At 43.6% G+C, this 1,153,433-nt stretch overlaps 4 protein-coding genes and 6 pseudogenes across 12 annotated transcripts; 4 read left to right on the plus strand and 6 right to left on the minus strand.

Moving 5' to 3' along the window:
• Positions 1 to 47,026: 47,026 nt before the first annotated feature.
• AHR (aryl hydrocarbon receptor) lies at positions 47,027 to 113,025 on the plus strand. Its single transcript, XM_066627002.1, has 11 exons — positions 47,027 to 47,471; positions 61,894 to 62,081; positions 91,192 to 91,307; positions 93,025 to 93,114; positions 94,060 to 94,183; positions 95,762 to 95,892; positions 96,904 to 97,106; positions 98,267 to 98,376; positions 99,246 to 99,387; positions 99,899 to 101,150; positions 110,078 to 113,025. Exons 1-11 carry the CDS (start codon positions 47,416 to 47,418, stop codon positions 110,228 to 110,230), a joined length of 2,565 nt encoding a protein of 854 aa, XP_066483099.1. The 5' UTR covers positions 47,027 to 47,415; the 3' UTR covers positions 110,231 to 113,025.
• Positions 113,026 to 148,480: 35,455 nt separating this feature from the next.
• Positions 148,481 to 148,600, minus strand: LOC136654997 (5S ribosomal RNA; annotated as a pseudogene).
• Positions 148,601 to 223,533: 74,933 nt separating this feature from the next.
• SNX13 (sorting nexin 13) lies at positions 223,534 to 304,897 on the minus strand. Of its 5 annotated transcripts, none has more exons than XM_066627413.1 (26): positions 304,753 to 304,897; positions 267,301 to 267,413; positions 266,641 to 266,743; positions 265,373 to 265,462; positions 261,908 to 262,029; positions 259,243 to 259,364; positions 256,048 to 256,149; positions 255,576 to 255,664; positions 254,033 to 254,116; positions 252,729 to 252,867; positions 250,534 to 250,622; positions 249,676 to 249,775; positions 248,388 to 248,581; positions 246,719 to 246,820; positions 245,838 to 245,970; positions 242,913 to 242,950; positions 242,012 to 242,081; positions 238,721 to 238,860; positions 237,695 to 237,802; positions 236,978 to 237,088; positions 235,519 to 235,680; positions 232,836 to 232,907; positions 230,699 to 230,844; positions 229,118 to 229,186; positions 227,588 to 227,700; positions 223,534 to 227,284 (listed from the first exon to the last, which is right to left on the minus strand). In XM_066627413.1, exons 1-26 carry the CDS (start codon positions 304,762 to 304,764, stop codon positions 227,037 to 227,039), a joined length of 2,871 nt encoding a protein of 956 aa, XP_066483510.1. In that variant the 5' UTR covers positions 304,765 to 304,897; the 3' UTR covers positions 223,534 to 227,036. The 5 variants fall into 5 exon arrangements, with proteins under 5 accessions (XP_066483510.1, XP_066483508.1, XP_066483509.1 ...); XM_066627411.1 differs by having other exon boundaries at positions 238,721 to 238,893; XM_066627412.1 differs by having other exon boundaries at positions 256,048 to 256,152.
• Positions 304,898 to 357,471: 52,574 nt separating this feature from the next.
• LOC136655001 (5S ribosomal RNA) lies at positions 357,472 to 357,588 on the plus strand (annotated as a pseudogene).
• Positions 357,589 to 360,007: 2,419 nt separating this feature from the next.
• Positions 360,008 to 360,124, minus strand: LOC136654800 (5S ribosomal RNA; annotated as a pseudogene).
• A 35,135-nt stretch (positions 360,125 to 395,259) lies between these two features.
• Positions 395,260 to 914,155, plus strand: HDAC9 (histone deacetylase 9). 4 transcript variants are annotated; one of them, XM_066626951.1, is made up of 26 exons: positions 395,260 to 395,340; positions 557,057 to 557,119; positions 629,199 to 629,440; positions 631,860 to 632,007; positions 635,364 to 635,490; positions 636,048 to 636,169; positions 654,092 to 654,223; positions 660,139 to 660,251; positions 669,348 to 669,470; positions 671,779 to 671,989; positions 673,820 to 674,037; positions 694,085 to 694,351; positions 751,423 to 751,603; positions 758,970 to 759,103; positions 763,900 to 764,020; positions 774,816 to 774,865; positions 789,027 to 789,134; positions 809,995 to 810,050; positions 810,331 to 810,418; positions 817,042 to 817,161; positions 817,499 to 817,596; positions 843,992 to 844,110; positions 880,018 to 880,151; positions 894,744 to 894,828; positions 898,857 to 899,010; positions 914,056 to 914,155. In XM_066626951.1, the coding sequence occupies exons 1-26, from the start codon at positions 395,319 to 395,321 to the stop codon at positions 914,093 to 914,095; spliced, it is 3,276 nt and encodes a 1,091-aa protein (XP_066483048.1). In that variant the 5' UTR covers positions 395,260 to 395,318; the 3' UTR covers positions 914,096 to 914,155. The 4 variants fall into 4 exon arrangements, with proteins under 4 accessions (XP_066483048.1, XP_066483050.1, XP_066483049.1 ...); XM_066626953.1 differs by lacking the exons at positions 751,423 to 751,603; positions 758,970 to 759,103; positions 763,900 to 764,020; ... (9 more) ...; positions 898,857 to 899,010; positions 914,056 to 914,155 and adding an exon at positions 697,060 to 697,746; XM_066626952.1 differs by lacking the exons at positions 751,423 to 751,603; positions 758,970 to 759,103; positions 763,900 to 764,020; ... (9 more) ...; positions 898,857 to 899,010; positions 914,056 to 914,155 and having other exon boundaries at positions 635,370 to 635,490; positions 694,085 to 697,746.
• On the minus strand, positions 756,336 to 756,455 carry LOC136654763 (5S ribosomal RNA; annotated as a pseudogene).
• Positions 861,589 to 861,705, plus strand: LOC136655129 (5S ribosomal RNA; annotated as a pseudogene).
• LOC136655159 (5S ribosomal RNA) lies at positions 902,993 to 903,112 on the minus strand (annotated as a pseudogene).
• A 60,559-nt stretch (positions 914,156 to 974,714) lies between the features above and the next one.
• Positions 974,715 to 975,370, minus strand: LOC136654062 (twist-related protein 1-like). 2 transcript variants are annotated; one of them, XM_066630925.1, is made up of 2 exons: positions 975,085 to 975,370; positions 974,715 to 975,039 (listed from the first exon to the last, which is right to left on the minus strand). In XM_066630925.1, the coding sequence occupies exons 1-2, from the start codon at positions 975,309 to 975,311 to the stop codon at positions 974,715 to 974,717; spliced, it is 552 nt and encodes a 183-aa protein (XP_066487022.1). In that variant the 5' UTR covers positions 975,312 to 975,370. The 2 variants fall into 2 exon arrangements, with proteins under 2 accessions (XP_066487022.1, XP_066487021.1); XM_066630924.1 differs by having other exon boundaries at positions 974,715 to 975,370.
• Between the last annotated feature and the right edge of the window lie 178,063 nt (positions 975,371 to 1,153,433).

Genomic DNA, 1,153,433 nt, shown 5'->3' on the forward strand with positions numbered 1-1,153,433 from the left:
TGTTTTGAAAGGCAGTTGCAAGATTATTATCAAATATTAAGTCTGTCCAAAATTAAAATGTAATTATGGGGTTAATGTGGCATTTTAAGGACATAAACCACCAGGAAATCCTTTTGCATGAACAAATGAGTCTTCTACAAGAGATTTTCAGTAGGGACTGGATCCCCACACAAACAGGCTTTATGTTGACTTTTAAAAGATTATATACTTAAAACATTCGGTAGGCCATTCCTCCAGTCAGATCAAGTTTGGTTTTTCAAAATCTTATTTGCTTATTTGGTTCTTTTGTCTGGCTTGATCAACCCTCTTGGGTTAAATGCTAGAGGATTCAGAATGGAATTTGCTTGTCTCCTGCTAATGGTACATTTCAATCACCAGATCAGCTATGACAGAAGTAATCAGGCCTTCTTTATGTGCCATCTCAAGCTTTCAAAAGGTCTCATGGTGAGTGGTGCTAAAATGTGAAATCAAATACAGATAATCCAACCTTACTATCAAGTTTTGTACTGGTGACATGATCTCGGAGCTTAATAGATACTGTCACTGTGAGAATGTGTGATTCATTTCAGAAAATTGCACGGACATCTGGTGAAGATAATCTAGCACAGGGGTGTCCAAAGTTTTTGGCAGGAGGGCCACATCTTCTCTCTGACACTGTGTTGGGGGCTGAGGAAAAAAATAATTAATTTACATTTAAAATTTGAATAAATTTACATAAATGAATATATTAAAGATGAACTTATATGAATGAATGAAGGTCGTGAAATAGCTCAAGGCCTATAAAAGGCCTTGCACAAAGCAAGGCTGGCCTTTCCTTTGCTGCCACTACTGCATCACAGATGTGAAACAGCAAGCAGTGGAGGAAGCCCGCATTCCACAGCTCACATGAGAGGTCAAACAGTTGTCCTCATGCTGAGAGCAGTTGCACTGGGCCAGTACGGGCTCCAACAAATTTCCGGAGTGCCAGAGGCTCATTGGAGACTGGGAGCTCCCTGAGGGCAACATTGAGAGGCCTCGAGGGCCGCAAATGTCCCCAGGGCCGGGGTTTGGGCATCCCTGATCTAGCAGATCTTCACAAATAACTACTATTAGCATTCTGAGTTTGTCTTGTTTTCATCATCAGTGGGAGGGGAAAGTCTCTCCACAAATTGACACTTGAGAAAGTAATTGGTGTTGTGTAAAAATTGGAACATGGGCACTAGGATAAAATGTTCATTTTATTCGGGCTTACAGATGGATAAAAACTGGCATCTCTTCTCTAAATTATTGTGGGGAATACATAAGGTATATAAATCCTGATGTCTGCCAATGTAGAACTCTCGCATTAGGAAAATATCATTTGCCCCCTTAAGCTTCAAGATTCCAGCTCTTACTAAAATAGAGAGACATGCCTGCACAAGTTTCAGTGTTTGACCTGAAATCAAGTTGTGAGCTTTTTGCATTTGGTCCTCAAAGCAAATGTTCTGCAAATGCTCGAGCCTTTGTGAGTCATCAGTTCTATCCCTCATCAAAACCGAGGCATGACCACAAAAGGTTGAAAAGTTTTGCAGAAGTTCAAATGTAAAAAAAGGAACATCTGCGAGCCCTCAATTCAGTGGCTTGCTGAGGTCTGACCTTTTGCAGGTACTTCTGTGATCATCTTGCTTTCACTCACAAATATCTGAGCAAGGATGTTCAACGTTTTAAGCTCCCCAGGTAGAATGCTTGAAACATTTCTAATAGACACCGCAACTCATTAAGTGATTTTGATCTGTATTAACAGACATGCAGCACAATCCCATACACATTTACTCATGTATTCAATGGGGTTTATTCCTAGGTAAATGTGATATGGTTACACGCACCATTTTTAAAGCATAGATGTAGCATCTTTAACAACACTGGATATTCTTCCTTTCCTGCTAGCCAGTTACTGAACAAGAACGCTCTCCTACTTAGATAAGACACACTTGGCTTTTATTTCTTCACAACAAACATTCCAAAACATGAGCTCTATCTGATGAAAAGAGTCATTGGGAACTGTCCAGATAAAGTTAAGCACTTTGAAGTCCTGTTGATTTCAAAGACCGAAACTTAAGCATGTGCTTAGCCACCTCCATTGGAAATCAAAGGGACTTACAAGTGCATAACAGAGCAATCAAAGTCTGATAAGGTCACTCTGAAGTCCCCCTTGGCAGGCAGCAGAGCCCAAAGTTACGCCAGCAGAAAAAGAAAGCTTTGTGCCAATGTAGGAATAACTTTTTTTTACTAGTGGTGAACCATGGCTGGGGGAAGACCTCTTCCCCACACAGTGTAAACAGCCAAATGTGGAGAAGTAGCACACATGGAGCAGAGCCTAGGAAGAATTCTATGCAAGTTAGGACACTTTTATTTATTTTCACATTTTTATTCCACCTTTCTCCAAGGAACTTGGGGTGGTGCACATGGTTCCTTCCCTCCTTTTATCCTCACAACAACTCTATGAGCAGCAGCGGACCTCCACAGCCACACACCTGGGGCAAAGGTTCATGATGGCACCCCTCGCATGCTGTCGCCACCCCCCGTGTGCAAATCTGTCCCCTCCTCCACTCACCTGAGGCTCACAGAGCCTCTCACGATCTGAGCCCGCATCAGGGAAGCCTCTCTGAGGTTCCCTAACGCTATAAACTGTGCTTCCGGGAAACTGAAAGCACAGTTTCCAACCCCATCGGAGCCTTAGAGAGGCTTCCGTGGGGTCCTAGAGGCTCATGCCTGGGGCATTTGCCCCATTGGACCTAATGGTAGGTCCGTAACTGCCTATGAGGTAGGTTAGGCTGAAAGATAATGACTGACTCAAGGTCACCCAAGAAGTTTCATGGCTGATTTGAACTTGGATCCCTTCACATCCCTAATGGCAGTAGGGCATTATACTGATAAAAGAGGTATTGCAAGTTAAGTCCAACTCTCATGACAAGTGATCAATTAACAGTCCTTGACCTGAATCAGACCTGGGGTTGGCAAACAGATCTATTTTCCAAGAAAATATCTAGGGGTGTTTTATTTTGATTGGTGTCCAAATTAGGCCCTGCTCTGTCTCTGAAGACATCAGAAGTGTGAATAGGTTCAAATTCCTCCTCCCACAACCCCTCTCCCCAATTACCTGGCAGACACAGTGTTAGGCAGGTCATCCTGGAAAGACCTCTGTCAGACTTTTCTCTTTGGCACCTTGAACTTTGCAGTAGCAGTGATCCAGGTGTCACGGAAGCGTTTGGAACAAATGATGGATGTCAGGTTCTGTAACTTAGAGCACTGAGCCCCAACAGAAACCAGCTGAAGGTGGATCAAGATAACCTGTCTCTTCTAAATTACTGTCAATGATTCAAACAGCTACTACAAAGGAAGAAAAATGACTGATTGAAAACAAAAGCTCCATTGTTATCTAAAACATGGTTGCATGTGGAATTGTGAGGAAATTGCTTCATATGATTAGGCCTTCAAGACCACATCACCCTTCAAATTTACCTACAGTGGTAAGGCTAACACAAACCTTAAGACACTTTATTCTGGTTTAATTTAACTAACATTCTACAAAACGCTACCACACAACAGTTAGTATGCTAATAGCGGGGAGGCCACATTGTGGCTTATCATTGTTTTTAGAAGCAGACCTCTTCATTCCTTTGGCAGCCTGCAGAGAGGAAATGAGACACATTCTGAATCACCCATGAATCATTCAGATGCCTCCATTTTGAGTTATCCAGTTTGTTTATGCTCATATTTCTTAGAGTTTAAAACCATACACTGAGACAATGATGCGGCTCTGCTGTTCCATCCTCAAACTGCCATTTTTTTTCTTCCTGCCCTTTTTAAATAGTAGTTACAACCAGGTTGCGCAAAGCCTCCAAGTGCTTTTATTATAACAAAAATACACTTAGGGCGCAATCCTAACCCCTTATGTCAGTACTTTCTAGCACTGGCATAACGGTGCCAATGGGATGTGTGCTGCATCCTGCAGTTGGGTGTCACTCACGGAGGCCTCCTCAAAGTAAAGGAATAGCAATTGCTTGAGGGGACAATGACTAATTTTTTTGGCATTATCTGGCATATGAAAGCAACGAACCAGAGGTTGTATTGAGAGCAAAATGAGGCAAATCACAAAAAGACAATAAGCTCTGTGAGATGCTGTCAATAATGAAAGTGGCTTCTGAGAAAAAATAAGAAGCATGATTTTTTTTTCTCAAGGAAGAACTGCATACAAGGAGAACATTCTCCAGGCTGAGGCTGTAGCATCCCAAGTGGCTTTCCATCTGAAGAGTCATTCTCACATGTAGAACTGCTGAACCACCAGAGCTAGCAGTGGACTGGAGGCTACACACACATCCAATAGCAATCCATGTGTGAAATGGTTTCTAAGGTGTCATGCTCTGGCAAAGAACAGTGAAAAGCATTTTTGCTGTGAAAATAACTGGACAACGTTCAGTAAGTTTATGTAGAGAAGCAGTGTTCCATATCTGCAGTGTCAGAAGAGACCAGAGCTACTTGATGCTGAAGATGTGTGCTGAAGGAAAAACCAGAGCTAATTTGCAAACCTTATTTTGCAGCATTTATACCCCATAGTTCCACACAGCATACCAAGGCATAATGCGGGTGAGGTCATTTCTCCTCACATCAACCCAGCGGAGTAGGCAAGGTTGATATATGGCAATTTCTCTAAGCCAGCCCCCTCTCATGACTGAGTGGTGTTTTAAATGGGGGCGTCCACATGGAACTCCATCACCTGGCCAATGCACTGCACTGATTTTCCAAAATGGAATTGTTTATATATTTTAGGGCTCAATCCTAACCCCTTATGTCAGTGCTTTCCAGCACTGGCATAGCGGTGCCAATGGGACGTGTGCTGCATCCTACAGTTGGGTGTCACTCATGGAGGTCTCCTCAAAGTCAGGGAATGTTTGTTCCCTTACCTCAGAGCTGCATTGCTGGAAAGCACTGACATAAGGGGTTAGGATAGTGCCCTTAGTTTCATAAGCACCCAGTTCCTCTTTTATAGGGAATGTTCTCATCAATTTATGAAATATTGTCTCATACAAGTTCCTGTACAGTATTGCACCATCTCTTGCAGTGCTTCTGCTTATTTTGCTGTAAACCAATAATTTAAAAAAACAAAACAAAACACTACATGGGGGATTTGGGATTCAATAGAGAAAAGAAACTTCTTCAACAACAAGAACTTCTTCTTTCTCACAGATGTCTATAACAGATGGTAGGCATCATGTTTATTTTTAAGGGGATGGTAACACTGTGCAACACTGAAAGCAGTTGGTTAGTGTGCACATCTTAGCTGATTCGCAACAGTTCTCGATCAGTGTTAGAGTTTTTTTTCTGGAATAATAATAATAATAATAATAATAATAATAAAACTTTATTTTTATCCCGCCCTTCTCCCAAAAAGGGAATAGGCTCATAATGTAGTCTTAAACATACTGACTTGGAAGGGAGTCCTATTAAAATGAATGAGGTTAGGGCAGAACAAGACATGTAACCAAATGCTCAAAAACTGCAGGCCCATCCATGAGGTGGACTGAGGTTGCTGGTTGAGGTGACAGACTAGTGAGGGCTAGGGGACTGCTGCCACTGTCCACCAGTAGTACAGCCAGAGGGGTGCAAAATCGTAAGTGCAGGCTCAGACAGTTGTTGCTGCCCGACTGGCTCTGAGGGCAAGTGGGAAGGGCTGCTTACATTCACGGTCCAGAGCCAGAGCCTGCACTTACTTATGATTTTTGCACCCCTCTAGCTACGCTACTGTCCACTTCTTCCATTGCTGGTTCTGTTTCTCCTGCACCTGCTGGATTTGAAAAGAAAAACAGAAGGGAATGCAATTGGGAGGAGAGGAGAGGAGATAGGGTGGGCTAGAACATCTCCTGAGAGATGCTGTAGCCTACCACTCTACTTTCTTTCACTTCCTCTTACATTTCATTTCTCATTTCCTTTTGAGGACCAGCAAGTGTGGAAGGAAGAATGGGAGTGGTGGCTCTTCAGACCTGCTAATGAGTAACCAAGTAAGGGGGTTGGCATTTGATTTTAAACCTTTTTTGTTTCACAGCACATTGATAAGGCATACCATAAAAATTGACAAGGCACACTGCAGTGCCAGCGGCGGGCTCACATCTAACAATAGCCCTACTAATAAATGACCCTCCCCAAACTCCCATGGCACTATTGCAGACTACCTGTGGCAGCACACTGGTTGAAAATCACTGAGTTAGGGAAAGAGAGGGTGACATGATAGGAATTAAATGGTATGAGAAGAAAAGGGAACTGGATTCAGGACTGCAGTTTTTGGCAGACAGACTTCTGGCATCACTTCGGATTCTACCTTTATTTCCAAATAAAAGTGTTTAAGCTTGAAATGCTATTCTTGTTATGGAAACATTTTCCTTTCCAGCCAGCTGTTTTATATTGAACTTTGCATCTTTTTTTTTTCTTGGTATATTCTTGTCTTTGCTTATCGTTGTTGTTGCTGGTGGTGATCATATGCTGGGATTTCAGCGAAAATTAACTCTCTTGGCCGATGAGAGATAACAGATAAGCTAGTATTTTCGTCTCCTAAATCAGGTTTTCTAGAAATCAAACAGCAGTTCTGTGGCAGTGAAAAGACTGCTGAAATGCACACTGTTTTGTGTAGAATGTGCAAGCTCCAAACCAGTTCATGTCGTAGACTGCCTAATCCTATCCCCAGCCATATTATAGCATGCAGCCATAGAGAGTCAGTAGGAGGTAATAAGACAGACTGTAGGAGGTAAGTAAAAAATATTTTTAGCCCCCCCTCCCCCCGGTAGGGTGTCTGATTGCCTACTGATCTCCTCAGACATATACCAGCCACATTGCTGGCAGTGCTGGCAGAAAAATGGGGGATAAGATCCAGCATGTATAACTGCCACCAGATCTACCCTCCCCTTCCTCCCCGACATGTCCCCGGTTCCTTCCCTGAAATATCCCATGGATCTCCCTCCCCATCCATAGCCCACCTGTAGTACCAACTTCCTGGCAACTGTGGAGATTCCTGGAGCTGCTGCTATGCGCACTTTGCCCATAATAGTTTGCAGCAGTGGGCCAGGCAGCACAGGACGGGCTCAGCTTTTGCACTGCCTTAAAAACACTGTTACCCTGCACATGCCCAATCTCGTCTGATCTTGGAAGCTAAGCAGGGTCAGGCCTGGTTAGTACTTGGGATGGGAGACCGCCTGGGAATTCTGGGTGCTGTAGGCTTATACCATAGTCTTTCGAGACTGAAGGTTGCCAACCATTATTAAAGCACCTTGCATTGCCAGTGTGCAAGTTCTGGTAGCACAAGGCTTCAATAGGACTGGGGTTTTAGTCCATTCTGTTTAATTCCGGGCAGGATTACTGTACAGTATTGTTAAAAAAAAAAAAAAAAAGAATGATATACAGCATTGAAACTTGATAGTCCCTTTATATAAAACATGCACATTCTATTGCTCTGAGGTATATGTAATTGCAATTATTAAAGAATCTCTCCACCTTTGAATCCTTGGGTGATTTTCCTTCCAATAATTCTTTCCCCTTTACAAATGGGGAGATGGAACAGAAAGTAGATACCTTGGCCAAATTTTCAGTGCTATAATAAATACATGCTTAGATTACAAAATCGTTCACCATTAGTGACTTGCTTTTCCTCCAGCTCTTTGTCCTTAAAAATCCTTCCAGCTTCATCATGGAGGCAGGGATGCATTAAAGTAAAAGTAACTGTTTCCTTTAATAGAACTATTTTTTTGGCAGGACTGATAGAATAAGCCTTATTACAAACTTCACAGGAGCCAGTTGTGGTCAACAGTTGTTCTTCTGCTCACACACTTACTCCTTCTGAAATCGGAGTTACTCTCCTCAGCTGCGGACCCAAGTGAAGACTCCTACAGTAAGTGCCCAACTTGCCATTTGGGAATGATTGGGTTGTACCCAAAAATTCCCTTCCTTTAAGGAAGATCATTGGGACCTAGTACCTGGTTGCCTTATAGTCTGTTGATCCCTGAATCCTCAGTACTTGTGGTGGTAGTCATTATTCCCTGTAAGGGGTCTGGGCCAGTGAGCAAACCCTTCTCTTCCTGTGTCTCTTGGCACAAGGCAATGACATTATGTGTCATTGCCAAAGTTTTGGTTTGCTGAGCTCTGTGCTGCATGGAGCTTGTCTTTGAGCTGTGTGGCTGTGCAGTTGTGCAACTTAGGAGTACTTGGTGGTAGTTCTAGAGGTAGTGGTAGCACCCAATGCATCAATAGGGGGAATACAGGGGAAGCAAGGGGGCAATGCAGGACTTTACTCCAAAGCCTGCAGCAACCTGGTGCTAGCAGTGTACCAGGAGGATGTACCAGGCAGAAGGTACTAGAATCCAGTGGTGGCGTGTCATCTACAAAATTTCCTCCCTAAGGATGTTAGACTGGTTCCCTTCTTTCACCACCTTAAAACAAATATTGAAGCTGTACTTAGTTCAGTAAGCTTTTAGCTCTGTGCAAAGCTAAGTTTTATCGTGCCCTGATCCAAGTTTATAAACGGTGTTTTGTGTATATCATTTGTTTTAATTGTGATTTGATATGATCTAATTGGTTCCATATGCCGCTTTGGGATTTTTAAATGAAAAGCAGACTATAAAAGTCCAGATATAAATAAAATAAAAATAAAATGTTAAAATCCATTACTGCAGTAGTAAGGCACAATGTTCTTCATTAAGCAGTGAACTGTATTCATCGAAATGTTTTACTTGTCACACTCCTTTGGTAACGAAAGGATTGCTCTTGCAGGAACTTGGCGTGGCTGCCAGATTGGCGTGACATCTCACCTGGAGCAGGCACTGAAGTATCACATTCCAAATCAGAGCTCAGAGCTTGATTGACAGTGGCCTTCGAAGCAGGGGGACTAAAAATAAAGTGTGTGGGAGGAGCTAAAGGAGGTTATTTATAACATACATGCTCTTGTACCCACATGTTAAGGCTGATTTTGGACCCAAGAACCAAGACAAAGGGTGGGGGGGAGTTGTAGCCATTGTTTCTATTCTCTTATTGACAATGCTGAGATTTAACAAAGATTGGAGACAGACGTGAACATAAAAACACAGTGTAAGTGGTGTGTTATTTCCTCTTTGTTTAGCTCATCTAAATCAGGACCCAGCTGTCCCATTTTCCTTTTTTAACTTTCTCTTCTGCAGCTGCAATGAGAATGTGTTGGGCTGATACGTTCCTCGGAGGCACAGAAGGTCAGGAATCTGGCAAATCACTCCACACATACTAGACAAGTGTGTTTCCTCGATGCACCTGTTAACACGGTTCACTGGGGAAGCAGTTAGCAGGTTGGCATTTGCACGGTTAAAATTAGATGGAGAAGTTTCCTGCATGTCATCATAGGAAGACTGTGAAGGGTGTCTTTTGTACCAAGACAGTTCTCTTCTTTTCGATTTACAAAACAATTTACAATTGCAGCATAGAGTCATAAGTAAAATTAGCAGTACAAACATGAACGGAGCTTGTTACAATATTTTACATTCCTCTGAAACATGCTTCCATAGAACGCCCCCAGCCAACAGTTCAGAATCAAATGGCTATTGTATGAACATAGCATGAGAACATAAGAAAAGCTCAGTTGGATCAGACCAAAGGCCTATCTAATTGGCTTTCTGTTTCCTGCAGTGCCCGATCGGTAGAGGTGTTCTTAAATGTTTTCTTAAATGTTTTTATATTTTGCAGATTTTATTTTTTTCCCAATGAGGAAAAGTACAGAAAGCAGTGCTACATGTTTTTATTTCAAGGGTACATTTTTAGAAATAATAATAATAATGGTAGGTGATATAGGTGGTATAATGTCAGTAGATACACCCACAGTCATCACCCTTGCACCCCCTCAGTCCAGCTCATTATTTATTTATTTTTCTCTGCAGATTTCCCAGTTTATTGATTGATTGATTGATTGATTGATTGATTGATTGATTGATTGATTGATTGATTGATTGATTGATTGCAGATTTGGGGGGTTTTCTGTGTATGTTTTTTGTTTCTTTTTGTGTGTGTTTCTTTTACAAAAATGAGAAGTGCAGAAAGTAGTGTTATGTGTTTTTATTTCATTATCATCAAAAAATTACACCTCTACTGATCAGCACTGTCAAAACTGATAGCATCATCCTTCAGCTGGGTGCCTAGGTGTGAACTCATAAGTGAATATATCTTTAGAGCAGTGGTTCCCAAAGTGGTGGATCACAACCCATCAGCCAGGGAAAGCCCTGTCTCTGTTTCCTTAATGGGTGGGGTGAAGGCAGCAATGCGATAGCCAGGATTGCCTCCCTGGGGGGGAGGGTACGAAAGCCCTCCCCCCCCCCAGGCCAGCACTGCCAGTGGTAAGTGGTAAAGATCCCCTTTCATCCCTGGCAGTGACGTCATCCTGGTGATCACATAGCTGCCTTTACCCCTCTGCCGCAACATGGTTCCCTACTTCCCTGTAAAAGTTTGGGCACCACTGCTTTAAGGGTATCCCATTATGGACACAATCATTCATTTGTGTAGAAGGGATGTCTATGTCTGCCAGTTTCTGTCTCTGTAATATTGAAGAACCCATTTGTCTTTTGGTAACCTGTGGATTGATGTGAAAAAGTAATTGGTTGAAAAAGATAAGATAGAAACCCCCCCTTTCCCCTTGACTAAAGTAGATTAATGTGAATCCATTTCCTCAAGATAACTTGCACAAAGCACTATGCATTCTTAGAACCTCACACTGTATTATGAGTCATTGTGAAATTGCCATCTTTTGGTTTTACATACTGATAGTATGTATGCATGAGACAATTCAGTTCTTTCCAGAGCAGACTGCAGAAGATGATGTTGTATCTGACCATGGTTTGCTGCTCAATTAGGCTGCAATCCTATCCATTCTTACCTAGGAGTAAGCCCCATTGGCTATAACAAAACTTACTTCTGAGTAGACAGGCATAGGATTGGGCTCTTAGTGTACGAGCTTTTGGTCCATTTGTATGTATTTATCCTGATGCAAAGCTCTCAGTCATTGCTTTTTTCATAGTTTTTTTCATGGCTGTCATTATCATGGATAAGCTTGGATAGGCTGAGAGCTACTTTGACATGGGAAATCCTCCTTGTAAAATGTTTGGCTTCATTATGGTAAATCCCAATTTTTCATGTGGTATTATGGTGTTCAGATGGATTGGAATCGGTTTGGCCGAGGATTAAGAACTTCCTCAGATCGTAAATGTATGATACAGAAACCTTAGATCATTCCACAGATCCACCTCATCACATTCCCTACGATGTTGGGCGAGAGCAAATGTCACCTCACGCAGGCACAGCTGGAAATGGCCTCCAAGTGATGACTCACCTCCAGCAAGGCCTCATTCTCAGTGTAGCCTTGTATTGTTTTCTAAGCATGGAGAGCTTTTGTGTACTTCTGTCAAGTAAAGTGTACATTAACTTTGTATTACTTTAAGCTCCCTCTGAATACATTGTGCACACACCTATTGAATTGTTGCACAGACCCCTCACTTCCCTGAACAGTGAAAGAGATCCAGGAGCAACACTGATTGGTTCCTGGTTTCTTTCTGGAGTAAAGATCACTGAAGGTTCATAGAGTCTTTGTCATAGGTAAATAGCAGAGCAGTCCTTTTAGGCCAATTGACACTGTTCATCAGTTCCCCAGAGAGACATAAGATGTGTGCTCCCCCTCTCTCTCCTTGTCTCACAGGATTCTTGTCTTGCTCGCAAGGTGCCAGAAGTGCTCATCTCTTTTTTGCACTGATCATGGGGAAGGAAGGGATTACTCACCTTACTTTCTCACTTTGCCCCCCCCCCCAATCAGATGTGGTTGTGATCAGGGCCGAGCTTAGGATCTGTGGGGCCCAATTGGAAACATTGTTTGTGGGGCCCAAGGTTCATAGCCAAGGTCTGTAGAATCTTAGAGGGAGAAATAAAATTTACTATGGACTTCGTAGCTCTCTGGTAGAATGGAAAGCAATCAAACAGCGTGCTTTGAAAGTTCATGTAAATTTATGGATCTAAGTACATTTCAATATAAAATTACATACAAGATTGGAATAGATTATGCTAGGGCAGGGCCCCCTTAGGCTTGGGGCCCAATTGGGAGCAATTGGTCCATTTGGCTTAAAGCTGGCCCTGGTGATGATGGAATCCCCTCTTTTTTTCAAGGAAAGTCTCCCATTAAGCATCTTGGAGTCATTAACACCTCATTTGGAGACATCACGGTCCTCCTGAGCTAGTAGTCAGTGATCTGCTTGATAAAAGCATTGGCCATCTGGTTGCCATTATCTAATCCTGTAACACTATATACATTCATGCGTTCTAAATTAACATCCAAAATATTGCATCATTGTCTGTATGATAAACTCAGTAGTTGTGCCTTCTTGAAGTATGCTTGCTTCTTAGGTTCATTTTTGATGTTGTAATATCATGATAAGGTAACTTTCCCCTATTGTTTGTGTGTGGCAAATCTAATCTTTCTTTTGAACGTGCCCAGAGTGGAAAGTTCTAGAAGTGATCATTCCCTGGACAGAGTTTAAAAGCTAAAGTTTTCAAGGATGTAGTAAACACCAAATCCTATCATGAGGGACATGCTTTCAGAAGGAAAGTTCATTGTACAAAGATTATAGAGAAAAGTTAACACCTGGTGGTTTTTCCTTAGCCATTTTGTGACAGTGTGTGTGTGCACTGAGTAGATATTGTGGTTGGAGAATTGCAGCGGCAAGCCCTGTCTACTTCAAATTAAACTGATGGTCAGAACAGAACCTAAATGCATCTAGGCAACTACATAGGCAACCAAATAGGCAGGAGGTGTGCTCTGGAGTTTGAGCTGTTTTCTCACCTGTAAAAGCTAAGTAGGATTGGCCGCTGGAAGGGAGATTGAGATGCCACTGGTGGATCTGTGTGAGGATAACATCTTTGAGAAACCAGTCTGAAGCATGGTTGCAGCTGTCTGTAAGAGGTTTAGGAAGTGCAGGAGCTGGCAGCCAGAATGATGACTGCACTGTGATGGAAAACATCTGGAGAAATGGAGGATTCTATGAGATGTCTCATGGGGTAATGTTAGTAAAAATGTCATTGAAAAATGGATTTATGTTCAGTCTGCGTATGTAAACAACCTTGAGCCTATTGAGAAAATGGTTGGTTGGCAACCTTCAGTCTCGAAAGACTATGCTATAAGCCTACAGTACCCGGTATTCCCAGGTGATCTCCCATCCAAGTATTAACCAGGCATGACCCTACTTAGGTTCCAAGATCAATACACAGGCAAATAATTGTGCAGCATATAAATATTGTAATAAATGATCAGGAATCCTGAAAACACTGGGTTTCAGATCATGTGAAGTGAACCCTACTTGTGTCTTGTTCCATGTGCATGTGATCTGTTCTAACCTTCAACTGAACATGCCTAGAGTGGGGGTAGGGACAGTATGTGTTATCCTGCTTCTCTCCTCCATCCCAAGCATTTGGTATATGCATGAATTATCTGAAATCTTACAGCTCTTGTCTACAATGAATATGAGATGTGGTGGGTCTAAGACTGTGTCTGAAGTAGCTTGGAACAGGCCGAAGATGTTCTATTCAGTTTTGAGATATGCTGCTTTTGTTAAATACAGTACATGCCAGGGGTTGAATCTGGGCCCTTCTGCTTGCAAAGCAACTACTCTACCACTGAGCGATGATCCTTCCTTAACACATTTCTGCGCTGCCCAACCACAACCCAGGTGTACACATTTGATCCCTTTTGTGTATATGTGATATGTGCTGGGCAGAAATGACTTAAAATGAGTATGTGATGGGTAGGATGGAAAGAAAAGGAAGAGCATATGGAAGAGCTCTTTTATGAAGAGCATACCAAAACAAAGGTGTTCTGCCTGGATTGTGAGAACAAGAGGGAAGAACATCATACTCTCACAGCCCAATCCTATCAAGGATTGGGCTGCTGACCCAAGCATGCTGCAACAGCGGAAAGCAATTCCTCCGTCACAAAATGGCCACCGATAGCGTGCAGAGTGCTCTGTTGGTAGGCATTTTACACATGCTGCTGCAACAGGCGGCAGCACTGCAGTGCTGCAACTGGTTTCTGCCATGCACATCAGAGCAACCAAGGCAGTGGTGGGGGTGGGAAGGGGGAGGGGTGAAACTGGGTGGGGCAGTGGGAGGAACAGGGGCAGGGAGGTGGCTGGAGGAGGTGGATCCGGCAGCAAAGGGGCACGCCAGATCCTTTCCCCTCTTTTCAAGCCTCCCTATGCCTTTCTGCTCCTCAGACCTGTACCAGCTACAGAGCTGGTGCAGGTTTGAGGAGAACCAATGCAGAGCAGGAGGCTAATGGATGGCTAAGGATAAAAAAATTCCCCCTACCCCTCTGAAGCCTCCTGATCTACCTGCTCGCTGGATACAGCATGTGCCTTTTGGCACAGGTGCATTGCAGGGAGGAGGAAGGATAGGATTGGGCTCCGAGTCATGTTGTGCCCGCTGGGTCGCCTACAGGCAGAACGCAGCTGTTTTGTGAGAACTTTCCTGCTGAAGAGAAATGGTTGGCAACCTTCAGTCTCAAAAGACTATGGTATAAGCCTACAGCACCTGATATTCCCAGGTGGTCTCCCATCCAAGTACTAACCAGGCCTGACCCTGCTTAGCTTCCAAGATCAGACAAGATCAGGCATGTGCAGGGTAACAGAAGAGAGATTCCTCTTGTTTTCTATTTTAACCAAAAAGTTTCATAATATGGAAATAAACCTGAAGAAGCTGATGTGAAATCACCACAGTATTTGACCTGTCTGTATGCCTCAATAGTCCTGATTTTAGCTCCTGGCAAAAAGTCTGCTGTAATCTCTCTTATGCGTTTGCTTTGGTTTTTGCCTGTAGTATATAACAGCAACGATGGGGATAAATATTAGCGAAAAAAGTAAGTCAAGATTTTTAGGATAGAAACGTAGCCTGCAATTCTATGCCTACTTTCCTGGGAGTACGCTCCACTGAACTTACTTACTTACTTACTTACTTACTTACTTACTTACTTACTTCTGTGTAGACTTCCATAGAATTGTGCTGTTATGTCAGTTCATTTTCCTTCTTGGTTTCTATTTGCCAACACAGGATCAAGAGAGACATCCTGAAATGCGGTGAAAATGCTTTTGAGCATAGATTCTCTGTCCGGAGACCAAAAGTGTTCAAAGTGTGCACAGTGAATGCATGTGGGGGCAGGAGTGGCAGGTTCCTTTACCTATTATTTTTCTCTTTACCTATTTACACTTTACCTATTATTTTAGAATATTTACCCACCCTGCCACAACAAGAAATAGTTCACAAAGTGGTTTACAGAGCAAAATAAAATATATAGTTCTCTGCCCCCAAAAGGATCGCAAACCACAGAGCCCTTAGTGCATGCCAAGATCCTATCCCCGTTTTCTCATCCCAATGCATTCCCGGAGTCTTGTCAGACTAGGTCCAAGGAGACCCACTGGCGGCCAGGCAGCTTACAGGGAGGAAATTTACCTCTCCAAGGCTTTCTTTACATGCCTCCATTACGTGCAGTGTGACTGGGGGGAATAGAATTGGGTTGATAGTTGTATAAATAACTTGATTTTCTCATTTTGAATATTTTCAGTTCTGTGTATAAATAACTTGATTTTCTCATTTTGAATATTTTCAGTTCTGTGTCATCAGACAGCCATACCAGTAAGAAGTAAAAAGAGGGTAAAGAATAAATGTTGCTCTTCTTTGTAAATTGCTATCATTTGCTTAATCAACTTGACTAATACAGTGCATATCAACTCCTTTGTTGACCAGCTGTGGTCAAACATTTCTTTGGTATTTATGTCAAGAAATGATGATGCCTATCTCTTGAAGCAAAGTTCTCATGGTAAAAATGATAGCATGTGTCATACTAAGATACTTGAGATTACTCCTGAATGCAAATATTTCAATTAGAGTGATCTAAAGGTTAATTCAAGCCTTTTTAAAACAAAAAAAACGTTGCATCCTAAGTTTAGTTAGTAACGAGAAACGGGGCAATCCTACCCTTTTCAAAAGCTGCTCTGAGCAGCCCAGAATGTGGTGGCCCTCTCCGATGCTGGTGCAACTACGGCTCTGCAGGCATAGCTCTAGCCCCGATCACGGAAGCAGCCTTCGACCAGTGCAAGTTTATCACTTGGGTCACAGATGTGAGCAGGATGTGGGTGGGACCAGGGATGTGCAGTGCAGGGATGGTAGGTGAGGCAGAACTGCCCCATCGTAGTCCATGGAAGAGCACTGCCATTGCCTCACCTGCTTACACCCGAGGAGGCTCTCCTTGCATAAGAACATAAGAACAGCCCCACTGGATCAGGCCATAGGCCCATCTAGTCCAGCTTCCTGTATCTCACAGCAGCCCACCAAATGCCCCAGGAAGCACACCAGATAACAAGAGACCTCATCCTGGTGCCCTCCCTTGCATCTGGCATTCTGACATAGCCCATTTCTAAAATCAGGAGTTGCACATACACATCATGGCTTGTAACCCGTAATGGATTTTTCCTCCAGAAACTTGTCCAATCCCCTTTTAAAGGCGTCTAGGCCAGTCGCCATCACCACATCCTGTGGCAAAGAGTTCCACAGACCAACCACATCCTGAGTAAAGAAATATTTTCTTTTGTCTGTTCTAACTCTCCCAACACTCAATCTTAGTGGATGTTCCCTGGTTCTGGTATTATATGAGAGTGTAAAAAGCATCTCCCTATACTCTGTCCATCCCCTGCATAATTTTGTATGTCTCAATCGTGTCCCCTCTCAAGCGTCTCTTTTCTAGGCTGAAGAGACCCAAACACCGTAGCCTTTCCTCATAAGGAAGGTGTCCAAGCCCCGTAAACATCTTAGTCGCTCTCTTTTGCACCTTTTCCATTTCCACTTGCACCTGCTTTCTCAGATGTAAGGAGAGCCTCCTCAGGTATAAGGAGAACCTCCTTGGGAGTAAGAAGGCGGGGCAGCTGTGGTGCTTTTCCATGGACTACGAAGGGGCAGTTCTGCCTCACCTGCCCCCCTCATTGGCACATCCCTGCGTGGGACAGGGGTGAACCAGTGGCTGTCATATCACCAAGAAAAACTCTTCTTATACCTATAGCCCTTCCCGACAGTAAACATAGTCCAAACGTCAACATAATGCAACTCCAGTGTCAGAGCAGGTGTATGAACGAAACAAAAAACAAAAAATATTGAAACTGATGGGGAAGATTAGGACACCAGAAAAAATTCCCACTTCCTGCCACCCTCTCTGCCTCCCCTTCTTTCTTATGATACAGCATAGAATATACACTAAGCTTTGCAGCCAGTCACTGTACTTCAACCAGGGGTGTGTGTATGTCTCGATGGCAATCATTGGATGTGCATCTGTGGCCTCTGGTGATCAGGGCATACTATTGGGATTTCTGTGGATGCTGACAGAATTACTGGGAAGTGTGCACCTCCATGTAGTTGCTTGGGGTCTTACCTACATCTCCCCCTTTATTCTAAATGGCCTTAGGATTTGGTGAATGTTACTTAGGTGTGCTGCCAGTGTAGCAGGGATACTGGTGTTACTTGGGCATAAGGAGTGGCATCATTAAGCTTGGTGTCACCCTGTGTGAGGCAGAGGAAGAGTGGCGCAGGAGTGGGTGGAAGGGGGTAGGGAGGGGTAAAATAATATGGGGTGTAGTGATGGGCAGAAAAGTCTCCAGAACCCAGGTCTACCTGGCACGTAGACCTGTCCTCCAAGTCAGAGTTGCAGAGCCCAGGCCTACTCTCCTGGTAGATCTGGCCACCTGGTCAACCTGGCCAGGAAATTTCCAGCTCTTCTCCTTTGGTGTCACCCTCTATGGTGCCACCCAGTGTGGTTCACATGCCCTGTACCACCCTAATGATGTCACTGGGCAAAAGAGTGCAACATTAGTCATGACTTTCTTACTCATGACTAAATCTTTGGATACAACCTAAGCCTTTGTTTACTTATTTTATGTATCTGCATGTATTCTGCTTTTAAGAGTCCCCTACTTTAGTTATTGTAAACTAAAGCTCACAATAATACATATTAAGTACACTACAGCAGAACATCTACTGCTCTCTCCTAGGGTGGTCTAGGAGTGTCCCAGCTGAAGCAGAAACAGGCTCTGACATCTAGAAAGGTACAATTTCTATTCTAGTGTCTATAATTTGCAAAAAGTTTGTTATAGTAAAAAAAAAAGTTCATAAAGCAGTTTCCATAGCAAAAGATGGGGGGAGTGGTTCCCTGTCCCAAAAAGATCACAATTTCAAAAATAAAAACACATTAAAAAAAACATGTAAAACATATACATTTTCTCCACTAAATCATACAAGGTATTTTACTTGTGTTGCTATATTGCCTATATTGTGTTGCCCTGACTTGCTTGGAATCAGGAGCAGAGAAGAATGTACAGTGGTCTCGACCCATGTACAATCCACAGTGGCTCCACTAAAACACTGGATCTTCGGGGCTTGTTTGTGCTTTAGCTCATTCTTTTTCTGTACAACTGTGGCCCACCAGTGTACGCGATGCAGCCATACTGCTAGAGCACATACTGCATGCATTGGTGAGGGGGCAACCAGACAGCCCGGGAGAGGTAAGTAAAAATATTTTGTACTTACCTTCTGTAGGCAGCCTGGCTGTCAATACTTCCTCCTTGGATCTTTGCCTGGTCTTTTGCTGGCCTAAGTCCGTGGAGAATCAGGGAGCTGGCCCATGCCAGGAAAGAGGCATAGGACCTCTGCTTCCATTGCTGCTGAGATCATCCCCTTCCTACTTCAAACAGCCTCCTACCTGGCCCGATCCGCACCCCAATGTGTGCCAACTCTCTGCCCACCCACACCACCACTGTACATGCTCCAGCAGAGTCTTGGTGGGCTGTTGGTGCGCATGAGGGGCCTCTGGCCATGTGCACCAGCGGTCCCACAGAGAGTCTTCTGCAGGGATGCACCAGCACCTACAGTGGGAAATCTGCCACCATAAGCATCCAATAGGAGTGGGCTGTGTGTTGCATCTGCAAAGTTGTCATTGGAAATTTGTAATGGTCCTGGCATCCCTGGTTTTCTTCTTCAACCTCCTTTGTGTGATGCTATTCACTAAGCTCCAGCTATTTGCCATGCTACATCAGCACAGTCTATCACATGTTATACATTTTCCATGGATCCATTTCTATTTCCCACTACATGTTCATGCTCTGCCCTGAAAACATTTAATTTAAAGTTTCTGATGCAGTCTGTTTCATCTCCTTGCCAAAGGTATCATTCCTTCCCACACATAGGGGCTATTCAGCAGCTGCCAGATCTACAGAGCAGTTTCCAATTGGCCTTTTTCCTTCCAATGACTACGTCCTGTGCCAAATTCATTCCTAATTTCATGGGCTTCATAGTCACCAGTTGTACTATTTCTTCAGGCTGTTGTTTCCTGGAAATAGTCCCAGAAGTCAAGCAACCAGAGTCACAATGTTTTGAAGAATGTTTCAGTAGTCCCGTGTTTTTGTTAGGGTTTTTTTTTCCCCCACACACACATTCCTCCTGTATTACTGTCACTTCCTGGGCTATCAGCGGAACACCAGTCTTAACAGGTCATGCAAATGGGGGGTGAAGTCAGCGCCTTTGTCTGTGGTTGATGCTAGATTCTAACAAGGAAATGTGCAAGAACTCAGATCAGTAAAGAACTCAGATTGTCTCCTGTTGAGTCTTGACTTGCAGCAACTAGATCACCGAGCTAGACGATGAGCTATATAGCCATGTCACAGCAGATGCCCATCTTCTCTTCCAGCTATCCCATAGACCCAGCTGTCCACCCTTAAGAAGTTAGGAAAATGTACAGACGTTTTGCTATTCTACAATCAGCCAGAAGCAGAATTAAAAACTATGTTTCCACACAGTGCTTAATATAGCATTCAATTATCCAGCAATGCTATTCCTGTGGCCAAGTTCCTTCTACAATTAGACACGGTCAGACTCTCCAGAACTTGTCACAGATTCACCCAGAAATGGTTAAATTCCCAACCTCACAAATTTGAAAAAAATTGAATTATTTCCTGACCCAATTTAAGGATACACTATTCGGTTTTATAAACCTGAATGGGGTAGTGACACCAGGAAATATGCTTATGAATGCTATATGTCAGGGGTGTCAAACATAAGGCCCGGGGGCCTGATGCGGCCTGCAGAAGCTTTTTATTCGGCCCTCAGTCTCTCAGTTGCTGAGCAGTGCTGAAGTGTTACTGCTGAAAGGGCAGCCCACATGAAAACGGGGCTCTCCCATATCTTGAAATATGATCAAGATTTGCATATTTTCTCTTCTGTCATTTGCAGCTAATGAGTTCCTAAGTGAGAAAAGGTGCTTGTTTTTGGTTTTGCCCTATTTAATGACATCACTTTCTCCCTAATGGCATCACTTCTGGCCCTCAGCAGGCATCATGAATGCTATTCGGCCCTCAGTATGAAGCGAGTTTGACACCCCTGCAATATGTAGTTCCATCTTTAGATAGTCACACTCTAATTGCAGTGGCCAGCAGGGGTGGGGGAACAGGGGTGATCCAGGTCAGGACTGAACCAAGGGGCCCCCTAATCTGATGGAACCCTGAATCTGCAGTATCAGCGGTACCACCCAATGGGCAGGCAGTGGGAGGGCAGATAGTGGGAGCCAAGGGGCTTTGCACTGCAAAAGACCCCAGTAACGCAGCACTGACAATGCATAGCTATCTGGGGAAAGTATCATTGCTTCTCTATTGATTGCATTTTTATTCCTTTTTCCTTCAAAGAACTTAGGGTCCTCCATGTGGATCCCCTTGATGGCCTGCCCAAGCCATTCTATTGCCTCAAGTGAAGGATGAGATGATGCACCCCTGCTACTTAAACAACATGAAATCTTCTATGAAAGCATTGGTTCACAAGAAGAAATATCCACAGTTCAAAAGAGGATGATTATATTATAACAGTGGGCGCAATCTTAACCAACTTTCCAGCACTGGCATAGTTGTGCCAGTGGGGCATATGCAGTTGGGGGACAATCATGGAGGCCTCATCAAGGTTGGGCAATGTTTGCTCCCTTACCTTGGAGTTGCATTGCCCTTATGTCAGTGCTAGAAAGTTGGTTAGGATTGCAGCCAGTGTTTTTCAACCAGTGGTATGGGTGCCAAGAGTGGTACTTGAGGTGGTGTCTGGTGGTACTCATAGGATCCCCGGACACCTGCTGCCCAAGAGCAAGACCAGAAATGCACCATAACCAACAGTGTTAGGAGGCTTGGCTCGGAGGGTAGAGCTCCAAAGTTTTTCTGCACTCAAAAAAGCCCTCCCATTCCCTCTAAGCCTCTTATGGGTGTTTGTTTTGTTGCATCTGGCCTCACAACCCAGAAGTACCTAGCGATGATGTCATTGCCAGTTACTTCTGGTGGTATTTTGAATAGGTGGGCCATGTGAAGTGGTATGGCAGAGGACAAACCTTGAGAAATACTGTTTTATAACAAATGAAAAGTAACAGTATCCAAAAGTAAGCTTTTGAGTTCTACCAAACTCTTCATCAAGTAGAACGGTTAGCAAAAGGACAGGGACAGAGCATATTGTAGGGGCCGTAACACTCTGCAGTTTGTAAAACATAAAGTAGTACTTTACTGGCAGAATTGGATCAGCTCTGAAGGGAATGACGTGATTTTAATGCACACGCAGGGGCACTTGAACAAATGAAGGGAGCCAGAAAACCATCCATTCTGAAAAGATCAACCCTGTAAGTTAATTGACACTGCAAACCTATACACACTTAACTGGGAATAAGGCCCATTGAATTCAGGCATGAAGACCTTTTTCCATTCACTCTGGCCAGCTGGATGGAGTCCACCATGCCAGAAGTTCTCATATACCTGTGCAAAGGGAATAGCTTGAGGATTTCCTGCTCTAAAGTTTAGGTCCTGAACAGCCAACAAAGATATACAGTATATGTTTGTGATCTGTGAGTAATTTTTCTTTGAAACTTGTTTTTGTCTTGGCTTCAATTATATTTTCAGCAGCAACCTGGTAGGGTTTGGTGGCTTGTTTCTCCTTTATAATTCTACTTATTAGAGACACCTAGATCCCTCTCTCTTCCAGTGATACAATGTATCTCTAAACAGGACTGACCCATTTATGAAGCCAACTGAAGTGGTCACATCAGGCAGAAGATTGGGGGTGCCCATCTTTGTCCACTTACTTGCCTTCCTCTATTCCTCTTCCTCCTCCTCTTTCTGCTACCTGAATTGGAAAGGAGCAAGACAGAGAGGAAGAAGAAACATGGAGGGGAAGAGAGAATTGAGTTAGAAATAAATTCCCAAACTGTGAGTCTGTGGCCCAACTGTGGGTCACGGCCCAATGTTTGGTGGGTCTTGAAACTGACAAGGCTTATTAGGCTATGTGCATCAAGGGTTAAACAACCTGCTATTTGGGGGGAGCACTGCTGCCCAATCACCATTATAGCCACAGAGGCTCGAGTGGCTGGTAGAGTGAAAATTTTGGGGGGAGGGTCCTGACGCTAAAAAGTTTTGGAACCACTGAGCTAGAACATTGGAGAGCAGAAGAAGCAGAGGCCGGCATATCACTGGGTTGGGGGTGGTTTCAGCATTTGGCAAGGAGCTCTTGGGCAGACCCTTTTTCTGAAACAGAAGCATGGCCTTGTGGCCATGTAAAATGTGTGCTAGAGACCAATTTTTGAAAGAAAGAAAAATGTGCTTTTAATATGCAGCAAACACCCTGCAAACACCCTGATGGTGTGGAATGACACTGCAGTGAAAGAAATGCTCAGAGGCTGAAGATATGAAGCACTGTCTGTTGCAGAACCATAGGTTTGCTGTGAATTTTTGATTCTGCTTATTTTATGAGAGAGAGAGAGAGAGAGAGAGAGAGAGAGAGAGAGGAAGCGAATTCACATGAAACTGTCTTCCAAGAGCACATTGCTGCTGCTTTTGAAATTTTAATCTCCTCTTTCCCTCTGGAGAATTTGTGCTTGTTTGATGAGGTGTCATGGGAATGCTGTTCATACGGCTGCCCACATGGAGGGCCTGCTTCTGATTTATAGTGAGTTGCCTTCTGATGCACACATGCTGTAGGCAAGTTGAGGGCTGATTATAAGGCTGGAAAGATAGAAGCCTTGTCCCCATGTGAACTTGCAATGGGAGGAGGGAGGGGAAAGAAAGAAACCCCCTTTCTAGTAACCCAGAGCGGAGAATGAAAAAGAGGATATTGTTAGCTTTATAGTACTACATGCAGGGAGGGCTGAATCACCCTTCATTTATTTACACACATTCGCACATCCCCCACTGTTAAGCTTTAGGAATTGTGCAGTTATTGTCTGTAATGGAAGGAACAGTAAAGAGTAACTATTAAATGTAACTATTATCCTGTCTGTTTTCAATTGCTATATTCATTTCCCGGTGCTGCTTAGAGTTTTCCAAAATAAATTATTCTATAAGACCCTCTTTAAAATTCCAGGATGGTTTAAATTTGCTTTAGGAAAATGGCTCTGGTTTGAAAATCATCTGATGTGCTTACGGTCAGTTACAGGGTTCCACCACAAATATTTTGTGCTGACATGGTGAATGCACACTGCAATGCGAGGCACATCATTTAGAAGCAAATGCCATAGGTTTTATGGGGATTTCCTTTCAAATCATGGCCATGATCCAGTCAGGGCTTTCCCTCTGGTGCCCAGGAAACCGCTTTTACTCACATTTCTTTGCCCTCCATAGCAGACAATGGAATACAGCTATATAACTTTGTACAGCATCTTGAGCTTGCAACTTGTGGGTTAAATGTCCCAATACAATCTTTACCATCTAGGCATATGACCCTAGATACCAGTGTGACAACAGCCCTGCTGGCACAGAAGGCTGCCTACTGATGGATGCACCTGGGATGACTGTGTGATAGTAGAGCAATGCTATGGTGTAGGTAACTTGGACACTGGCATTAACCCACCAGTGGGGACACTAAAAGTGAGAAGAGATTAGGGGTAAAATGTGGGAGGGACACCAGGGAGTTAGTGCATGCCAATCCTGACCCCCTTTCAGACAATCAATGCACTCCCAGTGAAGCAATGCTATGCCAATGACAGACCTGGCATAGGTTAAACGAACCTCACCATAAATAAGGGAAAAACAGCTGAAAATTTCATCTCCTACCACCCACTGCTCAACGCAATTCCTCAAAGTAGAGCATAGAATATAGACTACATTAGGCAGCCAATCATGGCATCCCTGCTACCGGACAAAACCCCCTGTCAGAGTGAGCCCTACTAAGATTACAAGGCACATAAGGAGCCAAATCTCCCTGGCCCCATCCCATACACACTTTGAGCACGTATAGGGCTCCTGGTGATGGGAACTTGAAGAAAAGGGCACCATGTGCTCAAAGGGAGCACTTTGCACAAACACACAGCATTCATGGCAGGAGACTTGTTAACATTCTCATTGCAGGGACCCCACCCCAGGAGAAGTCCATGCAGAAACACCCATGTGGAACTCCCACCTCCACAAACCCTGGCAGAGAAAGTAAAAACAAACCCCACACAGATAAGCAAATGAGGGTGGGGAGGAAGCCCATGTTGCCAGACAAGGAGGCCATTGCCCTGTCTCATGCCCCCCCCACCAAACCCCCACCAAACTACCAGAAACAGTGTGACCTAATTACCTCCCAAACCCCACAGCTAAGAATAGGAAGTAGCTGCCCACTTCTCAGGGAATCCCAGGTATCCCAATCACCCCATCTGCTGGCTAAACACTTACCTGAAACCTTTTTGACTTCCAGGACCACACCATTGCCACAGGGAGCTGAAAAGTGGACCCCTGATAAGACCTATCAACCCCCCCCCCCCAGAGAAAGGTAATGTTCCAAACTACCATGGTGCTACCACCCACACTGCAGCCATTGTATGCGCATCCTGGTGGCACAACCCACCCCTCACAAATACAAGGTGTGCAGCCCAATCCACAGGTGTGGTCAGTGCCACCATCAAGTCATTGTCACTCTCTCTGTATTTCTCCTTGCCTCTCACATGCAGCTTTCCCACATGTGAAGGCACCATGCAGATCTCAAGGGAAGCCTACATCCCATCTGCCTGCAGCCACCAGTGGGAGCCTAGCAGCTGTTTGGTGAAGTTACCAATCCGGCATTGGCTGTCTACGCTTGCGCAGGATCCAGCAGGGGTGGTCATCTACCCAAAAGCTGCTACACTAGTGCGGGGTCTAGGAGTGGCGCCCCTTCCTGCCACATGCCCAGGAGCCTCGGCCAGCTCAGCCACTGCCAGCTCAGACGTGAATGAAGAAATTCCAAATTATTTAGATATTGCCATAAGGTATGTGTTTTTGGAAGAACTTCTGTCGCTGAAGCTGTGCATGCTTTCAGGTTATGGCTGGGAAGCAGGCATAGTCACTGCATACATTTTTTTCAGTTACATAAGCCTGATGCAGGTGTCTTACATAAACCCAACTAAAACTGACTGAGGTTGTGCAGAGCCAATGGAGGCTGTGTAGAGCCAGAGGCTGCAATCCTAACCACACTTTCCTGAGAGTAAGCCCCATTGAACAAAATAGGACTTACTTCTGAGTGGACCTGGTTAGGATTGTGCCCAGAGTTTATATGATTGTACTGGGATGTCCAAAAACAAAACAAAAAAGGCAGCCACACAGTTGATACATCCCTACAATTAATGTATAGTGAATTCAAAGAATATCACTTTTTTATTTTACCTCCTACTTGAATTCTGAGACTGTTTTCTCTCTTCCTTCCTTGTCTGGTTTTTGTTACATGAGTTTTCATAAAATGAGGGGAAATAATATTATGCTTAATTCATGAAGGGGCGGCTCAGCTGAACTCCAAGAATGAACAAAGCAAGGATGACTCACAGTACATATACATGTTACTGATGTGGGGAATCAGAAATGCTCTTATGGTACATCTGTTTCCCAAAGACCATGCGCACAGGGGCTTTCACTTGGGCCCTTTGCTGCCCATAGGCAGAGGTGATTGTAAGACTAGCATGGGCAGGCAGAATGCACGGCTGGCTTCATACTTTTGGTATCACAGGGATACTTCTGACATTCTCTAAATGTCTCCCTGGATTTGGGGCTTCCAACTTACATGGTCTTGTTTCCAAAGTAGAACCAAAGCATTAGAAATGCCCTGTTGTTCTTTTTATTCCCAAATGTTACACAGGGCACAGTGTGCGAAAAGTTCATTGCAGATTTTGTTTCTTTAGCATATGTTTCCCACCCTCTACATGACCAATGAGCATGCAGGCACCGATAAAACACCGCAAAAAAGCAACTGTAATGGGATTGTATGTGTGATTATACCACAGTTCTTTTCAAGCAGAGTTTTATTGATGAACATGAATTGATAATGTCACAAAAATGAGAACTTGATAAACTGTGGGTTGGGCCCACCAGTGGGCTGTGACCCCATTTTTGGTGGGTCATCATGACACTGACAAGCTGAGAGCTGACAAGGAGAACATACTGAGCCTTATGGAAATTGAACGGAGCAGCAGATGCATGTTTACTGAGTATAAACTTTCTACTTTAACATGTCTGAGGGTCCAATCCTATCCAATTTTCCAGTGCCGGTGCAGCGATGCCAATGAGGCATGCACTACATCTTGAGGTGGGAATGCAGTCACATAGGCCTCCTCAAGGTATTGAAACATTTGTTCCCTTACCTTGGAACTGCATTGTGGCTGCTCCAGTGCTGGAATGTTGGATAGGATTAGGCCCTGAATTGTCACCCCAGTGGGTCTTTCACCCTTGGCAACAACTGAAGCATCAGTCCTGTTGCTACCCCACCTAGAGACTCCTTCTACAAAGAGGCCTGTTGACTTCTCTCTTGGTACAGCAAGCAGGAGTTTCACAGCATTCAGCCCACCTGGCTGCTCAACAGGACCAGGTCTTCCCAATTACACAGTGGTTGTCAGCTCAGGCCTGTTCTCATGCTCTATATAAGTTTAGGGTCCCAGTTTCCCTATCTGGTTGTCACCTGTGGACACTCAGGCCTTTGCAGCAATTCCACTGCACTCCTTGGGAAAGCCTTCCCTTTCTTGTGACCACTTTTTTCTGGCTCTCTTCTACTGTGTCCAATTTCTCCTCTCTCCTTCCCCCTTCCCACCTGGACTAGCCCTTCTTACAGGCTGGTACCAGTAGCTTAGCCCTCCCCATAAGCATATTCTTCCCTATAGCTGGGGCTTCCCCAGCCTCCTTCCTGCTGACAACTTCATTAGGCTGGCTGGCACTTGATAATGTCATTGCCAAGCGCAAAAGAGCCTTACCAACCATTGCTCCTTCGCCTCTGCTGCCCCTCAAGGGCACATTGGCGCACAGATCACAGGCATTTATATACAAAACTACAACTCTATGTTTAAAGGAAATATACTTCTGAACTTTAGAGGTATGCAGTGATTAAGAGCCTTACAAGACACATCTTGCTTCATCCTGTTATATGCCAATTTATTATTTTTCCCCCCAAAATATAAACTTAATGAACATCAGCTACGCCTATGCTTTAACCAGGTCTACTTACACATCTCATCTTGTGCAGAGAATAATCTTCACATCCATAGGCCTATGTATAGTAGTTAATGTCTACCAGTGCTATATTAAGCATTAAGCTCATTATGCCTGGAGGAATTACACCTTATGCCAAGGCAATTTGATTAGATGGAACCAGAACCTTAATGAAATCAAGTCTCAAATGATTTGTACTCACTTCAATGTAACCTAATTCTTAGGAAAAGTTTCACGAGCTACTTCATTTTCTCCTTTTAGAAGCTTTTCATGTTTTAGAAGTCCTTGTGCAAGATCTGCACTTTATCAAGTAAACATATGAGTGACCACAAGACAAAGGCTGCAATCCTGTCCACACTTCCCTGGAAGTAAGCCCCACTGGGTATAATGAGGCTTAGGGCACAATCCTAAGCAGGTCTACTCAGAAGTAAGTCCTATTGTGTTCAATGGGACTTACTCCCAGGAAAATGAGGCTAGGATTGCAGCCTTAGGGCCCAATCCTATCCAATTTTCCAGTGCAGGTGCAGCTGTGCCAATGGCATGTGTGCTGCATCCTGTGGTGGGGAGACAGTCACAGAGGCCTCCTCAAGGTAAGGGAACATTTGTTCCCTTACTTTGGGGCTGCATTGCAGTTGCACCTGTGCTAGAAAGTTGGATAGGATTGGCCCCTTACTTCTGAGTAGATATGCATAGAATTGCAGTGAAGGTGAATTAACTGAAGCTAGAAGGCCATCATCACAGATAGGCTGCATCCAAAAACCCTGAGCTTTCTGAGGCAGGACCTATTGCTCCACAAGATCAGGGTGACCAGATACCATGGAGGACAGAGTGTCTATACCTTTAACCATTGTATAGAAGAGGGAATTTTGGCAGGTGCAGCTTTTAAAACCTTTTCATGTTGGGCTGCACCTGCCAAAATTCCCTCTTCTATACAATGGTTAAAGTATAGGCACTCTGTCCTCCATGGTATCTGGTCACCTGCACAAGATGGAAACTGGTTATGTCACAAGCCTGCTGGTCCTTGAAAAACCAATGCCAGGGTAATCTGATATTGGGACTGGGTTCAGTGCTAAATGGCTGAGAAGAGTGGAAAACAGGTAGGTCCTAGCCACAGCTCCCAAATGGCTTGAGATGTGCTATCCATCCACCTAAGAAAAAAAAGTTAAAGAAACAGGGCAATTTTGGGCAAACAAGGAGGTTACGTGGATGACAGCAGCAACAGCCCAAGCCAAACAGAAACACCAGCATATAGAGGCAGAAAGCGAAGAAAGGTAAGAGAAAATGCCCTAGGTTGGGTGGATGGGGATGAAAGGCTCAAAGAAGGCTTCTGTTCAGAGCACTTCTATAGCCAGCCAGTAGGCAAAATGCTCATTTAGGGCCCAACGTTCCAGTGCTGATGCAGCTGTGTCAACAGGGTGTGCGCTGAATCCAATGGTGGTGGGGCAGTCACAGAGGCCTTTCCAAGGTAAGGAAGTGTTTGTTCACTTACCTCAGGGCTGCATTGGTGCTGGAAGTTTGGATAGGATTGGGCCCACAGTCTCTTTGGATGCACCCATTGTCTTGTTAAAGATTTTGTGAATTCACAATTTCAACCTAGTCTCTGGTCTCACAGTTTGTTGACTGCTTTCAAAGCTGGTATCTGATGAGCTTGTTTATGTTTAAAACTAGAATTCTACCACATTTTGTTCTCTCTGTTTTTTTCATAGTCTATTCCATCATTCAGTGATCTCACTGATAAGTGTGAAACACAAGCGTATTATAGTCATATTGGTTTCTAGAATGGCTTCAGGTAACATACTTTCGGGTATGATGAGGAGATAGAAAAAGATACTGCTGAAGAGTGGTTGTCTTTAACAGATTGTTCTCCAGCTTAAAATTCCTGCATAATAAGGTTATGACTAATCTTACTTCAAAGACACATATAATATATAGTCTTTGAAGCTACTTTGAGAGAAGAGATGACCATGACATTTGAGGAATACTGAAAATATTAATTCAGTTCTGAAATGCAATTTAATCAGATATTTGTGATAACTAAATCTGGGCAATTGTAATAATTAAAAGGGGAGAATTTGCATGATTTTACATTGAATTTTGTTTTAATGATGAGGAATTACTTAGTGATAAGGAATTATTGCAATCCAGTTCCCACTGGACTTTTTAAAGTGCTTGTTGTAATATTGTCACCAAAGATTGGTATTTGAAAGGTGTTGCTTTTTCTTGTCTGTTAAAATGATAGTAGTGTTTCTTAAAATGAATTTTCAGGGCATGTGAGAATCCCAACAGCTTCCTGACGTCCTTAGGTGCCCACATGACCATGCCTTATTCTTTCAATGAAATAGAAACTTGCTCCCTCTGCAGGTAACATAGGTTAGGAAGACATAGGCCTTATCTCAGTTGTACACTGAAAGTGACAATCTTTTGTAAATAGTGAAACAGAATGCTTAGAAATGAGGTAGCACTACCACCATGGTGGTATACTGTGAAAGAATCCAAACAACTGTTTCATATAAGAATCTATAGCAAGCTGAGCCTCATATCCCAATATGTGCAATATCCTGATAGAAGTTAGCTCAGCTATTTCACTTTCAATTCACAGGACAACTTATCTGATCACATCAACCCACTCCTATTCATGTCTACTCAAATGACCCAATATGGTCAATGGGACTTTCTTCCCATTGACAATGGGGCAAGTATACATAGGATTGCAACCTTAGTTTGCCTTTCCCAGTTTCTAGTCCATCTAGGCCTAGAACAGTTCATCCCTAAGGAAATAACACAAGCCTAACCACTCACACAGGCTTCTGTTGCAAAACTGAAACTGTTGTGCTTGTTTTCTCACATGGCCTGATTCAACCTGAGGCCTGCAATCCTATTGCACAATTCTGGAAGTAACCCCTATTGAACACTGGGATTTACTTTTGAAAAGGCAAACCTAGGATTATGCTGTTAAAGTGTCAGTGCACAACATCCCCTCTCCTTGGGATAGATTTTTTTAGAACAACAAAATGTAGCACAGTGGTGTTGCCATTTAAGACATATAACTGCTCTTACACCCAATCCTGCCTGCCACACAACTACCACTGCATCCAGGGGCCCTGTGGAGGTTGCTGTAGGTTTCTTTGGGGAAGGGGACATTCATGCCCTTCCCCCGATTAAGGGCACAGACCCTGCAATGGGCTTCTGGAGTCTGCACCAGCTATTTTGCAGAGTAGACTTGAGAATTCCCATGTCAGGTTTTTCAGCCCGACAAGGAGGATAGGATCAAGCGTAGACATCCTCCACCAGTCCCACCCCCTTCTTGTCCCCTCCGTTCTGCCCTCCCCCACTCCAGAACACCTCCTCCAACCCCAAACAGCTGGCCGGCAGTGCCACTTACTGCTGGCCAGCATCCTTACCACCAGACCAGTGCCAATGCTCTCTTCTCCCATGTTCCATAAATGTGCTTTACATCATGTTTGATGTGAGCACTGAAGCTCAGCACTGGCGCTATGGGCCCATAGGATTGGGCTCTTAATCTCAGGCAATGTTCTTTGCATATTTATGGATGAAACAAAAGTTCTAATTTGTGTGATTGTGAATATCAATCTGCTAGTCTTTCTGTCTGTCAGAGCCCAGTGGGACTGATCACAAAGCAATTGGCTTTCAGAGTCTGCAGGGATATTAACTGTCAGTCCATGGGGCCAGTAATGTTTTGCATGATCTAACATATTATCTAGATGGGGGCCTTATGACAACCCTGAAAGGTATGCAAGTTCTAGGATTTCCAGTATGACTGCTGAGAGTGGCACTTGCCTAAGGCAACCTAGTCAGCATTTATAGCAGAGGTGAGACCAGAACTAGGCAAAACTTGGTTATCAACACAGGTGACAATCAGGCTGGGCATCTGTGTGGTAACTGTTCTGGCCTGCTAGTTGCTTAGACTGAGAAACAAAGCTTGAAGTAGCAGTTATATAAGACCACAGGGGCCCTTATTGGGTCTCCGGATCACCTGATCAAGCTGGTCTGACATTGGGCCAATGTTCCCTCTGTCTCTAACATCCTCTGGTGATGAGTTGAAAATAAGGTTGCAATCCCACACTTTTTTGGGGAGCAAGCCCCATTAAACCACAATGGGACTTGCTTCTGAGTAGGCATGCAAAGGTTGTGAGGCTCTTTGTGCCATTTTCCCTGTGGCTGAAACCAACTAGTCGTACCTTAATTCTATCATCTCTGCATTCCATGGGATACTGTTATTCTGGATTCATCACTGTTGAGTGGGTACTGATTTCCTCTCCACTTTTAAGCAGCAGTTTCTTTCACATCTGCCACAGAAAAGAGACCACTTGATACAGTATGGGAGCCTGAGGTCTGTTGATCAAATATGAAGTTCCAAGCAGTAAAAATTTAAATTGTTGCAAGTAGCAATAGTCCCACTGCCAATTCTTGAGACTACCTCTGCGCCCATAGCCTTTCAGCAGTGGCAGCAGAAAGACTCTCTCAGCTGGGAAAATTGCTTCACTGTTACCTTTTCTCTCCCATCCCATCTGCCCAGGTAAATTCTGTGACAAATCTTGGGTAGCCCACCTAAGAGACAACCCCAGAGGGCGGTTTTCCAAGGGGTCCCTGACACCTGAAGCCAGCTTTGTACACATAGTGTTGAATGGTATTGACAATATTGGCTGCTGGAAGATAAGAATTAAGATCCTTCCCATCATCCATTGCTATTTTGTTTGTTGGCTTGGCCAGTTTTCTGAACTTGTTTCTGTCATTCCTGATTCTTTTCCCATGTGCTGATCCCAATTCAGCCTCTCTCTCCAGCACTGGGATTTTAAACCCTGCCATGCACCTGGCTTGAATCATGTTGCAGTCTTGTAATGATTTTTAAGTGGTTCTTCTGCCTTTCAACTGTCATTCAGCCTGGCCTCTGCACCAGGGTTGAACTTTTGCCAACACTGTACACTTTGAATATACGTTGCAAAATAGTAATTTTTCCCCCTGTTAGGTTGAACAGTTCTTGGTTAATATTGAAACCATTTGAAATGTTTCACTTTTGTTTTTTCAGCTAATACATTCCTTGCTTTTACGTATTTCTGTTCCTTGCTTTTATTTAGTGCTTACAGGGGAATAAAACAAGGCAAATATACAAAGCCTGTGAAATATCCTTGTCTGTTCATTGGTATCTTCCAAAATGGAGATTGTGAATTAAAGAAACCCCTTTTTACAATATAATAGATGATTAAAAGTCTAATAGCCTAACTTACCTTGTTCTTCTGTTCACAGAGGGCAATATCACAAGAAACAGAATGGAATGAACAGGTTTTGCAAAGAAGTGACAGAGTTTGGGGGACTTTAAAAACTGGTACTCTATGTCAGTGTTTCTCAAATTGTGGGTTGGAACCCACTTTCAGGTGGGTTCCCATTCATTTCAATATTTTATTTTTAATATATTAGATTTGATGCTACATGTTATGTGACTGCATTGGGGGAAATGTTACAGATTTGTACTTTTAACAGGTTACTATGTAGATGCTTTTAACAATGATAGTCAATGTAACTTACTCCTGGGTAAGTGTGGGTAGGCTTGCAGTCTAGGAATGTTAAAAATTTTCCTGCTTGATTATGTCACTTGGGGTTGTGACATCACTTCCGGTGGGTCCTGACAGATTCTCATTCTAAAAAGTGGGTCCTGGTGCTAAAAGTTTGAGAACCACTGCTCTCCTGTTCCTGAATTTGCCTACTGTAGCCCAATCACAGAATGTTTGGGCAATTTCTCCCAGGTGCAGCCCAAGCCTACTTATCTTTCCCTGGAAGTGAGCTCCATTTACTTCTGTGGGATTAACTCCCATGTAAATATACATTAAGGTTGCCACTTTAATATTTTTAGAAAATCTTATCAGATTCAGTATATTATTTGATCTAGCTCAGTGGTAGAGCACATACTCTACATGCAGAAGATTCTCTCTTCAATCTCCGGCTTCTCTAGATAGGACTGGGATTGGGAAAAACTTGTGACTGAAATCCTGGTCCGCTGTTACCAGTAGGAGCCAAACCAAATGTACATTTTAATGCATCATCTTCACAGCAGATTTATTTTTGCTATAAAAAAGCAATGGCATGTGGACCCAAATTGAATCAGGATCACAGTTCAGGTATTGCAGAGGTTTATACCTGGGCTGCTGCTTCTCTCTATGAAGCTACTATGGGCTCTGGAAGATGCCATTGCACCAACAGTACACTTTAGGTTCCATACCAGCACCAGAAAGAGATTAAACACCCCCTGCCTCTGCATTGGGTCCAATCTGGACCAGCCCCCATGCCCCCTACACAGCTCCTGTTTTAAAGTAAAAGTAAGCCTGCCTAAAGGCAATGATACATTTAATGTCACATCAAATTTGGCCCTCGTCTTAGACCATAAAAAGCTAGATGAAGGACCAGCTGATCCAAAATAAAGCAGCTTCATATGTGCATATGATCTTGATTATCAGACATTCTCAAATAAGATTTAATACTTTCATGTATAAATGAGACAAAATGAAAACAGACCAGAGTGCTCAAGCAAGGGTCAAGTTCCTTTGGTCAGGGAGTTTCTCCTAAGTAAAATTATCAACTTCATTCATTTTATTTATCTGTCTGTTTCTCTGCCTGTCACAGAGGATTATAAGTTTCAAATCCTTACTGGTGAATTTCATTTATCCTTTCCCACCACCTTCAGCTGTCCAAACATATCCTGCTCCCTCAAATATCTCTGTCCTTTCACCGTTGCTGCCCCTTATACCTGGAACCACCTCCCACAATATGTCTGCCAATCCCTCATTTCCTTGAAATCCGTCTGCAAAACTTCTTCATAAAGATCCAAAATCCTAATTCCCCATACTATACTGTAACGGGCAGCCCACACATAAGTTGTGCTGGTACAGCAGGGCCTTGTGGTCTATGCTGCATCCAGTGCAGCTTGGATGAGGTCCCCTTGGAATATATTTTCCCTTACCCTGAGTAATGACCCAGCCGTTCATATGGAACTTCTTAGATCTGCACCAGTTATATAGCTGTTGTAAATCCAGGAAGCCCAATGTAGGGCTGCCTAGCCTGGGGAAGGGGGTTAGGATTCCGCCCCCTCCCAAGTCGATCCTCGCCTGGTTCTACCCTTTCCCCAGAAACACTTTCTCCCTTTCTCCAAAATACCCTACCGCCACCCTCTCCCAGATCCTGCACTGCCAGTGCAACCTTACCTGTGCTGGCCAGCGATGTCATGGGATGGGGCACCAGCAGGCCCATCAGGCTGTTGGGTTGGTGCTACCAGTTCATGAGTCATTGCAAACATGCCTTACAGCGTGTTTGTGACACTCTGAGCTGGCTCAGGCCGCGCCAGCTCAAGCTGGATTTAGGATTGTGCTGTAAGCCGAAGAAAGTGTACATAATACTTTCATATTCTTCCCCAGTCTTTCCCATCATCCACTCCTCTTCCTCATGACTCTTTTTGATGATGAGACTTTGCGACCTGTTTTTGCACTCTGTAAAGCGCCATGCCCACAGATAGGGCTTCATAAGCAAACAAATAAGGTGTTAAATGTTGCAACTCTTCAGAAGAACAGAAATACAACATTCCTCTTTTCTTGTAAGGTCTGATCCTGACTAGGATTGCCAACCCATACCTTGAGAAAATACAGGTTATGAAAAAAATCTCCCTCAAGCCATAACATCTGCAATGGACAAGTTGTCATCAGAAAACGGTCAGGTTACTTTTCTGTTCCACTGGTATTTCAGCACTATTAATCAGTGCAATCCAGCTAATGTCGTTTACAGGGATCGACTGAAACAGACTTGGAACAGCCCCAGTGGAAGAAAAAAAAATTCTAGCTCCTTGGTTAAAGCGGCAGTCCTATACCATCTAACCCAGTGGGAGTTACTTTCAAATAAATATGCATAGGATTGCGCTGTAAGGATTCACACAAATGGTATACAACAGAAAATACTGGGGCAGGCTTATCACTTTCTAACTTATTAGTTAAATGTTCAGAGTTCTCTCTAGCCTTTCCAAAGGTCTCAGAGTGGCTTATATTATCCTTATCATGTTGCTGTCCAACATCTGATAAAAGGTAAATAAGACCAGAAATTAGTGTAGCACTTATGATCTCTTCAGCTTGAGTCTCCCGTTTGTAAAAGAGGAGAATATTATGTTAATTAAATAATTGTGCTGATTAGTGGGGCTCTCGTTAGGGCAAAACTAAAGTATGTTACTAGCTTTGAGCAGACTGTAATTGCTATATGGATGGAAAATAAAAATAGTAATCATCTACTAAGCCAGGGGTGCCAAACCTCGGCCTGGGAGCCATTTGCAGTCCTTGGGGACTCCCAATCTAGCCCACAGGAAGCCCCTGGTCTCCAATGAGCCTCTGGCCCGCCAGAGGCTTGCTGAAGCCCATGCTGGCCCAACGCAACTGCTCTCAGCTTGAGGGCGACTGTTTGACCTCTCACGTGAGCTGTGGGATGAGGGCTTCCTCCACTGCTTGCTGTTTCACATCTGTGATGCAGCAGCGACAGTGAAGGAAAGGCTGGCCTTCCTTTGTGCAATGCCTTTTATAGGCCTTGAGCTATTGCAGGACCATTCATTCATTCATTCATTCATTCAAGTTCCATCTCTAATATATTCATTTATGGAAATTTATTCAAATTTGAAATGTAAATTAATTCTTTTTTCCCAGCCGCCGACAGTGTCAGAGAGCTGATGTGGTCCTCCTGCCAAAAAGTTTGGACACCCCTGTACTAAGCAAATGAAACAGTTGAACTAGGTTTTAAATATGGATCTTCCATGTCCAAATATTCCATTGCACGAGAGTTAGGAATTGTATGAGATGTTAGTGTTCAAGTTGGATAATCGGTGACAGTACTTTTGCATTCTTAAGTGATAGTCGGAGTTCTCAAGTGAGAAATATTATGTGAACCTACTCTTAGGCATCAACAATGTCCTAACAATCAATAGCACAAGCACCATTCCTCAAGTTGCACCTACTGGGCAAGGGAATTAATGGAGAGCTGCAAATGACTATCTCCGAGTTCTACTTCCACCAGCTACAATAAGAGATAGGATTCTGATGATCTCTGCAGCCCCTAATGGTACAGTACCAGGAGCATACCAAAACCCAGCTAGAGAACACTGATCACGGATATCAGGGTATATAGCATGAGTTCACATCATTTGGCCCTCCTATAGAAAACTAGGAAGATGTTGGTGATATGAGTGTTGATGCTGGGCCACTCTGGATAAACAACAAACACACAATAGGCAGAGTTAACAAAAAGAAATAAAAGACAACTGATACACAGAAATCAAGGAGAGCTTGTCTACTCAATCCCCTTAAAGGTACTCTGCCTCAGATTACCAGGAATCTTTGTTTCATTTTTGCGACTGAGGTTATAAGGACAAGGGGCTAAGTAAGAATGAATCACCAGGATCTAGGGAGCATCCTCTGTGACACCTGCCCCTCCACCATCTCTTTACCTTATTGACCTCAATAAAATAAATGGATTTGGACAGCAGGTTAGGGTGGTTTGCCCAAGTTAGAATGCCAAAGCATTTTTAAGTAAAGATAGCCCTTCACACTGTCTTCATTTCACAGATACACACACATTTCACACACATACAGAGTTTCTTAGTCCCACTTTACAGATGGGGAACACTAAGGCTCAGACATAGATAATACGCCCAAGGTCAATCAAGAAATTCTTAAACGCAGCTCTTCCTCTTCCATCACAATTAGCTCCATTTGATAGGTTAGAACACTGAGACCCAGGAGTTTTGGCTTAGTTCTCCCTTTGTGTTACTCCCTTATTAACATATAAAGCAAGGATGGAATGGGGAGTACTTGAAAATAGCATGTGAGGAGGGATGTAAACCCAGTCCCCATCCCCAACCTTACTTTGCTGAGTTGCTGAGGTTAGCATAGGACTAGTTGTTGGTGCCAATGCATTAGCTTTTGTAACCATGGTATTGTTGAGCTGTTGCTTTGCTGCAGAGAGTGTATGGAACCCCAGCTATGTGATACAGATCCTGGTCCTGTTAGGACTAATTATGTTTGCTTTTATGATTTCTCTATCTATGCCTAATAAAGGTTTATTCATTCATTCATTCATTCATTCATCCTGGTCCTGTCCTAGCAGCCACCTACTGCACAAGGACTACAAGTCTACAGGTCATTTATGTGTTCCCTTGTGAATCATAAGACCTAGTGCTGGTATCACTAAATTAATAAATGTGTAAATGAATGAGTTGTATCACAAAGCTCCTGCCAGCTGCAAGGAAACATGGGTCATGCTAACAGTAAATTGCTGCTTGATTGTGGGGTTTGATTGCACTTTAAAGGACTTTATATGAGCCACATTATACCTCCTGAAATTAACTAGGGCCCAAAGGAGAAGCTGTGCATTTGTGACTTCACCTACTTGACAACTTTTTATGGAGAACTGAATAATAACTTATGGCACAATCCTGTTCTCCTTATGCGCTGGTGCAGTGACTGCTATGCCAGCACATGCTGTTACAAAACTAATTGGCCAAGTCTTTCAGATTCACGCATGCATGATGAAGACATGGCTGTGTGAAGTAGCCTTACTCTTATCACTCTGCCAGTCTTATGTGGCCCTCTACCCATTTTGACTAAATACAAAATTATAATTATATATTATATCATATATGAATATCATGTATATCATGTGCATATGAATACATAATTATAAAACCCTCTAAATTTTAGTTATTGGGCTTTAAACACAATCTTAATACATTTTTTAAATGATAAAATACAGCCTAAAAAAAAAAATCTGATGGTGTCCTTTGACAAATTTCATGACTTGTCAGTGTGCTGTGAGATAAAAAAGGTTGACGATCACAGAGAATAAGGGAAAGACACAGAAGCTCTTGTTTTTCCTGTTTGTATTATGAAAAGTGCTGGCTTATTGCAGTGTCACTCGCCATTGAAATGATCCTGGTGAGATGGAATATTCAACTGATTCAATCCACAGCTTTCTGACTGCCATACAAGGGAAGTAGCGTGCACATTTCTATGGATGTCCTTCCAATACTGCTGCAAGATCTTTGTTATTGTCAAAGCTGTAAATGAACAAGAGATGAGCTAGTTACATATATTTGAAAGTATCTTTCTCCATCCTTTCCCTGTGTGCAGGGCTGCTCAGAGTGATCGAACCCAGATCCAAGCTGTCAAGACTAGGCTTAAATGTAGAAATTTTGGCTGTGAAGCAGAGGAATCTCCACTTTTTGAGAGCAATGGAAAACCAAGCCATTTTGGCATGCCCTCTCCTAAGAAGTTGCATCAAAAAATGACACAACTGGTGGTTTGGTTAAGGCCCAAATCCTAACCCACTTTCCAGCACTGGCATAGCTCTGCCAATGGGGTGTGTGCTGCGTCCTGCAGTTGCAGGAGGCCTCCTCAAAGTAAGGGAATGTTTGTTCCCTTACCTTGGAGCTGCATTGCCCTTATGTCGGTGCTGGAAAGTGAGTTAGGACTGCACCCTAAATTGCTTAAGGCTTAAGAATAGTCTTTGAACACAATTGATGTGTGTTCAAAGAACACATATGATGCTTAAAATGGCTCTCATTTCAATAATGGTAGCATGAATGTAAAATTGACCATGCTGCTTCTTCACATTAGAAATACTTCTATTCTGCATTAATAGTGATCAGAAACATAAATAGTGTAGGAGAGGCAAAGGGGTTTTGAGCGTCATATATGAAAATATTCTCAGATACAAAATCCATACTGAATGAAGTCATTTATTCTAATGACTGAACTAAAACTAAAAAGCTTCAACCCTTCCCTCATTCCCCAAATGGCTTCAAGACCCAAAGGATTCAAAGCCTGGAGTGCAGCCAGAGACATTTCAGTTTATTTCACTGAGCACTTCTGATCTGAAATGTGATGCTACCTCTCTTCTTTGTTCTTCAAGGACTGGATCCTAACTCAACATTTATCTTGTCACTTTGCAAGTGATCTTAAAATTTATTCCATTACAGAGAGAGATTGGGAGTGAAACTGATCTCCATCAAATCACTCACAAAAGAAGGTAGGATGTCATTAGTTTCATGGCATAGATTTCACCCCTGGGTGCCTTCTGTCTGTTTATTCCATGAATTGTTGAAGATATAATATACAATGTGTTATTGGGATCAACTTAAATCCAACATAAAACTTCTGCAGCATTTGTGAAAGAAATCCCCTAGTGCCCCAAATACAACAGTTCTGGAAGAAATTATTGTTGCTATAAATGACTCTACAAATAATAGCATTCATATTGCACTTCAATGTTCAAAGTGCTTGCATCTATTGTCTCAAATAATATTGCCTGAAAGAGATCTGTAAAATAGAAGATGGTTCTTATTCAAAGTTTCCAAAGTGAGTTTCCCTGATCCCTGGTTAATGTTTTTAATTGTGCAACTTTGACAATAGTAGTCAGCTATTTCCTTTATTTTTGTCATTTCTGCCCTCCCCGCAACCAAGAACCCCTCCCACTACCCTTTCCCACCCTCTGCACCACTTGGCACAAACTCACCTGCTCTGACTGGTGCAGGGATGGGAACTGGCACCAGTAGGCTGGCACATGTTGTTGTTGTGCCAGCTCTTGAGTTGGCCTTATGGAACATTTGCGACACTCAAGAGTCAGTGCTGGAGGCCTGCACTGGCACTTCACTTTAGGGTTAGGTTGCCTATCACGCCAACAAAAAAGTCAACTTTTCTTTTGAGTGTTTTTTTTACTTTTGTCACTTATGTGTCTTTGAAACTTGTTATACTTCCTTTAAAGATCTAGCTCAAACTGTGGAATGGGACACACCAGTGGGTCGTGACCTCGTTTTTGGTGGGTAATAACTCTGATAAGCTGATAGATGACAAGGAAAATGTTATTGAGCTCTATGGAAACTAGACAGAGCAGCACATGCATGTTCACTCATGAGCAGGCAAACAGGCTTTGGTCCACTGCAAAAGGGAACATGAGGCCACTAGAATGGTCCTGATCCGAAGAGCATGGATCTCAACAAATGCTCCAGAAGCTGCCCCCACCACCATAGTAAAAAGGATAAAAACAGAGGCTTGAGTGGCTGGTAAAGTGAAACGTTTTATTTAGTCTCATAAAAAGTGGGCTTCAAACTTTTTCATTCCCATAAATTGCCACAATTACAACTTTACTAGAGCACCACCAGGTAAGGGGGAGGCATCTGGTGTACCCTTTAGGTACCAGGAGATTGTGTCCCAGTTCTGCTCAGGTTCTTACAATTGCACTAAAATAGCTTTCAGTAGTGCCAGGCTTCATGGTAATTTTTTCTGCTCTTTCTAATAAGAATATTTGGTTCCAGTGAACAGTGCTGGGAGGGCATTATGGGACAGGGAGTGGGCAGCGATGGGGTGGTGGTAGTGGATAGGAGGTGGTAGTGGAAGGGGGTGGCATCAATGGTGGGGTCCCAGTCTCACATTTTATTCATTTATATATTGGGGTCGGGGCACAAAAAAGGTTGAAGACCACTGGCCTAAAGTAGACATCAACATACTGCCTTAGGCGTATTTCTCAGCTTGCCTCCTGCTGAGTGATGCATCTTTTCAATTCAGCACTGGAACACTCCTGCTGATGATATCTGTTACCCAGTCATGCTGAAATTGCTCTAGCTTTTCTGCATTGACAGTACCTGTTCCTTATCATATCATTTCTTACTTCAACCCCATTCCACCTTTCTGTAGCTGAATGGTAGCCTGACTTTTTTTTTTTTTTTTTTGGACAAATCCCCTGTGTTTCTTTTGGATCCCTATTGTATCAAACCTATACAAGGATCCACTGATCCTTCTCTAGTCAGATTACAGCCTCCAAGGCACTTCTGTGCAGCCCATAAGAATTCCATCTTTCATTCTGACAGGGAGAGGTTGTCTTGGCGGTATAATCCTCTTACTGTTATTTCTCTGGAACTCTGAAATATGTTAATACCTGTATTCCTTAGTAATAATGATTAGAATGGCAGATCTACACAGTCACTTTATTGTAATATTTGGCAACCAGAGGGTGAATAAATACAGAAACCCTAGAGGTCTCACACTTCATATCCAGTTGCTGGATCTGCAACTAGATTTAATCCATTACTATATCACATGTAGTTCATTACCTCAGCTTTTCTTTCCTTACTGCTAAAGCAAACAGCTCCAAAACATAAATGGATGTTAAGAGGATGAAGGGTGCAAAGAGACCTGATTTCTTAACTGGCAAGAGGAAAATGTGTTGCAAAGCTCTTTGATTCATCTCCTCTCCTCCTGGAAGTTCATACTGGTGTTATTTGGCCACAAGCATGCTAACGACTGGAGCCCTCCTTAACTCACTGCCCCAAAGAGCATACATAGCAGAAACAGAAACATATTTGTGTTGGCATCAGAAAACAATTAACAGTGCAAGCCTATGCATGTTTACTCAGAAGTAAGTCCCTCTGTGTTCAGTAGGATTTACTCCCAGATAATTGTGCATCCTATCTTGCTTACCTGGGAGAAAGCCGCCATTGACTACAATGGGACTTACTTCTGAGTAAACATGCATAGGATTGGGCTCTCAGTCCTTGTAAAAGTTAATTAAAACCTAATTCTAGTTGTGTCTACTCTGAAGCACTTATGCTTAGAGTTGCAGACTACAAGCTTCTGATGAAGTAAGCTTTTGCCAAGGTTAGATTTATAGAATGTTAAAACTGGAAGACACCTCGTAGGTCTTCCAAACCCTACTCAGCACAGGTGTTTACAGCATCCTGGATTGGGAAAATCATGCAGTCACAAGAAATGTCCTGGAGCCTCTGAGATCCCAATTCTTTTTTGTTTTTGATGGAGCGGTGTCATCCTACAATCACGTAAAGCAGCATTTGTCTCTCACTGTACCACTTTGCATGGTCCACTTATTGGAAGTGCCACCAAAAGATACTGATGATAATGTCATCGCCAGTTACTTTTGGATTTGGGATGCCAAATGCAAAGCAACAAACACAAGAGGCTCAGGGCGGATGGGAAGGCTTTTTCTGAGTGCATGCAAAGCACTCGCTGGAGCTCTACTCACTGTGCCAAACCTCCTCCTGCTGCTTGTGTTGCATTGCTGAACTCACTGCAAAGTGGTGGGAATCTAGGGAGCCCGCATATACCAAGTGCCACTGGTTGGGAAATGTTGATATAAAGTAAAATACACTGTTGAGGTATTGAAGGGGTATGATGTTTAGCATTAATAATTCCTCTTCAAATAAGGCCAGCAATCTTATGGATAAATAAAATCCATAGTATTTTTTATTTACTAAGAGAAGGGCTGTGAAATCTCATAAGCATGTGGTGTGATGGTTGAGGAGTGTGGTGATTTGGGGAATGACAAGAAAATCTCTTCTCTGCACCCCTCCACGTAGTATTTTGACTGTCAGTGTTTCTCAATGCTTGTCCTCCGCAGTACCACTTCACACGGTCCACCTATTTGAAGTACCACTAGAAGTAACTGGCAATGACATCACTGCCAGTTATTTCTGGGTTGGGAGGCTAGATGTGAAATGACAGACATGAGTAAAAGGCTCAGGGTGCATGGGAGTGTTTTTTTTGAGCACAGAAAAGCATGCTTTAGAACCTCCTACCACTGTTTGTTGTGTTATGTCCTGGTCTTGGTACTGGGCAGCAGATATCTGGGGGACCTGCAAGTACCACCATTCAAGTACCACTGGTTGAGAAACAATGACTGGACTTTGTCACTTCCTCAGACTGATGCCCCCCTAATGGGTTAATGCAACTTTCCTTCTATTCAAGGTCCGTATATCAGCATTTCTCAACATTTGTCCCCTGTTGTATCACTTCACATAGTCAACCTACTGAAAATACCGTCGGAAGTAACTGGTGATGTCCTCACCAGTGACATCCAGATTTGGAGGTCAGATGTGATGTGACAAACACACAAGTAAGTGTGTGAGTAAGAGGCTCAGGGCAGATGGGAGGGCTGTGAAAAGCTTACTTTGAAGCTCTGCTCTCTGAGCCGAGCCTCCTACCTTTGTTGCATCCTGTTGCTGGTCTCACTACTGGATGGCAGGTGATTTCATGAGAACCACCAGACACCACCTCAAGTGCCACCAGTGGTCTCTGTATCACTGGTTGAGAAACACTGCTGTATATTGTTCTTTTCAAGAACAGCTCAGCTTCCTATTAAGTGATAAACCAACACCCTGGAATTCTCAGAGCTCCCATATCTTCACGCATTATTTTTGTGAAAAGCTCTAATCTCTGCAGCAGGTTGCTGGGCAGCACTCCTGATTTGTGTGTGGGTGTGTGTGGGGGGGGGGGAGGAGACTTTCAGTCATGCAGTTTAAATAGGACAGTTTTTAAAATTTCACTTCACCTTAACAATTTCACTTCTACATGCCTGTGTTGAAAGATGGTGTGGTGGGGAGGCAAAGCTGCTGCTGCAGCCCTGCAGTTTCCTGCAGCCCAATCCTATGCATACCTACTCAAAAGTAAGGCCCACTGTGACTCACTCCCAGGTACAGTGTGGATAAGATTGCAACCCTAGATCCCAAGTGTATGCATGCCTACTCAGAAGTCCCATTGTAGTCAATGGGGCTTACTCCCAGGAAAGTGTGGCTAGGATGCCAGCCCTAGAGCCCATGCATACTCAGAAGTAAGGCCCACTGTAGTCAGGGGGGCTTACTTCAAGGCAAGTGTGGACAGGATGGGAGCCCCAGAGCCCATGCCTACTCAGAAGTAAGACCCACTGTAGTCAGGGGGGCTTACTCCCAGGTAAGTGGGTCCTTGACAAAAACCCTTAACTTCTGACCAGTGGACTTCCCTCAAATGAGGAGGCTGGTTGGAAGGAGGTTGAAAGGGAAAGTAAAAAGAGTCCAATCTCTCCAGAGTGCATGGAGGCTGCTTAAAAGAAGAGTAATAGAGGCACAGCAGAGGTGTATACCACAAAGAAAGAAGGGCTCCACTAAATCCAGGAGGGTGCCCGCATGGCTAACCAGCCAAGTTAGAGAGGCTGTAAAGAGCAAGGAAGCTTCTTTCCATAAATGCAAGTCTTGCCCTAATGCGGAGAATAAAAAGGAACATAAACTGTGGCAAAAGAAATGTAAGAAGGTGATATGGGAGGCCAAGCGAGACTATGAGGAACTCATGCCCAGCAACAATAAGGGGAATAATAAAAGCTTCTTCAAATATGTTAGAAACAGGAAACCTGCCAGAGAAGCGGTTGGCCCTTTGAATGGTGAGGGAGGGAAAGGGGAGATAAAAGGAGACTTAGAGATGGCAGAGAAATTAAATGAGTTCTTTGCATCTGTCTTTACGGCAGAAGACCTTGGGCAGATACCGCTGCCCGAACGGCCCCTCCTGACCGAGGAGTTAAGTCAGATAGAGGTTTAAAGAGAAGATGTTTCAGACCTCATTGATAAATTAAAGATCAATAAGTCACCGGGCCTGGATGGCATCCACCCAAGAGGTATTAAGGAATTGAAGAATGAAGTTGCTGATTTCTTGACTAAAATATGCAACTTGTCCCTCAAAACGGCCACAGTGCCAGAAGATTGGAGGATAGCAAATGTCACACCGATCTTTAAAAAGGGAAAGAGGGGGGACCCGGGAAACTATAGGCCAGTCAACCTAACATCTATACCGGGTAAGATGGTGGAATGCCTCGTCAAAAATAGAATCTCAAAACACATAGACGAACAGGCTGAGGGAGAATTAGCATGGCTTCTGTAAGGATAAGTCTTATAGAATTCTTTGAAAAGATCAACAGGCATGTGGATGTGGGATAACCCGTAGACATTATATATCTGGACTTTCAGAAGGCATTCGACATGGTCCCTCACCAAAGGCTACTGAAAAAATTCCACAGTCAGGGAATTAGAGGACAGGTCCTCTCATGGATTGAGAACTGGTTGAAGACAAGGAAACAGAGAGTGGGTGTCAATGGGCAATTTTCACAATGGAGAGAGGTGAAAAGCGGTGTGCCCCAAGGATCTGTCCTGGGACCGGTGCTTTTCAGCCTCTTCATAAATGACCTGGAGACAGGGGTAAGCAGTGAGGTGGCAAAGTTTGCAGACAACACCAAACTTTTCCTAGTGGTGAAGACCAGAAGTGATTGTGAGGAGTCCCAGAAGGACCTCTCCAGACTGGCAGAATGGGCAGCAAAATGGCAGATGCGTTTCAATGTAAGTAAGTGTAAGATCATGCACATTGGGGCAAAAAATAAAAGCTTCACATATAGGCTGATGGCTTCTGAGCTGTCTGTGACAGATCAGGAGAGAGCTCTTGGGGTGGTGGTGGACAGGTCGATGAAAATGTCAACCCAATGTGCAGCGGCAGTGAAGAAGGCCAATTCTATGCTTGGGATCATTAGAAAAGGTATTGAGAACAAAACAGTTAATATTATGCCATTGTACAAATCAATGGTAAGGCCACACCTGGAGTATTGTGTCCAGTTCTGGTCGCCGCATCTCTAAAAAGACATAGTGGAAATGGAAAAGGTGCAAAAGAGAGCGACTGAGATGATTACTGGGCTGGGGCACCTTCCTTATGAGGAAAGGCTACGGAGTTTGGGTCTCTTCAGCCTAGAAAAGAGACGCCTGAGGGGGGACATGATTGAGACATACAAAATTATGCAGGGGATGGACAGAGTGGATAGGGAGATGCTTTTTACACTCTCACATAACACCAGAACCAGGGGACATCCACTAAAATTGAGTGTTGGGAGAGTTAGGACAGACAAAAGAAAACATTTCTTTACTCAGTGTGTGGTTTGTCTGTGGAACTTCTTGCCGCAGGATGTGACGATGGTATCTGGCCTGGACGTCTTTAAAAGGGGATTGGACAAGTTTCTGGAGGAAAAATCCATTATGGGGTACAAGCCATGATGTGCATGTGCAACCTCCTGATTTTAGAAATGGGTTATGTCAGAATGCCAGATGCAAGGGAGGGCACCAGGATGAGATCTCTTGTTATCTGGTGTGCTCCGTGGGGCATTTGGTGGGCCGCTGTGAGATACAGGAAGCTGCACTAGATGGGCCTATGGCCTGATCCAGTGGGGCTGTTCTTATGTTCTTAAGTGTGGACAAGATGGGAGCCCCAGAGCCTGTGCCTACTCAGAAGTAAGGCCCACTGTAGTCCGGGGTCTTACTTCCAGGCAAATGTGGACAGGAGGGCAGCCCCAGTCTATTGTCATCTGCCAGGGCTGACGCGCTGCGGTCTGGTGGCGCTCGCAGCTGCGGAGCTGAGAGGGAAGGTCGGGCAGCGCCAGTCTCCTGGGGGCTGCCCCCCCCCGCGCCGACTCTCCCCCCTCAGCCCAGCCTGCGGGCCGTCTGCTCCGCCCGACCTTCCCAACATGGCGGCGCGCCGCCCCTGTGACGCCGCCCGCCCCGCCTTCGCCCCACGGGGGCTCCTCAGTCGGCGGCGAGGGCGGCGGGGCGGGCCCCGGGGGAGCTGCGGGTGACGCGGCGCGAGCGAGCGCAGGAGGGAGCGAGCGCGGCTTGAGACAGCGGCGCTGCACTGGCCGAGGCGAGGGAGGCTCCGCGCCGGTCCGGCCGCCTCAGAGTCCGCGAGGGAGAGGCGGAGGCGGGCGACGCAGCTGCCTGGTAGCCGCCTCCGCACCTGTCGGCCGGCCGGCCGGCCGGGCAGGAGGAGGACGGGCGGGCGGCGCGTGGGTGTCGCCGGCGCCGGGCACCTGGCTCCCCCCGCCGCCTCTCCAGGGAGTCCGAGGAGGAGGAGCAGCAGCAGGGCCGGGAAGCTGCTGCGGGCGGAGCCGCCGCGACCTGCCTCGGCCCCTTCTCAGCCGCCGACCTCCACCCCCGCAGTGGAAGGGGACGCGTCGCGGGTACTGCTGCTGCGGAGAGGGGCTGGAGCCGCGCCGCACCGCGCCGCGCGGCAGGATGAACCCCAGTGTCACCTACGCCAGCCGCAAGCGGCGGAAGCCCGTGCAGAAGATGTGAGTGGGGGCCTGTGGGGGGGCCTGGCCACACTTACCTGGGAGTAAGCCCCGCTGACTGCAGGGCGTCTTACTTCTGAGTAGGCGTGAAGAGGCTTGGTTCTAGGGCTACCACACTTACCTGGGAGTAAGCCCCATTGACTGCAGTGGGACTTACTTGTGAGTAAGCAGGCAGAGGATTGGGCCATCAGGCTGCAGTCCTATCCACATTTACCTGGGAGTAAGCCCCATTGACTGCAGTGGGACTTACTTCTGATTAGGCATGCAGAGGACTGGGCTCTCAGGGTGCAATCCTATCCACACTTTCCCCATTGACCACAATGGGTCTTACTAATGAATAGGCATGTTTAGGATTGGGCTCTAAGGCTGTCATCCTAGCAACACTTACTTGGGAGTAAGTCACATTGGCTGTAATGGAACTTACTACTGAGTAGATATACAGAGGATTGGGCTCTCAGACTGCAATCCTATCTACCCTTTCCTGGCGGGAGTAAGCCCCACTGATTACAATGGGATTTACTTCTGAATAGACGTGCAGAGGATTGGGCTGTCAAAGTGTTGGGTTTGGGCTTTATTATGATGATGAGGATAAAATTTTTGCACAGTCAGATAGGTGTTATTGTCTGGTTTGTTTTATCCAGCCATGGAGTCCTTCCCAAGGACCTGAATGCATGATTTTTATCTGTTTGTTGTTGTTATTTCCTCGCTAAGGTGTGGAGTGTACACACACTGGAAACCTCTCTTTCCTCCTTATATTACCCCCCTTCCACAACCTCATGTGCTGCTGACTGTAGACCTGATCCTGTCCAACTTTCCAGTGCTGATGTAGCCCCCAGTAAAGGAACAAACATTCCCTTATTTGAGGAGGTCTGTGGTTGTTCCTGAAGTGCAGGATGCAGTGCATGCCCCATTGGCAGGGCTGCAGTGGTGCTGGAAAATTGGATAGGATTGGACCCTGTGATGCTCCTCTCCAAGCTTCCAGAGTACCAGCACTGTAGATTTTTAAAAATTATTTTGATACATTTGCTTCTCTTTCCCCCTCCCCAACCCTTTAAACTCTCTGTTGGGACTTTTGGGCAGTTCACAGACCAGAGGTTTTCTTGACGGCTTGTTGGGTGTCCATCCCCACTTGTCATCTTTTAAAAAAAAAATCTTGATGCATGTGCGAAGGCTCTTGGTGGTGGCCTGAGTTGCTGCTCTTGCAATCTGTGTCGCCCCTCCCTTTTGCGACTCCTTACAAGCGCTTCTAGATGTTTGTAAATAATTTGTAAGGGTGGGGGGACGACTCTATTTTTGAGCTGAGTTTCTATTTTTAAGACTTGGTTGGAGCACAGAGAGAGAGAGAGAGAGAGAGAGAGAGAGAGAGAGAGAGAGAGAGATTATTTAAAATCAGAGATCCTAGAATCATCCCTTCTGACTTAAGGGTTTTCATTTTCTCTGGAAACTGCTCCTTAGTCCTACATTTGTGGTGAGAGAGTGGCTCCTGCATGGTAAGGTAAAAACACTGGGCATGCACAGAGACCTCTTTTTTGTTATGCAATGTTGTTGCCTGGACAGATCTCACCTGTATTGAAAATAGCTTCTTTGGTTGAGGCTTGGTGTGTATTAAACACTGGTTCAGAACCCTGTTTTTAACCAGGCTTGGATGACCCATTTGAATGCAAGTGGCTGAATTAAAGTCAGAACAAGGGGTGGGAAGGGATGAAGGAAAATGGCTTCAGCCTTTAATTTAGTGTGCGTGGGTTAGCTGACCAAGAGTGGTAGGCATTTGAGGTGATAGTTCCTTGACAGAGTATGCAAAATGATTTTGTAATTATGATTGAAAGTCTATGGCAATTGACATAGCTTCTGACATATTGGCCTTGGGCCCAGGCTTGTGTTGTCTAACAGGTATTGGTCTGTGTGTGCACATGGAAAGCCACATTGTGCTGGCCATGCTTCTGCCACTGCAGTGGGGTTGTCCCTGGCTTGAAGGTTAACATGCTCTCTGCATCAAAGTATCTGAAGACCTGGTTTCATTGATGTCATCCTGTGCACTGTTGTACGCGTAATTGTCTCTTAGCCCTACACCCCACCCCCACACAAAGCAGTTGAGGCCTAAACACAGTACACTACAAAATCTTTAAGGGATTTTGCATTTCCTGGGTGGTGTGGATTGGAATCAGAATTATGATGTAGATGAAAATAAATAAAGCTAGAGAACTAGATTTGTAAGGCTGTTGCAGTCTTAAAGCTTTTAACAGTCCAACAAGGCTTAAACATAGACTTTGAACAAAACATTGTCAGCGTACAGGGATTTCCATGCCAACAAAGATTGACTAGGAATTCATGTTATGAAAATCTGAATTCTGATTCTAGAAATACTTGCATTTGGGTAAAATTTGCTTAATGTGACTGAGTCTGCAATCCTATATACACTTACCTGGGAGTAAGCCTCATTGAATACAGTGGTGCTTCTTTTGAGTAGAGATGCATAGGATTGCGCTGTAAATTATTTTAACTGAAAATTTTCACATATGAAAGCATACTCTGAAGTCTTTTGGTTTAAATAGATATTTTGAACCTCCTTGTTCATCATATAGCCTTTCTATTAATATTAATTACCTTAGGTCCATATCTGCTGCTGCTGCTGTTGTTATTGTATCTGTATTATATGCCAATAAAGGTCTGTTTGAGTTTGAGTTTGAAACAGAGGTTAATTTTTAACAGGTTTTGTAGAAATTGTAGAATTTATGAGTACTGCTTTTCACTAATCTGTGTTTACTGTTCAAGTAGCATTGTTGATGAAATATTTATTAGTTAACACAAAGTAACTGTGCTGGGCTTGGTAGTATTTCCCAAAGGATTTTGAGAGAGATTAAATGGAATGTTTTTGGGTCTTTGCTGTGTTGGCAATTTCAAAGTTTCAAGCACCTATGCACTTGTGCACAGTTCTTTCTTAGTTTCTTGTTATTGCAGGTATTGCTATTAAAATTGAGAGCCTACAAATAGAGCAACAAATCCATTGGAACAATTGGTATATATTGAATTGAATAATTCCTAGCAAATTTAGAATTGCTCTCAAAGTGGCGGTGTTAGCCTTGACATGTAGGATTTTTTTTCTTTCATAGTTTATTTTTCCTCTGGATATGAAAGTATGGAATGTTTATCCTGTTTGCTTCTGCTGACTTAAAAATAATTGCTCACTTTTTTGATAAGTGTGTTGTCTGTTTTTGACATTGTTATGCAAAATTTGTCTGTGCTTATCAAGCAGCTTTAGGAGGTGTATTTATGTCCTGATTTCTGGGTTTTGTCAGGGAGCAGCACACACCCATAAAAGAATAGCCATACTCCCAAAGTTTACTTTAGAGGTGATAGTAGTTGGTTATGCAACAATCACTGTTAAGTAACTTGCTGTAGTTTGTCTTGTAAACAGAAGTGGATTGCTGGTTTTCAATCAGGTTTTAAAAGCATTACCTTATAGAAAATATTCCTAGCATGTATAAGGTAGTCTCGGGCTAGGTATTGAGAGTTCCCCTTTTCCCTTGGGGGGGGGTGAGGGAGGGGGAACACAAAAAACACCACTCTGTAAAAGATCTGAAATGACTTAAGTGTTTTGAAATGCAACTACTAGTATACTTCAGTTTTTCGTATAGGGAGTGTAAAATCCATGAAAACGTGTTTGCACTTCCTTGACTTCTCTGAAACTTCATGTTAAACAGGGTTTGTTTGCCATATACCGAACAAGTAGACTATCTTGAAATGAAGAGTAAATGCTGAATGGGTCAAACTAATTGACCCTATGATCATCTGAAATGATCATAGGCTTCAGATCTCAAAATGCGTTTTCTCTGACTTTGAAGAAAGGACACCACAACTTATCTGTTTGTAGTACAGTGTGTTTTACTTAACAAAGAATTTTTTTCTGTACTGTGGTACCTAACCATTAACTTGATATACAAATCATAAATACACTAAAAGAGATGCTAGAGCCACCTGAAATGTAGATATTTTTCAGGGTTGCTGAAAAATGTTTTAAAGCCCATGTTGTTGGTATTTTTTAGATAAAACACTTCTTAAATATAGCTATTTTAAAAAAGAAAAATGGTCTCTTTTACTTTTGATAATCTTTCATCTTCCACAGAAGAAAAATGTATTTGAATTTTTCATAATTAATAGTTTTATTCCTCTGTAAATAAACCTTTCAGATATTTTTTTGGAGCTTTTGGCCTCTTTAATGGAATCTAAAATTAATATTACCGGCTTACCTCTTCAGTGGAAGAGATAACAGAAAGTTCTGCAGGTAGAGGTTTATTATGAAGACATGTCAAAGGGCGATGATGACCTAGCATAAAGAATTGCTAATAAGTATATAGAGACTCATGGATTAAAGAATATCACTGTTGCAGTTAAGCTAATATCTTGGATGTTTGCAGGCAATCAATTCTGTAAGTAAGCTTGGGTGTGTACAGTACACTGTTTAGCAGATTCTTTAGCCTTGCAGTTCTATAAACACTTACTTGAACTTAAGCCCCACTGAACTATGTTGGACATATTTTTTCCATAAAGATGTATAGAGTGAGTGTAGGGTAAAATCCTAAGACACTTATCTGGAAGTAACTTCTATTATAAATGGATTTTCTTCCAAGTAAACATGTTTTTGATTCTGGAGCCAGGAAATAATGAATAAACCATTATTTTCTCTTGATTTTTTTCACCCCTATTGTAAGAATAAGAATGGGGAAATATAGTTGACACGGTCAGTGCATCCTTCTTTTGTGTTCCTACTTACAGCACAATTCTAAAAGTGTGAGGCTAGTTTCTCAAAGGAAGTACTGCATGTGTGTGTGCTAGGAAATACTATAGTACCCTAATTGAAATCAGTACTGTATGTGTATGCTTCATTCCTTCATGAATATTGATTTTCTTATTTAGGTAGGGCCTGGGGAAACCCCTTATTTTTACGTAGTTTGTAGTTTTCCCCCCTAGCTATATGAACTAAAACTTGGTTGCCAGGTAGCTTTCCTTTGGACCTGGCTTCTACAAGTCCAAGACTTTACACAGTTTTCTTGTATAGCATAAGTATGGTCCCTTCAGAGGGGTACAGACCCTGACTATACCCCTGCAAATACTGCATCATCCTGTGCTTAGGAAAAGAGGCAAAGTATTTAATAGTCTCCTTAGCTTTGTCTTATCTAAAGCCAGTATGCTAGCCTCCACAGCTCAGACTGGCCTAATGTCATTTAAGGCACAAATGTGATCATTTTCTGCCCCCTCCAGTGCTTTGCTGGAAACTGTAAGTTGTGCGGTAGTCCCACTGGCTTGAAACTGCTTGGTGGAAAGCCACTGGCTGTGGGTTTTGTAATAGCTTGTTGGATGAGATGCTTGGATCATATGATTGGCTTGTTCATTAGAATCTGTAAAGAACAGACAGCGCTTTTTTTGTTTCCTCTTCTCTGACTTGATGAACCTCGGGGCAAGATGGCTCTGAGATTCCTGTCCTAACTTGTTTTTTGTTTTTCTCTCTCATGCTGTCATTTTTGGCACCTTTTCTTTCTTTTCAAGAATTGAAAGTGTTGTGGTTCTTTCTTACTGCATTGTTTGTGTTCATAAGTATACTTAGGATCACAATTATTTTTAGACATCATTCCATGGCAACAAAGAGATACTTAATGAGGCTTTCTTTTTGAAACTATAAACTAATTCTTAATATGTGTGCTATCGAGACTGTGTTGGCCATTTTCACTTGAACAGAAAGTTTAAAAGATTTACTTTAAATTTGACTTGTTCATGACTGCTTTGTGTCGATAAATTTAATCAGGTAGGCAAATGCTTAAATCTTGAAACTTCTATCTAAATATCTTAAATCCATGTGTTCAGTACATCTAAAGATGTAATGTATATACACATTTTAATATACAGTGATGCCTTGCAAGACTAAATTAATTTGTTCCGCGAGTTGTTTCGTATTGTGAAAATTTCATCTTGCGAAGCACGATTTAAAACAAACCAAAACAAAACAAAAATGCAAAAAAATTCGTCTTGCGAAGCACGGCCATAGAAAAATTCGTCTTGCAAGTCACCAAAAAAATCACAAAACGCTTTCGTCTTGCAAGTTTTTCGTTGCGCGAGGCATTCGTTGCTCGAGGCATTCGTCTTGCGAGGCGTGTACATACACATTGTAATGGGTATTATGGGTGAAAATGGGCACCTCCATTTCTTTCATTGATCAGCTATGTTTGACATTTAAAACTATTCACCTGTTTTCTTTTTTATTAAATCTTTTGGGGCCTTTTGAAAAATGAACTAATTGGGCCCTAAAACATAGTTCAGTACACGTAGGAATATTTTCAGAAGCTTCTGAATTGGTAAGAACGGATTATGATGTCTAAGGAATGGGCTGAATGAAATAAAGACTTCATAAAACCTTCCTGACTGAACTAAAAGTACTATTTTTTACCCAATGCCACTAGCTTAATGTGACATTCAGTTCACTTTTACACCAAAAAAAAGCTTTCCCACTTTAATATGTAAAATCCTGTGCCTTAAATGCACAGAATGCTTGAAGTTATTTTCAGATATGTAAGTTCTCCTACTCCCGCAAATACTGAAATGTGGTATTGCAGATTGGAATAAAACTTAATATAACAAATATTCTTCCTATAGTTTGTGGCAATAACTCCTTACAAACCAGAGCTTGCTTATTCAGTGATGCCTTCTACTTATGATAAAAGGTGTGGCTAATTTTGGGGAAATAAAAAAATACTGTGATATATTACTGTACAAGGCAAAGTGCTATCATAAACTGCTCATAGAATTTGAACAATTAAGCTGTGGAAAGCTTTTAAATTTAATTTTTAAAAATTTAACGAGTAATCTTGGATTGAGTGAGATGTTTATATGTTGGTGGTTATTTCATGTATGAACTACCTCAGTGGAATGTTATTTAAATCTAATTTTATCTGAGCAAGTATAAACTCTTACAACATTTACTTTAAAAGATGTGATAGTATGATAGGTGTAATGAGATAGCTAGGAGCCTTATAGAATAGATGTATTGCTGAGATTAGTCCTGAGAAACTTGTAGCTCATAATCATGGCCTTTGCAATATTTCTCTTCAACCAGATAGTTGGTACAGGTTATATTACAGTTAACCTTCTAATTTGGTTTTGAAAATACTTTTTTTAGACTGCAGAGCATCCAGTCTCTCTTCTGTTTATCATTTTTTGTCACCAACTTGCCACCTCTTCTTTCTTCTCCCCTACGTCTTAACACCATTTTAATCAATAGAACAGGTTAGTTGTGACTTATATTAATTTTTAAGAGACTGAGGGGCCAATTCTATCTTACTTTCCAGCACTGATGCAGCCACAGTGCAAACCCAAGGTTAGGGAACAAATGTTCCCTTAGCTCAGTGATTTTCAACCTTTTCATCTCAGGGCACACTGACAAGGCACTAAAATGGTCTGGGCACAGCACCAGGTTTTTGACAACTGACAAGGCACACCATGCTGCCAGTGGGGCTCGCATCTCCCATTGGCCCTATTAATAAATGACCTTCCCCCAAATTCCTATGGCACACCTGTGGACCACTCGCGGCACACCAGTGTGCCACGGCACAGTGGTTGAAAATGGCTGCCTTAGATTGAGGAGGTCTCCATGACTGCCCATCTTCCCCCCCCCCTCCCCCCCAGATGCAGCTCATGCTGTCCTGGCATATCTGCCTCAGTACTGGAAAGTAAGATAGGACTGGGCCTTTTTCATGCCTAATTTTCTTTAGCTACAACAGAATTATTATTCACTTAGAATTCAGACTCTGGATAAAATGGAAGAGAGAAACTAACTGCTTGCAGCCTGTATTAAACATAATTACTGCTGCTGAATGACTTGAAAATTTTAATTGAAATGTTGTTCTGCAACAGATAAAATGGGTGTGATATTTACAAGCAAGTTTTTAAATTCATAAGCACAGAAAGAAAGTTTTCAGGTTTAAATTTCAAGTGCTTGTGGGTTACTTGCCAGGTAGCTCTCTGGAAACATGAATGAGAAGTTAGTCAGTTTCAGTTAATTCTTAAGAATAAGGTTTCTGCAGTTAGTCACTCTTCCTTATTTTTCTCTGTTACTTCTGTACTTTAAGCATTTTTCTGGCTATCATTTATAACTGTTTCCGGCTTTCATGTATAAATTGAGCAATCCAGTTTTAGTCCTTCATATTACATCTTTTAATGGCTTGTCTTCGAGTAGCTCTAAGATAGTGACCTGTTTGGAGGGTGGAGTGATTTAAATCAGAGCGATTTAAATCAACTAGAAAAGGCTGTTTTAAGTCATTGATTTTGTTCCCCGTTGTTATTGCTTCATATATGTCCTAAACAGTGATGCAAATCTGACCATTAAACCATGTCAATTTAACAACCAAGTAGAGTATTATTTATACCAGTGGTTCCCAAATTTTCTTGCACCAGGACCCATTTTTTAAAATGATACTCTAGTGGGACCCATTCAGCTTTACGAGACTTCACTCTCCAAAAAAGTTTCACCTTTCCTGCTGCTTAAGCCTCTGTTTTTATCCTTTTTACTATGGTGGTGGTGTGGAACTGCCTTCTGGAGCATTTGTTGAGATCCATGTTCAATGCATAGGGACCATTCTGGTGGCCTTGCATTCCCCTTTGCCTGGCTTTCAATAAGAACCAAGTCGCATTTGCCTACTCTTGAATAAACATGCATTTATGGCTCTGTGTCACTTTCCATAGGGCTCAATATATTTTCCTTGTCATCTGGGAGGTCGGGTCTGAGACTTCCTTCATGAACGTTTTTGGGGGCCTACGCTCATTGCATCAGGACATTTCTTGAGATGTTGTGTTCCTCGCAGCATGAAGCAATCCACTTCAAAGTGGACTAAGGCATGGTTGCCTCATGTGTGAATAAACATGCATGTGCAGCTCAGTTTCACTTTCCATAGGACTTGATACATCTTCCTTGTCAGTTATGAACTTGCAGGTTCAGGACCCAACAACAATCAGGTCGGGACCCACTGGTGGGTCTTGACACACAGTTTGGGAAACACTGATTTATACTATAGAGTGTTTCGTACAGTGTTTTTAAGATAAACTTGCTATTTACTGACTTCCGTTATAGAACAGTGCTTAGTGGGCAATTTTGTTTATGTGTAAGAAGAAAGCTGCAGTTCCTAGGAATATTAATGTCACAGGAAAAAAATGATAGATGAAAATTTTACCTAAAAAGAACTCATAGTGTATTAAACTGAAATACCTTAAATGCTCCCTCCAGACTTTGCATTTCTTTTTGCACGGTATATATTTTGCATGCATTTTTAACTTATAAAGGGAGTGTCTTTAAAATAGGATCTATGTATGTTACTTTGTAGAGTCTTTGAGCGCAATCCTAACCCCTTATGTCAGTGCTTTCCAGCACTGGCATAGCGGTGCCAGTGAGACATGTGCTGCATCCTACAGTTGGGTGGCACTCACGGAGGCCTCCTCAAAGTAAGGGAATGTTTGTTGCCTTGCCTCAGAGCTGCATTGCCCTTATGTTAGTGCTGGAAAGCACTGACATAAGGGGTTAGGATTGCGCCCTTTGTCACGTCCAACAGTTTATGGGGTTAAGTGCTGCCCCTTTCTCTTTCTGTCTGCTATGGCGAGCCCCATCCTCACACAAAAAAATGAAACGACCATTGATGGGTTGAAGCAGGGTCTGATGGTTATTGGGCAGAATAATATTTTCATGAAGTATAAGTGAAGTGCCTATTTATGGAGTGTAAAAATTTGAATTTGAGAAAAGAGCAGCTTGGTTTTTTATATACCAAATCCTCTTTTAACTCAGGTTGCCAACCAGCTTTTGTCTCATAGATGGCACTGATTAAGTTTAGAGATTTACTCTAGGGCTTAACATGCTTAAATAAATTCCGTTTATTTAAAGTAACCAAGCTATATTTTAAGAGAAGCATAAAATATTTTGTTTAAATGTTTTTTTAAAATCAATTTTCATCACCTTGTTCATTTGTAGAAATTGGTATACATCTAATTTTCTCTGATCCTGTAATAGAAAAATAGTGGTTTATCATCTTTTGCCAAAATGAGTAGTGTGATAAAAACAGAACATAAGGCAGTTTTGTTAAACCACTGTAAGCTAGGGTAAGGGACTATGTCTGTGAAAAGTCTTTACTGTCATTCAGTGCAAATCGGTTTTTATTAGAAATTATCAAGTTACACTCATGTACAAATGATCTTAACTACTACAAGACACTATTTGTGAATATTCTTGCAATAATGTTTTGTGGGTACATGAGAATCCGGTTGTTATCTGAAAGTCTTCATATACTATATATCCCAATCAAATCTCTGGAACTTATTCAAGAGTCATTATTGTAAGGATCATAATGTTAAACCAAATTTCTGTGACAAAAAAGAGGCAGGCCGACTGAATACTAAGTTAAGGCAAAGTATTTGTCATAAAACATATTGAATTCTACTGCTTATATCAGAATAAATATGTTTACCTTCCAGATATTGTGCATAGATTTTAGTAAGTATAGTGAGTGCTGATAGTTCTACTATCAGGCTATATACAGAATGCCTAACTTTTTTCAACGTCGATAATTATTAACTCATGAAAAGGAACAGTTGTGGATTTTTCCCCATTAATTATTGATAATAAACAAAGAATTGCAAATAAGACCTGATCTCTCTTAACATTATTGCCAGAGTTCCTTGTCTAAAATGTGACTATTTAAAGAGAGATTAGATGAAAAATAAAATGTGGTTGGTAGGATCCATATGTAGTCCTAACTTTATTATGTCAGTGTTGTACCTTGTCCAGACTGTTGCATTTCTTTTTTCAGTTTATCTTGCAGCTAATTTTCATGTATTCTCCCAGAAATGTGGGCTGGGAGTGGTTTTTAAAATATTTTCATAAATGTACATAGCCTGAAATTTGCTGCAGCTTCTGAGGATGGAGAATGTTATGTTTCTGCTTTTCATCTAATCCAGGGGTGCCCAAACCCTGGCCCAGGGACCATTTGCAACCCTTGGAGACCCTTAGTCTGGCCCGCGGGGAGCCCTAGTCTTCAGTGAGCCTCTGGCCCTCTGGAGACTTGCTGGAACCTGCGCTGGCCCAATGCGACTATTCTCACTGTGAGGGCTGACTGACTCCACTGACTCCATTGCCCTCAACTGCTTGCTGTTTCACGTCTGTGAAGCAGCAGCAAAGGAAAGTCCAGCCTTGCTTGGCACAAAGTCTTTTATAGGCCTTTTATAGGTGAAATCTTCATTCATTCATATAAGTTCTATCTCTAATATATTCATTCATGTAAATTTATTCAAATTTTAAATGTAAATTAATTCTTTTTTCCTGGCCCCCAACACAGTGTCAGAGAGATTATGTGGCCGTTCTTCCAAAAAGTTTGGACACCCCTGGTCTAATCTAAGTGAGATAGTGATCTCTGAACAGGTGCTTGGAGTTAGTAATGAACTTGATAAGAGTTTTAACTAACTGAAATTCAATATAACCAAGCAAGCTGGAGGTGCTGATTCCAGAATTGGTATTTGGCCTGTTCTGCAGTCACCCTTATGGATCAGGTTTGCAGCTTCAGGGTGCTACTGGATCCAAGCTCAATTCTTGGTGCTTAGATGGCATTCATGATGAGAAGCACATTTCATCAACTTTGGTTGGTTATTTATAAGACTTATATGCCACCTTCCCTCTTAAACTAAGAGCAGCTCACAAGCTCACAATATAATAAATGAAATACAAAAGGTAAAATATAATAAAAACATAATAAAAATGCAACATATGTAAAAGAGCAGAATAAAAATGGGAAACCAGCCCATTACGGAAGGGGAATACCATTAAAGGGAGAAGGCCAACTTAAACAGGTCTTTAGCCATGTCACAAGGTCTCCAAGGAGGCAACAGTTTTTAACTCTATGGAGGGAGTTCCAAAGTTGTGCTGCCACCATCGCAAAGGTTCTCCCTTTCTTGCCACCAACCCAGCCTCGATTAGTGGCAGTACTATACACAGAGGCGCCTTCCCCCAAGCACATTTCAGGAGACAGATATCACTTGGGAAGCAGACAATCATTCAGGTGCCTGGCCCCAAGCTATGGTTATTGCACAAGCTGGTTCCTGAAAACTTAGAACAAAAAACCTGCCAGTGTTATACATGTCTTAGTAACTTTCAGATTAGACTGTTTACCTTTACAACTGTAAACGCTATCTGACTTTAATACTTAAAGGATCTTGTTCTCCTGTATAATCCTATCTGTCCTTTAAGATAAGTTAGGGAGACTTTGTAGTATGTCCAGCCTTTATCTGGTGTCTACTTGGTGGGAATGTGGGAGATGGTCTTCTCTGTGACAGCATTCAGGTTGTTGCACTCTCTTTTACACTCTCATCCTTTTGCTTCTTCCATTTTTTGTTTAGGCAGATGTTGAACATTGGAAAGCTGATGTTGATTTTATATTCTCTATCTCTAGTTCATCATGATTTTTTTTAAATTTTGATTTTGTGCAGGAGTTTAAGCACTTGTATAAACCAACAGGCAAGGAGACTCCTTATATGTCCAGTAATTAAATGCACATTGTGTTCTATTTTTCCAAAGCCTTTGGTGTAGGACAGCAATTCTCAACCTTTTTTTGCCTCCCTTTAGGAGCTCTTCTCAGGTCCCAGGGACTCCCTGTCAGCCAAGGATACAACACAAATAGAGAAACATAAAAGCATTTATTTTTGGTTTTTAGATTGTGGCCCTCTTCAAATGTGTCATGGGGGCTTATGGCCACCCATGAGAATGGCTGATCTAGAATACGGTAGCCAGGTTATGAACTGAGATTTCCTGTAGTGAACACATGACACCTGAACTGTGCTTAAAGAACTTCATTGGCTTCCAGTATATTTCTAGAAGCTGTCACAGTGCTGGTGTTGACCTTTAAGGCACCATCTGCCTTTATGCTTATATAATGCTTCAAGGTCCTGCTTCAGGTGCCCTTGCTGTCAGAAGTGAGGCAAGTGGTACATAAACCTGGTCCCCGCTCACCTATTTCTTGGGTAGCAAATAAAGTCAATAAGCACTAATTTTGATGTTGCCTTGTTAAATTGATTTTATTTTTGTGTGGTTAGGTGGTCTTGAACTACATTTGCATGATAAAGTTTGCATTTTTAAAAATTATGCTGTGGCAGAGAATTGCAACCTGGAAATGTTAACATTTAACTCCATTGCAAATACTGTATCAGTAGAATGCTGTGGAAGAACCGCTAGTCTAGCTTTGCTGCAAGTTAAGCTTTTTCTATGTGCTGTCTTGAATGTTGATGCTTGCTTCTGCTATTTTGCTGGTCTTAAGTGAATGGTCAATTATGACTCTGTGTGAGTGGTGCAAGCACGGAGGAGAGTGGGAATCCTTTCTTAATCTCAGTGATTTTAAACTGGAGGCCACACTAAATAAGCTATTGGGAGGTCCATGATTTGCTTGCCTGTAATTTTCTTTAAGGGTCAAATGCAGCTGCTGGACCCCAGCATGAATTATGACTGTGACGCTATAGGAGAAGTGGTTTAACCATTTTCATAATCTGAATAGCACTTCCCTCCCCCCCCCCCAAATCCTATTCACCTTATGGAGATTTTTTTCCCCTCTTTTTAAAAAATGGAATTTCAATCTCTAGTACCCTGCTGTCTCATCTGTTTGCACCCTAAGATGATGATGATGATAAACTTTATTTATACCCTGCCCTTCTCCCCAAAGGGACCCAGGGCGGCTAAGATCCAATTAACACATGCACCTTGCTGTGTGGATGGCTTTTGCAACACAATTATACACAGGCTGCTCCATTTCACAAACTTTTTGATGTGCTCTCCACATAGCTTTGGTGACTTCATTCATGCAATTATAATCTGTAAAAGGGATGGGGCAGTTTTTTGATCTAGCAAGAATTGCCCAGGGAGCCACTTGTGCCAAAGCAGCTTATCGCCTTTGTAACCTCAGTAATTTAAGTTTCCAGTAGTCACTTGAACAGCAACAATATTTGTAGACTGGGCTTCAGTTCAATATTTTCTTTGCTCTTTTCATTTTTCATATTATTAATATGAAACATTTTGAAACATTGTTAGATCTTTGGGCAGAGTGGAATGTAGGAGATGGGGAACTAGATCACAATAGGCCTTCAGCTTTTTCTTACTTTTCTTATACCTTCCTTTTGAAAGGAAGAGATTTACATTAAAACTCTTTATGTGGCCACATAAAGGCCACACTATGTAAAATGTGCTTGGGAGATGCATCGCTTTAACAGTAGTGATTCAAGAAATGTGTGATAATTTTGTGCCAGCATTTATTTTTATCAATGCATTTATTTAATAATGCTTTTTTTAATGAGAATATGTTCAACTGCCTAAGTATCCTAATATGTGACCTTGTATTATGTTCTGAACCTTTGGCAGAGTGAAACCTTCCCCTCCTGAAGGAGCCAAGTCTAATCCATCAAAGCGGCATAGGGACCGTTTGAATGCAGAGTTGGATCGCCTGGCTGCTCTTCTACCATTCCCTCAGGATGTTATTGCCAAGTTGGATAAACTGTCTGTGCTTAGGCTCAGCGTTAGTTACCTGAGAGCCAAAAGTTTCTTCGATGGTAAGAAATTTGAGTTCATTTTTCTTGACTGACTCTAAAATGAATTTTTAAATATATATATACACATGCAAAAGGTGATGTAGTATTGAAACATCAAGTAGGTATTTTATGATAAAAATGGATTTTTAAAATAACTCTGTATCTTTTGAAATATCTAAATTTTGGAAGGAATATTCCTAATGAGTTTTCAGAATTTTATTTCAGCTTGGCTGGTTTTTATAGTACTTCCATTTCATGTTTTTGTTTTTGGTACAAAAATCTTCCTGAGACCGCTTGTGCTACATGAAACACAGCCATAAATGTCTGAGTGCTAGAAACGAATATTTGGATATGGATATATGTGTGAATCTGTCATAATTGGACTGTTACTGAACATGTAATGTGAAACATAGCCGAAGATGGACTGTGAGACTCTCAGTTTTGTCACTTATTAACAAGAAACTGAACTACCTCCCAACCCGATTCCCCTCCCAAGAGGGGGTGAGGGAGAGATGGACAGACGCACACATTATTGTTATTGCCATTGCAGGACACAGTGGATAAGATGTCATGTGGCAACCAAGATCATTGTGTGGAATATTACAACTGAATGCTCAACTTTTTCAGACATAAGAGCGAGGTGGTGTCGTGTCCGTCCCCGTTCCCCCAGTTGAGCTTGCAACAATTTTCATAAACTTATTCAACCATACAAATTTTGGTGAAGTACTAGAAAAGAAAGGTTAAGACTCACGAAGTGGGAGGGAAATGATTAAACATTTTTCTGGAATGTTCCAATGGCTGATGGACTCCCTTTAAAACTGTTTTAAGTAGTACCCCAATGAAAGTACATAATATAGGAGTCAAAGTCGATATCTAACTGTCCTTTGGTTTGGAACATATCTTGGACTGTGGATGATCTTGAAGGGTGTTTTGTTGGGCAACAAAAACAGGATGCTTCTGTCTAATACTCTTAAAGTCATGTGATGACTTAGAAGGTCTTGTGTTCAATGTTTTGTATGGAACTGTCCAGAACTATTTCATGCTACCCTATCCTTTCTATTGCTGCTGTGCTTTTGCTTTTAAAAGTTAAAAGCACTTTTAGGCTGCCTTGCCTTGTGAATTTCAGTGGGCAGAAAGAGACTGATTTCACCTTTCTTCCCCATTCCCTACTTGTTTTTCCTCACTGTTTCTACTCCTTAACAGCTGTTTCTTCTAGCCAGCATCTTCAGAGTATTTTTCCATCATAAACATGGGACTGGAACCTGAGCTGAGAGAAAGCTGGGCAAGGATGAGTTGCCTGGGTACATATATTTAAGGGAAGACCATAGCTCTGCCTGCTTCTTCTCTAGTCTTGCTTTCCAGATAGGCAAAATGTCTGCAGCCAAAAAATTAAAAATTAAGAATTTTGTTGATATTTAAGTGTTTTACTCAGAATCTCTGAACAGTTAGAGAAATTCTAAGTCTTTACGTTTTCCTAGCTTAGTCTTTTTTTTGCTAAGTCTCCTGAGATGCATATTTGTGACATTCCATGCTTAGCAGTCTTAATGTGCAGTTTGCATATCTTGTAGTATAAAGATTACAGTGCTTACTATGGACAGTCAAAAGCAACCTGCTTTTGTAATGCCTGTGAACTGATTTTCCCAGCTTCAGGCATCAGAACAAAGCTGTGGCTGCATGATGCATTGCTGGCTGCTCTCCTCTCTTCTGGGCACATTCCCAGCCTGTGCAGATGTGACTACAGTCATTTCCAGCATGTCCTGCTTCTACTTATTCCAGTTTAGTGACAGCTGTTCTCAGTGAAGTTAAGGTGTGTGCTGGCCATGACCTTGCCCCTTTGCTTGTTCTCCTTCTTTGGTCAGCTAATGATGATGTTGCATAGAATAGTAAACAGGAGAAGGGAAAAGGAAGGGTAATTTTAACAATTAATCAGGTTCTTATAGGACCGAATTTCTCTTGCTTGTGAAGTCCTGGGGAAAGCATATGTATTGTGTGAAATCTTAACATATGTCCTAAATGTAAAAGGGATTTTTATTTTGTGACTTGAGCTTGTGGATTTAGTCAGTAGTCTCTTATTAACAGCTTGCTCAAGTGAAGGGAAATGCTAAATGAATAACAGGATACAAATGAGGGGTGTGTGAATTCCTGAGGAAAGTAAAATATAAACGTGCAATCATATGATCACATTTAAAAGGAAACTCAAGTTTTTGCTTTAACAATAGATTTTTTTTTCCCAAAGAAAACACAGTTTCCCAGGTTCAAATAATGTAATTGGGAAGTTAGTTGGGCACAAAAGACTTGCATTCTATAATAGCAAAATCTTTTGGGTATGAAAATTGAAGCTACCTACTTTATAAACTGTTCAAACGAGACTTGGAGAAAAGTTGTGAGTGTAATACAAATTTTAAGTAGTATTTGCTCAGCAGTTGAATTGCTAATCATAGTTCATCTGTCTTTATGGAACAACTGAATTAAGCCGATTTACATAAAAGTACATTATAGATTCTCTGATCTATTTTCAACTTCCCCACCTCCACATTTCTCTGTACTTGTATCTTTTTTCCCAGAATGTAAAATTAAAAAAAAAAAAATCCGCTTTACAGTTTCAGTAGCTATTCATGATTAATATTCATGCACTGGAAAAAACGTGTGACTGAAATGGCTGCTTGTTCCTTTTGCCTTTGTCTGCTATATGACTGAGACAGGTGATCAGCTGAGTAAGGCATCTGAAAAAGGTGCTGAAAGCTGCAGTATACAAAAATATTTTGATCTTGGTTTTCTTTTGGATCTTAGGCTACCTATTCAATGTTTCAAAACTTTTCTGTACCTGTGAAGGCAAGAATACTCCACGTAAAGGATTAAAGTAGGAATCTGAAAGGGTTTATCAAAGTTATATAGGTGCTCTTCATAAGATAATTTTGCATCAGAAATTATAGTTCTTTCATTTATTTTTATTTAATCTATATTTATACTATCTTTCAGTAGCAATTATTAGAGCAAATCCATGTAATAAGTATATTAAAAACAGTGAAACAAAAGTAGCAAAAATATATTAATAATTGAAGGTTAAAAATTTGTAATGTTAAAGGTTTGGGAAAATGCATTTTCTGTCTGGTGCAAAAAAAAAAAAAAAGGCACTAGCATGCCCCTAAACATAAGTGTGTGAGAGTTCTGTAAGTAAGCCATCCTGTTGAAAAGGCCTGTGTAAGGCACCTGGGTTCAGGTACCCAGATTGTAAACTATGTAAGGCTTTAGAGGGGAGCACTACCATTTTGATTTGTGGTTGGAAATGATCAAGAGCCAGTGTTGGAGCACTGATGAGAGATTTACCTATTTTCTGATGTCTGTATGCTCACAGCTGTATTTTGCACTCATTATAGTTTTGTCACCACCCTTAAAGATCCACAGTGTATTGCAGTAGTTGAACCTACAGGGTTACCTGAGCCTGGATAATTGTGCCTAAGTTATCTCTGCCCAGGAGGTGTTGCATCTGACATAGCAGCTGGCAAAGCAGTTCCAAATTATGTAGGTATTCTCTCCCCTGGGACAGCAGAGCATACAACTGTGAAGAACATTGATGGGGAGAGGAGATGTTCGTCTCTGACCTCTCATTACCTCCTAATGCTGAAGATAACGTATGAATGAGGCTTAGGGTAGACTGTATCTATAACATTTTGGAAAGCACATATGATGTTAAGTCAGCATACTTGGGTATTGCACTGTTAATATAAATTAAAATACAGTTGGTTTTTAGTTTTGTTACTCTTCATGGTTTTTATAGTTTTGAGGGTATATTTAAGGATTAAAATAGTTTTCATAGTTCTTGCAGGTTAGTCATATAGCTCTTTACCCTTCTTTTTTTCTCCTGAACTTTGGAGCCTAAAGCAGATTGAAGCAAAATACTAAGTATACAGAAACATAATGACCACTTATACAGAAAATAAACCCAAATTTCCAAATTCAATTAAATTTTCTGGGATAGAAACTAGAACTATATATGAAACACAAATTTAGAAACCGGCTGAGCAAGAGTTCATTGTCATCTTCCTAAAAAGCTGCTGTTCTGCACATGTTTCTGACTTTTTAAAAGATATTGACACGTGTTAGTAGTAAATTTTACCTTAGGCATCATATTGTACTTTTATAACAGCTTCAGGAGTATGTGTGCACTATATTTTAACAGAGAATGGATTCTAGTATTGCACTGTCTTTCCACCTAAGTGGCCTCAATTTCAAATAGTATGCCACTGGATGACCTTGAGTAGGGCCCTAGACCAAATATGCAGCTGTTTCATGAGAAAACACATCAGTGTGTTTCCAGATTTATGACCACATGTTCATTGCGATCCCAACCTGGTTTAGTCCATTCTCCTGCACTGCAAGACATCCTCTGTTAGCCTTCCTATGTCTGCATGTATCCCAACAGCACTTGCCAGCCAAAAGGGGCGGGAGCTTACCCCTGAGGGTTTGCAGTAAATGTCTTGCATTTACCAGTGACAGCAGGATTCACAAGCTGTTTGTTTTCTGTGCCAGCGTGCTTGGTGGGCCTGGGATCACGCCTCAAGCAGGCATGTGTAAAGAAAAAAGAACTTCTTACACAGCATCACTCAAACAAGGTTATTGAATGTGCAAACAAAACCAATAATTGTGTAGCTGTGAGAGAATTTGTTGTCAATGAAAAACTTACTAGAAACAGAACAAAAAAGGAGGCTGAACTGCATGAAATGCTGAAGTCAAAGAAAGCGCTGTGTTTCAAACCTGCGCCTTGTGATGGAAAGGAAAAGGATTGGAATGACTGGGTAATGGAATGCAGGCAAAATGGCTACATCATAATTCGCTGGAGGATTCAGATAAGCGCGCTTCAGTTGGCAAAAGAAGAAAAACATTCAGTGTCCAAAGGTATTGCACAGACAGCATCTGCTGGTTGGTGTACACGGTTCATGAACCAATATGGACTGTGCCTTCATCGGCAAATGAAGATCTCACAGAAGCTGCCCGAAGAACTGGATAATGTGCTTGAATGAAGTTTTACACTCGACTTGTCCAAAGGTCGTAGCAATGTTTTGTGCTTTTTGGGCTCATAACTTGCCCTTGATTTATCTACGAGATCAACTAACATATGGGTATCTATGATATATGAAATATATGGCTTATTTTAAGTGATGCAGGAAACGTTCTCTTGCTCATCTTCCAAATATTTTGCTCTATCTTAAGTCTTAAACTGTCACCCATCTACTCAGTAGACCTTCTGCAGTAACCATGGGAATTTCATAAATTTGAGTTTAATTTTAAAAGATATTAAGTACATCCTTTGTGTTGCTTAAGGCACAGCATGTTTTTTTCAATATCAATACCTTTCTCATGACTCAGCATGTTTACTTAACTGTGCTTGTTTCAGAAATGCCCGTTTTCCTGTTTGATTGTATCAGAATTCTTATAAGGAACTAAGAGTTTCTTATAGAACTGAGCTTTGTAGATGTTTACAGTTAATAGCCTTTTATAACCTAATCTGCTTTTCCTATATAAACAGTTGCTCCATCTCTGTAAAAACAAATGCTACTTTGTGAATTCTCTCATGTAGAGCAGAAGAGAAGCTAGGAAGTGAATAATCTTAGATGTTTGAAGAGGCATTAAATGATGATTGAGCTATAACTACTGCTTGCTATGCATGGGGAAATTTATGTTATATTACTTGTTAATTGAGGACTCCTGGTGGGTAGAAATGAGAGGACAGGAAGAGAAAGCGACCTCTTGCATGTGCACATTGTGTCTCACTTTCCCCATACTTGAGAACTCGCACATACAGTACATGTTATGTGTATGTGTGCCAAAAATACAAACTGCCTTTTAAAAATGTATATTTTAAGCATTCTGCTAAAATGATAATTATCCTGGCAAATAATAAAGGATGTTTAAATATAAAAGGCAGTGTTTTTTTTTAAATAAGCAGGAATCTATTAAACAATTCTGATGTTGGCTGTCTTAGGCGTCGCATAGTGATATTGCAATAGAGAACTGATGAGCAAATGAGTCCTACAATGAAAGTATAGAAATAACTTTCTGCCCCCATACTCCATAATGTCACAAGTCAGCTGAAGTTGGTTCAGATTGGATCCCAACTTTATTGCAACATGATCTAGCTCAGGGGTGTCAAGCTTGTTTCATACAGATGGCCGAAGTTAGCATTCAGGGCTCCAGCTGAGGGCTGGAAGTGATGTCATTAAGCAGAAAGTGACATCATTAAGCAGCTAATAGCCAGAAATCAGACGCTGTTCTCATATAGAAACTCATTAACTACAAATGACAGAAGAGAAAGCACGTAAATCTTGATAATATTTCAAGATTTGGGAAAGCCCAATTTTCATGTGGGCTGCAACTTCAGCTGTAACACCTCAGCAGCTGAGAGCCTGAGGGCTGGATAAAAAGCTTCCGGCCCCCGGGCCTTATGTTTGACACTCCTGTTCTAGCTAATACTAACCTCTTCTTCCCTGCCCTCATTGTAAACCTGTCGAAGCTCCAGAATGCTGCCATTATTTCACCAATCTACCTTGCTGAATCAGTGTTTGCTATGAAATGCAGACAATCAACAGCAAGGAAGTCTTATTACAGTCACTAACCATAAAACCTTTGAGGATGTAATGCAGCCTTAGCCTAGAAGTCTTTACTAGGCATTTGATGGGCCACTGTGAGATACAGGAAGCTGGACCAGATGGGCCTATGGCCTGATCCAGCAGGGCTGTTCTTATATTCTTACTACTTTGCTCTGTACAGTCTTTAGGAATGGTATTATATTGCTCTGGTCCCCTTGAATGTCTTGGCGTCATCAATTCTTGCTGTGCCTCCCAAACCGGTAGCACTCTGCAGTTGTAACCAAACTAACTCATGTACTTCATACCAGTTTCACAGCATGGACTGCAGAAAATAAAAACTTGATCCTGGCCAAACAGACACAGGAATAAAAACAATTTCTACCTGGTCCTGGGGCCACCTACTAATCCCTTAGTTACAAGTGCCAGATTGGCAGTTGGGAGCCACATCTGCCCCAAAATGGAAACTTTAGCAGGCAGAGTAGCCAGCGGTTTGGCAAGCTCTGCCCCCTTAGCCAACCCATGCCAGTTCTAGCAGGACTCAAGCCTTTTATGCTTTTACCAGCAAGTTGAGATAAAACCGCCATGCTCCTGGCTCAGCAACAAGTTACTGTACATTTATACAACCACCTATCCACAAAGAATCATACATGGCTCAAAATCAATTGCTTGAAGATATTCTGTGCTTGTGTTGCATACTTAATAAGAACATGTTTGGATACTAAACAAAATTTGACTTTTGTCCCAGAAATTTGTTGTTAAGACCAGAAAACTTGTCAGGAATGTAACACTGTGATTGCCAAATTCCAGAAGTTCAGGTTTTGTTGGTGTGCTTTAAAAAAAGTTGTGTTAAAGTGTTTGCATTCAGTACAGCATGACATTGTCTTGTATTATTTAAAATGTCTGTGTTAAAATATTAGGTATAGATTGGAATATTTTGCTGTTTTGCCATGAGGTTTTGTTCCCTTTGGAGGGGATAGAATAGTCCAAACTGTCATATGTTTAAATCATTTAAGAAAAAGGTTGAATTTCTGGACTGGTGCCTGGCTTTAAAAAAAATATTTAAATGCTGATTTTGGCTGACTTTATGCTTGTTAAGCAGTGTTGTTGCTTTTCATATTTATGCATGAGATACAGAGGAAGATCTGCAGAGGGGCTTTTCTCTGGCAATACTTCTTATTTGTAAATGTTACATAGTTAAAGTGAGGTAAAAATTCTTGAAATTTAATTTATAGTAATTGAAAAAATAGTCTGTCTCATGGAAGAATGAGTATCATTAAGCCAAAGAAAGATGTGCGCACTCAAGAGCTTCTGAATCTTTTCCCTCGCCACCACTAGATACAACTTCTGCAAGCCTGGGTGGTAGACTGTGAGCTGATTTTCTTGCAAGATAAACATCAAGTTTTACAATTTGGACAGTGATCAGAATAAACTGTGACAACTATTCAAAATGTATATGTTCAGAGTTGATGAATTTGATGTAAGCTAGCTATCTTAGCTAGGCATTCCGTTTTGGTTTGGGCTTTCTTTTTTTCAGGTGGATTCTTTCATCTGCTGCTATTCTTGCACCAGTACCAGCTCTTGAGCTGTGTAGCATGTCAACCAGTCAAGGCAGAGAGAGGAAAGTATTTTTTTTTTCCAGTTCATTGTTGTGTGGGGGAGATGAGTCTTGCTTGAATTCACTACTGTAGTGTAAAGAAGCACTTTTTTCAAGTGATGCTCACATTTAGCAGGAAGAATGTAACTGTCCCTCTTCAATCCAGCACAGTGTCTGTTCCCTTGGCTGTTTTACATGTGTTTTTTTGCTTCTTTTTAGATTGTGAGCCCTTTTGGAACTATTTATTTATTTGTTTTTTCTCTGTAAATCACTGAACATTGTTGTTGAAAAGTGGTATATGCTACAATTGTTCTTAATAATGATAAAGTGTGGTGTGTTTGCAAGGTCTTGTGGCACCTTAACAGGTAATAGACTTATTGTAGCATAAGCTTTGCAACAGTCCTTATCAGATGTTTTCAGAGGACAGTAAAAAAACAGGGATGGGCATGGATGGATGTACATATAGTGAGTGCTTCACTGGATTTGTCATGAACTTTTTTGCAGCAAAAGACTAAAAAATGAATGAATAGTGAATTCAGAGGTGTGGGTGTGTGGTTGCGGAATGCATTTTAATGCATCACAAAAAGTGTGAAATACAACAGCTTAAGACTTAAAATCTAAGTCAGTTGTCACAAGCACAGTACTCTGAACAAGCAAGCACAAAGATTTAATGTTTGCAAACGTGATACAGGATTATGGTTTCTTTACTTAGAAGCTTAAGACTTATTGATAATCTAGACCAGGGGTGCCTAAACCCCGGCCCTGGGGCCACATGCGACCCTTGAGGCCTCTCAATGTGGCCCACAGGGAGCTCCCAGTCTCCAATGAGCCTCTGGCCCTCCAGAGATTTGTTGGAGCCCGCACTGGCCCAATGCAACTGCTCTCAGTGTGAGGGCGACTGTTTGACCTCTCACATGAGCTGTGGGATGAGGGCTTCCTCCACTGCTTGCTGTTTCACATTTATGATGCAGTAGCAGCAGCAAAGGCCAACCTTGCTTTGTACAAGGCCTTTTATAGGCCTTGAGCTTATTGCAAGACCTTCATTCATAAGTTCATCTTTAACATATTCATTTATGTATACTTATATAAATATATTCAAATTTTAAATGTAAATTAATTCTTTTCCCCCCCGGCCCCCGACACAGTTTCAGAGAGATGATGTGGCCCTCCTGCCAAAAACTTTGGACACCCCTGGTCTAGGCACATATATGATCATATATATCATATATATACGATCACCCCTGGTCTAGGCACATATATAACATTCTGCATTGCATGTTAACTTAACCTATAGTTTTTCTACTGAATTCCAAAAGTTCTGGGTCTTTCCTAATTCTTAGGCTAGTAAGGTAAATTGGGGAAGCGTCAGCTTCTTTCAGCTGCATACCATTTTTGCTGCCAGATCAGCTGCACTTTCCATGTTGTATATAATTGGAACAGACACAATTTTAATTCAAACCTGGCAACGGGTCTGCTGCTGTCATGTGTGGCTCACTTTAAGTAGTCACTGCCCACGGAGGCACCATTTGGAACTAGTAAAGTTCCTAAAACATTTCCACAGCAGATGATTAAAAAAAAAGTTCCGGTAGCAGGACGTGTTCGTGCTTTTCATCAGGTTTTGAATCTTAGAATAGAATCCTAGTGTTGGAAGAACTCACAAGCTCATCTAGTCCAATATGTGGGCAGATGATGTTCTAGGTCTTGCACACTTGCATAAGAGATGGCATCCTATCTCATATTGTTTCATAGTCAGTTGAGAAGAACACTCATGGAGGCCTATCATCTAAGATTTCATAATGTCCCCATGGCTGCTGACAGATCAGAGGTTACTACAGAGGTTATTTGTTTCCACGTAGGTTGCATATTAGCAAATATCCTGGTGATAACTTGCAAATCCAGTTGATAAACATGACTGGGTGTGTTCTAAACATTAAAAGGTTTAAAGAGACCATTTCAAGTAGTGAGTGCCATTTACTTCCTGGTACTAAAAAGGAAAAATAACTTTTTCTTAATGAGTTTTCAGTTTCTTGTTTTACAATTTGTCAAATTACAAATATGACTCATGTATGTGAATATGTTAATCTTCTGAAGATAGGCATACTTTTTTGTATAAGTTCTTAAGATGTTGCAAATTTAGCTACAATAGGCTTTTAGTGATTTTTTTTTAATTCAAGGCGTAAAAGTTTGGTCTTAAAACTTCAATTGCTTTTAAGTAACGTAATCTGAAAGGTTTAGAGATGGCAGAGAAATTAAATTAGTTCTTTGCATCTGTCTTCACGGCAGAAGACCTCAGGCAGATACCGCTGCCCGAACGGCCCCTCCTGACCGAGGAGTTAAGTCAGATAGAGGTTAAAAGAGAAGATGTTTCAGACCTCATTGATAAATTAAAGATCAATAAGTCACCGGGCCCTGATGGCATCCACCCAAGAGTTATTAAGGAATTGAAGAATGAAGTTGCAGATCTCTTGACTAAGGTATGCAACTTGTCCCTCAAAACGGCCACGGTGCCAGAAGATTGGAGGATAGCAAATGTCACAACTATTTTTAAAAAGGGAAAGAGGGGGGACCCGGGAAACTATAGGCCGGTCAGCCTAACATCCATACCGGGTAAGATGGTGGAATGCCTCATCAAAGATAGGATCTCAAAACACATAGATGAACAGGCCTTGCTGAGGGAGAGTCAGCATGGCTTCTGTAAGGGTAAGTCTTGCCTCACAAACCTTATAGAATTCTTTGAAAAGGTCATAGGCATGTGGATTTGGGAGAACCAGTGGACATTATATATCTGGACTTTCAGAAGGCGTTTGACACGGTCCCTCACCAAAGGCTACTGAAAAAACTCCACAGTCAGGGAATTAGAGGACAGGTCCTCTCATGGATTGAGAACTGGTTGGAGGCCAGGAAGCAGAGAGTGGGTGTCAATGGGCAATTTTCACAATGGAGAGAGGTGAAAAGCGGTGTGCCCCAAGGATCTGTCTTGGGTCCGGTGCTCTTCAACCTCTTCATAAATGACCTGGAGACAGGTTTGAGCAGTGAAGTGGCTAAGTTTGCAGACGACACCAAACTTTTCCTAGTGGTGAAGACCAGAAGTGATTGTGAGGAGCTCCAGAAGGATCTCTCCAGACTGGCAGAATGGGCAGCAAAATGGCAGATGCGCTTCAATGTCAGTAAGTGTAAAGTCATGCACGTTGGGGCAAAAAATCAAAACTTTAGATATAGGCTGATGGGTTCTGAGCTGTCTGTGACAGATCAGGAGAGAGATCTTGGGGTGGTGGTGGACAGGTCGATGAAAGTGTCGACCCAATGTGCGGCGGCAGTGAAGAAGGCCAATTCTATGCTTGGGATCATTAGGAAGGGTATTGAGAACAAAACGGCTAGTATTATAATGCCGTTGTACAAATCTGTGGTAAGGCCACACCTGGAGTATTGTGTCCAGTTCTGGTCGCCGCATCTCTAAAAAGACATAGTGGAAATGGAAAAGGTGCAAAAGAGAGCAACTAAGATGATTACGGGGCTGGGGCACCTTCCTTATGAGGAAAGGCTACGGCGTTTGGGCCTCTTCAGCCTCGAAAAGAGACGCCTGAGGGGGGACATGATTGAGACATACAAAATTATGCAGGGGATGGACAGAGTGGATAGGGAGATGCTCTTTACACTCTCACATAATACCAGAACCAGGGGACATCCACTAAAATTGAGTGTTGGGCGGGTTAGGCCAGACAAAAGAAAATATTTCTCAGCATGTGGTCGGTCTGTGGAACTCCTTGCCACAGGATGTGGTGCTGGCGTCTACCCTAGACGCCTTTAAAAGGGAATTGGACAAGTTTCTGGAGGAAAAATCCATTACGGGGTACAAGCCATGATGTGTATGCGCAACCTCCTGATTTTAGAAATGGGTTATGTCAGAATGCCAGATGCAAGGGAGGGCACCAGGATGAGATCTCTTGTTATCTGGTGTGCTCCCTGGGGCATTTGTTGGGCCGCTGTGAGATACAGGAAGCTGGACTAGATGGGCCTATGTTCTGATCCAGTGGGGCTGTTCTTATGTTCTTATGTTTTTTCACGTATGGCATAATCAACAAAAATGTTATGCTGTTCCCACTTCTTTGAATGGCGAGAAGTCCAACAGTACAGCAGAAGGTCTTGTTTTCTTTGGATGAGATCGCTCTGGAGACTTTACAGTTTCTTTGTAATGCCTGCTTTATTTACTTACATAATTTATTTACTAGACAGGGATAGTATATTAGAAGCAAACAGTCTTCTTAAAAGATAATGTCAAAACCTTAGTTCTGTGTAGACTTTCAGGGCATAGTACCCTAGTTGTGGTGTAGCCAGAGGAGCTCACCACTATTAGTTACTTTGGGCAGGAGCAGGACTTGGCCTTGGTATCTTGATTTGCCTCACTTAAGTAGATGGTATTAAGATCAGACGCCTTTACACATTCTTTCGCTTCTGGTCAAAGACTTTTGACTTGGTACAGAGCAGCCTCATTTAAAGCTGTGAAACATAAGTGATAAAGCCTCTGGGACCAGATGCTGCTGTAATTCTATGCATTTGATAGATACACTTAACTTAATTAAATGTAGAAAAGAAGGATGAATTTCAAGCAGATGCAAAATTTCTTGCATTTACTAGTACAAACTAGTTGTCCTGGCATGTGCTATGTCAACTAAATATCTTGTGAAGCGCTATTGCTATAGGAGGTTTTTCAGTTGGTGCTTCTGTATAAACTGTTCGTTTCAACAGAATGTCTTTAATACCTATGATTATAAGTCTGGATCTAACAAATGGTAAAATCATGACTGCAACCTTAGAGAACAAATAGTTGAACTATACGCTTTGGATGGTTACCTAGCAAGGAAAAAAAGCTTCAAAGCTTGTTTAGAAAGTGACACGCATACTGAGCTACCGTAAGTTGTGTTTTCTAAATAGTAACTATAGGTATGAAGAGTTTTCAGCTGAGTAACTGTCCAAGTGAATAGTCCAACTACAATACACATTATCTTAAGAGCAGATTTTATTATCAAATTATACTATGTTGTATGAATTCATCCTAATCCTCAAAATGATAAATTTAATTTTGTCATAAGAGAAACTTATTGTTGGTGCTTTGTCAACGTGCTTTTTAAAAAAAATACTTCCTCTTTTAGCCAAACAAAAAATTGAAAATACAGATATGCAAAGTTTTTGACGCTGGACAAGTTTTTCTATTTAAAACACCAGGCAAGTAAATCTACCGTATTTTTCGCTCTATAAGACGCACTTTTTCCCCCCCAAAAAGTGGGGGGAAAAGTGTGTGCGTCTTATGGAGCGAATACTGCAAAAAAAAAAAAAAAAAAAAAACTCCGCCCCTGGCCCCGCCCCCTGCCCGCTCTGCTCGGCTCCGCTTCCCAGGAAAGCGTGGGTGGGGTGGCAGTCTTGCTGAGCAAGCCCGCGTGTCTACTCAGAAGTAAGCCTCAGAGTCACTGGGGTTCACTCCCAGGAAAGCGGGGGTGGGTGGGTGGGATGGCAGGCTCGCTGCGGAAGCCCATGTGTCTACTCAGAAGTAAGTCTCAGAGTCACTGGGACTCACTCCCAGGAAAGGGGGGGATGGCAGGCTCGCTTGGCAAGCCCAGGTGTCTACTCAGAAGTAAGTCTCAGACTCACTGGGGCTCACTCCCAGGAAAGCGGGGGTGGGTGGGTGGGTGGGTGGCGTGGCAGGCTCGCTGAGAAAGCCCGCGTGTCTACTCAGAAGTAAGTCTCAGAGTCACTGGGGCTAACTCCCAGGAATGCGGGGGTGGGATGGCAGTCTTGCTGAGCAAGCCCCTAGAGCAGGGGTGCTCATTATGTCGATCCTCGAGCTGCCAGTCCATCTCCAGGCGAAATGAGTCAATCGCGGGCTTCTCTCCTGTCCACGCATCCCTAGGAGTGAGCCCCTGGCAGGCTTGTGAGCCTAGGGAGTGAGTCCAGGGAGCCCAGGGACTGAGACGGGCTCCTCCCTGGGAGAGGAGGCGCTGGCAGGCTTTTCTCCCATCCACTCATCCCTGGGAGTGAGCCCCATTGGCTCTACTGGGGCTGACTTACCTTTCCCCTGCTTTTGCACTGGTATGTATGGAGATCTGCACCCCCCCCCCCCACTTCCATCTGTTGGTTCTGTGTGCAAGGGGTTTTGCAATGGTCTTGCTGTGATGCCTATACAGAGATCTTACCTGCCCCACACTTTTCCCCTGCTTTTGCACTGCTATGTATGGAGATCTGCGCCCCCCCCCCCACTTCCATCTGTTGGTTCTGTGTGCAAGGGGTTTTGCAATGGTCTTGCTGTGATGCCTATACAGAGATCTTACCTGCCCCACACTTTTCCCCTGCTTTTGCACTGCTATGTATGGAGATCTGCGCCCCCCCCCCCACTTCCATCTGTTGGTTCTGTGTGCAAGGGGTTTTGCAATGGTCTTGCTGTGATGTCTATACAGAGATCTTACCTGCCCCACACTTTTCCCCTGCTTTTGCACTGCTATGTATGGAGATCTGCACCCCCCCTACTTCCATCTGTTGGTTCTGTGTGCAAGGGGTTTTGCAATGGTCTTGCTGTGATGCCTATACAGAGATCTTACTTGCCCCACACTTTTCCCCTGCTTTTGCACTGCTATGTATGGAGATCTGCGCCCCCCCCCACTTCCATCTGTTGGTTCTGTGTGCAAGGGGTTTTGCAATGGTCTTGCTGTGATGTCTATACAGAGATCTTACCTGCCCCACACTTTTCCCCTGCTTTTGCACTGCTATGTATGGAGATCTGCACCCCCCCCCCACTTCCATCTGTTGGTTCTGTGTGCAAGGGGTTTTGCAATGGTCTTGCTGTGATGCCTATACAGAGATCTTACCTCCCCCACACTTTTCCCCTGCTTTTGCACTGGTATGTATGGAGATCTGCACCCCCCCTCCCACTTCCATCTGTTGGTTCTGTGTGCAAGGGGTTTTGCACTGGTCTTGCTGTGATGCCTATACAAAGATCTTACCTCCCCCACACCTTTCCCCTGTTTTTGCACTGGTCTGTATAGAGATCTGCTCCCCCCCCCTTGTATTGGAATCCAGGAAGATCTGGTGAGGAGGTAGATGTGATGTCAGCAGTGGCCCCTTTAAGGGTAAGGCCTGGGCATCCAGCAGAGTGTGCTGCACAGCTGCAGTCACTGGAAGGCAATAGGGCCCTCAGGGATATAAGGAGTACCAGAGGAAGAAAGGGTTTGTGGGTTTTGAAGGAGTGTAGGTTGGAGGTAGGGGAGGAGACTGACTGGGTTTATTGAATTTGGAATCTGACTGTGGATTGTGACTGGACTTGGATACCCTGATGGATTTAACTGACCTACCTGGAACCTGACTTTGGACTGTAATTTGGCTTATTGGCTCTGGACTCTGATTTGGTAACTCTGAATGATGGGACTGATTTACTTGGCATCTGTGGACTGGAACTGGACTCATTTTTGCTTGCTGCACTGGTGAGTTGCACAAGGGGGACTGATCAGCCTTAAGCGGGCACGAGGCCCAGTGGATTGGAATTTGGCAGAACATCATTGTAGCAGAAAGATAATGTGATCCCCTATTTGTGTGCACCTGCTTTTGTGAGCTTCATAAATTCTGACTCTAGCGATGATGAGTTCTTGGTGTTTCCAGAAAACTAGAGTGCTCAAACCTTTAAGTCTCTCCATTTGTTAATGACAGTGATAATGGTTCTTAATGCCACTGTTGACTGCTGTTCACTTTACATGGTTCAAATGTTATTCTGTTATAGTTTATTAAATATTTTATTACACTATTTGGTTCAGAATATTTTTTCCTTGTTTTTCTCACCTAAAAACTAGGTGCGTCTTATGGTCAGGTGCGTCTTATGGAGCGAAAAATACGGTAATTGCTGATGGCTTAAGTGTTTTCTGTAGAGCCAAGTAGTGATGGCTTCTGCCTAATATGGTATGTGGAAGAAATGTTAAGAATGGTTTTTATTATTCAGATGTTTTTCTAATGAGTTGTGTTGCTAAGTAAACACTTTTGTTTCTGTCTTCTGAAACTATTGTTGCAAAACTAGCTGCTGGAAAAACTGCTATGCATCTGCATGGTCCTAGCTTGCAGATGATGACCTTTTTAAAGATATCATTGACAGCATTTCTGAAGATTTGTGTATACAAATGAGAGTTCTGGACACTTCCATTTCCTTAGCAGGTTTGTGGTGCATTCTAAAGTCAATATCAAAACCTGCATACAGATGGGGAAATGGTACCACCTAGTACTTGATTTTCTTTCTAGAACAAACTTTCCAGTCTGATACAATCAGAAATTAAAAGCCCCTATTCGTGATCTGAAGCCCTGTAAATGTCCCAGTACACCCAGCGAGATCCAATTGAGCATAGGTTTTGCAGTTCACTGCAGCATTGGGAACACTTTTGTATTCTCGATAACTTTCTGCTTTAGGTCAGTTTTTTTTTTTCTTTCAAATTTAAGCAACAGATTGACTATAGAGTTAACTAATGTGGGGGAAGGGGTGCCTGTTAATGTTGAAAGTCTGGTAAATCCGGACATTCCTTCCCCCTGGGATAAGTCTTCCACTGGGGTAAGTGTTTGTTCTGTTAAACACTTATCCTAGAAGTTCCCTCTGCACTGCCACTTTCCACCAGGGCACTGTAGGAATGGAGGAAAAATCTGTTGCTAGAATGCATTGGTGGCTCAGTCCTATCTAGTTTGTCACTGCCGGTGTAGCTGTACCAGTGGGGCATGCATTGATTCCTGTGGTGAGGAGGTATTCACAGAGGCCTCCTCAAGGTATAGGAACATTTGATCCCTTACATTGGGGCTTCATTGAGGCTGCACCAGTGCTGGAAAGTTGAATAGGCTTGGGCCCTAAGATGGGTAGGTGTGGGTAGCTATAATTTAGTCTTAATAAATGCTTAACTGTACTTTTCCAGTCTGAACTTATGTTATGTTACAAGGCATCTTAATTTTACTTTAATGTTGACACTTTGGTAGGATTTCCATAAATAGCCCCATCCATAACACATCCTACTATAGATTTTCAAAAATCTCTACAGGGTAATATCCAGTACCTAGCACCTCAAGTGTGATTAAGCAAAAATAGACTTGAGCTTTACATGAATGGTTGTGTGTTAAGAGGAATGTACAATTCAGGTAGTTCTGACAGCTTTATCATATGCCAGTGGAGTGGCACTGCAAACCCCAAGCATTTTGGGGGGCGGGGGTTTAAATATTGAATATGTTCTTTTAATAAAAGTTGAATGGGCACTTGGGAACACCAGGTAGAAATTCTTTAAAATCATACCAGGTATGGCATGAATGTAGGGCTTGTTAAGGTCTTTGTGAGGTTTTATTTAGGAAAAAATACAAATCTTAGACTGGCATAAAACTCACTTTCATGTACAGTATTTGAAATTTGGAAGCTGTTATGAAATTGTAAACCATTGTTTTGCACTTCCCTGAATCTCTGTTTTGAATCTTTTTAAATGCATTGTCCCCCCAAGGCCTGCAAATAAATGCAAATCATATGTTTTTCTTGTGATAGTCTTAAACGGGGAGGGGAAGGTGGAATCCAGAACACCAGCTATTTTCTCCAGTCCATCCATTGTGTGGTATAACTGTACTCCAGGCTTAATCTTCTGCTAAGGTTATGAGCTTTCTTGATGTCTCATACACTGTCAGTAATAATGATAGTGATTTATTAAGTATTTAGGTGGTAAATCTTCAGCCTCTGTTTCCAGGGTGCTTTCTTGTTAGTTGTTGCGGAGTGTTTGTGTGTATTGAAAATTAGTAGAATTGTTAATGAACACAATTATGTTCTTCGGAAATTTTATATCTTCTTAATTGCAAGTCTACTGCCTTTTTTTAAACTGACAAAAAGACCTTGGCTTGAAACAGTGGCATTAATGGCAAACACGTTTCTAAGCAAAAGTATTTCAACCTTGAATCTGAAATTTTCAAAGCTTGCAGGAATTCTGATTTTGAAGAGGTAGTGTCATTTTTCAGCTTGTTGTTGAACTGCTAGCATTGATTAATTTGTTGGATATACCCCTGCTAACTGGGCATAGGAGCCTTTTAACTCTGGTTTGAAAAGCAGGGTCATTAGGGCATGAGCCCACCAGTGCTGAAAATAATTCATAAAACTTTTACATAAGTATGCTGTAACTTCATGCCTCAGGTATTCCTTGGCTAAGATGATTTTGGAATGATAGTATTTCAGCACCTCCCCTACTAAATTTAGTGAAAAACTGATATATTTAAATCTTTGGGAGTCATTTCAAGAATGGAAAAAACATGCACATAAGGTAAAAGTCTATTTAATTTTTAGTTAACTCTTTATGTTTATAGGTACTTAGGCTAGAACCTGTTCTTCCCATTTGTAGTACTGAAAGAGGGTAGTGAAAGACAAAATAATGGATTTTCAGGATAGACCAATTTCTCACTTAATGTCACCACAAAAGGTTCTAGGAGTCGATAATAAATCTCTGGTCTGCAACATTATTTTTTTTCTTTTTTCAGCTAGGACCTTCTTTGTAAGCAAAAAAAAAATTTTTTTAATCATAGTTCTGCAAAGTTGATGTTTAGAAACACTTGCTAATTTGGCTACTGGGGTCCCTATTGTATCTACAAAATTTGTAAGAAACTCATACCTCTGCATAAGGCCAGACTTGGACCAATCCTATTCAACTTTCCAGCACTGATGCAGTCCTAATGCAGCTCCGAGATAAGGGAACAAACATTCCCTTCCCTTGAGGAGGCCTCTGTGACTGCTCTGCCAATTGCAGGATGCAGCACATGCCCTTTTGGCACAGCCACCTGTGAATGAGCTTTCTAGGAGAAGCCCACTTGCAGATGGGAAGGGCAGGAGAAGGAAGTGATGGAGCAACTCCCTTGATGGAATGCCCTCAGCCACTACCTTTATAAGAGTGGATACTGGGATTCAACCTTTAGAGACTTGCCAACTCTTAGCCAGTGCTTGGCCTGGTCAACCATTGATACTCCCCATGACTTCAGTCCTGTGCACACTTGACAATAAGCCTCATTTAATACAGTGAGACTGACTTATAAAAATGCGTGACTCTGGTTTTAACTGTGAGGCATTGACTGCTATTTCTGAGCCCTGGTTTGGTACTTTACAGCAAATCATATTTGCGAGCAGCGCCACTAAAACCTGTAGGACTTGGTTATCCCGCGGTTTTATCATTGTGATCAAAACTTCTGCTGTTCTCATATATCTAACCTTCATCTGTTTCTCTCTTTAGCCATTCTGTTCCTTTGCTTTCTAATCTTGCTATGATTCTTAAGTTTATCTCTATCAAAAGAAGTTTTCTGTAGAATGCAGATAATACAAGAAGGATTTCGTCTTAGCCATTAATCTGTGAATTCTGCTGTGAGTGCTTTTCAGAATTGTGCATTCATTTGCAGGCCTACCCCAAATTGGTAGGCCACTGTAAGATACAGGAAGCTGGACTAGATGGACCTTTGGCCTGATCCTATGAGGCTCTTATATTCTTAAGATGGGCCCTGGTGGTGAGGTGGAGTAAGAGACCAGCAGGCAGGCTGGCAGACACACATACAGATTAGGGAAGCATATGTATAACACAGATTCTTCTCCTCTTTCCTATACTGCGCCAGGAAAGACCAGGAAGCCACCAGGCCCAGGGCACCTCCATCTTGCCACTAGGAGAACCTCTCTCTATACACTCCTTTTTCCCCAAGCATAGCCTATCCTCTCCTCTCATTACTGCCTAACTTCTGAACTGCTTTGACCAAGCATTTGTCTGCCAGTACCACCTTCCTCCACCACCATTCCCAGGTTCCAAACAATCAGCAAGACACTTAGTTGCAACAAAGAAAAGCACCAGCAAAGGAAACAAGACACCCATGTGCAATCTCAAAGTCGCTGATCACACCACTGCCACTTATCTGTCAGCATGCACACCCTTTTTCCTGGTCGCCCAATTACAGCAGGGAGATCGGAGTTTGTATGGCCTGGCCAGAACACACGAGCCCCTTCCCCTGAGGTAATTGGTGGAGGGCTATTGCTGGGAGGAGCAGAGGTAATTTAAAAACACAACAACAGCCCCCTTCTTTGCTCATGGGCACCGAGCAGACAGCACGCCGCACGCACCGGAGGCTAGGGCTGGCGGTGGGGACTTGGGGCTCTGGCGGCAATCCTTGGCCACACTTTCCTGGGACTAAGCGCCATGGTCTATACGGGGCCTTGCTTCTGAGTAGCCATGCAGAGCCTGGACCCTGGCCGCAAGCCTAAGCCACACTTTCCTTGGAGTAAGTCCCATAGACTATAATGGGCCTTGCTTCTGAGTACACAGGCAGAGCCTGGACTCTGGCCACAATCCTAGACACACTTTCCTGAGAGTAAGCCCCATAGTCTATAAGGGGCCTTGCTTCGGAGCAGGCATGCAGAACCTTGGACTTTGGCCGCAATCCTAGCCATGCTTTCCTGGGACTAAGCCCCATGAACTATAAGGGACCTTGCTTCCCAATCGGCATGCAGGCCGGGATCTTAGAGCTGCAGTCCTCGCCCCACTTTCCAAGGCGTAAACCCCTTGGGCTACAAGGGGGCTTGCTTCTGAATAGGCACATGGAGGCTTGGTCATAGGGCTGCAGTCCTCACCCACTTTCCAGGAAGTAAGCCCCGTGGGGGCTATAATGGGGCTTGCTTCTGAGAGGGCGTGCAGAGGCTTGGAATATGGGACTCTAGTCCTCGCCCCACCGGCCAGGGCATATGCCCCATAGGGGCTACGATGGGGCTTGCCTCTAAGTAGGCATGCAGAGGCTTGGAACATAGGGCTCAGGTCCTTGTTCCAGCTTCCAAGGAATAAGTCGCACTGAGGATAAAGGGTCTTGTTTCTGGGTAGACATAGCTGGACTTCAGACTACAATCCTGTCCACACTTTCCTGGGAGTGTGTTCCATCGATTTTAACGGGACTTACTGATGAGTATACAGGCATAAGATGAGCTCCTGTGAGTGCAAGCCAGCACAGATCCAGTAGCTCCTAAAGGGGCACACGGGAATACAAGGAACTGCGGCAACCCATCTTGCACCAGCCTGTAGGAGGGCACTACCCCCAGCCCAATTCAACCCCCCCCAGGTGGCCTAAAAGGGAGTACTTATGGCTTGCGCGGGTGGCTGTGGCTACGGCATTCCCCCCCCCCCAAGAAACCCAGGCAGCTTGGACTATGCGCCTGACAAGGAGCAGCCCGGGGTCTGGTGGTCAGGATGGTAGAGAAGCTCCCAGTATCTTACAGGTATATTGTGTCCCCCCTTGGTTGGAGAGGGGAGGGAATTGCAAGTATCAGGCAATTTTGCTAAAGGGATTTTGATTTACGCCTCTGCCATAATTTAGATGTGCCCTCTGGGGCCAGCCAATTCGGAATATGGGGACATAAGACACCATGCCGGTCAGGGCTATGGTGTATTGTGCTCAGCGGGGCTATGATTGCGAGCAGCATTTCTAGATTTGCCAGCAACTTCACTAGGGGCAATTGTTTATGGGCACATGCCTGCTGGCTCTGCAGCATAATGCGAGCGGTCTCCGCACACCTTAGGGTGGAGTTAGCTCTGGTCTGGACCCTGCAAGTGAGCACAGGATAGCGGCAGAGGATGCACTGCCTCTGCCAGCAATCAGAAAGGGGAGCGGCACCAGTTAGATCCCCCCCCTGTTTACTTCATTGGTTGAAGCCTTCGACCCAACCATCAGTCACCATTAAATCAATGCAGCAGTGTAGTTGCTAGTTTCTTGGCCTGGGACAAAGGTATTTTGTTAGTTTTCTAAATTCCAAGTTGCAACCAGCATTGGGACTCTGCAAGTGTCTGGAGAGAGCTTCACTTCTCTAGGCATTTTGAAATGAGCATGCAGACACTTTTGCCCAGCATGTCTCCTGAATGAATAAGGACAGAGCTGAGGTTCTTCCCCCTTTGAGGCACTTAACAGGTGAGCGGTCCCTGCTCTGGTGAGGGAGGAGCAATGTTCTTATGACAACCTGAGGTTAGAAAGGGCTGGGGTTGTGGCAATAACTTCTCTTTCCCCCTTCTGCAGGATGTAGTGAGAAGCCAGTTCGTGAACTGTTCTGCGGCCATTCCATGGTAGTTTGGGTCCGCAAGTGGGCAGCCGTGAGGCAATTTGGAACGCAGCTCAGGCTTGGCCCCGCCATGCAAGTTGGCTGGCTGGCCAAGCAAGGGATGCGGTGGGGCCGCTGCTGCCTGCAATGGCGGAGTAATCGAAGGAGAACGTGTCGCCTGACGTATTGGTGATCCACCGGCGTGAAAATGATCTCTGTTGGATGACTGGGCTGCCGCTCTGGCCCAGAGCAGGCAAGGAGCTCGCCACCCTTCAGGGTTGCCTGCCTGACAACATGGTGGTCTGGTTGGACTTCCTACAGCGGAGGGTGTGGCGTGGTGTCAGCCTCTGTGCTAAGGTGGAGAGGATGAGGAAAGTGGCCAAAGAGATTGACCAGTTTGTGGCACGGACCAGTGGACAGGTCATTGTGCATCCAGCCATTGCCTTCTTGATGCCTGCTCTCTACAGGGGAGATGGGGGCACTTGTCTGAGCAGGGGGCGGACAGCTTTCTGAGAGACCTGCAGGATGACCTTAAGGCGCTTCTCCCCCTGTTTGGGAGCGGGGGGGTCAAGCGCTAGGCTGACCCCTCTTGTGGCAGGTGGTGCGGTAGAGGTGTGCTTAGGACCGTGAAGTGCACCTTCAGACAGCATAGGCAGGGCAGAACCCAATAGCAGACCTCAGGGGCTCAGCGGCACGAGGGCATGGACTGGGGTCCTGGCCGGGATGGCAGGGGTCCTCCTCAGAGGCTCAGCGGCTCAAGGAGGCACAGCCCGTGGTCCGGCTGCCTTCCCCTTATGGGACAGACCTGGATGAGCCGCGTTGCCCGTGAACAGGATGCAACTTGAAGTCGGGCGCACATCCTGCCTGGGGGACAGAGTTGGTTCTGGGGCTGCCCAGTGGTCCCGCCTCCACAGCACACAGGGGTTTCACTGCCCCTGCAACTGCAGGTCTCAACCTCCTTTTCTGTATTAAAATGCTAATAAAGTGGCCCTTTCTCTCACGTGTGTTGTCTCGAGTGTTCATTGGACTGTGCCCAGACAATCTGTTTCTCCCATTGTAGTTGCGTACAAAAGTCATGAGTGCAGCAACCAGCCCCTGCATAAAGGAGTTGCACGTTAAAAAAAACTAGCAACCAAGAGAAGAGTGTATTGAAATTCAGCCTCTTTCAAAAGTAAGACAACCCTCCATTTAAAAAAAGACCCATTCCTCATATGCTATGATGAAAGTTGATTGAACAGAGTGGTGGTAAGAAGGGAAGGAAGCTTCTCAGTCTGCTGTTTGCATGCTTTTAATATCCCTAGGTCAGTGGTGGCAAACCTATGGCACACGTGCCAGAGGGGGCACTCAGAGCCGTCTCTGTGGGCACTCGCTGAGCCAGGCAGCCTGGAGAGGGGTGCTGAAGCTGCATGTGTCATTTTAAGAAAAGGGAGGCTTTTTCCCAGCCTGTGTGGGGAGGGCGGGCTGCTTCCCTCCGCCCCCTGAGCTCACTGCATTCCTCTCCCTTGGCTCTGTTGCTGCCCCCACCTGCCCTGCCTTTGTTTCCCTTTTAAATTTTGCCCACTCTGCAGGCTTAAGGTCCCTGTTTTTTCCTTTCCGAAAGTCTCCAGCAGGCTCCTGGCTGCCACCAGCCAATCCTGAGCTGCCCTCTTCAGCCATTGTGAGCCTTTGCAGCCCGCCTTTCCTGAGCAGCTCCCCACTCAGCTCCAGGAGAGGCTTCTCCTCCACAGTAGAGGTACAGCTGGGGGTGAGCAATGCAGCCAGAGACAAGTCCTGTGTATCTACTCAGAAGTAAGCCCCATTACAGTGTGTTTGTCTACTCAGAAGTAAGCCCCATTACAGTGGATGAGGCTTACTCCCAGGAAGGAGTGCCTGGGATTGGAGCCTTGGAGCCTGCTCCTCTGCGTGTCTACTCAGAAGTAAGCCCTATTACAGTGGATGAGGCTTACTCCCAGGAAAGAGTGGCTGGGATTGCAGCCTTGGAGCCCGCTCCTGTGTATGTCTACTCAGAAGTAAGCTCCATTAGAGTCAATGAGGCTTACGCCTAGGAAAGAGTGGCTGGGATTGCAGCCTTAGAGCCCACTTCTGTGGGTGAGGCTTTTTTAAAAAAAAAATTTTCTTGTTTGAGAAAATGAGCAGTGGCAAGGTCTTGCAGCCACCCCCTCCCTGCCAATATTTCTTTACCCAGCATGCAGTTAGTCTGTGGAACTATTTGCCATAGGAAGTAGTGATGACAACTTGCCTGGATGCCTTTAAGAAGGGATTGGACAAATTTCTAGAGGAAAAGTTCATTACAGGTTACAAGTAATAGTAGGTAAAAGATGTTAATGTATGAGTTATTTTTTCTAAACTAAAACATCAGTATTCAGGTTAAATTGCTGTGTTGGCACTTTGTGATAAATAAGTGGGTTTTGGGTTGCAATTTGGGCACTCGGTCTCTAAAAGGTTCGCCATCACTGCCCTAGGAGCTTGCACTCACCTTGGGCAGTGGGGTTCAAAGCAAGGAAATCAATTTATTTAAAATTCACCCACGTATGTTTAACTGATTAATGACTAGTTAAAGATGTGGATATTTTTCTTTAACATAAGAACATAAGAACAGCCCCACTGGATCAGGCCATAGGCCCATCTAGTCCAGCTTCCTGTATCTCACAGCGGCCCACCAAATGCCCCAGGGAGCACACCAGATAACAAGAGACCTCGTCCTGGTGCTCTCCCCTACATCTGGCATTCTGACTTAACCCATTCCTAAAATCAGGAGGTTGCGCATACACATCATGGCTTGTACCCCATAATGGATTTTTCCTCCAGAAACTCGTCCAATCCCCTTTTAAAGGCGTCTAGGCTAGACGCCAGCACCACATCCTGTGGCAAGGAGTTCCACAGACTGACCACGCGTCTACATTTAGTAGGATGTTTTTAGAATTTTGTGTAGCTGAAACATTCATGGCATCTCTGTGCAATAGATTATAAATGCCTTTGTCTGAAGTAGGCTGCTGTTGTTTGTTTCTAACAACGGTGGTATTCTGTAAGTGAGAAGTAGAATTTAGTAAGTATATAAGCTCTTTGAAATATTTGTATTTGAACCAGCAGATTGACCTTAATGTGCTCGGGTTCAGTTTTTGAAAGACATGGGACATTGAATAATTTTTTTTTTACTTCAAATCAGTGGCAATAATGTGAACTATACATATATTTAAAATCATAATGTTGTTACATTCAAACTGAATGTAACAGTTCTATAGGCTTCTATATATTTGCTGTGTTGTAGAGGCACAGTCACCAAAGAACAGAGAGTCAAACTTGGAAATAACTTACAGCACAATTCTTTGCATGACTGCTCAGAAGTAAGCCTTGGGGGTTCAATGAAACTTACTTCTTAAGTGTGTGTAGGATTGCTACTGTTATGTGAACTCTGGAGCAAGCACTGGTGGGAGGCTTCTCTCAGTGCAGAATCTCAATGTAACAAGCACACTTTATAGTTTAAGAAACATGATTAAGAAGATGCAGGCTGCCGCATATGAACTCTAGTGAGTCATAAAAAGCTCAAGTGGTTGAGTTTGGAGACTGGTAGGTTAAGGAGAGGCACCTAGAATACTTGAATCTTCAGAGGTTCATACTGAATTAAATCTTCCACACTTTTGATAGTCAAGCCCACTTCAAATGTAATGAGAGACTATGGTTTCTTGCTACATCACTGAGCCTTGGATTCACACATTCTCCTGTCTTCTCCTCCTTCATGTGCCAGAGGGGGAGAATCTAAAGCATTTGGTTTCAGTTTTAAACTATGTTGTCTGAACTTGTTGAATGTTGTTCATTTAAACGATGGTTGGTTCAACCCAAGATCAAATTTAGGTTCCAGATCCTGGCTTGTGAACAAGCCATAAGTAAAACTAATTGGTCTCCAAGTTCTGATTGCATGCAGAGCTGGGTTAATTGAGAATTGAAAGCAGAAGTTGTTGATTGCCTCCTTTGGCATATGGTGGAAGAAGAAAGGATGGGGTTGGTTGCTAGACTGTGATATTCCACAACTCCCTAATATATGTAGTAGGAAATCATGGTTTCCCTTTGTGAGGTAAATGGCTCTAACTTTAGGCTATGTTTTGGTCCTAATGGTTTGGGTGTGGGGGTGTGGGTGTGTGTGTGTGGGTGTGGGTGTGTGTGTGTGTGTGTGTGTGTGTGTGTGTGAAAGCAGCACTTGGGTGGCTCCAGGTCGCTGGCAGAGCATGCATTTCCTTATCACACCCTGGGGCTTTTTCTCCGACTGGAGGGTGGGTAGCCAAGATTCCATTGGCTGAGGCAAGCAACTTTCCTTACCAAAGCTGGCACTTCAGACTTGGGGAAAGTCAGGTTGAGGTGCAAGCTGAGTTGTATGTTGTGTTACCTAATACTACAAGGTATAGTCTTAACCAGAAGAACGTGAAGGAATGGCATTTTATTTTCTGTCCACTCTTGCCGTCTTTCCCCTTTCTTTTCCAGTCAGGATCCATATTTGGAAGGTGACTGGAAAGGAATATATTGATTCTTCCAGTCTGCAATGACAGTTGCCTGCAATGGTTTCTGCATGCACAAACCCTGTTCAGAAGATAAGAGAGCACAGTGCACCAGAGGACACTTCTGTGACAGAGTGATGAAAGCTGGGCAATCCATTCTTACATAAGATAGTGTACTTAAATACTTGGAAGTTATGCATGAACTAATTAAATCCTAAAAGTGTTTTAATTTCTGTCTTCCCAAAGTTGGAAATTGGAAAATATTTCAGAACAGCAACAGACATCTATTTTAGTTTTTAGATTTTTATACCACCCTTCCACCCTTTCTCTAGTTAGCTCAGGTTGCTACATGTAGTTGCTCCCCTCCTTTTTGTCCTTGCAACAACCCTGTAAGTTAGGTAAAGCTGGGAGCTAGTGACTGGCTCCAGGTCACTCAGGAAGCTTTATGGCTAAGCAAGAATTTTAACCTGGATCTTCCAAGTCTAAGTCCAACACCACAACCACTACACCATCCTGGTTCTCATTCTTAAATGACAACTTTACAGAGAGAAATGTGGTCACAAGCTGAGAAGCACATTATTTTTGGTAGATATATAGAAATGTGATTTTCCCAGCAGCACTTCAGTTACTTGTGTTCTGTCCACTCTCCCCAGCCTTGTAGAGTTTTGCTGCATATACAACCCTTGTCGGTTGCGGTTAATGTGTTCATTCAGACCTTAAACTGACTCAACTCTCATTGATAGCTTCAAATGAGCGATATGATTTTAAATATTTAATCATACAAACCTGGTTTTGCAGTATCTTAAATGTTATGTAATATAAAAATAAATTACATTTCATAATTTTTTTTCCCTTTGAAATATGTATTGTTTAAATTTTGAGCTACCTTCTTCAGATACCTGCAGAGTTCTTAAAATGAAAATATGTACAGTTTTCTTCAGGGTTTAAATACAAGGTTCAGAGAACGTTATAAGGTTTTATAGCAGAAAAAAAGGAACAGTCAAATGTGGGAGTCAGATTAATCTAACTAATCTTACCAGCACAGGATAGTGTTGTTGCTGTTAACTGCTCATTTGATTTTGGGCAGGGACATGCATTTCATTCAGAAAGAACTGTGCTCCAGACCAAATCGCCCTGCTTCGGAAACAGCCTAAAATGAAGCAGGGTGGCTGCTTCAAGACATTGGCTGTTTGACTTTTTGCCCCCTTCTTTGTCCTTCTCTGCCTAGAGCCTTTTCTTCATACGTGGAAGGTGGCTTTCAAGCAGTTTAGGGGAAGTCGGGCAAGGTATGATGTCTTTGAGCTGTCAGTGGAAACACATAGCAGAATAAAATCCGCTAATTGGTTATCTTCATGTCATTTTTGAGTGGGATCTATGAAACTAGGGAAGCATGTAGGTCTTAGGCTGACTATTTTTTCAGCCTTATGAGTTCCTTCTTGGAGCAAATGTTTTCAGGAGCTTTATCAGAGTTTTTTGTTTTTTTTTTTCAAATAGGCAGTTTCTATCCTCTCTTGTTCCTAAAGTATCCATCCTCCCTAACCAAATTATCTTGTGTTTTGTGGGTGTGATTTTTGTATTTTGTATTCACTTGTATTTTTCTCTGTTAGTTTGTTCCCAGGATCCAGACCTGTTGTTTATTCCCAGTTATTTGGGAACTTTTGCATCTCTGTGTTTCAGTGTTTTCAGGAAAGTTTACTAGGATCAGCTCTTTGTCTTTGATGCAAATTGAGCACAAAACAGAATTAGAAGATCAAACCTCTAAAACGGTTTTTATGGTTAACTCCTGAACCCTGGCACAGTGGCACCTAACTGAAACACATGGAAAGGCCAGAAGGAACCTTTTTAAGTTATTGGTTACCCCTACAATGAAAATCCCAGCACCTGTTTGATGACATTTAGCTGGTCTTGTCCCTTTATGAAGGGCTTCCAACACTATAAATTTCATTTGATTCTGAAAAGTAATAATTTCTTATTACTTAAGTAATAATTACTGAAAAGTAATAATTTTCTAAAATCAGTGAGTAAAATCAATGGGAAATTATTTGAAAACAAAGTGAAATGGAAATGAAATATCTCCTGTCCAAATAGGGTACAAAATGAAGCCAGCTGCTGAAAGAAACTAACAGACTGGACCAGGTCAACAAACAAAATGACATCATAAATGAATAATTATTTTTGCAGAGCCTTCATTTTCGGTTATTTTTGTTAGGAAAAGAGCTTTCATAATATGTATTTCTAGAAATCATGCTGTTTTGAATATTTTGTCCAATGGTCCATAATATGACTACTTGCTCAATTTAACAAATGAATGTTGCGTTAACACATAAATTGACAATTCTTTCACAGAAATGTTAACACTTTGTTCTATTTGTTTCTTTAGTTGCATTAAAATCATCCAATTCTGCAAAATCAGATAGAAATGGCATCCAGGACACCAGCAGAACTACAAAACCTGGAGAAAACATTCAGCTACTAGAGGGAGAACTGTTACTACAGGTACTTGTTACTGCTTTATTAAAAGTATAAAAAAGGGAAAGAGTCTATATACTTTGAAAAATCAAGTGACGTTGGATGAGATCAATTACACAGGCCTACAAAATTCAGGGTCAGAAAAGTTTTTCCCAAACTTTATGGTGATTTGATATGAATTTGGGGTGCCGATTCCAAAAATGGCATCCGTTTTGCCCTATCACATCTAGTTTTGGAGATATAGTATAGCCTCATTAGTGAATGGTTCAAGCAGCTTCCTCATGAGGAAGCCATGGTGTAGGCTTCCTCATGAGGAAGCTGCTTGAACTATTCACTAAATAGGCTATGCCGTGTCTCCAAAACTAGGGCAAAACAGATGCCATTTTTGGAATCAGCACCTCAAATATACCTAAGAATTGATGTAACGTTTAAGGAAGCAAAATGTGCGTTGGCCTGTGTTATCAGATCGCCTTCAGTTTTTTAGATATATGATGTAGTCGGGAAGTATGCCCCAGGTCAGATTGATTCTGCAATGCTTTTTCAGTTGAAATTGCCCTCCCTTCATCAAAGCTGCCATTTACCTGTGGAGTAAGTAGCAACTTTGGGAAGAATAATTCAGGCAAGAAACTACCTTGCAGGAAATTAGATTCCCTCCCCCCCCCCCCCAGCACCATGACTTTAGTCCAACTTTAGACCCTCAACTGCATTCAGTCTTGGGTTCTACAACTCACTCAACTCAAAAAGATACTCAAACTCATAAAACTCAAAAAAATAGTATCTGTTCCAGGTAGTTTTTTAGACCTCGGTATTCTAGGCCTCTAAGCAAACCTTACTTATGACCTAGGACTATTCTGAATTAGTAGTAGCATTTCAGGCTCAAATTAACTGGTAATATGGAATCTTTCATTATTGGAGTTCCTCGGTACCAACTGAAGAGTAATCAGAGACATGTGGGTTTCCAAATTGTTGAACATGTAAAATAGGAAAAACGGAAAACCAAAGATTGATGTTTATGTGGAATCAGAAAGGGTATGATGTACAGATAATTCAACACTTAAAGTAATATGTTAAGTAAACTATCAGGTTTTCCTGGCTGCAGGGTCTGTGGAAATGTTGATTGAAAGCTGTGAAGCAAATATTCAGATAAAGATACTCTTTATTTGGTTGATCAGTTTCCACAATCCATATTGATGGAATAATCGAGGGATCACAATCCTAGCCTACTTGCATGGATTTTTCTGTTCTTTGTATTTCTAAGATAATGTGTATGTAAAATACTGGGAACTTGGAGGGCTGTTTTACATATACAAGTGGCAGAATTATAGTGATGGGCTGTATAAGTTAGGCATAGAAATGACCAGAAGGGAGAGACATTCTAGCTTTGCCTGCTCTCTGTTGTGCTAGTTTTCTATTTTCTGAGATTTGTTGCTTTTGGTAACTTTTTCTCTTAGAAAGGAGAGCCGTATGAAACTTACTTCTGAGTAGACGTGCCTAGATTTTGCTGTGTTTTATAAAAGGATTTTAAATACTCTTGGCACAAATAATGCTCTTGGGTGTGCTATTTTATAAATGTTTCTTAGTTGCCATTAAGTTCTAGAACTTGTGTAATTGATACTGTTTGGAATAAGTATGGCTGTGTTTTCTCTGAGCTTATCGTAGTACATATTGAATTAAATTTTAAAATCCTCTTTAAGACCTACAGCTGCAACGTGTTTTCAAATTAAACGTGTTATTCTGTCTTCAGGCATTAAATGGCTTTGTACTGGTGGTCACATCAGATGCACTCATATTTTATGTCTCTTCTACAATCCAAGATTATTTGGGCTTCCAGCAGGTAAGCATTTGTGCCTCTTTCAAGGAATGATTCCAAAGTTTTGCTTCTGCTTCATGCATTCCAAGGCAATCTATTATTGTAGCTACTTGTAGGGCAGGGGTGTCTAAACTTTTAGGACAGAAGACCACATCAAATAGCTGGCATGGTGTCAAGGGCTGGAAAAATAAATTTTTAATATAAAATTTAAATAAATACATTAGAAAGCCTAAGACCTTCAGATGACCCCAAAACATAACATCTGGTTTTTCAGGAAAATCAGGAAGTGATGTTTTTAGGCCTTTAGAAGGCATTCTGAGGGGAAGCTCATGGCTTCCCTGGCCCTTAGAACACCCTCCAGATGCAACTGGAGCACAGCTCTGGTCACATTCAGTTGTGTGGGCCAGAGGCTTGCTGCAGGCCAGATTGAGGCTTGTCGTGGGCTGCATCTGGCACCTGGGCTGGGTTTTAGAGGCTCCTCTTCTAGGGGAATGCTGGAATTTGCAGTTCTCCAAAGGAACTAGGTCTGTTTCCTACAGACTTATCACCATCCTTTAAAAACTAGCATTCTTGTTACACAAAGTCATAGCAAACTGATTTAAATATGCAGTATAAATGAGTTCCCAATTCAGTCCTCTTGCTTCTCTAAAACCAATAGCATTTTGTATAATTAAACCAAATTGAACAATATACAGCTGTTTGTATTGTTATTTTCTGAGTGTATTCAAGATACTGTATGCTTTGTTTTGCCCCCAGTTGAAACAGAAAGATTACAAAGTGATAACTTGCCAGAAGAAACCTGAACCCTTAAGTCTCTTTTACCTTTCTTACCTTCAGAATTGTAAATGAGGCTAATAGTCATAGTGAGCTACCTTTTTTAGTTACATTGTGAAATGACTCCAGAATTCTTTGGAGCGACTAAACACAAATGTTTTGGGGCACTATGTGTTTGCTGTCTCTTGAATGTAGTCTGACATTGTACACCAGAGTGTGTTCGAATTAATTCACACTGAAGACAGACCAGAATTTCAGCGTCAGCTTCACTGGGCTCTAAATCCTACACAGTCTACAGATTCTGGACAGAACATACAAGGTAAGAAGAATCAATCACTAGCAAGTAATTGCATATTTGACAAGACATGTCTATCAATACATGTTGAAGGGATTCTTGTTGAGGTTCATCTCAAGGTATTATGGACTGTGCTCTAGTAACTGTCAGGATAATGGCTGAGTGTATTTAAAAATTGAGATGTTTAATTTTATGCACTGGTAGGTCTCCTTCCACCTCCACCAGCACTGAGGACTCATACATACATCCTGTGTGCAAATGCAGGGTGCTTTTCTAAACAATTTTGTGTCTTGATCCTCCTGATGTGAAGGGTCTAATTTAAAAGATGACCCATTCAGACATTTGCTAGATGCGTAGTTGTTGTTTTTTGCTACACATTTTTAATGGATTTAATCTGACTCACCTGTTATGAGTTTATGTTGGGAAATCAGGAACTGTAGCTTGTTGAACAGTTCTGAGAATTGACTCTGAGTTTGTCAAGCCATCCTACAGAGCTACAACTTTGCATATTGGGCAAGGGAAATTGTGGCTCTCTTTGTATCATAGATAACAACTTGCTCTAACAGGCTGCAATTCAGGGATGTGTGCATTCTTCAGAAAAAAATTAACGCAAATTCTATTTAAAAAGTACAAAATATTGGTAAATATTGGTATTGTAGACAAAGTACATTTTTTCTTGTATAAGTGACTTTGTTCGCACTATTGTGCTTTCTAATATTCAGATTTTTTTAAAAAAAACTCTTGACAAAGAGTGGAGGGAACAATGAGGAAATCAAAGTTAGAGGCAGTGAAGCCAGGAAATTAAAGGCCTGTGGATTTGGGAACCAGAATACCCTGAAAACCTAACTAAATTAAGTAACTTGCTTGTGGCTTGCTCGCAGGCTGAATTTAATATTGGCTTTTCCTATCAAAAGGTGACTGCAGGAGCAAGAAGTTTCCTGCTAAAAATGTGATACTTCCGGAAAAAAATTTCAAATTATTTTTATTGCAAAATCCAAATCTCTTTACTTTTGGCTTCCAAAGGTGGGGTATGATCCTGTTGAACATTGCACTACCATACACTTCAAAAATAGCTGCTGTAAAAGATTAATTGAATGTGCTGCTGTTATTGGGAACATTATTCCCTATTCAATTCCCTCCTAAAACATTGTTGAAATGGAGAGTTTCTTTTTGCAAACTGTTGCATGAAAAGGATCCCCTGACTTTGCTGTTCTTACTTCTGACTATTTCTATTTTAGTATGCATTAGCATTGAAAATGAAGAGAACTGAGCATCTTGCTTATGTGAAATTTCTTATGGAATTCATTTTGAACAGCCATGTGAATCTAATTTGATGGAGAAATCTAATTTTCTCATACTATTCAAAACAGAATCTGCTTTTTCTTTGGATTAAAAGCACTGATATTGGGGATCTTGTTTCAATGTTAAAACAAATGTTTTTTCAAATAAGCAGTTTTTACACTATATAGTATATCTTGAGGATATCTTTCATTTACATTTTTTAATATAGGGTTTGAAATCTTGTTTATGGGAAGAGTTGCTTTTGTGGTAGTAGAGTACATGTTTTTCTGAGAAGTGTTCTTACATCATCTTTTCCTACAGAAGACGATGGTTTTTCTCAGTCAACAACATATTATAACCCTGAACAACTACCTCCAGAGAACTCTTCCTTCATGGAACGAAATTTCATTTGTAGGTTACGCTGCCTCCTAGATAATTCATCTGGCTTTTTGGTGAGTATAGAGATATAGTTTGTCTCTCCTTTATATGCAGAAAGCAAGATAATTTTTTTTTTTTAACTGAGGGATCCTTGGTAAAACAGGACGTCCTATAGGGCACTGCTTTTCACCTTTCTAGGCAAAGTTATACAGTCAGTTCTTGTTATCTGCTAGGGTTAGGTTTCTGGAAGACATAGTAGTTATCAAATTAGAGGATACTGAATCATTGAACCATTGGGAAGGATGGGGTTAGGTTCCAGGGGATCCTCTTCACCATGCACTATAAGCTTTAAGAACCTGAATATTAACTTGAAGTCTATGGGACTGGGTGATAGCGAGGGCTCATCATTATCTCCAGAATCTGATGCTTCCTCCTCTGTGCTGGTATCATTCAATGTGTTGGAAGGTTATGGTGATGGTGATCTCTTTTTGCTGGCTGTCCCTTGACTCTTTGAAAGTTGCTGGCCTAACAACAAGATCTCAGAGTTTAGCAGTGGGGAGGTGGCTTCTTCCCCTGTCCTCCTCGTCCATCTGTCTCTTGGCTCCTTTCTTGGCTTGCCCCAGCTCCAGAGGAGCCCTCTGGAGCCTTCCAGAGACCTCGCATTATCTCCAGGGTTGAATTCACAGATAATGAGAATAGAATTGCAGATAACAAGAGATATGTGCAATCCTGCCCCTCACAGATAAGCAAATTCATGGATAGCAAATTCACATATAAAGAGAACTGACTGTATTAAAGCACATTTGTGTTTTTTTTATTAATAGTTTAAGTGGGTAACTACTATTCTCCCATTTCACTCAAGCACAAGAGCATTCATATAGCCATTTCTGGTGCAGCAGTATCCTTCTATTTTGTGAACAACTATTTAAAGTTAAAAAAAAAATTTCAAAATCTGACTAGATGTGTGTAGGTTGCCCTGAAGTTAGCTGTTTGATATGAAGTGCTATGTCTTTTTCATAATTGTTTCTGAACAAGAAGTTAAGTGTATGTGGCTTATGGTTACAACTGATTTTCTTCCATTGAAGGCCATGAACTTTCAGGGGAGATTAAAATTTCTCCATGGACAGAACAAGAAAGGGAAGGATGGTTCTGTTATATCCCCTCAGCTGGCTTTGTTTGCTGTGGCTACTCCACTCCAGCCTCCATCCATTCTTGAAATCCGTACCAAAAACTTCATCTTCAGGACTAAACACAAGCTGGACTTCACACCCATAGGATGTGATGCTAAGTAAGTGCCTTAGACTAATGGTTTCTCTCATGATATGTTGAAATGTCTTATTATAGCTTGATGCACCGGTGTACATAGGAGGCCATCAAGGGGGCATGTGCTGGGCAGCATGCCTGCAGGGGTGCTACCATCATCCATTGCCCCCGTTGCCATCCAGTATTTTTAACTTTTTTTTCTCAAAGTGAAAGACACAGATGGCCAATCTGACCTGCCTGTGTCTTGCTTTGGGGGGAAAAAAAGCAGAAAATACCAGGCAGCCAGTTGGAGCAGTGTACAACTACTCTGATCATGTCAAGTAATTGCAGTGACATCATCATGTCACCGCAGTTACTTCCAGGTGAGGCAGGGGCAGCATGTGCGTTCCTGTCTCCTGGGGCAGAAGAAGAGCCAAGATCACCAGTGACTTGATGATGTAGAAATAGGTCTATTTAGCAGGAGTAGCAATTACTTTGTAATTTCTCTTTGAGCTATATGTTTCCTATTGAGCTTATTCCCAAAAATTACTTACCCCTGTGATTAATCACAACAACAACAGTATTTATATACCACTTTACAACAAAAAGTTCACAAAGCGGTTTACAGAGAAAATCAAATATCTAATGGCTCCCTGTCCCAAAAGGGCTCACAATCTAAAAAGAAGCAACACCAGCAGACAGCCACTAGAAAAGACATTGCTGGGGTGAGGTGGGCCAGTTACTCTCCCCCTGCTAAATAAAAGAGGAGCACCCACTTGAAAAAGTGCCTCTTAACCAGTTAGCAGGGGTTAATCACAACTTCATTCATGATCTACCACCATGCTTTTCTAGCAGAAATGTATTTATTTCAAAGAACTTTTGGCCAATGAAAGAGCTTAGGCCAATTTTTTTGAAAAGCGAACTGTGCATTTCTTTTTCTTATGCAGTGTTTGTATCTGTGTCTTCTGCATCTTTGTGCATTTGTATTATAGTATATTCATTGGCTTTATTTTATTAATTGTTCCAGAAAGGTTGCAAGGAATTTTTGTTCAGAAGGTAGTCTCCTGGTGGCTGGTTTTCTGCTTGTCTCGTTTTTGTTACAAACTCAGTTGATTTAGAAGCGAGTGATACAGTTTATTCTTTTTCAGTTGATTTGAACTGAGCTGATAAGGTGTTATAAAAGTGTTTAAAATAAATCTCTTACAGGGGAAGAATTGTGCTGGGATACACGGAAGCAGAATTGTGCATGAGAGGAACAGGATACCAATTTATCCATGCAGCTGATATGCTTTATTGTGCTGAAAATCATGTCCGAAGTAAGATCACTCTTGTGTTGAGCTGTGAAGCAGAAAATGTTGTGCCAAAATAAATTCTGAAATGCATCTTAAATTAAAATCTTCTTGTTAGTTTAATAAGGGCTTTCCTCAAGACACGTCCTTCCTCTGAATGTGAGCTTTTGTTGGAAGAAGCAAATTCCCATATGGATTCCTTTTAGCTTGAGTCTCCATGTTCCTGTCATATCCTGCTCTTTGCACTTCTTCCTCTCTGCTGCTGCTAGTTCAGCAGTTTTTTTTCAGGCATATTGACTTTTTCCAAGTCTGAATTTTTCCAAGTCTAAATTTAGAATATATTCTGACCTTGGTGTAGTTGGATTGTTTTTATCAGAAACAGAATTTCAGTCTCTACACCTCCATTGAAAGAGCCTACTTTTTCCTTGACCTGTAAAATGTTTTATCACAGATGCTCTTCCCTCACCCATTGTTTCACTTAGTTTTGTGCTTGTCACTGCCGTTTCCCTTATTTTTGGGCTCTCTGTTGTCATCAAAACAGACAAGTGCAAAAATTAATTCTTTATTATCTTATTTAAATATTGCCCCAAATATTTAAAAGGCTTGGTGTTTATGATTGAAACTAAAATGCAGATAAGATCAAAATCATTAGCTTATTAATTATTTTCATTATTCAGAATTTCAAAACTGTTGTTTCTCTTCACTTAAAGTGGCATGTTACTTCTAAGACTTTACAGAAGCTGCAAATTAGCAGGGCTCATTCAACATATTTAGGAAACTCAGTTTTTATATCACTGTTTTGTGATTAGACTGTATAACATGATTGATAAAACATGTGAATCTGAATGATGGGCTTAATTTGGGCAAATTAAACAAGTTTGTGTATTTCATTTTAGTGATAAAGACTGGAGAGAGCGGTATGACTGTGTTCAGACTTCTTACCAAAGAAAATCGATGGACTTGGGTTCAAGCAAATGCACGGCTGGTATACAAAAATGGAAGACCTGATTATATTATTGCCACACAGAGAGCACTTACGTAAGTAGCTACTTTGAGTGGCCCTCTAGACCTAAGCTTCTAATTGTTTCTAATATTGTTTCTAATATTGTTTCTAATATTACAAACTACTTAGGAAACTTTTTTTTAAAGAGGCTTAGCATGTAGAGTGTGAGGAGGTTGTTCCTTGAGAGATAAACCCAAATTTCTCTTGGGCATGTGCCACGAGTCATGTGATTCTTTGGATCTACATCAACATGTGAATTATAGCTTCTTTATTTTCCCAACCCGTTATGTCTGCTTCTTCCCAACCCGTTATGTCTGCTTTTATATGAACAGTTTTAAGAGCTTAAAAGGGCATTGCTGTAGACTTCCTTCTCTCCCCCATCCCCCCCCCCCCACCAACTTAAAATAACAACTTGTACCTTGTAGGTCTTAACTTTTTTCCAATTACTCTGTCCCACATTGTATGATACTGAAGGCAGACCATTATTATATTACAATAAAGCATGCAGTTACTGCATTTAACATTGTACTCTATTTTTTAATTTAGAGATGAAGAAGGGGCAGAGCACTTACGGAAGCGAAACATGAAGCTGCCCTTTATATTTGCTACAGGTGAGGCTGTGTTATATGAAACAGCATTTCCTCAGCCTGGCCTAATGGATTCTTCTCAAGTAAAGGTTAAAAGCAGCATTGGAAAAGGAGCTGTTTCCAAGGCTACACTACGCAAGGAATCTGTGGATCCCAGCTCACTTCTGGGTGCGATGTTGCAGCAGGATGAATCTGTGTATCTCTGCCCACCTGCTTCAAATACAATTTCTTTTGAGAGGAACTTTTTTACAGATACCAGGGATGAACTGGCCGATGTAATTGCCAGTGCTTGGCAGGATAACATTTTGCCAACGGGGAGTAACGGTATTCTCAAACAGGAGCAGACAGAGTGTACTCTACAAAGTGATTTGATGCTTCCTGAAGATAGTGTGGCTCTCTTTCAGGATAACAAAAACAGTGAACTGTACAACATCATGAAAACATTGGGTGTTGATTTTGAAGATATAAAATATTTTCAGCAGGATGAGGAGTTTTTTAAAAATGAACTTTCTGGTGTGGACGATATTAGAGACATTGACATAACAGATGAAATCTTGACTTACGTGCAAGAGTCCTTAAATAAGTCGGACCTCTTATATTCGGGTTGCCAGCAGCAACAGCCCATGGCTCAGAGCTCAGACTGTTTGATGCATCCGCAACTTGACCAACAGCAGAAGCAGATGGTGGTGGAACAGCATCCGCATCATCAGGAGTTGTGTCAGAAGATGAAACACATGCAGGTCAATGGAATGTTTACAAACTGGAACTCTGTTGGAATTCCTCTTAACCCTACACAGCAACACACGCATCCTTATGTCTTTTCTGGCATGCAAGAAATAACTCAGGAGCTCCCTTACAAATCTGAAGTCAACACATCAACATATGCATGTAGGCAGGAGTTCCTTCCTTACAAGCAGTCCAGCATGGTGTCACAGCTCTCAGATTTTACACAGATAGACTTCTCCGTAGGACATTCAGACAGGTCAACCTATTCTGGTTCTTCTGGCTTGGAGGATTTTTTCAATTGTTTGCAGCAGGTTCCCGAGAACCAGGACTGTGGAATAACCTCTCAGCAAGTACTAGTAACTCCTCAGACATGCTATGCAGGGGCTGTGTCAATGTACCAATGTGTGACTGAAACGCAAGCAAACTCTACCGAGCAAATGCCATATAATCCTGTGGTATCAGGACAACAAGCATTGCTAAGCAAGGTATGGCAAATTTGAAATCTTTTGACATGAGGGGGAAGGCTCGCTAGCCTTATTTATTTTATTGTCATTTACTTTTCACATTCCTCCAAGGAGCTCAGGTGGTATACATAGTTGCTTCTCTCCTTTTGTCCTCACAATGACCCTGTGAGGTAGGTGAGGCTGAGAGATAGTGACTGGCCCAGAAAAGGTCACCCAGGAAACTTCATATCTGAGTGGCAATTTGAACTTGGATCTTCCAGTTCTAAGTCCATCTCCTGAATGACTACGCCATGCTTGCTCTCATATTCAGGCATTCATCTCCCCATGGAATGAAAAACACTGAATATGGGGAAAGATCTTGTGGGAACCAAGCATACATGTCATTGGCACACTCCCAGGGAGCCATCACCTCTTCATATCTGCTGGGAGACACATGCATGACAAGCTACTGTCAATGTTCTGTGAGTCCCAGTAGTAAATTGTTTGTTGTGCAGATGAATTATTCCGATGTCATAGGTTCAGCCAATCATTTTTCTTAAAGCAGTCGGTTCCCAAACTTTTTTGACTGGCAGCTCCCTTGACCTACTGGGCCCATTGGTGACAGCTTCCCATTAGGATTATAATACTATCCATTGTACAGGGCGGTGGATTTTTTGTGAAAAGTCTGCGGCTCCCCAGGCTGGTTACCACAGCTCCCCAGGGAGCCACAGCTTACAGTTTGGGCACCACTGCCTTAGAGATTTAACTTTACCCTTTCCTGTTTTCGGTTCCTACATTTCTAGGATTTTTTAAAGTCTGTGTTACTCTGAAGAGTTTTAAGGAATTCATGGTGAAGTTTCAGGGAGTTATTTTCTGCCAATAACACAAACTTTTTTTATATCCTGGTTGGATGCTGAATAAGTTTGTCTTCCCCAGCATTTAACTATCACTGTGCCTTACTATTCAAGGTGCTGATTAGGCTGTTTTCTATTACTTGACGGGTTTTTGTCTTCCCCCTTTGGATCAGTGGCATGCTTTCAAACTTCCAGCTGTCATTTTTCCTTCATTACAAGTGGAAGATTTGAAGTCCTTGTTTGACTTCAAGACTCAATACGTTAGTCTTGAGAATTGCTACTCTAGTTTTAAGGCTTATGCAAAGCAGCGGTACCTTGAATAAACTTTGCTATCTGTTGTCAATCAGCATGTGGTGGTGTGTTGATACAGATGGCAATCTAGCAATTTTAACAATGTCCAGACAGTGGTGACGATTAGTGTGTCAAGAAGTATGAGTGCTGAATGATTTGATTAATTATTTCATGACAATGGAGGCCATTGGAAGTGCCCCCCCATTTGTCACCTAGCTTTTGAGGTGGGTTTTTTGTAACATTTTTGTATCATATGTTAAATGTGTTTTTTATGATTTATTTATCTGATGTCATTGTGAGCTGCCTTTGGGTGCCCTTTTAGCAGAAAGGAAGGATATAAAGAGATAATAGAAGAGAAATTTAATTTTGATAAACTGCCATATGTAATTTAATATTTAAAAAGTGGTGGTAAATGTAAGATAGGATAGGGAAGAGAGATGTCTAAAAAATCTATCATTTGACTGTGTTCATGTGATCAGCTTGCTTTGTGCTATCTAATCTTAGCTGTCTCTATGACTCTGTTTAGGAATTTCTAGAAATGAAAAGTTGGTCTTCTTAACAATTTAACATTGTTTATGAACAAGTTTAGACTAGTTCATGGGGTTTAACACTTTGATATGGTTTCCCTAGAACGTAACTGCTAACAAAATATTCAACAGCGCTACAAAATATGTATGTATCAGTGTGGGATATTTTTTTTTTTTTTTTGCATTTTAAAAGGATCCAGTCAAGATGTTCCTCTAGAACTTGATGGCAAACTTGATGATTGCTCACTAAACCTGACCTATACCAAATGACAGTCTTCCAACTCCACCTGATGTTTGTTTTCTGCTTATGGCTATGTATAGCTGTATCTGGAAGAATTAATGTGTTGCGGATTCTGTCTTAGGATGTTGTGGTTATGAACATTAGACTGTTTTAGCTTTAGAGTTGTGTTAAAAGTTACTGTGCAAAGCACGCAGGGTACAAAAATTTGTTTGGCATACTTGTTAGGAGTTATTGCTGAGAGATCAAATAGGATGCTTTATGTATATGAGAGAGAGAGCTCAAAAGCAAAATATTAGTAGCAAAGTGTTGCCAATCTGGAAAACTACATGTTTCGCTTGTTGTTTGACTAGAACTGCAGTCTGTTTTTGGAATACACAATTCTTTTTTTCCTCATTTTTGGGAGCACAGTAGTAGCTGCCTTCAAGCTATGATGTTTCTCTCTAATTCAGTAGCTCTCTGACTCAGCCAGCCCGAAGCCCTACTTAACGAAGCAGTGCTGTGTTAACAGAGAGGCATATTTTTTCACTCCAGGAAGCTTGTACTTGCAGGCCCTGTAACAGAACCTACAGCTCTCACTTGCCGACAGTTTCCTCTGTAAGGAGTTTGTTCTCCTTGGTGGCATTGCAGAAAGCATGTTTCAAAACAAGCCTCATTCCATGTTGGTTTAGTCACCAAGCTTCATAAACAGTTCCATAAAACCTCCCTTCCCATGGACATTTGCCAGAATCTTGGAAGCATTGTTGGGATAATATAGTCGTTTGAATCAGTGGGGTGAAGCAGGAAGAAAAATAAAGGAAGAAGAGATGTAATATTTGATTTGTTCACTGAAGGGGTGTGTGTGTGTGTGTGTGTGTGTGTGTTGTACTGTCTTACCTGGTTTGGTTGGGCTGCAGAGGTCAGTAAGTTGTTTCATTGGTAATTTGTTTAGTTTGGTTCAAGCATTCTCTGTCCAATTTCTTTGTTAGCAAAGCAGCACAGACCCACATTATGTCCTTCATTTTCCTGTGATGGCTTTTTTTTTTTTCAATTGACATAGCTTCTTATTCTGAAAAGATGCCATCTAGGTCCATTTCTCAAAGAAAATGCCCTGCAGTGATTGCAGCCCCTCTTTGAGTCTCTCTCTGAGTTCATTAGTGTCACCTCTTTACTGAGCATGCTGTCCAACATGGACCATGCTCTCTATACTAAGCTTGCTGAGTCTAACACCTCAATCAGCAAAAATGTTCAATTCTGAAAGCCACACGGAAAGTGTGTTCTGTTTTACAGGCCACAGTATGACTGTGCGTAGTTAATGTTAGAAACATAACGGTCAGTGTCCAGTACCCATGGCTCAGACGATTCCATAGGTTCAATAGTCCTATTTCCCTTCCTGCCACTTAAAGAACAAGGAGCAGGATCAGAAAGGGATATGACATGTGCACACAGACTTCCTGTTCTCCTGTCTCACTATCAGTATGTGTACCCAGCTTGGGTAAAGGTGCAGAAAAAGGCTTCTCTTGATCCTATGGAGGACTGCATGCCTGCAGTTGACTGGATTGTGTTTGCACATCTTTCCTAACTGCGGCAGCTATCAAGTGAGAAAACATACCACTGTTTGTTTTTTCAGGGAAACTTTTTTAATTCAAGCCTCAATAGGTGCTTAAAAGTAATGACAGTTGGTGATCATATCAACTGAGGTTTTTATGTGCTTGTTTCTATTTGGTGCCATTACTTTTGATCCATTGAAGTTCATAAGGGTAACTTCCACATACTTTGTTGATGGTTTTTGAAGGGCTAGAAAATATTAAAGGGGAAAAAAGGAGTAAGTATTGTCAGCATGCCGGAGAGGGGAAAAGGGGTGCCTTTAAACTCTACTGTACTGTATAAGGACCGCCTAGGACTTTAAATCAGTGTTTCTCAAGATTTGTCCTCCACTGTACCACTTCACACGGTCAACCACCTATTCAAAGTACCACCGGAAGTAACTGGCAGTAACAGCATTGCCAGTTACTTCTGGGTTGGGAGGCCAGATGTAACACAACAGACACCAGTAAGAGGCTTAGGGTGGACAGGAGGGCTTTATCTAGTGTGGAAAAGCATCCAGCCAAGCCTCCTACCGCTGTTTGTTGCATCACATTCCTGGTCTCACTGCCGGGCAGTAGGGGTCCTGCAAGTACCACCAGACACCTCCTCAAGTACCACAGGTGATTGAGAACCACTGCTCTACATCCCTTTTTTACTTGGGTTTCAAGATATTCATTGCCTCACTGTAGAAACTAGCAGCCAGTTACGCCAGCCCTAAGTTTCTGTGTGAAGTCAGTTAACTTGAAATAATAGGAATGCCTGAAACGGTCTCAAATTCTTCTGTCTGACAGCCGTGATTTTGTCACAGGCCCTGATACAACTAACCCTGAAGACTCATTTACATTAAAACAAATACACAGTTGTAAGTTTACATCTCTGATGTTTTGCTAGAAAGGTGAATGACTTAGAAGGGCAATGCTTATACAGCACTTGGCTGTATTCTTCTTGGCTTTAGGTTTATACTATTAATCCTCCTGATAATTGGGTTAGAAAGCTCCTCCAGGGCCATCCAAGGCCATTCTTCCAAAAGAGTACACATTTGGCCCATATGCAAGTATATGTGGTATTCATAAACATTTGAAGGGTTTTACTACTGTTTATCAATCCCAAATGTTTACATATCCTCACTGTATAAATCTTACAATTTGGATAACGTGATTATTCTGAGCTACAATTGTCTTTTTTAATATTGTACTTAAATATAACTTAATTCCCACTCTAAGGACGTGATCACTGTTTTTGAAGCAGTAGAAAGATATATTTTCAGATGCAAAATTTGTTCATTTTGAAGAAGAGCTCTCCTGAGGCCTTGGAGATTTTTCTTTTGTGTCTTGAAATGAATTCAGAAAAAGCTTTTAGAGAAGGAGTCCCATGAAAGGAGTTACAGCAGTTTTTCAGTCAACCTGGTGGTCCATTATATAAACTGTGCAAAGATCTAAAAGTTTCCTGATTGCAAATGATAACTGACCTCATGCAACCTGATTTTTTGTTTTGTTTAATCATTAAGGAACTACAGAAGTGATTTATTTACATCTGCCTTCTGTAAAATTGCTGTTATCACTTGCTAATAAATGTATTCCATTGTATTTTTGACTAAACCAGTTCCCCAGCAAGTAAATAGGGGTGGTGATCTACTTTGTCCGTATTTATAACACCACTATGGGATTTCAGCAGAACAAGGTTCTAAAACCCCTGTATCTGTCACCTAGGAAGCACACCAAGAGCAACAACAATATAGAGTTAGGTTTCCTTTTTCTCTTTTCTTTTGCTTTGGAGAATTGGGAGTGAGGCAGAAAACTTCCCTGGAGGTTTCCCATCCATGTCACTCCAGTTCTGAAAGCTGGATGCTGATGATGGGCTACATACACAGGGGACCAACTTAGTGCAACCTTTTGGTCACAGATACCAAAGTTATTGTTCTGCCTTGTCACTCACAAATCTCAAAGAGGCTAACAAGATAATGAAAGGTCACTTGAAACACAGAAAGTAAAAGCCAATAAGTATTACAAATTATTTTGCACCGCATGCTTGAATACAAAGGTGCATGTGGTCAGGTCAAGGATTGTGCTTGGATTGTCCACTAAGGCTGCAGTCCTATCCATACCTACCTGGGAGTAAGTACCACTACTTCAGTAAGGCTTACTTCTGATTAAACACCATAGGATTGAGCTCTGAGGGCCCAATCCTATCCAGATTTTCAGTGCCAGTGCAGTCATGCCAATGGGGCATGCACTGCATCCTGTGGTGGGGAGGCAGTCACAGAGGCCTCCTCAAGGTATGGGAACATTTGTTCCCTTATCTTGGGGTTGCACTGATGCTGGAATGTTGGGCCCTAAGTTAGCTCAGAACTGGTAGAACATGCTCCTGTTTTACATTTCCTGTAACTGGTTTCTGTAATTTTTCTTTACATCTGGCAAAAGTTAACTTAAGGGCACATGCCTAGCCAACATCTTAGTGCTGTTCAGCCATGCCAGTGGGTGTGTGCTGTGTCCTATGGTGGGGAGAGGCAGTCATGGAGGCCTCTTCAAGGTAAGCAGACATTTGTTGCATAAGTCCTGAAAAGTTGGATAGGATTGGGTCCTAGATTGATCCCCCCCCCCCCAAAAAAAAAAAACCTTTTCTCCACAGCACTTGTTCCCAAATTGTGAGCTGTGGCTCCTTGGGGAGCTGTGGAAACCAGGTAGGGAAAGCGCAACACAGAATCCTCATGAAAAACCCACTACCCTATACAATGTATAGAATAAAACAGCTCATATTATAATGCCGTTGTACAATTGATGGTAAGGCCACACCTGGAGTATTGCGTCCAGTTCTGGTCGCCACATCTCAAAAAGGACATAGTGGAAATGGAAAAGGTGCAAAAGAGAGCGACTAAAACTATTACTGGGCTGGGGCACCTTCCTTATGAGAAAAGGTTACAGCAGGGGTGTCAAACTCATTTCATAGGAGGGCTGAACAGCATGCATGATACCTGCTGAGGGCTGAAGGTGATGTCATTACACAGGAAGTGATATCATTAAACAGGTCAAAACCAGAAATAAACACTCGTGTAGGAACTCATTGGCTGCTAATGACAGGAGAGAAAATACAGAAATCTTGATCATATTTCAAGATATGGGAGAGCCCAATTATCATGGTGGTCACCCTTTCAGCAGTGTCACCTTAGCATTGCTCAGGAGCTGAGAGTCCAAGGGTCAGATAAAAAGCTTCTGGGGGCCGCATCCGGGCCCCGGGCCTTATTTTTTTACACCCCTGGGCTACAGCCTTTGGGCCTCTTCAGCCTAGAAAAGAGGCACCTGTGGGGAGACATGATTGAGACATGCAAAATTATGCAGGGGATGGACAGAGTGGATACTCTTTTCTCTCACACACAACACCAGAATCAGGGGACATCCACTAAAATTGAGTGGTGGGAGAGTTAGGACAGACAAAAGAAAATATTTCTTTACTCAGTTGATCTGTGGAACTCCTTGCCACAGGATGTGGTAATGGCATCTGGCCTAGACGCCTTTTAAAGGAGATTGGACAAATTTCTGAGGGGAAAATCCATCATGGGTTAGAAGCCATGATATGTATGTGCAACTCCTGATTTTAGAAATGGGTTATGTCAGAATGCCAGATGCAAGGGAGGGCACCAAGATGCAGGTCTCTTGTTATCTGATGTGCTCCCTGAGGCATTTGGTGGGCCACTTTGCGTACAGGAAGCTGGACTAGATGGGCCTATGGCCTGATCCAGCGGGGCTGTTCTTATGTATTGCCCTAATGGGAAGGCCTAGCCCAGTAGGTCAAGGGAGCTACCAGTCGAAAATGTTTGGGTGGGAACCACTTTTAACAGTGTCAAAAAGCATTAGTAATCTGGAAATTGATTAGCTCATAGTGCTGTTTGTTAGTATACTTATTTTTATCATGTTCTAGTATTTGATCTTTGTTTGTAGTTTATCGATGGCACACTCTCACAGTCAAAATCTTCATAGTGTTAGGAGTTGGATCCGAGGTCTCACTTTCTCTTTTATGGACGTTATGTGTGTTAGAGCAGGTAATGAAATTATTGAAATTTAAATTATGAAATTTAGAATTATCTGAAATGCAATCTTACTAGCTTAAAGGTTGTTTCCTGGTTACTGGGTTGAGAGAACCTAATTTGAACAAAATACTGATTGATTTATGGATGTTTATATCCCACATGTATAATTCTGAGGAAACTTCAGGGGTGCTTATAGAATTAGACTCAATAATTTAAATACAATAACTAAAGCAATAAATGGATGGATGGATGTCAAGAAGTGGAGGGGTTTGTGAGGCAGATAGAAAACAGTGGGATTGGTGGCACTATGGGGAAAACACATTTTGAATATATGTGCCATTTTCTAGGATAATAATCTTCACATAAACCAAGAGTTGCCTGCACTAAGATACAGGATGAAATTCTGTATTCTGAGTGATGCATGGATGTTTGAGTAAGGCGTTATGGACTATGTCATACAGATTGGAAGTATGTCACTCGTTACTACCAAAGTCAATATTGTTTCATCTTGTGTGTGTGTGTGTCTCATCAGTTTGAAAAACATGAAAAATGTAAGTTTTTTTTTTCCCCTCACATAAGGAAAAATGTCAAATTCCACCACAACCCTTCTGTGAATGTGAGCAAGTCTCAGCCTAAAGCCAATAATATCCTAAAATATCTGTCTTCAGTAGTTTGGCCGCTAGGGACCCTACATGAGGATAGGGTGGTTTGCTGAGAAATTCTGCAAGGGAAAAAATCATTACAGTGATTGGGATCCAAAGAGATATTCATGATCTACTACATATGGATGGAGTTTAAAGCTTCCTGCTTCCAATAGCAGTCTCAAAAAACATCCACCCTAGATGGTCTGGGAATTCCATAAGACAGTGCTTCTCATACATTTAGCATTGGGACCCACTTTTTAGAATGAGAATCTGTCAGGACCCACCGGAAGTGAAATCATCAGGCAGGGAAGTTTTTAACAATCCTAGGTGGAAATCCTACTCACACTTACCCAGGAGTAAGTCCCTTTTATTATCATTGTTAAAAGAATATACGTAGTATCTTGTTAAAAGTACATGTCTCTAACATTTCCCCAAATGCAGTCACATACCATGGTTGCATCAAGTCTAATATATAATATTGGAATGAATGGGGACCCACCTGACATTGGCTCACAACCCACCTAGTGGGTCCCAACCCACAGTTCGAGAAACACTGCCTTAAGGAATAAGGGGTTGTTGCTAGACTGGAGCATACATGCTCCTTTGAATTCCAGCCAGTCAGCCTTATGTCATATTGCAAGCATTGCTTGTTGTATTCTTCTCATTCCTAAATCTTTCGAGTTGCTGTACATTTTCAGGAATGCCTGATTTTTTAAATAAATTTCATCACACATGAATAAATCTTTTACTTTATTTTTGGCTGGATTTTTCATTTTTGAAAGGACACAATTTCTCTTTAATAGAACTTAACTTTTTCTTTTCCAGTTCCAGAATAGTTTTAATGGAGGAAACCTGAATGATGTATATCTACCGCAGTTGGATGTCATCAACACCCAGCCTGGCACACATCTTCAGCCTCTTCATCATTCAACAGAATCCAGAGCTTTTTCAGATTTGGCGTCCAGTGGTTTTATGTAGTTCAAGACCAAAATTCTATGGATCATCAGGATTATTAAATGGAATTTGAAAATCGAAAGTTATTGCACTTATATGCATGCATGTAGGAATTGTCATCCAAAACCTAGCATTTAGAGGTGGAAGTTGGAGCTGTGGCCTAAAAAGTGCACGTGTAATTTTCAGTGTGAAAATGTGCGCTATTGCAATATTATGTACTGCGTCACATTGTAGAACATAAGATAAGGCAAATGGTTTTATTGTTAAGAAAATAAAATTGGCACTTTGACAATCTTATTTGGAGTGGCATAAGAAAAGCTGGTTTCTCCTGCATTATTTTAGGCTTTTCTTTTTAAAAGAGATAAAGCTGGTGTTCCAAACAGAGGAGAGAGTGAAACACTCAGTTTTATTGTATAATCTCATCTTTTCTTCAGTTGCTTAGTATTTTTTCAGTTTGTCCTTTCACTTTACAGTTCAGGTTCTAGCACTTTAGTAGAAGGTTTAATACCAGGTTTTGATATGCAACTTTAAGTTTTGTACAGCCAAATCTATTGCATTCCTCCTTTACAGTTAACCTTAAGTGCCTCACAATGCAGCTACCTTATTTCTTAAAGGAGCTGGTAGGAAAAAAAAAATCACTATAAAACTAGTTCTCCATACTTAGTGGCCATTCAGTAGTTGCTTTGAATTGTGTTGGTTTTGAAAGCTAGAAACCTATCCCATATTATGTGTATATTTTTTTCTCTTGAATGTTTTAGGTGATTCTATATGTTCAGGATGTTTACTCAGTTATGGGCTGAGATTCTTGGTTTTGTTCTTTGTTGGTTTTCTGTGTTCTTTCAGGTAGAACAGGGTAAAAAATGGTATCTTGTAAGAGAAATTTGTCTCTTTGGAACTCTGAATATCAGATACTGCAGCGAGGAACACATGTGCCTTATCTTGTGTTACAACACTTGTTGAATGGTCTTTTTAAAAAGTACATGGCTGCTCTATGCAAATACTTCCATTAAAATAGCAATTGAAGAAGTTAATTTTTAAAAACAGTTAGTGGAAAGCAATGTCTCAATAGTAAATAGCACTCAAATTTACTTATGTAAAAAATTTCTACACCGAAGGTCAAATTTTGATTGGCTGTTTTTTTTTTTTTTTCAATTGTGGTGGTGAGAAGAGAGTCTGCTGATAGTAAATATCCCAAATGATTGCACTCTAAAGGAAACTTATCTCTCTGTGTATATGAATTCACTTTAAAAAGTCTTTTGTTCAAAAGATGAAACTGAAAATTTATTTTAGTTTTAGAGAATGATGATACTTGTGATAAAAAAAAAAAGTATGTTTTAAACATTGTTTTTAAAAATGGAAAACTTTTGTGTTGGACTTTTTTATCTGAGGATTTTTAGAACTGTAGACACCAATGTTTATAGTAGAATAAACAGGGGAGGGAGGGAATGTGTACATGTTTGAACCAATTGTATACCTTACGTGCTGTATAGTAAATATGTAATAAGCACTGTTCATGTCTTTGTAAAATATTTTAAAGCATTATTACAATATATAAATGTGTATTACATGCATATGTGTAATGTAAATGGCAGGGTAGACTCTTAAAAAAAATATTGAAAAAGAAATATCAAGGGTTTTCTGGTGGGGATTTTAAATTTTAAAAGGAATGATTGTAGCGACACAGCTGTACTGGGAGGTGGCCATTAGATTCATTTTAGTCAGTTGGAAGCTGGTAGTGTGTATTGGAGGATTTTAATTTTGGGTTTCTTCCTTTTTTAAAAGCCGTTTGAAGCATGGTAACATTTTGTTTCCCCGAGTTATGTAAATTGTCATTCTGGAAAAAAGGTATTTTCCAGATGTTTTTGTTGAATTTCAAAGTCATCTACCACAGCTTTAAAAATCAAATACCATTTTGATTAAATAGCATTTTTCAACAACAGTCATACAGAAAATGAATGGTTTGAGTCATAATGCCCTATAAATTATTTGGGACTTACACCAATTATTTGGGACTTACACTTTGGCCAACACCAGGGCTGCAGTCCTATTCCCACTTATCTGGAAATGTTCCAGTAAACTTACTAAGTAAGCATGTATAGGATTGGACTGTAAATGAATAAGGTTAGCAGTTACCTGATTTTTATCCCCCAAATATTTAATGTACTTTCATTTTTCAAATAGTTTCTGTAGAGTTTTTTGTAACAATGTTTGTAAAAAATATATATATATATATATATAGTAATGTTGACAATCAGTAGCTATACTGTAAAACTGAAAGGTTTAAAGGGATAATGTACATTTTTTAGAAAAATACAAAAAAAACCATACATCACAACAAATCAAGACCTGTATATCATATCACTTCTGCTAAACCAAATATTATCCCATCACTAAGTGCCAAGGTGTACTGCCAAGGTGTACTGCTAAGGTGTACAAACTGGTGTACTGCCTCATTGTAAGCTAGCTTAATTTTGTTATATGCATAATATCAGCTTTGTTTTCTGCATTAGCTGTGCCTATCTTCCAACAAATCTGTGTATTGGTGGTGCACTGTTGATCTACACCAAACATCTCCTCAAAAATGATGAATTTTTAGTTTTGTCCCAATCCCCACATCCCCAATTCCAAGCAAATTATTGCCTAGTTTAATCAGTATTAATTTTTTTTGTAGGTTGTCTTGGCTTTTTCCTCTGTCCTCCTGCCCCCCCCCATTCCCTTTGTCATCTGTATTGTATCATGCAATTAATTTCTCATGTTAGGGTATAATTTTATAGCGCTTTCAATGACCTTCAGTAAAACTTGTAAAGCATAATATATGGTAATAAAATATCACCTGAACACAATGAATATGTAGTTTTTGTCTGCAGCCTGTCAGTCTTGAGTTCCACCATTGGAAGAAATTCAGATTCTTGATACTGTACCAAATAACTTTGTGGCTCAGTCTCTGACATCTGGAAAGCTTCTCCTTCCCAGGCAGGCAGTGTCACATGGTCAAAGACTTATTCTGGGGGAGGGGCCTCTCTGGAATCTCCATACTGGCCTTGCTTTGTGCACAGGAAATGGGGTCAGCAGCTTGCTCCAAGAGAAATTTTCTCAGTTACCATTTTAGCCTTTAAGCACCATATTTGGGGAAGGAGAAATTTCTTGGGTACACAATTTTGTTCTGACATTAAATCCCCAGTTGAAACTTACTCATACTAGCTATGATGCTTGATAAAAAAAAAAATACACATTTTTATTTGCTACGATGGTATGTATGCACAGAATCAAGCTTTTAGATACTGGCCTCATTCTGAATTGAAAGCTCTCTTTGTGCTAGGTGCCTTTCTAACTCAACAAAGGAATCATCAATGTGGTGACTTGGTTCCTGTTGCTAGATCTGCGTATGAGCATGCTGAGCATGCAGGATAATGTGCATGGTTGCTAGATTTGGGACCAAGTGCAAAAGATGGCTGTAGTGGTGATCACACACATCTTCATATGTAAAAAAGAACTTGAAACAAAGTTACTTGCAGCAGTACTGTTTTCTTTCCTGCTTGTTGCTATTGAGCTAATGGTAAGGAAGAATGCCTTCGCCACGTAAAACTTCACCCCACAGAACATAACCGCTGGTAGTCCTTTAATGTGAAAATGAAGCTGCCTTATATCAAGTCTGACCATTGGTCCATCTAGCTCAGTTTAAGCCATTTCTGCCCAATGTTGCATATATGCAACAGGGACATAAGAACATATAAGAACATAAGAACAGCCCCACTGGATCAGGCCATAGGCCCATCTAGTCCAGCTTCCTGTATCTCACAGCGGCCCACCAAATGCCCCAGGGAGCACACCAGATAACAAGAGACCTCATCCTGGTGCCCTCCCCTGCATCTGGCATTCTGACATAACCCATTTCTAAAATCAGGAGGTTGTGCATACACATCATGGCTTGTAACCCATAATGGATTTTTCCTCCAGAAACTTGTCCAATCCCCTTTTAAAGGTGTCTAGGCTAGACACCAGCACCACATCCTGTGGCAAGGAGTTCCACAGACCGACCACACGCTGAGTAAAGAAATATTTTCTTTTGTCTGTCCTAACCCGCCCAACACTCAATTTTAGTGGATGTCCCCTGGTTCTGGTATTATGTGAGAGTGTAAAGAGCATCTCCCTATCCACTCTGTCCATTCCCTGCATAATTTTGTATGTCTCAATCATGTCCCCCCTCAAGCGTCTCTTTTCTAGGCTGAAGAGGCCCAAACGCCGTAGCCTTTCCTCATAAGGAAGGTGCCCCAGCCTCGTAATCATCTTAGTCGCTCTCTTTTACACCTTTTCCATTTCCACTATGTCTTTTTTGAGATGCGGCGACCAGAACTGGACACAATACTCCAGGTGTGGCCTTACCACAGATTTGTACAACGGCATTATAATACTAGCCGTTTTGTTCTCAATACCCTTCCTAATTATCCCAAGCATAGAATTGGCCTTCTTCACTGCCGCCGCACATTGGGTCGACACTTTCATCGACCTGTCCACCACCACCCCAAGATCTCTCTCCTGATCTGTCACAGACAGCTCAGAACCCATCAGCCTATATGTGAAGTTTTGATTTTTTGCCCCAATGTGCATGACTTTACACTTACTGACATTGAAGCGCATCTGCCATTTTGCTGCCCATTCTGCCAGTCTGGAGAGATCCTTCTGGAGCTCCTCACAATCACTTCTGGTCTTTACCACTCGGAAAAGTTTGGTGTCGTCTGCAAACTTAGCCACTTCACTGCTCAACCCTGTCTCCAGGTCATTTATGAAGAGGTTGAAAAGCACCGGTCCCAGGACAGATCCTTGGGGCACACCACTTTTCACCTCTCTCCATTGTGAAAATTGCCCATTGACACCCACTCTCTGCTTCCTGGCCTCCAACCAGTTCTCAATCCATGAGAGGACCTGTCCTCTAATTCCCTGACTGTGGAGTTTTTTCAGTAGCCTTTGGTGAGGGACCGTGTCAAACGCCTTCTGAAAGTCCAGATATATAATGTCCACGGGTTCTCCCACATTCACATGCCTGTTGACCTTTTCAAAGAATTCTATAAGGTTCGTGAGGCAAGACTTACCCTTACAGAAGCCATGCTGACTCTCCCTCAGCAAGGCCTGTTCGTCTATGTGTTTTGAGATCCTATCTTTGATGAGGCATTCCACCATCTTACCCAGTATGGATGTTAGGCTGACCGGCCTATAGTTTCCCGGGTCCCCCCTCTTTCCCTTTTTAAAAATAGGCGTGACATTTGCTATCCTCCAATCTTCTGGTACCGTGGCCGTTTTGAGGGACAAGTTGCATACCTTAGTCAAGAGATCTGCAACTTCATTCTTCAATTCCTTAATAACCCTTGGGTGGATGCCATCAAGGCCCGGTTGTACCGGGACCAAATGTGTACATCTGTGGGCTGGGCAAAAATGGGTTAAACTGACTGGTAGCAACTTTCCAAGGTTTCAGGCAGGATTTCCAAGGTTTCTGCAACTTTACATGGAGTAAACCTGGAATCTTCTGAATGCAAAGAATATGCTCTGCAGCTGAGTTATGGCCTTGCCCCCTACTTAAAACCACAGAGAAGGAATGCTTCTATATGCCGTTTCATTTTGTTTCTTAATGCTGCATTTTAGCATTTGATGGCAGTACACACTTGGTGCTTAATTTTGCATTCCTGGATCATGCCTTGCACACCCGTTTCAGGAACCAAGCTAGTTGAATTTGACCTAAAATTTTATATGCAGATGATGTGCAGCTTTCTGTTGCAGTTTGCCACCTATCAAGGGATATGCAAATGAATAATAAATTCAGCTGACTGTCACAGTTTCGGGAGCTGATTTTCCAAGTAATCGTCTGGGTATGTAAACAGTCATGCAGTATTTATTGAAAGGCATTTGATGTCTGATATGAAATCAGTCTGAAGAATCAATGTAAAATGTAAAAATTGAAACATGTATCTGAGTTCTTCTATTGTCGGCTATATTGGCGCAAAATATAAAAAACGAATAAGTTGGTAACTGCCAAGAAGCTCTGAGTTCTTTAGAATGTGTTTTGTGAATATTTTCATGAAAAATGTGCACATTCATGCTTGTCAGTAAACACATTTTTGCAGTACGGATGATGTTTTCTTCTGGTGGACAAACATGGCCACCTGTGATTTTGAGAACTCTGCAGCTGGCTGACTTTGAACTGAGAGATATATTTTTACCACCAGATGGGGTGCAACTATGAAAAGGCCAAAAATGCCCAATTTAGCATTTGATGACAGTACATCCAGTGTGGCTTTGATTAGTTGTTAACCTAGTGCAAAACCTTAACTCCTAGTATGAGAATACAAAGTCGACTTGGTTGCACTGCTTTTTCTTATCTCTACCTTGGGAAGAACCTGCGAGTTTCAAGATTACAGTGAAATCTAGACTGAGTTAACTTACAAGTTATTGCCAGAAATAGGGACTTTGTCATTTTGTTTAGCTTTCCTTGTTAAAGCACCCCCTTGAATGTATATTGAAACTATCTCACGCATTTCAGGTGCTGAATCAAATCTTCAGGAAAACCCCAAAACTCCTACTTTTGATTTTACAAGCTGTAGATCAATGGGGCTCTGTCATCATGCCCTTCCTTTTCTCCCTATCCTCTTGCTAACCCTCTGCCTTTTGAGTCATGTACAGCTGTCAACATTTTGGTTGCTTCTAAGAAAGGCGTTACCATACTTTTGAATTTAATGAATTGATTGTCAGGGTCTTTCTTTTGTACTTGATTTTGTATCACAGGATAAAATGTGTCCCATTCTGTCTGATTTTCCCCCCTCTCTTTTCTTTCTGTCCTTCTCTTTTCATGGTTGAGCGCCTGCTTTTTGGTCATGCTTAAAGCCAAAAAAGAAAAAAGCTAATGATATTGGAAATACATTGTACTGTGTATGTAGAAAATTGTGGAGTTTAGTTCCTTTAATCATTTCATGTGCTGGTGAATGGTGTTTTGCCTTTGAATCCCAGCACTTCATAATGTCACTTACTTGCTGGTACATTTTGCACGCTGCTTGATCATTATTCTTACACCACCAAAGAGGTAAATCCTGTTCTGAAATTTCAAGCATATACCTTGGCTATTTATGTAATCTGGACAAATAACCATGACTTTTGCCACTGGAAATTGGGGGAAACTCCTAATTTTTCCTTGAGGTGTCAGGAGGCAGAGCAAAAGTACAAAAACGTTACCTACAAATACTGAGTTTTTCTCATGACCCTCCTTGTCTTCAAGGCTTTTACATTTTTTTTAACTTGTTTTAAAACTCTGCTATGCATAGATACAGTTTATTTTCCCTCTGGCTTTCTGCCCTTTCATCTACTTCTACCTTCATTACTTGAGTTCCTTTCCCTAAAGGCCCCATCACAATGCATTTAGCTCAATCTGCAGTTAAATGAAAAAAAAAAATGGCTAAGTTGTCAAAAGGTGGCAGGTGAGTTTAGAATTTGACCTACCTAGAGACCACCTTTAGAATTTTTTTAAAGTAGAGAATGCAGCCCTTTTGATGCTACATCTAGAAAAATCTGTCTGTAGCACTCTGTTTCACCTTCTGTCCATTTGACATGTATGTATGAAGCTATACAAAAAAGGACCTCTGTATCAAATTTTTTCCCCTAAAAAGTTCTTTTTGAAAGCCCTAGATCTTGCTTAGCCACTTAAGATTTAACATAAATATCACTTGTTTGATGTAAATATTTGGGGGGGATCCTAGCCGGCGGGGGGGGGGCTATTCCTGATTGTCTTAATGCCACAGTTCTGAACAATAAAAGCAAGTGGTAAAGCTACTTTTATATCCACGCAAATATTTCATCCTGAACAGCAGAAGAGCCCAGAAAGTTAACTGTTTGAAGATGTTCGGTCTCCATATTCCAGTTATTGCTAGACCCCAAAGTGATGCACTTAGGATCCAAAGAACAATGAATGAAAGTAAAACTGTGTAATTAATCTGTTCATATATGAGTGAGAAGGCTTCAGGAGTCAACCTTGAGGCAAAATCCAGAGCCAGAGTTCCTGAGGCAGTTCATGGCTGAACACAGTCACGTTCTGGCAACTTCTGCATCGCCGCTGGAACCAACCATATTGGCATCTGCCTTTCCATTGGACCATTTCAGCGATGTGGAGAGGGGATTTGCTGCATGGGTAACAGCCTATCCTCCGTACCTACTTTACCCAGGCTTCGCACACTGGAGAGGACACTGTTCCAGAACCACTATTCAGAGCGTGATACCATAGTCTTCTGAGATTGAAGGATGCCAACAACAAATGGGCCATTGTTGGAAATGTCTCCTATGCTCACAATGACCAGCTTGCACAAGGATGCACAGGGATCTTCGCATGGAATAGCCCATTCCTTCAATAAACAGTAGGAGTTTCTAATAATTCTCCATGCTTTGTGGGCAGGTTGGAATAAAATCTTTTATATATACCTTTTGCTTTTCTAACCTGTATTCAAAGTGGCTTACAAGTTTTTGTCTTTACAAAACAGTGAACAATACAACAACCTGACAATGTAATAGGGCTGTGAACTGAACTACTGGTTGGTGAAAGTCTTTGTATAGTTCCACAATATATTGGATGGTTTGCATCGTGGTACAAGAAACATTACAAATAAGGAAGGTATAGCCTTTAACACAAACCCATGTGGAACATACTAAGGTTTTGAAAAGAGCTGGTGACAATGGAGGAACTTCTCTGGATTGGGGTCACTTTTCAAAAGGTAAGAATTTTGAAAAATTCTTGAATATTTTATTGAATATTCAAATTCCACTGTGTTCAGTAATATAGTTCTGATAACCATGTTGATATTGGAATATTACCAAATTTCAAAGGTCAAAGATTCCAAGAGTGTACAGAACATTTCAACACTCAAAAACAGGTACAAAATGAGAGATAATTTGATACCAATGTTTGAAATGGGTGAACTGTGCCACAAATCCTGCCCACTGGCCCTTTCTGTTATGAGATACAATATAACCTTCAGGTGTTTAGATTTCTATGGTAGTTGAATTCCTCTTGATTTCACATTCCCATTTTCTAGGCTTTTTTTTTTTTTTTTTTTTAAGCAAATGTACAGATCTGTACAGTTCATGAAAGTGTTTGTTGGTAGGGCCAAAAAGAGTTATTCTTCTCCCCTACTACTGCCCTGCAGAAATAAGTTTATTTTGTGTAATCAGAAACAGATGCAAGAAAATATTCTGTGGTCCACCATTACGGTTTCAGAAATTGATAGTTTGTGTGTGTTATAATAACCAGTATCATAAGAACTAGAAAATAAATAATATATCATCTGGATGTCCTGAGGCTACCACAAGATCATGCAAACTTTTGTGTGAAAGGCACAAAACTGTTACCCCCAAAATCTGAACAAAGCTGATGCTTGGGATTCTTTTCTAGTTTGTTTGTGAGCACAGCAGAAGTAGCACTGTTACTTTAATGTGGGGTTTATGTACCAAATTTGGTACATAAACCAGTCCTCAGTAACAATTGCCTTGCTTGAAATTGGGCCCTTATTAAGACCTCTTGCCTGCTGTTGTTTTCTTGCAAAAATGTACACCAAAGAAAAACATTTCTTCTGGATTTTGTTTCTCACAAAAGCAGGCTCCAGGTAGTTACTGAAATAAACTCATTCTGTTGGCTTCCTGCTCCTGTCCCAATTGAAAGGCTGCTGACCTGTGATCAGCGTTTATAATTGTTGTCTTTGGATACCGTGGCCATCATAATCATTGTGCTGTTTGAATGATTGGATGAGAGCTTTTTGCTTGTGATTGTAGTTAGGTCCCCAGAGTAAGGCAGAAAAGAGATAAATACAGGATAGGATCACCCTTGGGCGCTGAGGGATAAGAATAGGCCCTCAGTTTGGCTGTACTTGTAAGAAGCGACTAAACAGCCACTGGGTTTAGTTTTCCTGGGTTTAGGAAAAACCCAGGAAAACACAAAGGAAAACTCTGATCCCAAACCTCCACTGCCTTGTTATGGAAAAGGCTGAAGGAGTCAACCTCGAGGCAAAATCCAGAGCCGGAGTCCCTGAGGCAGTTCTTGACTGAACACAGTCACGTTCTGGCAACTCCTGTGACGCCACTGGAACCAACCGTATTGGCTTCTGCCTTTCCATTGGACCATTTCAGCGATGTGGAGAGGGGGGATTTGCTGCATGGGTAACAGTCTATCCTCCGTATCTACTTTACCCAGGCTGCGCGCACTGGAGAGGACACTCTGTTCCAGAACCACTATTCAGAGCACGATACCATAGTCTTCCAAGACTGAAGGATGCCAACAGGATAGGATTTGCAACTGTAGAGGAGTGAACAATGATCGCATAACTAAGAACCGAAGCTTTGGGAAAAAAACTTGTACTGTAGTAGATTTAAACAGGCTATTGGAATGCAGTTAAGGTCCTTAACTGAGAACTCTGCCCAAGCAGGGAAGGCGTTGGACGGCCACACCACAGAATGAGAATGAATAGGCAGGGTGCCATTTTCAGACTGTTCCCAGAAGGGATTTTGTAAAAATTTATGCCACCTCTCCAGAACACTCTCTAATAGGCACAGGTGAAAAGCCATTGCTCTGGGGCAGTGACTTTCAACCTTCTTCATCTCACAGCACACTGACAAGGCACTAAAAATGTCAAAGCTCAACTTCAGTTTGTTTTCTTATGTTTTTTTGTTTTGTTTTTTACAATTGTCAAGGCACACCATGCTGCTTGTGGGGGGCTCCCATCCCCCAATGGTCCAATTAATATCCTCCCCTGAAGTCCTGCGACACACCTGTGGACAATTCACACCAATGTGACATGGCACATTCGTTGAAAATCTCTGCTTTGGGGTCATAATGGAAAAGGACTAAGTTAGAAACCAGCTTCCTATATTGAAGAAAAATGAGTCTTGAAGACTGCAGATCACAACTGCTATTCTCCTTTTCCCCATCATCTAAGTTCCCATTTGTCCTATCCAGGTCATCATGTATCCTTATAAGTACAAATGTTTAGCTGTAAGAACTGTTATTCTTTGATTGTATAGCATTCAGTGTAGCATCTAACTATTCAGATTAGAAATAAAATCCTTTTACATGCATTTAAGACTGATCTTTGTACTCTCCTAAAGATTTTGCTGTTTAGATGTGTAGTGTGATCAAGGGTTAGACAAGCTGCTATTTGGGGAGGCACTGCTGGATAACAAAGGTCAACAGAAGTCACAGGTCAACCTGTTGACCCACAGGTCACCAGAGGTGACTTTGTAACATTTGGGATTAGGAAGTGGACAATAAGTTTTTGAACTTTGAACTTCGCAGAACAGCACAATGGTAATTGAACATAATTAAGACCCAATTCTATGTACTAGGATTGACAAATTGGGATCCCTCTGTTGCTCTATAGGACCCTTAACTCAAACTCTTCAGAGGCCTTAGAGACTGCTACCTGATTAATAAATGCCAAGAGGTGTGATTCCAATGGTGATTGGGCAGCAGTGCTAACCCCATCCAAGAAGCAGCTTGTCCAACCCTTGCTGCACATAGCCTAATCAGCCCTGTCAGTTTTGCAACCGAATACAAATTGGGTCATGACCCACTTTTGGGTCTCAGACCCATAATTTGAAAATTACTACCGTTTGGTGGTTAAGCAAGATATATGATTTGAATATTTCATTTCATAAAGTGTGCTCCTACAGTCTTCAGATATGACTGAAAACTTGTTCATATGTGCACACTGATCAAGCATCAGGATGTGACTGAGCTACTGCATACCTAACACCACATGTAGAACTTCCATATTGCATGTTGCTGTATTAAATACAATTCTTTTCAATGGGGTCTGTTGATGAATGGACGATGGCCGGATCCCAAAGGATCTTCTCTATGGAGAACACGTGTAGGAAAGGTGCCCTACGGGTAGACCACAGCTGCAATACAAGGATATCTGCAAGAGGGATCTGAAGGCCTTAGGACTGGACCTCAACAGATGGGAAACCTTGGCTTCTGAGCGTCCCGCTTGGAGGCAGGCTGTGCAGCATGGCCTCTCCCAGTTTGAAGAGACACTTGGCCGACAGACCAAGGCAAGGAGGCAAAGAAGGAAGGCCCATAGCCAGGGAGACAGACCAGGGACAGACTACACTTGTTCCCAGTGTGGAAGGGATTGTCCCTACCAAATCAGCCTTTGCAGCCACACTAGATGCTGCTCCAGAACCACCATTCAGAGTGTGATACCATAGTCTTCCGAGACTGAAGGTTGCCAACAACAGGCTGATGAAACAGGAAGTCATCACATTATGAAAACTTGTGCATTATTGAAGTTTCATAGAGGTAGGGGTGTGTGTGTGAGAGAGAGGGGGGGGGATCAACCTTTTTTCATTCAAATCCTTAATGATTCCACATCCACTAGGGTTTCTTATTTAATCCAGTTTTGGCCCGGCCCACAGGTGTACGCTTTTGGTCCCTGCTGCATACATGCACCTTTGGACAGAAATGGCTTAAGCAGTTCCTCTTCTGCTGGTAATGAGAGATGCCTGAATTGAGGACAAAATAAACCTCAATGATACCCTACGTTGCTCTGGCACATCAACTTCCTATGCCGAGGTTAAAGGAAGATGGATAAAGTGAGGTTATCTCCTGCTACCTCCTTTTTTACTATCAGTTATGCTTCAAAAAGGTAGATTCAGAAAGTGACTTGTACAAGCTATGCATGCAGTTGTGCCTAGATCTTTTCTCAACACCATTTTTTGGCATACTTTTAACCTTTGAATGAGATGGTTGCATAAGTATGTGAATTCCCTGTGAGAGAGCGTCAAGTTAAATCTAAGATAGTTTTTACAAATGCTTCAGGGGTTCCCCCCCCCCCATCAGTCTGGGTTACCAAAGTCCTACCTCTGAATTTAACATGCAAATACTATTGAAAAATGTGGTAAAATTGCTATTCAGATTTTAATCTTGCCATGGAGATCAATGTGTGAGGGGCTTACTGGGAGCTTGCCTGCTTAGCCCTTTCCCTCCCCATGATCCCCCCATGTTTGCAGGGACAAACATGGACCTTTCTCCCCATGCACAGCGTTTGACACTGCTGATAGACAGGGAGAGGGCTAAGGGCAGGGCTAAGGCATGCGCATCATTGGTTGAGGGATAGAGTCATGTGGACCTCCTCAAAGGATGCTTCTCATGCATTAGCCTCTACAGCAGCAATTTTCAATCTTTTTCATCTCATGGCACACTGACAAGGTGCTAAAATTGTCAAAGCACACCATCAGTTTTTTGACAATTGATAACTCACTGCCGGTGGGGAACTTGCACACCCCAATGGCTAATAAATACTAATAAATGATCCTCCCCAAACACTTGTGGCACACCAATGTGCCATGGCACAGTGGTTGAAAATGGTTGAATAAAACTTGTTCATATTCAGTATGTGTGGAGGTAAATTCACTATTGCACTTTGCATATTTTGCAGTCACCGACTTTACAGCAATAAGTGTAGACCTCTCCCCTACATCCTCTAACCACCCACCATAGCAAATTCTTCCCTTAATCCTCCTAAGTCACTAGCAGTTTTAACCATTTTATGACACTTATTTCAAAGCTCATTCTTGTACGAAATGGAAGCGGTTGCTATTTGAAGCATAGTTTCTGGGGGTGATGTCATCCACAGTTTGCAGCTGCATTGTAAGCCCATTGTTTATCTACTGCCATGGGGCTAGAGAAAAGCAGTGTGTGGCAACACTGGAAATGACTGCCTGGCCTCAAATTGCAACCCCTACAGACTGGTGCAGAGGTACTTCTTTGAAAGTCATGCTTTGCACCTTGGAAAGCCATTCTCAGGGATGTGCCTTCCCTCTGTTTTTCTTCCTGGCATTTGCCAGGAGGTTGATTTAAAGGTGCCAGTGCACATCATGGGTTCCCATTGTAAACCAGAAATTTACAATGGGATTAACATTTGTAATGCTTTCTAGATGATGTTGTTAACTCAATCATCCCTGCCAAACAATTTAATAGGAAATAAATGCCAAGAGCTTTAGTGCTGTCCTGACTCATTTTTTCATTAACAAGGCATGGGAACAAATCTAACACAATGGAGTTTTCAGTAATGGTCCTTGTCCCACTTTTAAGTTAGTCTCTTTTTAGTTGGCTGTTGTTTCAGATCCCATGCCTGTCTTAAATGAACCTAAAGATAAATTATATGTCTCCACTTTACATTTCTTCTGAGAATCCTGAGAATCCTTCATTTTTTTTTTTAAAAAAAGGTGCTTGCCCATGTTGAGTACATCATAAAAAAATTTTGTTGTCCTTGGAATGTATTGTGAAGTAATATGAAACAGCTGTATTGGATATTGTCCCCCAAAGTCTAAAGGTGCATTCTTAATATGGCCTCAAACAAATGGTTTGGCAGCATCTGTCTTCAATAAATTTCCATACAAATTTAAGCTTTAACATGCATGAAGCACATTTCTTATAGAGACCAATGTGTCATTTTATGATTGCTTCAAGATGACTCCATAGATACTGTAATTTTTTTTTGTTGGAATTTTGATTTGACTGAAGATGACACCAAAATCTTCATGACATTGACTCTAGAATGCCATATTTTTCTTTTTTCTTGGAGTTCTAATGGCCTTGGCACACACAGCCCAATTATTGTGTTTGGTTGGTTATAAGCATTTGTACCCTGCCTTTCCACCATATCAAATGACCCCCAAAATAGCTAGCAGCTAACAGTCCAATTAAAGATCAATATAAACCATGGTTGCTACCAAGTTGTTTCCATATTGAACTGGGCTATATAAAACTTGTACCAACACTGCTCTGTGATGCACTTAGCATCATACGAAAGCAATGAACCTCTCAAGAAAATATTACTAAAGCAGATATTTTAAAAAATCTGATTATAGATTTTTTAAATCAGTAAACCCAGAGGTTCCCAAACTTTTTTTGTAGTGGCCTCTGTTGCCCGGCTCTCCCAGGTGCCACCATCTTGGGTGGAGTGAGATCTCTCACAGTCCAAGATGATGGTGCTCAGGAAAGCCGGGAAGAGGAGGTCACTGGGAAAATCCTGCTGCACCCCTGTGAGTTTGTCACATTGCCCCAGATGCTGCAGCACATAGTTTAGGAGCCACTGCCTTAACCATTATATCCTATATTAAAAAGAAAAGGTTTAGGCTGTGTAGTACAGCAGTTTGAGAATTCTAAATAAACCTTCCTGTCTTCCCCAGCCGAACACTTATAGCTGTGAATATGAATGATCCTTCTGGCATGGAACCAAAGGTGATCATCTGCTCAGAAAAAGGCAATTTCTAAATTAGCAGAAGAGTATTGCTTGAAAGAAGGATTTTGAAATGCAGATGAGTTTCTTCTAATAGCTAGTTTTTTTGGGAACATTGTTTTGAAAGCATTCCCCCCCCCAAAAAAAAAAAATCTTTGGCCCACTACAGTTTATACACAATAACAGCTATCTTTCTTAAGTACCATATTTCTTGTGCTTTAATGCAATCTCCCATATGCTGTGGCTCTACCTCCTTGCAGAAGTCTTCCATTCGCCTAGGTGCAAAACAGTGCTAATTAATTTTTTTCCTTCTCAGTTTTCTTCAGATCCATGCCTCTGTATTTAGATTTAGAATTGGGGCATAGAAAACCACCACCACTGGTAGATGAGCTGGCTGTGGGCCAGGAAGAAAAACACAAGGTACCATTAAACATGTTGCAACCTGTCTTTGCCTATGCAATCCTAAACACTTACTAGAGAGTAAATTCCATTAAACATAGAACTTTCTTCTGAACAAGCATGTTTATTCAAGGACAACTACATTTTATCCTTCTATCTTTTAGTTACACCATCCCAAGAGATTAGTATCTCTTTTCCCATAGCAGGGGCATGGCATCAGTATTATATCATGGAGTTTGGCAAGAAAACATTGTTTTTAAAAACCCATACCATACTCTGCTGTGAAGACGGTGTTGAAGAAAACAGATTAAATTTATGAAATGTTCTTGGGATTTTTTTTAATAGAATTTTTCTTTAAGTATAAAGCATGATTGTTTTGGAGTCCAAGGACTGTTGTTTCTGTTGGCTGTATGTGAGCAAAGAGGGTTCTAATTGAAACCATAGCCCAAACTAAATGATAGAAGCTGTCACTATATAAAAATTGTAATAAGGTGCCCTTATGAATATGTGGTTCACTAGTTATAAGATCATTTGCTATATTCAGCTCATAATGTGAGGAATCAAAGGATCATGATTTTCAACTGTCTCTCTCCATTAAAATTCCTGCAAATTATGCTGATCCATGCAGCACAAGCTGTTTCTTATTTCTTTTTAAAGACCTTGTTGAGAGCATTTTCAAAGGCAGAAAAAAAGTGGCACGAGGAATTAGGAACCAAACTTGTATCTGGAATAAGAACCAAGTATATTTATTTGCTGTAGTATATAAATGCAGTGAATATACCGCCTTCTGGCCAAGGCACCCAAGACAGAGTACAGTTTAAACAACTTTAAAAGTTACAAAGGTGGGGGGGAGAGAGAGATAGAGAGATATGTCTCTGGCTTTTGTTGACCTCTTCAGAAGTTGAGCATATGAGCTTCCCGGCCCTGTTCTTTTCTGTCTTTCATGGAAATATTCAGAATATAGGAAGCTGATTTATACTGAGAGAACAGTATATACAGCTAGGGATGTGCTGCACTCACTGGGTCAAGTCATGAGGCAGTGACCCAGCAACTCAAGTTGAGTCACATGTCATAGCACATGCTGTTGTGACTCAACTTGTGAGAAATTTTGAGTCATTTCAAGTTGTCACAAATCATTTTGAGAAACGTCAAGTCCTTGAGCCAAAAAGAAACCAACTTGCCTTCCTCCTCTCTTCAATCCCCCCTACCCTTACCCTTCTCCCACCACCTCTGCTGCTGCCATCGGTCTGAAGGCCGACTTCCAGACCACCCACAAGGTCAAAAAAAGTGAGTGAAAACACACACACCAGGGACTCTAAATAGGGACTCTATTTAGTCTATTTACTATTTAGTCTATTTGAGTCACGACTCTTTTCTGAGTCACTGATCATGAGTCGAGTTCAGAGTCAGTGACATCCATGACTTGAGTCAACTCAAGTCAACTCAAGTCACCAACAGCAGCTTTTTTCACAACTCGAATCATTTCGAGCTGAGTACCTATCCCAAGTACTAGCTGTGTTGACTAGCAAAGGCTCTCCAGGTGTTCAGATAGGACTTTTCCATCCCTACATAATGAGGCCAAGGATTGGACCTGAGCCCTTCATCCCAGGCATATGCTCTGCTGTTAAGCTACATTCCCATCTCTAACATAGAACTTAAGTAACCCTTGAGAATTTTGAGAATTATGGTAGAGGTGGTAGTTTCTGTAGGAGCAGATGTCAGAAGCCCCCTGGCCTGCGTTTCTTATCTTCTCAGATGATTCTCAACAGCGATCCATTGCCCCAAATGTCTGTAGCAGGCCTGATCCACAGGATGAGCATGTATTTTGCAAGAAATGATTTGTAACCCCCAGCCTCAAAGAACAAGAATTGACAACACTAGCAACTTAGGAAATGGGTTGAGCTGAAAAGTTTGAGAACCAAACTCATACCACCAGACTCTAGCTGAAGGAAGGTAGAGTGGGTATGTGTAGATTCATTCTTTAAAAAAAAAGTTCCTCAGATGTTCTGCGCAATCAGGAACATGTAGACCTGCACTCTAAATTTTTGCAAAATATCTGAGATGTGGAGCTGGGGAGTTCCAAAGAAGAACCTGCTTGACTAATAGGAAGTGTGCTCCCTTTCTCTCACTCAAATCTTGTATCTTGCAAAGAATTTATTCAGGCTGAGAGCAGCTTTAAACTTCAATTGTAAAATCAATGCCTGGTTCTGATCTACAGAGCATTAGGTAGATCTAGGGTTTCATCCAAATGTTCATTTTTACAGAAGACCCTTGGATCATAGATGTCTATGGGACTATAAAAGATGCCAGTGAAATAAATTCCAGTGCTTTTGGTGAAACTGCATATTCCCTGTTAACCATAGTAAAATTTATCAACCTCTCCAATGTTTACCACAAAGGATAGGTTTGTTTTTATGGTACTCACTTCTCAAGGCATACAAAAGCCCAACCAGTGAACATATTTATGGGCATTTCCAGTGATGTGCTAAAAGAAAGGATGGTATTGAAGAGCACCCAGTTGAGTACCTGACTCTTAGCTTGTGGAAAGGCGATGGATGGATATCAATGGTATAGAATGCTGCTGAGTGGTCCAGCAGGACAAACAGAGATGCACTCCTCAGCCCCAGGTGCAGGTCCTCAAGTAGGGCAACCAAGGCTGTCTCCATCTCAAAGCCTGGCCTGAAACCGGATTGATAGGGATCCAGATTAACCAGTATCCATGAGTCCAACTTTAGCTCTTTAATGGGTGGATCTTCACATTTGTTGCTTTCCACTCTAGTTTGAGGTTGCAATGTGCATGCACGCACTCCTCCTCTGTAGACTTGACACACGTCTTTAGCACACGTTGTTTGCGTTAAAGATCCTGCTTAAACATAATATGGGAAATGTTAAGGCATATGTCTAAAGATCAAAGATGGAAAAGAGCACAGCAGGGGTATTTCTGGAACATCTTCATAGCTATGCCTTTCTCTGTTCACAACTGTGATGGTGGTCCTTCTACTGCAAACCTAAACCCTGTAAGCTTCTGAACAGATAATTTCATGCTATAGAGAGTCCATTGTCAGAATGCAGTCAAAATTTAAATTAAAAATGACTGAAATGATTTGGGGGAAACTGTTTGAAAATGTGCATCTCTGCTAGCCTCTTATATTGAGGGTCTTAAACTAGCTGTACAAGAACAGTTGTTGCTATGCTCTTATCAGAAGTTATTTTGAGAGAGGCCAAGAGACCATTTATTGGTTTTCTGTGCCTGCAGTGTGGTTGAAATCAACTTAACTCTTCACTGCAGGCATAATATAAAGCAGATGGTTGGGTTTTTTTTTTCCCTAAGGAATGAGCGCATTAAAATCCTCACTCTAATGCAACAAATATAGTGCTCCTAGATTAATGCTCTTGCCTGCCAGATTTGTAGCTTTGATTCTCCCTGATTTTTAGCGCTTAGTGGGATTTATTCAGTGATTCTGCCCTTGGGCCAAAATGAATCAGCTTTTATCTGAGATGATCATATTTTGGCTGAGCCCCGTAGCTTTTCTTTTAATAAACATGTAACCTTAGACTACCATGACACACACAGACAACGCAAACATAAAAATCAAATCAATTGTCCCCAAATGCTGCAGTCAAAACAGAGTCTGTAAGGATGCTGATGGAATTTGTGTTCAGGGTGATGTGAACAGGGCCTTTATTGTGTGTCATCTTCGTTTTGCCTGCTTGCCTCAGACTTGAACTGAAAAAGCAACAGCATGAACTTCTTTTTTTGCCAATGTCAGGCATGCATTAGTCACAGATACCCACATGGCAGAGGCCCAGACTCTGGCATTACACAATACAGACTTCACTCCTAATAGCCTTTTCTAATGCGGCATTTTGGCTTCATTCCATCCATCAGTGTTTATCCCCATTACTTTTTTTCCAGCACTTATTCAAACTAACCTTGCTGGCTTTACCTGCTAAATGGTTGCATTTCCACACTATAAATGTAAGTGTGCGCCACTTAATGACGGGGATATGTTCTCCAGTCCTGTTATTATATGATTATGTTGTTAAGCGAACATTTAGCCCAATCTAGTGCCTTTGTTGTGTAAACAGACACTCCCTGCCAGACACTAGCTGGTTGCACAGGCTATTTCAGATAGATTGACTCTTCTTTGCATTAAGAGCCTCTCTGTTATATTAATGTACTCACTCGCTTCAGACTATGGGAGATCTGACTGCCTCATTAAGAGCCTCTTTGTTGTGCTTTTGACCACCATTGTAGATGTGGTCTGTTGTTAAGTGGAAGTCATTAAGTGGAACACACATCTGTACTCTAAATTGTTTGGTCTTCTTTCTTGGGGGGACGGGGGACGGATGGAGGCAAAGTCCAACGGCTTATGGATTGCTGATGTCCTCCTGTGGGTATGGCAGCAGGAAGGCTCAGCACAGCCACGATAAGTCAGGTGCTCTAGCAAGGCATGCCATAATATGCATCTTAGGTGGTGAGGGGAGAGAGAGAGAGTGCTACTGCACTATATTTCCACTGCTACATTCATGCAAATGAAATTGCCAAAGGCTTGATCACAATGGCTGTTGGAATTCTGTATATCAAAGACTTCTAGTTCTACAATGTAGATGATGAAAAACATCTGGTTTTCTTTCACTGAAAGTAAAAATTCTTGGCAAGGACAATCCAAGAGTTCAGCCCATCTCACCTTCTAGCTCCACCATGTTCTTAAGAACCAGGTATCCCGTCTTCCTTATCATACTTTACAGCAGTTTGCAGGTGTAGACGCACCTACATGTTACACCCTTATCTTCACACTGAGAATTGCAGCCTGAGGGCCCCTATCCCATAACATACTTCTGACAGCTCCTCACTGTCTTCTGTAGTCACTAATTTCCTCTGCAAAAGCCAATCCTATGATGATTATTAGAAGGGCTTTGTGCTGTCCTTCAGCTGGCAAGCTCTCAGGGTGTCTTACCAAGTCACTGAAGCACAATCCATAAAGGTCCGGACGATTGTGTAAAATATACCAGAGTCCTTCCCCCATTCTGTGACATCAGATCTGCTAAGGCAACAGCTACCATCAAGCAACACTAAGGCTGCAATCCTATACATGCTTTCCTAGGGGTAAGCCCCTCTGAACACAATAGGAGTTACTTCTGAGTAGACATGCATAGGATTGTGCTGCAAGACAACAATCCGGTGCACACATACTTAACCTGCATTAAGTCATATTATACACAGTGGAATTTATTTCTGACTAAACAAGCATAGAACTCTGCTGCCAAAACCTGTGGATTGTGCACTTGCTAGGTCAGCTGTTTTCAACCACTGTGCCATGGTGTGCCACAAGTGGTCCACAGGTGTGCCACAGGAATTTGGGGGGAGGTCAATTATTAATAGGGCCAATGGGAGATGTGAGCCCCCACTGGCAGCATGGTGTGCCTTGTCTATTGTCAAAAACCTGGTGGTGTGCCTTGACCATTTTAGTGCCTTGTCAGTGTGCCATGAGATGTAAAAGATTGAAAATCACTGTGCTAGGTATTAATGCTCTGTCTTTGTATAGCACTTTCTGAGTGCTGAAACTACGTATTTCGCATGCGTTACTTTGAAGTAGCTCTTATGATAACCCTGTAAGATAAGCAGGTAGGATCCCCATTTTGCTGCAGGGAAACTGAGGCTGAGAGAGAGTAGCTTAAGAATGTCTAGAGCACATCTGTCAAACCGGTTTCATACAGCAGGCCTAATAGTATTCATGGTGCTTGCTGAGGGCCTGAAGTGATGTCATTAAGCAGGTGATGACCAGAAATAAGCACCTTTTTCCCATTTAAGAAAAAGCTGCAAATGACAGAAGAGAAAGTATGCAAATCTTGATCAAATTTTCAAGATATGGGAGAGCCCAATTATCATGCAGGCTGTGCTTTCAGCAGCACCACTTCTGCTGAGGCATCACTTCAGATCTCAGTAGCTGATGGTGGTGCTGGGAGAGCCCAATTATCAAAAATAACTTCTGCAGACTGCATCTGGCCTACAGGCCTTGGCACTCTTGGTCTAGGCACCCTTGGTCTAGACCAGGGGTTTCCAAACTGGAGACTGCAGTGTCCCAAAAAAGCCCTCCCCATCCCAAAAAGCACTTACTGTTCCACCATGTCACCACATTTCTTCCAAGCTGTTATGGGTACAGAGAAGCTCTCGGCAGTTGCATCTATTACCCAGTGTACCAGAAGACTGTGCAGCAGGACGTCTGGATAGACACAACTTCCCAGAGCATCTCTGTATCCAGCTTGGAAAAACATGGCAACAGTAAGTGCTGGTGGAACAGTAAGCGCTATTCACAGGGGGGGGGGAGGGGAGCTTTTTGCAAATCCTGGATCTGGCCCACGAACCGGGGTTTGGAGAGCCCTGGTCTAGAAAGTTAATGGCAAAGGTGAGATTTGAATGGGCGAAGTCCTGATTTGCAGCTCAGCGTCTTTGGCTGCAATCCTATACACCCTTTCCTGGGTGTATGTCCCACTGAAATCAATGAGACTAACTTCTGAGTATACAGGGATAGGATTGTGCTGTAAGCCACTTCACCAGCTCTCCAGCCTGGTCACCATTCTCAGAGCTAAAGGGAAAGGGCTATCCAGGTTGATAGTCAACGGTTGGCAACTTTGTGAAGGATGGCAAAGGGGAGTGCTGATGCAAACAGAATTTATCTCATTACATGAAAACACTGTTTTCACTTAGCGGAGCGGACATGAAAGGGCTTTTCTCTCCATATTTTGCAAACTTTTGGTAACCACTAACCTTGGCAGAGGCAAGCTAGAGTTCTACAGATGAAAGGAGGCATATCCCATTACCTAGCCTGTGAACGATCCAAGATCACTTTCCAATCCTGGTGTGCTGTTACAACATGCTTGCTTACCACAAGCCCTGCCAGAAGTAGGGTCATCAGGACAGAGAGTCGTTTGATCATCATGTCATTTTTACTGGTGCATATTAAATTGCTGCATCGCAGGAGACTCCTTTGCTTGTCATGAATAACCCATTGTTTTCTTTTAGATGCGCTATGATGGAGTGTTCCCTCTTGCCAGAAGTTTCTCCGGGTATTCAAACATTCAGGGCAATGAATAACGGGCAGTTTAATCCTCTGCCTCACTCAGTTCCGACTTCAGTAGGGTGGCTACCAAACAGACTGCGTGAGTGACATCTGCCTGTGCTAATAAATATCAGGCCGGAGTAATGCTTTCAAAACTTTAGTGACAGTCTCCTACTGCTTGAGTTTCAGTTCATTATACAAAGCAGAGAATGGGGGAAGGGTTCCTTCAGGGATTGGTTTGAAAAGGATTCCAACTTAATGAACACTTGGCACTAGGCTCTCTGATCTGTCAACCCTCCCCTTCATTTTTTTTTTTTTTTTTTTTTTTTGGCATGGATACAAAACCTTTTAAAATGTGCTTTCAGGGGAAAGAACTGAGGACAGGGTTTTGCTAGTCACAAGGAAAAAAAACAGTTTCTGGTTTTGCTAAGGAGTACAGGAAAAGCAGTGGCTTAGCTAGAGAGGTGCAAAGCACGAAGTCTTGCAGGGAGCCTCACCACAGTGTGCAATCGTGTGCAGGAATCCTGTGTAGTCACCACTGACACAGCTGATAATTGGGTAGAGAAAAGAAAATGGAGGTGAGGGTGCTCAATCATTAAACTGGTCAAACTGGGGCCTAATTAAAATAACACCAGAACCAGGGGACATCCACTAAAATTGAGTGTTGGGAGAGTTAGAACAGACAAAAGAAAACATTTCTTTACTCAGCGTGTGGTTGGTCTGTGGAACTCCTTGCCACAGGATGTGGTGATGGCGTCTGGCCTGGACGCCTTTAAAAGGGGATTGGACAAGTTTCTGGAGGAAAAATCCATTACGGGTTACAAGCCATGATGTGCATGTGCAACCTCCTGATTTTAGAAATGGGCTATGTCAGAATGCCAATGCAAGGGAGGGCACCAGGATGCAGGTCTCTTGTTATCTGGTGTGCTCCCTGGGGCATTTGGTGGGCTGCTGTGAGATACAGGAAGCTGGACTAGATGGGCCTATGGTCTGATCCAGAGGGGCTGTTCTTAAGTTCTTAACACGCACTCTATGCTAGAAATTCTGTTGGTATCAGACATTCATGCACAATAGAGCCCTAGGGAAAGCGGTTAGAAGATGGAGAAATGATAAGGAGAGAGGAACACCTTACAAGGAAAAAGGGCAGAGCAAAGTGGAAGATAATGCAGGGTGGAATTAATGTAGGGAGGTTAGGTGGGCTTCCCTCAGGAATCCAGAAGAAGAGGATGTTTTGGGGTGCAGGAGAGGGGGAAGAAAAGGAGGAAGAAGAGGGGGAAGTTTCTAGGGCTCAGGCTGTTTCAAACAGCTGCAGTTGGGAATGGCGCCCTGTACCCTGGATTGGGGGCTGCACACAAACGGGTGAGTCTCTGAGAAGGTTGCGAAAGCACTTCACCTGCGTGGTTGGGGGGCTAGTTTCACCCACTGAATAAGTACTCTTGACCTCCAACGGAAACATATACGTGTTTCAAGCTGACAGAGTCCCTGGTGGATTGATCGAGGGGAAAGAGGCCTGAGGCTGATCCAACAACCAGAAAAATGGCTTCACGCAGTGCTCACAAACAAAGAGGGAGGTGACAGGCACTGAGCATGCAGTCAGTGTGACCCACACAGACCAGGTCAAGGGAAATAGTGGGAAGTTCATGGATCAAGGCTGTCCCATGGACCAAAGTCACCTATTCTTATTCTTTGTACACACTCCCAAACTTTCTATGGCAATGCATCTGCAAGCCTTTTCATGGAAGAGATTCACAGCTGCAGATGCTTCTCCTGGATTCTTTGGTGCTACTTTGACAGCTCAACCTGAGCCACTGACCTTTCTTTCTGTCGGAAACTGGAGGCTTTATTAGCAGATATTTATAATCTGTATGCAGAATTTTCTGGCGATACTGGGGCATATTTTTCACAGGTTTGCATATGTAAAATATCTGCAATCCATCACAAAAAATCATTCTTATGGATTCACTGTACAAACCCTGTAACCTGTTTGGAAAGCCCTAACAACTTACTATTTTCCAAAGAGTAAAACTTAAAACAATATGTGCAGTTGACTTGCCAAAATATTTTGGCCAATTTTTTTTTTCTTTTAAGCAAAAAGTACAAAGCATCCAAACTGAATTAACTGTATTTTGTTGTTTAGAAATGTATAACATTAAAAACAAAAGACTCCTTTGGTATCCTGGAGCTAAGGAGCTAACCAAGCTTATAATATGCTAATATAAAACCTTACAAGATAAAGTGGGGCCATTTTTTGTTTTGTGATGCAGATATTTTTAATATCTCAAGGGAAAAAATATACATAGATATTTTATTAGGAAGCTAGATTGCCTTTGTTATTTAAAGCATACTTTAAATAAATGTTATTTAAAGCGGTATATAAATACTGTTAATAATAATAATAATAATAATAATAATAATAATAATAATACTGGGAAATGCTATTGTCGTTAAGTCATAAAGTAAGCCTTAAGTCAAATGGTATTGTCCTCTGAGTCATCTACACTGTGATATGTTTTCAATCTCTCCTATATTTCAAAATGAAGATGTAGAAAATAAGTGTACCTGCATTCAGAAACATGAGCAAAGGTTTAGTATGTTTAATGTGTTCATACTCTGCCATTTTAATAATAGGATAATTTGAAGAACAAAGCTATAGGATAATTCATCCATACATTTCTATCTCACCTTCCACTAATTTGCGCCAAGGCAACTACCCCAGAATATAAAAACACTGTGAATCCTGCAGTAGCCAATGGAGCCCTAGTAGTGGCGGTCTCTTCCATTGGCTACTAGGGAGAGGAAAGAGGAAAATGTTCCCACCTTCGCCTTGAGCACCTTTCTGAAAGCAAGCCTTCCACACTCCCTGATCTACAGTCAGTCAGCAAGTGAACTAGCACTAACTGTGTCTACGAAGTACCACTGAACTCACTAAAATTCCACCTCCTTGCTCTTAGTGCTCAAGCTGCAAAATGCGGAAACTACCTGTGAACTAATTTTCTGTAAACTGATACCATCAGTCTTTCTTTCCTTCTTTCTTAATGCTTATTAATATGAAGCATTCATATCAATGAGGAGAATACCTACGATCACACATTACCTGTTGCTTATTGTCCAACAAGCAATAAATAAAATACAAAATGACTTTGACAGCGCAATCCTAGTGAGCGTCTTCAGCAGCCAATCTCATGAACCACTTCAGTAAGCCTCTTAAGGATGTAATCCTACGGGTCCTTTCCTAGAAGTAAGCCCTACTGAACACAATGGAATGTACTTCTGAGTTAGGAATGCACAGAATTGCATTGTTAGATTCTTTAATATAAGACTAATTATTGCTGCACAGTGAACACTGTATCAAGGGGGAGGGGGCAAATGCATGATTGTGTTTAGAGTGGGGGTGGTCTGCATAAATTGGATGGTATAGAGTGTGCACAAATGTGTAACAATTCACAAAACTGTACAAACTGTAACAAAATGTGTCCACAGTAGAGCTTGCCTCCCAAGGTCCACACTAGTGATTGTGCTTTGAAGAAGTTGGAACCACGAACAAAGGAAAAATAGGGGAAAGCTCCACATGGTGCCATAGGGCATCCTAGTGGTGGACAGCCCAGCATTTGTGGGTAGGGGAAAAACTCAGCAAAGCAGAGCTAATCTGACAACCATGCGTTACGTACAAATTGATATAGACAGTGCATTCAAATTCTTTAACTAACCCCTCCGGCTGGAGGTGACAACCCCAGAGAAACAGAAAGATTTCCAAAAGGGGTTCCGCACAACATTTCCTTCTCCGAAAGCGAAGCAAAAGTCAAAGTGAGGTCACAGTCAATGCTTGTTTATTCTCCTTTCCCCCTCCCCCTTATCAGGCGGAGGACAGTAATAAGGTTGTGGAAATCTCGACTCTAGTGGAACGGCATAAACGAAGAAGTATTTATTCAGAAGTTGATCATGCCTGAGGTTTTGAAAGAGGCTGAAAATCCACGACAATAGATGTCATGATGAGCCAGATAATAGGGTGCTTTATAGGGGTTCACTATTTTTTTTAATAAATATTTTAAACTGTCTATTCATTCTAAGTAGGATTTTGAACAGATGAGCTACGGAGGCTTATATTGGCTTTGGTTGCTGCCTAGCCAGAATAATTTACAAGAGTCACTTAAGCAGTCTGAGATTTTCCTGCAGAATGGAAATTATTGATTTCTCATCTTCTGAAAGCAATTTGGATTCCCGGGAGGGATCTGACAATAAAAAAAAAAATTGTTTTAAGAGTCTGTTTTCACATTTAAGTAATCTGTGTGAAATAGACTTGCCTAATCGAAATTAAAGGAAGGCTATGAAACTAGAGAGAAGAGTGTAATGGGAGCACTCGCCTGGAAAGATGTTCGTTTTAAGAACTAGGAGCACAGACTCTGACCTGATCAAGAGAGGCTCCTTGGAATTTCAAGAAAATTGGGAATAACAAAGAAAGGGGGGGGGGAAATCTTACAAGGTGTGTTTAAGCTTAGGGTCTTGTGACACATTTTAACCTTTGTTGTGACATTTTCTGGTTCTGTGAGTTCAGAAATGGCAAATGTTATGTCCAAAATTATAGCAACTACAGTCTCTGCAGGTCTTATGTCTTCCTTAAAATTGCATGAGAATGTATGTAATGATGACGCAACAGAGATTTAAATGTGAACAAATTAACTTTCCATGGAGACAATGAGGAGCAGAGAGGTGGCAAGAAGGGAAAGAAGATTCTCAGCCTGCTATCTGTAAGCTTGTAGTATCTACTAGGACAGCGGTTCCCAAACTGTGGGTTTGGGCTCACCAGTGGGTCGTGCTTGCTTTTTGGTCGGTCGCGAAACTGACAAGCTGATAGCTGCCAAGGAAAATGTATTGAGCCCAGTGGAAACCGAAATGCAACCGCAAGTAGGTGAACATACCTTGATCCACTTCAAAGGGCAAACCTAGGGGAAAGCAACACCACCAGAATGGTGGATCTGATGAACACAGGCCCCCCCCCCCCAAAAAAAAACTCTTGAAATGGAAGTCCCACTTTCAAGCTGACAAGGAAAATGTATTGTGCCCTATGGAAAGTGAAACTCTGCCTCATGTGCCTAGTTACTCGTGAGTAGGCAGCCATGCCTCATCAAAGGCTAGGTGAAGGGAAATGCAAGGCCACCAGAAGGGTCCCAATCTGATGAACATGAGGCTCAACAAGTGCACCAATACTTGGCCCCTACAATAGCAAAAAGGTTAAAACAGAGGCTTGTGTGGGACCCTCTGCCCTCGCAGCTGCCACTTACCTTGGACAGTGAGGTTTAAATACAAAGAAATCTGTGAATTTGAAATTCGCCAACACAGAACGTTTAACCGTTTAATGAGTAGTTAAGGACATGGAGATTTTTTCTTTAGTAGGATGTTTTTAGAATTCTGCGTGGCCGAAATGATCCTGGCAACTCTGTGCAACTGCTTGAAGTAGGCTGCTATTGTTCCTTTCAAACAATGGTGGTATTCTGTAACTGAAGTAGAATTCTGTAAGCATTTTAGCCCTTTGAAATATTTGTACAGGAACCAGCAGATTGACCTTAATGTCCCAGCACCCCTGCTCCCATTCAGTGGCAGACTGAAGTGGTGATGCCCTCGGGAGATGTCACCCCCCCCCCCGTGCATGAAGCCACCCCCTACCTTTCTAGCATGATGGAGCCTTGCACGACCTTAAGACCAACTGGGGAAGCCTTCGGAGGCTTCCCCAAAATCTTAAACTGTACTTCCGGAAAAATGAAAATACAGTTTCTGATCACGTCAGGAGCCTCAGTGAGGCTTCTCACACAATCCTAGAGGCATGCAGACTCACTGCCCTGGGCATTTGCCCAGTGCTAGGTCTGCTGCTGCTCCTATTCATTTCAAAGAGAAGCTGCACAGAGCAGTGAAAATGCATGCCATGCTTGTCCTAAGTAAAGGGAAGGGGTAGAGTTCAAATTACTTATCTCTACCACCTTGGTACTTCATAAGCACCAAGTAGGAGGGAAGAAGTGGTTTGAAGCAGCTTCTTCTCTACCTACTTCCTCCAGAAGTACTAGAGCAGCAGTCCCCAAATTGACAGTGGTCACGGCACCTTTCTTTTGCAGCAGCCTCTTCTCCCTGGCTCTCCTGGATGCCACCATCGTGGATCCCACAGGATCTTGCACAATCCAAGATGGCAGTGCCCAGGAGAGCTGGAAAGAAGAGGCTGCTGGGACCATGGTGCCCCTGTGAGTTCACTCTGGCACCATGGCACACAGTCTGGGAACCACTACACTAGAGGGAAAAGGAGTCTGCCACTGCTGCAATCCTCTTCCAACTTGCTCCCAGCAGGGCAGAAGAGGGTTGAAGCCCCTAATGGAGTGGCAGGATCGAGAAGGCAATGGACGGATAGGCTGGGGGCTCATCTGTTTGCCACCTCACCAAAGATGCCATTACACGTGACATTGCAGGTCGCTTCATGGCAAGGCCTTCCCTGCTTTCCCAGCTGCTTTAACAATAATGGAGAAGTGCATTGTGCACTCAAGACAGCACTATAGCAATACATTCATTTTGTATGTTTATAATTAAAAATTAGGTGGAGATGTTTTGTCAGACATCTGGTAATCTAAACAAGTTGGTTGTTCTCCAGAACTTTTGGAAAAGTAAAATCTGTACTACAGGATGCATTTCAAAATCTGATAGGTTGATGACAAGTCAGGCTTTACTGATGGAAACTGGAATCAACTCTCTGTGCTGGACGTCCTTTCTTTACAATCCATTTTGTGTGCTCTCTCTCTCTCTCTCTCTCTCTCTGTGTTGGTTGACCATGCTTGAACATCAGGCATTCTTAGCCAAGCAGATGCTGCAAGTCAGCTCAGATTCACTTTCCACACTTCTCTCCCATCTCCTTCTCCTCCTTTCCAGGCTACTGAATAATAGCTAAAGCAATAAATGTGGAAGAGTCTGCAGAAAAGTAGTGCATCCTCTGAGAAGAGGGTTAAAATAAAAGCATGTTTTGTTGAAGCAAAATTAAAAATAGCCTCTCAACTGAAAGTGCTTTTAAAAGTCTTCTTGAGGAGGTTGCATGATGCGCTTGCTTCCCAGATTGACAGCTGTAATTTGCCTTGGATAAACTCAAGTTTTGTGAGCTTGCAGTGGAAATTAAACCTTGCTCTCTGTGAGGGTGCTGTCTATCCATGTGATCTTGTCATTCTGTCTTGTGTTGTAGGGATGGAACAGGGCACCCTTTCAGATGGCGGATTCAGACTATAGTCAGTTCTGCTTCCTGGTTGTGATTCTGGATCTAGTGTTTGATGCAACCAGCTAATTCTGAAGCTATCCAGGCCATTCTGAAGCAATCCCAACATCTGCAGTGCCTCCTGACTTGCTGCTTTTCTGCAGCTGTGAACGAGGTGGGTGGGGCAGCGTGAGGCTGGGAGGGCGTGTGAAACATGGTGGGGGGAGGTGGGAGAGAAGGCTGGCTGGGCAGGCAGAGGTGCCGCATCTCATCATGGAGCTCTCTCCATGTGCAACCTCGCCCCAAGGACTACATTTCCCAGTGTGCCCCTTGCCCTGGGCATCCTGGGATTGGTCGAGGCTGCTTGGGAAGGAAGGAGCCAGCCTGCTCCTAGTGGGGAGAGGGGTGTCCAAATGCCCCAGTCTGCATCCCTCCATCTTGCCTGGGGGGAACAGGGGTGGCATCTGCATGTTGGGTGTGTGTGTGTGTGTGTGTGTGAGCAGCCTCCATCTACTTTGGGGTGAGTTGTAATCTTGCTGGGTGTGGCTGCAATCCTTTCCACACTTTCCTGGGAGTAAGCCCCATTGACTCAAATGGGGCTTACTTCTGAGTAGACCTACATAGGCTTGGGGTCTGTGTCAGCTTAACCCAGGATCCTCACCTTTCTCTTTTTCCTCCCCCTTCAAAAAAGAAAAAAGCCACTCTTGATGGCTTTGTCTCCAAACATTGATTAAAAATAAAAATTCCCATTCCTTTTTAGCCATTCCCCTTTTTCCTCCTGCCTCCTTTTGGGGGGAGGGGGTACTCTGTTGGCTGCTATTGTAAGACAAAAGGCACAATCCTAGCTAGGTCTACTCAGAAGTAAGTCCTATTGTGTTCAATGGGACTTACTCCCAGGAAAGTGGGGTTAGGATTCCAACCAAACAGTCTCTAGGTCTCAGTTTGCATCAGTTTGCAATTAGCAGATACACACAAAACAAAGTCTTTACCTCCTGCAAATTCATCACTTCCACCCTCCCTTTCCAAAACCCTCCAGGTGTGCTGCTAACAAACTCAGAACACAATCCTAACCAGGTCTGCTCAGAACTAAGTCCTATTTTGTTCAATGGGGCTTACTCTCAGGTAAGTGTGGTTAGGATTGCAGCCTCAAGAGTGCTGGCAGCCTTGTTTCTAGTGTATAATTATAACACCTTCATCCCCATTTTGGGGGTAACTGAGGTGAGATGTTGTAATGGGGAGCCGTGGCCAATGGCTACATGGATCAGGAGAGGCGCGAGCCAGAAAAGTTCGAGAATCACTGCCCTAACCCCTTGGTTCTTAAACTCCTCAGGAGTCTTAACAGGCCAGAGGCAGGGCTTCTCAGGCTGGGGGATGCCCCTAATCCCATTGATCCCATAAGATCAATGATTCCCTACAATTCCTAAAGGAAGCTACAATTCCTTCTGCTGCCCCAGTTGTCACTTCCTTTCCTGCACTTTCTTTTCCCAGACCTCACCAGCATTAACCCAGACCCAGGTACAGCAATAAAACATGTCAATTACATTGATGCAAATGTGTTAATTTACAAAATCCACACCAAATTCAGAACTGAAGGTTTCTTAGGGTCCAATCCTATCTAACTTTCCATCTCTGATGGAGCTGTGCCAATGGGGTCTATGCTGCATCCTGCGATGGGGGTTGGGGCAGTCTTAGAGGTATCCTCAAAGTAAGGGAACATTTGATCCCTTACCCCCGGGGTGCATTGTGGCTGCATCAGTGCTGGAAAGTTGGATCGGATTGGACCCTTAAACACGTTTTAACCCAGAGTATTGACAATCTTGACCACGTCTGCTATTTCTATGTGCAAAAAACAGCTGTTTAATGCAAAATGAGAGTTTGCCTGATGACAGCCCAGACCAATCTTCTAAACTCGGGTCTGTCCAGATTCAGTATCTGCAGATTCAATATCTGCTGGGTTTTCCAGAAACCTAACCTCCATGAATCCTGAGAATTGCATGAATTTAGCTTCAGCAAAAGTCAGCTTTACCCTCTCTTAGTTCCTCCAAATTCCTTCTCATAACCCACCATTTCTATGACTTTGGCATTAACCATTTCAGCCCAATCCTATCTAACTTATCCACTAGTGCAGCAGTGCCACTGGAATGCTCATTGCATCGGGGGGGGGGGGGGATAGTTCCAAAGGACATTTGCCCTGAGGTAAGTCTCCACTGCCCAAATGGGTCTGTTTGGACCAATTCCAAGTGGACCCAGGAAGGCGGACTGGGGCTGGGAAGAGAGATAGGAGATCAATGCCAATGCTACCCCTTCCTGGCCTTCCTTCCTCAACCTCTGCTCCATTCCTCCCCCACCTACCTCCCGCACTGATTTATTGGCACTGTGATTGTTCCTGACTCCCACTGGTGCACGGCCCTGACCACTCACTGCTTGAAGCTGCGGCCCAACCGCACTCTAGCACAGGGGTGTCAAACCAATTCATATAGAAGGCCAAATAGCATTCATGTCACTTGCTGAGGGCTGGGAGTGATGTCATTAAGTAGGAAGCAGTGTAATTAAGTAGACCATGACTAGAAATAATAACTTGGTTCTCAGACAGGTATTCATCAGCTGCAAATGACAGAAGAGAAAATAGGCAAATCTTGATAATGAGAGAACACAATTATCATGATGGCCAACCTTTCAGCAGTACTATTTCTGCCAGGGTGCCACTTCACAGCTTAGCAGCTGAAAGGTGCTCTGCGAAGTGATGCCTTGGCAGAAGCAGTGCTGTTGAAAGGGTGGCCTGCATATAATAGGGGTCATCTGGTGCCTTCTCCCTCTCTCACCCTTCTTGATCTGTCTCTTCCCCTGTACCGTTCCTTGCCTTCTGAGGCCTCCTTTCATCTCTCCCTCCTAGTGTCTTGGCAGAAGTGGTGCTGCTAATGAAAGGGTGGCTCACATGATCATTGGCCTCTCCCAGCCTTGCCCTTTCAGCAGCACCACTTCTGCCAAGGCATCACTTTGCAGCTCAGCAGCTGAGAGCAGCTGATGGTGGTGCTGGGTTAACCCAATTATCACAGGGAACAGATAAAGAGCTTCCACAGGCTGTGGCTAGCCCATGTACAGCTACAGTCCTATACACCAGTGGTTCTCACACATTTAGCACCTGGACCCACTTTTTAGAATGAGAATCTATCAGGACCCACCGGAAATAATGTCACGACCAGAAGTGACATTATTAAGCAGGAAAATTTTTAACAATCCTAGGCTGCAATCCTACCCACACTTACCCAGGAGTCCCACTGACTGTCATTGCTAAAAGCATATATAGAGTAGCCTGTTAAAAGTACATTTCCCCAAATACAGTCACGCACCATGGTAACATCAAGTCTCTTCTAATCTAATCTTATCTATTCTAATCTATTAAAAATACAATATTGAAATGAATGGGGACCCACCTGATATTGGCTTGCGACCCACGTACTGGGTCTCGACCCACAGTTTGAGAAACACTTCTATACACGCTTACCTGGGAGTAAGTACCATTGAACATAATGAAATTTACACATATAGGGTTGCAAGGTCAGTACGAATATCATAAATAATATAATATTCTTCCCCATCTGTCCTGGCACCATTGCCATCCCTTCCTCTCTTGAGTCGGCATTAATTTGTGATTTCCTTGGGGCAGGGACTTATTGTCTGCTGTAAAATTGCCTTGCGCACTGAATGCACTATATAAATACATTAATAATTAGGTCGTCAGTGAAAACGGATGCTGAAGTTGTGCTTATAGTGAACAAAATTACTCCTTAGCAAACGGTTTTCAAAATTAGTTTAATGATCCTTAGCTTACCAAGAAATCTGGCACAAGATAACAAGCAATGATCCACCAGCGATTCATTAGCATAAACATCTCATGAGAATTAATAGAAATTTTATAGATGAGCTTCTCAAACACCACCACATTCCTTCCCATCTTCGCACCAGTTTAGGAAGCTTAGATTTCAAGAACAATGACCTTGCTAAATGTGATACGGTCCCATACATGATTTTGCACAACCAGGAAGTCAACATGTAAAGCTGCAATTTAATGCACACTTATTTGGGAGTATGTCCAACTAAACTCAGCGGGTCTGACTTTCGTAGAAACATTCACAGGATCAGGAAGTATGATGGTAGATTGTTAGGTTAGATTGTGGTGCAAATTAAAAAAAAAAAAAAAAAGACCAAAACTTGCATCCTCTCACCTTTTTTCCTGCTTCAAGTGACTATATGAAGCTTTTGCCTATAATGGGTAGTGGTGCATTAGTTCCTTTCTATCAGTTCCACTGCTGGTGGGGTGATGGCATGACCAGGTCGGGTCTCAGGGGCATTGCTGCAGCTGTCGTCAATTTCTCTGCTCCTGCCATTTCAAAAACATAGAAGTTGGGAGACAAGGAGAGACTGATGAGCGATTGTTCTCCTTTTCCCACCTGCTTCTTCCTTTTTCCATCCATGTTGCCTTTCAGAATTCAGAAGGTAGCAGGAGAAAGGCAAAGGAGGTATGGGGATTTGAGGTTTTGATGGAAGGGGATTAGCAATAGCTGGAGGGCCTGATGAGGGGTCAGTGAGGGATATCATAAGTGGGCCTGGGGAGGAGGGAAGGGGAGGACTTGTGGAGTAGAAGGAGTTGCAGCAGGGGCTACCATTGCCACCAGAATTAGGTAAGGAAAGAGCAAGGGAGAGGAAAGAGCAAAAGACTGAAAGAAGGTTTAAATGAATAAAAATATCGCATATACCCCCATATGTACTTCTCTTTTTACAGTCACAACTCGCTTTGTTGGGCTTGGTGGCTGTGTCGCACCCCAAAATGCCTTGCAGCTTGCACAACCCACTTCGTAGGCCGCATTACGCCCCAGAATGCCTTGCGGTTTCTGGGTAGTGCCAGCACGCAACCCACAGTTTAAGAACTGCTGCCACATACCATTCTGCGAACAGAATGGCCTTCATTAGATGCCAAAGGAGGTGGAGTTGGCTCTGGATAAATATTTCTGGGAAGAGTCAGCATTCGGCATGTGTTGATGTTCTATCTAACAACTATGATATGTATGATACTCAGATTCAGTATCTGATTATTGTTCTGCATTTGGCATAGCATGTTTGATAACTGATTTTTATCACACATACTTTATCAAACGTAGAGCTAACAAACACTGAATATGAATATCTTAAACAGAAATGTCATCGTGCAACAAATGATGAAGGCCATCCTATTCCCAGGATTTGAGTGGCGCATGAGTTTTTTTATTTGTTGATTTAACTTGGAGAGCTAGACCTGAACTCAGAAAGTTTAATTCTGCATTACAGCATGATAAAACGCAGACAAAATGCATTCATTTGAAATGGATACAGCAAACTGTGAAAGAGTGATCCAAGATTATTCAGTTTGCTTTATGGTTAAACAGAGACTTGATCACATGTTGTAGGCGCAAGTTCAACAACCTAACCACCATACTAGGTTGGCTTTCAGTCACAAGCACATGATGGGAAACTCTTGCTCTTTTGAATTACTGCGTGGGTGCATTTTAACAACCTGCAAACCTGCGCTTGCAGCGCCCCTGTTCTCTCACTGGTGCATTTTTCAGCCTCGTCTTAATAAGAGCGTAGATGGCTGATGAGATCTGCTGATTTTTTTCCCCTTTTTTGTGCCAGCAGGTCCTTCGACAAGAGAGCCAAACAAAAGCACACTGCTGGGGTTTTAGGTAATTAAGATACAGAGCCCTGAACATCATGTAAGCACTCGCTGCTTACACAACAGTAAATGCCCTGTGTTTATTAGGTAATGCTGGGTGTCTGGAGTAATTATACTCTGCAGTAAGAGGCAGTGAGGGTTCACAGCGTACCCATTCCTTACTCAACAGCGCTCTTGTAGGGAGTGTAAAAATGAATTTGTGTGTTGGCTGTCCTCTGTGATATTGAGTTGAACAGCAAATGTTCTACACAGGGTACAGATCCTGCAGCTGTTGCACGAAATCGACGCAGATGTTACCTGGAAAGAAAGAACCCCAGAAAGATTTTTTTTTTAATGCACACACCCACGCTCAGTTGCTCTTTCCAGTCAAAGGAAACCTCAGGCAGTTTAGCCTGGAAGGAAGCCCGGAGTCACAGAGCAGGCTCTGGCAGGTTCAAGTGATAATAGAACACGTTGGTTATAACTCAGGTGTTCTGCTTGAGAGCCTGTTTGGGAACATATGCTCTGGCTGGGAGAGAGAATAAATCAGTTTTAGCAGATTTTCTTTTCTTTTAAAGTTTATCTGAAATTACAATATAACTTTATATTAAGTTGTAAGTAATTTCTGTTAAACCAAATTATTACTGTAAAGATTTATTTGCTCTGCTTTTGCCTGGCCATTTCTGAGGAAAAAAAAAATCTATTTTTCAGTGTTTGTACAACTGTTGAAGTGTCCTTTTTCTACACCCAGGCTCTTTTTGTAGTCCATTCACAAGGAGGATTCAGTTCTATGTTTATCCCGCCCTAACTGCATGCACAAAGATGGCCACGGTGAGGGGGTGGGGAAGTTCTTGGACCAAGTGGAACTTGGGCTCACCCAGCAGGAGGTGTGTGGTCTGGATCAGAACCAAAGCAGAGACAAAGAGCCTACTCTATCACGGCTTCACCCCATTTTTTCATGCTCCCCACCAGCAGCGAATCAGGAAGTTGCATAAACTTGGCAATTGACTTCCCAACTGGGAAGCTGCTGGAAACGCTAAGAAGCGATGGCTGCCAACTGGGCTGGGCCTCACATGGCACCCCCTCACGTGACACCCTGGCATAGTACCTGGGTCGTATCACCACCCCTCACTTGCTGCACCACTGCTTCTCACATGCTATTTTTAAAACCAATCTAGATAAGCACACTAGACAAGTCGTTTCGCTTATCTAGATAACTAGATAATATAAGCGAGTATGACATGTAACAAGTCCTTAGCTCATAGATAAAGAATGAGGATAAATCCACTATGGAATTCGTTAGAATGAATTTTCCATATTTCCCATGAGTATCTAGTAAATCTGCTGTGAAGTCTCATTTGGATCAGATCCTCTATCACCACCATGTCTCAGAGCCTAGAAGCCACATCACAGAGCTAGTGACATTAATTGGGACTCTCCCATTGCCCTTCCCTCTTCCGTATTGCTTACCAGAGATAAGTGGAATGAAGGTGGGAAAGGTAAGCAGGTTGGCCTTTTTCCATTTCCCAACAGCCTTCCCTGCATTCTACTTGGGTATGTCATAATACGTTCCAACTGTCCTTTTCTGGTAATTGTCCCAGGTTAACTCCCATTCCCATTTTGGCCACTTTTGCAGTTTGGAGAGATTTGGGACTATGGTTGAAGAATTCTTTTCATGTGCAATGTGCAGTGTTCAGGAGTGTTCAGTCTTCTTCCCTAAGTCTATAGAAGACTAATATGTTCTCTCAACAATGCTGACTGAAAGCTTTGTACATTTTTTTTTTCCAAAAGAGAAAGCTATCTCTCAATGCACCTGTAGCCATGGGCTATAATTATCTGCACTTTTCAAAAATGCTTTATGGGAATCATGTAGAAACCATTGCTGCCAAATCCTGTCTCACTTTTGATTGCAACAAAAACTATAACAAGGCAGACTTCCATAACAAATGGGTTTGCAAAGCAATTTATGACACTTTCAGATGTGTAAGGATGTACATCTGACTTGGAGGTTCACGTGTCCATGCTCCACCAGGAAGCCCTTCATGGTAAAAAGATTCACCAGTGAATCTTTGTGAATGTATACATCTATGTGTATGAATGTGAATCCAGTGAATAAATGTATCCCTTTATTTCTTGCCAATAATGCATAATAAAAATTTGGTAGCAAATGCAAAAGGACTGTAATGGGACTGCAAAACAGTTATTTTGGTCGTACTCTAATAATGACTAGAATTGTGTATGCAGTAAGGCAGAACTGGAATGGGGAAGGGTTTGCTACCTCATGCCTTTGAGTATTGTTCTAGAGCTTGGCTCCTGATGCCATTCTTGGCTCTGTTCCACACCCCATGCATCTCCTGGACCTCCTTGTGTCACCACTGCTAATGTGAATGTTTCTGCAGTACATTTGAAATGATTATGGTGATTAATGGAGAATAGCCCCTCCCACATTCTCTTCCATCACACTTTCTGTGGAATGACACTCTGGCAGCAAATGGGGAGAAGTAGGGACTCTTTCTCTTCCCCTCTCTGGCAATAAAGGGGCTCTGGTGGCAAACCATAAATAGACATGGAGCCCTTTTCTTCTTTCTGGTACCAGGGTCCTGTGGTTGGCAACCTTCAGTCTCGAAAGACTATGGTATAAGCCTACAGCACCCGGTATTCCCAGGCGGTCTCCCATCCAAGTACTAACCAGGCCTGACCCTGCTTAGCTTCCGAGATCAGACAAGATTGGGCATGCGCAGGGTAACAGTTGCTGTAACCATTAGTTTTCCCAAGGGCTACTTATACTACAGTAGTTCTTGGGAAAGCCGCATTTCTCAGGAACTCCAATGGACACCAGGAAGGTTGCTGTTGGTGGTAGGAAGGGAATTCTTTTCCAAAGCAGATTAAAATCTGAGCCAGAGAAGGTTTTGGGGTTTGTAACGCTCACCTTGTGTTTGAGGCAAACATTACAAATCTCAGCAACGCCATTTATTTGGAGAACCAACTTGTTAAGTCAGAATGCCTTGGGATCAGTCTACAGATTTTTTTTTCTTCATTTCTGAATGCTTCCACATTCTTTGCTTAATATTTTAAACACGCATAGACCATTTTCATTCCATGAGGTCAAAAACTGTAGAGATGGGCAAAGCTAAAGAGTGGTTTTGATCCTCTTTCTGGGTTGTTGCACCATGCTTGGAGGCTGTTAATGCAGAACAGAATGAGGGCAAGAACTTGCATGTATAACTTCCTCAGCCACCTTTGAGTTCACATAAGTGAATTCAATAAGTTAACTTATTCCCTTGTGAATATGCACATGACTGCAACCTTACTTGGTAAGACCTTCCACTGAACTCAGTGGGTTAACATACATAGAGTTTGGCTGTGCATCTATTGTCCATGAGCAAGTCATCCCCCCCCCCCCAAAAAAAAAACAACACAGGTCAGGCATAGTGAATTGGATAGCATTTCTATTTTAAATCAGGTTAGAGGTCAAGGGAGTAGAAATAACTCATAGTGGTACTTAAGGTGCGGACACATAGTGGTATCCTGATCCTCAGGGCCAGTTCCAAAGTTCAGGGGCCTTGGCAGAAAACCTATTAGTAGGTCCCTTCCTGCTTGAATGGGATTCCCCTGACTTGTGGGGCAGTGGCAGTGTGCAACCAGTTTTTTAAAATATTTGAAAGTTTTTTGCCACTACTCATGGCAGTGGTACTAGTGGAAGCAACATTGACACCAAGCCAGGGTTCCCTTTTTTACAGTGTTTCTCTCAGGTGGCTTTTGAAATGTTTTAAAAAATTGCCACCCTCGTGGTGGCATTGGAACCACCACCTGAATTTCCAGATAATGCTTGTGATGCAGTACTTTTACAAGCAATTGTGGGAAAAATCAAGATGGCAACTGTCCCGTCCAAATATTGCAACTCCCTTCTAATGCCCACTTTTTGGCTAATTTTGGCTAATAACCCTCCTTTTCCAAGAACAACAGCTGTGGTGTGCAAAGAAATGAACAGAACTCCTTATCAGTTGAGCAATTAACAAGAATTTATTGCTACAAACACACACACTCCCTGCCTCTTGTCCAGAGGCTTTCCCTCCCCAAAACCCCACTTTACTCAGTGGGTAAAGGTCTGAAGCCTCCAGTTCAAGTCCAATCCAGTCTCCAAAGCACAGTCCAGTCTTCTGCAGCAGAGTCCCTCCTCTCCAGCAGTGTCCTGGCAGTCCTCTCTTCTGTGTCCTCCAGCAGTGTCCTAGCAGTCCCCTTCTCCCATAGATCTGGGTCAGGTAGCATCTCCCTCTGGGACAGGGTAGCTCTGTCTGGGCAGCTTTGCTCCTTCTGAAGCTGCCTTTTATCCTTGTATGTCCCATTAAGTCCAAATGCAGCTCAGCTGTGAGCTACCTCCTTAGCTCATTCAAAGTCCCATCAAGGGCAAATGAAGCTCAGGTGTCCATCCAGGTCTCCATTGGCCTTGATTGCTTACAGTAGTGGAGCCAACCCTGCCCTTCCCAGAGCTGTCAAACAGCTGTCAAAATCACTGTCAACGGAATCACTGTCAACACCACATCATCCACATGATAATCTTCTGATCTTCCATTACAGCAACTGATAGCCCAATCCTGAGCTGCCTGGAGCTCCCAGGCTTGGCAGCTCCACAGAGGGCTACCGCCGGATCCTGCACCTCCCGTGCTACCGCGGGAGGCTCCTCCAGAGAAGGGGATGTTTGTCCCCTTCCCCCGAGTAAGGTAAGCAGCCCATCAATGGGGCTACTCACTTTAGCAGCGACCAAAAGGTCAGCACTAAAGTAAAGGCGCTCATGTAGGGCTAGCAGTCCTGCAAGAGTGCCTTGGATCCTGCGGAGCTCAGCTCCGTGGATCTGCCTCTCTCCCTCCCCTGACACGCCTCCCCCACACCCCTGGCCACACCTCCCCTCTCCCCGGAACGCCTCCTATTCTGCAGCCTGGCAATCCAGGATACCATGGAGCTGCGGAACCTGAGCGACCACCGGGCGCTAGCCCAGTGCAAGCCTGGCAGTGAGCCCCACAAACATGCCTTACGACACATTTGCGACTGTAGTCTGTGGTGTGGAGCTGTGCCGCAGACCTCGGAATTGGGGTCTAAGGCTGGCAAGAGTTTCACTTGCACACCACTGATACTACAGGGACAGCACTAGTTGTTTAAAAATTTTAAAACCAAAAAGAGCACTGGAAAAAGGGGGCCCAGGACACATGTCCATGAAAGACCTTGTCAGGATACTATGGACCTAGCATATATTCATGGGTGCCATGTGCTCTAAGACTGATTTGTGTCAAAGTTTCAGAAAGGAGTTTGTAGGAGTGCAGTCTTGGATTATGCATTGGTTTCAACCAGCTTAATTGTGACTGTCACAAAAACAATCTACCCAGAAGCAGAACAAAAAGGGGGAAAATGACCAGGGGAAATGTAGCTGTTTTTCCTGTACCTGTCATGTGGGTCTGCATCTGACCAGCTTTGCTGGTTCTTCTGGTTAAACAATCAGGCATAGATTTAAGGGGGTCACACTGTCACTTTTCAACCCTGTCATTTAAATGCTATCTAAGCAAATAATGCGCACACAGCAGTCCTTGATGGCAGGCTTTTAAAATGTATCAGTAGTAGACACTCAAATAAACATGCTCTTGGGTGACATGCGGTTATATGGAAGCTGCAGCCTCCTCAAGTTGCTGAACAAATATTTGTGGATGTAATTGTTAATGTATGAAATATGAGAAGAGCTTAGGGATACTGAAGTATATTTGTCCTGTTGGAATGTACAGATCCTTAAAATATATGTAGATGTTCTCATTGCTGGGGATGGTGCCATGGCTTTTAATGTCATTTTTCTTGCCAAGGAACAACAAAATCAATCCCATTAGCTTCAACACCTTTGCCTTTGTTTTGAGCTCCTGCCTGAAGAAAATTGGATTTCGCCCCATTCCCATTGCTTCACGAATGATTAATCTTTCTAGCTGTGTGCAAGTAAAAACAGTTTCTCTCATTTTCATCTTCAAAATCATATTCATTTTCATTAGTTTCATTTTTAATGTTAAATATTTTCACCTCATTGTTTTTTTTCTTTCATGTTCATATCTATTTGTTTTCATTACTTTTATAATAACACAGGCCTACAGAATAGAGGGTCAGAAAAGTTTTTCCTAAACTTTATGGTGGTTTGATATGAATTTGGGGTGCCGATTCCAAAAATGGCATCCGTTTTGCCCTATCACGTCTAGTTTTGGAGACACAGCATAGCCTCATTAGTGAATGGTTCAAGCAGCTTCCTCATGAGGAAGCCATGGTGTAGGCTTCCTCATGAGGAAGCTGCTTGAACCATTCACTAAAGAGGCTATGCCGTGTCTCCAAAACTAGACGTGATCGGTCAAAACGGATGCCATTTTTGGAATCGGCACCCCAAATATACCCAGGAATTGGTGTAACGTTTAAGGAAGCAAAATGTGTGTTGGCCTGTGTAATACAAGAAAAAAAAAATGTTTTGTTACTAGTTACCAGTAGCTCCTGACTTGCTGAGGGTTGGATTTGACTTGGTGAGTTACAGTCTGTGGAACCTAAAGCACATTGATGATGCCTAATCACTTACATAAACCAAGGCTTAAGATTTCCAGTGTAGCCAAAATGACTCTGAGCCCAAGCCTATGCCTGTCTACTCAGAAGTAAGCCCCATTATAGTCAATGGGGCTTACTCTCTGGTAAGTGTGGATAGGATTGCAGCCTCTGTTTTTCCTGTCTCCCCCCCCCCCCCCCCGGTCCTTTTTTCAATCTGGTGAATAGCAAAATTTAATCTCTGGCCATTTTGGCTCTCTACAGTGCTGTACTCATCCCTTTACGCTGTACTCTTCCCCAGCGCTGGGAACCCCAGTGCCGGCTTCCCTCCCCAGTAGCGTTCCCAGAGAGGGGGAAATGGTAAGTTTTGCAGGTGCCTCAATGTGTAATATAAGCGACCCTCCCCCCTTGCCTTTGGAGCCATTCTGGGTGGCAAGTGTGGCCATGCCAGGCTCCTCCTTGTTGCTCTCACCACCGGGAATGGCTTCAGAGGAGAAGGGCTACTTACACAGCACGTTGAGGCACCTGCAAAACTTACCATTTTGCCTCTCCTGGTAATGCCACTGTCCTTCCCCATGTTTTTCAAGCATTTGCAAACTTGTGACATAACCAAGTCTCACCTTGTGACATCACTAGTCCCTGCCTCAGAAATCTCAGGTGTCAGGATGCACCTGACCTGGCAACTCTAACCCAGGTTGGCTGATATAGAAAGAACTTTGAGTTGGTAATATTGGAGTTAGAAGTTTTGAATAACAAACGTCTTCAGAAAGTTGTGCATAGTTTTCTTCTCCTAACATGCAACATAAACAAGAATTCTCGGTTTCTCTTCAATAGGATAAGCACAATAATTTCACAGGGAGTTCAGATTCCATAAATGGAACAAAAGCAAGTGCTGAAACTGTGTAACAACTTTTAGAAGCTGGTTTAAATCGGGATTTTCCCCTCTGGCAATCTTGATTTTTTTCGCTAGGTGGTTTCTGTGACCTTTCCTGGGGTGATATTTGTGTTGCTATGGCAAGGTTAGGAATATTATTAAAAGGTGCTATCAGAGCACATGCCTCTGAGAAAGAGACACTTTGAGGGAGATAAACTGCCAAAATATTGTACACGTGGGAAGGAAGAGGTAATTATAGTCAATCACTGAAATGAGGGAGAGGAGAGTAAACCACAAAACAGCCATATATAGTTTATGTTCAGTGCTATTTAATTTCCTCTAATTAAAAATAGACAGGTGCCAAATATAGACAAAACAGCTGATAAATTAGCAAAATATGTTAGGAGTCCATTCAGTAATTCAGAATTACTCAACATTATAGCTGCCTGTGATGGCTTCCTAGAGATGAAATAAAACACAATTGACGGAAGTCAAGCTAAACACTGGTTTCCTTTACACTACAGGTTTAGTGGATTGAGCTTCTTATTAAAATGTTTAAAGCTTGCAGTTTTACTTGAAGCCATTAAAGTACCCAAATATAAAACAACTTCATCAGTACATCCCATAACCCACAGCTCGGATACCAGCATCTCACTAACTGGTATCTCAGGCATCAAGCTGGCTAAGCATTGCTCTTTAAAAACACAAAGGCTGCAATCCTATCCACACTTTCCTGGGAGTAAGCCCCATTGACTATAATGGGACTTACTTCTGAGTAGACATGCATAGGATTGGGCTCAAAAATGTATCTGTGCTTGGGTTATTTCTGCAATCACTAATCTCATGCTACAATTCTCTAAGCACTTACCTGGGAGTGTCCCATTGAACTCAATGGAACTTACTTCTGAGTGGATCAGTGATGTGCAGTCAGGATAGACAAGGGAGGCAGAGCTTCACCTAACCCAGCAAGTTTGAAAAAACCTTTTGCCTTGCCCAAGCTGCTCCCTTCTGCGGTCACCAGTCAGCTCAGTCACTGTGGTGGCTTGCAAGAGAGAAAGCAGGCAAGGACACCTGTGCAATTAAACCCACCAGGAAAAGCTACTTCCATTTGCTCAATAATAAAAAAAAAGATAGCGCTTGTATCGTCAATAGGTAGAGAGGCAGCAAACAGAGTTATGCTGTAATCAGAGGCATAGCTAGGTCATTTGACACCCAGAGCCCATACATTTTTGTCACCCCGTATGACTTAATTAATTACTAATTAATTATTAATTATATTGTTTAATTAATTAATTCACTTTTTATACCACTCTTCCTCTAAGCAGCTCAGGGTGGTGTACATGGTTCCTCCCTTTATTTTGTCCTCACAACAACCCTGTGAAGTAGGTGAGACATAGATAGTAGTAGGCATGACATGGAATGAATAATAATAATGACCAGAAAAATAAATGCAGTGAATATTTCCCCGCAAGCAATGGATGAAATTCTGCATCAAATGGTATATAACATTATTAGTGTTATTCCTAAAAGCCACGATTTCCAGAATTTTGGTCCCTAGGGTGTGAACCCCCCCCTCCAGATGTCTCATTGGCCTGTTTTGAGTTAAGGCAGTGGTTCTAAAACTTTTAACACTGGGACTCACTTTTTAGAATGACAATCTGTCCAGGAACCACCAGAAGTGATGTCATGGCTGGAAGTGACATCATCAAGCGAAATAAAATAATTATAAATAATTAAAGAAAAACAGATAAATAAGGGGAAGAAAGCCCTGCTCCACCAAGTGAATTTTCTCTGTAGCCTGCCTGCAATAACCCCCCCCCCCAAAAAAAAAAAATCAGTGATATTTTCAGCCCTCCTCAGTGCCCACCTTACCAGCTCAAGCCTCTGGTTTATTCTTTTGGGGGGGGGCACCTTCTGGAGCATTTATTGAGCTCCATTTTCATCACATGGGGACCATGCAGCTAGCCTTGCATTCCTCTTTGCCTGACTTGTCCAGGAGCCAAGGTACAGTTGCTTACTCCTGAATAAACACGACCATGTGGCTTAATTTCGCTTTCTATAGGGCTCAATATATTCCTCTGTTTAGAGGGAGGGCCTTCCTTCTTGGGTGTTTTTGGGGGGCTGCTTTCATTGGATAGGAACCACCCTGGTGTCACTGGATTCCTCTCAGCCTGCCCTTTCCGAAGAACTATGGCACGTTTGCCTACTTGTGAGTAAACGCGCGATATGGCTCAGTTTCATTTTCCATAGGGTTCCATGCATTTTTTGTTTCCGGTTTTTTGGCCATAACTTTTGATAGAAAGGAGTTATTTCAATCAGGTATTTTTCATTGCGTTCCACTGGAAATTCCACATCCAACGGTATATAGCATGATGGGGTTACTCCTAAACTTCGCGATGTTAGCGATGTTGGGGCATTTGTGGTGTTACACCCCCCCCCGAACAGTGGTACCCAGGGCGGACCGCCCCTGCCCCTGCTAGCTATGCCAATGGCTGTAATCATGGGTGTATGTGTGTGTGTGAGAGACTCTACAAGATTTCAAAATCACTAAAATCAGAGTTTGGAGTAATAAGACCATCATGTTATATATCAATCAATGCGTAATTTCATAAAGAATGCAGTGAAACAATTCACACTGAAATATCTGTGTTCTAACAAAAGGTACAGCCAAAAAACCTGTGGAGGCGGGGCGATGGTGCATCACCAAGCCCACATGGGGCATTGCCCCGCCCACTGCATGGGGTGATGCGCAGGCCTCCTGCACCGGGTGACGCAAATCCTAGTGACACCACTGCTTCCCATCAAAAAATAGCAGGACACCTGCATCAGCAAGCAGGTGATGTTGCAAAGAGAGGACGCTTGCAAAAGATTGCTCTGTACAGCACCAGGAGAGGCAGCTTTTGGTTGCTTCAGGGGCCCTGTGCTGAGCTCTCCCTAGCTCCAAGTGGGGAAGAAGATGTGAGTTATTTTTCTTTTAATTATTTCCAGAGGGTGGGGGGAAGAGAGAGAGAGAGAGAGAGAGAGAGTGTGTGTTTCAGAGACTGGGGTTAATTTATTTACTTAAATTTTGGGAGGGTGTTTTTCAGAGACTGAGTTTACGGGGGAGGATGAGAGTGTTATTGCCTCCCAGGACCTGGACCTCATCTCATGTCCCTGGAATAGGCATGCATAGGATTGTACTGTCAGAGCCCAATCCTGAACTCTGTGCGCCAGCCTTAAACCAGTGCTGAGTGTCACAAACATATAAGGCATGCCTATGACATCACAGCTGGGCTCCGCTGGATCCAGAACCCCATGTCAGGTCTCCTGACCCGACATGGGGTCTCTCTACTCTGCACTGGTAATCGGCACAGACTTGAGTAGCCCCATTGCAGGGCTTGCACCTTTCCCTGGGGCAAGGGGACAAATGTCCCCTGTCCCTGAGGAGACTCCAGCGTCTGCCCAAAGTCCATAGGATGCAACAGTAGCCATTTTGGCGCTGCTGCTCCGCTGGGCACCAGTGAGTTTAGAATTGGGCTGCCTGTCTCTAATTTCTCATGAGTCAGGTCCTAGCCACTGTGAGATACAGGAAGTTGGACTAGATGGGCCTTTGGCCTGATGCAGCGGGACTCTTCTTATGTTCTTATATGTTCTGTTCTAGCCTTTAATTTATACTGCACAACTGTTTCTCCTTTCAATCTGTACGTTTCAGAGTCCTTGTATTCCAAATTCACAGTCTGCAAAGGATACAGGGTGTTGGAGTGCCCTCAAGACACTTGAGCTCCCAGACGCATACTCATTTTCATGGAAATGCCAATCTCTAGATAATCCATCCTGATGAGATCTAATTAAGAGAATGCCCCATTATACCTCCTAATGCCAAAACAGTCAATTGTAAGTGGCTAAATGAGGCCATTATTTTCAATCATGTCTTGAGTCAAACTAAAGGTTCCTTACTGCAAAATGTAGAAAGTTCCCTAGACCTCCCCCACCTCATTCATTTTCTAAGCAGCTTAAGAGATCTCATGTGATTCATGAAATTATTCTATTTCTCTTCGTCCATCCGTTTATTTATAGTTGTCCTAGAAAACTATTTTATAACTAGCATGATTTATGACATAAGCGGCACAGTATATGCTTTCAGCCCTTATTCTTGCAAAGTCAGATTCCTCCCTTGCCTCCTTTGTTTGCAAGGAAATTTATAACAACAAACACCGATCATTCTAACCTCATTAGCAATAGCTGTAACTCCCTTGGGTATACTTGTTTATTTCCTAACAGTTCAGCACTTCTATTGATCGCTCTGCTTCTCAAAGGGGCGGCTGGGTTTGTTTGTTTTTCATTGTGCCTTTATTTTTAGTTTACTATCCTCTCCCAAATTTCCATTGTTATTTAGCATGATTATATGTTGCAAAAAGTCCTCAAAACCGTCTGCATAGCAAAGGAGGTTCTCTGGCTCCAAAAGTCTCACAATCTAAAAAGAGACAAAAGGGAGAAAGCAGAGGAAGGAGAGGGTGGGACATGGAGGCAGGGGAAAGTGGACGCAAAATCTAACCTTCTTTAATGTAAGTTTACTTCTTGCCATTGGCGTCACTAGGGAGGTGCGGGGTGTGCGGGTCGCACTGGGTGACTTGCACAGGGGGGTGACACCACTACTGGGCAAATTTTTTTAAATCTTGGTACTTTTGAATAATACCATCATGTTATATATCATTCAATGTGAATTTTTATGCAGAATACAATGAAACAAACCACATTGAAATAACTCTATTCTATCAAAAGTTATAGCCAAAAAACCAGCTGGGGCAGAGTGATAGTGTATTACTACATCCACTGCCTAGGGCACACCCACTGCTTCTTACCCAATCCTATCTGGGGCTTCAGCTCACATTCTATCAATGGAAGGCTAGGGCTATTGGCATGGCCGTCGCAGTGATAGTACATGGCCAGCAAGAATAGCAGGCAAGCCTGGGAGTGAGCCAATGGAGTGCCTAGCCCCCACCGGAGCAAGTAAGTCGGCACAGGGTGTGTTCCAGGGGAGGATCAGGTTAGGGATCACAGCCAGCCTGGGGTGTGTCAAGGGAGAACTGGGGCAGATATCAGTGACAGCAGCACTGCTGATATCCTCTGCCCCTTTTTCAGCCTTGGCATGCCCCCTTGACACACTCGGATTTATGCCAGGCAAAGGGTTGATAGAGATAAGAATAGATCCACAGGGAACCATGGCATAGTGGAATAGGGATGCAAAAAGGGGTTTTTTAAAAACTTATCTCTCAGCCACATCACGGTCCCCAGCTGGCTCACAGCATGCAGTTGGGGCAGTACCAGCAGTGTTGCACACTATAGGCCAGAATAGGATTGGGCTGTTAGTTAGCAACAGAATACTGGCAAGTGGAGGGGGCAGTGATGGTGCCAGGTTTCTAGGAATCCTGGAGCAAAGTCTTACACTGGACCCCCATGGGTCCACCACCTGCTCCCTGATGTTGTATTGTCCCCAGCACTGAGACATCATCACTGAGGGTTCAGGTGTTTGCCTGGTCAGGTGGACCTTCAGATGGGCATGAACCCTCAGCCAATGTACCCAGGCCAATTGGTGAGGCCACTCCAGGGAAGGCACTTCATTGTCCTGTTTCTCTACTGTTGCTGTCAAATGGACGTTAACAGCGCAATCTTGTGCTTCCCAGCGTCTAGGGCTGCAGTGGTGCCAGAATGGAGACCACTGCATCCCAAGGGGCTGGGGGGCAGCACTAGGCTTACTTGGGGTAAGGGAACTTACCCCCAGGTGGTTCTGATGGGTCTACACAGATCTGCGCCTGCTATTCAGTGGGCACAGATTCGAGAAGACCTGTGTCAGTTCTCCCAGGCTGCGAGGTGGCTTAGGATATGGTAACAGAACCTGCTGCCATCTCCACCTCCTCCCACTCTGTTCCTTCCCTCTCCCTCCCCCTGCCCCAGAACACCTCCCATCCATCCCAACATACCAGGCTACTGCCCAGTGCTTGTCCAGAGCTCCAGTCGGCCTTTGTTGGTCTCTTGCTGGCATGTTTGTGACACTGCACACTGGTGGTGGGCTGGCACAGATCATTCTGGATCAGGCCCTAAATTACCTTGGAGTAACGTCCCCTTGAGCTCAGTGATACTTAATTCCCAGAAAACCTGCATTCAATCCAGCTATGTGGCATGCAAGATTGTAGTCTGAGGATGCACAAGGCCTGGTGTCTGTTCCTCTTTAAAATATTTCAGCCAATTCAGGTGCTAAATGGGTAGCCCAGGGATTATGGACAGAGTTGATTATGGAAAAGAGGGATTATAAAACAATCAAAACAGAATTTTGATAGCCCTTATGAAAGCTTCTTAATTATTCATTGCAGATTTTACAGAGTTCATAAACAAGTTAGAAGACGAATGGAGGAGGATGATGGCCTAGAGCCAGAGGTGTGCTTCTTATAATGTTATATAAGAACATATATATATATATATATATATATATATATATAAAACTTCTTCCACTCCCAGAAGGACTGCTCCCAATTTAGCAGAAAAATTACATGAAAAATCCAGAGAAGTTCTCTTTTATGCCTAAACTCCAGCACAAGGCTTTAGGTCTCCTGTCCTCCAGATATGCCAGTATAGCTCCACATATGCCAGTATAATAACAGCCCTGCCTGTGAACAAACCCACCTAACAAGGGACACACCACGGACACTGCTGCAGCATCACAAAAATGCTGCATCAACTTAGCTTGGACATCCACGCAATGTTGGCACAGAGTCTAAATAGGATTAGCCTGTTTGTTTTCATATCTGTGTACTACTTAGGTTTCTATTCTCTCTAAGGTTTCTGTACAGATTCTTCACCCATCAAATGTTTATGCCTAATAAAGGTTTTGTTGACTGTTGACTTATAAGTTTTGCTATACAAACTGCTTTGAGGACTCCGTTTTTCCCCTTTCATCCCTATTCCCCCATTACCTACATATAACTGGCTAGCATGAATTCCCCCTTCCCATAATGGCTGGCAACCTTCAGTCTCGAAAGACTATGGTATAAGCCTACAGCACTCGGTTTTCCCAGGCGGTCTCCCATCCAAGTACTAACCAGGCCTGACCCTGCTTAGCTTCCAAGATCAGACAAGATCAGGCATCTGCAGGGTAACAGTTGCTGCTATTCTGACAAAGCATGCATAATTTCTTAAACATTATGTATGTATTTTTTTTAAAGGGGTGTGTGTGTGTGTGTGTGTGTGTGTGTGTGTAATCATCGTTCACATCAGTGGTCTCAGAAGACACATACAATCATAAAACAAAGTGGGGGAGGAAGCACACACACACACCCTACTGCTGTTTTATAACTTTGTTTTAATTGGCACAGATTTTTAAAAAGTGACTCAACTGGTTTCTTTGAAATCAATGGGATTTATGTTTGTGTCATCCAACTTGCCTCATTGATTTCATCCCTGATGGGAAAAAAATTATGAGTTATAAAACAGCAGCTGTGATAAAAGTAAACTAAAACCAGTATCAACACAGGGTTTAAAAGCCCTCCTTATAAGCATTCAGAAAGAGGATATCTTAAAATGACATTAAATGATAGTAAACTTGCAGAAGCTACACACAGAGCATGCATCAAATATGAACACAAGGATTAGTGATGGTGCAGTGGGAGATCTCAAAAATATCTCTCATGGCTCCTGAAAAGTACAGCAAACTGCCTTGATTTGTGCAATTAACAAAACAAAAAAACCCATTCAGACAAGCATGAATTCCCCCTTCCCAAGCTGAGCCCATGGTCCACAACAAAAAGCACAACAGAGTCAGAGTTCAAGTTGCTAATAGATTTGGTATGAAAAGCCCCTCCAATGCTCACATCAGATTCAACTGTGCCATTTTGGTACAGTATGCTGTTGGAATGAAGGTCAAGACTCTCGTGCGTAGGTCACCACTCTTTGGCTACGAGTGACTGATTTGAGGAACAATGTGATGCTTGAAGAGTGGGAATGACTTTTGGGTCATGTCATGAACAGACAAGTGAGGTTCTAGCAAAGATGAAACCCTGCTTAAGACTGCAATCACCCAAAAAAATTGGATACAGTCTCTTGTTTGATCTTTGCTTGAATGATGAAAATTGCACAGATTTCCAGAATAGTTTAGCAAATTGAAGGAATTGGTTCATGATTGGTTGGGCTCATTTGAAGCCCAAGGCTACCCTGGAGATATGCCAGTGTACCACCACATATGCTAGCACAACCAAGTTCTCGCCAGCATAGAAATCCCCCCACCAATGGACATGCCATGAATGCCAGTGCAGTGTTAGAAAAACACTTTCCCAGTCAAGACATAGCTTGACTGCTGGCATAACTCCGCGAGCATAGAGGCCAAAATGGGGCGGAGACTGGGGTGGGAGGTGGGAGGGACAAGGAAGAGTCAATGCATGCCAGATCTTAACTGCCCCTTTAAATTGCTGACATGTCCTGACACTGCAAAAATGCTACACCAAAGACAAAACTAGGATAGGTAGGAAGAACTCTGTAGGGGACAATGGCAAAAGGAAAGCAGCAATTTCTATCACCCCCCCTCCCCATCGCACTCACTCCCCTATGATGGAGCAGAGGATACAGATTACATTTGAAAGCCAGTCAGAGAACATATATAAACCCCTGCCAAAGAGACCACAATTTAGATCATAGGAAACACAGCATGGAGCCATATCTCTCTGGCCATATACTGCAGACACATTGAGCACACACATGAATCCTGGTGATGGGAACTTTGGGGAAAGCGCACTTCATGCACAAAGGGAGCACTTTGCACAAACTACTGCCCTCACAACAGTCATGGCAACACACTTTGTTAACACTGTCAACTTTAACACCCGCCTTCTCTCAGAACTCATATTGCAGGGAATTCCACTCCAGGGGAACCCCTGCCCACAAACCCCTCACTGGAACCTCCACCATACTGCCTCCATCAGGGACAGCAAAGCCAACTAACCCTACATAGGTAAGTGAGGAGGAAAGGGAGTCCAGAGTGCCATGAAGCGAGGCCAGATCCCCATCCCATGCTCCCTTGTACAAACTCCTCTGCATCTCTCAAGGAGTCTCCATCATGTACACAGTGTCACAGCCGTCTCTCCCCATCCCCATGGCCAAGAGCAAGGAGTATACTGTCCACTACCCCTCACAGATCACCTGGAACCCTAACCATTGTGAATGCTGGGCAAATGCTCACTTGAACCCATCTTGTTATTGCAGTTCCACAGCATTGCTATAGGGGGCTGAACAGTGAACCTCCTTAGAGGGCTTCTGCAAACTTCACCCTCCCAGAAAAGGGAAATGAAATTTTTCTAGCCACACCCAACAAGGTACCATTGCATGTACATCACAAGCACTTAGCATATATCCAAAACCAGAGGTCATGTGTCACTTCAGTAGTGGTCTATTCCTGGCTATTCTCTTTGTGTTTCTCCTTGCTCCCCACAGGCAGTCATCCCATAAGCGAGGACATCACGTGAATCCCAAGGGAAGCTGACAGCCCACCTGCCCGCAATGTCCAGGTTGGGCTTAAGGTTTCTATGTGGATAGCTATATTTCGGAATTCAGGCCTGTTTGGGGCAAAGTCTATAACTTATGGCAGGGGTCTCCAAACTTTTTGGCCAGAGGGCTGCATCAAATATCTGGCGGGGTGTGGAGGGCCAGAAAGAAATTTAAATATAAAATTTAAATAAATAAATTAGAGATGGAACTTAGATGAGTGAATAAATGAATGAATGGGCTCATTCATTCAACCTCTCTGGCCCTCAGAACACCCTCCAGACACAACCAGAGCACAGCTCTGGTCGCGTTCAGTTGAGTAGTCCAGTGGCTTTCAGGGGACAAGAGGCTAGCCACTGGCCGGATAGAGGCTTGCCACGGGCCACATCTGGCCCTCGGCCTGGGGTTTGGAGACCCCTGACTTATGGCATCCTTCAGTACAGAATCAGTAGGATTCATGTCCCATTGGACCTTTAAGGTGCACACACTGCTCCCCAAAGTGAGCATGGACTGTGTAAGAAACAGCTCTCCCTTCACAGCAGGTAGGTCCCTATGAAGCTGTGTCTCTTTGATGCTGAGATAAAAGCATACCAGAGCTTTGTGTGTGTTCATTGGCACACTGGCACATTAACAGTTGGCTCTGCATTTGTTGCTACACATTTCCCAGGGTTTCCTTGTGATCCCTAAATGCCTTGTTGCTAATGTTTATGAGCTTTTGGCTTAACGTAGTAAGTGCTTACTGTTTACACGATGATATTAGATATGTCTTCCAAATCCATAACAGACAGAGGCCTTTCTTTCCAGCCCTGAGCCGATGTCAGGCTTTTGTAAAATAAAAAGTAAAAAAAAAAAATGATGCTATATGGTTTTTGAGGGCATTCTCTCTCACTGACTCATTTGATACAAACACTTGAGTATACTCTGTTCCTCTTTCATGGGACTTGGCGTTTGGCTTTCTTGACGTACACGCGGTTCTGCCTTAACTAGCATGATGCTTTCAGAAAGTTTTGGAGAATGAGAATCAGCCCGTGTCCCATCCTGATGTCATGATCAGAGCATGCTGGAGACAGGGCTGGTCGAGATTCCTGGTTAACCCAGCAAACACCACACGATACAATCCATTTAACTTCATACACAGCAATAAACACAAACAGCTCTTAAGGGTCCCTAGACTTGATTGCTCTGCTATGATGTCACAAAGCCCAGATCAAGAGTGAGAGGGGCACAAAAACCCACCCACCCAGGAGTGAGAGGGATGACCAACCCACCCAGATATGCAGTGAGGCTCATGTGCATGCATATCACACCCATCCCCTGCAACATAATCACATGGGTGCAATAGTACCATTTACTATACTTGTAGCATAGTGGCTATAAGAAAATCACCTGCAAATCAGGAATTCTCCAATTCAAATCTCACCTCTGCTGTCCACTCATTGGGTATCCTTAGGCAATTTCAGACTCCAGTAGCAATATGGGGGTAACAGTACATACCTTGCAGAACTGTTTTAATGGCTACATCAAGAGATTACATATTAGGCTATCTTTGCACTCAGAAAGCACTATACAGCACTATGCTCCTCCTCATGTGATTTGGTCAGCCAGCCAGGTCATGTCATTTGAACCCAACAGTCCATAATAATGATGGAAGTGGGGAGGGAGGAGTTTGAGACAAAAGTCATCAGAACTCTGTCTCACCACACATATATGTGCATGCACAGAACGCTGTCATTATGGAGACCCAAAGACTGTGATCACTGTGTCCAGTGGGACAGGATTGAGGACACAGGCAGGAGGGGAGGAAGGGTATACTTTGCAAAGACCTAGAAATCCAGAGGGACTCAAGTGCAGACTGCAATCCCATTTCTAAGAGGATAAAAATGGAAGTTAAATTATTCATCACGACTGAGGAGGTTTATGGAAACTTATGCGGAGCCCCTCCAGGTGCAGGGTCCTATTTGGTCAAAGTGCCCTATGGCTGGCCCTGCCCGAATATAAGCAAATTCGTGGGAATGGAGTACATGAACAAGGATTGGCTATTTTTTCACTGTATTATAAAGACCAGAAAGCATAAGGCGATAAGTCCTGTCTGTCTCCTCCATGATCCATCTGAATAACCAAAACTCTTCTCCAATAATGTAACTTGCTAATCGCTAAACACACGTTTATTCAATATATTTGCCAGTTTCCATCAACCACCTTATAGTCACCTGGTTTTCAGCAGTATCATATGCTGTGCTGGTTTCCATGACAATTTCCAAGAAGCTCCTTGAAGAAACAGCAGTTTAATAGACTGCTCTGAATTTGAGCAAATCTGTCTTGGCAGAAAGCCAGAAAAATGGAATGGCAAGAAGTTCATGATCCCAGAAAGCATTCTTGAAGGTTGGGGGTGGGGGGAGAGTGGTTGCACTCCAAGAGTTGAAAGCCTCTGATATGGAGATTTGTATCTAATTTGTACTGAAAGAAAGCATCTTAAACCAATTATACAACTATGTGTTGATAGACTGTGAGCCTCCCTATCTAAGTTCTAATTATCATTTGCATTCTTGCATTTGGAAAGCAAACAGCAATCTAGGAAAGATGTCATTTCTCAGAAACTGCAATGAATTTCTATAATAAACAGAGAAGTAAAATTACTTAAGTACCATTGTCTCCTGGTTGATTTAAGGTGTAATCCTATAAGCACTTACCTGAGAGTGGGTTCCATTGATCTCAGTGGGACTTTGGGAGCAAGCCCCAGTGAACTCAAGGACACTTCTGAAAATTTACATATCTATAAAGCTTAAAATAAGCACATTATCCACATGATGTGGCTTGCATCAGTAAACAAAAGCAAGAAGGAGAGCATCCCCTTCCCTCCCTGCTCTCCATTCATCCTTGCACTGAGTTTAAATTTTTTTTTTTAAAGGTCTCTTTCAAGCAGGCCTCTCCAAACCTTTCAGTATGAGGGCCACATCCTATATTTTACACATGTTTGAGATTCAGGAAAAATCAGTTTTATGAATGAATGAATGAATGAATGAATGAATGAAATATAACTAAATACCACCCCTCTCTCCATTTTTCTCCTCCTTTCTTCTAATACCAACCTTTCCATCCAACCCACCCCATACATATCACCACTTTCCCAGTTGGATGCATCAGCAGGTTTGCTGGTTGCTACCCAATGTGCTTTGTTAACACACCTCTACAGTTACCCGACGTATCAGTATGGAATGACACAGGCCATTCTATGTGGCCTGGAATGTTAAGTCTTCCTCACCACCAGGAAGACTTGGTGTCATGGGCCAGGTAAAATGGGGGGGGGATATGAGGTTTCTCCCCCCCAGGTAAAATGGGGAGGGGGAAATGGCGTAAATGGGTAAATGGGGGGGGGAGCTGACGTTTGGAGATCCTTGCTTTAAACTTCAAATGCCACACTTTCCTACTCCTTCCTCTCATTTGCATAGTAGTTCAAGATATGCATAGTAGTTTTGTAGTTCGATTTGCATAGTAGTTCAAGATTTGCATAGTAGTTCAAGATATGTGTTCCCTTTAAACTGTAAACCCCATGGTAGGATGGAGTGCACTGAGGGGTAAAGTGCTTTTATTCCCATTCTCCTTCCCATGTTGCTGGAAGTAGGGAAGAGGGAGACTGGTAGAGGTGTGTGCATTCTCACCTATGTGGTGCTTATGAAACCCCAAGTAGACAGGGACAGGTGATTTGGATTTTAGTCTACTTATCAGGGTCAAGATGTTCAGCCTGCTTAGGACATCAAGGGAAGCTGGGCACCAAGGAGATTTTTCCCCAGTGCCATATTTAAACCATGGTGCAGAAGACTCCAGTTAACCAAAATGAAGTCTGGAAAGAGAAGGGAGAATCACTGAACCCAAACTATATTAATTTGAAATATATTTTATTGAATTTTTAAATTCTGTTTTAATGCACCTTTCTCAATTTAATGTTACCTTATTTAATACAATATTAGTGGTATAGCATTTACTGTAAATAAAATCTTACTGTAGGTTTTGTTTCATTGTGAAAGAAAATTTTATTTTACAGTTTAGTATTTTTTTTAGAGCCTCTAAAGGTCTTAATCCAGCCCCCCCCCTCCTCCTCCATGTGTGTCTGTACGTTAATTTTTAACACAGTTGTGGGATATCCCGCTAGGGCAACACTAGTAGCTAGCTAGGACAACAAATTTCAAGGGGCATAAGAGATTATTGGTCCAATGTCATTTATGTAAGAATTTTGAAGGGTTGAAGACACTAAAAAAAACCATCAACTTGCAAAAAGTATATCTCTGAAGGAAAATTTGCCTGGGAAGAGACCAGGGTGAAAGTGATTAATTAGAAGGCAACTTGCTAATTTGTAGCACAATCCTATGCATGTCTATTCAGAAGTAAGTCCCATTGTGCCAAATAGGGCTTACTCCTAGGAAAGTAGGTACTGCTTTCTAATTTCTGCCTAATTTTGGCAGCAGAGCCCAAACATAGAACTGGGCTGATATGTATTCTTTGATCCCAAAGTTAAACATGTGCTTAAGTCTTCCTCACTGAAACCAACTGAACATAATTCATAGGACTAGCCTGTCAAGAAATATGAAAATATGTACTGTACTATATTTTTCTGTCACAAAGTTGAGGAGAAAGTATAAAGATGATTCTAATTAATTCTCTGGTTTGCTTGCCAAATGGCTCACTCGTAAAGCGGAATATACTGAGAAAACTCCTCTTTAAATCTACAGCAAACGGTGATTTTTTTTGCTTCTATAGCAGTGTAGTTTCCTGGTAGGCTTCTCAATACACCTGTCTGATGCTTTTCATGGATTTATTTAGTTTTTTGTTGTGCTATCACTATCTAATTGTTAATGATACTGCTTATAAGGTAGTATTCTGGTGATTCCATTCTTGACTGTGCCAATGTTATACTCTCCTGCATGCATCAGAGCAGTGGTTCTCGCACATTTAATACCAGGACCCACTTTTTATCTGTCAGAATCTGTCAGGACCCACCGGAAGTGATGCCATCCAGCAGGATAATTTTTAACTCTCCTAGGCTGCAATCCTTCCCACACTTACCTAGGAGTAAGTCCCATTTACTATCATTGTTAAAATAATATATATAGTACCTTGTTAAAAGTACAGGTCTGTAACATATCCCCAAATGCAGTCACATACAATGGTAGCATCAAGTCTAATCTATTAAAAATAAAATATTGAAACGAATGGGGACCCACCTGAAATTGGCTCGTGATCCACCTAGTGGGTCCCGACCCACAGTTTGAGAAACATTGCATCAGAGGTTGGGTAACAGAACAGCAAAATAAATATTCACTTTGCAAATATAACTTGAGCCAGACCAGATTACTTCTAAGAACTTTGTCCCAGGCCAAATGGGTGGTCCCAGTTCAGATCAGAACTATAAAAGGGCAAAGGTTTAAGCCCCCCCTTCCCCTGGTATGGTCCTAATCTAGATCAGGGACCAACACAGCTGCAGTTTACCTTTTAAAAAACAATCCAGCAGGTCCTAGTCACACAGGTCCGTTGTCATCTAGTTTGACCTTTAATCATCAGCACACTCTGGATTCCAATGATTACCAAACCAGGCTGCCAAATTGGGATTAGCTGGATTTTGCCCATTGAATGGCAACTAGAGCCAAACTGGAATATTGACTGCAGAATTAAAGAGAAATTAAAGGGGAACTAAACAAAATGAAATTGCTCGGAAGGTAATTGTTTAAATTAAACAAAGGGGTACAATGCATGTGCACTGAGCTTGTTGAAAAGAAACCAATTCAAAGGTGAATTGAATGGAACATTTGTATCGTGGCCAATATGATTAGAATTGAATCAGGAAACACTGAAAACTGTAACTTGTATTAAAAAAAAATAAGAAGTAGATTCCACTGATATTGGGTAACTCTTATACATTCAAATTTACTTCAAAAGTGTGTAAGAATGGACTGTCCTATTTTAATTCAGAAAATATGTATCTCTGCTGTCAGAAGCTTTGGAAGACCTGAGTTAATAGTTACCTAAGAGATTGCTCTCATACAGGTCAGACAAGTTCTGTTGATGTCACGTGTGATCTGTGTTTATAATCCTTGTTGACTGGCAAATCACGAGGTCAAGCGATTATTCTCCAAGCAGGCTCCATATGACGCACAGAATAATATTTGTTGACTTTGAAGCTTGTAAATAACTCCAGGCTTGGAGAATCCGGCATTTTCAGAATCCGGCCGCAAAATCCTTTGCAAAGAAGGTTGCTTGGATGATTTGCCCAAGAAAACCAATTTGTAGTCAAGAATGAAGCTGTCATTTTTCCATTTGTTAGACCTTTGCCCCAATCAAAGGCGATACCATGGGCGATACAATTATGTACCCAAAGGGAATGTTTCCATTGATTTGTGCTCCATTGCCTCTCTAATATAATACATCCATGCAATACATCAAGAACAAATGGTCAGGAGGCTTGATTAGGATGCTCGTCATATATTGTCAAAGCTAATAATACATCCCAGAATTTAATATACAGATACTAGAACTTGTTTTTCATCTACAAAACGTCTGGCCATACCATGTCATTTAACCAACATTTCATTTTGATGCAGAATTACATACTTTGTTATAATTTATCAAGAGTTAACATGGAATTATGTACAGTAGTTTCCAACCGAGTCCCAGTAATATCAACAGTACAAAAATTATCCCAAGAAACGTATCCCTAATATAATGATACCTAAAGTTCTTTCCATCTTTAAGTCTGTACAAACAAATCTGTGTTTGCAATTACCTATGTCAGTTGTGTAGGTAACCTCATGTAAGACTTAGCCAAATTCCATGACCCAAATTCCATGACCCAAATTTGTGTCTTGGCTGGCACATGCCCACTTGTTGCTTTAGCGAAAGGCCATAGCTCAATAGAATACTTTACATGCAATCCCTGGCATCTCTAGATAGTGCTGGGAAGGCTCCCTGCCTAAAACCCTAGAGAGCTGCTGTCAGTTAGTGTCAACAATACAGAACCAAATGGACCAACAACCTGACTCAGGATAAGGTAACTTCCAGCGTACCTCTGTGATTTTATTTTATCAGAAGGTAATAATTAAGTGTTACTTTTTGCTAAAACTGCTATGGATGTTGTTGTACTTCTTGCAAAATTATTCTTTTATATTTGTTGCAATATTATTATTTTATCTTTGTTAATTATTGGTGTGCTGGTGGACTTAAGATATCAACTAGTTTGAGCTAGTGATACTATGGCAGCCATTTTAATGGCCCCTAGTTTAGATGGCACAACACAGGTCCATCACCACATCCACTACTTACCGGTATAGCAGTGGTTCTCAAGCTTTTAGCCCTGGGACCCACTTTTTAGAATAAGAATCTGTCAGGACCCATCAGAAGTGATGTCATGACCGGAAGTGACATCATCAAGCAGCAAAATTTTTAACCATCCTAGGCTGCAATCCTACCCACACTTACCCAGGAGTAAGCTCCATTTATTAACATTGTTAAAAGAAAATACATAGTAGCTTGTTAAAAGTACAGTTCTGTAACATTTCCCCAAATGCAGTCACATACCATGGTAGCATCAAGTCTAATCTATTAAAAATAAAATATTGAAACGAATGGGGACCCACCTGAAATTGGTTTGCAACCCACCTAGTGGGTCCCAACCCACAGGATGAGAAACACTGACTTATAGGAACTCGACCTGCAGGTCCCCACCATATTGAGATGAATTTAGTTTTGCAGGGTTGTGTCTTCTGTTGTTGCTTCCCTTGCACCTGCTCCACTGCATGATACATCTTTTAGTCTAACACAGGTCAATGCAACATAACAACTCTCAATTTGAAACCCCCTCCTTTAGCTTGCTGTTCTGCTATAAGAACAAAAGATGCCTTCTGAGAACAGTTCTCAGTTTTCAGATCAGCCGCTCTTGTGGTTAACCAAGCTCTTTCCAGTTGTTATTACTTATTCCTGCCAGATTTTTTTTTTCCAATGGGCTATTTATTGCCAGATTTTGTAAAGAACGTTAAAAGAGGAGAAGAAGAAAAAATCACATTGTAGCAGTCCTGGAAACCAGATGTTCTATAGTTTCAGCTCCAAACTGGCCCGGGATGCTGAAAGCACAGTTCACATACTGTACTGGATGAGGTGAGAAACATGAATGGGGAACTCAGTTGAATCCAGCAGTGAAAGCAGCAATGACTAACCCTGCGGTTTCTTGAAAGCATTCCCCCACCAGATGAATGCCACTTTACATGAAAAGGAGGATTGCTATGGAAGCAAACATTGGGAATTTGCCACTCGAAAGTATCACACTGAGAACTGATTTCCAAACATGCCTTGATACACTTGGCCACAATTATTGCATTTGTTCTTCTAACTCAAAAGTGCCAGCCGACACGAATCGGACCCTCAAGTGCCGTATTCTGAGTGGTCCAGTTGTGTGCATTGCTCCAAGCTGTGGATAAGGAAGCTTCTAAGATCAGATGGGAAGAACCCACAACAGAACAGAACCCCTTTCTGGCCCTGGGGCCTGACAATTGCCTGTTGGTGCTGCTAAGCCTATATTGACCCAAAACTCTTGCAGAGTCTTCACAGGGGGTGGGCTGGCATGGATAAGATCCTTCAGAACCCTAAATCCCCTGTATTGGTAGTTTCCTGTTTAGGCCCAGCCCAAGTCAATTCAGCATCAAAAGTCATGTCACATTCTGTTGTCCACTGCTTTCGTTGACCCCCGCCCATCCAATCCCCATCACTGCTACCTCACTCACCTCCTTTGCTGCCACTGCAACTGATGGAGAGGAGAAGAGAGGATTCTGGGAATGCCTCCTCTCTTAGCATCTTCCTGCCCACTTGTCAGTTTAATGAAATTGGTAGATGAAACAGAGGAAGGAGAGGCAGCTGCATTGTCTACCTCTTCCTCCTCCTCCTGCACACTCACTCAGAGATTGTGGGGCATTGGGCAAATGGAGCAGGCAGGCAGGCAGTGGGCTGAGGGAGATGATAGGGAGGCATGATAGGCGGGGCACCTCCCCACCAGTTTGATATCTCCCCCAAATCACCACTTGAAGTGACCATGTCAACCTCATGGTTCGGCCATCCCAGTTGTGATTTTTGGAGGTCTTTTCTACGACAGAGTTGACTGGCACCATGTTCTCCTTTTGGGGTAAGGGACAATAAACATCACTATGATGGAATAATCTTCCACAAAGCAGAAATTAGTTCAACAGGACATGTCATGGACAATGAGTCAAACAAGACAGGATGCTGAACATTCCTTGTGTTCAAATCTGGAATGGAACCAATCATAGAGAAAGAGAGGATCAAGACCCAAGCTTAACCATGGTTGGCAACCTTCAGTCTCGAAAGACTATGGTATAAGCCTACAGCACCTGGTATTTCCAGGCGGTCTCCCATCCAAGTACTAACCAGGCCTGATCCTTCTTAGCTTCTGAGATCAGACGAGATCAGGCATGTGGGGGAGTGACACCAGACCCTTCCTGCCCTTGCAGCCTTCTTCCCTGCAATCCCTCTCCCCAAACAATTTTTGTCAGATCATTAGTCCAACTCAAGATTGCAAAAGTCCACTGTTTTAGGATTTTGCATGTCACAAATTATACCTATAATTATACAGGTAAATAAATTATACCTATACCTATTATATAAATTAAACCTATAAACCTATAACCTAGCCAGCAATACATGCACTCATCCTGGAACTGCAAACAGAAGCACAACCTTTCCTCTCTCATATTGAGAAGGCAAACTCATTTGTGATATCCAAGACTCCAGTTTTGCCATTGTGGTGGGAGGTACTGTTTGCTCCTGTGCTGGATCACATCGCTGGGGCCCAGGGACAAAGCCCTGCACTAGACTCTCCAATGCCATCCCCATCTGTTTCTGGATAGCATTGGACACTACTACTACCACCAGTACAGAAGGTTCAAGGTTGACCTGGGAAGGTGTGCCTTTGATGTGCATGGACACTCAGCCAGTGCCCCACCTGGCTCAACCTCTGGCACTGCTTCTGTTTTGAGTTACTAAAGACATTCAATAGATTGAGCAGTCCAAGCCAATTGATATAAGTGACTGATTTGGGGGCTATCACTTGACAATCACATCATGTCACACAGTTTCTGTCCTTTATGGGTATTACATGATAAGAAAATGTGAACTCAAGAGGAAATCTGCATTGTCTTATATTCTCTTCTGTACAGTGAAAAGGATGAAGTCCATCATATTCTAGGCTGCTGCCATCTGCACACAGTAGAGGAATGAATTAAGTCAAATTCCATGATACCCTTAAAGGCACCTGCAATTTTCTTGTACAGTCTTGCCAAAAACAGAAATCCGAGTGGGATTACTTCTTGAGACTTCTCTGCAGCCACCAATAATGTTTTTACTAATGATGAAGCTTTAGCATAAGAGACGTCTTATCAAAAGACTGGGGGTTTGAGTGTATTGAAGATAGATCAGAAAGCTTCTATTTCCTGTTTCATTTGACAATATATTTTTATTGGGCAGGCCAGAAAGGCACAGATTCCAGATTTCCACTTTAAAAGTCTTTTGGAATGCATAACTAATTTCCTGCAGACATGAGTTTTTGGCTTTTATGTAGTGTTGCAATAACTTGTCCAAAATATCACTTCAAACAACTTTGAAACCAAGTGTCTGATCCAGCCAAAGTGAAGCACTTTTAAGTCCCATTGATAGCAACTAGAAAACATGGTGCTTAACTTTGCCATTGAAATTGCTGGACCTAAAAAGTGCTTAACTTTGGTTGTAAACTGTGGAAAATTAGAGCTGCCAGCACAGATAATCTAAAATAATTTGAGATTTTGAAGGGGAGGGGGGGATCTGGCATCAGGGTTGAGTCCAAAAAGTAGCCCCCAAATGGCCATGAGATTAATTAACCTTTACCAGAGGCGTATCTAAGGAAAATTGCACATCTCTCAGTCCCTCAAATAGGCCACACATTCCCCCCCCCCCGGCCAAAGGGGGTTACCAGTGCTCATCTGAAGGCTTGGGGCCCATGGAGGAATGTCAGACTGCATGGGGCTGAGAAAGACGGGGTGCCTGCCAATAAGTGGTGGGGGAAAGGGTTGGGCCGCACTGGGCTGCCAAGGAGCTGCATCCCTGGAGAGCAACCAGGCAACGGCAGGCACACAGGGGCGATTCCACTGCCGGTGGACTTGTGAAGGAGGAGAGCTGCCACCACCTCGGCAAGCACAGTTCAGGTTGGGTGGCTTTTGGCGCCCCTCCTCAAATGGTGCCCAGAGCAGGTGCCACGTCTTGCCACAGGGCAGATGCACCTTTGACCTTTACCACCCATTCACCTAAAAAAAAAAGCAAAAAGTTGTAGAAACCAAGTCATCTGACTTTTTACAAACTTGGTTGATTTTTTTCCTTACTCTGTAGAAAATTTTACAGTGCAATCATATACATGTCTACTCAGAAGTCCCATTGCATTCAAAATGGAACTTATTCCCAGGAAAGTACATATAAGGCTGCAGGCTTAGTGTATAGCAGGAGTGCTATAACTTATGGTGCCTGCACCCCTAGGGGGTGCATGAAGGGGTTCAAAGGGTGCATGTGGCCAGAATTTTTTAAAAAAATGAATTGCCTTGATACACATTTGTTTTCTATTACTATTGTCTGGGCCCCTCCCAGATGCCCTGACCCCCGACTTACCCGAGAGCAGGCACCCATGCCCAGGGTGGGGAGACTTCCCTGCCCTTGAAGGGGGCAAAGAAGGTTGGCTCACCCCAACTAGCCAGAGATGGCTGGCAGGGCAAACAAGGAACAGGAAAGGCCTTTTCTGCCCCACCTGGAGGAAGAGGCGGGGCCAAAGGGGGCGGGCTTGCTCCATAAAACAGGGAGGCCAGGGATGAGAGGCAGTCAGTGTGAAGCAGGGAGCTGTGAGATAAACAGCTCCTAGGCCAGGTCTGGCAGCTCTGCTAGGGAGGAAGACAAGGGTGCTGGAACCCCCTCCCCCCTTTAGCCTATCTGAGGCCTCCCTGGGGGTGGAAGAAGCCTGCTCCAGGCCCCTCCAGGGCAGGGACCCTACAACTGTATTAATGTTTTTGAAGTTCCACTTTTTGCCTCATACTGTACATTCAATGCAATTTCAAGACAATAATAAAAATAGTAATTGAAATAAAATAAATAAATATTTATTTTTGAGATCAAAACGGCTAGTATTATAATGCCGTTGTACAAATCGATGGTAAGGCCACACCTGGAGTATTGTGTCCAGTTCTGGTCGCCGCATCTCAAAAAAGACATAGTGGAAATGGAAAAGGTGCAAAAGAGAGCGACTAAGATGATTACGGGGCTGGGGCACCTTCCTTATGAGGAAAGGCTACGGCATTTGGGCCTCTTCAGCCTAGAAAAGAGACGCTTGAGGGGGGACATGATTGAGACATACAAAATTATGCAGGGAATGGACAGAGTGGATAGGGAGATGCTCTTTACACTCTCACATAATACCAGAACCAGGGGACATCCACTAAAATTGAGTGTTGGGCGGGTTAGGACAGACAAAAGAAAATATTTCTTTACTCAGCGTGTGGTCGGTCTGTGGAACTCCTTGCCACAGGATGTGGTGCTGGCGTCTAGCCTAGACACCTTTAAAAGGGGATTGGACAAGTTTCTGGAGGAAAAATCCATTATGGGGTTCAAGCCATGATGTGTATGCGCAACCTCCTGATTTTAGAAATGGATTATGTCAGAATGCCAGATGCAGGGGAGGGCACCAGGATGAGGTCTCTTGTTATCTGGTGTGCTCCCTGGGGCATTTGGTGGGCCGCTGTGAGATACAGGAAGCTGGACTAGATGGGCCTATGGCCTGATCCAGTGGGGCTGTTCTTATGTTCTTATGTTAAATAACATTTTTGGGAGGTGTGCAAGCAGTTCAGAATTCTCCTGGGGATCCATGATGTACAAAAGGATAATAACCTCTAATATATAGGTACCTTAAATGCACTTATTGTACTGTATCATTCAAATCTAGCTTCTATTATTATGCATTTTCCATAATTATTTTCTAATCTGAGTTCATATTATAAAAGGATTAGATGAAATATCAAAGCAGGGAATGACTGTGTTTTTCTTGCAAATTGTGCAACTCTCGTACGTCCAGGAAAGTGAACCTAATTTTGAGCTCTCTGAACTGTACCGAAAAATTCCTTTTTTCTTATTCAGCATATTTAGTTTTCTAAGGATTTCACCATTCTGAATTATACACACTGCTCTTGTATAACAATTCCTCTCTCAGTAGGTTTCCCATCTGTTCTCTGTTTTCAAGAGCAGACATGTGTTCCTCTTTATCCACTATGTGTCACCAGTTTGCTACAACAAATTTAGTGAAGTGGAAATCAGGTCAAGGTGAAGTTTATTTCATGTGCTTACGTTCCAGTTCATTTTTATTGCTTGTCACATGCCAATCAGATTTATTTGGAACTGTTGCGTTAAAATATGAAACTATAGTCTGTTTTACTGGTGATGTAATATCAATGGATTGCTTCAGTCAATGAATTTCATTCATACATCTAAAAACAGATCTACAATGGGATCCAAAGAGTCTCTTAGGCATAGACAAATGTTTTTGTACTTACACTGGGGCTTCCACATGTTTTGTGTCAAATGCAGCTCTTTGCATTGCACTGCAATAGTAATGAATATTTGCAGTTTGGGAGTGGCTTGCCTGGCCGTGGGAGAGGAGAGGGTTGTGATCAACAATGACTAGAGAACTCCCCTTTAGGCTTGAACATTAGCTCTTTTCAGATGTTCTCCATGTGTTGTTTTGTCTCAACATGAGGGACAAGAGGGTGAAAGTGCAATAGCTAGCTGTGCCCTCTGATCTATGCACCTCTAGGTAGTTACGTTTCTCGAATGTGGGGAGAAATTAGCACTGGTGTTTAGCACTTGCATCTACAGACAATGCTGAATGGGGGGAAGAGCAGAGTATGTGGCCACAGAGTGGTCAGCAAGGAGCATGGCTAGGCAGCGCACTCCCCCTTTCCCCATGCTCAGGCTGAACATAAGAAGAATGTAGAAAGAGAGCTTGTATATAGAGTGATTGAGACAATGATGGCTCTGATACATTTGGCTCTTTGTCCACATACTGTAGCCCTCAAAGGGAATGGAATTTTGAAGTGGGCTACAGCTCCCCATCAGGATTTCCATTCTTTATATTTTCTTTTTCTGGTATGAAATGTTTTTTGCTTGCATTTAATTTCTGTTATATGTCAATGAGCAATGAACATGTGTTTGCAGAATGTGAAAAGGCTCTTTCCTTGCTTGTCCTTCTCTCTTCCCCTGCTATGTTAAAACCCATATAGCGAATGTATGGATAGCAAGGGAGGGGTGTACAACAGAGTGAACTACTACTGCTAGAATACTACTACTGTTAAGGGCAGGAAGTGTGGTAGGAAGTTGAGCTGTCACCTTGCTTGAAAAAGCTAAACAGGATCAGGTGTTTGGATGGGAGACCAAAGCCACTGGTGTGTCAGTGCGGAGGAATGGTGTGTGGAAGGGGTCAGCTGGCAAAAAATAAATAAATGGATAACGTCCTTGAGAAGCCGGTCTGCAAGAGCTTGGAAAGTGTAACCAGGATGACAACTGGACTATGAAGGGAAAGACCTGAAGAAGTTGAGGTTCCATGATATTGTCTCATGGAATAATACTTATTAAAACCTCATTGAAAAACAGGGTGAATGTTCAACCTGCCTATGTAAACCTCCTTGAGTCTATTGAGAAAGGTGGCATATAAAAATCACAGTAACTTTATATTAAATAAATACTGTAAAAATAATTTTAAAAGCACATTTGCAGTGAGTGCAGTCCATAAGCTTACACACTCTTTTTGCTTTCTGATAAACCAGGAGATTTTTACCTTCATTGTAAGGGAGGAAGTTTGTCTGGTTTGGACAACATCCTTCCACAAGCAATGAAGCACTAAAGTCTCAGTGTACGAGAAAGTGGAAGAAGCATGGAAGCTCGCAGCATGCACAGCCCACAAAGGGGCAAAGAGCACCTTCAAGGGTGGCGTACTAAATGGCCCAAGTCTGACACTAAGTCGGGCTACTCAGGGCCTCTCCCAATGGGTGCCATTGAATGACGCGCATCAGACTGGAGGTTCTGTCACAAGAATTATACTGCAACAGAATACAACACTGATATGTTGGAACTATTGTCAAAATTATGTAGTACAAAAATATCATTTACATTTCATTTTTGCTGGGAAAAGATCAAATCCCTATGGTAAAACAGTTAGCTGGGGGGGGGGGGAAGAATGAAGTTACTGGATTACAAGTAGATTACACTAGTGCTGCCAAAGGCTAGCCAGAACTCTAATTATTTTTCTCTGTCAAATCTGTTTAACTGTGTAAATTTCAGGGCCACCAGAAATACCCTTGGTACTTTATTAAACACACACACACACACACACACACACACACACACACACACACACACACACACAGTGGAGTGCATTTGCTGTATTTTGAACCATAAATGTTCAATTTTGCTAATTTTCTGTTTATATACTTCAGTTAAAATTGGATTTTTAAAATTTTATGTATTTATGTTGGGGAGGGCATGAAGCAAAGTCCTCTTGGGCCGCTGCATCCCTCCCAAGTTCACAGCAGACACCAGTCTCTCGTACCCTCCCTGCTGGCAAATGATAGGGAAATGTGGGCAGCAACGGTAACAGTTTGTCCCCTTCCCACTCTCAGGGGGTAGAAGGAACTGCTTCCATATCCTGTTTCTATTCATTGAATGTGCTGCCAGATGGAGAAGCAGACAGAATTCTCCCAGCTGACTCACATAAACTTTGACACTAATACTGGTGTGTTCAGTAGTCATCCCAGTCTGGTTGACCCTTGGATAGGTGTGTGGCCCTAGACGACTACCCAACCTGATAAACCCTTGACACCACCCCTGTTTCTAAGGAACTGTTCCCATTGATCCCATCGATCAGGAATGCCTAGCATTACTTTTGAGTAAAACAGCAGCTGTGGTTGACTTGCATTTATTGTATGACTTGCAGTTTTAGACAGAGATGTGAGGCACACATGAAAGTAGAATCAAAGAGAATCACCAAGCCTGAATAAATTGCAGACAAAGAGCATTCAAAGCTCTGTGACGAATGCTTTACAATACTATAATAAAGAGAGTGTATTATAATACTATAATGGAGAATTTGGCAATCTGTTTTTTGTTTCCTACAGGCTATGGATTACATGAGCCCAAAATCCACTGAAGCCTTCCCAAATTGTTGACCTGTGTTGCTCATTATGGATCGTGGCCAATTATCTGAATACATTATATGGTTTTTTAAAAAGGCCAAACAATTAGTTCAAGCAAATATTTGCATTTGTTCCTTGTTCTCCAGAAACAGTTGTCCCTTCCAACATTTTTAATCACAACAGCAGGAAGAATCAGGCTGCAACACTGGACACAACTAGGCTCCAGAAATCCCATTCAAGTCAATGAGATTGCAGCAGCCTGAGTGCAGATCTGGAGTCAAAATGACCCAAATCCCCATTAAGAACTCGCCTGAATATGCATGATGGTTAAACAAAAAGCAGCAGAGCTGGAGACAGAAGACACTTTCACTGCATCCGTTGCTAGGTTGCTTTATTTGCAAAACCAAGATAAGAATCTTACTGCATATCTTTCCTTCTCTCTTCCCAAACCCCAAAGCTTACTTGGAGCCATTATTGCTAGACAGGAGGTCTCGAATTTATCTAAATGATGTTAATTGCAAACATCCTTTAAAGAATTTTGCAAGAAGATGGCAATAAAGGCTTTTGGTAAGGCCCTTTTGGTTTTAGTTTAGTGTTAACAGCATGGGTTCAAGGCTCAGAATGTCCACTAGTGTAAGAAGGACAGATACAAAAAGCATTCACGATGGCAAATGCTAGAAAAAAAATGTTCTAAAGACCTGGAACCAGTAATTCAGTGGTTTTCAAACATTTAGCATTGGGACCCACTTTTTAGAATGAGAATCTGTCAGGATGCACTGTAAGTGATATCATGACTGGAAGTGACATCATCAAGCAGGAACATTTTTAACAATCCTAGGCTGCAAACCTATCCATACTTACCCAGGAGTAAGCCCCATTTACTATCACTGAAGCATCTACAGAGTAACCTCTTAAAAGTACATTTCCCTGTAACAAAAGTACATTTCTGTAACATTTCCCCAAATGCAGTCATGTACCATGTTAGCATCAAGTCTAATATATTAAAAATAAAACACTGAAATAAATGGGAACCCACCTGAAATTGGCTCGCGCTCCACCTAGTGGGTCCTGACCCACAGTCTGAGAAACACTGCAGTAGATGATGGGCAGCCCAATTCTGAGCTGCCCGGGGTGCACGGCTGCAGTGGCTCCAAGAACAGCTGCCGCCGCATCCTGCACACCTCAGCCTGCCACGGGTGGTGCCTTGGGAGAAGGGGACTTTTGTCCCCTTTCCGCAGATAAGGCAAGCAGCCCAGCAATGGGGCTACTCACTTTACCGCAAACCAAAAGGTCGACGATAAAGTAAAGGCGTTCGTGTAGGGCGCTGAGCCCTGCACAAAAGGACAGGATCTGGTGGAGCAGAGCTGCACAGGACCTGCCTCCTGCCTCCCCGCTCCCTCCCCCAGGCACGCCTCCCGCCTGTCCTCTCTCCACCCCGCCTTACCTCCTACCCGCCCTTTCTCCGCCCTCCCCATGCCTCCCCTCTCCCCAGAATGCCTCCTCCCCGCCCCCACTTACCATGCCATGGCTGGGCACCTGACCCACGCTAGCCCACAGGCAGTAGCCCGGCAGTAAGTGTCGCAGACGTGCCTTACGGCACATTTGCGACACTGCGTGGCAGCACGAAGCACCTGCGCCAAGCTCAGGATTGGGCTCTTAGTCTATTGTCATAAATGCGTTCTTTTTAAATGGCCTAATTTGTCTATTGGAGCCTACATTGTAGTTTCAACACTATAAACACTCCATTCATGGGTCAACTGAGCCATTCACTTCAGGCCCCAACTTTGTAAGGTGGGGCAACATTTGGCACGACTCCAGGATATCTAGACTCCAGGAAGTCTTGTACCAGTTCTGGTACAGAACTGTACCAGAATTATACTTTAATTGGCACTGAATAGGACTTTATAGGCCTAACTACTATAGACGTCAGCTGTCAGTGTTGTCAGGCAGCTGCCAAGGTCTTCAGAAAGGCCCAGTGTCAATCTCCAAGCTTAATCTGAGCTAAATTTTGTTCAGTTGATCCTGTCCCAGTTTGAGTTCAACCTTTGTTTGGATGGCTGTGTTTGTTCTGTATCTGTTCCAGTTCAGGGGAAAAAATGTTTAGTCTGATTTTCTGTTCAAGCTGAGATTTGGTTTGTTTACCTAATTAACACTGGGGAAATATATACCTAATTCAATGGTACTATCTGTAAATATGTAAGACACCTCATTTTATACCACTAGTGGACTGGTCCTGAAGAAGAAGACTTAAAAAAAAACTTTTAAAAAAGCAAATTGCTTGCATTTAAGCACTTAAATTCAATTGATTTCATTAGGATTGAAACGCATTCTCCACATTTTTTTTCCTCTACATTTTTTTTCCTCTGGATGAAAGTCCCAAAGTTTTTCATAAAAGTTGCTTTCAAGTACGTTTGCTTAGGATCATGGTTTTAAGGAGCCTTATAACTCAGTCCAGAACCTAGTAAAGTGAAAAGCCAAATTATTTGGAATAGAGTCAGTGGCCCGGATCCAAAGAGGTGCTCAGACTTGCACAAGGCACTTGCCCTAGCCCAGCAGAATTCTTTCCCTTTTTACTTCTTTTCTTTGAACAGTTGTTTGTTTCCCCCTTATGCCATATCTCAGACTGTGTTTGAAACCTCATTTCTTTTATAACTTGGCATGGCGCGGTGGTGGATGATGCTTGAAGAAGACTAAGCCCACCCCCTCTCCCCTTAGACCCATTGAACTCATTTCATAATTATTTGGATTCCAGCCAAGTATATTTTCATTTACTTCATTGAGGCAGAACTTGCTTGCATCCAAGCGTTTTATTTTATGTTGGCTAGATTGTGTACTAAGCTGTTAGTTATTTCTGTGGGACTACCCAATATGGAGGCGTTACTCTTCAAGCAGGTAGGGATGGCATCCTGATTAGCCAAGGCGGGCACTGGCTAAGGGCCCACACACATTAGGATGGGCTAGCCAGTGGCAGTTAGTACCAGGGGAGTGCTGGGGGAGTACCAGTACAGTGGCAGTACCCGGGGCAGTTAGGCCCTGGCAGGAATGGTGTAATATCTCGTGATGTAATGGCGTCAATTCCAAGGACGTGCCTGGACAACGTGCACATGACACTATGGCTAACCCAGTTCATACAGGCTTTGAAAGAGATGTTTCTTTGCCATAGAGCTCCACAAAACTACCTCCTACTAAGTGATTAAACAGCTGCATCCCTAATAGTGACAAGTGACTACACAACAAATAGTGCACAATAGTGCACAAGTGACTACACAACAAAGGGCCTTGGAGATGCGTCTTTGAGAGGAAGGGAGACGGAGATGGACCATATCCTTCACTTGCTTTGAGTAGGCTGTTGTTGACGGAATGCAGCAATGTGCAAGCCATCTACGTGTATATCTGCTACCCCACATTCCTGTTGAGAAGCTAGCTGAGAATGTACCAGTCAGAAATAGCCAAAGAATCTGTCTCTTGAAAAAAAAAATGGTTACGTGTGGCTAATCTCCACAAATTCCTGCTGGATAGAATCACTCTTTTTTTGAGTATCTATTGTTTCCAAAAAGGGAATAGAAATGTGTTGTATCTGTCAAAAATAAAACTTAACAGATCCCATTTATTGTTGAAATAAGCGGATGTAATAATATCATCGCATTCCATAACCTCTCAGAAATGCAGGGCCACTTGATTGCAAAGTACTATACCACCAAAGAGAGCTTTTTTCCAAACTGGAATTTCCAAGGCACTGTTATTAAAAGGTGATTACTCCGATGTGACCCTCCTCAATTCTGTAACCCACCTGGCAGAAAAACACCCCTAGCACTGCCAACTTCTGCTTATCTAATATTTGACTTTTCCTTTGAAAGTCATCCCAAGCCTCGGGCAAGGGGACAGGCATTTAACTTGGAAACATGCTTTTGTTTCTTTCAGTTTTCCCTGAAAGAGATATAGTGGAGAGCAAAATGGAGTGTTCCTTCTTAATTGCTTCCTGACATTTGGGATCTGCGTATACTCTGTGCTTAAATACGTAGTGGCTAGCGAAGAGTGACTTTCTACTGTCGCTTAGATGGATTTGGGCATCTAGGAAGTAGATGGTTGCAATAAACACGGACACAATGATTTTTATTAATACAATTCATTTATTTGATTTTTCTCCCTGAAGGGCACTCAAGAAAGCTAACACATCGGCATTGTGTCAGATATTTGATGTGGCCCTCTAGCCGATAAGTTTGGAGATCCCTGATTTAGAAGAACAAGACTCACTGATGGAAATTCAGCCTGGCTTCTCCAAAGGTATATCCTGCTTCATTGTCCTTTTAGAGTTTTTTGAGAATGTCAACAAACATGTGAATAGAGGTGAACTGGGGATATAGTATGCTTCCAAATTGTTTTTGATTTAGTCCCTCACCAATAGGTCTTGAATACACTTAGGAGTCATGGAATAAAAGTACAAGGACTTTTATGGATTGATAACTGAGTAAACAGCAGGAAACAGAGAACAGGAATAGTTTCACAGTGGGGGGAAGAAAGAAATAGACTGTCTCAAGGATTTATATTAAGATCTGTGCTTGTTAACTTGTTCATGAATGAACTGGAGTTAAACTGCAAGGTGGCCCAGTTTGCAGATGTCACCAAACTATTTAAGGTGGTGAACTCCAAAATGATCTCTCCAAAGTGAAGGAGTAGGCAAGCAAATAGCAAATGTGTTGATAAGTGTAAGGTGATGCACACTGGGGGGGAAAATTCCCAACTTTACATGTACATTGATGGGGTCTGAGCTGAGAGATTTTGGGTTTATGGTGGATAATGCAATGAAAACCTTGATCTGTAGCATTTGTGAAGAAGGCAAATTCCATGCTAGGGGGATTAGGAAAGTAATAGAGAATTGCACCCCATCCTTGCACTGACATTTTGTTGTTGCCAAGAGTGATTACAAAACAATAAAGGGTGGTATACCTGGAGAAGCATATAAAACATCCAGGACAGATCTATTCATCCCTGATCAAGAATAGTCCCTAATTCTTTCATGGGTATGCCAGAATATACTAAATACCCCATTCTGAACAGCTGGATATTTATTGACATTTTTAGATAAAGGCTTGTCTTCTTGTCTTTTTTTGTTTGTTTGTTTAATTAGACCACAATCCTATACATGCTTACCTGGGAGTAAGGAACTCTCTGTATCTGAGTAAATAGTATAGGATTGTGCTATTAACTTATTCACCAATATACATTTCCTGCAGAGATAGTTGGGAATTTTCAAATAACGAACGGCGCATCTTTCCAAGTCCGAGACTGTGCATCCTCAGAAATGAAAGAATTGTATCACCCAGGGAAGAACTTGCTGCCTCTCACTTCAGTAAAGCTGCAACAGACTTATAAGACTTGGTTTAAAAAAATATGCAGATGTTTGTCCATCATGGAAAGTTAATAATAACAATAATAACAATAATAACAATAATAAAAACTTTATTTATATCCCTCCCTTCTCCCCGAAGGGACCCAGGGCGGCTTACAACATATTAAAAACAGATTAAAAACATAATTTAACCACAAATAAAAACATATTAAAACACATTAACAGATACCCATAAAAACAGTAGTCAGATAAAAAGTCAGATAAAAAGAGCAAAACGCAGCAAATCATAGAGGAATCAGGCCTGTAAAAATACTAAAAGATATAGAAAAGATGTTAAAAAAGGCCATGAACTCAGAAGGCTTGTTTAAACAAAAAGGAAAGTTAAGCTCTTGAGTGTATGCGATTCAAGCTATGAAGGCTCTAGAACTCTTCACTGCAGAGACCCAGTGGCTAACAAATTTAGGGCACAATCCTAACTGGGTCTATTCAGATGTAAGTCCTATTTTGTTCAATGGGGCTTACACTCAGGAAAGTGTGGTTAGGATTGCAGCCTTAGAGAGAAAGGAGTCTGCCGGTTACAGAAATGTGTCTTTTGACTCATGAGAGAAAGGCTCATGGGCTCTCCAGAGGGCTCTGATTCTAAACACAACAACAACAGAATGTCAACAGCCCTGTGATGATTAATTTAGAATATGTAACTAGGCCAACTTCAGAGACTATAATTAGGTTCTCACAACCTGAAGAGCCCTCTTCCCTTTTTAAGATTCCGACATCCGTGGATGAGCAAACACAGCCATGGCTACTTCCACCTCACTTCATCCTTGGTCTTCCCATCCACTCTCCTCTTCTATCTGCTGTACAACAAAAGTAGAACCTGCTTGCTCCAGAAGGTGGAAGGGAAAGATGAGTGATAGGATCAGTGGAGAAACAAGGCAGGAGAGGTCAAAGCACTACGATCCTTTTCAACTGCAGAGCTATTGATGGGACAGAAGCAGGTCTGGTTCAAGCCGATTAGGCACCTAAAGCAGCGCCAAATCCCACTGTCCGCTCTTTCTTTTATTTGTATGCACACATTCAGCCCACCAGTACTGACTACCTCCACCTCTTCACCTCCTCTGCTGCCACTGCTTCTTCTAAACTGGCCAGGTGTTGAGGACCATGGGACTGGAAATCCATTCCCTAAATCTTCCCCACTTGATCAGTTTGACCACTTGACCAGTTTGGAAGAGGTGATGGGGAAGCAAAGGAAGTAACCTTTTCCTGGTTACTTGTGATCAGCAACGGTATCACAGGGGTGGATACCTCCAGCTAACTGCAGGTAGAGGTAAGTCCATGGCCTCCATCCTATCACTTTTTCTCCAGGGAGAGCGTGAGACCTTGAGAGAATGGGGCAGTAGCTGGGTGAAATGGCTGGGCAGGCTGCAGGCCAGGGAAGGTGGTGGGTAGGCACCTACCTGAGTCCACAGTTCCAAGGCAGTCACTTCAGCCAGGGGTGGTTCATCCCTGAACAAGAGAGTTTCGGTGTTTGTGGTCTGGAAATGAAGGATTGGCTTCAGTTTAGGGTGAAAATTAACCCCCAAGATCCCCAACAAAGGCTGAACATTATTGAGTCAATGATAAAAGGTTTGGTAGCTAGTACTTTACAGTATTGGTTCTTGAATAATGCTGATTGGTTGAAGGCAGAAGCACAACCCACAGAACTAAACACGATCATTTCCAGTCAGGTAATATGGATCTTAGAAAGAATCTGATTCACTACCTAACCACATGCTCCTAAATCTCTGGATATACGCATGGATTTATCATTGTCGACATGATATCACCATCAAGGCCAGCCCAATTTCTTCTGGCATGTGAGCTGGACTGCCAAATTCTCTTCCTTCTTATTCAGTAGTGGATCAGTCACCTCCACAACTCCTCTTCTTCCTGTTTACTGGATTTGAAAAGAAAGAGGGGGACAGAGCACAAGAGGAAGTGTGGAAGAAATAAGAATCGTGGGCTGGAATGCCTCTGAGTTCTAACCCACCACTCCCTTCCCTCCACACTGCCGCTTCCTTTTTGAAACCAGGACACAGGATTAGTGGTGTTGGTGGGTGTGTATGTGGGCACACTGGTGTAACTAGAAGGGGGGCGGGGCACGAAGTTTTGCAGGGAGCCTCCCCGCAGCGTGCAAACAGCTCCTCCCCTCCCCTTGGGAGCCATTGGGGGGGCAAAACGGAGGTGAATGGCTCCCAAGGGGAGGGGGAGGGGCTGCTTGCATGCTGTGGGGAGGCTCCCTGCAAAACGTAGTGCTCCGCCCCCCCTCTAGCTACGCCAGTGTGCGGGCATTCATTGCCTGAGAATATCACCTCAGGACAGTTTCATGGACAATCCAGTCCTACCTTATATAACAAAACTGTACACATTACCATGACGTGTGACAGACCAGCCTATGTAAGTCTACTCAGAAGTAAATCCCTTTATGGTCAATAGGTCTTATGCCCAGGAAAATCTGGATAGGATTGGGCTCTCAGTGACCTTAAAACTGTCATAGAGCTTGAGGAGGTGTATTTTAAGAGGCTGGTCCTGTTGATCAGGGGTGCCCAAACCCCAGCCCTGGGGCCACTTGTGGCCCTCAAGGCCTCTCAATGAGGCCCTCAGGGAGTCTCCAGTCTCCAATGAGTCTCTGGCCCTCCAGAGATTTGTTGGAGCCTGCATTGGCACAATGCAACTGCTCTCAGTGTGAAGGCGACTGTTTGACGTCTCATGTGAGCTGTGGGATGAGAGCTTCCTCCACTGCTTGCTGTTTCACAACTGTGATGCAGTAGCGGCAGCAAAGGAAAGGCCAGCCTTGCTTTGTGCAAGGCCTTTTATAGGCCTTGAGCTATTGCAAGACCTTCATTCATTCATATAAGTTCATCTTTAATAGATTCATTTATGTAAACTTATGTAAAATTATTCAAATTTTAAATGTAAATTAATTCTTTTTCCCCCCGGCCCCCGACACAGTGTCAGAGAGATGATGTGGCCCTCCTGCTAAAAACTTTGGACACCCCTGCTGTTGATAGTTAACAATGACTGTTGTAGAAGGCAACATTTATAGTATTTCATCTCCATTTCATGTGTTGACTATCCTGATTATATTTCTATGTTGACAGTAATTAAACCATATTCCCAGCACTGAATTTTGACCGTTTCCATATTGGCTTGTCAATGAGCATTACGATTTGGGGGTTAATGTCATTCCTTTTCGATAAGGCACATACCATTTCCTTTGTTCCAATGGATTCAAATGTATCCACACATTTGGAAAACATCTTCAGCTGTCATTTTGAAGAAAAATGAAGAAGCATTCAGACATCCAGAAATCGTTTTGTAGGTCTTATTTGTTTACTGTGGGTTCCTCACCCCAGGGGTTGAGTTGGAATGTGCTTGCATTGGTTTGCGGTTTCGAGGAACAAAAGCTCTGACTTATTTTTAAGTGTAACATATTCTTGTAGGGAAGGAAGGGAGAAAACAACAAGGCTGAGCCAAATATTTTCCAGCAAATATCTTTGGTACAATAAAGGAGCCTTCAAAGGGGCTGAAATGTTTCCCCAAAGGGCCCCCTCCCAATGCACACCTTTTTCATGCTAGTTCATTCCTGTAGGCGTGATGGCATTTTTGTTTCAGTAACAGCCCTTCTTTCTAGTAACAGTGATGTCAACATTCAGCCAATCAGATTGACTAAGTAACAATGGGCGCAATCCTAACCAACTTTCCACCACCGACATAAGGAAAATGCAACTCCAAGGTAAGGGATCAAACATTGCTTTACCTTGAGGAGGCCTCCATGACTGCCCCCCACAACTGCAGGATGCAACACATGCCCCACTGGCACAGCTATGCCAGTGCTGGAAAGTTGGTTAGGATTGCACCCAATGTCTCCAAGAAAAAACAAAGCTAGTTCAGAGTAAGGGCAACATTAGCTTCATTTGCTTTCGTTGACATCCTTGTTTCATTGATCTCATTGGTGCTCAAGCATGGCTTTATCTGAATCTAACCAAGTAAAATGAATTATCCGAAAATTAAAACACAATCTTTTTTTTTAAAGCAATGTAAGTGAATTGAACAGCTGCCAGTACAGCAGTTTGCGATCTTTTCAATAACCTATAAAGTTTTCAGTAATCAAAAAGTGTTTAAAATGGCAGCAGACCTAGCTGTAAGGGCTTTCCTGGGGGTGCGGTCTTATAAAACACATGCCAAGCCTGGGGTTGTCATGCTCCGCCTCCGAATCTAACTTCCACCAAACATGATATTCTAAGCAAAAGTCCCTTCTAAACATCTAAGAGCACAATGAGGTTCATTTGGGGAAAATGCTCCTTGACTTATTGTGGGTCCAAACTATGTAGGGACAAAAAGGTCAAAACCTAAACTTTGACTTGTTGTCCCTCCCCCCCCCCCAACAAACTGGAAACCAGCCGAGTTCTTTCAGCACTCATCTTACATGTTTCCCATTGGTTCATGTCTGCAAAACTGAGGGCTGCCAAATTTTGAATAATTAGTGTCATATGCAGGAATGGAATCTCGAGTCAGGTGACTCGAGTTCAAGTCACAAAATCAGCATTTTTTTGCTGACTCGTTTACACTTGAGTCAGTTGCACCCATGACTTGGGATTTGACTTGAGTCTGAGGGCACTGTCTCAGCACTCAGTCCCCAAGCACGCAGGCTCAAGTCTATCTATGTCTGGGTGTGCTTGCCTATGTTTTCATGGTGTGAAAGATCTCATAGGGCCATCATTCAGAGCGAGAGAGCAAGCAGCAAAGAGGTTCCAACCAGGAGGGCAGGGAAGGTTTGCTTTTGCATCTGAGCAGAAGGGGGGAGGTGGGAGCTGGCTCTTTTGCCCATCTCCAAAGGAACGAATGACTATTGGACGAAGGATGGGTGGTCTGATTTGTTTCTTTGGATGAGGACAGGCAGGAGGGGGAGCCCAAGGGGGTTCTTGCCTTGGAATTGGCTGGAGAACCCCAGGGGAAAAGGAGGCTGGGAAGCAAAGGGGAGGTTTGTAGCAATCATGCTTTCCAACTGCATGGCTGCTGTGAGCTCTGTTGTTTCTTGGGAGCAGGGAGCAGAGACTCGTGGCTCGACTCGAGCCAAGCCATACCTGACTTGCCCATCCCTGGACATTTCTGATTAATCTTTTAAGGAAACCACACAACAACAAGTGACAGTAGTCTAGTTTGAAGGTCAAGACTGGCCAAACATTTTACCTCCTTTAACCAGTAGCGTGCTCGTTGCTGCCTCCACGACTCCTCATGAGTCTCTCTCTTCCCACCAAGAATTAGTTAGTAGCTCAGCACAAGCTTTCCAGGAGTCAAGGATAATTCAATTACATTAGAAGTACTGGCTTATCTCTACCCAACTAAACTGCCAATAAGTTGTTAAGTTCTTCCACCGTGAATAAAAATTAACACAAAGATAAACACAAAAAGTCACTTCATGGTCGTGAATGTTTTTCTTTCAGAGTTCAGTTCTGTTGATATTTCTAAGCAGTTATTCTCCTGTTCCAAACAACACAGTCCTGGAACGTGCTGGAATCCCTAGCATGTATTCACTGCTGAAACAGAGACGCCTGCGTTGGCTTGGTCATGTCGTGAGAATGGATGATGGCCGGATCCCAAAGGATCTCCTCTATGGAGAACTCGTGCAAGGAAAGCGCCCTACAGGTAGACCACAGCTGCGATACAAGGACATCTGCAAGAGGGATCTGAAGGCCTTAGGGATGGACCTCAACAAGTGGGAAACCCTGGCCTCTGAGCGGCCCGCTTGGAGGCAGGCTGTGCAGCATGGCCTTTCCCAGTTTGAAGAGACACTTTGCCAACAGTCTGAGGCTAAGAGGCAAAGAAGGAAGGCCCATAGCCAGGGAGACAGACCAGGGACAGACTGCACTTGCTCCCGGTGTGGAAGGGATTGTCACTCCCAGATTGGCCTTTTCAGCCACACTAGACGCTGTGCCAGAACCACCTTTCAGAGTGCGATACCATAGTCTTTCGAGACTGAAGGTTGCCAATACTATACTTATTCTCCTGTTATCAGGATTCCGTAAAACTAGAAACTGGCAGGCATGACATTTTGGCACTTCTTAGGAAACTGGTTCACTTTCAATAAAAGTCCACTTTTGTCCAAATTAGACTCCAATATATTAAAATTTCAGCACTGCGTCACATTCTATCTTGTAGCCTAGGTTACAATTATCTACAAAATTAGGTGCCTCTAAACCAATTGATTTCAATGTTTAGGGCTACATAACTATGAACAGTATCTTTCTCGGTTTTTGGTTGTTTTCTCTGAATTCCTAGAGCAGCACTGATCTATTGTTTAAGAGCTGACACACTTCTTAATTTCACTCCTAAATGTCAACATATGGAGAAAAGTTAACTGATTTCCAATGCTAGACCCTGCTTCTGCATGTCATCTGGAATATATCATAAAAGAGAAATATGCAATTCATTATATATTGCATATATATATATATCTTATAAAGCGAAATATATTGTAAAAGAGAAATATGAAATTCATTCACAACAGTACCAAATAATCTTTAGGATGCATGAACATTTTGCTTCTCATCTGACAGATGCAAAATTCAAGGACTGATTGGTTGACAACCTTCAGTCTCGAAAGACTATGGTATAAGCCTACAGCACCCAGTATTCCCAGGCGGTCTCCCATCCAAGTACTAACCAGGCCTGACCCTGCTTAGCTTCCGAGATCAGACAAGATCGAACATGTGCCCTGTACAGAATAACTGTATTCTCCAGGAAGGAGGCTATTGTCACATGATAGTACTATCTAGGTGTACTGCTTGTGGCAAAATGGATCTTCTCTCAATGCACTGGGAACATGTTGGAAGACCCCCTATGGTTGTCTCAACAAACATAATGTCCTGACCAGACCCTGTAGTGGTTATCTACAGAAGCGCTAGCTTTAGCCTTAGTATGTTGGCAATGAAGCAAAGCACACTTTGCACATGCACAAGAGCAAACTCGGCGTGGCCTTAGTGACATGCTAGGTCTGAAGCTCTGTAGCTAGCCTTGAAGATGTTGTAGAGCAGGGGTGCTCACACTTTTTTGGCTCGAGAGCTACTTTGAAACCCAGCAAGGCCCGGAGATCTACCAGGGGGGAAGGAAGTGTCTGACAGACACCCCCTTTAATGTATGGAGCCCCTGCTGGAGTCTAGACAGTTTCGTCAGTTTTGTTGCTGCATGCCTGAAGAGCAGCTAAAGTGTCAGTTTCAGTGTCAGCTTAGTGTCAGCTAAATATGTCAGTTTCGTCTAGTCACTAGACGAAACCGACATATTAACAGTTTGGAGAGACAGGGCTTCGCGATCTACTCATTTTGCCTCGCGATCTACCGGTAGATCGCGATCCACCTATTGAGCACCCCTGTTGTAGAGAATCATATCTAGGAATGTGATTGTGGTTAGTCTCAGCTTCCTCTTGGAAAAGTCCCTATTACACAGACTATGGACTCATGGGTTAGTATTATAAACAAGATAAGAGAATGGAAAACCCCAGCCTGTTGTGTAATGTTCGGAGAAGGAATAAAAGGCAGAAAAGGCTGAATCTCGGGAGTGCAGCGCTTCTTCTGCATCTGGCCTTCCTTCTGCCATCTCGCTTCTATACCTGTCTGTTGTATTTATTGCTCTAATGCTTTGTTGCCTCGAGATCTAACTTTCAAACCCTCAGAGTGCTTCTGCTTTAGCAAACTTTCCATCAGGCCACAAGAGACAGTCTTGTGTGTCTCCCACCAAGCACCAAGGCCCCCAAAAGCCTTGGGTGCTCCCCAGAGCAGCATCTTGCGCTGCTACAAGACCCAACAGGGTAGTCTTTGCGTAAATGTTGAAACGCCCAGAACCACAAACTTGGGAATCTCCAAGACCACCTTCATCAGTTTGGTCAGGGAGCCTGATAGCTTAGTTTTGACTTAAGTACTTGTCATGATATTGGCTTTGGCTTTGCTTTTGATAACATTATTTATTGTTTCTTTCTCATCTGCTCAAAGACCGAGCATACTTTCTGCAAAGATCCTTTTTAACTTTTTTTTTTTTTTTTGCTGCAAGGGATAAATTAACTGCTGTTCGTTGGCTGTGATTTAATAGCCATCTCCAAAGCAAACATGTCCAAAATGTGTAGACAGACTGCTGAGTGGGAAACGAGCAAACTTTGTCACAATGCCCTCGGTGTCCTGCCAACCAATAATTAAGATAAACACTCAGAACATTTCACAGACGATGGAGAATGTAAAAGGAATTGTTGAATTTATTACATGGAAATGTTACTTGGCAACCTAGAGCTACTCCACATCCTGTTGACATGTAATATAAGAAACAGGGAAATAAGAGAGTGTCCGATTCCCTACCCTAACCTCATCCTTTGCTATGTACACTACAGGGCACAGCTGAACAATTCAAAAAGCTATGAATATCATGTTTGGGCTCTGTTCAGGTTCCTGTAACACACAAGAAAAGGAAATGTAGAATTAACACTGAAACTCCATCCTTTCGGCTTGCGCCTTATTGGAAGAGTGGTTCCTTCTCATCTCTCCACCTTTTATTGCGTTATTTTTTTTCCCCTGGACTCCTGCAATTTATGGAGTCCTTTATGCACGCTAGTCTCCTTCACATCAAACATTTACAGCAGCATTTTTCAATCTTTTTCATCTCATGGCACACTGAGAAGGTGCTAAAATTGTCAAGGCACACCATCGGTGTTTTGACAATTAATGAGACTCACCAAGCTGTTGGTGGAGACTTACATGCCCCAGTGGCCCTACTAATATATGACCCTCCCCCAAACTCCCACAACACACCTGACGACCATTCATGGCACACAGTATGCTGCAGCACACTGATTGAAAATCACTGCCTTAAAAGTTAGCAGCCAGCCAACTTCTACTAACATGCATTAGTACAATAGTTTTGCTGTCATCACTCAATGTGTTTACAAGGCACAACAGTGAAATCTGAAAAAAAATATGGCTCTGTAATTACTCAACTTAATGAATGCTTTAAACATTAGGAGGCATACCCACATGGTTAGTTTTAGGAGCAATCCGGTAGAGCAACTAGCCACCTCCAGAGAATATACACACCAGGTTCTTCACTGAGTCCATCAAAGTGGTTGATGAGGCCGGTTGTAGAATCAGAGCAGCCTGTACAGGGACAATATGCAAGGTTGCCTCTCCACTGTGTGTCGAACTACCCTAATAATAACAATAATAACAATAATACAGGTATTTATATACCACATTTCTTGGTCTTTATTCAAGGCGGTTTACATAGGCAGGCTAATTTAAATCCCTGGAGGGATTTTTACAATTGAAAGAAGGCTCTATCTTTCAAGAGCCACAACAATTCAGATGTTTCGTTCTCATCTGGCCTCCATCCTGGCCTCCATCCTCCCACACTCCCACGTACCCTAGCACTGAAAGGGGTCCTGCAAGGTGATGTCAGAGATCAGCTATGTAAAGTACTGGTTGAAGGACCCCACCTATCAGATAGTCCACCAGCCAGACCAATCCCTGAACTGTCAGTACCGAATAGTTAGAAGCCTGCATGTTACCCCCAACACAACTACCAAAGGGCAGGCAGGGGTACCACCAGTACCCCAGCAACCTGGCACCAACACTGGGTGCCTGGTCTTAAGTGGGGACACTGCCCACATGCCCAGTTGTGTCCTATCAGTTCCAAAAGTTAAAAGTTAATCATCTACCTGGGCTAAGAGGCATTTTTCAAATGATGGTTCTCTTTTAGGTAGCAGGGAGAGAGCAGTTGTTGCAGTACACCCCATTGTATCTTTTCTGGTGGCATTTGCTGGTGAGGTAATGTCTTTGATCCAAGAACAACCAGAGTCAGCTAAGGATAATGCTGTCCATCCCCATCCCCATCCCTGAGAGGCAGGAAGCTATGATCAACAGTACCCAAAGCCTCTGAGATATCCCAGAGAACTTAACAGGCTTACATGTCACCTGTCCATCTTCTGGTATAAATTATCCAGTAGAGCAACCAGGGCAGCTTCAGCTTTCAGCCTCTTGATACCATCTGCAAGACTGAAGTGGTACAACCCAGAAAAAAATTCATCACATGGGGCTTCTGCTAATCTGACTCAGCTCTAAACAGAGCCCTCTAAGTTTGATCTCACTGATGAATTGTTGCTAAAAAGAATAACATGGAGGGACACACATCTTGCAGCTAAATTTTTATTCGCAATAGGATAATTGGAAGAAATACTTGCAGTTTACCTTACTGTGTAGGCTGCATTTCTAGTGTTAAATCCTCTTCCAAGAGGCAGGGATGGGGGTGGGAAGGAGAGAACAATGCAGGGAATTACCACTCTCAGTCTTTAGCATGTGTGTATTTTTACACACACACTTTATTGCCAAGTCATCCTGCAAATCTCTAATTTGATCACTGAAAGAGTATTTTTGTTCCCTGAGTGATCAAAGGTTTCATCAAAACTAAATAGCTTATGTCAAATTGGATTGAAAAGCAATCCAAATTCCCAAAGAAAACAAACTGCAGAAATTAAGTATACAGAGCAGTAGCTTTGGAAGGCTGCTGGTTGAATGAACTTGTAGCAGTTCAGTAGATGTATTGCCTCTGACATTGCTGGGTTGAACTTGTGAATTTATTAATGGGGAACAGTGGAATTTGGCCCAGTTGCTCCGATTGCCCTCTCATCTCTCACTGGTATAAATCAGTAACAACCATTCCATTTCCCTAGTTTTGGGACAGAAAGGGAGATGAAGTACGTCACACTTCGGAGTGTTTATCCAAACACACAAATATATTGAAGGAAAAACAGCCACCTGGGAAGTAGCATCTACCAGTTTAATATAAATCTTCACATTTAACTAATGTGGAGTAATCTGTGAAATAAAATTACGGGGAAGGATTTGCCAGGAAATGTTTAAATATTGAGCAACTTATGTAACAGTACATGACTGAACATGAGAAAAAAGTCTGTCAAACTAGGAAGTGATTTTATTTCATAACAACTATGCTATTTATATGAGAATATCATAATGGATTCAGAGTCAACAGGGAAAAAGAAGATTGGAGAATGGGAGTTGGAGAAAAGGGCAGGCAGCGCTCTGCCATCCGTGAGTTGGTTGCCTTAACCACTTGCCTCCACTGCTCCTCTTGCTACTCTCTGAATTGGAAAAGGAAGAAAGTGATGATTTGGGTGGAAGACGTGGGGTAGTACTGAGTTTTATAAATAAATATATACTGGTTGGCCCTCAGTATCCAAAGGGGATTGTTTCCTGGACCCCCTGCAATACCAAACCCACGGATATTGAGATCTGTGGGCGGGGGGTGAAGTGCATAGAGGACCTCCAGACAAAACCAGAAGTACCTTACAGTTGCATCTTGGTAGTCTGAGGCACAGGGAGGCAACATGTGGCTTCTGTGGACCTCAGAAGGGATGCCACAGGCTTCTAGGAGACACTTCTGGTTTGACAAAAAATAGAAGTGCCTCTCACAAGTTTCTGGGAGGCCTTCTAGGTCGTGGTGAGGCTGTGCATGGCTTCCCTGCACCTCAGAACACCTCCCAGGCATGACTGGAAGACACTTCTATATATATAAAGAGTGTGAGAGAGATCCCACACAATCTGTGTATAAATAGAGTGAGAGAGATCCTACACACGCGCGCGCACAGACACACAACCCAATACATTTTGCTGGTCTCAGAGCCAAACTGGTTGTGACTAAATTTATTTGTTCACATGCCTGCCTCAGGCTGCAATCCTAACCTCACTTTCCTGGGACAAAGACCCACTGAACACAATAGCACTTACTTCTGAGTAGACATGGTTAGGATTGTGCCCTCATTCAGGTAAGTGGTGATGGAGGTCAAAAGTGAGGGGAGTTGAATCTATCCCCATTTTACCGCTGATATCAGAGTCAATTGGGAAGAGGATGAGTTTGAGTACTAGTCTGTGAGGGAGTAAGATGGGGAACCCTTCAGCTCCCTCACCTGCATACTCCTTTTGATGTTAATGTATTTATTTATTCTTCAGATTTTTACACCGCCCTTCTGCCAATCTGCTCAGAGTGGTTGTCCTCACAAAAACCATGTGAGGTAGGTTAACCTGAGAAAAGGCAACTGGTCCAAGGTCATCCAGGAAGCTTCATGGCTGAGCGAGGATTTGAACCTGAATCTTCCAGGTCTAACACCACACCACACACACACACAGGTGTTTATATACCACCTTTCTCTGTTTCCCAATGGAATTTTTACAGTATGTTCTTTAAAGATTCACAGATCTTTTGGACACCAGATGTTGCTTTCACAGTGTAGTTATCTTTTCTGGCTGTATGGCATTGAGCTTCAGCAGGAATTGTAGATCTTAATCCTGGACAGTTCCTCAAGGTTGTTTCCGTTCTTTCTGGCTGGCCTTCACACTCTCCCCCACACTCTCACTTTAGTAATCAGCTCATAAGCAATTCCATCCTGCCACAAGGAGTACAGCAGCTTGTCACAGCCTGGCATTTTGTCTCCCATCCAGAAACACAAGCATGGATTCTCCTGCTTAGTTCTTCAGGAAGTACCGGCAGCTCAATGTCAGACCACACTTCCTGCCACAACTTCCTACCACAACATCACAACCACTACGCCATCCTGGCTCTCCTACCACTTTAATTACCCACATGATGGCTACTGTCAAGTCTAAGCAAACTCTCCTTGAATTTTTTTTTTTTATCTTCCTTGAACAAAAATATCACACGTAGTTCCTGCACGGGGTTTGCACTATGACATTGGAAAAATCACTAGGCCCTAAACTGGGCCTATCATCTGGGCTTATTCAGATGATACCCACTTACAAGCCCCAGTGCTTTAATAGGTTTATCAGTATGGGTAGAGGGACACTTCAGTTGAACTATTCCCTCCCCCATGATTAAAGAACATTCTCTGACATCACATCACCCAGGTGCATCACCAGAACATGCACACATCGTGAGCATACACCCCGTTTTTCATGGGCAGATAGGCGGTTGGACTGGGTAAGTATATAAACGGGCCCTCTGTTTGTGAAAAAAAACTGCAGAATCGGCTAGATTCTTGAAGTGCACAATAGTAATAACATTACCAGGAGTAGTGATGCTCTGGGGCAAAAGGCCTGCAAGCCCCACCCCCCTTCATGCACCCCCATGCTTTGGTAAGTGTGTGTGCTTGCCAGCTTCTCTCTCCCTTGTTTCTGGGAACCAGGAATTTGTGAAATGACACTGGAGAAAGAAAAGGACAGAGAAACTGCTACTATTCCTGCCATGCAATTGCTCTGTAGATATCTCCATGGGGAACAACAGCCGACTGTCCTCAGGGAGTTGGCTAGACATCAGTGTGGGCGTTTGCATAGGCATGTTCCCTGGAGTTGGTTGGGCCACACGATCGCTACAACCTCATGCTATAGTAGTTCCTTGCCTCCTCTCTTCCTAGCCTCTTGTGCCTCTGTAATCATTCCAACCATGGGATAAGTGCATCTGAAGAGATTCATCTAACCATGGGACCTGTGGTCTTCATTGATGTTCATCTACAGCGAATTACCATTCTGACACCTGTTTGCCATTTGAGTAGTGAAAGCTTCCATGAACCAGCTATTCAAATAAGGATGCAATCCTAACCCCTTATGTCAGTGCTTTCCAGCACTGACTTAAGGGCAATGCAGCTCTGAGGTAGGGGAACAAACATTCCCTTACTTTGAGGAAGCCTCCGTGAGTGACATCCAACTGCAGGATGCAACACACATCCCATTGGCACTGCTATGCCAGTGCTGGAAAGCAATGACATAAGGGGTTAGGATTGCGCCCTAATTTGTTATAAACAGGAAATCAAACAATATTTAGTCTCATCGTGGAGACTGAGAATCATATTCCATTTTCAGTTACTGAACTTTTATTTGTATGGATAAAACTGCCTTGCAAATATAGTTCCTAAGAAAAGGTACATACAGATGCATGTCTGTGCATGTTCCACCATATTCTTCCAGAGAAGTGAAATGATCAGACTCTCTTCCCTTGAACCAGCAATGAGTTCCCACAGCATATAAATATCCAAATAATAGCAAGCATCTTTCAGAGTAACTGTTCAGATGCTTGTGGCCAAATTGGTTTTGCTTGGAACACAGCTTTGAAACTAATGCAAATTGCTCAACGCCTTAGACCTGGCAAACAAGCATTCCTTCCAAGTCTTGAATAATTCAATTATGAGCTTTGTTTAATGATTCAGGGCGAGCTTTAGATCTTTTTTTTTTTCAATGAGCACTTTAACAAAATAATCGCCATTCTCTCTTTAACAGGATTAAGAGATATGGAGTCATTTACTTAAATTACAAGAGAATTAGTTGAACTAATCATTTGAAGAGATTCAGTATAGAATAGGTGGAAGTAATTTGAATGCCAAGACTAATTTCCTTACTATTGCAAAATAACGTGTTCTTCTAATATTAATTACCATGCATGAAAAGATTGTCAAGGCTATTAACTCCCAACCCCATTCTTTTAAAATTAGGTTTCTAGGAATTCTAAATGTAAATGTCTCAGAGCAAACATCAGCACTCCAGGAACATCAACAAGTGCCCTTGTCCCAACCAATATTTAAAAAGATTGCTTGCTTTGCTTCTTAAGATACCAGGTTGATAGTAGCACCCATTTTTCCATTGTCCTGGTGCCTTTTTGTCACAGAATGGTCACTGGGTCACACAGTCTAATTTTTCTAAATGGCCTTTTGGGTATCCCAGGTAGGTGGATGATCAGGGTTACAGTAAAGCTGATTTAATAAGACAACAATGTAGACAACAATAGGTTGCAGTCCAGCTCATACATAATCCCTGCAGCATGGCAGCTGGGATGGTAAACCACTTATGTTGCTAACCAAATGCTTTAGCCACTTATGGGAAGCAGTGACCATGTGGCCTGGGCTGATTCTAACTACACCAACCAAACACCAGCCCTGAAAGTGCTAAGGTCAGGAACCTCATGGCAATTTTGCTGCATTTATAACATGCAGCTCAGGCCTTAGACTGCTGAGTTGGGATTTTGTATCATTTATTACCCATGTGTAACTTTGGGTTAGAATCCCAAAGTCCAGTTTCCATTTTATGCAACTAGTGTCTTTTAAACACATTCACCCCACACCAATCAGTGAGCACAATGACATTTGAAAGGAAGATGCACACTTGTAAATGGAAAAATTCAATGGATAATAGGGTTCGTGTCAGGTTGGACGACAACAGTCTGGAGGACTTCATGGAGATCACTCTGGCCACCACCATCTTTTTAAAATAACAGAGCAATGTATCCATCACATGACTGTGACATAGTCATGCAGTGATGGAACTAGTGCATTGTACTGATAGTAAATGCTCTGTTAAACACTATAGTTAGGCAATGGCAGGGCTCAGGTTTCTGATGGTTCTCGATCCTTTGACCAGTCCCTAACTTGACTGTCCCCTGATGGGCAGGCACTGGGAAGCTATCAACTGGCAGTGGCTCTTAGATATACAATGACTGTCCCTGAGATTATTTCTGAGATTACCAAATAAAATATGATGAAGTCTGCAGAGTGGCAAGGCTCTTGTCAGATGTTAATTTACAGAATGATTCTGGGTATATCAGCGATATCCATTACATTAAATGAATGGGGGTTGACCCAAGAGATCCTGATGCCCAAGGTATCAAATGCTGTCCCCTTTCAGCCTCTGCTCCCCCCCCCCACTCGCCTATGTTCTAGCTCTGCACTCCCCTCCCATTCCTTCTTCCCTTTTGTCCCCCTCTTCCTTCTCCAATCAAGGAAGTAGGAGGAGAAGAAGTGGTAATGGAAGCTAGTAGGAGGACAGAGATTGGCACCCCCCCCCATCATTCAGTTGCCTGAGGCAAGTGCTTCAGTAGGCCTCACAGATGTGCCTGCCCTAGCTATGCTCGGCCTGTGAAACTGGAATTAAAATGACTTCCTCCCATAGTTAAGTGGGAACTAGAAATCTGGAAGGTAGCATGCGCAGTACAAAAGCTTATATCACAATTCAAAACAATAAACTAAGAAAGACAGAAAGAAATCCGTTTTCCCAGGGGATTCTCATTTTACCAGAGCGTAGGTCAGTTCTCATTTTATTCAAGCCAATTCTGTTTTGAGCCTCATAATCCAATTGTGTACATTAATAAATAGCCATCAAGAGAAAGTGGATTGTAAGTGCTCTTTTTATTTAATTACCAGTTAGTGGATATTGTTAAGTGAGCCAGATGGTCATACGGAAGCTAAACACTCAGAAGGATTTAAAAGCAAGAGCCATTATAACAATGGTTCAAAAACAAAGAAAAGAAAACCCTGAAAGAAATGCTTTAGTTTCTTTTTCGTCAGTGGCTTTAAAATTGTCTCTTTTCTCCCTCCCTCCCCCCCACAACAGCAGAGACAGTAGATTCTCTTAACAGAAAAGGTCAGCAGCAAACATGACACCCAGAAGCTCTGCTTATGAGTAGACAGTAAGGCCAATGTTAGGTTTCCTTTATGGGACAGAGAGTGGAAGATGACCTGCCCCACCCAGCTAGGGGACTGGGGTGGATATACAACTGAACCCCAAGACGACTGAGAAGAATTCAGAGGCAAACATTTTTCTGTTGTGTGCCAACAACTCTTTGCAAAAATGTTTTTTTTTAAACAAAAGAACATCACAGAGTCAGTGAAACACCATCTTTTATTTTCAATACTTAGATCCCACATTTATTTATTTATTAGTTTTATATTCTGCCTTTCTCTCCGAAGGGCACCTTTCTCCTGTCTATCCAGAGATGTGCAAGGCAGCTTACCGTATTCATTTACTGTACTTTCCTGTAAACCTGCCGCCAAGGGGCTCACAATTTTGTTGGTTGTTTGGTTTTAAATAGTTCGCATTTTCCTCCTCACAGGGCCATTGGTGTTTCTCTGGCCACTGGGTGGGGACAGGGGCACAAGAATGCTGTCCCTACTCTTAAAGGACAGCAACCATTAGAGGCGATGCTACCATTAGAGGTGATTTTCTTATCAGACCCAACTAGAGTTCAAGGCGCAAATGTTAAAATCACACGACACTCTTCAAGTTGTGTATTCTAGAATCTTTCCAAAAAGCCATAGGAGAGATGCTTCACAGCAAACACAAGAAACAGGGAGACACAGTAGTTCAGGGTTAGTAGTCCCAAGTTTAATCCCTGGCATTTTCTAGGCAAGGGTGGGAAAATTAGAGACTGGAAGTCTTGCCAATCAGTGTAGACCAGCAATTTTCAACATTTTTCTTCTTATGGCAAACTGACCTCTATGGTCTTCACCTCTTGTGACGTCGCTTCCAGCTTTGGGGAGACTCTTCCAGGTTCTTCCAAGCTGTTTCTAGGGCAACTGTCTGTAGAAATGAATTCACTCTCCCTCTTCCTCCAACAGCAGCTTCCTAGAATTTCTGTGCTGCTGAATCATTGTGACTACTGAGTTGGATTCCCTAAAATGTATCTTGGAGCAAGATTACTCATGGGAGTAGCTTCCCAGTGAGCTTCTCCACATGATTACAGTCATTTATAGGATAGTGAGGTAAAATTCTAATAAGGCAGACAGTGTGTGGAACGCAGCCTGAAGTGATAAGCCACTAACCTCCAGTGTGTCAGGCCAGTACAGTGTTTCTCAAAGTGTGGGTCAGGACCCACTAAGTGGGTCGCAAGCCAATTTCTGGTGGGTCCCCATTCATTACAATGTGTATTTTATTTTTAATATATTAGACGATGCTATATTAGACTTGATGCATTTGGGGAAATGTTATAAATCTGTGCTTTTAACAGGCTACTATGTATATGCTTTTAACTCTCTTTTAACTATGTATATGCTTTTAACTCTCTTTTTAAGAGAGTCAATGGGGCTTACTCCTGGGTAAGTGTGGGTAGGATTACAGCCTTTAGGATGTTTGGGGAATTTTTTTAAACAGATCAGCAACTGCTTGGGAGGTTAGGAGGTTTCTTTGTTATTTTAAACAAATTTTCAAACTTATACTTACTATAAACTTTTAATTTACTTAATTTGATTTCATTGTGGGGTGGAGTGTGAAAAATTTTCCTGCTTGATGATGTCACTTCTGGCCATGATATCACTTCCAAATTAAACCATTTTTACCCAACCCACAGGTGTACATATTTTATTCCTGAAATGTATATGCAGCTTTGGGCAGAAATGGCTTTAATAACAACACTTCTGGAGGGGCCTGACAGATTGTCATTCTAAAAAGTGGATCCTGGTGCTTAAAAGTTTGAGAACCACTGAGCTAGTAATCTTCATAGCTAGTAAAAAGTTTCCCTTCATGCAATAGAAAATATAGATCAAAGAGAGGCATTTTCTAACTTATTTATGAATATTACAAATGCTACATAAGAATACTACAGTACTTACGAGAAAGCAAAGCAGCAGTACTTGACAAAAAATTAAACATGAACATAATTTAGAAAGCTATCTAACTGAATTTCATTTGCCTGTTGTCATTCTCATTCATTGCAGATGAGCGGATTTCAGGCCAAGACTTTTTCATCTGGGTGTCATTCATCATCAGTGCTCCCAGAATCAAGAAAACACACACTGGAACTGACAGAATGAATGCCTTGGAAAAGGACATTGTAAAACTGTCCTTTTAAAATGTACTTGCCCGTTAAACAGATGGAAAATTAGAAGCTGAAGTCTTGCAGGCTCTTTTCAACACAATGTTCTCAGGCAGCCCATAAATGCAAGCAATGAACAAACTTTGCCCTGTATTTAGAATTGGGTTATAGGCACTGCAAGCAAATATGGGTCATAATGTCAGGTGAACAATCCTTCATTTTATGACTTGCTCTGCCTTAGGGTGACACTCACTGGTAAAAGGTGGGACTAAAAGAATAAAACCACAACATACCCCTCTGAATGAAATATCCACACAATAAACATTAAAGCATTTTCAGGTGATGGTTGAAGCCAGATGTTAGCCAGAACTCTACTGGTTCTTTCGCAGCACAATCATATGCCTATTTACTCAGAAGTTACTTCCACTGTACTTATTGTTAAGTAAGTGTGCCTAAGATTTCAGCCCTCTTCTTGTTCCATCAGTAGTACTTAATTTTGTTTCCCCCCTTTGGAGAAGTTATTGTGAGTTGTGTGGGAAAAATGTCTTAAATCAATCAAGTTTGTATAGCCAGGGATTTTATTGTATTTGTGATCAGTTTGATTGATTGTAAATTGCAGTTTTGGCTAATAGATGGGACATATGTTTTGATTCTTGTTACCTGCCATCGCTTCCCCCGAAAAGCTTCTGAAATTTGTCTTTGCACAGGTGCAGAACCTTCTAGAAACCATCAATATGTGATCTTTCATTTAAGTGTGCCTTTTGTGAGAAAACAAACCACCAGAATAAATAGATCAACAGGCAAAACCTAATTATCACCTGTTGCCTGTGACTCCCTATTGCAATTGACCAAGAATGATGAGAAGCATTCTGACTTTTAAGAGGAAGGGTGAGTCCATCAAATACTGGGGGAGCAGGTGCAGTTTTTGTGAGGATCAGAAATAGGCTGTGTTGTCTTACTGAGCATGCAAAATGCTTCACACACATTGTCTTCATGCTGGCCTTTGAACAACCCTGAAATGTAAACATTATTATCCCCTGAGTGACTTAAGTGGCCTAAGGCCACTTACTATGTTCATGGCAAAGGTGGGATTTTAACTACAAAAGTCTAGATTCACAGCTTAGGGCACAATCCTAACCCCTTTCTAGCGCTGACATAAGAGCAATGCAGCTCTGAGGTAAGGGAACAATCATTCCCTTACTTTGAGGAGGCCTCTGTGAGTGACACCCAACTGCAGGATGCAGCACATGTCCCATTGGCACCACTATGCCAGTACTGGAAAGCACTAACATAAGGGGTTAGGATTGAGCCCTTAGTCTTTCAATCACTATGCTATGTTAGCTCTGGTAAAGGAAGTGTGTTTTCTGGGAGGCAGAACTAGGGTGTTGAACAGGAAGCTGGGTAAGAAGGGATCTCAAGAGAATGTGGCATTAAGGGGCTAGAGGCTCAGGAAGCAGAGTGTTTGAAGAGTGAACAGGTAACATCACTAGTGAGTTAATAACTGGAGATGGACATAGGAAGTGTATCCTTTTTATGCAGAAGGCTGCAAGTTCCATCCACAATATCTCCAAGAAGCATGGAGAGACAAACTCTGGAGAGCTATTGCTAAGCAGTGCAGGCAATGCAGTGTAGATAGACTAATGTTCTGACTCTGTGCAAGGTAGCTTCATATGCCAGAAGGGCCCATATTGTTGAGCCCTATCCCCAATTCCTCCTCCTCTACCCCTCCACTTTAGGACTGTGCAAAATACAAGCCAGTCCAAGGTACAATTTGAATGTGAAAACTGAAAGTGAGCTGCTTCCTGCCAACCTACTATTTGCTTTAGATGTTAGTTTTCCCTTCCGTGAAAGCAAACAAGTCTTTCTTTGATGCAAAATTATGGGGCATGTGGTTTTTACTGACAGCAGTGAGAACACTGGGGACAAATTCCTTGTGTAGTGTTTTGGGCTAGATTTTATCTGTTGCTATTGGTGAGCCCTTCCTAATTGTCTGTGTATTTGTTAAAAAAGAGAGGTCCAGCTGCAACTTGGAAAGTGGGAGAATGTTCCTGGACCTCTATTACCCATGTATTCCTTTTACAACTCACCTTTCTTCTGTGATGGTGTTCAATAATAAAAATGCTTTGACTTTGTAACAAAGAGTCTTTTGGCATCTTAAAGACAGGTAGCCCAATCCTGAGCTGCACGGGGCTGCAATAGCACAGAAAGTGGCTGCCGACGCATCCAGCACCCTCCAGGCAGCTGCTGCTTCCTCCCCAGGTAAAGCAAGTAGACCCACAATGGGGCTACTTAATTCTACATTGACCTGAAGATTGGCATAGAATGAAGAGCCACTGTGTCGGGCGGACAACCCAACATGGAGGCTCTGGATTCAGTGGAGCAAAGCTCCTCTGCTCCTACCTCCCTCCTGCCCTGCTTCTTCCCCCCGGAATGCCTCCTCCCTCCCTGCCCTCCCTCTGGCCTGCGATGCCTCCTCCCCACCTTCGCTCTCCCACCTACCTCTCTGCTGCTTGGTGATCTGCAGAGCACCAGCTCTAGGGCCCACAAACATACCTCATGGCACATTTGCGACAGTGCACACCTGTGGTAAGCCAGCACACGATATTTCGGATTGGGCCCTAAAGCATTTCAGTATTAACTTCTGTTTACTAGACCTCACTTCCTCAGAGGCATAAAGCAAGGTCCCCAGTAGGTAAAGAGTAGGGCGGATGGATGGATAGTCTGAAAGCAGCAGGGTAAAATGTAGGAGAAATGGAACAAGGCCAATTTTGTAACAAGTTTAAAAATATGTGTGATGCACAATGACAATTCACAATTAGTGCACCTTGCTTGGCCATCCTACTCAGACCTACAACAATGTCACATTCTGGGAGCGTCCCGGCTCTGAGATAAACAGTGCCATTTGTGGTCACAGAAGAAGTGTTTTTAGCTCTGGCCTCTCTCACCACCTCATCCATCCCACACTAAGCAACACAATAGCAATTCAAACATCTAGGATGCCCAGTCATGCTGGAGGGGCATCTTCTGAACACCAGTACTGCTGATTAAGAAGAACGGCATGGTGGTAGAGATCAGCTCTCCTGCTACAAGTGAGCAAAGTGCTTCACAGCCCAGCCAGGTGTTCACTCCTTGCCCGTAACCAACTTTAAGTCTGTCCAAAGTCACAGCCTTGCTTCATGTCTGGACACTTGGCTCTTCTGTTTCCTTTTTCTCGCCCAGCCTTCTTCACCTGCTCTCCTTTCCCCCAAGCGGCAGAAACCCCAGTTCCTTACCCCTGGTCACTTTGGATAATCTTCCTCATTTCCCTGGACCAGCAATTTTCAAACAGTGTTTCTGAGGCACATTGGTGTGCCATGGATGATCTGCAGGTGTCCCATGGGAGTTTGGGGAAGGGTCATTTATTAGTAGGGTCATTGGGGATGTGAACCCCCCACTGGCAGTGTGGTGTGCCTTGTCAATTGTAAAAAATAGATGGTGTGCTTTGACAATTTTAGTGCCCTGTCAATGTGCTTTGAGAAGAAAAAGTCTGAAAATCAGTGCCCAAGACACTAACATCTTTATTCTCTCTCTTTTCTTTCTCTCTCCATTTTACATGCTTTCCTACATCCCTCCTCCTTCCAATTTTAGAACTACCAAAAAGCTTTCTTTTGTTCCAGCATCGTTACCACACACTGCTCAGCGACAACAACCAAAAATCGACTGCCAGTTGCTGTTTTGCTTTTATTCCACAATCTGCAATGGAAACTGTGGCCTCGACAGAAACAGCAACATTCCAGTAAATGGTGTTAGTCATCTTTTGTTGTGCCCCAGCATGGAGCTTCAAATTGCCAGTGATAACTGCCGGAGCTGCCAAGGGGATTTCAAACAGTCTTCAGAAGTCAAGCACCAGCAAGGATGAGTAACGCTTGACATTTTCAAGTCTGGAATTTTCATAAATGTCTCTCTCCCAGAGGAAAACTAGATTTTCCAAATATTTGGTTCATTGCGGTGCGTCTCTTTGATACTGGAGCCATAAAATCCATCAGAGGACCACACTGTGAATAAAAACTATTTAACTCTTTGCAGGGTAGGCACATTGAAAGCATTTATTGAACATGGCCAAAGTAGTGAGGAATCTGGCTGAAAGCAACAGCCTGGGGCAGGACTGACTCAAGCCCCTTTCCCCCACCACACCTGAGGCAATGCAATAATTCCCCCCCTTTGATCTTCCCACACACCCTTCCTTCTATTTCCTGATGGTATGTTTGCACTGATGCCTCCTGCCCTTCCTGTTCGGCACTATTTTCAGAAGCCACAGAGGAGGGAGCACATGGAGAGGAAAAGACAAAAGTGGCCATAAATAGACAAGGTCATAGCTCTCCTCTTCTCGGCACATTCTCTCTTCTGCTCCTCTATGGCTTCTGAAAATAGTGCAGAGCAGGGGCAGAGATGAAGGAGGATGGGGGTGTCAACAGTGGGAGGGGAGATTAGGACAAGTGGAGCGGGTGGAAGGGAGTGAAAGCCTGGCTAAGCCGCTGGCAACAGGCACATGTGTCCTCCTAGCCAATCCAAACTTGAGATAGATGCTTCTCTGACCTTCATCAGCAGTCCTGGCATGGGACTTACAGCCCAATCCTGTGCATGTCTACCCAGAACTAAGTCCCACTATAGTCAATGGGACTTAGTCCCAGGTAAGTGTGGATAGGATTGCAGCCTGAGGGCCCAATCCTATCCAACTTTCTAGCACTGGTGCAGCTGCAGTGCAGCCCCAAGATAAAGGAACACATGTTCCCATACCTTGAGGAGGCCTCAGTGACTGCCTCCCCACTGCAGGATGCAGTGCATGCCCCATTGGTACAATTGCACCAGCAATGGAAAATTGGATAGGATTGGACCCTTAAGCCATCGTTTAGTTGAGGTTGCATGGATCTTTGTCTTGTGTGATCAATATACGATCAAGCAAGAGAGTATATTCAGTGCCATAGGCTGGGTGCTCATGGATGTGATCATGCCATTTGATGCCCAGGAATGTGGTCAGTGGTTGTGTTGGTGCAAAAGGTAGCAGGTGTGATCCTGTTGCCTTCCTTCTGCATTCAGTGAACACAGAACAAGGACTGTCTGGGAGAACTTGAGAGATGTGTGGATTCTGGAATCTCGAATAGGGTACCAACTAACCCGCCGCCACTTCTCAGTTCTTCCCCTATAAGAACATAAGAACAGCCCCATTAGATCAGGCCATAGGCCCATCTAGTCCAGCTTCCTGTATCTCACAGTGGCCCACCAAATGCCCCAGGGAGCACACCAGATAACAAGAGACATGCCATGTAGATCTGAACACAGGGATGTCCTGGGCAGTCACATCTGCCCGGACATCCTGTTGGACAGCCTTCTGGGATACCGGGTGACAGACATGACTGCACAGAACGGTGCATCTGGGTGCAGCAGTGGAACTGCCGGGCAACAGCTTCCCCTGGAAATGGGGGCGCAGTGCCTTCTGGGGCGATGTGGAGTGGAAGCAGCTGCCTGCTGTGAGTTGCTGCAGATATCAGGCAAGAGAAAAGGAGACTGTGGCATGGAATGGAAAGCTACCGCCGCGCAGCATCCAGACTGGTAATCCTGAGACACCAAATCCAGCCTGTGGACCAGCATTTGGAGGTCTCTGATCTAGACAAGTGGTTCTCAAACATTTTGGTGTCCAGACCCCTTTACATTCGTAAATAGAATCTTGGGGAGCCCCACTGGCACATGCACAGAGTCTCGGAGAGCCCCAAAACTCTAGCACCACTCTGCTAGAGTGGTGCAGCGCCAATTAGATGGTGGCCACTTATAATGAACTTGTGGAGTTCCTGAAGGGGTCTCAGGGAGCCCCAGGGACCCTAGGAGCACCCTTCAATAAACACTATTATAGACTAAACTAGGACAATGTGGCAATAGATCCTGTGATTTTCCCCAGATATAATTTCCCTTCAACACTTGGAGCAAGCTTTTTCTCACTCCCTAATATGCCAGGAATCCTGCTGCCTCATAGGAAAAGAAGCATACAGCCATATGGGCCGAAAACCTCAACACAAACACAGAGGAGATTTTAAATGGAGATCTCGCCTGAAAAGGAAAGGAGTTGATAACCTTGCTGCAAATAGTCCACCTTCATAGATTCAGGCAAAAGTGGTTTTTCCAGTACTATGGGACCATTTTAGAAGAAGACCTTTGGGGATCATTTCAAAACCCAGGTAGCTACTTTGACTCACAGGTCATCCAGACCTTTATAGCAGGATTTTTTAACCCTGTGTGTGTGTGTGTGTGTGTGTGTGTGTGTGTGTGTATACACACATACACAAATGTACATATAAGTGCCACATTCCTAAGTACTGGACAGTCATAAGAACATAAGAACAGCCCCACTGGATCAGGCCATAGGCCCATCTAGTCCAGCTTCCTGTATCTCACAGCGGCCCACCAAATGCGCCAGGGAGCACACCAGATAACAAGAGAGCTGCATCCTGGTGCCCTCCCTTGCATCTGGCATTCTGACATAGCCCATTTCTAAAATCAGCAGGTTGCACGTACACATCATGGCTTGTAATTCATAATGGATTTTTCCTCCAGAAACTTGTCCAATCCACTTTTAAAGGCATCTAGGCCAGATGCCGTCACCACTTCCTGTGGCAAGGAGTTCCACAGACCAACCACACGCCGAGTAAAGAAATATTTTCTTTTGTCTGTCCTAACTCTCCCAACACTCAATTTTAGTGGATGTCCCCTGGTTCTGGTTTTATGTGAGAGTGTAAAGAGCATCTCTCTATCACTTTATCCTTCCCATGCATAATTTAGTATGTCTCAATCATATCCCCCCTCAGACGCCTCTTTTCTAGGCTGAAGAGGCCCAAACGCCATAGCCTTTCCTCATAAGGAAGGTGCCCCAGCCCAGTAATCGTTTTAGTTGCTCTCTTTTGCCCCTTTTCCATTTCCACTATGTCCTTTTTGAGATGCGGCGACCAGAACTGGACACAATACTCCAGGTGTGGCCTTATGATTGATTTGTATGACCCTACTAACCCTACTACAATGTGCAGTTGCACCAACTCAGTGGCACTAAATTAACAGAATGTTAAATTAACAGGGGGTTGGACTAGATGCCCTATTAGGCACCTTCCGACTCTATGGTTCTATAGATGATGCTGCATTGCTTCTGGTTTGCTGCCAAAGTGCAACTCAGCAAGCCTGCAGTAGTATAAAGAAGTGGTCATGAATCATTCAGTGAATTATAGAATCATAACTTTAATCCACTGCATCGTTGCTTTTCATGCTGCTTCTCCCTTCAATGGAACAAATTCAGGCACCTTAAAAAGTACATTTTGGACTTGTTTCATGTATATCCGGGTTTCAGATTCCATCTGATGGTAATAAAAACTATGTTTGCTCTTTTGGTTTGTGAATTTTCAGATTTGTCCTGCTGTCAAGATGATTCTCAGCAAAGTGTTCTACCAATTTTGATATAAAAAAGATTATATTTGAAAGATGGCCACAGTTCACTGACGTTAGTGAGCATATGCATTTTTCTATAATGGTATCTTCTAGACCAGGGCTTTCCAAACCCCTTCCCAGGGGCCGGATCCAAGGTTTGGGGAAAGCCCCCAACTCCATGGGTACAGCTTATCATTCCGCCTCTGCATGGCGTGACTGCCATGTAGATCTGGACACAGGGACGTCCTGGGCAGTCGCATCTGCCCGAACATCCTGTTGGACAGCCTTCTGGGATACCGGGTGACAGACATGACTGCACAGAGCGGTGCATCTGGGTGCGGCAGTGGAACTGCCGGGCAACTGCTTCCCCTGGAAATGGGGGCGCAGTGCCTTCTGGGGCGATGTGGAGTGGAAGCAGCTGCCTGCTGTGAGTTGCTGCAGATATCAGGCAAGAAAAAAGGAGACTGTGGCATGGAATGAAAAGCTACCGCCGCGCAGCATCCAGACTGGTAATCCTGAGACACCAAATCCGGCCTGTGGACCAGCATTTGGAGGTCTCTTATCTAGACAAGTGGTTCTCAAACGTTTTGGTGTCCAGACCCCTTTACATTCGTAAATAGAATCTTGGGGAGCCCCACTGGCACATGCACAGAGTCTCGGAGAGCCCCAAAACTCTAGCACCACTCTGCTAGAGTGGTGCAGCGCCAATTAGATGGTGGCCACTTATAATGAACTTGTGGAGTTCCTGAAGGGGTCTCAGGGAGCCCCAGGGACCCTAGGAGCACCCTTCAATAAACACTATTATAGACTAAACCAGGACAATGTGGCAATAGATCCTGTGATTTTCCCCAGATATAATTTCCCTTCAACACTTGGAGCAAGCTTTTTCTCACTCCCCAATATGCCAGGAATCCTGCTGCCTCATAGGAAAAGAAGCATACAGCCATATGGGCCGAAAACCTCAACACAAACACAGAGGAGATTTTAAATGGAGATCTCGCCTGAAAAGGAAAGGAGTTGATAACCTTGCTGCAAATAGTCCACCTTCATAGATTCAGGCAAAAGTGGTTTTTCCAGTACTATGGGACCATTTTAGAAGAAGACCTTTGGGGATCATTTCAAAACCCAGGTAGCTACTTTGACTCACAGGTCATCCAGACCTTTATAGCAGGATTTTTTAACCCTGTGTGCTCGCGCGTGTACGTACGTACGTGTGTGTGTACACACACACACACACACACACACACACACACACACACACACACACACACACACACACACACGTACATATAAGTGCCACATTCCTAAGTACTGGACAGTCATCAGAGATAGCTGTTACATGCAGAAATGTGACATGCCCCACAGTTGACCTTGTAGCCAGGAGGAGAGGTCTGGTTGTTGCTGCCTCCTGATCTTTCTTCCACTTGCTCCCTCCTTGCCCAACCTACACATAGCTGAGGCCAAACAGGGCAAAGTCCTACAATTCCTGTGGCAGTGGGACCAAGTACTACCTGTCATACTATGAAGAACCACTGGTTGAAACAGGATTGGCCCAAGTTCTCCTGGCACTTGTGGTAACATGCTAAATGTCCTGCTCCTTACCTGGTTGTTATGCACTAGGCTCTGGTTGTCCTGCCTCCTTAATTGGAAAGGAAAAGGAGAATGAGGCAGAAGAGGAAAGCAGAGTGGTGAGCTAGAGCATTGGAGACACTCTAGGTCACCTCTCTTTCCACACATCCTCTTCTGCTCTTTTCCCCTTTTCCTTTTCAAATCTGCGAATGGAAGGAGAGGGAGACACAGTGCAGGCATGTGGGCAGACAGAGATTTCCCATCAGTCTCTGCATTAGGCGACCACTTCAGTCAGCCTCATCAATAGGCTGGTCCAGGATTAAAAACCACACTCTGGAACAGTGGTTCTTACACTAGCACTGGGACCCACTTTTTAGAATGAGAATCTGTCAGGGCCCACCGGAAGTGATGTCATGACTGGAAGTGACATCATCAAGCAGGAAAAATTTTTTGCAATCCTAGGCTGCAATCCTACCCGCACTTACCCAGGAGTAAGTCCCATTTACTGATATTGTTAAAAGAATATACATAGGAGCCTGTTAAAAGTACAGGTCTGTAACATTTCCCCAAATGCAGTCACATACCATAGTAACATCAAGTCTAATGTATTAAAAATAAAATATTTAAATGAATGGGGACCCACCTGAAATTGGCTCGTGATGCACCTAGTGGGTCCTGACCCATAGTTTGAGAAACACTGCTCTAGAACTCTTACAAGCAATAATAACAAATTGTGTGTTTGGAAAAATCCCTTCTAATAGATTGTCTGTATCAAGAAAAGTAGACCATGCACAGACATGGATACAACCAACATACAACAGCTCAGAGGCATTGTCATGCTTGAAGTCAGCGCAAAGTTATTTACATGGCTGACTGAATAAGCTGAATTGCAGTGACCAAAAATAAATTGGCCCACCTTGAAAAGAGATTCACAGGAACTGGTTTTCTGTCTCCCAAAGAGAAACTGTTTGCTCCATTAACATACATCTAAATATCATGTATCCTGAAAACATCACATTGTAGTTGTTGAGACACAACCTGACCTTATGCAGGCTTATCTGGCGGGGAAAAAAGCCTTTTATTCAGTGATACTTTCCAGGAATGTGTGTTTGTTTTGGATGAATTGTAAAAAGAGTCAACAAGTTGGACCTGATTCTGTCTTCATCATGAAACAAATGCAATAGAAACCATTGAGATGATGGCTCAGCAGTGGCTGTGCTCATGTTCGTGCCTCCTTAATTTTTTTAGGCTTTGTTCGCCACAGCTAGTACAGCAGCTGGGGGGAAAGAGAAAGAGCTGCCGCCTTGTATGCCTGAAGATCTGAGGTTGCCAGTTCGAAACAACTGGAAGTACCTGAGAACTGACGACACGCTGATATACTGATGAGCTGACCCTCAGTGGCAGAGAGGAGTTGCCATCAAGTGGAGTGTGGGAGGCAAAGGGCCAGAGAGAGGCCAGACCTCTCTAGAATCCTCTCTGAAGGAATCCAGCTGGAACGAGGAGTTCTATGAAAGACTAGAACTATTCAATTGTAAAAATCCCTCCGGGTGTTTAGAACAGCCTGCCAATGTAAACCGCCTTGGATTAAAGTCTGAGGAGAAATCTGACGACCAAAGAAAGGCGCTATATAAATACCTGTATAAATAAATAAATTTAGGATTGTATTGATCCAAAGCATTTTGTATTGATCCAAAATTGATGGCACTCTTATTTATGCAAAACACTATAAAAATAAAAGCTAAGGCAGGCTCTGGAGCAGTATACATTAGAGACAGAGGTGTCTGCCTTGCACACAAACCTTTGCAAATCAGACACAACCCATAATCGTATGAATTGGCTTTGAGATGCATTGGCAAGTTTTTCAGTCAATGTTGCTGTTTTGTTTGGTGTCCACTAGGTGGCAGCATAAGCCTAAGAGCAGGGACATCTCTACCATAAATTGGCAAACATCTCTCTGTAACATAAAAGAATGTAGCTGTTGTGTTGAAGATGTTTGAAAAGTCCGCTAATTCATCCCAGCCTGAGTGGATGAGGCTGATCCCCCATAGCCAAGCACCAGTAAAATGAAGATGATTCAGCCCTGGAATAGAATCCAGTCTGTTACCATTTGGTCTGGCCTGTGACCCAAATACCAAACAGCTTCCTTCCATCGCCCTGCTCTGGGAAAAGAGCATGGTGGTGAAAAAAACTACACTTTGCAAGGCACCCAAGGTGAGCAAGCAATGTTTGAGTCAGTTGGTTGTCTGTTGCCAACGCTAATCTATCATGCCCCTGCATAACTGTTCCTCTTTGCATTCATCGAGGCAGCTCTTGACTCTCCCATGGCTCTGTTTAAATAAATCACACCTTTGGAGAGAAATCAAGATTTTTTTTTCACCCACAATACAATTTTTCTTTGAGTTTTAAAGTCTGCCCTTAAAAAAAAGAAGAGCATATTTATTCTAGGACCAGATGGTCTTAAAAATGGTGCTTTAAATGTCTTCAAAGTATTTAGTTGAATGGGATATTTGGAAGTCATTTCCTGCACCTCCAACACATTGAAAGTCAGCACACTCCTGTACTGAGCGCCAAATATAAATATTCCCAGTGGTGTCATAACTCTGCGGAAAGCTGGAGCTGCCTGCTTCCATGTGCTAATTAGTCAGTTGCATTCCAAAAATATCAGAGAAATAGACGTGATCCAGGGTGTCAATCTGGCCCTGATCTATGCAAGTTATCTCAAATTCTAAAAAGGAGAATGCATGTCAAAACATGATTTTTATATGTGAATTATAAAGATCTCCATGAAAGAGGAAAGCTGGTCATTCCATTTATAATGTATTGGGTGCTTCTAAACTGGGCCAATAAAGTTGCTGGAAAAAACCCTTGGTGGTCTCAGCCAAATTCCTGGGGGGCAAGGATTTGACATTATAAAAACCACAGAAACCCTTAGTTGTCTCAAGTAGTGAGTTCCACACACTGAATTCACTCTCCCTACTACCCCAGGGATGACTTGGAGCTAAGAACATAAGAACATAAGAACAGCCCCACTGGATCAGGCCATAGGCCCATCTAGTCCAGCTTCCTGTATCTCACAGCGGCCCACCAAATGCCCCAGGGAGCACACCAGCTAACAAGAGACCTCATCCTGGTGCTCTCCCCTACATCTGGCATTCTGACTTAACCCATTCCTAAAATCAGGAGGTTGCGCATACACATCATGGCTTGTACCCCATAATGGATTTTTCCTCCAGAAACTCGTCCAATCCCCTTTTAAAGGCGTCTAGGCTAGACGCCAGCACCACATCCTGTGGCAAGGAGTTCCACAGACCGACCACGCGCTGAGTAAAGAAATATTTTCTTTTGTCTGTCCTAACCCGCCCAACACTCAATTTTAGTGGATGTCCCCTGGTTCTGGTATTATGTGAGAGTGTAAAGAGCATCTCCCTATCCACTCTGTCCATCCCCTGCATAATTTTGTATGTCTCAATCATGTCCCCCCTCAAGCGTCTCTTTTCTAGGCTGAAGAGGCCCAAACGCCGTAGCCTTTCCTCATAAGGAAGGTGCCCCAGCCCCGTAATCATCTTAGTCGCTCTCTTTTGCACCTTTTCCATTTCCACTATGTCTTTTTTGAGATGCGGCGACCAGAACTGGACACAATACTCCAGGTGTGGCCTTACCATAGATTTGTACAACGGCATTATAATACTAACCGTTTTGTTCTCAATACCCTTCCTAATGATCCCAAGCATAGAATTGGCCTTCTTCACTGCCGCCGCACATTGGGTCGACACTTTCATCGACCTGTCCACCACCACCCCAAGATCTCTCTCCTGATCTGTCACAGACAGCTCAGAACCCATCAGCCTATATCTAAAGTTTTGATTTTTTGCCCCAATGTGCATGACTTTACACTTACCGACATTGAAGCGCATCTGCCATTTTGCTGCCCATTCTGCCAGTCTGGAGAGATCCTTCTGGAGCTCCTCACAATCACTTCTGGTCTTTACCACTCGGAAAAGTTTGGTATCATCTGCAAACTTAGCCACTTCACTGCTCAACCCTGTCTCCAGGTCATTTATGAAGAGGTTGAAAAGCACCGGTCCCAGGACAGATCCTTGGGGCACACCGCTTTTCACCTCTCTCCATTGTGAAAATTGCCCATTGACACCCACTCTCTGCTTCCTGGCCTCCAACCGGTTCTCAATCCACGAGAGGACCTGTCCTCTAATTCCCTGACTGTGGAGTTTTTTCAGTAGCCTTTGGTGAGGGACCGTGTCAAACGCCTTCTGAAAGTCCAGATATATAATGTCCATGGGTTCTCCCGCATCCACATGCCTGTTGACCTTTTCAAAGAATTCTATAAGGTTTGTGAGGCAAGACTTACCCTTACAGAAGCCATGCTGACTCTCCCTCAGCAAGGCCTGTTCGTCTATGTGTTTTGAGATCCTATCTTTGATGAGGCATTCCACCATCTTACCCGGTATGGATGTTAGGCTGACCGGCCTATAGTTTCCCGGGTCCCCCCTCTTTCCCTTTTTAAAAATAGGCGTGACATTTGCTATCCTCCAATCTTCTGGTACCGTGGCCGTTTTGAGGGACAAGTTGCATACCTTAGTCAAGAGATCTGCAACTTCATTCTTCAATTCCTTAATAACCCTTGGGTGTATGCCATCAGGGCCCAGTGACTTATTGATCTTTAATTTATCAATGAGGTCTGAAACATCTTCTCTTTTAACCTCTATCTGACTTAACTCCTCGATTAGGAGGGGCCGTTCGGGCAGCGGTATCTGCCCGAGGTCTTCTGCCGTGAAGACAGATGCAAAGAACTCATTTAATTTCTCTGCCATCTCTAAGTCTCCTTTTATCTCCCCTTTCCCTCCCTCACCATCCAGAGGGCCAACCGCTTCTCTGGCGGGTTTCCTGCTTCTAACATATTTGAAGAAGCTTTTATTATTCCCCTTAATGTTGCTGGCCATGCGTTCCTCATAGTCTCGCTTGGCCTCCCTTATCACCTTCTTACATTTCTTTTGCCACAGTTTATGTTCCTTTTTATTCTCTTCATTAGGGCAAGACTTCCATTTACGGAAGGAAGCTTCCTTGCCCTTCACAGCCTCTCTAACTTGGCTGGTTAGCCATGCGGGCACTCTCCTGGATTTAGTGGAACCCTTCTTTCTTTGTGGTATACACCTCTGCTGGGCCTCTATTACTGTTGTTTTAAGCAGCCTCCATGCACTTTGGAGAGATTGGACTCTTTTTACCCTCACTTTCAACCTCCTCCTAACCAGCCTCCTCATTTGAGGGAAGTCCACCCGTCGGAAGTCAAGGGTTTTTGTTAGCTGGTTCTTAACAACTGAATTGGCTAATATACAGTACTTGCATAGTCAGGCAGAGGTAATCCTAGGAATTGTAGTTGCCAATACTCTGAAATAAAGTTGTGTCTCTGTATTTGCTGGGGCTTGGTTCTGGGACTCCCTGCAGATACCAAAATCCACATTTTTAAAAAAGCAGTTAAAACTAACCAAAAAAAAAAGTCAGTCAAGCAGTCAATTGGGGCTGCCACTTTCAACTCGCTTTGAGAGGGGTGGCCCCCTCCCTTCGCCTTGGCTCACTGGAGAGTAGAATTCAAGAATGATTAATCACTTCTGCATTCCATCCTTCTGGGCTGGGGTGAAGGGGTCCTTTTTCTTGGAGTGAGCTGAAAGTAGCAGTTCTAATCATCTGACTCCCTGACTGATTCCCTAGAAAAGCAGTTTTTACAACAGAGATGTGTTATCTCCCCCTTCTCCAGGGATTGGCAGGGTCCTTCTTATCAGTAGTGGCCATGAGTGTGGAGTCTAATCAGTGGATAAAAAAATCAGTGTTTGGAAGGCAGGCCCCACACCCTAATAGTGTTTGTGTTTGTGTGATTTACTATACTTTGTTATCCTTTGAGTCTCTGTGCTGAGGCAGCAACTCACAAACTCACTGACCCACACAACATTGCAGAAGAGGCTGCCTTCAGAGCTACTGCACTTTCCTTCAGTCTCTGCAAAGCAAATGATCAGGACTGGGCCAGTTATAAGGCACTCTAAAGGTTTCGCCTCAGACAGCAAATTTAGGATTTCACTGATGAATCTTGTTCGAAATATGCCACCACCGCTTTCACCAACTCCAGTCTCTGGAGTATACCAGGAGAATATTTTTCTTCTGACCTCCAGCTTTGCTGCCATGGAGGGGATGCTGGGAGCAGGAAGGTTTACAGAAAGTAGTAGCAGATTCTGGAGCAGAACGTGAATGACTAGTACTCTGAGTACATGCACTGAAGTAGTACTCGTGTGCTAGCAGGGGCTGTGGGACAGACAGCAATCTTTCAGGTAGAATTCAGGCAGTGACTCACCTCAGGCCACCCCTGGGCGACTTCTAATTCACAATCAGAAGGTAGGCACAGCCCACCATGGGCAGGCCAATGCATGGCTTCACTGCAGGACTACTAGCACTGCCTCCAACAGCAATGTCCCCCATTTCTCCTAGGCTGCACAATGCAAGCAGTAAGACAGAGGGGCTGTCCTCTACACTGGCTTGACGCAGACCAGTATAATACTTTAAGTAAATGTACTTCAAACAGTCACATAGGCTTCTATAATTTCCCCTGCTGGTTTCCACTTCCTTTCCCCTCCTCTTTTCTGATAGTGAATTCCTTTGGGACAGGAAACCATCTTCTCATTCTTCTGAGAATGTATATAGATATTCTAAATAATATAAACTGAATCTGGAATATTTGATTGTAATCGCTGTGGTCTCAGGCCGGCCACTTCCTTGCGGCATGGTTGATAATAGCCCTAGGTACAGACAAAGCAGAATCTTACTGCTTTGCCTTGTGTGAACACCAGATGGCACTAAAGTACTTGTACTTCTAATTCTTTGTGAGCATTTTTTTTTATCAGCAGTGTTCAGAATGGGAGTAGAAAACGTATATTGGAATCCATACACTGGAATTTCTAAAATGGGGACAACTAAGCACAGGGGGGGAAAAATAGACAGGGGGGGTGCTTAACAGATTTTAGTTGACGGTAGACATTTTTATTTGAAAGTATTGAAAAGTGCTCTCATAAGAGGGATTGCCTGTTTCCTACAAAAGTTCATGTATGATCCATAGATCTTTTTTTATCCTCTGCCAACATTCATCTACTAGATTTCTCTTCTCTTATTCATGCATTTATTCATACATTTATACTTTGCTTTAGGTTGCCAATGCTCCAGGGATTACTGAAAACACCCTGGGGATTTAAACTGGGCCTCTAAGGATTTCCAAGATTGGACCATGGTGGGGGAATAAGAATCTCCCACCTCAGTCAAAATAACCTCAGTCAGAGTTGGTATCTTTAGTTTTACTTCTATAAACAAATAGCTGTGTTTTCAAGGGGTTTCACAGAAGGTGGAACTGCATATCTCTGCAAACTTCTAGATACATAAGATAGTTACATGTAGAACTTATTCCTTTAAGCCAGTGTTTCTCAAACTGTGGGTTGGGATAGTGGGTTGCAAGCCAATTTCAGGTAGGTCCCCATTCATTTCAATATTTTGTTTTTAATATATTAGACTTAATGCTACCATGGTATGTGACTGCATTTGGGGAAATGTTACGGACCTGTACTTTTAACAGGTTACTATGTATATTCTTTTAACAGTGACAGTAAATGGGACTTACTCCTGGGTAAGTGCGGGTAGGATTGCAGCCTAGGATTGTAAAAAATTTTCTTGCTTGATGATATCTCTTCTGGTCATGACATCACTTCCGGTGGATCCTGACAGATTCTCATTCTAAAAAGTGGGTCCTGGTGCTAAATGTGCGAGAACCACTGCTTTAAGCCATTTCTGCATGTTGCATATGCCCAACAGGGATCAAATGTGTACATTTGTGGGTCAGGTAAAAATGGGTTAATTATCATGACTTCCTCACAAGGAATTCTGGAAAATGTGGTTCTAGCAGCAGAGTTAGGGATGCTTAGGAGAGACTAATTTGACAATCTCTCCCAATGATACCTGGGACTCTTTTGTGTTAAGATCATTGGTGTCCCAGCATTCCCAGCAACAGACTGTATAGCTTTAGAAGCTCTGAGAGCTTTAAGTGTAGAGCTTTAAAAGCTCTGAGAGCCTGAAAAGCCAACATTTGTTGTTTTCATTAATTATTTGTTATTTACTATGTTCCTGTTTAAAATTAATTTTCATTTTTATGTAATCTTATTTCAGCTATAGCTCTTGTTGGGAGTTTCTCCTCACAGTTTCTTTCTCATAGTGGCCTTTTCTTATACCCACATTGCCCTGCAATGATGCTGTATTGGGGGTAGTGTGGGTAAAAGAAGGCCACTACAAGCAAGCACAAAGAATAGGGCAACAATCCCACAAGGGACTCATTTGATTCCCATTCAGGGAGTTCTAAAAAGGAATGCTCATGCTAAGGAAGACTCCATCCTACTCCAATCATGTAGTTCTGGCTCTTTCCTTGCCTGCTGTCAGGTTGAGTCATGAAAATGCCCCTAGCATCCTTAAACCCACCATCTTGCCCGGAGATATCCTTTTTAACTGATTGTCACCATTACTACTCCCAAGTGGGGCTACAACATAGGAAGGGTTCAAGAATGTGAGGTTTGCTGCAGGAACATAATGAGCCATCATGATTGACCCGACTGCAACTTCAATCAATCTTGGTGCCGCTTCTCACTTACCCTCTCATGTAATAGAGGCCGTTCTCATTTGACAACATAAAACTTCACTTCAAAAGAGTTGCTTGGACCTTAGCAGGTGCTCTCCAGGGTAAGATGGAACTAGCAGTTGGCGGCTGAAAATCACATTTGGAGCTGCTCTTCCCATTAGAAGGGTGTACTGGATGATCAAAGCAAAAATTCCTGGTCACACCTCAGTCCATTCTGTCTCATAACAGGATTATTTGTGTCACCCACATGAAGAGGGAAACTTAAGCCACGGGAGGGAGGGAGACACACACTCTGCATGAATATGGGATACAGCTAACAAGAAGTCCCCCTAGTCAAGTGCATTTTGTCCAGCAATGAAGAGCACATTAATACCTGCATAACAATTAACAATTCATCATTCTTTCTTCTAAGGAGCTTGATGGGGAAATATTTTGCCTTAATCGCATACACCTGAATCAGATAAGGTAAGAGTAAAATAACAAAAAAATAGGCATTGTAAATCATCTCTAGGTGCACAAAGGCAGTCTGGGAGCACACAAGACAACAAGATACCTGTATGCTGTTACATCTGGTATTTAGACAGGGCACTTCTGTTCCCCAGAAGTTGTATATAGTCATCATAGCTTGTAACCTGTGATGGATTTTTCCTCCATAGATATGTCTAAAATCCTTTTAAGGTATTAGGCCAGATGCTATCACAATGTCCTGTGGCAAGGAGATAGAGTGTTTTAAAAAGTAGGTCCTGGTGCTAAAAAGTTTAAGAACCACTGAGTTATATCATTGAGCACAAGTGCAACTGGTCACTTACAGACCAAGTTAAACCATGAATAAGGCACATGCATTCATGTGTTTGCCCTTCGTTTAAAATAGTAAAGAGTTGCCTTAAAAAATGCCTTGAAGGTGGAGGGTGTAGGAGGGCTTTACCTTTTGTCCCAACACCTCTACTTGCTATTTCTAGAAGAGCAAAAAAATATGTGCATGGTTGAGAATCTAACTACAGTGGGTAGTCCAGTGCCTAAAACCCTCCCGCTGGTGTTTTGCACACCTTTTTGAACTGTTTTAAACAAAGAAAGAAAAACAAGGACCAAGTCCTCAGAAGCTTTACATTTTGGCAACTGTGCGCATGCTATTGAGAATAATTGGTTCATCTTACTTCTGGATAAATAATGGAAGGGTGGAATTGTTGAGAGTTACACATTAGCACTATAATCACCTCCCAAACTGGCCAACACTCTACTTTGTGCTGCAAACCCTGTTTCAAAAACATTTGTGTGGTCAGGATGGGAAAAACTTTCCAAGGTATTTAAAATACGCTCCCTCCATTTCAGAGGCAGGAATCGAGTTACCAGCAAGATAAGATACAAGGGAAGCAGTAGAGACTACAGGTCCTGTGCAACACTAGTACTTTGCTGGGCTCAGTGGCTGGGCCCTGTTAAGCCCCTGCTAACACCAGCTGGAATGTGTGCTGTATAACCCTGAGCAGCTGGAAGGAGAAAAGGCCAGTCACAAATTAAATTAAGAGGTGTAAAATGCCATGAGAAGAAAAACAAATTGAGATGATGAAAACAGGTGCCAACTGACATTTACTCCATATTCAGTCACACTTTCTTTTCTCACTGTGTGATTAGCAGCTAAGCCAAATTAGGCCCGATTTCATGCTTCTGTGACCTCCATTAGCACCCGTAAAGAAAAAGGAACAACACCTGCAGGTAAATGTTTTCCCAAAGAGCTTGAACAGTAAAATCCCCAACTACTGTTGAACTGGCTAAATAATGGTGATACACTGGTTAAAGGGCAACATTGCGATCACATCTATGGATTCACTCACTGGTTCAAATCATCACCGTTGAAGCATTAGGACGCATTACCATGTAAAATAAAATTGTAAATTTTACCATGTAAAATAAAATGGTAAATTATTTTACCATGTAAAATAAAACTTTCCATTGTTACTTCTTGCTCTTTAATTACTTAAAACAGAATCAAGTGCTCTTGAAATTGGTCTGCACAATTGTTTATTGAGCACACATGCAAAGATGCTCCAATGGCTTGTAGTACAAGTTAATATTGAATAATCTGGTGGAACGGGAAAATTGGTGCTTCTGTCTAGGACGAGAGACACGAGGCTTTTTGTAGGCTGAAGCAGAAAACGGACCAAACTACATCCTGTTGCATAAGGGAGAGAAACTCCAGCTCACTTGTATTAATTAGGTTGCATTTGTGACATTCTCCTAATTGTGCAGATGTCTCTTACACACATTATGTTAGGATCTGAATCTGTATTAGTTCAGTAGTGTAATATCAGTAATGTAAAAATACGTAGAATATGTTCCTGGACACTCATGTCTTTGTAGAAACCAATTTCATTACGAACCACATCAATTTCCCACAGGAACAAACAAGTGGCATCTCAGATCTGCAATAAGATGTCTAAAGATGAATGTGAAACAGCTGGAACTTTATATACTTATCTCAAGAACAATACTGCTTGCATGCAGATCCAGCTGCTATGAAAATAAAGCTGCGGGGGGGGGGGAGAGAACAGGACCCTAAAGGACATCACTCCACATTGTTCGTTTACGGATATACAATACTTTGAGGAAAGTCTGCTATTACTTATAGCTAATGTGGTCTTACTGCAGGTGCATAGCACTGAGATTCATAGTTTGCTTGAGTTGCATTTATTCAAAATCACGTGCTTTTCCATTTATTACTTCATTGACTACAATAAGCATTTTCCAGGTGTCCTCAGTTCTTTTAGCATTACAACAAGCTCTAAACACAACATAACCACTCCAGTTTCACTACTATTACTTCACATGTAACATGGCAGAGTCCATAAACGACAAACTCAAAACTTTCTTGTTAATACTTTATTAGTGTACTTTTCGGAGCTTTTTCTATTGGACAAACATAATGCAAACTCCAAATAAAAACTTGGAGTTCTTAGCTGTTCAGAAAGAGAAAGGGACCATGGCATTCCAAATTTGTTCTCATTCTTCGTTAAAGGGGAAAAAATATTGATAGAACCATTAGGCACACAGTTGACACATACTGTACAATGATATGCACAAGTCATTTATTTAACAGCTATATTAAGATGTGCTCTTTAAATTTTGCTCCTTGTAATGTAAGAACCATGCTCATTTGAGCACAGATAAAGTAGGGAATTTAACAAGGAGTGACGAACTAGACTTTTAAAACAAGTCCTTAGATAAGCCAACACAGCAGCAATAACAGAATATACATTGTTGGTTAAGACAGTTTACCCTTCATCTCAAAACCTTTAAAAACTTCCTTTTTTTTTTTTACAGTTTTTCTAACACACATGCGTTACATGAAAATATTGCACTAAAATTAAAATAGAATTGTGGAATTCGTTTTGTACTTTTTTAAAATGGGTACACATTCTGGTAGTAATTAAAATTAGTTGTTTAGTTATAGCAAACACCAGAAGCAGAAGCTTGAGAATGAAACACAAAATATTCTACCTTACTGTTCATTTTCTCTTAATTAAGGCTAAAGTAAGTGCATTTTGTTGGACAATGGCACATTTATTATCAGAGGCTAGTCACAGCATTCACAGGATCTGCCTGGCTCACTGTATGTGTTGGATTTACACAATCAATATGGGGGGGGCACTCTGCAGAGTAAAAATGGGGCATGGGGCTGCAGTTGATATAACATGGGCAAGATGGGAACCATAAATTAATCAGCAAGATATATCGCTGGTGGTCCAAGCTTACAGGCACACTCTGAAATTAAAGATGACAAAACTATGTGAAATAATTGTGTCAGAATAAATTGCACATTACAGTGTTATGTTCCATTCATAAAAAGAATGGAAACAAAATTAATGGAAAATTAATTTAATAAAATTAAAGATTTTATGGATATGTAACCTAATTTAAAAATTCAACAATTTAGCATAATCCTATAGCTTAACGTATATGATCAAAGATGAGGTATGCATAGTACTGCAGGTCATCCTCAGTTTGAAGTATTGTAAGTTTAACAGTACTTTAGATGTATTAATTCCAAATGAACATATTGCAAAGTCATATTAGGGTTCTGTTTTGACTTTATTTAGACCTTCCACATTTCTGGTCAACTTTCCATGTAAATCATGGTGATCTACCCAGTTTTAGAAACCAATTTAGCTGGCATCTTAAGAAGTGGTAAACCTATGTGTGCCCTACAGCTTCAGATTATAGCCGAGACCTTGCTTGATTGAATGTTTCTCCATACAAATAAAATCCTCTGTATGTAAGAGAGCATTCTGCCAAGGAGTAGCTAGGTTAAAACTCTTCACCTGGGCATGCTGGTTTTGTAGGCACAAGAACTTTTTGTTTTTGTACCTGCAATCTGAAGTTGTATGGCTCATACAGGCTTAAGACTTTAGTGAGAACTCAACCACAAATAAAAGCACAACAAACAGATGTATTTAAAAACCATGTGCATGAGAGAGTTGTGTTACTTGCCATCTTTATTTAAGAACATGGAGAATGGTGGATATGACAGAATGATACTTCATACGTGTTAAATTTCTCTTGGTACGTGTAAAAAGAACGACATGCACAGAGAAGTAAAAACTTGATAATTACACTTGAACATGTACATACTGCAATAGTTTTTTTATTATTACAGCATGCTTAATATTCAAGCAGGCTGTACATAGCAAGAACTGAATCCATGTAAGGGAGAAAACAGACAGAAGACTTCCTTATAAAAGCTTCAAACAGATGCCTTCTTGGCTACTCCCTTGTGGATACTCCCTTTTCTCCTCCAAGGTGTAAAATATTAATCCTGAATTTATGTTATGAAATAAGGATCATTACGTGTGGCATACATATCCCACCCTGAATGACATTACTTGAAAATGAGTCTGAATGATTAAAATTAGACCTCATTCCAAGAAATGTGTTTGAGTGTTAAATGCACTTTATCCTTGACATTTTTTGGGTTTGTATTTTTTAAACAGACTGTTCAGCAAGAATATTCAGAGGTTTTTTACCAACATCTTTTTATTCCATTGTGGTAGAAGGTGCACATCAAGGAGAGAGTCAGAAAAGGAGATGTCGAGTTCAAGATAAATTAAGGCTAAGGAAGTGTAGTCAATTATTACTTCATCCTTAATTAGACATTATTTAGAAGGAAAGAGGATAGACGGGGGCTTTTTTTGTGTAGAAGAGGTTTTATTTATTAAAATTTTACATTATGCAAAAAATAAAAAAGACTGTTATTTAAAAATATATTGTAGTTGTGTCTCTTATTTTCATATATACACTATGGTGCATTCAGGAATTTGCAATTGTTTGCATATGACTGTTCCAAGAAGTCCAGAAGACCTTCATGTCAGTAAGAAAAGTCATTTTAACAATTTTCCACTTAAGGTGAATACACTTAGGTTTCTTAGGGTGAGTTTTAATGGCATAACACAATCTTTTTGAAAAATGTTCTTAAGGTAAAGATAACTTGTATTTTAAGTTTGCATTCCTTCCACATCTCCCCTTAAAGTCCTAAAAAATAAATGAGGTACCACCTTTTTAATCACCTGCTCTTTCCTTCACTAAGTGACTATTGTGAGTCTGTTCTTTAAAAATTTGTGAACTGCAAGGCCTGTAATTTAAAAGCAAAATAAAACCCCCAAACAGGCTGATTCAAACCAATGTCTATTTTTCTTGAACTCCTGCCTTTCTCCATGGAATAATAAACCCAAGATAATTTACTTAGTTTATTTTTTGAATTCAGGTAGTTGACGTTAATGTGGTTTTTGCAAGATACTATCTCAACCTTTAGCTAGCCAATGTGGTTTCGGGAAAAGTAAAGCAAAGCATTATATTTCAAAACCATCTGCTCCAATACACTTCTCTTCCTGCTAGCTCCATCTTTTCAGAGCTGCTGATCAAGACCTACAAGGCCTCAAGCAGTCAAAATGCAAATCAAATCGCACCTGATTTTCACATTGCACAATCTCCAGTTCCAAGCAAAGCAGCCAAGTATTCCACTGCTGTCACCACAGTTGTGCTTTACTCATCTCTCAATGTACCCAGTCTAACAGTTTTCATTGCTGGCAATCATAGATTCTGTCGGGAGTGGAAGGAACAGATATTCTTACAGAGCAGGCTAGAATTCTTCTCAATGTTGCATGAAGATGCACCAAATCATTTAAGACACATGAACCCTGTTCATGGTAGTGGTTGCATTGTAGATGAAGAATGAGAACCACATCTCTTATGAATGCATTAATAATCTAATATGTGACACTAAAAGACTGGTGCAGAAACAGCATGAGAGTTTAAGCCCCAGAGAATCTGCCCAAGTGCTGGACAAACCGACACCAACGTAATAGTTTGGAGTGTCACCTTTTCTGCAAAGAAGGCGCTTGCGTAGATTGTAGTCTATGCTTGTATCGTTGCATCTGCTCTGAATGTGAATGCAGTTTTTTGAAGATCTCATGGAATTTATACATAGGAAATAAGGTTTCCAAGAAGCCCTCTAGAAAGACGTACACCATCCTCTTATTCAGTTGGGCATGCTGAAACATCTGAAAGACTCGGAGAATGCCTTTCCTTGTTGTCTCAGCACCTAGGATATGCTTCAATTCATCTAGACAAAAATCACAAAATGATATGGTAGTTAACTTTACCTTCAGGTTCACATGAATCTAAATTTATTGTAAAATTCACTATTGTATTACAAATTCTTAAAACAAGATGTTTAAAGAAATATTTCTGGAAATAAAACCAAATGAAGAACATACTCTTCAAGAAATGTTTCATAACTTGCCTTTGCCTACAACTGAACAGCACATCCAAAAAAGACTCTGCTAGCTTTCAAATACGACTGTCACAACTGAGGACATTTCTCACTTTGGCTGAAGGAACAATTAGTTTAATACATTTCACACACCTGGCATTATCCCCAGTAATTTTGTTTTTCCAGCAATTCTTGTTCGCATTCTGATGCCATGGTCTCTGCGTGGAACAGCCTCAGCTAAAATGCCATTGGGCCAAAAGGTATCTCTGTAAACAGATAACTACAAATGAATAATACAGTAGTAGTAGTAGTAGTAGTAGTAGTAGTAGTAGTAGTAGTAGTAGTAGTAGTAGTAATCTGAAAACCTTGTTGTGAATTACAATTTCAGTGTTAACTGCTAAAACCTTAATTTTCAAGGGATTTCTCTAAATCAGGAGTGAATTTTCACAGGTTGTACAAGAATTGTTGGAGTCAGTGACAGGCAGCTTACAAAATGATCAAAGCTTATAGACTATGCAGGGGTGTATGTGTCTGCCCAAAGCAGATTGAAGCTAATGGGAGGGCATCTTGCTGCTACCTCTGCAGAGGTGGACAAGTTGTTACAAGCCAAGACAGCTAAAGTCATCTCATTAAGCCAGAAAGCTAAAGCTTCAAGTCATTAGCGAAAAGGATATGAAGGTGGGAAAAAGCTGAGTTGCATGCTCAATGTTTACACAAGGAAGACTGTACTAGTAAAACTAAGAATTGCAAGAATAAGCAAAGCTGAAGAGCACAAAAGTGAGTCTCAAAATTCTCTGTATCAAGAATAAAATTACTCCCATTTAGTACAAAAATGGAAGCTGATAGTGAGAGCACAAATTCATTAGACAGAACACAGATGCAGAAAGATCAACAGTGTATTACAACAACAGAATGAGCATCAGCAAAAGTACAAAGATTTCTGTCATGTGTGTTTTAAGGGCCTAATCCTATCCAACTTCCCAGCACTGATGCAGTCGTGCCAACAGGACATGCAATGCATCCTGCAGTGGGAGGGCAGTCATGGAGGCCTCCTCAAGATAAGGGAATAAACATTCCCTTACCTTGGGGCTGCACTGCTGCTGTATCAGCACTGAAAAGTTGGACAGGATTGGGCTTGAGCTGCAGTGTTCACAAAGGCAGCTGAACCCCTCAGCATCTCAACCCCTCACCTGGGGTGAGGGGTCAGAGTAAGGAGGAGCTATTGGACTGAGAACTGCCCTGCAACCCAACTTAGGAGCATTCTGCTGCATAACAGTGAAAGTTGGAGAAACTGAAGGCAAAAAGGATTTAAATAGAGGTATGTGAGAAGCAATATTTTTTCCCTGCATGTAAGTGTGTCAAGTTGCTATACTGGTGTAAACAATTTGCAAGGTGGTATAAGCACAAAATATCACAAGTAGCAAAAATGCTTTCCCTATGTCTAGCAGAGGGAAAAAAAATAAGATCTTTTTTAAAAGTATGTATTTTTCAAGTAACTGAGAAACTGCTGACAAAGGTAGAATAAGAAAAAACAAACATTATCTTAAAGCCTAGGTAACTAACAGGCCTCATGAGAAACAGTGTAACTTGAATCAACTAATATGGTTACGTACATTACTTTTAAGAAATGTAGGTAGGACACATGTCTTGCTTTGAGCAGAGCATGTTTTAAAAATGGCATACCTGAACCGCTTAACTGCATCTGCTACTTGTTCAGGTGAGGTCATCCAATCAACGTGATCAACTATTTTTCTGGAAGGAAAATGAACACAAATTACTGGTTTAACGGTTTAAAGCAATTTACTTATTTTTAAAAGTACTATGTTCTTGAAAACAGATGCAACTTGTAAAAGGGATGGTTCACTCTTGCCCAAAAGCACTTGACACAACTGTTGCTGAAAGAGAAGGAAAGCAGGACCTACATGTAGCTCTGCCATATTTACATCTCGCAAATATAATTCTGGGAAAGGAGGCAGCGAAAGGGCATTGTCTCTCTGCGTAAAACCTTTGCTGCTCCAAAAGGCTTCTGAACCTTTGCATGAATGTCCCTGCAGCATACTCAGATAAGAACACCATTGTTTTTCTACTAGGCAACTAGTGCTAACTGGGCAATGAAACACCTTTTAATGTGGTAATCCATTATTTAGCAGGAGTGCTACTGCCCTTTTTATCCTAGTCCAGTGTCCTTCCTGATGCATCCCTTATATTCCTTTTTTAGACTGTGAGCAGGAACAGTTTTTGGAACAGGAAACCATTTTCTCTTTTCTTTTGCTATGGAAACCACTGTTGTGTTAAAAAGCAGAATAATTACACATACATAATGATATGCCAATGATTTCACAAAGAAAGTTCCTGCCAGGTGCTCAGGGTCAATTTAATTTCACAATATATGTTGAGGCACTAACTAGCCAAAAACAAGCTATTATGATTCAGAATAGAGCAAGGATTTCATTACTGGTCTGCCCAGTTCCCTGGTAGAGGAAAGTGGGCATTCCTCACAGAATGGGAATGCCCGCGTGCCAGCATGGACGTAGGGTCAGCTGCGTAACAAAGTCTTGACCATCTTCCCTGCTATGCCACATAGCCTTAGAGATACTGCTGTGCCTTCAGCAAATGGACATCAGCCAGTTTCATATGCTAGCTGGTTAGTGAAGAGACCAGACATGGTAGGAAATGAGGGAGAAAGTAGGAGAAATGCCTGTACCCCATCAAGAAAAGCAGAGCAGGAGGCAAAGTGTGAAGTACCAGGATCATCAGAAGAAATAGCACAGAGATGGGGATAAACTCCTTGTCAGACAGGCAGGCCATTCTCCCTTCCAACACTCCCATGGACTCAGTACAAAAAGAAACTCCTTCTGTTGAGTAAAGCTTTAGGAACAGAGCACCTAGCCTCTCTACGAAGGCAAAAATGTGTCTGGCCCTTCAGTGCGATAAGAACCATTATACTCTAAGCATAATTGCTACATTAAGGGTGCAATCCTAACCCCTTTCCAGCACTGACTTAAGGGCAATGCAGCTCCGAAGTAAGGGAACAAACATTCCTTTACTTTGAGGAGGCCTCCGTGAATGATAGCCAACTGCAGGATTCAGCACACATCCCACTGGCACCGTTATGCCAGTGCTGAAAAGCACTGACATAGGGAGTTCGGATTGCAACCTAAGTTAAAAAAAATAGAGAATGAGCAGTAAAAAAAGGGAGGACAGTTTCCCACATATAGTTCACATAATACACAGGCTGTGAGAATTAAAAAATGAACACAGTACTTATTTATTGTATATCCATGCATTGCTCTAATAAGTTGCTGAAGCAAGTTTTTGATATTCCGTCGCAACCACTGATTTCTCTCCTTTAGATCAAAGACTTCATCCATGAGCAGCAGCATTATCTTAAGAGGAACATTGTCCTCCACCTAGTAAGTAAAAAAAATTATTTTTAAAGACAGAACTTCAGTAATGCTTACCATGATCACTGAAGAAAACATCGTCACACTACTGGTTTGAATATTTTTGATTTTTTTAAAAAATAAACTATGCAATACCTATGGAAAAAACATACTTTGTTCGGAAATATTGGAATCCTTTGGGTCAAGCAAATACCGCATGAACAAGCTCAAATGCAAAATAAAATGCTTATGTTTAGAGTAACTTCTAGTATTCACATATCCCAGAACTACCCCCTTCTTAAGCTGGAATCTAACACCAAACCACTTGCCCTTTATTTTTATAGGTCATAAGCATTTGTGAGAAGCGAGAAAATGACAGCAAGTATGAAAGTGTAGCCTTAGGACTTCATGTCATATTCCTACTTTTCCAAGTTCTTAAATGCCTATAAAATCATTCATTCCAGAAACATTTGACAGTTTGACTCTCTCATCAGTTAAGTTATCTGAAGGGTAAAGGTAACAGAACTGAAAAGACAATAAACTATACAGATGGCAGAAAGTTTTAAATCTCATGGATTTACTCAGTCATTGAAATTTTTATGTTTGAACAGCACGCCATCTTGCCATGTCATACACAGAATTTGCAATTCTTATCAGTTTCAAAAATCATTTCATATGCAGAATGGAAGGTTGCCGATTCAAGAAAGCTTGACTCCATCGCATCCTTGAGTACATGGAACCAAGTCTTTGGCGCCTGGCCAATGCATCCTGGCAAGTGTTAATTTTAAATAAAATTTTGCTGGAATACTGAAGCACCACGCTAAGTAAAACTGATTTTATTTCACCATTATTTTTAATAAAAACAGCTTTCCTGAGATGGCTCATGTGCCCCAAAGGACTGATCCATGTGAGAAATTAGAACATAGGAGTAGTTGACTTAGTAGTAGTTTTCTTTGCCCCTCAGAAATTGAAATGTACATGATAAACTGAGAGACACTGTAATGCAAACTTCAGTACAACTAACAGTCCAATCAACTGTGCATTTTGGGAGATGTATTTTCCCTGTAAATGCTTTTATAGCATCCCTCACATGCCATTTAAGTGCCTAACACAGAAAATCAAGATATTGCATCACTGATACAAACATCAAATATGTAGGTATTTGTAGATGTGATCAAAAAAGACAGCATGTCAAAAATGCCACTGTCCTAGGGGAAAAAGTCTTTTCCAAGGCAGCAGTCAGCATACAAAAATATGAACTGGAATGCTTTGATCTGGCAAGTAAAAAAATGTGAGGTGTAGAACAGGTGCAGATTTATGACCATGACAAATCTGCATATAATCACTAGTAATCTTATGGACCTTCTGTCCTCATTAAAGATAAAAGATATTTTTCACATATTTGATTAGTGTTTCAACCAAAACACTTAGAAACTGCTCAGCTTATGAGAACATTAGGGGCTTAGCTTTCTAAACCTTAACCATCACAGTCCTGGCAAGAGCCTTCCTTTTCAGCATCTTAGTCCTAATGAGAACTCCCCCTCGCCCCCCAGTCTATGAACAAGTTACTTTTTGTTGATCAAAGACCTAGAAGAAACTTTCAGAAAAGATACAGTAGTGAGAACTAACAAATTTTAAACAGAGCCCAGTATTAGTCAAATTACTTGAATGCTATTCGTGCATAAAAATCAGGTTTCTATAACAGAAATAGGTCAGGATCCAAAGACCTAATTATGTGTATTCAAGAGGAATTGGGGCTTGTGTTTCTCAAACAGGACCCTGCAATGCATATAGCAAGCAGCTTTGGAAACTGAAAGAAGTTTCAAAAAAAACTTATGATATAGCACAGAACTCAGATTGATAAGCCCCCACCCCCAGGAAAAACTCTCACGAGGCATGTCCAAACCTTTGAGCATGCATTTGGATTCCACCAATGTTCCACCACACTCATTCCCTAGGACAATACTAAAACTTATAATTATTACTAGTCTCAATGAAATACAACTAGACAGACTCACATTGTCATCGAGATGTGCTGCAACACGGCCATGCTTCGGATCAACATATGTCTTCTGTATTAAAGGAGGCTCCTAAATTGCAAAGAAATATCACTGATAGGGAAAGGTAGTGGTGAAAAAACATCATTCTTTACAAAGCCAAGAGAATTCTAGAACAATGTAAAGCTACACTTTATAGCAGATTTTACATGATGCAATTATAATGTAGCATACTTGGAATACTTAATAAAAACAGAAACAAATACTATAGCAAATTGAGATGCATTAACAAATATCTAAAACAGATGGAGAGGGGGGAAAAAGACAACTACTCCGGCATTGTAATTTCTCACAAGGATACATACTTTGTGGCATCAATTCTATTTATCAAGGTATTTATAGTAAAATAAAAATCTTTTCTACTTAATCCCATACAAAACAAATACTCCCTATAGTTTAAAACATTTTACTGTAGGCATTATCCTGGACGAATAGAAAGACTATTTACTTTGACATTTTCAGATTTCATCTCCTACAGTTATCCAGGGAGGGTTCCCAATTTTGTTATTGTCTATTGCTATATCAATGCACTTTGTTAAAGTTAATAAAGGTCTTCATTTGGTGAAACTACAATCTTATCTTTGTGCAATACAAACAAGGTGAGAAAGGAAAGAGGAAGAGGAAGAAAGTCCATTACATTTGGTTTGTGATTAGCATGCATCTTGCTTTTTTCTTTTTGAGAACAAATAACTTTACACACTTGAAATACTCTACTGTAAAAGAAGATGCATTCATGTGTGAAGGAGCACAAGTTAGCAATGACAAGGCTAAATGCAGTTAAGTATATTTTTATTCAGCAAAAGGGAAAACTGATGAAAAGCAAGGTCACGGGCAAAAATGGTAAAAAAAATGCTTCAGACATTAGTCCCCATCCAGTATCTAGTGCAAACATGGAGAGCTCCAATGCACACATGGAGCCTGTTGCAAGCAGAGACTACCTTTCTTATATTAATGCTGAAGTATCGACATTAGGAAATTCCCTAATACTGACATGAACAGGGCAGCCCAAACTTAGCCAGAGTATCATGCTGGCAGTGAAGCCTGCAAAGCTTTGGGATGCAACCAGTAAGTCAAGACATGAAAAGAAACTTGTGCTGAAATAAGCCCAGATCTTTTGATAGCTTAGTAAGCATTGTAAAGTTGGCAGTGTTTGAGATGAATGAACCACATGTCACTGTTCTGAGAAGTTCTGAAAGAAGGGTTGAGAAGCCTGGAACTGCAGAGTGGGCATTTTCTGAAATAGCCAGAACATCAGCCCTAAAATACTTGTTTAGATCAGCATCAGGAAGTTGTATGTGGCTTTATACACCCCACAGAAGCATGTGCAGCAGTGCTTTGGCAAGCAAAAAGGAAAGAACACAACAGAAAGACTGCCATCTATACAGAAAACAATGGCCTAAGGAAGGTTGTCAAATGCAGTTTCAGAAAAAGAACGGTTGTTTCATAACTGGAAAGAGTTCAAGTGACAGCAATAGTATACCAAAACAAAACCTATACTGACTCCAACAAAAATTACATTTTACAGTGTTGCTCATGTTATAATGGGAGTACATTAGCACTTGCTGCCTTAAATATTTAGAGGAGTTACTGAAAAATCCTATGCACAAATCCTATTTAGGATGGGAAAAGGTTAAACCAATGTGAAGATGAACCACAAGGGCAAAACAGAATCTTAACTTGGGCAGATTTCAACTATTCACTCATCTTTGATGAATGACTGGTAGCAGAACATTTAGAACTGACTTCCTGAAATCATGTTTATGTTTAGACAAAGGAATACCTTAATCCATTTCTGCCCAGCCCACAGGTGTACACATTTGATCCCTGTTGCATATATGCAGCGTTGGGCAGAAGTAGCTCAATTGCACGTGGGCTACGTTTCTGAAAATATATTGCCCCAAAGTGACCAAAGATCTCACCTAGCTACAGTCTACCTAATTCACAGCCTATCACCCTTCTCTTTTCTTCTCTCTCGCCTCCCTAATCTTGCTCCTTCTTACTTAATTGCATGGAGACAGAAGATTGTTCTTTGAATTCAGAGAGATCAAATAGCTAGTGAAAAGGACACAATTTTAATTAACAGAAACTTTTAAAAAAACTGTGGATAATTCTGTGCCACCCTAAAAATTAATGCATTTGCCTTTTTTTAATTTCAAGGGCTCTAAAAATACATATTTCTTTATTATTGTTAATTGATAACGCCAATAAGCTTCAATTAAAAAACCAAAAGAACATGGGGAGGATACAAGTAACTCCTCCTCTGTTCTTGCTCAGTTGATGTATAAAATCAAGTAAACATCAGGCATCCCAAAGGTTAATGAGACAGCACAGAGAGCTAAATGACAGATCACCAGAGGAGGGGGGAAAAACACTGTTGTCAAGCTATTCTTCAGCTTTACAACCAATTTCCAACAACTGCTTCTTGTACCTTAAAGCTGACAGTCATATCTTCCATTTTAGAATGAACTCAGTAACTAATTTCTGATCCTCACTATTATTCCTTGGATAATTTACTTCAACCTTCCAAATAAAATAAGCACACATTAATCTGTTACCTGAAGCTGTGCTAGTCTGGTTCTTATTTGTTTACATGAGGCAGCCCAAAACGAAACACAGGCTATGTATTACCTCAATGCATTCTTACCTTGAAAAATGATTGCTTTAAGTCTTGTCCCAATCTTTCTGACATTTTGCCCATGTTGTCTGACATTTTAGTCATCCCCTCTGCAAAGCTGTCAGGGAAGGACTTGACAGCATTTGAAACATTTCTCATAGAGTTACGCAGTGGGTTTACAAATGTGTCCATCTGAAGAGGAAAACATTTACCACGATTGCATAAATCTATGAGGATATGACTACAGTCATCCAATAATGTGTGTTGAAAAAAAAAAATCACACTGTTTTGGAGAGCAGTAATACAACACCATTACTACAAAATGTTACGCATATATTTCAACCATCTGTAAGATCAAATTTGATTCAAAAACTGATTCTGAAGACATTCTGAACTATGGTAAGTAAAAAAAAAAAAGTGAGATGGTCCCTTAACATGGCGCCAAACATTTCCATGTTCAATTATTGTTAGCAGAGACAAATGCTGAACATGAAGGAAGTTCTTCCTCATACCCGGGAACCACGGCAATTTACAGTTTTCAATGACAGGGAAAACTCTTCCCAGATTCATCACTTCTGCATCACCTCTGCAGAAGGTGGCTTCTCACAAAAATTCTGTTTTTAATAAATGCAGGAAGGGAAGAATGGGGCCAGCCCCCTGAAAATGCTGTGACTACTGGCCATGCTCCCACCCCCTTCCCCAGTGCTGCATGTTTGGCTTTCATTAAAAAAAGGAAGTGCCTATGCAGGCCACTGCAGCAAGAATAAGACCATGTGCTAATTTGATTGCTTAATTCAAGAAAAAATACAAACCCAATGATTCTATTTCTAAGCGATAAATAAGCCTGAACAATTAAAACACATGTGTCTAATTTCTAGTTAATTTTAATATTAAAAAAATCAGTACTTAACTTATAAAAAAAAAAACCTACCAAAGCAAAATAGATAGCCGTGACTGTAGAATTTACAAATTTTCAAAGTCGCAACTGCAAACACAAATGCTAATCACCAGCTTTGACAAAGGGCTTAGAAAATGTGGGGCTTGGCTCCATTGGTTCTTTGATGTGAAACAGCCTCAAAAAGCAGTATTAGAGGGAAACATGCATTCTCTCTTCTGAGCAGGTGGATGGAAGTCATGAAGCATGTGTGGCGCTTGAAATGGACAGAGGGATTTTAGGGTAGATAAAAGGGAAGAAACATTCTTCAAGTCACTGATTGTGTTTTAGGATTGATGTCAGCTTGTAAACAATTTTAAGCACATTTTGTATTGCAAGGAGCCCATTTGGAAGTTTGGCATTTCTGAAAATAACTGCTCCCATTTCAAAAAAGTTCAAGTTGTTAAATATATTGTCTTATACCGAAGCTGTCCATTCAAAAATTACATAAATTAACTTCATAGATGACAAGTAGATAAAAAAGAGTCCACTGATACACTGTGCACGATGCTGAAACATCACTAAGGCCTGCTAGACATCAGATACCATTCTTACCTTTCGTGCAAAATCTCCTTTCCCTTTACTGTAGGCTTTGTTTTCCAAGAAATCAGACACACTTTGTGCTAAAGGTGGGTATGCTTTCATCACTTCAGGATTTAACAAAAGCTAAGAAGTAAAAGAGGCAAGTAATTCCATCCAGCATTTACGAAGATAAACATTTAAGTTTGAAAGGTTAGACAAGATGCGTTTAATCCATTTTCTCACAGACACTAGACCTGTTATTTAAATATTCGCAAAAGCCAACACTGTGCTCATTTTCTGTTATTGCAAACATCTCAAAAATGCAAATAGTTTAAGAAAATTGGCTCTACATGGTAAATTAGTATAACTTGGGACAAACAAGGTTTTTATTAAAAACATAATGACCAGAGTAATATAAGCATTAGAAGTCCAATCTAATGCATTAGAGAAAGCATACCTTCTGGCCAAAAACCACAGTTTTGAGAATTACTGGGTTGTATGCTTCCTTCCAACACATTTTTACTTTGAACTACTTCCAAAATGTTTAAACACACTATGTCAGATATATACTCATCATCATCATACAGACATACTACTTGAGCAACTCTGTATGTAACTTCTGTAACAGCCCACTGTAGCCCACTGCACAACTCAACAATTAACTTCACTAAAACTTTAAAGAGGTTCAATGTGGAAAACATTGTAATTCTTACATGCATCCTTGATTAAAAAAAATAAACCTGAACATACCTGCAGGTATGCATTTAGATCTTTCTTTCTTTTTTCTAAGAACTCTTTATCCATGTTATTGAATGTTTTTTTACCAGGAAGTTTCAATATACTTGCTAGGTTGTCAAACTAGGCAAAAAGGATACACAAACCATATAAGAATCACTTTTTGAAAATGTCTGACTACTGACTCCAACTTTGTCATTTGTTCATTTAAAAAACATACTTCAGACACAGTGCAGTTGTGATACTGCCACTCTCTTAACTATGGGTAAGAGATGCCCTCTTCCTTTGCCAGTTTTAACAATAGAGTTGTGTTATGCTGGAATCAATACTAACCACAGTCATTTTAAATCTGAGCTTGAAATAAACTCAGAATAATACTATTTCTGGAGTGTACCACTTCAGGCTGAAGGTATGAGTTCACGATTCAATAAAACATACAAAAATGTTCTACATATAAAAAAAGACCAGTTAACAGTGAGAACAGTTCTAGCTCAGCTTTCTCCCTGACAAAATAGTGATTTGACTGTACAAAGAATTTTGCTGTATTGAGAATTACAGTGACAGCATATAGTGCATATGTCTTGCCACAGTCATTACAAATTTGGCCATTGTGATTCATACATTCATTCTGATGTGGTACTGCGGTTTATATCAATGCATAGGGTTTTGATCAAAAGATCATTTAATGCAGATACAAGATGAAATCTTGCAAAGCATATTGCAGATGAAATTGCACTTCAATACAAAGATAACTGGGAAGTACAGAATATGAACTTCCCCAGCTTACAGGCCAAGCCCAAACCTCTCCAGAATTCAGAATAAGTGTGCAATTAGCTTATCCCAGTTCCAGCAAACAATCAATGAAGGAACCTGTCCAAGTTTCAGCTTGGTCCATATATCGTAATATGTTAGTGACTATGAGCTCATGTTGGTAACTCATTTTAAGCAAGCAAATTCTGAACAAGCCCAAGGAAGCCCACCAATCATGAATAAATTAGTGAAAAGCATCTGTAATACACACTTGTTAATTGTGACCATTACCTGTTCAGTTATCCTCATGTGGAAGTCGTGGAAGTCACTGTAGCGACGATATGTTTTCCACACTTCATCACCACTTGGAGATCGACGCCGAACAGTGATAGCATATAGCGCATATGTCTTGCCATGGTCATTGCAAACTCCTGCCATGGCATATGGGTCAAAATCAGCATAGACTATCAATTTAAGACAAAAAATGGAGAGAAAAAGGAGGCACAAAAAAGAGAAAAACGAAAGGGCAGAAGAGACATGAAATGAAAAGATGTTGGAAATGACAAAGGTGGAGACAAAGTGGACATGCAAACTGAGGAACAAAATGAACTGCGACAAGTTTTCATACATAGCATTCTATAGCATATTCTGGCTTCTGCACTGGTCCTTGTTCCTTTCCAGGCTCAATTCAGAGTACAGGTGGGTCATGTCCACAGGTTCCCTATGCACAGTTTCAGATATCCCTTGATTGGGCTCATGGCCCCCCTCATGCACCCCTCTGGAGGTGAGGAGAGCTGGAAAATACAGACAGCTGGACTCCCCTCACCTCTGGAGGGTCTTCTGCAGTCCACAGAGGGTCCTCTGAGGTTTCCTGGGCCTCCTAATGCCTTATAAAGCATGAAAAACATCACTTCCGGTTTTCAGCTGAAACCGGAAGTAGCTTTTTTCGTTATTTTTCATCATTTTGAGGCCTGTAGCAACCACAGACAATCAGCTCCCCTCACCTCTGGAGCCCAGATCCCCTCATCCCTGGAGGGTGAGGACATTCCCAGTTATCTGCTGATTCACTAAACCATGGGGAGTTCCAGAACAAAACCCCTGTGGTTAGCAGGCATGCCTATACTGCTTTAATATAGTACAGTAGAGTACAGGGATGGGTAAACTTTCAATTTTAGGGACACTGGACCTTTAACAATTGTGCAGGAGAGATAATTTCAGCAGGTGCAGCTTGTTATCTGTGAGATGAGAAGCTGCTCCTGCTGAAATTCCCTCTTCTATACAATTGTTAAAGGTCCAGGATCCCTCAAGTTGAAAGTTTGTCCACCCCGGTATAGTATAGTAACACTGGTCAACACAATTTTTGGCACATGGAACAATGGAGGTGTTTCTAATGTGACATTTCATGCTGAATTCAAATATGCAATCAGAATTTTTCTATCATCAACAGGTTTTCTGTGGTGAAGCTTTTTATTAATAGAAAGATTTGACCTATTTTATCACACTTGGATATTGAAACTGAAATAGAACAGCATTTCAGTGTTTACTCATGAGTGGTGACCATGTCTCAATCTGCTTTGAAGGGCAAGACAAAGGGCACACAACATCACTAGAATGGTCCTGATTCAATGAACGCAGACCCCAAAAGTCTCTCAAGAAGAAAGTTCCCACCCCAAGATGACAAGGAAAATGTATTGAGCCCTATGGAAAGCAAAACAGAGATGTGTGCGTTTTTACTCATGAGTAAGCAAACACGCCTATGCTCTTATCACAGGCATGGCAAATGGGAAGGCAGCAGCCCACCATAGTAAAAAACATAAAAACAGAGGCTTGAGCTGCTGGGGAAGTGAAACTTTTTTTTTTGTCTCATAAAACTAGGTGGCTCCTGATAGAGTGTTTTAAAATGTGGGTCCCAGTAATATATCGTTAGGGAACAACTAGTACAGGGAACATATCCCATCAATGTGCTGGCCAAGGAAGGTGAGTTTCTGTTGGATGGCACAGGAAATGGGAGAGGGTGGCAGGAGGGCAGAACAGGGAAGAGTGGGATCGGCAGTGGCAGCACATGCTGTATCCTAACCCCCACTCCCAGGAGGGAGAAGCAGAACAGGAGTGGTGGGCTACAGTGTTGGAGACATTCTAGCTCACCAATCTTCTCCTCATTTCCACTCTCTGGATTGGATAAAGGAGGGGGTGGGGCATAAAACAAAGGCACATCACCAGGTAAGGAAGGTCGGCATTTGTTGTGCTGCCTCAGGTGCCAGGAGCTGGGCTGGCCTTGATTATCAGCAACCAAAGAAACTACTGTATACTGGGCAGAAATTGAGTGACAAAAAGCATGAAATTGGAATTGGTAGCTTCTTCAAAGGAGATTCACATTCAAATTTAGCGAAGGTTGCTTTATCCACACCTCTTGCCATGAATCATTGATATTTTTGTGTCACGCAATCAATATATTAGAGTCTAAGGAAATTGTCAATTGTTTCAAGAGTTTACTTCACAGTCATAGCCAATGTAATATGCAGGACACATCTGAATGTAATTTTCCTGTGTGCTCCATAACTAAAAAGGCTTTATCTAGAATAATACCAATTTTACTATGAAGCTTGACTAGTTGCGATTGTGTCAGTTTCTATGCAAAATATACTTTGGGGCACTGGACAATTAACTGAATATATAACTCCCAAGAACACAGAGTTATACCATCTCCATCATAGTCATATAAAGCATCAGTAATTGCTACTAATGTGAGGAATATCCAACTGCCTAAAATTAGTTGCTAAATACAAGCCAACTTAAATTGTTCAATATGCTGAGGTGTCCAGTTGGATCACCTCTCCATGAACTTCACTCTTCAAACATTTGAAAATCACATGTTTCAAAAATGGCTCCAAATGAGTTTCTATTTCCCATACCAGAGAATTGAAGACACAACCCTTTATTCTTTACTTTAAAAGTTCTAAACATTTGCTTAACAGAAATGCAAGATAAGTTATATAGGAATGAAACAAAATTCTGGTGATTCTGATGTAATGCATGCAATGTGATTTAGTGTTAATGTTGAAATGAGCAGAGCACAGTCTAATCTTAAATAGTCAAAGAAGTTCAGGAGATTTAAGCTCAACTAAACAACATTTTAGTGACGAAGTTTCAAAATTACAATGACTAGGACCCAAAGAACCATCAAACTAGTCCCATGAGTCCAAGTGAGCCTTAGACTTGCTCTGGTCAAAGAGCAACTTTCCCATGCTGCCTGGCAAACTGCTTTCAAAACTAAGGGAAGTTTCATAAGCCCTTGTGAGCCAGAACAGGAGTCAATGGTTCAAACTAAAAAGAAACCAGTGGCCTAAAGCAGCTCTTTGTTCCTGAGTTTGGTAATTTCAGTAATTGCACCAAGCAAGCAGAGATCATGAGGTGAACAAAAAGGTTACAAGACAGAGAAATGATTTAGATTTATAGGAGATCTATGACTGATTAACATTGCAATGCTTCTGAAGAAAAAAGTCAGAATATATAAAAAGCATGATTACAATATGCCTAGAAATTAGAAAAGAGAGAGAATGAACATGACATTACTAGACTCACCAGTATCTGAAATATATGCATGTAGTTGAACGGACTCATCAGAAGACATGTTGGAAAGATCATCCAGTGACTAGACAAAAAAGAGCCACTTTTAAGACTCAATATAAAAATGTGTGCTCTACATTATCAGCAAGAATGTCTTTATCAGATCATGACTCCATCATATCCAGCACTGCAAAAGCCTTGAGCAAGATGACACCAGAGTTCACGAGCAGGACATGAAGGTGATGGCCAATCCCAATGGTTGTTTGAGGCATTCAATACTAAGAGGCATATTGCTTTGGAGCATGGAAGTACATGTAGTTATTGTGGCAGTCAGTCTTGTGCCCTTCAATAATTTGTCTAATCTTCACTTAAAATAATCTAAGCAAGCAACTTGGTATCTATCTCTACAGTATGCAGGAGTCTGCAGTGCTCTTGTGTCTAAGAAGCTTTACAGATCTTTCTGTTAAAGATAAAAATTGAAGGAAAGCTTCCTCTGTTTCATTTCTGTTAATTCACAGAAGAAAAGCAGAGTCAAGAGATAGAATATGATGCAAAATGCTGAAAGTTACTGACCAAAGCAGTGACCTGTCCTCCTTTTCATATACTCACTATCTGATGCAATTTAAAGGACATTACTTTAAGTTCCACCCATTTGGGATTAAGTCTAGCTTGCGACACAGTACCTGGAGAAAGAAAATTCCACCTTTCCCAGAACTGCAATCCCAACCTGAATCTTCCAACCTCAACAACTATTCAATTAAAATAAAAAACTATTTGGTTAAATTTCTTCAAATTTATTTTATCTAATGACAGAAAAGGTTTAGGTGAAACCGCAAAGAAGCAATGAGCACATTTATACTTCCAGGTTAATGCTACACCTGTACAAATTCTGTAAGGATGAAAAAAATACACTTACTAAATTAATGCTGCCTGTAGGTGATCCATTAAAGGATTCTACAAAAGAAAGAGAGAGAGAGAGGTCAAGATGCATAACCACTAAGTTTAAGCAGTTAACTATACAAAAAGTTTACAAAATTCTAGTTACTTACCAAGAGTTTTCTATCGCAAGCAAATCTAAATAAAGATCTACATCTGCTGCAAAATAGTACCAATACACCCAAAATTTAACTAAATAATAGAATTTAGGCTTACTTTTCCAAATTCAAAATGTCTGTAGCATCACATACCCCACTCTCAAATGAAGTAGTGATAAATATTTACAATGCTTTTCAAACGTAGCTTCTATGGCACAACAAGCAGGCAGTCCATCAGGGCAAGTAACTGTAGTCTGTCAGGGTAAGTTAAACCTGCCAGAGCAGTAAAATTTACTGGCATTGACTGTATGCAAGAAGAGATCCAGAAACATTGTGGTCATACCACATTGAAGTTAAGCTGGTGAGTATTGGATACGAGGAGCTGGGAGAAGCTAAGATGATGTTAAACGAACTTGCATATGAGGCAGTGAACAACACAGAGAATAGGATACTAGTGATTTGGGATAACTTCTAGATATGAAGTCCCACTCAAGCCTAGCACAGGATGGGAATTAACTGGAGCACATCAAACTATTTTACATGGAGTTGCATAAGCATATAATTGAAAGAAAAAACACACACAAACTCCTCCATTATTCAGTTCCCCATGTCCACTAAATGTATTTATATTCAAACCATTTTGATTGTATTTATGGGTTGTAACAAAAAAGTGTACCCCCGCAGACAAAAAAATTAACTTGATCACTAAACAAATGCTTTTTGTTGTTTAAAGGAAAATGATTTGGGAAATCTTTGACACTAGAACAATACCAAGAGAAAAATATTGCAAGTTGAATCCACTGCACTATTTCAGATTGGATCAGTGCAAACACAGTACAGAATAAATTCATTATTAGCAGGGATATTTTCCTTGTCCTCCTTAAATTTAGTAGACCGCTAACAAATGCCTCTAGGAGGCAGCAAAGCACACCAATTTAGATAAAAGCAACACTGTACTACCCTATCAGTACCACAACTGATTCTGATGATATTCGTGAAGGTTATGGAAAAATAACTGTAGATTATTATAAATAGCCATAAATAACAAAAAAGGGAAAAGAAATATCTCCAGAAGATTAGCAATGTTCATTTAAAGTATTGTAGCTTCTTATGGACTGATCCGGTTTTTTACTGCGTGAGTTTTTGTAGCCAACAATCTATGCCCTCAGATCCAATATCAATGGAAGAAAGTATCTCAGTTGTAAAAGCAAATATTTTAGAACTGTTTCAAATATGAGATATTGCTGCAAACAGTTCAGTATAGAAAAATCATGTAAAAAACTATTTGAATGTCATATTGAATTACGTTTGTGGCACGGGCTGTGTCTTCCTAACAAATTTACATACAGGTCCAGCCTTGTTATACACGGATTTTTTTATATACGGATTTGACTCAACACGAATGGCTCCTGCAAATGAGAAGGAATGTGCTGATCCCTGGAGAAGGGAATAATGCACCCCTTTAAAATCACAGTTTAAAAAAACTGCTTTTTACTGTTGCAGAGAAACAGTTATACAAGTGATTACAGGTATAACCTAAGTATCCACAGAATTTTCCATCTTCAAGCTGATGAGAAGGGCCCTTTAAATTAGTCTTTTAATAATGCCAGAGAGGACAGCCAGCCAACAATCCATCAATCATTTTGTCTGCAGGCTTCACTCCTCCCTTCCCCCTGAGGACATGAAAGAAGGCTAAATGGCAGCTATTATCACCTTCTCCATTCTTTCCCCCTTGCTGGGGCTCCTGGTGAAGGGAGGAATTGCTGCCTCCTAGTGAAGCCTAAGCTCCTGGAGAGAGACTGATGGCCTTGTGTGCATTACAAAGGTCAGCAAGGCTGTTTATAAATCACTGGAGCAAAGAGACTTTGGGCACAATCCTAACACCTTATGTCAGTACTTTCCAGCAGTGCCAATGGGACATGTGCTGCATCCTGCAGTTGGGTGTCACTCACAGAGGCCTCCTCAAAGTAAGGGAATGTTTGTTCTCTTACCTCAGAGCTGAATTGCCCTTATGTCAGTGCTGGAAAGCACTGACATAAGGGGTTAGGATTGCGCCCTTTGTTTTTTAAATTGATTTGCTATAGTGCGTTTTTTGCCATCCATGTGAGTTCTTGGAACGTTACACTCGCGAATAATGAGACTCAACCTTTATAGAAAAACAGATCTAGTTAATTGTCATATGGGATGATATACACTGTTTACATACTCTCAAACTAGATTTTCACTATATATGCTATTAACATTGTCTACCTAGTTATGAAGAGATATTATTAAAACACCTGAGGGTTTTGAAAGAGCTGAAAACTCTCCCCACTACTTTCCACAAATCATGATCTCTACCGGGGACATTCCCATAAAATGTCAGAAAACTATTATAGTATGGAATATTTATAAAGTGCTTTAAAACAAAATAGTTGTCGATACCATTTTACGTATCAAGCACACTGAGATTGTGGATAATGACATGCTTATGGACCTAGCATCCATTATGTAAACATATTGTTTATATGAGAAAGTGAACTTCTTTCTTCTAAGGCATCAGTGACTTGCATCTCTTTAACACCTGTAGTTTTCAAGTCTTGAAAAACTGGGGCAAAGCAGGTAGTGTGATAAAGTTTTAACATCTTTTTTTAAAGTCTAACCCAATTCCACCTATATATTGTTACTCTTAAGTTCCCAAGCCCACAGGATGAGATAGGATAAGCATTTAAATAGATTAACAATTCATATTTTTGAGAAAATTTGGTGCTGTGATGAGCCCCAGTTAAAGATAACACATACAGCTGTTAACCCAGAAGTCAACTTACCTCCCTCGCCATCATCCGATCCTCTGAAACTAGGATCCTTCAACATATCTAGTTCAGCAAGCATTCGTACATAGAGTGCATGTTGTTTGAACGAGGGATAGAATCTTTCGTCCCGCAGCATCAAGTCATAAACCTTATGGAAAAAAAGTTCAGTATTACTCAAACTATATAAGGAAATTAAATGCCAAAAGGTATTGTAAGTTATATTTATCACCACTACCAGAGCACCTGTGCATTTAAAGATGGTTGATAGAAAAACATTGCAAAGTCCAATTCTAAACTTCTCAATGTCTGAACCAGAGAACCCCTTGCAATAATTTTATTTTAAAAAATCAAATCACACATTTATCTAACACTACCTAAGCATGCAAAGCACTTCACATGTAAGAGCAATATCAAGAATGCTACAACAGCACTGTAAAGTGAGAACTAATATCTGCATATTGCAGCTGGGGAGCATCATGCCTAAGGCCACATAGTAAGAATTCACTGCAGAGGTGAGACTTGAACTGGGCAGATCCCTATTTGCACCTCAGACTCTTACCCATATCTGCCCCCAAAGCTTTTTAAACTGCTAAGATATCAAGATTTGTTGTCATATACTTTGCAGATTAGAGGTTGATATTTAAACCCCTATTAAAGCTAGCCATAGTTAATGGCAACTTTAATGTAAAAAGTAACACAAGAACAGCTCTGGAAAAAGAAAGATAGGAATAATCCACATGTGAGAGAGAAGGGATAGCACCAATGTCAACTTATGATAGTTGTGCATGACAGAAGCTAGAGTCTATTTCCAGGATAACCTTGAATTTGTTTTAAAACAGCAGATGTGATTAACAGCTTTTCTAATCAATACTAAGCATAGAACAAATATGCTATACCTTTCTCTGAACCTCATCAAAGATTTCAGGAGTTGGGTCCTCATTCAGCTTTTCTGCCAGCTTTGCGACCAAGGTGTCATCAATGTTAACTCTTGGATTTGCCTGCCACAGAGAACTAAATAAACTTCTGCACCATTTGACCTTATTTTAATATCTACTTGGAAAAATTAAATCTCAGTCACTAATAGAGAAAGGAAGTTAAAACTGTAGCACAGTAGTAATATTATTAGTAATTGCATAGTTATCTAATCAAACCACAGACTCTTAGATTTACCATTGCTTTCAAATGCAAAGCAGTTACATGAGATAACAAAAGCAATTAAGGACATCCTTACCAGTAACCATATTTTCAGAAACTGAAAGCAAATATTATGGAATGTAAAACTGAATTAGCATAATCCAACTGAGGTTGAGCACTTTTAAGTTCCATTGGTTTTCAATGGTAGAAGTGTAAGCACTCAAAGCTTTCCCACCAAAACTAATGGGACTCCAAAGGTCCTAATTTAGGCTCCATTATGCATATAGTTCTTGGCGGCTTTCCTAGAATAAGCAAGAAAAAATTTGCAAGAAAAAGGGCTGAGATGACACAACTGAATAGAGAACAGAAGGAAAGGAGATTAAGCAGTACCGAATACTATGATTACAGTAAAACAAGATTTTTTTGTTTTACTTGTACAGTAAAACAAAATCTAGTTTTTACTACATTGTATTCTATCCTTCTGCCAAGGAAGTTCAGAGTGGTACAGGATGCTTCCCCTCCCTCCACCAAATTCACACACAGAAAAAATGCTTTTCAAATTTAGTAAAATTCTGAGCCTCTATATTAAGGCAGGACATAAAAATAATTTCAAGAAAATCCCTGTGAAGTCAAGCTAAACTAAGAACTTAAACACACATGACAAATTCTAAAATCAAGCTAAGGTGAAGTCGCACAACAAGCCAAGAACAGGAATAAAAATCAAATGCTGTTTTCCTAAAGTAAAAAAGAAGAAAATATAAAACAAATATGTTTTATTAAGTTCACTAGGGCCTTTTCATATTCAAATACCTCCTTGATCATTAAGATTTGCTGGGCTGAGAAAAGACAACACTGAGTATGACTACTTGGTACATAGCACTAAATAACTTTACTTTGTAACTGCAGACATACTGCAGTTACTTTGTAACTGTAACATAAGCAATCGCTTATGTTCAGACCATCAGATATACCAGCTCAAGATGGTTCAGTGAAAAAGATTGCACCTATTTTGTGTAGGTCTAAATTGGTCAAAAAGGGTACCATCTTATCTAGCCGTGCTTACTCTGGTGCTTTATTATGGTGTTGAGAGCCAGGGTGCTATAGTGGTTTGAGAGGTGGACTTAGACCTGGAAGATCCAGGTTCAAATTCCCCTTAGCCATGAAGCTTCCTGGGTGACCTTGGGCCAGTCACTTTCTTTCAGCCTCACCTACCTCACAGGGTTGTTGTGAGGACAAAAGGAGGGAAACGCTGTGTACACCACCCTGAGCTCTTTGGAGGAAGGGTGGTATAAAAATGTGAAAAATAAATTATTCTGCAGTTTCAATTTTACATGCCAAGACAAGCCAATTCACTGATTCCAGTTTGTCTTTTATACTTCCAGATTCCTTTCATTGAAGCTTGCATAATTTTGTTTCCACACTCATTCTTACCCTCTCTGACAAATACTGCTCATAAACTCCAACTGCAGCCGTTCTTAACAGGCCTTTGGTTTGTGTTGTCTGATGCCTTCCATCTTTCTGAAGGTTCAATAGCACTTCCAGCTGTTGCTGCGCTGTAACCCTGTATCCTTCTACTGTCATCCAGAAAAAGAGATGCGCCTGACCTCCCATCTGCTGCATATAATCTATGCAAAAAAAAAAATCCAAGACTACATTATCCTAAGAAAATTTGCATTAATGAACTGATGTGGAAGAATTAACACAAACATTAAATTAGCAAAATGATGCTGATCAGAATTTTGAATCAGAATCATTAAAGAACAATTACATACATTACAGAAAGCAGAATTATATACATTACTTTTAAGCACAGTACATGAACTTTGACCTGCACAAGATTCAAGACCCAAGCAGATAGAATACAGGGGCAGTTTGGGGCATAGAGACCATCCTGAATAAGTCACAGGCAGTGCAATCCTAATGCGCGCTGGAAGATGCAAGCCAGGAAGCCTGCACTGCATCCAGTGCAAGGTTGGGGCTGACTGTGGTTCAGACCAAGGCAAGGGGAAACTTTTCCCCTTACCCTAGGTAAAGCGGCAGCAGCCCCAATGGGTCTACTCAGATCTGGGTCACCTGACGAGGTGGTGCACAATGGAGCAGCCTGGAGCTGCGCCGTGCAGCCCAGGAACAGGGCTAGGATCCAGCATAATTGCTGGATCCTGGCCCCACCTCCTGCTCCCCCATCCCCAGGAACACCCATTGCCCTTCCTGCCCCCTGCCCCAGAAGACCTGCCTTCCCCCCCCCACTCTGTCCCAGACCCCTGCACCAGCTGAACTCAGCCAGCCAGCGCAAACTCACCTGCTGCTTCCACTGCAGGGGCTGGACCAGGCCTCCGTGGGCTAGCGCACCTCCATGCACTGATACAGCTTACTCCCATGGAGGAGCTAATGTGCTTACTCCCATGGAGGAGCGAAGGGCACGATTGTGACCCTCTCGGGCTGGCGCAAAAGACTTGTGCCAGCCCAGGGTACAGCTGGGATTGCTTCCAAAGAGAATAAGGGCTGAAGAGTTTCTCCATAAATAATAAACTAATAAAGGTTCAGTATAAAATAGTGAACATTTCAACGAAACATTCTATAGTATGGGCAGTGAGTAGAGAGACTGGCCGGGTCCAAAAACAATTTTTCTCCTCCCCTTCTTTATACTATGCTTATAGAATTCTATGTAAGTATACTTTTAAGTTCACACAAAAAATGTTTTCAGCTACTGTTCTCTTACCCATAAAAAATTGTAGTGCAACATTGTTTACTAGAATGTTGTCCAGAGGGACTGTGCAAAGTTTTCCGAAGTTTGCAGCCAGTTTCACAGTATCAACTTCCTGGATAAAGACCACAGCACATTAATTGGTTGCTAAATTGAAAATCCATACAATTTACACATAAGAGTATTTTATGTATTTGCAACCTTTCCCAAGGAAAAAAATTTCTTGTTTCCACAGTCATGGGTTAGTCAGGCTGGACACTGGTCAAGGACACATACACATATTGGAGAGAGTAGTTCAGTAAGCCAATCCCTGAACCCTCAAGTATGAATAGTAGAGGCAGTGTTCAATGATCTCTCTCAGACTATCAGGGAGAGAGCAAGACTTTGCCCAGGGCCACAAGCAATTTGCACCAGAACTGCAACAACAGTAATTGCAGGTGGCTGTCACTGAGGTAACTGTTCACCATCAGCTAATCGGAATTGGAAAACAAGTTTGAAGATAGCATATCATTTCTTCTACAAGTTAACATTAGGTTATGTGATACCCTGCTAACAGTCAGCAGCAGATTCATTGGTCTACGAAAGTCAGTCCAGTGAGGTTGACTTCACAATGCCATAGAACATACGCATGGAATGGTTCAGGACTGACCAGCATCAAACAGACAATAAAAGTAGCAATTTTAGGAAAGTGACAAGTTGAACTACTGGTTGTTCTTTTTACATAAGAAACTCAACAGGTTTTGAAAGAAGGGCATGAGAACATTATGTTTCAAAATATTGTAACTATACTTTCCATTATTAGATCTGGAATATGTCTTGTTCTAGTTCAACCAAATTATGTATAATTATAGAAAATTTGAAAAGTACACTTACTTTTCCTGACTGCAGCCTCAGTATTCTTGAATCACATATTTTCTTCACAAACAATAAACTATTTATTTGATTTTTTATAGAGTTGATATCTGAAAATAAATGCACTAAGAAATAAGACTCAAAAGGAGATGCATTCATTAGTTAGAGTATTACAATGAAAATATTGCTTAAATCCATTCATAAAGAAACACAAGGTTTAGTAGTAAATACATTAAAAAACAGAAATATTGTGAATGTCTCTATTCAGGGAAGCACTGATCGTTATTTTTATAAAGGAAATAGCGGTTTCACTTAAACTGGAAATGCAAACACAGTCAGTCACATTTAAGTTGCACTTGCCAGCTTATAGAAACAGCTTTGATAAACTTTGCAGTGGCACCACAGTTGCGGAATTCCTTCTCATGATTTAAGAATGACTTCCGTGCCTTGAACTATTCTGGCAAGGATTAAATATTTTTCTGTTTTGTTTGGCATTTTAACTATAATTTGGTGATGGCACTGGATGGTTTTGCTGCCGCTTAACGTTTCAATATTTTCATGCCTTATTATTACTGTTGATTGCAGCCATTGTGTATTGCTGCTCTGTTTTTATATTGCCTGCTTTTTTTCTTCTACAGTCTTTTATTGCTGCTTTAATTTTGATGCCATTTACTTTCTTCTTGTGGTTTCATGCATGCTGATAGCTTTGTTTTATGTTACAGTTTTTTAAAATGCTTCACTGTAGTTTTATAATATTGCAAATGATTTATTTTTCCTGCTAGCTGCCTTGGGAGCGCAAGTGTTGGGGAGAGCAAAAATGAATTTATTAAATGTGAACATTTTAGAGGAGGTAGTATAAACATGGTTTGTGTAAAATGTGGTTTTAAAACAGAGTTATTCTTTGGAAACAGACAGCTATTTCATTTTAACTTCCCCTTTAGCCCCAGCTCAGCTGCCTAAAATCAGTGTTGCACATATTCTTTGATATGACTGAGCCACAAATGCAGAGTTTCATAGCACAGTGTAAAATTCATAAAATTGAAACTTAAACTTTATTTTGCTAGTTTCTGGTCCTCATGAATAGATACATTTTCAGGTTATGGGCAATTCCTGAAGAAATTCCATTTAATCTAAAGTTGGCTTATGGAGATTTCTCTTGCGCATCGGCTTTCTCCTGCATATATTCTTCCCTCATTCCATTAAACTACCACATGCAAAATATACTAGACAATAAAACTAAACATAATATGGGTTAAAAAAATTTTTTTGAAGGACATACAGCCTTAATGGTGGCTGTTGTAGAATACTGAAGAAATACACAAGAATAGTCTTATTTCTAGATCATTTGAATTCACTTTTAAATTGAAAATTATCCGAAGATTTAAGCTAGTGTTTCTCAAACTGTGAGCTGGGACCCACTAGATGAATCACAAACCAATTTCAGGTGGGTCCCCACTCATTTCAATATTTTATTTTTAATATATTAGACTTGACGCTGCAATAGTATGTAACTGCATTTGGGGAAATTTTACAGATCTGTACCTTGAACAGGTTGTTAAATATATGCTTTTAACAATGATAGTAAATGGGACTTACTCCTGTGTAAGTGTGGGTAGGCTTTCCGCCTAGCATTGTAAAAAATTTTCCTGCTTGATGATGTCACCTCCTGTCAACACAACACTTCTGGTGGGTCCTGACAGATTCACATTCTAAAAAATGGGTCCCAGTGCTAAAAGTTAGAGAATTGCTGATCTAAGCCAGTGGTTCCCATATTCCTACAGGAGAGTAAGCTTTTGTGGGGGTGATCGCAAAACCGAAAGTGGGTTGTGATCCCAAAAGGAGGTGTTTGGAGCAGTGGGGAGGACCACAGAGGAGGCTGTGAGCACACCGTACCATTCAGATAGCCAGCGCTACCCTCAGATTTGTAAAAAAAACCTTGATTGCAGCAGTAGCATGACCGCAGCAGTGCAGTCGCTGCAGTCATTTCTTGACCGCTTCCCTTAAGGGGGAACAGCCTCCTTCTGGTTCCCCTAGTGATTTGTGACCCACCAGTTTGGGAACCACTGATCTAAGAAATTTTTTTCAATGAAGAACACTCCAACTGTAAAATTTTATGCATGTTTGATCCCTTCCAAGATGCTCAAGTCTCCAATTAGCTTTCACATTAATTTTCAATAATACATGCACGTTTTAAGCATAACACATTAAATACCAACCATCACCAGCTGTATCTAAGGACCGAAGATGCTGCAGTTCTTCCGCTGCTTTATCCCTTACTGCTTCCAACTCCCCTATGTTGTCATTTACTTTAATAATGTTCATAAAGGCCTCATAGTTGCAAATTGAATCACGAATCTAAAATATAGGGAAAACATGATTTAATTAAAGAAAAATTTAGCTACTGTAGTTATTCATGCAATCATGGGATACTTGTATATATATACAAAATGCCCTCAAAGCATAAAAAGCTGCTGTTCTTCAGACTGTACTCTAAAGCAAGCCTTACAATCCAGAACCTGTTCCTATTATTATGATTTACACTCCCTGATAGGAACAAAAATAAATATTTCTGTTATGCTTTTAACAATGCAAAACAATCCCTAAAGTGATGAACACTGAAACACATGTAATCATATTCATTCCCACAAGAAAAAGAAAGGTTCCCTGCTCAGTTCTGGATCACCACTCAAACTAGAAATGTGAATGAACACAGAACCTTTTCTCCTTTTTAGGCCAACACTACTGCAACATGTATGGCCAACTAATTATTCTAATTCTACAAGGTACTTAATCTCATGAAGCAACTGGTCTAGTTGACTAAAACATAGAATTAACAGATGTAAGAAATTCTGTTACAATTGCTACAGGTAAGAAATGTTGCGAATTCAGTTTAGATCTTTCTAATTCACAGGGCACTTTCTCACATGTCAATTTTGTTAAAATATGTATGAAGCCCTTTCATTTAAACTAAACATGAGTTTTGATAGCACAAATTTAGAAACTTTCAACCTGAAATACTGCAATATTAGAACATTAAACAATACTGAAAATTAAGATTTTCTTCTGAAAATGATGATTATCAGCCCAATCCTATGCCTGCCTACTCAGAAGTCCCATTATAATCAATGGATCTTACTCCCAAGAAAGTGAGGATAGAATTGCAGCCTAAATTATCAAATTCTGCTATGTATTTGGAATTATAGTAAGAATAGATATTGCTTTTTAACAAAAAAGTTAACAAAACTGTATACATAGCAAAATCAATGGTTTCCTGCTCCTAAAGGACCCACAATCTAACAAAAATTGATAAACACCAGCAAACAGACAGTAAAAAAAAAGAGAGTATGCTAGGGTGAATTGCCTGTCCCCTATTAAATAAAACAGAACCACCACTTCAAAAGATCCATCTTTATGCTTATCAGGACAGGGACACTGAAGTATACTGGGAAAGTGAGAATGCTGTATGTACATAATTTTTTTAATATAATGCTTCTTTTTAATAAAAGTCTAAAAAGCTTACCATCCATATGACATACTGATTAATATAATCAGGATCACTGAGCTGATTTATTAATGGAAGAAGAATTCCTTGAGCAAGGATTTCCTAGTATATAATAAAAGTTACAATCAAAATTACTAAAAATTACAATAAAAGTTTCAGTTCTTCATACTAAATTTCTTCAAGGTTTCAGCTTTTCCAAAATTTCAAGTTAAAAACTACAATGGTTCCTCCTTATCTGTGGATGCTGAGCCCACTGTTGGAGGGCCTCAGAAAGCCTCCCAGAAGTAAATGGAAGTCATTTCTGGTTTGTGCTGGTAACTTCTGGTCTTGTCTGGAGGTGGTCTGAGGCCTGTGGATTCAGCAACCGGTGGATTTCAGTATCTGCGGAGGGGAGGGGCTAGAACAGATAAAGGGCCTACTGTATATGCATTTGAGCAACTAGTCAGAAAAAAGGGAAGACAAAAATCTTACTTTAAAAGCTGTAAGAAAAATATTCCTTTTTTTCCTCTTGAAGAAATCACACACCTATTTGAACCAACTTTTTAACCAACCCTGTGGGCAACAGCTATTTCACATTTAAAAGCTGAATGCTGCCTTTTCAACCTTGAAAAAAGGAACAATATGCTCCTTCTACATAATGGGTATGATTCAGTAAAAAACTGGCATATACACAGAATATTCCTATTTGCCTCCCACCAGCCAAGATCACTGCTGGTGGGGTGGGGAGGGGGAAGAAGGCAGCAACACGATATCCAGGATCACACTGCTGCTGGGGGGGAGGTTTACACTTACCTCCAGCCAATGCTGGAGTCCTAGGAGGTCCTCTGTTAAAAAAAACAACGGACATTTCCAATTTCATCATGAAAACTGGAAGTACCTGTTTTTTCTTTTTTTACAGACTTACAGAGGTGTAGGGAGCCCTCCGCAGGGCTCCCCAGACCACTGGACCTCCCAGGACTCCAGAGCTTGCTTGGCTTGAAGTGAAACCCCCTCCCCTCCTGGCAGCAGCGCAATCCTGGGGATTGCATTGCTGCAATTCCCTTGTCCCAGCAAATATTTATGTGGTTCCCTCCTCCTAAGGAGGATTTTGGGAACCACTGCGATAGGTTGAGTGAATGTCCATCTCTTCCTCTCCCCTTCCTACATGCCTGCAAGCAGCCCAACAAGCTCTCTGAAGGAAAAGGACTACAGTACACATCTCCCATATTTCTATCAAAATATCCCTCTTGCCTCACAGGGAGCCCTCTCTCTCATGGTCCATGATATTGATTGCAATCATGCATAAGCACGAAGTAGTGAAGAAAACAAGGCTTTATCCAGCAATGGAAAACCTCCATGCTTATGCACTGAGTTGTAGATTGCATCATACCATTATTTTTACAAGTTTTTACATTTCCATAATTAACTGTTTAAACATATAGCACAATTACATAAAACCGAATCAGGAATAAACTTTACCCATCTGACAAGACCCGTGTATGACTTATGCTTCCTGGTTATACAAGCGTTATCAAGCTCTAAGGCTAAACTCCTGGGATACAGTGTATGAAATTAAGTTTACCCTGACAAAATATCTCATGATCTTGTTCTGGAAGTCTCCAGGAGGTAGCAATAAATTCAGTAAAACTTCACACAGATCCCTTAGGAATCCTAAAGATGCAAAAGAAACATTGAACATATTATTTCTCTTTTTTCTTCAAAACATTAATAAGCCCTTCTATTCCACTACAGCAAATGCTTAACTTCCTATGAATACATGTTTTATAATATTGCAGGTTTTTGCAAGAGTATGACTAATATCTACTGTATAGTTTCGAGTTCCACTTGCAAACCAACAGAACATAAATTTTTACTATTACAAATATATCTTTTCCCCTTCACTGATTAATTACAGAATCAAATACTAAATTTATGACGTACAAATACCTTTTGTACACTGAGGATCAATAACGATTAAGTGGACATTTCAGCTTATTTCTATAAGACTGACTGCTGGCATGATTTATTCACAACTTATCAAAAGAAAACCAAACCTTCTTCATCTTTGGGAGATGTGCAGACTAGATCATGACAGATGTGCTCCTCCATTTCAACTTCAAGTTCAAAAAATGTATTTACAAGGTCTTCTACCGCATCTACTGATAGAAACAAGAAGACTTGAGTGCACCTTATACCCCCTTACCACATGATATAGCTATCACTATCATATATCAGATACTGTTACATCATTACACTTCTGCATTACTCTGTGTTAGCCATTACATTTTCATACTATGCGCACATACATCTGCTTTTCCTCACATGTGCGTCAATATATGCAAGTCTTAAGTAAAAAGTTTTAGAGTGCAATCCAGAGCACTCGTTGGGCTCACACAAGTCTCTTGTGCCAGCCCCGGAGTTTTGCAAAATAATGCTGTAAGACATGCCTGCTATGTCTCAGGAGTCAGGGAGGCTGGCATGAGGACACGAGTCACCTCCCTTCATGAGATTCCAGTGGTCAGGGGTAAGTTTGCAATGGCCTGAGGAGGGTGGGACTGGCCTCCAGCACTTAGCCTGGATCCTAATACCCTTCCCAAGCAGCCTGGTCTTATACTGGGCTGCTCAGATCAGTACCAAGTACTACAGTGGCAGGTGCCATGCAACATGGGGTAAGGGGAAATAATTCCCCTTACTTCAAGTTGTGTGGAATCTACTTCCTACTCTGTGGTGGATAAAGTGCAGGCCAGCTGGCCTGCCTGTTCCAGTGCAGGATAGGATTGGGCTGCCTCTCTGTATGATAATTACACTTTATGTTGCACTGTATGTCTGTTTCATGCTAAACAAACGCTCCAAGATTCAAAGCCAAGAGTTAGCAACAGCAAAAAATCTGGTCCTTATGCTTAGTTGAACTTGGGTAGCAAACAATGAGTTTCCGTTTTCAACCTTTATTTATACAGTACAATTGTGTAACATTGTAAATGATCCAATCAAAGAGCAGTAAGACTCATCTGACCAAGTTTCAGGGACTGTCAAGGAACTGTCATAAATGAGCCCTCATTCATGGCAAGGCTTAAGTTAAGGTAAAAGAGATAGGAAGGGAAAGAGGAGGTGACACTGAAGTGGCACTCCTGGCCAGAACATCATTCTGCCACCACCAGATATGAGTGTTATAGACACAGACATGGTCTTGGGAACTGGCAATGAAGCCAACAACCTCAAACCCTTAGTACCTGCCCAATAATGCCAACCCTTCATATGAGCCCTGGATCTAACTTGCCCAGCAAGTTGTCCTTGTTCCACCCATACAAAGGTGAGACTGTGTTATCCACGGGTTTGGTACCTGCAGATTTCAGTATCTGCAGGTTGGATTCACATGGAGCTTCTGGAGGCAAGGAGAGCTGTACTCTGGAGGATATTTTCTGCGCACTGGGAAGTTACACATAAGAGCCAGAAGCGACCTTCAAGGCCAGGGGTGTCCTCATGCTGAGAACAGCTGCATCAGGCCAGCATGGGCTCCAGCAACTTTCCAGAGGGCCAGAGGCTCATTGGAGACTAGGGACTCCCCGAGGGCTGGTTTAGGAGTCCTCAAGGGCCACAAGTGGCCCCCTGGCCGGGTTTTGGGCACCCCTGTTCTAGGTCCTCAAAACACTCTCCGGAGATGTCTCTGGAGGTGAGATAATCCTCACCTCCAGAGAATTACAGGTCCCCCAGAACGCATGGATTTCATTATCTGAGGCTTCCTAATCTGTAGGGGGTGGGGGGGTTCCTGGAATGGAACCCCCGCAGACAGTGGCATCACTAGGGTTTGCGTCACCCTGTGGGGGAGGCCAGCACGTCAGTCCAATGATGGACCTTTTCCCATCAGTGGACGGGGCCACAACCCGGGTTGTGGGTGTGGTGATGTGCCTGCTGGTTTTTTAGCCATTTTTTTGATAGAATATATTTCAAAGTGGCTTGTTTCATTGCATTCTGCAGTAATTACGCATATAACATGATGGCATTATTTCTATAAATCACGATTTTAGCAGTTTTGGTTACTTGGGGTGTCACCTCCCCTCAGTGAGCATCATCCCTCCGGGGGCATCACCTGGTGTGGGCTGCACCCCTGCACCCTCCTAGTGACGGCACTGCCCACAGATAATGAGGGTGGTCCTGTAAATACATTCTAATAGAACTTCCAGGACATAGTCAAAGCATTTTTAAAAAATCAGCTCAGTTAAAGTTCTCAGTATTTTAATAACTGTCCAAGTTAGTTCTGGTTCAGATAATTTCAAAAAGTGATTCAGCAACTGGTTCAGACATATTCCATGCAGAATATCCTGGTTGCATCGAAGGTCTATGATTTCATATAATTATTTAACACTTAAAATGTTTTTGAGTTGTTAAAGGATTTGGGGTTATTGTTTTGTTTCCTTACACAAACGAAACGCACACAGTAAGATAAAAAAAATCCCAGTAAAATAAAACAATCATACAACTGAAAGCAGACCACCTGATTATTGAGCCATCAATTTTGAACAGTCTACCGTTTTTTTGAACTTATGGCAGAGGTGAGCAATTTTTTGCACTAAGGGCCACACTGAGGTATGAAAATTGTACAGAGGGTCATGGTTGCCCACTTCTCAGTGTATTAAAAATCCAAATGTGAGTGTGCAGTTAAGAAAATGAAGATTTCAGAATTCTTTCCTTTGTTCATTCAGTTCTCATTATCTTAGGTTCCTGGAAACAATTGCAGATAGCAAATTTGCAGATAATGAACAGTTGATCCTATAGAATCATTTACAAGAGGCATTGTCCCTGCCATCAGAAGAATCCATCAGAGAACTTCAGAAGCCCGCAAAGTGCAGTAGAAAGTGCCAGAAGGTCTCTGAATGCTGCAGACACCTTCCAAAGGCTGCAAGGACCTTCAGAATGACACCTGCAACCAGCGCAGATCCCTTTAAAATGCTTCTGCTGGCCATTTTAAAGGGGTCTGCATTGGTCACAGGTGCCTTTCTGAAGATCCCTGCAGCCTCCGGTAGGTCACTGTATAACAGATAATGGGAACAGAGACACAGATAATGAGAGAAGACAGCAATTTTGCCCTTCACAGGTAAGTGAATTTGCATAGAGAGAACTGACAGTATATACTTTTTTAAATAAAAAACTGAACACTATGGAAAACCTAAGTGGGAGCTACCTAACACAAAACGGTTTGTAACATTTTGGTTACAAAAAACAAAGGTCACATTAAAAATATCAGGCATTACCTCCCATCAGATCATCTTTTTCTGTTATTCTTTGTTGAGCTTTTCTGAATAATCGAAGATGAGTAGCAAAATGATCTACAAGTCGGGTAGTAAAATAATGCTGCCAATCTATTTCTTTTGACCTTTCAAAATAAAGAAAATCAACATTGGCAAAGTGTTAAAAAGCACTACGGCTGCCATCCTCTGTGTGCTTATGTGACAGTAAGCACCACTGGACACAATGGGATACACATTTCTGTAAATATGAACAGAAAGACTATAATTAATTTACACTAATTCACTCTGACATTTTGATTTAGGCTATAGTATGTTCAACAGTTTCCATAGTGAATACGGAAAAAAATCACTTCAAATATTTAGATAGCTCATGCTGGATTAGAACACTAGGTGGCAATCTTACATGACTGTCAGTTCAATATCCTTCAAGACAAAAAAAACATTTTGGCATTTGGGTTTATAAAGAGGGTTTGATATCTGCTAAACTTTAAGAGCAACAGAAGAAACAATTCCAGCTTGTTTTAACTAGAATGAGAACAAATCACACTTCGGTGAGTATGTATGTACCAGAAAACTGGGTTAATGAAAAGTTGCAGTGGAACTTTTTACTCCCTGACTCTAGCAGTGCATGGAGGAAGAGTGAAAATGAGGCTCACCATGGCTTGCTCTCTTAGTTCTGATCCATGGTTTTGCACTACATCTGCACTGGGCCCATGTGCTTACAATTCTGAAAAATAAAGCATCTAAAAAATAAATGGGAGTGTCTTACAGTGGATGTTAACTTTCCTCTTTGGACAGTAAAATATATAATTGGCCAATTATATTTTTGTCTGAAGTTACATAGTACTAAGAGGTGATGTTAAATTCCTTTGTGCTTGCAAAAATTCAGAAATGACCTCAGAAACCTGAAAAGGGAGCAGCCCAACAGTTTCAGGAAATGCAAGGTCACACTGCTAACTGGACAAAGAAGCACCTTGTAAAGTTGTATACAGGTTGAGTCTCAATATTCCTCCATTCAAAGAACTCACATGGATGGCAAAAAATGCACTAAAGCAAATCAATTTAAAAAACAAAGTCTCTTTGCTCCTGTGATTTAAAAACAGCCTTGCTGACCTATTGTAATGCACACAGAAGCAATTAGTCTCTCTCCAGGTGCTTAGGGTTCACTAGGAGGCAGCAATTTCTCCCTTCACCAGGAGTGCAGTGAGGAGGAAAGAATGGAGAAGGTGATAATCACTGCCATTTAGCCTTCTTTCACATGCTCAGGGGGTAGGGAGGAGTGAAGCCTGGAGAGAGAATGATTGATGGATTGTCAGCCGGCTGCCCTCTCTTGCATTAAGGAGGCTATTTTCCTTTAATTAAAGGGTGAAAAATCCATGGATAATTAGGTTATAACTGTAATCACTTGCATGACTGTCTCTCTACAACATTAAAAATCAGTTTTTTAAACTGTGATTTTAAAGGGATGGATTTTTCCCCTTCTCTAGGGATCAGCACATTCCTTCTCATTTGCAGTGGCCATTCATGTTGAGTCAAATCCGTGTATAAAAAATTAGTGTATAACAAGGTTGGACCTGTACTCATTTAGCAGGGAGATAGCAACTATCCCTCTTCATCCCTTTGCAAGTTACTGATTTCATTTCTTTGCAAGTTACTGATGCCAGTACAGGCATGCCCTAATATCTGCGGGGGTTCCATTCCGGAACCCCTTGCAGTTGACTGAAACCATGGATACTAGCAAACGCCCCCACACCTTCCACTCCCCTTGCCTCCAGAGGGTCATCTGAGCCCAGCAGAGGCCACAGATGTCTGTCTGTAGCCTCTGTTGGGCTCAGACTGTGCCCTAAGATGAAAAAAAAAATTGCTTCCAATTTTGCAAAAAAAAAAGTGACAATTTTTTCATTTTAGGGCTCAGTCTGAGCCTGACAGAGGCCGTGGATGTCCACAGCCTCTGCTAGCTCAGATGACCCTCCAGAAGCGAGGGGAGTGGATGGTGTGGGGGCGTTCACCAGTGTCCATGGTTTCAGTTAACTGCAGGTGACTCCCATTTGTGAACCCGTTTAGGGACAAGGATGCTATTTTAATCACTTCATGAACTACTTGAGCTTCAAACCAATATATAAATACCCTCAATAATAATAATAATAATAATAATAATAATAATAATAATAATAATAATAATAATAATAATAATAATAATAATAATATTGCAAAGAGTGTGATTTTTGGCTTAATTTCACAAGTGGTAATAGTTTGCAAGTGATACTTTTTTTTAATTTCCCCCATCATTTCCCCTTAGCCCCACTAAGAGTTTCTCTTGAATTTTTTTTTAAATGGTTACTTTTATCCAAAGATAAACAAAGATAAATTCTCTGAATATTTGATATAAACAAACACTTGATACCGATATGAAATTTTATATATTCATTTTCAGAGCTGGTTTAGCCTGACATTGGAAATACTCCAATTTAAAAAAAACTCACTTGTTGATTAGAGTTGGAATACAAACTCTAAACATGTGAAACCATGTTACAAGGTATTTATTTTTATTGAATGTATCACACAACACAAATACAGAAAATTTTAATGCATTTTGAAGTCTACTGCAATAATTCTAGGAAAAACCTTTCTGAACATGCTTTAAGCTGTGCATGAAAAGAAATCTTACCTAGCAGAAAACTGAATTAGTGCATTTTGAAGAGCTTGTCTAATTTCAAGAAGAAAAGACTCATCATCACTTAGTGTGTAATACCAGTACTGGACATAGTCTCTCAAGGAAAACTGGATAACCTAAATCATAACAAAATATTAATAAAAAATACTTTCTACAAACATTGCTTAGCAAAGACTTTCAAAAATCAATCCCTAAACAATGCACACAGAGTTAACATTCTTCTATTGTGCTGCACAAATGTAGACCATCTTTCAGAATCTGTGAAAACCTCAAACGGACACTGATCACTATACTGAGAGCATGTTCCATGTACACATCCCAGGGTTCTCTGACGGTAGAGCAGAGAACAGCTTAAGCTCACAGTTCTTCACTTTCTGTAGGTAATAAGTCCCAGCATGTATAGACTTCAGAACTGCAGCGTAAAAATCTACTTAACAGATAACAGTATAGGCTCAATACAAGCCCAACTTAATCCGGGTTCTTGAAAATGAGTTTTAGAGAATCTTTTGGTTCATTTTAAGCCAGGGCAATAAAAGTAGCACATAACTAATCTGCGCATGGACAGGAAGGAATTTTTATGGATGACAGGGAAGTAGACAAAATGCCATCCCTGAGCCCACTCCATAAACTCTAGCTCAGTGCAACTTGAAAGATGGTGGGGATGACAAGAAACTTGTCATGCTGCAATGTCGCCACCACTTCTGTGTTTGGAGGGCATTTGAAAGCTTCAAAATAGTGATAAGAGCATCAGGGTGGGCAGGAGGACTTTTCCCAGAGCATGGTTTTTGCACACTGTGGCTCTGCCCAGGACACTGAGCCTCCTTGCCATTGTTTGGAGGTTCATGCGGCAGTCTCTCCTGCAAGGAAGAAGGCAGTCCACAACATTCCCGGCAAGTACATAGTGACACATACTTTGGGAACTGCTCCTCTAGCTCAGGGGCATCCAAATATTTTGGCAGGAGGGCCACATCTCTCTGACACTGCGTCTGGGACCGGGAAAAAAGAATTTATATTTCAAATTTGAATAAGTTTACATAAATGAATGTATTAGAGATGGAACTTATATGAATGAATGAAAGTCTTGTAGTAACTCAGGGCCTATAAAAGGCCTACAAAGCAAGGTTAGCCTTTCCTTCACTGCCACATCACAGATGTGAAACAGCAAGAAGTGGAGGGAGCCCTTGTCAGGTGAGAAGTCGAACAGTCATCCCCATGCTGAGAGCAGTTGTGTCAGGCCAGCATGGGCTCCAGCAAGTCTCCAGAGGGCCAGAAGCTCATTGGAGACTGGGGGCTCCCTGAGGGCCAGATTGGGAGCCCCTGAGGGCCACAAGTGGCCCATGGTCCAGGGTTTGGGCACCCCTGCTCTAGCTCATTGTATGTCTGCACTACATTAGTGTACTCCTCTAAAGAAGCAAATCTTCAAAAGTGAAGCAGGAATAAATGTAACATAGCGCCTCTATTAACCTGAAAACCTACAGTAGGAGATCCCAGCCAGCTAGCCGTGACATAAAAACATTACTGAAGGAATGTTTTTAAATCTTTATCTTTTTTATCGCATGGCTACTTTGCTTTTGATCTTAATTCCATTGACCTTAGAATTATGCAACTATATAAAGGATTAAGCTTTCATTAACAAGAGTAAGATTTAAGATTGCACAACACTAGAAAACTGTGTGAAAGAAAATGAAATCCTAAACACTTCAGAAGACAGTGAACAAAATTTAAGGCTCCAGATATCCAGCTAAACTCCATAATTGTTTAGGATTGATGTCCAAGACTAGAAGGGAGCAGGGGATGAAATCAAAATACTCCCAAGGCAAGTTTATCCATGTATTACCCCACACAACACTGTCCAATTCCTCTCTGTCCTCTCAAGCATATGCAACATTTTTTAAAGAGTGGTTATGGAAACAGAAGCATTTCTCCTATAGTGTCTATAGGAGAAATATGCTTGCATATTTTGGAAGGTCTACAACTACACACACACGACATACAAACAGAAAAAAGAAACAAGCACTACATAATGGGTCTTGAAGACAGTCACATAAACACTTTGCTCCAACAAGGACTTCTGCTCAAAAACCTTAAGGTACTTGCTTTGGTGGTGGGAATGGGATATTTATAGTAGCTACAAATTGTGTTTTTTCTCCTACAATTATGTCTCCTCAAAGCTGGAACATGCTTGTCCTTTCAATAGTCTGACTTTACACTATTGTAAATTACACTCTAATTTTGTGGGGACCAAACACAGCATCAGCAAGACTTTCATTTCTCAAGAGTCAGAACAAGGGCAACAGGCAAAGAAGAAAGTATGATACATATACAAATTCAGGAAGCAACAATTCTATTCTAGGTTTTGTTTGCAGTTCTGCTGTTCTGTGCCATCTGTTTCCGGTTATTTGTATTAACCATGTTTGTGGCCAAGATTATAAGAAAGTATAACTCACATTCTGCCCCTTCTATCCAGAAGCACTAAAGTGTAACCAGGAGGTACTAAAAATACTTCAGAGTGTAGTTTTATAATGACTGAACACTATAACGGCACATTTGACTTCAGGCTGGAGAATTATGTGAGAAGAGGAAGAATCAATATTGGGGATAGATAGTACTGATATCCAAAGTACAGGCACCTCAAAGCTTAAGGAAGTAGTCCCACTGTAAAGTCATCAAATTCTCTGGAGAGGGACAAATGCCTCCATATGATACTAAGTACTACAATATATACGTAGATTACTTTCCAAAACAGACATTTGTGGATAGTACACTGTGATTGTGTCCACTGAAGATACAAAGAGTGCAGATGTGAGTCTCTTAGATTCGTTGGAAAAAATGGCTTGAAGTGTCAAATTGTCCAATGGAAAGTAAATAATGAGCAAACTAGACTACATGGTATTTAAGCCATTTCAGCCCAACAATGCATATATGCAACAGGAATCAAATGTGTACACCTGTGAGTCAGGCAAAAATAGGTTAAACATGGTCTCTACCTGGCCAACTTCTTGCCAGAAAGAATGCGGGTGGGAGTCAATTAGTCTACTGCGTTCATTACATGCTACCTAGGAGGAGGGAGAGGCCTGGCTTGTGCCATAATAACCTGAAATGTTCTCTACCCAATGTAATAACTTAACAGGCTCAAGATAAAATTGGTTTATATAAATCGGCTCTAAAATATAAGCGAAACAAAAATTAAGAACGTTGCGTACACTAAAGAATGTACATAATATGTCATCTATTGCCTTTTATTGTTTTAAATATTAATTGCTAATTGCCTTAATGCAATGGTTGTTCAAATAGAAAGGTGAGGAAAGTATTTTAAAATAACATCTAACCTACTTTATATTTTCCAATCCAAGTTTCTAGATGATTCTTCCACCAAAAAATACTAACAATACTTTAGTAATTAAGGTCACAAAATATCTCACCAATGTGTCTAAAAATAAGACTTTTTTTAGAACTCACTTGCTGTAGAGGTTCATCAATTATATAGGCACCGGTCAGTCTCCTATCAATCTTAATAGGTTTGCTTTCCTGTTTCATTTCTTCTATGCACTTTAGGAAAGATTGGACATTTTTAGTATATAGATTCCGCAAGATAAACCTGTCTGTTTCACAACATAAAAATGCTTTAGTTCAAAGTCCAAAATACAGTAGCTGCAGTCATCTTACACTGGCCTTTTCTTATCAGCAACCCCTTGCATTGCACTGCAGACTTCTCAAGTTAAAAAAAATACCTTTGACATGGCAAGGGATGGGGTCTGCTGTTAAGGGGGAAAGCAAGTTGTGTTAACAGCTTTAAGCTGCATGGTTTTCTAGAACATGCCCACTAAGTGATCCTGTACAAATTTAGCTTCCATAAGAAGACTCAGCATCTGAGTTTCAGATGTAATCACATCAGGAGTGAACACGCCCCCCCCTTTTGCATACAATGGGGTAAACAAACAAACAAACTGATGCTTCCATGGGATTTCTCACTGTGTCTGAATTTGGAAAAGGTTAGTTTGTTCTAACCCCACTTTGGGAACAACCAAGATATCAAATCAAGATCCCACAATGACAATCCTGATTTGTTTTAAACTGGGAATAAAAGCAGCACAGTTCAGCACTGTTTGAATCCAGTTTAAGTATTCTTGCTCTATGCAGCCATCTTCTAAAAACTCCACTAGAGAGTATTCTATATTGATCAAAACTTGTTTGTCTTAACATCTTTAAGCTGCCAATCCTGCACACATTTCCTAGGGACTAATCCAATGAGTCTTATTCCCAATTTGACATGAACTGGATTGTACAGTTGAGCATCTAAACCAAAGCACTGGAGGTTTTTGTGAAGTATTTGAAGCAAATGGGCGTGTAGTTCCTTTTTTCAGTTTAAGATTAAAAGCCAACTAAATCACACTGAGAAAACCAGGCATGAAAGGTTTACAAGTGACTGATCTCATTTCTAAAATATGTCAGAAAATGACTTATAGTTTAAATGAAAAAACCACACACAGAAAAATTATTGGACTTCATTTTTACATAATTTTTATAAATCACCATTTGATACTAGTCATTCTATAGTGTGTTACAATTGAGAAAATCAAATAACTGTAAGAAAAAAATGTATTAGCAGCAGGGTACATTAATAGCAGAGCTTTTCAAATGAAACTTATTTTCTTAACTGAAAAAGGAATGTTTCATGATCAACATAAAGAAAAATAATGCCAGAACATTTTGTTCTTGTTACTTACCTGAGCAATCCCAAATGATGTTGGAGGAAGAAAGGAGTGTTCACACTGTTCGAGGTACTTCTCTGAATTCGTTTTTCCAAACAAGAGTGTTACCACAAAGCCCCTTTAAAATGTAATAACACAGATATAAGCAGTAATTAAAATGGACCAGCAATATTCATCAAATAAAATGGGTTCATGGAAATAGATAAACAAGCAAGGCAAAGATGATTTAGTTGTAACTAACTCAGACCAAGTCTCAGAGGAATACATATCTTAAGTTACCTTGGTAGTTAGAAACTACCTGAAGTTAAATTCGGGCCTCAGCATAAACAAGGCTCAGCTGAATATTTTGCACATAATAGGTAATGTCTAACAGCCAAAGTCAAATACACTGAAATCATTACTGAGATGTTCGACATCTTGCAGAGAAGACCAAGCAGTAACTGTTAATATCACAAAGTAGCTACAGCAAGGATCTGCATTAGTGTTATGTAGCAGGTGTTGGGCACTTAGTTAAACAATCCAACTTGCTGAATACAACCTCTATCTTTGAGTTTATATGATAATTTTGAAAGAGGATAATTGTATGAAGATACTACTTCTAATGGCAGTGCATCATTTTAATATTTTTACATAGACAAAAGCATCAGAATCAAAACACAAAAAGGCTATACTTACCCACCCACAAAGCAGAGGATATAAATTGCAAGGTAAAATATCGCAAATGGTCCAAATGTTATTAGGAAGAGCACAATACCAAGACTTCCCCATCCCCATATGGAAAGACTGGTCTGGAATAAATCAAAGAATGAGTAGCTTTTACTTTCTATATCTGATAAACAGCAAATAGTAAATCTTTTTTTAATAATTTAACAGCGAATGTATTAATTTCTACTGGTTCCTGTGCTTGGAACAGAGAGAAAGAAAATTCTGTAGAATTTTCATTTTAACTCATTCATTTTAACTCAGTTCAGCACTCATCATGAACAGTGTTAAGCAAAGCTTACATGGGAGGAAGCTGCTGGGAATACACACGAGAAAGATGGGAGAGTGTACTATCCTGTGCTTCCTCTTACTCTCTAAACAGTCAGTCAGTCAAAGTTTAATTGTGGTTACCGTAGGTCATTACAATAAAAGATCAGTAAATTACAATATGTCCATAGGCTAAAAAGGGGGAACAATTATGAACATCATACAAGTAAAATCAACTAATAAAAGAAGAATAAAAACATGGAATAAACCACAATATCAAAACCCATTTATAAGGGCTTACAGCTTAACTCAAAATTGACCAGAATAGAACCAAATCTAACTTCATAGAAATAAAATAAACCCTGGCAGAATCAGCTCTATAGAATAAATTAATTTCCCATAAACACAATTGCTATACTGCACAAGATTTTACATAATTTGAACGGATTTTCAACGCTGCAAGAGCAAAACTAGCCACTTTTAGAGTGATCCCCATGTCAGCACCTACTGAGAGGCAATAAACCTGAGCTACTCTCTAAACAGAGGTGCCCAAACTCCAATCCAGGGGCCATTTGCGGCCCTCAGGGATGCCCAATCAAGCCTGCAAGGAGTTCCCAGTCTCCAATGAACTTACTGGAGCCCACGCTGGCCCGACATGACTTCTATCAGCAGGGCCTGCTAGATCTCTCGCACAAGCTGCAGGCTGAGGGCTACTTCCACTGCTTGCTGTTTCATGTCTGTGAAGCAGCAGAAACAGTGAAGGAAAGGCCGGCCTTGCTTTGCGCAAGGTCTTTTATAGGCCTTGAGCTATCACAAGACCTTCATTCATATAAGTTCCAGCTCTAATATATTCATTTATGTAAATTAATTCTTTTTTCCAGCCCCCGACACAGTGTCAGAGAGACGATGTGGCCCTCCTGCCAAGAAGTTTAGACATCCCTGTGCTAAAGCCTAGTAGTAGTAATGGTTGAACTGTATCAGGGAGAGATGAGGCATCATTTCTTCTAATGTAGAATTTAATACCTCAGTCAAGCACAAAACTTGGAAGTTAAAGTTCTCTAATTTCAACTGAACTTACTTCCATACATAGAAGGCTTTTGGGTTGGTGGGGACAGACAGGGGCCAAGGGCCCAAATACTCTGGAGGGTCCACAGGCAGTCCCCTGATGCCCATAAATCTTAAAAATCTAGAATTGCATTTTGACTCTAGATTTAAAACTCTATATGCAGCTTGCATAGAAAAAATGTAACTCTAGATTTCAATTAGTCTCTGGGAGAGAAAGGGAACAAATGTTGGCTTGGCACTTGGCCAAGATGTTCCAAGTGGGGAGTGGAGACTGATTATGTGCACAAGACTCCCCAAACTGTCCATTGGCAAAGGTTCTAGGACAACCTGGCACTGGCTATTTCCATGTTATGTTTAGAAACAGGGTGCAGTACATTTTTAAAGGGAATGTTTTCTTATTTCACCTTCTAAAATATTTTAAGTATGTATTCCTTTTACGTATTCCATACTGTTTCTTTTATGACATTTAAGAAACTCTAAGATAACACACAGGCAGGGTAATATTCTTACAAGTGAGTTCAATGAAAGGGAAAGTCACTCCTTAAATGCAACATACTCCTTTTCTGCTGTTTCCCCCCCCCCCATTATCATGGGGGGAAGGGTGCAATACTGTGCCACGGTTTATACTAAGTTTGCAACCCGGTATTTCTACCTGGTGTTCTATAAAGGAGGTTGTTTCTTTTAAGTGTGCTAGTTTATTGGACTCCATTCACCTCAGACATACAGAGCATACATACAGAGCTTTCTACAAGCCCACTAATTTTTTTTTAAGGTTCTGACACACCAACAATATATATGTGGTGGCGGCTTTTTGTTTTGTTTATAATTTTTCCATCATGGCTTGGAGGATTATATCATTAGTATATATAGTGAGTTCCCCTCAGCCTCCTTTAATGCAGCTCTTTCCAAATGCCTTTTTACGTGCAGGATTTTCCACAACTCTTAGGTCTCTTTGAACAGGTGACACCTGTTTCTATATGTTCATTGCCAATCTCAACCCCAGCAGCCCTTAGATGACCTGGAAAACCTATATCATGCCTTTCCCAAAAGTTATTAGAAAATGCTCTGCAACTAATAGATGATATTGTTAAGCTGTTAAGCTCCACTGGAGTTCCAGTGAAGGAAGTTCTTGCATAGGCTTGGCTTTTCCTAAAGCATTCCTCAGTGTTCAACAAATGTAAAGTTTTCCACCCAACATCACCATGTCATCTGTACATTAAGATCCCCACTGCCATTCTTAACAGCCAACCCTGTGCAGAGAGCAGATAAATTTCTGAGAATGTGACATAAATTCTTAGCAATCTAAATCCAACTTCCAGGACATCACAATAATATTCCCCAATGCCATGAGTGCTAACAACTGACAACTTCCCCCATACTGTGAATCTCTAACAGCAGCATAAAATGCCTATAATCTTTGCACCAGATCTTGTCATGATTCCTCCGACAACACATCCATCACAACCCATCCATGTTACCAATTATCAAAGCTTTCACTAGCAGGACCTCCGCTCCCACATAATTTTGGCACAACAGGATAATCAGTTCCTTGCCCAAGAAATGGGTCTCTTCTAAGGGACCTCATCCTCAGCTTGATGTCTCTCTACCCAAGGCCATGATTCTCTAATAGCAAGAGGGCAGACAGCATGCAGTGAAACTTCTCTGTCAAGTTCCTGAAGATTTCATCAACAAAGCTCTTGGCTTTTCCAGTTTGGCTTCCTTATCATTTATTCAAGTTATGTTTTGCCTGATTTTAAAACAAAGTTCTCAATGTCACTTACGTATATTTTGTAACACACAGAATCCAGCTAAAACACACATGAGCACACATACATAGGGAGTGAGAATGAAAATCAACAGAAAATAACTCAACAAGCCTCTTCTCTGACATTAGAAACTAATTATACTGGGCACACAGTCATACAACTTCTGTTACACAGGTAGAACCATACATGCAACAAAGTGCAAAACAAACATGGAGGAAAGCAATTTACTAGTCTTGCCCTATTGTTGAATTTGCACATACTTCTCTCTTGGTTTTGCACCTTTTTTGATAAATAAAATACTAAGAAGAAAATCTAACTTTTCCAATTGTTAAATTGCATCAAAACATATTGTTCGTTAACAAAGCTTTCAGAAGGCATTCGACACTTTCAGAAGGCAGAAGACTTTCAGAAGGCATTCGACACGGTCCCTCACCAAAGGCTACTGAAAAAACTCCACATTCAGAGGGCAGGTCCTCTCCTGGATTGAGACCTGGTTGAAGACCAGGAGAGTGGGTGTCAACGGGCAATTTTCACAATGGAGAGAGGTGAAAAGTGGTGTGCCCCAAGGATCCGTCCTGGGTCCGGTGCTCTTCAACCTCTTAAATGACCTAGAGACATGGGTGAGCAGTGAGGTGGCTAAGTTTGCAGACACCAAACTTTTCCGAGTGGTGAAGACCAGAAGTGATTGTGAGAAGCTCCAGAAGGATCTCTCCAAACTGGCAGAACGGGTAACAAAATGGCAGATGCGTTTCAATGTCAGTAAGTGTAAGGTCATGCACATTGGGGCAAAAAAATCAAAACTTCACATATAGGCTAATGGGTTCTGAGCTGTTTGTGACAGATCAGGAGAGCGATCTTGGGGTGGTGGTGGACAAGTTGATGAAAGTGTCGACCCAATGTGCAGCAGCAGTAAAGAAGGCCAATTCTATGCTTGGGATCATTAGAAAAGGTATTGAGAACAAAACAGCTAATATGATAATGCCGTTGTACAAATCGATGGTAAGGCCACACCTGGAGTACTGTGTCCAGTTCTGGTCACCGCATCTCAAAAAGGACATAGTGGAAATGGAAAAGGTGCAAAAGAGGGCAACTTAGATGATTGCTGGGCTGGGGCACCTTCCTTATGAGGAAAGGCTACGGCGTTTGGGCCTCTTCAGCCTAAAAAAGAGATGCCTGAGGGGGGACATGATTGAGACATACAAAATTATGCATGGGAAGGATAAAGTGGATAGAGAGATGCTCTTTACACTCTCACACAACACCAGAACCAGGGGACATCCACTAAAATTGAGTGCTGGGAGAGTTAGGACAGACAAAAGAAAATATTTCTTTACTCAGCGTGTGGTTGGTCTGTGGAACTCCTTGCCACAGGATGTGGTGACGCCATCTGGCCTGGATACCTTTAAAAGGGAATTAGAGAAGTTTCTGGAGGAAAAATCCATTACGGGTTACAAACCATGATGTGTATGTGCAACCTCCTGATTTTAGAAATGGGCTATGTCAGATGCAAGGGAGAGCACCAGGATGCAGGTTTCTTGTTATCAGATGTGCTCCCTGGGGCATTTGGTGGGGCCGCTGTGAGATACTGGAAGCTGGACTAGATGGGCCTATGGCCTGATCCTGTGGTGCTGTTCTTATGTTCTTAAAGCAACTGACCCATATTCTGGCATATTTTTATACAGTAGTAGCTAATCCAGTGGAATTTTATCACAAAGATACCTTTTCATTAGGGCAATCCTATTTAGGTCCTTTGTTACTGGATTTCCTGGTAGCAACCTGAGCAAGGCTACAATACCACACATCAGATACACATATGAAGTACTGGAATCTTACAAAGCAAATCATAAAAATTTTGTCACACTGTAAAGAAATTGGGGTGAGCAACTGAAAGCACAGAAGGACTTCAGCTTAGTAACCGTCAACATTCAAAGTGCAAGCATCCCAGAGAAACTGGGTTCAACATCTCCAGTGAGACCTAGGTAAGGTTCCTCAGAAATGCTTATGCTGAATATAGGAAGTATGGCCACATATTTTAAAAAGCAAAAGAAAGGAAAATCAAAATGTAAGGTAAATGTCACTGTCAGAGTCCAAGACTGGAGAAAGATGCTGGGAAATACAAAGCAGAAGAGAAAGCAGTTAGAAGAAAGAAAGTGAAAGCCAGAAGGTGATGAGCAGATGGGCAAAAAGCAGACACAGCCAACAAGCACAGCCAGGTGTGAAATACCCAGGGTTGACCTGTCCTGCACAGATTTATAACCAAGGCTAGATCACTACCATATCTGCTTTCTGAATGGGTGGGGGCAGGAATACCAACTTATATCAGTCCAGAACCACATTTTATGTTTTGAACAGCTTCAAATGGTTGCTCCTTTCTTTAGCACAAAAGATTCTACATATATATTGAAAATACAGGCCTTCCCCCTCCCCCAAATCCTGAGCCTTAGTTTTCCAGTAGAAGCAAATGAAGCACAGGTGTTTCTTACTTAACCAATTCTGGTTAAGCATTTTTGCTTAATTGAAGAACACAGATATGCAGGCAAGCAGCCTGCATGCTAGAGGGAGACGAACCAAACATTAACAGGAGAGGAAACTCTCCTGCAACTACTGACAAACTAACCCCCTAAAATTACACACACAGGAAAATCAAGGCAAACCTATACCCAGAGTAACAATCAAATGAAAGAAACACCATTTGTTTTATTTTTCTTCACTGAAACCAATATTATGCATATGCCAAATAAGAAAAGCTTAAGAAAAAGAAGCTCACAAAAGCACTGAGCAAGCACAGACAATTTTCATGAATGCCTAATATGGGGCATAAGTACAACAAATGTTAATTATACACAACTGCATAAATGATTGTATACAGATATGGGGTAGAGACAAACATGAGAGAGACAGCGTTATGAACGTAGTGTGCTTGGAAATAGATTTAGGATCAGAATGCTAATCTCTCAAAACCACATAGCTAGTCAACATGAAACTGAGGCATGGCTACTTAGACTTGTTAGAAAATACAAAGTTCACAATCCAGTCGTTCAACAACTTCACATACCATTAATTTCAATAGAAGATTGCTTAACACGTGTGATTAATTCTTCAGTTGCACTCAGTGGGCTCAGAAGTGCTGAACACTGAGTGCATCATGCTCTCAATGCTTATATTGATGCAAGATATGCTTCAGAAGAAAATATAACTTCATATATGCTAATATATGCTTCAGAAGAAAATAAATGAAATTTAACATAAAAGAAATGAAAGTTAATCTCTGATGCATCAGGTTCTATAGGTTGGTTATGCAGATAAGTTTTTGAACATTGACAATCTATTTCGAGAGATGTTACACTGTGAAGATTCTCGCTGTCTGCTACTGCAGCAATCACTGTAAAATGATAGCAACTTTAAAAATATTGCAGGGATATGCCTACAATGCCCAGATATATTCCTCAGGACTGTGGGTATACACATGATAAATTTCAAGGAAAAGAATACAGGTTTCAGGAGATTTGTTTACTGATTAAGAGAAACATCCACTGTTAAGTACTAATAATATTTTCATTGTGTACTAATATTTTCATTATGTAATATGGTTTCAGACAATAAAGGAATTTTTAAATTCTATCTTGACAAGCCTCTACTCCTGTCATAACACCAGTTTCTCAGATTCTGATTAGAAATATCGGAGATGGTTAGATGGGAACCCAGCCTTGCAGGAAGATAAAAAAAGTAGCACACCATTTCTGGAACTTCTGTGCAAAATGTCACCATGCAGTCTCCATCACTCAGGGAAACAGAGGCATATACAGTACAAAGTTGCAAACCACCACTTCTTCCTAGTGGTCATTTATATTGGGTCTGTTTCAGAAACCAGCAACTACCAGGAATGAGGATTAAGTATCCAGGAGAATTCAGCACACTGGCCTCTCTAACAAAAGCCACATCAATTTGCTCCCAGTGCCTGAAAAATTGCACAGTGCTATACAAGACAGAGCAAGCAGCTTTTTTTTTCTGCAAGTCAGACAACTCACAGCTAAGGGAGGAAGCTTATTGTAGAAAACACGAGATCACTAAAAATATAGCAGGTGCTCATATGAATCAAATAATCTCTTACAAAGCATAAGCAGAAACAAGACAACTTACACTAGTGCAGGGAAAAAAACATGTTGCCAACATATACACAGAAAATGAAAGGGGGCAATATTCCAGAATAGTTGCAAGAACTTTAAAAGAAGTTGCAGAAGTGGGGAAAATTGTTAAAATAGTTGTTATCATAGCTGACTTTTCCCCAATAGTAACTGGACTCTTCTCTCCATTACATTACAGGCTTAAGTCAGTAAAAGAGATTACTGTATTTGATAAGGACTCTACTACTCTACTGTGAGATGGGAAACTAAAAAATAGTATGCAAAGCAACTGTATCAAATGTTATGTAAGGAAGACATCAGTGCTCGCCAAAGGTGGTCAATACTGCCCTCCAAGCCTAACCTAATCAACCCTTCACCCCCTCAGCCATGCAACTTTAGTTACACAGACACAGTGCAGTTTTGGCCTGGGTTTTATAACTTCAGGCTGCAGATGTGCAATTGGTATTCTTTTGTGCATGTGGCACATCAGGCACATCAAACCTGGCATGCTAGTTTTCCATGCTAATGTATAATATATGAGAGAGCATTCAAGTAACGCCCCACTTCAGTCAGAACTGGTCTAGAGCAATTTAAAAAAAGGATGATTCCATGAATTTTCCTGATCTGTTACTCCAGTTTCAGTATATACACAGTTTCAAGTACTGGGACAGACCCAGAGGTCTGAGGTAGAGGATGCGATGCTCACTGGGGGTCAATGCCCAGAATAAACATAGCAGCATCCATTGGCCTTACTGTATTAGTTCTTATCAGACTGTAGATCAGATGTAAATAGATATATAAATGTTTGCTGTGCAAGGGTGTGTGTATATGTACACACAATTCCCATGCTAACTTGCATCCATTATCCAGTAGGAACCTGTTTCTTCATCTCCAGACTGAATTCAAGCCAAGAAGTAGATATCATTCAGATGTATAAGAACATAAGAACAGCCCCACTGGATCAGGACATAGGCCCATCCAGTCCAGCTTCCTGTATCTCACAGCAGCCCACCAAATGCCCCAGGGAGCACACCACACAACAAGAGACCTGCATCCTGGTGCCCTCCCTTGCATCTGACATAGCCCATTTCTAAAATCAGGAGGTTGCACATACACATCATGGCTTGTAACCCGTAATGGATTTTTTCTCCAGAAAATTGTCCAATCCCCTTTTAAAGGTATCCAGGCCGATGCCATCACAACATCCCGTGGCTAGGAGTTTTTTATGTAGCTTTTATATAAGCAGATTACTTCTATTATAGAAGCAGTACAATACTAAAAGAGTTGGGACATGATTCAAAGTTAAGCATTTTTACGTCCCATTGATTTCAACAACAGAGTTAGACAAATTCCTAAAAGTCTGACTGTAAGTAAAGACTAAGTGAACAAGTGTGACCCCTTTGCTGGATTGTGTGCATATTTTATATAAAAAAAAGTATAGTCAGACCAATATGTTAAGCTTCATACTTTGTACTGCTTCAGCAACGACTACACTGTTAAATCTGCTTACTGTGTTTGTTTTAAAATTTACATTTGTTCATCACTTCAATATTTCCTTATGCCATCATTTCCTTCCTCTCAGCCCTAAGGCTCCCTTATGCAACAGGATAAACTCAAAATGACCCATTTTTCTCACTAAAGGAGAAAAGAAATTTGACACCAGTCAGCATTTCCTTCACACAAGACTTACACTCAAAAGTAATCACACAAAACTTGCTGCTGCCAAAATGTTTTCAATTGTCATTGAAACAGTCATTACTATAGTTCCAAAACCTAAAGAGCCGTTATTTTTAAGTTTTTCTTAGATTTTACTGCATTATTAGAAATACGATTTGCACATTCTGCAGGCAGAGTACCCGGGCAAGAAGGATTTAGAATAGTTTAAAAGAACCCCATTTCCACTCCCAGGAATACACAAATGGCACAATGAACCACTGCAGTGCTTCCCAAACTCTTACAAAGGAGTTGAGAGCACTGTAAGTTGTTACGGCAGACGGGGAAGGCAGTAAAGTGATGCCTAGGATTGCACTGCTGCCAGGGATGGGAGGGGGATTTTTTTTACTTACATGCAGCCAGCACTGCAGTCTGGGGGGTGCGGGGAGCAGGGCTCCCTGTACCTGCAAAAGTGTAAAAAAGGGGGGGGAATGGGCAGGGATGAATGCTCCTGTGGTTGGTCGGTCATGACCCACCAGTTTTGGGAACCATTGGGAAGTGAAGTCTGGGTGCCAGTTCTATAGCCCCTCTGCACAAGCACAGAAGGAAGGATTCAGATATGAGAGGCACACACCAACCTTCTCTCTCTCCTCCCCCTCTCTCTCCTCCACCCTCACTGTCAATGGCCAGTTCCTATTGAAACATAGTGGCATCCTTGACAATATTAAGCCATCTTGTGCAAACTTGACAAAGTCATGTGGTAGTTGGTAAACCACATTCTGCAAATTTCAAATCCATTAGGATGTTTTAATGCCATCTTTTATTTGGCCTTCCTCTTGGTCTTTCCCCACTACTTTCGGCATTATATGCTTGCTTGATTAGATGAAAGTTGTCCATATGCAGTATACCAACCTTCCGTGTCTCCTTATTTATATCCCCCCTTTCTCATGCCTAAGCAAATGATGGCTTACAAAGCTCCATAATAAAATTTACAGTGTATCACAAGAGTAAGTAAAAACATGGCCGATTATGGTTTCCCAGGAGAAGCCTGTAGTGGGAATGGGGAACAAACTTGGTTTTGTAGAACCCAAAAAGAATTGTGCAGTACAATGCAAGTCAATTACACCCTTTGTGTTGTACTTCAATCTTTTCCATTACTTATTTTTTAAAGTTGTGCCTTCAGTTATACCAATGAATAGTATTCACAAGTTATTTTCCCTTGAGAATTAGAGATTTAAAATGAAGATCTAGCACTTCATTTACATAACTTCCCTTAAGAAAACTTCACACATCTGATTAATCCTACCAACGAATTCTGATATGTACACTAGGCTTTATGTTACACTATAACCCTTTATGCTGTAATTGAGGTAGTATAAAAATATATTTCAAAAATCCTTTTTATACACCAGTTTATACCCCAAAACTGGCCGTTTCACATACAACATTCATTTACTGGGACCTACAATATATTAAGTACAGATGGGGGAAGGATCTGCATGCTTCAAGGATCACCTTCATTAATCAAATACACATTATCCTTGAAGGAAGTCCTGTGTAAGTATGCTCCAAGAGTTCTCGTTCACAGTGAATTCAAAACAATGAGGCCAACAGAAGTGAAGAGAAACCAGGTGAGATAAATGATTAACAGTAATTCAAGCAACCAGTAGCAATGCCCTAGAACAGTGGTTCTCACACATTTAGCATTCACTTTTTAGAAGGAAAATCTGTCAGGATTCACCAGAAGTGATGTCATGACCAGAATTTACATAACGAAGCAGGAAAATTTTTAACAATCCTAGGTTGCAATTCTACCCACACTTACCCAGGAGTAAGTCCCATTTACTATCACTGTAAAAAGAATATACATAGTAGTTTGTTAAATGTACAGGTCTCTAACATTTCCCTAAATGCAGTCACATATCATGGTAGCATCAAGTCTAATACATTAACAATAAAATATTGAAATGAATGGGGACCCACCTGAAATTGGCTCGCAACCCACCTGATGGGACCCGACCCACAGTTTGAGAAACACTGCCCTAGAAGGCCAACTGCTACAGCCACAAATTTTTGCATTTTTTAAAAGGTTCCTGATGTAAAAAATAACCTTTCCTGCTAAAAATAAAGGTGAAGAATAAATCTCCCCTTGACAACCTGGGACTTAAATGCAAGTCAAATTGATTGCATTTCTTCTGATGAGCTTACATTTTCCCAATAACCCATCCCAATAACAGTCTTATCTTGATAAAAGATACTGCTATTTTTCTAGCATTAACCCAGTAAATCATTATTACTGTCTTTGCAGTTGTCTTCATAGCCTTTCACTGTTCTTCTGACAAGAAACCTGCAATTATGGGGCTGGCTGGCTATGAATTCATTATCTATTCACTTGGCCTTGTTCTAGTCCTGTAGGAAAGTGATCTCCTTGTTTACTGTTACACTGTAAGTAGTGTGGTCAATGACTATCACTATCCAAAAGTAGAACTTGTGTTACAATAGTGCCTTTCAAACTTTCTGCCTTTAAGAACTACCGACTTGCCTGTCAGGGAATCCATGGCATCTGTCACAGACACACTGTACATTGTATATAGGACCATGGCATTGTATACATTGTATATAGGACAACCAGGCAATTGTCTGCTGGCAAAAGGTAATGTGGCAGCGGGGGTGGAACATGCGAGAGAAGGGGTGGATCAGAAGCATGAAAATGTGGCCAAATTTTATCCCTCTCTGCCACTTTTACACAGCTGGGTCTTGTGTCAGCAAATAGCTCGCACAAGACTGAGGAGTTCCATAGGGAGCTCCCTATGGGAGCTTTCTAAAAGGTTTTGATCCCCAGAGAACAAAAGTTAACAAAAGAAGGAGACCTCTTCAACTCCCCCCCCCCTCACTAAAGGATGTAGCCTGCATAACCTTGGCATGCCTGCATTAGTGGGGGGGGGGAGATTTAGATGGGATTGAGCTATAAAATCAGCAGCAGAGGGCAAGCTTTCAGAGAAGGTTATCTGCCACTACTGACCTTATCTTACTTCTCACTGGCAAGATTTCAATACCCCCCAGGGAAGTTCCCAGAACACAGTATGAAAGTCCTTTAAAACAAGTTAAATATATTGCCAAAGCAAACAGTTCACATCATGTCTCTTCATATACTATAGCATAATGCACTTCATTCAGTACCAAAAAGCAGAGATCTAACATGGCAGGCTGTGAATTACTTGCTTTAAGAATACATATATCAAGCTATACCTTTAAACAGAATAGACAACTATCCCTATGAATATTTACACAAAGAGGAAGGTTCCAACATTGGATTCCTGAATGCAGCAGAAGGTTGAGCTACTATAACGACTGTCATGACATGCAATATCATTTTTAAACTCCAAAGCAAAAGGTGCTGGAGTGAGCCATGGTGCCTCACTCCCTATCAAATAGTAAGAAGGTTGAGCAGATTGCTTGTTTGCTGTTGCACAGGCATATAAACCATCACACTTGCATATGGATTTTACATAATTTTCTCTTCCTTCTCCAGCAGTCTTCCTGGGGAGTATATGAATAGATTTTGCTAACAATCTGTTTCCACTTACAAATGTACTGTACTTTATGATGAGACACTAAATATAAGCCACCTTCTTAACCACACTTTTTTGAAATAGATTCCACTGAATTCAATGACACTTACTTCAAAGAAGAGTGTAAACACAAAGAAAAAAGCATGTCAAGAAAGTCAGTATGGCACAGTACTGACAAAGCTAAGGGAATATTCAGATTTTTAATAAAGGCTGGAAACCTATTTCATTGACAAAATATACAAAAAATTTCCACACACCAAATTCCAGTCCGTGAGAAAGCGATGACTTCTTCATTACTTATAACTATTTTTACAATCATGCCTGCGTTTTAATTACTGGTTAATTTCATAACTTATAATTATACAAATGTTTTATTTCTTTAACTCCAATTTTAACACAGCAATTATTTGATTTAAAAATCTGTTCTTCTGATCAAATATAATTTTGAAATAAAAGCTGGGGAAAATCAGCTATTTACTCTATTTCCCCTTCCCTTTCTTTGAATTCTACCTTTACTACTTTAAAAGAAAAATAATTAAAAAACAAAAATTTTTATTAGATTTCAAATATCTTCATGTGTGAAAAAGCAAGTAGAAAGTGTTAATTACAGTACTTAAAAAACTTAAAAGCAAATGTCCCCTCCCGCAGTTGCTTCTCAGCAACTAATATGCAGAGGCATACCACCCTGAACCTGGACATAATGTGCCTCCTGCTGCAAGAATTTATCTAATCTTCCTTTTAAACATCTACCACCTCTAGTGGCAATAAGTACCATAAATTATGTGCCATGTGAAATACAGTGATGCCTCACAAGATGAAATTAATTCGTTCCGCGAGTTGTTTCGTATTGCGAAAATTTCATCTTGTGAAGCGCGGTTTCCCATAGGAATGCATTGAAATTTAATTAATGCGTTCCTATGGGCAAAAAAAGGCAGAACAAAGTCAAATTTGGTTTACAAAGTGTTTGTGCTCTTTAAAGGCATACAGACTGTACAGAGGATTTCAAAAATTTCAAGCACAAAACTTCAATGCATCCTGGGTATTAACGGTTGTGTGATTTAAAACAAACAAAAACAAAATGCAAAAAAATTCATCTTGCGAAGCACGGCCATAGAAAAATTCGTCTTGCGAGTCAACAAAAAAATCGCAAAACGCTTTCGTCTTGCGAGTTTTTCGTTGCGCGAGGCATTCATCTTGCAAGGCATCACTGTATTTCCTTGGTCTGGAATACCCTGCTATCAGTTTCACTGATCGATCCCAAGTTATACTTTAAATAAAGAGAGAAAAACACATCCCTGCTCATTTTCTTCACCCTGCATAAATGTTATAAACTGCTATCAGGTTCTCATCATCTGCTTCCATCACCCTTTTTCTGAACTAAAAAGCCTCAAATGTGTTAACCTTTCCTTATTGGAAATCATTTGACTACCCTTACAGAAACAATTGTTTTAGAACTGTTTTAAAATGCTGTGCCAGATCAGCTACAGCTTTGTAGTTGTAGTTCTGGCTATGTCAGAAGGCCAGATGCAAGGGAGGGCACCAGGATGAGGTCTCTTGTTATCTGGTGTGCTCCCTGGGGCATTTGGTGGGCCACTGTGAGATACAGGAAGCTGGACTAGATGGGCCTATGGCCTGATCCAGTGCGGCTGTTCTTATGTTATGTTCTTTTGTTTTTCATTCTATACTGCTTTGAATTAATTAAAATTGGGGGAAAATAGCCCAACACTTCTTTAAATATTCTGGCTCTCACAATGGGGCACAGTGTACAAATTGGCAGTGCTGCAAGATGCTGTTCCTTTGCAATGGGCAACACAACGTCAGCAAATAGCATCCAGCTCTGTGGTCTGAGGCAGATCAAGAGGATTATTAGAATGCCTAAACATACTTCGCTTTACGGTGCTTTGCTAATGCAGTGCTTTTCAATTATATTCATTTTTATTATTTTCAGTGCTTGCCTTGCTCTTATGAAGGTGAGCAAGAGTCCAACCTGAATCAGAATCTTAGGTTCCAAAACCACACCTCACCTCTCCTGCTGCACAGCAGGCATCAGGAGCACTATAAGCCCTAACTGTGCCTCAGGAAGGCATCCCCGAGCCATATGGACACCACATTCCTCAGTAAAAGTCTGCAATTTACTTTAAGGCAATACAGGCATGCCCCCGGAACCTCCTGCAGTTAAGTAAAACTGCAACTTCCAAAGCTGAGGGAAGCTCTGTTCCCCTCAACTCTGGAGGGTCCTCTGTGCCCAACAAAGACTGTATACATGCGTCCACAGCCTCTGCCAGGCTCAGACGGAAACTCAGAGTAAAAAACGTGACCTTCAGTTTTTCCAAACAACCACAAGCGGCATTTTTAATGCCTTATAAAGCATTAAGAGGCCCAAGGAAGCCCTCAAGGGCTTTCTTGGACCTCCCAATGCCTTACAAGGCATTAAAACATTACTTCCAGGTTTTCCAAAAAAATGGAACTGACTTTTTTACCTCTAAGACTCAGTCTGAACCTGGTAGAGGTCACGGACAGAGGTGCCCGGCCTCTGCTGGGCTCAGAGGACACTCTGGAGGCAAGGGGATGGAGCTCCCCTCAGCTCCAGAGGGGACGTGTGTGTGCACAGGGGCCCCACAGATCCAATCCAGGAATAAGCAAATCTGTGGATATGAGATCCACGGATACAGCCCTCTCCATATTTGCTTTACAGCAATAGTCGGGAACCTAACCCACCATATCAATAAGGTATGCCTGTATATGGCATTCTAGCAAAGCAATACACTGTATCAGGATGGCCTGAACCACATGTGTCTCTTGGCATGCACAGGTTCGCAGAAATATCTTGGCTGAGCTCCTTTATGCATTTCAATATAAAAAGGCAAATTTAAAAATTTCAAGTTTTATAATTTAGAGCAGGGGTGTCCAAAGTTTTTGGCAGGAGGGCCACATCGTCTCTCTGACAGTGTGTCGGGGGCCGGGGAAAAAAAGAATTAATTTACATTTAAAATTTGAATAATTTTACATAAGTTTACATAAATGAATATATTAAAGATGAAATTATATGAATTAATGAAGGTCTTGCAATAGCTCAAGGTCTATAAAAGGTCTTGCACAAAGCAAGGCTGGCCTTTTCTTTGCTGCCACTACTGCATCACAGACGTGAAACAGCAAGCAGTGGAGGAAGCCCTCATCCCACAACTCACGTGAGAGGTCAAACGCAACTGTTGAGAGCAGTTGCCATCGGGTCAGTGTGGGCTCCAACAATTCTCCAGAGGGTCAGAGGCTCATTGGATACTGGGGGCTCCCTGAAGGCCGCATTGACAGGCCTTGAGGGCCGCAAGTTGCCCCAGGCCGGGGTTTGGGTACCCCTGATTTAGAGGATATAAACTGAGAGTCCGCTGGATTAAAATGTAAGGTTAGATGTAATAATGAGTATACAGGTGTGGGTAACTTAACAATGGGGCTACATTCTCTGAACCCCATTGTTATGTGATTAGGTCATTAAACAACATTCAGCCCAATCTAGTTTCTTTGTTGTGTAAACAGACACTTCCTTCCAAACACCCAAAACGGATTGCCTCTTCTTTGAATTAAGAGCATCTTTGTTGTATAAACAGACACTCAGCTGCAGGCTATGGGAGACCTGATTGCCTATTAAGAGCTTCTTTGTTGTGCTTTGACCACCATCCTATATGTAGTCTGTTGTTAAGTGGTCAGTTGTTAAGTGACAGACACCTGCATTTAAGAATTTAAATGCTTCTTAAATATTGCTGCTCTCAAACGTCTGAAGTTTATCATATTTGGCTCTTATGTTAAGCAAGTTTAGTCATCCCTGCTATTTATAGATCACTATAGGGACACAGGTTGCCAACGAGATGTCTGCTCCTGGGGGAGATCAAAGGCCGAATAGACAAGATAGTTAATTCCAAAACCTGATTCTTCCTAACTGAAAACATCTGAAAGTTGCCCTCCCCCAATGCTTTTTCTGCAACTCCCAATGGTCTATCTGCTGCAAGCCATCATGCCCCTCAGCCTATGGGAAACCAGTTCTGCTGCAGGGCTTCACACCATACCAAAGATATTTAATATATGGTTTTAACTTCTCAAAATTTGCAGGTGACAACCATAGAACAATCATGACTTGCTTGCAGTTACCATCTTTTCCTTTATTACTAAGTGTCTTTTCAATTTATTTATAATATTGTTATTATCTCACCTTGCCCCCACTACTACGGGCAGTTCAGACTGCTAACATAATATGCCAAAAACAGAACAATAGACCGAATATGAACTACCAATAAAGGAACAGCAGATGGCATTAAAACAAATATATAAATATAAAAACAAAGAATATGCAATGGTTAAAGCAGTATCAACAAAAATATGTGATAAAAGACCATAAAAGAGTGCATAACATTCACAGCAACAAAAAAGTAAAAATTGGAATGGGAGCAGAAATGTTAACACACTAACAGCCCAATCCTAACCTGTGCTGGAACAGGCAGGCCAAATGGCCTACACTGTATCCAGCACAGGTTAGGAGGTGATTGGGGTGCAACTCAAAGTATGGGAATATCTATCCCCTTACCCCATGACATGCACCATCCACTGCTATGGGGCTATTCAGATCTGCACCAGTAAATTTGCTAACACAAATCTGAGTGGCCTGTGTATAGTCAACTGAGCCAGGAACAATGGTTAAGATTTGGCCAAAGTTATCGAGGCTGGTCCCAAGCACCTCTGGCCCAGCCCGCCCACCCTCCCCTCCCCCGGCCACCTTCAGTCAGCATGAACTTACCCCTGTCTAGATAGGATCCTGTACTAGGAGGACGGTGCATGTCCTCATGCCAGCCTACCTGGCTCACAAAGAGGTGCAAGCATGCTTTCCAGACATCTGTAGGTAAGGTTTGCACTCTCAAACAGCAACAAACAGTAAGCCAAAAACAGCAGCAAAGATGGGAATAAACAGTGAGAGAGAACCAAAAAACATAAAGACAAAAATGCTGAATGAAAGAGAATGGTTTGGAGACTATGCCAGAGCATTGCCAGATTGGGGGAGCTCTCAAATTGGATGGTAGTGAGTTTCATAGTTGCACTGTTGCTGCAAAGAAGCCTTACTTTTGGTTGCACTAATCTCCACAGAGGCAGAATGGACAGCAGAGCCCCTTCTGCATATCTCAGGGGGGCAGGGCAGGTTGTATGGGAGCTGGTGGTCCTATATGTAGCCTGGCCCCAAACCATGAAGATTAAAACCATGAAGATTAAAACCAGCACCTTGAATTGGGCAGGAAAATGAACTGCCAACCATTCCAGCTGTTGGAGCAGTGGTTCAACTGAAACAAAACAGAAAGCTCTAGTAGTCACACGGGTTGCCACATTCTGCATCAAATTCTGCAATTTCCAAGGGAAGCCCTACACATGTGATGGGCATACATTTGAGCTAATCTTTATTCCTGGGCAAGTATATCTGAGGATGGGGGAAGATTAAGATTGCTCCCTTGTCATGGACTTCATGGTAGAGGAAACTGGGCAAACTCCCCTTGGCCACAGCTACCACCTGGTGTCAAGAGTAAAGTCAACTGAGACCTATCCATGGTTGTCAGGGCAGCAATGAAATCCTGAGCTGCTCCACTCCCAGGAGCCCTCTTGTGCATGCTGAAGTCCCAACACTGCGAGCCAGGGGGGCGTTCCAAAGCCACTGCTGAGATCCCCCCCCTGTCAGCTCATGCAAGGAGACCACCAGTGTGCGTCACTTAACGATGGGGATTCTACAATCCCCGTCATTTCCATTACATTCAGCCCTATCTAGTGGCCAAATGCAATATAGTGCCTAGCATATATGTAATGTAATGAGTGAAATTGAATAGCTATACAGTAGGCCAATGGCTCCCCAGGGAGCCACAGCAACCACCCAGGGGAGGCACATAATCCTAGCGAATAAACCACCACCCTATACAATGTATAGGATTGTAGCCCTGGCCCAGTAGGTCAAGGAAGCCACCTGTCGAAAAAGTCTGGGAACCACTGCAGTAGGCAATTAGGGGACGCCATAATAAATGCTGCCAATCCTTAAGCGGGACATCCCTAAGCAACTCATGCTTGTACTGAGCAGCAAGAACTGTAATACACCAACTGAATCTCTATTAAGTCTCACCCAATCTCCTTTTAAGTTGCCCCCATGTCACAGGCTCAGCTGAAGAAAAATCTGCCACCCTGGAAGCAGGCAAGTTCTGGGAGTAGGATTTCCATAGCAGCAAGCAAGAGACAGGGCAGATGGTATTGCAAGGAAACATGTTACTACCACCAAAAGTTCTTTTTGCCTCTGTCCCCCTCCAGATGACACCATACAAGAGGAAGGCTGCTATTGCTCCACAGGTTCAGCCAGGGAAATATCCACCACCCTGGAAGCATGCAAGCACAGATGGTACACCAAGCTTCTATTCTATTATTTACACTGCAATAACTCTGCAACACACAATAAACCAACTTAAGTAAACAAGAAATCACTATGGATTGAAGCAATTCAGTATCAAAGGATTTCAGGAAGGATTAGGAGACCCTATTAAGATCTCATTATATCAACAAATTCATTTGTAACTGACATATGTTCAATTCACTGATATACCAAACTACAGTTTTACAACTGCATTCATCTGTGCAGGTTTATATACTTTCTGTCCTGAATACAATAATGGAAGTCTATAGTGACACTCTAAACAACAGTCTGGTGTTACCTCTTGAGTCCAAGTAACCACCTGGGTAGTCAGATTAAAAAGATAAAATTAGAATATTTTAGTACAGTACTTCATTGTTGGTTGAAAAGCACTACTAAAAAATTGTCAATGCATTTGAAAACTCCTAAACCAAAGGTTCTCAAACTGGGGCATCGCAATGCTTCAGCCAGGGAAGCTCTGTTGCTGCCCCCTTAAGGGGCAAGGTGAAAACACTGTCACAAAACTAGAAGTGGGTCAGGAGAGACGTTTGGAGGCATGAAGAGGTCTATAAAGAGGGCTGTGGCTCCCCAGACCCTCTGGAGAGCCATAGTGACCACCAATAACTAACACAGGGGTGTCCAAAGTTTTTGGCAGGAGGGCCACATCATCTCTCTGACACTGTGTTGGGGGCCAGGGGAAAAAAGAATTAATTTACATTTAAAATTTGAGTAAATTTACATGGTTGGCAACCTTCAGTCTCGAAAGACTATGGTATAAGCCTACAGCACCCGGTATTCCCAGGCGGTCTAAGCAAGTTCACATAAATATATTAAAGATGAACTTATATGAATAAATGAAGGTTTTGCAATAGCTCAAGGCCTTTAAAAGGCCTTGCACAAAGCAAGGCTGGCCTTTCCTTTGCTTTCTCTACTGCATCACAGATGTGAAACAAGCAGTGGAGAGAGCCCTCGTCCCACAGCTCATGCGAGAGGTCAAACAGTTGCCCTCACACTGTGTCGGGCCAGTGGGGGCTCCAACAAATCTCCAGAGGGCCAGAGGCTCATTGGAGACTGGGGGCTCCCTGAGGGCCACATTGAGAAGCCTCGAGGGCCGCAAGTGGCCCCAGGGCCGGGGTTTGAGCGCCCCTGCTCTAACACACTGCTTCTGTCCCCTGCAGCAGCATGATGATAGCAATCAAGTTGCCTCCCCCTTTCCCACAAGGACTTACATGAACTTACTCCCCCCTTTCCCACAAGGCCTAAACTCTGAGAGTTTGGGAACCACTGCCCTAATGTTTCTCAACAAGTGGTATGGGTGGTGTCTGGTGGTACTCACTGGACCCCTGGACAGCTGCCACTTAGCAATGAGACCAGGAACACAACACAGCAGTATGAGGTTGAGCTCAGTGGGAAGAGCTCCAAATGATGCTTTTCTACTCTTGAAAAAGCCCTCCCGTCCACCCTGAGCCTCTTACTAGTGTTTGCTGCATCACATCTGGTCTCCCAGTAACTGTCGATATCATTGCTAAAATCATTGAGAAACACTGTACTAGACCTAACCGAATTAATCATATCACTCTCAATATTCAGACTTACTGAAGACCATGGAAGGGAAGTAAACATAATGGAACTGCTCAGTATCCAAGAACTTCTCTCTCCAATAATGAAGTCAGCAGTAGGAGATATCAAAATAACTTCCAATACAACAGCTAAGACTCCACCTCGCAATGAGCAGAATAGAAACCCCTACCAGTATAGTAAATGTGTGAAGTACACTTTCATATAGGTAACGTTATGTTTCTTGCTCTCAAGAACTTGTATCTATAACACTACAAGATATTCTTTTACATCTATGTTAGCAAATATTGTCTTGGGTAGCAATTCTATACACATCTATCTGGGGGTGGGGTTGTGCTATGAGGTACTGGATGAAAGTGCTAAACAATCAGTCTTTCTGAGAACATTGTTGGGATTTAAACTTATTTAGAAATAAACCTCTTACGCTTTCAACGGGATTAAAAAGAACAGTGTTTTATCTATTGTTAACCACAAAGCACAAGCCTCACCTAAAGAAACTGAAAACTTCAGTCTGGTGGAGTATATATAGTGTGCACTATAGAAAGAGTATTGATTCTTGAAAACAAAACATGAAAAATTTAAAATCAAGCAGGCTAGCCATAGTATTATCACATTACTCCAATCTTTTCTCCACCTATAACAAAACCAAAGAGCACTTCAGAGCCACTAGCCAAACAGTAACTAATTTGTATTAAGAAATTATAATTTGTCAGCAAGGGTGTCGGTTTTACTTATTATATACAGCACTGTTAAGTATTTTCTGCAAGCTGTTAATAAGGAAACAATTTAAAGCATGCATTCATGCAATAAGTCACATATTAAAGCTTAGTTCATAGTACATTCTACTTGTGATACTGGCATTTTTCAACACAAACTTTAGGGGAATAGAACAAGCATGGTCACAACTGATGTACCTCAAATTTAAACATGGTGATACATAGACAGCAGGATCCCATGTTTACTTCCAAAATGCAGGTCATGATCTGCACTCTAATCTAAAACCATGTTAAGTCATTAGTTCCACATTCCAGAAGTAACTAGGAGCTGCTGTTTTATTTATTTTTATTTATTAAAGAGATTTATATCCCGCCTTTCTATCCAATGAGGTAGTCGGTTTTAGACTACAGTCCTATGCAATTTTGACTTGAAAATAATTTGTAATGAACACTGAAGGGCTTACTCATGAGGAAATATTGGCATTTCAGTGCATCTGCTCAAACATGCAAGAAAAACATGATTAGATGCCTGGATAAAGGTGAGCTCAAGAATACAAAGCCTTACACAATTTCCATATGGCCGCTTTCCAACAATGATCTAATTCCACTTGTACCCACAATGCTGAATTAAAGAAGCTGAAACTTCAGACCTGTTTTCTTCAAACTTACTGAAGACTCCTGGTGCCAAACGAACAGGACTGTCATTTAGACTGTTAAATACCACAAAGCAATATAATTGCCCCAACTTATGCTTACCTTATTCTAATAAGCACACCCATAGTTTATATTGTTTATAATGATGTTTACGTTGCAACATCACCCTTTGACAGCATACTGTTGCAGAAAACAGTGATATCATCATAGGCAGGTGGAACTGCAGCAGGAATCCAATGTTGAAAGAGTTCTTGCTAAGCAAGTAACAAAGGATAACTTCAAAATAATTCACTAAATGCCATGCCCATTGCTGAAAAACAGTATCATTAAAATGCCAAATAGCTTTTAAATAATGAAGCTGCTATTAAACTAAGTTTTGTGCCTCAGCATTTTCTCTACAGGTCAATTGCAAGTCTGTACAAAGAAATGGTATAAAAGAACAAGTCTAAAGAAAAATCTGAATCAGAGGTGTCAAACCCATTTCATACAGCAGGCTGAAAGGCATCATCATGCCTGCTGAGGGCTAGAAGTGATGTCATTAAGCAGGTGATGACCAGAAATAAGTACTTTTTCCTCTCACTTATTAGCTGCGAATGTCAGAAGAGAAGACATGCAAATCTTTATCATATTTTCAAGATACAGGACAGTCCAATTATCATGCAGGCTGCACTTCCACAATGACACATCAGTACAGTTCAGCAGCTCATATCAGTGTTGGGAGAGCACAACTATCACAAAGGACTTGTAAAGAACTTCCGTAGGTCGCATTCAGCCCATGGGTCGTATTTTGTTTGACACCCATGGTCTAAATGTTTTCCTATTGGACAAAATGTAGACTATTGGAAAGATGGGTTTTCATTTAGTCTTCCTGGACAAAGGTTCACTAGATACTTAATAATGGTTGCAACCAATCATAGGGTAAGTGCTGGAGGTAGCATGTTCACTGCACTCAAAACTGGATTTTGGATTGGATTTTGAATTGGAACATTTATACCACTATCCTGAAATGTTCACACATATTCACACATGGGCAGGAGGTCTGGTCTAGAGGATAGAGCCTCCGTTAGCCCGAAGATAACATCTGAAAATTGCTAGTTCGAGGCCACCTGCAGCTCCGTGAATGGCGAGATCTTGAAGCAGCTGACAAGTTGAGCTGAGTTACTCCACCTACTCTTTGGTGTGGGCAAAGAAGCATCTTGGCTGCCCTTCAAGTGAGAGATGAAGGAGCTGCTTGTCAGCCAGTGTGGGAAGCAACTGGAGGCCAGAAGCGATATCAGACCATGAAAGATACATCTGAAATGTTGTGTGGTTCCTGGAAGACAGAACCTTTCTGTTATTGTAAAAATCCCCTTGGGGTTTAGAGATAGCCTGCCTATGTGAACTGCCTTGAATAAAGTCAGAGGAGTACTCCAATGACCAGAAAGGCAGTATATAAATACCAGTATTATTATTATTATTATTATTATTATTATTATTATTATTATTATTCAGAAGCAAACTAGACAGTAAGTCTAACAGCTTGAATGTAACTGCCAACAGCTTTACAAAAACATCTGAAGGATTAAATACAAAATCCCTCAAATTGCAACAAGCCACCACTTCCTGACCCATAGATACCTCCTAGAAATCTAAACATCTCAGCTTCTGTTTGTAAAGAAAAAACAGAAAAGCAAAACTTGCCCTCATGATGTCACTGCACCTACTGCAGTTACAAGTGCAGGATATTCTTTCATGATAATTAAAATAAAAAAATTCAGCAAATAAAAACAGATAGTTGCACAAATATGATGGCTTAGTACTTAAAGTTGTCAAACATTTTAATAAGCAGAAATAGAATTTATTAATAAAGTGTTCTAGAAGGTTACTAAATGGAAAGAGATTAACAACATAATCCAATTTATTATTATTAGCAACACCATTGACTTTAGTGCACAGGAAATAGGCTGGGATAAGCACCTATTGAGGCTGTGTGAGAAAATCAACCATTTAAATTTACATTCATGAAAGGAATGGGAAGTATATTCGTAATCCTGTTGCTTTGTGGATCTTTGTGTTTTGCTGTCCTAGGATTTCCATTTTGCTTTTTCACCACTATCTCTGCAACAAAACCACATACACTTCAGGCACCACACTAAGCCCAGCTGTATTGCTAAGGAACACTCATCTCTTAAAGGGTACTATACAAGCCCTCACATGGATGTAGACATTATTCCATAAAGACTATTAACAAGTGTACATGCCAACATATACTTTAAACCTAATGCCAGTCTACACAATGAAACAGAAGACTTAAAAACGTAAATGGTTTTAAGACTAGCAACGTAGATTGATATCAAGAGGCTTGTACCACTTATGCCTTAATTCTAAATATCTGAGTCTAATGTTGGCAAAGTATGATGCTGTGCTTACTTGCTATTATTACACCTAATTCTAGTCACGTATTTCCTGCTGCAGTAAATCCCTAGACCAGGTCAACACTCAGATTATTTTACAGGCAAAGAAAGGAGTCAGGCCTCACTTATCAATAACAGCTCTCAATGATTTAACAAGTTAATTCTAAATTAGATTTATGACTGTACTAATGTACTAGAATGTACTAGCGCATTCTAGTACAAAGTTCCAGATATCAAATACCACAGTAGTTCTCAAACTTTGTAGCACCAGGACCCATCTTTTAGAATGAAAATCTGTTGGGGACCCCCCAGAAGTGATGTCATTAACCTAGAAGTGATGTCATGGTCGGAAATGTTGTCATCAGTTTAGGCTTCAAACCTAAGTCTTCATCAGTCAAAGGTCCAATTACACAGCACACTCATGCCATTACTTTGCATAGCTTGAAATTCACACATGCCAGCTTAGAAGGCAGAGCAGAACACTTAGAACCTTCTCCAACCACACAGCCCCTTTTCCAGCATCCCATCTTCCCACCTATTTAGAGCAAAGTACCATGCCTCTCTGCACAGCAGCCCTGTACCCTGTATTTTCAGCTCTGTATTTTCAATGGCGGCTGAATTAAGCGCTACGCAACCCATCCAAAATTGATTTGAGACCCACATCAAACTGAAAAATCTGACACACAAACTTAGAAATGCTAGCAAGATAAGCAATAGCACCACCAGGCAAATTTTAAGGTTTGCCAGAAACATAACAAAATTATATTGTAAATTTAAAAAAAATGTTTATCTACACAACTGCAAATGATACAAGGAGAACGGCCTAATTTGTATCAGTTTTCCTTTATTGACCTTAATGCTCAGTTTTATGAAGTCTGTGTGATGGTAATTGCTTTGATTTAAAACCACAACAATGAAGCCATGTCCATTTTCTCCAGAAATCAAATTCCTATATTTAACCTTTACTGGCACATAAGAACTGAGGCCTTCAAAGTAAAAGAGACTCTTCTTCCTTTAGTTTCAATAAAAAAATCCTAATTGGACTTTTCAGCATCAATTTTTTTTAAAGAGTAATTGTTTCAAGTTATCACACATCTATGACAGATGACTATTGGAACTGGAACAAGATTACAACCTTTACAGGACTTTTGCCCACCAAATATTTGCTCCACACAAGGACTAAAGCAGCTCAGAAAACGCATCTAGCTACCAGTCTCAGAGTTATTCAAAAGTAATAAAAGGCACAGTGCAAGTACAGGTCCTTTCCACTGAGGGTAATAAAATCGCATTTAATACACACGATCCACCTATTTGTCAAGTCTGAGGCACCCAATACTATCATAGGCTATATAAGCATTTAAAAAGTTACAAATTTAGACAAACTTCCCACTGTACCAAAAATGAATCTATGCAAGAATTGTATTTGGCACAGAAAAACAAATAAGCTATAACTGATGGTCATAAGATACTGAGAAAAGTTATTAAATCCACTCTTCAACAAGAATAATTCACAAAGCATGTCAGAAATAAATTGTATTAAAACAAGATTTATCATGCTTTAAATATGCTTCCTATGAACATTTGTGTGCAACTGATTTTGAAGATTTTACTCTTAGCACAACCTAGAAAGATGGTTACATAATAAAATCAGACTGGGAGCAACAGCCAGAGAGGTAAGGCAACGGACAATGCAAGATGATGCATCATTTAGGAATAAGTCACACTGACTACTTCCCTGTTAAAGTTCGAGTGTCCAAAAATCAAGCATAACTTCACAACCATGAAGACTAGCAAATTGGGCATTCCCAATGTTTGAAGATTTTACAGCAAGTATCAGATTCTGCATAGATCGCCATATACTGTAACATGTACAAATATAGCACTAAGAATATGATAAAGCAGTGTTCACTAACAGAACAATCCTATATGCTTATCTATTCAAAAGCACAATTGCGTCCAATGGGAATTACACCTAGATAAATGGAATGAGATAGCTGTGTTCTATATTACAAAATGAATCATTCTAATGCATATTGCCTAATAAATAAAAAGGAGTCAAGTAAATAAAAGCAACCAAAAAGCCAAGGACACTTAGAACAATTTCAATTTCAACCAAAAAGTACCAACAAGATAACTGCACTAAAAGCACAATTTAATTAAGTCTTAAATTCAAGCAAAAAATACACATACAAATATAAATCTTGTGCTGATAAAGTATTATTTCTTACTGAAAGCAAAAGCAAAGCTATTTAAAATAACAAGGCAAAAGTATGTTCTTTGTTTTACCCATATGGGTCAGAACTCAAAGTAATTTGAGAAAAAAGTATATGACTAATCTATAGGGAAGAAAATATGCTTGAATATTAAAATTAGTTGCAAAAAGTATGGCGATTGCTGACATTCGCTCTTTCCTTACTAATTTAATTTTATCACATAATATAATCGGGATCATGTGCTGCTAATAGCTTTGACTTTTGTGCCTGTGTGTGTGTGTGTGTCTCAATGCAGCTTGTTTATCTTTGAGCAAGCTGTCTAGACTACAAGGATGCATTCAGCACACAGAAATGCAAGTGAAGATAAGGTAGTGTATTGTAATTGATACCTAAACAGCCAATATGATGAAAAGCACAGCAAAGGACAAGAGCACTGCATAACTTGCTATAAAAGAGTTTTCTTAACTATTTATAGATTGTTGGCAAGCTTTGAAGCAACCCTTCCTAAACAGGTACAGTCAGTCTCTGTCATACAAGAACTTCCATAACCCTTCATAAGAACAGCCCCACTGGATCAGGCCATAGGCCCATCTAGTCCAGCTTCCTGTATCTCACAGCGGCCCACCAAATGCCCCAGGGAGCACACCAGATAACAAGAGACCTCATCCTGGTGCCCTCCCTTGCATCTGGCATTCTGACATAACCCATTTCTAAAATCAGGAGGCTGCGCATACACATCATGGCTTGCACCCCATAATGGATTTTTCCTCCAGAAACTTGTCCAATCCCCTTTTAAAGGCATCTATGCTAGACGCCAGCACCACATCCTGTGGCAAGGAGTTCCACAGACCAACCACACGCCGAGTAAAGAAATATTTTCTTTTGTCTGTCCTAACCTGCCCAACACTCAACTTTAGTGGATGTCCCCTGGTTCTGTTATTATGTGAGAGTGTAAAGAGCATCTCCCTATCCACTCTGTCCATCCCCTGCATAATTTTGTATGTCTCAATCATGTCCCCCCTCAGGCGTCTCTTTTCTAGGCTGAAGAGGCCCAAACGCCGTAGCCTTTCCTCATAAGGAAGGTGCCCCAGCCCCGTAATCATCTTAGTCGCTCTCTTTTGCACCTTTTCCATTTCCACTATGTCTTTTTTGAGATGCGGCGACCAGAACTGGACACAATACTCCAGGTGTGGCCTTACCATTGATTTGTACAACGGCATTATAATACTAGCCGTTTTGTTCTCAATACCCTTCCTAATGATCCCAAGCATAGAATTGGCCTTCTTCACTGCCGCCGCACATTGGGTCGACACTTTCATCGACCTGTCCACCACCACCCCAAGATCTCTCTCCTGATCTGTCACAGACAGCTCAGAACCCATCAGCCTATATCTAAAGTTTTGATTTTTTTGCCCCAATGTGCATGACTTTACACTTACTGACATTGAAGCGCATCTGCCATTTTGCTGCCCATTCTGCCAGTCTGGAGAGATCCTTCTGGAGCTCCTCACAATCACTTCTGGTCTTTACCACTCGGAAAAGTTTGGTGTCGTCTGCAAACTTAGCCACTTCACTGCTCAACCCTGTCTCCAGGTCATTGATGAAGAGGTTGAAAAGCACCAGTCCCAGGACAGATCCTTGGGGCACATCGCTTTTCACCTCTCTCCATTGTGAAAATTGCCCATTGACACCCACTCTCTGCTTCCTGGCCTCCAACCAGTTCTCAATCCATGAGAGGACCTGTCCTCTAATTCCCTGACTGTGGAGTTTTTTCAGTAGCCTTTGGTGAGGAACCGTGTCAAACGCCTTCTGAAAGTCCAGATATATAATGTCCACGGGTTCTCCCACATCCACATGCCTGTTGACCTTTTCAAAGAATTCTATAAGGTTTGTGAGGCAAGACTTACCCTTACAGAAGCCATGCTGACTCTCCCTCAGCAAGGCCTGTTCATCTATGTGTTTTGAGATCCTATCTTTGATGAGGCATTCCACCATCTTACCCGGTATGGATGTTAGGCTGACCGGCCTATAGTTTCCCGTGTCCCCCCTTCCAACTTCTATGAGCATGTATGTTCATGGATGTTCTGCAATCCAAAGCAGAAGATCTGCTGGCACAATAATCCCTGAGCTGGTGAAGGGTGTAACGAATGAGTCATTTGACATGTTTGCACACCCAGAGGGCAAGCAGCACTGGCAGGGAGGCCTGCACCACCTCATCAATGCTGCATCCAGGCTTTCCGCCCAACGGCACAGGTAAGGTTGCGCTGGGCAGCAGAGGGAGGGTGGTTCAGAGGCAGAAAGGGTGGAGCAGGCCTCCTCCATATTCCAAGTGCCCTTCCCAGGCCTACCAGTTTTACACCCGGCCACTTGGATCTGCTCCTGCCATGGGGCAGGCTAGGACATTGCTTGGGATAAGGAAAAAATATCCCCTTATCCCAAGGTGACCTCCAGCCTGCTCCTAAGCTGGGTTGGATACAGCAGATGCATGGAGCCTCACTGCATCAGCACAGCTTAGTACGGACTGTCAGTATGCGTCAAACACATTTGTGAGCTCTGTATCAACTTGTTAAATTTCTGCCCAATGTTGCATAAATGCAACGGAGACCAAATGTGCACACTTGAGGATCGGGCAAAATGGGATAAGCAGACAAATGATCTTGAAGGATAATGGGTTTTGGTTTCCCTTTTCTAACCATCTCAGCGAATTTTGGGCCATACCATAAGCCTTTGATATTCCTCTTCCCTTTTATCTTTTAGTTCTCCAGACATCCTGAGCCTCTTTACAAAGGATAAACTTTAACTACTTTTTTTAACTGAGGACGTTCATCATCACAATATACTTTACTACATCTTCATTACTGTATATGTGAGAATAGTTACCACATAAGAAGGTGTTACAGTTCGACACCATAATAAACCTCCATCTGCTCATACAAGCAAGTAGTCAGCATTTTCTCTGTCTCACAAAGATATGAAGGAGCTTCTTCATTAGGAATCTTGCACCACTAGCAAGATTAAAGAGAGACCAAAGAGGATCAAAGAAACAGAAGTTGAACAGAAAAAATATTTTGGACCATATAATTCAATGCAATGCCAACTATTAATGAGGATCTTCATGAACTAGGCATTTGGAGCTATGCGGAATTTATAAATTGTCACATGGCTATTAGGAAATAAGCTGCAGTTGCTACTGTTCACCTTATTTGTTGAATCTGGATCATATTTTTTCATAGTTAGCACGACACAGTTATGCCATATCTGGTGATGGCTGTTTTGATTGACAAACAAGTGAATTAACACCATCCAAGCTGATTTGCAACAAAAAAATGAAAGCGGCTGAGCAGCTATCCTTGCTACTGCAACTCATACTACTGCTTTCTCTTCCAGCTCATAGAACTGACCAGGCCCCATGACTATACAAATACATATACTGTATACTACATATACAGCCAAATATATTCTAGTACTTTGCAAGATAATCTACTAATACAAGATGCTGTGACAATCAGGGATCAGGTCCAACTGACAAGATCATACTGCAGCATAAAGGGAGTAAAATCCTATTTCATCTTTCTTCACCACTTTTCTCATTTAAAAATTGAAAAAGCTTCTGTTCAACAGTTGCTTTTACAAACCTCTCTAGTTTCTCATTATTTTTGTTTACTTCCTATTTTTTTTGCATTTATTTCTAAAAATTTATATCCCACCTTTCTAGTCTCAGTAGGAAACACTGTAAAAACATAATACCAAGAAATGAAAATAATCCCTCATCAAAACACAATCACAGCAGAATCCAAACACAGAGCAAAAACCAACAATACAGCAGACAGCTCATTAACTATAGGCGCAAAGGAACAAAAACATTTTAATCTTCATTTGGAATGCTAACAATAAAGAGAAATTCTAATCTTCGATGGAAAATAGATCGATAAACTAGATTGTGTGCCCGTTGGGCAAAAAGGCGGGGTATGTACAAACAAACAAACAAACAAACAAACAAACAAACCAGGTGCCACCAAAAAATAAGATTCTATCACAAGTTGCTGTAGGAAACGACAACCGTAACAAGGCTTCTCTAGAGCTTGGGCAGACAGATTCATGACAAAGATGGTCTTCAGATATTTAGGTTCCAAATCATTAAGGACTTTAGAGGGCATCACCAGAACTTTGGACTGTGCCCAGAAGTGTAATGGGTTTAAACTGCAATTTAACCATATTTTTAAGTACCATATGAGAAATATCTGTTCTGAAAGCATGCTATAAGTATATATTACTTGCTATAAGTTTATATTACATATAAACAAATCTTTAAGAAAATTGTCTCCAAGAGAATATTTTAATAATTTTTTTCTGTTTTTATCTGGTATAGCACTTGATTACTAAGGGAATAACTGAAGCACAGGCCAAAAATGCATTTTCAAAGCAGCTTCTATAAAAAGCAATCTAAAAGTTGCAGCATGATTTATCAAGAAAGATGTTCCTCCCTTGTCAAGTACTATAAATACTACTATTTATTATTAGTATCATTATTGTACATGGCATGAAAAAGGATCCAAAAGAGCTTAAAATCTAGAATCAGCGTTTCTCAAACTGTGGGTCGGGACCCACTTAGTGGGCAGTGACCCAATTTCTGGTGGGTCCTGCAGAGACTCCACTACAAACAAGCTTGATGGAAAGATCAGATAACTAATTGCCTCAAGCCCTGATGCTATTCAAAAATCAGATAGCTGCTACCTGCCCTGCAGAGCTAAGCTCCTGCAGTTTGCAAGCTTGTGTAAACATAGGGAGATAAATGTTTGAGCATCTTCTAGTGTTTTTTAGTTCATCAATGACAGATAGTGGGGGCAGGTGAAGGCTAGGTCACATAACTAAGCCCGTCAAGCCTTCAAGTTATTCATTCGGGCTGCCTCATTACAAGAAATTGATCAATTTTTTTTACAAATATAAATAATATAAACATTATTTCTTTCTAGATCACCTTTTTTTTAAGTCTTGTAAAGCTAAGTGGGTCCCAATAGATGTCATTTTAAGAAGTGGGTCCCAGGGCTAAACAGTTTGAGACACTAATCTAGATATTGGCATACGAAACACAAAAGCAAGGGAGGGGAAGGAATATCAACACAATGAAGCAGAAGCAGGGGGTTGATGGGGGCACACACAGTAGAAGCATATTTGTTTCAGCCACACAAACATAAAACCTTAGCTACAGTAGGCAATTAAGATAAGACAGTGTTTCTCAAACTGTGTCGGGGTCCACTAGGTGGGTCGCAAGCCAATTTCAGGTGGGTCCCCATTCATTTCAATACTTTATTTTTAATAACTTAGACTTGATGCTGCCATGGTATGTTGCTGCATTTGGAAAAATGTGATAGATTTGTACTTACAACAGGCTACTATGTATATGCTTTTAACAATGATAGTCAATGAGACTTACTCCTGGGTAAGTGTGAGTAAGATTGCAGCCTAGGATTCTTTAAAAAAAATTCCAGTTTGATGATGTAACTTCCAGTCATGAAATCACTTTCAGTGGGTCCTGACAGATTCAAATTCTAAAAAGTGGGTCCCGGCGCTAAAAGTGCGAGAACCACTGAGATAAGGCATGGTGCCTTCAGCCTAGAAAAGAGACGCCTGAGGGGGGACATGATTGAGACATACAAAACTATGCAGGGGATGGACAGAGTGGATAGGGAGATGCTCTTTACGCTCTCACATAACACCAGAACCAGGGGACATCCACTAAAGTTGAGAGTTGGGAGAGTTAGAACAGACAAAAGAAAATATTTCTTTACTCAGCGTGTGGTTTGTCTGTGGAACTCTTTGCCACAGGATGTGGTGATGGTGACTGGCCTGGACGACTTTAAAAGGGGATTGGACAAGTTTCTGGAGGAAAAATCCATTACGGGGTGCAAGCCATGATGTGTATGCGCAACCTCCTGATTTTAGAAATGGGTTATGTCAGAATGCCAGATGCAAGGGAGGGCACCAGGATGAGGTCTCTTGTTATCTGGTGTGCTCCCTGGGGCACTTGGTGGGCTGCTGTGAGATACAGGAAACTGGACTAGATGGGTCTATGGCCTGATCCAGTGGGGCTGTTCTTATGTTCTTATGTGCCAAGTTTCATAGAAACATGCAGTTTGAGAAGGAAGTGACTAAAGAAGCTGGTGTTCTTTGGAAGCACTGGTGAGAAAATGGTTCTTTGGAGGCACTGGAGAAAATGATGGAGGCAGTTCCAGGCATAAGGGAAAGCAAGGGAGAAGAATTCGCTGTTTCTCATTTTAGACAAAAAATGATGGTGTTCATTAATTCAATACTTATTGTTCTAGAGCAGGGGTGGCCAAACCCCGGGCCTGGGGCCACTTGCGGCCCTTGAGGACTTCCAATGCGGCCCTCAGGGAGACCCCAGTCTCCAAAGAGCCTCTGGCCCTCCGGAAACTTGCTGGAGCACGCACTGGCCCGACGCAACTGCTCTCAGCATGAGGGCAACTGTTTGACCTCTCGTGTTAACTGTGGGATGAGGGCTCCCTCCACTGCTTGCTGTTTCACGTCTGTGATGCAGTAGTGGCAGCAAAGAAAAGGCCAAGCCTTGCTTTGTGCAAGGCCTTTTATAAGCCTTGAGCTATTGCAAGACCTTCATTCATTCATATAAGTTCAACCTCTAGTATATTAATTTATATAAACTTATGTAAATTTATTCAAATTTTAAATGTAAATTAATTCTTTTTTCCCCCGGCCCGACACAGTGTCAGAAAGATGATGTGGCCCTCCTGCCAAAAACTTTGGACACCCCTGTTCTAGAGTATATTCCTAGATACCACAAATGGCTAAAAAGTTATTTTTGTTTGCCATCAGTAACCAGAAACCTTTAAAAAGTCAGATTTCAGAAACAGGAAGACAAAATATGCTGAACTACACCAGATTACCGAAGCACATCTCAACATACAGCTCAGATGCTACTTAGCCTAGAGGTTTGTATTTTATTCATTAATTTCACTTCACACACACATTAAGCCATTTCTGCCCAACATTGCATATACGCAACAGGGATCAAATGTGTACACCTGTGGACTAGGCAAAAAACTCAAATTTTTGAGCTGAGATAGCTTTGTGAAACTACATACAATATAAAACAAATATCTACAATAAGGTGTGCTGGGAAGTATGATAGTAGTCTTAATATTCACTGTTCTCTCTTTGACAATTCTGAAGAGACCAATTTTAATCACCAAAATTAACAAGCTGATGTCAACTGCTAATTCTGTCAATGAGTAAAATGGTAATTTAGAAATAGAGATTTAGACTGACATTATGACCGAATTCCCAATAATTCAAGAGTGTTTTGGCAACAGAATCAGCTACTCAGAGAGGATGGGGCATTCCCTTTCCTGGAAGCTGCACAGGCTTCTCTTACACTAGAGCACTGATTCCCAAACTTTTTTGACTGGTGGCTCCCTTGACCTATTGGGCCATTGGCCATGGCTCCCCATTAGGATTAGAATCCTATACAATGCATAGGGTTTTTGGGAGGATTCTGTAGTTCCCCTGGACCTGGGGGAGCCACAGTTCACAGTATGAGAACCACTATCTTAAGAAGTGTCCCACTCAAGATAGTCTAGTGTCCCACTAGACAATTCACTTGATTTCTTCCAACTATGACCTTACTTTAATAAAACAATAAACACTTCTTTGCACCAAGGAAACCTAAAACTGATGAAATACGTTCATGATCAGTGACACACCACAACTGTCATACAAAGTTAACAGTGAGATCTATGCTACAAGATTTGTTAAATTAGCATTGATACTTCAAAGATATTTTAGGACTAAAAAAGGCTAAGGACAGCTGTGCACTTGAAAGTAGTCCTTATATGAGAACAACTCTCCTGTGAATGGGAAGGACTACTATTCATAGAATGATGAGTTGGAACCCAACCATATTTTAAATTTGTAGAATATAGTACTATGAATGAAAAATTACACTTGCATATTTCCTATTCTCTTCAAAATTACAGCACAGTTTCAATCAAAACTACAAATAGTATCTAAGTTACAAGACCAACCCAAAAGCCTGCATCATAGTGCTGTTTTTTTTCTCCTTTTACAACAAATTAGAACACAAATAGTAGCCAGGTACTCGCTGTACCACACATCTCCATCTCCTCTGATTCAGGCAGAAATCTACCAGCACTGCCCTGTACCTTTTGTTCTGGGAAGTACATATCTGAACAAGATAAACAAACAGATCAAAAGAGAACATTTATATCCAATAAAAAACAGATGTTTCATGTCACCAAAGTTGGTACACACCTTGAGAAAACATAATTTTTCAAAACAGCATTTTTCAAGCAACATCATTATCACTCAACTGTTGTAGCACACAACTAAATCCTCCACTCCTCTTCAGGGCGGGTGAACTTTTAGGAAGCTGACTGCAACATGAATTGGAAACATAGGTTGAACTTTCATGCTACAAATGCGTTTATGCCATAACATTCTTAGGTGTGGCCTACTCAAGCTATTTCTTTTCAGGCTCAGAGCTCCAATACGGAGACTATACTACTAACTTATCTTTCAGGGTTGTTGCAAAGACTACTAAGATAATGTGAACGAGAAGCACTTTGAACACTATCAGTTACTACATGAATTGTTCATAGTTTTTCCTACACTGCAACAGAGAATATTGGTGTTTTTTTAAAAAAGTACAGAGCTGTCAAATTCCACAGAATACTCCCATACAAGAAGTAACCACAGAATCTGGTTGTCACACATAGTTCCCCAATACGTACATTATCAGGATAATATCATGGAAATAGCAGCACACTACAAAGTGCAAATAACTTTGGAAAATTGGTTTACTTAAGAAAATAACCACAAACTCAGAGCCCAATCCTACACATATCTGTTCAGAAGTAAGTCTCATAATAGTTACTGGGGCTTACTCCCAGTAAGTGTGGATAGGATTACAACCCCAATGACAGAGCACATGCTTTTGTCCAAAAGCACTCCCAGATTCACTCACCAGCATGTCCAGTTAAAAAAAAAAAATTAAGAAGCTAGCTAGGAAAAAGCACTGACCAAGATTCCACAAAGTAAATGCAGCAGCCAGTTCCAGAACAGATGAAACAATACACTGAATGAATAAAGCCACTTCATAAATTCAGTATGTTCCAGGGCAGTTTAGGACCTAGGTCCTACCACATCAGGCAGGAACAATCTAATCATGATGCAACCAACACATTATAAGGCAACACCTACAATCCACCTACAACACCAGCAGTTAGATCGTGTGACTACTGTAATCCCAAACGTATGACCGGAAAAGATCAGCTGCCTCATGAACAATTCTGTGTAGCTTAAAAGCTTACAGATTCTTTCACTGACAAAAGTAGCACAAGAAAGAGATCCTGTATCACCATAGCTATTTAGCATCACCTCTTGGACTTAGTACACAGCAATCATCCGGTATACCGGAAGCATAGTGCTGGCATTCAACCCAACAGTCCGATGTACAAGCGATATGAAAGCAAAGTCATTTAGACCAGCTGAGAAAGTACCAGACTGTTGACAAATGAAAGGGGAAGAGAGAGTGTGCGCGCACGCCAGGGCTATGCTGATGATGTTTGCAGTCACCCTTCCTTTGCTCCCTTCAAATAGTTTGGCCTTATCTCTTGCCTCTTTTGGCACCAACCAGAAATTAACTGTACCCCTAAAACAGTGATTTTCAGGGGTCTCTTTTTCGTCTCATGGCACACTGACAATGTACTAAGATTGTCAAGGCACACCATCAGTTTTTTTACAATTAACAAGGCACACCATGTTGTTGGTGGGGGGTGTGGCCCTACTAATAAATAACCCTCCCACGGCACACCTGCAGACCATTTGTGGCACATTGGTGTGCCACAGCACTATGGTTGAAAATGGCTGCTCTACAAAATAAGCTGCTGGGTTACATAAGAGAAACTGAGGCAGATAAGGAAAGCACAGAATAGCACACAATGAAGCATTGGGAGCTGGAACCAAGGGTGTCTGCCATTGAATGCAACACAATGCTGCTTCAATGCTCAGTTAATGGAGTGGGAGGGAGGAAGAGAAACAGCAGAAGGAAAAGGAACCCATTTCTTTTCTTTTCTTGCAAGGTTGCAAGAGAGTCCTGTATAATAAGCTGGAAGTATAGTAGCTATGCTTGGAAGTTATCTTCAATGAAAACAGGCTAGACAACACAGTCCTATGCTTGCCTGCACATAAGTAAATCCTACCGTCTTCAATGGGGCTTACTCTCAAGAAAGTATGCATAGAATTGCAGGCTTAATCTTGGGCTTGAATTTAGCCTCATCCTCCTGTAGAGTTTATAAAAGCTACAATCCTAACCACACTTACCTGGGAGTAAGATCCCTTGACTATAATGGGACTCACTTCTGGATAAATAGGCATAGATTGGGCTCTAAAACCACTCAGACACAGACAGGTACTTGCCCCCTTGGCCTGCCTGGTGCACAGGGAAATCCCCTCCCCGGTGGGATGACAGCAGCAGCACCAGTCAGACACAGGGAGCTACAACTCAAGAGCCCAAGCCTGTACATACCTACTCAGAAGTAAGTCCCACTGTAGTCAATGGGGCTTACTCCCAAGCAAGTGTGGATAGGATGGCAGCCTGAGAGCCCAATTCTATGCATGGTTACTTAGAAATAGGTCTCATTAGAGTCAATGGGGCTTACTCCCAGGTAAGTGTGGATAGGATGGCAGCCTGAGAGCCCAAGTCTATGCATGACTACTTAGAAGTCAGTCCCATTAGAGTCAATGGGGCTCACTCCCAGGCAAGTGTAGACAGGATGGTGGCCCCAGTCCTCTGAAGGCTGGAGGCCAACTGACCGCAGCTGGCGCGGCTCCTCGACCACCACAAGGAGCCTCACGGGGGACGAGCCGCGGGGGCCTCCGAGGCGGCCGCACCCCCACCCCTCAGGGAGGCGGGCAGGGCCCACCTCCACACAGCCGCCGGCCTCTGCCCTTACCTCAGCTAGCATCGTTACTCGCGGTGGGCTCTCCGGCTCTAGCCCCGCCGCATGGTATGCGCCCCCCGCTGCAGCAGCCCGCGGGGGGGGCGGCCCCGGCCGGCCGCCTCCGCTCCTCAGCCGCCCCTCCGCAGGGCCAGCCCCGCCGCCGCCGCCGCCGCCTCCGCAGGTCGCTCGGGAGAGGCGGCCATCTTGAGAGGCTACGTGAGACGCCGACGCCGCCGCTCTTCCCCGGCGCGCCCGCCCATTGGGGCGGCTGGACGCGGGCAGGCCCTGCTGCTCCCACCAGCCTCCGCCCGCCCCACTTCGCCGTCAGAGGCGCTGCTCTCCCCGCCCAGCCGCACGGGAGCCTGCGAGAGGGGAGGCTCCACTCTGGGTCAGCACTCACCTGGGAGTGAGCCCCACTGACTGTAGGGGGACTGGCTTCTGAGTAGGACTGGGCTCTGGGGCTGCCCTCCACTCACCTGGGAGTGAGCCCCACTGACTGTAGGGGGACTGGCTTCTGAGTAGGACTGGGCTCTGGGGCTGCCCTCCACTCACCTGGGAGTGAGCCCCACTGACTGTAGGGGGACTGGCTTCTGAGTAGGACTGGGCTCTGGGGCTGCCCTCCACTCACCTGGGAGTGAGCCCCACTGACTGTAGGGGGACTGGCTTCTGAGTAGGACTGGGCTCTGGGGCTGTCCTCCACTCACCTGGGAGTGAGCCCCACTGACTGTAGGGGGACTGGCTTCTGAGTAGGACTGGGCTCTGGATTTACTCTGGATTTACTCCCAGGAAAATGTGGATAGGATTGCAGCCTAACAGCCCAATCCTGTCCACACTTTCCTGAGAGTAAGCCCCATTGACTCTAATGGAACTTACTTCTGAGTAGACACGCCTAGGATTGGACTGCCAGTTACAGAGTCAAGAGTTTACAACTGGCTGATGGCCCAATCCTAGGCAAGTCTACTCAGAAATCAGTCCCATTATAGTCAATGGGGCTTACTCCCAGGACAGTGTGGATAGGATTGTGGTCTGTTAATGCAACCTCACTTGTTGGCCACTTGGGAAGGATCTTATCTAGATGCAGGGAATTGGGGAGTGAAAAGAGGAAGGATCAGATGTTGTTACAGTCGCACCTGGGTTGGGGGATCCATACAAACCAAGGATGCAATGCTATATACACATGTTTCCTGGGAGTAAGCCCCATTGAACAACATGGTTACTTCATAGTAGACAGGCACTGGCTTGCACTGCAAATCCAGTTCCAAAAGCTAAGAAGGCACATGATGCTGGGAAGGTGGGAGGTGCAGCATTCCTGGGTGTGAGTAAGTTATAACACCTTGCATTGCAATACACTCCCATGCAGGGTGGTGAAAGAATGTGTGCTTTTTCCCACCCTGTCCACAGGTGCTTATGGGTGTGAGTGAGAAACCCCATTGCCTTCAGTGGCTGCATTACAGAGCTGGCAGTTTCACCGAATGGTCATCTGGAGGATGAACTACTTTATTCATTGCATGTTTGGTGTGGGTGAGGATGGTTCTGAACCCAAATGTCTATGAAGATACAGGTGCAGAAGAAGCTGGAAGAGTAGTATGAGGATAGCAGGCTGCTTGAACCCAGGGGTTGGGATCAAGGGTAACTGATTGGGGCATACTGATTTAGGAAACCATATACAGTAATATAATAGTGTCTTGGAAATAAGGCTTTCAGTGTGGGTGTGACCCTATAAGAAGTAAAGGGCTCAAACTGGATTAGAAATGAGAAATGAATGTGGACAGCAAAAAAATCGTCATTACAAATAATGGAGACTCCTCTTGAAAATAATAGGAGTGAAACTGGCAGATAATTGGATGCAACTGTTATTGGAGAAAAGAAGTTGAGTGGTTGTCTGTGCAAGCCTGTGCTTGTCTATTCAGAAGGAAATCCCATTAAGTTCAGTGGGACTTACTCCCTGTAAGTGCTTATAGGATTGTAATATATGGTTGCAGTTCTGTGTACTCTTACCTGGGAGCACAATCCACAGAACAGAGTAGCTGGGATTTCTGGATAAACATGCATAGGATTGCACTCTGTGTTTACCATGTGGACGGGCATGATGGCATCTATTCTAAGCATGGAAATTTAAAGTCTTGGAATTTTTTCACCCTGTTTTTAGGGGGGGAAGAGCCTGATTTTGCTTGGCTAATGAGACATCTGAACTAAAGCAAAATGCAGACGTCCACAATGGCCATATTTAGTAGCAAGACATTTGAACCAAGATAATCAGTTAATTAACAGTATGTGCATCATGATGATAAAGATGAATGTGAGGAATCCATTGATGCCTCAGTATTCCATTACTGTCACATGTGGTGGTAGCCACTTGGGTTATCATTTCAACCATTGCATGATAATGCTGAGTTATCTTCACTGCTGAGTAGTCCATTTATCTGTCTTGGGTAGCAGATGGGGAAACTGTGTTCCTGTAATATTGTAAGGGCTAGCAAAATGTCTTCATGAATAAATAGTGTTCTGCATTGTTTCTGAAATAGCATCTGCTGTTTTGGATAAACCAACATTTGCCTGATCCATAGATTCTAGTAGTCTGTTTATCAGCCTCTCCAGTTCTTTCTTTTCTTTTCTTACATTTTTTTCCTGGAGTTTTCTCTCCCTGTATGTGAAGGAAATAATTATTCCTGTTTCACTTCTGTGCAATTTAAGATGAATTCCTTCTTCAGCACTTTATTCCTGTGAGCTCCCAAGAGATTTTCAGGATTGCCACTGTTATGTCTGTGATTTCTGCTGCCTTTCCTCATCAGTAATGCAGGTACCTGGGTTAAAAATACTTGTGATTGTTAAACCAGCACTCAGAACATTTGGCACCCAAATATGTTTTGAGAAAATGTAAGACTATTTACATATAATGATTGCCTATGAACACTGTATGTTGGCTATCATTCTTATGCCATTGTAACCAGTGTATCCAACAACCCTTCCTCCATGTTTGTTGTCAGCTACCTTGTTGACATGGAAAGGAGAGACAGATATAGAGATCAGCTTACTTCTGTGGTTAACTATGATCACCTTAAACCTATACTACCCATGTCCTATTTCAAGCCAGCTGCTTAAAACATATCCCATTCCTACACCCACAACCATATAAGAGAGGATTACAAATGAAAAATACCTGTATTCTCTTTTTTATGGTTCATTGTTGATAGAAAGGGCAAAACTTTGGTGTGGTTTTGTGTGTGTTTTTTTAATGCAGCTTGTTTATTGATTTATGCTAAGGGCACTTACATAGAAGATTTAAGTCAAAATACTGGATTTGCAACACCACAGCATATGCTCAGTGAGTGTGCTCCTCAGCACTATTCTCAGTTATTTAGTATGCTATTGTGTATATCTGCCCAAACTAAGCACTTGGTGGTTAGTTTGGGCAGAATAAAATATTTACACATTAGTATGCTAGTGTGTAAATCAATGATACTTCTAAGTGCTTACTAAATTAGGAGCCCAATCCTATCCTTCCCCCCCCCCACCCCACCAGTGCAACTGTGGCAAAATAGCAGCTGCTGCATCCTATGATGGGGGAACAGTTGAAGAGGACTCCTCTGAATTGGTCCCTTACCTAGGGGTAAGTATCAGCAGCGCAGGGGGCTCTAGTCCTGTGCTAGCAAAATAGCTGCTGCAAGTCTGCATAGATCTGCACTGTGGGATCAGGTCTGGCAAGGGGATTTAAGATTCAGTAGTCATCATTGCTACCAAACCCACCCCCTTTTCCATACCTAATCTGCCATCTCTATCCCTCCCTGACCTGTTTTGCTCCCTCCTCATTCCATTCCGCTTCTCCCCACTCTCTCCCACTGCCTTACCTGCTCCAACAAGTGGCAGGACAAGTGACAATGCAGGCTGAAAGGCACAGTCCTTCCCGAAGGTGTTCCTGACAGTGCACTGAGTGTACTGTGGGAGCTCCTTTTACAGCTGGCTCTGACTGCTTTATGACAGTCAGTGCCAACTAAGAACCCTTCCCAAAATTGTGTGTTAAGTATAGGATTGGGCTCTATGTTGATGTGGGCATGAACCCACAAGAGATTAAAGAAACATCATGTGCTTAGTTTGGGCGGAATAAAATTCAAATTTTGTGTCTACGTTGCCTGGTTATAGCCATGGTGCAGTCTCTGAGCATAAAGTCTAGTTCCAACTGAAACAAACAATACAGATGTCAGGTTGCTAGGTTTTATGTTACAGACCTTGGTAAGCTGCTTTGGGTGTCCATTTGGGAAACAAATGGTAAATTTCTGGGTGGGAAGGGAGGGGGCAGATACCACCCACTTGTGCACTCCTTCTAAGTTCCTCCCTTCCCTCTCTCTTATTATCCTTAGTTCTGCACCAGCAAAATAGCTAGCACAGATACAAGGAGACCCCAAGATAAGGGAAGTCTCACTTACCCCAGTGAGATTTACCACAAGGTAAGGGAACTTTTGCAAACCACATATGCACATTAAAAGAGGATGAACCAATTTATTTAATTCACCCCAAAGTTGCTCAAGTGATAAAGAAACCAAGAAATACATGGGTTAACTTTCTGAGCTATCATATGTAATTGGTATGTACGTAATTCAGTTAGAATTTAGAAACTGATGGTTCTTCAGTTATTGTGTAATCTGATTTATCTCTCAAAACGCTGTCAAAAGAAGAGAACTCTATGTGGAGAGAAAGGCGAATGAGAACAAACTCAAAAATAGGCTGGGCAGGAGGTAATTAAATAATTATGATGACTAACATCACTCCAGTTCACAAATAAGATCATACAGGCTACTGATTTAGGAATGCCAGTGATGGTAAACGGGGAAACAGAGATGATAGGTGAAGGGCACAATCCTAAGCAGGTCTACTCAGAAGTAAGTTCTAGTGTGTTCAATGGGACTTACTCCCAGGAAAGAGAGGTTAGCATTGCAGCAGAAGATGAATAAATTTTTAATCCCTTTCAGCTTTTCTTTTTAATGTTTCTCTTTCTGGACCAGGTTGATTGTAATTTGTAACAATTACAATTCACAATTTCTCTTTACATAAGGGTGAAGTATTTGTATATAGGACTTGCATTTAGGGTGAAGCATTTCGGACTAAAGAGGGTTAATGCACAGTAATTAACAGCCTAGTCCTATGCCAGGAGTCATTTCCTTTCACTTACACTATCATAATGGCTGCTGATGGCATGCACAGTGCTCCATCAGTTGCCATTTTGCAAGCACTGCTGCAAACAGCAGGCAGAACAGGGCTCTGCTAATGGACCCCACCACACCTGCAGGACTTGGTAACTGTGGGGGCAGAGTGGGCAGGAAGGAGGCAGACTGGGGGGTGAAACAGGGTGGGGAAGCAGCAGGAGGGTGTTGCTCCAGCAGCAATGGTGCACACCCTATCCTTTCCCTTCTGTTTTGAAGCTGCCAGTCCCTTTCTTCTCTTCAGACATGTGCCAGTTAAAGAATTCAATCATGGAGGAACTGGCATGGGTCAGCAGCCTGTCCCTGACCCTCTCTTCTTCCCTCTACCTTAATATCCCTGGAATTGTGGCAGTAAAATGGCTGGCATGGATCCAAGGAGACCCATTGGGGTTGTGGAGGCTTGACCCAAGGTAAGAGAACAAATGTTCCTTTTTCTCAAGGAGACCTCCAGAACTGCTCCCCTCCCCTTCATATCTTACAAAAGGAAAGTTGCAGAAGAGAAACTCAGGGTGGGGGCAGAGAGAAATGAGATAAGCAGTTTAGTATCCTATAAATGGAATCCTCCTATCCCTTTCTCAACCAACCTTGATGTAATCCTATCTATACCCCCATATTCTGTTTTCTGCAATATAATAATACCTCTGTTAATGCCAGGGATCTGTCAAGTTCTGTCTGAAACAATACTGTACAAGACATCACTGAAGGAAATCACTGGGGCTGATCAGCCAGAATGCTCTGCTCCCAATGGGCTATACTGGCTGTCAATCAAACCAGGATGAAGAGCGCTGTCCTGAAACAGCTCTGAAGGAAACACCATTCTGAGAGGTATTATAGAATATTATTATGGCTATGACAAAGTGCATAATTACAGTAAATTTAAGAGGCCTCCTTTTCAGACTTATAAGGAAGAAAGAGACATGTTCTGAAGGTTCTCCCCAATAAAAAAATTAAGGGTTTAGAAGGAGGCAAGGGGATACAAGTGAGCATCACCCACACCCCAATTCCAAACACTGCTTCTGGTTTGTTGAGGTGAGAGAGACGGGTTGATTCTGTAAGTGACAAGGCATTGTTTGGGGCAATGGGGAGAAGAGATGAAAGGATAAAACTGAGCATCTCACAACACACCATGCCAAACACAGCTGTGGGCTTGGATGCACACATGCATGTGTACACTGTGATAGAACATCCACTGTTCATTTTTAATTCAGAATTGGTGCTTTGCTTCCATGGTGACCAGATACAATGGAGGACAGAGTGCCTGTACCTTTAACTATGGTATAGAAGAGGAGATTTTGACAGGTGCAACTTTTTAAACCCTTCCATGTTACGCTGTGCCTGCCAAAATTCCCTCTTCTATACCTTCATTCTATACCTTCATTCTTCTACATCCTTCATTGTATCTGGTTACCCATTCTTCTTTCTCCTGGGTTGATGTGTGGCAGGGTTGCACAAGAGTGGTGAAACCAGCTCTTGCTATTGGTCTAACAGAGTGAGCATGCAAGATAAATTGGAGATGACTCATGATATTGTAGGAGCCAGAAAAACAAAGCTTTAAAGTGAATTTGCTCTATTAAAAAAAAAAAAGACTAGTTCTGTTGGAACAGCAACATACATTTAACCCAGGGGTGTCCAAACTTTTTGGCAGGAGGGCCACATCATCTCTCTGACACTGTGTTGGGGGCCAGAAATAAAATTTGAATAAATTTACATAAATGAATATATTAGAGATGGAACTTATATGATTGAATGAAGGTCTTGCAATCGCGCAATGCCTACAAAAAGCCTTGCACAAAGCAAGCCCAGTGTTTCCTTTGCTTCTGCTGCTGCATTACAGATGTCAAACAGCAAGTAACCCTTGTTGCACAGCTCCCTCATGCTGAGAACAGTTGCGTCGGTCCAGTGCGGGCTCCAGAAAGTCTCCGGAGGGCCAGAGGTTCATTGGAGACTGGAAGTTCCCTGCGGGCCGGATTGGGAGTCCCTGAGGGCCGCAAGTGGCCCCCGGGCCGGGGTTTGGGCACCCCTGATTTAACCCATTGTCATTAGAAAGGAGTACTACTCCTTCTCTTTCAGCCTCAGTAATCATCCCATTTGGAGGAAAGGGTTCATCACCTCTTTTCATTGGTCTTGCAAACAGGAAGCTCCAAGACTTGTTGTCATCATGTCTTTGATCCTTGTCAGTTAACTGGAGCTTCAGTGTCCTAGACAGCATTCCATAGTTTCCTGGCAATTAGTTGCAACACTCAGCAAAAGCTGTTCCATGACTGAGAAAGGAAATTATTTACAGGAACTCCATATTTGGATGTTGGAAACATCCAAACATTAAACAAACAACTCCCTTCTTTTCTGCCTCCAATTTCTAAACACCTGTAGCTGAGGCATTTTTAATTGGCTGTCTCTGAAATTTGGGCAGCTGGTATACCAAGCTGAAGAGCCCTTGATGCCAGACTTTGTAAGGATAGGACAAATTATCTCAGCTTGATAAGGAATAGGACTGCCATGATTTTGATAGATAACACAATATGCCTTAATTATAGAGGTTCTCCTGGGGTTCTGTAATACAGGATCAGCACAGGTTCATTTTCTCTACAGTCAGCTGAAACATATTCCTATATAAATTCCTTGTTACTTTCACAGGTTTCTTCCACACTTTTTTTTTTGCACCTTGTACAATAGTCTGAATTTTTTTTCTTAGTCACATGATCCCCTTTTGCCTTTCCATATAAGCCCTGGGAGACCTAATTTGATGTACAATTTTCTCCAGAGCTATAAACCTACCTTCATTCTTTCATTTAAGGAATGATTACAAATTAAAAATAAAACCCCCATACAATCAAATGAGGAAGCTGGTGGCAGGCTAATGAATTTCTAAAATTATTCTGAGGCAGCAAACCTATATCTAACAGAATTACCATCTGTCAAAGAGACAACAATGACTAAATAACACAATTACTATACAATCTGAGGCTAAATTTGTTCTGTCATTATTTTCCTTGATTTGATTCTAAATCTGTTATGTATAAATAGGGGCCTGTATTTCATGGCTGTATTTTATCACGCTGGCTCAATGCCAACATCACACCAAATGGGTGAAAGGAAGCACCAGGCATACTTATATGATCTCATTTCCCATGAGTTTCCTCCTCCATTTCCTTGTTTCTGTCAATCATAGTGAAATGTCCTTCACAAAATGTGCCATGGATAGCTTTGTTCCCTAAACCATGGCTTGCAAAGCTACTTCAGTCAAGCGCTGGGCAAGTATTGCCTACCTGTTGGACCAACCTCTGAATCATCAGTACAGTGACAGGGACAACATGCAAAGCACTATGAGGGGCTCAGTGCAGGTTACCCAGCAGGGCTAGCTCAAGACCTCAGGCACCTGAGGCAGCTTTTTTGTGCCAGTCTCTGGTCCTCCTATATCACCACCATTGTTGCCCACCAGTATCTTCTCCTCTGCACTTTATCCGCCCTTCCTCTTCTGTTCCATCCCCCGCTGAGTCTTCATGAAGTGGTGAACAGAAAGGGGGGACCTGCGAATCTGGTGCCTCAGGCTGCAATCCTAAGCATATTTACCTGGGAATAAGTAAGACTTACTGAACTAGATGGGACCATAGGATTGTACTGTAAGTCAGCATCATGGATGGACGGGCCCTGGTCCCCCAGCAACCTCAAGCAGTACTGAGTGGTTCAGTGGAGCAGGGGCAAATGAATAAGGCCAAGAGGAAAGGAGACAAAAAAGAGAAAGTGCACTGATGGGAGGTGCGCATGGCCAGGAGCTACAGGGCAAGACAGGTGGAAGCAATACTGAAATTACAGGGGTGTCAGAGAGGTTCCAGCTCCAGTGTTTAGGGCTAAAGGAATTCATTAAGAACTGCTTACCTTTCTCCCCTGCCCGTAATTCAAATGCTAGACTGAAGTTGACCACTCTCCTGAATCCCCTTCCATTTACATTTTCACATTTCTTACATATTTACATTTTTTAAAGACAGTAGTAGGACACGCTATTATTGATCTCCATCACGTTTAATTTTTGCCCCTGAATTCTGAGTAAACTCTTGTAGGATTTGAGTATACTGTATAGTTGTGGTCTTTAGCACACAATTCCACTGCAGACAAGAATAAGGGTTTTAAATAAGTTAAGGAAAGTGTTTGAATTTGGTAAACAAATCAAATATTTGAATGTGTGTTATTGGCTTTTTTTTTGTTTTTGTTTTTCAAAATGAATGCAGTCCTAAATACATGAACTAACTTCGGCCCAAATCCTAACCCACTTTCCAGCACTAGCATAACTGTGCCAATGGGACGTGTGCTGCATCCTGCTGTTGGGGGAACTCGCGGAGGTCTCTAAAAGGTAAGGGAATGTTTGTTTCTTTACCTCAGAGCTACAATGCCCTTATGTCAGTGCTGGAAAGTGGGTTAGGATTGCACCCTTCTCTTACAAGGCTTAGGCCAACTAGCAGGGAAACAGATCTGATATATGGAGTTCTGGGTTGATCTAGTTGCTCAGCTCTAGCACCACTACATTAACTGTGTTGTTCAGGAATCCACAAAAAATACATCAACATTTTTGTAGAATCTTATGATATTAAACTGACCAGGAAAAAATAAAACTCAAGTTGGACTAGAAAATATTTTTTCCCTTGATTATAAAAATTGATTAGCCTATTGATAGTCTTAAAAAAAGAAAAAGGGGGAAGGAGGCCAAGCTGATCAAATAGTATCAGTCAGAAGTGGCTCCAAATCCAACCGAAACTGGCCCAAAATCTCCTGATACCTGAGTAGGCATTCCAAAAGCTTACCCCCCTCACTTAGTGATGTGTCAACCTCTGTTCCTTCTACTCCCTGAATCTGAAACGAAAAGGATGGAGCAGACGGGGAAATATGGAGAAGAGGAGGTAGTGGGTTAGCATCACAGACCCTGTAGCAAACATTCCCTCCTCCACTTCCTCTTCTCTCAGTTCCCCTCTTCCTTTTCCAATTCAGGGAGGAGAAGGAGGAACAGTGGAGTGATCAACAGTGATCAAATGGAGATGGGTCTTGTGGGTAGGCCAAAGGCTTGAGGCACCTATTTCAGTCAGGGCACAATCCTAACTTGTGCTGGAATAGGCAGACTGAGTTGCCTGCACTGTATCCAATGCAAGGCAGGCATGGGCTGGAGCACAACTTGGAGAAAGGAGATTTTTGTCCCTTTATTCTGTGTTGCATGTCAGTCAGCCCTAGCAGACTACTCAGACCTATTTCAGCAAAATCACTGGCCCTCAGAAAGCTCAGGTCGCATTCAGAGGTACAGGTCTGGCCTTCACCTGGATCCTGAAGGTTCAGAACCTGCAGTTAGTTAAAACCACAGGTCTCGAATCTGCTGGTATAAATCTAAAATTATAATTTCAAAATTATTGGTTATTCCCTTTTTAGTTCCATCAGTTTTCTGTCTCATACTAGGAGATGGACTATAACTTTGTGGAAGAACATGTGCCTTGAAAGCAGAAGGTCCTGGCTTCATTCTGCCTTCCATCCAATCTCTTCTGAAAGCCCATCTTTTCTGAGAAGTATTCGGTACAGCGCCATCACCCCTGCCCTGTGAAGTAGCTAAGCTTAAGTAATTGCATATTCTTAAACAATTGCATATTGCTTAAACAATTGCTTAAACAATTGCATATTCTTCCCTGTTTGCCTCACCTCCATTCCACTCCCCTTCCACTGTTGTCTCCCTTGTGTCAAAAATCTAGATTGTAAGCCCCTTGGAGCTGGAGCCCTCTCATTCCTAAGAAAGCTCCGTGTACTGTACATGAATGGCATTCAATAAGTAAATGTTTATTCTCATGATTTTAATTTGGAAACATTTTGTATTCTAAGCTACCTCAAAGTTATGTGTGATAAGTTGGGTTAAAGGCTTAGGAAGAAAAGAAGGAAGCTATCATCTGGGTAGTAGCTGTCAAACACATTTGAGTGGAACAGACTACCACTTTAAGCCTGCAAAATCCTTGCAATGTGGTTACAACAGTCTGCAAGCCACCTGCTGGTTCTCTTGTTGTATTACATGTGTTAAGACTGGAGGCAGACAGCAGATTGAAAACATATTTTTCCACCACACCTAACTAGCCTACTGAATTCACAAAAGATTAGTTAACTCTACAATATTAAAATGGTTTTAAGTAGTGTTTCTCAAACTGTGGGTTGGGACCCACTAGGTTGGTCACACGCAAATTTCAGGTGGGTCCCCGTTCATTTCAATGTGTATTTTATTTGTAATATACAGTATTAGACTTGATGCTACTATGGTATGTGACTGCAATTGGGGAAAGGTTACAGTTCTGTACTTTTAACAAGCTACTAAGTATATGCTTTTAATAATAATAGTCAATGGGATTTACTTCTGGGTAAGTGTGGATAGGATGGCAGCCTTTGGGATGTTTGGGGAATTTTTTTAACAGATCAGCAATTGCTTGGGAGGGTTAGGTGAATTCTTTATTTTAAATAAATTATGAAACTTATTGTAAACTTTTAATTTATTTACTTAATTGATTGATTTGATTTTATCATATGGGGGGTGTTAAACATTTTCCTGCATGATGATGTTACTTCCAGCCATGACACACTTCCAGGTTAATGACATCACTTCCAGTGGGTCCTGCCAGATTGTCATTCTAAAAACTGTTTCCCAGCGCTAAAATGTTTGAGAACCACTGGTCTTAAACATTAATGAACTAATTAAAAAAATAGATACCACGTTTAGAGTCAGATGAATACAGGGTGACCGGATATAATGGAAGACAGATTGCTTATACCTTTAACCATTACAGCTTGGAATATGTTTCAGGTTCTTCAACTAGCTAATGTCTGAACATGAAGACCTAATTACATCAGAGGGCTGTTGAGGGTGACCTACAAAAGAATGACAAAATGAACTTGTCTCAAGAATAGCTTTATGACTGAAGGATAGAATCACACCTTCTTTTTGGTTAATTGCTCTATAGACATCCTTCCTATAGGAAACAATCCAGCAGTTGAGTAAGCTTTCGAATTAAAACACAAGCACAGATTGTTGCATGTGGGTATTTGTGTTTATTTCTTTTATTCCTTACTTTACAAATGGATCATGTGATCATATTACTTTAAAAATGGATCCCCCACCATTTCATGAGATGTGGCTTCCAATATTAAAACAATAAAGCAATTATATCCAATTAAAAGACAAAGTGATGGAGGAAAGTAGCAAATAAAACAAAAAACCCAAATTAAAAACTGCAACCAGAAGCTTGGGGGGGGGGGGGGGAGAGAGAGAGAGAGAAAAAAAATACTCCCATTCAGAAGAAGAAGAAAAAAATCACTGCATATAGAAAAGTAACCTAGGGAGAAGCCTAGGCTGCAGTGGTGGGTCCAGGTTTTGAGGGAACTTGGAACAAAGTCTTTGGAGACCACCAATGGTTTTCTCCCACATATTGAAAAGCACATTTGCAAGTAGATCAATGGGCAGTAAATTGGTAAAGTCCTACATGCTGCAACTTGCAGCTAAGGTGGTGGCAGTGAAGGAAGACTCTTACCTGGCTGCTGCCCAGTTAGTTTTTTTCTGATTGGGCACTGCTGATGGTATCTGGCTGAGAAAGCTTAGTGGGCAGTGGATGGGTGGTAATCCCCTTTACTGCTGCCATTCTAGATATGAGTGATGGCATGAAAGCAAATTTGCCTCCACAGCTGCTTCCTGCACCCCATTGCCTCCCATTGAATGGTCTCTGGCTGGCTTATTGGGTTATGGTGAGGGTGGGAAGCATCTGCAGCAGCAGATGGGAAGCATCCCCATGGGCTCTGGCTTACCAAGCAGTGGTGGGTAGAAGCAATAGCAGTGGAACCTCATTGCCTCTAGGGTTGGCAAGATGTAGTTATGGGCCCTTGTGTGGGCATGATCTCCAACCAGTGCCCCATAGGCCTCAACTGTGGAACCACCTCTACTAGGTTTCACTAATGTGATAGCTTTGTATGTGCAAGGAGGGGTTTTATAGGTCTGGGTGAACTCAGATATGTGATCTGCCACCTACATCCTGAAGTGGTAAAAATGAAAGGCAAACAGTTCTTAATGACCCTTCTGTAGCTTTCTAAACACAGAAGGTGGAACCTCTGGTGAACATAGAAAACTATTGGCTCATGTTGCAGAACTATTGAAAGCAACCCTTGCCTACAAGAGAATGCTACAATGTATCATTGTCAATGATCCAATGATACAATTTATATACTACAATATGTCATTGTGTAACATGCAACAATTAGTTAACACACAATTGATCAGTACAGTAGCATGTCTTCAAGTTGGTAATCAATGCCTGTGTTATACACCTTTCAGGCTGCAATCCTATACATGCTTTCCTGGAGTAAGTCCCATTGTGCACAATGAGGCAGTTCTGAGTAGACATGCACAGGATTGTGCAGGAAGCACAAAATGATGTTCTCTAATACAGTACTTCCCAAACTTCTCAGAAATTTGACAAACAGTAAGTCTTTGCAGGGTTGGAGAGAAGGCAGTGACATGATTCCCAGGATTGTGGAGCTGCCATGGAGAGAGGAGGCTTTTAAAAAAAAAAACTTACTACCACCTGTGCCAGCCTCCGGGGATGTGGGAGCCCCACAGACACCTCTGCAGGGCTCCCCAAATCTTAGAAAAGCTAAAAATAGCAGTCAGAAACCACTTCTGGTTTTCCATCATGAAACTGGAAGTGGTTTCTTGTTGCTATTTTCCAGCACAGGCAGAGATAAGTTTAAAAAAATCCTCTGTCCCTGGCAGTGGCATGATCCTGGGGATTGCATTGCTGCCTTCCTCCCTAACCCTTAAAGGGCCAGGATCAAGTGCTTCCCAGGTTGGTGGGTTGTGACCCACCAGTTTGGGAACCACTGTTCTAATAGCCCTAATAAAATGCTACTATCAAAATCATCCTACTATCTGTCTCAGAACAATATATAAAATATAGCCAAAATTTCAACACAGTTCTCAACTCTAGGTGGCAGTTTATTCCATCATTTTTTCTAAAGTGAAAGCATCAATGGCAGATGATTAGTTTGTGCTTCTCTGTACATTTCTTAAAAACTGAATTGGTGGATAATTGTATGGTAGCTTTAGCTTTATGTGAACACAAACATCAGTTTCATTTGCATGCAATTGGGAGGAAATGAATTACAGCAGTGCTTTAGCCAAGGAAAGTAGAACTGTTTGCACGAGTATATATTCTGTGAATCTCGGTTTGCATTAGTTAGTCTAGGGAAAGGGATCAAAAGTAAAATCATTTAACTAAGGCTGATGATCTGATTCATTTGCACACTATGTAGTATAGGAGCTTCTCCCCATGGCACTACCCCACAAAGTAGGGGTGTGTGCATTAATGCACTAACAAAAGAGATAGAGCAGGATCAAAGCAAAGGAGAGCAAGATAAGGATGGATAAACAGATTAAGTGACCAAGGAAGAGGACAGGGTAGATGATCTGGTAGGGAGTGAGGAGTAAGTGTAAAATGTTGAGCAGGAACAGGACAAAAACATTTGAATATGGAAAGAAAGGTAGGTGGTTGGAATAAGGGTAAGCAGGAAGAGAATGGGAGGTATGCAGTGGAGAGGAAAGGGGAAGCACAGTAGGGCAATGTTTCTCAAACTGTGGGTTGGAACCCACTAGGTAGGTCGCAAGCCAATTTCAGGTGGGTCCCCATTCATTTCAATATTTGATTTTTAATCTATTAGACTGGATGCTACCATAGCAAGTGACTGCATTTGGGGAAGTGTTCCAGAACTGTACTTTTAACAGGCTACTATGTATATGCTTTTAACAAAGGTAGTCAATGGAGCTTACTCCTAGGAAAGTGTGTGTAGGATTGCAGCCTACGATTGTTAAGAATTTTCCTGCTTGATGATGTCGCTTCCAGTCATGACATCACTTCCAGTGGGACCTGTCAGATTCACATTCTAAAAAGTGCGTCCCAGTGCTAAATGTTGGAGAACCACTGCAGTAGGGGATTAAATTTGCCCCACTACAATTGTTTGTAGACCCTTACGTCGATCTACCAATTCGTGTGAAGACTGGACAGATTCAGTGGCTAGAAAAGTATGTCTGTTTATGAGAGTTCTGTTATAGTTCCTGTTTTTGCCTCTCTGATATTTGAGGCAACAGTTGAGACAGTGTTCCTACCTTACAGTGTACTTTGCAAAAACAAACTTATTTCCTTTTTCTAGTTCTCTGTTGTTCCATGAATGAGGATCATAGCATTAGTCACTTGCTACTGCTTATTCCTCCTTTGAGGTCATAATCCTTACTTTTCTGATATCTTAATCTTTTTCCATTGCTACGAGCAGGAATGCCAAAAACAAAGGCTTATGACTCTAGTCATGGAAGGCTTGTTCCTACTGCATTCAGGAAGACCAGGGAGCAGAAAGGAGAAGTACAGCAAAATTAGCCCGTTATCTTCAATGGGACTGTGTGACCAGGGTAGTCTGGTCACTCATTATGGATTGAGATTATTCTTGACTGCCTTTAAGGCTGCCGTTCTGTGCACACTTGTTTAAGAGTTAGTCCTACTGAACTCATTGGGACTTACTCCTCCCAGAAACATGCATGAGATCAGGTTGCATAAAAGTTGAACATATTCCAGCCAGAACTGGTTCAGCTCAAGATCTCAAGATTTCATTTAGCATTATTAATTCCCATACATTGGTATGCCCTAAAACAAATCAGAGAACAACTGTGATCATTCATGCACTCCCCTGCTCCCCACAACCTCCGTGCAAACCCATGTTTCCTATTTTATATATAAAAGAATGGTGTTGTCATGACTCAGAATGCAGCCTGATGTTGCCGTGAGTCCACTGCTGCCACCTGTGCACTAAATTTTTTTTTAAAAGCTCCTCACCATGGTCCTCATACAGTTACTTCAAATGCAAGAGCACAGAACTTCTGGTTTTATTTAAAGGGACCATCTGAGTGAAATAACTCATTTGTTCATGTGGTCACTGTAAATAAAATCCTGCAGAAGTCCTGCAGTTCTGTTTTGGAAATAAATGGGTGACATGCTTGGAAAGGTGGATGGTTCACTTTCTTCAAAACCTCTACTCCACACCTCTTCCATTCCATTTCTCTCTTCCCTTTCAAAGTTAGGAACCAGAAGAGGAGTGGTGGAGGCAGCTGGTGCATACCCTAGTAAACATTGGCCAGTCTTTGGTATCATCTTAGGAACTGGGTGGTCTACAGCCAGCCCTGTGCAGGACCTCATTCTGCAGATCTGATGTGGGGTAACAGATCTGCTGCTACTACTACTACAAATACTTATATAACCTTTTCAACAAAAAGTAGTTCACTAAGCAGTTTACAAACAAAATAAATCAATAAATGCAGTGTTGCCAGTAGATTGCACACCCGGGGTGGGTGTCATGCACACCCATGCAACACATCACCCCCCCTCCACTTCATAGCACACAAACCCCACTTAACAATAACAGGCCCAGGGTCAATGGTTCCTGGTGTGAAGGTAATAAGCAAGCACCCTGAAATAGGTTGGTGGCGACATGATGACACTGTCACAGCACCACCAACTGCTTCTGGAGTAACCCGATTTCAAGCCAATCAGGGGCAGGGGTGGGTGGGAAGGTCATAAGAACATACATAAGAACAACCCCACTGGATCAGGCCATAGGCCCATCTAGTCCAGCTTCCTGTATCTCACAGCAGCCCACCAAATGCCCCAGGGAGCACACCAGATAACAAGAGACCTCATCCTGGTGCCCTCCCTTGCATCTGGCATTCTGACATAGCCCATTTCTAAAATCCCTCCAACCATGAAACTCCACTGCTGCTCCAGGTAGTGAAGGCCGAAGGCACAAGTGGTAATTGTGCCTGCCCTGGTATACTGCCCCTGGGATGGAGCACCTCAGCTGCACCAGCCTTATGATGCCTCTGAATAACTGGTTCCCTGCCCCATTCTGCTCACAGTTTAAAAGAGATGCAGTAGAGACACCAGCAACAGCCACTGAAAAATATGCCTTGCAAGGTTGAAAAAGCACTTAATGCAGCACTTATTTGTAAATAAGGCTGTAATCCTAACCTCACTTTCCTGGGAGTAAGTCCCATTGAACACAATAGGACTTACTTCTGATTAGACCTGCTTAGGATTGTGCCCCATGTGTAAATAAATTACAAAGCCCCAATTTGTCTTCAGCTCTCCCAGTAGTGTTGTCCTTGGAACTTCTTGCCACTCAGGGAAATGGGGAGTGTACACCATCATCATCATAATTATTGCTATTAGTAGTAGTAGTAGCAGCAGCAGCAGTGGTCCTTTGATAGTATTCAGGCTCAAGAGAAGCCATCTATGAGTCAATGAGCTTAAAAATTCTTATAGGAGGGAGGAAAAACAGGATAAGAATGTCAAAAAAGCAAAGCAAAACTGGTAAGCATAACAGGAAGTGGACGTGACACACTGGTTCTTAACACTAAGGCCACCTATAAAAAGCTACATTTATTTCACAATTCCTGTGTCATTCAGCCAGTGTTTCCTCTTTACTCTGGCATACGATGAAACATAGTTTTCACATAGTGCTTTCCCCCTAACCAGATACTGTGTGGAACACAATGCAATTTCCATTCTAGGGATTGTTAATTCACCATTGAATTTCTTTTGTAAAATCACTGAGACTACGAACATAGTATTATACTGGCGTCCAAATAGATCCAGTTTTATTTATCCATTTCTGGCAGTATCGAGAAATCTGGGGTTTGAAACTCCTGAGGGACGTGGCCACTCCCTGTGCCAATTTTAACAGAACACCAGGCAGCCTGATCCTATGCATGTACTGTATAGTCAAAGATAAATTTCATTTTCAGAGTTGCAGAATCTTTCCAAACCACCACTGTATGCACCTGTCTTTGTACAACGTCTCTGATCTCTAAATTTTATAGCTCTTGGTTTTAAAAGTAACCTCAGCTTAGAGAATTTCTGTCAGGCCAGGAAACCTTTATAATCTGAAGGAGGTGTTTTGTTCACTTACACTTCAGGCAAGAAACTTGACACTACAAAAACACTCTTCTTCCAAAGAATTGTATTTTTCCCAGAATCTTAAGGCTATCCGTCACTTTTAAACTTGTTCACTAACAAAACACAGTGTGTTCAACTTGTTTGCTTTCCTATCAAAACACAGTGAACTAAGAAGCATTGTCTTTCTTTTAAAAGCACATATTTTACACCCACTTGGGTTTTTTTGTAATTTTTTTCCTCACACTGTTCTACAGACTGATGCTGTCTTGTCTGAATGCATGTATCTTCTCCTTTAATTTTTTATTTTACTCATGGGATTATGAGATCCATGCAACGTCAGTTGAATATGTATGTTTAGTGGTTAACTATGTTTCCTTCAATTCAAGGATGGCCAATCTCTTAACCACTGATTGGTTAACCCCCACCACCACTGTATACATTCTGTTAGGTGCTGCTATGGCTACCAAATGGGTTGCTCTAGCAGATTACTGGCCCATTGCTCTCAGAACTCAATACTATGCTTTAACAAGAAACTGATGCCTCTGAAGTATCCAGTATGGAAGGGACCACTGGAAAGTTCATCAAACACCAAGTGACCTGAGAGAGAGGATCTACAGTGACTCATCTCCCCCTATGTGGTCAGATAAGGAAGAACAAAGGAAACAGGTAGGTAGAGTTTTTTTAACAGCGGCTGAGTAAAAGCTGACAGAGAGAGCTTGGTTTGAAATAGAAGCAGTGAAGCATATGGAATGGAAGCTGAGAGTGACTGGGTGAAGAGGTAGATCACCTTTAGGAGGAAAGATTGCCTCTTTGGAGAACTGAAGTAACTTATAAGGGAAATGAATTTAAGTAATTATGCTTGTGAATGTTTCAGAAAAGCTGACATTGAGAAGGAGCTGTAGATCAGTGGAAGAGTGCTACTTTGCATGCAGAAGATCACAGTTTCAATCCCCAGCATCTCCATGTGATGCAGAGAAAAACTCTGGTCTGAAGCCTTGAAGAGTTATTGTAGTCAATACTGAGCAGGAGGGATCAATGGTCTGACTCAGTATAAGGCAGATTCCAGGCAGTCCAATCCTAACTAGGAGGGCTGCCCTTTACAACAACAGAACACCGTTCCACTGTGGTATTGGCCATGTGGTGGCACATGCAGCACACCACCGGCTGCCATTTTGAGTCTGCCACCACAAACAGCAATGGTGTCAGAAATCTGTTGTCACTGCCAGCTACCTCCAGCAGCAAACATAAGCCAGTGGTGGGAGTGGAGAGCAGCTGGAGTGTATTTGTATACTTTGTATGCTTAGGGGAGAGCCAATGCCCTCATGATTGGTTGGCATCTCATGTAAGTATTCGGGAAGATTTGCCTCTCACACTGACTTGGCTATGCTTGTATTTACTAACATCAGCACATTGACTACATAGGAACAGCCCCACTGGATCAGGCCATAGGCCCATCTAGTCCAGCTTCCTGTATCTCACAGTGGCCCACCAAATGCCCCAGGGAGCACACCAGATAACAAGAGACCTGCATCCTGGTGCCCTCCCTTGCATTGGCATTCTGACATAGCCCATTTCTAACATGATCTACATGCTCCCTGATTGTTTGGGATCACTAGAGAAGAGATCACTGGGGGAAAATGTGGAACTGAAGCAGAAGCTTGGGATACAATGATTGTGAACAGTGCAAAAAAAAAGAAAATTAAAAAGGGTAAAAACAGGATTTGGGGACCATTTTGGCTTCTTGACAGCACAAAACTTTTCCTAAAATCTTTGTGAGTGAACATTCAGTAAAACAATTAAAAAAATTATTCTAACTAAACTTGCATATTCTCAGTTCTTGACCAAATGAGTACAGTAAGAGACTGCTGAGCCAAACAGTTTATTTGATCTTTGTTTTCCTACTTTGTTTTTCTTGATAGGGCAAAACTAATGACTATAATCATGATAATGATGCTGCCAAGAACTGTGACAAGAAGTAGCAAAAGCAAGAGAGGCTTGCAAAAAGAGGTAGAGTGATGAGCCGTTGACACATTCTCCTCTAACTCAAGGAGCTCTCAGGGTTATCACCATGTGCACTAGTTCATTATTTTGTATCATTTGCTTTAACCTTGGCTTGTCCCTAAGACATCTGCTTGGCTCTGATTAATAATGCTGATGGAAATAAATTGTTGAAGGGCAGTGCTGCATTGCATGGCTAATTAGCCTCCTAAATTACGTGTTCATAAGTTTTCAAAAGCATCGTCCGCACATAGAAATGAAATTCTGTGAGATTTTCCAAGAGTGGAGGAGCAGCACACTGAGCTAAGTGACTGCTCAGTGTGAAAGACCTTTTTGTATGGTGGACTTAGGGCACAATCCTATCTTGCACTGGAACAGGCAAGCCAGGAGGCTTGTACTGTATCTAGCGTGTGATGGGGCACCACAGTGGCTCAGCCTAGATAAGGGGAAACTCTTCCCCTTTCCTCCAGGTAAGCCACTGCAGCCCCTATGGATCTCCTTGCACTTGCACTACCTCCTGAGGTGGCACAAGTCTGAGGAGAGTGGAGCGACTTGAAATCGCTCTGCGCTACTCAGGGAACAGGGCTGGGATCCAGCATAAATGCCAGGTCCCAGCTCCACCTCCCGCTCCCTGCCCGCCCTCCCCTGGTGCCACCCACTACCCGCCCTCCCCCCACCTTGGAATGCCTCCCTCCCGCCTCCTCCCTGCCCACCTCAGAGCCTTGCATTGACCAAGCTGGGCTGATACAAGGCTCAGTCCCTCCATCAGCACAGAGGCTGAATTCAACCTTCACTCACTGGCGTACCTCTGCGTGCTGGTATAACTGACTCACGAGGAGGCACAAACGTGCCTTACAGCACATTTGCGACCCTCCTTGTCCAGCACAAGGAACTTGCACTAGTCCAGGGGCACCTTAGGATTGCACCCTTAATTGCCTTCCATTGGCTCAGATATCAATGTACTCACAATCTTTCTTTACAGAAAAGTTGTAAATTCATCCTCAACAACATGAAAGGATATGATAAAGTTGGAATACCAACCCAATAGAATTGTGTTCAGTTGGGCTTATTCCCAAGATAGAGTGCATTGATTGCAGCCTTCGGTCCAATCCAATTCCCTACCAGCCCAAAGCATGCAGCACTGATGACTGAGCATACTATGGGGATCAGACAACCCAAGAGAGTTAAGTAAAACACTTTCCCTTACTTATCTCTCTGTAGGAAATGAAAAGAGGATGCAACAATGTAGTGGGGACAAAGGAGTTACTTCCCTACTGTCCTTGTCATCCCTCATTTGAATGGTCATCAAATGAAATGAGGCATGTCGAAGCGAAGTATATTCTATGTTATCCATCATGTGAGAACAATCAATTACTATTACATTTCATACCCTCCAACATTTCACATATGGAACTCTGGACATTCTCATAATAGTTTCCCATAGCACAGATCACTGCACAGGGTCAGCCTCTTTCATGCTGCAAAAGGCTCTTCTCAGTCTGATGTGTTCAGGTATTGCAGTAGCATATCCTAAACTGTTTTCATAAGCCAAGATGGTGTTTGTCCTACAGTCTCTTCTCAACAGTCCAAAATAAGCCCCATCACCAAGTGACATAACAGCTTTCGCACAACATGACACCTTAGTGTTCATGCACATGCATTTATACATGCATAAGAGGCAAGGTACACACCCTACCACCACACACCACGCACCCCATTCCAGAGATTCTTTAGGAATGACTGATCTAATAACTTGCGCTAACATTTTAACAAGCCAGCCCCTTGTAGGGACCATGTTTAATCTGGAACAGGGGGGAAAAGGGACTGTGGGTGCAATCCTAACCCCTTATGTCAGTGCTTCCCAGCACTGACATAAGGGCAATGCAGCTCTGAGGTAAGGGAACAATCATTCCCTTACTTTGAGGAGGCCTCCGTGAGTGACACCCAACTGCAGGATGCAGCACACGTCCCATTGGCACCGCTATGCCAGTGCTGGAAAGCACTGACATAAGGGGTTAGGATTGCCCCCTGCCTTTGGTAAATAAGGACATCTGAAATATGTGATATTCTGCTGAAATTTGAATTACTTGTCTGCTAATTACAAGAAGTAGGATGTGTGAATTGCAGGCTCCACTGTTTTCAAAGGAGATGGTATGGCAAGTAGCATTTGCAATGCACTCATGACTCTTGCAAAGTCAGCAAGAGCTGGGTGAGTTTCTGGGAGCTTCCTACTATAGGACAGACCCAACAGAGAATGTACAGGACCACACTAAGAACATAAGAACAGCCCCACTGGATCAGGCCATAGGCCCATCTAGTCCAGCTTCCTGTATCTCACAGCAGCCCACCAAATGCCCCAGGGAGCACACCAGATAACAAGAGACCTCATCCTGGTGCCCTCCCTTGCATCTGGCATTCTGACATAACCCATTTCTAAAATCAGGAGGTTGCGCATACACATCATGGCTTGTACCCCGTAATGGATTTTTCCTCCAGAAACTTGTCTAATCCCCTCTTAAAGGCGTCTAGGCTAGACGCCAGCACCACACTGTCAACTAGAGCTCTCAGCTCAAACCTACCCAGCCCATCTTCAAGAGTTTTGCAAATAAAATTGCTTGCATCCTTATAACAAACCTTAGACTCTCAGGTGCCAGTCTGAGATTGGCATCCAAGGCATCTGCTTTCTTGGTCTGGGAAAGATAGATTTTAGCTGCTCTTGACCTTTTATCTACTGGTTTGCAGGAAGACAGAAAAGTGCCTTATCCTGAGTCAGTATATGCATCAATCTAGCTCAGTATATAGGTCAATTTACCTGTGGGTCAATCTAACTGAGTATGGTCAATGCACACATGGAAACTTTCCAGAGCTATAGGCAACATTGTTCCCAGCCTTACCTTGATATAGAAGGGATTGAATTTGGGAACTACATTCAAGGTATGTGCTCTACCTCTATTCTAAAGTCCCTCTCCTTAATAGTTTTAGGGCGCAATCCTAACCCACTTTCCAGCACTGACATAAGGGCAATGCAACTTATGGGTAAGGGAACAAACATTGCCTTGAAGAGGCCTCTGTGACTGCCTCCCAACTGCAGGATGCAGCACAAGCCCCTCTGGCACAGCTATGCCAGTGCTAAAAGATGGTTAGGATTGCACCCTTAGTTTAATTATTTCTACTCTGTATTATTGTATTTTATTTTGTGTATTTTTTAATGTTACTTTGAGGCTGTTTTAGAATGAAAAGGGAGGAAATATAAATAAATTGTGCATGTGTCCATATCTTTTAATTGATTGGTCGATAGATTGACAGATCAATTAAAATATACCATAAAACGTTTGTTAGCCTGAAACTGAATTCAGAAACTGATATGAAATCTTAAGCTACCTTGAACTTGGAGCTAAACCACAGAAAAAGTGGTAAACCAAAAAGGTTTGAGATGGAAGATTAGGGAAATTCAGGATGGAGAAGTGCATAATTAATCTGTGGAATGCACTATGGAATGAGATGTGGCAAAGGCAAATAACTTAAATGGCTTTAAAAGGGAATTAGACCAATAGATCTATTGGAATTTATTGGAGGATGGTAAGAAATCCAATACAAGAGATTATTGGATTTACAATTCCGCTGAAACATGAATTATTTTTGCTCGATATTACTTTAGAGGTTATAGATAAAGAAAACGATGTGTACCTAGTTATTATGATTTTAACTGTGGCAAGGATCTTATATGCTAGATATTGGAAGGACTTTAGAATACCAATGAAGATGAATTAATAGAGAAAATAATGAATGTGGCAGAAATGGACAGACTATCAGAAATTTTGGACCAACAACAAAAACTGACACAAATGGAGCAATGGAAACCCTTTTATGATTGGTTGAAAATGAAGTTTTAGAAATAAATGACAGGTCATTTAGATGATTGTGTGTGTCTGTGTCTGTGTCTGTGTCTGTGTGTGTGTGTATAATACAGTATGATAGACGAATGACAAATGAAAAATGATATTAAGAGGTAAATTTAGAAGAGGAAATTGATTAGGAGATGTGTAACGATTATTAATTTTAGTGATATATAATAATGATATATGATTTCCTGCACCATAATTTTTTGTGTATGTAGTGAAGTGTGTTATGTTTTTTTGTGTGTGTTATGTGTTGCATGTTTGTTTATATTTGTTTTTGGAAATTAATAAAAAAAATTTAAAACAAAAAAACAAAAAAGGGAATTAGACCAATTTATGGAAGTCAGGTTTACCATTGGCTGGCTGTTCATGGTGGCTACCACATGCTGTACCACATTCTCACATTTTCTCCTATATGTTGCAAGAACAAAACAAAATGTTATTTTTTACAAAGCACTAGGACAGTGCAAAAATCAATATATTTAGTTTATGAACATGTGGGTACTATTCAGAGGTGGAATTCTAACCCAAAAGGAAGGTAGACCCTCCAACAAATGATTTTGGGTGAAGGGGAGTACTTGGCTTGTGGGCATGGATGAGAATCTTTGTGCAAAAATCACTGGTTATTACATGAATTATACAAATTAACATTACTAAACATTATTCATGGGCCACCAATCAGTGCTAAGCACCCAGCCAAGAGGCAAACCAAACGAACATATGACAATGTATCAAAGAATTCTTGAGTCTGTTATAGTTTCTTCAACTGCGTGTATGTATCTATATCTGTATCAGGGTTGCCAACTCTGAAGCTATTCCTGGATTTTTGTTTTTCCAACAGGATATAATGTTGAAAATTCCTGGCGGTCCTGTTAAAATCTCCAGTATTGCTTTCAGTTGTTACCTGCAGATTGATGCTGATTTAAGGATTTTGCAGGACAATCCTGAAAGACTGAAAACTCCACAATAAAACTGAATGTAATTTAATTTCCTAAATATTTTCCTTGTTTTCCGTTAACCTAATGTAAGCAAATACTAAGACTCCGAGACAAATAATACGTGGACTGGACCCATCCTTTCAAAACAACAAGGTAGGCCAAATTCCACCCTGGTGCTATTTGCACTGAGCTAATATTGTCTACTTTATGCGTTTCCTTCTTACCCTTACTATTAGGTTCTTCTGTCCCTGGCTGGAAAAATGTGACAGGGAGTGGGGGAAGGAGGGGGAAAGGAGTCGCAAACATTAATGAGCAAAATAGAAGTTCTATCAATTCTTTCCGGGAGAAAAATAAAATAATGCTTTCCCTAAACATGATTGCAGTTGACAAAATGCTGGATGTTTAGTGGCAATTATAGCTCTTACAGAAACTGTCAAATCTTGTCATAACACATGCCACAAACAACGACAGATTTAGAGTTTCTCCCTGACAGTTCTGTGTAGGCTGTAGACAGTTGGCTGTTAAATTTCAAGTGCAGGGAGGGGAAAAAAATCCCTTCCAATAGATAGTTGCTTGTTTATTATGAAGGTGTTTTCTTTGCAACTCGAGTCTTACATTTCCTGCACCTCATCTCTGGTGTTTGACATTTTCATTTAACTTTGTTTGTGACAACCACTAAGCATAAAGATGGAGGTAAAGGCAGCTTCGGAGACATGTGAGCATTTATCAACATCAGACAGCTTTCTTACCCTTTCTTTTCCTTATGTTAATATTTAGGTAATTAAACAGTGATTTTTTTTTTTACTGTCTGCCCAATTATGTATGGATGGTTAAATCTGAAGAAAGCAAATAAATGTATTTGAAAAAACAATGTACAAGGAAGGACATTTTGTAACACATCGAAAAACTGTGATAATAAACATCCATACAGATGGTTTAAGACTTTGTCAGTATACTTAATCATAATCATTAAGGTAATATTAATAACAATAACTAATGAAGCATTAGTACTTTTCAAAGGTAGTTTCATTTTCAGAATTGTAGGCAGAAGTTTTAAACTCTCTCTGCATGAAAAGTCCACAGTGAAGGGAGAGAAAGAGGCTTAAATCAGCCAGGCCTAAGCCAGACTTAGCTGAAGAATTTTTCCATTGCTCAGTCCTGGAACATGTGATGTGATAGTAAAGATGAGAGAAACTCTGAGCATGTGCAAACCGATTATTTTGGTGTGATGTCCCGTGAGAAGTTAGGTGTTGTCCATCAGATCTGTAAAAACAACAAGCATGAAGCAGGCCTCTTCTAATAACTTACTGCCTTATATAACTTATTAGTAGTTGGCAACCTTCAGTCTCGAAAGACTATGGTATCGCGCTCTGAAAGGTGGTTCTGGAACAGCGTCTAGTGTGGCTGAAAAGGCCGATTCGGGAGTGACAATCCCTTCCACACTGGGAGCAAGTGCAGTCTGTCCCTGGCCTGTCTCCCTGGCTATGGGCCTTCCTTCTTTGCCTCTTAGCCTCAGTCTGTTGGCCAAGTGTCTCTTCAAACTGGGAAAGGCCATGTTGCACAGCCTGCCTCCAAGCGGGCCGCTCAGAGGCCAGGGTTTCCCACTTGTTGAGGTCCACTCCTAAGGCCTTCAGATCCCTCTTGCAGATGTCCTTGTATCGCAGCTGTGGTCTACCCGTAGGGCACTTTCCTTGCACGAGTTCTCCATAGAGGAGATCCTTTGGGATCCGGCCATCATCCATTCTCACAACATGACCGAGCCAACGCAGGCATCTCTGTTTCAGTAGTGCATACATGCTAGGGATTCCAGCACGTTCCAGGACTGTGTTGTTTGGAACTTTGTCCTGCCAGGTGATGCAGAGAATACGTCGGAGGCAGCGCATGTGGAAAGCATTCAGTTTCCTCTCCTGTTGTGAGTGAAGAGTCCATGACTCGCTGCAGTACAGAAGTGTACTCAGGACGCAAGCTCTGTAGACCTGGATCTTGGTATGTTCCGTCAGCTTCTTGTTGGACCAGACTCTCTTTGTGAGTCTGGAAAACGTGGTAGCTGCTTTACCGATGCGTTTGTTTAGCTCGGTATCGAGAGAAAGAGTGTCGGAGATCGTTGAGCCAAGGTACACAAAGTCATGGACAACCTCCAGTTCACGTGCAGAGATTGTAATGCAGGAAGGTGAGTCCACATCCTGAACCATGACCTGTGTTTTCTTCAGGCTGATCGTCAGTCCAAAATCTTGGCAGGCCTCGTCAGTCCAAAATCCTTGGCAGGCCAGGAAGGAAGACCTCGCATTGATACGAGCAAGACCCGGGATCAGAGAAAAGCGGAGGAATTTGCACGAGCGCTTGAGGAATCTCTTCCAGGCCCGGTCGATGCAAATGCATCCAACAGATGGGAACATTTCAAGAATGCCGTTTACAACAACGCCTTGTCTATATTTGGCAAGAAGACCAACAAGACGGCAGACTGGTTTGAAGCCCACTCTGAGGAGTTGACACCAGTCATTAAGGAAAAGAGGAGAGCTCAAGCAGCATACAAGGCCTGTCCCAGTGAGTGCAACCTGCAGGTCCTCCGAGGTGCTCGCAGCAAAGTCCAGCAGACTGCCAGGAGATGTGCTAACGACTACTGTCTCCAGCTCTGTTCCGAGATACAGATAGCAGCTGACACGGGCAACATCAAGGGGATGTATGATGGTATCATGCAGGCCCTAGGTCCAACACAGAGGAAAATTGCCCCTCTGAAGTCTGCCACAGGCGAGGTCATCCAGGATCGGGCGCAGCAGATGGAACGCTGGGTGCAGCACTACTCTGAGCTATATTCCAGAGAAAATGTAGTCACCGAAGAAGCGCTGAACAACATTGAGTGCCTGCCTGTGCTGGAGGAGCTTGACAGTGAACCAACCCTAGAAGAACTTCACGTGGCCCTGGACTCTCTTGCCTTTGGCAAGGCACCTGGAAAAGACAGCATCCCTGCTGAAGTCCTAAAGTGCTGCAAAGAGATCATCATCACTGAGCTGCATGAAATCCTTTGTCTCTGCTGGAGAGAAGGTGGAGTACCTCAAGACATGAGGGATGCAAACATCATCACGCTGTACAAGAACAAAGGCGACAGGGGTGACTGCAACAACTACCGTGGCATCTCTCTCCTTAGCATTGTAGGAAAGTTGTTTGCCCGAGTTGCACTAAAGAGGCTCCAGGTACTTGCAGAGAGCATTTATCCAGAATCACAGTGTGGATTCCGAGCCAACAGGTCCACCACTGATATGGTATTCTCCCTTAGACAACTTCAGGAGAAATGCAGGGAACAACGACAGCCACTCTTTATAGCCTTCATAGATCTCACAAAGGCTTTCGACCTGGTCAACAGGGATGGCCTCTTCAAGATTCTCCCCAAGATTGGATGTCCACCCAGGCTCCTCAGCATCATCAGATCCTTCCACAAGGACATGAAGGGCACTGTTGTCTTTGATGGCTCCACATCAGACCCCTTTGACATCCGAAGCGGCGTGAAGCAGGGCTGTGTTCTTGCACCAACCTTGTTTGGGATCTTCTTCGCTGTCCTGCTGAAGCAGGCCTTTGGAACTACAACAGAAGGCATCTATCTCCGGACCAGATCAGATGGAAAGCTCTTCAACCTCTCCAGACTGAGAGCAAAGTCCAAAGTCCAGCTGAAATGTCTGCGTGACTTCCTCTTTGCCGACGATGCAGCTATCACTACCCACTCTGCCAAAGATCTCCAGCAGCTCATGGATTGTTTTAGCAAGGCCTGCCAAGATTTTGGACTGATAACTTATTAACTCACTGGAAAAACGTAGTTGTCAAAACTTAATTGGTGAGTGAAAAAAACAAAAAAGCAAGCCCACTATATCTGAGGACCGTCTGTAGTTTCTGGTCCATCTGGGGCCCAGGACTGTTCAGGTTCTCAGGGAGATTATACAGGCCCAACTACTCACATTGGCTTCTGCTGGGAAATTGAACTGGGCCATGTTGGATGATATGGTTATCACAGTCCTCAGTCACATGGAAGAGAGTATGGTAAACCATTTGGTTGGTTGCCAAGTCATATGGCGAGATGGATGTGGAGGCTCAATGATTCTACTTTAAAGTTCTATACAATCTATGAGTTGATGGGTGAGATAAAACTGCTGCTTGTGTTTTTGGCAACAGAGCAATGGCATTCCAATGGGGGGGGGATGTGTATGCACCTTCTCATTCTCATATGATTATGGTGGTTCACTGTTTCTCCAGTTCTCTTGCAGGGCCTTTTCATCCTGAAGATTTCTGGACTTGCCAGCATATAGCATTTTTTTGTAACATAAAATCAGATTATTTATCAATCAGTCAGGTCCCTGAAACAAGGAAAGAGAAAGATATTCAGGTTAGTTCACCACACATATTTCTGTGCATTATTTTGTAGAACTGCTTGTTCTTCTGCTGTCCAATTTCCTCTTCCCACTCACCCCCTTTCCACTTTAGCCTTGCCTCCCATTCTAAGAGTCCTCTTAAATCTTGATTTTTCTTCTGGACCTTTCTGTAGTCTGCATTCCTTCAGTAATGTCTTCAGCCCTGCCTTTATAACTGCACAATATGCCAGAAAAAGGCCCTGTGGCTCATAAGCTGGAAGGTTAAAAAAAAAATCAAAAGAAAAAAAATAATAAAGGGACATTTGTCATAAACATTATAACCAGACTTTCTAGCCAGAAGGAAAAAGGACATTCTTCACTGGGTTATCAAGGATATTCAAAGCTCAGAAACACAGGACATAACTACCTAGAGAAGTGTTTCCCAAATTGTGAGCTGGGATCCACCAGTGGGTCTTTATCTAATTTTTGGTGGATTGCGAAACTGAGAAGCTGATTGCCGACAAGGAAAATGTACAGAACCTTACAGAAATTGAGATGCAGCAGCACGTGTGTGTTTACTCACAAGTAGGCAACTGTAAAAGGATAAAAAGAAAGGCTTGAGTGGCTGGTAAAGTGAAACTTTTTTGTTTTAGGCTACAAGTCTAATCTCACTTTCCTGGGAGTAAGTCCCATTGAACACAATAGGACTTACTTCTGAGTAAACCTGGTTAGGCTTGTACCCTTTGTCTCATAAAGCTACGTGGGTTCCAATAGAGTAGAGGTTTTCAAACCGGGGCATTGCGATACTCCAGCCTGAGGGCCCTGGCCTCTTTGCCCTTAAGGGGCGGGGGCAGTCAGGGGGCAGTGAGGAGGCAGCAGCGCGATCCCCAAGGTCCTGCCGCTCAGGGGGCTGCAGGGGCTTGGCTGCACTTACCACAGCCTCCTGCAGTCTCCCAGGGGTGCTGGAAGCCCTATGTGAGCATCTGCTGGGCCCCCCGAGGCTTCCAAAGTGAGAGAGGTGATCGCACTTCACTTCCGGTTTTGCGGAGGCAGAGCGCGATTGCTCACTTTCACTGCTGCTGATCTGGGGAGCCCTACAGGCACTCGTGCAGGGCTCCCTGCACCTCAGGAAGGCTGCTATAGGGACTGGTGAGTGCAACCCAGTCCCTGCAGCCCCCCGGAGCGGCGCAATCCTGGGGATTGCGTCGCTGCCTTCCCCCCACCCCTGCTGCCTCCTCCCGCAAGGACTTACTGCGGGTTTCAAACTCCGGGAGAGTTTGAAAACCGCAGCAATAGAGTATCGTTTTAAAGAGTGGGTCCCGGTGCTAAAAAAGTTTAGGAACAACTGACCTTGATGTTTGTTGAGCTAAGAATATGGTTAAATATAGAACACACCTAAAGTTACTGACTTGAATGGAGGACACAAAAACTTGGGAAGTAGCTAGGGCAGTGGTTCCCAAACTTCCCGTGATGTACTGATGCTCTTCCTCTGACGGTGCCAGTTGCAAACTCAGAAGTAAGTGCCAATGACATGCAACACAACGATGCCATCGGCACTTACTTCCGGGTTCACGCCTGGAAAAAAGCTTCAAGAATAGTGTAAAACAACCCAGGGAGGGTAGGGGATGACAACAGAAAAGCAGGCATGGCCCTCAGCTCATGGAGCAGAACCTGTGATCTGCCACACTTGCACTGCTGAGCAGCTCAGCTGACCCGTGGCCAGCAACGCCCCTGGGGACTTGTTGTGACACCTGTTTTGGGAACCTCTGAGCTAGAGGGCCCATTATCTTGACAATTGAAAAGGGACTAACGATGAGAGAAGTTAGGATTAGGTTTTCTTTGAACTAGCAAGAGCCAGTCGGAAAGTTCTTGGGGGCATGGAACCAAATGCTGTTGGCTCCCCTTGCATGACAGTTTGCTGTACCAAATAGTGCCCCCCCCCCTATACAGTAGTGGGACAGGCACTGCTTCCTCTTTCTCTACCGTTGCTGCCACTGCTGGTCCTACTCCCTGGATTTTAAAAGAAAGGGGGGAAAAGAGCAAAAGGGGGAATGTGGAGGAGAAGAGACTAGTAGGCTTGAACACCTCCCTGATCTAGTCCACCATAGTCCTGTCTTCCACCCTGCCTTTTCTTCTCCTCTCCACCTTTCTGAATCCAGAGAGCAGGCAACAGCAGCCTCAGGTGAACACCTCAGTCAGCCTCATGAACTGGCTGCAGAGGAAAGATTCATGACATTGTAGAACTTTATACTAGATGGTATATAGTCTCTTCTGACCATCTGATTCTATGATTCAAGGACTTGGCAAACGTGTAGTACAAGAGAGATTATAGTAGATGAACTTATATGGAAAATGCAACTGCAGAAGAATATGAAGAGATACATTCTAGGTCCTTAGCTTTTCTGGACTGCCCATCAGCCACTCCAGCTATCTGCAGAGATGGCTAAAATATACTAAGAGCTCAGGAGGTAGAACTTTCCATGTAGTGACTTGGAAGCTCATGATATGAAGCAGGGATCCACTTCATAGATTTTAGGGGGAAACATAATCATAGCGATCAAATTTGTTTTTAGCAGGGGGATTCTGAACTGGATGAAGAAGAGAGCTGCCCTTTCTCCCTAGAACCCTCATTTTCAAGACCTTAAAAAGCAGATTGCATTTCACAACCCATTTATTTGAGAACAGACAACAGGCTTACTTAAAGGGAGAAAGAATGAAAATAGTTACCCAGTGATAGTTTTATGTTCTCTTATATTTTTACAATTGCAGTTGAATGGAATGGAAACAGTCTACAGTCTGATAGGTTTTCAAGGTTCAACAACCACCAAGCTGTGATTTTTTTTCCCTTCCACTAACAAAAATCCCTTTTACTTTCTCCAGCTCTCATCACCGGTGAAGTTGCATTACAGCCAAGTGATGCAATACATAGTTATATGAAACAACATTATGATATTTTCTTAACCTTCAGGATTTAGCGTAACATTTGCTCCATGGTTAACGCAAGTAATGAAAGAATTTTACTGCCTATAAAATAGGCATTTATAATGAACATTTCTGAGCCAGATGAATGAGGCATATATTTTACCCACAGCACACAATACATGTCATGAAAATTTGGTACCAGTATTTTATTGCATGAGAAGGATATACCACATATCAATAACCATTGAATGGAAACGCAGGAACATTCAGTGAATTCAAAGGCTCTCATATGGAAGATATAATTTATTCTTGGTTAGCCGTAAAAGTCCCTTAACTTGTTATCCTTGGGGAAAATAAAAGAAGGACCAGGTAATTGATCACTCAGCACAATGGAGGCTATAATTGAGAGCAAAGTGTAGTTTATTCCTTGTTATCCATAAGAATGCTTGGTAAGGACATAAAGAAAGCCCTGCTAAGGCACACCAAAGTCCCATTTAATCCAGGATTCTGTTTCAAACAACAGCCTACCAGCTGCCAGTTTAACAGTGGTGCAACACACTCAGCCCCATCTGACTTACCTGAATGGTCAGCCAATTCCCCTGGCAGTGTGAATGTCCAGTCCGAATGGCACATCTTTAGAAAGAAGACATACTTTCAGCAGCTGAGCTGAAACTGGAACTGGAAGCCTTTATCCGAGTGCTGGCATGGGGCAACCCAATCCTAGCCTATCCAGCAGCGCTGGGTACAGTGGCACCAAAATGGTTACCTCTGTGTCCAGCAGGGCCAGGGAAGCCACCAGAGGTCTCTATGGGGGAAGGGGAATTTCAACCCCTTACCCCAAGTAGAGTCCCAGCCCCCGCATTGGGGCTATTTTGCTAGAGCAAACTTGAGAAGCCCTGTGTCAGGCTTTGCAGGATCTGTCAGAGGCCTCCACTGGTTCCACCCCCCTCCCAGGCCAGTCCCTACGCCCATTCCACCACCCCCTCGCCCCTGAACACTTCCCCCCACACACCCAAAAACCACACCGCTGCCCAGAGGTGGAATTTACTGTCGGTGTTTCTTCATCAGTGTTCTCCTGGTGCTGAAGCTCAGTGCCGACACTCCCTCCTCGCCGGGTGCTGCAAAGGTGCTTTACCTGCATGATACACTCATACCACCAGTACGCAGGGATTGGGCTCCATAGGATTGGACTCTAAATCTCCCTGGTATCACATCTGACCATGAGTCTGTGAAAGGAGTGGGGTGGGAGAACGAGTATGTCCAGAGGGAACTTCACAGGATGGTTGTGAAGACTAAAGGAGGGAAGGGACTATGTACAGCACTCAGAGCTCCTTAGAGGAAGGGCAGTGTAAAAATTTGAAAAATAAATAAAAAAATCTATTTGATGCCCAACTATCATCCAAGAAGGGGGCTGGGGTAAAGTGACACAGGTATGTTTTCTATGGCCCTCACTTTCCTTGGCTTGACCCTCTCAGTTTTGATTTCCTGACATGATTCCTGTGCCTTTTAAAGGCACACTTGTGCTTTGTTAAGAGTATCATTTTGTGAAAATGTTTGCTATTTGACCTCATGCAAACGTGCCAATTCCAGAATTGGTACCAATTCTAGAAAGGTTTCACATGACTATAGGGCCCAATTTGGGTGATCCTTTAATTGTCTGACCAGCCCTATATTTTTAAAGATGTCCATACTCGCGACACATGCACATCCTGTTCCTTGTCCTCACTTCCAGGTCAGGTTTCTCAACAATGTGGAGAGGGGTGGTTGTACGTCTAGGCCAGTTGTAGAAAGTTCACATGGACCACTACCCCACACAATTAAGAAAACTCACCAGGAACTGAGGAGAGAGGCTAGAACACGTGTTCCATAAGTACACATACCTGTAAACATGTGGGACTGGTTAGATGCTTAAAATTATGTCCAAATCAGTCTCATCATGGGGCCCAATCCTATCCAATTTTCCAGTGCCGGTGCTGCTGTGCCCATGGGATATGCACTGCTTCTTGTATTGGGGAGACAGTCTTGGAGGCCTCCTCAAGGTATGGGAACATTTGTTCCCTTAACTTGGGGCTTCATTGCGGCTGCCAGGTGCTGAAAAGTTGGATAGGATTAGGCCCTTAGGCTGCAATCCTATCCACACTTACCTGGGAGTAAGCCCCATTGACCATAATAGAATTTACTTCTGAGTAGACAGGCATAGGATTGGGCTTTTAGTTATTGACATAAACTTGTTTTTAATATGTGCTCTGATTTTGTTGAAACACACAACCTGATCCTGTACATGCTTCCTCCAAAGCATTCATTCATTCATTCATTCATTCAGAATACCTTTATAAAGATATAGAAATATAACTTAAAACACAACAGAATTAAAAATTCTCAACATTAGATAAAGTTACAGTAGAACACACTGTCCTCTTAATAACTAATTTCAAAAACAGCATTCATATATTTGATGGAACTGATTTCAAAGCTATTGAATGCAGCACACCACTTTGAATCCAGTGAACATGTCACCAGTCTCTCTCTGTTTATAGGGTGACAAGAGGTTTTCCTCAGCAATTCCATTTACTCCATTAAAAATGGATGTAGCTAAGACATTGTAAAGAACAGCTCAAGCCTGAGAGGCCATTTGAGAAACTGAGAAACTGGAAGCAGTTTTCCGAACAAAGTGCCATTTTGCCCCGTGAGGTTTTAATGCTGTAGCCACCTTTCCATGCCCATATGAACTGGTTCACAGGGGTGTGGAGCACCTCTCATAACCGTCACTTAACACTTGGTAAGTCTGTGGGTGTTTTGGAACTTCCAGAGCCACCAAGGGGCCTGAATTCCCAGTTCACTTGGCACATAAAAATGAGCTCTAGTACTTTCAATATGTGAACATATTCGTGCCATAATATTAGCTCTAAATATTTTTGCTGAAGCATTTTTTCCCCCTAAAACAGAAAGTGATAATGTCTGTGGGCAGAAATTACAAAACAAGGATGACAGCTCCTATCTTGGCTGTTACACAGTTACAGTTCCCCTCTAATGTCTCTTTTGGTGAGAAGAGGTAGGGATTACATCCCTTGCTTAAAATCCTAAACAAATTAGCAGAATTAATTAAGCCGGTGTTTCTCAAACTGTGGGTCGGAACCCACTAGGTGGGTCGCAAGCCAATTTCAGGTGGGTCCCCATTCATTTCATTATTTTATTTTTAATAGATTAGACTTGATGCTACCATAGTATGTGACCGCATCTGGGGACATGTTACAAACCTCCTGTACTTTTAACAAGCTACTATGTATATTCTTTTAACAATGATAGTAAATGCAACTTACTCCTGGGTAAGTGTGGGTAGGATTGCAGCCTAGGATTGTTAAAAAATTTTCTGCTTGATGATGTCACTTCTGGTCATGACATCACTTCTGGTGGATCCTGACAGATTGTCATTCTAAAAAGTGGGTCCTGGTGCTAAATGTGTGAGAACCACTGAATTAAGCAATTCATTCTTGATTGCTTACCTGACATACATAATTCCCTGGTCAGAGAGGGCTAGCTTCGTGGAAAAAGAAAATGTTCTAATGCTAATAACGCAGGCCAACACAAATTTTGCTTCCATAAATGTTACACCAATTCCTGGGTATATTTGGGGTGCTGATTCCAAATATGGCATCCGTTTTGCCCTATCATATCTAGTTTTGGAGATATAGTATAGCCTCTTTAGTGAATGATTCAAGCAGCTTCCTCATGAGGAAGCCTACACCATACTGTATCTCCAAAACTAGACGTGATAGGGCAAAACGGATGCCATTTTTGGAATCGGCACCCCAAATTTATATCAAACCACCATAAAGTTTGCGAAAAACTTTTCTGACCCTCAATTTTGTAGCCCCGTGTAATATATTGATTTATAAAGCACCACATGGTCTGGGACTCATATTCCTGGGAGACTGTAGCCCTCTTCAGGGTAGTTGTTATCCATGGATGAGAAAATCATGAAGGTAAGCAGGAATGTTTTGGTTAGCCCTCTGTGGCCATGACCCTGGATATCCCCAAATTCAATGAGGCAACCATTTAACACCAGGAGAATTCTATCCTGAGACTGGAACCACATGAGAAAGAGCCCACACTGCATTCAGCACTTGCATCTACACAGAAATGTGAAATGCCTGGGTGTTTGGGGGGGAAGCATGGGTACATAATGTGCAGACACAGTTCTGCTAGCAGCAGGGCGCTGATGGGGGGTGTGGCCAGAAAGCACCCTGATCCTTGTTGGCTAGCTTTCATGCTTCTTTTTGTTGTCCCCTCATGCACTTGCTAGCCATAGATGGCAAACACCTGGAGAAGGCTTGTGTCTCTCTACAGAAGTCATCCCACAATCTGGTTCATCAAACCAGATGATTAACTTCCTTTTCTAAACATCTTTCCTTGGAATATGAAACACTGGCTACAAGCAGTAGAGCATTTGCAGCTCTGCCCTTAGACTGCAAGACAGCCTGTTTGAGGAATTGCTCTTTTATTTTTTCAATTTTTCTCTTTGAAAGAGTTGTGAAATCTTCCTTTTTCTTCTCTGGCCTGGATATTGGAATCTCCAATATTTATTTATTTATTTGTGTTGTGCATGGTGTATATTGAAGAGAAGACATGTGCCTGCTCTCATGGGTTCACAATATAAAACTCAGAGGGAATGCTAGGGAACATGGGAAAGAATATGCAATTACATGTATACATGCTTGGGCTTAGTTGTAGTAAGGCAGAAAGCCTAGAAGGTACTGCCAAAGCCTTCATAGAAAGGAGGTGTTACAAAGTAGCTATATTCTGTGTGTACTATTCCCTCTTTGCCCATGTCCCTGTGTAATCCTCCTGGTCTAGGGCAACAACTGCTACCCTTCACATGCCTGATCTCGTCTGATCTTTGGAAGCTAAGTAGAGTCAGGCCTGGTTAGTACTTGGATGGGAGACATGCTGGGTGCTGTAGGCTTATACCATAGTCTTTCGAGACTGAAGGTTGCTAGCCCTCTGCAGTGTTTATGCTAAACTTTGCAGAAACTGGCAGGCAATAGGCAAGGGGAGAATTGCAAATTTGATTCATAAGTGGAATGCAATTTGTAGGAAGCTGGCCAGAAAAAAAAATGCAAATTACAACCAGCAAAACTGGTTGTGCCAGTTCAGAAGAGTTCCAAGGAGAGCCAGCTGATTGGCTGATCCAGCTGGCTGCTCTCCAGGAAGGCAAAATATAGAGATCCAGTAACAGATGTTGTCACTTAAGCTGAGGGGATAAATTCCCCAACCAACCAGAAACTCTTTCTTTTCCTCTTTCCTCCAGCCATTGAGAAGGGACTTACGGAGAGCCTACCACCCCCTAAGAGGTGAGGGTAGTTCCACCATCCAGTTATGGTTAAGGAACAGTATTTAGCCAAAAGTGGTAAGATTTTATGTTGATTTTAGGCTGCAATCTTAACCACACTTTCCTGAGAGTACTTCTGAGTAGACTTGGTTAGGATTGTGCCTTTATTCTGTCTCTCTGTGCTGTATAAGCTCATTCAAAACTTGTAGGAAGCTAACCCTGAGTTACACCGCATGTGTGAGATTCTGCAGCACTTCAGTGCCATCAGCTGGTGACTGGCAGGATTACAGAATTAACCCTTTTTTTTTTTCTTTTTTTTACCAAAGTCAATTCTTTTTACTTGTTTCTCTTGCTCATTTGATTTTTATTTCCTTTTTTCTTTTATTAGCATTTTAATAAACTTTGGCACATTTATTCTGAGTCTGCCTGGTTCTGGGAAAATCAGTGGATTGTCACAGCTCCTCACTCTACAGGCACTACTGTGAGAGTGATTTTAACAGACCCCCCTGAGGTTCAGTATTATTCTGGAAGGGGGTTCTGCCCAGAGAGCCCCTCTGGCTAGCCTGATCTCCTGGACTGGTAGCAGAAGGTTCATGCTAACAAGAGTTTTCTTCAGTAAGCTGTGTCTCCAAGCAAGGGGAAAAGAGGACAATGGGAAGGGCGTGAACCCTAAGCACTAGGCACTCCTGCCCTGGATCAGCATGCCATCACTGGCAGCCCAGATCTGGACCCTAAGAGGAGGGTTTTGAGAAGGGATTTGAAGGACATAAATGGAGGGCATTGCTAAGTGATCGGGGAGGCAACTCCAGGGAGAAGTGGACAAGGGACATAGAGTGGAGCAAGAGACCTTCCAACAACTGAAAGTGGTGGACCTCATGATCACTGGCACATGAGATATGACAGCAAGAGGTAAGAAGGTCATGTCACTTCTGGGCATGACATCATTTCTGGTGGGTCCTGATAGATTCTCATTCTAAAAAGTGGGTCCCGGTGCTAAGTGTGTGAGAACCACTGATGTAGTAGATGGGGGGAATGCAAGGACAAGGGAGATCATAACCAGGAGTTGGGAGGGGACGGGATCATGTGTGCATGTCCAGGGGCTTGAAGAGGAAAATAAACTCATCAAGGGACGGGGGGGGGGGGAGAGAAAAATGTGATGGGGGAGAAAAAAAATAAGGAAGGTAGAGGGAGAGCACGAATGGGAGACTTGAGTGGTTTCTATTTTAGCATTGAAATCTCAAGCACAATCTTGAGAAGAGAGGGCAGAGGGGGAAGCGCAGGCACTGAGAGAGACCACCAGGCATGAAGAGGAGCCACCAAGTTGGCATGGACCATGGAACTACTGCAGTGTTGTTTGCCCAGATATAAAGCAGCTGAGAAAGCATTAAGGAATGACTTTTCTAAGCTAATCATGTTATTTTATATTATAGCTGCATCATGCTTTTTGTCCTGATGTACATTTATCAGTGAAGGAACATTTAAAACTTTCCATAAATAACAGCTATAGTGGCTTGTGTGAGCGCATGAGTTTGAAAGTCCCTGATTCAATTCTGCTTCAGCCAGGCTTATTATTTTCAGTATTTGTACCCCCTGCCAAGTAACTATTAACAGACAAAATATGACAATAACATAAATCTATAAAATACATTTAGAACGAAACCACCAAAGAAGGCGAGAAAAATAGAACTGGAAAACATGTCAAAACTAAGTTCAAAGCAATATCAGTACAAGCTACTGAAGTTGAATATTATATATTTGTTGGGTGTACAGCAGCGATGACACAGCTTCAGCTACAAGCTATGGAGTTAGCTAGAGCTTGAATACTTACCTGCTCCACTGCTTCCTGATCCTCAAAGGACCAAAGAAGGTGAGTCCAATAGCAGTGGGCAGAATGGGGACAGACCAGGGCAAGGGTTAGAAAGGTCATTATTGATGGCAGCAGCACAGCTGTGCCTATCCCTTCCCCTTTCTAGGCCTTGATTCACCTTCTAAGGTCTGCCGAGTCTGACACAAAGCCTGGCACAGGTTCATGCAGACCCGTATTGGTGCTGGATGCTTACTCCGGGTAAGGGAACAAATGTTTCCTTACCCACAGGAAACCTCAGGGACTGCTCTCTCCCTCCCCACAGCATGTAGCATGTACTCCAGTGGTGTGGCTGCATTGGAGGGGGGGGGGAATGGATACAGTTAGGCTGTTGGACAGCCTTGTTACTGAGAAAGAAAAGAAACAAGAAAATTTAAATTGATCACTTTGTGATTTTGTGAAAAATACCAGTGCATGGCATTAGGGGGAAGGATTGTCTTTTGTTGTTTACTTCCGTGATCACCATGAGACTACTCCAGTCTTTCTAAGAAACACAGTGCATGTTTCTGTGGGAGGTAAGGTCATGTTACGTGTCATGTTCATTCTTCATAACCTTTCACAAAGCTTTCCCATTTCATTGTGTCCCTCGTAAAAGGTCATACCAATTAATTGTTTTAAACCCTTTCTCCTGTTCCTAATATTTACATGTCTCTTTATCGAAATGTCAGCACCAGTGTTGATTTCTTTCTTTCAGAAGTATTTCTTTCTGCTACATACAAATGCTAAATTTCATAAAACAATGAGGCTTTAATAATTATTAGTCACTAACAACAGCAAGACTCAGGAACAACTGGTCTTTTAAAGTGAAGTGCAGGGCAGCAACTCCACCCACTGGTCTTGGCCCATTGCTCATGCGACAATAGCACACTGTGGATGTGATCCATTAGTCTGTCGGCCCATCATTAATTTCCTGTTGGAAAATGGGTGCTACACCACTGCAGGACTCTGAAGGGCAGTGCATTGTCCAGATGCCCAACACCTTCTCCTCTGTGCCAGGTACCTACAGGAGGTGTCTTTTACATTATGTCCTTCCTTTCTTCTCTCTCTCTCTCTTTCTTTCTGACCACCAAAACAGTAGCATCCATGCTTCTGAGGTCTGATCCTAAATTGTGGACAGCCCACTGCTGAAAAGTGTCTTTAGTTTCACACAAAGAGACCAGCGTTCAGGGCTCTCTGGTCCCTAAGTTGTAGAAACTTTGATACCTGATTGTGATATATGATTGCGAACTAACCAGCATTGGTTGAGCAATGGAGGCCTGTTGAAGCAGGTAAACCTAGTGCAGAATGGGGCGAGGGAAGCAGGGAGGGGGTTGAATGGGGCAGGGGAGGCAGAACGGGGAGAAGATGGGGTGGGGCGGGTGGATTGGGTCTAGGATGGGTGGATTCAGTGGCAGCGGTGCACATGGAATCCCAATCCCCTTCCCAGATATGATCCACCTGCATAGATCAATGAAGTTTTGTGCTAGCGATATAGCTGCTATAAGTCCAGGTTAACCTGTTGTGACTGCTGGGGCTTGCCCCAGGACAAGGGGACAAATGTCCCCTTACCTTGAGGAGACCTCCAGCAGCCAAAAATTTCCTGTGCGGTGCAACGGCAGCCGTGCTGGTGTCGCTGCATTGTCGCATGGGGGTTTAGGTAGGGTTGGGCTGTTAATATATCAGAATCTATTTAACAATTGAGCTATGATGATTTCAAATGGATGGAACTTTTGTTCAGTTATCAGCCAAAGGCTCATTCATCCTTTGAGTCTGCTTGCAAAATGTATCACTCTGAATGGGACGTGCTAAACTGGTACAGAATTAGCTGTGGAGAGTACTGTTCAACACAGGATATGCGACATGGCTGTCAGATCTTTTCCAGTTCCGTACAGTTTCCTGAAGGCAACTGTGTTGTGTAAGTAGACTGCCTGAATGATTTATGCTTGGTTCAAATTTCTGAAGACAAGGCTGTGATATCATCAGTTTCTGAAAATGATAAGTAGAAGCAGAATCCAAACGTTTTATATTGATTGTGCATAGAAAACAACTTTGAGAGGAACAAGAAAGGAAAAAAATGCAGATATGTGGAAAGAATTTTCAAGGAAGCCCTAGTAGAATAGCTTGGGTCAGAGCATATTTAATACTTCATGATGGTGAATCAGATAAGGTAGCTTCAAAGGGAAACAAGGCAGGTATATGCAGCCTAATCCTATGTGTATGCAAATATAAGTTCCACACAGCTCAATGGGACCTACCCCAGCAGCACAGGATTGCAGCCTTGGTTGATCAGTAAAATGGAAGGGCAGGTACTTTAGACTGACATTCCACATTTTCTTAAAAGTAAGAGGAAGGAAATGAAACAGCAGGCACTACTACCAAGGATATGACTTACGGCGATGTCTTTTGCTATGGCTTTCCACTTTTGATACTTCCCATTGTTGCAGCTTTGTTGTGGAAGGCATGTCATTTTAGAGCACTGCTCAGTATTGGGCGCAAATACATTGGGAGGTCAAAATATTATAGTGAACAAACGTACTTGTGCAGCAAATCTGATGCCAAGGTAAAGGTGATGCAGATGCAGACTTTAAAACAAAAGACAAGACCACTTTGACCGCATATAGCCGCCTTCAGTTGACAGAAATTAGCTGTTTGAGGTCAAAATCGTGGCTGGCATGCTTCTATGGCTAGCTAATGTAAGCCTCAAGCATAAGTCCTGTGTGACATGCAAAATAGCACGTGTTAATTTTTTTGCATCTCGACATTTTGACTGATAAGGAAGAATGGAAAGGAGATTGGTTGCTAGGCAGTAGAAACACATGATCTCCAGTCACATTAGCTATTAATGTCCTGGCCCAAGCAATTTACTACATCCAAGCAATTTACTACATAGGCAACAACTGTACAATTACACTTTCGGAACCCTCCAGAATGGCTTAGCTACAGCAGGAGCATACTAAAGGGTGGGGGTGGGAGTCGAGTCCCAGTGTTCTCTGAAAAATGAGACCTATGCTGAAAAGAAGCATCAGGCTCAGAAAGAGGCCAACTGAGATTTTGCCTAGGGGCAGATGATAATGTCTAAGCCAGGAATTCTTAACCGGAGGAGGCTGGATTCTTAACCAAGGGGTATAGGAACCAAATGACAGGGGTGTGGGACTCAGTCTCTGAACAATTAAAAAAATGTTGTTAGATTAGATCAGGGGTCTCCAAACCCCGGCCCGGGGGCCGGATGCAGTCTGTGGAGAGCCTCTATCTGGCCTGCAGCTTTCTTGTTCCCTGAAAGACCCTGGCCCACTTTGCCAAAGATGACTGGAATTATGCTCTGGTTGCATCTGGAGGGTGTTCTAAGGGCCAGAGAGGTTGAATGAATGAGCCCATATTCATTTATTCACACATCTAAGTTCTACCTCTAATTTATTTATATAAATTTTATATTTAAATTTTTTTTTCCGGCCTTCAAAATCGTGCCAGACGTTTGATGTGGCCCTTTGGCCAAAAAGTTTGGAGACCCCTGGATTAGATCATTAACTACTACCATTATCAATACGGATTGAGGCATTCTGTTCCTAACTATCCATATGTAAAGTAAAATCAAGCTATTGACATCTTTTGAAGTCATACAGGCCCTTAATAAAACTGCTGATGATGATGTCTGAAAGTCTGGCGAAGGATGTATGGAAACCTACTGGGCAATCCATTGGGGGCCTATAATCGCAAAAAGGTTAAGAACCCTTGTTCTAGACCAGGGTGCCCAAACCCCAGCCCTGGGGCCACTTGTGACCCTTGAGGACTCCCAATCCAGCCCACTGAGAGACCCCAGTCTCCAATGAGCTCTGGCCCTCCGGAGACTTGCTGGAGCCTGTGCTGGTCCAACGCAACTGCTCTCAGCGTGACGGCCAACTGTTCGACCTCTTGTGTGAGCTGTGGGACGAAGGCTCCCTCCACTGCTTGCTGTTTCACATCTGTGATGCAGCAGTGGCAGCAAAGGAGAGGCCTTTGTGCAAGGCCTTTTATAGGCCATGAGTTATTGCAAGTCCTTCATTCATTCATATAAGTGCCATCTCTAATGTATTCATTTATGTAAATTTGTGGCCCTCCTTCCAAAAGTTTAGTCACCCCTGTTCTATACCATCATCTTTCCCATGGGCTACCTGGGAGAGAGAATTTTATTCAAGTTACATTAAGGGCGCAATCCTAACCCCATATGTCAGTGCTTTCCAGCACTGGCATAGCGGTGCCAATGGGACATGTGCTGCATCTTGCAGTTGGGTGTCACTCACGGAGGCTTCCGTGAGTAAGGGAATGTTTGTTCCCTTACCTCAGAGCTGCATTGCCCTTATGTCAGTGCTGGAAAGCACTGACATAAGGGGTTAGGATTGCGCAGTAAGTCTACAATGCTATGAAAATCCTATGCAAATTTAGCAGTAAGTCCTACTAAATACATTGGAACCTCTTTTTGAGTTAACAAATATAGGCTAGCACAGAGGTTCTCAATCTTTCTTTGTTCACTGTGCCCCTAGGCCAATTGTAATTTTTTCACAAAGCTCCTTGCTGTATTTCCCTCAAACATTTAAAATATTCCACAGTGCTTTTAAAATATTCTGGTGCGGCCCTGATAGTTTGCTGTGGGTCCCCAGCACACAGTTTGGGAATCACAAGGCTAGCACTCTAATATAAGAACATAAGAAGAGCCCTGCTGGATCAGGGCTAGGGCCCATCTAATCCAGCTTCCTGTATCTCACAGCGGCCCACCAGGTGCCTCAGGGACCACAAAGACAACAAGATACTTACATATCACTGCCATTCCCCTGCATCTGGCATTCTATTTATCCTTGCACCCCACAATGAAGACACCAGACCACGGCTTGGGTTTAACTTGGGCCACCTTTTAAAACAAAAGTGACCAATTTTTAAAACATGAAACCTTCTGAATGCTTGCTAGTTGGGTAGGTGAAAAAACTGCCATCCACCACATATTCGGATGATAGAAAAAAATTCCAACCCAGCCCTCATGATGAGTGACCAGCTAACCTCAGACTATACATATCCATCATGGCTTATAACCTGTGATGGAGTTTCCTCCAGAAATCTGTCCGATCTCCTTTTAAAGGCATCTAGGCATCTGATGGCATCAGATGCCATCACCACAACTTGTGGCAAGGAGTTCCATAGACTAATTACAAGCTGAATAAAGCAATTTTTTTTTAGTCTGTTCTTACTCTCCCAACTCTCTATTTTAGTGGATGTCCCCTGGTTCTGGTGTTGTGTGAGAGGGAAAAGAACATCCTTCTGTCCACTCTATCCATCCCCTGGAAAATTTGGTATGTCTCAATCATGTCCCTCCTCAGGAGCCTCTTTTCTAGACTGAAGAGCCTCAAGTGCTGTAACCTTTCCTCCCAAGGGAGATGTCCCAGCCCAGTAATAATTTTGGTTGCTCCCTTCTGCACCTTTTCTAATTCCACTATGTCCTTTTTGAGATGTGATGACCAGAACTGAACACAATACTCAATTTGTACAATGGCATTATAATATTGGCTGTTTTATTCTCAATCCCCTTTTTAAAATAATCCCGAGGATGGAATCTCCTTTCTGGAGCTGTCTGGCTGGCAAGGTCATCAAACTGCTGCTGCTAGAGAGAGACAAATGCACACTAAGGTTTCACTGAAGAGGGAGTAGGGGAGGTGCACGTGCAAAAAAGTGTGTACAAGTGCTAACCTGCTCCGTGTCTCTGTGGATAGGAGCCTCCCTTTCCTCACCAGTCATCTGCACTCATGTTACAGAGCAGGCTAAAAAAGTAGCTCCAGTATTCAATGTATATGGTTGAACAATCAATTCTCCAGGCACTTGTATCCTCAGCTCAGTGGCACTGTGAGGTAGACAAACTCATGAAAAGCAGCACCCTCCTTGACCCATTGACTCTCTGCTACCCCTCGTTCCCTCTCTCTCTCTCTCTTAGTTTCTTCAAAAAGAGAAATGTTTGCATCTCCTTCACAATGGCAACAGACTTTTGGCAGTCACCGACACCAGTGGCAGTGGGCGCAGAAGGAAAGTTTTGCTTGAACGCATCTACATTTGCAAACCAGAAGAACCTGATGCCTATGGCCAGAGGAAGAAGTGCTTTGCTCTTGCCTCTTGGAGGACGGGTCAGGGGAAGCCATTCAGTCTCCCATCTACCTCCCCATCAACTTTCCTATGATTTGCCATCGTAAGGATGCATTTATTGCTAACCACTGCACTAAAAAGCTGGAACTAACAGGAGTGGAAGCCCCAGCCAGGCTCAGGCAGCACCAGTAAGCCAAGAAGGAGAATTCTACAGGGAATCATCCCTTCAACCTCCTCCCACCAAAGCTAGCATTCTTTGAGGAAGAGGCAGAGACTGTGGCCTCTATATGCATGTTACATATGTACAGTGGAGAACAAAGCTTGTCAGTGCAATTCTTCTCCCCTCCCCCCATGTTTGGTTGGTTGTCTGAACAACCATCCATCCATTATGTCCATCGACTTTTAACCACTCTGTTGAATTTGTAGTCACCGTGATTAAAAATTAGTGAAAAGGAGACATTTTCCCCCTCTACCCGTTAAATGCACACTTATCTAAGCTGATGTAGGAATACCAGTTCATGTGACTGTAATCGTGGAACCACCATTTGGTGGTGATTCTAGTTTCATTAGGCAGAGAATATGGATGGTTTGATCACTTTGTATGAGTTGTGTAATTTCATATGGACTTTTCAGCCTTTCTCTTTCCATAGGTACCACTTGTGCGAGCACCACCAGAGATGGCAACTGTGCACAGGAATGGGAGGGAGGCTTGCCCTGTAACTGTCCTTGAATCAAGGGAGAGGCTTCTTCAGTTGCTGCTTCCTCTGGATACCTCTGCACTCTCTGTACCCAAACCCCCACCTCCTTTGAAGGGCCAGGCAACTCCACATCTTTCCCACTGGTGTGCCACCACGCCAGCCATCACTAATTCCAATGGCACTGGCCAGGAAGGACAATCCTATGTGGTCACCATGGCAGAGGCAGCATGTGCAGGACCAGGAATTCTTGGCCTAGCCCTGGTGGCAGGAAGGGCTTTTATTAATAATGTGTCTGATTGGGTGCTCTCTAGCCAGTTTTCTCCACTCTAAAGCAGCTGGAGCAGTGATCTGAAGGAGAGAAGGCATGAGAGGTGGGGGAGCTCAGGCCTTCTCTCCCATACTCTCCTTTTACTATTAAAGACCCTCATTCCCACACACCAGCTTTGTATGGGAATGAGCAGGATGCATACCAAGAAACCTCACTGGCACTGTGAAGTCTCATTGGTCTCTGTAGACTGGCACATCAGATAAACCTAATCCTACCTTCTCACAGATAGACAGTGTATTGCAGTGATTTTCAACCTTTTTCATAAAATGGTTAAGGCACACCATCTGTTTTTTGACCATTGACCAGGTACACCATGCTGTTGGTAGGGGGCTCACATCCCCCAACAGCCATACTAATAAATGACCCTCCCCCAAACTCCCATGGCACACCAGCAGGTTATTCGTGGCACACCTCTGTGCCACTGCACAGTGGTTGAAAATGGCTGATGTATAGGGTTCCTGGGAAACCAGAAGATTGCATAGGTGTGGTTTGTTGCCTTTTTGCTGGACAAAGGCTATGCTGCCCTAGGCACAAAGCTTTTAATTTGATTTTTCTCTGTAAACCGCTTTGTGAACTTTTAGTTGAAAAGCGGTATATAAATACTGTTAATAATAATAAAACGACTGTGTGTGTGTGTGTGTGTGTGTGTGAGAGAGAGAGAGAGAGAGAGAGAGAGAGAGAGAGGAAATAAACTAGCCTACCCCCCCCAAGTGTGATGTGGTTACAATGTCACACCAGGGCTGCAGCGATCCTCTGTCCAGCCCCCACCCAGCCACAAAGCTTCCAAGTGCCCTTGAGCCAGCCAGCCTCCACCTCTCCCCTTGCCTACCTCGCAGGGTTGTTGTGAGGGATAGGAGGAGGTGGAAGAGCCACGCCCGTCCGCCCTGCTTGGATACATAGGTCATTCACAAAGCAGACTACGGCTGCAGTCCCAACCCCACTTTCCTGAGTGTAAGTCCCATTGGCCACACTAGGACTGACTTCCGAGTAGACCCTTGGCGAGGCTTCTGCCCTGTTTCTGCAAAAGTGGCACGAGAAGTGCAACCCACCGGACCCCGGCCAGCTGCAAGGTTCCCCCCGATGCGCCTGGCCCTTCCTCCCCTGCTTGCGGGAGGGGCCAGCTCGTTACCTGGCCCCCTCCCCAGCGCCTCTTCTCCCCCCCCCCCCGGGCGGCGGGGCGTGTTGCCTGAGCCGGCGGCCTCTCCTCCTCCTCCCCCCCCCTATTGACAGCTATTTTTAGTAAATCCTCCTCGAGCCGCCACGCCGGGCTGCAGCACAACCCTCGCTCCCTCCTGGCTGCTGCTTCCTCCCCGCTCTGCCGCCAGTCCGGGCGCTGCTCGCACACAGCCCTCGGCGGGGTCCCCCCGGAGATGGCACTTGGGGGCTGCCCCGCGAGTCCTGGCTGCCCCCGGGCGAAGAGATAGAGCAGCAGCTGCAAAGGTGAGTGCCTGCTGCCCGCCCATCCCTTCTCCTTCCTCCTCTTCCTCCTCCTCCTCCTACCACTTGACTCCACCAGGCGACCAAAGCCCACATCCCTCGGGGTGTGGAGGCAGGTCGAGCCTCTGCTCCTCCTCACTTTGGAAGCCAGGAGTTCCCAGGACTTCCTTTTCACCCCTGAGCATCTCCTTCCCATGTCTGTGCATGTGGGACCCCTTTGGCTGAGCTTTCCGAAGTTCAGCTCTTGGCTACTTGGCACCTGTGTAAGGGGGGGCCCTTTATTTGCACAATTTAAGGTTAGGATTGTCAGCCTTCTTCCTCTGCAGGTGCACTGTGGCTGCAAACCTATCCACACTTTCCTGGGAGTCAGCCCCATTGACTGACTTCTGAATAGACATGCATCAGCTTGGGCTCTAAGAAGGTATACCATTGGTTTTTTGACACACTGCACTGCTGGCCAGGGGCTCACACCCCCCAATGGCCCTACAAATGTATGACCCTCCCCCCAACTCCCATGGTGCACCTGCAGATCATTCACGGCACACCGGTTTGTCATGGCACAGTGGTTGGAAATCTCTGGTTTAAGGTGATGCTTGCAAAAGGAGTGCATTTTACCTTGCATTCCCACCCCCCAGCCTATACTTGGGGTGATCAAACAGCCCTTCTTTTTCACCAGGCATCTAGGTTTATTCTTGGAAAGCTTCGGAGCTGACAAAATCATTTCTGGGCCACTGGTATGAGCATGAGAAATTATATGCTTGTAGGACAGAACCGGGTAATTAAAAGCTGCTCTGAGGTGTCACAGTAGGGAGTGTGTTGCAGGGTAGCAAACAGGTGGAAATACTCAAACTTCCCTGCATCACACGTTGGGTGGTCTTGCAACCACTGCATCTGCAGGGATGCAACATGGTTTTGAATAGAGATGGGTTCAAACTCTAGAAATGAAGCAAGTGCAGCTTTTTTTCTGTTTAAAAGAACTGAGGTTTTTCTCTGATGCTGGCTTATCAGAAGTTAGTCCCATTGAACAAAGTGGGACTTATGGGTTAAAATAGAACTGGGCTACAGGTGCATGTTAAGTCTATCCAGACATTCAGGCTTGGTGATATTTCTTGTTGCTGCCTCGGATTGCACTCTTTCAGCACTGGAAGATGAGGATTTTCAGGGGGCTTTTTTGTACTTAAGAGGTTAATGCATTTTTACAAAGCAAACTCCTAGCATGAATTAATTCTGAATCATGTAACTACGGAAATAGCTTGAATTTTTTTAAAGCAGAGGAAAAAAAGCTGTAGGATGGCAAGAAGCAACTCTTTGGAATAAAGGCAGTTGTGTTGATGTTCAGCAAATTGGATAAATATACTTGAAATCCATATGTGTAATTCCATAAATAAATGAAACTACAAGGGTGTGTGTCGTAGCTCAGATACTTGGGAGTAAGCCATATTGAACATACTGGGACTTACTTCTGTGTAGGATTGTAGTGCGTTTTACATATTTACTGGCAAAGAAAACATGTATCTGGCTCTAAAACAGGAATTTATTTTGTTGAAATCTGGATTTTAAGACTCTTGATGAGAGGCTTTAATGTAGTAGTATAAGTTGTGAAAAACTCAGGAAAATAAAAGACATATTTATAGAAGAAATATTTAAACAGATCTAAGGGGGAGATCTTAGGAGGATTACAGATTATAACAACATTCTTTTGTCATTTGAAAAGTGTTGCGTTCTCATTTTACCTTAGTCTTGTTCATCAATACTATAAATCATTGAAGTATAAAACATTGGAACATGTTTTCTGCTGGAACATGTTTTTAGTGCATATATCATTTTCTGTGATATTACTGCAGGGTGTTTTACAAAGTGACCAAGAGTTTAAATATTATTTAAGCACAGAGGCAGCACACTTTCTACACTTTCCTGGGAGTAAACCCCATTGAGTGTAATAGGACCTACTTCTGAGTAGACATGCTCTTAACCTGCAATCCTATACTTACCATCCATGCTTACCTGTGAGGAAGTCTCTTTGAACTAAATGGAACTTACAGCTGAGTAAACATGCATAGAGTTAAAATAAAGAAAAAGAAAATGAGAACTAATTTATATTAGTTTCACTAATATAACTCACTAATATCTCATTTCACTCACTTGGCCTCACCATGTAGCAGGACCCACTATTTTCTGGGGATCTTCCTAGATCAGCTTGAAATACATTCTTAAGGTTTCTTTGTTTAGTTTGGAATATCTGTTCCAGGTATCCAGTATGTTCCAATGCATATATTTGAATCTGGAACCTGGTGTTTTGGTGTCTGCTACAGTCTCATTGTGTGACCTTGGGATAGGTGACATCTGTCAACCTTAATTCACCTGTTATAAAAAATGAATCCTGAATGTGTGTACTTGAAAATAGGATACACTGAGTTCTGGAGGGCCAACTAGTAAACATGCTAGCATTGCAGCAGCTATAGTAGCTCATCTCCCAGTTCTGTTTTAAGAGTGATTTTCCTAGTTTGTGGACTAAGATCTGGGAGACTTGGGTTCAATCTGCACTACACCATGAAATTCTTTGTGTCACTCTTTCAGCTTAACCCACCTCACAGAGTTGTTGTCCCTCCCCTGTATCTTTATAGCATGTGTGACCCCAACCTCCTTGGAGGAAGTGCAAAATATGAATAAACACAATAAAGGTTGCAGCGCATTTGAAAATTAGAAAATGCCATATGGTTAGTATGTCGCAAAATGCTGCTTCCTTTATGCAAGTCCAAGGAGACCTTTAGAGCTTGTTTAGTTATAGCACTCTTCGTCTTGGTTGCAACTGGTAGCTACTGCAGCCAGTGGGAGGAGTGTACTCCAGTTAACATGGATGAATTAGCACCAATTCCCCACCATATCTTCAGCAGTGTCCTGTTCCAGAACCCCCAGTGGTTAAAAAAATCAGTGGAAACACAGTTTTAAAGACCCACTTTAAGGTTTCTTGATTATTGTCTCCCTAGAATGCATTGGTATAGACACAATTGGCACCGCATTCAGCCACTAGGTGGGGTGAGTAATGGAATCTAGTGGAATGAAATTATAATTATTTAATAGCGTGAAGGTAGGAAATTGAATTTTGGTGCTTTTCCCCTTGTTACAAGGCATTTAAAAGTGGACCTCGGTATCAGTGGTGCAAAAATTAGTGGATACTGAGGTCCCACCTGTATGCACAGGTTATAAATTTGCAAGTGTACATTTACAAGTTTGTATGTATGTGATTTGAAATGTTCAATAAATAGTTATAAAAATATTTCTGCTTCTGTACGAGTTGTGCAGTGCAATCCTAAAAATGAGTTAGGCGCCAGCGCACAGAGGTGAGCTGGCACACAAAAGCTGACTCCAGCGTCCATGGCAATTTGCGGGGTGAGTCTTGAATTGGCCGAGCTTGGCCAACGCAAGGCTCTGGGGTGGGCGGGGAGGAGGTGGGAGGGAGGCATTCTAGAGTAGGGAAGGGCAGGCAGAGGGTGGTCCCGGGGTGGACGGGCAGCAGGAGGTGGGGCTGGGATTCGGCTGTTATGCCAGATCCCAACCTCCGTTCCCGAACAGCACGTAGTGGCTCCCAGCCGCTTCGCTTTCTTTGGACATGTACCAGCTTCTGTCCAAGTCCAAGGAGACCCATAGGGGCTGCAGTGGTTTACCTGGGGGTAAGGGGAAGGGTTTCCCTTTATCTTCAGCGGAGTCACTTTGCAGCCCTATCTCATGCAGGATACAGTGCAAGCCTTCTGGCTTGCCTGTTCCAGCGCAAGAAAGAATTGCACCCTTAAAAACTTAATGAAGCACAATCCATTTATCAAAATGTATAACCTATTAGGAAACACGTGGATGACAATACATGCTGGTTTGTAGAAATAGAAAATGTTTTATTTTACATTTAAATCCACTCTGTTTATCTCCTGGGTGATTTTTTTTACTTTGCATGAATTAGGAATGATTAGCATATTTGTTAATTATAGCCAACCGTCATTATGAATCTTTTTATACAGTTGAAATAGTTCTCATGTAAACATGTCATTAGTCCTTGAAATGAACATAGTTCTCTCTTCGTGGTGGAGACAAAATTAATTTGGGGAGGGTAGGAGGAAATAACTTTTAAAATTGGCAGATGGAATTCTCTCTCTAAACTCATGTTTTCAATTGGCATTTGACTGACTATTCAGTATTCAGAACATGAGACAATCAAATTTCCTAATTTAACCCATACATTTAAGGTTTGTGATTGTAATCTTTTGTGTGTTTGCTTGGGCATAATCCCTATTGACGGACTGGCAGGGATATTTAAAATAATGGAAAACAGACCTGCACAGATATCAGTCTGCCACAAAATAAAGAAGTACATAATGGCTATGTAGCATCTTCTATACTAGATGGTATATGTACAATATATAAAGTCTAAAATTTAGATAGAGGCTATATAGTTTCAGGCTATAGTATATTCATATTTATGAATGAATATAAATGAGTGATGCATGAATTCATACTGAAATATTTCTATGCGTACAGTATGCTTTGATTTAGCAAGAATGTTTGTTTTTTTTTCTGTGTGGCAATGCAGGGATCATATTCTGGATTAATTTCTACATATGCAAAAGGGTGCACATTCACCCTCCAGGGCTGCAAGCACAGAAATCTGTTTTGGAAAGAATGGGTGTGTGTGTGTGTGCACACCTCCAAATTGTTGGTTGGTGGTGTCACAGCTGTTACCCTGCACATGTCCAATCTCATCTGATCTTGGAAGCTAAGCAGGGTCAGGCCTGGTTAGTACTTGGATGGGAAACCGCCTGGGAATACCGGGTGCTGTAGGCTTATACCATAGTCTTTCGAGACTGAAGGTTGCCAACCATTTCTAACAGTCCCAAACATATATTTTGCAGCTGGGGAGACTTGCCCACTCCCGTTTGCTCCCCATGGGTGATCAGTGGTGACCATCCATTTCATGGGTTAATCTTCCTCTGTGTGCTGCTGTTCACAAAAATTTCTGGATTAGGACTACAGTATTACCATATCTTCCTGAAATCTGAGCACACAGCTTCGTAACTCAGTCTTTCCTATTGCAAAAATGTTCTGGGTTGTATTCAAAGAAGTGAATCCCCACATGGTAATATAGTGGTGCCATTGTGGTGTCCGCTGCATCCCATGGGGGAGTTTTGCCTCCTGAGGCTTCATCAGGGCAAGGGAACATTTGTTCTCTTGCCCCAGGAAAGACTGCTGCCAGCCCAGTGGCTCTACTCAGACCTATGCCAGCAATATTTCTGGTGTAAGTATGCAAGGACCTGTGAAGGGGGATCAAGCTGGGTTTGGATTTGTTCAGTGCTGCTGCAGACGAACCCACCTCCTTTCTGGTCCCAAGCAACCCTCTTCCTTGCCTCTGTTGCTGTCTCATTCCCATCCTGTCTCACCTACCTCTGCCTCCCTCCCTGCACAGTCTTACCTTAGCAGGTGTCCATCATCCACTGCTTTGTGGAGATGGCTGCTTGCTGCTTCTGGTGGCGACTAGCTTGCTCACTCCAGCATGCTCTGCAGCTTACAGAAAGTACCTAGCACCACTGGAATGCTTGTTCCATTTGCACTAGCCACTATTAGGATTTGTCCATTAGTTGTGACTGGTGAAAACCCTGTTAATTTCAGTGGAACTGCAATCTTATGTACTCTTTATATACAGTAGGCTGCAATCTTATGTACTCTTTCTTGGGAGTAAGCTCTGCTGATCATAATGAGACTTATTTCTGATATGCATAGGATAGCACTGTTAATCATGACTAAAGTTTTGGAAACCGCATAAATATATTTCTAAATATATTTTAGAGATATATTTATAATTATATTTCCAAAGGTGTTTGAGGTACTGTGCAATAGAACACTGTTCCTAAGTTACATAGTACTCTGAATTTGTTCCATAAAAGCCTAACAGCAAGTTGCATAATGCATACATTCAGTTAAGTCTTCTTTTTTTTTAATTGTACAAAATCCTAATTATATGTTTTTGACATCTATCATTAGGTCTCTAGGAGGCAAAGCTGTTAAATTCAGGCTTTGCTTTCAAAAGAGGTGGATTAGCCTAAGGCAAGAGTGTAAGATATTCAAGAAAGAGAGAAGGCATAAATCCCAGATGAAAAGTGAAGTTTGAAGCCAAATGAATGCGATTTGTGCAACATGCATTAATTGAGAGGAAAGCATATTAGGGATGGCACGCTATTTGTTTGTTTGAACTTTGAATACAGTTGATGGCACATTCATAGCAAGATACAAACCTGCGTGATATCCAGGACATCTTGGTAACAGACATTCTTCCAAGCAGTAGTGTCACTACTTGTGACCTGGTGCAGGAGGCCAGTGCTTCATTCTCATGATGGACCTTCTCCCATGCAGTGGGACGGGCAGTGCCCTAGGCAGTGGACATGGTGAATGCACCATCACCCCACCCTCGCTGGTTTTTTGGCTATAACTTTTGATAGAACAGAGATGTTTCAGCACAGTTTGATTCATTGCATTCTGCATGAAATTCCACATTGAATGATATATAACATTATGGTACTATTCAAAAGTACCAAGTTTTAAAAAGCTTTTGCCAGGAGGCCCCCTGTGCACGTCACCCGGTGCAGCCCGCAACCCTTGCAACTCCCTGTGTGACACAAGTAGTTTCAAAAGTCTATTTATGTTGTGTGATTTAAGTAAGCATTGAACATTGAAATGCATCTGCCATGTTGCTGCCCATTCTGCCAGTTTGGAGAGATCCTTCTGGAGCTGCTCACAATCACTTCTGGTCTTCACCACTCGGAAAAGTTTGGTGTTGTCTGCAGACTTAGCCATCTCACTGCTTCACCTCACTTCACTGCTCAACCATGCATATCTATGTGTTTTGAGATTCTAGTCCCACGCCAGTCAGTATGGACTGCATCAGCTGGGTGCAGATGCTTGCCCTTCAGAGAGGGTTTCATAGGTACTGAAAGCAGCATGAGAAGAAAGGTGAAAGCATCATCATCAAAGAAGATCGATTCTCAGGCTTCCCACAGCAACTTCCTTCTTAGAATTGCCTAGATCCCAACTGAGCTGGTTCTGCTACGGCAGAGGGAAAGGGATATGTGTGGGTACTGGAGATAGCAAATTAAAGAGAATGTGTATTTCTGATCAAGGGAAGCTCCAAAGAAGATTTCCTAACTACTGAATGAACACAGGCTCTTCATAGTGTGGTTGGCAACCTTCAGTCTTGAAAGACTATGGTATAAGCCTACAGCACCTGGTATTCCCAGGCGGTCTCCCATCCAAGTACTAACCAGGCCTGACCCTGCTTAGCTTCCAAGATCAGACAAGATTGGGCATGTGCAGGGTAACAGCAGAAGGGGTGCTTCAAGCTCCCTGTGTATATAATACCTACATTAGAAAGAGGTTGCCGGATGACCGCAACTGTGGGTATGACCCCAGTTCAGAAAAGGTTCCTCCATTCTTTTTTAGAGGTGTGTTTTATTGTGCAGAGCATTTCTGTGGGGCAACTTAGGAAAACACAGTATTGGCGAGCTACGAGAAATACTGCTAGGAGAGATCCTGCTTATTAAACAGCGAGAATAAAGTTTTGCAAACAAGTTGATTTGAATATTTTGAAGGATTTAGATGCATCCTGTGCTTCCTGCCATTGCTGTGTGTAAAGCAGGAAAGAAAATTGGGGGGGTTGTGTTTCGAAATGGTAAGCCAAAGTGTAGAAATTTGCCTGCTCCTAGCCAGGGTTTTAGGTTAAATGACAAGGAAATGCCCACTTTGCCTGTAAAACAGCAACTTGTGTAGATATGATTTGGCCTTATAAATGGACCATTATTCCATCTAGTTCAGTATTGCCTGCAGTAACTCTCCAGGGCTTCAGATGGGGTCTTTCTCAGCCCTACCCGGAGTTACTAGTGGTTTACAACTCAGTGCTAACTAAATCCCTGCATGGCGATGCAGTGGGATTGGTATGGGCTACAGTGCAATCCTGCAGGGGATTTTTGGCTGCTGGAGGTCTCTTTGGAGTCAGGGAACATTTGTCCTCTTGCTCTAGGATAAGTCCCAGCAGCTGCAATGGTTTAACACAGACTTAGGCCAGTTCTATTGCTGGTGCAAGTCTGTGTTGATCCATGCAGGTGGATCAGGCCCGGGAAGGGGGTTTGGATATAACATGCGTTGGCTGACCCGTGTGATCTGCTGATCCCACCCCCTCCCTGGCCCAATCCACCACCTCAGCCCTGTTGCTGTCCTGTTCCACCTTCCCCCGTCCCTGCACTGGACTTACTTGCCCCGGTGGACACCCTGATGGCCACTTTTGCACGTGGGCAGGCTCCAGCCTTCCTTTTGGCACACCTGGCCCTTGCATGGTCACAAAGCACTTGCAGTGTTTTTGCACCAGTGGGATGTGTTCCATGGAGACATCCTTTTGATAGAACTGGGCGGATAATGTGGTACAGTAGAGTCTTTATGTAATCATGTTCTGTGCACAAAGGTACATCGCCTCTTTAATATAATTTCAGATAAGAACCTAAATAGGATAGCACCAATACTGGAGTGCACAGAAAATGTATCTTTTTTTTTGCTGTTGTAATAAAAGTAGAGCCAGAGGCACGATGGATATTTGACTTCAGATGTGCTTTATATATAATAGAAGGAATATATTTATAATGGAATGCTCAAGCTTATTGAAGAAAACTACGAGTAATGTTTTGTCCTTGAGGTTTTTCTTGAAAAAATACACACCGTGCTACTCATAAATATAATTAGTGGACAACTTGATTCGTCTTGGCATTGCGTATGTTTTCCAATGGTATTTACTCCAGGATTTTCAATACAAGGACATTGGTATGATTGATATGGTAGCAAATCAGCAAAATTATGGTATCGTGAAGATACACTAGCAAATCAGTGAGGCAGCCTCGTATCTGCGGCAGTGTTGGAGTGCTGCCTGGGGAGCTTAATAACTTTGTGTGTGTGGTGGGGGGGAGAGAAGAAATAATTTGAATTATCACTGAATTTAAATTATCCTGTGAGGAAGGGCACCCGGATGCAGGTCTCCTATTGTCTTATGTGCTCCCCGAGGCATGTGGTGGACCACTGTGAGATATAGGAGGTTGGACTAAATGGGCTTTTGACCTGAGCCAGCTGGGTTTTTCTTATGTTTTCCCATAACTGTATTTTACAGTTAATAATATTTAGCATTTGTATAGCTCTTTGTGAGTATGAAAAGTTCTTGACTTGTATGGATTACCTCAAGATTATACAGCCCTGTCAGGTGTATAGGTATTATATCCATATTATGGCAGGCTGAGAGAGAGTGGCTTGCCTGAGGCCACCTCATAGAGTTCATGCGACAGTGCTAACATTTGAGCCAAGGAAGTCCTGATTTGTAACTCAACAGTGCAATCCTGATTGCTGCTGCACCGGCGAGAGTGTCGCACATGAGATGTAAAGCATGTTTGCGACTACTCTAGAGCAAGCAGCACCGGTGGGAAGACCTGCAGCATCCCACTGACACTGTATCCAAAGAAAAGACCGCCAACGGAGGTGGGTAGTTCACTGAGAAGTGCAGGGGCAGGGGTTGGATACAATGGAGGTGGGAAGGGCAGGAATAGTGCAGGAGAGGGTGGTACAGGGCTTGTGACAGACCTGGGAAGAGGCAGGATGGGAGGAAGAGGCCTCCGCTGTATCCTAACCCCACAACTTTTGATGGTGTTCGTCTATGGCAGGGGTACCCAAACCCCGGCCCTGGGGCCACTTGTGGCTCTCAAGGCCTCTCTATGTGGCCCTCAGGGAGCCCCTAGTCTCCAATGAGCCTGTGGCCCTGCAGAGATTTGTTGGAGCCCACACTGGCCCGACGCAACTGCTCTCAGCGTGAGGGCAACTGTTTGGCCTTTCAACTGAGCTGTGGGATGAGGGCTCCCTCCACTGCTTGCTGTTTCACATCTGTGATGCAGTAGCAGCAGCAATGGAAAGGCCAGCCTTGCTTTGCGCAAGGCCTTTTATAGGCCTTGAGCTAGTGCAAGACCTTCATTCATTCATATAAGTTCATCTTTAATATATTCATTTATGTAAATTTATTCAAATTTGAAATGTAAATTAATTCGGCCCCTGACACAGTGTCAGAGAGCTGATGTGGCCCTCCTGTGAAAAACTTTGGACACCCCTAGTCTAAGGAGAACAAATGGGCAGGGAGCTTTGAAAAGGAGGGGGTAGGTAGGTGCAACACTGCCTCTGGTTGCACCCCACCTGGCTCCTTTCCATCTCCAGTTCCTCCCTGTCCCTGCCCAGTTTCCTCCCTACTCCTGCCTGCCCCTGCCCACTGATTTACCAGGGCCAGTGAGTTGCAGCGGGGTCGGGTAGTGAAGCTGTGGTGCTTCTACCTCTTGCAGTAGTGGTCACAGACTGGCTGCCGATGGAGTACTGCACATGCCATCAGCAGCCATTTTACTCTGAGCTCTTCCTGGCAGCCAAACAGTTCATAGGGTCGGGCTGATAACCACTGTGTTACACCATCATAAATGTGTTTGCACATTTGCAATAGTTCACACTCTGAAATGTATAGAAATAGATGAGCACATTTAGATGTGCTCCTGAGATACATTGCTAAAGGAGAGGGAACTTAAAATTCAGTGAGAACAAGAGATTTGCAGCGCACAAGCTAATGCAATTAATGATGTTTAAAATAATGCAGAACAAAAAGAATAGCTGCAAAACTAGAGAAGGTATAGCAAGTGCAGTTGTTCATGTCATTTTATTTTCGTGATCCTGCTGCAGTTTTTTGTTTTTTTAAATCCTGGTGCACAGAATAATGTCCCAACTACAGGGACAGTAGCCACTAAGGTTAGAAGATGGTAACCCTACCCTGCCAGCTGCCTTCCCATACATTGAGGAAGGTTAAATGGGTAAATGTTCCCAAACCTTGAGCAAGCCTTTGTGACTGCCTCCCCACCACAGGATGCAGTGCACATCCCATTGGCACTCTTGCACCGACACTGGAAAATTGGATAGGTTTGGGCCTTAAGAATGCAGCAACTGTTACCCTGCACATGCCCAATCTCTTCTGCTCTCGGAAGCTAAGCAAGGTCAGGCCTGGTTAGTACTTGGATGGGAGACTGCCTGGGAATACCGGGTGCTGTAGGCTTATACCATAGTCTTTAGAGACTGAAGGTTGCCAACCAACTAATCTAAGAAAAGCCCTGCTGAACTAGGTCAAGGCCCACCACGCCCAACACCCTTTTTCCCCCACTTTGGCCAACCAGATTTCTCTGGGAAGCCCACAATCAGTAGATGACGGCATGCCATTCTCTGGCCACTTCTCCCCTGAAACTGGTATTCAGATACAGACTGCTGCTGAAACTGGAGGCAGCGTTGGCTATTGTGACTAGTAGCCTTGGATGTCCTCCACAGATTGGCTTGTCTTCCTTCACTAAGATAGATGTTCATCCCCGCAGTCATGAATACATACAGTCTGCCAACCTTATGTTTCAGTTAAAATAATGCCTTTTCTTTCCACTGGAGAAAAACTGCACCTGCAGAAAAAGATCCAGATTTTATTTTTATTTTCATCGGTAATTAGAGCCAATTTGTAACTTGCTTTTTCTGAAGCCGATATTTTCCCCCAAGAAAGAAACAAAAAAAGTCTGGCCTGGTTCATATATCACAGTCAAACCATGGTTTGACTATCAGACCTTTCCTTCAGACTTATGTAGTCCCTGCTTCCCTCATGCAGTCCAATTCCCTTCTTTGCTCCCAGTAGTAATTATTACTTGCCTTGACCATCTAATTACGTTCCACAAGCCATGGTTTGCTTGCAGAGCAGTCCAGACCAGAAAACCCTGCTCAAAGTCATAGTTTCTAATTCTGATTTGTCCAGTTTGGTCATCACAGGGGGGACAGGGGCACAGCCATATTTCAGAATTCCTCCCAATAAATACACGAGGCTGGATATTTTAACATTTATTTTTTCCTGGAATAAGTATTTCTCTGTCATTAGAAATAATGAATAAGCTTTCTCACTGTATGAAAAGAAAAGAAATTTCATTTAACACTGCATAGAAGTGTTGAGTTTTTTTTAAAGCATTCTCTGTGTTTCGCTGCAGCAGTGTCTGCATCCCTAATATGCATTGTTGTGAAATCAGTCATCCAGAGAAATACAAAAATTCAGAAGGGAAAAGCAAAACATAAATAACGAAAACATTCAAAATGAAAGTCTCCTCTCTGATTCTGCTGAAGTTTCTTTGTTCTGCAATAGTCTTCCACTATTAAAACGCCAGTTACTGGTGTACACCTATGCCGGTTTGATAATTTTGTACTTTGTTGTTCTAAATCACTTGGTTTTTTTACTCCACACATATAGCAAAAATGCTGCTTATGATCACATAATTGTCAGCTATAACTACATGAAATATGCTGTTCCTGAACTTATCAAGTGAAAAAATATTTCAGCTGTTTTGAGTATCTTGCATCAGCGGCTCAATTCAGGAGAGTCAGGGCATAAATGTATTTAAAGAGATTATATTTCACTTACTGAATGCTTCAAAACATTTTTACTATTCCTTTTTATTTAAAAAAAATGTTATGTAGTTATGTTAACTTTCAGTTTGACAAAACTCTGAGTGGCTCTCAACATAAAAACAATGTCAGATTAAAAAATGTCAGGTTAACATTTTTTAAATGTTCTCTTATGTTTTTATGATTTCTTATGTCTATGTGTGTGTGTATAAGAGAACAGTAAAACTCAAGCAGAACCTGCAGTACCAGTAAAACCATTATATTAAAGCCAGCTTTGATGGTTTGCTAGAAAACCTGGGTAAATAAACACGTGATTTTTCTTGGTGTCAAAAAGACATCAGTGCCAGGTGAACCTCCATAGGATTCTGTACGGAAGGCACCATGAAAAGGCACTGTCTTTTAGATACCCAGGTCCCGTACCATTTAGTACTTTAGAGCAGAATGTGCCCAAAATTTTTGGCAGGAGGGCCACATCATCTCTCTGACACTGTGTCTGGGGCCGGGAAAAATAGAATTAATTTACATTTCAAATTTGAATAAATTTACATAAATGAATATATTGGAACTCATATGAATGAATTAAGGTCTTGCAATAGCTCAAGGCCTATAAAAGTCCTTGGACAAAGCAAGGCCAGCCTTTCCTTTGCTGCCACTGCTGCATCACAGACGTGAAACAGCAAACAGTGGAGGAAGCCCTAATCCCACAGCTCACGCGAAATGTCAAACAGTCGCCTTCACGCTGAGAGCAGTTGCGTCAGGCCAGCATAGGCTCCAGCAAGTCTCCAGAGGGCCAGAGGCTTATTGGAGACTGAGGGTTCCCCGCGGGCCAGATTGGCAGTCTTCAAGGGCCGCAAGTGGCCCCAGAGCCGGGGTTTGGGCACTTCTGCTTTAGAGGTAAGTACTACATTGTTCCCAAAACTATCAGCCAGCAAAGTTGTTTTAGAACTGGCAAAATGGATCAGACCCTTAAGATGATCTAATTAGTAACTTACTCGCTCTATTATGAACTAATGAAAGTTTCCTGGTATCTATGTCAGGGAGAGGCTTGCATATCAAAGCCTCAGCTGGTTTAAGGTGTTTTATGTCACAGATGCTGCCTGGGTCTCCAGTGATAGATTTGGATCTGCATGCCCAGACAGTGAACCTGATCCATGATTTTCCTTAGAGTGCATCCATCTTCTTTGCTTTCATTGAGATAAACTGCACCATGTATACAGCAATACCTCCCAAAATGTGAGGGATACGCAACAGAAAGTTGAGCACTTTGTGAGACAGTGCTATGGGGACATAGTTAAGGATAAGGCAGGAAACTGGCAGTGATTGATTCTGCAGTACCCAGATTGTCCTATTCCCATTGGCTACATTAGTTGTCAATCACACCAGGACAAATAACGCTGTAACAAATTAGTACTAAAAGGAGCAACATTATGAAAAGTGCTACTGTATGGTATAATATTAAACAATTTTTAAACGGACTGAAATCAGGCATCCTAAGTTACGTTGGGTATTCAAATCTATATTTACCTCTGGTCCCATGAAGGTAAAATGTAATGCTTGCTTTTCCACACTTGGGTTGATTCCCTTATAGGTGATTAGGTCTCAAAAGTAGGACCAAGCTAGCAGACATTGGAAGTGAGTTTGGAATTTTCCTTTCAGTGCGCTACGAGTGACAACTGAGCCATTCATTAGTCACCAAAGTGAAAAGCAAAACTGACGTTTCCAACTTGCTCTGGAGCCTCTCTGAGAAGGAGGTTCAAAGTATGCCTGAACAAGTCAAACTGCAAGGACAACGAGAGGAGAAGGCTGGAGAAGAAATGGCTGATACAGAGTGGTTTCATGTACAGGGACTCCTTGCTTTTGACAGGATGGAAGAGATGGAACTCTTGTATCAATGACTTGCAGGGAGTTCCAATGCTTGGGAGGCACAGCACATAGAGCTCCTGGGTGACCTCATGCTGGAAGTCCCAGTGCCTGCTCAATCACAGTGGAGGCTGACCTGTTACTGCCGCAGCTTTAGGCTCTTGGAAAGACTTGGACGGTTTTGGAGAGTCTCTCAAAGAGACTAGAGCTTGCGGCAGCTCAGCCTCCCAGGTGATCGTGCAATGACTCAGAAACTGGGTGAAGCACTTTTGCAATCATAAGGGAGGCTGAGCTGACAGGATGGGACTGTACGTCCCTGTTTTGTATAATGCCTGGATGTCAAAAATACAACAACCTGAGCTGCAAAATGTGTAATCCAGGCATTCACAAGCCATAATTGGACACACATGACAGTACTAACATGCCTTGAACTGATTATGGTACACACAGGTTGAATTACATGTCTGTGGGCCAAACCCCAATGATACCCAAGTTCCCAGACACTACAGAGGTAAGGGAAAGCAGGAAGTTTCATTGAGAGAGTTCACTATCCATCACAAACCACCAGTCTTTTCTGGCATTCTTTGTCATTTGTTTGGTGTGTGTACACAAGTTTGCTTTGTTTTTTGTTTAAGGAACATTGGGTAGGCTATTTCTGTTTTAATAAATAAAACTCACAAGTTAGTGGCAATAAGATGATAATTTGCAGGTTAAAAATAAAATGTTTTTCACGTACGTAAGTGAAAAAGAAAAGAAATTGGCTCATCCAACTGTTTCAGAATCAGGCACTTTTGTGCTCATCTAGTATTGTTCCTTAACCATCCTTCACACTGTTCCTTTGTGTTACCTCCCTTTCTGCTCTTTTTAGCCTAGCACAACCGACATCATTTTTTGGGTCACTCATTCATCTTCTCACAAGCCACTTCTAGCACAACTTCTTTATGAGCCAATATACATTCAGTGAATTGGTGATTTTGGGTACTGGCTACTAGTTCATCTTTTACCATCTTGCCATTGTTTTGTCAAACCCTCTCATCTTTCTTCAGTTCTGGCAATGGGCCTTGTCTTTTGTCTGTCCTGAAAAGCACTGTGCTGGTGCTAAATCAGTTTTGAATAGTACATAATGAAATGGGTTCTAGCCCACAAAAATGAACTTGTTGTTTTGCTGCAACAGACCTAACATGGCTGTCCTCATGGTGTTTAAACTGTAATAAAAGTCCAGATTAACTTCAAAGGGTTTTCTCAAATAGAATTACCCAGATTCATCAAAGGAACAAATGTTCTTCGGATGGCTGTGCTTTTTTTCTTTGCAGATTGAACTGTTTTAAAAGGGGTTTTTAACAATCTGGGTAAGGAAAGCTTCATGCCATCTTGGTTTAGCTTCCTTTCCTTGAGAGGTGGGAAACTAAGAACAGCCTTTTACAGGGTCAGTTTCCTTTGGTGGAAAAGTCTTATAGCATCTTTGTAATCTGTTTCTTTACTGCAGGCTGAGAGTGTGTTACAGTGGCAGAGAAGCAAGCACTGTATAAACAGGCAGGCAATGCCAGATTTCACAGCAGCAATACTTTCAGTGGGGCAGTAGACCCCTGAAACTGCTTCTCTCCCAGACAATACTCCACTCAAACCAGTCTTATAACATACCTTTGCCCTGTCACAGAGACTGGGTAAACCAAACTGATATAGGAGCTCCTTCTACTTTACAGGATGATGAGAACTTAACTGTTCAGTGCTTTGCTCCACTACTGAAATATGAATGTGCATCTGTTGATAGCGACCAGGCCATCCTTGATGCTAAAGAGAAGTCTTGAGTATCTGGGCATCATGACTTAAGAATTGTTGTACAATGAATGCTAACTTCTAACTCAGGGGTGTCCAAAGTTTTTGGCAGGAGGGCCACATCAGCTCTCTGACACTGTGTCGGGGGCTGGGGAAAAAAAAGAATTAATTTACATTGAAAATTTGAATAAATTTACATAAGTTTACATAAATGAATATATTAAAGATGAACTTATATGAATGAATGAAGGTCTTGCAATAGCTTAAGGCCTATAAAAGGCCTTGCACACAGCAAGGTTGGCCTTTCCTTTGCTGCCACTACTGCATCACAGATGTGAAAGAGCAAGCAGTGGAGGGAGCTCTCATCCCACAGCTCACATGAAAGGTCAAACAGTCGCCCTCACGCTGAGAGCAGTCGCATTGGGCCAGTGCGGGTTTCAACAAATTTCTGGGTGGCCAGAGGCTCATTGGAGACTGGGGGCTCCCTGAGGGCCGCATTGAGAGACCTCGAGGGCTGCAAGTGGCCCCCGGACTGGGGTTTGGGCACTCCTGTGAAAAGTGAGGTTAGTTCCTCACTTTTTCTACCCTGTTCCCCTTCATATTGGGTTTTGATCACTATTAGAGGTCAGAATAAAAACTCTTATGGCTATCCTTTGATTCTAGATGTGGCTCCTGCTACACACTGATAAGGACATGGTTAAATACAAGCCAAAAATATATTCTCCAGCCTTTCAGTTACTAACAGCCCAATCCTGTGTGTGCAAACTCAGAACAGACTTTTAGTGAGTTCAGTGGCACTTACTTCAGTGATGCATGCACAGGACTGGAACCTTAATAAGGAAGCTTTAAACATTTACGTGGTAGTGTCCAGTGAATGGGTTGGGAGCACCTGGCACTGCAGTATTAGTGAAGCTCTGCAGGTGTGATTAGACCCCAGGATGGGAGACAATTGGAAGCCCTAGGTAAGCATGGGATATAAATAAAATGAAGACATCTTTTAAAACTAGAGAGGCAATTCTAATATTTGTGGTTTTAGAATTATATCTTGAACTACCAGTGTTTGTTGGAAGTAGTTTCTCTGACATCTGATTATCTCAAAGAAAACAAAACTACCTAGTCTGCCCATTGCTTTTTCATTTGGCAGTGACCTGCCACAGATTGCACTAGCTGTTCCGTTTCCTAGAATTAAATGGTTGGATTTTGTATAAAATAGTCACAGTTCAACTTCTTTCTAATTTTCCAGTTCAGTGCCTGTGCCTATCAAGGTGTATGGTGATAAGAAACATCAACGCTTTCCAGTGAGAATTTTCATCTGGCCTGCATTACCGTCTGAATGATGTGAAGTGTTGTCGCTTGATCTTAATGCGGTTGTTCTACTGACTGCAACTGGGAACGTGGTTGCTTGTACCCATCTGTCCTGTAGTGGCAGTGGAGTAGACTTTCGCCAAGATATAACTGGGCATCAGAAGATCAGAGTCCTTGTACATTCCTGAGCAGGCTTACTACAGCAAGTTGCATTTCTTATCAGTTAATACATGATCAACCTGGTTTGGTTGGACATGGTGCTAGAGTGAACCTCAGGTTTTTGGACTGAGTTTAATTATTGGCGTTCTTTTAAACAAATGTAGCTCTGTGCTTGGGTAAGTTGTATGTATAAGTGCCCCCCACTTATTCCACAGGTTAGGGCAGTGATTTTCAACCTTTTTCATCTCATGGCATACTGACAAGACACTAAAATTGTCAAGGCACGCCATCAGTTTTTTGACAATTGACAAGGCACACCACACTGACAGTAGTGGCTCACATCCCCCAGTAGCTCTACTAACAAATGGTCTCCCCCCCAAATTCCCGCAACATACCTGCAGACTGTTCGCAGCACACCAGTGTGCCACGGCACAGTGGTTGAAAATGGCTGGGTTAGGGGCTGGAGCACAGACAAAAACCGTAAATTGTCAAAATGCAGATCCCAGTCTTCCTTGCAAAAGTCCTGCTATCTTTTGGCTGATGAATGAGTGCTAGACGTCCTAGACAACCCTGCCAGTCCCTTCCTGGTTGCACTCGTATTAGTACCTTCAGGGAGGGCACCTCCACTTTGCCTCAACAGATGCTCTTTACTCCCCACACTGACCCCACTAGATGGGTCATTTCAGAGTGTCTCCAGCTTTCTTACCACATGTGCTCAGGATCTGGCTTTCCCTCTGCAAGCCAACATTTCCTGCATAAAAACACTGGAGGAAGCTCTTCCTACCTACTCCAAACCCATCTCTTCTTTGTACATGTGCTCATGGGACTTGTAGTTTTCTGTTGACTGCAGCAGTTCCCATCCCTGATCGCACAGTGTGAGGCAGAAAGCATACCCGAGATTAGCAGAGTTTCATTTTGCATTTTCATATACTGTCATATACATGACAAAATGGGTCAAAAGAGTGGACGGTCAAAAAGCAAACTGTCAAAGTGGGGGGTGCCTGTATCTCCCAAATGCTTAGGTATCAGGTTTCTTTTATCTCATCCTCATTATATTGATTACATTTATATCCTATACTTCCTGGACAGAGCTCATGGCAGCATAAGTGGTTCTTTATCCATCTTATATTATCCTCCTAAGAACTTTGTGGAGTAGTTTAGGTAGAGAGAGACTGACCCAAATTTATTTCCTGACCTTGGGGAGGTGAGTGGGGAATGGAATCCAGGTCTCCCCAATTGTACTTCAGCACTAACCACTACACCACAGTGGTTCTAGATTTCTGGATGGCTCACTTTGCACTGCTTTAAAACGAGTAATATATGAGTGTCCTGTTGTCTGAGTCTCAAGCATTTGCAGAGGTGCATTTCCTGGTGAAGCTGGTGTAATGTCAGTTCTGTGTTAGTAGTGATGCTGCCTTTTACACCTATGCTACTGCAGCATGTATTATGATGGAGTTGATTGTTGCTTTAGGAGTAGAGAATGCAGACACTTTATTTGGCAAAATAGCCTCTGAAGTTCTATGGTCCATTTTGCATTGTAATTTTACCTAGCAGCTCTCCCTGGACCTTGGAAGTGGGTCCAGCAACTTGGAGGAGTCACATGCAGAGCCACAAGAGAGATGAGCTGACAAAGAGAATATCAGCAGTAAGTTGGTTGCCAAAGCAGAGTGATCCAAAGTCTCAGAAAGCTGTGGCTCCATTGTCATGATGATAGCAATGTAGTTTCTGAGGAAGTGGCACCTGGATGTTTTGCAGGAAGGGACTGGGCAGCCATGGTGACTACTGCTAAATATCTAAGTCTGGCACAACTTGGATCGAGGAGGGTTTCCCTGGAACTTTTCATGGAGTATCAAGGAAAAGAATATGAAGAGGTGAAAGAGGTTAGTTCCTCCCTTGAACTAACAGTCCTGAAGCCTAGCATGGAAGATGTGATCCTGAAGGAAAGCTCCCCCATACCCTCCTCCAGCGAGGGTGCCTCAATGGCCACAAGAAAGTTGCAAAGTTTGCATCAGTTGCAAAGCCAGAACAAAAAGTTCCATTCCAAAATGTGAATTTGTGAGTCAGTAGCATAGATACAGAGGCTGTATCTGTGCTGTAGCTATGCTATTATTGTGAGTAATCATAATTTATCATAAGTTATGTTTGTGAATGAAAAAAGCCAAGAAACTAATTAATGGTGAACCACAGATTGTCCTCCTACAAACCATATAACTTCTCCCAAAATCCTATGCTGTGATACCAACATCTCATTTTTTAATTGATTTTCTTTTTGTTTGAGACTTCTACCATAGCTAAGAATAACAACTAATCCCAAAACTCCATATTCATGTTCATAGAATTAGAGGGAGCTCTTGAACACCATCATGTCCAATCCCTCTGCTCACAATAGGGAATTCAAAATCAAGGCATATTCAACAGATACTTACGCAACCTCTATTTGAATAGCTCTAATGAGGGAGGGCCTCCCTGCTTCCTAATTGGTTCCACTGTTTCTCCTAATGTTCACATGAAATCCAGTGAGAAGAGCTTAAATTTCGTGTATCTTAAGCTCACTAGATGATATCCTACCCTCTTGCTTTGCACACAATGGGTGCAATCCTAGCTTCTTATGTCATTGCTTTCTAGCACTAGCATAGCGGTACCAATGGGACATGTGCCGCATCCTGCAGTTGGGTGGCACTCATGGAGGCCTCCTCAAAGTCAGGGAATGTTTGTTCCCTTGCTTCAGAGATGCATTGCCCTTATGTCAGTGCTTTCCAGCACTGACATAAGGGGTTAGGATTGCACCCAATATCTTTTTTGTGTTGTGTCTCAAAAGCAATAGCATTTGGACTGTACTAACTCAGTCCAGCCTGTGAGACAACTTCCTTCTTTGTTTTTAGATAAGATGAGAGCAGGTTTGTGCTGGCCTTCATGAATCTGATGGGGCTAGAACTGCAGAATATTGTCAAAGGGGTACAATGCTGCACTGTGGATTCTCTAATGGTATCACAACACCCTAGTTTCGGTGTTGTACGAGTACCAAAATTCTACTTGAAGTAGCTCCTGGGATCGAATCTTTAGCCTAAGGCCCCAGCCTAACAGAGACACAAGGGCACAGTGTGAAATTGGCATAGGGGAATTTAGTTAGGATTGGGCTGTTAATCTAACCTATGTTTACCAGCTGGAATACAGACACATGAGTGGTTTTTCTTTACCGTTCCATGAGCATAGGAACCGAATATAGAACATCAACTTTGCCAGGGAAAAACTACTACTCAACAGGCTTCATTTAGTTCTAGCCAAAACCCTGCCATTTTCAAAATTGGAATTGGCTCTTTATGTTATAGCTGGAAAAGTGACTAAGGGTATACACTATTTTAGCTGGCTCCAGTATCAAAGGAAAACATTGGGGCACAGTGTCGACTCTGAGACTTTTTCTCGGAACAGAGCAAATGTACACAGAGGCATAGGGCCATTTTATCCTGCTCTCTGCGCCTGTCAATCCATGGTGTTCCATGTGGGCAAATTATTATTTCCAATAACTTCTTCTCTTGTTCAAATGGGAACTGTAGAAAATTTAGAGTGACAATGATGTTCCCGTATTATATGCTGTCAGGCTCGTGGAGATCTTTATTGGAATGATTGACACCATCTTAGCCATTAAGTGTTCAAGCTAAAGTTTTTTGTGTGTGTGTGTGTTTTTTGCATGTTGGTTTTATGGCTACTTTCACTTAATTAAGATCTTGCTTGCTTTAGCCTAGAGATAGTTTTGAGAAGGCAGCTGGAACCCCTGGGCTGCCTGTTGCCCTTTCTGTCTCCTGACACATCCACAGTTGTAATAAAGTCCCTCTTATTTTTTCACATCTGCCCCCATCTCTCATATGAGCAGAGTCACAGGTGAAAGTCTCTTACAGTTTTAGCAGAGCCCTCACCTCCTTATACAACTCCGTCATTCACTCTCAAGTACGGGTAAAGGACTTCTTGAGCCCTTCCGGAATGTGCAGGTTCTGCCAAAGCATCTTTTGTCTTCCGCACAGGAAGGGTTTAAGATCCAGGTTCAAATCCCCGCTCAGCCATGAAGCACCCTGGGTGACCTTGGGCCAGTCACTGTCTCTCAGCCTCATCTAGCTCACAGGGTTTTTATATGAGGAGAAAGGGGAGGAAGGAACTGTGTAACCAACCCTGAACGTCTTGGAGGAAGGCATAAAAATGAGGCACAAAAATGTGAAAATAAAATAAGGAGGGGGTTAAACACCACTCAGTGCAGGAGAGAGTCTTGTGGCTGGAACCAGCTTTGCCCTTATCTTTCCACATATAGCAAAATGCTGCGGGAAAAGTGCATCTTTGAAGGCATTATCAGTTGTTAATAGTAACATGGAGAATTGCAGTTTGTGTGCTGCTGTACTTTTAATCTGCATTCATGCTGAAATCCTAACAGTGCTTGTATGGCTAAGAACCCTTTTTAATTGGTTGACTGAAGTTTCATTGATTTTTTTTAAAATCGCCCTCTAACTGCCTTTTTATTTCCTATTTTACGTATTTATGGCAACCTTACAAACTGGGTCTGTGCCTCAGTGATAGAGGGCATACTTTGCATGCCGAAGGTTCTCTGGTTCAGTCCTTGATACCTGTAGTTAGGGGCTGGGAAGGACCTCTGTCCGAAACCCTGGAGAGATACTACCAGTAAGTAAAGATAATGATGGATGGGGTGGGTCAGTGATCTGGTGTACTTTAAGGCAACTCTCCACATTTTTGTTGTTTTTATTTTATCATCTGTTAGCTGACTTGAGGCTAATGGGAATTCACTCAATAACATATGAAAACAAATCCTTACACTGTATATTTTTCAGGAGAATCTCACAGTGAGGTGAGGAAACTTAGGGCACAATCCTAACTGCGCCATATGCCGGCCCAAGTCCCTTGGGCTGGCCTGGGAGGGTTGCAAATGTGTTCCAAGAAGCGCCAGCCTGCAGAGGCTGACAGAAGCATCCGCACCGGCTTCTTCCCCGCTCCTCGCATCGGCTCAGACGAGCCAACGCAAGGACGAAAGGTAGGCGTGGGGGGGGAGCAGGGAGGAGGAGGGAGGGAGGTGTTCCTGGGCAGGGAGAGGGAGGGCAATGGGCGGCCACGGGGGGCAGGCGGGAAGTGGAAGGCTGGGTTGGGATCCGGCAGTTATACCCGATCCCAATCCCTGTTCCCGGGGAGAATGGAGCAGCTTCAAACCACTCCGCTCTCCTCGGACTTGTGCCACCTCAGGAGGTGGCGCAAGTTCAAGGAGACCCATAGGCGCCAGTAGCCCTTACCCAAGTGTAAGGGGAAAAGTTTCCCCTTTCCTCTAGCTAAGCCGCTGCTGGCCACAATCCTGCGCTGGATACAGTGCAAGCCTCCTGGCTTGCCTGTTCCAGCACAAGTTAGGATTGTGCCCTTAGTGACTCTAAGTTCTCTTGGACATGGTAAAATAGTAATGCAACACCTTTAAAGATTGATCCAAAATTTACTCATGCCTGATCAGCAATTGTCTCTCTGTACCACCCTATGGAAATGCTCAAAGAGGAAAAAGTACTGGTTGATATTTCTGTATATCATTGTTTGAACTTATCCTTACATCTAGCCTGGGCTGCAAAGCATAAGAGAGGTAGATGGTTCACATGGAGACACTGATTCTTGTCTTTCCTGGCTGATGGGTTGGCCCTCTTCCCTCTGGCTTATTCAGTATTGTAAAGAGCTCTCACCTCCCTGATGAGGAAATATGTCTTCAGAGGAAAGTCTGTTTCACACATGGAACCATTGACATGGTGATGCAGATGCCCTCTGCTTTCCAGCAGTTTACTGTATGACTCAGTTTGGCCGCCAGAGAATTGTGCCTTTTAGCCAATTACCCTCTTTCCCCTTGGTGTTATATGGCTGGTGTGATGAAGAAACTCCTTTATGGATACTTTCAATTCCAATCAGTAATTTCACATCTGACCCCAAGGTTGCCATGAGAACATGCTGAATTAGTGGCATCCCAGGAAAGAGCAATATGTGCAGGATGGCTTCAGCCTGTTGACCTTACAATCACAATATCCAGGCATGCATTAAGGTTGACTTGGCTTACTAGTTGGCTGTTGTTTGTGGGTCACCACCAATTCCCTCTTCCCTGCCCCAAATTTTCTGGCAACTGTTATTTGAGACAGTGCTGGGACGTTATCTCATTTGAACTGTGGTAGAGTATGTTCTTAGGGAATTTCTCAGAAGATGTCGTTGCTAGGTGGTAGAATAGCTGCTTTGCAGCTTCAATTCTTGACATCTCTAGGTAGACCTGGGAGCAAGTCCTATTTGAAATCCTGGAGAGTTACCCTCCATTAGTAGAGACCAGCAATTTTCAACCATTGTGCCACTGCACATTGGCGTGCCGTGAATGGGCCACAGATTTGCTGTGGGAGTTTGGGGGAGGGTCATTTGTTAGTAGGGCCATTGGAGGAATGCGAGTCCCCTGTTGGCCGTGCGGTGTGCTTGTCAGTTGTGGGGAAAAAAAACTGTGGTGTGCCTTGACAATTTTAGACCCTGGTCAATGTCCTGTGAGACAAAAAGGGTTGAACTTCGCTGGTATAGACCAGGGGTGCTCAGTATGTCGATCTCTATCGACTGGTAGATCGCGAGGCAAAATGAGTCGATCGCAGGCTTCTCTCCCATCCACACATCCCTGGGAGTGAGCCCCTGGCAGGCTTGTGAGCCTAGGGAGTTAGCCCAGGGAGTGAGCCCCTGGCAGGCTCCTCCCTGGGAGAGGAGCCGCTGGCAGGCTTCTCTCCTGTCCACGCATCCCTGGGAGTGAGCCCCGTTGACTCTACTGGGGCTGACTCGTGAGTAGACCTGGAGAGGAGCCGCTGGCAGGCTTCTCTCCCATCCACACATCCCTGGGAGTGAGCCCCGTTGACTCTACTGGAGCTGACTTACCTTTCCCCTGTTTTTGCACTGGTATGTATGGAGATCTGCCCCCCCAACTTCCATCAGTTGGTTCTGTGTGCAAGGGGTTTTGCACTGGTCTTGCTGTGATGTCTATATAGAGATCTTCCCTCCCCCACACCTTTCCCCTGTTTTTGCACTGGTCTGTATAGAGATCTGGTTCCCCCCCCCCCTCCACTTGTATTGGAATCCTGGAAGATCTGGTGAGGAGGTAGATGTGGTGTCAGCAGTGGCCCCTTTAAGGGTAAGGCCTGGGCATCCAGCAGAGTGTGCTGCACAGCTGCAGCCACTTGAAGGCAATAGGGCCCTCAGGGATATAAGAGCACCTGAGGCAGGAAGTGAGTCAGCCTTTTCCTACATGAAGGAAATTTATGTGAGTCAGCCTTTTCCTACATGAAGATCATTAAGTCCAAGTCCACCATGACTGATGAACATTTGGAAGTGTGCTTGAGGCTGGCTGTCAGCAGCTACTGTCCAGACTATGCATCCTTGGCTGTTTCACTTCAGTGCAAGTCATCAAAGTAAACTCAAGTAATTACAAAAAATGTTTATAGTTAATTATGTTGTGTTGTGCAATATTGGCTCATGCGGTTATGCAAGGTACACCAACATACTTTGTACACATAAATGTTATATGTTATGATGGCGTGAACATTGTAAAAAAAACTCTGGTAGATCTCTGGGCCTTGCTGGGGTTCAAAGTAGCTCTCGAGCCAAAAAAGTGTGAGCACCCCTGGTATAGACAATACAGACCTAGATGAACCAACAGTTTTGTAGGTGACAGGTGCAGGTTGTGCCTCGTTATCCATGGGGGTTCCATTTTGGGCTTGTAGATTCTTTTTGGAGGCACATCTTGAGGTGTGAGACGACAGAGATGTATTTCTGTTGATCTCTGGGAAATACTCTACATGTGATACAAAATTATGTTCAGGACCACATAATTTTTTGCACTTAACTTATCTTTTATTTAGCACCTTTTCAAGAGCAATTATCTTTGTGCAGTTTCCCTGAATCTGGTGGTAACAACTAGGCTGTTTCTAAAAGAGCAGAATCAAACTGATATTGAAAGGGGGAATTTGGTGACTTATGTTAAAGGTATAGAGACTTTATTGCTGGTCTGTATTGCTAAAGAACCTTGAAAATTGAGCTAAGATGCATCTTTTAAAATATATTTAAAATGTATTTAGCAGCAAGAGAGCAGCTGTCTATTCATCCCAGAGTAGCGGCAGCCTTCCCAGTCATGATGTTGTTAATGTTGTTGATTGATATAGTTTCATTGGTGCATGGCATTTACATAGAGTGAAAAGATATCCCTGTGCCCAAGGCTTATAATTTAAAGATCATGATTTTCAACCACTGTGCCGAGGCACATTGGTGTGCCACAAATGGTCCACAGGTGTGTTGCAGGAGTTTGGAACAGTTATTAGTCGGGCCATTGGAGGATGTGAGCCCCCCACCGGCAGTGTGATATGCCTTGTCAATTGTCAAAAACTGATGTGTGACTTGACAATTTTAGTGATAGATAAGACCTTTATTGGCATACATAACAAACACAAACGCAGCAACACAACAAAGAGAACAACAGTAGTGAGTACAAGCCTATAAGAACATAAGAACAGCCCCACTGGATCAGGCCATAGGCCCATCTAGTCCAGCTTCCTGTATCTCACAGCGGCCCACCAAATGCCCCAGGGAGCACACCAGATAACAAGAGACCTCATCCTGGTGCCCTCCCCTACATCTGGCATTCTGACTTAACCCATTTCTAAAATCAGGAGGTTGCGCATACACATCATGGCTTGTACCCCATAATGGATTTTTCCTCCAGAAACTCGTCCAATCCCCTTTTAAAGGTGTCTAGGCTAGACGCCAGCACCACATCCTGTGGCAAGGAGTTCCACAGACCGACCACGCGCTGAGTAAAGAAATATTTTCTTTTGTCTGTCCTAACCCGCCCAACACTCAACTTTAGTGGATGTCCCCTGGTTCTGGTATTATGTGAGAGTGTAAAGAGCATCTCCCTATCCACTCTGTCCATTCCCTGCATAATTTTGTATGTCTCAATCATGTCCCCCCTCAAGCGTCTCTTTTCTAGGCTGAAGAGGCCCAAACGCCGTAGCCTTTCCTCATAAGGAAGGTGCCCCAGCCCCGTAATCATCTTAGTCGCTCTCTTTTGCACCTTTTCCATTTCCACTATGTCTTTTTTGAGATGCGGCGACCAGAAATGGACACAATACTCCAGGTGTGGCCTTACCATCGATTTGTACAATGGCATTAGAATACTAGCCGTTTTGTTCTCAATACCCTTCCTAATGATCCCAAGCATAGAATTGGCCTTCTTCACTGCCGCCGCACATTGGGTCAACACTTTCATCGACCTGTCCACCACCACCCCAAGATCTCTCTCCTGATCTGTCACAGACAGCTCAGAACCCATCAGCCTATATCTAAAGTTTTGATTTTTTGCCCCAATGTGCATGACTTTACACTTACTGACATTGAAGCGCATCTGCCATTTTGCTGCCCATTCTGCCAGTCTGGAGAGATCCTTCTGGAGCTCCTCACAATCACTTCTGGTCTTTACCACTCAGAAAAGTTTGGTGTCATCTGCAAACTTAGCCACTTCACTGCTCAACCCTGTCTCCAGGTCATTTATGAAGAGGTTGAAAAGCACCGGTCCCAGGACAGATCCTTGGGGCACACCGCTTTTCACCTCTCTCCATTGTGAAAATTGCCCATTGACACCCACTCTCTGCTTCCTGGCCTCCAACCAGTTCTCAATCCACGAGAGGACCTGTCCTCTAATTCCCTGATTGTGGAGTTTTTTCAGTAGCCTTTGGTGAGGGACCGTGTCAAACGCCTTCTGAAAGTCCAGATATATAATGTCCACGGGTTCTCCCACATCCACATGCCTGTTGACCTTTTCAAAGAATTCTATAAGGTTCGTGAGGCAAGACTTACCCTTACAGAAGCCATGCTGACTTTCCCTCAGCAAGGCCTGTTCGTCTATGTGTTTTGAGATCCTATCTTTGATGAGGCGTTCCACCATCTTACCCGGTATGGATGTTAGGCTGACCGGCCTATAGTTTCCCGGGTCCCCCCTCTTTCCCTTTTTAAAAATAGGCGTGACATTTGCTATCCTCCAATCTTCTGGCACCGTGGCCGTTTTGAGGGACAAGTTGCATACCTTAGTCAAGAGATCTGCAACTTCATTCTTCAATTCCTTAATAACCCTTGGGTGGATGCCATCAGGGCCCAGTGACTTATTGATCTTTAATTTATCAATGAGGTCTGAAACATCTTCTCTTTTAACCTCTATCTGACTTAACTCCTCGGTCAGGAGGGGCCGTTCGGGCAGCGGTATCTGCCCGAGGTCTTCTGCCGTGAAGACAGATGCAAAGAACTCATTTAATTTCTCTGCCATCTCTAAGTCTCCTTTTATCTCCCCTTTCCCTCCCTCACCACCCAGAGGGCCAACCGCTTCTCTGGCGGGTTTGCTGCTTCTAACATATTTGAAGAAGCTTTTATTTTTCCCCTTAATGTTCCTGGCCATGCGTTCCTCATAGTTTCTCTTGGCCTCCCATATCACCTTCTTACATTTCTTTTGCCACAGTTTATGTTCCTTTTTATTCTCCTCATTAGGGCAAGACTTCCATTTACGGAAGGAAGCTGCCTTGCCCTTCACAGCCTCTCTAACTTGGCTGGTTAGCCATGCGGGCACCCTCCTGGATTTAGTGGAACCCTTCTTTCTTTGTGGTATACACCTCTGCTGGGCCTCTATTACTGTTGTTTTAAGCAGCCTCCATGCACTCTGGAGAGATTGGACTCTTTTTACCCTCCCTTTCAACCTCCTTCTAACCAGCCTCCTCATTTGAGGGAAGTCCGCCCGTTGGAAGTCAAGGGTTTTTGTGAGAGATTTGCCTGGTATTCTTCCCCCAACGTGCACATCAAAACGGATCGCAGCATGATCACTGTTCCCCAATGGCTCAGTAACGTTTACATCTCTAACCAGGTCCTGCGTACCGCACAATATTAAATCCAGAGTCACCTGTCCTCTGGTGGGCTCCGTGACTAGCTGATCTAAGCCACAGTCATTTAGCACGTCAAGAAATCCGGTTTCCTTATCGTGACCAGAACACAAATTGACCCAGTCAATATGAGGATAATTGAAGTCTCCCATGATTACAACCCTGTCCCTCCTTGTCACCTCCCTGATCTGTTTCCTCATTTCAAGGTCCCCATCAGATTTCTGGTCTGGAGGACGATAGCACGCCCCCAGTATTACATCGCTGCACAAGCCTGGTAATTTAACCCACAGAGATTCTACGGTGGAGTCGGACCCACCTTCAATCTCTACTTTGCTGGATTCTATCCCTTCCTTAACATAAAGGGCCACCCCACCTCCAACAAGCCCCTGCCTGTCCCTCCTGTAGAGTTTATAGCCCGGGATTGCGGTATCCCACTGATTCTCCGCATTCCACCAGGTTTCCGTTATGCCCACTATGTCAATATTTTCCCTTGTCACCAGACATTCCAGTTCTCCCACCTTTGCTCGTAGACTTCGGGCATTCGCATAAAAGCATTTATACACGGAATGCCCCAGGATGGGCTGCTTATTTGCTCCTTTGTCCCCGCATCCTCTCATTGTGCCAAACCGTCTATCACATCCCATCACCCTACCCTTCCCAATTTCTTCTCCTACCCTGCCTTTGTCTTGTTGTTCTCTAACCTCCCCATCCTCATCCCATAGGGATGAGGAGTCCCGAACCGGATGCCCCTCTGCTCCTGTCGGCCTTCCCCCAGGGATCAGTTTAAAAGCTGCTCTGCCACCTTTTTAATGTTATGCGCCAGCAGTCTGGTTCCATTCTGGTTCAAATGGAGCCCGTCCCTCTTGTACAGGCCCCGCTTGTCCCAAAACGTTCCCCAGTGCCTAACGAATCTAAACCCCTCCTCCCTACACCACCGTCTCATCCACGCATTGAGACCCCTGATCTCCGCCTGCCTAGCTGGCCCTGCGCGTGGAACAGGTAGCACTTCAGAGAACGCTACCTTTGAGGTCCTGGCTTTCAGCTTCCTGCCTAAAAGCCTAAATTTGGCCTCCAGGACCTCCCAGCTACACTTGCCCACGTCGTTGGTGCCGACATGCACCACAGCCGCTACCTCTCCCCCAGCACTGTCTACTAGCCTGTCTAGACGAGAAGTGATGTCCGCAACCTTCGCACCAGGTAGGCAAGTCACCATGCGCTCCTCACATCCGTCGCAAACCCCCCTCTCTATGTTTCTAATAATCGAATCCCCCACTACAAGAAGCCCCCGACCCCCTCCCGCCGAGGAGTATCCCGAGTACGCTCGGATACGGGCCCATCCCCTGGAGAAGGGGTCCCCCCTAGGGGATTGTTTCCCTCCTCTCCAGGATGACGTCCTCCAGTCCCGAGACTTCCCACCCGGGCAGCCGAGGAGCTGCACGCCTGAGGTTGGGACGAAGCCTGATCGTCCCCGGAAGTCTCCCCACGGTCCTCCTCTGGCTGCCTGCGCTTCTCCAGGTCGGCCACCAAGGCTTCAAGGGAGCGGACGCGTTCCCTGAGAGCCTGGAGCTCCTTGCACCGAGGACACACCCATGACTTATGCCCCAGAGGCATATAATCATACATGTGGCACTCGATGCAGAACACTGGATAGCCCCCACCCTGCTGCTGGCTGTCTGACTGCATAGCTTTTTTGTTGTTGTTGTTGTTGTTTTATTTAGGGGTCCTTTTAAAAACCGTACACTGGATAGCAGCCCTCTTCTCAAGGGAAGAGGAAGGGCAGTGTATGGGGCCCTGGCCTCCTCGCCCTGCTGCTGAACTCGCCCAGATGCTAAACTCTCGTGCCTTACCTGGCACTTAGTTCCCGAGGCACTGGGTTCCCAGAGGCCACACGCGTCTGCAGAGAGCCTCACGCGATGGCCCGCCTAGCTTTATACTCCTGGCTGGCTCCTCCTCCCTCCTTCCTTCCTGATTGAAAGGGGGCTGGCCTTCCCAGGTGAGTTTACAAAAGCTCAGGAAGGCAAACAGCTGCTGATGGGCGCGACCTACTCTGCAGGCTCCTGAATGGACTGCTTGGATTAGCCTAATGGGGCTCTTAATGGGTTGGGAATTGGCCCTTCCTAGGTTCTTTCCCTCCTAGTTCTGTTCTCTAAGGCTGGACTGTTTTTGTAACCTCAAGCTAGTTTTTATTTGGGTTTGTTTAATTATTTATTGCTCTCTAGATCTTGTGTCCCAATTTACTGACCTGTTTAGGTTATGTTCTAACTTAGATTAAGTTTAACCTGGGTTAAGTATAGGTTTAATTTAAACAAGTAGAAAAACCTGCTTTCCACTTTATCCTCCTCCCTTCCTTCGATTAGGTGCTACCTTAGATGCAGCTAACTTTCAACTTTGATTTAAATGCCTGACCCTTGGGCTCTTACTCACGAGTAGGACTCTGCTCTTACTCACGAGTAGACCTATGTACCTCCCTTAGGTGCTAACTTTCAATTTTGATTTAAGGTTGCTTTAAAGGTAAGGTTAAGGTTAGAAGACAGAAAGACAAAGCGTTAGAATGAGTACACTTACTTCCTCCTCCTGCTCCTCCTCCTCCTCTCCTTCTCCAAAACTCAGAGGTCTCCTTGCCTTCTCCTCGCCCAGATGCTAAACTCTCGTGCCTTACCTGGCACTTAGTTCCCGAGGCACTTGGTTCCCAGAGGCCACACGCGTCTATGATTTATAATACGTAACAACTGAATAAGTCAGGTATATTTGTCCCATATAAAACATAGTAGTCTAACATAAAATATACTGGGTAGCCTCTCATGGGTCTACTTGCCACCAAGTAGACAATTTTAGTAGCTTGTCAGTGTGCTGTGAGATGAAAAAGATTGAAAATCATTTTCTAGATACCAAATCTAGACACTGAATCTGATCTACTGAACTTCATTACAGTAGGGAATGGGAACTAAGGCATGGTGCCAAAAATATAATGGAAAAGGTAGAAAGAATAAAGGAACCTCCTCTAGTGTCTTGGGAGTTGGTTGCAGGCATAGAGGGAAGCAAAGGGGTAAGGACTGAGGAAGCTGGAGATTTTTAGGTATATTAAATATTCTAATAATAATAAAAGACCCATCAAGCCAGATGCAGCCCACCAACCATGTACTGCAGGCTGCCAAATGTTTCCACTACCCACTTTTTTTTTGCATTCTCAGACAGGAAACCAAACAAGGCTATTGAGCCCTTGTGTTTGGCTTGTTTGGCTACAAGTTGTGCAGGCCTGTTCTTTTGCTTCCTGAGTCACAAATGGCCACATATTATTTTGCAAGATGTGTTAATGTTCAGTTGCTGCCCACTTTGTTATGACGAACTGCATATCAGTGTCGAAAGTGCCAGTGGACAAACATATTTCTGTTAGTGTAGTGATATAGCTTGTGATAGCCGAATTGCGACCAAAAGTGATGTGTTGTAGTGGATTATAAGATTTTACTCCAAGGATATTTTTTTTGTTATTTTAAAGCAGAGGGGCAACTTCCTTTTTTAGAACATTTGGGAAATCTTGGAATAAGATTGGACTACTGGGAGATTTTCTGGTTGGTTGAAGTCCGGGACTTTGTTGTGGAAAGTGTAGCTAAAGACTAAGACGAGTATTTGCAATAAAACCCAGTGCTGGTGACTTGTACTCTGTACGCTAATACATTAAGTGGAACTTAACCAACATGCACAGTGTCAGCAGCGTCAGCTCGGTTGATGATTTGTACTCTTCCGCTCATCTGCAAATAACAGGCTGAATGGACAAAACCAGGACACGGCAAGATAAATTCTCGACAAACAAATGGGAAAGGCAGCATGCTGCTAACGCAGCAAGAAGGAATCAAAGTACACTGCAGCACAAGCAAAAAAATGGCTTATAACATGGAAGGAGAGGGGAACAAAATAAGAATGTTTTCCTTTTGGAGAATGCTCAAGCAAAGCCTGAAGACTGAGAATAGTTTTGAAGGGAGTTGAAACTGGCTTGAGAAAAGGCAAAAATAAGACAAATGCATACCTCATAAACAGTGGTCCTTTTCTTTCTGCCCTGTTTGGTGTTCTAGGGTCTCACTGGTAGCTAGCCCTCTCCTTCCACAGTCTGTTCCTTCTCCATCCTACTGTATATCTAGTGCCTGTCAGCTTATGTCCAGTTTCCTTTCACAGGGCTCTCCTGTATCTTAGATTCAAAGTCCCTACGGTGAGGACTTGTTCTCCACAGAGAATTCATCAAACTGCAAATACGAATTGCTGCCTAAGGAGTAAAACCCAGCTAAATTCGGGAGAACAGTTTTCATGACAATGTCTTAAGTGTCTGAAAAGCCCGCTAGGATGGTTCAGACGATGCTGAATAATCTTTTAAAACATTGCTGATCTTGTTTTAAAAACCAAAGGATGTTGCAGGGAAGAAAGGAGGGGATATAAGTGTGTCAGAATTTGGGTTAGCTTTTTTCTTTCCTTTGGACTAAGCGTTTTTTACTTAATTTAAGCCAATTCACCCTCATTCTACAAGGCATATAGGAGAGCTGTATGGAAATCCACATCTGGAGGATATTCTCATAAGAGGAACTCAAAATTGTAGCCACTGGCATCATGATAAGCTTCTAGTCTCTCCCCTCTCTCTCCCGTGTTTTCATTCAGGAGAGGCTAAACTCCCAAATGGAAAGGCTGAGTGTTGGGTTTTCATCCATAGCGTTAATGCACTAATACAAGAGCTGTGCTTAGAGAAGAGAGCATCCCTCCAGACAACCAGCAACGGGCGCCCAAAGGCTCATTCAAGTTAAATAGCTAGTTAGGGACTTGAATTCAAATTGAACAGGGATGTTTCACAAGAAGCTAAGCTAGGATGGCAGTAGACCATGAGTTCTAAAGAGACTTTAAAGTGGTTTGAGAAAAGCATTGCTTTACCTGATATTTATGCCAATAAAGGTGGAATGAATGAATGAATGAATGAATGAATGCTTTACCTGATACATGAACATGTTTCTTTTGACATTTTTGATCTGTTATGAGTTTTCAGGTTTCAGGGTAAACCCACTGAACATGACAGGAGTTACTTCTGAGTAGCCATGGCTAGGGTTGATTGCACTGTTAGTTATTTAGTTAGTTAGCATTGCTGATATAACTCCATTTCTCACATTCCATGGTCATTTTGTCAATTCCTTCACAATTGTGGGACCACCCATGTAGGCTCTAATAGGCAGCCATTGTTCCTGCCTCACTACTTTAAGTTAATTAACTCAGCATAGCCAGGGAGATTGCTTTAGCTATTTACTGTTGTCTGTGAATTGTCACTGTACTTTACATAATAATGGTAGAGCTACAAAAGCATCCTGTTCAACTCAACTTGCTTGAGCAATGATCATCCTGTGGGAATGCATCCTGTTTTCCACAGTGGCCTTCTAGTTGCCTCTGGGAAGCAGTAGATCAGGGCCCAAATCCTATCCAACTTTCCAGCACTTGCAGCTGTGTCAGTAGCTCATGTGCTGCATCCCACAGTGGGGGGGAAGAGTCATGAGGACCTCTGCAATGTAAGGGGATATTTGTTCCTTTACCTTAGGGCTGCATTGCATCTGCATCAGCGCTGGAAATTTGAATAGGATTGGGCCCTAAGGCATCCTTCTCCTACCATTGCTCCCCTGCAACCAATATTCAGAGGTGCACTGTCTCTGAACCTGGAGGTAGTATATAGCCTTCGTAACTAGTAGCCAGTGATGATTACTGAGTGTACATCTCATTGCCCTTAACCCGTTTTCTCTATCCCCATGTGTGTATATGCAAACTGAGGATGGTACTTCACGACTCTGATGAAGTGGACTGTAGTCCACAAAAGCATATGCTGAAATAAATGTGTCTTTAAGGTGCCACAAGCCTCTTTGTCATTTTTGTTGCAATAGAACACAGCTACTCTTCTGAAAGAATGTAAATTAATGTGCACCTGACTTGAGAAGCCAGCTGTCTTCTGGATCTCCTTCAGCTCTGAAAAAGTCCGATCTTGTCAGAAAAAAGCTCCCTGTTACTTGTGAGAGCTCCTTTTGCCAGCTGTTCATCAGAGCTATTGACTACTTCCTGGGTGTGTGAGTTAAAGACACTATGGGATGTAGCTGCATTTAAAATGGACTTCAGCAATCTACTTTGTTTCATCCAGTGATGAATTCAGATCTACACATGGGATAGTGGGGGCTAGTTAAAGGTGGGGTAATCTGTCTTTTAAAAAAAAATATTTAGAACACAGATTAGAAAGGATGACAATATGAATCTTTGATGCCTGCCAGAGCTTTTCATATGCTTGAATAAAAGTTTGAGGGATTGTTTTTTAAAGCAGCCTGCTCTTTTCCCCTCTTCATCCATAATTCTTGACAAGCTGAATTATCTATAAATAACACATGCAGACAAGATTATTTATTTAAAAACACATACCTCCAGAATTTGTCAGCTAAAGTATGATTAGTTAAAGGTTACATCGCCTTGTCATAACAGTACATGATAAAAATAGTTGCTTCTATTTTCTACCTGTCACCAAAATACCCCTTGTCAAAAGCAGATTTTTCCACCTATGGAATGTGTATACAAATATTTTGCCCATATACAATGGATGACTGAATGAAAATTAATGGGGTCTGCAGAAAAGGCACGTAGAACCTTCCTTCTGTCCTCCGCTTGCCTCCTCTCAGCATTTCTGCCAAGGTGCTATTCTATCTCTGGAAGCAAAGGCATGAACTGTGTTTGGGCAGTGGTCTTTGGGAAGGTACATGACAGGTGCAAAGAAGTATCACTGTTTCAGCAACCAACTTCTGCTCTTGACTTCTTGAAATGTTGAAACATTGTAGAATCTCCTCCTTCCCATACTTTTACTTACTGCCCAAGCCATTGTTCTTTTGAGGAAGGCACCTCTATGTGCAATTCTTAAAAGTTACGTTCAGAACTGAAGAATTTATTGGGCAGTTGCAATCTGTTAATGTAAGGTAGAAACTGGTGTCTGAAAAGGAGGGGGTGGTTGAAGTGTTTCACAGCTGTTAACAGCTATTTACCAGGGACACTTAATTTCAAAGCCTGAGTACCACTTATTCCACCTCCACTGTTTCCCCTTGTCTCAAACTGTTCCAAATTTGGCATGGGTGTTAACCCAAACTAATGTTGTAAAATATTATACTACCCTCTAATGATGAAATGTTGGAAATGGTCAAAATATTATGTATTAATTAGTATTAAAAAGAGAGGTAGTGGGAAAAGATCCAAGTGAAGATGTCAAAATAAGAAATGAAATCCATATGTTAAAATCATTTTGAGGCGAATGGATCTGAGCTTGTTTTTCTGTATGCAGAATTCTTGCTTCAGTATGCTGTCCTCTGATGGATCGTTGTTAGTTGTTTGGTTAGACATTAATTTACATGAGTGGTTTCTGGAAAGTGAAAAGCAGGGACAATAACTTTCATTTTTTAAAGAACTTCATGTGCCTTTTGCGCATCATCTTTGGTTGATAGTTCATTGTTCTGTGGTTAAATATAGGTTTTGAGAATTTGTCAGCTTTGTGATATTCTCATTGTTCCTGTAATTTGTTTGTATATTGTATAGGTCACGGGTTCTCAAACTGGTGGGTCATGACCCATCAGCCCTAGCTCTTCCCCCTTAAGGGGTACAGTGGATGGATGGTGATGACATGATCCCCAGGCTGCCAAGGACCAAGGGGTTTTTCTTAAATTTACCCCTTTCTGTAAGTGGCCTATGGGGGATGAGGAGAGCCTAGCCTCAAAACCAGTGGTTTCCAACCTTTAGGAGCCTGTGGACCACCAAGGCAAAAATTGGAATTGTCACGGACCACATGCAGTGCTGGCAGTGGCTGTGGGCAGTTCATTTTTCATCCTATTTGTTGATACATGTGGAAGCATCTCCTGAGCAAGTACTCCTCCACAGACTACCAGAGATGGTGGAGCATGGAGCTCTCACAGTTGCAGCCAACACTTCAGTGCCAGCTTCAGTTGCAGTTGGTCCATTCTTTGTTCTCTCTGATAGTCCATGGGGAAGCACCTCCTGAGTGTGTCAGCTATAGCTGTTCTCTGCCCTCTCTGGAGGGTCTATAGGGGAGTGCTTGCTTGGCGAGATACTGGAGTGATGAAAAGCGATTTCTTTTCTGAGACCTCTTCTTGGGACCTTGTGGACCATCTGTGGCTCATGGGCAACAGGTTGGGAAGCAGTGCTCAAAACAATGAAAAAATGTGACCGCGACCCACTTCCAGGTTGCAATTGTGAATTCAGAAGTGGGTTGCGATCACATTTTTTTTTATTGTTTTGAGGTGCAGGGCTCCTCTGCAGGGCTCCTAGCACTCCCTGGAAGCCAGTGCAGAAAGGGGTAAATTTAAAAAAAAGCCCCTTGGTCCCCAGCAGTGGCATGACCCTGGGGATTGCATTGCTGCTGTCCCCCCACTCCTGGTGAGTTTGAAAACCACTGGTATAGGCTTTTACTGAATAATATAATGATAGAGCAGCATCTGAAATAAATATTCAAGTGGGGTTGTAAACCATCTCCTCCCAGTCTGAAGGGAGGTTAGGATATGGAGTATGTTGACTCTTCCTTGTCTCCCATGCTCCACCCCATCTTCTCCCTATTTGGGTCTCTCAACTGGTGAAGTTGCACTGGTGTCCAAGTGACATCTGAAATGCTCATGTGCAGCATTTTTCTGATGTTGCACCAGTGCCTATGGAGTGTCCATTGGCTGGCAGAGTTGTGTGCCAGTGTGGCAGTTCTTATGCCAGCATATGTGGAGATACACAGATATGTATATTACCCCTTACTGCTAACTGAGTAAGAGGCACTTTTTCAAGTGGATACTCTTTTATTTAGCAGGGGTAGAGAAATTGGTCCACCTCACCCCAGCAGTGTCTTTTCTAGTGGCGGTTCGCTGGTGTTGCATCTTTTTAGATTGTGAGCCCTTTTGGGACAGGGAACCATTAGTTATTTGATTTTTCTCTGTAAACCGCTTTGTGAACTTTTTGTTGAAAAGCAGTATATAAATACTGCTAATAATAATAATATCTTGAGGCTTGGCTTGGACCTTTATTGTTCTAAGGCAGGGGTGTCAGTTTCATACTGAGGGCCAAATAGCATTCATGATGCCTGCCGAGTGCCAGCAGTGTTGTCATTAGGCAGGAAGTGATGTCATTAAACAGGTCATAAGAAAAAGCAAGCACTTTTTCTCTCTTAGGAACTCATTAGCTACAAATGACAAAGAGAAAATATGCAAATCTTGATCATATTTCAAGATATTCCAAGATATTGGAGAGCCCAATTATCATGTGGGCTACCCTTTCAGCAGTAACACCTTAGCACTACTCAGCAGCGGAGAGCCTGAGGGACAGATGAAAAGCTTCCACGGGCCGCTTCTGGCCCCTGGGCCATAGGTTTGACACTCCTGTTCTAAGGCTTCAATCCTATACACATTTATCTGGGAGTAAACCCCATTTCATTCCATGAGATTTACTTCTCAGTAAACATGCACAGAATTGCATTGTAAATTCTTTATAGCAGTGCTTCCCAAACTCTACTGGGGAGTTGGGAGGACTGTAAGTGTGTGCGGGGGAGGGGCTATGGTAGTAACGCAATCCCCAGGATCGTGCTGCCGCCGGGAATGGGAGGGGCGTTTTAACTTAGCAGCAGCCAGCGTTAGTGACTGTGGGATCCAGGGGATCTGGGGAGCCCTCCACAGGGCTCCCCGTACCTCCAAACATGTAAAGAAAAAGGGCACTCTTGATTTTGTGATGAAAACTGATAGTGCCCATTTTTTTCTTTTTTTACATGTTTGGAGGCCTGAACCCGAGTGCTGACTGCAGGTAGGTGAAAGAAAACCCCGCTCCATCCTGAGGATCACGTTGCTGCCTTCTCTCCTCCCCGCCACTTAAAGAGTGCTTCCCTGGCTGATGGGTCACGACCCACCAATTTAGGAACCACTGCTTTATAGTCTTTCAAATGCAGCAGATGACAACCTTCTTACATTTTTGAGCCTGTACAGGAAGTCGGGAGACAATTATGCTAATCTCCTTGTTCTCTAGTAATTATATCAATTATTGTTCTTATTTGTCTATTCTTTCTTCCTGATTATTGATTTGTTTTTGTCAACATCAATTTTGAGGCTAATTTGCCAGCTCTGTCAGTTGGCAGTGTGTGCCATAGTCTAGTGGTAGGTCAACAAACTTAGTTTTGCAGCCAGCGATAATGACTAACAGATACAGTTTTATTTCTCTTTCTGTCTCTTCCTCCTCTCCGCCAAAGCCAGCATAATGACAGCCTCCTGCAGTCAACTCAACAGTAGCAAAGGTGTGATATAGTTGTGTCCAGCTGGCTGACTCTCCCTTGTGGCTGATTGAAGCAGTCATCTCGGGGGGCAGATTGTCACTGCCAATCTATGCCTTTGTCACTCCTCCGCCTCCTAATTCCTGGATTCAAAAAGGGAAGAGGGGGATGGAATGCAAAAGAGAGTATGGAGGAATGGTGGGCTAGAGCCCCTCTGATGAAGACGGCAGTGGGAGAAGGTGGAGCAGCAGAAGTGGAAGCTCACTCACTACTGGGTAAGAAGGGTAGCATTTGGTGTACTGCTTCAGGTGCTTTGAGGTACTGTGAAACTGATGCTATCCCTGGTTGGGCTGTAGCTCTCATGACTGAGTGCTCCTTTGTACAGATCTTTCCGCACAGATAATTCGGGCTGCAATCCTACAGATGTTTACCTGGGAGCAAGTCCTACTGAACTAAATGGGGTTTGCTTCTGAGCAGGCATGTACAGGTGTTGCATCGGAGATGGAAAAAGACTACTGCATGAATTTCTGGTAGAAATCAAAAGCTGTTGTTGGCTACGGTTCTCAGATCGGCATTGTTTTCTCCTTGCTTGTTTCTGTGGTGAAAAAATGATATACTTGAACTGGAACTGAGAAGAGAAAGCCGGTTTCATTTTAGACTAAAAGCATAATGGAATGTGGTGTCTCTAGTCTTTTTCTATACCTGTGAGAAAACCGGTATACTAAGCTTCTTTCTGGCATGCTTATTTTCTGTAGAGAAGGAATTTTGAGCGTTCAATTCACTTGCACCTGCAGTGGTACAGACTAGACCAGAGACTCTCAAACAGGGGCATTGTGACACCCCAGTCTGAGAAGCTCTGCCTTTGTCCTCTTCTTAAGGGGCAGGGAAGGGAAAGGCAGCAGCATGTTCCCCAGGACTGTGCTGCTGCCAGGGCTGATTGGGGGTGATTTTCACATACCTGAGCCAGGCCCTGCCCCCTGCATAAGGGGAGGAGCCCTGCATAAGCCTCTGCAGGGCCCGCCAAGCCTCTAAAAACATTTTTTTAAAAATTGAAACCCGTTCTTGTTTTCCCATCGAAAACAGGAAGTGGGTTCTGACTTTTTAATTTACTTTTTCTGAGGCTTCAGGAACCCTGTAGTAGTCTCTTCAGGGCTCCCCACATTCCCAGGAGACAGGAGGTGGCTCAGGTAAGTGAAAATGACCCCAATCAGCCTCGGTAATGACACAATCCTGGGGACCATGCTGCTGCCTTTGCCGTATTCCTGCACACACTTATCTTGGTTCTCAAACTCCCGAGATATTTGAAAACCAAGGGTCTAGACTGAGGTTTACCATAGGAGGAGAACTGTGTCAGAGTTTCTTTTGGTTATTCCTTTTATGCTTCTGTTACCTTGTTATTAGTGATTTAGTACCACCCATGTACATGAGGCTTTGCAGAGTTTCCTTGTTCCTGAACTGTCATCTGGATTGGACTTCTATGCAATGGCTCAAACTTCCTACCCTTAGGAAATGTTCATACTAGCTGAAGTGCTGAGAAACCTCTGTGGATTGCAGAAAATGATGGAAGGGCATTGTCGGGGGAGCAGTACTCATTTCACACAACATGTCCACCTCATCTTTTGGGACTAAGCCCATGTAAAATGGGAGCGATTCACCCTTGAATGCATTCAACATGCTTTTGATGTGTTGTGCGTTGGAAAGGAAGACTGATAATGGTCGACTTTTTCAGGGAGGTTTGTCTACTGTTGTTTATCTTCATTTGAGAAAACCCAGGCAAACGTCTGAGGGGTCGAGAGGTTTCCTAGAAACACTGGTGAGTTTAGGTACAGAAAAGATTAATGGGGCACAGAGCCGCATCTTCCCCAGAATGTTGCAACTGAACACTATTTTTTCTGTATCCTAGACTTGGCCTTCCGGTGCTGACTTGTCAGACCTTTATGCGAATATCTCGTCTCCCTCAATCCTAACATGAACTGCCCAAGAAGAGTGGTTGATAACCCTGAACATCTCTCTCAAGATCTCCTGGGCCAATAGTTCAGCTGCAAAAGCAATGGGGATGCTTGATCTGGGTTTCATGCTGAAGGGGGGAAGCATTCATGACTTTAAGAGCCCAGTCGATGACTAGGCTGAGAGGGAAGACAATTGAGGGCACTGTGGAGTACATAAGGAATGGTGGCCCTCAGAAACTGCCCATGGAGAAGAGGAGGTTCAACAGTGATGCTTCAAACTCCTCTCCTTCCTTTGGATATCAGAGGCACAGGGGTTTTTAAAAAAGGGGGGGGCAGTACCTGCTCATAGGAATCACTTATGCCCCTGAGCCAGTGTGATGCTACAGAGGATTACAACTTAATTTTAGTTGTTGTTGTTGTTCTGATTTACTTTCATCTACAATGTGACAAAAGAGCTAAAATTGTTAGTGCAAAGCAGAGCTCTTTGCAAGATCTCAGCTGCCAAACATACAGGAAAATTTCCTGGCAAGTCCTTTGCGTCTTTCCAAGCAAGCTAAGCAAGGCATGTTGTTAATCTAGAATTTGCAAATGGAACAGAATGTACTCTTCTGTTTTAAAGTGTGGCATATGAAATGACAATATTTGCCGTTAGCATTTATTTAAAATTATGTTCAGAAATAATTCAAATATTATTCTTCCTGGCTTTACTTTTTATTGTGAACAAGGGGGTGGGACTTCGCTTTCAGAATTTTAGAAGATAAGTAGTCCTAAGTTTACTGCTTTTCCTTTCCTTGTGTTACTGCCCAATCAGAAAGCCTTGCATTTAACTGTAAGTATTTAGTGAGTTTTAGGTATTAAAAATAAGTTTCAGTAACACTGTCATGTATTCTTGATCAACTTTTGTGTTGCATTTGTGAAACTGTTTTTGTTTCAGTGTTCTGTCCTGCTAAGAGATGCAAACCCTAAGAGCTTTTTAAAAATAAAGATTTTACAATCATGAGATCAATGGTGTGTGTGTATACATCTGCTGAAAATAACAGTTTGGAGTCTGTCAAACCACCCATGCAAATATTATTGCTGCTCAGTTTCAGTGTAATGTGAAATATGCCTCAATGTTTAATTTATAAAGAGGTTCTACACGGCATGAAATTAATAATTGCATGTATGTTATCTCTCTTTCAGAATATTTCCAGTTATAATTTTGCAAAATGTATTACTAAGAGCACAAATAATTTATAAAGAGGTTTGTGTGCAGGTATTTCGTAAAGCTCCCAGATGAATTCTTGGTTTTGTAGGAGAAATTATTCTAAACAACATTATCCTCAAAGATAACACCAATTAGGGCCAGCGTTTTCCAAATGTTAGGCAGGTGCAAAGACATGCAAACAGACCTTATCATACCATGCTTCATGAACATTTAACTTGCCTTGTGTTGGCAGAGCTTTGGACCAATTGACACATTGCTTTAAGCACATATTCTGGTCATTTTTTTAAAGTGTAAACAACAGAATGGTGGTGATCATGATATTTAGGTCTGGATTTGTGCATGCCTGCGTGGGTTACCTGCTAGTTGAGAATGAGCTCTCATATGCAAAGTATCTGGATGGACAATATATTTTACATTATTTTTTTTCTTTCTTTATTAGATTGAAACCACAGATTTGCCTCACAGTGGTGAGGCCATTAAAGCCCAGATTGCTGTTGCTGAGTTTTGATTCTCGTTGTCAGTTGTTCATCTTGCCATCTACAACAATGAATACCACAACACAACCAGGTCAGTCTTCCTTTGTTTAAGCTCTGGCAATATTTGTGCATTCATAACACCAAGGAGGCTACGTAACCAGAATGCAAGTATGTTTTAGCTCTCACTCACATGAAGCAAATATCATAAATAAGAAAGAAAGCAACAAAGAACTTACAAACTAACTTTGTAGTATAGTACTTTGATACTATAATCCTAACACCTTATGTTGATCTGCATTTTCTCATCTATAGCTTTTTCTTGTGGCCCATCTGAGAGCTCACGAATAATGATAATCTTCAATAAGCTATTGAATGTGATAGCTATTTGTGTTAAATAACCTGGATGCATATTAAGTCAAAACGCTCCTTTCTCTTTTTTATTGTTATGAAATATGTTACATACACAGTCATCCTAATTGAATATGAGCAATTTGTGCACTGAAATAGGCTTCTGTTGAAATGAATCCCCTCTTGAATCAGACCCTGAGCACCATTGCAAAATGGTGCTTTATGGAGTAAAAATACCCCCACATGTTGTTTATTTACAGATTTCTACCCCGCTTTGTCTCACTGCTGCACACAAGTGGCTGGGAGCCCATATTAGCAACTGGGTACCCTTGGAGAATTGTGTCTACCAAATATATGGTCAGGGCATCTTGGGTTATTCCAGTGACTCCTTTTCTTTTTCTTTTCCCATAACTGGTGATTAGTATTGTCTAAGTTGGCAGTTTCAATCCTTTGGCAAAATGAAGAGGCCTGGCCTGTTTTCAGCCATGGTAAGGGCACAGAAGTAGGAGTATATGTGACATTGAGTTTGAAATATGCATTCTGATGGGAAGAAATTCAGCAGAAGAATCATTTTATAGGTGTAAGGCAAAGTAATCATGGCATAGAGACATTCTTATTAGCAGCTTCAGAGAAGGACAGATGTATTAACTTATTTGCATGTTTAACTTGGTTTGCAACACATTTGGGATAAGACTTGTGATTTCTACCAATGTATGAAAATCCATTCATGTCTTTATATGTAAATAACATAATATCATGATGCTTAGGTCTCACTGCTTGCTCACCGATTATCAACATCAAGGTACTTCCATAGTAGTATGGTACTACTACATATTCATGTTGGCAACCTTCAGTCTCGAAAGACTATGGTATCGCACTCTGAATGGTGGTTCTGGAACAGCATCTAGTGTGGCTGAAAAGGCCAATTCGGGAGTGACAATCCCTTCCACACTGGGAGCAAGTGCAGTCTGTCCCTGGTCTGTCTCCCTGGCTATGGGCCTCTTTGCCTCAGTCTGTTGGGCAAGTGTCTCTTCAAACTGGGAGAGGCCATGCTGCACAGCATGTCTCCAAGCGGGCCTCTCAGAGGCCAGGGTTTCCCACTTGTTGAGGTCCACTCCTAAGGCCTTCAGATCCCTCTTGCAGATGTCCTTGTATCGCAGCTGCAGTCTACCTGTAGGGCGCTTTCCTTGCACGAGTTCTCCATAGAGGAGATCCTTTGGGATCCGGCCATCATCCATTCTCACGACATGACCGAGCCAACGCAGGCGTCTCTGTTTCAGCAGTGCATACATGCTAGGGATTCCAGCACGTTCCAGGACTGTGTTGTTTGGAACTTTGTCCTGCCAGGTGATGCTGAGAATACTACTACATAGAAAACTGAAATTCAGTACATACTTTGATTACTGGAAAAGCCTAGAAAGAGGACTTCTTTTATGTCTCTTTAGAAACTCGGCACATGGAAGTTCACTTCCTAACAGCATGCCACACAGAGCCGGGGCAGTGGGAGAAGAGCCATTGCTTAGAGGAAAAGCACAAGTGTAGCATGCAGAAGGTGTCGGGTTCAGTCTCTCACAATCTCCAGGCAAGGCTGGGAAAGACTGAGAACTCAGTCTGAAATCTTGGATAGCTACTGCCAGTACAGTAATCAGTAGATGGACCAGTGGTTTGACTGACTATGCAGATGTCTTCAGAGGTTCATAAGGAATACTGAGCTGTGGAAGTTCCTTCATTGGAAGTTTAAAGCAGCCTCAGATTGGAGGAGGGCAGGGCAGAGAGAGTGTCCTGACCCGCCCTTAAGCTAGACTCAGCAAGACAAGATACGGCAAAGATAAAGGTACAGTACCATGGAGAGCTCCGAACGCACCTTGCTCCAACAGAATCCAGAATTCAGCTGAGACCTTAATATGTCCTGAGGCCTAGACACCCTATTTCAGACTCTGTTTCTTCTATCTGGAAAGGGAAGAGTATTAAAGGGAGAGTCCTCTGGCTTGGCATTCCTTGCATTGCTCCTCTCTGTCAATGTCCTCCTACCTCAGGTATGGGGGGGACCATGAGGTTCTGGCTATGGAGGGGGCTATTTTTCAGATGATTCAGGCTCAAGGAGAACAGATTCTCTCAGGGCTTGTAGGAGCCCCTGTCCCCTTGCACGTTTCTCAAGCAGAGAGCTGTACATCATTCAGCAAGAGTAAGGACGTAGTGTCCGTTACCTAGGCTATGCATAACTAACTGAGGCAGTTAGCAGCAGCAGTTAATGCTGCTGGCAGTTTCTTCATTCACAAGTTTTTAGGGGGGAATCCTGGATACTTCTCTGAAACCCTCTAATCCTTTGTTATGCCAGGTATTTTCCTGTTCCTGTGCTGTCTTGCCCCGGGGCCTCCATGGCTTGGTTGTTGCTCTCTGGGCCCTGCAGTGCCTTTCCAAAGTGACACTGGGAGTCAGCGGGTGGATGTTGGCTAAGTAGCCTCTGCCCAATGACCAGCCATGGCCAGGCAAAGGAGGGTCTGACTCACTCCTTTGCCAAGCTAGGCTGGAAGACTCTCTTTCTGCTTTGTGCTGTCCTTGTCTCTTCTATTCTGGCCCTCTGTCCAAATCTTTCTGTCACCTTTTACCCTTTGCCAATCTTCCTCACTACTGTCTTGTCCTTCATTGCATCTCCACCTGTCCTCTTTCCCTCCTCCTCCTCCTCTCCTTTGTTGGGCTTCCTGTTCTATCTCCATGCTCCTTCCATGCCCACCCTTGTCTCTCTTTCTCCCTTGACTGTTTCCTCTTTTCCTGTCTCCACATTCCTTTCACTCTCTTCCCCACTTATCTGCATCACTTCCCTTAAAATGCCCATTTTTTCAAGCCCCGTCACTGTGGAACCAACCACCATCCTTTCTTCTGCAGTACCAAGCAATGACATCATCGCTGTGTATCCAGCATTGAAGCCATCACCACTGTGGAGCTTTCACTGGCCTCTGGGGCCACAGAACATCACAGGGCTCTTGGCTGATGGCTTCCATCTTCAACCTAGCATCAGCAGTTGAGTCTGGATTCAACACCACTCCATCTGCCTCTTTGAACTGTTGCTTGGAGATAGCTGGTACAAGAATATGTTTGAAAGTGGAACAAACCACACACTGCATATGTTTGATTTTTCTCATCATTGTATAAAGAATCTAAAAAAAATTTAGTAGTAGCTCTGACTGTATTTTTGTTTGCAAAAGGCGTGTTTCACTTACTGATATGGAATATGCTTCCTTGTTTGTCAGCAGTGACAAACAGCGTAATCCTTTAATGAACACACCTTTTAGTAATGTTTGCATTGTTCTGTTGTTCAAATACATGTTAAGGCCTCTGAGCGTAAATAATTAGAATCTAGTTAACAGAAAAGAAAATGTAATGTTTTTATATTGGTTAAAGAATGATAGCAAGAGAAATTTAATTGAAGTCTTTGCTTCACCTCCGTTTGTTTAATTTAGGCATGCTGTTCAGCAAAGGTTTGCCAAGGTAATCTTCTTGCCAAACACATTTTGCTGCAATTGCTTACATAATTACACTTGGAAAAGAACAGCAAAGAATAATCAGAATTCCAAACTTTGTATATTTACAGTCACATTTCCCCCTGAAATGAATTTGTGGCAGGTGGTGGGTGAGTAAGCAGTACAAGATGGAATATATCTGTAGACAGAAATTAACTCTTGGTACAAAATCGAACTGGCAGTATTAAAAGCATATAGTTTTCAGTTCATATGTTCATAGGATTGAGTGGCATAAAAAGGAACATGAATGATTAGGATTTTACCTGGCATTTTTCTTAGCTTTCCTGAGGAGCGAGAACCGTGTTCTTGTTTGCAGATTTGTTTATGAATGTATGTAGGTGGTGTTAAAGGTTCAAGTATCACATAATGAGCTGCAATTTCATGATGTTAATTTGCAGTCACATTTTCGAACTTGAGAATTAGGCTGTTCTTTCAATAAGGCACCAGAAGCACCTTGTTTGTATTTCTAACCTGGGGGAGCATAGAAGAGACAGACAATAAGAGCTACTTTTTTGTACTTGTTATGGGGTCAGAGTGTTGAAAGTAATACTTGAGGACCCAGGTTTAGGTGCAGATGAGAACTCTGTATTATTGCGCGGCTGGAAGAGATGGAGGGAAGGAAAAATGTGAATTTGTCTTTAAAACTGTTTGCAGGCAGAGGGTCCACTTTATAAGTTGAAGTTAGGGACTGGAAAATATGGACTTACAGCCAAATGACTTTTAAAAGGAAATTTCCCCTTGTAAGATGTTACCAAGGATTCACAGCTAAAAGAATGTCTCTGTAGCAAATCCAAATATCAAGGGAAGACACAATATAAAAGCTACAATCGTATACACTAGCGGTTCCCTTACTTACTCTGGTCGTGATGCCCTTCTTTCATGGCAGTCTCTTCCCTGCTCTCTTGGTCACGATCATCTTGGATTGTGCAAAATTCTTGCAAGATTTTGCACGATCCAAGGTGGTGGCACCAAGGAGAGCTGGGAAGAAGAGGATGCCAGGGACAGCCTGCGCTGCCTCTGTGAGATTGCCATTGTGCTTTGAGGTGCTGCAGCGCAGTTTGGGAACTACCGCTGTAACATATACATGGGATTAAATGTTGTTAAACTCAGTGGGGCTTATCTCTAATTTCTGGGTAGACATGCATAAGATGTCTGGGTAGACATGCATAGGAGAGTGAAAGACACACTCCCTGTGATTCAGGTTAATTATGAAAGACAATACCAAACACAGCAAATACCAAAATTGACAATATAGCACTGTAATTCTGTAAATAATTATGACCTTAAAAGAGTTGAGAGGATGGAAGGGAGGAGAAAGAAGCGCACATAGGAATGGTAAAGGCAAGATATAAATGTCCAGCAGTGGAAGACAAAATGGGTGGTGGTGGGGTGGCTCCAGGCTGCGGGAGGGGGTGTCATAAAGGCCAGTAGCGCATGGGGGGATGAATGGGGGCAGTGTGCCCCCCTCTGCAGCACTCTGTTTCCTGTGCTCTTCAGGGGGTGATTTCAGCGCTTGTTGCTTGAAGCAGTGAGTGCAATGAATTGGGACACCCTCTTGACTAAGTTTGGCTCTGAAATGGAACCATTGTGGAAGTGGGGGAGGGTGTAGGTTGCAGGCATGGGGCTGACGTCTGACATGAGGGTGATGTCACCGCATCATCGTGTCACCCAGCCCCAGGTGCCATTCGGCCATGGAACAGTTCTGATGTCCAGTGCTGTCTCTTAAAGAGCTTGAAGAAGAAAAAAGCCTGCAGGCATAATTAGAAGGACGTCCCTTTCAAAGCTCGGAGGAGAAAAAAGAATTGAATATTAAATGCAGGGAAATGCATAATGGGGACCCTCCACGTGTGAAATGTTGACATAGAGGCCACTAATCTACTGTGATGTACCAAGCAACAATTTTCTCGGCAGCAAGATGTGTTGAGGTGGAGTTTAGGGAAAGAATCAAAAGGAAGAGTTCTGGGGTAGAAAAAAATTCACACACTGGGCCTAGTGCCGATGAGAAAGAGAATGGATAAGAAAAGTGACAGCAGTTAGGCTGTGAGCCAGAATACCAAGGTGGTGCTGGGGAGAGAGAAAAAAAAAACAAACCCAAAATTTCAAATTGACATGAACTAACTTGATGAATCCTTGGCAGCACTAATCTAGCTATCATAAAGCTGGAAGGTCACCTGTCAGGGATGCTGCGGTTGCCTGCACTGAGTAGGGGTTGGACTAGATGACCTCCGAGTTTCCTTCCAGCTCTAGTGTTTTATGAATTTAAATGTCCCTGGGCATTTTATTTTGAAGTTTCATATAACCTGCTTGGAAAAATAAATAGACCTTAAGGATGTTCAGAAAATGACAGAATCATAGTCACTCAGGTTTTTGATCCCCATGTTGATTGCTGATAGGTCTATGCTAGCAGGAGGATCTGCCCAGTTATAAATGAGATGGCAGCTTTAACCCGCCCCGCTCCCCCCCCACACACACGCAATGACAAATGCCATTTTAGTTCTTTCTTTCCTTTTCTTTTATGGTGAGACTCAAGGCAGAATACATGAGGTTCCCAGCAGTGTCCCCTCTAATTTTTCCCCCAGTTACAGTTCATGATCCAAGCATTCTATAAGCACTGTGATCTTAAAATAGGCAATGGCCAGTCTGACCACTAGGCTGCCAGTAAGGTATGGCTGGAAAATCACAAGAGGAGAGCTTGGCATGTTTACACGTTTATCAGGCATCATAAAGAGCTATATAGTCAGTATGCAGTTAGCTTTTTAAAAAATGAAACATTAACAGAACTCCTTGAAGAGTCCCAACTCCCGTTGCAGTGCAGTATATCCCATGTTCAATCCGGAGACTGTGTCCACTAGAAACAATTATTATTTCTAGGAATGCCTGCAATGTGTTGATGCTTGTGCAACACAAATGCAAGCATGTCTACTCATAAGTAAACCCCATTGAGTTTCATGGGGCTTAATCCCAGGTAAGTGTGTACAGGACTGTAGCCTAAGAATTCATGCCTGTAAGAAACAATTTCATGGTTTGTGGGTGGGTTTTGTAAAGCAGTGAAATTTTTCTCATTTGTGGGGACGTTGACTTCATCAGTATGCAGATGTCTGCAACTTCTTAACTTCCAGTAATTACACCTGCACTACATCACTTGATTTCTTGTTGTATAACAATCAACAAGGGGGTCAAGCAGGGGTGCGTTCTTGCTCCCACCCTGTTCAATCTCTTCATTAACGATCTGGCTCCATATCTAGCAAACTTTGATACGCATTCCCCCAAATTAGGTTCAGTGGATAGCCCTCTCCTTTTGTATGCTGATGACATGGCCCTGATATCCCGAACTAAAATAGGATTAAGGAGACTGGTTAATGCCTGCATAGAATATTTTACCAACAATGCCCTTCAGCTAAACTATGAAAAGTCCAAGATTGTGGTGTTTGGACACTCTTGGAAACCACAGTCTTGGCTTTTCAATGGTAAATCAATACAACAAGTAAAGGAATTTCAGTATCTAGGCCTCTGGTTTCACTACTGGCATTTCTGGTCTTCCCATCGTCTTACAGTAATTAATTCATCCAAACTAGCTGTTCAGGCTATTACTCGTTTTTTTCTTCTCTTGGGGTAACTCATTCATTCCAGCTGCTCTCCAGGCTTTTAATGCCAAAGTTACACCTCAAATTTTGTATGGCGTTCCTGTTTGGATGCCAGCATTAAATGATTCGATTGAAAAGATACATTCTAATTTTCTATACAAGATCTTAGGTGTACCGCATTGCGTTCTCTTCGCGGCACTTTGCCTGGAGACAGGCCAATATAGGCTGGAGTTTCTAGCTTGGTCCAGTTTCTTAAAATACTGGGCCAAAGTGTGCTTCAGGGCTGACCAAAATCCATTGTTAAAGGGGTTATTGACTGACTCACTGTTGTCTCCTTGCTTAGCTCTATTCAATAAGAAAATTAGACAAATGGGTCTCGAGGAAGTTCTACAAGGAGCTGCTACACTTGAGATTTCTATCAGGCTCTTGATAACAAGACTAACAGACATAGAAAGGCAAGAGATTTTGGCTGCAGCACAAAAAAAATGTTCGCCCCTAAATTTCCATCTTAGCAATACCTTTGGTCTACAACCAAAATTCCTGTCCTTCTTAGAGTGCCCCTTTGAAAGGAGGGCTTTTACATTAGCCCGATGCAATGTGCTGCCTTCTAATGACCTACTTGGTAGGTTTAGAAATGCCCCAAAGGAAGAACGATTTTGCAGTTGTGGCTTCAGAGAGGTAGACTCTCTTCCACACATTGTTCTGCATTGTGCTTTTAATCAGGTGCTCAGAGACCAGCAGGAAACAAAAATGGTCTCTCTGAGATCGCCTCTTTACAGCTTTTGCTGGCAGGTGAATTTGAATTTGTGACCCTTCCAGCTGCTAAATTTCTACATTTGAGCAACTTGAAGCGGGTTAAGTTGCTGGTTCTAAGCAACTTGGAGTAACTGTGTAAGCAAACTGGTGTGTTTTAACCCTTATTTCTTATCTATTTTTTAATATATACCTTCATACATGACTGTTTGGAGATATTAGTTGTAAAACTATATGCCTAATAAAAGTTTGTTGTATGTTGTATGCTATGTTCTTGTTGTATAAAATGAAGGTTATTAAACCTGACTCCGTCTGAATTTTTAATCAAGTAGACATTTCTGAAATGATGACCTCTTTGTTTATAGATACTGGGCATTCCAAAGGCTTTTCTAATAAAGAAAAACATTTTAGAAAGCATAAATGGAAACAGATTCCTGAAATAACTTTTAGGTGTGGCAAAAGGTGGATATGTTTAGATCCATGACCCTGTAGTCCTCATACTTGCATGTCCTGCATTACAACAGTGTGTAAGCGTGCTGCTTTTGGTGCAATCGTCTTTGTAATACTCTGAGTATTTCAGAGCATTTTTTTAGATGGAAAGTATCATATTTTTCAGTTAAAAGATACCTCTCCTCAGTTTGCCTCTTACCCCCCACCTGCTGATCAGTTTGGCTGTTTTGGTTAGCCTTGTGGCGGGACTAGCCCTATGAAGAGGAGTGGTAGTAAGTGCAATTGTAAAATGTGGAAATTGGTCTCTGGACGTGCAACAGTATCCGAAAGATTGCCTTACTGCTTGTACAAAATCTGCATGTATTGGCGTTACTTTCATGCTACCTGCTGCCGTGAGCCCAAGTTTATGGGAATTGATCCTCAGGGAAGAGTTGTGATGGAACTGTGTCTGTGTTTAGGTCTAGGAACTATCCAGGTTGTACTGTTGGCAATAAGAATATAGGTGTGCCCTCCTTATCCATGGGTTTGGGACACACAGATTTGACTTGATGTAAGTCCCAACCCATGACTTGGAGGGCATCACTGAATCTCCCAGATTCAATTGGAAGGGCCTTCTGGTAGTGTCTGGCAGGTGTTCTGAGGTGCTCAGAAGTCATGCGAGGCCTCCTCGTGCCTCAGAATGCCTCCTAGAGGCTTCTGAGAAACATTTCTTGTTTGATGAAAAACTAGAAGTGCCTCTCAGAAGCCTCTGGGAGGCCTTCTAAGACATGGGGAGGCTGCCCGTGGCCTCCCCACGCCTCATAACACCTTCAGACATGGCCAGAAGGCACTTCAAGTCACACCCAGAGGTTCTCTGAGGCCACCCCTGATGATCTTAATGTCGACGGGTTTGGTATCTGTGGGAGAGCCAGATATCTGTGGCCTGCCACAGATCCCCTGCCAATACCAATGGCCAATGTGTACTAGCTAGGTATTGCCTACACTCACTCTCAGAGGTTTCAGGTAGGACCTTTCGCAGTTGTATCTCCAGATACAACTGAAGCTGCATGCAAGTCAGCTGTTCCACTACAAAGCTGTGGTCTCATCTCCTAGCGCATAAGTCGCTTGCAATTCCTTTGCCCTTTAGTCCCACATCCCTTAGTGAGTGGAGTAAGTTGTACAAACATTTCATCCTCCATTCAGACTGTAAAAAGCAGAAGCACAAGTTACTTGCGTATCCATTTTTATTGCCCCTTTGACATATCTTTGGCTATTGTGAAGTAGAAAAAGGCATGAGAGAGAACTGCTGTATTTCAAAGAGTTATGTTTGACTGTACAGGTTCTTTCACATAAGGGGTGCAAAGCCTCTGGGGTGGCCAAAGTAGCAAAACTTCCATTGATTTAAGTAATTTGCGACCAAAGATAGAAGGCTGATGGTTCAAAAGAATAGCTCTGAATTAAGCCAAAGGCATGTCTGTTAGTCAGACAATCTCAAAGGAACCTGTTTGCACCACTAAAGCACACAATAAATGTTTCCTTCGATTGCATGATGCAACAAACAGGCCTCCTGTGTAGTAACATTTACTTACAACAACACCAGAACCAATTTAATTGAACACAGCTCCACGAGCCTTTAGGGACCAGGCCTTGTCTAAATGAATGGCTAATTCTTGCCGCGATAAAGCAAATGCTAAATCCCACTGGGAGGAGGCAAATTCTTGTGTTTTGTTGTTTGCTTTGCTTGTTCTAAACCATGCAATCATTAAGGAAATGTTTACATCCTGTTGCTGTTACATGTTCTGAACCAATCCGTGAGCATGAGATTTTAAGATCAAAATAAGTGTTTTAATTTTTTTAACGCTTTTTGACAAAGCTCTGTTTGCTTTCAGAGGGGGTGGTTTACCTGACATTGTTTATAATGGTTTTTTGGAAAACATTTCACATTTGCCTTTTTAAAAACACATAAAGAAATACAAGGCCACGATTGAATTAGAATACATGGAAGTGTTTAGGGACAAAGGAAGCTTGGAAGTCCATTTTTATTATACCTATTCATCATCTGGGGTCTACACTGCACTTGCTAATTCACGGTTTCTGGCTGGGGCTTTGTTTTCAGCAGATGCATAATGACCACAATTTGTGGAGATGCCACAACTTGCCAAAAGCAACTTTTTCTTCCCTATCTTAAGAGAGCCTTGGAGGAAAATGTGGTGTATGTGATGTTTCTGCTTCAGGCTTTGGTGCGAGAGCGACCTCCATTAAGTGAAACAATTCAATATTTCTCTCAGAGGAGACAACTTGAGGCAATAAATCTACGCACGGAATATTTTCAATAAGCAGGTCTGTGTGGGATAATCCATCTCTAATAACACCCAAAAGTGGCTTTTGTTTGTTTTCTTTGTGTAGCCGTTTCTGAACCTGCATTAGTTAGTTTTTTTAAGTTACGTAAATACTGGCATCTTCGGGGAAATAAGGTTTTAATTTTAGCCTCTCTGTGGTTGGTATTCCTGGGGGACTGGGGGACGGGGAGAACTGACGAATGAGGAGGAAGATAGAACATTCCTGACCTCTTCTGAAGTTCTGATGCTATTGTCCCCTGGTTTCATGTTGATGTGTATAGGAAGTAAGGAGAAAACATTTCAGGAACGTACATCTCTGACTCACTGGGAGCACTTGAACCTGTGAGATGGGGTGAGTATGATTGGTTGGTGACCCAAGACCATGACACTGTGTCAGGTGTCAGGAGGTCTTCTGCTGGCCCTGCCTGTGACCTTCGCCAAGAAAGTAGCACTGCTGACCATTTCCTGTACCAATTGAGGCCTTTTGAATTGCTCATTTGCTTGCCAGCACTTCTGTTTAAGTGACAGGAAAAAGGCTGACTCAGGAAGGGGCTATAGCTTAGGCATGACCACATGACTAGTGACGTTCTCCAAAGGTGCGGAAAGGGGCCAGGGTGCAGCAGCTGCTATATGCCTTTGAAGGTAGTATCAGGAGGACTCCTTCAAGCTATTAATACAGAAAAGTAATGTAACGATTAGCTCACTCCTTTTCATGGAGCATGGCAACATGCAGACTTTAGTCCCTGAAGCCCTTACAGTCTGTAGCAGCTTATTGGAGCAGACATGTATGGAAGTCTCTCCTTGAAAACAGATGCAGCAACAGTCCTAGACACACATCATGCTGTGTGTTGAAGCAACTTCACAGGGCAGTGGGGCTATATTTACCTGCCTTCAGGGGCACTTGATCAGTGCATCGTGTGTAAGGAATGCATAGGAAGCTGCCTTATATTGCCAGGCCATTAGTCCATTGCACCTGGTGGTGGCAGCTGTCCAGGGTTTCAGGAAGGGTGATGTTTTCTGGCCCTACTGGAGATGCCATGGATTATGCCAAAAGCCTTCTGCATAGGAAACCAGATTATGCCAAGGGCCTTCTGCATAAGAAGCAGGTGCTCTCCCTGTATGGTACGGCCCCTTCCCTAGGTCTTAGCAAACGCATATGGATTGAGTGATATGGGATCTTTACTTCATATTGTCCAAGACATGGTGTCAAGGCTTTGTTTCTCCAGTTCTACATGCCTGTGTGCCTGGAGCAACATATTGCATTTAACATATTTAGGTGAGGAGGCCCTAGACGCAGGGCAGTTGTGAGCCTGGGTGAACATCATTTCTCCAGGCTTTGCTCCACATTAGGAAAAAGGTAAATACAAGCAAATCTAAAAATGAAAGGATTGTAACTGGACTTATGGCTGTCGACTCAACTCTTGGTAATTTCGGAGCTGTCAAACTGACAAGAGGATGCAGAAGGTGGAGGGACCACTGGAGGTTCAGTAGCATAGTTTGTGCTTTATAAGCAGATACATTGCTGCCATCTCAAGTTGGGCAGCAGATCGGTTTCTGGCATATATTTTGGAGAGCAGCTGCCAGTCAGCGTTGACAATCCTGAGATAGTCCAGCGATCTGATTCGGTATAAGGCAGTTTCCCAGGTTGTGAATCGAGTCCACAATTCAGGGCACACACACACAATTATGGTATTCAGTATCTATTGAGTAAGTAAGGGTTGCTCATTCAAAATGCCCACCTTAAACCACCAATTGCTAAACGTATGTTAAGTGAAACTGTTGGGTAGAGTAATGGAGGCCCTTGGTTGGCACTGATTACCTTGTGTGTTGGCTTATTTATGATAATTTCTTGCTTTGTGTACAAAATAATATGCTCATATTGTCGTGATTGTGCTTAAATAGAACGTCTACAGATACTGGTGCAAATGAGTCACAACGGAAACCAGTGTCACAACATAAGCCTTCTGGCGGCTGTGACTAGCAGACACCTTTTGTTGGCAGTTGTGACATGACTGATTCCCCCCCCCCCCCTTTCCAGGCACCATGTGGTTATATTGCTTACCAACTGGGATGTGAGATTTTCCGCAGTCCCGCTGCTTTACATAAGCTGAATGATGAGCTGCAGTTAACATTGCTTCCGTTTATTTTGCGACTTTGATTATTGCACAATTAAGTGTTAAGGAGTCTCTCAGGGAATGAGCACTGAGAGATGTCAAAAAGGTGAGCTAAAGACTTCATATGTTTTACTATGATTGGGTTCTGTCAGAGGCAGAAGCTACAGTTTAGTTCTGGATATTTGCCGCACCAAATGAGGAGCAATATCTGGGATCAAGATTGCTGCTAGGATTTTTTTTTTTTAACTTCAAAGCAGCCACGTAGAGAATGCAAAGCAAGAAACTGTAGCTCAGTGACAGAGCACAGGCTTTACTTGTAGAAAGTGCTAAGTTTGTTCCCTAGCATCTCTAGGTAAAACTGGGAAGAGACTCTTGTCTGAGACCTCGGCTGCGAGTCAGTATACAGGGGCCCCCCATATCTGTGGATCCCGTATCCACAGATTCAGTTATCTGTGTATCGGGTCCAGTCCCCCTGCTCACACCCTCTCCAGAGGCAAAGGGAGTCTGAGCTCAGCAGAAGCCAAGGACACCCTTCCCTGGCCTCTGCCAGGCTCAGGTGGAGCTTCAGAGCTCAGAACACATGACTTCCGGTTTCACCGATAAATGTTTTTAATGCCTTTTAAGGCATTAGGAGGCCTGGGGAAGCCCTCGCAGCTTCCACAGATACCCATGGCTTCTACAGAGTTCAGAAGCCCCTCTGGAGGCAAGGAGAGGTGACCCCCCCAACCACAGGGACAGGCGTTTGCCTGTATCCATGGTTTCTGTGGGGAGTTCCAGAACGGAACCCCCATGGATAAGGGGGCTCACCTGTAACAGTGAGCTAGATGGTCTAGTAGATTGAGGTCCCAGTCCTATTGCGGTGCCCAGCAGGGCAGTGAAGATTTACCCTGGGGCAAGGGAACAAATGTTTCTTTACCTTGAAGAGGACTTTGCAGCTCAAAACTCCCCCACAGGATTCAGGTCATACCACGTTGGTGTGCCTGCATCAGTGTGGGAGAAGTTGTGCTGGATCAGGCTGCCCGTTTCTCTAGAGCAACTTCATATGTTCTGTATTTGATTGAGAAGATACCACTCAGGGAGGAGACTATTTTCCCTATCAAAGCTGCTGTTTGCTCTGCAGTGGGAAGAAAGGACTGGCATTCATGTTGTTCCTATCTCCCCCCCCCCCCCAGCACAAATTGTGGCATTAGTCAGGACAAATTAGATCAGGGGAAACAATGCAGAAGGGAAGAGTTAAACACTCCCCTGGATAAATTAACAGCCCAGTGTGACTGATTCAAAGTTACAAAAAGGGGAAAGGGGATTCTGATGATGACTCTCCCATGCCATGCCTAGTTGCAGCCACTGATGTGTGTAATTGGGCAGAAAAACTAAGGAAGTTATCTAGCTGGTTAGTGAAGCTGCTGTAGCATAGTGGCTAAGAACAGTGGCGTCGCTAGGGGGCAGGGGGCAGGCCACACCGGGTGACACACAAGAGGGGGTTGATGCACACTGGGAGGGTGGCATGCTAAAATCGTGGTGGTTAGGAGTAATACCATCATGTTATATAGTGTTGGATGTGGAAATTCGAGCAGAATGCAATGCAGAAAACGGGAGTGAAATATCTCCTTTCTATCAAAAGTTATTGGCAAAAAAGCAGAAAACAAAAAATGCATGGAGCCCAATGGAAAGAGAAACCAAGGGGTATTGCGCGTTTACTTGTGAGTAGGTGAACATGCCATAGTCCATCTGAAAGGGCAGGCTGAGAGGAATCCAACAGCACCAGAATGGCCCTGATCCAATGAATGTAGCCCCCAAAAAACACCCGAGAAGGTGGTCCCTCCCTCCAAGCTGGCGAATGTATTGAGCCCTAAGGAAAGCAAAACTAAGCCACATGGTCACATTTACTCACAAGTAAGCAAACGTGCCTTGGCTCCTGGGCAGGTCAGGCAAAGGGAAATGTGAGGCCACCAGAATGGTCCTGATTTGATCCAACTGGAGCTCAACAAATGCTCCAGAAGGCAGCCCCCCCCCCTAAAAAGAATGAAACAGGCTTGACAGGGTAAGGTGAAAGCTTTTTTTCTGTTTTAGGCTGCAGTCCTATCCACACTTTCCTAGGAGTAAGCCCCACTGACTATAATGGGACTTACATTTGAGTAGACGGGCATAGGATTGGGCTCTCAGACTTGCAAAGCCATGTGGGTCCTGATAGTGATATGCTTGAAATATAAGAACTGAAATTGAACTGGGTACTGGGTAGGGGTGAAAATCTTACTGATTCTTTTGGGGGGGTGTTATTGCAGGCAGGCTACAGAGAAAATTCACTTGGTGAAACAGGGCTGGCTTTCCCTTATTTATTGATTTTACTTTAATTTATTTATAATTATTTATTTTAATTTGCTTTATGATGGAAAGTGGGTCCCAGTGCTAAAAGTTTGGGAACTGCTCCAATACGGTGTTAGTAAGTTGACACCCTGGGGGGAGGTGACACCACTAGTGACCAAAATCAGAGTTTGGAGGAATAATACCATCATGTTATATATCAATCAATGTGTAATTTCATGCAGAATGTGATGAAACAAACTGCGTTGAAATACCTTTATTCTATCAAAAGGTACAGCCAAAAAACCAGTGGGGGCGGGGTGATGGTAGATCATCACGCCCACCACCTAGAGTGTTGCCCTGCCCACTGCAGGGGGGTGACGCGCTGGCCTCCCACACTGGGTGATGCGAACCCTAGTGAAGCCACTGGCCAAGAACACAAGCTATGTATGTAAACTTCTTGCATGAACTCAGTGGGTGACTTAAAACAACCCACTCCCTCTAAGCCAGAGTTGCATTATGGGGATAACTCTTTTAGGGTTGTTGCAAGGATCATGTCAAGATAATACATGTGAAGACCTTTGCAGTAAATGCTATATACATGTGTCTTCAATGGAGTTTGTGTGATTAGCTGGATGTAGCACTGACTCCAGATATCAAGGGGTCCATGGCAACCTGCACTTCCTGCCTCTTAGAGTGGGCCTTGAGAACGCTGCTCTGTTGCCACTATGGCTAAGACCACAGAGGGGGTCCCAGAGACAACCAGTGCACCCTTCTGAGGGCTATGGGCCCTTAGCAGCTGCGGAAAAATGCCAACTTCTGATGCTAGCTCTGTCATAATAGTTTATTTAATGAATTTTTATCCTGCCCTTCTCCTACTTAATGGAGCACCCAAGGTGGCATGACAAATATTATTATATAATGTTTAGCTTTATTTCTAAACTTTCAAAATATATTAATGCAGGTGGAATAGTTTCTTTGGATAGTTGCCATAAATATTTCCCTATAAGGCCAGACTTACACAACAGTCTTTAATACCCTAGTCCAATCTTGCACCAACTTACGTGATGCATCTGCTTCACCAGAGTGTGCACTGCATCCATTGATGAAGCAAGGTGTGGCTGGGCAACCAGATAGACTGGGAAAGGTAAGTAAAAATATTGTTTACTTACCCCCCTGCTAGGCTGCCTGGTTGCCAGTGGTTCTTCTATTTAGCTGTAGTAAGTTTGAGGAGCCTTGTGGGGGGTCCAGGCTGGAAAAGGAGGATAGGATCCTGCTGTGTGCTACTGCTACCAAGATCCACCCTCTCCCTCCATTGAACCGCCCTCCGTTCAGCCTGCTCCCCATGCCGATCTTCCCCTGCATGTTACCTGCGGGGATGCTGGATACTGTGTCTGGGAGCAACTGGAGCATGCATGGATTTTCCAGCTCTGGTGCTGGTAGATCTGTCATGCACAATGGTGGAGCAGCATGTGTAACTCTGCTAAAGCACACATGGTGTTCACGTAGCTTTCTTTCTTTCTTTCTTTCTTTCTTTCTTTCTTTCTTTCTTTCTTTCTTTCTTTCTTTCTTTCTTTCTTAAATTGTTCTCTAGAGTTAAGAAGTTACAAGAATATGGTTATATTTCTCCCTTTGCTTCACAAAAGATAGGTGAGTTTTACTGCTCCCTGTGGATTATCTGCTGGCAAAATGCAGCTGAAAACATGCACACATTGGGCAATATTCTCCTTGCATCTTGATGCAAACTCTTTTTGGGAGAGTTGTGTACTGTGGAAACACTCACTACATTTTTCATTCACTGATTTTTCAAATGGCATATATAGTGGACATATTGAACCAAACCGACACTTTTAGTAACTACTAGAAAGAAATATAAAGAAGGGACTATTGCATCACCTTGCATTTTTCATTAGTGTGTGAATTAATCAGAGTTAGTGCTTTAAGTATTGAAGTAATAATTAGAATAACAGATTATTTGGAACACCCAAAGAAAGGATGTTTGACGACTTTTAATTTTTTCCACCCACTTTCCACTTTTCCATTTGTCTCTGGCAGCCCAGATGTGTTTTTGCAACAGAACGGATTCACTAATGAGACTGAGAATGCATTTAGAAAAGGTAATTTGCAGATCAGGTATTTCACAAGTATTCGGGACATAGCACTTCAAATTGGGAGCTGGTGGCAGGTTGGGCAGCTGACAAGGAGTTCCATGCAGAACTTGACTAAGAAGTGCAGATTACACTCTCAGACTGTCTTGCACAATGGAGAATTATGCATGGCCTGTGGTTGATGCCAGCCCCTCTCTTAGGATCTTTCACCCCTGGAAAGAGAGGCATGCCAAATGCTGAGACAGATAGTGGAAACCCAAAATAGAACAAGTAGGAAATCAATTCAGAATATGCACATGTGTTGGTTCTAACAAAGGGATTTGATTTGGAGCACGGTCCTGGAAGCTGACATCAGTGGCAGGAACATGTGGATATCAGATTTCCAGATCTCAGATTTTCAGCTTGAGACTGGAGTTTTGGGTGGTTGTGTTTGACTGTCCAGGCACATGGCCCAATCTCTAGTTGTTCACTACCTCTCCCATTATCCTCCTCTTCTCCTCTGTTCAAAATTGAATATGTGCTGCTGGCATGCCACTCTACCTCATTCAGTCTACTTGAAAAGAGACAAGGAATTTCAGGTTTGGTCAGTCGATAGTTGACAACCATGTGATGTCACCAGGCCCTGTCTCTTGAATATCAGCTTTGGTGATGTCTCCATCTTAGCAACACTATCTGAATGTAGGAACCTAGGCTTCTGTCTGAATGACGTATAATAAAGAGTGCTCATCCTTGAGTTCTGCAACCCCTCGTCCCTAAGAGATGCTGGTGGCTTATACTCTTATTTGTTTGTTTTTCCAGACTGTGAGGTGTAGCTGTTGTAATTCAGGACTTTAAAATGCATCCATTGGACATTTGTTTTAAACTGTAAGAACAGATTGGAATTTACACACCACTGCAGCCTGAAGTACTAAATGATTAAGTTCAGTTTTACTGCTTATCACAAATGGGAAAGAAATAAATCATAATTACACATGCCCATTTGCTTTGCTTACTCTTCCATCACATACTCTATACTCCGGTGCGACAAACTAATTTCCTCCTGTGAAAATGCCCACTTTCGTGGATCAAATTGCATAATATATTAGTCTGTGTGTCAAGTTGTTTATTTGCTGGGTCTTCTGATTTATTTCCATATTGTTTATTAATTGCATCATCCACTCACTTGTTTTTTTCAAATCTTAACGGTACAGTCAGCTTCTATAGCGTCTTGTAATACACACACACAAAAAAAGTCTTTAAGTGCACTTCCTCCATTTGGATATGTCTTGTGCATATCTGAAAAGAGAACAATTTCCATGAAATAGAACAAGAGGTCAGAAAGATATTCAGAAAAGGGAAGTCCTGGAAGTCAAACTAGATTCTGATCTTACACCATATTTTTTGTTCTTGTTTTATGTTGCTTTTGGACAAAAATGCCCATAAAATGGATCACATAGCCAAAGAAATAATAAAATAACATTGCATCCCAATCCTAATCGTAACTTCCCCTGCCAATGTAGCTGTGGCACTGGAGCACATACTATGCACCAGTTTAAGGCAGTCCCAGAGATGTCCTTCAAGTAAGGGAACATTTGTTTCCTTGTCGTGGAAACAATAAGCCTATTCAGACCTCCACCAGTATTTTGCTGGCCTAAGTGTGAATGGATATGTGGATCAAGGCTGAGAAGGGGAATAGGATATTGGCAGAGTTGCTGATGATTATTTATGCCCCCTTCCCACTGTCGACCTGCCCCCTTGCACCAACTTACTGGTGCTGGAGCTTTCATAGAGGCCACTATTACCTGGCTGCCACTTCTCCCTGTTCATGATAGTGGCCAGGCTGCACTTGCATTTGGCAGCTGTGTCCTCTTACCTTGAGAAAACCCCCTGCCTGCAAAATTCCTCCCCCCAGGATGCATGGGGGAATTTTGTTACAATTGGCTGTAATGCGACCCTGGCAGCTGAAAGTTTGGGGAGCCCTGGACTAAACTCCAGCAGCAATCCCATGGCTGGTTGCAATGTGGCATTCTACTGTATCAAAATTAATGGCTTTTGAAATTTGGGAGATACTCAAAAGCAGATTGTAATGCAGCATTTGTGGCTACTGTTCTTAAAAAAGGGGAGGGCAAAAGAGAGCTGCTACACATAAGCAAGACTTTGTATGGATGTAAACAAACTTACTGAATCAGTGCACAACTTTGTAGAATCTCAGTGTAGCTCTGTGCATCTAAGGATACCATGAAAGCATCATGGCCCACTTAACAGCACTGTATTGGTGCAAGTGCTTTAAGTCTAAGGTAATCAGCCTACACGTGTAGATTCCTAGTAATATCCTGGTCCTCTCAGAGTCACAGGTGTTCAGCTAGGGCAGAGGTTTAAGGCAATGATGCAAGCCTAAGCTGAACCTCAGAGATAGCTGTAAGGGAAGGAAATGGGAGTTCCAGCAGGCACAGGTTGAAAAAGGATCAGCACCACAGAGAGCTCCAAGGGGAGACAAGGAAGACTGGGCTGATTGTGGGTGTTGCAAGCTCAGCTGTTGTTCCAGTAAAGGTTTGAAGTGTGCTGATAGTTTATATATGCTGCAGCTCATGTAGCACAGTTGGCTCCATCCCTTCCCTAGAGAAGCCTTCTGTGACTTAAAGGGCCCTTGCTCAACTCTGCAGGTTTTGACTTCAGTGGTGCTGATGGGAATCTGACTTCATTTCAGAGCCCTTAAGGAAATCTTCACAGTCAAGAGGAGACGGGCATGTCCTCTGGCTGTGAAGAGGGTTCAGGTAGAGTGGGAAGTGTCTGGGGTTGGCACCAAGGGAATTTCTCTCCTCTAAATCTCTCTTGTCCTTTGAATTGTCTTCCTTCTCTTGTGGCAAAGGGTAACACTGAGCCATTTTGGGGACACCATTGGGGTGGGCTCCACCCTAATACCAGCTTGCTTCCCTATTTATCAAGGACAGGCAGTTTGCAACATCACCACTCCCTGCTTCAGAAATCCCAGGGGTTTAGATGCCCCCATTCCTAGGTTCTGTTCACACATGCAAGTGATTGTTGTAGGCCACTATGCAGTTACTCCTGACTGTCTTGTAGCTGTGGATTTGGGTGAAGTATCAGTGCACAAAGCAGGTCAAGCACAAGAGCACAGCCGACAGCGAATATCAGTTTTTCCTGTGATTATGGCAACTGGCAAGTGTTACGATGATTGCTGAAATTTCTACTGGTCTGTACTGGTAGTATCAGTGAACGATCCAGTTGGATGTTTCTTGCTGTGATCCATAACTGAGTATCCTGGAAAGGATTGTACAGAAAAGGGAAAAGCTTAGGTACATGTGTATGTGAGCTGCAGTGAGGAAGCTAATCTGAATGATACAGTGGTTGTTAGCTCAGCCCAGCATCCTGTGGGGACTTGGAAGGGACCACCAAAACCTATTTTGACTGCTGTATGAACAGAGGTTTCCTGCAGGAAAAACATACCATATAATCCAGCTCAAACTTATATGATTTTTTTTTCCATTTTTGCTTCCTGTAGTGTCCAGATCTCCAAGGAGATTCCTTTTCAGAAAGTTGTTTAAAGGGGACAAGGGTGTGTGTGTGTGTGTGTGTGTGTGTGTGTGTGTGAGATATTTTTACACAACGGGATAGGAGCTATTTTCCATCAATCTTTCCTGATGGAAAGCTGCTACAAGAATTGCACAAACCTTTTCTTAACAGTAGGTGGTTGTTCATTTATTAATGTAAACACCATGTGCCTTGGATGTGTGAGCCCTAAAAATAAACCTTGTGAGGATAAAAATAGATTTCTGGGAGTTTTGAGATGCTGCTTAATCAGAACCAGCTGCAAGCTGTCTAGAAAATGTAAGTTATATGAGCCAGATGGCTTTTGCCCTTTTTTTGCTTTAGACAGCATGTAATTTAGGTGACTGCAGCTTCAATAATGTATTTTGCCAGTCAAACTGTTTTGATCAACATATTTGTTTAGAGCAGACACTTTTAATTAGGAAGCTAGTAAATGTGTTAATATATTTTCATCCTTCCCTTCAGGGACAAGTCAAAAGAGGATTTTAGCATGGTATGGAATTCATAAAGACATGGTGTGTGGCCCTGATTCCAAAGTCAACATGTAAGCATGTAGCTGACTTGATTATCATAGGGCTGCATGCACATAAATTGCGTATCTGTTCACAGGCAAGCTGAATTTGCATGGAGGTAATCTGTGATATAGTTCAGAGCTATACTGATAGACCAAGAACGTTCCATTTCCACACTTTGATTACCTGAACAAGGCTTAGCTTAACATAATAAACCCTGTTTCACTGAACATTTGGGATCCTAGCCAGAGTTAAGGCAGCAATCTGTGGTCTGTATAGTTAATCATTATGGCTGTACAGCTTGGTGCAGCTGTAATACAAGCCTATTTCAAATTTGTGCTTTCACGTCATGTGTGGTGTTGCCTGTCCGTAACTATGATTTAGCTTTTCAGTCATAATGCTGACCATGCTTCTAGCCTGGATGCCTTTAAAAGGGAATTGGATAAATTTCTGGAGGAAAAGTCCATCACAGGTTACAAGCCATAATGTGTATGTGTAACCTCCTGATTTTAGAAGTAGGCTGTCTCTGGGTGCCAGAAACAAGAGAGTGCACAGGGATGCAGGTCTCCTTGGTCTTGTGTGCTCCATGAGACACGGAGGGCCATTGTGAGATACAGGAAGCAGGACTAGATGGGCCCTTGGCCTGATCCAGCAGGGCTCTTCTTATGTTTTTATGAAGACATTACTTATTTGTACTCTGTGTTACTATCAAAACATATAATAAAAGATTCTCTCTCTCTCTCTCTCTCTCTCTCTCTCTCTCTCTCTCTCTCTCACACACACTCACACACACACACACACACACACACACACACACACACACACACACACACACACACACACACCCAATCAAGATCTTTTCTGGATCAAGGAACTAGAGGACATTCCGTATTGGTCTGCCATCTCTCTCTCTCTCTCTCTCTCTCTCTCTCTCTCTTATCTATTCAAGATCTTCTCTGGATCAAGGAACAAGAGGACATTCTGCATTGCTCTGCCATTACTTAAAAAGGAAAAAAAATGCATTTCCTATTAAGTTTTCTTTTTAAAACCTTCTATTTATTACTTCAACATTTTTGATGATTGTTAAAACTGTTGCTGGTAATCTTTGGTTCTGAGGCAGCATGACCCTGTGTAAGTGCTTATCTGATGAACTGCAGGCTTTGACTGCTTCTTTTAAGCCCTCATGCTAATACTTTTCTCCATTTTTTTTCCTTGTGTCATAATAATTATATTTTAAGTCTCATGGCAGTCTTCTGTGCTCAGAATGCGCTCAAAAGATCTTATTTGCATCTCCATCCGGAATAAATTAAAATAATGCTGTCAGAAATGGCTTCATAGGAATTGAGTTTCTATATCTTGCCGTTCCTGTTCAAGTTTTATAATCTGGTGGAAATGTTAACAATTCAGAGGCAAAAGAAATGCAAATACCTTTGATAGATGCATTCAGCCAGCTGCCTGGGTGCTCAGAGAGATAAGATTAATAATTAAATTTCTAAGAATTTACCAATGTTCCTAATCACAGCTGTAAATTCTGAATTGTCATCACTCTTTTATCTTTAATCGGGAATAGGGAACATTTTAAAGTGACAGTACATCTTACTGTCATCATAAATTACAGTAATCATGATTACATCTTACATAGCAATGCTTCCAAACTATGGAAGTGTTTTTGATTCATTTGAAGTTAGAACAGTGTATCTACTACACTGTCTGAAAACCTGTAATCATACATAATGTGAACGACTCTTGTTCTTTTGAACTCTGTTGCAGAAAGCTTCTGAACGTTACTTTCATTTTATTAGAGAATTAACCAACAACATATTCAACATGCCAGACTTAAATGACTCTTTTAAAAAAAGCCAATATATAGTTGATACCATAATCCTCAACACAATCATATGTGAACAAATTCCACTGACGACGCAATCCTGAGGAGGGGATGGGCCAGCGCAAGTCACTTGCACTGGCCCACCAGTGTTCTGAAAATGCCATAAAATACTTAAGCGCCACTGGGAGAGGAGGGAGGCTAGCACAAGCCCCGATGGACCAGCACATATGAAGAGTCTGTGCCGATGAGTCAGGGGAGGGAGAAGGTGTTTTGGTACAGGGTGAGTGGGCAGTGGGTGTGCCCATGGGCGGGTGGCAGTTGAGGGAGTGGGGCCAGGATCCAACACTTATTCCAGATCCTATCTCTGTTCCTGGGCAACCTGGAGCAACTCCGGGCTGCTCAGATCTGCTCCACCTCTGAGATCTGAGTAGCCCCACTGGGGCTACTGCGGTTTTACCTGGGGTAAGGTGAAGCGATTCCCCTTGCCCCGGGCTGAGCTGCTTTTGGCCTCAACCTTGTGTTGGATATGGGACTGGCCAGCCGGCCACCTTGTACCAGCGCAAGTTAGGATTGGACTGTGAGTTGCCTTAGAATTTCTTTCACTGTAATTTCTTGCACTGGTCTGACACAGTAATAAAGATTTATAATAACAATAACAATAACAATAACAATAACAACTTTATTTCTACCCCGCCTTTCTCCCCGAAGGGACTCAAGGCAGCTTACAACATATTAAAAACAATTTAAAAACAAATAAAAACATATTAACACATACTAAAAACAGCAGTCAGAGTAAAAAATAGGTAAAAAGAGCATAGAGCAGCAGCAAGTCATAAAAGAATCAGGCCTGTAAAAAATATTAAAAGATGTTAAAAAGTTGTTAAAAGGCCAAGAACTCAGAAGGCCTGTTTAAACAGAAGGGTCTTCAGGCCTTGCCGAAAGGTCTCAAGAGAGGGAGCCATTCTTAAGTCAAGGGGAAGGGAGTTCCATAGCGTTGGTGCCACTACTGAGAAGGCCCTATTTCTTGCAGCCGCCCCACGTACCTCCCTAGGCGGCGGCACTTGTACAAAGGCCTTCTCTGATGACCTGAGAGGGCGAGCCGGATTGTACGGGAGCAGGCGATCTCTAAGATACCCTGGTCCAGAGCAGTATAGGGCTTTAAAAGTCAATACCAGCACCTTGAATTGGGCCCGGAAACGAATGGGCAGCCAGTGCAGCCGCTGGAGAAGCGGACTGACAGAGTCGAACCGCCTACCTCCAGTAACCACACGGGCTGCCGCATTCTGCACTAATTGCAGTTTCCGAACCGTCTTCAAGGGCAGCCCCACATAGAGCGTGTTACAGTAATCTAATCTCGATGTCACTGAGGCATGGATCACCGTGGCCAGGTCTGCACGATCCAAGTACGGCCGCAGCTGGCGCACCAGCCGAAGCTGAGCGAAGGCCCCCCTTGCCACAGCCGCCACCTGGGAATCCAGGAGCAGCTGCGAGTCCAGGTGGACCCCCAAGCTGCGGACCTGCTCCTTCAGAGGGAGTGCAACCCCATTCAGCGCAAGCCGATAGTCCAGCACCTGCATCGAGGATTTCCGAACCAGGAGAGCCTCTGTCTTATCCGGATTTAATTTCAGCTTGTTAGCCCCCATCCAGATCCTCACTGCCTCCAGACAGCGCTCCAGGTCCTCAACCGCCACCCTGGAGTCTGGAGGAAAGGAGAGATAGAGCTGGGTGTCATCAGCATATTGATGGCACCCCACTCCAAACCCCCGGATGACCTCTCCCAGCGGTTTCATGTAGATGTTAAATAGCATGGGGGACAGAATTGAGCCCTGTGGCACCCCGCATCTCAAGGGCCAGGGTGTCGAACAGGCATCCCCCAGCACCACCATCTGGGACCGACCCTCCAAGTAGGAGCGGAACCACCGCAAAACAGTGCCTCCAGCTCCCAACTCGGCCAATCGGCCCAGAAGGATACCATGGTCGATGGTATCGAAAGCCGCTGAGAGGTCCAGCAGGACCAACAGGGACGCACTCCCCCTGTCCAGTCCCCGGCGTAGGTCATCCACCAAGGCGACCAAGGCGGTTTCCGTCCCAAAGCCCGGCCTGAAGCCAGATTGAAAAGGATCCAGATAATCCGCTTCATCCAAGACCCTCTGGAGTTGGGACGCCACCACCCGCTCAGTTACCTTGCCCAGAAACGGGATGTTGGAGACTGGCCGGTAGTTATCCAACACAGTGGAATCCAGGGAGGGCTTCTTCAGGAGGGGGCGAACCACCGCCCGTTTCAAAGCGAGTGGTAACGTCCCCTCCATCAAGGAAGAGTTGACCACCCTCCCTGTCCACTCAGCCAGCCCACCCCGGGCAGCTCTTATCAACCAAGCTGGGCAAGGGTCGAGCAGGCAGGCAGATGGCCTCACACTCCAAAGGAGTCTGTCCACATGCTCAGGCTGTACAAGCTGAAAAGAATCCCACAACACAGGACAAGCAGTTGCCAAGGGGACATCGTCAGACACTGTCAATGTGGCATCCAAGTTGTGACGAATACGATCGATTTTATCTGCAAAATGTTGCGCAAACACGTCACAGCGGCTGACCGTGTATTCCTCCTGGTCTACTGGGGGGGGCTGATGGAGGAGGCCCCGCACCACACGGAACAGCTCTGCCGGACGGTTGTCAGCAGACGCAATGGTAGCAGAGAAGAACGATCTCTTCGCTGCTACCACCGCCACGGAATAGGCTCTGTAATGGGCTCTACTCCGTGTCCGGTCGGATTCATCCCGAGTTTTCTGCCACCGTCGCTCTAGATGCCTGCCCTGCCGCTTCATCCTTCGCAGCTCCTCAGTGAACCAAGGAGCCGCTCCGAGTCTGCGACGTGGCAGAGGTCGCTCCGGAGCAATCTCATCCACTGCCCTGGTCATTTCCCCATTCCAGAGGTCAACCAGGACCTCAGATGAGACGCCAGTCTTGGCAGTGGGGAAATCCCCCAGAGCCCTCAGGAAACCTTCAGGATCCATTAGCCTCCGGGGGCGGACCATTGAAAACGGACCCCCGCCTCTGCGGAGGTAGGAAGTCGCAATCAGCCTAAACCTTACCAGGAAGTGATCTGTCCATGACAACGGAGTGATCTTGATCTCCTCTATGTCCAGATCACTGCCCCCGTGCCCAGCTGTAAACACCAGGTCCAGCACGTGTCCTGCAGTATGTGTTGGGACCAAGATCTTCTGGGACAGGCCCATGGTTGTCATGGCGGCCATGAAATCCTGAGCTGCACCTGACGCAGGGGCCTCAGCATGCACATTGAAGTCCCCCAGCACTAATAGGCGGGGGGCCTCCAATGCCACCCCCGAGATCACCCCAGTCAGCTCAGGCAGGGAGACTGTTGGGCAGCAGGGCGGGCGGTACACCAACAGAATCCCAATCCTGTCCGGTCCTCTCAACACAACATGCAGGCACTCGAACCCAGCAAACTGCTGGGCAGGGCACCTGGTAAGGGAGATGGACTCACGATAGACCATTGCAACTCCCCCTCCCCGTCCCTGCAATCTTGGCTGCTGCAACACCTGGAAACCTGGAGGACAGAGTTCAGAGAGACTAACTCCTCCTGCCATGTCCAACCAGGTCTCCGTAATACATACCAGGTCGGCTTTCTCATCCAGGATTAAATCCCGGATGATGCAGGTTTTATTATTCACCGACCTGGCATTCAAAAGCAGCAGCTTCAGATCCAGGGACTCACCGCCAAGACCACCAGGCATCCGAGAATTGGGGGAAGGACCAGAAGGAGAGATGATCTGCCTATGATGAACTCTCCTTCTCCTGTAACGGCCTGTAATAATAAATTATTATTATTATTATTATTATTATTATTATTTCAGTGTAACTTTACATTAGACCACAGCTTTCTTTGGTAACCTGCGATTCTAAATGCATACACATGAACTTGGCATGGCTTGGCATAGATACATCTTTATTGTGCATAATTAATCTGTAGAATTCACTGCTACTAGATGTGGTGATAGTCACTAGTTTAAAAAGGAATTAGAAAATTCTTGGAGGTTACCACTCAATGATTCGTGATGCCTTTGAAATATCAGTTTCAGGGGAGCAGTGGCAGGAGAGGACTATGCCTTCATCTCCTGCACGTGGGCTTCCCAGAGGCTGTGAATAGGTCACTATTGGAAGCAGGATACTGGACTAGCTGGGCTTTTAATCTGATTTAGCAGGAGTCTTGTTACATTCTTCTGGGTGTATGTGTGATATTATGCTGGAGTGTTGTGGTTGTTCACTTTCAGCACTAGGGTTTCAACAGGTGCCTGCCTAATTCTCACCAGAGGCAACATTTAAGGACCATTTATGGATTTTATGATCACATGGGGTGCTTTTCAAAATTTCAGTCCCTAAGACACAGGAACAAAGGGGGAAAATTTGAATGTGACTAATTCTTTGCTTTGCCATTAATTTGCTTTTAATGGTGTAGCTGAAACACAAAGAAGAAGAGATGATAGAACTAATTAAAAAACACCACCAGGAAACCTGGATTAAGCATAGATTTGGATGAATAGGCCGAAAAATCTAGTCGAAGCTCAGTGGAGATGTTTTTGCACTGAAATGGAGTCCTTTATAATTGGAAGCAATCAGAATAAAATAATCTGTTAACTAATTGTTTTACCGTCCAGAACTGTTAGGGAAATATGGGAGAATCTCCTGGGATAGTTTATTGGCTTCTTTATAGCTTAGAAATATCCTAGCATGTAGTCGCTGCTTCTGGGCTATGGATATTTCATTTTTCTTTAAGCTCTCTCTAAGTAGGTAAGCTGGCTTAGCTCTCTGATACTGCGTGCATTTTGCTTGGAGAAAATATTGCTTGATATGAAATACTGTGTTGCTCTTCAGATTTTGTGCGGTTGGAGATTGTTATGCCGTATGGGAAATGTCAAAATGTGGCAGTAGCCACGTGGAACGCCAGCACAGAGGCCCACCTGTGCTGTATGACTGTTGTTCGGTGGCTAAAACGTTCCTCCCTGTTATGAATTCTAGAGCTTGAACTGGGAACATCAAGGCCTGACACTGGGATCTAGTTTAGTGAGCTGTCATGGTCTGAGTAGGCTTAGGCCTCAGAGCCCTCTTTAGGCTCCTGAAGGGAGAAGGAGTTGACATTATTTACAAAAAAAAGAAAAGAAAGGAAGCTGGGGAAAAAGGAGGGGGAAGAATCCAAAGTACTAAAGAGACTTTTTGTTAAAGTTGTAATTAATAAACACTTGACACATTTCAAGTTCTTCAGAGTTGGACTAAAATATATAAAGAAATTACTATCATCAAAATACAATAATTATAAATTATAAAATAATAATTATAAAATAATTATATACAATCTTAGCCAACTGTGCCAACTATAACCAGACTGCGCTTGTGCCAGACTATGTATCTATGACATATGTATTTCTCAGAAACCTCACACAATGGCAAATTTCTCCAGCCTGGACCACCACTTTGTACCTAATTAGAGTAGACATGGCACTAAAGAGTAACCACAAATGCAGCAGTGAGTTCCAATAGATATTCATACAGCCTAGGATTTTAACAAGGTGAACAATTGTCCAGGTAATGATTTTCTACTGTGGATTTCTTATGCTTTGTTTGTTAAATTCTATTTTTCTTTCTATTTTCCTGTTGACTGCAGTAGACAGTTGGCTAAGATTGAATCAATACTAAAGGAAATCCAGAGAATGCCAACAGAAGTAGTTTACAGAAATAGTTCAGTGACCATCAGGTTTTGTCTTCTGTTTGGGAAGGTGCCTATGGTTGGTAAATGTTATTGTGGGCTCTTGCAAAACAGAACTTTCCTCTAGGTCAGACTCTGGAATAGTCGCACAACCACCTAGTAGAGCTGCACAGATAATTTGGTCTTTAGTGCTATCAGTTTACTCTCCTGCGTGATCTTAACTGTCACTGAAAGACCACCTCTGCTCTTACTTCAGTGTCAGCAACTTAAGATACTGAATCAAGATCAGAAAAAACTTCCACAACAAGAGCCAAATCTTCATTTTTATTATTTTTTTTAGATTTTTTTCCAGATTTAGGTAAAATGTCTGTTTTTTGTGGCTTCTTTGGTTATTTTCTGAAGTTTATTCAGAATAAGGCTAGAATGTAGCTAGAATGTAGCTGAGGAACTTACAGTGTTTACCTACTGGACTTTGTACTGGGCTGAGAGGGAGGTTAATAAAGGAAGGCGAGGAGGCTGGCTGGGTGTGTGTGAGCGCTCTCTCCCTGAAGCTTGCCAGCCTGGTCTTGCTCCCTTCATGAACCCTGAACATGTAACTGTGTCTTGATTGCTTCACAAGGGGAAGTCTTGGGGTCTCTTTCCATCCCTCATGCACACCAATTATCTCCTCCATTTCCTGGTTCATAATTTGTGTTGACATCCAAATACCATAAGTCAGTGTTTCTCAGCATTTGATGTACCACTTCACATGGTTCACCAATTCGAAGTACCACTGGAAGTAACTGGTGATGACATCATGGCCAGTTATTTTTGGATTGGGATACCAGATACCACATGACAAACACCAGTAAGAGGCTCAGGGTGGACAGAAGGGCTTTTTCAAGTGTGGATAAGCATGCTTTGGATATGTGTGCCAAGCCGAGCCTCCTACTGCTGTTTGTTGTGTTACGTTCTTAACACAACGTTGTGTTGTGTTACGTTGTTGTGTGGTCTTAGCTGTTGGGTGGCAGGTGTTCTGGGAGCACCACCAGACACCACTGGTGGTACCTGTTACACTGGTTGAGAAACATTGGCATAAGTTAGTTACTGCTAACCATAGTTTGCCTTCAAACCAGAATCGTAAACCCTTTTCAAACAGTGCAAGCCCACAACTGCATTGTTTGTCCACAGCATCTGGAAAGGGCACTTAATAATAATAATAATAATAATAATAATAATAATAATAATAATACAGATATTTCTATACCGCCTTTCTTGGTCCTCAGATTTCTCCTTAGACTTTATTCAAGGCAGTTTACATAGGCAGGCAATTTAAATCCCCGTAGGGATTTTTACAATTTGAAAGGTTTCTATCTTTCAAGAAACCACAACATTCAGATGTTTCTTTCTTGATCTGTTCGCACATTCTGGCCTCCATCCTCCCACGCTCAGAGCAGATGGAATAGCTTGGCACAGCTTGTCAGCTGCTTCAAGGTCGCACGGTGCCGGTGGCCTCGAACTGGCAACCTTCGGATGTTATCTTCAGGCAAATGGAGGCTCAGCCCTCTAGACCAGACATCCTGCCCTCCTGCACTTATTTCTCTGCATTACCTTTTACTCTACAACCTACTCATTTTTTTATTTTTATCCACGTAGTGCAAGCCAAAAATAAATTTCAAGCAGTATCTCGTACTACTCTGCCTGTATTTACTTCCTTTTGTCATTTCATTATGTTTGTGTTCAGGTTTTACTTCACAATACAGAACCTTCCATGGGTTACTATAGAAATGAACAACTCAGGTTTGTGCTTTTAACTTGTGATTACATTAAGCACTGGTGAAAATGGAAGATGCTAATTTCACAGCATGGGATGCGAAGTTCAGCTAGATACAAGAGCAAAACTATTTAGAATTAGAGGTATCTGTATGGCTGTATGGAGTGAAGTAATGATAATGATTATGTGATAATAGCACTGTTGTGATGCTTTATGAGGCAGTAATCCGGGCCCCCCTGCCAGACAGGCTCTGTGTACACCCTCATACTTTATCTCAGTAAGAGTAATAGATTGTTTCTGAGTAGCACAACAGGACAATAGCGACACTGCTTTTATTTTACAAGTCAGTGCTTATGCAAAATAGGCAACACACCTAGAACACATGAAGTGGAGGAATGTCATCAGCCCTTGACTGAACAAGTACAATAAATTGCAGAAGTGTAGGCAGCCAACTAATTAAAGTTAATTTATTATCTCTTGCCTCTAAAACATCATCTTGACCAATACTAATTGGCTAGGACCATAACGATAGGCAGCTGGGCCAAATCCAACATCTAAATTTGTGTTACCTGGCCTGCCTATTGCTTGCTTATGACCTTCTAGTGCTGAACACGAGATATTCTAACTTCAGCCCAACTCTTCATACCGGGTTTAACCAGGGATGAGTAACTGCAAGATCAAGACAGACAGACAGACACACACACACACACACAGAGGGTCAGGCTCTAATGAAGCATCAGTGGGAGAGCGCTCAACAGTGGTGGGTTGGCCACTGAAAACATGCTGTGGCCATGAAGTTTATGCAAAGGAAAGAATTATCTTGCTAGATGTGATTTACAACCCAATCCTATCCTCCCCAGCAATGCCAAGTACAGCAGTGCTGAAACGGCAACCGCTGTATCCAGCAGGGCCAGGGAGGCCATCGGTGGTCACTTTGGGTAAAGGGTACTTTCATCCCCTTACCCCGAGTAAAGCACCGGCCCCCACAATGGGGCTACTTGAGTCTGCATCAGCTGTTTTGCTGGCACAGACTTGAGAAGGCCTATGTCAGGCTTTTCAGTCTGACTTGGGGCATAGAATCTGACAGAGGAGGCCTCCGCTGGTCCAATCCCTCTCCTGGACTTGTACCTCCAACCATTCCACCCCCCACCCTGGAACACCTCCCCCTGCCCCGAAAAGCTGCACTGCTGCCTGGCGGTGCTAATTACTGTCAATGCTTCCTGTGCAGCATGCCTCTGAGGTCAAGCACTGATGCTCCCTCTTCACCGGGTGCCACACATGTGCTTTACAGCACGTTGGCTACACCCAGCACCGCTGGCGATCAAGCCCATAGGATTGGCTCATGTCCACCTTGTGCAACATTCTGTTTCCAATGGTAATCATTCAGATGCATCTGAGGAGTTGGGTACCAAGGCGGACTTGGTACAAAGTTGATGACTACCTTCTGTTGTTTGTTCTCAGCATCTAGTAATCAGAGAGAATTACTTCTACAAGAGATGTGTGCCATTTGTTCGCTGTTTAAAATGTCTTCAGTCCTATGCAGGAATAGAATTACCTTTCATCCAAACAAGATCTCCAAAGGAACAGGGTTGCATCCTGCTTTAGACATTCCACCTAAGTGTGCGCCGCAACATATTTCTTTGTTAATTACATGGTAGTTATTACCTGATTGCATCAACATATGAATCTATTAGTGACTATGTAGATGGTCGCACAATCGGTGTCTCCTGATATTTTTATGCCCTGTTCTAGAACTCAGTTAGCCTGTTACACATCTGTAGTCCCAAAAGTTAACTAAATCAGTAGCATAGCTTGGAGGAGGGTGCAAAATGGGAAATGCCGCAGGCACAGCAATGCGTCGTGTAAGCAGCCCCTCCCACTCATAGTCAGAGCCAATCCGAGCAGTGACGGCAATGCAAACTATTTGGTTTGGTGAGTGCCTGCACTTTGCTATTGCTGCCCAGAATGGCTCTGGCGGCAATTGGGAGGGTCCGTTTACATGGCGTGTTGAGCGCCTGCAGTACTTACTATTTTGTCATCGTCCCCCAAGCCATGCTCCTGAACTAAATGACTGTTCAGCAAATTGCATTCTGAGATCTTGTTTCTAGTAAAATAACAGGGACAGGAAGCATTGAGAACCTTTCAGGTACTTCTAAAATATATTGTGGCTTAAGAGACACAGCTTTATTAACTTTTTAATCCTTTGTTTTAATTCTCTGCTGGGTGTAATGGCAATAAACCATATTAGACAGACATCTTCATAGAATGAGAGGTCTGAAATAATATGGAAGCTAGACGAATACAGATTTAAATTTATCTCAAGCAACACTTCCAGCTTGTTGGATGAATAATGGTTCAAAAATAGAAAGGTATGCTTAGGAAGAGCATATGCTTTGCAGCAGAGGAAAAGTGGTGTATAGGCAAAAGAAATAATTTAGGTAAAAATAAATTGCAGATGAGAAATTGTGGAAGATAAAAACATGAATGTTGCTAAACTAAGCATCTTTCTGTGGTGTGGGGGAATAGTGATCCCAAAAACCCTGGTTGACTATAGGTGAAAGTTTCCCGCAGGAATGAGTATTGTTAGTTGACTGTGTCCATACCTGAAGCTCTGTTGGCACTATCAGAAGATAAATTATACCATGATAAAATATAACTGTATATAAACAGGAACAATAGGGTAAGGATTGTGGAGATCCCCCGCCCCAGTGTAGTCTCTTAGGTTGCAATCCTATATACACTTGCCTGGAAGTAAATCCTGTTAAACTCAATGTCAACAGACTTGCTTCTGAATAGATATGCTTAGGACTGCCCTGTGAATAATATACCAATCATGCAATCCTGGGCATGACCATTCAGAAGTGACCCCAATGAGAGTTACGTCAAGAGTTACTGGTAGCTCTTAATTTGCCAGTTTTGGGGGGGGGGAAGTAATTTACAAATTAATACCAGGTCTGATTTATGCATGCTCATTTTTGAAATAATATGCGTAGCATTACAGGCATGCCCCCATATCTGCGGGGGTTTCGTTCCTGACTCCCCCTCGCGGATAAGGGTGAACGTCCATCCATGAGGTCTGGTGGTTGCCCCCCCCAGAGGCGAAAGAAGCTCAATTCCATTTGCCCCTGGAGACGATGCATGCTGTGGGGGCAGACCTGATCCATGGATAAGTGAATCCACAAATAACAGGATCTGCGGATAAGGGGTCACCCTGTGAGGACAGGGCGGATCCAGTGTTGAGTTGGGGGGGGGGTGCCATGAGCCCAGATTAACCCAGGGCTTTGGTTTGAACTTTGGCCTCTATGGCCATGATACACTGGGCAGGTAGACGGGCTCTCCTGCCTGGACTTGGAGTCCAGATCTACCTGCCAAGGAGACCTGGGCTCCCCATTTAACATGGCCTCCGTGGTCGTTTCCTGGGTGGTTAGATCTACTCTGCCATCTGGACTTGCAGCCCAGGTCTACCTGTCAGGAAGACCTGGGCTCCTGGTTGAACTTATGGCCTCCATGGCTGAGGTTTGCTTGATGGGTAGACCTGATCTCCCTCCTGGATTTGGAGCTCAGGTCTACCTGCTGGGTAGACCTGGGCTCCAGGTTGAACTTGATGGCTTCTGTGGCTGAGGTTTTGTTGTGGGTACTATCTGCTGAGTAGACCTGGGCTCCCGTTCCAGCCAATCTCACCAGTGCCCCACCCAGTGGGTGTTGCCTTGGTGCCTCATGTTGTTCACCATCCTGGAGGGCCCCCTTCCCTGCTGGCACAACAGTTTTGGGGGGGGCACGCACCCATGGTCCCTTCCCTTGTATCTGCCCCTGTGTGAGAATCACATAAACAGCTTCATCTGAAAGTACATGGCTTGATGACTGGTTGCTTTTATTCATCTTGAACTTCAAGGGGGAGACAGTGTCACTGCGAGAGGTGAACTTCTGGCTGACGTGATTCTGGAGGAATGGATCCAGGCCCAGTCAGGATCAATGGTCAATCAAGTTCAATACTGGGGAGAGCTTTCCATGTGTGTTTTCTTAAATCTCAAAGTTTTGGGGTAAAACAGGAAGTATTTTTAGATCAGAGATAAATAAGCTGCAGAGGTGATCTGAGGGGGCTGCAAGCCTCCAGGACCCTGCAGGAGGCCTGCATTGCCCCCTAGGTAAGTAAAAAAAATCCTCTTGGCAGTGCCGCAATCTCTGCAGCACTGTCGCTGCCCCCTCCCTGCCCATACAAACACTTACCTGATTCCCTTGCAAACTCCCTTGTAGGAGTTTCCACTGATCTAGCATATTGTGTGGTAGCAGACATAGGATATATAATATATATAAAATATATTACGGGTATATATATTTTTTGTCATGTTAACTCAATCTGAATGAAATGTGGCAAGCTGTTAGCCACTTTGGATGATACTAACCTCTGAAAAAGTACCAAATTAAACATATTCCAAAGGACATTTTAAAGACAAATATACATGTCATCACTCATGGCAGGAAATCCGCAGCAGGCGTTTTTGGCGACAGAATTATATACAGAATTGAGTGCTTGACCTCTCTCCTTCCATGCTGTATGAGAAACACAGCGATTCCTGTCTAAAGCGTATGTGAACAAGGAAGAGCGCCTATAAAATGTTGCATCATTTGCAGCCCTATCCTATGCAGAAGTAAATCCCACTTTGTTCAGTGGCACATAATTCCATGAAAGTATATATAGGATTGCAGCCTTTATTCTCAAATAGTTGTGGAAACTTAATGCTTTTCTTTTCTTTTCTTTTTTTTGCCCCCCCTTTTGCATATGACCACTTTGGTAAATGAGATACTGCCCACAGAGGACAGAATCTCATTAAGCATTTGCTATCATCACTCTTCCAAGTCCATGCATAACGTACTGATGGATATGACACTGTTAAGCATTTTAAGGCACAAGCCTAACCAGGTCTACTCAGAAGCACCGTATTTTTTGCTCCATAAGACGCACCTGACCATAAGACGCACCTATTTTTTAGAGGAGGAAAACAGGAAAAAAAAATATTCTGAACCAAATAGTGTAATAAAATATTTAATAAACTATAACAGAATAACATTTGAACCATCCCCCCTTCTTAGGGTGAATGGGATCATAAACTGGCATGAAGATCCCTCCCTTTATTAGGGTGAATGGGATCATAAACTGGCATGACGATCCCTCCCTTTATTAGGGTGAATGGGATCATAAACTGGCATGACGATCCCTCCCTTTATTAGGGTGAATGGGATCATAAACTGGCATGAAGATCCCTCCCTTTATTAGGGTGAATGGGATCATAAACTGGCATGACGATCCCTCCCTTTATTAGGGTGAATGGGATCATAAACTGGCATGACGATCCCTCCCTTTATTAGGGTGAATGGGATCATAAACTGGCATGACGATCCCTCCCTTTATTAGGATGAATGGGATCATAAACTGGCATGACGATCCCTCCCTTTATTAGGGTGAATGGGATCATAAACTGGCATGACGATCCCTCCCTTTATTAAGGTCCCCAACGTGCACTCTTTTTTGCAGTATTCGCTCCATAAGACGCACACACTTCCCCCCCACTTTTTTGGGGGGGAAAAGTGTGTCTTACGGAGCGAAAAATACGGTAAGTCCTATTTTGTTACATGGGGCTTACTCTCAGGAAAGTGTGGTTAGGATTGCAGCCTTAGAGAACTGGCTGGCACTGGGCAAGCACTGGGTGGGCACTTGTCCTCTGCTGCTTGGCGGTCTCATGGAGCGGGGGGGGCGTTCCGGGGAGGGGGAGGCAGGTGGAGAGAGGGCAGGGAGGCGGCGTGATGGGGAGGTGGGGGGCAGAGAAGGGGCGGGGGGAGGCATACTGGGTGGAGGGAGGGAGGTGGGTCCTGTAGAGCTCTGCTCCTCTGGATCCAAGGCGTTCATGTGGGGCCTAATAAAGGTTTTGTTGAATGTTGTTGAATGTTGAATGTGGGGCTTGGCGCCCTACCTGGCGGTAAAGTGAGTAGCCCCATTGTGGGGCTGCTTCCTTTACCTGAGAGAAGGGGACGAAAGTCCCCTTCTCCCAAGGCGCCGCCCATGGCAGGCTGAGGTACGCAGGATGTGGCAGGACCCGTTCTTGGTGCCGCTGCAGCTGCGCACCCCAGGCAGCTCAGGATTGGGCTGCCCGTTAGTTAGAGAAAGAGAAAAGAACATTAATGTAATTTTCACTGTATGTATCATTTCAAAAATTTTATTGACATAAACAGCTCTTTTGGAGCTGTTTTACATTACACTACCCAATCCCTGCTTTTTTTTTTTTTTTAGCAAAGTGCAGGAGTATTAAGTCATGTCCTGTTGTGGAAAGTAAGAAGATGTACATTTATGAGAAAAAAGTGTTACCAAAGAATAACGAGTCACCTTTACAAAAGAAAAAGTTGGGCTTATGAAAACTCAAACGCCAGTTTTCCCAGCGTTATTGGGATAGATAAAACTCAAAGTATTTTGCGAAAAGCCACACAAGATTTCTAACAGCCGAATCCTATGCAACTGCTGCACTGAAAGTGCAGGGCCACTGGCGAAATGTTTATCAAATTCAGTGCACCATCCTGGTAGAGGTCGGTTGAGTGGGCAGTGAGAGAGGTACAGTTTACGTGTGTGTTCTGGCTGCTGTATAGGTCCCTATGGGACTCTTCTGAGCTACACCAGCCGGGTGTGTGTCCAGCTTGAGCAGGGGGTTCTGGATCTGGTGGCACTGACTCTGCCTTGTTCCACCCTGTCCCACCCATTTCTCCATCCTTTTCCTGCCTCTCCACTGGTGGGGTTGTGCTAGCAGCCCACCTTCACCTTGCTGACAGTGACACACGGCTTTTAGGGCTGCTTCACCGGTGTCTGTACAGCAGCTGTTTGGTGGAGTGGCTTCTCCAAAGGCGGGGCTGTCTTTGCAGTGGCGCACCTGGCAGTATGCTGGCATTTCCCAGGAACGGGATTGGGTCAAAACAGTGTTTTGAGATGGCACTTGAAAGTGGCTCTCGTGATCACCCCAAATGTATTTGGTCTATTTGAAACTCTTTCAGTTAATCATCATTAATTCATTGTGAAATAAGTCATTTTCAGAGAGCAAAGGCTGCACTTCTGTTCACACTGACCTGGGAATACTCAATAGAGGTTACTTCTGAGTAGGTATGCATAGGATTGTACTGGAGAAGGTGGACTTTGAATCAGCACTTTCCTGGCTTGACACTTGTATTTGTTATCAGCTTACTAGGTGGTCTTAGGTAAGCCTGTCATGCTCAGCTGCGGTATAGTTGCCCAACGTTTCATATACGTTACAGGGATCAAATATGTGGGCTGGGCAGAAATTGGTTTAAGTGTAATGAAATTATAGCCTGTAAGTACTGTTTAAAGAAATAATGTACTATGTAGTAAAATTACAAGGACTACCTGACGACAGCCATTCAGGTGTTCTTCTGTGATCTTTTGGAAGGGTGCACAAGTATCTAGCAACTAGGTTACAAGTCTGTTACAAGTCTGTTACAACTCCTCGATCTTCTTTACAGACACTGAGTGGACTCTCACAGCGTGAGGTCAAGGGTCCCTTGCCACGGCTGTGGACCTCCTTCCCCCTGTGAAAGTTGCTTAGCAAACTTTGAGAAGAAGAGAAAGAAATTAAGAAATGGTCTTGCACTAATTAGCCGCCCCCGAACACTTTTCAGTTTAAAGTCCATTTAGAAACTGAATAAATTTGTATTTGCCCTTAGAAACCTTTACTATTTTTGTACATTAATTAGAGCGTTGTCCTCTTGGTGTTGTACCAAAGTTGGCATTTGAAAATTTTCTGGAAAAGTAGCAGTCTTCTTTTGTTACAGGTATGGGATTAAATGGGCCACTTTATTAACTTACAACAAGCGCAACAAGGCAAAATAGGAAACAATACCCAAACTAAGTGCGGGGTTCTAAATGGGGGAAACGGCCTAGCCGTCTACGTCCCCCAGTCTCATGGGGCGTCCACCCAACTCCAGGCGCAGCTCAATTGTTATTAAGCCCGCCTTTCACTGTCGCCCAAAGAGGGTAAGCCAGCCAAACTACTCTGCCTTCAGGTCACCCCTGCAAGGCCCCAAAGTTCAGACCAGGGGCTAGCCAGCCTGCCTCCTCGAGCCGGACAAGCATCCAAAGAGCGGTTCTGGCTCACCCCTGCCCTTGCTGGCTTAGATTGGACGCCGGAGAAGGTCTTCTGTCTACCCACCCCGCACTTCTACCGCCACAAGGGAAGGTCAGCCTCGCGCTTGGCCTTCCCTACACCCAAAAAGAGGGCCAAGCCTTGTTGCAACTCTGAAAGAAAGCGCCCATAACCCATAGGAGAAAGGTGAACCCCATCGCCACGGTAAAGAGCAGGCTCCTCAAAAGCAATGCTGGGATGATGGATAGCTGCTCCACCAAGCTCCGTGACGACCCTGCCCAGGTAAGCGTTGACCCCTTTTTCGTGCTACCTCAATTCTTTTTACACAACTCGCCCAGTGCCAAATTCTCCTAGGCAGCATGTCAGACCACAGGATAGTAATCCCGGGAAACTGACGGACTAATGAGTCAAAATCCTTGCGGGCCTGGAGCCTCAAGGACATGGACGTCCTCTGACCCAAGTCGTTTTCGCCCAAGTGCACCATGATTACCTGCGGCAGGGGGTTACCAGCAATGTACTCCAAAATGGCTGGGCAAAATTGGCCCCAACACATACCCCTCTTGGCCAACCAATCAATGTGTGCAACATCACCCAGCGCCAGCTGAGAGCTGAAACTGGATGACATGGCATGCTTCCAGGCCCAAAAAACTATGGAGTGTCCGCAGATCAAGACCCTGGCGGGGCAGCTCCTTCGCGGACCTGTGGGAAAAAGAAGCACATCGAGAGATAAGCTCACTGGACAGGCCAAGAGAAAGGAGGAATCCTTCCTCCGCTCTAATACTCACTCCCATGGCCAGTCACGGACAGTGACCTGGTCCACCTTAGCTAACTTACAGGACCCCACCTACCCCCTGCGCCGACACTGGCGCGGCAAACGCCCTCCAAGCGCTGCCAACAGAGCCTACTCGGCTCTGACACATCTCGCCAACACTGGCGCGGCACACGCCCTCTGAGCGCTGCCAACAGAGCCTACCCGGCTCTGACACATCTCGCCAACACTGGCGCGGCACACGCCCGCTGAGCACTGCCAACAGAGCCTACTCGGCTCTGACACATCTCGCCAACACTGGCGTGGCACACGCTCACTGAGCGCTGCCAACAGGGCCTACATGGCTCCGACACATCGTGCCAACCTGGCAGTGCACACATTGTGCCTGCTGGCATTGCACACAGAGCCCTGGCGGCACCTTTCCACACTTAGGATTTAAAGGCACCAGAGCGCCATCTACCGATGCGCCTGATGCCCTGGGGGGAAAAAACCAATGCTGGCCGCAATGGATGCTGCCCCAATCCTAAATGAATGCTGCCCCAATCCTAAATGGATACTGCCCCAATCCAAATGAATGCAGCCCAAACAATTCAGGCCGCAGGCCTAATTGAGACTGCGCTCGTTTAATAAATGGCCCGAAACTGGTAAAGGGGAAGGGGTGGGGCGATCTTCGTGGCGGAATAGCGGGCCCACTCCTGCAGGAGCCATTAAGCAGCACTGTTCCCTGACAGATACTGGACAAAGACACCGGCTCGGAGCCTGTTACAACTGAATCCACTGCCCACGCCCTAACTGGTATATTATGGATAAACTCCCAGACCGTGACACACAGTCCCCCCACTGAAGGACTCTGTCAGGGGGGGGCAAACCGTGACCTAACCAAAGCAGCCGTGGGGGCCTGGGATCTGGACACAGCCTGGCCGCAAGGCCAGCAGCCAAAAGCGTTCCCCCTGAAATCGAGAGAGAGCGTCGGCCATGCTATCTTCAAGCCCCGGCTCATGTCTGGCTGATAAAACAGTGGTGACAGCAAGACACTGTTTGACAAAGACTCTAACCAGATTCATAACCCGGGACCCTAGGGCGCTAGTCAACATCCCTATCAGCTTATCTAATTTGTCCTCTGGCAGGCGGTTGGTCTGTGTAACCGAGTCCAAATCGATACCTAAAAGGTGAGCTTGCCAAGGCCCTCTGTCTTCTCGTGTGCCAGGGGGACCTCCAGCTGCTCACACAGCACTGTAAAGTCACCCAGGAGCCGAGCACAGACGCCAGACCCAGATGGTCCCATAAAAAGTAGTGGGCAGTGGATCGTAACACGGTTCTGAAACGCACAGTCATTCCAAAATGTACTGGACGCCTCAAATTCCGAACAGGAAATTGAACACCCCATTGGCAATGCCCTATTGTCTGGCAGAAATCCTGGGGGTGCACTAGAAGCGATCAAAAGGCAGACTGAATATCTGCCTTGGCCATCAAGGCCCCAGGGCCACACTACTTGAGGCAGGCAACCACCTTGTCTAAAGAAGTGTATCTGACTGAACACCGGTGGGTCGGTATCCCGTCATTTATGGAGGAACCCTTTGGAAAGGACAGGTGGTGAATCAGTCTAAATTGGCCCTGGGCTTTTTTAGGCACCACACCCAGGGGGGATACCTGCAATTCCTCCGTGGAGGAACCGCAAACGGTCCAGCTACTCTACCCGCTTCTAACTCCTTGGCTATTTTTACCTCGCACCACCTCCTCCATGTCAGTCACTGACCGGAGGTTGCAAGTGAACGTGGGGCTAACTGGAGGCGGGGCTAGGATCTTGAAACCAAGCTGAAAACCCTCAAATACTCTGGCTGCAGAACGATCTGTATAAAATTGCAGCCAGTAAACCAAGGAGGGAATCTCAATTGGCGTCGGGCCCTTTGCCAACACCAGTTGAGGGTCCACCACCCGGCTTTTTACCACGGAAAGGGCGGAAACCTTGCCGTGGTCCACTGATCCGTGGACATTTTGCCACGGGATGCCCAGCCCCACACATGGGGCAGCCATGGGAAAACGAACATCCTGGCCTGTTGCATTTGCCAGTGGCATTAAATTGGAAGCAAGCGCGAGGGGATTGAACCCACTGCACACCCTCAGGTGACGCAGGCTGCTCGGGTCTGGAACGAGCAATCAAATGCCCGCTATCCACCCTATCCCCCAACGTTGCCCTAGCCGGCAGGACTAATTGCACCCAGAGTTCCCACTGGGGTATAGTCCAGTCCAAAGATGGGTCCTGCGCGGCTCTGATGCGAAATTGACGGTCATAAGCCATCCAAGCCGCACCAGCATGATCACGCAAAGCACGATGAATAATGTCCAGGTATTTGAACAGTTTCCCCACCTTTTTGGGGTGCAACTGGACAGTGACCCCAGCATAGACAATGAACCCATTCGGCCAATTGGTCCAATTCTTGTCTATCTTCCTCTGCCTGACGGTTTCCTCGTCACGCACAGGGTCTCCCACTTTGGGGGTAGGCTCAGGCTCAATGTGAAGGAGACTGAACATGTCCACAAAGTCACCCCGCCATATCTTCTCCTTGACCGACATGGCGAGGTGAGAGCCCAGAGGGATGGCGATGATGCCATACGAAACCGTAGGCTTCTCCCTCTCCACCACCAATCCCAATGACTCTTCCCCCCAGTCCACATCCTGCTGGTCCAACTCTGTGTCGGCCGTGGCAGGATAATGATCACACTGGGGGGGGGGGTGCCCTGCTTGCCCTGGGACCAGATTTGGGACAGGGATACGTCCGACCCAGGGCCCAGGGGTACTGGGGGTAATTGGGCCCCTGCCAGAAGGAAGGAGGCCCCCAAGGAGACCAGGGCTGATCTGGTGCAGCCCGGCTAGGTGCCCAAGGAATGCCTTCCTTGTCTTCCCACACAGACTCTGCACTGTGAACATAGACAGAGGGTTTATGGATTTGTGCTATTATATCTTTGAGCTAGTTTTATCATAACCTATTTTAACACCAAGAATGCAAAGAGGGAAAGGGCCTAACAGATTTCCCTCCGAATGCAATAAAATGACATTTCTGGCTTCAAAACAAGGACATTTCCTGAGGAAATGTAAATCTGACATCCTGCACAAGTCAGGTGGGCATGAGCATTTGACTACGCAGGAGGTGAAATAGATCGGAAGTATTGAATCTGGGCATTGGGAATAAGCGCCTGGGTTTCCCACTAATCACCCTAAAATGCTTGGCAACTGTAATCTCAAAGTCTGGGGAATAAGCCTACAACACCCAGAATTCCCAGGCATTCTCCATGGTATAAGCCTACAACACCCAGAATTCCCAGGCGTTCTCCATGTTATAAGCCTACAACACCCAGAACTCCCGGGCGTTCCCCCTGGTATAAGCCTACAACACCCAGAATTCCCAGGTGTTCTCCCTGTCCAGCAGTAACCAGGCCTGGCCCTTGCCTAGTAACAAAATGGCCCTGGGCCCTTATGGGCCCCCCCGTGCCATGCGGCCACCCTAAAATGCCTCCACTGCCCATAAGGCGTGCGGAGCCCGCGGCCTCCTTGCCGGGTGTGCGACTATGCGGGCGAGCCTCAGCCTCCCCCTGCCTCGCCTTTCGACGGGCCTTTTCTTTTTGTCTCACGTCGTAGCAAGCCAAGGCCTGCAACTGTGGCATTTACTCCTCATCATACGATAAGGAGGAAGGGAGGGGAGGGGGCCATGCTAGAGCTGTCTTTTTGGTGGCCTTGCCACCCGACTTCTGGGCTTTCTTCCCCATGTCCACCCCCCAAGTGAAGGAATATCCCCAGTGGGGCCCCCCGCCCCCTGTGCTCTAAGTTTTAACTGGATACAATACGCCTCAGCAGTCCGGAATCTTGGCCTTCCGCGCTGTGTCAGCAGACCGCTGTGACTGGAAGTTGCCCAACTCTGAAAATAAGAGACCCTTTTGGCAGTTGGGGCCCACAAAATGGCCGACAGGCTGTATTTAAATAATCAAAATGGCGGAGCACCATGAGGCAGGGCCCAAAATGGCGCCCAGACACGAGGCACCCCCCCAATGGCGGCCAAAATGCGCCCCAACAGGCAGGCCCGCCCCAGGAGGAACGTGGGGCGGCTGCCCACCACGGGCGCCTGCCGCCCCACCGGACCCCCCAAATTGCACCCGCAGCCGCGGGGTGCGCAGATCTGCGAAGCGCTGCAGCCCCGCGGCCGGCAGAGCGCGCAGCGGGCCGCCCCCTACCGCTGCCGCTCAGACAGAGCGCACAGCGGGCCGCCCCCTTCGATAGCACCCTGCAGAGCGTGCAGCGGGTCACCCCCCCTGACGCCGTCTGCAGAGCGCGCAGCGGGATGCCCCCTCAAGCTCTCACGGGGCCGCTCCGACGCTGAGCCCCGGAGCTAAAGTCGCAGAGCGCGCAGCTCAAGAGAGGCTACCCACTGCCCGAAGTGACGGGAGCCTGCAAGCGCGGATCTCCGCGCCTCAAGCCCCGTCGTGGGGCAGCCTCTCTCCGCTCCTGGATAAGCGACCTGCTCGGTCGCTTCCAGGAACGGAACTGAGCCGGGTCTAGCGCCTGCGCGCTAGATCAGGCTCAGTTGTCCCGCCCCCCCAAGGCCAGCCAGCCAATCAGCTGGCAGCAAAGCCCTGCTGCCGGCTGATAGGGGGTTTAGCCTGGCAATCAGCGCTAGCGTGCCCATACGGGCACGCTAGCTGCCTTTACTATTTTTGTACATTAATTAGAGCGTTGTCCTCTTGGTGTTGTACCAAAGTTGGCATTTGAAAATTTTCTGGAAAAGTAGCAGTCTTCTTTTGTTTGTCGTTCTCAGTTGGTGTCCAGGGCTTACAAAAAAGTGAGAATGAGTGTGTGTGTGTGTGTGTGTGTGTGATATTTCTGTGTTTTGACATCTATTATGATAATTGCTGGCAACTTTTTTTTTTTCTGTTAGGCAGATTGCTGGTTGATAGTCAGTTTAGTGTTACATTAATGGGAGCTAATGGTTACAAGATGAGAACATCTTGCTGGTAACATCTGTTTTTGAATGAGACCCATGTCTGGAACTGAAGGAGATAAGGGCAGGTGAGAGAAACATCAGCTGACTGTTTGGAAGATTAAAAGCATTAGCTCAATCTTTACATTAATCTTTACATTAGACTGTAAAGGTGGAGGAGGGAGGAGAGAAAGTTGGGAACATCTTTGTGTTTTTGAATGAGACACCCGTGTGTGTGTGTGTGTGTGTGTGTGTGTGTGTGTGTGTGTGTGTGTGTGTGAGAGAGAGAGAGAGAGAGAGAGAGAGCATTGTGAGTCACCTAAAGGCGAAGCCATCTTGGACTGCAGCGGGAATGGATATGGATTTGCAGATCTACTTCCTTGTAGGAGTGTATATTCATGCTCTGTTTTATGTTTTTGTAAATAAAGCAAATATTAGAAAGACATTACAAGATCCCAGCGTTCTGTCAAGCAGAGGAACTTAAACCTAATAGCACGATTCTTACTTCTGGGTTATGTGGGGGAATTTGTAACAATATGTTACTGTTCTGAGCCCGTCGGATATGGTGATGGGGTGGGAGGTTCATATAGGCAGAGAAAAATTGGTTGTCTTAAAAAAACATGTAGCGTATGTTTCATGAGACTCTGTCTCTAGAGTATATGCGACAAGACCATATGGATGAGATTTCTTTTCTCATCACTTTGTTTTTATCACCAAATACTGACAGCAAACAGCAGTGTATTAGTGACTGAGATTTTGAAATGAGGTGGGGAAAAGACTTATGTGCGGATAAGCTTATAAAAAAGTGAGCGTGTCCTTTGCCGTAAAGTTCTCTATCAAGGAAACCCAGATTCGTTACTCAGGAGTCAGACAAACCATACTGTACTTTTGCACAAAATTCTATATTTAGCACAGTTACTCAGATTTCAGTTGACTTTTCAGAATACAAATTCCATTTGGATATTAATATCTCAAAATATAATGCTGGCACTTTTTAAAAACTTTTCTCTACAACCATAAGGGGGAGATGCTTACTAATTTTTTTTTAAGGGAGAGGTAAAAACTGTGTCCTACATTAACTGCTGTGTTGTGTGCATTCAATGACATACTCTTCAATCACTTTAATCATAATTCCCAACTGTCAGCCTCATTATTGTCTCCCTATCCTTGCCTCTTCCTCTGTTTTAATGTTTTCTAATAAAACCTTACATCCTTACATACAATAGATAGGTCCTTGCCTCCAAGACATGGTTTTCAATCAGCGGTATGTGTACTACTGATGGTACTTCTCAGTATGACAGGTGGAGCTCAACCTCATTGTCACAAGGACTATGTGACACTGCTGTGCTTGACCTGATACTCCTAGAAGTGGGACGGCTGTGGATCATAACAAAGTGTCTAGGAGCAAAGTGTGTAGGAGCCTGGCAGGGTGGGGCCCTTTGATCCCAAAGCTGAACCAGGACGAGGGCTTGGGTGGTCCGCTGCCTTTCAGATGGAGCTGATGTGGGCGACACTTCAGCCTGGTACACTGTCCAGTGAGAGTTTGGCCAGTTGCTTGGTTGCCCTGGCTACTGTGACACTCTAACTGAGAGCATCAGGGGAGAATGGGGCAGAATTGGAAAGGGAAGGTGGGTGCTCACAGCTGCAGAACACAAAAAATTCTGTCCTGTCTGAGGACGAGAGCCGATGGCCTGGGACAAAGTAGAACTGACCAAGTCAGCTCCATCGGTCAGTGAACCCTGGAAAACATAGTAGCTTGGCCCTGAGGTGGAGAAAGAGGTTGTACATGGGACCTCTTTCTTACAACTTCTCTGAGACCACCTTCATTTCTGGTAAAAGGGTGGGAACCGTCATCTGCCTCACAAGGGGCAATGAGAGAGGGGGAGTGAAAAGGGGACCATGGTAAATGCCCTATCATCTGGGACTCCCCTGCACCCTGTGTACAAACGGTGTGCCAACCTGACCCTTCAAAAAATGCACTCCGTGGGCACAGAAGGAGCAGAGCAGAGATCAGAAGGAAAGCAACCAAAGAAATCCCTTCCTCACTGCAGGGATGGCAGGGGCAAGCCGCCATGTCATCACATGGTACCCATTTCTGTGACAGTGGTATTTGCAAAGGTGGAACCTATAAATGTGGTTCTGCATAGTAGGATTTTTAGTAGACATCTGACGGATGACATTTGTTCACATCGGGACGTTTGTGCTTTTGACCATAGTTTAAGCTTCCTTCAAATACTTCAGACAGAAGTGTTCAGAAAATTGATTGCATGCAAGACATCTGGAGGAGGCCATGGCACATTCTGATAATTAGAGCAGACAGAGCTGGAAGTCAGTTTCACTCACTGTCAGAGGTCAGCACTGTTGTCACTCAAACGTCTCTGCTACCTACATAGCAGTTAATACATGGGATCTTCACGACACAGCAGTACCTATTTTGCTTCTGTATTCGTGTCCCTCACTGGGTGGATTTTAAGAAGTAATCTGAGATGTCTTGTTCTAGTTCTTATCTAATGTCAGTGTTATAGTCCAGAATCTTTCACATGTAGCAGTGTACTACGTGTATGCAACTTTGTGTGAGATGTCTGTTTTCTTCTGCACCAACTTGGTGGCTTGAGGGCGGAGTGCGATGCTCGGAAGGTAGAGTAAATTTAGAATGGGTCTTTAGATCAAAAAAGTTTGAGGAACACTGACTAAAAGGTCATTTTTAAAATGTCAGTTTGTATCCTGTCACTATGGACTTTGTTCTTTATGAGGAATAACAAACACAATTAGAAAAATCTGTGGGCACACACAGAAATAGGGGAAATGAAACAGCGTGTCCAAACTTCTAAAAGTTACACTTCCTCAAGGAATTACAGCAACGCATGACAATTCAAACTAAAACGAGGATTAGAGCAGTTGTGGTATTTTTGTCGCCTTTATTTTTAATGTCTCGAGAAGCAAGGAGATTGCTTTCTGAAGAGAACTAATGAGAGGATTTGAGATGTTTTAACTTGAAAGTGTGGTTATCTGTGATCCTGGTTTTAGTTATTTGAGTAAAGAGTGTCCATATTTGCCTAAAACAAGTTGCACTCAAAATAACAATGATCTGTTAGTTTTTAAAAAGAAAATATTTGGACATCTGTTGTGCTATGTTTCTTCATAGTATAGAACATACTCAGCTAGAAAGAATGGAGAGGCTGGTGATTTCAACTAGATGATTGATTGGCAATGTTCAGGGTCATCCCATCCATGAGTCCAGTTGAAGCAGTTGCCTCAGCTTGGACATTGGTAAGAGGTGCCTCCTTCCTTCCTTCCTTCCTTCCTTCCTTCCTTCCACAGGTCCAAGTAGACCCTCCCATGCCATGGAGGCATACCCAGGAAAAATTGTTCCCTTATCCAGAGGAGACGTCTGCAATTCCTCCCGCACCCCACACAATTCAACAGTAGTCATTTTGGTGCCTCTACTTTGGTTGTGGGGGAAAAGAATAGGATTGGGCTCTCAAGCATTGAAATCATTTTTTGAATATCTAAGGATATAATTCACTGTACTGGATTCATTTGATATACATCAAAGAGTAGTTTCAAATACAGTGATCAAATTAGAAGCCTGATAGAAGGGGGAACAATGGTAAACGTCTACCTACCAATTCAGTTTTCAAAATTAGCTTTGGATCATCATGGGGCCTGTGGGATAGGTTTGCAGAGCTGACTTTCTTGAAATGTGTGAGAATGGTATTGCATGTGAGGACGTTCCAAGAAATATTTGAATTGCACACCCTGTTCAGAAGTTATTTGTACACTCTATGGGGGAAGAACCTGAGCATACAGGTAAGCCCATCTGTGTTGATGCAGTCCTGAAACCTTACTGCTTCACGTGTATATCATTTGGACTTCTAGTGTTCCATTCCAGATCACTGGGGGAAAGCCTTTCAGAGCACAGAAATGGTCTCTGCAGACAAATACTATAGTGTGGGTGGGGGGCTTCACAAGCTCATTGGCGTGTGGGCTTACCAGCATTCTTGCGCACAAAGCCAATCATAACCATTCATGTATGCTTAACCAGAAATAATATTGACTGTCTAATTCTAAAATATATGAAAACGTGGGTGTGTGTTGGTGTCTACATTGTACCTATTCTTCATAACAAAATATGAAACATCCAACTTCAAAAGTCTCTTTTTGTGTCCTGCCTTCCCTAGTCATGTACCCAGGAATCTTCATTCTGACTGCCATTTCCTTTACTTTCCATAACCAGTTCTTTATTTTAGGCTAGAGGGGTGCAAAATTGTAAGTGCAGTCCCCCAACTGCAGGTGTAAGCGACCCCTCCCGCTTGCCCCTGATGCAATTCAGGCAGCAACCAAACCAGACCTCAGCAATTGTCTTCTAATTGTCCCATTTTCCTTTGAATGTGTTCCCAAAATATATGCCCAAGTGCAATAAAATCTTCCATATCTTAGACAAGAAACTTTTCTGAGTTTTGCTTACTAGTAATTCAAAACTGACAGTCTTTCACTCATCAGACCCAAATCCGTATTTCATGACATATAATTTCTCAGTTGGAAATACTGAAACGAGTCAGAGGGATTACTGCCTAATTTCCTTGTTAATTCACGCCAAACGTCGTCCTCCTTTTGCTACATTGATAACCCTGACCATGTCTTTTTTGCAGCCAACATCTCAGATTGCCATCTAAGTGAAAACACCCATAAATAAAAGTTGGTAACAATCACAGTGGATGAGTTTACCTTTTTCTATAGATCTCCTATGTCCCCACTTTAACTGCCACAAAATATCATCTTTTTACTTAGCAGTAAGATGGCAAACAGTTCTTTTCACTATACTGTGGCAGGTACGTCAATGGCACCTTAACACAAACTGTTTCAGTACATAACAACCGACCAAGCGTGTATTTTCCAACCACTGAGCTAATGCTTTTAATCTCAAAATGTGAAACTATGCCATGATATTCAGTGAACTTACTGCCCAATCCTATCTAGGATTTATGACAACGGTGAACTGTCTCGCTATCATAAATTGGCAGCTGACAACATGTGAAGCTCACTGGCAGCAGAGGCAGTTCTGAGCTTTCTTCCCCCAGACCCACCTCCCACTTTGCCGCCCCACTCCTAACCTGGAAGTAGTTGTGGTGATGTCATCACTTCACTGCAATTACTTCGGGAACCGCAATGGGAATTGAAGCCTCTCCCGGCCTGATTCCGCGTCGCTCTGGGCCGCCCCTTTCCTCTTCTCCAAGGAGAGAAAAGTTGTGACCTAGGGTGGATGTGACCCAAGTGTTATACAAATGTTAAGTATTATTCTTACAACTTAACTCTGTTCTGACCTTCCCTCCAACCTTACTTGGAAATCCAGATCTATCTATTCAAGCAGAGATGCAGGCTAAGAACGCAACATATTGATTTGGGTAACAATTCAGGGTCTCTAGTCTTCAGTAAACAGTAGTTGTAAATGAATACAGAAATCTAGCTAATCATTATTCAGTTGGTGATTAAAAAATGAATTAAAATGAAAGCGAAAGAACAGCCTCAGGTGTGTGACTGTGCGTTTTAAAGTTCTACATTTACCTTTTTTTTGTATTTAAAAAGTGATTAACACCTTGGTTGTACATAACCCAGGTTTTTTTTTTTCCTCATGTAACGCTGCATAAGATTTCAAGATCTTGCTTCAAAATCTGACCTACTTTGAAAAGAAAGTTCCAGTTAACCTGATATAATATTGTCCTTCTGTTTTTCAAGTGCCTCTGGTTAAAGTGTGAGAAGGGGGGAAAAAAATCTCACCAAGAAGTGCAAATGTACTCTCTCACATTTTATGGAAGAGCGACTTCTTCCCTACCTCAGTCTGCCTAATTTAGGCTTCCAAGTCTGCCCTGTGCTTAATTATACTATCATACTCTTATCAACAGGAATACTTATTGTTTGCATACAAGTTAGTTTTGTCTTGATTATGTGAATAGTTTTCTCCAATGAAAAGGAATAAATAGATCTTACTTTCTCTACCCTGTGAGAACAGTCTTTAGTATATTTTGGGGGCATCCTAATTCTACAGATTTGCATAACTGTGATTTGCATAACTGTGATAATGGCCTGTAAATCATACTGTCCACATTGTGAAATTTGTCCTATTTCACATATATGTATCCCCATACTGTCCCATTGTGAAATGCCCCATATGTTGCAGTCCCATATTCCTTTACTTATCATTTCTTGAACCATTTGTTGGATGCATGATCACCATGCTACACCTGGTTATTGTAGTGGGCCTTTGGATAGAAGTGCTGGGGCCAAGTGCTATTGCCAAGCTTTCCCGAGCTTTTGTGACAGTGTGCATTGGCAGAACATGTGTTCCACCAGCACACCTTAGTTAGGATTGGACCATTAGGATACCCTTTATCCATCATATTAACTCTACTAAGCAGGCTCTTGGTCTTCATTGTGTACAACCAGTGGAGACATTCTTCTTCAAACCAACAGGACAGGTCTCCCTCTCCTATGGTGGTTGTTACCCTTGACAACCTGATGTTATGGAAAGGGTGTCTGATCAAACAAAGTTATAAAGGAACAGTCAATTGGCCTTATAGGTGAGTCAAAATATGCATACAAAGCTAAACACCATTTGGAAATAACATTTTGTTGAAATCAGTGGTACTTCCTTCTCAACAAATGTCTATATTATGTTTATGAGTTGGTATCTTTTAAAAATTCAGTTTTATTTTATACACATTAGGTTAAAAGCCTGTTTAACCTAATTTGTATTTATATTTATAAACGTTAGGATAAAGGCCTGTTTAAAGGGTCTATTTTGGATTAGAATGATCCCAATTTCCTTTAGGTGTTATCTCCATTAAAAATAACACAGGAAGTGTTATGCCAAAATATGCTACTTCAAATTTATGGAATTTTAAAATAGAATAAGAGCAAGTGGTTCAGAATATATTTTTTATTGCAGTGTCTAGTCAGAATAATAATGTCACTGCTTCTACTATGTCCTCTGGTCTATTTTTAAAAATAGCTCCAAGAGAGTGTTCATCAGGAGAGGACAATAATTTTTTATAAACCTTGTGGAAGAGAAGTTAAATCTGATCTGAGAATTCAGGTGGAAACATCCACCTATATGTGAAACTGGGTTTTCTGCTTTTGTGTAGCAGCTTTTTGTATGTTGCCTGAGAATTCATATATTTAACTTAAAAGCATTTGGTTGAGATTACAAGCTGATCAATATCATGTTCATGAACAAGGAAGAAAAGCCAACACGGAATCAAAAATCACCACCCCCACCTATGGCTGTGGTGCCTTCAGTACTGACCATTTCAACCCACTCTAGTTACACTACTGTTTTGCTGTGTAAACTACTTTGTGAATGTCTTCTTGAAGTTGTGCATACATTTTCTGAATAAAAATAATATTCACATCTTCCAAGTTTTAAGGAGCATCTCTCTTATTTTATTTAAAAATGTTATTGCTGGGTATTTAAGCCAACAAAATCCTGGAGCCACTAGGAGGCATGGTGACTATCGATTTACTTCTACTCCTCTCATCATCCTTTCAGTCATTTTTAACTACCCTCATTCTAGACGTCATGTATTTCTACAGGCTTTTTCTTCCATTGTTTTGCTTCTTTGACAGTGTGTTCGCTTCAAGCAGCTTGATGGAACTGCTTGCGTAATATTATGTACTCTCTTCAATTAAATATTTTGACATAGCTCCAGATGTATGCAATTTGAAATATTTTGACAGATGAGAAAGTGCTTCCAGTTTGATTGCCTCTGTCTTTGGAAGTAGAAAAACAAGACAGTGGTACATTAAGGCAGCAACTTTATATATGTACTTACCGAGAGTGAGCCCCATAACACACAGTGGCGCTTGCTTGTGAGCAAATGTGCACAACTTTCCACTGAAAATGCTGTTTCTAAATATATCTTCTTATCTGGCCATTACTACAATGGCTGGGGTCACTTATATGTCAGCAGGTGCTTTGCATTTTGACAAGAAAACCCAGTTACGGACCTGCACCTCATTGCACCCTGGGGTGCAGATATGTGATGCTGCCCCCGCCCCCACATCATTTCCCTGATACCTAGCCAGTGCAACAGAGCCTCACGCGGCATTGAGGATGACTCTGAGAGCCTTTTGAGGCTTCCCGCATGGTCTTAAACAATACTTCTGGGAAACTGGAAGTACTGCTTAAGACCATGCTGGAAACCTCAGAAGGCTTTCCGAGCGGTCTGCCATGCCACGAAGGCATGGTGCTCGATGCTCCCCCCGCCTCCCCTAAAGGCTACCACTGAGAAAACTAGCAATTTGTAAGGCCTTGGTCTTACAGTCCTTGGTCTTAAGCACAGTTATTTAGATAACCTTTGTTATTTATGTATATACAATGGTTATTCTGTGGGGTAAAGTTGTCCAATCTAACGGGAAAATAGTTGGGCTCTCCCAGCACTATTCAATGAGGACAGAAATCTATTTTTATTGTACATTGTTCCATCCTACCCCTTTCTATCATATAGTGCAATCCTGTGTATGTCTATTCAGAAGTTAACAGCACAATCCTATCTTGCTCTGGAACAGGCAGGCCAGTAGGCCTACGCTGTATCCAGCTCAAAATTGGGGTCAGAAGTGGCTCAGCCAGAGGCAAGGGGAAACTCCCAATGGATCTCCACGGCTCCAATGGATCTCCTCAAACTTGCGCCACCTCAGGAGTTGGCGCGAGTCCAAGGAGAACAGAGCAGCTTCAAGCCACTCTCTGCTGCTTGGGGAACAGGTTGGGATCTGGCATAACAGCTGGGTCCCAGCCCCACCTCCCGCTGCCTGCCTGCCCCCTGGAACATCCTCTAGCCATCCTCCCCTGTCCTGGTACCCAGAAGACTGAACTGCAGAGCAAGATGGGCTGTTAGGGACTTCCAGGCCAGACAAAAGGCAGAAACTGGGGTCAGAGAATGTGGGGTCAGAAAAATAAGAAAATGTGACATTTTATTTTTGGTATATGAAGATTACATCATGCCACAGATTAGCATTCCAGCTAACTATTTTCCTCTACAGCTGGACAAGTGTGCTTGTAAAGTTTTTTAGAAAAATGTTTCAAAAACTTTTCATAATCCACCAAAAACTGGGTTGCGACCTATTGGTGGGTCCTAACCTACAGTTTGGAAAACCCTCACTCTAGGAATATTTTGGTGACCTCTTCTGAGGTCTATCAGGGCAAAGGTACAGTGGGATGCCAGCATCCATGGATTTGACACAACACAGATGCCAGGGTTCAAAATACAAAAAGAGTGTGCAAAAATTGGTTTTCCTACCTTTGCGTAGCAAAACTGTTCTGTTTCCAAGCCTCCTAGGCTAAAAACATAATGGAATGAAATTATTCCATTACTTTAAATTTCATTTAACTCCCTCTAGTGACTGAATGCCGTATAGCTCTATACCAATGCATTCTGGGGTGAGACTGGGAGACCTGGAAGTGGGTCTCTAGAGCAGGGGTGCTCACACTTTTTTGGCTCGAGAGCTACTTTGAAACCCAGCAAGGCCTGGACATCTACCAGAGTTTTTTTACAATGTTCGCACCATCATAACATATAACATTTATGTTTACAATGTATGTTGGTGTACCTTGCATAACCGCATGAGCCAATATTGCACAACACAACGTAATTAACTATAAACATTTTTTGAAATTACTTGAGTTTACTTTGATGACTTGCACTGAAGTGAATCAGCCAAGGATGCATAGTCCAGATAGTAGCTGCTGACAGCCAGCCTCAAGCACACTTCCAAATGTTCATCAGTCATGGTGGAACAGTACTTGGACTTAATGATCTTCCTGTAGGAAAAGGCTGAATCACATAAATAAGTGGAGCCCTTCCTGCCTCAGGTGCTCTTATATCCCTGAGGGCCCTATTGCCTTCAAGTGGCTGCAGCTGTGCAGCACACTCTGCTGGATGCCCAGGCCTTACCCTTAAAGGGGCCACTGCTGACACCACATCTACCTCCTCACCAGATCTTCCTTGATTCCAATACAAGTGGGGGGAGGGGAGCAGATCTCTATACAGACCAGTGCAAAAACAAGGGAAAGGTGTGGGGGAGGGAAGATCTCTATATAGGCATCACAGCAAGACCAGTGCAAAACCCCTTGCACACAGAACCAACAGATGGAAGTGGGGGGGGGGGCAGATCTCCATACATACCAGTGCAAAAACAGGGGAAAGGTAAGTCATCCCCAGGAGAGTCAACCGGGCTCACTCCCAGGGATGCATGGACAGGAGAGAAGCCTGCCAGCAGCTCCTCTCCAGGACTACTCACAAGTCAGCCCCAGTAGAGTCAACGGGGCTCACTCCCAGGGATGCGTGGACAGGAGCTCACTCACAGGGATGCATCACTCCCAGGGCGGAGCTCACTCCCAGGACGGGGCTCACTCGCAGGAATGCGTGGACGGGAGAGAAGCCTGCGATCTACTCATTTTGCCTGGCGATCGACTGGTAGATCGCGATCGACTTATTGCGCACCCCTGCTCTAGAGCTATTTTTATCCCGAATGGCTTGGAAACAGTGCAGTTTTGCTGTGCAAAGGTAGGAAACCCAATTTTTGCACACTTTTTGGTATTTAAAGACCTTAAAACTGGGACTCTGGCATCCACAAACTTGGGTATAAGTATGGGGTGGGGGTTCTGGAACAGAACCCTTGTGAATAACGAGGTCCCACTATATAGTCAAGCATGGGTGGAGGGCAATGGAGAGCACAGCTCTGGGACTTCTGCTATAGCAGGAATGGTGATGGAAATAGTAGGGGTGTTCAATTATTACCTTTGAAACATTGTTTTCAAGGACCATAGCAGAAAAAAAGTACCAGGCTCAGCGGTGGGCAAATTGAGAACATTGCCTAGGCCAGTGATTTTCAGCCTTTTTAATTTCATGGCACACTGACAAGGCACTAAAATTGTAAAGGCACACCATCAGGTTTTTGACAAATGACAGGGCACACCATGCTGCCAGTGGGGAACTCGCATCTTCCATTAACCTTACTAATAAATGACCTTCTACCAAATTCCTATGGCACAACTGTGGACCACTCGCGGCACACCAATGTGCCATGGCACAGTGGATGAAAATGCCTGGCCTAGACTTTCATCTTTCCTAGGGACTGCCTGAGAGACAATACATCACTCATGGTACATTAACAATGCAATCCTATGCATATTAACTTTGAAGGGATTTTCTCCCAAGTAAGCATGTACCCTAATTCTACTATTTTATGTAAATTTGCCTGGGCATAATTACACACATTGCACTTTTGAGTAGACATACATGGGCTAACACTCTAATGTATCTTTCTTATTTATCTGCCATATTTTTAATTCATTTTTTTCCCCAGTTTTTATAGATTTGTTGTAAAGTTCAGGAGTTTGGAATGAAATAAGCTACATTTTTTACATTAGCATATTACATTTCAAAGTAGGAATAAGGAGAAGAAAACATTCTAATGAAGAAATGTAACATTTATTTTTCTGTTGTATGGCTTTTGTCAGGTGAGGCTATGGGGAATGTCACAACTAGCTCCTGCTCTTCAAAATTTACCATAGCACCACCGTACCTAGAGAGTAAAGCAGTGGTTCCCAGACTGTGGTTCAGAACCCACTGGTGGGTCATGACCTGATTTTTCGTGGGTCACCAAAGAGTGATGAAAAGATCAGATAATTGCCTCAAGCCCTGAGGCTATTCAAAAATCAAATACTAGGGTTGCTAATTACCCTGCAAAGAGCTTAGCTCCTGCAGTTTGCCAGCATGTGTTTGCCAGCTCCTGCCGTTTGCCAGCATATAGGTGATGAATGTTTGAGGATCTTTTTTTCTGGTTATTATTATAAATAAAATAAAATATTATTGCTTTCTAGATTTCCTTTTTTAAAAGTCTAGTAATCCTAGGTGGGTCCAGATAGGCTGTTTTAAAAAAACAAAACAAACAAACAAACAAAAACATGGGTCCCAGTGCTAAAACATTTGGGAACCACTGAACTACATGAATGCACAAAAAATATTCCCATGATGAGCCACAAGTAGAAAGGGTTAGGATCCAACCAAATGTAGGCAATCTTTAAGGCTACAATCATATGCACGATCTCAATGAACAGAATGGGGCTTATTTCTGAGTAGACCTGCATAGGACTGGGTTGCGAGTCTAATAAATAATTAAAAGTTGAATTAAAACAGGGTAAAAACATGAGATGGGTAAAGTGAACTTTTAGTATTATACAAAAGGAGAGAGGGAGGGGGAGAGAGAGTAGCAGCAGCAAGGATATTCTGGTCTCAAATCAACATTTATTTAGGGAGGAAATTCATCTACCCCATCATCATTGATGTACTGAAGAACTAGGAGGCTATGTAAACACTTGGTTGCTCTCATATAACCTTTCCCCAGTTCTTCACTTGCATGCTATAATTTATGAGTCAAACTTCCTTTTCGAGTAAAACTGAATCCTAGCAAGCATGCTTGAATATGAGGGAGCATAAAACAAGCACTTTGGGAACAGATAAACTCAAAAGTAAGTCACCATTATAGCGTAAATTCTATTTTAAGATGTTTGTGATTGTAGCTCGTGGTTTAAATGTTTGCTCATAGGAAAGGCATGCCATTGAGAGGTGGTGTAGCATAGAGGCTAAACAAAGTCTGAACAAATTCTAAAAAACGAGAACTTTCAAGCAGGTGCACAACTCTGAAAGTAATCTATTTGAATTAAAAGTGCTCAACGTGGTTGGATTATGACCTTTGCAACTTATAGGCACTCAAATAATGACTCCACATTGCTTAAAATCCAATTTAATAAAATAAGCCAACACGGCTGGCACCAAGGAGAAGGCTAGACAGGCAGCCTGCTAGTTTCAGCTGGTCTGGTTGGGGGAAATGAATTGCATTGGATTGTTCTGGTGTATTCTGCATATTCAGCCTTCTCACATCAATTATCACTAGCTAGTCAGCATGGACCACTGGTTTCCATTTCAGGAGATTTGCCTGAGGTGATACAAGGGAGTTATCTTTGGTGACTCATCATGTCATGGCTGATATTGGCAGTGTCACACATTCATGGCATGTTATGTGAATTCATCCTTAGTACTATCAATGATGTTCTCTACCAGTTGCATTCAAGTGCATTTTTGTGTTAGATTGTCATTACACTTTGCAATGTCTTTGCCCCCAAGGACCAAGGGGCATCCAGGGTCTCCAGGCAACAGGGACTGCAGTTCTTATAGTCCTAAACTTAGGGGCCCGAACCCCACCTCCTTGCAACGTTGTCTGTCCTGGGAAACATGTTCCCCCCCTCCTTCTTCCTGCCTGCCTGCACCTCTCACCTCCAAGGCATGCAGAAGGAGGTAAATCCCTGAATTGTCAGATAACACAGGCCAACACACTTTTTGCTTCCTTAAATGTTACACCAATTCCTGGGTATATTTGGGGTGCCGATTCCAAAAATGGCGTCCGTTTTGCCCTATCACATCTAGTTTTGGAGACACAGCATAGCCTTTTTAGTGAATGGTTCAAGCAGCTTCCTCATGAGGAAGCCTACACCATGGCTTCCTCGTGAGGAAGCTGCTTGAACCATTCACTAATGAGGCTATACTATATCTCCAAAACTAGGCGTGATAGGGCAAAACGAATGCCATTTTTGGAATCGGCACCCCAAATTCATATCAAACCACCATAAAGTTTGGGGAAAACTTTTCTCACCCTCAATTCTGTAGGCCTGTGTAATTTATCCAAACCTTCCACTAATTCCCTGGGAAGCCAAATCCCTCTGCCCAGCCCATAAGCACACATTCCTGCAGTTTCCTTAAAAGTCTTATCAAAGTTATTCCATGTTAGTAAGTAAGAGGAAATCTGTCCTCCCCAGATATGGGGCTTTCAAAGGAGGGTTTCAAATAGTGAAGGAAATGGCATACATTCTAAGGCCACAGAAAACAACAAACCAGCAATATATTTACCACATGATTTAAATCTCAGAGTTCCGTCATGCAGGATTGGTGTTCAAATGGACAGAGCATCCCACTGCACTCAGGTCATGAAAAACCCCCTATGGGCATATAACTCTCCCAATTATATAGCTGCTGCTCTAAGCAGTGCTTATCTCCAATTGGAACCCATTTCTGGTGACTGCAGCAGTGGATACGTGGTGCTTTGGACACCAGATGATGCCAGGGCTGGCCTCCCCAATTCATGGGGAAGGCAGGGAAAGGAACCAGGGGTGTGTTGAGGGAGGGAGAGGGTGGGTCAAGTGGCAGTGATTTTCCCCAGTCCCTACCCCTCCTCATTTTCCAACCCAACACTCCCACTAGCTCTTTTTGGACTTACGCCAGCAAAATGGCTGATGCTGTGTTGGCACAGTTACATACTATGATAGGTAAGGGATAGGGATTGGGCTGTAAGACACTGAACTGAGTTCAAATCTCACTATGAACTCACTAGGTGGACTTGGCAAGCCACTCCCTTTCAGCCTCTGCTGAAATATTTTTCTGTTATGTAGAAGGTTGGCAGTGGAAGCCATTTGGGGATGGATAAGGCAGGACCCAGCTTGGGCCAGGGACAGTTTGAAGGTGGGAGGGGGTAGATCACAGCAGCGACCATGTATGTCAGATCTTCCTCCCCCTTCCCTGACCCAGACCTGCCGCAGAGGCTGTTCAGATTTATGCCAACCAAAGAGCTGGCATAGGTCTGAGGAGATCCGTAGGGGATCAGGCAGCCTACAGGGAATTAAGTAAAAAAGTTTTTCCTTCTCCTGGGCTGTCTGGTCCCTGGCCCTCCCCTAGCAGCGGAGGCTGTGTCAGTGTTAATGCACACTCTGGGCTGGCCAAGGTTAGGCCTGGGCCTCAAGGTCTCTTTAATCTAGTGACAGTCCTACTATTACTGTAATGTTTTCACAACCAGTGCTGTGAATTATTGTTAGTGGCATGCTACCAGTGAGAATGTGACTACTTTGGGTAAAGTGGAGCCTTTTCTTTACTGTTCTACATGACCAGTGAAAGCCACATGACACTCAGGCTAGCCCATGCCAGTAGAATTTGGTTGCGTATGTGGGATCTAAAGCACACCTATCTCTAAATAAGAGGAAGGAACGCTGGTTGTAAATCTTTTCTTTTTCTCTCTCCCTCAAGGTTTGGCTTGGGCTACTCCTATATTTTTAGAGATAAAACACTTCTTTCTTTTTAGAGAAGGAAAGTACTGTTTCATAACCACAATTCAGTGGAATTCCCCAGCCTTCTAATGAGGGCTTTGGAACTGCAGTTTTATAACCATGGGAAGAACTGCCAATTTGCTGAAAGCCGCGTTGCCGTGATTATATAAAGAGATCTGGACTTAGACATGTAATTCTTCCATATGGTAGACTTGCTTCCTGGAAAATTACTCTTGATTTATTTGTAAAATATATAATGGAATTGCTCACGTGTGCGACAGATCTAAAGTTTGTAGAATGATATATTTAACTAGGCCAGCTTCTGTTGGGAGACAATGAGCCCAATCCTATCCTCCACTGCTGGAGACAATGCAACTGTTCCAAGGAGCTGCGTGCTGCATCATTTGGGAGGGGGTGGTGATCAGGAGACCTGGGAGAGATGAAAAATATTTTTCCCTTACCTCTCCTTTAGGTCTCCTGATGGCTTTTGGGTTTTCTTGAACTTGGTGTAACTGCTGCTGAGATCCACACCTCCCTTCCTCAGTCTGCCTCCAGCCATCCCCCTGTGTGCCCTGCTGTCAACTTATCAGGAGCAGTGGAGCTCCCAAGAGTTACTGCTATGCACGCCTTGCCTGCCAATTTGCAGCAGCAGCCCAGACACGGTGTTCATGTTTGTCACAGCACAAGTTTAGGCAGGCCAAGGCCTAGTGATACATAAGTTGTAATGAAAGTGTCAATCATATGAGGAAAAGCTGCAGATTCAAAATTAAGAAGTGGGTTCAGTGTCTCGGAGACTGAAATCTTCAAGCAGCACCTGGCCCCTGGTGCTGCCCCATGGTGCTGGTTAACGGCTGTGAAGAATCTACAGGACTAGCCACAGATGGATTGCAAAACTTGGCAGACAGTGGAGAACATGGTGTGTCCACCCTCAGAACCTGGGACAGTGCAATTTGGGAAGCTGGAGACAAGAGCAACCAACAGGTCCCAGGTCAGAGAACCGGTAATCTGGAGCGTTTCGCAGATGACGGTCTGAAATCTTAGTGCTCAAATGCACCCACAGTGAACATGTGTGCTCCGGATCAGTTCTCGGTTAAAAGGCCATGTGCTGTTTTTGAGATGTGCTCTTAGCTGGTATAACTCTTACTGCTTCTGTAAGTAGCAGTGAAAGCAGAATTGCAGAGCTGAGAAAATTTGTAAGCAATAGTCCTCAGTATCTGTGTGTATTGGCAGGATATGGAGAAAGCCATTGTGTTCTTCCTTCATGGAAAATTTCCATTCTCATCCATGGAAATGGATAAAACATTGCATGAACACTTCATCCATGGAAATGTTTGCAAGAGAGGTTGCCTCAGTTGCCTTGGGCATAGCCATGCATGGGGAGGGGGGGTTACGTAGGATTGGGCTGTTAGAGGTTTTTTGGTGATCCAGGACTCCTCTGATGGTGAGAAAATTCCTGAGTCAGTGTTCTGGGCCATAACACAATGGGAGGTTGTCTTCAAGCCATGATATGCCAATATACTTGTTTTGGATCACAAAGCCTAGTTTAGCCCAGTTAGGGAAACTAATATAATTTATTTAAGTTTTCAGATTTTCACAGAAGAGTTAGTAAAAGAGAAGAGGAGGCAGGTTAGATTTTTAGCTACTAAAAACAAAGCTTCCCTGGTTATGCTTCTGGAGCAATGGTTCCCAAACCTTTAAGCACTGGGACTCTCCTAGTCCTTTGCAGTAGGTCCTCATCAAAGATAAGATCTCAAAACACATAGATGAACAGGCCTTGCTGAGGGAGAGTCAGCATGGCTTCTGTAAGGGTAAGTCTTGCCTCACGAACCTTATAGAATTCTTTGAAAAGGTCAACAGGCATGTGGATGTGGGAGAACCTGTGGACATTATATATCTGGACTTTCAGAAGGCGTTTGACACGGTCCCTCACCAAAGACTACTGAAAAAACTCCACAGTCAGGGAATTAGAGGACAGGTCCTCTCGTGGATTGAGAACTGGTTGGAGGCCAGGAAGCAGAGAGTGGGTGTCAATGGGCAATTTTCACAATGGAGAGAGGTGAAAAGCGGTGTGCCCCAAGGATCTGTCCTGGGACCGGTGCTTTTCAACCTCTTCATAAATGACCTGGAGACAGGGTTGAGCAGTGAAGTGGCTAAGTTTGCAGACGACACCAAACTTTTCCGAGTGGTGAAGACCAGAAGTGATTGTGAGGAGCTCCAGAAGGATCTCTCCAGACTGGCAGAATGGGCAGCAAAATGGCAGATGCGCTTCAATGTCAGTAAGTGTAAAGTCATGCACATTGGGGCAAAAAATCAAAACTTTAGATATAGGCTAATGGGTTCTGAGCTGTCTGTGACAGATCAGGAGAGAGATCTTGGGGTGGTGGTGGACAGGTCGATGAAAGTGTCGACCCAATGTGCGGCGGCAGTGAAGAAGGCCAATTCTATGCTTGGGATCATTAGGAAGGGTATTGAGAACAAAACGGCTAGTATTATAATGTCATTGTACAAATCTATGGTAAGGCCACACCTGGAGTATTGTGTCCAGTTCTGGTCGCCGCATCTCAAAAAAGACATAGTGGAAATGGAAAAGGTGCAAAAGAGAGCGACTAAGATGATTACGGGGCTGGGGCACCTTCCTTATGAGGAAAGGCTGCGGTGTTTGGGCCTCTTCAGCCTAGAAAAGAGACGCCTGAGGGGGGACATGATTGAGATATACAAAATTATGCAGGGGATGGACAGAGTGGATAGGGAGATGCTCTTTACACTCTCACATAATACCAGAACCAGGGGACATCCACTAAAATTGAGTGTTGGGCGGGTTAGGACAGACAAAAGAAAATATTTCTTTACTCAGCGCGTGGTCGGTCTGTGGAACTCCTTGCCACAGGATGTGGTGATGGCGTCTACCCTAGACGCCTTTAAAAGGGGATTGGACAAGTTTCTGGAGGAAAAATCCATTATGGGGTACAAGCCATGATGTGTATGCGCAACCTCCTGATTTTAGAAATGGGTTATGTCAGAATGCCAGATGCAAGGGAGGGCACCAGGATGAGGTCTCTTGTTATCTGGTGTGCTCCCTGGGGCATTTGGTGGGCCGCTGTGAGATGCAGGAAGCTGGACTAGATGGGCCTATGGCCTGATCCAGTGGGGCTGTTCTTATGTTCTTATGTAGGTTGTGACGTGATACTACCTTTAGCATTGCAAGGCTTTCCTGGGAGGCCTTGGAGGCTTCTTCTGGGTTGCACTGGCCAGTGACCTACTCTATTGGCCTCAGTGGGCCTCAGAATGGCCCACAGAAACAACTTCTGGTCAAACCAGATGTTATGTCCCCAAACCAAAATCACTTCTGGTCGCTTCTGTGGGCCATTCTGAGGCCTGTGGAGGCCAACAGAGTGGGTTATCAGCTAGGTGTGACCTGGAAGAGGTCTCTAGGGCCTCCCAAGAAGCACTGAAAAGCAAAAGACAAGGAGCACTTAGATTTCTGACCTCTGTTGAAAATGTGTGTGTCTCTCTCTAGCAAGATGCTCTTTAGATACTTAAAAAAAAAACAAACACGTTCCCCCCTCCAAAAAAACTCTCACTTTTGCCATAGCGTAAATGAGCAATATAATTGTAGTCTCTTGCTAGCTGCTGTAAGCACTGGATCTGTTTTCTCAGATAGCAGCTGTGACAAACCACATGCTAAAAACACCGCTGAGAAGAGACAAGAAGCCTGTGTCTATTTGGGGAACTGCTGTTAAAGAGAGAGTGGACTTCCTGCCTTGTGCAAGGTGGATGGTGCAAGACTCTGCTGTGTGCCCCATTGCTCCCTTTAGCTGAAAGCCATATTGTCCAGCTGTTGCTTCCGTGCTCTGCTTTCCATTACCTGCAGACTTTGCTAAATATAAGATATTTAGCATATTTAGATAAGAACCATTCCTAGCAAGGAGCCAGTGCAGGTGAGCTGCAGGTTCCGGAAGTATTATTAGTCTTCATTTGTTTGGCCTCTGCTCCGTGTTTTTCTATAAAAATGATATGGTACTGAGGGCCCAATCCTAAAGTAACCAGCCCTAGTACTGGTGCTGGGTTCCATAAAGCACATATACAGCACCCTCCGAGCACCAGCACTGGGCCCACACCAGTCAGTTGTCATGCCCAGTTCTGGCAGAAGGAGGATGTGCTGCCACCAGGGTTAAGTGTGATCACCGGGTGGTGGTGCAGCTTCGGGGGGGTGGAGGGAGGACAGAGGAGGGGAGGGTGAAATGAGAGCGGGGGGGAGGAACTGGGGCTGGGAGGAGGTGGGACTGGCAGAGCTCTGCTTAACCAGATCTGAACTCTGTGTCAGGCTGGAAGGAGTCTCTGTTCTGCTGGCACAGGCTTGACAAGTCCCATTAAGGGTCTTGGGGGGTACGGGCTGCACCGGGTGACGCGCTGAGGGGGTGACGTGCCCTGGGGGAGGGAGCACTAACTTTGCGGGGTTAGGAACTACCATGTCATGCCATACACCGTTGGATGCAGAATGGCCAGTGGAATGCAATGCAACAAACAGAATTGAAATCGCCCCTTTTGTTCAAAAGTTATGGCCAAAAAAACCAGAAGAAAAAAATGCATGGGGTCCTATGGAAAGTGAAAATGAGCCATAGCATTTGCTCGCGAGTAGGTGTACTTGCCATAGTCCGTCGGAAAGGACAGGCTGAGAGGAATCCAATGACACCAAAATGGTCCTGATCCAATGAATGCAGCCCCCCAAAAACACCTGAGAAGCTCCCCCCTCCCAGCTGTGAGTCTGAGCCCGAAATGAAGCCACGTGGTCGCGTTTACTCGCAAGTAGGCGGACTTGCCCCGTCCACTACATGGGGTGATGCGCAGGCCTCCCGCACTAGGTGACTCGAATCCTAGTGACGCCACTGATTTCAATACTTTATTTTTAGTATATTAGACTTGATGCTACCATGGGATGTGACTGCTTTTGGGGAAATGTTACAGACCTGTACTTTTAACAGCTACTATGTATATTATTTTAACAATGACAATAAATGGGACTTACTCCTGGTAAGTGTGGAATTGCAACCTAGGATTGTTAGAAATTTTCCTGTTTGATGATGTCACTTCCAGTCATGACATCACTTCTGATGGGTCCTGACATATTCACATTCTAAAAAATGGGTCCCGGTGCTAATGTGTGAGAATCACTGGTATAGACAATACTGATCTAGATCAGGGGTCTCTAAACTTTTCAGTATGAAGGCCACGTAAAATCTTGTGGTGGGCTGGATATGGCTCCCAGGCCGTAGTTTGGTGACATCCGATCTCTGATCTCACTGAGTCTACCAGTCAGACTCAGTGGATACTAAGACAAGCTAACATGGTGCTTTGCAGATGTTGTCTTCTTGCTGAATCAAGGTGTTTGGCATGCAAAAGGCATTTCTCATGATTCACCATGGGCTCATAACAATTGGAATGCATGGTAGTAACAAATGATATAACCAAAAATGCTCAAAGCAGTATTAAAAAACTATTCCAAGTGTTGCACCGAACAACAGCAGTATTTAATGGTGTGCCTGACTCGGGGAGGGGGGGCTACTTGTGAACCAGTTATTTTAGAGTGTGTTCTTTGCTTCTGCTGTCACATGAAGCTTAATTTCAGCTTTGGCTATGCTATTCCTGTGCCCATGGGTCTAAAAAAGTCCTTCGGTTCTAAGCTAATGCCATTTGTAAATGAAAATAAACACCAAGAAGCAGAATTAGATTATTTTTGTCATTATCTCTGGCTTGTGATAATGATTTATGAAGCAGAATAAACACAGCTGGGTTTTGTTCATCTACATTAAGCTTGAGTTGCTGAGAATAGCAAAAACATTTTTCGGTGCATAAATTGGGTGAATTGCTAGAAGAATTTGTGGCAGAACTTGAATGTCTTCAAGGTTACACATTTCTTACACATGGATGGTTGTCTTGCCATTTTGAGGGGACGGTGACTAGTTTGCTCATTATCTTCAGTCTCTCAGTTCTCCTAAACTTCAAGCAACACAGGCAATTGAGCTAATATATTCAATGCATTTTATGCTATTGATATGAAATTTTATTTTGTATATCAAAGTTGCATAGAGAAGTATGAACAATGCATCACCCTTTATATCAGCTCACCCACCTACACAAAGCTTGTGTGTTGTTCAGTGGCTTCTGTGTTTGATATCGCTACTGTTAATCTGAATGCTCGTTAACTGAAGGGCTGACCTAGCTACGCATATTTTCATGTGCTTTCTATAACTGCAAATGTGTACATCTGAATGTGACCTCATGACTAGAGGGGTTCGTTTCCGATGGGTAAGATAAAATTACAGGGGATCCTCTTTATCCACCGATTTGGAACCTGCAGATTTGGGATTTCTAGACACAACTGGAAGTGTCTTCCAGTCATGTCTGGATGAGTACAAGGAGGATGCAGCCGGCCTCCCAGCACCTCGGAAGACCTCTGAGAGGCACTTTCGGTTTGCCAAGAAACTGGGAGTGCCTCACAGAGGTCTTCTGAGGCATGGGAGGCCACTCATGACCTCCCCATGCCTCAAAACACCTCTGGGCACAACCCGAAGGTACTTCCAGTCATGTCCAGAGGCCCTCTATTGGCTCAACTGTAGATTCCATTATCCACTGTTTTTGACATCTGTGGGGGTTCCATGTTCGGAACTCCCATGGATGCCAAGAGCTGACCTGTACAGTCTAAGTCTTACTGAACACAATGGGCTTACCTCTGAATAAAATAAACAACATCATTTTCAAACCTCTTTATTCTTGACATGTTTTTAAAATCCCTTCCACAAATTGAGCTTCTCATCCTTTAGTGCAGAGACCTGAAGCAGATAGTTTGGGATTCAGAAGTGGGTCACAACCCAACCTCAGGTGAGTTCTGGCAGTGCTGCCAGTCTTCCCTGTAAGCTGTGAGAATGTACGGCCATGCAACTGGAACTAGAGCCCTGCAGAGTTTCCTTGTGGGTGTTCAGGAGCTTGGCAATAATGAAGACATTGCTGAGCACTCTGTAGATGTCTGCATGGAGCTTTGTACAGCTCCGCACACTTCCCTGGGAGGTCAGACAGAACTTAGAGTGATGCCACACTATTTTGTTTTGAGGTTCAGTCTCTGCAGTTTGAACACAAAGGGTGCAATTCGAACCAACTTTCCAGCACCGAGATAAGGGCAATGCAACTGAGATAAGGGAACAATCATTGCCTTACCTTGAGGAGGCCTCCATGACTGCCCCCCAATTGCAGGATGCAGCACAAGCCCGACTGGCACAGCTATGCCAGTGCTGGAAAATTGGTTAGGATTGTACCCTAAGTCAGGAATATGATGGAGGAGCACCCATGTGACTGCCTCATTGTAGAGCCAAATCTAATGCGAATTATATTTTGTTACATGCTGGAAGGTTAACTTTTCCTCATCTGAATTGGCTCATGTTAAAAATAAATGTGTTTAGAATCTGGCTATCAGCAAGTCTAGGAACATCTCAAACAGTCCAAACTTTTTCAGGCCTTACGCTGCTGGAATGCTTGTTCCTGTGGTGTAAGGCCCTTACACCTTACAGCTGTTGCGAAACATGACAAGTCATTTGGTGCAGCCCAGCCACCGCTGCTGCATGCGCCAGTGGAAGGGGGACACCCACTGGTGCCAGTCAGCGCAGGGGATGGGAGAAAAGTGGATAGGGGGTGGAACCGGGTGAGGAGAAGGGCAGATCGGGACTGGGAAGAGGGCAGTACTGGTGGCAACTGTGCACACTGATATTCTAACCCCCTTCCTGGCCTCAATTCCACAACCTGGTTCCTCATGGACTTGCGCTAGCTATAGAGCTGGCACAGCTGTGAGTAGACCTAGATGGTTAGTGTGGGCTTAACCTGGGTCAAGAGGGCAAAAGTTCTCTTATCCCAAGGTGGCCACCAGAGACTGACACTCCCTACAGGATACAGCTCGTGCAACTGGTATGCAGGCACATACTGCTTGTGAACCTGGAAGTAGCAAATAGTCGTCATGACTAACAAGCATCAATAGACCTGTTCCCTATGAATTTGTCCAGTCCATATGTGCATGATCACCACAGAGAGATGAAGGCCCAAATTCTAACCAATTTTCCAGCTTTGATGTAGCTATACCAATGGGACATGTGCTGCATCCTGAAGTTGGGGGGCATTTACAGAAGCCTCCTCAAGGAAGGAGGCCTTACCTCACAACTTTTACCTTGGTGCTGGAGAGTTGGTTAGGATTGCACCCTAAGTTCCATAAGTCTTAGGAGAGCGTTGCTTGGGGAACAGGGTTGGGATCTGGCATAACTGCTGGGTCCCAGCCCTGCCTCCTGCTCCCCACCCACTCGCCCCCAGGACCAGCCTCCCCCCGCCTCCTCCCCTTGTGTCGGCTGAGCTTGGCTGATGCAACCCTCCCTACAAGTCGGCGCAGAGACTGGATTCAGCCTCCGCGGGCCAGTGTGTATCCCTGCACCGGCTCAGCCAACTCTCAAGGAGGCGCAAACGTGCTTTATGGCGTGTTTGCAACCCTCCTTGGCTGGCGCAAGTTACTTTTGCTGGCCCAAGATGCACTCAGGATTGCGCCTTTAGTCATGTCTCCCTTTCTTGACTGAAAAGGTCAAATGCTGTGGCCTTTCCTCATAAGGGAGGTGCCCCAGTGCACTAATGTAATGACTGGGTGGTTCCGTGGTTTGTATATATGGGAAGTTCAAAAGTAGTCCTCATCTTTTTCAATTTAGATTCAAAACATATAATAATCCTGCTGAAACTGAAAGAAGGTGGATTTTCTTCCCATTGAGATTAATTTTCTTAGCATCTTGCGCTGCCAATATATATAAAGTACACCCTCTTTATTAAGTGGCCCCAATAGGGTGGATTGATGAAAGAATGATTTTTAACGGAACTTCCTTGCTTGTGTTTGTCTAAGCTAAACCTTTGGAGTTGTTGTACCCTATTTTAACTGTAACTTTCCCCTTTTCCTTGCCTGTGAAATGAGTTGAAACAATGCAATGAAAACATTCTGCTGTAGAGGTGTGAGTGCTGAGACAACATTTTGGATGGATTGTAGCCATCTATATTGTGTATGCACATGACTGTTATTACAGTGGAATTCTATTTTTTAAAGAATACTTTCAATGCAGATTGGTTTTCACCTTCAGCGCTGCCAATGAATCTAACTTTGCCTGATTAGTTGCATTCATTTTTTGTTAGTATCATCTTTGCTTCCCATTCCTAATCAAAAGAAAGGTCTGTTTGTTTGCAGTACTATATAAATGCATTTAAATATATTTACTGTTACAAGCAAAATAGTTGACGCAGGACTGACCAAAGTGGAGGCTTTCCCTGGGGCAAGGAAACAGAAGTTCCCTTACCCTGAGAAGACCTCTGCAATTGTCCACCACTCTCTGATGCAGCACACACACCATTGGTGTGTCTGCATTGGTGGGGGAGGAGAGGTTTAGGTAGGATTGCATTGGGCGGGGAGGTTTAGGTAGGATTAGACCAGTGGGTCTTAACTTTTTAGCAAAGGGACTCACGTTCTGCAGTGGCAATTTGTTGGAATCCACCAGAAGTGATCATTAACCTGGAAGTGATGTCATGGCCAGAAGTGATATAATCAAACAGGAAAATCTTTAACACTACCATATGACAATATCAAATCAATCAAGTAAGTAAATTAAAAGTTACAATAAGTACAAGTTTAAAAATTTATTTAAAATAAAGAAGAACCCTCTAACCCTTCCAAGCAATTGCTGATCTCTTTTAAAAATTTTTTTCAGACACCCCAAAGGCTGCAATCATATCTACACTTACCCATGAGTAAGCTCCATTGACTATTATTGTTGAAAGCGTATACATAGTAGCCTGTTAAAGGCACAGATCTGTAACCCTTCCCCAAATGCAGTCATAGACCATGGTAGCATCAAGTCTAATATGGGGGTGGGGGGCGTATCCTGTATTCGCAAATTCAGCAAACATTTTATTACAGAAAGCGTTTGGGTGAAAGTTGTCTCTAATGTGTTTCGGATATGGATCCTGTATCCTTGGATTCACTTATCCACAGGTTGGGTCTGTGAGGCACCCGTGCCCTCTCTGGAAGCAAGCGAAGCTCTGCTCCCCTCACCTCTGGAGGACTGTCAGAGGCCTTAGCGTGCATGTCCGTCCATGGTCTCTGACAGGCTCAGACAGTCTTAGAGGTAAAAAAAAGTCACTTCCGGTTTTTCTGAAACAACCGGGAGTGATGTTTTTAATGCCTTATAAGTCATTAGGAGGTCCGGTCTTCCCCGGGCCTCCTAGTGCCTTAAAAGGCATTAAAAACATCACTTCCTGTTTTGTTTTTTTTAAAATCAGAAGTGACTTTTTATTCTACTGTAAGGCTCAGTCTGAGTCCGGCAGGGGCTGCAGATGGATGTGCATGGCCTCTGCTGGGCTCAGATGACCCTCTGGAGGTGAGGGGAGCAGAAATCCCCTTGGCTTCGGAGAGTGGGGGGCAGCATTCACCCATATCCACGGTTTCACTTAACCACAGAGGGTTTCAGAATGGAACCTTTGTGAATACTGGGTCATGCCTGTACTGTATACTAAAAATGGAATACACCTTGAAATGAATGGGGAGCCACCTGAAATTGACTTGCGACCCACCTAGTGGGTCTGGACCCACAGTTTGAGAAACTCTGGGTTAGATTCACATCTTCAGTCAGGCATAACTCAGTAGAGGTCACACTTAGTCTAGAACTTTGACTTAGGGCTTGTAGAGAGTTTGCTTGGCCTTCAGAGTTCTTTGTGACATAAGGTAAGGAACTTTTCCTCTCACCTAACAAATGCACTGCCAATGCTACAGTATTAGAATGTGGTATTTTCCTCACCCAGAAAATGAGAGAGAGAGAGAGAGAGATTCTGCTTGGAATAAAACCCTAATTCCAGAGCTTGTACAATTTGGAAATGAGAACTCCCTCATGGAACACAAAAACACACACCTTCATAGGAAACACATAATTTCCTAGTATGGAAATTGTAATTTTTTTTTTAAAGGGGGGGGGAACCCTCAGATATTTGTACTATAGGAAAAGTTCCAGAATTAATCAACTCTTATTTTCATTTTGCTTTCCTAAAGCATTGGAGGGAAAAAAAAAAAAAACACATAAGAGACAGCTTTCTCCCAAATGTTTTCTGAAATAAAATGTTTGCTGAGTGTGAAATATTTCTGTTACTCCAATGTGGCCTAGATCACAGAGCCTAGAGACTGAAAACCTAGAATTGTTACCACCACTCTTAGTTTCACTGGCAGCTGCCTTATTTAAGAAATCTATTCTGTAAGCCTGTGGTCTTATAGCCCAATCCTATGCTGCCCCAGCTCCCAGAGGAACAGTGGTGTCAAAATAGCCACCATTGTTTCCAATGGGGTTGAGGCAGCTACTGGAGACTCCTTGGGGGAAGGGAATGTTTGTTCTCTTACCCTGGGTAACGGTGCTGCGGCCCCAATGGGTCTTCTTGGAGCTGCACCTGCTATTAAGAGGGTGCAGAGCCAAGGAAGCCTGTGTAGGGCTTCACAAACAGGGAGAGAGCATAGCATTTGGCGGCATAGTCTGCCATCATCTCCACCCCCTCCTGGGCCCAATCCTCCCCTCTCTCCGCCTAGTTAGGCCCCCAACCCAACTTCCCCCACTATGAAAACCCTCGCCACCAAACTGCGCCAATACTTATCCCCAGCTACTTTGGCTCTGGGTCTTCCTGGCACTGAGGCCCAGTGTTGACTGGTGCTACTTCAGCATTGGGAGTAGGCTTGTGCCACAGGTGGGAAAGTGCTTTACGGCACTTTCCCGGCACCCAGTGCCAGCAGTACAAGCATACTGTCTGCACTGTGCGCCATAGGATTGGGCCCTTAGTCAGGTGGGTTGGGACCTAGAAGTGGGTTGCAACCAACATTGCCTGTAATTTTTACAGGGAATGTCTGGAGCTGTAACAGAGCTTCACGGGGGGCAGCTCTGGAGTCCTTGGTGACGACGTCATTGTTATTGCTAAGCTCCAAGCACTGTCATGGAAGAATGAATTGTCACCCAGCTTAGAGGAAAGATTGTGTGGGTTGTGGCATTGTTGCCACTGCCATTGTATTTCTGATTGTGTTTCAGGCCTGCGCAGTTTGAACAGTTGCTGATACTAGGGGTCCTAGATGACAATCCCAATAGAGATCTTGAAGGGGTTGCTTTGGTCAAGCCTCCCCAGTGTTCAGTGGACCTGCTAAGCATCCAACCTGTTTTTCTGCTCTCTCTTGCTTCTCTCCCTTGCCTTTCCTGAGTGAATGTGCACTTCTACCCATCCTACTCCATTTGGTCTGGAGGAAAAGTAGAATGGCACATAGTGGTGTGTGCTGATTGACTGCCATCAGGCAGAAAAAGGAAACCATTCATGACCCTGGTCTATCTCCTACTAGGCTCTTGGTCGCATGTTACAGATTGGTGTTTGAGGTGCATTCCAGGCTCTTCACAAGTTGAAGATCACTGCTGTAACCAACTGCTGGACTAGGCAGCAACTGAAAGGGGCTAGATATGAGCTTACTCGTCTGCTGTGGCTCACGTATTGTGCCAAAGTATGATAAACAATCTTGACAAGAACCACAAGAGAAATTAAGATCAAAGCCTGAAGACAAAGAAAAAAAAATGATCCCATTTGTGTCAACTAATTAACCGTGTGCCATTTCTGCCCTGCAATCATATACAAATAGGGAAGCCAGATGAGGTTGCTTTTGTAAACAAGAGCAGAAATGGCTTTTTGGACTAAATAAAAACAAGTCAAGCATTTATCTTTGTCTCCCCTCCCCCCTTAATTGTTCCATTACTATTATTTCTCATCAGTCATATTCAGATTAGTTACCTAATTTTAGTCAGGCAACCAAGTGTGTAATAAATGCATGGATTGCATTCAGTTTAAATCTCCCCATTTAATTATCCTTTGCATTTGTTATTAATCTTGGATGTTAGAAGCATGATGACAATTTTTTTTTTTTTACCATAGCAATTAAAGCATTGGTGGAATTAAGGAGTTAGTGGAGTTGTAAAGAGCTTTGATATATTACAATGATCTATAGAATCTACTGGTTCTAAATGTAATATGATCTCATTGTGACAGGTTATCTTGTGACAGGTTATCTTCAGATAAGGGCAAAATGCATGTGTGAACACCAGAAGATGTGTGTTGTTGTGGCATAACACTTTACTGATATATATAGAATGTGACTAAAGTGGCTCTGTTTTGTGAGCTCATAGGTAGTGGTGTTTGTTTCCGGTGAGTAAGGTAGGATTACAGCCTAAGTCTTACTGAACACAATGGGCTTACCTCTGAGTAAATAACACTGTTTTCAAATATCTCTATTCATAGGATGGTGAAGAACAATCTCTAGGTATTATGTTAGGAACTTTTCTCCAGGAGTGTACAGGAGACTAGCTTATGAAAGAATAGAATACAAAGTTTATCATCACCTTAAAGAGGGGCAGATGGGTTAATTGGTGACCGTTTCTTTAGACCAGGGGTGTCCAAAGTTTTTGGCAGGAGGGCCACATCAGCTCTCTGACACTATGTCGGGGGCCAGGGAAAAAAAGAATTAATTTACACTTAAAATTTGAATAAATTTACATAGGTTTACATAAGTGAATATATTAAAGATGAACTTACATGAATGAATGAAGGTCTTGAAATAGCTTAAGGCCTATAAAAAGCCTTACACAAAGCAAGGCTGGCCTTTCCTTTGCTGCCGCTACTGCATCACAGATGTGAAACAGCAAGCAGTGGAGGGAGCCCTCATCCCACAGCTCATGCGAGAGGTCAAACAGTCGCCCTCACGCTGAGAGCAGTTGCGTCGGGCCAGTGCAGGCTCCAACAAATCTCCGGAGGGCCAGAGGCTCATTGGAGACTGGGGGCTCCCTGAGGGCAGAATCGAGAGTCCTGCAGGGCCGCAAGTGGCCCCAGGGCTGGGGTTTGGGCACCCCTGCTTTAGACTTAACACAATCTTACAGTTTCATAGCCTCATGTTGGGCGCAGATAACTTTGGTTTAAGAGGTTACAATTTGGCTGTTGGAGTGAGTCAGAGAAAGCATGTTTGCTTTTCTGCATGTTTACTCTTATACACTATAGGGAGCTTTCTGCTCCCCTGAGATTATCAGCATTTTGTTAAGCATTATAACTGCCCTGGGAATAGAGATTTGTCAGGACCACAATCTGCCCCTCACTGTATCATCACCTTCACAGTGTTGCAGGAGGTGATTTTCTTTACTGCTAGAAGTACTCCTGCCCTAGCCTGCATTTATACAGAGCGGCAGACATGCCTGACAACTGTGCATCTTCCTGACTCCACACAGTCTCCACACAGCTCCAACAAGAGGTAATACTCGTCCCACTTCTGTTTAATGCCAGTGACCAACTTTCTCAGCGCCAAACACCAGTTTTCAGGTTAAATGTCCTTTTCCCCCTCTGCTCTTTTGCCCCTTCCCACCTCAGAGCTTCAAATGCACCTTTGGGATTGGCCATTTCAACCCCTATGCATTCTGTCCCTGAATGGAAGGTGATTGGATTAAACATTTCAGACTAAGTGGGCCATCACCTTGTCCATCACACTCTGGTCCAAGAGAAGCTGTTGAATGTTTAGAAACAAACAACATTTTCTCTTGTTAGGTATTTCCTATTTGCTGGGTAAGTCCATTGTGTTCGCTAAGACTTAGGCTGTCATCCTGTCTTACTCACTAGAAACAAACATCTCCACTTATGTTTCTCATTGGACCCACAGCAGCCATTTTGCTGGCATAAGAAGATGAAAAGGGCAAGGAGTTTCAAAAATAGGATTCTCAGGTGCTAGCCCATCCAGACACTGACTGGGCCTGGAGCTGCAAGTTGGTTGGACCATGTACCCTCATACCATATGTCCTGGGAGCTCTTTTCTACGACTCAGAAGGCTACATTTATATTGAAGAGTTGAAACATTGAAAAAAAAATTCATAAATCTACTGATCTTATATAATGTGCTTTAGATTTACATAAAATCATAACAAGGAATGTCTCTCCCTATTTCATGACAGTCTCATACCGATGCAGTTCAGTGATACATCTTGAAGGCTCTGAGTGGCAAATCCTTGAGAACGGTGTTCATATTTTTATTTTCTCTGATGCAAGCTCATTTCCTTTCTGATTTTTCTTCTTAGGCTCTTAATTTCTATCCAGTCTGTTGGTTATTGCAGGAATATGCATCAAACATTTCAACATAGTGGCATTTCCTAAGCCTCTTAGAAATGAGCTAGATCGTATTTACTAACCCAGATGTGTACTGCCTCAGCTTATACATTAAACCATGGATGCAGTGCAATCAAAGATTTCCTTTCTTTCTTTCCCTCTCCTTTATAGATATATATTTTTTTGTTTGATATGGTAAACCGAAAAGCTGTCTCTTCTTATTTTTTCCCCAGAGGAATTTCACATGCATTTCTCCCTCAAAAAGTAGCATCTTGCACCCTCTATACATTCTGATTCCATCCGAATTTCCACTCTTGTGGAGATAAGCACTTTTCTATATCCCATGTTGCTTTGTTTAAAAGAGTTTTAAAACCCCCCGGCTTTTCTGGGAGGCCCCACTTTTTAAAAAAAACAACACGCGTCTAAATCCCTTTGCGAAATTAAGCCATAATGTGGTAGTCATCAATAAGGAAATGTCTGTCCTTTGTGGCAATGAATCTGTTCAAGCGTATTTACATTTTGAAACGGCTTGCTGCATTAATGTGGTGTTGAAAGTAAAATTAACTTGCCGGCCTCTTTCCAATCAGCTCTCTGAAACCCACAGCTGCTTGGAGTAGCTTCCCTTCCCCTCCCTCTCTTTCTTTTAAAGCAAAATCATCTCTTTTTGGCTTTCAGAGCAATGTGTTCCCTCAAAGCAGTACATTCCCAGGTTATTGCCAAGGTAATCATATTGAGCTGTCCCCCAAGTTTATCCACCATATTTTCTGAAGAGACGCCTTTTTGTCTCCAACATTATTTTTTTTAAAGAACAAACCATATGACTGTGGTTAATGTGGTGCACAATTTGGGAAGTAACTTTTTTTTTTCAAAATGGAATAATAGTCTCTAAAATGTTATCTGTTTAATTCAAGTGGAAGACTGTTCTTGTGAACAGATGTGAACATCATGCTACACCATTTTTTTTTCTGCTTGGGAGCATCTTTTGTATTAGAACATGTTGGAAGTAGTTTTTCTCATTGTGTGTTATATCTTGGCCCACCATAGTGAGGAAGGTGCAGTTCTGGTCTGACATGGACAGACAAGAAGAGGCAGGAGGAGTAGTTGATGATGGGCTAAAATGGATATCGGGTTATAGTCAAGCAGAGCCTAAAGTCATGGGCAAAGCTGGGTTGTGTTTGAGTACTGACTGAGACAGTCAAGTGGGGACAAGAGAGAATGGGGTTAGGTGAGGCAGACTGTGGGAAGTCTGCTTCTTTAGTCTGATGAACTCTTCAGACTAAAGAAGAGGAGGTCCTAGAGGTAAGGCCTTCATGTACCGGTAAATGGTCAGCTGGCCATAGCAGGACTGGGGACAGCTGATAGTGCTCAAAGAACGTCTTTGGTCCAGGAAGTTTTAATCCTTCTGACTTGCTTGTGGGTCAACTTTTTCCTTTTTGATATCCATGGTGCTGTATTCATACTAATTGCTGGGCTCTCCAATTTAAACTGTGCTGTTCTTACTTTGAATGTGAAATGATGCAAATGACAATGTCATAATGGCTCTATTATATGATCAAGATGCTTCAGGACAGGTACCTGGGGATTCAAAATTAATTTGTAAACCTATGAGCATGGTTGTAGGGTGGATCCATTCCAATCATTTCATGAGGAGCAAATCTAGATATGCAAGTCATCATGTGTGTTCTGACATAATCCTGACTTAATTACTGTACTGTAGTATGCTCTTAAGTCCAGCTGTTCTAGATTGGGGCAGCATAGCCAGGGACATCCTGTCCATAAGGCTGTGGATTGGCGGGGGGACGGGACGACAAACCTATCTCTGTCAGTCCATCTTATGGTCCCTGAATTCAAAAGGAAATGAGAAATGGAGGAGAGGAGGCACAAACATTTGCAACCCTCCTGGGCCAAGGCGAGTCTGGATTGCACCCTGATTCTTTTAGATTTGCACTTCTTACCAGTTTTTTGAACTGAGGAAGTTCAAGGTGCTGATTTTGATCTATAATGCCACAATGTTGTGGCTCTTTCAGGGAGTGTCTTCTGCCATATGTACTGGGAAGTCATTCTTTTGGGTGCCAGCATTATCATTTGTAAACTTACTGTTTACTACCAATAGCATTGTTGTTGGCATCCTTCAGTCTCGGAAGACTATGGTATCACGCTCTGAATGGTGGTTCTGGAACAGAGTGTCCTCTCCAGTGCACGAAGCCTGGGTAAAGTAGGTATGGAGGATAGGCTGTTACCCATGCAGCAAATCCCCCCCTCCACGTCGCTGAAATGGTCCAATGGAAAGGCAGAAGCCAATACGGTTGGTTCCAGCGGCGTCGCAGGAGTTGCCAGAACGTGACTGTGTTCAGCCAAGAACTACCTCAGGGACTCTGGATTTTGCCTTGAGGTTGACTCCTGAAGCCTTTTCCATAACTGGATGTAGCCACAAGGCAGCGGAGGTTTGGGATCAGAGTTTCCCTTCTCTCAGATGAACTGCCTTCCCAGGCTGACGAGTCCCATCTACCTGGTGGCTGTTTAGTTGCCTCTTATAACAAGTACAGCCAAACTGAGGGCCTATTCTTATCCCCAGCCCCCAGGGGATATAGCATTGTAAAAGTAATAGCATTGTAAAATAATATTAATAGTATTGTAAAATACTATTAGAGTATTATAAAATAAATAAATAAAATAAATTAGTATTATAAAATAATACTATATAATATTATTATTAATTAATTAATTAAATAAAATAGTATAATAAAATAATAATACCAATAGCATTGTAAAAGTAAATATTGTATACTTTTTCTGCTAGGGTTTTTGCAGTTCTGATGTTTTTGGAACTCATCTTTATGTCAGTTCTGCTTATCTGCAAATGCACTATCTGCAAATTTGCTTATCTGTGAGGGTCAGAAATGCCACCTGCCTCTCCTTATCTGAGACTCAGGTCTTGTTGTTTGTGAATACTGTGCTGGTGCATTTAGGTTGGGCTGGGGCTCTGCACGGCTATAAGCAGATAGGCAAATGGGGGTGAGAGAGATTTTGGGAGGAGGAGAGACAGTGGCCTCCTCGCAAGTAGAAGCTGGCGCTGTCCACAGGGGAGAGGAAGATATGCCTATACAGTATACGGCTGATGTGGGAAGGGGTTGTGGTAATCATATCCAGCCAATTATACTTCTCATTTTGTAGAAAACTGTCTGGATTGGATCAATTTTTCACATCAAACGAGCATTGTTGGATTACGAGCCCATGGAGAACATTTGTGTCCATTTCCAGACGTGCCCCACCATCCTGAGCACCATCTCATAAACCTGGTGATGATGAGAGGCTAATGATGAGAGGAGTCTGGAAGACTATCTGAGGACTGCTCTGGGTCTGGGGCAAGGAAGTGACAAGTGGATTAGGAGGAAGGTTGAAGCAACTTCTTCCCCCTTGCTGAACTTTTGGGGCCTTGTTGTTGTGCCAGCAACCTTCTCCATGTTGAGGGATAGCTAGCATGGAGGAGGAAGCATCAGATGTTGGAGATGTTGATGAGCCCTCACTATCACCCAGCCCCATAGGCTTCAAGGTAATATTCAGGTTCATAAGGTTCATAGAGTGTATGGTGAAGAGGGTCCCCTGGAACCTATCCCCAACAAGGACATCTGCAAGAGGGATCTGAAGGCCTTAGAAGTGGACCTCAACAAGTGGGAAACCCTGGCCTCTGAGCGGCCCGCTTGGAGGCAGGCTGTGCAGCATGGCCTTTCCCAGTTTGAAGAGACACTTGGCCAACAGTCTGAGGCTAAGAGGCAAAGAAGGAAGGCCTATAGCCAGGGAGACAGACCAGGGACAGACTGCACTTGCTCCCAGTGTGGAAAGGATTGTCACTCCCAAATTGGCCTTTTCAGCCACACTAGACGCTGTTCCAGAACCACCTTTCAGAGCGCGATATCATAGTCTTTCGAGACTGAAGGTTGCCAACTGATTTAGGTTTCCCAGGAACCTAACCCTAGCAGATAACGAGAACTGACTCTATTTCTTTTTGTTTTAGATATTATTTTTTTAAATTCAATGCTTTAGGTTATGGGGTGTTGTTTGTCATAAGCATCTTTGAGGATCTTTGTTGGATGAAAACAGGCATATAAATTTCAATGTAAAATCAATAGAATAGAAGCATACTGTGTGAACAAATGGGAAGCAGCTATATGGGAGATAACGAACTGGCTCTTTTTTGATATAAATATTCTTTTTGGGGGGGGGTAAGAAATATTGTATGTCTGGAAAGACTGGCTAATTCTGGAATAGTGGTGTTGTTTCATAAGATATTTTGATTTCAAGCTGTTCTCAACTATGGTAGAAACATAAAATAATGAAGATGATTTAGAGCTAAATTCTGGGACTTTTTCCATAGTTCTGAAAGCTGCAAGCAACCCAGTATCTAAATCATACACAGCCTATTTCCAAGGATGTTGAACAAACGAGAACTATATGAGACATCCAGTCTCAGAGCACATAAAAGCATGTTATGGACTATAAGCTGCAATGTATTGGCATGGCTGCACACCCCTAATGCCAAGGACAGACAATGAAAACCTATAGCTGTTGCATTGTTTTCCTGGGAACAAACCTTGGAGCACTTTGTTTGTCTAGCAGATTTGTAACTTCTAATCCATTCCTAAAAGAGACTGGTCATTACATTAAGGAAATGATAGAGAACGTGTTTACTAGCTCCCAAGGTTATCATTTTAGGATTTAAGACACAGTGACATAAGAGCAAAATCATGGGGATTAGCAGTCCTGAAATGCCATTTTTTTTTGCATAGTGTTTTAAGAGGTGCTATAATAAGCAGATCACCTCTCATAGGTCCCCTTCTAGAACCTTCTGGTAGTTGTCTTGACACAGCAAGCCTGGCTCACAGCTGCCTTGATTTACTCATGGTTTTGACCAATGAGACAACAAGTTCCAGGTAACTTTTAAACTGAAACTTTTTTTTCTTCCATTTTTTGCCTTTAACTCTTGATGTAAACTACATCAAGAATGCCTCTGCTGGATGGGGAAAGTTGAGCTATACATGTTTTAAACAAACAAACAAGGGCAATGAACACTTAATTCTTGGACAACACTGGTGACAAGAAGCAGAATATGCTAGATTTTTTTAACAGTCAACAAAACCTTTATTAGGCATAAACATTTGATAGGTGAAGACTGTACAGAAATCGTAGAGAGAGTATAAACCTAAGTAGTACCCAAATATATGTATATGTGTGCACCTACGTGTACACACAGAAATGAACGTACATTACATTTTACATACAAACATGAATTATTAAAAGACAGAAAACAATCAGTTACTCTGCAGATCTTGCCAAGATGTAACCTACTCAGTGATTACTTGGTACAGAATTTTTAGCTAGATTTTTTAGCTCATGGGCAATCCCATTGTAAATAGCCCTTTCAAATACCAAAGGCAGACAGCTCTGTGTCTATCTCATTACATATGTGGAGAAGAGCTGGTGTAGCACAGTGGCTAAGAAACTGAGCTACAAATCGGGACTTCAGTCTGAATCTCTCCTTGGCCATGAGCTCACTAGGCAAGCCTACACTGCAGTATGGTAGTACTTACTTTTCAGGGCTAATGTAAAGGATTACACCTAGATGCAGGAATATCTCCAGTAGTGTGGAGGATATGTTCCCTGAAAGCCAAGCACTATATGAAACAGCGCTGTAAGAGCTTGACTAGGTCTGTGAGGCAGGACATAAGGGCTGATTGCTACCCAGAACATACTGCTCCCATTGGCTGGAATGGCTGTCAATCATAGCAGGGTGAAGAGCAAATGGAGTGCAAAGTTATGGGAGGTATTACTGTAATGCAATGTTTCTCAGTGTTTATCCCCTGCTATACCTCTTTGCATAGCCCTCCTGTTTGCTTTGAGCCTCTTATTGGTGTTTATTGTGTCGCATCTGACCTCCCAATCTGAAAGTAACCAGCGATGACGTCATACTGGCAATGTTATTGCCACTTACTTCCAGACTGGGAGGTCAGCTGCGACACAGCAAACACCAGTGACACCAGTAAGAGGCTCAAAGTGAACAGGAGGGCTTTTCTGAGCTTGTGAACATTGCACACTGGAGCTCTGCCAGCTGAGCTGAGCCTCGTATTGCTGCTTGTCACAATGCATTGCTGGTCTTGCTGCCAGGTGGCGGGGGTCTGGAGGTCCTGTGTGTACCACCTCAAGGACCACTGGTTGAGAAACGCTGTTACAATACATTGGACGCAACTGGCACCCTCAACTGTGCCAGGTATTATTGTTCTGTATTGCTGTGAGTGCTGACATCCATATACTGCCCAAAGCTACTCTGCACAGTTAGGACATCTTGCTGAGAATGGGAGCAACACCTGGAAGCAAGTTAAAATGTTGTCTTTTAAAAATGCTTTCTCTTGCACATGGTTGGTTGGCAACCTTCAGTCTCGAAAGACTATGGTATAAGCCTGCAGCACCCAGTATTCCCAGGCGGTCTCCCATCCAAGTACTAACCAGGCCTAACCCTGCTTAGCTTCAAAGGACTCAGGAGAAGAACTCACTGGACTCTGTCCAGGTAATGGAAATAAAAATAACATAATAGTAACAAAAAAGAGTAAAAGAATAATGAAGCCGTATTGGGCTAAAAATGTTAAAAGGTCACCCTGGAAAAGTCAAATAGTCTCTTTCTAATTGTAGGAAGGTTTCCGTCCTCTGTCCACCTATCCTCTCATGCCTCCCCCCCTAGTGTCTAAGACTAGTTCAGTCTGATTGCCTAGCTCTGTGTTTCTCAAACTGTGGGTCAGGACCCACTAGGTGGGTTGCGAGCCAATTCCAGGTGGGTCCCCATTCATTTCAATATTTTATTTTGAATATGTCAGACTTGATGCTACCCTGGTATGTGACTGCATCTGGGGACATGTGACAGAGTTGTACTTTTAACAAGCTACTCTGTACCGTAGATACTGGCCTACAAGGCGAAAAATTTCTTCCCAGAATCATTGCCTCACCTTATCTCCATGTAAGCATGCAAGCAGCGAGGGTGGGGGGAGGCGAGTGAGCCAGCCAGCCAGCCAACCAGCCAGCCAATCTCTATGTGGGAGGAGGGAGGGAGGGATCAAGCGTGGGACGAGAAAGAAAGTGATCTCTGCGGAGAGGAGGGGTTGTGCAGGCTGGGGCTGCTGCTGAGCATTCGCAGCTGCCTGCCGGTACGCTCCAAGTGCTCCTTCAGGCTGTTGCCCAGCTGCAGGAGCTAGATGGGCTGGGCTGGGCTGGGCTGCGCAGGGCAGGACAGAGCAGGGGCAACTGCCACCGCAGCCATCAGCAGCCCCCCCCCTTGCTCAGCACCAGTGCCCACGGAGGCATCGGGCATCCAAAACAGAGCAGGAGCGCAGGAGACAATGAGCTGTGTGTGTGTGGGGCGTCTGAGCGAGGAGAAGCAGTCGTTTGAAAAGGCTGAGTCCATCTCCTCTTTCCTTCTTGTTCCCCCTTCCCTCCTTCCTACTGTATATAAACTTCAAGCACTCCCTTGGAAAGCCCAACTTGCTAACCCCCTTCCCATCTCCCCACAGATGAAGCTGGACAGGGTGGGGGAAGGGGGGAGAGTGATCTTTTAAAAAAAAAAAATAGAAGAGAGAGGCAGCCTGCAGAAGGCTGCACCTTTGTTTCTCAAGCCCTCTCCCCATGATCATTCACCACTGATGAAGTTGTACTGGGGGGGAGGAAGAGTTAACTTTTATAAAAGGAAAAGTTTGTGTGTGTGTGTGTGTGTGTGTGTGTGTGAGAGAGAGAGAGAGAGAGAGAGAGAGCAGTTAAAACAGTTAAGGCTACAATCCTATCCTCTCTTTCATGGGAGTAAGCCCCATTGACTATTAAGGGACTTGCTTCTGAGTAGGCATGCCTAGGATTGGGCACCCAGTCTATTCCCTCTTCTTATTTTCCTCTCCACCTCCCCCCCTTACTGTGTGCAGTCACACTTCAATCTCTCCCTTGCAAAAGCTTTTTGCAAACCTCCTTGCTAACCTCATTTCCCCCTATCCTCACCAATGAAGTTGGACTGGAGGGGAAAAGTCCCTGCATTTGTCTACGTGGGGGGGGGGGGAGCATCTGTGAAAGAGAGAGAGAAGAAATCTCCCTGTGTGTGTGTGTGTCCTTTTCACTGGAAGAGTCCTGGAGACCTTTCAAAGATGCAAAACAGAGGAAAAGCAGAGAGTAGAATTTAAAGTAGAATTATTCTGCAGCAACAGGTATTTTAGCCAGAGATCTAAGCTGCATGCTGGCAGGAGCAAGGTAGCACTTGCAACTGCTGCTTAAGAGAGCATGCTTGCTTCTGCAGTATCCCCAGGCAATCAGGCATTTACGCAGCAAAGTTTAGCTGCCTGAGATCCCATTGCAATGTACTGTGGCCATGCAGGAGCCCCTGAAACCCTCCTGGGGGAGAAGTAAGGGATTAATTGCCATCCCTGAGGTCCCCACCCCCCACTTGGGGTTGTGTGTGAATAATCTTATTGGCTTGCTCTATTGTACTTGGCTTTTTACTAGTTGTGTTCTTGCAGCCTTGCTAGTTGTCTGTTGTTTATTATAATATGGATATTTTAAATTAAGTTCTTGTATATGTGTTCCTAGAGGCTTTTGATGCTACATTAACCACAAGGGGTGTGTGTGAATAATCTTATGCTTGAAAAATTATCTCTTGAGTATTTTCTTGATCCTTACTAGTAATACATTAAATTTTGAAAGGGTCAGGAGAGAGAATAATTCCTCTAGGTGGAATAGGTGCTTTGATGGCTGCTAATTCTTACCTTATTTCCAGTAGTCTTCCTTCACCTCACCCTCTTTCAATAGTCAAAAGTGGAGATAAATTGTGAGGTCAGAGCATGCTGAATTTCATATCAAGAGACTGACAGTGTATTAATGCTTCTTAATAACATATTTGAATTAATTGTAGAATATATTATTTAATTTTTATTTCATTGTATGGGACGTGCCAAAAATTTATGGACCCTGGGTGCCAAATGATCTTCGCTTGCCACTGAGTCAGAAACCCCCTTAAGTTTAACCCCTGACTTATCTGAGGGTCATAGAAAATTCCATGATTTATGGCTCAAAACCCTCCCTCGACTTATCTGTGAGGACAACTTATACTTGAGTTTCTTCGGTGTATTCTTTTAGCAGTGATAGTCAATGGGACTTACTCCTAGGTAAGTGTGGGTAGGATTGCAGCCTAGGATTGTTCAAAATGTTTCTGCTTGATGTCACTTCCGGTCATAACATCACTTCCGGTGGGGCCTGACAGATTCCCATTCTAAAAAGTGGGTCCTGGTACTAAACATGTGAGAACCACTGGCCTAGTTAGCACAACCACTACAAGTCTTTTCTTGGCTTGGAGAAACAACCAGGGTCTACAGCCTCTTGCTGTATCGCTCTCTATCTTGCATCGCAGTATTTTGACTGCCTTCTTCGAAAACACTCTCCACAGCTTCCAAGGGAATCTTTGTCTTCTTCCCTCCCCCTCCATACCTCAAGAGGGAAAGTCTCTGACACGGCCAGTTCTTCTTCTCCCTCAGGAACACCCTTACTAAGTTTGCTGCTACTTCTTCTTCCCCTGCACAACTCACAAACCCTCTTCTCCTTGACACAACAAGGAAGGGATTGCAGCTCACCCAGGCAGAAGCTATCAATGGCCAAAGCCTACGGCAACCTCTCCCAGCAATGTTGCCAGAGTGTCCAATGTTATGCCTGCTTTGGGAGGCTGCCTGACTCCTGGCCACCCTTTCCAGGAATGGATCGTGCAGGTAAGTGACACTTCTTCTTACCTGCTTTTGGAAGCAACCAGAAGTGGGAGTTTGATCTACATGGTTAGATTCAGTGGAATCTGGCTCTTTCTGTCAGGCACTGTGGCAATTTCATGGGCATGTGGGGAAGACAGATGTAGAGGGTGACGGGGGAGATCTGGGGAACAAATCAACAATTGCTTGGGAACTGTGGCAGACTCCAACTATTACAGTGCCACATTGATTTTACGATTGTTCCGCCGTCATTAGTAAGCATCTGGGAGTCTCTAGAGTTAATTAAGAAAGGGGAACAAACAGGCACATTCTCTTTCATACTTTTTCCAAATATCTTAGTAACTGAGTCTCTCACACACAATTAGACCAAAATGGAGAAGTCAGTGAGAAAGAGAAAAAGGAAGAGAATATAGGTACTATTTTTGACTGCTGGTCTTAATTTGATGTGGTTTATTTCTCAACTGGAACTCAGCTGGAGTGTATGTCACAGCAGTTGTCCCTATCCATTCCTGGCTACAGTTGCCCTGCCCCTTGGTGCTTCCATGGACCATTGCAGTTTAGATTTAGAGTCTTTTATTTTTATTTTTTTGCTTATGCTCCTCTGTAAAGTGCTATGTGGTTGTGGAGAGTAACTAGTCTTCCCATGTGCACTGGAATAAGCCAGCTGTTCTCCCAGCATGACAAAAAAGGTAGATAACAGTCAATTTAACTCAGATTTAATTGTGGTGCAAAGGCATCTGATGTCTTCATGGGCTCCCTTTGAACATCCAAACTTACTTCCTCATCTGTCACTCATCTGCAAGCCTTTTCCCCTCCCCCAGAGCCTCAAATCCCCCTCACCTCATTTTAATTCAAGCAAGAGAAGAACTTCATATGAGTTTGTCCATTCATGAATGTCATCTGGGCATGCTTTGCTCCAGGTTGCAATATCAGCAGAAGTGAACTGATGAGGACTTGGATCAGAGTCTCTTCCGTGAGAACCTTCCAGGGAATTCCTTCCCTGGTGAGGTTTTTGTGTGGCATCTTCCATACCTGCCTTCCAGTGCATTTGTTCAATATAATGCCTGGTCTTTTGAGTTTGAAATCTGTATTTTGCTTGCTCTTTGCTTTTGGATTTGTTTTTTAATTTTGTGTTTTTAATGTGTTTGTTTTCATTTTCTTGTAAACCCTTTTTGATCACTTTTTTGAAGGCTGAAAGACAATATCTAAAACTTCTTAATCAATAAATAAAATATAAATTCAACTCCTTCCCTCTCACCTGGGTGCTGCTGCTGTGTCTGCTCTGGTGCTGGGTTGGAAGGAGAGAGGGAGTGAGGTCTCTTTCCTTCATTGCGACGCCCCAGCCTGTGGGCCCTGGCCTCTGCCCCTTTAAGGGGCAGGGGCAGCCAGGAGGCAGGGAGGAGGCAGTGGTGCTCAGGGGGCTGCAGGGCTTGGGTGCACTTACCAGAGCCTCCTGCAGCTTCCCAGGTGTGCAGGGAGCCCTGCACTACTGTCTGCAGGGCTCTCCAAAGCATCAAAAGTGAAAGTGGAGCAATTGCGCTCTACTTCTGGTTTAGACAGTTGCACAGGGATCCTCACACACCTGGGAGGCTGCAGGAGGCTCTGGTAAGTGCACCCAAGCCCCTGCAGCCCCTTAAGCGGCACGATCCTGGGGATCACGCCTCTGCCTTCCCCCCCGTCCCCACTGCCTCCCCCCTGCCACCGCAAGGACTTATAGAGGTTTTCAAACTCCCTGAGAGTTTGAAAATCGCTGGCCTAGAGTATTGTTCTGCAGGGCATTAGGAAGAGTGGTACTGAAGACCAAACTGCATGTTATGGCAAACATGTAATTGGGCCTGTTTTTGTTTTACTTTAATTTTTTGAAATAGCATGTGAAGAGTACACAAAAAGGGAAAAAAAAAAACATGGCAGGGAGAAGGAAGGGCTTTAGAATTAACCGGTGTCCTGTGGCACATTGGTGTGCCGTGAAAGCTCTGTAGATGTGCCACGAGAGTTTGGAGTTGTTGAACATCTCTGAAAAACTGTTCTGTGGCTCTGTTTCTAGGATAATGTTCTGCAGTCATGAACTGTCTGTCCTTTTTCCTCTGCGGGCTCAGCAAGGGTCACTACTGACAAAGACTCTGTCTCTTGTGCCTGTCGGCTGGATCCCTGTCAAGAACAAGCCATGGAGCCGGCCCCTGATGTGGATCTCCAGGGCTCAGGGTTTGCCCCAAGAGCGGCAAGGCCCTATGTGGAGCATTTTTGCAGGGCCCCCCACCCTCTGTAGCCCCATCACCAAGCAGCTGTGGCGACGAGCAACTGCAGTGAGCCCAGTGCTGATGGTGCAATGCACGAAGTGTGGTACCTGGAAGTAGGTAGTGTTATCATGATGTCATTGCCAGCTGCTTCTAAGAGGCTCATTTTGGGCAATACAGATCCAGGGACAGACAGGAGGGCCCTCACAGTGCTCCACTTGCTGCACCTTGGCATGGATGATTCCGTGCTGGGTTGTCAGCTATGGTGATGCTATGGGGCCCTCCAAAATACGGAGCCCGATTTGGCTGAGGGCGCAATCCTAAACCTTTATGTCCATGCTTTCCAGCACTGGCATAGTGGTGCCAATGGGACATGTGCTGCATCCTGCAGTTGGGTGGCACTCACAGAGGCCTGCTCAGAGTAAGGGAATGTTTGTTCCCTTACCTCAGAGCTGCACTGCCCTTAGGTCAGTGCTTTCCAGCACTGGCATAAGGGGTTAGGATGGTGCCCTCAATCGCCCTAAGGCCGGCCCTGCTGGGTCTGGGAAAGCTGATATGGGAGAATGCACTCCTTCAGGTAACTTGTTCCCAGATTGTTAAAACCCTTTGAAAGCCAAGACTGGCATTTTGCATTGCCTTGGAAGCAAATTGGACCAATGTAGCTGGGACAAAAGAAGTGTTATACGCTTCCATCCGCTTGCCCCTCTATCCAGCCTACAGTGTGTGATGTAGCAGAACCCTCATTGCTGGAAAGAAAGCAGGGCAACAGGTTGGAAGGCAGAGAAGTAGATGCAGGCTCTGAACTCAGGGTCTGAATTCAGGACTCTAATGTGTGAGCAACAACTCAACAAGTTATGGCACTCAGTGGATAGAAGGGGGGGGAATTATATTGGAGTGAAGCTGTCAGATTCATTTGAAAGTCTGAGTGACGCCACCACTGAATTTATCAGAGGTTCTCTCTGTTAAGGGGATATTGCTTACTTGGAAGGATCACTTTTGGAGAACAAAGTATGATGTTTGCTCAGAACATTTCTAGCTGTAATCTGTTGAACAAGCATCCCCTTATTTTGCACTGTTTAACCCTATGCTTAACTGGATATATGCACCTAAAAACACCCAGCATCTCTGTGCCTTTTCCTTGGAAGTCTCGATTCCCCATACATCACTTTTATTGTTGTATTACAGCCCCCCCTGCTGGCCATGATATGTTAGGATTAACCTTTCCTCGGCTTATGGGTTGGTTTCACAGGCACACAGCAGGCCCCTGAGACAAATCATTTGCATTACAGATGTAATAAGAGCAGATTCAAGAATTTAATTGCTCTTTGCAGTGTGGTCAAGCGTTCAGATGATTCCAGCATTTGGTCTCTGTACTGGGAACTCTTTTGTTAATTTGAAAAGAAACAGCAAATGGTAGATCCAAAGTGCTGAGTCCTAGAAGTAATTGTTTGCATTGGAAAGTGTAAAAGCTTTAATTTTAAAATGCTCTGTGCAAGGCCCAAAGAGAAGATTCTTTCCTATGCAGTTTATTCTACAAAGTGCTAACACCCACCACGCACACCCCAGTTGCATGTACAGTATAATGGTAAAGGAATAGTATGCCACTATTTTATCTGTATAGAGCAGGGGTGTCCAAAGTTTTTCGCAGGAGGGCCACATCTTCTCTCTGACACTGTGTTGGGGGCCAGGGGAAAAAAAGAATTGATTTACAATTAAAATTTGAATAAATTTGCATGCGTTTACATAAATGAATATATTAAAGATGAACTTGTATGAATGAATGAAGGTCTTGAAATAGCTCAAGGCCTATAAAAGGCCTTGCACAAAGCAAGGCTGGCCTTTCCTTTGCTGCTGCTACTGCATCAGAAACGTGAAACAGCAAGCAGTGGAGAAAGCCCTCATCCAACTGCTCACATGAGAGGTCAAACAGTCGCCCTCATGCTGAGAGCAGTTGCATCGGGCCAGTGTGGGCGCCAACAAGTCTCCAGAGGGCCAGAGGCTCATTGGAGACTGGGGGCTCCCTGAGGGCTGCATTGAGAGGCCTCGAGGGCCGCAAATGGCCCCAGGGTTGGGGTTTGGGCACCCCTGGTATAGAGCAAAGATTTTCAACCTTTTTCATTTCATGGCACACTGACAAAGAACCAAAATTGACAAGGCACACCATCAGTTTTTTTGTAATTGACAAAGCATACCATGCTGCTGGTGGGGGCTTGCATCCCCCCGCTGGCCCTACTAATAAATGACCCTCCCCCAAACTTCCAATGCATATCTGCAGACCATTTGCAGCACATCAACATGCTGTGGCACACTGGTTGAAAATCATTAGTATAGAGTAATGTAATATCCGGTTTACTTGATATGTTTTGTAGGAATAGTCAGTATCCTCTGGGACAGTGGTTTTCATACTTTTCACTCTCCTGAGCTCTTTACACTCCTAAATGGCGTCTGAGAGAGCCCTGCCAGGGCATGAAGTTGGGGAGCCCCACAGTGCTGGTGCATGTGCAGAGTGGCACAGGACTGAGCAGATGGTTGCCACTTATGGTGTGATTGTGGAGTCTCAGGGTGCCCCAAGGCTCCTAGGAGCACACTTTGAGAAACACTAGGTTATGTTGCTTACAGTGCAATCCAAAAGTGCTTTTGGGCTGACGCAAGTCCTTTGCACCAGCCTGGGAGTGTTGCAAAAGTTGCACCACTGCGGGAATTGGGAAGCCGGCGCACAGATGGGGAGAGTGGTGGAGGGTGGAATGGGGTTGATCTGGGATGGGGGAGGGCGGGTGGCGGACGCGCCTGTGGGCAGACTGGACTCAGGAGGGGGGGTGCCAGATCCAAGTAGGTGGTGCAGATCCAAGTAGCCCCATTCAGTCCACTGCTGGGTTACTTGGGGTAAAGGGAATTACTTCCCCTTGTCCCGAGTTGTGCTGCAGTCAGCCCTAACCCTGCTCTGGGATGAAGCTCAGGCCTGCCAGCCTACTGCTCCAAGGCAGGTTAGGGTTGGGCTGTTAATTTTGCAAGACACTCCCTTCCCCTTTTCTGGTGCTTTTGTCTGATAAACAAGTAAGAAGGCATTTTTATAGGCACTTCTTATGTTTAACAAGGAGATAGCAACTGCCCCTATTCATGCCAGCCAAGCACCTCTCTTTCTCTACCTCCCCCTCTCTCTCTTGCAAGCCATTTTGAGACAAAGAACCATCTTTCTTTTTGCAATGTAAACCACTTGGGCTGAGATCCTACATATACTTACCTGAGAGTAATACCTATTGAACTTAAGCCATTTCTGCCCAACATATACACAATGTCGCCCAGGGAGGTATGTGGGGCAGAGGCAAGAAATAGGGAGTTCTGTGTAGTGGCACCAACTCTATGGAACTCCCTCCCCCTTGATTTACAAACTGCTCCCTCTCTTGAAACTTTCCGGCGAGGCCTGAAGACATTTCTTTTCAGACAAGCTTTCTGAGTTCCTGGCCTTTTTAACATCTTTTAACTTTTACAGGCTTGGGGCCTTTTTATATACTGCTGCTGTTTGCTCCTTTTACATCTTTTTATCTGATTGCTGTTTTTAAGAATTGTTCTTGTTATTAATGTGTTTTTTATCTTGTTTTTAATTTGTTTTTAATTGTGTTTTTAAAGATTATTGCAAGCCGCCTTGGGTCCCTTCAGGGAGAAAGGCGGGGTGCAAATGAAGTAAATAATAATATACAACAGGGACCAAATGTGTGCACCTGTGGGCCGGGCAAAAATGGATTAATTAATGGGGCTTCCTTCTAAGTACACATATTTAGGACTGTGGTGTTAGAGAACTTGTTGTAAAGCAGCCTATAATCATTCTTAATAATAATAATAATAATAATAATAATAATAATAATAATAATAATAATAATAATAATAATAATAATAATAATAATAATAATAATAATAAATAAATAAATAAATAAATAATCCACATAGCTGATGTTGCAATCCAGTGAATACTTACCTGGGACGAGGCCCGAACGAATGCATTGGGGCTTCCTTCTCATTAAACGTGAGTCAGATTGCTCTGCAGTTGTTTTTAATAATGTGTCCTACCCTTCACCATATAATTATTTCTAAGGTGACTCACAATATTTTCAAGTAAAATAATAATATCAACATAATATAACATGATTCTAGAGAATGTAAAACAGAGTTCCGAAATGAATTGTCGATGTCTGAGTTGTGATAGTTTTGTTTCCTACTGCCTGCACTCTGTCCTAATGTTGGTTTCCCGTTTCTGTTTCATTCTGAACTTATGGAGGAATAAACAGATTTCTGTTCATGAACAAAACGTATTTGTGGCAAAAGTTTCTCAAACTGTCGGTCAGGACTTGGTGGGTCACAACCTGTTTTCTGGTGGGTCCTGCGGAGCCTCCAATGAAAATACGGATGATGGAAAGATCAGATAACTAATTGTCTCAAACCCTGAGGTTATTCAGAAATCAAATAGTAGCTGCTTGCCCTGCAAAGAGCTGAGCTGATAATTGTCCTGCAAACAGCTGAGTAACTGCAGATTGCAAGCTGGTGTAAATATAGGGAGATAAACGTTTGAGCATCTTTTTTCTGGTATGCTTTTTTCCAAGTCCATCAATGATGGGTAGTGGGGGCAGGTGAAGGCTGGACCACATAACTAAGCTCCTCAAACCTTGAGGCTATTCATTATGAGAAATGCCTCATTAAGAGAAATGGATTGAGGTTTTTTGCACATACATACATATATAAATACATATGTATACAATTTATTTCTAGCTCACCTTTTTTTTTTTAAAGGCTTGTAAATCTAGGTGAGCCCTGAGAAGAGTGTTGTCTTTATAAGTGGGTCCCAGTGCTGAAAAGTTTGAGAACCACTACTTTAAGATACTGTTAGAAGGTATTTCATGAAGTGTGTGTGACAAAACACCTCTAGAGGGTGCTAAAGCATTTCTGTTTTGTGATCTTGCTTTTCTGTTTGAAGAAAATTTCAGTTAGTATTTGCATCAAGTCCTTTAGGATGTTACTCCCCATAATGCTCCAACAAATGTTTTAGAGGGCTGGTGAGAAATTTATTTCACATATATTACCATGAATGTGTGTTTTGGAAAAAAAAAAATTCCTTCCAAAATCCATTATGTAAACAAGCATGTTTTGAGAATACCATACAGCTTCTAAACATCTTCATTGCTTCATTATACTTTAATTAATATCTGCCTGATTAGGGCCCGTGTGGATTGGGAAGGGGAGGGTGGGGCTAAACTCCCTCTCCACCATAGTGACCCACGGGAGCCTTGATCTGACTGCTATTTATCACAGGAGACAGTCACTGGAGGTGTTGGTGGGCCACTGGGCTCATCAGAAGTTTTGGAAACTTCATGTTTTCTGCAGCCCGTGATGGTGTCTTGCTTATGACACTGATGTGGTTCACCAGCAGTATGCCTAAAAGACAGGTCCAACTGATGGCAAGTGAGTGATGTGACCCAGTTCCTTTAAAGGCACCACCATGGTCTGAAGAAGAAGGTTATTTATACATCTGACATGAGAATCTGTCCTTATTTGAAAACTGGTTTGTTCACTGCTGCAGCATAATGGTTCTTCCTTCTTCCCACTTTTTTTTTTCTTTTCAAAATTCACATTTCTAGGGGCTAACCAAAGTCCACCTTCCTTGCTGCATTATCTCTTTTTACCGTGGTTTCTTAGGACCCCAAAAAGACATGTTAGCATTTCTTTGAATTGAATCTGTGACTTCTAAGCCCAGTAGGTCTTAGGCTGGGGATGAATCAGCATGCTCTGGCATTCCTGGACGGGGGGGGGGGGGTAGTAAATTTCTTCAGGCACTGGGATGCCCATGTAAAGTGCCCCCTCCCCCTCAGCTTTCGTGCTTGTTGTGGCTGCCAAAGCAAAGTGGAGGCATTTGCTCGACTGCTTTCGCTCCTCTGAACAACTTGGAAGCTGAGAGGGAGGGGCTGCTTGGAACAGGCAATATGGCATCTGAAGAAACTTACTACTTTGGCCCCCCCCCTCCAGGAACACTAGTTTCTGCACAACATCACAAGCCTGGATGTTATGCAGCCATGACAAATGAGTGTGCCAGGACACCATGTGAAGACTTTGGGTAACTGAAGTAACTGAAGTTTTTAATTTAGACCAGCAATTTTCAACCACTATGCTGCGTCACACTGGTGTGCTGAGAATTGTCCTCAGGTGTGTCACAGGAGTTTGGGGGAGGGTCATTTGTTAGTATAGGGCCATTGGGGGATGTGAGCCCACCCACCGGCCATGTGGTGCACCCTGTCAATTGTGCTTTGACAATTTTAGCACTTAGTAAGTGTGTCATGAGATGAAAAAGGTTGAAAATGGCTGATCTAGAGACTGACTGATTTTGGTATACAAGTATAACCTAATTATCCATTAATTTTTCACCCAGTTTTATTATTATTATTATTATTATTATTATTATTATTATTATTATTATTATTATTAAACAGTATTTATATACCGCTTTTCAACAAAGTTCACAAAGCGGTTTACAGAGAAAAATCAAATAACTAATGGCTCCCTGTCCCAATAGGGCTCACAATCTAAAAAGATGCAAACGAACACCAGCAGGCAGCCACTAGAAAAGACACTGCTGGGGTGAGGAGGGCCAGTTACTCTTCCCCTGCTAAAAAAAGAGGAGCACCCACTTGAAAAAGTGCCTCTTACTCAGCAGAGGTTTTATCTCAACATGATGAGAGGGGCCCTTTAAATTACATTAAAAGAAAATCAGCCTCGGTTACCACTGCAATGTAAGAGAGCAGCAGTAGGCAGGTAATGACTCAAGTCAAGCAATCAATCAGAAGGGCTTAGAACAGTTTAGTTTCAGTTCACTCCAAGGCAAGCGACCTCTCCCCTTCCTTGGAACACGTGCAAAAGAATGTAAAGCGGAAGTGATTATCACCTCCGCTTGGCATTCTCTTGTGTTCTGTCCTGTGCTCCAGGGGGAAGGGAGGGGTCGCTTGCCTTGGAGCGAACTGAAACTAAGCTGTTGATTAATAGATTGCCTGCCTGCTGCTGCTGCATTACAATGGTAAGTGAGGCTGTTTTTAAACAGCTAAGTAAAGGAACACTGTTGTTTAATTGATTTCATTTAATATGATTTTCGGCATCCGCGTGGGTTCTGGGAATGGAACCCTTGAGGATGCGGAGACACAACCTGCATAAAGTTTGTGAAGCAGGAAGCTGTTCAGCGTGACAATATGTTTATGAGTGAGCTCTGATCTCCTAGCTCCAGAAATGCCTCAGACTTGAGCAGGTTATGAAAGGTTTCTCTCGTGAGCAAAATAAATGTGCTGTTCAGTCATAAATCATGGTATACTCCTGTTATACCACATAGAACTAAAGAATGCTAAGCAAATAACTCCGGAGCACCAGGCATGTGCTTCTGAATTGTGCCTTAGATGCTGAATTCCATTGCTGAGTGATACAAAAGCTACTGTGGCCAACCTTTTATTCCCCAGTTGCCCATGAACCCTTTGAGAAGTAATTGAAGGAAATTGATGACATAATTGGTATAAGTTGGGTATCAAGAGCATACACGGGAAACCCAGAGCACAAAAGGAGCCAGCTTTCCAAACTGCCTTCCCTGTCAGGTTTTTGTTAGAACAAGAAGTGTTTTTTGAAACGTTTCATTGTGCTAAAATGACAATTTCAGGCATTCATTCTTCTGTTCTGTACAGTTCATAAGTTCTGTGCTGTGTGGGAACAAACTATAATTCCCATAGCAAAGCCCTAGTGAACTTAACAGCTGACTATGATTTTTGACAATTTCAGAGTGCAAAACTGTACAGATAGAACATCATTTTGTTTAAGCAAAACATACAAGTTTTTTGGAGCCACTATTTCAAGAATGCTTTAAAAAAGATCATTAAACACATCTTAAAATGCCAGATTCTGCCAACAGAAGGCTGAATATGAAAAGGGTAACATTTATGGATAACTCTTCTGGCAAACATGTCTTGTAAATTCCACCCTTGGGTCACCATTAGAGTTGACACCAAACTGGGCCAAAAGGTAAATTTTGAGAGATATTTGAAGGTTCTTGCTTAAGAAAAACATAGGATTTCAGGATGCAGATCATGGGCTCTTGGGATGGAGATGACTCAAAAATGGCTGAATCCCAGTCTATTGGAGGGATTTTGAAGAAGCTTGCTTAATTATTATTTTTTATCTTTAGTTTTTTCGTTTGGACTAAAATGACATTTCCAGATTGTGACTTTTGAATTTTTTCATGTGGACCAATGTGTTCACCTGCAAGTTTTTTACAGAAATTATAGCTTTGCTTAGAATTTTTATATTAACATTAGTTGTATAATTCTACCATATTATTGCTCTGTAAAATGTAAAGAATCTTAATGTTGCACTACATTAGTAAAACAATTCACTGAAAGCGAGTCTTCTCTCTCTGTAGTTTCCCATGCTTATGACTGACCGCCTCACCTTGCCCTTGATGTTTATGGTAACAATTATGCAACAGTTGAACTATGCAGACTGGACTTAACTCTCCAGAAAGAACTGATGTCTTGTGTTGTCTGCGTTTAACACACTTCACTGTTTATGAAGCTTCACTTCACAGCTGTAGAAAGTGAGAGGGGAGGCCTGATGGTACCGGAGTGTGCAGACTTGAAAACATGAGGGTGCCAGATGTCATTTCAATCGACTTGGCTGGAACCGTCACTGGTTCTGCGTTGAACTCTGCCACATGCTATGCAGTGAAATGTCTTGCCACGTTGTAAAGTTATGTTCAAGAAGGAAGTCTAAGGAATAGGATATATGTGTCAGCTATTAAAGCCAGAAACTCTCCTGTTGTTTTTGCTTGGGATGGTTGTCCAATCCTGCAGCAAATACAGACTCAAGGCAGAATTAGTAAGGGCAGCATAATCCAAAACCGTGTCCTATATATGTATTCAAGCATGTTCTCCTACAGGAAAAAACAAATTCGTGAGTAAATATGGCTATTGGGTGTTTTCATATCAATTCCAAATGATTCCAATTCCTCTAGAACAGTGGTTCTCACACATTTAGCACCAGGACCCACTTTTTAGAATGAGAATTTGTCAGGACCCACTGGAAGTGATGACCGAAAGTGACATTATCAAGCAGGAACATTTTGAACAATCCTAGGCTGCAATCCTACCCACAGTTACCCAGGAGTAAGTCCCATTGACTGTCATTGTTAAAAGAAAGTAGCTTACCTACAACAGAATGTTACATCTCCCCAGGCTTAGTGCTTCATGGCATAAATTAGAGCCTGGCTTCCACAGTGTCAGTTCTGAATTAGGAAGCAAAACATTTGGATTTTCAAGCACTAGTTCTTGAGCTTACAGTCCAAAGGTTGAGATTGTGAGAAACACAAAACCCAACAATAACATTCAGAACTGAAGTTATCACACTGAAGTCTCGGTCACTGTGCTCAGCCTTTTCTGCTCTAAACATTAAGCAGAATGTTTCTTCTTTATTTCTTCTTTATTAACCTTGCTCCACTTCCTGTTAGATTTCACTTGTAAAGAAAGCTCTTTTGCTCCTAAACGGAACAATCTTTCAGTGAACGTTTGTCCTTGTGCAATATTTTCCCTCCACCTCGGTGCTCTGAGAATTAAGCCGTTGAAATATTGCTGATTTCTGTGGATGTGCAGAAGCGATGTCCCCAAATCCCATACTCGCTGGAGAACTATATTTAGAAAGCTGTTGATGTCACCCTTGTGCTTTGGTGGTTAATAAAAGGTTGTTCACAGCCAAGCAGAAAATACAACAAACTTGATTTTTCCTTATTCAGAAGAAACAGTGGCACGCAGATGATGTGGGACTCGGTGTGTGACCTGCCAACCAAGAGCAGAGCCAGAGGGGGGCAGTGCAGTAGATACAGCAGGCACCTCAACTTGCTGTGTAAATGGCCCTTCCCAGTAGCTGTGGAGCCATTTGGGACAGCGATGGCAATGTGTTGCCGTCACTGCCCCAAATGGCTCCAGTGGGAGTGGGAGGGGCTGCTTACACAATACATTGCGGTACCTGCCTCCCTCTCTCTATGGTACTGCCACCCACTGCCCTCCCCTTCTTCTCTCAAGGGAAGGGCTACATAATGGGTTGGCAAACAAATGTTATTAAAACATTTTTTCCCCTCCAGAAAGTCAAGGACACTGAATGTTACCACTGAATTCAGGGTTTATTGTGTGGACTCTTCGCTCACAACAGGAGAGGAAACTGAACGCTTTCCACATGCGCTGCCTCCGACGCATTCTTGGCATCACCTGGCAGGACAAAGTTCCAAACAACACAGTCCTGGAACGTGCTGGAATCCCTAGCATGTATGCACTGCTGAAACAGAGGCGCCTGCGTTGGCTCGGTCATATCGTGAGAATGGATGATGGCCGGATCCCAAAGGATGGAGAAAGGATCCCAAAGTATCCCCTCTATGGAGAACTCATGCAAGGAAAGCGCCCTACAGGTAGACCACAGCTGCGATACAAGGACATCTGCAAGAAGGATCTGAAGGCCTTAGGAGTGGACCTCAACAAGTGGGAAACCCTGGCCTCTGAGCGGCCCGCTTGGAGGCAGGCTGTGCAGCATGGCCTTTCCCAGTTTGAAGAGACACTTGGCCAACAGTCTGAGGCAAAGAAGGAAGGCCCATAGCCAGGGAGACAGACCAGGGACAGACTGCACTTGCTCCCAGTGTGGAAGGGATTGTCACTCCTGAATTGGCCTTTTCAGCCACACTAGATGTTGTTCCAGAACCACCATTCAGAGCGCGATACCATAGTCTCTCAAGACTGAAGTTTGCCAACATGATATTGTATGGAACATATCTAGGATTGTTGGGGGGGGGGGGCAGGGAGAGGCCTTCCAGACCAGGACTTGCTTAGCCCCAGACTCATTAATGAACATTTGTTGGGAAATTGGAGTAAAATGGGAGATCTGAACTGGAGTAGTTGCTCTGGTGTTGGACTTAGGCATGGAAGATCTAGGTTCAAATTCCTGTTCAGCCTTGGGTGATCTTGGGCCCGTCACTATCTCTCAGTTTCACCTACCTCACAGGGCTGTTGTGAGGTCAAAAGGAGAGAAGGAACTATGTACACCAGCCTGAGCTCCTTGGAGGAAGGGAGGTATAAAAATGTGAAAAATAAATAAAATAGCAGTGGTCTCAAACCATGGAGTTGGATGGCACGGTCTAGGCACCCTAGACTGCAATCCTACTTACCTCATGAATAAAACCCATTACTTTTAAGTGGAATTTACTTCTGAGTAAACAAATACAGGATTGTGCCATAAACCTCTGTGTTACTTGGACGTCTTGAATGCACCGTAAACTACTGGCTTTTCCTTGCGCCTCTATAGTGCCATCCTGGGAATGGCAGGAAAGTGTATAGCAGCTTATCCACCTGGCCAATAAGCTAATAGGGTAACCAATAGCCTTATATAACCGCTGCTTCAGGTTTGGCTTCCAGTCTCAGCCATTTGGCAGATAGGATAGTTGCTCTACTAACATCTGGAACGTAGCCCTGTGTTGCCTGAATGAAAGTTCTGCTCGCTCTTGTACTGCCAGAAGCCTTGCCTGAATGGCAGGTTGGCCTGCCTCATGGCTGTCAGCAGGGCCCTGGAAATGGCGCTGAAAGCTGCATCTTGAATGTGCCAACTATGAGTTCTACTATACCTTTAAGTGATACCTTAAGTTAAAATTCTTCTGAATGGGAAAGAGAAAATTTCTGGCTACAAATTGCTGGCAGTTTCCACAGGAAAGCCAACCAGTTCAACATCTTTAAAAGCATGCAAAATCCCCACTTTACCTTTCTTAAGCGCAGAGAAGAGCTTTTCAAGGTTATCTGGAAAATATGCCTTCAGTGTTTCGATTTAAAAAAAAGAAAAGGAATGACTGATGTGCTATTTCCTTTGCTGGCTTTCATGAGGGGTGGATGGGTGATGTTTTGTGTTCTTCCAGACATTTGCTATCTGGTAGATCTTGTAGCCAGTTTTTTCCTTTGCTCTGCGATAAGACAGATATTGCTTTTTCTTCTTTGTTTCTTTTGCTGCTACTTTGGTAAGTGTGCAAATGCTAACTCAGCACCACCGAATCCTTTTGTGTGCTGGAGTGTGTTTCTTTCTTAGCAGGAGTCAGTATCAGGAGAGTATCTCGCACTGCAGGAAGAGCCCCCTGGGATCTATAACTGCAGAGAACAGTCTGACTTGTTAAACCATTTGAATGATCTAATCTTTGAGGCTTGACTACTTGGTGTTCACAAAGGTCACCTGGGCCTTTTTCAGACAGTTCAGAGGCACAAATGGATCAGCAGCTGTGCTGGTCATAAGGCAGCTATTGTTTTCTGATTGTACAATGCCAGGTTATAGTGATTCTGCTGAAGGTTTGGATATATCTGTTAAAGGTTGCATGAAACCACTGAGTTTTCCAGCATGAACTCAATTTTTTTGCTAGATCCAGGGAAACGTCAATTTCTGAACTCGTAATGATCGCCATAAACATAACATGCAAATGACTGAGCCTACTTGCCCATCAGTAGCTACCTTCCAATCAAACATCCCATTCTCCTTTGACAAGAGAACGAGTCCTTTAGTATTGCAAAACCTGGATATGAAGGTGTACTCATTCAGCAGAATTAGGATTGCTGGAAAATTCCTTAATGTATCACATGTGCTGGGAGGGGAAGCAGGTGTTTGCCTGAGCTCAGAGGGATGCCTCTTGCACAGTACGGGATACTTTCATTTATATTTTTAATACTTGTTTATTAATATATTAATGATACAAAATAATAGGGGGCAGGGAGAGTATGTCCCTGTTACTTCTGCAGTTTGCAACACCATTGACCATGTTGTCTCTCCAGACGGTTGAGTTGGGGATTGGAGGCACTGTTTTGCAGTGGTTCCACTCCTTTCTAGCTGATGAGTCCCAAAAGGTGGCGCTGAGGGATGCCTCTTCAGCACCGTGTCTGATGGAGTGCAAACGAAAAAGCATGACTAACTTGGTTTTGCCATGTGGCCCTTTGGCACTGGCGCTCAGTCCAAAGATTTTCAGGGAAGTAGCCCAGGGCAGTGGTTATGACAGCAGGATGTCTAGGCAGCTAGAAAGCAAAAATAGCCCCCCCCCCCAAAAAAAAAAAGAGAAGGGTGGAAATCAGGGATTTGCCCCACACTGGAAGGCACTCCTGTCTGAAGTATTTCCCGTTCCTGCTCCTGTTTCTTCCTGTTTGTCAGCTGCTGGAGACCGAGAAGTCAGCTCTCTTTAGCACAGGCATGAAACGAGCACTCTCACTGTTAGGGCCCTGGTGGTTTGTTTTCCTTGGCCTATTTCTCAGCTCTCTGAAGCTAAGAATACAATTCACTGTCGAGGCTGGCCTAGGGACAGAGCCCTTTGGCTTCTTCTGTGACTGCAGGGAGGCTTAAAGAGATAGCATATTCTCCCCCTCCCCTCTGCTTTGAATGGCGACATGGGTTTTCCAAAAAATGTTCCCATGCCCTAAATGAAGCATGCTCTGATTTTGCATGTTTATTTGCTAATAAATGAGATTTTAAAAGTGTTCCATGTTAATTTTATGTGTAATAGTTAAATGTACTTGAACTGGAATATTTGACAAGGGAAAAAATTATATTTGTTGAATATTTCTAAATGTAAACAAATTCAAAGCTTTTGCAATATTTAGATCTTGCAATTTCCTTCTTTCCTTCAGTGACATCACAAGACAGATGCCACACAGTTGGAATGATATTTTTTTTTCTGCTAAGGTATTCCTGTCCGCTACAAAACTGACAGAACTTCTAGAAATGTTTCCCGTTTGTCCAGCTCAAGAAATAAGACACTGCTGTTTGCCTGATAAAAGCAAAACAAAAATTCATCACAATTTTTGTTTCGCTTTCATTTTCAGGGGAGACAAAAAAGATGAGATGAAATAGGACTTCAGCTTTGGTTTTGATCTGAACTGCCCGCGAATTCATAACTCTTTGATTTGGCTTATTATAGGTTCTGTATTTGTGACCTTTTTTTTACTTCTCTGTTAATCATGTGTCTTCTCTCCCCCACATTTTCTCAGAATGAGCTCCTGAAAAACATTAATGACAACTCTTGAGACTGACACCCTTGCCTAACATTGCATTTTATTCAATCCATTCATTGTTATTAATGGATTTTGTGAAACAATAAATCTCTAGAAAAATTTTCCCTGGAAATAAAAAGTGCTGGACAATTTTCCAGCCCACAAATCAGGCTTGGAAGCTGATTAAATTGCCTGCCAGTTATTGAATTGATGGCAATGCAGAGCCAAGATGCCGTGAGAGCAACCGAGGTGATCACCTCAGGCAGTAGATTGGTGGGGTCACCCACTTCTGCAAGCCCATTTCCACTGCTCCAAAAGTTCTAGCCCGCTACTCCTCTCTGCACTTCTTCGTTTGTTCCATTTCCCTTTTTCTTTTTGAATCTAGAGAGCAGGAGGAGGAGGAGTGGAGGTGAGGTACACTGTCAGATAAGGAACCAGCATTTGGTATTTGTCACTCTCTAATTTGCATTTGGCACCACCTTGGGTAACACGGACCTGAGCTGGCCCTGTACTAGTGGTATATAAGGGGGCCCATATCTGCAGATCCTGTATGCATGGATTCAGTTATCCACAGATTGTTCTGTGGCTTCCCCGTGCACGCCCCCGTGTGTGCTCCCTTTGGAGGAGAGCCCTATTCCTCCCGCCTCCAGAGGGTCCTCTGAGCTCAACAGAAGTCACGAACGTCTGTCCACAGCTTTTCCTGGGCTCAGACGGAGCTTGGCAGCTAAAAACACGTGACTTCCGTTTTCATGGAGAAACCAGAGGTGACGTTCTTAATGCCTTATAAGGCATTGAGAGGTCTGGGCTCCCCTCACCTCTGGAGTATCCAGACCATGGGGACGGATCCGAGGTTTCAGCTATCCACAGGGGATTCCAGAGCGGAACCCCTGTGGGTAAGGGGGCACCACTGAACTGTGCTAGGGCCCAGTCCTATCCAACTTTTCAGAGTTGATGGAAATGCTGAAATACCAACAGGGTGTGTGCTGTACCTTGTAGTGGTGGGGGGAGCTGTCATGGAGGCTGCACTGCGGCTGTATCAGCACTGGAAAGTTGGAAAGGATTGGGCCCTCAACGTTTCTCGAAATGGCAATGGTGGCATCTTTTTAAAATGTAATATCCACTATATTGAAGGTGTTATTGATAATGTGGTATATTATCTAAGATATGATATAGAGTGGTTTGGGGCAAGAGGTGAAAGTGATTTTTTTTTTTAATGTGGTGCTTAGCAACTGAAGCCCCCTGGGTCAAATCAGACCTTCTGAGTATTTGCTGGCCTTTTAGTTGCCAACAAAGAGGGAAAGAAGGTGTGCAAGAGAAGGGAACCATGTTTGTGGGATTGAGACCTGTTGGTGTTTGACATGGGAGTCAGAGCACCCCGTCATACTTCTCAGAGTGTTCCATCTTTTAGGGCTACAATCCTATACACACATTCCTGGGAGTAAGCCCCATTGACACAATGGGACTTACTTATGAGTAGATATGCATAGGATTGCCTGTTAGCGTGGTTGCGGATCCTTAATGATCAAGATCCTAGTACGATGCGGTCCTCTCTGTTCAGGCTCCCTTTGAAAGAAGCAGGCACTCTATATTTTCATGAAGCTGAAGTATGTTAAATACATTCCAGTCTGAAAAAAACATTTATGCTCTTCCATACTAGAAAGTGTTATGTTTTCATTAGTATCAACCATTTTGCTTGGATTGTATTTCCTAGGATTTTGAATCACAAAGCTACGAAATGGTGACTCAGACTTTTTAAGTGTGATAATGTTGCTTTAACAACTAAAACTAAAGGTTTAGGAAATTTTTTTAACTGGAGCCTTTATGAGTTCATTCAGATCTGATTCATATTTTGAAGTCTTTTATCACATACATTAGACCAGGTCTCCTTTACTGAAAAAAAAAGTTGACCTTTGTGCTTTTGACTACAAGTTTTGTAATTTCATTGTGATGCTCATCCTAAAATCATGGAATTTGGTAATGAAGGCATTCTTCAGTGGAGATTCTTTGGTGGATATATGTAGCTATTTCCTACAGGGCAATAAAGTCAAAGCACCTGCAGACAAGTTAATAAAAATCATAGCTTCCTCCCCCTGCTCCCCACATCCCTGTATCCCAAAACTGCAGGTCTTGCCAGACCCATACAGAGAGCTTTCCTTCCTATAAATACCAGTAAGTCTATGAGAACTAATCTAGTTAAAATTAGGGCTCAGCTGAAAAAATGTGTGTTTATGTCAGGGGTGCTCAATAGGTGGATCGCGATCTACTGGTAGATCGCAAGGCAAAATGAGTAGATCTCGGAGCCCTGTCTCTCCAAACTGTTAATATGTCCGTTTCATCTAGTGACTAGACGAAACTGACATATTTAGCTGACACTAAACTGACACTGAAACTGACACTTTAGCTGCTCTTCAGGCATGCAGCAACAAAACTGACAAAACTGACTAGACTCCAGCAGGGGCTCCATACATTAAAGGGGGTGTCTGTCAGACGCTTCCTTCCCCCCTGGTAGATCTCTGGGCCTTGCTGGGTTTCAAAGTAGCTCTCGAGCCAAAAAAGTGTGAGCACCCCTGGTTTATGTGGTTTTCAAGAAAGGTTTTCTAAGCTAGGAAACATGCCCTCTTTCAGTAAGATTCTGATGGTGATTTCTTTTTAGTAGTGAGTACACACTATAGATTGCAAGAAAAAGTGATGAGCACGCTTCTCTGGGCTCAGTTTGGAATCTGTTCAAACTGAACCCAAACTAGCATGGTTAAGCCTACAGTAATTCAGAGCTAAAGGGTTTGTTGTGCCAGTGGCAGTCCTGCGGGTGGGGGGGGCAGGGGGGCAAATGTCCCAAATGCTGGGTCCATGTGGTGTTCCAGACTGCATGGGAAGCCTTCTGAGGCTTCCAATGCAATCTTAAGTAATACTTCCGGTTTCCCTGAAGTATTGTTTAAAAACACGGGGAAGCCTCAGAAAGCTTTACCAGTTGTTCCTAGCATTGCACAAGGGTCCATTGTGCTGGGTAAATATTGTGGGTCTTTGCTGGCAGTATTGTGGGCCTTTGCCCCGGGGCTCAGTGAGGGGCAGGTCCATTATTGTGTTGTGCTCCCTTGTTAGCATTGGCATCATAACACAGCCTCCTTCCCCAACTTCTCTTCAGGCCCTGCTGCCTGCTTTCCACTGAAATACTATAGCTGGTAATGGGATTCTGGATCCCAGGATGCATTTTGCATTGAGGTGCTAGTATTTCTAGGAACTGTAATTTCTCAGGGCTCCTAAAAACTTACTAAGGATGTAGGAACTCTGATCAGCTACATCCCAGGAAACTTGGCATCTATAATACTGCTGCTGCATAATGAAGGCCACTGCAGTAGCCCTTCTTTTTGTTGTCTCTGCCGCCATTAGGTCCACAAGGGAAGGCAGTGGTGCAAGGGTGGCAGGTGAAGCAGAACCGCGCCATCACAGTGCATGGAAAAGCACCACAGCGGTCCCACCCACTTACACCTGAGGAGGCTCTCCTTATACTTGAGAAACTGAAATCTGCAGAAAACAATAAAACCGGTTTATTGATTTGTATTTATTATTTAATGGGGTGTATGGGTAATGACTGTGGTTGCATCTGCTGACACTATACCACCTATATCACCTATCTAGTACACTTTTAAAATGATTATAGTTTATAATATGAATTTTGAATAATAACACCTACTACCACTTTCTGCACTTCTAACTTTGGAAAACACCAAAATCCGCAAAAAAATAAAACAATTTTATCCCACCTCTAAGAGCCCCATAAAAGCATTTGTGTCACTGCTGCAATTTTGCATCCACTAGTACAGGGGTCTCTAAACTTTTCGGCCGAAGGGCCACATCAAATATTTGGTACAGTGTCGAAAAAAAGTTAAATACAACATTTAAATAAATATATTAATGGTGGAACTTAGATGAATGAATAAATGGGCTCAAATGCTCAGGATTTCTCCAAGCACCAACACAGTACAAGAAATAAAGCACACACTTAAATTGACCCCCATTCCCCCACCCCACAAGCACAACCCTGGTTGTGTTTGGTCAACTGGGCCAGAGGCTCTCAGGGGATCAGAAGCTGGCCGCGGGCTGGATAGAGGCCGCATCTGCCCCCCAGCCCGGGGTTTGGAGACCCCTACACTAGTAAAACATAAGAATGTGTGGTGCTGAGGCTAATTGATACTCAATTCAGTTGAGCCAAAATACTTGTAACTTTGTAGATTGACAGTGCTGTCCTAAGCATATCTACTCAGAAGTAAGTCCTATTGTATTCAGTGGGGTTTACTCTCAAGAAAGTGTGTATAGGGTTGTTGCTTGAATTATAAAAATGAGACACTAATGTAAATTGTTTGTTGGGGAGGGGAAGTTTCTACAAAGCAAGAATCTTCCACTATAGTTTGCCTGCTATAACTTTCATCTAGGTCCCATTGGCAATATCCTCAAATATTAATTGGAATGTTCTGCATGAGCCTTGTGTTTGGTTCATAATGGATTGTCTAATGAGCTCTTTGTAATGGACTAGAGTGTATTTGGCTGCTTCAAGGTCATAATGAGACGTCAGGTGAATTGCACTGATTGACACTGACAAAATGCTGGAGAAGCTCTCCTAAGGAGACAAGATTGCAAAATCTTTGTTTAGTGCTTCTCCCCATTGAAGCATCCAAGAACTAATTGCATAAACAGCAGTGCTTCAATCGTCCCAACATGTCATCGTGAATTTTCCAGCTAATCTGTTCATTCATCTTAATGGTCCAGAACTTGTGCTTTATGTCGCCCCCAGTCTTTGTACCCTTCTTTGATCTCTTGAAATGTCTGTCACAAAGCAAGTATTTATCTTGAATTATGTGGGGAGGAAGGTTAGGGTGCACACTTCTGAGGCTTGGCATGAAATTCCTAAATAAACCTTGCCAGTTGCTCCATAAAAATAACTGAGGTATGAATTTCAGTTTGTTAGGCATCAATATTTTTGGCAGTGGTTTAAAATGCATGGCAAAAAGTACACCAAACAAAAGAATCCTACTGAAGTTCATGTGACACCTTCCTTAGTAATAAGTGGGAGCATCAACCTCAATTGAAGATATTTTGAGGAAATAGACTCCAAACTGACCATTACAGTTTTCTCCTTCCTCCCCCCCTCCAGTTTTGCGCTGGCTGAGCCATTTCCGTAGGTTACATTACAGCTAGATGCCAATCAAGACTGAAACAACCAGTTTCCTTTGTGTGTGAGTGTGTGTGTTTGCATAGGGCTAATGCTGGTCTCATGTTGCTATACAAACACGTATAAAAATAGATGTGCAAGGAAGATGAGAACAGCATGTTAAGGGAAAAAAGCATCCTTGAGAGGCAAACAAGGAAAAAGCAGGTGAGGTGAAGTGGGAAAGTTCTGAATCCCAAGCTCTTGGAGCTGCAGAGCCTAGGATCATAGTTTATATTGACTGACATCTACAATTTTCCATTGGTGTCTCTTGGAGTTTTGCCACAAATATTGCCCATTGTCTGAAGCCCATCAGGTCAAAATGATGTTGTCAGAGTGTTCTCTCTTCCTCTTTTGTAAGATTCTTTCGTCATAAGTAACAATGATAATGCCTAGCATTTGTAAAGTGCTTTCAGAATTTGAAGCTCTGCACATTCATGATCACGGTTATGCTTACAAACAGGCTTGTAAGTTAGATTTGTATTGTCCTGTATTCAGCCATCAAATTAAGCCTGCAAGATTTGCCCATCTGCAGACCTTCCTGATTTTTTTTTTGGAGGGGGGGAACACACTTAGCCTTGTTGCTCATAATAGGAACCTGTTTTCTGCTGCACCTCTCTCTGTGGTCTGCAGTCGATTCAGCAACACTTGCAGTGGGGGTAACATTCACAGTGACTGGCCAATGGACTTTGACATGGACAGATGGGGCCTGAACTCTCTGGCATGGTACTGATGCAGATTTTACACCCAGGCCATAGCTACTCTAGATAGAAAAAAACTACCACTGGCACTAATGGGAGCTTTTTCTGAGGGATGCTGTTGCAGTATGTGTGTAATGTGGACAGAGACCTTAGTGGAGGCAGAGGGTTAAATCCCCCTTCCCTTCATACTATTGTCCCATTCTATCTGCATTTTACTGAATTAAAATGCACAGTTGCCCCAATAGCATGCTTAAAGTAACAGCTTACCCACCGGAGAGCTGGAGCTCTGTAGGGCTGGGACCATGATTAACGTTAATCATACTGGGCTGCCCCACTGGCAGGACATGAACACTGACTGCTGAAAAGCAGCCTTAAAACGTGTTCTGGCAACACAAATCCGAGTGGCCTTGTTTCAATGAAACAGGGCCAGGAAGAGGGATCGGATCCAACACCGTCTCTGCCCCTCTCCCAAGCCTGATCTGCCCATACCTACCCTGTTGCTGCCCTTCCCCAGTCTGTTCCACTCCCTCTCTGGCTTCCCCCTGCCTTTCCTCTGTCCTGGAATGCCTCTGCACTGCTCGGCACAGAACATATCTCTCTTGGTGCTGTGGGGAATCTTCTTATGGCATGAAAGACCTGTGCGGGGCCTTAGAGCACAGTCATAACCAACTTTCCAGCACTGACCTAGTCACAATGCAGCCCAAAGGTAAGGTAACAAACATGCCCTTATCTTGAGGAGGCCTCCCTGGCTGCCGCCCCACTGCAGAATGCAGTGCAACCACTTTGGTACAGCTGTGTCAGTGCTGGAAAGTTGGTTAGGATTGTGCTCTTAGTGAATGAATTTTGCTAGTACTTTGAGCACTGCCATGTTCTTAAGAACATAAGAACAGCCCCGCTGGATCAGGCCATAGGCCCATCTAGTCCAGCTTCCTGTATCTCACAGCGGCCCACCAAATGCCCTAGGGAGCACACCAGATAACAAGAGACCTCATCCTGGTGCCCTCCCTTGCATCTGGCCTTCTGACATAGCCCATTTCTAAAATCAGGAGGTTGCACATACACATCATGGCTTGTAACCTGTAATGGATTTTTCCTCCAGAAACTTGTCCAGTCCCCTTTAAAGGCACCCAGGCCAGATGCCATCACCACATCCTGTGGCAAGGAGTTCCACAGACCAACCACACGCTGAGTAAGGAAATATTTTCTTTTGTCTGTCCTAACCCTCCCAACACTCAATTTTAGTGGACGTCCCCTGGTTCTGGTGTTATGTGAGAGTGTAAAGAGCATCTCTCTATTCACTTTATCCTTCCCATGCATAATTTTGTATGTCTCAATCATGTCCCCCCTCAGTCACCTCTTTTCTAGGCTGAAGAGGCCCAAACGCTATAGCCTTTCCTCATAAGGAAGGTGCCCCAGCCCAGCAATCATCTTAGTTGCCCTCTTTTGCACCTTTTCCATTTCCACTATATCCTTTTTGAGATGTGGCGACCAGAACTGGACACAATACTCCAGGTGTGCCTTACCATAGATTTGTACAACGACATTATAATATTAGCTGTTTTGTCTATCACATCCCATCATGCTACCATTCCCAATTTCTTCTACTCTGTCTTTGCCTTGTTGTTCTCTAACCACCCCATCCTCGTCCCATAGGGATGAGAAATCCCAAACCGGATGCCCCTCAGCTCCTGTCAGCCTTCCCCCAGGGATCAGTTTAAAAGCTGCTCTGCCACTTTTTTAATGTTATGCAACAGCAGTCTGGTTCCATTCTGGTTCAAGTGAAGCCCGTCCCTCTTGTACAGGCCCTGCTTGTCCCAAAACATTCCCCAGTGCCTAACAAATCTAAACCCCTCCTCCCTACACCACCGTCTCATCCACGCATTGGGACCCCTGATCTCCGCCTGCCTAGCTGGCCCTGCGTGTGTAACAGGTAGCACTTCAGAGAATGCTATCTTTGAGGTTCTGGCTTTCAGCTTCCTACCTAATTTGGCCTCCAGGACCTCCCGGCTACACTTGCCCACATCATTGGTGTCGACATGCACCACAACCGCTACCTCCTCCCCAGCACTATCTACCAGCCTGTCTAGAGGAGAAGTGATGTCTGCAACCTTCACACCGCAACCTTCACACCAGGCAGGCAAGTCGCTATGCGGTCCTCACATCTGTCGCAAACCCCCCTCTCTATGTTTCTAATAATGAATCCCCCACTACAAGAAGCCCCCGACCCCCCTCCCACTGAGGAGTATCCTGAGTGCGTTTGGATACAGGCCCAACCCCTGGAGAAGGGGTCCCCCTTAGGGGATTGTTTCCCTCCTCTCCAGGACGACATCCTCCAGCCCCGAGACTTCCCAGACGGGCAGCTGAGGAGCTGCACGCCTGAGGTTGGAACGAAGCCTGATCATCCCCGGACGTCTCCCCATGGTCCTCTGCCTGCCTCTGTCTCTCCAGGGCGGTCACCAAGGCTTCAAGGGATTGGATGCATTCCCAGAGTCCCTGGAGCTCCTTGCACCGAGGACACACCCATAACTTATGCCCCAGAGGCATATAGTCATACATGTTGCACTCGATGCAAAACACTGGATAGCCCCCACCCTGCTGCTGGCTGTCTGACTGCATAGCTTTTTTATTTTGTTTGCTTTTGTTTAGGGGTACTTAAAAACCCTACACTGGTTAGCAGCCCTCTTCTCAAGGGAAAAGAAAAGGCAGTATCTGGGCCCCTGGCTTCCTCGCCCTGCTGCTAAACTCGCACAGATGCTAAACTCGTGGTGCCTTACCTGGCACTTTGTTCCCAAGGCACTGGGTTTCCCAGAGGCCATGCGTGCTTCTGCAGAGAGGCTCACGCGGTGGCAGGCACTAGCTTTATACGCCTAGCTAGCTCCTCCTCCCTCCCTCCTTGCTGATTGAAAAGGGGCTGGTCTTCCCAGGTGAGATTTCCCTGAATGGGGTGCTTGGATTTGCCTAATGGGGCTCTTATCAACTCCTAAAGGTCAATTGCTATGACCTAAAGGACAATGACTATGCTAAATTACCCTGGCTGGGTGGGAACTGGCCCTTCCTAGGTTCTTACCCTCCTACTTCAGTTCTCTGTGGCTGGACTGTTTTTTAACCTCAAGCTCGTTTTTTATTTGAGTTTAAACTGCACTGGTTTAAGAGTTTTTTGGCTTGGCAGAACGTACACACTAAGATTTAAATCCTGTTTAGCCCTGTTAAAATGCTGCTTTTATTAAGTGTGCACCTTTATTTTATTTATTATTTATTTACTTATTTATTTATTGCTCTCACCTAGATCCTGTGTCCTAATTTACTGAACCTTTAGATTATGTTCTAACTTAGATTAAGTTTAACTTGGTTTAAGTATAGGGTTAATTTAAACCAAGTAGAAAAACTTGCTTTCCACTTTATCCTCTTCTGTTTTATTTATTTTTCCAAATGCTTGTACCTTGGACTCTTACTCACAAGTAGGACTCTGCTCCTGCTCAGAGTAGACCTCTGTAGGCACTTAAGTATTTATTTTTATTGCCCTCACCTAGCTCCTGTGCCCCAACTTGCTGGACCTTAGAATCCCTCCCTCAGGTTAGATTAGGTGCTAACTTAGGTAAAGCTTAGGTAAAGCTAAGCTAAAGGTAAAGCTAAATTTCATTGTTGATCTAAGGTTGATTTAAGGTTAGAAGACAAAGAGTTAGAAAGAGTGCACTTACCTTCTCCTTCTCTTCCTCCTCTCCTCTTCACAACTCAGGGAGTCTTCCCTCTCCTTCTCCAAAACTCAGAGGTCCACTTGCCTTCTCATAAGAACATAAGCACAGCCCCACTGGATCAGGCCATAGGCACATCTAGTCCAGCTTCCTGTATCTCACAGCGGCCCACCAAATGCCCCAGAGAAATGCAAGGAGAATTCTCCTTCTCCTTGCACAGGTGCTAAACTCGTGGTGCCTTTCCTGGCACTTTGTTCCTGAGGCACTTGGTTTCCCAGAGGTCACTCGTGCTTCTGCAGAGAGTCTCTCCATGTCAAGTGGTGTCCATGTTCTTGCATGGTGTCTCTCCATGTCAAGTGGTGTTCTGCAGGAGAACTTTCCAGTGAATCAGGTCCTTGGGCATAGGCATATTTAACAGTGGAGCTTACTGTGCTTAAGATTGCAGCCTGAGATATTTATAGATGTTGCTCATTTATTTTGGGAATGAAGGAGGATAGAATCAATTATTTCATGTGGTTTTTAAATTTCAGTATTATGAATACATTTGCAGGCAAGGCTGATTCTGGCAACTCAGCTCTCTTCTTTTGCCATTTGTCATTTCAGTGAATTTGTTCTTATTTTTGTAAAGTTACAGACAATCTCTTTTACTTGGGAATTCACTCCTTTGTTTATTGCATCCATTCTAACTCTCCCCTTCTTCCTTGTTCTTTACTTTTCTGTTCCATTCCCTTAATCACATAATCACATGAACGCACGTTTCTTGTTCAGTCTGCGGAGTGCTGAAGGGGCGGAAGATGAAGATGGTTGCAATCTGGTTCCTCCCTCTCTAAGCGTGCCTTATCTAGTTGAGCTCTCTCCAATCTCAGAGTTTTTTTTTGCCCCTTGGGAAGATGCCTCAGCTGGTCATCTTGCTAAATGGGGTTCAGCTCCTCCTCTTCCTTTGAGAGGTTCTGGCAGGACTTCTTCAATGTGTGACATGGTGTAGCAACTACATTCCTCCTCCCACTTTGGAAAGGTCCTTTTTGCCTTGTGGTCTTGCTGGAATCAAAGTGAAACAAAACCAGCTCTGCACAAGACACAGCTCTGCTTTGCTTTGAACCTGTGAGGCAAACCCGCTATTGATAGTTAACATTCCTCAGCTGTTCCTTGAAATTTCTGTTTGCTATAGATAAAGTTATGATAAGTGTGTGCTGCTTTTAGGCTCATGACACTTCTTGTAAGAAATCTGAAAGAATTGTTAACAGGCTTACTCCCTGGCTGCTGCTGCTTTCTGAGAAAATATGTCAATTTCTGCTTTCGTTGCCTGTTTCACTATGAAATTTAACTCTTTGGAGATTTCATTGCTTTCCTTTTTTATTGTATTGGAATCAAAGCAGCTTCCAGGATATGAATTTTTTAAAAGTGAGCCATGGAATATACCAGGGGTGCCCAAACCCCAGCCCTGGGGCCACTTGTGGCCCACAAGGCCTCTCAATGCGGCCCTCAAGGAGCCCCCAGTCTTCAATGAGCCTCTGGCCCTCTGGAGATTTGTTGGAGCCCACACTGGCCCGACGCAACTGCTCTTAGCGTAAGGGAACTTTTGACCACTCACGTGAGCTGTGGGATGAGGGCTCCCTCCACTGCTTGAAACAAGCAGGGCTCCCTCCACTGCTCCCTCCACTGCTTGCTTCACGTCTGTGACGCAGTAGTAGCAGCAAAGGAAAGGCCAGCCTTGCTTTGTGCAAGGCCTTTTATAGGCCTTGAGCTATTTCATGACCTTCATTCATTCATATAAGTTCATCTTTAATATATTAATTTATGTAAACTTATGTAAATTTATTCAAATTTTGGATGTAAATTAATTCTTCTCCCCCCCGGCCCCCGACACAGTGTCAGAGAGATGATGTGGCCCTCCTGCCAAAAACTTTGGACACCCCTGGAATATACAGTTGTCCTAGTAAGCAGGCCTTTCTTGGAATGAACAAGATGATGTGGCCTCAGGGCTTGGTGAATTTCACCCAATGGTAATGGACACCCATTGAAAGTGAAGCAATGTGCTCATTCAATCATCTGAAGAATGCCGTACTCTATCCTTGGAACAGCACTCTACAAGTAAAGAGGAAGTCACGTTTGCTTTCATAATAATACATCAGTCTAGTTCAGGGGCATTCTTACCTACAAGTCACCTGCTACTTACTTTATATTAGCCATATCAAAAATAAGCTGCCTCTGAGTAAAGTTTAATTTAAACATCCCCTTGCTTCCTCTCCTTACATGTAAGAACTGGTCACTGAAAAAGCAACATTTATCATGGTGCCAGAGGTCAGTGAACGTAAGAACAGCCCCACTGGATCAGGCCATAGGCACGTCTAGTCCATCTTCCTGTATCTCACAGTGGCCCACCAAATGCCCAGGGAGCACACCAGTGAAGAGACCTGCATCCTGGTGCCTCCCCTGCGTCTGGCATTCTGACATAGCCCATTTCTAAAATCAGGAGGTTGCACATACACATCATGGATTGTAACCAGTGATGAACTTTTCCTCCAGAAATGTGTCCAATCCCCTTTCAAAGGCACCTGGGCCAGATACCATCACCACATCCTGTGGCAAGGAGTTGCACAGACTAACTACATGCTGAGTAAAGTAATATTTTCTTTTGTCTGTCCTAACCCTCCCAACGCTCAATTTTAGTGGATGTCCCCTGGTTTTGGTGTTGTGAGAGGGTAAAGAGCATTTGATAATCCACCCTGTCCTTCCTTCTTAATCATGTTCCCCATCAGGCGTCTTTTTCCCAGGCTGAAGAGCCCCAGACACTGTAGCCTTTCCTCATCAGTGATGCAGCAGATGCTGTTTGTGCTGAAGATTCCAGATTCAATCTGTAGCATCACTAAGTAGGCTGAGAAAGACCTGTATCTGGACCCCTGGAGAGCTGGTACCAGACAGTGCAGGAAATACTGAGGTGGATGGATCTGGCTCAGTACAAGGTCATTTCCTGTGTTAATACCAAAACCTACAGACGTTCCTTGCTATTGGAAATTAGGTACACAGAACACTTGGGGTTGCGTTGTCTCTTAGGGCTACCATTGGCTTGCATTATATCGCCATCACATGGCAATGGCTTTGAATTGTTCCACACCAGGGGCATGCGGTGTGGGGGCAGCAGGTGAGGCAGAACCGCCCCACTGAAGTCCTCCAAAAAGCACTGCCGCTGCCGCCAAAGCTGTGAGTGCGCAAACACTCACAACCCATGCACTCTGAACAGCAGCTGGAATGCTGGCATTGTGTTTGCGCACTCACAGCTTCAGAGAACCCCAGTGGGGCGGTTCCGCCTCCCCCACACCTCACCTCCCTGAGGAATGAGTGGGGGAATACTTTCTGGACTTGTCATGTGAGCGATCCTGATCAATTCAGAGTGTGCGACTATTTCTCAAAGTAAGCCAAGGGAAACATAGTCAACAACAGGTGGCAAAGTTGTAATTTCACTGCAGAGCGCTGCTTACCACTCATGGTGTCTCTGCCTCTCAGTGAACCTCTTCACCCTTTGCTCATATGCGGTGGCTTTGGGGAGGGGGGGCACAATAAGCACTGCAGGTGCTGCAACACGCTGCATGAGCAGCCCTACCCACTTGCCATCAGAGCCATTCCAGGCAGTGGAATGCAACACACAGGAGACACCATTTGGTCTTCATCTCTCTTCTACGTGTTGCATTTCGCTGCCCAGAATGGCTCCAATGGCGAGTGGGAGGTGCCGCTTATACGGCGTGTTGCGGCACCTGCAGTACTCACCATACTGCCCCTCTTTAGCTATGCCACTAGTTGGACGGGTTATTCAAAACAGTTACGGCTAGTGCTGTGGGAGCAACCCCCTTGCAGCTCCCTTACACTTTCTGAAGAACTCAACTGAAGAACAATCACCAAGGAAGTTCCCCTGAAAATATTGCTAAAGGGGAAGTGTTTGTAAGCGAAGGGATAATTGCAGTAAACGGTAGTGGGGCAGCAATTGTCAGTCTAGATCTGTCTAGTCTAGTCTAGTCAGTCTAGTCAGTCTAGTCGATCTGGTGTGCTCCCTGGGGCATTTGGTGGGCCGCTGTGAGATACAGGAAGCTGGACTAGATGGGCCTATGGCCTGATCCAGTGGGGCTGTTCTTATGTTCTTATGTAGATAGCCAGCCCTGAACAGTGGGGTTTACTCAAGAGCAGGGACCTCATACAGGGCAATATTGGAAGTTCTTTAAAGCCATTTAGTACCTTGCCTATACAAAGAACTATAGCAGAAGATTATTCTTTCTGTAGCATTTACTATTTTACTTTAATCAACTGGTGAAGTGGTTTTGAGTCCACCTGAAGCCTTTTCTGTTACTGTTTCATGCAGATAATCATTTGATCTTTTTTGCCCGGCCCACAAAATTTGTAAATCATGTCAGCCATGTCCTTCTAGTTGCCAACTTCATTAGTGTTTAAAAATAAAGGAAATGGCTGTATTTTCTTATGGTAGATGTCCCTCTGTTTTGGATGTTAAAGGACTCACATGGAGCATTTCTGAGTGCAAAACGATAGTAACAAATGTACATTTAAGGTTGCTTAATTTTTTTTTATTATTGAAAACAAATTTAGGTAGAACTCCCTAGAACTCCCCCCTCCCAAAAAAATACACCTTAGGTTTGTTACACCTCTGTTATTGTCCCCCATCCCTAACTCTAGAATGTGAGGATATGACAGTTCATTTTATTTCTGTCAGAAATACGCAGGTAACATTCTTAAAATATGTACACAGTTTCCATTCAGGTTTGTCTCTGCCAGTAGACATAACTCATTGGCATAACTCATAAATGATGTTGGAGGTGTGAAGCAAATGACCTGAAACACAGTAATACAGATTAGTGAATGTCTAAACAGGGAATATTACTGGCAAATGTAAAAAAAAAAAATAGTTGTAATAAACTGAAATAAACAGCAGTTTCCGATGATTTAAAAAAAATGATTTTTTGGATTTTGGGCATGGCAAGAATGATCTCCAAAATCATGTGTTCCCTTTCCCCTTCAGCTCACATGTTAGCAAATCAGAGTTCCATTTGTAATTCAAACTTGAAAGTTGTGATATAATTATGGTTTACAAACCAGGATATGAGATATTGTCGTCAGGCTGTTTAGATGCAGACTTGGCAACCACTGACAATGAGAGGGGCAGGGTACTGGAACCCTAACAAAGGTGAGCAAGAATGGTGCAGTCTGTGGGTTCCCATGCATAGCTTGCGGTTCTGTATCCAAAATGACACTGGCTGAGCTGGTGTGGGAACCAAATTGTGGTGAGAAGAAGGAAACTCATCTTGTACCCACAAGGCTTATCACACTATTTTTAAGGAACAGGGAACAGATAACTGAAGAGGAGACCTGACTGCTGAAAGCCCAAGGATACTTCACTTTAGGGAGCCAGCCAGGAGGAGAAGGAGCAGAAACAGTATTAATTTCTGGAGATTAACGGAGCCTCCAGCATCCAGTGGTGGAGTCACAACAGATATGAAACTAGGGTTAGATCCTGGTTTTAATTCCTGATTTGTAAATGGCACATAGTTCATTTGAATCCCTCTTCATTATTGAAAATAGAATGGCATGCTGGGAGGGGGGAGAGACTTGCTCACTGAATTCCCTTATTGCATGGCAGATGGTGGCACTTGGATTGCAGAGGTGTCACTAGAGTTTGCATCACCTGGTGCGAGAGCACATTGTGTCATTGTGAACGGGAGACCTCCTCCCATTCCAGACCAAACAGAATAAATTACAATATTATATGCACAACCTAGATACAGTGACATCACTAGGGTTGGTGTCATCCCCACTAACTTTATTTATTTAAATATATAACAGTACATGTCACCCATCAAATCAGTAACCAACCAAACACCAGTGGCTAACTGGATGACACACAACTGAATGAGAGTTTAATATTTGCTCTGATACATGGAAATGTGATTTAACTGACTAGTTTTAGGTTAACTGTCACACGGCCCAGTCCTACCTAACTCCCCACAGTAATGCAGCAGCAGTGGCGCAGCCTCTGTTTATCTCAAGGGGGAAGTAGCTGTTCTGCTGCTGTAGTGGCTGCTATAGTTGTCCTTGAGGTAAAGGGACATTTGTCCCCTTGTGCCAGGCGCTATGGGTCAGCTGAGATATTTGCCAGCTGTATAGCTGGCACAAGTTTGGGTTGATCCATGCAGACAAACCAGGCCAGTGAAGGAGGTTTGGATTTGGGATGTGCTACCACCGAACCGGCCCCCTCCTAGGTCTGATCCACCCTCACCCTATCTCCTTCCCATTCTGCTTCACCCCTTTCCGCCCTCTGCACTGGGTTTAGCTGCTCTAGCAGGTCTTCTGAAGTGCTTTTTTTGGTGAATTCCGCTAATGCATTAGCCCGATAGGGCAGGAGGTCTGGTCTAGAGGGTAGAGCCTCCATTTGCCTGAAGATAACATCCACAAGGTCGTCAGTTCGAGGCCACCGGCACCGTGCGACCTTGAAGCAGCTGACAAGCTGAGCCGAGCTATTTCCTTCTGCTCTGAGCGTGGGAGGATGGAGGCCAGGATGGAGGCCAGATCAGAATGAAACATCTGAATTGCTGTGGCTCTTGAAAGATAGAGCCTTCTTTCAATTGTAAAAATCCCTATGGGGATTTAAATTAGCCTGCCTATGTAAATCGCCTTGAATAAAGTCTTGAATAAAGACCAAGAAAGACGGTATATAAATACTTGTATTATTATTATTATTATTATTATTATTATTATTATTAGGATTGAGGTGATTGCTATGCACTGGAGCAGGGGTGCTCAATAGGTGGATCGCGATCTACCTGTAGATCGCAAGGCAAAATGAGTAGATCGCGGAGCCCTGTCTCTCCAAACTGTTAATATGTCAGTTTCGTCTAGTGACTAGACGAAACTGACATATTTAGCTGACACTAAACTGATACTGAAACTGACACTTTAGCTGCTCTTCAGGCATGCAGCAGCAAAACTGACGAAACTGACTAGACTCCAGCAGGGGCTCCATACATTAAAGGGGGTGTCTGTCAGACGCTAACATGGTTTCAAAGTTGCTGGGTTTCAAAGTAGCTCTCGAGCCAAAAAAGTGTGAGCACCCCTGCACTGGAGGAAAGGGAGGCAGACCTCAAAACATAGACTCAGAGCCTATTGCTGACATGTTTGTTGAGCAACTGTTTGTTGATTTTGGTTTCTACCAGTCCCATCCTCAAAGTTCAAGAATATATACATTGCATGGGCTATGTCAGAATGCCAGATGCAAGGGAGGGCACCAGGATGAGGTCTCTTGTTATCTGGTGTGCTCCCTGGGGCATTTGGTGGGCTGCTGTGAGATACAGGAAGCTGGACTAGATGGGCCTATGGCCTGATCCAGTGGGGCTGTTCTTATGTTCTTATGCTGTAGCCTTGTTCATATAATGTGTTTTGATCAAATTGTCATTTTTATAGAGTTGCTTGCAGGGATCTTCGTTGCTGCATAATTTAGCAAATTTCTGTGGGACTCCCACCAAACAGCTCTTTGTCAATCGTGCTCCATGCCTAAGGTCCAACAAATACAGATGAGGGAAGTAAAATGTGATTCAAAGAATTTGAAATGATAACATATTGTAGAAAAAAATACATGTAATGAAAATACATTTCTGCCCTGTGACAATTAAGCACTTGAGATTACGCATGTCTGTTTTTAGAATATTTTCTCAGTTTTAGTAATTAGGCAGACCAAGGTCAGCAATTTGTAAAAAGGAAATTAGAGCTTCCACGTATCTGATGCTGACATTATCGGGCAATATCACTTTCACTTACAATAATATTTCCTTTTACCACTTTCCACTGATATGCTCCTTCTGGAAAGTCTTCCGCTTTTATCAATCTCATTGTATGGCTCTAATTCTTTTAATGCCATGTTAGTTAGTAAACTGGGGAGGGCAGGTAGGGGGAGGAATATTTTAAATTTGGGTTCAGGGTTTCTCTTTCATTCATAATATTCAAAGAATATGGGAATTTATGTTGTTTTCAAAAAAAAAAAAGTACAGCAGAGATCCCTCATTTGAAGAAGTGTGTATGCTAAGGGCCTGCTGATATTTTTACTTCTTATAATATGTTTCTCTCCAACCCAAATTATCCCACAGACAGTGGGAGACAATCTGTTAATTGAAACCTAGACTTCTTTCCTCCCTTTCTAAAGGCCTAATTTAGACTAGTTCTCAAAAACTAAATAAACAGCAGTCTGCCTGCCTATTAAAAAATGAGTGTGTCAGGTTTCTGTGTATTTAAGTCCTTGAGTAACTCTCCATTTAGCTTTTCACAAGGGGCCTTGAAATATTAGAAAGAACCCTGAAACTCACATTTTGCCTACAAGTAAAGAATAGGCACAGGGACGTCTGCTTGTCATGACTGAACTGGGAGCATCCAGTTGAAACTCACACTTTTGTTTGCACAAGTACTATTTGATATTGACTATTATGACCACAAGTTGCTAATAACTGATGCATGTCTTGAGCTCTGTACCTCCTGTGTGAATATCAGACATAGATAAAATAACTTGTTTCCATGGTGCAGTGACTGGGTTGATGATTAAGGGCCCAATCCTATCCAACTTTCCAGCACTGGTGCAAATGCAATGCAGCTCTGAGATAAGGAAACAAATGTTCCCATACCTTGAGACTGCCTTCCCAACACAGGAAGAAGTACAAAGCTCATTGGCACAGCAGCACTGGTACTGGAAAATTGGATAGGATTGGGCCCTTAGATTGTCCACAAACTGTTGGGCCCATAGATCATCCACTTGTGCTAGATCGTCCACAAGTCCCAGTTTGAAGTGGATTTTACCATGTTGCAAGTTTAGCATGCAGCGGTTGAAAGCAGTTGTATGGACAATTTATTTGGCCACAATCGCACTACTGGCACTGGTACTACTTGTTATCCACGCCTCTCTTCTCATTACCTGCTATGCAGAGACTTTCCAGAATCTGCAGGGACCTTCACCATGGCACCTGTGACCAGCGTGTGCCCCTTTAAAATGGCTAACGGGAGCTTCTGCTGGTCATTTTAAAGTGGTCTGTGATGCTTGTAGGAGCCATTTTGAAGTTCCCTGCAGCCTCTGGAAGGTTTCTGCGGCATTCAGAGATATTTTGGCACTTCCTGCTGCACTCTGCTGGCTTCCTGAATGTCTTGCTGGATTCTTTTGATGTCTAGGAAGGTACCCCTTCCCCTCCCCAAGGTACCCCTTGTACCTATCCTCATTGATCCCATAGGATCAATGGTTCGTTATCTGCAAATTTGCTATCCACTTGGGTTTCTAGGAACCTAACCCTAGCAGATATTGAGAACTGACTGTAGTTACATTTTTATAAACACTGACAATCATAATACTGCACTAAAGTGCAGAGAGCTGTGTAGCCATGCAATTCTTCACCAGTAATTTTTTTAAATAGAATGTTTTGAACTTTTTATTTTAATGTAGCATACCCCAAATGCTGCTGAGTTGGAGGATTCACATGCTACATTTGAGCCTGGCCTAGTTTTTATGGCTGAATAATGAACCTCTGGAAATGGGGGTTTATAAGGGAAACTGCAACTTAAGCTTAACCGGAGCTGCACCTTAACACATTTTTTGGAAACTGCACAATCCCTCCATCCCAAGAGTGCTATCATAGTGAGAAAGTTGTATAATATAGCCTAATTTACCATAAATACATAACATATTTCATAATGATTTGGGCATGCTGAAAAATTCACCATGTATAGATTTTAATAAAGCAGCCCACTAGTAAACTTATTGCAGTCGGGATTTTTTTCCTCTTGTCATTAGACTCAGTGGAGTGAACATAAAGCTTTCTTTTTTTTTTTTTAATGTTGGTTAATAAAAAAATATGTTTCCTCTTCTTTGGACTTGTTCATGAAGCTGATAAATGACTAGTCTTGCAGCTCCTTAGTGTGCAGCAAAGTTAATCTCTACAGGCCTTGAGGTGGCACTGAGTAAAACAATATGCTGACACGTAAAGCCCCTGCCCCCTAAGCATAAAAAAGGTGTTGAAACTTTCCTGATACATGCATCAGATTCTCCATTACTTCTCAAACAAATCTGGTTGGTAGGTTTGTTACTGGTATGTTGACCAATATGTATGTAGCTGGTCTCACTGGCTGCCTGCTTTGATGCCCTGCCACCAGTTTTTTGGATTGATACAATGCAAACTGTTTCTTCACGTGTATTTGTACAAAGGCCAAAAAGCAATAACATATCACATATGTTTACATATAGTTAAAATGCTACAAGGCAGTGTTTCTCAAACTGTGGGTCAGGACCCACTAGGTGGGTCATGAACCAATTTCAGGTGGGTCTCCATTCATTTCAAATGTGCATTTTATTTTTCATATATGCAACTTGATGCTACCATGGTATGTGACTGTATTTGGGGAAATGTTACAGATCTGTGCTTTCAATAGGCTACTATATGTGCTTTTAACATTGACAGTTAATGGGGCTTCCTCTTGGGTAAGTGTGGATAGGATTTCAGCCTTTGGGATGTTTGGGGAATCTTTTTAAAACAGATCAGCAACTATTTGGGAGGGTTTTGAGGGTTCTTCTCTATTTTAAACAACTTTTAAAACTTATACTTATTGTAAGCTTTTAATTTACTTAATTGATTTGATTTTGTCGTATGGGAGGAATGTTAAAAATGTTTCTGCTTTATGATGTCACTTCTGGCCATGACATCACTTCCAAGTTAATAACATCACTTTCAGTAGGTCCTGACAGATTGTCATTCTAAAAAGTGGGCCCCAGTGCTAAACAGTTTGAGAACCACTGCAATAGGGTTGATCTTAAAATTGTATTATTCTTCACCCATCCACCCAAATAAATATAGACCAATAGCCCAATTCTAACTAAAACATGTGCTGCATCTTGTGGGCGGGGGGGGGGGGAGTCCCAGAGGCCTCCTTGAGTTAAGAAACTTTCATTCCTTTCATTCCTTTATCCTGGAACAAGCTGCCCCAATGGGTCTCCTTGGATCTGCACCAGCCATTTCACTGGGCTTTTTCTGTGTCCTACCTGGAGATACCAAGGATGGATCCTACAACCTTTTGGATGCAAAGCATGTGCTTTACCATTTAAATACAATCCTATTAGCTAAGGGAGGTTGGTTCACTCAACCTGTTTTTAAATGGGCCACCTTGGGCGCCTCATTGCAGGGAAGGGGCGAGGTAGTCACAAACCCAACTCACTGCAGTAAACTGTAATTAAAGAGATTGGTGCAGACACATAGAATTGTGGAATGGCAAAAGCTTCTCACAGAGCGTTGACCTGGTTCTACATACGTATAAGAACATAAGAGCCCTGCTGGCTCAGGTCAAAGACCCATCAGGTCTAGCATCCTGTTTAACCATAGTGGCCCACCAAGTATCTGGGAAACCCACAAGCAGGACAGAAAGGCCTGCTCTCCACTGATGCTCCCTTACAACTGGGATTTAGACGCTTACTGCTGTTGAACCTGGGAATACTGCATGGCCATCTTGACTGGTAATCATTGATAGATCTGTTCTCCATGAGTTTGCCCAGTCCCTATCATACCACATCTTACATCTAATTCCACAAAATAATTATGCGCCGTATGTGCTGTTGCTGCTATGTGTATCTTCAGGGTCGTGAAATTAATTGGTAGAGATAGCGTGCCAGGAGCATCACTAAGATGGAATAATTTTTCCAAGGCTAATCTGGGGCCGGCAAGCTGGGTAGGATTGCCTGGCTATATACTAGGTCTGTTTAGAGTGTTAAACTGATTTCATGGTTCAGTTCAATGGAAGCTGTGCTCTTGCTCTAGCTTGCTGTCTGTCACCATAGTAGGGATTGCCCCAGAAAAAGTTTACATTAAGCCAATAAAAAGTTAAGACTGGGAGCCAATCAGAGCACAGGATTCACTTAACTAGTAGAGAAAGCTAGCAGAGAATGCTCAGTGATTTTTTTTTTTTTTGCCTTCTACCCCAGCAAACTTGTTAAGCAATCTGTCTGAATCTATAAGAAATTCCAGAGGTGATTGTGGTTTAAATTACCATCATCCTCATCTTTTGGATGAACTGTTTGGTATGATGGATCTGTAATATTTGTCACCTGTGAGTTGAAATAATTCTAATAGGTGTTAATTTTTATACTTTGCCATGTACAAACTGATGTGGCTTTTTCTTTTAGCAGCTTTCTCTGTTCTCTCCCTCCCACTTTTCCTGAATATAAATCAGTTCAAAACTATAACTGGTGCCTTAAATGAAATATTTGCTATAGTTTGGGGACAGCTCTTGTGACCGTCTAAATATTGTACAGCTCTGGTACCTTACCTAGTTGTTAATTAGCAGGTTAAACTTTTATGGGTTTCTGGTACCCTGGTGAGATATGACTATTAAAACTTGCAGGTGGTTCATGGGGGAAGGGGAAAGTTCCTGTGCTAGGAATATATCATAAAACTGTAGATTTCACGTGCCTGTTGTGCAAGTGGAGACATTAATACTCTTGTACAATGTCAAGTCAATTAAGGAATCTTTATTGATCTCATTAAAATATTCTCCTCCCCCTGGAAACACTGAAAAGTGCCCTGCTTATGGACAAAAGCACAGGAAAAAATAATTAGGCAGAATTGTCTCTCCTTTGAATTAAGAAGCACAGCAGGCATAAATGCACCATTCCATCCTGCACATAGATGTTTGTTATGCAAAAAATTCTCCCCATGGTTCCTTTTTTATTTAGGAGGGTTGCAGGGGAAAGATCAGGCCCAAATGCATATGAGGTTGTTACATTGGCTGCCTCCCACAAGGAAGCCTCTCCGCAAGTACTTCCCGTATTTTAGGATTTACAAGTTGTGGGAAGCTGTGTTCTGAAAGTGGGCTGGTTTCTAGATTTATGGATGTGCAGCCTCAGTTACTCCATTAGATCTCCCTTTGGTTTCCCATTGCACATTCTGAAACACTTTTTTAAAAAACCCTCTGAACAACTAGGGTTACTATTTTTCCCTTAGCAGGAAGAGAATTACACACAATTGCTGTCAGTTTTAGTTCAGATCCTACATCGTACCAGGAGCTTATATAGAAACATTTAAACATTTGTTTTGACTCTTATTTCCTTATAGACACATAAGCTACAGTGTGGTTATTATTCTATTGGCTTGGACTTTGCATTCTGTCACTTTTATACTCTCTTTGTTTTCTATTTGCACTCCCCTGTCCCAGTCAGCAGTCTCCACCTATCATTTTCAAAGCTTAGAGACAAGGACAGCTTTCCAAGACTGTGCTAACTGTCGTTAAGAAACTGCAAATGCTTTGATCTTCCTGTTGAATGATGGGCAAACCATGGGCTTAGAGCCACTTAACTGTATTTGTTTCTCACCTTTGTTTCCTGTATTTGTTTCTCACTGTTTCCATATGCAACAGTTTTGTGAGGTAGAGCAATGGGCCTATCTATCATTATTCAGTATATAGTCTGTGAATTCATTCAAAACCAGACATAATTGGTGCAAGGTGCCTGTTTGATTGCAAGTAGCACTTTTCTAAGTACCACATTTTGCAGGGGACCACTAAGGGTGGCAGCTGTGCACAACACTGAGCAGCTTGCCCTACAGCTGGGGCTTTGCTCTGCACCTTCCTTCTCCAAACTGTGTCTCTTCCGAAGGGCTAGGTAGTTCTGCAGCCACATCTTTCCCATGGGTACACCACCACTCCAGCCATTTCTTCTACCAGTGGGTTCAGGTTAGTCAGGGCAGTGTCATGTGGTCACCAGTCAGGTCATTTCTATGTTTTGTAGTTTCACCGATGATACTAGTACATTTCAGATTTCTGTGATATTCACTGTGTTTTTTTACAATGTATGTAGCAAATTTAAGTTTTGCATCTTCATGGGAATATCTTATGCATATTGAAATCCTTATGAGCCAGGTAATCAGTGAGCAAGCCTAATGTCTTTTGTATTTGAAAAAGTCAAGCATGTTTCATTTTCATTGAAATAAAATCACCTTTTTTGTGGATTACAGGAAGTGTGAATATTACTATAAATCTGAATGCAACTATTATCAGATTTTGTTTAAAAGGGATGTGTCTAGTCTATATATTTCACTTATGGCCCAATCTTAATCTTGTGCCGTACTGTGGCAATGGCTGCTGTGCAGGTGCTAGGTGTTGCAAACGTACCATAAAGCACATTTGTCCCCTTGGCAACTGCTTGTCCAGTGTTGTGGGATTCTTTTCAGCTTGTACAGCCTGAGGATGTGGACAGACTCCTTTGGAGTGTGAGGCCGTCTGCCTGCCTGTTTGACCCTTGCCCAGCTTGGCTGATAAGAGCTGCCCGGGGTGGACTGGCTGAGTGGACGGGGAGGGTGGTCAACTCTTCCTTGGTGGAGGGGACGTTGCCGCTCGCTTTGAAGCAGGCAGTGGTTCGCCCCCTCCTGAAGAAGCCCTCCCTGGATTCCACTGTGTTGGATAACTACCGGCCAGTCTCCAACATTCCGTTTCTGGGCAAGGTAATTGAGCGAGTGGTGGCGGCCCAACTCCAGAGGGTCTTGGATGAAGCGGATTATCTGGATCCTTTTCAATCTGGTTTCAGGCCAGGCTTTGGGACGGAAACAGACTTGGTCGCCTTGGTGGATGACCTACGCTGGGGACTGGACAGGGGGAGTGTGTCCCTGTTGGTCCTGCTGGACCTCTCGGCAGCTTTCGATACGATCGACCATGGTATCCTTCTGGGCCGATTGGCCGAGTTGGGAGTTGGAGGCACTGTTTTGCGGTGGTTCCGCTCCTACTTGGAGGGTCGGTCCCAGATGGTGGTGCTGGGGGATGCCTGTTCGACACCCTGGCCCTTGAGGTGCAGGGTGCCGCAGGGTTCAATTCTGTCCCCCATGCTATTTAATATCTACATGAAACCGTTGGGAGAGGTCATCCGGGGGTTTAGAGTGGGGTGTCATCAATATGCTGATGACACCCAGCTTTATCTCTCCTTTCCTCCAGAGTGGCAGTTGAGGGTCTGGAGCGCTGTCTGGAAGCAGTGAGGATCTGGATGGGGGCTAACAAGCTGAAATTAAATCCGGATAAGACAGAAGCTCTCCTGGTTTGGAAATCCTCGATGCAGGTGCTGGACTATCGGCTTGCTCTGAATGGGGTTGCACTCCCTCTGAAGGAGCAGGTCCGCAGCTTGGGGGTCCACCTGGACTCGCAGCTGCTCCTGGATTCCCAGGTGGCGGCTATGGCTAGGGGGGCCTTTGCTCAGCTTCGGCTGGTGCGCCAGCTGTAGCCATACTTGGATCGTGCAGACCTGGCCACGGTGATCCATGCTACGGTGACATCGAGGTTAGATTATTGTAACGCACTTTATGTGGGGCTGCCCCTGAAGATGGTTCGGAAACTGCACAGTGCAGAATGCGGCGGCCCGTGTGGTCACTGGAGCTAGGCGGTTTGACTCTGTCAGTCCACTTCTCCGGGAGCTACATTGGCTGCCCATTCGTTTCCGGGCCCAATTCAAGGTGCTGGTTTTGACCTTTAAAGCCCTATACTGCTCTGGGCCAGGGTATCTTAGAGATCGCCTACTCCCGTACAATCCGGCTCGTCCTCTCAGGTCATCAGAGAAGGCCTTTTTACAAGTGCCGTAGCCTGAAGAGGTACGTGGGGCGGCGGCAAGAAATAGGGCCTTCTCAGTAGTGGCACCAACGTTATGGAACTCCCTTACCCTTGACTTGAGAATGGCTCCCTCTCTTGAGACTTTTCGGTGAGGCCTGAAGACCCTGCTACGAGCCTTCTGACTTCATGGCCTTTTTAACATCTTTTATACATCTTTTAGTTGTTTTTTACAGGCCTGATTCCTCTATCAACTGCTGTTTTATGCTCTTTTTTATTCTGACTTTTATCTGACTACTGTTTTTATGGTTTCTGTTAATATGTTTTTAATATGTTTTTATCTGTTTGTTAAATTATGTTTTAATCTGTTTTTAATATGTTGTAAGCCGCCCTGGGTCCCTTTAGGGAGAAGGGTGGGATAGAAATAAAGTTTATTATTATTATTATTATTATTATTATTATTTGCACCACTACACAAGCAGGAAGCACGAGCAGGAAGGCCTGTACCATCTTGCTGGCTTAGGAGTTTGGCTGCTGACGCTGTTGAGTACAGCACCAAGCAGTGCAGAGCAGGGACAGGACAGAACGAAGGGGTGGAGGGGGTGTTTTTAGGGTAGGGGAGGGCGGGGAGGGAGTGGTTCAGGCCAGGAAGGGGAGTGGGGCCATATCCTAACCCCCTTCTTGGACCTGGAACTCCTACACCCCTTCTCGGATTTGTGCTAGCGATTTTGCTGCTTCGGATCTGAATAGCTCCATTGGACAAGCTGGGGCTTGACGTGGGGTAAGGGAACAAATACCCCTGGATATAGTGTGGGCTACGCAGACCTGCTGCATGAATAGAATTGAGCTGTTAATTTATGTCCTTAATTTAATGGTCTGTTACATTCCTTTGAAGTCTCATCTCCAGAATTGTTTAGTATGTTTAATACAAAGTATTTTAGGGAAAAAATGTTTTACATTAGAGTTTGCCACCACAAGTTCATCATTTTTATATCAACATACATCAAAGTAACTTTATGACTGGGTTGAGAATGGGCTGTTTTGTTTTTTTCCTCTAACAGGGCCATCTTATGCATATTTACTCAGCAGTAAGTCTCACTTTGTTCAGTGGGGCGTATTCCCTAGTAAGTGTGTTAGGGATTGCAGCCTTAATTACAGCAAGTTGAAACTTGTGGAACTTTAAAAAAAAATTAATACTCGTATTTGTTTTTACAATCCGATTACCTCAGAACACAGCAGTTTATTCAAAACAGGTATCTTGGATAAAATTTCTAAAAATATTTTGATAAATTTTATGAACTTTTTAAAAACCTCCAGGCTGCGTGTGATAAAAACACAGAGTAGAAATTTTACAACTTTCTGACTTTTTGTCCCTACATTATGAGTGAACTTGCTGTGCCAGACTCCAGAGTGAAGGTGGCTCTGGTACTAAATGTCAGAATTAAATAAGCCTATATTGGCACCGGCATGGTATAACCTTCGTTCTAGCATGCTCACCAGGGATAGCTTATCACACTTGCATATATGTTTCATTTGTGTTCGTTTCTCATATATTTTTAGAGTTCAGAGAAGTAAGGCTATTAATACCCTGATATTCCATAATGAATACGAATATGTGTTTCTGTCCCAGTGAAAAGACAACTGTAACATTTGAGAGAAAGCAGGGGATGTTTCTGAAGCTGTTATTTTTCATTCACACTATTCTTCATTTTTTGGTGGTGTTTAGTTTCTTATATATATATAATTATCATTCCTTCCCATTGTCTTAAAGAGTGCCTGCAAAATTCTCTAGAGCTTTGGTAGCTCACTAATAATATTTGGGTCCAAAGCTACCAGCTGGAAACTATTGGTGGAATTCATCTGCATTGGTTTCAGGGTAATGTAATTAGAGGTGGAGCCTGTTTATCCACAGGGATTTCATTCCTGGACTCCCCGTGGATACAGAAAACCATGGATAACAAAATCCACTTTTTTGGAACCCACCTGATCTCCAAAGGGAACCAAAGCCTTGCTCCGGTCATCTCCAGAGCTGTTCTGAGGCCCATAGAGGCCATGCATGGCCTTTATAGACCTCAGAATGGTCTCTGCAGGAGGACACTTCTGGTTTTCAGCCAAAAGCTGGAAGTGCTCTTTGGGATCTTCAGAAGCCATTTGGAGGCCCATAACGGCCATGTATGTCCTCTATGGGCCTCAGAAAAGACTCCAAAAGCTTCGGAAGGCCACTTCTGGTTTTCAGCAAAACTGTAAGTGGCCTTCCAATTCTTTAGGGAGCTTCAGAACCTTCAGGTTGGGCCAATCCTGGCTCAATGCATGTCCAGGGGACCCATGTTGAGCCAAATCTGTGGATGTAAAATCCACAGATATGTAGGCTCAGCCTGTACTGTGCTTGAGTAGGCCTAATCTGGAGTCATTATCTAAGAAAACTGCCCAGAATACTGACATACCCTTCAAAATTTTGTTAGTTTGCTAACTAATTATAGTTCTTTTCAGCTGTCATTGATTCAATGGAACATTTGGCACAGATAATAACGACAAACCATATGTCACTGGTTCTGGAGTTAGATGAGAAAAGGATTTTGGTTCTTCATTCTTTTGCTCAAATAAGCCTCTGCCCTTCCATAGCCTTTTATAAAAGAATCATGAGATCTGTAGTTTTTTGTGTGTGCCCTCTGTGACTTACCTGTAACTGTCCAACACAACTACAGTTCTCTGGGATCACTGGAATGAACTCAGGACAATTCACTTAGGCATGATGAGTGAGTAAACAGATTCATTTTGAAGACACCTATGCTGTGTTATGCCACTATATCATAAAAGGTTAGTTTTTATTAATCACAATCAATGTTTTGAAGAGTAAATAAATATACCAGGTAAGAGGTACTTTTTCAAGTGGTGCTTCTCTTATATTTAGCAAGGGGAGAGTAACTGTTCCTTTTCACCCCAGCACAGTGTATTTTCTAGTGGTTATTGCTGGTGTTCTTCTGCTTCTTTTTAGATTGTGAAGCCTTTTGGGACACACAGCCATTTAATTACAGTTTTTGATTTTGTCTGTAAACCGCTTTGTGAACTTTTGTTGAAAAGCGGTATATAAATACTGTTTAATAATAATAATCTATCCTAAATTTAAAATTAGGCTGCAAAGATTACAATGAAATATGTATTCGTTGTGTATACTCGTTCACTCATTAGCAGAGCCACAGAACTGAAATCCCTCAGTATTGATGATATGGAAAGGAAAGGAAATGTCCCCTGTGCAAAGCACCAAGTCATTAATGAACCTTGGGGTGATGCCACTTACATGAGATTTTCTTCGCAGACTGTAGTGTGGGGTGATTTGCCATTGCCTTCCCCAGTCATAGTAGCTTTCCCCCATCAAGATGAGTATTCATTTTAGTGACCTCGGAAGGATGGAAGGCTGAGTTGACCTCGAACTGGCTATCGGAGAACCCAACTTCCACTGGGATTCAACTCAGTTCTTGGGGAGAGTTCTTGGCTGCAGTACTGTGACCTGCCACACGAGGCTCTTCATTGATGGTGTGCTGTACCATAAATAGAGTACAGTGGTGCCTCGCATAACGAAATTAATCCGTTCCGCGAATCCTTTCGTTATGCGAATTTTTCGTTTTGCGAATCGCGTTTCCCCATAGGAATGCATTGAAATTTAATTAATGCGTTCCTATAGGCAAAAAAGGTCAAAATGAAGTCAAATTTGGTTTACAAAGTGTTTATTACATGCTCTTTAAAGGCATACATACTGTATAGAGGATTTCTAAAATTTGAAGCATACACGAAATTTTTAATTTTTTAAAAAATTCGTTATGAGAAGCATGGACCTAAAAAGTTTTCGTTATGCGAAGCACAGCCAGAAACTTTCATTATGCGAGTTAACAAACTCAATCGAAAAACTCTTTCGTTATGCGAGTTTTTCGGTGTGCGGGGCATTCGTTATGCGAGGCACCACTGTATATGCATAATACTAAAGTACGTTCTATCAATAATTATTTGTTTGCAAAAAAAACTTTTGTACCTGGCTTTACGATTCTATGCATGTGTGTATGTGTGTGTGCACCTTTTATAACTACAGAGTTATTTGTTCTGATTGTGGTGAAGGAAGTAGTTGCTGCAGGCACTGTACCAAAAAATCACCACTGTGAACTTACAGCCCATTCCTAACTAAATGCTGTCTTCAGGGTGCAGCTGGAGGGTGCAGCACATCCAGGGAGCTGGCACAAGCTCTACTGCATCCTACAGGCAGTCAAACACCATGGGGAGTAGAGAGAGAAGCAAAAGAACGTTCCACTTACCCGTCTCTGCTCCCTCATGGTACCCGATGGGTCTACTTGAACCTGCACCAGCTATTTAAGCTGGTGCAAGTTTGAATTGTGCCATAACAAGGGTTAGGATATTGGTGGAGCTCTCTCTGCTGAGACCCATCGCACCACATAAGTTGAGCTGCCACCTCAACGCGCCATGTAAGTAGCCCCTTCCCCTTGCTTTCGGAGCCATTCTGGGCAGTGGGAGCAATGCAGAGGCATCTCTTCTGTGTCGCTTCCACTGTCCAGAATGGCTTTGGAGGCAAAGGGGAGAGACCGCTTACATGGCACATTGAGGCACCTGCACAGCTCACCCCTGGAACTCTACTGTACGGCAGCTTTCTTGGCTTGAGTAACGATGCTCATGGTTAATGGGACAGCTCCCACCTAGACACCATCTTGTCGGATTTTTTTACCATACCACATCTTTACATGGCTTGCTCACCTTTTCAGTGTTATCCTATATGGCCTTGTTTCCAGGACAAGAGGAAATTCTGCCAAGTTGAACTGGCTTTATTATGACTTGATAGCATTTGGGAAGGCCCAAAATATTTTCTGCCTTTATTTGAGTACTCCGCCTATAACAAAGTTTGAGATTAGTTCTGCTGAACCAAATTTTATCATATATTTAAATAAACACAAAATTTTTGTAAGACTGCACACTTACCTGAAAGTAAAGCCTCATTGAAGACAGTGGTGCTTACTTCTGAGTAGAGAAGCATAGGCTTGCGCTCTTTGTTATTATAAAGCACCATCAATGTGCACGACACTTTTCAATAGAGGCAAAGACAAGTCCCCAGTCTGTGTGACTCACCATCTAAAAAAGACACAAGGAAGACGATAGTGGGTGGTCTTTGGAACTCCTTGCCACAGCATGTGGTGATGGCATCTGGTCTAGGTGCCTTTAAAAGGAGATTGGACATTTTTCTGGAGGAAAAATCCATTACGGGTTACAAGCCATGATGTGCATGTGCAACCTCCTGATTTTAGAAATGGGTTATGTCAGAATGCCAGATGCAGGGGAGGGCATCAGGATGCAGGTCTCTTGTTATCTGGTGTGCTCCCTGGGGCATTTGGTGGGCCACTGTGAGATACAGGAAGCTGGACTAGGTGGGCCTATGGCCTGATCCAGTGGGGCTCTTCTTATGTTCTTTTGTTCTTATGTTCTTATGAGAAAGGGGAGGTGAGTGGTGTGAGGATAGAAGGAAACTTCTTTGCAAAAGTCTGGAAATGAGGGGTGCAGTCCATGTTCTTAATATTCCAGGTTATTCCTATTAAAGGTTTGTTAGTACACCAGCATCACTGGTTTACGAACTGAAGACAAAATGATTAAATATGTTTGTGACGAGGCGCATTGGTGGGTCAAAAAAAAAAATTCTTCCTGTTGCTTTTATTTACAGCCATGCCTTTCATTCAGGTATGCTTTATGAATCCACAAATTATTGCCTTTTATTGAAATGGCTGCATGCTCTTCAAGGTTACTTGTAAACTTCACTTTGCCTTCCTCTGCAAGGGAAACAGGAAATACCAGAGAACATTAGACTTGGTAAACCTATAAAATTTGAGAAAGCAACCCATTATTTCTAGCAACTTTTCACATAACACTTTGGGAAGCAATGACTAATTAGATTTTGGCTTTAACAATAACACTTTCGGGGACTTTTGTGTTTTGTTTTTATGGCTTTCATATTAGGTGGAAGAGGGGAAAGTAGCTCTGAGTGATGAAATATTGGCAGGCTGTACACTTGCTTCTCAGTAGGAGCTCAGCTCTTTGATCCCCAATACAATTATGTGGGTTGCCCAGGCTTTACTGCCTTACCGAAGACCTAATAAGCAACTGCCATAGTCACTACCCCATCCGAATTGACTTCGGCAAAAGAACCAGTTGAGTGCTCCACATTAGCATGAGAGATTCCGTGCATTTTTGGCAACAGCTGAACGTTTACACGAATGGGCCTTCACAAGAACGTGATGCGCTCCAGCAGGAATGTTCTGACTTCCTTGCAGTGACCTCACAGTCTTGCTTTTGCTTGTTCTTCTGTGCCTACATATAGCACGTTCTGGAATGTTCTGATGTATATTCACAAAATGTTAGGCTCGTTAGTGTAAAATGCCTTACATGAACTCAAGGCTTGGAATGAATGTGTAAGGTACACTTGTTCATGGCAGCCTGCATTTGTGTTTCAGCGGGAAACAGTGTGGGGATGTCATGAGACATTAGGACTTTGGCAAGCCTGTACATCATTGGTTCCAGAACTTTTTAGCACCAGGACCCACTTTTTAAAACAACACTATAGTTTTATGGCACCTAGTTTTACAAGACTTAAAAAAAACAACAACCAAGAAAGAAATTATTTATTTATTTGCAAGTAATAATAGCCCCCCAAAAGCTGCTCAAGCATTTATCTTGGATTGAGATGAGATGAGAACAGCTCCAAACCTCACCAGCCACCACTGGTTCAGGGTTAAGCCTGACCTGGTGGGCTCTTTGATAGGCACAGGTCCTTGGCAGTGCTCAACAAGGCCATCCTCTGACGCTTCTCCTGGCTGCTCCACTGCGGGTCTTATAAACAACACAAAGCTTCATTCAGCAGGATGTCTTCACTGTAACTTGCTGCTGATCTGCTATTAATACTTTGTTGAACAAATCAAACCACTTAGATTGTCTTGTGAGCTCCAGATTGGAGGGCCAGATAACACCTTACAAGTGAACAGGGTGTGATCTGCAGCAGACTACAAATGAATCACCACCAATATTGGCCTGTGATGTACAATTAGAGCAGAGACAGACCAAGAGTCTGCGGTTCTGTTTGTAGGTCCTTTTTTTGGGTCTGGCTGAAAATAATACCAGAGCAGATAGCTTCTGGAAATCCCATCTGTCCTGATAATGAGCTGCAGCTCTGAATTCAGTTATAATGATGAAGGCAAGGCCATTGAAAAGTTACAAATCTTGACTTTAGGTATGTGGATTGTTATTTTCTTTAAAAAATTGTTTTAAGTTTTTATTGTAAATTTTTTTTGTGGCAATGTAATATTTTATTGCGATACCTGCTATTTATAACAAGTGGTATGGGGCAGCCCTTTATATTTTGGGGCATAGGAGAGGGTTGCGTGAGAGCTGAAGTTGTTGCACTGGAAATGTGCGGTTCTGAACTCCTGAAATTCTACACCAGATTGAGCTAATTCACCAGGGTATGTGCCCTAAACACATTAATAAGGCCAAAATAGTTAGAGAGACCCAATGACGCAAGCTGGGCTGGGTATAATGGGATCGTGGAGGGGTTTACTGAGGATCTGCTCCACTGGGAACGGAGACTTTATATCCTAATTAAAGCCCTGTAAACCCCATTTAGCTCTGGAAATCCAGTATCAAGTGTACTGAGCTGATTTTAATTAAAGCTGATGTTAGCCCCAATTTCATTTGGATGCCTGACTAAAATAATCTTTTGGGTAAGTAAGCTGTTCTATAAAAGAGGATGTATATATCTGATGGCCTTTCCAACGGGGAATATGTGTTTGTAGGCCTGCTAGCTTGTGGCTGTACACTTCTGTCATCGTGGCGTTCAAAACACATTATTCAGCCTTATTCATTTCTTTATATAGTAAATGTTCAGAAAATTATCTTTAGTAATTTGAGGGTAATGCTGGCATTTTATACTTGCCATCCTTTTTTTAAAAAAATGTTTGTTTAAAGCATAGACAAATGGAAGAGAAAAAGAAACGTTTTCAGGGTTTTGAACTTCACTAGAATTGTTTTTTAACATGTATGTGTGGTGCAGGTGAGGCAGAATGCTCACCAGAATTGTTGTCCATGGAAAAGCACCGCAGCTGCCCTGCCTCTTTACCCCTGAAAAGACTCTCCTTGCATCCCCTTTCTCAGGTGTAAGGAGAGCCGCCTCAGGTGTGAGTGAGGTGGCTACGGTGCTTTTCTACAGGCTGTGATGGGGTGGTTCTGCCTCATCTGCCATCCCCGCACCGCATGTCCCAGTTTTTTAACTGCAGTTCTTAGTTCTCATCTCATTAACCTTTATTAGGCATAGACATAAATACAAGTAAGCAAACAAAGAACAGAAATGGCCTGCCCCTAACAAGGGGGTTTCCACAGCTCATATATTAACAGCTCTGTGAGGAACAGCAGATATAACATTGCATCTCTGCAATATAAAGATAATCAGCAAATTGAGTAATAATTGACTTATCAGAAGTAGAAAGAAGGGAATGCAAAGTTGCATCATTGCGGGTCAATCCACCATTGGGAGTATCTTCGCACTTGATTAACTTGTGAACTGGTCTCCAGTGCCAGTAAGGATTTCAATCTCTAGATAATTTACTCATATGGGGACAAGAAATGGTTTCCTCCAGAATTATTCATGATGGCACATTATTCGACATGCTACCATACCCTCATCCTCCAGAAAAGCCTTTGCCTTTTGATCAAGCCAGGAAGTACACTTAACACAGACATCCATCACATTTTGAGGGCTTAATAGATGTTATGGACAGATCTTGGAAGTGAACTGATTGGGATGGCAAAGCCAACCTTAGTAAAAGGGGTAGATGGTCACTATCTAAATCAGGGAGTACTTGAAGGCTTTCTTCCCAGGGAAGTAAATCATTGCAGACCAAGATGTAATCAATAGTGCTACACCTTGCTCATGCCATAAAAGCAGATTCCCCCGGATGATCCCCAGGCATGGCCCCATTCAGAATATTGAGGTTGAATCTTTTAGCCATAGCTAGCAGTCGAGAACCAGCAAAAATGGCTTTACTATCCTTAGAAAGACGTGGAAAGTGCAAGTTAATTTGTTCATCACCCTGGTCCACCATATGCCTGTCAGCCATCCCTTTTGAGGATGTCCAGTTCTTAGTTGAAGAACATGACATAACTAAGAACAATTCTTAGTTGAAGAATTGGGGGCCTTGCACTGCTCGAACTAGCATTGTGGTGGTGCATGTTTCTTTATGGTTGTCGCAAAAGGCAACGTGCCATTTTGCACAACTGGGTTGCTGCTGCCATTGGTGAGCAGCTGTGGCTGCACCCCAGCTGCCTTCTTCAAGCTCTGTGTTGGTAAAACAGTGGGAGGGGAGAAGATGGGCAGAATAGGGCAGGGAGGGGAGGAATGGGGTGGAGATAGGGTTGGGAAGGGGGTTGTAGCAGCAGTGGTCCCACTATTATCCAACCCCCCTTTCCTAGCCTTGATCTGCCTTCCCAAGTTCACTTGGATTTGTGCCAGCCAAATCATTTGTCCAGGTAGCCCAAGCAGGTCAGTGAGGGCTTACACAGTAGTTGAGCCAGGTTGGGGGGGGGTGGCAGAGCTGAAAATCCTGCACGGCTCTGAAACTCACAATGTAAGCTCCCCCCCCCGCTCTCTGATCCTGTCCGAGGGTGAAAGCAACATGGAGGAGATGCCTCTGCATCTGCTTTCACTCCTCGGATTGGCCCTGAGAGTGAGGTGGAAGGGACAGCTTACACGGAACGTTTTGAAGCCATATGGGACTTACAGCTCCTTCCCCTCTCTGGTTCCATTACTAGGTTTACCTCAGGGCAAGGGAACGAATGTTCCCTTACCTTGAGGATGCTCACCCCCCCATTGGATGCAGTGCATGTCCCCTTGGCGCAGCTGCATAGTTCAGTTGGGAGTTAGCTAGGATCAAACTGCTAGTTACATCACAAAAACAGCAAATATTTAAATCATCATGTATGCATAAAGAACATAAAATATGGAATTTGAAAATTATGGAGAAAAAACAGGGAAGATAAACCATTCCTGAAGCTCTTGTCATGAAACCCTTTAGCACTGGGGCAGTGGTGTCCAAACTTTTTGGCAGAAGGGCCACATCATCTCTCTGACACTGTGTCAGGAAAAAAAGGAATTAATTTACATTTCAAATTCGCATAAATGAATATATTAGAGATAGAACTTATATGAATGAAAGAAGGTCTTGCAATAGCACAAGGCCTATAAAAGGCCTTGCACAAAGCAAGGCTGGCCTTTCCTTCACTGCCACTGCTGCATCACTGACGTGAAACAGCAAGCAGTGGAGGGAGCCCTCATCCCACAGTTGCCTCATCAAACAGTTGCCCTCACACTGAGAGCAGTTGTGTCAGGCCAGCGCAGGCTCCAGCAAGTCTCCAGAGGGCCAGAGGCTCATTGGAGACTGGGGGGCTCCCTGAGGGCCAGATTGGGAGTCCCCAAGGGCCGCAAGTGGCCCCTGGGCCGGAGTTTGGGTGCCCCTGCATTAAGGAATGCCTTCTCTACTACACATCCACATTTGCCTACTTGGAAAATTTGAAAGCAGGCACTTTGCCACTCAGAAAAGCTGCAAAAATGAGCACACTCAAAGTAAAGCAGAAGAAACAGCTGGTATAAATAGCTGATGTAAATCTGAGGAGACCAACTGGAGTCCAGGCAGTCTATGGAGGATATGTAATACTTCTCTTTGGCTGTTGGTTGCCCCCACTCCCATAGCTTGTGGCGCATGTTTAATCAGTGGTGCTGCATGCTGTGTGCTAGCGGGGTATAGGATGGGGCTGTTATGCTGTTATACACACTTATCTGAGAGTAAGGCTCCATTGAGCTCCATTGAGCTCCATAGGTTTACTTCTGAGTAGACACGCATAGGCTTGTGCTGTAAATAGAATTTATGACCGCTGTGCATTGTATACTGTAGAACTCCAGCAGATGGCAGAAAACGGTTGTGGCTGGGGAAATGCTTAAGAAAATAGGCTGTACCAATTTCCTCCTTGAGGAAACATAAATACGGGAAGCCTATGCTTAAAATGCTTTTGAGGTTATTATTTGAGGAGGTTCCAAAAAGAATGAAAGAATGTATCTTTCTGAAAGGGGAAAGGTCTGGTGACTTTCACCTTCTACGCTCTTGCTTCCATCTCGGCTATCATACTTAATGGAGGGAATGATTGGAGCTGCATCTGATATGGAGTTATTGCAATAATGGATTTTACTCTTGCTTATGAAATATTTGCCTAGGTGTTGGGGGGGTAGACTTGGACTGCAGCATGGCGGGGGGAAACTTAAACCCTTTGCCCTGCCATGGTCCAGTTCCAAATCAACCATCACTCCACTGGTTGCTACTTGCGCTGGTGGGGGGGATCTCCTACTGGTGTCAATGGGAGCTTCTCTGCCCATGCAAGTGGAAGCTATGAAGGCTGCTGATCTTGACCATGATGGGGGGGGAGGCGTTCATGGCTGAACACAGTCATGTTCTGGCAACTCCTGTGACGCCGCTGGAACCAACCGTATTGGCTTCTGCCTTTCCATTGGACCATTTCAGCGACATGGAGAGGGGATTTGCTGCATGGGTAACAGCCTATCCTCCATACCTACTTTACCCAGGTTTCACGCACTGGAGAGGACACTCTGTTCCAGAACCACCATTCAGAGCGCGATACCATAGTCTTCCGAGACTGAAGGATGCCAACATGGATTCCCTTACTTTGAGGAGTCCTCTGTTACTGCCACCCAACTGCAGGATGTAGCACATGCCTCATTGGCACAACTATGTCAGTGCTGGAAAGTTAGTCAGGAATTAGGCCAAATTGTCTAAATTGCCATTTTGGCTTACTGTGGATCACTCCAAATTGTCTTACTCAGTTTCACTTCTGGGAGGCTGGCACAGGGACTGTAGACTCAAATTTTCTAAAAGACCAAGAAGGATACAGTCTAGTTCAGTGTTTCTCAAGGTTTGACCTCCGCCGTACCATTTCACACGGTCCATCTATTCAAAGTACCACCAGAAGTAACTGGAAATGACATCATCGCGATTTATTTCTGGGTTGGGAGGCCAGATGCAACATGACAAATGTAAGGCTCAGGGTGGATGGGAGGGCTTGAAAAGCAGGCTTTGGAGCTCTGCCTGCAGAGCCAAGCCTCCTACCAGTTTGTTGTGTCCTGTTTCTGGTCTTGCCGCCAGATAGCAGTTGTCCAGGGGTACTGCAAGTACTACCAGACACCACCTCAAGTACCACTGGTTGAGAAACACTGGTTGGCCTAGTTCTTTTAAATCTTGTGATTGCAAATTGGTAATTACATGGAATGTTGTACAAGATGCAGTAGTGCCATATGGAAATATCCAGTGCCATACAGGAGTCCAATAAATAGCCCCACTGATTCCACCCCTGCACCAGTTTCACATCCATAGCTTTTTCTGTGGCAGCTCATTGGCTGATGCATGCCCTGCATCTGTTCTTCTTCTTTCATAATCATATTTGTGTCTGCCAGGGAACCTCTGCCAGGGACACTGGATTTTGAATCAAGTCTCTCAGAAGCCACAGTTGGGCCTATTCTGTAATACAGGTGGGCCCTCTTTGGAACCTGCAGATTTTGACCCAACACAGGTTCTGAATCTGCCCTGGAGGGCCTCCCCTGACCTACCGGGTGTCCGGAAGACAGTGGCTGACTTCCTCAGCCCCATGCCTGGGGCAAAGATCTGTGATAGCACCCCTACGAGATGCCATCCCTCCTGCACTTATCCACCCCCCCCAGCTACTCACCAAAAGGTTGCGGAGACTCATGCGATTCCAGGATGCATCGGAGAAGCCTCTTGAGGCTTCTCTGACATCTTCAACTGTGCTTCCAGCAAACCGGAAGCACACTTTCCAACCACGTCGGGAGCCTCAGAGAGGCTTCCACGTGGTCCTAGAGGGGCTCAGAACTCCATATCTGGTGCATTTGCTCCATTCAGTTAATGGCAGGTCCACTACAGCCAGAAGAGTCTTCTGGTCGCTTCAGGAGGGAGGCATTCTGAGGTACAGGGAGGTTGCACGTGGCCTGCTGGAGCCTTCTAAGACACACTTCTGGTTTTGTGAAAATCCTGACGTGCACCTTAGAAAGCTCCAGCAGATTCATTTATCCAAAGATTTTGGTATCAGCATGAGGTTCAGGATGGATCCTCCATGGATACCAAGGGCCAACTGTAATCCTCTTTGCCTTCTGTGTTTTGTGCTGACATTTTGTTCCCTTCAGAGATAAAAAAGAACAAGGAGTTGGAAAAATCCACCTCTTCATTTGGCAGTATGAAGCTTTTGGATTGACCAGGCCTGGTACACATGCCAGAGCCTGATCTTCTGACTTGATCTGGTCAATGTAGCAGTACTTTAAGTTTGCTTAACTTCTTCCTTCAACCTCTCTAGCTCAAGCTAATGATTTCTGGGACCATGAACTGGAGAACACACCATCATGGGAGAGGGGGTATGAGGAGATTGCAGGGGCAGACCACTAATTGTGTTCTCAGAGTTTTCTCTCATTTATTTCAGTTCGCTTCCTTATCTTGCCCATTGTGTTCAGCAGATACTGGTCTGTGTCCCTGAGAAGCTATAGTAGGGCTTCTCTGTATATTACTCTACTTTCTACAGGGTGTGTTGTGCTGAAATTTATGGTATTTTTTTGGGGGGGAAGCTATCATAAGTAATAACGCCAGTAGTTTGACAAATTTCATATTGGCAAATAGGATGAAGAGTGGCAGGTTGAGTACAGTTTCGATGTCATGAGAATCAATGGGAAAAGATAGAATAGTGTCACGGTTTCCAATACATGGGTCATTGAAAGCAGGCAGGGTTGCTGAATATGCTATTTAGGTAAAACTGCAACAGCAACAAAAGTTATAGCGAACTTTTTCATACAGTAGTGATCATGTCTCAGTCAACGGATTACCTGCTTCATCAAGCGTAATCAGCTTTGGCTAATCACGGAAGGTAAAATTAGTCCTGAGTGTTGGGGTCATAACTTTCTTTAAGCAGTTGTGCCCAATATGGCTACAGTAAGTTACTCTAAATCTGTCACTTAATTCTGCATTGTTGTTCACAGAAGGCTTTGTGGAACTAGAGGCTATTTATAGGCAACTGGCTACATTATTTGTTTCTGCCTTAGCAGTTCCTGTCGATGGAAAGAACAGAAAGGTCATTTTTTTTTTCTGCATAACTAAATCGCTTGGTGGCAGGGTGAATGATATTTCAGAGCATCCTCTGAGTGGTCTACATTCTCCATTGGAAATCGGTCTGCTCAGAAATATGTGCATCTGGGTTGTGTGCACTCAGACTAGTTTACAGCATCTTCCAGAGTCTGGAACAGGAGCTGTTCTTCCTCCTCTCCTTGACTAATGTATTTGGCACAAAAAGCCTCAGTCAAATGGTGAAGATGGCAATTCATCAATTCAGGTTCCTTTTCTGTCATTATGGAGCTCATCAAAGCTGAAGGCCTCCCTTGTTTTCAGCAACATTATTCCTAAATTAAATTCCTTCAGATTAATGCCATTGTCACCCCTTCCGGGGATGATGCGTTTGACATTTGAACAGCTTCCATGGTGTGAGGAATGCGGGGACAAAAATCACCCAGACAAACCTACATCACTTTTGTATAACGTGCCTCAGAGAGGAACACAATATTGGTCCTTGTGTGACTGGTGTCAGAAGCTTAATTAGAAGGCTGCAGAGAGTTGAGTCTCAAAATGGGAGAAGACAAAGATGTCCTCACTGCAGGGGTGCCATCCAAACTGCCTGCCCTGAGAACATGAGATTTCCTTTCCAGTATTCATGCTCTTCCATTTCCTAAAAACTTGAGAAGGGGGTACCAGTGCCTTCAACTAGCCATTCAGCAGAATAAAGTGGTAGACGGAGGCTATTCAGTCCTAGGAAAAAAAGATTTTTGCACCAGAACCTGTGTATTCTCCATGTACTAGTGTCAAAGAAAATTACAGTAAAGTAATACCAGTCAGTAGCTTTCCCGGGGGGGGGGGGGGGGGTCAGCACTAAATTTTGAGGTGCTTCAATCCCTCCCCCTAGCTTTTGGAGCAATTTGGGGGGGGGCAAGAGCAAAGTGGACGTGTATCTTCAGCTTTGCTCTCTCTACCTGGAACGGCTCCAAAGGCAAGGGGGAAGGGCTTCTTGCAGAGCACATTGAACTGCCTGCAAAATGTAGTGCTGTACCCCCCCCCCCACGTGAGGACGCTACTCATGCTAGTGGCATTGACTTTTCAAGGACTGAACAATCTGCAAAGGACCACAGTTTCACCCAGCAACCTCAGAGGAGGCTTTGTGGCAGTTTTTGTTTTTTTTTAATTTTGTTTTTGAGCTCTGGGAATCCATTTTGACAATCTTATTTTTAAGTGAACTGAATTGCGACAAACATTCTACTTACAGTATGGCAGTGGTTCTCACACATTTAGCACCGGGACCCACTTTTTAGAATGGGAATCTGTCAGGACCCACTGGAAGTGATGTCATAACTGAAAGTGACATCAGCAAGCAGGAAAATTGTTAACAATCCTAGGTTGCAATGCTACCCGCGCTTACCCAGCCGTAAGCCCCATTTACTAACGTTGTTAAAAGAATAGACATAGTAACTTGTTAAAGGTACAAGTCTGTAACATTTCCCCAAATGCAGTCACATACCACGGTAGCATCAAGTCTAATACATTAAAAATAAAATATTGAAAAGAATGGGGACCCACCTGAAATTGGCTCGCTACCCACCTGGTGGCTCCCAACCCATAGTTTGAAAAACACTGCAGTATGGTTTCACAAAAGCCAATCATCTTCTGCAAAGAGCCAGGTTGGATTCAAGCAAATAGCAGTTTTGACTTTGATCAAGAGCTACCTCAGACATCTTTAACTTTGTCCTTGTAAGTATGAGAGACATATAAGTGGACATCACATCAAACCAATGGGTCCTTATGATTGTACATGGGGGGGGGGGGGAAGAGCTGTGACAGAGTTTCAACCAATGCCAATTTGCAGTGTTCAGGTTCCCACATGCATGTGTACATGTGTACTTCTGCTTTGTTCTTGGTTTTCCCCATATTCCGTTCCCATCGTGGTTCACTTAAGCTATAGATCTGTTAATGGTTGTTTTAATATTTGGAGTAGGTGGGTTACAAAGCTGTTTTGGCAGCCACAGTGGTATCGCTAGGGTTTATGTCACCCTGTCCAGGAGGCTAGCGCATCACCCCCATAATGGTCCTCATCCCATGCAGTGGAAGGGGCAATACCCCAGGTAGTGCGCATGGTGTTGTACCATCACCTTGCCCCCTATTGGTTTTTTCACCATAACTTTTGGTAGAATCGAGATATTTCGACGCGGTTTGTTTCTCTGCATTCAGTATGAAATTACACATCGATTGATATATAACATGATGGTATTATTTGAAAATACCAAGATTTAAAAAATTTTAGCTGGTAGTGGTGTCACTTCCCCTGTGCGGCCTTGCACCCCCTAGTGACACCACTAGCAGCCACAAAACCAAACCATGGTAGGAACACCCTGCCAAAGAACATGAATGCAGAGATTCAAAGGGCATTTGTAGATCTGAGGAGTTAAAGTCTCTGGATTACAGCTTTTGAAAATCACCTCAAATCTGTATTTTCTGCTTATAAGGGGGTGTGTATGTGTATGAGAGAGAGAGCAAGAGGGGGGGGAGAGAGAGAGAGAGAGAGACTGACTTTTGGAATGTTTAAAAATACATTTTTTTCTTTATGATTTATGTTCAGATGTACTGAATTATTATTGAAGAAAGAAAAGCTTGTAGCCTTGTTTTACATGCTGATCTCTACATTTTGCAGGAACAGTCTGTTGAATGGTTGCCATTAACTGAGTTTATAGGGACTGAGCTTGTTGTTGTTGCTGTGGCACTATTTCTCTATTCATTCTCACTCCAATTCTTTTTCTACTCCTGAAGGTGCTATGAAAACCAAAAAGAAATCTCCGCTGTTTTTTGGCGGTGGTTCTCTAAATGAAATAAGGCATCACCATATTTTAGTGCTTTGTTGGGAGGGTTGCCTTTACGTACGTGTTGCAGATTTCCTCCAGTCTTGCTCTCACTTACTAGAGATGTGCTAAATTTTGTTCTGCACCATAAGACAATCTGTTACCATATGAAACATTAGCACAGCATGACTGTAAAGCCATGGACCTTCAAGCACACAAAACACCAGCAATGAAACAGCAGTAGCATGGCCCGCTGTGGCCTGATTGCCAAGAGGAATCTGTTGAATATGAGAGTCTGTTCCCTTCTTTCTGTCACGAGGTGACAGAAAATGGGAAGAGAAGCATTCTTCACGCCCACACTGCTGAGAAGCACAGCATTCAATCCTTCCTTCTCTTGTTTCTTTCATTGCCATAAACTGTTACCCTGCACATGCCTGATCTGCTTGTCTGATCTCAGGAGCTAAGCAGGGTCAGGCCTGGTTAGTACTTGGATGGGAGACCGCCTGGGAATACCGGGTGCTGTAGGCTTATACCATAGTCTTTCGAGACTGAAGGTTGCCAACCACCATATCCTGGTCTCAGCAGAGCTCACTGTAAGCAGTAATGTACTGTTGAACATTGGGATGGGGCTGTAACTCAGTGGTAGAGCACCTGCTTTGCAGCAGAATGTCCCAAGGTCAATCCAGGTGGGGCTGAGAAAGACCTCTGTCTGAAACCCTGGAGAGTTCCTGCCAGTCAGTATAGGCCATACTGGGTGAAACTTCTCTCCGAAACCTTGGAGAGCTACAGTTGGGACAACGCCATAAGAACATAAGAAGAGCCCTGCTGGATCAGGCCGTTAGTCCAGGGAGTCCATAGACAACAAGATACCTGTGTACTGTTGTCACTCACTTGTACCTGGCATTCTGAGGTAGCTTAAAACCAGGAGGTTGCACATATCCATCTTGGCTTATAACTTGTGATGGACTTGGTTTTGTAGAAATTTGTCCAATTCCCTTTCAAAGGCATCTAGGCCAGATGCCATCACCACATCCTGTGGCAAGGAGTTCCAAAGACTAATTACACGCTGGGTCAAGAAATATTTTCTTTTGTCTGTTCTAACTCTCCCAACACTCAGTTTGAGTGGATGTCCACCATAGGCAGTTCAGTGGTCTGACTCCACTTGATGCAATGTCATATGTACAGCCACATCTAGGCTTTCTTACATGAGTTTAGAGAAAAGGGTATGTCCCTGATATCTCTCCTCTTAGAACTGAACTACGTATAGCAGATTCTGAATGCATGTCAGAGATGCGTTCAGTGGCTTCAGAGCTGGAGGAGGCATCAGTCACACTAGGTGTAGCGATCAGTTGCTGTTTGTTTCACTGCGGAGAAATTTACTCGGGATTCAGACCCACACATTTCAATATAAAGACATAGCTGGTGAAACACATCTACATGGGTTCACTTGAAAACATAATGCTTTAATAGGAACAGTATCAATATTTGGAACAGCAGCATACCTGAAAGTAGAATTTTTCCATTGGGGGGGGCAAGCTATTAAACATAATTTGGTTACTTGACACAGGCTGTTGTGCACATCACATCAATGTCAGGGTACTTCAAACCCATCCTTTGAAAATACAGCCCTTGTTGTACACAGCAATGTTTTTCTGTGTTATGAAGGTTGTAAATATTTACTTTAAAATCTCCTGGGATGTTTTGTTGAGTGCTTTCATACGCAATGGAACAGTCCCTGCATTTAGTAACAGTAAACAATTGTATTTACACATGAAAGGTTATCTTCGGACCGGTGATGCAGATGTTCATTTGCTTTCTAAACAAATAGCTTGAGACTCACAATCTCCAGAACTCACGAGTAGAAATTAAGTGCCTTGTTTCCAAGGAAGTTGTTCCACAAAGTGAGTTAGGGAGTGGCAAACTGCCCGTGTCATACTTCCATTTATGCCTTGGGGTTGTCACTTGGTTCATCAAAGAATGTACTGCTTGATGGAGCCAGTCCATGACTTCCTAGCATCCGAAGTGAACATAAGAACAGCCCCACTGGATCAGGCCAAAGGCCCATCTAGTCCAGCTTCCTGTATCTCACAGCGGCCCACCAAATGCCCCAAGGAGACACCAGATAACAAGAGACCTGTATCCTGGTGCCCTCCCTTGCATCTGGCATTCTGACATAACCCATTTCTAAAATCAGGAGGTTGCGCATACGCATCATGGCTTGTAACCCGTGATGGATTTTTTTTCTCCAGAAATTGTCCAATCCTCTTTTAAAAGCATCTTGGCTAGATGCCATTACCATATCCTGTGGCAAGGAGTTCCACAGACCAACTGCACACTGAGTAAAGAAATATTTTCTTTTGTCTGCCCTAACTCTCCCAACACTCAATTTTAGTGGATGTCCCCTGGTTCTGGTGTTGTGTGAGAGTCTAAAGAGCATCTCTCTATCCACTGTATCCTTCCTGTGCATAATATTGTATGTCTCAATCATGTCCCCCCTCAGGCGTCTCTTTTCTAGGCTGAAGAGGCCCAAACGCTGTAGCCTTTCCTCATAAGGAAGGTGCCCCAGCTCAGTAATCATTTTAGGGCACAATCCTAACCTCTTATGTCAGTGCTTTCCAGCACTGGCATAGCAGTGCCAATGGGACATGTGCTGCATCCTGCAGTTGGGTGGCACTCCTGGAGGCCTCCTCAAAGTAAGGGAGTGTTTGTTCCCTTATCTTGGGGCTTCATTGCCTTTATGTCAGTGCTGGAATACACTGACATAATGGGTTAGGATTGAACCTTAGTCGCTCTCTTTTGCACCTTTTCCATTTCCACTATGTCCTTTTTGAGATGTGGTGACCAGGACTGGACACAATACTCCAGGTGTGGCCTTACCATCAATTTGTACAATGGCATTATAATATTAACTGTTTTATTCTCAATACCTTTTCTAATGATCCCAAGCATAGAATTGGCCTTCTTCCCTGCCGCTGCACATTGGGTCGACACTTTCATCGACCTGTCCACCACCACCCCAAGATCCCACTCCTGATCTGTCACAGACAGGGCAGAAGTCATTAGCCTATACGTGAAGTTTTGATTTTTTGCCCCGGTGTGCATGATTTTACACTTACTGACATTGAAGCGCATCTGCCATTTTGCTGCCCATTCTGCCAGTCTGGAGAGATCCTTCTGGAGCTCTTCACAATCGCTTCTGGTCTTTACCCCTCAGAAAAGTTTGTTGTTGTCTGCAAACATGGCCACCTTGCTGCTCAACTCTGTCTCCAGGTCATTTATGAACAGGTTGAAAGACACTAATCCCAGGTGCTTTTATGTGAAGTACCTGTAGAAGACAAAATTGGAAAGCATTCCCTGAAAAAAATGCAGCAGAAATTATAGCCATGTAGAGCTCAAAGTAGTAAAAACGCACAGAACTATAATAATTAAGTAATATTCTATAGGGTGCATTGTTTAAAGGCAAAACTTGAAAGCAATTTTACTGGCATTTTGAATTTGAGCTTTTCAGCAACACTTCCACGTCCCCATAACTTTAAACTAATTGTTATACAGCTTGGCAGGTTGTTTTCCCTGAAGTTATTAATAGGGATCTTTAAAATCAGTTTGTACCAGGTGAGAGTGTTTTAGCTACTAGGCAACTGCAATCCTGGTTGAATTATGAATACGGGAATTGCCGTTCCTGAGGGGACCTTCAGAGCTCATTTTCACTCTGGTATAATAGGGACGTATCTCTCTTTGGGGATCAAGAGAAATTTGTATAAACGTTTATTCGCACTCAGATTTTTTTTAAGGCTTCAGTTTTTATTGCTTGTTTATTAAATCTAGTTGGAATGCTGAGTCTGTCTTACTGATGATAATTTTGCAGACTTTTGCAGCCTGATCAGATATGGTGCCTGTAGGCTTTCTTTCAACAGTGCAGTGTCAACCATGGTGGTCAAACTTGATTTTGGATTTACTTGAAGCTGCTTGGGCTGTGCTGCTGCAAGAGAAATCTGAACAGGCACAGAGCCTTTTACGGCCCAATCCTATGGTTTGCTAGCTCTGGTGCAGTGTCATAAAGCACTTTTTGATGACTCTGGTGTAAGGTGTAAGGAGTGCAGGCAGGAAGGCCTGTGCCATCCTGCTGATGCTGGATCCAGACCTTCACTGCCCCGGGTAGTGCCCCGCGATGCTGTGCCCGCATTGGAAGGCAGGGGAGCTTGAGCCAGCTCTCTGAGTCAGAGGGAGAAACCCTGCCTGAAAGGGAAACCTGCAGGCATAGATGTTGAACGAGGCAGCCAAGTCAGTACAATCAGGCCATGTCATGTCAGAGGGCTCCTGCAGAGGGCGCCACTGAGGTGTAAGGAGGCCCTGGTGTGTGTGAACCAAAGCAGGCTGGTGGCTACACTGACAGGGGCACCCCCTTCCAGGCCAGTCTCTCTCTCCTTTTCATGGTTGCCAGTGTCACCACTCCCTTCCCTTCCTGTGGCTCCAAAGACTTCCATTGCATCCCTTGGAGATTCACTCGGATTTGCAACTCAGATATTATTAAAAGTCCGGAAGAACTGAAGGGGGGAAGGGGAGAAGAACTGAAGAACTGAAGAAGGGAAGGGGAAGGAAAGAAAGATAACCCACTGTGGAAATGGCTATTTTTTATTTTTTATTACAACTTTTTTTCTTTTGAAATTTTGTGCCCCTAAGGATTTGACGCCTTGGGTAATCACCCCAGTGCCCCTCCCATGCTACACCACTGCTCCCTGTGCTGTTAATATAGGAGGTGATGGGGGCAGGGAGGAGGGTGAATTGGTCCCGGGAGGGGGAGTTTCAGGTGGCACTGGTGCCAGCCAAATCTTAATCCCTTTCTCAGACCTGATTTGCCTTCATGGATCCACATGGAGCATATCCCAGGGCAAGGAGGTGTTTCCTTACTCCGGGTAGACTTCAAGCAGCCAAAACTCCCCTGTAGAATATATCAGAGGCCATGCATGCTGCTGCATCACCTCAAGGGGAGTTAGTTAGGATTGGGCCACCACTGAGGAGAAGGGTAGATAGTGTGCTCCAGATCAAGTCTTGCTATGTTGCTGACTGGGTAAAGGGAGAGGACAGAACTAAAGGGATAGCTGGATTGACCCTTACTGTGATGCTTACTGCATCAGTGAGAGAGAGCCAATTAGGAACAAGTGGCAAAGTCTCTGCTTGGCTTGGTTTGCCCCCCTCCTTGAAGGTGAGGGACAGATGAGCATTCATGGTGGTGGACAGCATGTAGATGAATGGCAGACAGGCATTGGATGCACATTCTGCACTGGTGCTATTTCCAACCCTGCTTATGTACGTAAGTGTAGTCTGCTACACAAGTGTTGGCAGTGCTGGGTTGCAGTGGGCAGTATAGGTAGGCATTGGAGGTGAAGTGGCAATGTCTGTTCTGGACGGCCAGATTGTTACACTTAAGCATGGGAAGGATAAAGTGGCTAGAGAGATGCTCTTTACAGTCTCACATAACACCAGAACCAGGGGACATCCACTAAAATTGAGTGTTGGGAGGGTTAGGACAGACAAAAGAAAATATTTCTTTACTCAGCGTGTGGTCGGTCTGTGGAACTCCTTGCCTCAGGATGTGGTGACGGCATCTGGCCTGGATGCCTTTAAAAGGGGATTGGACAAGTTTCTGGAGAAAAAATCCATTATGGGTTACAAGCCATGATGTGTATGTGCAACCTCCTGATTTTAGAAATGGGCTATGTCAGATGCAAGGGAGGACACCAGGATGCAGGTGTCTTGTTATCTGGTGTGCTCCCTGGGGCATTTGGTGGGGCCACTGTGAGATACCAGAAGCTGGACTAGATGGGCCTATGGCCTTATCCAGTGGGGCTGTTCTTATGTAAGCAGGGACCAGGGAGACGGCTGGAGAGGAGGCTCCTGAAGACCCCATCCAGCTCACAGACTTCATATTGCCCATCTCTGATCTAGACTGTAGGTTCCTCAGGCTTGGGACCTGTCGTCATTCTGTGTAAAGTGCTATGTACAATTAACAATGTTGTATGTAGAAAGAGTTTTGACTACATCCAACTGCAAGCTATAACCGGGTGTTTAATATGACAATATTTCAAACCCTGAGCACAGAATACAACACACTGAAAGGGGAGGGGGGAAGGATAGAGAATGGTGGTTAGCAATGAAATGAGTCATTTTTGCCCAGTTCTTTCCCCTAAAATTCTTGCTCCAAAATTTTGTTCAGATTTTTATACTGCACATTCATTGGTTTTGCTAAAAAGTTACATGAGCAATGAATTCCTGCTGTGGCACGATTACAATAAATTTTGCCTTTAGAGGCTTCATTAGCACTTGAAGCCAGCACTAGGCAATACACCAGCTCAGCATAATAAGCCTCTTTATTGTGGTAGGTTTAGAAGGAAACTAACAATTACCTTGTCAGCTCTTGTCTCCAGGTGGCACAATAAAATTCTTGGATCTTGTAGCTTTACTATTCAGGGATATTTATTTATAACCTTTCACAAAAGAATTAATATGTATTTCCATTCTCATATATAAATATATTTTAAGCCAGTCTAACCTGTGCCATGGAATAAGGGTGGTGGGGTTCCCCCCGTTTCTTTAAATGCAGTTCTGAAACTTATGCATACTTGGGAACTATGTATAAATTCCTGTGAGTTACAAGGAAGCAAACGGTATGCTTAAAATGCAAGTTCTGCCCAAGGGAATTATGGGAAATGGAGAATTAAAAATGGGTAGGGGGGAGTGAGCAATGATAACCTAATAATTCCACATCACAGACTGATCCTGCAGCACATTTAATAGTTTCGATGTTTCCAGTCTCAGGGCACCCTCCATGAAGTTTGTTGTCACCAGTGTTGACAGCAGGTGATGTTCAATGGGCTAACACAGTAGATCCCAAACTGTGAGGAAACCAGCCAGAAGAGCTGCGGAATCCTCACGAAAAGCCCACCAGCCTATACAATATATAGGATTGTAGCCCTAATGGGGAGCTGCAGCCATTGGCCCAGTAGGTCAAGGGAGCCACCAATCAAAAAATGTTTGGGAACTACTCGGCTCATGGACTGAGCTGCAAATTGGTACTTCCCTGGTTTGTCATGGACTTTTGTCATGGACTCATTCAGTGGCCCTGGCCTAGACAAACCACTCCTTCTCAGCCTCAGTTGGTGCAGACAAAATGCTGTATCCAGCAGGATTGGGAGACTTTGGAAGGAAAAGGTGGTTCAAATACCTTTAACTCTGTGTAAACCTCCTGCTTTGCAATGGGTCTCCTAGGACCTGTGCCAGCTCTTTAGTGTAGGTCTGAGGAGGGAAAGGGGGTGGATAGGTTCAAAGAAAGAGGAGTTAGGATCCACCATCAAATACACCCTTCCTGCAGCCTCCCTGCCCCCATTCTTCCCTTCTCCCAACCCAGTTTCATTCCCTCTACACCCCAACTACTGCCTTACCTGTTCTGTAGGGTCCACCGGGGGGGGGGGTCCACCAGCAGATGGGGAGCACTGCTGTGTGTTGCGGCAGTGCCCCCAAATGGCTGTCGATGGAGTGTTGTGCTCACTGTCGTCAATAGTTGTGCAAAGTAGCCCAATCCCAGATAGGATTGGTCTGTAGGTGTTAGTTAAAATGGGAAAGAGGATGGCAAAAACAAACCCCAGACTCTTAAAATGTGTGATATACGTTGTAAATTGCTAGGAGTCATAGTTGGAAAGATGGCACAATCACCGACTTCATTCATTCTTGGCAACCTTCAGTCTCGAAAAACTATGGTATCATGCTCTGAATGGTGGTTCTGGAACCAGCGTCTAGTGTGGCTGAAAAGGCCAATTCGGGAGTGACAATCCCTTCCACACCGGGTGCAAGTGCAGTCTGTCCCTGGTCTGTCTCCCTGGCTATGGGCCTTCCTTCTTTGCCTCTTAGCCTCAGACTGTTGGCCAAGTGTCTCTTCAAACTGGGAAAGGCCATGCTGCACAGCCTGCCTCCAAGCAGGCTGCTCAGAGGCCAGGGTTTCCCACTTGTTGAGGTCCATCCCTAAGGCCTTCAGATCCCTCTTGCCGATGTCCTTGTATCACAGCTGTGGTCTACCTGTAGGGCGCTTTCCTTGCACGAGTTCTCCACAGAGGAGATCCTTTGGGATCCGGCCATCATCCATTCTCACAACATGACCGAGCCAACGCAGGCATCTCTGTTTCAGCAGTGCATACATGCTAGGGATTCCAGCTCGTTCAAGGACTGTATTGTTTGGAACTTTGTCCTGCCAGGTGATGCCAAGGATGCATCGGAGGCAGCGCATGTGGAAAGCGTTCAGTTTCCTCTCCTGTTGTGAGCGAAGAGTCCATGACTCGCTGCAGTACAGAAGTGTACTCAGGATGCAAGCTCTGTAGACCTGGATCTTGGTATGTTCCGTCAGTTTCTTGTTGGACCAGACTCTCTTTGTGAGTCTGGAAAACGTGGTAGCTGCTTTACCGATGCACTTGTTTAGCTCAGTATAGAGAGAAAGAGTGTCGGAGATTGTTGAGCCAAGGTACACAAAGTCATGGAAAACCTCCAGTTCATGCGCTGAGATTGTAATGCAGGGAGGTGAGTCCACATCCTGAACCATGACTTGTGTTTTCTTAAGGCTGATTCTCTCTCTCTCTCTGACTTCATAATATTACTTCAATTAGGACTATTGGTGTTTCACTGATGATCATATCCTTGATTGAATGGATTTAGTTGCAAGCTAGTGGCAAGCTAAAATTCTCTTAGTTTTCCAAAGAAGCAAAACTATGGAAATGGAAGACAAAATGCGGCATTGCTGTGGAGAGGAGCTGAAGCAGCCTTTGACTAAGGAGAGATAAGGAAATTCCTTGGGTGGAAGAGAGAGATTCAAGTGCCATGGCTCACCAAGTCTTGTTAAGAACTGAATGTGGGCACCTTGACTCGTGGGTTCATTTTTAGCTCAACTGCATCACTAAATCAAATCACAGGGGACTTTAAAGCATAGTAGGCCAATGTGATGTCATGAACTAAATGTTGTCCTTGAACCAAGAGACCCCATTTCAAATTCCCACTGGTTCATCAGACCTCCTGGGTGAATTTGGATGAGTCATGATCACCTAGTCCTGCAGTTTTCAAACTCTCAGGGAGTTTGAAAACCACAGTAAGTCCTTGCAGGGGAGGGGAGGGAGGCAGTGGGGGCAGGGGGAAGGCAGTGACACCATCCCTAGGATCACGCTGCTCAGGGGGGCTACAGGGACTGGGATGCGCTCACGAGTCCCTGCAGCAGCCATCCTGGGGGCGCAGGGGGCCCTGTGCAAGCGTCTGCAGGGCTCCTCAGCCTTCCAAAAATGAAAGTGGAGCGATTGTGCTCCACTTGCGGAGGTGGAGCGTGATCACTTCACTTTCATTTTTGGAAGGCTGGGGAGCCCTGCAGATACTCACGCTCACCCCGGGAAGGCTGCTGCAGGGACTGGTGAGTGCATTCCAGTCCCTGCAGCCCCGTTAGCGACGAGATCCTCAGGATCGCCTCTTCCCTGCCTCCTTGCTCCTCCCACCCCTTAAGGGGACAGAGGCCAGGGCCTTCAGGCTGGGGTGTCGCGACACCCCGGTTTGAAAACCACTGAACTTGTCTAACCTAACTCACAAACAGTAACATGGAGGGGATCGTATTCCACTGAGGTCATTAGAGGAACAGCAGGATAAAAAAGTGAGGCATAGAAATTCCCAGCTGTGATAAAGGGCTACTGGTAGAAGTTGCTTTCTACCCACCACCCAAGTGCACTGCTCTTAGCCCTCATATTGGGAGGTGGCTGGTTTCCTGCTGCCACCTGTAAATGGATAATTCTCTGAGGACTTCCAATCCCTTCTCAGGGTTTGGGGCTTATAAGTACCAAGGTTTGAACTTTTTTTGGGGGGGGGCTTTGCCCCTTTACCCCCTTTGTTGGGATTATGACTTTTTTTCTTCAATAGAAATTCTTTCTCGAGTAGTACGGGTAATGTAAGATCAGTCACAGCCAGACCCTTTGACTGAACGCCATTCCCAGGTAGCACAACTGAAGCGATCAGGTTTCAATATGCAGCAGGGTTTCTCTAACCTTGGAACCTTGGCTTTTTCTTTAAATCAGACCAGGAGAAGGAGGAAATTGTAGTAATATTTATCACATATGGAAAGGGAAACGTTCTGAGAGATTCCTGAGCTATGATGTCATGCTTCTAGCTGGTGTTCTTCTCGACATTCTTACCAGCAGCCCTGGAGCTCTCAGCAAGGGATCTGTGAGAAGTGAAAGCAATCATATACTCTCTAGGTGTGACTTGGCTAAGTGCACTGCATACTTCTGACATTACACTGCAGGCCTTATTTTCAGCCTGTCTCTTAATATAACCTAGCAATTTCTTTTGCTTTTTTAAAAAGCAAGTTGGCCTGGCCGCAGCACGCTTACAAGCATCAACACTGCGTATCCAGGTAGCCTTGTGGATGTCATATGTTTACTGCTGTTTAGTTTGTCATAAGTGCAGGGTGAGAGACGGAGTTCAGTTACTTGTTCTAAAACGAACAAGTCAAAAATGGTTTAACCCAAAATATACGATTGTTTTTGTTGCCTGAATATATAAGGGTGGCGAGTGGCTGCGATTGCGCCTGGCGCGAAATTCAAAAGGGTGCCTTCCCTGCTGCAGAGGCTGGCAGCTCCGAGGGCGCCTACAGGGATAAGGCACTGCAGCCCCTGCGAGGAGAGCCGGCAGGAAAAGGCAACTCCAAGGCTGAGCTGCTGGGATCTGTGGTATCCCTAGGTTTCTCCAGTGGGGGGTTACCCACTCTGGTCCTGCTATGCTGAGAGGTTAGGCCAGACTGGGGGATGTCCAGGCAGCTCCTCCCCTTCAGGAACTCTGTTTCTACTGGCCTGCCTATCCTGAGAGGGAGGAGCTACCCAAGGAGGACTAAGCCGAACATGGAGACCACTGAAAAAGTGGATTCACGGTAAGTACAAATCTTCCCGTTCTTTCATTGGTACTTTAAGAACAATATTTTGCTAAGGGAGGGATCAAGCACAGAGATTATAAAGTGGACCAACCCGCCAGAAACATATTTACTAACAGGTTGATCCTCATTATTCGCATGGGTTCCATTCCAAGCACTCACATGGATGGCAAAAAACACACTATAGCAAATCAATTTTAAAAACAAAGTTTCTTTGCTCCGGTGATTTATAAACAGCCTTGCTGACCTTTGTGATGTAAGATAAGAGTCCTTAAGAAGACAATCCATGAATCAGTCGTCCTCCAAGAGCTTAGAAAGGCGCTTCACTCAGCCCCTTCCTTCACCAATGCAAAAAGATCACCTTTCTTTCACGTGCTCAGGGGGAAGGGAGGTGTCACCTGGAGAGAGAAGGATTGATGGATTGTCAGCCAGCTGCCCTCTCTCTCTCTCTCTCTCTCTCTCTCTCTCTCTCTCTCTCTCTCATTAAGGAAGCTATTGTTAAAGGACTGTTCAGTTTTTTTTTAAACTGATTTTAAAGGGATGCATTTTCCCCTTCTCTAGGGATCAGCATATTCCTGCTCATTTGCAGTGGCCATTCGTGTTGAGTCAAATCTGTGTTTAAAAAATCTGTGTATAAATAGGCTGGACCTGTACAGCACAATCTTATGCATGTCTACTCTGAAGTAAGTCCCATTATGTTTCCTGAAAGTGTGCATAGGATTGTAGCCTTAGGGAATTTATGTCTCATCTTGAAATATGACTTCAGGTCTGAAGAATGAAAGATCATTTCTTTGGTGGTTGTTTCTCCTTGGGCAGGGGGAGAGCAAATGAAGTTCGGGCTTGGGCATGCTAACTGCCAGCTCCACAGCCTGCCATATACAGAATTCTCACATCACCGGGAGACAGCAGTATCAGTTCTGCCTCTGCTCGCATAGAAGGTTTAGGGCAGTGATTCTCAATCTTTTTTAATCTCAGGGCCAATGGATAAGGTGCTGAGATTGTCAAGGCATGCCATCAATGTCTTCACCATTGACAAAGCACACCGCACTGCTGGCTGGAGGCTCACATCCCCCTGCCCCAAACCCTGGCAGCACGCTTGTGGACCATTCATGACCCATCACTGTTGAAATTGCTAGCTGGGATATGAGAGTTTTCTATGGCAACCCTCCCTTTCATTGCTGTCCAGCTTTCCGCATATGCTTGCTGGTTTTCTGTGACCAAAGTACTAGGTAGGTTTGCTCACCAGTATAAGCCTATCCCCTTCTGTTCCTTTTGCACCATGTTATTTTCTTTAATAGACCAAATGAATCATGCAAACTAGCCACAAAATCCTCACAGATAAAAATACCAAGTATTTCGGTGTGAAAGGGAGAGGTAATAATAGCAGGTTAGTAATTATCCTAGCAGGTCAAACGATGCAGAAAATTTCACATGCTCAAATATCCTTAGGAGATACAACTGGATTCAGAACTGTTTAAAATATTAGCTTCTCTCTCTCTCTCTCTCTCTCTCTCTCTCTCTCTCTCTCTCTCTCTCTCTCTCCCCCCCCCATGTTATATTACATCACTTTTCCATAACTATATAATTCTAGATAATTGGACATTTTGGAATTTTAGGTGCTTCTATTATTTTTTTAAGCAATCCCTGGACATTGGGCAGGTTAAGGTGCTGTCATGCCTTCTTTTTGCTTAACAATAACTATGTGATAAGTTGAAAGGTGACGAACTATCGAAAGACAATCAGAAAACTTCACAAACGAGCAGGAAGTTGAATGTCACTTGAAAGTGAAAGTCTTCCTCTGCTGGAAAATAATCCTGTCACAATCAGTCTTTGGAGATCCTGTTGTATGTTCATAGACAATCATGCACAAAATGTTACTGAAAATGCGAACACGTGTGTTTAAGCTTGCAGAACTCATAAGCATCACAATATGTATTGACGGTGGATTGTTGGCACATCAGTCTCTGCTAGGAATCTGGAAAACAATATCTTTTTTGGACATATCCATTTTATTCTATCTTTTGGCATTTCTGGTTCATCAACACCATTCTGCCTCTCTCAGCTGGTTTGCATGTCTCAAGTCCCTTCCCATCCTCTTGAGTCTTGGAAGGGATGAGTAGGACAAAAAGGTGATGAGATTGTCAGAAGCTTAAACACATGTTCCACCATCATTACATGCTCCTAGGTTTGAGCTGTAAGTCTTAAGAGCGCAACATGTCATTAGTCAAATAAATAAAGCTAAAAAGTGTACAATCAAAATGTTTTTGTTTTGGAATCCCTTTCTTATTTTGTGTACTCCTCTTTGGTTTGTTTAAAGCCATTTTGGGCTCAGAGTCATGAATTTCAGGATCCATTTGGAGGGTCCCAATTTGTACCCCCCCCAACCTTTGTTTTCACTCTTAAAAAAAAACAAAAAAACTTGATCCAGTGTTTTTTGCCACTGTCTGGGTCAGCAGTGGCAGAAGCTGCAGTGGGTACCACGTTGAATGGCCATAACTGCCCCAGGACACAGGATCGTTTTCCTTTTTTTTTTTTTTTTATTATGGAGGCCATGGTTTTCAATCCCACAGTCCAGGGTTGAGGCTTTGTCCCAGGGAAATGATACTACCAGGCAAAGCTGAGTGTAACTGGGGGGGGGGAACGGTAAGTACTGCAGGCACCGCAATGCACTGTGTAAGCAGCCCCTCCCACTGGAGGCTTTCCAGGCAGTGACGGCAGCATGCAGGTGCTTGCCAAACCAAAAGATGTCTCCTGTGCTTTTCCATCGCTGCCCAGAGTGGCTCTGATAGCGAGTGGGAGGGGCCGCTTACACAGTGTGTTGCAGCATCTCCAGTACTTACTGTTTTGGCCCCCTCCCTAGATACACTATTGATTGAGGTTAACTGATGTGATGGCCTCAGGCAGCAAATTGGCAGGGCGCCCTCACCCCTGCCTGCCCATTCTCCTCCGCAGCTTCTGCTCCTTGACTGGAAAATGAAGAGAGAGCTGGAGTAGAAGAAGAGTAGAGGAGAAGAGAGTGGTGGGCTTCACTCTTCCTTTTTTGGTTCTGCCCCCCCCCCTTTTTTTCCAATCTAGCAAGCAGGAATAATAGAGGCTGGCATATCACTAGGTAAGGGAGGACAACATTTGGCACACCACTTCTGGTGACAACATGTATAGGGTCAGCTATGCCATAAAAAGATGACTGTGCATGGCCTGCTCCTGCCACCATTGGCACAGATGGCAGGAAAACCATTGGCTTAACTAAGATTTTTTTTTCCCCCATAAACAGAACGTGAATTGACAATGAATGTGATTTCCCAAACAGTATGGAAGCCCGTTCATGGTGCATGGGGTTACTTTGGGAATAAATGACTAGCTTTCCTTTGTGCTAGCATTCCTTATGCTAGTTCACCTGCATTTTGTACAGACCTATAGCACAGCCCATTGAGAAGCTCTCCCATGTGAGTTCCATTAAAACGAATGCGCATGGCACAAGAGCACCGTTGCACACTGATTCCTTGAATTGGGCATGTGCAGCAGGACTTCCTGGTTCATTGTGCCCATTATAGATAAGTGAAGCCTGTAATTTTCCTGTGTTCCACACAGAAATACAGTGATTATGTGCTGCTCACATCCAGCGAGAGGACGTCCTGACATTTCAAGCTGGTTTGACGTCACCAGAGAGAATGATCCATACAGTTTGGTCATGTGACCTGTTTCATATCGATTTGCATGCAACCATGCAGGCGGGGAGGAAAAAAAGTAGTACACAAAAGATCTTTACTTCTGCCAGTCTAGCCCATTAATTAATGTGAAATGGTGAAGATATTGAAGCAATATTCAAACGGAATGTAGATGCTGAACTAGGGCTGAGTGATCACTTTTCTCTTATGTTTTCATCAATTGTTCCTTTCCATTTTTTTTCTTAAATCCTATTCTCGGATCAAAAAATCTTAAGTTGGGATGCTTACACATTCTACCATCTGCAACACACACACACACACACACACACACAAAAGCATGAATACTGTACGTTACAGTTCCTGCCTTAACTTCTATGCCATGGAAGCGGTAAATAATTTCTGCCATCTTTTATACTGTGCTTGTTCATTTCATTTCATTTATTTTACAATATTTCCGTCCTGCTTTTCTTGTCTATCAAGGCATCCCAAGGCGGTTCACATTAAAATAAAATAATAGTAAAAATGCAATCAAAGAGAACAAAAGCTGATTAAAAAACGAAACCAAGCACCACAATCACAGCTAACAGGCAGCCCAATCCTATGCTTCCCAGTGCCCGCTGGAGCAGCGGTGCCAAAACGGTTATGCCTGTATCCAGCAGGTACCAGGAAGCCGCCAGGAGTCTCCTTGGGGAAAGTTCTCTTTCCTTCAGGGACACGGAGTTCAGGATCCAATGGAGCAGAGCTCCACTGCTCCCACCCCCCTCCTGCCCCAGTTACTCCCCCTCCCCACACCCGCTCTCCCCTCTCTCCCCAGAGGGTGCATTGCCCCCTGGCGGTTTCACAGTTCAGTGAAAGTGTCGGCTCAGGATAATTAAAAAAGAGATTCAAAACAAATGACCTATATTAAATAAATGGCCAATGTTATTATGCTCTTGTACAAACTGATGGTATGGTCGCATCTGGAGTATTGTATTCAGTTCTGGTTACCACATCTCAAAAAGAACATTGTGGAACTGGAAAAGGTGCAGAAGAGAGTGACCAAAATGATTAGTGGGCTGGGACACCTCTCTTACTAGAAAAGACTACATAATTTGGAACTCTTCAGTCTAGGAAAAATGTGTATGAGGAGAGACACAATTGAGACATATATAATTATGTATGGAATGGATAGAGTGGATAGAAGAATGTTCTTTTCCCTTTCACACAACACCAGAACTGGGGACATCCACTAAAATTGAGTGGCAGGTGATTTAGAACAGACAAAAGAAAAACATTATTTACCCATCAAGTAGTTAATGTGTGGAACTTCTTGCCACAGGATGTGGTGATGACACTTGGCCTAATTGCCTTTGAAAGGGGATTGAGTAGATCAGTGATTTTCAATCTTTTTCATTTCATGGCACACTGACAAGGTGCTAACATTGTCAAGGCATACCATCAGTTTTCTGACAATTAGCAGAGCACACCGTACTGCTAGTGTGGGACTCACATGCCCCAATGGCCCTATTAATAAATGGCACTCCCCCAAACTCCCACGGCACACATGTGGACAATTCACAGCACACCAATGTGCCACGGCACGCTAGTTGAAAATTGCTCGAGTAGATGTGTGGAGGGAAAGTCCATCAAAGATTACAAGCCATGATGACTAGATGCAACCTCTGGATTTTAGAGGTAGCCTATTTCTGAATTGCAGGTGCAAGGGAGTGGCAACAGGATACAGGTGTTTTGAGTCCTCTCTGAGACATCTGGTGGGCCACTGTGAGATATAGGAAGCTGGACTAGATGGGTCCTTGGCCTGACCCAGCAGGGCTGTTCTTATAGGTTGATGTGATGTCATTGAGCATCTCTCATTAACAACCTAGCTGCTGCATTTTGTACCAATTGAAGTCAAACCCCTTTCGTGGGCAACTTCCTGTAGAACACATTACAGTAGTCCAGCTGGATGATGACCTGAGATTCGAATAGCTGTAGCAGGAGACCCCCTGGTTGGAATTGTGGCTGTGGTGTTGTGGATCTTCCTGCACCATTTCCCTTTGAAACTATTAGCCATGGAGTGGGAAATAGAGAGTGTGCTGGGAAAAAATGCCTGTAGAAGTCTGGACTCTGTACAGCAAACCGGAATATTATTTGTGGTTAAAAGTTATATATTGGCTTCCAGCTGAAAGCTCTGTTGGAAATGCATCTTGCTTTATCCAAGTCTGCTTTATCCTTGCTTTTACATGGACTTATATATAACCTTTTTTTTAAATATTTACTGCTTATATGTGTTTCAATGGACTGGAACCCTACTTAGTTTTCTATACCTGCTTCCAAAATAAACAATCAACTGCTCTCCAAAATAGCACTGTTAATATATAAGGCATATAAGTGCCTATACCTTTAAGCATTGCTATGCAAGCCTGAAAGCAGCTATTTTAAGTCAAGACTTCCTTTTATATTTAGAGCCCTCTGCAGTATAAATTGCTTAGCGCTTCTCCCCTCTTAGACGGGAGGTATTGTAGCATGCAGCGCTGAACACGCTGTGCTGCGATGGAAAGCTGACATTAAGGGGAACAATCCACTTCACAATCAAAGTGCATTTTCTTGTTGTATGTTTTTCCTGACCCTGTGGGTGTGTGATGGTCTTTGGCTGGGTCCCGTCCCCCCGCTTGCCCCATAGATCCTGCTGCTGAAAGACAGCGGCAGGGTAGTAGTTCTCCAGCCAACAAACTGCAGTGTAGCCAGAGAAACAGGCAACAAAAATAGAACATCCAGGTTTGCTGTGCGTGGGTGAAGCAAAACCACATTATGAGTAGAAGCTTCCATGGTATTATTTTAGAACCCTGAGCAGAGATGACCCACAGTGCAAAAGTGAGAGAGAAAAGACATCAAATATAATACAAATGCTGATCTCTCTCTCTCTCTCTCTCTCTCTCTCTCCCTCTCATGTGCAAACACACACACACTGCACAAGCACAGGTTTGGCAGTTGTACAAGGTAATCGCTTCTAAGCGATCACACTGGGGACCTGCAGCTTGAAAGACAGAGACTGGCCAGCTGGATCAGAGGAGGTATTTTTGAGGCAGGCTCCAATCATCCGGCCATGCTTGACCTATTTTTGGCTCAGGCCAGCCATTGTTCTATTTCTGTAGCCTGTGGGCCATGCTGTTGTTGATCTGTATGCAAATGAGCTCTCACTAGCTTCAGCCAACTTTGCCAGGAGGGAGGGAGAGGAGGAGGAAGAAGAAGACACAGAGACAGAAACACTTGCCAGGGTTGGGAGTAATTGAAACTTAAACCCCTCCGGAGTCAAGTCCCTAGAAACTGTGCTTGCTTGTTTTTGTTTTTGTGGTTTTATTTCTTTCACTCGCCTCCCAAGAATAACCTGGGGAAGAAATATATCTGTCTTCCACCTGCTCTTGGCTTCCAGAACAGAACTAACTCAACCAGAGAGGTGCATAATAATTAACAATCTTTTTTTTGTGTTTTTTTTTAAATGTTATATTTGATTCCACCACTGCAAAGTGGAATTGTTTGAAAACTGGATTCCCCTTATAGCTGGTGCATTAGAAACCCTCTGCACAGAAGCATTGTGTGTGCATCTCTATGTATATACATGTGTGTGTGTGTGTGTGTGTGTGTGTTCGTTTTGGTAATTGGTGCCCTTAGTATGATTCTGAATAAAATCCACTCCTCCCGAGGAGGAGGAGGAGGAAGCAGGACCAGAAGAGGTCGTTTCCAATGCCTGGGTTGGTGATGCATCTTTCATGTAGCTGAGCTGCAGGCTGATTGGAATATGCTGCAGACAATTTACGAGAGTGAATCCTGTTTTTCCTCAGATGGAGTTTCGGGACGTGATCAGCTCTTGGCTCAGCAAAGAATGCACAGCATGATCAGCTCAGGTAAGAGACTCTGCCCTGACTCTGCTTCTAGGGTTGAGGCAGAACTTGTTTAGGATGTACAGAACCCGTTCCAGTTAAGAACTTGTGTCGAGATCTGGAGCTGTCATTTTTTCTATTCAGCGTCTTGTTCAACAAAAAGCTTTGCCAGCTGTGTGATTCTGGATAAATCCTTCTTTGGCTCTGTTGTGGTTTGTGTGCCCTCCTGGGAGTGCTCAGTTTCCAAACAGAAAAGAAAAGTAATTTGAATGTTCCCTTCTTGCATTTTACTTTCTCATTTGTGATGGGTTTGGGGCATGATTCTAGTGTTATTATCTTAAGTGCACTAAGAAGCATATTTATTTGGAAAAAGCCCCCCCCCCCCCCCCGGCTGCAGTCTTAAACACACTAAAATCCATTCAGATCCAAAAGGCTGGTTTTTGTGTGCTCAGGATTGTGGTCCCAGGTTGCAGTGCTAAAATTGCAACCCCAATGCTGTTAGTCATCTTCTCAGGTTTTTTTATTTTTATTTTAAGCCATTTTGTTTGGATAAAATTTGCCAGTTCTCCTCAGAATTGGGATATAGAAGTTGGCTTTTGTGGTAGCAATATTCTGTTTGGGGTTTTTTTCCTTTATCTTCTGTGACTCTCTCTTTTGCAAAGGAAAGCTTTCTGCTAACATGCACTTCTGATTCTCCAGTGGTATCTTGAACTATTGTAAAGTAGAGCTGTTTACATCAGATTTGTAGTTCTTCTTCTTTACTTTCAACATCTTTGGGACTGCTGAAGTAAAAGTTAGATGCGATGACTCACTGCCAGTGCAGAGAACAGGTGTTTTAAAGATGTGCTGACAGAATTGTTGGAAATACCTCCAAGTTGTGAAGCACTGCTGACTTCTATGCAACTTTTTGCATGTTCTGTGGAAAGCATAAACTGATGCGCACTTGGCAGAATTTCTCCCCAATCACGAAACAGATGAATGCATTGCTATGCAATAAAATTCATACTCTTTGTGCTCATTCAGCATGCTGTGACCCCATAGGTGTACAGTGCAGTCTCTTAAGTCATAAAGAAGTTATCTGTTTCTCACCTTACATCCAGTTCTCTCTCCCATTCATTTTAAATTGCATAAGTCTTGCTCATCTGACACGTCTGTTTAGTTGCATAATCTTATTCAAACCTTCAGATATAATTTTCAGAGAGAACAGAACGTTTGGTTGACAGCCTGCTCATTCTGAAGTCTGTATTTCCAGGGCACCTGTTGATCTCTATACAATTTTCAAATATAAGATACTTCATCATTTGTGCTCCAGCAGTGTACACAAAACTAAGCACAGATTAGAATCATTGAGTTCTATGGAACCAATCATATCCAATTTTCCAGTATGGAGCCATACCAATGGGGCATGCACTGCATCCTGTGGTGGGGAGGCAGTCACAGAGGCCTCCTTAAGGTATGGGAACATTTGTTCCCTTACTTTCGGGCTGCACTGGTGCTGGAAAATTGGATAGAATTGGCTGCTATCATAAAAGCATGTCTTAGGAACACATGAATATACACAACACCAAGTCAGACCATATGGTCATCCAACAGTTCTTGTCCACTATAGCTGGAAATTGCTCCCCAGACTTTCAGATGGGGATCTTTCTCTGCCCTACCCAGAGATACCAGGGGTTGAATGTGGGATCTTTTGCATTAGAAGCATTTGCTCTGCCACCAAGCCACAGCCTGTCCTGGTGAAGAAGATGCCTCTGTTTCATTTTGTTTGTGCAGACTCCGACTGTGACTAAGGTTGTGCACATTATCCTTGTTTTTAATCAAACAGTGGAAATTCGGTGCCTTTAACAAATGCCTTGGTTAGAAATCAGCATTTGAAACTTTCCTTGCTGCCGCATCTCCCTGCTAGGAAAAAGTTTCACTTGTTGATTTCGACCTGCTGTGCCTCTCTGAAGGCAAAGGGACTCTGTCTTTGCAAAAGGCTGTCTGTGCTGCTCCCACGACTGCTGTAGTTTGAGGCATAGAGGAGAAGAGCACATAGTCGCCCATCCCTCCATTTGGGGGATTTTTTTTTTAGAAGTGCCCCATTGTGGCACCTGATATCCAGTTGCACAAAGTCTTTTCAAGAGAATTCTATCACTAGGAGGGGAAAGAAGGATCAGGAGGGTTGCCATTAAGCTGGCAAGGAGGGGAAACACATTCAAAGAGCACAAGATTGTGTGGGGGAATCAAGAAAGAGAGGTGCCAAGGGGCAAGTGAAGACAGGGCACAGAAGGGGCATTACAGGCTTGCTGTGACTTGTGATGCTTAATTTTATCTGCTGCTTCCTGTTTGCTTTCAATTTTGACTTGTTGCCTTAATTGTGCTAATAAGACAGCCTGGGTGGTGGTGTGGTTTGGAAGAGCCAGGTTCAAATCCCCACTCAGCCATGAAGTTTCCTGGATGACTTTGGGCCAGTCATTATCCCGCAGCCTCATCTACCTCACAGGGCTGTTGTGAGGGCAAAAGGAGGGGAGGAACTATGTGCACCCTCCTGAGCTTCTTGAAGGAAGTGCGGTATAAAAATGTGAAAAATAAAGAAGACCCTTTGGGTGCCTGTGTATTGGGGCATAGTATTGAGACATAGACGTTTTTAATAGTAATAATCATAAGATAATATGAGACTGGTCAGGTGCAGCAGGAAAGGGGAGGGAGCGAGCATGAAAACAACTGGCCTGTTGATCAGAGGGGAATGATCATGGCAATTTGTATCTTAGGGGTGTCTTTTGCCATTGTAACCAGCTCTGCTCACCCAGCTGACCTAGAAGGTACAGTCTTCAGCTGAGGGAGGTTGGGGCAGGAGACAGCATGCAGCAGTTGCCTGGCAACTCCCAAAATGCTTGTCTGCTGTTTCTAGTAACTGCATGCTTTTTTGCTTTCCCTGCCTGTCTTGGAAGAGGCCCAGGCAGACATGGACCTGTAGGCTCCAGACTGCCCAATATAGAGTTTTATGGCTCGGTGCATCGCATCTTGAGACCCCAGCATAAGTCATCAGGGATTTCCAGGGACTTTGGCCAGTTGCCTGTGCTTTTTTGACCACAGGTGTCAGCCATTTCGCTCCCAATTTTATTTCACAATTGTGGTGAGACATCTAATGGATTTTTGATGAGCGCAGATGACCTTCAGTTTTAAGTTAATAGACAGTCCTCATACGCCTTTTGTTCGCTTGGGCTGTGGAGCAGAATGGATCGGGCTGTCATTGCTGTCACTGTTGTTTCTAGCCTCATTCCAGTGTCTTGAATACTGTCCTGCCTCGCAGCAGTTTAGCTGATGCAACTGAAGTATCCTTCTGTATATCTGTATGTTAAACCGATGGCACAGGAGCCGGGCCAGTGAAAACTCTTCAACCCTGTCAGAGAACTCAGCATCAGTTGGTAGGATCCGTTTGTTTTATGTGACTGCTTGTCAGATTATATGACAAACGGCCTGATCCTATCCAGCGCTGGTGCAACCGGGCAGTAAGGGAGCATTTGTTCCTTGACCCTGTGTCAAGCACCAACCTGCTCAATGGGGCTGCTTGGCTCTGCACCAGGAAAATAAGTGACACAAGCCCGAGAACCCTGTGTTAGGGGAAAAGGCTCGGGAGGGGGAATAGGATATGGTAGAGGCCTCCTCTCCCAATCCTGCCCCCTCCCGAGCCAAATCCACCCCTCTCTGCTCTCACCCTGCCTAGAAACTTCCCCTTCCTGCCCTCCCCTGCCCTATACAGAACACCTCTTACCTGCTGTGGTGCTTGTGGCTCTGGACTTGGCATCAGCAGGATAGTGCAGGCCTTCCTGCCCGTGCTTCCTATTCTGAGTTGTTTTGTATTCCATGCTTCCTATCCCTGAGTTCTCGTGCATGCTAGTGGAGCATAGGATTGGGCTGAAAGTTGCTCTCATCATCTCATGCCCTTCTTTAAATTCCCTACACTGCCTTCCAATCTGTTTTCGGTTCCATCACAATCTCTTGGCCCTTGCCTTCAAAATCCTCCATGACCTTGCCTTCCTTACCTCTCTGCTCTTGCATTTTTTTATTTTACCTTCACTTACTCCTCTCAGGTATTCAGTGTGGCTTATAGACAGAGTCAGGCTGTCTATTCAGTAACTAGCAGAGGCTGCATCATGGGCAATTGTGAGGGATCCAAGGGGCAACGAACTCAAGGCTCCTTTTACCCCAAGTCTGCCACTGCTGCTACTTCCCTCCAACCATTGCTGCCTTCCTCAATCCAAGAATGGTTTGCTTCATTCTAGAGTGGGTGTGAAACACTCACTTGAATGAAAAGCAATTCATTCCTGTTCTTACCGCACACACTGCCTTGAAACACAGAAATGCAGGTTTCATGACAGCATGCAAGAAGTATGGTAAGAGTGTGAGGGGTTAAGTGCAGAGGCAGCTAGCCTGAGCCAGCATCAGGCAACTTTTCAGGTTGTGCCACCCCAGTTTACAAAATGTAGAACAAGAACTGTTAAAAACGTAACAGCCACAAAATCAAACAGAACACAGTAAACGCAACATAATGTGGCAGCAAAGAAACCATCAAAACTGAAACCTCAAGGTATCTTCAAATGTAATAGAGAATAAATGGGCCTTCTGTGGCCAACAGAATACAGGCAGAACTCTGTAGTAGTCTGATCTAGTCTGATCTCAAGTGGGAGAGAGTTTCTCATGTCAGGTGCCACCATGGAGAAGACCCTCTCCCATGTTGCTGCCAACTGAACCACTTAGAAGACCCCACTGCTTAACCTTAGGGGATGGATCTTATTCTAAGGGAGGAGGAAGGTGATCTTTCAGGTAATTTGTTCTGAAGCTCTTTAGTTCTTATCTTTGACACACTGAATTGCATCTGAAAACAGGCCAGCAACCAGTTAAGTTGGCAGTGGAGTGATTTAGTCCAACCTTTGGGTACTGGTCATCACTTGTGCAGAAGCACTCTTCAAGAACTGAAGTTTTCAAGGGCAGCCCTGAGTAGAGTGTTTTATGGTAATCCAGTCTCAAGCTAACCAGTGTGCAGACAACCATAACCAGGTCTGACTTCTCCAAGAAGTAATGCAGTTGACACATGTCAAGGCTGAGCAAAGATGCTCTGGGACTCAGCAGCCATGTGGACATCCAGGAGCAATGCCTCCTGTAGTACTAGGTGGAATGGAGATATAATGTTGGGCATTACACATTTATGCTCTCCCAAACCCATACCTCCCCTAGTGGTTTCATGCAGATGTTAAGCAACCTGAGGGACAACACTGATCCCTGCGGGACCTTGTAACCCAAAGGCTGTGGCATCTATCTCTACCCCTCTTAGCCATCCAAAGTTGTCCTACTTCCTCCAGTGGGTGGGAGCTGCCTCCTTTTTTCTCCCTTACTGTTCCTCATGCTTGGAGCCCTCACTCAAATGGCCAGTGTAATGGCCCTCTCAAACGTTCTCAAAATCCCTCCTCAAAATTCAGTTTTCCCATTGAGCCTTTGGCATGATCCTTAGTCCTTTTGCTCTGCTGCAACTAAATTGATGTATGTGTGCATGAAATAATCACATATTCTTCCCCTATTTACCCTGCCTCCATTTCCCACCCCCTTCCTCTGTCATCTCCCTATTTCCAGATGTTTAGCTCCCTGGGGTAGCAACCTGACCTCTTTTCTGTTGTAAAGGGCCAAGCACATTGATGCTGCTGTATATAGCAGACCCTCATTATCCATGGGTTTGGAACTTGCAGATTTGTTCCAATGTGGGTCCTGACACATGTCAGGAAGCCCTCACTGTACCTCCTGGATGTGAATGGAAGTGGTCTGAAGTGGTCTTCTGAGGCATGGCCTCCCTGCACCTCAGAAGGCCTACTGATTATCAGTGCAGATATCTGGGAAACTGAAAGCCCGACTGGGGGGGTGTTTCTTCTCAGAGGAATCTAACCGTTTGTGACAGTATTGGGGGAGGTGCAGTGATCTGCAATCAAGCTGCTGGCTCCGTGCTGAGATGCCATATGGAGAAAAAAAAAAGCGTGAAGTGTAAAGTTTAAGCTGGAAATTTAAGAAAAGCAAGTGTTAATATTGTCCCCGGCTCTGATTGACTGATTTGGCTAAAAGCCCTGGATATATTGGAGGCGTTAACGAGAGACTTTTTAAGGAGGTTGAAAGTGCTCTTTTTCTCTGTCGTGGAATAAATTGGTGGTGGATTATAATTACAGCTATAACTTGGGTGTGAACTAAAATCCAGAATTAATCTTGGACATAATTGGATATAAATATAATTCTCATTAGATTTGAAAGAGCTTTGTTTTCTGTGCACCAGAGATGGTGGGACTGTTTTCTTTCATTTTGTTTTTCTCTCCGTTAACCGCACTGGACTGTTATCTGCAAGAGGTATGTAAGGAATGCAGATGACAGAGTAGTAATGACATGGTGGAAGTGAGGAGAATAATATGTTGTGGACATCTAGTGGACTAGAGAGAAATTGCAAAATGGACTCTGTTCCAGAAATGTGGATACAGAAAATCTTGATTAATACAGAGAGATTGCTTGTTATGGAGCGACAACAGCTGAATTGGTCCTTGCAGATTCAAGCCAGTCTGGAGACTCTTTCCCAACAGATAGATGTGTGTAAGAAACAATTGGAAGATGTGAAGAAACGAGCAGAAGATAAACAAGGGAGTAAAAAAGCAGACAAGGAGGAAAATCAACAGGATGATCAACAGGACGAAGAAGAGGCGCTGATGGAGATCAAGAAAGATAAGATGGACAGAGTAACAGGAGTGCACAAATCACAAAATTTGTTGGAACAAAGAGAAAATATATCCCAGTTAACTGGAAGAATGAACACACCCTATATAAAATAATCTGGATTTATCAGATTCTGTTGTAGAGATAAATTATTAAAGATATTACAGGAGAAAAAATGGAAAGTAAGAAAGAAAAAGAACCCTGAGGGGTAATCTGAGGGTTAAAGAAAATTGGAGGATTTATTCAGCTAATAACAATGGCCCAAATTTATTTGAAGAATAAAAAAAAGAATACGTATGAAATTGATAAATATGAATTAGAATGCATTAAAAATATATAACTGGAAATGTAAACGTGTGGAAGAATTGTTTTATATGTGGTTATTATGTCAAAGGAAAAAAGTGTAATTAGATTGGAGAATTAGATTGGAGTTGAAATAGCTGAGGTGATGATAATTTTGGTAATTAGATTATTTTGTTTTAATATTATTGAGCAATTGAAGTTAGTTTACGCTTGGTAGGAAGTGAATATTTAGAAAATATAGGGCATTAGGGAAAATTTATTGTATATGATATAAATAAATGGATAAATCAATAAGAAGTAGAAATAGATGAGTAAGTAGATTAGGAGATATAGTATGATTAATTAGTAATGGTATATGGTATTTAGCACTCCTAAATGTATGTTATATGTTTGTATGTCTGTGTGTGTTAATAAATAAATAAATAATTTTTAAAACGAAAAAAAAGAAGGCCTACTGGAGGCCTTAGAAAAGCAATTCTGGTTTTTGGTGTCCAGAGGTCCTCTATTGGCTTCTACCCACAGATTTCATTATCCATGAGTTTTGGTATTTGCAGGGTATCTGGGAACAGATCCCCCACAGATACCAGAGTTGGACTGTAAATACTGTAAGAATTGCATTTGTTACTTCATGAAACACTTTCTAGGTTGACTGTATTTTGTGGACAATTATCCACCCAATGATATACAGCCTGACATATTTTCACCATCAACCCATCAGTGGAGAAAATATAGGCAGCTCCCACAAATGTAGCACACACTACAGAGGTTCTGTTTCAGTTGAAAAGCCTTAAATAAGTGGTCTGTGCATTCCTCAGCTCAGACTGCTCATATCTAAAATAAAAATGAAAAATGAATCTAGCAGGCGCTTGATACATGTTCACAAGCTAAACTGTCACAAGAGTGTCTGAGGCTATACAGTCAGCTATCATTTGAAGCAGCACTTTTAGAATTCCCTTAATTACTGCTTCCTCTCTTTGCCTCCCTCTGTTATGAATGGGATGACCTGGATGGGTACCAATCAAAAGCCAGCTTATGAATAGGACATTCTAGACAGTCGCCAAATAAAAACATGTATAAGTTACTGCTTGATAATGAGACCATCATGTTGCTGCAATCTGTAGTTAAAAAATAATAATAATCACACAAAGCTTTCTCCTAAGGAAAAAAATGATGATCAAGATATCAAATGGTAATGGAGATACCAATTTTAGGGACAGGAACGTAAAAGAAAAAGAGATGCTAAATTATACAACTTCTTAATTAAAGTTTGTTATTGTAGACACAATTATCCCATAAATCTCATTGAAATGAATCAGTGGGACATAAATGTAAATAACGAACAGTACCAATCTTATGTTTCCCACCTTTCAGCTACGCTGAAAAGGTGCACACTGTATGAAGAGGGGGGAAGCAGGCGGCTTCAGAGTGGGTATGCGTCTTGCCCCACAATGGGTTTCCTGGGTCATGCACCAATAACATCGCTGGTGCAAGTCCATGGAGAAAAGGGAGCAGGAAGGCTGCTGCTGCAGCGGAGAGGATCCGGCGTGAGCCATTGTCATTGGATTCACCCTGTCCCACAGCTTCTCAGCCCCCATTCCTTCCTCTCCCCGCCCTGTTTTGGCCCTCCCTGCCTCCCCTGCTTCAGTGTATGGCTGGCACTCTGTCAATTGATGTGGGAAGGCTCTGGCTTCCCTGCCGTCAATCTGATCATGTGTACACTTCCAGAGCTCACTTTATGGCTGTTTTTCAGCAGTCGCTGCAGGCAGAACATGCATTCTTCTTGAGACGAAATAAGCTCAGGATTGTAGTGTTAAGGCATAAGATTTTAAGGCTCATGAGGAGTTTGCAATAGTACTTCAAGGGGCACTAAGTAGCAGGAAGGGGTGTACTTGTTGCACTCACTTTGAACTTTGAACATACATTTTTGATCAAGAGCAAAGGTCTGTGGATTCAAACAAAAGAATTGGAGGAGATCCATGCCATCTAGTTGCAGCTTTTACAAATGGCAGTGTGAGACCCAGGGCTGACTTGTCTGTGAGATCACTGATGCAAGTTCTTCAGGTAGTGGTTTAGCTGTGGTGGCTCCTGTCAATCCCCCTGCCTCCAACACTCCCCCTTCTCCCACTCCCTGGATTCAAAAGGGAAGAGTGAAACCGAGCAGAAGAGGAAGTGTGAAGGAGATGAGAGTGATGGACTAGAGCAGGGCTGTCAAACTCGTTTTATGCAGTGGGCCAAAGAGCATTCATGGTGCTTACTGAGGGCTGGAAGAGATGTCATTAAGCAGGAACTGACATCATGAAGCAGGGTATGACCAGGAATAAACACTTTTTTTTTTTTTTACTTAGGAACTCATTAGTTGCAAATGTCATAAGAGAAAATATGCAATCATATTTTCAAGATCCAGGAGAGCCCAGTTATATGTGGGCCACCTGTTTAGTAGTGCCACTTCTGCTGTGGTGTCGCTTAGCAACTGAGAGGTACTCTGCAAAGTGTCACCTTGGCAGAAGCAGTGCCTCTGAAAGGGTGGCCCACATGATAATTTGGCTCTCCTAGCACCTTAGTAGCCTGTCCTCCCTCTCTTACGCCTCTTGGTCTGCCCCTTCCCCTGTACCATCCCTTGCCTTCTGAGGCCTCCTTCCATCTCTCTCTACTAGCACCTCAGCGGAAGTGGCACTGCTGTAAAGGTGGCTTGCACGATAATTGGGTTCTCCCATTGCCACCCTTTCAGCAGTGCCATCTCTTCCGACGGGTTACTTTGCAGTTCAACAACTGAGAGCTGAAGGTGGTACTGGGAGAACCCAATTATCATAGGGGCTGGATAAAAAGTTTCTGCTGGTCGCATGCAGCCCATGGGCCTAATGTTGACACTCCTGGACTACAGCATTGGAAAGGTGGAGGAAGAGTTGAGGTGGTGGCTGGTGTGCTACCAGGTAATGAGGAGTATGCATTTGGTATATCACTTCAGATGCCGAGAGGTCTTAGGGTAGCCCTGATTAGACCAGCATATGAAATTCATTTTGCATGACGTTGCCCAGGTAAGCCAGGAAGAAGAGGCTGCACAGGTTCCCCTGTGCACCTTGGGGCACTGCGGCACACAGATTGGGAACCAATGCTTTATAGGTATCCAGATATGCTGTTGTGATTATGCTGTTAAAATGATGTTTGATGTTATACTTTATCTCTTCCTGACATCTCATTTTGCCAGGTTAGTCCAGCCCATCTGACAGAATGTCGCTCTGCTAATGAGAGCTTATCCTTTTGAGAATTGCTTGCAAAAGCTACATGATTTCAAGTTGTGAGTACAATATGTCAGCAAGTCATATAGAACAGATAATGGCTCTGTAGGCTTTGGGTAGCACATACACAGGTCTTTCAGGGCTACACATGGCACTTTTTGCAGGCTTGCACAGAAATCAGTTGCAACTGTATCCAAAGTTGGTTTTTCTCAGTCCTCTGGATTGGGTGATGCAAGGAGAGACCCAAGCACAGATGCAAGGAAAGACTACATAGGCATAAAGTTTGGGATTGTGGCCAATGTGCATGCAATGTAAATATATATACAAGTACACTCAATGTACAAGAGCAGTAAATATGTGTGTGAACCATAGATGCAAGTAGGTCTGGATCTATGGAGGCTGCTTCCCATGCATCATTTTTCTGTGCTGATATCAGCTCCATGTAGGAAAGCAGTACACCATCAGGTCTAACAAGTGAACCTATCTCTGGGTTGCCATGGTGCATTGAGGAGAGTGCCCAATTGTCACTTTCCACTGTATGAGTGTGTGTGTGTGTGGGGGGGGGGAGGTAACACATACACATGAGCCTTATTATATACATGTAGCCTGTAGGCAGTTTTCCTACACTAAAGGGATATTTGCATAGGAAATCGTCATGCTGGAATCAACCCTGAGAGATATGGGTTGAAATTACATCAGTGTTAGGAAGAACTTCCTGACTGTACAAATTGTTCAACAGTGGAGTAGCCTGCTTCAGGTGGTAGATCTCTCCTTGAAGGTCTTTAAGCAGAGGTTGAATAGCCAAGTGATGGACAGCCTCCATTGGCAGGGGATTGGACTTTGTGATCTTGAAGGTCCCTTTCAACACTCTCATGCCAGGGAGAGAATTCTGTTGTTTTTATTTCATTTTAGTCATAGGGCTTGCCACACTGCTGTAGTTCATCAATGAAGCAGAAGTTCAGGAAGAAGCAGTACCTAGCAAAAGCAGGTAGCATACTGCATGGGTTGCATGCCATATTCTCTCTCTCTCTCTCTCTCTCTCTCTCTCTCTCTCTCTCTCTCTCTCACTTGTCCAGAAGTAACATAAGTGAGAAAAAATTTCCCACCTTTCACAAGCAGCCAAAGCAATGAAATAAGGGAGACGAAATTGGTGGTGTAATGGCAGTATTTTATCTATGGCATATTGTCTATTGTATTTTATTTATTGTATTACATTTTATTGATGGTAAGCCACTTTGAATAAGTCTCTTTACTTCAGCACAAGTATCTTTTCTAGCGGTTGCTGCTGATGTTCTGTGTTTTTTTAGACTGTAAGCCCTTTTGGGACAGGAAGCCATTTATGGCCCAATCCTACCCAATTTTCAAGTGTCAGTGCAGCCACGCCAATGGGGTGTGTGCTGCATCCTGTGGTGGTGGGGCAGTCACAGTGGCCTCCTCATGGTATGGAAACATTTGTTCCCTTACCTCAAGGCTGCATTGCCACTGCACTGGTGCTGGAAAGTTAGAGAGGATTGAGCCCTTACTTGATTTCCTCTGTAAACCCCTTTGTGAACTTTTTTTTGTGTTGAAAAGCAATATATAAATATTATTAATAGTAATATTAGTTCTGGCCGTTTGCCTTGTCCTTTGGATTTAAACAGATTTTTTCCCCCTGTTATTCATAAAATATTCCTTTTGTTCATGTCTTGCGCAACTAGGAAACAAATTCTGTAATGGGGGAAATCACATGTGTTTATAATGAACATTCATGTTTTTATGAGAGTTTTTGTTTTATTTTGGTCCAGTCAAAAGTGTCTGCACATGCATGTATGTAGATTGCAGCGGTATAAAATGCATGGTGTCAATCACAAACATCTACTTTGTGTGCAAATTAGTGGGAGTTGATAAGATGACATCTCATAGCAGCAGATATTCTTTATAGTTGCTTTTGCTGTATGAATTGTTTTTTGCTTTTCTGTGCTTATAATATATTTTTTTTTATTAAAAGCTCTGATGAATTAACATGACACCAATTAGTCTGTGTTGGATGCAGGTCCAATGCACTGTCTTCTACGAGGCAGGCTGACTCCTCTGGGTCAGTTATTCTTAGCCTAGTTTATTTATATCTTATGGCATTACAGGTCTAAGATTAGTTGGTTAGGCGTTATCATGCCATCTGAGTTACCTCCTAATATAACTTTACACCGGAATGATTATTTATAGACGGAGCATTCTGTCATTTTTGAGTTATTTCTAGTCGTTTAAATAAAGACGAGTAACAGTCAAGAAAAAACCACAGATTCCTTCCTGCTGCCAGAACAACATGATAACTGCTTGTTGAGGGGGCAATGATATTGTTTCCAAAGTGTGTTGGTCGCAGCTGCAACAACCCTTTATCTCTACCACTTGAGACTAAAATGAGAAACCCGAGGGTCTAGCTCTCTTTGGGCAGAGGAAGCAACACTAAATTGAAACACTCTGTCAGAAAGAACACAATATCCTGGTTGATGATGACGACAAGGGACATCCAGGGTCTATTTTTAGGGTCCGTCTCATTTGACTTCTGCATGTCACATATGCACAGCTCCTCTACTACCAACCTTTCCAATGAAAATTCACTAAACACAATTATTTACCACATTGTGCTGCACAGTGTAGTGCAATGTAATTGGATGTACTGCCTGGTTAAAGCTCCTTTCCATTATACCTCTTCTGTTCTTAAGAGCAATGCTACTCGAAGTGGGGATCCATGAACCGGTGCTGGTCTGCAAGCCATTGGCAAATTTTCGGGTAAGAAACAAACAATAGCAATAATATGGCACAGTTATGGTACCAGTCCCTGCACAGAGAAAAAAGGCTGGTCCCTAGCACATTGGAAAAGGAACTGCCAGTCCGCCACAAAGTTGAGAAGCATAATGTAGAAAACACAAGAATGGGATGCACATACATTTCAAATCCCTACTGTACTTCCTGTATCCTTCCATGTTCAGGAAAGTCTTTTTGTTCTTCTTACCATTGGCTTCACCCCTTAGTTCTCAAACTGGACAAAGCCCAAGTGTGTATTATTACATTTGATTTATCTCATTATATTTCCCTCTCCTTTACTTCCTCTATGTTGCTTTCTCTCCGTGTCAAAAATTTAGCTCGTAGGTGTTTGCACTCTGTTGATGGCATCACCATAAGCCAACCAAAACTATTCTTTGCCATCTGGTCAAAGTTCTGTTTCTTCACTGAAATTTAGAGCTAGCACAAATGAGACTTTTAAGAAAGCATCCTCAGGGCAAATACACAACCTCCCTCTTGCTAGACACACAGCCCAATCCTACTGGGCTTTAACGCTGGCAGAATGAGTGTTGTGGCAGGGGAGATGGGATGCATGGGGGAGGGTGGAATGAAAAGGTGATGGGGGGAGGGTGAAGCAGGATGGGGGCAGAGGAAGTTGAATTGGCTCTGGGAAGGGGGCAGGTTCGATGGCACTGGCTGCCACTGAATCCTAGCTCCCTTTCCGGATGCGATCCTGCAGGATGGTTCCATGTGGACCAGTAATTTCGCTGGCACAGGTCCAAGAAGACCCCTCTGTGCTATGGAGGCTTACACCCAAGTAAAGGAACAAATGTTGCCTTACTCATAAAATACTTCCTCCACTGCCCCACTGAAGGATGCAGCACAAGCCATTTTGGCATCGCTAAAGCAGCGGAGGAATTATAGGATTGGGCCCTTCCAAATACATACCATGGGGAGGGCAAACATAATTGCCAATCACTCCAACCTCAAGGATCTGTTATGTGCTTGACATGAACTTGCCTTGTGCAATGAGTAAGCTTTTTTAGCATTGATTATTTCAGCTTTTGAAAGCATGTGAGTAACAGCTCTGCAGTATATGTGTCTAAATACTGCATTGAATCTGGACTTATTGTTAAAAGCCTCATACAATGTAGTGCAGCTTTTCCTGGCATTCTTTGGATCAGTTTTATATTTACGCCACCTCTAAGGTCCAGTTAAGAAAACAAACTCTGATCAAGTGCCTGAACATATGAACTATATGCGTGTGTTTGCTTATGCTATGCTGCAAAACATAGTGAACATTGTTGGGGCTGTGTAATTATTGTTAATAACAGCTCACTTTCAGTAAACCAGTATTTCTGAGTTTCAGCACTACGTCGGTAATATGGTAGTGGTGATACTAACTGTTGCAGTACTATTGAAATGTTGGCCCAATCTGATCCACTGACACTGCCAGCAGGTTCTGTTGGTGAAAGTGTGATGAGACCGGCAGAAGTGACGTTTCACTGGTGAGCGCAATGAGACAAGTGGTGCAATGGCTGGCAGCCACACGCACATGCTGGTGGAGAGGATACCGTCCACTAGTGCTAGTGAGTTGGGGGGGCAGACTGAGGGAGGAACAGGAGTTTTCTGAGCAAGGAGGGAAGAGGTATCGGGGTTGGGGAGGACATTGAAGGGCAATGGCACACGCCAGATCTTATTTTGTAATACTTCTTTTGTACGCCTCCCTACCTGTTTTCCCACCAAAATAGATGGTGTATGTCTGAGTAGACCCATAGGAGGTCCCAGGATCTTTTATTTGTCCTTGGCTCCCCTCTCACCCTTAGGCTGCAACATATGCCTTTTTGGCACAGCCGATCAGTGCTGGTGGCAGGGGATAGGACTGGGCTGTAAGACTTGAAGCATTTTGAAAATCCAGGAAATATAAACCTGAGGATGATGCTGTTGATGAAAACTTGGGAATCTTTCTGGTCCTAGTAACAGTTGTAATGAGGCATATTAGATCTGAAAAGACCACAGTTCAGTCAAATTTCAACAACACAGATGATATGGGTGGTGGATGGTTGATCCTAGTGGCACCCCATTTCTTCAAGTACTATCCTAGCTGCATTCTCCATGAAACATGGTGGTCCAACACATGGGCTGTGGGCCACCCATGCGGCCTGTGAAGCTTCTTCTGGCGGCCCTTGAGAACCCTGCCACGCTCACCCCCTCCTCCTGCTTCAGCAGCTTTTCTGTCTCCCTGACACACCATTCCGACTTCTCCTTTAGAGAAGGAGAAGCTGAAATGCTAAGGCAGGGAGATTGAGAAGTCCCACGGTATCCACTGCCTTCTCCAGCTTTGTCTAGTGCTGTCCAGCTCCGAACCTGGAAGTAACTGGCGGTGATGACATCACGTTGCCGCCAATTTGTGGCACTTGACATCTGCGTTTGCCCCCCTAGGCGTGGGGCCAGCATACTGCGGCCCCTTAGCTATTATAGTTGAATCCTCCTGCCATAACATAATATCCTAAGCTTGAGGACAAAATTAGTTCTTTCAAAATGCCAATTTTCTAAAAATGTTTTTACTATTGAAAGCTATTGTTCTTTCCTATGATGCATGAGGTTGGAAGTCGGCATGCTCCTGGGAGAAATGAGAGCGATTCAGTTCATGTGCTTTTTGGAAATGATTAAGGAACATTGTCAATTTAATAATTTATCCCAATTTCTGGGTTCTTAATCCAAGTTTCCTTGTTTTACAGGCCAATACCGTTTTTGATGTTGAGCAATGACTGTAATGACAGTGACAATAAATGTGGAATATACTGCCACAATATTTCCAAAAGTGAAATATTGCCAGCTGTGCAGAAATATTTTTCTTATACACTGCAAGAATGACAATTTGTTCACACCTGTCTTCTTAATAACAAATTCAGCATAACAGATGATTTAATCTCATCGTGCATTTTTTGCTGCTTCTGCTCATGGAGCACTCCAAATGTGACAAACAGGGCAGATTCAAGATCTTGCCCTTTCCTGCCAGAAGCCAACAGGGAACCAGTAGGCTAGCATGGCTAAACTCTTACTGTTTGGATAACACTTTGAATTTCAACAGTGTACTTAAATGGGCTGCATTTAAAGGCCCAGGACCCCTACAAACGTCACATGGCCTCTCGGTTGCAGAATTGGTGAGGGAAGGTTTTTTGCAACAGAAGTTGCTAGCACAGCACTTTGAGCCCAATCCTACCCTTCCCCCCTGCTGGTGCAGCCATGCCAAGCAGGTACGCTGTATCCGGCAAGGGAGTGACTGGATCCATAGGCTTCAGTGGAGAAAGTGGATTTAAATCCCCTTACTTCCAAGTAAGCTTCCCGCTTTGCAATGGGTGTTCTCAAACCTGTGCAAGTGATTTTGCTGGTGCAAGTCAAAGGAGACAAAGGGCTTCGGGGAGGCTTGAAAAAGAGGGGATAGGATCTGGTGTGCCGTCGCCACCAGATCCAACCCTCCCTCAGCCTCCCTGCCCCATTCTGCCCCTCCCCTCCCCATTCAACACCCTGCACTGCTGCCTTTCCTTTTCCAGCAGGTGCTGCGCAGAGTGGTTATACCAATCAGTGTGTTGCCCACTACACTAGCACTCCCGAAATGGCCATCAACGGAGCCCTCCATGGCCCTTCAGCAGCCATTTTATAACAGCAGAACTGTGTTCCACTGTCATAAAGTCCTGTAGATGCCATTTAAGTCATCAGAGTAAAACATGGGCTCACCATCCTTCATTCACTTGACAACATGGAGGGCAAGTTTCTTCTCATAGGCATCAATAGCAGTGATCTTCAACTTGTCAAGAGCTTGGATTTACCTCATATCCCAGTCTCCCACAAGGGACCTGCTTTCAGAAACCCAGTGGACCAGTGAGCAGCCACGGTTGCTCTTCATTTCTCACCTCATGGTGCGCTGCTACTGTTTAAGTCTGCCCCTTCTTTTGTTCTAGGGCCAGCTGGGAGGAGGGGCAGAGTAGCATGGAGACAGTGTACATCCTGCCTTGAAAGGTGGAAAGATAGAAAGAGAAAGCAAGGAAAGGTAGAGAACAGTGGGAATGCAACAACAGAAGACTGGGGATGTGGGAGACTTGGCCAAAGTAACCACTCTAAAGCCAAAAATCTCTTTAGGGATTTCCCACATCTAAGACTTCTGAGTGGCAACAGCACTGTAGCAATGCACCTGAGGTCAGGTGCAACCCACTTCTGGGTCCTGGTTGCCTGTTGAAGACCTCTGCTCAGTAGGATGGTCTCATTTGCTGAAATTCAACAGGTCATTAGTTAAAAGTGACCAGCTTTTTGCCCACCTACCTCACAATGATCTTTCATTATTGCCTTGGCTTTGTTTGAGACTATCTTTCATGTACAACAGCGACAAAGAGAAACACCCTCAGCTACTAAATAATCTAGTCATGAACACAGTCGTGAACAATGTTGTTTTGACAGTCCTATTTGAATCTGTTAGAAATTCCTTTGGAACTGCTAGAAGTGCATGAAATTGTGCTTAAATCACAAGAGCAGCAAACACCAAATTTCTCTAAACGCAGGCGTTTTTGAACGTGTACTGAGATGAATAATTAATGACAACATTCATATCTTGGCACGCAAGTGATAGCAGAGAGCAAAAATTACCACAGTGAGATGTCATGAATAACATCAGGAAAAAGCAATGCTGCTCCAGGTGTGATATGTATTTTACCTAAGAGATGGGTCCATTACTTGTGTCACTGTATTCTGCAAGGCATTTTCTCACAGTTGTATTTGCAGATTCTCAGCACGAGTGGCCTTTGGTTTTTTCTTTAAACTTAGTGCAAAGAATCGCATATAGGTTGTGTTTGCTCCCAAGTCTACCCTTTAGGGTTCAACAGTGTGGAATGTTTGAAAATAAAAGAAACCAAAAATTATCAGGAGGGAGGGAGGGAGGGAGGGAGGGAGGGCAGTTAGTTAGTTGGTTAGTTGGTTAGTTTGGGGTTGGAAATGAAGATGAGAAATGAATTGATAATATATTTGGATTCAACAGCTATGACCAAAAGTCAAAGAAAACATTTTCACTGGCCTGCTGTGGAAGAGACAGCTAACAAGTTAGCAGGAACAGAATTACAGGTATGTGTTGCTTAAGGACCCTTCGCTTAATGATGGATCGCATATATGACAGTGGTCAAAGCACACCAAAGAGGCTCTTGATGAGGCAGTCAGGTTTCCCGTAGCCTGCAGCCAAGCGTCTGTGTACGCAACAAAGAGTTGTGTTACGCAACAAAGAGTTACGTGTTACATTACGTTATGTGTTGTGTTACATTACGTTAATGCAGAGAGGCAATCTGTCCCCAGTAGCCTGAGCAGCCAGCTAGTGTTTGGCAGGGATTGTCTGTTTACACAAAAAAGGCACTAGATTGGACTGAATGTTCGCCTAACGACCTAATCACATAATAACGGGGATCAGAGAATGTATCTCTTGTTAAATTACACACACCTGTACTTACAATCCTTGATGCCTGCTCTTGAAACGTCATACAGAAATTCTAACCTGGGTAATGTGTATAGGTGTTTGAAGAAAGTGTATTTATTTTACTCAGATGTAAGCCCATTGTGTTCAGTAAGACTAGTAATGTGACATGAAAATAAGAGCACTTCCTAGAAGAGGGGCAGATAATAGACCAAGAGTGCGCAGGAAAAGATTGCCAGCCATTTGCAAATATTTATGAATACTCCTAATAGCCTTGTATGGGATGACTGTGTCTGGTATGTAACATAAAAAGTTGCTTTATACTGATTGAGGGCCCAATCCTATCCAACTTTCCAGCACAGGTGCAGCTGCAATGCTGCCCCAACATAAGGGAACAAATATTCCCTTACATTGAAGAGGCCTCTGTGATTGCTTCCCCACCAGAGGATGCAGCGCACGTCCCGTTGGCAGGGCTGCACTGGACCTGGAAAGTTGGATAGGATTGGGTCCTGAGACCATTGGTCCAACTCAGTATTGTCAGCAGTCCTCCATAATTTCACACGGGAATTTTTTTCTCCCAGGTATTGAACCGGGGACCTTTGTGGCATGCCATTAAGCTACAGTCCCTGACCCCGTTCCCCTTTGTTGTATGTAAGATATCATGTTGAATTAAACTTATTCATATTACATAGGCATTGAACGTATTAAATATCTCATCTTACCACCTCTGCATGCCTTTTCCTCCAACCCATTTTTTTGTTTTTAATCTTTATGTCAAATAATTTAAACCTAATGAATGAGACACCGGGCATTCTAAATTATGGCCAATCTGGCTTCTTTTACACTGGTCTGCCACAAAAGTAACATTGTAACCTATGTCATGAATCTGTCTAGGTTCAATACTGCAAGCTCCCATCCCCTTTGCCACTTGCCCCTTCCAGAGTGTGTCTTCTCCTTGCCTTTAAATCTAGCTTTGCTGCCACTTCCAGCAGGGTGACCCTGTATTGCCAGTGGGCAATGGTTCTTTTGAATAGAACAGATAAAAGGCTTATGCCCCTTGGGTTGCAGGGAACAGAGATTCAGGGAATGAGGTAGGGATTCGGCATAACTGCCGTGTCCCAGTCCCGCCTCCTGCTCCCTGCCCGCCCACCCCTGGGACCGCCCTTCCCCCACCCTGGAATGCCTCCCTCCTGCCTCCTTCCTGCCCTCCCCAGACCCTTGCATCCGCCAAGCTCGGCCAGCACAACCCTCCCTGCCTGAGTTAGTGCGGAAGCTGGATTCAGTCTCCGCGGTCTGGTGCACATCCCTGCGCCGGCCCAACTGACACTTGAGGAGATGCAAATGTGCTTTACGGCACGTTTGCAACCCTCTTGGGCTGGCGCAAGGGACTTGTGCCGGCCCAGGGTGCACAGGATTGCGCCCTGAGATGCTAGTGACTATATCAAGATACTTTTGGATAATTGTGATGCATACTTTTGATTGTGCTGCTAAACTCTTTTGCGTTCAGAAAGTGATACATATTTATTTATGAAAGGAGAGATGTAATTTCAGTAGGAACAAAATGCTCCGTAAGATGGTGATGAAGAGACACAATTCCCGGGGAAACCAGCAGAGAATGTAAATCTACAGCAGCCATTTCCAGATCCGTGATCACATGTTTGCTTCACTGTTCAGCGTTTCTGTGAGACTTGCAGCAGTAAAGATTGTGATCCTCGTAGCTTCTAGGCTGAAATACATCATTGCCCCAGTTTCTATGCCATTTTGGTCTATTATTACATAAAATCAGTTTTTCAGAACTGGTACCTGTAGCTATTGTTTCTTCAGTCTCCTCCTCTCAGGAACTCTTGGGCTTCTTTAGGAAAGTTCAGATGAATTACAGATTTCTACAGCTACTATTAAGCTACTCAAACCTCAGTTTCATTCAGTATTTCTTAAATGTCAATAAGATTAAAATAAGCCAAGTGCAAATGAGGCTGTTTCAGCTGTTGCTGACTTATGTAGAAGAATGTGTGGGCGACGTGCATCTCTTTATTCATAACACATGCAGAAATGGTCATGTCAATTTTCCTGAAAAGTGTTTCTTTTTCACATCAATGGAGGCCTAGTTCGGAGAGACATTTTTAAAGGAAAGAACTGCCACTTTCAACTTTTAAATGTGCAATATGTGTAATATATTGGTTCACATTAATCCCTTGTTATCCTTGCCTTACCCCCCACTATTTGTTGTCTCATTCACTCCAAAATTTAGATTGTAGCCCCTCAGAGGCAGAGAGCTCTTTGTGAGAGTGCTCTGCAAAGCACCATGTGCATTGGTGATGCTACCAAAATGAATGATTGACTGTGATAATAGAATATTTAATGACTCGAATCCATAGAGTTGATCTCATGATCCACTGCCATAAATCTTTTGGTGTCATATAACTTGTGGCGCCATTGTTTGCTTTGAGGCCACTAGTACAAGTGTCCCGAGGCCCCGCATGTGCCCAAGTGGCTCCCAGATGCTGAGACAGATCAGGTAAGGTGGTGGCTGGAGTGGTTCATGGGTGGTTCTAGGAGACCCACTGATGGACAAGTGACCTACAGAGCAGTAAGTTAAAAATATTTTTACTTGCTCTCCCTAGCCCTCTGGTAGACCCCCTGCACCGTAGCATGCAGTGTGCATTCTGGAGGAAGCACACCTGCAGCTGTCTCCACCCCCTTCCAGGCCTGATCCTCCCCTTCCTCCACCCTGTTCTACCCACTCCTTGCCACCCCCCACCCCAAAAATACTGGTGACCGGTGCTGGAGGAGCACCATCTGTCTGTTCATCCAAACATGGTGCTGAAGCCCAGCACCAATTGGCGCTGGCCCAGTGCCAGTGGCCCCTCCTCTCCAGATGCCATGGACATGACTTACGGCACGTTTGCAACACCCAGTGCCAGAGCTGGAGTTTAAGATTGGGCCCTTAAATCTCTGAACTGACAGAGAACGTAAGCCATTACATATTCAAAGTCACTGTTCAAGCATGCGTAACGCTTCATAGGTACGGAGACTGCTCTGCTTTTCTCTATAGGGAGATTTTATTTAGAACAAAACTATAATTATGCCATTGATATGCACAAAGACATTTCTGGTCCAGGCAGTAGAATATAAGGGATAAAGAGAAACCACCAAAACCCAGAAGAGAGTTACAAAATCTGATAGGAAGACTGGAAGATAAAGCGTGTGCATAGGGATTAAGGGATCTCTATTTATAACTATGAAAGAAAAAAGCCAGTGGTTAGAGGAGAAAGCATAATCATAAGCTATAAATATCTTCAAGGTAGTGGCTATATAAATGAGCAGCAGGAATATTGGCTCTCAAAAGATGGGGAGAGGTAGAAGGTTGGCTTGAAGCTGGCTCATTGTTGCTGGGGGGGGGGGCTGTGAGTCCACCTGCCCCTTTGGAGATGACATCATTCAGGGCTGCCTTTAAGGCAGGAGGCACCTGCTGCAAGGACTCCAAATGGGTCCTGTTCCAGTCTTTTGAGTTTCAGCATTCTCCTAAGTGAAATCCTGCAGGCAAATAGCAGTCTGTTCGGGAGCACAGCAAGATGCTCAGGAACAGGATGCATCTGGGGAGCTACATATAAAGGCTAGGATTGGGGTGAGAGATTGGGGTGAGAGGACCTGAGAAAGGAGAGACAAACCACCCACAATAAAGTTGCCTTTGGAGCATTGTTGTCAGTGGAGATCGGTGGCACGAGACTAGGCCTCTCAAGCCACCTGTTTGAAAGAAAGAAGTTGGTTCAAAGAGCCAAGTACCATTTGGAAAAGGTGTGTGTCCCAGTGCTGTAACTAGGGTATCATGTGTGTGTCTGTTTCTGTTGTCAGAGCTAACGGTCAGTAAACAGAACTAAACAGTCGCTCCGGGTTTGTTGGTGTCATTTGGGAGGATCCAGTTGCACCAATCATGGTGTTAGAGAGGAGCTGATGTGATTTTTGGAGGCATCCCCATACCAAGGGTGCAGAAGACACCTAGCCAGAATCCAGAACTCTGATAGTCTCTGCTGTGTACTTGGAGTTTTGCATGAATAGGAAATCCCTTGTTTTCTTCTGTACCCTGCACATGCCTGATCTCATCTGATCTCAGAAGCTAAGCAGGGTCAGGCCTGGTTAGTACTTGGATGGGAGACCGCTTGGCAATACCGGGTACTGTAGGCTTATACCATAGTCTTTCGAGACTGAAGGTTGCCAACCATTTTTTGTTTTCTTCTGTTATACATAAATAATACATAATTCTTGGGAATCTCCATCTTGGCATAGACTTTTCTCTTCTTCTGTTCTCTCATAATTCTGGATAAGTTTACCAAGGGATTATCCTGGATGCTTGTGGCAACTGGCAGACTGAAGTGGAAGAGTCAAACTTGCCTTCCGTAAGAGGACTGAAGTAATCAAGGAGAGCTATACTAAATCTGTCTGTATGCAAAAAGACACCAAAAAGTGTTCAAAGGTTGATGTTGAACCTGCCATATTGTAAGGAGATCGTGCAGACAAAGATCAACATGACCAACAAGAAATACGACAAGAGGTTGTCCATTGCTAACCTAGACAGGTTTGAACTGCCCCTGGGGAGCAATGCTCTGAGCTTCACTCATCTCACCAACACAGTGATTATCGTGTATCAAAAGCCAACAGCGAAGCTGGCTGTGGAGGAGGAACTGCAGAAGGAGCTAAAGAAAAACAAGTCAGCTAATGATGGCGATGGGGAATTCAATATATAGTAGCCACAGAATATTCTGTCTGTACATATTTCTTTGGCTACTCTTCTTTTTATCAGTTTTGTTCTTACCTACACCTCCAGTGAAAGAATGCCCCCTTCGCCTTAGCTACACCCAATCTAAATGAGCAATAAAATAAAATAAAATAAAATTGAGAGAGTTTAAAAGGTATATTGGAATGAAAGGTGCTGTGCAACGGCAAGGCACAATTGTATCATTACTGATGTTATTCCAGTCCATGAATAGGAAACTACAGTGAAATGGTTTATTTCATAGTCTCTAGTACAGGGGTTTTCAACTGCTGTGCCACGGCACACTGGTGTGCCACAAGGCTGCCTCAGATGTGCTGCGGGGCCAAGGAGTCAGGCAGCAGCTGCGTACACAGGAGAAGCGGCTGCTTGGAGCCTTGCGTGGCAGCAGGAGAAAAAGGAGCAGCCTGCGAAGGGGCTTCAAAGCTCCTGCTGTTGCTGGTGCCTGTCCCATGCACTGATTGGGCAGCCAGAGCAGCCTGGAAAAGCTCCCGGTGGGCGGGAGCGTGGAGGGAGTGAGAGCGAGCAGCAAGCCAGAACATGGGAAGCAGGAACGGAACCAGCAAAGCAGCTGGCTGAAAAGGATCCTTTTCCTTACCTGCAATGCCCCAAAGTGACCCTCCTTGCGTTGCCTCCACTGGCAAGCTTTGGCTCTGACAGTAAGGGTGCTGGGCCACAATCCTATCCTCACTTACCTAGGAGTAAGACCCATTGACTATAATGGGGCTTACTTCTGAGTAGACATACAGAGGCTTGGGCTCTTGGTTGCACTCTTTCTTAAATACATGAGCAGCAGTTGACACTTTTCTCCCCCACCCCACCTCCTCCACTCCTGCACACACATTCCCCCATCATGATTGCAGTTAACCCCTCTCTTACTGCCCCTCCCCTCCCTCTTCCCCACCTTCAAAGTCCAGAATCAGTTGCCTCGCATTCTCTCTCTCTCCCCCCACCCCAGTGAATCCTGCACTTGTTTCAGTCACATCTCCTCACTGCCTTTCCAGTATGTTCTCAGTCCCACCTCTCTTTGCCAACACTTCCTAGCATATCAGAGCATAACAATTTGATCACCTTCTTCAAAACATTGTACCTCCTTTCCAGAAACCACATATACTTCCCTCTCCAAGTTTCTTGTGAATTTCTTTAATTGTCATGTAATAATCTAAGGCTGCAATCCTAACCACACTTTCCTGAGAGTAAGCCCCATTGAACAAAATAGAACTTACTTCCAAGTAGACCTGGTTAGGCTTGTGCCCTCAATGCATTAATTAAATTAATTGTAACATAATAATGTAATTAAAAACTAGTAGTGTGCCTTGACAACTTTAGTGCCTTGTCAGTGTGCTGTGAGCTGAAAAAGACTGAAAATGGCTAGTATAGCCATATGGTATAGTATAGCCATAGCTATATGGCTATAGCTAGTATAGCCATATACTATAGCTCTAGCATAATGACCAGATGGCAGATACCTGAATAGTCAGTCCACTGTACAATCCTTCTTGTGCTTTAGCCAACAAGTCTTGTTTATACTATAGTGCAATGTTATTCAAACTGTAAGGCACGGCTCTTTAGGGAGGCGCCAGGAACTCAAAGGGAAGGCGCGGGATATCCTCTTCCAGCGATACAGTCACACCCCTGGGTGGAATACGAGCCCATCTTCTGCGCTTTTTTTTAAAGCAGAAGAAATGGGAGTTGCTCTGCTGCGAGATTAGCTGCTGCCGCCCGGCCCTCTTCTCCCTCCACTCCGAGGTTGCCGCCTTCTGTGTTCACTGCATGTTGTTTCCAAACAGTCCTTAACCCTCACTGATCCTTGTCTGGTTGGTTCCTAGTTCCCAGCCTGGGATCGCTTCTCATCAAAGTGAAATCTCTCTTTTCAACCCCCTCCCTCTTCCACTCCCCCCTTTCGATCTCCAAACCTTCCCGCTTTCCTCCCCCTCCCCAAATAAAACGCTTCCTATTTTACCAGTCACCAGGGGGTCTTAAACTTGTTTCCATGCAGTTGGCAAAGGGGGATGGGAGAGACAAGCACATACTTTACTTGGCCAGGAGCAGAAAAAGGGTACTGTTTTTAAAGTGATTTATTAATCTTGTTGTTTGACTGAAGAGGAAAGGCTGTATTTTTAAAGTGATGAATCTTGCTATTTGAAGGGAATACTTATCAGCCACTGATGAAGTGATTGCCAGTCTAATCCTATCCACACTTTCCTGGGAGGAAGCCCCATTTACTCTAATGGGACTTACTTCTGAGTAGACATGCATAGGCTTGAGCTGTGTATCTCCTAGTATAGGATCAGCCTCCTAACCAAACCCTTATCAGCTCTGATATATCTTCATGGTCTATTTTTGTTTTCCTCACCAGCTGCTGGAAAAATTTAATTTCATTAAATTAATAAAGGGTTCAGTCCTATCTAAGGAGAATGGGAGAAATGACTAGTTGGACTGGGGTCCACAGGGGTGTGTGTGTAATGTTGGTCAGACTGGTTGTTCACAAAGTTCATTTGATAAAACAATTCTATTGGTATGCTTACAAAGTTCAAAAAAATGAGTCCTCCTGGACTGGACAAAATCTACCTACTCCAGCGTCCTGTCTTCAACAGTGATCAGCAGCTGATCATTTATAAAGCATGTATATTGCTGTGTATTAATAATATATTTTTAAGATCTGCATTTAATTAATGATATGATTAATATAATTAATATTAATATAAATATATATTTAATATTTAATATTATATTATAATAAATATATTATAATATTATATTTAATATAGTTAATATAGTTAATATTTCTGGCCACTTCCTGTTTAATGATGTCACTTCCAGCTCTCAGGAACATGATGGGGAGTCATGACCAACAGCCACGGGGGTCAAGGGAGCTACTGGCTGGAAAAGTTTGAGTGCCACTGCTATAGTGATTTATTCTTCCCCTAATGTTTAATGCCTAATGTTGTTTTGTTTCCCATTTCTATTTTGCTTAAAGGGTGAGTAGAAAATATACACCTTCGTTCTGACAGATTTCATAAGAGCGAAGATGGCATGAGCATGAAAATCCAGTTATCTGCTGCACTGCACGCCTCATATCAATGTTTAATGCTTATTACATTTTGAATGAGCCATCCAGAAATGTTTTCTTATTGCATTGCCACCCAGGAGGCAGCTGTCTCTTCCTGTGAAATCTTTATCATTTTGTTTACTTATTCCATGGCCATGATTGACACTAACCTTGTTTTATGTAAGCTCAAATTTTATTATTCTTATTAATTTCTTTTCTTTCTGACATTCTTCACCGCAGCTGAAAAATCAGTTATGAAATTGTTTGAATACCTGGATTCTGTTTTGCTTAAGTCACGGAAAGCATTTTAATCACAAGGGACTATGGTCCTGCTCCGTAACATACTGTAGATACTCAAGCAGGAGAAAGAGGATTGTGCCTGCTGACTAGTCCTGCCCCTGACCTTGGCATGCTTAGCCAATGGATCTGAATAGAACAGTGTGTGAGCCAGTTGTATGAATGTGGACTCTTTACTTGCATGATCATAGGGACTTCCTTTTCCTGGGTTCCCGCTTGTGTGATGTGACCCATGCACAGTTTGTACATGTGTAGGCTCTAGTGAGACTGTCTAAGTCCTGCCTGTGAAATGCAAAGATCCACAAACTGATAGCATTTCCTATTCAGCAGTGGGAAAGCTGCAGCTATGCTGAGATGTGTGCCTACATCTCATATAAGTTTGTTTGTTAAGTTGAAGAGCCAGTTCTTTCTGATCTTGTTCTCTACTATTCAACCCTTTGGCTTGATTTTGTTTAATTGCTGCTGTGTTTGATTGTGTTTTTGCACTAACAATGTTTTTTTTTTTTTAACATTGTTTTTAGTTGCTGCTGTAAGCCATTTTTAGTCTTTCAAAGGGAGAAGGGCAGGGTAGATAGTTAAAAGTATTGTTCTTATTAGTAATTATAGTAATAATAATAATTAATAGTTTTATTGCATACAATTCTGCCTGGGTGTACAAAAATCCCTACTATATGTCAGCTCAGAAATGTAGGCAAAAAACCTTGCATGTTCCACATATTGAGCAGCTTGAATATTATTGTTGTGGATTGCTGTTTGCTTAAAAAAGGCATCTGAAGGCAAAAGGGTGCGGGGTGTTGCCGAACGTCTTCACAATTCTATCTGTGCGCTTTGGTGCATTCAGTTACTTCTTGGTACTGCTTTTCATTCTGTCTCTGTATCATGGGGCCACTTAGGCATCAAAAAACTAATCCTTTACATTCCTTGCTGAATGGAGCACTATATAAAGCATGCATGGAATATTCCCTGTATTGAAGTCAATGAAGATTCAGGGCTAACTTGTCTATAAACCTCAGTCAGACAGTTGCCTTGGGCAGCAGATGGACAGGGGAAACCGTTACTGGCCTTCACCACTTTGCCACCTCCTTCCCACAAAAAGGAAGCGGAAAAAGAACTGAAGTATGGAGGAGAAGAACATGGTGAGCTAGAGCAGGGGTATCAAACATAAGAACCGTGGGCCAAATGTTGCCCCAGAAGCAATTTATCCAGCCCCTGTTATAATTGGGTTCTCCCATAACTTGACATGATGAACAAGATTGGCACATTTTCTCCTCTGTCATTTGGATCTAATGAGTTTCTAAGTGAGAACAAAGTGCTTATTTCTGGTCATCATTTGTTTATAATCTCACTTCCTGCTTAATGATGTCACTTCCGACCCTCAGCAGGCACCATAAATTTCAGTCCTCTGTTTGAAATGAGTTTGACATTCCTTGGCTAGAGCATCCCAGGTATTATGGTCCACTGCTTTCCTCTTTTCCATACTCCCTCTTCCTTTTTGAACTCCAGAAGCAGGAGGAAGGGGTGGCAGGTGGCACTCTGCTGGGTAAGAGGCAGCGACATTTGGTTTGTGAGAGGGGTGGCATTCGGCACACCATTTCAGGCACTGGGAGATTTTGGACTGGTCCTGTGAGCAGTTCCTGCTCCTTTTAAACTCCTGAGTGCCCAAAGCCCTGGATTTTTGGGTTATAGCCTTTTTTGCTGCAAAAAAGAAAATTGAAATTAAAAATGCTATGTAATGGTTTTAAAATGTCTTTGTAATCTAATTACACAGGCCTACAAAATTGAAGGTCAGAAAAGTTTTTCCCAAACTTTATGGTGGTTTGATATGATTCTTATGGTGGCTTGATTGGTGGTGGTGCCAATTCCAAAAATGGCATCCGTTTTGCCCTATCACGTCTAGTTTTGGAGATATAGTATAGCTTCATTAGTGAATGGTTCAAGCAGCTTCCTCATGAGGACGCCATGGTGTAGACCTTCTGCAACTGAATCTCCAGAAAAAGAGAAGGAAAAAGTGACTTGACTCACTAGTTGTCTCAATATGACTATCAACTATAACAGGGGTGCCAAAACCCCGGCCCTGGGGCCACTTGCGGCCCTCGAGGCCTCTCAATGCGGCCCTCAGGGAACCCCCAGTCTCCATTGAGCCTCTGGCCCTCCAGAGATTTGTTTGAGCCCACACTGGCCCAATGAAACTGCTCTCAGCGTGAGGGTGACTGTTTGACCTCTCATGTGAACTGTGGAATGAGGGCTTCCTCCACTGCTTGCTGTTTCACGTCTGTGATGCAGTAGCGGCAGCAAAGGAAAGGCCAACCGTGCTTTGTGCAAGGCCTTTTATAGGCCTTGAGCTATTTCACGACCTTCATTCATTCATATAAGTTCATCTTTAATATATTCATTTATGTAAACTTATGTAAATTTATTCAAATTTGAAATGTAAATTCATTCTTTTTTTCCCCAGCCCCTGACACAGTGTCAGAGAGATGATGTGGCCCTCCTGCCAAAAACTTTGGACACCCCTGAACCATAATAACCTGGCTGTAACACATAAAGACCTGCAGATGCCAGTAATATCAGAACTGTGTTCTGGGGACTTTGTATTCCAGGATCCTTAACTTATATTGGGTCCAGTCCTATCCAACTTTCCAGCACTGAAGCCAAGCTGGGCATGTGGTAATGGGGACAGGCATCACAAAGACCTCCTCATGGTAAGGGAACGTTTGTTCCCTTGCTGCACTGCAGCTGCATCATCACTGGAAAGTTTGATAGGATTGGACCTATTGTCTTTTTGTTCCTCACCAAACAAAGGAGCTGAGCTAAATTCAAATATAAGTGGGAACTAAGGGAGAGAGACAAATCCACTCAGCTCCAACAAGGAGAGACTATCCACCAACCTGACAATAGGCCTGCCAGTTCCATGACTTGGGACTGATTCCATCGGCTTGAGTCTTGTTTAGAACTCAGTGGCCCAAAGAGACACTCTTAAGGGTCCCAGTCAGCAACAAAAATAACCAGAAGGAAAGAATTCAATTAGCTGCTCTAGAAAAACAGACAAGAAATCACATTTTTGCTTCAAGGTCTACTGTAAGCTGATGAAAAGTAGTGAAGTGCTATCCACACTTTATTCCCCCCCCCAACAACTCTGAGAAGACCTGAAAGCTGCAGTGTCGCCGTTAATTTGTTTTTCCACTTCATGGTGTTAGAGTTTTTATCTCTGTTTCTAGTTCAATGTATTGAAGCTCTTTTAAAACGTGAATGCATTGTGGACTTGTCTCTTGAGGATAATAGTAATGTTTTGAAATTATGCTATATGTTGTTTTTTTTTACCATTTACAACATGAAAAGGCGTAAAACCTTAATTAGTTGTGAGGAAATGTAGCTCAGCTGAACTGCTGTAGTTCTATTACTGATAATTAAATGAAGAACTGCACTGTTGACATAGAGCAGGCAAATGGAAGCACACAACTTTGCCTGCCATTGCAAAGAACACCTGAGCAAGCTTGCACAGGATGCAGAATAGACTTCTGGACTGTGCCATTTTAGAGCCCAGGCACGTGGCTGTGGCGGCACTGAAAACGGCTGCCGCTGCATCCTGTGCGCCCAAGGCAGCCGTGGGTGGCACCTCAGGAGAAGGGGACATTTGCCCCCTCCCCCTGGGTAAAGGAAGTAGCTCTGCAATGGGGCTACTCGATTCACCGCCAACCACGAGGTTGGTAGTGAGGTAAAAGCCTCACGTCAGGCGGTAAGCTTGACGTGGAGGCTTTGGATCTGGTGGATTGTTTCTCCACTGGTCCCGCCTCCCTCCCTGCTCCCTCCCCTGGCACACCTCCCCCTGCCCTCTCCCCGCCTCCTCGTCATGCCCTCTCCCCGCCTCTCCCCTCCCTGGAACACCGCCTCCCCATCTTCCCCCATGCCCCTGCTTTCCTCTCTGCTGCTCGGCAGTCCATGAGACCGCCGAGCAGCAGAGGCTGGGCGTCCACCCAGCGCTGGGTCAGTGCCTGCCAGCGCTGGGCTAGCACGGGTGCTCACCTGGCGTTAGTGCTCACAGACGCGCCTTATGGAATGTTTGCGACGGTACGTACCGGTGGTAAGCCGGCATGTGGAGCTCAGGATTGGGGTCTTAGACTGCATTAGTGAATGTTTCCCCACCTTATCGCATTTCTGCCTAGCCCAGAGGTGGTACACATTTGATCCCTGTTGCATATATGCAACATTGGGCAGAACTGGCTTAAATAAAAAAGCTTCCTTCATGCAGTGAGCTAATACATAAGAACAAGAGTTAAGTTATAGTCCTTTCCTCGATATGCTCATTTACAGCATGTAGGTAATTTTTACATGGTGCGCATGGAAATTAGTCATTTCCCCCATTCACACCCACCAATCAGTAGCAGACCTGAGGGGGCAGGGGAGACAAAAGTCCCCGGTGGTCCCTGTGGTCCCACGGCTGTGGTCCCTATGGGGTGGCACTCCACATCTGCCGAACTGCGTCCACCCATGCACAGCCTCCTCTGCCTACTCTCTAGAGCCATCCCAGGGGGGCAAGCAAAGCCTAGTGTGACCTTTCCCTCCATGTTCCAAAAGCTGTCAGAGGCTTCCAGGGCACACTTAACAGTACTTCCATTATTCTGTCAGAAAACTGGATTGACTTTTAACAGCACTCCAGAAGCCTCAGACGGTTTTTGGAACACCGAAAGGAAGGTTGTGCGAGGTTCTGTGTGACCAGGTAGGTGTGGGGAGGGGTTGGTGTGTTGCAGGGGAGTGTCAGCATGTTGTGGGCCTGGCCCCCGGCGCTACAGTGGCCAGATCTGTAACCGCTGCTAGTCATCTTAAGTAGTACAGCTCCGAATTATCTCACCTAAACATGTAGAATAGTTTCCTCTTGGATCAGAACCCCCTGGTATAATGATAATTTATTACTAATAGAAACTTTGACCTCATGCCTCCACTCAGATGTAGTGAACTGGCTGGAGCTGAATTAATTTAAGGTGAATCCAGACAGGTGAACAAATATTAACAGAGAGCAGGTCCTGAGACTTGGGTGGGAGTTGATAGAGCACAAAGTAGATTCTCAAAGTAGATAGAGAGCAAAGTAAGCTGCTCAAAACAATAAAGGGAACACTTAACACATCCGAGATTGGAATGAACGAAATATTCCTATTAAATGCTTTGTTCCTGACATAGTTGAATGTGCTGACAACAAAATCACACAACAATCATCAACGGAAATCACATTTATTAACCCATGGAGGTCTGGGTTTGGTGTCATACTCAAAATTGAAGTGGAAAAACACACTACAGGCTGATCCAACTTCGATGTAATGTCCATACAGCAAGTCAAAATGAGGCTCAGTAGTGTGTGTGGCCTCCACGTGCCTGTATGACCTCCCTACAACGCCTGGGCATGCTCCTGATGAGGTGGCGGATAGTCTTCTGAGGGATCGCCTCCCAGACCTGGACTAAAGCATCCGCCAACTCCTGGACAGTCTGTGGTGCAACGTGGCGCTGGTGGATGGAGCGAGACATGATGTCCCAGATGTGCTCAATTGGATTCAGGTCTGGGGAACGGGCAGGCCAGTCCATAGCATCAATGCCTTCATCTTGCAGGAACTGCTGACACACTCCAGCCACATGAGGTCTAGCATTGTCTTACATTAGGAGGAACCCAGGGCCAACCGCACCAGCATATGGTCTCACAAGGGGTCTGAGGATCTCATCTTGGTACCTAATGGCAGTCAGGCTACCTCTGGTGAGCGCATGGAGGTCTGTGCGGCCCCCCAAAGAAATGCCACCCCACACCATTACTGACCCACTGCCAAACCGGTCATGCTGGAGGATGTTGCAGGCAGCAGAATGTTCTCCCTGGCGTCTCCAGACTCTGTCACATCTGTCACATGTGCTCAATGTGAACCTGCTTTCATCTGTGAAGAGCACAGGGCGCCAGTGGCGAGGTTGCCAATCTTGGTGTTCTCTGGCAAATGCCAAACATCCTGCACGGTGTCGGGCTGTCAGCACAACCCCCACCTGTGGACGTCGGGCCCTCATACCACCCTCATGGAGTCTGTTTCTGACCGTTTGAGCAGACACATGCACATTTGTGGCCTGCTGGAGGTCATTTTGCAGGGCTCTGGCAGTGCTCCTCCTGTTCCTCCTGGCACGAAGGCGGAGGTAGCAGTCCTGATGCTAGGTTGTTGCCCTCCTACGGCCTCCTCCACGTCTCCTGGTGTACTGGCCTGTCTCCTGGTAGCCTCCATGCTCTGGACACCGCACTGACAGACACAGCAAACCTTCTTGCCACAGCTCGCATTGATGTGCCATCCTGGATGAGCTGTACTACCTGAGCCACTTGTGTGGGTTGCAGACTCCGCCTCATGCTGCCACTAGAGTGACAGCACCGCCAGCATTCAAAGGTCACCCAAACATCAGCCAGAAAGCATAGGGACTGCGAAGTGGTCTGGGGTCACCACCTGCAGAACCACTCCTTTATTGGGGGTGTCTTGTTACTTGCCTATGATTTCCACCTGTTGTCTACTCCATTTGTGCAACAGCATGTGAACCTGATTGTCAATCGGTGTGGCTTCCTAGGTGGACAGTTTGATTTCACAGAAGTGTGATTGACTTGGATGGACATTGTGTTGTTTGAGTGTTCCCTTCATTGTTTTGAGCAGTAGCCATTCAGGCTTGGGGTACTTCTGGATCCTTAAGAGCATTGGTAGCAAACAACCAAGCTTGTAATTAAAATTCTCAACATCTCTCACTCAAAGTGTCCTCAAAATTCGGAAGCATCTGAGATGTCACTTCTCAATTTACCAAGAAGTGGAAGAAAGCAATGGAGGCAAAAGAGAGCAAAGTTCTCAAAATGAAATAAAACCCTAAGGATGTTAGAATGAGTGGTTTCTACATAATACATGATTAGACATCCTGCCCCGTAGATGAACATTGGACTCTAATGAACATTGGACTATGAACCGAAAAACAACTGTCTTAATTCATTCTGCTTTCATCATAGGTCAATTCTTCCTGTAGCACCTCAAAGTGACTCATCCAACCGTTTAGGGTCTCTCTGCGATGTGTCTGTGAAATTGGTGCAGGAAAGTGGCCCTGCCATGCACTAGAAACAAGAAAGAACATGAAGATGGTACGATTTGGTAACATTTTAACCATCTGATCATGGAATATTACTAAATGACTGGCAGGAGCATTAGAAACAACAAGAAGGAATATTATCTTTACCCAGCATAAAATTAATCTGTGAAACTCCTTTCCACACGATGTTGTGAAGGCACCTGGCCTTGATGCCTTTAAAATGGGATTGGACAGATTTACAGAAGAAAAATCCATCACATGCTACAAGCCGTGATGATGATATGCAGCCTCTGAGTCTTAGAGGTAGCGTATCTCTGAATACCAGATGCAAGGGACTAACAGCCAAATGCAGGTATCTTCTTATCCTGAGTGTTCCCAGAGGCAACTGGTGGGGCGCTATGAGATACAGGAAGCTGGAGTTGGTAGGTCCTTGGCCTGATCCAACAAGGCTCCTCTTATGTTCTGATGTTGCTCCACTTTCTGTGATTGCTCTGTGACCCATTAACTGTATCTCAAAACTATCATGACAAAAACAGCAGACCTGGCTTCCATAGTAGCAATATGGGAACTGGTATCAATATGATTCTCAGTGTGCTTCAGGAATAGGTAGAGGCCAGTATGGGAGCATCTTGTAGGGAGCTGAGTCTAATACCAGTGTTGTGCTTTATGTAAGCAGATAGCTTATAAAACAAGATCACAGCTTTGCTGCATTGACATATCTGGAGCTCAGAATAAAGTGGAGTTTCCTGCTTTAGCTAGAGCCAGGTCCTAAAATAACCTGAAGAAATTATAGCTCTGATTACATAGAAAGTAAAGGACTTAGAGCATTTCCCTAACACAGACACAGGAAGACACAAGCCTGCGTTCTTTGCAGTCTTTTTGTAGCAAACATTTCAGAAATGAAAGCAGAGCCTTAAAATTGAGTTATTAAATTTGCAATCAAGCCTAATCATGTAAAGAACACTACAAACCTGCTTTTGTTTAAAAAAAATAATTATCCACAATCCAATTAGGAGAGGGAACAGAGCTCAAGCCCTGTACTTTCCAAGCCTGTTTGAGCTACATTGTGAATTCTTTTAAAGCTTCTTTTTTATGCTTGTATCTGATATAAGCAAATTACATGTTCTTTGTTCAACTGGCTTAATTAAGCCTGCTCTTTCCTGTTGCCCGCTCGCTCCAAAATTCTTTGTTTCCTACATTCTTTGACACAACCGCATAAACCTGCGGTTTTCAAACTCTCCGGGAGTTTGAAACCTGCACTAAGTTTTTGCAAGGGGGGGGGAGCAGCAGGGGCAGGGGAAAGGCAGCGACACGATCCCCAGGATCGGAAGGGGAGCGCGATCGTCCCACTCTCCATTTCCCTGACCTGGGGTGCCCTGCAGGCGCTCGCGCAGGGCTCCCCGCACACAGGGACGACTGCTGCAGGGACTGGAGGGTGCACCCCATTCCCTGCAGCCTGTCAGAAGGGAAAGCGGAGCGATCGTGCTTCACTTCCGGTTTTGCAGAGCGGGGCGCGATCGCTCCGCTTTCCCTTTTCCTGACCTGGGGAGCCCTGCCGAAGTTTGCGCAGGGCTTCCCCCACCCCTGGGAGGCTGCAGGAGGCTTGGGCAAGTGCACCCAAGCCCCTGCAACCCCCCTGAGCAGCGTGATCCTGCGGATCGTGCCACTGCCTTCCCCCGTCTCCTGGCTGCCCCCACCCCTTAAGGGGGCAGAGGCCAGGACCCACAGGCTGGGGTGTCGCGATGCCGCAGTTTGTATACCGCTGGCATAGCCTATATGAGAGGTCTGTTATTCTAAGAGTTACAGCAGCACAGTGAACAGCTTCAGAGTGAGAATGTGCAGTGAATATGGAGTGAATCTCTATTCATATTTATGAAGAAGTACTTTGGCATTTTTCATTTGCCTGATGATACGGAGGCGTCTTTTCTCACATTCTCTTGGAAAATTGCAAGAAGATCAGCTCCAATGAAATAAAAAATCTGGCTTGATATAGTCTTTTTATTTTTTTACTATTTGAGTAGGTCATGGTGTCTCTCTTAATAAATAATTTTTTCTTTTGTTATTCTTATACTAATCACGTCCTTTAGCTACTGCATCTGTTGTTTTGGGAAGTAACTAACGCACGTGCACTGAAAAGTGTGTCTGAAAATGAACTTTCTCACTTATGTTTGTCCTTTTCCTCACTGTGAAGTTACAGAGTGCACCACTGAACTTTTGGAAAACAGTCTTCACAGCAGCTGACTAAATAAACCCAACGTATGGAAATAGCAAAGCTTTATTAACATAACTGGGGATTTTATTTTTTTTAAAAAAGGGTGTTCAAAATATTTGATTAGCAAAACCATCATGCTCACTAAACTACCGCCATAATTATTTTTCTGTTGCTGGGACAGCCTTCACAGATTGCTGTGAATGCACTCACAAATTCACAAAAATCAAAATGATAGTTTTAAGACCTGACAGCAGCACTGTTAGGGAGCTTCCAAGGGCCCAGGTCCCATGTCCAATGTCCCAGGTCCCATTGAGAGCCAGGGTGGTGTAGTGGTTTGGGAGGTGGACTTAGACCTGGATGATCCAGGTTCAAATCCCCCCTCAGCCACAAAGCTTCCTGGGTGACCTTGGGCCAGTCACTTTCTCTCAGCCTCACCTACCTCACAGGGTTGTTGTGAGGACAAGAAAGAGGGGGGAGCAGCTGTGTAAACCGCCCTGAGCTCTTTGGAGGAAGGGCGGTATAAAAATGTGACAAATAAATAAATAAATAAATAAATAAATAAATAAATGTATTGCTCACCACTGACTCTGATCCACAATTCCTGCAGGAGGAAGGACCAAACTGCCATTTTTTTCTCTCACAATGGGCCCGGTCGTAACCAGGTCTACTCCGAAGTAAGTCCTATTTTGTTCAATGGGGCTTACTCTCAGGAAAGTGTTGTTAGGATTGCAGCCAATGCCTTACAATGGCAGGAGGAGCAAAAGAGGCCCAAGTGGGACAGATAGAGCTTTATCCAGCCTGCAGCCCTTATATTTGACACCTCTGGAATAGACTGTAGCCAGATATCTCCTCCAAAGTAGGAACCGGCTCTGAACTTGAGGGTGCCATGTTAGGAGATAGGACTGCAGGGTAAACCTGCATCTTCTTATTTATTTAATGTGAATGAATGTGCCCCATTTAATCCAAAAAGTTTTGTTTTATGTATTATTGGGGTGCACGGGCAATTTTGTAGTCTCAGATTACCAGAATAGCTGGCTAAATTCAGCATCAGTTATTTCTGTTTGGAGTTTCCAAGATTATGAGCAGGCTTTATACACCAGCAGACAATTGAGATTGACCGGTGGTATACAGTGGCATCACTAGGAGGGTACAATGGGGTGTGAACTGCACCGGGTGACAAATTCGAGGGGTGACAAACCACTACTGACCAAAATTGTGAAATTTGATATTTTTGAATAATGCTATAATGTTATATATCATTCAATGTGTAATATACTGCAGAATGCAGTGAAAGAAACAGCAGTGAAATATCTTTATTCTATCAAACGGTATGGCCAAATAACCAGAAAAGGAAAACACAATTGCCTTATGTAACAAAAAGTGGATTTTCTTAACTCAAAACTACCCTATGGGACTGATTGTTCCAGGAGCCAGTGAGGTGTTAAGACATAGCAGGGAACCAGTAAGATGTAAGTATGAGTCACCTCTCATTCCCATGTATCAGAGCTAACACTAGAACTCTTATTCCATTTTGTGAGTGTCATCAAGTTGTCCACTAGGTTTTGTTGTTGTTGTAGTTGTTGGTTACTGATTTGATGGGTGACCTGGACTGTTGTTACACATTTAAATAAATAAATAAATAGAGTCAATGGAGTTTGCACCAACCTAGTGATGCCACTGCATTTAGGTTGTGCATATGATATTGTAATTTAATAAGAGGGTATATAACATGGGGTTTGTTGCCCAGTTATAGTTTGTCTGTTACCCAGATATAGTGGGACGCAAATAACCAGGATGCAAAATAAAACCAGACACGAATGTCCAGGGACGCCAGTGACCAGGACGGATTTGACCAGGATGCAAATACCCTACTACCATATTTAGCTTGTAGTGGGTGACTTGACTTACTTCCTCAACTCATCTAAAGCCACGTTCTTTTGGTACTCTGCAGTCGCTGTTGAGCATTATTGTGTAATTGTCCTGCTGTACAACTATGCATTGGACTAGATATTTTGAGGCGGGTTCCTTTTAACACACATAATTCTAATTCTAATAATTCTTGTATATCTGCAAGAGGGATCTGAAGGCCTTAGGACTGGACCTCAACAGATGGGAAACCTTGGCCTCTGAGCATCCCCCTAGAAGGCAGGCTGTGCAGCATGGCCTCTCCCAGTTTGAAGAGACACTTGGCCAACAGACTGAGGCAAAGAGGCAAAGAAGGAAGGCCCACAGCCAGGGAGACAGACCAGGGACAGACTACACTTGCTCCCAGCGTGGAAGGGACTGTCACTCCCAAATCGGCCTTTTCAGCCACACTAGACGCTGTTCCAGAACCACTAATCAGAGCGCGATACCATAGTCTTTCGAGACTGAAGGTTGCCAACAACAAATTCTAAAGTGTACCAGGTTTTGGGAAATTATTTTCTTCCATATCAAGCAACACCTCCATGGAGGAAAATGAGGACTTATAGAACCATTCTCAGAAAAAATGACTTTTGGCTTAATTTCCCAATTCCATGGAACAGTGGATCTCAAACTTTGAGGGAGCTTTACTCCCTTGGTAAGTTCTTGCAGGGGAGGGGCTAGGGCGGCGACGCAATCCCCAGGATCACGCCGCTAAGGGGAGGTGAGGGGGCGCTTGTGACTTACTTTATGAAGACAGGGCTGCAGCAGGCTGCAGGAGGTGCAGGGAGCCCTGTGCAGCCCTCTGCAGGGCTCCCCGAGGCTTGGAATGTTCAGAGAAATTGGGCGCAAAGCACCTCCTGCAAAACGGAAGTGCTTTGCACCTGCTTTCTTCAAACGTTCTAAGCCTCGGGGAGCGCTGCAGAGGTCTCCCTGCACCTCCTGCAGCCTGCTGCAGCCCTGACTTCATAAAGTAAGTCACAAGCACCCCCCTCGCCCCCCCATACAGGCGCAATCCTGGGGATCGCTTCCCTGCCTCTCCCTTTCCCCCACCTCTTAAAGGGACAGGGGAGCCTTAACACGAACTGGTGGGTTGTGACCCACCAGTTTGAGAACCACTGCCATGGAAGCAATTAGGAGTGACTTCCCACCCACAGTTCTGGTTCTTCTTGAATCAGTTTTGAATTAGCTGAGCTATTTTCCAAAATATCAGAAAATAGCCTGGCTTATTCTGAACTGGATTGGACCTTTTCACAATGGGATCTGATCCCTAACAGTGAGCTTCCAATTTCTATTCTTTTCTCACTGCAAATGTATCCTCCAGGATTTGAATGCCATCATAGCCTTGGAAACAGTGTGGGCAATAAAAATGAGGCGATCAATGACATAGGATAAACTTCTGAACACAATCCTTAGATTTTCCCCATACGTCTTTCCAACAGAAGGTAAATGTTGATTATGTTGCAGTGACCCTTGGGGGAGCAACCAAGCCCCCGGGCTAGGTTGCTGGATAAGTGCAGGAAAGAATCAAGGAGCCAAGGAAGAGACGAGAGACAGACTTTTGGATTCAAAGCAGAGAGAGAGAGAAAAGCTGATTCTACTAGCCTCCTCCTGAGTTTTTTTATTGTACTTGCAACATTAACAGCTACATTCAGTTCTCAGATAAAGCCACATTAGAATCTTATACAGGGGTGAGAACAATGGGTGCTTCTTCACAGAGTGCTGTATCAGTTATTGTCACACTTCGGCCTGAGAACTAGCACCCCTTCCGGCGTGCCGTAACAAGGGGGAGGTTTGCCTGCAATTGCCATATTATCAAGGCTTTCTGTGTGCTTCTGCTTAAACAGCACTAAAACACCACAGATTAAATGTGTAAAAGGGGAAAGAAATTAACCCTAAAGTCTGCAGAGCTAAAATCACCAAAAGCAATCAAAGTTACTTCACTTGATGTTTTTATTTAGCCGTGTAGGGATTATTCCTGGTTCACATATATTCCAGGTATGCTTTGAGGAACTGACATTGTGCTACCATAAATCAGGATAAAAGGAACTATACACTCATCAGAAGCAATTAGAAATGCTTTTCATGAAGGTAATTTAAAAATAAAACAAAAACAAAAAAACTGAGTGGTTTACTTGTGCTGTTTGGCACTGAAGAAAGGGCAGATGGAACAAATAAACAACATGGAAATGAGAATAAGTCATGAAAGATGATGAAACACTTGGTCTGCACATGTTCATGACAAAATGTCTAAAGAGGTAGGGCAATACCTTCTGCTGAGCAAACATCATTTGATCAGAATGTACTGTTATTCCTGCATTATAATGAATCCTTGTAGCTATTTTGAGAAGTTAACAACCCAATCCTATCCCCCGCCATCTTCCACCATGCAGCTGCAGTGCCTGGTTGCCAATGGGTCTCTTCAGACCCATGCCAGTTATTTTGCTGGTATAAAGGCTTCATAGGATTATGCCATAGGTTCATGGCATGAACCGACTTTTGTAAAGTGTTGCACTACTGGTTGATTACCCCTTATCTGGACACCCAAAATGTGAACTATTCCAAAATCCAGGCATTTTGGGGGTTGTGACTTTTTTTCCCTGTGCCTGGCTCACCCAGTGAGGAAAGTTTGAAAGCAGGAGGAATAGCAGTAAGAGTTCTTGTGACTTGTGAAGCTGCATCCGTAAGGCATTCCTAGTGGATGGAAAAGGCAAAGAAGCAAGGCCCAGGGAGGGGGGGAGGCTGAGAGCAAGGGAGAGAGTTGACCGTCCACGAGTGGTGGCAGCAGCAGGAAGAGCTGCCCTTGGGTGGAAGAGAGCAGAGGAGAGGTCTATAATGTAGACTACATCTTTTTTAGGCAGCTTTCATTTCTGATGGAGGTTTGCATGGGTGATTTGTCTTTTCCACAGATTCTGCCTATAGTGAAGGTGCATCGCCTGTGCTCTCTGATTTGTCCGCAAACTAAATAAATTGCATGTCCTGAAATGTGTTACGCAGAAGTAAGCATTAAGCAATTACCTCTTTTTTGAGGGGGGAGGGGAACACATTTAACAGGAAAATGAATGTAAAGGCTGGGAAGCAATGATAAATATATGGAGACAGGTTGATTGTGCAGGGAGTTCTCATTATCCATGAGTTATAAATGCACATATACTCATCTGTTCTACTGTGCATTAGCAAGCCAAAAAATAATTGCTGTTGCTGGAGAAGCAGGCCTAAGAGCTGCGCTAGTGCCAGGAAAAAAGTGTTTTATGCTACCTTCAGTGAACAATTGACATGGTTAGACAAGATTTGGTAGAGGTTTTATAAGATGTAGACTACATACTGCTATACCATATCCGGAAATGGGTCCAGTTCTGTACAGTGTTGATGACCTACAAAAGGAAGTTGTTTTATACCAAGTCAGGCATCCATCTAGCTCAGTTTGTTGACTGTGACTGGTACCAGCTCTCCAGAATTTCAAGCTGGGTTTTTCTCTGTCTAACCCAGCCATTTTCAACCACTGTGCCGTGGCACATTGGTGTGCTGTGAGTAGTTCACAGGTGTGCCACTGGAATTTGGGGGAAGGTCATTTATTAGTAGGGCCAATGGGGAATGTGAGTATCTTGTCAATTGTCAAAAACCTGACGATGTGCCTTGACAATTTTTAGTGCCTTCTCAGTGTGCCATGAAATAAAAAAGGTTGAAAATAGGTGTTCTGTTGATGCTGGGGATTCACCACAGGACATTCCTCGTGCAAAGCATGTGCTCTGCCACTGATGTATGGCTGTTTTCTACACTTTGAATATTTTGGTATAATTCTAAGCAGCATGCACACTGGCACAACACGTAATACACCCGGTTGGCTGTCGCACAGTGCTGTAAAGCATTTGCAGCTGCCATCAGGGAGGTCCATACTGGCCAGCACGCACCAGCTTACCCCGGGGCAAGGGGTCAACTGTCCCCTTACCTCAAATGTTCCCTTAACCAAAGGAGACCTGCCTGCTTGCTAAATTCTCCAGTGGCAATTTATGCTGGCATTACCATATCAGTGAGAGGGAATTTGTGCTGAATTGGACTGCCTGTCTTGTAACACCAGTGTAGCTCTGTGAACATTGTGATGTCACACTCTTCCATCCAATCTCATCCACTTTTTTGCTAATGCAGTAGTTCATAAGATTGCGTGATTGTCGGTCTTCATTTGCATCATATATCACCCCACAACATAATATTGAGTCGCCATGTTGCTGGGGACTCTGGGATAACGGCTGTGCCATTATGTGAGGGAGTCACATCCCCTAATGGCCCTACTATTGAATGGCTGTCCTCCAAACTCCTGTGGAGTTGTTCACAACAGACCATTCACAGCAGACCATTCACACCACACCAATGTCCAGAGGCACACTGGCTGTGCCTCCCATGCTGATTGACCCATCATCTAGTAATACATTGGATGCTACTACTGCCACCTGAGTCCAGGGATCATCTGGGCTGGGTGAATCCTCAGATGAGCGTGGGAACTTGGCCAGTGCCTTGTGTGGCCAGCTCCCAATCCCTCTCCTGTGTGTTACATAAGAAACCATCAGCATGGTGAGTTCCTGCTGTGCTTTTTCAGTGGCATGAATGGCCAGAGCAAGATCAGTTGGCATCCTTCAGTGTCGGAAGACTACGGTATCGCGCTCTGAATGGTGGTTCTGGAACAGAGTGTCCTCTCCAGTGCGCGAAGCCTGGGTAAAGTAGGTATGGAGGATAGGCTGTTACCCATGCAGCAAATCCCCCCTCTCCACGTCGCTGAAATGGTCCAATGGAAAGGCAGAGGCCAATACTGTTGGTTCCAGAGACGTTGCAGCAGTTGCCAGAGCGTGACTGTGTTCAGCCATGAACTGTCTCAGGGACTCCGGCTCCGGATTTTGCCTCAAGGTTGACTCCTGAAGCCTTTTCCACAACTGGATGTAGCCACAAGGCAGTGGAGGTTTGGGATCAGAGTTTTCCTTCTCTCAGATGAGCTGCCTTCCCAGGCTAATGAGTTCCATCTACCCGGAGGAGTCGCCTCTTACAACAAGTACAGCCAAACTGAGGGCCTATTCTTAGCCCCCACCCCAGCCCCCAGCCCCCAGAGCAAGATATTTATTATTTATTAAAGGTTCTCACTATATAATGCAACCTTAGGTTTGCCTGCACCCAAGCCTTTGAATGCACAACTTTGATTTCATCTGTCTTGCCTTTCCTATTGTTATTTTAGGAAACCAAACAAACAAATCAGATGGAGACCTTTAATATTTCTGTATAATTATTTTCTCGCCAGAGTTTTCTATAGCATGCAGACAGCACAGCGGATTCAAGGCATAGGTACTAGATGTATGGTTTGAGTCATAAAATTAATGCATGTGCAACCTCACGTTTGGGTATGAACCAGATGTTATTACAAGAGGAATTGAAAGGTTTAAAAGGCAGTGATGCTTGGAGTATCACCTCCTCTTTTCATCTGGAAGTAGTGAGAGGTAATTTGGACTTAGCCTGTGACTTTTTATATTGACATCTATATGGCAGCTGGAGGTAAACTACAAATAGAAGGTTGCACTTTCACATCCGTTTTCCCAGTACACCACAGCTGCTGCTCTGTTGGGTGTGCAGTGCCTTCAGGTCACTGTCAAAACGAAAGAGAAAAAAGTGTTTACTGCAAGGTGAGCACATCCCCAGTGTCAAATGCAGTGAAGCCCCACACTAGAAGAGAAAAGGTATCCACAGCCTTATTCCAGCATCTTCCCATTCTTTTTGTTGTTTCCAGGACCATGTATGAGTGTAGGGAAGAAGATTTCTTCATTCTCTCGAGTTACACAGTTGCAATGTCTACATTGCAATAATCAGAGATCATCTAGTCTAGTGCAACAAGATTTGAGCTCTCTTCTCTCTGTCTCTGTGCACATGCTGTTGTGTGTATGAAAGTGAAAGCAACAGCCAGGAAGAGTTGCATTTAATTCTAAATTTCCATTAAGAACAAAGGAACATTGCTTTAAGTCTGGGCCAGCCCACTCATGCACTATGGTGAGCCTCAAGCTCCAACGCAGTACATTGGGAGAGATGGCTACTGCCTTCCTACCCTCCCCCCATAATTACCTTGCTGAGGCAAAAGCCACTGCCACTGGGCAAACTGTCATACACAAATTATGCATGGGAAGGATAAAGTGGATAGAGAGATGCTCTTTACACTCTCACATAACACCAGAACCAGGGGACATTCACTAAAATTGAGTGTTGGGAGGGTTAGGACGGACAAAAGAAAATATTTCTTTACTCAGCGTGTGGTCAGTCTGTGGAACTCCTTGCCGCAGGATGTGGTGATGGCTTCTGGCCTGGATGCCTTTAAAAGGGGATTGGACAAGTTTCTGGAGGAAAAATCCATTACGGGTTACAAGCCATGATGTGTATGCACAACCTCCTGATTTTAGAAATGGGTTATGTAAGAATGCCAGATGCAAGGGAGGGCACCAGGATAAAGTCTCTTGTTATCTGGTGTACTCCCTGGGGCATTTGGTGGGCCGCTGTGAGATACAGGAAGCTGGACTAGATGGGCCTATGGCCTGGTCCAGTGGGGCTGTTCTTATGTTCTTATACACTTCTCTGCAGCCCCCTCCCCCCCATCAATTGTGCTGAAATGTCCACAAGATGCGTATATACATTTTGGTTACAGCAGTCAAAGATTTGAACTGTGGTCTGGTTTCCGATATACAGAAACAGTACATCTCATGCTGTAAAACTGCTTCTGGATTGTACTGCTGGAGAGCATAGGTGGGAAATCTGTAGGCGAAATCTTGGGCAGTGGAAGAGGAAGTGAGGAGAGTGGAGAGGTGGTGGCCTTGACTGTCTTCTGGGAAATGTTCTAGACTGACACCACTCCACTTTCCTTGCTTTTTCTTTCACATTGAAAGTGCTGGGGAAGGGGGAGAAGAGGAAATGGAAAATCAAAAAAGTGATGGGGCATGTCAGCAACTAAATTCTAAAGCCTACTGTCCAATCGTGTCTGCCTGCAGTCCATAGTATGCAGCTGAGCCAACACAGTCTGCCTGCCTGCTTTGCTGGGGGAGCAATCAGACAGCCAGTGAGAGGTAAGTACAATCCACTGCTTGATTGACAGTGGATCTGTTCCAGCTCTCTTATTGGCATAAGTCCAAGGAAGGGGGAATGTCAGGCTGGGAACGTGGAGATCAGATCTGATGTGAGCTGAGATTTGAGATTTACCCCTACTGACCTCTAACCACCACTGGCCTCTTCCTCCCTGCCCCTACCCTCCCATGAGCTGCCCATAGCCCGCCCATGACTGGCCCTCACCACCACCTTCCCTGCTCTGGTGCAGGCCAGTAGTGAAATCGCGGAGCTGCTGGCCCTTTTGTGACATTTCTGGTGATGGGATGTGACGATTGGGTTGTGAGTCTCTGAAGTTGTAACAGCTCCGACTTGAATGTAAATGCAACATGCACTGAGGCTAGACTAGGTGCAAGAATAAAAATAGATGCTGTGAACATTCGTGAGACTTGTACGTGGGAGAGGTTTAGGTTAAACTATCTTCCTTGAGCTGCTTTCCTCTTCAGCATCTTACTTCACAGTCTGATTGTTTTATAGCAGCACTGAAATTCAATGCTTCTGCCATTTTAACTCAGAGCTGTGTTTATTTGCTTGTGGCAGGTTTTATTGTAAAATAAAAAAATTTAAAGAATCCTGCTTTCAGAATGTTTTTTTTCTCCCCAAAGAAGACTGTAGTCACTCTGAAGAGTAAATGGCTACATTTTAATGGCACGGAAAGAGGCAGTGGAATATAAATCAAGGTAATTGTACATTTCAAGAAGAAATGTTCAGTGGGTACAATTTTATGGCAACACAAACTGCAGTCTCCAAAACGCCCAATAAAATCATTAGGAACCTTCTAAACTAGAAAGTACAGGTATTTCAATCATTAATTATTTCAGTATTTCCATTTCATTAATCATTTTATCCACCGTTGCAGTAATTCATACACTTGTATGAATTAAGAGACTGTGGTTCATACCAGGGGAACCACAGGGAACATCCAGGGGACATCCACTAAAATTGAGTGTTGGGAGAGTTAGAACAGACAAAAGAAAATATTTCTTTACTCAGCGTGTGGTCGGTCTGTGGAACTCCTTGCCACAGGATGTGGTGATGGCGTCTAGCCTGGACGCCTTTAAAAGGGGATTGGACAAGTTTCTGGAGGAAAAATCCATTATGGGGTACAAGCCATGATGTGTATGCGCAACCTCCTGATTTTAGAAATGGGTTATGTCAGAATGCCAGATGCAAGGGAGGGCACCAGGATGAGGTCTCTTGTTATCTGGTGTGCTCCCTGGGGCATTTGGTAGGCCGCTGTGAGATACAGGAAGCTGGAGTAGATGGGCCTATGGCCTGATCCAGTGGGGCTGTTCTTATGTTTGGTTTAGAAACTTTGGTGCTCGTGGCGGGGTTGAAGACTGGAACCTCAGTAATTCAGCATGAAGTCTGTAATATCTGTGGAAGTTATTCCTCCTTGCTACATTTTTGACTTGACCTGTTTTGTTTTCTAGTGACTGAATTCTGAGTGATGCTATATTTCATTTGCTTACATCCATTTCTGCCTCCAATTTCACTGGAAAAAGACAGGACAAATGGGTTGCAGCTCAAACTCATTGAAATTATTATGCGTTTTTGTACTGACTTTCAAAGAGTAATAATTTATCCCATTGCTGCACGAGTGAAAGATGTCAAAAATATAGCACAGGGGTGGCCAAACCACAACTTGTGATCCATGTGTGACTCTGATATATAATGTGCGGCTTGCGGAAATATGTTGTCTGACTTCCTTTTTGCATCACAATTAATATAAAAGGTAAATAAGAAATTTTCAAGCTTTATAATTATTTACCCAGTATAAACTGAGAGTCCACTAGATTAAATTTAAGAATTTAAATGCTTCTTGAATATTACAACTCTCAAAAATATGAAGTTTATCATAATGTAGCTCTTGTGTTAAGCGAGTTTGGCTACACCCGATATAGTACATGAAGGCAGTATGTATTTATCTGTACTCCATATATCCTGCCTATCTAACAACTCATTGCAGGCAATCAGCAAAGTTAGGTCCTTTAAAACTGGTCGGTTTCAACTGGAAAGTGTATGCAAGTACAGGTGGGGCCTTAGCGGGGGACCCGTTCTCAGACCCCTGCGGGTACTGAAAACCACTGTAATGAAATCTGCAGTTTTGTTCCCTTTAAACCCTCTGGAGCTGTGCTCTGGTCGCCTCCAGAGGGCTTTCAAAAACCCGCAAAGGCCTTGCTGGTCTGCCCATGGCCTCGCTCATCCACCCATGGCCTCTTCAGAATGTCTGTTAGGGCCAAAAAGACGCAACTTCCAGTTTCCTCGGGAAACCGGAAGTGATGTTTTTATGCCTTTTAAGACATTCTGAGGCCCAGGGAAGCTTGGTGAAGCTGGGGGGACTTAAGGGTTCAGGTTGGGACAAGTCAGGCTCAACCTGAGTCCAGGGTACCCACGATGGGTCAGATCCACAGATGTCCTAGTATGGTGCCTCAAAAGCTGCACTGCTGTTGTGCGCTTTGGAGCTGCTGGCATGTATGCACATGTGCCACCAGCTCCTGGATATGTTAATGGAGGAGGCAGTTGGGGGGGGATGGGTCAAACTAGGTGATGGAAGGATCTTGGAGTCAGCAGCACATGCCCTTGGATGTACACCAGCAAAAGAGCTGGCATAGGTCCAAGAGGAGCCATTGGAGACCAGGAAGTTTACGGATACTTATGTAACCAATATAACTAAAATACTTAAGTTTTGAAAATAAAATGGAACCTTATCTATCATCAATGAGAATTCATGCTAAATGTGTAATCAACTTTAATTAAAGCAATCATAAGCATGTAATAAAACTAAAACAACAACATAAAAGATTATTATTCATGGTATTGTTTCATTCTGTTCTGTTTCAGTTAGTGTCCTGAAAACAGGAATAAATGCAGGCATTTTTATAAAGGATATTGTCTTTGAAGACCACAAGGAATGATTGAGCAACATGACCAGTAATCAAGTATTTCTTAGGTCACCATGACATTTTCTTCAGAATGAATTATTAAGATTTAACTGCTCTTCAAAGCCTTTATTATAGAAAAACCATAATGGACAGAAAAAAATTGGATTGGTCAATATTGTGCAAGAAACTGAAAAAAAGCCATCTTGGGAGACAAATTTAACTAATTAACTACCTGACAGTGCCATCCTAACTTGCGCTGGAAGCAGGCAGGGCAATGGGCCTGATCTGCATCCAGCGCAAGTTTGGAGACAAAAATGGCACAGCCCGACGCAAGAGGAAACTTTTCCCCTTACTCTGTGTCGCACTGCAGCTGCCTCGATGGGTTTTGTCGGATCTGCGCCATTTGATGAGGTGGCGCAAGTCCGAACAGTCCAGGACTGCCCTGGCCTGTTGGCGTGGGGAGGTCGGTGTACATCCAGCCTATCTCCCCTTTGGGTGGCGCAAAAGTGTATTACGGCACTTTTGCGATATTCTCAGACTGGCACAAGGTACATGCATCAGCCCACGTGGAGGTCTGCATTGGGCCCTCAGTGACTCAATGGCAAATGGTAAGCAGAGGTGGTTGCAGGAACAAGTTTGATTGGAAAGATGTGTCAAGTATTCAAAGCTTTTCAACTTGCAGGACTTGGTACTTACGCAGAGTAAGACATAAAATTAGCTGATTTGTAGCATTCCACAAATTTGTAGCAACTGATTCTGTTGTTCAGACTGAAAGCAGTGCACTAACTGCATCCAAGGGTTCAAATATACCTTACAGCCCAATCAAATGCAAGTTCACTCAGAAGTAAGTCCCCTTGAATTCATTGGGGCTTATTCTAGGAACTTATGATTACACTGCATCCCCAGTATCCACGGCTCTGACATCTGTGGATTTGACTTACCACGGATGCTGTGGCTACCAGGGGAAAGTCACTTTTGGTTTGCTTATCAAATCAGAAGTGGCTTTCTGTGGCCTTCTGCAAGCCTTCTGAGGCCCATGGAGGCCTTCTCAGTCCTCAGAACACACAACAGGAAGGTACTTACATCCACGTCTGAAGGTTCTCTGAGGGCCCTTCCAAGGATCTCAGTATCTGCAGGTTCAGTATCCACAGATGTCTGGGATTGGATCCCCTGTGAATACCGAGGTCCAGCCTATACCTGCAGGGAGATAGCATCGAGTCCTTCCACTTTGCCAAGCAGGTGATCACCACTATGACAACTGACCACACTGGCCATCTGTCAAAAAATGAATACCCACATGCTGGTGGTGTGCTTCAGTGGAAACTGCTGTTTGTGCAGCCCCTAGGGCTGGATGTGGAGATGTTTGCTCTACCACATGTCCTTTATTGTGTACGAATTACGTTGCTCTTTCCCATTTTATGCACTGAAGCTTGTTTCTTTGGGTGGGTTTCCTTTGCAATAGGAGGCGGCGGATGTTTAGGGTACCAATTAATCAAACAAGCCTCACCTTTTATATGAGATTCAGTGGCAATGACAAGGATGTTCTCATATTGGGCTTTGATGATTCAATCTGGCATGTTTTTGCTAGAAAAAACACACTTGCCAAATTACATTGCTGTGAAATTTGTAGAGATAAAAATGCCAGAGGAAAATCTGACTTATTAAAAAAAACAGAAGCTTCACTTGAGGCTGTGTTTGTCGAACAAATCTGCACAGTCCCTAGGGATTGTTACCATTCTTAAGAGGAAGAAATCTGCCTCCAAAAGATATTAGAAATTACTTCTTGCCAAAATGAAGAGCAATACATTTTCAATACATAGTCTTTCGACCAGCTCTGAAACAGATTTTTCACTAAACCTTATTCTGTAGAATATCATATTGCTAGAGCTATCCATGGAAGCTATCCTTGTTAAGAATCAGTATAATTAAAAAAAATATTGAGTTTTAAATGAAGCATCATCTTATTATACTGATCTGATATCTTTACTACCATACTTACATTATATATTTTTGTATGGCCCTTTCTTATGAAACTGTATAAAGTGTGTGTGTGTTTTAATCAAAATATAGTTTTAAAATAGAACTGCACAAAGAATTATCTAAAGTTTTGCAGTTGCCTTTTTGGATGGCAGGTCAACTCCCTGAACTGGGAGAGGTGATATTACTTGATCTTCCTTGATCCACAGAAATTGGCCAGGATGTGACTGTTGGTAGTGATATTGTAACCAGTGAGTATGGAAGTGTTTTCTTATTTTCAGCACTGAATTACTTACCAGAATTGTCAACCGCTTAGATACAAGGGTGAGACTGAGTTAGGCTATACAGCACACTACTCAAATTGTTCTAAGGTTATTTAGTCCATGCTTAAGGATGTTGTCAGACTCCATTTTTGTTTTGCTTTTCTTTTAGACCTGCCCATCCAGTTCAGTTCCACAGCTAGAAGAGAACAGTTGGGTCTTATTTGGGTTATACTCTGAACTTCTCAGAACTCAGTACAGTGGCTTCTGCAGAACTCAAATAGTTAACTGCCATGGGGGGGGGACTGCTGGAGATGTTCTGCAGCATACAGGTTGAGTCTCAGTATTCAAGAGGGTTCCATTCCAAGAACTCATGTGGATGGCAAAAAACACACTATAGCAAATCAATTTAAAAAAACAAAGTCTCTTTGCTCTGGTGATTTAAAAACTGCCTTGCTGACCTTTGTAATGCACACAGAGGCCATCAGTCTCTCTCCAGGCGCTTAGGCTTCACTAGGAGGCAGCAATCTTTCTCTTCACCAGGAGCCCCAGCAAGGGGGAAAGAATGGAGAAGGTGATAATTGCTGCCATTTAGCCTTTTTTCACATGCTCAGGGGGAAGGGAGAAGCCTGCAGAGAGAATGATTGATGGATTGTCAGCCAGCTGCCCTCTCTGGCATTATTAAACAACTGTTTTCCTTTAATTTAAAGTGCCTGTCTCATCGGCTTTGAGATAGAAAAATCTGTGAGAATTTTTTCACAAATAGAAAAATCTGTGAGATAGAATAATACTTAGGTTATACCTTTAATTACTTGTATGACTGTCTCTTTGCAAAAGTAAAAGCAGTTTTTTTAACTGTGATTTTGAAGGGGTGCTTTTTTCCCTTCTCCAGGGATCAGCACATTCCTTCTCGTCTGCAGGGGCCATTCGTGTTGAGTCAAATCCGTGTATAAAAAATCAGTGTATAACAAGGCTAGACCTATATTTGGTGCAACAGACTCTAACCTGGGTCAGTTTGACCCATGCCAAATTCAGTTCATGTGAAAATGCCCCCAAATTTGTTAGTAGTTGTCATGCATTCAATAAAACTTTTGTCCTACTTCTCACTCAGAAGTAAGCTTCTTGGTGTTTAGTGGATCTTCTTGGTGTTTAGTGGACCTTAACTCAAGCAAATCATTTAAAAGACTGCAGCCTTAAAAATTCAGGATAGATATCAAAATGCATGTGAAATATTGTTAAGTTGTGAGAAAGCTAAGGGCAGAGGGATCTTGTGAGAGGGACAGTTGATGAGTTTATTGTTAAAATGTGGATCATAACTGATCAATGAGACTTTGAAGTAGTATACGTCAGTGGTCTTCAACTTTTTCTTGCCATGACCCCTGTATATATATAAACTGTGTCTGGGGACCCCACTGTCGATCCTGCCCCCTCAGGACCCTATCCACGCACTCACGCCCCCATCACAGCCCACTGCCCATCTGCATAACACCCCAAACACTGTTCACTAAAACAAAATATTCTTATTAGAGAGAACAAAAAAGGTTACCAGGAAGCTTGTCACTAGTGAAAGCTATTTTAGCACAATTGCTAAGAATGTGAGCCGGACCAGGTACCTTCAGGTATCTTCTGGTACCTGGTGCATCAGATGCCTACCCCTTTACCTGGTGGTGCTCTAGTTCAGTGGCTTCAACCTTTTTCATTTCCATAAGTTGCCGCAACCCCACAGCTGAGACTTCGTGGACCCCATTGGGACTGAAGAACATTGATATATGTAATGCTATCCCAATTGGAATAAAAATGGAAGAGTTCAGTCTGTAGAGAGGGAAGACATTTGATGTTTCTGCTTTTTGCTCAGAAATACATGACTCTGTGTTAGACAGTGCATCAACAGCTGTCCTGGGGGTCTCTTCTGGGTAAAGGAACATTTGTTCCCTTGCTAGGGTTAAGCCTCCATTGCTGCAATGGGTCTACTAAGACTTATGTCAGCGATTTAGCTGCTGCAAGTCCAAGTGGGCACAGGAGGGTAGATCAAGGCTGGAATGGGGGGGTAGGACACAGACAGCACTGCTGCCACTAATACCACCCCCTTTCTGGCCTTGGCACATCCCCACCCCATCCCAGTCTCTATCTTTTTCCTCCCCCTCCCTGCCCTGTTCTGCCCACTGTCTGCCTGTCTCCCTCACTGACTTACCAGTACCAGGGCTGTTTAGGAGGCTGATGGTTGCAGGACCGCTTGCCTGCTTGCAGCGGTAGCCCAGCTGCATGAAATGGTTGATCGCACTTTGTGGCCTCCGTAAAACATGCTGCACCAGAACATGAGTTCCAGTGGCAGCAGGCTCATAGGATTGGACCATAAGGCTATATATATAGCCTTATGGCTATATAGCATTTGCTTCCGGGCTGAATTCATGGTGCTGGTTATGACCTTTAAAGCCCTAAACAGCTTGGGACCAGCGTATTTGAGAGACTGCCTTCTTCCATATAATCCGGTCCGTTCTCTTAGGTCATCAGAAGGGGCCTTGTTGGTTGTGCCGTCATTGAGAGTGGTGAAGGGAATGGCGACCAGAAACAGGGCCTTTTCGGTGGTGGCACCTACACTATGAAATTCCCTCCCCTTTGAATTGAGAGCAGCTTCCTCATTACTAGCATTCTGGCGGGGCCTGACGACTTTTTTATTCAGGAAAGCCCTCAAGGCACCCTAAGGGCTGTTTTTATAAATTTGTCTTTTACTGTGTGCTATGTATTTTATCCATGCATTTTATTTTGTTTTAATTGTTTTTAACTGTTTTGTATTTTTAATGTTTATCTGATGTTTTGTATTTTTAACCTGATTGTTAGCCGCCTTGGGTGCCCTTCTGGGAGAAAGGCGGAATATAAATCAAATGAATGAATGAATGAATGAATGAATAAATGGTAGGGAGGTGGTATTGCAGAACTGTTACTGCTTGTAGTGCACGTGTTCATTCGGAAAGGGGATAATAGGAAGTTACTGCAGGGTCCTCCGTAAGACTCCCATTAAGTTTATATCGTTATTACAATATGGATACTGGATTGTGATTTGTGGTTGCTAGTATCAGAGCTGTGGTATAAAGGAAGTCAGTTCCCTTGCTCCAGATAAATGTTAATTTCTGCACAGCCTGACTCTCTTACTGTATATATTAAAGAATTCCAGCATGGAGAGGAAAAGGGAGGGCATAATTGAAAATTAAGTTTGCTGAGAAGCAGAAAACAATTAATGGGGAATCATTTCTGTTCCTCTGAAACCAGGCACTATTCTCTGTCATACTTTGCTTATCAAATTTGTTCAAAAATTGCTCTGCTTAATAAACTCACGGTTCATGTTTCCGCTTAGCGATGACTAATTTGTTTAGTCAGTCACTTGACCTTTCAGAAGTTTTCAGGTTGATGCATATTCAGAAGTATGTCTACATAGAAAGTTCTCCACTCAGTGGGAAATCCGCCATAGTTTTCTATTGATTAAAATTTACAAAGATAAATGTGTGTTAAACTCTGGAGAAATTTTATCCTATTATCAGGCTCTAAAAATTGTAATTCTGCTTGTTGGGAAGATGAGTTAATCAAAACTAAATTATAGGCAGCTTTCAGTGTTTACAGTTCTGAAAAAGCCAATGCATGTCTGAATCGGTTGGACAGAGTGCAATAGTAATAACTGGAAGGCAAGCCAAAAGAAATTATCGTTATAAGCTTAATGGAAAATGGATAGTGGTTTATTGACAATGCCAGCAATTACTGCTATGGCTTGCCAAGCACAGTTGCTATGCATCTTCCATTAACTTGGCTTCTAGGCTGGCATCACTGAAACTGTTAAAGGTTGCCCATCAGCAGTATTTAATGGATTGCACCCCAAAACTCTATTAATAGGATTACAGCCCAATGCTATCCTCGGGGAGCACCCGTACAGGCCTCAAAGCAGCACCTCAAAGCATTTTTTAACACCCCACAAGTATGCAGTGCCAGTGGGAAGGCCTGTACTATCCCACCAGCACTGAATCCTGAGGAATGGGCACCACTGAGTATAGTGCCAGCAGCACAGGTGAGAGGAAAGGGTGGCAGGGTGAGACAGAAGTGGGTAGGTGGTATTTGGGGGTTGGAGAGGGCAGAGAGGGGGACGGTTCAGGGCTGAAAGGGGTCAGAAATGGCAGAGGAGCTCTCCTCTGTATCATAGCCGACATCCCAGCCCTAAAAGTCCTACATAGGCTTCTTGGGTTTACCCCACTTATTTTGCTGGCACAGATCAAGTAGCCCCAGTGGACAGGCTGGGGCTTGACACAGAGTGAGGGGACAAATGTCCCCGTATCCCAAGGAGGCCTCCAGCCCGCTCACTTTCAGCACTTTATACAGCACAGGCCATGCAGCCCTACTGCGCCAGCACTAAATAGGAATGGGCTGTCAGTCTGTTAAACTATATTGTCTCCATAGGTTATTCATGTTTCAGTTGCTAACTCAAAGAACGACTGTTCATTTTCCCTATGAAGTAAGCTGTGGCTTTTCAACCTTTCGGGGTTTTTTCTTTGTCTTGCTAGTTGTTTGCACTTTTCTGAATACCATATTTTTGCAAGTCTCACTGCCTCCAGGGACAGTTGCTCTGTGCAGGACTTGGAATCTCAGCACATAGTCATTTCTGCAGCAAGGTAGAGAGGTCTTCGGGTATTGCCTGCTCCTGATCTTTCCTCAGTTCCTCATCCCTCTTTCCCAACCTATTGCGCCTCTTTTGTAGGGCTCACAGCACAGCCCTATGCTTTGTCTACTTGAATTAAGTCCCATCAAGTTCAATGGAACTTACTGTAAGATGTGTATAGGTAAACACAAAATGGCAAGGTTGGTTCGGATTTGCCATTAAATGATTTGTAAATAATCCAATCTTAAAAAAAAAAATGGAACATTTACCAACTCAATAAATGCCTTTGCCAGTTGTCTCATCCATCAAGGCCCCTCCTGCCTTCCATCCCCCAATATACCCTTTCCTTATCCCAGTGGCAGTGGAAGACTCCTTTCTTTCCACACTGCTCTTTGCTTCCTGCTGTGTTGCTTTCGGCACCTCCTTTATTAGTTTTTTTGATGCCAAGTGACAACTTTTCTGGATCTTTGAGTGGATAATACTTGAGTGCTACGCTTGCTCTTTTGCTGCCATTTATTTTGTTTTTGGTCCCCTTTTTCTCCTGTATCTTGGTTTTTCTTGTCATGTGCATTTCCAAATTGATTGTTTTAACTCTCGTTAGCTGTTTTGGAAGTCTTGTTACTGACAAGCAGGCTAGAGATGTTTTAAATGAATAAACTACATTAGATGAACACTATAGAATCATATTTGTAAACAGATAAATGTTGGCAAATAATGTCAAAACTAATTGATCTGATGTAGAAGATCAGTTTGCGAGTATACACCTGGTGTGCTCTAATCTGGCATTTACACACACACACACACACACACACAACTTCGTGTGCTGGCCAGTGTGCCTTTTATAAATGGCGCTGACTGCTTTAGGGCACTCAGTGCCAAGGGAGGTGATGCTCCAATTATGGCTGCCTGCTTTAGGATTGGGCCCTAAGTCATTTTGTGGCTCTAGAGTTCCCATACTGCTCCAGGTTTTTAGCGTCACTTCGCGTTACTGCAATGGCGCTTGGCAAAAACACCCTTTCTTAAGATGTACAAATGAGAATATTATTGCCGCTGCGGTGGGGAATCCATCCAGCATGTGCAAACTGACAAGTGCAAATTCAATTCACAAAGAAAACAAGAATTTGAACTTGAGCCCACAGTTTCTCCTGCAGACTGCTATTGGAAAGATCCACAGTGGGTAGAACTTGGTAAGTGTTTAAAACAGTGGTTCCCAAACCTTTTAGCACCAGAACCCACTTTTTAACTCAATTGGGGACGAATTGACCTAGCTGTACAAGACTGTTCAAAAAAGTTTCACTTTACCAGCTGTTTAAGCTTCTGCTGTTATCCTTTTTACTGGGGCGGGGGGGGGAACCGCTTTCTGGAGGGTTTGTTGAGCTCCACTTTCATCTGATCAGGACCATTCTGTTGGCTTTGCATTCTCCTTCGCCTGTTTGCCTACTTACAAGTAAACACACAAAGTGCTCCTCCCTTTTCAGTTCCTGTAGAGCTCAATGCATTTTCCTTGCTGTCTTGTGGGAGGGGAACTTACTTCTTGAGAGTTTCTTGGAGCCTGTGGTCATTGGATCAGGACCATTCTGGTGGTGTTGCTTTCGCCTTGGTCTGCCTTTTGAAGTGGACCAAGGCACATTGCCTACTTGTGAGTGAATGCACACATGTGCTGCTCTCTTTTGGTTTCCATAGGACTCAATACATTTCCCTTGTCTGACATCAGCTTGTCAGTTTTGCGACCCACCAAAAATTGGGTCGTGGCCCACTGGTGGGTCCTGACCCATAGTTTGGAAACTACTTTTTTATCACTTTCTATTGCAACCTTTACCCTGCCATTTACCTGACTTTGCTGTTGCAGTTTGTTCCCAGGTAGGGGCTTTTTCACATGCATGGGCCCATGTTTCTCCTTGTTTACCTGTGCCTCCTTTGCTTCATACATGCTTGGGAGATATGTGGCATCTCCCCCCTCCATTTGTTCCCCTGGTGGGAGCGTTTCGCTGACCAGGGGAGGGAATGTTTCCCCCTTCTGCTTCTTATTTTTGCAGTGACAGGGCTGCTATTTCTTTGGGTTGGCTCTTTCCTCACCTTTGTTAGCCAGGTAAGGGCTTTCTGACAGCCATTCCCACCCTTGATTCTCATGCATAATTCTCACATTTCTGTCTGTCCTTCGGTGCCTACTTGCGGCATGGCTGTCACAGAATGGTTGCCAGGGAACAGCGGAAGGGTTCACGAGCAGTGACACACAGTGCAATTCTTTTCCATGCTGTTAGCTGGTCAAATTGGTGAGCTTAACTCTCGCTGCCTGTTTGAGGAGCAACATTTGAAGCCTTTCAAGGCCATCAACAACAACAAAGCAGAGCAGAACATTAATGCGGAACTCACAGTGTGTTCTGTCAAGCCCTAGGTCTCTTATCTCCTTCATTAGCTTTGTGTTGTTGTCTTAATTCACTGTCAGGACCAATCTATATTATTGTTATTACTATTATTATTTATTATTTTATTCTTCAGAATATTTATATGTAAGTTCTTGGCCACCAGCACTCCCTCCTGAGCTGGCCCCCCTCAGGGTGACATGGCTAGACCTCAGAATCAGGGAGGAGATTTCCAGCATCTTGCCCTTCCTCCAACCTTGGCAGGTGGGTGATACCTTTCGTATTCTCTCAAGGCCTTATGGAGCTCCATAGACTATCCCACTCTATGCCTCGGGACTGCCTCCAGGGTGTCAATCCATGGGCTGCTTTGCTCTCACAGGTTGGGCCTGGGGCAGGTTCCACCAAGCCAAACTGCATTGACGCAGGCTCCCTCTCTGCTTTGTCATGAGTTTCCACGCTCAATGTTGCAGCTGCCTGGCTTGCGCCTGCCCCTCCACATCTTCCCAGCTTGTCAGCCAGGCACAGGGGATTCTGGCATTCTTTGGAGGCTTCACTGGGTGGCATCTGGCAGCACACTTTGTCATTTGGAGGTCAGATGTTATCTACTATTTTCAATAAAAACTGTTCACAAAGCAGTTTAATCAGCAAAATAAATCAATAAATGGTTCAGACTCTGAGGGGCCTCCTCTGTGGCGGAGAAGGACCCTCTAGGTGTCCTGAGTACCAGCCAAAACCCAGCAGCGATCACGGCCCTTGGGGGGAAAATAACCCTGGCTGCAGATGTTCCTCCCAAAGAATCGGAAATCTGGAGGATCCAGTGCCCTCATTTGATCTCCTGGATCTGCTCCAGATCTGCTCCATCACCCTATGGAGCCAAGAGTATTGGCCCCCCGGCATCAGAAATAGCAAAGAAGTGCCCACATGACTGCCCAAGCAGTTACTTCTCTTGGGTCAGGTGGAGGAGGTGATAGGCCAAACTGCCGTCCCTAGATTGGATTTTACTCATGCCTGATCAATCCAATACATGTTTTGGACAGCAATCCTCGTTCCATGGTAGAGGAGTAGGTGTGCAATGCTTCTTTCCACCATACCTAATTTGAACTACTGACATTCCTTCCAACTGCTTGTTTGTGCACAAACGCAATTTCTTTCGGCAAGGGAGGAAGATCAGCAATCTGACCAGTGTGTATATACAGGCCTTTCATATATGGGTCTGCTTCATAAGAACATAAGAACAGCCCCACTGGATCAGGCCATAGGCCCATCTAGTCCAGCTTCCTGTATCTCACAGCGGCCCACCAAATGCCCCAGGGAGCACACCAGATAACAAGAGACCTCATCCTGGTGCTCTCCCCTACATCTGGCATTCTGACTTAACCCATTCCTAAAATCAGGAGGTTGCGCATACACATCATGGCTTGTACCCCATAATGGATTTTTCCTCCAGAAACTCGTCCAATCCCCTTTTAAAGGCGTCTAGGCTAGACGCCAGCACCACATCCTGTGGCAAGGAGTTCCACAGACCGACCACGCGCTGAGTAAAGAAATATTTTCTTTTGTCTGTCCTAACCCGCCCAACACTCAATTTTAGTGGATGTCCCCTGGTTCTGGTATTATGTGAGAGTGTAAAGAGCATCTCCCTATCCACTCTGTCCATCCCCTGCATAATTTTGTATGTCTCAATCATGTCCCCCCTCAAGCGTCTCTTTTCTAGGCTGAAGAGGCCCAAACGCTGTAGCCTTTCCTCATAAGGAAGGTGCCCCAGCCCCGTAATCATCTTAGTCGCTCTCTTTTGCACCTTTTCCATTTCCACTATGTCTTTTTTGAGATGCGGCGACCAGAACTGGACACAATACTCCAGGTGTGGCCTTACCATAGATTTGTACAACGGCATTATAATACTAGCCGTTTTGTTCTCAATACCCTTCCTAATGATCCCAAGCATAGAATTGGCCTTCTTCACTGCCGCCGCACATTGGGTCGACACTTTCATCGACCTGTCCACCACCACCCCAAGATCTCTCTCTTGATCTGTCACAGACAGCTCAGAACCCATCAGCCTATATCTAAAGTTTTGATTTTTTGCCCCAATGTGCATGACTTTACATTTACTGACATTGAAGCGCATCTGCCATTTTGCTGCCCATTCTGCCAGTCTGGAGAGATCCTTCTGGAGCTCCTCACAATCACTTCTGGTCTTTACCACTCGGAAAAGTTTGGTGTCGTCTGCAAACTTAGCCACTTCACTGCTCAACCCTGTCTCCAGGTCATTTATGAAGAGGTTGAAAAGCACCGGTCCCAGGACAGATCCTTGGGGCACACCGCTTTTCACCTCTCTCCATTGTGAAAATTGCCCATTGACACCCACTCTCTGCTTCCTGGCCTCCAACCAGTTCTCAATCCACGAGAGGACCTGTCCTCTAATTCCCTGACTGTGGAGTTTTTTCAGTAGCCTTTGGTGAGGGACCGTGTCAAACGCCTTCTGAAAGTCCAGATATATAATGTCCACGGGTTCTCCCGCATCCACATGCCTGTTGACCTTTTCAAAGAATTCTATAAGGTTGGTGAGGCAAGACTTACCCTTACAGAAGCCATGCTGACTCTCCCTCAGCAAGGCCTGTTCGTCTATGTGTTTTGAGATCCTATCTTTGATGAGGCATTCCACCATCTTACCCGGTATAGATGTTAGGCTGACCGGCCTATAGTTTCCCGGGTCCCCCCTCTTTCCCTTTTTAAAAATAGGCGTGACATTTGCTATCCTCCAATCTTCTGGCACTGTGGCCGTTTTGAGGGACAAGTTGCATACCTTAGTCAAGAGATCTGCAACTTCATTCTTCAATTCCTTAATAACCCTTGGGTGTATGCCATCAGGGCCCGGTGATCAGGGCTTCCTTACATGCCACATTATGCTCACTATGGAAGGAAAAGAAACACAGCCAATCCTCCGCCAGACAATGACGGTCATTGCCTGGGAAGCGTATGAATTGAAGTACAAGGAGACGGGATGTTTTAAATTGCTGTGCCAGCAAATAATTGTTTCGGTTTGGGGACAAGGACTGCTTTGCCAACCCAGAGTCCCACGTGTCATGATGCACTGGCATCTTGAAGCAACTCAGGAAGTGACATTGACATACCTCAGGACACAGTGCCAGTAATACCCGCCATCGCTGAAGCAAGCACACGTGTTTTTGGATGCCAACTGGCTGAAACAATAATGGCAATTTTCTCTTTAAAGCAGTCAAGTAAATGTGAAGGTTACATCCACATTTATCTCTGGTCTATTTTTATCTTGCCCTCAGTCGAAGTTGGCTGTATGAAAGATGCTCAGATTCCATGTAAGGCAAAAAAGAACAGTTTTTGAAGAAATGAAAATTGCTCATTCACTTGCCAGGAAGTTGTAAGGAAAGTGGGTTTCAAAGCTCTGCAGAAGAAGTATTTTAAAAAAATGAATAAATAGAGGAGCCGAGATGTATTTCTGATATTTCAATGTTGACATATTTTTGTGCATGATCATAAGGTATTTGATTTGTTTCATCAAGACCTTTAGGTTTTCCTGCTGTTTAACAGCAAGAGATTGACTCACAACTTGAATGCAAGACAGCTGGTTGATCAATCCGCACCTCCTAAGTGCGACTCAGTGAGGAATGGCTGAACATTACAATTAAGGACTCTGCGAGTGTTTGTAATTAGGAGACGTTTGTAGTTATGCTCTGGTTTCTTTGCACATTTCAAAAGAACGGAGCCAGTCTTGGGGAACTGATATAATAAAGCCATTCATTTTCAAGCAACCAGTGAGCTCTCTCTAACCTAATAGCTGGCATTTCAATGCCTCTCAGCGATGGCTGAGAAGTGTGTGGTTGTCTGAGCTTCCCTTTTGAGGCTCTTGGGAAATAAAAAGCTTTGCATATCAAAGCCCTGATCACTGTTTACATTTATTTTACTTCTCATTTTTGACATGTCTGCAAACATTTCAAGGAAAGCATAGTAATAATAATGGCTGGGATCCAAACTGCAGCACGTGCGGAAGCTTTTTCGCTTTTCTCTCCCAGGAGCAGCCCCTGCAGCTCCCAAAAAGCAGTCCTCTAATGGTCGGGGGTGAGATAGGGGTCGGGAATGTCATCTTGTAAGTCACAACATGGTTCAGGATGCGGACTCACCTCCCTGCATTACAATCTCTGCGCATGAACTGGAGGTTGTCCATGACTTTGTGTACCTTGGCTCAACAATCTCCGACACTCTTTCTCTCAATACTGAGCTAAACAAACGCATCGGTAAAGCAGCTACCACGTTTTCCGGACTCACAAAGAGAGTCTGGTCCAACAAGAAGCTGATGGAACATACCAAGATCCAGGTCTACAGAGCTTGCGTCCTGAGTACACTTCTGTACTGCAGCGAGTCTTGGACTCTTCTCTCACAACAGGAGAGGACACTTTCCACATGCGCTGCCTCCGGCGCATCCTCGGCATCACCTGGCAGGACAAAGTTCTAAACAACACAGTCCTGGAACGAGCTGGAATCCCTAGCATGTATGCACTGCTGAAACAGAGATGCCTGCGTTGGCTCGGTCATGTTGTGAGAATGGATGATGGGCAGATCCCAAAGGATCTCCTCTATGGAGAACTCGTGCAAGGAAAGTGCTCTACAGGTAGACCACAGCTGCGATACAAGGACATCTGCAAGAGAGATCTGAATGCTTTAGTAGTGTACCTCAACAAGTGGGAAACCCTGGCCTCTGAGCGGCCTGCTTGGAGGCAGGCTGTGCAGCATGGTCTCTCCCAGTTTGAAGAAACACTTTGCCAACAGTCTGAGGCAAAGAGGCAAAGAAGGAAGGCCCATAGCCAGGGAGACAGACCAGGGACAGACTGCACTTGCTCCCAGTGTGGAAGGGATTGTCACTCCCGAATTGGCCTTTTCAGCCACTCTAGACGCTGTTCCAGAACCACCATTCAGAGCGCGATACCATAGTCTCTCGAGACTGAAGGTTGCCAACATGAAGTCACAACAACTGACTACAGGCAGACAGAAAATTCAACCACTGCCACCCCATTTGTATGGACATGTACCTCTCTGGATTTCAGACTACAATAATGGTATTTGCACAGATGGGGCATAAAAAGCCAGGCAAATTAGATCTATTGTGATGTGTTTCTATGAAATTCTGGCAGGATGATACCATTTCTCTGGTTGTTTGTGGAACCTTTGAACCTACTTTGTATTGAGTCAGACTGGCCAACTGTTGGGGTGTCCCCAGTGCATTGCCATGTTGTCCTGGCAACTTGTCACTTGCACCATGACAGCCAAATGGGATTGGGCTGTAAATCTCTTGGAATCAATGAACATGCTAAATTCTGGCTGAATTCTGTACATATATACAGCATTTCATGGTTTATTCCTTTCAAGGTTACATGGACTGTAATTTGATACTAAAAAGTTGATGTCTTGTTAGACATGTTCAGGGATGGGTACTCAAATCAGGTGACTCAGACTTGAGTTGGGAGAAGGTGCATTTTTGCTGACTCGTTAGTCACATGTGTGGAAGACTCAAAAAATACTCAAGTTATGGTCCCCCCTTGACTCGGCACTCATTCCCATGCATGCTGACTCAAGTCTGCCTGTGTCTGGGTGTCTTGCTTACTGTTTTTGCACTGTGAAAAGCCTCGTGGGGCCAACATTCAGACCAGGTGAGCAGCAGGGAGGCAGGGAAGGGAGGGAAGCAGTTCATAGTGATCATGCTTTCCAACCTCGTGGCTTCCACGGGCTCCATTGTTACTTGGGAGGAGGAAGCATCATTGAATGACCGGTGCAAATGGAACTACTTATGAGTAGAGCTGCAAAGGATCAGGTCATCCTGGTAAACCTCACAGCTGCTGTGCTTGACCCTCCTCCCTCTTGTCGCTTCTCTCCTGGCTCTCACTCAGTCCCTCCCACTCCTCCCGCCCTGTTTACGAATGGGTGAGGTCATCAGGGAAGTGTTCCAAGAGAACTCACACACATACACACACAAAGGTGCAAAAGACAGCGACTAAGATGATTACTGGGCTGGGGCACCTTCCTTATGAGGAAAGGCTATAGCGTTTGGGCCTCTTCAGCCTTGAAAAGAGATGCCTGAGGAGGAACATGATTGAGACATACAAAATTATGCATGGGAAGGATAAAGTGAATAGAGAGATGATCTTTACACTCTCACATAACACCAGAACCAGGGGACATCCACTAAGTGTTGGGAGAGTTAGAACAGACAAAAGAAAATATTTCTTTACTCAGCGTGTGATTGGTCTGTGGAACTTGCCGCAGGATGTGGTGACGGCATGTGGCCTGGATGCCCTTAAAAGGGGATTGGACAAGTTTCTGGAGGAGAAATCCATTACGGGTTACAAGCCATGATGTGTATGTGCAACCTCCTGATTTTAGAAATGGGCTATGTCAGAATGCCAGATGCAAGGGAGGGCACTAGGATGCAGGTCTCTTGTTATCTGGTGTGCTCCCTGGGGCATTTGGTGGGCCGCTGTGAGATACAGGAAGCTGGACTAGATGGGCCTATGGCCTGATCCATTGGGGCTGTTCTTATATTCTTATATATATTCTTATATATTCTTAAAGCACAGTGGCTCCATCCTCTTTCATCTTAACTTTCTCATAACACACTGTAATCTACCCCACCATTTAAACCGTATATAAAATACAGTAGAACCTGTATGGTGGGCCACTGTGAGATACAGGAAGCTGGACTAGATGGGCCTATGGCCTGATCCAGTGGGGCTGTTCTTATGTTCTTATGTTCTAACCTCTTTAAGTTGACCACCCAAGTGACTGGAGGAATTGGTCAACATAGGGAGATGGTCAACGTATGGAAAAAAAGGCATTTAAATATTATCATGTTTGGTTCCCAGGGCAACAAATGCAAGGCCAAGTTATTATTTAGATTGGATTTTAAAAAAGTTTTATTGCAAATATCAATGAGAATTGATCCTCTTGTGATACTTACTATTTATATCATTTATATCTATATCAAGAGACAGAGAATAAACAGCCCACAATCAGTGATTCAAAAAACCCCTGAAAATTCATAAACTTAAAAAAAATTGTAAGTTAAAAAAAAATACTTGGTTTCATAGCAGACAGGCAGACCAATGCTATCCCTTGCCAGCCCATAGCATGTGGCATGTTACATAGCCCCAACAGCTAAAAAACAAACACGTTTTTACTTAGGCTGCCTGGCCTCCACTGGGTCTCCTCAGATTCACTAAATAATAATAATAATAATAATAATAATAAGAATAAGAATAATAAGAATGAATGAATGAATGAATGAATGAATGAATGAATGAATGAATAAATAAATAAATAAATAACTTTATTTATACCCCGCCCTTCTCCCCAAAGGGACCCAGGGCGGCTTGGTCCAGAAGGTGTTTGATACGGTCCTTCACTAAAAGCTGTTGAGAAAACTCCACAGTCAGGGAATAAGAGGACAGGTCCTCTCATGGATTGGGAACTGGTTGAGAACCAGGAAACAGAGAGTGGGCGTCAATGGGCAATTGACAAAAAAAGTGGAGAGAGGTGGAAAGTGGAGTGCCTCAAGGATCTGTTCTAGGACTGGTGCTTTTTGACATCTTCATAAATGACCTGGAAACAGGGATAAGCAGGAAGGTGGACAAGTTTGTGGATGATACTAAACTTTTCTGAGTGGTGAAGACCAGAAGGGATTGTGAAGTGCTCCAGAAGGATCTCTCCAAACCGGGAGAACAGGCAGCAAAATAGCAGTTGTGTTTTAGTAGAAGTGTAAAGTAATGCACTGGTGATGGGAAGCAAAGTGAAAAGACAGTGGCTTCACGATGCACAAGCAACCTCATGTCCCTCACAACTTGGTACATGTCCAGGTACAAACGGCAGCCAGCGCAGGTCTGTCGGTTATGTGCACACTGCACACCTATAAAAACCCTTTCGCACATGCGCTAGCAGGCGTAGGGGAGGGATTGTCGCGTGGCTTCTTGCTTTTCCAAGATGGGCCAAACCAGACAAAACACAGGCCCACAGTATCACATTCAGTGGGCAACTTACGGAGGGTAAATTAGTACTCTGTGCAATGGTCGAAATGGTCAAGATACAACTTACGGACGTGGTCAATATAGAGAGGTTGGTCTCCCATAGTGTATATGCAGTGTCTGTCCATACTGTGAAAATTAGGTCAACTTAAGGAGGTGTTCAATATAGAGAGGTGGTCAACTCTGGAGGTTCTACTGTATCATGTTTCCACCCACTCCAGCAAATCTGGACAAGTGAGAAAGACATGAAACCTGAGACAAAAGTGGAGATATTGCCAGGGTAGAACATGCTTTCAGCCAACATGATGTGCCCATCGGATTGGGCTGTCAGTTTCTTACAATTCAATCCCATTCCATATTCAGTCCTATTGTGTTAAACAGGGCTTAATCCCAAGAAAGTGTTTAGGGAGTGGTTCTCAAACTTTTTATACTGGGACCACTTTTTAGAATGACAATCTGCTGGGACCCACCGGAAGTGATGTCATTAACCTGGAACTGATGTCATAGCCAGAAGTGACATCATCAAGCAGGAAAATTTTTAACACCCCCGTAAAACAATCAGATCAATTAATTGAATAAGGGCGCAATCCAAAAAAGGAGATGGGCCAGTGCAAGTCCCTTGCATGCCATAAGGCACATTTGCACCACCAAGTGAGGAGGTAGGCTGGCCCAAGCCTCGGATGGCCACAGCAAAAGGTAAGCCCCTGCCGGCTGAGTCAGGTTGGTGCGAGGGACGGGGAAGTGCCGCAGTTGAGCGGGGGGTGGGTTGAGTGGTTGAGGTTGAGCTCTGGGCTGCTCAGCTCCACGCCACCTAAGGAAGTGGTGCAGATCCTAGTAGACCCTTTGGGGCTGCTGTGGCATTTCCTGGGGTAAGGGGAATGAATTTGAGCCATGGGCATCCCCAGTCCTACTGTGGATGCAGTGCAGGCCAGCTGGCCTGCCTGCTCCAGTGCGGGTTAGGATTGGACTGCCTGTAAACTAAAAGTTTGCAATAAGTTAAAAAATTTATTTAGAATAAAGAAGAACCCACCTAACCCTTCCAAGCAGTTACGGATCTGTTTAAAAAAAAATTTCCCAAACATCCCAAAGGCTGCAGTCCACACTTACCCAGGAGTAAGCCCCATCTACTCTCACTGATAAAAGTGTATACATAGTTGCCTTTTAAAAGTACAGATCTGTAACGTTTTCCCAAATGCAGTAAAATACCTTGGTAGCATTATGCTAGCAAATATAATATATTAAAAATATGAAAAATAAAATACACATTGAAATGAATGGGGCCCCACTAGAAATTGGCTCATGGCCCATCTTGTGGGTCCTATGGGTCCTGGTGTAGGGGATTGGAGCCTAATAGCCCAATCCTATTCCCCAGCAGAGCCCAGAGCTTGCAGCACTACCATGATAGCCCATGATAGCCAATGTGCCAGGGACCAGACAGCCCTGGAGGTATATTTTTTACTTCTCTTTTACTTCTCTCCCAATGGGCTACCTAGTCCCCAGTGGGTCTCTTCAGATCTATGTCAGCTCTTTTGCTAGCATAAATCTGAATAGACTCTGGGGATGTGTCCGAACTGGGGAGGGGGCAAATGATCTGGTATGCACAGCTGCCACTGAGATCCAGCCCCTCCCACCCCTGGACCATCCCTGGCCCAGCCCACTCCCCAATCTGTCCTGATCCTCCCTCAGTTCACCACTGACTTAATGGTGAGAGCAAAGTTTCTGGGGCCAGTGGTCTGCATTTTATGCTAGCAGATCGTAAGATCTGCCAACATAAGGCCCAGATATGGTTAGGCCATCATGACACCATCAGCTCTATGGAATTCCTCTTTTCCCATGATGGAGATCCATGAAGATATGTGGGACCTCCTTGCAGAGTGATTTGTTGAGTTAAAGATGTAAATGTATATAGCAACTGTTAGCCTGCATATGCCCGGTCTTGTCTGATCTCAGAAGCTAAGCAGGGTCAGACCTGGTTAGTACTTGGATGGGAGACCGCATGGGAATACTGGGTGCTGTAGGCTTATACCATAGTCTTTCGAGACTGAAGGTTGCCAACCAGATGTAAATGTGTGCTGTGTGCATGGAATTCTTTTTCCATTGTGTGCACTTGTAAACTCTTTTTAATGTGACTGTATTTTTCTGTACAATAATAATAATAATTAATAATACAGGTATTTCTATACCGCCTTTCTTGGTCTTAAGATTTCTTCTTAGACTTTATTCAAGGCTGTTTACATAGGCAGGCAATTTAAATCCCCGTAGGGATTTTTACAATTTGAAAGAAGGTTTCTATCTTTCAAGAAACCACAACATTCAGATGTTTCTTTCTTGATCTGGTCGCACATTCTGGCCTCCATTCTCCCACGCTCAGAGCAGATAGAATAGCTCGGCTCAGCTTGTCAGTTGCTTCAAGATCACAAGGTGCCGGTGGCCTCGAACTGGCGACCTTCGGATGTTATCTTCAGGCAAATGGAGGCTCAACCCTCTAGACCAGACCTCCTGCCATATTAGGATACCGGTATTCATTCATTCATTCATTCATCACATTTTAATACTTTTCTTTCTCCAAAGAGCTCAAGGTGGTATATATGGTTCCTTCCCTCCTTTTTCCTCACAACAACCATGTGAGGTAGGTGAGGCTGAGAGATAGTGACTGGCCCAAGGTCACCCAAGAAGCTCCATCTTGGGCTGAATGGGGATCCTGGAACTTCCATGTTTATGTCCAACTCCCAAATCACTACACCATCCTGGATACTTTCCGATTGAACCGTGAGAGTACAGGAAATTATGGGGAGAAGGGCAGGGGAAAACAAGGGGGGTTTCAGCCAAACAGTGGGGCTTGGTTTACCCATATGATTGTGAGCCCCGATGCTGCGGGATTGAGCTCAGCTCTGGTAACTTTTATTGTTCCTAGTGCAGCTTATTATACGTGGCACAACGGATGTAAGAAAATCCATCTCTCCGCTTTAAACATGATAAGCCTTTGTCACCTACAATGCAATTAATGCCAAAAATAGAAACACGCCTGTGATAAGGCTGTGACTTGAAGGGGATGAGCCATCGTCCAAATAACAAAGACTTATCTACAGGGCCGGAGGAGTCAGCCTCTACTGAGCTGTCAGTTTGCTGATTGCCATTTCTCTGTGAGTTTGATGAAATATTCATGTCTTTGCTCTGCTCTCTCCAAGCACTATTGATTTCTTGTATAAACGCGGCTATATTTAGTCTAGACAAATGGAATGTGGGTTGCTGCAGAATAAATTGGCTGAAAGGGCTGGGATCTCGCTGTCCGCTTTTCTCTTGGTCTGGGACAATTATTTATAATCAAGGGTAGTTTTTGTAACTTAAGGGTGATTTTTTTTTTTTTGCCATTTTTGATGATTAGTCTCAGAACAAAGAACAGGAATTGGGCAAATTCAGTTCTGGCAGAGCAGAAAGCTAGAACAAAACACAATGTTTGAAATCTGTTTGTAAGGAAAACTCAAGAGACTTTTGGTTTTTTTGCATCACTTTTTAAAATTATGCTAGAAGCGCCCAAGATACTTGCTTATAAGCTTAAAGCTTAAAAAAAAAAAATACATGCCTAAGCTTAAAAATACATGTGTAGGTATATTCTTCTGATTAAGCATCATGCTCCTTGCTAAATATATTTTGTGCTCCATCTTCCTTGTCTTGAGCTCTGGGAGAAATACAAGTGAAAAGGAAAGGGAATGTTATTTTAAAACCAAAACCATGGAACAATCTTTCAGTGTCCAGATGCTCATACTTCTGATATGTGCATCTGGACAGGGAGATTCCTCTATAGTAGTGTTCTTAAAACAGCTGGCTGGTATGCTTATGTGCTACTGCCCTCTGCTGGGTGAAATGCACATTGGTCTGTGTTGCACCATGGGTCCTATTCTGCCCATAGCTCGAGATTTTCTTTCTGGGCACACAATGTGGCCAACTCATCTTCTCAGGTCAGATCCATGGCAATATGAATGCTCAAATTTCTACGCTGCTTATCATCTAATGCCCCCGGTGGATGGAGCTTCCAGACTGAGCATTTCCAAAATAAGAGGGATTCTGGAACTGCAGTCTGTAAAATGATGGACATCATGCTATTTACATGGGTTTACATTGAACCCATGTCAATTACATGGGTGCCATTGAACAAGATTCTCTGGTGCTGCTATGATGAGCAGCAGGGAGGCAATCCTTCAAAATAGCCTCTCTATAGTCTTCCTACTGGCTTAATAATAATTGTTGGAACCCCCAGACCCATAGCTATGGAGGCCCTTTGCATTGTAAGAGGGTCCTATGATGAAACACACCTGAAGATACCACGCCTAACAGGAATATTCATTTATTTGCCAAAAATAACCCTGTTTCTCCAGCTTTTTGTCTTTATTTCTTAAATGGGCATGTGGCAAAAAAACACCCTTTTGGAGCCCTCTCCTTCCATCTCAGACACCCCTCCTCCCGTTTTGCAAAGGTTGCCAGTCTTGTGACATCATCAACCCCACTTGGTGACGTTAGTGGCCCAGCATCAGATTTTGGGATGCCTCTCTGTTACCCTATCCACCCCCTTGCCGAGCACCCCGTCACCCTGCTGTGGTCTAAGTGTCTGTGCGAAAAAGAGGATGAAACCATCCTAAATTCTTAAATCTCTTGCCTTCCCCTTTTCCTGTCATTTCCAGTATACTCAGGGCTGGGGGAAGACCTATCCATTCACCACTGCCTTACTAGAGAACCGCAAGGCTTTTGTAGACATATGAGTGCAAAGGAAGAAAGGAAAAGTGGACATGTTACTTGCACATGTTCATGCGTTTGACCTTGAGAGGTTTGACCTTTTAATCAGCGGGTTTTGCATCCATGGATTTGACTCAACATGGGTCCCCCAACCCATGCTGAGGCCCAACCTATATCCTTTGAACACGACCAGAACACAGCTCCGCGTGCCTGCATATTTATCCGCAGGTTTCAGCGTCCGCGGGGGTTCCAGGAATGGAACCTTCACAGATGCCAAAGTATGACTATTCCAAACATTGTTGTTTTTGATTTTGGCAGCCGTGATGGAATTCTGCTTCTGGCAATAAAGCATCTTTTCTGCCATTGGAAATGTATCACACAATTCCACGATCCTGCCTTGTTACCTCTTTCAAAAATGCGTCCTTTGCTTTTTGCATCCCATTCTTGCCTCCTACAGTGCTGGCAAGTATTGCAGCAGTAAGTCCCCAGCTGTGTCCCAGGAAAGGACTGCTGGTGTGCTGCAAGAAAGTGGTGTATTAAAGAATTAAAAACACCTGTGAACCCAAAAGTCCTCCCCTGCGGAGAAGGTTGTCTATCACTAAATTATTTACTGCTCTAGTTTTGCCGCCTTCCAATCTGTCTCAGCCAGGGGCAGGGAATTCTGCTGTGTCATGTCTGATGAGGTTGTTCAACTCACTCTAGAGGCAGAGGTGTCTCTGAGCAGGCTTCATGTCAGAAGCACCTTTTTCGCCAGTTAAAATATTTTCAGAAGATTAATCAACCCATTCAGTGGTGAAAATGTGGCAGCTCTAATTCTTACACACTGAAGACAAACCATTTGGAGTGCATGGGTGAAGTGTGAGTCTAATTTTGATTTTGGAGGGGGGAAAGTGTGTCACTTTATATATACACTGTATTACAACGACAAGACATTCAGTTATTTCTATGCTGCCTTTCCAAGGCAGCTAACAGAGAATATGAAAACATAAAAACAATTCGCAATAATATAGATTCATTATAGAATCAACCACTTAAAATATTCAAAAACAGGTTAAATACTGTACTCCAGCAGCATCAGATATCAGACTAATTTCTGACAGCTCACAGCCAAAACCATGGTGGAATAGGTGCATTCTTTTAAAACAGGGGTCTCCAAACCCTGGCCCAGGGGTCAGATGCGGCCCACGGCGAGCTTCTATCCAGCCCGCGGCCAGCCTCTTGTCCCCTGAAAGCCTCTGGCCCATTTGGCCGAACATGACTGGAACTATGCTCTGGTTGCATCTGGAGGGTGTTCTAAGGGCCAGAGAGGTTGAATAAATGAGCCCATTCATTCATTTATTCACTCATCTAAGTTCCATCTCTAATTTATTTATATAAATTTTATATTTAAACTTTTTTTCCGGCCCCCAACACCATGCCAGATATTTGATGCGGCCCTCTGGCCAAAAAGTTTGGAGACCCCTGTTTTAAAACCAATTGGGAGGGACAACTCCCATGTTCCCAAAGTCAGGTAGTTCTGCATTCAGATGGGTTATCAAAGAGAAGGTTCTGTTCCACGTGCATGCCAATCAAGCCTCATTCAGTGTGGCAGCCCTGAGCATCTTCATTGGCAGGTAGATTTTTAAGGTATTGAAAACCCAAACCGTGTAAGGCACCCACCAGTTCGTGTAAAGATTCCCCCGTCCCCTTAAGGGGCAGGGGAAGGGGAGAGGCAGGGAAGCGATTTCCAGGATTGTTTCCCTATGGGGGGGAAAGGGGGGGCTGCTTTCACTTACTTTATATACGAGGTAGGTAGGGCTGCTGCAGGAAGTGCAGGAAGCCCTGCGCAGCACTCCCCGAGGCTTGGAATCGTCAGTAACAGCGGGCGCAAAGCACTTCCGTTTTTCAGGAAGTAAAGTACATAAAGTAAGTGAAAGCACCCCCCATTCGCCCCCCCCTTAGCGACATGATCCTGGGGATCGTGTTGCTGCCCTAGTCCCTCTCCCACAAAGACTTACTGACGGAGTAAAGCTCCCTCAAAGTTTGAGAAACACTGGTGTAAGTCTTTAGAGGTATCAACCAACAACTTGAATTGGATCCCAAAGCAAATGAAAAACCAGTATAGTTCCCATAGTAGGGGATTTACTTTTTGACAAGTATGTTACTTTATATTGTATATTATGTCGCCCAAGTATGTTGGATCATGGGAGACAACACAGTTATTTCTTTCCTGTCACTTTTCTCCAAACCATTTGTAATTTTGCAATCATCCGGTCTAATTTCTCTTTTTGTTTTTGTTCTCCCATATTAGTGGATGTGAAGTCAGAAGTTCCTGTGGGAATAGAACCTATCAGCCCACTAGACTTGCGAACAGATCTCAGGATGATGGTGCCTATGGTGGACCCCATCATTCGCGAAAAGCAACTACAGCAGGAGCTTCTCCTGATCCAGCAGCAGCAACAAATCCAGAAACAGCTCCTGATTGCAGAATTTCAGAAACAGCATGAAAATCTGACCCGACAGCATCAAGCTCAGATCCAAGAGCACATAAAGGTAGCAAATGTTTCCTCTCATCCCAAATTCCATTTCAAGAAGACCAATATGGTCTTTGAAGTCCAGGATGGTTGGCTTCTGTGAACTCTCTTATGCCAGCTGAGTAATAGAGCTTGGGATATTTCTTTTATTTGTGTCCATTAAACCTGTTAGTGTGCATGTTGATAATGCTTTGGTTGTTTTCAGACATGCTCCGTAAATTCTTAAATTCTGGACCTGCTTAGCAAACACTTTGCCGCCAAATAAAATATTCTGAATTAAAATGTTCTGAACCCCATCCTCATCCCGGACAATGAGATAGCACATTTAGAGCCATATAGATCTACTTAAGGACTATATTTTTTCTTGCCTCCATTCATTTCTGGTTGCACAAATTGAATCAGACAAATATACACAGAAGGTCTATTATAACACACCTTCATGGCCATATTCTGCAGTACTTCTCTATATTTCAGAATTTCAGCCAGATTGAAAGAGCTCAGCTCCCAAAATAAAGTGAGATATTCAAAAGTTCTAACCACCCTTCATTTCATGTAGACTTTTAGTCACCAAAGATATTCAATTGTGCTTAGCTCCCAAATTGTCTTCCATTTTTAAATTTTTTTCCCCATGTGTTAGCTTTGGCAAATATCTTTGAACGGCCTGTTACTTTTGGACTGTCTGCACTCATTAAAATGGAAACCATAAATGTGATTTTTTCTTCTTCTTTTTATACTAGTTTCCCTAATGTGAACCAAAAATTAAGTATGGATATTCACTTAAGGGAGTGCAAGAAAACTCATATGGACTTTTGAATGGTCTCTTTGCCCATGCCTTCCATTACTTGTCTGTGGTGCTTCAGAGAACTATTGTTAGCTGGTTGTGGAGAAGTAGTGTTACAGCTTCAAAAAAAAAAAAAAACAACAGCCAAAGCTTTTTGGTCCCAGAGCTGAAAATGCAGAAACTACAAACAAATGTGTCTTTGCCAAAGTCTGAAGGCCTAGGAGAAGTCATATTTCTTGAGCTCTCTCACACTTTATGGCATTTTTCTTTGTAAAAGAAGTGTTTGCAATGAAAGAATAAAAACATGTATAAAAGAATAAAAAAAGCAAAGAAGAAAAAGTCAACCTTTGGCCCTATTCCAGCTAAAATTAGTCATCACTAAAGCTTCAGTCTTATGGCATTTCATTGGAATTCAGTCCCATGGCACTGACAGGCATATTTCTGAGCATACATGGATAGGACCAGACAGTATATCCCAGTAAAGCCAGTGCAGCAAGTTGGCCATAATGATCTCAGTTCCCATGGCATTTAACTGGACTTCATCATGATTGACTTTATTGGACTAGGATCAGTGTTGTAATGGTAACTTCTGAAGTGCAAGAGCTTGCTGTGTCAGCTCTCATAACCATGATAACTATAATCTGCATAGACTAGACGACGACAACAACAAATCAACTTTAAATTTCTTTATTAGAGTGTTTTCTTCTGTCACTTATTCCTTCTTTTAAATCTACTATACTTCATTTAAAGATCTAGCTCACTTCATCCCAAACTCTTGAACTGGGTAGCAGTGTTTTTAAAGAAGAAGTATAAAAATTGAAAAATGGAATAAAAACTTTCTAGATAAATATAAAAGGTGTATTAGAGGCTAGCCTATGCACATTGACTCAGAAGTAAGTCCCACTGCATGAAATAGGGATTACTCCTTGGTAAGGATTGGACCCTTACAGTCCAATCAGATAAGTGCCTATGCAGTCTTAAGTCCTAGTATAGTCATTGGGGCTTACTATGAGAGCGGATAGAATTGCAGCCTTAATGTAACATGAGTTACATACTTATCTCCCAGGCAACCCTTGGGAAAGAAAATGGCATTAACTTATGTTCCTAGGCATATTTATCAGTTTGCCTCTTTCTGAACCTAAGAACATAAGAACAGCCCCACTGGATCAGGCCATAGGCCCATCTAGTCCAGCTCCCTGTATCTCACAGCAGCCCACCAAATGCCCCAGGGAGCACACCAGATAACAAGAGACCTCATCCTGGTGCCCTCCCTTGCATCTGGCATTCTGACATAACCCATTTCTAAAATCAGGAGGTTGTGCATACACATCATGGCTTGTACCCCGTAATGGATTTTTCCTCCAGAAACTTGTCCAATCCCCTTTTAAAGGCGTCCAGGCTAGACGCCATCACCACATCCTGTGGCAAGGAGTGATGTGGCAAGGACCTGATGGCTTCTTAGCTAAAATCCTTTGTAAAAAATGTCAAAGGCAGCATCTAAGCACTCCTGCTGCTTCTGTCACACCTCTTCTGCTGTGGAAATTCTGGAGCTCTGCTTCCTTCATCTATTACCCCTGCATGGGACCATTAGCTGCAAATGGAATGGAGATTAGTCATGGCCAACTACACTTTCTCATGACTTTGTCTTCTTTGCAAGTTACAACAGGAACTCTTAGCCATTAAGCAGCAACAAGAACTCCTTGAGAAAGAACAGAAGCTGGAGCAGCAGAGGCAAGAACAGGAGCTGGAAAGGCACAGAAGAGAGCAGCTTCCTCCAATCAGAAGCAAAGAAAGAAGCCGAGAACGTAAGATTTGCTCAGCCAAACCTGGGTCAAAAAAACCCATCTAAGTGCATATGTCAAAACATGGCCTGGTGATGAAAATTTCATTCCGGTTCAGTGTGCAAGAGATCCCTTACAATTCCACATCCTCTTTGCTATTTGCATTGCGAGCATCTGTAACTATGTATAGAAGATTTTATTTTATGCATACGTAGTCATTTGGCCATCATTTCCGTCATTGCAAATCTTGTGTGAATATTAACTGACCCAGACTTCTGTTACTGTGGCTTTAAGGCAAACAATTCCAAAAGAAAGGACATTAGTGGAATGTGATACTCACTAGGGGGAGGCAAATACATATAATTCCCTTCACAACGGGAAGTGGGAACGAAGGAGTTCTGGTACTTCAAAATGCTATTTACGGCAGGTGACAAATTGGAACCCCCAAATGCATTTATTATCAATGAGAAATTCCCAGGGCTAATGAAGCTTATGTTAATATTTAGCAAAACAGAGAACCTTACAGGATGCTTGGATAATGATTGTAGTCTATAGGGGAAATTATATAAATTTAGCAGTAGCGTAATGCCATGTTTTTGGTTTTAAAACAAGATTCTCTGGCACCTCTGCTACTTCATTGACCACGGTGGCACGCGTGGTCCAAAGTGTGTGTCCCTAGCTTGTAGTGTGCTCTTGAAAACTATCCACAATAGTAGTTAATATGTTATATTCTAACTATACTATATATAGTTTATATATCAGTATATATGAATACATACACCGGGGTGGGGGAGGAGAGAGAGTGAGAGACCTCAGCCTGTTATTTTTGGATCACCACAATATTCTACCTGTTGCTTACTCACCAACTGTAAAGTGGAATATTTAATGTCTGCCAGTTGCTCTTTAATTATGAAGGACAGTGGCTCTGAGCTGAAAGAGAAAGTGATGATGTTGGAGGTACTGCTTGCATTTGCTAAGATTCCACAGTCAAGGCCATTTTACGTAAGATTTCTATGACTGTACTGTATGCTAACTTTGCACAATTCACCAGGTAGAAACTGGAGTTGGCAAGAGCACAGCCATGTCTCCATATTTTTGTCTCATATTTTAAGTGAAGCTGTGCAGGATGAGGTCTCGGAGACTGAACACACCCTCTGCACGTTTCTGTTCTGTAGTGGCCAAACACTTTGCCAAAAATGTGAATGATCTATTCAATATTTGGGGCCATAGTGGTTTACAGTGGCATTTTGAACTGCTCCTCGTTACATTTCCCTCTTCTTGGCTATGTGTCCAGTATGGATCAGAAATTTTTTTTTTTATTTTTTTCAACATGGTGGTATATTATTTGGAGAGGTCTATCATGGGATGGAGAAAATTCCCTGAACCACTTGGTGAAGTAATACCCATGCTTGCCATGACGAGACAAAATTAAGGGAGCAGCATCAAGTAATCACCTTGTGTTTTGAGTTTGACATAGGAGCATAGGAAGTTGCAATATATTGAGTCAGATCAATAATAGTACATCTAGCTCCGTATTGTCAATACAAACTAGCAGCAGCTTTTCAAGCTAGCCTTGCCTCTCTTGGAGACACCAGATATTGAACCTGGGTCTTCTGCATGCAGCATATTTGCTCAACTGCTGAACCACAACTCTAACCTCTAGCTGCACATTTGCTGGTACAGGTGTGTGCCACTTAACAAAGGGGATACATTCGGCAATCCCCGTTGTTATGCGATTAGGTCATTAAGTGAACTTCAGTCCAATCTTTTGCCTTTGTGTAAACAGACACTCCCTGCCAGACACTAGCTGGCTGCACAGGCTGCTGGAGATAGATTGCCTCTTCTTTGCATTAAGAGCCTCTCTGTTGCTTTAAGAGCTCTCATTAAGAGCATTTTTATTGTGCTTTGACCACCATCATGTATGCAGTCCATCATTAAGCAAATCATTGTTAAGCGACAGATGCCTATACTTGTTAGATTTAGGAAGCTGAGGAAGCTACTTGGAGCCATTTCATCTAAAGGCCTGGTAGAAAGAAGAGACCATTGCAAAGGGTATTAACATGATTCCATTTCAGTAATATCAATTCTTATGCACATATCCAATTAATGCACTATATATATAATAATGCACTATATACAGGTCCAGCCTTGTTATACACAGATTTTTTTATATATGGATTTGACTCAACACAAAAATGCCCCTGCAAATGTGAAGGAATGTGCTGATCCCTGGAGAAGGGGAAAAAATGCACCCCTTTAAAATCAGTTTTATCTGTGATTACAGCAATTTAAAAAACTGCTTTTTACTGTTGCAGAGTGACAGTCATACAAGTGATTACAGGTATAACCTAAGTATCCACAGATTTTTCTATCTCAAAGCTGATGAGAACGGCCCTTTAAAGTAAAGGAAAACAGTCATTTAATAATGCCAGAGAGGGCAGCTGGCTGACAATCCATCAGTCATTCTTTCTGCAGGCTTCTCCCTTCCCCTGAGCACATGAAAGAAGGCTAAATTGCAGCGATTATCACCACCTCCATTCCTTCCCCCTTGCTGGGGCTCCTGGTGGAGGAAGGAATTGCTGCCTCCTAGTGAAACCTAAGCGCCTGGAGAGAGACTGATGGCCTCTGTGTGCATTACAAAGGTCATCAAGGCTGTTTTTAAATTACCAGAGCAAAGAGACTTTGTTTTTTAAATTGATTTGCTATAGTGCGTTTTTTGCCATCCACATGAGTTCTTGGAACGGAACCCTCGCGAATAATGAGACTCAACACACGCACAATTTATAATTTACTATATAATTTACTTCATTTTTAGATAGATAGATAGATAGATAGATAGATAGATAGATAGATAGATAGATAGATAGATAGATAGATAGATTGATTGATTGATTGATTGATTGATTGATTGATTGATTGATTGTAAATCCCTTCATCTTCATAAGAGTTTTATGACTTCATTTCAGAAATGGGGAAGAAAGCAAAAACCCAAACTGAAACAGACTGAAAAGTCAATGGTTTGGAATTGCTTACATGGTGGTGGTGGTGGGGGGTGGAGGAGGGGGTTCCAATTTCCACTGATTTGCCCATAAACACAGCTGTAGCCCCTTGAATATTTTAATTGTGTCTTACTTTGATTTATCCTAAGAACTGACTTCACTGACATCAAAGAATGTTAATACCATGTATGGTTTTCTGAATCCAGGCAATAATAATGGTTCCTGCTGATTACAGTATTTTAGTACAAAATCAAAAGAGTGAAATCTCATGGAGAGATATAGGTATTGCTTGACTCTCATGTTCATATTTTCTCTGGCAAAACTGTTGGATGTATTTTTAAAAAATAGAACTGAAAATACTTAAACTCCTATATGTCTTAGGAGCAGTGGCCAGTACAGAAGTCAAGCAGAAACTTCAAGAGTTCCTATTGAGTAAATCAGCAACAAAAGACTCTCCAACCAATGGGAAGAATCATTCCGTTAGCCGACACCCCAAGCTCTGGTACACGTACGTTCAGCCTTCTGTTTTAAGCCCTTCCCATAATAGCTACCAAAAGGATGCCCTTTGTCAGGGACGTTTTGAGTACATACATAGGAACCCACTGTAAAATAGTACCTAATGTCTTGGACTAGGAACAGGGAAACCCACATTCAAGTCCTACCCAACCATGAAGCTCACTAGATTACTCTGGGCCACTTACCATCTCTCAGCCTAACCTACTTCACGGAGTTGAAGTAAGGATAACAAGGGGGAGGAGGAACCCATATATACCACCCTGAACTCCTTGGAGGGAGGGTAGGATAAACGTAACACAAGATTTTAGCCTTCATTTATTTCACAACAGAGATGCAAATCTACATGGCAAAAATGTTTCTTCATATCCTAAGTTGTTCCATGACCTACTACTTATACAAGCCCTTAGCTTTCTATAAGCCCTTAGGTTTCTGCACACTTGCAAGCAATAAGACATACATATAGCCAACAAGTCTGTATAACATGGATGAATGGCTGCTGTTAAATCACAAAGGACCAGTCACTGAAGTGACCATCTGTGTCTCCTATAGGGCTGCCCACCATACCTCACTGGATCAAAGTTCTCCACCTCTTAGTGGAACATCGCCTTCCTACAAATACACATTGCCAGGAGCACAGGATGCAAAGGATGATTTCCCTCTTCGCAAAACTGGTGAGTGTGAGAAACTTTTATCTCCCTGAATTATTTTGTGTGTGTGCATGTGTGTTTAGGGCACAATCCAGAGGTGCCCTTGGGCTGGCGCAAGTCTGGCCTCCTCAGGAGTCTGCAAGGTGCGGAGGCTGTCACAAACCTCTGCGCCGATGGAGGCACCGGGCCTTGTGTCAGCCCAGCTAGACCAACGCAAGGCTCTGGGGTGGGTGGGGGGAGGAGGTGGGAGGGAGGCGTTCTGGGGTGGGGGGAGGGCGGGCACTGGACAACCCCGGGGGCGGGTGGATTGGAAGCAGGAGGCGGGGCTGGGACCCAGCAGTTATGCTGGATCCCAACCCTGTTCCTGGGGAGTTTGGAGCGGCTTCAAGCCACTCTGCTCTCCTTGAACTTGCGCCACCTCAGGAGGTGGCACAAGTCCAAGGAGTCCCATAGGGTCCAGGGTGCCTTACCTCTGGCTGAGCCACTTTGGGCCCCTATACCGCACAGGATACAGCACAAGCCTCTTGGCTTGCCTGTTCCAATGCAGGATAGGATTGCGCCCATTATGTGTTCCATGGTTAAGCCATGATGGCACTATTTTTCATTTCATTTTCTTTGCCATAATATGGATCACATTTATGATTTAAAACTAGGCAGGGAGGTAGGCAGGCAGGTAGATTGATGATATAAACCGATCTCCGGATTAGACCGCATTTGGAAATTTAGGGTTTGCCCCCTCCACAAAAGATGTGTCTCTTAAAACGACATTATTGATATTTATGAGGTGTAACATTGTTGATTGGTAAAGCCAAACATTTTTGAACATTTTAACAGCATTGTTCTGGTGCAGCTGTTAATATTTTTACATCTCTGTGGGGGTTTCAAAATATTCCTTAATTCAATTCTCATTGCCTGCATAAGAGGACTACAACATAATTAAAGCCAGATGTTTTCTATACATTATTCCAAATATTTGGGCACGCCATATGTCAGTCGCACAGAGAAGGCACAAGGATGGGGTGCTTTTAAAAGCACAATATAGAACATGCATGGATGAATAATGAACTGATCTCATTGTGGTCGCTGTTGTTGTTTGTTGATAGGCTTTCAAAGTAAACTTATAAACAGAGTACAGTAGGCCACGAGTTAGGAAAATAACTTTTTGACGATGGTCATAGGAATGGATTCACATCTTGCTTGTATCCTGTTTTAAATAGCATATCCTGGGTTCCTAATTAGAGGGACAGATTTAAGCCCTTGGCCACATATTCACAAAGCTCAGAATGATCGCTTAGCAGTTTTTGAGGAAAAGCAACAGGAACTAGGATGACACAAGTCAAGTGACCCTAGACAGATCCCGGGGGACACATAGAGCCATCCCTTAGGCAAAAGGGACATCCTGGAGCCTATGACAACCCCATGGGGGCCATTCCAGACAAAGCCAGGCCATGAAACATTCGTATCTATGAACAGGTTCTTTGCCTGGGAAAGTTTGACCTTTGTCACCAGAAGCAGACCTCCCCTTCTTCTTTTCTTGGGCTACAAATTGTTTATGTCACTTGGTCTTTCCCTAAAAGTTGTTGAAATTCTGAAACTTTTTACAATAAGTGCTTCCACCAAGCCATGTGATGCGTTAAACTAACGGTGAAGCTGCTTATTCATAGGTATTAGTTTTTTTTGTTTCACACACAGGTTTATGAGGAAATAGGGAATCATGTTATCTCTGCCTCTCAACTGTGAAATTAAACATTAATGTACAACTGTCGGAGCATATGTGTATAATTTTGGTTAAAAGTTTGGGATTGGTATACATCATTACATGAAGGCCAGATTCATAGAACCAGCTAATTATGAGTTTCATCCAGTTTTTCTCTTCAGATGAATGCATACATATATAAACGTTCATGTTATTATCTGGGAAGTGGAATAGGTTTGTCATTGCATATTTTTTCTTAAGTTTGACCTGCATGTAAGAATTGTAAATAGTAGTAACTTACAGTGAACGTTACATGGTCAATATTTTATTCTTGTTTTATTCATCTCTTTAATGCAAGGCATGTAGGGGGCCACCCCACATCCTTAATTGATCCATGGAGTTCAGTGCTCCAAATCTGAATGGAACCTTGTTTACTCCTTAAATTCAAATGGAGTTTTCACTCCTCCAAAATGTAGGCAAAGCTTTCCAGCTCTAAATCCTGCTGGAACCACATAGTTGGTGTCTTGTGACAGTAGCCACCTTCTTGGACTCCTGAGTTTAAGAAAGACAATTTTGTAAAACAGAGGAAAAGTTTCATACCGCCAAAAAGTTCTCCCCTACCCCATGATTGATCTCCAATCTAGGAATGAGACAGCAGACATCCAACTAGTTACCACACCATCAACTAGATGAGAAAACAAAGGCAAAACCCAGCAGGAACACTGAGGTGGCAATAGAAGAAGTTCCCCAGATTGAATTACTTCACCTAAGATTGCCATAGGTTTCTATGGAGCAGAAATCTAAACTGACTTCAGAGCCTTGTGTTCTTTGTATGTTGTTCTTTGCTTTTCCATCCATTGCCCACTCCTCCCTCTAAGAAAGGCAGCTTGGCTCTCTTGCCCTGCTCCCTTCAAGGCTCTTATCTCATTGCATGTTAAGGGTTTGCTTCATAGCCCCCTTCCTATCTTTGAGACTCCTCTTTGTCCAGGGAAACTTGTGTGGTTGGCTGTTGGTGGCACACTAAGTCTTGCAGGGAGCTTCCCTGCAGCGCAACACTCATTTTGGGCAGTGTTGGGCAGTGCAATCAGATCCTCCCCCTCCTCTTGGGAGCCATTCACCTCTGTTTCCCCCCCCCCCGCCCACATGCCTCCAAAGGGGAGGGGGAGAAGCCGCTTGCACGCTGCAGGGAGGCTTCCTGCAAGACTTAGTGTGCCGCCCTCCCCTCTAGCTACACCAGTGAGCCTCAGGTCTCCTTCCCAAACAAACTGCCTTGATTGATCCTGCCAATCCTCAGAACAAGGAGAATCTCCTTTGCCAGGGGTGATCTTCAGAGGCTTGGAGCATCGGTCCAGAGGGCTTGTTTGGTGGAAGAGAGTGGCTACCCTGCTGCAAGTGGAGGAAGTGCATTCATGGCCTGTTTCATAGCTCTTGGTTCAGGCTACAGTCAGCCATTCACACTGTCAGCTGTTCACGGTGGCCAGAGCTGTGAAAACCCTTCCCTTTTCTCTCTCACCAACTTCCCTGTTCACCTCTCCACTTTTTTTCTTTGGTATCCAAAACCTCCCCTTCCCTTTCCCATCATTCTCTGGAATGATGGGTACATGCAACCTCTTGGTTTTAGAGGTGAGCTACCTCCGAATGCCAGATGCAGGGAAGTGGCAACAGGATGCAGGTATCTTGTTGTCTTCTGTGCTCCATGAGGCATCTGGTAGGCCACTGTGAGATGCAGGAAGCTGGACTAGATGGGTCTTTGGCCTGATTCAGTGGGGCTCTTCCTTTGTTCTTATGAAAAGCCCATCTAATCTTCCTACATCCACTCTTCTCCACATTTCCCCCCACTTTCCTCTGCCTTTCTCCTTCTAAGGGGTTCTCCCCTTTCTTCATTTCTCCAGATTCTATTGTTATGTGATTGTTAGCCATAGAATTTCCAGTACAGATTAAGAGCCCAATCCTGGGCTTACACGCTGGCTTACCGCTGGCACGCATTGTAGCAAATGTGCCATAAGGTACGTTTACGAGCCTTACTGCCAGGCGAGCGCCCATGCTAGCCCAGCACTGGGCTAGCGCTGGGCAAGCGCCCGGTCTCCACTGCTTGGCGGTTGCATGGACCACTGAGCTGAAGCACGGTAAGCAAGGGCGGGGGGGGTAGGTGGGGAGGAGGCATGCAGAGGCGGAAGGCAGAGAGAGAGCAGGGAGTAGGCGTGATGGGGAGGCGGGAGGTGGGGAGAGGGCAGGCATGAGGTGTGCTGGGGGGGAGCAGGGAGGGAGGCGGGTCCGGTGGAGCTCCGCTCCACCAGATCCTGTCTGTTCATGTGGGGCTCGGCGCCCTACACAAACGCTTTTACCATTGTGGCGTTACTTCCCTTACCCGGGAGAAGGTGCCACCTGCGGTAGCCCACGGTGTGCAGGATGCCACCGAAGCTGCGCGCCATGGGAGTTCAGGGTTGGGCTGCCCGGCTGCAATCCAATCCACACTTACCTGGGAGTAAGCCCCATATGACTTACTTCTGAGTAGACGTGCATATGATTGCACTTTGAATTAAACTAATGCAGTGGTACCCTTCTGAATATGAGTTTGAGGCAGGTAGGTGTCCTTATGGTCAGATTGCATATGGCTAGAGAGAGGAGAGGAATCACTTGGGCAAAATGAGTGTCGGGCATCAAGAAACATTCTGTCTTTTCCCAAAGATGCAATATTTTAGTTTTGGACTTGAGCAGTTTGAAACATTCCAGGATTCTGCAAAATTGCGTAAGTCAGAATTAGAAGGCATTTTTGAAAATGTTGAGCCTCAAGGGTGTTGAAAAATGTTGCAGAGCTGGGAATGAGAATCAGATTTATACGTCTGCCTGATATTTTCCTAATCTTCCTAATCATTAGTCTCTTTTGTGGCATTGCAAAGTAAGTGCAAATATTTTTGACAGTGAACAATGTTTGCCCCCAGTTTCTTTTATCCCTATCCTTCCTAATCAAACTATATTAATAGCAATCTCTTCTCTATCTATGCCTAATAAAGGTTCATTCATTCATTCATTCAATAGCTATCTCCTAATTGCAAGACTCATTCAACTCTGTCTTTATTGTTCCAATTAAATTAATGTATTCAAATGTATTTGAGTCTCCCTTTGCTTGTTCACCATACTCCTTGCATTGGTGAACAGTGATTCTCAAAACGTGGGATGGGGATGAGGGGCTGCTATAATAGATGTGTGCATTCTGCTTGCTAAATCTTTTGATTGTACAGTATATCTTCATTGGATCACATCAAGGATTGTCATCTCCTTTTGGTATCATGCAGGAGGCTGTGGAATCTGGCTGTTTGATGAACTAGTTTCATGGCTCCACAACCAGTAAGAAAGATGTATAAGTGAGAATCTTGCAATCTAGTAGGTCCATCTGTCCCGTATATACAGGAACATCTCATTTACTTCTATAAGGGGGGAAACTGATTCAGGCAGGGAGGTTTCCAACTCTAATCAATGAAGATTCTTTTTTTCCTTTTAGAAGAGAACAGCAAGCCCCTGTTGTTGCAGGGTGATTTACTTATTTAATATATTTATATCCTGCCTTTTCCCACCAGGAGGTGCCCAAGGTGGCATATAGTCTGTTTTCTGCATATTTGTAGAACACAAAAGTAAAATAGGGGGGATGACCCTCTGTGTTTTCCTCTTCCAAAGGAATTAGTGTTCCTTTGTGAGTAGGGAGGGATATAGTTCAACTTTAAAAGACACAAGCAAGTGGAGATGGTTGTGACAACTTTTGACTTGCTGGATTTTCCTTGTGGCCATGAAGTCAAGCTTCTCCACAACAGAATGCATTGGTTCTTGACGAAAGAGTTAGTATTAAATTAATACTCAAGTGTTAAAGAGCACACTTAAAGCATTCTCTGGCCCAGGCTACAGCTGCAATTAAAGATACTTGCTGCCAAGTGACATGGCTAAAGCCAACTCAGTATTTTGGAGCTATTTATGAATAGCAGCACTAGCTTTATAGCTCACTCTTGATTTTCTCATGGGAAAGTAATATAAATGAGAGTGATTCCTCCCAGTTGGATTTCAGTGTTAGCAATGCAGATCATGCTGAAATTGTACATAATTCTCTTCCAAAGAAAAGGAAATAGCATTTCAATGGTTTTCCTCAGTGTCTCATTGACTTATGGTGGTATACAATTAATTCTGCTAAATTACTCTACCAGATGGAAGGTTGCATTGTGTATGAAGCTAATTAAGTTGCCTTGGTATTGTATTTCAGACATAAAAGACTGAATCACAAAGTAAACTTGTTTTAATCAAATTTCCTATGGAGACAAATCTTTTAATGCTCTTAACAGGTAGCATTTTTTCCTTGCTTTTGACAGTGTGACAGATAAGATGCAGTAGACAAACTTTGGGCACCATGTGGAGACCACTGTATATCATTCTAAATTCTAGCATCCGTCACTTGATGAGTCACTCACTCATGTAGGTTCCTGTCATTTTACCATCTCATGGACTTTGTGGTGGGGTGGAGAGAATTGCCCCATCTTTGTAACACACTGGTGTGCATGATTGCCTCATTACTTGAAAATAATTCCATGTACCATCCACAACCTATGTACTAGCTCTGATTTTATGAAAACACAGCACTTCTAGATGTAGACGGATGTAAATATTTAATATTCTTTGCAAATAGTTTCTACTTCTAACAAATGCTACCAAGCTTCAAACTTTTGGCACCAAGTCATCCTATGTTACCTTTCTGCCTTGCCATTGGCAATTCAAAGCAACTGCCTTCTTCCTGTATATGTTTTTCCTATTCTCATCAGCTGTGAAAATGAATGTCTTTTATGTATAGGGAGAAAGTTATGTTCATTGCTTTTCATATGGTTGGCAAAACATCCTTTTGCCTGGTGTCCTGTAGAATTTCACTTAATTTATTTTCATGGATTACATTAATTAAGATTTTGTCTTCACATTGCAACCTCCTCTTTGAGAGGGGATCAGGAGGAATGACTGTGAATCTGCTCTAAAGTGAATATAAGTAAATCAAGTATTTAATAGTCCATTAGTTGACAAGGGCTTGTGGGGATATTTGAAGCAACCTCTGGGACTTGTGCAATGAAGAGGTCTTATGTTGAATTGCAGTGTTTAATTGATTGTTCTGGCAGCAGATTTTTTTAAAGAAAAATTATGGTTTTGAATATAAGTGCTTACAAACTGCAGGTGACAAGCACCAAAGGCATCCTTCCTATCTCACACAGGAGTTCCTTGTCTGAAATGGTGCCTTACTGTGACATATGCATGCTGCAAAGTAAATTTCTTCCTTCAGAGCTTTATACCCCTGCCATTTATGTAAATTTAGACAAATTTAGTCAATAGATTAATTGACTAAAATGTATTTAAGCAGATAACAACCCTGCAAATTATACGTTTAGTAGTAAAAGCTCTAATCATATCGGTAAGTGCAACAAAATATTCCTTTAATGCGTTCAAATCTGTTCCTTAGGTAGATAACAACCTCACACATTCCAAACTAGAAAGAAAGAAAGAAAGAAAGAAAGAAAGAAAGAAAGAAAGACAACAATTTATAAAACTGATGTATGTCACAATGCATAAATTAATAGGTACTATAGTCAAATTTAGTAAGATGGACTTTAATGTTATATTCCTGGGGTTTTTCCAAGTGCAGAAAGACTAAGGGCCCCATCTTGAAGACCCAGTGCTGGCCCTCTGCTTGTACTGAGTGTTGCAAACATGTCATAAAGCACACCTGCCAGACTTATCGCCAGGTCAGCACTGGTGCTAGCTCAGCACCAGCTAGAGGCCTGCCACACCACCTGGAGCAAGGGTCGAGCTAAATAGCTGGCACAGACTTGACTAGCCCCATTGTGGGACTTGGGCCTTCCTCTGGGGGAAGGGGACAAATTTCGTCTTCCCTTGAGAAGCCATCGGCAACTGCCGAAAGCCCTGAGGATGCAGCAGTCACCATTTTGGCACCGTTGCTGCTCAGGATTGGGCTGCCCATGAACAAAATGTTTATCATCTTCAGCTATAATACAAGGTTGCTTTCTGAAACTCAGGTTTGCTACCTATGGGTGTATAGCCTCAAGAAAAAGACCTTGCTTGCTATATCATATACCATCTCCCGCTTCCTGCCCAAGTTCATTAAATGATGTTCTGCACTCAGAACAGACTATATTGGTATAAAGTACTATTGTGTTTCTGAGGTTGTTGGGAAGCCGCATACTCCTATCTATCAGGGCCCCATCTTTATATAGCATTTACTATTTAAACAAGAGGTGGGGATCTTTTTTGGGGGAAAAAAAATCCCTTCTGTTTACAGAAACAAAACCTTGCTTAAATGCGCGATGTTTTGACTCATATGCTAGAAAATAGACATTAGGGGCTGAGGCAAAACTAGCCAAAGTTTTTCTTGAAAATTTTTGGCATTCCCCCGCAAATGCCTCACCACTTCATTGATGAAGTTTCATTTGGCACTTCTTGCAGAATTGTTTTACTTACTTGCATTGCCCATTTCGGTTGCTCTCAGGGACCTTTTCACAAAGCCAAATTGGATCTGCTATGTAGCATTATGAAATCATCCCATGCACTGCATGGTGCCTGATTGGATGGAATGGGATCATCCGTGTGACTGATCCCAGAAAGATGACAGATCACTGGGAAGCAGCATCCTATGACGATCTCAGCAACACGGTAATGCACAGTATCAGTGTTCCAGCTAGAGTCAGTTTCACCGAATTTCTCTAATTCCCATGTTTGGAAAGAAACAAACGTAATTTCTTTCAGTGCACACTGGTATATCTTCCAGACTTCTTCTTTCTAATCTAAAAAGAGTCAGGGCCCAATCCTATCCAATACTGCAGCACTGGTGTAGCTGCAGTGCAGCCCCATGGCAAGGGAACAAATGTTCCCGTACCTTGTGGAGGCCTCCATAACTACCTTCCCACCACAAAATACAGTGCGCATCCCATTGGCACGGCTACACCAGGGCTGGAAAGTTGGATAGGATTTGGCCCTCAGTTCCTTAAGCCCTTATCATGAAGCTTACAAGGTATGCTCCAACACTGGTCTGATCCTATGCAGAGACAGGTACGACAAAGGTCATCAATGGATTTAGGGGCACCCTGAATTCTGCGTAGTCTTTTCTGTTCTTTTTCCAACTCTATGATTCCTTTCTGAAGTGGTAGCTACCAAACCAGCCCATGGTATTCCAACTGAGAACACATTAAAAATTATATGTGTGTGTGTGTTTTTTTTAACTCTTTCCTCATAATTACTAAGATTGAACAGATTTTTCAGTGCAAAATAATATAATGGCATGGAATCACATTCAGTGTTCAGACTAAAGAAAGTGAACTCTGAAATGAATACATGACTCTGCCCATTTATTTATTTATTTATTTATTTATTTATTTATTTAAGAGAGTTATATCCCACCTTTCTATCCCATGAGGACACTCAAGGCGGCTCACAATTAAAAACATTAAAAACACAATATACATATAAAACATTAAAACACAATAAAAGCCTGGATCCCAAATTAAAATCCATTCAAAAAGTGCCATGCCCCCTACTGTCAGCATAAAAGGCCTCCCTAAATAAAAAGGTCTTAAGCCCCCGCTGAAAGGAGTCTAAAGAGGGAGCTGTTCTCAATTCTAGGGGGAGAGAGTTCCACAAATGGGGAGCCACCACCGAGAAGGCCCTCTTTCTTGCCACCATCCCCCTCACCTCCGCTAGTGGCGGCACAGTCAGAAAGGCCCCCTCTGATGAATGAAATCCATGTGCCAGTAGTTCAGATACTACAAGAAGGATGTACAAGATGGTGTGGGGGCAACTCAGTTGCATCAGATCTTGGTGAATGTGAAACAAAAGCAGTTGGGGTCTTCTTTCTTCCTACCTATCATATGGTATGGGCTGTATGGTATGGGCAGCCAGGGTTTTCAGTGTTAAGGACGCCACTGGAGGTGAGGGAGAGGTGTCCAGGATAAAGACTGATGAGCTAAAGGAAAACCCATGCAGCCTCAGACATGGCCAGGGAAGATGGTGAAACCACCTAGCTTCCTTCTCCTGCCTTTTCTTCTTAGGGTCACAGGTAGCAGCCCTCACAGAGCAGATGGCTGTCCTTTACTGAGCTCCTCATCGGCTGCTGAAGGATCTTTATGTACAGGCTCCTCTGGTCTCCACCTCACCCCTTCCTGCTTTTGCCCCTGTGTAAGTTATGCTCCTTTCATGGGCCCTGATCCTGGAAGATGCCTCCTCTCCATACCTGGTTGCCCAGTCAGGTCTGCTGGAAGGTCACTGAGGTTGTAGCTGCATTGCCATGCTGTCGGCCGGTTATCTGGAGGGGGTGGGGCCATCTGTGATTCAGGTGCCTCGCAGCGAACCCCGAGCTGGCTGCTGCATCAGGCACCAATTGTATCAGCCAGCTGAGCTCACCTCAGCTGGCCCAGCAGCAATTGTATTGTTGCTTCAGGAAGGTCACTGTGGCTGGACCCCGGAACAGACTACTGGCCACTGGGGGCTGTCTTAGGGAAAGTGATAAGTCTTTATTTCTCCATCAGATCATCTGGCAAATGCAGTGGACTTGGGAGAAAGTCCGAGTTTTCTCTTCTTTCTGTTTGGAGAATGTAAGAAACAGCAAGAATCTTCCCATTGTTTGATTTTTTTTTTGTAATGCAGCTCAAGTAGACCCTTTCTCTTTTCCAAGTTTCCTGGCAAATGAAGGTGTCTTGGAAGAGAAGTGGAGATCTTTCTCACATCTCCTGAAGTTGAGAGAAACAACATCACTGTTTCTTTTCTATACCCTGCACACATGGGACCTCTCCTCGAAGTCTTCTGCACATGCCAGAGAAAATGGTGGGAGGGGAGCGAAGGACCATGTTGGTGCCAAGAGTAAACAGTGGTTGTTGGTCAATATTTGTGGTTGAATAAGATCCTTCTTAATTGCTCTGTGCTTCAGTTGTGGAGCTGTGGAAACCAGCCAGGGGAGCCGCAAAATGCTCGCAAAAAAACCTGCCACTCTATACAATGTACAGGATGGAACCTTAATAGGGAGCCAGAGACAAAGGCCTAGTAGGTCAAGTGAGCCGCCAGTTGAAAAAGTTTGGGAACCACTGCTTTAGTGGGTATGTAAAATGATTGTGCTGTATTGCCTTTTTCAAGTGCTTTCTGTTGTAATCTCTCAGGAGGTATTCTAGATGTTAAGTTTCTGAGACACATTTGGTGAAGCTTTTTTAAAAATGTCAGCATGCGCAAAAAAAAAAGCCTGACTCTTTTTTTCCCTTTTGTCTTTCATTGTAAAATCATTTTCATTTGAATAATGACACTACCTCTTTTATGCACGGGTTTGTCTTTTTCACTGGAGCATAAATTCAGACAGCCACATAAAGTCTGTCTCCTCTGTTGATGTGATTGATTGAAATGCAGAGTGCAATGTGTTGCTGGTTAAAAATAGAAAGGCAATCAGCGCACCGGGCCATGAAAACACATTCGGAGGCGAGTGGGACTTCTTCCTGGTGAATGTTCAAGAGCTCTTTCTTTGGGCCCAGAGGATTACATCACATTATTCAGGCACTGATATGGAAATCTTCTCCAGTTGAGGAACAGCTTTGAGACCGATTTATAGAACATAGTCCTAAATTGCACAAATTGAGTCGGTTTCAGAGTGACTTCACTCCCAGTTTAATGATTGTCAGGTGGGATTAAAGACTGAAAGTAAAAATAGTGATAATGCAGGGTTATCACATGTTGATAGAACAATATCTGTATATTGGGTGGGGGAGGAAGTATTCATTTTTAAAACGTATATTTAAAAACGAAGGTTAGAATCCTTAGTTTGTCATCCCCTGAAGCAAGGATTCTTAGTTCGGAACAAAAGTCCTTTCTCTGGAGTAAGATTTTTCTGCTGGACACAGGAAATGTGTCCTGCTGGCCCATTGGGGGCGGGGGGGCTGGGAGCAAAGCACTACATTGTACATTGAGAACTGCCACTGCCCACTACTACTGAGGATTCAGAGGTTGGCTTGGCTCTGGTGGCCTCCCTGATGGATGTGGGCTTGTCCCTCATTTGGTCAACCCCTGATACTATACCTGAGTACTAGGGACTGATAAAAGTGAAAAGGTCATTTTTGAATTAAGGTGACAAATAGGACCAAATTGAACATCTGGAATGGTTTCCACATTTCTTTTTTGTTAATAGGAGTTAACATGGGAGTGCTATTTCTATCACGATTTTCACATTTTATAAGAGATTAACCATTCCCCTTTTTTCTCCTAATAGAACCTCGCCCCCCAAAAAGCTGCTTTTTAGCTGTAGAAGGGGAAAAGACAGATACCTGCATTGTATATCACAATGAAATTACAGTAGCTTTTTGGAGGAAACAATTATCCCACTGGGGAAACAATTTAGAAGGAAGGGATAACCTCCCCTGTCCCAGTGCATTGGCCTTCATCCCAATTGCCCTGCTTTTAACAAAATCTGATGATGAATCATAACTATTTTGGTCCATAGCTGGATCACAGTATAGGTAAAGTTGTAGGGTAACAGAACACTGTGAGCAATAGACATGACTCTGTTATTGGTAGCCAGGGTTTTGGAACCCAAAATGTTGTACTAGCAGTTCTCAAGACTTGCAGTTGCCTGGCATCTCAGTGCTCCAATTCTTGGTAGAATCAAGAGGGAGACAATATAAATAAGAACATAAGAACATAAGAACAGCCCCACTGGATCAGGCCATAGGCCCATCTAGTCCAGCTTCCTATATCTCACAGCGGCCCACCAAATGCCCCAGGGAGCACACCAGATAACAAGAGACCTCATCCTGGTGCCCTCCCTTGCATCTGGCATTCTGACATAACCCATTTCTAAAATCAGGAGGTTACGCATACACATCATGGCTTGTACCACATAATGGATTTTTCCTCCAGAAACTTGTCCAATCCCCTTTTAAAGGCGTCCAGGCTAGACGCCAGCACCACATCCTGTGGCAAGGAGTTCCACCAACCAACCACACGCTGAGTAAAGAAATATTTTCTTTTGTCTGTCCTAACTCTCCCAACACTCAATTTTAGTGGATGTCCCCTGGTTCTGGTGTTATGTGAGAGTGTAAATAGCATCTCCCTATCTACTCTGTCCATCCCCTGCATAATTTTGTATGTCTCAATCATGTCCCCCCTCAGGCGTCTCTTTTCTAGGCTGAAGAGGCCCAAACGCCGTAGCCTTTCCTCATAAGGAAGGTGCCCCAGCCCCGTAATCATCTTAGTCACTCTCTTTTGCACCTTTTCCATTTCCACTATGTCTTTTTTGAGATGCGGTGACCAGAACTGGACACAATACTCCAGGTGTGGCCTTACCATTGATTTGTACAACGGCATAATAATATTAGCCGTTTTGTTCTCAATACCCTTCCTAATGATCCCAAGCATAGAATTGGCCTTCTTCACTGCCGCCGCACATTGGGTTGACACTTTCATCGACCTGTCCACTACCACCCCCAGATCTCTCTCCTGTTCTGTCACAGACAGCTCAGAACCCATCAGCCTATATCTAAAGTTTTGATTTTTTGCCCCAATGTGCATGACTTTACACTTACTGACATTGAAGCGCATCTGCCATTTTGCTGTCCATTCTGCCAGTCTGGAGAGATCCTTCTGGAGCTCCTCACAATCACTTCTGGTCTTCACCACTCGGAAAAGTTTGGTGTCATCCGCAAACTTTGCAACCTCACTGCTCACCCCTGTCTCCAGGTCATTTATGAAGAGGTTGAAAAGCACCGGTCCCAGGACAGATCCTTGGGGCACACCGCTTTTCACCTCTCTCCATTGTGAAAATTGCCCATTGACACCCACTCTCTGCTTCCTGGCCTCCAACCAGTTCTCAATCCACGAGAGGACCTGTCCTCTAATTCCCTGACTGTGGAGTTTTTTCAGTAGCCTTTGGTGAGGGACCGTGTCAAACGCCTTCTGAAAGTCCAGATATATAATGTCCACGGGTTCTCCCACATCCACATGCCTGTTGACCTTTTCAAAGAATTCTATAAGGTTCGTGAGGCAAGACTTACCCTTACAGAAGCCATGCTGATTCTCCCTCAGCAAGGCCTGTTCGTCTATGTGTTTTGAGATCCTATCTTTGATGGATCCTATCTTTGATTCCACCATCTTACCCGGTATGGATGTTAGGCTGACCGGCCTATAGTTTCCCGGGTCCCCCCTCTTTCCCTTTTTAAAGATAGGTGTGACATTTGCTATCCTCCAATCTTCTGGCACCGTGGCCGTTTTGAGGGACAAGTTGCATATCTTAGTCAAGAGATCTGCAACTTCATTCTTCAATTCCTTAATAACTCTTGGGTGGATGCCATCAGGGCCCGGTGACTTATTGATCTTTAATTTATCAATGAGGTCAACATCTTCTCTTTTAACCTCTATCTGATTTAACTCCTCGGTCAGGAGGGGCCGTTCGGGCAGCGGTATCTGCCCGAGGTCTTCTGCCGTGAAGACAGATGCAAAGAACTCATTTAATTTCTCTGCCATCTCTAAGTCTCCTTTTATCTCCCCTTTCCCTCCCTCACCATCCAGAGGGCCAACTGCTTCTCTGGCGGGTTTCCTGCTTCTAACATATTTGAAGAAGCTTTTATTATTCCCCTTAATGTTGCTGGCCATGCGTTCCTCATAGTCTTGCTTGGCCTCCAGTATCACCTTCTTACATTTCTTTTGCCACAATTTATGTTCCTTTTTATTCTCCTCATTAGGGCAAGACTTCCATTTACGGAAGGAAGCTTCCTTGCCCTTCACAGCCTCTCTAACTTGGCTCGTTAGCCATGCGGGCTCCCTCCTGGATTTAGTGGAACCCTTCTTTCTTTGCGGTATACACCTCTGCTGTGCCTCTATTAGTGTTGTTTTAAGCAGCCTCCATGCACTCTGGAGAGATTGGACTCTTTTTACCCTCCCTTTCAACCTCCTTCTAACCAGCCTCCTCATTTGAGGGAAGTCCGCCCGTCGGAAGTCAAGGGTTTTTGTTAGAGATTTGCCTGGTATTCTTCCCCCAACATGCACGTCAAAACGGATCGCAGCATGATCACTGTTCCCCAATGGCTCAGTAACATTTACATCTCTAACCAGGTCCTGTGTACAATATTAAATCCAGAGTCACCTGCCCTCTGGTGGGCTCCGTGACTAGCTGCTCTAAGGCACAGTCATTTAGCATGTCAAGAAATCCGGTCTCCTTATCGTGACCAGAACACAAATTAACCCAGTCTATATGAGGATAGTTGAAGTCCCCCATGATTACAACCCTGTCCCTCCTTGTCACCTCCCTGATCTGTTTCCTCATTTCAAGGTCCCCATCCGATTTCTGGTCTGGAGGACAATAGCACGCCCCTAGTATTACATCGCTGCACAAGCCTGGTAATTTAACCCACAGAGATTCTACGGTGGAGTCGGACCCACCTTCAATCTCTACTTTGCTGGATTCTATCCCTTCCTTAACATAAACAGCCACCACACCTCCAACACGTCCCTGCCTGTCCCTCCTGTAGAGTTTATAGCCCGGGATTGCGGTATCCCACTGATTCTCCGCATTCCACCAGGTTTCCATTATGCCCACTATGTCAATGTTTTCCCTTGTCACCAGACATTCCAGTTCTCCCACCTTTGCTCGGAGACTTCGGGCATTCGCATAAAAGCATTTGTACATGGAATGCCCCAGGATGGGCTGCTTATTCGCTCCTTTGTCCCCACATCCTCTCATTGTGCCAAACCGTCTATCACATCCCATCACACTACCTTTCCCAATTTCTTCTCCTGCTCTGCCTTTGTCTTGTTGTTCTCTAACCTTCCCATCCTCATCCCATAGGGATGAGGAGTCCCGAACTGGATGCCCCTCGGCTCCTGTCAGCCTTCCCCCAGGGATCAGTTTAAAAGCTACTCTGCCACCTTTTTAATGTTATGCGCCAGCAGTCTGGTTCCATTCTGGTTCAAGTGGAGCCTGTCCCTCTTGTACAGGCCCCACTTGTCCCAAAATGTTCCCCAGTGCCTAACGAATCTAAACCCCTCCTCCCTACACCACCGTCTCATCCACGCATTGAGACCCCTGATCTCTGCCTGCCTAGCTGGCCCTGCGCGTGGAACAGGTAGCACTTCAGAGAAAGCTACCTTTGAGGTCCTGGCTTTCAGCTTCCTGCCTAAAAGCCTAAATTTGGCCTCCAGGACCTCCCAGCTACACTTGCGCACGTTGTTGGTGCCGACATGCACCACAACCGCTACCTCTCCCCCAGCACTGTCTACCAGCCTATCTAGACGAGAAGTGATGTCCGCAACCTTCGCACCAGGCAGGCAAGTCGCCATGCGGTCCTCACATCCGTCGCAAACCCCCCTCTCTATGTTTCTAATAATTGAATCCCCCACTACAAGAAGCCCCCGACCCCCCTCCCGCCGAGGAGTATCCTGAGTGCATTCGGATACGGGCCCGTCCCCTGGAGAAGGGGTCCCCCCAGGGAATTGTTTCCCTCCTCTCCAGGATGATGTCCTCCAGCCCCGAGACTTCCCCCCCGGGCAGCCGAGGAGCTGCACGCCTGAGGTTGGGACGAAGCCTGATTGTCCCTGGAAGTCTCCCCACAGTCCTCTTCTGCCTGTCTGCGCTTCTCCAGGTTGGCCACCAAGGCTTCAAGGGAGCAGACGCGTTCCCTTAGACCCTGGAGCTCCTTGCACCGAGGACACACCCATGACTTATGCCCCAGAGGCATATAATCATACATGTGGCACTCTATGCAGAACACTGGATAGCCCCCACCCTGCTGCTGGCTGTCTGACTGCATAGCTTTTTTGTTGTTGTTGTTTTATTTAGGGGTACTTTTAAAAACCCTACACTGGTTAGCAGCCCTCTTCTCAAGGAAAGAGGAAGGGCAGTTTCTGGGGCCCTGGCCTCCTCGCCCTGCTGCTGAACTTGCCCAGATGCTAAACTCTCGTGCCTTACCTGGCACTTAGTTCCCGAGGCACTTGGTTCCCAGAGGCCACACGCATCTGCAGAGATACAGTGGACAGAATACAGTGGACAGCGATACAGTGGACAGAACTTTAGGCCTGGGAAATGGCAGTTCAAGTTTGGACTCTGTCATGGACTTGTTATGTGATCTTTGGTCACATCCTCTCATCTGAGTCTCCATCTAGAAAGCACAAATAATGTTATAGTCCAACATTATCCTCTGCTGATGTGCAAGATTTAGGGCTGTCAGTGCAGCCTCCATCAAATTTCATGCCCCAGCAGGAGACCAGCCAGCCAGTATAGGTAAGTAAAGAAAAATGTGATTTCTCTCCACCTCAGCTGCCTGGGCACCTATGGACCTACTCAGATCTACACCAGTTATTTTGATGGGGTAGATCTGTAAGGGCAGTATTTTTCAACCAGTGGTACTCGTACCCCCGATCTTACTTGAGTTGGTATCTGGTGGTGCATGCGGGACCCCCAGACCACCACTGCCTGGCAGCGAGACCAGCAATGCAACACAACAAGCAGCAGGAGGCTTGGCTCATCAGGCAGAGTTCCAGCGTGTGCTTTTCAAACACTCAAAAAAACCTTCCCACCTGCCCTGAATCTCTTACTAGTGTTTGTTGCATTGTGTCTAGCCTCCCAATCTGGAAGTAACTGGTGATAACATCATCGCCAGTTACTTCGTTTTGTACTTCCAATAGGTGGGCCATGTGAAGTGGTACAGTGGGGGACAAACGTTGAGAAATGCTGTGTTAGGGCAAAGTGGGCATGTCAGAACAGGAGCTTTGGATCTGGAAGACGTTACTATCACCAAGATCTGCCGCCATCCCAGTCCCAACCCATTGGCCAGCCTAATTCCCATTCCCATTTGCTCCAATCTGTTCCCACCACCAACGTACCTGGATCAGTGACCAGTCTGCAAGGCAATGCTGATGGCAGGCAGCCTCCTGGACCTTGCACTGACAGTTGTACTCCACAGACCAGCAGAGAGATGACTTCTGTTGTGGACCACAGGATACACTGGCAGACTTCACAGTCTGCCAGTGTATCCCATGCGGCCCTTAATCTATTTTACAGAGTCATTGTGAGGGCGAACACAATAAAAAGTTAAAGCAATTTAATATAAATATTGTTCATGCAACCCTGCTGTGTGGTGGACTTGCCAACCGGCTTCAGGTATAAGGAAAATGAAAGGAAAAGTATTCCCGTTGTTGAATCCTACACACTTTTCTATTTTGTAATAATAATGTCTTGTTATTTCCATTCCCAGCCTCAGAGCCCAATCTAAAGGTTCGCTCCAGGTTAAAACAAAAGGTGACGGAAAGAAGAAGCAGCCCTTTACTCAGAAGGAAAGATGGAACCGTTATCTGCTCATTCAAGAAGAGACTGTTTGAGGTGACAGGTAATGAAGGACTGGGCTTGAGAGATTCTGTCCATACTGAGAAATTTGGGAGAAAAAAAATCAGTTGATTGTGTTTTGAGACCCATTGTTCTGTAGAGGTATACCAAAGTATTCAGATAATTTAGAGAGACCATCTTAAAACTGCTGAGATCTTTTCAAAACTGTTTTTACAGGTGATGCTGAGAAGTCATCTGTTTGTTCTGTTTCTGAAATTAGTGAAAATTCATATGTATGGGCAAAGCAGAGTTTTGGCACTAAACTTCATGTGGCAGGAAGGGTCCTTTAGGAAAAATTACCAATCATCATTCAGTAGCTCTCACAAGCTTAACATTTTTTTTTTCAGCTGTGTGTTCTTTTCGAAATGTTTCTTTGAAAGAAGAGATCATCCTAGTGTTAACTGAAATGTGTGAAAGTCCCAGGCAGATGGACAAAATAAACAGGGGTCATCTTTGTTCTTTCCCCATCTGGAAAAATTAACACTCAACTCCTTATGTGTTGCCCTGGCTGTTGGTCTTGTTGGGGGAGATTTGACATGTTTAAATGAAAGGATTTAGTCTATGGATACTTCAACACAATTTCAAATTAATGGCATCACTCTTCCTGACATACTTTGCATAAAAATATCGGGGTTGGCTATTTTGAGATTTGAAAAATGTATATACCTGTTTAAATATTCGATATCACATTTCCAGGTTTTGTGGGAAGCTCTACTCAAAATGTGATAAGTTTTAAACTCTTGGGCAGAAAGTACAATGTTTTGAAAAGTCGGAAAATACATGTCTAGCAATATGACAGTTTTCAGACCAGTTAGAATTAGTGGGGGGTGGTTGTTATTCAGGTTCTTATATTTAGGTTCTCATTATATAGATTATCATAGCCGGAGGCAACAGTACTCATAATTAAAATCTCTGAGTATACCGGTCATAAAATTCCAAAACAACTAGTTTTGTTTGATGAATTAAAAGCAATGTTTCATCTACAATCACTGTAGACATCATCAGGCATCCAAAGGCACACTCCACCATTCCAAGGCATGTCAACTTCCTGTTCTCTGTTTAACAGCAAAGGTTTTCCCAAACCCAATTGAGTTAATTGGAGGTATACAATTCACATGGGACTTCATCCTAATGTAATTGTAAGGAACACCTAAAGTGACAGTTTCCTTTAAGTCAGTACTACCAAGATTACTAAACACTTCCAATCATATTAAAAGATAGTACAGTTTTCAATTTCTTTGTTGACGTGAGACTTTATCTCACCGTATCCCTTCATCGTATCAACCTTATGCCAAAATTAGGCCACAAAGGGCACAATCCTAATCAAATTTCCAGCGCTGGCATAGGTGTGCTAGTGGGGCATGTGCTGCATTCTGCAGTTGGGGTGCAGGCATAGAGGCCTCCTCAAAGTAAGGCAATGTTTGTTCCCTTATCTCAGAGCTGCATTCCCATTATCTTGGTGTTGGAAAGTTGGTTAGGACTGCGCCCAAAGACATTCTTAGTGCATTTCCCCATTATGACTTTATAGTTCAATTGATTTGTTCTCTTGGGAATCATTTCGGTCAATTTCACTTGTGTTCTGCAATTGAACATTTCTAAAGATCACTTGATAGCCTGCACCACACCTGAAATAGCAGGGTGGGCACTAGCAAAATTGTAACAAATTGTAGCAATGTCTACAAAAGATGGGTAGAAGATGAATTGTTGCCTTCTTTTCTGTAACTCTGGTATCCATCTGTCAACAATCGTATGGTATTTTCAGCGAACTAAAGTGAAAGCTCCCCCTTTCCCCTTTAACAAAACATGCAAGATGCTCTGCAGCAAAACAAAGTAAGATATAACCATTAAAATGCTATGCTAAGATGTGTCACGACTCAGGCCTTTCCCTCAGTTCACTGAGAGAGATGCACTGCAAATGAGGTATTGTTTTTTATGAGTTCCTCGTATAAAGGCTGGTTCACAACGGAGTCCTCCAGGGGTTTATCCAAACAGCCTCGGAATGGCAGTAGGCCTCATGAATTGATGACATGTTATCATGACCTTTGAGAGTCCAGTATCTCTGTCACGCTGATCACTCACAGAGGCTGCAGGGAATGCAGCCAAAGGTACTTCCTTTTCCTCTGCTCATTAAGAATTCTCTCTCAGTGTCCTGCCTGCCACTGAGTAAGTTGCCATCTTACTCAGGAAAAATACTGTCAAGTAACAAATTGCACCTTTTGTTTATTAGGGGGAAAAATTCAGTTTTAAATTGGAAAAAAAAGAAAGCGTAAATGTAATTTATTTGTCTTATGCTTGGAGACGGAAGAAAACAGTGACAAAGAAATAAAAACACATAGCACCGCTTTTGGCACTTCTCATTTTTGTTTAAAAAAAACAGCCCAAATCTGTGAAAAAATAATATTGTTTTATTTATTTTTTATTTAATGGGGGTGTTATGGGTAATGATTATGGTTGTGTCTGCTGACACTGTACCACCTATATCACCTACCTAGTACATTTAAAGCAATTATAATTTATAACTATAGTGTAAATTTTGAATAAAAACACATGACACCACTTTTGGCTCTTCTAGCTTTGGAAAACATTGAAATCCACAAAAAAAGAAAACTGCAGTCATGGAGGCCTCCTCAAGGTAAGGGAATATTTGTTCCCTTACCACAGAGCTGCATTGCCCTTACCTCCGTGCTGGAAAGTTGGGCAGGATTGTGCCCCAAATTGTGCCCCAAATTGGATGGTGAGGGAGGGAAAGGGGAGATAAAAGGAGACTTAGAGATGGCAGAGAAATTAAATGAGTTCTTTGCATCTGTCTTCACGGCAGAAGACCTCGGGCAGATACCGCTGCCCGAACGGCCCCTCCTAACCGAGGAGTTAAGTCAGATAGAGGTTAAAAGAGAAGATGTTTCAGACCTCATTGATAAATTAAAGATCAATAAGTCACCAGGCCCTGATGGCATACACCCAAGGGTTATTAAGGAATTGAAGAATGAAGTTGCAGATCTCTTGACTAAGGTATGCAACTTGTCCCTCAAAACGGCCACGGTACCAGAAGATTGGAGGATAGCAAATGTCACGCCTATTTTTAAAAAGGGAAAGAGGGGGGACCCGGGAAACTATAGGCCGGTCAGCCTAACATCTATACCGGGTAAGATGGTGGAATGCCTCATCAAAGATAGGATCTCAAAACACATAGACGAACAGGCCTTGCTGAGGGAGAGTCAGCATGGCTTCTGTAAGGGTAAGTCTTGCCTCACGAACCTTATAGAATTCTTTGAAAAGGTCAACAGGCATGTGGATGCGGGAGAACCCGTGGACATTTTATATCTGGACTTTCAGAAGGCGTTTGACACGGTCCCTCACCAAAGGCTACTGAAAAAACTCCACAGTCAGGGAATTAGAGGACAGGTCCTCTCGTGGATTGAGAACTGGTTGGAGGCCAGGAAGCAGAGAGTGGGTGTCAATGGGCAATTTTCACAATGGAGAGAGGTGAAAAGCGGTGTGCCCCAAGGATCTGTCCTGGGACCGGTGCTTTTCAACCTCTTCATAAATGACCTGGAGACAGGGTTGAGCAGTGAAGTGGCTAAGTTTGCAGATGACACCAAACTTTTCCGAGTGGTAAAGACCAGAAGTGATTGTGAGGAGCTCCAGAAGGATCTCTCCAGACTGGCAGAATGGGCAGCAAAATGGCAGATGCGCTTCAATGTCAGTAAGTGTAAAGTCATGCACATTGGGGCAAAAAATCAAAACTTTAGATATAGGCTGATGGGTTCTGAGCTGTCTGTGACAGATCAGGAGAGAGATCTTGGGGTGGTGGTGGACAGGTCGATGAAAGTGTCGACCCAATGTGCGGCAGCAGTGAAGAAGGCCAATTCTATGCTTGGGATCATTAGGAAGGGTATTGAGAACAAAACGGTTAGTATTATAATGCCGTTGTACAAATCGATGGTAAGGCCACACCTGGAGTATTGTGTCCAGTTCTGGTCGCCGCATCTCAAAAAAGACATAGTGGAAATGGAAAAGGTGCAAAAGAGAGCAACTAAGATGATTACGGGGCTGGGGCACCTTCCTTATGAGGAAAGGCTACGGCGTTTGGGCCTCTTCAGCCTAGAAAAGAGACGCTTGAGGGGGGACATGATTGAGACATACAAAATTATGCAGGGGATGGACAGAGTGGATAGGGAGATGCTCTTTACACTCTCACATAATACCAGAACCAGGGGACATCCACTAAAATTGAGTGTTGGGCGGGTTAGGACAGACAAAAGAAAATATTTCTTTACTCAGCGCGTGGTCAGTCTGTGGAACTCCTTGCCACAGGATGTGGTGCTGGCGTCTAGCCTAGACGCCTTTAAAAGGGGATTGGACAAGTTTCTGGAGGAAAAATCCATTATGGGGTACAAGCCATGATGTGTATGCGCAACCTCCTATTTTAGGAATGGGTTAAGTCAGAATGCCAGATGCAGGGGAGAGCACCAGGATGAGGTCTCTTGTTATCTGGTGTGCTCCCTGGGGCATTTGGTGGGCCGCTGTGAGATACAGGAAGCTGGACTAGATGGGCCTATGGCCTGATCCAGTGGGGCTGTTCTTATGTTCTTATGTTCTTATGTTCAGAGAAAAATGAAGGAACTTGTTATTCCAAAAATACACATAATAACATCATAAAAGAAATTTATTGTTGGCTTTCCACCAGTCTTCTGTTAGATCTGAAGGTCACATGACAGCATACGTATTTATATACTGTATGTACGTAATATGACTATTCCTGTGCGTGTTTCCTGAGAAGTATCACTGAGTTCAATGAGACTAACAGCCCAATCGTATAGGCATGATACACTGACGAATCTTGCGATACACCAAGGTATTTATATACCGCCTTTCATGGTCGTCAGATTTCTCCGCAGACTTTATTTCAAGGTGGTTTACACAGGCAGGCTATACTAAATCCCTATAGGGATTTTTACAATTGAAGAAGGTTCTGTCTTTCAAGAACTACAACATTTCAGATGGATCCTTTTATTATCTGGTATCACATTCTGGCCTCCAGTTTTCCTCCCACGAAAGCTGACAATCCTTCATATCTCACTTGAAGGGCGGCCAAAGAGCAGATGGAAAAAACTCAGCTCAGCTTGTCAGCTGCTTCAATGCCGGTGGCCTCGAACTGGTAACCTTCAGCTGTTATCTTCAGGCAAACGGAGGCTCTACCCTCTAGACCAGACCTCCTGCCCAGTGTATCACACAATACAACATTTCCTTGGTCTCGCCCCCATTTTGTGGCTGATTAGTAACAGCATGACAGCCAGGAAGCCCTGCTCTACTAGTAGGAGACTGCAGATCACCTGCTAGAGCAGTTAAGGTGGTGGCAGGGACAATTGGGTGGAGGAGCTCAGCAGCAGCGCAAGCTACAATCCTGCTCCCTTTTCCCCTGCCAGACATGCCCCTTGACTCTCCTCAGATTGAAGCCTGATGAATAGTTGGCATGGGTCAGAGGACACCTACTGGAGGCCAGGAGGCCTATAGCAAAGTAATAAAGATTTTTATTCTTCTGAGTCATCTGGCCACCCCCCACCCCACCCCACAGCATGAAGTGTGTGCTTCATCAGTGGTGCAGCGTGCAAAGGGCAGGCAGGCGATGGGATGGGGCTGTTACTCCTGGTATATAAGTTTATTCACTATCCTAATAAGTTTACAATCCTTTTACACACTTACCTAAGAGTGAATTCTATTGAACATAGTGAGACTTACTTCTGAGTCATCATGTCTAGGATTGAACTGTTAGTTGTTTAGTGGCAAGACTCTAATGATACTTTCTTTTTGTTATGGTTCACTTTTTAAATAATGGTAGTAAATAGAGAGAGAGAGAGAGAGAGAGATGTCCTAATTACTGCAAATGCTTATTTTTAATATTTTTCCTCTCTCTACCAGAATCATCGGTCAGTAGCAGTTCCCCAGTATCCGGCCCCAGTTCACCAAGTAACGGTCCTTCGGGAAATACAGAAAATGAGACCTCGGTCTTGCCATCTAATTCCCAAAGTGAGGTAAGAGCAGAAGTTCTTCTTTGGCCTGGAAATGGTTTCACTCTCACAAACTGTGTTAAAGGCCAAAAAATCAGGAATAATCATAAACATACAAATGTAAATGTAAATTTACAAATGTAAATTTACAAATGTAAATGTAAATGTAAACATACAAATGGCGCGATACCATAGTTCTTTCGAGACTGAAGGTTGCCAACAGACAAATGTAAATGTAGGAAAGATGCAACAAGCTATTTAGAGCAGTGGTTCTCAAATCTTTTAGCACTTTTTAAAATGACTCCTTATCAGGCCCACCTAGCTTTACGAAACTTTTGAAAAAGGTTATCATGAATTCATTAATCAAGTTTTTTTTGCAAATTTATTTATTTATTTGTTTGCAAAACCCTTGATCCATTTTGCATAATAAGGCGGCCCTAATGAATACCATCAAGGCTGAAGGGGTTTAGTTATGTGAGTCAGCCGTCACCTGCTCCCTCTACATGTCATTGATGGACTTAGGAGGGAAAAGCACACCAGAAAAAAGACATTCAAACATTTATCTCCCTATATTAACACAAACTTGCAAACTGCAGGAGCTCAGCTCTTTACAGGGCAATTATCAGCTATCTGTTTTTTTGAATAGCCTCAGGGCTTGAGGATTGCTGAGTTTTGTTTTTTTTCTTCTAGGCCTTAGAAGGCTTTCTGAGGCCTCCAGAAGGCCTAAAAACATCTGGTTTTCCACAAAAATCAGAAGTGATGTTTTTAGGCCTTCTGGAGGACTCAGACCTACAGGGGTTCAGGGAAATCACGCACAGTCTCTCCGGCCCTCAGAAACCCTAAAAAGATCACTTTCAGTTTTCTCTGAAAGTGACATTTTTAGGTGGGGAGGGGGGGAACATTTTGATGTCCTGGCTCTGGACAGCACAAGGTTAGGATCTCAATTGGGTGGTAACAATGGTCTGTATTTGGGAAGGAAAGAGCAGCGGAGTGGTATAGATCTGGCTTCCAAACTTCTTCTACAGCTCAGATTTTGATCTGAATTCTGCCTGCTCACCCATCTATGCCCCCACATTCAAGCCCCCCCCCCCCCCCACAATTCCTTGTCTATCTTGTTATTGCTCCAGTAGCTTCTCTTTCTGTTTTCCCATTTCTGGTGCTTGGCACATTGCAATGACTGCCGGATGGAAAAAGCGCTGGGAATTGTACATTTCCAGCACTGTTGGCATGGAGAAAATGACAATTCCCAGTAACCTTTGCATGTGGCACACAGTCATCACAGTATGCTGGCCATCAGGGAGAGGAGGAAGGAGAAAAAAATCCATCCAAATGCCTTTCACTGCTCCTGGAGCCACAGGAAAGATAAGTGCAACAGGGAAGGGGCTTGGAAGGGACACAGATAGTGAACATGTTGGAAAAGGGCATGGTGGCTGTGTATTAATGAAGGGGGATTCAGACAGGGTCAAACTAGACCCGGCTGTGTTCCCATTTACGTCACTGAGGGTGCAAAAGAACTGAAACAGACTGGTAATTGGATTCTGGGGGGAAAAATAAAAAGTGCTTTTGTCAAAATATTTTTTTTTTCTCCAAGCACAGTTTAGAACTCAACTGGGTGGAGTTCATCCAGCACTTGTTTTCATGAGTTTTCAGGCATTAATAGTGCAATCCTATGCATGCTTACTCAAAAATAAATTCCATTGAAATCAAGGGGGCTTACTTCTGAGCAGTCATGCATTGGCTTCTGTAGTAAGGGTACTTAACTAAGGATATTCAAAATCCATAGGCAGGATTCCATATCCCCTTCCATAATTACTAGAAACAAGAATTTTGCATATGAGAAAGTACATCATCCTTGTTTCCAAAGGGATGCTCACCAAGTGATTATGATCAGAAACGGGCATTTCTGTGACACTTTCTTGCTGTCACACTGCATGATTTAGCTGCTGCTCTTGCTGGTATGTCAGATGAATTTAGTGCCAACAACAGAGACACCAAGTACATATGTTATGCCTTTTATTGTGGCATTATACAACTTCATTTAACGTTTTTCGTATTTAAAGCACATTATGTGCAGAATGTCACTTAATATAGAAAGATGGTGAGATGTTAAAATCAGATAATGTCACTAAGCAATATTGCTGAGTTTGTGGATAATGGTCCTATGTGGTTGCAATCCTCAGCATAAATACCTGCATGTAATTTCCACGAATTTCCAAGGAAATGATCTGCAGGTAGCCATATGCAGGATTGTGGCCCTTGTAGAAGAACAACAACATAAGGGAAAGTAGTTTGTCAGATATGGAGCTAATGGGATAATTTCTTCAGGTCACTGGCAGGACAGTAACCTCTGAAGACTGGGAAGCCCAGTTCATTTTCCAACAGTGACTTTTCCTAATAATGAATTAATTGTGTGTATGAACTCTGAACCTGAGGGCAGGCATGTGACCTCTTCACACTGATAAGTAGCTTCTCTGTGGCCCAGAACAACCCTACTCCCTAAAAGGCTACATTGATAGCTAACATGTGGGGGGTTTAAACTCATAATCTTCTGCATGGAATATCAGGAAGTTCAGACTTTGCAGAAGGCAAATCCATACAATGATGTTCTCGGCTCAGAAAGTTTAATCCAGATAGGGAAATAATAATTCTGCAGTATACGTTTATGTCCCACATAAATCTTCTCAGACACCAAATTTTCAGGGAAGATACCACAGCATTTTGCAACATTTTCAGAAGGCGAGTCATAATATTTGGCATAGAGCTTCTCTGAAATGGTGCCAGAATTACAGTACACCCTCCTCTAGGAAAACGTTGGCTGACCTATCTGGTATTCTGCAAATTGTTAAAAGTGGAGGTGCAGGTTTTTTAAAATGGTGTTATGGTTGGGCTAAGCAACCCACTCTTCTCTAGAGTTGCTAGGAATTACATGGCATTGGGTTCAAGTACCATTTTAATATGTGATTGATTTTGAACTGTACATTGTTGCATCCTCATTTTTTTTAAGGAGGGGGGGTGGGGAGAAAAGGAAAATCCCGCATAATGGTGGCTGGGTTGGTAGGTGCTCCTTTTATGGGACAGGAGGTAGGAAAGCACTGATGACCACCAGTGTCTCTTACATGGTTGCTGTTTACTGCAGGACCGCTTCAGGTTGGCTAGGTGAGATATAGTGCTTGGATATACCTGCTGCCCACTCAAAAGGAGAGGAAAGGAAAGGGCAGGCCATAAAGGCCTCCCCCTACCCCAAATCTGGAGCTTGCCTTGATTTGAGAAGAGGCAAAGTTTGCTCGGAGACTTGCAAGATGCTCCACATTCACTCAACATTTCTCCGCTGCTCTCTTGACATTCCCAGTCATAAAATATTAGCCTTGCACCCATGAGCACAGAGATATTCTCCAAAGGGTGCTTTAAAACTGGAAGTTCAAAACTGGAAGTGCCAGTACAGCAAAAGCAGCTCATTGGCAGAAATCTTAGAAGCTGAAACCACTGATTTCCACTTGTGGCTCCACTCAGAAATTTCATTAGGTCTCTAGCTACTTGATAGTTAACGTTGTGGTCCTGCGGGTTGGAAATATTTTTCCAAGGACAGTACATTTGATTTGAGTAGGCTCTATTTTGCTTGTTTCAGAGTAGCTAAACAGTGTGGAATTTATTTGTAGTAGGCTACCTGTCTCTCAAAGGTTAGCTATCAAATCAGCTCTTCCTCAGACACACAAAGTACAAGTGTTGCTAATAATAGATTAGTATGTTCAAAAGAATCATACACTATGTCACTGCTTTTGCTATAACTCTGCCTGATGCACCCTTTTGTAATTTTGTAATGGTTGTTGTGACATTCGGCACAGAGCGTAACTTTCACATTTAAGTGGGTGTGCGAAGCTGTACTTTTCATGACAGCGAGTAACAATAGGGGAAAGGCAAGTTATTATGACAGGAGACTCCATTACCAGTGAAAACACAAGTTAGTAATGTAAATGATCACTCTTTACTATAGCCTTGCCTATAATGCAATATGAGTTCCCACCCTAACCAAGCCATAACAAGAGGTCTGCTGTTGAAGCAGCTTCTCCACCAGTCTGTAGAGCACTACCACCAGTGCGAAGGCTGGAAGGCCTTGTGGCACTACATAGACTGACCTCCAACAGGATTCTGCCAATGGAGGAGTTAGTGTGTGGGTGGATCAGGTTCAGGATGGAGTGGATCATGGCAGCAGCACCATCCACATTATCCAAAGCCTCCAGCATGGACATCCCCCCTCCAAGGCTCCTCAGAGCTGTGCCAGTAGAAGAACTTTGTTTTCCCCTGTTCTGTGATGTTCTAGAGACTAGAAAAGATATGTTAGGTGACACTTCAGCTTGGCAGAAAGAGCAATTTACAGAGATTGATATGAACAATATAAGACTGCAGCATTTTATCAGTTAAAATTTTGATTCATTATTGAGGTGCCCTGATCAATTGGGCAGCAGATTTTTTAAAAGTTTACCCTGCATATGCCCAATCTTGTCTGATCTTGGAAGCTAAGCAGGGTCAGGCCTGGTTAGTACTTGGATGGGAGACCGCCTGGGAATACTGGGTGCTGTAGGCTTATACCATAGACTTTCGAGACTGAAGGTTGCCAACCATTTATTTGTAATGGAAGTACTCACAAGTCCATGGGTAGTCATTGCCTTCTTATAAGAGGCCTTCCTCCTGCTCTCTCACATAGCAGAGAATACCAAGATGATGGTATTCCAAGATGATACATGTTGTGTGATAGATGCATGTGTCATCTAAAAACAGAGAGAGAGAGAGAGAGAGAGAGAGAGAGAGAGAGAGAGCCCTTTTCTTCTTCATAATTGTTGTTTTATTCATATGCAGGCTTAAATTGTTAATCAGTTCAGATTCCTATAACTGATCAGTGTTTCTTCAATTGAGTGGCAGTCCTAGTGCCTAAATAAGTAGCTGCAGAATAGCAAACAGATGTATGCTGCTAGGTATGAAATATACAAGTATCCAAACATTAGTTCTGTTTGAGTATTTTGAGAGAGAAACATATTTTCCTGCAATGTTAGTCAGTGTTAGGGAACAGGAGGGTGGCTTCCTGCATACTGGGCAGCTTGGTAGAGTTTCTTGAGACATCTGGTACTCTCTTGGTATGGGATTCAGACTATCCTGCTCTCTGTTTCTCACAGCACAACACTTGGATTACAGTGGTTAATCTATGGGGTTTTGCTTTGGAACAGTGGGTTGGAATTCCAGCTGTATGATTCTGTTCTTGTAAGATTCTATTCTTCAGGCATCAATGTCTGTTTTATGTAAGACTATAAGACCAGCATCCAAAAGAAAACCATTCCATTAGACAGATGTGTCTACAGATTCACTGAAGCATCCTGTTTGTTTGCTTTCCTTGATTGTGCACATTTTAAATGACTGCTGCACATGGATCACATCCATGTTCCCTCAATTTCCTCGAGCCTGCTCTAACAGAACAGGATGTGGCAGCAAGGAAGGCATCTTCTTTACTGTTCTCTTGGACCTGGGCTGCAATTTGGAGAAGAAAATTGCATGGATAATAGTCTACCTGTTCATCAGTCCCTGGTCAAAACAAACAAGAGAATTCATCTTGTCAGTCTTGAGCAGCAGTCTCCAAACCTCAGGACTGCTGCATTTCCTAAAAGCCTTCCCCATTGCGCTTATCATTCCACGCGGCTGCTCTTTATCTTGCAAGCTGATCTCATCAGAAGGTAGCTGATTTCACATTCAGCCGCTTCTACCCCAAAATCAGAGCACAGAGCCTGTTGGGGCGATGGGTAGCAGAAGTGGCTGCCCAGCACAACTCTCTGACGAGATCGGCTTATAAGATAAGGAGCAGTTGCGTGGAAAGATTTGTCCAGGTGCCGAATCTGGCCCATGGGCCAGGGTTTGGTGCCTGCTGGTTTTGAGCATGCGGAGACCACTCTTTCCACTCTACAGTGACTCCCTAGAATTCTTCCCTGCCTGAATCATCCTTTTGCCGTTCCCTTTCTTTTGCTCATAAACTCAAGCTTTTGGAGCATTGAGGATTCTTCTTCAGGTCCACAGTGTCCAAGATAGCAACCTCTGTCCCTCTGTGTTTCATAGGTTCTGTGATGCTCAGTAGACTGCTGAAAAGCACAAAGCCTTGCCCTCCCATTGCTGCTTGAGAGAGCTGTACCATTAGTCAGTCCATACCAGAATGAGTGCTTGGGAACATTATTGGCAGGAACAGCTATAATTCATGTAGAACACACTGGAAAATAGCCAGGTTTAAATTAAGCAAATGCCAATTGAATAGTAGCAAGCAAACAATTGGAATGTCCAATTGAAATATATATATTTCATTTCAACAATTTTCTGAAGCAAAGGGAAGATGTAATCCCTTTTAAACCCCTTATTTATTTCTTGTTTTTCCATATAAATTACACCAGTGGTTCCCACTTTAAAAACAACAATCTACTGCAATCCACAAAACAAAACAAAACAGAGAGAGAGAGAGAGAGAGAGAGAGAGAGAGAGAATATTTATTTATTTATTAATAATTATTAGGGTCCAAAATTGGCTTGGGGCCCACGGGTTGTTCCCAACCCACAGATGCAGTTGGGAAAGTTGCCCTTTACAGCAGTATTTTCAGTATTCTCAGATAATTAACTAGTATTAGGATTGAACAGGATTGTCTTAATTGCTAATGAGCATAATTTAACATATGCAACATCGTCGGACATTTTAAAGATAGTCCTGGTAACAGGAGATTAATCAAATGTCAAAGTATAGCAGGTTTTCCTGCTATATAAATGTTAAATCTTTATGTTGTGTGTCCTGTCCCCCCCCTTGTAGTTTACTTCGATTCTGAGAGATGGGGCAGAAGGCAGGGGAGGGATGACATATATCGACTGTTCTGTTATTATGTCAGTGATAGGTTTAGTCTCCAAACAAACTGTATGGCAAGGTTATGTTTTGGAATAACATCCTGTGTTTTTGTGCTGCCCCATTCTTTAGTGACAGTCTGAGGTTGCATTGTATTAGCCCAAGGTATTTTTCAAAGTTAATTGATATCCCAGGTATGTCCAGAGAAAATCTACAGCTCCCCACAACATGCTTGACAAGTTATTATATTTATTTTAGTTAAAGCCTGAGTGCACAGGCTCCCTCATGGAGGTGGTCTATTATTGGAGTCCCATATGCTTTTTGTTTGGGAAGAAAGCAGTCACTGTGTCATACTGTTACACAGGGTATTCTTTTTCAAGGATGTTGTTCCCTTGAGGACCATATCATGCCAGAGTTCCAAAGTCTAATAAGACCTTTTGTAACTCTTATTGTGTAAAGGGTCTGGGAGGGAGGCAAGAGTTAAAACCAAAAAAAGGTAATTTAAGAAACTGTACTAGACCACATGTTGGAGAGCATGAATTAAGGAGGGGAAAACAGACCAAAATAACTCTGTCATTACAAAAATTCAGCAATGCAGCATAAAAATATAGATTGTGATCAGAGATTTAACTCCACATGCATGAGCACCTTTTCTAAATGACACTCATGAGGAATGAAATACAGTAAAAGCTAATTTATCTGCCTCTTAGGCTGCAATCCTATACACACTTTCCTGGGAGTAAGCCTTATGGATCACTGTGCAACTTACTTCTGAGTCGACATGCTTAGGATCTTGCTGTCCTTGGAACTAGGCAAATGTTTAAGAACAACAAAGACTCTTATAGACCCTTATAACCCCTTAAAGACTAACACAAGGTTAAGTAAAGACTTAACAAGCAAAAGGTGTTGTAGACTACAGTCTACTTCATCAGATAGCTCTAGTCCATGAAAGCTTACACCGATGTAAAATGGCTGGTCTTTAAGGTGCTCTAAGACCCTTTGTTATCTTTGCTGCAACAGACTGACAGCCAACAGGGCAGGGGTGCTCACACTTTTTTGGCTCGAGAGCTACTTTGAAACCCAGCAAGGCCCGGAGATCTACCAGAGTTTTTTTACAATGTTCGCGCCATCATAACATATAACATTTATGTGTACAATGTATGTTGCTGTACCTTGAGCCCCACTGAGTATAACAGGACTTACTCCTGAGTAGACATGCCTAGGATTAGGCTGTGAGGCTGCAATCCTAGCCACACTTACCTGGGAGTAAGCCCAATTGAGTACAATGGGCCTTACTCCCGGCGTTTCCTCCCAGAGGCACCTGAATGGGGGGGGGGGTCGGCACTCCGCGATCTACTCATTTTGCCTCGCGATCTACCGGTAGATCGCGATCCACCTATTGAGCACCCCTGCAACAGGGCATATGCTGTATTCTGCGGTGCAGGGACAGTCATAGAGGCCTTCTCAAGGTAAGGGAATGTTTGTTCCCTTACCTTGGGGCATGCTTTACGGCAGCATCAGCACATGATTACACTGGACTACACATGGACGCTTGTGGTGATTACAGAATGGAAGAGTAGGACAGTGAAGGAACCCATACACAAGACCCAGAGCGTTTTTCCCCAAGCAAAAGGCATAACCATTATAAGAGACATTACAGGAATCTGTCAGAAAAAAAGGCAAAATCTAGCTATGTTAGACTTGCACAACTTGTGGCCCTCCAAGTGCTTGACAACTCCTCCAATTTTTGCATTATTCAAATAGAATAAACTAGCCCCTGTCAGCCACCATACATGACTGCTGGGCTGCATTTGGTTTGGTGCTTTTGCACTCATTGTGCAATACTGAGTTATGCAGAGAATGGACCTTCCTGACTTCTAGGAGGCCTAGAGCTCCACAAGGAGAAACCACAAGAGAAACCACAAGGAGTAAGAAAGACCATATTATTCCTGCTCATGGTACCTCTGGGCTGAAGTGAACATTGATGGCTTTCCAGTGTGAGAAACAGAGAGAAAACTTTGAGATTTGACATTTTAAGAGCATCCAGTCCCCAGAAATTCCCCATATACACATGCCCTAAGTTTAAGAACTATATTCAGGTATTGATGACTAAAGATTATGAAGCCATTTTCTTCAACCACTATTACTCCAGAAGGGCAAACAGTGCAAAAGATAAAGACGTCTCTTTATTTCCACAATGCAAAAGTGGAAATAACCCTGACCAATCAAGAAGTGACCTTCTTTCTTTTCCATTTTCCACAGCATTTGGTTCCACAACAGCGTATTCTCATTAACGAAGAATCAATGAACCTTTTGAGTCTCTATACGTCCCCCTCTTTGCCCAACATCACTTTGGGACTTCCAGCCATGCAACCACAACTCAGTGTAAGTGATCAACTCAAGGTGTGTCTTCACTAGGTTTTGGATACTTAATAAAGAAAAAAAAAAGATATATCAAATCTTTATATCAAGTCATCATTATCTTGGGATAATACATTGAGAGAAAATTGAACTAACAGGTAACTCCACTGTTAAATTCTTTCCGAATCTGACTTTTTTTTTATTTTTGAGGCTTTGTTTGTTTTCATTGTAAACCCTATTCAGTGATGTCTGTGGAGTATAAGATTTTATTTCAGCTAAACTGCAACAAACCCTACCATTGTATTCTGTGTTTGTGAACCTTTGCTCCATAATAGCATAGTTAATTGGCAGGCAATTACTTCTTAGTTTTCAATTAGATTACATCTCTGTTGTTAGTGTGCCCCAAACCTCTCCCGCTTGGTTCTTCTATACACTTTAATCAAGCACGAGCTCCTATTGGCTTTTGAGAACTATATTGTTCATTTACGGCCTGATTGTAACAAAGGACAGCAAGCTGTTGAGAAAGGGATGTCTCCCAGTGAATGTAAGAATCTTCAAAAGAAGGACTTACCCAAGTTGTATTTCAGCTCGTCACTCAAGCCTGGCCCATCGCCTTTGCTAATGATCATATAAAAAATAAACCATGTTTCATTCAGCTTATAAAAATTCCTTCCCCTCTACAAATCTGAGGCATAAGTGCTTTCTTCCTAGAGACATAATCTTGTCTTTTATGACTGAGCTTTGAGTGCATTTAGATTACTGGAATCCATGAGGTAGCTGCTTAAGAATATCACATGACATGTGGTCATGTATATACTTTGGTCATGAGAAGGGAGGACTCTTTAGAAAAGACCCTGATGCTGGGAAAAATTGAAGGCAAAAGGAGAAGGGGATGGCAGCAAATGAGATGGTTAGTGTCATGGAGGCAATGAACATGATTTTGGACAGACTCCGGAAGTTAGTGGTAGATAGTGGTAGACAAGAGGCCTGGTGTGCTGTGGTCCATGGGGTCACAAAGAGTTGGACACGATTTAACGACTGAATAGCAACATAGGAGGTGGTATGTGGTGATGGGCAAGCTTCACTCACCCACTCCCGTCTCACTTCAGAATATACTTGGCTGAAGTGAATTATTCCCCCCCCCAAGTCAGAAGACGAAGCCTTATTGTTTCTAAGCTTATTTGGAAGTTTGGATCTGTTGCTCTCCTGAAGTGATCATCAGGAGTGCTATAGGACTTGGTGGCTCTCCGCAACCACCCCCCATCTCCCAACCTATCTTGAGCCCCTGAACCCCACAGATCTTCCTTACGTTTCCCAACATTTTCCTGGCAGCAAAAAGGGTTTTATGACCAGGAGGTTTCCGAAACCCAGGGAAATTAGGTGTATTTACTGCAGGTGTATATACAGACCCAGATGAGGTCCTGGCACCATCCCGTTCAGTTAGTGGTGCCACCAGCAGGGAATTCTGAGTAGGAAAGGGAATGAGTGGCACTAAGATTGGACCAATGCCATTCAAGCCAAACCCAAACTTTAGAGGGGGCTTGCTTTTTAATATCCTCACCAGCAAGAATTTTTTTTTTTGTCATCTCCTGTTCCAAAATTCAGCACCATCACCAGTGATATTGCTGAACTTAGCCATGTGGCTTGCAGCAGACATCATGTCCCCATTAGTGACATATGTGACAAGGTAATCCTTTAGGCAGCCTCTGCATGGCATTTAAGGATGGAATTACATATTAGCTTCAGCATGGATGTGCTGCTGAATCCTAGTTCTTGATATATTCATGGCCTATATTTCTTCATCTCTGCTCCACATTATCGGCTGCCAGAGGTGGGGAAATGCACCATATGCGTAAGTGAAAGAGGGAACAACTCAGCATGGGGCTGGCATTTTCAGCAGGAGTGCTGTGTCATAATGTGAAGTTCTGACCTGAATATGTATTGTTCTTTGGGAACATCCAGAGGCAATTTCCCACTCTTGTAGCGCCCAACGAAGACGGCCTTATCCTCCACCCTCATCATGGAAACACAAGCAGTGCTTCTTTCAATGTTGGCTTGTACCAATTTAGAAGGCTGAATAACAGCAATATGCTGGGACCTCCGGAACCAAGCACATAGAGGCATCACACCTGATAAGCCTTTGTTGCAAGGTCTCAGCACTCTGACATGCCTCACTTACTAGATTCAGTCTTAACTGCTCACAGTTCCTGTCCCATCGTGATTTCATCATTGTGATACATACCTTATACTTTAATTAACGCTGTGTAGATTTGCTACTGTTATTCTTTAGAAGAATTTTTTTGTTGGTTTACACCTTAATTTCTTGATATAGGCTTCACCGTCATTTAAAGAAAAACAAAAGTGTGAAACTCAGACCATCATGCAAGGAGTGGTTTTGCCTGGACAGTACAGGGGAAGCCTTTCTTCACCTTCAGCCCCTCAGCCTGTTGTCCTAGAGGGAAAGCCAAACAGCAGTCACCAGGCTCTCCTCCAGCATTTGTTACTGAAAGAACAAATGAGGCAGCAAAAACTCCTTGCTACAGGTAATTCATAATGATAGTAAGTAAGAATAACATTCACTCTTAGAGTGAAGTATAGTACCCAGATTGTATAACTTTCTCGCTGTCAGCTACCTTGAAAAGAAACACCCACTGTGGGTACTTCCAAGTGAAAGTAGTTCTGGCCTTTATTTCCAAGGTCAATGATTTACAGAAACCTCATTTGTTTGCATTTGCTGCAAGTACATTTAAAAAAAAATGTTGTACAGCAAATACACATGGGCCAGACCAGATGCTATGTATCTCTTGATCCAGTCAATTGTGTGGAAAGAAGCAAGTGCATGAAACTCCTCCGTGTCCTCCCATCTGCTCATGCTGGAACAGAAGATCCGAATGACATCTCGTTGCATAGCTGATTTACTGCATTACAACCCAATTCTATCCATCAGTAACGCTGGTGGAACACATGTTCCGTTGGCTTAAACCAGGGGTGCCCAAAGTTTTTGGCAGGGGGGCCACATCATCTCTCTGACACTGTGTTCGGGGGCCGGGGGGGGGAAAAGAATTAATATACATTTAAAATTTGAATAAATTTACATACGTTTACATAAATGTATATATTAAAGATGAACTTATATGAATGAATGAAGGTCTTGCAATAGCTCAAGGCCTATAAAAGGCCTTGCACAAAGCAAGGCTGGCCTTTCCTTTGCTGCCACTGCTGCATCACAGATGCAAAACAGCAAGCAGTGGAGGGAGCCCTCATCCCACAGCTCATGCAAGAGGTCAAACAGTCGCCCTCACGCTAAGAGCATTTGCGTTGGGCCAGTGTGGGCTCCAGCAAATCTCTGGCAGGCCAGGGGCTCATTGGAGACTGGGGGCTCCTTGAGGGCCGCATTGTGAGTCCTCGAGGGCCGCAAGTGGCCCCAGGGCCAGGGTTTGGGCACCCCTGGCTTAAACAGCTTTATGGCCATCGCAAGTGCGACAAGGCCAGTGCGTGGGACCTGGCCACTGCTCAAGCATTAGCGGTGGATGCCAAATGCCCCCTGTTGCAGGTAAACTGGCACAGGGGTTTGGAGGAGGGCGGGGTGGGGGTGGGGAGTGGAACAGGACAGTGATGGGCAGGAAGGAGGGTGGATTGGACCTGGGAGGATGTGGGTTTGCAGCAACAGCAGTGCACACTGAACCCTGACCCCCCTTCCAGGGCCTGATCAGCCTTCACTGATCAACTTGGACTTGCACCAGTGGTATTGCTGGTGCAGATTCAGACTGACCCATAGTGGCCTTTGGGGCACAGACCTAATGTTCCCTTTCCTTGAGGAGGCCTCTAGTGGCCAAAACCCCCCTGTGGAATACAGTAGTAGCCGCACCAAGGCTGCTGCATCTCTGCACAAGATGTTAGGATTGGGCTGCCCAGGCAGCAAACAAATACGCAACTAGGTATTTGGATGTTCCATCTCAAGCTAACGTGCAGGTTCAACATACTGAATGAGCAGGGACGAGATGTGCACACGGGCTCCTCTTCAGATAGTCAGGCCAGTGTATCATCCAAACTGACCCATGGCTGTGGCTGCGGTTTTCTAGTTTATCAGTTTTTAGTCTAATGCCTCTTTATTTTAAAAATTCCTAAGTATGGAAGGACATTACATGTCCACTGGCAACTGAGAGAGGCTGGAACCGATAAGCTTCTTCTCCATTCCACATGGGCCTCCATTTTGAAAACGAACATTGGCATCGTCACATATTCCCTATGGCTATCTATCCTATGCACACTCAACTGGAAATAAGCCCTGTTGGGATTCACTTCTGAATAGAATTGTGCCTTTAATTTTATTGGCTCACGCGTTGAATGCAGAGGTTGTCACTGTTTTACAGGTGGGCTGCCTCTCCATCCACAGTCACCACTGGCAACAAAGGAAGGAGTCTCACCTGGTCTGAGAGTTGCACATAAGTTACCTCGCCATAGGCCGCTCAATCGTACCCAGTCTGCTCCACTTCCTCAGAGCACTTTGGCTCAACTGGTCATTCAGCAACAACACCAGCAGTTTCTGGAAAAGCAGAAAAAGTACCAGCAACAGATTCACTTGAACAAAGTAAGTTGGTAATTCATAGCATAATAAACAAGGCTATAGTGATGCATGCACTTCTACAATTGCTGTGCCTTGGAGGAAAATGGGAGGGGGGATGATATTAGTATTTAGACTTACAGAGTGGTGTGCTTATATTTTCAGAGCAGTAGAAAATGTTTGTCAAATGTGTCTCTGCAGCAGGTCAAGGACTATTTTGCATTGAATTGCACAAATAAACTATATTTCATTAAATGTTGCTGAAATCTTGTAGAGGTAAACTATGCCAGTGATTCCCAAACATTTTTGACTGGTGGCTCTTTTGACCTACTAGGGCAGGGGTGCCCAAACCCCTGCCCTGGGGCCACTTGCGGCCCTTGAGACCTCTCAATGCGGCCCTCAGGGAGCCTCCAGTCTCCAATGAGCCTCTGGCCCTCCAGAGATTTGTTGGAGCCCGCACTGGCCCGACGCAACTGCTCTCAGCATGAGGGTGACTGTTTGACCTTTCACATGAGCTGTGGGATGAGGGTTTCCCCCACTGCTTGCTGGTTCACATCTGTGATGCAGTAGCGGCAGCAAAGGAAAGGCCAGTCTTGTTTTGTGCAAGGCCTTTTACAGGCCTTGAGCTATTTCAAGAACTTCAATCATTCATATAAGTGTATCTTTAATATAGTCATTTATGTAAACTTATGTAAATTTATTCAAATTTTAAATGTAAATTAATTATTTTTTTCCCTGGCCCCCAACACAGTGTCGGAAAGATGATGTGGCCCTCCTGCCAAAAACTTTGGACACCCCTGTACTAGGGCATTGGCTGTGGCTACAATCCTGTACACTGTATAGGTGGTGGGTTTATTTGCAAGGATTCCGTGGCTTCCCTGGCTAGTTTCTGTGGCTTCCGGGGGAGCCACAGTTTGGAGTTTGGGAACCACTATACTACGACAAAAAAAATAGTCTGTTTTTTGTAACGTTTTATCACTCCCCAATTGCAATCACTGACCCAAATTTTGATTTTTAGTTTGTTTACTGGGAACAAAATGATTATGGGTCTGTAGAATTTCTTGGTATAAAGGTTTAAATATAAACTGGTCAAGCAGAATTTGTTTTACTCTCATCAGCATCCCTCTCTAACACTTGGAACTCACTCCTCTTGGCATGTTGCTTTTCTGTTTTGAACAGTGCCTGACACATTGTTTGTGATTAAAGAAATGCTAAATGGTAATAATAGCCATGTCAGCTTTGAACTAGTGTCCAAACAGTGCTAGAATGAGGAAAATTAGGCATTTGTTTCATGGAATCCTGTTTGTTTGTTTGTTTTAAAATGCAACATCCTGCCTTTCCACTTCAGTGAAGCACTCAAAAGAACAGTAAAACAATTTTTAAACATCAAAACTCCAGGAGATCAACAGGTCAAACACAAAATTTAGGAACTAAATAGCACCGTTGTGTACGTACATACAAAGTGTAGAACTAATCTGAGACTAACCAAGTATTTAACGTGAATAAACACAACTGTCAACATGGAACTGGCCTGTGTCAGCAACTATTGTGACACAATAGATGTGAGCAATAGATGTGCTCACAATAGATGTGAGCAATCCAGGCTTTTTTGGGGGGGGGGGGGCTTATTTTATAAACCTTGTGTTTGTGATGCTTTCTGTGATGCTTGTGATGCTTTCTGCATCTACCACTTTCATTTTCATGGCTACATTACTTAGACGATGTCCAAGACAGGATGTCCAAGCACAAAAACACCACTCAGAAATCAGCATTTTCTTCTGTTTATTATGGTAGATGTGATTAACAATTGCATTTAAAAAGCAGAATGTGCATAGTTAAGCCCAGTTCCCTAGAGAACTTCCCCCATGGGGGGAGGGTGCTGATTTCTTGGAATCTCTTAAGAATTGCCAGCCAAATTAGAAACACAATGTTCAGTTTGAGCACATAGTTTGAACAGTATTTTGGTTATTAAATCGCGTCTTAATTAGGAAAAATGAAGACCGGGAAACTTCAAAGTTCTGTGCTGATCCTTGTATGTTAACTCCTCTCAGTTTGGGTGTTTTGATTGCTCAACTTGGACTCTACTTGGCTTTTCACTGACTATACATTCCATATGTTTAATCAAGATCATATAGGTACATCTTGGAGGTTCCAGGTTTTCAAAATATTTCAGCTTCCCGCAATTGTCTGAACAAAGGCAAGCTTTTATTGCTCATTAAAGGACAGAGGCTCTGTGATTTCTTTTCCTCCAAAGATCAGCAGAAGAAACAGTGTTTAGCTACCTTCCAAGTTTGCCTCAAAAACAAAAGAAGAAGCCAGACTTTCATGTTGCACTTTTTTCTTGCACGGTACTATTTGCTTTTATCAGACCCACAAAGCTGAACATGACCCACCACCCATGTATTATAATCTGCCAAATTCTTGACAGCACCCCTGGTTTTTTACAGTCCCAGTCAAGAAGCATAAATAAGATACTTCTTTTGTTCCTCGTTGGTGATTGCATGTAGCTAGGCGGAGCTACATCGACTTGGTTGATCCAAAACCTGTTTTATATGGCTTGATCTTCAGAACTAATATGAAGATCCTATTGTGAACCCCACCCCCCAAAAGAGAGAGAGATAAATATTAATAAATAAGGTGGATTACAGTTGTTTTTTTTCAGCAGCGCATTAAACATGACTTTAGATGCTCTTCTAACTAACATGCATCTAGCATAAGCAGAAAATGCAGCCAGAACTAATTTTTACTCAGAACTCAATAATCCAAGGGAGACTGTAAGAAAAAATGGCTGCAATGTATAAATAATTTGCTCTTGAGTAACAGTGGGATTTCTAGATAAATCTTTCTGGGTTCACAGTTCCCCTCTTGATATGTGTATTGATGACATCTATCAGTACCTCGGTGCTCCTCCATCAGTACAGAAGGTTGTGTTCTTCAACCCTAAAATTGATGTTCAGTGTTAGGACACCCTAATATCTTGCTGTCCTCTCAGACACCTTAAAAATGCTATCAGAACATGAGGTTATGTGAATGATGCTTCTCCCTGCACTGTACCATGAAGATAATAGAACTGAGATATCTTCCCATCCGAAAATCTCCCATGTAATCTAATGTAAAGTCATGCCCAAATGGTTAAGTCAATTTCAACTACAACAGAGAAACTACTTAAAAATGAAGAGGGAGGAGGACTGATATAGTGTCATCTCTATACGTGGTGCTTTTCAAGAAATGAGAGAACCAGTGACATGTGGTAAGGTCCATGGTTGGGGAGGCACAGTGCGCAGAGCTCCTGGATGATGTAGTAATAATAATAATAATAATAATAATAATAATAATAATAATAATAATAATACAGGTATTTCTATAACGCCTTTCTAGGTCCTCAGATTTCTCCTCAGACTTTATTCAAGACGGTTTACATGGGCAGGCAATTTAAATCCCTGTAGGGATTTTTACAATTTGCAAGGTTCTATCTTTCAAGAAACCACAACATTCAGATGTTTCGTTCTTGATCTGGCCGCACATTCTGGCCTCCATCCTCCCACGCTCAGAGCAGATGGAATAGCTCGGCTCAGCTTGTCAGCTGCTTCAAGGTCACACGGTGCCGGTGGCTTCGAACTGGCAACCTTCGGATGTTATCTTCAGGCAAATGGAGGCTCAACCCTCTAGACCAGACCTCCTGCCCTGACCAGACCTCCTGATGTCATGCTACAAGGCGTTCTGGGAGCTACCCAGAAGCCCCAGTGCCTACATAATCACAGTGGAGACTGAGCTGCAAGCATGCAAGCTCTAGTCTCTCGGAGAGACTCAGACAGTCTCAGAAAGTCTCACAGAAAGACAAGAGCTTGCGGCAGCTCAGCCTCTTGTGATCACACAACCACTCAGAAACCGGTGGAGCACCAATCTGGGTGGTGCCCCAGGGCAGGACGGGAAGCTCTGCCTCCCCTCTCCCTCCCATGTTTCTGGACAGAACAGATTCCTAGGCTTACAGTCTAGAAATGACAGCAGGGGGTTAACACAGGAAGCAGAATGGAGTCAGGGCTAAACACAGATAGATATGCCATTGTTTCAGTTTCACATACTCAAGCTTAGTTTCGGTTGCGGGGTGCCGTGGTACCCAAATCACTTGTTTCCTTGGTGGCAACAACCACACAGGTAACTTGTGAACTGAACACCAGCCCCCCCCCCCCCCGAATCTGTTAAGTACATGCAATCATGGCAGCAATAACAACAAGCTCTTGTGGCTAGCTCTGAGAAGACAGGCTATTCCAGAGACAAAAATGGAAAGTATTTGGCTGGTCATCGTGATACATTTGTCAAACGTTACACTGCATTTAGAAACTGTGATGTAATCGTGCAATAATGTAAAGGCATTGGAAAATCTGAAGTCTTGTAGATTACGCTTGCATTTTTCAGCCCTACAAAACTACATGAATCAAGCACATTTATTTTTCATAATGGTAATATATTCCAGCTATAAGCCAACACAGTGATCGGAGCGATAGCTAACAAAAGCTAACATAGGCCAAAGGTACAGATTTCTCTGGATTGTTTCTCCTAAAAAAAGAAAGAAGCAATCAGTTGGGCCAAGGAGTGTGCCTTATTTCCGTCTAGCAAGAGAGGATCCCCCATGGTTTCTTCTGTCGTTTGTCAGAGACCATGTTTTTGATGTGGGAAACCATATACCTTCTCATTGCAGTCTGACATTTATACCTAGGGGATGCAATACATTGACCTTCTCAAAACATTCTAGCTGAAATGCAAATTTTGACATCTCATCTAGAAGTCAGTGGAGAGTCTTGCCCTCGCTTTTGAAAAATGAATGTGTGGAAACCTGAACTGGGCTTTCCTTTTAAAGATAGTCTTTGCCGTTGCCAGATTTAATATACTTCTGTCTAGATGACAGCTTGTTTCCTTGTAGAGTCCTTTGATCACAATTTTTAGAACTCCATTCCACCCAATAAAAGGGATAGGATGTCTGGCAACTCTAGTTAAACTAATTGTCATAGGTACCAAAAGACTGACTGTACAACAAAACGCTTACTGTTTTGACTCCTGTTAACTGTCCCAGCAAATAACTTAAAAGATGCCATTTCTACACATGCCATGCACACTGGACTACAGGCACTTACCTAAAACCATTAAATTTGCAGGACAAGATGCAAGATAGTTGATCACTTGGTGAGCCTAGAAAAGCGATTAATATATAGTGCCTTCAGGGCTGTATCTAATATTGCCATACCATATTATGAATCATAAAATGATGAAACAGATGGACACGTTATGCGATGAACTATAATATATATTAAATATATTAGGTATTCAATTTGCAATTCTGCTTTAATAACACTAATCATTAATATTGTAAAAAGTACTTTGTGCTCAGAGTGTTCCGCATAAATTATTTCAGTAACCGCACAGTCCCATTTTTGGATGGTGTGTGCCAGCCTGCCAGTGCTGGATCCGAGCCTTTGCCAGCAGAGATGAGGGGCTAGAAGAGAGTAGAAGGAGAGCATTTTGGAGGTTACTGGGTAGGGGGCATTAGAGGGCAGGGGATGGCAAAATGGGGGCAGATCAGGCCTGGAAGGGAGGCCTCTACAATGTCTTATCCTCCTTCCCAGAACAAGCAGCCCTACAAGCAGAGATCTGATAGGGCAGGCTGGGGTGTTCCTCAGGGTAAGGGGGAAAATATCACCCTGAAGAGACCTCCAGCCACCTCCTAACATGTGCTGGATACAGCCCAGGCCTCATGGCCTGACTGCACCAGCACAGGTTAGGATTGGGCTGCCCTGTTTATAAAAACACCCTGTGTGGCACACCAGCTTTATCATCTGCATACTATGCACAAAGACTGACAGCACAATCCTACCTTGCACTGGAACAGGCAAGCCAGGAGGCTTTTGCGCTGGATACAGCACAAGATAGGGCTCCAAAGTGGCTCAGCCAAAGGTAACGGGAAACTTTTCCCCTTACCCCTGGGTAAGCCACTGCAGCCCCTATGGTGGCTCAGGAGGTGGCACAAGTCAGAGGAGAGCAGAGTGGCTTGAAGCTGCTCTGCGCTGCTTGGGTATGGGGGCTAGGATCCAGCATAACAGCCGGATCCCAGCCCCGTCTCGCGCTTCCCGTCCACCTGCTCCCAGGACTGCACTCCACCTGCCCTCCCCCACTCTGAAATCCCTCTCTCCCACCTCCTTCCTGCCCTCCTCAGAGCCTTGCATCTGCCGAGCTTGGCCAACACAAGGCTCGCTCCCTATGTCAGCGCAGAGGCTGGATTCAGCCTCCACAGGCCAGCACGCCTCCGCACACCAGCCCAGCCAACTCTCAAGGAAGTGCAAATGTGACTTATGGTACATTTGGGACCCTCCTGGGCCGGCAAAAGGGACTTGAGTCCACCCAAGGGCAAGTCTGGATTGCGCCCTGAGGCTGATTTACGTTGGCCTGCCTGAGGACTAAACTACTTTTTATGTTAAGCACAAAATTAGGCCCAATGTGCCTGTTCTTTATTAAATAGGAACTGAAGAGAGGCCTAATTCAGATCAGGATCACAGTTTGGGGAATGCGGCTGTAAACTTTTTTTCCCCCTCCATGATCTCAATCTTGATTGGCTGTTGGGAGCTCCAATTTGTGACTGGTAGATTCCCTTTCAGCGTAAATAGTACCTGAGGGGCAGAAGGTGGGGGAAGAACCCAATCCATATTTGGATCATGGTGAGACAATGTTGCACTGGTTTACGACTCCTTAAAACCAGAGTTTAGGACTAGGTCACTAGGAAACTTTGGGTAGCATCCCGAGTTGCTGTTCAGCTGGAGCTATGACACCTCCTCTGAAGCAAGTGTGCTTTCCTTCAGTGTAATGATTCAGAGCAAGAGACATTTGCTCCAGCGCAAGCTGCACCAGATGCTACTACACTTTGAATATTTTACCCTCCTTTGTTTTACTGTACCTGTTTACATGGATAGCCTTGAACAAACCCATTAGTCGTTTTCAGTTAATAGAGATAATTTCTCTGAAAGGTTTTTATTGAAGCTGAAATGGGGGGGGGGAGGTATATATGTTTTTCTTGGATAGGCAAGCAGCTTCTTACTGCCACAAGTGGTTAAATGCATGGACAGATTTGTGCATAATATTGGATGTAGCTAAAGTGACTAGTATAAATGATCCCGCTTAGGAATTTATGTCATGCTTTTCGGATTAGTTTGCAGACGGCATTTATGCCAACTCATCGCTGCACAGCCCTTTATGCTGCTTCCGTTTGTAGGTATGCTCTGAGAGCTTTGTTCTTTGAATATCTGTGCAGCCATTTCATTTAAATGGAAATTATGGATTTTATGAAAGCTTACACTTGGGCAAGAAAACATGAAAGGACTGCCTGAAAGCAAAAGATATTACACATGCAGACACACTCACAAGCATGCACAGAGGCATGTGTTTCTGTGGCTAGTTTATTTACTTACCATATTTTCATGTAGAATAAAGCAGGTATAGCTGCCTTTGAAGTCCTTTCTTGGTTGGACTAATTTCTCACAATGCTTCCTCTATTTATGCAGCCACTGTTTCCTTTGGCTTATGCATATGCTTTATGGTTTAATTTCCTGCAAACAAAAGGGATGAAATAATTCAGATTCCATTTGCTGGAAAAAGTCCATTGCTCAATTGGAATAATTTGCAAATGCGGAGTTTTGTGTGCAGCTCAGCTATTTGTGCAACTTTCCATCCAGTCATTCACTGTGACATGGTTGCACAGTCCCTATTAACATACTGGCTTCCTAGATGATGTTTGGATGAGGACCTGTTCAATTGCTTTCTGTAGAGACCTAGCAGTGCTGGTGCCAGGTTTCTGGGGAAAATTAAGCAGAGCCTTGCCTGCCCCCTATCCACTCATTGGGTATGTCCACTGCCACTTGATCCTGAGGGTTCAAGGGTTGGCCTAACCAGATGCACCATCTGATGGATGTGGGCCTTCAGCCAGGGGCTGACCCTGATGACACCCCGATACTAGCAGATGTTAAGTTTTTAAATAAATAATAAACTATTGTCCCATTCGAATTCCAATTGAAAACCTTGTTTCCTAAATGGGTTTAATTAACTAAGGCCGCGATCCTAACCAATTTTCCAGCACTGACAAAAGGGCAATGCAGCTCTTAAGTAAGGGAACAAACATTGCCCTACCTTGAGGAGGCCTCCATGACTGCCCCCCCCCAATCAGCAGGATGCAGCACATGCCCCACTGGCACAGCTATGCCAGTGCTGGAAAGTTGGTTAGGACTGTGCCCTAAGGTATCTGCAGGAATGCCCATTTCTGTACCCTGCTCTAAATGAGACTGGTCCCGCTACCAGAGCTGCCTTCAGTATGCAAGGTGAGACAGGTAGTGCCTGGGAAGATGATCTGCTCATATTGTTGTCCCTTTTACAGGTTACTTTTTCCAGGGCTACCTTAGTGTTTTTCTGGCTCCAGACAATTCCCCCCTCCCCCAGGTCTTTTATTGCTTTGTTAGCTGCCCTGAGAATGCATTGCTAAAGGACAGGATAGAAATAAATTAAATAAATACAGCACTCCTCACTCTCCAAATAAGGGTGATGATTTTACCGCAGTGGCTGAGTGTATGGTTTAGAACAGGGTTGCCCAAATCCTGGTCTGGGGGCCACTTGTAGCCCTCAAGGACTCCCAATCTGGCCCTCAGGGAGCCCCTAGTCTCCAATGAGCCTCTGGCCCTCCGGAGACACTGGAGCCCGCACTGGTCTGATGCAACTGCTCTCAGCATGACGGCCAACTGTTCGACTTCTCGTGTGAGCTGTGGGATGAGGGCTCCCTCCACTACTTGCTGTTTCACATCTGTGATGCAGCAGTGGCAGCAAAGGAAAGGCTGGCCTTGCTTTGTGCAAGGACTTTTATAGGCCTTGAGCTATAGCAAGACCTTCATTCATTCATATAATTTCCATCTCTAATATATTCATTTATGTAATTTTATTCAAATTTGAAATGTAAATTAATTCTTCCCCCCCCCCAGCCTCTGACACACTGTCAGAGAGATGATGTGGCCCTTCTGCCAAAAAGTTTGGACACCCCTGGTTTAGAATGATGCTGAAGATCCTGGGCATCTCCAGGTAAAGCAGGGAAAGATCCCTCTCTGAAACCCCAGAGCACCACTGCCAGTCAGTGTAGACAATACTGAGCTAAGTAGTCCAGTGGTCTGACGCTTTCTAAGGCAGCTGTGGAAGTCCAATCTGACTGTAAGGCAGCTTCCTGTGGAAGGAGGTAGATTCCTATGGAAGGAGGTAGATATATAACTTGGCTTCCATTTTGAGTGTTAAAATTTTGTGGGCATAATCAACCCAAACTTAAACATTTTAAGCCACGTGCATTTCAAAAGGGAGAGTTTATTTATGACACTTATATCTCACTTTTCTTCCATGCTGAAATTTGTGTAGAGCAGCGATTCTCAAACTTTTAAGCACTGGGACCCACTTTTTAAAATGATAGCCTGTCAGGGCCCACTGGAAATGATGTCATTAACTTGAAAGTGATGTGTTATGACCAGAAGTGACATTATTAAACAGGAAAATTTTTAACACACCCCCATATGACAAAATCAAATCAACCATTTTAGTAAATGAATTAAGTTTACAATAAGTATAAGTTTAAAAATGTAATCCTCCCAAGCAGTTACTGATCTGTTTAGAAAAAAAATCCCCAAACATCCCAAAGGCTGCAATCCTATCCCCATTTACCCTGGAGTAAGTCCCATTGGTTATCATTGTTAAAACCATATACATGGTAGCCTGTTAATAGTACAGATCTGTAACATATACCCAAATGCAGTCACATACTGTGGTAGCATCAAATCTAATATATTACACATTCTTATGTTAAAATACACATTGAAATGAATGGGGACCCACCTGAAATTGACTCCCAACTCACCCAGTGGGTCCTGACCCACGTTTTGAGAAACGCTGGTGTAGAGTAGTATATCAGATTACAAGGCAGTTTTCCATGCAGGCACTGGCCCAGCCCAGACGTGTTCGGCTTCAACAAGGCTGTCACCTCATATGCATTCAAAGGAAACCCTGCTCACTTAAGAGGAGCATCACAAAAGTGGAGTGACCAGGCCTCCCCTGCTCCCCTCCCAGGAGTGTGAGCACTGATTCTGCTGCAACACCACAGCCCTGTTCTAGTCCAGAACTATCAGTTCCTCTTCCCAGTAGAAACTGCCCTTCCACTCGCATTGGGACAAACAACTCTATGCTGTTTCACTCCATAGAGCTCCAGTCAATGCAGCCTTTTTCTGGCAGGGCTCTCCAGCTTTATCCCTCATGCTGGCTTTGATTCTGGAAAGACTGTCAGCTTCACTGTTTTTTACAGATGCTAGGAGAAGAATAAATGCATTCTTAATTCCAACCTTCCCTCCCCCCCCCCCCAAAAAAAAAAAACACCGGTAGCCATATGTGCTCCCTCTTCCTCCTTGTTCTGATCTTGTGGCAAGAGAATGAGAAGGAAATATTGAGTTTCACTTTGGGAAGCTCAATGGTTTTATTTGTTTGTTTGTTTATTGTTATTATCCATTTCAAAATGCAGGACCTAGTACTGAATCTTTTTCTGTATTTCACCCCAGCTATAAGCTTGGGGAAAAAATGTGACTGTCACATTTGTGAAACAGGGTCAGCAGTGCTTACAAATCCATGCAACAGTGTGCATACATTTGCATTGATGTAGGTGTGTTAAACGCTCTGGAATGAATGTAGCCTTTTTTGTTCTTCACGCCATCAGGGTGCCATCAGGGTGCTCTCTGTGTGAACCAGCCCAGATGTCACATGTGGGCTGCAACATCTGCCTTATCAAGCCTGCAGGAACACTGCTATAATGCATCACCAAAGAGAAAGATCCCCACTTTGAACTTGAAAGCCGGCAGAAGGAGTACAGTGAGGAAATAAATATGTTTCCTAACTGGTCGGTGGTCTGGATCTCATTCTCTCTTGGATTCTCTTTAAGGGCAACCCACCTGATGCCGAGCAACTGGCATATGGAATGTTTTACAGATGGCCCTGCTTCAGTGACTCATGTAGCTGTAGATGATTATCTGTCACACAGATGTTTCAGCTTGTATTTTTCAGTTAGCCAGTCAGCAGCCGGGCGTTCCCAGTGGATCAGCGGCAGATGTTGCAAATGTCAGACTGTCTTGTCCCTTCCAAACAGAAAGAGTTGGTATCTTTGCATAACTTGGTCATCGTCATCAATTTGGAAAACAACTGGAGAGTGCGTGTCTGTGTGTAGGCAAAGATTTGCATTGGGCTACTTCAGTGTTAGCTGTCCAACCAGGATTACTTACATTGATAATGCCTTCCTCAATGAAGATCAGTTGAATCTTAAGAAAGTCAGTAATGAGGACTCAAAGCTCAATCCCAAGGGCTCAGAGCATTGGCACTGGGTGTCATAAATGTGCCATAAAGCACATTTATGGCACCCTGTGAGTAGGGAGCACCAGCGCAAGCCCAGCACCAGTTGGGGCTGAGCTAAGTGCCAGATGGATGTCGCCCGGAGCAAGAGAGGAGCCCTGGGAGGTGGTAAGGACTTTCAGGGCAGGGGGAGGTGTTCTGGGGTGGGGGAAGGATGGGTCAGAAGGGTGAAACAAGGACAGGAGGGTGGTGGGACTAGAGGAACCCTGCTTTGCCAGATCCTTTCCTCCATGTTGGGCTTTGCAGCTCAACACAGGTTCTCTTGTGTGCCCCTGCAAAATAACCAGTGCAGACAAGAGAAGTCCCACTGCAGGGCTTGGGGCTTTCCCTCGGAGGAGGGGATGAAAGTACCCTTCCCCCTGGGAGATCTCTGGCAGCCCCAGCAGGGTCACTGGATACAGTGGTTGCCAATTTGGTGGCAAGGATTGGTTTGGGCTGCCCACTCCATTGAGACTAAGTGGAAAAGTTCATCACTCGTGACTAGCCTGTCTCATAAATTTCAGTGGCGCTTAGTCAGGATTCACTTTCTTAAAGTATCTTGGGTGATTGTTGTACTTAGGAAAATAGTAAAGAAAATCGATGATCAGGTTGCTACAGTGGTCACAGTCGAACGGAGATTGATTTCATTTATTTCAACTGCTGATAATAACACGTTCAGTGTTTCCAGACAGCCTCAGACTGTAAATGATTTTGCAGGTGGCTCTTTTGTGTCTTTTTTTGAAGATCATGAGCCTTCTGGGACAGGAAAGCATTTTAAAATTTCTGTTGCCATATAAACAGGGTGACCAGGTGTCCTCTTTTTCTAGCTCTCTTTTTTAGCCTTGTCCTCTTTTTAAGCCTCGTGTCCTGGAAAAGAACTTAAATGTCCTCTTTTTCCCTGTGAGCAGACCCCTGCAGGCATCGCATAGCCTTCTGGTGATTAATAAATTAAATGTAATACATGCAGGTTTATGTTTAATAATAAGTAATATAGTGTTTAAATTAACCCCATGAAATTCATATAAAAGTGTTTTTAACTTTTTTATTGTTATTTCCTACATTTTTCTTGGATGTCCTACATTTTGGGGTGCCTAGTTCTCTTTTGTGGTTATGACATCTGGTCACCCTGCATGCAAAACCACATTGTGAAAGTGTCCTAGGTTGAAGAGTGGTATATAAATATAATAATGTTCACACTGAGTTACTGAAAGACGTAAAGTGAACAGAGAAGACTCATATGAGCGCATGAATCCTAATTGTGCTCAGGGTCTTTGAGGAACGTGTGAACTGCAGTAACATAGCCATAGCTAGGCTAGATAACATTTGATTGCTGCAGAAGAGATGAATGAGTTCTAATCATCCAACCACTGCTTAAACCTATCTGCGTTGCCAGAAAACACACTAAAGTCCCAATCGCATTTTAATTGCCAGTGCTGATGTAGCCCCAAGGTAAGGGAACAAATCTTCCCTTACCTTGGAGCAGCATTGTGGCTGCATCAGGGCTGGAAAGTGGGTTAGGATTGGGCCCTAACGTATGCACTTGGAAATTGTGAAGAGGATTTTTATCGCAATCAAAGGCCCAACCCTATCCCACTTTCCTACCCTGATGCAGTTATGCCAAAGGGCATGCACTGCACCCTGTGGTGGGGGGCGGGTGCAGTCACAGAGGCCTCTCAACGGAAAGTATATTCCCTTACCTCGGGGCTGCATTGTGGCTGCATTGGCCCTGGAAAGTTGGAGAGGCTTGGGCCCTGAGGGCCAAATCCCATCCAATTTTCCAGCACTGGTGAAGCTGTGCTCATGGGGTGTACGCTGCATCCTCTGGTAGAAGGGCAGTCAGTGAGACTTTCTCCAGGTGAGGAAAGGTTTGTTCCTTTTCCTCAGGGCTGCATTGTGGCTACACCACCACTGGAAAGTTGGATAGGATTGGGTCCTAATAGCACAGTCCTGAGCTCCTGGGGTGCGCGGCTTCGGTGGCACAGAAAACGGCTACCACCGCATCCTGCGTGCCTTGGGCAGCCGTGGGCAGCACCGGGTAAGGGAAGTAGCCCCACGATGGGGCTACTCAATTCACCGCCAACCAAAAGGTTGGCAGTGAGGGAAGAGTGTTTGTACTGGCAAGCCCCACGTGAATGCTCAGCATTGCTCCACCAGTCCCGCCTCCCTCTCTCCCCACTCCCTCCCCTGACACGCTTTTCCCCACCCTCTCCCCACCTCCCCATCATGCCTCCTCCCCGCCCTCTCCTCACCTTCTGTCCGCCTTCTGCCTCCCCAGAACGCCTCCTCCCCGCCTGCCCCTGCTCCGCTTCCCTCTCCACGGCTCGGCAGTCCATGTGACTGCCAAGTGGTGGCGGTAAGCCTGAGCGTCGAGCCCAGGATTGGCTCTAAGTCTGCTATGTAATTTTTCTGAGTTTGAAAGAAACAATTGGACTGATTTGGTGCAAACAGAGCAGAAACCCTACATGTGGAAAAGCAGTGAAAGTGATTTGAATAGACTCCAGCACTTTACTCATAAATTCTGATTCTACACAGGGTGGATTTTGTTGCCACTTTTGCCCCCAGACTCATGGACCAATTTGTTTCTGTAAAGGGCTCTTTTTAAAAGAGACTTTCCAGGCTCAAAAGATGTTCTATTTGGTGGCTGTTATTACCATTATTATTAGCATTATATGGTATTATTATTGCTGCCTTTTAATTAGTTGTTTAATCACATCAGTGGATCAATCAGTGGAATAAATCTATGAAGCAGACTTCCTTTGTTTTTAGAGAACGCACATGTGTAAAAGTAGACATTCCCATGTGAGAGGAAAGGGAGAATGCCTCTTTTAAGCTCTTGTCTGTCTAAAGCTGTCAGCAGTCCAGGATTGGCCTGGAGGCCCCAGGAGTCAACCTCAATCTCCAGGTGACTATTGAAAGCAATCCTGGAGGTTGCTTTAACAGGACCTCCAGGAATTGCCAACATCCTATTGAAAAAAACTAAACTCCAGGAATAGCTCCAGTCAGAAGTAGCAATTCTAGGCTTGCCACCTGCAGTTTTTGTAAACACGGGTTGGGCATCCCTTGTCTGAAGTGCTTGGAACCAGAAGTGTATTGGATATTGGATTTTTCCATATTTTGATATACTGGCATGTACCTAATGAGATATCTTAGGGTTAGGGCCCAAGTCTAAACAAAATTCATTTACGTTTCATATACACATTTTACACATAGGCTGAAGGTAATTTTACATAATATTTTCAATAATTTGAGGCATTTTATGTGACCCGTCACATGGTGTCAACTGTGGAATTTTCTACTTGTGGCATCTTGTCAGTGCTCAATGAAGTTGCAGTTTTCGGAATACTTTGGATTTCAGAATTCCAAGCAAAGATGCCCAACCTTTACTTATTTTAAGCTACTTTAGTTAAAGGTTTTTTAATTGACTAATTAACTGATCAACAAATTAAATATTGCAGCCTATTATTATTAGTTTCAATAATACCTGTCCAAAATAATAATACCTTTGTCATTCACAACTATTTTTTTTTTCTGATACAATTTCATTTTAATTTATGTTAAGTTCCCATTGTACTCACTGGGGGGAGTCAGGAGGGCAAATGCCCTGAGGAGCCACCCAACAGGGGGCAGCGCTGCGACCCCCTACCCCCGCCACCCATTTAAAAAAAACAAACTAAAGACTCAATTGAAAGTGCTAGTTTTGTCATTTAAAACCTTTACAGCTCATGACCAGGGTACTTGAGGGACTGCCTTCTTCCATATAATCCTACCCATCCTCTCAGATTATCAGAGGGGGCCCTTCTGACTCTGCTTCAACCAGCAGAAGTAATGCGGGTGGCAGCTAGAAATAGGGCCTTCTCAGTGGTGACTCCTCATTTGTTGAATTCCCTCCCCTTAGAATTAAGTACGACTCCCTCTTTAGAAACCTTTCGGCGGGGTCTCGATACCTTTTCATTTAAGAAGGCTTTTAACTGTTGACATGATGGGCTGGCACTTTGACTGAATGTAATTCTAACTGTTTTGCATAATCTATTGGGGTTTGATCTTTCTTACTGTTTTAAACATTTTCTGTTTAAGTGTTATTTTGATCTTCCATTCTGTATTGTGTTTTCATGTTGTAAGTCGCATTGAATGTCTGTAATGTGTGGGAGATAGGTTGGAAATAAACAAAGAAGCAAATAAATAAATACCAGGTCAGACCATTAGTCCATCTAACCCATGCTAATTGACAGCAGGGTTTCAGACAAGAATCTTTCTCTGCCCTGCCTGGAAATTGAACCCAGGACCTTCTACATGCAAAGTGAATGCTCTTCCACTGAGCTAGAACCCCTCCATAATTTAGAGGGACATCATTATGCCAGGTCTAGTCCTGCCTTGATGGTGGCAGGAAAGGACTGTAGCTCCATGGTAGAGCACATGCCCTGTAGGCAGGCAGTCCAGATTCAACCTCTAGCATCTCCAAGTACAGCAGAGAAATCTCCAGAGAGGAAATCTCTGGAGTTTCCTATCCAAAACAGGACAGAGCTGCCAGTCAGTGCCAACAATGCTGAACTAGATGGATCAGTGGTCTGACTGTGGGTGTAAGGCAGCTTGCTGTGTTCTTATAATTTAGCATAGAAGGGTAGGTTGAATCAGGAACCCCTGCATGCTCTTTCGGAGATCTTAACAGTGGGTCATGTTCACCTTTGCAGCTGTACGATAGGACACCAATTATATCAAAAAGCAGCTTTTCTCTAACAGCAACCATTTGTATTCATGTTTTACAGCCAGAAGAAAAGTCTGTTACAGACAAAATTAGACCATATACACAGATGCATGTAATATTAGCCCAGCGACTTTTAAACAGGAAAAAAATGTTTCTGGAAGAAAGATCAGAATTGGAGAAGCAGCTTAGGGGAGAGGAAAGTGTTTAACCCCTTTCCCACCCTTTGTTCTATGTATTTTTTGGGGGGAAAGAAACATTTATCTTCCTAGGTTCCAAATGTGTCCTAATAATGACTAATTTGGAAGCCCATGGGAGAAAGGCCATCTGAGGAGCCCAAAAATTAACAGCCCAGTCTTAACAGTATAGTGCTTTGTTGATTGCCATTTTGGGAATGCAGCTGCATGAGGTAGCAGTGCTCCCAGTCCATCTCCAGAACTGCTTATACCTGCCAAAACAGGTCAGGCAGTGGAGGGGAGGGGGAAAAAATAGGGGTTAGTGAGGCTGCAGGAGGCGTGGATCTGACAGTCATGGTGTGCACTGGATCCTATCCCTCTTTTCTGCTGCCTCCCCCCTTCTCTCCTTGGACTTGCACCAGCAATTTTGCTGGCACCGGTACCAGGAATCCCATTGCAGAGTGGGAGGCTTATGGAGGTGTAAATCCTCTCTTGTCTCTGAAGGTGTGGCTGCACCAGTGGGAGAGGGAAGGATAGGATTGATGGAAAAGGGGTTAAGAGCCCTATCCTATAACTTTCCAGTATGGGGCATGTGCTTCATCCTGCAAGGGGGGGCAGTCACAGAGGCCTCCACAAGATAAGGGGACATTTGTTCTCTTATATCAAGGCAGCATTGTGGCAGAGCTGGAATGTTCTATAGGATTGGGCCATTTCAGTTCCATTTCCGTTGACTTTTCTGATCCCAATAGCTCCTCCAGAAGTGACTGCCAGAGTAATATTAGACATGCCTACCTGTAACATCTAGTCCAGCACAAAATGCTCAAATCAGGCACATTTCCCAGCAGTATGGATTATTCTCTCTTGCGTTCTCTCATCAAAGTCTTTATGAGGAGCTTTTCTTAAAGAAAAAGGCATAGTCTGTTCTAATAATGGAGTATGATGCTGTTCTTAGAAGGTTTTAAAACTTTCATGCTTAATGTTTTCAGCAGAATACAAATTCAGTCCACATGCCAAACTAAGAGCCCCAAACCTCGTTTGGCTCTGCATCACTCTTTGGGGGGGGGGGGTCTTCAGGGATATAGGGAACCTCTATATTGCATCAGGCAGTCAATCCTTTTTGCTCACTATTATTTGCACTGACCATCAGCAGCTTCCCAAGGTTTCACACCAGGGTCCTTTTCTGTCCTACTTAGAGATGTCAAGAATTGAACCTGGGACTGACTCCATGGAAAGGATGTGGTCTACCACTGACCTGCAGCCCAATCCTATAATTACAGAGATTAGTGGAATCAGGAAGGGCTACAGACATGTTGGTTCAATTGGAGAAACTGCAGTTGGCCCTCATCTGCAGGGGATTCATTCCTGGACCGTCCGTGGATACCAGAACCCGTGGATAATTGAATCTGCAGGTTTGGGCCACAAAGGATCTCCAGACGTGATCAGAAGTGCCTTTACAACATCTCCAGGAGGCATTCTAAGGCCTGGAGAGATTACATGCGCCTTGCCCAGGTCTCAGAAAGCCTCCTGGACACAACCAGGAGATGTTTCTAGTCACCTCCAGGAGGTCAGGTGGAGCCCTCCAGCATGGGTTCAGAACCTGCACTGAGTCAGATCCTCAGGTTCCAAACCTGTGGATAAAAAAGGCCCACCTGTATAATAAAGTATACAGCCAACAGAAAAAAGGGGATATATCAATGATAGACAGATAGTTGTTTCAGTCACTTGATAATGATGGATGGGACATGTAGCTCCAGGCATAATATATGACCTGGGAAGGAAGTGGTGACAAGACAACATTGTCAAAATATTAATCCTTTCTCACCTCTGTGCCAACTGTAGCTGCATTTGTCAGCTTCCGATGCTATGTGAGCACAAGACTTTTGTTGATCATTTCATATTATACCACACAGTGGCACACTTGACTGTAGGAAGGCAAAAATATGCAGCCACAGTGCATTTAAAGGAATTATAATAAATCAAATAGATTTAGCAGGTAACATTTAGAAGTTGAAAATGCTGCTTAGACCTGGTTTCCTTTTTTGCATATGTACATGCCTGCCAGATTCTATTCAATACAATAATTGATAATCTATGCATAATCTAATATTCAATGATAATCTATGCAGCTGCCTTTTACTGAGTCAGATCTTTAGTACTTCCAGCTCAGAATGGTCTCCAATACAGGCAGCAGCTCTCAGGCTGAGCAGCCCTACAGGCAGGTGCTAGGGATTGACCTTGAGACTTTTCCCAGTCAAAGCAGGTACTTGACCACTGACTTACAGTCCTGTCCTCAGACAGTCCAGAGGGCCACTCTGTCACAAATCAAAGGACGTCACTGGGAAAGTTGGGTTATATCCAAAGTTACATTCACTGTAGGAGCTCTACCACTAGCAGACTTCCACCCAAAATGTCGGGGTGAGTAGAAGCTGCAAGACATTTTTCCTGTTTGAACTTGAATTTTTTGCCCCCCCTCTTTGCCAATCCCAGTGGTACTTGAGGCACTGATAACTTTCTTGGCAGCCAGCTCCTGCCAATCTCCACTGTTGTCCTCTTGAACAGTGTTTCTCAAACTGTGGGTCGGGACCCACTAGATGGGTTATGAGCCAATTTCAGGTGGCTCCCCATTCATTTCAGTATTTTATTTTTAATGTATTAGACTTGATGCTACCATGATAAGTGACTGCATTTGGGGAAATGTTACAGACCTGTACTTTTAACAAGCTACTATGTCTATTCTTTTAACAATGATAGTCAATGGGATTTACTCCTGGGTAAGTGTGGATAGGACAGAAATGTTACACACCTGTACTTTTAACAAGCTACTATGTCTATTCTTTTAACAATGATAGTAAATGGGACTTACTCCTGGGTAAGTGTGGGTAGGATTGCAGCCTAGGATAGGTAAAAATTTTCCTGCTTGATCATGTCACTTCCAGTCATGTCATCATTTCTGGTGGGTCCCAACAGATTCTCATTCTAAAAAGTGGGTCTTGGTGCTAAATATGTGAGAGCCACTGCTCTAGAATGTGTGCCGAAGGGTCACTTCCTGGCCCAGTCTAGACAAAAAGTAGCTTCCCAGAATGCTATCATTATGATTAATTGTGCCAATGCAAGGAATTTGCATTGTTCTTGTGCATGCCCTTCTGCAAGTGCTAGAGCCATTGGAAGTACACCTTTGGATTCAGCCCCTTGCGGTCCAAAAGCTTTGCACTTCCAGCAGAGCCACACAAAGGAGAACATAAAGGGCTGTAGACTGAGCATTGTGTTCCCATCCCAGCTCTTCATTCTTTACCCCTACTTCCTTATGTAACATATAAATGGTCAAATTTTGAGGGGTAAGGATAAGAACATAAGAACAGCCCCACTGGATCAGACCATAGGCCCATCTAGTCCAGCTTCCTGTATCTCACAGCGGCCTACCAAATGCCCCAGGGAGCACACCAGATATGTGTGTGGTGTATACAGGATGGTGTATTATTGACTGCACATGTACTAGGATGTATGCACCATTTATAAGATATAGCAGATACATGCAGGCACAAAGTGTAGTTCTGGAATGATCCCACAGTCACCATCACAAGTTCAGTGCACACATTTTGCTAAGCATGCCCATGGCTACATTACTAACAATCTCAGAGAGATTCAGCGAGTATAGGTAGTTCTCCAGATCTGCATTTTTGGCCTCTGTAGAGAACTAAACCAAGTCATTACTTCATATTTATGCCTATGTCTTCTCCCTCCACCCTGTCCCCTTTCTCTGTTTCAGATTCTTTCTAAATCTATTGAACAATTAAAGCAGCCTGGCAGCCTAGAAGAAGCGGAAGAAGAAGTTCATGGAGAACATCCCATGCAGGAAGAAAGAGCGCCCTCTGTTGGCAGCAGCATTAGGGATGACAGCAGTAGTGCTTCTTTGGACGACAGACTGGGACAGCCTTTGGGGGCTGTGAAGGTGAAAGAGGAACCACGGGACAGTGATGATGATATTCAGAGTCAACAAATGGAATCTGGGGAGAAAGCTGCTTTTATGCAACAGGTAATAGGCAAAGATTTAGCTCCAGGCTTTGTAATTAAAGTGATTATCTGACTACGATCATAATAAGCATTTTCTGAATCCCTGATGAACAAAATGTGTTTTTTTCCATCCGCAGAGTTCAGTTGAATTGCATGGTTTTAGCGTTCAGACAATCTAACAAAGGCAGATGTGTTCACACCTTGAGCATAATGAGAAAGTGCTTGTTAAATCGAGGAACACTTGTTGCTGTGTAAGCCTTTGAGTTATTCATAGAATTCAAACTAGCGCTAATGGATTCTGCCTCATTAGTTAGTTCTAGTGAAATGGAACTCATTGTTGTATGAACTTATTGTGGAGATCAACTATTGCTGTTCCAAAGAGAGCATTGCGCTCTCTCTCTCTCTCTCTCTCTCTCTCTCTCTCTCTCCACTTCTAAATTTCTTTGACAAGTCTCAATGTACACTTTCCTCAATTTGTAAATAATGTACCATACTGTAGTCCTAAACACTGTTAAAAAGAAGGGGACGTACCCCTTTGCTAGGTACTGGCCCAAATATCAGTGGTCCGAACATTGTATATAGAACATGACCTGGAGGCGATGGGGTGGAAGGCAGATGGACAGACATGGAATGCACTTTAAAAAATTTTTTTTCCCTTTCTGCATTGATTTTTATGCCACATCTTATTTCATCACTCTCTGCATCTGCTTCATTGGATGATATTTATCGTGTGCAAAATTATGCACACGATCCAGCCAAATACATGAGCCACCTATATTGGTTTTGAGATGGTGATAGCAAGGGACTGAATTATCAACATGATTTGGTCTTTGCCTTTCAATTTCTTTATTCAAGCAAAACAAAATTATTCAGTTGTACAAAGCTTAGCTTGTGAGTTTACATGCTTATGCCAATGACAGTGTCTAGGAGGCACTTTTGTGAATGTTTCCAGCACCAGCCTTGGGGCCAAAATTTTCCATGCACTCCTCAGAAAGACTGTCAGAAAGGCAACAATCCATTCATTTCCGTATCTCTCATAAAAGCTATTGAGACTGTTCTGGAATCATTGTAGCCAAAATCTTGGCCACAGATGCATCACATGATGGGGGTGGAGTGGCAACTTCAACTACTGTGTTTGCCAAGTTACAGAGGAATATCTAGGCCTGATTTCTCGTGGGAAATAAACCAAGAATATGTACAAACACAAGCCATCATTGGCAAATAGAAGTTAGAAGTTTTAAATTGTATTTTAGTTATTACTAAGCCATGCATGCAGTTGTATGTAGTTGTGCCTCCAGAAAGATCATAGTCCTTTCAAATGCTATAAAATCAGAACAAGTTGGTATGCAGTAGAAACGGCTGTTTACTTAAGTCAGGGCTGTGTCAGGTCCCTGCTGTTCTCCTGCAGAAAAGTAATTGTGTGAAGGTGGACAGGAAATGCCTTATGGAAACAGGAAGTCCAGTGATTCATGCACTGTGGAATGCAAGAGGAGGGCAAAGGAAAGCAGAGGATAGTGTTTTATTCTCTGTTTTCTAAAGGGCAGTCTATGAATTGATTTATTGTCAAAGAAAACAACAAAGCAAGGAAATTGTTAAGGAAGCTTTCCAGTGAAACATTTCCTTTATATTCCCTTTTGATATGTTTACTTTGTTGTATAGGTTTACTTTTGTTAAGCTAAAGATTTGTTGTATTAAGACCCCTTTAATATGGATAATCCAAAAACTGACCTGGAATTCATGTCAGTTTCTTTTTTAATTGAAATATTTATATTTCTAAGGTATTTTAAGGAGCAGTATCCTTTTCACAAGAGAGCTGTTTTGCCAAATGGAAAACTTGTTCTACTATAAGCATGTGGTGTTTACATTTTTCTCTTGTTTTCTAAAATACCTGATAAAATGTTGCTGTTTCTAAAGATATATTATCCTTTTTCTCCTGGAAAAAAAAAAATTTCAAAAAATGGTATAACCATCTGTTGCATTTGCTGCACCAGCAAATAGGGTACTTCACACACAACCAATTCTTACACATGCATCACATCCGTGAAGGGAGTGTCATGCGCATGTATGACATATGTATCAGCTGTGACAAATACACACATACATACATACAATGACAGCTATTGTCCATTGCATCTTCCCGTTGCATAGACACACAGAAAAATAAACTTGTGTGTGTGTGGATCACATTAGATGGTGTTCATGATTTTTTTTTTTTTTCCTGCATGGAAGAAATACCAGTGTAGGATGTGGTGATGTGAGAAGTACCCCCAACAGTTTAGGACATTACAACAGCTCAGCATTACTGACTAATCAAGTCAGGTCACATTTTAGGGAATGCTGTTTCATCACTCCTGTTCCCAGCTATATAGGAACTCCAGTTGTATATGCTGATGAGATCCCAATCCTATGCATGTCTACTCATTAGTAAGTCTTATAATAGTCAATGGAGCTTACTCCCAGGAAACTGTGAATAGGATTGCATCCTCAGTTGGTTGTCAAAATACTTACAGCTAGCTTTCCACAATCACTGAAGTAGACTCTTTCTCCATTCACTAACATCTTGCATTCCTGATTGTGTGCACTGCTGCTGAAACAGAAACACAGTGAAAGTTCTTAAAGACATACCCAGAAAAGTTCTTAAATACACAGAGCACATTTATTGCTGATTACAAGATGTCATGCCAGCATAATGCTCTTTAATGTCACCTGCATTTTCTCCTGTCTTAACAGATGCATGAACATTGCCGGTGAGATTAGAGGGCTTAAACACATCTTTGGAGATTCATCTTCTTCCTCCTCCTGAAAAAAAGCAAAAACAAACAAACAAAAACAACTGACAAAAGGCACAATACTATGCATCTCTACTCAGAAGTATGTCTTATTATGTCCAATGGGGCTTACTTCCAAGAAAGTGTGTATAGCACTGTAGCCTTAGAACCATAATGCAAATTTAGGGATAAAGATATTTTCACATCTTATACATTTTGTTTTGTGCAATCTGCTTTTAGCCCACTGAAAAAGAGATAGTACATCTTTTAAAGTACGTTTTATTTGGGCAGGAATTGGAATACAGGCAAACTTTTGTACAGTAATGACTCAAGCACATGTGTAAGTACAAAGATATTTTTATAATGCAGTTGAGGAGAATTACCCCAGTATAGCCAGTGGAGTTCCAAGCCACTCAAATTTTCTAAAAGAGAAGCTACCTGGAACCAGTGAAAAGGAAAACTGGGTATAAGCAACCATATTTCTAATTGCTAAATGTCACATTTTAAATCTACTGTATTTATTATAATTTACTCCTTTGGTGACCTCTGGTTTTGTGTTGTAAATATATTCTGTTTGTATGTTCCCTATTTTGCCTTCTGATTCAAGTCTATATATTCCTTTCTCAAATAAAGGTTTTTTTTCTCAAAATATTCCCTTTCACATATTTGGCTTTGTGCAAAGTCGATAATTCTAAGTCAGTGCTTTCTCGTTCATACGGACAAATATGTTTGCTTATTGTTGAAACAGTAGATTGAGGACCATGCTTTTATTGCCCCATTTTAAATTACAGTTTATTTTTGGCTTGTTACATGATACCGCTTCAACCATCACACATTGTACAAAAATGGAAATCTTATCTGTGCGTGTTCATTTTCTCCTCATCACATTAGTCATGAACATGTGCATCAACCATTGTATCATCCTGCAGCCTGTAATACAAATATATGCCAGTTTTTAAAATTCCTGTTATCCAGAATTCAGATAGTTAAAAATTACTTGTAACCCCCCCTCCCCCAATGGTTTTTAAAGTTTTAGCATGGAAGTTATTTGTCTGCACACAAAATATTGGGGAAATTTTAGATGATACTGACAAGGTAGAATTAGGAAATCAAAATTACCCCAATATGTGGCAGTTCTGTTCTTGATTGTGGTTTAAAATCTCATGGTCCCAATCCAGAGAAAGTCATGCTTAAGTTCAATTGAAATCATGACACATTAAGGGCCCAAACCTATTAATCTCAGCACAGTCAGTACTCGTGTACTGTAGGCTCCGTTGTCCCAAATGTGCCATAAAGCACATTCATGGCACCCAGGGAGGAGGGAGCGTGGTGCTGGGCCCGCAGCAGTTGGCACTGGGCTGCAGCACCAGGAAGACACCCTCAAAGGGCCGCTGGTGGTAGGTAGCACCGCCAGGCAGTGATGCAGTTTTTGGGGTCAGGGGGAGGCGTTCTAGGTGTGGGGAGGGCATGGGAAGGGCGGGGGAGGGACGGCCTCCTCTGCTGGATCCTGTCTCCCACATTGGGCTAAGAAGCGCAGCGCAGGTCTTCTCAAGTCTGCACCAGCAAAATAGCTAACTCCATTGTGGGGCCTGCTCCCTTCCCCCAAGTGCCTCCCTGGCCCCGCTGGATGCAGTGGTAGCCATTTTGGCACCGCTGCACCTGGCAGCTGTGGGGAGGATGGGCTTGGGCTGCCCTAGCCCAATCCTATCTCCCACCATTGGCAACAATGCAGCAGTGCCAAGGAGAGGCATGCAGCATGCAGTAGTTGGGGGAAGTGATCAGGAGGCCTGGGAGAGGTTACAGAAAAATATTTTTTCCTTACCTCTTTTTAGGCTTCCTGATGGTCTGTGGGTCCTACCCCAATTATATAGTGGGCTTAAATCTGTAGTGGACTTAAACAAGGGGAGGCAGTGGCATACCTGGGGAGGGATCAAATACCCCAGAACATTAGAAGGCCTTCCGAGCATGCGGCATGTGGCCTCCTCCAGCCCTCAGAAGGCCCCTGGATGCAACAGATGGGGGACAGCATTTTCCTCATTGGAGGAAAGGGCATTTTGCAATCCTGGCCCTGGGCTGCATCGGCACCAGGATTGCCAGTGAGGGGAGGGATGGGTGGGAAAACAGGGATAAGATGCTGGCACATGCTGATGCTGCCAAGATCCATCCTCTCCCTCCCCCATTGCCCCTGCCCTCCCATTGCCCCGGAGCTCCCCCAGTCCTCACCACCTCCACAAACAATTTAGAAGGCGTGGCAGAGCCTCCAGGAACCAATACTGCATATGCTATGTTTCTCCTGATTTGCGGCAGCAGATTGGAAGTGAGCAACAGTGGCCCAGCTTTTGTACCACCCCAAAGGGCCTTGCGCTACTGGAACATGAGTTTTGGTAGCAGAAGGCCTAGCCAGATAGGATTGAGCTGTAAGTCCCATCCGTTTTAATAGGATTGAAATGCAATTATATTTCTCTGCTGAAAACAGTCCAATATTAGCTTAGGTTGGATTATACTTTTCAATTAAACTAAAGATGATGTGATGGATCCACTGTTGCCCATATAGTCATTTCTTTCACCTCCGTTGTCATCTCTGGTCGAAGTTCTTGAAGCAAAAGTAGAAATCAGTGGCGTGGCTTCAGTCAGTGGGGGGTGATGCTGTACGTATTGCCTGCATTTTGCTGTCACTGCCCAGAATAGCTCTGATGACAAGTGGGAGGAGCCACGTACCTGGTGCACTGCGGCGCCTGCAGTACTTACCGGGACACCGCCCCTGTAGCTACTCCACTGGTTGAAGCAAAAAGAAAAAGAAGAAACTATACTGTGAAGATTGTGCATGCCACACGCAGCAATGGCCCTAAGCATTCCACCTTAATGTCTCTGAAAAACCATCCCTGCTTGCTTTTAGAAATTCAAAGCGTAGCACTGGCAGCATTCTTTCTATAGTATTATGTCATAACTGGTGATGTAATACAGCCACTGCTGTTGATACTCTCCTATCACATGTTTACATCACAGGTCTTAGGAGTGGTCCATAAAGTTGGACTGTGCGGCACATCCAGGCCAAAGCAAACAAACTTTCCTTTAAAAGAAAAAAACCTGTGAAACAGTCATCATCAAACAACATCTATTCCCTTATGTTTCATCACATGCTTGAAGACTGACTGTTCTTAGCAATCCCATTTATAGAGTATGTTTCGGAAGCAATGACAGGTAGACAGATGGACACATACAGACCAGAGCTGCCTGTGCAGCTTTCAGAATCGCTGGATATTCTTTACAAGTACACTGGCTTTAGAGATGCTGGGTTTCAATATCTGTGAGCAAGATAATCCCCATAGACTGCTCCCCACTATGTGCTGATGAAATAGATACAAGGGTGCGTATGTGCAATGAGATACTTCAACCAATAGTAGACTGATTAGGGAGGAACCTGTGGGCACTTCACCTTCAAATCAGGTGTGTGTAAATTCTGGGCTGACAAAAGCCAAGACATAACCCTTCATAACTGTCCATGCCGCATTAATGGTTATCACACCTGTAGAACTAGAAGGCAATAACAAGTGTAACTAGAATTTTTCACTGGAAGTTGTTACAGTCGGCATACTGTCAAAATTCATTGTCACTCTCACGGGGGGGGGGGGTTTGCTAAAATATGGTACACATATACATCTGGAAGATTGGGCTTTGAATGTGGACTTCCAGCCTGTATGGGTTCTGTTTGTATAAGGGGGGATGCAAGAGAACACAGGCAACCAGGTTCAAATTGCCACCGCAATTGCTGCTTCAAGAACCTTCAAGAAATTGTTCACTACCAGTAAATAAAATAGGAAGGGAAAATACATATTATTAATTGGTAATGCAGTCAAGAACTTAAACAACTCACACTGAAATTGCATTACATTTCAATGTATCTGATTTTAATACAACTAATTAGGGCATAATCCGAACTTGGAGCAAGCAGGCCAGCGGGCTTGCACAGCATCCAGCGCAAGTTTGGGGCCAGAATCAGTGTAACCCGAGGCAAGGGGAAAACTCTCCCCTTACCCCATGTCACACTGCACTGGCCCCAATGGATCTACTCAGATCTGCCACAAGAGGTTGTGCAAATCTGAGTAGAACGGAGCAGCCAGAGGTTGTTCCGTGCCACTTGGGAACGTGGTCAGGATCCAGCATAAGCGCCGGATCATGGCACCACCACCTGCTCCTCGCCCGCCCCCCATCCCGAAATACCTCCTCCCAACCCTCCTGATGCTCCCCTTAGACCCCTACAGCAGCAGATGCAAATTTACCCCAGCAGGGCTGGATCCGGTATAGAGAGGCCAGCGCAACTCCTTGTGCTGGCCTCCCCAACTCCTGCGTCAATGCAAACGTGCCTTACAGCATGTTTGTAACACCCCCAGGTCGACACAAGTGACTTGTGCCAGTCTAACCTGGGGGTTAGGATTGCGTTGCACATTGCTCTCATTATCTTAATTTCCATCCTTGGTTGATATTGTTGCATTGAATTAAACAACAAAATACATACTATAGATCGTATCTTAAGTAGCTTAGGATTCCTAAGCCCCACTGAAATGAATGGGGCTTAAATTAGTAAGTGAGTTGTCTCACTGAGTTCAGCCGCGCAAAGTCACAACAATCTTTCTTGGGATACATTCCTATGTAACTCAATTTCACTCCACTTCTCCATCTCCATCGTTTGAAATCCTAGTTGCACTGAATGGAATTGCAACTTTGTGACTGATTTCAATGAAACCAGTTTTCATATACCATCTTCAACATTCATTATATACGTACTGAGTGCTTTTGCCCTGTTTTATCTTCACTGGCATTCTGAGGTGCTTTTGATTTTATTTTGATACTATTTCCCCCCAGGAATTAGTATATCAAGATACATTCTCTCCCCTGAGTGATAATGCACAAAATGTATTTTTTTTTTAAACCAAATTTAACATTATTAAATTAAACCCTGTTCTTTCATCCAGCTAAATGGGTGACTTACTAGCACATTTTTTAATGCCAGTTTGTTTACTTTCTGGTCATTTTCCCTACAATTTGGATAGCACGGTTTTGACTATTCAACCCAAAGAAGGCAAGCATGTGCAAAATGGGAACAGAACTAAATGTGCATGTACTTCATCTATTGGTTTACTATTGGCTGCTGAAAAGGCAAGCCAATGTTTCAATTACAAGATGGCTTGTCTCTTCAGCTGTTGGAATAGTTGCCCTGAAAAGTACAAATTATGCTTCAGCTCTTTGTACACTTTTCATTTATGGGTATAGATCAGTACTTAGGAACCCTGCTTGCCTCTAAAAGGGGTGTGTGTGTGTGTGTGTGTGTGTGTGTGTGTGTGTGCATGAGAGAGAGAGAGAGAGAGAGAGATACTTTCAATGTATACAGTCAATATAATATGTAAGGATTTCAAATTTATCAAGCATACTGGAAAAATTCAGTTTACTGGAACGGAATGGAGCTTGCTAATAACTCCATTATTATTAATTAAAATTATTTAAAATTATTTAACATTTAACATTTAAATGGTTTAGAATGTTGCCTAAAGTGCCACCATTTTCAAGCACGCAACACAGAAAATAGTTTCTGCACTCCCTTTGTTTTTCTCTGATCATCTGTTATTTACGTCTCCAGGCCTTTTGTGGTAGAACTTATACTTCAAATCTCAGAAATTAGATATGTTTGTGGTAACAACTGATAATTTTTAGCTGGATAACCATAAGGTTAGTGATATCTATTTTGCAGTAAAGTCCCTAAGGGTACAATCCAGAGCCACCCTTGGGCTGGCACAAGTCCCTTGTGCTGACCCAGGATGGTCGCAAACATGCCATTAAGCATGCCTCCTCTAGAATTGATTGGGCCAGCACATGGACACGTGCCAGCCTGTGGAGGTTGAATCCATAAGCTGGATAACCATAAGGTTAGTGATATCTATTTTGCAGTAAAGTCCCTAAGGGTGCAATCCAGAGCCACCCTTGGGCTGGCACAAGTCCCTTGTGCTGACCCAGGATGGTCGCAAACATGCCATTAAGCATGCTTGCGCCTCCTCTAGAATTGATTGGGCCAGCACATGGACACGTGCCAGCCTGTGGAGGTTGAATCCATAAGCTGGATAACCATAAGGTTAGTGATATCTATTTTGCAGTAAAGTCCCTAAGGGTGCAATCCAGAGCCACCCTTGGGCTGGCACAAGTCCCTTGTGCTGACCCAGGATGGTCGCAAACATGCCATTAAGCATGCTTGCGCCTCCTCTAGAATTGATTGGGCCAGCACATGGACACGTGCCAGCCTGTGGAGGTTGAATCCAGCCTCTGTGCCAACTCGGGGATGAAACCTTGCATCAGCTGAACTTGATCTACGCAAGGCTCTGGGGGAGGGTGAGGAGGAGGTAGGAGGGAGGCGTTCCAGGGTGGGGTGAGGGAGGGTGGAGAGCAGTCCTGGGGGCGGGTTGGGTGGGGAGTGGGAGGTGGGGCTGGGACCTGGCTCTTATGCCGGATCCCAACCCCCATTCCCGAGCAGTGCAGAGCGGCTTCAAGCGGACTTATGTCACCTCTGGAGGCTGCAGTGGCTTACCAGGGGTAAGGGGAAAAGTTTCCCTTTGCCTCCAGCTGAGCCACTTTGGGGCCCTCTCTTGCGCTGGATACAGCTCCTGGCTGCCTGTTCCAGCGCAAAATAGAATTGTGCCAAAAATTCTAGCCAATTATACCAGGTGACATGGAAATGTATAATCAACCTAACAAGATAATGGAATATGGTATATACTGCTATGTATAGTACTATATATAGTACACAATCCTGGTAGGCAAATATGAATATTGATGAGCAGTGCAATTTTGTGCATGCTTACTCAAATGTAAGTCTCACTGTCTTCAGTAGGGCTTACTCCCAGGCGAAAGGTAGTGGTCCCCAACTGTGAGCCAAGGCTTCCTGGGGAGCTGTGGTAACCAGAAAGGTGAGCCACGGAATCCTTGTGAAAAACTCATCTCCCTATACCAGTATAGGATTATAACTCTTAATTGGGAACCACAGCCAATAGCCCAGTAGGTCAAGGAAGCCTCCAGTCGAAAATGTTTGGGAACCCACTGGTATATGGGATTGCAGCCCAAATACCTATGCAAAAACTGTATATTGTAAATACACAGATTTTTTTTTTCCAGTATCCCAAATCTAGCTAAGGACTATGCATGCATAGAAACAATCTTCTGCGTACACGTCTCTAGCTGAATGGGGAATTTGGGATGGAACTTGGCACAGAATGTATGAATCCCCAGCTCCACCCATAAACCACAGGATCTGATGCATTGAAGCATACTGACAGTGTCTCATCAGAAAATATGTTATATGCCTATCCGCTGTCCAGACAAGGGAGGAGGCTGGATATATTTCCACAGTTGTTTGGCATGGTGGTTGCCTTTGCAAAAAAAAAAAAAAAAAAAAAAAAAAAAATTATAATAAAACAAGTCCTAGTGGTGAGAGCTTTATATATCCCAAAGGAGAAAACCAACCACAAAGGTGGTGGCAGGAATCAAAGATCTGCCCAGATTTGGTATATATATAGTTGGATTTTGTGAGAAGTTTGTGTCGGAGGACCTATCAGGTTTAAAAAAAGAAAGAAGCAATTAAAAAAAAATTACCAGCATTATAAATATAACCACATAACCAGAAAAAAACAATCAACCTAAAAAAGTGAATAAATTAATTGGGTGTTTAAATCTCAGTAGATTTAAACACCCCTCATTCTGAACTGGATTGTGGCTGCCTTATTTTACATTTTTTCCTGTCCTATAGGAAATACCTATTGGTTACATGAGGCTGCATCACAAACTGTGCTCTGTACGTTAAACCCTCTGAACCTTAAGGTACCACTCAAAGAGTTTCTGGTAGCTTCTTAGTCATGGGATGAGAAGCATTGCCAATAGCACAGCTTGTGTGTGTTTGTGGAGAGGGAGTATGTATGTGTTTGTTACAAAATGATGTGAAAGTTCATAATATGTACTTTGCCAAAACGTTATTGGGCAAACAAATGGTGTAGTGAGCCAAGCAGGGTTCTTGTTCCAAAATACATTCCTCTTTATGTTAAACACATTTCATAATGATCGTTGAGGTTTATCATATAGGGGGCATTTTCGAACTAGACATCTCTTTAAAATATGGCAGTGATTGGTCAGCACTACCGCAATGACAGTCATTGATAAGGCAATCCTTCCAAATAGGTTAGTAATATTGGCAGATGGATCCTCAAAACATCACCCTGTGTTCTAATCTGGCACCCTCACACACTGTGTGGCTCAGCTAGATATTATTTACCAGCACACATGCAGTCTCGTTTTTGTCATCCACTGCCAAGCAAATCCAGCACTGACAAATGATTTCAGCCCACTGCTGGCAGTTCCATTGAAAATATCAGGAAGTGATGATATCTGGCCTGTATGGCTAAAAGCCAAAAAGCATGCGGTACAGCCGTCGTCAAAAGGGGGCCATCATATGACTGAATGACCCTCCCAGGTAAAAAATTCCCTGCTTGCAAAAATCTAACATGCCAAGAAGAGAACGTTTGAACGTTTCTCCCTGACACTCCCAAAGGTGGGAACTTTTCAACCAGGTGGACTTCATTGAGTTGTGCAGGGCCAGGAAAGGTGCACCCCATACTTTTTTTCTAAGTATGTAGCTCTTTCAAAAGTGTGCCTGCATAGAACCTCAATTTGCCTCTACTTTAGCACCAAAATATCACTTGCAGGAGAGTGTCTAGAATGAAGATATGGCATTGCATAAGAAAACACCACACTGACATTTAAATTTGAATTGTGGTGGCAGGTCAGTCCCTGCTGGCCAGTGGTGTACCTCGGAGGAGCTATGGGTGCCATCCTGAGGGACACCTGCACCCACTGCCTCCCCATCCAGAGACCAGCTGAGGCTTTCCAAAGGCTTTCCAAGGCCTCCGGAGGGCCTGAAAAACCTCACTTCTTGTTTCTTCGGGAAACCAGAAGTAACATTTTAAGGGCCGCAGAAGGCCTCCGGACGCAACTGGTGGGGAAGCATTTTCCTCGGTGGGGTTGGCATTTTGCTGGCCCCACTCTTTTCCTCATGAAGATAGTAAAGAAAACAGCACAGGCCCCAAAACTGCCAACTCTGTATTTCAAGAATTAATATGCTGTGTGACCTCCTCAAAGAAAGCTTTCTGTAGCTGTGCCGTGCCTTAAGCTACATAGTTAGGAAATTGCACCCTGCTGGGAAATCAGTGCAGTCAAATAGAAATACACCCATCAGTAAAATGGATATTCTAACAAGCAGATAAGGACTAAAATAATATACACATTAATATAGCATACACAGGCATGCCGCGGTATCCGTGGGGGTTCCATTCTGGGACCCCCCACGGTTAACTGAAACTGCAGATACTAGTGAATGCCCCCCCACCCTCCAGAGGCGAGGAAGGCTCTGAGAATCCTCTGAGCCCAGCAATTAAAAAAAAAAAAAGTTACTTCCAGTTTCTCTGTGTAAGCAGAAGTGACGTAAGGTGGCCCAGGGTTTAATGGAGAAACCGGAAGTATGGTTGCTTTTTTAAAAACTGTAAGGCTCAGCTTGACCCTGGCAGAGGCTGCAGACAAATGTACGCAGCCTCTGTTGGGCTCAGACGACCCTCTGGAGGTTAGGTTGTGTGTGTGTGTGTGGGGGGGGGATGTGGACTCAATCTGTGGATTAGTGAATCTGTGGATATGGGATCCGTGGATATGGTAGCCCCCTGTACGTCAGTGGTAGTCAAACTTTTCAGAGGCCCTAGAGGCTACTGCCTGATTTATAATTGACAAGGGCTGTGGCTATAATGCTGATTGGGCAGCAGTGACTCCCCGCACCAAGCAACTGCTTGTTTAACCCTTGGTGCACATATCCTTATCTGCCCTGTCAGTTTTGTGAACCACCAAAATTTGGGTCATGACCCACTGGTGGGTCCCAGACCCACAGTTTGGGATCTGCTGATTTACATCATAATAACACTAAGGTTAGCTTTAAAATATGTTTAAGATGCTAAAAAATGACGGTCGTTTTGAGCAAACTCAGGGTGGCTGTACCAGATTGTCCACCTGGAAGGCAGACTTGTTAACAGGCTTAACTGAGCCTGGACACCCCATCACATGCCATGCAATCCTGACATTTAGGCTTGCTAACCAGGTGCATTATAGCAAAAGAGCAAGCAGTTGGGTGGCTTTCCTTTTAGAGAAGTGTCCGAATGCACACGTCTAGAGCAAAGCGTTAAGTCTTTTATCCAAAGAGACACTTGAAGCCGAGAAGCTAAAACCTTTCGGAGCATTACTGATTTCTTAGCCCATCCTATATTGCCAGTTTGACCGTACAGTCTTAAAAAGAAAAGAAAAATAGGCACATGACATTTGCCCACACAAAGGCAGGGAATTAATGAAGGACTGAAAGTATTCTTACTTTGACTTTATTTTTGTGGCCATCTTATATTTCCAAAATAATTACACTTTTTCCCAGCACCCATCTAGTATAAAAGATTTACTGTTACAGTTTGTGTGTGGTCAGGCAATGGCATATGGAAAACATGTTTCCTGCTATTTAATTTAATTACTCTAATCACGTGCCAGCCTGGGGCATGTCACTCTGGACCTGCGAGGCTCTTTGTCTGTCAAAGAGATGGACAATATCTTGGCTTTGTTTAGTTGCTCTGCAGGCTGCAGATAAAAACCACTGAAATACTGACTGTTTGTTTAACCAAACTTTGCATTTTGTACCATTTGGCTTTGATTTCTTTTCTTTTTTTTTGTTTTACAAAGAGAGAGAATGACATTTTGGCCTTGTTGAGCTGAAAAGGAAACATTGGGATAGGAAGATGTACTGTCACATTCTGAGGTTTCCGATATGAAAACGTTTCTGGTTAGAAATGAGCTTTGTGAGCAAAAATTAAAGACCTGAATCACTGTTTATTTTAGACTCGACTGCTAGCGTGGCACAACTGAGAAAAAAAAAAATTCCCTGTTCTAATTGTTTCATTAGAATGAACGGAGCTCTTGATTAGATTTTGGGGGTCTGGAATACAGCTTTGTTTAATTTTTCTTTTGTTGTGATTGGGGGTGGGGGACTATAATAAGAAAAAAAAATTGAGAGAGAGAGAGAGAGAGAGGTTTTACCAGCCTCTGTTTGAACTAACTCATCAGAACAGTGGAAACCAACCTTGAAAAACAACCTTCAATACTGCATGAATTTCTGAATGTGGAACTCCCTAAAGGCAGGTTTGTGTATAAAAAGTGTCGGCAGGAACAGGTCATTTATCAAGAAGAAATAAGGTGACCAGCTGTCAATGCAAAGTTCACAGATTGGATCCAAAGTTTCTTTGGATGGAAGGAGCTTCCTTTGACAGAAGAAGGGAACATCGAAGCTCCCAAGCTGTGATATAAGATTGTTTTCCTGACTCCAAAGGTCCCATTGCCACCATTCTAACCCTCTGGCTGGGGTAAAACTGCTTGCTCCAGCAGACAGGGGAGCAAGGTGGGTGGAAGGCCCGGTGGATCATGGCTATATTCTCTCTAACTTGTTCTGAGCTTTGGAAGGGACAGTGATGTTTCCCAAGCTGACAGCTGGCAAGCAGAATTAAATGATACAGGATTGTGGTTCAGAAGCAGTTCTGTTTACTTCAACATGAGAATATAGAATGGTTCCGTTTACTTCAATATTATTTCAGATTACTTCAGTTAATCTGAGGGGGGGGGGGAGACATGATTGAGGCATAAAAAAATTATGAAAGAAATGGATAGAGTGGCTAAAGTGATGTTCTTTTCCTTATGACACAACACCAGGACCAAAAAAAACAGGGGGTGTCTACTAAAATTGAGTGTTGGAAGAGTTAGAACAGATGTGGTGGTGTCTGGCCTACATGCCTTTAAAAGGGGATTGGACAGATTCCTGGAAGAAAAGTCCATCACAGGTTACAAGCCATGATGGGTATGCACAACTTTATGTAGATTTTAGAAGTAGGCTGCCTCAGAATGTCAAATGCAAGAGAGCGGCAACAGGATGCAGTATCTATCATGTTGTGTATCAGATGTAGGTGCATCAGATGTCTGATGAAGGTATCAGATGCCTTGAGGCATCTGGTGGGCCACAGTGAGATGCAGGAAGCTGGAGTAGATGGGCCTTAGGTTTGATCCAGTGGGGCTCTTCTTATGCTTTTATGTCCCCACTGCCACCCTCCAGAAGTGCTAGGCAATCTGATTATACAGAGCAGCAGTCACTAAAATCCTGCCACATCTGCATATTTGCCAGGAAATGGCCAGCCCTCACCATTGCTCTTATGGCTGTGGGTGTGTGACTTCTGTATAGTCTCCCTTCCTTGCAGCTTGTAGAGGGCATGGCTGATTGGGGATTTGAAAGTTGATCTTCTTAGTTCTAGTTCAACACTCTAATCACTATACCACACTGTTACTAGCCCATAATGTATTTATTACCGTGCTGGCCCACAGACACACATAAGCTATTTCTGGTGCACCAATTCATGGCCAATTTAATTAAAACAAACAAAAAACCTAGTTCTCAACAGCTTCTTTACCTGGTTGCCTGAAGATATTTCTGGATCACCAAAGGTGACTAAGTATATAGTCATTTACAAGGTGGTCTTCATGTCTTTGATCCTCAAGCAGGGTGGGCCAAGCCGGTGGTGGAAGATCTAGAGAGCTGCATAATGCTGCAGCCCTCCACAAGCTAAACAGATCTCCAAAGTTCAGGTGAAATTCGGCTGCACTTCCAAAACCTCTGTGTAAACGAAACCCTGGTTGTCTGTGGGATCTCCATTTTTTAATATTTACCCAGCTGGTTACTGAAGTGCCTGAAAGACAAACTGACCGCTGAGGTCTCTTCTGTTAGGAAACCAGCTGGTAATGCCACAGATAACTGCTACCACTCTGAAGAGGGAAATGACATTTATCTCAATAAACAGAGTAGTGAGGCCAGTAATGATTTAAACATAGTTTGCGAACAAACTTCTGTGTACAGAGAACTGAGCCAAAACCAAAAAATTTATGGAAAGCATGCAGCCCCAATTTCTTAAAGGCGCTCTATATGTTTATGTATATGAGCAAATGCAGCTTACCATAGGCAAGGCATAGCTGAGCAGAAACAGGCACAAGATATAATTCCCATTATTCAAGGATCACCTATGCCTTGGCAGCACTCCAGCGTGCTTTCCAAGTGTAAGGCTGTTGTAGAAGTGTCATAATTAATGTTTAAATGTGAACTTACTGGCCCCAAACCAGCTGCAGTTAGTGATGACTAGATTCAGAGTTGGAGAGGTCCTTGTAGAACATTTATTCCAACTCCCCGCTTGTTGCAGGCAGTTCAGAACTCGAGCATCCCTGACAGATGACTGTCCAACCTCTGCTTGAAGACCCCCAGTGCGGTAGTGTAGCTAGAGGGGGAGGGCAGAATGGTAAGTATTGCTGGTGCTGCAATGCGCCATTTAAGTACCCCCTCCCAGTCGCTGACAGAGCCATTCCAAGCAGCAATGGCAATGCACAAGTGCTCACTGAACCAAATGGCATCTCCTGTACATTGCCGTCGCTGTTCATAATGACTTCGATGGTGGGTGGGAGGGGCCACTTACACGGCACATTGTGGCAGCTGCAGTACTTATCATTATCAGTACCCTCTAGATATGCAACTGCCCCAGTGAGAGAGAGAGAGAGAGAGAGAGAGAGAGAGAGAGACCACCTGTACAACTGGCTCCATTGTCATTGTCAATTGACTCCATTGTCTCCATTGACAATAGGCTCCATTGTCAACTCCTACTGGTAAAAAGTTTTTCCTAACCTACATCACTTGTGCTGACTTGAAGTCCTATAACTTTCACTAACATTCCTTTCACTAAAAACTAACCCTGTGCCATTGTGTTCACTAAGCACATTGAGGGACAAACAGGAGTGTGCCTGTGTCCCTACTTTGACCTCCGTACAGCAGACGGTTGAATGGGGCTCCTGTAGACTCTTCCGTGCCATTGGGAATCTTGCATAATCCATCAATGAGGAAAGTCCTATCTACATAAAATTCCATGCATATGTTCAAAGGAATGCATGTGGGCACAATTACCAGTGGGCATGATTCCCTATGCCAGTGGGCATGATTCCTTCCGCATGCTTAGTGAACATGGCCCTTGAAGGGCTTTTATCCAAACTTTAGGGAGGTTTCAGACTACTCCAGTAAAGGGGTAGTTTAGAAAAATGAAAGCAAAATCAGATCACGCTGAACCTCCATCATATTATACTGCATTACATGGGAGGTTGCCTTATACAAGGCCAGACTATTATTATTATTATTATTATTATTATTATTATTATTATTATTAATAACTGTATTTATATACCACTTTTCAACAAGAAGTTCACAAAGCGGTTTATAGAAAAAAATCAAATAACTAATGGTTCCCTGTCCCAAAAGGGCTCACAATCTAAAAAGATGCAACACCAGCGAACAGCCACTAGAAAAGACACTGCTGGGGGGTGAGGTGGGCCAGTTACTCTCCCCCTGCTAAATAAAAGAGGAGCACCCACTTGAAAAAGTGCCTCTTAACCAGTTAGCAGGACTATTGACCCATCAAGTTCAGTATCATTCTATGCTGGTTCACAGAGGCTCATGAGTTTTCAGAAAGTCCCTTCCTGCCCTACCTGGAGATGCTACAAACTGAAACTGGGACCCTATGCATGCACAAGTGTATGCTGGTCTACTCAGAAGTAAATCCCATTGTCTTCAATGGGGCTTATTCTCAGGAAAGTGTGCCTATGATTGCAACCTGAGCTGCATTCCTTTGCTAAAGTCTTGATGGCTGTAACGAGACTTGTACACAATAGCGTAGCCGGGGGTCGGGTGTGTTACGTGCTGCAGCATGTTGTGTAAGCACTCCCTCCCGCTGTCGTAGTCATTCCAGGCAGTGATGGAAACACACAGGTGTTGCTGTCCCTGCTTTGGAATGGCTCTGATGGCAAGTGAGTCACTTACAAGGCACACTGCAGCACCTTCAGTACTTACCACACTGTCCCCAGCCTATGCTGCTGCTTGTACATCTTTTAAATGCTTCCTGATTACACACTTGTTTCATCATTTTAGTTGCATTTGAGTGTCAAAGAAACATACCTTATCCAGGGAACAACAAGTGAAGCAGAGGGCTATGCTCTTAGGCCTGAGCTGACAGAGCCACAGATCTGTGCCTAGGACGCATTCTGAGTTGTCAAGCACAGTCCTGATCACAAGTTTGGTAGACGACAGGGGTGGGCAGCAACACACAAGCAGGACGCACATGCATGCAAGAAAACCATTCCTGGCGTACGTGGAAGCATTGCCTGCCCACCACTGTTGCAGTTCATGCTCCCATCATGGCAGATAAACTTGATTCTGAATGCTGTATCTGTAGTGCAATGCTGCAGATCTAACGTATTGATCATCCCGTGATCAGGACTTCTGTTTTGAAATGATTTCTCATTTATTTTATAGCAGGCATGCAAGGTCTGGGCATGCCTTTTTGGAGTCGCCACGCTTTTCAAATGAACTTTCCTTTGGAGACAATTTTTGAAGGGAGCAGCTCTCCACCTTCTTTGTGGTTCACCACAGCTTCTAGGAAAGTGAGCAAGAGTACATGAAAATAATAGGACAGGCTGGGGCTCTCCTGGCATTGAACAGTGAAACTGCCACACACGTGTTTCTGTGGTCTGTCTGTATAATAGGTACAAATGTAAACATAGTCACACCAATGGGGGGGGGAACACACACGCTTCAGCATTTTACCCTAAAAATGCAGTGCAGACTGAAGCAGAGTTCAACCAATCCTTTCCAAAGAAACTGCAATCCCCCTATCCTTGGGAATGAAAGTAGAACGGTAGTAGTGTGATGTCAGAGGCCATCCAAAACCATTGTTAGCATTCAGGGGCAACACTGTCATAATGATTGGGAAACAGTGGATGTCTTGTTCATCAACCCAAGTTTCTGGGGGAGTTATTTGTAATGAAAATGTCAAAGACCATGCTAAACGGGGAAACAAAAAATCCCTGGTCACAATCCTCAAGGGATAGTTCTTACGAAGGCACCATTAAAATGGGGATGCAGTGGCATAGCTAGAGGGAGTGTGGGGCAGTAGCAACTGCACATGGCTAAAGGCTGCCTGGAGGCAACAGTCAGGTCATCCATCCCTGCAAAACCGCCCCCCCCGCCCCATGATTGCAACTTGCACCTCTTGAAAAAAGTGTCGGAAACAAACAGCACTCTTTGCAAGAAGGGCGGTGGGGATTGCTATCTCTGGCCCCTTGCTCCAGGGGCTTTGGGGGCAACTAGGGGGCTTGGGGGCAAGGAGGGGGCTGGGGTGGGGGAGATGGTGGAGCAAGAGCAGCAAATGGTCAGAGATTTCTATCGCCACTTGCGACTCTTGGAAGGCGAGTAAGAGGGGGGGTGGGGCAGATTTTTTTTTAAAAAAAAATTTCAGTTTAAAAAAACCATGGGCATGCCATCACACCCAGCAATTGGAGTCTCTGGTCCCTCAGAAGTGATGTCACTTCTGGGTGCGATGTGGGGGGGGTCATCATTTTTAACTTTGTCCCAGGCTCCAGGGTGGCTACTATGCCACTGTGAAGAAAGTGCCCTTGCTGTTACAGCTGCATATATGTATCCTTTTCCAAAAATTAAAAAAATGGGGAGAGCAGTGAGAATGGATAGCGTTGGGGAAGAGTCGCTGGATTCAGATGACAATCCTGCGTGCACTTACCTGGAATTAAGTTCCACTGAAATTACTTCTATAGGCATAGCATAGCAGTGTTAGAGCCCAATCCTGGGCTTGGCGTGCCGGTTCACTGCCGCACTGTGGTAAATGTGCCATGAGGCACGTTTGCGGGCCCTAGCACCGGGCGAGCACCAGTAGTAGCACAGTGCTGGCTGGCGCCAGGCTACCGCCGGGTGGGCACCCGACCTCCGCTGCTTGGCAGTTGCGCGGACTGCTGAGCAGCGGAGAGGTAAGCAGGGGCATGGGGGGGAGGCATTCCGGGAAGGGGGGAGGCGGGTGGAGGGCAGGGAGAGGGGGAAGTGTGCTTGGGAGGTGGGAGGCAGGGAGAGGGCAGAGGGAGGCGTGCCGGGGGAGGGAGGAAGTGGGACCGCTGGAGCAACGCTTCATCAGATCCAGAGCCTTCGTGTTGGGCTTGCCGCCTTACACGAAGGCTCTCACTGCCGACCTTTTTGCTGGCGCACCTTTTGCGCCTACTCTCCTTACCTGGGGGAAGGGGACGAAAGCCCCCTTCTTTGGAGGAGCTGCCACCAGCTGCCCGAATAGTGTAGGATGCAGTGGCAGCCATTTTCAGTGTCACCGCAGCCCCGCGCCTGGGGCAGCTCAGGATTGGGCTGTTAGTCACCCTCTCTCTTTCTTGCTTAGAAAGACATGCAGCTTTTCTGGGTTTTCACACCACACACCTGATTGCTAGATAGAACGGAAATTACCTCTCCCTCAAAATATGTGCAGCGGGGGGGGGGGGCTGCCAAAATCTGTTATTTTTACAGAGCTGTTATAGGGGCTAGGATGTGGGAAAGGAACCTGCATTCAAGTTCATTGACATTTGACATAATCGGGCTGCTGCCCTAACGGGCAGCATGTGTTTTCTTCTCCTTAATGCTTAGGCACGCTTATCCATGTTATGCCTCTATGTTTTACCAATTCTTTAAATAGCATCCAATGACCGGAGGGTGAAGACATATCCCTGTGATGATATTTACAGCATGGGTATGTGTGCCAACTTCTTATGGGAATAATTGGAAAAACCTAATATGGGCTGCCATTTTTGACAAGGTGAACATCTAGTTTGTCCTCAGGAAGAAAGATCACTGGATGGTCTTGAATATTTATTTATTTATTTATTTGAAAAATTTATACCCCGCCTTTCCACCCTGCAAGGGCCTTCAAGGTGGAGAATAGGTCTAACTTTTAAGATGACAAAATGTGTGTAGGCCTATGTTGTTTGGTTCCAGATCAGTCTAATTAAAAAAAAAAAAAAAAAGCAAGATGAGAATGAGAGGTGCAAGAAGCAAGGTTTATCTGGACTTTTGCACTCTGTTACATATAAATCTTTCTTCGAGTTTCAGTGTACATAACTGGGAGAAGGTGACCACACCCTCTGCGGCAAAGTAGTTTTTTTTCCTCGGGCTGAGCCTGAAACGTGTAGGGTGGTGCATTGGTGTGAAATACAATCTGAGCTGTTTTGAAGAAAACAGACCTACATGCTCTATGAACAGCATGTTTCCCTAGCACCCTACCCCTTTGCTGGAATCATTTGTACGATCTGGGCTTAGGCACTGGAAGCAGCAAGCAGTGTCCAAGGGGAGAGATTTATAGCGTCTACTGAGCATATAATGGTATGAGAGCCTTGGGCTGCCAAGTGGGGCCATGATTTAAAGAGAGTGCCTTGGGTTTGATAGGTGGTGTATTTGTGCTGTGGCTAGAATTCATGAAAGGAAGGGTTTTTTGATGCACTGGCCAATGATAACTGTCTGGGAAAATGGAGAACTCCAAATCCTCCAGGTTTTGGTGAGAGGACAGAATGAATCCCCTGGGCGTAGAGCGGAGGGAGGGGTGAAAAAAGCTGAATTCCATGGCAATGTGAGGTGGCTCCATTGAAAGAACACTTATGTGGTTTATCACCTTTCAAACGCATCCAGTATGTCCAAATCATGGCAATTTTGAACAAGCCAGTGGCGTTCTTTTCTTTGGAGGGAAGGCCGCCTAAAGCAGAGGAGACGGGGATTTTGGAAGCCGGCCCTGAGCTTTTATAGAAAACGAGTACCTTACTACTGGCTTGGCTCTTGTTGCCTACTTTAAGATGCTTTCATCAGGACCAACAGAGGACCAGCATGAATCACCATGGAGGAAATTAGAGCAGGATTTTTCCCAAGTGCCTAATCTGGTTTGGATCGAAGCGGTAGCCTCTGAAACATAAACAGAAGCAAAATGTTTCAGAAGATCGTGGGCCGACGGCTGCAATTCAGCTGAAATACAGCTGCAAGGCTACCTTGAACGAAAAACACTTGTAGTTCTTCGAAAGAAAAGATGTGCCTGCTCTGACCCAGAACTGCAGCTTTGAACTTTGACTGGGACTCTCGGTTTGCCCAGGAGAACAAAGTTATGCCTTTAACATCTTAGGCTAGTAAATCATGGACTTAATGGGTTCTCCGTTTTGGAACTTGGTCTTTATAGCTGATGCTAGGCTATCGTGAGAATGTCTGTATTCCTTCTCTCGCACGTCACATCTTCCTGCTCTCTTTGGAACGTGGTTTTAGAACTGGCAAATGCCTTTGCAGCGTGTGTGGAGTTTGAATTATGGTCATGCACAAAGTATCCAAGGCCTTTGGTGGGTGGGAAGATTTGGCTAAAGGGATTTCTTGTAGTGTGAAAGATGTACGTTGAGCACCAGTCTTCTGTATAGACTTAGGCCCAAATCCTAACCAACTTTTCATCTCTGACATAGCTGTGCCAATGGGGCATGTGCTGCATCCTGCAGTTGAAGGGCAGTCACAGAGGCTTCCCCAAAGGAATGTTTGGGAATGTAAGGGAATGTTTGTTCTCTTATGTTGGAGCTGCATTGCCCTTAGCTCAGTGCTGGAAAGTTGGTTAAGATATGTCAACTCAGAAGTAAGTCCCATTATAGTCAATGGGCTTACTTCCAGAAAGGTGTGGATAGAATTGCAGAGTTAATCTACCTTTTGGTTTCATTGCCTTAAAAAAAAAAGTTGCTTTACTTAAAAAAAAGTATAAAAGGCATTGTGCATTTTGGTCAACCAGTCTGATCTCAGTCTGAGAAATGAAAATTTTGTTCCTGTAATACCCATTACTGTTCACGCCACAAGAGATTTTCTATAATGTCTGAAACATTATCTCTCACATCATGGCAGATTGGAAATATACATGGGGAAAAAAAACTCAGTTCAGGATGGTCATTTTGTCTCTATGTAGCCATTTCATGCTTAAAAGAAACCCACAAATGGGCTTTAGTCATCTATTTCTGCTTACCTGTGTACATCTGTGGGTCACTTCTTAGATGATCTGGTGGGCACTGCAAATGCCCTCTACCGTGAAATGAAAACACACATGTATTGACTTAATACTGACCAATGCAAGAGCTATGTTTTATGTGTGAAAGGCCTATATAACTCAGGGTGTGAGATGCAAAATCAATGTGATTTTGCATCCTTAAGAGTTTGAGAATCGTTCTGGAAAAATCCAAGAACGGTTTTGAAAGGGGTTAATTCTCCAAGCATCATCTGCCCTCCCTTTTCATTCAGAAGAATGAAATAAGCAGATGTCTTGAAGGGAAGTTCAAGACAGAACTGAAACGTATCTTTGAAACTGGTATAGGAGTGTCTAGCTTTCTCAGGATCGATGGCATGACATTAATGTCAATGGAACTGGGCTTCGAAGCTTGGTTACTTTTTCCTTACATTTCAGTCAGTCCAGACATTAAAAGCTATTGGGGAGGTGTAGTAAGCAGCATAATAGAAGGTTGTGTTATTTTTTCCACGGGCTATTAATATCTTGTTACTGTGAGACTCTGCTGGTTGGTGGTTTCTGGTTTGTGGTATTTGGCTTCAAGGTAAAGGAAAAAAAAACCCAAGACCACCTCCAATACGAATATTTACCTCCAACTGTTACTTAACATAAATTACCATTGGTTATTTCCATAATTACATTTCAACAGAAAGTGAACGCTGGATGTCTCCTCGGTCAAACTGCAGGCTGATCTGCAGTAAAAATGCACCATGCTCATTGACATCATCGGGATTTTGGCCAGGATTTTGGCCAGGATTTGCTAATTTGGTCTGCCAGTACCAGGCAACGTATAGACAATGTCTTGTGACATAGTAATGCAAACAATGAACACTTGCCAGCAATAGTGTCTCCAAAGACCCATTGCTTGAGACAATGGGAAGAACTGAGTAGGTCCTGTGCCAAATGCATTCCATTTGGACACTGCTTCAAAACATTGCAGAATTGCAGTGGTATGGAGATGTCACATGACAAAGGAGATATATGATATGCAAATTATTGGGCAACTTTAAATGCTAATTTAAAAGACACCAATTAGGTGATTGTGGGGTTGCACAGTGGGAAGACACGTTATGTTAACACACATGCTCCTCCCTTGTACATTTTAGAGGATGGTTTGGAATATTGTGTGTGTGTGAGTGTCTGTGAGAGAGAGAGAGAGAGCATGTGTGAGTACACAAGCCCATACACATATGAACATACATGTACACACATACACATATGAATTGAAAGGATCACATGTGCTTTCTTCTCAAAGCACAAAACACATAGACGAACAGGCCTTGCTGAGAGAGAATCAGCATAGCTTCTGTAAGGGTAAGTCTTGCCTCACAAACCTTATAGAATTCTTTGAAAAGGTCAACAGGCATGTGGATGCGGGAGAACCTGTAGACATTATATATCTGGACTTTCAGAAGGCATTCGACACGGTCCCTCACAAAAGGCTACTGAAAAAACTCCACAGTCAGGGAATTAGAGGACAGGTCCTCTCATGGGTTGAGAACTGGCTGAAGGCCAGGAAACAGAGAGTGGGTGTCAATGGGCAATTTTCACAATGGAGAGAAGTGAAAAGCGGTATGCCCCAAGGATCTGTCCTGGGACTGGTGCTTTTCAACCTCTTCATAAATGACCTGGAGACAGGGTTGAGCAGTGAGGTGGCTAAGTTTGCAGAGGACACCAAACTTTTCCCTGTGGTGAAGACCAGAAGTTATTGTGAGGAGCTCCAGAAGGATCTCTCCAGACTGGCAGAATGGGCAGCAAAATGGCAGATGTGCTTCAATGTCAGTAAGCGTAAAGTCATGCATGTAAAGTGACATCAGTCAGTAAGTGTAAAGTGTAAAGATTGGGGCAAAAAATCAAAACTTCACATATAGGCTGATGGGTTCTGAGCTGTCTGTGACAGATCAGGAGAGAGATCTTGGGGTGGTGGTGGGCAGGTCGATGAAAGTGTCGACAATGTGGCAAAACGGCTAGTATTATAATGCCGTTGTACAAATCGATAGTAAGGCCACACCTGGAGTATTGTGTCCAGTTCTGGTCACCGCATCTCAAAAAAGACATAGTGGAAATGGAAAAGGTGCAAAAGAGAGTGACTAAGATGATTACTGGGCTGGGGCACCTTCCTTATGAGGAAAGGCTATGGCATTTGGGCCTCTTCAGCCTAGAAAAGAGGCGCCTGAGGGGGGACATGATTGAGACATACAAAATTATGCAGGGGATGGACAGAGTGTATAGAGAGATGCTCTTTACACTCTCACATAACACCAGAACCAGGGGACATTCTCTAAAATTGAGTGTTGGGAGAGTTAGAACAGACAAAAGAAAATATTTCTTTACTCAGCATGTGACTGGTCTGTGGAACTCCTTACCACAGGATGTGGTGATGGCGTCTGGCCTGGACGCCTTTAAAAGGGAATTGGACAAATTTCTGGAGGAAAAATCCATTATGGGTTACAAGCCATGATTTGCATGTACAACCTCCTGATTTTAGAAATGGGCTATGTCAGAATGCCAGATGCGAGGGAGGGCACCAGAATGAGATCTCTTGTTATCTGGTGTGTTCCCTGGGGCATTTGGTGGGCTGCTGTGAGATACAGGAAGCTGGACTAGATGGGCCTATGGCCTGATCCAGTGGGGCTGCTCTTATGTTCCATTTGAAGTTACATTCCAGTGTCCTTGAGGCAGTGCTAGCGTACCAAACATGTAATTATATCAGCACATACATCGTGATACACCAGCCCATTAGATCTGAGCACTTTGCATTTCAGACAGCGTAATCCCTTAGAAGCCAGAGGGGCTAAAAGATCAATTCAAGGGCTGCAACTTAACTGCTTTGTGGATCATAATCACTACAGGAAAAATAAACCATGGATTCCATGTCTGAAGAGGTTAGAAATGGGATATACAGTGTTTCACTTTGGGGTCACCGGTTTAAGAAGGCCTTTTGCAGACAGTGACCACAATTTGTCTTCCAATTGGCTGAAAAAGAACTTTAAAAGGAAGCAATAAATTAGTGAAACTTCCAGCCCCCTTCTTCACTTGTCCTCAAATGTTTTTGCGGTTTATTTTCTAGTTAGGTATAAAATCCCAGTGACTAACCATTCTCAGTTGTATAATCTAGCTAGCATAAAAATGTACTTATGGCATCAAGTGTCTTCCCTAATAAGTAAGAATCAACCATGTGCTGTCAAAAGACTTTACATGCCAAAGGAACCGCTTTGTTACTCTATCCATTTACAATCCACCTTCCACATGGTAGAGCTATTATGCCCCTCACCAGAAAGGACAAGGTATACAGAATACAGTCTGCAATGACTTGCTCCTTCTGTATGTCAGTCTAAGTGACTATGGATACAAGAAATGCAGCCGATTAAATGGACCACTCAGATTGGTTGGCAGACTGATTGCACCGCTGTAAAGTTGCTAGATGTGGGTTGATTGGTCCCGTGTAGCAGGCTTAAGTAACTGCTACTTCAGTACATGCCAGGTTCCACACAGCTGATCTATTTAGCCCGCTTCTCAGTTTATCAGCTACATGGTCATGTGAATGGACTGTACTGTAGCTACTTTTCTGGACTTTTAGTTATGGAAAAGAATACAGTTTCCCCCTTCCTTTTACTTTCCTTGAATAAACATAAGACAATCCTGCTGGATCAAATGAAAGGACCATCAAGTCCAGCATCACCTTTACCACAGTGGTCAACCATATACACATGGAAAGCGCACAGTTAGGGGCATGGAGGCAATAGCCTTCCCTGCAGTTCTCCTCCCCCCCCCCCCCGCCCCCGGGGAATTGGCATTCAATGACACACTGCCTCTAAAGGCAGAGTTTTCACCACTCTGGGATTCATAACCAGTAATAATCTTTTCCCCTTTGGGGTTTTACATTTCCTGGGGGGTGTGATTCATGCTTATTTTGCAACCTGGATCACAGCATGGCAGGATCTGGCAGGGCACATTCAGTTCTCTCTCTCTCTCTCTCTCTCTCTCTCTCTCTCTCTCTCACACACACACACACACACACACACACACACACAATTGTTAGTTAAACAAATCAAAGTTAGATGTCAGCTTCAGTTATTAAATCTGACATTTGCCTTGCTAAATGCAGAATGACTAGATATCTAGGCTGAAAAAATACACGGCCTGGATTGTCATACCATCTGCTCATTTACAGAACTCTCTGTGTGTGCACGCACATGTGTAAAATCAAATCTATATCATCCAGGCAGGGCTGTCCTGTCTCCCACTCTGACGCATTAGCCTACCCCTCTCCTCCCCGTCACACTTCTGCCCCCCCCTTCCCCTCCTCCTTTTTGTGAAAGGAGTGGGAAAAGGTGCAGTGATAGCTGATGCACTGAAGAAGAAGGGAAGAGGCAGGAACATTTGGCTCAGGCACCTTAAGGTCTTGGAGCAGTTCTGCATAGGTTACTGAAGTTCTGTACCCTTCTGTTGTATAAGGGTAAACATTTATACATTTATAAATGTATAAATTTATCTGTTGTATAAATTCTGTTGTATAAATGCAAGTGGGTAAAGGTGTCTAATTCCTGCTCTTTGGTACATATTGTATTCTGCAATTTTGACTATTTTGCACAATTTATTCTTTTTGCAGTAGGTATAAGGTGAGAGGCAAGAGCATGTAACTGCTTCTCACAAAAAGGCAAAGTCACTGCAATCAAGTCACAGGTCTCTAATACCGTGTCTAGTCTGACGCTGAGCGATTGGTATAAGGGCATGCACACCTAAAAGTGTATGTAAAAGTTTTAAGTTGGACCTGGACATTCAAATATATTCTGGTTTAAGTTGACTCAAAGCATAACATGCATTAGAGACAAAAGAGTGAAGAGAGGTACAGAGCTAATCTCTTCCTTTTATGTTCTCCCAGTGGGCAAGTCCAGGCACAGCATCGTCTAATGTCCAGCAGGTGTTGCTGTAAGAGCAGCAGAGTCTGCAGTCTTTTCCAAGAGCATCAAATTCAATCACAGCCTGGGACTCCCAGGTCCACTATAAAATGCACACATCTCACTTGGCAATGCAAGAGGCTACTGCTGTGCTACTGGAGTGACCCCACTTCTCAGGCTCGCCGTGCCAAAAAACTCACAGCAGACAAAAAGTTAAATGGCTCACAAAGAACAAGCCTGTTGGTTTGGGGCTCCTTGGTATCCGGCTGGCCTTTTAAAAACCCCACCTGGTCCAAAACCTTGTGGTTTGTGTGTCATGGCGAGGGGGATGCACCACTGGGCTTTTTCCACCCAGAATCAAAGTGTCATGAAATTGTTTTAAAATGCAAATTTGCAGAATGAAATGCAGTGCAATGCAGAGGCAGCCGCCAACACAAGCAAGAGCAGCTGGAATGCTAGTGACCGATCATGAGTTCAGGATCCAAGGAAAACAGCTTGAATTGCTGGTACTGTAATAAATTATAGTTTTCACTTTCCTATTTTGCAAGTGAAAACAGCACTACATCAAACTGGAGAACCAGAGACTAAATGATGACCTTTTCCATCTGCCCTCCCTCCTTGCGAGTCAAGTAGCCACTGCTGCATGGTGCGTTAAGCAGGAGAATTAAAATAAATACACACCCAAGGAGTAGATGGACGGCTTTCTCGGTATCTCCTGTGAAATGAGGTGCCGGTGCTGCTCAAGAGATAATTGTCAGGTAGCTATTGATGAAAGCCAAAGCGTCTGACAGCTAGCCTGCTCTGGTGGCTAATTCATTTTCTTCCTGGAATTAATTTGCCCTCTTTAATGAGATAAAAGTCAGAGGCTGGGAGGTGGCCCTGGAGTGTTCAAAGGGCAAAGAGTGGTCAAGAGCTGGATTTGCTCAATCTTTGATTAGCCCATTTGAGAGCTGATACCATGAAACCAGCTTAGTTTAATAAATGAAGAGCTCCTTCGAGGCTGAATGAATGGGAAAACACTGCGTCCCCCACCTTGAGAGCAAATCAGGACATCCCTCTTTTTAAAAAAGGGCACCTCCATTCTTTATGGTGACAGTGATTTATTTTCTGATTGTGTCCTGGACTGTATCTTTTTTGATTGACTCCCTTGATCTTGATACCAGTAACTTGGTTTTCAGACAGAGGGAGACAATACAAGATAATGGAAGAGACATTATAGAGGTCCTTAGAGCCTATTGTAAATAAAATGTTATCATCAAAGGCAAAGTATTGTCAAATGACAAAGGACAATTATTCCCAACTACACTGTCCAGTGCATCTGTATTTTTGAGTACGCAGGTTTTGGACTGAGTATCTGTAGCAGTTGTCTTTGAAATTATACTTTTGCGAAACAGGCACTATGGCCCAGAAATATTTGTCTGTCAAACCAATACATAGTAGGGCTACTAGTGACAACTAGTAGAAGTTCATCCTCCATTTTCTGGTACAGTACTACTGGACAGTAAGTTATAATAACAGCCCAATCCTAACTGGCAGGCCTGCCCTGCATTCAAGGCAGGGTTGGGGCCAAAAGCGGCTCAGCCCGGGGCAAGGGGAATTGCTTTCCCTTACCCCAGGTAAAGCGGCAGCAGCCCCAATGTGGCAACTTGAATCTTTGCCACCTCAGGAGGTTGTGCAGATCCGAGCAGCCTGGAACTGCTCCGGCTGCCAAGGAATGGGGATAGGATCTAGCATAAGTGCTGGATCCTGGCCTGCCCCCTCCCACTTACCCACCACCTACCTATGGGCCAATCCTTTGCCTGCCCTCCCCCAACGCCTCCTTCCCATACTCTCCACGCCCCTCAGACCTCTGGCTGGCTGAGCTTGACCAGCGCGGGCTTACTGTTTACTCCAGCCGACTGGGGCTCATGTCAGTCTCCCTCCTCCAGAGACAGCACAAAAGTGCTTTTTGGTACTTTTGCAACCATCATAGGCTGGCACAAGAGACTTGCACCAGCCCATCTCCTTTTCTAGGATTGGGCCCTGAGAGAGGATGGCAACTGGCATGTGCTTTGGCTTGTGAACCTCTAGGTGCCAATTGATTGAATGCTCCTGTCTAGACTTGCATACACATTGTAGTTTGACAGGAAGATGGTAAGAGACCCATCAATGCCCATGGCATACACTATATGTTTTTTTTTTCCCTTCTGTCCTGCAATGGTCTTGGCTTAAATGAGTTTTGAAGGTATTTGAAGTACTAGCAAAATTGAACCTAAAATATGAACATGTGTTGCACAGCCACTGACAGCTCTGTTGCGTGGCCTTCAGATCTCAGAAAAACTATTTTAAGAAGAGCCACATATTTATCTAGAAGTATACTGTCTGCAATGCTCATCTGGTCCCAAATCAATTTGATAGATGTGCATCCCCATGTAGGTCACTAATTGCATGCAGCAAAGCATGACTGGAGCTTCAGTTGGGCCACTGTCTGTGCACATCTGTCTAACCTCGACATAATCATTCTTGGAACAAATATGTGTCAGATTCACCAGGGAGGCCTGTTTGGAATCAATTATTGGAGTAGCTTCAGTTTGAGAACTTAAGGCACTCCACTTTAACTAGTATTTTGGGAGAAAAAAGTAATCACAATCACAGTCACCACCATCTTCAGCCAATTGCATCCAGTATAGAAAGAGGCAGTGGGCAGAGGTTGATATCAACAAGGTGGCATCAGAGAATTGTGGAGGGTGTGAAAAGATGATGGAAGACAAGAAACCTTCAGTGATAACACAGAGAGAGAGCCTTGTGGGGCCTCCCACTTAGCCACAACCAACAGTGGCAAGCAGTCCCAGTCAGGCACCTACTACCTCCAAAGTGGCCCAATTTCAGGCCAATTTCAGGTCAATGGGAAGAACCTGCTTCCAAACTGGACTGATTTGGGGCCAAGCAGTGGTGGGTAGGTGGGTCCACAAGAGCCCCACTTGCTGCACTGACCTCTGAATGGAAGTTGACTGCCATGTGAGGTGCCAGCTGCAGTGGTGGGCAGCCCACTCCCTGCCACAGTGCAATGCCCCTCAGGTGCAGGGCCCAATGGGACAAAATCATGTTAAAGCCAGCTCTGGAAGCAAGACAAACAAGGAGAGAGAAGGGCCTGAGGAGGAGAATCTGCGAAAATGAGAACAAAAGGAGGAGAAAAGGCAGGAGGTCTGGCTCAGTTGGTAGAGCTGCCGCCTTGTATGCCTGAAGATCTGAGGCTGCCAGTTCGAAACAACCGGAAGTACCCGAGAACTGACGACACGCTGATATAATGATGAGCTGACCCTCGGTGGCAGAGAGGAGTTGCCATCACGTGGAGCGTGGGAGGTGAAGGGCCAAAGAGAGGCCAGACCGGGAAGGAATCCAGCTGGAACGAGGAGTTCTAAGAAAGACTAGAACTAGTCAATTGTAAAAATCCCTACGGGGGTTTAGAACAGCCTGCCTACATAAACCGCCTTGGAGAGTCTGAGGAGAAATCTGATGACCAAAGAAAGGCGGTATATAAATACCTGTATAAATAAATAGAAGAGTAGAAGGGAAAAAAATGTAAACCATTGTGTGTAAGAGTCTTATCCAAAAAGCAGCCTTCCTCTGAAAGTAGACTTTCTAATGGACTTCAGCAGATGGTAGATCAAACCCTGAAGTATACTTCACTATGTAACTCAATGGCAACGAAAAGCTTGAACATATTAATTAGACTAACATTTATCCTAGAAGTGACCTCCAAGGAATAAGTTCTGTGCAATTAGGCTCTCCACAATGGTTCCTGCCAGATTTCTCCTGGACTCCAGAAGAGCAGTAGCTTAGGAAATGAGAGGAGAATGGTTTAGACAGACTGTATTCCATTCTTAGCACCATGGTCCCAAGAGGACAGTTGCTTGCCACCATGCCAATTACCACAGTCATGCAAACAATGTAAAAAGCAGAAAGTGTTGCAGAGCACTGATTTTAAACGTCATCAGCCAATCTAAGGGCCTTTCAGAGATGGCTGTTTCCAAAGTAACTGGATTTCATATATCTGTACATTTCACTTGGTTACTCTCCAATAAATGTTAACAATTGACCAAAATAGTAGGCATATCAAGCAATTTCCCCCCCCCCAGCAATTTTTAATCATCTGCTTTACGTTGCATAAATGGAATCCATTTCCATATGTTTGCATCTAATAACCAAAACCTCATTTCAAATAGCTTTTTGAGACTGTATAGGGAATCTGAGAGAGTGTATGCCTGGAAAAAAGAAGAGTGACCACCACTTATGGGTACAAGACTGACAACTAAACCAACAATGCAAGGGCACCACTAACTCACGGCCTAACTCACAGATATTTTGCCCTCATCAGTTAATCAAAAGGCAGCTCAATCCTAACTTGTGCTGGAACAGGCAGGCCAGCGGGCCTGCTTTGCGTCCAGCACAAGTGCGAGACCAGAATTGGCACAACCTGAGGCAAGGGGATAACTTTCCCCTTACCCTGTGTCACATTGCACTGGCCCCAATGGGTCTACTCAAGTTTGTGCCACCTCAGGAGGTGGCACAAATCTGAGCAGAACAGAGCAGCCAGAGACCGCTGTATGCTGCCTGGGAACAGGGTCAGGATCTGGCATAAACGCTGGATCTTGGCCCCGCCTCTTGCTCCCCACCCACCCATCCCCGGGAATGCCTGCCACCTGCCCCTAAACGCCTTCTCCCCAAAGCCAGCTCCCTGTGTTGGCTGAGCTCGGCTGATGCAAACTTAGCTCGCCGGGCGTGGCTCTGGTGTGGGGAGGCCAGTACAACTCCTTGCACAAGTGTCGGCACAAGTGCCGGCCTAACACAGGGGTTAGGATTGTGCCCTAAGGCTTTGGTTGATTAACTAACCAATTATATGGATTGAAAATTTGTGGCCTGAATAAGAGTTGGATGAAAGCTATTTGCTATGGGTTGGATTCAATGAACTGTAGGGAGAAGGAAAGTCATAATTGTGCTGTCCCACAAATGCTTGAATGAAGGAAGTGACAAGTGACGTCACTTCCGGGATATCATCTTGAGCTCTGCATCGGGCAGCAGGATTGTTAGCTACACTACTGTTGGCTTCAATTCTATAGATATGGCGAGTACAATGTCCCTGTGTTGTCTGTGCAGGCCTGTGCATTTTTATGTAATAATACTGAAAAGATGGTATTGACTCATCTGGGTAATCTAATATTGGAGGTCTGATCCAACCACAAGGAGAAGACCTAGGAGGGATGTTTATGGAACCAAAGAGAACAGGGCAGAAAGCGACTCAGCAGTAGGTCTTAGAGGGGTTGCTCCTTTTTCCTGGCATGCCACTCAATGAAAGAAATAATTGTTGATTAAACGTATGTGTTTTAGACGACCATTCTAAACACACAACCTGCAGATTTTTTTTAATGCAGCAGGCATAATCTTAAAAGAGGCATTCCTGCTTCTCTCACACACAGGAGGGAATGCCTCTTCTGACACTGTGCTTGCTATCTTCAGTTTTCAGTAGTACTTGTATAAAAAAGTGTTTAGAAAATGTGGTGCCTGATTCATTGGGGATGCTTTTTTTTTGTCAGCCAAAACATTTTTAATTGATCAAACTGATTGCTTAATTGATTGACAACCCAATCATAATCTGTTGCATAGCCTATGCTGCATCCAGCACAGGTAAGATGCAGGCTCAGGATCACCCTGTCAATATTGCGATCATTTTGGCATACCTGTGCCTTAACAGTTGCATGATTGGCTGAAAGTGAAGGGAAAGCTCTCCCTATCCTTGTGACTTCTATGTTCATCTGTTGATCTTTGCCCACTGTGCAACTCCTTACAGGAAAGAGGGTCGTTAACATGTCACCACCTTTGTAATCTAACTGCACTGGCTGCCTGTACATTTCTGATTCAAATCAAAGAGCTAGTGACCTATAAAGCCCTAACATGTTTGGGACTTAGACACTTGGAAAAACCATCTTCTCCCATCCATGTGAGTCTGCCCATTCCAGAAGGTTCTCTCAGGTGGCCCTGCTGTGGGGACTTTTGATGTTCAGTTGACAGGGACCTGCAGCATGACCATTTTTGTGGTGACACCTAACATTTGGAATTCTCTCCCCCTGGAACTTAGGGCTGATGTCTCCTTGCTGACCTTCCATAGACATTATTTATTTGTTTGTTTTTAGTTTCATTTGGCTTTGGATAATGCATCTTCTTTTGGCTCTGTAGTGTTGGCTGCTTGGCATTCCTTGGCTTAGGAGATTGTTGTTTATTGTTTTGATTTATAATTGAGTTTGTTCTTATTCAGTTGCTGAGAGCAGTTCTGAATTCCTGCACAGGTGGGTTAAAAATGTGTAAAATAAAATAATAAGTTAGTCCAAAGCACAGAAGCCCTGGCAAAAAAAAAAAAAAAAAAAGCAGGCAGCCACTGCTGGGTTCCAAGCTCTCTTGACATGCCCCTTGATACAGCTGAATGAAACATGGGATCATGGGTATTTCATTATTGTAGATGTGGCACTGTAGAAGGTGAAGGGTTGCTGAATGGAGGCAATTCAAGGTTTCCTTGCTGGTTGCAAGTGATGTTCTGTCTCTCTCTTTCCTACAAGCATTATCTTTCAATTTAAAAAACCCATAAATAGAGGTGGATGAAAACAATTTTTTTTACAAATTTCAGTGTTTTCCGAGGTAAAAGTGAAGAGCAGTTGTGTGTTTTTATTCCAAGGGTGCATTTTTATAAAATATAATTTTAAATTACAGTCCATTCAAAAGTGTACTAGATAGGTGATATAGGTGATAGAGTGTCAGTGTCGTCCCTTATGTATGTATGGGTGTTGGAGAATATGTAGATATGGTTTTATTTTTTACAGTTTTTGGAGGTTTTTTTACAAAAATGAGAAGTGCAGAAAGTGGTGTTATGTGTTTTTATTTCATTATCACCAAAAATTCCACCTCTACGCATACAGTATTGGCAACCTTCAGTCTCGAAAGACTATGGTATCGCGCTCTGAAAGGTGGTTCTGGCACAGCGTCTAGTGTGGCTGAAAAGGCCAATCCGGGAGTGACAATCCCTTCCACACCAGGAGCAAGTGCAGTCTGTCCCTGGTCTGTCTCCCTGGCTATGGGCCTTCCTTCTTTGCCTCTTAGCCTCAGACTGTTGGCAAAGTGTCTCTTCAAACTGGGAAAGGCCATGCTGCACAGCCTGCCTCCAAGCGGGCCGCTCAGAGGCCAGGGTTTCCCACTTGTTGAGGTCCATCCCTAAGGCCTTCAGATCCCTCTTGCAGATGTCCTTGTATCGCAGCTGTGGTCTACCTGTAGGGCGCTTTCCTTGCACGAGTTCTCCATAGAGGAGATCCTTTGGAGGATCTCCATAGAGGAGATCCTCTACGCATACAGCATTTAAAAAACCGTAGGACAATATAGCCACTGGGATTGATAGTAGGGCCAGCCTTAGGATGTTCCTCTTGCGGGGGGGGGGGGGAGCAATCCCAGAGGTGTCCTCTGGGTAAGGAAATAAATGTTTCCTTACCCAGGTGTAAGCCTCTGAGGACCAGCTGGGCCTATTCAAAACTGCTCCAGCAAAATCTCTAGCACAAGCCCACATGGGCCCGAATCAGGGGATTGAGGCCAGGAAGGGGGTTTGGATTTGGTGGATACTGCTGTTGCTAAACCTGTCCCCTTCCCAACTTGATCCACCAACCTCCTCATCCCTTTTACCACCCCAGTTCAACTACCCCCACCCTGTTCCACTCTAAATTTTAAAATCAATTTTCCTCCTGAAATTCAGGTCAGGTTCTGACAGCAATGCTAAAAATTACTTTGAACATTTAAATTTTTTTTTTTAAAAAAAATGCAAGATACAATCTTTAGGTTTAGAACTTGGAAGCGTCTTTCTCCTTCTCTCTCCTTTTTAGACCCTGTGGTTTTCCCAAGGGAACTCTACAGCCCATGACAAGCCTTCAACTCACAGTCTTCTTCAGATGGCATCGCCCTAGCATGTTTGTCCATAAGTCACACTTCTAGAATTGGCCCAGACTGTTAAATGACATCCCTGCTCAGTCCCAAAGAATTATTGTCAAATGGTCCTGTAATACTGAAAAACACAGACACAAAAATAAGACATCGGAACGTTTTTTAAAAAGTCATTGCCGACACACTTTTACCTTTTTGCTTCTTGATCAGCCAAAAGTAACTAGATAGGTATTTTGTTTTTACCCCCAAGTTTAAAGTATCTTATGAAAATTCCTTCGTCTCAATACTCTTAAAAAATGCACGGCTTCAGAAAATTAAATTACAAACATTTTATCTGTTTGGGATCAGTCTTGTTTCCTCCTTCTCTTTTGTGTTTACTTTCCTGCAGTAGCTCACATCAAAATGTTTTCTGGAATGCCAGGGCTAAAGACGTTCTGCTTAACTCAATATCTAATACAAATAGCTGCTGGGAAGCTTTCGCCACACAATCATAAAGGCTACATTTTCTTTTAATAGCTGGCCACACTTTGCTGATATAGTATTTCTCTAATCACCAATCTTTATGTGCCTTCCTGACCTTGCCGCTCTCTGCCCAAATGACTATGTGGGTATCAAAGGTCTGTGTCATTGGGAGAGTGAATGGCTTTCATTTTCTCCCCTCCTTGAAACTTCCGGTTCTTGGCATCTGCTAAGAATTATTCTAAAGAGGGGTTTTGCTGCCTTGCGGCCAGTGCCCTGTAGTGGCCTGTTTGATGGAAACAGCTTTTGCCAAAAAAAAAAAAAAAAAGTCTCTGACCATAAGATGGAAGTTACTGGTTTTAGCATAGAGGCAGCCCTGCTTCTTTAAGCGGTTCCCACTTTGTTTGTCACCTTTCTGATGCCACCCCAGCATTTGGGATGACACATCTTTGTTTTAAAACCATGGAAGAAATAATGATTTTTTTTTTCCTCTCCAGCTTACAGATAAGCTACATTGGGACAAAGCAGATAACAAGGCAGCTCAGTGGAAAGGTTTTCCCCATTTTAGTAGCAAGTCAATATTGGCATCAGGCCTAAGGAAGCTTTGTTATAAAATATACAGAAACCCCAAAGCCAGGCAGCAATGAACCAATCAGTGTCCTGATTTTGAAAAAAAAAGAAATTCACTGTAATTTTTTCAAGTATACAAAAGAGCAAGCCAGAGCAGATGGGGGCAAGAAATGGTCTTTCAGGAAGCTAAACATTTCATAATATCTGGCTTAGCCACCCACACGCACACACATCCTTGGATATTATCAAATCTTCTGATCCACACACAGTTAAAGGAGAATGTTTGAGTCTGATTAAAAAAAAAAAAAAAAAAAGGAGAGTAATTACATTACAGGCTTGATCATCTATATGGGCTTTGCCAAGTTTACAATCAAATACATTTTTAGACCAGAGGCTCTCAACCTTCCACGCTACATACACATCCTTGTACTTCATGCTAATTACATTTAGAATAAATACTTCTCTCAGTTGTTCTTTTAATTGACAAACATAGATTAGAATCCCCATTTTGACCAGAAGTATTCTTTGAGAAAACAAGAAGAAATTCACCATCTTGCCAGCAGGGAGGATAAACTAGAATGAAGGGGTAACTAATCTCTAAACCAGCCTTGTTTGAGTCACATACCCCTGTGAGAATCTGATGAAAGTTATGGAACCCCTCCCCAGAAAAATGCACATAAAGATATGTAAGCAAAATTTTGTTTGCACCCAGTTCATGAACCCCCTGAAGCCCATTCATAACCCATCCCTGGGTTCATGGACCCCAGGTTAAGAACCCTTGCCCTTTAAAAAGATAAATGCAATGTTTGTGATGCATCCATTCCTAGTCCTTCTAGGAGTTCAAAACACATGAAGTAATGACAGATTAGTCCATCTGAGGTTTCACTAGCAAAATGAGGGAGCACTCTGGGAAGGACTAGGAAATGGGATGACTGGTTCTATGGGACGTGATCTGTGATATTAAGCTGTTTGGTAAAGCACGAGCAGCCCAGTCCCAACAAGTGGTGGTACAGCAAGGCTGCAGAGGCGACACTAGGGCTTGTATAACCCGATTGGAGAGCGCATCACCCCCATGATGGACCTCCTCCCATGAAAGACCATACCTCTAATAACCTCTAACCGTATCATATCTATAAAAGAATATCAACTATATAGTATCAATAAAATAATTAACTATATCATACACGCAACCTAAATGCAGTGGCATCACTAGGTTGGTATAAACCCCATTCACTTTGTTTGTTTGTTTATAACAATACAGGTCACCCAATAAACCAGTAACCAACAAAAAACCAGTGGCCAACTTGATAGCACTCACACAACTGAATAAGAGCCCAATCCTGAGGTCCACGCCGTGGACCTCAGTTGCAAACGTGCCATAAGGCACATTTGCGGGGCTTACCGCCGGGCCCCTGCCGGAGCTAGCCCAGCTCCAGCCGGCACTGAGCCAGCGTGCGGTGGGCGCCCAGGTTCCGCGGCTCAGCGGTCTCCTGGACCGCTGGGCTGCGGGAGATGGGGACATGGTTGGGGGCGTGGGGAAGGCATTCAGGGGAGGGGGTAGGCATGGCCGGGGGTGTGGGGGAGATGTGTCCGGGGGAGGGGGAGAGGCGGGTCTGCGGAGCCAAGCTCTACAGGATCCAAGGTGCTCAGGTACAGCTGCTCGCCCTACATGAGCGCCTTTACTTTAGCAGTGACCAAAAGGTTGCCGCTAAAGTGAGTAGCCCCATTGCGGGGCTGCATCCCTTACTCGGGGGAAGGGGACAAACATCCTCTTCTCCCAAGGAACCTCCTGCAGTAGCGCAGGAGGCACAGGATCTGGCGGGAGCCCTCCATGGAGCAGCCGGGTGCCGGAGCTCCGGGCAGCTCAGGATTGGGCTGTAAGAGTTCTAGTACTAGCTCTGATACATGAAAATGAGAGCTGACTCATACTAACACCTTATTGGTTCCCTTCTAAGTCATAACAACATTGCATTGGCTCTCCGAACAATCAGTTTCATTGGTCATTTTTGAGTTAAGAAAATCCACTTTTTGTTACGTACAGCAGTTGTGTTTTCGTTTTCTGGTTATTGGGCAATAACATTTGGTAGATTACAGTTATTTCAACATGGTTTGTTTCACTGCAGTCTGCATTAAATTACACACCAAATGATATATAACATGATGGTATTATTTGAAAACACCAAGATTTTCACAATTTTGGCCAGTAATGGTGTCACCCTCCCCAAGCGTGCCAGCCATTGCAGTCCGCACCCCCTACACCCCTCTAGTGATGCCACTGTGGGGCTGCATGACCTATACTACACTGCTCAAAACAATAAAGGGAACACTTAAACAACACAATGTCACTTCAAGTCAATCACACGTCTGTGAAATCAAACTGTCCACCTAGGAAGCCACACCGATTGACAATCAAGTTCACATGCTGTTGCACAAATGGAGTAGACAACAGGTGGAAATCATAGGCAAGTAACAAGACACCCCCAATAAAGGAGTGGTTCTGCAGGTGGTGACCACAGACCACTTCGCAGTCCCTATGCTTTCTGGCTGATGTTTGGGTGACCTTTGAATGCTGGCGGTGCTGTCACTCTAGTGGCAGCATGAGGCGGAGTCTGCAACCCACACAAGTGGCTCAGGTAGTGCAGCTCATCAGGATGGCACATCAATGCGAGCTGTGGCAAGAAGGTTTCCTGTGTCTGTCAGTGTGGTGTCCAGAGCATGGAGGCGCTACCAGGAGACAGGTCAGTACACCAGGAGACGTGGAGGAGGCCGTAGGAGGGCAACAACCTAGCATCAGGACTGCTACCTCCGCCTTCGTGCCAGGAGGAACAGGAGGAGCACTGGCAGAGCCCTGCAAAATGACCTCCAGCAGGCCACAAATGTGCATGTGTCTGCTCAAACGGTCAGAAACAGACTCCATGAGGGTGGTATGAGGGCCTGAGGTCCACAGGTGGGGGTTGTGCTGACAGCCCGACACCATGCAGGACGTTTGGCATTTGCCAGAGAACACCAAGATTGGCAACCTCGCCACTGGCACCCTGTGCTCTTCACAGATGAAAGCAGGTTCACACTGAGCACATGTGACAGACGTGACAGAGTCTGGAGATGGCAGGGAGAACGTTCCGCTGCCTGCAACATCCTCCAGCATGACCGGTCTGGCAGTGGGTCAGTAATGGTGTGGGGTGGCATTTCTTTGGGGGGCCACACAGCCCTCCATGTGCTCGCCAGAGGTAGCCTGACTGCCATTAGGTACCAAGATGAGAGCCTCAGACCCCTTGTGAGACCATATGCTGGCGCGGTTGGCCCTGGGTTCCTCCTAATGCAGGACAATGCTAGACCTCATGTGGCTGGAGTGTGTCAGCAGTTCCTGCAAGATGAAGGCATTGATGCTATGGACTGGCCCGCCCATTCCCCAGACCTGAATCCAATTGAGCACATCTGGGACATCCTGTCTCGCTCTATCCACCAGCGCCACGTTGCACCAAAGACTGTCCAGGAGTTGGCGGATGCTTTAGTCCAGGTCTGGGAGGCGATCCCTCAGGAGACTATCCGCCACCTCATCAGGAGCATGCCCAGGCGTTGTAGGGATGTCATACAGGCACGTGGAGGCCACACACACTACTGAGCCTCATTTTGACTTGCTTTATGGACATTACATCGAAGTTGGATCAGCCTGTAGTGTGTTTTTCCACTTCAATTTTGAGTATGACACCAAACCCAGACCTCCATGGGTTAATAAATGTGATTTCCATTGATGATTGTTGTGTGATTTTGTTGTCAGCACATTCAGCTATGTCAGGAACAAAGTATTTAATAGGAATATTTCGTTCATTCAGATCTCGGGTGTGTTGTTTAAGTGTTCCCTTTATTGTTTTGAGCAGTGTATATCCACAGCTGAAATTAAGTACGCTGGAGATCAGCTCATGGTAAGACAACAAGAGCTGTCTTTTTCTATTGATGGAAGGAGAGCTGCATAACAGCCCAATCCTATTCATGTCTACTCAGAAGTTAGTCCCATTTGAGCCAATGGGGCTTACTCCCAGGAAAGTGTGGATAGGATTGGCCTGTCCGTCTTCTCCTCCAACATTACACTGTTTCCATGAATAGACCACTAATGCCAACAGTTAATTCCACAGATCTGTCATCTACAGTGATGTCCATTACAGCTCTGTCATTTTCTTTAATGTATCGAAAAGAACATCCCTTAAATCAAGAGTCCTCTGCACCAGGAATCTTCAGATATTTACTGTATCCAAATACAGAGTTATAATGACCAAAGTATAATAATGCCCCATTTCTGACATTTCAATTTTTTTACATTAGTTGACAGTGACTTCTACAGACTCCTAAGTACCGAAATCCAAATTTACAGTGGTTCCCAAATTTACCAAAGTCACAGCACCTCCCCTCTCCACAGCCTCTTCTTCCTGGGTCAGCCAGACTCTGCCATCTTGAAACACTCAAAATCTCATGACAGCCAAGATGGTGGCACCTTAATCTCATTAGATTTGGGTGCCTCCATCTTGTATTTCACAAGATTTTGCGCAATCCCAGAAGACGGCACCTGGGAGAGCCAGTAGGAGGGGCCACCGGACACATCCCATAATATCCCTGTGAGTGTGCCACAATGCCCTAAGGCACAGTGGCATGCAGATTTGGAACCTCTGATGTTTTCTAACAGGCCTCACAAGTGCTTGAAAAGCTGGTGGCCTTGAAATGGAAACAAACTGGACTTCAGTTGAAGAGCAATTGTTTTGCATGGAGAAGGTCCTACCCTCCCAGTTTTAATCCCTGACATCTCCAGTTATGGCCAGGAAAAGATCCATCTGAAATTTTGGAGGACTGCTGCCAGCCAGTGAGTGACACCATACTGAGCGAGATGAACCAAGAGTGGACGACAGTCGCGTATCTTCAAAAGTTCAGAGGGGGTGCATACTGGGAGGCCGAGGAGGAGACTGATCCAGTCTTGTCATGAACTACTGACCCTCTCATCTCCCTAGCCAGCCCACAAACTGCAACCTCAACTTTAGATATGAAACAAAAGAAAATAATACGGTCATAAAACTGTTTTCCCAAAATAAACTTTAAAATGAACAGAAAACCCATGAGCTCTGGGGCTTCCTATCCCTCTGTCATCTCGCCAGCTTTTGTCATCTCAGCAAAGTTCCTTTTATTAAGGCAACAATGTCCACCTGCTTCCCTCTTTCCCTGGGTCAGAGGTCACTGCTGCTGATGTCTCCCCTCCCCATCTCATAGCAGGAGAGTAACAACTGTGTCCAGTTAAGCCCCTGCTGGTTGTTTTATCTTTGCCTTTTTGAAAGAAGTCGCCAACTAAAAAGCATCTTGCTTGTCGTCTCACCACAGATTTCAACACAGGTTCCTCAAGAGCCTCAATGGCACCTACTCGCTCACGCTCCAGGCAGGACTGCATGACAATTCCTTATTCCATGACTCAGAAGACACAGATGTGTCAGAATATGCTTGCAGTTTGTCACACAAAAATGACAATTTGATTTCTAAACTCAAATAGGGAGGCTCCTTCATAGGGAGATTGTTTTAAAAAGAATCATTTTTTTGACAGCCCTGGGGTTTTATTTCTAAACTTAGACTCCTTTCGACATTACACATGTGCTGCTGGTAAGGTGGTTTCCTAGCTGAAGCCTCTGGGCACTGCTGTGGGATAATCAATGGGACAGGGAAATTTCAAACCCTGCCCTGTAAGGTCTGGATGACAGTGGAGGAGAGGAGCACCTCAGTCAGCCCCACATTAATTGCATGCTTGTTGATTAGATAGGCTAATATGGTGCAGTATGGGCTGCTGATGTTGGCAAGAGTGGCTCTACAGTCAGCAGTCACGTGCTTGCACAGGGCCTACTCTGACACCCCATGTGCTCATCATCACCTCCCAGTGCTTAAAGGTAAGGGCAGGACTTTTGTTCCCCCTAGATCAGCGATTTTCAATATTTTACTTCTCATGGTACACTGACCTCTATGATCTTCTCTATAGTCTTGTGATGTCACTTCCAGCTTCCAGGAGACTCTTCTGGGATCTTCTGGCAGAGGAAGAGGGACAGACAATTCATTAGTTGCCCTAGAAATGGAACCGCAGAACCTGGAAGAGTTTTTCAGCCATTTTCAACCTCTGTGCCCCAAACTCCTGTGGCACACCTGCAGACCTTTTGCAGCACATCAAAGTGCCATGTCACGCAAGCTGAAAATTGCTGCCCTAGATTGTCCTGCACCAATACTCCAACCAGTAATTTTACTCACCAGCTGCTGTTGCGCATATTCCTTTAGAACTGTAGCCATGAGTAGTGATTCCTCTTTTTTCCATTCACAAACTCTTTTTCCCACTTCCTGTTTCTCTGACCCTCTTTCTCCCACATAGCAGGTTATCCAAATTAGATCAGGGGAACAGCTCAGTGGGAGCTGCTTGACTTATTGCACTCACATTCTGAATCTTCCCCCCCCCAACATTGCAAGGTGAGCATGTTTGAACTCTATGTCCCTTTGTGTATGGAACATTTGGAACATATGGAACACTGGAACATTTGTCCCCTAGCGTTGAGCACACAGGTTGTTTGTGGTACATTGCTGCTGATGCATGCCAGTGTTTCTACTGGTATTCATCAACCTTATGTGCCTAAAGACTCAAAGATTGAAGCAATATTGCTGATGTTATGGCAATAAGGTTTTTAATTGAGAATCAGTGACTACACAATCTGGAGAGAAAGAGAGTCACAATCAATTTCCAACATGGCATGGGTCTTCAGCAACTGATGCATCAGAAAGGATCTTGCTGAATTGTGATTACGTGCTGTCTTTGATTGATTTTAGTATATTTTAATCTTGTGCCATTACTCCCTGGAGCATTTCATATACAGTGGGAAGTTGGGATATAAATATTCATCTTAGGTTGCAACTGTTTGTTGAACGCTACTTGAGAATCATTTCCTGATTCATCTAGTAGAAGAAAAAGTGCATGAATAATCACCCTCCATGAACCCACAGTGTTCATTCATGGGAAGTGTTCTGAGATCTTGTATTCCTTGATCAGCCATGCTGGACATGGGCCCTGGGGCAATCTGCCAGATCGCCCTTATTTCCCTTAATTTGAGCAGTCAAAGGCCCGGGGACTGCAATCAGGAATGCTGGCGATTCTCAAAGACATCGGGCCGCTTAATTAGGTGCAAGGTCAACCGGGTTTGAATCTCAAAGGAAAAAGTGGAGATTTCAAAGTCGCTAATCAGTGGCTTCAAAATATTACCCTTAAAAATCATGTTTGCTCATAATAGAACACATCTTAAGATCCTTCTTTGTGCCAAACTGGGGAGTAAGCGGTCTATCCATAGCAGAAGCCATGGCTTGGTGGATCTTTTCCAAAAAGGCTCCACTTGATTCCCACAACTTTGTAACAGTGAATGGGGGGAAAAGTTATCTGAATCACTATAAGAATATGCTATGCTACAGAATCACTATGCTACAGTAGTGGCTAGGACTATGGTTCACCAAGCAGCAATTGAGGGTGAATTCCTGCCCCTACCTGTACATACCATGAGGTTGCAGTAGAGGCAGAGGGGGGAGTCTGTCAACTTCATGCAAATATGTCATGGCTAAAGGTGGATGAAAACCTGATAATGAAATAAAAACACATAACAACACTTTCTGCATATCTCACTTTTGTGAAAACAAAACAAAATCCAAAATCTGAAAAAGTAAATCAAATCATTTTGGGGAATGACTGCAGCTGCATCTGCTGATTCTGCAACACCTATATCACCTACCTAGCATGCTAGTATACTTTAAAAGTGATTATAATTTATAATTATAATGTAAATTTTGAATAAGAACACCTAACACTGCTTTCTGCACTTCTAACTTTGGAAAACACTGAAATTTGTAGAAAAAATAAAACCATTTTCACCCACCTCTAGCAATGGCATCTGGGCAGCTGCGCAGGATGCATCTGCCCCTTTTATGATGCTGGCTCAGGTTTCCCAGGCCTTCACCACTACCTAGTGGCCCTATAGATAAGGATGAAACTTCATATCTCCCCTTGATTGTGGTATGACAATGGCTGGTGCTTCTAAGAAGCAAACTACCTCACAGCACATACAATCTGAGAACATCTATTTTAATTTTGCCTGACTTACCCTGCACATGTCCGATCTCATCTGATCTTGGAAGCTAAGCAGGGTCAGGCCTGGTTAGTACTTGGATGGGAATACCGGGTGCTGTAGGCTTATACCATAGTCTTTCGAGACTGAAGGTTGCCAACCAACCATAAACCAAACCCACTAATCCTACTTCATAAGGGTTAACATATATGGATGGGAACAAGGATACTAAGGTTAATGGAGTGCATAGAAACCATTGTGGCTTGCTTGTAAATCCCCCCTCCCATTTCCTAATAAACATCATTGAATAAGAACTTTTCACAGAATCACTCTTAAGAATTTTTTTCTGTGCTTTTGAAGTTCAGCTACTGCAATTGATGGATTTGCATGTTCACTACATCACCTTATAAGCACTTTTCATCACTAGCCCATAGCACTCATATTTTCTGTGCTTCTCTATGCAAAAGAAGTAATGGTGAATTTAAACTTTTCTCTTTTTTTCCCATGGGGGAATCCTAACATGATATGCTTGTCTTTCTTCCATGTATAATATTCCTCTAAAGGTGACCATTGTTTTCTCAATTCCTGTTCCCAAAAGTCCCTCTGCGACTTAAAATGTAAGAACATCTTTGTCCTCTGCATCAATGGAAAGAAGAATTGCATCACGACTTCCATCTCACCTTAAACTTGAGGCTGCACTAGTCCATACAGCATGTTATGGACACCACTGTTAACAACAAATACCATTAGAAACCCCTGATCAGTACATATATCTACACATTTCCAGTTCCATCCAGAATAAACCACACCATCCATCAGCCATAGCCAAGCTCTGCTATACAAACCAATCTGTTCCAGTTCCTCATACAACAGTTCAGATTTGAAGAATTTCCATTAGACGTTCTTAAAGCTGCAATAGTCACCCAGAAAGGGCAGTTTGTTACTCAAGGTTGTTTACTACAAAGTAACCCCGGAAGAGAAAGTGACTGTCACCTACAGGTTCAAGATACAACTGGCTGAATGTATCATCAGAGATCTACAGCCCATCCCAGAAGGTCCTTTGTCTCACAGACATCAAGTGATGGGCAACTGCTCACCAGCAATACTGGACCACATAACAGAAACACAAACCCAGGGTCTATCTATGCTCTACAACAAACTTCAATACCAACTCTGTCTTTAAATCTGTTTGGGCAACACTATTACAGGACCTAATTGCTTATCTGCCAATGTGATATGCCATTGCAGGCCAAGAGCGTCCTTCTACTGTCTATTCAAGGCACAAGTATCAGTCTTTGTGCAAGAGAATACATTGATAATAATCTGACATTTAAAGAGTGTTTTGAGACTTCAGATCTGCTCCTTGGCACTGATGCTAAGGAACTCATCGAGGCTCTATTTCCTCACTCCCCCCAATGGTATTTAACATCTACATGAAACAATTGGTTGACGTCATCAGAGGAATTGGGATAATAAGGTATCATCTACTTCTCATCAGGCTGAGATGATGTGTGGATGTGCTAGACACATGTCTGGTGTGGTGATGGACTAGATAACAAACTGAAGCTCAGTCCAGACAAGGAGGAAATGCTGTTGGGGAAGGAAAGGGTCACTGGACTGTTCTGCTATTCGTTTTTCCTTTTTTTGTCCTAGTTGGTGGTGTTGTATTGGGTTTTTACAGTGCTTTTGCATTGTATTGCAAACCCCTTTAGCCAGTCTTTGGAAAATTGGGCTATAAATATTTTACTAAAACACAAATAACCAATGAAAAGTGATAGCATTCGGGACAAGCCTGTGGGAGAACATCTCAGTCTGCCAAGAGACTCTCCAATGATCTCGCAGTAACTATTCGTCAACAAAGAGATGTCAAACAGGACGCTCCAAAGTAAAATTGCTGAACTAAAATTTATCAGTGAATTTTATTATCTTCACTTCATATTCCTTAACTGGAATAGTGGATGTCTTTCCTAGTACAGGTTAAACTATTGTAGTATACCTAGAAAGATAGCTTTATCAGCAGAGACTACTGTCATGAATGGGTCACTCTGTTCTTATCTTCTTTTTGCACATATTTGACAGCTGTGTAGAAATGTCACATACCCATTCCTACCCCTGGCAGTCAATGGCCTTTGGCCCTACTGTTTACAGTGAACTTTTCTGTATATATATCTGCCACCTATGGATAATGCTTCATGCATCTAACAAAGTGGCCTATATTCTCCATATCGTATGCCACCATAAATCTACTGGAGCTAGGCGGTTTGACTCTGTCAGCCCGCTTCTCCGGGGGCTGCATTGGCTGCCCATTTGTTTCTGGGCCCAATTCAAGGTGCTGGTTTTGACCTTTAAAGCCCTATACTGCTCTGCGCCAGGGTATCTCAGAGAATGCCTACTTCCGTACAATCCGGCTCATTCTCTTAGGTCATCAGAGAAGGCCTTTTTACAAGTGCCGCCACCTAAGGAGGTACGTGGGGCGGCGGCAAGAAATAGGGCCTTCTCAGTAGTGGCACCAATGTTATGGAACTCCCTTCCCCTTGATTTGAGAATGGCTCCCTCTCTTGAGACTTTTCGGCGAGGCCTGAAGACCTTTTTGTTTAAATAAGCCTTCTGAGTTCATGGCCTTTTTAAACATCTTTTCTATATCTTTTAGTATTTTTACAGGCCTGATTCCTCTATGATTTGCTGCGTTTTGCTCTTTTTATCTGACTTTTTATCTGACTACTGTTTTTATGGGTATTTGTTAATGTGTTTTTATTTGTGGTTAAATTATGTTTTTAATCTGTTTTTAATATGTTGTAAGCCGCCCTGGGTCCCTTCGGGGAGAAGGGCGGGATATAAATAAAGTTGATTATTATTATTATTATTATTATTATTATTATTATTATTATTATTATTATTATTATTATTATTGCACCTAAGAATCTGAGCTTCCTTCAAATTTCACCTTTGCTTTGAATTCACCAGATGGCTTACAGCCCAATCCTATGCATGTCTACTCAGAAGTCAGTCCCATTTGAGTCGATGGGGCTTACTACCAGGAAAGTGTGGATAGGATCGGGCTGTCCATGGAGCCACTTCCTCCCAGCCCCAGCTGTAAGAGCTATCCTTTTTGCAGAGATGTTGTACAAACTGTATCCAGATTACATGTGAAGTGCTTTGAACACATAAAAATGCTATTATTATAGCCCAGTCCTATTGGTCATATATGGTGGCTGATCTCCCAATTCACCAGTGCCACCACGGTGTCACAAATGCTGCAGCACCATTGTGGACGTAAGGGCACAAATGGCTGGAGGCTCTGTGTGCATGCCAGTGGCTCCTGGATGCCCAAGCTGGAGTTAGGTGGCAGAAGGGGTGGTTTGGGGGCAGATTGAGACAGGGACCAAGCTGAACAGGGAGCAGGCAGATCAGAAGAGGAAGGAGGTGGATCTTGGCAGCAGCTGCACACACTAGGATTCTATCCCACTTTCCTAACCCAGATCTGCCCCCGAAACTTCTCGGACTTACACCAGCAGTATAGCTGGCACCGGACCAAGGAGACCCATTGGTGGCAAGGTGGCTTACCGGGAGGTATGTAAAAAAATATTTAGCAGACTATCCAGTCACATCGTCTCCACCGCTGAATCGAGTGCTTGCTCCAGCCGCGCAACTGCATTGTGTAGGATGGTGGGGATTAGGTTTTCCGCATTAATGCCATAAGACTGTTGAGCATGCAAGTGGTTATTAATGCTGTCCGTTGTGTTGTGCTGAGCAAAATGCAGAAGTGTTGCATATTCCAGTGGTGCCACCAAGTGCTGGCAGCTGCCCATACAGGCCAGTGGTGAGGCCTCCACTCACCAGGACAAGATGAATTAAGGTGAGGGTGGGCAGTGGGAGGAACTGGGAGGGAGTCTTTGGGGGAGAGGATAAGAACTGGGGGCAGGGAGGAAGCAGGAGGGATGGATTCTGCAGCAATGATGCACACTAGATCTTATCCTCTCTGTTTCAAACCTCCCTGTCCCTTTCCTCTCCCTGGATATATGCCATCTATTTTGGTGGCATATATCCAAGGAGACCTGTTGCTGCTCCTGCAGCCTACCAGGGGTAAATAAGGCTGCTGATTCCCCCCCCCCACCACCACCACCACCACAGGATACAGTGTGTACTTTTGGGCACATATGCATTGGCTCTGATAGTGGGGTAGAGGATTGGGATAGGATGGGGGCCTAAGATTACTTTTGTTATGGCAGTAGTGAACATTATTATATTGATGAATTCTGGAATCAAAATAGGAAAATCCAAATATGAGTTAAGGGCTTCTACTGGATCAGTGCCAATGAGAAGGGGGTGTGGAAGAAAATCTGTTCACAGCAAGCACAAAACGGCCTTTTAGCATTTAAGGATTTGCCGTTTGTGAGGTTTTCTTTTTAAATTTCCGAACACTGGATAATTTAGTTTGTCACTCGCCCCAAAGCAGAACTCTTGGGGACAACTGTAAGATTTCACTGAGTGAACACAGGGCCAAGATAATTAGGAATCAAAAGGTGAGCTTCAAGAAGAGTCATCTGTATAATTTCACTTGGTAAAAGTGAGGGTGGCAGGTAGGAAATCTGTATAATACCACACTTGTCACAGACCAAGGCCTGTTAAAGAAAACAATTAGAATTAGCATTTTGCATGATTCAGGTTTTAAAGTCTAGGTACTCCTACTATATATAGTCAAAGCCAATTTTTTTTTGAAAAATTATCATAATATTGGCAAGGTCCACCAGGAAGTCTTCCTGCAAAAGCACCTTTGAGATGAATGAGAGATGCATGAGCACTACAATTACCAGGCTTTGCTAACTACTTTCACTTGTTCTAATTCAAGTCTAGTTCTAATTCAAGTCCCAGATTGAGTTTCAGGGGGGAAAAAAAAACCCTTAATGTATATTTTTTTTCAAGTAAATGTGAACATACTGCTGATTTTGGTAGTATATACTAAAAATAAGTCAAATGTGTATATTTATATGCTATATTCTACCTTTTATATCCCCTGGGGGCTGGGGATAAGAATAGGCCCTCAGTTTCGCTGTACTTGTCGTAAGAGGCGACTAAACAGCCACCGGGTAGATGGGATTCGTCAGCCTGGGAAGGCAGCTCATCTGAGAGAAGGATAACTCTGATCCCAAACCTCCACTGCCTTGTGGCTACATCCAGTTATGGAAAAGGCTTCAGGAGTCAACCTCGAGGCAAAATCTGGAGCCGGAGTCCCTGAGGCAGTTCATGGCTGAACACAGTCACGTTCTGGCAACTCCTGTGACGCCGCTGTAACCAACTGTATTGGCCTCTGCCTTTCCATTGGACCATTTCAGCGACGTGGAGAGGGGGGATTTGCTGCATGGGTAACAGCCTATCCTCCATACCTACTTTACCCAGGCTTCGCGCACTGGAGAGGACACTCTGTTCCAGAACCACCATTCAGAGCGTTACACCATAGTCTTCCGAGACTGAAGGATGCCAACAAGATCTACCTTTTCATTTTCACATCATTACAGAACAAAAGTGTAATGTACTTCACGCATCATTACAGAACAAAAGTGTAATGTACTTCACGCACACTTCCTCTTATGGCCTCTTTAAATCTATGAATGCCACAATCCCTGTGGGAAACTCCAAGTGCACATGAATGAAACACATACCTTTCGTTCCACTGCATTCATGTACAGGTGTCTTCCTTTTATCCACGGATCCCGTATCCATGGTTTCACTTATCTGCGCTTCACAAATCCCCCCCCCCTTGTGCAAATGACGTATCTGGTCTCTGATTTCAGTCCTCCCGTTGCTGTCTCCTATGTCTGACTGTTTGTGTGCTATCTGCAAATGCTAAAAGGAAGCAGGAAGCACTAACAGGAAGTGGGTTGGAGGGCTGAAAACAGTGAGACTTTTATCATAGATTCCATAGAGTTTAGCATTGCATTGTTTTTAACCCCTGAACCTATTAGAGCTTCCTGCTTCCTGTTATCATTTTCAGACAGCACAGAAACAACCAGGCACAGGAGGCAGTGACAGGAGGGCTGAAATCAGAGACTAGGTAAGTCATTTGTGCAATGAGGGGATTTGTGAACTGCTTTTTATAAGGTTCACTGTTATTCGCGGTTTCCGGTATCCATAATGGCATCTGGAACCTATCTCCCGCAGATAAATGAGGATATTTGTACATCAGGACAAATGTACATCAGTACCACCAATCACAGCTCTCCACTACATTTATACACGACAAAGTATGAATATTAATCCTATCAAATGTGGCATATGAGGGGAGGGTTTCCTGCATGGGTACAATATCCACGTAGGAAACGGTGTTGTATTTTGGGTTGTGCTCCCACTCATTGAATGACAAAAAGTTCCAGAGCAGATTTACTTTTGGGAGGGAGAATGCTGAACACTGAAAATTCTCTTTATTTAGATGAACAATGGAGTGAGTTTTATGGAGCGTAGACACAAGAGCACAGCAGACACCATCCCTGTTCCAAAGTGGATTCAGCACTTCCTAATCACCAAGGCTGTTTCTGCCAGGAGAAACCTTTGGACCACCTTTCTGTAGGCCTCCCAACTGTTGACTTTTCAAGACAGTATATGGCACACACTTCGCACTCGGAAAACCAGTTGCACAGCCTTCTCTTGCCCCACAGGCAGGTGTGACCCGACCATCTGAGTGACAGACCCAAGCTGCTACATCGATGGCTCATTAATCTGCATTCAATATCAGTGGCCAAGCCATACCAAAGCCATAGTATCCATTAACTTTTACTGGGGCCTTCCTGTACATTCACATATTTCCACTGGTTTCAGCTGCTATGATTACTTCAAAATGTATTCTGCTTTCCTTGGTCCAAAATCAGTTGGAGACACCAGAAACTGGAAAGTACACTGGAGTGTGCAGCCTGTAATATAGTATGTGCTAACACAGCCCTAATTTTATTTTCCACATTTTCATCCTCTAGTTATACCTAGGTCAGCAAGTTAAAAAAATAAAAAAAAAACCCTCCTCCCTGCCCAACCCAGAATTAACTCATCTTGGCAATGAGTTTGCCAAGATTACATTAAATACAGTGAAACCTGCCCCAAAGATTCTGTTGTCTGTGATGGTGAACACATTAAAGTACCTCTGTAACTTCCAAAATAATTTTGGTGGTGTTCAAACTTGACTTAACAGGGCCACTCTGTACATCAAGGTATATTTTCAGAGCCTTCTGGGATAGGTAAAATTTGAACCCCACCTTTATAAAATTTTTCATGACCAATTAAGCCTTGGCTAGTGCTCAAAGAGGCTGCCTCGGGCCTCTGGAAACATGGTGTTCTGAGATAGCTGTAATATTTCAGAAGCCTGGTTGCATCTTCTGGGAAGGGATAAAACAGTGGGAAGGTACAGCCATTGAACTTGGGGTCTTGTAGTGTTCAGTTGGTTTGAGGCTATGGAAGCAGGTTGTGTAGCTGCTGGTATTTAACAATTATGTGGTCGTAGGTGGCCAGGGGAGCCTCTAGAACTGTAAATAGTGATGTTTTATACAATATAGTCAGCAAGAAGAAGCGCTGTAAGGAACTAAAGAAATGCAGGGCTCTCTGTGGACTCGAGTCCATAAAAGCTTAAGCTGAAATAAATGTCTTAAAGTTGCTACAAGACCTTTGTTATTTTGATTGTTGGTCTTTCAGAAATCTGATGGCAGTACTAGAACCTGGGATGGGTGGAGAATCCAGTGCAGCTTTAGCAAATGCACCTCCTTTAGGATACTTACAGATTCACATTTTCAGCTTCTCTTGTTTAGAAAGTTGATAGAGAAATCTCTCTTAAAGATTGGTGCACATTGTGTGGTTTGCACACACTGTTTCAAGGTAAACCAAAGCAGGTTGGCTCTACTACTGCAGCAGCATGATGGAGAAAAATAAGGGGAGAAGCTTGATGCTACAAAAAGTTGCTTTTTGTACACTCTGCTCAAAATTTCCATCCTTTGGTCGTGCTCATTTCCAATGCGGTGCATCCTCGCCACCTCCACTGCTCAAAGAACCAGTGTTGAGGCCATGCTCTGCACATCGCCTCCTCTCCTGCAGAGCCTCACTAGTTAAAGAACGTGGACCTTTTACTGGCTTGCAATATCCACAGTTTTGAAGCTGGTAGAGATCCTGCAGGAGGCATCACTGCCAGCTGTGATGTGGTTACTACAAAACAGCGAGAGCCTTCACTTACTACACATAGTAGTGAATAGGCTCACCAGACCAAGATGAAGCTCACACCAGAGTGATGGGCTTGCCAATCGCCATTCTTCTCCTTTTTGTGGCCCCTCAAAATGATGACTAGTATTGCAAAGCAGAATTCTAGTCTTTTCCTAGATATCTGTCTACCCCAGAGGTGGCCAAACTTGCTTAACGCAAGAGCCACATATGATAAATTTCAGATGTTTGAGTGCCGCAAGAGAGATGTTTGAGAGCTGCAATATTTAAGATGCATTTAATACTTACTCATCATGAACATTAAACTAATGTTTTAATCCAGTGGACTCTCGGTTTATACCCAGTGAATAATGATAAAGCTTGAAAAATTTTTAAATTTACCTTTTATAATAAATGTGACACAAAAAGAAGGTCAGCCAATGTATTTCTGTGAGCCACATATTAGGTATCCAAGAGCCACATGTGCCTCGTAAGCCACAGTTTGGCAATCCCGGAGTATACCCATAACCACACATTAGGTACCTTTGAGTAACTAACGTGTAGGGTTTTATCATGAGTTTTTGGAAATGGTTTTCCTCCATGCTAATATGAATGCTGGTCACTATATCACATCATGCTGAAAACCATGATAAGCTCCTGGCTGCCTGCCAGAAAGCCTCTCTCACCCAATCTGAAGATTGCTGAAATGGGTACACAGAGAATGACTCGATTCCGCCAGTTTGCCACCTGCAGTTTGTCCTATTTTCAGAGTATGTTCCTAGCGGCCACTTCAACTTTGCTCTCTCCCACTCCCTGCTGCCGAGGGCGCGTGTAAATGGGTGAATAGCGCATACGGTTCTAATTATCCACTAGGGTTAGGTTACTGAAAAACCTAGTGGATACTAAGGGTCCGATCCTATCCAATTTTCCTGCTCCAATGGAGCCACAATGCAGCCTCAAGATAAGGGAACAAATGTTCTATTACCTTGAAAAGGCGTCTGTTTCTGCCTCCCCACTGCAGGATGCATCACATGCCTCATTGACATGGCTGCATCAGTGCTTGAAAGAGGGATAGGATTTGGCTCTACATTAGCAGATACTGAATTGTTGAACCTATGGGGAAAATGGGGTTAGGTTCCAGGGGACCCTCTTCATCATACATTCTATGAACTTTATGAACCTGAATCTTAACTTGAGGTGTGTGGGGCTGGGTGATAGTGAGGGCTCACCAACATCACCAACATAAGATACTTTCTCTTCCATGCTGGCTATCCCTTGACTTGTTAAAAGTTGCTGGCCCAACTGCTAGGCCTCAGAGTTCAGCAGTGGGGAGGGGATTGCTTCACCTGCCCTCCTCCTCCTCCACATCTTGGCTCCTTCTCTGATTTTTCCCCAGCCCAGTAGCTACCCTCATGTAGCCTTCATCATCATCAGCCTCTCATCATCACCTGGCTGGTGAAGGTTCAGCTGGAGTCTCTGAGATGGTGCCCAAGATGGGGGGGGGGGGAAGTCTGGAAGTGAACATAATTGCATCCAATGATTCTCCCTGGGCAAATATCAGTGCCCTTTTGATGCAGAAAATTGACCCAATCCAAACAACTTTCTAAAAAAAAAAAAAAAAAGGAGCATAATTGGCCAGGCGCAATTACTGTAACCCTTTCTGCTGTATACTTACAGGTTTTTTTCTGCTGTATACTTATAGGCGTCTTCCTCTCCCTCTCCCATGGTGACAAACCTACCTTCAGCTCATAAGGAGGCAACTCTAGCTTCTCCTCCTCCTCACACAACCTCTCTCCCCCATCTGCATACTCAGAGCTGCACTGAGCCCCTTCCTGACTCAAGAGCACTGGCACAGTATTTATGGGTAACGAGACTGGAATTGCATATGTGAGAGTTAAGTGGCAGTTCTGCCCCTTGCAGATAAGTGAATTTGCGTATAAAGAGAACTGACTGTAACTTGCATGTCAGAATAGGTATGCTTGGGCTTGCTCTCTGTAGTGGTTGCTGTTGTGAGGGATTTTGTTTCTAGTGATCAGAGTTTCTTAGACCCTGTGTTTTCCATTTTAAGTTGTATGTTGTAGAAGTAGTCTGATAATTTGGATACACCCCAGCAAGCGAGTCAGTGAAGCCCAAGCATGTAGAAGAATACAAATGTCTTAGCAAGCTGGAATAGCATGCAATTTATTAACAGAACATTTCACTAGATAAACACTTGTATTCTGTTGCCCTGGAATAAAGAAGGGGTTTCCCATTTAAAGTCTTTTCAACAGTAAGTGTTGTTTCATAAAATTCTCATTTTTTTTGACAAGTTTTAGAAGTCTCTGAGGGTGCACAGGGCCATATATTCAGAAGTGTCCTTAGTCACAGTCAGGAACTTTCCCAAAATAGCTTGGAACTGGGTCAATATATCACATTGTTGATGTGGAAATATTCTCAGCTTCAGTGGAAAAAGCAGGTCTTTGTGCACATTTCCCCTTGTGCGTGAGGACTTGCTGCTGAAATGGATAAGGCAGCCTGCATGGACAAAAATTCCACATGCACTAATAAAGCACATGTGGTGCTCAGGGTAGCAGCATTAGGATGCCCTAGAGCAGGGGTCTAGAAAATTTGCCTGCCCTAGAAAATTTGGCTAAGAACTGCTTCAGTCTAAAGATTATTCTTTTATCTCCATTCAATCACTTGAATACATTTTGATCCTCAGTGCCTCATCTTATCTCCTTGAAGCTATCACCATATTGGGCAGTAGCAAGTATCTTCCATTTAGATCGGGGCAGGCAGAAGGTCGATCAGGATCTTCTGATAGATCTCGGGATAACTTGTAGTAGGGAGACAACAATTTCCAATTATCAACAGTTTAAACAATAACAAGCAAAACTGCAGTTATACATATTGCTCTGCTATGACTAACTTTGTTTAAGGCCCAAATCCTAATTAACTTTCCAGCACTGGCATAGCTGTGCAGATGGGACAAGTCTTGCATCCTGCAGTTGCGTTGCAGTCACGGAGGCCTCCTCAAAGTAAGGAAATGTTTGTTCCTTTACCTCGGAGCTGCATTGTCCTTATGTTGGTGCTGAAAAGTGGGTTAGGATTGCGCCCTAAATTGTTTATCTTTCAGCCTTTCCTCATCTGTAAAATGGGAACATTAACTGGTTTCCTTGACTAGGCCTTTGTACAGCTGTGCTAGCCACATGTAAAATGGTGTCAGAAACCCTGACCTATGGTAGCTCACATGTACAGCTCTGTGCAGGTTATCTCAATGTATGGTTAGAGGTGGGAGTAAAAGGTGATAACAAAATAAAAACACATAACACCACTTTCTGCACTTCTAATTTTGTAAAAAACAAGCACAACAAAAACCTGAAAAACTGTTTTGATTTTTATTTATTATTTAATGGGGAGGTGCATGGGTAATCACTATGGCTCTGTCGGATGACACTATACCACCTATGTCACCTACCTACTACACTTTTAAAGGGATTATAATTTATAATTATAGTGTAAATTTTGAATAAAAACACACAGCACCACTTTCTGCACTTCTCATTTGGAAAACACCGAAATCCATGAAAAAAAAAAAGAAAACAATTTTCTCCCACCTCTGTGTATGGTTCATAGAATGCAGTGGATAATTGGCTTCACCCCTTGACTCATCATTTTGCATCTGGCTCTATCCCAACCACAGTCTTTCACTTGGCCCCATTTAGTGGATCTCAAGGTTCTAACAACAACTGTAGCAGACTCTGAAAGCCTCCAAGTCTGCCTACCTCTGGTTTAGGTAACTTGGTTTCAATTGAGATCTTGTTGAATGCTTCTTTTTCCAGGATCTGTTTTTTTGGGGAAAGCAGGCCAAGCAGAGTTTACTCCCACATGCACCCTATGGGGATACAGAATGTACACCGGAGCAGCAAAGCAGGGTCATTGTGAACACATCTGTTGGATAGATTTATTGAATAGGTCTTAGGTGGAGGCTTTGTCCACACTGTTTATTAGAAAGTTGACCTAATGAACTTCACTTGTTGACACATTTCTCTCCGTGTTCCGCTTGATCCCTTCTCATGTTTCCTTCTACTGTGTCTCCTTCTGTCAGCAGCAGATCCTGGAGCATCGGCGTATCCAGCAGTTGCAAATGTACCGTGCTCAGATGGCTACAGTTGGCATGGCGCAATTAGATCGACGTCAGCCGGTGGCCAAGTCCCAGTCTTCCCCAGCAACGCCTGCATTACCTCACCCAGTGGTAGATCAGCCCATCCACCAAAGCCTCATGACTGGTAGGACTCCCCGAAGACTCCACTTTAATAGGCAGAATAAATGCACGGTTCATGTTGGATCAATTGATTTAAATGCCACAAATGCCTCTCGAAGCTGCATTCATGTTTTTCCTCTGTCCTACTGGACCTTATGATGTTAAATTGGTTGTAAGTCAACAAGTACAGCTGATAAGCTGCAAGGAAAACATTCACACACTCATAAATTAATACTGTTGACTGGCTCTGCCAGTTCAGCAACAGGTGCATTCTGGGTGTTTTTCAGTCCTTTTCCTTTTTTCTTTCATCTCTCTCTCTCTCATTGCTTTTTGCCTTAAAAAAGAATTCTCAGTTCTGTTGCATGCAGACCACCAACAAGTTGAAACATGACCACCACTAAGTAGCATGACTGAGATATAGAATTCTGAGCTCAGCTATTTGCTTCCTGTAGGAATGGCATTCACTGATGTAAGAGACGTTGTGTTCTTTGCCATGAAAAACAAAGTCAAACAAAACCAAGCCACAAGGTACCTGATCAGTTATTGAAAAGTGAGATCCATCATTGGTAGAGAATGCATGGCATGGGCTTGTGGCACTTGGAGGGGAAGATGTTCTGCTGGGCACATATGATCTTTGAATTATAAGGAGACTTAACAAAAACAAGGTTCTTACCAAATCCCCTCATTTTCTTTTTTATCCAAATGGAGGTAAAAGTTCATTAAACCTCAGCCATTAAAGGTACTTATTTATGACTATAACAATGAGGAGATTGTGTATGGGAAGTTGATACTTTTTTTGCAAACCCTGCACAATATCCATGATGAACGGTGATATTTGAAATGGGTTTGGATTTGTTTTGATCCTCATTTGAACAGGACCATAATGATAAAACCTACCAACATTGACTCATTTAGATTTTGTTTTAAATCCCATCTTATTGTTGGCATTATTTTGGCATCCCACAGTTTGTCAAGTGAAGTGTCAGCTATCTTCCCCACCCCTTTCCCAAATATGTATGTAATACTGAGCTGTACAAAGCCTCTTATTGATTGTTTGATTGCATTTATATCCAGCCTTTCTCCCCAAAGAGACCCAAGACAGCTCTTAATTTTGAATACCATGCAATGGTATTTTGAACACCAGGCAGTGAAGTGCATATAATGGGTTGAATCAAAAACCTTAGAGTCCAAACCTAACCAACTCCCCCGAGGGCCAATGCAACTCTACCAATGCTGTACATGCTGCATCCTGGGGCAGAGGGGCAGTTACAGGCAGTTACAGAGGTAAAGGAACTTTTATTTCTGCCTTACCTTGTGTTAAGTCTCCACTTCCCTAATGGGTCTCCTGGGATCTAATCCAGCTATTTTGCTGAGCAGAGTAAGAGAGAGGGAAGGGAGATAAGATCCTGACACAACTTGCTGCTACCAGGATCCTGCCTTACCTCCCCCATTCCACCTCCGAAGGCCAAAGAATAACTCCTGTGCAGAGCTGGGCATGTGATGGCTAGAACAATGCAGACATAGTCACATGTTGACACTCCACTATGTACCCAGCTTGGGTTTCCTTTGCCTCTGAAATGATTGTGTGGGGCATAGAACATGGACTCTAACTGCAGCTGAGTATTCTGCCTTTCCCATTAGAGGTCAGCAAGATTAGACACTTGCTGAAAGCTCATGCCTATCTGAGGACCTACCTGGCCAGGTTGACCCTTGGATCCTCAGAACCAGTGGCACTACCCAGGGCACAAGCAGGGTGAGGACAGTGGGAGGCTAGTGCTGGGCTTTGCCCTGGACTCCTCACTAACCCAGCACTCACCATTGCCACAAAACTCCAACATTTTGATTGAATGATACTAGGCTGATTTGGATGATACTTTTCCTGTTGGACTGACCACAGGATTAAAGACATATGTGGTCATGGTATGTGCATATCCTTTCATTCCCAGGCCACTCTCCCAGGAGCAAAGACATGTGCATGGCATGAACATGCACATCTTTAATCTAGTGCAGTTGGTCAAATGGGAAAGAATCACCTAGTCCCATCCACTGTGTTCAGTGGTGTTTTGAACATGTCTCAGAACCGTCACAAACAGTTTGTATCAAGAACCAAAAAATGTGGGCAGGATGTCATCAGGGCTGAAGAAATAAGTGGATTGCCAGAATGGACAAAGTGGTTATGAGAGTAATTTCTGACACCACACACAGTCCAATAACTTTTCTGAAAGTGAGACAAAATATCTGTTGGCTAGAGGGACTCATGGGATATTTTAGCTTTATATTTTAATTACATTTTCCAAGAAAGCTCACCCACTGTGAGCCTTCAGGATTGTAGAGTGACACGTTAAAACCCACAATCCAAGGACAGGCAATGCTTTATTATTTAAGACCAAGCCCCCCCCCCCAAAAGCTTTCAAATTCTGCAGCATTCTTCAAAATTAAGATGGTAAAAGGACAGCAGGAGGGGAAGGAGGTATATTGGAGGGACCTCAGCAGTTTGTAAAATCTAAGTACTAAGGTCTGAGGTTTCTTGCTGACTTGAATCCACCTCTGAAAGGTGTGAGCCTGTTTGAATGCACACCTAGAACTGCTTAGAAAAGAACCAAAAAGTGGCTGTACCCTCCCTCTTCATTTTCCATTTCTCTTCCTCCACCCATCCCTTTGCTCACTATCTCCCTGATGCAGAATTTTTTTCAGATTTTGAAAGCTTGCTGCTTTTCTACGTTATAATTTTGAGTTGTTCTCAAATAATGCATTGGCTGATTTTGGATTGTGGGTTGTCCTTCTGCTATGGGAACAACCCAGCCATCTGTGATTTTATGAAAATATACGACCAGGCTGGGCATGTGGAATTCACACTACAGCAATTTAGAGGAAGCTCTACCTCTAAAAAAGTGTTTGCAGAAGGAGAAATGGCACGTTCAAATCTTGGCCCATCCAGTTTCAGCAGGGAATTTTTTTTTGCCATTGGCTTGAATGAAGACAACATTCCAGACCAAATAATGATCTTCCACTAACATTCCACAGCAGTCGGCAATTCAAAACAGTTGTATCTTCTCTCTTGCCTTTTCTTTTTGGGTGAGGAGGTGGGGGTAGGGTAATATTGGCTGGATTGTGTTAGGGAATCCTACAGTCTATTTTTAGTAGGCCGCTCTGTTGCTATGTTGTGGTACTCACTGTAGCACACGTGCTGGGTGACCCACAGCTGCAGAAGTGAATGCTTTGCACATCCTAAATCAATTTAGATGTTTGAAGGGAATGAAAAAGCACATTCAGATTTCATTTCCAACCCAGGAATCTTCTTCATTAGTACATTATGCCGCTGGGAGAGCTGAGATCTTACCACGGCAAAAGGTTGAGTTGAACATTTCCAACAAAGCCTCAGATCACTGCATTTGCTCACTTGGAGCTGAATTAATTCCTAGTTTCACAAACAAATCCAGGGATGCCACCTTGTGCACACTGAAAAGGGAATTTGTTTCCAAGTTCCACTGAATTTTGTAGGCATACAAGTCACATTAGGGCATTTTATTCTGTTTTATAAAATGAACATATTAGCATCTTTCAATCGGCAAAAAACTTATAAGAGATCTGAGGTGGTCGGTCTTTTTTGAGCACAATCACCTGTATTATTCCAGGTGCTGCAGCTTTGTATGTATATCTAAATTCCTAATTAAACGCAAGGAGTATGAATTTAAAAGCCAGTGTTGGCCATGTTGCCAACTATGGCCAGTGGCAGCATGAGAGAAAAATGCTGAGAGGGAGGGGCACTGAAGAGACAAAGTTCATGAGGGGAACTTTGCCCAGCATGTTAGATTTTGGAAAGGGGAAATAACAGCACGTTTCATGCTAACACTCCCATCTTAAACATAACCCAAAGTTAGTCCAGGCAGAACTGCTCTTTATTTATTTATCTCAATGATTTATATCCTGTCTTTTCCTCCAAATAAATGGTGGTATTGATATATTTTATATTGATATTGATTGATGATAAGAAAGAAAAGTACTCTGGGTCTATGAAAAGTGCCTTTTGGTCAAGTAACCACAGGGTTCAGCAATGGGGAGGGAAAGTTATTTGTCTCAGGTCCTGCTTGGATCTCTGGTGTCCCCAATTAACTATTGTACGGCCTTTTAAAATAGTTGGCACAATACCACCACCATTTATATTTTGATTAAGCAGAAGTCACTCTGAAATTATGGGTAATTAGTGCTGATCTGAATTTTTTCCCTGTGTTTTTTCTAGTTTTTCTCTTTGGGGGGTAGAAAACTTTTTTGAGAGAAAACATTTTCAGGAGTGGAGAAAACATTTGGAGATATTTCTGTACACTGTTCCTTTTATGTGCATGCATGGTGGTGTGGTAAGAGAGGAACAGAGGAATGCATCCATGTGGGACTTAGGCAATGTGCAATGCACCTCCAGTTCTGTTTGCAGCATGTCTTTCCTTTCTCCATTAATGGTGATCATCTTTTTAAAATTCCCCTCGGAGCAAGGCATCTTGAGAAAACCACCAGAAGTTCAACAAAGCTTCAAGAGCTCTGTAACTTTTACCCTTCCACCTCCCCCCCAAAAGATAATCTCCCCCATAGAAAATAGTAGAAAAAAACCCTTCCATTTTCAACAGAAAATAGTTGTGAAACTGAAATAGGCATTTTGGATCAGTACTCTCAATGAGGAAGGGCAGCCCAATCCTATTTCTGGTGCCACCACCAGCTGTTGGTTGGTTGGTTGGCAACCTTCAGTCTCGAAAGACTATGGTATAAGCCTACAGCACCTGGTATTCCAAGGTGGTCTCCCATCCAAGTACTAACCAGGCCTGACCCTGCTTAGCTTCCGAGATCAGATGAGATCGGGCATGTGCAGGGTAACAGTTGCTACGGCAGTGCCAAAACAGCTACTGCTGTCTCCAGTGCCACTGCTGAGGCTGCGAGAGGTCTCCTCGGGGGAAGGGAACTTTTGTCCTCTTTTCTTGAGGAAGGCTGCAGGCCCCACAATGAGGCTTCTTAAGTATACACTGGCTATTTTGCCAGCGCAGGTTTGAGAACCTCTGTGTCAGGCTTTGCAGCCCAACACAGAGGATAGGATATGGCAGACCAGGGCTCCACTAGTCCCACCCCCTCTGGCCCCTGTTCTTCTCCCCCGCCTTCCCCTCCCCCCAGCCCAAAAGACCTTAATGCCACCCAGAGCTCTTCCCTTGCTCTGGGTAGTATCTGTCCAGTGCTGAGCTCACAGCTGACTGGTGGTGGGCAGACACTGGCAGTCCTTACACTTTGGGTGCCATAAACTTGCTTTACGGCATGTTTACAACAACTGGTGCTGGAGCTCAGCTCCAGAGCTCAAAGCCCATAGGATTGGGCCCTAAAACAGAGAAACCTACATTATATTCCTTACTTTGAATGTGTTCAGTTTTATTTTGGTAATTTCCTTGGCAGACATCAATTAATAGGGCTACTCCACATCAAACAGTGATTTCATTTGCTTTCAGTAGATACATTCTACATATTTCTGAAGTAACTGTGTGGTTACTTTAATTCATTTTTAATACATTTAAATAAAACATACAGAATGCATGCACACAAAGAAAGACACTACACTGTTTGATACACAGACATGATCTTTACAATATTGACAAGAACTGTACATGCTCGTTCTAACTTGGCTATTTCCCATTCCAATAAATTCTTCCAGTCTTTCCTGACATTAGCTATAGCATTATAACCTTTTAATAAAGGATTAATTAACCAGATTAATTAAACATGATTATTAACCTGACTCCTTTAAGTTATGCAATTAATTTACACCCAATAATAGCCACCTATTTTCCCACACCATTTGTCCACAGATTGTTTTAAATAAATTTAAATAAATGTTAGTAGGTTTATATACGTACATTTCCAATTCTTTTTCTAATGCATCTGCTAAAAGCCTGACCACCAAAGTTTGCTGTCTTCCATAATTTCTCAGATTGTTTAGGAATTACTAAATGTGCTATAAATAAAGAGTGCCTCCTATAATATCTTGAATGGTTCATAATATCTCTTCTCCAAACAGGCAAAGTACCCTTTCTGGTATATCTTTCAACTTCTTCTAACTGCACTTAACAGGTGCATGTCTAAACCTCGCTTTCATACAATTTAAATACTAGTTTAAACTGATATTTAGACCACCTATCAGGGAGAAGTTTGTATGACACCATCATGATTTGTGATTAAAAGCATCAAGAAGGCATGCTGGGATGGGGATTGGGATGGGCTTGTAGATATCCCTAAATGTGTGACAGATGGGCTGGCTCAGACATACAATCCTAACTGGCTCATCAACATAGCCAAAAAAGTCATATGTCTTTAAATCAGTAACATCACAGTATACTCTCATTTGCCCAACAGACTACACATCCTCTGTGACTTCTTTGGCAACTCAGTTGCTCATATTTTGCATATTACATCTGATCTGTTCTGAAACTTTGAATAATAGTCCCAGGAGCCTTTGGAATAAGGTGGGCATATGAAGTCAAGTAAGTCACTCAGTCCTAACCTGCGCCAGCACAGGCAGGCACCAGTGGCCTGCTCTGTATCCAATGTGGGTTAGGAAGCTGCTGGAGCTCACCGCGGAGTAAGGGGATTTTTTTTTCCCCTTATCCCATGTCAAACTCCAGCCTGCCCTATGGCAGATCAGCATCAGCTATTTACCTAGTGCAAATACAAGCAGCTCAGATAAGGCTGCTTGGCTGGGAGTAGGGGTTAGGATTCAGCCTGAACTGCTGCCACTGATCTTACTCCCCTCTCGGGCCTGATCCACCTCCAATTCCACCATCGCCCTCTCCCCACCCAGAATGCCTTCTCATCACCCTCTCTCACCCCCTGGACCGCCTGGTGCAAACTGACCTCATCCAGCTGGCACAGGGACTGGATCCAACCCTGGAGAGCCAGCATGGGCCTCCACATTAGCCCAGCCAACTCCCAAGTCAATGCAAATGTGCATCATCATGGCATGTTTGCGACACTCAGAAGCCAGTGCAGGGGGCCTATGCTGGCTCAACATGGAGTTTCGATTGCATCCTAAGGGTCCGATCCTGTCCTACTTTCCAGCACTGATGCAGCCATGCCCACAGGGAGTGCGCTGCATGCTGCGGTGGGAGGGACAGTCATGAAGACCTCTTCAAGGTAAGGGAATGTTTGTTCCCTTACCTCGGGGCTGCACTGCAGCTGCGTCAGCACTGGAAGGTTGGTTGGGGCCTAAGGCTACAATCCTATACATACATTCCTGAGAGTAAATCCCATTGACCACAGTGGAACTTACTTCTGAGTAGACATGCCAAGGATTGCAATGTAACTAAATAATTATGCAGAGTATGCTTTGGTTTTGCTTTTCTTATTATATTGTCTTTGTCGTGAAGGTGTTGCATATGATACGCTAATGCTGAAACACCAGTGTATGTGTGGCAACTACACCAACCACCCTGAGCATGCTGGAAGAATACAGAGCATCTGGTCCAGACTGCAAGAAAGTGGGTTACTAAATAAGTGTGAGGTAATCAAAATCAAAATATGCTGCTTGTATTACAGATGTCAGTATTATTATTATTATTATTATTATTATTATTATTAGTAGTAGTAGTAGTAGTAGTAGTAGTAGTAGTAGTAGTAGTGTTTATATATCATTTTCCGACAAAAAGTTCACAAAGCAGTTTACAGAAAAAATCCAATAACTAATGGCTCCCTGTCCCAAAAGGGCTCACAATCTAAAAAGATGCAACACCAGCAGACAGCCACTAGAGAAGACACTGCTGGGGTGAGGAGGGCCATTTTCTCTCCCCCTGCTAAAAAGAGGAGCACCCACTTGAAAAAGTGCCTCTTAACCAGTTAACAGGGAAATTTAATATTAGTAATGTAATTATCTGGGAATGCATGAAGTTCCCTTATGCTGAGTCAGACCAGTAGTCCATCGAGGTCAGTATTGCCTATTCCTTGACTGGCAGAATAAACAGGGGTCTTTTCCACCCTCCCTGGCCATGGCAGGGACTGAACTGGGGATCTTCTAAATTCAAAACCACATGTTTTTGGTTTGAGCTACAGATCCTTCCTTTGTACTTTCTGAGACCACAGGGCAGATAGTCCTGGAAATGATGATGTCATGTACTTTCATGCTACTAATACAATATGACAAGGACTGTTGTGCTCATACTACTTTGCAAACAATAGCTGAAGTTAATTTTTTCCTACCATCCTACCATGAGGCCCTCCTACCATCCTACCATGAGCATGGTTTAGGATTGGGTTGTGAATGTTATTCTGCTCCTCTTGCACCCTCTATGACCCATTCATACAAAATAACCAACACACATGCCTATGCTACTGACTTTGGGCGCAATCCTAACCCACTTTCCAGCACTGACATAGCTGTGCCTGTTGGATGTGTGCTTCATCCTGCAGTTGGGTGGCACCCACAGAGGCCTCCTCAAAGTAAGGGAATGTTTATTCCCTTCCTTCGGAGCTGCATTGCTCTTATGTCAGTGCTGGAAAGTGGGTTAGGATTGCAGCCTTTGTTTCATTTCCCATCTCATCTAGTTCCGCCAACCACCCTTTGCATGGGTGGCAAGTTAGCTCTCAGAGCCAATTGACACATTATGGCAGCCATTTTCAACCACTGTGCCATGGCACACTGGTGTGCCGTGAATGGTCCCCAGGTGTGCCGCTGGAGTTTGGTGGAGAGTCATTTATTAATAGGACCATTAGGGATATAAGCCCCCCACCAACAGCAAGGTGTGCCTTGTCAATTTTCCAAAAACTGATGGTGTGCCTTGACAATTTTAGTTCCTTGTCAGTGTGTCATGAGACGAAAAAGGTTGAAAATCACTGCACTATGGTCTTCACTGTGGAAGCCACAAAAAATCACTTCCACTTGATGGTTTGTTAGCAAGGGGGCTATCACTTAGAAGACTGTATGCTTTCTATATGGATCCACTGTATCTTGTATCATACTATGGATGTATGATACTGGTGTGGAGAGTTTCCAGAAAATATCAGAAAGCCATGTGGTTAAGGAGCTTGTAGTGAAGCTGCTACTTTTCCATCTTGGGCAGAATACTACAGCTGCATTTTCTGGTAACATCTACTCTGATGCCCTAAATGTTAAAAAGCATTGCTGCTTGATTTCCAAAAGTATATCACGCTGGGGGAAAAAAGTTTCCAAGAATCGCTTCCATCAAAGTTGGAAGCCCTGTTCATAAGTGGCCAAGAGCCTTATTTACTGATCATTTGCCTTTCCTCTTTCTTTATTTCTCTGTGAACCATAATCGTAGCAATCTCTACTGTCACTGAGCAGCTGAAGCACGTGTACTGGGAAAGGAAAGGCTTGACTAGGGCTGCAGTGCTAGATATACTTTCCTGGGACTTAGTTTTGAGTAGACATGCACTGTAGATTAGATTGCACTGTAACGTGCTAGCCTCCCCACCGCCCTACAGTCATGTGCTACTCCTAATAGTAAGACTCAACTATTCATGTGTGTGCAAACAGCTTGTGCACATGGCACTCCCCCCCCCACACACACATTTCTGTTCCATTTGTCTTTTCGTGTATCCCTAAGAATACTCAGGCCATAAGAATTCTGATAAATGTTTAGATGTCACAGTATGGTACATTTTTTGGTCTGAATTTCTAATAGGATAAATGCTTGCACTTAGCCTTTGCCATTCCCTTATTCCAGGATCTGAAACCCACAGCATATGAATATGTTTTTAAACATAACTTTGATTTCAGCTGCAATCCCTAAGCATACTTATCAGCAAGGAAGACCCACTGAACTCAGTGGGGCTTACTTCAGGGTAAACACATTTTGGATTGAGCTGCAAATCATTGCAAAGTTCTTTTGAAGGAAAACAGACTCATTATTGTTCTTTCTCCCCTTAAACCTGGAGGTTTATAGTACTTCAGAGTGTCTGGGTTAATAGACATAAGTGCTACGATGACTAATTTACCCCAACCTCTTAAATATTTTAATTAGCTTTTTCTACAGTATGCACGACCCTTGGTGGATGTGGAGGGGTCTTCCACAGTACCAGCCACCTGGGGCTTCTTCGTTGATTTGCGATGCAGTCATCTGAAGTGCATTCCAGGAAAAACATTTACATCGCACCACATCCCTTTTCCCTTCCTTCAAGAAAATACATATAACTTTTAGGAGAATGAGAGAACATTATCAATCACCTGACGCATGAAGACCAGTGTTTTTATCAGTCCCCAAAGGACAATTATGAAGTTGATTGTCTCCACAAAATAACATTGCATCCTTGCTTTTATGCAAGGGTGTCTCAGGCAGACATTGGTCTTCTACATATTCTCATCCAGGGCTGGGAGGGGTTTGAAGAAATCAGCGATTTAATACTCCATCATGTTGGCCTGTAACCGTGATGGCCTGTAGGGTGCACTGTTTGGAAACTAATTCCAGTGACATGAGTGGTGCCACCAAGGTTAGCCCAAGACCTCTGTGGCTGGGACAGGTCAACCCTGGATGCCACTACAATTTTTCCTAAAGTTGAATTCAGTGGGAATTAAGGAGAAAGGGGTTCCCTTTTCAGGTGTCCAAAGAAATTCAAGGGCAGCTGAACGAGTTTCAGTAAGAATAGCAAAATGGATGGCCATCCCCAACTGCAATCAGCTCCTGCTAATAAAGGTGTTTTTAAAACAAGAGCCTTCCCCAGTTGTGGATATCTTCCAGTTTTAAATTGCTAAAATAAATAAATAAATAAATAAAAGAGGTTTCCACTCCTTCCTTTGGAGACCACTTTGCAACTTAATCCAAGTCTTTGGAAATTATTCTGCTCATTCAAGGGAATGGGGAGCCCAAATTCAATTCACTGTGTTAGGACAATCACAGAAAAATAGTCTATTTCCTTAAATTTTTATTGGCCTTCAAAAACAAGTAAAGTTAGTACTGAAACACTGGTGAAGAGTACAGCATAAATCTCTGTGATGGTAGTTTCTTTCTGGCTAATACAACAGAAAAAAACATTAAAGGTTTTATTACCAGAGATTGATTTAAATGATCTTGAAGTCCAGTTGGGCAAAGCCCGCTGGTAAGCAACCCCAAAAGACAGAAAAGCACACATTACCAGGAAGACATCAGGAAATGATGTCACTCAGGGATGATATCAAGTATTGGTAAATCACAGCACTGGCCAAAGGCCCAGGGCCATGAAAGAGCCTATGGTCAACCCCTTGGTGAAAAAGGATGGTGGACACCAGCTCACCAGTCATGACCACAAAGCTCCTGCAAAGGTTTTGGGGCAGTTGACCTTAGTCATGACACAGGGTGCTCTTTGGTAACTGCGCTGGTCACCATCATCAAGATCTTCCTTTATCTATAATGCAGTTCTCCCAGTGTTGTGTCCAGGGGTGCCACAGTGACTCCCCTGCCACCACGACTATGGGGTCTGCAAAGGCACTTTGCTTTTGGGGGACCCAAGAAGCTGGAATTCTGTTACTAAAATGAAAAGAATAGAATATTTATTTGACCAGATTATTAAAGTCTTCACTGTTTTAAACAGAATGAGCAGAAGTAGATTCTTGATTTATAACAGTACTGCACTATGTGCAGAAAAAGGATTATGGATCACACTTTTATCCTGCCCTACTTCTACACAGCTCAGGTCAATGTACATGGTTCTCTTCCCCCACAACAACCTTGTGAGGTAGAGCAGGCTCAGAAACAGTGAGATTCCTAAGCTAGCACATAAACTTCTGGTCTTGTCTAGGCATATAAAAGTACAGCTGCAATTTATGCACATTTATCTAAGCACAAGCCCCACTGAACACCATGGCACTTATTTTTGAGTAAATATGTATAGATTGTGCTGTAAGTAACCTTCTATACGTGTCATCTGTGGCACTCATAGAGCAGGTGGGCCAGAAATGGTCTACATCTAGTTCTGAAGATATGTCAACAAGTTTGGTAGTGCCAGCAAAAAGGTCTTTTTGTGCAAATATTCTGGGTGCTTAATTGCTAATTAAAAACTATGCTCCTTTTTCTGTATTATCTTTATTGGTTTGCATGGGGAAAAAAAAGAATAAAACCAACAAAGGGTCCATTTATTTCTGGCTACGTTATTCTAATGTATTTCATTTACCGTGAAATCAATGCATTTGTTAAAAACCATCCCTGCTTTTACTTGCTTAAATAATATTAAACAAATCAGTGTCACATTCCAGGATGATGCAATTACTGTCCATTATTAATCCTATTAAATGTTACTTTGGATGTGTCTTTATTTTTTCCCCCCATATATATTATCAGTGGAATATTGTAGACCTCTGCTGCTTTCTTTCAGCGGATCCGAGGTCGAAAAGCCAGTCTGGAAGAAATACAGCTGGTTCACTCTGAACATCATTCACTGCTGTATGGCACCAGCCCCCTGAACAGACAGAAGCTGGACCCCAGGAAAATCCTAGGTCTGTAAAGGGCTCTATTCTACTGAGAACAGCGCATTCCAGCACTGTCATTAGTCATCTGGTGTCAGTTTAAAATACTTGGCAAGCAGCATCACCCAAAAACAAAACACTTTTTCCAAATGCATTGCATTGTGGAAAGTGAAGGCTGCACAGATTAGCAAAAAGGCCCAGGCTGGACAGAGGTCTTTCCCTCTTTGCTTTCTAACCATCTTGATATTAACTCTTTATGGTGGATGATTGGCTACTAATATTTGCATGGCAATTCATGGCCCAGGAAGCAGACTCACGAACGGCATTTGATCATGGGCTTAAGGTCCTCAAGCTGTTTAGCTGCTTTGAACATGCACAACACAAACACAGGAAGGCATGAATATTTTTGCATGCCAGCATAGTGGAAGCGATTGCTAAGTCATTTGTGTTTCCCTCTCACACAATACCAGAACCAGGGGACATCCACTAAAATTAAGTGTTGGGAGAGTTAGAGCACACAAAAAAACATATTTATTTACTCAGCTTGTATAGCCTGTGGAACTCTTTGCCACAGAATCTGGTGATGGCATCTGGCCTAGATCAGTGTTTCTCAACCAGTGGTATGGGTACCACCACTGGTACTTGAGGTGGTGTCTGGTGGTACTTGCAGGTCTCTGGCAGCAAGACCAGGAATGCAACATAACAAACAGTGGGATGACACTCCACTCGGCTTGCCAGGCAGAGCTCCAAAGCATGCTTTTCGGTACTTGAAAAAGCCCTCCTATCCATCCTGAGCCTCTTTTTGATGTTTGCCATGTCGCATCTGGCCTCCCAATGCAGAAGTAAATGACAACAATGTCATTGCCAGTTACTTCCAGTGGTACTTTGAATAGGTGATTCATATGAAGTGGTACAGTGAAGGACAAATGTTGAGAAACACTAGAAAAGGGGATAGGACAGATTTCTGGAGGAAAAGTTCATCACAGGTTACAAGCCACGACAGTTATGTGCAACTTCTTGGTTTTAGAAGTAGGCTACCTCAGAATGCCAGGCGCAAGGGACTGGCACCAGGATCACAGGTATATTGTTGTCTTGTGCGCTCTCTGAGGCATCTGGTGGGCCACTGTGAGATAAGAGGAAGCTGGACCTAGATGGTCCTTTGGCCTGATTCAGTGGAGCTCTTCTTATGTACTGATGTTCTTATGACAGGCGGCACCTAATTGAACTCATGACTCAGTCTTTGAAATCATCAGATGAGAAAAGGAGATACCATAAATAAATGAAACATGTTTTGACCAGACTTTCTCATTGCTAGGTTAGCACTAATTTGCCCAGGAAAATGTTCATAATACAGTGGGTCTTGCAAGAGGTAATGGAACACAGGGATTGGAGGACAGATGAAAAACAATGGGTTGATGAGTTGCATGTGATTAGACTGATTTGAGGTCCAAGCAGCATATTCTTTGGAATGGTGTCTGTAACGTGTAAACTTTTTATAACATGCACAAACCATATGTAACCAACCAATTATATACAGCGTGGCATGATTTTAAATTCATATTTTTGAAGAAAATAATTTATTAGAATTTAAAAACAAATATTTGGCATTAAAATGAACATAAAGTGTGGGGGTGTTTCCAACCCTTTTAGCCATACCAGGATACAATAACTCAATCCAGTCAGGAATTTCTTTTGTTAGGGTAAAATTGAAAAAAATTTACATCAGGGTCTGTCCCAACCCTTCCTTGGATCAGAGCCGGAACACACTATCCCATTACCCAGGGCAGTGATTCACAATGTCACATGATGTTGTGATGCCACTTCTGGGTTCTCCCTGGGGAAGGAGCGCTTGCTACAATGGCTTTGCATCACCATTCCTTCTCCTGCGGAGGGTCCATTTTGAAGGGGGCGTGAAGCCACCAGCACCTCCTCCGTAATTAGAGCCGAGCCTGAGGGACAGTCATGTGCCCACCTTTGCATAGTAAACTGCAGTTCCCAGGTTGTGGACCTCCCTGGCTTTGAAGGCTAATTTGGCCCCCTCACTATTGGTGTTTCAGCACCTGGTGAAGACCTTTCCTTTACTGTTCAGTCTGCCTGGTGAACAGGCCGGCTCCACTCTTCTACATGTGCAACTCACAGCACTTCATATTTACTTTGTTATTTATTCAGGATAATTTAGGGAGCAGTGAAACTGGCGACAGCAAGGATGCCACTGGGTAAAGAGGAGATAGCATTTAATTGTGCTGTCTCAGGGGCCAGAGGTCTTGGGATATAGGGATGGACACTGCTCTGTATTTTTCTAAAATAATTATCTTTTGAAAGAATGACAGAAATGTTCAAATATATGTATATTCATTCTGGAAGAATCAAGATTTGGTGTATATTAGTAAGTAGATGATCAATTGTGGCTTAACACTCATTAACATTCAGTTCAGGGCATCCCTTATCTGGAATTCTGAAATACCGCACTTTTTCAATGGCAACATGACTTTTTAAGAAACGTTTTTGCCTAAAGAAATAAAAGCACAAACTGTGTTTCATGCACAAACCTTGTTTCATTCAAAAATTATTTTAAAATATTGTATAGAATTACCTTCAGTGTCTGTATGTAAGGGGTATATGAAACATAAATGAATTTTATGTTTGACTTGGGCCTCATCCCCAAGATCTCTTCATTATGTACAGGTTGCATCTGATCATCTGCTGATTTTTCATTTGCAGATTTGGCTCAATGCAGAACTACTGCGTTGAGCCTCAATCAGGGGTGACCTGTAGACCTCTGAATGTGACCGGAACAGAGCTGTAAGTACGCCTGTACTTACATATATAGGTGGTGCCTCAGTATTTTCAAGGGATCCGTTCTTGGACACCCCCCCCCCCCCGTGGATACTGAAATCTGTGGGTAATGAAATCTGCTGATTTGGCACCTTTAACCTTCTGAACCCAACTGGAGCAGAGAACCAGTTGTGTCCGAAGAGCATTCTGAGGGCTGGGGAGGTTGCGTGCAGCCTCCACAGCCCTCAGAATAACTTCTGAGGCCCTTCAAAGACCTTATAAAGCCTTTAAACGTCAGTTTCGGTTTTCTCTGAAAACTAGAAGTGATGTTCAAAGGCCTCTCTGAGGTCTTAGAAGTCATTCTGAGGGCCGCAGAGGTTGCGTGTGGCCTCCCCTCAGAATGCCTTCTGGACGAGGCCAGAGCTGTGCTTCAGTTGCATTAGAACATATGAACAGCCCCACTGGATCAGGCCATAGGCCTATCTAGTCGAGCTTCCTGCATCTCACAGCGGCCCACCAAATGCCCCAGGGAGCACACCTGATATCAAGAGACCTCATCCTGGTGCCCTCCTTTGCATCTGACATAGCCTATTTCTAAAATCAGGAGGTTGCACATACACATCATGGCTTGTAACCCATAATGGATTTTTCCTCCAGAAACTTGTCTAATCCACTTTTAAAGGCATTCAGGCCAGATGCCATTATCACATCCTGCGGCAAGGAATTCCACAGACCAACCATATGCTGAGTAAAGAAATATTTTCTTTTGTCAGTCCTAACCCTCCCAACACTCAATTTTAGTGGATGTCCCCTGGTTCTGGTATTATGTGAGAGTGTAAAGAGCATTTCTCTATCCACTCTGTCCATCCCCTGCATAATTTTGTATGTCTCAATCATGTCCCCCCTCAAGCGTCTCTTTTCTAGGCTGAAGAGGCCCAAACGCCGTAGCCTTTCCTCATAAGGAAGGTACCCCAGCCCCGTAATCATCTTAGTCACTCTCTTTTGCACCTTTTCCATTTCCACTATATCCTTTTTGAGATGCGGCGACCAGAACTGGACACAATACTCCAGGTGTGGCCTTACTATCGATTTGTACAACGGCATTATAATATTAGCTGTTTTGTTCTCAATACCTTTTCTAATGATCCCCAGCATAGAATTGGCCTTCTTCACTGCTGCTGCACATTAGGTCGACACTTTCATCAACTTGTCCACCACCACCCCAAGATCTCTCTCTTGATCTGTCACAGACAGCTCAGAACCCATTAGCCTGAATGTGAAGTTTTGATTTTTTGCCCCAATGTGCATTACTTTACACTTACTTACATTGAAACACATCTGCCATTTTGCTGCCCATTCTGCCAGTTTGGAGAGATCCTTCTGGAGCTCCTCACAATCACTTCTGGTCTTCACCACTCAGAAAAGTTTGGTGTTGTCTGCAAACTTAGCCACTTCACTGCTCAACCCTGTCTCCAGGTCATTTATGAAGAGGTTGAAGAGCACCAGTCCCAGGACAGATCCTTGGGGCACACTACTTTTCAACTCTCTCCATTGTGAAAATTGCCCATTGACACCCACTCTCTGTTTCCTGGACTTCAACCAGTTCTCAATCCATGAGAGGACCTGCCCTCTAATTCCCTGACTGTGGAGTTTTTTCAGTAGCCTTTGGTGAGGGACCGTGTCAAATGCCTTCTGAAAGTCCAGATATATAATGTCCACGGGTTCTCCTGCATCCACATGCCTGTTGGCCTTTTCAAAAAATTCTATAAGGTTCGTGAGGCAAGACTTATCCTTACAGAAGCTATGCTGATTCTCCCTCAGCAAGCCTTGTTCGTCTATGTGTTTTGAGATTCTATCTTTGATGAGGCATTCCACCATCTTACCCGGTACAGATGTTAGGCTGACCGGCCTATAGTTTCCCGGGTCCCCCCTCTTTCCCTTTTTAAAGATCGGCGTGACATTTGCTATCCTCCAATCCTCTGGCACCGTGGCCATTTTGAGGGACAAGTTGCATATTTTAGTCAAGAGATCAGCAACTTCATTCTTCAATTCCTTAATAACTCTTGGGTGGATGCCATCAGGGCCCGGTGACTTATTGATCTTTAATTTATCAATGAGGTCTGAAACATCTTCTCTTTTAACTTCTATCTGACTTAATTCCTTGGTCAGGAGGGACCATTCAGGCAGCGGTATCTGCCTGAGGTCTTCTGCCGTGAAGACAGATGCAAAGAACTCATTCAATTTCTCTGCCATCTCTAAGTCTCCTTTTATTTCCCCTTTCCTCCCTCACCATCCAGAGGCCCAACTGCTTCTCTGGCGGGTTTCCTGTTTCTAACATATTTGAAGAAGCTTTTATTATTCCCCTTAATGCTGCTGGCCATGTGTTCCTCATAGTCTCTCTTGGCCTCCCGTATCACCTTCTTACATTTCTTTTGCCACAGTTTATATGTTCCTTTTTATTCTCCTCATAGGGCAAGACTTCCATTTACGGAAGGAAGCTTCCTTGCCTTTTACAGCCTCTCTAACTTGGCTGGTTAGCCATGTGAGCACCCTCCTGGATTTAGTGGAGCCCTTCTCCTTTGCAGTATACACTTCCACTGGGCCTCTGTTACTGTCGATTTGAGCAACCTCCATGCACTCTGTAGAGATTGGGCTCTTTTTACCTTCCCTTTCAACCTCCTTCTTTCCAGCCTCCTCATTTGAGGGAAGTCTGCTTGTCGGAAGTCAAGGGTTTTTGTGAGAGATTTGCCCGGTATTCTTCCCCTGATGTGCATGTCGAAACGGATCGCAGCATGATCACTGTTCCCCAATGGCTCAGTAACATTGACATCTCTAACCAGGTCTTGAGTACTGCACAATATTAAATCCAGAGTCACCTGTCCTCTGGTGGGCTCCATGACTAGCTGCTGTAAGGCAGTCATTTAAGCATGTCAAGCAATCTGGTCTCCTTTTTGTGACCAGAACACAAATTGACCCAGTCAATATGAGGATAATTGAAGTCCCCCATGATTACAACCCTGTCCCTCCTTGTCACCTCCCTGATCTGTTTCCTCATTTCAAGGTCCCCTTCCGGTTTCTGGTCTGTAGGACTATAGTACGCCCCCAGTATTACATCACTCCTCAGGCCTGGTAATTTAACCCATAGAGATTCTATGGAGTCGGACCCACTTTCAATCTCTACTTTGCTAGGTTCTATCCCTTCCTTAGCATAAGTGGCCACCCCACCTCCAACATGCCCCTCCCTGTCCCTCCTGTAGAGTTTATAGCCTGGGATTGCGGCATTCCACTGATTCTCTGCATTCCACCAGGTTTCCGTTATGCCCACTATGTCAATGTTTTCCCTAGTCACCAGACATTCCAGTTCTCCCATCTTTGCTCGGAGACTTCGGGCATTTGCATAAAAGCATTTGTACATGGAATGCCCCAGCATGGGCTGCTTATTAGCTCCTTTATCCCTGAATCCTCTCATTGTGCCAAACCATCATCCCATCATGCTACCATTCCCAATTTCTTCTCCTACTCTGACTTTGCCTTGTTGTTCTCTAACCTCCCCATCCTTGTCCCATAGGGATGAGGAGTCCCGAACCGGATGCCCCTCGGCTCCTGTCAGCCTTCCCCCAGGGATCAGTTTAAAAGCTACTCTGCCACCTTTTTAATGTTTTTAATGCCACCTTTTTAATGTTTTTAATGCCACCTTTTTAATGTTATGCGCCAGCAGCCTGGTTCGATTCTGGTTCAAGTGAAGCCCGTCCCTCTTGTACAGGCCCACTTGTCCTAAAATGTTCCCCAGTGCCTAACGAATCTAAACCCCTCCTCCCTACACCACCATCTCATCCACGCATTGAGACCCCTGATCTCCGCCTGCCTAGCTGGCCCTGTGCGTGGAACAGGTAGAACTTCCGAGAATGCTACCTTTGAGGTTCTGGCTTTCAGCTTCCTACCTAATAGCCTAAATTTGGCCTACAGGACCTCCCGGCTACACTTGCCCACATCGTTGGTGCCGACATGCACCACAACCGCTACCTCCACCCCAGCACTATCCAACAACCTGTCTAGACGAGAAGTGATGTCCACAACCTTCGCACCAGGCAGGCAAGTTGCCATGCAGTCCTCACATCCGTCACAACTCCCCCACCATGTTTCTAATAATCGAATCTGTACGCACTTATGTATTTATTTTTATTGCCCTCACCTAGCTCCTGTGCCCCAACTTGCTGGATCTTAGAATCCCTCCCTCAGATTAGATTAGGTGCTAACTTAGGTAAAGGGTAAAGGTAAAGCTAAATTTCAATGCTGATCTAAGGTTGATTTAAGGTTAGAAGACAAAGAGTTAGAAAGAGTACACTTACCTTCTCCTTCTCTTCCTCCTCTCCTCTTCACAACTCAGGGAGTCTTCCCTCTCCTTCTCCAAAACTCAGAGGTCCACTTGCCTTCTCCTCGCACAGATGCTAATTTCGCAGTGCCTTACCTGGCACTTCGTTCCTGAGGCACTTGGTTTCCCAGAGGCCACACATGCTTCTGCAGAGTCGGAGGGTTAAAGGTTCCAAGTTTGCAGATTACATTATCCACAGATTTTGGTACCTGTAGGGGGTCAGAGAATGGATTCCCTGTGGATACCAAGGCACCACATGTTTATATAAGTACACGCATGTGTCGTTTAACAACTTTCCATTTAACAACAGACCGCATATATGACAGTGGTCAAAGCACAACAAAGAGGCTCTTAATTAGGAAGTCAGGGCTCCCATAGCCTGTAGCAGAGTGTCTGTTTACACAACAAAGAGGCTCTTAATGCAAAGAAGAGGCAATCTATCTCCAATAGCCTGTGCAGCCACCTAGTGTCTGGCAGGAAATGTCAGTTTACACAACAAAGGCACTAGATTGGCTGAATGTTTGCCTAATGACCCATTTGCGTAACAATGGCGTTAGGAGAACGTATCTGTGTCATTAAATGATGCACGCCTATATTCCAAAATATGGAAAAATCTAATATCCAAAATGGTTTTGGTCCCGAGTACTTTGAATAAGGCATGCCCAACCTATACATAGAAATGCACGCACACCACAACTTCTACAAGAGACATAGAAAATCTGTCTTAAGGGCACAATCCTAACCCCTTATGTCAGTGCTTTCCAGCACTGGCATAGCGGTGCCAATGGGACATGTGCTGTATCCTGCAGTTGGGTGTCACTCACAGAGGTCTCCTCAGAGTAAGGGATTATTTGTTCCCTTACCTCTGTGCTGCATTGCCCTTATGTCAGTGCTGGAAAGCACTGACATAAGGGGTTAGGATTGCGCCCTAACTCTTTTAAATTTTTCAAAAGCCATGATACATCAAAGGTAGACAGTCCTCACAATTTAACTGTAAGTCTTGATTAAAAGGAAAGTGTTGGAGTAAATCACAGCCCCTTGCTTCTCCCACCCTCTCCTGCACTTATGCACACACAACAAATATGCTTAGGTACTCCACCAAGGATACAATGGAACACTCATCAAGAGTAAAATAGCATTTCTGTTGTGTTGACTCTTCTACTTGTATGTTTCTGTGTGTTTTACAGAATCCAGATTTTACATTGCATCAATAAAAGAGATGGGGAGGGCCAAGAGCTGTTAAAATGTGACATACTGAAAATGACTTTTAAGGGTGATTTAGCAATTTAATAAAGACTTGTTTAACAACCTGTGCATTCAGATCTAAATTCAGGGATGCTACAACAGAATGGAGAATGACTACATATGGGTCCACCTCCTATTGAAGTTGATGAGATTTAACATGATGCTTGTAGTGAAGCATTTATAGACACAAGGACTCTCCTCAATGAAATGCACAAATTTGTTCATCCCCCCCTTTTCAGCCTCTTCTGAAAAGCATGCTTTTTGATCATTGATAATTCTTTATAATGTATTGCGCATTGTGCCATGCAATGCAACATAAGTTATGATGATATTCAAACAGGCCCCGTGCAGCATGAATTTAATAAGTACAATTCTGAACAATTGCCCACTTTCGGTTCCCATTTCCTCCACTCCCACACCTTGTTAATATAATATTTCTTTAAAAAATAAAATAAAATAAACCATTCCTGATGATGGCAAATGCATAAATGCCAAAAGCATGCGTCGGGCCATCTTAAAGGTGAATGCCTCATTTTAAGTACAACTGACACACGAGGAATCTGTACAGTATGTGTGAATATATTACCTCTTTGAGGTAGATTTTCCATGCTCTTACCAAAAGTCACCGCCAGCCCTAAATGATGATAATGAAAACCACTAAAGACCTCCAGACCTCTCCTGGTTTTGATTAACTTGCCAGCAAAGGCATAGATTCTCATACAAAAACACTGGCACGGAAGTCCCAAACCGTCAGCTTACAAGAGAACAGAGGCTTCACAAGTCCAGTGTGTATTACAGGTTCAACCACAGAAATAACTGGATAATGAGACTTTACACAAGGATGTGTTTTTCTGAACCAAAGAAGAATAACCAGTGTTTCAGCTGCTGCTATTTTTTTCCCTGCTTCACCAATTCTTTTTCTTTGTGATGGACTTTTCCAAACAATGTTTGTTAAATCTATCATAGTCCAGTATTTGTCTATATGCAGAAGTGACTCTTAAGTCAAAATGAGCCATGGAATCCTGCATCTCTTTGCATTAAACTGCTGTAGCACTAATGACTTGTTTGAGCCATCAGGAGTTATTTGCTCTGTTGGCATTTTACTGAAATATGCTTGGTCCCAGCATGTTACACAATGGAGTCTTGATTCATCAGGTAGATCTATAGGGAGTTGCCTTGCAAATAGTAGGCTTGATAGTCTTTGGGTGCAATCCTAACCCCTTATGTCAGTGCTTTCCAGCACTGACATAAGGGCAATGAAGCTCCAAGGTAAGAGAAAAACATTCCCTTCCTTTGAGGAGGCCTCCGTGAGTGACACCCAACTGCAAGATGCAGCACACGTCCCATTGGCACCGTTACGCCAATGCTGGAAAGCACTGACATAAGGGGTTAAGATTGTGCCCTTTGAATGTTTATCCAGCCCTATGATTCTATCATATGCTCTCCAAATCTTCCCCTCTTAGCTATTTCAGGTACTTGATTGTCATTTTTGCCCTTATTAAATGGTGAGGTTAGCACTCATTGCTCCATTCTACTGTTCTGTCCTGAGAACTGAAAAAGACCACACCGGCCCAATTATAAATCTCACTGCAACAGGAAGCAAATGTGTAGAACAGTGGTCCTCAAACTGGTGGGTCGTGACCCACCAGCCTGAGAACCACTGCACCTTTCCCTTTAAGGGAAGGGGGCAGTGGGAGGAGGAAAGCAACTACAAAATCCCCAGAATCACATCACTGAGAGAAGTGGTAGAAAGCTTGTAGAAAGTGAAAGTAGTGATCGTAACCCACTTCCAGTTTTGTGATTGCAACACAGAAGTGGGTCGTGATCTCTACTTTCACATTCTGCAAGCAGCGGGGAGCCCTGCAGAGGGCTCTGTGGGGCTCCCCATACCTGCCTGGACCCTGACAACAGGTAAGGCAAGTTTTTAAAAAGCCCCCTCTTCCTCACAGCAGCTTGATCCTGGGATTGTGTCACTGCTGTTCCCCCCCCCCCCCCAGAAGAAGTTTGAATACCACTGGTGTAGAATATGGAACATATCGACTGTTGCACAAATGCAAAATTAAAAATACGGTGGCATGCCAAACTTGTAGGGATGTTATCCTGGTATGACAACCAGGGATGTCAAGTCAAATGTTTGTGATATTCGTATAAGAAAAGTCTGATCCCTAAATGTGTAGGTCTAATTCTTAAAACAAGTTCTAATAGGAATATATGCCTGCAACTACTATATCCCTTGCATTACCTAGCTTAGAAAATTCTAGAAGCTTTGTGCTCAGTTGAATCATTCCTAAGTTTTTCCTATTTTGCATTCCTGAGGACTGTTTAAGAGCTTCATTTTTATTCACTTCCTTCTTGAAAATATTTGACAATAAATTCTTGGAATGAAGCAGTGTTGACTTAATGCTTCCCCCCCCCCTTCTTCTCCATATACAGGCAGTGTGCCTCAAAAACTCTTTTCATTGCTGCCCTGTGGAGGCCTTGGGGTAAGTAGATTTTGCCTCAAGTGTTAGAGGCATATACAGCTTGTTGTGTGTTACTTCATGGCATATTCTTGTGTCACTGAGGAGCCAATCAAGGGTAGATGTTATAAGACATTGATGCTTTCACCACATTGTCCTAATCAAGATAGAGCATTTCTATTTCTACAGTTCAGTGGAATGATATACACTGGCGGTCCTACACTAAGTTTCTACAGGTGCCTGGCTTTTGGTGTAAAGCAGCCCTCCTCCTCTCCTTCAGAGCCAGTTGCAGCTGCAAAAGGTTTTGCTGTCCCAGCCAGGACTGGCTCTGAAAGTGAGGAGGAGGGGCCACTTTACTCCAGCAGCCAGGCGCATGAGGAAACTTTGTGTGTGTATGTGTGTCCAGGAACACTAGTGATGCCATACAGGTTTATTTCTGTTCTGTTTAAATAAATACATAAACTGAATATATTCTATATATCAATGGTTCCCAAACTTTTTAGCAACAGGACCCACTTTTTTAAACAACGCTCTAGTCCAGGGGTGCGGAAACCCCGGCCTGGGGGCCACTTGTGGCCCTCGGGGGCTTCCATTCAGGCCCATGGGGAGCTCCCAGTCTCCAATGAGCCTCTGGCCTTCCGGAGACTTGTCGGAGCCCGTGCTGGCCCGACGCAACTGCTTTCAGCATGAGGACAACTGTTTGACATTTCACCTGAGCTGTGGGATGAGGGCTCCCTCCGCTACTTGCTGTTTCACATCTGTGATGCAGCAGTGACAGCAAAAGAAAGGCTGGCCTTGCTTTGTGCAAGGCCTTGAGCTACTGCAAGACCTTCATTCATTCATATAAGTTCCCTTTCTAATAAATTAATTTATGTAAATGTATTCAAATTTAAAATGTAAATTCTTTTTCCCCCCAGCCCCCGACACAGAGTCAGAGAGATGATGTGGCCCTCCTGCCAAAATGTTTGGACACCCCTGCTCTAGTCTATCAGGACCCACCAAGGTTTACTAGACTTTTAAAAAAAGGAAATCTAGAAAGAATATTTTATTTATTGCTAATAATGAGGAAAAAAGACCCTCAAACATTTATCTCCTTATATTTATACATGCTTGCAAACTTCAGGAGCTCAGATCCTTGCAGGGCAATTAGCAACTATCTTGCAAACTGCAGGAGCTGAGCTCTTTGCAGGGTAATTAGCAACTAAAGTATCTGATTTTTGAATAGCCTCAAGGGTTGAGGCAATTATCTGATCTTTCCAGCTGATCTTTGGAAACCCACCAAAAATCAGGTCACAACCCACCAATGGGTCCTGACCCAAAGTGTGGGAACTACTGCTGCGTATTCTTACACATCGTGTTTTAACCCTCAGGAGACTTATACCATTAATAGTGGCATCTTGGCAGTAGCAATGCCTTGTATGTAGTGAGGTTGTGCTCAGTCTCTATATCTCTGCTCTACATGACTCTATTCATGCATTGTAACAATATATTATTACTTGCTTTGTTTAAAACATTATCAAAAATGCATTACTGGTTGCCAACTAACTCTTTCCCATATTGACAGAAGTAAAATTGCTGACACAGCAGATAGCATTTGTATGTGATCATTACTGTGCATTACAGATGTAATTGTGGTTTCTGCATGTTCCTTTGGCTTCGCAGTCAGTTTTTATGGGGCATTGCCATACCAGGGTACATACTGTGGGAATGTGGTGCAAAGGATTTTGGAAGGAAAGACTATCCTGATGGGAAAGAAGTTGAGATGTTTGTAAGAGAGTAGAACTGCCAGGGTCAGAGTTGGCCAGTTTCACACTTTCAGACATAAAGTGGCAGGTTGTTTTAATTACTATCTCCATGGAATAACTATTAGTTCTGTACATGTTCACCTTCCTTTTTGCTCTCCCCTCTCCATGTGCACCTGGGACACCCTGTCCTCTGTTCCACAACCTGTTTCATCCTTCAATGCCATCTTCCAGGCTCTCTTATCTTACAAAAACTGAACCATGGTAGGCTGACTGTGCTTGCTCCTCTATGACAAAAGCCAAAATCACAAGATGCTGCTACTTCTTACATCTAAGAAGTGCTCCTAGATGTTAGGAAACTAGGAAGGAAAGAACATCATCTTGTATGGAGTTAGATCGTTGGCCCACGCTGACTGGCATAGGCTCTCTGGAGTTTTAAACGGGGTGATTCCCTGTGCTACACAGAGATGCCAAAGATTGAAGCTAAGACCACCTGTATACAAAATGTGCTCTACTGAGTGATGGATCCATGCTATTATGGCAAGAAAGGGACAGACTTTGACAAGGGAGTCCTGTTTTCCTCAGCAACACCTGTGTGTGACTTGGCTGTCATGTAGACTGTAACCTTTTTTTGGTAAGAGAATGTGTTACAGCCAAGACAATGGTGATTAGCAATAATAATTTTTTTAGGTGCTTAGGCAGCGCACAGCTTAGATAGTTACAGAGGCAAAAACAGGCAGGTCTTTTCCAGCGGGGGAAAAGGAAGGAAAGAAGAAGGAAGCAAGGGAAAAAAGTTGAAAAGGAAGAATGTGGAGAACAACAGTTGCATATGCATAAAGCCTGGGTGCATACAGTTGGACCTTGGTATCTATCTGCAGAAGATCCATTCCTGGACTCCCTGCAGATACCAAAACCTAGATAAGCACATTTGTGGGTCAGTTTAATATGACTCTAGATGCGACCAGAGATGTTCTCCAGTCATGTCCGGAGGTGTTCTGAGAACTGCGGATGCCATGCGCGGCCTCTGTGGTATCAGAAAGGTCTCCAGGGTGCTAGAAAGGTACTTTCGTTTTTTGTAAGAAACAGAAGTGCCATTCCAACACCTCCAGAGGTGTTTCTGAGGTCCACACAGGCCATGTGTGGCCTCTGCAGGCCTCAGAAAGCCTCCCAGATGCGATGAGAGAATATCTCTGGTCACATCCAGGAGCTCAGATGTGGCCCTCCACCATGGGTTTGGAAACTACAGTGAGTTAAATTCATGGGTCTCAAATCCATGGATAAGGCTGATGTGTTTGTATATTTGGGACTAATTATTAAGGGGATAAACCAAAGGCCACGCATAGCTTTGGAGGATGGAAGAGAGGTGGCGTCACAAACAGCAGCTCTTTACAGTAGTCCCACACTACTTGTAGCAGTCTGGCGATGATGCCTGCATGAACCAGAGGAGTTTCTGCCTTGTAACGCATATGGGGTGGAGGTGGCAGCACTTACCTTTGGCGGCACCCTGGAAGTTTGGGGGTGATGCAATGTCATTGTCTTGTCATTGCCAGTTGCTTCTGGAGTGCAACAATTTGGAGCCAAACAGAGCACAGGGTAGGCAGGAGGGCCTTTCCAGTTTTCGGGACCCCTCCCACATGCCCTGACCCCCAACTTACCCTGGAGCAGGCACCCCATGCCCAGGGTGGGGAAGCCTCCCTGCCCTTGAGGGGGGCAAAGCAGGTTGGCTCAGCCCAACCAGCCAGAGGCAGCTGGCAGGGCAAACAAGGAACATTACAGGAAACAAGCCAGGAACAGGAAAGGCCTTTTCTGCCCCACCTGGAGGCAGAAAAAGGAAGGGGCCAAAGGGGGTGGGCTCCATAAAACAGGGAGGCCAGGGATGAGAGGCAGTCAGTGTGAAGCAGGGAGCTGTGAGGTAAACAGCTCCTAGGCCAGGTTTGGCAGCTCTGCTAGGGAGGAGGACAAGGGTGCTGGAACCCCCTCCCCCCTTTAGCCTGTCTGAGGCCTCCCTGGGGGGTGGAACAAGCCTGCTCCAGGCCCCTCCAGGGCAGGGACCCCACACCAGTACTAAACACAGAGCTCCACATGGCTACAACGTGAGAAGGACTGGAGGCTCTGGCAGTGTGGGTGTCACCCCCTGGAGAGCCTTGAATGGGGCAGCCTACACCAGTTGCCCTGCCCTAGAAATACTACTGGTGTGAATGTTGATGGACGGAACAGAATGGATGGAGCAGAATGTGGATGGATGTTTTTAATAACTGTAAAACCTGAATATTGGCTGAGCCGTATCTACATGTCATGCACAGTTCATTTGAGGAAATCTTGACAATATTTTTTAGCTTTGCTAATTGTGTGTCAGTATGTGTACCCCCATTTGTGTTTAACTGACAGGTGTTAATGCAATCATTCATGTCTAACACACACTGTACATTTTGTAATGCTTATGTCTTGATTTAATAATAAAAAAGGAAATCTTAGTTGATAAAGTTTTAATTCACTTCATTTCAGCTCAATCCTGTGCATACTTTCCTGGGAGGAAGCCCCATTGAACACAGTGAGACTTACCTCTGGTAAACTGGCACAGGCTTGCACTCTTAGGGCACAATCCTAGCCAGGTCTACTCAGAAGTAAGTCCTATTTTGTTCAATGGGGCTTACTCTCAGGAAAGTGTGGTTAGGATTGCAGCCTCAAAGAATCAAATCTGCAATTAATCAAGCAGCCAGTCAATCAAGAGGAAGAGCAAAGTCCATGATAATATTATAAGCTTCAAAGCGTCTGCAGGCTTTTTGAGTTGTCATTTATAACTGGGAACTGAACCTGCTCAGAATTCCCTGGCTGCGCTTTGAGAAATTGATAACAGACTGCTCCTTTTATGGCTCAGAGGAGGCAAGTCCAATCACATCACTATTGGCAGTCAATACGATTTTTGGCATGCTGTAAAAAAGCATAAAAGGTCAAACAGCATTTGTTGAGGAATGGACTCTCAAGCTGTTCAGGGGGCCAAGCTTAGGTTTCAGACCTAGGGTCCCAGGGACTGCCTTGAAGACAAAAGAGAATTCCACATTTATCTTACAAAATGCAGCAACTGTCTTTGTAGGAAGATGCTGAAATGGCCGAGGAAGAAAAACAAGCTGAAGGAAGAGGTCAAGGTACAGTGTCAAGCTTCTCCACTGAATAAAGGATGAAGCCATGTAACACCTTGTAGAAATCCAGGCCTGTATTATATGGAAGTCTTAAGCCAGAATCAGTTGCAGAAGTCACAGTACTCTGTGATGAGTGTACCGAATGTTTTCCTGTGGATGAAACTTGCACTGGAATCTCAAGAGACTTACAGCTCAATCCTGAAGCTGGAGGCTCCACTGGATGCAGCAGCGCCAAAACAGCTACTGCTGCACCAAAACAACAATAACTGAGGCTCCTGGAGATCTCCTCCAGTCTGTGCCGGCTATTTTGCTGGCATAGACTGAAGGAGCTCTGTGTTGGGCCTTTCAGTCCAACACAGAGCATATGATCCAGTGGTGCACAGCTCAGTCAGTTCCACATCCCCTCCTGCCCCAATTCCTCCCCAACCCCACCTTCCCCCTGCCCTGTTCCACCCACACTCCACCTCTGCCACTTCAAAACTACTCACCACCAGCCAGCACTGCATCCTCTACAGGCGTGCAACCTTGATGTGCCTCAGAAAGTGTCCCAGATACAACCCGAATGAGCTTCTGCTCATTCTGGTCTGGAGACCTCTGTGGGCCTTCCAGCCATGGGTTCTGAACCTGTGGTGGTTAAATCTGTGGGTACCAAATCTGCGGATAAAGAGGATTCACCTGTACTCGTTTCATTTCAGTTCTGCCCTTTCTCCCAGAAGCTCAGGGCTGAGCACATTGTTCCCCACTTTTATTCTCACAACAATCCTGTAAGATAAGATAAGCTGTGAGAGAGTAACTGACCCAGGAACACCCAGTGAGTTTCATCACGGAGGGAAGATTTGAACCTAAGTTGCTCTGTATCTGGTCCAGTGCGCTAACTGGTAAACCACACATGGCAGCAGTGACATTTGAATTCATCCTGACACTACTAGCCTAGCAGCATCATATATATAGGACATGGGTCTCCAAACCCTGGCCTAGGGGCCAGATGAGGCCTGCGGCCAGCCTCAATTCAGCCCGCAGCCAGCCTTTTGTCCCCTGAAAGCCTCTGGCCCACTTGGCTGAACATGACTGGAACTGTGCTCTGGTTGCATCTGGAGGGTGTTCTAAGGGCCAGAGAGTTTGAATGAATGAGCCCATTCATTCATTTATTCACTCATCTGAGTTCCATCTCTAATTTATTTATATAAATTTTATATTTAAATTTTTTTTCCGGCCCTCAAAACCGTGCCAGATATTTGATGCGGCCCTCTGGCCAAAATGTTTGGAGACCCCTGATACAGGATTTTGCCAACTTGTCCGGTCTCGTGGACTTCCATCAACATGCTCTGGCACAAATGTCTTCCAGGAATGACAGGTTCTGTTGGCAGTCATATGTGAATGCCACACACAATTCTGTAAAGGCAGGAGCACTTTGGGAAAGGATTCAGTTTCTACTTGCTTGCCAGTAAGGTGGAGGGCGTGTATGTGTGTGAAAGAAATATATTTGCTCTTGAAACAAATGGTAGAATGTGAGCCTCTAAAAGCTCTGGTACCTGCTAAGACACATGGATTCAGTAAAGACAGCATAAATCACCAGATGACATGACAAATCTGTGGTTTCCAGATTTACTTCTCATTTTTTATGATCTGCTAGATCTTTCCACAATGGCTTATGAATTTTCTAATGCTGCTAATGCGACATTCGTCTATGTTGTAGTTATTGCATCTCGGTATAGCATGCACTTTTTATACAGACAGGCCAAGTCCAGAACTTTCTATATTTTTAATACATTTTTGCCCCACCTTTCCCACACTACCATGGGTGCTCAAAGCAGCTTCCATAAAATCAACATAAAAATGAGGCAGCAATAAAACAGCAAAAAAAAAACCTGGGACACCGGCACAAAAATACATAGAAATATAAAATATAGTAGCCTAAAAGCAACATAGCATTGATGGATGGATGGATGGAGACACCAAATGGCATCCCAATCCTGTCTTGCCTGCCCAAGATGATGCAAAAGCACTCAAATCCACCTGGACAGGGTATCCATCAAAGGGAAAGGTATCGTGATAGATCATTTTGACCTTACCTCCCCACCCCTGCAGTTTTGGGTGTTGCAGCACCCTGAAACCTGACAAAGTTGGAAAAGGACAACCTGCTCCTATTTCATCCAGCCAGGTCTCCATGCCAGGTCACCACACACCTCCAGGATCAATTTCTGAATCAGGCAGGTCTTATTGACTGACCAGGCATTGAATAGCAACAGTTTTAGACCAGAGGAGTTACTGCCAAATCACCAGCTGATCTGGGGCTGAGGAAAGGGAGGAGGAGGGATAGTCTGTCTATAACTAGCCTTCTTTTCCTGGAAGGCCCAACCTCACTGCCTTATCTCCAATGACCCATCATTCTTCTGATTGGGGCACCTCCAATCCCCACAAGCTTTCCCAGCACATCCTCCCAACGGGAGCCCTCCCCCACAAAACACACACACACAAAAGCACACAATGCACATTCCTATTCTATCAACAGCCCTCCCCAAGCCCCCCATTATTACCCCACCTCCTCTCCACCAACGATCAGTGTTGAATTGGTTGTTCAAGTGAGAGGGAAATGGTCAAAATCCACTTTGCTGCAGGGCGAGCTCTCAGCTAACCCCTCCCTGCCTGTGTCCTGCCCACCCCCTCCCAGACCAACACCTTCCTCTCACCCAGACATCAAGTCCAGGATAAAAATGATGAAGCTCTCACCCACCATACTCCCCTTCTGCGGCTATGACTCCATTGTGCAGACTCACCCAGGGGAATGTCCACCATCCCAGAAATAGTCATAATTCGGGGAGCAACATTTCTTCACCAGCTTGGCTGTAGATCAAACGTTGCCACTGTTATTGTTTTTGTACATGTTGCTGTGACTGTTTTTAAAGTGCTGTCTGACCCATTGCTGCTGCCGCTAACAGTCCCATCTCTCTCCCCAAGAGAAGTTCACCTCACTGGGGGATCAGCTGATGCTGCTTCCTTAAAATTGCATTTTGGTGAACCATCAGGTGGCCAAGTGATTGTTGCACTGCTGATGACCTGCTTGCTGATGCTGCCACTTTCCTCCACTGTTCTCCCTCTGCCTTCCCTCCTAACATGTAGAGCAGCGATTTTCAATCTTTTTCATCTCACTTCACACTGGCGAGCTGCTAAAATTGTTGAGGCACACTACCACTTTTTTACAATTGGCAAGGCACACCAGGCTGCTGACGGGGGGCTCACAATGGCCCTACTCATAAATGACCCTCCCCCCAGACTCCCACTCATAAATGACCCTCCCCCAGACTCCCACGGCACACCTGCAGACCATTCGTGACACACCAATGTGCATGCTTGTTGAAAATCACTGATGTAGAGGGCCAGTTGTGGAGCCTGCAGACAGTGTCAACACTAGAAGGGGTTACACAGCTTGCCAGCAAGCAACTGCAAGCTCTGAAACCCAGCAATGCCTGACATGATTCCAGTGACATGACCCCTTGCATAGTGTCATTGTATCTTTAAGAGGCAATTGTGTTTGTTGAGCCTGGAGGAGGTATGCAATGTGTACAGAGACACTACCGATCAGCAGGCTTTTGTGTGTGTGTGTGTGTTCTTAAAAATGTCTCCTTTGGGCTCCATGTAAAAGTAACTGAGATCTATTTATACGTTTGGTGTGAAGCCTACACTTAATAGGGTTGTGCAATAATTTTTTTTGTTTCATTTGTCTTCACTGTTTAATCTCCATTCAGTTATTTATTCTTTTGTTTGCACTTACATATGTTCTATTTCTCATTCATGAGTGTTTTGTTTGCCTCCATATTTACAATTTATTCTGAGGCAAAATTGGGCACAAATAGGGTTGATCCTCCTGTCTGCGGGGTCCTCATCTTCACTGAATGTCATGGGAAGGTCTGGCTCTTCTGCCTCAAAGATTTTCTTAGAATTGGAGTCCAGACATGGATGAATTTTTGTTCTGGAGATACAGGCTGCTACTTATTGTGGGAGATGCCTGTATAGCTATTTCCCTTTCATAATACATTACGAATGCCTGGTATTTCTACAAGGGAAAGAAAAAGCCGCAAAACCTTCTGCTTGCTGTAGGTAAAAGACCAGTAGCTTTCACGTGGGATGAATGCAAATTAATTTTTATTTAAGTCATTCAAGTCTTTTTTTTAATAACTCCACATCCACTTCAGGGACAGGTAGTTTAATTTCTATCATCTATGGCTTTACTGAAAAGCTCTAGCTTTGCTACATATGCCAGTGATTGAGGCATGGAAGGCAAATTCGGGAACACTTGCAAAGACTAGATTCATTCAGGAATCTCTGACTGAAGTAAATCCATATGTGCCTGGAGAGTCTTAGCCTTCGGAGTGTATATTCTGACTGGTAACATTATTATGAACAATTCTGTCTCTTTGAAGTGTTGCTGAAGTATGCATAAAGTTGATGCTTCACCTTCTTAAGCAACTAAAGCAGGGGTGGGCAAACATTTTGACAGGAGGGCCATATCATCTCGCTAACACTGTGTCAGGGGCTGGAAAAAAATAATTAATTTACAGTTCAAATTTGAATAAATCTACATAAATGAATACATTAGAGGCAGATATGAATGAATGTTCCTGAGCTTATTTATGAAACATGTGAGGACTATAATACAGGCATGTAGAACCACATGAGAACCATGAACGGTTTGCCACACACTTCTTGCACAGAGAAAACATACAGACCAAGCCAGAAGCACATGGAGACACAAGTTGTTCAGAGGCAATGTTGGGAGGGAGGTTAAAATAATGCCCAGGGAAAAGCAGAAAATACATGCAGACTAGAAAAGGCCTTGCTCTAACTCGGCCGACAACTTGCATTTGGCAGTCGCGGGCTCCAACAGTCACGGGCTCCAACAATCTCCAAAGGGCCAGAGGCTCTTTAGAGACTGGAAGCTCCCTATGGGCCAGGTTGGGGGTCCCCGAGGGCCACAAATGGCGCCTGAGTCAGGGTTTGCCCACCCCTGAACTGACGTATCAGTGGAATTCACTGGGTTTTGCCCTTCTCTATAGTTTTCTTCTCTTTAGAAAGTTTTGAAAGTTAATCAACCTAACACCATGTACATTTAATTGATTCTCATTTGTTTTGCACATACAGAGGGTGCATGAGAATGTACATGGTGTTAGGTTGATTAACTTTCAAAACTTCCTAAAGAGAAGAAAACTATAGAGAAGGGCAAAACCCAGTGAATTTCATTAATAAATCCAAGATTTATGTCAATATTCAACCAGGTCAGGTGCTGGCCAAAGATCCACCTCCAACAGAGGTCCCATTCAGCTGGTCTGACCCTTGTCAGCTTGTGGCAGTAGTTTATCTGGGGAACTGCCACATTCTATTGACATTTACTAGAATCCTCATGCCTTCCCAACGCACTGTTCCTTGCTAAGCCTAGGAAAAGACCTCTAGGTACAGGCATAATTCAATTGTCATCGTCATAATCGTTGTTGTTGATGATGATGATAAATTTCTACCCTGCCTTTCTCCCTTTGGAGGACTCAAGATCATTTATGATTCAATTAAGAACACACTAGGATGTGGGAGATGCAAGCCTCTGCTGTCAATGGGTGTGCCTTGTCAACTGTCAAAAAACCGATACTGTGCCTTGACAATTTTAGCACCTTGTCAGTGTGCCATGAGATGAAAAAGGTTGACAATCCCTGTCATAGAGCTTCAAATTCAGAAACAATTTTAGGTGTTTATTTCTTGTAATGAATATTGCAGATAAGATTTGCGTCTGTAAGAATTATTATCAAAAGAGCAAATGGCAGATCAAAATGCAGAAACACACACAGGCTACACACACAAAGCAGGAAGGAAAAAAAAGACAGAGTGAAAGAGAGCAGAGAAGTAATTTTATTAAGTACGTCAGGAATTGCCAGAAAAGTGAACTCAGCAAAGGGGAAGGGTGATTTTCTTGCTCCTGGCTCTGTTTTGGTGCAAACTGCTGGTTTCTTGTATTTTTAGTCCTGTGCTGGTTTTATCATCAGATTTTATGGTCCTGTTTTATAATGTTAAGGCTTTTTGTACACTGCCTTGAGCTACTAAGATAAAGCGATATTTTTTTAAAAAAATGTTTGTGTGTCCATACACACACACACACGCACAGCTCATAGTGCTTTGAAATATTTCTTCATCAGTTGTAGTGGCTTTTTACAGGTATAGCCAATGTAATGGCATTCTTGAAAATTCAAAGCACCAACCACAAAAGCTCAGCAGAGGGAAAGAACATATGGATTCCACAAAAGAGAACAAAGATGCAAATCAAGTAGAATGTGGATTCTGGCAGTGTGTGTAGCACTAGACATTGCAGATGTAATTATGGGTCTCATTTCCTTCCCTGAAGCTGCTTTTCCACATTGTGACATTTTAAGAAAACACCACGTTTTTGGCAGTAGGTGGCAGTTGCACACACCTGAAGACATTTAGGTCTCGTGTGTGTGTGTGTGTGTGTGTGTGTGTGAGAGAGAGAGAGAGAGAGAGAGAGAGAGAGAGAGAGAGAGAGGCTTTCACCCATTTGTGGTCTGCAGCCCACAACTCCCATGATTTGTCAAGAACATGTTTGAAAGAAAAAAGAGAGCAGTGGGGAAGCACATGTGGTAGAAGAAAAATTAAAAAAAGCCATGTTATTCAAGATAGCATGACTAGACAATGGGACTTTGGGGTAACATAAATATCTTCAGATGTTTGTGACTGTGAAGACCATCCATGGCTGCAGGGCATCTGGGAATGTACTGGCAAAATCTGTCTCCATCCCATCCTGCTCTCCCCAAGGACAAATGCTGTTGCCAGAAGAATTTCTCTCCATGGTTCAGGCTGATCAGGCTTTCCTTACCCATACACTGATAATATCAAGATTTGATTACTGTAATACGATCTGTGTGGGAATGCCCTTGAAGATTGTTGGAATTGTTTCTGCTTGTGCAGATTGCAGTGGTTGAATTGTTAATTGTCTTGAGGGTGATGGCCATGTCCTCCCCCTGTTGTACCACCATCACTTTCTGCTCATATGCTTCCAAACACAGTTGAAAGTGCTAGTTATTACTAACTGGGGCTTGAATACTTGAAAGATTATCTGTCTCCACTTGAATCTGCTTGCCCTCTAAGGTCATCTCTGGAGACTCAATTGTGTGTTCTATCTTTAGGGGAAATACAGTTGACCGCAACTCTAGATCTTCTCTGCTGGTGTGTTCAGCCTTTGGAACTCCCTACCTCTTGACATAAGACTGGCTCCATCTTTGTAGACGTTCTGTAGGAATTTGAACATCTTTCCGCTTCAGCAAGACTTTAAATGAATTATGTACCAGTACTGCCCAGTTTTCTGCCTTGGTTACAGTGCAGCTGTTTGATTTAGGGTACAATCCAAACCTGCGCTGGAGCAGGCAAGCCAGGAGGCTTGCGCTGCATCCAGCGCAGATTCGTTGGGTACAGTGGCTCAGCCATGGGCAAGGGGAAGCTCTTCCCCTTTGGGTAAGGGCTGCGTGCCCCAATGGGTCTTCTTGGATCTGCGCCACCTCTGGAGAAGGCGCAAGTTCGAGGAGAGCGGAGCGGCTGGAAGCTGCTCCGTTCTCTCTGGGGACGGGGGTTGGGATCCGGTATAACCGCTGGGTCCCAGCCCCGCCCCTGGCTCCCTATGCATCCTCCCCCAGGGCCGCTCATTGCCCACCCTCCTCCTGCCCAGAAACACCTCCTCCTGCCCCCTCCCCACCCTCCACGCCTACCTTTGCCACTTGTGTCGGCACAAGCGCGCCAACACAAGCAGCAGCATGGGAGCCAATGCAGAGGCTTCTACCTGCCTCCACGCGTCCGTGCATCTAAATGCGCCGACATGGCTCACACCCATGGAGGTCCAAACATGCTTTACGGCATGTTTGCAACCCTTCAGGGCCTCCTATGCCAGCATAACTGCTGGTTAGGATTGCACCCATAGTTATTTAGTTAGCTATTTGATTTAGTTATGAATTGGGAACTTAAAAAAAATTAATTTTTTTTTAATTACCTCCTTTTTGGTACTGCAAATATTGCAAACATTGTGAGCCTCCTTGGGCTTCTGGAATGAGAAGGAAAGGTGAGATTCACATTTCTGAAATAAAAATAAATACAGATTGAGCCTACTCATCCATAGATTTTCTATCCGTGCATCAGGTTCAATGCAGGTCCCCTGCGGCTCAACTCTAGGGCTTTCCTAGCCCTCCTAATGCCTTTTAAAGGCATAAAACTATCATTTTTTTTTGCATCTTTTTAGACTGTGAGCCCTTTTGGGATAGAGAGCCATTAGTTATTTGATTTTCTCTGTAAACCACTTTGTGAACTTTTTGTTGAAAATTGGCATATAAATACTGATGATAATATTATTTCCGGTTTTCTTATGAAAACTGAAAATTATGATTTTTTTCACCTCTAGGAGGCATTCTGAAGCCCGCAGAAGCCGCGGTCAGCTCCAGTTGCCTTCAGAGGGCTTAAGGGTCCCAAAATTGTGGATTTGCTTACCCACAGTTTTTGGTATCCATGGGGGTCCATGAATTCATCCCCCACAGATACCAAGGCTCAACCTGTAAATGACTAGGGAAGCTGGGAAAATGAGAGTTCAATGGAAATTGCTCCCAGGTAACTGTGCTTAGCCTCTTATTTTAGAACTGTGACAAACCACAGTTATTTTGTTTGGACTGTGAAGCCATGTTGTGTTAACCCCCCTGGACAAAGAAAAGCAGGGTATAACTTACTACAACAAAATTAATGTAATAATTGCTGCTCATTTAAAGGCATATGCTACAGTTGTGTTCATCATTGGCTATTCTGTACTCTTCTGAATTTCATTGAAGCTTTTGGCCTGGTGGTGTGCAAAACCCTTCCTTCCTTTGGAGTCAGGGCAGCGAGAGGTCTGTCGTGTGCACCCCTCACTGTGGCTCGGCATCTTAACTAGAGCCCGTAACTAGGCCAGAGATCTGGCCTATGTAATGCTGTTTGTAATGAGAAATCTAAACAGGGAATGGCAGTGAGGCATGACAGGAATGTGTTTCCATTGGAGAAGTCAGTGTAGAGAAAAAGTATAAGCAAAGCCATGTCCAGGAGGGCTTTTCAGCTGGCCAAGACGGAAGACTAATGTTATTGTACATTGGCTGTCACCCTGCCAGCCCTCCCTCACTGATTTGTTTTCTCTTCTACTCTCTCTCTCTCTCTCTCTCCTTTCCTTCTTTCTCTCCCTCTCTCTTTCTCTTTCTCTCTCTGTCTCTCCCCCCCCCCCTCTGCTGACTGTTTGCTCAGGTGGACAGTGACACCATTTGGAATGAACTGCATTCGTCCGTTGCGGCACGCATGGCTGTTGGCTGTGTCATCGAACTGGCTTCCAAAGTAGCCTCAGGAGAGCTGAAGGTGAGGTCTGGGTTGCATTGTGTGTGGGAAAGTGAGGCGGGAACAAGCTGAAAGCGATGTGTTGTTGTTCTGGGGTTGAAGGAAGGGGAGCAGAGGATGGGGACTGGGGAAGATGGTGGGTCACGAAGGTGTGGTAATCTAAATAGCCTCGCTTGGTAGTCCAGAGCTTGTTTTATTACACAAAGCCTCTCAATTCACCAGAGAGAGAGACTTTGGCTGCCAATATACTCCAGTATTATTACAGCAATAGTAACCAAGTAGATTAGGCATCCATTGTCCAAGCTGCAATTTCTCAGGGGGTTGTACAGATCTGGCATGCTGTTCCGAAATTCCCTTTTGAAGTGATTGAGAAAAAAAATAATAATAAAATGATTGTTGAGTTGTAAGTACTGTAATGTCTCCAAATGCCACCCAAAGAGAAGAAAAGTAAATAACGAACCCATGGGCTTTGAAGAAAGAATGAAATTGTTGATTAGAAGGTTAATGATGCAGTGTGCCTTTCCGTCAAACAGTCTCAAACCTGGAGGACGTTCCACCCTTCCCCCTCCATTTTTGAGCCTCCTTTCTTCCACGATCTGCAAAGAATGAGGGACAAAACCCAAATTATCCCCAGTCTAAACAATTTATAAGACCTGCATACTTGACAGACGTTGACATTTTATTTGATATTTTAACAACCCTATTTAAAGGTACACCATATACAGCCTGAATGCTCAGATACCCAATAAACATTCTTGGAATGAACACACCGTTGATAAAATTGTTTATTAAGTTTTCGGACCAAATAACGATGGTTTCCACCCAGTGACCAAAGTCTGTGTATGCAGTTCAGTTCAGATTTGGTGACCTTTTTTTTTTTTGTCTATATATTATGATGCAATCTAAATTGGAATTAAATGACAGCTAAATTAAATAACTTTCGGTCACACTGATGCACTTTTATTTGTGTGAGGGTTTCCTCAAGCTTCTTTAACCCATTCTTGTCTGGCCCACAGGTGTACACATTTGATCCCTGTTGTGTATATGCAATATTGGGCAGAAATGGCTTACAGTCCAATCCTGAGCTGCCCATTGAGCGGGAACTGCTGCAGCGCCGAAACGGCTGCCACAGCACCCTGTACACAACAGGGCAGCCGCCGGCAGCTTCTCAGGGGAAGGGGACTTTTGTCCCTTTCCCCTGGCTAAGGCAAGTAGCCCCACAATGGGGATACTCGATTCTGTGGTGACCCTTGGGCTGCCGTAGAATCAGGAGCCTCCAGACTCTGGATGCAGAGGAGCAGAGCTCCACCGGTCCCACCTCCCTCCTAACCTGCTCCCCACCCTGGCACACCTCCGCCCCACTGAGCTAGCACTGATGCTGGACTGGCTGGTGCTGATACTCAGGCTGGCACTGAGCCAGCATCAGCACTGGATCAGCGCCGAGGGCTGCAGACATGCCTTATGGCATGTTTGCAACAGTGCCCTCTGGCAGTAAGCTGGCACGCACTGTTTAGGATTGGGCCCTTAAGCATCAGTCCATTTTTAGCTTCATCTTATCAACAGGGTGATTCTAGAATTGAGCACTGAATGGTCTAGAACAAATCTTCTAGATCTATTGTTCAATTTTTCTAAGATGAAAACTAGATGTTGAACAAGTGGTGTGGTTGTGACCCAAAACAACAACCTGGATCTACTGGTCTCTGCTCTGGAAGCAACCAACAATGCACAATATTATGTGGACGATAAATAGTAAAGATAATAAGGCATTCTGTAAATAAAACAGTATTATGTGAATTGTATACAGTAGCAGTTTGCGCATTGCTTATCCAATTTTTAACCCTTCACAGATTTAAACATGATTAGTTTCATATGAACGTTGACTCATATGGTGGCCATTTGAGAACGTATTGCATAGTGACTCTCTGTGTGGAGGATGGATCTTCTATAACCAGAGGATAGATGGTCGTGCTATTATATTAATATTAATACAAGCACCATCAGTGTTCCTATGGGCAGGAGGTCTGGTCTAGAGGGTAGAGCCTCCATTTGCCTGAAGATTAACATCCACAAGGTCGCCAGTTCAAGGCCACCGGCACCGTGCGACCTTGAAGCAGCTGGCAAGCTGCAGCTGAGCTGTTCCATCTGCTCGGAGCGTGGGAGGATGGAGGCCAGAATGTTAAACCAGATCGGAGTGTAACAGCTTGAATGTGGTGGTTCTTGAAAGAGAGAACCTTCTTTCAATTTGTAAAAATCCCTGCGTGGATTTAATAAGCCTGCCTGTGTAAACCGCCTTGAATAAAGTCTTGAATAAAGACCAAGAAAGGCGGTATATAAATACTGTATATTATTATATTATTATTATTCCTAGCCCTTTACACAGAATAAGAGGACAGATCCCTGTCCAGAGAACCTTAATAATCTAGATAGGCCTATGGAAAACATCCGAGGAAAGAAATGGAGGCAGGCATAAGCAGGAGAATAGTAGGAAACTATTTTACATGTACTTAGGGTTCATTACAGAAGGCCAGGGGTTCCCAAAGTGTGTATCACAACACTTTATGGCATTGTGGCACAATGACAGGAGTGCCATGGGATGTCCCCAGTGGCCCTTCCTACCTGTTCCCCTGGGCCCTGTCATCTTGGATCTCTCGAGATTTTGTGAAATCAAAGATGGCAGCACCCAAATCTCACAGGATTTGGGCACCACCAAGTTGGATCTCATGAGCTGAGCTGGAAGAAGAGGCTGCGGGAGTGTTTGAAACCACTGTAGTAGGAGCAGAGATCAAGATGTTGTGGGGGAAAATTACTTTTAAGAAGATATTTGAAGGATGTAAGGGAGAAAAGCAGTTGTTTTGGGAGGCAATTCCAAGAAGAAGAGGTAGCAAGGGAGAAAGGCTAGGGATGTTTAAGAAAGTAGGAGACCATCATATGATTGAGAGTGCTGGAACCAGAAGACTAAGGGTGTAATCCTAACCCCTTATGCCAGTGCTTTCCAGCACTGACATAAGGGCAATGCAGCTCTGAGGTAAGGGAACAAATATTCCCTTAGTTTGAGGAGGCCTCCGTGAGTGCCACCCAACTGCAGGATGCAGCACATGTCCCACTGGCACCACTATGCCAGTGCTGGAAAGCACTGACAAAAGGGGGTTAGGATTGCGCCCTAAAGGTCATAGGCCAGAGTATATCAGAATATGAGATCTGAGAGGTAGGGTCAGGCAAGGCCATGAAGGCCATGAAGTGACAAGGACCTTGTACAGAATCCAGGACTAGACAGGAACCCAGTAAATGGATTTAAGGATAGGAGTGAGTAACATGATTGGAGTGACAGCAGAAGTGAATGATTTTGGAAGTGAGGAAACTGAGATGAGCCAATGAAGGATGAGTGAGGAGGAAGTTGCAGTAGTCAAGATGGAAGAAGGCCAGGGCATAAACTAGACTTTTACCAAGGTGGACAAGAGTAAGGCCAATATTCTTTTCCTTGCAATATTGTAAAAGGAGAAGTGACAGGATCGGAACTTTTCACCAGATTTTTCTAAGTAGTTGTAGAAACCTGATAATTGTAACTCTACTGAAGGCGACACAGTTCCTTGAACGTTTTTGATATGGGTACATGGAAAAATACGTCTCTGTGTTTCCAAGGGTGTTTATGCCCTACTTTCAACACGGTTAGAACTGTCATGCTATAAGTTATTTCTTAAGCAGCTACCACGCCGCTCACGTTTGTAAGAAACCACCCTGTACAAAATTGATTTGCATGCTCAGAATGAAGGAATGCAAATGTTTTGGACTTTTCAGATTTTCTGTGTTAAAAGAGTTGTTATGGGGAGAATAAGCCAATCACACCTTCTTAATGTTAGTCACTGTAGTGATTCCTGATGGAATATAATTTAAATGCAAGGCTAGATAAGAATCATCAGACATGCTTTATGTGCAGTTGACACAACCAGGATTTGTTGCATGACCTTTATTGCTTATCTCCTTGGATTTATGGAGTCTTTCACATTGTGGATTTACTCTTCACTGTTTATCTCTGTGTAATGAAGAGCTTAAAAAATGAAGTTGTCAATCAATCTATTTTTTTTCCCCCAGTGGCCACTGAAGTAGCTGCAGTAAAGCAACAAATACTGCAGGGATGACTTTTCTTCATCCATATTTATCTGTGGTTTATTTTAAGAAGAAGATTGAAAAGATTCTGAGTAGAATGTTTGCCTGGAACTGAATCCTGTAGATCAAGGTCAGGCACACAGTGTTAAAGCCCAATACCAAATTCACCACAGTTTGAGAACACAGTGCGGTTAAAATGGGGACTTGGGGAGTATAACACTGTGGGACTTGGGGAATATAAATCACTTTTTATTTGTCTTGAGAGACACTAGGCAAGAGAAAGGCTATGCACGGGATGACACACTTCTATTCCAAATTAATGTCTTCATTTGCAATAACTATCACCCTCTAGTCCTGCCCCTAAAAATACACTGTAGGAATCGCAAAGTGATTAGTTAATATGGAAGAGGGCAAGCAGAGAGAGGATGTAGCTCAGTGGTAGAGTTCCTACCTTTATATGCACAAGGCACCAGTTCAAGCCTAGCATCTTCTCATAAACTACAGCAGTGATCTTGCACAGTATGATATACTGCACAGTCAAAGGAGGCTTACAGCACAATTATGTGCATGCATATTCAGAAGTAAATCCCATTGAGTTCAGCGGAACATTCTCCAAGGTAACTATAACTGCAATCCTATACATACTTACCTGAGTGTCAGTCCCATTGAACATAGTGGGACTTCTTTCTGAGTAAACATAAATAGGATTGTGCTTTTCATATAGGATTGCAGTCTTAGTGGATTTCCAACTATGAGTTTTAACAACAATTCACATTTATTTTTCAGTGTAGGCCTCGTGCAAATGTATGCAGAATCATTGACGGTCCACTGATTTCTGACTCTCATTCCGTCCCATATATTTGCCTAGTCTGGCCCCTGTGTCTGCTTTAAAAAAAGAAAGAAAGAAAGAAAACTACAGTTTCAAAGATGCAAGGCTGATACACTTTTTATACGATGGTTCATTCTGATGTTGGCATGTATAGCCAAAATAGTGTATATACAGTAGTCGAAGCTCTCGTTAAACCATCAAATATATGCTGTCTTTTTAAGAACAGTGGGGACATCTGGGGCATAAGGGAAAAGCAGCTTCATTCTCCCATTTCCAGTTCACTCTGGGGCATAAGCAGAATGTGTGGATGGTGGCTGTGTTACTTTTTATCTGTCTTTTTTTTGGCGGGGGGGCTAAGTGCCTATACCTGAATTCACAGGAGGCTGTCATGCATAAGATGCGGGCTGACTGTATGACTATTTCATCAGTTATATATTATTAATTGAGAGTATGAAAGGTCTATGGCAGCCATTTTTAACCACTGTGCCGTGGCACACTGGTGTGCCGCGAATGGTCCCCAGGTGTACCGTGAGAGTTTGGTGGAGGGTCATTTATTAATAGGACCATTGGGGATATGAGCCCCCCACCAACAGCAAGGTGTGCCTTGTCAATTGTCCAAAAACTGATGGTGTGCCTTGACAGTTTTAGTACCTTGTCAGTGTGCCATGAGACAAAAAAGGTTGAAAATCACTGGTCTATGGGCATATAGGATGGATCTAGGGCAGTGGTTCCCAACCTTTTTTAAACTTGCGTACCCCTTAGCACCCCATTTCCATAAATTATACCCCTCATATTAGCAAGATGTTTGTAATTAATAGATGTTATTTCAAATTTATACATTTACAACTACGGATCCATATCTGATAATACACAATTTGATGACAAAAAACTAGCAGTTGGTGGGAATTTTGCAGCAAGCCAGCTGCCTTCCTTCCTACCTTGCCAACCCCACAAATAGACCTGCCTTTTTGTGCTATTATTCAATTCTTTTTTGAGCACCCCTAAAGGTCCTGAAGTACCCCTGGGGGTACACATACCTCAGGTTGGGAACCACTGATCTAGGGTATTCCAACTCTTAAGACTCCCTGCCTAAATAAATCAGATTTCAAATCTGATTCATTTGGGCAGGAAATAGGAGGGTTTCCTTTTAATACAAAAAATTCTAACCAGTCCCCGGAGCCCACCCCTCCCATTTACGTAAGTCTCAGAACAGCAATGTGACTTGATAACTGACCAAAAGCAGGCAGGTTTGTGACACTGGATCTGTAGGTATTATAAACATCTCTTCATTCCATTTGAAATCCCCGGTGAACCATTTGGTCCTTTTATTGTTCCTGGCTAATGGACAAAGTACCAGCTGTGAAACTGTAAAACAATGCAGCCTTCTTGAATCTCACTTTAAGGAGAGATAGTAAATAATTCCTGTTTGCAAAGAAAAAGGCATCTCTACCTGTGGAATCTCAACCTGAATATTGTTCTGCTGAATGCATAAAAGGTGTACACATTTGATCCCTGTTGCATATATGCAATGTTGGGCAGAAAAGGCTGAAGCAAGATCCTGAAGCACAGCAGTGTAAGAGTCTGACCAATGATTAAGGGCCCAATCCTATCCAATATTCCAGTGCTAGTGCAGCCATGTCAGTGGGGTGTGTACTGTATTCTGTGGTGGGAAGGCAGTCACAGAGGCCTCCTTAAAGTATGGGAACATTTGTTCCCTTACCTGGGGTCTGCATTGTGGCTGCACCAGTGCTGGAAAGGTGCTTATTTCTTTGCTGCTCCCCCTGTGTGATAAGGCATCTATTAACCTTCCTAAATGGCACTGTAGGAGACTAACCTCAAGGAGTATTCAAGGCTAATCTCCTAGTGGGTTTCAGTGCTACTTTAAATCCAAAACTGGCTCAAGTCCACCTTCCCCCCCCCCAACCTGGGACAAGCCACTGCCACCCCATGACTTTCATACATGCACTGCTTTCCCTTCCTCTCTTGCCTCCACCTGATCTTCCTCATCTTCCTGTTATAACTATTTTTTAAAAGCTAGAACTGTATGGGGAGGGAGTAGAGTGGTGGCCTAGAATGTTTCCAAGGAGACACTCTGGATAGATGCTCACTCTATCCCCACACACTTCCCCTTTTCTCTTTCGGCTTTTTAAAAGATAGCTCTAGTTGGAAAAAGAAAGGGCAGTAAGGGGCTGGGGACTGGTTGGATGGCTGAGGGGTGTTGACAGGGGTGTACAGGATGCCCTTGCCAGTGTGCTACCTGAAGTGGCCAATTCACCCAGCCTCATCAGTAAGCCAGCCCTTTTAACCCATCTCCCTGAAGTCTCACTCTTTTGGAACCATGAATTTCACCCATAATTTGTCAGTTTTGCGCTGGTATTTGGCAGATCAGTAGTTAATTTTTGTGCATTAATGTCTTGTTGTACATGCCAAACTCACTTATCAGGATCACATGGCAGGCTTAGGGCTTTAAAGCCCTGCAGAAATGCTAGATTTAAATTGTGAATTTAGCAATTTTAGACATTGCATTGAACATGTAGGGGACAGGGTGATTTCCCAGGATTCCAAGCCATGCAGAATCTGTATACTATCTTATAGTATATATTTATATGTTACATTGAAGACTTGGAGTTTGGAAAGGGAACAGCATTAATGATCCCACTGAGTCCATATGCTGTTGACTAAAGATGTATTGCTAAGGGTCACAGAACAAAGGAAAAAGGCAGAGTCTCCTTCTGCTGGGTTACATCACTCTTGATGTCAGTGGGCCAAGTCCCTTCTGTCAGGTAGAAGCTCTCATTAGGGGAAGAGAGCTGGGACAGGCCTGTGTTGGTAGTGACCCAGGTCATCTGCTGCCAGATGGTCTACCCAAATCAAGGGTTGGATGGGGATGCAGGTGCTGCTGGGGACACTCTCTTGCCTGCCTATGAGGTACAAGAATCTCCACTGCTTGAACTCCTGTGGTACTGCCAAGGTCACTGGTCCCAGTCCCTTCATCAAACAGATCTTCACAGAGATCCTCTCTCCTTCCTGATCTGGGTCTCTCTTGAACTTGACTCCCTAGTCAATCGTGGTCTGTTCCTGTCTGGCTCTTCCAGTCCTTCTCCTTCTCACCTCTCCATGGCCAGCCTATCTTCCCACCACCTGCTTCTCTCCCTCTTCCCTTTGTTCACCAATAGCTTCTCTCCACTCACCCAATGCATATTCTGCTGCCTGCCTTTAAAGGCTGTCTCAGGCCCTGCCCTCCAGCAGATCAGGATCGCAATTAGCCTTGCTTGAGAACATTAGCAGCCAGTGCTCAGCCTTGTAGGTGATCAGCAGGTGGGCTTTGCAGGGTGTTTGCTACCACCACCTCACCCCACACACGTTCAGTGTAAATCTATAAAGTGCTTGCATATCATGTGTGAGCTGCATCATACAGCTTCACTTCATCAAATGAGCAAGATGATGGCAGGGAGTTCATGTGAACAATGGCCTAGTTTGTATGTAGGTAACCAGTAAATCATGAGCTACTTGTAGCTCACATGCCTGTTTTGGGTAGCGTGGCAGACAAAGGGCTGCAGCTACCTTCTCTGCAGCTGATTGACAGCTGGTCACTTGGGAGGGGAAGGAGGAACTTGTGCTTGCTTCTCCCTCCTTGCTTGGCACACATGGTTGTGGTGGGCTTCTCTGGGTGAGTGCTTGTGTCTGCTGCAATTCCCCCCCCCCCTTGGCTCTGGGATCCCTATTCCATGTTAATTTACTTCTGCTGCTTTGGTGTGTCTGTGTGTACACGCTCTACAATCCAGGGGGGGGGGGTGAGCTGTTTTGTGTTGCTCCTGGGCTGATTGTGTTTTTCTGAGAAGATCCTGGGGTGAAAAAGAGAAAAATATTTTGTTTTTACCAAACATTTTATTTGTTTTTGCTGTGTGTGCTATTCTGTCACTGCAGTATTCTGGGTTCTGTTTTAGCATATAATTTACACCAGGGCTGATTAGGGACATTTGAATGGTAGGCATGTGTGAAGTGATAATAAAATAGATTTGCCTCTGAGTGCGTGCAGAGTACAGTACATTTCAGGCATCACTTTTTAATTGGGTGTCTCTTTGGCCCCTGTTGCTAATACCTGAGTGTTTCCTGGGTGCTTCAGTTTGTGACATGCCCCAAGGAGCTGGTTGCTGGACTAGGTAGCAGGAATGGCAGAGGCTGTTAACGTTCATGTTGGCATTTCATAGCAGAGCTTTGCATTCATTTCTGACTCCTCCTGAGATATCACCTCTCTGCAGGCAGTGGCTTCCATGGATAATGTTGTTCCTTGTGTACTTGCAACCTTTTGGTTGTCTGAGTTATATATTCAATGCCATGCTAAATGGAGCCACCCCAACTTACATGTTCCTCCAGTATTCGAACTGTATGTTTGCACAAATAACAAAGCAAGATCATCTTTGTTTTTTCCCAATCTTTGGAGCTCCCTGGGTTCCAAAAACTCAACTTCCAGAAAGCTGAGCTGAGATTTAATGTGTACTGCCATTTAGTGTGTACTCCATCTCTCTCTCATACACACAACACCTCCAGCGAATGCTAAACCCTTCTTGGTACACCGGGTCCCACTATTCAAACATAATTTATCTTTAATCTGCTTTAAAAAATGTATGCAAATAATGTAAAACCTAATTTTTACTACCTTATACATCACAGTAGATCTTCGGCAGTTCGTCATTTTGTTAAGTAGCTCACATATATCCATTGGTTGCCTACCCCTGGCCTAGATGGTTCTGAAGGGGCTAATTTGTGACTTCCTTTTACTGCTTTATATCTGTACAGGGATATGTTTTATTAACAAACCCTGTACAATGTACACTGCCCACTTTTTTCTCTAGAAGGAGAAGCATGTCCAGTGGAATCACAATCCTTTTTTGCCGTGGAATGAATTCTATGACAACCTGATGATAGTTGCAATTGCTTCATTGTGAATAGAGGGACGTACAAATAAAAAAATGATGGAATGTGTCCTAACCTGAATAACATTGCCATGGCAAAACATTTTAGAAGTTGGGCTATATGCGTCATTGTAAGGAAGATTATTTACTGCTCCCTCTTCAGTTCAGTTCCTCTCTGTAAACAGACAAGGAGTTAGAATGCATTAGGGACTCGGATCCTGGATTGTGTGATCATGGCTCCAATGACCTTCTGCATGTTTTTTTTCCCCCAGTGACATTTACAACTGGCTTCCATGGAAAGAGGCAATGGGCCAGTTCAGATGATATTGTCTGATTGGTTGTCCCATCACATAAGGAGGTTGTGCACACCTGTCTTTTGCCATCCTTGCCACATTCATTTTTGCATGCTCACATAGAATGGTAGAATAGTCAAACAGCCCTTAATTGTGCCATTTAAATATTAATGCAGTTTAAGTATTAAATAGTATTTCAGTTGCACAATCTGGGGCAGTTTGGACATTGCCCCCCCTCCCAACTATGTCAAAACAGGCAGCACATTGGTGGGGTTGGAGTGGGGAAAGATGTGCATGTATATTGTTCTTCTTGTAGGACTGGACAGGCAGTTGGACTGTATCATCTTCTAAACCAGCCATGTGGCTCTGTGACAAAACATATGCTTTGCACAAATGACATTTCTTCTTCTAGGTCTGCACTGGGGGACTGGAGAATAACTAGAACTGTTGTTGGAGATCCGTGTGACTTAGAGGTTCTGTCCTAGCCTTCATCTTCTAGTCAGACAAGATCTGAGTGTGTAGGCTGGCTAATTTTATTTTTATTTTGGCATGATTTAATTTATGGCATGATAGCACATATCCCATTCCTACCTTCTGCCTGAAGTAGCACAGATTCATTATTAGGGTGATGATTTTGTTTTTTGTCTTTTTAGAAAGGAACAGTGGCATAACTGAGGCGGGGCTGGGGGGCTACATTGCCCCTGTGGCAGAGTGGCAGTTTGCTAAGGGAGGTGACAGTGCTTACCTTGCTTGTACAGCAAATGCTGCAAAATCGGCCCTCCTGCCCACCCTTCATCTTTGTATGGCTCCAAATGGAGCTTTTCAGAGTAAGGGCCACAGTTGTGCTGGGGAGGGGGTGCCAGTGCAGGCATGGGGGATGCCACTTCATGACATAACCCAGCCCCAAGGAGCCACCAGGCCTGGCAACACAACTGGAAAGAAACACCCCTGTGCCGAAGAGCACCACGCTTGTAAATGCAGCCGGAGCTGTGCTTACTATTTTTACAGCAGCAGTGCCCATTGCAAAAGAGGCAAGCTCTGCTCTGGATGAAAATAGCCATATGCTTGTCTCCTACACAGGCATATTCCTTCCCTAGATCCTGGTCTTCCCTCACCCATTCATTTCATTGTGCTTCTTTATACCCCCTTGAGATGTTTTACCATGCATCAGCAAAATCAGATGATCTGAGAAGACGTGATTTAATTGAACTTATGTGTAACAGAGAGGAGTTTGCCAGTAAACTCCAGAAAGTTGTTCTAACATTCCACTAGCTAAGAGCTGGAGCGCATGGGGGTTGGTGGCAGAGAGAAATCACTTTCAGGATGATAAGTTCTGACATTATCTCGAACATCCTGTTGAACTGAACCAAAACAAGCACGAGCCCCTCCAAACTTCTCTTCAGATGATGTGTGTGGAATTGCCCTCTTGGTAGGGATCATTTAACTGAATTAAAATAGTTTGAAATGAATATCCTTGGAAACCAAAACTGTAGGCTTTCCTGGGATGGTTCCTTTTGATATGTCAGGACTGATCAGAATCAAAATGACTTTTTTTTTTTTTGCTATATCCATTCATTGTTATCCTTCTGTCTGTTTGCTATTTCAACCCAAGATGAAGGAAACATACAATTGCTATTTCAAATAAGTTGATATATTTGATGCTACCCAAAGCCTTCACCATAAAAATAAAATGCGTAGTGTCATAAACCATCTGTCATAAAGCCTCCCAGAATGAGGGGGAAAAAGTGTTTTGCAATCAATAAAATTGTTACTTTCATGCATTCTTTTTTACAGCATGAGTAACAGCCCAATCCTTACTCTCCTGCTGATGCAACTGTACCACACAAGTGTGCATTGCATCCTGTGGGGGGGGGGGGGAAGAGTGCTGAAGTCCTCCTTAAGATAAGGGGGTGTTTCTTCTCTTACTACAGGGCAAGCCTCTGCTCCCCATGGGTTTCCTCAGACCCAATGGCATAAGAAGAGACCTGCTGAATCAGACCAAAGGCCCATCTAGTCCAGCTTCCTGTATCTCACAGTGGCCCACCAGATGCCTCAGGGAGCTTGCGAGATAAGAGGCTTGCATCCCTTGCACCTGTGCTGCATTTTGTTGATGCAGATCCAAGAAGAATAAGGGGGGAAGGAACAGGTGCTGCTAGGATCCACACCTCCCTCACCCATTCTGCCTCCCACCTGTACTCCTGTTCCCACCCAGTCACTTTCCTCCCCATTCTTCCTGTCACCTGCCCACTGCACCAGCTTACCTGTGCTCTGGTGGGTAGCCAGCAGCAGATCTCCAACAGCTGTGTATGTCACTGTATGGCCACTTACAGCAGAAGAACCTCTGTTCTGCTGTCATAAAGCCCAGTTCGGATTGGGCTGTCAATCTGATTGAGAAAGTGATGGTAACAGTCCCATTTCAGTTTACTCCTTGTGGAAAAGTAATGGGGAGATACGGAAGAAGAAATGTGACAGAGGGTATGTAGAGTTCCTCTCCCTTGGAACTTAGATACCATCAGAAAACAAAGATAATGGTTGATAAACAAAGAATGAAGAGGCAATAATTAGCCTGATCAGCTAATTACTACTTCACTACTACTTCATTACTACTTCACTACTTTTTCCTCTGAAGAACATTAAGTATCTAAAAACTATTTTCCTAAACTCTACTCGATGTATCTGAGAGATAAAATGTTGTTCCCATGTGGCCATTATTGTTTTCTTGGCACTCCAAAACGTTGCTTGAGTAACTCTGTTAAGTACAGAGGTTTTGTGTGTGTGTGTGTGTGTGTGTGTGTGTGTGTGTGTTTGGATGCAACATTTTAAAGCCCAAATCCTGGCAGTGGGAAGGATCTGTAAAAATTACTCCATCATAAACAATAAATATATGACCAGCTCCTCCCAAGTTCTCAACCAATGTCATCTCCCATTCCTTCACCTGAGGTAAGTTATCCCAGTTTTTAATGATAGGGGGATGCATAAATGAGTCACAACTAGGAGGAAGACTAGAAATAAAATATATTTTGCATGTTTATCCAGCTGTTTTAGGATCAGAAAGTTCCTAAAGTCTGCTTTAGGAGTTTATCCAACTGTTTTAGGATCAGGTTTGCCTCTAAAGTACTTTTGTTTGTTTTTTTGGTTTGACTTCACATTCTTATATCAAAAGAATGTGGACAGCTATGAGGAAACTTAACAGAAATCATAATAATTTCTTAACAGCAACATCATAATAGCCAATACCTGGCACATGCTTTTATAATGTGAGATTTCCCTAGTGTGAAGTCAGCCTTAAGATATACTAATTCAGTATCTCAAAACACTCAGGGCCAGAGATTTGGCAACTTCCTTGCATAGTCTGTTATGTGGAATAACCATTATTAGGATATTTTTCACGATATCCCACCTAAACCTGTCTACTGTGACTTGAGCCTATTGTGTCTTTCCTTTCTGTGGTGGCCCTGGCAAACAAGTCTAAGGGCCCAATCCTATCCAATTTTCCAGTGCTGGTGCTGCTGTGTCAATGGGGGTATGCACTGCTTCCTGTGTTGGGGCTGCAGTCACAGAGGTCGTCTCAACATTTGTTCCCTTACCTAGGGGCTGCATTGAGGTTGCACCGGGGCTGGAAAGTTAGATAGGATTGGGCCCTAAGTTGGCTTCCTGCAAATCTGGCCAAATCACAAGTCACCAGACAGTCAACATGTCATAGACTTCTGTAGGTTTCTGCCTTCATTATTTGTGAATTCCTGAATGACAGACCAGCGAAGAAAAGGAAGATGGTGTATAGGAGTGATACCCTTTGGAAAATAAACAACCTGTCATATGTTTAACTCATAACTGAGTGATTTGTAGAAATGAAGGAACTGAACTCTCACTGTCCTTTCCTATAGACCAGTGAAATGAGGAGATGAACTGGAAGAATGATTTTTTTCCTCCTGTGTGAAGACTTTGCTATATTGCTGATTTGCCATTTCTGTTTTAAGCATTTCTAGACTTTGGACCATGTTTGGTGCATTTCTATTCAGTCATATCCTGAAGTTTAAAATACACAGAATCAAGCTTATAATGACAAAGACATGAATCTTTCCTCTAATGTGCATTTCTGTCAGTCAGTTTAACCTTCTGTCTACGTATAATGGTGTCTGTATCCTAGAATAAACAAGCGTCTGTGTAAAAATGCTTTGAATTTATGTGTGTTGGCTACATTTTCAACATATCGCTTGGTGTTAGACTGTCTATCTTTGGAGTATATTTTTGCTTTTCTGTCTGACCTTCAACCACCGTTCTGAGATCACTGTCTGGTATTTAGTATTGCCCAAATAAATGAATTCATGTTCCCTTTGGCTAATACGGGTCAATTTGGTGCAGAGCTGGTAGCCACAGGAACTGTCACATTTTTCTGATGTGAAAAAGGGCTGATTAGTAAAGTCTAGCAGAAATGTTCAAAACTGGCATTCACTGTGGGTTTAAGTACAATGCCCCAAAACTAATTGAGTAATAGGGACATACTATCCTCCCCTCCACAGCCAAAAACTCTGATGATGCTCTTGAGATGGAGAAAGAAATTAGGGAGGTAACCAAAGGAGAAAGTGTCATAATGGGTGACTTCAACTACTGTCATATTGACTGTGTAAAAGTATGTTTGGATCATGATAGGCAAGATTTCAAGATATACTCATAATAATTGAATGTACCTTGGAATACTTAGGCCCTTTCCCCTCTAATGAGATCTGTTATGGTCATGCAGGTCAGTACTGCTGCATGTTCAATGTGAGTGATAGAAGATAGACAGGTCCACCTGGTTCTTTCTCTGTAAGAACATAAGAACAGCCCCACTGGATCAGGCCATAGGTCCATCTAGTCCAGCTTCCTGTATCTCACAGCAGCCCACCAAATGCCCCAGGGAGCACACCAGATAACAAGAGACCTCATCCTGGTGCTCTCCCCTACATCTGGCATTCTGACTTAACCCATTCCTAAAATCAGGAGGTTGCGCATACACATCATGGCTTGTACCCCATAATGGATTTTTCCTCCAGAAACTCGTCCAATCCCCTTTTAAAGGCGTCTAGGCTAGACGCCAGCACCACATCCTGTGGCAAGGAGTTCCACAGACCGACCACGCGCTGAGTAAAGAAATATTTTCTTTTGTCTGTCCTAACCCGCCCAACACTCAATTTTAGTGGATGTCCCCTGGTTCTGGTATTATGTGAGAGTGTAAAGAGCATCTCCCTATCCACTCTGTCCATCCCCTGCATAATTTTGTATGTCTCAATCATGTCCCCCCTCAAGCATCTCTTTTCTAGGCTGAAGAGGCCCAAACGCCGTAGCCTTTCCTCATAAGGAAGGTGCCCCAGCCCCGTAATCATCTTAGTCGCTCTCTTTTGCACCTTTTCCATTTCCACTATGTCTTTTTTGAGATGCGGCGACCAGAACTGGACACAATACTCCAGGTGTGGCCTTACCATCGATTTGTACAACGGCATTATAATACTAACCGTTTTGTTCTCAATACCCTTCCTAATGATCCCAAGCATAGAATTGGCCTTCTTCACTGCTGCCGCACATTGGGTCGACACTTTCATTGACCTGTCCACCACCACCCCAAGATCTCTCTCCTGATCTGTCACAGACAGCTCAGAACCCATCAGCCTATATCTAAAGTTTTGATTTTTTGCCCCAATGTGCATGACTTTACACTTACTGACATTGAAGCGCATCTGCCATTTTGCTGCCCATTCTGCCAGTCTGGAGAGATCCTTCTGGAGCTCCTCACAATCACTTCTGGTCTTTACCACTCGGAAAAGTTTGGTGTCGTCTGCAAACTTAGCCACTTCACTGCTCAACCCTGTCTCCAGGTCATTTATGAAGAGGTTGAAAAGCACCGGTCCCAGGACAGATCCTTGGGGCACACCGCTTTTCACCTCTTTCCATTGTGAAAATTGCCCATTGACACCCACTCTCTGCTTCCTGGCCTCCAACCAGTTCTCAATCCACGAGAGGACCTGTCCTCTAATTCCCTGACTGTGGAGTTTTTTCAGTAGCCTTTGGTGAGGGACCGTGTCAAACGCCTTCTGAAAGTCCAGATATATAATGTCCATGGGTTCTCCCGCATCCACATGCCTGTTGACCTTTTCAAAGAATTCTATAAGGTTTGTGAGGCAAGACTTACCTTACAGAAGCCATGCTGACTCTCCCTCAGCAAGGCCTGTTCGTCTATGTGTTTTGAGATCCTATCTTTGATGAGGCATTCCACCATCTTACCCGGTATGGATGTTAGGCTGACCGGCCTATAGTTTCCCGGGTCCCCCCTCTTTCCCTTTTTAAAAATAGGCGTGACATTTGCTATCCTCCAATCTTCTGGTACCATGGCCGTTTTGAGGGACAAGTTGCATACCTTCTGTATGCGGATGATGCAGTACTGATATCCCGTACTAGGATAAAACTAGGATTGGCCTAAAACGTCTGCTGAATCGCACTGAAGAGTATCTTCTGTCCAACAAATTGCAAATCAACTATGCTAAATCTAAGATAATGATATTTGCCAATAGATGGAAGGCTTTTAAGTGGTCTTGTAATGGCAATAAAATGGAGCAGGTTAAGCATTTCAAGTACCTGGGAATCAACTTCCATTACAGGCTCACTTGGGCTTTTCATCGTAAGGCAGTGCAGAACGCATCCAAACTGGCGTCCTCAGCTATTTCCCGTTTCTTTTTTACCTGCGGCAATGGTTATGTTCCAGCTGCTCTGGAGGCATTTAAGGGAAAGATTCTTTCCCTGGTCCTTTATGGCTCTCCCATCTGGTATAAGGCTATTACCCAACCATTAGAACGCATTCAAGCCTCCTTTCTGCGGAAGATTTTGGGTTTACCCAGGTGCGTTCCCTACTCGGTTCTGTGTCTTGAGGTGGGGTTAATTCGGCTAAAGACGACTGCTTGGCTTAGATTACTGAAATTTTGGTTTAGGACTTTATTTAACCCTACCCCCTCTGGTCTAATGCTCCAATTATTGTCGGATTCAGTCCTGCCATTAGAGATCACTGATCTTCTAACCAAGCTCAAGTCAATAGGGCTGGACACTGCAGAGCTAGGCATGATTGGGTGTGATGCTGCTTACAGAATCGTCAAAGAAAGAATTCTTGACATCGAACAACAAGAGCTGTTTAGTGCCGCCAGAACCACATGCTCTCCACTCTATCTCCATGTTCCAATCAGTTTTGGGAAACTGGCCTCCTTCTTTTATCACCTGGAGTGCCCACAGGCTCGGAGAGCATTCACACTTGCAAGATGTAATGCTCTTCCATCAGCCGTGTTATCGGGCAGGTTCAGTGGTATTCCCTACTCGGAGAGGAAATGCAAGTGTGGTAGGGATTGTATTGAGACCATAACACATACCCTTTTCTACTGCCCACTTCATGATGTCTCACGCAAGAAATATCTAGGCCCTTTGCTAACTAGGATGCAGGGCTGGGAGGACTCAATCATGCTTCAGTCTCTCCTTTCCACATCTGACTCTGAGACCCTTGATAGGGTCGCTGCCTTTTTATCTGGGGTAATTGCCAGGCAGAGCTCTGGAACTCTGGGCAGTATGTGAGGAAAAGACTGATGTCTATGTTGTGGTGTCTTTGTATATTTTTGTTTTGTTTTGTTCTTTCTCTGTATTTTATGCCAATAAAGGTCTACTGAACTGAACTGAACTGCATACCTTAGTCAAGAGATCTGCAACTTCATTCTTCAATTCCTTAATAACCCTTGGGTGTATGCCATCAGGGCCCGGTGACTTATTGATCTTTAATTTATCAATGAGGTCTGAAACATCTTCTCTTTTAACCTCTATCTGACTTAACTCCTCGGTCAGGAGGGGCCGTTCGGGCTTCGGTATCTGCCCGAGGTCTTCTGCCGTGAAGACAGATGCAAAGAACTCATTTAATTTCTCTGCCATCTCTAAGTCTCCTTTTATCTCCCCTTTCCCTCCCTCACCATCCAGAGGGCCAACCGCTTCTCTGGCGGGTTTCCTGCTTCTAACATATTTGAAGAAGCTTTTATTATTCCCCTTAATGTTGCTGGCCATGCGTTCCTCATAGTCTCGCTTGGCCTCCCCTATCACCTTCTTACATTTCTTTTGCCACAGTTTATGTTCCTTTTTATTCTCTTCATTAGGGCAAGACTTCCATTTACGGAAGGAAGCTTCCTTGCCCTTCACAGCCTCTCTAACTTGGCTGGTTAGCCATGCGGGCACTCTCCTGGATTTAGTGGAACCCTTCTTTCTTTGCGGTATACACCTCTGCTGGGCCTATATTACTGTTGTTTGCACAGTCCTGATAACATAGGCCTACAAAATTGAGCATCAGAAAAGTTTTTCCCAAACCTTATGGTAGTTTGATATTAATTTGGGGTGCCAATTCCAAAAATGGCATCCGTTTTGCCCTATCTCATCTAGTTTTGGAGATACAGTATAGCCTCATTAGTGAATGGTTCAAGCAGCTTCCTCATGAGGAAGCCATGGTGTAGGCTTCCTCATGAGAAAGCTGCTTGAACCATTCACTAAAGAGTCTATGCCGTTTCTCCAAAACTAGATGTGATATGGCAAAAACGGATGCCATTTTTGTAATCGGCACCCCAAGTATACCCAGGAATTGGTGTAACATTTAAGGAAGCAAAATGTGTGTTGGCCTGTATAATTATACAGGTCTGGAGGTGGACAGCAACCACTAGATTTTTTGTGCTATGATGCTTGGCCCAGGTGCCCAGAGTATCAATTATATTTTTAGCTGTTGCCTTAAGTAAACACAAAGTAATTTTCTCCTGATTTGTTCTGAGAGATACAGTCAGGGGCTGGTTAAATTGTGTGTTCCTTATCAGCAAAAGTTTACATATCTGCTACCTACTCTTTTGTTTCTGGGCTGCAGTCATTTAGCAAAGATTTACTGGTCTTTTCTTCCCTTTGTGGTGTGCTGGGAAGAGATGGTGACTTCTTCTAACTGGTGCGTTGCCACTGAATCAGTAGCTTATGCTATTTCTTGAACATCGCATCTTTCGATGGCTCTTCGGTATGAAAGGCTTCTATTAAATGGCCAGAATGCGTGTTATAAACTGACTTAGGAAATCCAATAAAGTTGCAAGCTGTGTCAGGCTCCTAAACCTGATTTATAGTCTAGTGAAATATGGAATTTCCATCATCCGTCGTTTTCTAATCCCCACAATGACCTTTTTTGAATGTGAAAGTTTATCATCTCCTCCACATGAAAAGGAAAAACAATCGTACAAAAATAAAGGAATTTTAATCGTACTGAATTTGCCTATACCTTGAATAATTTCATATTCTGTCAGTCTTCTGTAAGAGGCGGGTTCTGTTATATTTCTTCTTAATCAAATGTCCATTCTGCTTCTAATTGTTTTTGTTGCTTCCTTGCTGTGCATTGTTAATCTTGATTTAATGTGGATTTCTCATGCATTTTACCTACAATATTTCTGTGAGCAGAGCAGAGATGCTGTAGAGTTTCAGGGTGGATTAAGCCTTGCTGGATTAAAAAATGGTCAAATCTTATAGTTTCCTTTATAATACAATTACATTCATACAGACAGAAATATCAAGTTGAATCTAAGACTAATATCAAGACTATTGTCCAGTTTTTGTATTTGATGAGGATATATGAGGACAGTTTCTGTAGGTTCTTTTTTCATCCATTGGCTTGTTAAGGTCATAACCATGGCACTCTGGGGGGACAAAAATACAATGAAATGAAAATTTTATTTGAGGTCAACAGATAAGTGAGATTTAGCCATTCATGTGAGGACTTTGATGCCCACATTGTAAAGGCCTACTCTATCAAAGACAGTGAGGGCCCAATCCTATTCAGCTTATGCACCAATGCAGCCCCAAGGTAAGCGAACAAATATGCCCTTACCTTGAGGAGGCCTCTGTGACTGCCCACCACCACAGGATGCAACGCACGCCCAGTTGGCATGGCTGCATCCGCACTGGAAAATTGAATCTGCTTAGGTCCTTAAGGGCATAATCCTAACCCACTTTCCAGCACCGACGTAAAGCAATGCAGTTCCTAGGTAAGGAAACAAACATTCCCTTATTTTGAGGAGGCCTCTGTGAGTGCCTCCCAACTGCAGGATGCAGCACACGTCCCAATGGCACAGCTATGCCAGTGCTGGAAAGCGGGTTAGGATTTGGGGCTAAAGCTATAGATGAACAATGTGCAATCCCTGCTTGCATGGAGCTCAATATGTGCATTGGGGCCACATGGAGCTTTAGAAGGCAGCCCTTGGATAACAGTTCTACCAATTACTATAAGCTGTGATAGCTGGAAACGCCATGTGCAAAGGCCAGCTGAGTACCAGGAGCTGGGGGACAAGCATTAGAGGATGGTCTTCATCTTCATGCCCTGTTTTTGAGCTTCTGGAGGCATTTGGCTTGTCACTTGCAATCACCAGTGCATTTCGAATGGTTTCGTTGACTCTGTTTTACTATGCGTAATTTCCGTGTTGCACAATGGTCTCTTCCCATGTTTCTCTAGAAAACATGATCCACATGCAGCTGGGGTGCCATGCATTGCTCTAGCTAATTCTATGGGGTAAAGAGGGCAGAAGGTGGTGCTTGGTAACCCTTCTATAGATTCCAAATCTGTGTGCTTGTTGTCTTGTGCTCAGTAGAAAGACAAGAGTCTCTCTCTCCACCCCACCCCCTTCTTCTTTTCAAAATCTGGTAATTGAAAACCTATCTTGTTCTTACAGAATGGTTTTGCTGTTGTAAGGCCCCCAGGCCATCATGCTGAAGAATCAACAGCCATGTAAGTACCAGGGAATATTGCCCATCTTGGAGCGCTAAGGTTACTGGCAATCACCTGTGCTGCGCACATCTCGGAGGAACTCTAATTGTTAGCAGATGACTGAAAAGGCTTTCGAGGTACTCCCAGAAGCAGATTTATGGCCTCAGAGATCATACAGATTTTAAAACACACACACACACACACACACACACACACACACACACACAACCATGAACATTATGCATAACTGTTTTCTAGACTGATGTCCTTTGTAAAATACCTCTTCTCCTCTATTCCACAGGGGATTCTGCTTTTTTAATTCAGTCGCAATCACTGCCAAATACTTGCGAGACAAGCTAAATATAGGCAAGATACTGATTGTAGATCTGGTATGTATTCTCATCATCCTTTCAGGGTTTCTCAATAAAAGAAAGGGGGTAGGGAGAGAAAACAGGAGTTGTATTTTTTCCTTCTTTTTATATGTCAGGTTTTCCTGCCTTTAATACTTACAAGTAATAAAGGTGTGTGTTTTTCCTCTGAATTTGGGAACTCATTAAATCCAGGATGGCAGTACTGAAACCATAAACATGTATGTTTCACTTTAATGGTGTTAACTGCAATTTTAATGAGAAGAAGGCGCAGATCAGGGTGACTTTTATAGTCCTTAAATGAATTGATACTTCCACTGTTAAAATGACCCAACAAGTACCCAAGTTTACTTTTCCCTATAGAATATAAATTTGAAATAGTTAAATTATGTGGCTTTTGGGGTAACCAGCTTAGCTTTCCTTCTTAAGCTGATAATAACTTGACATGTTGTGCAATGCAGATATTATTGTAAGAAATCCACAAGACCTGGTTTTTTCCTAAGAGGGCTGCAACTCATGCGTGCCGGTACAGGAAGATTTTCTTGCAGGAAAACTAATTTAACAACAACATCAACAACAAAGTCAACCTCAATGGCTTAGATTTATCTTTTACTGCATGCTAGAGTTTCAGACAAATGGCTCGTTCAAGTGCAATTGTCATTTGGCATGTTGTCTATACATTCTGTTCATGAATAATGAATTGAGCTTTGCCTCCGACTTAAGGACCAACTTCATACACAGCCTTAAGGAAAAGTTGGAGGTTTGATTTATGAGCACCATTTTTGTTTTGCCTACACATTGGGAGGAGGTGTAATAAGTTGTTTGAAAAAGCATAGACAGGAAATGAACCCTGGCATCCAAACCTAACCTGTTACATCTGCATTTAATTAATTTTTGCAGGTGATAAAAGATTTAAAGACAAAATATGTTTAAGGTTTTGGTGGGGTTTTTTTTGAAAGCGTAATAGCTTAAAACTTATTTTTATCGCCCGCTTAAGTCTTATTGTAAAGTCACAGTTTTTAGCAGCTATTCACTTTCTCCCCTTTGAAATGAGAATATGCAATCGCTAAAAAATGCAAGGGATGTGATAACAGTAGTTGGTCCCGGATTGTAGTCATTCAGAATTGTTTTCAAGTATATATTACATATTTAACCCAGTATTATGAAAATACACAATTAGGGAAAAATAATAATAATAATAATAATAATTGCAGATTATTTTCTGCAGTGGTAGTGACAGGGTGATGATCTTATAGTGGCACTTTGCTGACCGGCTGTCCCACCAAGGTGAATGACTGTCTAATACTGTATATACCGAAGCAGATCCAACGCAAGCATAGCAATACTGCCTGATATGCCTGCAGCAACCCTGTCATCATCCACCAATTATGCCATTTGCCATGCAAGGGAAGGTTTCAGCACATAGCAACAGTTTAATGACCACATGATGTGCACATACACCAAGATGGGTGAGATATTATACAAACAGGGAGCCGAAAGAGACTGCAATGTAGACCGCATGGCTCAGGGTACAAGAGAACCAAGATAGTATTCAGTCAGGCATCTGTCTTCTTAACATTAAACTCAAATACAAATGGTTGCTGCCTGTGTGGAAGTGTCTCTTTGATAGCTATTGATCCTATTATGTGTGTTCACTTATTAAATGAACTCTACTATATGTTAGAAAGACACACAGGCACCTTCTTCTGTATCCATGAGCATGTCATTCGAAATCTACTACTTTATGTTCTTTACTCTCCCACCAGCCTGCATGTCATGTAAGATTTCTTGTTTGTTTAAAAAGCAAAGTACTGTATAGCAGAAGAGCAGATTATACCGTATTTGCATTTTTAACTGTAAGATTGCTTTCTATGCAAGGTGATATTGATAATCTCGCCTTATCTATAGCACAGTTGTGTTACACTGGTAGGGCAGAGAAGTACAGTTATACATCATATAATGGGAGGAGATCCTTACACACCTCGTTGCAGGATGGGCCAACATCTGGAGTAGGTGAGTGGGGGCATTGCCTTTACCAGACCTGCCAGATGGGTGTGGCAACATTTAAACTGGGGAAAGCATAACAGGAACATAAGAAGGGCTATGCTGGATCAGACCAAAGGCCCCTCTAGTCCAGTATCCTGTTTCCTACTGTGCCCAACAAGAAACCCGTGGGAATTTCACAGTCAGGAGATATATATCCCTGTCCTGCTGGTGCTCTGATATTCCAAAGCAGACTGCCTTGGAATCTTGAGGTAGCCATCATAACTAATAGCCAGTGATATTCAGCCAGTGATATTGTTTTCCATGAATTTGTATAAGAACATGAATAACAGTAATGCATATTCCTGAAGCAAGGAAATTCATGATTTAAATGATAATCAAAGCACTTGAATTATACATGATTTTGGCCTCTGTGGATCTTGGATAATTTCTGTTGTCTGTGGCTCACTGACTAATTGTCTTTAATTAGTACAGGGGTGTCCAAACTTTTTGGCAAGAGAGCCACATCATCTCTCTGACATTGTGGGGGAATTAATTTACATTTCAAATTTGAATAAATTTACATAAATGAATATATTAGAGATGGAACTTATATGGATGAATGAAGGTCTTGCAATAGCTCAAGGCCTATTAAAGGCCTTGCACAAAGCAAGGCCGGCCTTTCCTTTGCGGCCACTGCTGCATCACAGATGTGAAACAGCAAGCAGCGGAGGGATCCCTTGTCCCACATCTCACGCAAGTGGTCAAACAGTTGGCCCTCACGCAGAGAGCAGTAGCATCAGGCCAGAGTCAGCTCCAGCAAGTCTCTGGAGGGCCAGAGGCTCCTTAGAGACTGGTGGCTCACTGAGGGCCAGATTGGGAGTTCTTGAGGGTCGCAAGCGGCCCCAGGGCCAAGATTTGGGCATCCCTGAATTAGTATCTAGGTAGCATACCTGGACTTATGTGTTCTGCAGAGATTACATCAAGCAAGTGTTATTGATATGTAACGGACGGGCACCCTAATCCTAACCTGCCCTGGAGAAGGCAGGCCAACTGGCCTACCCTGCATTCAGAGCAGGGTTGGGGCTGACAGCGTCTCAGCCTGGGGCAAGGGGAATCACTTCCCTTTACCCCATGTCACTCTGCAGTGGCCCCAATAGGGCGACTCAGATCTGTGCCACCTAAAGAGGTGGCGCAGATCCGAGAAGCCCAGAGCTGCCCTGGGCTTTCTGGTACAGGGTTTAGGATCTGGCACAAGTGCCAGATCCTGGCCCTGTCCCCCACTCACCCACCACCCGCCCACAGGCCTGTCCACTGCCTGACCTCCCCCTGCTCCAAAATGGCTCCTCTCCATGACCTCAGACCCTTGCCTGACTCAACCAGAACAGGCTTATCTTATCTGGGCCAGCCTACCCTTCTCCTAAGATGATGATGCAAAAGTGCTTTATGGCACTATCATGACATACTTCGGTGCCAGCCAAGGGCGCCCTCCGGATTGCGCCCATGGTGGGTCACACAAATTGTAAGAACTCACATTTGAAAGCTTATATTATAAACACATGAGCTTATAATGATGAATACAACCTGCCTACATTTGACTTCATTAGACTTGGAAATCTTTGAATGACAACCTGTGATACATTACAGTCATTACCTACACAATCAGCCATGACAGTTCCTTGGGAGCAGATTTTGCTAAACATACTAATGAGCTTGCTGTGAATTTGAAAATTCTTTAAAAATGTGTCGTGACTTCATCTGTCCAGAAGCTGGTTTCTTTAGAAAATAACATGATCCAATTTCAGCATTAATTTGAACATATAAAAATAGCCTAATAATATTATAGATTCATAAAATATCCCCCGGGTTCTATGAGAAACTCCAGCTCTGTATTACCCCAAAATGTAACTGAGATTGAACCTCAACTTGAGTAGAGAGTAGATAGCTAGTATACTCAAATTTCATTATGTGGGAAGACCCACATCCCTACTGGGGCAGGATGCATTTAATGACATCAAGAGGGAGATTCCAGAATTCTAGGGTCACTCATCCCCCTCCTCACTTGGTGTGTGGCCTTGTGAAAGCTATTATAGTCATGTAGACATGTGCAAAAGAGAAATAAAAGTATCTTGTTCAAGAAGCTGATTAAATTACGTGGGTTTTTTGGTGAAGTTTTTTGAATTTGCATAGAATACTGAGTAGCTTTCTTTTCTGCACATAACATAGAACTACAGCACTATTACAATGCATTATTTGGCCTGCAATGTTCTTTACTTTTCACATAATTTAGATGTGTGAATAAGTGTTTTGCTTTCCTTTTTTCAACTAGGACCCACTTTCAAAACTCAGTCAAACATTGGTTCCACTGATGAGCATTCAAAGATTCTGGCATGCTGTGGTGTGCAAAAACTTGTAGATTGGGAGCTCTAATTCTAACACAGGCATTAGAAGAGACTCTATCTGAACCCCTTGGAAACCATATGCATAGCTTCCTGGTCCCACCTGATCTGCTGCCTAGTTTCAAGTCATAGAGCAGTGGAGTAGGGAGAAACAATTAAGGGGAAAAACTGGGGACCAGGGGAGGTAAGAGTGAAGGTTGCAGATGGGCTCAAGGTGCTACCCGCTCCCATTTACCACCTGAGGCAATCTGCCTCACCTTGCCCCATCACTGTGTGAGCCCAGAAACAGTAGTAGGAAGTTAACACATCACACACACATGCCCAGTTTGCATTAGTGAGGATCATATGCTGGGGGCATTCCCTCCCCTCAATGCTTTGCTGTAGGGCAAGGAAGACACCGCCTGTTTCAGAATTATGGGCACCACCTCATTCTGAACCCCTTGGCCTCCAAAAGAACCATCTCTAAGAAATAACTTCACTGCCCTGACTAATCACAAGACATTATTAGTGCCAGTCTTCTAAATGTAAATATGAGCAAATGTCTTTACATTAAACTCAGAATCCTTCTTTCCAGTGAGAATCACCCATGTGATCATTTGAACTTTACACAGATATGAAACTACAGCAGGCTACATTTGTAGTGTCTCATGTCGGTATGATTTTTAAGCTACTTCTCATGTGCTTGGCTGCTGCCAATAATCTAGAAGAGCAGGCAGCTTTTGCTCACGTGTCTCATACCCAGCTCATTGCCACAGTTACTTCAGGACACATGGAGATATTATTCTAGAAGGCCTTATTCAAGTCCAATCATTCCATAACATAGTTTAGTCTTTACTCATTGCACACATTCCAACCTTCATTCACAGAAACTTCCTTCCTTCCAGTTAGGTAGGAGTTTTCTTCTGTGGAAGAGTCCAAAAAGCAAACTGAAGGAAGGCTGGGTGTAAACTCTTATGGCATGGGTGTCGGGTGGATGTTGTGAGACAAGGCAAGTCTATGGTGATGAGTTTCCATTGTTGCTCAGCCCAAGTAACAGGCCAGACTTGTCAGAAGTTCTTTTCAGGTTCAAGTCTTGCCACATGACCTGCTCTTGTCTGTTTGATGTCATGATGGCTGTTGTATATGTGACTGTTCTTGCAATTTCCTCTTCTGGCCAGTGGTTTTTACTGTCTCGATATAGATAGATGCAATATAGATGCAATATTTGAATTAGCCTTTCTTATTTATTTGAACATACAAACTGAGAAGAATGTGCTTTATAAAGTCCCTCACAAGACTCTTGAGGCTATAACGAAATGCACTGACATTCTAATCCTTAGCACATTTCCTTGAAAGTTGCTAAGCATTAATGTGTATGTAGCTGTACAATCTAATATACAGAACTTCTAGGTTCATCTACTGCCCTTTGCCAGAGGATTTGCAGTTTCCTTCTTTACTGTGCATTCTCATATGGAATGAATGGCATTTGCGGCCTTTGGAGAATCAGGCTGCTCAACGCTAATGAGATCTTATTCTTACATCTTCAGCGGCAGCCGTCATGTTTATACGAACATGAAGTATGAAGTCCTTTCTGCATCTGGGTTCCCTTTTGATGTGGATCTAGTTGCTGAGGGAATGCTAACTGAACTGAATGTGTCAAGGAAGCCAATTTACTCAGCTGGTTGCAAACCCTTTGACCTCAATAGTAGAACTTGGCAAATCAATGAATGCACGAATGTTTAGTGTTCTTTCAAGAATGGCGAAAATGCTCTGTAGTTCACAGATCCTCCTGAAAAATACTAGTTTGGACTTTAAACATTAGTCTTTTTTTTTTTTTTTAAGGCCAATGAGACTAGTTAATTAAGCCTGAGGGGTTATGAACTGTTGGCAGTTAATAAGTCATAAAATTCCTCCATAAAACAGGATGCTAGATTCCATCACTGAGACAAGGAGTACAAAGAGCCGGTGTATAATATCTAATTGTACAAAAGGACTGGGATTTCTCAATGACTGCTCATCTGGAGTCTCAAGGGCATGCTCACTGTGGTTTCCTGATTTTTAGAAGCCAGTTTAAAAAATGAGTGTATTAAAGAGTAATTTGCCTGAAAGTTCAGGAAGTTTGGGGTGGGTGAAGGGCAGCTGGAACAGGGAGTGAGAAAAGGAAGGAAGGAAAGAAGGAGGGAGAAACACAAAGAGAGGGAGAAGAGAAGACAGAGGAGAGGGGCTCTCAGCACACAGGCTTGGACATGATTGCATTTGTCATCTGTTTTCTTTCCCCTATAGGATGTTCACCATGGCAACGGTACACAGCAGGCTTTTTATGCTGACCCCAGCATCCTGTATGTCTCCCTCCATCGCTATGATGAAGGCAACTTCTTCCCTGGCAGCGGAGCCCCAAATGAGGTTCGGTTTATTTCTTTAGAGCCCCATTTTTATTTGTATCTCTTTGGGTAATTGCGTTGCATGATTACCCCTAATTTTCTCATCCTCCACTGGTGCTTTTAAATTGCACTCGATTACCAAATAGTCCACTGGGACCAAGGGACCAGGGTAGAACAAGTGCATAACCCAGAACAGTCCTTGTCAAGCAGGGCTGGCTTGATTTGACATGCTGTTTGAAGTTTTGTTTCAAAAGGACCTTTTGGGGGGGGGGGTATGTTTTCTTATTTTGATTCACTCCCTGCCTTTCCTCTTCCATCCTCCCCCCTGGCACTTCCCCCTCCTTTCCCCCTCCTTTTAGGTTGGAAGTGGCCCTGGTGAAGGTTATAATATAAATATTGCTTGGACAGGTGGCCTGGACCCCCCCATGGGAGACGCGGAGTACCTCACAGCATACAGGTTGGTGCTTGTTTCATTCTGAAAGTGCCAAGCAGAGGTAACAGGCTGAGGCCTACCAGAGTTAGGCCTACCGTGATCTTGAAAGCCGTAAAAATGACCTGTGGTGGGACTGGCTGAAAGTCAAAGATCTCTTGTTATATGGTGTTGAGAGACTTCATTGCATTTAATAAAGAGTCAATGTTCATATTCCCGGCCACCCACAAGAAAAAATATATTCATTCAGTGCCTGAAGCAGTTACAAAGAAACAGAGGTTGTTGGGGTTTTATTTCCTGTCAACTGATTGAAAGTCTTTTTTTTTTTCCAAATCCAAAGGATATAATTGTTTTTTTTTAAAAAAATTGGCACCAGGAAGTGTTCTGGATTTCTTGTATGTCCCTTTGATTTCCACAGAACTTACTTCCATGTGCATGGTCTTGAGTCCTCACCCATACACCCTAACCCTACACAAACTCTAAGCCTCACTGATTTCAATGGTGCTATTTTTCAGGTTTAAGATGTTTAAAGATTGCGATATTGCCATTTGAAGGAGGGGCTGTAGCTCGTGGAGAGCTGGTTGTGTAGCTACAAGGGGTCTGGGCAATAAGTACTGCAGGCATCACAGTGCGCCATGCAAGTGACCTCTTCCACTTGCTGTGGGAACCAATCTGGGAAGCAACACAATGTGCGCGTTTGTCTGCATGTTGCCATAGCTCCCTGGAATGGCTCGACGGCAAGTGGGAGGGGCCGCTTATATTGCGCATTGTGGCATCTGTGGTACTTACTGCTCCTTCCCCTTATAGCTATGCCACTGGGTAGGACACTTGCTTGCAGAAGGATTTGGGTTCATTCACTGGCAATTTAAAAAAAAACCCACTGGGCCACATTTCATGTAATGTCTAGTTTGGCTTTATAGGGACACAGGAAGATTTGTGTTGCTACAGTATTTTAACTGCTTTCTTATTGTATTATAAGCGTTTTGATTACTAAGCCCCCCTGGACTTTTTAGGGGAAAAGATGGGATATAATATTTTAAATCAAATTAAGTAAATAAAGCCCCTCGCCCATCTCTGCTGTGACTTTACTCCATTTTGCTGTTCCCTTCCAGCAACTGTTTTTGAACAAACTCACCCACCTGATCATGTAGTGCATTTTGCATAACTTTCGGTTTTACTTTTCAGTAAAAGATTGTATGTGAAGATGGAGAGTGAAGAGATGCTTTTTTCTCATATACTTGTTCAAATCAGGCTCTTCCTAAAATTCATGCAATATGCAGTGTGGGCTCTGGCCCAGGAAAGCTTATGCCACAATTAATGTGTTAGCCTTTAAGGTGCCTCTCAACTTTGTTGATTTTTTTTTCTGCAGTTGACAAACACTTCCACTCCCTTGTGGAAGTGCACACTAAAATTATCTGGCCAAGGATCATGTCTTCTCAGGCCCTTTCTGCACAAAGAATGTGGCACAATCAGAGTCTCGATTCTACCCAGTATGCGATAATCCCGCAAGCAATTCTGACAACAGAGACAACTCAGTAATATCCCCACATGTAATAGATCTGTGCAATCACATTTCATACAGTAGTCACCTTAACAGTCTTAACAAATGTGTGCTATCACCATTTCCCAACATAAAGCGTTGCTGGTGGAGTACTCAGGTAATGTGATATTCCCACAACAAAAAGGGCTGCATTAAAGAAGAACATATGGATTCATCAAAAAAGAAAAATCTAGTGAATCAAAAATAATATGTATGGAAAGCAGAGCTTTTACCCAATTAAAGAAATCATAGGCTTGGCCAGAGTGTGCCCAAGGGCATGCCCAGTGAGATTTTTGGCTTCTTCCTTTTGAGTGACAGATCTCCATGCCAGGTCACAGATTGCATTCCAAGCTTTCCTCCAAGTCGGAAAAGTAGCTTGTGATGCAGCACTGGGAATCTGTCACTCAAAAGAAGAAGTAAAAGATTTCACTTAATACGCTTGAGAACGTCTTTGGATGCAAACCAAGGTCTCGTTCCATTTGTTTGTGGTGGTGCTTCTCCCAGTAGCAGCAGAAACATTTTCTATTGTTCTTCCATCAGTCTCCAAATTCCCCCCAATTTATCTTTCTCCCAATTCCCCCCAGAAATGAGTCCATTATTCTGTGTCTTGGGAAGGAGAAAGACGGTGGCCATTAGTCACTGAGAGGAACACAGCTCCCACCAGTACGCCCCCCCTTGTTTGCTCTGTTTTGATTCCCTAAAGTGTTCTCCCATTTCACCACCTTTGAAGGGGGCACAGAAATGGGAAAGAACCACTTTAGATGATGGAAAATGTTTTTTTCTCAGCTTTTGATCAAACTACTTCCCTCTTGCCTCTGAGGAAGAGCTTATTAGCTTGAAACATATCCAGCATTCATGATTACCCTGGAACATTTTATAATATCTGTTTTTTTAAAAAACATTTATTCAGCACTTTGGAGTCTCCTATTCTTTTTCCAAGATGGCCATTTCAGCTCTACTTTTTTAGTCTGTTAAAACTATTGTTTAGTGATTAATCAAACCAGTTAATCAACAAAAGCAGCCCTTTTTCTACAGTCTTTAACCCTCAGCAGACCCATGAGCTCTTTTCTACTGATCGAAAAAAGCCCAAGTAATGCATCTCTAAAAGATGCATCTCTAAAAGATAGACTTGGGCCTATACATGGTCTGTCTTTTTATACCCAGTTTTCTTCTGTTGCAGCACCGCAGCTAAACAGTCTGCCCTATCTATTACCAGTGAAAGTGCTTGATGAAGTCATGCATGTCTGGTCTGGGCAAACTGTTGGGATTTGTTTCAGAATGTCAGGTTAAGTTTATAAAGGTTACCATTCTAAATTTTACCGACTGACAATGAAACCACTAATTTCTACCCTGACCACTGTCAAAACTTGTAATTTCCAATGTTATATCTAGTGCATACTTCCTCTGCATAGCAAATATACCACAGCATCTATAAAATTTACTTCTCATCCCCTCCTCTCACACTCTTGGGTGGTCCATGAATACGCAGCGTTGAGATGGTTTTGTGTTCAGACATAACACACCTGAAATCGAAGCCCAACACCAAACACAGAAATAGCACGAAATCACAGCCTTGCACTGTTTCTGTGAAATGGGTTTTTGGTTTTATATGCATCGTTCGCCTATCATGAAAAACACCTAGTCAAAGATTCGATTATTTCAGGGCATGCAGTCAAAGCTGGTAAGACTCAAACGGTACCTACCCTTCAATTTTCATTCATCCATTGCCAAGGTCAATTGTGCTTTCACAGAAACAAGGTGTTCAGATGTCTCAAGGGTTTGGTGCTGGAGTTCAGCTTCTCTCACCTCTAAATGCTTGAATCGTGTTTACTGTTGGTTAGTCATGAGGCAAGTCTGTAATATTTTGGGCTTAGCCAAGTATATTTGGTATTTAGTTTGGCTCCATTGCTATCAGAAAAATTATAAAAGTTGGAAGTACCAGATCTGAAGAGGCAGGAACAGGGTTGGTGTCAGGTTGCAGACCATCAGGGGCATTTGTTAGGGTGACTCGCTCCCCACTGCAGTTTCTCCTTCTCTCCATATCAGGTCCACAGAATAATGAACTGGTGCCAGTGCAGCCCGAGAAGCTGGAAACCTTGCACAGCTTTTCCTCCTCTGCTTACAAGCAGGCTGGTTGGTCCACAGGTGATAACACAGGGTGTTTGGGAGAGCGAGGAGTGCAAAGAAAAAGTATTCTTTAGAAACCAAATAATAGGAAGTGCTAAGTTTGGATTTCAAAACTGCTGCCCCCTCCCCTGGTGAGGCAAGGTAGTGGAGCCAAGGCAGGCTAGGAGGGAATCTTCTGCATTAGTGATAGTGGAGAACAGAGTGAAATTTGGCAGGGCAGGAGGTTGGCAGAAACATAGGCAACATCAGGCAAGTCATTGCAAAAGCCTGGGCTAATATAAGGATAGAGGCAACTTGCACAATTGAACTCAATGCACAATTGAGTGCATCAGACTTATATACCGCTTTGTGAACTTTTAGTTGAAAAGCGGTATATAAATACTGTTAATAATAATAATAATCGGAAGTGGAATCTGGTCTGAAATAAATGGCTTCCTGGTGGATTGGAGTGTGTATGTAGCAAAATAATCTTTATTGGACTGGCTCTGACATTTCCAATTTATTTTGCTATGTAAAATGTTCTATGAACTTAGTTGAAAAGCGGTATCATAATATTAATAATTCCAGTCTTCTTTACCTGCTAGAGTGCAGTTTTATTGATTAGGTTAAGAACAGCTGATTAAGAATATAATAACATAAGAGCCATCCTGCATCAGACCAAAGGTTTATTTAATACCAATTTTTACACAGTGACCGAAAGTACGCTTCTGGGAAGCCCAGATGTGGGACATGTTGCTGAGTAACCTGAGTAACCCTCTATTGCTTCCAAAATAGTGGTATCTGCCTCTTGACTTGGAGGTAGCGCATAGCCATCATGATTAGTAGCCACTGCTAGACTACTTCTCTGTGGATTCATCTAATCCATTTAAAAGCCATCCAACTTGTCATGGCAGATTCCAAAAATGAATGAACAATGTGCTGTGTGACAGAGTCCTTCTGTCTGTCCTGAATCTTCAGATGACCTTTAGGTTCTAGTGTTATGGAAGAGGAAGAAAAGCTTCTGTTGCAGTTGCGGACTGCCTGCATTGGTAGGGGATTAGATTCAGTGATCTTGTAGGTCCTTTCCAATTGTATGCTTCTGTGATGCTCTCTCTTCACTTTCCCCCTATACCATGCATCATTTTATAACCTCCATTATCATGACCTCCTCCTAGATGCCCTTTTTCTACAATAAAAAGCACCACTTGTGTTGCAGCACAATCCTATGCATGGTTATTCAGAAGTAAATCCAATTCTGTTCAATGAGGCTTACTTCTAAGTAAGAGTGTATTGGATTGAAGCCTTCACTTTCCTAAGCTTAGGCTTTGTCCCAGGTCTCTTAATAATTTTGGCTGCCTTTTGCTGCACCTTTTGTTGTCAGCCCTTCATACTGATGTGGAAAGATTTCCTTTAACCAACTGGAGCACCTGCAATTGAGAAAACAGCCCTGAAAGGCAGGTTGGAATGAATAAAATCTGTGCTTTTGACACTGCTTAGCACCCTTTCTAAAAACAAAAAAGATTAGCGTTTTGCCTGATTAGCACAGATGCCAAAAGATTAGCATAGATGCCTATAAAGGGATGTATAGTACATGAGCAGCATCTCCCCATGTGCTTTCTTTGGGACATGCACTACATGAGCATTGTCTGAGGGCACCTCTTCCAGCTTTGAAGGGAATCGCTCTCCTCCTTTCTCCTGTCAATTAGGCATGTATGTTTGCCATGTAAAGAATGCCATGTTTCGTCCTGTAAAAAACTTTCCAGGAAATTTTTCACCCTTGCGTGGGCCCCCAAAAGAGTCCATTTTCTTATATATGTAACAGAATACCCTTGCGTAGGTTGCCAGTGGAGGGAACCGAAGCGGAGTGCTAGTTTTACAACCATGGCCTTCTGCTGTGTGAGATAAAAGATCCAGACCTGCTAGTTTGCAGTCAGCAGGGAGCTTGTAAGTGATGGCTCCAGCAGGAGTATCCTAAGGGCTCAGGAATCGAGATCATTCTCTGTATTTTATTTTGGTAATGCTCCTTATGGCAAATGGGGAGATGTGGATGATTCTGCTTTACTCTCCAAGCTGATTTTAATTTTTATTGTTTAGCTGTTCATAGCATAGTAGTTTGAGGGCCCAATCCTATCCAATTTTCCAGTGCTAGTGCAGCTGTGTCAATGGGGTACGCATTGTATCCTGTGGTGGGGATGCAGTCACAGAGGTATGGGAACATTTGTTCCGTTACCCTGGCTCTGCATTGCAGCTGCACCGGTACTGGAAAGTTGGATAGGATTGGGCCCTAAGTGGTTGGTATAGAATCAGGCTGTTCATTGTTTAAAAATCTGATTTAGAATCATCTATTTTGTGGATGATTATACTCATAATACTCATAATACTCATAACATTATGTGCATGGCACACAATGCATAGCACTTTAATATGCAATATTTATTTACATTTATATCTTACCCTTCACCATATGGTCCCTCACAGAATCATTAGAACAATAAAACCATAAAATAGTTATTAGAATAATTCAACATGGGGTACAGCCCAATCCTAAGGGGCTGCCCAATCCTGAGCTTCCTGGGGCACCCCCCACTCGGCAGCACCAGGAGGGCTGCTGCCACATCCAGCGCCTCCTGCGCTACCCGGGTAAGGGAGGCAGGCGCTTGTGTAAGGCATGCAGTCTCTATGAGTGGCGAGGATCCTGCGGAGCAGAGCTCCGCGGGTCCTCCTCCTGCCCACCCCCAAGCACGCCTCCAGCACGCTCCCCTCCCTGCGTCATGCCGGCCTCCCTGCCCCCTCCCCATGTCATGCTGGCTTCCCCCCTCCCTGGAACGCCCCTGTCCCTGCCCCGTTTGCTGTTCCACAGCCCAGCGGAATGCAGGTGCTGAGCCACCTCCGGCAGGAGCCCAGCAGTAAACCCAGCGGTAAGCGACTGTGGTCCGCACGGTGGAGGCGTGGTGCGGACCATAGGATTGGGCCCATAGTCAGTACAATCAGCAATCAAACATCAATAATCATTGTCCAAAAGCCGGAAGGAACAAGTAGATTTTTAACAGCCTTCTAAAAATGGGGCAAATGGAAGCTTCCTGAACCTCTCATAGTAGTACATTCCAAGCTCAGGGGGCAACACAGGGAAGGTCCTTTCCTGTACGTATGCCAGTCATACCTCCTTAGGTGACAATACATGGAGCATGACCTTCTAACAAGATCTTAAAGAGAAGATGGTTTCTTATGACAGAAGACAGTCCTTAAGATATCAAAGGCCCAATCCTCATAGGGCTTTAAAAGTGAGAAACAACATCTTGAACTGGGCTTGAAAACAACTGACTGGACAGCAAAGGTTGCACCAGTAGGTTGGGCATTGCATGCTGCTTCCCCCATGCAGTCCCCAGTAGCAATCTGGCCATAGCATTTTGTACCAGTTGCAGTTTCTGGATAACCTTCAAGGGCAGCTCCCCACAGAGCACGTTGCAATACGCTAAACCAGTGGACTTCCAGCTTTTTCATGCCACATCGCAAGTAAGTAAGGGCACAATATTAACCATGAGTAAAGCATGTTTGAACCTCCTCTGGAGCAAGTCACATGGAGGTGCACTGGCCCACGGAAGCTGCATCCATCCGCCGTGGAGGCTTGTGGAGGAAGCCTTGCAAGGCTCTGGGGTGGTTAGGAAAGAGGTACGAGGGAGGCATTCTGCAGTGGGGGGAGGGCAGGCAGGGAGCAGCCCCAGGGGCGGGCAGGGAGTGGGAGGCATGGCTAGGATCCAGCTGTTATGCCGGATCCCAACCCCTTTCCTGAGCAGCATGGAGTGGCTTCAAGCCGCTCTGATCTCCTCAGACTAGTGCCACCTCAGGAGGTGGAACAAGTCCAAGGAGACTCATAGGGGCTGCAGTGGCTTACCCAAGGGTAAGGGGAAGAGTTTCCCCTTACCTCTAGCTGAGCCACTTTGGTGCCCTATCTCGTGCTGGATACACAGCAAACTTTGTGGCTTGCCTGTTGCAGCTCAAGATAGGATTGCACTGTCAGTAAGTAAACAAACTATGATACCAGGGCCTCATAGCTGATCTCTTCCTGAGACCCAGTTCACCCTTCTGTGTCTCTGCCCTCCCCATCCTTACCTCTTATGTCTTCACAACAGCCCTGTGAGGCAGCAGCCTGAGCAGGACTAGCCTTAGGAGCTGCAGGGCAAGACAGCAAGAAGAAACTGTGTGGAATTATATAACTATATAGCGACGCTCTTCAGTCTAGGAAAAAAGGCACCTGATGTGGGGGAACATGATTGAGATGTTCAGAGTTATGCAGGAGACGGATAGAGTGGATAGGGGGATGTTCTTTTCCCTCTCGAACTACACCGGAACAAGGGAACATCCACTAAATTTGTAGGGAGTGTTAGAGGAGTGTTAGAGAGTGTTAGGGCACAATCCTAACCCCTTATGTCATTGCTTTCCAGCACTGACATAAGGCAATGCAGCTCTGAGGTAAGGGAACAAGCATTCCCTTACTTTGAGGAGGTCTCCGTGAGTGACACCCAACTGCAGGATACAGTCTATGTCCCATTGGCACCGCTATGCCGCTGCTGGAAAGCACTGACATAAGGGTTTAGGATTGCACCCTTAGAGTGTTAAATTTGTAGGGAGACAAAAAAAAATATTTCTTTACCCAGTGTGTACTTAGTTTGTGGAACTACTTGCCACAAGATGCCGTGATGGTGTCTGGCCTAGATGCTGTTGAAAAGGGATTTGACTGATTTCTGGAGGCAAAGTCCATCACTGATTACAAGCCGTGATGAGTTTGTGCAACCTCCCAGTTTTAGAAATAGGCTACCTCCGAATGCCAAATAAAAGGGTGGGCACCAGGACGCAGGTCTCTTGTTGCGCGTGCAACCTGAGGTATCTGGTGGGGTCACTGTGAGAGACAGGAAGCTGGACTAGAAGGGCCTTTGGCCTTAATCAGCAGGGCTCTTCTTATGTTTTAATGTCCTGCTCAGCCCTATGGAGATCAACTTTTCCACACAGGAGCTACCATGACATACATTTTGATCTAATGTTTAATTGAACCACACTCAGGTCCAGTGCATGGACCACACTGGCTCTAAACTATCCATAAAGAAGATGGATAGAAGAATGGGAAGAATTTAATTTGTAAAGGAATAATTTATTAATAAAGAACAAATTTTAGAGTAGTGATCACCTCAGCTATGGCGTAGGAAAGGCCAACATTGGAATACTTTCAAAATGATGTTTGAAAAACAATCTCCCAATGTCATGGCAAGAGTGACAATTGCAAGAACGAAAGCATTGACTGAAAAAATGAACTGTATGAGAGCTGCATGCTGTGTTTGAAACTGAACAGAGCTCAAGGATTGCCAGAATACATTTCCCAGAGCTCCACAATTATCACATTCTCTTCAAGTTTGTCCTTCTTTCCAAGTTTGTTCTCATATGTTGTAATCAGGGTGGAAAAATGATGAGGAGTGGAGATAAACTTCCTATCCATGGACTGCCTTGCTATTTACTTCATCTCAGTTGTGTAAGAGGAATTGTAACATCACCATCACTTATTGTTAAAGATGTCGTACCCAGACGATTGGCATTATGTCATGTACCATAAAGCCATAAATGTTAGGCACACCACTAAACATTATCTCTTGCCTTTTCACTCAGAGCGGGCAATCTACTCACAAGCAGCTTGTCTGCAGCCATGAAAAGCACCAGCTGCTTTGGAGGAAATTGTGAGAAACCCTGAGAAGGTGGGGAGGTGGATTATGAAATGCATTACCCCAGAAAAATACAAGGATTTCTATGGCACTTCCATGATAATTATTAGCTTGTTTAATTCTGCTGAGCAAGAACTGATCTCCTTGAATAATTTGGCAGTGATGCACTGTGCATAAGTGTCTTGATTTTTTGCTGCTTCTTATGTCAGTGTCTATGGGATTAAAGTTTCTTTTGGTTGGAGGAAGGAAAGGGGAGAGGGGGGAGACAGGCTGCATTTAGAATGCAACACCTAGAGGTCTTCTAACAACTTGTTATACTTCAAAGTTTACTATAAAATGAAACCACCAACCCTGTGTGTTCTCTCTCTCTCTCTCTCTCTCTCTCTCTCTCTCTCTCTCTCTCACACACACACACACACACACACACACACACACACACACTCATTTCCAAATTTTTATTTGGGAACACCAGCTTCTTCTACCCACAACTGCTCCCCGCCCAAAAGGAGCATTTTTAAACAGCAGATGAAGCTTGTTTAAACCACTGGAGTTCCAGAATGAAAATGTTTCATTAGAGAAATTAATTAGTGGGACTTTCCTTTTGTACAGATGCATCATTTCTTTTATTGACAGGGCTGTGCAGGGGGGGTGGGCCAGAGAGAGGATAATAAACAGGGCATGTGCCTACTTTATATGCTGCGAGTTCAAAACAAGTTGATTAAACTCTTTGCCTCCAGGTTTCTCTTCAAATATCACGACATTATCTGGCTTTATTGTAAGTGTTTCTAATCCTTGGGAAGACTGTAAAATGAAATATTATAGAGGTACAGGCAATAAATCACTTTTGCTTTTTTCAAATGTTCCATAACTGACAGTGAAATTGGGGAAAAAAAGAGTCTTCTGCAGAGCACTGGCTCCAGGTTTCAGGGGATCTTGGCAAACTGCCTGCAATGTGCCTTCCATAGCCTTAAAGGGCCCTCAGAAAATCATTCTGCCCACTCCTTGATGACATTTTGGATGTCTGGCACCCATGCTGTCAGTACTGATAGCTCAGGGATCGGCTAGTCAGTGGTTCTCACTATTGTTACAATTTAACAAATGAAGAACTGAGGCTGGGGGACATTGACTTGCCATAAGCCAATCAGCAGTCTCACAGCTAGGGACCAAATTTTGAAATCAAATTTTCCTTCCGGAACACTGGCTTGTATTCCAAGAAAGTTCTGATTCCTAAGTCCCACTGAAGTTAATGGTTCACTGGCTCATGATTTCTTGAAGGGTTCAATGAAGGCAAGGTTCACTCTCTTAGGAAACAGCACAGCAGACACACTGGAACATACGGTTTCCAGATTTAGAACAGCACTATCTCCCCTATTTTTTATGTCTTCTTTTGATAAAGTAAAACTGTGGCTAGCAGTGAATAACTGCCTCTTTGTGATTTAGTACCTTTGCCTATAGAACTTGCAAGGTAGGCTCTTATTGTGCATGTAATGATATTAGTACATTAAGAATCCCATCATTGTAGCTTCTAGTTGAACATGACTAGGAGTGGGACAAGTGTGGGGAAAATTCCCTTCAGTGCTGCACTGAGCATGCTACTGTCCTGGCTGAATCTATGAATGGTTCCATAAAATTGAGAGCAGAGTGACTGCCTCTACCTCTTGTGATTTTCCAAGTGCTGCTCCTCCTCTTAATCTCACAGTATCGTGGGGCACAGGCGGCAGTCATGAGGAGTGGTACTTCTTTCAGATGCCACTATCCCCTTATGCATTGAGTCCCCAAGTTACATCCTGCTTCCATTTCAGATGTTTGTCCAGAACTAGAACATATGGAAATCCAAACAGCCAGCTCTTGCCAGCTCAGCACTATTGCACAAAAGCACCAGAATGGACAGGCTGTAACTGTGATGAAGCACTGGCATGGCCATTGGTAACTAAGACATCCATAAATCAAATGTCCGTAACTCAGAGACAGACAGACCAGTCCTAATCTACACTTGAACAGGCAGGCTGACTGGCCCGTGCTGTATCCAGCGCAGGTGACGAGGTGGCTGTGGCACAACTCGGAGTAAGGGGATATGTATCCCCTTACCCTGTGTCATGCAGCAGCCATCTCTATGAGGGCTACTTGGATCAGTGCCAGGCAAATTGCTGGTGCAAATCTGAGCAGCTCGGTGTAATGCCAGGCTGGTTGGGAGAGGACTTAGGATCCAGCCTAACTTGCTGAGGCTGGTCCCACATCCTTTCAGGTTCAGTCTGCCTACCAGCCCTCCCTCCCCCACCTTCCCCCCCCACCCAAAAATGTCCCTGTTTTGCTCTCCTGCCACCCTCTCCATCCACAATGTGCTGGCCACCCTTGACCAGGGAAAACTTACCCTATGCTGGTTTGAGTCCTGTGCCAGGAGGCTGGCACACATCCTCATGCCAGCCTACTCAACTCCTGAGGTGGTGCAAACATGCTTTATGGCATGTTCGCAACATCCGGAAGATGGGGCAAGTCCATTGAGCCCAGCCTAAGTGCCAGTTAGAACTGTGCTCCCAGTATACTAAATCAGTCCATTTGTTCCTCTGTCCCAGTGCTGTCTACAAGATGGGCAGTGTCTACAAGATGAGCAGATCCTGGTAGCTCTCCAGGGTCTCAGGCTGATTCCCCCCCCCCAGTCCCTGCTCCTTGAATCTTCTAGCAGGAGATGCCAGAGATTCCCACAAGATCTTCTGCACACAAATCATGTGTTCTTCCACTCTGGCCTTTGATTACAAGATTTTCTGCAGGACCATGAAGCGCTTTTACACATCTTTGGAATTTAGGGACATTCGAATTATATTTTCAATGCTAAAATTTCATGGAACTATCCAAAGACAGCCGAAAATTCAGGGTACAGTAGTAAAGGAATTTTGGCTGAACATAAACCAATTGAAATTAATGAGAACTTCCTTTCTGTATCAGAGTAATCCCATTGAACCCAAGCCTATTTGAGTTGTGGCCTGGAGCCACAGTAATTTCTTGAATGCACGTTCATAATCTGTAATATTGTTGTAATATTGTTTAGTTGGTTGTTTTAAAAGATTGCAGTGGTGTTATAAAGCAGTGGAAATGTTATTTGCCATATTTGTTACAAACTTTCACCTCTTCTATGCATGTACCTTTTTTTTTTTAACTACATCATGATTGTACAGTGTATATATATATAGTGACTTCTCAGAATAGGTATGACACAGTTTTACACTATACCATGAAATTGGATTGAGGAATTGTCATGTGTGCTACTGTGTTCTATCCTGCAATAGTGTAGCTTTATAGCAGGCAAACTTTAAAACTGATTCCAAACCTTAGATATGTTGAACTGTCAGGAAGTATGATGATCACCTCCATTTGATCGGACCTGTTATACAGCTAATCATTTCACTGAGAGAAATACACTTTCATGACATAATCGCATCAGAAACGGTATACATATTTTGCCAGTTCCTAGAATGACACTTGCAGGTTAGGACAAATCAAAGTGTTTTGCGTTCTCTCTCTCTCTCTCTCTCTCTCTCTCTCTCGTATGTGTGTGCTGATACAGACTTATTTCTAGGAGTATTTTCTGACAAGCCAAGTAAATCACTGCATGCATTGGACCTTTTGAGACTTGGGGCAAAGAATGGAAAAATTATTTACAAAAGCTTGAGAATATTTAATCACAAGAGGCAGGGGGCAACAATGTTTTAATTATCAGTACCTTAGGCCATTGGCTGGTTAGAGGACCAAATGCACTGAATAGCTGTTTGCCAGCCTTAGGGTCAAGCCTGAGATGAAACAGATAAGATAATTGGCTTTAATGAAATCCAGAAGGCCTTGGCTTTCTTGTTTGAGCTTGGATTTGAAATGTGCGTGTGGAAGTGAGACTTAATTCAAACCAGTCCTGAACTAGGTCCATTTCTCAATGACTTTGATATTGTTTGAAGTTCTAAAAGTGTTCACCACACCACTGGCCTGCTGGGCTGGGCCTCCCCAGTCACCTTAATTACTAAACTTTATTGCTGACTTTACTACACAGGAAAGGAGCCATTATATGTTCCATCAACATCAGCTCTCCTCAGATTGGAGGAAAGGGCAGGGTGAAAGGCCACTGTAGGAAGGCAAAAACTTCACTTTGAGGTAGTCAGATCATTTACCAGTGTTGAATTTCACTGTGCTATGTGTGGACATTCCTAAAAACACAGAAGCCCCAATTTTTTTTTGTCTTTTTTCCCCCTTCAAAAACAAGTGATTACTTCTCCAAACATTTTGTTTGCCCCTGATTTGTGGAGGACGCCTTTTGTTTTTAGAGGTGCGGCTTCTAACACGGGGCTAATGAATCACTTTTTTTTTGAGCCAAAAGATAGATACCAAAGTGTTGATAACTAGAGCAGATTATGAATGCACCTTTGAAATGGAAATGAGAGCAGAAAGGCTTACAGTGAATGTGCAGGCTTGCCACTCCCCCAAAGGACTGGTTCACTTACGATATCTGGTGTGATATCTTTAGGAGTAATATGAGTGAATGCAAGGTGTTCTGAAAGCACAGGAGATCCTGCCAGAGTCCCTGTGGTGGTTCTGCAGATTACATCTATCTACTTTTAAAAAGCAGATCATTGTACAATAGCTACCAACCACAATAGTAGCATTTCAGTTCCAAGAATTGTTACGTTCAGAATCTGGCAAATCCCATTAGCTGTATTTCAAGTTTTGCTCTTGGCTTAATAAGGATTTATGAAATAAAGGAGTGGAGAAACCTAGATCAGGCTGTGGCAACTGTTCCAAGCCATGGATTGACTAGGGGGAGCCGGCCTTCATTTGCCCAGTAGCATAGCTGGGGGAGGAAAGTACTGCAGGTGCCACAAAGCACCATGTAAGTGGCCCCTCGTACTTACCATCAGAGCCATTCTGGGTGACAACAGCAATGCACAGAAGATGCCATTTCATTTGGTGTGTACCTGCACATTGCCGTCACTGCCCGGAATGGCTCCGACAGTAGAGAGACAGCAGTGGTGAGCTAGGATGTGGGCAGCTGAATGCTCAGATTTAGCCACATCATGGCCTCCTTGCTTGCATTATGAGAGTAGTGGCTAAGAGAGACATCACAAAAAGTTCATCCGTAGCTCCCCCATAATTTCAGTTCATTGATGAAAATTAGAACCAAGGATATGCCAGAAAGGTAGCCATTGCAAAGCAACTGGGACACATTTTGTATTTTATACATAGCCTGAGGTCTCCCTGATTACCTTTGTGCCTGTGACAGAGGAGATCAAAGCAAAGTATTTTTTGCTTTCCTGGCGACAATGGACATGAAAGAACAAGTGGGTCTAATGGGGAAACCTCTTCCCAAAACAAATGGTTGCTAATGTGACTTTAAAGGGAAAATCAGCCATAAAAGCAGAAATAGGCCTAGCACACGTCTTTCTCCATTTGACTCTCGGTGTGAACACTGCCACGTACTTGTTAACAAGGTCAAAGTGAGCATTGAGAAGAGCTATGTCTACAGCACATCTTGCTCCTGGTTGCAGCCTTGTTCCGATGAAACAGAACTGGTCTAATTCAAATCGTATGTGTGTGATTTCATAGTACCAGCAAGGATGAAAGAAAGCAGGAGGGGAAACCATGAAATCAAAGTTGGAGGGGTGGGTTTGGAGAAAAGAGCTTTCCAATGGAAGGTTGCTTGCCTTGTTAACTCTTAGGAAGGAATGATCTGATGTTTTTGTGTTAAATTTTGTGTCTACTGTATATAGGCTTTGTGAAGCCAAAAAGCAACCAAAAAACAAATCTAGAATCAAAATTAAAACAGAAACAGAATCAAGGTTCATCAGAAATTCGGTGAACATCTATATGCAAGAGAAGAGCAATGTAAGATAAGCCAAAGGTAGACATACCTTGCTAGGGCAGCATGTGCTTGCATCTAGCCAGGGAGATCCACATGCAGAAGGAGACTGGGTTAAGCATGGCTTTCCACTGTATTGTTGAGGCATGAGTCCTCTTTAGGCATTATTGTAGTGTGGATAGGAATGTGTGGGGGAAAGTAGTGTGAATGCACCAGCAAGCCCCAATCCGCTTTCCCCATGAACAGTGTTTGGGTAGAGTGTGGGGGGGGGGGGGCTCCAGGAGTGTAGCAGGGGAAAGGTTTGCTGGGCTGCTCCCGCTGCCTCCCCATTCATTTCTGTATGCTCTGACACGATACCTGAAGGGGGCAATATGGCTTTGCTTGCAAAGCATTTGATTGGGGCCTGGGAGGATGTTAAAATTGTGCATCCTGACTGATTTGATCTTGATTCAGAACAAAGGCAAAACAAAAACTTGTGCAGCATTTTGATGTGCTGCTGTGTTTTATAGATTTTTGTTTGCCACCATACAAAAAAAAAAAAAAGTTTGTAGGTAGCCCTGTTGGTCCGTTAGGAAAAAACAAAAACAAAACTAAAAGCCACAATCTAGTAATTATTTATTAGGACCAACCAAATGAAATGCAAAATTTTAAGCACACTTTCGAGTTCCCCAGAATTCTTCATCAGGCTATGTGATGAAAAGCAAAGCAAAAAGGAGGTGTGGGGCTAGCAGAGCAAGATCTGAAGCTTCCAAAAATCTGCCATTTGAAACAGTTCTAAGATGGGGTCTTTTTCTGAAGCAGAAAGATAGAATGTAAATATGTCAGCACGCTCTATATATGCTTCTTAGCTTCCCTGAGGCAAAGATGGCTAGCTTCATAAGCCTTAAAGCCATAAACCGGCAGTTATTTCATCCCATGATATATAGTTTTACCGTGTTTGGGGGAGCCATTTTAGATCTGCATCCTTGAGATGCCCCAGCCTGCCCTATAGGACTCTTCAGACTTCTGCCTGTTAAACAGCTGGCAGAGATCTGAGTAGCTCCATAGGGCAGGTTGGGGAATTACTGGGGGGGGGGGGGAATATCCCCTTAAGAAAGATGCAGATAAAATGGAATGGGTCAGGGATCTGGAAGACAAGTCCTAAGGGGACAGGTTGAAGGAACTGTGGACACAAGCCTAACCAGGTCTACTCAGAAGTAAGTCCTATTTTGTTCAATGGGGCTTACTCTCAGGAAAGTGTGGTTAGGATTACAGCCTGAGTATGCTTAGCCTAAGGAGGAGAAGTCTTAGGGGTGACATGATAGTACTCTTCAAATATTTGAAGTATTGCTCCATAAAAGAAGAGAAAGCAGTGGCGTAGCTTATGATCGTGTAGCCCGGTGCCAAGTACAAAATGTTGCCCCGGAAGTGACATCCCACCCAGGCTTTTTAAAAAGTGAAAATTGGGAGGAACTCACCTCCTTCCCCAGCAGCTCACCACCCACTTGCTCTGCTGCCTCCCCCTAGTCAGTGGCATAGCTAGTAAAGCATATATCTGCTACCTGAGGTCAAAGATTTTGTAGCCCCCCTGCACGACAAAATCAAATTTTATTAATTAAATAAATAAAAAGTTATTGTTTCCATTCTGTATCATAACAACATCTCATTGGCACTCAGAACAATCAGTCTTACAGGTCAGTTTGGAGTTAAGCAAATCCACTTTTTGTTCCACAAGGCAGTTGTGTTTTCATTTTCTGGTTAATTGGCCATACCTTTTGATAGAATACAGATATTCCAGTGCAGTTTGTTGCACTGCATTCAGCATTAAATTACCTTACCAATGATATATAACATGATGGTATTGTTCATACATACCAAGAATTTTACAATTTTGGTCACTAGTGTCAAGCTCAGCTTGTTGCCCCCCTAAAGCTTGATGCCCAGTACAACTGCTACTCCTGCACCGTCTTAGCTACGCCACTGGAAGAAAGATTTGGTCTCTGCTAACCTGGAGGGCAGGGCTTATGTTACAGGGGGTTATATTTCAGCTGAATATTAGGAGAAGCATCTTAACAGTAAGAGCAGGTAAAGAATTGAATCAGTGATCTAGGGAGATGATGGGTTCTTCCTTGCTGGAACTCTTCAGTCATAGGCTACATAACCATTTGTTGGGAATGCTCTAACTTTGGGTTTCCTGTATCATTCAGGGTGGGTGGACTAGATGGCCTAGAAGACCCTCATCCTTGAGCCTATGTCTTCATCCACCTCTGATTTAGTGTAAAATTACATTAGATCTTAAATTAGATTGTGGGATTTGTACAAAATGAGCTAGAACTGAGTGTAGATTTTGAGAGCTTCTGTATTCTAGGATTGGTCTGCATGGGATGCTATCCCTGTGACAAGGCCTTTCTTTGCATATCCTTCCAAGCACATGAGGAGTTTCTTTACCAGCAGGAGAATCTCCTGGAGGTGTCTGTCATGGGAATGGGAATTCTCCCTTTAAGCTGGAGCTGTCCAAAGTAGGCACCGAGCAGAGTGTACCTTATGGAGTTGAAATAAATATCCAAATTATTTAGACTAGTGTTTCTCAAACTGGTGGGTTGTGACCCACGAGTTCATGTAAAGATTCTCCTGTCCCTTTAAGGGACCAGGGAAGGGGAGAGGCAGGGAAGCGATCCCCAGGATCGCGTCCCTATGGGGGGGGGTGAAGGGGTGCTTTCCACTTACTTTATGTAGGTAGGGTTGCAACAGGCTGCAGGAGGTGTGGGCAGACCTGCACAGCCCCCCACAGCGCTCCCCAAGGCTTGAAATCTTCATTAAAAACGGGCTCAAAGCACTTCCATTTTGCATGAACCACATAAAGTAAGTGGAAAGCACCCCCCTGGCCTCTACTTAGTGACCTGATCCAGGGGATTGCATCGCTGCTCTAGCCCCTCCCCCACAAAGACTTAATGAGGGAGTAAAGCTTCCTCAACATTTGGAAAACAAGACAGTTCTCTACTACATAAATAATAGTGCATGACTTGGAAAAAAATGGATGAGGATTTTCAGAGCCCAGTCTTAAACTGGCAATCTGCTGGTGCAACACTCCCTGAGCTGGCAGAAGGTGTCGCAACCATGCCATAAGGCCACCTGGAGAATAAGCAGCACCAGCAGGGAGGCCTGTACAGCCCTGTCAATGCTGCATCCAGCCTGCCAGCTGCCAGCAAAAGTAAGGTTTAAGCCAGGTGATGGAGGGGCTTGGGTAGGGTTGCAGGGAGGAGGCATTTTGGGGTGGGGGAGGACATAATGGGGCGGACCAGGCCTGGGAGGGTTGTAGGATTTGTTGAAGCCTCCTTTGCTGTATCCTAACCCCCATCCCAGGCTAGCTAGCATTACACTGGTTTGCTTAGACTCTGCCTGTTAAAAACAGCTGCCACAGATCTGAGTAGCCCCAAAGAGTAGGCTGGAGCATTACGTGGGGTGAGGAAAAAATATCCCCATACCCCAAGGGGACCTCCAACCTGTTTCAAAACTGTGTTGGATGTAGCTGAGGCAATGCTTCCCTAAGAGTCAGACTGCCACTTGAATAACATTTGCTGGCAGGACAGGAGGGCAAATAAAAGAGGAGGACTTTCTAGAAAGAAGCTACTGGTTTAGATGGACCTTTGATCTGATCCAGGAGGGCTTTTCTTATGTTCTCACATGTGCAGTCTCTGTATTAGCATGTATTAGTATGTTCTTACTTCTTATGTTCTATATCAGTCTTTACTGTATCATAAATCTCCCCATTTGACATTATTAATTGCGGGTCAAAACGGACTTACTGAAAGCAGAGTTAAGAGAGCAGTCCTCTCTACCTGTTAACTGAGAAGCAAACCCCACTGTATTCAGTGGGCCTTACTCAACAGTAAGCATGCATAAGATTGCAGCTGTGGACTTTACTAAAAGGATTGCATATAACAACTGAACTATCCCATTTATGAGAACAAAGAGGTGGGGCTTTTTTCAGCTCATGCCTGAGAAGTCTCTACTTGGTTTCAAATAAGTTGAAGTCTGGACCACCAATTGTATCTCTTTATGATTATTCAGCCCGTGAACGCTACTGGTACTGAGTGTACGGTATTTGTATCCATGTTGTCTGTGGTCTATTCTTGGCTAGTGTGAAGTCCTGTTGATCCCGTCAAATGGGTATTTTTGTAAAAGAATGCACTGATTAATTTTTTTTTTTGTCTTGGGAAAAAATGTCTCATCGTTGCAGTGAGAAGTTCACAACTCTACTGAGACTCAGAAAGGCCAACAGTACTGGATGTTGTTGCCATCTCTAATGTCAGCATCTTCTTTCCTTAGATCAGAGAGATTCCTTTGTAAGTGGAAGGAAATTTCCATGCTGTTGTACTTTGGGTTATTCAGACATTGATTTTTAGATGTGTTTGGAGGAATCAATCTCTGCCGCAGTAACCAAATTCTTTCCAGGCAAAAGATTATTGAGAAATGGGAAAGGCTATCCAAAAAAGTTATGAAATTTCTATAGCAAGGATGATTAAGAGCTAGGCAGAAAAAGGAAAAAAACTCTCTGGGAGATATGTTCAGGAACTGTAGCTGTGACACTGCATTCACATTTTAAACTATGATAAGGTACTGATGGCTCATATATTCCACTGGCAAAATGTCACCATCTGTGATTTTGGAGGAGAAAACCACCCTGTAGGCTTGGACAACATACATATGAACTCTCTCTCTCTCTCTCTCTCTCTCTCATGCATATATATCTGAGAGATAGAGAGTGTGTCCTTATATATATTGTCCAATATATATATATATATTGTTCATGTGTCCAAGATGAAGGTTTGTGTGTGTGTGAATACTACCATCCTTAACTATTGTCCTCTTCTATAATTGGACAGTCCTATGTTCTAAGAAACTTGTATCTCATGGTCAAACCATACATGATGTCCAAGATGTACTATATATATAATTTTATCTCCTAGTTTTTGCCCCTTTATGTCAGTTGTGTGTTAAAGAATTTAATTTTTATCAGAGCAGCAGGGGTATTAATAGGGGCAGAGCTGCCTTTTGGGTAGGACAACTGGAGCAGCCACCCTGGGCCCTGTACTTTCATAACCAATATATGGTCATAATTGGGGGGGGGGCACACTGGTTGAGTTGAGCTCACACCCTGTCTGCACTCTTCTAGGGATGGCTCTGATAGAGGTACCATTACTGTCCCCAGCATTGAGTGCCAGATCTAAATAATTTCCCCTGTGGGTCAAGCGTGGGGGGGGGGGATGCAGAGTTCAGAACAGAAAAGTAGGACAGGGAGGGGAAAGGTTAACCCCCTTCACCCTGTGTCATTGCTTTAGTCAAAATCAAAGCTCTCCCATCACATGGAGGGGGAATCATGGGGGGGACCACAACTCCCCTTCATGTATAATTTGGCTCTTGATCAAATCATGTGGTCCACGCATCCCAACCTTGTGAATGGTTGAACTTATGTTTGTAGTGCACTGGTTTTAACTCTTGAAGTCACTGTCTTGGCATTTTGAGATCCATTCACTTAGTAATAGGTATGGTATCTTCTGGGGGGAGGGAATTAATCAAAGGACAGTGTTACAGTGCAAACCTGCGCATCTCTACTGAGAAGTAAGTCCTGTTATGTTCAATGGAACTTACTCCCAGGTAAGTGTGTGTAACCTTGCAGTCCTACATTATGAACACATAGGGAGAGCAGGGAGAAGCTCTCCTTTCTTTCAGTTTCTGTCCCTACTGACAAGTGCTGAATGAGTGCAGGGTGGAGCTTCAGGATTGTCTCATTGGAAAGAGCAGGCCTAGCATAGCCCAATCCCCTGAGCACCCTCTATATCTTTTTCTGTCACTTGCAATAAAGTCTGAACAGGGCTACAGTCTCCCATCCAGACAGTGACCAAGAAGAATATTGCTTTGCTTTAACATGTTGTGACTGCAACATGTGCCTCCTGATGCTCTCTGCACAAGGAGGCTATTCTTATATGCTGCCTGCGTTGGACATCAGGCCTTAAAGAACAAGGCTGTAGGGTATGCATTACTTCACTCCAGCCCTATGTTCCCATAATGTTCAACTGCTGCTAGTATTGCCCATCAAAGTAAGAAATGTGAAACAGGTCTTGCCTTAGGAACTGTGGAACCCAATTGGAAACATTTTTGCAGGGCCCCAGGTTCACATGCTATTTGGGCATGATAGTACTCAAAGGACATGGTAGGAAATACCTGAAAGAAAAGGAGGTATCTTTTTCCTGGGTCTCAAAGCTGCCTTATTCACCACTGATTATCTAGTAGTTCATTACCAACTGTTCTGATTCACAGCAGTTCCCCCAGACTTTCCACAAGGGTTTTTCCGAGCACTGCCTGGAGAAGCTAGAGATTGAATCTGAGATCTTCTGTGTTTAACATATGTTAAACACAGGATGCCAGATGTTATAGGATGTTAGAGCCAGGATGGTGTAGTGGTTTGGGAGGTGGACTTAGACCTGGATGATCCAGGTTCATATCTCCCCTCAGCCACAAAGCTTCCTGGGTGACCTTGGGCCAGTCACTTTCTCTCAGCCTCACCTACCTCACAGGGTTGTTGTGAGGACAAGAAGGAGGGGAGAAGCAGCTGTGTAAACCGCTCTGAGCTCTTTGGAGGAAGGGTGGTATAAAAATGTGAATAAATAAAAAAAATAAATATGTGCCCAACCATTTTTATTATGCCCCCCTCTCCTTCCCTATCTTTATCCTTAACATTGCACGCCATCTATGTGCACTCTGCAACTTGTCATTCATTATATGGCCTATGTGGACTGTGCAGACCTGCGTGGGATAGAATATCCCGCTTCAACTCCAGGATCAGAAGCACTAGAGCAGTACTTATCAGGAGGGCCTCTTCTCACAACCTCTCAGTTCGTGACAGTCACCATTTGAGTCTATCCATGCTGACTTCCAGCTGCATTGCAATCGCAGCATAGGACAACATGACACAGATCAGCTCAAAACCTCAGCTGCCACCCACTGAGATGTTTAAAGTTTTGAGGCCAGACTCTTAGTGCCAACTGTGCATGTTGTTGAGCCTTTGACTCAGAGCCAAGGCAATGGTCAGAAGAACATTAGGATTTCTATAAGGTGTTTGCCTCCTTTTTTACCTTTATAGATTATAGATATACTTGAATAATTAAGCACCATTCCCATGTCATATCAATGTGTTTCTGGAATTTTTTACTAGGGCTTTTCTGTTCTTTTTTTACTTCTTTGGTGGCATAGCCAGTAAAATGTTCTTCCTTCTGAGATAGCAAATGTTCAGAAGCATCTGTCCCATGTGCTGCAAAACCCACAAACAATAGAAGAAAAGGGGTGAGGGTGGAAGTGGAATATAAGAATAAAGTTCCATGGTTAAAAAAAAAATCCCTCTGATGTCTTGCATCTGATGTTCAGATTCTTCGAGAGGGAAGAATCACATGCTTGATATTTTCGCGATGACTACTTCCAACTGGAAACCATCCCAGGACTTCTTTGCAGCAGACAGCAATATACCCCAGACGGAACCCATTAATACTTGGGGGGGGGATTTTTGTGTGGGGGACTACAGTGAATCTTTACAACTTCTCAAGAATATGTTGCAGTGCTGGAGCACTGAGTCGGAAATATAGGAGTTGTGTTGCTTGGAATGGAGGAAGCCGTTCCAGGGGGATGTAAGACTTAATAGAGTGACACAAATGCTTGGGTTTGAAGGCTAAACCAGGGTTTCCCTGCTCATATGACAAAGCCTAGCAGAAAAAAGAAACTGCAGGGATCTGATATTGGTTCATGATGAAAATATTGCTCAGTGGACGAACCTCTTCTTTGCACGTAGATGCTCCCATATTCAGTCCCTAGGTAGTGCAGAGAAGAATTCCTGCCTGAAACCCTAGAGAACTACTATACGTTTCTGTTGATAATACTCTGCTAGATGGACCAATGGTTTGACCCAGAATAAAGTGGCTTCTTACATTCCTTAATGGCTGCCTCCTAGCTACTTTGTACTAGAATGTTGCATGAGCATAGAGAGTCCGAATCCAAGGATGCTCGCCTGCTTGCACAACTTTTGCTGAAAACTGCCAAAGAAGTTACAGAACTTACTGTGTGCTGTTATCGAGCTGAACTCGATACGTTATGCTGCATGAACTCCTGGGCAGCCTCTTATGTGGGATAGTGCTACATGCTATCAGCTATTTTCTAATCAGCTATTTTCTGCTGATGGTTCTTTAGATCCAATTCTTAGAAACAATGTGCCACATGTAGAAACTTAGAAAACAGGCACTTTTTTCATAGGAAGATTCCTCACCATGTGGACCAGAAGGAAAATTTGAATCAGTATCAAGCCCTCTCTCTCTCTCTCTCTCTCTCTCTCTCTCTCACTCACTCACTCACTCGCACGCACGCGCGCGCGCGTGCGCGTGTGTTACAAGATCCATTGGTGCTCAGACTTGTCTACTGTGTTTTCTTTTAATGCTGTGCAGGTGCCTTGTGTGAAGCTCCATAGTCTTGACCTTTCTGTTTATTGATGAGCAGGCTTTAATGATTTTTTAATATCTTACACGACAAGTCAGTAACTTTGATAAGGATGCTTTGGAGGAATGGACTCCACTACACCACTACGGACTGCTATCATCAGAAAGTCTGGGTTTTAGCTGGATCTGCCCCTTCTGCGTATAAAACTTATAAAAGGGTTGACTGATCTGTAGGTTGAGCTCTATAGCCTGTTATATGCAAGCATTTTATATTGATTCTGTCTCTTCCTGGATATCCTTATTTATCAGTATAACATAGGCAGCAGTTACTTGTTAGTCTGAGTAATTTAGGGCACAAACCAAACTGCACCTGAGGCTGGCGCAAGTCCCCTGCGCTGGCCTCCTGGTGTTGCAAAAGTGCTGTAAGGCACTTCTGCACCACTTTGCGAATTGGGAGGCCGGCACAGGGGACTTGTGCCAGCCTCCAGAGGCCAAATGCAGTCCCAGCAGTGCTGGGAGAGGGTAAGTATGTTCTGGTAGTAGGCTGCCAGCACAGGGGTCTGGGGGAGGTGTTGTGGGGGCATTAGGGGTGGGGAGAGGGCAGATGGCGGGTGAGCCTGTGAGCAGACCAAGCTTGGAAGGGGGGGTGGAGCCAGGATCCAGCACTTAGTCCAGAACCCAACCTAATGCTAGGCTGCTCAGATCTGTGCCACCTCTTTAGGTGGCTCAGTTCCGAGTAGCCCCATTCAGACTGCTGCCGTATTATCCGCGGCAAGGAGAGTCGATTCTCCCTGACCTGAGTTGCACCACAGCCAGCCCCAGCTCTTTGCTGGATACAGCGCAGGCTGACCAGCCTGCCTGTTCCAGCACAGGACAGGATTGGACGGCTCGAAGCATTCTTACATTCAGTATGCAGTGTGGCATCTTTTATTGTGGCTCTCAACATTATGCAAAGCTTTACAATGTACAGGCCGCTTCATCTGACAACTGTGGTGGAAGACAAATGAAGAGATCTCTATTTGGATGTGCCCCCTTATCCGCAGGGATCTGTTCCGGAACCCCCCGCAGATAGCTGAAAGAGCGGATATGGGCGAATGACCATCCCCATGGTCTGGACTGTCCAGAGGTGAGGGAAGCCCTCTGGAGGGGCTTCTGAGTTCAGCAGAGGTCGTGGATGTCCATCCATGGCCTCTGCTGGGCTCAGACTGAGCTCTAGAGCTCAGAACACATGACTTCCAGTTTTACAGAGAAACCAGAAGTTAATTTTAAATGCCTTATAAAGTGTGCACACATGGCGACTCCACAGACTTGAACCGTGGAAACCTGAATCCGCGGGTATGGGATCCGCGGATATGGGTGGCCCTGTATTTCAAAAAGAGGTACATTCCTTTCTTAGGTGAAGGTATTATATTATATTATATTATATTATATTATATTATATTATATTATATTATATTATATTATATTATCTGCAAGAGGGATCTGAAGGCCTTAGGAGTGGACCTCAACAAGTGGGAAACCCTGGCCTCTGAGCGGCCTGCTTGGAGGCAGGCTGTGCAGCATGGCCTTTCCCAGTTTGAAGAGACACTTGGCCAACAGTCTGAGGCTAAGAGGCAAAGAAGGAAGGCCCATAGCCAGGGAGACAGACCAGGGACAGACTGCACTTGCTCCCAGTGTGGAAGGGATTGTCACTCCCGGATTGGTCTTTTCAGCCACACTAGACGCTGTTCCAGAACCACCTTTCAGAGCGCGATACCATAGTCTTTCGAGACTGAAGGTTGCCTACCTATTGCCTACCTATATTATATTATATTATATATAAATGGCATTTTACCTAGTTGGATCTCTGATATTGGTATGTTTATTTTAGCAAGAACCTGCCATTAAATGCACAGTGGCATGGTGTTTAAGAAAATCATTGATTTTCAATATGAATTATCAGCGTTGTGTGATGTACTTAATGATCTTCAGAAGAGAATGCATTCTGAAATGCTAAAACATATTTTTGAATAGGCTCTCAGCATATAAACTTGTAAAATATTAATTCAAGACTAGTGGTTTAAGGCAGATAATGGTCATTTCTATTTCATGGACAAAATTTGTCCAAATGTGTGCCATGCCCGTAACTAAACAATACCAAAGAGGACAATATAAAATAACTGGAAAGAAAAGAGTTAATCAAAACCCTGAAATTTCTTCCTGAAACCAGCAGGGGGTGCTGTTACTGGTTTGTGGTTGTTAAATTCCTGCTATACATGATCTCAGAAAAAACCTGACAGCAGGACCTGGCTTTGATTTCATGAATTCTGCTTTTTCCTCTATGAGAATTCACCCCCCAGCTCGACAAACATTTTAAAATGCAAAGAGAAGATAAGTTTGGAAAGCAAACTCCCCCCCCCCCCCCAAGAAATTTATAGTTCAAATTTACACCAAGTTTGCAGTAACTGGAGCAATCCAGCTTTCCACTGAGAATTCGCAGTTCGCTTTGTAATCCATTAGTCACTTCCTAGAAGCGTCTTTAAAGGCAGCTGGGTAAAATAGGCCCAGATGTGTGTGTAATGTTAGAAGCTCTCACATGTCATACCTGCAAATTATTGTGTTTAAAAATCTGTAAAAAGTAGAAAGGGAAAAAAATGGACTTGGATGGAGAATTTAGAGAGAGAATGGGATGAACGGGACAAAGATAGAATTGTACTGTAGCAATCAATGCATTTCAGGAAGCTTCTGATTCCTAACCATTTGACTGTGTTTTTTTTTTTCTCCTTGTCTTCAGGACTGTGATTATGCCAATCGCTTCTGAGTTCCAACCAGATATTGTCTTAGTATCAGCTGGTTTTGATGCAGTGGAAGGTCACGATCCTCCTCTAGGCGGGTACAAAGTGACAGCTAAATGTATGTATGCAGTTTTCAAAAAGTGCTTGTTTTCTGAGATTGTCCCAGGTGCAGCAAAACTTTGATTTTTTTTTTTTGGTCATGTATCATTTTGCTATAGTCAGAGAGTTGCAAAGTTGTCTAACAAGTAGATAGACACTAGAATAGACACTTGTCCAACAAGTGGATAGATACTACTTGATTGTAGAATGTTCTGGCTTTTATGGCATCACAAAGCTCTTATTTTGAAGAAAAATTTATTTGGCTTTAGAGTGGTTGTTTTTTTTTTAATGCTGGCATTCTGAGAACATTGCAAGGGTATATTTTGTTCTTTGGGGCGGCTTACTGCCACAGCATGAGTAAGATATTGTGTATGTTATAGCTTCAACCCAGTAGTATAGCTAGAGGGGAAGGGAAACAGTATGTACTGCACGTGCCGCAATGCATCATGTAAGCGGCCCTTCTCACTTGTCATCTGAGCCATTCTCGGCAGCAATGGCAACACGCAGCAGACATTGTTTGGTTGGCATGCACCTGCACATTGCCATCACTGCTATTATTTGACGGCAAGTGGAAAGGACTGCTTACACAGTGCTTTCTGGTGCCTCCAGTTTTTACCTTTTTGCCCCCTCTAGCTATGCTACTGCTGCAAGCAAGGCTGACCTGTATATAAGGACAAACGAGGTGGTCACCTCATTTGGTAGTTGCAGTTCACTGCCTGTCTACCTCTGCTGCTTTTCCTTGTCCTGCTCCCTGGCTCTGAAAAGGAGGAGAAGAAAGGAGCGGAAGAGCAAGTATGGAGGGAAAGAAGAGAAGGATGGGCTAAGGCAGCGTTTTTCAAACTCTCTGGGAGTTTGAAAACCACTCTAAGTTCTTGCGGGGGTGGGGGGGAGGCAGTGGGGGTGGGGGGAGGCAGCTTTGAAAGTGAAAGTGGAGCGATTGTGCTCCACTTCCGGTTTTGCGGAGCGCAATTGCTCCACTTTCACTTCTGAAACTGCAGGGAGCCCTATAGAAGGTCGTGCAGGGCTCCCCGCACACCTGGGAGGCTGCAGGAGGCTCGGGTAAGAGGACCCAAGTCCCTGCAGCCCCCTGAGCACCGTGATCCTGGGGATCATGCCGCTGCCTCCTCCCTGCCTCCTGGCTGCCCCTGCTCCTTTAAGGGAGAAGAGGCAGGGCCCATAGGCTGGGGCGTTGTGACACCCCAGTCTGAAAAGCCCTGGGCTAAGGTGTCTGAGATATTCTATTAATGCCAACCCCTTCTTGAAGTACTAGCTTTTCACAGACAAGCAGTTTTTGACGTAATAGACTATCCAAATATATGATTCACTGAAGTGACACAGGCCAGGAAAGGCTATGACATGTGATATATCTGAACATATAGAGTGGCACTTAGAACATCTTTTCTGCATAACCCAAGTGTTGATTGCTCTTATTTTGTTAGCCAGATATTTTGGATGGATGGAGATTGTACATGTTCTCTCTTTTATTATCCAGTACCCAGGTACCGAATGTCAGTACTTGGGTAAACTTCTGTATACATGGGCTCACATTTTGGGGTTCATGTTTACAGGTCAACAATTTGTGTACAGGGTACACAGATTGTTCCTGCAATATACCTGCCCGGGTACGGACTAGCAGTGACTGGTACTGTTAACAGTTTAATGTGTGAACAGCCCTTTTAACAGTGCTGCCTGCGAAAATGCCAGTTAGCAAAGCTCCACTTTGTTGGGTCAATGGCAATAAATTGGAGCAAGAACTAAGCCCAACACTTGAGGGAATCGTTGTGTGCTCCCTGGGGCATTTGGTGGGCCGCTGTGAGATACAGGAAGCTAGACTAGATGGGCCTGTGGCCTGATCCAGTGGGGCTGTTCTTATGTTCTTAACTACAATTCCCAGGAGGCCTTGCAGGTCTCTTGTTATCTGGTGTGCTCCCTGGGGCATTTGGTGGGCCGCTGTGAGATACAGGAAGCTGGACTAGATGGGCCTGTGGCCTGATCCAGTGGGGCTGTTCTTATGTTCTTATGTTGTGTTACATTGCATATGTGTTTCACCTTTTTTCTTTTTTGCTGATTCTACAGTCAATGAGCCTTTGCAAAAAAACTGTTCTGTTTGACAATATTGCTGGCACAGGTCTGAGTTGACCCATGGTGGCAGCTGGGGCTTGCCCCAAGGTAAGGGAACAAATGATCCCTTCCCTGAGGAAGCCTCAACATGCCAAAACACCCCCCATGTGGATGCCTCATTGGCTCTACTGTACTGCTGTGCGAGGAGTTATTGTAGATTTGGCTGTTAGTTTGGATACAATTCAATATTGTCCCCTTAAGAAATGCCATTTGGGGAGCTGGAAAGCAGTAAGGATCGTGTAGCAGAGACGATCATAACATGGATGTCCAACTACTTCAATCCCGGAAAAACTCATGCCCATTGAAATAGCTGGGATGTAATGCCTGTCTCAATTAGTGCATCTGATTGACTTTGATGGGACTTCAGAGCAATTAGTTTTCTCTGGATCAGGTTTAATATTACTGTGATACAAACAAAAAGAGTTTTATCTGAAAATTGCAACTGTGCACTGAAAGGAAATTTCATCAAGTGGTGCTCAGGGAGGTGGGGAACAGTAGGTTGTGCAGGCAGCTCAACTTGCCATGTGAGTGGCCCCTCCCATTCTGCTTTGGAGCCATTCCAGTGGCAAGACCAATGCAGAGGCGTCTCCTTCCCGTTGCTGTCACTACCCAAAATGGCTTCTAAGGTGAGTGGGAGGGGCCACTTACACCATGAGTTGAGGAGCCTGCATGATTTACTGTTTTGCTCCCCTGTGGGAACGCCTCTGATCTCATCAGCGGATCAATCAAATTTCTAGCTCTCTACCATCTCTTTTTAAAGTTATAGGATGGTTTCAAAAATGTCAGCACCTCAACCTGAATTCAGAATACAATGTGTGCTGTGTTTCTGTCTTGGAAATCACCTGATTTCAATGATACATTTCCAAGCAAGTCTGTCTTGGAGAAACAAAGACTATGACAGATTTTGAACTTCTGACATATATATGAATGCAGACTACAATTTTCATTTCATCCTAGTACATAAACCACATCATATGTGCTGCTTTAGATATTATATTGACTTTTAGTGTAACACCCCATAAAAGAATCCCCCAGAGGGAGAGCATATATATTGTCTTTGATCTTCATACACAGCAATTGTTGCTATCAATGGGGATATTTTTTTTTCATACATCTCAAGAACCATATATTCCCCTTTGCCATTTTATAGCCTCAGTCAATAATTTCAGTATTTCCTTTTTATGGCTAAAAATGTTATTAAATTTTTAATAAGGCAACCAAGAATATTCGTATGACTTGCAATGTGTTCCAAAAATTAGTGATATGACAATATCTTTGACATAAGTTTTTTCTTAATTATCAAAAGGAATGTAAATATTATATCAATAATGAAGAAGAGAAAGGGAAAGTAGAAGAAGAGTAATATCACTAGTACAAATTCAAGATCAGTCTGATAATGTCCAGTTGCTTTGGCTATACAGCATGGGGGTAAATGTTCTGGTGTATAGGTGGAGCTCTTTGCCCACTCATTACAATAGATGGGAGGTGCACTTAAGCCATTTCATCCCATTGCACATGTAGAACTTCCTCCTCTATAGAAGTGAATGGAAGTGTCTGTTCATGCTCCGTTGGGTTTGGGGTACTAAAAAGCATGGAATTGGCATGTGTTTTATAGTTTCACCTCTCAAAATTCCGATCATCTATATTTCTTATGCTTATACTGTTGTTTATTTTTAGGGAAGCATTTAAATTTGAGTAGGTTGACAGCCCGATCCTGAACTGCCCAGGGCACCCAGCTTTGGTGGCACAGAAAATGACTGCCGCCGCATCCTGTACACCTCGGGCTGCTGGGGGCAGCGCCTCAGGAGAAGGGGACTTTCATCCCCTTCTTCTGGGTAAGGGAAGCAGCCCTGCAATGGGGTTACTCACTTTACCACCGTCGGCCGTAAGGTAAATGCGTTTGTGTATGGCACCTACACAAATGGACAGGATCCGGTGGAGCAGAGCTCCACCGAACCTGTCTCTCTTCCTCCCTGCTCCCTCCCCCGGCACGCCTCCCGCCCATCCACTCTCTGCTCCCCACCTACCCGTCATACCTCCTCCCCACCCTCTCTCTGCCCTACACCTGCCTCCCCCCCTCCCCATCACGCCTCCTCCTCAACTCTCCCCCCGTCCCTGCTTTCCTCTCCGTGGCTGGGCGGTCCGTGACACCGCCGAGTGGTGGAGGTCATGTGCCTGGCCAGTGCTAGCCCAGTACTGGCCAGCGCTGGGTTAGCATGAATGGTAGCCAGCAGTAAGGCTTGCAAACATTCCTTATGGCACATTTGCGACGGTGCACTCAGGCGGAAAGCCAGAGCACCGAGTTCAGGATTGGGCTCTGAGCTGCCTATGATTCTGTTACTATTTCTCTCCTGCTGAATGTTATGCTGTTTCTCACTGTGGTTGTTATCATGGCTTCATCTCTCCATTTTATTATAACCTGTTAGAGAATCTTCCTATTGAAAAGTATGTTTTGTGTTTTCAAAATAGATCCGTCATGGCATATTTATTAATTTATTTGAATTATATCATGCTCTTTCTTCAAAGAACTCATGGCAGTGCACATAGTCCCCTGCTTTTATCCTCACAAGAACCCTCTGAGGTAAACTGAGAGTCAAACCAAACATTACTTTTAACACATATTGCGACTTTGCAAGTTTTTTTATGCTTTTTCCTTTTTTTTGGAAATAGCAGGTGTCTGCAGATTGCAATGATAAGGGAATGGGGGAAAGGCTTTAACATTTTTTCCCTGACATGGTTCCAGTCCAGGTCATGGATACCATGTGTCCTACAGCCTATGTATCCTATGTGGGACTTACGCCGCTGGAACGAGTATTTTGGCAGCATCAGGTCCTCTTCAGCTGTTGCAAAAGTGCCGGAGGTTTACCCCCAAGTTCCTCTTACCTGGAAGAGATCTCTGGGACTGCTTCTCCGCTCCCTACAGGATGCAGCATGCTCTTGTAGCATGATGACATCCACGGGGGGAGGGAAAGGATAGGATTGGGGCCCTAATTACATGAAGAAAAAAAGGGTTCTATTGGTGTCAGTGAAGGATTTTTTCCCCTAATATCAGAGCCAGCCCATCCCATCCAGGGCCAGCCCATCCAACTAAAGCAGTCGTGTTAGGCAGCATCTCAGGATCAAAACATGTTTTTATCTCTCTGTACACCCCTTCCTTTTTTTTTTTTTTCTTGAGAAATAGCTGCAAGAAGTCTACTCTTTTGGAGAGAGGAAACTGGTCCTTTCCCCTGTGCCATTTTCCTGCTGAAAACCCACATGAAGATGCTTTTTTCCCCACTGAGTGCCATTGAAGCACTTCCCAAAAGAAAAAGAAAATAAACCTGTGACATATTAGTGCATCAATGGGTTTAACCCTGAATCCAAGTCTTTAGCCACCACACCCACTCAGTATGCACAAATAAAATATAAAGAAGGATCTCATCATAAATGTAGGATTTATTGTTTCCATAAAAAATGTTTTTTTTCATACTTAGTTAACGTGAATAAAGCATTTCTTTCTTTAATTTGCACTTACCCAAGTGCAAATTATTTCAGACATGATAAAACACTTTTAAGTCTCATTGATTTAAACGGGAAACTTAAGCATGTGGGTAAATAGCTCCCATTGAATTCTGTAGGATTTGAAAAGTGCTTAACCTTGGAAGATTGTGCCCTTTGCATTTACTTTATCATAAAACCCTCAAGAAGAAAAATGTGATACTCAAAAGTTCTTGATACCACTTTATCACTCAGCAGCAGTAATTGAGCCATTAAATGGCAATTATCTCAAAGATGGTAAACAGCAGAGTGTCAAGCAAAACAGAGGATGTGGATCTGCTGCCTTCCATGGAAAGGCTGAATTTAGTGTCCTACTGGAGCCTCAGCTCCTGCTTTTGCTTTGTTATCTCAACGAAAATATTTGGCACTGTGGGACAAAGTAGGATGATCATTAGTAGTCGGGAAAGGTGCCCCTACGTGCCATTTTTGAGAAGGAGCATCATTCACTGTGTCGTTGGAGACTGATTTATAGTTATAACCAATTAGTGAAGTCACAAATTTAATCAGTACTATATGATAAACTGATTTTCCACTACTCATATCTTCCCACTGTCCAGATTTACCAGGGCCAGTCCTTGTTTTCTCATGCCTGTCTCAACAAAATCACTGTCTCCTTTTTTGTTCCTGTTTTGCTTGTTGGAGTGATTTTGGGGGTGCTTGTTAAAAATTATATTTGTGTGCACACATGTGCATTAAATTTGAGTGTCCAGCACTCTTTGTTTTTAAGTTGTGCTCCAGATCCAAGAAGTGGGTCTGATTTCTTCTTTGTTGCACAAAATGCCAGGGTGCTCCTTCCTTTCCATCCCCTCCCCTATAAACATTTATGCAGAGAGTGTCAGTGAATGTATTTGAGTTGCATTCATTGCATCTACATCATTGCATCAGCTCATCTATGAAAACCAAATGCAGGTGGTTTAGTGTTTATTTGTATGAGACACTTCCTCATATTCTACTAAATAGCGATTGTTATTCTGATTTACGGAACTACTATTTATACCCTTTTTAAAAGTCATTTAATGGATTTGAAAGTGACATGGTTAGACAGTTGGTAACTGGCAGGAATGAGATTTTATCAATCAATATGGCAAATACCTTTACTGTATCTATACAAGAATTGTTTCGAGAAGTTGAGTCTAATTAATGTATGATATGGATAGCTTTTGTGTAACACCCTGGTTTTATTTTTTATGCCAATAAAGGTTTTTGATTTGATTTGTATGCAAAACAGAGACTTTCTGCAGACAAAATATTGGCTTCTATGGCAAATGGACTCACTAGATATGCAGAAGCAGGTTCAGGCAAGCCCCCATTATCCACCATTTCAATTATCTGTAGATCGGGGAGGGGGGGGCTGTGGTCCCCTACACACACCAATTAACATTATTTAAATGCTTACTGAGCAAAAATGTTCTTGCTTTTCAGGGTCACTATAAAAGCATACAAGCTTATAGCGATGCACAGGCTGCTATCTGGCAGCTTGAACACTTGAAAATATTAGATCAAGGTTAACAGGAAGCAAAAGTCAACAGATTCCTGTTAACCTTGATCCAGTTAACCTTGATCCAGTCTTGAAAAGATTCCCAGGAGCTATGGCCTATGGGATGTTGAGGTGTCTCTTGGGGGTAAAAAAAAACCAAGTAGAACATAAGAACAGCCCCACTGGATCAGGCCATAGGCCCATCTAGTCCAGCTTCCTGTATCTCACAGCGGCCCACCCAATGCCCCAGGGAGCACACCTGATAACAAGAGACCTGCATCCTGGTGCCCTCCCTTGCATCTGACATAGCCCATTTCTAAAAACAGGAGGTTGCACATACACATCATGGCTTGTAACCAGTAATGGATTTTTCCTCCAGAAACATGATGGGGTGCAGGGAGAGAGAACTGGCCTGTTTGAACCAACTGGGAAATAGAGTCGGGGAGATGCAGATTTCATTGTAGGTTTCTCTTATTAGGAAGACGCTCAATTAGATTCATTGTAACATTTAACATTCTAGTAAACATTCTTACACTGCAAAATGCCATGATCATGTTCAGGAGTCTGTGGAGGACAGCCTAGTACAGGTTAAATGAACACGAGACAGCTGCCTTCTGCAGAGTCAGACCATTGAAGGTCTATCTACAGTAGCTCAGTACTATCTGCACTGACTGTGAGGCAGCTGTCTTGAGTATGAGATGGACAGCCCAATCCTATTCAGAGCACTCCACTGGAGGAACAAACATTCAACCGGCGGAAGTCCCAGGGTCCAGGCAAAAGTGCTTGTCTCCTGTCACACTTGCTGATGCCACTGGCAAGCAATGAGGTTGCTAGTGTAGATACTGGCTTGCAGTGATGATACCATCTGTCAGCACCAAGTAAAACGGTGGCGGGATGGACAGTGGAAAGGAAGAGGCAGGAACTAGGGAATCCCTGGGCAAGGAAAAGGCCATGGAGGGAGGCAGAACAGGGTGGAATCAGCAACACAAGCATGTAGCCAGATCCAATCCCTTAGACTGCCTTGGCAAACGAGCTGGTGCAGAACCAAGGAGTCCCATAGGGAAAGTAGAGGCTTTCCTGAAGAGATCTCTTCTACTGCCCTCCGCCGTAGGATGCAACATTCTCCTCCTTGATGCGTGCACGTCAGCAGCAGGGGGTGGGATTTTGTTAGGTTTGGGTCTTCCCTACTTGGAGTAATCAGAAATCTTTCCCTGCCCTATTTGGAGAAGTCAGGAATTGAACCTGGGCGCTTCTGCATGCAAGCCTTGTGCCCTACCACTGAGCCATGGTAGGAGACCCGTTGCAGCAGAAGAATGGCCTTCAGCGAGTTGTAATAGCGTATGGTGGGGAGGGGTTGAGGCAGTGATCCATGATGTGAACATGAGGGTTGTATAGTAAGTACACAATAATGTCCCTATTTTCATCTGAAAAATGTTGGATGGCATGATAACATATAGGATTTGGCCAACTCTGTTGGTTTTCCACCCTTATAATTTTTTTTCTTGGAGGAGTTACATTATAAATAAAATGTTCAAAGGATTCTTTTTTGAAAAGGAAGTATTGCCCCAGGATATCTTTTGCCTGACTCATGTAATGAAGAGTATATGCCAAGTCAACACAGAGCACCGAGAAGCAGTCCTCTTAGGAATAAGGCTCAGTCTAACTGTGGGCAAATTTGCACGGAACATTATTCATGTAATGGTTGCAATTATCACTTGACAGTAAGATTGTGTGGATTGGCTCTGTTGGCATCAAATGAATCATTGCAGGTCACTGCCTTGTACTCGGTCGCCCCCAGAGAGAATAATGGAGGATAAGCCTATCACAGGTGAGCACACAGCTCTCAAATGTACTGAAAGAATAGTGGCACCATCTCGCCCCCCCCCCCCAAAAAAAAAAAAAATTATTTGCAGAAAAAGAAAAGAGAAAAGGAGTCCCTGTAGGAACAAACTTAATAATGCACTGCAAGTTTTTAGAGGAGAGTACAGACAGTTAGTTTGCTTGTTCAACCACTGCATTCCAAGCTTTGGCAACTACCAGCACTTTGCTATGGGTGGGGGGGGGGGTAGAGGCATACACAGTGGGTCGTTTTTAAAGGTGGAAGTTACCCACCTCTTTCCTTCTGTTTGGAGGGGGGGGGAGCAATCAATAGTCTTTTCAGACACAGCCGTTTCTTTTTGTTAAGAAAATGAACAGTAGGCCCAACTGATTTTATCTCATTAGGCCCGGGCTGGGAGAGCTACATCCAAATTTGATTAGGACTTTATTTCTAAGAACTTCACATCCTTTCTTCATTTAAGATCCTTATCTCTGAGCTCTGCAAATAAATAGCCCGTTATGGTATTTATTTATGGTGGGTAGTCTCGGAAACCTACAGGGAATTAGCAGATAGTCGCTAGAGCTCATGGTTCCCTGCTGGGCTATTAAGGGTTCCCCAGATTGCTCCCTGGAGGGTTTCACAAAGCAAACAGCTCTTATCAGTGGCAATATTCTCACACTGACCCCTTGACCATGGACTTCAAAAGCAGAGCATGGGGAAGGCCAGAGAGGCAATAACCCTAAATCTGATAGAGACCATCCTTGTCAGGACAGACAAGCTAAAGTTAAGGCGTCTCTGAAGGCTGCCGTGATGTGTTTAACTGCTTGCAGTGATTAGTTTTGTGATGTGCAAGTTCATCTTGTCTGCTCTCTCCATCTGTTATGTACATTTCACTCTTAACCAGCCTCAATATTCAGGATCTTTAGTCTATCAATACATTATTATTTTTGTTGCAAATGATGGTGGCTGGGGTAGTGCTCAGGGTAAGGGGAAAAATATCCCCTTTCTTCGAGTTGTCCATTGCCACCTCCAGCCCTGCGCTGGGTATAGTGCAGGCCAGCTGGCTTGCCCATTCCATCACAGTTTACAGTTGGGCTGTTCAACAATGAATGACGTGATATACAATAAAAATGTAGCACTCTTATACCTATGCTTTAAATATACAATGTTGGCAACCTTCAGTCTCGAAAGACTATGGTATCGCGCTCTGAAAGGTGGTTCTGGAACAGCGTCTAGTGTGGCTGAAAAGGCCAATTCGGGAGTGACAATCCCTTCCACACTGGGAGCAAGTGCAATCTGTCCCTGGTCTGTCTCCCTGGCTATGGGCCTTCCTTCTTTGCCTTGCATATTCACTGATCCTATAACCAAAGTTTCACTTATTCACAGTTCTCTGCCCCCACATGCTCATTACTTACTTGTCTTCCTTTACAGCGCTCTTCATTTATAGCCCTTACTGTTACAGAACGCTAGAGGAGGAATGCGACACCCAGAATGTTAAAGGAGAGAGACGAACAGCCCAATCCTAATGGGACTGCCTGCGTCACAATGCAAGGGCGCTGAAACAGCCAGTGTCATAGTTTCCTTTGGCTGTATCCCACACGGGCCGTAACTATATCCCATATGGGCATGGAGGCAGCTGAAGGTTGCCTCAAGGTAAGGGGACACTTGTTCCCTTATCCTGTATCTAGCCTCTTTGGGGTCTACTTTGGGATTCATGTAGACTACTTTGGGGTCTACTGGGATTCATGCCAGATTAATTGCTGGCTCAGAACTGAGTAGCCCTATGTAGGGCTTTCAGGCCCAGGAAGGGGGATAGGATCAGGCAGGAGCCTCTGCCGCTGTCAGAGGCAGTCAGAGGCTGTCAGAGGAGGGAGCCTCTGCCCCCTCCTGGGCCTGAACAGCCCTCCTCCCCACCCACCCCCGCCTAATTTCAATGCAAAAGACTACTTCATGCTACTGTTCCCCAGGGAATGCAATTCAGGTGGAGAACATAGAGTGGGAGCTTTGCCATTTGTGGATACAGTTGTTGACCACATTTTCCTAGAGATGTTCATGATCTCAGCAGCACATTTTTCCACTGAGATTTTGGTCCAGCTAGCTGTGACTGAATTGATGTTCAGACAAGGTCAATTCTTAGGTTTTCCAGATGAATGCATCTCAAGAGACAGTTGGGAATAGAACTAAGGCAATTGGGTGCATCACATAAAGAAGTGTATTACCTTTACCGATGAAGCAATTCATAGATAGCATCATCATTATCATCATCATCAATGTTCACAGCATTTTACACAAAGTACAAACAATAAGTTCCTGCTCCAAAGAGCTTAGATTCTAGATATTGACACAATGTAAAAATATAAGAAGAGCCCTGCTGGATCATGCCAAGGGCCCATCTAGTCTGACTTCTTGCCTCAGGGCGCGCATAGGTCAACAAGATATTTGTATCCTGTACTCCCTTGCACCTGAAATTCAGAGACAGCCTACTTCTAGAACCAGGAGGTTGCTTGTAGCCTGTGATGGACTTTTCCTCCATAAATCTGTCCTATCCCCTTTTGAAGGCTTCTAGGCCAGGTGGCATCACCGCATCCAATATGGCAAGGAGTTCCACACATTAATGACACACTGGGTAAAAAAATAGAAAGACAATAGAAGAGAGAAAGGGGAATGGAGACAGGGGGAGACAAGGAAGTATATGTGATAAGCAATAGTGACCATATGACTAACAACCCAATCGTATGGGCCATTTACATAGTTTACTGGCTTTTTGAGGTGTCTCCCCTTTTTCTTTCTCATAGGAGTTGTTTTGATTGTGCCTGTAGTAGCTGCTTCTTTAGGAGTACCCATCCCTCTTGCCATCTCTTCCTGTGGCAGAAACAGCCTTTACAGCTGTCCCAAATGTGACAATACCAGCGAGGCAAGTGTTTTGGGCTTTTTTGCTTGGGGAAAAAAGGCAATTATGGAAGGGGGGAGAATATGATTGAGACTTATAAAATTGTGCACAGTGTGAAGAGAATGAATAGAGAGAAGTTTTTGTCCCTTTCTCACAATAGTAAAATCAGGGATCATCCAATAAAACTGATTGGAAGGAGATTTAGGATGAATGAAAGACCACCCTTTTTCACGCAATGCATAATTAATCTGTGAAATAGTGAGGGCCACAAGCTTGGATGATTTACAAAGGGAATTTAGTGGCATAGCTACTCCGGGGTCAGGTGGGGGTCAATTGCTCCCTCCAGGCAGAGTGGCAGTTTTGCACCTCTCCACTAGGAGAGTGACAGTGCCTATTTTTTGGTGTGCAGAAGAGCCTTGAAATGGGCCCTCCTGCCGCCCTGGCTGCTCTATGGCTCCAAATGCAACCATTTCCAGGGCCATGCATGCGCAGGGTAGGGTGTGACTGTGCAGGCATGGAAGTGATGTGACAATGTGGGGGATGTCATTGTGTCATCATGCCCTCTGGGTACCACCCTCCCCAGCTATGCTACTGAGAAAATTACACACATTCATGGGGGACAATTCTATCCATGGCTGCCAATCATGATAATAATGTGCTACCTCCTGTGCAGCTGTTGCAGGGGAGCAATGGTGGGAGAGAAGAATGCCTTTCTCTCCTGTCTGTGGGCTTGCCAGAGTTAACTGGTTGGCCACTGTGAGAAACAGGATAGTGGACTAGAGGGGCCTTTGGCCTGCTCCATCAGGGCTTTTTGTCATTCTTATATCTTAACTCACCACCCCAGGCATGGAGGGGAGAGCGGGTAACTTGGACCGGCCCTGCATTCCTGTGGCAAGTATCCCAAATGGACCGGCTCTCATTCCCACCAATTAGAATGGTGAACTTTGAGTCCCAGGCTAAAATTAAATTCTGTTTCTCAGGCTGATGGGTGTACTAGTCCATTCCTTCACATTCCAATGATTTCAAACAGTGAATGCCAGTGGCCTGAAGGTAACACCAGTGTATGTTTCCAGATCAAAGAAACAAAACAGAGAAGTGTGGCCATGGAAAGCCAATGGGGGGAGGTTTTGTTGTGCTTTCTGGGCTGAGAGGGACAGGAAAAGAAACATTCCCCTCACAGCAAATTATTTTGACTCTTTTTTTCCCCTACATTTCTGACAATATTTTGGATTACAAATCAGGAAGTAAAGTACTATAAATATGGGCTTTCACGCATGGCCTTGGAAGAAACAAAGTGTGTAATTGCAGCACAAAAGCCTTTCTTCTCAATTCCAAATCTAATACAGGGAAGTGAAACAAGACACACACACACACACACACACACACACACACACACACACACACACACAATATATATATATTCGACCCCCAGACGGGTGCCCACAGAGTCACTCTGCCTGCCCTGACCACACATAGTCTATGGGCGCATTCTGAGACAGCTTCTTGATGATGACCATCAAGAAGCGGTGTTGTCAAGAAGCAGTTCCACGGGATCAGAATTGGCTTTAATGTATGGACCTCTTCTACTTTAAATAGATTCTTATGCTCCCCTTTGATTTATTATTTAGGTATGTAACATATTTGTGCCTCCCCCCTTTATGACAAGCCCTTCCAGGGTGAGTAACAACAGCATAAAACTATAGCATGACACACTTAGGGATTCTTGGTTTGGTGATCACGTTTTAGGAAAATAGAAAGGTGCCTTGTCCCCAAGTCAGACCATTGATCAGTGTAGTTCAGACTGTCTGTCTCTGGTGGTTGGCAGCAATGCTCCAGGGTTTCCAATGGGGTCTTTTACATTTCCAGTTAGAGATGCTAGGTACTGAAGCTAGGGCCTTTGGCTGCAGAGCACATGCACTACCACTGAGCTATGCCCCTCTTAGCTATGTATAAGACATTCGAACACATTCTGTGTGTTGTTTGGCATTGAATCCTGTTGTAATTTCTAGGATGTTGGAACACAGTGGCATGCAGTGAGGTCCAGGCCCTGGGAGGCACAGCCACATGAATACACACTCAGTCTTTCCCCTCCCACCCACCCCCTTAATCTCAGTCTTTCTCACTACCTTCCTTGGGGAAAAAAAAGACACTCTTCCCCTCCCTGGAAATAAATTTTAAAAAAACTCATCTCTTCTTCCCCCACTTTGAGCTAGGAAGACCTCAGTGACATACACCCTGAGGCAACTTGAAAATTGCCTCCCCTGGTGCTTTAGAGAGAGATGGACCATTGTGCATGCTCCTGCTTTGTTGAACGCAACAGAGGCAACTCTTCCTGCTACTTCTCCAGAGATTGCCAATGCAGACAATATGCTTTTTCTTTTTAAAAAAATTTAAATTGAAAGCCAGTTGCCCTGCTTTTTCTAATTGGAAGCCATCCTGAGGCAAATCTTCCTGCTGCCTCCCCATAGATTGCTGACACAAGCACCCTGCCAGTTTTTTTTTTTCATTGGAAGCCATCCATGATTGCAGCAAATTGGCTGCTGGCTGCTTACCTGTGTATTGTAATGGGTATGTGTGTGCTGCTTACTTGTTAGGTCCTTGGCTTTTTAAAAATACTAGTTAGGTCTAATGAGGCACTGCCTCCCCTGCCTGCATGTCACTGTTGGAATAGAACAGGAGTGTCCCAACTTTTTGGCAGGAGGGCCACATCACCTATCTGACACTGTGTTGGGGAACAGGAAGAAAAAGAATTAATTACATTTAAAATTTGATTAAATTTACAAGATTTTCAAAAATTTACAGAATTTACCAATATTAGAGATGGAACATATATGAATGAAGGTCTCGCAATAGCTCAAGGCCTATAAAAGGCCTTGCACAAGAAAGGCTGGCCTTTCCTTCACTGCTACTGGGGCTTCACAGACATGAAACAGCAAGCAGTGGAGGGAGCCCGCAGCTTGCACAAGAGGTCAAACAATCACTGTCATGCTGAGAGCAGTTGTGTCGGGCCAGCGTGAGCTCCAGCGAAGACTGGGGGCTCCCCACAACCTGGATTGGGGGTCCCTGAGTGCCACAAATGGACCTCAGGCCAGGGTTTGGGCACCCCTGGAATAGACCATAGAAGGACAGTGGATATTGAATATTTTTACAATACATGGCATGGCATGTATGGCAACTTCAAATGAGAAAATCTGACCTTACATAAAAGCCCCATTGCACTCTTTCAAATAAATAATTTGATGGAAATGGTTGATCTTTTATTTCAGAGGCTCCAGGGACAACAACTTTTTTTTTTTTTAACCAAAATAGCCGTATGTAAATTAAGAGCACAAAAGCCCAGTTTTATGATTTGGGTTGCAGTTTAATTCCTTTCTATCTTTCTTGCCATTGTTTAAAAAAGCAGCCAAAACATCAAAGGAAAATGGCATATGTTCCAAATCAGGGCTCCAGTCTTGAAGGACGACAGCACAAAAATTAAAACTAAATAAATGTGCTGGTTTAGCTCTCATCATTTTCCCAAAATTGCTTCTTAGGAAATCAGTTCCCTTATATGTGTGTAGGCTATTTTTTTTTTTCTTTCAATGCCTTTATTTTTTTGATCTTACTTTACAAACCCTGATGTTTGTGACATGGTGAAAAACCATTTTTCCTCTCACAAAGTACAATCATAAAATGGGTAACTGTCGCAATGTGTTTGAGCACCTGATCCTGGCTATCCACCAGTTTCTCAAACATGTAAGGAAGAAACTGAAACATTTGAATTCAAAAGTGTGCCACAGTATGGTTTGCTGGACAGGGATGAGTGGCAATGTTGACATTAAATGCGATAACCAAAGTGGCTTCTTTTCAGTGGTTTTGGTTCTAAGGTGTACAGGTGCTTCTTTGCTTGTGGGGTGCTAGAGCCAATAGTTGTTATGTAATCCATTCATGGACCAGAGGTTCCCGAACTGGGTCATTGCAACACCCCAGTCAGGGAACTTCTGTCACTGCCTCCTTTAGGGGCAGGGCTACAGAGACAACACAACATGATCCCATAATCGCACTGCTGCAGGGGAGGAAAGGGTTTTTTAAAAAATTACCTGGGGGTCACTATGGATCTCCGGAGGGTTCAAGGACCCAGTAACCCCCACTACAGGGCTCTTTGCACAACTAAACTTCCATAAATAGAGGGGGAAAAAACCACTTCCTGTTTCATGACGGTTTCCATTTAGTATTTGGTTGTGTGTACGACACAATTTGAGATCAATACAGTTGATAATTATTGATCATGTAGAGATGTATGACTTCCTTGATTTAATTGTCTGGATTACACCCCATGTTACACAAACAAAATGTTGTAGGACAGGAAGCAGTGTCATCCAACTTGATAGAGTTCAGTGGAATTTGTCTGAACAAGGAGTGAACTTCGTTCTTTTCCATTCTGGCTGGGATTATGGCTTTCTGAAGTGTGTCTTACAATATTCCCTGTATCCTTCAACAGCACAGAAAGGTTTCCAGGAATCACAAAGTTCCCAACTGGCTGAGTTTTCGTAAAAATGTCTTTTTTTTCTGGGAAGCAGACCACATAGCTGAACAATAGTCCATATTAGCAATAAGTTGCATAGTTTTCTTGTGAGACCTTGAGAAAGAAGTGATGCCTGAAGTAAGAACTGTTGACATTTCCCTGCTAAAGATTCTGTGAGAGCTGGAGGGTCATGAAAACTATAGAGGTGACCAAACTCGCTTAATGTAAGAGCCGTATACAATAAACTTCAGAGCTGCAAGAGAGATGTTTGAGAGCCGCCATATTTAAGAAGCATTTACATTCTTAAATATATTTCCTCACCATGAATATTAAATTTACGTTTTAATCCAGTGAACTCTCAGTTTATACCCAGTAAATAATTATAAAGCTTGAAAATTTTTTTATTTATTTAACTTTATTTTTATTTATATACTTTTAAGAACATAAGAAGACCCCCACTGGGTCAACTAAAGACCCATCTAATCCAGCTTCCTGTATCTCACAGTGACCTACCAGATGCCTCAGGGAGCATACAAGACAACAAGAGACCTACATCCTGGTGCCCTCCTTAACATCTAGCATTCTGAGGTAGCCTGTTTCTGAAATCAGGAGGTTGTACATGCCCATCATGGCTTGTAACCTGTGATGGACTTTTCCTCAAGAAATTTGTCCAATCCCCCTTTAAAGGCATCTAGACAAGATACCATCACCACATCCTGTAGCAAGGAGTTCCGCAGACTATTACACACTGGGTAGATAAATATTTTGTCCTAAATCTGTCCTAAATCTTCGAATACTCAATTTTACACTGATTGTGATGAAAATAGAAGCCTAACCAACATATTTCCGTGAGCTGCACATTATATGTCAAAGAACCATACGTGGCTTGTGAGTTGCAGTTGGCCACACCTGCTAAAGAACAACCTCTTTCATTTTTCATCCACAATCTTTTTTTTTGTTTATTTCACTTACAGAAGACAATCTAACTCTTGTGTATAATCCCTCCCTCCTTACAGTTCCCATCTTCCAGGTTTCATGATAGCTACACAACCATAATTCCTTGTCCTTATTACACTCTACAATTGGGGTCATGTTTGGTATACTTTGCACTTGCTCCCTGATTATCCTAAATACATTTGGCTGAGTGTGAGCAGCAACTATTACCCTGCACATGCCTGATCTGGTCTGATCTCAGAAGCTAAGCAGGGTCAGGCCTGGTTAGTACTTGGATGGGAGACCACCTTGGAATCCTGGGTGTTGTAGGCTTATACCATAGTCTTTCGAGACTGAAGGTTGCCAGCCAATGAGCACAGGGAATCTATTCCACACCTGTAACTTTGCATGAGCAGACACTGTCCTATGCAATGCAAAGTTATAGAATTCTTGGTGTGCAGTTGGAGTCTTATGAAACACTAGTGTGACCATTCATGTTTTGGAGACATTGCTAGATGATCCTAATATACATGCATAACTAGCCTCAGAAGAAAAACCAAACTTCTTTTAATACCCTCCTGAGAGCAGCATTTGTCATTAATGAAATGTTTGGGCTTTAGATGCAGTAAGACCAAAACAGAAGTGATATTCACAGCCCAATCCTGCCTCTCCTCTCCCCGCTATAGCATTCAGGCATGCTAAAACAGGCATATATGCCCTATATGCCCTATATATGCCCTATATATGCATATGCCCTATATGCAACGCGAGGGGGCAATCAAGAGGCAAGGGAGAATATTTTCTCTTAACCTTCCATAAGCCCAAGTTTTGGTTCCCAAACGTTTTCAGCTGGTGTCTCCCTTGACATACTGGCCTATTGGCCATGGCTCCCCCATTAGGGCTGCAATCCTATACATTGTATAAGGTGATGGGTTTTTTGCGAGCATTCTGCTGATCCCCTGGCTGGTTTCTGTGGCTTCCCAGGTAGGCACAGCTCACAGTTTAGGAATCACTGCTTAAGCCACTTGATAGCCTATGATCTCCTTGGACCTGTTCTAGCTATATAGCTTTGCACAAATTCAAGGAGAGAAAAGGGGCATGTCAGGAGGCTCCAGAGGAGGGGTTAGCTTTCTGACACAAGTCGCTTATGCCAAGGTACACCCCCACCCACCTCGGACAGGGGAAGCATCCCCTGGTCTGCCCAGGAACCCCCTCCCCCACCTGTGAAATGCCCCCTCCACTAATGTACTGGAACCAGCGGAGCATCTTCTGGCTGCTATCTTGTGCAGGGTGCTGCTGGTGGCCTGGAAGCATGAAGCAACACACAGCATCTGAACAGTGTTTATGATGCTATAAAACGCGTTCTGCATTGAACTAAATGGAACTTACTGCTAAGTTAACATGCCAAAGGTTGTGCTGTGAATGTATGTTTGTTGCCCCTTCTTTTTTAAAAACCCTGCAATCCTTGTTATCTTTCATCAGACGGGAGATGTTTAAGTCACAATGCATTCAGGTATTGGGTTCTGTGCTGGCTCTCTAATCATGGATCAGCTATCAGTTAACACTTAACCCCAGAAACTACTGCATGCATATAGAGGTGCTCAGGAATGCAATGCTCTTGGCAGAAGGAAAGCAGTGAAGGTGTGATTGTTCATTCACACACAGAGGATACATGGAAAAATTCAGGTCATGCATGAGATTATAGAAAAATAGAGACACACTTTTCAGAAAACCAGATGGTTATTCACTCAAGCAGGATTCCATGATGTAATTAACATCATGTCTGTTTTGACCCTTAAAGGATGTATCTCACTGTAGGCAAAATATGTGTGTTCCTATGTAAAGATTAGTGTGAAGTGCAAAAAAAAAAAAAAAAAAAAAAGCAGCTGCAGAAGTAGCCCCCCAAATCTGCATTTTCCATATGTTCCAAAATTGTCCTGAGTTTTAAAAATTAGCAGTTGGATGTGTATATTACTCGAAGTCCTGCCAATTGGAAATACACCCAGGGTCCACGCCATGTGCCATTCTCTGGCTGATGTCCGATGTGGGTAGGGCAAGTAGGTTGGCTTTTGAGTATTTTCTCACATGCACTCACAATATCTCTTTGGCTCCATGGTGTATAAAGTGCTACATTCATTGTCTTACTCATTCACTGACACACCACAGATCATTTATTCTTTTGCTGACACACCCTGAGCAATTCATCTCCTTACTCCTCTTCCGATTGCCAACATCCTCCCACATATATATTCACTAAGGAACTATATCAGCACACTGAGGGAGGGGGAGCTTCATCCATGATCTTTGAACTGCAATAGATAATGAAATTTTGTTTGGGAATGTGGGATCATTCATTTCTTACTCATCCAGTGAAACTATATTTAGATTTCCAGCATGGGAGATTCATTTTACCCAAATGCAACAATTGCAAACATGCAATACACATTTTTAAATGTAATTTTGTTTCGACTGAAACAAAACTGATCTGCTTCGACAGTTGAATTCTGTTTGCATCTATTTGAAGCTAAAAAATAGCCACCAAGTCATTCTCTGCAAAATAACATCCCTGAGGACTGCTTCCTGGTTTTCACACAGTTTTTTAAGTTGAAGTTGTGTTTCCCAGAGGCATTTCTACATCTAAAAAATGTTATTTGAAAGATCTATGCTGGTGTCTGATTTCTTAGAAGGAGAAAGATGCTGAACCACTCCCAAATTCCTGGAATACATGAGGAATTCTTCCTCTTTGACTTATTTGTGCATATTTTATTCAATTGCTTTCAAATTATACGAAACTCAATTTTTTTAATAACCAGCATAGATTTTGGGCACAATCCTAACCAGGTCTACTCAGAAGTTAGTTCTATTTTGTTCAATGGGGCTTACTCTCAGGAAAGTGTGGTTAGGATTGCAGCCTTAGTGTGTTTTCCAAAGATGCCCAGATCTGCTTTAGATCAGCAAAATCACTTTATTATGTCCTTCAGACCATACTCTGAGCTTTATACCTAATTATAGGTATATAACCAGATTTTATAGGCTTTATAGATTTTATAACCAGATACATGTCACATCTACCTGATGCAGCAAGGTTGCTGATGCTAATCAGGTCTGGTTCTGGTTATAGCCTGGATGGGAGACTATCTGATGATCTTCAGTACCATGGTGAAAAATAAATGAATTTTTTTAAAAATTAGCAAGTGTATGGTTTTCCAAAATTGTATTTTTTGAATGCTGGGATGATTCAAAAGATAGGAGAAAAGGTACTAGATTTATATTCTCCTTGTTTGAAGAAGTGCATCAGAATAGACCAACTCTATTAGACCAACTCTATTAACTATTAAGTGCAACAGAATAGACCAACTCTATTAACAGATTAACTTCTTTGCTGATTTCCCATGAACATTAATGTTTCCAGCATTCCTTGTTATATACATACCTTAAGATTAATGTATATATTGCACTTTCCCCAGGCCAATTGGGGTGGGAGGGGCAAATATAAGAAATATGACTTTCTTTGCCCTTTTAACTGGTAAAAAACCAACTGGGAGCATTACTTCCTATTTGTCTCTTAGGGGGGACACGTTGCTTTCTTCTGAAGGAGAAACCACATTCCTATGTTCATTCCAATAATTCATCTCTTAACATGAAAATGTTCTGCTTTAAGGAGGATTACTCTGAACGTTTTGACAATAAAATTTCAGCAACATCTAGGTTTTTTTTCTCCACGTTTTTCTAAACACCCAGCCACTTGGGGTTTGGCCTTTAGTCTCCTGAAGCCTGCACTGATTGATAACAGGAGTCAGACACACTCTCCAATACTGAGGAACTTTAAAGTTGTAGAGCCAACATCATATATATATCAGCCATAGTTTTAGCTACCTCCAGGGAATTTGTAACTAGTAATTCAGGCATCAAAACAGCTTCTCAGTACCTCTGGCTGGTTTCCAATGGGCTATAAAGCGCTGGCAAGGACCCCATGTTTCATTTAACACATCTTTGTAACAGAACGCAACAGAAAGTTGCTCAAGATGTTTTATTTGGAAATTACAATTAATCAGGAGGCTTTGAGGGGCCAAAACCCAATTTCAACACAGTTTCCTCTGTTTTGCTGAAATTCATCCATTACCTCTGCAATAAAAAATGACAGGCAGGGCATTTCTGGCTGATTAGGGCATGCGTCAGGTGGATCTGGGAGGCATGAAGCCAAAAGGAAAGTGACTAATTACCCAAGATGTGCAGTAATCCCTGAGTAATGCATTCAGCTTCGGAGAGACCTTCTGGTACTCTGAAATGGAATTGATTAAACACAGTGGCCCACATCCAGAAGGTGCTGAGTACTTTTGACACCCAGTGGAAGGGGAGGTGCTAATCAGTGCCAGGAGGCTTGGTATTATCCCCAAAGCCATTTGCAAACAGAGAACTCATTCCTGTTGTACTTATGTTGACTTCAGAATGGTGAATTCTTTACACATAGGATCCAGATGGAGTCTCCCGATTATGGACCTTTGCCTGTGATTCCATAAAATCGAGGTCAGTGTTTTGCCCAGCCACATACATTCCATGTAATGATGCTAGGGAAGTCATACTGAGATCTTTTGTTACTGGAGGTTACCCCATTCCTGACATTCAGGAAAGTTGCTGGCCACTCTGTGCTTCTGCAGCTTTAGAAAGCTCCACTGAGCAGGACTTTTGGGGTAAATCTAGTCCTTGGTCTTTGATTTACTAACCTAGGGGTGGTGTCAGGGGTTGGCCAGGTCAGGCACTGGCCCATCACGGAACCCACCTGGCTGGACCGACTCTCCAATGCACAGTCAAAGAGGGGGTGCCATGGGGAGCCAAGTGCAGTGCTTTCCCCCATGGTCCTAAGCAACCCTGCAGCGACACTATATCCATCTGAAATAAATAATATTGTTTTTGAATGTAGGTGGATATTGTCAAAGTGAACACTTGGAACTGTATTATTAAGATAAAATGATAAAATGCTGGGATAAAATAATACCAAAAGAACTTCAAGGAGTATGAACTGAGGCCAGCTGGAAAAGGAAGTCTTTGAGAAGTCACTGAAGCTGCTCTAAACTCCCAACTTGCACAGTTGTGGCATAAAAGCTAGGAACAAAGTGCAAGGTTTATTTAATAGCATGTTGAAGCTGATTGTCTGTTACCTCCATTTGTTTGCTTTATTCCACTCCTATGATTTCATATCTATCTATGATGCTATTTGTTTTTGTTCCTCCCATTATTATTATTATTATTATTATTATTATTATTATTATTATTATTATTATTATTATTATTAACAGTATTTATATACCACTTTTCAACTAAAAGTTCACAAAGCGGTTTACAGAGAAAAATCAAATAACTAAATGGCTCCCTGTCCCAAAAGGGCTCACAATCTAAAAAGATGCCAAGGAATACCAGCAGACAGCCACTAGAACAGACAGTGCTGGGGTGAGGTGGGCCAGTTACTCTCCCCCTGCTAAAAAAAGGAGCACCCACTTGAAAAAGTGCCTCTTACCCAATTAGCAGGGGTTCCATCCCATGTGCTTGTTGTGGAAGGAGTGTAGTGGGTCTCAGAGGACAAATGGAAAGGCCGTAACTATGCAGTAGAGCAAGTGCTTAGTTTGTATGTACTTTGTTAGGTTCCGGGTTCAGTCTGGTATCTCATAACAATCTCAGTTTTCAGAGTTGGAAAATACCTTTGTATTTGTAGCCAAACCAGCACAAGGGCAAACGGGAGAGCCCAGATTGTGACTCTCTGTGCTTCGGCTCATGACGCACCAGTGGGTCGCAACCCACATTTTTGGAAGTGCTTAACCCATGTTGGATGACACTGGATTAGATTTATCATTGCTGTGATGAAGTAAAGGTAATTTTTCATATCTAATTCCCCCTACTTTCAAAATACACATTTAAGTAGGGTCTATGACAAGGTATTTTTATTTGAGCCAGCTTTTGATAATCAAATTGAAGTAGGATGGATTGAAGTAGCAGACCTGCCCTCATTGCGACCTGGGGCAGGTCTGAAACATGCTGCCCCCCTCTGACATGCTGAACCCCCAGCATGCCACTCCACTTCTTAGGATACTCACTGAGGCTCACAGAGCCTCATGTGACGTTCTGTAGCAGTTGAGAAGCCTTCTGGGGTTTCCTTTCCCAAGGTTTCTTCCAGAAGCCTTTCCCAAGGAAACTGGAAGTATTGCTTAAAACAGCTGGAGAAGCTTCAGAAGGCATCTTGCCTGCTGCCAAGTGCTACGCGGAGCCTCACCTGCCCGCAGAATGGCTTGGTTGGGCAGGCAAGGCGGCACAGCAGATGGATGTAGCAGGGGCACAGTGAGTGCGTGGCAAGTGCAGCACCTGGGGCAGTTGCCCCCTGGCCCCCACCCCAGGTTCTCCACTGATGCCTTGAGATTTGTTTTGAATACTTTTATTGGTCAGTAATTTGCTGTTCTACATATAGTTAGTCTATACTTATTTGACTAGAGCTGAAATATATTCGGTGAAATAGAATTTGATTAACAGCAATAGTATAAAAATTAAAATGCCCAAACTTGCAATTCCCTGCATAGTTACTTGGGAGTAAGTAAGTCCCATTAAAATAAGTGACATTTTACATTTGAGTGAAAATGGATAGGATCTGGCAGCACATGTTCATATGTTTTCATTTATCCAAGTGGCAACCAAAAGATGTGAATCATTTGCTATTTGTAGAATTAGGAGTACTATCCATAGAATCTACCCTGACAGATGTCTCTGTGGAAGACAAATAGTAAATTTGGATAATACAACTTAGTAGTTTGAGATAACCAAAGTTTGGATAATGTGGGCACTGCTCTACTTACTATAGATTTGCTAATGTAGGTTATTATTTTGCAATTAAAGATTAATTATTGAAAACAAATTACTTTAGAACCAACAACCACATAATGAAATGATCTATTATATAAATGGTGATTTCCTGCAAAATATGTTTTAAAACCACTTTTGTTTGTTTAAAGTACAATTACTGTCTAACACAATCAAAATTAAGAGTCTGTATGGAACATATTATTTCAATGGTTACTGGGCTTTTCTTTTTTTAAAGAATTAAATAAAAATGAGAAAACAGAAGTTACTGCCCCAAAGGCCAAAGATAAATCTTATATAATGAGACACTTTAGGATTAGGATTCAAATGTGTGGAAAATGTACGTGCAAAGAATAGTTTTTTTATTAATGGTTTTGGTGATCATTTGGGGGATGCTGCATTAATGCAGCAGTTGATACATTCCCATGCTAACCACTTATTCACGACAACAGCAAACCATTAGCCAGTGGCTTTCAAACATCTCGTACTTTCCGAGTACCCTTTCCACACTGCAATTGGTCTGGTCATAGGAATTGTCTATAGCAATATCTTTATTTTAAAACATTTCTAACCACCTTTCTTGCCTATCAGGGCAATCCAAGCCAGCTAACAATGAACTAAAACAATAAAAAAAACCAAATAACTAATTAAAAGGACAACATAAAACAACAGAAAAGTCACAGCTAACTAACCCCACTACAGCCTCTGAACATTCTCCTCTTCCAAAAATGGAATGGAAAAGCCAGGACTCTACCTCCAAAGAAAGTGTAAGGTATGTGCCCACTGGCCTTCCATGAAGGGACATTCCACAAGGTCAGCACCACTACTGAGAAGACCCTGCTCCTGTTGTATGTCTGCCATGCCTCTGAAGACAACAGCACCTGGAGCAAGGCCTGAAACTATGATGGCAAGTATGGGAACACACATATAGGAAGAGGCAATCCTTACAATAGTCAGGTCCCAAACTGTTTAAGGGCGCAATCCTAACCCACTTTCCAGCAGTGTCATAAGGCAGGGAGCAGCTCCTAGGCGAGGAAACACACATTCCTTTATTTTGAGGAGGCCTCCATGAGTGCCCTCCAACTGCAGGATGCAGCAAATGTCTTATTGGCACAGCTATGCCAATACTAGAAAATGGGTTAGGATTTGGGCCTAAGACAGTATAAGTCATAACCAGTGAGCCTGGAAACAAATAGGTAGCCAATGCAGTTCACAAAGTATCAAGATGATGTGATTTTACCAAGCAGCCCTTGGCTGCCACATTTTGCACCAACTGAAGTTTTCAAACATGGGAAACCCCATGTCAAGCACATTGCAGTAGTCCAACCCAGAGATTACTAGAATATGGATAACTGTAGCTCATGTCAGACCTCTCCAGGAAGGCCACAGCTGGCAAATCAGTCAAGCTGATATGAAGCACTTGTTGTCAAGGCCACCTAGAATATAAGGCCTTGACTGGATCAGGTCATAATCAAGGGCCCATCTAGTCTAGCTTCCTGTATGCCCACCAGATGCCACTGGAAACATGCAACAATCCTGTTGCCGCTCCCTTTCATCTGGCATTCAGAAATAGGCCACCTCTAAAACGCAGAGATTTCATAAAGTCATCATGGCTTGTAATCTGTGACGGACTTTATCACCACAAATCTGACCAATTCCTTTTAAAGTCATCTAGGCCATCACCTCGGCCTCTAAGAGAAGCCCCAAGTCAAGGAGCACCCCTGGACTGTGAACCTCTTCTTTAAGGGGGAGTGTAACACATTTGGGATCAGGCTGAACTCCATCTTCTAGATCAGTGGGACACCCAACAAAGGGTACCTCCATCTTGCCTGGATTCAATTTCAACTTGTTCTTCCCCATCAATTCCCACACAGCTGCCAGGCTTCAACTACTACTAATTGTGATGGCTATACCATACCTCCAAGTCCAGAAGCAGCGCCCCTCTTAACACTAGAGGAGCAATGTGGTTTTGGGCTGTTGCCTTCATGTCCAGTTTAATTTCCATTTGGTTGGTTAGGGAGATTGGATGCTGAATGAGCTGATCCTCCAGGCTCTTCTTAAGATCATGTATACTTTGGAACCCCATGATTGCCACTTTGAGCTCTCTGATGGCAGAAAGGCAAGATATAAAGAAGAAATAAATCATCATAATAAATAAGGGGCTGAAATTCTAAAGCTGCAATTCTATACACACTTTCCTGGGAGTAAGCTCCATTGAACATACTGGGCCTTACTTCTGAATACACTTGCATAGGATTGTGCTCTAAGGCTACAATGCTATACATACTTACTCAATGGGATCTACATCTGAGTAGAACTTGAATAGGCTTGTGCTGTAAATCAGGGCAAACTTGTCAGTGCTGACTAACTCCAGGCCAGTGTTGAAAGGGTGAACTATCATTTCATCCTTGTGTGGATGTATTTATTTAGGACACTGAGCCTGATGACTCAGGAAGTTATGTAAAAAGACCTGACCCAGTTAATTTTAGATGCTATTGTTGGAGGCATATCAATGAAAATTAATCAAACGCTCATGAAAGAACCGCAAGGATAAAGTGCAGAACATTGGTGGGTGGGAAGGCTCTTGGTTTTAATGGGAGGTTTTAATGAGAGGAAAAACACATTCTCAAGCAAATTAGAGGGTAATGGTATGATTAAATGGTAAATAATGGTTAAGTACATGACTAAAAGACAGAGACAGTGGAGCTCATATGGTTGAGGAGTAATACATCCCCAATCTGCTGTGAACAGCCAGCTCACTGCCCAATAATTTAGCAAGAATTTCCAAGCTTTGCCACTGCAAGAAGGAATGAGGGAAGCACAGTGGCCCTGCTATCGTGAAAGCTCCAAGGAAGAATTGCAGAAGATACTGTTCTTCATCCTGTGAGTTGGGACCCCAGTGGGGTCCCAAAGCCTCATTTTTTTTTGGGGGGGGGGTCATGGCAACCTTTCAAAGCCTGTGTAAGAGAGGGCTTGGATCCAATTCAGTAACAGTACCACCTTACGAAAATTGAGTTCTTGATATAATCCTGCACAGCCTCTTCTCACTGTCTGTTCCCACAGCTCCTAAGATTAACCCTGCTCAGACTGCTGCCTCGCAGGGATGTTGTGAAGGCATAAGAGTTAGGGGGAAATGGGGTGGGCAGGAGTGGTATTGGTTGGCAACAGAGGTGGGCATATTGGGAGGGGGGATTGGGAGAGGACAGTTTGGGAGGGGGGCAGGATTGATGGTGAGTCCTTATCTGTTTGTTTGTTTCTTTGTTTGGGCAGTGGCGCAAAAAGGTTGAAGACCACTGGCATAAGAGATAGAAAAAGGGAAATTACAGAGGACGAGGGTAGAACTTTTTCATGAGAGTGACATGAAAATGTGGAACTGCCTATTGGTCCATCTAGCTCTGTATTGTCTACAGTGCAGAGGCTCTTCAGCATTTCCAGTCCTGCCTGGATATGCCAGGGATCGCACCTGGGACCTATTGCATGCAAAACTGGTGCTTCAGCCCCTCTCCAAAGGATGATGCAGGAAAAGGACACTCTTACATGTATGAATATATGAAGCCAGCTTATACTCAGGGCCAGTGCCAGGCTATTTTGTGCCACAGGCCAGTGCATCCCAAATTTAGCTAACTTGCAATGCCTTTGGAATTCGAAAGGAAGTGGCAATGATGCAAAACGTGTCACCCGGTGACATAGCAAGCTTCCAAACAGCAGTAAGAAAGTAAGGGCAGGTGGAAGGGCTAAAACCAGCATGTGGTTTTTGTGTGCTGCAGCTCTGTCTGCCGCACTGAGCCTCCTGCCACTGCTTGGAGGCTCACACTGTGGTCTCCGTGCCAGGTGGCCCACAATGCCCTGGCAAATTCTGTGCAATGCCACAGGGCATCACAATGCACACTTTGGGGACCGCTGTCCTGGCAATTAAGAAACAGAGTACTTATATGACTTAGTAGTTAACTATATTATATAGCACTGTTGTGGGAATTATCTTAAAATAATGCTCTTAATTGGATTGGCAGATATTGGCACCAGTTCAATTAAGCACCCACCAAATTGCTGGTTCTGAATGGCGTGTCCATTTAAGACAAGTCTTGACAACCTGATTTCCCATTTGAAAAAAATGACTTTCCATTCTCAACTTTCTCCTGAACTATTGTGCTTCATCAAAAATGCCTTCTTACTATAAGGGCGCAATCCTAACCCACTTTCCAGCACCGACATAAGGGCATTGCGGCTCCGAAGTAAGGGAACAAACATTCCCTTACTTTGAGGAGGCGTCTATGAGTGCCACCCAACTGCAGGATGCAGCATATGTCCCATTGGCACAGCTATGCCACTGCTGGAAAGTTGGTTAGGACATGGGCCTAAGTCTCCCATACTGCAGAAAAACCACCTCCTTTATTGCATGGTATGGCCAAATGGAAATGGGTTTGGTGTTGCCACTGTCACAATTGGCCCAGTTGTTTGTGGTCTCTGTTGGAACCCCAGCACCTGGATCTGGTCCTGCTTTCTGAGGTCTCGAGTGACGCAGAAGGTAAGGGAATAACACCAAGAGGTCCTTGCTGACATCTTTGTCACCGCCTACTCCAAGCTGAGAGTCAACTTGAAACATTAATCATTCAGATAAATGTTGAACTCAGAGCTGCTGTTCCTTCTTGCTGTGCTTGTGACCATGTTCTTGGGTTTTTTATTTATTTGGCACAAACGAAAGCCCATCTAAAACCACTATTTGTCTGGGATTTCTATTCCACTGTTTTTCTACTCTTGCACTGCAGGGGGATTTCCTTTAGGAAGCTAATCTCTTTTGAAGCTTTTTGGAATGTGCAAATGTCCAAAACTTTCTTAAGATTTTCCATAACTCAGCCACAAGTGCTGCTGTTGGTTAAAGTCATTTCCCCTCACATACAGCAGAGTTGCCGCCTGTTTACTGTTTACAATCAGGTGGAGAAAATGTCCCCGTTGTCTTTCTGGCAATGCTCAATATTGGTACCTGCAAACATTTTTGTTGGGGAATTGTACTGCGAAGACATGATGGTTTATGGGAACATCATCCAAGGTTAACCCAAGTTTGGGGCTCATTATTTCAAAATCTATTCAATGCCCTAGAACAGGGGTGTCAAACTCATTTCATTTAGTGGGCTGAATAGCATTCATGGCACCTGCTGAGGGCTGGAAGTGACATCATTAAGCAGAAAGTGACATCATTATGCAGATGATGGTCAGAAATAAGCACTTTGTTCTCACATAGAAACTCACTAGCTCAGTGGCATCACTAGTGGGGTGTGGGGGGTGTAGGCCGCACCAAGTGACGTGCAAGGGGGGGTGACATGCACTGGGAGGGTGACGTGCTAAAATCGCAGTAGTTAGGAGTAATACCATCATGTTATATACCGTTGGATGTGTAATTTCCAGTCGAATGCAATGCAAGAAACGGGAGTGAAATGTCTCCTATCAAAAGTTATTGGCAAAAAGCTGGAAAACAAAAAATGCATGAAGCTCAATGGAAAGTGAAACCGAGCTGTGTCACTGGTTATTTGCGAGTAAGCGAGCGTACCTTAGTCCGTCTGAAAGGGCAGGCTGAGATAAATCCAACAACACCAGAATGGTCCTGATCCAATGAATGTAGCCCCAAAAAACACCTGAGAAGGAAGTTCCTCCCTCCAAGCTGGTGAATGTATTGAGCCCTATGGAAAGCGTAACTAAGCCACATGGTTGAGTTTACTCACGAATGCCTTGGCTCCTGGGCAGGTCAGGCAAAGGGAAATGTGAGGCCACCAGAATGGTCCTGATTTGATGCAACTGGAGCTCAACAAATGCTCCAGAAGGCAGGCCCCCCCCCCCCCCATAAAAAGAATGAAACAGGCTTGACAGGGTAAGGTGAAATTTTTTTTCTGTTTTAGGCTGCAATCCTATCCACACTTTCCTGGGAGTACGCCCCACTGACTATAATGGGACTTACTTCTGAGTAGACAGGCATAGGATTGGGTTCTCAGACTTGTAAAGCCAGGTGGGTCCTGATAGTGATATGCTTGAAATATAAGAACTTAAATTGAACTGGGTACTGAGTAGGGGTGAAAATCTTACTGATTCTTTTTTGGGGGGAGGGGGTGTTATTGCAGGCAGACTACAGAGAAAATTCACTTGGTGGAACAGGGCTGGCTTTCCCTTATTTATTTATTTTACTTTAATTTATTTATAATTATTTATTTTAATATGCTTTATGATGGAAAGTGGGTCCCAGTGCTAAAAGTTTGAGAACTGCTCCAATAAGATGTTAGTAAGTTGACACCCTGGGGGGAGATGACACCACTAGTGACCAAAATCACTAAAATCACAGTTTGCAAAAATAATACCATCATGTTATACATCAATCAATGTGTAATTTCATGCAGAATGTGATGAAACAAACTGCGTTGAAATACCTTTATTCTATCAAAAGGTACAGCCAAAAAACCAGTGGGGGCGGGGTGATGGTAGATCATCACGCCCACCACCTAGAGTGTTGCCCTGCCCACTGCAGGGGGGTGACGCGCTGGCCTCCCGCATCGGGTGATGCAAACCCTAGTGACGCCACTGCGTTAGCTGCAAATGACAGAACAGAAAATGTGCAAATGTGCAAATCTTGTTCATAATTTCATGATATAAGAGTCCAATTATTGAGCCCAATTATAACAGATGATAAATTGCTTCTGGGGGCTGCAACCAGCCCATGGCCCTAATGTTTGATACCCCTCCCCTAAAACAAGTGAAGAACTGCATCTGTTCAGGATATCAGTGAATAACCACCTACCCTCTCCAACCATGCAAGATTAGGAGGTAAGACTTGCAAACAGGCTTGAGTTCTTTCAGCTGTCTATTTAAATGTAACATCTGGTTTCAACTCCAGAGCAAACGGCAACTGTTTCCACACATTGATATATCTCGGAAGCCTCAGCAACTAGATTGTCTTGATTGATTAAAGGGAGATTGATTAAACTAGATTGATTAAAGGGAGACTAAAGAAAGATCTGTCACTGAATTACATTCATGGTACCTTTCATTGGGAATATTTCCCAATGAGTTTGCTGGGAATACATTTAATGTTGCTTTTATCACAGCTACCAGAAACATCACACCTCCTGGGCTCGTCTTCCATTGATCTGGAAAGTGGCTGGCCAATGACATAAGGCGAGGATTGAGGGCATTACTGCCCATGCCTATCCATTGCCATTTAAGTTGCCCCATGCATACATCTGTGAGTCAAACACAGAACATGGCCATCATGCTCCAGTTTTCTAGAAGAGTTCACGCTCATGAGACAAACCAAGTAAAGCATGGATACATAACCTGCTCAAAAGAGAAACCTAAATTTACAGTGGAGACTTCTGCATGTCTGCTCTGTTGTAAGTCCAACTGTGCTGAATGGATTTACTCTTAGGTAAGTGTGTATAGGATTTCAGCCTTAAAATTTTTCCCCCCCAAATATCTAAAACTAAAACAAGTCCTTTTTTCCTTGCCCAACTTCTGAATTTGATTGAGAACATCTGTTTCCTTGCAAGCATAGGTGTATTCCTTGATTGGTTGCTCACCGTGTGTGCTGGGTTTTTAATCCTTTGAAGTATAAGCATAAATTACAATTTTAGGAAATTCTCTTTCAAAAAAGTAAACAATCAATTGCTTTGGAGGTTGAAAAAGACTGCCTGTCACTTCAGAGAGCTTTGCCATAAAACACAAAAGAACAGACAGTCTTCCTTCTCCTTTCTAATATCACACTGCTTTTCTCCCTCTGCTTGGCTATTCATGTTTACACTGCAGGAAATCCTGCTATGCTCATAGGGGCTTACTCTGAGTCAGAGGTGTAACTAGAAGCACGTTTGGGATGTCAGAACATCTTGTAACATTGTGATGTCACTTCTGGGTTCTCCCTGGGGGCTTCATACCCACATTTCTTCTCCTGTAAGGTCTCTCTTTTGAAGGAGAGCCCCCTTCAAAGGGGAGCCTCTGCAGGAGATGTAATGGGGTGTGGAAAGCCGCCACAACCCACGAGTGTTTCCTCCTCCAGGAGAACCATACACAGCGCAAGACAGTCACTTCCAGTTTCTTCCCAGAGGAGGAGGCAGTGGCAGCTTTGTGCCCCCCTTGGTTTAGCACCCAGGACAGGTGCCCCTCAGGCTCCACCCTGGTTATGCCGCTACTCTCAGTGAAGTGTCACATAGTATTGCAGGCTTTGTTTTGGAATCAAGAGGGAAAGGAATGCTTTCCTGGTAGTGAAACAGTGACAGATAAAAAGGGAACTATTGAGTTTTTCTTCCTACACAGATCAAGTTAATTAAAACTGAGTTTTGAATTAAGCATTGGTTGAGCATTCTTCCTCCCTTATTACAAACTGTAACTTTTCCCTTAAAAGTTCCAGGAATGTTGCAGAAAGAACATGGGCTTTTATTTTTGTGTCTAGCTGGCAGCTGCCATTTCTGTTTCAGTTTCAGTGTTCTAGAACCAAGTTGCTTGGCAGAATGATCCGCATGTGGGCTGTCCAGATTTTTCAGTACAAGGGCCACATCGTATATTTTACACACTTCCGCAGGGCAAAAAAAAATCAGCTTTATACATGTTCTGTCGGCCGCCCTCTTTTCCATATGGCCAGAGTGGTGTCAGGCTGGCCTCATTTTCACCTGTGTGACACCCCCTTCCCCTTTTCTCAGTTCTGCCCCTGGGGATAGAAGCCTCACCTCACTGATCCATGCAGAATGGGAACTGAATAGGTAACAGCACTCCTTACTGGTGGGGATGAACTCATGCATACCCACACCCATAAATCTAGCTTGCATGCTTTTGGTCCTCCAACATGCACATTGTTATCGCGTGTGCGGCAGTGAACAGAACTTCTTGTGTGGTGGCCCCACTGTCTCCAAGGAGAGATCCATCAAGGCCCCTCTCTGGCTCTTTTCAAGAGGATTGTAAAAACTTTCCTGTCATTCAAGACAAACATTAACTGATCTCTTTTTCGCTTGCTGACTGCTGCTCCTTTGGCTCTCTGTTTTGTTTACTGTGTTTGATTTTATTCATGTGCATGTCTTTTCCTATTATTGTTATTATTATTCAATTGATAGGCTCTTTGGAAAACCTATAGTTTGAAAGGCAGGATATAAATCTTTAAAATAAATACATTCACCTTGTGTCTGTGGCTACTGAGGGGAAGTAAGCAAGTAGCAGTTGTGAACTGGTGTACCCGGGGGGGGGGGAGCAAAATGCTAAGTTCCAGCCACCACTTGCTATGAAGGTGAGGGGGAGGACCCACTCTGCACCTGAGGCCAGGAGCCTGGAGAAACTTCGCGCCCCCCTCTCCGAACACTAGTGCACTTGTGTTCTATCCTGTCTGTGATCTCATGTTTGGGTTGGGGCCATAGTTCAGTGTAGAGCAGGTGCTTTGCATGCAGAAAGTCCCAGGTTCAATCCCTGGCATCTCCTGTGGAAAGAACTTCAGGTAAGAAGACTGGGAAAGCCTCTGACTGAGACCCTGGAGGACTGGTGCCCAATTGGAGTAGATGATGCTTGGCTGGGTGGACCAATAAGCTGACATGCTTTAAGGCAACTTTGCATGTTTGTACTGTACAATGTTTTGCATTTTGTGCTGGAAAGTGGTTCCTCAAAAGTGGTCTCTTGCCTCATGCTGGAAAAACCTGATTTAGGTAACCCACTCTCCTAAAATGAAATGGATAAGGGAACCAAACCAAGGCAACTTCCTCTGCCTGAACTAGAGCCCATCTCTAGATGCATCACTTTAACGGGCTATGTTCAATCTGGACCAAACTATGTATGATTTATAAAGTGTTATTGTCCTTAGGTGTTTTTTTTTTTTAATAGCACTAGGTGCCTCAGGCCCTCCAAGGATTGAGATTACAGCAAGGGAGGTGGAGGAAGGGTCTTTAACCCTACTCATCATTACAATCTTGATCTCCAAGATAGCTATTGCTTACATCTGACTGCTAATGGTATCAATAAGAACTTTATTTGGAGTAAGCAGCACCACACTGGAGCCCCCCCTTCCCCGTGCACAGTGGTGACTGTGTCATTATCCCAGTGCAACTACTGCTATTAACAGTGCAAATCTACTCCTTACTCAGAAGTAAGTCTCATTATGTTAAATGGGACTCCCAAATAAGCATTTGTAGGATTGTATTCTAAGGCCCTCTGGGCTACTAATACTTTATAAATGAATGGCCACTATGTGGCACATCAGATGAAATGCACTATAGCCCACAAGCATAGGAAGCCCATCAGAGTTAAACACACTTTGAACATCACAAGTAGTGGGCTGAAGAGAAAAATTTCAGAGGATTTTACAGCATCAGCAAGAAAAGGTGATTTTCTGCAAAGCTTTTCTCTGTGCAAGAATTGGGGTGTTATCTTAGTGCCTCCTTAATATTTATGCACCTGTGTAGCCTAGACACATTAGAAGTAGAAGTGAGAGAGAAAGGAAAAACAAAACAAGGGAAAATTCTATAAAAAATATAACATGCAAAGAAGTCCTTATATTCAGAAAATGCTTTTGCTGCCATGTGTATGATCCAATAGTAGTCAGAATACAAACAAGATATTGGATTAAGTGGGATTTTCCATTCCTAACAGAAGCAGCATGAAGGGAAGAAAAGCATTTTCAAAATATTGTTAGATTTCTCGCTCAGTTATGGCAGTCTATGGAAGTAAGCACTCCATTAGCTGTTCATTTCCTGTAAAGCAAGGACAAACCATGTAGCCCCTGTGTACTGCCTTGATGGTCTGCATCTGAAGATCATATGTGTAACATACAAGGCAGATGGAAATATATCCTCAAGGTTGTTTTTTTTTTGCTTTTTGTTTAAAAAAAAAAGTGCAAGTTGGCTGAAGATCAAAGTTTACTCACATTCCATTCTTTCCTTGCTTTTTATTATCCTGTCTAAATTTAGTCTTTTGTAGAGGACTTTTTTTTATTTCCACAAGGGAAAGTTAAGATTAGATGACCAAATTAAGTTTTGTTTTTTAACCTGTGTGCAATTTGAAATTGGTAAAAGGGTTTCAGCACTGTTAAACCAGGCAAACCTAAAAAGCTGCAGTTAATACTGTAGTGTTTTCAAAGCAAAATGAACACTCAAGCCCTGGAGGACTCTGACCAAGGCTGACAAAGACGGTAGCATGAACAGTGATCACGGAGACTTATTTAAAGTGTAATTTTGGAATTCATGCAGTGAAGCTGGCAGTACTGAAAGGACGAAGCTTCTCAAAAGCAGGCAGGTAGCCACTGTAGTAGTATTGGTAAAAATATTTATATGCTGCTTTTCGACAAAAGCTTCAGGCGTTCCTCCATATCCACTGATTTGGTATCCACTGATTCAGTTATCCACAGATCTGCCCCCCACACCCATTAACATCCTTTAGATGCTTACCAGTGGAAAAATGTTTATTCCTTTTGCAGAACACTATAAGCATGCAAACTTATAGTGCATGTAGGCAGTTAACTTCCTGCTTTCTGGTTAATGTTTGATCAAGTTTTTCTAAGCATTCGGGCGGCCTACAGCCTGCATGCAGATGCTATAAGCATGGTATAATTAAAGTTGGGGAGAAAATATTATTTCTTTTGAGAGGGTCTGACGGGGTCTCATTTTGTAAGTGTTCGAAATGGATGTTCAAAAAAGAGAGAGCAAGGAGTGTTTATTGTATGAGGTGCAGCCATCTGGGATTGTCACACTGTGTTCCTACTATGACTGCCCTGTCTTATAGCATACCATAACACAGCATGTACTTCACATGTGCTCATTCTCATGTAACAATTGGCATGTTTTATTGGCACGCTAGGTTTTGGTCACCTCATCAAACAGTTGTTGACGCTAGCGGGTGGTCGCATGGTGCTCGCCTTGGAGGGAGGACACGACCTCACCGCCATCTGTGATGCATCCGAAGCCTGTCTAAATGCTCTGCTAGGAAATGAGGTAACAGATAAGTAAAAAAAAACAAACTAAGATGACAATGCAAGTTTGTGCCATGATGAAGGTTGAAATAAAGATAGAAAAAGAAGGGGGTCCCCCTGTGTGTCAGAAGTTAAGAACCATTAAAAAGTGTTTGAGGGCTTTGAGAAAAAAAATTACATGAGAAGAAAGGATCACGTCTTTATATGTGGGTTGCACTGAGCGTGGAGTAAAGCAGGGATGGGTGGGTGTGTGGGAGGGGGTCATTTTCAAGTTAACCGGTGATTAGGGAGTGCTGAATATTTTCACCAGGGTTGGCCCATGTGATCCTGGTGCCTGCGGCAACATGCAAAGTGCCCCTTGAGCATTGTCTTGCCTCACCAAATCCTCTTCGCTTTCAAATCCAGGGACTGGGAAGAGGAGATCAAGGGATGGTGGCAGGTGGAGTCAGGTAGTGAGCATCCTCTGCTAAGTGTTACCCAATAATGTCTGCCTCAGTTGGTCTCATAGATGGGTCCAGCCATGCATCTCCCGCCCCACAACAGTCCCTCTTTTCAACCATTTTCCTCCTCCGTGTGCCTCGATACCAAAAAGGTTCTGACAGGAAAGAGACAATCTGGGGGGTGGGTAGAGATTAGTAACCCTTTTACTAACCTTCCTGCCATTTTAATTGGTAATCCTCCCCCCAACCACTTTACAGCTGTTGGGACTCAGGCCTGGCTTTGCTTCCACTGTACCTCATTCTTCTCTTAAGAACTCAAAGTTGTCCAAATAATTGAAAAATTTCATTTCAAATGCAGTTCTCCAAAACAAGATTGGCAAGGTGTGATTCTAAAATTGGTTGAAGTGACAGTTATGTGAATTCTCATGAGGACATGCCAAGACAAAGAAACCTCTTAATAGCCCTGGCACTTGCTTATACTGCTCCATCAAAGTACACGGAAATCTTGTCCAGTGAATTTAGACTGATGAAAGGGTTTCACAAGGGATATTGTTATATTGGACCTTTTTTAATTTAAAAAAAAAACAAAAAACCTACCATGTGAACATGGATATTGCAACATATTATGTAGAGAGCAGTCAGTTTCAATTTGAATTATATAGCCCCTGCAAATGTAGAAGTGTAATCTGTTGTGATGGGTCAATTTCACTCACTTTTCCTTGAAAGTCATTCTTTATTTTTTTTTTAAACCTCCCTGGAAAATGCTAAAAAAAAAAAAAGAAAAACATCAAGTTTCTAATAAGGTTTTCTAAGGAAGCTTTAAAAAAATGCGTAAATGAATGCTTAAGAGTGTCATTCCCTGCTGAGGAGCATGGAACTGTATTATTTATTTATTGTGATGGTTCCCAAACTGAGTTGTGGCTCCTTGGGGAACCACGGAAACCAGCCAGGTGAGCCATGAAATCCTCGTGAAAAACCTTCCACCCTATACGATGTATAGGGTTTTAACCCTGATGGGGAGTTGCAGCAAGTGGCCCAGTAAGTCAAGGGAGGTGCCAGTAGAAAATGTTTGGGAAGCACTAGTTTATATTAGTTTTACCCTGCCTTTCTCCTTGAAGGGACCCAACGCAGCTCTCTGGCTCCTGATTCCATTGGGGAGGTAGAAAAGAACTACAAACCTGTCCTATCCCAATTTTCCCTATCCTGCCAACTACGCCAATTTGTCCCATCCAAATATTTCAACTCCCTTCTAATGCCCACTTTTGGCTAATTAACACCCTCCTTTTCCAAGAACAACAGCTGTGGTGTGCAAAGAAATAAACAGAACTCCTTATCAGTTGAGCAATTAACAAGAATTTATTGCTACAAACACACACACTCCCTGCAAGTCCTCTTGTCCAGAGGCTTTCCCTCCCCAAAACTCCACTTAACTCAGTGGGTAAAGGTCTGAAGCCTCCAGTCCAAGTCTAATCCTGTCTCCAAAGCACAGTCCAGTCCAGTCTTCCCAGTCCAGTCTTCTGCAGCAGAGTCCCTCCTCTCCAGCAGAGTGTCTCCTCCAGCAGGGTCCTGGCAGTCCTCTTTTCTGTGTTCTCCAGCAGAGTCCTGGTAGTCCCCTTCTCCTGTAGGTCTGGGCCAGGTAGCTCTTGGTCAGGTAGCGTCTCCCTCTGGGTCAGGGTAGTTCTATCTCCTTCTGAAGCTACCTTTTATCCTTGGATGTCCCATAATCCAAAATGCAGCTCATCTGTGAGCTACCTTGTTAGTCCCTTGTTAAATCCAAATTAGGCTCAGGTGAGCCATCTCTTCAGTCCATGTCTATTCAAAGTCCCATCAAGGTCAAGTGAAGCTCAGGTGTCCATCAGAGTCCCCATTGACCTTGATTGATTACAGCTGTGGAGCTAGCCCTGCCCTTCCCAGAGCTGTCAAACAGCTGTCAAAACATGGAATTGCTGTCAACACCACATCATCCACCTGATGATCTTCTGATCTTACATTACAAAACCCCAGGAGGAAATTACGCTGCTGAGCATGCTCAGAAGTGTCCAGCCTCTAAGAGGCTAGCGCTCTCCACTGCTAGGAACTCCCCCTTCTCAAAGGAAGATGAGGTTACTGGCTGCCAGCTGTGTTATCAGTGTCAATCTGAGCAAAAGCTGCTGTGAAAATGGAAGCACAGTGACCAAGGCAAAAACTGGGGAGGGGTTGCAACAAGCAGCACGTCTTGGAATAAGGGAAGCAGGATGGCAGAGAAAAACAGTACATGGAGTCCATGGGATCAGACCCAACAATCCAATCAGATCATCCAGATCACCCAGGCATAAATAAAATGGACCCCAAATGTTGGAATGCGGTTTAATTAAGGAAAATGTTGCTGTGAAGGAAGAGGGGTAAAATAACATCACCTGGGGAAACAACATAACTGTAGATGTTCAATCTAAACCCAGTTAGAGGCAGAATGGGAAACTATGCCCTTGCGCCCAAATAGGACACTCTGTGGCCACACTCTCTGCTCTCTCAGTGTTCAGCATGCTCACAGAGGTAAACACTAAGGTGCTTTTAAATTTTAAATATCTTCCTCGGTTCTAGAATCATATCCCACCAGGGTTCTAGAAGAACTCTCCTCAGGTTCAGTGCTTACCACCATAGACAAGCGCTCCTAGCAGGCAGAGCAGAGAGCATGACCAGAAAACTCATTCCATGCAGGAGGGGTTTACCTGGCATACTCCCATTTCACCCATGTTCGACCGAACACTTAGACAGGGCTTATATTGTCTGCTGTACCTTCTCTATAGGATGCAAACCCTACAGAGATGTTGGCAATTTAACTAGTTCGTTCACCATCCTAAAAGAGGCATTATCTCCTGTGTGAAAGAGAATGAGCAAGGCGTCCTCTAAAATTATGCATGCGGCCACACACCCATGTATCATTTAAAACAGCCATTTGAACCACTGTGCTGTGGCACACTACTGTGTCGCGGATGGTCTGCAGATGTGCCGCAGGCGTTTGGGGGAGGATCATTTGTTAGTAGAGCCACTGGGGGATGCGAGCACCTGCTGTCAATGTGGTGTTTTGTCAAGTGTCAAAAAACCGATGGTGTGCCTTGACAATGTTAGTGCCTTGTCAGTATGCCTTGAGATTAAAAAGGTTGAAAATCACTGATTTAAATATTTTAAAAGTATGCATTTTCTTTGGAATGCAACCAGTTCGATTTCTCCTATGCAAATAGATGCAATTAATTACTTGATTGATAGTCAGGCTGAATGCAAACTATTAATCAAGTTAGAGCTCTGTAATTATGTGACAGTCCTTATTTTAATGTTTCCACTTGTAGAAAGAGTTGTGCAAGTGGAAGGGCATCTTTGGGCTGTTTCACTTGTCATGCACAAATCCCTAGTGCCAGGTGTAGACCGGTCCATGTGCAACCAGGAAGCACACCTTTCGATTCACCTCTGAGGCCTGTTCTTCAAATGGCTCATTTTATTTGTTTTTTCAATGGCGCTTTGCTGAACATCTGATTCATTAGTGGTATAAATTGCTTCAGTCCAACTCAAAAGTCCACTTCAACACCTCACCCCAAAAAAAGGTAACATTGAGTCACTAATTGTGATAATTTGAAGATCTAATTCCTTACAGGTGATTAATAGGCTAATTAGAACTTATTTTCTGGCAATTCCCTTTTACAAACAGTGCTAACATAGTACTAGCCTATATTTAAAAACATTGGCAAGGCCAGCATTGGCTTCTCATCATGGCACATGCAGTTGAACTTAAATTAGGAAGGTCAGAAAAGGCCTTTGTAAGGCACTCTGCAGTTTGTCAGACGTATTTATTCATGTGCTGGGGATTAGAATTCATAAACATGAATGCAGGGGGCTTTGAAATACTTCTGCTTTGCCTTTGTTGTTCTTGGCTGGAACCTGTCAATGCAGCAATGTGCTGCTCCGTCCATGCTACTATGGGGGGGGGGGGGAATAGGAATTGACAAAACAAGTGACTGTAAGACTAGCAGGGACTTCCAGGATCCGCAGGGAGCCAGTCAGACATGAAGATGTAATGTCCCAGCCTTAGCAGGGAGGAGAGCTTGTTCAAATTAATTTGTCTCACATTCCCTGGAAGGAAAGCTTTCTGACATCCAACGCAGAGGAAACAAACCGACTAAGAGCATTCATTTCCACATTAGGACCTGCTCAACAGTGATCGGTTGAGCAAGGAGTATTTTCTTTCTCTGAATAAATATTGCAGCAAAACCATTGTGGACAAGGCTAACCGCCCAGTTTAACCTTCTGCATAAAAACAGAGATGGACACAGGAATACCTTCTGTGTCGCTGCTGATAGTAAAAACTAGCAGAAAATTCCCAAGGTGTGTCTTGCAATGCCTTAGGGCAGGGCTTTTCAAACTGGGGCGTCACGACGCCCCAGCCAGAGGACCCTGGCCTCTTTCTCTTTAAGGGGCGGGGTCGGGGAGGAGGCAGTGACGCGATCCCCAGGATCATGTCGCTAAGGGGGGCGCAGGGACTGGCATTTACTTACCAGTCCCTGCAGCAGCCTCCCAGGGGTGCGAGCAGCCCTGTGCGAGCGTCTGCAGGACTCCCCGGAGCTTAAAAAGCGAAAGCTCAGTGATCGGGCTCCACTTCCAGTTTTGCGGAGGCGGGGCACGATTGCTGCGTTTTCACTTTTTAAGCTTCAGGGAGCCCTGCAGACCCTTATGCAGGGCTCCCCGCACCCCAGGGAGGCTGCTGCAGGGACTGGTGAGTACATGCCAGTCCCTGCAGCCCCCTTAGCATCTCGACCCTGGGGATCGCATCGCTGCCTTCCCCCCACCCCCGCTGCCTTCCCCCTCCCATGCAAGGACTTACTGCAGTCCTCAAACTCCCTGTGAGTTTGAGAACCTCAGCCTTAGGGCATTGCTGCACACTCACAGGGGTGCCACGGGATGTCCCTGGTGGCCCCTCCAACCTGTTCCCCCAGATGCTCCAGATCCAAGATGGTGGTGCCTGGCTGAGCTGGGAGGAAGAGGCTGTGGGGGCCACCAGTTTGGGAAGTTTGGGAACCAGTGGGATAGGGAGTGAACATGTGAAGCTGCCTTATACTGAAATAGACCATTACTTCATCTAGGTCAGTACTGTCTGGCAGTGGCTCCTCATGGTTTCAGACAGGGGTGTTTCCCAGCTGTAGCTGGTGATCCTAGGAATTGAATTACAAATCATGTGCTTACAAATCATGTGCTCACCTTGTGCCCACAGCAGCATGCTATCCACTCCTTACCTAGTAAAGTGCCAGCCTCTGCTCCTCTTACTTCCTGGTTTGAGAAAGGAAGAGGGGAACAGGGTGTCGCCACCTCCTTCCAGCTTGATCCACTTCTGTGTTTTTGTTTTTTTTTACAGGGATTGCACAAATAAAGGACCTCTTTTGTCATTACAGTCCTTTCAAAAGAAGCTGCCAGGTTGGCAAAAACTGCATGAGGAAGCACAGTAAGGGGCTTTTTTCAGTGTGAGGTGGCAGTGGCATCCCTGAGGTAGCACCAGGCTCATGCCAGTCCTGATATATGGCATGTCCAGATCTTGTAAGATTTGCTGAAACCAATCAGAAACAATGCTAGATCACAACATTGTGAAAGTGAGGTGCTGGCTCAGACCTTCCTCTAGAGTACACACACACACACACACACACACACACACACACACAGAGAGAGAGAGAGAGAGAGAGAGAGAGAGAGAGAGAGAGAGAGAGAGAGAGAACTTGTGCAGAAAGCTCTAGGATTTGTCATCTGAAAAATGTAGGTATGTCAGCCTAAGTGACATCCTCTTTCAAGCAGTAGTATAACTAGAGTGGTGCAAAATGGTAAGTAGCGCAGGCTCCCGAAAGTGAGGGTAAGCAGCCCCTCCCACTCACCCTCCGAGCCATTCAGGCAGCAACAGCTGCGTGGGCTGTTGCTGCCAACAGTCTGAATGGCTCAGAGGGCAATTGGGAGGGGCTGCTTACACTCACTTTCGGGAGCCTGCACTGCTTACCATTTTGCTAACTACACTACTGCTTTCAAGAAACATAAGTCCCAGAGTTCCTTAGTTCCTGTGTCATTCATGTGTTACACAGCCGCACTGGACCCCGAGAAATTGGTCCCTCCTTGTTGAGGTGCGAGAGAAGATATACTGCTATCAGTCCATTCATAGTTCTCTCAAAGTTAGCTCCAGATTTCCTACTGCCCTAAGATTTTTAGGTATCTTCCATGTTTTCTGGAAGCGCGCCTGAGAACTCTTTGCAGAAAAAAATTTTGTGGTACCCTCTCAATTTCCTTCTGGTGTCATCCGTTCTGTAAGCAGCACATATGCACAGACCTGTGTCTTGTTCTGGCACGATAAATGCCTCTTCCATGGGGTTGTCACAGGCGATTGCCTGTACAGTCAACACCAACCGTGTCTCCCTTGAATATGATGCCTCAGCTCTCAATACGTTTGACTTGGAAGTAAGTCCGGTTAATTTCAGTGTATTTGATTTCCAAGTGATGTGTGCTTTGGGTCGCAGCCCAAATTTGGAAATTATACAGAAACCTAACTTGAATCCAAATCACACTTTCTTGCATTCCAGGGAAACCAATGGGACCTACTTCTGAGCCTAACTTTTTTTTAGGTCTCAGTATAAAGGTTGAGAATCAGGGGCATTCCTCCCAAAGAGTTCCATATCAATTTACCATCACTGTTTATAAAGACAAAAATGTGAAAATGGATTGAGGCTGTATGGATATCCAAAAATATACCCAATAGATAGATATCCTAATTTTTCTATAAAAGAAAAAGCTAATCAGAAGTCTTCCCAATTCTCTGCTATGGGTTGCCTCTTAGTGAGTAATCCTCTTGAGAGGTGTGAAAAGATTAAGCAGTTGGAATCCCTCCTGAAATCTGAAATAAAAATACTGAAATCCCTAATTCAGGGGTTTTTTTGGGGGGGGGGGAATGGTAAGGTTAAACTGGGGCAAAATGTCCCTGAAACATCCTGCTAGTGGTTTTAGAACACATCCATTATGCAGGCACCTGTCAAAACAAAAGGAAGAATGGTTTCAGCTAATTAGAAAAAAGATTGCTCAGTAGCTAACACATTGTTCAGATTCTCCTACAGTTTTGTACTGTCATTTAAGACACTAATTTTATGGAATAGTGATTCTTTTTCTCAGTAGCCTTTGAATTAACCCATGCAAATTTATCATCATATACTAATCTGGTTTGTGTGTGTATTTCAATACGTATAACAAAGTTATACAGAACCTTTCATTACGGCTTATTGCATTCAAAATCTGAACCCAACTCAAAGGGATTTTTCTAAGAATGATGGTGAAGAGTGACTATAGATAGCATTCTTTGCCTAACCTACCCCTACAGCCCAATCCTAACGAACAGCCCAATCTTGAGCTGCCTGTGGTGCAGGGCTGCGGCAGCGCCGAAAATGGCTGCCGCTGCATCCTACGTGCTTCAAGCAGCCCTGGGCAGCACCTTGGGAGAAGGGGACTTTCGTCCCCTTTCCTTGGGTAAATGCAGTAGCCCCACAATGGGGCTACTTGATTCACTGCAAACAAAAAGGTTGACGTTGAATCAAGTGCCTCTGTGTAGGGTGGTGAGCCCAACACGGAGACTTCGGATCTGGTGGAGTGTCGCTCCACCAGTCCCACCTCTCTCCCTCCCCGCTCCCTTCCCCACTCTCTCCCCGCCTCCCAGAAACATCTCCTCCCGCCTCCCCCCACAGCCCCGCTTACATCTCTGCTTCTCGGCGGTCTGCGAGAAGCAGTGGACTGCCACTGGTGCTCGCCCAGCATTAGGGCCCACAAACATGCCTTATGGCACATTTGCTACAGTGCGCGCTAGTGGTGAGCCGGCATGCTGAGCGCAAGATTGGGCTCTAAATCCTCACATGGTCATGCAGAGGCACGTGATACAGCTCCTGCTGTATCATGTAGGGAATTTTTGACTGCTGGAGGCTTTTTGGGTTAAGTTCCAGCAGCTGCTATGGGTCAATTCAGACATGCACCCGCTCAATCTCTGGTGCAAGTCTGCATTGACCCAAAGGTAGATCAGGCCTGGGAAAGGGATTGAGATTTGACATGATTTGACAAGGGATTGAGATTTGAGATGACCGATTCCACTCCCTTCTAGGCCTGATCTCACCATGCTGTCATTGCACCGTTCTGCCCACCTCTTCCCCCATTTAACTCCCTCCATACCCCTCTCCAGTCCCCTGTGTGAGCTTACCCCGGCTAATTGGGTAAGAGGCACTTTTTCAAGTGGGTGCTCCTTTTTTTAGCAGGTGGAGAGTAACTGGCCCACCTCCCCCCAGCACTGTCTGTTCTAGTGGCTGTCTGCTGGTATTCATTTGCATCTTTTAGATTGTGAGCCCTTTTGGGACAGGGAGCCATTTAGTTATTTGATTTTTCTCTGTAAACCGCTTTGTGAACTTTTCGTTGAAAAGCAGTATATAAATACTGTTAATAATAATAATAATTACCTGCTCTGGCAGGCCTTCTTGGGCCTGCAATGCACAAGAGGCCACTCTGTCCTCCCTGCCAGCAGACCAGAAGCACACATCAGTGAAGGTTGCTTTGTGACTGCCTTAAAGCAGTCTCCACCAGAGCAATGCTAGTTACGCCCTTGGGGGAGAAGGATAAGATTGGGCTGCTAATATCCTTTATTTAGTTACTTGAAAGTAACTTTAATCAAAGCAATTGAACATCTTTCCAAGTGAATTTGGTTTGAAAGCGGTGCCCATCATGAAATAACACAATCGGTCCGTGTGCAACTTTTTTGCAACGTAGAAGATATCGTACTTGAGGATGAGGCATTGAGGGAGTTAGGTGAATATAAACAAATTCAATACAAAGGGAAATGTTGACATCACATTTCATTAACATTTCTGGAATAGCTATGTCTTAATGCACGTACATTGCCTGCAGAAAGATATGGTTAAGTCAAAGGAGAGGTGGTAGCTCAATGGTAGAAATGTATGCTCTGTTTGTAGAGGGTCCCACCAATCTTTGATATCGCCAAGTACAGCTGGGGGGGCCTGTTTAAAACCCTAGAGCTGCTGGCAGTCAGTGGGGTTGGAAGGACCGATGTCTGACTTAGTAAAAGGCAGCTTCCTGCGCAGCATCTCAACTTTGAAAGATGGGTGGCATTACAGGGTGGGAAACAGATCACTGGAGAGTTAGCAGTAGGTGATGTTATACTGGGCTAGGGATGAACAGTCCACTTGGTGCAATGTTTATTTGTTTATTTAAAACATTTACATCATGCCTTTTCTCACGAGAAATGTGTCCAGGGCAACTAACAAATCAGACCACACAACAATAAGACCAATAACACATCATCAAGAAAGACAATATAGACTATAAAGGCTGCAGCATAAATCAAGCCACGGTTAATTTAGAACTGCAGGATTGAAGCAGCTTTGCAAATATGTGACTATTGAAGATGTGATTAACGTTTGGAAGAGATGAGGCCTTTCCTTCAGGAGAGAAATCTAAAGCTTTTAGTGCCTCCACTATAAAAACCTTGTCTCTGGTACCCATCAGATGGAGCGCAGTTTAATGTCATCTTGAGAGCAGAGCCTCAGATTCTGATCAAGGTGCTTGGGCAGGATCATATGGGAGCAGGTGTTCCTTAACCTGCTACCAGGCCATTTAGGCATTTAAAGGTCAATGTCAGCACTTTACTTGGGTCTGGAAGTGAATTGGCAACCAATGCAGCTGATACAAAATAGGCATTCTAGGAACTGAACGTTTCACTCCTACCAGCAATCTGGCAACCACAGTTTTAACCAACTGTTTTGTTTCTGGACTACCTTGAAAAGCACCCCCACGTGTAGCACATAGCAGTCATGTAATCTGTGCATAACTGGATCATTGATACCTGAAGCTCAGTTGGCAATGCCAAGATAAGTCCACAGCTGGCAAACCAACCAAAGCTGGAAAGAAGCAATCCTGACCATGGCCACCACTTGAAGATCTAGTGAGAGCTCCAGACCCAGGAGTACCCCAAAACTGTGAAATTGGTTTTCATAGGGAGTGTGATTTCCCCATCTAAAACATGAACACCTCAGACTGAACTATCATAACCCCCAGCCAACAGCACCTTGATCTTGTCTGAATTAAGTTATAGCTTGTTTGCCCTCATCCAAGCAGCCCTATCAATCTCTCCATCCCTCCAATAGACATCTAGTTCAGGAATTTTCAAACACAATTCTATGGTTAGCTCACTTCTGCTTGTAAAGGCATGCTGGAGCTTTGGCAATTTGTACCTGGCCTGCATGGTAGGGCCATGTCTTTGAAAACTTTTGCTCAAGCATGCACACTTCTCTGGAAGCAAATTCCAGAAAGCAGAAGAGGCCAACTGGGCCTGCATCAACCCTTTGAAAAATATTCCTCAGTGTATCTTTTCAAGCCGATCCATCAAGTGGCTTTGTTGCTCCTGCACTGACCTTAGTCTGTTGTTTATGCAAAATTCTTTTATAAAGATGTATTTCCAGCTCTTTTGCAGTGGTTTTTTTTTTTTTTTTTTTTTTTTTTTTGTATGTGTGTGCAGTTTGGCTCCAGAGCTAATAGAATGCCAAGAAGTGTAGGAGTGAAGGTGATTGTGCGATGTCTGTCAGTTGCAGAGTGATTCTTTTTGTTCACTGCTGGGTCTCATGATATTTTCCAGGGACACTCGCTTGTCTATTCAGTTTAATGATAAAAATAATAATAATAATGGATTGCTGCCATCAGAAAATTATTCTCCTTGATGCAGTCTTTTTCTTTTTTCTTTTTAAATTTCCAAAAGGACGTTGCTTAACTCATCTGGCTTTTTTAGTTTTTGATGTCATTTTCTCAACAACGAATCTGGGTCAAACAGGACATAAGTGCAATGATACTAACTCTGGAGCCTGATGAGGTTTGGATGACATGGAACAGATGAAGAGTGGCCGTTTCAGAGGCTCCCAAATGACTTGTTGATTATTTTACAGGAGACACCTTAAATAGAACCCTACAATGCTGCCTCTAGATTGGATTCCTGTCCAGTCCACGGCCTAAAATTGTTTTCTTTATGCTTCAGTCTTAGATTTGCCCTTCCCATTAACCCCTTTCAGACTAACACATAATATCAGGTGGAGGAAACAGGAGAGATCCTCATGCCCACAATTCATTTGCAATGCCATTTATTCATGCTACAGACCTGTCCTTACTAAGGAGTGGTTTACATATTCATCACTTGATTACCACAACTCTCTCATCCTGTCACCTCAGAAACCTGAGGCCTTCTCCAACTGGGCATGCGTCCAACAGCCAAGCTGCACCCCTCATCAAAAGCCAATTGTAGCACTATTATTAGTTGTTCATCAGGAAAAGAGACTGAAGAGAGATAAAATTCACACACTTCACACTTGTTGGCAACCTTCAGTCTCAAAAGACTATGGTATCACACTCTGAAAGGTGGTTCTGGAACAGCATCTAGTGTGGCTGAAAAGGCCAATTCGGGAGTGACAATCTCTTCCACACTGGGAGCAAGTGCAGTCTGTCCCTGGTCTGTCTCCCTGGCTATGGGCCTTCCTTCTTTGCCTCTTTGCCTCAGACTGTTGGCCAAGTGTCTCTTCAAACTGGGAAAGGCCATGCTCCACAGCCTGCCTCCAAGCAGGCCGCTCAGAGGCCAGGGTTTCCCACTTGTTGAGGTCCACTCCTAAGGCCTTCAGATCCCTTTTGCAGATGTCCTTGTATCGCAGCTGTGGTCTACCTGTAGGGCGCTTTCCTTGCACGAGTTCTCCATAGAGGAGATCCTTTGGGATCCAGCCATCATCCATTCTCACAGCATGACCGAGCCATGCAGAGATAAAATACCCATCTAATAAACCATATGGTTCTATGGAAATACTCAGGACATATAGTGTTTATACAACTTTCTACATGGGGGTGGCCTTTAAGACATTCTGAAAGCTTCAGCTGGTACGGAATGCTGTGGCCAGGGTCCTCTTTGGGGTGCATTTATCAGAACCTCTCAATGTTTTACGATCAGTATTGGTTACCAATTTACTTCCAAGGTCAATTCAAGATTCTTGGCATTGCCCGTAAACTCTTCATCTTCTCCCATGACAATCAGCTCACACACTGCAGTTGTCATCTAAGGCCCTGCAGAATATCTCATTGATTCTGAAAATGCAGCTGGTGGGGACCCATGACAGGGACTAGTTAGTAGTGGCACCCAAGCTGTAGAATCCCCTCCTCTATGAGGTTCAGTTGACTCCTTTGCTTCAATTTTTAAAAGATTGGTGAAGACGCCTCTGTTTTGTTAAACCTTTTATTATGTGCTTATTTTTCTGTCATTCTATGTTTTGGTTGGTGTGCTCTTTTTCATTAAATAGGATTATATACCATCAGGTTATTTGTTTTCAAACAAAATTGTCTTTATTTATGTGCAATTTGCCTTATTATCCCTTTAATGGGATAGGGAGAGACAGTAAACAAATATTTAAAATAAATAAAAATAGATACATAATGCTTCACAAAGCTGTTTCCAAAGACAGAAACATAAAATGAACCGCAGAGTAAAAAGATAAAATAAGTAACATATAATGAGCAGCAGGATGAAATGATTAGAATCAGCATTAAATCAGCGATTAAAACCAGTGTTAGCATAAGCATAAGCCAGGTGGAATAAAAATGTTTTTGCAGCTTTCTTAAATATAGGCAAGGTGAGAGCCTGCTGTACGTTCCTAGGAAGTAAATTCCAGAAACAAGGCACCATCCCTGAAAAGGCTGTGTCCCAGATACCTGCCAAAAAAATGTTGATTATGGTAGGCCTGAGATGTCAATCTAAGAGTTTGTGTAGCTTCACATGGGTAGAGGTGGTCCTTCAAATATCTTTGTAACAATAACCTGTGCGAACATGAATTAAGTACTAGCTTTGTACATCAATGACTGAAGAACATAACTCCAGGTAATCTAACTTCCTATTGAGCGCAAAGTGGAAAGTGTTCCTAATTTAGTGAATTATAAGGGGGGAAATTACGATCCTGGCCCCTGTGCTGCCCGGGGCCAGGACCGCAAAATGCTGTCGTCTTCCCCACCCTGTGGCCTGAATGCCTAAAAACATCAGGTTTTCTCTGAAGTGACATTTTTGACCTTCTGAGAGGTGAAGAGGCCATGCATGGCCTCCCTGCCCCCCAGAAGGCTTCTGAGACCACTAGAAAGCTTAAAAATGTCACTTCCAGTGTTTGCTGAAAACCAGAAGTGATGTTTTTAAGCCTTCTGGAGGCTCCAGAAGGCCTTCTGGGGCCCAGGAAGGTCATGTGCAGCCCCTCTGGCTTTCAGAAGGTCTAAAAACATCCTTCTGAGGATCTGTAAATGGGCCTGAAGAAAAAAAACGGGCAGTGAGGAGAGGGGTCACAACAGCAACCCCTTCCAGGTGGCACCCCAGGGCATTTGTCCTCCCTGACCCTCTTAGTTAAGCCAGTGATGGGAGTGGGTGGTGACTATATGTCACAAAGTCACATCAGTAGGTGGGCAAGTGAGCAACACGCTTGTTTTTTTACAAGTTAAAAATGTACATGAATGGACGAGACACCAGGACAAATGTCTGTAGTAGTGTATTCAGCCACTCCAAGCGTAGCAGAATGTCACTGGTGCATACAGTTTTATATCTGTGCCAAATCAGAGCTACTGTATAGTATCTGTGAAATGAAGTATTTTGCGTGACTCTGCTTAATTTCAGATTTTTGTTTCCATGAACTGTGGCTATCCAGAATAGGGGAAGAAATAAACACAAGAACAATGGAGTGTTCAGTTCTGAGGCCACTTCACCCCAGTTTTGTTTTGGCATACAGCTGCACAGATAGACACAATGGAATTTGATTTGTGAGGAGCCTCTAAAAATTACCCAAATAACTAGCATTTTTAAATGACTAGTACACAGGCGTGCACCTGCTTGAGAGACTCCATAGATTAGTCTTGCAGTCACTGGAAAGGCCCCTTGGAATTCAATTACATGGCTGGAAAAGAGAAAGCTAAACGGTGCCCTATCCATTTAGAGGGAGGAATCCCAGCAACATGTTAGCTACTTCTGGGGCTGAAATTTTCATGAGGATTAAGGCATTCTCAGTGTGCTTTTCTTCCCTGTGGCTTACTGCAAATTCATACTATGTTGCACATGATTTGTTCTGTTGTTGCAGCTGGAGCCCCTCTCCGAAGATGTCCTGTATGAAAGCCCGAATGTGAATGCGATGGTTACTTTGCAAAAGATCATTGAAATCCAGAGTATGTTTCAGGATTGGTTTGTTTTTCCAATGTTAATATTAGATCTTGATAACTGAACAGTTTTGAAAGTTACATGACCAGGAACATGTACGTACAGTCCCAAATATCTGAAGACTTGGATGAATGTTCATATACGAATGGAATAATCCAATCCTCTTTTGCATCCTTCCTAATTTCTCCCATGTGCTGCTCCATGCGCAGAAATTTCTTGCTGTTGATGCCCTTTCTGCATTGGCAGTCCTGCTGCGAGTGGACAACTGTACTCATGGGAAAGCTGTGCCGTATCTAATGGGGCTCAAAATGGACTATCTGGATTGGGCACTAAGAATATATAAGAGCATTAACTACAGAGTCTCCTAGATATGCTGATATGGAGTTACATGGTGGTTATAATGAATCTGAATAATGGAAACATCCCAGGGTTTTAATGATGGAGTTCTTGTATAATTTTTGCTGTGTTTATAAGATACATGATACGATATATACTATCATGCTTCAGACCAGCCAATCAGCGGAATTTTAATCAGCTCTCACATTTTAAGAAATGTTTAGTTCTAATATTGCCTCCCCCCCCAAAAAAATAGTTCATATCTGAAGGTATCTTGTAAATAATTGGGTTGGTTTATATATTTTTAAAATTAAAAATGAATGTAATTTAGTAGGTGTAACTTGAGATACATTGTCTTCACTCATCCATTCTTCATGTAAAAATGATCAAAACATAAGAACATAAGAACAGCCCCACTGGATCAGGCCATAGGCCCACCTAGTCCAGCTTCCTGTATCTCACAGCGGCCCACCAAATGCCCCAGGGAGCACACCAGATAACAAGAGACCTCATCCTGGTGCCCTCCCTTGCATCTGGCATTCTGACATAACCCATTTCTAAAATCAGGAGGTTGCGCATACACATCATGGCTTGTACCCCGTAATGGATTTTTCCTCCAGAAACTTATCCAATCCCCTTTTAAAGGCGTCCAGGCTAGACACCATCACCACATCCTGTGGCAAGGAGTTCCACAGACCAACCACATGCTGAGTAAAGAAATATTTTCTCTTGTCTGTTCTAACTCTCCACTCAATTTTAGTGGATGTCCCCTGGTTCAAAACAAAAGGCGGGTGTACAAGTATTGCGCTGATTTCACAGAATGAGATAGTGGCGATAAAGATGTCGTTCCCTTGGTCCAGTTTTATTGTGTCAAAAGAGCAAAAATGGCCTGTGCAAATGTGAATAAATATTTCAAGGTAGAATGGAACCTAGGACAGAACTGGGTGCAATCATTAGCATATCAAGCAGCTCAGGACCAGCTCTGCCTTTAGAAAGCATGGGGTGGATGCCATTTGGCTTGCCTGCCTCGGACATTAAAATATCTCACTCTGTCCCTGTCTTGGGTAAATCTGATGAATAGTGGAGTTGTGTATGTTGTATGTTCTGCATCCGAGGAAGTTGCAGGGCACGTGAATCAGCTGCCGTGTGTGTGTGTGGCGGGGGGGGGGCAATGATCCAAAAGTGTACACACATGAGAGCAGAATCCTGGTTGAGCATTACTATGGCTTTATTTTATGAATGCCCTTTCAAAATTCTAGCAGCGAACATGGGTTCATTTATTTTACGGCAGAGCAGGGTATTATTCCTATGCCAGCAGATCTGGCTTTCTTGCACATCTGTTTTTCTAGCAACCCCCCTCCCCAACTTTGTGAACACTGAAACCCATAAATAATGGGTTTGAATTGCTTGTTCATTGCAGAATTTGACTGTGGCATGAATGTTCTCTGGGAACATTGTGGAATGTCCATATAACTTTTTATTAATTTTTTTAGTTTTAATGAATACAGATTATAGTCTCTAAAATGCACCATTAATAGAGAATGTTTTTTGTCTTGTTTTTGTAGAATTTGCCAGACCCACCAATTGTTCAGTGCTTTTACTCACAGTTTTTAGTCATGGATTTTACACCTCTGGAGAAAAGCCAAGTTTCTATCACTTAATCTTAACATTTTAGATACTTAATATACTTCAGCCTTTATCCCCCTAAAATTCTCTGTTATGTAGGGATCCTGCTAACAACTCAAATGGTTATGGGGCTACATTTCAAAGGACCCACGTCCCTACCATGCTACCAGTTGATTGAGCAGATTGGCCTTTTGCTTCTGAGTGGCCTTTTGCTATTCTGTTGACAACACCTATTCCATGTTTGGACGAAAGAAATCCCATCTCTTGAAAGGATTCAAGCTGTGCTAGACCCCAAATGGTGAGCAAGCAAATTTACAAGCTGAGGAATTCCTCCTCCAAGCTGTTGAGCCCCTTCCACAGTCTCCTGAAAGGTTAAAACTAGCATTTTGAATTGTGCTCAGAAATGGACTGGAAGCCTCTGCTGATGTTTAAACACTAGTGATATGGGTTCCGTCCTCTTGGATGGAACAGTTCAGCAGCTGAATTCTGCTCCAGTTGAAATTTCCAGGTAACCTTCAAAGGCAGCTTTGAATAGTGCATTACAGTACAGTCTAACTTGGACATCAGTTCCCAAGGATCATTTATGTAGAATTTCCTTTTAGTGTTACCTCTTCTCAGCATGGTCCTCCTCTCCATTGGGGGGAGGGGGATCACTTATTAACAGTTTGTGAGTGTTTTTTTTAAACAAAAACTTAAGAAACTATTTTTTTCCAAAATCAATATAAAAGGTTAAAGAGAAAACATATACAGTAACACACACACACACACACACACACACACGGAGGTAACAAATTCAAAAATGATGGCATAATAAGAGAGAAGTGTATTTTGCATTAAAATAATATCAGACTAATGCTGGGTAAGGAACAAAGGAGAAGGTAGGAAGGTTCCAGTAATGGCCACAAGTTAGAAATACACACATTTGTATCTCTCACTGCCAGCATCACAACTTGGCTCTGCTCTTTCTCACCTCCATTTTTTTTCCCCAGAAGCTGATGATTAGTTGGGGTTCTTCTAAGGAAGTTGTCCCCCAGCCATAACTAGAGCCTGAGGCCATCTGCTAGTTCCTGGAAGTACACTTGAGCTGAACCTGTGCTTGAGCTACTGGCCTGCCTTTGACTTTCACTGGAATAACTGTTGGCCAGCCAGCACTTTTTAACATACTCCAAGCTCCCAGGTGCCACCCATCTGGAAATCAGTAAGCGCCTGAAAGGTTATGGTACCAGGAAGAATACATGTGTGTATTCTGGGTTGTTTAATTGACCTTAGTTCTTTAATAATGCTCCATTTGTGAGTGATTATTTTTCATTCAGCTGGACAGCTGCTTCTCTTTTCAAAGACTTTTTCAGTTTTCAAAGACTTTTCTTTTTGTTTCTTTGAGGCTGAAAATTCTCATTGAAAAAATATAATAATAAATTCCACGTATTATATAATGATCCAATGTTCCCTTGCCTACTTTTTTCTAAGCTACCATATAATATATGGCAGTGCTCCAACAGCAGCCAGTACATATATTAACATTTTAAATAAATTATTGTTCTAGTACACACCCTGAGGTTAGAGGTGAAAGAACATCCAGGACTAACAAACCTGATTGTTCTGGCAGTGCAACTGTGTAGTCCATTTTGGCATGCCTAACTTCTTTCTGTTACAGTCATCTCTGTCCTTCCCCCCCTACCGCCCCCCACTCCCAGTTTTCTATTTATGACTGTATTGATTTAAATGTACCTACCGTTCTTCTAATGTCAGTTTTTGAAGTGGCCGATATTGCCACAAGCTCTCACTCTATAGAATGATTCAACAGCCCGCTGCTTCTCAGATACAAGGAGTTCATTAAACTGTGTGCTGTTCTTTCAGTTTATTACATTCTCAGGAAGACTGTGACATAGACCTTGGAAACAGAATACTTTCCAACTTGGCACTGTGGGATCTAGAAATATACTTCATCGCAGCCGTTTGAAATCCCCATTACCCACTCACACACTTCTAACCACTCTGTTGGACCTACGCAATTACTAAGCTTATACCACCGTGCTAGCTAAAATTCCCATAAATTATGATGTATTTTCTTTAGGCAAGTACTGGAAGTCTGTGGAGCCTTATTTTGTGCCAGTTAGCTGTAAGCTGGCCGCGACTCAGAAACAAGAGCGAGAGGAGACGGAGGCAGTCTCAGCTATGGCCTTACTCTCAGTGGACGTTGAACAGTCTTTTTCACAAGAACCTGGCAGGTATGTGCAAATCCTACCACTGCAAGTGACAAATCTTCCTGTACTTGCATTGTTCAACGGAAGAAAAATGTTGAAAGGCAAACTGTTTTTCAGAGTTCAGGGGCTTTAGGCTTTAGTCTTCATGCTCTTTTCTGACCACTTTGGAACAACATAAAGAACAGCCCTCTGTTTGCCTTTGAATTCTTAGGCTAATACTGTCTTCAGAGGAAACTGGTTTGTAACCACTTGTTTGTACCAAGGGTGTGGAAGCTATTTCAGTGGTCTTTGTTCTCACGCTTAGAAAACTGTGAAGCGGTATCCCTTCTTCAGATGGGAGCAGGGGTTTAAAAAAAAGAACGAAAGAAGCAAGACCAGCTTCACCAAGCATATTCATAAGGAGCATTGTGCAGTTCAAATCCCCAAGAAACAAAATGACAAATTTATTTCCAAGGCTGGCTTAGCCATTATGTCAGGAAGAATCCCAGGCCAACTGGGCCCCCTGCTGGAGTCTCATTATTTGGGTTCTCCCCAACTGTGTTATTTGATGTTTATCTGTGCAATCCTGTAACCTTTCATGCTCCAACTCCAACCATGTTGTTGTTTTTTCTCTTTGTATGCACTCCCCATAGATTCTTTCATAAACTATACCCAGTCCTTATGTTGATTGAAAATGTATAACAAAATGCTTTGCTTCAATGTTTTGTCAATTTCATCGATGGGGAAGGGGGGGGGGGAATAGAAGATAAAATTGACAAGACCTTCCTTCATACATATTCAGGAGAGCTGCCTACTGCCACACTGGAAAGCAGGACTTCATACCCTTCAAAAATAAAAAGAAAATGAATTGGTCCATGAAATAGCACTGGGTAGGCCACAGCAAGTGGCTAGTCCTAGGGCATAATCTGAAACAATAATGAAAAATAACATAATGCCACAACCTAACTCAAGCTAAGCACATCTGAGTATGTTCTTATTCCTGGATGGGAGACCATCTGAGAACTTTCCTTGAGTTTTAAGACAGGAAAGGGCAACTAAAAATCTACTTATATTCGCCACTTTTTATAGTCTAAAGAGGCATTTTATGTGGCCATTTTAGCTGCTTCTTTACATGTATTTTTAAAAGGTGAGTGGGGAAATGGAACATCAAAGGTGGATGTGGGTAGACGTATCACTTTGTGTGGATGCTGGCAGAACAGAAAATGTGCCTAATGGATCACAGATATATGGGGCCACAGAACATGATTCTCTGTAGCATCCCCCTGAACTAACCCCATTCACTTCGCTTACAACATTAGAAAGAACATTTATGAAATGAAATAAAGATCTGGTTGAATAGAAAGTGGCCATTAGCGTTAACCTTCTAAGCTGATATGCAGTGCAACCGTGTGTTTTCAATTTTAAGCTGCCATCAGTGAGACATTGAAAAGGATAGGCAAAGATCACCTCTTTACAGATTAACTCTTATGCTAATGAAAACGTATTCATTTCCATGGATCGGCTGGACCAAAACTGGGAGTTGGACCAAAACTGGGAGTTGTCCTCTGATGAGTGAGGCTAACTGTACTTTGTTTCCCACAGTGAAGTTTGATCAATGAGTAAAGGAGGGAGTGTCCATTTTCCTGGCCTGTCAGCTGTTGTTTCACACTGACCTAACACAATTGACTTGGAAATGAATTTAACAATTCTATAAAATGAAAGAACAACTGCCAATACGTTTCACTGGTCAAATATTTCAACATGATGTGTTAATAGTTTCAAGCACAGGAGAGAGAGAGAGAGAGAGAGAAGAAAAGTGACTTTGTAAAAAAGGACGTTATAGAGTTCTTACATTTATTTGTGCCAAATATTTTTGGCATTTCTGCACAGCAAAGTAGAGTCCAAGTGTAGTAGAACTATTCTGAATCCATGGTGTGAGGAAAAGGGAGGGGGGGGGGGAAACAGAGAAAGCCAAGTTCCATTTAGATCAGTGGTTCTCAAACTTTTTAGCTCTGGGACCCACTTTTTAGAATGGCAATCTGTCGAGACCCGCTGGAAATGATATAATGAACCTGAAAGTGATGTCAGGCTAGAAGTGACATCATCAAGCAGGAAAATTTTTAACACTCACCATGAGACAAATCAAATCAATAAATTAAGTAAAATTTTCAGTAAGTAGAAGTTTAAAAATTTATTTAAAATAAAGAAGAACCCTCCTAAGCCTTCTAAGCAGTTGCTGATCTGCTTAAAAAAAAATCTCCAAACATCCCAAAGACTGCAATCCTATCCACATTACCTAGGAGCAAGCCCCATTGACTATCATTGTTAAGATCATATACACAGTAGTCTGTTAAAAATATAGATCTGTAACATTTCCGCAAATGCAGTCACATACAATGGTAGCATCAAGTCTAATATATTAAAAAATAAAATACACATTGAAATGGAGACCCACCTGAAATTGGCTCATGACCCACCTAGTGGGTCCCTACCCACAATTTGAGAAACACTGATTTAGATGAACTTATGTGAATGTTGTGAAATTGGACACACAGTTGGAAGAATTATTTGTGGATGTGCCAGATATTTTGTGTAGCCCATGGTTTGTATCCTGTGGTCACTGTGAAGTTAGTCGTGACTAATTTCCAGAGTCATTGCTAACTAAACATAGGATACATGAATGCCCTTTCAAAATTCCAGCAGCGGAATGCCCTTTCAAAATTTCAAAATTCATAGGTAATAGGATTCTAATCATTTCAACAGATATATTTGCCTGCAGTGATGGCATAACCAAATAATTTGTTCCATTGTTTAGGCACAGAGGTCCATCTGGTCCACTCTGAGCAGATATTTGTAGATGACACTGAAGCCAGTCTTTGTTGTTTAAAGATGCCCATATGCCCTACACATTTGATGCATTTGCTGCAAATGCACTGTTGTAAGAGTGGTGTATTTACAGCAATCATGTTTGTGGCATACAATGTAGAAGACATACAGCATGCAAATCTTTCAGTATCCATGTACAAACATTAGATAGTCCTATTGGTCCTAGAAAAAAATTCAAAAACTTGTAAGACTTTTATTGGGACCAAGATTTCAATAAAGAATTGAAATCTTAAACAAACTCCCAGTTTCTGCAAAATCCTTGTCAGACTGGGTGTTAAGCAAAGCAAAAGTCAGGGTGGGGGAGGAGTAACTGGATATGGTGTCATATCCCCCAAAGTCTGTATTTTATAATGGCCCTAAGATGGAGTACAGAAAGAGTTAAGCACACTTATGCTGATTAGTCTCACTTGGTGGGTTCCCGGATGTGGTTTAAAACATGAGTTAGCATGCGCACATGGGGGGGGAACTATCTCATGGGCTGTAATCCTGTGCTAATGGCACAGCTCAATGGTTCAGCAGGGAATGAAGAGGGTAAAAGATGCAATGCACAGATTTTATTGTGGGGATAAGTTCACAATAATAGGGAGGGAGAATCAAAATGAAGCAATTCAATGTTTCTTAGCTTTCCTAAACAGCCCTGTTGATAAGGAGAGCTTTTCTGATGATAGGGAGTTGATAAGGAGAGCTTTTCTGGAAAGGAGTCCTGAGGTTGATTTCAGACTTCCATAGAACCTATAGAAGCTAGACCCTAATTACTCTCTCTCTCTCTCTCTCTCTCTCTCTCTCTCACACACACACACACACACACACACACACACACACACACACACACACACACACACGTACAAAAGGAGGAGATACATACACCAGTGGCCCAGTCCTGTCCCCCACCATTGACAATGATCCAGCTGTGCCAATAGGGTGCATGTTGCATCCAGGGGCACCCTTTAGAGGAAATGCTGGTTAGGGGTCCTTCTTTTGTGTTTCTATGAACTTGTTTTTCTCAAGTTGGGAAGTTCCCATGAGGTGGGGCTTTTGTGGTTATCCATGGAATTCCGAGGAACAGCTAAGGCTACATCCAAACCAGCCTGATGAGGTGTGTAATGGTTGGCAACCTTCAGTCTCGAAAGACTATGGTATAAGCCTACAGCACCCAGTATTCCCAGGTGGTCTCCCATCCAAGTACTAACCAGGCCTGACCCTGCTTAGCTTCCGAGATCAGACAAGATCAGGCATGTGCAGGGTAACAGTTGCTGCTGAGGTGTGTGTGTTCACAATAAAAGTGTGGCCTCTTGGCCCGTAGAGCTTACCTCCAGTCCTGCTTCTGAAACTATGTCACTGGCCTAAGTCATGCTCTCTTACCAGGCACTCAGAACCATGTATCCCTGTACACATGTGTTTCTCTCTGCATGCTTTAAGAGAAAAGAAATAAAAGGCTGGTTAGCAACAGGTGCTTGACAGGATCTTAGTTTGCACCTAGGACGTCTGAGTTGAAAAAGGCTGAGATGAAAAGGCAATCATGGCTGTTTTCCCATTTTTGGAAATATAATGTCCAGCAGTAACTCTGTTCTGTCCCCAGCACTAATTGAAGCATACAAGTCCCTTTTCAGCTAGAAGTAAAAAAGAAACAGTGGTAGTTTTTGTGTAGCAAAACTGTAGATAATTTCAGGTGACTTACTAGAGAGAGAGCCACTGGGGCTCTCTAAGGCAAGGGTTCCGAAGCTGTGGGTCGGGATCCACTGGTGTGTCATGACCAGATTTTTGGTGGATCACCAAAGGGTGATGGAAAGATCAGATAACCAAGGGCGCAATCCAGCCCTTGACTTGGGCCAGCGCCCAGGAGCAAGGAACTTACGCCAGCCTAAGGGCACCTCAGGATTGCGCCCTGTGTGATTATTTTTTGCCCAGATCCTAAAGTGTCCTAGGAAAAGAAGCCAAATACTGTCTATAGAAATTGCCAGAGTTCCCTTTATCAGCTCACATTGTAAACACGAAGCATTTTTTGACTAACATGAAGAGATTTGCAATGAAATGTTGTCATATGTCTGAGTGGCCTAATTTTTATGGTCAATTGGAGCCATATTTTTGACCCAACTAAAAGAAAGTGTAGTTAGTTTGGCATATCACATTACAGAGTTTAAACTAATTAGCAGTTAATTGTCATACTCTGAGAGCGTGCTAATTTAAAACCACTGCCACTTAGCAGTAATTGATTTTTGAAGAGCTTAAATAAAGCCACCTTTCTCCCCCCCTTAACAATGCATTTGCTTGTGCAAATATATTAGCCAAGCCATCATAAGTTCAGATGTAGCAATTCCCCCCCCCCTTTTTTTTAAACATAAAATGAAAGGGGAGCAAAGTTGAATGGAGTGGGAGGGAGAGAAGGATGTGTGATAAAATAGATAAAGTGGAATTCAGGCAGTTGTTGGATTCATTACACTTCATCAGTCTGGGCTAAAATCAGGGAACGTTCATTGTGATGAATTGTTCTGGGGGAAAAAATCACTTTGTTCTCTTATAGGAGCTGTCACTGTGCTTGGAAGCCTTCTTGGTTGTCTGTCTTTGCCTGCATGTGTACCATAGGCTACAATCCCACTCACCTGAGTGCAGACCAAGATAAACACAGTATTTGTACCCAGCTTAGGCTCATGGGTAGTGGTGTATTGGTAAATTTTGAAATGCAGGAGCTCATCATGACCCTCCTGCATTGCCACATCCCCTTAACCATGCCCCATTAAGACTATACAACAGAAAATCAACTTTAAATTTTGTCAGAAGTGTTGTCTTTCCCTCCTTTCAGAATAAAATTATACTTTATTCTGAAAGATCTAGCTCTGTATTCTTCAGTCTTGAGGTCAGGATGACAGTGGGGTTGCAAAGCTTCAGTTCTGTGGTCGGGGCAACTTATGGGAATGAAAAAGTTGCAGACCACTGCACTAGAGCAGCACCAGGTGAAGGGGGAGGCATTTGGTACACCCCTTCAGGTACCAGGGGATTGTGTCTCAGTCCTGCTCAGGTTTTAGCAATTGTGCTAAAATAACTTTTACTAGTGCCAGGCTTCATGGCAACTTTTTCTGTTCTCAATAATGAGAATATTTGGTTATAGTGAACAATGCTGGGAGGGTGTAAAGGAGGCGGGAAGTGGATGGCAACAAGGTGGAGGTGGTTGGATAGGGTCCTGGAGAGGGCAGGATCAACAATGGAGTGTCCAGTATCATACTTTGATTGATTGATTGATTGATTGATTGATTGATTGATTGATTGATTGGGATCAATGTGATCCGCCGTCATAAATGGTGTAGTGCCACTGTAAATGGCATGCCACCGCTATGTGCAAAGGACCCACACAAACACCCCTCCCCCGTTTTGGCCTTGCCAATTCAAAACACAGAAGAGAGACACCAGCAAATAGCAAATAGGAAACAACATTCCTGGGGCGAATAGGAGCACTAGGGCTTACTTCCAGGTACACACATATGTAACTGTTTTGTAAGTCACTGTCACCATCATGGCCATAAGATAACTTGTATTTTCTAGATAATCCAAACTGCTGTGGAATAGCGAGCTAGGGTGGGTATTGTAATAAATAAATATAAGTCTTCACAATTATTTCCCTTTCTCTGCTGGAAAGAGGAGTCCTTTTTGAAAGTGACCTTAACAATAAGTTAAACGCTTCCAGAAATATTATTTAATAATAATTTTGAGCGTAAGTGCTAAGAGGTTTCTGTGGAAAAGATGAATAATGATATGAGGTGAGCATCTCCAAACCATGTAGGCCCAAATTCCACATTCACTTTTGATATAAGGAAGCTTTTTTTAATTGTTGGCATAACACGGCCTCTGGTTACTCCACTGCACAGCATCTGTCAACATCTAGCCATACTTGGCTCATGTGGCCCAGCCAATAGAAGGCAGGTTTTATCAAGACAGAAGCCCACCTCCCTATCTCACCATTGCATGGTTGCCTGCCCCCTGTTCTTGATGGCAGCATCAGACTAGCTGGTCACTTCTTGGCAGGGTTGGGAACTCAAGTCAGGTGACAGACTTGAGTCGCGAAAATGCACGTTTTTCATGGACTTGTGAGTCACGTGCGTGGAAGACTTGGAAAAACACTCGGATGTTTGACTCAACCCCCTGACTCATGACTCGCATTCCACTCCGAAGACTCGAGTTGCGTGCCAACGGACACGGTTTACGCCACCCCCTTCTTTCACAAAAAACCTCTTGTGTTCATTGGGGAAGCTGTTTTTTCCATGTGCAAGCTCCAGCACCAATAGCTAGCAGGGTACGTACGCTGTGTTCAGAGATGGGCTGGGAGTTTGGAGTGAAAGGGTTAACTTTTTAGTTTCTGCTCCAAAAAATTGGCAGGGTCTCATGATTCAGCACCTGCTGGGTTTCTGCCCAAAATATCAATTTTACCTGGGTTTTGCACAGAACCCAGACAGCAAGGCGCCTCTGCTGGTCCTCCACTGCATCTGTTAACCAAAGGATGCATCTCTGCAGCATTCATTGGCTGAAGGATGTCTCTGGGAGAGGGAGGGGACAAGGGGGACAACAGCAGCCGTTTTTCGCCAGATGTGCAAGTGGGTTTGCAAGCAGAAGGAGGGGTGCAGGAGGCGGGAACAAGTGGGGGGAGTGACTTATATCACCTACTACACTATTCTCCAAGTCTCTCTTGGCAGAGTTTCCTTGTCATCCTCCTGCTGTCTTTTCAGAAGGGGTGGGTGTGTTCCGCACTGCTGCTTGACAGGTGAGATGGAGGGGGGACAGCGGGGGAAGTGTTTACAAGAAACTCTGAGACACACCTACAGCCCAGCTCAGCCCTGTTTCCCTCCGCAAAGCCACCGTGGGCTTTTTCTCGCTTGCTCGGCTCATGCTGCCCCCATCCTGTGCCCTCCCACCTGGCTGAGCTGGGATACACCCTTGTTCCCTGCCACGCCCATGGAGTGAAGGGGGGCTTCCTTTGCCGCCACCAGGGTGGGATCACATGAGGGAAGGGAAGGGGTGGGTGCGTTCCGTAGTGCTGCCAGACATTGGGATGGGTGGGGATGGTGGAGGGGAGTTGAAAGGGAAGCCCAAAATACACACACCACCCCATAGCAGCCCCGTTTTCCTCTGCAGAGGAGCTGCGAGCTTTTTAAAGTGGGCGGAGTGACTCGAGTCCTTGAGTCACAAAGGGTGATCGATCGGTGATTTGGAAAGTACCCCTGTGAGGACTCATTTTCAAGTCAAGTCACAGGGGCAGTGACTCATGACCCGATTCGAGTCGCGCCATGCTGGACTTTACTATCTCTGCTTCTTGGTGCTTGGTAGCCCAGTATTTCATTTTTTTTTTCCCCTTTGCGCCATGCTGGTCATTGGGATGAAAATTTTTTCTTCTCTTCTGCACAGCAGAATGAGTGGAGCTCCATCCCTTAGTAGTGGTGTGTGTTCGTCAATTAGGTCCACAGCCAGTCAGGTCAAAATTGGCAGGAATGTGTGTATTAAAGGAGAGGGAATAGGAATGTATAGTATGAAGATGAGGAAATATATTTACATACCAATTTACAGAAAAAAATTGGCAGGCTTGTTATACTCTAAAGGAATAAGAAGACCAAAGGGTCTCACTGTCCTAGAAAAAAGACTCAATTGAAACATGGGGAGGAAAGCTATACAGAGACAAATAGGGACATTTGGATATTGGCAAGCACTCTGAGCTTCAATTGGCTGTCATTGCTGCTGGATTCAGGGGTCAGTGAATGCAGCCCTTGGAATCACAGCTGCTTCACCCACCCAAACCAAATGAGCTTCAGGATATGTATATGGCTGGTCTTTCTCATCCTGTGTGAGACTGTGAGCAATTTTAGCAACGACACTGGGCTCGACGCTAGTCTGGTGCTTGTTTGTACATGGGGTATGAAGCAGGGCAAAACCTGGCATCGACTGCCTGATCCCACATTGGAATTGTTTTCTTGATTTATTTCAACATTTATACTGCACCTTTCTCCCACTAGAGGTCTCAGGATGGTTTATAGTACTCATTAAGAAAGATCAGTGCAGACCACAAAAATCCAACCAATAGCAGCAAAAACAACAGTACAAAACATTTTTCATAAAAGCTGGAGGGAATAACAGAAAACAGGAAAACCTAGGAAATGCTTGTCAAGGGGAAAAAAGGCTATATCTTCAGTTTCCTGTGAAACAGTGACAAGGAGAGGAACAAATCCATATTAACAGCTGAATCCTATGGGCCTTGCGCTGACGGAACTTGCATTCAGGGCCACATTATGACTTTCATGGATACTAGATGTTTTTGCCTTTTGCTTTCGCCCTCCCACCATAATGATATCAATATTAAAAATTATTTTTGGTACAATTTCAAATACCTCGACATGTTTTCCTGTTTTAGGCAAAATTTAATAATTGTTGTGGGCACTAAAAGTTTTCATTTTTCTGACATGAGAAAAAAATTGACACGCTTTCTTTGACCCTAAAAGTTCAATTTTTTTCTTCTGATTTTAAAAGGAATTAAAACATTTTTATGGGCTCCTAAAAACATTATGAACCCTAGGCACTGCGCTTACTATGCCTAATAGATACATTGGTCCCGCTCTCACTCCCTTAGCTGGCTGTTGGGGTTGCCAGCTCATACCAACAGAGTGTAACCCCTCCACCAGAGCAGATATGTCCATCGAAGGGGCATTCCAGGGCTTTTCAGGGGAGGTTGTGGTCACAGCACATGGGCGAGAACATGTCAACGCTGGCTGAGAGCATGCCAAGAGTGGGCTGGGGGCAGATATTGGAAGCAGTGACCACATCAATATCCTATGCCCCAGCCCACCCACAACAACCCACTTGGACCCACTCAGTTCAGCCAAAGAGCTGGCACAGATGTGAGTAGCTTTATTGGGGACCAGGCCACAGCAGAGTTGGTAAGTAAAAAAAAATGTTTTACATAGCTTTCCGTCGTGGCCTGGTCCCCAGCTAGCCCATGCCATGCAGGGGAGGCTGCACCAGAGCCTCTGCATGCTGTGAGCCAGCTCAGGATAAGATTGGGCTGTAAGGGAGGGAGTTTCATGAGTCAGGGGCCACCACAAAAAAGTCCCCCACATTCCCACATAGACTCAAAGGGCGTGAGGATGCAGAAGAAAACTTTGAGGTCTTAAAAGAAGGGAGACAGAGAGTAACTAGCAGATTATGCTTGCAGATCTTTTTTAATTTACTCAATAGTTCTGACCCTTGTTTAACCCAGGGATGGTGCCTCTCCTCCTTAATCCCTGATTCATGCACAAGCATTAATTTCTAACTATATAGTCTCAGCTAGAACACACACAGACACACACCAAAGAAACTGAGAAAAACCCAGCCTTGTTCTTTCATGGATCAAACGCAATCTGTTGTACAAACTCAGGTCCAATACTGGTGTGTGTGTGTGTGTGTGTGTGTGTGTGTGTGTGTGTGTGTGTGTGTGTGTGTGTGTGAGAGAGAGAGAGAGAGAGAGAGAGAGAGATTTTCTTTACTAAAGACTTGCCAGTTATGTTGGAGGTTATATTGGTGTTCAGAGTAAGATGATTCATTTCCAACTCAGAGTTTGAAAAAAAAAAATATGGCTCTTTTCCTGGCCAACTTATATCTGACTCATTTACCACTGAGAAAAAGAAAAAATGGTTCTGGCTAAGCATCATTTTTAGGTTCTCCCGCTTGTTTTCTTGCTCCTCTCTCTCTCTTTTTAAGTGACATCATTGAGTAAACAGTTATTTCAGTTTGATTTATTCTGACTTGCAGACCAAAGCAGGCTGTAGGGGCAAGCTGTGATTTTCTGGGTGTTTTAATGTTTTGTTTTGTTAAAGAACTCTTGCTTCATATGCAGCAGAAACTTAATTGGAATTGTCAAGAGAGAGAAAATAGGTAGGAGAGAAGCCGTTGATGGGAGATGAAAGGAAGGGGATGAAAATATCGCTGCCATTGATTTAAATGAAAAGGATGAGTCAGTAAACAACCCTGGTCTTGGAAAGCCCTGCACATCACATGTGCTGATAACCACTCATTTTGTACATTGAACTGATTAGAGCCTTGTGCTGGACAGACAGCTGCATCAGTAAATATACAGTAGGGAAAATGCCTTGCTTTGAACCCTTTCAAATGTAAGCAACACCCAGGAGAAACGGGAGTGGTGCAATATAAAAGTCCTACAAGAATTATTACACACCATTTTCTATCATTGTACTTTTCACCATTCAACGGGAATCGACCATCTCCATTCCAATCCTGCCGGAAGCAGAACAGAATCAAATTAATGCAACCTATCGACTGATATTACCCTGGGTAGCTAAATGGAACCTGCCTGTGCAGAGGCCCTGACTGGCAGGTATTGGGGATAAACATCAGTTTCCAGTTGTAGCTGGTGGCAAATGTCTTTTGCTCATGCACAGAGTGCATCACTAACAGGTGTAGTGACTTGCATACAATACACTTGTACAGTTTTTGTATATGCACATGCACTGTTGGATAACCACTGTATGCTCAGCAAAAGTCTTTCACTTCCCCTTGTAATATATTTTTCAAAATACAAAATATTTTTTTTTTCAAAATGCCACAAAATAGAGTGGCATTAATCTGCCACTCTTGAAAATGACAAATTGGAAGTCACTTCCTACATTATCCCTGCTAACAGAGTAACAGGCACTTTTTAAGTGGGTGCTCTTTTATTTAGCGGGGGGAGAGTAACTGGCCCTCCTCACCCCAGCACTGACTTTTCTAATGGCTGTCTGCTGGTGTTCTTTTGCATCCTTTTAGATTGTGAGCCCTTTTGGGACAGGGAGCCATTAGTTGTTTGTTTGATTTTCTCTGTAAACAACTTTGTGAACTTTCTGTTGAAAAGCAGTATATAAATACTGTTAATAATAATAATAATAATAATTACACTAGACCGGTTACTTATCCTTTGTGTATTTACATTGGTGTAAATTAAGTTAGGCACCCTGAGGTTAGTGAAAACATTCCAGTAAGTGCAGAACTTTGAGCACACAAAATATTATATAACTACTATTATTATTCTCTCTATTCAATTCCAATTTCCATAGTTTTCATAGATGGTCTTTCCTGCAATATATAGGTCACATGGAATAATCATCTCCAGGTTAATGCTGATTCTTGGAGATATTCAGACCTGAATATTCAGATATTCAGGAGCTATTTCCCTGAATATTCAGGGGATATTCACCCCTGGAGGAGTGGCAATCACAGGACACAACTGCACAAATTTATACTTTACAATAGTGGCATAACTCTCCACTGTGATGCCCAGGGTCACACCTCCAGGGGTGCTGCCCCCAGCCCCCAGAATGCCTCTGGTGGTGCCCTCAGGGGGCATCCCTCAAATTGGTGCACTGATGCCATCAGTGGCCACCTGAGTGCTGCACAGGGGGAGTGGATAGCAATGTGGCAGCGCTCCCCCAAGCCTGGCACCCGGGGAATTTGTCCCCCTTGCCTCCCCCAAGTATGCCACTCTTTAAAAACAGTCCTGTGTTTCTATCTAGTAAGAATTAATATTGAACACTTGAGCTGTGCATAGTCCACTCACTTCTCACAACTTAACCACAGGATTTTTGAGAGGATAAAAAAGGGATGCAGGCACAATTTGTCTGGCACTTAGAGCTCCTTGGAGGGTAGGGACTCAAATTTGAACATAATATCTCGGTGGGAGGAAGGGCAATTAGGACAAATTTGAACATAAAATCCTTTCTAGGCCAGTCCTACTTTGTACATCAATTTTGGGCCCAGTCCTATCCAACTTTCCAACAAAGATACAGCCATGCCGACCAGGCATGTACTGCATCCTTGGCGGGGTGGTGGTGGTCATAAAGCTACATCAGCATTGAAAAGTTGGATAGGATTTGGCCCTGTGCCTGTTAGACTAGGAACCAGTCCTCTTGCAAAGAGAGTTGGAAATGTGCTCTTTAGAAGTGTGCATTTTCTTCCTAATATGGCAAGAGGTTCCTAGTATGTAGAGTCGCCCAACTGGAAGCAAATCATATCCAGTAGGTATCTTGAGCAGGGCTGGCCCTATTCAAAATGTTTTTGTTGTTATATACCCCAATGAAGGCTGAACGGATATATGTGATTGGCTGAAAATTGGCTGAAATGCCGGCAACCTCAGCAGCAATTGGCTGAAAGTTTTGATAATTTATTGAGAAGAAGAAATTCAGTCAATTGTTGCTGAAAAGGGCTGAAACAATTGGAACAAGTAAATTGGCCCTCCATGCACTGAGAAGACTATTGCAAAGGAGTCTTTACACAAGGAGAGTCTGGTCTGCAGGCCCCTCTCTCTTGTCCCGACAGCTTCACAGAAAACAGAAGTAAAAAACCAGCTTGAAACTAGAGACTCAGACATGGGAAAGAAGAAAACCGGGATTAATTTCTCAGTGACATAGCCCAGGTTACACAGAAATCTTTAATTGGCCATTTTAATGCAGTTAAGTCTTAAAATGCTCTCCCCCTTTTCTTCTTCCTTGGAGGGACCAAGACAGTTTTGCCTCTAGGGAGGAGCCTGTACTGTCCGCTTTGTGTCTTGCTTGTGCTGGTTAGCTGGTAGCTATAGGGGGGTGGCATATGAAGAGGGCGCTAGGGGTGTGTGGCCCTGGTGCCAGGCTGTGGGAGGTGTCCGAGTCTCCTCTCTTTCCTTTTGCTAGAATTTGAACAGACACTGTAAGGTCCCAATCCAACATTTGAGCTATACAACCACTTTGGCGTTTCACAGTGATATAAGGGTACGTATAGTTTTATAATGCGAACATGTTACGCTACAAGCGAGCGATGCATTTTTTCCAAAACAAATGCCAAAAAAACAAGCACTTGGTGCTGTACTGTGTTATGCTTAACAGCTGTTGCAGAGATTTCACTATGATATTTTCATTTTCCCATGCATGCAAAGTCAGGTACCATCGGTCTGGATCCCAGGCTGGTTCAGGAATTTATTGCTGTGCAATTTGGTGCCATCAGATCTTCTTGCTTCTACTAGCATTGAGAAATTGTTGCTGTTAGGTTTGGGGGTTCTTCGTGGGGAGGGGGGTTTGCAGTACGGTTCATCAAACCCTTCTCAGATAGCCTTTTCCTCAGGAATCTTCCTCACTAACATTATTTGTGGATTGTAAACCATGAACTGCAATATGAAGGAATCACCAGTGTGCAGCCAATTCAGGCATCAGTGGTGATCACATGTGTCTAGTTTTTCGTTAGTAGCAAGCCATGTCATTTTACACGAACTTCCAGGGATAAAAATAAAATAAGGACATTAATGAATCATTCCATCCTAGTTGAGATTTTCCCAGTAAAGGAATTCTGAAAATGTGCGTTCATCAAAAGTAAAGTGTCAGTGTGACGTGTGTGTTCTCAGACATCAGGGCAAGAGTAAATTCATATATCTGACCTTTCATCCTGTCGGCAATGCAATGTTTAAAATCATCTCTGATTATGTACAGTACTCTCCAGAGCTGTTGGGAGGGGGCAATGGTTTATTTTCTCTTTTTTATATTTCCAACAGCCAATTTAGTTCAGCCCGTTGGCTGCCTCCCAAGTGATTTCTAATAAGGACAGTGTGCATAATCAGATTATTTATTATTATTATTAGATACCTGCTTTATGGCAGTGGTCTGCTAATCAAATTCCAAATTTGTGCTCGGAAGTTTTAGGCAGGCACGCAGCCAAGACGGTCTTGAATGCAAAGGATCTCACAACCGAGATGAAATCTTGGAAACTTTGTGGAATTCTTTGCGTGTTACCTGATGTTGAAGAGGGTGTTCCCTTGTTAAGCTGAATAAATTGGATCCATAAATATTTAGAGAGAGGGAGAGGGAGGGAGACAGAGAGAGAGAGGAGGAAGAGGAGGAATGTACCAGAGAGAAAGAGAAGGTTGCACCTTTCCCCCCATTAAACAATTTGATTTTGTTGACACAAAGCATGTGCATTTCTGAACCTCAAGTTATAAAATATTCTGACAATATTAATATAAACAGGAACCTTTTTCAGTGATTGCTTGGATCGAAAATGTTTTTCCACTTGACATTTGTTTATACTTCCTAGGAAAGAACCTTTATTTATGGATAACTGCAGAACACAAATAAACATGGGGGAGAGCTGAAAAATCAGCTTTGATTATGCATGAAAACCTACAATGTCATTGTGTACTCTGGTTCCGTATTCTGATTGCCTGTTTATTTTTCTTAGAGCTGCTGGCGAGCCCATGGAAGAAGAGCCAGCCTTGTGAAGTGCCAAGTCCTTCCTGATATTTCCTGTGTGTGACATCATTGTGTATCCCCTTCCCAGCCCAGCCAAAGCACCCTTAGACATGTCTTGTGTGCTGCCTGGGTGGCACAGGGCAGATGGAACATAAACACTGGGCATAGAATTGTGAACAGCAGCCTCACTTGTTCATTGGACAGACTTAAAAGGGCCTTCCAAGGCTCCTGCGATGTAACCGCTACAACTCTAAAGTTACAGCAAACCAGAGCTTGCAAAGAGGGGGAGCCCAGAGCTTTCCTTCGTTGTGCTGTGCGATCCACTTGCCGACTTAAATGGTAGACTAGAAAATATTTAAAGTCATCCTGCATTCTTGACTATGGTGGGTGCCTCTAAAAATTGAAACAGCCTGCAAAACTGCTGGGGGAAAAGGAAAATAGCTTCACAAATCCCACCGCTTCTGACATTCTGCACAGTTTACTGGGTACTTTTTTTCTTTCGTTCATGCTGTTAAAAATAGATCATAGGATTGCTTTACTGTTCTCAGTGTAATAAAATGATGGCTTGTTCCCCTATGGTGCCATTTGAAAGATGCCGTAGCAGTTTCATGTTTGGAGAGTTGCAGTAGCAAAAAGTCCGGAGAAAGCTCTGCTCCAAAGCCGTTCAAGGCTCCCGCACCTAACCGAGTGACGTGGCTTTTTCAAGTTATTCTGCATTTTTCCATTTCTTTTTCTTTTCTGGTTCCCTCTTTCATGTGGCATGCCATAAACACGAGCCGCAAAACGCTCTCTGCTGGGAGAGAGCAATGGACCCTCTTTTTTCTAATGTGGTACAATTTGAGCTGACCTGAGCTGTCAGTATCCAATTGCTAGAGATTCCAGTCGGCTCTCAAAGTTCAACAAGTCTCCCCAACCTGAATTTTCCCTTTTTTTCTTCTTCTTTATTTTGTAACCTGGCTTCCAACACATTTTGTTCTGTGCTCCAACTTTAAGGGAGGTGAGGATCTGCCTGAGGTTCACATCCCAAGATCAGGTGCTCCTGCAGATCTGGTTTCGAAACACTGATTTGCACATCAGTTGTTCTCTTCCACCGAGACCCATTGAACCTGAGCTCTGGAACTTAGTATTGAGAAGGGTCTAGAAGGCGTCTCCTGTATTTATTTTCTTCTTTCAAGCATAGCGAGACTGTGACGCGAGTAACTGCACACTTGAGAGTGTTACTGAAGAGCTGTGCCTTTCGCTGATAATGAATGCTTAAACTCTTACACATGTTGCCTTATTGTCACAGAAAGGGAAAGGGACTATGGCACTTAACTGAGACTCAGAGTATTTTTAAGGGACACAAGTAGAGAAGTTAGGGTAGCTACTTGCAAACTCCCCTGTACCCTCCCCCCCACACCCCTAAAGAACACAGCATATTATCTACCTTCACTCAGTCTCCTTTACAGTATCCGATAGCCAGCCTTCCTTTGAACGGCAAATGATGTTCTTGTTTTTTGTTTTTTTTCCCAAGCTCAAAGGATACATTAAAGCCATAAGTGAACACTGTCATGCTTTTTATTCAGAAATCTGAAAGGAACCTTAATTAAAACAAGGTTTTAGGGAAAGCCGTGGTATGAAAGATATGGAACAATATGGTTTCAGTTATAGCAGACTCAAACCTGTAAATCAAAGATGAAAGATTTCACTCAAATAGAATTATATAATTCCCTTTTGTTATATAGATGGGCTGCATTTTTCTGCAGCCCTCCCCTCCCCCGTGTGTTTGGGTTTGTTTACAATTAGCTTTTTTAAATGTGAAAGACTTTTTACTCCGCCTGTGGAAACTGTCTGATATAATGTGGAAACTTGAGATGGTCTTTGAAATTGGAAGTTGGAGGAGAATTTAACTTAGTTGAACATGGAGTTGTCTTTTTTTTTTTTTAATGGAAGCGTTATGATGAAATGGATACTTGCAACCAATTATTGGAAAAATCAAATGCTACTCGAAGAGTATCGCCCAATTCCTGTTTTTCTAACAGAAGTAATCTGAAGACCTTAAATCTGCCTCAGAATGGGTAAATTTAAACCTTCGTTGGCAATAGGATTATAGTTGGGAGGAAGGTAATATATTTTGCAACTTTGCCCGAGTGATCCTATTTGACAAGCTACTCCAATTGTCTAATCATCCTATAAACTGTGTCTTACAAAAAGAAAAAAAAAATCAACCACCACATCTGAGGGTGTTTCTTATTTAAGTTTCCTGGTTTTGAACTTATGTGGCATCATATTTTTAAGTGGTAGAACTGAACACTTCCACTTTATAGCTATAAAAGCCATTGTTTTTCCTTTTGAAGGCAAAATTAAAAATAATGCATGGAAAGCATATGAACAATTAATATTTTCCAATGTATCTTTTTTTAAAATTTATAGAGGAAAAAACTGTATAGGTCACTTAGCTGGATACAGTCACTTTACAAAACTGAATCCAAATTTTATTTTAATTTCCATCGAACTCAGTAGAACTTACTTCCAAGATGATATGCAAAAGATTTGCACTGGCAGACTGCAATCCTGTTCACGCTTATTTGGGAGAAAGGCCTATTACATCAGGGGCGAATGCTTTTGAATATACATATTTACGACCCGTCTGTTAAATTCCCTTTTTGATCTTACACATGGTTGCATACAATACCTCCATATTTTCCTGTGTAAAAGCTAAGTGGTACAAACAGCCATGTCAAAGTGACAGCACCGTTTATCTGTTCAATGTGTAGGTGCCTGTAGATTGGCACGCACAGAACTGGTTCTAAAAACAAAACAAAAAATGATAAAAGGAGTTCCAGTTAATTGCGTGTGCTATTGTTTCATTTCCTTTGGGCATATATATATATATACATACACTTCTCTATGCTGAAAGTTCATGGCAGGTAATAATATATTCACATTAAAATTTTGCTTAAATTATTGTCAGTTTTAAAGGAGTAGCCTCTAAGGGTCCAGTCAATTGTCTGGGATTGTTGAAGCTGTACAGGTATGGATCTGATTGACAATCAGGATGGGAAAACACTGGGAGCCCTATGTGAGAACAGAGTATACATACATACATACATACATACATACATACATACATACATACATACATACATACTTGAGTGTGTATATGCATGCTCTATTCTCACATAGGACTCCCAATGTTTTCCCATCCCGATCATCAATCAGATCTATACCTGTGTGTGTGTGTGTGTGTACACATACATACATACATACATACATACATACATACATACATACATACCAGTGGCTTCCAAAATGTATTCAGCCTAAGTCTCTGGTGAATGGAGTTCTAGAAATGTGGGTTAGCAACTATTCTACATTCAATAGAACATCAGGTGCTTGGCCTGGATGTGCTTGGAGCAAAGGAGAATCTAAGAGTTACTTAAGGTACAATCCAGGGCTTGGATATATCCAGTGAAATGTTCAGCTTCCCCTCCCCCTTTAAATGGCAGATATGCTTCTGTCTCTGATGTTATATCACTAGCTGCTTCTGAAATACCTTGTAACTTCAAAAGGAATTTAACAGGAAGCCAGGGAGAAGGGGCAACTGCTTCAGAAATTCAAGTCCAAACCTTATAGGGTTTGCATGGTTTTTTGGAACCAGGTTAGGGTATTCTTGGTCTCCTTGTTACATCAGCCACAATAAGCTCTGGTTGGTGCACTGGTACCCATGCATTTTGTGCAGTACAAAACATAGACTATACAAGGAGAGTGCATGACCTGTACTCCTCTTTCACACAGATATATATACACAGAGATATATATATCAGTGCTTGAAATTTAATCAAGTTCTAATGCAGTATAGATGAAGTCATGCAGAGCTCAAAGAGAGAAAGCTATAAAAGAAAAAGAAAGAACCATCAGGCACCAATCCAGCTACAGTTAGTTGTGACTGAGACTGCAATCCTAAAATGAGTTTATTTGGAAGTCAGTCTCACTGAACTCAGGGCAATTGATTTCCATGCGTAAGATCAGGCCACTTCAATCAAGGGGAATTATACTCATCGCAACTCACTTGCTCTGCCGGTCCCGATGAGAGGTAATCATGACAAACTTTTAAGTTTTACAACCATGTGGGATTGGAGGTGAATTTTCTTCTATGAAATCCGCAGATTCTCCCTTGAATAAAATCATTCCACCTAATTACCTTGCTAGATGAAAGAAACAATGTCAGACTTTCTTTAAGGAATTATATAGCGACAGTACATATTTCACAGCTATTGACAAGAGGAGCAAATGCCTGCAAAAGTTGGGTGTCTCTCCCATCTACAACATACAGGCACATGTGTTTAGAGAGGGAACAAACTCTTTCAAAGGACTGTGGCTACATTAGGTGGCAGAAAATGCTTTGCTGTTGAAATGCACAGATTGCTCTTTTTTATTTTAAGGTCTCGTTACATTCCAGGCGGATGCGAACATCTGCAATTGGAGATTCATGTATAGCCGGATTCAAATGTAGTGGAGCCAACTCAAGCTGGAGACAGACAAGCAATTTTAAGACAGTTGGCAGTGACTTGAGAGAACTATTGCTTCCCATGGCAGAGATTTCATACATTTCTTTCATACCACTGTTATTTCTGAGCAAATGGCAGTTGCAGGTTTTTTTTTTTTTTTGGGGGGGGGGGGGGACGGACACAACACCCCAAAAGACAAAATATGGGATCAGAATACACACCATCAGTAACAATCTTTCCTTCAACCCACTACCAGTGAAGAGAAAAATGATATGTCTCCAGCTGGCAAGTCAGGACTAAAGCAGATGAGATTTGGGAGATCTGTAGTCAGATATCTTGATAAGTTTATGTTTATTTCAAAGTAACATTAGCAGTCCCCAAAGTGGAACAGGGCTGTGGTGCTAAAAAACTCCCATTACAAATCAAAACCTTCCCCAGTTCAAATTTTGTCACTGCTGTGAACGTGTTAGGTGGCCTTAGACAAACCTCCACCCACCCCCCCCCCCGTCTCATTTCTCCAGCTATAACATGAAGGGTGATGGTAAAGATTCCATCAAACTCATAAATACGAAATACGAAGTGGTTTGCACACTCAAAGGCTCTCTACGGATGTGAAGCATTGCTAAACTGTTCTACCCCATTTCCCTGATCTCAATTGCCTTCCCAAGCTGCTGTTAGACTTGCAAGGGGAAAATTCAGGCATGAAAAAGGGAGGAGAGGATCAAGACTGGGCAAAAGATTGATGACTCAATCCTATGGTGGGCTTACGCTGACAGATCTAGCAATCTGTCAGCATAAGGCCTCAGCCACCTTCACACAAGCTGCACCAATAGCAGGCAACTCACAAATGATAGCAGGAGAGCAACCCTTCCCGGGCTGTCTGGTTGTACCTCCCCCCAACATAGCATACAGCACACCATAACATACAGCTCTGTCAGTAGCACTATGTGCTATGGGGCTAGTGGACTGAGCTGTAAGACACTCTCAATACTGAGCTGTAAGACACTCAATACTCTCAATATTGAGCTGTAAGACACTCTCAATACCAGGTCAAATCCAATTTGAGGCAATCGGCTGCTACTGATAAAAGTCGAACTGTGCAGAGATCCAAGCATGGATCCTCTGCATGTCAACCCTTGTGGTCCTCAAGTATTTAGTGTTATTGACAAAGCTGGTGTGTGTCTGTGTCTGTGTCTGTGTCTGTGTCTGTGTGGATGTTGTTGGAAGGGTTCAGATGGGAAGATGCTCAAGCAGCATTGAAGACAGCCCCTGGGTATATGCACAACTCCATATTCTGCCACTAGAATCTTTCAATAGATTTTTACTGAACTTTTTGATCATTTAAAAAAAAACAAAAAACACTTGCTAATAGTTTTATCTTTTGAAGTTTAAACATTTTAAAATATGATGCCACAGAAGGAGACAAGACACTCAGTAGACACCAGCACAAAATCTAGTGTTTAACAACTGGGCTCTCTCTACAACACACAACGTACGCAATGGATGTATCTGATTTCTGATTACGTTCCCTTCTTCTTTCTACCACCAGTCTACTTTCTTTGTGCTTTGGCTTCCCCAGTTGTAATTTCCACTTTCATCCCAAAGAGTCAACAATTACTCTATGATTCATTTTTTCTCCTCTTCTTTCATAAAGTAGTCCTAAGTGGGGAAAACCTACTTTGTTATGACTGATTTCTTATGAAGGATTGCCAGCAAGCATTACTATGGGGCAAAGTTCTTCTCAATGTAGAGGAAAGAAAGGGTGTTTGTCCAATGAGGAAGAAGCTGTGGCTCATTATTTAATGATTATTTCTGATACATTTTTGTATCCAAAAGCGTCCAATGAATCATTTAAAGTCATCATGTGCTCCCCATCATTGTCTGTTGTAAATACGTTGGCTTTGAAATTGCTTGAAGTAGTCTTCAATCAAGTTGACGGAAAAACATTTCTTTGGTCTTGTGTTTTGTATGATTCTTTGGCTATAGTCTCATTCCTGTGCATATTAAAGAACCCTGTTTGAAATAAGAGCATTTAATGTTCTGCTCCTTTTTTCTCTATAAATATATTTGAAAATCTGGATGAAATAGAGGTTTAGGAAGTTGCAGCTGAACTTGTCACCCTCCTTGAATTGCAGGAATTTGGCTCTTCAAATGTAAAGCTGTTGAGTACCATCAAGCTGGAGTACATTAAAAAAAAATGAACCACTAGCATTAATGTGAAAGTAATGTGACATCTCAGTCTAAAATTCAAAAGAAGAAATCTGGAGGTTATATATCTCCAGATTTCAGACTTCAGTACAGAATGAGAGCTTGAGGTTTAATTTGTTTTATTTTTCTGCTGTTATCAAGGGCCATTTGAAGCTGCTGACAAATACCAAGAACACAAGACAACCCAGGATGAACGGAGAGATAGTGTAGGTTGGTGGCTGAGAGACTGAGCTGTGAATCAGAGCTTCTCTGGTTTGCAGGTTGCATTTGCCATAGCCTCACTAGCAAGCACACTCTGCTCTAAAGAGAGAGCCTCTGCTCTTGCAATTGAGACATATGGCCAAAAGTCTCTTGTTTGCCTTCTAGGGTAAATGTCCAGCCTCTTTGACTCAGAGCAGGTCTCAGGAGGAAACACAAAAACAAATACACAAGTTGTACTCGGAAAGTCACTCTCAGGCTACTAGTGCTCAGAAGCCAAGATGATCACAGAGTCCACGGTGTTTGCTGTGGAGAAGGAGCAGCATAGTCTTCAGTAAAGCTTCTGGGATAGCATGTTCATTCCATGGATTCTTGTAAACCATCATTTTTGCCATTAGCATAATTATCCCCTTAATGTATTCTAAACAATGTATGAGTTAAATGCTTGAGTGTTATCTGACAGTACATGACTATTGTCATGTAAGGCCCTCAACAATATGTTGTGGTGAGCACATCATCCAGAGAGCAGGTGCCAAATCTTATGCATGTCTCCTCAGAATTAAACTCCATAATAGTCAAAGGGACTTACTCCCAGGCAAAAGAGGATAGGATTGCAGCCTAAGTCTCATTGAACTCAATGGGAGTTACTTCAGAGTAATGCCTTGGATCATGCTGTTTTGTTGTGGGGACTGGGTGGAGTAGTTAACAGAACAACCAATCTTACTTTTCTCTCATTCTGTTTCTTTCAAATAATCCCAACTCCCTTCTCTTTGTCTCTTTCAAATCGGTTTCCCCTCTTCTTATTCTCTTCCTTTCCACACACTGATCCTTCCCTTGCATTCTTGTTGTTTGCCAACTTTGAAATCGAACATTCTTCCCCTCTCCTGGCCACCAGGTCCAGCAGGAAAGGTGCGGTGATACCTCCCTAGGAATCTGGACAATCTCATTTTAACCTTAACTCCTCATAAAACAAAATATTTGGAGGTGTTTTCTTCCTTTGAGTTGTTTTGAAAGTTTTGAACCTCTGGAATTAGTGAGAAACCTCCCTCTTCTTTGTGGGTAGATTTGTTTTGCCTATAATTTTATTGGTGCAGGGTCAATAAATCTGAGAAATAGATAATTTGACCTGTCAATTGAGCAAGACTGATCAAATATTTAGGTCAGTGGTTCTCACACATTTAGTACCGGGACCCACTTTTTAGAATGAGAATCTCTCAGGACCCACCAGACGTGATGTCATGACTGGAAGTGACATCATCTAGCAGGAAAATTTTTAACAATCCTACACTGCAATCCTACCCACACTTACCCAGGAGTAAGTTCCATTGACTATCATTGTTAAAAGAACATACATAGTAGCTTGTTAAAGAACAAGTCTGTAACATTGCCCCAAATGCAATCACATTCCATGGGAGCATCAAGTCTAATATATTAAAAAATAAAATATTGAAATGAATGGGGACCCACCTGAAATTGTCTCATGACCCACCTAGTGGGTCCTGACCCACCGTTTGAGAAACACTGACATAGGTGATATGATGTCAAGGTTCCCAAATCCCTTTCCAATATCAAAACGCACCAATCTGTTTCATGCAATGAGTGGCTCTATGATAGTCCCCTTAACAGCACAAACCAATGCATACTTGCTCAGTTCCATTGTGTTCATTGAGGCTTACTTACAGGTGAACATGCATAGGGTTGCATCTTAAACCTGTCATTACTATTGTTGTATGCCTGGGAACTTGGTATGTGATCATGTGTTCTTCATTATTCTTGGTGCATTCAGCTTGCTAAGTGTGCATTTCCTAAAATAAGCCACTTTGATATGTCTGTAATGAAAATGAACGATTCGATTTCATGTGCCTCATTTATGTGTTCATGCATTTTGTGCACAGTCAAAACAATCCATGCTGTTTCTTCCTGGAGGTTGTTCTAAAAAGGAGATAGGTCTAATAAACAAGAAAACATCAGGATGTGATTCATTAAAAAGAAACCCACATTTGTTTTCTACAAGTATTCTTCATTGCAAAACAATTTTTAAGTAATTAGCTAGTTAACTAGAGTAACTAGAGAACTACTGCATCAACCAGGGCATCCCAGAGTTTAAGTAGACTGAAAGGAAGGAGGAAGTCAAACTAGAGTGCACATCTGCTTTTTTTAGGTCTACCTTCCCTTAATGCAGCCATTTTCAACCATTGTGCCATGGCACATTGGTATGCCACGAGCGGTCCACAGGTGTGCCACAGGAAACTGGGGGAAGGTCATTTATTAGTAGGGCCAATGGGGGATGCGAGCTCCCCTGCTGACAGCATGGTATGCCTTGTCAATTGTCAAAAACCTGATGGTGTGCCTTGACCATTTTAGTGCCTTGTCAGTGCACCATGAAATGAGAAGGTTGAAAATCACTGCCTTAATGTATGAAGCAGCTCACAATTCGGTTGTAAAGAACATATGGCCAAAAAGGCTGTAGAGGTTTAGTTTGAAGATCATCATTTACAAGATATTTATGAAAGAATTGTCCCTAATTTTAATTGTAATCTGGCAGGAAGCAAAACACCAAGCATAACATTTCTGGAATACAACTTTTTTTTTCAGATATCCCTCTTTCTAAATGTGGCTCAGTTGGGCGGAATCCAGTTCTGGTTTGGAATTCCTGACTCAGAGAAGCTTGAGATGAGGTCCCATGGGATTTCCATGGCCTTCTGGGAGCTGTGAATTGCAGCTGAAGTGGAGATCATGAGAAGTGAGTCCTGTGATCTTTGGCCATAAGTGACAGCCAGAGCTATGGAATAACCTTTAGTTTGGTTGGCAGATCTGGTTGGCAGTTCACTGCCTATTTATTTAATTAACTCCCACTGAGAATTAATTCCATTGGATTGAATAGCAGGGCATTGGAGGAAGGGGGCAATCCGCAATACAGGGGGGGGGGGAGAGAGAGAGAGAGAGAGAGAGAGAGAGAGAGAGAGAGAGAGAGGACCAAGGTCAAAAAAACCCTTGGCAGGTTTGCTGGTTTCGTCCAACTGGGGTATTCAGGGCAAAGAGAATTCAGAGTGAGGACAATGTTTCCTGTCTTCACATCATTGCCCTTCCACAGCAAATGGGCAGACTGCCATCTTGTAAAGATAGTGTTAGTGTACCAATTCCTGAACATGCAGGAATAGGCCAAAACAAGTACATTAAACTATAAACCTTTTTCAACTTAAAGTTTAAATTTTAACTTGAAGCAGGGAATTTGAGAATCTAGCGAGTAGGATGTAGGGTATTTCATGGAAGGTGGGGAAAACTAATAAATAATGGGAAGTAGAGCAGAAACTGGACAGGTAAAGCCTGGGGAGCAGGTTCTGAAAAGAATTACAGCTTCAAGCTAACCAGGTCTACTCTGAATAGGACTAGAGTCTGCTTGTAAGATCCTCAGGCAGAGGTACTGGGAAACAAGAAGAAGATAAAAGAAGGGGGAAAGCTAATTCTACATTAAATTGTAAACTTAAGATACTAAACCTAGTTCAGTTTGAACTCAAAGTAAAGTGTAAGGTTTAAATTCAGTCCAGTCAAAAAGTCAATTTAAATAAGAGGACAAGGATTTGAAGAAAGGTATAGTCCTAGCTAGTTAACAGAGAGTTGCAGCCTTGTAAGCTCCTGGAGCGATGTGCCATCAGTTGTCCTGCTAATCTCTTGGAAGTTCCACCTTTGGAGGTCTGCCTTTTCAATTACCCAGAAGGGTAGGGGGAAAATCTACTAGATAAGAGTATAAAACTGGGGCCTGCTGGCAAGTGACCTCTTTCCATAAGCAGAGAGTGTGACTTCTTGAACTCAGTGCCTCTTGGACAAAATTCAGGGTAGAAGAAGAACAGACAAGTGAGTAAAGTATCTGTGCAAATTGAGCAGTAGGGCAAAGGAGCCAGAGCAAAAAACACCCTCCTTCCCTTGAGAAAGGGAACATAACATAAGAACATAAGAACAGCCCCACTGGATCAGGCCATAGGCCCATCTAGTCCAGCTTCCTGTATCTCACAGCGGCCCACCCAATGCCCCAGGGAGCACACCAGATAACAAGAGACCTGCAAGGCTTCCTGGGAATTGTAGTTAAGAACATAAGAACAGCCCCACTGGATCAGGCCATAGGCCCATCTAGTCCAGCTTCCTGTATCTCACAGCGGCCCATCAAATGCCCCAGGGAGCACACCAGATAACAAGAGACCTCATCCTGGTGCCCTCCCTTGCATCTGACATAACCCATTTCTAAAATCAGGAGGTTGTACATGCACATCATGGCTTGTAACCCGTAATGGATTTTTCCTCCAGAAACTTGTCCAATCCCCTTTTAAAGGCATCTAGGCTAGACGCCAGCACCACATCCTGTGGCAAGGAGTTCCACAGACCGACCACACGCTGAGTAAAGAAATATTTTCTTTTGTCTGTCCTAACCCGCCCAACACTCAATTTGAGTGGATATCCCCTGGTTCTGTTATTATGTGAGAGTGTAAAGAGCATCTCCCTATCCACTCTGTCCATCCCCTGCATAGTTTTGTATGTCTCAATCATGTCCCCCCTCAGGCGTCTCTTTTCTAGGCTGAAGAGGCACAAACGCCGTAGCCTTTCCTCATAAGGAAAGTGCCCCAGCCTCGTAATCATCTTAGTCGCTCTCTTTTGCACCTTTTCCATTTCCACTATGTCTTTTTTGAGATGCGGCGACCAGAACTGGACACAATACTCCAAGTGTAGCCTTACCATAGATTTGTACAATGGCATTATAATACTAGCCGTTTTGTTCTCAATACCCTTCCTAATGATCCCAAGCATAGAATTGGCCTTCTTCACTGCCGCCGCACTTTGGGTCAACACTTTCATCGACCTGTACACCACCACCCCAAGATCTCTCTCCTGATCTGTCACAGACAGCTCAGAACCCATCAGCCTATATCTAAAGTTTTGATTTTTTGCCCCAATGTGCATGACTTTACACTTACTGACATTGAAGTGCATCTGCCACTTTGCTGCCCATTCTGCCAGTCTGGAGAGATCCTTCTGGAGCTCCTCACAATCACTTCTGGTCTTCACCACTCGGAAAAGTTTGGTGTCGTCTGCAAACTTAGCCACTTCACTGCTCAACCCTGTCTCCAGGTCATTGATGAAGAGGTTGAAAAGCACCGGTCCCAGGACAGATCCTTGGGGCACACTGCTTTTCACCTCTCTCCATTGTGAAAATTGCCCATTGACACCCACTCTCTGCTTCCTGGCCTCCAACCAGTTCTCAATCCACGAGAGGACCTGTCCTCTAATTCCCTGACTGTGGAGTTTTTTCAGTAGTCTTTGGTGAGGGACCGTGTCAAATGCCTTCTGAAAGTCCAGATATATAATGTCCACGGGTTCTCCCGCATCCACATGCCTGTTGACCTTTTCAAAGAATTCTACAAGGTTTGTGAGGCAAGACTTACCCTTACAGAAGCCATGCTGACTCTCCCTCAGCAAGGACTGTTCATCTATGTGTTTTGAGATCCTATCTTTGATGAGGCATTCCACCATCTTACCCGGTACGGATGTTAGGCTGACCGGCCTATAGTTTCCCGGGTCCCCCCTCTTTCCCTTTTTAAAAATAGGCGTGACATTTGCTATCCTCCAATCTTCTGGCACCATGGCCGTTTTGAGGGACAAGTTGCATACCTTAGTCAAGAGGTCTGCAACTTCATTCTTCAATTCCTTAATAACTCTTGGGTGGATGCCATCAGGGCCCGGTGACTTATTGATCTTTAATTTATCAATGAGGTCTGAAACATCTTCTCTTTTAACCTCTATCTGACTTAACTCCTCGGTCAGGAGGGGCCGTTGGGGCAGCGGTATCTGCCCGAGGTCTTCTGCCGTGAAGACAGATGCAAAGAACTCATTTAATTTCTCTGCCATCTCGAAGTCTCCTTTTATCTCCCCTTTCCCTCCCTCACCATCCAGAGGGCCAACCGCTTCTCTGGCGGGTTTCCTGCTTCTAACATATTTGAAGAAGCTTTTATTATTCCCCTTAATGTTGCTGGCCATGCGTTCCTCATAGTCTCGCTTGGCCTCCAGTATCACCTTCTTACATTTCTTTTGCCACAGTTTATGTTCCTTTTTATTCTCCTCATTAGGGCAAGACTTCCATTTACGGAAGGAAGCCTCCTTGCCCTTCACAGCCTCTCTAACTTGGCTGGTTAGCCATGCGGGCACCCTCCTGGATTTAGTGGAACCCTTCTTTCTTTGCGGTATACACCTCTGCTGGGCCTCTATTACTGTTGTTTTAAGCAGCCTCCATGCACTCTGGAGAGATTGGACTCTTTTTAACCTCCCTTTCAACCTCCTTCTAACCAGCCTCCTCATTTGAGGGAAGTCCGCCCGTCGGAAGTCAAGGGTTTTTGTTAGAGATTTGCCTGGTATTCTTCCCCCAGTGTGCACGTCAAAACGGATCACAGCATGATCACTGTTCCCCAATGGCTCAGTAATGTTTACATCTCTAACCAGGTCCTGTGTACCGCACAATATTAGATCCAGAGTCACCTGTCCTCTGGTGGGCTCCGTGACTAGCTGATTTAAGCCACAGTCATTTAGCACGTCAAGAAATCCGGTTTCCTTATCGTGACCAGAACACAAATTGACCCAGTCAATATGAGGATAATTGAAGTCCCCCATGATTACAACCCTGTCGCTCCTTGTCACCTCCCTGATCTGTTTCCTCATTTCAAGGTCCCCATCCGATTTCTGGTCTGGAGGACGATAGCACGCCCCTAGTATTACATCGCTGCACAAGCCTGGTAATTTAACCCACAGAGATTCTACGGTGGAGTCGGACCCACCTTCAATCTCTACTTTGCTGGATTTTATCCCTTCCTTAACATAAATGGCCACCCCACCTCCAACATGCCCCTGCCTGTCCCTCCTGTAGAGTTTATAGCCCGGGATTGCGGTATCCCACTGATTCTCCGCATTCCACCAGCTTTCCGTTATGTCCACTATGTCAATGTTTTCCCTTGTCACCAGACATTCCAGTTCTCCCACCTTTGCTTGTAGACTTCGGGCATTCGCATAAAAGCATTTGTACACGGAATGCCCCAGGATGCGCTGCTTATTCGCTCCTTTGTCCCCGCATCCTCTCATTGTGCCAAACCGTCTATCACATCCCATCACACTACCTTTCCCAATTTCTTCTCCTACCCTGCCTTTGTCTTGTTGTTCTCTAACCTCCCCATCCTCATCCCATAGGGATGAGGAGTCCCGAACCGGATGCCCCTCGGCTCCTGTCGGCCTTCCCCCAGGGATCAGTTTAAAAGCTGCTCTGCCACCTTTTTAATGTTATGCGCCAGCAGTCTGGTTCCATTCTGGTTCAAGTGGAGCCCGTCCCTCTTGTACAGGCCCCGCTTGTTCCAAAAAGTTCCCCAGGGACTACACAAACTCCTTAATCACCCTACAAGCACTTACACAACATACAGGTCATGCCTTGGCATCTATGGAGTTTCCATTCCCGGAACCCCTGCTCATGCCAAAAACAGTGGATAAAGAAACCTGCAGTCCAAACCATAGAGGACCTCTTGGCTGCCATCAGAAGTCATTTCTTGGGCACCTTCTGAGTCACGGAGATGCCACATGATTCATAGGACCTCCCAGAGCCTTTTAACAAGAACTTCCAGTTTTTGTGAAAATTGGAAGTCCCTGTAAAAAGGCTCAGGTGAGCATTCTGAGTTGCGGGGAGGCCATGCACAGCCTCCCTGTAACTCAGAAGACCTCCCAGACATGACCTATAGGACCGTCCTGGAGGCAGGTCCTTCCATAGCACATAACCAGGTAAGCAGGTGGAGCTTAGGGGCTCAATGTGTGGATGAGACAGTGGAGACAGGAGGAGGTGTTTAGATTCATCACCCGCACTTTTTCATTGCTTACAAAAATGCTGCCCTCCATTTAGCTCAGCCCTGCATTTTCAGCCTGATTCCCCTTCCAAGGAAACCACAACAGCACACATAGGTGTTATCCCACTGTGTCTTCGAAACAAGCCCTTGAGGTAAGTGAGTCTGAAAGATGATGCCTAGCCAAAGGCCACTCAGTGCGCTGCCTGGGTACTGAACACACCGGCAACATGTGTTGATAGGGTTAAATGGCAGGTCTTAAAAAGGTGTACAGAATTCCGAAGATGTTCGCTTACAGCAGGGGTGACCAAACCCTGGCCTGGGGTGCCATTTGTGGCCCTCGGGAACTTCCAATCCCGCCTGTGGGGAGTCCCCAGTCTCCAATGAGCCTCTGGCCCTCCTGAGACTTGCTGGACCCTGTGATGGTCTGACTCAACCCTTTTCAGCGTGAGGGTGACTGTTCCCTAGCACCTCCACATAGTACTAAGAAATACATCTGTCTGAAAGCCTGGGTAGCTCTCAACAGTTCTTGTGGACAATAATGAGTCAGATGGACTGGTCTGGCTTAGTGTAAGGTAACTTTGATAATAATGAAAGGGGCTTACTCTCAGATAAGCATGCATAGAATTGCATCCTATACAAAGCATACAAAGGGCAGGAGGTCTGGTCTAGAGGGTTGAGCCTCCATTTGCCTGAAGATAACATCCGAAGGTCGCCGGTTCAAGGCCACCGGCACCCTGCGACCTTGAAGCAGCTGATAAGCTGAGCCGAGTTATTCCATCTGCTCCGAGCGGAGGATGGAGGTCAGAATGTGCAGCCAGATCAAGAATGAAACATCTGATTGTTGTGGTTTCTTGAAAGATAGAACCTTTCTAATTGTAAAAATCCCTGCGGGATTTAAATTGCCTGCCCATGTAAACCACCTTGAATAAAGTCCGAGGAGAAATCTGAGGACCTAGAAAGGTGGTATAGAAATACCTGTATTATTATTATTATTATTATTATTATTATTATTATTATTATTATTATTATTATTATTATTATTCATGGCATGACTTCCTTTGATCCAGTTATAGCTGAAATAGTGACAGAGGGGAGGAATCAGACTCACTCCTCCCATTTTTATGATGAGGGACATGTGAATGCTCAACAGCATCTTTCAGGACTTTTCTTTAAACAATGCCAAAAAGAAAGTGTCCCATGAGAAATGGAACTCCAGTTCTAAGAGGCCAAATAAAAGTTTTATGGAACCAACAGCAGACATCATTTAATCATCAAGTTCTCTTTAACTTCAAATCAAGGTTAAGAGCGAGATCCAGTCAGTTATTTGTTCTCCCTCCATCTCACGCAACAACTTCACCATGACTTATTCCCATTTGATTGAATGTATTTTTCCATTATAAATAGAGCTACTTTGAACATTTGTTTCCCACAATCGAACATGCTCACACATTGGTAAGGCTTTCTGCAAAATTTTAAAAAAAAGTTTGGGGCTTTTTTTTTTTTAACCCATTCCAAGTTGAGCGGTACATTAAGCTATACATTACACCACTGCACCCATATGCGCAAACGCATGTACAAAACTCAATACGTTTGTCTTATTGCTTGTAGCTCTGCAATTATTTAAGAGGTTGTAATTCAGTGTTATGGCATGCCTCAAATTGCAGCACTTAAAAATTACTTTAATCTATATCTTGGCTAGAGATGTGAATGGGAACTCTTCAGTGGGAAGCTAAAGTTCACCAGGAAAGGAAGAGGAGGGGGGGTATAGACCTCTCTGTTAAAAAGAAAAATCAGTGACATTGTTTTGGGAACCTTTGCATCCATAGGATTGTAACCTGAAGCCTTTACTATGGTGAAAAACTGGGGAACTCTGCAGAGAGTTAAGAGAAGGTTGTCTGCCCTTTTCGCTGCAGAATGATGATGATGTGAGGCAAACAGAATGCACCTCCAACCGTCTTTGTCCACAATCGCAACATGTGGGATTTGGTGTTGATGTGATATTACTGGCCTGGAAACTGTAGCAGGTGATTAGGCAAATTTCTGGACGGCATCCTGCCCAACAAAAACTCGTGTGGTCATGAATGAAACATTGCAACTCTCCCTCGGGGTGGGGGAGACGGCTGTGTCCCTTGATGCATCCTGCGTTTCTTTAACACCTTCCGCTCCCCCCGTTACAAAAAAAAAAATACAAAACACCAAAGGCCAAAAGGAAAAGGGATTGTCTGGCTTCCTCTTAGCAAAACAAGCCTCCCAAACTCATGCAACATTCTATACAGAGGTTGAGATTGTTCCTCCCTCCATGCACTCTATGTGGGTCTGTCCTTGAAAACTAGCCAGGAACATCAATTAGTGCACAATGCTGCTGCCCATGTTTCAACCAATGTCAGGTGTTGTGAGACACCATTGCTGTATCAAGTGCACTGTGCCAGTTTGTTTCCGAGTACAATTCAAAGTGCTGGTTATTGCCTTTGCAGTTTTAAACAGCTTAGGACTGAGATACCTTAAAGGACCACCTCCTCTGATCCATAGTGGCCCATTCCCAGACTGGGAGGGCAATGCATTTCCCACCATCATTAGAAGAGTGGTTGGAAGCAGAGGGCCTTTTTGGTTGTGGCACCCTTAATGTGAAACTCCCTGCTGCAAGAGATGCAGTTGACTCCTTATTTTCATTTCACCTTTGGGTAAACATGCTTATTTTCCATGTTTCATTTTTTTCCCCTAGTGATTTTTTTGTCAGTGGTGTTAATGTGGCAGCCAGCTCTTCCACTTGTGGGCTTTCATATCAGTCTCTCCCAGATCAAATCCTAACATTCTCATTCTTTCTCTCAGCCTTCCTTGCCTCCTTGCCAGATGCAAGGGAAGGCACCGGGATGCAGGTCTCTTGTTGTCTTGCATGCTCCCTGAGATATCTGGTGGGCCACTGTGAGATACAGGAAGCTGGACTAGATGGGCCTCTGGCCTGATCCAGCAAGGCTCTTTAGCAGCTCATTGTCCAAGGTCACACAGCGGAATGCATCCAAAGAAGCCTCCTCTTGCCAAGGCATCATGATTATACATAATTGAAAGCAATGGGACAAGCTAGTGGTGAGTAAGGCTGCAATTTGATACATATTTTCCTGGGAGTAAGCCCCATTGAGCAAAATAAGACTTGCTTCTGAGTAAAAATGTATGGGGTTGCACTGCAACTCAAGTCCCACCATGTTCCTCTCCTCCACACTTCCTCCTTCACTCCATGCCCACCTTCCTTTTCCAATCCAGGGAGCAGGATTGGAGGTGAGGAGACCCCACCTGCACTCACCCACCACTCCATTGCCAGTGGTGACCATCTGCAATGAACCCATTGACTTCATGGAAGGGCATGCCCCCATCACTTGCTCTTGTTACGCTGCCACTCTCACATTTTATTGGGATAGGAGTGCGAATCCCATGGTTCCTACACTCATGTGCTTTTCATGTCATTGTGATGAACTCAGTCAGCTTGGTAGTTTCATTTGATGCAGGCCACATGCTTATAAAACACTGAAAGTGAACTCTCTTGAGTTATATCCAACACCAGGCCTTCTGTTTCTTTTGTAAACCAATTGGAGCATTGCTGATGTTCAATATTTGGGGCCCATTGTTTCAATAAGAAAGCAATGCGGATTGCAGGAGTAGAACTGCCAACTCTGACCCAGGCTATTCCTGGAGGGTCTGTTTCCTCCCCCCGTCCCCAACATGATGTAACATCGCTTGGCCAAGGAGATCCTGTTAACATCTTTTTAATCCCCTCCTGGAGAGTGATGCTAATTCCGATTCATGGCCTTTTCATACAGAGCCTGTTTACTGTTGCAACTTTTACTAATTGACTTTGGCAAGTGACTTCACGATATTGTCCTAAGAGTAATCAGCAGGATTATTTGGGGCGCCCATCCCTACAAAAAAACAGTCCTGGCCTTCAAAAGCAAACCTAAAAAATGGTCAAGACTTAAAATAAAAATCTAAATTCCATTTCACTGCTGCATTTCTCAACTGGGAAGAATGGTGATTTTTAAAACGCAGAGGTGGAGTTAGGGTCAGGGCTGGGGAAAAAAGGCTTAGGATATATAACATGGGGTTTGTTGCTGACCTATAGTGGGATGTAAATAACCAGAATGCAAAAGAAGAAGACATGAATGTCCAGGGATGCCAGTGACCAGGACACAATTGTCCAGGATACAATCGTCCAGGTACCAGAAGTGATGGGTAGAATCCTTAGAACTCTGCACAAGAAAGGGGAGGGGTGATCCTCACCAATCCTCTTTTCCATCTTTAGCCCCTCCATGCCCTGAAAGTCTGTTCTTGAGGGCTGCAGGACCCTCAGCAGCTGATTTTCAAGACACAGGGAGTTGCAAAAGGAAGGGGCAGTTGGCAAAAATCACTTGTTCTCCATGAACAAATGACATGGCTTCTGCAAATGGAAGAAATCCTTAGAAAATAACACTATTTTCAGATTCCAGTGGGATTGTCAACGTCATCCATTGCAACCATCTGCCTGTGACATTCTTATGCAAAGCTCAAATGTATCCAAGAGAAGCACAGCATCCCTTCGTGGCAGGAGAAAGTGGCTTGCGGTGGTATCCTTGAAACGTATCATGAGAGTCATTTGGACTCGCAGTTCAGGGGCCGCCTTCATGTCACGAAGGTAGTGGCTTAAAGGTGGCAGTGGGTGCAGCTTTGCAATCTCAGATTCAACGAGAGGCTCCAAAAGAGGAGGAAGGGGTGGCAAGCAGATCGTGAAGCTGCCAGAAGGGAGACCATAGCAACTGCCATCTTGGCACTCCCTTCCGACATGGTAACCAGGGTGGCCTGCCACCCACCAGCCACACAACTGATCAACTGGTTGTGTTGCTTTTCTTTAAAGAGTTATCCAGATGGATTTGAATGTGTAAATTTAATATTGGAAACTCTTCAAGAGAGGGTTCTCTTTAATTTTTTTGGAGAGCAGAAACGGAAAGACTGCTTCATGCAAAATGGAGGCCGCTGCCAGAGATGGCTTTCAGTTTGAATTATGCATTTAAAAGAGACTTCGGCCTCCCATGGAAAAGCACCTTGGATTTATATACTTGCTTGGCCAACTTTTGTCTCTACGCTTGAATCCAAATATGAGAAATTTACTGTGGTGGAGCACTTTTGTTCCTTTCTCAATCTTTAACCTATGCATATATATATTTCAAGAACATATACAGCAAAGAAAGTATCTGCAATGTGTTCACTTGGACAATCGCCACCAGTTTTAAGTCCTCAACAACCTCTCTGCTGTCGACCCTCCCTCCATGCAGCTTGTCAGCTCCAAGGAATTCAGGCCACGTTGACAAAAGGCAGGATGCCGAGAAAGCTATACATTTGTCAGTCAATGAATTAATTAAAATCCTGACTCTTTAATATAAACAATGTGGGCACTGCAACACTGCTATTTTTCAATACAATGGTCTCGGTTTTCTAGCTGAGCTCCAGGCATCGAAAGGTATAGGTTAGTGATGGTTAAGTCTCTCTTTAAATATGTGTGAATGAATGCACAGAAGCATGTACATAGGACATGTATGTATCACTCCTCTATTTTTGTCTTTCTGAAAACTTCTGAGTCAGGCCCCTTCAAGGCAATCTGATTATAGCATAATTCATACATAAACTATTGCATGTTTGTAGAACAGTGTTAGATGTCTTCAAGAAAACATTTCTGTTTGGAAGGGCATGTGTCACATTTTTGTAACACTAAAACCACAATACATGGTTTGTCTGAATTTTTTGTTCCCCATGAAGGTGAGGAATTGACTTCCGATGATTTGTCCCATCTCTGAGCCTTGGTGTTGGCTGCTTCCAGAGCCGGTCCAAGAAATCTTGGTGCTTAAAGTGGTGTACCAAATGCCTCCCTCCCTTGGTCAGCAACACGCCAGCTGCCTCTTCCCCTTCTCTCCCTCAGCCTAGCTCCTTGGAACTGAAAATTGAGAGAGGAATAGGACAGAAAAGGAGATGAGAAGAATGAGGTGCTGTAGCCCTTGCATCTTTCCTCTTCCGCTCAGTCCCACCAGTGGCTTAGCTGGCCCCTCTGGTAATCAGGGCAATGACACTTGATGTCATCCCCCTGCAAGTGCCTGACCAGGAAGTAATTGTGGTAACATGATGATGTCACCACCAATTGATTCAGGATTGTGGGCACTAACTTCTCTAAGTTGCATGCTGCCCTGAGGGAACGACCGCCTTTTTGGGGTGTGTGTGAAAAAAGCTGTTGGCTGCTCAGAGCAACTCACAATCATTCTGAGTGCCTGAGGAGGGGGGCAGGAGAAGGTGCCTTGTCACCCATCGAGGTGTGGTACCCATGGGCCCCCCTTAGCTATGCCACTGAGCCTTCACTTGCTTTTCAGATCCAGGGAGCAGGAGGAAGAAGAGAAGTGGAGACAGGGGGTGGAAGTGGGTCCCCCACCAATCTCAGGCATCTGCCTCAGGTAGTTTGATGGATGGCCAGCCTTGGCTACTGCTCCAGAAACAACAGTGCCTCTCCAAGCCAGCAGCTGGAGTGACCTGGACTAACTTCTCTCTTGCTCTCCCGCTACAATGAAGGTGCTAAACGAAGGGGAAAGGAAAAGTCCACCTTCCCTCCCTCCCTCCCTGTAGCACCAATCTGCAGCCAGATAGGTTAGTCTGTGGACAAGAGTGAGGAGGAGGAGAACTCCAATTTCAATGAAAATTTGAGCTAGAACAGAAGTCAGTGGCAACGCTGCTTGCCTTGATATTCAATGCAAGCAATGTGAACAGCCAAAGGGGGTATTCTGGGCTAAGGAATGACAAGGCTGGGTAATATCATAACTGATTGCATTCCTCAGTGCATACAAAAATATTGACGAACAAGTGAGGATGGCATCTGAGACAGCAGCCTACAAATTTATATAGAATTGTGTTTTTCTTGTCTCTGCAGGGAATGCAGGGATGGAAGCTGTCAAGGGTGAAAAAAATGATTCATACTTAACACCTGTTTCACCCACAAGAATCTTATCATGAAAGAGAACATTCAGAACTTTTTCACATTACTTCTAATACCATGGGGAAAGGGGGGGGGGTATTATGACCCTAACAATAGCTGGCTATGCAATAGGTGCCTCTGTAGCAAGGTCCAGGACAAAACAGTCTCCATTAATGGAGAAATAATTCTTGTCCGCTTTTGTGTGTGTCAGAAAAATACAGCAGGGAGATGGAAATCATCACAATTTTGCAGCCTGGCTTTTCTTTCATTCTGTTGATTGTCTGCAGGGATATTTGAAATGGATCAATTTCTAAAATCACATTGTGATCTTAGTGTGCATGAGTGTGTGCGTGTGTGTGTGTGTGTTTAAAGGAAATCTGTTGTTTCAAGATGGAGTTTTTGCTTGCGTTGATGTGGTTTTTCCAGTCTGGGTGCAGGGATCCCAATGGGTGGTGCCCCCGTGCCTCTTGTGATCGGCCCCTTCGCCTGTGTCCACAAACATACCCATCCGTTTAAAGGAACAGACAATTGTATTTGCACACTGGAGGGGGAGGGACCTCATGTGCCGGAGACTGAATGGAACTCAATAAACACTGTGTTGCTTTTGCGAGCCAAACCAACAGGAGAGTTCAAGGCTGTCAGAGCCCAGGGGTGGCTGGGTGAAATAATATTCTACCAATAGAGCGCAGTCATCAAACGACATATCTTTGTCAAGTGTGTAACATTTCCAGACAGCATCAGTTATCACTTTCTCACTGTATTTGTTTTCTCATTTGTAATTGAAATGAGAGCAGAAGATTCTGCTGGAGCTGGGCAGCGCATTCCTCCCCAGGTTCCACCTCCACATCTGTTGCCTCTGCTTAAATCCATCATCTAAATTATTAGCTGAAGTTCAACGGCATCCATAAGTTTCCCCAATTAATCCATCAGTTAGCAATTCCCACTGGGCAATCCTAATGTAGTTGGAGGATGAAAAACCCAAGTCTTTAAAACCAAATCTGAGAAGTAATTTCTTTATACTCTCTCTCTCTCTCTCTCCTCTCTCATCTTTGGCTGTGAATGATGATCCGTTTGTATTACGTCTCAGTGAAGGAACATTTTGCAATGACTCCAAAACTAGATTTTGAAACCTCAAGATGAGTTTTAATGCTCCTAACAATTGCTCTAAATCCACAATTAATATTCTCCCCTTCCTAGCCCTTCCTCATTACCTTTTTAGCATGGAATAACGTTTGCTGCGTACTTGGAATTCTCATGTGGTTCTTGATTGCCTTGTAGAATATGATCAAAAGGCTCCACTTGAATGCGCATGATTGCGCTGCTTATGCTCCTCGATGGCAATTTATTTAAATTTGATACTCTGCAGGGGGAAGCCCGTTCAAAGTGAAGGCGCATCGAGCGGTTTATCATTTCCATGCGAGGTATTTAAGATTGTGCCATCTTGAAAGCTTTATAAAGGGAAGAATTAAAAGCAAAGAAAGGGTGGAGGGGGGGGTCAGGCGGTGATGTAATCTTAAAGGCCGTTATCTATAAGATACAGCAGTTAAAACCCAGAGCTCTGGCAGCAAGTGCATCTGTAACGCAGATCAACCTTCCAACCAGGAAAGGATGTTCAGAGTGTGGGTTTTATAGTTAAACTTAGGGTGTGCTGCTGCACTGGCCCAACATTGCTTAAGGGAAAGAAAGCTTCAGTCCTGACTTGCTGTTGTTGTTGGCGACACTTGCTGTAAGAAAGGTTTATCCATACATGCCTCATTTGGAGTTGTTATCAATCCAACTTTGCCTTTCAAAGACAGAGGAAAAGTGAGGAGAGTTGGAACAATTAATCCTGAGCATGCAGGCCAGCACACAAGTGCCATTCGTTTCATAGGGATCCCTTGCACATCATGTCTGTCAAGTGGATGCCAGCCAAAATGGCATTCCTATGCTCTCTCCCAGCCTGTCTTGGAGCTGACACAGCACCATCAATGTGTGGTTTCCTGGTTCATGACAAAACTTCTCATCCTGGTCATGCACCAGGAACCCAGTGGTCATGTAGCTTGAGCATTCCATTCTTTTGCAGCCCCACTCCTCACCTGTAATGGAATAGGCAGGTGATAGTGGCGAGCACTCTATCCAGTGCAGGTTAAGTGCAGGCTGGAGGTCACCGAGGGGTAAGGGGATATTTTTCCCCTTATCATGTGTTGAGCCCCGGCCACCTCTATGGTGCTACTTGGATCTGCACCTGGTGCAAATCCAAGCAGCCCACTGGGCCCAATCCACCTCCTGTTCTGTCCTCCCCCACACAGAAATGCTCCCTCCCAACCCCCAGAATGCCTTCCTGCCACCCTGTCTTACCCACCGTGCCATCTGGCACAAATTCACCCCAGTGGGCCAGCACAAGGGCTGGATCTGGCCCTCTGGAACTGGCGTGGGCCTCCACGCCAGCCCAGCCAACTCCCGAATTGGCACAAACATGTCTTATGGCACATTTGGAACACTCAGAAGCAGTGCAGGCTCATCTCATTCTTAGGATTGCACTCTAAGTTACCATAACTCTGAACTCTGACACATCTATTTCTACCAGTGGGTTTTCCTCCAATTTTCACTTTTTGAAAGCCCAGGAATGATGCCACTTCTGCTTATGACATGTCACCCAGGGCATCATTTTGAGCTTGGCATTGGGCTACTACATGATCATTAGCTATGCCACTCTGTGATGCCCAATCTTCTGCCCCTTCTTTTCCAGTCTGTCCATATCACTGAATACCATGTTGAGATCCAATGACTTTTCTCCAGGATGACTGCCTTCATTTCCCTTCTACTCCACGATGATGGAAATCACTCCTTGATCTAAATCTTGGACAGGGAGATTCCTGCAAGTATCAGGACAACACAGGGCTGTTCAGGGGAACTGCTGCCTGAATCAACTGAAGTTGATTTGGTTTTGAGCAAGAGAACATTATGGCTAACTCAACGCAGGAAGATTTTACCTCCCTTAATTGAAGGTCATGGAATTAACAGACGCGACCAAGAAAGTGACTGTGAATTCTTTGCCTTTTTCTCCAGACTACCTGATTTATGAAGAAGAGAACAGAAATCAGATTTTAAGTAGATCTGTATCTCACTCATCCTGGGTAAGATTCTGAGAAGATACGTCCCTCAATATCTTTCATCTCATGTCCTTGGGAAGCCACTGCAACCCAAGTATTCCAAGGTGAATTAAGGATGGAGTGTCAGCTCTGTATTTTAGCTTTAACTCTCAATTTCCTGGCTCTTTGTGGGTTTGGGGAGACCCTTCACATTACTTTAATGTCTTTTTTTTTTTTTTTTTTTTGGTGTGGTTTAATATTTCTAAGGGCAGTAAATTATTTCCAGCATAGGTTTTAAAGAAAAGAAAGAGACAAATTTCTCCTGTGGTTAGTGACCACAAAACAAAACAAGAAACAGAAAGGCATGGGAGAACAGTTCCCCAGAAAAGGTTACGGGACTTTAAACCTTGACTTTGATGTCTCTGTGAATGCAAAGAAAGTTCAGCTCAAAACCTGATGACTAATTCCTTTCTGAAGCAAAGTAGCAACTAAACATTACCATATCCATCCCCGCTGCAAAAGCAGGGCATCTCGGCATGTGAGCAAGTGCAAACGTTTGGAGACACTGTCCTTTCACATTCCTTCCTCCTGCCATTATAAAAATGAACTACTGGAGAACAAAACCATCCAAATTAATGAGCCTAAAAATTATGACTGTCGGAATCAAAAGAACAAGTTGAGAGTAAGCAGTGGTCACCACTGTTGCCTTTCAGGATGGAGGATTCTGACCTCATTGTGGTTCATGTCCCTGCGGTATTCTTCACCTGTTGATGATCGACAGCTGTTAGATTTGTGGTATGGCTCATCCTCTTCTCCACCACCACCCTTTGACCCACTGAGGTCTTCAACATAGCTTGTGGTGGGAAGTCACAAGAGATATCCAATAAACAATCACCCCAACATTTACTTTGATAAATACTGAGATGAGTTCAGGGAACACATATTCCTAGGATATTCTCTTGCTGTAGATCAGTTTCGGACAGATACTGAGATGCTATAACACTCCACATTTTATTTCCGATATGGTTGAACCAGCAGTGAACTGAACACTAGTTAGTTCATTTCTGAGTCTTGAAAGTGTTCCCATCAATGTAGCCTCAAACAGCACTGACTTCCAGAGTCACAACATCGCACTGGTGATGATTCAGGCAGAATGTGTTCAGTTGTTTAGATCAGGGGCATCCAAAGTTTTTGGCAGGAGGGCCACATAATCTCTCTGACATTGTGTAGGGGGGCAAGGGGGAAGAGGTAATTTACATTTAAAATTTGAATACATTTACATAAGTTTACATAAATGAATATATTAAAGAAGAACTTATATGAATGAATGAAGGTCTTGCAATAGCTCAAGGCCTATAAAAGGCCTTGCACAAAGCAAGTCTGGCCTTTCCTTTGCTGCCGCTACTGCATCACAGACATGAAACAGCAAGCAGTGGAGGGAGCCCTCCTCCTACAGCTCACATGAGAGGTCAAACAGTTGCCCTCATGCTGAGAGCAATTGCGTCGGGCCAGTGCGGGCTCCAGCAAGTCTCCGGAGGGCCAGAGGCTCATTGGAGACGGGAGGCTCCCTGAGGGCCGCATTGGGAGTTCTCAAGGGCTGCAAGTGGCCCCAGGGCCGGGGTTTGGGCACCCCTGGTTTAGATCAATGTTTCTCAAACTGTGGTTTGGGAGCCACAAGGTGGGTCGCGAGCCAATTTCAGGTGGGTCCCCATTCATTTCAATATTTTATTTTTAATATATTAGACTTGATGCTCCCATAGTATGTGCCTGCATTTGAGGAAATGTTACAGACCTGTACTACGTATATTCTTTTAACAATGATGGTGAATAGGACTTACTCCTGGATAAATGTGGCTAGGATTGCAGTGTAGGATTGTTAAAAATTTTCCTGCTTGATGATGTCACTTCCAGTCCTCACATCACTTCTGGTGGGTCCTGACAGATACTCATTCTAAAAAGTGGGTCCCTGTGCTAAATGTGTGAGAACCACTGGTATAAACCATTTATCAAATGCAGGGGGCAGCCCAATCCTGAGCTGCCTGGTGTGCAGGACTGCCACCGCGCCAAAATGGCTGCCGTACTGTCCAGCACACAACCAGGCAGCCATTGGTGGCTCCTCAGGGGAAGGGTACTCTTGTCCCCTTCCCCTGGGTAAGGGAAACAGCCCCACAAGGGGGCTACTTGATTATATGGCAGATCTGGAACTGCCACAGAATTGGAGAGTCACATGTTAGTCCCATGTTAGAGTCCCATGCTCATCTCCCTCCCTGTTCCCTCCCCCTGCCATACCTTCTCCCTACCCTCTGCCCACCTTCTCTCTCCCACACATTCACCAATATCTTCCATATTTCTTACTGAAGCACAGGCTCTTAAAAATGGTTCTTATATACAGTATTATTACTTATTCATAATGAAATTAGTATGAATAATAGCAAACAACACAATTACAAAATGTATGTTTATAATTATGATTTTTTGTTACTACTAATTAATAATGAAGCCACTTATTTTATATATAGCACAATTCAAGGACTTCAAGGACTTCTCTTTTAGAAGTAAGAAGAAGACTGGTCCTGACATAGTAGAGGGGAATGTTACTATTATTGGTAGTATGGCATTGGCTGGTAGTTAAGAAGTTTAAAAAGAATTTTTGTAAGAGCAATAAATATTGCTTGGCTAAAGAAAATTTGGTCATTAAAGATTATCATCTTTGTTTATTCAGTAATTGTATTTGAATGTTAGATATGCTTTTCTATGTTATTTGATCTTAATAAATTGATCTCTCTCTCTCTCTCTCATAGACACAGAGGCGCACAGTACTGTCCCAGCTCCTCAAATATCTGGGATTAAACCTGGACTTAAACACGCAATGAGGAGTAAATGAGATGCTAAAATATTGCAGAGGTAGAATGGATCTTTTCACTTCTGACTGCAGGTGAGGGACACTGCTTTGTGTGCTCCCCCATATAAAAAAAGCTCTCTGCCAAGAGAAAGTTAGTACATACATAAGGAAGCTTCCCAGTCTTTTGCTTGCTGTGCTGCTTTTCTATTTACAGGGAGATTTACTGAAGGAGTACAGATCAGATGTTATCCCCCACCTGAAGTAGTACATTCCATTCGACCACCTTAGCATTCTACCACGTGCTACACATTAGGCAGAGTGAGGTGGTGGTAGCCTGGACTGTACCATCTCAGACTGCCTGTGGGAAGGCTGAAGAAAACCCACTGTACTGGAAGCAGTACAAAAATTCTGCCTGTGATCTTTGCTTCCTGACGGCCTACTTCCACACGCAAGTCAACTCTTGGTGGTTTTGTTAGCAAGTGATGACTGCACATCATGAACCAGTGATGAGCAGGCATGTGTGTGTTGGCCCATGTTATGCACATGGACAATTATAAAGGTACTAAGTAAAGTGGCTCTGAGTGGACTGTCAGCAAGTCATGTTCTTTTTCCATGCCAGTCCACCCAAGGGACATAATGACAATAATTTTCTCGGGCAAATATTCATTCTCCTGCCAAAGACACCCAGAAGCAATAAGCGCATATTCCCAGCATATGGGAGTTGGGCATTCATTTCTCACTAATGTGGATACAGGTAACACCTGGCATTCCCTGGAGCCTGAACACTGACCTAACTTTCATGCTAGATGTTGAGGTCCTGTCAGGATTAATTACAGGTTCAGTGGCTGGCCCTGCCTTTGCTAAAGGGAGAGACTGGACAAGGTCTTGACCACCAAATATGGAAGTATATTGTTCACTTTTCTCTCAATATCAATACTTAGAATCACAATTTTTTTTTGGGGGGGGGGCGGTCTTGTAAGTGCTCCCATATGTTTCAGAAATAATTACATTTTTAACTGACATTTTGGCCTCACTCCTAAAAGCGAATATCCTTCTCAGCTGCTAAACATTTGATAGGCTTGAAGTTTGAGGAAGCATCACTTTTAAATGACTCTCCAAAATGTACTCAAAAATAGGACAAAAGTGACTTTGATCTGTTTGGTGATCACTGGGGAAGAGCAGAGAGAACAGATAGCCTTTTTTTCCGTAAAGGCCAGAGTTGCCATTTCCAATAAAATTAAATTGGACAGAATCCTATGACTGGGCATTATATCATTTCAGCAGCATCCGGTAAAAATCTTATGCAATGTATTAGTCAGCTTTCTGGCAGTCCCAGCCATCCTGGTCTATTGAAATACAGTTTATTTAGGCAAAGCCATTTGACTTAAGCTATCTGATGGGCTGCTAATGAGCTTTGCCTCCCAATTTTGGGATGGTCACAGATGGTGAGACAAGCAGTCTAAATTCATACTCCATTTTTTTTTCTTTTGCATGCACTTGTGTAGGATATTCCTATTCCTACGAAGAAATTGTAGCTACTCTGTTTCATAAGAATATTATGTCTTTGTATTTCATGGTATTTTATTGATGCTTTGTAAGTCGCCTTGTAAATCTGAAGTTAAAATGCATAGTAGAAATAATTTAAATTTTTAAAAAATTATTCCCAGTGGAGATAAAGAGAAAGAACAGTCACTCTAGTCTTATCCCAGTGTGGAGGATTCACATGATATCATCGCGGAGCGCGATTGCCCCACTCTCCCTTTTCCTGACCTGGGGCGCCCTGCAGGCGCTTGCGCAGGGCTCCCCGCACACAGGGACGACTGCTGCAGGGACTTGTGAGTGCATCCCAGTCCCTGCAGCCCCATCAGAAGGGAAAGCGGAGCAATCGTGCTCCACTTCCCGTTTAGCGGAGCGGGGCGCAATCGCTCCGCTTTCACTTTTCCTGACCTGGGGAGCCCTGCCGAAGGTTGTGCAGGGCTCTCTGCACCCCGGGAGGCTGCAGGAGGCTTGGGCAAGTGCACCCAAGCCCCTGCAGCCCCCCTGAGCCGTGTGATCAGATAGTGCCGCTGCCTTCCCCCTGTTTCCTAGCTGCCCCCGGCCCTTAAGGGGGCAGAGGCCAGGACCCACAGGCTGGGGCATCGCGATGCCCCAGTTTGAATACCACTGCCCTAAGGTCAGCCCTATTAGTGGAAGCCTTGTCTCACTTCCTTTGGGCAAAGTCCTGGTTGACTCTTAGGACTGTCTGCTAAGAAATCAAGATGGAGTTAGGAGAGACTAACAGCCCAATCCTATCTATACTTTCCTGGAAATCAACCCCATTGACCCAAATGGAACTGAGTTCTGAGCAGGACTGGGCATAGGATTGGGCTGTAAGGCTGCAACCTTATCCACATTTACCTGGGAGTAAGCCCCATTGACTATAATGGGACTGAGTTCTGAGTAGACATGCATAGGATTGGGCTCTAACTCTAAGGTAAGGTCACTGGCAACATAGAGGCCCTGCCAATTTGCTTCCTGAGGCAACTGGCCTCATAGATAGGTCACCCCCGGAGATGGAATCCATAATGTCATTTATCTGGGTATTTGTATGCCACCTTTCCATCTCCTAAGAGGCCTTTAAGATCACTCATATTTGATTAAAAACAGTTCACAGCAGCATAGCAGGTAGAGAAGGTGATGGTGGAGTCTGTCATGCTGGCTTCCCTTCTGTTAAGTTTCTCTCCTGATGTGAGATCAGTGTCTCAGTCCTTAGACCAGCCATTTTCATCCTTTTTCAGCTCATCGCACACTGACAAGGCACTAAAATTGTCAAGGCACACTCCCAGTTTTTTACTTACATTAAATTACTACATTACAATTAATTTTTAATAAATACAATCAAATCACTACGTGACAAAGGGAACAATCCTAACCAGGTCTACTCAGAAGTCAGTCCTATTTTGTTCAGTGGGGCTTACTCTCAGGAAAGTGTGGTTGGGATTGCAGCCAAAGACACACAAGGAGTTTGGAGAGTATGAAGTTTGGAGTATATGTGATTCTGGAAAGGAGGAAAAATGTTGTTATTAAAGTGTAAGGCCAGAAAGTGCTGGCAAAGAGAGGTCAGACTGAGCACATAGTGAAAGAGATGTGGGGTGAGTCAGCTGGAGTGGGGGGGGAGGGGAGAGAATGTGAGGAAAGTGATTCTGGACCTTGGAAAGATAAGGAGGAGTGAATGGAGGGACAGTAAGAGAGGCGCTAACTTCAATTATGAGATTTGGGGGGATGTGCCTGTGGGAGGGGGTGGGGAGGGGAGAAGTGCCAATTGCCTGCTCCCATATTTAAGAAAAAAGAGTGTGACCAAAAGCCCAATTCTAGGCATGCCTACTCAGAAGTAAGCCCCACTATAGTCAATGGGGCTTACTCCCAGGTAAGTGTGGATAGGATTGTGGCCCAACACCCTTCCCCTAAAAGGCAGAAGATAAGGCAGGGAGGGTCGCTTTGGGCAGTTGCAGGCAACTGGGGCACCAGGACCCTTTTAGGTTGGGCTGGTGGCCTCAGCAGACTCTCTCACTTCCGACTTGCTTGCCTGCTCCTGCCTCCCTAGTTCTCACTCACTCTGCGGACTTCTCTAGCTACCCAATCAGCATGCGGGGTGGACTTGATACCCAATCCGAGGTGTGTCTACTCAGAAGTAAGCCCTATAATAGTCAGTGGGGCTTACTCCCAGGTAAATGGGGATCCAGTTGCAGCAGGAGATGCAAAGCAGCCGTGGCTGCTCCTTTTCCACTGGCTGCCACCTGAGGGTCAAAGCAGCCACTTCTGCCCCCCCCCCCCGCCTCCTCTCACCCTTCGGCACACCTGAGGCTGCCTCGCGGCACACTGGTTGAAAACCGCTGCCCCAGACCCTCCAATATAACAACAGGTTGCAAATACATTTGACTGCAAGGATATCTGCATGCTTATCACAGATGGTTGGTTTGAGTTGAAGGGTCCAGAAATACACTCAGGTTTTGAGAAGGTTGATTTTTTTTTTTTAAATCGGAACTCAGTGTTGGCCCTAGGCCATTGTCAACATACTCCCTCATTCAATCATTCATCATAAAATGTGCTTTCTAGACTCTTTATTATCCCTTACTCTCTTTCCTCAATATCAGCTTCCCACCTACAGCAAAGAGAAGCTTGGATGACATAATGGCTTAACCCCATTCACCTGTGCCACTGTCCCAATCTAAATGGCCATCCTCAGCTGCTTTTATTTTTATAATGGAAATATGAAGGCACATTTGACATCTCATCTAGTTTAATACTAAATCCTCTTTGGTACATCTACTTAAGTTCCATCTACTTATGGTCACCCGATTTTGCCATTTTCAGTTCTGCCCGGTGCTCACATTGCATCTCATGGAAATTCAGTTTCTCCATACTCATGATCAAGCCAGCTGGGTACGTTGCTCCTTTCAATGTCTTGATTGGCTTTCAGCCACATGGGCTTCTACAGAACTAATTCAAATAATATGTATATTATATTAGACAAACTCCTTTTGATTATATGGGCAAAAGGACCCAGTACTATAAAGTAAATGACTTTGTTGTAGCAGATTACAGTACTGGATTTGCTCTCCGGAGCTGGCATCCTAGCCAAATAAAATTATCTTGAAATTCCACTCATAAATTGCTATACATTTTGACCCAAAGCACCTTCAACAGCCATTGCCCTGCCATAAGTCTCATTCAACTGCATACACATCTTGCCATTATCTCTTTCAAGCCTCTTGAGAAGGGACAGGGATAACATTTGTCATTGTCCACTATCATCCCTACAGCTGTGTTGTCACCATCTCTCCCATACACTAGCCCAGGACTGAATGACAAGTGTCTTCAGTGCCCCATCTATTCAGTAAAGATCTCCTTTCACAACCTTGATGCATGATCATTATACATGACTTAGCCCTATCGGTTGTTGCATCTGTAAATCTACGGATTTTCATTCAGGCCACCTGAAAGCAAACAAACATTAAAAAATGCATTTCCTTTAATCCAGTGTCTCTCAAACTGTGGGTCGGGACAGGTGGTGAGCCAATTTCAGGTGGGTCCTCAATCATTTCAATATATTATTTTTAATCAATTAGACTTGATGCTACCATGGTATGTGACTGCATTGGGGGAAATGCTGCAAACCTGTCCTTTTAACAGGCTACTCTGTATATGCTTTTAACAATGAAAGTCAGTGGGACTTACTCCTGGGTAAATGTGGGTAGGATTGCAGCCTAGGATTGTTAAAAATCTTCTTGCTTTAATTACGTCACTTTGGGTCATGACATCATTTCCAGTGGGTCCCAACAGATTCTCATTCTAAAAAGTGGATCCCAGTGCTAAACATTTGAGAACCACTACTCTAATCTCTTAGAAGCTTTTAATGTAAAGAATAACTGAAATGTGCAGCATCCTTGGGGGTTGCCTGTCCTTCAGCCCAGCCCTGCTCCCTCCATCTAGCACATTTGAGGCAGTCCTAAGAGTCTGATGTGATGGACCACTAATGTCTAGGCTCTCAAACTGTAGAACTGGAAGCCATGAGTGGAATGGAGGGGGGGCGCAATTGCAAGACACCTGCAGCTTGGTCTTGAATGCTCGGGAGTGATCCACTGTTACTGATAGCAAATCTCACCCCTGAAAACACCAGCTGAAGGAAGGAGCAGCTCAGTTTCTAGTCTTGTCCATGTCACTGCCTAAATCCGCCAGGTGGGTCCTATTGCCAGGCAAGAGAATGAGATGACTGAGGTGTGGGAAAGGGGTAGTGCTCTGGCTATACGCTTTCATCTTCATTTGCTTCAGTTCTCACATTCTCAAGTGCAGCAGCAAGAGGCACACTGCTCTGCTGAGACCAAAAAGGAGGGGGGGGGAAGGAAAGCAATTCTTTGCGCACCCACCTGCCAAACAGATGGTCGAAACCAAATTAGGAAGGTCTTGGAAGGCACAATTTAGAAGTGGAGGGGTTCCAAGTTTAAAAAGATGGAGAAGCCCTACATTCATATTTTGTGTCATCATCCCATATCCAGTGTCTTCATCTATAACACCTCAACCATTGTTCTAATGCTGGTTGTGTTGTGTGATTCGCATCTCAAGATTACTCACCCTGCCTCTGAGAGCTCTACCTCTCCTGTGGACATTTGGGGAAGTGGAAAAGTGCAAAACAGATCTTTAAAACCCTCAGGACCTGGGTAGCCAAAGGACAACCATCTTCCACATGCACCTCCCTGTGTGCCCATTGTCAGCCAAGGTGCCCTTATCCTCCAAGAAAGTTTTGTCCCCAATAAATGCCAGTCAAATTGAGATGACCTTTAAAACCATGGTATTCCATTTGAGCAGTGGTTCCCAAACTGTGTGCCGTGGCAGCCTGGGGTGCTGCGGTGAACTCATAGGAGAACCATGAAGTGTCCTGGTGGCTTCTTCTTCCTGGCTCTTCCAGGTACATCCATCTTGGCTGGGCCAATATTGAGCAGTCTTTGCATGAGATCTCAGGGGAGTGCTGTGACCAGCTTGTTGTCCTGCAGTGTGGTGCCATGAAAGAAAAGCACCATGATCAGGGTAACGCTTTGGGGAGGGGGGCTGATCAGGAGGCCTTCAAGAGGTAAGGGAAAATATTTCTGCCCTTACCTCTGCATAGGCCCCTAATAGTCTATGGGTCTCCTTGGACCTATACTAGATACACAGCTAGTATAAGTCCTAGGAAAGCTAGGGGATGAGGCAGGTAAAAAATGAGGTATAAGATCCAGCATATGTGTCTTTTAGATAGATCCATTCCTTCTTTCCCCAGATACACCCCTAGTTCCTCCCCCCAAATTCCTTGTTTCTCCCTCTCCCTGCCCACTGCCCTCCCTGCCACCAACATACCTCCTCCAGCAGTGGCTGGGTACTCCAATGTCAGATGTGCACATTTTCCAACTATTTGTGCTGGTTGCCCTGTTGTGGACTTTATCACTGTCTCTGCAATGCTGCCAGAGAAAGCCTTCCATTGACAGACTGCTAGTTCTGTCAGTGGAAGGTGCCCATAGGATTGGGACCTCAGTTTCCACTTGAGGTAGCCTCTCTCATCACCATGGATTGAATACAGAAGCCCCTCTGAGGGCTCCATCATACATGCAGCTGTCAACTCTTTTTGCACCATTGCTGTCCTTCATTAAGGCTATGATCTTAGCCACACATAGTAGGGGGAATGAATCCCATTGAACACAGTGAGACACAAATTGCTTTAGAGGTCACTTCTATGCAAGTTTACTCTGAAGCAACATGCACCGAAGTGCCTTGTAAAGCAATTTGTGTTGAGGTCCCTTGTAGGAGACATAGATTTCACCACTTCTCTTGCAATCAACCATGATGTCCTAATAGAAGCTGGCAAACCTGGTCCCCAGCTGAAGTGGAACATGCTCCCAATGCTTGTCTTGAGCCACCTGGATTGTGGAAGTCAGCCAACCCAGCCCACCTCCCCATAATGTCTTCTGTCAACAAGCTTGGGTGCTACACACACACACACACCTGTCACACCTCCATGGCCCATAAAGCCCATGGCACACTACTTTTCCTACCTTCTGAGTCTCCCCTAAATACCTTCCTGGCCATTCTTCCCTAGCACCTTCCACCTTCCTTGGCAAATCTGTTCACCTCCTCCTTCTGGTTTAAAAAATGGAGAGGAGGCAGGGAAGAGAAGAGCAGACTGGTAGACTAGAGTGGCCCTAGCCCACCTGTCTCCATTCCTAATAGTGGGGAGGGGCATTGGAGGCCCAGTGAGACATTCACAAAGGCAGCAAAACCCAGGTCTCACCAGGGCCCATTTGCTGGCTGACCCTGTAGTCACTTATTAAGTCAGCTTGGGAAAGTTTAACAAAGCCAAGGATGGATAAAGGTTCACTATGACCAACTTAGGGACCCCAAAAGAACATGAGTATCTACTTTAACCACAGGAAACTGAGCTACAATTATAGCTCTCATGAATAGTGGCTCCATGAAGATCTACTGTGCCCAACCGATCCCATTTAAGGGTCAGAATTTTCCCTCACAACATAACTCCACCACTTGCAGAAAGAATGCAACAAAGAGAGGGGGGAGGAATGTACAACAACCTGGAGCCAATGCTCAGTGGAAAAGTACATGCTTTACATACATAAGATCCCAGCTTCAATTCCTGGCATCTGACATATGGCTCAGAAAGATGCTTGTCTCAAATCCTGAAGAGTTGGAGCTGGGTACCACAGAGGATGTTCAACTAGATAGACCTGGATGGTATGACTCAGCATCAACTTCCTATGTTGTTGGCATCCTTCAGTCTCGGAAGACTATGGTATCATGCTCTGAATGGTGGTTCTGGAACAGAGTGCCCTCTCCAGTGCACGAAGCCTGGGTAAAGTAGATATGGAGGATAGACTGTTTCCCATGCAGCAAATCCCCCCTCTCCACATCGCTGAAACGGTCCAATGGAAAGGCAGAGGTCAATATGGTTGGTTCCAGCAGCGTTGCAGGAGTTGCCAGAATGTGACTGAGTTCAGCTGTGAACTGCCTCAGGGACTCCAGCTCCAGATTTTACCTCGAGGTTGACTCCTGAAGCCTTTTCCATAACTGGATGTAGCCACAAGGCAGTGGGGGTTTGGGATCAGAGTTTTCCTTCTCTCAGATGAGCTGCCTTCCCAGGCTATGGAGTCCCATCTACCCGGTGGCTGTTTAGTCACCTCTTACAACAAGTACAGCCAAACTGAGGGCCTATTCTTATTCCCAGCTCCCAGGGGAACAACTTCTTATATATCACCAGGAAATGGGCCACTCAACTATAATGCCTGATATCAGAGAGGCACAAAGAGACCAGCTCACCTTACAATAAATGCACTGAACAGGAGACTTCTTGCCCTAAACACAAGAACAACAGAGAGGACACAACCCATCCCTCTATTTCAGCAACTAGGTGGGACAATCAACATGGCAGCTATGCTTCTAAGTGAGGGAATACCAGAGGCACAGACATCAATATGAGTACTAGATATCACATAAAGGAGAATCTGCAGGTGCTGTGTAAAGTTTCATGCAATGTAGTGCACTGGGAAATCCCTGGTCTTTAACTAATGTAAACAATCCTCTCTTACGCCTGAAACGTCTCTTGGGTTCCATGCACTGCTTAGAACATGCTGGAGCAAGAACTGTACCAATTCCATCTGCATGAATTCAATCTTCATACTGTGCCTTTTTCCAATACCAGTTAACGGAGAGACAGCTCTACAAGGTGCAGGTACATTAAAGGTGTCACAGTATCTTTATTAACGGTGCCTACCACTGCTATTAAGCATTTTCCAACATTATTTTGTTGTTATACATAACAGAGAACCGTGTACAAGATAAAACATAGGTATTGCACAGGGCAAAATTTAGTGCTTAGAAAATCCCAAATGAATAAAAAACAAAACCCCAATCCCTTGGCAACCAATCTTGGCAATGAATCTCTATTCATGCCAGGACAGTGTTTTCCCCATCCCCAGTAGCTTTCGATAGTCTCTCCCTTATGTCTTTTTTAGATTCCTAGACTCTGGAACAGTGAACCATCTTATTCCTTTTGCTAGGTAAACCGCTTTGAAAAATCTTTTATTGAAAAGCTCTCTCTCTCTCTCTCTCTCTCAATAATCTAAATCAGTGGTTCCCAAACTTTTTAGTACCAGGACCCACTTTTTTAAACAACACTCTATCAGGCCCCACCTAGGTTTACCATATTTTTTAAAAAGGAGATTTAGATCCCAAGCCTATGCCTGACTACTCAGAAGTAAGTCTCATTATAGTCAATGGAGCTTACTCCCAGGAAAATGTGGATAGGACTGCAGCTTTATTTATTTATTTTTCACATTTTTCTACTGCCCTTCCTCAGGAAGGTGTACACAGCTGCTCCCCTCCTTTTGTCCTCACAACGGCCCTGAGAGGTAGGTGAGCACTGAGAGGTCTGAGAGGTAGGTCAGCACTGAGAGAACATGACTGGCCCAAGGCCACCCAGGGAGCTTCATGGCTGAGGGGAGATTTGAACATGCCTCTTCCAGGTCTAAATCCACCTCCCAAACCACTACACCACTCTAGCTTTAGAAAGAAATATTTATTTATTAGTAACAATAACCAGAAAAAAAAAACCTCAAAAATCTATCTCCCTATATTCACACATATTTGCAAAATGCTGGAGCTCAGTTCCTTGGAGGGCAGTTAGCAGCTATCTTGTAAATGGAAAGAGCTGAGCTCTGCAGGGTAATTAACAGCTATAGCATATCTGATTTTTCCACAGCCTTGGGGCTTGAGGCAATTAGTTATCTGATCTTTCCTTCACCCTTTGTTGACCCATCAAAAATCAGGTCCCAACTCACCATTTGGGAACCATTGGGAGCCACTGTCCGAAATCAATCATAATGCTGTTAGCGCACTTCAGGCTGGGAGTCTATTACTAGTCACTTACTCTGGGCCCAGTCCTATCCCATTCTCCAGTGCTGTTGCAGATGTGCCAACAGGGTGTGCACTGTACCCTGTGCAGGGCTTCCGAGAAAATTTTTATCAGGGGGTACAAAATTTCTTTTGGGCCCCTTTTCAAAGGGGGGGGAAACAGAGCAGGGGAGGGTGGTGACAGGTGAGCAGAATAGGGGCAGGGAGGGGTAAAGCAGGGTGAGGGGAGGGTAGAGACAGCTGGAAAAGTCTTTGGAGCCCAGGTCTACCCACCCATGTGGCATCAATAGTGTCCCCAGCATCCCCAGTCATGGTAATGTCCCCAGCATCCCATGCAGGCAACAAATCTGAGTAGACAGGAAAATGTCAGATCCCAGGAAATTTCTGGGCCCCCTCCTTTGGCTCCTGGGCCCTCCTTTTTACCCTGGGCCCTGGTACAAATTACCCCCTTTACCCCCCTCTCCTAGGCCCGGACCCTGTGGTTGTGCGGCAGTCATAGAGGCTTCTTCAAGGTATTGGCGATAGAATGTTAGTTAGGATTAGGCCCTCTCTTACTTACTACGGAGTCAGCCCTGCTGAACACATACGTTGGTATCAACACACACAGTACCTCCAGGAAGAAGCAGAAAAGCTCAAGTAGAACTGGAAGATCATTTGCAGCCCTTTCCTCTACACCTCTGGTTTTCTGCAGAGCAAAATGTCTATGTCTGGTTGGCTCATAGATAAGTCAAAAGGCGTGCCCATCAGTCCAGAGCCCTGAGACCTCTCATAAGATTCACCCTCCCAGGCTGAATGGATCATTTTCCTACCTTAACCGGAAGGGGGGGGGGGAGACATTGTGATTATTTTAGTTACATGTCTGCTTTAAAATAGTTTACATTTGGAATTATTAAAAACCATTTTATCTGTAGTGTTAATTTTTAACAAAAAAAACTAATTCCAAATTATCTTGTCTTTATTTGCCTTCGATTTCATAGAATCATGGAAGGTACTTTAGAGGTCATCTAGTCCAACCCCCCCCTTTGGGGGGAGGATTTCCCCAAAATCAAGTTGTCTTCCCACTCCTCCTTTCCTAAACCCAACTGCTTTAAGAAGAAGAAGAAGAAAAGGTGTGTGGGGGGGGGGGGGAAGGAGATTGTCATTCTCCCCATTTCCAGATTCCTGTTTGAAATCCTTGATTCAAGCCGGAGGACATTTAATAGCAGGCTGGATTAAAGAGAGCAGACTCCAGCAGCCTCTTTGAAAAGGCAGGTCTCGGGGTTGTCCCGAAATTCGCAGGATGGAAACTGATCTATGATATATGTTTTAAGTTTAGATCTGAGAGGAGAGAGAGAGAGTGAGTGAGTGAGATGGGGAGGGGGCTGCGGGAAGAGGAAAAGCCGCCCAGGTCTGGATCTGGTTTATATTGGTGCGTTAAAGCCCTTGAAGTTGAAAGGTGCTCCGGGATGCTGGCTGAACAGAAGAAAGGAGAAGGGGGAGAGGAGGAGGCATAACTGAAATAGTTGATGCTGTTGCGTTTCCACGTGGCTCCAAGGCTGGCCTGTCCCCCCAGCGTCAGGAGGAAAAGGCAAAGCCTTTTTGCAAAAGATGTAACATGCATGAAAATGGCGGGGGGGGGATCAGCCCCCTGTTCGAAACCAAAGGGCTTCCTTGAGTCCCGGCATCATCACCTCGTCCTTGGACCACCAGTCGTTCGGAAGCCGAAGAATTCGGAAGGGGACACGGATGTATCTCTAAAATGTTTCTTGACCAAGCGTGTGATTGGTCTGCGAAACTCCTTGCCACTGGGTGTGGCGATGGCGCCCGCCCTCCATGCCTTTCGAAGGGGATTGGACAGCTTTCTGAAAGAAAAGCCCATCCCAAGTTCAAAGCCCTGATGGGGACGTGCAACCTCCTGGTTTTAGATGCCTCGGAAAGCCAGCTGCAAGGGAGTGGCGACAGAATGCAGGCCTCTTGTTGTCTCCTGTGCTCCCTGAAGCATCTGGTGGGCTGCTGAAGATGCAGGAAGCTGGGTTAGATGGGCCTTTGGTCTGATCCAGCGGGGCTCTTCTGATGTAAGAGCATAAGACTTACTTCTCCGAAGGCTCCCCCCAAGCCTAGGCAGGTCTACTCAGAAGTAAGTCCCATTATAGTTAAGTTCCACACTCCCCGGTATAGTTCCACACTCCCCGGTAAGTGTGGAAAGCACCCGTTGGGGTTGCAAATACAGTCTCCTTTGATTGATAGCTACTTATTAGATTTAAAACAAAACACCTCCCTATTTTATCCTCAGAGCAACCACTTGGAGTTAGATCAGACTCAGAGATGCTTGGGCACTCGAACGAGCTTCTCCTTGTCCACTGCTCTAACCATACGACCTTCCAATTTTTGCTCTAATCATTAACCATCATTAACCAACACCAAGCATCGTTGTAATGGTACCAGGCGGGGGAGGGAGACCCCCTCGGTTGCTGCTCCCTGAGGTTTTGCCTCCCCACCCCATCAAAGATGACTTTCTCACCTGTTCAGAGGAGATGGGCACCACCTGATGCACTTTGATGGGGGCAACCGTGTCAAGTCTGCTGCAACCGGGACAAGGCGAGTCCTGGAGACATCTTATATCGACAGGCAGGTCGACCACGCACGACGTGACGCCGGTTTCACTGGGGAGAAGGTCCCTCTGCATTTAAGGGGGTTTGATCTGCTCAAGAAGCGTGCAGCCTTCCAATGGGAGAAGCTTTCCTAGGCTGCAATCCAAGGCACAACTCTCTGGGAGGAAGTCTCAATGGGTTCAGTGGGACTTGGAGCCCAATCCTAGGCATGTCTACTCAGAAGTAAGTCCCATTATCGTCAGTGGGTCTTCCTCCCAGGTCAGTGTGGATAGGATGGCAGCCTGACTCCCAGGAACTACATCCTAGGTGTGTTCTGAGTAGACACACCTGAGTAGACACACCTAGGATGGCGCTGCCAGCTTCCTGGGGGGTCACGATGGTGGGATTCCCCCACCTCGAAAGCTGCTGTGTCACGATGAATCTGTGGCCCCGAAGATGCTACAGGAGGACTCTTATGTGCGCTTCTGTGAGTGGGAAGCTTGTCCTTTTTCACATCTCAGAGGTGCTGCTCTCGAGCTCAGTGGTGGAGAGAACTTCCCGAGAACTCAGATCCCATCTCCAGATAGGACAGTAGGAGACCCCAGGTTGACATCCCAGCTCTTGTCAGCAACCCCCCTCGAGGGGGGCCAATGACCTGACTCTGGATACGTTTCCTATGTTTCTATCTAATACTCTTGGATCCGAAGGAGGCGTGGTGTTGAAGCACCTTTGATCCGACCTCTCGACCCAAACCAAAGTGGGGTCCTCCTATTGGTGTCCATTCACCACTAAATGTGAACATAGCTCTATATAATCCCCCCACCCGTCTCCCAAGGCACACACTGGTAGAAATTCATTTAAAGTCCCCGGGGGCTGGCAGCCTGGCTCAAGCCAACAAATCGTGATGAATCCACCACCATCAGCAGCAGCCCTTTATTAGCATAGAAGAAGCCATTCGTAGAGGTGTTTGCAAACGGTGCCATTTACCTTACTCAGAAGGAAGCCCACTGTGTTCAGTAAAACGTAGGGCAGTGGCATTCAAACTGGGGCGTCGCGACGCCCCGGCCGGAGGGTCCTGGTCCCTTTCCCCTTAGGGGGCGGGAGCAGCCAGGAGGCAGGGAGGAGGCAGTGCACTTGCCCAAGCCCCCTGCAGCCCCCCCCCCCGGGTGCGGGGAGCCCTGCGCGACCTACGGCAGGGCTCCATGGGGCGATCTCCCCACGTTCCCTTTTGACCGGGCTGCAGGAACTGGGGTGCACCCTCCAGTCTCTGCAGCAGCCCTCCCTGGCTGCGGGGAGCCGGGTCAGGGAAAGGGAGAGTGGGGCGATTGTGCTCCGCTTCCCGATTTGGGGAGGCTTTGGGTCAGCCGTGGTATATCTGTACCTCTAACTCTGCCTGAACTACCTGGGAGGAGGGGGGAATCTTCCACCCACCGTAACTCACAGGTCGAGGGTAAGCATGTCTGCTCAGAAGAGCGCCCCAGTGAATTAAATGGGACTTACTCCCAAGTAAATGAGTCTAGATAGGATTGCAACCTCTGATGCTGAGAATGCCAGAAACGGATTCGAAGGGCCCAGTCCTAGCCATCTTTCCAGCGCCGATGCAGTTGCAATGCAGCCCAGAGGCAAAGGAACAACGTTGTCTTACCTGACATTTCTGCCCAGCCCACAGGTGCACACATTTGATCCCTGTTGTGTATATGCAGCGCTGGGCAGAAATGGCTTAAGAAGGAGACCTTCATGACTGCCACCGCCTCCCCGCCCCCCCACCAATGGCACAGCTGCATTGGCGCTGGAAAGATGGCTAGGACTGGGCCCTAAGTATGGGAAGGGACAGAGAGGCAAAGCACCAGTTGAGTATTTGATGGAGCTTCTAAATAGTCAGTAATGGGTTTTGTCCCCTCCCCTTATCCCTACGTGGGCGTTCTCATTTCTAAGCACCTGGGGCAGGTGCAGGTTAGTTGTGGATGTGGTTGTTGTCCCAGCTGCTGGTGCCATATATGAAGCAACACCTTTATCCTGGCGCCTGACTGTTTATGTACAATGCTCCACAATCCTAAGCATGTTTACCTGGAAGAACATCTCAGTAGGGCTTCCTCCCTAGTAAGAATTGGGGCCCACTTAGAATTGAGGCCTTTCTTTCAAGAGAGACGTGCCAGAGTGCAAGCCTGCCTTCCAGCAAGAGCTGAAAGCTTTGTTCCCTGATCCTAGATGGCCAGGGGCCTAGGTGTAGCGGTTGCACCCACAGTCTGAGGCTGCAGAGCAGTGGTATGGGTACCACCAGTGGTACTCAAGGTCGTGTCTGGTGGTACTCGCAGGACCCCTGGACCCTTGCCACCCAACAGCGAGACCAGGAACATGACCCAACGAACAGTGGTAGGAGGTTCGGCTTGGCAGGCAGAGCTCCAAAGCATAATTTCCATGCTCAAAAAAGCCCTCCTGTCCACCCTGGACCACTTACTGGTGTTTGTCGCATTGCTTCTGGTCTCCCAGTTCAGAAGTCACTGGTGATGATGTCATCGCCAGTTACTTCCAGTGGTACTTTGAATAGGTGGACCACGTGGAGAGGTATGGTGGAAGACAAATTTTGAAAAACACCGCTGTAGAAAGGCAATCTCAGCTGAGCCCTGGCTTTTATGCACTCACTGGTGACTCAAATATCCCAGAAGTTTGCAAAGGAAGCGTACAAGAAAGCGGCCACCAGTTGGCTGTTCCCCAGCCTCAAAAGGACCCTACCACTGTGGGCTTGCTCCAAGACCACCCAATGCATGTTCTAAGCGAGAAGAGATTTGAATTCTCTTCGTTTCTGCCCAATGTTGCATATACACAACAGGGATCCAATGTGTGCACCTGTGGGCCACGCAGATGGGTTAATACAAACCAGAGAAGCTCTGCCTACTACTCAGTCACTTACCAGTCAAATGTCTAAAATCTGCCCAACTTTCTTCTGATTGTCCAGCCTCTTTCTCTCCTTCCTGGTGCCAACTCTCTAAATAAGAGCTGTCAAAGAAAGCAACCATTTGCCTGGGATGATCTCCCCTCTTCTCCTAGCAAAGCAGAGGTGGGTTGGGATTACTCAACACTGTGATGGTGAAATTATCATTGAAGGCACTTTGTACTCGCTCAGGAACTCCTCCTCCTTCCCATGTTCCGGGATTGAGCCTCAGCAGGCCCTGCATAGCCAGAGATGGCTTTGGATCAAAATTGGTGGAAGAGAAATTTGAAATTAAAAGAACCCGCACCAGTCACATCCAAGAGGAGACTTCAAGCCTTTCAGTTCAAGGCATGAGGGTGGCGGGGTGGGTGGAGGGATGGGACTGCTGCCTGCCTGGAGGACAAGAGGGTCCAGATTTATGCCTGAATTTCAAGACTGCTCTTCCTTTTCACACGCAAGGAAGGAGAACGAAGCCCGCCAGTGGCAAGGAGTTCCACAGGCTCATGACACAATGGGTAAAGAAATATTTCTGGGTCATTCCGCTTCACGTGAACATTCTGTCCTGGTTTCATGGTCTCGTCAAAACCATACTCCTGCTTTTCACAGGTCTAACTACTCCCTTTTCCTGAGAGGCTCTCCTTTTACACCACCTTCCCTAAGCAGCACCGGGGTGTCCTCTGTTGGAGTTTGGAGCAACTCCGTCTGCTGTCCAGAGGTGGCAGGATACTGTCCTGAAAGGGTTAAGCCATGGCCCAGTGACCCGACTCTTTACCTGTCCCCTTTTGGTGACCTAAGTGGGGGGTGTGGCCCAGACCCTATAACCTTCCCTTCTGCTCCGTGCACGCCCTCTCTTGCTCTCTTCCACACTGACCTGACAAGGTGCACCCAGCAGGGCTCTGCTGGTGACGCCATCTTGACCACATGGCACGCAGGGCGAGGCAGCTTTAGGGCCTTGCTATCTTAAGTTTAGTGAACCTCTGATCGTAATCAGATGCTGTAAACACGCTTCTATGGAACCGTGAGTAAATGCAACTTTTGCAACTTCAACCAGCCATTGTCGTTTGTCTTACTTGATTAGCAGTCAGCCGGGTGTGGGAGCTTCCCTGGGTTGCTACCCAGCAAGAGGGGGGGGGGGTCTGCTGCTGAAGCTGCTCTGCTTCCCCCCTAAAGAGGAAACCACTTTTTAAGATTCCTCCAACATCCTCTCCCTCATGCACCCCCTGTTTAAGTTGGAATCTATACATTATCCACCGAGGAAATATTGCAGGAGGGATGGGGTGGGGCACAACTCACACACTGCAATCCTATGGATGAAATGTGAGGGACTTGCTTCCAAGTCAACGTGCCTTCCAAGTACTACCAAGTACTTCCAACGTGGCTTCCAAGTACTGATGACAGTGGCGTAGCTAGAGGGGGTGCAAAGCACTAAGTTTTGCAGGGAACCTCACCGCGGCGTGCAAGGGGCCCCTCCCCCTCCCCTTTGGAGCAATTCCAAACCAGATCAAAACGGAGTGACTCCGAAGGAGAGGGGCTGCTTGCACGCTGCGGTGAGGCTCCCTGTAAAACTTAGTGCTTTGCACCCCCCTCTAGCTACGCCACTGCTCATGAATGAAAAGGGGCCACACAGTTCCAACAGTGCAAGTCTGCGGCTGTTCAGTCTGCAGTGAGGTCCACTGATTTCCGTGGAATTTACTCCCATGTAAGCGTGGGTAGGATAGCAACAGAATCCAGTGTCGTCGACCCCAAACCCATTGGGGATCTCTGTGTTTCGAAGGCTGCAACCCTATGGGAGTAAGTCCAACTGAACACAGGGGGATTTACTTCTGAGTAGACATGCAGAGGAATGTGCTGCCAGGCTCTGATCCTATGCACACACTTTCCCAAGAGGAAGCACCATGGGACACAATGGGACTTACTTCTGAGTAGACCTACAGAGGCTCATGCTGTCAACTTATTGACTTGGAATTAAATTCCATTGACACTACGGGCCACGTTTTGATGTTATCCGTGTGCAGGACCAAACCTGTAAAGAAAGGAAGGAGGAGAACCCCCCCCCCCTCCAATAAATTCTCACCTGAATATCCTTCTCCTTGCAGAGAACCAGCGAGAGAGTGACAGGCCAAACCAAGGCATGTCTACTCAGAAGTAAGTCCCATTGTGTCCAATGGGACTTACTCCCAGGAAAGTGTGGATGGGATCGCAACTGCAGCCGTCCTCTCACCGCAAGCCCACCACCGGATTCTCAAGGCGACCCTAGATTTCCATGGACCACATCCAATGAGACGCACACGCCCCCGCAAGTCAACCCTAGTGCGGGCAAAGGCTTTCCTTGCCAACAGGATTTCATGTTATTGTTATTATTATTAACAGTATTTATATACCGCTTTTCAACAAAAAGTTCACAAAGCGGGCCGGGGTTATGCCTCCGGAGACGCGTTCACACGACAGCCCTCGTTTCAAGGGCGGCGTTGACTGGGCTGGAAACGACTGGAAAGAAACTCGCTTCCTGTCAAGGCGCTCCAGCGATGGTCAACTTCTTAAGCCACCTTGAGCCTGGGAGAAACTCTTGGTGTCAGTGGGAAAAGCGGTATACAAATGTTGTTGTTGGTTGTTATTATTTTTAATAATAATTAATTATTTTTAATAATAACATTATTGTTATTATTATTATTATTATTGGGAACAGCTTACATCTTGTGAGGATAGTTATAATAGCAAAACAGGATAAAAACCAGGCATCCCAGGTCCTTGGGAAAGACTTAATTTCCGGATAAAATAAAACAGTCAATAACACCAACCTGACTGTGTGAAAATATCATCATCATAATGTGTGCATCATTGGGGCACACAAGCCAGCATGCCACATCAAGGTAGCCCCGGTGTGCCAATCGTGGTTCTTTTATATCATCGTCTTCATCATCATCTCTTCTAGTGGGCCAATCCTGGTTCTTTTATATTCAGCAGCGGGGAGAGTGACAGTTCCCAGCCCAGATTCAGCAGGATCGCACCGTCCCACTCTCAGTGCTTATTACTGATGAGATTCGATTTCTTTGCCATTTCTGATTCGACGAATTTGTGAACCGCTTTGGAAACGGTTTCGAGGTCCGGTCGTAAAGCGGTCCACAAAGATCCTCATTCTGAGCAGCCACACATTCGGGCATTAAAAGGGGAAAAAAGTAATAATAACTTTTGGTACTTGGATTGCGTGGTTTGGAGTTTTCAAAGGATCCGAGTTTTCCAGCTCTTTGAACTGTTCGTTCCTGGAGGGCAGCCGGGTTAGTCTGAAAATCCCACGAAACGAAGAACAGATTTCTGGTGGCCAAAGTTTGCATGGACTTGGGGTCGCAGGAGAGAGGTCAGAGTCCACAGAGAGCTGCTGACTTCTCCATCCTGTGGATATTTACCCACTGTGTTCAGTGGGGCTTACTCCCAGGCAAGTGCGCACAGGATTGGGTCCACAAGACTCCTATTTGTCCCAAGTTTTGCATTCCATTTCTCCCCCCCCCCCCGCTCGTTATCTAAATACTGTATGTATGGCTCAGATACAGGATTTTATACGCATCGGATGACAAGCAGACATGTCTTGAGAAACACAGACACGTGTAGCCAGATTGGACATCAGAAGAAAATTCAAAACGGGACAACGAAAGAAACCCTTGATCACTAAGATCACCCCCATCCAAATTCATGCCTGCTTTCCACTTACTCAGATCCGTCCCTCAAATGGACTGAATTAAAAATAGGGAGACAGAGAAACAATTTTTTTGGTCCCCTTTAATTTTTAACCACCCACCTGAGGAAGGGTTCTGCCCAAGTCAAAAGCTGGCCCTACATGATGAACCAGAGTTGAACCCCAGGAAGACTTTCGACAGCACCACCCAAAGCAAGTCTACTGAGAAGTCCCTCTAAGACCCATGGGACTTACTCTCAGGTCAGTATGCAAAGGCTTGCAGTATGCAAAGGCTTGCCCAAGCCTAGACCTATCTACTCAGAAGTAACTCCCATTACAGTCAATGGAGCTTACTCCCAGGAAAGTGTGGATAGGATGGCAGCCTTACTTTCCCTTTGTGAAATTCGTTTAGAGATGGGATGGAAGCAACATATTTCAGAACGAGTTTGGGCTTGAACATCCCGAATGATGGCTGGAGATTCTCGCGGACGAGTTGCCTTCGGCAGCCTAACGAACCCTCGAAGGGAATACGTGGAGGCTTCACGAAGAGGCTGATTCCCTTGAACGACAGCAAAATACAGGAGCCACGGGACTTTTGGTCCCCAACCCTACTGAGCAGCAAATCCCCTGGGCTTCCGCGGAGATTTATTTCCAGGCAAATGAAATCAAGTACTGGGTTCAAACCCAAAGCCCTGCTTCCACATGGTTCATTTTTTTAACCACCTGCTTAAAACCAGCACCTCTCTGGGAAGGTCAGATTAAAAATACGGTTAATATATTAATCTGCGCCTCTGCGTAATTAATGGGGGGTTCTGGCTAAAATTATCGCCTTTCAGGCGTCTCTGTGTGTGTATATATCTATCTATCTCAAATATATATACTGCATATATATATATCTATATATATTGGCCTGATATAAATATATTCATATATATATAAGATTATATATTACATATATTTATATACTGCATATATATAATCTGCATTTTATATATATACATACACTATGCATTATATTTTTATATATAATGCAATGCAGTATATATATAAAATGTACAGTATGTATGTGTGTGTGTGTGTGTTTACACATAGAATTGAGTGTGCATATATGTATGAGTTTATATGTGTGTGTGCTTATTTATACAGTTTATTTATATGTATAAGTTTGCATATGAGTTTATATATACATATGTGTGTGTGTATACACATATATGTATATGTGTGTGTGTGTATAAAATTCCCCCCTGCGTAGCTACCTCTCCGGATTCGTATCATGTGTTGGCCCTTCTAAAGTGGAAACAGGGTTTTTGCTGTTGGAGGGGAGGGGAGGGGGGCTTGGCTGTGCGCGAGTGATTTTAACCTGCCCCACCTTCGAGTGACCTGCCAAATGCTCTTTTCTGATTTTATAGACATCTGGGAATTCCATACATGCCTTAAACGCCAATTACACACCTTCTTCAAAAGGACACGTGCTTTGATTTGCCAAGAACATTTAAGTCGAGCGAGGTCTGAAAGAAAGTCCTGCAAGAAAGGGGGGGAGGGAGGAATTTAATGTACGAAAATGGATCCTGGTCAATGTTGACTGTCGGGAGAAGGGGGGGGGGATTGTGTCGTTTAGGGAAATGGTCCATTCGGTTTGGGATTGAAACACACACACAATCTCTCTCTCTCTCTCTCTCTCTCACACACACACACACACACAGAGAGAGAGAGAGAGAGAGAGAGAGAGAGAGTTTCGCTCTCGTTTTCACACACAGAGTTTCGCTCTCTCTCTCTCTCTCTCTCTCTCTCTCTCTCTCTCTCTCTCACACACACACACACACACACACACACACACACACACACACACACACACAATTACTTCTCCAGCTCCACACCAGATCTGTGACCCTTGGCATCACAGATTCAGCTGACCACAAGGATACAAAATGTGGCCGCCTAGGCACGTTTACTCGGGAGTAAGTTCCAGTTCACACGGTGAAACATAGCCCTGGGTAAGCGTGCTCGGGCGCGGATAAAGGGCTGTTCTTCTGGGAATGACCGGGAAAATGAACGTGGAGCGCCTTGGAAGATTTACTCCAGAGTAAGCGGCAGCGCGATCCTCTGCGGGTCTGGCTCAGTCCATCCTGGGACATTGAATTCATTGGAAAGTGAATTCAGGCTTGACTTTGGGAGACGCGATCGCAGGTTGCAGTCCTACCCTCGCTCATTCAGCGCCATTCCACTCAGTGGGGATTACTTCTCGGAGTAAATATGCACAGGATGGGACCACCTGAATTCCCGATCCGCAGGCAACGCAAGAAGCGCGAGGGTACAAGCCTTCCTTTACGCAGACGTGGCTTCCAGGGTTAGGTACGGCACATATTTACAGGGCAATCCTGGGCACGTCTACTCAGGAGTAAATCCCATTGTGTTGCATGGGGCTTACTCCCAAGGAAGTAGCATAGGATAGGATTGTATCCTTAGTTGAAAAGATTTCAGTGGCATCTACTTCCAGAAGGGGACAGCGATCTGGGGAGAGTCTGTGATCTCAGTAATCCTAACAGGTCCCCATGTTTGTAGTGGGGTAGTAACCTCTGTAGTAGCCAGAGGTTAATCCTTAAACACCCATTCGAAACCTAAGTACTTGGGTAGCAGGTTCCTTCTGGTTTCGAGAGGGTACAAGGAGTACTACTCCATCTCAAACATTCTACTCCTGGATTACGCAGGGATTTCCCTCCAGCTGGGTCGAGGTGTTAGAAAACGGTGTGATTGACTTTACTCAGAAGTAAACCCATTGTGTTCACTAAGACTTAAACTGCAGTCCTATCCTACTCACCGGAAACGAACACCTCACGGTATGCGGGGTGGTGAATTCCTTGGAAGATGGAGATCCTCAAATTAAACCCCAAGTCCCTTTTAGTATCCCTCTGAATAGTTACAAAGAGGCTGAAGCAACGGGAAGAGAGGGGGACTGAGGCTGCAATCTTATCCACGCTTACCCGGGAGTAAGCCCCACTGATTATAATGGAACTTACTTCCGAGTAGTCATGCATAGGGTTGGGTTCTGAATCTCTTTAAAACCATTTTTTTCCCCTGCCCAACGTTGCATATACGCAACAGGGATCAAATGTGTACATCTATGGATTGGGCAGGAATAGGTTAATGGCTTTCCCGAGTGGTGGATCGTCTTTGAGTCTTCTCTGCCACTTGCTGCTTCCCCAGCTTCGGAACACGTAAGCCCCGACCTTAGGACACGTGAATGTCGTTCGCTCCCACGTCCTCAGAGGAGTAAGTAGTACATCGATTTCAGCTGGTCCGATTTCCAAGCAGAGAGGTCCCGATCCGGTAGTACTAACGTGACTTCTCTGGAACAGCCATCGAAATGAACGGGACGTGACAGCGCAAGCCAGTGAGCGTCTACTTGGAAGTAAGTCCCCTTCAGTTCAGTGGGGCTTCCTCCCAGGACAGAACGTAGTCACGCACTTCAAGGCCACGAAGCTGGGAGGGGGGAAGGGTGTCAGCTGCACCCCTATACATGCGCTTACTTGGGAGTAAGTCCCATTGAAACCGGTTGGACTTACTTCTCAGGAAGTGGGCCGAGGGAGATGATCGTGCCTGCTCAGGTGAACACGCGACCCTGAATTCCCATTCGATTCCCGTCAGGTTGGCTGTTTCACACGTTTTATTTTTTGTTGTCCTTAAAAAAAACAACACCTAAAATAAAATTTAAGGCAAAAAAAATTACAGATGCAGGGAAAACCGCCTGACATCATGAGAGTGGGGGGACACACAAGCGCTCACTTTGAAGGATGCCTGGGCAGGACTTCAAGTGAAATCGTATGCCTGAGAAGAAGCTGATCCTGGAAGGGAGAAAATAACTAGGTCGGCCTTTGCCAAACCGTGGAATGTGCAAGAAAGCCAGGCTGCCTTCCAAGGCTTGCTGCTGCTGCAGGCGCGTCTCCCCGCTCCGCCTCCTGACTCCGGAGAAGATGCAGAGCCTCTCTCGCTCCCCCTCCCAGCCCCCAGCTCCTTCCCTTTGAAGCCCAGGGACAACCGCCTCCCAGGAGACTTTGCGACCAAACTCTGGTTTGTTTCCCCCCCCCCCAACTTTGGTCCAAGCACTCTCTGGCTTAGGAGACTGTCCTTCTTCAGGACCCGTTGCGCAAGTCCCTCACTGTGGCAACCAAACATGCCCTTCTCCTCCCCTAAGGGTGGACTGGAGGGGGGGGGGGCGGAACAAAGTACCCAAGCCTAGGCGTGCCTACTCAGAAGTAAGTCTGATTACAGTAAATGGGGCTTGCTCCCAGGTCAGTGTGGATAGGATTGCAGCCTCAGTGGTATATTAAGAAGAAAGGGGGGGGGGAAGGTCAGAGATTTTGCTTCTCCCCAAATTCTCAATTCTCCCCCCCCCCCCCCAGCAGTATAGGCTCCAGTTATTACGCTTCACCAAGGTTGATGTTAGGCTGATCTTCCTCGCTATCCAAAGAGAGCTTACTCAGAGAAGTAAGCTCCTCTGTACTCAGTGGGGTTACTCCTAGGTAAGTGCGTGGAGCATGGCAGCTTGACAACTCCATCCTGTGCTCTCTGCTCAGAAGTAGCTCCACTAACTTTAATGAGACTTGGAGCCCAATCCTAGTCACATCTGCTCAGAAGTAAATTCCATTCCAGTCAATGGGGCTTATCCCCAGTTAAGTGTGGACAGGATTGCTGCCCTACACCACTCGCCTCTGCATGTCTACTCAGAAGTAAGTGTCATTGCATTCAGTGGGACTGACTCCCGGGAAAGTGTGGATAGGATTTAAACACACACAAAACTATTTCTAGACCACAAACACACACAAAGCTATTTCTGGACACCCACCAGCTATTCAAAAAGTTTTTTTGGTGGCCAATCAATCCAGATAGAGCAAGAGAGTGAAAGATGCTCCCACTGAAAGAAAGCATTGATGATGGCATCATGGCCTAGTAGTTAGAGACCTTTCCAAGTGACTGACGCCTCTCCCCCCTGAATGATCTGGGGGGGAGGGAGGTTGCCTTGTTTGCATTTTCTGCCCACCCAATGAAATCGAAGCACTGGGGCTCCGTGCTGATTTGGCCTGCAGAAGGCACGGAGCACAGGCTACCTGGAAGCGAATCCTACTGATGGTTACAGCAGGCGCTCCCCAGCGGAGGGGCAGCTCCTCCTCTGGGTCTGCGGTCAGCAATGGAGCGCAAGGTTGACTTTCTAAGGCTGCAGTCCTCTGCACACTGACCTGGAAGTAAGTTCCATTGACTATAAAGGGACTTACTTCTGAGTAAACAGGCATAGGATTGGGCTCTAAGGCTGCAATCCTATGCACACTGACTTGGGAGTAAGCTCCATTGACTATAATGGGACTTACTTCTGAGTAAACAGGCATAGGATTGGGCTCTAAGGCTGCAATCCTATGCACAATGACCTGGGAGTAAGTTCCATTCAATTCAGTGGAGCTTACGTTTGAGTAAGCATGCACAGGATTGCGCTATATGCTAGCCTACTCGGAAATAGGTTCCATGGAAATCAATACTTCCCACTGCCGCACTTTTAAGTCTGAGGCTCTAGGATCCCTAAAGGGAGTGTTGGATCGGAGTTCGAAAATATCCTCTTCTGATGGAGCAATCCTTGACAAGAATCTCCACTTTCAGTGACTAAGACATGCGGGTGTAAACGAAGAGATATTTACTCCAAGCATGAGCCTTACTCCCCAAGAAAATAGGTTCAGGGTTCTAATTGTTGGGGGGGCGGGGAGCACGCTATGTAGCCCGAGCCGGTGACTGTTTACAGGGGAAGAAGTCCCAGCGAGTTCAGGGGGCCTTATTCCTGAACAAAGCCGCACAGGATCACTACACCAGTCCAGCCCGCATCTACGCACATTTACTAGGAAGTAAATCCACCTAGAGTGAAGGGGTGATGCCCCTTGTCAGCACAAGTCTCAAAGGATCTGATTGAAACAGGTTGGTCTCAAACCAGTTTAAGTAATTCGAAGAAGGGCGAGATACATTAAGTTCTGCGATCCACCGACTTGGAGACCAATTCCTCTTAGAATCGACCAGTCCTCCCTCTCCCCGAATAATCGAGGCACCGGTGTCGACCAATGATACTTTTATTTTCCCAAGGGCAAGCAGAGAGAGAGAGAGAGAGAGAGAGAGAGAGAGAGAGAGAGAGAGGAAGGTTTCAATGAGGTTTTGTATCCTACCTTTCCAACAGCAGAGAGCTTCCATTCTTCTTGGCTCTAGATTCTACTCCTCAAGGTTCTAGTCCTCATCGCGGCTGGAAGCTTTCATGATTTCTGCCATCTCACGCTTCTTTTGATCTTGGGAAATCCAGTCGATTTCGGGACACTCGCCTGGTCTTCTCACCTTCCTTTCTGACGCGAGGACCACCACAAGCCTCCATCCAATTTTCAAAGCCCTGACTAATTCCCTTTAATACAAACAAACTCTACTGGCCTCTCTCTCTCTCTCTCTCTCTCTCTCTCTCTCCTGTCCACAGTGCGGCCCGGCCTCAAATATGCCCTTGCCTTGAAAGCCATAAGATTCTCTGCTGTCAGCAAGAGATGGCCAAACAGGCAGGACAGGCAACGAAACCTGGGCAAAGCAAACAAAAGTATGTTTGGAAGGAACACAGTCACGTTTTGATCCTAAACACTGTCACTAGCTGGCCAGCAGAAACAGTCCTGCGGTGGGGAGACCCTAAATTCGGGGGGGGGGGGGTTGGACTACAGTTTCTTAGGGTTTCGGTGGATTGAGACCCCCTCTCCCCAAGGGGAGAATCCTAGGGAGCTTTCTCTGAGGTCTGAGACGGGAGAAATCCCGTTTGCTCCTGCAGGTCAACCCTCAGCTCAAGCCTTCAGCTTGAAGTGTCCTGCAACCCGATTTTTATGTATGATCGTGTCTACTCAGAAGTAAGTCCCATTATAGTCAATGGAACTTACTCCTAGGTCAGTGTAGATAAGATTGCAGCCTTAGAGCCCAATCCTCTGCGTGTCTACTCAGAAGTAAGCTCCATTATAGTCAATGGAGCTTACTCCTAGGTCCGTGTGGATACGATTGCAGCCTTAGAGCACAATCCTCTGCGCGTCTACTCAGAAGTAAGTCCCATTATAGTCAATGGGGTTTACACCTAGGTAAGTGTGCATAGGATTGCAGCCCAAGCCCCGCGCGGATTTCAAATCAGGGTACACCAGTTTCTGCAGCCTCGAAAATCCTTCCCAGGCGAGTGGGAATCCGCCCCGTCCGTCCACGGAATTCTTGCCTGGATTCCGATAGAAGGGCGATCGCACCCTGAGGGTAAATGGGACTGACTCCCCATTTACCTTCGGCTTCAATCATATGCGAGGATCGGGGGGGAAGGGGTGTTACTCAGCCCCTCACCACGCGTGACACACCAACCCGATCCTTCCAGCAGTGAAATCTGAGAGCTTGCGGCTCTCCCCTGCTCGTGCAAGAAGCCAAGGAAATAGGGTCCTTGCTGTTGTTTCAAGAGTAAGCGCCTACTCTTTTGAAATACTGCTAGCCTTTCTGCTAGTTAGCTGGGCACAGCTTCCTAGAAGCTTCCATCCGTTCCAGGTCGATGGAAAAGCTCCATCGAAATGAACGGGACTTCTTTGCAAGTGAAAGTGCTAAGGTTCTCTGTTCCCGTCCTATTTTCATTCATCCACTCGTTAACCTCTCTGTGATCAGACCGCCTACGGACCTGGGAAGCCCCCGATTTGGGGCCATCAGACCTCAGTGCTAAGACGGAAGGTTGTTGATCTGGTCTGCAAACACAACAAAATCTCGAAACCACAAAAAACTGCCTCGTTCTCGTAGATCCCATTCAATAGGAAGCCCAACAAGCGGCCTGACCCTAACCGAGCCCTTCCAAAAATCCCATCAGTGGACGTGGCTTTCTAACAATTTTGTTAACTTGCTGAGGACAGAGTGGAGAGAAATCTCCTTTCTCCTTTTCATGAATTACAAAAGCACAACTGTTCCTCCCCACCCATCTCCCAAGATTTTTGTATACACTTGACTGACAGGTGGGCCTTAACCATTGTCTCCACACAAATATAAATAAATAAATAGGCCCAATAAATAAATAAATAAATAAATAAATAAATAAATAAATAAATAACTATGAAGAATAAATAAATAAATATAAAGATCCAATAAATAAATAAATCCAAATATAAATACCACAGCACACTAATCTCTTTCCCTGGCTTGATCTATCAAGGGAGGGCTTGGAACTTAAATACAGGTTGAAGAAGAGTTTACAGCCCAATCTAATCCACACTTTCCTGGGAGTAAGCCCCATTGACTCTGATGGGACTCACTTCTGAGTAGACATGGATAGGCTTGGGCTCCCATCCATTTAGTTCAGATGATTTGAAACAAAGAAACAGCAACATGGCCTTGCAATTGGATATTAAAAATGATCGGCCTTGGGTTTATTGATTTGAAAGGAGGAGAGAATTGCAAGTCCAGCAAACCTTCCCCCCCCCAAGTGAATCATAAAGCTGTCTCGATAATTAACACTCCAGTGTCTGTCAGTAGCTGGTTTATTTGTGTTTTTCTCTTGTTTGTTTATATTTCCCACCACCCTCACCCCTTACTCTCTTGGGGGGGGGGGGTGGAGAGACTTCAGCCCTTCATCTTATTTACCTTGAATGTCAAGCCCACCATTGTCCTGCACAGACCAAACTTTTCAAAGTCCTTGCACCATTTCAAATCATATTTATTTATTGCAGAAAAAAATATACAATGCTATTTACAAAAAAACAAAAACAAAAAAAAAAAACAATCATAAAAATAGGAATGCATTTAGACACCGGATCTATTTGCATTATAACATGGGTCATCAATAAATAAATAGAATGCTTCATTTGGGGAAGTTTCGCTGGGTTTTTGTTTTTTTTGTGTTTTTTTTTTTTGGTTTATCTTCTCAGGAAGAATAAAAAAATAATAATATAAAAAGAGGAACCAGAGAGATTGGCGTACAAGAGTTTTAAGTCATGTTTCACCCGCCCCAAGAGAGATTTCTAGAAAAATATTGATATTTCGTTGTCCTTTCTCACTCTAAACCAGGGGGGGAATTTTTGGTTTTGTGTCTTCTCTTGAGATCTGTTCAAAATCTGAGGAGTCCACAGGCAGGTATTTCTTTTCATGAGTGGCTCATAAAAAAATCTCTTGGGAATGTATGCATGCAAGAACAACAACAACAAAAAAAAAAAAGGAAGGGGAAAAATGTTAAATTCCAACATTCTTCGTCAAAATAAAAGTTTAAAAAAAAAAAAAAAGGTTCAGATTTTTATCAGAATGCAGAGGTGTGTGGTGGGCTGCCTCACTGTCCAAGGGCCCCCTGGATCTCTGGCCTCCAATGTTCCCCAGGCCCTTCTCTTTGCAAATCTTGGCCTAGGATGCTTCTAAATTTCCAAGAAAATCCTTGGCATTATTTGTCTTAGGAAAAAAGGAAGGGGGGGATAGGGGAAATCCAAGTGTAGAGTCTCTTTCTAGACTGTCCATTTTCTCTCCTTCTTTGGGAACAATGTCATCTGCAAAAACCCAGAGAGAGAGAAAGTAGGAGGAATCTTGGTTACTAGAAGTGGAAATTTTTTTTTTTTAAATTGAGAGAGAAATTAAAAGAAAATAGCTCTTTTTGCCAGGCAGTAAAATTTTTTGATCCAAGCCAATGCTCACGCATGTATTCTTTTATTTTTTTTTTGGGGGGGGGGGGTTGAAGCACAAAGGAAGGAGGGGGAGGGGACTGCTGGCCAGGCATGAAATTAGGAAACGCATGGAGGGAAATGTCACGGGTATCTAGGCGAATCTAAGATCTGGGGGACACCTGATCCCCCTGGAGCCCTAAGCCCAGCTACTTGGAAGCAAGTCCCATTCCATTTCAGGGAAGCTGACTTTCAAGGTAGCCTATGCAGCAAGCACATGGAAAGCTAGTCCAGCCTGCAAAAGGAGGAATCGAGGCTCAGCCACATCAAGGTTATATTCAGGACTGTGGGAAGGTTCCCCCCTTATGCTCCTGAATATATTTGGACAGGGTTAGTGGCTGGTTGGCTTTCTTTTCTGGTACAGGCATTGCCCAAAGGCAGAGTTCGCCAGATGGACATCCTTGACTATGGATGCTTGGCATTGCCTGCCCCTTGGCAGCAGGCCCTCTGAATGCACGCCCGGCCTGAAGGCAACTGAGCTCCTTCCACAAGCTGCAACTTTAAGGCCTCCTCCTTTATAGCATGCGAGGTAATTCAAGGAGGGGAGGGAGTGCTGTGAGGACTGCAGCCCAATGTCTCAATTCTCCTAGGCTTACTTGCAAGGAATCCCTGATTGACTTCATGACATAGGTCTCAGCCTAACTGCTTCTAGAAGATAAGGGTCTTCCAGCCCGTGATGCTCAAGGCTGTGGAATTCCTGGGACTTCCTACAGGGTCAGTGTCCATACAGTGGCTGCCATGCAGCCCAATCCTCCTGCCTGTTTACTCAGAAGCAAGTTCCACTCTGTTCTAAGGGACTCATTCCAAAGAAACTGTGAACAAGACATCAACTGCAATTGTATTTCTTGAACTCCACAGAGTTTGGGAAGAAAGTATGGCTTGGATCAGGGCCGCACCCTTACACAGCATCCTAAATTCAAACTAAATTTGCTTCCAGATGATTATTCCCCTTCAATTTCATAAAGCCAGATTTAGGCTGCAATCCTCCTCAGGAAGAGATCCTGGATCCCCCTAGGAGTCCCAGGCATGCTACGTCTGGAGGGATCCACTGAATTTGGGTTTGCCAACATTATTTTGAGGATCGGCCTGGTCCAATGAACCCAGAACCTGACATTGCTGTGTTATCCTCTCTTGCCTTCATAGGAATGAGGCATCTCATTGAAAATCACAGAAATGTCCAAGTAAATATGGTGACAAAGTAATCCTACACATGTTCACTTGGAAATAAGTTGGGCCTCCAACAACACTAGGAGACGGAGGTGAAACAATATCCTTAGGATTCTTGGCACACTGGTGCAACCAAAACTCTTCTAAGTACCATGCAGTTCTGGGAGTCAGTGCCCTAGAAATGTGGACTTCCAGCTAACATGTTTGGGGTTACTTTGCAAGTGTTTACTTGGCAGTAAATACTCTCTGAAGTCGCTGGTTGCAATGAGCACAGTTACACACCATCAAGAAACACACTACAGGGCAGTCATCATTCTTGGTTTTGAGTTTGTTTTCTTTAACAGAAAACGGGGGGCTTTGGGTATGAACCTGAAATGAAACATTTGCTTGGATCAAATTCACTGGGGTGCCTCAGGTCTGAAAGTCTGGCAAACCCCACCTGGGTTCCAACCAGGAGGTTCCCACTAGGAATCAGTTACATTTCAGAAAGCATGTTCAGGCCCTCCATCTAGCATAGGAATTCGAGCAAATAAATCAGAACCCAGATCAAACTGTTGGTAAACCTATGCCTGGGGAATCCACATGACATTCTTCTCACAGAAAAACAACATGGGTTTAGGCTTTCAGTCTGTTACACCAGTTCAGCTCAGCTACTGTTTATGTCCTAGATCAATGGGCACATCTGAGGCTGCAACAACCCACATGATTTCAGTGGGTCTTAACCATCAGCAGGTTTACTTTCAGAAACAATGAACCCTCCCCCCATCTCTCTAAAATGTGAGGGGCCTGCTTTTAAAAAGATGAAGGCGTATGAGTGACTGGCTTTCCTGGGAGTAGAGACCCTAAACATGTCTAGAAGGAACTTTTCCTAAGTAAACCTGTTATGATCTGAGAGAGCTTATATTCAGTTCTCCTATTCATCCCTCTTAAAAATGCAGTACTTAGATTCGATTTATTCTATGCATAAACAACAACATAACTGATTCCTCTATTTATTCCAAGTGGGAATAAATGACTTCCTTGGCTTACTAAATAAACAGGCTGAGAAAGGAGCTTTTCAATGCTTTGGGATGTCAAATTTGTTCGAGGGTGACTTGGATTGAGGAGGGGGGGGGGTCTAGAAGCTGAATGCTAAAGAAACAAAGCCATTAATGGCATTTCCTTCTAAAGACTATAGGCCAAGAAGACCCAATCAGGTCAATAAAACTCTATTGTGGAATGTGGCTGAACCCACATATATTGGATGGAGCCTAGGACAAGGCTAGTAGGCCCATGACCATCTAATGAGGCTTCCTCTGAATCAGTCTGTTCAGGATAGGGGGGGTTGTTTTTAACTGCAAGAGCATCTAAAGGCCCTGCTAGATCCCTTTAAAGCTTGGAGGGGTTTCCTCGCCCAATAAGTAGCTCCTCTAGGCCTAGCCTGTGAGGGTGGGGGGCACTAGAATCCATTCATTGGCAATGGAGCACTCCAAAATGGGATGCTCCGGTTCTTCACATGCTTCCTTGGAAGTAAGCCTAGCTGAAACCCCGGGGGAGGGTCATGGGGTGACATTGGCCTGTTAAGAAACTTTATGGAAGAAGCAGCAGTTCACTCTGGTGTCCTGGGGCACTAGCAGGACTTTCAGAGTGACTGGAGATCTTAGAGCACAAGCTTAAGCCTGTCTACTCAGAAGTAAGTCCCATTAAAGTAAACGGAGATTACTCCCAGGTAAGTATGGTTAGGATTGCAGCCTTACAGCCCAATCTTATGTAAATCAGAAGTAAATCCCAATGTGTTCTGTGGGGCCTACTCCCAGGAAATTGTGCATAAGACTATAATCGTATCCACACTTTCCTGGGACCGAGCCCCCTTGACTGTCATTGGACTGACTTCTGAGTAGACACGCACAGGATTGGGCTCTCAGACATCTCAGAAGTTTGAGGAACTTCGGGAACAGAACCCTTCATTTCTAATCCAGTGGATCTCGTGGTAGATCCATCCAGGCTGGATCTTCCTGGCTGCATGAACTCTAACCATTCTTGGTCCAGCTCATCAGGGTTCTAAAGACTTCAAATGAGCATGGAATAGAATGCCTATTCTGGGGGGGGGGTGTGTGTGGAGAGGAGGCTTCCTATGGGGGAAAGGCTTCCTATGGAATTCGGTTTCCTATGGAGTTAGCATTCTCCTGGAGGAGGCTTGGCCTGCTGGCAAAAGAAGAATCTACTGGATTTCCAACGGGAACGGGACTTTGCGAGTTGAAGGTCTGGGGGCTGGGGAGGGGATGGGGAATTCTGCCCAAAGAAGTTTCCAGGGAGACTTCCTATGGAGTTAGCATCCTCCTGGGGAGGCTTGGCCTGCAGGCAAAAGAAGAATCCGTTGGATCTCCAACGGGAATGGGACTTTGCGAGTTGAAGGTCTGGGAGATGGAGGATCCAGCCCCAAGAAGTTTCCAAGAGAAGTGAAGGGCGAGGGGGTCTCCTCGCGAGCCAGGAGACCCGACGGGGCGCCCCCAGCCCCGGGCTGGGCTCTTACCTGGGTGCGCTAGTGGGAGGCGGACATGGACCAGGCGCCCTCCATGCGCCAGACGGAGAAGGCGTAGCTGAGGCGCTCGTGGGCCACATAGCTGCAGCTGGCCATCTTGGAGTCGAGCTCGTCGCTCTGCAGCACCTGGTAGAGGAAGTCGATGTAGCGCGCGGCCAGCTTGAGCGTCTGGATCTTGCTGAGCTTGTCCGAAGGCAGCGTGGGGATGATCTTGCGCAGCGCCGCGAACGCCTCGTTCAGCGACTGGGTGCGCTGCCGCTCGCGCACGTTCGCCATCACCCGCTGCGTCTGCAGCTCCTCGTAGGACTGCGGGCTGCCGCCGCCGCTGCTGCTCCCGCCGCCGCCGCCGCCGCCGCCCGCCGCCGAGCACTTCTTGCCCCGCTTGCCCTGCGCCGGGCTGCACGGCTCCTCCTGCGCCCCGGCCGCCGCGCTCCTGCGGCTGGACCTCCTCTTGCGCGCCCCGCGCTTCCCGCCGCCCTGGAGCTGCTGCAGCTGCTGCCGGTCGGGCTCCTCCTCGCTGTTGCTCAGGCTGTCGTCGGCGGGCGAGGCGGGGGAGTTCGACTCGTCCTGCTGCGGCTGCGGCTGCTGCTGCATCATCTCGGGGGCCGACCCGCGGAGCTCCGAGCGGCCCTTCGGAGGGGCGAGGAGGAGGGGGGGTGCCTACCCGGCCAGCGTCCTCGGGCTGGAGCCTGGGCCTGCCACAGAGGAGGAGGAGGAAGACCCTGCTGTGTGTGTGGTGGGGGGGGAGGGGAGCAAGAGGCGAGGAAGAGGAGGAGGAGGAAGACCTCACTTGGGAGGGTGGGGGGAGGCCATCGGGAGCCCCCCCAGCAGAGCCCAAAAAAATAAGGGGGACCACGACCCAAGAAGAAGGGGAGGGGAAGGGAAAAGAAGAAGAAAAAAAAAAACAACACCTCCCTGGCCAAGTCCTCCTCCCTCCCGATGGCTCCTTGGAGCTGCCTGGGAGTTGGGCTGGAGCTGCAGCCCGGGACGCTCTTATAGCTCCTGCTGGAGGAAAGTTGGGGGCCGCGGTGTCATTGGCCTGACGTGGAGAAGGAGGGACCGTCTGGGAGGAGAGGTTTCCGCTTCCCACTCCCCTCCCAGTCGTTTCCCAGACCGTTAGCCAGGGATCTCACCCCACAGCCCCCTTCCCCAAAGCCTCCGGACGGCTCTCATTCCAGGGAGGTGGTCCCAGACCAGGTTTGTCCTTCTCAAGAGGGGGGGGGAGGAGAGAGAGAGAGGGACGTTCCTAGAGACCCCCCTTAATCCTCTCTCTCCTCCTCTGTCTCTGGAGATCCAGAACCCATTTCCTTCCGAGGCTGCGATCTTAGACAGACTTCCTTTGAAGCAGTCCCTTCTACCCAGAGTCAGTTTCACTCAGAGCAAGAGGAATCTAGGACCTCAAACCTTGTCTACTCGAAAGTAAGTCCCGCTGTCTCCGGTGGGGCTTACTCTCAGGAAAAGTGTGCCCTGGGTTGCAGCCTCATCCACGTCGTTTACTTGGAAGTAAAGCACTTCGTTTTATTTCCCAGGGTGCCTGTTTCGAGATCATGGTTGTTGGTTTCTTTAAGTGTCAGTCGATGTGGGACCTTGGCAACCACGGGCTTGTAGTCCCGAGCAAACTCTCGACGAGATCCTTCCAGATAAAAGAATTTGGGATCGGTGTGTAAGGTGGGAATCCCCACCATCCCCTGAAACCACCATACCCGATCCGTTCCACTCGTTGTCACCCCATCCAAACACTTGGCAAAGCGAAGACTGGGATGTGAAGCCCAGTTGAAGTCAAAGAGCCTTACTTCCGAGTAACGAGGGTTAGGACGACCGACCTGCCGATTGCCATGGATTCAAACGCGAACTCAGGGGCTGCAATCCTATACATACTTTCTTGGAGTAGACTCCTTTGGACCCAGTGGGATTTACTTCCGAGTAGATATGCCCAGGCTTGGGCTGCAAGTGCCAAGCGAAAGATACTATTAAGTGTCACCGTGTAAACTGTAGCCAGTTGAGCACCTCGGTCCAAATGAGGGTGTGAACTAGGGCTCATTCCAAAAACCGGGTCGAGCTGAACGTGTGAATGCTCATATCAAGGGGGCTGAGTTCCATGTACACCTGTGGGAGCTGCAGGTATATGATCTAGCAGCTTCCCCCGTAAGTCGGCTTAAAAGTGTGGAGGATCGCTGGCGGGACCTCTCCTTGTTCCGGGAGGCATCACCGGGGAAGGGGGTCATGAGCGCGATCGCCTTTGAGAGGCTAGATAGTGAAACTGACTCGATCGAGGAAGTGAAACTGACACGAGCGGGTGTCTGCTCAAGTCCTGCTCTCTCTCCTAAGAGTCCCGGTGGTCGGGGGTACCTCAAACGCCTCTTTAGGCAGTGGGAGCCCACTCCTATGCACACTTTCCTGGGAGTAAGTCCCATTGACCACAATGGAATTTACTTCTGAGTAGACATGCATAGGATTGGGCTCTGTGCATGTCTACTCAGAAGTAAATCCCATTATCGTCAATGGGACTTACTGCCAGGAAAGTGTGCATTGGATTGGACTCTGGGTCACTCCGCTCGGTGGCAGGCAGGGTGATGGCATCGTAGCTTCTTCTCCGGTGGTGTCAACGCGGGTCAGGAGAGACGTGAGCTGCCTGCCTGGGACGGAGCTTGCATGGCAACGGGACTTCCTCACAGGATAACTTGACTTCCTTCCAGGCACCCGTTTTGGGGATCGGAGTGATGGGAGCCCATTTTCAGCGGGTGGGTTCCAAAAGGGAGCGATCCTCCTCTCCCCCCTACCTTTACAACAAGCGATGACAACGGAGACGACCGTTGGTTGAACATCGGGGGCCTTCTAGGGACAGTCTTCCAACAGCAGCCCAGCTGCCTGGCAAAGCGATGGGTTTGCTTACAGAGCAAATACGTGAAGGGTGATCCCCCCCCAAAACACCCCCTTCGAAAGTCCTGCCGTGAGAAAGAAGTTCCAGTGGATTTCAATAGCCTGCTTCACTTGCAGATGAAGGGATCCAACGAAGCGGAGGAGGCATCTCGGGAAACTTAGCAGCAGTCACCCTCTTGGACCCATTCAGGTGGAAGACCAGGTAATGGGTAGGAGCACAAGGCGCTCCTACCCTCAACACACCCCGGGGGTTCCTCTGCCTGGCCTTTTTACTCGTGGCTTACTCCCCAGTAAGTGTACCTAGGAGTGCAGCCCTACTTAGAAACGAGTCCTACTGAGAGTCACCGGACTTTTCTTAGCAACCTGAATTTGACGGGGGGGGGGGTTAGATTGGATGTTTTGTGGTCATTTCCTATCCGCATGGCTGGGTCTTGTCTGATCCTGGTGTCCCCATCGCCTCCTCCTCCCTCTTCCTGCAGAAGAGCAGGTGATGTATTCGCTTGTTGGTCTTGCCCTCTTGTCCCAAATAAGGACATACCGCGAGTGAAATTACAGGGGTGACCATCTCTCACGAGGGTGTCTCGCGATTTGGGGTCATTGTCGTGGAAGGAAATGTGGGATCTCTTCGCCCCCTCGTGCTCCCCCTCCTTGGGGGGGGGAGAAAGGACGACAGATCTAGTAGGGGTTGAACTAGATGAGCTTTTAGGTCCCTTCCAACTCTCTGATGTTCTTCAGAGTGCTTCCACCCCCAACAGAGAGCATCCCACTTGTCCTCTGTCCCATGGCAAGGACAAAACCCCGCGTGGTTGGGATGGGATGCGTGGCCCTTCTCAAACTTTTGACCAGGAAGTCATCAAGTGTCCTCCCTCGTCGCCCCAAACGAGTTGCAGGATACAAGTGCTGCTACCCGCAAGAATGGGGCACCCCCCCCCCCGCCCTATGGAGAGGCACCCAAGGCATTCTCGACTGAGTGAAACGAAGACGAGATCCTTGGCCAAGGGGATAGTGTCTTCGGGGCTTCCACGCACCTTGGCACATGACTGGAGACTGATTGCACATGTGCCCAAGATCAAAGCCACGCCTGCCCACCTCGAAATGTGGGAAATGGGTACAGCAAAGAAGACAGTCATTGGTGCACATTGTGTGTGTGTGTGTGGGGGGGGCAGTCACAGCTCTGTGCTGGGCGAGGTGGACTAAGCGCCCAACTTGGTGGTCCTGAGCAGAATAAAAGATCCTGGGTGGAGAGAAACCCCAGAGCTGGAAGAAGAAGAGAGGCACGTTTGCAGACCCCACTCACCACAGCTATGCCCCCCCCCCCCCCCAAACCAGGAAGACGATCTGCCTGCCATTCTGCTAGCCAGGGTCCGGTCACACACGTCTAGTGTCTCTCTCGGTGCTATTTGACACTCTAACGCTCGGAGCCGAAGGACAAGGCCCAAGACCAGCTCTGCAGCGCGTCCTGCTTGCAATAAAGTCGCTTCCCAAAAAGTCTTCCCGGAAAGAACCGAGATGACCCACCAGCTCTTTGTGGCAACCGTAAACGGAGCAGCGCTATAGAGATGCCTTCTAAGAAAAACCGGCCTCCCTGGAATTTGCAGCGAGCACATGAATTTCTTGAGACATACAAAATGATGCAGGGGATAGATAGGGGGATGTTTTTTTTTCCCCCTTTCACAGAATACCAGAGCCAGAGGACATCCACTAAAACTGAGCATCAGGGGAGGAACGATTTCTTTACCCAGCGTGTCATTAGTCTGTGGAACTCCTTGCCACAGGATGTGGTGACGGCCCCAGGATGTGGGGCTCCTTTTATGTTCTTCTGACAGCACTGAAGAAGTCATTAATAATATGATTACATTGCATTAATACTGATTTCATTAATGATTACATTAATACTTTAATAATGTATGCAGTAATTAAAGTTTTAGAGGGATTTTTTTTTACTCTGGGGTTTGCTTTCTAAGCAAACCTTCTTCTTCTTCGTTTGTGGTCTCTCTCTCTCCCCCCCCCCCCCCAGTTTTATCTTCACAATCACCCTGTGACGTAGGCTGAGAGTCAGTGACCGGCTTATAGTCACCCACAGAGCGTGGTGGTTGTGCAAGGATTTGAACCCATGTCGCCCTGGGCCAAGCCCAAAACCAGTCTTAAGGGAAGAAGAAGGACAGAAAACGGGGTAGTGGGGAAGCTCAGGGCAGCCGATCCACGCGAGTCTATGTGAGGTTTACACGCACAAAAGCCTAGAGGGGGAATGTGGAGTAGGAGGGTGGGGGGGGGAAGGGGGCACTTAACCCTTTCTCCTCCACACTCACACACACCCCCAGCCAGATCCCACAACCGCTTCTACCCCACTTCCAGAGGCTGGCTTGCCTCTCCAGTCTCTTACACGCCTTCAGATGCAAGAGCCTGTATACCGGCTGCCCTCTCGCATTGCTGTCCTAGAGTGACTCCGGCATAAGGCTGCGGTCCTATCCGCACTTACCGGAGAGTAAGCCCCGTGGACTATAATGGAGCTTACTTCTGAGTGGACCTGCAAAGGCTTGGGCTCTCAGTCCACCGCCTGGCCAAACTGTTTGACCATCCAGGCTTGCCCCTCCCCCCCCCGCCTTCCCTGGATTGTGAGTAGCCGCCCGCTTCGCACGTGTGAAAACTCAGACACGGGTGAGGCGCGTTTTAAGGACTCGCGTGATGAGAGAGTGGGGTTCGCACGTGCAGGTGTAGATCGGATCATCGATTCCTTACATGCGACTGAATGCCTAGAGGTTAAAATAGAACAGTGCGTGTGAGCATATATGAATAATCTTAAAGCCCAATCCTATGCCTGACTACTTAGAAGTAAGTCTCATTCTAGTCAATGTGCCTTACTACCAGGTAAGTGTGGATGGGATTGCAGCCTTACAGCCCAATCCTATCCACACTTTCCTGGGAGTAAGCCCCATTGACTCTAATGGGGCTTACTTCTGAGTAGACATGCATAGGACTGGGCTGCAAGTCTCTTTCTAAACCCAAGAGTGACCAGATGTCCTCTTTTTCCAGGACATGTCCTCTTTTTAGCCTCATGTCCTGGGAAAGAACTTAAATGTCCTCCTTTTCCTTCTGAGCAGACAGCGCAGAGCCTCCTTGTCATTAACCAACTATATGTAATATGGTTTTAAATTTAATAGTAAGTAATGCAGTGTTTAAATTAGCCACATGAACTCAACATACAAGTGCTTTTAGCTTTTATTTTGTCACTCCTATGTTTTTCTTGGGTGTCCTACATTTCAGGGTGCCTTGTCCTCTTATGACATTGGGTCACCCTGCCTCAGCCTCACTTTTCTGACATAGCAGGTCAATGACATTTGATTGTAAGAAAGTTTTCTTTTTATTATATTGTAATTCTGTCTTCTTTCAATGACTTTTCAGGGGTGGGTGCATTCTCCTTATTGTGTTCACTTACAGTGGATGTAAGGCACAGGATTTGAACCCAGGACTCAAGGGTTAAATCCATCACGCTACTCATCACACCACTCCAGAAGGATGCAAGGCCTTGTTGTCCTCATTGTCCTTTGGCATAAGGAGAAGAATCCCTAGGAGCTATCTGAGCCTAACTTTCCCTTTTCTTCCCAGTTTCTATGAAATTACTATACCTGTAATGAAATTACTAGATTCCTTTTGAAATGATGGTCAATCTGTGGTGGCCACCGAAGTAGGAAGCAGGTTTGGCATTGAGGCCATCCAAGAAAATTGCAAATTCTCTCCCTCAGTAGGAGGTTGCCTGAGTTTGCCAAATTCATTTTGTTTCCTCTTGAATCTAGTCAAAATGCCCTGTGTTTGCTTAACACAGAGATGTTTGCAGCCAAGCCTGTCTCATGGTCTGGAACTTACCCACTCCAATCTAATATATAACCACCCAACAAAATACATCAGATGGAGGTTTTTGGTTAAATAAGCTCCAGGTCAGTCGCTGGGGGAAAAAAAAAGAATCTACGAAACCCCTTCAAGTGCTGCCAGGGACCTTCCTGCACATGAACACAATTGCCAGCATCCTGGAGTTAAAAAGAGGCCTGCCCTAAGCCTTGCTTTCAAATAAAATCAAATAAAAAATGCTTTTTTCAGCTGTTTTCTTGCTTCTACTTTCTAAATGTCTAAAATTAGAAAGGTGTGGTGTTTTTTTTAAGCCTTCCTGGCCGGTAGCAGAGCGAGAAGGGCCTCTGGACAGAGCCCAGGGTGTTTTTCACACACAAGGTGTTTCTACATCTGAGGCTGAAGTGCCCTCCCCACCTTCACATTGGTTTATAATGAGATTTTACATGAGCCTGGATTGTCAAGGAGTTCTTGTCTGCTTCCTCCTTTCCATAGACCTTCTGGATCACATCAAAGATCCCTCTTGTCCAGCATCCTGTCCGTCCCCCCCAAAACTGGCATTCACCAACATGCATCTTTGAGATTCACAAAAAGGTGACAGTCCTTCCGGGAGGGTTGCCTCCTCCAACATCCAGGATACAGCCCCTGTACGTGGAAGTGATGACAGATGTGACCGAGATCAAATTGCCCACCTTAAAATCACATATGCAGCATTTAACTCACAAAGGCTCTATGTTCAAACCTAGCAAATGCAGACAATATAATAATGGACAGCACAGTCTGAACACAGTCAGAGGTCATGGTTACTTTGCATGTTTCAAACGCCACCTTTGAGCCAACAGGCTGCAGTGGCGAGAGTGCTGGGTTTATATGTGGGATGGCTGATATTCACTGAAGCTGACTGGGTGTCCTTGAACCACATGATCTCTCTGCCTGACCTACATAGCAGGGCTGTTGTGAGGCTAGCACAAAATGATGATGTGCAAAAACATGAACTTACTTGAGAACTTTTTAACTTTTTAACTGAATCAGAGCTTCTCTCTCAGTCTGTGTGCTTCAGTGCACCCCAGTTCAGAAAGCTTTTGCTGGTGGGATGTTTCAATCCTAACATCCCACTATGTTTTGGGATCCAAATAGTGCCTTAACATGGGCCTTCATGGTGGTATGACCCCATGGAACCTTTTTCTCTGGCTGTATTACCTTTTGAAAAGTTACTTTCTGAAAAGTTACTTTTCAGTGTCTCCCAGGTTTCCAAAGTGACTTGCTGCATGGTGTCTATATTGGATTGGACAAGTTTCTGGAGGAAAAATCCATTACGGGGTACAAGCCATGATGTGTATGCGCAACCTCCTGATTTTAGAAATGGGCTATGTCAGAATGCCAATGCAAGGGAGGGCACCAGGATGAGGTCTCTTGTTATCTGGTGTGCTCCCTGGGGCATATGGTGGGCCGCTGTGAGATACAGGAAGCTGGACTAGATGGGCCTATGGCCCATCTTATGTTCTTATGAATACTTATCTGAGAAAGTCAAAAGTCCCACTGAAAAAGTGGAAGTACTCTTGTGGTTTTTAGGAGCTTGACCATTACTTGGAAGCAAGTTCACTGGGCTTGCAGGCTGTGTTGCCTCCACAAGCAAGGAGGTAATGGTGATCCCTGGAGCTCTGTGCCATCAGCCGGAAACCCGCCCAGCCAGTGAGGGACTGGCTTGGTTCCCCATGGCTCCAGCACAGGGCTCAGGAACAGGCCAGGTGTACCACTGAGTGCCCAGTCATGGCTCACTGTAGCTTGTTCCCAGGAGTCTGCAGGCCCGTCCCCTCTGGGTGTGTGTGAGGGTCTGCCAATGGCAGCCCTGTGGCTACATTTCCCCTGCAAGCCACAGGGGCTAAGGCACGTTCCCTCCTCCTGCTGCTGCCCAGCCTAGGGGCTGGCTCCTGGGCAGCTCTACTCCTAGGTAAGTCAGCTGATTCGCCAGCTGCAACCGTACCTGAGCTGCGCGGACCTGGCCACAGTAACCCATGCCCTAGTGACATCTAGATTAGATTATTGCAATGCGCTCTACGTGGGGCTGCCTTTGAAGACGGTCCGGAAATTACAACTAGTACAGAACGCGGCTGCTCGTGTGGTTGCTGGGGCACGTCGGTTTGACTCTGTCAAGCCATTGCTCCGGCGGCTACACTGGTTGCCGGTTCTGTTCCGGGCCCAATTCAAGGTGCTAGTTCTGACTTTTAAAGGCCTTTACGGCTTGGGTCCGGGGTATTTGAGGGACCGCCTCCTTCCCTACAATCCTGCCCGTGCTCTTAGATCATCTGGGGGGGCCCTTTTGACTGTGCCGCCACCAAGAGAGGTGAGAGGGGCGGCGGCCAGGAAGAGGGCCTTCTCGGTGGTGGCCCCCGAACTGTGGAATACCCTCCCCTTAGAACTGAGAACTACTCCCTCGTTGCTAACGTTTTGGCGTGGACTGAAGACCTTTTTATTTCAAAAAGCTTTTAATTGTTGACAGGCTGGCTGGCGTTCTTGCTTTTTATATGAAAAACCACGGGGTTTGTTTGTTTTTAGTTTTTTTTTTAAATTATTGTAAATTGTTTTTTAATGTATTTTTAAGGTGTTTGTAAGCTGCCTTGTGTGCCCACTGGGCAAAAAGGCGGGGTATAAATTAATAAAATAATAAATAATAATAATTTAACATGATGGTATTATTTGAAAATACCAACATTTAAAATTTTTTGGCCAGTAGTGGTGTCATGCCCTCATGCACATCACCCAGTGTGGCCCACACCCCCACATTCCCACACCCCCTAGTGACGCTACTGCTCACGGGCACCATTTTGAATGTCTCTGCTGCATTCTGAGAGTCTCCACTGCCACCCTGAGTATCTCCTGCTGGCATGTCAATTAGCAACAGGTCTCCTGCTGGCACTTCCCCCAACCCCATCGATCCCATAGGATCAATGATTTGCTATCCACAGATTCGGTATCCTCTGGGGTTTCCAGGAACCTAACCCCAGGGAATAACAAGATCTGACTGTAATTGTCTTAACCTTAATAGTTCATTGTTCACTCATCTGTTTGCATGAAGATTATAGTGCTACGTTTTCCAGACTCACAAAGAGAGTCTGGTCCAACAAGAAGCTGACGAAACATACCAAGATCCAGGTCTACAGAGCTTGCGTCCTGAGTACACTTCTGTACTGCAGCGAGTCATGGACTCTTCGCTCACAACAGGAGAGGACACTTTCCACATGCGCTGCCTCCGGCGCATCCTCGGCATCACCTGGCAGGACAAAGTTCCAAACAACACAGTCCTGGAACGTGCTGGAATCCCTAGCATGTATGCACTACTGAAACAGAGACGCCTGCGTTGGCTTGGTCATGTCGTGAGAATGGATGATGGCTGGATCCCAAAGGATCTCCTCTATGTAGAACTCGTGCAAGGAAAGCGCCCTACAGGTAGACCACAGCTGCGATACAAGGACATCTGCAAGAGGGATCTGAAGGCCTTAGGGATGGACCTCAACAAGTGGGAAACCCTGGCCTCTGAGCGGCCCGCTTGGAGGCAGGCTGTGCAACATGGCCTTTCCCAGTTTGAAGAGACACTTGGCCAACAGTCTGAGGCTAAGAGGCAAAGAAGGAAGGCCCATAGCCAGGGAGACAGGCCAGGGACAGACTGCACTTGCTCCCAGTGTGGAAGGGATTGTCACTCCTGAATCGGCCTTTTCAGCCACACTAGACGCTGTTCCAGAACCACCTTTCAGAGCGCGATACCATAGTCTTTCGAGACTGAAGGTTGCCAACTATATATATATAGTGCTACATTACAGAAATAAAAATGCATGCATGCACAGTTTGGTTTTGGTTTTTAAATCCCATATAATTATTTTGCAAATTTGCAAGAATATATTGATACATGGTTTCAATCACAAGGCACCCAAGGAGTGCTTATTAAACAAGTTCGTTCAGGCTGAACATCTCTTTAAGCATAGGAAAGATGGCTTGTACATGGACCGCCTCTCCCTCCCCTTTAAATAGGACTTTGGTCAGTGACACACTCTTAAACAAAACTACTTGACAATTAGTACAACTGAAATCCCTGAATGGTAGTTCTTAGTTTACGCATGTAGAATTTGAATTCTACACTATGAATTGTATTGAATTGTGAACTAGTGAATTGACTAGTGAACCAGTGAACTAGTGAATTGACCTCTATGCTTATCTGAAAGTACCATTGAGATCAATGAGACTTACATCTGAGAAAACGGGAGTAGGTGTGGGCTAGTCACATGGCAATGGTTTTGATCCAGGTAGCTAGAAAGAATCAAATCAAGAATCAAATGGGCTACAAATGTTTTAGTGGATGGCCCCTGGTTCTAGTGTTTAGATGCCAAGAAGGAAGGATCCATTTTCACTGGAGAGGGAGAACTCACTCTGGTAAGTTTTTTGGACCTCCTTGGGCCTCACTCTCAATGCTATTTATGAGTCTGGGCTTTGTCCAGAGAGAGTCCTGCATAACATTAAATCCCCTCATCGCTGACCCTTAGATAGCTATCTGGGTCTTTGTCAACAAAGTCATAAAATGGAGAGTGTAGATCTTTAAAAAAAAACCCCATTACATCAAATGCTTTTAAAAAATTAAAACGAGTTTGGGGACAAACGGGGCTTGGTAGGCTAGTACAATAAAAAGAGGCAATAACCAGCTGTCTCCATGAACAGAGGCAAATTTGACCTTGGTCAGCTTGACCTTGACTGAATTTCTCTTTATTAACTCCCCGGATGAGTCCCAGCCAAGTCTTGGATGGAAGCCCTTAAAAAAAAAAATGAACGGGTCTGTGAAGATGCAGAACATCACATCTGTGGCAACTAAGCTGGAACATCACCAGATGGCAAAATGGTGTTGTCCCTTTTGAAAAAGCTCTTTGATCAGATGAGTGCAATTGGACAAAAACCCCTGGAATTTGAAAGAGTTCTCACTGCAAATATGTGCAAGGTCAAAGAAAACAGTGCACAATCTTCAGACATGAAACACAACCCAACAGTCATGAGGAAAAAAGTTCTATTTCCAGAAATGCAAAGACAACCTCACATCGTAGCAGCCCATTGTCAGATGCATAGCCTGATATGAAACTTGTTTGCTCAGCAGTAAATCTTATTATGATCAGTGGGGTTTATCCAAAGTAAGTACGTACATTACAGTTCTATGCATCTTCTTTATGCTATGTCAGACCATTTGTGCTCTTTCTGGCAGTAGCTCTCCAAGGTCTCAGGGAGGGTTCAATCTGAACCCTACACGGAGATGCCCACAGTTGAAGCTGGACCCTACATACGCTCTCCACTGAGCTACTGTTGCATCCCAAGCTTCTAGTATGTTTACTCAGAAGCAACTCTCTCTGAGGGCACAATCCTAACCAGGTCTATTCAGAAGTAAGTCATATTTTGTTCAATGGGGCTTACTCTCAGGAAAGTGTGGTTAGGACTGCAGTCTGAGTGTCATGGGGTTTACTCCTAGGTAAGCATGCACAGGATTGCAACCTGATGGTGCCATCCTAAATGTGTTTAGAAATAAGTTCCATTGAGTTTGATGAGACTTACTTCCTAGCATGTATGCTTAAGATTGGGGCCTTTGGTTCCCTTAGAAGACTGTATTCAACAAAAGGAAATCCCCAGGTTCTATGAATGTGACACATGTCATTATTTCATTGTTTGTTCTGGTTCTTTGTGTCTGATCTGAAGTTTGCTAAGATTAGTGGATGTTTAAACAAATTAGACAGCAATTCTATCACTTCATAATCCTTAATAACACCTCTTTTCCATAATTAATTGTCAAGAGTACAACCATATTAACCCAGGATGAAAATGATTAAACAGTAAAAAACAGAAAATGATTAAACAGTTAAGTCAAACATTTGGATAATCAGAAGATTGGATGATACCAGAAATGTCTACAAGGGTAACAATGATGAATGTAGACAATGAGAATGTTTCCATAAGAGGTCTGCTGTGTTGGAGATCCTTATGATCTAAACACTGGTTATATATATATTAAAAAAAACACCTTCTAATCATTGCCATTCATTTGCTTTGATTCCTTGCATGGCCCTTGCAAGGTTCACAGGCTCTGATGTGCACACAAAGACTTCTTCATGCACTTCAATGGAGAAGACCAGTTCTCCAACACAAATGATGCACATTTGGAATGGGGAAGCCCACTTGCCCAAGAGCTTCGTGGACACAACAGGGCACTTATACAGATCAGAATCAAAACAACCATGAAGTGTGAACATCCTAAACTGTTCCAAGTCAAAGCAATCCCATCTAAGGAGGACTCTACCTATTCACATTTCTTTGAGACAAGAGATTTGGTTACATTTCTAATTGTTTGGGGAAATGAGGATACACTGTACATTTTTTTTTACACTGAATTCAAGCTTGCTGCTGATGCATTGGCCCTCGTAAATGCTGGGGCAAAGGACAACATGTGAGGAAGTCAACATAGAGATAAACATAAAAAAATCTGCATGGGTGTGCAGCTATACAGTCACACCTCTGATAAAGCTGTCTCCTTTAGCTCTATTTTATTACAGTGTTCTTCATCTGGGTTGAATGACAGCCATTGTAGCCAATGGGAGCAATGCATTCTGGATAGGATGGGGCCAAAACCAGCTTCCATTTCCTTCAATAGCATGTTCCTTGGCAATGTCTTGCATGGTGCTTGGTTTCCAAAGAACAGGTCTCCAGCGTTGTCAGAGGTAATACCATGTACACTCATTGAAACACACATTTGTTAACATTTTTAGTGTAACGCATTTAACTTAACAAAAAGCTTCCTCTTTATTTTGTTTTTCAATTCTATCGTGATATTGATTAGGAAGTAGAACCAGCTAACCAACATATAATAAAATAAGAATAAAAATATCAAATCTTACTATTTCAATGGGGAACAAACAACAACTCTTCTTTAAATTTAACTTTTTGGACACCAAAGTCAGATAGTCTATTATTCCATATAGGAGTTCAGGTGGTCTGAAAGGAGATAGTATGTTGTATTACCAATGGCCACAAGAGGACACAATTTCCCAGAGAACCCCATTTTAATTAAAGGAAAGTGATTCAGGAAGAGCATAACAAGACTATCAGCTAAATAAATGGCAATAATTTATCTCTCTTTCCTGCATCATGCTTTAATATGAACCTGTATAAAGCATACTTCTTTTTTCTTGGGGTGGGGGGGGAGAGTCTAGGCTGACTCTTTACATCTCTCTGGATTTATCTAGGATTTAGGCTGATGTTTCTGGCTGTTCAGTGAGTTGTTCTCTGCACTTTTAATATTAATATTTTCATTTGATTTCTCAGTGAAAAGTATATCCAATTAACAGGCATGAATCCTGAAAGTAGCATAAGCATGCCATTTGGTTCTGCTTCCCTTGTGCTCACCGCATCTCCTGCACATCATTTTATAAAGAGCATTATGGCGGATGATTATGAGGAGGAGGAGGAGGTTTGAAAATGCATTTGGCTGAAAATGTTGGCCAAGTTATGCTCTAATGCTCACAGCACAATCCCATGCCAGTGTGTTCAGAAGTAAATCCAACTGGACAGAGAGAGAGAGAGAGAGATGTATTTTTTCAGGTTCGTTTTCTCAGGTCTGATAATGGATGTTTGTCACATCACAGGGGGAATTAACTTAGCATTGCTAGAAGGATATTGTTATCTCCAATTACTGCTGTCAGGAATTGTCATCATGTATATCTTATATACTTTACATTAAATTGACAGAGACTGATTGCATGCATTTCCTGGCCACTTCATTCCACTGCTTGCAATGTGTGTGTGTCCAACACCTCCCGCCCCTACCCATGTGTACAAATAGGAAGCTTTCTTTTACTGAGTCAAAACATTGGTCCATCTTGCTCGGTATTGCTGATACTGGTTGACAGCAGCCAAGGTTTAAGAGAGAAATTCATAGAGATGTCATGAACCGAACCCAGAACCTTCATGTATACATAGCATGTCCTGAGGATGGCGCTTCACTCATCACATAAAGTACACTGTCGTCCACCAAAAGCTTATGGGTGAAAGATTTGTTCATCCACCAAACCATTTGTTATCTTTGGTGCAACCCAGACGAATAAAGTTACTTTTCTGGAAAGGATTCTTAGGTAAATGAAATAGATGCAGAATTGAAATGTAATTATTTGTCGTAAAAAGCCAATTGAATTTAATGGGACAAGTCACGGAGCACTGCAGATTTATAAGGGCTTCACAACCGTCAAGCAGGTCAGTGTTCTTCCCATTTTGTGGATACAGAAGTGAAGCAGAGTGTACATTCATTCCATGGGTCCATGGATGATCACAGATTCAACTGCAAGGGCCCCACCAGCCTGTTTCCCACCAGCCCACAGCATGCAGCTGTACCAATGAAACATGTGCTGGGTGCTATGGGAGGGGGGGGGACCAGACAGCCCAGTAGAGGTAAGTTACACCTCTTTTTTACTTGTTCCCATAGCGGCAATCTCCTTGGACCTATGCCAGCTGTTAAGTTGATGTAAGTTTGAGGAGTCCCCTGACAGTCCAGGCTGGAAAGGGGAGATAGGATCTTGACATGTGCAGTTGCCACCAAGATCCTTCCCCTCCTGACCCAGGTCCAGTCCACTTCCCATGCTCTTCCCCTGATCTGCCCCTATCATTGACTTACTGGTGGTTGCAGAGGATGGCAGAAGTTCTGTGGGCTGCTACCACTCACACATGGCCTCTGGGCTTTTTTGCTGGCGGCTGCAGCACACTGAACAGTGGAGTACTTTTGGCACTGTCAACCCAGGTCTTATGATGGCAGATTGTGAGATCCTCCACCATAGACTCTAGAGAGGATTGGGCTGCAAATCTCTGAAATCAAGATCTTAACATGGTGTCCAGTTGATTAAACACTCTCTCCTTTGCATTTATACAGACAAAGATTTCTGTTGTCAATCAACTTGGAGATGCATTGTTCTGATGGGGCAAAAAGGTAGGGGCTAGGTGTAAGCAGACAGTAGTCAAAAACTGGTGAAAGTGAAAAGGAACAGAAGCTTGTTGTCCCTTTACGCACATGTGCCCTTCTAGGTAGATGGAAAGATTTCCCAGTCTGTCTAGCTGATTGGAAGCCAGTGTTGGACCCCTTCCAACTTCTTTTCCCAGCCAGGGACCACACAAGCAGATCAGCCTGAGCTTTGTGAACTGGGGAAGGGAACTACCTTGAAAAGCAAAAGTCCTTGGAAAGGAAAACCAAATTTCATTCTTGTTGAGATTTCATGGTTCCTCTCTAGGTTTTGGGGGGGGGGCTATCATAATTGTCTGCATCATGCCAGGATGCGCTTCTTCAAAGAAATGATTTCAATCAAAATGTGGGCAAGGGTTCTTACTATTTTTATGCACACCATAGAGCCATTTGAGGCTCTTTAGTGGTATGGAGTCAGCCAGTGGTTCACAAATGGTGGGTCTGGGGTACCAGTGGACCCACCAGTGCATCACGACCCAGTTTTGGTAGGTTGCAAAACCGACAAGGCAGATTACGCTATGTGCATCAAGGAAGCTAAAGTTTGGGTACCAATGGAATAAGCCACAGAACATAAGAACATAAGAACAGCCTCACTTGATCTGGCCATAGGCCCATCTAGTCCAGCTTCCTGTATCTCACAGCGGCCCACCAAATGCCCCAGGGAGCACACCTGATAACAAGAGACCTGGTGCCCTTCCTTGCATAGCCCATTTCTAAAATCAGGAGGTTGCACATACACATCATGGCTTGTAACCCGTAATGGATTTTTCCTCCAGAAACTTGTCCAATCCCCTTTTAAAGGCATCTAAGCCAGATGCAGTCACCACATCCTGTGGCAAGGAGTTTCACAGACCAACCACATAGGAGATTGTTGGGGCAGGGGACTGGATTGCCCTCTCCCTACGTGAGATGAGGGAGGGAAAAGTGTGACTATTCATTGGATGGCAATACAAGGGAGGAACTTTGGTGGCCATCAGGGCTCTCTATTCCCTTCTGTCTCCAGTGTGTTGGTAACTTTGGTTTACATCTCCTTCCTCCCAGCCTTGGCAACAGCCTGAGACTGGCAGGTCACCTTTTATGGATCTGAGTAGGAATTATGTTCCAGGTTGCAACTGCAGCCCCCCTTACCTATTCCAATCCAAATCTTATTTAAGCGTGTGAGTAAGGAACTCCCACACACTCTGTTGGATTGCTTACAGTTCTCTCTCTTTGGAAGGAAAATACATCATGCATTTTGACTATTAGGAAGCAGATCTTGCAGGATGTGAATACCAAATTTCACTGTTTCACTTGTGGAAATACCCTAAGATTTTTGATCCTCTTTTGAGTCTGTCGGCAAGGCCCCACAATCTTTTGTTATGCAATAGTCAGAGCTAAAAATATACAGAGACAAGCTGAATACATCCACCTACGAAAATGCTATCCCACCATTCTGACCAATCAGAATTGTTTCTTGTATTCTTCCCTCCATGGCCAGCCTTAGGAGCTGCAGGGCCCAATGCAAGACATTCTTGCAGGGCCCACACCCCCAACAGGCCCCCCTACTTGCCCCCAGGGAAAACCACAGCAGCCACTATTGGGCTATTTGGGCCTGCACCAGCAAAATCACTGGCACAGGCCTTGTGTCACTTTTGTGACAATCATCCCCATGGCAGCATGTGTTGGACTAGTACTGCAGCCCTGGAGGATTGGGTCGTAAGGCTTTTCGCAGTCTTTTGTTTCATTCAGCTGTAGATTTTAAATAACTACAAACATTTTGACATGAGAACACTGTGCTGAAGTCTGTTAACAAGGTGAGTTAAGTACATTAACACGAAGCATTAAACATCCTTTAAAAGTGTGGTGCGAGACAGTGACTGGCTTTCTAACTGTTCTCCGGTCCACCTACACACATCAGCATTGGTCTGTGTTCATTCTTACACAGCTTGCAAAGTTTTCTAATGCCTGCCCAAAAATTATGTGTTTTTTTTGCTGTGACATGCTGCAAAGGGGTTGTGGTGCACCCTCAGGACAGCAGATGTTTTAAGCAACTGTATGACAAGAATTTGTGCCAGAACGTACTGTAAGCCATAGTATAACACAGCATCTCTTAGAATAACCCTTTTCATGAATAGTCATGAGAAGTCTAAAAACAACCCTAGTGAGGCAATCTGTGTAACTCTCCAAAACCATTCTAGGGCATCATGTGTAACTGTGGAACGCTGTCAATGTACATATGGCGTACATGCCATTAATTCCAAGTCAAAATAAAATCAGAATATTTATGATGGGAGAACAAGGAATTAATGGACCTTGTTTCTTGGACCTTGTTCCTAACCTTGTTCCTAACAAGGAACAGGACCGGTTTGTCCATAAGGCCAAATGAAATGGTAACTTGAGGTAGCAGATTGGCAGGACTTGCCCACTTTGGTCCACCCACTTGCTGCCACTGACCCTCCTCTTCCTTCCTCCACTCCTTGGATTGGAAAAGGAAGAGGGAAACAGAGCAGAAGTGTGGAGGTGAGGAGAACAGTGGGCTAGAATGTTGGAGCACCAAAAGCTGGGACATCACCAGGTAAGGAAACCCTGGAGAGGTGCAGCTGGCCAGTGTAAGCAATACTGAGTGAGACTGACCAAAGGTCTAACTCAGTATAAGGCAGTTTCCTATGTATTATATAGCAACAAAAAAGTGAACAGAATCTTCAAGTGTTCACTCAGCACTCCAAATCTGACTTAATTTTTTTTAAACGCAGACTTGATTCACAACATTTTATTTCCATTTCAGTACCTATGAACATGTATAGTTGGAGACCACTTCAAAGATCATGATATGAAGACCAGTCAGTGGATTGTGGTGTGAGATCCTAATGGTGTCCAGATGATTTTTTAAGACAGTTTCTTCCTTCTAAAGAATTTACTATAATTTCTGCATTTTACAAAGATAGCATCACCATGGCTTGCAGGAGATGTGTCTATGTGTAGAACATTTGACACTCCTGTGTCTTTCATAGACAATTTCACTTGGTGGGCCACTGTGAGATACAGGAAGCTGGACTAGATAGGCCTTTGGCCTGATCCAGCAGGGCTCTTCTTATGTTCTTTTTATATATTCTCTTTTTAAACATATCATCGTCTTCATATTCCAAAAAGAGAGCTTTGACTAGACAAGCAGATTGTCATCCAAAACTTGCTGTTGTCTCACCATTCATCTAGTTGTGCATCATGGGTTCAGATTTATGGGACTTCCAAAGTACTACAACACCCAGCTATTGGTTTGGTTGTGTGAGCCAGCCTTTCTTTCATGCCTTCCTTTCAAAGCAACGAAGAGATGATGGATATATGAAAATTCACATGGTTCCACTGGGGTGTCAAATGTACCACTCTTTGCAGTATACCAGCAATACAAAGCCATTTTATTTGTTGCTATGCTATGGATTGCAAAACCACAGGACCTTGCATTCTTTTTCTAATAGCTTAGTACTGCCACAGGGTGTTGGATGCTGAACTATCTGTTGGATCTACCCCACAAGTTTCTAGCTCGCTTATAGGATTGAAATAGACAAAGGAAATATTGCTTGGCTAATGGCTAATTCCACATCCGCCCATGATTAACAGTTGTGTTCTGTGTGAGATATCATCTGAAGAGAAGCTAAAATATCAACTTAATGATCATTTGGCAAAGTTTCAGGAAATCTGATAAGATTTTGTAGAAATTCAACACCAACTCCAATGCAGAATAAAATTAATTCCATACAAGAGGGATTTAAAAATAAAATCTCCATCATTTCTCCCCTTCCCCTACACAAGTCTTTCTTCTACAGCTTCTTACAGATCTGATTATATCTTATTAGGAGCCCAAAGTAATGGGATGGGGAAAAAAAATCAAAGTATGCAATTTGGGGGCATTTTAAAGTCCAAACCAAAATATGCATTCAAAGAGAATCATTGGATAGAAAAGGCCTCATTTTCTGCTCAGCTTCATGAGATGAAAGAGTCCATGTTAGAACTACAATAACTCTTTTTACAGTTCGGCTTGAACTGATTTCATTAACTGTTGCACTGATCACCAACAGACTTATTGTCAGGACCAGGCTATGGATGACATATGCAGATCTATACCTGGACTTTCTCTTCTCTGTCCCAGAATCCTTGAGTTTCTTAGTCAGAGCTTAAAGTACAGCAGACAGAAGGTATCTTATATACTCTGGTTGGCCAGAAAGAATAGAAGGTCAGTCCATAATCAGGTTTCCTATTGCCTGCTAGTCACAGGGGCCATTGTTACCATCTGTATTCCTGAGTACTCCTGAGATTGCTCAGAGGTCTAAGAGCACACAGTCCTAGGTCGATCATCAGGAATAAGCCCTAGGCTGACACGCCTGGTTCAAGCCCTGGATTCCAACAGATTCCATTGAAGTCACTGGAATATGCAGTAAATATTTGCTTATTTATTATTTGAGATTTATTTTCCACCTTTCCACCACCAAAGGGCCCCTCAAATATTCTTATAATGAGGATTTAAGTTCTTGATTATTTTTTAATGAAAGAGTAACACAAACTGCACAAAAAACCCTCCCCCAACACACAGCATGGAAATGTTGTACTGAAATTGAAGTTCTAGTGATGATCTTTATGCTACTAGGGCTGATCATATTTAAGAGTGTGGCAAAAAGTTGATTTCATGCTCAACAAAACAGGTAATTAAACAAAGCAGGTGATTAAAATCCCATTCTGTATTTTTTTTGCTGGGACCTTCTGCCATTTCAAAAATGAATGTATTTGAAAGTTTGCAAAAGAAATCCCTGCTCTGCACAAATACTTCGGTTATCATGTTTCCCTCTCATGTGAATTGTTATAACTGAATTGTAAGCCTTCTGACTGTGTTTATAATGAAAACACAAGCAAACACAGCTATAAACACAAGTCATGGGGCCTTGGTAAATCAAGTCCAAGACTGACTTCATCTGTTCCATGTACTAGATCAGGGCTGGTTGAACCCTGACCTGAGAGTCAGATCGAGGATTCAGGTGAATTCTTCTCTCCCGTAACTGGCACTTACAGTTCCGGCATGCCACAGGACTTCATGTCCCCAGATTGGGAAGATGCAATTGTGTCCAGGTAGTTGTGTCTTCAAGGAAATTTGGGTGCAATGCCCACTGGGCAAAAAGTTTGGACACCCCTGATCTAGCTCACCGCTGGATAAACTATCTGGCAGTGACACACCAGGGTTTTGAACAGGCACATTTCTCAGCTCTACCTGGAGATGTTAGGGATTGAACCTGGGACCTTTTGAAACAGAAGGCACATGTTCTATCACCAGCTAACTATTGCCCCTTTCCAATATTGATCATAATGAAAAGACTGTGAGTTGGGAGACACATGAAGTACCCCTTGACTTCAGATTTTTCATAGCAAAAATGAAAGTAACGTGGACACCTTCCAGTGTCTTATAATGAAGTCAAGAAGGGGAAATCAAGAATAATTGTGTTATCTGACTGAGACTTGTGTACATTATGCAGATCTTCACAAAATAAAATGGTTTGTAAGTGTCACAGTACCGCAATAGCAGGTACTGTGAGTGAGAAAGACGGTGGCATTTGCTCATCTCCAATGGACCCTCCTCTCCTGCGGTCCTTCTCACTACCAGCAAATTGGGACTTGTCCTTTTCATTGGACTGCCTCCGGGAAGTTCTCTAGCATTGGGTAACTCTTTTGGTTTCATTTCTAGACACTTTACCGATAGGGTAAAAATGGCTACTACATGTGGGGTGGTAACTTCACAAGAAAAAGGTTACTCAGAAGCCAAGGTAAGTAACAATCATAAACTTGTACTAAAGACTTTATGCTAGGTTCCAATACACAAATAGAGAAAGTACAGTTTGAACAACAGCAAAAGTATCCAATTGAGAATAAGGGGGCAGAAAATAAATAGGGATAATAACATCCAGCTGGCCCTAACTAGACTCATTTCCCTACCAGCCAAGATTCAAACAGAGGCAAAGTCCATCCAACTTTGAGTCCAGATACTTGAAATATCTCTCCAGGAAGCATCAGGTTCTTCTGATTCTCCAATTCCTCTCTTCCCAGCTTCGATGGTCACCAATCGGTCATATCTCCTGTCTCAGTTACAACTGATATAAAAAAGTCTGAGTCTTGCCCCCAGTTTTGGACCAATTTGGTGGCTAATTCTAACTCTCTGTTTTCCCATAAACGGTGTTTAGCTCCCCATTTTCTGAAAGAATGACATTTTTTTCCTTAATACTTTGGCAGCCCAATCCTAATGGGGCCTGCACAGCTCACGCTTTTATCCAGTGCTGGAACTGGGAAGGCTGGAGGCCAGAGTAAGGGAACATTTGTTCCCTTACCCTGTGCAGCAATTTGGCTTGTTCAATGGGGCTACTCATATCAGTGCCAACAAAATCACTGGCACAAGTCTGAGAAGCCCCATGTAGGGCTTCCAGGTTCAGGAAGGGGTTTAGGATATGGCAGGGCCTCATACACCAACCCTGCTCCATACGGGGCCCAACCCACCCCCATTCTGCCCTCCCTCTGCCCCATTACACCCCTCCAACACCCCTGCACTGCCCGGAGCAACTCTTAGCTGCTCCGGTGGCCACTGATCCAGATTCCGTGGGCCTTCCTGCTGGTAGTCTTTACTCTAAAGTCATCATGAACATGCTTTACAGCATGTTTGCAATGACAACTGTGCTACATTAAAACTGTGCTCCTAGTTTCTTTTTTCTGAGCCAACCTTTAACCCTGCAAAATATTCATGCCAGGTTAGTGTTGTGGTTTTTTTTTTTTTTTCTTCCTTTCCAGCATTTTAGAGCACAGCATATAATACATTTATAATACAAAACAAAAACAAAGAGAAAATGAGGCTAAGCAAGGGCTTTCCCTCATTGTAGTATCCTAATTTATCCCATGTTGAGACCAAAAAAAAACCTCATGTGCTCGAAAGTAGACATATGTAGAACCATCGCAATTAATTTCTGATATCAAAATAACTATACTTCTGATTAGCTTTAAAGAACTTGTCAGGCTCTGTATTCACAAGAAAGACAGTCTTGTGTTGGGCAGGAAAGGACTGATTGTTGGATTTAGGTTGTGCTGTGAGCTCATTTTTCTCTTGTGTAGCAAATGCTATGGTATGTGAAGTTCTCCCGTTTTATTGTAGGTTGAATCTCTAGGTCAGTCTCTATGGGAAAACATATCCAAGTAACCCTGAGAGCAGATGTATTAAAAGATGGATGATGAAGAGGTATCAAGAGGACGCAAATGAATAATAATAACAACAACAGGTATTTATATACCGCCTTTCTTGGTCTTTATTCAAGACTTTATTCAAGGCGGTTTACATAGGCAGGCTTTATTAAATCCCTTATTAAATAGGGATTTTTACAATTTCAAAGAAGGTTCTTTCTTTCAGGAACAACTACATTCAAGGTGTTTCATTCCGATCTGGCTTCACATTCTGGCCTCCATCCTCCCACGCTCAGAGCAGATGGAATTGCTCGGCTTCAGCTTGTCAGCTGCTCCAAGGTCGCACGGTGCCGGTGGCCTCGAACTGGCGACCTTGTGGATGTTATCTTCAGGCAGACGGAGGCTCTACCCTCTAGACCAGACCTCCTGCCCTTGTTATGCATGACAATACTACATTGTCATGCATAACAAGGAGAAACCATAAAAAAATTATCTTGAAAAGTTTGACTAAAAGTATAATATCAATGAAAATAATATTAGGACCAAATTCCAATCTCAGGTAGACATATTATCAGATCACATGTCATAGCTCATAACATAAGAGACACAAGAATGATTTTATTTGTATGCTGTAATTAGCATAATTCCAGCCTTTCACTAAAATAATAATTTGGAGTAATCTAGCTCACTCACTATAGATCTCCTTACACTACACCAGGGGTGCCCAAAGCCCGGCCCTGGGGCCACTTGCGGCCCTCGAGGCCTCTCAATGTGGCCCTCAGGGATCCCCCAGTCTCCAATGGGCCTCTGGCCCGCCGGAGATTTGTTAGCGCCTGCACTGGCCCAGTGCAACCGCTCTCAGCGTGAGGGTGAATTTGACCTCTTGTGTGAGCTGTGGGATGAGGGCTCCCTCCATTGCTTGCTGTTTCACATCTGTGATGCAGTAGTGGCAGCAAAGGAAAGGCCAGCCTTGCTTTGTGCAAGGCCTTTTGCCTTGAGCTATTGCAAGACCTTCACTCATTCATATAAGTTCATTTTTAATATATTCATTTATGTAAACTTAAGTAAATTTATTCAAATTTGAAATGTAAATTAATTCTTTTTTCCCCAGCCCCCAACACCATGTCAGAGAGATGATGTGGCCCTCCTGCCAAAAACTTTGGACACCCCTGCACTACACCTCTGACATCAGTGCAATTTCTTCACTCAACCTTAGTTGGGATAAATACAAAAGGGAAAGGAAACAAACATCACAATGATGTGGATGAATATACTGACCACCAGTAACTATAAATGCACAATCAATACATTTTGATTAAAGGAACTGAAAAAAAAAACATTTGAAATCAAAGGGATTAAGAGCCACTTCACATGGTATATATTCTGTTAAAGAGACTAGCTTTAACACTATGTGTGAAAGATGTGTACATTTTGATGGTATGAGCCCCTTTTGGGGGGATGTGTTGGGGGCATGAATGGGAATGATTCAGAGAGTTCTTTTTATTGCATGTAACCAAGATGAAAACCCAGCTGTTAACATAACAAGGTGTCACCTGCCTGATCATCTCAAAACTTAACATTAATAGACCCTAATCATTTTAAAAGTAATGTAACCACAACTACTACTACTAGCTAAAGAGAGTTTGATTAGTAGTTAAATAAAGTTGAGCAAAAATAATTGGAACTATTTTTGTAACTGCTTTGAAGTTGTGGTTTCCACTTCCTTCCCTTGCTGCGGTGAAAAGGTAAAGGAATGTGAATTTATTTGCAATCTTGTCCCTTCCTACTGAAATCTATCTCAGCTCCTTCTGAAACAGTGTCCCTGACTTGATCTGAAAGGTTTTTATTTCTTACTCTTGAAAAATATGTGGGTATTTTTACTTTTAGGAGTAGACACCTGATGCTGTCGTTATTAGGAAGCAAATAATAATTACATTTCCCCCATTTTCCTGTAGCCATGTATGTTCCAATTCATTTAAACGAATAACAAAATCTTAAATGTGATATTATAATACTAGTAGCAAAAAATGTGAAGTTGTATTCTGCTTTTATTTAGTGTCGCAGTCTTGATCTGTGTGCTTTCCCCTGTTTTTAAATGCCCGGCGCTCTGTTTTGATATATAAATGGGCCTTGTGATCTGCTGTTGATATCTTTCTTGCCAATCACATCTTCAGTTGGAATATCAATGCTCATTCCACCAAAGACTCTTGGTTCTTATTGCTGGTGCTTTTAAACAAATGGACTGGCTTCACTTCATCAACACATAGCTCTCTAGTCCTTCCAACCAGTCCTTCAGAAGAGGTTTGTTGGAATCATGCTTGTTTGGCTCCAGATCAGTAAACATTCCCCACTGAGAACAAAAAAACACACACAACCCAACGCTTTTGTAACACACTATAGGCAGCTGCTGCAAATCAATTACCCTTGCTGTGGAAAATAAGGAAAGATTTCTCTTTACCTCCTTCTTTTGAACAACCAAACAGATGCACTTCCATCAATTTCTTGAAAATGACAGCCTGGTCCACTGAAAATGCAGGCAACCTGAGGGTGAAGATAGTCCAAACCAGAGGCAACATCCTTTATAGAAACAGTGCAGGACCTACAAGTACATTGGACAGCTCCCAGAACTCAGAACCATCATCTAAGGCAGGGGTCTCCAAACTTTTTGGCCAGAGGGCTGCATCAAATATCTGGTGTGGTGTGGAGGGCCGGAAAAAAAATTTAAGTATAAAATTTAAATAAATAAATTAGAGATGGAACTTAGATGAGTGAATAAATGAATGAATGGGCTCATTCATTCAACCTCTCTGGCCCTCAGAACACCCCCGAGATGCAATCAGAGCACGGTTCTGGTTATGTTCAGTTGAGTGGGCCAGAGGCTTTCAGGGGACAAGAGGTTGGCTGTGGGCTGGAAAGAGGCTTGCTGCGGGTCACATCTGGCCCCCAGGCTGGCAACAGGTGAACAACATCTGAACCATCACATCAGTTCTCATTTCCTTATCCCTAGATATTTCTTAATTCTCATACAGGTACAGCCACATTGATTTTGCATTTTTCAGTTAGTAGAAGTGTAAAAAAAAATTACCACTTCCATTAGACCCACAGAATCATTTGTTATTAAATATGGTATTTAATTAGTTTCCACTTGTAGGGCTGCAATATTTTCATTGGAAAAAAATCTCCATTGCTATTTATTTGTATCACTAATTTCTAGACCACAAATAGGCAGTTATGGTGGAGTTTCAGAGCAGGGAAGGGGTGGGGATGGGGGTGTCAAGGACAGGAAGGGGCAGTTATCAGCAACAACATCTCCACTGATATTCTACCCCCATCCCAGCCTTGATCTACCTCCCTGAATCCACTTGGACTTGTGCCAGCAAAATAGTTGGCGCAGATTTGAGGAAATCCATTGGGCTAGCAAAGGCTTGTTCTCTTACCAAATGTTCCCTTACCTTGGAGAGGTCTCAGGGACTGTCCCCCCCCCCATGGGAAGCAGTGTGCACACTGTTAGCATAGCTGCATTGGTGGTGGGGACTTAAGTTAGCTTGTGCCTTAGTTTCCCTAAGGGCCCAATCCTAACTTGTGCTGGAACAGGCAAGCCAGGAGGCTTGCGCTGTATCCAGCACAGGATTGTGGCCAGCAGCGGCTTAGCCAGAGCCAGAAATGTTTCCCCTTACCCCTGGGTAAGGGCTGCTGGCCACAATAGGTCTCCTCGGACTTGCGCCACATCCTGAGGGACTTGGGCCAAGAAGAAAAGGTGTCTTTCCAGGTCAAGAAAAAAAACCTTTCCAGCAGCAAAATAATGTAAAACAAAGAACAATTACTTATTTGGGCCAAAATCATGACAAATAGCACTCTGTCACATCGTTAATAATGCAAAGATGGACTGATAATATTGGTATGAAAAGTAACCAGTTGTGACTCCTAGGAAACAGTCTCCCAAATGGCTGTAGTGAGATTGGAATTTCTAAATACTTACTAGAGTTGCAAATGGCAACTTCTGGTTATGCTTCCATCAGGCTATACTGCATTATACTTGCATTATAAATATGAAAGAAAGTTGTTATGGTAATAGTCAATAACTTACTGGTAAACATCCAATGCTATATTCCAAAACTGAAGTGTTGGAGAAATCACAGAAAAATGAAATGCAGGGCTATGTTGGTAGTTTGATCTGAATTGCTTGCACAGTTTTATGAATGACACTTTATTCTTCCATCACATCCTTCAGGGGGATTATCAAAACATCTACTAAGGAAGGAATGTCACCCCCAGCTTTGAATTTCCTGGCTTTTTATCAGCTTGTGTGAAAAATGTAATGCTGTTTAAACACAGGTTCTTTCACTCCAGATTTTTAATTTAAATATTGTTTGTAAGACTCCAGATGTAATTTCAAAAATGCATTATTTAACTAGAAGAAGGCGCTTCCCCCAAGGGGTTAAACTGTTTTTAAAAATTATGTATGGATATTTGATACATAGTTCATAGAATGATAGTTCTACCATTCATCACTGCTTAAGGGATCTGAAAACATTAATGTGCTGTTTGAAGACTAATCTATCTGGACCACATTTTAGAATGGATACTTGAAATCTAATTTAGCGCTCATCATGATGTATCATTAAGAAAAACCTGATCCAAGTCATTTTCAAGAATGAACTATGAAAGAATTATAGACTGCAGGTTTAATGCAAGGAATTGGGAGGAACTCATTAGAAGAGACTAAGGGAGCAATCCAAACCTGCAGTTCGGCCAGCCCAAGTCCCTTGGGCCGGCCTGGGAGGGTTGCAAACATGCCGTAAAGCACGTTTGCGCCTCTGTGGGAGGAAGGCAGGCTGGCGCTCCCAGAAGTGCTGGCCTACGGAGGCCAACGGAGGCCTCTGCACTGGCTTCCTCCCGGCTCCTTGTGTTGGCACGGATGAGCTGACGCAAGAGTGATAGGTAGGCATGGGGGAGGCGGGGAGGGGGAGGGAGAGAGACTTCCTGGGTGGGGGAAGGGAGGGCGATAGGTGGCCCCGGGAGCGGGCAGGTGAGGAGAGGGAGGCAGGGTTGAGATCCGGCAATTATGCTGGATCCCAACCCCCATCCCCGGGGAGAACGGAGCGGCTTCAAGCTGCTCCGCTCTCCTCGGACTTGTACCACCTCAGGAGGTGGTGCAAGTCCGAGGAGACCCATTGGGGCCAGCGGCCTTTAGCCAGGGGTAAGGGGAAACATTTCTCCTTGCCTCTGGCTATGCCATTGCTGGCCACAATCCTGCACTGGATACAGCACAAGCCTCCTAGCTTGCTTGTTCCAGCACAAGTTAGGATTGCATCCGTAGTCATTTTGGTGTCACCTCACCCCTCCTTGTGGGTGACATCCATGTGGAGGACAGGGTTTTTAGGCTAAGGCTTGTAGCTTAAGGCAAGCTTATATCCTAGTGCCTCTGCACTATTCATGAGAATCAGGGGCAAACTGGTTAGGATAACATGAATACAAACCTGTCAGCATTTATGGAACTTCCAGGTCCAGCAGCTGCCTCAACAATTTCTAAGAGAAAATAAGTGAAGAACGATTGTTCCTCCCATTCAGGGGTCTCTAAACATTTTGGCCAGAGGGCCATATCAAATATCTGGCATGGTGTTGAGGGCTGGAAAATAAAATTTAAATATAAAATTTATTTAAATAAATTAGAGATGGAACTTAGATGAGTGAATAAATGAATGAATGGGCTCATTCATTCAACCTCTCTGGCCCTTGAACACCCTCCAGATGCAACCAGAGCATAGTTCCAGTCATGTTTGGCTAAGTGGGCCAGAGGCTTTCAGGGGACAAGAGGCTGGCCGCAAGCCAGATAGAGGCTTGCTGCGGGCTGCATCTGGCCCCCAGGCTGGGGTTTGGAGACCCCTGCTCTCATTCTTTGCTTGTGTACTTCTCAAAAGCTTCCAATTGATCACTGTGGGAAGCAGGGTCAAGCTGGACTAGATGGGCTTTTGGTGTGATCCAGTTGGATTCTTATGTTTTTATGTTTATCTATTTTGGTACCACTTGGGAATTTGCAGTTATTCAAAGCTCTGGCTAAGGAAAATCAGGTAATTTTACTGTTTTGAAATATGCCCCACATACTATAGGGCTGTTATTGTGGTAGATCATTTTAGAAGCCCTAGCACTTTAAAAATGTGGATTTTAGCCATTTTGAACTAATTACTCGAAATACATAAGGAGATTATTTTTATCCGCGTCATTCACTGGCACTCTCCATAGACCTGATCCAAAACCCCATCGATATCAGTGAAAGTTGAATTTCTATGACATTTAATGAGTTTTAGCTCAGCCTCAAAGTGCTAATAGATTCTAATTATACCTATAAGGTGAAAAAAAGGCACTTGGCAGGTTAGTATAACAGTTGGAGATGGAAAGCAGGTTAGAGGTAGATGTCACTATTTCACATGAAGCATTAGAATAAAATGTTGTAATATCTCAGCGTTTGCCAAGAAAAGCCATTTTATTGGCCAGGAAAATAACTCAAGTATGTTTACTTTTAATTGGACCTATTAAGGAAATATGTTGCTTTGAACCTGTGCCAAAGAGGAAGCATTGGATTCTAGATGCACATATGAAATGCAGCCAATTCTTTCCATCCCCAACACAATCTTTTAAGAGTTGTGGAGTGAAAGGCAAATGGTTCCACATGAAACATGTATGTGCAAGCACACGCATGTGCACAGCATGCATATGTATTTGTGCATATATATGGGTGCACAGACGGCTGAGCAGGGAAAATTCACTTCTTAATGTTTTGCTGCAGGGTTGCTGCCTTCTCATTCTCTCCCAATGACAAATTAACATATGACATAGCCAGTGCTTCTTAAACTCTGGGTTGGGACCCACTATGTGAGTCGTGAGCCAATTTCAGGTGGGTCCCCATTCATTTCAACGTGCATTTTATTTTTACTGTATTAGACTTGATGCTACTATGGTATGTGACCGCATTTGCGGAAATGTTACCTGTACTTTTAACAAGTTACTATGTGTATGTTTTTAACAATGATAGTCAATGGGGCTTACTCCTGGATAAGTGTGGATAGGATTGCAGCCTTTGGGATGTGTGCGGAATTTTTTTTAAACAGTTCAGCAACTACTTGGGAGGGTTAGTTCTTTGATTGATCAATTAATTGATTGATCAATCAATTAATTGATTTGATTAATTGATTTGATCAATTAATTGATTGATCTGATTTTGTTATATGGGAAGTTTGAAAGGTTTTCCCTGATTGATGATGTCACTTCTGGCCATGACATCATGTCCAGGTTAATGACATCATTTCTGGTGGGTCCCGACAGATTGTCATTCTAAAAAGTGGGTTATGGTGCTAAACAATTTGAGAACCACTGTTGTAGGATGTTCTGTCTTTGGGGGGGGGGGAGCAAGAAAGTAAGAGAGAGAGAACTATGATGTGACAACACCCCCTTGAAAACATTGGTTTGAAACACAAATGGCTATCATTGTGTGGAATGAAATCACGTCCTTACAAAGAACGTCCAATGCATGCTGATTTCCGATGCATCCGGACCCTGCCCTTCCATGCATTCACATGATGCTTCAGACTATGCTGGTCCCTCATTAATCCACAAGGCCACTAGGTTATTTATAAGACTTTACAAGAGGAGTGTGCATGCCATCATTTGTGGTGCCGGCTTTCTGGGATGTGACAGCATAATGACATCCAGAATGCAGAGGAGCCTGATTTTCTCTGGAATATTTCTTGTGCTGCAGGGTCTAAGTGAGAGGAGATGTGTCCTGAGATTCTCATTGGAAGGCTTTACCCAAGGACTTAGCATTAGATGTGACACAGAGACAAGTCACTGGTGCTCTGTTTTGTTTTACAACCCCCCCCCCCATGGGTTGCTCTGTAGCAGGGGTGCCCAAACCCCGGCCCTGGGGCCACTTGTGGCCCTTGAGGACTCTCAATGTGGCCCTCAGGGAGTTTCTAGTCTCCAATGAGCCTCTGGCCCTCCGGAGTTTTGTTGGAGCCTGCACCGGCCCAACGCACCTGCTCTTAGCGTGAGAGCAACTGTTTGACCTCTCGCGTGAGCTGTGGGATGAGTGCTCCCTCCATTGCTTGCTGTTTCATGTCTGTGATGCAGCAGAGGCAGCAAAGGAAAGGCCAGCCTTGCTTTGTGCAAGGCCTTTTACAGGCCTTGAGCTATTGCAAGCCCTTCATTCATTCATATAAGTTCATCTTTAATATATTCATTTATGTAAACGTATGTAAATTTATTCAAATTTTAAATGCAAATTAATTCTCCCCCCCCCCCGGCCCCTGACACAGTGTCTGAGAGATGATGTGGCCCTCCTGCCCAAAACTTTGAACACCCCTGCTCTGTAGCAAGAAAGGTGGGAGTAAAAAATTTGTTTAAATAACTAAATAAATAAATATTTTGCACTATTTTATTGGGTTAGCTCATACCAGGCACAATTTCACTCTAAATACTGTCTTGATAGGTTGCTGACTTTAGTGGTTGTCTGTGGATAAAACAATGTAGGTCTAACTGCTTTAACCTTGTGGATTCATTGGGAAATCTGTTTTCAAAGGTCACCTTACAGCTTATTTCACTGAACCCATATATGATGCAACAATCATGTAGAAAATGTGATGTACTATTGATCTACAACAATCACACTGCCAGTGTGATGCTAATGGTATTGGCTCGCCATAAACATGACGGCAGGTTGCCTTCCCTTCCTGTGTTTCCTAACTTCACTAGCAGGTGCAAGCATGGATAGGGCCATGTCTCTCAGTGGACTCCACCTTGTATGCATGAGCAAGGGTTAGATTTCACTGCTTCAGAGGCTGCAGATGCAACCTTGTCATTGCCATTGGTCACACATTTTTTGGTGCTCTTTTATCTTACTGTAGCCTGTTGTATGAGAGTGATAGCCGGGAACAAAGCTCAGCCTTGATCCATAATAAGCAGAAGTGAAATCCCAGAGGGAAAATTCATACAGGCATTAATTATACTGACAGTTCTAACACCAGTCAGCTGTGCAGGCGCAACTCTGTTTGGGAAAGCTGTCAGTGCACTTCTATCATTACATTAACATTGGCCTTAATTTTAGATTGCTGACCTTATTGTCTGAGTTGTATGCTTGTGTTAAGTAGAAGCGTGAAGCATATCAGGGCATGTTAAATGCCTTGAATTGCAACCTCTCCGTAGCAAGGAGCTTTTCTTGACATTTTAACTAATGAAAGGTTCCCCCCTCCAAAACTCCATCATGCATTTATTCAATTTGTTACTGTGAGATATACCTTGAAAGTACAGTGTCATGCAAGGACAAGAATGGTTTCGTTACTCCATTTGTTTAGTTATTAGAATCATCATTTGTTTCATTTCTCATTTGGTAGAGTTACATTCATCTCACTACTGATTCAGGAACTTCACATTAGTTCCATGATCCCATTTGTTTTCAGCACTTACCTTGCTTTAGAAGGATCAGAATTCCTCCTTTGATAACCACCTAAATGCTGTCGAATTTCTCCCCCTCCACTGTCCCAGACATTATGTTGATCCTGGTTATTGTGGGCGGCAGGGTGGTGGTGGCTATTACCACAAACAGATAAGGTGGCCATCACTGGTAATGGCTATCTCCCCCCCCCCCAGTGATGCCCTGGAGTAATACAATATCCAGGACATTGTGAGGAACAAAAATAGTAGCTTCCAGTAGGCTGCTAAGGATCTGATACTCCTTCTACATTTTAAAAATAGTTAAAAAAGAGAGAAAAAAATCTGGAAGTTGGTCATGCTATAGTAGCCAATGGGAAGACTACAGATCACTGTGCCTTTCCTCCTAGTGTGATGCTCCACAGCGCATCAAGGCACTGGAAGAGAACACTATGTAATGGAAATGTGCAAGATCCCTGAAGGAGATAGGGTGTGGTGTCAAGAGTGACCCCTTGCTCTGGCAGGCAAGCATAGGGTTAATCCCAGGGCTCTAACTAGCAGAGGGTATACTGCCCAGCTGCAGCTACTAGAGGCTACCAGGTCATTAAGGGATAAAAGCAGCCCCTGATGACGGGAGAGTGTGGTAGGTAGTAGAGGGAGGGAGGGAGGGAGGGAGGGAGGGACGGACGGACGGACGGACGGACGGACGGACGGACTAAACTAAACTAAACTAAACTAAACTAAACTAAACTAATGGACTGTGAAACTAATGTACTAGATGATGGATTACTGGACCTGTTGACTGACCAATGGACTAGCTGACTAATGGACAGACGATGAAAGGACTTCTGAGGACTACTAGAGAATGCTGGGGACACTAAAATTGATGTGTGGCTGCCATGCCCCAGACCTGCTGAGGATCAAGGTGTTGCTCCTTATGAGGAAAAGCTACTGTGTTTGGGCCTCTTCAGCCTACAAAAGAGACACCTGAGGGGGGACATGATTGAGACATACAAAATTATGCAGGGGAAGGATAAAGTGGATAGAGAGATGCTCTTTACACTCTCACATAACACCAGAACCAGGACATCCACTAAAATTGAGTGTTGGGAGGGTTAGGACAGACAAAAGAAAATATTTCTTTACTCAGCGTGTAGTTGGTCTGTGGAACTCCTTGCCACAGGATGTGGTGACGGCATCTGGCCTGCATGCCTTTAAAAAGGGATTGGACAAGTTTCTGGAGGAAAAATCCATTATGGGTTACAAGCCATGATGTGTATCTGCAACCTCCTGATTTTAGAAATGGGCTATGTCAGATGCAAGGGAGAGCACCAGGATGAGGTCTCTTGTTATCTGGTGTGCTCCCTGGGGCATTTGGTGGGGCTACTGTGAGATACAGGAAGCTGGACTAGATGGACCTATGGCCTGATCCAGTGGGGCTGTTCTTATGTTCTTATGCTCCAGTGGCTGTAAAAGCTGCTGGCAGGAGAGGGGAGGAAGGTGGATCTCTGCAGTTTGAACAGGCAACTGGTGGTGGGGTCCAGTAGTGCAGAACTAGGGCCACTGTTGGGGAATGAAAGGGAACTAATTAGCTTCGAGTGGGCATAAATTCTCTATGTAAAGTGTGGATTGGGAATCTGACAAAGCACACTATGGACTCCCCCCCCTCTCAACCTTTTTTTTATTAGTCCTGCAGAGCTGGCAGGCATGTTTACAGCACCCTATGAGGAGTCAGCACCAGCGCCAGCCCAATGCCAGTCTGTGCTGAGTTCAGTGCTGGCTGGACACCACCCAGAGCACAGGAAGAGCTCTGGGTGGCAGTGAGGGCACTGGAGATGGGGTGGAACAGTTCCAGGGAGGGGGGGCAGGCGAAGAACCCAGGTAGGAGGGGTTGGGACCAGCAGAGCTCTGCTCGGCTCTGCTGGATCCTATGCTCTGTATTGGGCTGAAAAGCCCAACACTGAGTTCCCCCAGTCTGCTCTACCAAAATAGCCGGCAAAGAATGGAGAGGACCCATTGCAGCCAAAGTCCCCTTTCCCCAAGGAGCCTCTGGCAGCCGCAGTAGTGCTGCTGGATGCAGTGGTAGCCATTTTGATACCACTATACTTGGCAGAGCCACCAGGGGTTGAATTGGGCTTCCCCTTTCTTTTTCCCTCTCACCTCTCTGTTATTTGAGAAAAGTGTACAAGAAGAAGGGTTTGGTGGTGCTTGGGACTTGTGAATTCACAAATCCAAAGGGACATGCTGCCTTTCCTCCTGGTATGCTGCTTTTCAGCAGATCGGGGTGATGAAGGGGGAAAGGGGAAATGCCTGTCTCATTCTTCTCTCTGCATTTCATCTCCCTCTTCCCATTTTCTCTGTTCTATCCTAATTCTGCAGCCCTCGTTAAAACTTATTTGGAAACAAGTCTCACTGAACTCAGTCAAATCGACTTCCGAATAAGCACATTTGATTGTGCCGCGCCACTTACTATAATACACTTTTGATTATCTTTAAAATAAAAAAAGCATTGTTGCTGGAAAAGGACACATTACTGGGAATCTTACTGCCCTAGTACATTCCATTAGGAAAATGTTTGTTTAAGGTTCATCAAATTGGACAAATGTGTTTCTGGCTTCTTTACTTCTGTAATTCAGAATGTCAAGAGGATTTCAAAATACACTTTATGTTTTGTTTTTTTTACAAAGGGCCCCAGTCCAGCAACTAGACTTGCACACAGTCTCAGGGGCTAGACACGGAGGAGGATTCTTCCATAGAAACCATGTGTGCAACTGCACCTGTGATCAGTCCGTGAGCATGATTTCTGATCTGGTCAAAGATGCCCAGGTGGAAGCCCTTCTCATGCACAGATCCCCCTTGCGAGTGGTGACACCTTCAGAAAATTGTATAGCTCTATCTTCTCTTCATCTCGAAAGTGCTGTATGGTTTTACCAAGAGAACTTACGCCTGTGCTTCTTCTGAATACATAATCTTATTCTCATTTTACATGATGTCATATGAATAAATGCAAGACCCAATCTCCATCCATTTAGTCTGCCAGCATGATGTAAAGTGGCCAGAACTTAGATGAAGATCAGCCACATGGGTGCATGTTCATGTGATTTCTTATGTATGTAAAAGCAAGAACATAAGGACGTGTTAGCCTGCTATTAACATTTTTTTTTCAGACTTGGTACAAGACAGAACAGCCGTCTCTTATAATGAGGGCATTGTCTTAAAATGAACAATAATGATATAATGGTGAGTTGGTATAAGCGAATCAGATGTATATAGGCTTGAGCACTGCTGTCTCTTCATCTTGCTATCATTCACAATCTATCAATACAGAAAAATCCTATCTAGCCATCCATCCAGATGGTTAACGTTATATGTGATTGCATGAAAGCTCTGATATAAAATGCCTATGGCTTACTGGATTACCCTTTGGCCACATGTTTTAAATTATTATTATTATTATTTTTTAAAAAAGAACCATTGCAATCTTGCAACAAAAGAACAAAACTTTATTGTATAACAGGATTGCAGATGTGGAAAGGTGCTCATAATAAAGTCAAAATATTTTTTTTTTATGTGCATCTGGAATGCCAACAGATCTCTGAAGTCACCAGAAACTAATGCTAGACAGTCTTGGGTTTGTGATTATTTTAATATTTGGAAAAATGATTCTTAAAAAATAAAAGCACTTTGTGCCATTCATCATCATATTGTCCTTTATGTAATCCCAAAATGATTTACAAAGTCAGGAGTTTTTTTTCCTTTTTTTCTAATTTCTGAACCAATGTGAAGACTTCAAAGAGTTTCAGATGTAAACATCAAAGAGGCAGTCCAAATCAGAGATCGCTGGCTAAGACAGTTTAGTTCATTCAATATCCTCTGGTTTTCACAGGATTAAGTTACTGCATATAAAATTCTTGGAATCTGGTTGAGGAAACACTGCTGTATATTTATTATTTATTAAAATATGGCTCCTTTGCGGGGCAAAAGACTTTGCAGTAGAGAAGATGCCATCTTTTCATTTTATCAGACCATAAGTTGAATTATTCTGAACCATTATGACATGGTGGTTAATCTTATAGAAAGTATAGCAACGGGGCATCGGAGGAAATACTTACATGTTCGCTAATGTTATATGTTTGCTAATGTTACATGTTTGAGAGGTAGTATTGAAAATCAACCCTCTTAAGCCAAAGCATTGGGATTTAAACTGATTGACTTATATGGCTTTTGATTGTCTGCAGTTCATGGATAAGCTTGTACATGGTTGCTTGGTGTTACTAGAGAACCTGGCGATCCAAATCGCAAGAGACTTTAAATGGGACAAAAAAAAAGTCTGAAAGTACCTTGAATTCCTGGAGCCTCTAGGCATATGGGCAGCCCAATCCTATCTGGAGAGGGTCTGCTGGGTGCAGCAGTACAAAAATGGCTACCGCTACATCCAGCAGCACTGCCGGGGTTGCTAGAGGTCTCCTTGGGGGAAGGAGGAGATGCTTGCATTGCAAGCCCTGCAATGATGCTTCTAAAGACTGCGCCAGCTATTTTGCTGGTGCGGACTTGAGAACTTCCGTGTTGGGCTTTGCAGCCCTACACAGAGGATAGGATACAGCGGAGCAGGGCTCAGCCGGCCCCACCCCCTTCCCGTCCCACTGGTCACAGGAATGGTAGCAGCAGGGATGTTGCATTGGTATTGCAATCAGGTATACACTGATGCAAATTTCTGGTCACACACATGTGCAGAGTGCATTACAAACTTTTGGCCCAATTCCCAGGCTACTCATACTAAAGACTTATAATCCGAAGATTTATTTATTTATCTATAGAATTTATATCCCACCTTTCTGTCCCAGTAAATCTCACTGATTGTTGAATGACTCTTATTATTAAAATCTACCAGGATACTATTTACATGCCTCAAGGTAATTCATTACTTAAGATTCCCCAGCCGTGCTGCAAAAAGGCATGCACTGCATACTATGGGTTGGGGCCTTAGGACAAAGAAGTAAAAAAAATTTTTGCTTACTTCCATGTAAGACTACAGGCTGCCTATGTGTCTCCTTGGACATATGACACCCAATATTCAGGGAAAGAAAAGGGGTGAGGAGGTTTTAAAAAGGGGATAAGATTTGATGCATGATTACTGCTGGATCCAGCCCCTCCCTCCCTGAACACACCTTGTTGCTCCCCTTCCCTGCCTCCCAGACTGACTAACCTGCACCAGAGCAGTTTGCCAGCAGTGGTAGCTACTGGCTCAAAAATGGCTGCCTTTGCCATTGGCAGCCAATTTACAGCAGTGGGACAGTGTCCCATTGCCATAAATTGAATGTTAAGATTGGGCTGTCAGAGTTTTTAATGGAATAAAAAGGTCTGGAGGACTAATGAGGCTGAAGTCCAATTCATATAAAGTCAGAGAGGAGTTTTCCTAGTGCTCTATGGTCTCCCTTTCAAAGCCTTTCATCGCCTTTCTTTCACTGCCTCTCAGCTTTCCTGATGATATCAAGAAAATCAGAAACCAAGGTTTATTTGGTGTGCATCCTCATGTGCATATTTCTTTTTAACAGAATGTGAGTTTAGTTCTTGGATTACAATTATTATTATTTATTATTATTTTATTAATTTATATCCCGCCTTTTTGCCCCATGGGCACACAAGGCGGCTTACAACAATTAAAAATACAAAAAATACAATCTGGACATGATTTAAACACCTGCCTATCAAAACTGTCACTTTATTTTGTTGCATGTGGGTACCTCCAAGCCATGCCAAATGCTCACCACCACTCCTCATTTCTATCATTTCCAAAAAGATTATTGCCCCAAATGTGATGGATATGCATGATGATTAGTTTTAGGTTTCAGCCGGGAGGATACTGACTCTTCATCCCCAGAAAGTCCAGGGAATTTAAACCTGACCACGGCAAGACACACACACTTAACTTTTGGACTTCCTTTTAGATCATGTATCATAGAAGTACAGACATCATTACAGTATATCACTTGCCAAGCCTGCGCCAATTTTGCAAAACCTTTTTAACTTCCAGAGAAGCTTTACCAATGCTTTCCACTCCTATTATCTGCTTGTCTCAATGACTCTGTGGGGATTGCTGCGGTCTCATTATTTGTGGGACGTGATACAGTTTGGGACATGATTTTTTAAAAGACTTTAAAGAGCCCCCTGACAATTGTCCAAGGCAGCCCCATCAGCTTGTCAGACAGTTCATCTGGTAAATGTGTTTATGTGAGCACAGTCTGTCCTTATAAATCTCAGGCTTCATACTAGAAGGGTCTTAAAGGTGTTTTCGGCTAACTTGTTTGCCATGATGATTATGTCATTATATACACATGGAGGGAAAAAATGGTTTTTAAGACACTGGCAAACATGATGCTGACAAAGGAAAGGAGAATGACCACAGCAAAGTCTTTCAACCAGAACATATAGTCTGAGCTGTTCATAACCTTCAGTCAAATCGGTAATTTTAAATCATACAGCTCATAAAGTGGATTTATAACAGTAGCAGCATCTAAGCAGTTTTGGGCTATCACAAGACAAAGATTTTTTTTTTCCATTCTTTTTGCCGTGCTCCAGTTTGTGACAAACAATATGGAAAGATGCATACCTTAAAAAAAAAACAACAGCTGGTGAAAGAGATCCCAAATCTCTCTTCATGCCAATCAGCCTGAAAGTAACCACAGAGAGCTAGTATTTGAAAACCTAAATAGGACTTTGGTAAATATTTCCTGACTTTTGTAAATAGGGGGAGGAAAAATTATTTCACAGACATGTACTTTACCTGGATTTCTTAACGCTGGAAGGGGCCCATAGCTCGGTGGCAGAGCACATGCTTTACATGCAGATGGTTTCAGGTTCAAACCCTGATGTTTCCAAGCACCTGAAAAGCAATTGTCAGTCTCCTATGGACTGACTCAGTACAAGGCAGCTTCCTATGTAATGCTAAGGCAGGAGAAAGAGATGAAAAGTGCAAGGTGGGATCATTTCTGATGACCTTCTGTGCTCACGTGTATTGCATCACTTTAGTCATCCTATTTGTGTCAATGGGATGCAAAGGGCTGTGTACTTCACAACTCCCCTTTCCAGCAGAATCCTTATACTCTCCTTCCTGACTGCCCCAATGTCACCCAGAGCCTCAGAAGGAGGGAGGTGGGCTATTACTGCTTTCTTTGGCTTGGCGTGAAGCTTAGGAGACGTTCCTCACCCTTCAAGGGCTCCTTCCAAGCTGCATCCATTTCGTGCTCCACCCCTCCTTCATACACATAAGCAACTAGGCCTTTATTCCTAGACAGGTTATAATCTCTGTTCCTAGCTGGGGAGAGCATTCTGGTTCATAGCACAGTTAGTTTTGTGCTCCCCTCCTCTTTTCCCCTACCAGCTGCCAGTAATATATAGTTACCCACAGCCTCCATGGCTAAGCTACTGCTTCCACCATGGTTCACTGCTTGACTTATTCCCCTGTTTTCTTAGGCATCTTCCCCCAGGCTGGACCCTGAACTTTAATGTGGTATGGGCAGTAGCACAGCTGGGGGGGGGGGGAGTGTAGTAAGTATTGCAGACACGTCAATGCACCATGTAACTGGTCCCTCCTATTCACCATTGGTTGCGCAAGGCAACACATTGCCATCACTGCCCAGAATGGTTCTGATGACAAGTGGGAGGAGCTGGTTACACAGTGCATTGCACAGCCTTCAGTAGTTACTGCACCACCCTCCCGGTAGCTACACTACTGGCTATGGGTGCCCTCCCCCCTCATGTAAACTCAACATAACATAAGAACATAAGAACAGCCCCACTGGATCAGGCCACAGGCCCATCTAGTCCAGCTTCCTGTATCTCACAGCGGCCCACCAAATGCCCCAGGGAGCACACCAGATAACAAGAGACCTCATCCTGGTGCCTTCCCTTGCATCTGGAATTCTGACATAGTCCATTTCTAAAATCAGGAGGTTGTGCATACACATCATGGCTTGTACCCCATAATGGATTTTTCCTCCAGAAACTTGTCCAATCCCCTTTTAAAGGTGTCTAGGCTAGACACCAGCACCACATCCTGTGGCAAGGAGTTCCACAGACCGACCACACGCTGAGTAAAGAAATATTTTCTTTTGTCTGTCCTAACCCGCCCAACACTCAATTTTAGTGGATGTCCCCTGGTTCTGGTATTATGTGAGAGTGTAAAGAGCATCTCTCTATCCACTCTGTCCATCCCCTGCATAATTTTGTATGTCTCAATCATGTCCCCCCTCAGGCGTCTCTTTTCTAGGCTGAAGAGGCCCAAACGCCGTAGCCTTTCCTCATAAGGAAGGTGCCCCAGCCCCGTAATCATCTTAGTCGCTCTCTTTTGCACCTTTTCCATTTCCACTATGTCTTTTTTGAGATGCGGCGACCAGAACTGGACACAATACTCCAGGTCTGGCCTTACCATAGATTTGTACAACGACATTATAATACTAGCCGTTTTGTTCTCAATACCCTTCCTAATGATCCCAAGCATAGAATTGGCCTTCTTCACTGCCGCCGCACATTGGGTCGACACTTTCATCGACCTGTCCACCACCACCCCAAGATCTCTCTCCTGATCTGTCACAGACAGCTCAGAACCCAACAGACAGCTCAGAACCCACAGACAGCTCAGAACCCAAGACAGACAGCTCAGAACTCACCATCTATTGGAGCTGTAAGGAGAGCATTTTAGTCACTTTGTGCCAGAAGTCATAGGAAACCTTTCTTGTAATTCCAACAGGATAATTTGTGGTATAACAATTGAGTAGCAGTTTAGCCCCATCAACTGGTTACATTGATACTTTTTCGTGGCCTGTATAGAAACAGGCTTTGATCAGTTAAATGGCAGCTGTGCTCTTGCAACAGGAAATTGGCTCGTGCCCTCTGATTGGATGCTCAAAATTGTTCACATCTTGAAAGGAGTGTTAACCAGGGGATGACTGGCTGAGAGCCTGTGCCCATCCCAATGCAGATCTGGATGAGCTACTCCTGGAGTTCTCAGTACCAGTGTTAGTGGTAGAACCCAATTCATTATTAAGGTGTGAACAGAGAGCACCAATGAAGGGGAGCCATTGGAGGGGTGGAGCTTACACTGGTGTTGATGGTCTTATACTGAGTTCAACGATTATGTATCTAGTCCAGTATTGCCTACTTTGGTTGAAATCCTAGGCACATTATCTGAACCCAATGGGATTTACTTCTGCATCACAGATAATTTCTGACACCTGCGACCCTATGCCTACCAAGCATGTGTTGTAGCCCCTGGCCTTCTTGTTGATACTCAAATGACCTGGTTTTCAAGGAATTTGAGTGCCTACATTGCTATTGAGTGTTGGGAATACTTATGTCACTAGGGCTCGAGTCTTGAAAATGTGTTTTTTGGTGACTAGGCGACTGGTGAGTCGTGTGTGTGAAAGACTCTAAAAAAGACTCGAGAGGGCCTCCCTGATTCGGCACTCATCCTCACGCATGCTGACTCGAGTCTGCCTCGAGTCTCGAGGGTGTCTGCTTACTGCTTTTGCCATGTGGAAAACCTTGTGGGGCCACAATTCTGACCAGTGAGCAGCAGCGAGTTCCAGCTGGGAGGCAGGAAAGGGTTAATGAATGGGGCGGGAGGGTTCAGGTGGGATTGAGCTCTTTTGCTGATAGGATGGAAGGAACCAATGATCATTGGACAAACTATAGGCATTCAGATATTTTTATTGGCTGAGGGAGAGCAGGAGGAGAAGCCCAAGGGGTTTTTTGCCTTACAATTGGCCCCAAAAGTCCACAAATGTGGGAGAAACCTCTTTTACCCAGTGCTGCTTTCCAACCTTATGGCTTCTCTTGGCTCCGTTGTTACTTGGGGAATGAAGCCTCACTGAATGACCGGCTGAAGTGGGACTTCTTGTGAGTAGAGCTGCCAAGGATCGATTGTCCTAGTAAGCCTAGCAGCTGCTGCTCATGACCCTCTTGCCTCTTCTGTCCCAGCTCTCTTGCAGTTCCTTCTACCCCCCCTGTCCTGTTTACAGATGGGCGGGGACAGCAAGGGAGTGTTGAAAGAGAACTCCAACACACACACACACACACACAGAGCCTGGCAGCAGCCCCAGTTTTTTCCATGGTGGGCTTTTTAAAGGGGGGGCAACTTGACTCAGATCCATTAGAGTCACTACAAGGGTGACTCAGAGACTTGGAAAGTGCCCTTGTTATGACTCTTTTTCAAGTCGAGTCATAAGGTACGATGACTCGACTCGAGTTGAGCCCCACTTGGTTTTCCAATTCCAACACTGAGTCCTTATTTGCAATACTGTACCCCGTCTATGTGGAGTAAGGTTTGGAGTACCTCTCATAAGTCATAGAAATGCATGCAGTTGCCTTACTGAGAGTCAGACCATTGGCCCATCTAGCTCAGAATTGACTATGCTGGTTTCCTACAGGGATCTTTCCCAGCCCTTCCTGGTGATATGAGGGAGCCTGGGATCTGAACCTGGGATCCTCTGCAAATAAGGCACATGTTATACCACTGAGCTATGGCCTTTCCTAAAACTTCCCCTGCCTCACCAGAGTTACTCTGCACTTATAACACTGCAATTTCCCAAATGGGCTGCATCTTGGCAAGCCCATCCCTCTGGATAGAGGCCTTGCTGGGCCTCACCCTACTTAGAACATACACATGTACAAATAAGGAAATGCAGCTTTTTAAAGGGAAAAAATTTTAACAGGAAGAACAATGAAAGAATGACCTGGAAATTCAGTGATAAAGTTTCTTCTCTTTTTGATCTGTTCTCTTTGGCATCATCTCTTTCCCTCTTTCCTTTGATAAGTGCTATTTGCTTTCATATCTCTCTTACCAGATCCTTATCTTGATCCTTTGCAAACATGTGTTAAGACTGGCCTATTTGACAAAGAGTTTCTCGGGTTACCATTTGCAATCCGGTAATGCACTGAAATTAGAGCAGGAGATGGGCTCCTCTGCATCAAACTAGTAAGTGACACTTCCTAAAAATGAAATGGTCCTTCCTCAACTTGTTTCCAGCAGAGTGGTATACAGAAGGCAGAAAAAACTCTTTTGATGGGCTAAGGGCATTCCATGGCTGGGGTTAAGTCTTAGAGTATAGTTTGGTGTATCATATTTTAAAAGTAGTTTATCTTTGCATCTTTGGTTCTGCTTTAAAACATAGTTATCCTAGATGCTCTGCGAAGTAGCAAACTACTAAGCATGAATCATAAAAAAATAAAGGACATTTTAGTAGCAGTCCTCAGATTTGGTTTGAATGCATGCATGCAAACTAATGGCCCAATTCTAAAGGGGCCGGCTGAGTGCCTCTTCTGCTGGTGCTGACTGCCATAAAGCAGTTGGTGCCAATTGAAAAAGGTGCTCTGCCACACAGGCAGAAAGTTAACAGGAAGCAGGAAGTGTCCTGACAGGAAACAGGCAGTGTCCATCTGAACTTGGAGCCCAGATCTACCTTCTGGGTAGACCTGGGCTCCTATTCTGACTCTGTCCTCTTGCCTCATCTAATGGGTGTTCCCCGGTGCCTGTCTTCACTCCCCATCCCGGCGGGCACCCTTCCCCACTGGTACGACAGTTCAGAAAGGCCAAGCACCCACGGCACCCCTCTTGGATCTGACCCTGCCTGAAACGGATCCTCCATGGATACGGGGGGGACGGGACGACATCTGTATAGCTGAATCTCTGCCTTTTGTTTTTACTGCAGCAGTTCCCACTGCCAAGTTTAAAAAGTTGTTTATGTCTTTGGCCATGGGAAATAGTGCAGGAAGACCAGGAAGCAAAGCTCTGGCTGTGCCCGTGGCTGGCTGTATTTCTGCATGTCCATGCCCCATCTTCAATTCCTGATCAATATCTGCAAATGTTCCTAGAGTTAAATGTCAGATTCTAGTTGGCAGAGGTATAGGCGTCATAGGTAATTAAACCTACGATGACATGTTTATTATAGAATTCACCCAGAGTTATCTGATCCAGCTGACTTAGTACTTGATACTTAAGAGTTGCTTAGTTTCCATAATTTATTTACTGGCATGAATAAGAAACCGGTTGGACAGTGTGGTATAGAAGTTAATATTCTTTACTGCAGTGTTTCCTTGCAATCTCTATGTATAAACATTGAAAAATAACTCCCCAAAAATACTTGAAAAAGCCCACAATTCCAGATTTCTATTTTGGTTACAGCACTTGCAGCTTGGATGTTTTTGCTGTCCCCAGCACTGTTTCAATGCAGTGTTCACTGCTGCACTATGAAACATTCCTTAGAGCTCAATCCTGAGCTCTACAAACCACCCTACGCCGGCACTGAGTGTCGCAAATGTCCCATAAGTCATGCCCACGACACTCAGCACCAGGTCAGCACTGGCACCAGTTCAGCACCAGTCCACACTGAGCCCAGCTCCAGCCAGAAGTCCACCACATACAGCCCGGAGCAAAGGACGAGCTCCGGGTGACAGAGAGGTTAGTTGGGGGAGGGAGGCATTCTGGGGTAGGGGGAAGGGAGCAGAGTGGGACCAGAACCCCACAGTGGGCCTCCCAGCTTGATATGGGGCCTCTCAATTCTGTGCCAGCAAATAGCTAGAGTAGCCCTATTGCAGGACCTGCACCCATACCCAGGGGAAGGGGATGAAGGTCCCCTTCCTCCAAGAAGACACCAACAGCTACCTGACACACTAACCTGGCACACTTAGACACACAGACAGCCATTTTGGCACCACTGCTGTTAGGTGAAAATCCCCTTTTTCCTTAGTTGTGATTTTATATCTGGTTATGTTACTAAAAAATCATGCAAGCCACACTTCTCCCAGCACACTTTTACAAAAAACTCTGGCCAAGTCACAAGCTCATGGTTACAAAATTCACATATAGGAAGAAGTATGGCATAGTAAATCATTGTTTAAGTGTCTCCTGTTCATTGTACTGTTTTAACCTAATCACTGTTTGCAAAAGTGTCTCCTAACTCAATCACTGCTTAAGTACCATATACAAAATTGAACTGCCTTCCTGGGTTGCCCAAGTTCCCCCAGCTGAGAAGCCAGCCATTAGACCCCATTGAATTTTGCTGATAAGGGACATCCTGATCTTTTCAATGTTTTCCCTGCTGTGTGGTTGTAAGCAAGCTTCTACCCAGCTCAGGTCTGTCTGCAAACCCCTTTTTAAGAGAGGGTTGCCACATGCTCTCTCTCTCTTTGGCTCCCCCTCCAAGGACCAACACGCTGTGTTGTGTCAGAGGGTCCTCCACATAGGACTCTCCCCCCCATCCAACTGCTCTACAAGACAGGTAACTATCTTGCGTCTGGAACTTTCCCCCTTCTTTCACCCCCCCTTTTTTCTCCCCTTCTCTCCCCATCTTTAGTCAGCAACTGGGTTTGGCAGAGCAGGGACCCCTAAAATCCTTCCCTACAACCTTTCCTTTTTCTAATTTCCTCGGGTGCACCAAATACTTTTTACATGCAACCACCATGAAAGTTAGGTAAGCTAGATTCAAGTACTAGGACCAAGGAACATATACGTACCATTTTTCCATGTGCATTATGTTTACCTTTGTGCTTTTGTATTATTATTATTATTATTATTATTATTATTATTATTATTATTATTATTATTATTATTATTATTATTATTATTATTATTAACAGTATTTATATACCACTTTTCAACTAAAAGTTTACAAAGCGGTTTACAGAGAAAAATCAAATAACTAAATGGCTCCCTGTCCCAAAAGGGCTCACAATCTAAAAAGATGCAAAAGAACACCAGCAGACAGCCACCAGAACAGACACTGCTGGGGTGAGATGGGCCAGTTACTCTCCCCCTGCTAAAAAAAGAGCACCCACTTGAAAAAGTGCCTCTTACCCAATTAGCAGGGGTTAATAAAGCTATAATCTTTTATAAAAAGTTATCTTTCTCCCGGTCTCCTTTTTAAGCTAAAGGGAATTTCTCTGCATTACGCCGTCTTGTTATCCAGCCTGCAATCCTGAAGTTCCAAAAAGGGTAGTGTAATAATTCCCCCTAAACAAAACAGCCCTTTTGGTAACACTGCTCCTCTGGGCACCAGGCAGTTCAGGATTGGGCTGTTAGATGGTTTTACACTCCAGCACAAGAACTCTGTGACTGCCTGCCTAAGACAGAATGCAGTGTATGTTCCACTGGCACAGCTGCATCAGTGCTGGGAAGTTGGCTATGGTTGGGCTGTAGATCAACAGATAACCAGCAGCCATGGTCTGCACTACAAATAAGATAACAGTTATCCCATTTTTGTCCAGCTCACAGGTGTACACATTTGGTCCCTGTTGCGTATATGCAACGTTTGGCAGAAATGGCTTGACTGCATGCAATGTCAGTGCTCTGTCCAGTTTTTAACAATATACAGTACCCCTTGGAAGTGATAAATTACAATATTGATGATAACAAACTGAATACCTTGGCACAGATAATGAATATCTAGAGCCCTTCTTGCACAGCATATTGTCCTGTAAGAACAAATACTTCTTATCAGATCTTCAGCTGACGGAAGGTATTTCTTCTCTTATTCTATTTGAAACGATTCTTCAGAAATGGGATACATGTGTGGAAATCTGGGAAGGATCCATGTTTGCATGATCCTTCAGCCTCAATAACCAGACTCTCACTCTGTCTGATCAATGGATGTCTCTTCTTGTGGTGTATGAAAAGTCCGATTTTTGGTCCCCTCCCTATTTTTCCCCTTTTCACCCTTTTCACCCTTTTTCCCCTTTTATATATTTGTTTTATTTTGAAATTTTAAAACTAATAATAGTGTTGCTATCACTGATTAGAAAAGAAAAAAAAATGAATTGATTGAGGTGGTTTCACGTTTTAAAGATTATTCACTGTCTCCATAATGACAAAAATATGAAGCTGATTATTCCTCTTTTCTGTTTGTCAGGAACAGCATCCATGCTCGATATGATACAATATTTTCATCCGCTGTAATCCCAGGATCTTTTGCAATGATTGACCAAATGGAGAATGTGGTAGAGCCAAATTGCCTTGGTTATCTATCGGCTTTCATGTTTCTTTTTTCTTTCTTTCTTGGCATGAGTGACGGACAAAAGTTTGGACTCGGCTACAAAGCACGTTTTCCTTTTTCAGGTTTTTCCATTGGAAAAAAAAAGGGCAAAAATTTAAACAGATTTTTGGCTGACCATTTTGACCACCCACCTTCAGAAATTCAAATCCCTGAACGGTTTATCAAATTGCTTCGATCTACCTAATAACACTAGCCATGTTTCAAAGGTTTTCTTTCCTGTGGTTTCTCCGTACAGTTCTACCCCCCCAAAACATTGCTTTAATTGCTATAATTTAGGTAAACGGGATTGAATAATGACATTTCAGGTTATGTTTTGTATCATAGGTGACTGAATTGCTTAGGGCATATCAAAGTCACCTCCACCCCACCCCAAACCTTTTTTTTTTTTTTTTTTTTAATTTCACAACAGCCATGTAAATATAAATTTGGATTTTTAATTGAAACAACATAGGGAGAAAAAGGGCATTTCCCCCCCCCCCCGCCTTCTGGCAGGGCTGGCTACATTAGTTTTACTTATTTTCTTAACAGAAAGGGAAATACAATGCTTACATTCCAGGCATTGCTATGGGGACAGCAAGAAACTGCAGCTGTAGACCTGAAGCAAAAAAAAAAAAAAAAATCCTGAGGTAATTCTGAGCCCTGGAGATTTGGTAAATATTAACTACGTTGAAGAAAGCAGAGAGAAAAGTAGCCAAAAATATACTCCCTTAAAACTGATGAGTCAGTTTTTCAGGGGCTTTAAAAAAACAACACAAACGCTGTCATGAGATTAGCTGTAACTTTCAAGTCATTTTCATGGGTGTTTCGACATTTTATAGCATGGCAGCCCTCTTTTTGTGTGTGCCAGTATTTAAATAGTTGGCTCCAGCTCTGGTTTTGCTGAAGTCTAATCTTTCAGACTTCTTTTCGGAGCCAAGAAGAGCTTGGGCTGGACCACCCTATTTAGGCAGTTTTTTTTTAATTCTTACTCTGCCTTGTAGAGTTCCTACTATCAAATGGACAACACCTAAATGCTCCTTCAAAATACTGTTTCCAAGGAGGATCATGTGGAAAATATTCGTTTTAGCTTTTATTTCTCTCACGAGGCACTGAAGAACTACTGCCGTTCTTTATGTGTCTGTTTGCTTATTCATTTAGGGCGCAATCCAGAAAACAAGTTAGGCTGGCGCAAGTCCCTTGCACTGGCCCAGGAGGATCACAAACGTGCTGTAAATCATGTTTGCACCTCCTCGGGAGTAAGCTGGGCCGGCACACAGAGGTGCGCTGACCTGTGGAGGCTGACACAAGCCTCCATGCCAATTTCCTCAGTGAGCCTTGCGTTGTCCCAGTGGGTTAACCCAAGGCTCTGGGGTGGGCAGGCAGGAGGCGGGAGGAAGGTGGGAGGGAGGCGTTCCTCGGCAGGGGGTGGCCCTGGGGGAAGGTGGGTGGGGAGCGGGAGGTGGTGCTGGGATCCAGCACATATACTAAATCCCAACCCCTGTTCTCTGAGAGCTTGGAGCGCCTTCAAGCCACTCTGCTCTCCTTGGACCTGCAAGTTTCCGAGGAGATCCATAGGGGCCAGTGTGTCTTACCCGGAGGTAAGGGGAAAAGTTTCCCCTTACATCTGGCTGAGCTGCTTTGGGCCCCTATCCTGCGCTGGATACAGCACAAGCCTCTTGGCTTGCCTGTTCCAGCGCAGGGTAGGATTGCACCCTTAGATGTTCTTGTCCCCCAGACAGAAGTGCTCAAGGCAGTACAGACCATTAAAACAATGAACTGGTGAAAAAGGTAAGCAAATAAGGAAAAAGAACCAGAAATACAAGAGTTAACCAGGAACCGGAGAAACCCAAATTATGATTTATGTGTATGCATTTACATCCAGCTCTTCCTGACAATGTCACCACAGGGCGACTTGCAAAAACAGGATTTGCAAAACTAATATCAAGAAGTAAAACATTGGGCAGCCCAGTCCTACAGAGGGCTTACAAAGTAGGTGATCTACCACTGTAAATTCCAGTTCTGAGTCACAAAAGTTGTGCTGCTGTTGTGTGCTGTTGGACCACTAGTGTAAATGGCCTGAAGCCCTACATGTGCAATAATGCCTTTCTCAGTCCATGTCAGAGCAGGTAAGGTGGTGGTGGGGTGCAAACTGGAGGAAGTTTGGAGGAGGCTCAGGGCAGGGAGTGAATGGGGAGAGGGGTAGTTTGAGGGTGGGAGGGAGTGAATCTTGGTGGCAGTCATGCATGCTGGGATCCTGTGTCCCTCTACCCAGCACCACACAACCCCTGAGGCTCCCTGAACTTATGCAAAATAGTTGGTGTAGATTTAAGGAGACTCATTGGTGGCCAGAAGCTTATGGGGAGGTGAGTAAAAAATATTTTAATTTACCTCTCCCAGGGTGTCTGGTCACCCCTATACCATAGCATGCAGTGCCCGCTTCATCAGCATCACTGCGTGCTGTGGAGTGGTGGAGATAGAATCGGAACATTTGTCCCATTTGAAATTAATGGGACTTAAGTTTGTCATCATTGACTAAGAGCCCAATCGTATCCAACTTTCCAGCACTGATGCAGCTGTCCTAACAGAGCATGTGCTGCATCCTGCAGTGGAGGGGCAGTCATAGAGGCCACCTCAAGTATAGGGCATGTTTGTTCCCTTACTTTGGGATTGCGTTATGGCTGCATTGGCACTGTAAAGTTGGGTAGGTTTGGGTCCTAACTTCTGTCATGGTAGCCAATGGTGCTGCCAAGTCAAAAATCACTTTCTGAGGATATACCCATTGTACTTAATGTTATTAATTTATATTTTAACCATAGTTCATTTGTAAACAACTGAACCCAAATCTGCACTGGTAGGTAAGGTTCCAGGTTTTACTTGTATTCTATCTTGGTGGGGGGGCATGTGTTTGGGAGATGTGTCATTGTTTTGCTTTATGATGAAAGAGGTGTGTGTGTGTGTGTGTGTGTGTGTGTGTGTGTGTGTTTTAAAGGGAGTTCATTGTTAGTGACCATAGCCTAGGAGAACAGGTGCTGGAACAGTGCTGTTGCCAACATTAAGAATACTAGGCGTAAGAGTCTGTAAATCTTGGGTCCTTTGGCTGCCAGGGGGAACAGGGACTTTTAAAATGCAGTGTGATTCAGGTCTGCAAGAGAACCAGCTGGTAGAGTTTTGTGGCAGTGAGACCCAAAGGAACTGTTTTACACCGTGTTGATTGCGTATTCATGTGTCTGTATTGGTGGAAAGGAAGAAGGGACATGATTTAAATACAATGAACAAAAAAACTGAGCAGAAACATGTCACAAGGATCTCCATGAATGAGCTGTATGTGGAAATACAGACCTTTTATGGGCCCAAGTGTGCTGTCACTGGAACCAGTTATAGCTTTACTACTTCGTTCAAAGGGACGCATGAATGACCCATGGTGCTCATGCTAGCAGGGAATGGCCTTTACCAGTATAAAGCACAAAGATCATCAACCCTAAGAGAACCATATGAACTGCAACATGCACAAGGGACTCCCCCACTCACAAGGGCTGCTTTGTACTCTTTAGCAGAGGAAATGTCACATGTGCAAAGCAATAGGTAGCTGCTCTCTCTTTCGAAGTGAAAGAGAAAGTCCAGTTGAATGAGTGGGGAAGAGGAACTTTTGCTTTGGAACCGATACCTTACATCCAAGGCCAGCATCAAGAGAGGACCCGAGGCCAGGACTTGAGGCCCTGCCTAATTCTTGGTTTCTTACAGTGATGGCATGGTCATCAAAAAGTCATCAACAAGCTACTGTCACCATCAAAGTAAGTCTCTCGATCCCTTGAGGAGGCTTATCTTGGTGGTGGGTGGTAGTGGCCCATAACTGTGACAGAGTGATGGTGGAGAGATCTTAGATTAAAAAAAAAAGATGGTGACTGACACTAAGTGTTTAGGCTGCTACCATCTCTACATGAAGCTTTCACTAGGACTTGGGGGGGGCACCAGGGCAGTTGGTTGAGGTTCCCTACACACCTGGAAACAGGCCTGCCTTCATCCATATAAAGCTGAGCATTTGTGAAGTTGCACCGTACCAGTATTTTCATTCTATTGAATCATCACTGGAATTTTTCGAGGGACGCTACAAGGTTCTCCCCACCCACGCACGCTTACACAGAGGAGGTGAATGATGGTGCAATCATTTTGTTTTTCAAACTGACTCTGTAATAAACTAAAACTCTACAGAAATGCCCTCATTCCCTACAGATTTACTGGGGCTCTCATTATAGAATTTTACAATTCTGTTGTTATTGCACACTAACCCCTTGTTCACCTTCCTGCGTGTGTGTGTGTGTGTGTGTGTGTGCGCGCGTGCCCCATACACACAGAGCATATACACAGTATGCAGTTATATTTTCCACTCAGACCCAATCTTCCCTTTCTATAACGAGGCTAGGAAATACTGTATTACATTGAAATTTTTTACTCCTCATAAAAGTAACTCCTCCTGAGCCGGCCTCCTGTGCATGGTCTGGACCACCAAGTCTTTTTCTTAATGAATTTCCACACTGTTGTAATGAAACACCGCCATTCAGGGAGTGAGAGCATTATGCTTGCAGAAATACAGAACCCGTTCACAGACGACATCATACATCACGGTGATATATTGTGCATTTGGAGAGACTCTAAGTAAAGCCCCAAACCATCGTGTGTGACTCCACTACGCTTCCTAAAGTTTGCTTCTGCCGCGAAGCCTCTATACAGTGGTTTTCAGGACATATTTGCAATATTTACATCAAATGCAATTTGCTTCTTTTACATCTTATGGAATTCTTACGTATGCATCCGAACATTCAGCTTGATAGAAGCCCTGAGGTGGCTAAGAAGCAGAAAAGGATACAGAAATACCACGATATATGCAATATTTAAAACACTAAATGTACACTTAGGGGATATTTAAAATCATAATAGTCAATACAGCAGAATGGGGCAGCATCGCAATATTCCAAATGCTTCATATATTCTGTCATTCTTACAAGAATTCATTAATGTAGGTCAGTACCATGGCCAAACAGTCCTGTTCAACACACATAAAACTGTGTTCGGTGAACAGATGACTGTAGATCAGTGTTCCTCAAGATTTGTCCTCTGCCGTGCCAGTTCACATGGTCCACCTATTTGAAGAACCACTGAAAGTACCTGGCAATGACATCATCACCAGTTATTTCTGGGTTGGGAGGCCAGATGTGACATGTCAAACACCAATAAGAGGCTCAGGACAGACAGGAGGGCTTTTTTGACTGCAGAAAAGCATACTTTGGAGCTCTGCCTGATAAGCCGAGCCTCTCCTCTGTTTGTTGCATCATGTTCATAGTCTCACTGCTGGGCGGCAGGGGTCCAGGGGTCCTGCGAGTATCACCACCTCAACTACCACTGGTGGTACCTGGTTGAGAAACAATGCTGTAGATCATGCATATGGTGTCCATAAAAAGTATGCATATACTGCAGTCTGCATTATGAAAGGGTCCAGCTCTGTGTTGACTTTTAAAATGAATGCATATAGCATGAGGTCACTTATATGAAAATATGTAGATTCGCACAAACACCTGTATTCCCATACAGTATAATGTGTGTCCTTTATTCACATACAATCTAACGCAAGTCCTAGCATGTTTATGTTGAATGTATTATTTGACTTTCCACTTTTTTTATTCTAGTCCCAGTTGTAGAGGGATAATCAGGGTCAGGACCACAATAAGTGGAGGAGGGGTTTTAACCCTTTACTCCCATACTCAAGAAAAATTCCTCAAGAAGCTACTGTTTGCCCTGGGAGGCAAACTGCTATTGGTGCTATAAACATCTTGCCTCTCATACACTCTTGAGTATGTTTTCATTGATAGCAACTGACTGGGAGGGCTATTTTGCCATAGGAAAGGGAGTGCTTTCGCTGACTGCTCCGCTTCCCCAACAGTAGAGTCTCAGTGCTCACTGCTGGCATGCATGTACGCCTGCAACAGTCTCCGCCAGTCCAGCGCTGGAGCAGACTCAGCATAAGCCCATGTTGAGTCAGTGCCGGCTGGTGGAACTTGAACCACCACCCAGCGCTCTGGGTAAGTGTTGGGCCATGGAGTGTTAAGTCTGGGTGAGGGGTAGGGGAAGGTGTTTCAGGGTGGGAGGAAGGCAGGGGGAAGGTATGCTGGGGAGCAGGGCGGGGGGTGAAGATGGTGGTAGGTCCTGCCACCATATCCTGACTCCCCTCCTGGTCCGGGAGACCCGATATGGGTCTCCTCAAATCTGTGCCTGCTCAATAGTGGGTGCCGATTCGAGAAGACACATCAGGGCCACCTGGGGCTTCCACAGAGTAAGAGAGCATAATCCCTCTTAGTCTGAGTAGCCCCGGTGGTGCTTCCCAGCCTCTTGGGATGCTGTGTAGCCATTTTGGTACGGTGACAGCCCTGGGTGCTGGGAAACTCAGGATTGGACTGTCAGGCACTATGCTAAGGAAGCTCATATATGCTGCCTAAAATATTAATACAGCTGAAATGGCTGACAAGCAGTCTCTTGAGATATTTAAATTCTGATTCCTCACTTTTAGTAGTAGTTCTCTAACTCAAAGGACAGACTCCTTAGAAAAAACTAAACTAAAATAAATCCAAGTTTGCAGGATTTTAAAGTCTGGTCCAAAAGAAATGCTGGATATTCAAATGGTTGTTTTTCTGTTACTCCTCTTTAATTAGAGGAGAACAGTTTGTTAACAATGAAGGGTGGAATTTGCCTTGGAAGAGGGCATAGAGTAAAATGATAGTTTGGCACCAAGAACGAAACCACACCACTCACTTGTAAGCGGTGACCTGATGTGAAAGTCAGTTGTCGCTTTTTTATTTTTTTTTTGCAGACTAGAAAACTGTCCTCTTCATTACAAATACCACTTACAATCGGTACTCTGCAATTGCATGAGCTACCTCTGGGCCGTGGAGAAACGCAGCTGTTTGTTCAATTCAAACTTCGGTCAAATGACGTGTGTGTCAGTGAGACTGCAGTTTCACACATAGTTGAATACCAGTGTAGAAGCTGAGGTGGAAAGAAAATCAGTGTTGTAAATCAGACTACAACTAAAATAGATAACATTAACAGTTCGCCCAAGAGAGTCAGAAAACTTGACATTCATGAATAATCAGCATGCCCAAGGAAAACAAAGACATGCATTCTCAAATAAAATTATTGCTAAAGTATCTATTTCCTAAAATGTACCCATGTTTTCAGATGCGTCCACTTCATGGCATCGTCGTCTCTGATTATGGCTTCTGGGATTTAGCTGTCTTTAGATCTTTCACAGATATGCAGAACTAAAGCAATAAATGCATAAGGGTTTTGAACCCATCTCAACAATCATGGAACCACTACGTGGTCTTGGTCAATTCGTTACAGTTCTGCCTTGTGGTAAAGGATGGAGAGACACAGAAACTTGAAAGTCACATAATGACTCAGGTCAATTTTGTTTGAGCAGGGCTACAAATTAAATGTAAAATTACAGGCCCCCCATATCTGCCGATCCCATATCTGCTGTTTCACTTAACTGAGGATCCAATGTGTGGGTCCTGTCCCCCATGCCTCCCTGCATACCTCCACCTCTCCCCTAGCCTCAGGAGGCTTTGTATCCATGTATCCACCTGCAGCCTCTGTGGGCTTCAGGATGGCTGTTTGGGCCAAAAAAAAGCAACTTCTGGTTTCCTCGTGAAACTGGAAATGACATTTGTTGCACTTATAAGGCATTCTGAGGCATAGGGAAGTCCTCCAAAGGGTTTGGGGGGGTGTGTCCCCAAATATCCACTGTTTCAGATAACTGTGGAGGGTTCCGGAACAGAACCTCTGTGGATACTGGGGCATGCCTGTACTTCTTTCTAGATATTCTTTATGTTGATGACTCCTTGGAAACATAATTGCACATTGAAAGCACATTGAAAGCAATATCGCTTGCTGGTAAAAGCGATATTGTTGGACCATCATCTAGATCAGTTTCAGCTATGGTTCAACTATCAGTTTCAGCTATTGCCATTGCTATGGCAATGGTTCTCTAGCACGGCCAGCCCATCCATGAAGCAGAGATCTGGCTCATGTCAGGCAGTGGGTTGAGAGGATTGGCAAACAGACTCTGGGTGTCCTTCCCCAGTCCCTTTGCAGAGTTGCTCTAATCCGTTTCCCTACCCACTTACCTCACTTCTTCCTGGTGCGGTCCATTTAGAAAAGCCAGAAAGTAAAGGAGCTCCCAGTGTGTTCTGGACTTCATGTTTTGCTGGAAGGGACCACACAAGGAAGGAATGGCATGAGCAGGGAAGGAAGTGGATTGGGACTGCCACTACCTGCACCCCACCCAAACCACACAGAGTGCAGCAATCCCTACCCTTTACCTTGCTGTTTCTCCTGTGGTTCTTTTAAATACTTCTGGCATCTAACCAGCTACAAAAGAGGAAGGCAGGGCTTCAGTAGCTTTAATATGTGCACAGAAGAGGGCAGTTCAATGCATGCTAATCATCTCACAACACAGCAAATTATCTCTGCACAACTAGCTGCTGAAATGTCTTCTTCTCCCCCAATATTAAATTGAACTGTTTTGTATTTGGTCATCCTAGAACATTTTTTTCTGCCTTGAAATTGCTCATCTCACATAGAGGTGAGTAAAAGGAGCCTAAAAGTATATTTAAGGAAAAGATTGATACAAGCTTAATTTTCAGAACATGTTTTAAAGTGACCAAGTTTGCTCAGCCAGCCTTTATCTTCTCTGAGAGGCAAACTGGCAGTACTATTTCACCCAAGTTTCCCTCCTACCTTGCCAGAGAACAAGCATCTCCTATGTCCTGCACTCAATTTCCTTGACACTTAGTATTTGTGGAGTCATAGGTTGTTCCAGCTCATGCCAGTCATCTTCTAATTAGCTTCCCCTTGGTTCAGAACATGATAATTGCTTCCTTCCTTGCAGCCAAATGTAACCGAGCTTAATTGGCGTGAAGCAGAAGAACGTACTGAAATTGTGGTGGTGGGGTTGCCACATGAGCTACTGTATGTATTCTAGTCATGGTTTGAATCCACCAGTCTTGTATTCTGAGAAGGTTCTACAAGGCTTCCATCATCAAGCCATTTATAGAATAGGCCACACAGTGTTTCTCAAACTGCGGGTCAGGATCCACTAGGTGGGTCACGAGCCAATTTCAGGTGGGTCCCCATTCATGTCAATATTTTATTTTTACTATATTAGACTTGATACTATCATGGTATATGACTGCATTTGGGGAAATGTTACAGACCTGTCCTTTTAACAAGTTACTATGTATATTCTTTTAACGATAGTCAATGGGACTTACTCCTGGGTAAGTGTGAGTAGGATTGCAGCCTAGGATTGTTAAAAATATTCCTGCTTGATGATGTCACTTCCAGTGTGTCCTGACTGATTCTCATTCTAAAAAGTGGGTCCTGGCGCTAAAAGTTTGAGAACCACTGGTCTGGGAAACTATGATTAGAACTCTCCTTTCACAGTTTTGGCTGTCTGATATTTTCATTTCAAATGTTTTTACAGATTACTGCAAATGTATTCTTTTAAAATAAGTTGTACTAATAAGGCTAATTGGAAGTTGCCATTTTTAAATGCTTTGCTGTTGCCAAACATTTTCAAGTGTTTCTCATTTTAGAAGAAAAATGTTTCTTTTTCTTTTAAAATGTCTATTTGTGCATTAAGTGCATGTGTGTGTTGGAAATCCAACTGAGGAGTCTTATTAAGAAATTAAATAAAAATTGAGTTATCCACACCACTGAAGCCAATCCGTTTTCCCATAAGTGCATGGTTTGACAGCTGTGCCAGTAGGGTATACCCTTGATTCCACAGAAATCATTGGCAACATTATGATACTGATGAATGATTGATCTGCAGCCCAATCTTATGAGAGATTTTTCTTCCTCTTTCGTGACACTAGAACTAGGGGTCATCCTATCAACTTGTTTGGCAGGTTGATTAGAAGTAAGCTACCTCATTTAGTAGGCTGCCTTTGAATGCCAGGTGCAAGGGAATGGCAACAGGTTGCAGTTATCTTGTGTGTTTCCTGAGGCATCTGGTGGGCCACTTTGAGATACAGGAAACTGAACCAGATGGGCCTTTGGCGTGATCTAGTGCAGCTCTTCTTATGCTCTTATGTTCTTAGGTTTCAGACAGGCAAAATAAATTCTTCACACCGCACACGGAATCTAGGGAATTTGCTACCACAAGTTGTGCGGATTGCCACTAGTTTAGATGGTTTTAAACAGGAATTATTGGAGATCAAGTATGTCACTAGCTACTAGTCATGATGACTATATGCTTCCTCCCATTTCAGCTGTAGTGTGCCTCTGAACCCCAGTTGCAGGAGAGCAATGGTGGAAAGGGGTATATCTGTGAGTTTCCCAGAGGCAGCTAGTGGGTCAGTCAGGATGTTAAACTAGATAGGCCTTTGGCCTGCTCTAGCACTGTCAATTCAAAAACACATAGACCTTAACATAGACCTTAACACATAGACCTTAGCGTAGTAGGAAAGCTGTTTGCCCGAGTTGCACTAAAGAGGCTCCAGGTACTTGCAGAGAGCGTCTGTCCAGAATCGCAGTGCAGATTCCGAGCCAACAGGTCCACCACTGATATGGTATTCTCCCTTAGACAACTGCAGGAGAAATGCAGGGAACAATGACCGCCACTCTTTATAGCCTTCATAGATCTCACGAAGGCTTTCGACCTGGTCAGCAGGGACGGCCTCTTCAAGATTCTCCCCAAGATTGGATGTCCACCCAGGTTCCTCAGCATCATCAGATCTTTCCACAAGGACATGAAAGGCACTGTTGTCTTCGATGGCTCCACATCAGACCCCTTTGACATCCGAAGTGGCGTGAAGCAGGGCTGTGTTCTTGCACCAACCTTGTTTGGGATTTTCTTCGCTGTCCTGCTGAAGCATGCCTTTGGAACTGCAACAGAAGGCATCTATCTCCGGACCAGATCAGACGGAAAGCTCTTCAACCTCTCCAGACTGAGAGCAAAGTCCAAAGTTCAGCTGAAATGTCTGTGTGACTTCCTCTTTGCCGACGATGCAGCTGTCACTACCCACTCTGCCAAAGATCTCCAGCAGCTCATGGATCGTTTTAGCAAGGCCTGCCAAGATTTTGGACTGACGATCAGCCTGAAGAAAACACAGGTCATGGTTCAGGATGTGGACTCACCTCCCTGCATTACAATCTCTGCGCATGAACTGGAGGTTGTCCATGACTTTGTGTACCTTGGCTCAACAATCTCCGACACTCTTTCTCTCGATTCCGAGCTAAACAAACGCATCGGTAAAGCAGCTACCACGTTTTCCAGACTCACAAAGAGAGTCTGGTCAAACAAGAAGCTGACGGAACATACCAAGATCCAGGTCTACAGAGCTTGCGTCCTGAGTACACTTCTGTACTGCAGTGAGTCATGGACTCTTCGCTCACAACAGGAGAGGAAACTGAACGCATTCCACATGCGCTGCCTCCGACGCATCCTTGGCATCACCTGGCAGGACAAAGTTCCAAACAACACAGTCCTGGAACGAGCTGGAATCCCTAGCATGTATGCACTGCTGAAACTGTGTTGGCTTGGTCATGTCGTGAGAATGGATGATGGGTGGATCCCAAAGGATCTCCTCTTTGGAGAACTTGTGCAAGGAAAGCGCCCTACAGGTAGACCACAGCTGCGATACAAGGACATCTGCAAGAGGGATCTGAAGGCCTTAGGAATGGACCTCAACAGGTGGGAAACCCTGGCCTCTGAGCGGCCTGCTTGGAGGCAGGCTGTGCAGCATGGCCTTTCCCAGTTTGAAGAGACACTTGGCCAACAGTCTGAGGCAAAGAGGCAAAGAAGGAAGGCCCATAGCCAGGGAGACAGACCAGGGACACACTACACTTGCTTCCAGTGTGGAAGGGATTGTCACTCCCGAATCGGCCTTTTCAGCCACACTAGATGCTGTGCCAGAACCACCATCCAGAGCATGATACCATAGTCTTCCGAGACTGAAGGTTGCCAACACAGACCTTAGCAGAACTTATTTCAAATAAATGTGCATAGAACTGCAGCACTAAACTGGAGTCCTTATTTCATCCTATTGGGCCAATAGTATTGGGCTCGGGTTCTACATAAACATTAGAAGCTGTCCTGTTACAGACTTACTTTATAATTATCACCATCAAATGTTCATGTCCATAATTCCAGAAAAGTAGCACATGTGTGTGTGTCCATATGTGCATGTATACATGCATGCACACCAGGACTGGATTTGTACCTGGAAACTACCCTCTGGCAGCAATTAACTGGAGCGATTACTCCGGTTAATCACTTTGAACATTAAAAATGAGCAAACAGGATGTGGCAAACCTCTTCATAAGAAAATGTTGCATTTTATTGGACCAAGAGCCCAATCCTGTGCACATCCATTCAGAAGTTAGTCCCACAGAGTTCAGTGGTGAGTACTTCCAGGTAAGCATGCACAGAAATGCAGCCTTAGAAGCATTTTTTTTTTCAGGTGGAGAAGAAAACTAGGAATTTCTCCAGAGCCCCACCCTGCCTTGGTCTGAAAGCTTACTTGTGGCCACTTAAACTGCTTGCTTTGGCTCTGGACACCCAGCAGCTACTATAAAAGGATGCTGGAAGAGGTTCCTGGATGGCTGGTCAACAGCTTGTCTTCGGAGTTCATATTTGGCTGTATTTTTTGAACTTCTTTCTCCGTCTTTTTGCCCTGATGTATCCCTTTGGTTAGCTGCTTTCATAAGTCTCTTATTTGACTTGGATCTGCTTGGTTTTGCCAGACTTTCAAATTTTCGCAGTCGCTCTCACAGCGACATTTACTTTCTTTCTCCTGATCCCACTTGTCCCCTGACATCAACAGCTGCTGTAGCAAAATGGTCATGTTCTGCTGGTCTTCATAATGGTTTATACAGGAAGCTAAGAACTTGGTTTACCCTGAGGCATGAAATGGGTCCATGTAGCTCCAAATCTGGACCAGCCTTAGCAGTGGGTGAGCTGAGCAGGCCTCCCAGAGTGCCAGGCAGGTAGAGTTCTCTTAGTAATTAATGAGGGTATACATGCATTAATCGTTATTATTACATATAATAGGCATGCATACAAAGACCCTGGGCCCATTATCATCAGTGTAGACCAAGCAACACAAGCGCTACACACAAGGCCTTGGTGTGTGTCTGCTTTTTCGGTTGAATTCCTAATGTCAGAAGAAGGGTATAAGGCTATCTGTGCTACTTTGTCTAAAGCTGTGGTTCCCAATCTGTGGCTTTCTGGGAAGCTGTGGAAACCAGCCAGGGGAGCTGTGGAATCCTCACAAAAATCCCACCGCACTGTACAATGTATAAGATTGTAACCCTAATGAGGAGCCAGAGCCAATGGCCCCCAGTAGGTCAAGGGAGCCGCCAGTCAAAAAAGTCGGGGAACCCCTGGTCTAAAGCAGTGATTATCAACCTTTTTCATCTCATGGCACAACACTAAGGTGCTAACATTGTCAAGGCACACCATCAGTTTTTTTGACATACTGCACTGCCAGCCAGGGTCTCACATCCCCCAATGGTCCACTAATACATGACCCTTCCCAAACTCCTGTGGCACACCTGCAGACCATGCATGGCACACCAATGTGCTGCAGTATTGCAGTGGAAAATTGCTGGTCTAAAGCTTGGTTGTATTTTAACCTAAGCAATACATCTTGTTCCTCTTTGCCCACAGGTGTGTTCATTGCCTCTGTACCCAAAAAGAACCATAGCCCTCTGGCAAAACAGCACTTTTTGGCTTTTGCCATTGCCTAAATTCTTCCAGAAATTTTTTTTGAGAATGCCCCCTCCCCACACTACCAGGTTGCTCCTGCACAAGGTCCTGCACAAGATCAGGCTAGGCATCTGATTGGTGCCTGAGCAAGCCAAGGGTGTGGCCAGAGACATGCACATGGGCTCCATCCCTCAGCACTCTGAAATTGGAAGAGGCTGTGAGCCAGCCTACCCAACCATCACAATCGTGTGGGATTAGCTGGTCAATATTAGGGCCTGGGTAGGAATTTTTGGCTCTATACCTGATGGCGGCTAGTGTGGAGGTTTTTTTTTTTGCCCATACCAGATTGTCTTCAAGGTCTGGTGTTTAGTCAAGGCAGGCCATGATTAGCAGGTATAGTGCAGGACATGGAGTAGGAGTATGGATTGATGTGAGATTCAGAGGGAGAACTAGGAAGAGTCTCAGGAGAGCTTTTGCCTCAGGGAATATATCTCAGCCTTGAACTATAATTCCTTCCAACTTTGGTGAAAGATTCAGATTAATTTATAAATTGCTGCAGCCATAGCCCATGCCTATATTTGTTAGTGGAAATATGTAATGGCCCCAGGCACTAAATGAATCATTTTTTTCACATTACTGACTTGCAGCTTATTGTCATTTTGGGTTTCCAAAGATATTCCAGTTCCTCCCTTCCCCCAGTGCTGAGTATGAGAGTTTTAAGCTTTTTTATAACTTCTGAAAAGTTTGGGCTCTGAGACCTGGAATAAATTTAGAATAAGTTTTCTTTATTCTTTTTCCAGGCAAGAGAACTCTCGACGTTTTCTTCACTGTGCTGCTTGCGTTCCCTTGAACCAAATTCAGTAAGCATACTACAACCTATAAGGAATTCAATTTCTGTTCAGTCTTACAGTACAGGGACTAGAGACTGTTATAGGAAGTTGCCTTATACTTAGTCAGGTCATTACAGTGCAATCCTATCTTGTGCTGGAACAGGGAGGCCAGCAGGCCTGCCCTGTATCCAACGTGAATTTCGGGCTGCAAGCAGCTTGGCGCAGGGCAAGGGAAAATGCTTACACCTAAAGAGGTGGCACAGATCTGAGCACACCTGAGCAGCCTGGAGCTGCTCCACACCGCCAAGGAACGGGGTCAGGATCCGGCATAACTGCTGGGTCCTGTCCCCACCCCCTGCCCTCCCAACGCCTGGCCATGAGCCCTCCCACTGGCGTCGCTAGGGGGGTGCAGGGGGTGCGGGCCACACAGGGTGACGCGCTGGGGGGGAGGGACGGAGTCCAGTGCAAAAAACAGAATTGAAATCGCTCCTTTCGTTCAAAAGTTATGGTCAAAAAACTGGAAGGAAAAAATGCATAGAGCCCTATGGAAAGTGAAAGTGAGCCGTATTGCGCATTTACTCACAAGAAGGTGTACTTGCCACAGTCTGTCGGAAAGGGCAGACTGAGAGGAATCCAGCGACACCAGAATGGTCCCGATCCAATGAATGCAGCCCCCCAAAACACCCAAGAAGCTTCCCCCCTCCCAGCTGCGAGTCTGAGCCGGAAACAAAGCCACGTGGCCGTGTTTACTCGCGAGTAGGCAGACTTGCCTTAGTTGAGGCAGGCTGAGAGGCTCCGAGGACATTAGAATGGTCCTCATCCAATGAGTGCAGCCCCCAAAAACACCGGAGAAGGAGGTTCCTCCCTTCCAGCTGCCTCCCTCCCAGTCTATGGAGCCCTATGGAAAGCAAAGCAGCCTCAGTTGCGTTTTTACTCGCAAGTAGGCAGATGTGCCTTGGCTGACAACAGAAGGGTCCTGATCCAATGGTGCTGCTCCAGAAGGCAGCCTCCCCCCCCCCCCCTAAAAAGAACAAAAAAGAGGCTTGAATGGTGAGGGGAAAGTTTTCTATTTTGCACTTGCAAAGCCGGCTGTGTCTTTGTATTGATACGCTTGAAATAGAAGAACTTTAAACTGGGCACTGGGAGGGCTGGAAGTCTCACTGATTCTTTTTTGGGGGGATGGTTATTGCAGGCAGACTACAGAGTAAGCCCCATTGACCACTATGGGACTTACTTCAGAGTAGACATGCATAGGATTGGACTCACAGGCTGTAATCCTACCCACACTTTCCTGAGAGTAAGCCCCATTGACCAATAATAATAATAATAATAATAATAATAATAATAATAATAATAATAATAATAATAATAATAATAACAACAACAACAACAACAACAACAACAACAACAACAACAACAGGTATTTATATACCACCTTTCTTGGTCTTTATTCAAGACTTTATTCAAGGCTGTTTACATAGGCAGGCTTATCCAAATCCCTTATTAAATAGGGATTTTTACAATTGAAAGAAGGTTCTTTCTTTCAAGAACCACTACATTCAGGTGTTTCATTCTGATCTGGCTTCACACTCTGGCCTCCATCCTCCCACGCTCAGAGCAGATGGAATAGCTCGGCTTCAGCTTGTCAGCTGCTTCAAGGTCGCACGGTGCCGGTGGCCTCGAACTGGCAACCTTGTGGATGTTATCTTCAGGCAGACGGAGGCTCCACCCTCTAGACCTCTACCCTCTAGACCACTATGGGACTTACTTCAGAGTAGACATGCATAGGGGTGGGCTCACAGGCTGCAATCCTACCCACACTTTCCTGAGAGTAAGCCCCATTGACCACAATGGACTTACTTCAGAGTAGATTCACTTGGTGGAACAGGACTGGCTCCCTCTTATTTAATTATTTTATTTTAATTTAATTATTTATAATTATTTATTTTAATTGCTTGATGATGTCACTTCTGGTCATGACATCACTTCCAACGGGTCCTGGACAGATTGTCATTCTAAAAAATGGGTCCCAGTGCTAAAAGTTTGAGAACTGCTGCATTAAGTTGTTAGTAAGTTGACACAGGGTGTGTGTGTGAGAGAGACTCTACAGGTTTTCAAAATCACTAAAATCAGAATTTTAGAATCAGAATCAGAAGGCCATCATGTTATATATCAATCAAAGCGTAATTGCATGCAGAATGCAATGAAACAATCCACGTTGAAATATCTGTGTTCTAACAAAAGGTACAGCCAAAAAAACCCGTGGGGGCGGGGTGATGGTACATCACCACGCCCACTTGGGGCGTTGCTCCACCCACTGCATGGGGTGACGCGCAGGCCTCCCGCACTGGGTGACGCGAACCCTAGTGACGCTACTGGGCCCTCCTGCTGCCCACCCTCTCCCTGCCCTGAAACGCCTCCTCCCCACCTCCTTACCACCCTACCCAGTCCCCACACCCCTCAGACCCCTGCATCAGCCGAGCTCAGCCAGCGTGGACTCACCTGTCTCCATCCAAAGCAGAAGCTGGATTCGGCCTTTGTGGGCTGGCACACATCCATGCACCAACCCAGCTGACATCCAAGGAGACGCAAACATGCTTTATGGCATGTTTGCAACGTCCCAGGTTGGCACAAGGGATGTGTGCCAGCCTTGGGCCCAGTTAGGATTGCATACTTAGGGCGCAATCCTAACCCCTTATGTCAGTGCTTTCCAGCACTGGCATAGTGGTGCCAATGGGACATATGCTGCATCCTACAGTTGGGTTGCACTCACAGAGGCCTCCTCAAAGTAAGGGAATGTTTGTTCCCTTACCTCAGAGCTGCATTGCCCTGCATAGGATTGCTCCCTGCGTCTCTCTAGTCCAGTACTGGCTACATTAGCTGGCCTCAACTCTCCAAGGTTGCAGATGAGAATATTTCTTTGCACTACCTGGCGACTGAATCGGGGATCTTCTACATGGAAAGTACGTGCTCTGCTTTCCCTTGCCAGCCAGTATCAGTGAACGCCTGAGATTGTCAGAGGCCAATTGCGCAGAGCTTCAGGAGAAACCTTGGCCATGCCAGCACAGGCAGTGTTGTCAAAACAAATTTGCTACCCATAATTATATGTGTGCTATATAATAATGGACTGGCCATCTTCTTTGGGAAGCCACTGCCGACTGGAGAGTCATTCAGGTGGTCAGCTTCCGAAACTGCAGACATACAAATGAGCGGTACTCTGTTTTATTTATGAGGCTGAAAATGCATTTTAAGATTCTACGCTGTAACCCAACTGCCGCAAATGTTACATCTCTGAGGCATTGCAATAAAGATTTGGCTCCAAAGCACTTTTCACTGCCAAAATAGATTCCACAAAACCTATATGCTTAAATAAGGACTCTGGAATGCCTAACTTGTGTTCACCATGTTCCTAAACTCCTTGACATATGCTGAAGTGGCTGTTGCATCCTACTGTTGCAAGACGGTGCCAGCAGCAGCCATTTTAGGTCATTAGGGCAGGAAATGCTGGTCAGCTTCCTGGAGCTACTGGGGCAAAGGCCTGAACTGCCCTCTCCCATAGGGAGTGGGGTCTCTGTTCCCTTCCAAGCTTCCCGCAGCGTATAGCTGCAGATCCACTTATCATCCCTACTCTGTAGCATCCCCTGGAGCAGCCATTTTCAATCGTTTTCATCTCATGGCACACTGACAAGGCACTAAAATTGTCAAGGCACACCATCAGGTTTTTGAGAATTGACAAGACACACCATGCTGCCAGTTGGGGGCTCACATCCCCCACTGGTCCTACTCAAAATTCATGTGCCACCCCTGTGGACCACTTGTAGCACACCAATGTGCCATGGCACAGTGGCTGAAAATGGCTGTCCTGGAGCAGTGCTTCCCAAACTTTTTAGCACTGGGACCTGCTTTTTAAAACGACAATCTATTGCAACCCACTAGACAAAAAGAGATCTAAAAAGAATATTTTTAATAATAAATTATTAATTAACAATTGGGGTCCTGTGCTCCCAAGGCTGCTAGAGATCTTGCATCCCGGAACCCTGTCACCCACTCCCTGCCTGAAGCTGCCCACTTCCCGCCCCCGTTACACCCTTCCAGCACTGTTCACTATAATCAGATATTCTTAGTAGGGAGAGAAGATAAAAAGTTAATGTGAAGCCTGTCACTAGTGGAAGCTATTTTAGCACAATTGCTAAGAACCCAAGCAGTACTGGGACACAATCTCCTGGTACCTTAAGGGATATACAAGATGCCTCTCGCTTTACCTGCTGTATGATAATAGCACAATAATTTTAGTTCTTGTATACACTTGAAACCACATGTTTTTAATTTTTTAAAAACTAATTTTTTAGTTAGCCACCATAGAAAACAATGTGAAACCAGTACGATAATCTAGGCGCTTGACTTGGACTGGGAAGACCAAATACCAACAGAATCATGAAACTTACTGCTTGATGTTAGGCCAGCCAGTTACTCTCTGGGTAACTGACAGTGCTCTTGTGTATGATAACCCTGAATTTCTTAGGGCAGACCTGGGTAGATGTTAGGCTTCTGAGAGCTACTTTTTTTTGCTAGAGCCGTGGGAGCGATCTCAGCAAAATTATGACTTGGAGCAGAGAAATGTGGAACAAAATGGTGGCTTGGGGAGATGGAACCAGGCACAGAATGTTGTCTTGTACAGTAATGTACATTTGGGGCTTGTTTTTACACAAAAACAGAAAAATCTGTTGTTTAGTCTGCTCAGTATTCCACCCATTCTTCAAACAAGATCAGGCTGAGATTTGAATGTGTTCCTGGGAGCCCTGGAGGACACATGGAAAAAATTCATACAAAGCTTTGGCAGAGTTTTTGGGTGTTTATTTTAGATCATTGCTGGAGATACCTATACCTCTGGAGTGACTTTCTACCCACCCCAGTCTTAGAGGTTGGATACAAATGTATGCAAATATGGTTTTGGAATTGCAATTTTATACATATGAAATTTGGGGTGCAATCCTAACCAATTTTCCAGCATGGAGGTGAGGGTAATGCAAGGGAACAAACATTTCTTTACCTTGAGGAGGCCTCCGTAACTGCCACCCAACTACAGGATGCAGCACATGCCCCATTGGCACAGCTCTGTCAGTACAGGAAAGCTGGTTAGGATTTGGGCCTTTTGTCTCTTTGCAGTGACAGTGGCCCAGTGCTGAATGTGGTTTATGTGAAACCTTAAATCCCAAATTTGGCTTTCCTTCATGCAAACTGCAAGATCATCCTTTGTCATTCTCCTACAAATCACGACACATAGAGACATTAAAGACAGAAAGATATTAAAGCAACCCCAAATTGGTAGGTTTAGGGAAAAGCATGTTTGGAGTCTGAGACTTCCTGGACAATGGTGGCATTGCTTTTTTTGCTTCATAAGACCGTGTGTTTTGCTGAGTGACATTATTCCACCGAAGGCTGTCCGTCACATGGTCTGACACAATGCTGACACGTGTGATTTCTGGCATTTTGGAATGCAACAGAAAAGACTTTCAAACAAAATCCTTTCTGTCAGTGGTTGTCTATAAACATCCTTTACTGGGAGTCACAGCTGGAAAATTGGAACGCAGTCAGGAGCACATCGAGTACGCTCATTCCACAGACTTAAAATGAGCCTCCAAACTCGGCCACAGAAACTCGAGGTTTAGTGAATACTTGGTGTCTTATAACAGTCAGCCATAAAAAATTATTTCCTAGCTAAACTAAACAAAACACTTCAGATTTTAAGGCTATCATTTATTCGCCTTTCTTTTTTTTTTTTAATTTAAGGCTATAATAAGGCAGACTTAAGATGGTGCTTTTAGTAGTAGTAGTAGTAGTAACTTTATTGTCATTGTGCTACAGCACAACGAAATTTATGCACCTTTGAGATACAAACAAATATATACAACAATTCCAACAATCACACTCTACACACTCACCCACACATTCTAAACAGGTTGGCAACCTTCAGTCTTGAAAGACTATGGTATAAGCCTACAGCACCTGGTATTCCCAGGCGGTCTCCCATCCAAGTACTAACCAGGCCTGACCCTGCTTAGCTTCCGAGATCAGATGAGATCAGGCATGTATACAACATGCATCATAATATAAAAACAGTATAACAGACCATAATGCCTAGGAGCATGGTAACAACTATATTGTCTTATTCAACGTAATTATGGCTGTGGGATAAAAACTGTTCAGGAGTCATGTGGTGTGTGCTCTAATAGTTCTGTATCATCTACCCGAAGGCAACGGTTCAAAGAACTTATGCGCCAGATGGAAGGGGTCTCTCAGAATACTATGTGACTTCTGGAGATAGCGAGATGTATAGATGTCCTCCAAAGCTGGTAGATGAAGGCTGATGATGTGCTGCGCGATCTTAATAATTATCTGCAGAGCTTTTTTGTCCCCTGCAGAGTAATTTCCGTACCACACCAAGATATCATAGGTTAGGACACTCTCAATGGTGCAACGATAGTAAGACACAAGCAGCTGCTGTGACAAAGTTAACCTCCCAAGCTTCCTCAGAAAATATAACCCCTTTTGTACCTTTTTAATGAACATGCTGGTGTTAATAGTCCATGAGAGATCCTCTGTGATGTAAATACCTAGAAATTTGAAACTAGCAACCCTCTCCACCTCCTCACCATTTATGTATAATGATGTGTGTACATCCCTCTTTTTCCGGAAGTCGATTGTAAGTTCTTTAGTTTTTTTGATGTTAAGTGAGAGATTATTTTCTTTGCACCACAATAACAACTCCTGTACCTCCTTCCTATAAGCAGACTCATCATTCCCGCTAACAAGCCCCACCACTGTAGTCTGGTCTGCAAATTTTATAATTTCATTGGTGTTATGTGATGGGGTACAATCATGTGTATACAGGGAATAGAGGAAGGGGCTCAGCACACAGCCTTGGGGAGCTCCTGTATATAATATCAGAGTGGAAGAATGATAAGAGCCCATTCTAACAGTGCAAATGTGTGCTTTTGCTTTTTTTTTTTTTTTTAAACAAACACATGTATTTTGCACCAGTAGTTGAGCAAAAGTAATTTCGTGCCTAAGTGAAAATGAAATGGTAAAAAAGGAAAGGGAAAATGAAGCGAAAACTTGCAGGAAGAGCACCTCACTATTATTAATTGTGAATCATGTGATCTGGCCACACTTTGATTTACCAGCTCCGTCCACTCCCTTGTAAATCCGACTTGGCTTTCCCATACATTATTATGTGGATTTCGTACAACCACTTCCCTTTCTGATTTTTCCAGAGACAGTGTATAAAGTTTCCCCAAATGCCAATAAAATGCAAACAGCAATCCCACTCCTTCGACTGGCTTTGTGTAGTCATCTTCTAAAATAAGAACCAGCAAAGGTTTTAAACATGGCCCTTTACTATTTTTACATTCATTCAATTGTTCCTATTCTTTATAAACATCCCAGTTCCTTCAGTGTTTGTGTAGGTTTTGTGCTTCATTTTTTGTTTAAAAAAGGAAAAGAAAAAGTTGGCTTCAATACTGAGGAAAAACCAAAAAGTCTTTTCCCGTTTCTCTTGCAGAACTGTAGCTAATGTTTATAAAAACTAAGTGAACGCATTTGCTTCTTCATAGTTGGTTGAGTGCCTGCTGGGATAATCAAGGGAAGAGTTCTGTGAAAATTATATTAAATAAATTAAAAGCTTTTCAATCTGCTATTATTCATTAGCATTTATTAGCCAAAAGCCCATCATTACAATGGGCTCTCTCTCTCTCTCTCTCTCTCTTTCTCTCTGTGTGTGTGTGTGAATAGCAGAACATGCATATTGCAGGGATCAGGGCTCTGCCAAGTCACTGTAAACCACTGTACACTATGGGGTGAATCTAGAGTTGTTCCCTCACCCTTGGTGATCACAGCCTTTGAAACACAAGCTATCTGCATAGCCTTAACCCTTCCTCTACATAGGGTTCTGTTTCTTGCTTATACTAGGGTATGATGACAGAATATCAGGAACTGATTTTTTTTAGAAGACCAGTTTGAATGATACTTCTGAGTTGGCCCTCTGTCACCCAGGGACTTACCCTGGTCCATGATCCACAGCAGGGGAGGAGGAGGAGGAGTCCAGCCCAAGGGAACACCCAGGGGACTGCCCTGGGGGGGTGCAGAGCCACCCAGGGAGAGTAAGGCTCCAGGGCCACCACTACAGACAGCCTACTCACCCACTGGGTGGGGCAGAAGCCTCCAAGAGACATGGCAGCCCAGCTGCAACTATCCCTTTTAACAGGTAGGGCGGGGGATGCAATAGGAGGACCTGAGATCTCCGGAGGTCTCAGGCCTAGACGAGATCAGGAAGAGGCAGGGCTTGAAGGGCTAACCAGGAGAATAAGAAGGGACCAGGCAGCCACAGGAGGAGGAAGCACTTTCCTGAGCTCTGTCCGGGAGGAGAGAGGAAGGCCAGAGAAGTGGAGGAAGGCCTGGTCTCCTGAGGGGGGAACGGCTGCAGCCTGGGGGCAGACACAGCTTGGAGGCAGCTGCAGGCAGGGAGAGGCCCAAGGGAAGGAGAAGGAGGAACATGCCCAAGGTACAGCCTGGCTTGCTAAGGCAGGAGGCCCTTCCCAGGGCTGCTGGAGAGCCCTGGCTGGAGGGAGCTCCTGAAGCACATCCAGTCTGACCCCACTTACCTGGGGGGGAGACTACCCCCCCATCTGTCTGGACAAGGAACCCAGTGACAGCTGGGCTGGAGACAACCGGTAGGAGCGAGGGAGGGGCAAAAGAGCAACCCCAAACCACCCAAAGGTAGTCCCAGTTTCAAGGGGGCCACCAAGGCATACCTACCAGCCAAAGGAGAATCCAACATCCTCAGCATGACTCATGGTGAGAAGTAAGTGAGAAGCAACCTGTGAAGTAACCGGTCCCCTTTTTGTGGACGTTGTTGTGGACGTTTGTTGTTTTTCCTCCAGAAACTTGTCCAGTCCCCTTTTAAAGGCATCCAAGCCAGATGCCGTCACCACATCCTGTGACAAGGAGTTTCATAGACCAACTTCTTTCAACTGAAGCAAAAGATGCAAAATCAGTAATAGACTGGCGAACATGGGAAGCAAAAAGTGTGCAATTAGTGAAAAGGGAGTTATTTTTTCACTCCCCTTTGAAAGCATACTGAAACTTTTATACTGAATCTCAAAACTTTCATACTGGAAATGGAATATCATGATTTTTTTTTTTGCACATTTGTTTTGCTCTACTTATTACTTCTGCTCAGGTAAACTTTATAGAAGATTCTTTCCTCCTTGGCATTTTACACCCTTATAATATCTGCAGGATATAACCTTATATGTCCTCCTTAACTATAACTTAAAGATAATAAGATGTTTTAATGGTCCCTCAAGACATTCCTCCTGCCACTTCCCCAATCATTCACTCTCTTATGGTCTCCCTCTAACGTATTTATATCTTCACTGTTCTATGGGAGCCAAAAAAGTGTTCACTTTTATGCACATGGATTTTCATAGATCCCCATCATATAAATGATTTTTCAACTGTGATGTAGAAAGAGTTAACAAAGGATACTTGGTAGGAAATAAAGCAAACAGAAAGATTAAAATAAAATAGGCAGTATGCATTTTTGCCCTCTTTCTGCTTTAGCCCAAGCAAAAGTACAGTTTAGGGAAGATGTCTTTATTTAGTTTGAGCTGAAATGGGCTCAACTGAGCAGCAAAATAGATTGAGACTAAAGCTGAATTGACTACAGGCACATGACCAATTGATCAATTCATCAGTGACTAAGCTTAAGTATAGGTGTGTGCCACTTAATGCCTGGGATATCTTCTCCAATCCCTGTTGTTATGTGATTATGTCATTAAGTGAACATTCAGCCCAATCAAGTGCCTTTGTTCTGTAAACACACTCCCTGCCAGACACTAACTGGCTGCATAGGCTACTGGAGATAGATTGCCTCTTCTATGTATTAAGAGCCTCTCTGTGGTGTAAACAGATACCGTACTCCAGGCTACAGAAGTCCTGACTGCCTCATTAACTGGAAGGTCATTAAACAGCACACACCTGTACATGTAATTGAGACAATCACATGTTCTTTCTCTCCTTATCCTAGCCTCAGTTTCCCTCACTGTCCTCTGTTGTTTTTTCTCTGTTTCTTCAGTGTGTATTTTTAAAATTTCAATCCCCATATTTCTCCTTTTGGGGTTCTCCATAAGCTTTTTGGGCTTATGAAATCAGTTAAAAACAAGATCATTACCTAAATGCAATTTTGCTAAATGCAAAATGCTAAAACAATAGCAACCATCATACAATACTTATAAAGAAAAATAGAACAAAACACAGGGATCTGGGAAGTACCTGTGTAAAGAGCCAGATTCTCATCCTTCAGTGGAACATTGGTTTGGAGGGAAACTACCACTGAGGACAAGGCAGAAAGGGAACTCTTATGTTTTGGGGGATGTAACCAAGAAGGTCCTTTTGCACATCACTGCCAACCAAACTTCAGAAGCTGATGGAAGAATCAAGATGGCCTTCCTCCTTGATCTTGATGAATAGGTAGATTCTTATGGAAAAGTTAGTGATGCATCTAGACCAATGCTTCTCAACCAGTGATACCCGTACCACTGATTGTACTTGAGGTGGTTTCCGGTGTAACGCATGGGACCCCCAGACCCCTGCCACTTGACAGCAAGACCAGCAATGCAACATGACAAGCCCCAGTAGGAGGCTTGGCTCAGGAGGCAGAGCTCCTGTGTGCACTTCTTACACACTTGAAAAAGCCCTCTTGTCTGCCCTGAGACTCTTAACAGTGTTTGTCACGTTAGCCTGCAAATCTGGAAGTAACTGGCGATTAAATAATTGCTAGTTACTTCCAGTAGTACTTTCAATAGGTGGACCATGCAAAGTGTTACATGCAGGGAAACACTGATCTAGATCTAAAGTATGTCGGACTTTAATCAGTACTGGACCTTAAATTTCCTCTGGAAACATACTGGGAAACAATCTTGCTTGTAAGTGTACTGATTGTGGCTATGAAAATAATTGGTTTAATTTTGTGAATTCCTTAACACTTTTCATTGCCACATTTTCAACTGAGTGGTAATCTTTGCCAGTCTCCTTCCTGCCAGCCTCCCTGCATTTTGTTTGGTAGCAAAGATATACAGTAGGAGATGACACACTTGAGGGCCAAAGCAGATGTTACACAGAATGCTTTAGTACTGGACCCCCAACTATGGTTTCAATCCTGATTGCACCCACCCATGTGCTATTTTAATTAGAAATAAAGTTGAATCAAAACTCAATGAAACTGTATTTTCTACTTTAAGTACCATGCAAGGACAACTGTGACTGGAACTGGAACCAATTTCATGCATCCCACATTTTTTTTTTTTTTTTTGGGGGGGGGGAGGCTACCAAACCACATCAGGCCATGCCATGCATTCTACCCGATGTGTCATTTGACCCTGAGTGAGCTTTTTACCTGCGTTGAACTGTATGTAGATCTTTCCAGGAAGCCCTGTCTAGGATGTCTGCTCTGAAGAAGGTAAAGAGCTAATGAGTGGTTGCAAGAGGAGAAAAAAGGATAGGGAAAGTTCAATTCACAAAGGCATTTGCTGAAAATGGAGGATGCTTATGTAAATATTAGTAAACTTATGCAAGAACAAAGCATGCCATGAAATGAGCTTTAAATGAGGGCCACACAGCTTTGTACAGCTGGCTTGCTGCTAATTGAAAATTAGGCAGAATTGTGGTTAGTTTAATGACAAGGCGAGCGAGTACAACTTGGGCCGATGGCAACAAGACCGAAATCCAAAGATAGACAAGGTTTGCTTGATTATAGTGATTACATCATGCTCATTAGAATCTGAACTAACTAACCCAAACACAGACATCGTATCTTTATTTGATAGCTGCCCGTCTAGTAAATAGTGGGAAAGGATGTTGCGCACGGATTAGGCTTGGTGAAATAAAACCAGACATTCTTTCTCGAAGCTGTCTGGCATCAAAAATGAAAACTTCAAAATCAGGCCGTAAAGTTAACTTGTAAAGACAGAGCCCTTTGATTGGAAAGCATCTGCACAGCGTGTTTTCACCAGGCTTTGTTTTACAGGAAAACCACCTCAGCAACTGGGTATGAGACATCCGTGCACAGGGCTGCTGTTGCATAAGATGTCTGTGGGAACACAGGGATTTTAACAATTCTCCTTTCTGCTCCATGGCAGGAATGCGCTCCTCACTCTTCAGTGACTCATTGGGAAAGCTGATTACTCAATGTGTCCCTAGCGCTGTCTGAACAAACATGATAAAAAAAAAACTGCCATTAACAAATACATTTATTTTCTTCTCTTTTTAGAGTAGTGTTTAAACCTGCAACATTTACAGTATGTGACTGTGCAACTTAGGGCACAATCCTGAGGTGTCCATGGACTGGCACAAGTCCCTTCCCGTAAGGCACATTTGTGCCTCCTTGGGAGAAAGCCAGGCCAGTGCATGGAGGTGCGCCAGCCTGCAGAGGCTGATACAAGCCTCTGTGCCGGCTTCCTCAGCAAGGCTTGTATCGGCCCAGCTGGGCCAATGCAAGGCTCTGGGATGGGCAGGAAGGAGGTGGGGGGGAGGCGTTCCTGGGTGGGGGGAGGGCGTATGTGGGCGGCCCTGGGGCAGGATGGCAAGGAGCAGGAGGCTGCTCCACTCTCCTTAGACTTGTGCCACCTCAGAAGGTGGCACAAGTCCAAGGAGACCCATAGGGGAAAGGGCACCTAACCCGGAGGTAAGGGGAAATGTTTCCCCTTTCCTCTGGCTGAGCCTCTTTGGGCTCCTATCCTGCACTTGCCTGTTCCAGCGCAGGGTAGGACTGTGCCCTAAGGCTGCAATCCCATCCACACTTGCCTTGGAGTAAGCCCTATTGACTATAATGGGAGTTAATTCTGAGTAGACATTCATAGGATTGGGCTCTTAATTAGCAATGGGCATGTTAACAATTTGCCATCCTCAATTACATGTTTGTTTTTTTAATAGTCTAAATTTCAGGGTGAAGCATTTTTTTTTTAAACAAACCTGCTTAAACTGCACAACTCCTGTTCATGACTTAGGCCTTGCCTTGCTAAAGGCAATGCATCAGTCATATAATGTGGTCCTGCAGGTGCCTGACAAATCCTTGGTTTTTACAATCCCAGGCAGGCAGGAAAACCAGAAGGCTTATTGAACTCGTGGTGGACTGCCATACTTGGCAAATGGCCTGTGTTCAGTAATTACTTAAATTAAGTAATATGATACATTAAATAGCTCCCCAGCTGATGTGCAACTTCAGCACCCCTTTCTTTGTTTAATTTTTGAATTTTTAAAACTTCATTCATAGTATGTTTTTTTTACATTGCATTCAAAGTAAGTAAGAATTTTTTTATTCCATTCATAGAAGGTAAGACAATAAATTCACACACATGGATGTATAAATCTGGATTCATCAATGCCCTGTATAGGCAAATGCAAGCATAATTGTTACCTCTAATTAGCAGTACTAGTACTAGGGGTTTGCATCCTGGATGATTGTGTCCTGGTCATTGGCATCCCTGGACATTCACACCTCTGTGTTTTTGTTTGTTTGATTGTTTTGTTTGTTTGTGTTTTGCATCATGGTAATTTGCATCCCATTATAACCGGGCAGCAAACAAACTATAAGTGGGCAACAAACCCCATGTTATATATCCTCTTCTCCCAGCCCTAACATTAACCCTATCTTTGCAGGATTCAGTGGTCACCATTGCCTCATTTCTGCATACTATTTAAATCGCTGGTCATTGCGTATAACATCCTGCATGGCTTAGGACCAGAGTCAGAATATTTGAAGGATTGTCTTCTCCAACATGAAGCTTCTCAACTATAGCATTTATCATCTGAAGTCATGCTCTGTGTCCCATTGCCACCAGAAGTCTGATTTGCTGGACGAGAGGTCTTTTTCACACATGATCCTCAAGTGATGGAACTTGTAACAAGAGGAACATGACAAAATCCCCTTGTTTGTGGCATTCAGATGCTACAAAGACTGTAATATTTCATTTACTTTCAGTTGGGTTAGATGTAATTTGATGTATTCTGTCTAAGTTTGGAATTGTGCACGTTTGTTTTTTTAATTATGCAGTTAGCTGCCTTGGGAGTCTCTGGTTGGCAACCTTCAGTCTCAAAAGACTATGGTATAAGCCTACAACACCCATTATTCCCAGACGGTCTCCCATCCAAGTACTAACCAGGCCTGACCCTGCTTAGCTTTCAAGATCAGACAAGATCGGGCATGTGCAGGGTAACAGTTGCTAATGGGACCAAAAGGCATGGTAGACAGACAGACAGACAGACAGACAGACAGATTTGGCAATGGGAGAGAGCTCATAATATTGGCATGAGACAAGGTACAAAATCATGATACAGTGATACAATTTAATAGTATAAAGAATATTGTGTAATCAGTTCTTACTGCATACATTTAGGCATGCAAAGTACATGGTATTTTTCATGTGAGACTTCTATGGGCAATGTGAGTACTACAGTTATCCTTTCCACCATGCTGATTTGGTGCTGATTCGTCACCGTGCTCTTGGTTCTGGCTTGTCCGACAGCCATTCTAACCAAAACAGGAACAGTGCCTTCTGAACCAATCCGCACTTTTTTATTTATTTATTTATTTATTTATTTATTTATTTATTTATTTATTTAGCGCCTTTCTCAATAGACCAGCCATTTTCAACCACTGTGCCATGGCACAGTGGTGTGCCACGAATGGTCCCCAGGTGTGCCACGGGAATTTGGGAGAGGGTCATTTATCAATAGGACCATTAGGGGATGTGAGCCCCCATTGATAGCAAAGTGTGGCTTGTCAATTGTCAAAAAGCTGATGGTGTGCCTTGATCATTTTAGTGCCTTGCCAGTGTGCTGCGAGATGAAAAAGGTTGAAAATCACTGCAATAGACTCAAGGTGGTTTACAAAGGCAGGTTGAATGTAAATCCATTTTCATTGAGATTTTTACAAGTATCATTCCATGAGAAAATCTCACAGAACCTCCATTTCTCCAGGCATTTCCCTTCATAGTCCAGTCCATTCATCCCTGGGTCCCTTTCAGGGATAAGGGAGGAGAAGGGAAAATACAAATAAAGTTTTATTATTATTATTATTATTATTATTATTATTATTATTATTATTATTATTAATCCAGGGCCTAGGAGAGGGGGTAAAGGGGGTAATTTGTACCCAGGACCAGGGTCAAAAGGGGGGTCCTGGAACCAAAGGAGGGGGCCCAGAAATCTCCTGGGATTTTATGTTTTCCAGTCTACTCAGACTTGTTGCCTGCATGGGATGCTGAGGACACTACCAGGACGGGATGCTGGGGATATCACTGATGCCACATGGGTTGGTAGACCTGGGCTCCAATGACTTTTCCAGCTATCTCCGCCCTCCCCCTATCCCTGAGGTATTCAATCTGTGCGCCCCGCCCCCCTAGGGAGGCATGACTAGCGGACAGGAGCATCATGAGGCATCTGGAGAGAGAAGTAGCCACAGCTGCTCTGCTTTGCTCTGCTCAGCTCAGCTGCAGGTGCTGCCTCCTGATCTGCTGCTTTTCAGAGGCTGAGAAAGAGGTGGGTGGGGCAGCGTGAGGTGAGGTGGGTGGGGCAGTGTGAAACATGCTGGGGGGAGTTGGGGGAGAAGGCTGGCTGGGTAGTTGCGGAGGTGCTGCATCTCATCATGGAGCTCTCTCCATGTGCAATCTTGCCCCAAGGACTACATTTCCCAGTGTGCCCCTCACCCTGGGCATCCTGGGATTGGCCAAGGCTGGAGGAGAGGAGAAGAGTGCGGAGGTGCGACATCTCATCAGCACAGGGCATGCTCCTGGCAGGCTTCCATCTGGGAGGGAAGAGCAGCTCAGCGAAGGAGGGAGCCAGCCTGCTCTTAGTGGGGGGGGGGGTGTCCAAATGCCCCAGCCTGCATTCCTCCATCTTGCCTGGGGGGAATGGGGTGGCATCTGCATCTGCTGGCATGTATGTGTGTGAGCAGCCCCCATCTACTTTGGGGTGAGTTGTAAACTTGCTCTGTGTGGCTGCAATCCTTTCCACACTTTCCTGGGATTAAGCCCCATTGAACTTACTTCTGAGAAATGGAACTTACTTCTGAGCAGACGTACATAGGCTTGAGGTCTGTGTCAGCTTAATGAAGGATCCTCACCTTTCTCTTTTTCCTCCCCCTTCAAAAAATAAAAATCCCCATTCTTTTTCAGCCATCCCCTTTTTCCTCCTGCCTCCTTGGGGGGAGGGGTATTCTGTTGGCTGCTATTGTAAGACAAAAAGCACAATCCTAGTTAGATCTACTCAGAAGTAAGTATTGTGTTCAATGGGACTTACTCCCAGGAAAGTGAGCTTAGGATTGCAGCCAAACAGTCTCTGGGTCTCAGTTTGCAAATAGCAGATGCACATAAAACAAAGTCTTCCCCTCCCCCAGCAAATTCATCACTTACCCCCTCTCTTTCCCAAACCCTCCAGGTGTGCTGCTAACAAACTCAGGGCATGATCCTAACCAGGTCTACTCAGAAGTAAGTCCTATTTTGTTCCATGGGGCTTACTCTCAGGTAAGTGTGGTTAGGATTGCAGCCTCAGAGTGCTGGCAGCCTTGTTTCTACTGTATAATTTTAACACCTTCATCCCCATTTTGGGGGTAACTGAGGTGAGATGTTGTAATGGGGAGCCATGGCCAATGGCCACAAGGATCAGGGGAGGCGCGAGCCGGAAAAGTTCAAGAGCCACTGCCCTATCCTGTTTTGCCCCTTCCAGCCCCTATTCTGCTTGCCCGTCACCACCCTCCCCTGCTCTGTTTCACCCCTCCCTCTTTGCAAAGGGCCTAAAAGAAACTTTGTAACCCCTGATAAAATTCCTCTCAGAGGCCCTGCAGTCATCCTCCTGGCTGCCAGCTCTTGCACTTTGCAAGCCTCTCACAGACAACTGCAACCAGTTTTCAGAACGGTTTCTCAAAGATGTCATCTGATTTCTGCTAGCAGACTTCTCCGCACTTCACTTCCCTCACACACATAGCACCAGCAGCCTTTTGATCTCCCATCCAAAGCCGGTCCTGCTTAGCTAAGCCAATCCTGCTTAGCTTTTTCCAGGAAGGTGACAGCTCAACCTGCAGACCACCCCTGCTGTCAGTTTCTTGCCTAATGAATCAACAATGTTTCCCATAGTGCTGTTTCACACAGAGCTCAACTTTGGGGGGATGTTTCCCCCATGTTATTCAGTGTTCTTAATAGTATTAGTATGCAAAAATTAATGTCTTTCGAAACTCTGCAAAATCCAGCCAGTTCTTAGATTATTTTTCAGCGCTAGGGATCATTAACAAAAATCACAGGGCCTAACCACATGGACATTTATTTAATGGAAGCCCCATTGCAATAAAAAGCACAGAGATGTTTTGGGTGGAATACGTCCCAAAGCTATTTCTGCAGCGCCAACTGTATTGTGTCTGATGACATTAAGAAAAAAAGTCCCAATGCATTCTGTGAATATAATGGCTTGTGGATTTTAGCTTATGTAGCCCCACCACAAAGTGGTCCTAATTCATTAGGTTTTACTAGACGTAACGTTAGGCAATGACTAAAAAGAGAGATTAAAATATACCCTTATACATGGAAGGTAGCCTGGAAGGATATGATTCACAGTGTGTTGGTGGAGCTCAATAAAGGAATTAATTATCTGCTGTCCGCAGAAGTTCAACCTAAGCAATCATAAAAACAAATTTAAAAAAAAATAACCTTACGTGCTGGCAAAATTAGCAAACCTCTCATTAAAATGATACATTTAAGGAATGTTAGCGCCATACACATTATTTTTGCTCTTTTATATTCTGGCAGTTGTCGGTCTGCACACCAGTAGAAGACTTTGTCCATCATTTAAAATGCTTTTCCTGAGGGTTTGGCTACAGCAACTTCTATCTGAACGGACTCCTGTGCCCAACATAGACCTGCCCAATTTGAAAGATGTGATTCTTTTATGCTTGTGGAGAACGAAGAATGAGACCCTGAATTTCCCTCCTCCTCCTTTTTTAAATTTAACCAGTATTAGAATGATTTCTGGTGCTTAACGACAGCGAGAAAATGTCTGCGGTAATCTGTTTCATCTTTTTGATTGAAGGCCAACACTGATGGGCCCTGGAAAGAAACTACAAAGTAGTCAGAATGACGTTTGAAAGGAAGATCCATCTTAATATTGTGGTTTATGCTGTAGATGAACCTCTCTGGTGGGCAGTGTAACTGAACTTGGGGGGTGGTCTAAGACTGAACCAGCTGTAGAAATCACGGTATAAAAGTGGAATGGTTTTACAACGCTTTTCCGTGATTTATTTTTATAGAATAGTTCAATTATTCCCAGTCAGTGTGAGCGCTTTAGATAATGGGTGTGAATTTCTGTTTTCTTTCCCAAACCTATTAAATTCTCCTAATTCAAGATGGCAGGCTGGGAGTATAACTTTTCTGTCCATTGCAATGATAGGATGTTGGATTATACCGATCTCATTTCATTTTGTGAATGGGATCCTGTTCCCCAGGAAGAAAGTATTTTATTGTTGCTTTACTGATTTGGTTAAATGGTTAATTTACACTTTCCCCAAGTTTAAAAGCAATAACATTTTAAATCAGCTGGCAGCTCAACACTTTTTATTTTTCCTCAGAAGTACATCCGCTTAGCACATGCATGGAATAAGTGCTGCCTATAGCATGACCTGCTCAATAGTTTCCTTAGGACCACCTTCAGGGAGATAAGGGGTCCATCCCCACAGTTCCATCTCTACCTACCTGTCAGAAGCAACCTGCCATGCAACCCCAGTAGGATATTGGGTAATCACTTTCCTATCGCACATACATTTCACAGTCACTTGTATCCATCCAGATTGGACAACCATGTGCAACCCTCCGTGTAAACCTATTCCTAGAGAAGGGCCAAAGTTTCATCCAGAAGGTCCTTGTTTCAGTCCTTGGAAGCTCCAAGGCTGGGATATTTGAAACCCTAGAATGCTGTACTGATCATTATAGATAATACTAAGCTGGGTGGACCAATGGTTGGTTAGCTTCCAATTTCCACATTGTTGTGTGCATAGTGAACCCACCGTTCCTGGTTCCTACCAACATCCATACTCTTTTCTTTCAGATCAGGTGAATCCTTTCCCTTGCAGTGTGGATGCCAGCCATGTTCACCATTGGAAAGCCAGCAGCAGTTTCAGTTTCTAATCAGAAAGTCAAGCGCACATTAAGAGCGATACATTCTGCAATTATTTGTTTAATAGATAGGCACAATGACTTTTTTTTTCTTCTTTTGTGAAAGGAAGGGTTGCTAAATTGTTCACCCCAAGTATAGACTCGCAGTGTTTGATGAGGTACCAGACTGGTTCCTGGGAATGCCTCTGTATGTGAGACTCGGATGTTCTGAGGCTGATGGACAGGTAGGAAATTAAAGAGAACTTCCTTGGTCAGTGTTTGAGACTGTTATAAGTTGCAGTGGGAAGGAGGACGATCATATGTATGTTTAATGGCAAATGAGTAGGACCATTGTCCAGAGTTTCATTGTTTTTGTCTCTGCAGCATTATATTATTTATGTTAACCTTCTGTTGCACTGCCCCCTTTTTGCTTGTTTCTTTCCCTCCTGTCCAGCACATGTCTTTTTGAGTGATTTTCATGCATTTCCCCACTCTTGAGGGTTATTGATGCACACCTTGGCGAGTGGACCCTGGTTCTGTATCAGGTTGTGGAGATGGCTTGGGGATTGCAGGTTTACAGCAGCTATGGAACAAGCCTTCTCCATCATGAACCTGAGATAAACAGAATTCTGGAGGGGATATCAGTCACCTAAGGAAGCAGCGAGAAACAATGTGGGCTTGGGTGTGCTGTTGTGGCCTCCAAGGCCTCTGTGGCTGGCAGTGGTTGCTATAAATCAGTGATTTTCAACCTTTTTCATCTCACAGCACACTGACAAGATGCTAAAATGGTCAAGGCACACCATCAGTTTTTTGGACAATTGACAAGGCATACTGCCCTGCTGGTGGGGGGGGGGCTCACATCCCCCAATAGCTCTATTAACAAATGACCCACCCCCAAACTCCCATGGCACACCTGCAGGCCGCTCACGGCACACTAATGTGCCTTGGCACACTGGTTGAAAATAACTGCTATAAATGATTCCACATGATCTAATGAGGGCTGGAACTTGCATGGCAATGTGGTTGGGATGTCTGAAGGTAATTCCCTGGTATTTCCAAGTGGAGTCAAGTGGACCCCTGCCTGAAACCCTGAAGATTTGCTGCCAGTCCATGTAATAGATAATTTTGAGCTTGTTGGTTCAATGACTGCCTCTGCAGTAGGCAATTTGATATGTTCTGCTAATTTCATATTTTTCAGCCAGTAAGGTATCACAGATAAAGTTACACCCTGGCACACTGAGGGTTGTTCACATGTGCCAAGGCAACAGCAACAACACATCAGGAATTCAGTTAACATAGGATGTTTGCAGTTCCAAGCTGCTGTTACTTCACTTTGCTGCTGATTTGCTTACACCGCTTTCTAACAGACCAAATTGTTGAGGGACTTTTTAAGGTTGAGGCTGGAAAGGATCTAGCAAAGTAAATAATAAGCCATTGATTTTCAATGAAAGAAACATGTGCAATGCTATGGGGAAGTATAGTCCCCTATCTGGTTTCAGATTGTCAATGTTTTGGTCCTGTAGAGCTGCTGTAGGAGAGGTCTCTAAAGGATTCTGATGAGGTTCGGCAAAGGAGACTTGAGTCAGGAGAAGTTGCAATGTGGAAAGCTGGTGGAATTGGATTCTGTACTTGATGGTCAAGGCTGAAACAGCGATTTCTTTTGTTCCTTCTTTGCACAAGCCTGAGCTGCCTAGCATTCACCTTCGAGCAACTGTTACACACATATGCAAGAAGGCTAAGCAAGATCTGTCTTACCTAACTTGAACAAATCACCACATTTTCCTCTAGCCTCTAGGTGGTGACCACAGGAACATATACGACATACACCAGCTAAGGCAGTGCTTTTCTAATTGTGGGCTGAGACTCACTTGCTGGGTTGTGACCTGACATCTGGTGGGTCCTGCAGAATCTCCAATGAAAACATAGGTGATGGAAACCAGTAATTGCCTCAAACCCTGAGGCTCCTCCGAAATCAGATAGTTGCTAACTGCCCTGGAAAAAGCCGAGGTCCTGTGGTTTGCAGGGAGCTGAGCTCCTGCGGTGTGCAAACTTGTGTAAATATAGGGAGATAAATGTTTGAGTGTTTTCTTCTTTCCTGCTGAGTTTTTTCCAAGTCTGACAATGACACGTCATGGGGGCAAGTGAAGGCGGAGCCACATAACTAACTAAGCCCCTCAAACCTTGAAGCTACTAATTGGGGCTGCCTCAAGAAATGGACTGAGTGTTTTGCAAATAAATAAGTAAAATATTACTTGTAAATAAATAAATAAATAAATATTATTTCTTTCTTGATCACTTTTTATCAGTTAGCGCCAATCAGGCGGGAATTCCAGCCGGGAGCGCACGCTCCTGGTTGGGCTCAGTTTGCTCCAGCCAGCAACATTTCAGATGGATCTTTCTGGTCTGGTATCACTTCTGGCCTCCAGTTGCCTCCCACACAGGCTGACAAGCATCTAACTTAAACATCATAAGAACATAAGAACAGCCCCACTGGATCAGGCCATAGGCCCATATAATCCAGCTTCCTGTATCTCACAGCGGCCCACCAAATGCCCCAGGGAGCACACCAGATAACAAGAGACCTCATCCTGGTGCCCTCCCTTGCATCTGGCATTCTGACATAACCCATTTCTAAAATCAGGAGGTTGCGCATACACATCATGGCTTGTACCCCGTAATGGATTTTTCTTCCAGAAACTTTTCCAATCCCCTTTAAAGGCATCCAGGCCAGATGCCATCACCACATCCTGTGGCAAGGAGTTCCACAGACCAACCACATGCTGAGTAAAGAAATATTTTCTTTTGTCTGTCCTAACCCGCCCAACACTCAATTTTAGTGGATGTCCCCTGGTTCTGGTATTATGTGAGAGTGTAAAGAGCATCTCCCTATCCACTCTGTCCATCCCCTGCATAATTTTGTATGTCTCAATCATGTCCCCCCTCAGGCATCTCTTTTCTAGGCTGAAGAGGCCCAAACGCCATAGCCTTTCCTCATAAGGAAGGTGCCCCAGCCCCGTAATCATCTTAGTCGCTCTCTTTTGCACCTTTTCCATGTTCTTATGGAAAAGAACCTACCTACCTTGCACATAACATAAGAACATAAGAACATAAAAGGTGCATCGAACCTACCTTGGTCACTTGGCAGGTCATGTGTGGGGCCCGGCTGGCAGGAGTTAAATCTCAGCATCCAACTAAAGTAAGCAAGGTAGTGGGGTTCCCCTGCCCAGTCTTGTGATACCTGTCTGACTCCAGAAGGTGGTCAGCTGAACCCCACTGCTGGACGCATGGGCGGTGTGGGCATACTTCCCACAAGCTTGCATGTCCGGCTGGCTTGCCCCTATGGGGGTGTCAAGAATAGACTGGCTCTGTCGTTGACAGAGTGTGGCCTTGAGTCTGTTGGTATGCCCTACAAGAACAAAGGGGGAGGTACACAGCTAGGACCCGTCTCTCACAGCTTAGTGCTCCACACATTAGTTTAATTATATGTTGGCAATTTGCCCTGCTGCAGTATTTTGTTATATTAATAAAGCTGCCCATTAAAACTCAAGGCGCTGTCTAGTGTCTTCATTTAGGGTGGTGCAGGGTAAAAAAAATTCAGCTAGGTGGGTCCTGATAGACCAATTTTAAAAAGTGGTTCCGGTGCTAAAATCTTTGAGAACCACTGAGCTAGGATATACAACTTTCTGTCCTGATGCACTGCTAGGTCTAGTACCTACAGTGTCAAGGTGGGTAGTCCAGATTTCAAGAATGCCTCTGGGCCTGTATACATATACTATTCCTGTAGTCCAGCCTTGAGCTTGGGATCCATTGCAGAAAAGTTATTTCTGTGGCATTTGGAAGTAAACTCAGTCTTATTTGACTTTAACAAATTATCCCATCTTTCTCCGACCATGATGTGGCACCCATAGGAACATACATAATATGTGCCTGCCATGATTTATAATGTTCTACTCCGATACACTGTTGGGTCCAGTAGCTACAGTGATTGAAGCTTTAAATGTGGGTATATGCAAATAGCTTGCAGCTCTGTAGAATCTTGTGTGCCTGTGTACTGGCAAAGATTTTTTAATCCAGCCATGAGCTTGGCATACATTTTGCAGCGATTCTCATGAGCGCCCATAAAAGCTATAACTGCTCATCCTTAACTAACATGAACAAATTACCCTACCTTTTTTCTTGTCCACTAGGTAGCAACCATAGGAGAAAATATTGCGTTTACCATTCAAGATTTGCAGCCTCCTGCCCTCACACAGTTGGGTCAGGTGCCTGTAGTGAAAGGGGCTTTAAACACAGGCAGCCTGGCAGATCTTAAGGAAGCCTACATGCATGTGTACATGCACAGATTTGTACCACTTCTACAACAGGAAATGGGGGAGGTCTTACAGAGTGCTGTTTTCCTTCCAGAGCTGGCAATAAACCAGCCAGTATCTCAAGAATTTTTGAGGAATAATGACTGCATTCGGCTATCGGTTTGAAAGAGCTGAGGCTCTGAGCCCCAGTGGAGAAGAAAACATGGAGACCTGACTATCAGTGCATGCCTGACCATTTCTTTCTGCACCCCCCTCTTTTGCCAGAGACATGCTTGAGGTCTGGAGCAATAACAGGATAGAGTGGAGGGGCAGTGCTGTTCCGGAGAAGTTATGTGGGTTGAGATTGACATCTTGACCAGGTATAAGTTGAATATGCATCTGTGGCTCAATGGATAGGTGAGCACAAGGGGATTAAGCCCTGGAATGGAACTCGGGAGGTTATGCTGGAAGTGATAGTTCTAATACAGCTATGGTCATCCACAGGGCACATGCCCCATTTCATGTGGTTCAGCTGCAGGAGCAGAGTGGCCTCTGAACCAATCAGGTTTCACTTTCTTCCTTTCTCTCATTTCCCTTTCCACTTCTACTCAGTACTTTTTTCCTGCCCTTTTTCCAACAGTCACAGCACACGGCCAACATTTTTAGAAGAAAGAAAAAACAAGTCTTCCCTGCTGTAACTAATGGTACAATCCTATTCCTATACAAGTTGAGACCGAAGTAAATTCCATTGCATTCAATTGAATTTACTCTCAGGAAATTGTGCATGGGATTGCAGTGTAACTCAAACATTACAAGTCTTAGTAGGTACAGCAGAACCTCCAGAGTTGACCACCTCTCTGTATTGACCACCTTCTTAAGTTGACCTGATTTTCACAGTATGGACAGACACTGCATATACACTATGGGAGACCAACCTCTCTATACTGACCACCTTCGTAAGTTGTATCTTGACCACTTCAACCATTGCACAGAGTATTAATTTACCCTCCGTAAGTTGCCCACTGAACGCAATACTGTGGGCCTGTGTTTTGTCTGGTTTGGCCCATCTTGGAAAAGCAAGAAGCCACGCGACAATCCCTCCCCTACACCTGCTAGCACGTGTGTATAGGTGGGCACACTGCACATAGCCGACAGACCTGTGCCGGCTGCCGATTGTACCTGGACATGTACCAAGTTGTGAGGGACATGAGGTTGCTTGTGCATTGTGAAGCCACTGTCCTTTCACTTTGCTTCCCATCACCAGTGCATTACTTTACACTTATATTGAAACACAACTGCTATTTTGCTGCCTATTCTCCCGGTTTGGAGAGATCCTTCTGGAGCACTTCACAATCCCTTCTGGTCTTCACCACTCAGAAAAGTTTAGTGTCATCCACAAACTTGTCCACCTCCCTACTTATACCTGTTTCCAGGTCATTTATGAAGATGTTGAGAAGCACCAGTCCCAGGACAGGTCCTTGAGGCACTCCACTTTCCACCTCTCTACATTTTTTGTCAAATGCCCATTGCCACCCACTCTCTGTTTCCTGGTCCTCAACCAGTTCCAAATCCATGAGAGGACCTGTCCTCTTATTCCTTGACTGTGGAGTTTTCTCAACAGCTTTTAGTGAGGGACCATATCAAACACTTTCTGGCATTTAGTGAATCTGAGGAGACCCAGTGGAGGCCAGGCAGCCTAAGTAAAAAAGTGTTTAGTTTTTTTTAGCTGTTGGGGCTATGTAACATGCTACATGCTATGGGCTGGCAAGGGATAGCATTGGTCTGCCTGTCTGCTATGAAACCAAGTATTTTTTTTTAACTTACAATTTTTTTTAAGCTTATGAATTTTCAGGGTTTTTTTTAAACACTGATTGTGGGCTGTTTATTCTCTGTCTCTTGAATAGATATAGATGATATAAATAGTAAGTATCACAAGAGGATCAATTCTCATTGATATTTGCAATAAAAATTTTTAAAATATTCAATCTAAATAATAGCTTGGCCTTGCATTTGTTGTCCTGGGAGCTAAACATGACAATAGTTAAATGCCTTTTTTTTCATATGTTGACCACCTCCCTATGTGGACCAATTTCTTCCAGTCCCTTGAGTGGTCAACTTAAAGAGGTTCTACTGTATGTGCAAGCTCTTGGTTTTAGTGGCAGGCTGCCTCTGATTGCCAGATGCAGGGGAGGGCACTGGGACCCAGATGGGCAGCCAAATCCTGAGCTGTCCAGAGCTGCAGGACCCAGCAGCTCCACAGAGGGCTCCCGCCAGATCCCGAGCCTCCCACACTACATTCGTCCCCTTCTTCCGGGTAAGGGAAGCAGCCCCGCAATGGGGCTACTCACTTTAGCGGTGACTATTTGATCGCCTCTAAAGTGAAGGCACGTGTGTAGGGCGAGTAGACCTGCCTGAGTGCCTTAGATCCGGCAGAGCTCAGCTCTGCAGAGCCGCCTCCCCCACCCCCCCAACCCCATTTCCCATTCCGCAGTCTGGTGGTCACAGAGACTGCAGAGCTTCGGAACGTGGGCGCCTGCCGCGTGCTGGCTCAGCGCCAGCTGGAACTGACCCAGCTCTGGCGGGAGCCCAGCAGTAAGCCCCACAAATGTGCCTGTGGAGGCACAGCGCAGACCACAGGATCGGGCTCTGTGTCTGTTGTCTTGTGTGCTCCCTGGGGCATTTGGTGGGCCACTGTGAGATAGAGGAAGCTGGACTAGATAGGCTTTTGGCCTGATCCAGCAGGGCTCTTCTTATGTTCTTATGTTCTTATATTACCCCCCCCAACACTCCTGTTGCACACCTGCAGTCCATTTGCGACACACCAGTGTGCTGTGGTTGAAAATCACTAATCTAGATTGTAAGATGTTTGAGGCAAGCTCTGATTCTCTCATTCTGCATAAAGCACTATGTATATTGATGGCCCTATATTCATCAGCATCACCTTATTACCTCAAATATTAGACATGCGTCACTTAACAACCTTCTGCTTAACAGACTGCATATATGATGGTGGTCAAAGCACAACAAAGAGGCTCTTAATGAGGCCGTCAGGTTTCCCAAAGCCTGCAGCAGAGTGTCTGTTTACACAACAAAGGGGCTCTTAATGCAAAGAAGAGGCAATCTTTCTCCAGCAGCTTGTGCAGCTAGTTAGTGTCCGGCAGGGAGTGTCTCTTTGCGCAACGAAGGCAATAGATTGGGCTGAATGTTTGCTTAACAACACAATCGCATAACAACGGGGATCAGAGAATGTATCCATGTCGTTAGGTGATACACACCTGTATTTAGAATATTTATATATTGCTATTCATCAATAACAACATCAACAAATTCTCCAAGCACTTTACATACAAAAGGAAGAAGGATTTCTGTTCCTGATTGGGGTTCACAAACGAAAAGAAAAAAAAACACAAGGAAGGCACAGGAAAACCGCATTAGCAGGGGATAAGAGGGACAGTCACTCTCCCACTGGTAACTCACTACTTTAAAAGGTGCCTTTTTTGACCAGTTAGGGCAACCTGTCAGTCAGCTACCTGTCAAGTAATGGCAGGGTCCTTAAAAGTGCACTTTTGCCTTTAAAAATACCTCGTCGTCATTCAGGGTAGTGCTGATTAAAAAAAGAAAACAGATTAGATTTTTTGATAATATAGGAAGGAAATATTATTATCACAGCTCAAAATCTTTTAACTGAGACTTCTAAGTGGAGTAAACATTAAAGTCCAATAGAAATTCAATTACAGGAAGATTTTCAACTTGTCAAATATAATTGCATTAATGTCAGCAATACTCGATGCCTTAAACAAAGTCACCATTGTAAAATGTCTCTAGGAAAAAAAAAGGAGATGAAAACAGTTGTATGGTGTAGCTCTAGAAGAGGGTAAAAAAATGACTCTCAATTATTTGTTTTAAGATCTGAGGCCAAAATCCACAATACTGTACAAAAACAGTTAAAACTGTTGACTCAACAGAATCGTTACATCATATATTGACCAGGAAGTACTAATTACGATAAATCATTTAGTTATCCCCCAAAGTGAAGTAGGAATTAGAAACTGTGTGGCAGAGATTGATACAGATAAAGTCGTGCCTGGAGAGAAGGCTGGCCTTCTGGTTGAAAGGTTTCTGTTTTCCATGTAGTAGGCTGCAATCCTATACTGGCTTGCCTGGGAGTAAGGCCTGTTGAAATAAATAAGATGTACTTTGGACTAGACATACATAGTCTGGTGCCTGTGAGTTTCTTTGGCATTGGTCTCTAGAACTTTGACTACTGAAGAAGAGGAGCAAATGATAATTTTAATTGATTAAAAGGATAATGTTGATTAGGTCTTTGCTTCTTGTCAAATCCAGCTGTTATTTAATCAAATTTAGGCTTTGCCCCAACTTCTCATCTCTTCCCATTGGCACTGAAAACCAGGCACAAAGCCAGTAGGTGCTCCTGTACTGTTGAAAGTCTAAAATCCAAATATTGTGAAATGTACTGGAAACGGACTCAATGATGATAACACAAACTTAAGCCGGTGTTCCTGGAGATTTCATCTCTTTGATATCTTTGACCTGATGCAAAGTGTCATTCCTCAAAATGTATTGGCTCAGTGGTAGAGCAAATGCTTTGATGCAGAAGGTCCCAGGCTCAGTCCTCAGTGTCTCCAAGTAGCGCTGGGAAAGACATCTGCTTGGAACCCTGAAAAGCTTCTGCTAGTCTGACTCAGTATAAGGCAGCTCTTATACTGTTCAGTCACTAGGAGCCCAATGCTATCCTCTCCCCCCCCCCACCAATGCAGCTTTGCCAAAAAGGTGTGAGCTGTGTGGGGGGGGGGAGATTGGAAGGCGTGGCCTCCCGATTACCAGTGATACCAGTTCTTTAGCTGGTGCAAGTCCGAGGAGAAGAAAGAGGCAGGGAGCTTCCAAAGGGAGGAGATAGGATCTAACGCACACCATTGTGTCTGGATCCATACCTCTCCACCACCTCCCCACCCCTGTTCCACCCCCTTCCCACCCAATTTCACCCCCTCCCCATTCCCACTACTACCTTACCTGGTCTGACAGGCCTAGTGGGGTCCGGCACTGGAGTTGCAGCATCACACACAAAATGGCCACTAATGGAACACTGTGCGCTCCATTGGCAGCCATTTACAACAGCAAAAGCCACTTCCACTCTCATAATGTCATCCACATGATAGCCCAGTCCTCAGTAGGACTGGATTGCAGGTGGCATTATATTTAGCGTATCAAGGACAGAGTAAGGAATTTTCTGTTTGCTATTATTGTTGTGTTACCTGACATAAAGTTGTGTTCAGCATGCTGAATGGTGTCCTCTGGTGTTCTCATTACACTACTTAAGTAGCCACCCAATCCTATTCAGATGCTGTGCCAATGTCACATGGACACCAGATGATGCCCATTATGCCAGCACAGGTCTTTCTAGTAATGCTGGCATAGCCCTTTCCAGAAGAACTTCCATAGAAACCCTGACACAGCCATCATCCATAGGGTCATCTTCCATATCATCCATAAAGCAGTATCCTAACATTGGCATGACATCAGTGTGACATCCCTGCATTGCTGTTGTGATGTCCATGTGACATCATTATGCTGCATAGTGTGATGATGCAATCTCCCATATCACGCATTACCTTGTGCATGCAGTGGAGAAGGTGTGGGTTTATGTGTGTACTTGAGCCTAAACTCTACCTGTGAGGTTCCTGTCTGGAAATTGTGTAAACTCTCCTCAGTGGCCAACTCAAGAAGATGTATGTAGATCTGTGAATCCTTGATCAGTGATTAGAGACAGACAGGATGGGCAGGACCTGGAATAGCAGTTGTAGTTGTGTAATTCTCATACATAACTATTTGGTTTCTACAGGTTGATTACCCCTTATAAGGATATCCTAAATCCAGACTATTCTGAATTCTAGACATTTTTGGGGCCACGGGCACAATCCTAACCTGGTCTACTCAGAAGTAAGTCCTATTTTGTTCAATGGGGCTTACTCTCAGGAATGTGTGGTTAGAATTGCAGCCCATGACTTAAAAAAAAAACTTTCTCCATACCTCTGGCTCGCATAACACCGCTATTTTCTCAGCAGAAGCTGGCAGGACTTTTTTTCATTTGTTTGCATTTTTCACACGCTCAGCAAGACCCAGCCAGAAAGCTGGTAGGGATTTTTCGGGTACCTGGTCATAGCGCCATGCATTATGGAGCGTAAGTTAGCACTAAGATGGCAGAACTCCTTTTGGCGTTTTGGGCAGGCTCAGCATGACAGCAAGGATTTTTCACATGCATGTTCATAGCGTGATCCTTTATGAGGCACATATTAGTGCAAACCAGCAAAGGAAACCAGTTATGCTGTACCCCTGGGGGTGCAGAAGACAGTCACAGAGGAGCTAAGGAGGTAGCGCATTGTAGACTGCAGAGGAAGTACTTATGAAGTATGAATATAAGAAGTTAAAACATAGGTTGAACACAGAAGTGAACGCAAGGAGCACTTGTGAAGTTTTTTTTTTCTGAAATATGAACACAAGTGGGATCCCATCCCCAAAATATCTCATTATATTTATGCAAATATTCCCAAATCTGGAAAAATAATCTGGAACACTTCACGTCTAAGCAGTCTCGATAAGGGATATATGTGAAAATGACTTTTAATATGAAAATGATGGCTTTCATATGAGATGCATTGTGCCATGCAAATATCTATGAAAATCTGGGATAAAGTTCTGCATCTTTCGGGAGCATTGGGATCTGAAATCAGTAGGATCTACTTCTACATACGATGAACTGGCAACAGTCAAACCCTGTAAGTGCTAGCTAGACAGCCAGACACAGCAGCTTAGTATCTGATCTGTTATGATGGGTTCATATGCATCAATCAAATACTGTATAATTTGTATTTCACTTATGGCTTCATTGCAGTTGCTACCAGAGCCAGGCTTTCTCAGGCTGTGAGACCTTGACCTTCTCAACAAGTAGTTCAGGCTAAGTTTGAACCTCTACGTAAAAAAGAAAGAAACCCGAACTTGGAAGTAGTTCTGTGACACCCAGGCCAATTAGCTGGAGGGGAATGTGCGTATCATAATCGCAGATTCTACCAATATTCTTAGAGGACACAAGCAATATTGTTAGTCCAGGATTTTGGTTTCAGAAAGCAGACGCGTTTTTCAGATATTATTCTGCTGATGAAACTGAGTGGGAATCTTGTCTCTGCCCACAGTGCTGGAAACCACTGCAAGTTCATTACTTGGTTTTCAGAATGATGATGATTGTATGGAGCACAAAATTTTAAAAGAATCTCTTCCTAACAACTTACAATTTATAGCTGTGGCTTACCTAGTAGCTCAGCAGTTCACATATGGCTTATGTCAATGGCAGAAACCATGTTATTTTCTAAATCACGCTGATTTGTTATGTGGTACTGAAAGATCTTAAACAGAATCATTGGCTATAAATTACAGGATCTCGTCCTCGGCATTCTTATCTGTGCTTCAGATTCGTCAAAACGAATCCAAGAGTCAACTCTTCTATGTACACAATGCTACCAGTCAAAGAACTAAGACCATTCAATTTCCTCCCTTTCTGGAGCAAAGCCAGGCTGACATTTTCCTTTCTGTTGGTTTTGGCATGGAGGAGAGAGAGGGGAAACTTTACTGCTCAGTTACTGATGGTTTTTTTATTTTGTTTTTATTAAAAATGTTGAAACATGGACTCTATGTCAAAATTATTTTATTATTGAAGGCTGGGTGGGGTGAATGAATGAACTGGCAGCTGTTCAGAAAGCCATTAACGGTACTGATAACGGCGAATCAGAATCAGCCGCAATAGTGCAGCAATGCTTAATTGCAATAAATTTTGCCAGAGTCTGGTGACTGATGTGCACAGTTAATGAATCGGTACAGACGCAAAGGTTAATCTTCTGGGAGGTAACGAGTTCTGCCCATCTGATATTGGAACCAAAATACGATATTTGTTAGTTACATGATGATATATTTTGGGCATTGCACAAAAAGAATGAGTTTTTATTGGCTGCAGATTTGTTAGGCCTCTAAGATCCAAATATTGAAAAAGAAGAAGAAGAAAAAAGCATCAAGCCTAATCGTGATACTTGAACCACATACAAAAAAAGCTGACATATATTAGAGGTGAAATGTGACCCGCTGAATAAAATATATTGTTGAACATCAAAGGGGTTGCATGAGAAAGAGAGTGTTCCATGAAGAAAGGCTCAGATGTGTGTCAGAAGGTCCTCAGGCCACAAGCAACTTTCTTCACTGTCAAAACGCATGCTATTTATGAATAAAAAATGAGCCGTGTTTTCCTTAGAGTCAGAAAGGCAGAAAGGGTTAAGGCAACCTGAATGTCGGCAAATGCCCTGCAAAAGCTAAGCAGTTTTATGTTCAGTCCTGAAGCTGCAGGGCAATTAATTTAAAACAAGCTGCCTTAATCATAACATATTATTATTAGTAACGATAATAACAACAGAGTGTCATCAGTGTGCATGGTGCTTCACACAGACTAATAAGATGGGTTCCCACCCCAAGGAGATGGCAGTGTAAATATTGATATGACAGAAATAACAGAGAGAGGGTAGGGGAAAGACAGCAGGGGAAACAGAGGAAAAGTAATTGATTCAGCTACATGTACTTAAGCCATTTCTGCCCAACGCTGCATATATGCAATAGGGATCAAACGTGTACACTTGTGGGCTGGGCAGAAATGGGTTGTTAAATTTACACGGAGGAGGGAAGAGGACTAAGGTTGCAATCCTAGAATATTTTTCTAGGAGTAAGCCCCACTGAACACATAGCAATTTCCTCCTGAGCGATCTTCCTTAGTTTTCCTCCTGACCCTCCTTAGTGAACAGTGGCTTCACTAAAGGGTGCAGCAGAGGTGCTGACCACATGAGGTGACACAGTAGAGGGGGGTGACACCACTACTGGCCAAAACTGTGAAAACTTGGTTTTTTTGAATAGTACCATCATGTTCTATATCATTCGTTGTGGAACTGTATGCAGAATGCAATGAAATAGACCACACTGAAATATGTGTATTCTATCAAACGATACGGACAGATAACCAGAAAAGGAAAACTCTTGTCTTATGTAACAAAAAGTGGATTTCTTTAACTCAAAACTAACCAATGAGACTGATTGTTCTGAGAGCCAATGAGGTGTTAATATGACACCGTAGGGAACCAATAAGATGTTAGCATGAGTCAGTTTCCATGTATCAGAGTTAATACTAGATCTCTTATTCTAGTTGTGCAAGTGCCATCAAGTTGGCCACTGGTTTTCTTTTGGAGACTGTTTTGTTGGGTGACCTGTACTGTTATATATTTAAATAAATAAATAAAGTTCCCAAGGGTGATACCAACTCTAATGATGCCACTGCATTTAGGTTGTACATATGATATTGTAATTTACTCTGTATGCTCTAGTATGGGAGGAGGTCCATCATGGGAATCACACAATGAGCTTTCGCACTGGGTCTCACAAACCCTCGCGACGCCTCTGGCCGACATGTATAGGATTGCACTGTAAGACATGGTGCCAAGGCCTTCATAGGACCTGAGCCAACAGTGGAGCCAACACAGGACCATTTGCCAACAGTGGTGTATGGCTGATGCAAGCAGAAGGCAATTTCAATGAACCACTGTCTGCTGTCTTCTCCCTACCCGCAATATATTGCTGGCCAAGCTACGCATAGTGAGCCCGAATAGCATTCGCAGTGACTGCTGAGGACCGAAAGTGATATCGTTAATCAGGAAGTGATGTCATTAAGCAGATGGTGGCCAGAAATAAGCACTTTCTTCTCACATAGAAACTTGTTAGTGGCAAAAGACAGAAAACATGCAAATCTTTATAATATTTTCAAGATATAGAAGAGCACAATTATCATGCTGGGGAGAGCGTCAGGCTGGGACAGTATCACTTCGCAGCTCAGCGGGTGACAAGCGTCTGCGAAATGATGCTTTGGCAGAAGCGGTTCTGCTGAAAGGGTGACCCGCATGATAACTGGGCTCTCCCAGTATCTCCTTCTCTCATTCCTTTTGGCCTGCCTCTTCCCTCATACTATTCCTTGCCTTCTGAAGCCGCCTTCCATTTCTCCCTTCCAGAGCCTCCGCAGAAGTGGCACTGCTGAAAGGGTAGCTCTGGAAGAGCCCTGTTATTACAGGCGGAATAAAGAGCTTCCAGGGGCCGCATCCAGCTGGCAATGCTTATGTTTGATACCCCTGACCTACCGCCTACAGATTATGGGATTCTTATGACTGTGTAAGACAGATCGGAGTTCCTCGGTATGTACTCTTGCTTTAATTTTTAATCCTACCCTTCCTCCAAGGAGCTCAAGAGTACATGATTCTACCTGTACCATTAGCCCTTCAGAAGCGTTGGGTGATACTTTGCCAGTAAAGGTGGAGCAACTCAATCTGATTTATCATACTGCTCTCTGCAGTGCCAGGTTAAGGAGAGAGATTAAAAAAACTCTCCATAGGACCCCAAAAGTCATCACAATGTCTCCTTCTAAAGACTTTGTAGAGATTCCAGGATAGCAAGGAAAACATTTCAGTCACTAAGGGCCCAATCCTAACCTCCTTATGTCTGTGCTTTTCAGCACTGACATAAGGGCAATGCAGCTCTGAGGTAAGGGAACAAATATTCCCTTACTTTGAGGAGGCCTCCGTGAGTGACACCCAACTGCAGGATGCAGCACATGTCCCATTGGCACCACTATGCCAGTGCTGGAAAGTACTGACATAAGGGGTTAGGATTGCCCCTCAAGAAAATTTATCCTGGCCACTTATCCTGTCCCATTAATATCTGATCATCACTATCATTGGCATCCTTCAATCTCGGAAGACTATGGTATCGTGCTCTGAAAAATGGTTCTGGAACAGCGTCTAGTGTGGCTGTAAAGGCCAATTTGGGAGTGACAATCCTTTCCACACTGGGAGCAAATGCAGTCTGTCCCTGGTGTGATAGCTGATGTGATAGCTGATGGTGTGATAGCTGATGGACCCATTCATAAATAGCCAAAGACAAGCAAATGTAGTCTGTCCCTGGTGTAATAGCTGATGGTGTGATAGCTGATGGAACCATTCATAAATAACCAAAGACAAAATATTAATATTTTTGTTCCTTGCCATTCAGTTTGAGAAGGGTATATATCCAAATGATAAGCTACGTTAACCGCAAATTGCTTTGTGACTTCATTTTTCATCAGACTTTTTAGAGACAATAAAAAAGCAGGGCAAGAAGAGTAGTGGTGAGGATAGGACTCCTTTGGTGCAATCATATTGCGGTTCTGACTTGAAACCTGCATGTCCAACACAATAAAGTTCCTTCTGTCTACAGAACTTCAGAGAAATTGGTATATCCTTAGCCTGGCCTTTGAAGTCATCAAGACAGTATTGCCTGTGATAAAAGCGTTTATTTATAACTTGCTAAGCTTATGTCTTTTCCCATTGAATCAGCAGGCTCTCTAAGATTTGGGGATATAATTTCAAGGGCCGTTAAACCTCTCTCAAAGTTTTGCAGGCCCCCTATGTAGCTGAACTATCCCACATTCTGTTTGCTATGACAGAGCTTCATGTGAAAGTATTCAGGAACCTGACAGCTTCAAGAACTAGTTTTTGTAACTGCGAGTGGCATTAAATCTGAAAAACAACATTACCAAAATCAGCATATAATTGGCTTTCTACTTCCTGCCTCTCCTGTTGGTTGCTATCCTGAAAAATAAATCAGCACACAATTATGGCTTTTCTTTCCTGCTCTCTCTGAAAGAAATTTCATTTAGATCCCCTCCCCCCAAGAAAAACAAGCCTATAGTTTTCCCCGAGGCAGTGATGGGGAAAGAGACCCTGAAAATATATTAGAATAATGTCAAAACCAACCACTGACTTATGAAGCATCGTTATGATGCATTTTGCCTGCACTGTTGGTTTAGCAAGCCTGACAGATACATCAGTGCATCTTCGGATCATGTTGCCAGAGCATCTTACTACAACATGGAAAAATATGTTCCCTATGAAATGGTGATCTCCATATTACGTCACAATCTTTTCCTTTCAGCTCTTGCTTTCAAATGCGTCAGTGTTAGCTACAAATGACCCAAGCGCAAAAGCGATGTGATGCATGGGAAGTGATTTTTCTGTAAAAGGGATGGCTAGAAAACAAGTTGTCACTATACTCTTTAAAAAACACACCAAAGAAACCGGTTGCTCAATATTTTCTCGTAGTTATCAAACTGCACTGGGTGCCTTATTTGGTCTGCAGTGAGATGGTGTGAATTTTTCAACCTTTCCTGGTGCTTTCATTCCCCTATTCCATGTGCTTGGAATTGGAGTGTGATTTTGGACATGTTTGTCCTATTCATTACAAACCAATAACTTTTTTTTTTTCTTTACTAAAGCTTTTGATCACTATTAAGTTTGATTATTGTAACATCCTTTTCATTGGTTTTCCATTCTATCTAAAATCAGTTCCTCATTCTGCAGCATATCTTATATTGCTTTTCCTTAAATATAACCATGTTTTTCCTCTTCTTATTCTTTACATTAACCTCCTTTTCACTACAATATACAGTTTAAACTTCCATTATTTACTTCTAAATACCTGTATGTTGCTCCCAGTAGCATAGCTGGGGGTTGAATACCTGGGGCTGAGTGATGCGATGACACCCCCCTGTATCATCGCATCACCCCTCCTTTCTCATGCTATCACCCCTCTCCTCTGCATGTTTGTGGCCCTGGTCTTGGAAATGGATTCATTTTGAACCATTCAGGGATAAGGCCGGGAGGTCTGATTTTTGTCATTAAGCGCCCGCTTCTGGTAAGTGCTGTCACCACCCAGCGGACATGATGGAAAACCACCCCTCCATTATGGGGGGGGGGAATGTCTCCCCCAGTTCTGGCTTAGCTATGCTTTTTACCTTTCTGCTCTAATTCCTCTTTACCTTCTGACCAGAACTCTACATTCTTCAAACACCTTTCTCCCATCTTGTCCAAAGATTTCACTTGCTGTCTCCTGGCTTTAACCATTTTCTGTAGCAGTGCTGTAATCTTTGGAGTTCACTGCCTCTAGACAGCTATGTGAGCCAGTCTCCCACTCTTTAAGAAATGCCTCAAGATACATATTTTTAATCTAATGCCTTCCTTAATTTGCTGTAATTTTTGTTTTAGTCGTTTGGGCACTCTTCATTATCTTTCCTTCCTTCTTCCTTTTCTTAATGTTTATCTATTTAGATCATAAGGTTGTGATCAGTGACGTACCATTGGTAATTTTATGTATGTATAGTACCTTGTTTTTTTTTAAGAAATACATTATTGTTGTTGTTGCTGTTGCTATTAACAACCTTATTTATAACAATCATCTTATTGTTAAGGGACTCTCCACAGTAAATCAAGCCAAAGTGGAAACAATGATATATTTGTCCCAATGGGATGATAATAGGAAATCTTCAACATTTTTCAACAGGTTCATGACCCAATCCTATCCAGGACGTGTGCTGACAGAACTTGGGTTCTGTCAAAACAAGGTCTTGGTTGTTGATGTAGCATTCATAGCGGTGGCACAAGCACAGACACAGAGGCCAAGGTCACCAGCACCTTGCAGTCCTGGGCATGCGCCAACAGAGTACCCAGCCCTCACCAAAGCAGGTAAGTTGGAAGGGAGCATTGCAGGGGAGGATTGGGGTGGATATTGGGACCAACCAGGGGCATGTTGAGGGTGGGCTGGGGACACTCCTGGTGCAGATTCAAGTATGCCCATCAGGGACCATGGTGCAGCTCTCCATCACTGCCTGGCCTGTGGCCAGCTCCTAGCATGCAGCACACGCTATGCTAGCACCACTGCACACTATGGGCTAGCCCAGGATAGGATTAGGCTGTTAATTGTCCCCCCCCCAATTGCATAGACATACTGCTGTATTGGGGGAAGTGAATCCCTTTCATTTAGCAGTCCTGATCCCATATGTTTGTCCAGCCATGATCCAGAGGACGCACCCTCAGTGCATTCTTGGGAGGGATGTTTCTTGGAGGGATTAACACAGAGCAGGCTCTCTCTTCCACTGTCACACTGAAAATCTGCTTAGCAAGAAGGTAGGGGAAGAGCTTGGAATGGATCAGGACCAGTGTTTCCTTTACACTGCGCAGCTGCACAGCTCAAAGCCCCAGGAAGCCAAGTGCCACGTAGCCCAGAGTTCGCTCTTCCCAAAAGTTTGGTAGTGACATATGACATCATCACCATGTGTTTGGAAATGCTGCAGGGCTCCAGTGTGTCAGCTGAAGGAGTCTGCAAGTCAGTATGGATCCTTTAGAGGGATTATTCATCAGGACTACAAAAATCAGGACCACAGGCTATATAATGTTTTGGGTCTCCTTGTTCCTATAATAAAGTATTTTATAAATGAAATGCCATTGGGTAGCAGAATCTCTTTTCAGTATGTATCTGTGGTTTAAAAAGGTTGTGCTTGAAATATAGTTGCACCCATGGTAAATTTAGGCAATGACAGATTTGAAAGTCCATTTATATTTTTATCAGGAAATGACTCAGTATATTTGAAGTCTTAGTTCAAAGCTCATTCCTTTACAGTTTGTTCAAAATGATATCATGTCTTCAGCATGCTAAATTAAACAATTGTGCTGAGGTTGGAATAAGTATCTGGTTCTACATTCTACCTATTCAGTGAAAAATTGATTTATATCATAGATATATAATCATCTCCCATGATGATATCTGTCTAAGCTTGGACATTGGGAAGTTGAGTGCTTTGCATATATATTCCAGTTCTGTGACACCTCCTGCAATAATATATGTCAAGTTCCTTTACACTGCATCATGTACAATCTGCCCACAGTGTCTTAGAATTAGCAGACTTATGGGCTTATGAATCTCCTGATATTAAGTATCATTATTATTTTAGCTGTAACAGAAACCTCTCAAGCAAGGATAGTAATAAGGAAAAACAAGTCAGCCAATCTAAATATTTTTTAACAAATAACCAGGGAAGTATTTTAACAAAGCAATATTGATGTAGTGTAGAACCAATGGAAATATAATCTTTGTAGCATACATGTTGGGGGCCAAAAAAGCCCTTTCCGGCAGATTGGATTTCATAGTAGAGTATTTCTCAAACTGTGGGTCGGGACCCACTAGGTGGGCCGTGAGCCAATTTCAGGTGGGTCCCCATTCATTTCAATGTGTATTTTATTTATATTAGACTTGATGCTACCATGGGATGTGACTGCATCTGGGGAAATGTTACAGATCTGTTCTTTTAACAGGCTACTATGTATGTGTTTTTAACAATGATAGTCAATGGGGTTTACTCCTGGGTAAGTGCAAACAGGATTGCAGCCTAGGAGTGTTAAAAATTTCTCAGTGATAATGTCACCTCTGCCATGACATCACTTCCAGGATAATGGCATCGTTTCTGGTGGATCCTGAGAGTCTAAAAAGTGGGTCCCAGTGCTAAAAAGTTTGAAAATCACTGTTATAGTGCATTTGAAAGCTGTTGCATATTTGTCATTGCAAATTCATAACATATTATGTTCATAGTTTAAGGTTATTTGGGCAGGCCCATCATTCAGTATACCAGTGGGGCAAGTGCAAAATAGGTAAGAAATTAAGTACAACTATACTATAATTTTTGGTTACCTAGTTAAATCTAGGAGGTTGTGCACCACTAATAGTATCTTGCAGATCAACTGCAGACAGACCCTAGCTGGCGGCTAGATCAGTTTGGAGATGGATCAGAGGTGGGACAAATCAGATCATTCCAGCAGATTAAGCTGGAATGAGGCTGATCTCAGTGGCAGTGGCAATTGCCAAATCCTGTGCCCCCATCCTGGTTCAGACATACCCCCAGAAGGCTCTTCAAGGCTACACCAACAAAAGAGCCGATGTACCTTTGAGGTGTCCCATAGATAGAGGTGCTTCAAAAAGATGCTATTTTACTCAGAAATAAGCCCATTGTATTTAGTAAGACTTGGGCTGCAATCCTAGCCATACTTTCCTGGGAGTAAGCCCCATTGAACAAAATAGGGCTTACTTCTGGTTAGGATTCTGCCCTTGGGCTGTAATCCTACCTTAGTCACAGGAAACAAACACTTCTCCCCATAGGGGACTATGGAGCAGAGGAGGAGGTAAGTAAAATTCACTGGCCTAGCTAGGGGGGTGGGGCACTAGGTTTTGCAGGGAGCCTCCTGCAGTATGCAAGCGCCCGCTCCTCCTCCCGTTGGGAGCCATTCACCTCTGTTTTGCCCCCTGCCCAAATAGCTCCCAAGGGGAGGGGGAAGGGCCACTTGCACGCTGCGGGGAGGCTCCCTGCAAAACATAGTGCTCCGCCCCCCCTCTAGCTACGCCAGTGGTAAAATTTTTCTTTACTTACCTCTCCTGGCTAGCCTTGTCCCCAGCCAGCTTGCAGGATGCAGTGGGGTGGGATGCTGTCCCCAACCCTGCGACATGCAGGCTGGCCCAGGGTAGGATTGGGACGTTAATGATTTAACATTGCTTCCATGTCATGAGAATTGTATCTTTATGTGATCTAGTTCTGATCCTACAGTAATGAAGCATTGTGATTTTAATGTGCTTGTGTACCTGGAAGTCATGGCTGTGAACCAATATGTATATAGTTCTAGACCCTGCATTTTTTTCCCTCTCACTCTTGGGTCTCCAAAAGCACACACACACACACTCCTCATTGGTCTTCCTATCTAATGTGAGTGTTTTGACATACCACAGTCAAGCAGTGACAGAACAGCTCTTGGCTCCTTGAATTTCCTTTGAAATTTGGTGTGAGTCAAGTGATGGTGATCAGTGGCACGTCAACACATTCACATGAATGGTCAGCACATGGCGACTTCACTGACTCCTCATTCCAGTTGCCTGTCTGAGGTCTGGCGGTCAATTCATCTGATTGAATTGCCATGCAGAGGGCTATTGGAGACACGTACCCATGGGAGAGACTTCTTGCCATGTTGCCTAGTTGGACTGTGTGGAGAGTATCCATCCAGCACCTATAAGCCATAGCTAACTAACCTAGCTAACTAGGACTAGCTAACCTAGTAAACTCTTCACGCATGACAATTCACCAGTGGAGAGCAATGCCAGTGGCTTTTCCTTCCCAGCCATCATGCTTGAATGGGGCCTGAGAGTAGCCATTGCAGCAAGTATCTCTTTATGATTGGTCCTATCTATTGCAGTGATAAGACAGAATTCCAAATCATTATTTTATGATTGACCCATTGACAAGTGACATTGTACACAAATATTTTAAAAAGCCAATATGGGGACTGGACTCTGCAGAAATGGAGGATGTGGATTGTGTGTCATGCTGTGTGTGCATTAAACATAACATATGAATAACTGCACATAGACAGATGAAGATCATTTGTACACTACACAGATTGCATGCATATTGAATGGATTGTGTGACTAGATATGTGATTCAGCAATCTTACTGCAGTTTAAATGTTTAGGATCAAAAAGTCTGTTCGGGTTTGAGACTTTTAGAACTCCTCCTTACCAATTACTTGTGATCTCTTCTTTCAATGAGCTGCAATACATTGCTCAAATACTCACTAGTGTACTGCTTTTAAAAGGAAATTGCAAAATGGTTTTTGCTTAATGGTAATGGTTAATGCTTTGACTTAAATTCAGGTGAAAGAGTCAGACTTGCCATAGAAATCATAAACATTTTCAGTATTTTGAGACTAAAGTGCTTGCCATGAATGAGTGTGTTCCTCATTCAGCAAAAGAGAAAAATCTGTAAGAATCACCACACCCTGCATTGTAAAATTACTCCTATGAAAAATTTGTAAAACAATCCCCTATAATGATCATTATAAGGTATTTAAGAGGACCTAAATTATATAATGCCAGTTTGACTAAGGACCAAATTCTATGCTTCCTGCTGCCCCGCGGTACAGTAGTGCCAAAATGGCCTCCACTGAATCCTGCGGGGCCACGGAAGCAGCCGGAGGTTTCCTTGGGAATCAGGTAACTCCTGATTGCAATAGCCATTTTTACTCCTGATCTGCGTACAGAAACCTATTTCCTTGTGGAAATTATCCTTACTGAATCAAAGTAATCAAGTCCAAACCATACCCATTTAACTTTAAATCAACTTTGTCAAGCTCCGTTAGAAGAAGTTTTCCATTACAACATTTTCTTTGATCTGTTGGGGGAGGGGTCACTTTTCTGGATCAGGAAGTAAATGTTGAAATGAGTGTTGCATACACAGTTCCCATGACTGGATTGTTGAATCAAGCATGCTGGGCTGAACATAAAATTTTGTCATTGTGTTTATAGCCTGGGCAAAATTAGTGATTTGAATAAGATTATGGGCATTGTCTGCACTGGCGTCGCTAGGGGGGTGCAGGGGGTGCGGGCTGCACTGGGTGATGTGCCGGGGGGTGACATGCCCTGGGGGAGGACGTGCTAACATTGCGGCTGTAGGAGCTACCATGTCATGCCATACACCGTTGGATGCAGAATGTCCAGTGGAATGCAATGCAATAAATGGAATTGAAATTGATCCTTTGGTTCAAAAGTTATGGCCAAAAAAAGGAAGGAAAAAAATGCATGGATCCCTATGGAAAGTGAAAGTGAGCCGTATCACGCATTTACTCGCAAGTAGGCATACTTGCCATAGTCGAAAAGGGCAGGCAGAGAGGACTCCAAGGACATCAGAATGGTCCAGATCCAATGAATGTAGCCCCCAAAACACCTGAGAAGGAAGTCCCTCCCTCCTTCCTGCAGTCTATTGAGCTCTATGGAAAGCAAACTCAGTCACATGGTCGCATTTACTCTTGAGTAGGCAGATGTGCTTTGCCTTTTGGTCAGGCCAGGCAAAGCGGAATGTGAGGACACCAGAAAGGTCCCAATCTGATGGAGCTGGAGTGCAACAAATGCTCCAGCCTCCCCCCCCTAAAAAGGACAAAAAAAGAGGCTTGAACTGGTAAGAGGAAAGTTTTCTATTTTGCACTTGCAAAGCCAGGTGGGTCTTTATCTTGACATGCCTGAAATAGAAGAACTTTAAACTGGGCACTGGGAGGGCTGGAAATATCACCAATTCTTTTTGGGGGGGTTGTTATTGCAGGCAGACTACAGAGTAAGCTCCATTGACCACTATGGGACTTACTTCAGAGTAGACATGCATAGAATTGTGCTCACAGGCTCCAATTCTACCCACACTTTCCTGAGAGTAAGCCCCATTGACCACTATGGGACTTACTTCAGAGTAGACATGTATACAATTGGGCTCACAGGCTGCAATCCCACCCACACTTTCCTGAGAGTAAGCCCCATTGACCACAATAGGACTTACTTCAGAGTAGATTCACTTGGTGGAACAGGACTGGTTCCCCTTATTTAATTATATATTTTATTTTAATTTAATTATTTATAATTATTTTAATTTGCTTGATGATGTCACTTCTGGCCATGACATCACTTCCAATGGGTCGTGGACAGATTGTCATTCTAAAAAGTGGGTCCCAGTGCTAAGAGTTTGAGAACTGCTGCAATAAGGTGTTAGTAAGCTGACACCGGGGTGCGTGTGTGCGACTCTACAAGTTTTCAAAATCACTAAAATCAGAGTTTGGTGGAATAATACCATCATGTTATATATCAATCAATGCGTAATTTCATGCAGGATGCAATGAAACAAACCACATTGAAATATCTGTGTTCTAACAAAAGGTACAGCCAAAAAACAAGTGGGGGTGAGGTGATAGTACATTACCACGCCCACCACCTGGGGTGTTGCCCCACCCACTGCATGGAGTGAAGCGCAGGCCTCCCACACCCGGTGACACAAATCCTAGTGACACCACTGATTGTCTGCTTTGACAAGACTGAATATCAGTTTGGAGAGGAGGAGAGGTTTTCTCTCCTACCCCCCTCCCAACATAACCCTCACAGGTGGTCGGTGTTGACAATGCTGACAAGGCCAACCACCTGACTGGTCAGTAGACATGTGGAAATATTTATGAACACCAGCGCATATGGAGCCCACTGCTGTGCTTGTATATCTCTAGACTGCTTCCAGAATCTTTAAGGCATTGAAAATAGCATCTAATTCAATTTCTTTTTAAAAGTCTCAGGATGCTCTCTGATAGGTAACAGATTTTGGTATTTTAGCCACTAATAAACTTTTACTAAACATCAAACAAAAATGCATTACGTGCATATCTTCTGTTTACAACCTTATCCACAAATGAATTCAATTGATTTAAGTCAATGCCGTCTTACTGATGTCGATTTTGGAAATCAGAGAGTTCTCTGCTTTAACTGGTTTGTGAGTTACAGCTATAGTCTTTTATTCTCCTGATTGAGAATCTTAGTAAACTGATTCATCCTTCAGCAGGTCTTTTATGTGTGCATGTGAATAGTGGGGGAGGTGATGGGCAACATAAGGAACACATGTGGGAAGAAAATAAAGGGGCTGTTGAATGATGTAGTGGCTTACTAGGATACTTCATCCAAAAGAAGAAGATGCAACACCAAGAAAAGATGACTGAACCCCAAAGGATTGGAGAATTGATAGTCAATCTCACCTGGTTATCTTTGAATTTGAAAGTTGGATTACTCTTCCAAGATCAAGCCTGTCTTGAACATTCCAAGGTTCTTCAGTCTTTCAACACCTTGAGAGTGACCTTTTCAAATTGTGGTCTCTGCTTACTTCCAGATGCATCTAGGAAATCCACCGCTGTACTTAAAGGGAGACAATTATAATAATTTCCAAATGTATGGGTACAAAGTGGGCCTGTTGCACTTTGACTCAGTCGTGCACTTTGATTGTAAAAAATTCTAGATTGCATTTTATTTCTGTTTGTTGAGATGATAGCTCATTCCTCCCTCTCCCCACCCAGTTTTGCCCCAATGCAGTGTTCTGGGTAGGGTTTCTGAAGCACGTAGAGACCATGTGTGGTTGCCTTCAGAGCCTTTCTGAGCCTCTGACCACTTTTGGAACCCTTCTGAACTTTCCACTCAGAGCAGTTTAAAATGTACTTAAATTAAAAGGTACTTCCGGTTTTCACCTTTTATACTGCTTTTATACTGCGGGGGGGGGGGAGTTCCGACATCCCTAGAGGCTACATACAGTCTCTAGAGGCCTCAGAAAGGCTCCAAAGGTGACCAAAATTAGGTTCCAGTCACGTTCTGAGTCCCTGTGGGTCAGAACCAACAGATTTCATTATCTGTGAATTTAGGTATCCGTGGGGGGTTTGGGAAAGTATCCCTGTGGATACTGAGACTCCACCTCTATTGCCAGCATCAGCACATGCCACAACCCTATTCTTCAGTTATGCCAGTGGAACTCATGTCCCACGGTCATAAATGGGGCAGTGCCACCATAAATGGTACACCACCGCAGAGTGCAAGAGAGTTGCACAGTGGAAGCAGCGCGGCCTCTACAGGCCTCACAAAGGCTCCCAGATACTATCAGAGAGCATCTCCTATGGTGTCCAGGAACTCAGCTTCCACCTTGGGTTTGAAACCCACAGTTGGTTTAAACCAGGGATCTCCAAACCCCAGCGTGGGGGCCAGATGCGGCCTGTGGAGAGCTTCTAAGCGGCCCGCAGCCAGCCTCTGATCCCCTGAGAGCCTCTGGACCAGTTAACCAAATACAACCAGAGTTGTGCTTGTGAGGTGGGGGAATGGGGGCCCATTTAAATGTGTGCTATTGGTCTGTGTTGGTGCTTGGAGAAATCCTGGACATTTATTCATTCAAGTTCCATCTCTAATGTATTTACATTTAATTTTTTTTTTTTCCGGCCTCTCAACACTGCCAGATATTTGATGTGGCCCTTCGACCGAAAGTTTAGAGACCCCTTGTTTAAACCATGGGTTCCAAATTCATGATTAGGGAGTCTGGACCTGTAAACAGTTTTGGTTAGTACTACTTTGTTTGATCATTTAGCAATAGTGGTTCCATGCCTGCAGGCCATTGGGTGCATCAAATGTTGCTTTTATAGTAATTGTATTGCTCATTCTTGATAAGTTACAAGCAGGTCAGAATGGCATTATATAAAGCTTCCAAATGGGCCAGATTATTATTATTATTTTTTTTAAAGAATCACTTTAAAGACAAAAAAGGAATTCTCATATTGTTTCCTGATTCAGCAATTTTATATGCAGCCATTACATTCCAACTTGTGTCTGTTCTGTCAGATTATGGTTGGAAAATATTTATAGCCAGACCGTTGGAGGCAGAATCTCGACGGCACTCCACACAGTTTATATGCTGCTAACAGCGCAATGCCATGAGGTCTACGAGTTGGATATGTTCTTGGAAGACATAATCCTGCTATAGTTAGCATCTGTGCCATCTCATGGTAGTAGCACTGTAATGGTGACGATGGATACATAACAACAAAGAGCCAAATGAGGATAATCGACATAATGCTGCTGCTGCTGCTGCTGCTGCTACTACTACTACTACTACTACTACAACTAATACTACTACTATATGTGACAGAAGAAGATGATCCCAGTGGGAATTGGCTCCCTTACATCAGGGCCACAGAAATTACAATCAACTGCAAAAAGCAGCTTTACTGGGAACAACTTACATTTTGCGATGGTATTTACAATATTAAAATAGGATAAAAACCAGGCATCCCAGATCCTTGGGAAGGAATTGGTATCTGGATCAAACAAACCAGTCAATAACATCTGCCTGACTGTGCAGAAATATCATCATCATCATCATGTTCCTGAAAGTGTGCTTACCCTTGGGGAAAATGAGAGGATAATAATTACAACCATTTGCAGTACACGACACTGATGACAGTGGACCCACAACCATAATCACTGCCTGGTTGTCATACCTATGGATTATGACTGAACCCCATAATCAGGTGAAAACATCTTATAGGAAAGGGCCCGAAAGGAACACATTTAAAAGATATGTACCAAATATGCTCTGCATGTGTTATGGTTTAGTTTGCATCTGTCCATTTTATATGACATTCACAGGGTTACAACAGTTACCTACTGAGCCAGTGAAGTATTCAGTGTGCTTCAGCATCAGAAAATGCTGCCGCAATACCTTTTCCAGATGTTTAAATCATGCATTGTCTTCCCGATTTCTTCACTCCTGTGTACTTGGGTTTTCCAATTGTTCATCTCTTTTATCTAGCTGTTTCAGATCTTCTGTTCCATACCCTATAGGGAAGAATCCTGAGATCTGTAGGTCTGCGGTCTAAAGAACTGAAAGCATTAGTCACCGATTTGTCAAGCTTTGAACGGATGATATATATTCCACTTTTGAAGTGGGTCAACAGATGAACACTCTTTGTAAGACGCGTACATTGCAGACAGGGATAGCTGACGCAGACAATGTATGGTTTCAATGGCCAACAAAATGTGTAGGTAGCACTCCCGCACATGGCAAGCTTTGCTCACTTCTACAGAAATTTTATTGAAAGTTGCAGATAAATTCTGAAAGCCAGCAAATCATTTTAAATGGAAAAGTCAGGTCTTCACTCACTAGCTGAAAAATGTTGTTTTTAACTCTTGGGAACTCTCTTGAAGGCCTATTGGTTGATGGTTGCTTCCCTTAAATCATTGTAAATTAATTAATATTTGGGTTTCTACTGCCAAGTAAAATTCCATCAATAAAGAAGCTAGATTTTATTTCTCATTAATTTTGATATCATTAATCTGTGTTTCCTTGACAAAGCTTACCATAGCATTCTCATTACCAGGTCTGTAACCGCCTCCTCAATTTGTCTCCATCGACAGTAATTTGTTCCATATGTATCAAATTAAAATCAATTTTTCTTCATGCTCAACCATCTTTGAGAGGACATCAGATGTGAGCCTGAGCCCAAAATGCAACACAGAAACATGAAGTACCCTCTTCCAATTTGTTTCTATTTACAGGAAAAGCACATTTGAATCCACTTTTTGTCTTATGTTGTTGCATATAATTTCACATCCTTTCCAAATCTACACTGTGAAATGAATTTATCACTGTTTAAGGGTGCAATCCAAACTGCGCCCTATGCTGGCCCAAGTCCCTTGGGCCAGCCTGGGAGGGTTGCAAATGTGCTGTAAAGGGTTGTAAATGTGCCTCCTTGGGAGAAAGCCAGGCCGGTACTCCAAGAAGCACCGACCTACGGAGGCTGACAGAAGCCTCTGCGCCAGCTTCCCCCCAGCTCCTTGTGTCAGCTCGGATGAGCCAACGCAAGGACGAAAGGTAAGCGTGGGGGGGGGGCAGGGAGAAGGAGGGAGGGAAGCATTCCTGGGCGGGGGGAGGGAGGGTGATGGGCGACCCCGGGGGCAGGCTGGCGGGGAGCGGGAGGCATCAGGCAGTTATGCCGGATCCCAACCCCCGTTCCTGGGGAGAATGGAGCGGCTTCAAGTTGCTTCACTCTCCTCAAACTTGTGCCACCTCAGGAGGTGGCACAAGTCTGAGGGGACCCATAGGCACCAGCAGCCCTTACCCAGGGGTAAGGGGAAAAGTTTCCCCTTGCCTCTGGCTAAGCCGCTGCTGGTCACAATCCTGCGCTGGATACAGTGCAAGCCTCCTGGCTTGCCTGTTCCAGCACAAGTTAGGATGTGTCCTTAGTCCTACAGTGGACCCCCACTTTACAATGGGTTCACTTTACGATCAAATCACTTTTCAATAGACTCTCATAGTAAAACACGTTTCATTATAAGTTATTCACTTTATGATGGGCTCATGATTGCTGTCAACAGGACCTTGTGGGTGATGGATAAGCCAATCAGCAATGCAAAAGCAAGCGTTTGGTAGCATCTCAGTCAACAGCAACATTTTCAACATTGTGGCTGTATGTAGTAAGGGAATGATACGGCTTGTAATTTGTGTTTTATAATTATCGCATTGTGTACTGTAAACTGATAGCCATGGTCTTTAAGGAGTATGATAGGCACCTTTTAAATCACCTGTCAGAAAGGGAAAGAGCTTAGTTCTATGGCAGAAATATCCGTTTCCAAGGTCTTGGAATAAATTACCAAAAAACAATGTGTTATTGTGTTCATCTTACAATATTTTCATAATGCAATGGTGTTTCTAGAACAGTTTACCATCCTAAAGCAGAGTTTCACTGTACTATTAGGAAAGTATCTTGCCACAAACATGGTTTTTGCAAAATTGTCTTTTTCAAAATGGCAGTTACCTGACTGATAAATAATGAGGACCAAATAGTGAAGAACCTAGCTGAGGGTTGGGGTGGCCAGTGCCCTGAATTTGTTATTTTGTACATAAACACTAGAAGACTCTGAATCAAGAACCAAACATTTTGGAGAAATCCGTTTTATGACGTCATACAATATATAAGAAAATAATTGTGCCTGAGCTGCTTGAAAATATATATGGGGGACATATCCACAGATCCTGTATCCATGGTTTCACTATCTGCTGATTGGGTCCAAGCCCCCCCCCTGCACTAGATTCCTCCAGAGGTGAGGGAACTGCCCCAGAGGGTCTTCTGAGCCCAGCAGAGGGCGTACACATCTGCTCATGGCCTCTGCCAGGCTCAGACTGAGACTTACAGCAAGAAAACAAAAAAGCAACTTCCTATTTTGTCATAAACCAGAAGTGACATTTTTAATGCCTCAGCGGCATCCCTGGGCATCCTAATGCCTTATAAGGCATTAAAAACATCATTTCTAGTTCAGCTCCCCTTGCCTCCAGGGGGTAGGGGGGTGTTCGCTGGTATTGGCGACTTCAGTTAACTATGTGGGGTTCTGCAACCGAAGCCCCATGGATACTGGGACATGCCTGCACTGCATTTTTTCCACATAGCCCATGAAGAGATGACATCACACAACCTTCTGCATAGAAGGAGAGGATCAGTTTTACCAAAGCTTCAACGGAAGAGTTTTATGCCCTTACATGATTACTGAGGAACTTGGGGAAAATACTCCAGCTATTCACTATTACTGTAGATGCAATATCATGTTGAGTAAGGACACTCTAGCAGACATCATTGCAACTTTGACCCTGTTTACTTGGAATTGTTTCATTCATTTGGTCACACCTTGCTTTCAATTATCTTTGGTTAGGACTGAGGAGAAGCTTATTTTTGTTCCAGCTCACTTCTGTGATGAGGCACCAAATGTGGACATCTAACTTTCATTATATTACATTAAATCCCACCCTTCTTCCATCATGGAACTCATCATGGTGCACATTGGCTCCCCAGGCAATCATCAAACCAGGCACTGATCAGACCTAGACCTGCTTAGCTTCAGCAAGGCTCTGTATCCTGTGCCATCAGATCATGCCCAGGGATTTCATAGCATCCAGTTTATTTTATCTTTTCCTATCCTGTTAGACAGACAGACAGACAGACAGACAGACAGACAGACAGACAGACAGATGTTCCTGCAAGATAAAATGCCTGGCGAACAATCTGGTTGAACTGCAAATTTGCAATCAATGTATGGTATTTAATCAAGGCTGATTTAATATTAAAAAGTTTTTAAATTTAATTTTTTTTTTAAAAATTAATTTTAAAAAGTTTGTACTGTTATATTCATTCATGCAAACGAGGTATTGGCCAGCAGCTTTGCCTGCTTACAATGCCACCGAATTTTCTAAATCTGCCACGAGCAAAAAGTATTGCTCTGAGTTCTCATCTTTTTATTGGAATTCTGAATGGTCTCAGGTAGCCTAGCCATAGAGAAACATCAAAGTAGACAGGAGATTAACAGTGTAGACAGGCACAGGGATCTCAGGGAGAACTTCAAACACTTCAAGTTGAGCTAAAGTTCCCCAAGAAAAACATAGCTTCTTTTATGAAACTTGACCCTTGAAAAATGTTAATATATTTTTAACACAATCATTTCATTATCTGTTGTCCTATAGCACTTCTAGAGGTTTACTCTATCATTTCTATAAACAGTTTTGCTTCCTGCCTTCAGTTCGTTGCTTAGAAAGAAGCAATATTTGTGGCAGTTAATATCTGTGGGACAAGGCAGAGCAGCTTAGGAACAACGTGACTCTTTTATGAAGGCATTAGGAAACAGAGCTGCCACTCTTTTAAATTCATTTAAACGTTCATGGCCAATCTCAAGTGATTTTTTAAAGAATTTCCTTAGAAAAAGTAGTTCAGATTTACAGAAGGGTGATATTAAAGCTACCAACAGGATCTTCAAATTCTCATTGATATCTCTTAAAAACTTTCCAAAAATATGTTTCATGAACATTCCTTTTTTTAATTGAAATTTCCGAAGGGGGAGGGTTTGCCATGACTCAAGCTACAAGCAGAAATCCATGTACGTTCTGAACGGACCCCATCTGAAAGACCAGAGGGCAAGCATTTAAGATGTTAGAATGCATCATTTTCTGAAATATTTGTGTTCGGCAGGTTCTGATGAATAGCCCAGAATGGTCAGCTGTTGAGAGGTTATCACTGGAAGATTAGTTAACCAACTATGTGCATGAATGAGAGCTTGGGGAACAGTTAGGCAGTCATCTCAGGCAGCCCACATCAATCTGCCTGTCCACACTCCTCTCAAGTCCTGGACTCAAAAAGAGTAGAAAAGGAATGTTCTGACATTCTAACTCAACACTGTCCTCTTCTCCACACTATTTCCCTTTTCTTTTTGAATCCAGGATCCCAAGGAGAACAGAGAAGAGGGCCTCAGGATCTCAGGAACAGCTTCAAGTGAAAATCAGGTACAGGTTGAGGCATTTGGAATGCTACTTCAAGTGCCTGGAGGTCTTGAGCAAGTTCTGCTGGGGAAGATCCACACACATACATCCACACACAGAGACAGCTAAATGAGGGAGATGTGGGTGTGGGGAGACGAACCATTGGTTAGCAGTTTGGAAGAGATAAAAGCAGAGAGAGAGAGAAAGAGAGAGAGAGAGAGAGAGTGCTAGCTGTGAATTTGGATGAAGGTGGGGCAGTCACAGTGATCTGCCACCTGAATTTGAGAAATCAACTGTCCCTGCCTGTATGTTTTCACACCTTCTTAATTGCCCCTATTTTATTTTTGTTGCTGCTGCCGTCTCCTCTTCCTCCTCCTGCCGTCTCCTCTTCCTCCTCCTTTTTGCCTGCCCGGCTTAAGGAACCAACCAGACAGGCAAGGGGGGGGGAGCAGAACACAGCAAAGTGATCCGGAGCTCCCCAGCTATTATTGCATTGCAGACACACTATCTGCCTGCTGCTGCCTCTTCCTATTAGTTCTCTGCTAGCCTGTTGAAATTAGGGTGATGAGCAGAACATGCACATGCCATGCATCCTGCTTCTTCCAACAGGTTGGCTGGAGAGCAAACAGGAAGATGGCCTTAAAGGTGAGGAGAAGTTGGAGTTGGGGGCTCCACCTCCTTCTTGCCCACCTGGGAGCCATAAAAAAAAATCCTTTCCTGAATATGTGTGGAAGCAATCAATCAGAACAGGATGGATCACTCTGCAGTTTCTTCTTGCAGGGCCATTGTTCCTCTGGATTGTGGCCTCTGTTTCCCATCTGTACCTTGGAAATGATGGCCACCTTTCGCTTTACACTTCTGTGGTGAGTATCCTGGCTAACCTTACCTCTCCTGCAGGCAGCTGTCACATTCTGGAGTCAATTCAGATGGAACCACCTCCATTCTTTGGAACGTGTTCAGAACAACTCTTCTTTAAACACCATCAGTTTTGGCTTTCACTCCAAACGCTGCCACAGCAGCAACAAGGTCAGAAGGGGATTAGCACCTCCCTATAATTGGTAGATTTTGATAATTTACAGGAGTGACGTTACTCCCCCTGCTCTCATTGACTTTGTTTCATAAATCCCCAGTGTGAAATTACCCTCGTGTATTTGGAAGGATTGCTGTGGGGTGGAGAGAGGGAGAAAGCAATGAGGACGGCATGCTTTGCTCTGTGTTTCATGTTCTGATCCATGTGTTTTATTTTAGTTTGCTCTGGGTTGCAGCCACCTGAGTTTCATTTTAAAGCTTGGTATGTTTCATGTCCCATTCCTTTATTTCAGCCTCGTTTGTTTTTTAATGTGTGGCTCTGCTTTCGAAGCTGTAACTCCACTGTGAGTTTGGAGGTGCTGGGACTCAAGTTTTAACAGAGGTCACACAGAGTTCAGAAATGTTTGGGAAAGAGGTGGGAAGTGGTGATGATGGTGGAAAGTCTTACAAACGTCTTTTTTCTGGAGGGGATCCTGATGGCAGCTCTGAGGTTCAAAGGACGCTCTGTCAGGACATTGCACCGAGTTCTCCTCCTGATACTTCCCCCATGTCTAATGAAGTTACTTTCCCATAAAGCTGGATTATAACTGCAAATGAGTAAGCACCTTCTGCAGTGGCCAACTCAATGCTCCACACCAGTTGCTGCAATGATCATCTGAAGAATACAATGACTCTTTTTCATCACTAGCCTTGAAATAAGACACAATAGAATAGGAATGCACAAGGGAAGAAAAGAACTGGAAGTCTAAATTAATTTTTTACATCTCATTAAGAACAAAAAGATATTTTCCTTCACCAGAAAAACTTTGGGTTGCATCTTAACTGTGGTTAGTTATGACTAACTTCCTTGGTCATGACTGACTAAACTTTGGATAGAAGCTTTTGGACAAGGAGAGCCTTGGTGACAAAAAGATATTACAGTATCTACTAAGAGCTTCTGTGCTGGTTCTGATGGACCCTTGCTGGGTTCTGAACCAGCTTCTGTGCTGGTTCTGATGGGCCTCCCTTGAGCAGGAGCGTCATAATCATGGACCACTGGGAATTTTACTGTGCATCCTTCCTACTTGGGCACAGTTTTGTCACCAATGCGGACAAAAAAAAACACACCTGGGCCAAACTACAAATTTATCTTAATGTATAGTTTGGCCCTGGGTGAATTGATCATTTCTCACATTTTCATACTGCCCTTTCTCCAAGGAGCTCAGGGTGGTGTATATAGTTCCTTCTTTCTCACAACAACCCCTGTGCAGTAGGTGAGGCTGAGAGAGAGTGACTGGCCCAAAGTCACCCAGGAAGCATCTTGGCTGAGCAGGGATTATGAACCTGGATCTTCTGGGTCTAACTCCAGGTCCTGAATGACTACACCATCCTGGCTCTCTAAATACGTAACACCTTTGCCCCAGGGTACATATCCAGCAGGTCCCAGCAGTAAAATACTGTAGTAGGCAGGAGGTCTGGACTAGAGGGTTGAGCCTCCATTTGCCTGAAGATAACATCCAAAGGTCGCCAGATCGAGGTCACTGGCACTGTGCGACCTTGAAGCAGCTGACAAACTGAGCCAAGCTATTCCATCTGCTCTGAGCGTGGGAAGATGGAGGCCAGAATGTGAAACCAGATCAAGAAAGAAACATCTGAATGTTGTGGTTTCTTGAAAGATAGAAACCTTCTTTCAAATTGTAAAAATCCCTACGGGGATTTAATTTGCCTGCCTATGTAAACCGCCTTGAATAAAGTCTAAGGAGAAATCTGAGGACCAAGAAAGGCGGTATAGAAATACCTGTATTATTATTAGTAGTAGTAGACAATTGTTGTGAGCCCCTCCTCTGCACTATGCAGGTAACATCCTATGAGAGCAAGAGCCACTTCCATATGAATGCCCAATCACATGGTGATCCCCATACATGCAATTTCTCCCCCTTATTTTTTGCAGAGGATGAATCATAACAATACAGCCTCTGCTGAACTGGGTGTTCACATAGAGGTCCTGGCTCACGCAAGAGATCATCTGCATGTTGGATGGCAAAGTCTTGCAATGCTCCTTCGCCATGCTATTTCGACTGTGGCTGAAATGTATGAACTAGGGCTTTCACGCTCTATTGAATAATTTTAACCAGTTTCCCAGGTTCTAGGGAAAACCTTTCAGATCAATCAAACAATCAAACTCTGTATTCTAGGGAAAACCTTTCAGATCAATCAAACAATCAAACTCTGTGTCATGAAAAGCCATGATATGCAACCAGCATGCATACTGAAAACGGAACAATTTTGTACATATTTGCCTATTTTGCATACTATCTTCTGCTCTTTATAGATCTGGGGAAGGCCAAAGAGAAGCAATGCTCCCTGATCAATGAGAATCCTGTTCATACTTTCCTCTGAATTCTGAATACCATCAGACACTGGCTTGTAAGTGTGTGACCCTCTATAGATAGGTCTGGTCTGTCCCCAAGACTGTCTGAGGCCTCAGGTTGCAGATTGGCAAAGGGTGCCTATCTTTAGTCCTCCCTGTCTGTGTCCTGTCTGTTCTCTGAATTAATAAAAGGAAGAGGAATAGAGCAGAAGAGGAAATGTAGAGGAAAAAGAATAGTGGACTACAGCACAAGAGGAGGAGCAGTGGCAACAGCCTATGTACCACCAGGTAACGGGAGGCAACTGTATTTGACCCACCCACCACCTCAGGTGCCAGGAGGTCTTTTACTGGTACTGTCCAAAAAAGCCTTAAGAACTAGAAATGTCATGTTTGTTTTAGATGACAGCTAAGATGCATTTGCAACCGAGCAACAAATGCTGCTATTGAATGGAGCAAGTCAAATCAAAACCTACACAACAAACAGGGTTGCAGTAGCTGGCTTTCAGGCAAACGTGAGACACTGCATTGTCTTTAAATTATTACATTCAGCTCCATTATTCATCACATAGAGAATGCACACTCTTTTACACAAAGCTTCTCTCACATGCCTAATATTGCTGGGTCCCTACTGAGGCCATAATCGTTAATCCAGCTTTGCCTGCACCAATCCTTGTAATTTATTGTATATCATTTAAAAAAAAACAAAAAAAAAACCCAAATTCATCTGAGGGAGTCACTGAGTTATTAGTTCCTATCCGCTTCTCCTCCCCTTTCTGGCAGGTAATCAAATGCTCACCACTGAGCCATTTCAAACACCTAAAGGTATTAATTTAAGAAATTATCTCGCTAATATGACACCCAGCTCCTTTTTTTCTTTGGTTTTTTTTCTTTTTTTTCTCTGTGTGTGTGTTTTGGTAAAAGCAGGAAATGCATGGTAATTGGCCCAGTTAAAATCATTTGCACATAACTTCTGGCTTTTGCTTAGGTACAGCTTTTGCGAGGGGGTTTAATAGGTCAGTTAAGCGCAGCGGATCCAGCACTTTGCCCACCCTACTTTAACAAAGACTTGCCTATGTTTGTGCAGCTGTGCTGGTAGCGGTGGGAGTTCCACAGATCTCACGTGCTTTCAGTTCCTCTGCCTCCCCTTTTGCCATTTACCAGCACACAAACGCACACAGATTTGAAACTGTAGAAAAGCTGTCTGCCTAGCAGGTTAAAGGCCCAAGAATCCAAGCCCTGTTTATTTTCTTTGCTCGATTTCCTGCTGTTACAGTAAGTAAATGGCATTTTTCGCCTTTCCTTTCCTACCTGTTTGTCTGTCACTGTCTGGATGTGAATGAAAGAAACCATCCCTTCCAGTTTCTTTTATAGGACTTCAAGGAACTTCCACTGTTTATGTGCTGCACTGGGCTCGCTGGTATTTCACTCTAGGATTTTGCAGGAGGTGAGGAAGGGGGCTGAAGAGGATGGTCATAGGAGGAAAAACACAGGTAGATCTCCAGTGACTTCACACAGAGGAAAAGAGCCATCTGAATTAATATGAAAGCAAAGAAGTCCAATAAATACATGTTGCTCAGTGGCAGAAAAGCAGTTCATATTCCTTTTGAATTGCTGCCATGAGTTACAAAGCTTAACATCTGGGGAGGTATTACATTTGAAATTTTATAGAATGAAGGAATCAAGACACACTGTGTTAAAATGCACGAGGCAGTTCCAGTCAATCTTTTGTTCCTTCTCCCCCTCATTCCCACTTGCAAAAGAATACAAGTAAAACTTTTCTTTCCAACATTATTAATCTATTCAGAGAATAAAACCCAGGCACTTAGAATTAAAATTAAATCAGTGTAGTGAGTGATTTCAGAAGAAGCCTTTTTTTTTTTTTTTTTTGCTTTCTGGGCCGTATTGCCATTCCCAAAGGTCCAAACCCATTTCATGAAACAAAAGGCCCAAATCTAAAAAGTATCAATCAACTGACCAACATTAAAGGCTGTCATACTGTTCAAAGCAAGGATTTCATGAATTCATTGTTTGCAGACATTTCTAATTAGAAGACTTGAGTACTCAAGGACTTCCTGCGATTGTTCTTTTTTCATTTGCAAGCTTCTTCTTCTTTTTGGCATTATTTCCTACACTAGCATCAGATCTCTCATAGAAACCATAGTTTTCAAGTCACAAGACCTAATAGTTCCTCTTTATGTTGCACCAGTCAGACCTTAATGAGCCTGAAGTTCCAGTTCTGGGTGCCATACTTTAAGAACAGTGTTGACCAACTTGAATGGGTTCAGGGGAGAGCCACAAAGATAATCATCATCTGGAAAACTAATCCTGTGAGGAAAGGTTGAAGGAACTGTGCATGCTTTGACAGGAGAAAAGAAGACTCAGGGGGTACCAGATAGCATTCTTCAAATGCCTGAAAGACTGTCACATAGAAGAGAACAAAATTTGTTCTCTGCTGCCCTAGAAAGTATACAGTTATACTGGGTGGTTGTTGAAGTAGCAAACTTTTCTTACAGCCCAATTCTAACCTACATGGGAATGAAGATGCCAGCTGGCCTGCCAGTATCCAACATAGAGTTGGGGCCTGTTGTGGCTCAGCCCGGAACAAGGGGAATTCCCCTTACCCTGGGTAACACCACAGGAGCTGCAATGGGGCTACTAGATCTGTGCCACCTAAAGAGATGCCAGATCCTGACCCCATCCCATGCTCACTCATGGCCCACCCACCACCCACTCTCCCCCCATGTCAAAATGTCTCCTTCACACCTTCCCCCGCCCCCCTGACTCCCACACTGGGCTGGCTCAGCTGGCACTGGCTTTATGTTCATGCTAGCCCACAAGGCTTGGGCTGACCTGTGAAGGCTGGCGCACATCTGTGCACTGGCCTCCCTCCTCCTGGGTCATCGCAGAAGTGCCTTACAGCACTTTTGCAACAGTCTTCAGCAAAGGACTTGCGCTAGCCGAGGGCACCTTCGGGATTGCGCTCTTAGAGATTTACTTAGGAGAATACTGCTCTGTCCACAAGCATGTATGGGTAGAGCTAACTTACAAAGTCCCATCCCTCGCACATGTGATTAGGTTGCTCAGCCAGGATTGGTTGTGTGCAGACTGTCAGGTATGCCTTTAAGGGACATACCTGCAAAAGCCAGCTTGACTATCTAGGTAGGACCTGCTGCAAGTAAACACATTGAAGTACTGACAACAATAAACATGGCCATTACTTTTCTCCAAGATCTGTGTCACCTGTGCTTATTGCGGGGGGGGGGGTTTACTGTCACCAGACTTGCTTTTTCCATGGCTGACAATGAAGAGAGGTGATGACCAGCTGTTAGCAAGCAAAACAGTGGCTACAGGAAGGGGAAAGAGGGTCTAGATGGCGGAATACCATCTTCCACCACCGTCGCTTCCTTGAAATATGTTTGGAAGGAGATCTGTAGGCATACTCAGTAGGATCTCTGCCCCCCACTTTCAAATTTCCAAGTATTTAATTTTGTTATACTAAAGCCCTAAAATAAGACAAGGGTATAATACAAATTCCTCTGGTGTGACAGAAGATGCCGCCTACTTTGTTAATCAAAACAATACAGGCACACGGAGTCGCATGAACAGTAGTAATCTCACTAAAAGGAAAGATTATTACAAAGGCCTGGCTTTGAAGTGGGCATGGAAAAGGGAGAACCAGCAAATGCCGGCAGAACTAAACAAACATGTGAAAAAAAACAACACAAAACACATTAAAGGATTCTTTGTTCCAGTCACAAGAAGCTAAGTACCCCAGGTTAAAAAAAGAAACCACCCCTCCAAGCTCCAAAAACATAGACAATTTCCAAGATCTGGGACTGCAGAACCTCATGATCCTTTGTTATCATTCCGATCCTCTCACACAGAACCAAGAAAACCATGGATTTATTTGGCAAAAGGGAAAGGGAAGAGACAAGAAAGGAACAGTCAAGAAAGGAAGAGATCAACAATTTGGGTAAAGGTAAGGTCATTAGATAAAAGTCATTGAGAGGAAGCATGTCAGTCCTGTAGAGTATTGCCTAGTCTTTTCCCCCAAGCTAAGAAGTGCTTCCTTTTAAAATTTCTGTAATTGTGTGTGTGTGGGGGGGGGGGGGGGAAATTGAACAAACTGCCTCCCCCAGATATTAGGGAGATTGTTCTTAAGAAGCTAGCTAGAGAATCTTGAAGAGGAGCTAGGACATGCCTTTGCTGAATGCCTACAATTTTTATTTTATTTGTTTAGCCCAATGATGTTCATGTCATTTGACAAAGTCAGGGCCCAATGCTGTCCAGCTTTCCAGTGCCAATACAGCCCTGAGGACAAGGAACAAACATTCGCTTACCTGGAGGAGGCCTCCATGACTGCCCCCCACCTCCACATGATGTGACACACACCCTATTGGCACAGTTGCATCAGCACTGGAAAGTTGGATAGGATTGGACCCTGATTTGTTCATTTCTTTCCATAATTTATTCCCTTTTAATCCACATTAACATGTACTAAGCAGAATCATCTACCCCGAGGCTAGTCCATCCAGGAGGCCTACTGAAGCAGTCACATCAGGCGGCAAATTGGTGGAGGGCAATTGTCTCTGTCCAGCTGCTGGTCTCCATTACTCTTCTTACAACTCCTTTCTCTACCTGGAAAGAAGGAATTGGAAATACGAAGGGGTGGAGAGTGCTGAGCTAGATTGCTGGAGTGTGGAAGAGGCTGGCACATCATCAGGTAAGGCGGACTGCACTTGACGTGATGCCTCAGGAGATCTTAGGCTGACCTTACCTACACTAACCATGCCCCCCCCGCTAAGGATGCACCATGAGCCCTTCCTCATTTCTTTCAAGACTTTCAGATGTTGTCAACTGTACTCTTGTAGCACTGTGCTGGAGCTGCAACCGCTCTCTGAGAAAGACTTAGTCTACTCTCTGAGAATAGTTAGCAACTCATTCTGGGAGCAGAAATATGGCACCCAGGGGCAAGATCCCTCCTACTGGTTGATGTTAGTTGTTGACTCCTCAGCTCTCCTCAGTGCTGGAGTGTGGTCACAGGTCACTACCTTGAGGAGCATATGGTGTAAATTTTGACAACAAGAGAAGACAACAAATGCAAGGGCAGGCGGAGAGAAAAGAGAGGCATTCGTATCGCTGGTTAAATATGAAGAAATGCAAAGCTTTATTTCATCCGGCAATGGGAACTAAAGGGTTAATTAACTAAGATTTCACACATGAATCACTTCCTGGCCACTGCTATCCATGTCTCAGCATGAGACAAGGGACCTCTCCCCTAAGTTCTCTGCACATCTCTGAGCCCTCTGAACTCTCCAAGAACTTTTACTTCATTCAAGAAGAGAAGAAACAGACCCCACGCCTCCACCAAGTCCTGTGGCATGTGCAAGGAGTGAAGGGAGGGGCAGCCCATACTTTCTGCTGAGTTTTAGAGACATTTGGAAGCAGCGAGCCTTTAAGTGCCTTAAAACCAGAGCACAAACGGAGTGAACAATTTACTTTGCTCCGTACTTTGAAGTGGGATCCACATTGCTTTTGAGTGCCTTCAAAGCCCAGTGCAGAGTAAGAGCTAACCACTTCCCCAAGTTCTTTGCACATGTCAAATCAAAGTGAGAGAATAATCCTATGGAATTCAGGGATAGGATGGGGTTGTTCGCTCTGTTTGTCAGAATGAAGGGAAAGGCAGATCTCAAGCTCATACTTAGTAACTACTGAAGGTGAAGATTGCCCAGGGCTTTTGACCAGTGGTCTTCCTCAGGGACAAAGATAGTCATGAATGTTACTTTTTTTTTTTTTTTACCAAAAGAGAGTTGTTACTCTTGTTACAACTTTTTTTAAAAAAAGTATCTGTCAAACTTTGTCAGAGCTCTTGGAGGGGAGGGTAGAGTCTATGGTCCCTTCAAATAACAGTGAGCTGCCAAGAGCAATCAAAATTTGGGGATCCATGGAGTTAAACTAGACTGGAAAAGGTGAGCTGGGAGGAAGGAGAAAAGAAGAGGGAAAGTTAGACTATTGGGAAGAGGTTTCACAGCATAAGCCTATGTGCGTCTACTCAGAAGTAAGTCCCATTGAGTTCAGTGGCACTTACTCCCATGGCACTACATATAGAATTGTAGCCTCAAGGATATAGAACAGCAAAGAAGAGATAATGGACAATCAGAAAGAGACGCGGCCTAAACATAAGAAATGTATCCTTCTAAGCGATAAAACCATGCATGATATATTCACCTCCTTCATATTAATCGTAATTGCAATTAATCTCATGCTTCCTTCACAGACACATAACTCACTGCAACCCAAACTTGGGCATGTCAGCGCTTAATATTTTCCATGAATTTTACATCTGGAGATGTTCATATGTTAACCACAAAACTGAGGGCAACCCTTAATCATTCTGCAAAGCCAGGGGTAAAGTGTTTGAAGGAAGTGGCCATACATCATAGCATCTTTTGCCTCTGTAGTTCTATTTCATATTCCTTCCAGCGAGACAGTAACGCAGTGTCACTCTTTAATAGCTGGCTGTAATTCTTAGAGGCTGTGACAGGGTAAGGGAAGTGGTGATGTTTTCTTTAAACTGGACTTCCAAGGGTCTCAGCCCTAAGTGGAGTAGGCCCCGGCCAGGCTCTTTTTAAGGGAGGTGGCTGTTTTCAACAGCAAATGGAAGGAGGTTGCTTAAGAAGTGCAGTGAAAGGTAAAGGGAAAGAAGGAGAAAAAACTGTGTGAAGGGCTAGAGCAGGGGTGTCAAACATAAGGCCCAGGGGCCGGATGCGGCCCACAGAAGCTTTTTATCTGGCCCTCAGGCTCTCAGCTGCTGAGCAATGCTGAGGTGACACTGCTGAAAGAGTGACCCGCATGATAATTGAGCTCTCTCATATCTTGAAATATAATCAAGATTTGTGTATCCTATCATTAGCAGCTAATGACTTCCTACATGAGAACAGAGTGTTTATTTCTGGTTTTGACCTGTGTAATGACATCACTTCCTGTGTAATGACATCACCTCCAGCCCTCAGCAGGCATCATGAATGCTATTTGGCCCTCTGTATGAAATGAGTTTGACACCCCTGGGCTAGAGGATGGGGGGCTCTTGATAAGTAACTCTGCAAAAGGAACAAGTCACATGAACAGGTTAATACTCAAGTCTTTGGGAAAGATGTTAAGTGAAGAGGCGATAAAAATATTGACCAAGGCCATCGTTATACCCTATTTAATAATTGTTGTTCTTTGTAGAAGATCCCTGTGACCACCAGCAAGGTTCAGATCTCCCATGGGAGGGCAGGGTGACCTATTTACTCTGTGAGATTGTGATTGACTCTAGGCTTTCCTGAACTAGATCTCTTCCATTGCTCCAGCTGCATCACTACAGGGGTATGGGTAGTGCAGGCTGCACCAGGTGTTACCCTCAGGAACGGTACCCACACTGCCTGAGCCTCCATTCAGTAATCTTTGGCCTGCTCCCGGCTCAGCTGCCTCGCGCTCTTGCTGACAATCTTGCTTTTTCTGCTCACCAGTGAGAACATGAAGCAACTGGGTCTGGAGCAGGCTGATGATTGCCAGCGGTCTTGAGGAGGGCTTTAGCATTTAAAGCAGTGCGATAGCCTGGAAGGTCAGCGGCAATGTGATTACATCATTACGTCACCCCCAAACTTCCAGAATGCTGTGCTCATGTAGATAACACCGCACCAGACAGCTCCCACCCCAAGGATGCCTCGGCATTGCCCCCTCTTATTCAGGCTTCTGCCCTGAGTTTGGTATGGAGACTGGTCTGGTAGGTCTGGTTGATCTGGCAAATAACAATGATGGCACATCCATCCTAGTTTTTTTTAAAAATTTATTTGTTGTTTTAATCTTCAGCAGCATTCAGAATGCCACTTGGGAGGGCCATTTACAGAATTTAAAGATTATTAAAGGAATAGCCATGGAATGACTCCAGTGCTTCTCAAGTGATAAAAGAAAATGGGCCTTGAGGGGTGCAAATGTCTCCTTTCCTTATGAATTATCCTGCAGGGTTCAGTGCAATCACCACTGTATATGTTTCATGTATTTTTTCATATAGACCAGTGGTTCCCAACCTGTGGTCTGGGGACCACAGGTGGTCTGTGAGACCCTGAGATGTGGTCCACAAGGTCTCAGGATAAAAAAGATGATCACCTTTGATCACTTCCAGTGTCTTGCCAAGTGAGCGCTCCCCCATGGACCACTGGCTGTGGCTGTAGGTAGTCTGTTCTCCACCCTCTCTGGTGGTCCAGTGCTTGCTGAAGTACCAGCTGTGGGAGGGCCCCTTCTCCACCCTTTCTGATAGTCTGTAGAGGAGCACTTACTCTGTGAGAAGTTTCCCCATGGACCACCAGAGAGGGTGGAGAATGGACCCCCCCCCCCCCCACAGCTGACATTTCCAGTGTCTCGCCAAGCACTACCCCACAGGCTACCAAATTGAAATGTATTTTTTGTGTGATGAGGATGGAGGGGCTTGCATGTGATCCACAACAATTCCAATGTTTACCTCAGTGGTCTGCGGGCTCCTAGAGGTTGGGAACCACTGATATAGACACATATCTATTTGAAACTTCTGGAGGAGATGAGATTCAACCTCTGGAAGATGCCTGTGATAAATACACTGATGGTGGTGGAATTTATTATTCTTTTGAAGCTCATCCAGGAGCAGCAGCCACAGCACAAGTAAGAGAACATGATGAAGAGTGCCCTTGACAACAGAGGCTAAAATCAAACATGGGTTCAAGCAACTGCCTAGACCAGGATAAAAATTTCCACTATCCAACAACAGTTGGTATATTTTTGGTAACTACTAACCACTTCTGATTATTGTGTGAATAACTTGGATCTACTTTAGTTTAAATGCATGGAAGTTAATGTTCCTTCCAAGCCATTTCCACTGTGACCTTGTGTTCATGCATATTTTTCAGATGTGCCAGCAAAATAATATCCTTGGATGCTAAAAGAATTCAGAACAAATTAATTGTCTTTTCATATTTCCCCCCCCCCCCCCCATAGAATAAACAGTAGGTGAAATATTTCAAGGACGGTTTGTCATGGGGCTATTTTTGTAGGTGTGCAGTTGGCTCTCACATTGTTCCTTTTCTTCACTTTTGAAAGCTTGACTGCCTTTCTCCCAAGCCTGTCTGTTTCCAGTCTTCACTTCTTTAATCATGGCAGATTCTAAAAATAACAACAACAAAAAAGTCCCATCGAGTGATTTGTCTTAAACAAACCTCAACAATTATTTATTGAAGTTGGCCTGATTACAGCAGAGGCAATAGATGTGTGCCAATCTGCCCATTACAGGTTTTTCCCTCTTTAACGTCTCTTAGGTTGAGGACATAGTTCATTAAATAAGACTTCTTAAAAAGTAACTATTATTTTGGGAAACAGGACAGCTTGTATGTTTAACCTTTGCGCTAGGATTGATGGCTTGAATCCAACTCAGGTTGGTAAGGGCCTAAAGACTTTATGACCTTTCCAGAGGTCTTACTGTTCTGCAAAGGGAAAGTGCAATCATTTCACAACTTTTGGGGGATTCTTCTCAATGTCTTTGGCTCCAAATAGTACAATGGGGTACTACTAGGATACTTGGACAATTGTGTCCTGCTTAAATATGTCCTGCTAACTGGCATCCCTGGACATTCATGTCTGGTACTTTTTTTTCATCCTGGTCATTTGCATCCCACTATAACTGGGCAACAAACCCCATGTTATATATCCTAAGCCTCTTATCCCAGCTGTCACCCTAACCCTAGCTTTGTGTTTTAAAAATTAAAAAAGTACATCTAATATAAACATACATACAGTTGGGACATAAATGGCATCCACCCAAGGGTTATTAAGGAATTGAAGAATGAAGTTGCAGATCTCTTGGCTAAGGTATGCAACTTGTCCCTCAAAACGGCCACAGTGCCAGAAGATTGGAGGATAGCAAATGTCACGTCTATTTTTAAAAAGGGAAAGAGGGGGGACCCGGGAAACTATAGGCCGGTCAGCCTAACATCCATACCGGGTAAGATGGTGGAATGCCTCATCAAAGATAGGATCTCAAAACACATAGACGAACAGGCCTTGCTGAGGGAGAGTCAGCATGGCTTCTGTAAGGGTAAGTCTTGCCTCACAAACCTTATAGAATTCTTTGAAAAGGTCAACAGGCATGTGGATGCGGGAGAACCCGTGGACATTATATATCTGGACTTTCAGAAGGTGTTCGACACGGTCCCTCACCAAAGGCTACTGAAAAAACGCCACAGTCAGGGAATTAGAGGACAGGTCCTCTCGTGGATTGAGAACTGGTTGGAGGCCAGGAAGCAGAGAGTGGGTGTCAATGGGCAATTTTCACAATGGAGAGAGGTGAAAAGCGGTGTCCCCCAAGGATCTGTCCTGGGACCGGTGCTTTTCAACCTCTTCATAAATGACCTGGAGACAGGGTTGAGCAGTGAAGTGGCTAAGTTTGCAGACGACACCAAACTTTTCCGAGTGGTAAAGACCAGAAGTGATTGTGAGGAGCTCCAGAAGGATCTCTCCAGACTGGCAGAATGGGCAGCAAAATGGCAGATGCGCTTCAATGTCAGTAAGTGTAAAGTCATGCACATTGGGGCAAAAAATCAAAACTTCACATATAGGCTGATGGGTTCTGAGCTGTCTGTGACAGATCAGGAGAGAGATCTTGGGGTGGTGGTGGACAGGTCGATGAAAGTGTCGACCTAATGTGCGGCGGCAGTGAAGAAGGCCAATTCTATGCTTGGGATCATTAGGAAGGGTATTGAGAACAAAACGGTTAGTATTATAATGCCATTGTACAAATCGATGGTAAGGCCACACCTGGAGTATTGTGTCCAGTTCTGGTCGCCGCATCTCAAAAAAGACATAGTGGAAATGGAAAAGGTGCAAAAGAGAGCGACTAAGATGATTACGGGGCTGGGGCACCTTCCTTATGAGGAAAGGCTACGGCGTTTGGGCCTCTTCAGCCTAGAAAAGAGACGCTTGAGGGGGGACATGATTGAGACATACAAAATTATGCAGGGGATGGACAGAGTGGATAGGGAGATGCTCTTTACACTCTCACATAATACCAGAACCAGGGGACATCCACTAAAATTGAGTGTTGGGCGGGTTAGGACAGACAAAAGAAAATATTTCTTTACTCAGCGAGTGGTCGGTCTGTGGAACTCCTTGCCACAGGATGTGGTGCTGGCGTCTAGCCTAGACGCCTTTAAAAGGGGATTGGACGAGTTTCTGGAGGAAAAATCCATTATGGGGTACAAGCCATGATGTGTATGCGCAACCTCCTGATTTTAGGAATGGGTTAAGTCAGAATGCCAGATGTAGGGGAGAGCACCAGGATGAGGTCTCTTGTTATCTGGTGTGCTCCCTGGGGCATTTGGTGGGCCGCTGTGAGATACAGGAAGCTGGACTAGATGGGCCTATGGCCTGATCCAGTGGGGCTGTTCTTATGTTCTTATGTTCTTATCTGAGATGCAAAGAGAATGGATGCAAATGGCCAGCCCTGAGACACACTTGGCCAGTTCGCAGTTGTCGAGGGCATAATGGTCCTGTCACTGTGTGGAGTAATGGAAATGCACAAGCTCCCTTGAGGAGACAGGGTGTGGTGTCAACAGTGGCCTTTTGCTCTGACAGACCTGGGAAGGATGGGGTTAACACCCAGGCCTCAGAATGCATCAAGTATGCTGCACAGCTACAGTCACTTAAAGGCAACAGTGCCCTCAGGCATAAAAGCAACACCTGGAGGAGGGAGAGTTGGTGGGGTTAGAAGGAAGGAGGTTGGAGAGACTGAGAGAGAAGGAGGAAGGAGCTTGGAGGAAGTAGGATAGACAGATGGGCTGGCTGGCTGATTAGCTGATTGACGGATGGACTGACTGATAGACCAAATGGAGACTGCTGGAACAGAGGCTGCTGGAGATGATGGTGTGTGGCTACCACGCCCAAGAGCTGCTGAGAATCAAGGGGTTGCTGTAATGGCCGGAGAAGCTGCTGGTGGGAGAGAGGGGGAAGGAGGACCTCTGCAGGTTGATCAGACCAGCTACCCTGGTGGTGGAGTCGTCCAGCAGTGCTACAGCACAGAACTAGGGCCATTGTTGGGGAAAGAAGGGGAACTAAGAGCATAATCCTAATCAACTTTCCAGCTGTGAGGTTAGGGCAATGCAGCTCCAAAGTAAGGGAAGAAACACCCCCTTACCTTGAGGACTGTCCCCTGTGACTGCCACTTAACTGCAGGATGCAGCACATGCCCCATTGGCACAGCTATGTCAGTGTTGGAAAGTTGGTTAGGATTTGGGCCTAATTTGCTTAAAGTGGGCATAAGTTCTATAGGTGGAGCTTGGAAGGGGAATTTGGCTCAACATATGGTGGTTGCTGGGAAATAACTCTGAGGGGAAAGGGGGAATTTTTACACCATTTATCACTTCCATCCCCTGATAGTTGGGAAAGTGGCTGGGAAAGGGCTCTCCATGACAGCTCAGTAAACTCTCAGCCTTTAACACAGCTTCTGCACCCAACCACTGCAGTTTGCTTCATGCTTTATTCCATCTCAGTGGCAACCTCCTCCAAACACAGCAGCTGAAGATGCCCCAATCAAAATGGTTATAGAAGTGAATACTTTTGGAAACAAGAATTCTGTGTTATAATTTCCACCATTAAATGTGTATTTAGAGCTCTTGCCAATGACCTTCTTTTCCAAAAGTGCATAATCTCTCTGAATACCACTGTGGTTCCTTGACAGTTCTCCCAGAAGGCCGGTCAAAACTTTGCCCCAGGCTCGAGTGAAGCATAGCTTATCCTAATAAAGATCATGCTAACTTAAAGCCATTGATTGGAACAACTGAACGTTGGTTGGAGGGCATCAGTGTGTCACACTTCTTGGTGGCTTATGTCCAAGGAGGAAAAGGGCGGGGATGTTTGAAATGGAGGGGATAAGATCTGATGTGCACCATTAACGCCAGATCCACCCCCCCCCCGCATCTTTCATTCTCCCGGTTTCTTCCCCCACCTAAAATCACCCCTGATCCTGCCAGACCTTCCTTTGACCCTCCTACTGCCTCCTCCCACTGCTAACTCACCTTAAGCTGGTGGACAGAAGCCTTGCCACCAGCCCAAGCATGTGGCTTCCAGTAACTGCAATGGTGACTTTGTTGTACTCACTGGGAGCACTGGAGCGCATGACATTATTGCAGAACCTCTGCCAGGATCCAGGTACTTCCACTTGGATCCTGCTAGCTCTGCTGGTGAAACACATTCCACCAGTTGAGCTCAGGGGGTAGAATTGGACTATTAGGGTGCAATCCTAACCCCTTATGGCAGTGCTTTCTAGCACTGGCATAGCGGTGCCAATGGGACATGTGTTGCATCCTGCAGTTGGGTGTCACTCCCGGAGGCCTCCCCAAAGTAAGGGAATGTTTGTTCTCTTACCTCAGAGCTGCATTGCCCTTATGTCAGTGCTGGAAAGGTTAGGATTTAGGAGTTAGGATTGCGCCCTAATTCTCTGAAACCTTGCCTTATCTGCTGCCTTATGGCATTGCCATATTCGAAGTGAGGATTGAACAGTTAAGGGTTTTACTTTTCTAGAAGCCCTTACCAGCTGCCTTCTTCTGCCAAGTTTGAGCTGCCTGGGTTGGTGTCACGGGCCAAACTCAAAGGAGAATCAGGTACTGATTATACGTACTTCAGTGAAAAGAAGAGGCAGAGTCCATTCTTAATGAAAAAAGAAAAAAGTAACAACAATCGTGTAACTAATTACACAGGCCAACACACATTTTGCTTCCTTAAACGTTACACCAATTCCTGGGTATATTTGGGGCGCTGATTCCTAAAATGGATTCAGCTGCTAGTGATCTTAGAAAAGCCACTCTCTTCTAGCCTCAGTCCCACATCTGCAATATGGAGAGTATAATACTATGCTAAAAAGCTGTTTGAAAGGTTGCAACAAAATGTACGTGAAGCACTTGGTAAATCCTTAAGTGCGAAGAACTCTTGTTGGATCTATTGCTATTACTATGCCATGGGCGCAGCAACCCAGAGAGTGTGTTATGCCAACACAGTCCCCCTGCACAGGCCTAGGAGTATCACAAACACGGTGTAAAGCATGTTTCACAGCTACCTGAGCGCCAGGGGCACCAGTGTGAGATCCGTGCCAGCTCCCAGAGGATGGTGTGGAGGGAAGGTGGAACAGAGGCAGGAAGGGGAAGTTTTTGGGCAGGAGGAGGGCAGACTGAGTGGAGGATCAGGCCTGGGGGTGGTGGTGGCAGGATTGGCCACAGCAGCACAAGCCACATACTAACCCCCACTCCCAACCCAATCAGCTGTACACGGGCTGCTCAGATTTGTGCCAGCGAAATTGCTGGCCCAGATCTGAGTAGCCCCATAGGGATGGCTGGGATTCAAAATGGAGTAAGGGAAAAAAATATCCCCTTACCTTGAGGTGACCTCTAACTGGTACTCAGCATGGCTATTCCAGTACAAGTTATGATTGAGGTAGGATTGTGCTCCCATATTTATATTTGTGAACTTAATAGTAGAGCTGTTGAAGACATCATTGGGTTTTTATGGACGCACTACAGATATTTTCTGATCTTTCTCCTCTAGAATCCTAATTTTCTTGTGTGGTTATTCTGCAACTGCAAACCTTTTTCTGTTCAGATTCTGGAACCCTGAAACTTCCTTCTGAATGTTTACAAACAAAGACTGACGTTTTCTGTTCTCAACATTTTCTCTGCAGTTTGCAGATATGCTGACAAGCAGGAAAAATGTACCCAAGGCCCTAACGAGTGTATAGATTGAAACATGAACTGCATCCTTCTCTCAGGGCTTTGCCATGGAAAAATAAACAGTGGAATGTAGGTATTAATTACAGATTCATGTCAAGCCCCTTCCATTCTCTTGGTTGCACTGTGCTTTAAAGCGTGGTACCATTTTTCCGGCAATACAACCACAGGCTCACCTCCTCTGGCTGATACAATCAACAAAGCAAGCCAACCGCCATCCAATAACTAGCAATGATTTTGACTCTCTCCTGGATTTCTTTAAATATCCAGCAGAAACTGTTGGCTGAACTTCTAAAGTACAGAAATCTTTTGAGCTGTCCCATCAAAGCCTTGGGTATGATATAGAGTCAAAAACTGACCTCTGGGGCAGTTGAACCAGCCCCAAGGGGCATTCACAGGTGCAAGTGTGCTGGGGGGGAGGCGGGAAAGATGTGGGGAAAGTGAGTCATTTATCTCACTTTCAAGTGATATGCACTTCCTATAACTTGGGTTCTAAGGGTGAAAAAATTGAAAATGTCGCTCAAAATGTCCCACTTGTGCACCATTCTTTTCAATCAAAGTTCTATAAACCAAATGGAGTCATTTCTGTATTTCGTTTAATTAAGGTATATTGCCCTCTCAATTTATTTCTAGCACTTCCAAGCTATTGCTGCTTATTCCTTGCAGAGTTAAAAAGACCAGATTCTCAAAGATAACCTTTCAGTGGTATCTATTTATGAGCTTCAAGTTAATGGCTTGGTTATGGTCATTTCACACCATTCAGCCATCATTTAAAAAAAAAAGAAAAAAGAGCTTAATTCAATCTCAGGCAAATAGCAATAAATTCCCTTGATGCTTGGTAGGCATTTTCCCAGTTTTAAAAAAAATCTGTTTAGGATAGTGCAGTGGCAAATACTGTTTAAATGAAGTTTAAAATATTTACCAGCATACTTACCTTTGACTAGACTGGGAAGCGTTTTAGTTAATAAAGAAGTGGCTGGCTCTTCCAGACATGTCAAGACATAGCATAGAAGCCTGATAATGAGGGGAGGAGACAGAAGCAAAATAAATAAATAAATAAATCTGGGTATAGGAAGTTGTTCTCTGAGGTAAGTTAATTACTGCCCATATAGTAATTAACCTATACACGTAGCCTATTACACCACATGTCCCATTTTAAAAAAATGGATGTACATTTTGTGAAAGATATCATACTTCCTTATTTGTTTGTTTTTTTTCTGTCACATTTTTTGACCGTCCTTCCTCAAGAAGCTCAGGGTGGTATACATGGTTCCTTTCCTCCTTTTTGTCCTGACAACAACCCTGTGAGGTAGGTGAGGCAGAGAGTGACTGACTCAAGGTCACCCAGGAAGCTTTGTGGCTGAGTGAGAATTTGAACTTGGATCTACCAGGCCAAACTCCCAAACCACTACACCATCCTGGCTCTTATTTTCTTAAAAAATGAGGGTAATCACCTTTGTTCATTATGAATATCTTTAAGCCAATGGCTGAAATTGGTGAGAGAAGACAAAATTACTTTCCTAGGCAAAAAGGTTTCTTTGGGTCATCACTTCTCTCATTCTAGTTCCCTGCTCCTATTTTTCAGTCACTGCCTAGGTCAGTGGTTTTCAATCTTTTTCGTCTCTCAGCACACTGACAAGGTACTAAAATTGTCAAGGCATACAATCAGCTTTTTGACAATTAACAAGACACACCATGCTGTTGGTGGGGAGCTCACATTCACATTGGCCCGACTAACAAATGACCCTCCTTCAAACTCTCACGGCACACCTGCAGACCATTCGCGGCACACCAGTGTGCCACGGCACAGTGGTTGAAAATGACTAAGTGTTAAGGTGTTAAGGCCTAGGTGTTAAGATATCCCTTGCAAAACATGAGAGATGGCAAAAGGAGGACATGGGGTTATAAAGCATTTCCAGAAATTCATCATTCCATGGCATGTGATGTTCATGTGACATGCAGGGTGATGTGAGGGTCTGGGCTCATGACCTGCTTGTGGCACTTTCTTCCCACATCAGGCCTCAGTCTTGAAGTGGAAGGATGTTGCATCCTGGGCTAATGGGAGAACTCCACGGTTGAACCATCTCAGCAAAGGCTCAGCTGGCCATGAAACAGGAGCCAGCAAATGTGACATAACCCCTGCTACTCTCCTTCCCCCTGCAAGGCATGAAAGATGTCCACAAGTGTGTCCTTTTTGCAAGGCACAGAACAGCACTTCCCAGCTGTCATCTCCTGCATTATCAAGGCTGCTTATAGGCATTACTGTTACTGGCTATTCTTCAGAGGGTGGGGCCACATCCAGGTCAATGTGGACCTTTAGGTTGGGGGCTAAGATGGGGCCAGCCTCCAGGCCACTAGCAAACTCTTGACAGGGGAATAATTCCATAATGTATGTCCAGAGTCCAATCTTTCCTGGATATTCCAAGGAGGTTCCTTCTGCCTTGGTGGGCTTCAGACCTATCCATTCCATTTCTACAACTGCAGCGAAAGGAGGAGGAGGCCAACTCCAAACAGCAGAAAAATAAAATATATTGGAAATGTCAGGGTAGGCTCAACATGTTTCCAGAATGTCTTCTGCAAAGTGTACTTTCCCCAACAATGTGGATTCTCATAAGCCAAGACCACCCTGGCATCACTAGAGGGAATTTCCATTGTGTCCCAGAAGAAGGCATTCGCTTAAATACATGGGGCCTACAGATATGTTTTTAATATACTTCATTTTTTTTTTGGTATTTTCTTGGAACCAATCTCTTCTTTGCCATAGTGCTGAGTGCTGCCCTGCCCATCAGTGTTAGCCATTTCTGTCACTGAGTGTAAATATATTCTAGGTCAGTGGTTCCCAAACTGTGGGTCGGGACCCACGGGTGGGTTGTGACCTGATTTATGCTGGGTCACCAAAGGGTGATGGAATGATCAGATAACTAATTGCCTCAAGCCCTGAGCTATTCAAAAATTAGATACTATAGCTCAGTGGTTCTCAAACTGGTGGGTCACGACCCACCAGTTCATGTAAAGGTTTCCCCATCCCTTTAAGGGACGGGAGAGGCAGGGAAATGATCCCCAAGATCCCGCCTGTATGGGGGGGGGGCAAGGGGATTGCTTGTGACTTACTTTATGAAGACAGGGCTTCAGCAGGCTGCAGGAGGTACGGGGAACCCTGCACAGCCCTCTGCAGCACTCCCCGAGGCTTGGAACGTTTGTAGAAACCGGGTGCAAAGCACTTCCGTTTTGCAGGAAGTGCTTTGTGCCCGCTTTCTCCGAACGTTCCGAGCCTCGGGGAGAGCTACAAAAGGCTACACAGGGCGCCCTGTACCTCCTGCAGCCTGCCGCAGCCCTGTCTTCATAAAGTAAGTCACAAGCACCCTCGCTCACCGGCGCAATTCTGGGGATTGTGTCGCTGCCCTCCCCCTTCCCCGCAAGAACTTACTGAGGGAGTAAAGCTCTCTCAAAGTTTGAGAACCACTGCTATAGCTGCTAAGAGCTCTGCAAAGAGCTCAGCTCCTGCAGTTTGCAAACATGTGTAAATATAGGGAAATAAATGTTTCAGGGTCTTTTTCTGGTTATTATGACTTATAAAATAAAATATTATTTCTTTCATGATCTCCTTTTTTAAAGTCTGGTAAACCTAGGTGGGTCCCAATAGGGTGTCATTTTAAAAAAGCAGGTCTTGGTGCCAAAAAGTTTGGGAACCACTGTTCTAGATTTCTTTGACCATCACCTGTTCATAGTACCACCAGGTGCTTACCATATGACCATCTTGCTTAGCTATGACAAGTTTTTCAAAGTATGATTCCAGGTGTGAATCTATTCACATAGCGGTTGGTGAATTTTGCATCACTTAAGAAAAAAAAATCAATGCAGCTGAACCTTACAGGTCAATTCAAATCTACCACCATCCCTTATTTTTTTCTTTAAGTTTCATTTCTAGTCAGTGGGAAACTCCAGATTGGAGAATATTTGAATGAGTCAGCATATGCAAATGAGAAATGGAGATCGATTTCTCCAAAAGTGCTGGCATTCATAGTCAGCCACCCAGTATTCATTCCTTTGCACGCTTCCGCTGCGTGCAGCGTATGTGTACTCTGTGATATCCAGAGTCAGCCATAGCCCCCTCTGCAAGCCAACCAGAGGGGCATGATCCTGGCTATGTTTATGTTTCATAAACTGGAGAGAGAACAATACCTCTGTTCAACACCAGCTGCGTAATTTTAGATAGCACTCAATATCCAATTGAGCGAGATTAATTCCAATCTGTCAGTGTTGTGTGCTCGACTCCATAGCAGAAAGTGTTGTTTTTGGAACCTTATTGAGCAGCCATTGCCATTTTACTGTCTACTGACAGAAATTAATAGTGAAGGCCTTATAGAGCAATTTATCAAGAGCCATTTGAATTCACACTTTCCCAGGTCTCATATCTCCAGACTAGGGAGTGCTTTGCCTGCCTATTTATGTCAAAATGTCAGTGGATGGTAGAAATTGACCAGGGTAGGCTCCTGGGAGTAACTGATCTTAGTGATGCAGAGTTTGGTTAAACTCCTAGAGGACTAGTTTTGAAAGGAGTTGAAAGGCCCCAGAGCAGGCCTCTGACTGATCACAGGAGATATGTAAACACAGATGCAGCCAGCCAAAGGAGTACCAAAGACATCGTAATTAGCACGTTGTGAGAAAAGTGCCAGGACAGGCTTTTGGAAGTAAACAGTCTCTTCTAAAAACTAAACTGTACAATACGTGGAGCAAAATGGAGAAGAGGGAGAAAAGTTCACTTGTAAGAAGCAAAGAAAAAAGAAAAGTACATCCCAGTATGAAGAAGAAAGGGAACAATAGCCATCAAACTAATTTTCTAATATACCTTTGGCTTCAAGTGAACATTCCTCCTAAATGGTATCCTGCTTAGGTTTAGCAGACCACCTACCAGTCTAGCCTATGGTTATCCATGCACTAGTTACATCAAGGCTGGATCACTGTAATATGCTTCATATGGGGCTGTGCTTGAAGGTCAATCCCTAGTGTAACCAAACTTAAGAAATGGAACTGAAGCAATTGCATAAGCTCCCTCTCCTTACCTCTGCCAGTATTTTCCTTCCCTCCCACTGCTGTCTCCTTGGAGTCAGTATCTCAGTTGTAATCCCCTTGGGGCAAGGACCTAACTTTCCACACTCTAAAAAATGAGACAAAGTATGCATGAATCGAGATTTATTATTACTGTTGTTGTTGTTGTTAACAATTTTACAAAAAATAATTTTGATTGCCTGAATAGATTTCCAATTATTCTGTTCTTGATAAATATTCTTATTATTCATTTCATTTTTCAGAACACCCTATTTCAATGAGATAATATATAGAAGACTTCCCTTTAAAAATTTTAAGAATATTTCAGAAGACTCCTTCCTCCCTCTGCTACTTTACTGTCTTCCCATGAGACCTACATTATTTCATTCAGGTTGGTCAGCACTGACCCATTAATGGGAGTAGTGCAATCCCCAGGATAGTGCGCATGGGAGAAGTAACTATAGGGAATGGTTCTGAATAGTACCCTTTCATCAAATTAACCATGACTATCAAAACCTGGTCCAGGTATAGAACTCTCAGAGCATTTTGACAAACAATTCATTTGACTTTCACTGGATTTAAGGAGGAAAACAGTAATGTCAATGTAGAGACATCGCCTTTCTGTCGGTCCTACCCCCAGGATATGGCACTTATTATTTAAAGCAGTGGTTGCCAAACTTTTCATCATTGTGACCCACCTTGTACTCTACAGTGGATTGTGACATGATTCTCCTTCTAATGCCACAAGGCCTTCTTGGGAGGCCCTGTAGGCCTCTTTCATGTTACACTAGACCCAATCTAGTGGCCTCCATGGGTCTCAGAATGGTCTGCAGAAATCACCAGAAGTAACTCCCAGTTGAACCAGAAGTTGCATCCACAAACTGGAATTAGCCTCTGGTCACTTCTGTGGGCCATTCTGAGGCTCACAGAGGTCAATAGATAAGGTCACAGTCTGGCACAACCCAGAAGAAGCCTCCAGGGTCTCCCAGGAAAGCTTAAAAAGCATTGCATTGTGGCCCAGTACATAGGTTCACAACCCACCACACATTGCATTGTGGCCCACAATTTGAGAAATGCTTATTTAATGTATCAATTATGGATGTGAGAAGAAGTTGACCAAAAAATAAACACAAATAAAAAAGTCATTGAGTACCTCAAGTTGGTATGCAAGATGATATCTGGACACCTGCTACCCAGCAGTTAGTCCATGAAAAACAGCAGTAGGAAGTTCCTCTCAACAGGTAGAGCTCCAATGCACAGATTTTGTGAGCTGGAAAAAGCCCTTCCACCTGCCCTGAGCCTTTTACTGGTATTTCTCACGTGACACTTGCCCTCCCTACCCAGAAGTAATGTTATCAACAGTTCCTTTCAGTGGTACCTCCAATTGGTGAACCATGCAAAGTAGTGCACCAGGGAACAAAAGTTGGGAGACACTGTCTTAGCTGTTACTCCAGGTGTTGCTCCAACTACTGCTCTTCAAATATTCTGAGCTGTGTAGAAATTTCACCTGTCTTGTCTGGCTTTTCTTGAAAATTCTCAGGTGTTTCTCCACAGGAGGAGCCCTGACATTCATTTTGACTTCCACTTTGTATGAAATATTGATGGCAACCCTACACACATACAAAAACCTCTTGAGGAATTTCACTTGTGTTATGGAAGCAAAGACAGGACACAAACTATGCATGTGACTTGATCAGCAGCTTACTAAATAGAATTTCTCACATGTTTGATGGGCTATAATCCATTCTCACAAAAATTAATTTTTAAGTACATAAAATGAGAGATTAATTTTTAATAATATTGATTTAAAATGATCTCAATTAAAAAAAACAACAACATTGTCAATACCAAAATACAATGACACACAGCAGCAATTAAACAAGACTACAAGGAGGACCAAGAACATCAAACCACCGCAGAAAAGTCTGCACGAAACATCAGGTTTTCAACCTTCAGCAAAGTACTGACTAGGAGGGAGACAGTCATGACTGGGAAGTCTCCCTTGTGCATCCTGATCCTAATAGGTGGGTAGATTCATAAGGAGGAGGGCAGTTTCTCAGGTGTCTTGGTCCCAAACCATATAAGTCTATAAAGATAATAACCAACCACACCTAGAAACAAACTGATAACCAAAATCATAGACCAGGATCCATGTAGGGCTTTAAAAGTAACAACAAACACTTTGAATACTTCCATCAAGTATATGAGTTATGACAGCCCTGATCACCTGCAATAACCGCTGTTGGTGCTCATTACTGTAAATATTTTGATACCATCAGCCTTCATAGCATCCCCAGTCAATGAGTTCCACAGGTCAACAGCGAATGACAAAGGAGAGTTTTTCCTACATTTGTTTTAAACCTGCTCCCTTTGATGCTGTACACCATGCAATAAAGCCATGATGTATTAGGAAACACCATTCTGTTTAATTTTTCTTTGGAGTTGACTTCAAGCAGCATTTGAAGGACTGTGTTTGGTTTAACTCAAAACTAAAGAGATTTTTTTCCCCCCTGAAATTTTCCTTCTGCATAAAATTCTCTGCTCCGTGAACTTTTCACCCTCACTCGGAATGAAAATAAATCTCAAAAGACTGTGGTGCTTTTTAGAAGAGAGTTTCCATTTTGCAACCCACCCTAGGATTCAGTATTGATTTGGAATCAGGCAGTTGCTACTGGTTTCACGAAGTAGCAGGAGAATGGTGAGCTCCTTAAATCAAACTTTATTAACATACAAGAGGAATCTCCCTCTGGGTGAAGTTCTAAAGAACTGTGTGACAACCCTTTAAACTGTACTTAACATCCCATGCCTGACTCAAAAGGGTATTATATAATTTGCTTCTGTGTCCTGCATTATTTGACTGAAGAAGCAATAAATAACCCTGTCTACTAACTTAGCCAACTAAAGCCAATTGGCAAAGCTCTTCCAGTGCCAGATTCTCTGCCAAGGAAGCATGAGCACTGAACTCAAAATTAATTATGCAGATCCACAGAATGTAGGCACTTGTTTTGCAAGAAGATATACCTTTGCATGATTCTGAAGCTGACAGTTGGAAAGGATCAGTGTGGTACCCGAAACACTCAGCCCTCCCATGAATGATGCAACTGATGCCACGCACATTGAATGATGGGTTCCGGAGAGTGGCAAACAGGCTAAGGGTGCCCTTTTACCAAGTCTGCTACTGCCTACTCAACACTGGAAGACAACAATCCAGCCCTCTACCTCTTCACATTGTCCTTCCTTGTGCGGTCCCTTTAAACAAAACAGGAAGTGCAGGGCTTTTTGGGAATGCTTCCAGCACATTCCTCACTTTCTGATGTATTTAAAGGGTCTGTTTGAGGAAGGAGCAACAAGATGACGTAGGGGGCTGGATTGCCACCTTCAGGGACATTTGGTGAAGGCAGGTCAGCAGGTTGGGGCAGCAGTGGCAGGGGTTTTGAGCTGGGCAGCAGTTCACCTTGGGCTGCCTCTGCGGCACATGTAGAAGTTTGACTAAATGCCCAATCCTATGTGCACAGTTTGCCAGCAGATTGCAAGATCCACCAGCATACTGCATGGATTGTCTGCATGGCAGCTTTTTTGCCACAGTGTAGAAAGCTGCTGCTGGCGCAAAGGCCAGTGGGCCATGCACCAGCAGCAGTGTCTTGCATATTGACCATCAGTGTGGTGGTGGGGGCAGATCATGGCAAAGATTAGGCTAAAATGGGGGCAGATTGGAGTGGGGTGAGAGCGGATCTCAGCAGGAGTGACATCTGCCAGTCCTGGAACCCTATCCCAGGTCTGACATGCCCCTGATGCTCTTCCAATCTACAACAACAAAACAGCTGGCTATGGCCTGGTTCAGATGATCCAGCTAACCAAGGTTAAAGAAATGCTGAGCCCAAGCATTTCCCTAGTCCCCTTTCCTCATTGACTTACCCATGAAGGCATCCTGTCTTGTTAAACCAAACTCTTAAAAAGAAAAGATACTTTTGGCAGGTACTAAGCAGCCCATACTAGTTGCAAGAAAATGGAACCTCCTCCTCCACTAGAGTAATGCAGTAAACCAACTGTAGTTTTAATCAGATTATGAAACCAGTATCAAATCCTGGTTTGTTAGAGTTAAGCCACAGCCCCTGGATTCAAACAACACAGAGAGCTGTGGTGTGAAAAGCCAGTTTTTCTGTTACAGCCAATGCCTCTGAGAGGAATTTTATCAGGGACTATGACATTTCTTTGGGGGTACAAAGTTTCTTTTGAGCCTTCTCCGATGGATCATAATTTCATACAATAATTGGATCATAAGTTCTACATACATTACAGTTTATAAAGCTATGTAGGTCTACACAAAATGCAAACGCTAGTCTTCACAAAATATATGCAAACATTTTCTGAGATCCCAGGAAATTTCTGGCTGCCCTCCTTTGGCTCCCAGTCCTCCATTTTAACCCCTTGAGCCCAGGTATGATGTACCCTCTGTCCCCTGTCCCCCCCATGTGTGCCTTGGTGAGATCAGAAACTGTAAGATCCCAGGAAATTTTTGGTCCCCTTCCTTTGGCTCCTTGGCCCCCTTTTTTACCCTGGACCTGGGTACAATTTACCCCCTGCACGCCTTTCATAGGCCCTGGTTACAATTGTGTACCTGAGTTGAGGAGGAAAGCATAGGAGCACGCAGTTCAACACTTTGACTCATTCCTGATCCAATTAATAATTGTTTGATTATCTGACTGGACCAGACATGATGCACCCATATATGCTATGTGGCTTCAATGTAGCAGTCACCACAAATATCAGGAAATCAAATGTAGATCCAGACACCAGATGCTGAGAATTCTAGAATCTCCATACCAAGTCATAAAAGATAACACCTTTTGTTATCTTAGTGGGAGTTTTTACTAAGTGAATACGGCATTTGTGAATGCGGCAACTTGTGAATGTGTATTTGTGAATACGGCAACTACACCTATCTAGCTGGAAAGAGAAGGGAACTCTTCTCTTCCAGAGATATCGAGTGCCCACTTCCAAGATGTAGCCTGACTGTTCCGCTCCTGAGAGTGAATGAACACAATCCTTTTTAATAGGGAAAGTCACCACAAAGTCATTTGCCTCAGCGAAACTTTTCAACGAATGCACCTCCCTCCAGGTTCAGTTACATCTTTAAACCACATCCTGGAAAACATTCCTTTTGGCTCTTTTTGTGGATTTGTGAATACTGATTGTTTTAAATTCACTGAATCACAGCTTGTTTAGTTTGGTTCTCATTTCTAGGCCCATTTGTTTACACAGGCCAGGATCCAGTAAAGCCCCTGCAAGTGTGCGCAAATTGGCACTGAGTGCATATGGCAGTGGTGTGGCTGGTTTTGCGTTCCAGTGGCAGCCCCTAACATCTCATGGTACGCTCCATACCAAGACCTTCTCCATATATTGTCAATGGAAATAATGCAGATCAAAAGCTCATGGGTGTCAATCAAGCTAGTCATATCCAGCTGTTTGGAAAGTTTGGAAAACAGTTTGGGGCATGGTGGGGGTAGATAAAAATGGAAAAATAGTATTGGGGACATGGATGCTGGACAAGATAAGCCTTTGATCTGATTCAGCAGTGCTCTTCTTATGAATCAAATTAAGTTTGCAATGCACTAAACTGCTAACAGCCCAATCCCAGCCATAGTTCCTCAGGACCTAGTAATTTTAATGGGATATACTTCCAAATAAATGTGCATAAGGTTATAGCTTCTATGATTGAACCATGCCAATGATTAGTGAGAAGGGCAGCCCAATCCCATTCAAATTCCCCCTTCCCCTGCTGATGCAGCCATGCCAAATGAGCACATGCTGAATCTGAAGGAGAGGAGTCACTTGAAAAGGTTTCCTCAGGGTATGTGAACTTTTGTTCACATTTGCTGGGTAAAGCCTCTACCACCTCTATGGGACTCCTTGGATCTATGGCTGCTGTTTAGCAGGCATAAGTTTGATATGTGTAATGGTTGCATTGAGGCAGATGGGGTTAGGATATGGGCACATGCACATGCAAGCGCCACCAATACCATCTCAGTCCACCTCTCTCCCCACTCCTGCCCGGAGATACCTTCGTTCCTCCCCCTTTCCACCCCTGCCACTGTCACACCTATCTTTTCAGGTCCAGTGATGGGCCTTCTATGCTACCGCCAATTGTAGCAGCGCATGCAAAATGGCTGTCAACGGCCATTGTGCACACTGACCCAATCCTGCATAAGATTGGGCCATTGGCCAAGTATTAAATTGTCACTAATGCCTGTCAAAGACATACAGCTACAAATAAAATGTTTGAATGAAAAAGGCAACTGGGCCATTATGAATGGTGTTTGCAGCTTGAAAGACAGCATGTTAAGCACAAATATTAGTAGCTTATAAACTAACTGTATAACCATGCAAATTTAGAACTGGTAAGCATATATGAGAACTTCTGTTTTGAATGCTTGCTCCAACTATAGGAAAGGAGTTGTAACCCATTTGTGATACCTTGTCTTGCTTCCAGAGCTCTCATGACAACATGCTGCCACTAGCCACATCATTCTGGAATGACTGAGTGGAGCAGATGAGGCCATCAATAAGCAAGGCTATGAATGTTTAGAGGTGGAGGATTCTGTATTTTAGTACTGTGAGATGTTGTGGTTCATGATCCATGGATATGGTCATAGCATGGGCTTCTTATGTCACAAAATCAGGCTGTCCTCCAAAGAGCTAATTGAGTATACCATTTCTGGTGTGGCATAAGTTAGTGCAGTGATCTTAGGGAATTGTCAGACAACATGCAGCTTGACCCAGGAATAGTTTTCACCTTCACACAAATCATTGGGATAGTTCAGTCACAGAAGCCACTTAGGCTTTTCTGAACGATTAGGAGGATAGGATACAGACTTCACTTCTTCATGCATTAAGTTCACTTTGTTCTGATTTCTTAAATATTCCATGAAGGAATGCAACAACCATGAATATATCATATTGTATCATATGATAACATATTATAACATGTCATATCATACTATACTATATCATGTCATACTGTATGATTTATTTTGATTTGACATGGTGTTTTATTGTATGATTTTATTCCATGCTGTATTGGCAGCCTCATACTGAAGGAAAGTTTATATGTAAATGAGATAAAGGACAATCAGGACCAAGACACTGGCCTCTGAGTCTAGAACTGCTAACAATGACACTGGTTGCCACATCTCTTTGGACTAAGGGCCAAAACACACATCACTTCTAATGTCTTTTGGCTTGAGTTTTTCTTTTACTTTTTAAAAATGGCAAGCAGGAGGGTGGAAGCACATATTAGAGTGAAATCACATTAGAGGGTCAAGGAAGCTTTCTTTACCCCCTCCATGATTCTGATCCAGATCATGTGCTCTCTTCAGGTGCTGTTAACATTAAGAAAAAGGTTCAGCTAAAAGTCAATTTAAGCCCTTTTCCTAAGATAAACAATGGAGGGAGGGCACCAGGAAGCAGTTCTCTTGTTATCTGGTGTGCTCCCTGGGGCATTTGGTGGGCCACTGTGAGATACAGGAAGCTGGACTAGATGGGCCTATGGCCTGATCCAGCAGGGCTGTTCTTAATGCGGGGGGGGGGGGGGTTGATCTGAACTGGAACCATGGCTTTTGGGAACTGTTAGCTTGTGCTGGCAAAATATCACGCTGTCTTTGATGACCCTCCACAACCTAACCATTAACATTCCATTAACACATGAATGAAAAATCTTTAGGTTGGCTGCAATTAGCCCTGTGGCATTCAAGATGGGCAAAAAGAATCATGCCCAGTGCCGCTTCCTTCATTATGATGCTTCAGCTTGTGGGACATCCTTTGAGGACATTGCACTGGGATTTGATGTTTTTTTTTTTCTTTCCCCTCATTTCAAATAAAAGAAAGAAATCGGCATGCAGTATCTGCTTCCCAGGTTATTCTGGTTTCAAAAGCCTGAGGTGTTCGGCTGCTATGCCTCCCCTCTTTCTTTGGGGCAATATCAGAGTGTTGCAGAGTGTGACCCTATGTGCTTGCTTCAAATGAATGTAAATAGAAGATGATATTACTGGTCTGAATAAGGTGGGCTATCCCATGGAGGAGGATAATAGTGGTTGCCTAGCACCAAACCTCCCCCCCCCCCAAAAAAAAAAAGACAAGAAAAGAACTTAAAAGTCATGGAGACCCAAAGAGGAGGGTGAAAGTTGATTACTTTAAGGATTAAACTGTTACCCTGGTGAAGTCAGCAAATACCGTTTCTAAGCAGTGATTTCAGTGTCTCTTGAGCGCTATGAATCTTGGTTCCGTGATTAGGAATGCAATGTTTAAAAGATATAAATATCATTTTATGAGACCTTAAAAAATATTATTCGGTGTTTTGACTGAAGACGAGAAAATTACATTCGACAGTGATGCATGACACCAGGGAATTTCCTGGTCATGTGTATTTGAAGGCTCTATTAATGAAACATAAAATAATCCTTTTGAAATATTGTAAAAAAAAAACAAAAACTCTCCGTTTGCAGTGCTCTACCAAGAACTGCAGCGCTTTTAATAACTATATTGGCACTTTCTTCCCACTTCTGGTTAATTGAATTTCCATCAGCAGTGGTGACTGTAGAATATCAAGCACTGCTGGAATTTTGCTGTTTCTCTGCAAACGTTTGGATTACTATTTCATTAAGAAACGAGGCAGATATTAAAGCTCGCCCAGATGGTTTATATATTATAATAATCTTCTTCATAGAAATTCTCACAAAGAAAATAATTAAGCACAAACAGACTGTGATCCTCAAAAAGCACGGTATATTTTAACTTGAAATCCCATAATGGCTATGACCTTTAACCCTGATGTAGCCATTTCTGTTCAGGCTACCCGTGGAAAGACACCAAAATCACACAAGTGAACGCAAAGGTTAACAAAGTTAGTGGACTAAACAAACTGGATACCGAGAATGAACTTTCACATGCAGCAAGAAAATAAACACATCTATCCCAGGCTGATCTACACAGGAGGTTTGAGATACCCAAATATTAAATGTTATTAACGGCGTAATCTCTATTTTACAGATAAGTGTTTACTCAAAAGGTTAGTATCCTTTCAAGCTGATAACAAGTCAATTGTCCACCAGGTTCATGCACTAGGGTGTGCCAAATGAGATTGTTTTCAAGCCACTCTGCCCCACGGGCATTTCCTAATGATGAGAGAAGCTGTCGCATCCTAATACACAAATAAGAAAAAGAAAAGCGCCACCTTTCACATGGCAAAGCAGCAGTGAGCATCAATATTCTGAAGGCTCTGCTGTGGGTTTCTTTTGGGCTTTTCAAAACTTGTGCAAGTAATCCGAGTCTCCCAGCACGCTTGGGAACTTGCTTTTCTTAAAAGGGACCTACACTGATTTTTACACTTTCCATTTCTTCCAACTCACTTTACTACACCGTTGATACTTTTTAAGCAGAGCAGGCATTAGGTAATGCTTTCTTAGCAGAGTTCAGCAGTGCACGCGATTCCAGTTTCTAAATTGTGTGCTAGTAATCCCCCAAAATGAAGCAGGCTGTGGATAATAGAAAAGCCGCTTTGAAGGTAAAAAGTTATTCCCCCACCCAAAAAAAAAAAGAAATCTGAGGTGAGGAACTGCTTTAGATACGTATGAACGTTCTTCAGTCTGAATCAGACCATTCTAGGTCCATCTAGGTTAGTCTTGTCTACACTGACTGGGACTGGTTCCCCAGAGTTTCAGATGGCATCTTTGCAGGGGTAGTCCAAGGTGATCCACCACCCATAGTGCTGTTTGCTAGGACCCCTCCTGTGATCTGCAACAGTAGGATAGTATAGGATATAGCAGTAGGATGGGATACTGCAACAGTAGGGTATACATGATGAATAATCTACGTTAAGCAATCTGGTGAATTCATCTTCCCCTTAACATCAAAAGTGCTATTCTGGAGTGAGCCTGCTCAGGGTAGATCTTCGATGCTTTTGAAAGTTTCGCCCTGTGTGTGACTTTACTATGTGTGATGTTTCCCAAAGCCAAGCTGAGAAGGCTCATAACCCTTGCAAGTAGCCAATCTGGTTCACCACAGTCAGCAAGACGGCATGAGGGAGGACCCTTTGATGTTTTACTGGTTTTGTTTAATGCTATGCTAGGCAACTCCTAGAATTCCGTTTGCAAACTATTGACATATGCAGATGGAAACGCAGGGTAGGATCAGTGCTACGCATGATGAGTTGCCAGATACAAATCAAAGGGTAGCTGCAAAGTATTGATGCCAAGCCAGATTTGGCTTCCGAAAGATCTGGGCCCAAATAATAATCGATCCTTGGGCTGAAGAAGTTAATTTTAAATATTAGAGTGACACATGGAATAGCACATGATCATCCCGATTGTGTTACTGCCCCCTTCCCTCCCCTGCAAATACTTGCAGGGTTCCCAAAGTCTGAGTAGGACTTTGGGAACCACTGCAATAACCATAAGAAGAAGAACAGGCACTTTAAAACCAATTATGAAAGCAGCATTAAAACAAAAACTCATATTCAGTGACTTAGAGCCCAATCCTGAGCTCCATGCCGCGGCTCTGCGCCTCACTGCTGGGTTCCCACCCATGCTAGCCCAGTGCTGGCTGGTGCTGGGCTAGCATGGGGTGGTTACCAAGCCTCCACAGCTTGGCAGTCTCCCGGTAAGAGGGGGTGGGGACGGAGGCAGGGAGGAGGCTTTCCAGGGAGGAGGGAGGCCGGCGAAGGGGAAAGAGAGAGGGCAGGGGGAGGTGTGACGTGGAGGTGTGAAGCGTGGAGGGGGACAGGCTGGAGGTGTGCCGAGGGGAGGGAGGGAGGCGGGTCCATGGAACTGTGCTCCACAGGATCCAAGATGCTCATGGAGGGCTTGGCGCCCTACATGAGCGCCTTTACTCTACTACCAACCTTTTGGTCGGTGGTAAAGAGAGTAGCCCCATTGTGGGGCTGCTTACATTACCCGGGGGAAGAAGACCAAAGTCCTCCCGAGGTGCCTCCCGCGGTAGCCCAGGGCACACAGGATCCGGCAGTAGCTATTCTCGGTGCCGCCGAGGCTGGGTGCCCTGGGCAGCTCAGGATTGGGCTGTTAATGTCCAGTCCTATCCCACTTTCCAGTGCCAGTGAAGCCATGCCAATGGGGTGTGCGCTGCCAATGGGGGGTCAGTCATGGCAGCCTCCTCCAGGTAAGGGAACATTTGTTCCCTTACCTTGGGGCTGCACTGCAGCTGCATCAGTGCTGGAAAGTTGGATAGGATTGGGTCCTTTAAAACTAGTAAGCAATGATTTTTGTATGAAAGCAGATGCCTGTTGTGATACCTTACAACTTCTGTGTGCTAATTTTTTAAAATTTTTTTGCTGCTTCCCAATCATGTCCCAAGAGCTCCTTCACAGTATATCTTAGTTTATTTTGTTTTCTTTTATTTATTACCAAAATGTCCTAGGCAACTCTTCATCCCCATGTAGTGATGGCATGGCATGCCATTTCAAGCTGGAGGAAGTCTGACCAGACTCCAATGTTCTGACTTTGACAGGAAGTTGGTGAGAAAGTTTCCCTGATCCTCCCACCTCTGACTAAACTTTTAAGTGTTGGTTCTCATCCTTTCTGGCCCAAACAACTGCAGTTCTGCCAAAAAGCCACAAGGAGGCAAGTGAGCCCATTTATAGTACCCATTTTTGATGATGATGATGATGATTATAAGACCCCAGGTCCAACCAACCAGATTTCCAGTTAAAAGAGTCTCAACTAAAACAAAACTGAGAAAGAACCCAGCTGGAGAGGTTGGAGAGCTACTGCTAGACAGAACAGACAATATTGGGCTAAATGGATCAATGATTTGACAGCATGTGAGGCTTCATCTGTTGTGAATTCTTCAGGAGTAGAAACACTTCCAACTCTAAATGCAGTCTAGAAGGGCTGTGCCAACACACCCTTATTGAATTACACTCTAAATATGAATGTTGGCACAAGATCGACCACACTAACTATTTAGATGACAAGAGTGTAGATTTCTAAACCTTTCTGTATTTACAGGGAGAAACTTTCTTCCCCCTTGGCATGCTACACTTTGACAGCTGGGGAGGTCATTTCCTGAGCCCACAAAGTATTAAGGTAGACCAAAGAGAGTTGCTGATTTTACATATTTGTCAGTTTTTAACAATGCTAAACTATCTTTTTTTCAAGTTCAGGAGTCGTCTTTGAAGCTTCAGAAGCTGTTACCCCTATTGAAGGGAAGGATATTGAACAATTCAGCCTAGTTTTGAAACTCAATATTCTCCAGATGGTTATTTTATATAATATTTTAAAACAGATAAAAAAAAATATCCTGTATTGTGATTGACTCAACAAATCACAGCTGCAGTGTTTGGTATCCATCTTAAGATGAAAGCAATAAAGACACAGCTTTCGAAAATTCCAAAACTGTACTAGCATTGAGCCAATCATCTTGGATGAATGAAAGAAAAAGGAATAGTACTATTAATTGCTGCTGATGAGTATCCAATCAGAATTCAAGGTGGGGTCGTTACCAACAGTGATCTGAAAAGCTTGGACCCAGAACAGTTTAGGAAACATGTTTTCCTACATGAACATTCCCCCATTAAGAGGCCCTTCTCCAAGGGCAATCTGTCCATGGAATACAGTCTGCTAGGGCAGAAGTCTTAAATAAGTTGTGACTCAACAGAGGGTTGCAGCCTGCTCTCAGGTGACTCATGGCAATACTGACATTTTGTTCTAAGGCTGAGTTCCACTGGTGAGCTCTATGTTGCAATTTCAGATTTGCGGTGTGCCCCACCTCTTGACAAGCTGAAGGCTCCAGTGCTGAGATCAGAATAGTGATCCAGCTAGTCCAACAAGTTCAGCAACTTGCTTCCCACAACCAGATGCCCCTGGGGAGCCCACAAGCAGGGCTTGAAGACCAAACTCTTCTGTTGTTGAATACCAGCAATAGGTATTCAGTACCATACACCCTATGACCCTGGAGGTTGCATGTAACTGCATAATGGCTAAAACAGAGTTTCTCACACTGTGGGTTGGGACACACTAAATGGGTTGCTAGCCAATTTCAGGTGGGTCCCCATTCATTTCAATATTTTATTTTTAATATATTTGACTTGATGCTACCATGGTATGTGACTGCATCTGGGGAAATGTGACAGATCTATACTTTTAACAGGTCACTATCTTTTAACAATGATAGACAATGGGACTTACTCCAGGGTAAGTGTGGGTAGGATTGCAGCCTAGAATTGTTAAAAATTTTCCTGTTTGATGATGTCACTTCTGATCATGACATCACTTCCAGTGGTTCCTGACAGATTCTCATTCTAAAAAGTGGGTCCCAGAGCTAAATGTGTGAGAACCACTGGGCTAAGAGACTGAGATCCAACTCAGAAGGTCCCTGGCTCAAATTTGCTTCTACCATGAACCCATTAGCCTTGAACAAGTTGCTTCCTCTTAATTTGCCCACCTGCAAAATGTGGAAAATAATAGTTGCTTACCTTACAATGTTGTTAGGATTATATCAAAATAATATACCTGAAGGTTATTGCACACTTACAGCACAAACCTATTTAGGCTACTGCCCCATAGTACAGTGGTGCTGAAATGGTTGCTGCTTTATCCCAAAATAAACATATCCTTGAAATAAACATATATTCATAGGCGAAATAACTGAAATGTCTTCATTTTTAATTTTTTTAAAAAACCAATACTTTTTAATATGTGGATTTCTATCCCAGCTTCACTGACAATCCAGCCCTAAGTGGCTGTTACCAGTGTTACAATAGTGACCAATGAGCCAATTAAAATTGCAGCTTTACTCTGCTTGGAAGGCAAAAAAACAACAGACCACCTTAAGAGAATTTGAGTTATTGTATAAGTCATCAAGACACATTATTTATTACTGGACTTTCCCCCCAACCAAATAGTTTACCTGTGCTCCATCGTTTCAATTTAATGTTGCTAATAGACTTCTGAAAAAAAAACCTCCAGGATTAACAACATATTTGAACACCTGCAAAGTTCATTTGATGATAGGAATTGCAAATGCTGCAAATTTTAAAATATATTTAACATATTTGCAGTTTAACTATTAACCCACAGCTGCTTTAACGCTGTGGGTTAAGAACCTATACATATTTTATCCATCTCAAGGAGTAGGTCTGATTGATTGCTCCTTCATGTCAACCGTTTTGATTTGCTGGAAGACATAATCAGAATTATGGCATTGCTGGGTGAATTTGAGGATAGCTGCCCAGCCAGCTAACTTTTTTTATAGTGAAAAAAACATATACACACACAAAAAAACCCTGTCTACATTTGACAGACTTCTCCCTCTTAATCGAAGTCCACAGAGAGTGAGAATAAATTAATTAAACTAGAGCACAAAAAGGGACAAATGGTGCATAAGTGGTTGAAGCCAATCTCTTCCTGCTCAAATGGAATGCCCTGTAGTTGACCTCCAGGGTCGATCAGGCAGGGCTCACACACAGCTGCGCACATATGACATGCAGGTATTTCAGTGTTCGCTGCCAAACCTTCCTGCGGATCATTCACAAATCTTGCAGAGGAACAGAAACTTCTCCAGTCGTTGGCATCAATAACGTTTTTCCACAGGACTCAGTAGCTGGCCAAGGGCCATTACACACACCTCTCTGCAAATTCTATGGGCTTCATGCTTCAAACAAAGTGCAGCTGCTTCAAAATAGGTGCGGTGTAGGAAAACTAGTCCCCATTGGTCACAGTGGCTAAGATTCTACCTTCCAGCAGTAGTAGACATTGCTGGGGAATCAGTTGCAAAGATACGTCGCTCAGTAACCCAGACTATGAACCTGATCTTCCTTGTCCAGAATCTACATGACCACTTTCCTTGGAGTAAGCCCCAATGAACACAATAGAATTTAGTTCTGACTGAGTCCCCCACTTTTTGATGATGTGGTACAGCATAGGATGGGATGGAAATCCCTCCCCATGGCATCATGTCAGGTGTATGGAGCATCAGGAAATGTAGTTTCAATACACTGAAGGCCCAATCCTACCCCCTGCCAGTACCTAGCATGCAGCACCATTGCCAGAGTGCGCACTGTATGTGTATCATGATAAAGATTTTCCATAGTTACCCTCCCATAGGTCACCTGGCTGCTAATGGATCTCCTTAGACCTATGCCAGCTATTTAGTGGTGGCAGTGCGGCTTTTGCAGTGGCAGTCCAGGACTTATGGGGACAGATCACAAGATTCACCCTTGGAAACGCTGGAAAGGATTGGACTGTAAGTCCGCTACATATGTACATGTTAGTTTCCAGGGCTCTGTAACGTAAGTTGAAATGTAGCTTGAAACATTCAGCTCTTGCCAGTCTACCACTATTGCACCTGTGCAAAAATACCACAAAGGATGAATTTTGCCTGCATGAAAGTGCTGATGCAGGCCATCCATAACTTGGATGCCCATAACTTGCATGTTTATAACTTGAGAAGCTAGTGTATGTCACAGAAAGAAGGTTGCAGAGAGAAGGGGAGGGGTAGAGAGCCCTCCCTCTCTTCAATCCTCTGCTGCCAGAGTGGAAGAAATAGACTTAGAAGTGGTACAGGAGGAAGGGAGTCTAGGAGGGAGGCTTAACTCCCATCTGGCATGGATTGGAACCTGAGTCAGAGAAGAACTTTGGGGGACCACAATGTTTGTATTATATGGAGGTGATCATTCTGTGCCTGCTTAGATCCGAGGTGTCAAACGCATGTCATACAGTGGGCCAAATAGCATTTATGATGCCTGCTGAGGGCAGGAAGTGATATCATTAAACAGGTCAAAACCAGAAGTAAGCACTCTGTTTTGATGTAGGAACTCATTAGCTGCAAATGACAGAAGGAACATTGCACAAACCATGACCATATTTCAGCATATGGAGGAGAGAGCCCGAAAACCACATAAAAAGCTTCTGCAAAGCGCATCCAGCCCCCAGGCCTTATGTTTTCCACCCCTGGCTTAGATTCTTATTTCCAAAACCAGGAAATTTGCATTTCAGTTGCATCAACTAAACTTGCACCCTGAATTTCCCTCACCTTGGCTTCTTTCTAGCCATCAGAAACCTCTTCACTGCCAATATTCACAAGACGTGGTTATTTGATGAGTATGGACTGTTCATATTCTGTTGCCCCAAATCTCTGAAGTGATCTTGTTTGCCATCCTCGTGGTTATCATCAATTCTTCTCCTTATTCCACATGGATAGAATGAATTTCTTGATCAATCAGTTCCTATACTCAGAAGTGTGAGTATAAGCAGATAAGCCTACTCTCAAAATGCCTGGTTCCTTGTCCCTAAGAACAAGGAGGTGACCATTGATTAGACAGCTATTTCATGCAAGATGTTACACTTGATTTTCAAATTATAGCCAAACAATCAAACTTCTGAACTAACAGTGTTTATTTTATACAAATGTTTGAATGTATAGCAAAGTGTCACTCTGCTATTCTTCAAACCCATGGAGGGATTACTGGTCAGGGTATTTACATGTAATTTTTGGTATTTCGACGGGAAAGAAAACAATAATATAGTATTCCAGACTGTGTGTGGACTGTACTGAGGGCATTCCTTACTCCTGCCAAGCATTCGGTCCCCCAAGAAGTTGTATATACAGTAGTATTCTATGAGCTACATCCCCCTTTATGCCACCTTTAATTCTGTGAAGAAACAAAAGGGTTTTAAATGCAATCAATAAATACTGTAGCTAAGGATGAATGAAGTCCAAACCTTTGTTTCCTGAGAAGTGCATTTGACATTGGAAGGCACTCTGTACTGATCCTCCCAGTGCTGTTTGCCAGAGGCTCACATCTGATTTAACCCAGACACTGACAGGATCAACTTGCAATCTCTAGCTGGAACGAGTTCTGGAGGATAGGTAAGCAAATGGAGCCTGCCGACCGGAAGAGCATTACTATCCAATTTTACATTTGAATCCCAGCAGAACTAATTAAAAGTTGCTGAGACTCTGAGGAAAGGCATTTCGGTTGAAAATTGCCCGCTCTGTTTTGTTTCATTAGGGATGAAACCTCAGAGAGAGCCTCGCTCTCTTTTGCGCTGCAAACATTCATTATTTTTGCAAGCCTATCAGGCACGCATCTTCATCCCCCTCAAACTTATTTTCTAGTCTCTGCATTTCCATTTTTGACATTAGAAAAATATACAGCCCGAATCTATAAGACTTTGATTAAATGTTGATACAGCTGATTTCAGCATCGCCAAAGCCAGTGACCATCCGTGGAATCTAAACAACAGCTAGTAATTACAGTGTCAAAGGCATGTATACACTGTGTGTTATGTTTCATTGTCTGGCATGCAAATATAGCGTTGGTGTTCCTTTGCGCTATTTCCAAAGTATGAAGAAAGCTAACGAGAGAGTTCTGTTTCATTTACACAAAAAGAACAAGGTTCAATCATGTTTGATAAATTGCAAATTACTGGTAATACCACAAGTGTTGTTACAGCTGCTAAGAGTGGTCAGAAGGATGTACAAAATACGGCAACGGCATGAATCAAAAGAAAAAAGTCTAAACAATGTTGAATGATAGTATATAGTATGTGCTAACTTTAGTCTGGTATTGAGACCTAGCTCCAGAATCTTAAGAGAGGGTGAGATTTGCAGAACGAGGAACTATGTCCATTTGCTTTGAGTAAAATAACAATTTTTTTTTTAAAAGGATATTATTTTTACATCCCACTCTTCCTCTAAAGGCCCAGTCCGATTCACAGGATACGCCAGCAAACCACCACAAATGCAGGCGCAATGGGATCCCTGCTGGCACAGGAGTCGCCCGCCCCCCCTCCACCAATGGCAGCCCCACAGATACTGACACAACAGCATGATGCAGACAGAGTCCAGATGCTGGTGCAACCCTTCTGGCAGAGAGGCCAAACTAGGAAGGAAAGAATGGAGAAGGACATGGGCACAACCAATCTAACTATGTTTGAGCAAAGAGTTGGCGCAATCAACCTTCCCTGGTCTCTTTGGGAGGTGTGTCTGGGATCTTGGTCTCCTCAGGACAGGACAGCTCAGTGTGGTGGCTTGGCTGGGTTGCGCCCATGCACTTTGCATGGTGGCTGGTGCAGGTGGCTTTGTGGTCCAGTGGGCTGGTCTGGGAGCTCATCTGGGTGGCATTGCTTGGTTGCCAGGGCCACCTCTGCGCATGTGCCTCTCAGCTGTGGCAGTGTCTGTATGGTGTTGCTCAGTTGCTAGGCAACTGCCGTTCATAGTGCAGCTTGGGAGCCAGGCTGTCGTGGGGCCTGCTTTGTTGTTGCTTTGTAGCAGCTTTGTTGTTGCTGGGGGGCACGACCCCAGCCTTGTTGCTGGGCTGGCTGCATGTGGTGGGGTGTGACTCAAGCTCCATGGTCTCCCCTCCTGTCCCATTTTTGCTGGTTGGGCATAAGTTGGATAGGCTTATGATGGGTGTTGCACCAGCATCCGTGTAACCAGCATGGTGTCCATAAAGGATTGGGTCTCAAGAGCTGAAAGTGATATACCTGGTCCTTTCTTGTCGTTTTATCATCACAACCCTGTTGTGTAGGCTGATTGGTCACATTTCTAGCTGAGCAAGGATATGAACCTCTTTCTTTGGGTTCTCAGGGCCCAATCCTTTCCAATTTTCCAGCATCGGTGTAGCCGCAATGCAGCCCCAAGACAAGGGAACAAAAGTTCCCATACCTTAAGGGGACTTCTGTGACTGCTGCCCCATCGCAAGATACAGTGCATGCCACACCGGCACTGGAAAATTGGATAGGATTGGGCCCTTAGACTGACATACTAATCACTATACCACATTAGCACTTAAAATGTGTGTTGTTGTTTTTTTTAAACAGGACACAAGGGCACATGATATTGCTATCATGTTGCAAGATTCGGTTTCTTTGGTGCCTGGATGGGTACACAGTGTCATTTCATTTCCAAAAGAAGCCATGAGGCGAAACATACTCAGCCTATGTGCATTGTTCTCTTAAATTCTATTTCTTTTCACCTTTTTGGACTCTTTCATTGAGTTCCCATCCAGGTGCCGATTGAGCGGATCTCTGCTGAGATTGAAAAATGTCAAATGTCAGACAAATGTCAGGCAAATGTCAAACTGTCCTGGGAACAGTTTATACAGTTTATACAGCCTTGGGCTGGTCTATACATGCAGCATGCATGCAGCAGAATGTCTGGCATGTCTATACATGCAGCAGAATGAGCTGGCAATGTACTGGCTGGCAGATTCCTGATGTCGTAGGAGTGGCATTTACCAAATCACACTGCAAGTGGGAGGTGACATTTGGGAACGATCTCCCTAGAATGTAACATCACTTTGCTGGTGACACTGGGAGAGAAAGTGGGCTGAGTTCAATTTAAGGGTAAATATAGCACATGCCCCCAATCTACAGTGTGTTAGGAATTACGTACACGACCCTGAGGCAGATACGCTATAGTTAGTTTGTTTCCAGTGAGTAAAATATGTTTACACCCTAATACTTACTGAACACAATGGGCTTACTTCTAAGTGGGATAAATAAGAGTTTTCAAACACCTCTAGTTGTAGCGTCCTTAAGATGTCATAATGTACAAACAGGTTTTCAGTATAAGCAGTCTCTTGCAGAGTCATGTATGAAAATGTAACGACCCTCTTACATCAAGCAGTCCATTTTATCATTCTTATTTCAACTTTTATTTTACTTAGCTTCAGGGCAAGTCTTGTGGGGCAGGATTAAACTGAGAAAGAGAGTCGACTACTCAAGGCCACCCACTGAGCCTCATGATTGAGCAACCTTTGAATCTGTCCAAGTCTGGCATTATCTAGGGCAGTGGTCCCCAAACTGTGGGACTGGACCCACTGGTGGATTGTGACCTGATTTTTGGAGGGTCGCCAAAAGGTGATGGAAAGATCAGATAACTGTTTGCCTCAAGCTCTATATTCAGAAATCAGATACTGTAACTGCTAATTACCCTGCAAAGAGCTCAGCTCCTGAAGTTTGCAAACATGTGTAAATATAGAGAGATAAATGCCTGAGGGCCTTTTTTGCTGATTATTATCACTTATAAAATAAAATATTATTTCTTTCTAGATCTCCTTTGTTAAATGTCTGGTAAATCTTAGTGGATCCCAATACGGTGTCATTTTAAAAAGTGGGTCCCTGTGCTAGAATGTCTGGGAACCACTAATCTAGGGCACTTCCCGCTTACAGTGACCCATTCTTTCTACCCCATAGCCCATTTGCCCCGGCTGCTGTCCAACTCAAACAGCTTGCTCTGGGCTAGTCCCTTGGAAAAGTTCTAATTTACAAAAACCCTGTTTAGAAAAATCAACTATATTTAAAGGCATTACAGTATAAACATAAACTCCCTAATGAGCTGTACTGCAATGGCTCAGGGCTATAACTTGTGAAGTTCAAATGATTTTGCCTTTTTTTCCTTCCCTGCCATGTATTATTTTCATTTAATCTGCATCACAAGGACTGTAAAGAGGCCAGCTGTTCACAGTGAGTTTTAACAATCCCAGCCAACAGCAGAGACTGCTGTGATGGTCGCCTGCTTTACAGTGTTTGGCTAAAGGCTTCTTAATTGATAGATCAAGTGGCTCAAAACTATAACATGTAAGGCAGGTAGTTGGCTTTAATCGAAAGAAAGACAGATGCTTGACCAGTTTTAAAAAGAAACTGAGGGACTAGTACTTAACATTTCTATATGCGAAGGAATGCTTCACTATGATTGGCTCCCCATCATTGTACTGGCAGAGGACACAAGAGTAGCAAATACTTGACCTGAGTTTTTTCTCTACATTTTCCTTGAGATTTCTATCATAAAGCAAGAATTAACAATAACTACAACTAAATTTACTGCTACTACTACAATAGTTGACAAAGAGAAAAATCAAGTTTGGCTCATTGACATTACAACCCCAGGTGACAGTAGACCTGAAGACAAAGAACACGAGAAGATTACCAGATATCAAGACATATGAATAAAACTTGGGAGAAGAAAGTCAATATTGTCCTAATTATCATTGGAGCTCTTGGAGCAGTGCCTAGAAGTCTAAAGAAATGCCTCAATGTTCTTGGCCTTGAGCAAATCAAACTAGCTCAGCTCCAGAAATCAACATTGCTTGGAACAGTGAGAAACCTATGGCGATATCTCTGTGATTTCCAGGACCTTGGCTAGATTCTGAATTGCAGACTATAACCTGCCCAGCATAGACTGTGATGAAGTGTAATAATAATAATAATAATAATAATAATAATAATAATAATAATAATAATACACTGTGTTCATGTCCCCAAAGGGCTTAAGATCTTAATGCAAGGGATGAAGGGAAGGGCTTAAGATCTTCATGCATGGATGCAAGGGAAACAGTGGAAGGGAAATGGAGCAGGGATGGGCTAGGAAAGAATATTAAGAATTGGTCTTTCAGTAAAATTATGTGCTCATTTTGAAAGCCATTCTCAACAGTTCCTCACAATGTCCATATCCCACATCAGTTACTGTGCTGCAAATCCAACTGCAGACTTGAGCAGGTTTATACAAAAGAAATCATATTAGTCACCTATCCCATGAAGTTCCTTATAGTTATGCCGTGGGACCTGACCACATGGAAGCATTAGAAAGTAAGAATTGGCCCTCAGTGAAGGGTCTTGGATAGGATGAATAATCATGCTTATCCATCCTCCTATAAAGCTATTATCATCAGAAGATAAATGGTGGGGACAAAAATATTAGTTTGATCTAGTTTGGTCAACAGTCAGCCCCAGGGTGACCATGCGTGTGTTCACATATGGCCATCTGTGTTCTAGCAATGAGCACACACAAAGACACAGACCATATGACCCATTAACTCCATGTGGTTCAACTTCTGGAGTTGTGATCAGGTAGCCACATGTAAAGGTTCCCTTTTAATACAACAATGAATACAACCAGCATCCCCAGATGGTTCCCAGTGCATTGTGATCCTTGCCCCATGTTCCACCAATGATCTCGAGGGGGTCACTGACTTAGGGCCAAGCCTTAGATTGTAAATGTGCTTTTCACATCCAGGACAGAAAAAGCAATGTGTTCCCAAAGATGAATCTGTTCTATTCCAGACACCAATGAGTAAGGGAAAGCTGTTTAGTCGGCACTTTTTCTCCCAAGAGGGTGCAACAATCTATTAACTCCAGGATAATGGAACAAAATGAGTGACATTTATTTCACAGTGTGTATTTACATTAAGTACAGCTGTATACGTAACTCCACACTAACACAAATGGAAGGGTAGTTTGCTATCAGGTAGTTCTAGATGTACAGTTGTTTCAGTGTCTATTTTTGTTGTCAGTTGTTATCCAAAGCATGTTTCAAGTAGTAGGTCGTTCATCAGTCTGAGAATCAATTGGCTCATTTAATGAGGCTGTATATAATTAACATGCCATCCATCTCGTCCAATCCACCAAACCTTGGCGAAGAAGGCATTTTACACATTCCAAAGTACAGTAGTCTCTTAAAACTATAAAATGCATAACAAAGCTGGATCCTCTGTTGGTTAAAACCAACCTTGCTCCAACTAACATGGCAGAAGATTAGCAGTCAGCAGTCATATTAAATGTGGTATAGTAGCTACAACATGGGCTTGGATGAGGAGCGCTTGTTTATGAAAATTCATCTTTGTCTATGTGTTGTGCCTTTTAAGATAGCCAGTTCCTGGTACATTACCCCCCACCATCTTGTGTACGTGGCAAAGTATGTGGTAACATGTGAAACTGTAATGTTAGATTACAGATTTATCTCAGAATGCCAGTTTCAAGGGATGGCACCAGGATGCAGGTCTCTTCTTGTCTTGTATGCTCCCTGAGGCATTTGGTGGGCCGCTGTGAGATACAGGAAGCTGGACTAGATGGGCCTATGGCCTGATCCAGTGGGGCTGTTCTTATGTTCTTAAATCATGGTGAGCTGAAACAGACAACTTGTTTGCCACAAACAGGAAGCACATAAAAAAACAACAAGAAGTGAACTGCAGAGGTAAGCATGACCACCACAATGAGCAAGGCTTTCAGCCATCTCATTATTCCTCTTCTTCCAAATTTTCCAAGTTAGCAGATATAGTTTGGGGAAACCAATAGTGCAGCTGGTGGGGGGGGGGGCGAAATGGTAAGTACAGCAGGCACCACCATGTGCCGTGTAAGCGGCCCCTTCCCACTCACTGTCGGAGCCATTTCAGGCAGTGACGGCAATGTGCAAGAGATGCCATTTGGTCTGATGAATGCTTGCGCATTGCTGTTGCTGTCTAGAATGGTTCTGATAGCAAATGCCACCTACACAACCACTCACATGCCTGCAGTGCTGACCATTGGGGGGGGCACACACTGCAGGGGGAAACAAAAGACAAGGACTTTTCTATCCTATGTCAGAAACCAGAATTCCTTGCCAGGGGAGAAGATCAGGGCCTTCACAATTACTGTTTTAAATGAGCTCTCAAGACATTTTTAGTCCACATCTTTTGAATTAATTGTGCTACTTTTACATGGGTCTAACCACTATTGCCAAATTTTATACTGCTGTTTTAATTGTTGTTTCTTTGCTTCTTCCTTTTACTATGGATTAAATTGCAGACCCTTTTGAGGAAATGTGTATTTTGAAAAGTGGGGTATAAATGTAGTGAATAGATAAAACAGCAGATAAAATGTAGTGAACAGCAGATAAAAATCCTGTGGTAGTTTTCCCTTAGTGTAGTGTTGTTACAGTTTAATGAGGCATTTGCAGTAACACTACCATGTGGATTATTGCCTTTGGTGGAGGGGGTGTCAGATGTCACACAAATCAGGCACTCACATGTCTGCAGGGGACCTTCCCTAGCCAGGCCAGTTGCCCATCAGAGGACCTTCCTAGCCAGGCCAGTTGATGAGCACTCAGTGGCAGCAGCCAATGGACCATCAGGGAGTAGGGAAGCTAAGGGAACCAGTGCAAGGCTTGGCACCAGGACCCACAGCAACATGGTGCTGGCAATCCCATTCAAGACCTAGCTGTCACATGTTCCTCCATACAAACAATGAAACAAAATCCGCCAACAGAAAACTAGCATGTCCTGGAGAAGCTTAAGAACCCCTCTTCCTCATATGCCATGTTCTATGTGTAGAAATCTTTTTTCCACAAGGAAGTATTCTGTCCTGTGAGCCCTCACCTGCACTCTGAAATGGAATGGCCCCGATACAGCTTCACCACCTTAGCAGGAACAAGGCCTAGGATTAGCCTGCATCCTATGTTTTGGCTTCATTACCTCTGCTGCTTTCAACAGAGAAGAGATTATCCCACTGTAGGTTGCGTTCTTTAATCTATTTTTTCCCTAATGACTTAACTCAATTGAAAGATGTATGAGGTAAATGAAGATTATGGTTAACCATAGGCAGTATTCATTACAGTACTACTGTATAAATTAGCAATGGTAGAATCAGAAGGGGCTCTGGTCTTGATTAAGCCTTGGTCTTCGCCAGAAGCTTTCAGTGTGCATTTCTAGTTGAATGCAAGCCAGCACCTGTTAGAAGATAATAGAGCAGAGTAAAACCACATTTTAAAACTCTTTAATCAGGAAACAAACTAGGGGGGAAAAAAAAGTCGGCTTGATTCCCCACCCCCAACACTCCTATAAGAAAATTCACTACTAGAAAAGCAGAGTTAGTTAGCGACTATCTTCAACTGAGGCTGCAATCCTAACCACACTTTCCTGAGAGTAAGCCCCAGTGAACAAAATAGGACTTACTTCTGAGTAGACCTGGTTAGGACTGTGCCCTAATTTGAGCTCAGAGAAATCTAAAGCAGCCAATTTTTTGTCAATAGTTTTTTGTGTTTTTTTTGTTTTTTTAATGTGACACAAACATTTCTTTAGGGGCAATTTTCCAATATTGGCAGTATCATTAAAAAATTGCCTTCTACCACCAGACCACTGGTTCATTATTGTTGACACGGATCAGCAGCAGTTGTCTGCCAGGGACTTCCTCAACTTCAGTCTTACCCAGAGTTCCCAAAGTTTGAACTTGGAACTTCCTATTAACAAAGCAAATGCGCTGTCACTGAGTCACAGCTAATACTATATTGAAACACAGCAAGATGTAGAATTTTCCTGATATGTTTCTTGGACAGCAGCATGAGCATTAGCTCTGTTATGGAAAAACAAAATCCCATTTCAGCCAGAACCTGACTAATAAGTCTAATAACAAATATATTATTCCTCTCCCTCAATTAGTTATTGCTATCTCAATCTTATCAGTAATATTACAGATGGTGAAACACATTGAATAGAAAATTTAGCTGATATGTCATGTACGAGGGTTGCCCAGACAGTAATGCACCACTTTTTTTTTTCTCAGCCTACAGTAATGGTACGAATGCGAAATTTTAGATATACATTATTTGAATTTTCAGGAGTGCACACACAAATTTTTGGTTTCTTCAGACAGATAGCATAGCTGCAGCAGTGTTTCGAAATGGCGTCTGTAAGTGATGTACATTACAAGCAGCGTGTCGTCATTGAATTTCTCACTGCGGAGAAAGAAACTGTTGGGAACATTCACAAATGTTTGTGTACAGTTTATGGAGAATCTGCAGTCGACAGAAGTACGGTTAGTCGCTGGGCACAGAGGGTGAGGCCATTAGAAGGCGGTTCGGCAGAGCTCCAAGATTTGCAGCATTCGGGGCGGCCATCCACGGCTGTCACAGCTGACAAGACGCAGCTTGCTGATGTGCTCATTCGTGAGGACCGACGCATAATGACTAGGCAGTTGGCGCTGAAGCTGTCAATCAGCAAAGGAAGTGTGGATGCAATCATCCGTGCTCTTGATTATTCAAAAGTGTGTTCACGATGGGTTCCACGCTGTCTTACAGTGGACCACAAATCTCTCAGAAAAAACATTTCTTCTGAGTTGTTGAAACGTTTTGAAGATGAGGGGGAAGCGTTCTTGTCCAGGATTGTGACAGGTGATGAAACCTGGGTTCACCATTTTGAGCCCGAAACAAAACAACAGTTGATGGAATGGCATCATCCTCAATCTCCACAGAAGAAAAAATTCAAAGCAACTGCTTCCGCCGGTAAGGTCATGATCACTGTGTTTTGGGACTGTGAGGGCGTCATACTCATTGATGTGATGCCAAGAGGCAGCACCATTAATTCTGAAGCTTATGTGAAGACATTAACCAAACTCAAGAAGCGCTTCCAGCGACTTCGGCGCCATAACAACCCAGGTGAATGTTTGATTCAACATGATAACGCTCGGCCTCACACAAGTTTGAGGAGTTCGGAACACATCACTAAACAGGGTTGGACTGTGTTACCCCATCCACCCTACAGCCCTGACCTAGCTCCCTCAGACGTCCACTTGTTTGGGCCATTAAAGGATTCCATTCACGGAAGACATTTTGAGGATGACGAAGAGGTGATTCGCACAGTGCAAAAATGGCTTCGTGACCAGAACAAGGAGTGGTACTGACAGGGCATACTTGCCCTTGTGTCTCGCTGGAGGAAGGCCATAGAACTGGATGGAGATTATGTGGAAAAATAGGGAGTGTAGAAGAAACATCATTCTTTCTTGTGTGTAAGTTTCATTGTGTTCAATAAATAATTGTTGAAGAAAAAAAATGTGGTGCATTACTTTCTGGGCGACCCTCCTATTTGAGCATATTAACATTTACTTGGGCTGCAATCCTATGCACACTTACCTGGGAATAAGCCCCATTGACTTACAGTCCACTCCTGAGCTGCCCAGTGCCCAGAGGAACGCGGCGCTAAAATAGCTGCTGCTGCATCCAGTGGCAGCCGGGCAGTCAGCAGCAGCTCCTCAGGGAAAAGGGACATTCATCTTCTGAGTAAGGAGGGAGGCCCCACAATGGGGCTACTTGACTCTGCGTTGGCTATTTAGCAGGTCCAACATGCCAGTAGGCCCAACATGGGGCTTTGGTTCCGTCTCCACCAGTCCTGCTCCCCTCCTTATGGCACATTTGCGACACTCAGCACTGGTAGAGGGCTGGTGCTGGCATGATAGGATCGGGTCCTTATTTCTGAGTAGACATGCATAGGATTGGGCTGTAAGTCTCATTCCTTCTGTTTTATTTCAAGCCTCTCTAAGAATACTGTCCACCAATCTGAACTAGCTTAATTAGGATTTTTCACTCAGTGTGGGAGTAATTTTGGAAACAAAAAAAGAGAACTATCAAACCTGGGACAATTGGAATTTTACAGCCCAATCCTATGCATGTCTACTCAGAAGAAAGTCCTATTAGATTCAATGGGGCTTACTCCCAGGAAAGTGTGGATAGGATTGGGCTGTATGTTGCTAAATGAGGAGCCCTTGTCTATGGAGATTTATCTTTGTCTATGTGTTGCACCTTTTAATTTTTCTACTCACATAAATGAAGCAAAGAGTCTTCATTTTGGGCATGACTTTTGAGAACGGGGACATGATTAAATTGCATTCTGTTTCCCCCAGCATATCTTCATTACTGTAGTAAAGTACTATGGAATTATAAGTTCTAGTCCAAAGAAGACAGTGGAAACCAACTGCACAAAGAATTTCAGTAAGTAAGATTTTGTTTAATAAGTGGAACAGAATTCAAGGAGCAGTTTAGGTCCATACAGCTGAGGTAGAATGTCCAAGTTTTGTATTCAACAGTTCTCAAACAGATTGTTGTAATAATATATTTACCTCCATCCATTCATAGCATGTGCATGTCACCCTTCCTCCAAGAAGCCCGAAGCAGTGCAGATTTCCCTCCACCCCTTTTGTTCTCAATATAAGGTAGGTAGATAAATAAAATAGCATCTGACACAAGGTCACTCGTGGAGGTTTCAATCCCCACGACTGAGCAGGGAGCTTACCTTGGGTCAAAGTCTCATCCTCTGGCCACTGCACTACTAATGCAGCATTAACTAACCTAATTATGTCTCCCTGCTGATATGAAGAGACATTTGCCAATATAGCAAAATGCAATGCAATTTATCATTCTAGAGAGATTGGTGTATATGTACAGTGTGTGCCCTAAAACTTTCTTTCCAGTGTTATAAAACTGATATTTCTTTTTCTAAAGCACTGGCAGCTTTTCAGATATTACAGCAGTTGTGGGGGGACTTATAACTTGGCAGCTGTAACTGTATGCACACTTACTTGGGAATAAGTAGTTCAGTGGGTCTGATCAGTGAGTAAACGATCAGGCTGTTAAAAGTGAGATATTCACAAGCGGATTTCCTCAATTCATCCTTCATTTCTACAGATATATAACTTTCAGAGATCCAATACATCCAGATATTTATTTACAACAAGAATCTGCATGACTGCATGGTAATTAATAGTATCCTAAATTAATCTGTGGGACTGACAGTTCAATCCTATGGTCACCCTCTGAGCTTCATCAGCAGATGGCTGGGCGGGGTAAAAATAAAGTTATTATTATTATTAGCTGGGAGTAAGCCTTCACTGAACATACTGGGATTTACTTCTGAAGAAATATGGACAGGATGTACTGCTTGAATAGAACAAACTATAAGAGATGAAGTGTCTCAATTATTTATACATCAGTTATTTGTACATTACAGGTTTATGTTGTGATCTTCTTCAGTAGTAGAAGCAAATTTTATCATCTTCTTCTGTAGTGGAGACTGAGAAAGTTTTCCCTGAGATGGCCAAAAGGTGATAAAAAGTAATTTACAGTACACTTCTATACCTGTCTGCTCAGAAGTGACTGTAAGTTCCATTATGTTCAATCGTGCTTAATCCAAAGAAAATGTATATACTGCATTGTTTCTCAAACTGTGGGTCAGGACCCACTAGGTGGGCCGCGAGCCAATTTCAGTTGGGTCTCCATTCATTTCAATTTTTTATTTTTAATAGATTTGATGCTACCATGGTATGTGACTGTATTTGGGGAAACGTTATAGACCTGTACTTTTAACAATACTATGTGTATTCTTTTAACAATGATAGTAAATGGGAGTTACTCCTGGGTATGTGTGGGTAGCCGAGGACAGTTAAAAATTTTCCTGCTTGATGATGTCACTTCCAGTCATGACATCACTTCCGGTGGGTCCTGACAGATTCTCATTCTAAAATGTCACTCCCTTTGCTAACTGTGTAAGAACCACTGGTATACAGGATTATAGCCTTAGGGCTGCTTTACATCACATTTTCTACATAGTAAACTCATTCCTGTTTATTTTTCAGGACATTATGTAGTGCTGAGTTAGGGCCCAATCCTACCCAATTTTCCAGTGCTGGTGCTGCTATGCCAATGGTGTAAGCACTGCATCCTATATTGGAGATGCGGTCTCAGAGGCCTCCTCAAGGTATGGGAACATTTGTTCCCTGAACCTCGGTACTGCATTACAATTGCACCAGTGCTGGAAAGTTGAATAGGATTGGGCCTTTAGTCTTCAAAATGTTCCATTCAGTGTCCAGACTGTCACTAAGCACATCTTGGAAAACCTTTTAAAGGGAACTGAACCAGGACATGGCATAGACATGCATCAAAGTCATAGAAAAAGCAGTTCAACAATGTATCAAAAATCTGCTGAAAAATTACATTATCAATGTAAAAAATGACTACATAAGTACTTAGTGCATTGGGTGTGGTGGCAATGCAGGGTCAAATTCAGTACTGCTGCAACCAGACATTAAAAAAAACACAAAAACAAATAAAACATACAGTATAAACATTAAAGACAATACACAGCATAATTCAAAAATAACAGTACTGTACTGAAACTTCAAAGCAGTACTCTTTGGTTCTTAGCTCAGGAGAAAAGCATATGACAAAAACTGACAGAAGATCCCAGTTTCAATCCATAGCATCTCCAGGTTGGGCTGAAGAAGGCCCCACCTGAAACCCTTCAGAAGACACACTGCCAGTCAGTGAGCTAGACTGGCAGTCAATGAGCTAGACTGGCAGTTCCCAAACTTTTTAGCACCAGGATCCACTTTTCCAAATGACACTCTATTTGAACCCACCTAGGTTTATCAGACTTTATCAGATATTTATTTATTCATAAGTAGTAATGAACAGAAAAAAAGACCCTCAAATTTTATCTCCCTATATTTATGCATGCTTGTAAACTGCAGGAGCTCAGCTCCTTGCAGGGCAATTAGCAGCTATCTTGCAAACTGCAGGAGCTGAGGTAATTAGCAGCTACAGTATTTGCTTTTACAATAGCCTCAAGGCTTGAGGCAATTAGTTATCTGATCTTTCCATTATTATTATTAACAGTATTTATATACTGCTTTTCAACTAAAAGTTCACAGAGCGGTTTACAGAGAAAAATCAAATAACTAAATGGCTCCCTGTCCCAAAAGGGCTCACAATCTAAAAAGATGCAAAAGCACACCAGCAGGCAGCCACTAGAACAGACAGTGCTGGGGTGAGGTGGGCCAGTTACTGTCCCCCTGCTAAAAAAAGGAGCACCCACTTGAAAAAGTGCCTCTTACCCAATTAGCAGGGGTTATCATCCTTTGGCAACCCACCAAAAATCAGGTTGCAACCCACCAGTTGGTCCCAAACCCACAGTTTGAAAACCAATGAGTCAGATAGATTTGCAGCTTGGTTCAGTATAAGGCACCTTCTCATATTCCAATCATAATGAAACAAGGGGAGCAGTCTTATCTGGAGAAAGAGGTGGCTGCAGAGCTGAGGCTAATCTGGATTGAGACCATAGTGAGGGAAAGGAGAAAGCCTCCCATGTTCCCATGGGACATTTAATCCAGATTAGGCCTTGTGAATGATATTTAGCCAAAAAACCAAAAAAATCCTGGTACATAAGGGTTAAATTGCCCATTTGACCTGTGTCTAGAATCAACCTACAACTATTTTTTCTCTGTCCTCAGCTGAAGCATGTCTATTTCCAAAGGCAGGGAAGAGATTTTCCAGTCATGATCAGACAACACTACTTTGGTTCTGCTCCTGGCACTCTTCTCATAGGCTAATTCACAGTAAACAAGACATCCAAACCCATAGCCCCAACTTATTTTGCTAAACTCAGTACTGAAAGATGAATCCATGATTTCAGTATTACTTATACATGTAAACAGGAGTAATTCCATAAATGCTGATATATAAACTGGTCCAATGATATTATTCTAAGGCTACTTTGGAGAAAGACATATCAAGATTATGGTATTATCCATTTCATATATATTCTCTTTCATAATATATTTCAAAGCTGAAATCTATTTACACTGAGAAACTTTACCATAAACCTTAGAATAATGTAAATGGAAATCTCCCTTAAAATCATTTTGGCAAAATCCTACACTACTACACTGATATATTTGACATTATATCACAATTTCCACATCATTTTCCAATGGGCCTGATATAACCAAAGGGTATCAAAATATCCTGATTGGAACATTTTGAGGCATGAAATATGATGCATATGCCATATTTGAAGAACGCTCCATTTGTTAGTATTTCCAATTACAAGATCAGAGCATGCCAGGAAGAAATGGAAAATTAATGTAATGAGATCTTGCACAATTGTGCTCGGACCTCTGCAAACAGCTTAATGAGATATGAAATTTCCTTGACTCTGCAAAGTGTTGAGAGCTAAATGGAAAGAGCAGGATCGGGAAGGAACTGATGAAATAGAAAATCTTTCTAGAGGGTACTGAACCAATGAGAATATAGTAATTATATATGAATTAATTAAAAAGCAAGTCAAAGTCAACCATCTCAGTTTAAAAAAGCAAATACTGTACTTCCAATATCATTTTTGAAAGAAAATACTTGCTAATTGCTATGGAATATTTCCAAATCAATGGATCATATATTTAGGGTTGGTACTGACATTTCAGATTAACGGTGCGGTCCTATCTTGGGTCTGAGCTGGCTGGATCCCAATCCTGTGCCAGCTGGCAAAGGTACATTTGCGCCAGCCATTGTGAGAGCATGGAAAGGGTGGCAAAAGGGCAATTTAGAGGTATTCCTGAGCAGAGAGGGTGGAATGGAGGGAGGATCGGGCCCAGGAGGAGGTGGGAAGGGCAGAGGCCTCCATCGCCATATCTTAACCCCCACTCATGGCCCAGGCAGCCCTACATGGGCTTCCTGGATTTGTGCTAGCTATACAGCTGGAACAGATCTGAGAAGCACCATAGGGGTGGCTGGAGCCTGAGGGAGCCTGAAGGGGGGCATGATTGAGACATACAAAATTGTGCAAAGGTTGGATAAAGTGGATAGGAGGATGTTCTTTGCCCTCTCACACAACACCAGAACCAGGGAACATCACTAAAATGGAGTGTTAGAAGAGTTAGGATAGACAAATGAAAATATTTTTTTTACCCAGCATGTAATTAGTGTGTGGAACTCCTTGCCACAGGATCACAGGTGGTGATGGCATCTAGTCTGGATGCCTTTAAAAGGGGATTGGACAAATTTCTGGAGGAAAAGTCCATCACAGGTTACAAGCCATGATGGGTATGCACAACCTCCTGATTTTTGAAGTAGGCTACCTCAGAATACCAGATGCAAGGGAGGGCACCAGGATGCAGGTCTCTTGTTGTCTTGTGTGCTCCCTGAGGCATCTGGTGGGCTACTGTGAGATACAGGAAACTAGGCATTTGGCCTGATCCAGCAGGGCTCTTCTTATCTTCTTCTGGAGAGTTGGGAAAAGGGAAAAAATATACCCCAAGGAGTCCTCCAGCTTACACCTAAGTTGTACTGGATGCAGCACAGGCCATGCAGCCTGGCTTCACCAGCGTAGCTTAGGATTGGGCTGTAAGAGACTTTGTATACTGTAGGAACAGCACTTTCTCTACTGGAACCCTTATCTTCAGACTTCCAATAATTATTGTGTATGGTGCAAGATGGCTTAGATGTTACCACATCATAAAATCTCTACGTGGCTTACCTAATCACTTAATCACTTGGTGGTTTTAAAAAATAACTAGAACTAGAACAGATTTTTTAAATACATTGATTTTTAAATCTTCAATTTAATTTTAAATACGTTCAAGAGTAGGCCCTAAGAATTCTCACTGAAACACTTTTCTCTCCCCTTCTGAGCTCTTGAAATTTGAATTGACAGCCCTGAGGTGCGACTGTGAACTTCTTTCCACCCAGTTTGAATGTATTTTATTCTTCCTTGACTTTTACTTATCAAGTTCACATATTACCTAGTTTTCCAGCATGGCTGGGGAACGATAGAGGACTATGATCCTGCACATTATGGCCAAAAATATCACATCTTTGGCTTTACTAACAGAAGAAAGAAAATTACCACATAAAATGCTTCAAGAACAAAAATTGACTGTGCGTGTACTTTTTGTAGCTAAGGAAAACACAATCTTTCAAGTCGGGGACATTAGAAGATTTTAGAAGCTGTGCCTGCATCTCCTAACCTTGTGTTTGGGATATGTAATGCTTTTGTGGAATCACTACCATTAGTTCTAAATTACATATGAAATTAATAATCCCTGCCTAGAGAATACAACCAGTGCATGCAATCACAAACTAGCTGTGAAATGTAATGTAATATTATGCTTAAAAGAACCCAGATTTACCATACCCAGATTTTTTTTTTCAGGTCTGATCTGATTCTTTTCCTCTCTCTCTCTCTTCAGTTCTTTCATGCAAACTCAAAACCTGCCAATGTACTGTATACGCCAAATCTCTCTGAGAGATATTAAATACAATGCAAGACATTAGCATGTATGAAAAAGGCTGGTAATTCAATTAGGATGCATCTTATGAACACATAACTGGGAGTCAACCCCACTGAACACAGAAGTATTTATTTCCAACTTAACATACAGAAAACTGTTAGTGTACCATTTAATTATGGTGGCAAGGATCTTAACTGCACAATATTGGAAAGAAGTAGAAATATCATGTGTAGCCCCATAGAAAGCCCATAGCTCATAGAAAGCCCATAGCGCATAGAAAGCCCATAGCCCATAGCTGAGCCATGTTTATTTTCAATAGCAGAATAGACATGAATAACTAAGAGTCAAACTAAATGGGCAAAATAGATCAAAATGATGGGTAGAGAGTGGGAGGACAATCAGTAGCATCACTAGGGTTTTTGTCACCCAGTGCGGGAGGTCAGCATGTCACACCCATGATGGATCTCCTCCCATGCAGTGGGTGGGGCAATGCCCCAAGCAGTGAGTATGGTTATGTACCATTGCCCCGCCCCACTGAGGTTTTTTTAGCTATAACTTTTGATAGAATAGAGATATTTCAATGTGGTTTGTTTAATTACATTCTGCATGAAATTACACATCAAATGATATATAACGTGATCAAAGTATTTCAAAATACCATGATTTAAATTTTTTTTTGCCAGCAGTGGTGTCACCACCACCCCTGTGCACGTCACCCGGTGCAGCCTGCACCCCCACACCCCCCTAGCAACACCACTGAGGACAAATAGCACTTAGCCCCAATACAGTTCCTAGTCTGACTGTGTGCTCTGCCACACTGTTTATAGTTTTTACACATTAATATTGAAAACATAAATTTGGGGGGGAAAAAAAAAAACTCCAAAAATTAAATAGCACATGGGGGCACACAATAGAAACAATGGCAAGGGCTATGTTCTACCTCCCTCTGATTCCCTAATCAAAGTTTCAGGGTGTTTCAAAGTTTTTTTTTTACCACTTTGTTTAAAAACACAAAAGGTCAAAAGTTTTGTGTGCATGTCAAGGATGTTTTAGATTCTGATGAATGTAGCACTGGATATCTCACAAGTTATGAAAGAAGAACTTCTTTTTGCCAGTAGAAAGAAGAACTTCTTTCATAAAGAAGTTATGAAGAGCTTTTGAACAAAACAATTAGGGAAAATGCCACAGGCTAGACTGGGGAGCGCCATGTTCTTAAAGGTCCTGAAGTGTAGAGCTATATACAACATCTAAAGCCCAATCCTATCCCCACCACATTACAGCATGAGACAATAAAGCATGTATTAGCAAACAGCCTGCAGGAGGTACATAAAAATATTTTTCACTTACCTCCCAGTACGCTATGAACTATGGGTCATCTTGGACCAATGCCAGACATTTTGCTGGTGTAAGTGTGAGGAAAGAAAAGAGGCGAAGTGGCCTGGTAAAGAGGGGATTGAATCGAAGCTCAAGTCGCTGCCTCAGGGATCCACCCCCTCCCTCTCTGCCCCACCCTACCTTCCCCCTCCCCACACCAAAACTCCCCCTCCCCTCCCCCTACCCAGTCATGACACATCTCAGCCACCAACTTACCAGCGTGGACAGAGGCCCCTGGAGCTGCTGCTTCATGCACTGCTGCCCATTTATAGTGGCGGCCCAGCAACACACAACAGTGGCCCACCTTTCAGGCCACCAGTAATCAACCATAGGATTGGGTCCTCAGACAACAATTATAGTCCTGGCAGCTGAACAAATCACAACTTGAGAAGAGTGGGACTGCAAAGCAACTGCCATGACCTGGAATGGGCAGGTCTTCCCTCTTTTCTTTCCAAATCTTTCTGATGATTTCTTTTCATTTCACTGCCTATCAACTGTGGAAGTTTTGTGCATGCTCCGAAGTCTTCACTGCAGAATCTAATGAGAGCATGAAGAAGGATGGCTGAGACACGGAGATCCCAGCCCCTGAGAACAAAACATTGTCAAGGTGCTCCCTTTTTCTAATTACATTTTGGTTTGGGAATCACTTCTTATTAATAGCAAAAACTCTCTTCAGGACTTACTACCTGATTCCTGGAACCTGCATGACCAAGTCTCTGTACAGCAGTACGAGACTTTGCTCTGAGACTTTTCCAGCTCTGTGGACTAAATGAAAGCTGCTTCATAAAGTGCTTTTGGAAATCCCCTCCATTTCAAAAGACTTTGCCATGTGGCATTAGTGGCACTGTTTGAGAAACACAAGTCCAAATCTCCCCAGAGGACATAGAACAAGCAAAGTATTTCTTTGAATCCAGGCCCAAATCTATGCTTATTGAGAGGCTCTATTACCAATAAAAGGGATGGCTTCCTCTATCCCCATTTTAGCCTATTCTAGTGCTACTGCAGTTTCATTATGTACAAAAATGCTCTCCTGATCATTAGGGGTTGTGTTGATAGCCCAGATGCTTGCAGGGATGACTGAATGGATTCTTAAAATAACAATTTAAAGTGTTATGAACCGACACTGTTCCAAGAGAAGTATTTTAAATGAAGATGTGAGAAGTTTCCACAGAGCTTTCGCTTTAATTTTGCCTTGCAAATTCATTTTTAAAAGACTTTCCAGGCCATTGATAATGCTCTCAGGTTTCTTAATGGGTCCTAGGGCTTTAACATACACATATTATATATACACCCTTGCGCACACCAACCTAATGGCTTCCATTCTTTGCCTGTGAAAAATACTGACTCTAGTTCCATACGTGCTTTAAAAAAAAAAAAAAAACCCTGGCTGCAATTCTCTACATATGAAGGGCAACCTTATAAAAAAAGCCCATGAAATAAAGAATAATAACAAAACGCTGGAACTGCACAGTGAGCTCACCCAGCTTGAGTAATCAAGCAACCCTGGTGAGCAAAAGCCTGCTTGGATATTATTTTTTATATACTAATCGCAAGGGGGGGGAATCATTTAGGAATCGGAAAAATGATGATGATGATTTTCACATTAATACCATAATAAGAACAAATATATCAGAAAATGTTTCCTTTGCAAGACACATGAACCCCAATTCTGAAGACCTAAGTAATGCAAAGTTGACTTTTTGGGGGCTTAAGTATGGTGCAAGTAATTCCAAAATTAGTAAAGATCTGTAAGTGCAAGATCTGTAAAATGGCTTTGGGATCAGCCAGGTTGGGCACTGACCAAAAGCACATGTCTATCAAAGGGCCCACTGGCCAGGCTGACCCCTAAATCCCCAACATCAGTGGCAGTGGAAGCACCTAATGCACCACAAAGTGACAGGCAAGAGAGTCATGGAGAGGTCACTGCAGGACTTTGCTTCAGCAGCGTTGGGTATCTGCATATGCATTTGCAGATTTTATTTTTTTTTTAAATAATTTATATCCTGTCTTATCTCTAAGGATTCAAGGCAGCTCATGACATACATTTAAAACAACAAAAATGCAACAGATGCCCTAGCTGAAAATCTGTATCCAGCAGTTCAGTCTACATGAATGGATAAAGATCAGCCCTTGCAGAAATGCACTGATGTTTATGAGAGTGGATACACACACACACACACACACACACACACGGAGCCCACCGTTGATGTCTGTACAGGAGCCATGAAAAAGAGTGTCTCCCATAACTGTTTTCCTACAACAAGTGAACTTCTTGTGGTCTCTCTGCCGCGGAGAGCTATGCGATGCTTGCTTGGTCTTTTCAACACTTAGTTCAGTTGCTGACTTCTGTAAAGTCGGTTTTTGAATTTGGCTGGGACCTGGCAAATGAGTTTCTGACCACAAGTGAAACTCTAGTTAAATCTTCACATGAGCAGTTTCCACAAGCAGCGGCGCAAGTCAATAAGTCTTAATGGATGGTTTTCAAAATTTCTAAGAATGCTTCAGATTATGTTGATGTGGCTGAAAGCAACAGAAACCAGAGAGAATATCAAAGGTCCCAGCTTCAAGAGGCATTTGCAGACTCTGCTGATGAACCTGTCAGGCAGGGCTGACCTTAGGAGCTGTGGGGCCCAATTGGAAACATTTTCTTGCAGGGCCCCAGGTTCACAGCCAAGGTCTATAGAATCATACAGATACAAAAAAAAAAAATTTATTATAGACTTTTTATCTCTATGGCATAAACTTAAATAGTGCATGAGATTTTAATAGACCAAATGGATCTAAGCACATGTTAATATAAAATGCTATACATGCAAGCCTACATGGTTCCCCCCCAGCGTTAAGCCTAGTCGTTTCTGACTCCAGAGGCGGTGCTCATCTCCGTTTCTAAGCCAAAGAGCTGGTGTTGTCCATCCCTGCTAACTGGGTAAGAGGCACTTTTTCAAGTGGGTGCTCCTCTTTTATTTAGCAAGGAGAGAGTAACTGGCCCTCCTCACCCCAGCAGTGTCTTTTCTAGTGGCTGTCTGCTGGCGTTCTTTTGCATCTTTTAGATTGTGAGCTCTTTTGGGACAGGGAGCCATTAGTTATTGGATTTTTCTCTGTAAACCGCTTTGTGAACTTTTTGTTGAAAAGCGGTATATAAATACTGTTAATAAACGGTTAATAATAGACAGTTTCCATGGTCATGTGGCCAGCATGAATAAATGCCTAAGCGCACAGAACACCGCTACCTTCCCACCAAGGTGGTACCTATATATCTACTCACATTTTTACATGCTTTCAAACTGCTAGGTTGGCAGGAACAAACAAAATGGATAGATTACCTTTGAAAAGTAAATACAGGTTGAGTACTCCTTATCCGTAATTCCAAAATATGGAACTTGTTTGAGCACCAACGTGATTTTTTTACTATTTGCCTGAAGAAATAAAATTATGAACTACGTTACATGCACAAACCATGTTTCATGCTCAAAATTATTATGAATAAGATTATATAAAATTACCTTCAGTTATGTGTATAAGGGGCATATGAAATATAAATGAATTTTGTGTTTTGACTTGGGCCCCATCGCCCAAATCTCTCATTTCTCTCATTATGTATATGCAAGTATTCTCGAAATATGGAAAAAGTCCAAAATACTTCTGGTCCCAAACACTTTGGATAAGGGATGCCCAACCTGTAGTTACAAAACCACTTGTTTTAGTGACTCTGTAATGATTTAGTGAAAATACTGATTTTGTTTTTCATTTTAACCCTAGCGTAGGGGGCTGAATTGGGAGCAATTGGTCCAATTGGCTTAAAGCTGGCCCTGTTGTCACACTTTTTTGTATGAAGTCATTACAAACCAAAAACAATGACTATGAAAGGCAAAATGCTCTGAGATCCAGCACAAATGTGTCAGCAGCTGCTCAAATAAATGGCACCCTGATCTTAGAGAAGTGCAGTATCTTCAGCACTTGTGGCCTCTTGGCTATCAGGATCATGCACATATTAATGGCACTTAGAAGAAAAGGCAAAGGCTGTTTTGCAGCTTCCTTGACTCCGAAGAGACGCCCAATGCTCTTAGCCAAGCTGCAAGCCTTTGGATGACTCACTTGGCATACTGCATTGTTTTAGGAAGGTTATTTTGAAAACTGTCCAATCTGTATCACCCTTAGTGGGAATATGTCGGATCACATTCTTCGCTTAAGTGGTTTAGGAAAGAAGAACATATTGTCATTTGATGACATAGCTGTCTTCTCATGTTAAGGCAATTGTCACGCTCTCTAGATCAAGGCTGGGCTAGATATTCTGGGGTTCTCATTAAATTCTGAAAACAGTATGCTACAACTCAATGATAACACGTATCCAAGATCTCAGGTTCAATCCTTGGCATCTCTAGGCAGTGCTAGAACAGATACAGCTGAAACCTGCTGCCAACCCATGTCATACCAAGCTAGGTGGACCAATGGACTGCTTTAATTAGTCAGCTTCCTATGTAACCAATTGAGGGAGCTTTTTTGGAGCCAGAGTGGGAGCTCCACATTGAAGGGGAATGTGAACATGATGTGGAGGATGAGCAGTCTAGGAAGAGATGCAGGAGGCAAAGCGTTCTGCCACAGACAATTTGTTGAAAGTTCTGTGCACAAGGAGTGGAGAGGAAACATAGTTTGTGGGTCCTGATTGTCTCCACTGAGCCTCATACCGATCCTTGCCTGTGGTTCACAAGCCAGGGCTTAGAACTGCTTTCTGGGTGAGCAGTCCTTGGCCCAGGGGATTAGTATCCCAGTGGAAGCTGGAACAGGGATTGGAGGGTTCCTGGTTTGGGGGTGCACCTGTGCTGCCTTGGACTCTTCTCCCTTTCTATGATGCTCCCAAAGACTCCACCATTCACTGTCCTTTGCTTCCAGCCTTCCCCCATCTCTTCCTGATCCCTTCTTTTGCTTGTCCAGTCACCACCTCCTTCCATCTCTCTGCATCCTACACCCTTCACTCCTCCTCCTCCTCTTGGCAATCCCCTTCCTTCCCTCCCACCTCTCTCTCTGCACTCACCCCTCCTTCACTCTCATCCTTTTTGCTCACTTTTTGCCTCAGTCTTCCTCTCCCTGTCCTCTCTCTTCCGCTGCCTGACTCTCTCCCACTCCTAAAGCCAACTGTGCCCCTCCCAATCACCAGAAAGCAGACCAGCAGTGTTACTAGCTCATTCTCGTGAAACTTCAGCGAGTCGCGGACCTCCGCAGCCCTGTGCCTGGGGCAAAGCTCCACGATGGCACCCCTCCGTGGGCTATCGCTGCCCCCGCACAGAAATCGCCCCCCCCCCACTCACCGGAAGCTCATGGAGCCTCACATGACCTCTGCCAATGCCAGAGAAACCTCTAAGAGGTTCCCCGGCGACTTCCAGCAAACTGGAAGCACAGTTTCCACCCCTGTCGGGAGCCTCAGAGAAGCTTCCACAGGGTCCTAGCAGCTGGCACCTGGGGCTTTTGCCCCATCTCACTCTATGGCAGGCTCACAACTAACCAGCATCTTGCTATGACACCACTGCTGGCTGAGATACCTGAAAGCACCATGCCGCTGCAGCTTCCTATGGTGTTTCCACAGACCACAGCTCACAGCTATACTTAATCATTTTTTGGGGAGCATCTCCTTGGACCACTGCTAACCACTTCAGTGGTGAACTGAGTACACAAGTGACATCTTCATGCAACAGTCACTAAGTCAGCAATCATGCATTACCTGGCAGGTGCTACTGAGTTATTTTTCAAGGCTCAAGCGACTTCCAAATTCTGCCCTCTGACTCCCTTGATCGGACCGAGCAGCCAACATGTGTGCCCAAAGAAAACATCACTGAGGTCAAAATGTGGAATTTTCATTTGGCTAAAATGTTGATCCTACAGCAAAGTCAAACAAGGCGCTGTTTTACAAGAGCAGTTAGTAATTAGCCCAGCATTTGAATTACATATTGGCTTCAAAATATGGCTTCAGAAGGTTTATTGGATTTTGGGGGTTCTGCTATAGTTCAGCCTTAAATTACTGGTTTGTTTCATAAAGGCAGGCACCATAAAGAGAAAGAGCACAGACCAGCTTTTCCAATACAGTGCCGCTGAGGCGGGGGAAACTCACTGCCCAATCCGATCCCTTGCCATTGTGCTGATGCAACCACACTGATGAAGAAAGTGGGTCACCTGCATCCTTATGTTGCTCATGGAGTGGATTCTTCAATCCTGGAAATGCAGGACTTCCTGTTTGATTTGTTGGCACTATGCAAATGAGGGAGCTCTCATTTGCATAGTGAAGAAACCAAGCAAGAAACATGGTGGCTGCCTTTTTAAAAACTGTGCAGACCTGAGATATTGGATAGTATTCTGGGCTGCTCCACTGCTGGACAGTGGCTTCACTATGCACAAGCAACCTCATGTCCCTCACAGCTTGGTACATGTCCAGGTACAATCGGCAGCTGGCGCAGGTCTGTCGGCTATGTGCAGTGTGCCCACCTATACAAACCCTTTCGCACACATGCTAGCAGGTGTAGGGGAGGGATTGTTGTGTGGCTTCTTGCTTTTCCAAGATGGGCCAAACCAGACAAAACACAGGCCCACAGTATCGCATTCAGTGGGCAACTTACAGAGGGTAAATTAATACTCTGTGCAATGGTGGAAGTGGTAATGATACAACTTACGGAGGTGGTCAATAGAGAGGTTGGTCTCCCATAGTGTATATGCAGTGTCTGTCCATACTGTGAAAATTAGGTCAACTTAAGGAGGTGGTCAATATAAAGAGGTGGTCAACTTTGGAGGTTCTACTCTATTCTTTTTAAAAGCCAAGATGTTTTATTTTCCGGGAAAAGTGTGTCACCACCTTCAAGATAGAGATAACTTTCAATTTTAAAAGATGGCTTTGTATACTTTAATAGAACCAAGACCTTGGTCAAAGATATTTTTTCATCACAAAAGTTGCACATAAGCCTTCATTAACACTTTGACTAAAAATCAGGTCTCCCATTTTATCTTTGTCTTCCTTAATTATTTTTTGCTGTTTCCCCTGCAGCTGTGCTTGCTATCACACTTTGTCACACCATCCGTCATCCAGTTACTGAAGCCAACTCCTGCAACAAAGAGTGAGAGAGACGCTTGTGAGTTTATATTGCTGCCATAAATTTTTGGACAATAAACTCCTTTGCAAATAACCCCATAACTCCTGGATACACTGCACAAACCAGTTCATCAAATCACCTACATGCTGGGATTGAGGGAATGTTCCATCTTTAGTCAAAGCTGGGAACCCAAAAACAAAAGCAAACAAAAAAAAAATAATCAAGGAACCCCTTTATAAAATATATTAGAAGGATCACAAATGTCACAAGGGGAACAGGGAAAACTCCGCCTGCTGAAGTGAAAAAAGCAGATTTTCTGTTTTCAAAATCTTCCAAGTTCTCGAAGCACTTGAGCCAAAGAAAATGTTAATTAGTGGCAATGAAGAAAAGGGA

The sequence above is a fragment of the Tiliqua scincoides genome, chromosome 5 (genome assembly GCF_035046505.1).
Source record: "Tiliqua scincoides isolate rTilSci1 chromosome 5, rTilSci1.hap2, whole genome shotgun sequence".
Lineage (NCBI taxonomy): Eukaryota > Metazoa > Chordata > Lepidosauria > Squamata > Scincidae > Tiliqua > Tiliqua scincoides.

Bases quoted from the DNA above. Each gene is read 5' to 3' on its own strand.
- AHR (XM_066627002.1), top strand. From the start codon at position 47,416: ATGAACCCCAGTGTCACCTACGCCAGCCGCAAGCGGCGGAAGCCCGTG. The intron at 91,308-93,024 runs GTACTTGTTACT...TTCTGTCTTCAG, and splicing joins AGGGAGAACTGTTACTACAG to GCATTAAATGGCTTTGTACT. The intron at 98,377-99,245 runs GTAAGATCACTC...ATTTCATTTTAG, and splicing joins TGCTGAAAATCATGTCCGAA to TGATAAAGACTGGAGAGAGC.
- SNX13 (XM_066627410.1), bottom strand. The intron at 256,153-259,242 runs GTAATGCCTGAT...TGTTTCTATCAG, and splicing joins AAAAGATGATCTGATGGGAG to TAGATGCGGTAGAAGACCTT. The intron at 227,701-229,117 runs GTATGCCATTTT...ATCTGTTTACAG, and splicing joins GATGCAGTTAAGCGGTTCAG to AGATACCTTTTGGCCCAATG.
- HDAC9 (XM_066626951.1), top strand. From the start codon at position 395,319: ATGAATACCACAACACAACCAG. The intron at 810,419-817,041 runs GTATGTATTCTC...TTTCCCCTATAG, and splicing joins AGATACTGATTGTAGATCTG to GATGTTCACCATGGCAACGG. The intron at 844,111-880,017 runs GTATGTATGCAG...TTGGCACGCTAG, and splicing joins GTACAAAGTGACAGCTAAAT to GTTTTGGTCACCTCATCAAA.
- LOC136654062 (XM_066630924.1), bottom strand. From the start codon at position 975,311: ATGATGCAGCAGCAGCCGCAGCCGCAGCAGGACGAGTCGAACTCCCCC.